This window comes from Podarcis filfolensis, assembly GCF_964270895.1.
Source record: "Podarcis filfolensis genome assembly, chromosome: 15".
Classification (NCBI taxonomy): Eukaryota; Metazoa; Chordata; class Lepidosauria; order Squamata; family Lacertidae; genus Podarcis; species Podarcis filfolensis.
The window spans coordinates 19,097,740-20,251,172 of NC_139618.1; the positions used below are offsets into that span (position 1 = coordinate 19,097,740).

The 1,153,433-nt window shown below is 44.3% G+C and overlaps 3 protein-coding genes and 3 long non-coding RNA genes across 14 annotated transcripts; 1 reads left to right on the plus strand and 5 right to left on the minus strand.

The window, feature by feature from the left end:
* Nucleotides 1-22,624: 22,624 nt before the first annotated feature.
* Nucleotides 22,625-754,160, minus strand: LOC310750581 (opioid-binding protein/cell adhesion molecule homolog). 4 transcript variants are annotated; one of them, XM_083588992.1, is made up of 10 exons: nucleotides 754,146-754,160; nucleotides 753,794-753,914; nucleotides 361,056-361,140; nucleotides 171,606-171,838; nucleotides 102,761-102,889; nucleotides 42,289-42,423; nucleotides 38,156-38,276; nucleotides 36,224-36,375; nucleotides 35,213-35,239; nucleotides 22,625-25,502 (listed from the first exon to the last, which is right to left on the minus strand). In XM_083588992.1, exons 2-10 carry the CDS (start codon nucleotides 753,852-753,854, stop codon nucleotides 25,402-25,404), a joined length of 1,044 nt encoding a protein of 347 aa, XP_083445118.1. In that variant the 5' UTR covers nucleotides 753,855-753,914; nucleotides 754,146-754,160; the 3' UTR covers nucleotides 22,625-25,401. The 4 variants fall into 4 exon arrangements, with proteins under 4 accessions (XP_083445118.1, XP_083445120.1, XP_083445117.1 ...); XM_083588994.1 differs by lacking the exons at nucleotides 35,213-35,239; nucleotides 754,146-754,160 and having other exon boundaries at nucleotides 753,794-754,079; XM_083588991.1 differs by lacking the exons at nucleotides 753,794-753,914; nucleotides 754,146-754,160 and having other exon boundaries at nucleotides 361,056-362,438.
* LOC310750747 lies at nucleotides 444,372-448,947 on the minus strand. The gene is made up of 2 exons (XR_014542222.1): nucleotides 448,805-448,947; nucleotides 444,372-444,554 (listed from the first exon to the last, which is right to left on the minus strand). It is a non-coding gene; the product is annotated as an uncharacterized lncRNA (long non-coding RNA).
* On the plus strand, nucleotides 623,501-629,280 carry LOC310750855. Its single transcript, XR_014542341.1, has 3 exons — nucleotides 623,501-623,569; nucleotides 626,392-626,513; nucleotides 629,182-629,280. It is a non-coding gene; the product is annotated as an uncharacterized lncRNA (long non-coding RNA).
* A 173,616-nt stretch (nucleotides 754,161-927,776) lies between the features above and the next one.
* On the minus strand, nucleotides 927,777-934,142 carry LOC310750741. Its single transcript, XR_014542214.1, has 2 exons — nucleotides 933,790-934,142; nucleotides 927,777-928,142 (listed from the first exon to the last, which is right to left on the minus strand). It is a non-coding gene; the product is annotated as an uncharacterized lncRNA (long non-coding RNA).
* An 8,704-nt stretch (nucleotides 934,143-942,846) lies between these two features.
* SPATA19 (spermatogenesis associated 19) lies at nucleotides 942,847-951,264 on the minus strand. Its single transcript, XM_083588234.1, has 7 exons — nucleotides 951,064-951,264; nucleotides 950,820-950,876; nucleotides 949,000-949,161; nucleotides 948,111-948,193; nucleotides 946,885-946,962; nucleotides 944,684-944,782; nucleotides 942,847-943,070 (listed from the first exon to the last, which is right to left on the minus strand). Exons 1-6 carry the CDS (start codon nucleotides 951,139-951,141, stop codon nucleotides 944,695-944,697), a joined length of 546 nt encoding a protein of 181 aa, XP_083444360.1. The 5' UTR covers nucleotides 951,142-951,264; the 3' UTR covers nucleotides 942,847-943,070; nucleotides 944,684-944,694.
* Nucleotides 951,265-973,796: 22,532 nt separating this feature from the next.
* On the minus strand, nucleotides 973,797-1,093,384 carry IGSF9B (immunoglobulin superfamily member 9B). Of its 6 annotated transcripts, XR_014542072.1 has the most exons (21): nucleotides 1,093,022-1,093,384; nucleotides 1,052,578-1,052,775; nucleotides 1,047,662-1,047,808; nucleotides 1,036,886-1,037,037; nucleotides 1,033,769-1,033,886; nucleotides 1,027,786-1,027,927; nucleotides 1,026,912-1,027,057; nucleotides 1,020,389-1,020,531; nucleotides 1,013,955-1,014,095; nucleotides 1,012,257-1,012,373; nucleotides 1,007,719-1,007,869; nucleotides 1,002,907-1,003,030; nucleotides 997,466-997,641; nucleotides 996,662-996,888; nucleotides 995,334-995,418; nucleotides 994,384-994,545; nucleotides 992,824-992,869; nucleotides 990,669-992,300; nucleotides 989,780-990,146; nucleotides 988,268-988,313; nucleotides 976,489-976,530 (listed from the first exon to the last, which is right to left on the minus strand). XR_014542072.1 is itself a non-coding variant. In XM_083588313.1 (20 exons), the coding sequence occupies exons 1-20, from the start codon at nucleotides 1,093,086-1,093,088 to the stop codon at nucleotides 975,394-975,396; spliced, it is 4,308 nt and encodes a 1,435-aa protein (XP_083444439.1). In that variant the 5' UTR covers nucleotides 1,093,089-1,093,384; the 3' UTR covers nucleotides 973,797-975,393. The 6 variants fall into 6 exon arrangements, 5 of the variants coding, with proteins under 5 accessions (XP_083444439.1, XP_083444438.1, XP_083444442.1 ...); XM_083588313.1 differs by lacking the exons at nucleotides 988,268-988,313; nucleotides 989,780-990,146 and adding an exon at nucleotides 973,797-975,617 and having other exon boundaries at nucleotides 976,409-976,530; nucleotides 1,002,919-1,003,030; XM_083588312.1 differs by lacking the exons at nucleotides 988,268-988,313; nucleotides 989,780-990,146 and adding an exon at nucleotides 973,797-975,617 and having other exon boundaries at nucleotides 976,409-976,530.
* Between the last annotated feature and the right edge of the window lie 60,049 nt (nucleotides 1,093,385-1,153,433).

The following is a 1,153,433-nucleotide window of genomic DNA, read 5'->3' on the forward strand; positions in this document are numbered from 1 at the left end:
TTTTTTTATTTTATTTTTTGGTAAGAATCCAAATTTCTGTGGAAATGCGGAGAACTGGATTTAATACTGCTAAAATAAGTAACGGAGATTCAGGCAGGGGCCCTTCCCAGCCCTATCTTGACATGTCAGGAATCAGATCCCAAGGCATGCAAATCATATGCCACTGAGTTATGGCCCTGCCCACAGACAGGGATGTGTTGTGGTACAGAAGCAGAGGGCAATAGAGGCTGCATTCACACAGCCATTTCTTCCGCCTCCCCAATGTTTTCCAAACTATTAACATCTGTGTTATATTTTAGCTTCCACACAATGTAAAAGCCATTTCTGGAAAACTAATGGAATGCGGTGTGTGAGTGTTCATTTCAGTGTTTGATTCCAGAAATAAAATCTTTTTGAAGTCCCCTTAACCTAGAAAAAATGTGGAAGAGACAAAATGTGGGGCAGTATGCAGGCATGCCATCTTTCCCTGCCATTTTTATGGAGGGGAGGGTTGGAACAGAAGCAAGCATGTATGGAAAGCTATGTTGTCCAATGACGTTCATTGTTGTGTCACACCACACCCACCAGTGTGAATGAGATTTATTGTAACATGCCGGTATTTCACTCCAAAAGCCACAGTTCCATAACACAAGAGCTACTGCAATGTGGAAGGAACGTTAGAAAATGGGACAGTAGTGCTCATAGAATAACAAGGAAAACGAGTGCAATATTCACCATGTCTGAATGCACCCTAAGGGAACACAATTCATTGGCTACCAAGCCTAGCCACAGGCTGTGGATTGCCCTTGCCGCAGCTTTTGGCTCCTTGAGTTGTGGCTGTATGTATGGGAGGTTGAAACCAGTTTCCACTAAAATGGTTTTTGGAGTCCCTTAGCAGGGAAAGCAGAACAGAAGAAGGGAATCTGATTAAACCATAGTTGACATGCGAACGGCTGTCAGCTTTCAGCTCTTTTGAGCTCCCTTCTGGGGTCATAACTCCATTAATCTAATATTTAAAATGTAATATTGAAAACACTGGGCTGGCTCCTCGGGTGGTATAAATCATCCTAACCCCATTGACTCTTCACACAGCCTGGTGGTTTACACCCACTAAGGATTGGCCCCGGGTTCCCTCTTCCACACAGTATGTTTATACAAAAGACAGCAATGCAGCTAATGAGGTATAATTGCACTGACCCGGAGAATGTAGCTATATTAACTTCCACTGCTTGTAAGTTCTCTTTTGTCATTCTGGCTCCTGTGTCTTCATCCCTGCTTTTTTTAATTTTACTATACACCACAATGAAGGCAACACAGGTCATGACATCAATCTGTGCCATCCTGGAGAGGGGGCTCATTGACTGAAGGCAGCTTCCAACCCCATGTAAACATAGCAAAACACACTCTCATGCAATGTTCACATGATAATGGAACCTGGCCTTTTCCAAGGATGCAAAGGCCAAGCATGCGATCAGCATCACAAAATGACTGTACAAGTAATAGAGCTATGTGCAAATGGTCTCTCAAAAATCTGCCCCTGGGCAGAGAAATTGAGGTGGGGAGGGGACAATTTCACCAAATTTCTAAAGTAGAAAGCAATTCTGTGGCAGTTTCTCAGGGGTGAGACTCAACATTGTCAGTGGCAGAAGTACATCTTCTCCATCTGATTATCCTTGATCCAGGGCCAGCCAGCCCACCGGGTGGAGTGAGCAGTCGCATCAGGCAGCAGATCTGGCCTCTGAGGAGTTCACCACATACTGCTGCCACTGCCTCAGTGCCTACCTGCCACTGCCTGCTCCTCTCTAGCCTCTTTCTACTCTCTGATTGCCTTCAGCATGGGGGGAGGGGGCAGCTGAAGAACAGGAAGTAGAGGCAGGGGTGACATTTTCTGTTTTTCCTCAAGTCCATCTAGCTATCTAGCATTGATCAACTGTATGACTTGACAAGCTGTCTGTTCACTATGCATTTGGAAACCTCTTAAGATGTTGTAACCAAATGTTGCATGATCATTCCTGAGATCAAGGCGCTGGTTTTTGTCTGTGCTTGAATACAGTTGGATGCCATGTTGAATCAAGATGGCAGACTGAACATTTCAGAACTCCACTGATTTTCGCCACTGGTTTCAAATCTGCACTTTCTTGTTTGTTTCATGGAATATTGGCTTTAAGGCTGTTGTTATATTTAAACATAGAACAATCTAGTCAGGGCAGGAAAGAAACTCTCCCTTCCAGGCCTACTATGATCCTGATCAGTCTCACCAACCCCCCTGCCCCCGTTGTTACTTGCTTTTTAAAAGCAGTGTAAGTTAAATGTGACAATACATTTACAATTGCATTGAGCTTGAATGTTAAGAGAGCTGAAGGTTGAAATCAGCACCTTTAAATTGGCTTGGTTGGGTGTGTGTGTGGAAAGATAACTGTTGAAGATCTTTCAAAATAGGTGTTATGTGATCACTGAGTCTCAGTCTTTTGTGTTCCTTTTTCTCTTCCAGTGGCTTGATTTGGAGAGATCGCTTTTAGCAGCTTGTGCATGGCTATTGCACCGGAGAATGCTTGCTAACAGCACAATCGATACGCTACAAGCCTGTTTTTGTATAATGCCTTTCATAGAGCTGGCAGTCTTTAGAGTTATGGCATGGCGCAAGCCATGATACGGTCCCTGCTACAAATTGCAGAGCACGGCTTATGCGGAGAACAAATGGAAATGTTTAGTTAATGGGTTAAGTGCAGATGGTGGAAGCAACTGAGAGAGCTGCACGGGAGGGAAAGAGGTTTTGGAAAACTGGATAGGGAGCCACTCGGATGGTGGGAGTTTCTGAGAGTAAGGATGGGCAAATCTGCCCATTTTGGTTGTTTCCCTTTTCCCATTCTTCCACATTTTAAGTTATCCTATATTTCCCCATCTATTTGCATTTTTTAAAAAAGTGCTCATGAAAATTCAGCTCCATTTTTGTGCCAATTTCTTCTCAGTATTGTAAGCAAACTAAACACATTTTTGCAGTACATTTTTTCCTAATATGATGCATTTTTATATTGTTGTATGCCACCCCAGTCTCTAAGTTGTGAGAGACTCCAGGGGATCCAAGTGCTTACCCAGGGTTCAGTTTCCTTGGAATGAAGGTCATTTGAGACGGTGGTAACTTTTAGGATGTATGGTTTTGTTCACACATACATGTCCCTAGCCTGGGCAAAGGATAGAGGGGCTCACAGCATTAACACCCAGATAGATCTTGCTTCCTCTTCAGGTTTCCAGGGGAGCCTCAAAGTTCAGCAACATGTCTCTGTGCCTCCAGCTTCTCACATCAAACTCCTTCGATAATAATTCTGCCTATTGTGATGGTGGGGGCACCCATTTTTTCTATGGCAACCTCTTTGAACTTGCAAATTGTGGTATTTAACTGGCCAGTCAAAACCATTACTTAGACAAAGGAACTAGTTTGGCAGCTTGCTCTTATATATTCTATGCCTCCATCACAGGTTTGGAAAGAGCACAGGACATCCCACCCCGAAACTCATAGTCAGGGGTGTACGAAGGGGGGAGGGGGCGTGTTGCCCCAGGTACCACTCGGGGGGGGGTGACAAGATGGCTCGCCCCCCCAGCTGTAGAGCAGCTGAAGGCACATGCACAGTTAGTATGGGCGCCGCCTGTGTGGCATCCATACGGGCTGCCGCTCTCACGCACTGTCCATGAGAGCTTCCATAGGGGCTGCCTCTTGCATGGTGACCGTACAGGCTGCCACGCATGCTCAGTCCGTACTGACATTGTGCGTGTGCTGCCAGGCAATTCGCCCCACCCCTCGGCGTCCCACCCCAGGTGCCAGAGAGGGTTCCTTCATCACTGCTCATAGCATTATGTTATTTTCACAGTTATATGCGCTCCAGCCTAGTATATACAATTTTGAACACATTACCTGGCTGGAGAAATGCATTGCAAAATGTGGAGAATTTCACAGGATGGCTTTCTTCGGTTTTCAAACAGCCTGGCAAAGTGTGAATTAGTTCTCCTCTAAATGCAAACTGAATCAAGTTTCTCCCACATACCTAATTGAGAGCAATGGGGTACTTGCGCTCATGTCCTCACAGCCTTCCTAGGACTATTGGTCTGACACTGTGGGAGCAGAATGATGTGCTGGGTCTGCTTTTGGCCTGACCCAGCAGGATTCTTCTTACATTTTTGCTCCTTGATCGTTTGGCATTGTCGATGAGTCAGATGCCTAACTGATTGCTCTGTGTAATGCAGAATCTGTTGTGGTTCTTGCCAACTGGCAAAAATTTGCTTTCAAATGATAATAGTCTACGTCACCAGGTATAACCCTGCATCTTCAGGCTTGGTACACATGATGTACGTGTGCCTCTTGAGACATGTCTACAGTCTGGTTAGTCACAGCCTTATGTGGCGCTGGGAGAACCCTGTGCTCTTCTGAGGTGCTACAGGTGGGGAGTGTGGATCAGTATGAGTATTAACACATTAATCACTTAATATAACATATCAGAAAAGCCTTGATGAAATTGAAGATTGTAGGTGCCAGCAAAATAGGTTTGGATGACTCACCACATTGTTTTCTCAGAAAAGTGCTCTGACCCCCTCGCAGTCTGACAGTGTGCAGGAAATATCCAGGCCCCCCCATATTTTCTAGCAAGCACCCCTTTCCCCACCACAGTGAATAAGTTATTTATTATATTTATGACACACCTTTCATCTAAGGATCTCAAGGGTCACATTAACGTTTCTCCCCTCCCCATTTTATCCTCACAAAAACCCTGTGAGGTAAGTTAGACTGAGAGGCAGTGACTGGCCCAAGGTCACCCAGTGAGCTTCATGGCTGAGTAGGGATTTGAACCCTGATCTCCCAGTTTCTAATCTGACGCTCTAACAACTACAGTTGATAGCATGCATGTTGGGTCTGTCAGCAGTGTGTGGTCAGCAGGCCTCAATAATACATGCATGTTGCTGGACTTCATAGTACAGGCAAGGGATTGCAGATTTGATTTGTCACTCCCCTGTTCAATAATTGTGTGCCTACACCTACAAAGTTAGCACTAGGCCAGGGAGTTGTACCAGGGAGCAGACTGGCCTAGCTGATGCAGGTCAACCACCAAGCAGTGAGCTTTCAGGCCACATGGTACCACCCTCAAAGACAATCCTTTCCAAGACAGTATGCTTTTTCTTCCTGTTTCAGCATCATTGTGCCATTTACAGTTAGATGGCAGACAGATATTCACCAGGACTGCAGGTGGTTGTTGTTGTTTACATCATGCGGCAGCAGTTCTGGAAGGGAGGCATTTCAACCTGTCAAATTTCTGCCCGTTGTGGGGCCTTTGAACATCGAGAGACTCCTACCAGAAAGACATTAGCAATCCTAATACAACTAGTTTATACACACAGAGTGATATGACATGCTGGTGTGACTCAATTTTGAGTAGCCCCAATATAATGAAGGTTTGGCAACTCCACACATTAAGCAGCATCAAACCTGGGCTTGCGGTTCAGGTGTGAACCGCAGACATCCCTCTTAGCTCTTTGGCATCTCCAAATGTGCACATGGTATATTTAGCTGTACGCTCAAGATTTTAAAGTGTACACCTCCAGAAAATGTGATGTGTAGATTTGACCAAAGTGGTTTTCAGATAGCTGCAGGAAAGCACTCCTGGTGGTATACTTTTTAAGAGATGCCCAAACTTGACAAATGCAAAGAAATCAGTGAAGTGCCTGCTTGATCATTTTTGAGTAGCGTTTCTGGGCTTGTTGAGTCACATTGCTTCTGATGTAATAATCACCTTCTCCCCAGTAACCAGTACCTTGGAGAGGCAAAGTGGCAATTTCATGCTTTTTAAACAAAGTGGTCACCTATTAAAGAGAGAAAAGCAGCATGATTTTCTCCCTCTTTCAGAAAGAGAGAGAAACAGCCCCTACTTTCAGCTACTGTGATCTTTCTAGTTTATTGCCTGAGTAACTAATTTACCCAACCCCCAGCTTTCTGAGTTCAGGCCACACCTAGAGTCATTCCCCTCCCTGTAAGTCAACTTTGATAATACAGCTTTTCAGAGAGAATCTAAGCCATCCTCTTACTTATTTTTTAAAAAAAGGGGGATTCAGAAATGGTTGTAAACAGCCTTGGACACCCGATGACCTTTGCATGCACACCAATTCCTACAAGTCATGCAGGGCCACTGTACCAAACAGATAGCATCTGCTCTTGATATCATTCTTGCCTTTTGGTCTACTTGTGACACTGTAAACAAGTGCAGCCTGTAATACCAGGTGCTGGTGGTGGTACCACAAGTTAGGATAACATAGTGTTTGACTGTGCCAACCAAAGTCCACAGTATTATTAATCCAGAGTTACTGGGCTAGTTCTCTGGTGTGGCAGAACCAGTTTTGTTAGGGGAAAATAAGACTGCAGGATGCAAGTGGCAAGGGTGTGTGTGTGTCTGTATAAGGATCAACTTTGCATTTATTACTCCACCCACTTTTGCCCCTGGCCCACCCATTCATTGGCAAAGTCGCTAAATTGCAGCTAGGAAGCCAAATTATGTGCAATACTCTCTAAATTAAAGCAATGTCCAAACACTTGTTAAAATATTCAAAGAGCTTTTATTTGCATAACATATAGCTAAAGAATAATATATGCAAAGTATTTATAGTCACATGCTTATCCAAGCATGGGTTTATTTTTTCTTAGTTGCAGATTACAGCTTCATTCTTAAACGTTCAAACAATCTGTGTCTTTCTCTCTTTCCAGTACTGTACTTGCACTCAGCCTTCTTGGGTACCTTATCCAGATACGCTATGCAGTTCTTTCTGAGAGGTTTCCACATTCTCCTTTCAGCAGACTTCTCCTTACTGCTTCTTTGGGAGAACATCACCTTCTGTACTTCTCTCTGTCACATACATTCGCACAAAAACATTAGCACTTGTCTCCTCTATTGCATCTAACACGGTCTCATCTTCACTGTTTGTGGAGATGCAACCATTACAGTCAAGTCACTCACACACAAAACTAAATGGAGAATGAAATGAGATACCTCCCATGTGCCCAGAGTTAACCAATCACACAAGAGTTACTGGGGAACATTCCAGAATTAAACATACAGTAATGCTATTGCCCATTTCAGTAAATTAAATCACTATACAGTGGTACCTCTGGTTAAGTACGTACCGTATTTTTTGCTCTATAAGACTCACTTTTTCCCTCCTAAAAAGTATGGGGAAATGTGTGTGCGTCTTATGGAGCGAATGCAGGCTGTGCAGCTATCCCAGAAGCCAGAACAGCAAGAGGGATTGCTGCTTTCACTGTGCATCGATCCCTCTTGCTGTTCTGGCTTCTGAGATTCAGAATATTTGTTTGTTTGTTTTCCTCCTCCAAAAACTAGGTGCGTCTTGTGGTCTGGTGCGTCTTATAGAACGAAAAATACGGTAATTCGTTCTGGAGGTCTGTTCTTAACCTGAAACTGTTCTTAACCTGAAGCACCACTTTAGCTAATGGGGCCTCCCGCTGCCGCCGCGCCGCTGGAGCACGATTTCTGTTCTCATCCTGAAGCAAAGTTCTTAACCTGAGATACTATTGCTGGGCTAGCAGAGTCTGTAACCTGAAGCGTATGTAACCTGAAGCGTATGTAACCCGAGGTAGCACTGTACTCAACAACCCATGTCATGTGGGCCTTGGGAGATAGCCCCAAACTGAATGCAAATGTGTCCTATGGTCAATTCCAAACATGAATTGGGGCGGTACCAAAAGTTCAGCATCTGACACCCCCTTCTCTTCCCCGTCCCCATATTTTGGGGTTCAAAGTCAAACTTGCATTTGCATTAATGTAAATGAAGCCATTACAAGCACTATGTGCAAAAAGTTATGTGGCTTTTGAGTACCACGAGGCATTGCTGGCCTTGGTGTTTCGTGTGCTTATGTGCCTGTAATGGGGTTCCTGCAAAACTGAGGTTCATAAATGTAACCATTTCCGGAGCTATATTTCATTGTCGGGTGAGGAGAGGACCTTTCCACATTTTTGTTGCATTGTGATTGCAATTCCCTTAAAGGAATGTAAGCGTCTGACTGCTTCCTTTTCTATAAAGAACGATATTTAAAAGTAGCTTAGGGACTCGCTTGGCTTCTCTTGAGGCAGGGACTACTGTACAGGATTTGCTTTGCAGGAAAATACTCCAGCGCTGAAGTCTAAACCGCTCCATGGTGTTAGCTCTTTAATAAAACCAAATCTTAAGTTAGCAGTGAAAGCCACAAGTTGCAGGCTCTTATGGACTGTGGGATCTACTTTGTGGATTTGCATAATATCAAAAAGAACTGGGATATAGGAATGTGTGTTAGTGCTTTTGTTTTCTGATCGAGGTAAGAGCTCTGCGGTATGATAGGGTCTTAGCTTCTGCAGCATGGAATATTACACAGCGATGTACAAAGCCCGCAGGAGGAACCCTGAATACCAACTCAACTTTCTGCATCAGAGCAGCAAGTGTACCACACACTGGGTCCCCACCCACACTTCCAAAATGTGCTTGCTCATGGTGTGACTCACACTTCATGCCACCACAGAGAACATATTCACATCCTACCTTTAAAGTACTATGACGCCACTTTAAACAGCAATGATTTCTAGCAAAATAATAATAATAATATTGGGAACTGTGGTTTGTTAAGTGTGCTGGGAAATGTTAGGAGACCCTCTCCCAGAGCTACAATTCCCAGAGTTTCCTATGAAGAGGGATTGACTGTTAAGCCACTGAGGTTTGTAGTTCTGGCAGGGGAATCGGGAGATCCCAACACCTTTCAGCACTCTTAATGAACTACACTGCACATAATTCTTTTGGGGAAGCCATGACGGTTTAAAGTGGCATGAGACCGCTTGAAGTTTATGGTGTGAATGTGGCCAGCAACAAATAGATATGTCTGGAGGAGTCACTGCATACTGAGCACCACACACAGAACTTGTATATTGCCACAGCTGCAATGTTTTTCAATCAATCAATCAGTTTAGATCACATTCACCTGGAAACCTGCTAGTAAAATGGGACCAAAACACAAGCAACAAGCCCTTAATAGGTGGTCTGAGGATTACACAATGTCTTCAATCCCCACCCTACTCCCAGTGGAATCCTCCAGCTTGCAGTTTCTGAAGTGGACCATGGATCACATCCAGGACATGATCTTTCAAGAAGGGTTCAGGTGAGTCTTTTTGGAGTCTGTGTTTGGTGGATTCCTGCTCCATCCCTGCTACTGACCCAGAAGTTGATACTGGGAGCCTGGCTCTTAAGTGTCCTGTGGATGCATCCCTTTGCCCATTTTGACTGTGTGTATCAGAGAGATAGTGTGTGAGTGAGAGAGATTCTGGCCATTTTCTCTGGCTCCTCGATTATTATGGAGAGAAAATAAACTGGAGAAATTATGATCAATGGGGTTTACGGCATGGCTCTGTAGATAAGCCAGGATTGATGGCTGCAGACTCAAGCCTCTTGCTTCTGACTGTTCCCTTTGACAACACCAGGACGGAAAGCGATTTTGGAATTACATGTCAGCCACCTCCTCTTTAGTATAAATCTCCTTTGGCTGCAAAGAGATGCTCACATTGCTGCAGCTAGGAATACGTAAGAACCACCTTGCTGGATCAGGTAAAAGGCCCATTAAATCTTCTCTTCTCTTTCCAGCCATGATCAGTTGGTTGCTCCTCTGGGCACCCAGAAGGAAGAGGTTGTGGGTTTCAGCTTTTTACTCTCAGTGTCTGTCTTCAGAGATTATTCTGGCTCCATATACAGAGGTTCTAATTAATTTTAAAAAGGCAACCACTTTCTCCTTTTCTCATCTTCTGCCATAGACTGTCTCCCCCTATCTTGGTGCTTGAATAAGGTGGGGTGCTCCCTGGTCCCCCTCTTAAAGTGAACTAAAAAGTTGGCTTGAGAATAGGAGTGGGCAAATTCATGGAAAATGAGGCTATCAATGGGTACAAGCCAAAATGGCTATGCCCTATCTCCATAGTCAGAGGCAATAATACTTCTGAAAACCAGTTCTTGGGACCTTCAGCAGAGTAGGGTGCTCTTGTGTTAGTGTCCTGCTTGCTGGTTTGCCACAGGTATCTGGGTAGTCAATATGAGAACAGGATACTGGACTAGATAGGCCACTAGCAGGCCACTGATTAGGTTCTTCTGTGCCCCAGAATCTCTTGTAAATTTGTTTTGTTGGTTTCTCCTCCTCCCTAGCTCTTCTCATTTCAAAAGATCTGAGGTTAGCACAGACTCGAGCTTTGATGCTCCTGACCACACCGTTTAGTGGTGGTGATTGAATGCAGAGTTAATTAGACAGTGATTGTGTGCTAATGAAATCGCCATTGATTGGTGGAAGAGGAGCAATAGAATGGAACTGAAAGAAAGATAAACCCTTTGGCTAAAGTTGAGAAAAGGAGATTACAGAGAGAGTGTGTTTGGAATCTCCCACTTTGTGCAATATTAAACAGGTAATGAAAATGCTCTGAACTGCCTCAAATAACCCCTCTCCAAAAGTTGGGGGGGATTAGAGGAGTGTGCCTGTCTGGGTGCAATCCTGGCAAATTGGGTGTGTGTGACAGAGTCTGTTCTAATGCTTAGGATCATAGGACGCTGCCTTACACTGAATCAGTGCCTTGGTCCATCAAGCTTGGTATTCTGTACGGTGACTGGCAGCTGATTTCAGACAGGAGACACCTGGAGAATGTGAAAGATCAAACCTGGGACCTTCCGCATGCAAAGCAGATGCTCTACTCTTAACCTACAGCATTTAATTGTGTTAAATCCACTAAATAATTTTGGATTTAAGTAAGGGACATGTGCAGCTCTTGTGTAGCTTTGGCATAGCCACGACATAACATTTTGAAAAGTCACCCTTCAAATGTCATGGAATTGCCTTCCTTCTCTCTTCTCCAGTAACAAAGGCATGCAAGGTTCGGCAGGGGTGTGGGGAAGTGGAGGTTGTTGGGTGTTTGCTGAGGAAAGCAAGTAATCTTTCCTTGCTCCATCTCTGTCCCCGCACTCGTACTTAACTGTGTCATGGGAGTGTGTATTTTGAAGTGAGTTGCTACAATTCTTTTCTTAGGAGCTCACTGTAGTTGACAGAGGCTCTGGTCTATCATCTGTTTCCAGTTACTTCTGAGTGCAGGTGATCTCTGGTGGGTTGAGGAAACTCAGATTCTGACTCCTGCAAGCCTCCAGGAGTGAGGGAGCTGCCTCGGAGGATTGCTCCATTGCGCCTTCCCTGTAAGTAAGACCCAGGCTCTGGCAGATTAAAGCTGTCCCTCCACTGAAGCTGGAGGGCAGATGTGCCGGGCCAATGGACAGATATATTGACCTGTTATTATTTAAAGTTGTTTAACCAGGTTGAGATAAGCGAAAGCTTTCAGCCCCTGAACTATCACACAAATCACAATTAAGGTGGCACATGCGTTTGGAAGACGGGAAATCAATAGCACCAACTGGGTTTTTTTAGTCCCTATTTGGACTTCAGAAGAGAAGTAAATTTTCAAGCCACTGTGCCTGGAGGAAGCTCTCCTAACTGCATTTCAAGAGGCCCCACATTGATGCCGCTGATTTCCCCCCACCTCTTTCTGCATTGGGTTTTATCAGATGTGTGGACTGGATGGCCATGGTGCTGTTTGCAAGCAAAGTGTCTGAAATTTTCTTGCTTCTGGGCATAAATGCTGGGACTCACTTGACTCACAGATGAAACTCTGGCATACTAGTAACACTCAAATGAACATTGCCTGTGTTTGTAACCAAGCATGACTAAAGGAGGAACATGGAAAGCTGCCTTGTACTGAACCAGACCATTTACCCATCCAGTTGAGTATTGTCTGCATCAGTCTTTCTCAACCTTGGGTCACCAGATGTTCTTGAACTACAAAGCCCACCATTCCTGACCACTGGCCATGCTGGCTTGGAATGATGGGAGCTGTAGCCCAAATGCATCTAGGAACCCAAGGTTGAGAAATCTGGTCTACACTGACTGCCAAGGTTTCAGGCAGGGGGTCTGTCCCACCCCTACCTGATCATGTCAGTGATTGAACCTGGGACCCTTTGCATGCAAAGAAGATGCACTACCACTGAGACTTTCCTCACATGTTGATTTACTCTCTTCCTAGTTTTGAAAACCAACAGGGGTTGGGCTCCTTCAGTTTAAGGGAATAATTGGCATCATAACAATTTAGATGTTAAGGGGGGGGAGGGAGGTTTCCTGTCCCCTTCACCTCCAACCCAGGGTGGCCATGTGTCCTACTTAACAGAGGAGAGTCCTCTACTTTGAAGGGCTTTTGGAGTACAGTCATCTATTTGAAGGCATTCTCTATTGGTTGCCAAGCTTGCTTAGAGATAATGAGCCATAAACAGGGAAAATTTAAATGTTAGTTATTATTTCTAAATGTATGCCTATGCATACAAAGTACCACGTGCAAATGTTATGCAAATCCATGTCCTCTTTTTTAGTGATGCAAATCCTCTTTTTAAGCCATGCGTAACTGGCCAGCCTACTCCACACACACCTTGTTCCACCTTGATCAGGATGCTACCTTTCACCCACAGCAGAGAGTTTTTTGGGGGTGCATATGCGAAGGAGGGAAAGCAAACTTTCCTTTTGTTCATTTGTTTTAGGATGAAAGCCACACTCTGTGGGTTTGTCCTTTCTTTTCTAGTTCAAAACAAGCTTTACCATTCAAGATAGGCAGGGCACAGCCTCCAAACATTTTAATATGTGCATTTAAGTTCATTCTTAGTAGGCATGAGATGTACTCCCCTCCCCAAGATCTAAGGAATGCCATCTTTGATTGGGAGCCAAAACTTGACAAATGGAAATGCCAGCAGCTTCACACTTCTTATTGAAGAGATGTTGCCAAAGTCTCCCAAGTGGGGTATTCCAAGGGAAGGTGAAATCTCTTACTGGATTTGCAGTCGCCGATCAATGATCGAATGAGCAACATTTCTCAAAAGTGTGCATCCCACATAGACCTGCTTTTTACATGTAACTGTATTTCTTAATTTAATGATTTGGCTATCGCCAACAAGCCGGCCACAGTATCCTTTGCTTCACAATTGTTGCATGTACACTTCCTCTTTTTTAAGTGAATTGCGTTCCATGTAAATGTTTCCTTAGAGCTTTACCACAGAAGTTATGTTTGAGTTTTTAAGACTTTGGTCTCAACCTCAGACCTGGGTAGGGGTGCTGATCTGAAAAAAAATATTGGAGGGGCCAAAGTAAGTCCCGCCCCACATAATTGATTACATGACCCAGTGTGTGCACACCATTTGTATGGCAATGAGTATCAACTTTTTTTGAGGGGCAGTCCTTTCAAATTTTTTATTGAGGGGGGTAAAGGGATCTCAGCCCTTAGAGTTGGCACCTATGGACCTGGCGGTCAAAGGTGGCCCTCCTGACCTTTAAGTCTGGCCCCTGGGACTCCCCATAGGCCACACCTCCTCAGCCACAATGCTTTCCTTCAATCCACATCCCTCATAAGCCCTAATGTATCACTGTGTGTAGTAAATGACCTTACTGTATATAGGTAGCATTTATGTATGTTACCCCACCCACTTTTTCCTCTGGCCCTGCCCACCATTGCCATGTGGCCCTCAAAAAGTTGCCTGGAAGGGAATGCAGTCCCTAAACTGAAAAACATTCCCCACCAGCGCCTCATGTACAAACTTAGTCTGAGCATCACCTTGTAGCATTGCACAGTTGTGTCTCCTCTCCCCCCCCCCCCCCCGGGTTGTGCTTCACAAGTATTCTTTTATTTGTTACAACATATTATTGCATTTTTAAAAAGTGTTTTGCATTACACCAAACAAAACACATGTTTCCTTGAAGATGGGGCTCAAGGAAAATCTTGCCACCATTGCCAGGTTCAAGCAACATTCAGCGGTCAGGGGAGGGACTCTTGGCCCCGGTGGCTGATGGGTCATGTGTAGAAAGTTATTAGGCACAGCAACAGCTTATTGCCTGCAGCAAAGTAGGGGCTGTGCTAGGAACCTCACAGGTAAATGGCAGCGAATTACTCCTGGGCCCCCTCATTTCCCTTGTGATTCCCATGTCACCCTCTGATTAATGGCCTGAGCCCTTGCAATACAATAGTGAAAATGTCACAGTCCATCTGCTCGATTGCCATGGCCAGGCTGCTCAGGAGGAGAACAGGTTCTTCCCTGCAGCTCAGAAAGTCACTACCATGAAATTGGGAAAGGGGAGGGAGAAGATGGGGACCAGAACCTGTAGTGGATGCCGAGCTGGGCTGAAATTTCTCAGAAGGTGTGTTGCTGGGTTACTTTTCTCCTGGAGAAAGTTTCCGAATTACCCCCACCCTCTCAGCTCTTGAGAAAAAAGGCCACTTTGGATAATATCCTCCAAATATGAGCCACTGTATTCTTCACCAAATAATTACCTGGGACAACACTTCCTCCTCATCATTGTGATGCTTGCAAGATGAGGGCTACATTGCACACCAATTTACGGAAAAAATGAATGAGGCTGTGCTAGTCCCATTGCTTGTCGTGAGTCTAGCAGTGTATTCCTTTTTTTATTATTATTACTGTAAAGGCCATCCTATTCATCACATCAGCTCTCAGTCTAAAATTTGGCAGGATTTATTCAGAAGAGGTAGGTCTGCCAGTAAAACTCATCCAGTCCTGCCCCAACGCTGAGGGGAGGGGAGTTATAGAAGTTTTCTTTTAAAAATCTAACTCTTAATGTTGACCAACACAGAAGCCTCTGGGCCTCTAATTTTGCAGGCTTTACCCGCTTTGGAGGGGCTGTTGTGCCTGCAAGTTTTATCTACTTCTATCAAAAATAAAGTGATTGCAATACGGTGTTATACCAGCTGCACTGGCTCCCGGTGGGGTACAGGATCAGGTTTAAGGTGCTGGTTTTAACCTTTAAAGCCCTATATGGCCTAGGACCCTCGTACCTACGGGACCTCCTCTCCTGGTATGTCCCACAGAGGAACTTACGGTCTTCAAACAAAAACATCCTGAAGGTCCCAGGCCACAGGGAGGTTAGGCTGGCCTCAACCAGAGCTGGGGCTTTTTCGGCTGTGCCTCCAATCTGGTGGAACTCTCTGTCGCAAGAGACTAGGGCCCTGCGGGACTTGACATCTTTCTGCAGGGCCTGCAAGACAGAGCTGCTCCACCAGGCCTTTGGTCAGGGCACAGCCTGACTCCCTCCTTTGGCAATCTTCACAGAACTTTAGCCTAATGGTTGCCATCAATTTGATTTGAATTAATTTTATAATGAAATTATTTTAGAATGTTGTACTATTTTATTGTTGTTAGCCGCCCTGAGCCCGGCTTCGGCTGGGGAGGGCGGGATATAAATAAAATTTATTATTATTATTATTCTACTTAGATATATATTTCCCCAACCTGAATCAGGTGACCTATGAATGTGCTTTAAACTATGGCAGGGTGTTTTCCAAAATGCGAAGTCATTCTCCAATGTAAATCTTGTGGTCAGTGCATACTCCTAATGCATGCATACATGTGCGCACACAAGCACACAGGCTATTGATATCCATTGCCCCATTTTCTTCTTATTTCTCATCATGCCTCCATCCTTTCTCCATTTAGAATGGCTTTTTTAAAATACAGAGAAGCTGTGGGTGCCTAGATATTTAAAAGTCCTAATTATATATGTACACTAGGAAGCAAGATTCAGTGAGTTACTGTGCCTCTGTGCCTCACTTCCAAAGGTCGGGACACACTCAGGTAACCAGCCTTTGTGCCATCTGTAGGAAGTACCCTGAGACATAAGGGAAGGTTGTCTTACAGCCCTGGCTCCTGCTTAGAATCTCCTTTCCCTGCTGCACAATTCAAATCAAGGGTAAGACCAAATAGCGTAATTGTAGCTGGTTTCGTAACAGCCCCCAAATACATCCTAATGGCCAAATTAGATAAGGCTAGTAGAAAGGAGTTAAGCACATGTTCCTCTTTGATCTCCTTTAATTTTCTCCCTGCCCCCAGCAGCTTGATTTTCCCCTCTGCCTTTGATACTTCTTATTAGAGACAGAAACATCTTTAATGGTTTTACATTTCTGGAAGCATTTCTGGTGTTTTTGTTTGTTTTTTTACAGAGGTTCTTTTTTTTAAAAAAAATGATAATAACATGTTGGACACAATACCTTTTCTTTATCGGCTCTGTTTAACTGGTGTATTTGTAGACTAGCTACGCACAGCTTTCCCATGCCGGAGGAGAGATAAAAGGAAAGAGTTCATTACGCTGAAGCATTTTCATAAAAGTGGTATGAGCCGAGTCTAAATCACCCTGGGTTTGGATTGGCAGAAGCGATGGAAGCCTATGATGGTGAGGATGGTTGTGTTTGGTAGAATGTATTGATGGATGTGTGAGTGGAGATGAATGGGGAAAGATGGAGAGCCTCTGTATGTGCACACGTGTGGCTTGTTGGTGTGCTGAGTGATAGGGAAATAGTGTTTTGTCAGTGATGAATGATGAGAAGAGCGAAATAAGGCGGTGGAAAATGGGATGATGAGCCATTCCGCTAGGGGTGAAGAGAGATGGGGAGAAAATCATCGTGTGTTTTCTGGGGTAAACAGGTCAATGGATAGACCTATAAAGGCATTTAGAGGGCAGTTGATCAGGGAGGAGGGTTCCCAGAATATGGGGATCCAAAATAAGTTTATTATACCACATATGCTCTTATTTTCTGGCTGATGTTCACTTCCCCACCCACCTTTCTCATGTGTGGAAATGTTCAGTTTTGACCTTGTTACTGTAGCAGAGACCACATGTGGTTTAAGGCTGCAGCTGCCACCATGTGGAGTACTGGGACCTTGGAGATCAGCGTTCAAATCCACATTTGGCTCACTGGGTGACCTTGGGCCAGTCACTGCCTGTCAGCTTAAACCTACCTCACAGGATTGTTTTAAGGATTAAACGAGGAGGGGAAAGAACCATGCATGCCACCTTGAGCTCTTTGGCAAAAAAAAAAGGGGGGGAGACTATAAAGGGAATAAATAAATACTACAAATAATAATTAAGAAAAGAGCAGAAGCGAGCGGGGACATGTACCAAGAGCCCCTAAAGGAGCAAATGGAGGCAGGAGGATTTCTGGGCAGGAATTGTCCATCACTTAAGAGGACTGCCTCGGTAAAGCACAACTGACAGATTTCTGGGCTCCATTCTCCCCACCCAGGACTTCAAAGGCAAGGGTTCTGTTCCCAAGGCTCTCCCTACCCTTTTCATTATGCCTTCCCCAACCTGGCCATGTCCATATATTTATGTTAAATAAATGAAAATAAAATAATAATGCTGATACCCAACCAAGTCGTACTCAGAGTAGGACCCCCCCCCCCAAAAAAAAATATCAATGGACTTCAGTTACTCAAGTCACACTACTGGGTGTGATGAATGTTGAGTATCACCTTATGTATTTTGGGGTGTATGCAAGTATGGAATAAAATATAGCCTTGTATAAAATTTCCCCAAAGGTACAAATTTCGTCAAACTTTATTGATACACTGCACAATCACAACCATCTCTTATTCTTCCTGAATTAGAAAAGGTTACAACTACAATGTAACATGCACAAAATTCAGGTAGTATATTCACCCTTTTTAATACGATTATTGACAGGAAAAAGAGACTTGATCTTGTTTGCTTTAAGAGATCAAAAAAATAAATTTTAAAAGTTTTTTTTCTAGAAGGCGGACAGAATAAAATAAAATAAAATTAAAAAAGCCTTTGAAAACTTCCATTTGATTTTTCTCTTTTTTCTCATTAAAGCATTTTAACACTGATAATTGATTTACTACTTTGCTTATTTTTTTTAGTTTTCTTTTTTTAAAAGGATAAAATTGTGTGAAAACATTGTTCACGCCCATAGCTTTGACACAGCTGGAAGAATTGCACCATTGATAAGTCACAGAAGAACGTGTAATTCTAGCAAAGATAAGGACTCTGAAATCTGACAGGTTAACGGTTTCATACACCCAACATGTTTTCCTCACAATTGCACTTATACATTGCACAAGTAACTTGAATGATTCCCCCCCCCCTAAAAATAAAAATCTCCCCAGTAGCTGCAAACAGAAGCAATTATTCAATTCTGGGTCTTATTTTTGTTTGCTTAACTTAGAAGAGTGAGTGGTGTGGTTTCATCGGGGCTAAGGGAGAGTCTCCATCACGAAACTGTGTATGGTGGGGAGCCATAATCGATGTCCTTGATGCAAAGGACCAGGTGTCAACATTGTTTGCTTTTGAGACAGGTCCGTTTAATTTTCCCTTTAGTTGTCTTGGCCTTAAATCTAGCAGGTTGGGTTTTGTTTTGTTTTAAGCAGACCTGAACAAAATCTGACACACTTGTTTTGCTCAGTCATCTTTCCTAGGCATGGGAGCTCCTGGGCGCATGTAGGGCTTCCCCATTCATTTCACTAGAGGGAGCAGACCCAAAAGAATATTTCAGTGCACAGAATAAACCCTTATGAACTGAAAGGGGAACACCATATGTGCAGGAAAGCTCTGTACATCTATGATTGCACAGGGATCTACAGTCAGGGTGAATGCAGATTTACGAAATATGCAAGTTTTAGGGAATATGACCAAGCCTTTATCCGGAAGCGTTGGCTACTTATATTCCAATCCGGTTTGCATGCAACAGCTCTGAGGATGTTCACAGAGCTCCACATGAGCTTTCATGGAGCCTCACATGCACACAGGAACCTCCATGAAGCTTTGGGTTGCAGCCTTAATGGATAATATACGTAGATCAAATGTATTCTTCTATGCTTCTAAAACTGCAGAGAGCGTTTGTCCTCGAATGAATGTAGAGCGGACTTTGGCATTTATTTGTTTTTAAAAGGCTTGTTCTCAGATGCCAGTAGGTATAATGCTTGCCATTTATAAAGGTTATTTGGAACTCCCCCTTTTGTTTGTGTGTGTGTGCATGGAGGGGAATTTGTACATAATTTTTCCTTTTAGTTCCCCAAATCTAGAAACACACAAATGGCTTAAACTTTTGCTGTTGGTGGTTGTGAAGCATATAGATCAGAAGCTGTCACGGTGTGAAGTCTTTGGCTTTCCCTTTCTCCAAGCCTCTCCATGGTGAGAGGCAAAGACTGTCGTTTCGGCAGTAAGGAGCAGTTCTTCCGCAAGGCTGTTGCACCCCTTTCCTTGGAGCATGTCCAATGTGCATCCACAGCTTTCTGAAATTGCTGCTCATGGATGCTCAAAAGATGCATTTGAGAAGATTCTTCTTCGGGAGGAGGATTGACCGCTGCATGATCTTGATCAGGAACTCTAGCCATCAGGCATATGCGTAGAATGCAGTCTTCTGCCAGTTTTCATGAGGATTTTAAGAAAGACACCACAATTTTGCTGTACCAGACTTTGTTGCAAACTTCCTCTATTTTGTTGTTGTTGAATTCCTTGTTAATAAGCACCAGGAAACCATTCCTTATTATTTTTATTGGCAGCAAAAAGAAAGGAAGTTGGCTGTTTTTGACCTACAATTTCTTGTCTCTGTGTATGTGTGTTTAAAAAATGTTGAGGTGTTACTATTATTCGGTTGAAAATGATCTAAGTTGCATACATATTATTAAAATCATAGAACCATAGAACTGGAGAGTTGCAAGAGCCCCCAAGGGCATCTAGTCCAACCACCTGCAATGCAGGAATCACAGCTAAATAATCCTTGACAGATAGCCAGCCAACCTCTGTTGAAAAGCATCAAGTGAAGGAAAGTTCACCCCTTTCAGGCTACTCCAGTCCACTGCCAATTAGCTCTTACCATAAGAAAGTTCCTCCTAATGCTTAGTCAGAATCTCCTTTCTTGTAATTTATATCTGCTGGTTTGGGCCCTTCCCTCTGGAGCAGCAGAAAACAGGCTTGTTCCATGCGACAGCCCTTCAGATACTTGAAGATGGCTATTATTATTCCCCCCCCCCCACATACAAAATGCCTTGTGGCACATTGACATTAAGCTTTATTCTAACACAGGTGTCGCTTGGAGATTTATATAGTATGGGTAGATCCACACCAGCCATTGAAAGAACGTTCAATACACATGACTTCCCCCAAAGAATCACAGAACTGAAGTTTCCCCTCACAGAGCTATAATTTGCAGTTCCCACAGTCCCCAGGATTCTTTGGGGGAAAGGTGTGTGCTTAAAATGTGTGTTAGATGTGATTTAAATGAACAGTGTGGCTCTGCCCTGTATTTCTGCTTTCTTGGGGAGGATAATTTTTGGAAGATGCCAAAGCATCTTCCTGAAGCAATTCGGCATGCTCTTCATACATAAGTGAGGTTCACACTGCCCTTCAACTTCTCACATGCTATCTGCATTATCAGTTTGGACAAGGATAAATGATTTGTATTGCAAACAAGCATTCTGGCCAATGCAGCCTTTGCATTCCCATTACGAATAGTGGCAATCAACTAACCTGTCCTGTCAGTGAAAGGATTTCCACTTGTGCAATGGGACTTTTGCCCCTCTCCTCCTCCCATGCACATCCCACAGGCTCCCCAAACCTGCTCTGGAAGGATGGGAGGACCCTTTGAACAGATTTTAAGTGTATGTGGGGGGAGGGGGGATCCTTGTGTTGATAGGATGTGCTGCACAGTTCAGTGGCAGATCCTCTGCAAAGTAGTCCCAGGCTCTCTCTCATACACACATCTCTAGATAGGGTCAGAAAAGTCTACATTTGCACCATGTATTTAAAGCACTATGATGCAACTTTAAACAGTCATGGCTTCCCACAAAGAATATTGGGGTGGGAGCTTTGATTTTTTGAGATTGCTGGAGGTTTTTAGGAGAGACCCCTTAACATCCCCCAAAACGAAAACTACAATTCCCCAAGTTCCTGTGATGAGGGATTGGTTGTTAAACCACTCTGGGAAGGGAACAAGGGGGTCTCCTGTCACCTCACAGAACCCTTACAAACTAGATATCCCAGATATCACGACCATTTAAAGTGGTATCATAGTGCTTCAAGCAGTGAAGGCAGTGAAGGCTGCCAAAGACTCCTGTCTGAAACTTTGGAGAACCACTCCTAATCACTGTGAAGGCAATACAAAACTTTTTTCTTAGTATAAGGCAACTTCCAATGTTTCACAGCAGAAGGGCCTCATTAAGCCTCAGATGTGAATCCTCCTCCAACAAATGGATGTTACTAGGATTCACGCTGTTCACAGCTAACTTATCCTATTGATTTCAATGAGACTTAAGTGACTATGATAAGGATCAATGGCTGCAATCCTGGGTCCAGCTACTCATACAAAGTCTCACTGAAGTGAATGGGCACAGGCAACTGCACTTGGGTTCATTCACAACCAACGGACATGACTTACCAAGTGCTGGTGCCGCACAATCGTATACCACCCTTAATCTGCAGATCTCAGGGTACCAGAGGGCCAGTGCATGGAGCTGTCCAGCCCTCAAAACACACCTCTTAAAGAACTTTGTTCTGAATGCATCTAGATAATATTTGCAAACACCATGCATCAGGCACTTAATTTTAACGGCTATCAGGCAAATTTAGTACATGGTGAATCACCAGTTCTTCAGTGCACATGGTTCTGGAAGGAATTATCCACTTTCCTTACAGAAAACTTCCAACAGAACTTCATCATTGTCATCATCATTTGAAGGTAGAGGTTCTCCTCAAATCCTTCCACTTAGTTCCAGCCCTCCTCCATGGGGCTTGCAGGACATTCTAAGACAAGGTACCGGTACCAGAGACTGGCGTGCAAAATCAACACAATGCTCGCAGAATAGAATTGCCTGGGATTAGCTTTCTAGAGCTGATTGCTCAGCGAAACTTCCATATTTAAACCCTCAGGAGTTTCCTAGCAGGATTTTAAATATAATTTATTTCCCTAGCCTGTTTTTGAAAGTTACAGTGTCTCTTCCACCCACAACTCTGTTACAGTCAGTCATCCTTTTGGGACTAATGACGCTCTGTGTCTCCAGGTTTACACCAATTCTGTCCAAGGAACAAGAGGCCCTAGAATTCTATCTAGTGACTTCCAGAGCCAGTTCAAGCACAACAGTTCTTATGCTTAGGTCAACTTTGACATTGATCTAAGTCAACTAGGAACATAGCTGAAGAAACCACACACACCACTAATAAAACAATCCAGTAGACTCAACCTGTTGCTGGAATCATAACAAGTCAAATCCCTCCCATATCCTTAGAGGCTAGACTGTGAAAGGCCATCTTCATCATAAGCATGAAGTGGCATCTAGCTGAGTTTTGACTTCATCCAGCAAAGCAATTCAGCTGGAGCACAAAACTATTTTGCATTAAAAGACACTGCTGCAAATTCCTTGTAGAGATTCAATCAGCATCCCAGTGGCTTGTGATTTTGCTCTCTTCATAGTAACATGCTTCTGTGCAGCCTTCCAGTTAAGGTGCTTTTCCTTCCTTAGAAGGTATTGTGTGTGTGTTTGTGTTTGTGTTGAGGTACGCTGCCCCATCATTCCACTATTGGAAGGACTGCATATGCTAAAATTGACGGAACAACAAAAACATGTTCAGAAGCCATATGCGCCAATTCTCTCTCTTATCTTCCTCCCTTTCCCCCACCCCCCATAAGGGCCTGACTACTACGTCTCCATTTCTTGATACATGAAGGAAAGCTTGCTACTTTCAGCAGAAAAAAAAAGCTATGGGAAGCAAAGGTTGTACATTCAATAATAATGCATTTATGGTGGATTTGTGTTCATCATTCATGTCAAAGCAAAGTCTGAGCCTTTCAACCTGTTTTGCTTATAAAAAATGAATATACCACCCAAATGTTTAGTCTTGTATAAGTAAATATCAGACTCTTTTAAATCATTTGTGTTTTACATGTATAGATAATCTAGACACCTTGAATCATCCAGGTAGACCCATTGGGAATCACCACCAGTCACTTGCCATCCACAAGGTCATTTTAGTGCTCCCAAGACATAGCTGTTAGCAGCTCAGTACATCAGGCATCATACTTCCTTACTGCTTTTGGGACTTCCAGTCTTGACTTGACTCCCATTCTTGACTTGTACAGGATGGTCTCGAGACCATCATTCTATGGGGAAAGTTGTCTAAGAGGAAAAAAATGTAGCATGGGTAAACTGTTGTTACTAGTTTTTCCATCTCTTTTCCCACCTGTATGCACAACAGAGGAAACAGCATCAATTCGACAGAGAGCTAACTGGTTCCCCCACACAGCTGGTCTTCATAAAATAGTGTGTGTTTACTCTATTCATCCCCATTTGTCCTACTCAGTCCTGGGGCAAGATCTGAAATGGGCAATGTTTGATTTAAAGAGCGCTGACCTGTTGATAGTACATCTCTCCAAATCAACCTTGGTAGATGTCTGTCGTTGTCATGCTTTCAGTCCACAAAATAGATTCCAAAGACATCACGTCCCAGAAAACAGATTTCTGCACTCCTTGTTGGCACCAGAACTCCTTCTCTGCCACAACCTCTGTTGTTGTTTGGGCAGAAGTGGCTTTCCGTGGTAGGTCATGTCCTGCACCCGTCAGGCAAGGAGTGGGCAGTGCCAGAAATTTCAGAAACTTGAGTCCTCAGAGTGAAATGAAACTTTTGACAATGTGATCCATTGCTTGGCTTTAGCAAACAGCGACCTGAAAGATCCCCCGACTTTTTTTTCTTTTTCTTTTTTAGGGCTCAGAGGAGAGCCTCAGAGATGCAGGAAATCATGATTTTCTTGATTTCTCCTTCCCGTTTCCTTTCCCCTCCCCTTCAATGTTAATTAAATACTTGGAAAGAGTTTGTGCTCAATTCCCCCCTGCTCAAAAGGTTCTTAAACAAATGCCAGGCGAATGTCCCAATAAACTAGCAAAGGAATTGCTCCCCCACCCCCATTGGCAGCTTATGATGGGATGGACTTGTCAGTGGACAAAGGGGATGGCAGGGCAAATTTGGGCTGGAGAGATGATGTGCCAAATCTATTTTAAAGACCATATGCTAAAGAATATTGGGAGCACTGTAATAAATGGTAGAATACTCCCCCCCAAAAAATAATAATCACAATGTCATCTTTAGTGAATTACTTTTAAGGCAATGCTTAGAACTGCAAAAATTTAGTTAGGGACAGGTTTATGCCATTTTAAGGCGAGGATATGAGAGGCATAAAAACCAATGATTTCTGCATAAGCGTATCTGGCAGAGTGCTACTGAATGCTATGCCTTTGTGGTCACAATTCTCTTTGATTTTATAACGTACCCTATTTGTTTATCTGTGCCACTGGTTCTGGACCCTATGTGAATTGCCCCTCAATGTCCTCCTTTTACAGAAAAGGCACCCCCTCCCGAAAAAAAGAGAGAGACGAGGCTCCCACAAAATTTCAAAATAATAATGGGTTAAATTATGAGGAATTTAAATGTTGACTACATGAAGGTGTGACTCAATAAAGGTGATTATACTGATGGATGGGTGGAAGTGCAGATGGGGAACCGAGAAGGAGATATTCAGATTAAAAGGGGGGGGGGGACTCCAGATAATTACATTGATAGATTGATAAATATGGCAAATATATGGCTGGAAAGGCAGATGGATGGATAATTAGATGGATGGATAATTAGATGGATGGGTGAATGGGCAGAACAGTGGTATGATTATACTGATAAATGGGAGACGCATGACTTGCTGTTCTGTCAATTTATCGAGATTGAGGAGTCACTCTGAGTTTAAAAAGAGGGGAGGGGAAGCCGGGCACACCCCGGGCTTCCTTTTCATGTGCTCCCCACAGTGGGGGAAATCTCTGTCTGAATGTGTGAGCGGACCATCGTCCCTCCCAGCCCTCATGCTTCCATATACAATCCATATGCTAGGGTGGGAGGGAATGGGGCAAGAGGATGGCATTGGAGGCAGGGTTGCAAGCCCATGAAAACATCCACCCAGACGGAAGCGAGTTGAAACCAGAGTGTAATCGGACACTTAGAAACATGAACAGGTATGTACAGTGTTACAAGTAGAAAGAACAATCCTTTTGCTCAAGAGACACAGAGATAATAGGACACTTTTTGACTTGCTTCCCCCCCTCCCCGACTTCCTGTTGTGCATCATCTCTCAGGACCAAGTGGTCTCATTCTCCTGGGGCAATTTTTGGGGTGGGCTCCACTGAGGATGGTAAAATGAGAGGTTGACATGTTTTCTTTTTCTTTTTAATATATAAATAGGGTATTTTCGAAGGGTGGTGGGGTCAAAGGGAAGGGAAATGAAAACTAATTCTGCTTTTGGGAAATGCCCATGATTGGCCGATCCTGAATGGGTGCTTGACCTGGAACCCAGCTGGTCCTCCCCCTCCCCTTGCCCTTCCGGCAGTATGTTCAAGCTGTAGACGGCTGTTGCTGTTTCTTAACCCCCTCCCACCCCCCAGCAGTGTGGATGGTTAAAAGTCTGTGGTGTGGGAGAAGCCAGGCGTCATCTGCAAGGACCCTCGCTTTTCTTATCAAAACTTGAGGAGGAAATGAGCAAAGAGGGTGCCTGATAGCCAGAGGCAAGCCATCGCTCTGGAAGCTGCATTGTTGCCATCGTGGACTGCTCCTGGGCCTGGATCAGGTGAGACAAGAGAGAGAAAGAGAAAGAGAGAAGCTGGTTATTATTTCAAGAATAAAGGGGTGGAGGGTCATAGCTCAGTGGTAGAACATCTGCTCTGCAAGCAGAAGGTCCCAGATTCAATCCCCAGCATCTCCAGATTTTGGGAGACACTCTTGCCTTAACTCATTGAGAGCCACTGCCACTTATGTGTAGATAGTTCTGAGCAACATGGACCAATGGTTTTGACTTGGTATAAGGCAGTGTTCCTATGTATTAAGGAGATGGAGAATTCAAGTATTTTTCAAGTGTTGGAAGGAGTGTCTGGGATGGGCAGTGCTGGTTCCAGGTTTGGGGTGGGGCCCTTGGGTAAAATGATTTCAGGGACACCCTCCTCCAATATCAAAGCAGTGCCTCCTCCTTTGTTGACACACTGAAATTCCTTGGCTGTATTGCTGTGATAGGAACTTGCGTGAGATTCATTTCAGAAGTAACATTAGCCCATAGTTTAGCAGTATGAGAGCATGCTTCTGTGCTGCTGCTTCATCGCTCCTCCTCCAGCATGCCTGTGATGAGGAATTGTTTGATCCCCAGTTTAGCTAACCATGGTTTATAGTTACATGTGAAAGGGGCAAACTCTGGTTAGTTCATAAAGTTTAAACTCTACAAACTAAGGTTTATTGAAATATACCAGGATCAAACCATGATTTCTGATCCTGGCTTGTTCCAACAAACAGAGTTCCCCATTCACACATAATGAATGCCAGGAAGCAGATATTTTCATTCTCTTTCTTGGGGCCATACTAGAAGAGAGGATATTCCATGAGTCCAAGGTTGCGTTCAGACATGGGGAATACTGCATTCGTTGTCCTGATTATAATGCTGGCACTTCTGTCTCTTTTCCTACGGTTCCATTTACACTGCAGTACCTGTTGCGCTATGGAACTGTGGCTATGCTAAATTCCATTCACACCACTGGGTGTGGTGTGAGCCAACTGGGTGTGGTGTGAGCCAACTACAAATGTCACTGGATGACGCCCCCACCCTTTCTGCACATGCATTCTTCCATTGCCCCACGATTGCTCCATGAAAAGAGCAGTAAAGTACTTTATCCTGGTATACTGCTCCACATTTTGTCATTTTGCACTCACTATGTTGTGTATTAAGGAGGCTGCAAATGGATTCATTCCACTACCTTTATGGAAGTGGCTTTTATGTTGTGTGAAAGCTCACATATAACATGAAAATTCATAGTTAGGAAAACATTGGGGGAAATGGAATAAACTGCCACGTGAATGCACCCAATGGCTTAGTCTTGCTAATTCATGTAAGATGGACCCGGCAGACAAAAAAAGTGGGACATGAAGCAAAATCTGCTAATATATCATACTTCTCAGAGTGGCCACACAGAATAAGATAGAAATAAAGATATGTATGGCAAAAGAACAAGCAGTCCTAGCATAAACAAATGAAACAGCAACAATCTAAAATATAATGCAAAGAACTTGGCAGCAGCAAAACATTGAGGGCTTGTCAAAAGAGAGGTTTTAAGGAAAAGGGAAAAGGGGGTGGGGGAAAAAGAGGTTTTAAGAGGGAAGGTATTCCAGACCTATAGCACCACCACTAAAAAGGCCTTGCTTTTTATGCTTGCTGACCAAACAGCCCAAGGTGATGGTATGGAAAGCAAGACCTGCAGAGCTTATTTTAAGGACTGTGCCAGTCTCTATGTGGGAAGAGAACTGTCTCTTGCTTTATTGCTCTCTCCAACCTGCTTCTTCCTTACTTTGAATGGGAAGGCAATAAATGGTAGTGCCTGTGCTGAGAAAGGAGGGGGCCACAAAGCATATTTCCCTTTTAAAGGTAAAGGGACCCCTGACCATTAGGTCCATTCGTGGCCGACTCTGGGGTTGCGGTGCTCATCTTGTTTTATTGGCCGAGGGAGCCGGCGTACAGCTTCCGGATCATTTGGCCAGCATGACTAAGCCGCTTCTGGCGAACCAGAGCAGTGCATGGAAACGCCGTTTACCTTCCCACCAGAGCAGTACCTATTTATCTACTTGCACTTTGAGGTGCTTTCGAACTGCTAGGTTGGCAGGAGCAGGGACCGAACAACGGGATCTCACCCAGTCGCGGGGATTCGAACCGCCGACCTTCTGATCGGCAAGTCCTAGGCTCTGTGGTTTAACCCACAGCGCCATTGTAAATTGGGGATAGGGAACCTGTGGCCCTCAATATGTTGCTGCACTGCAAGTCCCACTGTCCCTCACCACTGAGCATGCTGGTTGGCACCAATGTGAGCTGAAATAAAATAAAAATCTGGAAGGGTACAGGAAGGCTGTTGAGAGATTTGCAAAGCTCACAAGAAACCCTCTCTTGCTAACTTAAGAGCTGCATTGCCCCCAAGCTACCCCCTCCCGCTCCTCACCAATCCCCACTGCAACAATTAGCAACCAAAGAGGCTGGCAACCCTTTGTGCTGATTGATTCATTAATCTGTAATTTTATTGCAACACTGATTGACTCGGAGTCCTGGAATAGAACACATCTGTGCCGAGCTCCTCCCATCTGGAACTCTTTATGAAGTAACTGCTCTTAAATGTTTTACACTCTTGTAGTTTCGTTCTCTAGTGAGTGCTTCCCCCTCCCCAGACCCCATCCGTTCCTGTCCCTCCAGTCTCAGTACATGCAAAGCACTGCTTTCGGTTGTTGTTTAACTAGCTGAATGGCACTCGTCTAATTAAAAATTGATAATGACCACAGTGCACGGGTAGACTGCAAAAGGAGACCGCGGCAATACAGGCTTGGATAATGGGACTGCCATTCCTCTTTCCCCTCTTTTTTCTTTAATACCGGGGGATAGTTCCAGTAATGATGCATTGATTTTTATTGCTTCCCTTTAAAAAAATTTGTATTTCCAGCACACACAGGTTACGAGCGGCTGACTCTTGCTTTTGGGTCTCTGGCTCTATAAAGGCAACATCCGGGGCTATGATGGGGATTGCCAACCTGGTGCCCGTGGGCACACATCTACCTGCACAGACCTTCTCAGTGTACCTACCTGACAGGTTCCCTCCCCCTGCAAACATAGGTTTGTAAGAGACATTTTACTGTAGCCATTAAAATATGCTGTGGCGTATGTGGTGACTAGGCTCACATTCACACCATATGTTTAAAGGACTCGGCAAAGTGCAAGTAGATAAATAGGTACCACTCCAGCGGGAAGGTAAACGGCGTTTCCGTGCACTGTTCTGGTTCACCAGAAGTGGCTTAGTCATGCTGGCCACATGACCCGGAAGCTGTACGCTGGCTCCCTTGGCCAATAAAGCGAGATGAGTGCCGCAACCCCAGAGTCAGTCACGACTGGACCTAATGGTCAGGGGTCCCTTTACCTTTACCTTACCACTTTGAATAATCTTGGCTTCCCCATGAGATTTCTGGAACGTGCAGTTCATTAAGGGTGCTGAGAGTTCATAGGAGACCTCCCCATTCCCTACGCAGAAGTACAATTCCCAGACTGGCTTAACAACCAATCCTTCCTCACAGGCAACTCTGGGAATTGTAGTTCTGGGAGGGGGAATGAAGTTTCTCCTAACAACTCTCAGCCCCATTAACGAACCACAGCTCCCAGGATTCTCTGGGAGAAGCCATGCCAGTTGAGAGTGTTATCATAGCGCTTTGAATTTATGATGCGAATGTGCCCCCCAAATGTTGGCAAGCCAAAGTTGTGACATTTGTCCATGGAAAGCAAACAAGTAGAAAATGCACCAATAGCCTGTATCTCTTTATACATGCATAGCATGTGCTTCTTGGAGGTGCCTCCCCGTGAAAAAATCCTGTGTGGGAATTCAGTCATTCTGCACTCTGATATAAACTGTCTATGGGTTGCAGCCACAGTATTGCTAAGTAACGTGTTCTGCCAGCACAAGGATTTCTGCTTGTGCAACAGGATTTCCCTCTCCTTGCCCCATGTACCCTGTATATCTGCTGTATGGGTTCCCACAACTCTCTGGAGCAGATGTGGGGAGGGGGGTTGCATGTGGGGGGAAGAGATGGGGGGATCTCGATGCTCAAGCACAAATCTTTGTGCTGATGATATGTGTTAGTTAGATACCGCCGTCCATCTGCACCTCTCAGACTAATGGGCAGATCAAAGAGCTCTTGGTCACCAGATTTTGTGCTTTCCCAAAGCTCTGATGCAAAATAATTCCAAAATAATTACCAAAATGTATCTGAAAATAGGCAGTTTGGGAGATAATGCATTTAGAAATGCATATTTGGAGAGAGAATAGGTTTTAAAACGCATTGCTGAATGCCTACTTTGTGGGATTTTGTGCTGATATTGTTGTACCAGCTGAGCAAAGAGCATTTTCTTCCCCATTGAGGAACACGGCTCACTCCCTGGGAAATTTTCTTTTTCGGCTCCCCCCTTACACACACACTGCCACCCACAGACATGGCAAAGTTTCTGAGCGTCTGTTTCCCTCCACAGCCCTCTTCTGTTCTCATGTGTTTATATCTATATCTATATATCTATATATTCACATTCCTCTTCTGACTTTAGACATCAGTTTTCATGGTGGCTTACAAATGTAATGATGAGGCATAACAATATGAGATGACAATGTGATTCAAAGCAATGAGGAGCAACATTTAAAGGCAGCACACAGGCCATATATCTTCCTGAAAACCCAGGAAACCCAGGCGTGAGCCTCAAAGGGAAACTGAGTCAAGGAACTGCAAGGATGTCTGCAGATGCAGTAAGTGGGGTGAGTGGATAACTGTGGGGCAGAGAAGAAACCGAAGCAAAACGGGTTGCGCAAAGTCTAATTAGAGAGGGGTGATTCTGCAATTTCAGTTTCTTATTTTTCCTGAGCCTTAAGCTCAATTAAGGGACGCGGGTGGCGCTGTGGTCTAAACCACTGAGCCTATTGGGTTTGCCGATCAGAAGGTTGGTGGTTTGAATCCCTGTGATGGGGTGAGCTCCTGTTGCTCTGTCCCAGCTCCTGCCAACCTAGCAGTTTGAAAGCATGCCAAAAAGTGCAAGTAGATAAATAGGTACCACTCAGGCGAGAAAGTAAATGGCGTTTCTGTGAGCTACTCTGGTTTTGGTGTTCCGTTGCGCCAGAAGAGGCTTAGTCATGCTGGCCACATGACCCAGAAAAACTGTCTGCGGACAAACGCCAGCTCCCTCGGCCTGTAAAGCGAGATGAGCGCCACAACCCCAGAGTCGTCTGCAACTGGACTTAACTGTCAGGGGTTCTTTACTTTTACCTTTAAGCTCAGTTATCCACATTTCCACATTGCTTTGCTTTTTTTTTTTAGTTCTCATGAAAAATTATCAGCATTCTCATGCAAATTTTGTGTAGTTTTTACCTGATATGCACATTTGGCAGAGCATACTGGTATGCCAGATTCACTAATAGATGCATTTTTGCGCATGTTATGAAATGAAGCAAGATAATTGGTTTGGAAGCGGGGGAGGAAATCACTAAGAGGTGACATTTCCCAGATATTTCCAACTGGTTTTCTTACTGAATGGTGCTAAATGTGGTAAAACCGATATTTATCTGCATTCAGATAAACATTTATGTTGGGTGGGGGATTCACTAAAAGAACCCCCCAAATTGTGATGGCCATTTGTAGAGGCAGAACTGAAGGGGGAATCCATAATTTTTGAGCTGCGTGATACAAATTTGACCCATGTTTTTTTAACGCTGGAGATCTAGCCTGTTTATGATGCGCCTAACAATTCCCCTTCATCGCTCTTAAATAAATGCAATCAGCAAAAATCGCAGCAAAAATCAAAGGATTCTTTAAAGAAAAGAGATTCAGGGGAGAGAAAGGCAGGAAAAGAATCCTCGGTGCATAATTATACGCCAAGTTAAATTTCTAGATGCTCAGCCGCAACCTGAACTTTAAAAAGGAACAAGAAGTGAGCTTTCTAACCTCATTAATTTTAAGACAAGGGGATAACAACTATTGTAACGGCAAAAAATTAAAAATAATGGCAGGAGAGAATCTAATTAGCTCCTGTGTTCCTGAATAAGTGGAGAGTTACAAACCCATTTTCTGCAATGAAAAACCAGCTTAGCCAAATTGTTTCATCGCAAACAGAACTTTTATTTTGCTTAATTACAACAGAATGCAGCATTGTGTTCATGAGCATCTACCCAGACAATCTTTGTAGAGCAATTCAAATGAGTTTTGTTGTTAAGGGGAATTCAGCGTTCTCCTTTCCTTTTTTTTGTGTGTGTCTTTCTTTCCTTGGTACTTGGAAATCAAATATGGTTTGTGCTCATTCAACGCTGAGATTGGAAGTGTTTGTGAGTCTTTCTATAGAGGAGGGGGAGGCTAATTCAAGTCTGGAGCCAAAAGCAGCACCATTCTGCAAAGAAAGGGAAAGGTGGAGTGGGGGAACAGCAATGCTCTGTGTCTCTGCTGACATTAGCAAATGCTGAACTGACTGTGTCAGAACTAGGAATGCTACGACTAATAACCAGATGCCAATGATTCGGGAAGAAGGGGTTGGGGTAGAGAATACTCATCAGAAATAAAATGTGAAATGTCTGCATTTTTTTTTCTAATGGGTTGACATTTTGCAGGTTGGGGAAAATGTAACGGAATCTATCAGTGCTGCTGTCAGCCAAAAGAAAGCTAGCCCTATGATTCAATCCCTCCTCCGTAACGAAACTTGAGATGGCAGTGGGGAAATCCTCATTTAAGGTGAAACGGAAAGGCCCTCTTTCTATCTGAAAACATGGAATAATGCCAGCTTCCCCTAACTGAGCAGTTTTCATTAAATGAATGGTTTCAGATCTCAGGGTTATTAGAAACCCGAGCCATTGTCAGATAGCATAATGCAAGCGTCGGGAAAACTTTTGCCCTCCAGATGTGGCTGAACTACACCTCCATCAGCCCTATCAAGCATGGTCAATGGCCGGGGATGATGGGAGTTGTAGTTCAGCAACCTTTGGAAGGCCAAAGGTTCCCCACACCTGATACGGAGGAAGACACAGATGTGATTGTTTGGAAAAGAGTCATAGTAACTTGCTCTTATCAATGTGGAAATGAATGATGAGAATTGTAGTCCGGCTATATCTGGGAGGCCACAGACTTCCCACCTGTGCTTTAAAAGCTGGACTTGTTGAAAACATGTGGATTCGATTCCATTTTGAGGATTTGGGTGTGTTGAAAAATACAAAAAATATATATATTAATATAATACGTTAAAATATACCCCCACCCCCCAAAAAAACCCCAAACCCCTCTAGCATTGCCATAGCTTATACAATTCGGCAGCTGTTCTGAAGTTAGCAAGGAATAACCCTGAGTCACGTGGGTGATGCATCAAAACACTCAAGGTCTTTATTTCAGGCAGGCACTTGAGAGACAGATGTCACTGTGACCTTAGGCTTATGTATAGAAACAGAGAGAGACGTCAGTTCTATCAATACTCTCCATCTCTCTAGTCTGGCTCTGTGTTTTAATATTGTGTTCCCGGAAGGTCGGCTGAGATTTAGCAGAAGTTTAGCAGGAGTATCTCAAAGAGAAAGCACTGCTACAGACTCCTTCCTCTCTGACTACTTTACATGCAAAGAACCATAACTTGGATTGCTTCTGTTATATTTTCATCTTTTGGAGGGATTGCTCTGTACCCCGACATGTTGTTGCTATTGATTTTTATATATAATTCATTTGTAACTGAAAATCAAGAAAACACACACAAAGAGGCTATAATTTGGGTAGTAGGGATGGGTCGATCTGCCAATTTAGGGTCTCTCTGTTTCTCATTTTTCCAAAGATGTTCAAGGAAATTATTTAGCATTTTAGTGTGGATTTCTCCAAATAAGCTCATTTTCCCCCCATATGCACCTTTGACTAGCATGCATAGTTTTGCAAGCAATTTCCCCTAATACGATGCATTTTGCATGTTATATTCACCAATACATTTCCATGCACACTTTTAGATGCATTTTGTAAACATTGTTGGGGAACGTCACTGCAAAATCTGGTTAAACGCAAATTTCAAAGGATGGCTCTGTTTTGGTTCTGTTACTGTTTCAGAAAGCTGCTAAATTCGCTTTTAAATGTGAACTGAATCAGATATCTCCCTCGTCCCTATCTCATAATCACGAGCATCAGCGTTTGTGAAAGTGGGCTGCTATATGCAGAAAACATTCCTTGCATATATTAGTTCTCCCTTTGCCCTTCCAGTTCCTTCCCTCTCTTGCAGTGTCAATATTTAGCTTTTAAAAAGAGAGAAAATCTCAGTGCAGCACTTAGATTTAAGTGCTATACAAATAAACATCATTTGGAGCAGATGAAGTAGCAGGCAGGCAGCCTGTCCGCCGTTGTTGATCTTCTCTGTGCACTATGAAGCCACAGGGGAGCGCTCAACTTCCTTGATAGTGGGCTCTCCATTCCCATGGAGCATCAGTAAGGCAACGTGCCCTAGAAGGCCTTCCAAAATTCTATGCAACAGGTAACATAGGAACAGTCTGCTGGATCAGACCAATGGTCCATCCAGTACAGCATCCTGTTCTCATTGGCCAAGCAGGTGCCATTCAAGCACAAGAGCCCTCTGCCCTCCTCTGGTTTCCAGCAACTGCTATTCAGAAGCATTGCTGCCTCCAACTGTGGAGGCAGAGGATAGCTATCCTGGCTAGTAGCCATCAATAGCCCTCTCTTCCATGAATTTGTCTAATCCTCTTTCAAAGCCACCATGGTTGAGGGCCATCACTGCATCATGTGGGAGCGATTTCCATAGTTAGGGTTTCCAATGGTAGCAAGCAAAACACTGTGGGATGAGAGCAAAGGTTTATCTAGTCCAGAAATCTATACTGTTGGGATATTCCATTCCACATTAAGAACAGGCATGATTGTTGTGTGTCACATGTCTGTTTACACTCCAGCACAGCTTGCTGGGAACTTCCGTTTGTGTATAGCTTTTGCTTTAGCTGTCTTGCTTCGGACAAGGAGGAGATCAGACATGTTTCCTTTTGTCCTGATGTATGCTGAATAAACTGTTTGTAAATATGCTCACGCAACTTCTCCTGCCACTTCTGTTGAATAGCGTTTACTCTGCTGTGCAGCATGCTCTAGCTTGGGTCACAGATGCTGCATCAAGGACTGGAGATCGCCTGGTGGGCTGGAACTAGCTGGGGGCCTGCCAATTGCCCCCATTTCCTTGGTTGCATGCCAACATATACTTCCTCCATAGGCAACTAGTTGCCTCTAGGAAGCCCACAAGGCAGTCCAATAGCTGTTTTACTTGATTGCACCCTTAAACCTAGTACTCACGAGGCATATTTCGAACTTAGAAGTGTGCATTTCAAAGATGGCGGCGCTCCACATGGGCATATTATTTTGGAAATTGTTTTGACTTTAAAGGTGAATTGGTTCAAATTTCTCCCCCATCTTTAGCTGCAGTGATCTTTCTGGGAGGTAAGGACACGACCTGCAACATTTTGTTACAGCACTCACTTATCATGAGTGACAGTCACTGATATAGGTGGGCTCTGTGAATAAGAGGATGCAGGAAGATGTTCCTGAAGCTAAAATGCCTCCCACAAACCCCACAGGCCTTAGTTCCTTCCTTTCAATGGCGCACCAGCCGGCTTCCCCACCCGTAACACCCATCTGAGAAGCAAGCCCTCTCTCCTTTACTGCAAAGCGGCGTTGGGTTTGCTGCAAGCAAATGAAGGAAGGAGCCATGCTTGTACCAACCTGCTAGTGGTGGAGATTCACTTATCTCTAAAACAGAAGACACAATGGACACACAGGAAGGGGGAAACAGGAAAAGGAAAGAAAAGGAAAGAAAATGTAGTTCATATTTTCAGACAGTTGAATGAATGAATGAATGAATGAACAGATGGATTATTAGAAAGACGGCCCGTTTTATGTAAACAGAGATCACAGCAATGATAATAAGGATGTGACAGACATGACAACGTGTAACACTGCCACAGAGGGTGTATGGCAACCATCTAAGCACTGACAGCATCTACAAGAATCTCCGTGCATCTGTTTTGACAACCCAACATCAGAAAACGCCTTGGGTTTCCCAAGGTTTCCAGCTGGTGCATTCGCTCTCTGGTTTGGAAAGCCATGGGGAATGGGAAGTAAGCCTAGCCTGCTGGGGTTAAACCGAGTGTCTGCTCAGCCCCCAGATCCTTGCTTCAACTGCAGCCTAATAGGTGAGAGGATATAAGAACTGAAGGCGCTGCTGCTGGTCTGATGTGTTCCTTGAAGATCAACCCTTTTCCCTGCAGCTACTTTAATATACTTAAAGCTTCAAGCATGAGAGGATGTTGCTGGGAGTATCCTGTTTAACTGCTGCTACCCTTAATGCCTTATGAAAACTCCCAGTTTCTCGTAAGATGAAAACACAAAACCGCAAACGTTCCAGTCCTTGTAAAGGAAAACCTTTAGGCTGCGATCCAGGGAGCAAATCTTGTTGAACTCAGTGAAACTTAACTTCTGAAGCAATAAGCTTAGGACTGCGCTGTTTGTTCCCCAACAAACTCTGCTAGGTAATATTTTTAAATCTGGCCTATCCTAGAGATTTCAGCCTAGGACAAACCCTGCTATGCAATGATGGGATGGCCACTGCAAAGGGGTTTCATGGTCAAGGGTCACCGGAGATGTGTTCCTGTCTTTGAAATCCCTTCTAGCAAGGCTCCACTGTTATCCCATCAGCACAGAACCTCCATGTATCCCAATGGAAGGGGTACCTACCATACAGGATTATACTGGCATTGGTGTTTCCCAGCTTGTTGATGGCCACACAGGTGTAGTTGCCATAATCCTTCTCTGATACATTGAAGAAGGTTAGTGTGGACATCCGGCCTTTGTTCTCAATTCTCACGCCATCCAGCCCATTGGCTAATCTGGAAGAAGACAACATCCTTACTTCATCAGTGTAAACTAGAAGTGGCATTTATTTCCCTCCCAGGATTATGAAGGGATGGGGTATAATGCAGAGATTGGTTTTATCCCAATGATGGGGTGCCTGTGACCCTCCAGTTTGTTCTGAACTACAATGCCCATCACCCCGCTGGCTAGGACTGCTGGGAACTGTAGTCACCACAGGCTCTCAGGCTCTGCTTTTGCTCCACCATCTCAGATCAAAAGGTTCTCCAAAGGCCTGGGAAAGGGCACTTTCTAAGGGCCATAGCAGACGTTATATGATAAACTTTATTATTTTAAAGATATGGGTCATACAATTAACTCTAGTGGGTCTACTCTGAGTAGGATACAAGCCATAATTTGTAAAGCACCAATAATAAGCATCATTGTTAGCTGTTATATTTTTTACCATTCCTCTGAAGAGCTCAGAGTGTCACACCGGGTGTTCACTTCTTATCCTCACAACAACCCTAGGAGGTAGACCAGGGTGTGCAGTGCTGTCTGGCCCATTGAACATCATGGCTGTGTTTGGCTTTAGAGGCAGAGTCTCTCAAATCTGAGTTGGACACTCTAACCACTACACTAGACTGCCAAGTTCCATTTTGTGGCATGTTATAGAGTTTACATCATGGCAACACAGCATTCTACATTTCCTAGAATTCCTCTTTCCTTGCCAGTGGCACCAGTCAATGACAAGAAGTGGGGTTTTGGGAAATACAGAAGGGCTATATCCAACAAAGTCCTACTCAGAGTAGGCACAATGAAACTGATGGGCCTAAGTTAGTCATGTTCATTAACCTCTAGGGTTCTACCAGCGTTGGATGCAAACCAGCACGATCTGACATTGTAAGGCAACATCTACTAGACTTTGCCCAGGAGGGAAGTAGAAGTATGGTGCTTGTTTTTGGTGGTGGGCAATGAATTAAAGAAGCACTTTATTCCACTTTGGCTGGCTTTTCAAGGACTCAGGAGCAAACTTCAAGGCTGGAGAACCTGCGCCCCTCCAGATGTTGAACTACAGCCCCAGCCATTGTGTCCTGTTGGATGATGGAAGTTGTAGTCCAACAATGCCTGGAGGGCCACTCATTCACACACACGCTCCCCAACTGTCTACTGGGCAAAGTATACAAAGCAGGGTGAAAACCTGCAACAGCCAAGTGACAATACAGTAAAGCTGAAATTGCACAGAAAAGAATTGCTAAAATTATGTAGCATTTATTTTGCTTTTAATTTCTATCATGCCCCATATCATATGCAACCTTCTGATGGGCCGCAAGAAACAAGGTAAGCAAATTAAACCAATGCAATCTCAATCCCTAAAACATTGCAATCCTTTAGTCTGTTGTTTTATTTTAATATGAAATATAGAGACTGAAGGATTGCTGTAAGGAAGATTGGGGAGAGGTATGGGACACGGGGAGGGATTGCTTTCTGATCCCGAGTCCCCCTAGATGTGCAACATTTAATTTCAGAAGCAAGGCAGAAGCAAAGCCTGTCTGAAATCAATGCCCTTTAATTTAGAACCCCTTCATGGCAGAGATATATTGGGGTGGGCTTGTACGCAACTGCTCAGTTTCAAAGACCCTCTGCACATGCTCAAAGGCACTCTTGCAACTTCACACCCACTAGGATTGAGCCTGGGCATTCCATGAGGGCTGACACGTGTCTCAAAGTAAACACTGCTGATCTGACTGATGGAGCAATCTTGGCCTGGGGGAGTCACTCCTTGCCATGGATCCTTTGAACAGCTTGCTTGCTTACCTGGTTTCTTCTTTAAACCACTGAAATTCCGCTACAGGGACAGCTGAGGCTTCGCAGGACAGGGTCCCCCTCTGGCCAACTGAGACGCCTTTGTTCTTGGCACTGGAGATGGACGGAGGATCTGCAGAGGGAAAACAGGTCTGAGATTTTTTTTAAGCATCACTTCTGTCCTTTACCTCTGCCTAATTTCTACTATGCCTTGCTGGCTTTCATGGGATCAGCGCACAAGGCTTTCACTCCCCCAGCAAATCTAGTGATGGAGTAGGCTGTGCAGTGTGGCTGCTTGTTTGCCTTCCCCAGTCTGGAGCAGCCAAACACCAGTGCCAATTTAGCCATACATTTCTGAATCTAGGGAGATGAAGAGTGTTATAGGAATTCTAAGGTCTCATATATATAAATCATATGTTCATAAATGTACCAGGCAAACACATACCTAAATATATAAACCACATGTCTGAAACAGTACAGGAAAACAGTCCTAAAGCCATTTTGATGCTTTCAGTGACCTCAAATATTCCTCTTCAGTTTGGATGGAAATGGGAAAAGCCCCCCCCCCCCTTTGTCTCTGTGCTCACAAATCCTGCCTTAAGGGCACATTTGTGTATGAATAGGGTGAGCCTGTAGGAATTAAGTATTTATCATCACAAAAGAATGGCCAGGCTGTCCAGGTAACCCATTAACAGCCAGGTAAACCCATTAACTGGATGTGGGTGGCGCTGTGGTCTAAACCACAGAGCCTAGGGCTTGCCGATCAGAAGGTCGGCAGTTCAGATCCCCACGACGGGGTGAGCTCCTGTTGTTTGGTCCCTGCTCCTGCCAACCTAGCAGTTCGAAAGCACCTCAAAGTGCAAGTAGATAAATAGGTACTGCTTCGGTGGGAAGGAAAACGGCATTTCTGTGCGCTGGCCACAGCGGCTTAGTCATGCTGGCCACATGACCCGGAAGCTGTACGCCGGCTCCCTCGGCCCATAAAGCAAGATGAGCACTGCAACCCCAGAGTCGTCCGTGACTGGACCTAATGGTCAGGGGTCCCTTTTCCTTTACCTTTACTGCCAGATAGAGTTCTGCTGTAGACCACCCCTTCTGTGATAGACTTGATGATGTATTGGGGGGGGTCTTGAGGTAAAGGGTGGCAATTCCATACCATTGCTCTGTGTTCCTCCTCCCTCCTGTGGGGGGCGGGTTGAGCACCCGTGTTGCAACAGTTTAATAAAGATCAGGCTTACTAGCTGGTTTGCTTCTCAATATTTTCTGGTTGGCCTCTGTTATTTTCTCCTACCGATAGAGAACCTACATAAAGACTCTATACGGGCTCTTGGGAACCCCATAAGGGAAAGGGAGCAGTTTTTCTTACAACAAAGAGCAATGCAGATAAAGCTATAGGTTATCCCTATTCCTCATTAGGCTTTTGATGGGCTTAGTCAGGGGCAGCAATGCTTCTGAATACCACTTGATAGAAACTGCAGGAGGAGAGCGCTCTTGTGCTCATATACATGAAGGAGCATCTCCACCTCCCTTGTTCAGCTCCTGAGGTCCAGCTCTGAGGGCCTTCTGGTGGTTCCCTCACTGCAAGAAGTGAGGTTACAGGGAACCAGGCAGAGGGCCTTCCCGGTAGTGGCGCCCACCCTGTGGAACGCCCTCCCGTCAGATGTCAAGGAAATAAAGAACTATCTGACTTTCAGAAGACATCTGAAGGCAGCCCTGTATTGGGAAATTTTTAATGTTTAATGTTTTACAATTTTTTAATGTGCTGTAAGCCACCCAGAGTGGCTGGGGAAACCCAGCCAAATGGGCAGGGTATAAATATCAAATTATTATTATTATTATTATTATTATTATTATTATTATTATTATTATTATTTTCCTCCTTGCAGGTTTCCCACAGGCATCCAGGTGGCCGTTGTTGAGAACAGGATGCTGCAGTCAGTGGGCCATTGGCCTGATCCAGTGGGCAGCTTTTTATGTTCTTGTGGGCTTGAGTGTGCCTTTGTGGGAACTTCAAGATGTGGGGAAAGATTGCAAGCAACTGAGGGGTGGGCACCTATAGAGAAAGGGTGCTGCATGATAGGAATGTGTAAAATTATGCATGGAATGGATTACGTGGATAGAGAAAAGCTTTTCTCCCCTCAGAACACTAGAACTTGTAGACATCCAGCGAAGCAGAATGTTGGAAGATTCAGGACAGATAAAAGAAAGGACTTCTTCACATACCTGTAGCACATAGTTAAACTATGGAACTTGCTCCCATAGGAGGCAGTGATGGTCACCAAGATAGATGGTGTTAAAAGAAGATTGGACAAAATTCACGGAGGAGATGGCTGCCAATGGCTACTAGACATGATGACTATGCTTTGCCTTCACAGTTGGAGACAGCAATGCTTTTAAATACCAGCAACTGGAAACCACAGAAGAGGAAGGGTATGTTTATGCTCAAATTCTGCTTGCAGGTTTTCCTCAAGCATTTGGCATGCCACTGTGAGAATAGGATGCTGGATGAGCCCTCTTTGGCTTGATGCAGCACAGGCTCTGTTGCAATTGCTCTATAGGACTTCAGCTTCGCAGGCCTGGTTTAAACAGAACGTTCTGCCCAGCTGGCATTGCGAGGGTGAACACGGTCCTACATTTCCACATCCATCCCTAAGCCAACAACTCGCAGAGTCCTTTCTGTGCAATTAATAGGACTGAATTCTCCTTTACGGATTTCTTTTAAACTGTTCAGAGACTCAGCGGAGCTGGAATCACCTCCGAAATGTCAAGAGGCTTCGGGGATGTGTCTGTTTTAAGAACTCAAAGCAGCTGGGCTCTGCATTGCTAGCCAAGCTCTTAAAAGAGCAAATTGTCCAGAGGGCCAAAAGGCTTGAAACATAATGAAATGTATATATATGATTTTCTTATATCAATTTAGCTGATATATATAAACTCCTGCGCTCTGCTTCTGAAAGGCGAGGATTTCTTAATGCATTGTGTGCAAGGTTAACCACCAAGATTCTCTCTTTCTCCTCCAACCCACCCCCTTTTAAAAAAAATAAAATTGAATTGCTCCTCAGGAAAGAAAGAAGAAAGCAATAGAGAGAGAGAAGGGGGGGAGCTATTACAATTATTTCCAGCTATAAATAGACTTTAAGAGGTTCTGGTGGAAATTGGCTGTTTTACTTTTGCGTGCATATATTTCCAGCTATTAAATCAGAATATGCGAATATACAACCTACTCATGTTTAGGATCCTTGGGGTGCAATTCTGGCCCAACGTATCATGAAGATGAGCTGGTGGGATCTGCACATTCAGCTGAATGTGGAGGTGGGGTCATGAGTTGGTGCGTAAGTGAGTTCGATTAGAATCCCATTCTGCAATATGAGGATGAAAGCAATGGCAGGCCTCTCAGGATTGTTGTAAAGATCAGGGGGACAATGTATGGAATAGGTTTTGAAAAGCACTCGGGGGCAGGGAATCCTTTTCAGACTGAGGGCAAAATTACTCTGTGGATTGGCCACATGCCAATGATATATAGGGCCAGGAGCAAAAATGGGTGTGGAAATGGATTTGCATATTGCCTATGGAAGTCTCTCCCATAAGAGGCAATGACTGCCACCAACTTGGGTGGCTTTAAAAAGGATTAGACAAATTCATGGAGGAGCTACCAGTGGCTACCAGCCATGATGGCTCTGCTATGTCTCTACTGTTGGAGGCAGTAATGCTTCTGAATACCAGCTGCTGGAAACTGCAAGAGAGGAGAGTGCTCTTGTGCTTGAGTCTTGCTTGTGGAGTTTCCAATGGGGCATCTGGTTGTCCCCTGTGAGAACAGGATGCTGGATTAGATGGGCCATTGGCCTGATCCAGCAGGCTCTTCGTCTGTTCTTAGTATGGCAAGCTCGCCACCCATAGGCTTCTGAAAATGTACATATAGACCCTTCTTCATCCACTCCAGCATGGTCATGGTTCAAGGGCAAATTCCAGATAGGCAGAAGCACTCAAGGCATGACTTGCCTGGCTTGGTGAAGGGGCATGACCTAGGCAGAGTGCTGGTGGCCAAACAGAGAGGCTTGGCAGGCCACATTTGCCCCCTGAGGCCTGTGGTTTCCAACCCCTGATGTAAGTGCAAGTCAATGTTATTCATAGCCATGTGGGATACTTACAGTTTACGGTGACTTTGACTCTTCGGATATCAGGTGCGGCGACATCATTAACAGCGCTGCATTCATACTCCCCAGATTGGTCCCTGGTGATCCCCGTGATCTCTAAGTACTCATCATCACTCATAAATCCCTGACCTGGAAGAGAAGAGAAGGAGCACAGAGGATAAAAGTTCTGGCAGCCTTCCAGACCACCTTTGCTGCTGCAGTTTAAATTGTGCACTTTGAAGCAGTCCTCTCAACAGCACAGGTGGCCAGATCTGCAGGTGGGCCTCTCCACTGAACACCTGGAGCTTTCTAGTTGCTTTGACAAGCAATGCTGAGAATACTTTTTGTTGTTGTTGTTGTCCCCCAATGCAACTCCTAGGGCTGTCAACTGATTAAATCATTTTTGTTGATTAACCATCTGCTCTTGTAATTGGTTACTCAATTAAATTTGCACAGATCTGCATTATTTCCAATAACTTGGTAGGTGCCTTTCTGTAAACAGCAAAGGAAGCATGAGATATACCTTACAACTTAATAAACAAATGCTCATTGGTGAAAGGAAAAGTCAGTTTTCATATATATATATCCTCTGCTACAACAAAACACCAGACTCGGGAGCCTTAAAAATATAAATAGGCATGACCATAATTTTCTATGTAACCAATTAAAATTGCCCTCACTGATTAAAATTGGTCTACTACTTAATCATGTACATTTCTAGTTGATTGATCTGCTGATTGAATTGTTAAAACTCAAGAGTATCTCGGGGTGTTGCTAAAGATGTGACTATAGATGACATGATGTGTAACACTTGAAACATCTTTCCTTGGTTTGAATGACAATCACTGAAAGCATAGATATTTCACTGGAATAAACTGGTGGACACATGTTTCATACTACCATAATGTCATGGACTGGCTCGACACCAAGGAGTGGTAGAAGGCACCATCTGGGGAAACCCCAAAGGATGAAGGCTCAAAGCCAGGGGATTGGTGGTGGGACAATGATTTGTGTTCAGAGGAGGGAGAAGACGGGGAGGAGGTGTCAGGAGCCAAAGAGGTAACAATGTTTAGTGAGCAGGGAGAATCTGTGGCTGAGAGAAGACAATCAGAATCCCCTTCTTAGGCAAAGTTGAAATCATTAGTTTGTCTATGAAAATGGCTGAGGGATTGTTTTCAAGGTATTTTTATATTTAGAGTTACTAAATTATAAAAAGGACAAGAGAATCGATTTAAGGGGCAGGTGTCCTCCCACAATGGGCAAGCCTTATGTCAGAGGGAGCCTCAGAAGGCAGACAATGGAAACCCAAGCTTTCAGATCATGCCTTCCCTTCAGTTGCAAACACAGTATCACGTAAAACCCCCACAGGTTCTCACGCTGGAGCAGCTTTGGTTAACAGCTGGTTTCCAGGTCTCAAACAGGAAGGAAAATAAAACACAGGCACAAGTATGAAAGCCTTGCCCATTCTTCTCCAGAAAAGACTCCCACAGTGAAACTGAAATGCCACCTGCTATTCCAGACATAATACAGGTGTTCCTGGTCCTGGCTACATACCTGTATCTTGTGGCACAACTCCCCCCTCCCCCCTATTGATTCACAATCTCACAAAGCTTTGTCAATAACACAAGGCTGCTGCTAACCACACCACCACCCCCACACCACCCCCGGCCATTGCCGCAAATATGCTTTCATCCCAACCTAACAATCCTCCTATCTGAGTTGTGTTAGAGAGCTCAACCACTGATACTTCAGTTTGGCCGTCATTTATGAAAAATCAATGAACCGAGCACATATTGATATTTTAGGTTTGTTTGTTTTTTGCAACTCAATCTATTTGCAATTTACAATTTTAATTCTGAATTGTTGTAGCCCACCCTGTGGCAACATCACCATAATCATCATATATGCAAATAATAAAATAAAATAAAATAATGAATTTATTGTTGACACTGCCTGGTAGTGGTTCTCCAGAATTTAGGCAAGAATCTCTCCCAGCCCTCACTGGAGACACTTGGGACCTTCTATATGCAGGGCAGATATCATTGCCTCAAAGCAAATTACACATACAATAATTAAAAATTAAAAATGCAAAAACAAAACCCCACACACATTTAAAGCAAGACTAAAACACTAATGAAGTAGACACTCATGGTAAAGACCCATTGATCCAGCTGGTAAGTCTTTTAGAACAAAATTGTTTCCAGAAAGTGTAGGAAATGGGCATCTGTCATATCTTGACAGGGATGCTGTTCCACAGAACAGGAGCAGTCACACTAAAAAAAGCCCTGCTCTGAGTTACTGCAGAATGGGCTTCTGAGATTTTTGGAACTTGCAGGAGAAACTCTCCCACAGACCACAGCAATCTACCGGATGTGCAAGGGTCAAAGCATCCTCTCAAGTCAGCTGGCCCTGAGTTGTATAGGGACTTATATGCAAGAACCAACCCCCTGAACTTGGTCTGGTAGCAATATATCACATCAGGTGTGTGCAAGTAAAGATACAGCTGGGCCAAATGAGGACCAGCTGATTGCGTCTTGAGGCCCCAAGACCCACCCCCAAAATAAATATGCATGGACACTTATATTAGTTTAAGTTTTTGGCAAATTTTGGCCACAACTTTATTGAAATACAATCATGTGAACAGTATTGGCTTAGGCATTGACTCCCCACTATAACTGACTCCACCTCTCAGGGTGATCGTCCAATGGGGTAAACCAAACGAGGGAGCTAGGTCGATGAGGAGCAACCTAAGCTCACCCCAGGGTTCCTGTGGTCCTGGCATGGCCCTAGCCCCTCAAGCAGACTTCGGACAAGATCCAGGACCCCCAGATTCCTTTAATGGAATACCCAGTACCTAGAGGGGCAGGTGATGTCCGCACCTCCCCGCCCCACAATCCAACTGAGCCAATGCCTAACCGCCACCTTACAAGTTGTGACGATTTGCTAAGGGGTAGGTGAAAACCAAATGGCTAAAGCCAATCTGCCAAATGGAAAAATTCCTACCCAGCCCCTGTTCCAAAACAGGTGACCCAAACCAAAACAAGGCCAAGCGACTCTACCTAAACTAGGGAGGGTGGGCGGGTGTTCAACAGTGCGAAGCAAATGCCCCTCCTTGCGTCACACTGCCATTTTGAAAGCCCCTGGGATCACGCCGCCCACTGGCTATTGGCTAAAATTGCCTTGCGTGATCCCAGGGGAATGGCCAGGACTTATTTTCCTCCCCCTCCCCATTTTAACCCTGTCCGGTGAGTTCTTGGGTCCTGTGTGCAACCAGGACCCTCTGTTATGAGGATCCCATTTGTCAGAACTTTCAAAAACTACCGTGCCCTTTGCAGTACAGTCATACTTTGGATCCCGAATGTCTCACAAGTCGAACGTTTTGGCTCCCGAATGCTGCAAGCCCAGAAATGAGTGTTCCAGTTTGCGAACATTCTTTGGAACCCGAACGTCCAACGGGGCTTCTGAGGCTTCTCACTGGCTACAGGATTCCGTTTGACTTCCAAAGTATGACTGTATTGCATAGCCTTGCATATTTTATGGGGAAATGTGTGCAAACTTGCATATTTTTGGGAAAGCTGCATCCAAAGAGGTGCACAATTAAGATGAGGAATTTTTGTTTTGTTTTTGTTTTTCGTAGTCTGTAATAAATGAGACAGAACAGACTTATTCTTGAACGTGCACAAAACCAAAAAGGGACAGAAATAAGCTGATATGTCTATACCTCCTTGATATATGCAGCAGCAGAGAGATGATAAATACGGAGAATACGAGGTGACAGGGAAAGGGAGCCTGCATATGAGACTGTAAAGATGGAGGGGGGAATAATAAGGAGAGGAGAAATATGAAGAGGAGAACGCCAGGCTCACTTTGCCAGAGACCCTTCCTTGTAATGATCCAATAATCCTGAGGTCATTACGGGCCTGCCCTATCCTCCAGTTGATCTCTATAAAAGATAATTGGAAGTGTAAGAAAATAGATTCGACGAGCTGGAGACAGAAATACATAAATAACGGAGGTGATTTCTTTTTGGTGCAGAAGGAGCCTCGGGAAGAGATAAGCCCGGCTTGCTACATTAGTGAGATAAGAATCTACAGGGATACAAATGGGGACTTTCAGAAGGAGGCGGCATGACAGACACAGCACCATCAATCATGGGAGGCTGGAATCACATCCAGAGCGTGGACCGCTCTGCGGAAGCAGGTCAAGCCAGCGTCACCCAAGTGGGCAGGCATGGCCCTGTGCCCCCATGCTATGCATCTCCTGCAGATATTCTTCCTTCCGGTAAACAGTATTTTCAAGGAAGATGCTTCTGCTCCTTCAGGCAGGGATTTGTGAAACTTTCAGAGATGTCACCCATCTTACTGGATCTCTTTTGGTCTTCCCTTAGAATTCTATGTGCCTTACCTTTCACGTTATTTGTTTTTACTTCTGATGGATTTACTTAGAGTGCTTGTACCCCACTCTACAGCCAAAGTGATCCTGGAGTGATTTATATACAACAGAAGTCACATGTGTGTGGGGGGGAGGTCTCCCACAAGGATTTGGGTGGCCACTTTGAGAATAGAATGCTGGGCTAGATGGGCAATTTCCCTGATCCAGAAGGTTATTATGTTATTACTGTGCAGCACAGAGAACTCATTGCCATCACGTGATGAAAGCCAGACCAGCTCAGACTCCAGTGGATTCTGCACCAGGCCTGCTCTGCCTACCTCCTCACTCCTGAAATGCCCCATTTTGGTGGGGTTTCTGTTGGCTACTGTCAAAGAACTAGGCGCTTGTAGAAGTTCATTGCAGAATTCCTTATAAAAGGAGCTTCTCTACTGGTGTGACTGGGCAAAGGGACACCTCTGCTTCATCCAGTTCCTCCCCCTGTCACACCCAGCAGATCCAAATGACACATACGCTTTCGTGAACAGGCTTAGAGGTCCCTTTTAATGTGTGAAGAGAGGTGTAGACTGCCTCCTCCAACCCAGGAATATATATGTATCTATATGTTGAGAGAGAGAGAGAGAGAGAGAGAGAGAGAGAGAGATGAACACCAAATGAAATATTCCCCTTTGTCAAGAACTGCAGCTTGAGTTTCACAACACTGGAGTTAATGAAAAGTGTGATAACCCCGGCATCTCATTTTGCCATAATTAATGCAAGCAATTGGATTGTGCTGGAGTCATCCCGATTTGGAGAAAGCACCCCAGGGTCACTGTTTTACTGGCTCGCACTTCAATGAAACAGTTTGTTGTGTTTGATTTAGACTGTGGTTGAGAGCATGGTTGGCACAGCTCCCGCCTCCTCTTCACTGTCCAAGATGCAATCAAGGACATCAGTATATCTGCGCCTTGCCACATGTGGTGGTGTTCAAGGGTGTGCTCTACTTCTGCCCATTACAGCAGCTCAGGGCAGCCCCTCTCATGAGAAGGGTGGGTCGGAAACACTACTGGCAGCAAGGGATCCATCCCAGGAAGGAAATGCAGATTTCTATGAATTTTGCAATGCAGTTCTCCAGCCAATTAATATGTACACAAAGGCTTATAGTGGGGGGTAAAGTGTGCATCTAGATCAATGAATTAGTGAAAATAACATCCAAAGGTGCACTATATATTAGGGGAAATGGCCTTGCAAAAGAATGTGTGTCAGGCAAAACTGCATACTAAACTGTTTAGTAGGAGAAACTGACACAAAAATGCTGGTGAATTTTCATGAGGATTTTTCTTAAAACAAAACAAAAAAACAACCACAAACTGATGTGGAAATGTGAATAACTGGAAAAGCTGAGAAAAACTGAAATAGACAGATTCATCCATCCATAACGAGAAGCTAACCAAGGTCCTATTTCATGCTTAACCTATAACTATCTGCCTGTCTATCTTTCTATCCAGAGAAAGAGAGAGAAGAAAAAGGCAAAGTAGGACATTTATTTTAATAAAGAAACTCAACCCTATATAAATCCCATGAGTCCTTCACATGCCCCCACTGTGTCATCTCCCCATGTGTGGTATCTCAGGTTGCTGGCATTGTGGGTATATTTAAGACACAAGTGAGCTATATTTATAATTCAGGTGTTTTCACTAATATATGCATTTTCATGCATACTTTTCCCCAAGTCTATGCATCTTTGTACACATAACTTGGCTGGAGAACTTGCACTACAACATTCAAAGAAATGTGGATTTTGAACGACTGCTGTGTTTCATTTTTGCATATTGTTTTGGGAATTGCCAGTTAGGTTAGTTTGCCTTTAAATGCAAATCTAATCAAGCTTCTCCCCCACCCCAATGTGGAAGGAGCTGAACTGAGCTTGATAAGCTTTAAACCCCCTTTTTGCCTTTGTGGAGTACAAAGAACCTGCAGACTGGCTGTGTAATCCCCAGCAGTAGCTGCACTTCTGAAGAAGGAGCGCTACACTTAACTGCAACTGCCCCTCTCTGAATGGCTTTATTGGGAATTGCATGTGTGCAGGACGCAATCCACTGAATAGTTCTCCTGCACAAAGCTCACTGAATTTAAAGGCAGCTGTGTAAAACTACAGACGAGCCCATGTACAGCTTCATTCATGTCAGTGAGGTTATGCACAGGAGAACCTCTTTGGCAGAGTAAGTTGCATGCCTATGTGGCTACCCAGGTGAAATTGCACGGGGAGAGTGACGGAGAATAGAAACAGAGATTTCTAGATAATGAATTGGGGAGACCATAGGCCAATGCCCATCTCCTGCTTTTATAACACATGAAGTCTTGTCCTCCAACCAGGGCAAAGATTGTAGCAAGGACAGTCCCTTTCTGCAAAGAACACTGCAGCATGTCCGACAATGCTGAGTGCACCAATCCCTTTCTGCCTAATCCTGCAGGTTCCACAGGAGAGCCTTTGACACAGCAGGATTATTTATCTGGCTGCGCATTAGGCCTACCGACTCAGCAGTATAATAATGATGCTAATTAACAGTGTTCGTTAATATCTTTAAATTACCTGTGTTAGCTCCCAGGCAAAACAACCCAGTAGTGACAGTGGTAGCATAGGCCCATTTGCATCGGCGACTGACATTATGTTCATTTCACAGTTCATTAGAATGCTCTGGAGTGATACTGTCCCCAAATTGCAAGCTAATCTGAAAGAGTGAGGCCTGCTGTCTATTGGGTGCACGCAGAAGAGTTCATCCTCAACAAAGAGGTGAGCGTGGAGAAATTGGAAGGGCATCTTCCATTTGTTCTAGCTTTTACGCTGTGGTCTCCAGGCAATTCTAAATGGTGCCTTGTTCCCTCCTGGGTGAATCTGTCAGTATTGGTTTATACTATCTTAAATTCAGTGCTCTACATTTATGCATCACATCAATAAATGTGACATTAATAAATAATATGAGTAATCTAAGCTGGTGCCAAAGGTATTGCTTTGCTTTCCTTTGGACCATATCAGTGTGGCCAAGAGGGAAGTCTTGTCATCTGGGCAAGCCAGGACCTCCAAATACACTGTCCAGGCTTATGCTCCAGGGAGGACACTTTGGTGCTGTTAACACAGTGTTTTGACTTCACCCCTGGAAGCGCAGTCCATTGTCTTTCAAGACAGACAGATGGATTGTTTGGTTGAAAAACTGCATTGCAAAATTGAGAGCCGTTGGATATTTCAAGACCAGTCCTTTTACCCAGTTTGAGCCGCCACATATTTTCTTTTTTTCCTTCTTCTAACACATCAAGAAAGCTAAAATGTTGGATATATGTACATACAGATATTGCAGGCTGGTAGCTGGAATGGCTGCCATCAGGGCTCAGATGTAGACAGCAGACAGAGTGAGAATATGGAGTTCATTCAGAGCCAAGAGGCCAAGCCAGGACCCAGAGTCAATGCACCAGAGTGAGGAAGAGTGTTGTTGTCGTGCAAGCAATGTCCTGGCCCAACCAGAAGCCTCTCATAGCTCTTCTTATCTAGGAAAGGTCATTGGTGATGCCTGGGTGGTCAGGGCCAGTCCAGTACTTGGTTCTAAACCACAGCTCTGGAAAATCAGCTTCACACAGAGCCAAGCACCCTCATCTCTAGCCCCAGCTGTCCCTCAAAGTGGTAGTGTCATTCTTATTGAACTGGAATGGCTCTAAAGATGGATTTGACAAATTCATGGAGGAGAAGGTTGTTGATGGGTGCTCCACAGTTGGAGGCAGCAGTTGCTGGAAACCACAGGAGAGGAAAAGGCTCTTGTGCCTGAATCCTGCATGCTGATTTCCCACAACTGTTTGGCCACTGTGAGGACAGGATGCTGGACTAGATGGGCCACTGGCCTGATCCAGCAAGCTCCTCTTATATTCTTATGCTCTGATTGGAAGGTCAGAAATCATAGTTGCAATGTGATCTGAATGAGTAACTTGCTGGGTCATTGATACCATTCTACATATATATAGCTGAACTGTTCTCAAAGAATCTGAGTCTTTCACATAGGCACAAATTGCTAGCCCTCCTGGAAGTCTTCCAGTTCCAAGACGAACTAGCAACATCATTAATCAACAAGGATTCATCGTGTGGCCCTCTCCTTCCAGAATCCCTTGCAGAAAGGCAAATAGTTCTCATGCCCCCTCCCTCTGAGGATGAGATGAGACAGAAGGGCCCAGACCCCATGTGCTTAACAAATCAGAAGGCAATTCATCTCCCGGAGAAAACAAGTGATATTTACATTATTAAATCACAATTACAAAGCAAATCAGCTGCAGAAAGAAAGGAGCCCATTTTCATCAATTATTACTGAACTGAACGTAATTTTTCAATCACAGCCAGATTGTAAATGGATGCTTCTGTGCAGCCAGAACTCTTTCACCATCATATTTACTAATCAAGTATTAACTTCTTGGAATTACGAATGACATTGTGGAAAGAAAGTAGGCAAATGGGAGGGGGAGCTGGGGGGGGGGACATAAGGAGAACGAGAAAAAGATGCACTTGTACTAATTACAAAAAAGTAAAATTAGGCATGACAAGCACTTCAGCGATAGGACAATGAGACATCTCTTGGGCCAGAATAAAAAGGGAGTAGGGCATTGAGCTTCTTGCTTCTGACTTGGGTAGATGTTGCCAGCTCACTGAGACAGGCAGAAAAAGTAGAGGCAAAGTGCTATTTTATTTATTCATTATTGTGTTCCTATCCCACCTTTCCTCCTGCGAAGAAGGTTAAGCTGAGAGGCAGTGATTGGTTCAAGGTCACCTGGTAAGATTCATGGCCAAGTGGGAATTCGAAACCCTCCCTGGACTCCCAGGTCCTAGTCTGAAACACTAACCACTACACCATACTGGCTCAAATAATATATATTATATGTTTATTATTTTATTGCATTTAGAGCCCACCTTTTTCTTGAAGAAGCTCAAGGCAGCATACATGGTTTCCCCCCTCCTCATGCAATTTCCAGGTCCTGGTCCAACACAGTGGCACTCCAGTGTTGCAGAATTCCAAGTTATTAGCCTGCTGATTATTACCTTGAATACACAGACTGGAGAACATCCCTGGAAAGAGTCACCAAAAGCCAAAGGCTTCTGGTTGTTAGCTCTGTGGTAGATCTACTGTATGGCTTGAAGAAAATACCTTAAGAGAAATAAGCCAATGTAGTTTCTTGCCACGAGGACTACAATTTGTGCTCCATAGCCAGCTACAGAGTTATATCTGGCCCATCTCTTGCAAGGGCCCACTTTTCTGCAACATCACTCTTAGAATTATGGGTGAAATATTTTCTATATCAAACTTCCTAAGTTAGGGGTGGGGGACATGTGGCCCTTCAGATACATCTCCAACAGCACCTGGAAAGTCACAGGTTCCCCATTCCTGGGTTAAAAAGATGACAAATAATTTTCAAGTCAATCTAGGCAATGTTTCTCAGCAGGCATCCCTAGACATCTCTCAGTTATCAGCTGATTTTGTCTAAAGAAGCATTCTGATAACTTTCAAGGGAAACAAAAGCAAACAACCCCACCTAAAATGTTTCTATAAGATTAGTGACATTTATTGATGAAGCTTTACCCCTCAAATTTGACTTCTGCATTTCAGAATAGTGGTTTTGTGAAAGAGCTGCAGAAGTACTACAAGTGAGCAGAAATCGACTCTGTTAAAATATACCGGATGAGCATTTTCAATATACATGGAAAGCTACCTGCTTTGCTCTGTAAGCATTATGTTACAAGCAACATGTTTTTCACTTAAATTGACACATAAAAATAAACAATAGAAATACAACATGTGATGGGTCTTCTCAGAGCACATTATTATTATTATTAGTCATTTTTGCCATGGCAGCTCAAGGTGACTTACAATATTTTAAGCAAAAAACACATGCAAATATTAAAACCAGCATAAAAATCCAATATCTACAAGACAATTCTACATTAAAGTATCCCACAACATAACCACAGCACACATACCGCAGTATTACTTCAATCATAATTACCTACCCAATATTGCAGAAAACAGCTCCCAAGTCAGCTAAAGAATGCCTTTCTTTTTATAGAAAGTGTTGACGTTCCTAACTTGGATGCATGCCATGTTTTACGGAGCCAATGGACATAACGTCTGTAAAATTTCCATTTAGCAGCAATCAGCATTTTTCTTTTCTTTCTCTGCCATGATCAACATTGTCTCTATAAATTGATAATTACACTTATTAACTGAATCTTTAATATAGCCAGTAGGAACATGTCTAATTTTAATGGAATTATATGCTTAAGAAAGCTGACAACGTCTGTATAGTAGCCCTCAGTTTTTGAACATTTCCACCAAAGATATGTAGCTGGGGAAACCTTACCACAAGCTCCAGAAATGTCAAAATACTTTTCAATGGTGTGAAGCTAATTTCAGCTTGAGTGCTAATATGAGCAATGGATTCCAGGAGTTCATTCTGCAGGCCGTTCCTGTCGCACTCTGAGAACATGAGCGTGAGTTTCAAGTCATTAGTCACTTAGTTTGGAAGTTCTTACAGGGAAGTTAAAACAGCCCATTGAAAGGCAAGCAGTGTCTCTCTCTGTTGAATGTCTCAGGGTGGCCTCATCTCTCATCACAATTCATCGAGCAAATCATTACCAGCAGCCAAGGCTGTCTGCCAAGCCAATGAGATGCACCAGTGATTCCTTGCTGAGCCACTAAGATTGATATCCCACCAGAAACACCTGAAGTGACTCTAAAGATGGATTAGTCATCAGCGACTTCAGCCCTATTGCCACGACAATGTGTATGGAGATGATAGAGAAGGGGCTTATATCATCATGATGATAGGTGATCGGAAGACCTCGGGGAGGAAAAAGGAATCTGAAGTGGGAAGCGGTGAAAATGCAAAAACAAACAAACGAACAGAAACCAACCTAGCAAGAGAAGTGAGGAACCATCCATCAGACTTCACCTAGATATCTCTCTATTCATTTTCTCTCTCCATTCCTCTTATCTCCCAATTCTCTCTGCCTCACCTCCTTTGGCACTACTAGTTCCATTTCATTCATAAGGGAAACATTTAACCACACGAGCAGAATGAATTCATAGCCATACCCTGGGCCATTCCACACTGAATTTACCCACCCTCCCCCTCCATTCATGGACAACTACAAGCCATGATTCAATTCCCATCAGAATCCAAATATTACCATCTCCTTCACATCACACATAACTTTCCACACTTACTGATGCATCATTATTTTTTGCATAAATATACAAAGCAGCACAATAAACAAAGATGTACGGTTTGGTGAACTTCTTCCTGAAGCACAGATCATGGTCTAGCTTGAGCATCCTCACTGCTGTGAGTATTAACATGAAACTGTTCAGCTCTTGGGAATCCAATATGGTGGATGATTGGCTTCAGGGTAGATGACAGCTCAGTGACAGAGCATGTGTTTTGCATGCAGAAGGTGCTGGTTTCAATACCAGGCATCTCTGGAAAAGACTCCTGCCTGAAATCCTGAACAGCTGCTGAGAATGTAGGCAATACTGGACTTGATAGATCGATGGTCTGACTAGATATAAGTGATTTCCCTATGTCCCTGTTCAAAATGGCAGTGAACTCTTTGTGCGTTGATGGTTTTAAAAATGCCAAAAAAATGAGATGTTTGTCATGGGTTTCTGTAGCAGCAAAACGGGCTCACCTTTAAAAGATGACTTTCATAACTATGATAATTTTAAAATTTGCCACTACCATGCAAGTTCCATGCAATGCCAAAAGGTTTCAGGGGGGGAAAGTTTGCCTCTGAATGGAAAATCTGTCATGTTTCAAAAGTCAATTGCAATCAGCCATGGCTTATATAAGATCACCCAATACTTGAAAAGTTATATTGAATAGCTATCAAAACTCAAACCTCCGCCACTGACTCTGAAGCACAAAAAACATGAGCGAGCACAATGGGAGCATGAGCTTACTGCTCAGAAGCTGCTGCCTTCTGTAATTGCTCAAACAAACAAAGGTTGACTTGGGTACTTCTTCTCATATAAGAGGGTCAGCGGTGCACATGAACTGTCATTTGCAAAGGGAAAGGATGGCCGAGCAGAGATGAACAACTGCAGAGAGCCCATTATAGAAACAAAAGCAACTCAGAACTAAGTGGCGCAGTGTCTCGCCTGGCGCATAGTGATTATCAGTCATTATCATTTATTTGGGGCTGAATATGCTGCCTATTTTACTCTTTTATGAAGGATGTTGATAACTTCTATTGACAAACCAAATCAGCAAGTATTGTTATTGTTCTCTACAGGTATTCTAAACCCCAGCATCACTGAGTACCCCAGAAAAGATGGGGCAGCCCATATGGAGCATCCTGCATTGTAGATGCTAGCCTGAGGTTGGACTAGATGACCCCCAGTATCGCAGACAATTTATTATTCTATGAGAAGGGAAGAGAGGAGAGAGGCATGAAACATCTGTTTCAAGTGCACCCGTATGTCTCTCTCACTATCTGGTTCTGGATTCAGAGATTAAAAAGCTGTATCCTTGGGAACTGGCAAAAAAAAAAAAAATCACAGCAAGACTTCATTTACCATGCATCATAACCTCTCAGACAACCTCTCCACCCCTATGCTGCATGAGAACAATATATCTTAATTAGCTGGGCCCAACCTAGGCACCTAGGATGTAGTTAGTCAGCCACTGTGAAATGGCTCTTGCTACAGAAGGAACGGACTGCTCCGTTGTGGCTTGTTAATGAGGTGTTTACAGGAAGTCAAACCGTGCCTTTGTAGGATCCCTGAGAACCTGAAGTTCCAAACAAAGAAGGAGTCGTGGACAGAGGAAAAAACAAATACACCACCTTTGAGTTCCTTGGAGGAAAAAGTTGGGATATAAATGCAGGGAACAAATTTGTTGTTGTTTAGTCGTTTAGTCGTGTCCGACTCTTTGTGACCCCATGGACCAGAGCACGCCAGGCACTCCTGTCTTCCACTGCCTCCCGCAGTTTGGTCAAACTCATGCTGGTAGCTTCGAGAACGCTGTCCAACCATCTCATCCTCTGTCATCCCCTTTTCCTTGTGCCCTCAATCTTTCCCAACATCAGGGTCTTTTCCAGGGAGTCTTCTCTTCTCATGAGGTGGCCAAAGTATTGGAGCCTCAGCTTCAGGATCTGTCCTTCCAGCGAGCACTCAGGGCTGATTTCCTTAAGAATGGATAGGTTTGATCTTCTTGCAGTCCATGGGACTCTCAAGAGTCTCCTCCAGCACCATAATTCAAAAGCATCAATTCTTCGGCAATCAGCCTTCTTTATGGTCCAGCTCTCACTTCCATACATCACTACTGGGAATACCATCACTTTTGGTATACTTTTGGTATTTCCCAAAGCTGTTACAGGAGTATCAAAACACACCCGTAAATCAACCTGAAGCTCTTGGTGCACATTGGTGGTCTGAGAATGATGGCAATGGCCTGTCTTTGGAGGCCGCACAACATTTAGCACGGATGGGGAAGCATGAGAAACAGAGCACAAGCAAATCTGCCAAACACCAGAGAATATTCCCAATAATAACCATTTCCAGCTGAGTTGGAAAGGGGAGGGTTGGCATGTTGTACACCAGTGAATGAGTGCAGTGGAATGGGCCTCCAGTTAATACGTCAAAGGCCAAAGCATTTTGTAAACCAGCCCAATGGTGCCATTGGGGAAAAAAATGTGCTGAGTAACTCCCATTTCATGTCAAGATGCTCAGCCACTGTCCCACCAATACCTCCAGAGTATGGCAGCTGGTCAGTGGATGAGAGCTGTAATCTAACAACATCTGGAAGACACCATGTTGGCATAAACTTTTCCTGTTGTGTGGCTCTTGCATATAGATACCAGTAGTTCCTATTCATACTCACTTAACCAGTTCCATCTCACTGGAGCACCCATCAAAAAGAGTCAGTGGTAGTGTAGTGGTTAAAGTGCTGGACTAGGACCTGGGAGACTAGGGTTCAAATCCACCACTCAGCGAAGCAGCTCACTGGGTGACATTGCACCAGTCTCTGCCTCTCATCATAGCCAACCTCACAGCATTGTTGTGGGGTTTAAATGGAGATCAGAAGAACCAAGGAGCTTGAGCTTCTTGGGAAAAAGGGGTGGGATAGAAATGCACCAAATAGTAATAAATGTGTTCAGGTTACATTTTATGCAAGTTGAAGGGATATGAGCTGAGGTTTTGCTCGTGTGGGATGCTAGCCTATTGTTATCTCAAGGGGTTGCAACTGAAGGGATATTACAAAGGCTTATATATCTGCAAATGAGAAGCTCAGAACAAAAGGAATAGCCCAGGGTGGCTGGCTGCCTAAAGGAGATCTCAGAGCGCTGCAAATGCCGAAACAAAACTTCATCAAGCAAAGCTCCCCTGCAGCCCATGAAGAGAAATAACTTTTAAAATTAATGCTTGGAAAAAGCCGCCCTAATGCATCTCAATTATCACGAAACTGCTTGGGAAGTGAGTGTGGTATTTATTTTCATAGCTCTTAACAAAAATATTGTAAGAAAAGAAAAGAAAAGAACCCCAGAAACTCCAAGGTCTATAATTTGGAGAGCTGATGCTTTTCTCTTCTCAAGAGCACAAACACATGCACCCCCTTTTTGATTCATCTAGATGAATCCCTAGGGATGTGTGAAAATCATCCTTTTATTTCTGCAAATACTATTCCAGCTTTCTGCATGCTGGCACATTCATGAGACTTTATGGCAAAAGTGGACCTTATGCAAAATGGGCCTCACCCTGCATGTTCTGCAAGAGGACAGACAGCAGTAGAGATCCAAATCATCACGTGTGATTGTTTTAATCGCACACCATGTTCCCCGTTCAGAAGCACAGAAAGGCATAAAAATTAATGCAGATCTGAATTACCGTTGCAAGCTCAAAATGCCTTAATTGCACAGCCGCTTGCATAATTATAGCACCACTTTGTTTGCATATCCAACAAGAATATTCTGAAACCTCTCACCTGTTTGGGACGATCAACTGCAACAGAAAATACTAGCCTGGCCACTTTGCTCCTCTCTGCTTGCATGGTGAGGAAGCAAATCACAATCCCTGTTTTAGTCATACATCCCAACAAGAGACTGTGGCTTGCTTTACTCTGAACAAACTATGATCTGTAGCTAAGGTTTCTTCTTGTATTCTTAACCATGGTTTGTTGGCATGAAACAAACCATGTTTCCTAGCATGGGCGTAACACTAAGCCAAGGATAGCACACTAGCCAGAAGAAAAACAAACCAAAATGGTGTATTCATGGCAAACAGATAACTGTGGTCACAAGGCCACTGTTTCCTCTTCATAGGGGTGGACAAATCTATAAATTGTGGTTTCTCATTTTCCCAGTCTTAAATTCTGTTCCACACATTTATGCAGCAATTTCTGATTCTTTTTCTTAAAGAAAACATCCTCATGAAAAGTTAACAATTCAGTGTGAGTTTCTTCCAATAAACACATTTTTGTTTGCAGTTTTGACTAATACACATTTTTTGCAAGGATTTCTCCATAATATAAGGCATTTTTGTATATCATTTTCAGTAATATATGCAATTTTTGCAGTCACCCCTAATATATGCATCACTGTGCACATTGGTTTGTTGGAGAACTGCATTGCAAAATTTGGAGAAGTGCAAATTTTGAACAATAGTTGTGTTTTGGTTTGCATGTTAGTTCAAGAAGTGTGAATTAGGGAGTTTCTCATTAAAATACAACAAACAAACAGAAGAAACAGGTTTCTCCTGCATTCCTACATCTTCAAGATTCGAAAATACTAATAGAGATCCCTAAATTTCCACTTCTCTGAATGTGTATGTGCAACTCTTATACCAAAACAGGGGCCCTGCACTCTTGACTAAACATACCCAGAAAGTTCCACCACAGACAACACAAAGGATGTTTCCGGATGTGTTTATTGGCAGGCAAACATAAACTGATGAAGTACTCTCAGGCCATGAGTGAATTGGAACTGGTTAGTGGGAAAATATTGGTGTAAACTAAATATAAAAACTAAAATGGAACTAAATTTAAATTACAATTAAAAGAGGTTATTGAGCTTCTATTAGGGCTGAGTCAACAGCTCCTTGTGGTTTTAGGATTATGCTTCTATTGATTTCAAAAACCACCTCTCCCTTCAATTGCTTTTCGGTAAATGCCTGTGGAAATGTTTGCCTGTTCACCTCTCTCTTCTGTGCTCACCCAGATTTCCTTTTGTGCCACATTTCTATGCACAGATCTGGACTTTAAAGCTCCATGTCCAAGCACTTGTTGTTGTTGTTTGTCCTGGAGCTTTCCCTGCCGAAACTCATGTTTTACAACTGAATTGTGGCTCATAGTCATCGAATTTGTCAAATGCTTTTTCAAAGCCATCCAAGCGGGAGTGAGTACCATAGTTTAAGTATGCAGAAGTACTTTCTTTTATCTCTCCCAAATCTTTCAGCATTCAGCTTGAACTGTTCTTATTTTATTTATTTTATTTTTTAAAAAAATCAAGAGAGTTCAACCAGTCAGGTGGTCTGCAGAGGAGATATATTCATTGAAAATGTCTAGTAAACCAGATTGGTAGTTGGCTTCCTATTGAGGGTATTTGGTGAGCCAACATGACTCTGTTGAGGGATTGGTGACTGGAGTGATAGTTCTGTGGCATTATGGCAGTGGATAAAACCAAAGTGTAACTCTTGAATAAATGTGCTGCTGCTTCTTCTTCTTCTTCTTCTTCTTCTTCTTCTTCTTCTTCTTCTTCTGCTGCTGCTGCTGCTTCTGCTTCTGCTTCTGCTTCTTCTTCTTCATTTGCAACACTTCCTAATTCTCCCCGATAGTATTTCACCTAAACACACATCAGGTTTGCAACAACAACTAGTCATTTAATACTTGTGAAAGCACATCCAAAATGTCAAGTTTGCACCGTACATCCCTGACAAGGATTTGGGCACTCTAGTATAGGCTGTTTCAGCGTCACAGCCACCAATTCTTCTTCTATCTATGGTATGGCAGCACTGGGTTGGTGCAGCAACATTTCCAAACAAATACAGCCACAAACAAAAAAGCAAATGTTAATGGATGCTGCAGACTATAGTAGCACAAGTGCGTGCATGTGTACTTCATTTGTGTGTGTTTAGACACACACCCTCATTTGAATAAGCTGAATTTGGATTATAAATATATAGAACAGACAAAAAGGATTTTTTTAAAAAAAAATAAAAATAAAAAGAGAGGGAGAGAAATGCCAATTAATGGCTTTTCTTTGCAGAAGAAGAAGGAGCAGAGGAGTCACAATAGGAGAAAGAGTGATAAGAATATTTCTCCCCTGCAATTGTAAAACTAAAGGATAATAAAAATTGAGCAGGCACACTTTAAAGGCTCTCCCATTAGCCAGCTTGAGATACCGTGCCTATTGTTGCTACAGGTGGGAGATTATTTCTCAGCCTGCCACAGGTTGATAACAATTCCATCCTCTGGCCGGAAGGCTTATTGATAAAGAGGCAGAAATAGCACTTGAGGAGCCAGTGTGCAAAAGCTTTCCTCTAGGAGAGGGCTTTAGCCACTTGGCTCCTGTAGAACACCGGTACACAGTTTTCGAGGCCACTTTGAGCCTCTTCGTGCAAGGCAAAGAATGGTCCTTTCCTGTTGGAGCGTTGTGATTCCTGATCAGGATCTAGTTTCTGGCAGTCATGGGCATGAAGTTTCTGAGCAGCTATTTTGAGGGATAGCAGCGGTGCAATGAGGCCAGGCCACAGTGAGGCAGGTCTTGTAGCAAACAACATGAGAGAAATGCCTTTGCTGCTCAGGGTGAGGAAACTTCTGTCCCTCCTGATGTTTCTGGACTACAACTGCCATCATCTCTTGCCATTGGGCATGCGGGATGGAGGTGATGTGTGTTTGGATTCCAACAGGGCCAAAAGAAAGTGCTTGTGCATGCAACACATAATTAAAGTATGGAACTCACTCCCACAAGAAGCAGTGGTGGCCATCAGCTTGGATGACTTTCAAGGAGGATGAGATAAATGCAAGGAGAATAAGACTACCAACAGCCGGGATGGATGTGCTCTGCTTCCACTGTCAGAAGTACCGTAATATGCTTCTGAATACTACTTGCTGTAAACTGCCCTCTGTCTGCTCCTCAGAGCTGGCACATCACATAGGGCTGGGCCTCGGTGGTGGCAGCCTCTCTTCCTTGCCCACTCCATAGCAGCCACTACAAGCTGCCCAAGGGAGGAGGCCGGCAGCACTGGCCCTGGTGAGGCCACAGGATGCTCCCTCACAACCACTGCCACCATTGTTTGGTTCATCCTCCTTCCCATGCTTGGTGGTACTGAATTAGTGGAGAAAATAGGGACATTTGGGGGGATATGTAGGCTGGCTAGATACTGTGAGAACAGGATGCTGGACTAGATAGGCCCTTTGCCTGATCCAGTAGGGTTCTTTTTATAACACAGATTCCACATTCCTGTATTACTCAGGATCTTTTCTAGGAAGAAAGGCCTACCCACCTGCCCTGCATTGGCCTATTCTGTGCAAGATGCTTCTTTGTTTTTTTCTATATTTCCCTCTGTTTCAGGCCTGGGGAACCTAAGGGCCAGAGGCTAAATGTGTCTCTAGGCCTCTTTACCCAGCCCACGTGAATCTCCCCAGGCTACACCCTCCACATCCTCCATCCTTACAATACACACACCCTCAAGTGCCTTAGTCTTTCTACAATGCTTGTCTGAACGGAGGACGGGCAGCATTGTGTGTTTGTAAAAATCATCAACTTTGTGCAGCTGGAGTGCAGCCTCCTGTACAAAGGAAAGAGCCACGTCTGTTGCTTTTGCCACTTCTTTCCCTGCTCCTCTCCATCAGGAGTAGGAATCAAGGCTAATGAAAGAGAATTTCTGAATGAAGCACGATGGCTTCATATTGTGAAAATGGTCTCAGTTAGGGTGGGTGGAAGGAGGTGAGACACAATCACAGATTCAGAAGCTGTGCCAGCAAGCACTGTCCAGAGGGGTAATTGTGTTAGCCTGTTGCAGTCTTGTGAAAGTCTTGTGACGACTTAAAGACTGGCACCTTTTATTATGGCATAAGCTTTTGTGGGCTAGTCTTTGAGGTGCAATGGTGCAGATAAGTAAATACTGAGAATTCTTAATAGATCTAGTTTGAATGATACTTGGCTAAGCTGGGAAGCAGGAGAACTAATCATGCAGAAAAATTATAGAAGGACCAAAACCAATTTTAGGCTCTCATACACATATATTTTGTTACTCCAGAAGCACTCCAGATTTGGAAGAGTTAAAAAGCTCACTGCTACTCAAGAGGCTTGTTCCCAGCATCTTCTATAAAGGACTTCCAAAGACTCGTTAAGAGGGACAACATTCGGTAATGAAGCCCTCTTGCATCCCCCTTGGTAGTAATAATCACAACGTGTAGAAAATGAGCATCTCTTGGTGATATTTACGTATCCCAGCAACAAAAGACATCCTGTTCTGTAATTCAGCAAGAAAGAAAAAAGCAGCAAAAGGGGAAGCCAAACATATACAGGCTTTCCATGGAAACTAGGTCAAAGCATTCAGGATAACAACCCTGAATTCAACAGACCCTGGCAACTTTGGACAATACCAGGCTTTCAGAACGCTGAAGGTTATTTGAGAAGGGAGAAGTGCTTGTTCGGAGCTCCAGGAAACCTGCTGACCTCATCATAAAGAAAGCAGAACATTTCCCAGAGACAGGATGCAGTAACTTTTCAACATGTCTGCAAAGGGACATGGAAATTTCCTTTGTACCAGGTGAGACCATTTGCTTACCTAGCTTGTTATCATGTACTCTGTCAGACAGCAGCTACCCCTTTTAACTGGAGATGCTTGGGATTGTGACTGGGACCTTCTGCATGCAAAGCCTGAGCTCTACCACTGACTTGTGATGTCCCTGTTTGGTCCTTGGGAAGCACACAGAGGCAGATTTCCTCATTCTTTAGGTTCCTCACCCATCAGCACTTGAGTTGGGAACAACTAACCCTGCACCATCTCTTCCAGGGATGACAGACTTGTGGCCTTCAAGATGTTGCTGAATCACAACTCCCATCATCTTTGATCATGGGCCATGCTGGCTGGGGCTGGTGGGAACTGGAGTCCAATAGCATCGGGGGGGGGGGGGGCTACACAGGTTAACACTGTACATGCATAGACATCTAAATTGATTTGGGGTTCTACACAAAGCTTTTGATCTGACCTAGGATGGTCCAGGGTTCATACCAATTTGGGGCCTTACACAGTCATGTGTTTGGGAGTGGGCAAAATGAGATATGACTCTCCTTTCCCACACCTCCCAAATGTATGTTTCTTCAGGGTTTAAAACCCAGATAAACATATGGTTGTGGGAGAGAAAAGGACACATATAGGCCACTTTCATGTCATACCCACTCCAGCCAACCACCCCCTTTGACAGTCCTGAATCACTCCAAGTGGAACCAGCTAGCCCTGAGGTGATCTGGTGCTGCTTCAACATAATCTGGCTAAATCCTGAGTCAATGCAAATTGGCCTGTTTCTATGCAGAATCTGGCTGGATTTAGTGCACAGCCGTATTCGCCACCCCTGATCTATTGCATCTTGCAAGTGGATCTCCCTCACAAGGCCTTAAATGTATTGTGGTAATGGCTGATCCAATTCAATGCTGCTGCCACTCTGTCCACACCAACCATCCTGCTGCCTTGATCCTCCCCTCTTGGTAACCAGCAGCGACATGTTGTGTTTGGAATCTGGGTCACCAATGCAGCCCCGCCCACGTCATCATCCACTCCTAAATGTACTTGCTCATTTCTTCTTCTTTGCACTGTTGCTTCTTGACTTCACATCGTGTCTGTAAGAAATTTAACCTTTCTGGCAGAAACCTGCCTCTTTCACTCTCTGAATAGCACTTCGTTGAATTTTAAGCAATGATGATAATGATGGTAATGATGGAACCGCAATGGTGAGGCTGCTGGGAATGGTCCCAGCACCACTCTGCCTTATTATTTATTTCAAAATGCATCGATCCTACTCTCTCAACCATTCATCCGCTCATACGGGCTCCCAATAAAATATCAATAGAACAATCATCATAAACAAAAACTGATCTATAAAGCATACAATAGAACAGCAAAGAGGGTAGAAAAAGTGAGAGAAAATAAACAGAATGGGAATAATTGAATCAGAGGAGCTGAAACATATGGTATCCCAAGCAATTGCTAAAATAACTCTGAAAGGCCTCCAAGTTGAAGCTTAGGCAGGCCACCTGAGGCAGGAGATACTGGGTTGTATCCAACTAAGTTCTTGTAAGAGTAGACTGAATGAAATAAATGAACCCAAGTCTTTTCTAATAATTTCAATAGCTCTACTCTAGTAGGACCAGCAGTGGATGCAACCCATGGAGCCAGGTGCAAAGAGCTAGCCCATGTCCTCATCAGGGTCACTGATGGCCATGGACAGACTCAAAAATTGCATGGTCCTTTCAGAAGCTGGAGTGAGGGTCTCATGTTTGAGCTACTGCAACCCAGTAGTTTTAATACATGCATTTTTGGAGCACTTTTCCTGGGGTGGCCAGCTCACCATGCCACACTCCCTGCCATCTCCACCATACCCCACTCTTTGCCTCTCATTAAACACAGCAATGTGGCTGACAAGAGGTCAAGTACACAACCTTCCTCGTTGGCCAGCCCTGTGCTTTCCTCTAATACACACTTTTTTTCTACACTACACTACACTTTTTTTTGTTCTTGGTTGGAAAACTGCATTGCAAAATTGAGAAGAGTGGATTTTGAAAGATAGTCCTTCTCTGGTTCAGTAAAATACAAACCAAATGAATCCCTCTCCCCTCTTCCTAGGAATCCCTCCAGTATACAAGAGGTCTGCACCAACCTAACTTTGTGAACAGATGGAGCATGTTGCAAGTCCTCCCATGAAGACCTTGGCTGAGCATCGGAGGCAGGCACCTTCAGATCCAATCTCCAAAAGGGAAGATGAAGGGGCTAGACTGTTGTGAAAAATATCCATCTCACCAAGGAATAGAAGAAACAGATGGGTCTTGAGTATGGAAGCCCTCCAGATTCCCTTTCCTGCAATGCCTCCTTGCCTTGGCACACTCCTTACTGCAATCATGTCTAGCACTTCTCTGCCTGTCGCAGAGTTTAAAAACAACCTGCTTTCATATTGTTACGCTCATTCGCAAGGATCCCACACAGGGGCCATGGCTGCCAAAGAAGAACAGCAACCAGCTCAGCATCTCTGCAGGGAGCAATATTTAGCAGTGCACAGCAACGCTGTGTTAACAGTTGGGGAAGGAAAATAATAGATTGCACTTCCCTAGGGGGGATTGATGGGGTAGGAAGAACACATTTTCCCCATGTCCTGCAAGACCACTGAGACTGGCGATGAGAAATCACAATGAAATGTTTATCAGGATGTCACACAGTTGGCCTTTAGAGCAGCAGAAGTCTTTAACCTTCCAATGCAGTTTATGGGGAATGGATCCATGACTCAGTGTGGTTTATGGCTCATCCACACTTAAACTTGTCATGTGCCTAGAAAGCACAGGTCCTAGCGGTTTCGCATTTGTCCGCTACTTTCCCCAGGAAAACCTGCTCTTTAGTGTTAAATCAGTGCAAATGTCAATATGGGGGAAACTAAAGACTGCTGCAGTCTGAAACAGTGTGTTTATGAACTCCTTGATCCCACCTTCTGAGGTGAGGTGGGTGGCCACAGGAGAAAGAGCCTTCTCAGTGGTAGTGTCCACCAGTGGTTGCACAATTAGGACATGCAACAAAATGTTGCAGCATGGAGTTCTCCTGTTCAGGGTTCCAGTCAGCCATGCCCTTTTCCCGGATGCTCTATTCCATTCTCCTCCCCTCCAGTTTTTCATGTTTGTGTATCCATTCCCCAACAGTCAGTAAGCATTCTGCGCTGACTCAGCATGCCAAATCCTCACTGAGCTTTTGAGGGGGGTGTTATTACTCTCTTAGGGTTCACCCCTAACATGCCCCAAACTTGGATCTTGGCATTCATAGTCACCAAGCTACTCATGAACTCAGATGTACATATTTACTTTAGCTCTTGTGGGCTCTGTGAAATTAGCCGGTGATGCGGCTTAAGGATTTCTTTATTCAACGATGCGTTCCTTTGAGTTGTCTGCCTTATTGTGTGATCACAGCAGGAGAATCTATTTACTAATAAGTGGGGTTTCCACTCCCCCCGTTAGTTTTCCAAGTCATCTGAATTCCTGTCATGTGTGCTTTGCTTTATTGATTTCTGGGTGAACTTTCAGTACTCCTTATCTCTGAACCAGTATCTAACAGGTGAAAGTATTTAAGCATGTTGATAGAAGACATGAAAGGATATAGGAGGGAGGGAGGGAGAGTTATACCATCCTGTGATCTGGCAGCCTGGCCTGCAGTGCAGTTTAGAAATATAGGAAGCTGCGTTGCACTGAGCCAGACCACTGGGTCCATTGGTCCATCTGGCCCAGGATGCTTTCCCAGCGCTAACTGGAGATGGCAGATATTGAACCTGGGACCTTCTGCATGCAAAACAGATGCATGCAAAACAGATGCATGCTACAGAGTTACAGACCCTCCCTAGATTACTGGGAGTTGGCAGGGAGACTGACGCTGTGTGGACACACCATACAATCCTTTAACATCTCATTATTTTTGTCCCACTGCTATGAGGAACAGGAAAGAAATGTGTTTCTCTAGCCTTAGTGGGAGGAATATATGGATGGGGAGTTCCTCTGAACTGCAGGAAATGTTGTATTGATGGTGATCTTGAAAGAAGAGGAGAAAATGAGTGTTGGAACGTTTGAAAATCTTAATAATGCTGTGTTATTTTGTTATTTTCATTCTACTATTCCCATTGTGTTCTCCTATACTAGCACTTCTATCAAACTCTTATATTGTGGATAATACAAATGTGTTTATTTGGTTTAATTGCCTCTGAGTCTGCTTCCACACCAGTCCTAGACTGAACCCTGAAAACCAATAATAAGAGATTACACATGTACAAGAATTTGTAGATCTAACATTGAACAATTGCTTGTCAAAACTAAAGTGGATAGAATCAGATGCAAGGGAAGTCTGGGATACTTGTCTGTACCAATAAAGCTACAGTATTAGCATAAGAAATTCAAACTGGTGTATGCAGCACTCTTAGGAACACTCTCTTCCCCCTTTCCCACTCCCTCTGTGTGTGTTTTCACTCAAGGGCTCTCCCCTTTCACAGGGCTGACCCATACTCCTTCAGGGAGCACCCTAATGGGGGATAGATGAAAGAATTTGCATTTGAGTGGCACAAGAACACTCTTGGTCCTAGCATGGTAGGGGATTTGGGGGCTCAAATTCATAGAAAGTCTCGGATTCATTTTGCACATTAAATGTGACAATGGGAATCTCAACGGTCGTAACATCAGCCAAACAGGAAGGGAACAAAAAACTCTTATAGTCCATAACATTTTATTTTGTGACTTGCTTGCTTGTTTGTTTGTTTGTTTAATATCCCTTCATCTGAAGACCTCAGGGCAGTTCACAAGATAAAAATACAGGATAAAAGCAAAAAATAAATAGTTTAAACAAAATAATAACCCCCTTCCCACAAAAAAACAACAACCACACATTTAAATGGCCATAGAATATTAATAAACTCATGGCTGAATAGAGGAAATCTGCTGTAAAGGATGCCAAGGGATGTTGGAAAGTAATCTCTTGCTGTTTTGTTTTTCGCTCGACTGAGGGAAAGCCAACAATTCCAAGGTCTTCACAACTGACCATGTTAGGACGTGACCCTGAATAATCCCAATTAATTAGCACGAGTCTGCCTGCAACCTACCAGGTAGAGTTCAACTACAATTAGGCAGAATGTACTCCCGAACATGACACATCTTTCGACTTGCCAAAGTGCTCTGTCAAAGCCAAGATCTGAGGCTGAGCTCCAACCAAGTCAAGTCAAAGAGTCAGTAACACCTATGAAGATAGCCTACTGAGTGCTATCTGTTCGCGGATATTTTAATAGGGGGGATGTTCAGACACTGGCTAGTATTCAACTGAGTTTCTCTCAGAGTAGACATATTGCGATTCATGGCCCTAACTCAGTTATGTTCATTAATTTCAGAGGATGAACATCCCTGAATGCCTCCCATAACTATATATACTATCATTGCATTCTTGGGTGAGGGTATTCAGGTGAGACAAATAAAGTACATTCGCTGGACTGTAGACCTTAATGCAGGCCCAATGTGTGCTGGGTCTCAAGTCATTAGAGATATGCATCCACCTCCTCCTCTTGTTGGGTCTCCTCTTGTCATTCTTGAGGGCCAAAGCTTTCAAAGATTGCATGCCAGACATGGGCACAGTAAGAGCTGATGATTGGCAGGGACAGAGGCATGGGAAGAGCCGTGACTGTTAAAGTGGCATAACAGTTTGGCATGGCTTTAAATGTTTGGTGTGGATGTGGCCATTGTTAACCCAACCCCTAACAACTCTCAGCCCCCCTAACAAGCTACAATTCCCAGGATTCTTCGAGGAACCTGTGACTGTTTAAAGTGGTATTTTACCGCTTAAATTGTTGTGTAAAAAGGTAAAGGTAAAGGGACCCCTGACCATTAGGTCCAGTCGTGGCCGACTCGGGTTGCGGCGCTCATCTTGCTTTATTGAACGAGCATACAGCTTCCGGGTCATGTGGCCAGCATGACTAAGCTGCTTCTGGAGAACCAGAGCAGCACATGGAAATGTCATTTACCTTCCCGCCGGAGTGGTACCTATTTATCTACTTGCACTTTGACGTGCTTTTGAACTGCTAGGTTGGCAGAAGCAGGGACCAAGCAATGGGAGCTCACCTCGTCATGGAGATTCGAACCACCGAGCTTCTGATCGGCAAGTCCTAGGCTCTGTGTTTAACCCACAGCACCACCTGCGTCCCTTAAATTGTTGTGTAGATACATCCTAATCCAGAATAAAGACCCTCATGCTTGATGGCTGTTTCAGACCCTAATGTGGAAATGTTTTTGATGTGATTACTTTCAAAGAAGTATAAAGAAGTGTGTGTGTGCGCATGCACACACACACACACACACACACACACATATTACAAGAGGCCAATGCAGCAACTGTTCTGGGAAGCAAGAGAAAGTTATTTCTTTATGGCGTTCTCTCAGTCCCCTTCTCTCTCCCTCTCCCTCTCCCTCTCCACTTCTGTCACACACATTATAATATATTTGGCAGATTCCTGCCAATTTATTCTCAGACATCTGGGGAGAGGGGAGGCTACTCAGTTTCCCTAGCCATGCAACCAGAAACAAAGTTTTTTTTTCCCCTCAAACATTTATTTTTAGTTTCCAAATGTTCTGAGAGCACATAGAAAGAGGGAGAAATACTTTTCAAAGGTCTGCAGAAAAAAGTAATTAGGAAATGAACAGAAAGGAAGAAACACTGATGGAATGGAAGAATGGGGCAGCTTCTGAAGGCATCGAAGGCTGCATAAAATGGGGCTGGAAGCCACATGCTGCCTACATGTGAAACAGAAACACACAGAGCCATGCACATAAACCTTCTTACAAAAAAACATGCATGTCAGGAAAGGAGCCATTGCTTGGTGGTAGATGTTGTTCATGCAGAAGGTGTTAGTTTCTATCATTGGCACCTCCTGTTACAGGTAGTAGGGAAGCTCTCAGGCATCAGGTCCAAAGAAAGGCTTTGGAGAGTTGTTTTCACCAGAGATTCTTGAGAAAATTGATTTCTATAGACAACCCGGAAGTCCCACAGAAGCAATGTAGGGATTTGGGAAGGGCCATAGCTCAAGGGCAGAGCCTCTGCCTTGAATCATGAAGGTTCTAAGTTCAAAGCAAGTAAATATACTAATTTAGCTTTCGAAGTACAGGAAGTAAATGCAAATATTTTCTTTCCTTATGCGGCTTTCATCAAGCACCTCCAAGTAAAAGGAAATGGCTCCCTCCTGCTCCCTGGACCCCATGGACAGCTGTGCAGGGAAACATTGCTAGCTGCTGCGTTAGCACACTCCCTTGTCTTCTTTGCTGCTGGGCTTTTGGGGTGGCAGATGCCACTACATGAGCTTCCCAGCAAGTGTGCTGCTGCTGCTTACCCAGAGGAGGAAGGTGGCGGGAGGTCAGCATGGTGCACATGCACCAGTTAGACAGATTCTGCTGGTGTGTTTGCACCACACTGACCTCCCCACTCTCTTCCCCCTGTAAGTAAGCAACAGTGGCCCACCTGCTGGGAAGCTAGAATAGCAACTCTGCCCCACCCAGCTAGCTCCTGTGAAATGGAGTTCCTTCTAGAAGAGAGAACTTGCAGTGACAGCCAGATGGGAGATCAATCCCCTTTCCCAGACTCTTATTACAACTATTGTGTGCAGAAGCTTTTTTCTTTTGCTTGTCCTGAACATGCTGCCTAATGCATAAACATCCTGTCTGAGGCTAGTGTTCAGAAAATTCTGCTATGACCTGACCTGACCACAATTCTTTCAGCTTCTTACGCCCCTCTGTATATGGGTTGTGTATTACTGAGAAGCGGCCTTTTGAGAACCTGAAGACTCCATCTGTAAGCTATGCAGCCTTCCTATTGCAGAATGGCTGCTATTAAACTAGATTCGTATTTATATACACACTCCCTCTATTGACCTCTGCACCGGGAGTTCATAAAAAACACAGTAGCAGTCTTGTAAAAAAAGAAAATAAAAGAAAAGCACTTTCCTTCTCAATTGTGAAGGGAAACAGTCCCCTTTTTAAAAAAAGAAAAAGAAAAAAGGTTCAGTATTTGACCATGACTCTGCTCTTCCCAACCTCCAAATTGTTCAGGCCCGTCTGCTTTTGACCCAGATTATATAAAATCTTCTTTATGAAGCAGACTGCATTGCTGTATTTTGGATTTCTCCTCTTGGTACCAACTGATTCTCAGAATGCATCGGGGGGGGGGGGCTTTGTAGTCCTTATCCAGGAGGCAAGGGCAGGACAGGCACACACAGCAGGCTCTCAAAAAGCTGAAACACACAAAGTGATTCCAGCATATCTTCCTCCGTAGAAAGCGCACACTGCCTTGGTCTAGCACAGGCTGGCTAATGAGAGGGGGAGATGGAAAATAGGATTGAATAGATCAGGAATGAGTCATAAGACTGAGCAGCAAAACAGTCATAGAGGCTTGGAGCTGAGCTACATGATCTCAAGGACCATGAAATGCAGTTCCTGATGGGGTGTACTGCTGAAAGTGAAAGACTGTATGTTAGAAAGCATCTCGCTGACAGCAATTCCCTGTATATTAGCTGCTCTTTTTCCTCAAGGTGTTGAATTTCCATATGCAAGGCACTGCTTTTTTTCAACACTGGTCATCAAACACCCGCTTGCTATCCAAATCCTCCAAGAGATTCATTGTGTGATTTTTGTTGATCATATGAGATATTTGCAAAACAGAATACGGAGTGATTTGCTTTTCAAAGTTCCTGCTTCTGCTGTAATGGGGCTTTCCCCTGGAACTTGTAGATGAGATAAGTGAAGAACTCCAGTGTTCCCAGGAGGCACCTTGCTTTGTACATGAAAGGAGAAAACAAGGGATATCTGAATCACTCCATAAAGGAGGTTTCAACTTTCCTGTATCCACAATTTGATGCAAAACAGGAGGTACAGAAAGCAAGGTCTGGGACTTATTATATATATATATATATATATATATCAAGAACTGAATGATTAACAACACAGAATCTCATACACAGCACAACAGGAAAAAAGCTGACATTAAAATCTTCATCATAACAACTTATACAAGTTAACCTTACTAGTAATAAGGCTGAACACAGTCCAAAGGTCTGGTGGGGTGAATACTTTCACTTTGCTAAGGACGACATTTCAGGGGAATGGCAAACAATTTTCATTTTGGAATTCCATAATTATGTTCCATGTCCCACACAAACTGTGCTAGATACATGTGAATCCTACCGGCAGAACTCAATAATACCAATTGAAATATTCCTTTGCCACCTCTCTCTCTCTCTCTCTCTCTCTCTCTCTCTCTCTCTCACACACACACACACACACACACACACACACCTTCCCATAATTTCGTATGTTCTGTCATCCCTTCAACATTGTCAATAGCTTGTTTCGTTTAAATACCCTAGGTGTTTATGAAAATGTATCATGTGTTCTGAATTCTTAAAAAAATGTTGTCATGATTCAGTTTACAAAGTCTAATATTTCACAATTGCATACCATCAAATGTGGGTCAGGGAATAGCTGTCAAGATTCTCAGATTAGAATTTAGAACTAATATAACAGTATTTGATGCAAATATTTTCTTTTAGAAAAGATGAAGCAAATATTGCAGTTTTAGGACTGGTAACGATACACAGTCTATGATTCCTCATCTGTTGTATGGAAATGGAAATCATAAATGATCATGGGGACAATGGCAGAACCAATGTGAAAATGCTGAGCTACTGCAACAATAGCAACATCACGATTGTACCAGTAACTGCAGCTTACTCTGCTACACACTGGACATGAGATGCACAACAAACTAAGAATGGGGGAGAAATTCAATTCAGTTCACATTTGAAGTTTGCATATTGTATATTTTATCATTGTAAACTGCTTTAGGTCCTAGATAGCAAAAACTGGTAGACAGATATACAGGCAGTGACCATTTTGTGTGTGTCCAATACCCTACTTCCAACTCATGGGTCCTTTTGGACCAGGAAGAGGGCAGAATGGGGGCAGGGCATAACGGCTTATGCACACTCTGCCGACTTGTGTGAGGGCCAGGAATGGACCCCTATGCAAAATGGTTGCCACATCTATATGAATCTACCTAATCTGTCCATTGCAAAATCATACATGAACTGAAACACGGCCATCATGCAAAATTTACCCTCTGAATTTTGCAATAGAGTCTTCTAGCCATGAGCAGAAACATGCTTACAGTAAGGTAAATTGCAGACAGAAATCCATATATTTGTAAAAGTAACATGCAAAAATGCATGGGAACTGATTTGCAAAAAATGTGTGTATTACACAAAACTGCATAGGAAAAATGACTATTAGGTGAAATTCACACAAAGAGTGTGTCGGGGACTGGGCAGAGGAGGAATGGTGGAGACTGCCTCCCCAACCTGACCCTTCCAGGGATGAGGAAGAGGAAGACAGTATAGATTTACAACAGGGGGTTGGGGGAGCTCACAGCTCAGAGGCAGATGAGGGGAAATTTGGGAAATCATGGAAGAACCAGAACAGCTGGTTGACACATTGTCGTTAGAAAGCATTCCAGACCCACCATCTCCCAGAACCCTGTGGGCCTTAAAAGTAGGAGAGCAAAGAGCTCAAAGACAGAGGGCACATAGCAGCACCTGTAGATGAGGTGATGATGATGACGAATGAAGAAGTGGGAGAGACGGGGGAGGGGGGAGATTCACTCGGGACAATGCCATTATCCAAAAGGCTGGGTTCTATAGCCTCTCTGTGTAAAGTTTGAAATAAAAAGGGACTGTAAGAAACTTTCCCTTGTCTTACACTTTCCTGGGCAACCAGCCGGGAGCTGCTGACAGCATCCTGACGGAAGGGAAAGCTGAAAAGCTGAGATAAACCAAAATTGACAGATTTGTCAATAGTTACAACCAACTAAGTTTGCACTGGTGCACACACCACTGGCAAACCATCTGAAAGAAAAGAGTTAAGGGCTACAGGAAACCATCAAGCTTGGGTAATGAATTTGAGGAAATGGGTGCATCACTGGTTCACCTCTCCCCTGCCCCTCCTCTTCCTTTTTTCTGCCAATAATTCCTTTCCTTTCCCTTCCCCTCCTTCCCTGTCCTCTGGTCAAAGAAAGATGTGTATCACATCCCGCTGGGAGGAGACTGTAGACAAAGATCTGTCAATTTCTAAGGCTGTTTTCTAAAAGCTTTCTTCTCCCTTTTTTCCTTGCTTTGTTTTCCACCTGCCTGTACCAAATCTTTAAAAAAGAAAATGCTGCTATTAATAATACATGGCTTGGTTTGTTCGCTTTCAGTTTTCCCCATGATCCAAATACAGGTTGGTATTCAAGTGAGTGAGGGGGAATTGTTTATCCCAAACTTTGCTTCTTACAGGTTGTTTGGTACTTTGCTCCCCTTTTGAACATCTTGCCCCCTCCTGTCGCTGATGATGCTTGCTTGGACTCATCCATGCCACTTGGCTTTTGATTGTAGCAACTCATCTTGGGTATTTTAGCCAGCAGCTGTTAACCTACTATGTTGCCAGGCACAATTTCTATACACACAAACCTTTGCAGATGCAACCCCAGAGCCTATTTATATTATTATTGTTGTTCAGCAAATGGTTCTAGGTTACACATTGTGCACTTAATCTGTATGACATTTCTTTCTTTCTTTTTTCCCCAGAAATTGAAGTGTTTTCACAGCAAAATGGACCAACTTCTTGCAAATGGACAATTGTTTGAAAACTGGAATGAAGGCACTGACTTTTAGTCAGTGAAGTGGGGCTTTTTTTTTTTTTTTTAGGTATGCAAGCTTTGTTTTGTTTTTACCATAATATTGAAAGCAACTCACAACAATCAGAAAACACAACACTTTCAATAAAACCTTATACCTTAACGTTCAAAACTAGGACAAAAATAGATGCAAAAGATGCACAGATGAATATCCACTCCCTTGCCTCAAAACCTGCCTGGCTTTTGCAAACATTATCATTGACTGTACACAAAACTTTGAGGACTTTCACCAGTATTCAGAGATAATGCTCCCTCTGAATCCAGAAATATAGTAACTATAACATATAGTTGGGGAGGGGTGTAAAACCCTTACCTTAACTTGCAAGAGTAGGGTAACCAGCAAAAGAGGGGAACCTGTTTCACTAGGAGGGTTGGGAGAGAAATTCAATTCAGTTCACATTTAAAGGTGAATCTATGGATTGCACACATTTTGAAATAACATGAGAACCAAAACACAGGCATCCTTCAAAATTCACACTTATCCAAATTTTGTACTACATTGCTCCAACCATCTATTTATTTTTTATTTGAAAAAAATGCATACTCCGGTGGAAATTGTGCATTAAAATTAATAGATCCATGACAATAAGATCCACAAATGGGTTATATTAGGAGAAATTGCTTGTAAAAATGTGTACATTAGTAGTAAACTTTTTTTAAGCATACAAAATGTGTTTATTAGAAATACTGACAAATTTTCATGATGATATTTTGTGAAATAAATTTGCAAATTGCTGCAGAAATGTGGAAAATTGATTTTAAGATTGGAAAAGTGAAAAACCAAGAGAATTGACATTGACAAACCTTTCCACCACTAGTTGCTAGGCTGTAAGGTATCCACTCTGCCTTGCACAGCACTGTAACTAGAATTAACAATTCCAAGCAAGATCTGAAGAACTATCTCAGTTTGAAATAGTCACTAGCAAGAATTTGCATACACTGTTTTCCTGATTCCTGGCAATACTTTCTCCCTCTTTGCATTTGCAAGCTTTGCATTACTTTGCTTTGTTGCATGTGAAGAATCTCTGCATTTGTAACCCACTGTATGGAATGACTTAGATATGGTTTTGGACCAATGAGAAATGTCTTGTCATGCTTTTCTCTCTCTCTTCAGGGTGGGGCATCTCTCATGTTTTAGCTCCCCTTTTCAAAAACAGCTCCTTCTTCATTTATATTTGTGGACTAGCCAGACTAATTGATATATTAATTAATTTCATTTTATTTTTGCCTGTAACCTTTCATTGACTTATCTGCAAGCAGGACCAGTGCAGAGGATTTTTCTGGTGCAGCTGTCCAGAAAAAATAATGTGTAAAGAGACGTGTTTCAAAAAGTGTACATAAAAATGCATTTATTAGCAAAAACGACATATAAAAATGCAGCATATTGGGGAAAATGCTTGCAACAATGTGTGTGTCGGGCACAATTGCAAAAGAAAAAAAGAAGTGTGGCGCAGGAGAACATTTCACTAAATGCTGAAACGAGGGCTTTAAAACACACACACAAATGGAAATGTGGAGAACTGAAGACTGGGAAAAGGAGAAACTGAGAGAAACCAAAACTGACAGATCTGTCCATCTGGACTCTAAGACTAATTGTCTCAAATGATCATTATCTGCACAAACTGCAAATCTCCCAGGATTTATATAGTACCAATATAGAGCCCTTTAACTAGGCTTGCCACACTTTCAGAAAATTCTGGACATGCCTGGAAATCGGATGCCTAAATGGCATCTGGGTGGAATTTTTGAATTTTAAGAGATATCCAGAATTTCCAGAACAGAAGAAGAAGAAGAAGAAGAAGAAGAAGAAGAAGAAGAATAGTAGTAGTAGTAGTAGTAGTAGTAGTAGTTTGGATTTGATATCCCGCTTCATCACTATCCGAAGGAGTCTCAAGTGGCTAACATTCTCCTTTCCCTTCCTCCCCACAACAAACACTCTGTGAGGGCTGTGAGACTTGAAAGAAGTGAGACTAGCCCAAGGTCACCAAGCAGCTGCACGTGGAGGAGCGGAGATGCGAACCTGGTTCCCCAGATTACGAGTCTATCGCTCTTAACCACTACACCACACTGGCTCTCATAGGGCAACTTAGGGCAACTTGTGTCTCTCCTCCCCCCTCCAGTTTTCTGCCCCCCATAACTTTTTTCAGAGGTGTTTTTTGATTTGTTTTGTTTTTTTAAAGTGGGGGACTCTGTCACTTCCCTTAGCCGGAGAGGGGTGGAGAGGGAGGAAGGCGACATAGCAGTGGTGCAACTGGAGCTGCCGCTGCTGCGAACCTGGCCGTTTTCATTTTTTCCAGGGGGTTTTCAGAGTTTTGTTTTTTCTTGTTTTTGCCTGGGCCTTCCCCTGCAACGGTGGTGGCAGCTCTACTGCTGGGGAAGGCCCAGGCAGGATGGAGAGGTTGTGGAGCCGATGTAACAGCCACAGCCAGCAGCCGCGGCTCCATGGCCTTTCCGGTCCTGCCTGGGCCTTCCCCACCCAGCAGCTACAGCCCCAACGACACCTCAAGCCATGTCAGAGGAGTAGTGGGATTTTCACTTTGGGGAATATGGCAACCCTACCTTGAACCTTTCTTGCTTGCTAACCAGGGTGAAAACTGTCACACAGAAGCCCCTGTGCCATGCCAACTCGGCAAGGCCTCCCAGCCAGCCGTCCCCTGTCACCTACGGCCACGACAGCTTCCACCTTAGTGAGATGCCTCCCAACAGTGGCCTGTCAGCAACAACTACGGCTTGGGCAGTGGAGGGAGCAACACCTTGCCACTGCCAATTAGGGCTTGAGCATCTCAGCTGCTATCTGGTTTTAGTCCTAATCAGCTGCCTGTCCTTATCAATAATTAGCCGGAGGCAGGGGAAGAAAAATGCCAGGTTACAAGCTAATATTTCCCACATACTGTACAGTCATGAATCATACCGCCTCCAAACCTGCCACTGCTAATAATAAATGTGGATGGAACAATTACCTCTGCTAAAATAGCTCGGTTCATGCTATTTAGGGAGAAGCTTGCACTTGTGGTGGTGTTATTTCACAGCCACCCTGTAGCTTGTTTTCAGCCTGGACAGAGGCCCAGGCCTCAGTTCATCTGAATTACCTTGGTTGCTGTCAGTCAGGATTTAACTGTCAGTTGCTACCAATAACCCACCAGAGTCATCCGGGCTATGCCTTTCATCTGCCATCTTTTGCCCTAGCTCCAGCCAGCTTGCATGGTGGGGGGCAGTTTGTAAAATAATAGAGATTTATTAAAGGATGCCTCCTCCACTGCTTCTGTTACTTTATTGTTCCTCAGTCCTGTGTTCCACTCCTTTAACTGACTTCCAATTAAACCAGAACTATCTCTGAAATTACTTCTGGAAATGGAGCATGCAGTTTGATGCTGCTTCTAGTTCTTTCATTTGTTCACACACACACACACCCTACCCTGTTGCTGATGCGCATGTCTTCATAAAATGTCTGCAGACCCTCCAAATGTCCCTATTTTCCAGGGACAGTCCCAAATTCATAGAAGCCATCCCAGTTTCTGATCTTAGGACGTCCCCATTTCCATTAGAGAAATGTTGGAGGGTATGGTAGGATGTCCCTATTTCCATAAGAGAATCCTTGAAGGGTATGGAATAGGACCTCCTGTTTTTCATCAGAGAAATGTTGGAGGGTATGTGTCTGATTTCTTTATAAAGGACCTACAAAAAAAGTTGGGACTATATAAATGCATGATAATTATTTTTGTGCAGTGCTTTACTGACGTATCTGAATGCACATGCACGTCAACAAAACACATTCATTAAAATTCAATAAAAAAATTGGGACACACACATACACATCACCCCAAGCAAATCTTGATGACTTATGGAGACCAATCAGGTCCACACCATGGCTACATATCAGGGATGCTGTAAACAGCAGATATCCTGCATTGTCAGGAGATTGAATTAGATCTGGGGTAGTCATGTTGCCCTCCAGATGTTGTTGGACTACAGCGCTCATTAGCCCTAGCCCACCTAGCAAATGGCCGGAGTTGACCGAAATCCTAGTCCAAGAACATCTAGATAGGACGTACCCTTTGAGGTTCCTCCCAACTATATGATTCTATAGTCAATATCACTTTATTGCATGCTTTATTAAGGTGAGCATGTATTTTAGCAGTGTGCGCAGGGAGGGTGGGCATGAAGGAACTGAAAGTTCCAGGAAACATGCATACATCCTGCTCTGTAAAAAGTTAATAACAAAAACAGGGCAATGGAGAATTTTGAGTGTTGTCCTCCACAGGAAACAGCAACACAGAATCATAGCTTGAGAGATTCCGGGAGCTGTTGGGATGAAGAGAATCTTGGAAATATTACCATTAAAAAAAACACCACCACCACCCAGAAAATATGAACCCTGTTAAGATCACATTCTCTTAGCCCTAGATGTGCTTTAGTCTGTGACAAAATTGTAAAGAGTTGCTACTGCCTAGGTTTCAGTGGGGAGTTTGAGTGGAAAAGATTTTCAATAGCTAATTTAGGCAGATGATTCCTGCTCAGAGTCAAGAAAGTTCAAGAATTGCACAACTCACTTCACTCAACCAAAATTGCCAAAAAATCAAAACAAATAAACTTACACTTTTACGGCCTGTGATGGGAGCTGTTGACCCTGTACCTTGGTTTGGTTCCTCACTCCCATATGGTACTATATGTTAAGTGTGTGTGTGTGTGTGTGTGTGTGTGTGTAGAAAGATAGACAGACAGACAGACAGACAGACAGAAGATGTTACTCTATAGATTGTCACATGCACTCATGTTCCTATTAGAGGAAGAAGAAAGACAACTGAGCAACAGCTAATGGAGAGATGACGTGATGAGAACCCTCCATAGTCTGAGTGGTGGAAGTTTTCATATCTGTATTGGAGAGGGATTTCAGTTTCAAGCCGATCTTACACCTTAATAATTGTTGATATATACTATTGTTGTACTGTGTATTTTGGATCTATGGACCACAATAAAGCTGTGTGTGTGTGTGTGTGTGTGTCCCCCCCTTGTTTCCTCATATTTCTAGCATTGTGTTCAGTTTTCTTTACCAGTTTGCATTTTTTAAAAAACAATAATAATAAAATCTCATGCAAATTTCTCAGCATTTTGGTGGAAATTTATCCTACTATATCCTTTATGTGAAACCTTTCCATAATACACATTTTTGCAAAACAGTTTCCCCTAATTACTTTCACTAATATATGCATTTATAAGCACACTTTCATATATGCATTTTTGCACAGATCACTTGCCTGGAGAACTGCAATGTAAACTATGGACAGGTGTGGATGTCAAAAGATGGTTATGTTTTGGTTCGCATATTATTTTGGAAAGTGCAGATTAGATCAGTTTGCCCTTTTACATGTAGCTTCATCAGATTTGGCCCTCATACCTATCACTCATGGACCTTTGTCTCTGTAGGAGATCCATTTAAATCCTATGGATCTTGGGATACCCTCCCAGAGATCCTAAGATCACACACACTTACATCATATTTAGTTGTTATCATTGAGCACTACCAACAACAAGCAGCAGGGGAAACTGTGGTTGTTATCTCAGTCTGTGAAGTTACTGTGAAGTTACAAAAGGCTCTTGTGGCCATTGTGAAGCCCTATAGTGGTTTTTGTGGGTGTGGGTTAAACCACAGAGGGTGGCGCTGTGGGTTAAACCACAGAGCCTAGGACTTGCCGATCAGAAGGTCGGCGGTTCGAATCCCCATGACAGGGTGAGCTCCCGTTGCTCGGTCCCTGCTCCTGCCAACCTAGCAGTTCGAAAGCACGTCAAAGTGCAAGTAGATAACTCTGGCGGGAAGGTAAACGGCATTTCCGTGTGCTGCTCTGGTTCAACAGAAGTGGCTTAGTCATGCTGGCCACATGACCCGGAAGCTGTACGCCGGCTCGCTCGGCCAATAAAGCGAGATGAGCGCAGCAACCCCAGAGTCGGTCACGACTGGACCTAATGGTCAGGGGTCCCTTTACCTTTAATGACAGAAAGCCACACAATTCCTGCAAGGTTCATTTTCCCTAAAAGCGAAGGTCTAGGTATTGTGTTCTGCAGCTATCGAGAGGGTCAGCAGCTCTCTCAGCTACGTGGCCTGAAGTTTTCCATTCTCTTCTCTGAAAAGCAACTTCACAACACGTGGGGTTGAAATTCACCGCTGGGGACTCTGCCATTCAGATAGGGGATCCTGCCCAGGAATGCCAAAAGCTGCTGTTTTTACGGATGCTGTTGTTTTGGAAAGCGCTTCCCATCCCGCTGAAGATGGAATATGCTGCATCTGTGGGGAGCTGAGGAAGGTTACCAAGACACCAGAGTGAAGCTAAGTTGCTCCAAACTGTTCCTAGTATGGTGTCAAATCAGAGTTGTTAATTGGTGTGAGAGCAACTGTAGGCAACCCGTTGTTTGCAGACTAAACCACCACCGAGCTCATAGCAAGCTAATTCCCACCTCAGGAAAGGGTTCTTTGATTTTATTTCACTGTGTGCAGAGGAGATGTAAGCTGGAGCAAAGGGGTCAGATCTTATTGATGCATCTATTCACATAACGTCCAGATTATGCTTGTATGAATCCCTGGATTGCAGACCCACAAATATGTCAGAGTCAGCATACCATACAATGTCCGTAGCATCTACACCCATGGCTCCGTTGGAAAGTACCTGCGCTTTGCTGCTGATTTCGCCCAATCCAGGGACACCATTTAGGGAGGGAAAATGGGTATTATTCCTCTCCTACATTTCTGATTGTATAGTTGAGACTCATCTGTTAGGGTTAATGGGCCACTGCCACACTCACCTCAGCCAGCCCCCATGTGCCTGCCTTCTTCCTTTCACCCAGTGCAGGGGGTGTCTCTGGCTATCAGGTACCTCCTCCTTAGACTATGTGCCAAACGACAACTCTGCCTGTTCCTTGACTCTGGCTCCACCTAATGTCCACCACGCTGCTTTTTGCCCTACCTGTCCCAATGGCTCCAACCACCACTCCTATCAGGAGCACCTGTATGTCTAGCCAACTCACTGGTTTCCACTCATTAAGTGACAAATACACATACACACAGAGGTGCCAACTTGAATAAAATATTGGGGGGGCAGGTAAGCATAGTCAATCACATGATGCAGCACATGCACACGATTTGAATGGCAATACCCACACACTTTTTTGGGGGGCGGCCCCCTCAAATATTGTTTTTTTGGGGGGGCAAAGGGACCTCAGCCCCTAGGAGTTGGCTCCTATGCTCCCTATGCATGCTAATGGCACAAGTGATATTTACTTCTTATTTTCAGCATGATGGGGTTGTGCTGATAGCACCACACAACACAATACCACATGGGGGTGGTGTCAACCTCCCACACCATTAGGTTACAAATTTGCAAATTTTGAGGATGGGTGACTCAGATCCTTGCCAGAGCAGAGTTATTTAAAACACACACAAAGAGAGAGAGAGAGAGAGAGAGTGCAAAATGGCAGCTGGTATGTTGAACTGCACTTAAAGCCACAGAAAATATGAGTTGTATGGGATCAAATGAGAGGTACTGTTGCTAAAATGTGCAAAATTGTGTGAGAAATGCTTTTTGGCCCGATAAATGTGAGAAGTCTATATTATTGAGTGCTCAACACAGTTGGAAGATTTCAACTAAATTGTTGTGTGAGTAGCACAATCTGCTCACACAAGAGGACTCCCCTCCCTCTCCCAAAACAGGTTTAGGGTGTTTGTGTGGAAGGAGGAGCGGGGAAAGTCCCACTGAATAATAATAATAATAATAATAATAATAATAATAATAATAATAATAATAATAATTTATTTGTACTCTGCCTATCGGACTGGGTTGTCCTAGCTACTCTTGTGTGGCTTCCAACATATATAAAAACATAACCAACCAAACCTTAAACCTTAAAAAGCTTCCGTATATACGGCTGCCTTCAGATGTTTTATAAAGATTATATGATTACCTTGTTCATCCCACATATAACCCCCTTGACAATACATTGAATTCTACCCAGTATTTCCACGATGACTATTATGCATAAGTGACATTAGACAGATTCTGGAGAGGCTAATCTCGTTATTATGAATGTGCAACAAAGCAACCAAAACAAATTCTCTTCAAATGCACTTTTTTTGTAATTTAAGGTTGAATTCACCCAAGAAAAGGATGTTTGAACCTTGCTCATAATCTCATGCTATTCCCCCCCACACAAAAAAATCTGAAATACTGAATAGTTTCAAATAGTCAAGGCCAAACTAAGATGTATAGAGGATAGAAAACAATTCAGCTTGGAGCTGTGGTCAAATTCAGATGAGACACTACATTGTCAGAGAAATACCCCTTCGACATATGCCTTAATGGCAAATGCTCTGCATTCAGCACTGCTAAGTAAAAGCCTCTGACGACAATATGCGTTTGATAAAGAAATGCTATCTATGCCCTTTATTGGCTTCAATACTTGCTGGGAATTTAATATTGATGGGGTCTAGAGAAAAGCAGAGCATTTCAGGTTTATGGATGAAGTGGCAATACTAGACTAGAGTACTGAAAAAAAACCTGCAAAGTGCCCATCACAATGACAGAGGGGGGACCTGTGTTTAAGCCAGCCTTTCCACAGCTGGCACTCTCTCCAGATGTTTTGAACTACAACTCCCATCATTTCTGACCATTGGACATGCTGTCTGGAGCTGATAGGGGTCATAGTCTGATGCTATCTGGAGACCACAGGTTACCCTACAAAGAGATTCCTTCTGATGAAAGAAAAAGGAGAAGAAACACTAATTTTATGATAGTCCAGGTCATCAAGAGTTTAAGGGCTGCACCCAATGTTATTCCAGACCCACTGAAAACTTAGTTAGACTTGAGTAACTTAGATAAATTAATTACCCTGGATCTACTCTGAGTATAATTAGTTAGCACGTGTGGTTTGGTTTTCTTCCGCAGTCCAAATCCACAAATGGATTTCAGGTGTTCCTTGCCCTCCCAAACAATGCTTTTTTGCAGTGATGGTGGTGTAAGAGAGAGAGAGAGAGAGAGAGAGAGAGAGAGAGAGAGAGAGAGAGAGCGCATTTCTCTCCTTGTAGCACATTGCAGTATCTCTATCCACTGTGCATTATCTCCACAAATGACTGGCTCTTTCCAGTCAGAGATGGGTGTCTTGAGCTGGAGGAACAGGGCGGAAAGAATAAAAAATAAAATAAAACTTTAGGTGGATGGTTTTAATTAATTCCATATCCATTGTTCCAGGGAAGCTCTAACGAGGTGCAAAATACCTTGTTATTGTCAAGGCTCCTGAAGTTAACAAAACCGTTCCTGAGGATTCCCTTTGAAGTTGAAGCACTATAGCCTGCTACAGGGCACACCTGAGTACAAATAAACCCACCCAGGCAAGAGGAGCAGGTGCTTCAAACACAGAAGCATTAGGGGAGAGCATTTGACAAAAGAGTGGGGGAGGGCAGGCAAGGGAAGAAGTGCATGGTGGGTAATTGGGGTGCTTGTTGTGTGATGTACGCAGGCAGCTTATTTTTTTTCTCTCTCTCCTTCCCTGTCGTTCTACTTCCCCTTCACCTGCAAAAGACGGTAATGAAGCTGTCTATGAAATGGTACAGGCCTGGAAGGAAAACAGCACATTTCAGGTGCAGCAGCCCAGATGGCCAAAAGGAAGTTGGGCCTAAAAGAGTCCCTGCTTTAGGAGTAATTTATGTCCTAGAAAAACTGTGTCTTTATTTATGTATTAAAAAACAAACAAACACACCACATTTATGAACTGCTTAATATTTTACAAATCTCCAGTTGGTGCTCACTATTAAACCAACTTTAAAGCAGAAAAGCAACATGAAACAGTGGTATGAAAGCATACTGAAACAGGAATTTCATAGAATTGCAGACTGGGAAGGGACCCCAAGGGTCATCTAGTCCAAACCCTTGAAATACAGAAATCTGGGGAATTCAAACACATAAAACAGGGTCTAATTTTTTGGGATGAGGAAAACCTGGTGAAAAGGCAAAGTTTTTAAAAGACACCCAACTGAACTGGTGGTTTCTGCTCCGTGTATGGCAGGAGGAAGGGCAATCTACAGCACAGGGGAAATGGCAGAAGATGCCCTTACCCCATACATGCCCCCTCAACCACTTCAATCAGTGGACCTGGCACTGTTATAGGTGCCACATAATAGCCGTTTCATATTGGTAATAACTTGACCTCTTAGTGTGGCAGCCCCTACACTTTGGAACTCCCTGCCTCTTGATATCAGGCAGGCTCCTTCCTTTTACTCTTTCTGGTGCTTGCTAAAAACATGCCAGTTTAGACAAGCCTAGCTAGATGTTTAGAAAATTTATGTGCATTTTAATCTGTTTTTTTAGTTTATTGCTATTGAAAATGTTCAAGCGTCTTACATTATTTTTATTGTTAATTCTTCTTACTGATAAGTTTATTGTTTTTATCATTTGTGTGAACCAACACTCTAACCACGGCACCACAATGTGGGTACACCTCTTCACTGGAAGAAGGCACCCCAAAGAGGTGATACTTAGAGGTACACAGTGGGGGACATTCATTCCGTTGTGCCTCTCTGAACGGGAAGCAAATGAATGATCCCAGAGAACCAGCCAAGGTTACACATCCAACCGTCTTTTATGCAAGCTGGTTGGAGGGCGGGAAACCCAGAACAGTAACTCATGCAGAGACGTGATAGGCAGAGTCCCCTGAGGGGAAGATGGTGATTCTGCAAGGTTTCTAAACCAGAAGTGATGGAATACTCTAATTATATCTAACACAGGGACAAGCTGAATTGCCTGTCCACAGTGCCAGCTAATTGGAAAGAGCAAGGGGAAAGCAATCCATCATGCAGGGAGGCAGCAGGAACCTTCCCTCTGGGGGTGAGCACACGGGGCTCACGAGACCCTTTAATCTTCACTTCTCACAGCGCATTAGCAGGGGGCCCACAGTTTGGGATTGACACAGGTGCTTCCAGGATAAGGGGCTCTCTTCTTTATTCTAGAGCTGGGAAAGCACCGGGGAAATTCAGACTTGTCCACGTCCTCTCCCGACTCCACCTTTTCCTTGAGCACTGCTGCTCTCCCGCCTGCCCGCTCTCCTGATCCCTGTGACAGAATGGGGACACCATCCCAGTAATGTCAGCCGTTTGTTTGGAGTGTGGGGTGCAGCAAGCAGGCATGAATGGGGGACAGAAGGAGGGGAGTAAAAAATAAAAAAAAAATATGCAGGCAGTTCTAATTACATCTAGGAGCTGAGTTAAGCAAGGCAAGAGTTTTCTTTAAATGGGGTGGGGGCCCTAGGAGAGGGTTCTTAGTTGCATAACACAACCCCTTGCTCCGTATGCAGGCAAGCAAGCTGTTCTGGAGGGTCAATTACAGCATACAAATGCAAGGGGGAAATTAGGGTGGTATGCTAACTCTCTCCCCCCCCCCCCGTAATGGGCAGCTAAGCAGGCGGCAGAACAGAAAGACAGAGAAACATCAGTAATGACATATGCAAGGGATCCATCTCCTTTTTGTTCCTTGTCTTCTTGAATTCAGAGGAGATTTCTAGTTTATAAAGGTAAAGGGACCCCTGACCATTAGGTCTAGTCGTGGCTGACTCTGGGGTTGCGGCGCTCATCTCGCTTTATTGGCTGAGGGAGCAGGCGTACAGCTTCCGGGTCATGTGGCCAGCATGACTAAGCTGCTTCTGGCAAACCAGAGCAGCGCATGGAAACACCGTTTACCTTCCTGCTGGAGCGGTACCTATTGATCTGCTTGCACTTTGATGTGCTTTCAAACTGCTAGGTTGGCAGGAGCAGGGACCGAGCAACGGGAGCTCACCCCGTTGCGGGGATTCGAACCACCAACCTCCTGATCGGCAAGTCCTAGCCTCTGTGGTTTAACCCACAGCGCCACCCGTGTCCATTTCTAGTTTATACAGCAGGTCCAATTCTCCATCCGTCACCCCCCTTTCAAGACAGCAAAGCCACCCAACAGACAGCAAATATGCCTGCATGATTAGATATCTGTTTGTCCCTTCAGAACAACACCCCCTTACATTTCTGACCATGCGGGTGGGAGGGTGGTTGGTAACACAGAATTCCCTGCAAGCAGTAAACTAGCAGAGCAGTCTACAGGCTGGCAGGGAGCTTTGCTTATTTATTTATTTTCCAAATTGGGGAGGATACAACAAAATGCACACACACACCACTTGCAATCTGGGACAGTCCACTCAGGACTTCACCAGCTCATTCTGCTGCATGAGTACGCCAGGAGAAAAAAAGCATTTTACCCTGTACAGAAGTGGATCAAAACAAACTGATATAGGCTAAAAAATTTACATGTGTCCTTCTTTGGCTGGTGTTCTTAGTATTCTCAGGGATGCTGGAAGATCATCTATCTCCTTCACTTGATGAAGTCACTATACCGCTGGAGCTGCTGTTACTAACCAGGGCTTGAAAAATCCCATGCAGCAGGTTGCCTGGGAGCGTACAGGCACAATTCCCCCACTCCTGCACTGCCATGGCAATCTGCTGCCTAAAAACAAAAACAAAGACCATTTCCCCCAGAGTTTACCAATATTGTTCAGGAAACATATCGGCAAATGGTACTTCCAGGCAGCTCAATGGCAGTGTCCATTAACAAGCTGCTTTTATAACATGAATAGACAGCCGGCTTATTATATTTCTCCTTAACCTTTCCACGAAGCCATGCAGCGGTGGGGTAAGGGAAGGTCGATTTTACTGGTGGCTACCGACATCTGCCTGAGCCATGTTTTGCCCAGTGATAAACATGCACCCAGCTGTGTGTACAATGCCTGCTCAAGGGATGAAGAAAGGAGTCTTTGCTTTGTGGGAGCTGACGGCGGAAAAGGAGGGGGGGCGAGGCAGCAGAGAGGTGGAAGAGGGAGATGGATTAAGGAGATATTGGCTATTTCATTATCCAAACGCTTCACTTAAGAAGCAAAACAACCCAGAGATTCATTAAGAGAAACACTCAGCCGTCCAGGCCCTCCAGGAGGTCTGCTGCTCGCTAATAAGTCATGGCGGAGCTGGGCTGCTGCCACCTAAGAGCGCAAGAGGACCCTTAATAATCACTCTTCATTTGACTAATGACAACCCGTTGGCTAGCAAGGAGCAAATTGCAAGCACCAAGGAGGGACCTTGAGGCTGCTGCTGCCTGCACTGGATTCAGCAGAATAAATCTACCCATCCATCTGCCAACCTGCCTGCTCTTCCTTGTGTGAGGAAGATCCCAAGGAGCCCCTTTGGCTGCAAAAGGCTGCAAGACACAAAACAACTCTCAAGGTTCTTCCGATTAATGGGGCTCTTCTTCCTCCACCCTCATGTCCCACCCTCACCCTAAGACACAGCCTTGATCCCAGACTGGAGCATGCTCCTTAGAGTCTACAATGCACAATTAGCCAATATGAATATTGTCTTCCAATTAAAATCCTTTCCACCAAGAGCTTTTTTTAAAAAACAACCCCACCCATCACTTCTTTTTCCTATATCCTTCTGGCTTCGCAACTCAGCATGAGAAGGGAATTAGCTTGGTGTGACTGCATAGCTGCCACTGTGAAGAGGAAGAACTTTGCAAAAGGAAGACCTCTTCCAAGTGGGGGAGGAATATGTGGCCACCATGGGGAGATGGAAAAGTCAAATGCCAGAGCTGGTCCTACTATTAGGCAGAGTGAGGAAGCTGTCTCAGGTGGCAGCTGCTGAAGGGAAGGGAATGCTGGCAATTGTCATTAGCCCATTGACCTCTGGTTTGGTTTGGTTTGGCAGCTCCATGTGGATGAGGATGCAGAGTGAGGAGATGAAGCAGGGTTGAAGGCTGATACCCCAGGATGGAGGATGGAGGTTCTCTCCTTTTCACCCCAAGCATCAGGGAGGGTGAAGCTGGTCTCTTGGCTCTCTCCACTGCTCCTCCTGCAAAGTGCAGAGCGTCATTGTGGAGGAGGGGTGACTTTGACCAGCTAAGGGAGGTGACAGCAATCTTGGCACCAAGAACCAGGCACCACCTTCATCGATGGGATCAGATGCAACTGCTCAGATGAAGCGTGTTTGCCTGTGTGGCATTCCTGTAAAGCAGGTGAGCTTGCCACACCTCATCTCCCAAAAGCTGGGCAGCAAGTGCATGACAACTGTTGGGACATATTTGTTGCTTCTGTTTATTTCTGAATCTCTTCATTTGCTCTTATACTTTGGAATCTTTACTCTTAGAACCTGTGCTTGCTGCTGAACCTAGGCCACTACTACTCTGGATATAGATCTCTTTCTTACTCACAAGTAAGAGCCTCCGTCGCCATGTTTTGGATGGGACAGGACAGCAAGGTGTTGGAAGAGAATGCTGTGTTTGTCACATGCGGTCTCCCTTGCATACCCTAAGCTAGCCAGAAGTGTGGAAGAGGATGCTGTTCTATCATCAGAGTTGAAATTAGATTCATCCGCCAGTCCGGCCAGATTATCTACATGGGACGGGGGGAAAGTCACCTCGTCCTTTGCCTCAGATGGCAACGTATCTCAGGCCAGCCCTACCAAAGGTCCACCTAGTCCAGCATCCTCTTCTCACAGCAACCAAACAATAGGAAGTGGTCTAGAAACAGGATGGCCAACTTGGCTGTGAAAAAGGGAAGATCTGAGGGTACGGAAGTGTTGCTGTTCATAGATTATCATCTCCAAAGACTATAACGGAAGGTAATTGCATCTTAGTTGTGCTGAAGGAGTATCTATTAGGGATGACAATATGTCCATTTTAGTTTTTTCTCAGTTTATGTATTTTCCAGTCTTATTTCAATTTCCATATCAGTTTGTGATAAATAGTGTGTGAGAGAGAAGTCCTCATGAAAATCCATCAGCATTTTAGTGCAAATTTCTCCTAAATTGCACTTTTGCATGCACTTTTGCCGAATATACACATTTTTGCAAAGTGATTTTACTTAATATAATGTTCTTTTTGTATGTGGTAGTCATTAATATACACATTTGCATGCACACTTTACCCTAATATATGCATTTTTATGCACAGTACTTGGCTGAAGAATGGCAATGCAAAATTCAGAGATATGTGAAATTTGAACAACGGCTGGATTTCCGATCACACATTGTCTGGGAAAATGTTGATTAGGTAAGCTCACCTTTAAATGCAAACGGAATCAAATATCTGCCCCATCCCCAGTGTAAACTTAACCTGCTAACAAAATGTATTGTCATAGTATGCTTGTATTCATATCCCACTTTTTCTCCAAGGAGCTCAGTTCTCCCCCTTCCCAATGTTAACCTCAAAACAACTGTGGTGGATTCTACACACATATAAAAAAAGTTTGTTGTTTTTTTAAAGCATCTTTTTAAAAAAATACATTGATTTTTCCATATGGCTCACCATCGTCATCTAGTGTCACATTGGATATTTGCACTTAAAACACACTTAAAATGTTTTATTAGCAGCTGTAAAGCTGAGTCCCCTGCGTGGTAGATTAGGCTAAGGTTCAAGGTCAGCCAGAGAGCTTCATGGCAGGCGGATGAAACAGTCTCTTGAGATCAAATGGGCAGAGCATTAATCTAACTGGTCTGATTTCTTTCTGATGTTGTGCTGGGACTCTTGAGATGGGAAACGGACGAAATATTCAGAACTTAGACAGCAAAAGGCTATTACAGAGGTCAAATGGGCTGTGCAACTCTGGAAGTGGCAGGAAATCTCCAAAGAAATGTGCTCCCAAGAGTTCGGAACTGAATCAAGCAGCCCCAAACGGAGCATAGATGAAATTAGTTTTAATATTGTTAAGCACGGCAATATCCCCCCACAAAGACAGGCACGCATGCACACAAAAAGCCTGGCATATGCGCCTGCCAAAGCTGAAACGGATGCATGGAGAGAGGCAAAACATATGGGTGCCCATCTGGCAAAAAGCATACAGCTAGACCTTGCCTACATTTCACGTATCCAGGAAGCAGCAGCGGTAGCAGCAGCCGTGTTGGTGAGCAGACATTTCTTTGCAAAAAAAAAAAAAAAACCAACAACCCTCCCACAAAACCTGCGAGGAACAGCTTGCTTGTCCACAACTGTTTTACAAAGCAAGAGATGAATAACCTTGATTTCTCATCTATGGCACCTCGCTCCTGCTCTCGGAGGATTTAATTAGCCCCTAAACAGGTTCTCAGACAAGAAACAGAGTCTGGTAGCTTTGGAGACAATATTTATATATATATATAAAGAAGAAGAGGCTGCGAGAAAAACCTAGCTGATGTGACAAGTGGCTGTACTGGGTGCCTCTTGTTAGTCACTTGGCTTGTTGTTGTTTCTTCTTGGCTTAGGTCATCCCTAACACTGTGATTAGGCGTTAGAATGGGCAGGAAAAGAGCTGGTTGAATGGCACTGCAGCATCGACAAAAAGCCCCCAAATGAGGCAGGGAATGGTAGGAGTGGGGCAGACCTCTAAGCACACAGGCATTTTTCATTGTATACTTCCACACTCCAAATGCTGGAGGGAGAAAGGAATATAATATTGGGGACAAAGAGAGATATAGAGAGAGGACTATTGTGGAGCCTGATTCTGACTGGAAAGTACAGAGCTCCGGTTTAACCGTGCAGGGCTCTTGACGGCAGAAGTGCAGCCTGATATGGCACAGAGCTTTGGGGTCCTGCTCATCTAGATCCCCCAAGCAAAACACTGGCTGGTTTGCCGTTTGCCAACAGACCAATAGGTGTGGATTGCAACCGCAATTGAGGGGGCTGATGTTGCGTGTCCTGCGTGATGTTGAGGGGGCTCAGTCCCCTCCTTAAAAACTTTGGCCTCCGCCCCTGCAACAGACAATGGTGTTCACCATTTTCTGCCACACCTTCAGTTGTGACCTCCCACTATAAATTACTTGTTTAATTTCTTTAATTGATTTCTTTAATTGTTTGTTTGCAGGTCCACCATAATGGTTCAGCCACCTGTTGTCATATTTGGGAAACACTTATAAACAGCTCTGTGCGTTGCATCTCTAGGAGGAGCAGAGCAATCCACAGCATGGGTGGGGAATCTGTGGCCCTTCAGATATTGTTGGACTCTAGCTCCCATCAGCCATGGTGGCATGACCAGTAGCCAGGGATTATGGGAGTTGGAGTACAGCAATAGCTGGAAGATCCACCACTGATCCAGTGGGCTAAGGATTAGGTGCAGGGTGGAGAGGTGAGGAATGGGAATCAATGGAAGAGCTCAAACTTCATTTCTTTGGATAGAAGTATTTAGCACAGAGTTTTCTTCCATTTTTTGCAGTGGTGGGTGTGAAGATTGGGTTACACAAAGATTGGTGGATGATCAAGGAAATTATAATTATTGTGTGCTTAAATATGCTTCAGCAACCTGGTTATATTCCTGGGGCACAATGTCCATGGAAATTGTAGTATTTTTTTATTTTTTTAAAAAGTAGAAGGGTGGCTGAAGGAGGGAAGTTGGGTCTACAGTCACCTCCAGAGTCCAGACTGTCATTATTCTGTAGGAGGCGTTGCAAATTTAAAGTAGATTAAAGTGCTTCGTAACCTCATATTGAAAGGTAAGATGAAAAATGTTTTAAAAATTAATTGTTCTCATTTTTTTTTAGATGAGGGAGAGAAATGGGTTGATATATGGGGGGAGGGGTGTTTGGCCCAGTCTAAGACCTTGCCTGATTTTAATTAGTGTAGCCTAATTGCAAAAATAAATGAAATCACCCTTAATTTTAAAAATCCCTGATCAGAAATAATGGAGGAGTGGTCCATTGGAAGAAACTGTTCCTAAACCTGAGTGATTCCACACACACACACACACACACACACACACACACAGGCCCAAACAAGCACCACTGCTTTGAAGCAGGCACTCAGGGGCTGAAGAGCTTTCCTGGTGCATCTGCTACCTTTAGAAGCGGCTGCAAAAACTAATTGCTTCAATCCCGTCCCCCCTGCTCCCCCCCTTAAGAATGAATGGGAGGAAAAAGAAGAAAAAAATCTTTTTCAGAACATCTTAAATTCAGGGAGCGACACAGCAGAGAATAAATTGGAGAAGGTGTGATGCAGCTGCACAACCCAAAATATCTCTTGGTAAAGGCTGATGAGTAAGATCTGGAAGAAGAAACAGGACACACACACACACACACACACACACAGAGAGAGAGAGAGAGAGAGAGAGAGAGAGGGAACTTTCTATCCAATTAGGTATAACTTGTGAAAGTTCTTCTTCAATTAAGAATAGCCAGTGGTTTACGTAAGGTTCATCAATTGGCGGACCCTGAGCCAAATTCAGTCCCTTGAGTAATGCACACCATACATTTAAAGCACTACGACACCACTTCAAAGAGTTTGCCTAGGGTACTGAGAGTTGTCAAGGGATCCCCCTATTCCCTTCACACAGTGGCAGAGTTCCCTAGCAAGAGGGAGTGATTGCTAAATCACTCTGGGAATTGTAGCTCTGGCTGGGGAATACAGTGGTACCTTGGTTCTCAAACTTAATCTGTTCCAGAAGTCTGTTCCAAAACCAAAGCGTTCTAGAATCAAGGCACGCTTTCCCATAGAAAGCAATGCAAAACGGATTAATCCGTTCCAGACTTTTAATAACAATCCCTAAAACATTAATTTAACATGAATTTTACTATCAAACAAGACCATTGATCCATAAAATGAAAGCAATAATCAATGTACTGTACTATAAAACAAATAAGACAGTATTGTAGATGACAAAAATCTAATTATTATTTTTCCTTACCTACGTTAACGATAGTTATTGTTTGGATTGGGGGGGGGGGGCTTTATCCATTTCCGCAGTCACACAATCAATCAATCAGTAGCTGGACTGGGTTCCACACAGTCACAAAAACAAATTAACTGAAAAAAGCCTCAAAAACAAAAACACAAAATAAATAGCAAAAACATAAGCACCAAACTTAATCCATTCCAGAAGTCTCTTTGACTTTTGAAATGTTCGAAAACCAAGGTGCAGCTTCTGATTGGTGCAGGTGCCCTGGAAACAATAGCTGACAGCCGCATCAGATGTTCGGTTTCCGAAAAACGTTCAAAAACCGGTACACTTATTTCTGAGTTTTCGGTGTTTGAGAACCAAGGCGTTTGAGAACCAAGGTAGCACTGTATGGGGTCCTCCAGCCTTCTGTATGGTGTGAATGTAGACCTGGTCTTACAGCTACCTATCAAAGCAACATAGGGAGCTGTTTTCTACACTGTGTTGAAATCTACGCAGTGTTTAAGCTCTATTATAGCGCTACAGTTTGCTCCAAGAGGAAAAAGAGAGTCCATGAATTAGAAGCATCTGTGGCAATGGGTAGTTGTGTTTTGTTAGAGGTGGGGCACAGGCCATTGTCAGCCCTCCTGCTCCAACCCTTCCTCAAAGCACACACACACCTCAAATTCACTGCTAACTCGAGGCTTGATTCCAAAGTGCTAGGGCTCTTTTTAGCAATCTGTGTCAGGTTGTCAGCAGCCACGAGCCAGGGTAGTACGGTGGGGAAGGTCTTGGATTTAGACTGAAACCTGGGTTCAAATCCCAACTGGGCAGTGCTAATAGGGATGGGAGAGCAAACAATTAAATTTGCATTTAAAGGCACATCTGACAAATCCATGCTTTCTGAAAGGATGTGAGAACAGCCATCTTCAAAACTCAGCAGTTTTCTAGTTTTCAAAACACACGTTGCTAACCCAAGTAATGGGTACAAAAATGCATATATTGCAATAAAGGATGCCTAGGGGTGCACAAGTGAGTGAAGCAACATACAGAAATGCATTATGCTGGAGGAAGTAACTTTGCAGAAAGGGGGGGACAGTATATTAGACAGCACTGTACACAAAAATGCACACATTAGGGAAATTTGCACTAAAATGTTGATGGATTTTCATGAGCACTTTTTGAAAATACCCACAACCTAATGTGGAAATGTGGATTGGGCGGGAGGGGAGTTGAGAAACTGAGAGATTGACAAGTCGTTGCCAGTCTGTACATGAAACAACTTTCTTCCAGTCCATCCGACTGCACAAGACTGTTGTTTGTATTAAGTGGGAGTGATCCTTGGAGCAAAAGATGTGGGGCTATCAAATGCCACGCACACGCGCACACACACACACACACACACACACACACACACCCGAAGCCCTGCAGCTTCATTCTAGATGTGTGTGTGTTAGAGAGAGAAGGCAGAGCGATTATATAAGGAGCTTTTGGATCCAGTCACCCTACCAGGAATTCCCATGCCTCAGCTCCCAAGCAGCTGCTTACTGTGCAGCTCTGAATTAGTCACTTCTCTCCACGGAGCCTTGTTTCTCCATCTGCTAAATGCAGACAATAATATTTTTCGATCTCCCTGGAGAGGCTGCAAACCTGAATTTGCTAATGTTTGTCAAGATGACTTGGGTTTATTAAGACTCAATAAAGTATCCTTTTAGAGAGGTTGTGCAATTTCCAGTCCCAGCAGGGAGCCTAAGTGGAAATGCAAAAAAAAATAAGAAAAGATAGAAAAGGGAGTGGGGTGAGGAAGGAAGGAAGGAAGGAAGGAAGGGAGACAGGAGGAAGGAAGGAAGGGAGACAGGAGGAAGGAAAGAAGGAAAAGAAGCCAGAGCATAACTTTCTTCAAACCACATCAAAATGATTGTTACTGATCACAATTTATATTGCCCTTCCTCCAGAAAGCTTAGGATCATGTACATAGTCCTGCTTCGGCATTTTATCCTCATAATGACCCTCAGAGTTAGGTTAGGCTAACACAGAGAAAGACAGACAGACAAATTGAGAGGGAGAGGGAGAGCGTGCATGTCATGTGTGTACCATGACCAGAATCAGCCTGCGAGGCTAAGTGGGGATCTTGAACCCGGGTCTCTCTGCTTCTAACCCAGCACTCTAACTACTACAACCACACTGGCTTCAAAGATCCCTGCAGTGTGGTGGTAATTTTCCCCAAGGCGCATTTCAACCTCCTTTGTGGTACAATAGTTTTGGAATAAATTAAGATTAGCTGGGGGGTGGAGTCAGTTTGATTAGCAATCTCCCCCCCCCCAAAAAAAAAACAATGAAAAAACCACGTATGAGAGATTAGCTGAGTTAAGGAACAGTCAGGAACAAGGGTTTCCCCATTTTCCTATGTTTTTCTGCCATGAATATAACACAAGGTATGGAAGCAATTGCTGTGGTTGGCCTGGGGTTATATTCATATATATATATTCCTTAAAACATTTACCAGAAGCCAAGATGCCTTTGAAAAAATCTTTAGGCTTATATAAATATGTATTTAGGATCAACTAAATACATACCAGGGATTTCTACTATCTGAAAGATGTCTCGCTTCAGTGACTGCAGAGGTAAAAAAAGGAGACGGCTGTTATACATATTTCTGATGCATTATGCTTTCCGACTCATATTCTTCTAAGTGCTGAGCATGTGCTATGTGCTTTTACAGTGCAAGCGAAGGATGGCTTCAAGTGGCAGCCCGCAGACAGATTCACTTTCCCAGATCAAATTTATTTGTCTTCTCAATGGTCCTACCAAATTTTAATCAGGGTGTGGGAAAATATTTGCCCAGAGAGGTGCACTAGCAATGACTTTTTTAAAAAAAATGTTTCAATATGTTAGAAATGGGCATTATAATTTTATTTTTATAAATGTTTTGCGGCTGCTGAGTTCTGCTGATGATTTTGGCAAATGAATTGTAGCTTACGATTTTAATGCTGCTACAATATTCAGCTTTTTATCGGTAGTGTGTTGAATTACTAGGAGCTGTGTATTGCATTGATGTTTGCCATTGTTTGTTCTGTGAATGTCAGTTTTGACTATTTGTTCATTTCGGAAATGTACTTGATTGATATTGAATGCTGCTGCATTTATAGCAGTTGCGTTCAGTAGTTGCGAAACAAAACAAGTACAAAAACAAATCTGACTCCACTTGATATTCCACACTTCTCCCTTCCCTCACCCATTTTGGGTGTAGTAAGTGTTAAACATTTAAATGTACAGATTTTTTAATGGAAACACTACTCATGTGCTTAGTCGTGTGAGATGGTGGCGACTTGACTTCAGAGTCCACCCACTCGTGAAGGAATCCATTTGTAAGGTTGGATATACTGTTGGCTACAGGATTACTGCCAGCAGAACAGAGCAGCCCTCTAACATTCAGAAGCTGGCCATTCCCAGAGTACAATAATACAAACTGTATAATAAATTGTATAATAATATAAATTGTAGAACTAGAAAGGATCCCAAGGGTCATCTACAACTTCCTGTAATACAGGAATCTCAACTAAAGCATCCCTTACAGATAGCTATCCAACATCTTCTTACAAACCTCCACTGAAGGAGAATCCACCACCTCCCAAGGGAGTCCATTTCACTGCCAAACAGCTCTTACTGTCAAAAAGTTATTCCTATTGTTTAGTTGCAATCACCTTTATTGTTATTTGAATCCATTGGCTTTGGTTCTATCCTCCAGAGAAGGAGTAACCAAATATTCCAGAGAAGCAGTAACCAAGCTTGCTCCATCTTCCATGTGACAACCCCTTAGATATTTGAAAATGACTACAGTGGTACCTCGAGTTAGAAACGCCTCAGGTTACAAACGCTTCAGGTTGCAAACTCCGCTAACCCTGAAGAGTTACCTCGAGTTGAGAACTTTGCCCCCGGATGAGAACGGAAATTATGTGCCGGCGGCGCAGCGGCAGCAAGAGGCCCCATTAGCGAAAGCATGCCTCTAGTTAAGAACAGTTTCATGTTAAGAACGGACCTCCAGAATGAATTAAGTTCGTAACTGGAGGTACCACTGTATTATATTTCCTCTCAGTCTTCTCTTTGCCAGGCTAAACATTCCCAGTTCCCTCAACTGTTCCTCATAAGGCTTGGTTTCCAGATCCTTGAAAATCTTGGTTGCCCTTCTCTGCACATGTTCTAGCTTGTCAATAGCCTTCTTAAATGGTGGTGCCCAGAACTGGACACAGTATCCCAAGTTTGGCCTGACCAAGACAAAATGAAGCAATACTATTATGTCCATTGAGTTGGACACTATACTTCTGTTGATGCAGCCTAGAATAGCATGAACTCTTTTTTTGCTGCTGCATCACACTGTTGACTCATGTTGAGCTTGTAATCTTTAAAAACCCTAGATCCTTTCCACATGTACCAAAGGCAATCCAGGTGCCCCCAATCTTGCTTTGGTGCAGATGGTTATTCCTCCCTAATTGCAGAACCTGACATATGTCTCTATTGAAATTCATTTTGTTAGTTTGGGCCCAGTTCTCCAATCAGTTAAGGTCATCTTGAATCCCGATTCTGTCTTCTTTGGCATTAGTTACCCCTCCCAGTTTGGTGTCATTTGCAAATCTGATGAGCTTCCTATCAATTCCTCTACCCAAGCCTTTTATGAAGGTGTTGAACAACGATGGTCCAAGAACAGGACCCTGGTGACTCCGGGTTAGAAGCTGAGCCACAATGTATCAGATTACTCTCCCTCCCCCAAATATTTATGCTATTTTTCTTTTCTTTTTCTCAAACCTCAAGAACAGGGTTGGGGAACCTCAGGTTGGGGGTCCAAATGTGGCTGTACAGTCCTGTCTCTCTGGCCCTCAGGACTCTCCCTAGGCCACCCCCCCCCTTATAAACCTTGCTTCACATCCTTCTTTGACTGGTTTTACCTGGCTAAAATGTGAGCTCTGAAGATTGCCCAGAAAGGAACAAGATCCTCAGGCTGAATGTGTAAGATACAAGATGGTGACCAAACTGCCAACACAGTTTTTGCTGCTATTGCCACTTGCAGCAGCAGTGAAACACATATCTGCAGAAGCACTATCTGGTCTGCACTCGCTTAGCAGTTTATTCTGTTTTCATGCCTTTTCCCTAATAATTTTCATGTTATACTTGAGCTGTCGCACAATACAAAATGTGGAACTATAGCAGAATACAGGGTAGTTTTATCAGGCATTTCCATATTATTTGCAAATTTTTTTCCCTGGAAGCAGAGAACCCACAGAAATGAGCACTAAACTTGCACTCTATTCCACTATAATTCCAGAAGGGGCTTTTGTGTTGTGTGGAAGCTCAAATGTAAAGTTGAATTTAACAGGGAAAAGTCATGAAAACAGAATAAACTGCTCTGTGAGTTCAGCCTTTCTCTGCCCATCAATCAGGTGAATAACTCTGAGAGGCCACAGTGAGGTAAGTAGGCCAATGACCTGACTTTGATCTCTGATTATTTTTTAAAATCCTTTAGTAAGTCTCAATATCATCATTTGGGTAATTTAGATTCAAATCATTTTATCCCAATAACTTAAAATCCCAACAGTCATACTTTTGAAAAGGGTGTATTAAGAGATATCACTGAAGCAGAAAGGAATACAAAAGGGTTTATCACAATTGTACTTTGAAAGAAAGATTAGCATTGGAGCAGCAAGGTAATAATCCCAATATTTTGTTAAAGCCTGCTGACTGATGGGCAACTGCAGTGGTTTTGAAAGCCTTTTCCACATTAGCCCTGCTCTCCGTGTTGAAACCATTTTCACCAAAGGGAGAGGTGAGATCATGTTCACACCATCAGCAAAGTCTGAAAGTGCATATAAACATGTATGTGTGGTCCAACATCACCAACAGAAATTCCACAGCCCTCATGTTCATATTAAGTCAAACATCTTCCCAATGTTATTGTTACAATGCCTATTAACTGCGGGTGGTAGTCTTGAATGATGACTATAAAATTGTATTAAGGCATTTGGACATGATGCAAAATTCGGTTTGGAAATCTTGTAATCAGTAAATATATTGATGTGCTAAGACTGAAAGCAAGGTTGGGTAATATGACGCTGTTGGACTACAGTCCCTACAGTCCTGACCACTGGCTGATGGGAGCTGGAAACCAACAACATTGAGAGGTCTGCAGGTTCTCCATCCTTGATTCAAAGGTGGATATATCTTTCCCTGGTTTTGGAAAAACCACTGCCTTGCCACAATTTTGTGTGTGGCTCTGGTTGGTGGACCTTGGGCTTTAAGTGAAGCAAACTTAGCTGTTGGTTTGCTACTGACCTAAGTTGAAGGGGCTAGTTTTCATGTAGAAAGCACTACACAGCTTGGGACAACATCTTTCATCATCTGATATACCTAATTGACACCTAATTATATACCTTATAGACACTGTGCTCTGCAGCTGTGGTCCTCCTGCAGATACCATCTTTGGCCAGGGTGCTGTCTGATCTATTTTCCTTTGTATAAGAACAAGCATGAAGGAGGCCTTCCAGCCTGTTCATAGGTCCTTATATGATCAGTGAAAACAGTTGGTCCTAGCAAGTATTAACCACTCTCAATCTTAACCTGATAACTGCCATTTGTGCAGATTTTAATTTGTCTGAATTAATTTTAAGATGTATTTTAATTAATTGATGCCTGTTTTTATGTATACTGTGTTATTCATATGATGTTAGCCGCTCTGAGCCCAGCTCCAGCTGGGGAGGGCGGGGTTTAAATTATTATTATTATTATTATTATTATTATTATTATTATTATTATTATTATTATTATTATTTCCATTCTGCCCTTTGAAGCTACTCTTCAGCAGGCACCATCTTTTTGGCACCTACTTAAGACCTTCCTTTTCCAACAAGTCATTTAGGAAAAGATCTTTACCAGTCTGCATCTGCAGTGGAATTGCTTTTAGATCTTTTATCATTTGTGTGTAGATTCTGCAAGCCTGATGTCTGCCCAGGCCTGTTCTCTGCTCCATATTGAATTCAAGAGGGTGCTGGGCAAGCCTGTTTGATCTCAGCATTGTCCCATATGAAATAAGGGAGCATCCCACATCCTTTTCTGCAGCTGTGCATTGCAGAGAACGTGGTGGTGAGCAAAGAAACAGCCTTTTCAGGCAGCTTGTATGGCATTACTGATAGTTCCATGGGGGCAAGACATTGCTACTAGGGAAGGGAGAAATTCAATTTCAGTTTGTCTTTAAAAGCAAATATATCTCAGCCACAGTTTCTGATACAATACAAGAGTAGAAACGCATTTGTCATTCAAAAATTTGCTGTTCTCTGAATTTTGCAATATACTTCTCCAGCCAAGTAAAATGCGGAAAAGTGCATGTATGGGGGGGGGGAGTGTGCATAAAAATGTATGAGTTGGTGCAAACAACACATCACATTAAGGAAAGTTCCTTTGCAAAAATGTGTATATTGGGCAGAATTGTATACAAACATACGTATAGTTAAGAGAAGTGCGTGCCAGAATGCTGATGAATTTTCACGAGGACTTTTTTAAAAAATATATCAAAAAATGATGTGGAAATGTGGAGAGGTTAGAAAAATTAGAAATGGCGTGAAAACGAAATGGACAGATTTGCCTGCCTCCATTTGCTACCCAGAATGACGATGGTGGCTCACGTGTCAGGAATGAAATATGCCTCTTCTGTTCCAATTACTGACAAAGGGTTAAATGTATCAAGTAGGATTATATACCAAGAAAAACTGAACCCAGTCAAAGATTTCGAAAACACTGCAGCACTGCACAGGGGTGGGTGGGGAGAGCAAGGGGGTGAGGCGGGGGTGCCTTTGACCCAATTTGCAGAAGGCTAAGAGTCTCTAATCTTCAGTGTCTCTCCACAGAGTGCCTTGGGACAGAAGGAGCCAGAGACACAGACATGATGCATTGTTGTTGTTATAAAAGCGAGCTCCTTGCTTTGAGCATGTTTCCAAAGATAATCCATTTCTTTCTCTGGCTATCGAAGAAACAAGGAGCTCTTTCCCGAAAGCAGGTTTTTTCCTCTTCAAGGTAGCTGTCGCTTTTGTTTACTTAAGCACTTTTTATGCAAAGACTTTGTAAAGCTCCTTTGCAATCGTGACACTGAACAATAACCCTCGGAAGCTGGGAAAGTGCTGGAGCGAACCGTGACTTTCCATGCCTAAACAACATGCAATTTTTTTCTTTTTTTTAAAAAAGCAAGCTTCTGGCAAATGGCCAGAGCCATATCCACGGGTGTATGGATAGTGTAGTTATATAGTTTAGTCACTAGGTGGCACTGGACTTAACTGTATTTGGCTGGAGCCAGGAGTTTTTTGTTTGTGTTCTAGACTTGTTTAAAAAAGACAATGGCTGCATGCACACCACAGTTTATTCCCCTTTTTTGCAGCGCTTCCCTAACTGTTAAACTCCACATTAAATTTGTGCTTTCACATAACACAGTTTGGGAAATTCAGCAGAATATAGCAAAAGCTCAGTGCTAATTTCTGTGTTACTTGCTTCCAGAATACAGTGGTACCTTGGGATGCGAACAGGATCCGTTCCGGAGCCCCGTTCGCATCCTGAGCAGAACGTAAGACGCGACAGTGCGTCTGTGTGTGCACGGGTCGTGTTTCGCCACTTCCTCGCATGCGCGTGACGTCATTTTGACCGTCTGCATATGCATGAGCGGCGAAACCCGGAACTAACACGCTTCGTTACTTCCGGTTTGCCGTGGAGCGCAACCCGAAAATACTTATCCTGAAGCGTATTTATCTTGAGGTATGAGTGTAATAATAATAATAACAACAACAATATGTAAATAACATTGAAATTGAAACCAGAGACATGCTCATGTCACCAAAGGAAATTGCCAGTGGCTCTTGACTTTGCAGATTCCACCTAATGCTTAACAGCTTAACCCTGGTTCCCTCTTTGTGACATACATGCCAAGGCACCCAAGGCACAAAGTTCCCAAGAGGAAAATAAATCACACAGAAACGGAATATTTGGTTTGTGGGTTCAAATAAGCCACAACTTTATTGGCTACCAATGTGAGCGGTTCTGGCTTAGGCATTGGGGTGAATCCAGGCGATATCTTGACTCCTGCCTGTTTGCAGGGAGTCCCCAGAATGGTAAACTACCAATAGGGGGTTCCCTATAACTTACATCAGATAGTGGCATCCCAAGGGGTCCCCTTGGCCGTAGCCCACGTCCAGGCTTCAGACAGTATTCACACCATTTAACAGGATACCCTTACTGAGGAGGGGCAGGCAAGGCAGCAACCTCCCCTCCAACCAGACAAAGGCTTACCCAATGCCTAACCATACAAAAGTTGTGACAATTTCTACTAGGTAGGCGAAAACCAAATGGCCGGTGCCAATTTGCCAAGTGGGAGAAAATCCTACCCAGCCCCAACAACATGGCAACCGACAACTGCCATAGCAAGGTCATATCAGAGCGAAGCATGAAAAGAGGGTGGGTGGGTAGGGTGATCTGACGAAGAAGCAAGGAAGAGGGAGCCGGCCGGCCAACCAGAAATTAAATGATCCGTGGCCACACCCACCCTGGTCACAGATTGGCTGGAGCTGTCCCCGGCACAGATAACATGACCGGCTGTGATGCGTGGGGAGGAGGGGTGATGCAGCGCACCTCTCCCTTACTCTGGAAAACTGTTGAGGCACGGCTGACTGGCTGCAATGCCGTACACCAGATAAAAGGAGGAAAGCACTCTATTCTAGAAAAAGGTCACCCACACACGGACCCAGGCTGTTCACACAAAAAAGCACTCATCAAGCCCTTTTGCTTTACTCTTGCCCTCCAACCCCTCACAACTCAACAGTGGTCCCTTCCACCACGTTCTGTATTCAGCCCTGGTTTCTCAGCTTGGAATTCCCCATCTCCAAATTTGAGCAAGACCTTACCTTTGCTGCCAGACAGGTGCTTCCATGTGACTGTTGGTTCTGGTCTCCCAAAGGCCAAGCACAAAAGGGTGACACTGCTGCCTTCGTTGACGGTGATGTCTGAGGTGATGTTTATAATCTGTGGAGGAACTGCAAGAAGAAAGGTGGGAAGGAATGAATACCTGTTGTAAACGAATTCTGATGCTACTTATGGGCAAGCCCTTCCAATCCAAGGCTGAATTTGGGGAAGTTAGACTATCTTGCCCAAATCCTGTTCTGCCAAGGGCAGCTGCTTTTTTTGGGGTGGGGGGATTCAGGGGCAACAAGCACATTTATGGGTGAAGTCGACAGTCACAGCAAGAATTAGATGTAAAGCTATGAGATCATATTAATGCACAGCAAGAATAAAGCATAACACTACTAACGAATATCATTATTCGTTTGCAAATTTGATTTCTAAGAATTCATTCCTAGGCATGATAGCAGCAGGAACCTCTGGTAGCTGTAGTTGGTTGACACATTGCACCATCCTGGGACCTCTCTCTCTCCCCTGGGTCTCTTTATCTCCTCTGGGTTCCTCTCACAGTGCTTCCAGCTCTCATATTCAGAGTCTGTATCCTGCTGAGGAAGATAATTGGTGCATTACTCGTTCCCTTGTGAACCACACTTCAGAGGTCCCCAAGGACCTCCCCTAAGGGTCAGAGGGATGAGTTATGAGACTGCAGGTGCAGCTGTAGTCTTGTGACCCTGCCTGTCAAAGTCAAAGCATTTGACTTAACCAACTGGGGTCAAGAAGACAACCACTTGTCAGTCATAGGTCAGGAGCTTTCTCTTTTGCATTCCTGCAATAGTGCTGACCCTAGCAGAATATGATTAAAGCTTTCAGGACTCCAGCTTACCACTTTACAATATTATGCCAGAATAGCAAATGCACAGTACAGCCCTGTGCCCGGGCACCTTTGAGGGCGTCCAAAAGGGCAATAACACAAAACAATTAAAACTTCTGAGAACAGATTAAAAGCAATCATCTAAAAACTTCTTAAAAAGCCATCTCATAGCAAATAATTTCACAATTGCCAGGAACAATTCTTTGAGCTACCAGAAACCCAGTCAAACAGGATTATGCTTGGATTCTCCCTAAAGATTAATAGCACGGGAGACAAACATGCTTCACTAGAAAGGGAATTCCACAGACAGGAGCCAATATGCAGGAGGCCCTGTCATAACACACCAGCAACCAAGTAACTCCACAGTGGAGAGTCTAACTGGACCTTTGGGTGGAAACAAACTCAAAGTGTCTTATATCCAACATTCCCTCTGTATTTAAGATTCCAACCCTCCCTCTGTCTATTTGATGTTGGCAATGAACACCAGAGGCCTGAAAATGTGCTGCAAAGAATCAGGAACACATGGATGTGTGATATTTTGGGGGCTTCTGCAATCCTCAGTCCATAGAACTGTGAACATTGCTTCTATCCACTCCAGGCTTACAGCTGGGGCTGAGCATCTGGGGGGCACAGATTATCCACCCCCAATCTAGACTCTATACAGATTTAGTGATACAGTTCTACAAAATAGCACACAGCTGTCAATGTGAATGTCTTCTAAAAGTTGAGTTCCTTTTCACCCTTTCCTTTTACAGTATCTTCTTCTCTCCCACCCCAACCATACACCTTGCCTTTTGAGGGAAGGAATTAAGAGCATTTTAAAATATCTTGAAAGATTCGGGGGAGGGAACGAAGGAAGGGGGAGAGAGACTTTAGCTTTCAATCTGTTAGTCTGCTCCTGGCAATATAGCGTGCAGCATATTTAAAGGACAGCTGATGTCTTGTGGAAAGCTGAAAAACAACCTATGGAGAGAAATGATTCAGCCCTTTTGAATCTACATTTCCCCTATATTTCTGTTCACTGGTTCTTTATTACAAAGGACACTGGCGCGAAAACATGTTCTTCAAGGATTCATCTGCGTCTCCGCTGTTTATTCCCCACCTGAATCATAATCTCTTGTTTGTGTCTTCACAGTTGGTTGCTATGGAAGTTATTATGTCCTTGGTATCTCACATTCACATCATGACGGGCGTAGAAAGGAATAAGAATCTTGTTGAAGGGGAAGGTGGGTTCCCCCTCCGGGCTGAAACCAAAGTCCATGGATAGAGCCGCATCGAGAACTCCGCACGACTGAACAAGTTTGAGGTGTATATTTAAATGAAGGAGATAATCCAGGATTACAAGTTCAGACATGGAAGATAAAGTCCAGCATCACCACAGGCAAGGTGAAGAGCAAGCCAGCTCTGATAGGGGACACAGACAAAAGCACTCGATAGCAGCCACCACCTGGCGCGGAAGATTAGGGAGGGGATCTCAGGTGTGACCCTTTGTTAAGAGATGCAAGTTATTGGATTTCACCTTCGTACAGGAGTATCACAACTCCGCAGAGCAAGGGTAGCCAACATGCTGCCCTCCAGATGCCACAGGACTGTAATTCCCATCATCTTGTGCTGGTTGAGGCCACAACATCTGGAGGGCACCACGTTAGGTACCCCGAGGGATAGGGGAGAAATTCACTCAGTTCACAGTGAAACAACCTAATTCACATGTCCTAAGCCAAGATGCAAACCAAAGGACAGCTCTCCTTCAAAATCCACAGCCTGCCAAATTTTGTGATGCACTTCCCCTAGCAAATACGGCATGCCCCCCAATGCATACAGTGGTACCTCTGGTTACGAACGCTTCTGGTTACAAACGCTTTGGGTTATGAACTCTGCTAACCCAGACATAGCTGCTCCTGGTTGCAAACTTTTGCCCCAGGAAATCGCATGCCAGAGGCGCGCAAGCATGGGAGACCCCATTAGCGAAAGCGCGCCTCAGGATAAGAACGGTTGCAGCTTAAGAACGGACCTCCGGAACGAATTAAGTTTGTAACCAGAGGTACCACTCTACATTAGTGAAAATAGTATCTGTTTTCTAAAAAGAGAGAGAAAAGTAAACAACCTCTCAATCCTCATGCAGACCTAATGGTCTGGTGCATGACTCAACAACTTTTTGCACTTAATTCTACTGCCTCTACTGAGGAGGGAGGAGAATAGACTCAGTGCACAATTCCAAATGAAGCCAGGATGCTAATTGGCTGTACACTGCATGCAAAGGTGGCTGTGTTGGTCCATAAAAACAAGAAAATATCAAAGTTCACAGTTAAGCAATGCATTTCTTGGAATCAGCCCAAATAACACCAAAGTATGGTCAGCTTTCAAATCCTCCAGACCTCTTTGCTAGGGGAGATGTTACAGAAAACAGTTGGCAAGAGGGACAAGGAAATATATTAAACAAACACAGATGTGGGCACACAAACTACGCTTGTGTTGTAGCCATGAGGTCTTTATGTAGAGTCAGGGCAACTGACTTTTGGGTTTGGTGGATGTGCGTCAGTAAACGAGGGGAATTAAGACTAAGAGAGCTGAGTGGGGGGTGCTTGTGTAATCTCACTGTATACAAGTTGTACAAGTGACAATAAAGTATTTCAATGTAGACAAAGTTCCAAGAAGGAGTTGTAGGCTGAGTTAGTCCCTCCCTGGTGCTATGTAAGCAGGGCTGGCCCAAGACATTTTGACACCTAAGATGGACCCCAAACTTGTGCTGCCCTCCCCGCCAGGGAAGAAGGGGTGAGGGAAGATCTACATCAGGAACAAAGAGGGAAAGAAAGATTGGCATTGGGATCTGCTACCCCAGTGAATCCTGCCAGCTGAGGCAGCAACCCCACCTTGCCTCATGGGTGGGCCGACCCTGTATGTAGGAATGTAGGGATCAGGACTATGGCACAGAGAGTAGAAACCATAGACACTACCTTATGCAGACTCAGAGCACTGATTCTGGAATAAAGACACAATTAATGCTCCCCATGTCTAAGGAATTCAAGTATGGACTGCAAGACAGATTTGTGCAAAACTTAAACAAAACACACAGGTTCCCGAGAGAACAGCAGAAGAGACACATGACAGCGTTTAGTTTAAAAGTCAGGGGTTGATTTTGGATGGTTTTCTAACTCAAAACAGCCAAGGGAAGCCAAATGTTTCCTGCTTGTTTCCTCCATTAATTAAATCATGTTTCTTGTTTGGGGCAGTAGTAGCCGACATGCTTCTCTCTTGATGTTGGGGATGATGGGTCTTGGAGCATAGCTGTCAAGTGTCCCTTATTTGAAGGGACAGTCCCTTATTCCAGCGCCATGTCCCGCTGCTGTCCCTTATTGATGGATGTCCCTTAAATGTCCCTTAAATGATGTCCCTTAAATTTCAAAGGAAGCAGCTCTTCTCCCTCCCTCCATGCCGGCCAGGGAGGAGGGAGGCTCCAACTGTGTTGCTTGGCTGTGTTGCTCACCCAATAAGAAGTTTAAGAACGACTGGGGGGTGGAGCTTGCATGCCTTGTGTGTGGCTAGTTAATGCAAGCTGAGGGGTTTTTTGAATGCTGGACGCCATTTTGTTGCACGTGCTGCTGCAAACTTTGCAGTGCAAAGCCAGGCCGGGAAGCCATCTTAAGTTGAGGCTGCATAGGCCTTATGGTGCATGTGATTCAGATTCTATTCAGTTGAACCTCTGGTTACAAAGTTGGTTGGACAGTGTTCTCGAAGCTACCAGCATGAGTTTGACCAGACTGCAGGAGGACAGGAAGACTGGAGTGCCTGGAACAGGTGAGGCTGCAGGTCCCTTATTTTAGCTGCTGGTCCCTTATTTTCAAATCTGTAAGTTGACAGCTATGTCTTGGAGTCAAAGCAAGAAGCTGGACAGATGTCTGCTGGGGGTGCTCTAAGTCTAGGTTGCCTGCAGCAAAGAGGAAGCTGGACACGATGGTTCGCTAGGCCCCCAACAATTCTATGATGATGTATTGAATATTGCATCAGCCCCAGAATCAAAAGGGAAAGATAGTAGGTTAGATGTGTGCCCTTCTGTCACTATGATTTTTGTAAAAGATCTATGGATGGTATGCAGCTAAATAAACCTGCTAGTAGAAGGAATTTTGGCTGCAGATGAAACTCCTCTCCCACCCCCAAATCATTAGGTTACGGATAAAATTCAGCAATGGGAAACCTGACACTTGGGGCAGACTTCCTGGCTTCTACCTGGCTGTTGGGAGCCTCCCCAGACCACAACCCACACCAGCATTGCTTTGCACCTGCCTTCTTCATACTGGCTAGAATGTGCTCTTGAACTCTGACAATGCTTCTCGCTTGCCTGGTGGACAAAGAGGGATGTGTAAGTGTTGTGTGCTTATCACAGGCACTCCCCAGCTTATCACAGGCACTCTGAAGATAACTTTAATATAGGCCTAAAGCAGATAGTGGGATGCGGGTGGCGCTGTGGGTTAAACCACAGAGCCTAGGACTTGCCGATCAGAAGGTCGGCAGTTCGAATCCCCGCAACGTTGAGCTCCCATTGCTTGGTCCCTGCTCCTGCCAACCTAGCAGTTCAAAAGCACATCAAAGTGCAAGTAGATAAATAGGTACCACTCTGGCAGGAAGGTAAACGGCGTTTCCGTGCGCTGCTCTGGTTCACCAGAAGCGACTTAGTCATGCTGGCCACATGACCCGGAAGCTGTACGCCGGCTCCCTCGGCCAATAAAGCAAGATGAGCGCCACAACCCCAGAGTCGGTCGCGACTGGACCTAATGGTCAGGGGTCCCTTTACCTTTACCTTTAAAGCACATAGTAAGATCCCCCCCACCTACATTTGTTCTGGGTCCCCCCCCCCACAAACCCTCCTGAGTGGATCTGGGGAAGGAGGGGGCAAGGGAGCACATGGAAAAAAGAGAGGCAGGGGAAGTTCTAATATGCAAGCAGAGAAACTTACCCTAGCATATCTGTTAAGCTGGGTAGCGGCCAAGATCTGGCTCTTTACAGTGAGCAAAATAATAACACGTAGAGACAAAGGCTCGAAAAAAATGCAAATCACAGGCAACATCTTTGTATTTGGCACATCAAGCTGTACCTGTGCTGATGGGCCGCAGCTCTTGAATTCCCCTTCTGAATGCCCCCACTTAGATAATACATTATATCATGTCATGTCAGATCAGATCCCATTCTATTTATGATTGCTTTTCTCCCCTATGTTGTATTTTGTGAAAGGAGATGATAGGGAATGAGAACAAATTATTGTGAATTGCAAGGATATAAATACACGCCATGATTCTAGTGACATCACAAACCACTCAAGCTGTGCTCCGGTGGTTTATAATGATTGTTTCCCGAGCATCTCTCAGCATGCGTATTCATAGCTTTGTTCGCAGCTTTCCCCATATTTAATGCACATGAGGTGCACGGGTTTCACACACGGTTGCTCACAAAACTCTCATCTGAATCTCTGGTCCAAATTTGGGGGTTCTGAATGGCCTGGATCTGTTTGCAGATCAGCTCCAAAGGGTTAACAAATAGCTCTTTTCTCTATTTTTATTTTATTTTATTCTAATTCCCTGTGTTCACACCACTACACATGTGCAATGTGGTACATCTTTTTAAAAAATAAATCATTGCTAGTTACAGATATGCATGAGTGCATATGCACATGGAATAAATCAAAGAACAAAATCATGGTGCAAACATGATCACATCAGTGTATGGTGTTTAAATCCATCTAAGCATGATAACCTGCAGAGTGGAGTACAGGGAAGTGGGGTGGGGTGGGGAGACAAAACCACAATGTCTTCTCACATTAGTTCAAGGCCTGGGAGGCTTGGGTTCAAATCCCCACCCAGCCATGAAACTCACTGGGTGACCTTGGGCCGGTCTCTGCCTCTCAAGCTAACCCACCTCACAGGGTTGTTGTGAGGATAAAACAGGGAGAACCATTCATGTCACCTTGAGCTCCTTGGAGGAAAAGCAGGACACAAATGTAATAAATAAAGAAAATAATTAAGTTGAGAAGGGAAGCAAAATATAGGCAGAGTTAACTTCACATTCCTACATATACATTAAGATCTTAAATCGCTTTGTGTGGCTCCAGCAGGGGCCATCACCAAAGAGTCTTCCCCAGCGGCGTAGCATGGGTTGTCAGCACCCAGGGCAAGGCAAGTAATTTGCGCCCCCTAACCCCTAACCTGCCACCGCTGCCAGCTTCTTCTTGCTGCTGCCTGGGCTGGGGTATTTACGGTAAGGTAGCCACGGCGGCGGCGGCGGGTCCGTGTCAGGTGATCTGAGGCGAGTTGCCGCTGGTGCTGCTGCCCAAACGACGCCGCTTGCCCGGAGGAGGAGGAGGAGGGCAGAGAGGCGAGGAAAATGCAACATGGCCCAGCAGCTGCAGCAGCAGCGGCGGCAGGGGGGGCGGCGGCTGTGAGGAGGGGCTGCCTGGCATGCCCTCTGCGGTCCTGACGCGCGGGGACCGCGGCGAGCGCTGAGAGCCACTGCCTGCCGGACGCCTTCAGCCCGGACGCGCGCACAGCTCATCGGTTCCGCGAGACATGGGGCTCTGCTACAGCCTGCGCTCGAGGCTCTTCGGCGACTCAGGAGGCGGCGAGCGCGCCCCCCCAGATGTTGCGCCCGGTGCGGCCGGCCCCCCCTGCACCCCCCACGCTACGCCACTGGTCTTCCCTGCTGCTTACCCTATTTATTGTCTTTTGAGCACTAGGGGAAGAGAACTTTATACTTCATTAAGTTTTTTACGTGCAGTTTTAATCTTCCTGACTGTTCTTTGCTGCTTTTATGTTAGCTTATCGTATTTACATGTTATTTTATTCATTGTGTGTGTGTGGGGGGGTGGATTATAAACTGCCCTGGAAATCATAGAACTGTAGAGTTGAAAGGGACCACGAGGATCATCTAGTCCAACCCCCTGTGATGCAGGAATCTTTTGCCCAGCATGGGCCTCATACCCACAACCAAGATTGAGCGTCTCACGGTCTACCAACTGAGCTACCCCAGCTGTTGAACAAAACTGAAGGGTGAGCTAAAAATACTCCGGATAACAAACAGAGCCTTCAGCAGTGTGGAATAACAGGACGGAAGCTGAGATAATCACCACTGAAATAGTGCTGCTAGCAAGCATGGCCTCCTTACGTTTCTCTGTGAAATGCTGGGGAAGGTACCGAGTGCTATTCCTGTGCAACAAGATGAACATGCCACTCTTCCCCTCCCCTGCGGGAGTGTCAAAGCCCCCCCCCACGCCCCTCTGAATCTGGACGTTCTGGTCCCATCCACAATCCAGGCACAGTGATGATGACCCTGTGCTAGGGGAGGGAGGGAGGGAATTGATGAAAACATGTATGGGTTGTTGCCTGGCAACCACCCATGCACATCCTCTTCCTTCTCCCACATAGTCCTGCTCTTCCCTAGAACAGGCCTCCCGCTGATTAGGAGGTGAGGAGGGGGAGAGGCGAGGCAAAGCAAGGCAAGGTGGAGGCGAGCGCTGGGTACCATCTGAGCATCTCTGTATGTCAGCAACCCTTGCTCAGTAGGAGTTTGGCCTGCTGGGTCAGGAGAGATGGGCTGGAGGAGGAGCATCTGTCACAATGACACCTCCACATTCCACTTTGCTTTTCTGACGTTGCATTATTCATTATATAATATGGTTGATGGTTGGAACAGTTTTTTTGTTTTTTAAAAAAGAAAGGCTTAAAGGCCACTTTCATTGAAAGTCCTACGATTCCACTTTAAACATGACTTCCTCCAAAGGATTCTGGGAGTTGTAGTTTGTCAAGTGTGCTGAGAGGGATTAGGATAAGGCAGGCATAGACAAACCCAGATGTTTTGGGACTACAATTCCCATCATCTCTGGCCACTGGTCCTGTTAGCTAGGGATCATGAGAGTTGTAGTCCCAAAACATCTGGAGGGCCAAGTTTGCCTATGCCTGGGATAAGGTTACCAGATTTTTTTCCAATGAATCTGGGGACACTTTTCAACTTCAATGGATTTTGTATGGGGACTGATTTGTAAATCTGGGGCTGTCCCCGGGAAACAGAGACATCTGGTAATCTTAGATTACGATACACACCTGCATATCCCATTCCCTTTGCTGAACTACATTTCCCAGAGTTCCCTGTGAAGAGAGGTTGACAATTAAACCACCCTGGGAACAACACTTCTGGAAGCGGATAAGTGTCTCCTAGCCCCTCTTAGCACCCTGAAAAAAAACTACAGATCCCATAACTCTTTGGGGGAAAGCCATAACAATCTAAAGTGATAACACTGTGCTTTGAACATATGGTGTGAACATGATCAAAGTCTCAGATTCTTACTATCTGCTCTAGATCTGTACAAAAGGATGCCTGAGAAAAGCCAGACCACAAGTTGGGATGCTTGATTTACACTGAGGGAGGTATTTTTCAGCTAGGGGGGCACATTCCAGACTGAACAGTTTTATGAAGGCCACATACCACATTCACACTTCACTCTCTATCTAACACCCAGGCAATCAGAAAGCATTGCTAGAGTTCAAGAGTGCATTGTAGCCAAGCAAAAGCACTCAAGGAGGATGAAAAACAAAGCCTGAGTGGGGTGTTGCATGGGGGTGGGGGGCAGACCCAGGGGCCATACAGAGAGGCCTGGAAGCCCACATTCATCCCCAGTGTCTGAGGTCCCCTACCTCTGAATTATATATTTATCCCATCAAACAAACAACTCTTGGTTTTTAAATAAGTGGAGGATAGGGTGGCGCTGTGGGTAAAACCTCAGCGCCTAGGACTTGCCGATCGCATGGTCGGCGGTTCGAATCCCCGCAGCGGGGTGCGCTCCCGTCGTTCGGTCCCAGTGCCTGCCAACCTAGCAGTTCGAAAGCACCTCCGGGTGCAAGTAGATAAATAGGTACCGCTTTATAGCGGGAAGGTAAACGGCGTTCCGTGTGCTGTGCTGGCTCGCCAGATGCAGTTTGTCACGCTGGCCACATGACCCGGAAGTGTCTGCGGACAGCGCTGGCTCCTGGCCTATAGAGTGAGATGAGCGCACAACCCTAGAGTCTGGCAAGACTGGCCCGTACGGGCAGGGGTACCTTTACCTTTACCTAGTCTATGAACACTGTGTAAAGCAAACAGACAAGAGTCTCCCACTATACACAGAGATGGAGTGAGTGAGGCAAGGTCAATGGTAAGTAACGGTGCTGCAGGAATATTATTTGCAAATTCCAGTTTGAACTGAGCTGGTTTGCACCTGCAGGACTAAAGCACAAAGCAGAAAGTAATTACCTTTTGTATTTTGTACTTCTCCAATTTCTGCAGTTCTTGGCTCAAAAGACACCCACACATTAAAAATGCATGTTTTGAGATTAAATGTATTTTAAAGTGTGCATTTTGAGGGTGAGGGGACAAATTCACAAATGTGGATTTTTAGTGGGAAAACATGCCCACAACGTGTTTATATATGTATTTTGTTTTTGTAAAAATGCACACATAGAGTGTGTAAAAATGCACATTGAGAATAATGCAGTAACAGGATGGAAAGGACTTAGGAAGGATCATAGGCAACAGTGACACGGACTAGAGAAAAAGACTGTATTTTGTAAGTATGCCTCAGTTTTCTTCTGTGACATGCTGGAAGATATGTGTTTGTTAATGCTACTGGTGTGTGCGCGTGTATGCGCATGCAAGCATGTGTCAAAATCCTCCAATGCTCACAAGCCAGAACTTATGTCTTCCTTCGCTGATGAAGAATCAAGGTTATGGCTGGGTTGCTTTAGAAGGCCCTGCCCACATTCCCGTTGCTTTGTGCAAAATATAAAATAATACAGCCTAAAATCGCTGATAAAAACATGATAACTGAGTCTCATTACAGCCAAAGACAAGTCTCATATTTTAGCATTTTTATTAAAGCTTTTTAAATTACTGAGTGTCTGGTATATTCAATACAGGCCTAAGTGATTTATATTAGTCTATCCCCAGATCCTCCATCTAATAAATAACTTGGCAATCTCCGAACCCATAAATATCCCCGGCCCTGGCAAAAAGCAATTAAAGCAGGTTAAAAAAAATATAAAAATGCTGCTTCCCAACACTCATTGGTTGCTCCACTCAAATTATTTCACACTGCTTATTCTGGGATGGAATGAGGGAAAGGGAGGGAGGAGGGAAGCAGGTTCCAGCAACGCCCCCTTATCTGAAAATTTATCTTCTGGTTCCAATTTAAGAAACAAGCCACATACAAAACAATTTTTTAAAAGTTAAACATGTCACAATGATGCAGAGATGTTACCAAGGAAAACGTTATTTCCAGCAACAAGTGTTCGTTGGCCGCCTGAGACAGCTTAGGCTGCTAAAATATTGTTAAAAAGCACTTCAGGAAGGAGCCTGAGCCAAAAAAACATGTTTAAAATGCTGTGGCGTTAAGCACTGAGACAGCAGACTAAAATGTTATTAAAGGCTCCCAGGTTGCCCGTCCAGAATATATTTCAGGTTAATAAGGTTCCCTTCCGTGCCGAGTAAAGGACAGTTTTATTTTATGGGTGGTGGGTGGGGGCAGGAGATGAAAATGGAGGGGTGGGTTGAAGTCCAGGGTCATAAAGCAGAAAAGCCTCCAGAAAATGATTTCCCTCTTAACTAGAAACTTGATATATAATTTTTACCCTTATAGCTGCAGTGGAGCTTCAAAGGAGAAGTGCACTGTTCAATGCAGACCTTGGTCTTACATGCTTACGTTATATCTTGATTGGACTCCTATAGCATGATCTGAGTGGGGTTGCCCTTGAAGACCACTCAAAAACTTCCAGTTGGTGCAGAATGCTGGCGCTAAAGCTTCAAATGGTACATGGCCCCCTTGTTCTAGCTTTCGCCAGCCTATCACTTTTCAGACATCTTGGGCTGCAACTCCCATTAGCCCCACAGCCTGACTGTGCTGGCTGAGGCTGATAGGAGTTGTAGTCCAGAACACCTGGAGGATACCAGATTGGTGAAGGCTGCCTTATTGCATCATGTGCAGAGACTTCAAGTGCTTTTTCAAGTATGATTCATGGGCTGGCTATTGGAAGTCCTAAGCAGCCTGGGAAGAAGGCCATCTTATCAGCTCATCCTTTCAGGGGAGGCACTGGCTGTTGGCTTCCTCCTCCTTAACCTCATAAGAACATAAGGTGAGCCTGCTGGATCAGGCCCATCTGGTCCAGGATCCTGCCCTCACAGTAGCCAACCAGATGCCCCAAAGGGAAACCCACAAGCAGGATCCAAGCACAAGAGCCCTCTCCCCTCCTGTGGTTTCCAGCAACTGGTATTCAGAAACATCGTTGCCTCTGACTATGAAGGCAGACAGTAGCCATCATGGCTGGTAGCCACTGGTAGCTCTCTCCTCCTCCATGATTTTTTCTAATCCATTTTAAAGCCACCCAAGTTGGTGGACCTCTCTGCCTCCTGTGTGAAGAAGTAAATGATGTAATGCCCTCATAGAATTCAGGGGAAAGGATGAGGCCAAAACACGAATTAATTGGCTTTGCCTCTCATGGGCTCTGGCTCCACCTGTCAGTAGACTCTCTGCCTTCTGCCCACCATTCCCTAAAAGGCATCAGCCACCACTGCCTCTGAATTATCTTAGGAGGGGAGGGGAGCAGGCCAAGATATCTAGCACTACAGCATCACTGACATAGCCTTCCACATCTCTCTGATGAAAATAGGGATGTCCTATTTAATTACTACTACTACTACTACAACAACAACCACAACAACAACAACAACAACAACAACAACAACCACAACAACCACAACAACAACATTTATAGCCCGCCCATCTGAGTGGGTTGCCCCACTCACTCTAAGCAGTTTCCAACATATATAAAAACATAGTAAAACATTAAACATTAAAAGGCTTCCCTATACAGGGCTGCCTTCAGATGTATTCTAAAGATTGTATAGTTCAGGGGTAGGCAACCTAAGGCCCATGGGCCACAAGTAGCCCACAGGAGTCATTTAACCAGCCCACAAGCCACCCCCAAACTGAGCCGCCCGCTCAGCGAGTCCACGCCCGCTGCGCTAAACCGGCACAGCGCGGTGTGGAGACTCACTTCCGTGGTGTCGGAAACTGCGTCTGCGCATACGCAGATGCCGAAAATCATGTCTGCACAGACGCCAGAAATCACGGGTGAGCGCAATCCGGCCCATGGAGGGATCTCTGCTGGAGTGAACCAGCCCAGGCAAGGTAAACCTTGCCAACCCCTGGTATAGTTACTTATCTCCTTGGCTTGGGGGTAGCATAACTCCACACTCTCCAACATTTATGATTTGAAACCCCAGAGGAGAAAAAAGTCATAGATTACTGCTTCTCAGGTGCCAAAGAGGGACCAATTTCCCATTCCCACTGTTCCAACTCGAACAGCTGTCTCCCACCCATCTAGCTCAGTTTATGGATTTCAGTCTCTTTCTCTCTCTTTTTAATTATAACAGTAGTTCCTCCTGGTGCCCAAGTCCTCTCAACAATCCAGACAATAATCCATAATTTTCTTCTGCTTAAAAAAAAGGGGGGGGGGAGATCTTCTAAGGAAATTAATCCCTGTTGGCTGTATTCCAGACAATAGGTGAGAAATTTAGTCCATTGCCAGACAACAGCTTTTCAATACATCCCAGCAGACATTTAAAAATGTGCATTGGGGTGCATAAGACAGTCCTCGAGTCTCATGTAAAAAAGAGCCAGCAGCTCAGCGTGGAACTGCAGACAGCTTATTCACAATGAAAGCTAACCAAAACCTGCCAGGTCTGAAGGGACCAATCAACATTCTGAATGGAATGGAACTGGGTTCCAGCAGAACAAGAAAGGCCAGACTTTGCTGTGCTGCTGTGGTTGTCAAACTGTTTTTCAGAGGACCCAGAGGTTAAAGGAAGCTATGGATGTACTGGCTGGGGCTGATGGGAGTTGTTGTCCAGGACATCTAGATGGCACCAGGTTGAAGAAGGCTGTACCTTACTAGTTCATGCTGAAAGATATTGACTGGCCCACGGTTTCAATTGACCCTTCCCATGCACACATCCAGGTACCCCATTTACTAGAGATGCCAGCAAACATATTCCAAACTAGGCTCATAAAAGAACTTTGGAGACTTGCTAAAAGAGAGGCAAGCATTTCAACCCCTCTCTTCACCCCCCTTCCAGTTACATTGAAATCTAAGCTGGAGAAGAATCACTAACTTCACTCATGAAAGGTACCCTACTCCAGCAGGTCCAAACTAATAGAATAATTTTGCTTCATTAGCTTGCATGAGGGCAGAGCAAGGGTGAAATGGCAAGTTGAGAGAAGACATCCTGGGGCAGAGCAAGGGTGAAATGGCAAGTTGAGAGAAGACATCCTGGTGCTGAACAGGGGTGGGCCATATCCTTCCTCCTTGCAGTTCTCCCCGTCTAAAGTAAAGGAACAACATTGTTCTATTAGCCTGTATCGTGCCATGCAGAAAGATATGGAGAGAAAGACATGGAGAAATAGGGAGGTGGATTTCCCAAAACCTCTATGGGGGGGAGGAATACCTAGAGGTACTTTTTAAGTGTGTGCAAGATGTGCTACTGAAAGCTCATTTATATTTTTTACTTATTTTATATCCCACCCTTTTCTCCTGTGCAGCACCCAATTGGGCTCACATCATAAATTAAAATAGATAAAACTAAAAACACTATCTATCTACACATGTATGCACAATTAAATCAGTAACCCTATTAAATATGGCACTGAAAATACTCAAAACCATTTCACACACATACACACACACACACACACACACACACAGAGAGAGAGAGAGAGAGAGAGAGAACACAACACTCACCCTGAGAAGACCATGACAGTCTTCCTGCCATGACAGTCAATTACTGTTGGAACAAACAGGTCTTCTTCACCTGCTGGCAACAGGAAAGCAGAGAAGGGGCCTGCTGAACATCCCATAGGAGGGAGTTCCACAATCTGGGAAAATCCACCAATAAGGTCCTCTCTTGACTGTAAGTTGAGGGCAAGAGAGAGGATTCCCCAAAAGTTCTCAAAGTCTGAGCAGACTCATCTAGGGAGATAATGCTCCTCCTGATAGCCTGATCCCAAGCTCTGTAGGTGTAAGGGACCGTGCTGAGGAGGGCTGGAGTGAGGAGGAATGGGAGCCTTCCCCTCCCCCTGCCCCTGATCAGGATCCTGAATCTTCCCAGGAGCAGGAGGATAGTATAGATTTGGAACAGTGGTTTGCAGACGGACATAGTTCAGAAGGCAGAAGTTGGAAAATACTGGATGGGGAACAGTAGGAGAAGAAACACTGGGAGGGAAGGAGTTAACAGATTCACTGTCTCTGGAAAGCATTCATCCGCTCTCCCCAAGGTCAAGGAGGGCTGAGTGGCAGAACAGAAAGCACAGAGGGTATAAGGTTAGGTTACAAGACGTAGGAGTGACGTGGGTGACTACAGATGTAAGGGGGTGGAATTCTTCATTGGGAGCACTGCCATTCCTAGCAGATGGGTTCTTTGTTCTCTTGCTGCGAGTATTAAAGTTTCTAACTGGTAAGAAGACTCCTTTTCCTTTGTTCTGCTAATCTATTGCCAAGGGGGGGAGGAAGTTGATTTCTTGAAGACTGACAGTAGGTCATAACCAACACTTTGAATTGTGCCCAGAAACAAACCAGCAGCCAGTGCAACTGCTGTAAGGAGGAGTGCCCCATTTTAGATTTTATATACCTAAAACTCATCTTACACATATCTACCATTCATAGAATCACAGAACTGTGGAGTTGGAATGAATATCAAGGGGCATGTAGTCCAAGCCCCTGCAAATCCCACTGGATCCTTGATCAAAGATCCTTGATCTTTGTTACTGATACATAAAGAGAGAGGTTCTGCAGATCAAACATATTCATCCACTTGGCAAGCAGAGAAGGGAAAATACCTGGTTGTGCTAATTCTGCTAGCTATGTGAATTATTCTGGTAATGGAAACAAATAACAGGGCTGGCGATTCCTGGTTCAAATTATAGCCCACTCTCCCCCATTTTGATTATGCAGTATATACCTAAAACCCAAGGCAGGAATATGTAAGGGTGAGAAACTGGAAGCCATACTTATCAACCGTCTCCATAGCAACAGTATGAAATCAACCCAACACCTCAAGGCTATTTTCACTACTTGAATATTTTATATTCACTCAAGAAATTTCTGGGTTTTGAACAACATGTTGTGACATATGCAAATTTTACCAAGAAACAGGTGATACTTTTTTTTTTAAAGGAAACCATTATTGTTGTTGTTTAAGGAGTTGTGCATCTTTTAATGAAGGGCAGGAGGTATTACGGTGACCATTAGGAAAACATTTAATCAGAGATGGCAAGAGTTTGGTCAGTTTTGGCCTAGACAAATAAAGATCAAGAGGTGCATGTGATACTGACTTCCAAATGCTTAGAAAGATGCTGTGAGGAAGATTGGGGGGAATTGTGCCATAAGGGACATTGACGAAAGCGAGAGAAAGAGAGAGAGAGAGAGAAAATTGTAGTAAGTGACATTTTCCACCAAATTATCAAAAATAATAATAATAAAGTCAAGTGGAACAGGAATGTAGGAAGTTGTCTTATATAGAGTCAGACAATTGGTCCACCTAGCCTAGTAATGTCAACACTGACAGGCAGAAGCTCTCCAGGATTGGGGGCGGGGTTCTTTCTCAGTGCTACCCAGAAATGCTGCCAGGGAACAAACCAGGGACATTCTACAGGCAAAGCGAAACTGAGCTACAGGATATGGGTAGGATTCAACTAATGAAGTCTGCCAATGGAAGCCTGTGCAAGGACTTCCACTAGTGTAACAGGGCTTTCCCTCTCTATACTCACCCCTTGATGCACACACCCCCAAACTCACTCTGAGGAGGTCAAGAAATCCCATACACAGTGCGAGGAAATGCTTGCACTGGTGGAGCAAACTTCTTAATGCTATGTTGCATTCCTCCCTACGTTGGAATATATTGATCCAAGTGGAATATATTGGAGGGCAAGTGTGCTTGTGTGCTTGTTTGCGTGCATTCGTGCAAAGCAGGAAATGAGGAAGAGAGAGATGAGGGTTATCCCTTGGGTGGCAGTTTCTAAGCACATTCACATGGTTGCATTTTGAAGCCACCTTCAGAACTTCCTGCACTGAATAGGGACATAGTCACTGGGAGTGGCGCATATGCCCCGGCCTGCCCTACACACACACTACGCCCCATGAGCACACACACATCCCTTTTATGCTCAGATAGGTCTTTGGTGTCTAAGAAAGGAGGCTGTCAATCATAATTCTTGACTTCTCTGTAGTCCTCTTGTTCCCCTCTGCATGTGTCTTTTGTATATTTTGAGAACACAGATCCCTCCAGACAATGGCACTTTGTTAAAAAAGAAAGTGAGAGAAGTCGGGAGGGTGGGCTAAAGTTTTCAGGGTCACAAGACACATTTGTGGGAAGCTTTTATAGTTGCATTTAAGAGCAAGTGAGCGGTCGCCATGGCGATAGGTAAAAAAAAAAGCTAATCCATTATTTGTGACCTTTAGATTTCCAAAAGCACCCAGCTGGGTGGGCAACTGATGTTTCTTTTTTGTCTTACAGAGCTCACCTGAGAAATTAAAACAACAAATTAATAAATGGGGGAGGGGAAAACATTTTTTTTTTTTTTGCATCCGCCTGCCCATTTGTAAAATAGACTTATATAGGGGATAAGAAATTTGGTTGAGAGAAGGAACTATTATCATTGCCATAATCATCCAGACAAATCCCTAGAGCCAGGATGCTCTAGGGACCTGGGAGCAAAGAAAGCTGCTTTATACCAAACCAGATAATTCTTCTCTGTCTCAGTATTGACTGGCAATGCCTCTCTAGGATTTCAGACTAGGGTCTCTCTGAATCATACCTGGAGATGCCAGGGATAAAACCTGGGACCTTCTTCATACAAGGCAGACACTCTGAGTTGAACAGTCAGATGAGTAGCTGGTATGATACTTCATGTATTCACAGCAGTAGTATGGAGGAGGGTGTCTGATCACATGTGATTTCTTTTGCCTCCTCCAAATGCATTTTTTTTAAAAAAAAAAAATCGAAGCAAATATGAGCTTTGTAGGATGATTTCCAGCAGAAACATTAGGAGTGTTATGTTCTGATTTATTAATATACCACTTTTCAGTCCAAAAAAGCCCTAAGCAGTGAACTGCATATCACATAATAATAATTAAAAACCAGTAAAGATACAACAAATACAATTAAGTCAAAACAATACAAAATCACCAAATACCCACCAAACACATTGGTGAGCTGCATTCATGTTCTCAGCACTTACATAGTTACCCAGTATTTCACCTCTCACATGGAAGCCACATTACAGTGTTACTTCAGGTTACATACGCTTCAGGTTACATATGCTTCGGGTTACAGACTCCGCTAACCCAGAAATAGTGCTTCAGGTTAAGAACTTTGCTTCAGGATGAAAACAGAAATCGTGCTCCAGCAGTGTGGCAGCAGCAGGAGGCCCCATTAGCTAAAGTGGTGCTTCAGGTTAAGAACAGTTTCAGGTTAAGAACAGACCTCCGGAATGAATTAAGTACTTAACCCGAGGTACCACTGTACCTCTATTTTTCTCTCTCTCTCTTACATACAAACCAGCTGCTTCAATCTCACCTAGGAGCATGGGGTGGGGGGGAATGTTGACCCTTTTCATACATTGACAACCTGCTATCAATGGCAGCCTCCAAATAAATTGACTTCCCCTTTGTAAACCAGCCATAGAAAGGGTTAAAAGGTGGGGAAAGAGTTAGCCCTTTCCCCCCTTCCACCAACATCCTGATCTGTACAGTTGTGGCTGCTTCCCCCATCCCACCCCAAAGAGATGTGCCTGGTCCCAAGGACAGGACTGAAAGTCGCCTCTAGGTTGACCCCGAGAATATCTTGCTGCAAATGCACTCCGTAGTCTACTTCTGTGCTTCTGATTAATCCAAGCCCTCTTCTACTGAAAACAGCAGCTACTTTATCTTAAACAGAATGCTTGGGAATTGACTGCCAGTCCTCTTCATCAGGCCCAGGTGTCCTCTAATGTATGTGACAGGCTCTCTTACACAGCACATTTCCCTAAGTGAACCACAGTGTAGGCATCATTTGGGCTCCTGGCCTTATTAGAGGAGCTTTCTTGCTACACCACTGTGCAGCGGAGACCCCAGAGCACCACACTTGTCTGTATTTTCTACTTGAATTTGCTGCTGTGCTGTCGTGTCATATTTTTGGCTTGTCTGTGTTGCCTTAGATCTCAGTGCCTTTCAGACTTCGTCTGCACACACTATTCTCATTCCAGACACAGACAGTAGCGTGGCCTCTGCTGCTGCAAAGGGCGCTCCTGGTTTTGCTCCTGATGCCATTGGACCATCACGGGTCAAAGTGCAGGAATTCAAATAACACCAACATTTGGAGTTCAGCACCTTAGCTATCATTTACTCGTGTGCAAGAAACACATGGGGGGTTGAGGGACAGAATGCACTACCAAAGATGACCACTAGCTTTGAAGTTTTAAAGAAGGTGCTCTAGTAAAACTCATACAGTAGATACGGGGAACCACTGGCCCTCCACATTGTTGCTGGAACACAATTCTCACCATCCTTAGTCCTTGATAGGAGCTGCATTTCAGCAGCATCTGGAGGGCCAAAAGCCCCACACACTTGTTACGGACGATAGGTCTGCCACTTGCTGCTTGTCATGGTAACTAAAGAACATCCATGCAAAATGGTGATGCACTCCATAATATCAGAAGCCAAGGACGAATGAGTGGCTGTTCACCTCTATCCTGTCATGCTGAGATAGAGGGTTGTATCCAATGCTAGTCCGACTCATAGGCCCATTGAAAGCAATAGCAATTGTGCAACCTTTGTTGAGGTTCCTTTAATTCAGCCTTTCTCAACCTGTGTGTCCCCAGAAGTTGTTGAACTACAACTCCCATCACCCCTAGCTAGCAAGGCCAGAGCTCAGGGATGATGGGAGTTGTAGTCCAACAATACCTGGGGACCCACAGGTTGAGAACCGCTGCTTTAATTGCTGTTAAGGAAAATCTGGTGCACCTTATCTTGCACCTGCAGGTCTTGTAATTTGAAGGTTACTGACCTGGCAACCCGCCAAGTAGATCCCTGTGATCTGACAACCAGCCAAGGATGTGGTCATTCTTGGGCAGGCATAGGAAAACTCAGCCCTCCAGATGTTTTGGGACTACAACTCCCATCATCCCTGACCACTGGTCCTGTTAGCTAAGGATGATGGGAGTTGTAGTCCCAAAACATCTGGAGGGCCAAGTTTGTCTATGCCTGTTCTTGGGTATATTAAGAAGGGGCTGCACATTGCCTCTGCTTCACTGCAAGGAAGCTCTGCCAGATTGATACAGAACTCTGTGCTGTATGTATTCTGTGAGTTGTACTTGTTTTGCATTTGAAGCCTGCACCTTCTACTAGGGATCTAGTGGAAGCCTGTATATAGTGCATAAAGTGAAACTGCCTTAATGCTTTGGATCTGTGAGCAAAGGACTGAACTGACTGAAGAGTTGGAGTCTGACTGAATTTCTCCCAGCACATAACTGCACTGCCACAAGCCTACACGCTTGGCGGGCTGCACACATTTGGCACATGCCATATGCCAACAGTCTTAATGTCTCTTTTTAGTTGTATAGTGTTTGGAATCTTGCTTTATTAGAACAACAAGAACAATAAAATCACCTACCACCTCAGAGCTATTAATGCTGATGCTTTCCACACTGTTTATTTTATATATAAATAATCGTCATCTGCAACAAAAAATTGCCATCAGCCTCCTTGGAAATATGGAATTCTTTAAAACCTTATACCGGATAGTAATGATGCCATTAATCACTATATTTGTAACCTAGATACACCTTGTCTAGATATAGCAAGCACTAATAATGGATTATGCCATCCCCACATTTTGTGTTTCTTGTTAGAGGTCCATTAATTTCATTGGGTCTACTTGGAGCAGAAACTAGTTAGATATGACCTGGAATTTATCGAAACCTCACATCATTGAACTCTTGCATTAAAGGTGCACTTGGGGCTTCTGATAATGCATGACTTTGATCCTAAGCCCCAAAAGAAGGTAGGGACCAATGAGCTCAGTGGATGCATACCCATAAGTGCCACATTTCAGTTTCAAAGCCACAACAGAGCCATTCCAGATTCTGATTATATCAACCTTGGCAGAAAAAGGTAATGCCAGTGAATGAAGGGTGCTCTCCCCCAACAATCCCCATTATGAGTTCACAAAATAGAGCTGAACTGTAATCCCCCATCATTGTGAGAGCAGCTATTGAAGCCAGGCAGCACCAGCAGCACCCACTTGCAGGGTGAAGCAGCTCTTCTTCCTGTCCTCCAAGGAGAGAACAGAAGAGAAAAGGGAACGGAATAAAAAGAAAGAAAGAAAAGCGAAGCTGGCAGAAGCAACAACCTTCCAGTCATCCCCAAGTTGTAATGGTAACTGATTCCACATTTACGGACCATTATAACAAAAACGGTATCCCCCCTCCTTTTGTCCGTAACTTGTATTCATTTTAAGGTATGACAGTTTCAAAGGCTCCGCACTGAATAAGCCAGGCTTGCTGAATGTAATGTATTAAACAGTTCACTAGGTTTACAACAGTCCAAGAATGTTAAAAATAAAATTGAAGCAGCTGCATGGTGAGCGCACGAGGCAGGCATTTCTCGAACGAAAGGAACCATTTCCTCTGCTGGAACTCGCATTGCCACCAAACATTACCGGCGACGGCCTAATAGGCCAGCTGCCTCCAGGAGCCCTCATTAGGCCACATTATCATCACTCCACCGCCATTACCATGCACCAGACCTGGCACTGCACTCAACGCAGGGCCTTTACTCAGCCAAACGAGCCATCTCGAGCTTCAACTTAACCTGCCGAGTTTTAATGCAGTTGCTCAAGTGACCCACCAATCAGATGTCTCCACCAATCAGTGGCACAATCCTTGGCCTGAAAACAGAGGTGTTCATCTCCTCAGTGAGAAGATGCATTTCCATAAATACAAAGGGAGAAAACGTAGGCCCCCATCAGCATCAGCTTCTAACAGTCTTAAATGGCATTACTGCTTCTTAAAGTACAATTATAGCCTTGACAAAGCCTTGCTTGGTGCAAAGAATGCGGGCATTTAAACCAAGAGGAACACAACATGCAGAATTAATGTCCCTCTCCAGAGTAATTACTGTAGCTCAAGACTGGGCTGGTTGTTCCTAATCAATACATGGACATCAGCATTCTAGACCTTCTGACTCATGTGCATCCTGCCTCTCCATTAGTCTCTGCCAGAGCCAGAACAAGAGACATTCAGTTTTGTGTGAAGCTGTCTCATGTAGAGAGCTATCATTTCTGCACCACCTAGAACAGGGCAGCCCAACTTTTCATACCAAGAGCACTTGGACATAGAATCTGTAGGCTGTGCACTGCCTTGTTGTCTGTGGGGACCAAGGCCAAAATGTGATGCCCCCAGCAGCCCTTGAGCTGCCTTCACAAAGCCAGCTAGGCAAAGAGCTGGACATTGGGAAGGAGGCACAAGGCTCTGGTAGGGCCCTAGTGCCCTGCCACCTCCTTCCCAAAGCTGAAAAAGCACTAATTAGGCTTTAGGAAGGAGGTGTCTAGGACTCGGTCAGAGCCCTCATGCCCCCTTCCCAAAGCCCAGTGCCCCACTTACCTGGCTTTGGAAAGGCAGCGCAAAGGCTGGAGGTCGGCATCAAATGTTGCAAGGTCCACCCACAAAGGCATCAAGGACCACATGTGGCCCTCAGGCCTTGCATTGGTAGAGCAGAAGGGACGACCTGCTTGCATGCAGAAGGTCCCAGGTTTGATCCTTGATGTCTCTAGATAGGACTGGGAATGGCCAGTCCTGTAAACACTGGAGAGCCATTCAGTGTAGACAGCACTGGGCTAGATGGACCAAGGTTCTGACTCCATCTAAGTCAGTTTTCTATGTCCGCATGTTCCCAGCAATTAAGCAGTTTTAAGCCCTGGATTGGCCCAGTCCACCTAACCCAGTCATGGAGCCTACCTAGACAGGAAGGGCTATTTAGAATTGGGACTGAGTCAACAATATGCACCCTTTTTTTTGTAAAATACACACTTTCCAATGCTTTTCAGTGCATTCTGCTGTATAATATGCATTTAGCATGCACATTTTACATTAAATACACATTTTTGTGCATACTCTATGCACGCCAAAAATGCATCACATTGCAAAAACTGGAAAAAGTGTGTAGTTCAACCGGGAGTTGTTTTCCAATTTGCAAACAAGTTTGCAAGGGTCAGATCAAGTCAGCCCACTGTGAAAAGCAGACCCAACAAATTTCTCTCCTATCATATGATCATAAGAAAAGCCTGCTGGATCAGGCCAGTGCGTCATCTAGTCCAGCATTAAGTTCCCACAGTAGCCAACAAGATGCCCATGCAAAGTCCACAAGCAGGACCTGAGTGCAGCAGTACTTTCTCCAACTATAATTCCCTGAGACTAGTATTCAGAAGCATTACTGCCCCCAACAGTGGAGGAGTGACATATCCATAAGGGTTAGGAGGCATGGTTCATGTTAACCTCCATGAATTTGTCTAATCTTCTTTTAAATCAATTAAAGTTGACGGCCATCTCTGCCTCTTGTGGGAACAAATTTATTCCCATTCTACTTGAGTATTGCATGCAAGGGTCTTCCAGCTGTAATCTAAGGTGGTACATCCTTGCTAGTGAGTTAGAGGCTAAGGTGATAACTGAATTCAGGGCTTAGCTCACCCACCCTTAGTCTTCAAACTAAGTACGTCCCACTGAAATTGGTGGAACTTGCTTCTGAGCCAACATGTACAGGATGAAGCTGCAAGGCACTGTGGTGTACCAACTCTCTGCAAACCAGTTTATAGAACAACAGCATGATGACAGGTTTTCTTTCCAAAGTGGCTATAATTAAAGGAAAAACATGAGAGGGAGAGATGAACAACAAAAGGAAATTAGCAGAATACAGAGCAGGCAGCATGCGATGATAATGCAACCGAGCAAACAAAAACCACATATTCTCTGTTGCAAAGAAGTAGCCCAAACAGGCAGCAGAGTTGAGAATCCTGGCACCAGTTCATTGACAACAAAACTGTGTGTAGATGGGCAAAACGATGTGCAATTAAGCCAACTTTGTATGTGGTGCACAACGACTCAGACCTGCATTACACCACTTTGATAAATGTCTGTGCTCTTGAATGAAGAACATGATATAAACTTAAGCCCATGGTAGGAAATAATACGCCTCAGATGTGCAAGAAGGATCCTCATTGCAAAAGCCATTGTGTCTGTTTTAATGAGTTAGCAGTGCAATGCCAGCATGCAAAGACGAAATAGCCATGGAGATACAAGGGTAATATGCATCCCTAATTAGGGTTTTGAAACAAGATGTGGCTTTGCTGGGATGAGGGGTGTCTGAAAGTTGTTCTATCCATGATACAGTGCGAGGCGTTAGAATTCTGGGCAGTACTAAATCAGGCTTCCAGTGGCATGGGTCTATTATGAATACTTCTCTATGTTTTGACAACAGAGTACTCCACATGTAGACAACTAACACATCACAGAGTGGATTAATCTAAGCCTTTCTTTCTGTCCTACTCATTTATAGCACGCCAGACTCCTGCGTGCATAATATAAGATAGGACATCCCTACCAACTCATTCTGCATAATAGATATAATGGCTGTAAGAGATGCTTTGCACTAAGGCTGGACTAATCGATTTCTGACCCATATCACTTCATGCTCAATTGGTAAGTTGCATGGGTCTGCATGGAAATTCACATGTGAATTTGTATTTTAAAACATACTTTCTTTCAAAATGTGTTTCTTAAATGCATTTTTATTCCCTTTTTAAACAACAACAACAACAATGAACTGCATTGGAGCATTTGGGAACCGCAAAAACAGCATATAACTAAATTCCTATTTGCACTGTATCTGGGATGTGCAAATCAGGCAGTAAAAATCAGGATTCCTAGAGACTGAAAAACATCCACTCTTCATATGTTATATGTCAAAGGCATTTCCCTCTAAGGATGAATTATAAACTGCCTGTGGATTTTAAAGAGTAACAGCAGTAAAAGACAGGCAGGCAGATTCTCTAAGGGCTCCTCCAGATAACCTGCCTATTGAGCATTCAAGCTTGCATTGTGGTCAGGCTATGTTCAGTCATTACTGCGTATTCGTACTGATTTGTATGGCAAATGAGCATTCATCTTGATTTGCTTGTGGGGTGTTTACGGGTATTTCCATAATGTATCCATTCATCCCGCACTTTTCACTACATTCTCCATCACTTTTCTAACTGCAAAAAGTCTGGTTGGTTGTTTTTAAGTGGATTTGTTGTGCTATGGCAACACAGTACTTTTAATTGTGCAAACCTGAAGTTCCACTTGATTTTCACCCGCAAAACAGTGATACCCTGGATACACTTTTCAACTAGGTTTCAGTGGGTGAGCATATTCCATTCAGGTACCCTTTTTTTATTCCTAGGAACTCTTTGCATTCCTTTCATCAACTCTCTTCTTTGGTTGAGTAGCATATTTGGATACAGGCTGTTCCAGGAGAGATGATGAAGTTTCATTTGACTGAGATGCACTGGAAACCGAGCTGAATCTCAACACTCTAATGGGCCCAGTGAGGCAGCAAATTTCACAGCAACTTGACACATTCATACAGAAGTACAGTCTGTTATATTGAAAGGAAATTGGTCCATAGTTATGGGCGAGGGGGAATCCCTAGCAATCCAAAAGCAAAGAGTATAGACTGGAAACTAATGGAAAATGCAGTTGATGGGAAATCTTGGAAGGACCATGTTTCACTGCCTAACTCCATTTCAAAACACCTTTGCCAGGGCTGGTGCATGCCTGCTAATGGCGCTGGAACACACAGGCATTGCAGTTGAAAAGAATTCTCTTGTCCTGTTTCTTTGTCATCTCTCTAGAATACAAGATCATTGGAAACTGCCTTATACTGACTGGCAGGAGCGCTCCAAGGTTTCAGGCTGCAGTTGCTCGCAATCCTGCCTGGAGATGCTGGGGACTGAACTTGAGACCTTCTGCATGCAAAGCAGATGCTCCTTTGGATTGATCTGCCCTGCTTCCCACTCATTCTAAATCCTAGATTGTTGTTGTTTAGTTGTTTAATCGTGTCCGACTCTTCGTGAGCCCATGGATCAGAGCATGCCAAACACTCCTATCTTCCACTGCCTCCCGCAGTTTGGTCAAACTCATGTTGGTAGATTTGAGAACACTGTCCAACCATCCCGTCCTCTGTCGTCCCCTTCTCTTTGTGCCCTCAATCATTCCCAACATCAGGGTCTTTTCCAGGGAGTCTTCTCTTCTCATGAGGTGGCCAAAGTATTGGAGCCTCAGCTTCCGGATCTGTCCTTCCAGTGAGCACTCAGGGCTGATTTCCTTAAGAATGGATAGGTTTGATCTTCTTGCAGTCCATGAGACTCTCAAGAGTCTCCTTCAGCACCATAATTCAAAAGCATAATTTCTTTTGAATTATGATCAGCCTTCTTTATGGTCAAGTTCTCACTTCCATACATCACTACTGGGAAAACCATAGCTTTAACTATATGGACCTTTGCTGGCAAGGTGATGTCTCTGCTTTTTAAGATGCTGTCTACTGTCTAGGTTTGTCATCACTTTTCTCCCAAGAAGGAGGTGTCTTTTAATTTCATGACTGCTGTCACCATCTGCAGTGATCATGGAGCCCAAGAAAATAAAATCTCTCACTGCCTCCATTTCTTCCCCTTCTATTTGCCAGGAGGTGATGGGACCAGTGGCCATGATCTTAGTTGTTGTTGTTTTTTTATGTTGAGCTTCAGACCATATTTTGTGCTCTCCTCTTTCACCCTCATTAAGAGGTTCTTTAATTCCTCCTCACTTTCTGCCATCAAAGTTGTGTCAATCCTAGGATAGGTAGGAACATTTCCAGTCCCCTCAGTTCATTAGCATCCTTCTCCTATGTTAATGATGCACAGAGGAGCATTGACTGCAATACCTCATGGATAGCCTCTCCCCATATGAACTGACCTGGAACCTGCAATCATCATCTGAGGCCCTTCTTCGTGTGCCCCCCTTCGTGGCAACACATGAAGAGGCCTTTTCTGCAGTGGCTCCTTATTTGGGGAATGCTCTCCCCAGGGAGGCTCATCTGGCACCTTCATTACATATCTTTATGTGCCAAGCAAAGATGTTTCTCTATAACTAGGCCTTTGGTTAATTAACATTCTATAGCCTTTTAAATGTGTTTGTGGGAGGGGAGTTATTTGTTTTTGTTTTATTATGTGTTTTGTGTTCTCCTTTTGCATTTTTATGCTGTGAACTGCCTTTTCAGATGAAGAGTAAGTAAATAGATAATAATAATAATAATAATAATAATAATAATAATAATAATAAATTTTAAACTGCCAAAATAAGCAACATTAGTATTGCAGAGTTCATAAGATTCTTGTTTGTGTATTCTTTGTGTATTGTTCGGTGAAGTTAGATTCAGGCTAATTGAACTGAATTTCTCCCATGCTCCTAGATTCTCCACAATAAACATAAAATCAGACCTTCCTTTGGCTTTGTGGCAGAAGTTTTGTCTTTTATCTGTTGCTCCTCCTGCCTCGTACTTGTTTGTTCTTACAAATGCTCAAAGACAGATGTTCTTAAATACAAAGGGGGAGGTATCTTCTCTTCCCACCATCTCTTTTCCACCTGGGAAATCATACAATCTTTTATTTGCAATATCATAATCATTTCCACAGCAACCAATTGTGATACATCAAGGTGAACAATGAGACCATGGGGGACAGGCAGGGTCTGTGAGATGAGACGAAATTTCAGCTTCTCCAGCAAGTGTCCTTAATAATGAACAGAGAATGCGGGCTACAAGGAAAAGAGCAAATGGAATCAGTTGCAAAACTCATACAGCTAGGATCCCTGCTTTTTCTTCTCCCCCCTCCCTCCCCGTCAGGTGTCCTTTCTACTGCTTCTTCTCTCTTTCAGACTAAGAGGCCATTGACAACACAAACTGCAGACAGAAGGGCAGGACACCGCTCAGACATGACCTGCTTATTCAGAGCTTTAATAGATGCTCCCCGCCAAGTATAAATGAACATACTTGAGACGTTATGTAAGGGGGGGAAATTAAAGATTGTCATTGTTACAAAGGAAGACAAAGGCTATCTTTGAATGTCTCCTATTCTTTCTCCCAGTTCCCATCCTCTTTCTTTCCTCCACTTCATCTTCCCTGGCTTTCAGCATGCATTAAATAAATACCAACATGATAGCAAACAGCCGTACACCCCAAATGAGTTCTCAATAGCTTTGGAGTCTGAAAGAGGAATGCAATACTCTCAAAAGGCAGGACTAGGTGATAAACAGGGATATGAGGGAGGGGGGAGGCAGAACCCAGAAGGAACCTTTAGTGGACCATGAGATGCCACCTTCTAATCAGAAGTAGCTGGCATGGTAGGGCAGTGCTGCAGAATTGCTCTCCTGCCAGTGGCATCACTGTTGTTTACCTGTAGAGGGCAGAGTGACAGTGAGATAAGGACCACACAAACACGCCAGCAGGAGCACCAGGTTCACTTCATTGGTACACCTGCACAGCTCCTTCCTCCCCAGTCCTCGCAACTTCCAGGTAAACATCATGATGCTGCTGTTGAGAAGGTAGCTCCACAGCACCATCCTATCATGCTGGGCACTCCTGCCTACTATATCAACTCCAGGGATTTTGTACATCCTACTATGCATTCATGGCACCATTCAAGAGAAGTCCTACATACACGTCAAATCCTGCAATCAGTGTCACTAGTCAGGGCTAGTCTATACTTCTGTTTGTGCTGTGCCTAGGAAGCATAGAACTGAAAGGTTTTCTGCTTGTCCTGTGCTTTCTAATGGTTTTCCATTTGTCCCACTCTTTACCCAGGAAAACCCACTGTTTACCACTGAAAAGGAACAAACATAAATCTGCTGAAAACATTATTGAGGATTCTTCAGATTCAGCGGTAGATGGCAGGTTTTCCCAGGGGAAAGTAGCAGGACAAGCAGGTGTGTGGACGAGTCTTCACAGCCTTACTTAGGTATAAGCTCCATTGAAATAAGTGAGATCTACTCCTGAGTACACATGCCAAGGGTGATGGTGTACATGATTGAAGCCAGTGCCCTAAGTACTCTAGGACGTAAGAGACATGGTTGTTCCCTTCTGTAAAGTCACTTTCAGTTAGAGATGGGCAGAGCTTGCCAATTTCTGTTTCTCCCAGTTCCTCATTTTTCTTAAGTTTAATTCTCTACATTTCTACATCAGTTTGTGATTTTTTTTTAAGTCCTCATGAAAATTAATCACCTATTTTCATGCTATTTTCTCTTAATACAGCCTTTTTGTATGCCATTTTGCCTTATATACAATTTCTTTTGCAAAACATTTGCCCCAAATTTAATGCATTTAAAAAATATCATCAATTCAAACATTTAATTCTAGGCATACTTTGCCCTTGTAGGTTTTTCCTTGCATTGCTCAGCTGCAGAACTGCATTGCAAGATTCGGAGGAGAAAAAAATTTCAAATGCTGGCTGTGTTCTGCTTCCAGAAAGTGCCAATTTAAATGTGAACTGAATTTACCCCCCTTCTCTGCTGTCAGTGGGGATTGTGGGAACACAGCAGAGATAACAAAAGTGGGCAACAACAAGGTTTTGTTGGTTGCTAATGATTCCAAAAAACACTTTGTGCCTTTACCTACACCATCATGTAGGGTTTTAGGAATGTAAGAAAAGTCTGCAGGGTTGCGTATCCGACTTCAGCATCCCTGTTCTCACAGTGACTGAGATGTCTGTGGGAAGTCTGCAAGCCAAACATGGGTTGAACAGAGCTCTCCCCACCTGAAATTCCCAGCAACTGTCATTCAAAGGCATGATGCTAGGGGTGAAACAGCAAATTAATTTGTTGTGAAGAAGCCGGGAACAAAACATACTAAAAACAACAGAACGTAAGAAAAGCCTTCAGCTGAATCAGGCCAATGGTTCGTCTAGTCCAGCATCCTGATTTCACAGTGGCCAACCAGATGCTCGTCGGAAACTCACAAGTAGGACCTAAGCACAAGAGACCTCACTCCTACTGTGGTTTGCAATAACTGGTATTCCGAAGCATTGCTGCCTCCAACTTTGGAGGCAGAGCAGAGTCATCATGGCTAATAGCCACCCAAATTCCTCTCTCCACCATGAGATACCCACCCCTCTGCAACTCTCGGGTTCTAGGATTCTTCCACACCAAGTGCACTTATTGCCATTCATGCTCCATCTGAAAACTAAAAAGTGAAACAGAATAAAAGGTTTGGAGGGCTGGGAACAATAAAATCCATCAAATAAAATCAAGGAAATTGAAATCTCCTGGCACGTATTCCGTAAGCAGAAGAAAAGGCTAAATTAGCCTAGTAAATTATTCAGAGTGAATCATGCGTATAGCTCTAATATTTATATCACCTTTCATCTCAAAGTACTTTACAATGCTGGATATAAGTATGAAGTGCTTTGAGATCATTAACAACCAAGAAGGGGACCCACATTCTTTGTCGAGTTCTTATGATAGGGTAGTGCTCCTATAAGGTATTCCATATCTTTAATAAATTCACAGTACAGTTTACCTACCCACAACAAGAGGAGCATTGACTCATATACTCCTGACACCTAGATCTTCTGAAATGCTGTACCATCTCTCAGGAGGGTTAGCATGAGGTGCTGTTTTGAGTCAAAGTTCGCTTTGATACATATATTTTAGGCTTGCAACATATAATCAGTTAAACTGGTTAGGTTACTTGATTAAAACAAACATACAAACCCCACCACCACCTTTTGAGTTTCTACAAAGGAGTCTTGGTCAATCTCTTTCATATTTAAATGCATTGATTTTAAAATTGCAGGTGGAAAATGCCATCTTAAAAGCAGCAGCCTCCTCTCCCCCCTTTCAAACAGGAGGGAATGTTTCTTCTTCCATCGGAATCACACCATACATGTGGCTTCCTTCTCTTCTCTTAAAAATGGTTTTTTGTTGCATTCCACCCCCCCCCATATTAATAGGATTGTCTCTTCTAAGATGATGCTGGAAGGAATCTTTCAATATAGTGGTACATCTGGTTGTGAACGGGATCAGTTCCCAAGCCCCGTTCGCAACATGAGAAGAATGCAACCCACGTCTGTGCGTGCGCGGGTGGCGATTCACTGCTTCTGCGCATGACGCCATTTTGAGTGTCTGTGCATGCGCAAGCGGCAAAACCTGGAAGAAACCCTTTCCGGTCCGGTACTTCCCGGTCGCTGCAAGATGCAATCTGAAAAGATGTAACCTGAACCAAACGTAACAAGAGGTATGACTGCATATGTTTTTTTCCTTTTACCACACCTTCTTCCTCCCCAAAATAAGTTACTCTGCAGAATGCTATCTGAGTATTATTCTTAGCTATGATTCATGCATTGCAGGAGGTTGGACTAGATGATCCTTTGAGGCCTTTCAATCTCAGTGATTCTATTCCTCTGTGCACTTCTACTGTGTGTGATGGCTGCCACTTTGCTCCACATTGCCCTGGAAAAATGCTAGGCCTGGGGCATTGTGGAGGATGCAAAATGGTGCCCAGGCTGCCAACATATTTGCTGATGATAGCACTTCCAGTGGTGGTGGTGGGAATACTGGCGCAGGGGGTAGGGAATCTGTGCTACTGCCAGCGCCAACAAACTGTCACACCCACCCACCCAAAATGGCAAAATGGTCCCTGTAAATTCTTTGTTCACGATAGGGTGGAGAATTTCAAAACACCATTTGTTCAAGGTTCTATCTACAACACACCAGATCCATCATCCTAAAAACAAGGAAAGAATGTCTTGAACTTCAGAGCTATTGCCTTAACTCTTACAGAAATGTAACTGTTTCATTTATGAATTTTATTTTTAAAAAACTCATGACAACTCATTACGATATTTGAACTCAACTTTGGTTTCACATCGAGAATGACAGTGGTGTAGCGGCTAGAATCAAGAACTAGGGAGACCCCAGTTACAAATCTCCCACTCATCCATGAAGCTCCCTGATTAAGCTTGGGCCAAACTAAAGCACTGGTCCAGCTGCACTGGACTCTAGGCCCAATTCAAAGTGCTGGTTTGGACCTATAAAGCCTTAAACAGTTCAGGACCGCCTCTTTCCATATGAACCTACCTGGACCCTGAGATCATCTTCTGAGGCCCTTCATTTTGTGCCTCCTCCTCAAGAGGTCCAGAGGGTGGCGACATGAGAATGGGGCTTCTCTGCAGTGGCTCCCTGTCTGTGGAATGCTCTCCCCAGGCAAGTTTGCCTGGCGCCTTCATTATACACTTTTAGGCTCCAGGCAAAAATGTTCCTTTTTAACCAGGCCTTTGGGTGATTTGATTGACATCCTAGGCCCTTTTAAAAAAAATTGGGGGGGTATTGAGTTGCTGTTTTTATTTTAATTATGTATTTTGTGGTTTTATATTTTGATTTTATTCTGTGAACCGCCCTCAGACCTGAGGGTATAGGGTGGTGTATAAATTCAAGAAACAAACAAACAAACAAACCACCTCAAAGGGTTGTCATAAGGCTAAATTGGGGTGGGGGAGAGACGAGGGTGTATGAAAGTGTGTGTTCTTATATACATACATACATACACAGAGAGAGAGAGAGAGAGAGAGAGAGAGAGAGAGAGAGAGAGAGAAGTCCATAAATTAATAGTTATATAACTCTATATAATTCATAAATTGCTTGAGCTTGAGAATAACAGAAAATAGGAGACCCAAACAGTCTATGCAAAATGATACTAAATTGGGGCTGGAGGGGGGACGCTCTACAGGAATAGATGCTGACCTGAAATGATATAAACAGATTGGAAAAATGGGCAGTAATAAATGACTTGAACTTTAATGAGCATGACTAGCATTTTGTACTTGGGTGAAAGCAGCCAAAACCACAATTACTTTTAGGGGGAATGTGTTTGTAGCATGCGGCAGTACACAGAAAAAGGTCTAGGAAATCATAGTTGATGGGAAGTGACACAACAGTTATGAATGCTGTGCTTCTGCAAAGAAAACAACATTGGTTTGGGATAATAGAGGGCTTAAAAGCAAAAGGCTGAATCACAGCATTTGTTTGCAATAGGGATGTCACTGAAAATAGCCTTCCTATGGCCAGTGATCCCCACAACTGGCTGCATTGGAAAGGCCATAGCTCACTGGCAGAACAGTGCATGCAATGATCCCAGGTTCAGTTCCCGCCATTTCCAGGCCAGGGGAGAGTGTGTGTGGCCAGGGGAGAATTCTGGGGGCCAGACAGAGAGGCCCAGAGGGCCACATTCTGCATAGCAATTGGTACTGAAGGGAAGGTTTATTGTTTTATTTATTTCATAAAATTTGTACACCATTTGATGGTAAGAAAACTCAAAAGTGGTTTGCAAAAGGTAAAACAGCAGAACTATGGAAAAGGATTCCTTGAAGAGCAGCAAATACCATGCATGCATTTGGCCCCTGACCAAATTAATCTCCGGGGGTTTTCCTGAATAGGTGAGAAGGGCAATTGTGGATCAAGCATAGATTACTTAGTTTGCCTTGCAGGGACATCTTTGACATTTATTGCATCCTTTGCAAGGCACAGCAGCTTTAAATAAGAAACACTGGCACCTGTTGTTTGTACAGCTAGAGCCCTTCCAGAAAAGGGAGACCAGGATGGAGATGGATTGTTGACAGCTGCCTTCAAATACCTGAAGGGCCTGCTACGCGGAAGATAAAGCCCAAGCCTTTGTTGCTCCAGAAAGCAGAACTAGTGTCATCAAGTGGAAATTGCATGGAAGAAAAATTCAGTTCAACATTATGAAAATCTTTGTAATGGTAAGTGCTAGTGGGATAGACTACCTTGGGAGAGGTGTGGCTTCTCCTTCACTGAAGCATTGAAGCAAAGGCCTGCATTGGATTCCTTTGTCAAAAAGCATTTAAACCCACCCATCTGCTAATGCAAGTGCCCTCTGGATATAGCCCTATGGTTCATAGGGTAGAGCAAGATGAGCTGCCTGACTTCAGCTTGTGGGGTACATGTTACGAACAATACCCAGTATATAAAAAGCGCCCCGAATAAAGAATTACAGGGGATGGGGAGGTTTTCAGCTGGTCATTTGCTTGGTGTGCTTGTGTTCTAAATGCATGAAATATTTTTCGACAGTGAAACTGGCCCCTCCCTCATTTGCAGCCTGAAACGATTCAGTCCAGAAATAAACGTACTGTGCAACTTTACCAAATGTGTGGACCAATTCTTAGCTCCCCATAACATCATTCTTGAAATAGTCATAATGTGTTAATTAGGTGGGAAAACTCTCTTGAATTAAAAGAGGAGCCATTATTTAGAACATCAGTTAACAGCAGCGATCTGGTATAAAATCTGATAGCCTGCTTTGTTTAATAAAAAGTAAGAGTGACAAGAAATTCCTGTATCTTTTGAACATTTCCTCCCTAAAGTGTGTGAATAGATTTTTTAAAAAGAACCCTTGATTGCTTTTATTCATGTCAAATCTGTGGGTGCCCCCCCCACTTTCCACAAGGACAAACAGCTTGGCAGTTTCCAAATTCCATCTATGAACTCCATTGGGAAGGGTGGATTCATGGAGACTTGTTAAAAAATGGATCAGAAAAGAAACAGATTTTGTGTATGCTTTTCACCCTAAAATGAGTGAGATGATTGCAGTGGTAAAAATAATCCTGAATTTATTATCTCCGAATGAGATGAAAGAGGTGCAACCACAACGCACATGGAACCCTAATCTTGGTGTAGAAGAATCTGGGGGCAATTCTTTATAAACAGATGGTCCCACTAACACCTGCACTGCTACAGCCCTCCCTTCCCTATTTCTCTCTCTTTTCTTCTTGCTGAATCATATGGTTTCATTAATGAAACCATCTGACTACCTAAAGAAAAAAAATGAACCTGAATTAGCAGCCTTCTCTCCCCCACCCTCCATTTTTGGAAGGCAAGGATGGAAACATATTGCCTGTTCAACAGCTGTGCCTCAGAGGCAATACCTGAAATGGTGTTCTTTCCTCCCCATTTTTGAGATGTGAGCCTTGCAAATGGAATGGAAATTATCTCATGTGACATTTAGAGCCTTGGATGCAAGTGATTTCAAAGGCTTATTAAGCAATATGAAGGTAGACTTGCCATATTGATTGTAGGGCATGTGGGTGGGGGGGTGGTTAATGATCTAAAAGGGACCAGGATATGGAAAGAGCTTCAACAAAGATAGATGGCCTCACTTCTTCCACTAGGGAGCTTGGAGTGGGGAATTTCTTTAGGAAATCACACTCTTCCAATAAAATGTAAAGGTTTTAAAGACTAACAAAGATGGAAGTGCAATGGCTTTGTTGCTGTGCAAACTACATAAGAAAAATAATGCTAGATCAGGTCAGAGGCCAATCTAGTCATAGAATCGAAGTTGGAAGGAACCCAGGGGTCATCTTGTCTGACCCCCGGCAATGCAGGAATAGTCCAGCATCCTGTTCTCACAGTGACCAATCAGATGGAGAGCTTGCAAGCAAGATCAGAACACAGCACAGTCTTCTGCTGCTACGTCAATGGAGTAAGTTGGTTGTTATGTGGTACTACCTTGGCAGTTGGAGGAAAGAGAGACCATCTCACAAACAGTCCAGCTTACAGAACAAAAAGCTGTGTTTCTTATAGCCACCATTTTGCTTCTTTAAAAAAACGACAAAGCTTCAAAGGAGGGATTGAATTATCCTGGCAGGAGGGCTCATATAGGAGCATATGTTCTCCCACACGGTTCCACAGGGGTAGCCCATGTGTTATCCTCCAGATGTGGCAGGATTAGAACTCCTGCCAATCCTTACCATTGTCCACTCTGGCTGGAGACTTCCGGGTTAGCGCCATCGGCGAAATGGTGGAGTTCCTCCTACCGGAGGAACTGTCTCCATGGAAACTGGGTCTACCCGCCGCGGCGAAGGTGGGGACCCGCTAGAAATCCCAGGTGGAAGAAGCCTGGGAACGTGGGGTTCGGCAGAGCACCAGGAGCGCCTCCCCTATTCGCGGGGAACCCCATTTTGGGGCTCCGGAGCGAAGGAGGGTGATCAGCGCGGTGCTGCGAACTGACTGCTATTTTCACAGAGGGAAGCCGCATTGCCATTGCCGGAGAGCGCTGACTTTTTCCTGTCAACAATTGGATTCTAAACAAGTACCCGTGAGTAGAAACGGAAAATTGGATCAAGAAATATTTTAATTTGGCACCGAAGCGGGAAGGTTCAAAACAGGAAGTCCGCCTTCCGCTTTCTGTAAATAGACTGAAGCAAAAATCTTGTAAGCTAATAGCCTGGAAAGTCACTTTACAAAGGTCGAAATTTCCTTCATTTATAACCATTAAAACCCCCTTGGAAGCAGGAGAAAAGGGGGGGGGATTAAACTGTTCAAGCCTGCTGGAGAGGGAGTAAAGGAAAATAAGTTTCCACCGTCTCAAACCTGGGAACAGGGTGCCAGAGACAGAAATTATCGGAGACGTTCATTGACTGTGAATGGAACATTTTGACAGATAGCTAGGGGGAAAAAAGAAACAAATTGATTCCACTGCTGCCTGTTGCATTCTAAAGAAACAAAATATTTGAAAACTGAAAGTAACTTTCTTTTGTTGGACATGATTTAAAAAGATGGACACAAATAGAAATTGTATCCTCTAGAGGGAGCTTGTCAAATTGTTGCTGCAGTTTACTTGGGGATTTCACAGCTGCGAGATTAACATCGTGGGACCAGACTGTGACCTTGAATAAAAATGTGTTTGGAAGAAGTCCTGGTGCTTGCTTTTTGCAAGACAAGTGCTTTGCTGGAGCAGTTGCATGAGAAGGTGGATTTGATGAATGAGAAGTTGGATTTGATGACTGTTGCAACTAGTGAATGTGGACAAATAGGGAATATTGACATAGAAATTATACAGGGACCAATCCAGGAAACTGGTTCGACTGGGCAAATGCAAGGGCAGATAATAATGGAGGAAGCTACGGTGCTACCTCAAGCAACACAAATGGTGAGACCCGAGGCCCTGCAGGAGTATAAGCCGCTGTTTTGGAAGAATGAACTTGATTTAGGCCTGAAGGAATCTGGAGCTGAGGAGGATCTCAACTTTGGAGAGATTTTGAAATATGCTGTTAAAGATCTTTTGGATTATATTGATGACTGTGGAGAGTGGGACTGTGGGGAATGGGCTGGTTTGACGTGGGGAGATGGACATGAGTATGGATGGAAATTCCCCGGAGACCTACTCCCGAAGGAGAAAGGAAAGAAACTAAGAAAGAGACCAACAAAAGACAAGGAAAAGTGCAAGCATAAACAAGAAGAAAAAGATCTGCAGAAGGGGCATGGAAGAGACTTAAGAGCCTCGGATATCAGACTACCAGGTTGATGGACTAGATGGAATTGGATAATAAGGACTGACACAACCCGAGACCAGGAAGAAGGGACGTTGGATGAAAACTGGAAGAGTCTATAAAGAAATTTTTTTATTTTGGGAATTAGTGTAAAATTAATGAATATTAGGGGAATGTTGGAATGAAATTGTCTGGCTTTAGCAGAAATGATATAAGGATAAATAAGTATTAAGTTTTTTAAGTTTTAAGGTACTTTACGGTATTTTATGGTAAGATAAGGTTAAGGTATTTTATGGTAAGATAAGGTTAAATAAAGTAAGGTAAATTGAACATCAGAATATGGTGAAAGATGGATAGGATGTATAGAGTTAATTAATTGGTTATAAGATAAAATATAGAAAGGATTTGCTGAAACAATGACTGAATCAGGATACAAAAAAAGGGAGGTGTGAGGAAGTCAGGGAAATAGGCAGATGAAAGATAGGATATGGAATGACTGATTTGTTTTTAACTGTTTTCATTTTTATTTTTCTGTATTTTGTATCTTTTTGTCTTCTTTTTGTCTTCTTTTTTTCTTTTTTATATTTTTGTATTTCCTCTGAAATTTTAATAAATATTATTATATATATATATATAAAAACACTCTGGCTGGGGCTGATGAGACTGGAGTCAGACAACAATTGGAAGGCATCGTATTAGCTGTGTATGTCACAGCATCAGTCTCTTAAATCATGAGGACTGGAGCCGTGTGTGTGTGTGTGTGTGTGTGTGTGTGTGTGTGTAAAGAGAAAAAGATAGCCTGATGAAGACAGCTGAATATGCTACTCAATTATACCCATAAGTGTCAGCAATCAGGTTGGACTGCTTTTTAAAAAAATAGTTAAAGAAGGAGAAAGCAAAACAAGGGAAGAGTTCCAAAAACTCAGCAGGGGGAGATAAGATTCAATATTTATGGCACGCTATCTTCCATGCTAAATATAGAGCAGAAATAGTGATCATCGAGCACGTTTGTTAATGTTCAATAGCGAGGGGGAAGGGAGAGAACAGGAGTGTCACTTAAAGTGGGAAGGGGAACATATATAATACTACTACCTGCTTTTTTCACCCCATTGTGTTAACATCTCCTCCAAGGCATAATATGCTTTATAACAGCTTGCCACCGCCTCGTCAGTGCACGAGGTGCTTTTCCAAATGCACTTCACAACATGTCGAATAATACAATATTTAAGAAAATGGGGCCTGCGCCCTTTCATTGTTTCGCGGGAAATAAGGCATTAAGAGATGACAGTATCAAGGGATGCTCAGCTAAAAAAACACTGGAGTCAATCACAATGGAGGGATGAATGCAGGCTGCTGCAACAAAGGAACTGGAGCAGCTTTCCTCAACCTGTGCCCTCCATATGTGGCTGAACTGCAGCTCCCCTCATGGCCAGCCAGCATGGCCAGTAATCAGAAATGATTATTGCTACATTAGAGCCAGGAACAGTCACACAGTCTCCCATATATCCTCTCTTATTGGCCTCTTTATATTGACAATGTGGGTTTTGCCATAACACAGGGCAATATCATACATTTGCCCCCATGCACTTGGTTGGGGATGTGCAAGACTGAACTAGAAATGGATGAATCTCTAAATGCTGGTTCCACTCACTTTCTCATTTTTCCAATCTAAAGTTCAGTTCTTCACCATACCCATTTCGGATTGTGGATTGTTGTTGTTTTAAAAAAACCAGCATGACAAAAGTGCTGCATTAGTGGTGGGGATGGAGAAAGAAGAGGGTCCCAACCCTGGCATCTGCAGTGAGCCCTATGAGGTACTGGGGTACTGGCTGCTGCCCAGGGATGCCAGATGGTGATGCTTAAAAAGTTGTTCACAATCATAGCATTGTTAGAGTTGGAAGGGACCATGAGAGTCATCTAGTCCAACCCCTGCAATGCATGACTATTGTTGCTCAGTGTGGGACAACCCTGAGATTTAAGAGTGTTTTGCTTTTACCAGCTGAGCTATCCCAGGTGTGGAGTGCTCAGTGCTCAAATTACAGGAGGGGCAAAGGGGTCCTGGCTCCCTTCTCTTTTGTGGCAGCCCCTTTCCCTAGAACCTTCAGATGTTACTGAACTACAACACCCCCCACACCTGGTCATTGACTACAGTTGCCGGGGATTATGAGAGTTGTAGTTCAGCAACATCTGGAGAGCCAAAGATTCACCAAACTTGCAGTAGTCCTTTTTAACAACCACTGGGTGTATATCAGGTACCCCCAAACTCTGCCCTCCAGCTGTTTTGGGACTACAATTCCCATCATCCATGACCACTGGTCCTGTCAGCTAGGGATGATGGGAGTTGTAGTCTCAAAACAGCTGGAGGGCCGAGTCTGGGGATGCCTGGTGTATATGATTCAATTAGAATATGGAGGAGATAAGCTCGTGAGTTTCTTTAAGGGCTCCCCCACCCTCTTAATAATTTGATAAACAGTTATCTGGAGTCACTTGCATTCAGGATCATTTGGGATACTCATTCCCTCCCCCCACCCCAAATAAATTACAAGCTTCTTGGTTCCTCTTATACCCAAGTCCCCCCCCCACTTTGTAAAATGGAACCAAATGCAAGCAAAACATCATCATAAGCAGCTTTTAGATTGATGGATGAAAAACTTCCCCTATAAGAGCTGAAGGATGATGACGACTATTTCAGCTTTATTTTTTCATGTTATTAATAGACTTGTTTCCATTTAAGGCACTTCTATTAAGACTAAATTGAATACAAATGGAAAAGGGGGGAGCGGCACAGGAAGCAAGTATCAACACATTCTGTTGGTTAACAATCTCATTTCAGCGCCAAGCAGCCCTCAGAGGATTCCATCAACCCAGTGCAATATTAATCAAGGGTAAGCTAATACAGGATGCTTGTTGGGCCAAAAAAATAACCTAAAATCACATTTGCACTGCAATTTCTTGCTTGCTCAGAAAGCCACACGGAGAAATTGAATGTGAAAGTGATGCCACCAAATTCAATAACAATAAAGGGCAGATTTATCTTTTTCTTCTGCAGTTTTAAACTCAGTTCACCTTATGTTCTAATTAATACTTCTTCACACCTAAATTTTGGCAAGCACCAACCAAACTGCTTTCTCCAGTAATGAGGAAGGATGGGATTCTGCAATTTTTAATTTTTTTAAAAAATGTCTGGTTGTGCTTGGAATAATGCGATGAACAAAGTTCATAACAACAACAGCAACAATCATTATTTTCAAGTCACAAAATACTTGTGGGATGCCACAAGTTCAGAATTTCAAACGTTTGATGCTAAAGTTGCTTATACAAAGGTTTTAACATTTAGGGTGTTGGACTAGGGTCTGGAAGAGAGCAGGGTTCAAATCCCTGCTCAGCCATTAAGCTCACTGGGTGAGCTTGGGCTAGTCACTATCTTGCATCTTAATCTTCCTCACAGCACTGTTGTGAAGCTATTATGGAGAAAAGGAGAGCCATGGATGCCATCTTGAACTAAAATAAGTAAATAAATAAAATCACCATCTTGTGCAGCCAGGTACCAGCCACAATGCAATGTGGCAGGCGACCTGGTGTTTTTCTTGCCACCAGTGCTCGCACAGCAGTAACTTAATCCCAGCACTACTTTAGCAGACACCTATAATCTTGGTTCAGCAAAACATCCTTAGCACATAAGTCCAACACATGCTGTTCATGCACAAGGTCCCTGGCATTTTTAGGTGAGGACTGGGATTAACCTCTGGTCTGTAAGCCTGGGAAGCTGCTGCAAGTGAGTGTAGACCAGGGTTTCCCAAACTTGGGTCTCCAGCTGTTTTTGGACCACAGTTCTCATAATCCCTGGCCACTGGTCCTGCTAGCTAGGGATGATTGGAGTTGTAGTCCAAAAACAGCTGGAGACCCAAGTGTGGGAAACCACTGTAGATAATACTGAGCTAGAGAGACCAATAGTCTGTCTCAATGTAAGGCAGCTTAATGTCTTAGTCATTGCTCACTTAAGCCCAGCCCTAACCTGCATGACAACAGGTGTAGGGGGTGTGGCTATTGCTTTCCCATAGTGGCCTCATGGGCAAAGCTGGGAAATCTGGTGGGCCAAGATTGACCCATGTACTAGAGAGCCTCTGTCCCTGATCTAGTGATACAAAAATTCACCCCAGGAGCTGTCTTGCCTTGGGGAACAACACAACCCTGCTGAAGGTTGAAGGCAGTCTTGAACAGAAAGTGTAAAGTGAGTGCTAAGATAATTTAAAATAAACACCACAAACACAGGGAATAATGTCCCTATGGAATATTTGATTATGCTGAAATAAAGTGCAGAAGCAGCCACTGAAGGTAGCAGGTGTCAGCTGGCAATTTTGTTATTGTTGAGTTTGAGACCGGGAGATTGAAAAGAAAATCTGTTAGCCAGGTGATGATACAATATGATATTAATCAGCATTAAAGAAAAAAGGGAAAAAGGAGACATCTGTGACATTATAGATGCAATGACAAACATTGGGTTGAAAAGAAACAAATTGTTCCCATAGCTAAATGTAAATTCCTGTGGGCATTGCAACTTCCCACACTGACTTGATGCTGACCAGCCACTTGTGAATGCATAGTGAACTGTCAAGTGCACAGGGGCATGTTTTGGTGGTGTTTATTTATGGCTGTCCATCAGTGCATTTTCACATGTTAAATTGGTCACATTACATTGGCTCATTTGCCAGAAAATGTTTTCTACGCAGTTCCGAAAAACATTACCATAGGTTTGACCCTTGCCCATGAAACGTTAGCTTTTTATGTATATTGCCATAGATTGGGGGGGGGGGCTGATTCATACTTTAAGAGAAAACATGTATCCAATTACAGATAAATTATTGAGGTTGCACAACTCTTTCACGGTTCACAGCTTTCAAAACCCAATAACAAAATAAAAAAGCATCTAAACTACCAATGTCACGCTTCTTGATAATTTTTGTAGGGAAGATCAAGGCAGTTAACAAACAGATAGTTGAATGCTAATTAGATTTAAATATTAGCTAAAACTCAAAATATGATATAAAGAACCTTACAAATCTTACATTGGTCACTACAGACTTTCTCTTATACATTCTCTTGTGTAGCGACGTTCCACTGCTGCAAAATATTTCACCAGCAGATCAGATGCACTACTAAGTGACTTTAGCTTATTGCTATATTGGAAACATCCCAGTGGTGGTGTTTATGGTAATGTACGTCACACAGGACTGAAGTGAATACACCCCTGTATCAAAGGATATATATATATATACACACATAGCAGCAGGTGTAAGCACACTTTGTGAAGCGGTTGAGGATATCGGAAGCCCCAAGTCCCACTTGATGAAAATAAAACAGCCCCAGAACTATTACTATTGATGAGTTGTCTCTTGGAGGAATGTGCTGCACTTTGCGGAGTTCTGAGTCTGTCTTGCTCTGACAGACAGCTCTTTTCCTGGCTGTCACCAAAGCCTTTTGTGCGAGCGACAGCCCTTTAGTCATTACATCCCAATTATTTACCGAATGCAAAGCTGAAGCACATGAGCGACGCAAAGGCTGACTCATCTTGCCATCATGGATTCGTTGGGTTTGGGGTTTGTTTGCTTTTTGCAAAAAAAAAACCTGATGATGTGGCGGCAGTGGCGGCAGCATCTCACAGTGAACTAAATTTAGCAGAGCCCATTAACGCTGCATCCCAAAGAGCACAGAGGGGCTCGGTAAAGGCTGTAAAACACAGATCTATGCCTTTGCCTCCCTACAGGCAAGTTTCTGCTGTTGTCTTAAACTGCTTTCATATCATGCTTGTGTTTATGCCTCTCATAATGCAGGATGGTGGAGAGGTGCACAGGTATGGGTGATTAACCAAGCAGACGGTTGAACGAGGGGATGATAAATCGATGGATGGAGCTATCTGCTGCTTTCTTCTTAGCAAGCATTTTGATAACAGCCCAGCACATTTACACCTGTTACTGACGATGCATTGTGGAACTTGACCAGCCAGCAGTGCCCATCCAATCTACCCAGGAAGGTAATTGCTTCTGTCATCAAAAAACCATAATCTATGTAAATGCATGGGCAAATTAGGCATGCTTCTTGGATTCCTCCAGCTGAAAGCCTCCAGTGAGGAGTTTTGGTGCATCAGCTTTACAAGCTGACTAATATCAATGTTCCTTCCCCCCCCCCCCACAGCTGTGGTAAGTCAGCCAAGGGGTTTGGGATTCATTATCTGATGAGGGCTATAGAAAAACCTTTTGCTTCGCTGACTGATGGCCACAGAATGTATAGCCCAAGGACAGAATGGACTTTATGGGCTTGGGGGACAAAAAATGTGCACTTTCTTCTGCCTTTCAGTTTATTTTAATTTATTTAATTGTATGCATTGATTAATTTACATTTATATGCCACCTTTCCTCTGAGGAGCTCAATATGGAGTACATGATTCCCCCACTCCTCATTTAATCCCCACAACTACCTTGTGAGGTGGGTTAGGCTGAAAGAGGCAGTGACTGGCCCAAGGTTGCCCAACAAGCTTCATGGCCAAGTGATCCCTGGTCTCCCAGGTCCTAGTCCAGCACTCTAACCACTGCACAACACTGGCTGCTCTACTCATGACTGGGCCTGAGGGAGCTCAGTGCAATGGAAGAGGGAACTGGTTTGCCCTGACCACATTGATGGCAACAGTTCTCCAGATACTGAATGGGGCTTCCATCTCTGAAGTTACCAAAAATAATAATAATGCACCCTACCAGAGCCAAAGAAAGATAGATAGATAGATGGCACATCCTTGGTGGGTGCCCAGAGAGTGTGTCCAAGGACACCCTAGTGCCCATGGGTGCCATATTGGGGACTTCAATTGGAGAATCTATAAAGTTTATCTCAACAGATATTTGTTTTCCATTCACACTGTGTATATTTGAAAGCAAAGTCCCCGGAGCTGGAGATACATACATGTCTACACATAGTGAAATCTCAGAGAGGCGAAAGGGGCTTACCTCCAGAAAAGTGCACATAGGACTGCAACCTAAGTATATTTTGATCCATGCACACTAATACACCTAAACTGCTTGCGGTCTGTACTGTGAACAGACATCAGGTATTGGGGGATCATTATGGGCTGGGGTGCTGGCCTGTTTGGACTGTGCAAAAGATTCATGCTGTGAACTGAAGAGCTGTAATCTAGTTAACATATTGCAGTTAAATCACTCTCTTTGATGAAATGTGACTAAATGTGTGCAGTATCAGTACCTCTGTATTAATGCCTCTTGAGATAGTGAAACAACCATAACACACCCACCCCCCCGGCCACAAATTTTAAAAATGAGGTATGCTGCACTGTCAGATGGGCAGGCTATTACTATCATATTCTCTTTTATTTAATATGGATCCTCAGTAGAGTCCAAAGAAAAGGTTGTTTATACAACTACACAGGAAAGTGAAAATAACCACAAGAAAAAGCATGGAGTCTTAGTGACAACCCATAATAACCGAAGACAATGTTTATCACTAAAATTACTAATTACTGCATATTTAATTTCATTCCCTATTTTGATTTATCACATACTGTATGTGCCGCATTCCTCAGAGTGAAATACACAACGGGTCATCTTGCTTGATCTTCACATTGCTACAAGGTTGGTTAGGCTGGAGACAGGCAACTGGCCCTCAGATTCAACCAATTAAGGATGTTCACAGAATCAGCCTCAACTGTATTCCACCCCAGATTTTGTGGTGTTATATTTTTGAAATGCTTTCCAGATCAGAACTTGGCAGGACAGAATAGGATTGGATTCTGGAACGGTATATTGGAATTATTTCAGGGAGAAACTGAAATGTTAGTAATTTTATTTCCATTTTTTTAAAAAAAGAAATGGTAGAGTTTTAACACTGCACAAGTCTGCAGAATAAGTCATCATGTAAAAAAGGGGTGGTAGAAATATAAAAAAAGTCCTTTCAAAATTACTTGTATTTAGCACTTTATGAAAAAGTCAAAGACAACAAAGACTCCCCACTGCTCCTCCTCAAAATACGGCAGGACCCCACATGCCTGAGGGAAAGATATTTGCACAATTCCACCACTGTACAATTGCAAGACAGTCCCCCACACTTCCCCATCAATAACTAAATTAGAATACATTATGGGATTTGAAGTCATGACTGAGCAGAACTACTCAGATTTCAGAACCTAGACACCGCAACAACAAAAAAACTGTATAGCTGACCAAGGACTCAAAGCCTGATTTTTCCTGTCCACAGTGAGGAATCTGTCCCCACAACCTCGTATAGGTTTTTGATTGCAGTAATACCTCAGACAGAAAACAGTTTTCAAACAGTTGCAGTTTCATAGCACAACTAATAAAAAACTGTTCCCTGATACAGACTATGTAGCTCAAGTTTTCATTGCTTATCATCAGAAGGTGGTGGATCTGGTGAACACATAGCAACCCTCTTTTAAAGAGGGCTAGTATCTAGATCCAAGATGGGCTTGAAGATAAGGAAGGAAGGAAGCATCAGTTTCCATTCCGACCCATGGTTGTTGCATGCAGCATAGTTTCCATTCCGCTGCACTTCAGCTTCTAACAAAACTATATCATTCATCTTGCTGTCCATTGTGATGTAATTAATTATGTTATTATTGTACTATTCCACACCATTCATTTCAATGCAAAAGAAACACACTGAGGGTTTTTTTTTTTGGGGGGGGGAAATCAATTACATATCAATTGCAGACTAAAAGCAACCATAGTGAATTCCAATTGTATTTGCTGAATTGATTTCCATTCTGGAACTGGGATGAATAAGCCAAAGTTGGTAATTTCTGCTCCTGTTACCATTAGAATTCTCCAACATCCTTATTTGCAGATTTATTCAAAGTCTTACTGGAAACTCTCTGACTTTTCCTGCTCCCTCTCCCTCAGGCTGCCTCCTGCCCTTTCGTCACTCCTTCTTTTAGACTCCTCACATGTCTGATAAATAGATTGTCAGCGATTGTTCTTATAATTTGCTGCCTGAGATGTGCAGCCGTGCCCTTCATCTGGTCCCACTGCCACTGTCAGGAAACCTGACTGTAACCCCAACGAAGGTTGGGCACAGACCACCGCTATCGACTGCCCTTCTCCTACTTCCTTCACCTCTGCCTAAGAAAAGACAGACAGAGAGACGGGCAGAGGCAGACAGGCAGAGATAGAAAGGCAGATTTAGCCATTTATGTCGCTGTGCGGATCTCAAACCCCTTCTCCTTTTTGCTGGAGGTGGAACGATGGCGCTGTCAGAGATGTCACCATCCAGGAACTAATTAGAAGACTGCGCACAAAGTCAGCAAGACATACAAGAAATATATATATAAACTGGAGTTAAACTCTGCAAGAAGAGGTGAAAGTTCCTAAATAAAGCACCAGCTGGGTGACAGAGCAGACTAGGGAGGGAACTAATCAGTCTTGATGTATTTATTTCCTTTGCAAATTTGGCAGTGGTGGAGGTGAGGGCAACAGAGACAGCAATCACAGACATAGACCTGTCATTTGATATCTCTCCCCGCCCTCCCTTAAAATCCCTTCTAATTACTTGAATTCCACTCAAGCATCAAAGCCCTAGCTGAAGACAATAAGCCATAGTGCCAAGATCTGCTCATTGGCAGTATGATAGAGCTTACATCCTGAACATACACACACCAGCTTCATAAACAGGAAACAGTAAAAGGAAGCATGGTAGATATATCATCCTAATCGTCAGCACAACAAAACCATGCACAATGAAAGCCATTTCAGACAGTATTCAGTAGCAAACCTGCATTAGACCCAGAAACCAACCAGCCAGGCTCTTCAATGACTTCCTGACACATCTGTTTGCAAATATGCATTTGCTACATCCACCATTAAGGGCTTTTAGATATACACAATACATCTAAATGTCAAATGTGAAGCAGACTGGGATAATTCTTGAGAAAGGGCTATAAAGCGGTCAGTGGGAATGGGCAGGCTTTGAATGCAGAAAGTCCCTGGTCTCACCTGTGTAAGGATGCCAATGACCTAGTAGTACGCTAGCATTAAACGCCATGGCACTCCACTCATCCTTGGTACTCTAACACCTGATTATCTCACTCATTTCTTACACAGTTAAAATCAAGGCAATGTACAGGTGCCACTAAATCTAGTGTGCTTCATACCTGGACAAAACAGCTAATCTCACCCTACTGTTCTGGAGTAGTCAATATACTTAATTTATGTGCCAAACAGGCCAGGGAAGATTTGGCTGACAGGTACCATGGCCAGGAGACTTTTTTGGTGCTGGTCCCCATATCTTCAGAACACCCTGCCCCATTTGTTGTTGTTGTTGTTTAGTCATTTACCATGTCCGACTCTTCATGACCCCATGGACCAGAGCACACCAGGCACTCTTGTCTTCCATTGCCTCCCACAGTTTGGTCAAACTCATGTTAGTAGCACCCTGCCCCATGAACTTCATCAAACTCACTCTTTGGTGATTATCATTATTTCATCAAATTTGTATCCTTGCTCCCGTCTTCCAAAGAATCTGAGAACCTGAAGATGTTGTCATTCTATCAGGTTTTTCTTTAAACAAAACATGCTGGTTCACCTTGTTTTAACTGATATTTCTCCTCTATCTGCTTTATTTACTTTTACATATTAATGTTGATGCTTTAACTGCATGGTGGTTTTCATGTGGATTTGGTAAACCACCTTGGGAGGAAGTGTCCTAAAATGTGGGCTATAATTACCTAAAATAAACAAAATGCATTATAGACCAAGATCAGTTGTCGTGAACAAGCTGCTTTTCAGCAAAACAACTCCCCCCTCCCCATTATTTAGCTACCACACAGAAACCTCTGGCTAAATTTCCAAGGAATATCAGACCTCCCCTGAATGTAGTTTGAAAACAAGTCTTCTGCACAGTTGCTACTTATGTCTTCACATGCATTATTTCATATGCGGCAACTTTAAAAGCAGAGGAGGCTGATCCACCTGAGCAAATAAGAGTAAACCCACTTCCTTGTGTTCTTGCTTACAACAACCCAGAGAGTGGCACTGCCTGACAGTTTTCTTCTCCCTAGTGTTAAGTGTCATCATTGCAGAGCTCAGCAGGAAGGAGCAGGATGGGAACAAAACTAATATTATTTGGCTCTGTTTGTCATTGACTCTGCTGCCACCTCCTGTTGTCCTCCCTGCCTTTCATCCCACCAGTCCCAATAAGCCCCTGATATCACTGTCTAGTAGCCTTTTCCAGGCGTTCCTCCTAGACATGAAAAGTCAAATATATGTACAGGGGCATAGGTTCATGCATCTGCCTTGCATCAATGTTCTTTGGTGCACCTCCTCAACTCCCAGAGTTCATGTGCTTAGCATGAAGGTATGAAGGGGGGGCAGGATGTGCTTACAAGCCTTCTTGGTGCTGACCTTTAAAGCCCTAAATGGCCTCGGTCCTGTATACCTGAAGGAGCGTCTCCACCCCCATCATTCAGCCCAGACACTGAGATCCAGCGCTGAGGGCCTTCTGGCGGTTCCCTCATTGCGAGAAGTGAGGTTACAGGGAACCAGACAGAGAACCTTCTCGGTAGTGGCGCCCACCCTGTGGAACACCCTCCCTTCAGATGTGAAGGAAATAAGCAGCTATCTTCTCTTTAAAAGACATCTGAAGGCAGCCCTGTTTAGGGAAGTTTTTAATATTTAATGCTGTACTGTTTTTAACACTTGATTGGGAGCCGCCCAGAGTGGCTGGGGAAACTCAGCCAGATGGGTGGGGTATAAATAAATTATTATTATTATTATTATTATTATTATTATTATTATTATTATTATTTGGAATCCTGCCTTGTTGGTGTTCATGATCATGAGAAGACTTGAAAGTGTGACCAGGCAAGGACAGACCTCATTTGGATCATTGTTCTCATCCCACAAAGCTCAGCAACGGAGCAGGAATGACCAGCATGCACAGAAACACTGAGGAAGGACTAGTTTATGTGCCCTCATGTATACACACTCTTGCCCTTGTGTGCCAACGCTGCATGCCTGATGGGATTAGTATGAAGCAATATAAAAAAAGATTCTGCCAGTGGGATCATTCATTTGTGTGGTCCAATGGGGTGTGGTGGGCATGGTTGACAGAGAAACAGCTTCCATCAGCTACTGGAGGAGTCCATGCACCAGCTGGCTGACACTGACATTTCTCTATATAACCCTGCACCTACAGTGATGTTTAGTAAATGTAATTTTGAGAAGAAACTGGGATAGTCTAATTGGGAGTCGAGGCACTTCTGCTCTGCAGTTATACTGACGTGCTCTTTATGGACCACCATATTTTCCTAATCGGCATCCTGCATTTATCCTTTGCAGTCGTAATCTGAACAATCTATGAACATACCTAGAAATATGACAGATAAGTTTAAGCACTCTCCATCCCTGCTAGGCAGGACAGGCTTCATGGCAACCTTGGTGTTTTACTGTTAACCCTTTGCCTTGAACACACAAACAATCTAGGCTTATTATGGTTTGTGTTTCTAGGGCAGGTGCTTGTACAGGAATTCCTTTAAACAGTACACTTGTGTGAACACCAGCAGGTCTAGGTGAAGCCAATAACTGGATCACCTCCAGAGTCCAACTGAGTACATTAATTTAAGGATAAAGGCCAAGAGAGGTTCAGAAATGGAAAATTGCTTTTCAAAGAAAACAAACACAGAGAATTAACTAGCTAACCTTTACATACCAGGAAATCTAAGAATATAATAACACATGTTTCAAAGCAGCTTATAATCAAGTGAGGCCAATCTGAGTTTTCTGTGATTACAGAGAGCCTTGACTCCCTGCCCATAATATGCAGAACACAGATAACTGGGCAATCACAGGTACTTATTGGGAGGGGACAACCCTGATGAGGAGGGGAGATGCAAATGCTTTAGTCAGATTCTCTTAAGTTTGATTCTGTACCTTAATTTTTTTTTAAAAAAAATGATGCATCACTGATGTCTAGAGAAGTCTGGGGCATGCCTTTACATGCTTCTTTAATCAGAAGGGGAGAACAATACACACAGCTGAGTTTCTTTGAAACTTGTTACAGCAAAAAAGAGGCAAGCCTCCATCGAGTTTAAATGATAACACTTTGCTGAAAAGCGGCTTGCCTCTTCAGCACATAGACATTTCAAGGAAACCCCTGCCTCTTCTGCATTTCCTGCTGCTATTTTCATGGCATTCCAAGCATCTAAATGTGCACTAGGAACCACTGGGAATCCCAGGACCACCACCCCTCTCCCTTTCTGTACCCTAAAAGGGTGCTAGAACCCAAGGTTCATGGGAGCTCACCACCTGTAGTGGAAAATGTGGAAGAAAAAACTGAGGAGGTGTAAGTTTGGCTTTACGCAGCCAACCCTTCCTGTGAGTCCTTGCAGGAGCACTCCTGCCTTCAAGAGTGGCCAAATGGGGCCTGAGTGCCCTGATTAGAAGCCTTAATTGCCACCAGTGGTGGCTGTGGAGATATCCAGCCCCACCTGGTTGAGGCAGGTACAAACAGTGCAGGGCAATGTGGTCTGGAGGGAGAATATGATGGACCAAACACTGCTGAGGTTTCCCATGGCTGGTTCTGGTGTTGTATATGGGTGGTGGTGGGAATTGTTACTTTGAAATTGTTCCTTTGGGGTTATTTCTTGGTGGTAAAGGGTTTTGTATTACTATGTAAGAATTTTTAAGGAGGTTTACTGTTCGAGGGGTTTTGTTTTTGTTACTGTTTAAGGGGTTTTGGCTATTCTGTTCAAATAAAAATATATTTCCCCTCCTATGTTGACTACCAAAGATCCTTTAAAGAACCTGTATAATTAATTGGCAAAACACTACCCTAAGACCAAATCTTAAACCATAAGCTTCTCAGTTTAGTCCCAAAGTTCCTAACACATTACTCCATGCTTGCAAGAGATTTCTTCAGCTAAACATCTGCAAGCCACTTGTTTTGATACAACATGTTTTGGAGTCACTGTATTTCAACTGAAGGCTAAAATGAAGGGGTGACAAAGAGTATACCGTTAATTTACTCCCTACTATGCCCAATGCATCTGACTGGTTTTTGTGTGCCCTGGCTCCACTGAATTTCTCATCAATAAGAACACAGCAGACACAAACGAAACCCAAAAGAAATGATAGCTGCAGTAACTGTTGCTGGACTTTCACAGCCAGTATTCCATTAGGCTTTTCCATGGAGTTAAAAATAATAGCCCAGCAAGTGGGAAGATACATAGGAGATGGAGGGAAATTACTAATTGTCACTTGCAGCAACTGTGCTGGACTCTGGCACCCACAGAACACAGTCAAAAACTTTCTGCTTCCTTTCTTTTTTTAAAGAAGGAAGTGTTTGTCTTGGAGAGCTACTAAAACAACAGCATCATTATTTCTGGAAGAGGCTCCAGTCAGACATTCCATTTGAAAACTGTCATTTTGCAAATGCTTAATTACTTCTCAAATACAAAGGATGGTCACAGCCCTACCATTTGTCTTGTTAGGAACCATCAAAATCAAGCCGGTTGAGTCCACAAGAAGATTTGGATTGGGGGTGGGGAGGAGGAATAGTAATAGCTTTTATCATTACATATCCACTTGCTTACTTTGTATTGAGTTCATTATCTCACTCACTATGGGGACATTCCTTATTAGGCGCAGGGCAGCGTGCTAGAAAAAGAAGCTGGATTCCGCAGCTCCTTTTATCTTCATTCAATAGTCTTTCAGATACCTTGAGGTGACTGCTTGACTTCCCTGTTCTCTTGAAGGATTGCTCCCCCTTCCATGTAAGCCTGAGTGCTGCTTTCAACAGGGAGAGAATGATGCTGGTTCCATCTATTCCTCAAGCTATTACTTGCTTTCTTGTTTTTTTGTTTTTTCCAAGGTTCAGGTGCAGTGTCGTCAAAGCTTTTTGTGAGGCTTCCTGCCCCCCTCTGTGAATTTCTTACTTATGGATTGGTATCTCATTAGAGCACAAGGAACAGAGGTTGTGGATAAATGGCCAGTTCTCACCATAGAAGGAACCAGCAGTGGCTGCCACTGCAGTTCAGGCAGGGCTGTTTTGAGGTTGGATCAAACCTTAGCATTGCGATGCCAGGCATGCCACTATGTGGTGGGGTGACTTTGCCCAATGGTGGGGGCCTGGCAAGCAGTGGAAGAGGTGTGCATGAATCTATGTTGTTGTCTTGTGTGATTTTGGCAGGTACTTAATTTGTTCTGGAAGTCCGTTCTTAACCTGAAACTGTTCTTAACCTGAGGTACCACTTTAGCTAATGGGGCCTCCCGCTGCTGCCATGCCGCTGCTGTGCGATTTCTGTTCTCATCCTGAAGCAAAGTTCTTAACCCGAGGTACTATTTCTTGGTTAGCGGAGTCTGTAACCTGAAGCACCTGTAACCTGAAGCGTCTGTAACCCGAGGTACCACTGTATATATAATTCAGCAGTATATAAATATTGTTATAAATAAGTAAAATAAAAGATTGGCTGTGGCATGCCCTAAGCTCAGGCTCAATGTTGGGCAATTTTGGGCACTTCCCAATCCTCATGGAGGGCCATTATATCAAGGACTGGATGCTGGAAAGAAGGCAGCTAATGAAGAGGAGGACAAGTGTCATGTGCGCCTTTAAATATTGCACAAGAGGGCAAATTACAGCAGGTTCATCTTTTCATGCGGAGATGAGAAAACCTGAATCTCTTGAAATTCCCTTGCATGCATAGCCCTTAATTAAAAGTGCAAGAGACCCATTTTCTGTTAACCTGTCCCAGTAAGCAATATTACATTACCCTGCCTAATATTCAAACTGCCTAAAAAGTGTCCCCTTGAAATATGTGATTGGGATCCTCATATTTATTTCTGTGGGAAGAGGATCCAGACTGGGAGTGTGTTGGTGGTGGATAGATTCCACCATTTCCTTTGTAAAATGTCCCTGGATCCTGCTATCTTCCCAGCCCTGGGTCCACGCTTTGTATTTGAGAATATTACTTGGTTTAGGGGCTTATTGGAAGGGTGAGATGGGGTTAAAAGGAAGGGAGAGAAGGAGAATCCAAGTTACAAGACTCAGACATGTTCCACATCCAATGCAGTTCTCTATATGTTTTAATGACCCCTTTGTCTATTGACACTAAAGGTTATCTTGTTTGATAAAATCAGTTTTGATGACAGCACAATCTATGAAGGCAGTCAGAGTTGATTTTATCAAGATAACAGATTAAGTGCTTCTGACAACTGCAGATTGGTCAACAAAATGATTTTTGTCAAATTTCTCAGGTACTCAAGAATAGAGCTAGTCCACCATCGCTCCTAACAGTTATATTTCATTTTATTGGAGGGGGTGGGCAAGGGTCTGATCTTTTATTCAGTCACGGCTTGCACCTTTCGCTGAAAAGGAATGGATATAAATGTTGATCTTACCTGCACAGAATCTCCCCCCCCCCCAAATTCCAGTCTTACTTTTGTCTCTTGGTGAAAAGCAAATTTCCCTCCCCCTGGTTCCACTAAAAACAATCACACTTCTGTGTTATTAGCCATATAATTTACACACAAGCGCTCCAGCTTGCTTAAAGTAATCAGTTTATGAACAGATGAATACATACCAGGTAGGGCTGGGAATGGTCTTTGCCTAAAACTCTGGAGAACTGCTGCCAGTCAGTGTAGACAATACTGAACTAGATGGAGCACAGCCTTCCTTCCTGCAGGGAAGCTTCCTATGTTGTTCTTAAGACATAGAGGCTGGTCCCAGTCATTCTGCTGTTGAAGTAAACAACTAGATGGTGCTCCGTTCCCTCATACAAACGCTGGCTTGACTGGATCTTATTTCAGCACTGGCATTTGGACAGCATCTTCCACTGCACCTGAGGGAGGGAGGCTGACAAGGTGTACATACTGTGTGAAACACACAGCTAGAGATGGGCAAACCTCTGCCACTTGTAGTTTCTCTCACTTTCTCGTTTTGCAATCAGTTCTCCACATTTCAAAATCAATTTGAGGATATATGTATGTATGTATGTATGTATGTATGTATGTATGTATTTAAGGCCTCATGGAAGTTCACAATGATTTTAGGGTGAACAACTAATATACACATGTGTGTAAGCTATTTTTCTAAAATACCATTTTTTTTTTACAAAGCAGTTTCCCCTAGTATAATGCATTTTTGTATGTTATTTGCACTGATATTACTGAATTTAATATACATTTTTATATACCTCACTTGGCTAGAGAACTGCAGTGCAAAATTCAGAAAAAGTGCAAATTTCAAAGGGTGGCTGTGTTTCAGCTTGTGTATTTCAGAAAGGACAAATTAGGTAGGCTTGCCTTTAAAGGTAAGCTGAGTTGAATTTCTTCCCTATTCTGACACACAGCTCATTGTGCCAAATGGCAGACCCAGCCCTAATGGAGCCTCCGTAGCAGCATTTCCGCACTGTGTACCACCTTACATAACATATTATCTTTCAACCAAGGCTTCATGCATGAGGGACAAAGAATAAAACTAATAAAGAGCTATTTCATTTTCCACAATGACTTTTGAATGTACTCCTGTATCATAATTACAAATGATATGTGTGAACACATACATACACACACACACACACACACACACACACACACACACACTGAACTATCACAGACTCAGATTCATCAGTGCATGTGAAATATATGCTCAAAAGTTAATGTGCTCAGACATTAACTTAACCATTAACTAAGCATCTTACCTCACTAGAAACCAAGGCTTAAATATATACCATGCCTAAAGCATCTTGTTTAATCAGGAACTAGCCACTGTATTGCATTCTTAAGAGCATCCCCCATGTTACAAGCTTGAAGGCTTAGAATAGTCTTAAAATTAATTGCATATCAGAATCACTGAACTACCCTCAAATTAGGGATGACTGGATCGGTCTATTTCTGCATCAGTTTTGCATGTGTTCATTCAGAAGTTCACGCCATTACTCTGATAGTATCAGTATAATTATTATTAAAGCATGAACATATTCAAATTAAAAATATACTTACACTTCTATTTTTGAATGCATTTTCTCACAAAGTACAAATATCTAAATGCACTTTCTCTCAGGAACACACGTTTCTCAGTGACTCAGTTCACACCTTACACCAAGCCAAACTATGGCTTAGCATGGAAGTGTGAGACAGCAGGCTCCTAGAGAGTAGATGGTGGCTGCTCTGATCTTCTTCTGGTCCTCCTGCTGCTGTCCATGTACATCTGGAGGGCCACAGATTTCCCATCTCTGATTTAAGGGTACAGCTACAATCTAATACTGCAATGTAATACCCCCCCCAACAATCTAGGGATTGTGGTTTGCTGAGATGCTCTCAGATTTCTGTGCTAGATTCCTTGCCCCTCTCACTGAACTACAATTCCCAGCACCCAGGGACAGAGTGACCATTAAATCAATTTGATAAGAAATCTCTGACTTTGGACACCCATCAAATGAGTGGATATAGATATGAGTTAAATGAAATGATTATGAACTGTGATGAAGACCAAATCCGCACCATACATTTATAGCACATATACCACCATAGGTGGGATGTGGGTGGCGCTGTGGTCTAAACCGCAGAGCCTAGGGCTTGCCAATCAGAAGGTTGGCAGTTCGAATCCCTGTGATGGGGTGAGCTCCTGTTGCTCGGTCCCTGCTCCTGCCCATCTAGCAGTTTGAAAGCACATCAAAGTACAAGTAGATAAATAGGTACTGCTCCTAGGAAGGTAAACACCATTTCCATGTGCTGCTCTGGTTCACCAGAAGCAGCTTAGTCATGCTGGCCACATGACCCAGAAGCTGTCTGCGGACAAACGCCGGCTCCCTTGGCCTATAGAGCGAGATGAGCGCGCAACCCCAGGGTCGTCCGCGACTGGACCTAATGGTCAGTGGTACCTTTACCTTTACCACCACAGGCATGGCTTCCCTGAAATGATTCTGGAAGCTGTAGTATGGTAAGTGTGCTGACAGTGAATAGCAGACCCTTATATTCCGCTCCCAGAGCTACAATCACCAATCCTCTGGGAATGGTAATAAGGGTCTCCTAACAACTCTTAGCAACCTTAACGAATTGCAGCTCACAGGATTCTCTGGAGAAAGCCATGACTGCTTTAAAGATATGGTGTGAATCTATATAGAACTGTATCCATCCTTCTTAGATATTTGGCAAGGTCTTTGGTTTGACAGTGTCTAGGTGGTCTCTTGTATCTAAAGCTCAGAGTCAAAGTGTTTGTTTTTCTTTAGTGATGTCACCATAGAGCATCTGAGGGCAAGGATGGTTTCTGAAGAGCTAACTCGCCTCCTTGACCCAGCTTTCCTGCAGGTCACCGTGACATGCCATCCCAGAGACCCCCCTCTTGTGCCAGATTTTCTCGTTAAGTGAATGAATGCAATAAAAATGAAAATAATGGTGTTGCACCTACTGTGTAACCACCTGTCACTAAATTTATGAACAATTAAGGAAGTGAAAGTGCTTCCCAGGGAGTGATTTGCATGTGCTATAAAATACTCATTTTGTTTGAAAATATAATGGGAAAACAACTCTCTCATTCCAAACCCCCTTCTTCTTCTTTTATTTAATTTAGCCTTCATAGTAATTAATCAGGTATGTTGGGGTTCTCTCTCCTTTCTCTTCCGCTGAATTTATGATGCCCTCCATGCACAGCAGACAAACAATATCCCATGGAGGCTGGTTGCTTTCCAAGAGGAATGTGACTGACGGCATCCCAAAGCAAAATGCGACACAATGGCTGCCAGTGCTTCTCAGGTACAGCCAGGCCCTTCTGTTGCAGACCACGAGCCTCTGGCACTTGAGTTGAAGGATGAGCTTCATTACCGGTACAAGGACTCCTTTGTATCCTTGTGCGGCAGTCGGGAAAGCGGGGGAGGCAATAGCTCAGTGTTGCAGCGCATGCTTTGCATGTTGACGAGCCCAGACTCAGTCCCCAACGTCACCCCACCAAGGAGGTGCAAAACCCAAAAGCGGCTTCCAAACAGAATATATCAGGGATACAGGATTGTAAGAAACGGCCTGGATCATATGGCAGAGGAAGCTCACATCCACACCTTACATTTAAAGCTCTCATGCCACTTTGAGAGTCATGGCTTTCCCCCAGAGGACCCCAGAAACTGCAGCTTGCTATGGGTCTCCTAACAGCTGTCAGCACCCTTCGCGAACTAAAGGTGCAAGGATTCTTTAGGTCAAAATTGGAGGCCAATGGCTGAGCAACCTGGCCTAGATGGACCTTTGGTATGACTGAACCTCAAATGTATATTGCTGACATTGCACAAGCACAGGATCTGAAGTTTGAAAATGCTCTGCTTCCCCATTGAAATCCCAAGTTACAAATTTGGCATGGCGTGTCTCCTACCATCCTACCTGAGCTTCTGCTTTGGTGTAAGGTTGGCAACCAAACATGGTTGGACGTTGGACCCAATGCAGATATCAAGATAGAAGAAGATCTATTAAAAATAATAATTCTCACAATCTCAACTGGTCCATTATTTTTACACCACATAACTGATTTTATGCCCTTCCAATTAGAGGCTGTTTAAATAATTAACTTTACTAATCCTAGAGGCATTTGGGTGGTTGCTACTGAAAACAAAATGCTGAACTAGATGGAGCAGAGTAAAGCAATTCTTACATTCTGTAGAGACATTTCTCCATTATTACTTGTCTTACTTTTCCGGCTTGGTCTAGGCACTAACTCAGAGCTGGGATTCAGAATCAATCTTGTCGCCAGCCTCTCTCGCCTTCATAGGAGGTAATTTTCTGTAGAACTTTTCCTTTGAAAGGTCCCCATGCCGCTTCCCCGGGCTTCATTTTAATGGTGCCAACTTTAATTGATTTTTCCCCCTGTTTATTTTTAATTCTCCCCGCCCCTCCACTTTGCGTGCTGCACAGCAGTCAGAGTGCAGTTTAATAAAACATTCCGATGCTCCCCAAACCCATTTCCCTCCTGCTACCACTTGCACAAACATCTAAGGAGCAGACAACTTTAGAACATTAAAAAAAAACAAAAAGCAATTGGCATTGTGTGTTTGGTACTTTATTTAGTGCCATGGAGAGGGTTTTTGTTTTTTGCCCGTGTAAGCATTTTTTTTCTTTTAAAAGCTTTTTGATTCCTCCCGCCCCCTTACTTTCGTCTTCCTTTACTAATCCAGATGGCAACCAGTCTTAGGCTAAGCTAGGTATTCTCAAAGGGTGGTTTACTGGAGCAAGAATCACCAATGGATATAGTAAAATGCAAAGCTTAGCCAGAAGGTCATTCTCAGGTGAAACATCTGCAAGGGATTTCAAGGCAAGGTAACCTTCATTTAGTGAGCAAGATTTATCAGGGATAGGGGGACATGCTCACGCCTCAGATTTCACTGCTTTTAAACAGATATGGTTCTGGTTTTTATAACTGAAGTACCCTCCAAAAAGTAAGCAGGGACAGCATCACCTGTCATTGACTCTTAAGAAGTTTTACTTCTTAAACCAGGGATGGGGAACTTGTTGCCCTCCAAATCTCATCAGTCCCAGTCAGCGGTCAACTGTCAGGAATAGGGATGGAAGAGGAATTCAATTCAGTTCACTTTTCAAAGCAAACTTAACTAATTCACAATTGCCAAAACAATATGCAAACCGAAACAGAGACACCTCTCAAAATTTGGACTGCTCTGAGTTTTGCAATGAAGTTCTCCAGCCACTGGGAGATGGGGAATAAAGAGGAAAGGCCCCATAGGTGGGGTAAACTACAGCCACTTTGTTTAAAGTATAACCTAAGCAATTACGAATTTCAACAGCTGCATAAGGGGGAACCAACTCTGTGCAAGAAAATACAAAACTATCAGGCTCCTATACCTGCCAGTTGGGTAATCTATACTACAGGGAGGAAGAGTTGGCATTAAACCCAACCCTGGCCATAGAGGAGGAAGGTCTTCCTGGTTCATGCCCTCTTGTGGCTGCACAACTCCAATTGAGGGGCACAGGCTAACCCTAAAAGTGATCCACACCCTGCCCCATAGATCACCCAGCCCAGTGTGCACATGTCTGGAATCACTAGTCACCTGAAAGGGCCTCACCATCTGAGTCCACCTCTTCACACACACACCTGCCAAGTTACAAAACCAAGGAAACCAATCTACTTATTTAGCTGACACCCATTCACAAAAAGATTCCCCACCGCATGCCAATTGCAAAAGGAAACAAATTGTACTCGGTCCCAAATCTGGCAACCAGTTTAGACTCACATTGCCTACCGGGAGAGAGGGAGAGCTGGGTGTCACACTCTGGAGGGGGACAAGGAGGCAGGCAGCAAGACCTTGAAGACCCTCTGCCCACCCCTACCCTAAGCTGGCAAACCCAGCTCTGGGAAGGCCAATGTCCCATCTAGTCGAGCATCCTGTTCTCAGAGTAGCCTACCCAGTGGTGGAGGCACCCTCTCTGGCACACGGGACGCCAAGGGGTGGGGTGAACTGCCCAGCAGCGCATGCACAGCAGCCCATATGGACACCTGTATGGGCGGCATGCGTGAGAAGCAGCCCGCAGGGATGCCACGCGAATGCCACGGTGATGAACCACACGGGATGCCACAGTGCCCATACTAACTGTGTGTGCGCCCTCGGCCACTCTACAGCTGGGGAGAGGCAGCAGGACATCTTGTCACCACCACCCCCCGAGTGGTGCCTGGGGCAGACTGCCCCCTCTGCCCCCCCTTTGTACGCCCCTGAGCCTACCAGATGTCTGTGGGAAACCAGCAAGCAGGACCTGAGTGCTCTCTCCTCCTAGGGCTTCTAGGGACTGGTATTCAGAAGCATTGCTGCCTCTGAATTCCATTCGTGGCTCTGCCACACGCCTTGCTAAATCAACACCCTGTGATAGGCAAAAGGGCCACTTCATTCTAATTGGGCTGATTGTGAGATTACAGCTGCTTTGGAATCATTAGAGCTGCTGAAGGCACTCAGTGCCACGTCCGCACCTTTTCCAGCTCTGCAGAAGCTGTTCCAGTTTAATTTCTGCAGGGACTGGATGCTGAGATACGTGAGAAATGAGAGAAGTAGGGAGGTGGGAAGAGAGGCAAAATCCTAGGTCAACTAATCCTTTATAAAGAAAACTCCCCCCCCCCAATAAGAAGAGGATTAGGTGACTTATATTCTACTTTTATTAAATTAAATTATTGGGTTTTTTCCCCCATCCCTCTTTCTCATCTTCTCTCTTGTGCACACATCCACACACATACAGAAAAGGAGACCTGAAGCCATCAATCGTATCATGACAAAATAGCCGCTGGATTAAAAAAAGCAAAAAAAGAACAGCCTCCACCCTGGCACTCTGCCATCCTAGCTCTTATAAACCGTTGTTAACTGCTGTAATGAACCAATCCAGGAGACATATTAATAATGACATGAAGAGACACATTTATTGTTGATTGTTGAGTCCCTGGCAGATTTATCACAGGGTTTCTACCGGGGAAGGCTGGGCCCTGCAGTGGTGCAATTAAAAACAAATTGGATACAGGGACAAAGAATCAATAATCTAACCGGGCAACTTTTAAGTTTTGCAAAATACAAATATAAATTAATTGACATGAACACGGCTGCTAACAGGTCATTAATGCCTCGCTTGCCAGCCAGTCGGAGTGCAAAATGTGTCCCATTAGCTTCATTAGCCTAAGCTACCACTAAGCATGGCTTTAAGTCATGTTTGTTGGTTTTTCCACCAAAAGCAATACCTCCTGGAGTTATGCACATTGGACAGCATTTTCCAGCCTGGATATTTAACAGTGAAGGAGGTGGGGAGCGGAGGAACCACTCATTTTGACCAACATGATCTTCAGCATGTATTTATTTAAATGATCATAATCCCCAGCACAAGATGTACCTAACGCCGTAATTTGTAACTAACGCTGAAGTGCGCCTGCCATTTCTTATCCATCTGGTTTTATTTATTTAAGTGCTTACTCGTTTTTCTATACGAAGCAGCCAACAAACTCCATCTATCCAGTGTAATACATGAAACTCATTAAAATATTAAAACCATTATCTTTCAGTAAAAGCCATCCAAAACAAATAACATCAAAAAGTAACAGGACCAAGAAGAGCAGCATCAGCAGATCAAAATGAATATACGGCAGTCAGTCCATTTAGGGAAGGATCATAGCTCAGTGGTAGAGCTCTTGCCTTGCATGCAGAAGGTCCCAGGTTCAATCCCCAGCCTCTCCAGGTAGGGCTGAAAGAGAATCATGTGGGAAACTCACTGACAGTCAAAGTAGACAATGCTGAGGTAGGTGGACCAAGATTATGGCAGAATAAGGCAGCTTCTTTTACTTTATTGGGAAGGTAACGATTCCTGCCATAAAGGACCTGGAACAATACCTCCATGAGAAAAGTTATTTAGTTCAGAAAAAGTAAAGAGGGAACATTTCCCTCTTCCTCTCAGAATAGTAAAACCCAAAGGGCTCATCCAATAAAGCTGAACATGGAGGTGAGAGAGAGAGAGAGCATAAATAGCAACTCTTGGCATGGTCAGAATTTAACTACTTTCCTCTTCCAGATCTGACATGGAACTGTGGAGGGCCTTGGGGTCTCAAATTTCAGTGGTGCCTGTGTGACACCAAAATTTGGGGGCCCCCGACCTTCCATTCTACATAATACAGTGGTACCTCGGGTTAAGACCTTAATTTGTTCTGGAGGTCCGTTCTTAAGATGAAACTGTTATTAATCTGAGGTACCACTTTAGCTAATGGGGCCTCCCGCTGCTACCGCCACGCGATTCCTGTTCTCATCCTGCAGCAAAGTTCTTAACCCGAGGTACTATTTCTGGGTTAGTGGAGTCTGTAACCTGAAGCGTCTGTAACCCGAGGTACCACTGTAGTTGAGGAAACCTTTGTGGCACCCTCAAAGCTCCATGCTGAACCGGCCATGCTCCCCTAAATATGTCTCTGCAAGGAAGTAGTTCTATCCAGGTTGAAACAGGGGAACAAGTCCTAAGTGATGCTACAAAGTCCAGCATGATCCCATCTGAATATCTTTGGGCAGGGAAGAAGCCTTATCACCATCATGCCTAAAAAAATACTAAGTACTGTACAGAAGGAGTTAAAACCCAGCCTGCAAGTTGCTGAATGCTCCCGAGGAATCTTATCGCCTCCAGGTTTTTGCCAGGTAAGTTCTAATTGGGCAGAGCACTTAATAGAAATGCTAACTCAAAGGATTGGAAACGGACCCTTTTGAAGAGAAAAGATAATCACATCAAGAGTTTCCAAACAGATAGTTCACATGCAAGTGAAAACTCTCAAGAGAACCACTACTGCTGTCAGGAGATGGATTTCAAGCCCGGGTGGAAGAAATGCACATCAGCAAGGAAGAGGGCTGCCCCTGTGTTATTGTTCCTGCACTTCATGAAGTTTGAGGGTTGTAGCCAGGAGGATACTGGTCCCTTGAGGCCCAAAAGACTACAAGATCACCATTCACTGTAATAAATAGATAAAGTCAAAGTGATTTATTGGCGGGAGTGCACCACAAACCCCAACTGTTATGTGATCTTCCACCACAGCTATGCAATTCACAGAGTTGGATCAAAAGGGCACAAAAACAGCCTGTGCTGAATCAGTCCAAAGCCCCTTCAATTCCAGCTACCTCTTCCCACAGTGGCCAACAGATGCCTAAAAGGAAATGGGTGCAGCTTCACTCTCCCCACTCATGTTCCTAAAACAACTGGTAGTCAGACAATGCTGGGGTAGATGGACCAAAGGTCTGACAGAATAAGGCTGCTTGCTGTATCTTAATTTTGAGAACCGTCACAGTTTAGCATGCATATGATAAGTGCCTGAAACCCCTTTGAACTATTGCCAATCAGCTTTGGCATCACTGAACTATGCGGACACTGAACTATATGGACCAATGGTCTTGCTGAGCATAGGTGCCAACACGCTGGAGCCCTGGGTGCCCAAGCACCCACAAAATTCCCCATGAAGGGGCCAGGCACCCACAAATTTTGGTGCTAGGACCATGCACGCTGCATGGCACCCACAGTCCTGGGCACCCATGGTCACGGGACCAAGCTTGCACTCCTGGCCCTGGGAAAAGACAGATTGTTAAGGCTCGTCCACACTTCAGTTTGTTCTGTGCCTAGACAGCATGGATCCGAGAGGTTTTCTTCTTGTCACATGTTTTCTATGCATGGGTTCAAATGGTTTTGCCTTTGCCCCACTGCTTTCCCCAAGAAAACCCTCTCTTTACTGATAAATTGGAACAAATGTCAATCTGCAGAAAACCTGACTAGCATTTGCTCCAATTCAGCGCTAAACTGTGTGTTTCCCTGGGGGAAAGCAGCCCTTATCCTTATCTAAGCTGCAGCTCAGTGGCTGGGCACATCTCTCATGTGTAGAAGGTCTCCGGTTCAGTCCTTGGCATCTCCAGACAGGGCTAGGAAATATCCCTCGCTCCCAAATGGGAAAGAGCCACTGCCAGTCAGTGCAGACAATACTGAGTCATAGGGAACAATAGACTGACTCAGCATTAGGCAGATGCCTATGTTCCAATGGTGGCTAAACTAAGCTCCTCTGTATCATTCTTTTTTCTCAGTCTATGTGCAGTGTACCATTTTATTTTATTTTTATATTGTAGAAAAGGCAGACTCCACTGATCACTGCGCTCACAGTAACACTTTCTGGCTTTTGTAAGATGTTTGAGCATCTGATATCTCTGTAAATTTCTCAGACTAGCTTCACGAGTCCAAAGCTGCGGGGGATTGTTAAGAATCGCAATGGTGAGGATTTCATCTCACGATACTTAAACCAACCCCATTCTCCATGGCTAGTGAGAAGGACAAGGTAGTGGTGTTGCCTGGCCTTGCTAAGGTGGTCAAAGAACTGGGAGCTCTTGCCTAACCTTGTTTGGACTGTGGATCAACCAGAGTGGTGTCTTTGAATGAGCATATATACAATAAACACAAATCATATATACAAGAGGCAGTTTCCAAACCTTCACAAAATCCTAAACATGCATTGGTAGTTGCCCATAGTCTCCTGCTAGCTCTACGCTCAATTAACTAGATAAATGACCGTTATGGGTGGGGATATTTTTCTCCGATAACTATGGTAGATTACTGACCAAAAAAATAAAAATAAAAAATCCAGACAGACTATATATTTTTCTGCTTTCCCCTGAAATGAATGCAGACAAAGAGAAAACAAATTATTTTAATGTTTCTTTTTGTCTCTCTCTGTGTGGTGGAATTTTTTCCCCGCTCTCTTCCTCTCTTTAAAAGGGGGAGAAAAAAAAGTTGAAGCACAGAATTTCTCCCCCCTTCAGATTTACTCATTGCAAAATCAATATCCATCAGCTGTTTGAAATTAAAGAAGAGGGTTAGGCCCCAGTTTTATACATGCGTTATTGTATTGCGAGAGCTTTCTACTCAGCCAGATAAATCTTCTTTAAGAGGATTAGGAAACTTTCATTATCTTTATCTAACCTGAACTAACACTAACTCTGAAAAATTAATCTATAGACTGGACAAAAGCCGATAGCTGTTGCTAAGAAGCCGGGGCCTCTGGAGTTACTTTCTAAATGAAGTGGGTGGAGGGACTTTAACGCCTAACTCTGCTTAGCAGTTGGAGACTGTGGGGGCTGGGAGTTGAGGGGGGTGGGCAGGGGAAGGAGAAAGAGAAACAAGACCTCCTCATGAGCTGAGCAGGTCACATTATTCCTTGTGAATAATTTATCCATCGGCTTTGGGCATATTTTTTCTCTATGAATCATTTATTTGTGAGGGAGAAAAAAAGTTCACCCTCCATTCCCCGGGTGCCAATTATTTATGCAACTCTAAGCATGGGGGAAGCACAGGTCTATCTACCCAATAGCAGGCTCCCAAAAGCAGCACTAACTCCCCCCCCCCCACACACACACACCGCCAGGAAACCATTTGGATACAAATAACTAAAGATATTCAAGCACAGCTTCACCCTTGTAAGGAGAAAACACGAGGTAAGGATTTCTCCAGTTCCATTTAGGGGCCTCTTAACAGAGAGATGCAATATGGGTAAAAACAGGTGCATGGGGAGGGGCACTAAAGTGGCAGGCTCCGCCTCCAACCTATGCCCAGTGATTGAATTGCATGTGGACAGCTGGCGTACATACTGCTAGGTTGCCAGACTGCCAGGGTTGACCTGAAATCTTTGCCTCCTTGCCCCCCACTTTCCTTCTCACCAGCATCCTTGAATCTCCCAGAGGGCAAGAACGCAGGTGAGAAAGAAATACCCCCTTACTTCCACTGGGAACTGCGAACACTGCCTTTAGCTTAAGTTACTATCTTAATTTCCAGCTAATGACCTCTTTGCTCACTTGTTGTTTTTATTTGAATGACATGCTTTTCAGCAACTCTGCTGTCATGCTTAATGTGTCATGCTTAATGACATCACTGGGGTCACCCCTAGGTCTCAGGTTCAGGCCCTGGAATATCAGGGTCTGGGATGCTTTTGACTTGACCACCCTATGCACACGTGTGTGCATGGAGGTATGTTTGCAGACTTGGAAACCCTGCAAAGGAAAGGCAATAATAACATGGAGAGCTCCTGGTGCACACACAATTGTACACATATGTGAGGTCTCTCTTCAGATGTTTAAATAAACGGATGGAGGTCAGAGCAGAACCTGAAACCACAATGTCATTCTTTCCCTCCTCCAAAGTGTGTTTGTTTTATCTCTTTCGAACCCTTCCTAAAATTCAGACTAATGGGTGGAATTTCCAAACCAAGGCACTGTGAGAACGAGAGAGAAAATATGCATGCCTACTAAGTTCACATAATTTATGCAGGCAGCAGAATTCAATCTATGCAAGTTGCAGAATTTTTCTCAGCATGGAATTTAGACTGCCTGAACCCAGTTGTTGCTGTTGTTGTTTTTAAATGGTGTGGAGTGTGAGCGGCTTCTTCTGTTTTGGGGGTTTAACTCAGAACTGTTGAACATATTCCATATCATTGCCGTCGTCATCCCTTAGGCACAGCAGCAAAAGTCATTCTGAGCCTTCCTTGTGGGATCAAACATTCTCTTTCAGTCGAACTTCCTCAAAAAACGGGGACATGCTCTGGGCCTCCTCCTCCTGTTGATGTGCCACTTGATGTAGAAGCTCCGAGATGCTTCTGTCGGGAAAGGCCTGGGTACTCCCTCTTTCTCTCCTCAACAGCTCGCGTTACGCAAAGGCAGCTCACTCGCAGCAATTCCCCCTTGAAGTTCTCTGCCAAAAGCCCTTTATGGCCTGCAATGACTTTGACATACTTACACAATCTGTCTTCTCTCCTCCAGAAAGTGATAGCCTTGTTCTGTTTGAGTCTTCCTCTACAGTACCTGACAGTTCTTTTATTTTGGCACTGTATTTTCCCCAAAGAAGATAATTCCGCTGTCAAGGCCACTAAGGTGGCTCTGCGGCATCCCTCTCCATATTTAGAGATCTCTCTGTTCCTTTGGAACTTGAGCTCTTATACCAGGCAGGAAAGGAAGAATGTTTTTGTTTTATTTTTATTTTATTAAAAAAAAAAAACATTTCCAGCACCCAAAGTATTTCCAAAATATGCACCAGCTAACCCCTACAGTCTCATTGCAACATGATTTTAAGAGATGTTTTCAGTAAGATGTGAGGGGAGGAGAGAGAGAAATATGTATCTTAAACTAATTTGCTTAAGCACATGTGCTTGAGGTTTGACTGTCACAGTGCTGGCTCAGACAAAGACTCTAGGGAAGAAGGAAAAGGTGTCCTGGCAGATTTTTATTTTTTTAAAAGGATCTATCTACATCTCAGTCAGGAGAAAGGGAGAAAATGTGTCTCTGTATTCACAACACAATAAAATATAGACAGACACTAGAAAAGACAGCTTGTGAAATGCAAGCATAGCTATATTCTTAGCTCCCACTGGAGATATTGTCCCTTACATTCCAAGGGTTATTAAAGAAGTGGGGGTGCTACAGCATATCTCCTTATGTTGCTGGAGTGCTTCCTGCTGCAAGAAAATCTTACTTTGCTATCCTAACCATGTCTACTCAGGAGTAAGCCCCAACTGAGTTCAATAGTGCTTATTCCAAGGCAAGTGAGGCTAGGACCGCAGCCTTTTCAATAACATGTTTATTTTTACCCAGCTTCCCACAATTACTCGCCTAAAGTGGCAAGCAAGAATAAAAGAACAAAATATTATATTAGTGCTACCCAAAGAACACAGTAGACTTCATCTGTGTTTCAGAAACGTGTTGGCATATTCCCTCTTCTCCCACCCCCACACAACTGTTATGCTACAACATTGTTAAAAAAATATATATTATATTATTCTGGAATACAGCAATGTGACTTGTATATTGACATGCCCAGTGACATCTGATGCCCATCAGGACTGCTACGGTGTAAGGCAGGGAGGTCAACAGTAGGTGGCACCAGAGGCAATGACAGGCAGAGCCTATGACAGAGTGAAGTCATTTTACAACCATCCCTATCTTTCTCCCTGCTGAGTTCTACAAGGCCAACCCTGAAACTAAGGAAACGAAAGCAGAGGCAGGTGAGCTTGGAAGAATCCAGACCAAAGTTGGTGGGGCAGTGCCCTGTTGGACCGGCCTCCACTGGGCAAGCCAATGCAAATATTTAGAGCTGGGCCACCAATGACACATCTGGGTTCTTTCAATGAAACTGTACAGACAGGAACATGCTAATAGTCTTCAACAGTAGTAGGAGGTTTGGAGAGTTGGGGCTGCTGCTCACTTGACCTCTGGTTAGTTGCACCACTGCTGCTTACCAGGAGGTAGAGGGGCAAGGCAGGGGCAATGTGGATGTGGTGCAAATGCACAGATAGAGCTGATCCAGCATGCTTGCTGGGGTGTTTGCACCGCATCAGCTATGGCTATCATGCTCCTTTGTTCACTCCTGGAATTCAGCTCTTATTCATGGAAACTAATAGATCTAACCTAAGCTGCATTCAAATGGCAATTGATTCCATTTACCGACAAATATTGTTCACATTATATTTGGGCTTTCACATGATGTAACAAGCCCCTTCTGGAAAAGCAATGGAATATAATGCATGTTTAGCACTCATTTCTGTATTATTTGGGAAACCGTGAAAGTAAAATGATGATATTTGGAGTGGTATACCAGCACACAGTTCTTTCCTGTCATTTTCATGGGGGAACAGAAGCACACGTGTGCAAAAAGGGTGAGGAAATAGAGACACTGTCCAATGACGTTTGTTATTGTGCAAAAACCTACAGTTGCACAACAGGTACTGCAGTGTGAAAGGAACATCAGAAAACAGGGCAGAAGCCCTAGCATTATGATCAGGAAAATTAATGCAATATTCCCCACATCTGAATGCACCCCAAGGCAGCAGATATCACTCATTTCCAAATGACAAAGTACAAGATGAGATCCAGAAGCTCAGCTACTGGGCAACAAGACAATCAGAACGAGCTCTGAGCTTCCTAACTCCCCAAGCATTATCAGCAACAGCATCCATTTGAAGCCTAGGAAACTGCCCACATAAAAACGTCTTTCTTCTTAGGCATCTTTGCCAAATCTTACCTTGCACAATAAGATGGACTCGTGATGTCTTTGGATGATTGTCTGTTTGTACGGAGCAGGTGTAAGGTCCTTCGTCATATATGTCCACGTTATGGATCTTGATACTGTACTGGGTTTTGGTGTTCGTGAGGATAACCACCCGATCATCTATTGACCACTTATCATTTCCAGCATAAAGGATAGTGCTGCGGTTCAACCAAGCTACTCGTGTCACCCTGTCATCCACGGTACACCTGGAAAGGGAGGAAGAGGAAAAAGGAATGAGAAGGGCATTGCTATCACCAAGTTAAGAGCATCACTGAGAGTAGGGGTGGGTGTATCTGTCCATTCCTATTTCTTTCATATATATTTTTTTCAGTCTGAGGTTTGGTTCACCCCATTTATGCAGAATTGTGATTTTGCTAAGCAACTTTGCATGAAATTTGTATACACGTCCATGTATATTTCTCCTAACATACAATTTTAAAATGAAAGTTTGCCTTGTATATGCAAGTTTGCATTTTTGTTATCTTTAAAGATATATGCATTTTTCATGCACTCTTTACTATTATATACATTTCTGTTCACATTCTATACATGGAAAACTGCATCACAAAATTCAGAGAAGTGTGAATGCTGAAGGAGATCAGGCTTTCAGTTAGTGTATTTGTTTTGGAAGTGTGGATTTCACGCTAAAATGGGACCTGAATTAATTTCTCCCACATTTTCCAAAGCCCTGAGCAATCAGGTGATGCCCAGGCCTTGTCTGACCTGGAGAGGGATGAGCTGAGCCTGGTGGAGGAGGAGGGAGTTCCAACCACCTGGAAGGTCCATGGAAAGAGAAAATGCACTCAGGACTATTCTCATGAATCAGCAGCCAATGGTTACCTTTCCTGCACAGTTTACAATCTAGATCATGTTAAGGTTCTAAGTTGCATGGGAAGTCTATGCTAGCGGAGCAGGCTGTCCACCATATAAGTTACTGATCCAATATATATGAAATTATACATGGCATGGAGAAAGTGGATAGAAAATAGTTTTTCTCCCTCACTCACAACACTAGAACTTGTGGACAACCAATGAAGTTGAGTGTTGGAAGATTCAGGACAGAGAAATAAAAATAATTCTTCACACGGCATATAGTTCAACTATGTAACTCATTCCAATAGGAGGCAGTGATGGCCATGAACTTGGCTGGCTTTAAAAGAGGACTGGGAAAATTCATGGAGAAGGCTATTGATCGCTAGCAGCCACAATGCTATGTTAGGGTTGCCATATTTTGAAGAGCAAAAAAAGGATATCCTGAGCCACTGCCAGCCTGAGTCAGGGAAAGAGGGCATGGGTGTGCAGGGCGGCCACAGCGCCCACATGCCTCTTTCCCCAGCTCGGGCTGGCAGCAGCTGCAGCATGCAAAGCAGCCTGAGCTGATACCCCCAAACCCGGACATTTCCTTTAAAATGTAAAAATTCACCCAGATGGGCATGTTGCCCCCCAAAAGAGGGCATGTCCGGGTTTTCCCAGACATAGGTCAACCCTAGACTATGTGCCACTTCAATTGTCAGAGGCTTTATGCCTCTGAATATCATCTGCTGGGAAACAAAGGTGGGCAGACCGCTGTTTTGCTCATGTCCAGCTTACAGGCTTTGCACAGGCATATGGCCAGCCACTGTGAGAACAGGGTGGCAAACTAAATGGGGTCATTATCTGATCCCTTATGTTCCAAATGTGTAGAGTGTGGTGGAGCTGAGTGATGGAAAATACAGAAGAGGGGCAGGTCAATGAGCATGTCTGCCATTCTCCACCTCATGTGATTCTAATCATGGGAGGGGGTGAACACTTGAACCAAGCCGCTGTGTCAAAGTATTGCACCACCAAACCATGCAGCAGCACCAATAAAAACACACTCCCAGGCTTTCATAACAGCAATGGCTAGACAGAAGGTGGATGCGTCTGACCATTAATCAGGTATTATCAGCTGCATATTGTGCAGCCCTTCATGTAGCTTCTTGGTCATCCATTGTAACCTCCATTCACTCACACTCTAAGCCCAGGATTACTTCCGCCAAGGAGAAATGGTGGTTTAAACACGGTTAAGGGGCTACAGACAATAACATTACTGTGTGATCAAAGTCACCTCCTTGTAATTGGAGACCGCATGGCTAGCCACTGTCTGAATCCATGCAGGGAAGAAGAAGTACGGGAGAGCAGGTGTTCACTGCTCCACAAAAGACTTTGGACAACCATAGAGGACCGTTTTGACTATTCATTGCCGTCATGCTCTCCACTTTGCTGCTCCCCCACCACTTAATATTGCAGAGCTTTAAGAAGTACATTTTCAGAGCGGTTAGTTACACTTGGCAAAGAACAAAGCCAAAAAAGGAGGGGGGAGGGAGAAAAAGACAAGAAAGGAAAGGAGAGGGTGAGGATTTAGAATGTTCCTCGAGCACACATACCGCTTTAATTCCATTTGATAGAAATGCCGGGTTTATTTACCTGTAAGCTTGGCAGCAGCACCCACAGAAAAAGAATGACGGCAACAGCCACAGCAAATTCCCTGTCCATTAGGTAGAATAAAAGGCACTTCGGTGGCCTGCTAGCATCTGCCAAGGGTTGTGTGCAGTGCAGCCTCCGCTACAAAGCTATGCTGAGATAGAGAAGCGGTGTGGAGAAGATGTAAAATAATATGCACTATTGCAATATTATATTGCAATGGTATAATTTTCCTGCACATAAAAGTGTACATCCCAATGTGCCAATACTGCATCATAACCCAACCCCCCCCCCCAAGCTATGGGTAGTTCCCAATATAGTGCCAGGTAACTCACTTCATTGGCACAAGGATTTATGATAGTGCAATGGAACTCTGCAGCATCCTCCAAGTCTGTTGTGGGGTTCCCACAACCCCCCAGTACAGATTTGGAGAGGGTGTGAGGCGTGCATAGGAGGGTGAGAGCGGGGGGAGTTTGTGTCACAAGCAAAAATACTTGCACTAACGGAATGAGTGCTCTGGATATAGCCTTATGGCTTCCAGGCCCAATTATTCATGGATGTATTCAATGATGCACTTCTTTTGCCCCACTACTGCCCCCCCCAAAAAAACCCCTCCACTTACTTCTGGACATTTCTGTAAACAGTTACAGAGACAAATCTTTTTATTAGTAATTTTACTGTTAACTGGAAAACTTCAAGCAACAGCTTCTGATGGGCTCGATCCAGTGCTGGATATGATGTAACACTACAGCAGTAATAGGAAACAATTTTAAGCCTAAGGGCCAAAGACCTTCATGGTCAACTTTCTGAACTGTGGGTGGGGCCAAATCACAGGCTAATTTGGCCCTCCAGATGTTTTGGGACTACAACCCCCATCATCCCTAGCTAACAGGACCAGTGGTCAGGGATGATGGGAATTGTAGTTCCAAAACATCTGGAGGGCCAATTTTGCCTATGCCTGCATAAGATGGATGTGGCCTTTGCACAATAGGCTATATTCCAGCCTTGCAAAAGTCAGAGGTTTCTGTAAACCCACATCTGCCCCCACTCCATTCAGGAAAGCTAGAGACATAATCACAGCTGAAGAACGCATTCCAGCTAAGGAAAGTCAAATGAGGAAGATAGGGAGGGTGGCCTAGACAGAGTAGTATAGAGAAGCACCCTCAATGAGTTGTGGCATTTCCATGGCTGTACAACACAACATCAGATAAAGAGCACATTGAGATGGGTAAGTGGTGTAGTGGTGTGAAGGAAATATAAATATATGCATAGTATTATATAGCAGTGGAATAAATATCCTACACGTAAAAGCAGATATTTTGGCTAAAACTGTGTTGGTGTTGTTTTAATAGACAGTTATATTTCAATCTCAGCTGCACATTCAACTTAAACATTTTGTACGCACACACCAAAAGAAAACTTCTTTCAAGGCAACCTCACAAACAGTTCCAGACACAGTGAATAGGTTGCTACCATCCTTCGTATAAGCAAGTCCAAAACAGAGTAATGGCTTGCAACTGACTCAATCTTTTGCTAGCTATGATGTCATACCACAGCAACTAATCAACCCTTTCCTGTATCATCATCATCATCAATTTATTATCATTAATTTGTGAATCGCCTTCTATACCTCAAGGCAATTCACATGTAAGATATTTAAAAGCACAAAAGCAGAAAACACAATTAAAAGAAGACTAAAAACCTAACAAGTGGACTCCTGAGGTAAAGACCCATTTATCCACCTGGGAAAGCCTGTCAGAACAAAAACATCTTGAATTGTTTCCAGAAAGTACAGATTGTGGGTGCCTGTTGTATCTCTGCAGGGCTGCTAGCTATTCCACAGGACAGGAGCAGCTACACTAAAAGCCCTGCTCTGAATTCCTTCAGGTTGGGTTCCTGAGATCTTTGGCATTCACACAGTAAACTCTGCTGAAGACCACAGCAATCTACTGGGGATATACATCTGTGATAAGTAAGTGGTTCAGTTGACAGGTGTGCTCAGTTCCTCTATGGGCCGGCATCACCATTCCTGTGGCCACAAGTGGCTCACCAGCTTCTTAGAGGTCTAAGAAGTTCTGAGTGACAGAGCTAGCTAAACTCAGGCCTGACCCTACAATGAGACAAGCATCTGCCTCAGGCGGCAGATGCCAAGGTGCAGGAAGTGGTCAGAGCTGTGGGTGCCCTGTACCCACTAAACTAGCCTGCTGCCCTCTAGTGCAGTGGCAGGCACTATTCTTTCATCAGTATTGCAGTAAGATTCAACTAGCAGTCCAATTGGCTTGGGGAAGGGCACCCTATTGTCCCTCAAGCAGCAAAATGCCTTGAGCCGGCCCTGGCTAAACCCCACAGCAACTCCCTGCAAAGGAAACAGGACAGTCCATCATTGCTTCTCTCTCCCCATTGTAGGCCCAGCCGCTCACTTTCCACTTGGCAATTTCTTCCTCTGTTCCACCGTGCAGAGTTTTCGGTACTGCTCGTTCCACTCTCCGGCAGCCCACTTCCTATCCATCTTCATCGTGACTTGTGACTGCAGCAGCCCTGCTGTTCTGACGCTGGAGCCCTCCCTTTATTCAAATTAACTGTGGGAGAGCTAAGCACAGCCTAGTTAAGTTGGGCCCTAAGGGGATTGCAGTCTAGTGGACTATTACTCCTGTCTCAGTTCATTATAATGAATAATAAAGAGATACTTACACACGTTTTTGGTAAATTATTCATTGCATGGACTGGAAAAAATCAGGGCAGTAATATGTAAAACAGACAACTTGCATGTCTGTGTTCATATAAATATCTAGCATAAAGCCCTTCAAGGAACTCGGCGGTCTCCTCATTAAAGATGAAGTACAAGGATCACGGTTTGAAGAGACAATCAGGATGCCTTCATGCTGTCTTTGTGCAGTGGGTGGAAAGGAGGAAAAAAAGGAAACTCTGATGTGTAAATTCTGACTTTGTGCAAGGCCAAATGGTTTTCTCTTTCTTCCTTTCTCCCCTCATTCTGAGCCTTTACTTATTTATTTATTTGGTATTTATGTATAGATTCAACTGCTACAAACAGGGCTGTGTGCCCTTTCTCACAGAAGACCAAAAAAAAAAAAAAAAAAAATTCCAATCCAAAATCTGCTGCCCTCCCTGCCGCCAAATAAAAGAGTCAGATTATGTGACTTTTCTGCACAGAGAACATTTGTGTCATGTCCCCCCCCCCCCGGCATAATTTATTCCACAGTGGTTATTCTTTATTTATTGAGTGCATTTATATCCCACTCTTTTTATGCTTCAAAGTAATATGAAGATTCCGTCTTCCTAGAAGCAGCTTAGGATGTTTCTCAGTTTGTGACTTGTTTTATTTGCCCAGGCAGGCAAATAATGTGACCCGTGAGAGCAGCAAATTAACCAGCGTGTACAACTGTGATGGAATAAAATTAGGACAAATCTTTATTGACAGCAGCAGGCAGGGCAAGGGTTGGCATGGCATTGGATCCCAGGATCAGTTCATCATTCCACAAGCCCCATGTTGATGGAATGGATCTGCTGGGTTTGGATCTCTCCAAACCTGTATGATGGGAGTCTGCCAGTGTTGAACCTTGCCATGGTGCAAGCTGAGCAAGCAAGGTTTCCCTGAGGGAGCAGGGTGCAGATTCCAACCAGACAGATACTGAACCCACACTTGGGTTTGCTGTGGTCAATCCTCCCCTCAGGCCCCTTATGCCCCCCCCCGAATATGCTGACCCTGCCCAATGCCATTTTTGCCCTCATACAAACATTTTTGCCCTCATACAAACAATGTTCTTCTGCCTAACAACAGAAAGTCATAATTTTACTGAGGGAAAGGCAGAAAAAACGCCAACTATGTGCCAATCAGGTTGAGAGAGAAAAAAAATTCATTTCCGGCCCTGTCAACCAGCGACCTAAAATTGCTCAGTGAAGTTTCTAACAGGGTGGGTGGGCGAGAAGCTCTCAAAGCAAAATATACAGTGGAACTTCGGGTTACATACTGTCCTTCTTACGAACGATTTGGGTAATGAGCTCCACTAACCCGGAAGTAGGTGTTCCGGATACCAAACTTTGCCCTGGGATGTGAGTGGAAGTTGCATGGCTGCAGCGGGAGGCCCCATTAGTGAAAGTGTGCCTCAGGTTAAGAACGGTTTTGGGTTAAGAACGGACCTCCAGAATGAATTAAGTTCGTAAACGGAGGTACCACTGTATAGGCTTTTCCTTCTCCTCTTTAGCAAGGGTCATGGGACAGCTTTTTCCCATGAGCCCATCACACAGAGAAGATACTGAGCAAAACCTTGCCTGGTATTTGCTGCAACCCATGGGCCACAGTGCCACTGGGCAAAGGTGTCCCATGCTTATTGGGCAAAGAACAGGGCTTTTACTTATTTATTGCATTTGCATCCAACTTTCCACCCCCCTCCAAACAGATCCCCACAACAACCCTGTGAGGTAGGTAGGGCTGAGAGGCAGTGACAGGCCTTGAGTCACCCAGTGAGTTTCATGGCCGAGTAGGAATTTGAACCCTGGTTTCCCAAGTCTTGGTCTGACACTCTAACCGCTGTGCCACACTGACTCCATTCTGCAGACACTATGGAGGTTATGATAGTCATAAGAGCAGCAAAGACACCATAGCCAGGCCTCACCTTCTACCACTGAAAATCTTATTCAGTAATTTCTCTGGCTTTTTTTAGATTTCAGCACGCATTGCCTATACTTTTTGTAAAGATGGGGGAGAAAAGTGATTGCTGGGGACTTTAAAATGAAGAAAGGAAATCACAAACTGATGTGGAAATACAGAGAAATAAACTTAATAATTTTTTGGGGGGTGAGAAAGCAAGAGAAACTGATATTGAGATGTTCACCAATCCCAAGCAGGGAACCAAGTGTCATTATTTTGTATTTGAACCACAGTTTTGTGTGTTTTTTCACGAAGTGCAGGTGGGCGGATAGCAAGCTTAGTTTATTTGCATTCAAATGCATTCCTACTCTTAAACAAGTTTTTCCGCCCGAAGTGGAGGTATAAAAATAAAAAAGCAGGTGCTAAATAATTCTACCAAGTGCCACTATAATTCTTGCTCAGAAACCACTGCCACTTAGCTTGCTTAAGCCTATGGTGTTTCCTCTTCATCCTCCTTTCTAACCTTTTCACAATTGACCAGGATTATGACAAAGCCCCCACTCAATGAGGGCCTAAAGAGATACCTTCAAAGTCTTTAGATTCAACAGACAAGCTCCAACAAAGCTCAACACTGAATCAAGTCAGGAGGTTTTCCCCTAGAAAGGATCCAATTAAAGCAAATGCAAACCTCACATTAACGTTCTCTTGGAGGTTTCCAGTCCATCTCCAAAATAGTCATGCTACTGTAAAATACACAAAAAGAGAAGAGAAATCAAACTCCAGAGTTCCCAAGGGAATGGAAATTGCCCCGGTGCTGCTAGGTTTTGTTATTGTTGTTTACACGGCCTTCACCCTAAGGTCCATGGGTGGGTAACAATGTTAAAATACAAGTTTATAAACTGTTTGAAGCATCTTAAAATCACAGACATCATTTTAAAATATATGTTGCAAGGGTCGAGAGCAGATCCTGCTAGTGTCTCTATTTTCCAGGGACTGTCCCAGATTTACAGTAGCTGTCCCAGTTTCTGATTTGATCCTGGAATGTCTTGCTTTTCTTCAGGGCGTCCCTATTTTCACTGGAAAAATGTTGGAGGGTATGCAAAAGCTCGGGTAAAGAGACATGTCTTCAGCATTCTCTGGAAGGTGTATGATGAAGGTGCCAGACACTCCCTGTGGGGAGTTTCACAACTTAAGGGCTACCACAGAGAAGGCCCTGCCCTGGGCCCCTCATGCACTTGAGCCTCTGAAGGTGTAGGAAATAGCAAGAGGGTCTCCTCTGCGGATCTTAGCATTTAACAGGGTCTGGGTGGAAGGAGGCAGTTTCCCATCTATTTCAGGCCAAAGTCAATAAGCTTGTTGGGGTCTAAGTCATTCATTCTGTGTGGAGACTGAAATAACTTCCTTGATGTCAGGAGTAGAGGTTAGCACACCTGGCCTCCGGGAGTGAAGGGGAAGGAATGTGTCAGGGAGGTCAGTGCTGTGGGGAGCATTGGCAGGAGCACTGAGTTGGCTCCATTGGTGTGCCTGCACAGCACTGATCTCCTTGGACGTTCTCCTCCATATGTTCTAGTAAGTAGTATCAGCTGTGCTGCCAGAAGGCCAGGTCAACAGTGGTGCAACCAGCTCACCAGCTGCTTCTGCTTTATAAAACCTCTTCACTGCTTTAAACAATTCACCTGGGGGGGGGGGAGTTCTGCAGCAGTGGGTTGTTTTGCAATGCACTACTGGAACTCTTGACACCCACAAGACCTTGAAATATCCACAGACATGATTGGTGAAATATGATCTCTGTAACTCTTACCATTGAGCAACCAGATCAGTACAGATCACCTAGTTTGGCAGGGATGAGGAGCGACATAGCCTGATAAAGAACTCTAGGGAACTCAGAAACTTGCACTCTGTAGTTGGCACATTGCTGGACTAAATAAAGGTCTTGCCCTAATGTGGACTTTGGATTTCTTCCCTTAATGGCCAACACAACCACCTTTGTTTTTTTGTGTAACTTGAAGACAAAACTTAGACATTCAGCTGTGAGATCCTAAAGTGAAGGAAGAGGAATGTTTACTACCTGAAGATGGGACTTTATTCTTGGAGGATGCATTTCCTTCAGCAGCCAGAGTGGAGTAACAATGGGTTGGAATGTGTCCACAAATTCTGATAACCCCTGTGTGGCGTGTATATAGAAACCAGCCTACTCCACCAACAGGTGAAATTGGCATGTTTTGCTCTGACCCCTTTGCCTCTGGCTCTGCCTACCACTAGCATTTGGCCCCCAGAACGTTGCCTGGAGGGGAATGTGGCCCCCACATTCTAGCCTGATGAGATGAAAAGCTTGCACTATATTCTGTAGCATTTTAGATGACTTATTAAAGGTATTGCCATAATGTTATTTGTTTATTTACAATTAAACAGAACAGCTAACCCAGTTCTTTGCAGAGTTGGTTCTAAAATTGTCCACTTCCACAGCATGTTTCTTATACAAATAAATGACCAGGTCTCCATATTTTGCTGTCAAGACTTCTGGGAATCTTAGGACAAATCACTATGGGAGTGTGGACCTTAGGGATTTTTTTGGAGGGGGGAAGGAGAAGATTTTAATGACCCCCCTCCTGCAAAGGGTTCATCACTGATGGATTGTTCCTTTCCATCTTGCAGCCCCTCTGGTCACAGAGTGGATGAGATCCAATGGCATTCCCTTCTTGGACGGGGGGGCAGAGGGAGAAAGGGAAGATTTATTTGCCATCATCAGAAATAAACACAGTTCCTCAGAAGTAAACACAAAAGAATAGGACCTGGCTGGGTTCCCAACTCGTTAAAGATGCAAATTAGAAACAGGCCATCAAAACATGAGGTTGCACTAATCCTTGCTCAACAACACAAATCGTCAAATTAGCCTCCAGTACAATGACATTTGTGGCACGTAGTGCCAGGTTTAATACAATAGGTCCTAGAGGGAAGGATGGGGCCTATCCAGCTTCCGCTTTGTCACCAGTGATATTTATTCATGGTAATGAGGACAGAAGGCTCTTAGCCTTAACTCCCAATCCCTTCTGCTGGCACAGTTGCTGCTAATGCAGCCACAGGTTTATCCTTCCATTTATTGGAAAACTTCCATTCAAGTTCCTTCTCCAAGTTTCTTGGCACTTTTCTTATCAGCCATGTGAAGGCTCAGAGTTTTCAGAGAGTAAGAAAGTCATTTATTCAAACCATGGGAAGTGCTGGAGGTGGGTCAGGCTCTTCTGGGTAGCTGCTTAAGTGCACAAGAAGAGTCTGGGCGGATCAGGCCAAAGACCCATATAATCCAGCAATCTGTTCTCATAGTGGCCAACCAGATGCTGTATGGGAAGCCTTATAAGAAGGACAGGCTGCCAGTTCATTTATGGGCCTGAGTTAAGATGCTCACTCTAGTGTTCAAAGCCCTAAGGAACGTAGGTCCCAGATATCTAAAAGATCCCTCCGTTCCTTCCCTACAGACTTTGTCGGGTATTAGGATCAAGAGGGGAGGCCCTAATGGTTATTCCACCTGCCTCTGAGGTTCAGGAGAGGTCTTCTCCATGGAAAAACTAATTCTTTTTCAGGGAAAAGATTAAAATATTACTAATTATATAGCTGATTTTGCTTCTGCAAAAGCAAAAGTGACATCTCATAAATTCAGCTCAGAGCATGTATTTATTGTTTTAATGTTAATAATTGGAATGGACATTTTATGTCCACACATATGCTGTCAAGTATTTACCATGACTTACAGTCTGTGTAATTTAGTTACAGATAGGTCTGCCGTAGTCGAAACAAAATAAAAAAAAAATTCCTTTCAGTAGCACCTTAGAGACCAAGTAAGTTTGTTATTGGTATGAGCTTTCGGTTGCATGCACACTGCTTCAGATACAATGTGCAATGAAGATCTTGACTTGCGCAGGATTTTGCTTAGGAACACACTTCCTTGAGGGTAAGCCCTATTAAACATAGTGGGACTTATTTCTGAGTCGACACACAGAAGATTGTGTTGTTCATCTCCTGATGCCAAAGGGATTTAATAACCAAACCTACCCAGCATGCTGCTCAATCTACTAGCCCTTGGCAGTTGAGTAATAAGGAAGCATTCGCTGGGCACAACTGCTGTGTGCAAGGTGCTCTGGGTAATGCCTGCTTCTCACTGATGGTACCCATTTCCTGCTGTACAGAACAGAGAACACGACCGAACCTACTGGACCTTTTTTCGGTGCCAGGACACCATCTCAGAATATGTGGGTTTAAATTTTAAAAATGAAAGTCATTTTGAGCACATACAAAATGCCTTTTCTTCATCACCAATTAACCACACCATCAACCATCACATGCTTCTACTGTCAAGGGATGGGACTGTCCAGGTGACATGCATGTTGTGTTTAGGGACAGTTAACTAACTGTGCAACATTCTCTTAAGTGCAACCCAGTTTCCACCCATCCATATCCATCTCTCTCTCTCCCTTTACCCTAAAACAAGCCCTGCTGCAGGACTGTGGGTTGAGCCCTGCCAAAGAGGGCCATTAACAAGCACAGCTTAAGATTTCCAAGGCAGGGTTGGGTCCTTGCACCTTGAAGTTTACAACTTATGCACCAGCCAAAACAGTTAACCTGGGCATGTTGTGCTTGACTTAATATAATAATGAACAAACAGTAGAGGCTGGCTCCTTAAAGTGTACCCTATCCACCTCTGTCCACCCTAATCCAGCCTCTACCTGACTGCTTTCTTACCTACAGCCAGGCCAGGGGGTGATACTGCATGCCACCTTCTTCTTCCTCAACCTCAGGGTGGCCCTTGTAGATCCCAGCAAGAAAGGAGAGGCTGGGGAGACTGAGTTGGCTCCACCTACCAAAGGTTCTGGCGCCATCTACTGCTGGCTTCCCCAACTTTCTTCCACTCTTCCAGTCCCAACAGGCTCCAGCCACTATTGTGAACACATGACAAAGTGTCTGCAGACTCTAATCTGATTTTTTTATTTTTTTTGGTAACAATTGGTGAATGAGGCTGCACCAAGAATCTCTTTGCTTGGGAATTTGGCTTCCTCCTTTGAACTGGCCAAAAAGTAGCTGGCCAGTTCTAGCATGGTCTGAATTTCTATTCTGTGGCCCAGAGAAAGGAGCCGGGGAGGAAGCAAGTGAACGACACCCACAGACAGTATCGACAGAATCAAGGAGGTTGATTAAGGGACATGATCCAGCAAAATGCCCTCTTCATTGCAGCCCACTGTTTGTAGAGTCGTGTGCTTGCTGAACAGCAGCCTCAATCAGCTGCCTATGTAAGAATTCAATCAGTGCTAATCTAACACAATGCACCACCTGCTCCCCAGCTGATTTCTAGTGTTCTTCAATCAAAAGGAGGGGAGGGGGGAGGCAAGTAAAGAGTTTATTGCCAGCAGTGTTAGCAGACCTGAAATTCAAGAACCTAGAGCCCTCTAGTCTTTGTGTTGTTTTTTTATATATATAAATTGTCTTCAGTCTTTGAAGCGGGGCGGGAGTGGGAAGAAAGAAATAAGAAGATGGAGAGAGAAGATTCAGTGCTGTTGCAACTCGCTCTGTAATTAAGTGCCAGTAATTAACATGTGTTAATAGTAGGCTATGGCCACAATGAATCAGGCATCTCACCACAAAATGTGTTTTTCCTTCCCCTGTTAGGCAGAAACGCTGGCTCAAACTCACCAAAGCGAGCACAGCCCATGGCACATGGGTGCTGGAGATGAACAACATTTTACCAGTGCCTTTATATTTCTGCAGAAAATCTTCCATTTCATCAGTTCATTAGTCACAATGAATGGATAGCCATTACAAATAAAGTATCAGGCAAGCTTGGGAGTTTTAAAGTTTTTAGCTTTCTTTGCTAACTGCAAGTAGAATAAACATGGTAATTTAGATTACACTCTAGGGCATCAGAGAAGTTTCCAATGCAAACTGAGGTCACAAAATACACTAATTTGTTCAGGAAATTGCTGCAAGGTATTTTCCACTTCAAAATGTCCTAGGAAACACGGGTCACTACAACATGCTCACATTCCACACACAGCACAGGTAGAGAATCTGCGGCCTAAGGGGCTGTGTGAAACTGCCCACTTCCTTCAATATGGCCAAAAGAGGAAGAATGAATGGAGGACAATGGATGGTGGATGAATGAAGGGGTTGGAGAGTTGGTGCTTGTGCATGCATATTTGCACATGTGTCTGTGAATGTATGTGTGTGAATAAAGAGAAACAGAGTCACCCATAGCCCCTGAGCAGTTACACCAAGGGAACACAGTCCTCAGCCCACCCCTGGCATACAGATTCTGACTAGACTTTCAGTGTGAAATGCAAATTATGCAGGCATGCATTAAAAACTGAACCTCACTGAATTTATCCGCCATCCCTCAGTGGCAGCAGGGGCCAGGACAACAAGTGAGTAGGCTCCACTGAACAGAGTAGAACTTACTTTCAAATAAACCTGTATAAGATTGCACTGTTAGGGCCTCTTCAAACTATTCTGATCCCTTTGCTACCATTCCTAGTCAACTGTGTTCCTTTGATCAATGTTTGAAGCTTGTTGTATATATACACCTGTGATTGCCTTCAAGAGCTGAACTCGACTTGAGTAGAAGGCCGAAATCTTTTTGATCGTAGGTAGAAGTTGCAAATGTTTACTCTTCCAAATATGGTACATTCCCCCAATACACCATTGGAAGAGAATTCCTCTGCAGTTGAACAGCTTGATCCTGCCACAGTTCAGCACTCACCACTGATTTCAACTAGTTAATTGTTTTCTCTCTCACTGAAATAACTAGCACTTAATAATGTTCAGCTTTGGTCAGACAGTGCCCAATAGTTACAAAAGCATCATATTCTCGTTTGTATTGAATAATGTGGAATTTTGTTTTAGTATGCAAACACCAACATGGAACTCTGTATGTGTGTCAATGGATTAGGGAAAGTGACTTGGTTGGGTGAATGGATGTGGAAAAACAATGTGTGGGGAAAGGGTCCAGCGCCTTCTTCTTGACTGCTTCTCTCCTGCAAATTCCCCTCCTCGAAGCTGCTTTCCCTACAAGATGTGGCTTCACATCACATTTATATGTACCACACAGTTTGGCTCTTAATAGGGTTCAGCTCATACTTCCCCTTCCTACCCATCTCCAATTATTGCCAAAGATGTATTTCAAACAAGGATCCCAAGTTCCAATCTCTGCAACTCTTAAATGAAATGGAGAAGTTTCAGCCATCGGGGGAATGAGTCTCAGGGTCTTGGCAGCGTGCCCAGAAGGATTATTATACAGCAGGTTGGGTTCTGTAGTAATTATCTCCCAAACAGCTGGACTAGTTGGATAAACTCTCTGTATCTTAATACATGATGCAAGAACAGCCATGGAGAATTAAACTGCAATTGTAGATTGTCTGGGCAGATAGGCAGAAGTAGAAAGCATAGATAGAAGTTTCCCTAAGCTTCAAACTTATGAGAAGCTGGGAGCATCCCGCTTCTAGATCCATTGAAAACACCCTGAAACTCCATGCTGTACTCCCGCCCCCCTCCGCACTTTCTGCTTCTCCCTTTATTGTTCCATATGTTTATTTCCTGCCACAAATGAAGACCTTCACCATTCAAACATGTACATATCTTTGTTTCTGTCTTTTCGTGGTCTGAATCACAAGGCGAGCCTGCTCTATCATGACAAAGGCCCATTGAGACAAGCAGCATGTTCTCACAGTGGCCAACATGATAGTGATGATCAATTCAATTTATTACCTCCCAGCACTATACCATCAGGTCCCAGGGCAGGTTATAGCAATCTGAAATCCAGTATTTCAAATGCTTAAAACAAATTACAGTGACAGGAATAGGGTAAGCCCTAAAGACATAGTTATCAGATGTCAAAGATGCCTATAGGATGCCCACCAGAAGGACCCAAGCACAACTGTTCTCTCCCCACCTGTAATCCTAGTAGCTATTTATTTTTTTTTTCTTTGTGAGCCACAAAGCTCTATAATCCAAAGGGAAAGGGTCAATGGCTGAGCAGAAGAGAGCTAAAGAACTACATTTCCAAAGCATGTCTAAACTGGACTAATGAATCCAAAGTCTGAGCATTGGCATTTCCTACTACTATTACTTCACCAAGCCCAGCGTTCCTACGATTTGTGTTCAGAGATGTGCAGTGTGATGCCAGCATGATGACAAAACAGCAGAAGGCAAATGTTTACTTGGTTTTCCCGCCTCCGCCTGGCTCATCTGTAAGATTTGCAGGTTTGCATAACACAAAGTTTGAGTTTTTAATTAACGCCAGATAAACGGAAGCATTTTAGAGTCGTTTGCCATGAGGCATATGGTTGCTGGTGGCCAAGAGAAGCCAGGATAAAGGGTATTCCGATTCACATTATTAATTGCATTTACATCTTGCCTTCCTTCCATGATAGGAGTCAGGACAGAGAGTGGTTGCAGTCCAGTTTTATACCTCATGCATTGCATGCCAAAGGACAGAAGTTCCAGCCTTGTATCTCTAGACACATCTAGGAAAGGCTCCTTCCAGTCTGAATCCTGGAGAGCTACCATTAGTCAGACTAGACAATAGTGGACTAGATGGACCAGTGTTTTGACTCTGCACAAAGCAGCTTCCTACATATGTTCCCATTTATTTTATTTTTATTTATTGCATTTATACCCTACCTTTTCCCTTCCTCATTAAATTTCCACAACCACCTTATGAGTAGCTTAGGATGAGAGGTGGTAATTGGCTCAAGCTCACTCAGAGCTTCATGGCTATAAAGGGGATTTGAACCCTGGTCTCTCATGTCCTAGCCCAACTCTCTAACCACTAGACTACACTAGCTCTGAATGCACTTGGGGTTCCCAGGCAGTCTCCTATTCAGGCACATCCTAGACCCTGTAGCTTTAGCAAGGATGTTGTGTTGTGTTATTTCAATCTTTGATCAGCAATACGGGAACCTGGAAGTTACTATTTTATCACAATTCCCCAGATGTAGCATCACTCCAGGGCATTGTGGGAAACTAAAAAGGCAGAACTCAACCACCATATTGCTGACTGAAGAACCATAAAATCTGGGCCTTTGAGTAAGCATCAATGTTGGGTCCTGTTGGAGTTCTGGTGCCTCCTAGCAGCTGCCCATTCCTCCATCCCTGACAGCTGTTGTTGTTGTTGTTGTTGTCATAATATGTTTACAGTATATCTTTTCCCCTGATGAGATTTAAAGTGGCTTATAGATAAAAAGAACCACTTAAAACATAGGAGGGAAAACAATTAAACATGGATAGAATTAGAACTAACTCTCTCTCTCTCTCTCTCTCTCTCTCTCTCTCTCTCTCTCATATATCTGTTAAAACCATACCAACAATTACAATAAAAACAACACAGCCCCAGCACTTACATTAAAAGCAGCCCATTTCCAAAGGCTGTTCCCAAAAGTCTTCACCTGCTAGCACAAAGGTGAAGAAGAAGGGAGCCAGTCTAGTTTCTCTAGTGAGGGAACGCCAAAGGACCAAGATAAGAACAGGTAAGCCTAAAATTAAATCAGGTTGGATTCAGTGAGATATACTTGATTACTATAACACGCTCTGTGTGGGGCTACTTTTGTATCTGGTCTGGAAGATGCAGTTAGTGCAGTGTGAATTTCTTTTTAATAAGCAATATTTATCACTGTTTTTACAGATTATTATTATTATTTATATAAAAATGTTCTTATTGTAATTTTGTACAATGTACTACACCTTGCTGTATTTCTATGAAAGTTCAGTTTATAAATAAATAAAATGCTCTCTGGAAATAAGAGTTTTCACCAACATATAAAAGGTTGTGCCTGCACACATCTTCCCCCTGTTAATGTAGAGTAGATCCACCATTGGGAGTCACAGGGCAGAAGACAGGGAGATTCATAGTAGGTGGTGCCAGAGCACCATCTCCCTCCCTGCTGAGCTTTACAAGGGCAACACTAAGGAAGCTGACAGGCAGTGCCACTCCCATAGACTGGTTTTAAGAAAGAAGGCAGGTAGGGAGGAAGGGGGGTGGGTGGGAGGGGCTAACTGAGTGCAGAGTGATATCAATGTGGCCCTTTATAAAAGCCAGAACTTACAAAAGAGTGAAGGCAGTGTGAACTTGTAGCAGTTGAAGATTATCCAACCCTGCCTCCCAGGCACTCTGGTTGAAGATGGCTGGATTCTAGCCCTTGATTGGATGCTCTCAATGAGTAAAATGCTGAGCCCCTCCCCCTTCCCTACCCTTGTTCTTTCCTTACATGGTGCTGTAATTGATCATTGCAACACTTTGTAGACATCCTCTCTGGCCAAACAGATTTTTTTTTTCTTTCCTAGTTCCAGATTGGCACAAATTGACAGAATTCAATTCAGGTCCACCAGACCCATTCTGTAGCTGCCTGATCCAAATTTGGTACAGATCTGCCTAATTCACTTTGGGATTTTAACAAGTCAGTTGCACTGCCCTAGTTGGATTGCATGACACCAATGGCAGGGCTAGTGAGAATGGCTGCTGCTCCCCACTCTCGTGTTGATTGAACATGTGAGTAGTTCTCCTGAACAGGGTTCAAGGGGGATGGAAGATTTGTTCTTAGCACTTCCTATTTTGGTTATGCAAGAGAAAATCAAAGAAAGTCTGTATGTTTATTGAAAACGGGGGTAAACACGTCATTCCAATACACAGGGAAGAGGAAAGGCACTTGATTCAATTTTCTTAAGAAGGCAGAGCAATGGAATTACTATCCAAGCTTCCCGCAGGCAGAAGCAATAACCTATAAAGAAGAAGGGAACTCTGTCGCAGGATGATGAAGCCATATTTTATGGGAAGTGTTATGAAGCATCCCTGCCAAATGAGAAATCTGTAAATTACCTGGGTAAGCAATCAGCCCAAGATTATAATTGCCAATTTGCAAAAATTTCACCAACAATTAAGCAAAATAAAATAACCCACCAGAGGAAATTTAATGCCTGACATTTCGGCACCTCCCCCAACTCGCCTAGATTCAGCACACATATTTTATTTCTCCTGGTGCAATTAAAGACAAATTTTTCATTCACAAGACAGTAAAAGAAGTAGTGGCCACCTCAGCAGATTTCTGTTTTAAGGCAGCGGTGGGGTGGGGGGAGGGGGGGCGATGGCTCCACCGAGTATCACCCTGGCAGATCCCAATTGGAGTATGTGCCTAAAACATTAAACTGCTGGGAGTTGAAGAGGATACAGCCACTGTGCCCACTGCTCCATTCCTTCACTGACTCACTTGTCACCCACCTCAACCATTTGCTCAGTAAGCAAATCTTTAAGTGTTTGGGGTTTCTTGTTTATCCCAAACCTGGAAGAGGAGGAGAGTGAGTGAAACAGCTCATAAATTGATGGATGGGTTAGGAGATCCATTGGCTGAATCCTCTTCCACTGGCTAGGCAATCCTAGACTCCCATTGACCCTCATCCACAGCAAAGTACTATAGGAAGAAGCAGAAAAAACAACAACACATAGCCCAGTTAAATGATGATGATGTCACCTCCAGCTAACTTCTAAATGAAGTAGCCTATTCAAATCAATGGACCTAAGTTAGCAGTGTCTATTAATGTCAATAGGTCTACTCAGAGCACAGAGTAAATCTAACACTGGATACAAATCATTTTATATATTTCTGTTATGAATCGCTTCCCATAAGATGCCACAAAGCAATTTACAATATCATATATATTACTGTATATATAAAAACCCTAGGGACGCGGGTGGCGCTGTGGTCTAAACCACTGAGCCTCTTGGGCTTGCCAATCAGAAGGTCGGTGGTTCGAATCCCCATAATGGGGTGAGCTCCCGTTGCTCGGTCCCAGCTCCTGCCAGCCTAGCAGTTCAAAAGCACATCAAACTGCAAGTAGATAAATAGGTACCGCTCAGGGGAAGGTAAACGGCATTTCCGTGTGCTGCTCTGGTTTCACCAGAAGCGGCATAGTCATGCTGGCCACATGACCCAGAAAAACTGTCTGCGGACAAACGCCGGCTCCCTCGGCCTGTAAAGCGAGATGAGCGCCGCAACCCCAGAGTCGTTCGCAACTGGACTTAACAGTCAGGGGTCCTTTACCTTTTATATATAAAAACAGTTAAAACCATTCCATATTTAAAAACAATTCAAAAAAATTAATTATTATTATTATTTTCAAAGAAACAATTTAAAGCAACATCAGCATATACATAAAATAAATTCAAACCCAAATGAAAGATAGCAGCTGGGATAAAGTTCTCAACTTAGAAGATTTGTTGAAAGAGGATGGCTTCAAAAGGCATCGAACAGACAATAAAAAGGTACATGGACACAGTGCCTGGCTGTGTTCACATGGCAGTATGCTCCATTTTCATGACTCACTGTTGAGTTCCACATTGTATTTCAGCTTTCACACAACCAAAAGCCACTTCTAGAACTATAAAGAAATATAGTGCATGTTTAGTGCTCATTTCCGTGTTATTTGCTTCTAGAAACAATCAGTTTGCAAATAATTTAGAAATGAGTACTAAAATTCCACTAAATTCCACTTTGCTTCCAAAAGCTCAAATATAATGTGGAAATTAGCAGTTAGGGAAGTGGAATAAAGTGAGATGTGAATGGTGCCACATAGAATCTTCCTAGATATTAGAAAAACCCTGGTCTGTTTTGCATTTTTTTTTTACCAGCTTTATTTGATATTCTTTTATTTCTCCTGAAATTCTTCAGGTAAAATTTCTATGAATGAAAAACCTCCAAATTCACCCCATTATTTTCACTTCAGGCAAAAATCTGGTGGTACTGCTAGACCAAAGTCTTGGTTTTGCCCACTGTGTGGGGAGTTTCATTACCAGCCCTAGATATCAAACAGGGCACTCACTGTGGGTGGGAGGAAAACCCAGGCAATGCAGTTCTGTGAAGCATTAAGGTCTTTGCTGGGTCTCTGGCTGAGGCGTTCACCACACAGATGTACAGTACATGATAATTCACGCCTCTTACCGGGGTGAGCGTGGGGAAGAATGGTTCCCTCAAAAATCTCCAGTGTAAGCTCCCAAATCATCTTAAAATATCAGTTTAGGAAACAACAACTCTGAACCAAAATGCAGATCCAGGACTGTGGTTCGGAAAGGGTCTTTCTATAATCTTCTATGCCTCTTTAGTGATGTCTATGCAACACATTTGAGAACCACAGTTAAGGCAAAGGGGAAAGTCTTTGTGAGGTAGCTTTTATGCTTTCCCATTCTCTTCTGAAAACAACTATATTTCTCCCATTCTACTGAATTTAGTGCCTTATCGTTCCAGGATATACTGGAAGAATTATTCATTCAATTTGTAAAACCAAATCTGAATTTTCTGGGTATCTAGCAATGGGCAATCTGGATGTGTGTCCACATAAATGAACAAGTTCATCTAATTAGGGGGTTTATTTGTTTGAGTTGTACATGAATATACCAAATTACATTATCAGATCATAGTCCTGCTTCTGATTTATTCTTTCTTTGTTCTTCAAGACTTCGTACATCTAAGCAATTAACCTCTCAAAGAGCCAGAGAACACATAATTATCCTCATTTGTCTAAACGTCACTAAGATGGCCGCCTTTCAATTAACCTTCTGGGAATGGAAGAAAGTTGGAGTGATATAGTGATCATTTCGAACCTCACTGTATGCTTTTTATTTTATTTTTTTTAAAAAAATCTAATTGAATTGAAATATTCACATGATAAAATATGGTCAGATAGCTATTTCCACAGGTAAAAGGAATTTGAGAAAGAAAGAGAAGTCAACTGAGCTACGGTAATGTCGTAATATCACTTGGCACTTCTGTCCGAGGATATAAAAAGCACTTTACACGAATTAATAAATTTAAGTACTGCCTTTCTGGCTGTCCCCCACCCCTCCCACAATCATCAGAACTCACAATTGTGGAGAAAAAGATATGATTGGCTGAAAATTCAAGAGCATTTTTAATCAATATGTTTTACTCTTAACCAAAACCATTTTGTAATTTTCAGAGCATTTTTCTTTTTTTCAAAACACATTTATCAAACTGTTAGCATAAGGAGTGTATTTCCTGGGTGTAATTAAAGATGACATGTTGATTATCAAGTCAGCTTTACAAATACAAGCAGTGGCCGTTTTAAGCGTGTCCAATACACACATGCGTCACACTGAACTTGTAGGCTAAGTGTGTTTTGGTAGGCATGTTGCTTTGCAAAGTGACAATTAGGTATCCTCCCCCCCCCATAAAAATGCAAGCATCCCTGGACAGGTCTAACAAGTGACTGAATGTATGGACTGGAAATCAGGGCATAATAATTACTTCACCAGAAAGTTTAAGAGACTGAACTCGCAAAACAGCAAGAAGGACTGGAGAGCCAAGCTATTTACTTCATGAACATCCCTCCCCGCAAAGCACTGTGGTTGCATCCAGATGACCAGTATATTAAGTATTCATTGCAACATCTGTACACAAATTTGTGGGGAGGTTAGATGCTGACAGCTATTTTTTTAAAGCATTGATTCTGATTTGTTTCTAGGAACATTATATGACATGGCATCTGTCAGGGAACTGACATCGGAGCCAGGAGTGGAGGCAAGGCTCCCAAGCGATGCCGGAGAAGGGCCCAGCAGGGAGAGAGGGGACTCATCGGCTGGGGAAGGAAATCAGCGTAACACCAGGGATAAAGGGGGGCGGATGGGGGAATCGGAGAGGGGGCTCCAGGACTCTTCGCCGGAGACCAGCGGGGAGAGCACAGGTCCTCCGCTACCCACACCCACCCTGCACAGAAGACTTCCGCGCAGGGAAAGTAGGCATAGACTTGGCGTCAAAGAACTTCTTTGCTGGAAGAAGTTCAAGAAACGCCCACTGACGGATTCTGCTAGCGACTGAAACAGCCACGAAGTGAAGGGCTGTCCAGCCAGGAAAAGGTTTAACCAGGCAACCTCGCCAAGAGTGGCGGCAACTTACGCACGAGCAGCCCCATATAACCATTACAGCATCATACAAATGTTATCCCAAAATATTACAACCTATGGGCAGAGCCACCATATATGCAGGTATGATTGTATTTCTAAAATAACAAATCAAACAGTGCTCCTCTAGGTCTTATCTCTCTTTTCACAGGGCCCAAATTGCTCTATGAGGACATTATTTTTCTCTTAGTGGCAGCTCAGTCAACTAGAGCAGGGGGCTGAAAAACATTGTCTGATTTCTTGCTTACAAAACCTCATTTTGAGGTTTTTTCACAATAAAGCAGTATATAATTTTTATGAAATGAAACGAAATGAAATAACTTGGCATAGGTGTGTTTGGCACTTAGCTTTTATGGAAAGGCTAAAGGTCAAGCCAAATCTGATGTGTTTGCTACAGTGTGATCCCTGTTTTAACCTTTTTATGATACTTAAGTACTCAACCTGGGTCAGGGGAAACACTCCTTTTCATATTTTGCTATCCTAACCACTTGTTGCTATTCCTAAAATGTATTGGTGTTCAATGACTAATGCAAGATTGGGTTTGATTTGTGTTGGTTTGTTTCTTGATGTTCCCTTATCACCTTGTTTTGCATTAAATCAATAAAAATGTTTTTTTTAAAAAGTTCTCAAACTTTACTGTGAATTTTCAGGACAAGTTTGTTGTGTAAGAGCACCAAATAAAAATTAATTGTGCAACTTGGATTTGCTGATATAACTTTGAATCCCACCTGAAAGCAGCAACAATCTGGAAGTGCCTTGTGATTGGAGAACCCTGATAAAATCCTTCCCTCTGAGTACAAGCTAGATCAGTAAGTAACAAAGGCTGACATGTACCAGTTTGTGTGGGACTTGTGATCCTCATGATTGCACCGAGTGCTCTTGTTATAAAAGTTGTGGCCCCAGGATTTATTTTTAAGAATGGAATCCAGGGTCGAAGAGGTTTATCATCTCCCTTAGAAGGCAAAGGTCACACCTTAATAAAGTTAGCATTACAGAATCAGCAATAGAAAAGGTGTCTTTGCTTTGTTTATAACAACAAATCCTTCCTTTTGCTGAGACAGTGTTTCACGCACCAAGTGGGTTATTATCCCACTTCCCTCACCCCAGCTGTATAAATATGTATCATTTCACCAGAAAGAATGTGCCAAGCTGAACCTTCACCTACTCAGGAACACAGTATTAAAAAGAAGATGAAGGAGCTGATGTTGGCTATTGCGTGTCAATAATAAAACTCTCTCACACACACACACCAGCGCACGCACATTTCTGAAGTTCATCACATTTCATTCCTGACAAGCGTGGCTTTCCAATTCATCTCTGAGATGCTGCTTCCCTCACAGCATGAAATCTGGATCGCCAAAAAGCAATTTCAACTCGGGCACCTCGCAGTTCTTCCCAGTTTTGATGTGAAGCGAGAACCGGGAGGCCTGTCGACCGCGAGACACAGTGGGGGAAATAGTGTACAGCCCGTGAATCCTCACTCAGCCAAATCAGCGTCAACCACATCTGCTATTTATTATCGCTGAATGAGATACTCATCTGCCCCTGACAGTGCGTAACATTTCAACAAAAGTTCAGATCGGCTGTACAGAGCCTCATCCCTTTCATGAAAAAAAAAGTGAATTCAGAGGCCTTCATTCTCTTTCCTCTTTTTCTCAGCTTGCCCTCTGCCCTCTCCAAGAACCCGATCCTAGCAGCACCAGCACAAAGACCATCCACGACCCATGACTCTGACACATGGGTATTCTCAGGATATTGTACTGGTGCTCAAGGCATAATGGTCAATAAGAATGTTAAAACATGACTCGAACCAGGGTGGGATTTAGGTCTCATGAGGCCCTAAGCTACTGAAGGTAATGGGGCCCTTTATAGATCCAGTTGTCCTTTGTCAACAAAAAAATGCTGCTGTGTTTTTGTGTTGAATATATGCTATATGGTAATTTATGGACCTAACAGGTATCTAAAGCCATTTGCCACTGTTGCTGTATGTAGGTTTTATTTTATTTGTTTTTTATCTTATATTTTGGAAATGTACATCCAGGGTGGGTTTTTTCCCCTTTAATTTTTTATAGCCGTAAGCTATAACTTGTTTAGCGTATCCGTAAATCTGGCACTGACTGGAACAGACTAAAAGGCCTATTTGGTCCAATATTCCGCTTGCCACAGTAGCCAACCCAACACTTATGTAAAGCCCATGGGTCATTCTTCTAAATTTTTTGTTGAATTTATATTTATCACATTCCTCCAAAGGAGTGCATGGCAGCAAACAAGTAGGTGCTAAAGCAATCTAAGGAATACTTAGAAAAAAACAAAAAACACAACCTTCTAAATAAAACAAAAACCAGCTAAGAACTCTTGAAAGCAACCACATGTTCTCAAACTAACAATTTCAGGGTTTCCAGGGGCACACCAGAAATGTCTGCGTAAAGAGGAAAGTTTTTAAACAAATTTCTTCTAGAAGATAATAACTTTTTGAATAGGGATTGAAAGCAACATTCCTTTCTGCAACTCACAGCTATTCAGAGAATATGCTGCCTCTGAACCTGGACACTCTATATAGCTACTATGACCAAAAGTCATAGAATTCCAGAGTTGGAAGGGACCCTAAGGATCATCTAGTCCAACTAAAGCATTTATGACAAATTACCACCCTACCTCTGCTTATAAACCTCCAAGGAAAGGGAATCTACCACCTCCCGAAGGAGTCTATTCCATTGTTGAACAGTTCTTACCATCAGGAAGTTCTTCCTGGTGTTCAGTTGGATTATTTTTTCTTGTACCTTGAACCCATTTGGGTCCAACCCCATAGAACAGGAGAAAAAAATAAGCTTGTTCCTTCTTCCATGTGACAGTCCTTTATATACAGTGGTACCTCGGGTTAAGAACTTAATTCGTTCTGGATGTCTGTTCTTAACCTGAAACTATTCTTAACCTGAGGTACCACTTTAGCTAATGGGGCCTCCCACTGCCACCACGCCACAAGCGCACAATTTCTGTTCTCATCCTGAAGCAAAGTTCTTAACCTGAGGTACTATTTCTGGGATAGTGGAGTCTGTAACCTGAAGCGTCTGTAACCTGAGGTACCACTGTATTTGAAAACAACTATCCTAATTGCTCTCGGTCTTATCTTATCCAGGCTAAACATACCCAACTCCTTCAATTATTCCTCATAAGGCTTGGTTTTCAGACTATATCATCTTGGTCACCCTCCTTTGCACATGTTGCAGCTGGTCAATATCCTTCTTAAACTATGGTGCTCAGAAATGGACACAGTATTCCAGGTGTGGTCTGGCCAAGGCAGAATAGAATGGTACTATTGCTTCCCTTGATGAGGACACTATACTTTTGTTGACGCAGTGTAGAATAGCATTAGCTGCTTTTTCTTTGCTGCTGCAACACACTGTTGACTCATGTTAAACTTGTGATCTATGAAGACTCACAGAACCTTTTCATGTGTACTCCTGGCAAGCCAGATGTCCCTCATCTTATATTTGTGCAACTGGGTCTTCTTGCCTAATTGCATTTGTCTCTATTGAAATTCATTTTGTTAGTTTTGGCCCAGTTTTCCAATCAGTTAAGGTCATCTTGAGTCCCGATTCTGTCTTCTGTGGCATTAGCTACTACTCCCAGCTTGGAGTCACCTGCAAATTTTATGAGCATCCCCTCAAGTCCTTCATGCAAGTCATTTATAAAGATGTTGAACAACAGTGGGCCCTTGCCTCTGTATCATGAAATCCAAAACCAACAGTGGTGCCTATTTGCACAAAATGTTCATGTAGCTAGTAGCGCAGAACAGAGAAGCCTGCACAATGGCATGGTCTTTTGAGCAACAGTTCAGTACCATGGACAACAACAAGGCAGTTTTGGGCAGGGAATAAAGATATGCACCAGCATAACATCAAAGTGCCATTGCAAACTGGTTGGCACTTTGAATGTGGGCAGGGTTGGAAAGTGCAGTTATGCTGTCATTCCATGAAAAAAAGAAAAGAAGAAAAACCCCTTGCCCTTGCAAAAATTATATATCTGGCTTTTGCAAGTCAGTTTCCTGAACAAGCATTGCCACTCCTCAACAAGGCAGAAATATCCTGTCTGCAGAAATAGGATGAAAGATTTCACACATACGCTATCATCAATTCCCTGAGCTACTCTTTGAATCTAGGAAGCTGCCTTATCCTGGCACTGAGTCAGGCTGTCAGCCCTTCTGACGGTGGCCAGCTGGGTCTCCTCAGGGGTTCTGCTGTGGGTTCTTGCCCAGCCCTACTACTTGAGATTCTTTAGCAGCAGAAGCCTGCAACAGAAGCTGGATTTATGCATACAAAGCACATGTGATCTGCCACTGGGCTACAGCTGCCATACGTAAAAGGCAGCATAGTGTGGTGTAGTGGTCAGTGTTGGACTAGGGCTTGGGAGACCAGGGTTCAAATCGCCACTTGGCCATGAAACTCATCTTGGGAAAGTTGCTGCCTCTCAGCCTAACCTACTTCACAAGATGTTGTGGGCATTAAATAAGGGGAGAAAACCATGTATGCCACCTTGAGCTCCTTGGGGGAAAAGGTGGGAAATAAATGCAATAAATAAACACATAATCAAATAAACATATAACAATGAAACACAGAGTTCTGCTTTCACTGGTGTTGTGGTATATTTGTGAGCAACATTAAGTAGCTGTACTTCTGTCTAGGGATGTACAGATCAGTCCATTTCTGTTCTCTCTCGATTATGAACATGGTTCATTCATAAGTCAATTCCTTTTCCTTAAAAAAAAACACTACAAAATCTGAATTGCATCCAATGCTCATCCTGCTCAGAGTAGACCCATCAAAATCAATGGACAAGTTACTGATGCCAACTGATTTCAGTAGATTTTGCTCGGAATAGGACTAGCATTAGGCACAACTTTCCATATTTAAATATTTATTTAAACAGCATCCCATCACAAATTATTTCTTTAAATAAATATTTTTATCTCAATGTATGCATCTTTAAACATATTATTTCCTTTTTAAAAAAATAACCATTTAAAATGCATTTTAGCATATTTCTTGAATTGAGATGGGGGATTCAGGGAAGCGCAAAATCCAATGGATAAAATCCAATCCAATCTAAAGCCCGGTGTCAATTAGTTTGGCCCACTTAAAAACTGCAGGCCAATCAAAATTACCTCCCATCCCCAATTCTTCCCTGCCCTGCCACTGTGATGGGTGAAGCATCACCTGTGTAACTTCAGCCTCTTTGCCCTCTCCTGGATGCACAGCTAAAATCCAGGAAGCAGGTGCATCTGAAGAAATAGCAGAGTGTGCCACAGAGGCTCTCCACTCAGCGCCAACTGCATCAAGCCAGGGAGGATGGAGTAAGGATAATAAACAGGTGCCACGTTTATTCCCATCACATTCAGACGGCAACATAATTAAAATGCAGGTTGGAGTCAGGGCACCTATCGATAAATCTTTGCCTTTGGTTCCAAGGCTTGACAGGAAGCCTATAGCTGGTGAGGGGAGTTCGGTCAGAGGAGGAGGCAGAGAGAAAGGACCTAGCTCATGGGCAGCCATTTTAATGTTTCCTTTGAGTAATGGGCCTTGCAAATTAGCACCCTGGCGGCCTGAAATACATATTTTATTTTTGCAAAGGACGGGAGGACTCTCAAGCAGAAAGGTGATTTGGGGAAAGAGTCCCCAAGGGGAGTGTTGATTTCTGTGCCTCACTGCTATGGCCATATTTTTATTCTAGCTGGGATGGGAGCAGAGATACCAGGAAACTCTTGGGTGTTTTGAATGGATGGGGAGCATGGAGCAGGAAACAACCTGATGAGTGTGTGGGAGAGGAAGGGAGGGAAAGCAATAAATTATGGTGATGAGAAAGGAAGAAGCAGCTTGTGCCAGACAACAGAAAACCCAGGAGGAGGACCAGAGTTTGCAGAAGATTTAAGTAGTGCATTTATATATATATATATATATATATATATATATATATATATATATATATATATATATATGGTGGGGGAGGAGGCCCAGTACTCAGCATGGAGTTTTTACAGTAAGTGACACACTTTTAACTTTTTGGGTGGCAGGGAAGCTGCTGGAACTGCATACCCTTGAGTACCCCCAGAAAATAACCCACTGGATTTAAGTATGATCTGCACCAGGAGATGGGAACGTCTGCATTCTTTCTTTCAGTTGCTGCCAGAGGTTGGTATTTCATGAGCATCAATTCTGGAGGCAGGTATAAACCTGAACATCACCTTTCCTCCTTGTCTGCCTCCCTAATCAGCCAGCTCAATTTGCAATGGAGCAGGTGTCCCAGAGCTCATCGCCTACCATGCACAAGTTTCACAGCATGGAACATGATTAATTGTCATGGCTCCCCACCAACAGGGCCTGGCAAATGATATTTATGCTATGGAGATGGGGGATCTCTGGCAAATCATTCCCAATTAACTCGCTTCTAGGGTTTCAGTTACTGGGGAACAACAACAGTGAGAACATGTGATTGCCCTCCTGTCCTGGTTGTGGGTTTCCCAGAAGTATCTGGTTGGCAACAGTGGGCTAGACTTAAAGAGTCTGTCATCTGATCCAGCAGGCCACTTCATATCTTCTTCATTTGTCCAGTGTGGTGTACCAGTTAGAGTGTTGAACTAAGACCTGGGAGACCAGAGTTCAATCCCAATCTCACCCATCAATCTCACTGGGTGACTTTGAGCAGGTCACTGCCTCTCAGCCAGTCCCCCCCCCCACTGGAGCACAGTTCCAGCACCTCTCAGGTGGGCACAATTGCAGGCAGGTGCTCCCCCCTTCCCACTTCTTGCCTTCTGAGAAGCCCAAAACAAATATTTCAAGTCAAAACAGAAGCTGGCCAGCATGCTTGAATCTGCACTTTTTTTAGATCTATGACTCGACCTAGCTCCTAGCCGCTCCTGTCCCCGACTGGTCAAGCCATGGGGTAGGGCCAATTCATATTTCCTTTTCTTCAATCCATCTCACATGTAGTGGCAGTGGGCTTTAAGCTTTCCAGCTAGGCCTCTACCATTGCTCACATGTGCATTTGTGTGTAAGCCCTTCTGAGCTGCCCTACTTAGTTGCCTGAATGTATGAGAATGAGGAAGGCGATGGCACATTCATTGGACCTGAACCAGAACCAGGGGTGACCCCCAAACCAGCTAGGGAGACAGCTTGCCATAGTTTTTGGTACCTCTGCGGGTGGTGAATGGAGCTGTTGTCAAACCAGCATCTATTCAGGGCTGCCCCAAGTCACTCGGCAACTTAATGTAGCCACTTCATGGTGAGTTCCAGCACTTTTTTTGGGGGGGGGGGGAGAAAAACCCACTGCTCTCAGTCTAGCCTACTTTACAGGGCTGGTGCAAGGATAAGATGGAATGGAGGGGTCAAGTACCATCTTGAGCTCCTTGGAGGAAAAGTGGGATACAAATGCAACACATAAAAAATAAGTAGAATTCTGAACAGCATCTGTTCTTCAACTAGAAACGCAGGAATATGTCTTTTACCAAATAAGACCATTGGTCAGTCTAGCTACGGCTTGCAGCAGCCACTCCAGGATTTTGGATGAGAGCCAGTGATTGAACCAGGAACCCTTGGCATGCAAAGCATATGCTCTGCTACTGAGCTGCAGACCTTCCGCGTGCAGTGAGGTGAAGCAGATTGTTTAAGGCAGTGGAATTTAGACGGATTGATGAAGGCAGGCACTGATATCTGAGCAGCAGCGCAGCGAGGCTTTTTAAAGCACTGGTCCTAGCAGAGGCAGCATCAGCATCTAATGCATCACTTCAGGCAGCAAAACGAGCCAGAGATTTACGATGCACAAGATGGTGATGCCACACACTCCCTTCTCAACTTCTACATCTTCTCCAGAGCCCACCAGTGGCAGCTCACGAGTCAATTGGCTGGAGGCATATGCAAGCAGCAATCCCTGAATAACTATCGGAAATAAGGCAGTCTGGTGAGCCCAGGCCAGGTCACAACATCTACTTTTTGAAATATGGCAACCCTAGTACAACAGTTCCTTTGATAAGTCCCACTGGCCTTTTCAAAACTTAGGTACCCTGCAGTTGTTGTTGGACTCCGGTTTCCATCACACCCAGATCATGTGGTCAGTAGGCAGGAATTTTGGGACGACAACTTCAGCCGGAGGGTACCTTGCTGGCTACCTCTGCTTTAGTGGAGAATCATTTACAGAATCATTGCCCTGGCGGGCAGCTGCCCCAGTACAGTGAAATGTGCAAAACCTAGTCAGACTCCTACCAAAGATAACTGATCAGGTGGTGGTGGCAGCGGACGACAACAGCAGAACTCAATCAAAACCACCAAGGAGATATTGCACATCCTCTAAAGCACCAGTATGTAAGACTAGGTGCTGAAACGGGAAAACCCTGCTTTGGCACTTCGGTCAAAACCCTCATGGGGACTGCACACAACTGCTTCTAAAATCTGTTCAACAGCAGGAGTGGTAGACACAGAACAATTTGTGCTCCAAACAAGTACATCAGTTTAAATTAGCTTAACACAGTTCAGTTACCATTATTTCAGATGAAGCCCCTTCCTCCAGCCATAGTCAGGAGTCTATGCCCAACCTGTGCCCAACCTGTGCCCTCTTCTGGGCTAAAATGGAATTGTGCCATTATGGGTTTACCCTGAGTATAAGTTGGTTAGGAGGCAAACCCATTTGCAGTAAAATATCGACAAGTTCTTATGAAGCCTTAAAAAACAAATAAATCACAAATTCATACAGAAATGCTGAGAACTGAATTTAAGATTGTGGAGCCGGGGTATGAGAATATGAGAGAAACTGAAATCGACAGATCCGTTCAGTCATAGATCCCACCCATACCATACATTTAAAGGACTCTGGTCCCACATTAACAGCCATAGTTCCCTCCAAAGAATAATGGGAACTGTAGTTTGCTAATGTTGTTGTGCTAAGAGATTCCTTACAGAACTACAGTTCCCACTGCTCTTAATAGACTTCAGGTCTCAGGATTCTTTGGGTAGGAGGAAGCCATGACTGTTAAAAGTGGTATAAAAGTGCTTTCGAAGTATCGTGTGGACGGGACTTTAGTTACTTTCAGTATCTCTGTTGCAGAGAGTGGGGAAGATCTTTCAAAGAACACATTTCTCCCCTGCTAGGCTATTAAATGCTCCTCTTTCTCCTTCCATCACGATGCAAGGCATGCCTGAAATTTAAGGAAGAAGCAAGGCTCCAAAGCACAACAGCCCCTAGACCTGCAATAACTTTGAACACTGTTCAATTATGTTAAGCTCTGGGAAGCAAAGCCACACATAGAGGGCAGTTAATTTCCAGCATCGTCTTTAAGTACTTTGCGGGGAAACGTTGGGGAGAAGCTTCCAGGAACTGCTGTCTAGCCAGATTCCGTCTACTAGTAAATTCAGCAACGAAGCTAGAGATGGAAAGCTAGGAGGGAAGGTCCCAATTAAAACCAAAATATAATTTTAAAAGGTGGGGGGGGGGGAGAAGGGAAAGGAAGAAATCATTTTCTCCAGCAAAGCTGTCGACTCAAGGAAAAACATAAAATCCCTCAATGAAGGACTTGTCTATTTTATTATAACATCAGCTTTAATTTATGCACCTGCCTTTTTATAATTCGTCTCTATCCATATACCTGCAGCTTATTTATAGAGGGGTTGTTAGAGCAAGTCGCAACCTATGATAAGCATAGCCTTTGCTAAAAGGGGCTCTGGGATGTTATTTGTCAGGGCAGGGAGAGGCAGCGGTGTCTCTGTGCAAGAGACAGTTTCTTCTGCAGGAACCAGGCAGGACAATGGGGGATGCAATCTGCATCGTTCAAGAAATGGCTTCCTGTAATGCTTTATGGCCCTTTCTCACAGACCAAGGAAAGGAAGGGATCAATGGATGCAATCTGGAGTCATCGTAAGAGGGGGAAAGAGCAAAATGTCGCTTCCGGGCTGACCACTGAAACAACAAGGTCAGAAAAGGTTCTTGAGCCCAGAGCGGAAGAGACACTGGAAAACAATAAACAGCTACTGAAGTGGAACTAAGAGGGATTACCGGGAATGATCACAGCAAGCTCTGGGAAGGAATTTCAATGGCAAAGGCCCATCTGCTCCAATGACCTTGCCGCTGGTGGGTGGGACTTGATGCAAAAGTGGGTGGGACAACAGGTGTGCACACAGTCACTATTTCCTACCCATGCAGTTTAAGGTCATTATCGGAGTTGAAGGACAAATTCCACACAGGCAAAATCACTCAAGGAGGGTGTAGGGGTGTGGCTGATCTTTGGGAAGGGAAGATAAAAGCCCATTTTGTCCATTCCTAAGGGCAGGAGTGGGGAAAGCTCAGGCCCAGATGCAGCCAAATGCATCCCTCTGGGCTTCTCTATCTGGCCCTCGGCATTTTCCAGGGGCCACACCCACTCTCCCAAGGCCACACCCCTTCACTGGCTCTGCTTGAGTGTTTTGGCCCAGCTGGAATGGTGTCCTTGAGCTCTGACAATGCCTCTTCTTTTGCCTGGATGCAGGCTAGGGAGGGGTGTGTGAGTGTATGTGTAGAAAGCAGCCTACTATGTTGTAGCCTACTATGTGCTGCCAGCCATGGCGGAGCTCAGTGGAGGGAGAAGCCAGCCAACCAGCCAAGTCTCAGGGGGGTACTTGCCTGGAGGCAGAGTCCGTATACAAGGTCCAATCCAGTCCTATGCTCAGGAGTATCTCAGTTTATGTAGTCAGACGATCCAGAGGTCAAGAAAGCCGAGGGTCCCAGGTCACGGGAAGCAAGAAGCAGCAAGTTCTGGTCAAGAACAACAAATGTTGTTTCCAGAAACTGACTGACACTGGAAACCCTAACCCTGGACCCAGCTGGTTCTCATCAGGAGCAAGAAGGCTGATCAGCAGCAGGTGGAGTCACTTCACTTTCTGCTCCTTCAGGCTGCTGCTCAGCAGGTGAAACCGACTTCTGGCCTATACCAGGCATAGGCAAACTCGGCCCTCCAGATGTTTTGGGACTACAACTCCCATCATCCCTAAGGGGACCAGTGGTCAGGGATGATGGGAATTGTAGTCTCAAAACATCTGGAGGGCCGAGTTTGCCTATGCCTGTATTATATAAAGGCAGCATTTAAACCTGTCATACCACCCACATTTGCATCCGACCCCACCCACAACTGGCATGTGGCCCTTCGAAGATTGCCTCAAAGAGAATGTGATCCTTGGGCTAAAATAATGTTCCCCACTTGTATTCAGCAGGGAAAGCGCCCTGTATTCTCATGCAGATATCAAAGTGTGAAGGGTATAGAGAATAAGGCAGTGTTGACCTTACAAGAGCTTGAACTTCAGGCTTCATCCATCCAGTAGCTCTAAGGCTTTTTTTTTTTAATCTGTTCTTTTCCCTTAACAAATGCTCACTGCAGGAGGAATAGATGATGTTAAATTATTTTGGAATATGCTGAGAATGTCCTGCTTGAGCAACTGATGCCTCATAAATCATTCTTTTTCCTACGCCTGATTTCTCTTGTCAGCTCACTGGGGAGGTTGGTGCCCTGCACTTAGACGAACATACTTGAGGGTGTGCAGAATGGAGATGAGGGGGGGGGGAGTGGGAAATGATGCAGAATGTGAGGGGAGGAAGGGGAATAATCGTGGGAAAGGGGTTGGGCTAGGAAAAAGAGGACAGTTGCAGAGACAGAAATTACAAATTAACTTATTAAAGAGGCTCTGTAAGGAACTGACACGTAAATATACATAGCTTTCTGTTGCCTTAGGGCATGCTGGTCCAACCTCTCAGAACAAGTGGGCCGCAAGAGTACTTTGGCACAGAACCCACAGGCCACACACTGAATTAAATTTCCATATTGTATATTGCAGTTGATATTATTGAATATACACCATTAATATGTATACTAGGGTCAAGTTGTGTCTGTTCCCCCACTCAAAGGGCCAAGAAGTAAGCCCCGCTGAGTTCAAATGAGGGGTGGGGTGGGATACAGAAGAACTGTGGGGGGAAGCAGCTGGGAAACCCCCAAGGGAAGGAGGCTCAGAGCCAGAGGATTGGTGGCAGGATGAGAATGAATGGTCAGAGGGAGAAGACTGGGAGGAGGTGTCTGAAGAGGTAACAGGGCTCAGTGGTCAGGGGGAGTCTGTGACAGAAAGTAGAGCAAGAGAGGAGGAAGATCAAGAGGTAGATAAGATTCTGTCTGGTAAAGAGGCACAAGTGTTTCCCGATCCTGCTGTGACCAGCTCGCCTCCACCGCTGCTCTCCCAGAATCAGGAGAGGTATGAAGAGGGCGGGGAGAAGTTAGCTTCACAAAGACACAGTCTCAGATTGCTTGGGGAAAGCCCTGAAGAGGAAGGGGCTTAGGCAGCTGTGGAGAGGTGGGAACCTTCAGTCTTAGCAACTGCTTCATGGGGGCAGCAAGACCTTTTGGAGACAAGTTGCTGTGCTCATTAGGCCTGCCACTCCTGGGCATGTCCTTTTTCTGAATAAAGAGTTAACTCCAACTTGTTTGGCGCGATTTACTGCTGGCTCACTCCTGTCATTACTTCTACTTTCCTAGGAGTAACCCCCATTGAATTCAGTAGGGCTTACTTGTGAGACGACACCCATTTGCTTGCACAGCTTACTGATAAACAAGGTGGTAGCCCTGATGGCAGATGTTGCAAGACTCCAACTTCCATCATCCTTGGCCATTGGCCACACTGGCTGGGATTGATGGGAGTTGGAGTACAACAACATATGCAGAAATGGCAATGCTGTTGATTCCTTCCCCTTAAACTAAGTGATCTGGAGGGCTAGGGTGGCAGGCTCCTTAATTATCCTGCCAGAATTAAGAACATAGAAAGAGCCTTCTGGATCAAGGCAGTAGTCCATCTAGGCCAGCATCCCTGTTCTCACAGTGGCCTCTAGGAAACTCACAAGCAGGACCCAAGCACAACAATAATTCTTTCATTCTGTGATGTCCAGCAACTGACATTCAGATGCATTGGTGCCTTTGATGCTGGAGGCAGAACATAGCCATCATGGCTAGTAATTAACAATAGCCATGAATTTGTATGTTCACGTTACTGTCATAAAATGCAGCAAGGTCACACATCATACGTGCCAACTCTATGGGGCTGAGGATGGCTCACACACACACACACACACACACACACACACACACTGAAGTATGTGGGGACGGGATTGAGTTTCCCCCCATCTTGAGGGGCTAGGCCCCACCAAGTCACCCTGCAATGGTGGGGGACCTCACCAGGCCTCCCTGCAGTGGCAGCAGGCCCCATCACACCTACCTGCGGTAGCAGCAGGCCTCCCTGGGCCTCGCGGCCTTCTCCCAACAAACGTGACATCACATGCGTGTGTCACATGTGTGACATCATGCGCTCACAACAAGACCCCCCCAATGTCATGCAAAACGCAGCACCCCTGTCACACACACACCCCACACACTGTGCTCGAAGCCTCAAGTTGCATGCAGTTATTCATATCAGAGGAGGCAGTCTCTACTGAAAACACATGACCATCTCGCTCCACCTCTGTAACCCTCCTGGAACTTCTATTCATTAAGCTGCCCTATGTGCTCACACTCTCATCTGTGCCTGTGTGATAGCTGGCAGAGTATGTTCACACTACTGCTTATTCTGCATCCAGTTTTCTAACCAGGTTGAAGCAGCTTTGATGCAGGAGGAGCACATCAAAAAGCAGCATTTGTCATGAAACCACTACTGAAATTAATGGCATTTACGTCTGAGAGGATCCACGTAGCGCTGCATCATGTTTGTGCTTATTAACATTCTTTCAGCTTCTGCTGAAATACCTACAGATGTGAGTGGGGGTCCTCCACATTCATGTTCAGTTCTGCTTTAGGCGGAATATGGCAGCAACTTCAGAGATGTGCAAAAAAAATTAAAAAATAAATAAATCCCTGGGGACTTTTGCTGATCTTGTCAAAATTCTTCCAACGCTTCTTCGGAACTCCTAAACCATTCACACCTGCCTTGAATTTGGCCTCAGGCACAATTCAGTTGGGGGTGGACTCGATAGCACACACTGCAGCTTTCTGAAATGGACACCCACACTGACACCCAGCCCTGCCACCCCCTGGGAGCCAGCCATGTATGCTGACTGCCATCCCCAGGACTCATCCCCAGGATTTCCATGTGTATTAGAAAATCAAATCCTCACTCGGCCATGAAGCTCACTGAGTGACCTGTGCCTGTCACTTCCACTCGGTCTAACTTGTCTCTCAGGGTTGTTGCTGGGATTAAATGAGGAGGGAGGAAATCATGTGTGCGCCTTTATCTCCTAGCAGAAAAAAGGTGGGATATAAATGCAACAAATAAAAAGACAAACAAATAGAAATAATTCAAAGTATGTACAGTTTATAGGGACTAAACATCCCCACTGTAGTGCAAATGATTTTGGCAGGGTGTGTGGGGTGGGGATATTACATCAGAGACTTGGATTTACAGATTTGTGTATACAACGACCGATCTTCAAAGCTGGCCTTTTTCAACAGCTCACACACATCCACACAAAGAAAATGATTTATATAGAGAATAAAAAAAAAAGATCTTTGCAGCCCACATCCATCTGGGGGATAAAAGCAATTCAGTTTGATGCCCAGGAAGTCACCTTTTAATATTTTTTCATGCTGTTCCCTTCTTCCCGCGAGCCTGTCAGATCCTCAGCCTTGACACCTGAGATGTCATAACGGGGAGGGGGGTGCACAAGGAGTGAACATCTCAATGCCATCCTGACACTTGGGTTGATGGGCAGACAGCAGGCTCAGGAAACAGGTTATAAAAGGAAAAGGACTTTCTTTCTTTCTTTTTTTCCGTCAGCAGTTGTAAGCAGAGTGCTTCCCTCCCACTAAGGCTGTGATTAAAAGAAGCAAAACAAAACAAAACTCTGAGCAGTCAGAAATCACCAGAGGTACAACTCTGCAATTTTCCCCAGCTCCTCCTCCACCCAAATGAGCCTGTGGATGGGTACTGGCACGTGCAGTTCCAAGGGGTGAGGGATGAAAGACTGTATGTTCCCCTTACCCAGTGATCAGGCCATCTCTAGCTAGCAGAACAGGAATAAGGGCAGAGGAGTTCTCTAAGTGGGAAACTAAGAACCCACTGGATCAGGCAAATCTAGTCCAGAATCCTGTTGGAAACCAGCATGCAGTATTTGAGCACAAAGGCACTCTCCTATACACTCCAACATTTCTCCGATGAAAATAGGGATGTCCCATTCCATAACGATAATTTTGCTATTTATACTCCACTCATCTTACTGAGTTGCCCCAGCCACTCTAGGCAGCTTACACACACACACACACACACACACACACACACCCCATAGCCGTCAACTTTTTTCATTTTTTTAAGGGAAATTCCCTTATTCCGAATAGGATTCCTCGTAAGAAAAGGGAAAAGTTGACAGCTATGACACACACACACACACATTAAGCATTAAAAAAACCTTCCCTATACAGGATTGCCTTCAGATGACTTGGGTGTGTGTGTGGATAACTCCATATCCTCCAATATTTCTCCAGTAAAAATGGGGATATCCTAAGGAAAAGCGGAACAATCTGGGATCAAATCAGAAACCAGGACGGCTTCTCTAAATCAGGGGTGTCCCTGGAAAAAAGGGACACTTGGAGGGTCTGCACTCCCCTCCTGTAGTTTCCAGCAAATGGTATTCAGAAGCATTGCTGCCTCCAGCTGTGGAGGCACAACATAGCCATTATGACTACTAGCCATTGATAGCCCTCTTCTCCACGAATCTGACTAGTCTTCTTTTAAAGCCATCCAAGTTGGTGGCCATCATTATCTCCCATGGGAGTGAATTCCATAGTTGACCTATGCACTGTGTGAAGAAGCCCTTTCTTATTTTTCTGTCCTAAATATTCTGACATTTAGCTCCATGGAAGTCCATGAGTTCTAGAATCATTAGAGAAGGAGAAAAACTTTTGTCTACCCACTTTCTCCCTGCTGTGCATAATGTTTTAAACTTCTGTCATATTCTGTGCTGCCACCACAAAACAGCTTTATTGGTACAAAAATGTTGTTTCAGGTCAGCTGTTTCTAAATATTGTTTACCTTGGAGTCAAGCAAGCATGAGGCTAGCTAGATAACTTTCATTTCAACTCAGTTTGCAGACTCAAGCTAATCTACTCTCTCTCTCTCTCTCTCTCTCTCTCTCTCTCTCTCACACACACACACACACACACACACCACAGTGTAGCAAAACATTAACAACCCCTTCATAAATGATACTGTTTGTGGTTAGAGTAAGAATGCAGCTCATGAACACATAACCTGTGTGGTTGGTGGATAGATCACAATTTTCCTTTTTGGTGTATATTCCCTTTACAACAATATGCTTTTTGCCACTTTGGGCCAAAAAAAAGGTATATAAGTAAAATGTAACATAAACAAGGGACGCGGGTGGCGCTGTGGGTTAAACCACAGAGCCTAGGACTTGCTCATCAGAAGGTCGGTGGTTCGAATCCCCACGGCGGGGTGAGCTCTCAGTCCGTGCTCCTGCCAACCTAGCAGTTCGAAAGCACGTCAAAGTGCAAGTAGATAAATAGGTACCACTCTGGTGGGAAGGTAAATGGCGTTTCCGTGCACTGCTCTGGTTTGCCAGAAGCAGCTTAGTTATGCTGGCCACATGACCCGGAAGCTGTATGCCAGCTCCCTCGGCCAATAAAGAGAAATGAGCGCCGCAACCCCAGAGTCAGTCACGACTGGACCTAATGGTCAGGGGTCCCTTTACCTTTACCTTTAACATAAACACAAGATCACTTGCTTTTGTTTGGCACCATCAGACAACATTAGAATTCATTGTTTGTGTGATGCATTCAAAGACATGGAAAACAGATTTCCTTGTGTTTGGGGTGCTCTCCCAGATGTCCAGATGGTGCTCTTCCCTTTGTTTCCTGAATGGTATGTGAGCTTGGCAGGAGGAAGGCAGTACAGTCAAGTATGTCATCATTTTAAGGAGATCAAAGCACGCAAGCCAGGCATAGCAACAGCAGCCCAGCAGGCAATGGTCAGAGACAGTCTCCAACCTCCCCACTGCATGATTTGCTATTAGTTTCTATTTTGGGGAACAATCTTCATATCATAATAATAGACAGGGACAAGGAAATGAGAAGAAATAGACTCTTCACATCCCCCAGACGCCAGATTATGACACTGCATGTATTTATTGTTCTTGGGCTGGAAACACTCAATGCAATGGACAGGAGGGGAGGGGCTGGCTTCATACAGGCTTCTTGGTTATTCCACTGTTGGAGCTACCAAGTTTGAAATAAATAAGCAGTTGCTCCTTCTCTTTTATACACTCACTTGGCTTCTACTTGTGTAGTTCATTTTAATTTGCTAACTAGTTCACTGGAGCTGGTGTTAATTTTTGCCCACAATGCAATGTTTAGGTGACTTGGAAGATCCCCTACACAGACAAAAATGTATTTATACAAGAAGAATTGCCCTCACTCACAAAACTAGTTTTGTTTGCCCTAGCAAAATCTGATTGACTAATGTGATGATGTCACTGTTGCTAGGAAGAAGGCTGATTTGAAAAAGAGAGAAAATGGAGGTGACTATACAGCAGGATGGCATTATGGCAAGTTTCACAATGGAAGTGCATGAACTGCTGACTGAATATCAAGTTCTGGGAAGGGTGGACTGTCTAATGTGTGTATATGACTCAGAAAACTATAACTAATCCAGAATGTGACAGCTAGACTGTTGACTAGGAGTGCTTGCTGGGACTATATAACACTGGTCCTATTAGATCTACAAGATCAAAGTGTTGGTACTGATCTTTAAAGCCCTCAACGACCTTGGTCAGCCATTGAGGTCCAGCTGTGAGGGCCTTCTGGCAGTTCCCTCAGTGTGACATGAAGTTGCAGGGAACCAGGCAGAAAGCCTTCCCAGTAGTGGTGCCCACCTTGTGGAACACCTTCCCAATAGATGTCAAGGGGATAAACAACTAAAAGACTTTTAGAAGACATATGAAGGCAGCCCAACAAGCGATTCTACATCTGTTGTCTTCCATTCTCTCCTCCCAATGCAGAACTGTGAAGTGGAGAAGAATCACTCTCTGACCTTCAGAAATTATTCTCCTCTTCACTCTACAGGTAGATTAACCTGTCAATTTCAGTTTCTCACCATTTCCTATTTCTTTACAATCTTAAGTTCAGCTGTCCACATTTCAGACTGCAATATTTATTTATTTATTCAAAGGCTCATGGAAATCCACCAACCTTTTCAGTACAGCTTTCATTTTTGCAAGCAAAAGTAGCATTGTTCAGTGTTATTCGCAACAGATAAATGCATTTCTATGCCCACTTCCCTAATATCCATATTTCTATACACATTGCTTGGTTGAAGAGCTGCATCCCAAAATTCAGAAAAGTATGGATTTCAAAGGATGGTTGAGTTTCAGTTCATGTATTGTTTCAGAAAGTGCAAAATGGGTGAATTGAGCCAAACATCTGCCCCATCCATAATCTGGTCTCATGGGCCACAGTCACCAATAACTGATTTAGACTACCTTCATATCAATCCCTTAAGGCATGCAGATAAACAAATATTGCCAGTGAATCACACTTAAAAATATTTGGGGAATTTGTCACTTCATTTTCCTGAGTGAAAGCTGTCAGAACACATTGGAGCTGGTAAATCTCACTCCCTGCTGTTCCTTTGGGCCCATTCCCCTGGTGTCGAGTCTGTTGACCTCCTTTCAGGTCATCCCTTCCATCCCTGTGGATAGCAATGAATTGGGTATTTCCTTCTTAAACATCCCAAGAGGGTCAGGAATAAGAGGTTGCATGTCATAAACTCAGGCACTTAAAATCCCCCTGATGGAAATGAATTAATTGACAAGGGATTAAGGGGGAATTAGCTGCCTTGGGTAGGCTCTTGGGAAGCCAGGAAGAAGCTGCATGAAAAATAGCTTGCCCGGACCTCCAGTGTCCTAAGCGCCTGTCAATTCTTGTTTGAAACAAGTGCCCTAGTCTCATCCAATATCCATCTAACCTTTCCACTCTCCGTTGCTCTGTTTCCTTGGTAACCATGTAAAAGTCCTGGAAAAAGGCACAGCTGCCTCTTAAAAAAAGAAAAAAAGAAAAGCAAAAGCAAGAGGGATAGAGAAGGAGAGAGAGACTGGCAATGTATTCTTTCAAGAGTCTCTCTCTTTATAGGTGTCTTTCCATCCCACAAGCTCCAGACCTTTAGAGCCTGTAAAATCTCACCTTGAGTGTGCAGCAAATTAAGAGGATAATTAGGTGGGAGTTGCCAGGAAGCAAGATGGCCAATCCACTATTAAAGTTAAAGTTTGGAAGCCACTAAAGGGATGCCATGTGGTGCAGAGTGTATAGCACAGCTTGTCAGAGCAAGGTACACAAGGGTCCAGCCACAGCATATGAGAACTCAGTTCAATCTTGTGCCAGAGAAGGTCCTAGGGTCTTTGTCTCTGAGTGTGTGTGCTTTCATTGACACACAAACCTTTAATTTGCTGGGAATATCATAAAACAACATAGGCAGGTTAATTCTGTGTCCAGGGTGGCTGTCTACCAGCTCCATCTGGTACGCAGGCTAAGACCCTACCTGCCCGCGGATTGTCTCACCAGAGTGGTGCATGCTCTAGTTATCTCCCACTTGGACTACTGCAACGCGCTCTATGTGGGGCTACCTTTGAAGGTGACCTGGAAACTGCAATTAATCCAGAATGTGGCAGCTAGACTGGTGACTGGGACAGGCCGCCGGGACCACATAACACCGGTCCTGAGAGATCTGCATTGGCTCCCAGTACGTTTCCGAGCACAATTCAAAGTGTTGGTGCTGACCTTTAAAGCCCTAAATGGCCTCGGTCCTGTATACCTGAAGGAGCGTCTCCACCCCCATCATTCAGCCCGGACACTGAGATCCAGCGCTGAGGGCCTTCTGGCGGTTCCCTCATTGCGAGAAGTGAGGTTACAGGGAACCAGACAGAGGGCCTTCTCAGTAGTGGCGCCCACCCTGTGGAACACCCTCTCTTCAGATGTGAAGGAAATAAGCAGCTATCCTATCTTTAAAAGACATCTGAAAGTAGCCCTGTTCGGGGAAGTTTTTAATATTTAATGCTGTATTGTTTTTAACACTTGATTGGGAGCCGCCCAGAGTGGCTGGGGAAACTCAGCCAGATGGGCGGGGTATAAATAAATTATTATTATTATTATTATTATTATTATTATTATTATTATTATTATTATTTTATACTGAGTCAGATTATTGGCCCATCTAACTCAGTACTGTCTACTGATCTGGGTGAAGGAATTGAGGGGATGCTCAGCAGATTTGCAGATGACACCAAACTGGGTGGGGTAGCTAATGTTGCAAAAGACAGAATTAGGACTCAAGGTGAGCTTAACAGATTGGAGAACTAGGCCCAAATGAAATGAATTTCAAATGTAAGGTTCTACACTTAGGTAGGAATAACCAGCTGCAACAAAATAAGATGGGGGATAGACATCTGGCTTGCCTGGAGTACACGTGAAAAGGATCTAGGAGTCTTCATGGACCATGAGCTTCACTTCAGTCAACAGTGTGATGCAGCAGTAAAAAAGCTAATACTATTCTAAGCTGCATCAACAAAAGTAGTGTCCCACTCAAAATAAATAATAGTACTGCTCTATTCTGTCTTGGTCACACCTGGAATACTGTGTCCAGTTCTTAGGATATTGACAAGCTGGAACATTTGCAGAGGGTGGTGACCAAGATGAGTAACGGTCTGGTAACCTAGCCTTATGGGGAACAGTTGAAGTTTAGTCTGGATAAGAGGAGACTGAGAGAATATATGATAACCATCTTCAACAATTTAAAGGCCTGTCATATGAAGATGGAGCAAGCTTGTTTGAACCTGCTCTAAAGGGTAGGACCCAAACCAATGGATTCAATAAGCAAGAAAAGAGATTCCGACTAAACACCAAGAACTTTCTGACATTAAGAGATGCTTGACAGTGGAGCTGACTCAAGGCAGTATGGGGATCTGGTCATCACTTTATATAGAAAGGACAATAAACACCTATTAGGTAGTATATCTTTCTAACAGTGAGTAGTGGCTTTTGTTTCCACGAGCCAGGAGCTCCAGGCCCAGGGGTTCAATGTAGCCCTCCAACCCTCTCTATATCACCCATGGAACTCTCCCCAAGCCACACCCACTTCCCCCAGTTCATACCCCTCACCAGCCCTTCTTCACACCCTAAATGGTTCTGCCCAGCTGGAATGTGCCTTTGAACTTTGATATGGTTGTTTGTCTGGATGGAGGATAGAGAGGGGGTATACAGCTCTGTTTTAAAACTAGTCTACTGTACAAAAGTAATATTAGCTTGTTCACTTTTCCCTCGGGTCCCACCCACCACTGGCATGTGGCCCTTGGAAGGTTGCTCAGAAAGGAAGGTAGCCCTAAGGCTGGAAGAGGTTCTCTATGCCTGAACTACAGGGGCAGCCACCAGGCTACATTTTCCCAACTTCCTCCTCCTTCCATTATAGAAAACTGCATTTCTGCTCTGTGAGGATTTGGGACTCTTTCGTTTTCCAGCAGGATGGGTGGTCAGAAGATGGGAAGCAGTGGACAGCTTCAGGTCATGAGGGACAAGCTGAAAATGTTGGCCATTGCTGGACTCACTGATCCATCACTTCAAAGCAGGGGCAGAGGAAGTGGGGGGGGCAGGCCACCTCGGGTGTCACCATGGAGGGGGGTGACAAAATGGTGGGCAGCACTCACTGCAGAGCCTGCAGCACGCCCGAGCCACGCATCTCTCCTGGGAGTGACATGTTGGCTTGGGCACCCACAGGCTCCGCGCTGTCCCAAACGGTCCGCCTGCTGTCTCCCCCTCAGCTGTAGGGCGGCTGAGTAGGAGGAGGCAAGCAGATTCATTGGAGGCCCTGTGGAGCATCCTGCCCCAGCTGGCCCTGCCCCCATGGCCGGCTGGCCCCACCCCTGGGCACAGGGCACACGCGTCACCCCAGGCGCCTGATCGGTTTGCTCCGCTGCTGCTTCAAAGGCAGGCACTGAGTTTTTAATCACTGAACAGAGGTCAGTGTTTGTAACACTGACTGTCTGTGCCATGCAGCCACCCAGGATGCCAAATGCCAGGAGAGTTTTGTCAGCCTATCTCAGTGTTGATGACTTGGCACTTCCAACCTGCTGGCATTTCAGGTTTCAGTGTGTTAACAGACAAGAGGCCCATTGTACAGCCTTTCTCGGAGTTGTGCCACTCTGTGAAACACAACATGCTAAAAACTTGGTATTTACAGTACTCCTTGTCACTCTACCAGTGGTTAACAAAGGTCAGAACTTGAGGCTGTCGTTAAACCATCTTCACTGGCTCATAAAAGCGGAGCAATTCCCTCTCACTTTCCTCTGTTCTGACCTGGCCCTGTTGCTCATTCTACTTCTTGGTTACCTGCCAAACTTCTCCTGCCCATCCATAGGAGGTCTAATTCTAATTGGCCAAGTTGGTCATTTTTAGAAGTTGGGTTCCTAGATAGCAAGGAATGAAGGAGCTGCCTTATTTACTTGTCTGTCTAGTCAGGAATACAGGAAGCTGCTTCATACTGAGTCAAGCCATTATTTTATCTGGCTTAGTATCATCAACACTGACTGGCAGTGGCTCTCTAGGGATTTAGGCAGGGAATATTCCCATCCCTACCTGGAGAACCTGGGGTTCTGGATGCAAAGCTCTACCAGTGAGCTACAAGCTTCCCCAATAAATTAAGTTTCCATTCCTCATGCTCTGAATAAAGGGATGATTTAATTAGGAACACAGTAAGCTGCCTTATATTGAGTCAGGTCATTGGTTCATCTAACTCAGTACTGCTAGCATTGACTGACAGTGCCTCTCCAGGTGTTCAGCTGAGTCTCTGCCCGTCCTACCTGGAGACTGAAGCTGGGAATTTCAGCATTGCAAAGCTGATGCTCTGCCACTGAGCTGTGACCCAAGACTGGTCCTATCATGAGACAGAGCAAGACAGATACCCCAGGTGGCAAATGCTGAGGCCTGGGAGTGGACAATGCCTGCCATGCACCCCTCTGACATCCTGAGATGCAGTGGATGAAGTGTCTAACTTAAAATTCAGCAGGCAATCTGGTTAGCTTTTGTGCATAAATTGAGGGAAAGCACAATATTGTCCATCCCCGGATAAGCAGGTAGGGAATGTATTGGCTCAGTCCTGTCTATAGGAGCATAGGAAGCTGCTCCTATAGTCAGACCATTGGTCCATCTAGCTCAGTACTGTCTGCACTGACTGCCAGTAGCTGTCCACGATTTCAGGCACAGATCATCCTCATTTCTAACTAAAGATCCTGCGGTTGAAGCTGGAAATTTTTGTATGCAAAGCAGATGGCCATGGAGCCATGGCCCCTTCCCCTTAGCTAGGTGTTATTTACACTTACTCACCTGGGTCATCCTGCCAGGATTGAGCCTGGGACCTTCTGCATGAACATCTCTTTCCTTGATAAATTAGTTTCACTCCTCTTGGTCTGAATAAAGGGATGGTTTAATTAGGAACACAGGAAGCTGCCTTATATTGAATCAGTATCTAGCTCAGGATTCTCAATGCTGACTGGAAGTAGCTCTCTAGAGATTCAGACAGGGGTCTATCCCAGACCTAACTGGATATGCTAGGGATTAAACCTAGGACCTTCTCTGTGCCAAGCAAGTGCCTCACCACCGCTGAGCTATGGCCCTTCCAAAAGGGCCACAAAAAGCAACAGGGCCAGCCCTACCATGAGGCAAAGTGAGACAGCTGCAGATACTGAAGGGTGGTGAATGGAAAGAGTTATGCATGCAAACACCATGCAGCATATCCTGCACTCTCTAAGCAAAGCTCAGGTGCAGTGGAGGATATTGAAGTAAGACTCAACAGCCAGTTGGGTCAGCTTTTTGTACATGGAATGGAGAGAGGCGCCATCTTGTCCATGGTTTCAGGAAGCAAAATGTATTGGACCAGCCTTGAAAAGCAACCGAGAGCACTAGAGGTCTATCACATCTACTGCATACTGCTGCTTCATCCCATCTTGCTACTCCTCAGACAGTGGAAACAGAGCAGTGGGTGTCACTCATTGTCTATAACAATTGAGCCATGGTTGGCAAAGTATTACTTCAGTCTTTCCACTTGAGTCACAGAGGAGAGAGTTATTGTCAGAAACAACTCATTTCTCCCAAAGCAAAAAAGAAATAAATAAAAAATACCTTTCGGAACAAGAAGAATTAGAAAGGCTCAGGGACACTGGGTGAGGTAAGCCACTCTAGTCACAATGGATTATTTGGGGAGGCAGATCAACAGACTGGAAAGGTCAGAGCTGAATGACTGGGTTTTGTCACAGCAATATCAAGTAACCCAGGTGCCCAACCATGTGAAAACTGCAAGATGGAAAACAAGGGGGGAATTCTGAGGAGGTATCTTGCTGCCTTTTCTGAAGCCCCAGGACATGGTTAGTTGCAACTGCTGGAATCCCCTCCTCACTTTCTTCTGGTCACCCTGAAGGAACTGGGTGTGTTTTGTTTGGAGAAGAGAAGTATGAAGGGGTGAGATGCCACAGCCCTCTTCACATTTCAGAAGGGCTATCAAAACAACAACAAAAATACAACAACAACATAAAGATGGAAAGGCTTGTTCTCTGGTTCTACAGCTGAAAAAACTAGGGACCCATCTGCACTATACATATAAACAGTATCATCCCACTTTAAAGAGTCATGGCTTTCCCCAAAGAATCCCAGGAAATAGATTTTTTGGGGTTTTTTAGGGTTCTGAGAGTTATTAGGAAATTGCTGTTCCTTTCACAGGGCTGCAGTTCTCTGGGTAGTTTGACCATCAATCTCTCTTTCCAGGGAAATCTGGGAATTGCAGTTCTGTGAGGGGCATGGGGTTATACTTCCCAATTTCTGTGGAGCTTCTAAGCACATAATGCAGGGTTCCTGATTGCTTGGGGGGCTTCTAAGCACATTCAGCTGAATGCGCTTAGAAGCCTTCTTCAGCTCCCTGCTTGATGGAGGAAGGAAGGAGGACATGCCTGCCTAATGGGGGCAAGGTTGCCATACACCCTCCTCCCCAGTTTGAACCCTCATGCATTCCTTTTGAATATCTGAAGGGGGCTCCCAATTATGTTAATGGTGTAATGGATTGTATCAATGCCATTTTACTTGCAGCCACTCGTAAATAAAGTACTCAAAAGAAAAAGAAAAATCAAAGTGTAACACAAGCAGAACAAGACTGACATCCACATCTAATCTAATACACAGTGGATACACAGCACCCAGAAGAGACAATCTGGATCCTTGGCTCTGAGAGCCACTTACTGGCTTTCATCAACACATTATAATATTAATCAAGACTCATAATGTGCAGTGATTTGCATGCCAACAAATATATTTACACTGTAAATTGTTTGTTGAAAAGCCTCAGAGAAATATGCAATTCATTGCTATTGAGCTTGGGTAGAAGAAGAAAAAATGTGTTTGTTTTATTAAGCTGCCTCCTTATAGAACTTTTTTATTTTGTTTTTGTCTTCTGGATTTGGCAAAGAAAATCATTAGCATTCATTTCCAATTATCCACACAGGCCTCAGCATTGAGACACGTAACTAGATCACAATTGCTTTGGAATGCCAAATAACTTACAAAAGCATCATATTCATGGACCACCAAGGAGCTGGGTAGAAACTTGATCAGAAAAGGAGATAAGAAGAACATTTAATGTCAGTCAACAAGGAATCAGACAACCAGCTGTTTGCTTGCTTTTCCCTACCCAGTTTTTTGCTTGGCAGATAGCTAACATATTTTTGTGTTTTTTAAAGGAAGGGCCATGTTTATGTTCCCTCTGTTTTTAAAATGCATATGTCTATGCTCAGTTATAGCATACATGTGCCCTAACTAGAGATGGGAAAACATGTGAATTTCAGTTTCTCTCTGTTTCTCATCTCATGTTTGGTTCTCCACATTTCCCTACCAGGTTGCAATTTTATTTTATTTTAAAGAAAATTTATCATGGAAATCTATCAGAATTTTAGTACAAATTTCTCCTAATGCACACATTTTTGCAAAACAATTTCTCCCGATATGATGTCCACACTACCCTAGTACATGCACTTTTGTGCATATTACTTGCCTTGAGAATGGCATTGCAAAAATCAGAAATGTGTGAATTTTCAAGGAAGGCTCTATTTGGTTCAAGCTTCCCTGCTTGGGAACACATAAAGGTAGCTAGAGGGGCAAATATTCTGATCTGGAATCAGGCAACCCCCTTCACTCCCAACGATTCAGATCTGTATAGTTCTACTGTGAGATGTTTGGTGGGGGTGGGGGTCAGTCTGTATCATATATACGAGTATGTGAAGAAAATTATGTGCAGTTAAGGAAATTTGGCTGGGAATTCAGGGAATTGTGCATGTAATGTATGTGGATGACTCACAGGCACATCAAACTACTGTCTGTGTTTTCAAACAGAGAAGACAATAGTGTAAGCATATTGCAGATACTACTATTCATGCAATTACTTGTATATCTACGTTTGTATGTACAGTAGTTGTATCCTGAATGTATGATGTCAGTAAATGGGAAGGCCAAAATTTCTGCAAAAATAAACATACTTTGTACACAACATTAGTTACCATAGTTCCACAATGATTCAGAAATTTGGGGAAGCAAACATCTCTGAACAAAAGTAATGTCGATAGAGTTTTATCATACTGAACTGTTCTGTACACCCAAACCCACACCCCATCCGAATAAGATCTCATCTGAGTTTAAAACACATTGAGAATCTTTTACCTACCAATAGAGTAATGCACAACTGCATACACCCATAAAAAGTTGGTGCACCTCTTACACATTCCTAGTTCCCTGCTCCCATGAGCCCTCTTCCCTTGCTACTCACATGTGTGTTTAGCCTGCCCCCAAAGTCATTCTGCCCACACTGTTGACACCATTGCTTTCAGCAAAATATCTGCAGTGAGGAGCCTTCGCTATGACTGTAGAATCCCCATATAATTTAGAAGCTCCATCTGCCCTATGCACTTTAAACAGTGATAAAGGTAAAGGTAAAGGGACCCCTGACCATTAGGTCCAGTCATGATCGACTCTGGGGTTGCGGCCCTCATCTCGCTTTATTGGCCGAGGGAGCCGGCATACAGCTTCCGGGTCATGAGACCAGCATGACTAAGCCACTTCTGGTGAGCCAGAGCAGCACATGGAAACGCCATTTACCTTCCCGCTGGAGCGGTACCTATTTGTCTACTTGCATTTTGACATGCTTTCGAACTGCTAGGTTGGCAGGAGCAGGGACCGAGCAACGGTAGCTCACCCCATCACGGGGATTCGAACCGCCGACTCTGTAGTTTAACCCACAGTGCCACCCGCGTCCCTTTAAACAGTGATAGCTTCCGCCAAAGAGTAATGGGAACTGCAGTTCATTAAGGTATCTGGGAGTTGTTATGAGACCCTTATTCTTCTCATAGACCTGCAATTCTGAGAGTTCATTGGGGAAAAGCAAACTGCTCTGGAAATTGTCCATAAGAAAGGGGCATCCCCACACAGTTGATGCAAGAGCAGGACTGTGGTCGCAGTGCTGGTGCTGGTGCTCCATCAAGCCCTGCCTCTGCCAGAGAATAGGTTTGCAGCCTAAGTTCTGAGCCCTGGCATTAGTCTGGGAGTAAAACGCCGAGGCAAATCATAGTGGAATTTGCAGAGATTAGCATCCTTGAGCATTCCTGCTCTCCATGCAGTTGGAAGAACCATTCACTATGCTTCTGTGCAGTTGCTGGCAATCTGAAGGCAGTGTTATCCATTTTTCTTACTTTCCTTTATACCTTGGTCTTATCTGCCTCATAACTTGGAAGATTCTGAAGCCTTCAAGGACATTTCCATCACCCTCTCAGTCACCAACCTGCCTCTGCATTCTCTTACAAGACCTCAGAAGGACAAAACATGGAATCTGAGCTCATACCATTTTCTCCCCAGCTTGCTCTGCTCCTCACTCGTGGGCAGGGAGTGTTGATTAGCAAAGGTGTTAGAAAAGAATTAAAATGCAAAGGCTCCCTCAAGTTCAGCCACAGTTGCTATTAGCAGGTGTATGGATCTCCTGGTCCGGACTCTAATTAACACTTTCAAGGGAACACTTTCTTCTCTAGAGCCAAAACTAGTAGATTAAGGGAAGCAGAAAGCATGTTTCTCCAGTCTTTGTCTTTATGGAAGGCCAGGGATGGCACATAAAGTTGGGGTGCTTGTTGCTAGAAGGAAAATAGGTGATGTGTGTGTGTGTGTGTGTGTGTGTGTGTGTGTGTGCGTGCTGTTATTTATTTATTGTAAGCTACATTAGAAAGATGGCTTTAATGGCATTTCTTAAGGGGATGGGAGAGAATTTGCATTGTAGTAAGAAAATAAGAACAGTCTGCTGGATGAGGCCAATGGGTCATCAAGTCCAGCATCCTGTTCTCAGAGCAGTCACACAGATGCCTGTGAGAAACCCTCAGCCAGGACCCAAGCACAAGAGCACTCTCCCCACCATTCCTGTAGTTTCAAAAGCATTAATGCCTCTGGCTGTGGAGGCAGAAAATAACCATTGTGGCTAGTAACTATTGATAGCCTTGCTCTCTATGAATTTGTCCAATCCTATTTAAAATACATTCAGGTTGGTGGCTACCGTTGCCTCCTTTGGGAAAGAAACCTGGGAAAGACATTGCCTGACACAATAGGCAATGCTGAGTGAGATGGACCAATGTTTTGACTTGCAATAAATCAGCTTCCAAGCCCCTAATGCAATAGAGGTACAGAATGGAGGATGGCTGGTCATCCTTTCCTCACACTCCAAGATTCCTTACACTTGAAGAGATGATGCTGGACTGCAACTCTCAAACAATATGTTGCCCAACACAATCTAGATGAGATGCTCTCAAGTATCTCCTGGAGCATCACAAGTGATTCTGAGGTGCAACACTCAGACTTGGCAGTGCAATAAGTCTTGGGATGGTGATTCTGACCTAAAGCGCCGCTCACCTACTCAGAACTGAAGCATAGGACAGAGATGGGGCTTTGCATGCAGAAGGTTCAAGTTTCAATCCAAAGCACCTGGGAAAAGACCCCTGCCTAAAACTCTGCCAGTCAGTTTGGACAATGCAAAGATAAACGGACCAGTATATGGTACCCCTGTGTTCCTAAGACAGACTGGTTTGATAGCTCTACAATTGAGTTGAATTGTTGAATTAACTCAGAGATGTTAGGAGAGAAGTGTGAGGCAGGACAGTTAGTGAGGGGGCATTTCATTCCATCTGATGGAACAGTAAAGAGCTACACATCCTGCAGTGAAAGAGTCTGCCAGACATAAATGTCAGGTTTATGAACAATTGAGCCACTCTGTTCCTGCTTGAAATTGCTCTTTAAGGTCAGAACTGTAAGTGTTCCCTCTGGCGACTGGACTCCTCAAGAAAGTGCAGTGTGGCAAGCCTAGAGAGGGAGCTGTTAGGCTTCCCTAACCTTTGTTTAGTGAGAAACTCCACTGTGAAGGGCACAGAGATCTCTTATACTCTCTGCTGTCTGTTGAACCTTGACTGTGGAATTCAGGCTCCACGCTGGTGTTGGTAATAAAAATTTTATTATCAGGGTTCTAAACTGCTTCCCGGCAGGGCTCTCAATGCATGCTTGCAGTAGGCTCTCTCCTAGGACAAGAGAAGAAAGAGAGGGGTGGTCCAGGGGCGGGGGAATCTTATGAGGACAGTGCATGGTTAATTTGTTGTGTTGGAATGCAACATAATATATAAGATTAGGGAACACAGTACAACTAATAGGCGACTCCACTAACATTTGTGATTAACTGTTTTCTGGAGGGAAACACAATTCCATCTTGCAGGTAAGTGTCCTAAACAGGTCACAGGTTTGAAACTATGACCATTGGATCTATGGAAAAGAAAGCAGGGCTGGATGCATAATTAAACCAGCTAAAGCATAAAAGCACATGCAATACACAACTATGGCTATGAACCCACTCCTGTTTACTCACCATCCAGTTTACTCTAGCTGATGATTGAGCAAATGGTATGCACAAAATATTAGCTACCACCCACATCTATCCTGAATCTATCCAGTTGTTTCTTATGAAATACAGTAGTACCTCAGTCTATGAACACTTCGGACGAAATCTTAACGAACGCTTCGGACAACAAAGTCCGCAAAAGCAGAAGTAGGTGTTCTAGTTAGCAAACGTTGCCTCAGAAGCCGAACATGCTCTGCTGTTGGAGGGCTCCGGCTGCGGGAGGCCTCAGCCCGGAGCTCGGCCCCACCACCTGTGCAGCGGTGGTTCGGCCTCCATTGCCAGGGGAAGGCAGTCACCAATTGTAAATCTGGAAGAGGACCCCGACCCCCCAGCCAAACAATGACTATCATCAGTGCAGGTAAGAAAAAAATCACATATTCATTTTTTTTTTTAAAAAAAATCATCAATACTGTCTTACCTATTTTATAGTACAGTACAATGATTATTGCTTTCATTTTACGGATCAATGGTCTCGTTAGATAGTAAAATTCATGTTAAATTGCTGTTTTAGGGGTTGTTTTTCATCATCTGGAACGGATTAATCCATTTTTCAAAGCACGCCTTGGTTGAAGAACGCTTTGGTTTAAGAATGGACTTCTGGAACGGATGAAGTTCATAAACTGATGTACTACTGTACTGAATTTTGATGTGATTTTCCCCACCTGAATTGAGAAAAACATGACCTAGCTGAAATTCAAGCCAATAAAATGTACGCAGCCTATAAATCAGATCTGCATGACCAAAGTTTCACATTTGCTTTAGCAAATAAGTGTCTTGTAGATGTGAGTCCAGCAGCACTGGCCCTGCCATTTGGCAGGGTGAGTCCAATGCCTCAGGTGGCAGAAGCCCCTCCCCCAGTGGAAAGCTCATGGGTGCCCCACCTTCCCTGCTGCCTCCACCAGTGGCAGAGAGCCATCACAGACACCAATGCTGGTTTCAGGCAAGATCGGGTCTATTTTGGGCAAAATTTCAACCAAAACCTTGTGAGAACTTGTGCATCATGCAAGATCTAACACAATTTGGTCAAGATCTCATGCCAAACCAGTGCGATCTTGCCTGAAATCAGTGCTGCTGATGGTGGTGGTGCTTCTCCCCCCAGGCGTGCATGTGCACTGCAGTGTCAGAGCAGGTGGCGATGGCAGGAGAAGGTAAGTAGTGGTGGGAGTGGCAGCAGCAGGGCAGGGCAGAACTTCTTGTTTCTCCTCAAGTGGTGAAAAGGGATGTGCCGTCCCTGGATGCCAGTGTGCTAGAAAGCAGAAATACCCACTGGAATGAAGCATCAGGTTTGAGACGTCTCAAACAATTATTAAAGGGAACCGGAGTCCTATCCTCCCTCACATCTGAGAGCCTTGGCAGTCAACAAATCGCTTCCGTAGATCCCCAAGGACCAGAGCCGAATTTCTCCATATGCTATTGAGATGAATAACTGTAAATCCAATATGTGAGCAAGATTTCAGAGCAATATCTGAACATGTCAGAGCTGAAACTTCCTCCAAACTATGTGAAATTGCGAGATGCACCAGTGAAATCTAGTGAGTCACTCATGCGAGACTTCCCTAGCTCAATGCTTCCTTCTGCACCTGGTATAAAATACAATGGGAGATGGGAGACTTGATAACAAGTAGCATTTCTGGAGATTTCCTTCCATCACATCTCAGATTAATCAAAGGAAAGGAAAGCGGCAGCCAGCCATGAAACCTCAAATGACCTAGAGGCCTAAGAGCTGGACATTCCAGCAGAAAATAAAATGGACATGACCTATACAGATTGGGAAATACAATGGAAAAGGACAGATACATCAAAACGTTGAGTGAACAATACCAATACCAACAATACCAACCAGCAAGGATTTAAAATAAGAGGTCATGGTCAGGAGTTATAATTTTCCTTTGTCTCCTTCTGTTATTCCCACCATTGGTACCAGATCCTGATGATATAGAGTTATGCATTTGGGGTATGGGACACAGTCTGGATAATGCCCCAAGCCCCTTCCAATTATTGGGGTGGCATGCAACAATATGCTTTTCATTTAATTTTTGTAGGTGGGACAATTGGTATGGGGAAAGTGAGAGCCCATAGGAGTATTGTGGATATAAGAACAATCGGGCACAGCAGCTCTGTGTCCTTTCAATTCCAGGGAAGATAGCTTGTAAGGAGGCATTTTCAACCCTCAGGGTATTGAGACGAGAAAGTGTTTCTGTGTGCTGATTCTCCATGTCTAAGACATAGTTCCCCATAGAGCCCAACTTTCACTGGATCCGGTTTATAAGTAGGAAATTGATGTAGTGATGGCAGAAACATCAAACATCAGCACTATATTTTTAGGATACATAATTGACTCAGGTGAGTGCAGTGAGGGTACAGAGATCTGGTGTTGATCTCTGTGCTGTGAGTCTGGCACAGTTTTCCTTTACCTCCTGCCTGGCATGGAGTCACACAGGTCCAAATAAGCTATCCCCACCCCACTCTCCAAGTCAGTCCATAAAATGGGGGTGGGGAGCAATGCCTCAAGGGGAGAAGGAAGATTTGGGGGGAGAGAGAAGAGCTATCTTCAGCAGGCTGTTTCTGGATGAAAATAATTTGGGCCCTGGAGCTGACATAACCACCATTGCTGAAGGCACAATCTGGTGGGGTGGAGGGGGAGTCCCTCCAGCTCTATCTCCCAACGTTTAGAAGAAATAGGTTACAGAACAATCTGGGAAGACCTGCAATTTTTGCAAATTTCTCAGGGCTATTGCTACATGGACTCAGTAAGCCATATGTCCCTACTTTTGCCCTTTCTACTTTCTTATCCCCTTTCCACCAGCAGTGTTCTCCACCCTCATCTTGTTTTTTCTTGGCACTGGGAGATGCAGTACACAGGGATGTTTGACCTCAATAATGAAAAGCATCAGATGGAGACCATCTGGAAAGAGCATCCAACTTTAACCTTGAGGAGTATGGTATGTATACACACACACATACACACACACGTGTCACATATGTATGTGTGTGTTTCTACTGGCAGAAGCTCACTTCCCAGGGAGATCCTATAAAAATCAGGGAGGAGACAAATTCTCTGCTGAAAACACCAGGGTCTCCTTGGGAGCAATCAGCCTCTGAAGGGAAAGATGTTTAGGCACTGATGCTTGGCATTTACAGCAGGGAAGTTCCATCTGCTTCCTGTCAACTTACCTGGACTTTCAACAGTGGGGAAGACGTAATGCAGAGCCAGGCAATTGGCAACTCTCATCCTGGGAAGGAGAGAGGAAAGGAGGCCAAACCTGCCATAAGTCAGCTTTCAGAATACTAGATCCTTCAGTGCCATAACTGTGATAATATCCTGCTAGGAGTACAGAGAAATGAAGAGCCTAACTAATCAGCCAAAACTTACATGGTTCCTGCATCATGCCTGGTGATGCAAAGTTACAATGTGTTTTGGGTCAAAGTGGACAGCGCCAAGTTGCTTCTCTTTTGCATATGCTGACAACTGTACATGTTCTATCCCATTTATGGGCAGGGATTCTACCTCACCCCACTGCAGGGAAATCGTTTATTATTAGTACAGTGGACGCTCGGGTTGTGAACATGATCCGTGTGGGATGCACATTCGCAACCCGCAGCATTCGCAACCCACACCGGCGCGTCTGCGCATGCGCGAGTTGTGATTCAGTGCTTCTGTGCATGCACAAAGCACGATTTAGCGCTTCTGCACATGTGCAACCCCCAAAACCCAGAAGTAACCCATTCCGGCACTTCCGGGTTTCGGCGGGTCCGTAACCCAAAAAAACACAACCTGAAGTGTCTGTAACCCGAGGTATGACTGTACATGTATATCTCAATTCTCCTCCAAATAGGATGCCATGCTAGCTGTGGCTGATGGGAGTTAAAAACATTTGAAGGGCACCAAGTTAGGGAATAAATGGGATAGGCATAGAAGGAGGGATAGGAACACATGATCTCAGGGTTGTGGGTTCAAGCCCCATGTTGGGTGAAAGATACCTGCATTGCAGGGGGTGGACTAGATGATCCTTGTGGTTCCTTCCAACTCTACAGTTCTATGATTCTATTAATTTCCCCTGATAGAATACAGACAGCTACTTTGCACAGAGTCAGACCATTGGCCCATCTATTGTCTACACTGACAGGCAGCTGCTCTCCAATGTTTCAGGCAGGCTTATCTCTCAGCCCTACCAGGGGATTGAACATGGGCCCTTCTGCATGCAAAGCAGATGATCTGACACTAAGTTATGGGCCCTACTCCAAGTTAATAGAAGGGTAGGAGGGAAAAGCTATTGGCAGAAGCTTATATATTTTCAGATTTCACAGCTAATAGTTCTTCAGCAAAGTCCTATTGCAAATGAGACACATAGAATGCACATTGAAGAAAACAGTAAATTGGCGCATGTTTCCAATACAGAAAGGAGAAAGTCACAAAGGAACAGGAGAAAGTTTGCCTCTTAAGCCTGTAAAACTCTCACCTATGTTTTGATCTCATTTTCAGAAGTATCTATTGTGAAAAACACCCATACATCACTCTGGACTGACACGAGTTAAACTGACAGTGGAAGCTAGCCAGAAATAATAGTGTGACAGAGACTCTGATTTGCAAAGGTCGACAGTCCATTCAGAACAGACAAGAGTTGCCAGATAAAATGTTCCTGCCCAGCAGCATCCTCTAAGAAAAGAAAGGAAATGTATAGAAGGAAAATGGGGATTAATCTATGCATCACATGCCCTCTTTCAGTGTCCCTCCAAACTCCAGCCTTCCCACTGGAGAAGGAGTCTGCCTCTGATAAATGAACTGGCAGCCCAATGATTTAGCTGTCTTGCCCCCCCCCTCCAAAAATAAAATAAAAAATTCCTCTATTCATTTGATTTCTCTCAAGCCGAGATTCTGATTGCTTCTGACTACAGAGCTGGCAGCAGCATGTTAACCTGCCTGCTCACAGCCAGGGATGTGGCCCTGCCAAGGTAGCTATCAAAGGGGCCAATTCCACACTCCCTCGATCTGGGTGGCTGAGACAAAAGAGCGGCTTGGGGTGGGGTGGGGGAGAATAGAGGCAAAGCACCGTGGTGGCATTTCTGTGCCTTGCAATTAACCTTCACCTTGGTAAACAAGCTGCGAGCTTTGCATGGGAAATGATCGTCTGCAAAATTGGGAAGGGCTCCTGAAAGGGGAAAATAAATTAGTGGGAAATAGCTCCCTTCCCCACTGCCTCCATCTCTCTCTCTCTCTCTCTCTCTCTCTCTCTCTCTCTCTCTCTCTCTCTCTCTCTCACACACACACACACACACACACACACACACAAAATACACATGCTCCTTTGTAGATGGTTACCCAAATGCCAACTACACAGGGAAAGCAGTTGAAACACAAATTTGCTGCCATGTGCACTGCACGTTTGATTCGCAAAATGATTTATGAGGCTGGTGTCAGCAGGCAGCACTAGTAGGCACCTGCCAGGCCCCCATTGCAGTTGGGGGTGCCACTGCATAGCACCTCCTCCTTGCTCTTGTTGCTTGTTTGCATGACTTATCTGCTCTATGGGGCAGTGAGAGGATTGAGCAGGAGAAGCAAAGACTTCCTGAATGGTTGAGTCCTCCCTCTTTCTTTCTCTCTCCAGGCGGTGGTGCAGACTGGGTCCAAAGGGAGAGTAAAATGAATGGGCACTGTCAAGAGTTGTGGTTAGGCAGGAGAAGAGGTAGGCACGTCCAGGGAAGAAGCCCACTGAGAACATCTTGCCCAATGCCTCCACCCCAAAAAGAAATCTGGAAAAGGTACTGCCATTTTATATTGTTTGCCCATTCCCGAGACAGTCCCGAGCAACAGAATACTTTTATCATACTTTGGTTGCAAACAGAGCCTCATTGGTTAATTTCAGACTGCTTGAAGGTGTGTGTTTTTTTGGGGGGGGTTGAAATATCTAAGGCTTGAAGCTAGAAGTGCTACTAAATTTCACCTAAAACATAATGTTTACACAAATGTGCTTGCTCAAAACAACCAATGGTTTTGTTGTTGTTGTTGTTTTAGAGAAGCTATGAGTTTTGATGCAAGTAACACTGTTTTTTTTAGGTGGCCTTTGTGCGTGAGGGGTGTGTGCAGATCCCACACATCCCTGCTGGAGAGAGTAGGTGAAGAAGAGCCCATCTATCCACCAGATAGGGCAGCGTGACCAGGTCCACCACACTGGCTGCCAAGCCTAGTGGGCACTGCAGGGCATCACAACTATGATGCTGTGAATTGAGCAGAATAGAAGGCAAGAGGTGAGAGAGCACCAAATTTTGGCCTTGCAGAGGGCCCCACTGAAACTTTAAAGATCAAAGTCCACCCTTGTATCCACCCTGCACTACAAACAGGAATTTGAATCTCCATCTTCAGGGTAAACCAAAGCCTTGGCCTTCAACTGGTGGGTTGAGGCCTTATCTGAATTGGCTCACAACAGCTACCTCTTCCCTGATTTACAGCCTTCACTTCTCTAATGGACATGAAGGGGAAATAGCTGATCCACCTCATAGGACTGTAGATTTAGTCCATATTCAGAGGTCAACGTCACTCCCATTTTACAGAAAGGCTGCTGAGCAGCAGTTGTTATTTGTGCAAAGTCTCTTTTTCACCACCTGCCACCTTGTCCCGTAGTTTAGGAACCTCTGTTCTCATCGGCAGAAGCCATTACACATGGAGCTTCCATTGGAGACACAATTATAAGTATATCTTTCAAAGGCAGAAGCGTTTCAAGGGGAAAAGAAAGGGAGTTCAAGGGAGTGGAGGCAGGCCTTGGTCGAAAGAAACCTCAGAAAGGAGTTGGGATGAGATGCTTTCATCCTGCAAAGCAGGACTGCAGAGCACAGCTTTAACCACACTGTTCTCCTGCTGATAAATACCACAGTGCTCAGGTGGAAGGATTTATTCCAGGCCATGCAGACCCTTTTCTCTTTCATCCAGGCTCTTTCACACAAATTGCATCCTTGCTAGATCTTAATGCAACCTTTTAACCACTGCCTTGTCCAGAGGCAAAGTGTAACTCTCTTTAAATCTTTCTAGAAATGTAGTTGACAGAGACAAATATATGTCTCAACTTCTCTCTTAGCCTCTCTACAAAATGATTCATCTCAGAAACAAAACTGTTAAGGCAGAAGAAGAAGAAGAAGAAGAAGAAGAAGAAGAAGAAGAAGAAGAAGAAGAAGAAGAAGAGGGGGTCTAATTTTCAAAATGTTCCTTCTAGTGTAAAAAATTTAGTTATGCATTATTACCGATGTAATGGAACCTGGTAATAATGGGGAAAATGAGCTATCAGATAAAGATAGCTCAGCAGCAAATAATATCCCCTGATCTCTCTCTCTCTCTCTCTCTCTCTCTCTCTCTCTCTGTGTGTGTGTGTGTGTGTGTGTGCAGTCTGTGCCCCATTCACTTATTACAAAGATACAAAGAATGACCTGGCCAAAAGATAAAACAGCCTAAATCCAGCTAGACTTAAGTACCACACCTAAAATGTGGGAGAATTTTGAGAATCTCCCAATGCTGGAATCCATAATTCCTACTTGAAACATCCTATCCATCTCCCTTCCACAGAGGCATATGCTGCCTTTATCTTCACAATAGCTCAGTGCTATAGTTTAGGCATAGAGGGTGGTGGTGGTGTGAAAGCTGTATCAAGGTCAACCAAAGCACTTCACGGCTGGGTGAAGATTTGAACCCAGTTTCCTCCACCAGACCAGGGATTGGGAACCTTAGTCCCAGGAACCAGCATCCTTTTTCTCGCAGTGACCGACCAGATGCCCATCAGAAGCCCCCAGGCAGGACCTGAGTGCAACATAACTCTCTTCACTTGGGATTCCCAGCAAGTGGTATTGAAAAGCATACTGCATCTGGTGGCATTGCCAGGCACCTGAAAATCAACAGAAAGTGCACACAGCAGCATACGGGTGAGAGCCAAATTTTGTAGTAGTTACAGTTCAGGTCTTGGATTGGGGGTGCTTGGGTTTGAATCTCCACTTGGCCACAAATGTATTTACTTAATGATCTCAGTAAAAAAAAAAAAAATATGGTAAAGGTCAAGGACCTCTGGACAGTTAAGTCCAGTCAGAGGCGACTATGGGGTTGCAGCACTCATCTCGCTTTGAGGCCGAGGGAGCTGGCATTTGTTCACAGACAGCTTTCTGGGTCATGTGGCCAGCATGACTAAACCACTTCTGGCACAACTTGACACTGTGACAAGTGCCAGAGCGCATGGAAACACTGTTGACCTTCCTGCCACAGTGGTACCTATTTATCTACTTGCACTTGAGTGCTTTCAAACTGCTAGGCTGGCAGGAGCTGGGACACAGCAACAGGAGCTCATCCCGTTGCAGGGATTCGAACCACCAACCTTCTGATTGGCAGGCCCAAGAGGCTCAGTGGTTTAGACCGCAGCGCCAACCCTTCTCAGTCCAGTTCCCATCTCTCAACTTAACCTACTTCAGAGGGATTTTGCAAGATGCACATCACCATCAAAATTTAACCCACCATCATTTCCTTGGAGGAAGCACATAGTATTGCATATAGCGGTGGTGAAAACCCTCCCTGCTAACAACAGCGACAGAACTGTCATCACCAGAGCATTCCCGAGAACCCCTAATCCTAAAAATGTGGATCTGTCTTGAGAGCCTAGAAAGTCTTCTGAAGATATGCATGAAGAATCAGAGCAAGTGCGCGATCGAGGGAAGAGGTTATACCCAGTGTGACATCTCCAGCGCCTTTGTAAAACTACGTCAGCCTCCAGCCTAAAAGATCACAAGAACTTTGATTTGGAGGGGAGGGAGGCATCCTTTATGGAAATGAGGTCTCAGAACTGCCACTGCACTTATTCACCCTCAATACAATCCCAGTGGACTAAGAAAACACCAATGCATAATTGGCCTGAAAAAAGATGGCACATCTGATCAGTCTCCTCTGAGAAAAGAAATGAGCTCATTTAAATCAGGTGAAGTGCCCAGTGCAAGCCCTTCTAATTATCGCCAGCCACATCAGGCAGGACAAGGCAGTGGCCCCCCACTGAATTCTCTTGCTACATCTAGCAGGATCAGAACAGTGAAAGCAATGATTGGAGGCCACCATCAGAGGAGACTCTGTTTGAGAGAACCACTTGTTGACATTCTGCACCGATATTTGTTATTGGGCTTCATTATTTGCATTGCATGATTATAAGAGGTAGCATCCGCTGGATTGATTTGATCTGTTGAGATCACAATGACACTTTTTTTGTTATCTGATGTGGTCCTTGTGAGCAATCATAGCAAGAGAAGGAGGTTTTTTTTTGGGGGGGGGAGCAGGCCAACAATGCTGCCCTCAGATAAATAATGTATCTCTGCATTTGCTGTTTGACAACAATCAACACCTCCACACCTATTCCGGGGCGAGAAATCAATGTTTCTTATTTGCCTCTTGAAAGTGTTGTGATACAAAGTTGTGTGCCATTGTTTTCCAGTGACATTATTCTCGATTTTCAGCGGTTGAGTGGAAAGGGGCATGCAAGGCGGACCAGTGTATTCTCTGCACTTCAATTTGGTACGGTTGTGGCAGTGTAAAAAGTTCTATTTATTTTGTTATCAGGCTGAGCTGGCATTCATTCCAGCCAAATGTTTAGCAGTAAAGAAACCTGAATGATATAACTTCACACTATATTAAAAAAAAACAACCCAAAGAAAACACACAGCCATGTTTTGTGATGATGAGATGTTTAGTTGGGGGGCATGCAATGGCTAGGGGAAGAAATCTGGTCAAATAGCAGTGGGTACTTTGGAGGGGGGCCATCTAGCCAATGCTTTCTGTCCACTAACTAAGAGGAATTCTGTTACTCTAGTGGAAACTTGGAGCACAACAGATTGTGCAACCCACAAACTTACCAGCAACCTGCTTATTCATTCTGCCTAGGACTTGCCAATCAGAAGGTTGGTGGTTCGAATCCCTGCGACGGGGTGAGCTCCCATTGCTCGGTCTCTGCTCCTGCCAACCCAGCAGTTCGAAAGCACATCAAAGTGCAAGTAGATAAATAGGTACCGCTCCGGCGGGAAGGTAAACGGCGTTTCCGTGCGCTGCTCTGGTTCTCCAGAAGCGGTTTAGTCATGGTGGCCACATGACCCAGAAGCTATACGCCGGCTCCCTCGGCCAATAAAGCGAGATGAGTGCCGCAACCCCTGAGTCGGTCACAACTGGACCTAATGGTCAGAGGTCCCTTTACCTTTTAAGTGACTTTATCTTTGGGTGACATTGGAAACATGTGGTAACTAATCTGTGATGTTTTGTTTTTCTCCAGTTCTCATTTTTTTTCCAGTCTGAGGTTCACTTTGCCACATTTCAACATCAGTCTGCATTTTTAAAAAAGTCCTCCTGAATATCCATCAGCATTTTAGGGCACGTTTCTGCATTACTCATTTGTACACAATGCATCACTAATATGTGGATATTTCCCCTTAACAATATTCATTTTTGTACACTTTTTTGGGTTGGATACCTATGTCACAAAATTCAGTGAACTGCAAATTTCGAAGGATAGCTGCATTTCAGGCAGTGCGAATTAGGAAGGTCCATATTAAAATATAAACAAAACTGATTTTCTTCCTCATTCCTATGGGGCACACACAGAACAGTTGCATCTGAGCCCAAGGTGTCCTCAAGTGCAAGAAACAAATGTTTTCCACTGTTGCTCATGCCACAGTTGCCTGAGCTTCAGGAATAGCTTGCATTTGGAGAATGAAACAACCCATCAGGCCTTGAGGTCTTAAGGAGGAACCACAAGGCAGGCAAATGAGCTCAACACACAAGTGACTTAGCAAGCAATAAGAGTAGCCAGACTAGCAGGAGGAGAACTAAGGGGAAGAGAAATACATCAAGGTGTGTGAGAGAAAATATCCTCTTGGGATTGTTCATCACTTGACCTCTGCTAATCTAGTGGATGCAGTAGCAACCTCTGGCCATCTTCAGTGGTGGCACTGAAGAACAGCCAATAGATGCCTGCAGCTTCCTCTTCTAGCAACCAATGCCATGATAGAGCCTGGCCACCTGTATTATGGGTCCTTAGACTCCCCCTTCTTTCAATGTGAATTGGGCAGGGGTCACCACCACTATTGCCAAGTGACAGCAGGTGCTTGAATGTTGGGAGGTGGAGGAATGGAGAGTGTGAAAACTTCTCAGCAGACTATACTATCTTCATTATTTATAAAGTTACGACTGAATTTTACTATAGCAAAATGATAAAGGAAAGAAGGAAGGGAGGCATTTGTAGGGTCATCATTGACCAATACATCTGTAGGAAATTTGACACAAATTAAATAAACAATGACAAGATTAGCCAATTTTGTTGGAGAAGTACATGCACATTTCTAGCATTGAGTCTACACATTAAACAAAAGAACTTAAGAGGAGTTTTACTGGGTCAGGTCAAATGTCAGTTCTTGGGAAGATGACTCAAACTTGGCCAAGCATCTTCTAGTTAGCAACTAATTTCCACTAGAAGTTTGGAGGGGGAGGATCAGGGAAGCCGCTAGACATAACAATGAAAGAAGTGCGAAACCCAGTCAACACCTCCTTCTCTCTATCAACATGCTGCTGAGCAGAAGGCAAGTCGGATGCAACCTCCCCCTCCCCAGAAGAGAGCCCTTTGGTGTTCTTTGCAAGTACATCTGAGCTTCTTGCCATAAGAATAACAGAATGATGTGTCACTTGGCTGGCTCTTAGTTGCCACTGAGTATTGCCAGAAGTGAAATCCAGGATGTCTTGGGAGGGACTGGTGCAGGACTTGTGACCCATTGTTAGGATCTGGAGAAAATCTAAGAGAAAGTGGATTGTTTGCTTGTTTATTGTGGGGATGGGGGAGGAGTGAAGGCTGCACATCTTTGGCAATTAATAATGCATTGTTATAGTATATCTCTGATTTCTTTTTAACTGGGAGTTCCTAGAAATGAAAAATGGATTTCCCTTCCTGCTTTCCTAAAGGTATAGATAAAGGGACCCCTGGCCATTAGGTCCAGCCATGGCCGACTCTGGGGTTGCGGCACTCATATCGCTTTACTGGCCGAGGGAGCCGGCGTACAGCTTCCAGGTCATGTGGCCAGCATGACTAAGCCGCTTCTGGCAAACCAGAGTAGCACATGGAAATGTGGTTTACCTTCCCACTGGAGCGGTACCTATTTATCTACTTGCACTTTGATGTACTTTCAAACCGCTAGGTTGGCAGGAGCAGGGACCGAGCAATGGGAGCTCACCCCGTCACAGGGATTTGAACTGCCAACCTTCTGATCGGCAAGTCCTGGGCTCTGTGGTTTAACCCACAGCACCACCTGCGTCCCTTTCTGCTTTCCTACCTGCTTGGTATTCTAGGCTTTTTGGTTTGGTTTGCTTGCTTGGGTGAAAGCTGCCAGAGAAGTATAGCAAAAGGCCGCTTTGTCCATTCACACATATTTTTATATGATGCATACTCTATGCTTGGGCCTATGCCAGAGCCCAGTGATGATGCCTGCTTGCCCCTCCTCTCCCCCTGGGCTCCCTAAGGAGTGCTAGGTGGCTGGGTCTAGCCACTATTTAAATTTCCCACAATACCATAGATGCATTGTTGCCCTGAGGCATTATGGGAAATGTAAATGGTGGCTAAGCCCAGCTACCCAGCAAGACTTGGAGTGCTAGTAGCCTCCACGTACAACCCACCAGGAGGGTGACCCACACAGAATATTTTGCTCAGTGCTCCCTCAAACCTAGGAACACAGCAAGTTGCCTAATACCAAGTCCCACCACTGACCCATCTAGCCCAGTATAGTCTACACTGGAGTAGCTCTCTAGGGCTTCAGATAGGAATTATTTCCCATCCCTACCTGGAGATACTGGGGATTGAAACCGGCACCTTCTGTTTGCAATGTTGATGCTCTATGACTGAGCTATGGCCCTTCCCCAACTTGGAGGGAGCCTTACTTATGCTCTACCTAAAATCACAGTCTTAAAATTATCACCACCACCATCAGAGTCAAATAGCCCTGCCTGGTCAAGCCTCAAGAAGACAGTCATGGGGGAGGGGGAGCCTAAATCATTGGAGAATAATTTAAAAAACCCACTAGGTTAATACGAGCTGAGAGTGTCATAATTTTGGACAGGCAATCCTTGCCTTGCAAACTGAACTAGACCAAGTTCTGCCATATTGTGTTATTATGAAGAGGAACCCACAGCATTAGCCCACTTTAGCATTGTGTTCAGAGTGTAAGAATCTAGGTAAACAAGAAATCAGAGAGCCTAGTCTAGTCTTCTTCCTCTCACGCAAGTCATTTTATCTATCCTAATAATGAGGCAAGGAGCTAGACTGTAGCCAGGCTGAAGGCACCTCAGGTAAGCCAGGAAACACAGTATCTGATAGCACAGAGCCACCCCAGGAGCAGGCAAGCTGTCCCGCTGTGTTATTAATACATGAACTTTGCCACCGCCCTCCCACGCTGCCTGCTGATTTTCATACCATGTTGCATAATTAATCTGTCAACATTCTGTGACGAGGTATAAATATTAATAACACGATCACACAGTTGGCTGTTCCTTTTAAAATGCAAACTTTTGCAAAGATAAATTGCACACTTAATCTTAACCAGCTTTGAGGAGTGTATTTTTCTTTCCCTAAAAAACAAAAAAAGGAGGACACATTTGGCTTTTGAACAGGAAAAAAAAAGTAAGGGAGTGAAAGTTGCCTACTTTTACCTGCATCGATTTCACCTGCCCACCTCCTCTCCCTTTTAACTTTGGAGATTATATATATATATATATATATATATATATATATATATATATATATATATTCAAGGAGTTTGCATTACTGCAAAGAGAGCGGTGGGAGCTCTGGGATCTTGAAACACAGTACAAGGGGTACATAGAGAAGAGCCATAGCTTGTTGGTGAAGCATCTTTCTTGCATGCAGAAGGTCGCTAGTTCAATCCCTGGCATGTACAGGTAGGGCTGGAAAAACATTCCTGTCTGAAACCCTGGAGGGCCCCTGATATTCAGTGAAAATACTACCAAATCAAGGTACAGCCTGCAGTGTGGATCAGTTGTCCCCAAAGTAGGTGGTACGTGGAAAACAAGTGATGTCCCAGCCTAAGAAGAATGACAACTTAAGTTGACAGTATATGCACAACTTGCAGACTTAACATATAGAATAAGAGAACCAGAAGAACATACATTTAAAGAAGATTGGAAAACGTTTATTGAGTATATGGGGAATAATTGTGTACAACTGAAAATGCTGACAGTGTACAGTGTACAGAAAATTCAACAGTGTAAATAAGTTTTGATGGATGCAAGAATGGAATACCGAATGGTATACTTTTTGTAAAATGTGCAGGGATTTATGATAGGTAAAATGAACCATGGAAAGAGAAGAAGGGAAGTCATTGCTTGGATTACCTATGGGGTGCTAAGATGCAAGGGAGTGGCAGGGGGTGCTACAGGTATCTATGACTCTCAGACTTTGAACAGCTGGTATCACTGGATCAAGTTAATCAATTTAATTGAATTAATTAAACTAATTTTTTTCAATTGGATTTTGAATGAATGTGCAATTAATTGTTACCGTATCCCCTCTCTTCCCCACTTTATCCTCTCAACAACCTCTTGAGGTAGGGTTAAGCCAAGAGACATGACGGGCCCAAGGTCACTTAGTGAGCTTCAAAGTTGAGTGGAGAGTTGAACCTGGGACTCCCTGGTCCTAGCCCAATGCTCTAACCACTGAACCACAGCAGCTCTCAGTTGCTATTTTGCTTTTCAACACAACCGGGGCATTTCTCCACTCCAGTCTACGTCAGCTTTTTGTGCGTTTTAGAAATATTAGTGTGTTTTGGTAATATACAGGCCAGCCACTGTGTCAGGGAAAGAGAAAAAAAGAAGTAAACAATTTAACCTCAGAAGTGGAAGGATTAGATTTCTATTGGTAAATATTGATTCCTCCTCCCCTTCCTCTTTCCTGGACTGAAGCAGACCAAGAAATAAATACATTTCTATCAGAGATAATCGAAAGTCTCTTACGACAAAAGTAATGAATATGGCTATAACGTAGCCCCCTTTCTGTAAAAGGAGAAGCAGCAAGAGGAGGAAAACAGAGAGATGGTGGGTGTTTCCTCGCATGGCACTAAAATCGCATTTAGGTCACTCCTGTGACATTTGTGGATATAGGGAACCGTTATTTTCAAAAGTAAATGAATATACATTCCAGCATGGATAGACTTTCTCATTGCAGATACAAGAAAAGCAAAAAAGAAAGGGAGTGTTTATTGCAGTGTCTGAAGACTCCTAGGGATTTCACCAGCTGGGGTCTGTACGATTTGTGGAAAGTGATATTTGTGGCTACTCCCTATAGTAGCAACTTGCACAGAGTAATCTCTGCATTGCGTTCATCACGTGTAAACATTCAGATGAGAGAACTATGGACGCATGACCCTGTGGTTAATCTAGCTTCCTGGGACATTCCATCCCAGTTCACTTGTTACGTATTACTTTTGTTCACGTTACACTGAAACAAAGCTACAAGCTGTCTCTACCCATGTGCAAGTGTTTGTGATGGGGAGAACCATATATGCCACCTTGAGCTCCTTGGGGAAAAGATGGGGCATAAATGCAATAAACGACTGAAAAATATATATGAATGAATGCAAAACTACTAGTCAAAAGAATACACAGACTCTCTCATGGAGCTGTTGCAACTGGATTCATATATCAGTATGAATCCCATTCAACTGAAAATGGACTCTTCTGCAAGGGGCGGTGACAGGGGCTCCATAGGAAACTCTGCATCCAACCTCAAACAATCAAAATCCAGTAGTTTAGGCCTTAGGAGACTGATGCCAGGACTATTTCCCAAGCTGAAACGAGAGCTTGGCAGATAGCAAGATGCACATCCCTGTGTTTCTGCTGTGCTTTGAAGCCGAAAGCTTAGTTTGAGCCTCCCTGCTGATTGGTGCTTCCTGCTGTCCTCAGTGGGGATTTGCCTACTGCTGCTGTTCCTCCCTGCTATAGGGCTCCTGCTGAGACAATAGCAGCTGCCCCCCATTTTCTCTTGCATCAGATAAAAGTGTATGGGAAACTCTCTTTCAGAAAATGTTGCTGACGTTTCTACCAGATTTCCCCTAGCAGGGGAAATGGGTGTGGATTTGGAGGTTACATTCCAGGCTAAACATCTGAGAAATGTCAAGGGAAGAAAAGAGAAATTTGCACAATCCCAGTAATACCCTCCCCAACACAGACATGCAATTTCTATCCAGGATCACTTCATATAAATTCGAGCTCTTTAGTGGTATTCCCTCTTGGGATACTTGGAGCTGTTGCCATTTCTTCAAGAAGTAACCTCATGCTACAGTGAACCTACAGTGAACAACAAACCTTTCAGTATCAGGCTAATTGGCAAACCAGTAGGAATCTGGAAGTGTGGACGTGCTTGCCACAACAGAGATGGGGAACATGGAGCTCTCTGTATTTTCCATCTATGCCAGCCAGCATGCTCAATGGTCAGGGTTAATGAGAGTTGCAGTCCAGAGACATTGGGGTGGGTGGGTGTCCTAGATTCCCCACATCTGTTCCTAGAGTAGCAGGAGGATTCTGTCCAAAGTCTCTGCAATCCAAATCTCTGCAGTCCAACTCAAGCAAGGCAACAATAAAGTCTTCTATCAACACTCCAATTACTTTGTTTCACAAAGTATTGAAATGAAAGGGATACTTTAGATTAAAAGATTTGCTTAATGGCCTGATTAATGCATTGCAAATAGATAGAGCCTGATCTAAGAATCTGTTTTAGCTCTTAACCTTTCCCGCCTGGTGTGTTTTTCTCTCTCCCCTGTCTGTGAGCAAGGATGTGTTTTGATTTAATATTCCATTCCTGCTGCTTCGTATCTGGGGCAAATTGCGTCTTTTGCTTCTCTCTCTCTCCCCCCCCCCCTTCTCGGCTTTCTCCCCACTTTCCCCTTTATGCACAAAGTGTCTGAATGCTTAAAATAAACAAGGGGGAGACAGTAAGCAAAGGGAAGCAAGGAAGGAAGAGGAACTCACCTGCATGGCACGGGCAATTACCCCATTCACCCGGTTGAGTTCACAAAATTAATTAGCACCATACACCATTGGGCCAAATTATTTATGAGCTAACAAGCAGGAGCTGCCATTGTTCTGAAGGCTGTGGCACAGACACAGCTAAGCTCAGCTCACTACAGTCTTGTCTGGTCTTGTCAGAAGCTTTCAATACCATCAACTATGGTATCCTTCTGGAGCAGCTGTCCAAGTTAGGGGTGGGTGGCACTGCTTTGCAGTGGTTCCAGTCCTACTTGGATGGTTGTTCCCCAGAGGGTGTTGCTTGGGGAGTGTTTTTCAGCTCTGTGAAGCCTTCAATGTGGGGTTCCACAGGGTTCAGAAACATTAACAGCCAAGGTTCAGACTGGTGCTTAAAAGATGGTGGACAAGGTGATATGGAAGCACACAGAGGAGAGCTTCAGCATATTGCCTGGTTACAATCTCCTGGGTTCCCTGTGAACAGGGATTGGTTGTTAAACTGTTCTGGGAAGTGTAGCTCTGGGAGGGGAATAGGGGTGTCCTAAAAACTATCAGCACCCCTAACAAACTACAGTTCTCCAAGTTCTTTTTGAGAAGACATTACTGTTAAAATGATGCAACAGTGCTTTAAATGCATGGTGCAGACATGACTTCAGTTTTAATGTTCCTTGTAAGCCACCATGGAAGAATTTACTTCCTGAAAGGCAGGGTATAAACAGTTATGATAAATAAATTGATACATAGTTAACCATAAGAAAAGCACAAGAAAGAGCATGTGGCTGGAATCCTGAGCAAAAACAATCCATGCTGCACCATTTTGTTGCAGGTCCCATTTGTCACTCAGGCTACCCAAAAGAGGAACTGTGTTGCAAGCACTCAGACCGTGAAAGCAACATGGCATCACTGATCAATGGGAATCACCTATGCTAATGAGCGGAACACTCAGCATTCCAACATTCATATATCTTGATTCCCAGTTGCACAGCCCAGACCTTGAAAAATGAAAACTCAGCAGGACAGGACAGTGATCATCAGCAGCAATGAAGCTCTCTAAGTTGTTATACCGGCAGGCCAATAAAGACTAAGAAGCATTTAATTTTCTCATGATGGTGTATCACTTACACGAGGCTGCGGCTTTGACTCTGGGTCTCTCTCCCCCTCCACCCTGATCTCCATTACAGCAAGTGAAAAATATTGACAGCTAAGTTTAAAAGACTTGGTATGTTCATTCATGGCCTCCGCTTAAGACTAATCTCTCAGAGCTCCCCCCCTTTAAGACAACAGTCCCCTGATGCTTTGCAAAGTATATATAAAGAGACAGCTCAGTGGCAAGATGCCATGACTAGATAACGATGATACATGCAATATTGCTATTTACATGAGGTCACTTGTATTGCAATTCATTTAGAGATCTAGTCCTCTTACGGAAAACTGGCAGGTAGGGGACAGCTCATGTTTCATCGTGAATGCTTCTGAAATTCCCCCTGTTCAAATGTCTTCATGGATGTTGATGTGAGCTGTGCAGAGTACAGAGGCCACTTCAGCTTATATTCCACAGTCTCAAGAAGGCAGATGGAAGATGAAGACCTTGATGAAAACATTACATACATGAACTCCAGGTAGCAAAAAACATTAATAGTATTTTGCATTTCCTTTTGCCAATTTTTAACTGAATGTCATTTCTTCTTCTTCAAGTGCAATGTCTTTGGAGCCATTGCTCAAAACTCAACTGCCAGCTTCCAGGTTTTTGCAATGTCAACATTTTATGTACCAATTTCTCATTGCACCCCCTTCTGTACATTAAGTACCACTAATTGTAGAGTAAGAAGCAGCATCTGACTTGTTGTAGCATTTTTATTTTAAAATATCAAATTCCAATATGCAGCTATTTGATGATCTACCATTCTTCCCTTTTTTTGGGTTGTTTTTGGTCGGGGGAAGACTTCATTCAGACTATTTCACATTCACAGTTTATAGAGATTTTCAGTTCATGTCCCTTACTTATCAAAATGCACAAACACATGGAAGTTTTAATTAAAACACCATGAAAAAGAAATGGCCGTGCAAGGTTCTAGTTTGTACACACACACACACCATTTTACACTGTGCTTTAATAAATGAAGGGCAGGGTGTTGTTGATCTTTTAATTTAAAAAAATTAACTACAATGAGCTGTATCCAGCATCCTCTGCCCTCCAACACAAACGTTCTTCCACTAGTGGATGGGTGACTTTTAATGCTGCACCACTAAGGAATCTAACGCAGTGGTTATGTAGCAGAAATTAGTTGCACAACAGATTATACATTTTACAAAGTTACCAGAAAGCTGCTTATGCATTCTCTTGAGCAGCAACAGTCCACTGGTGCAAAACATTTTGGCAGCAGAACAAGTATACAACTAAGGGGCTTTAACTTAATGCTACACTGGATGCAGCCCAGGACACAAAAAGATTACTCTGTGCAAGTTGCTACTATAGGGAGTAGCCACAAATATCACTTTCCACAAATCGTGGTCAAGGGACAGAATTTCAATTTCAACCCCTATGTATGACTCATACCTGGGGACTGATGTAATGCAGTAGGCTAAGAGACAGAGCTGGAAAGAAGAAAGTCTTCAGTTCAACTCTCACCTCTGTCATATATGAGCAATGAAGCAATTCATTGCATAAACTAAGTCCCGCAGGATTTCAAATGCACTGAGAATTCCTCACCAGAGAAGCATGGACCATACAGGATAGAAAAGAATGGCAGGGCACTAGAATTATTAAAACAAGTGGGACATGAATCCTAAAGTTGAAGTGTGTGTTCTTGTTCAGGATTTCAGCCAGACAACCTTTTCCAGTATCCCTATTCCAATTTCCTCCTGTCCAGATTTCTATTCCCCCCAAAACAATCACACCATGTCCATGTCCACAGAGCTTGCTCTTCTTACTTAATGTGTAAGGTGATCTCTCACTGGTACTTTTCGAAGCAATTTTTTCCCATTTCCTTTAACGGTTGCTGATCTTTCCCCCTTGAACATGGATGGGGTCATTTTGGCTATGTAAGGATCAACACTTTTTTCTTTTGCTCCATCACAGTTCCTCAGCTGTTTCCCTCAATTGACAAAATTGCCTGAAAGTGTTGCTTTAGCACAATACGTTCTTCAAAGGCAGGGAAGTGCAAGGAGCCCCTCCCTCCCTTTGCACTGGATTTTATTTTATTTTTGAGTGGGATGGGGGTTGGGAGGAACCAACCACATTCAAATGAGAAGTGAATCCTAAACTGAAAATTAAAATATGGTTGCAATGCTTGCTTGCTTACTAGTTAGCTCGATTAATAGGACTTGCTTCAGAGAAAATACATTTAGAATAGAAAATATGTTTAGAATTTTAACTCATTTTAATTATGTTATATGTAAATCACCTTGAGGGGGTGCTTTAGAAGGTGATTAATAAATTAATGTTAATAATATTAGTTATAGAATAAGAGCATGAATATAAACTACGGCATTACTTCTTTTTAGCAAGTAGGATAAAAGCTTGTTCCCCCACAAATGCACTGTTCCCTTAATTTTTTTTTAAGTTGACTACTTCCCATGCCCACACACCTACCAATTTAATTTTTTTCCTGATTCCTTAAATGAAATCTGGTCGCAATGTTGTCCTTCAACTAAAAGGATCTCTCTTTAAGTCTGCCTGGAATACCTGATGTTCCCTCTCCTTTGCTCCCTTTCTACCACCCTCCAACATCTCCTTCTCCTTTTTGGATTCCCAGCAAGCCTTGCAAACTCCCACAATGTGGTTTCTTTCTGAGGAATGGGGGAAATTGTCATTAATGAAAGTAAATAACTTTCATTAACTGTACTAAAAGCTCCAAAGCCTGCATAATTAAAGTGATAACATAAAAGTTAGGCATGGAAAAAAAACCCAGCTTTGGAATTAAAAGAAAGCCAGCCTGGAGAAAAAGAGAGACAGGGAGAGAAAATAAAGGTAACAATACCTGGAAATTTAAAGTGTTTTAGGCAACATTAATTACCCTGCAACTGCTCACTTAATAAATCACGGAGATCTGTGCACCTCGTTCTGCAGTACGGGTGGAAGAGAAATTCAATTCTGTTTGCTTTTTAACAGGAAGCTACCTGGTTTGCAGTTCTCAAACCATTGCATGGACTGAAACTCAACCATCTTCCAAAAATTGCACTTCTCCAAATTTTGCGGCCACAGTCCTCCAACCAAATAATGTTTACAAAACTGCATATATATTAGGGGAAAGTGTGCAGGAAAGTGAATGTCTCAGTGAAACTATCATATAAAAAATGTATAATGTGGGGGGGGGAGCACTTGCAAAAAATTATGTTAGTCAAAACTTCATATAAAAATGTATTTATTAGGAGATATTCAGACTAAAATGTTGCAAATTTCAATGAGGTTTTTTAAAAAACAAACAAACCAAACTAACATCAAATTGCTGCAGAGTGCGGAGAAATGAATTTAAGAGTGAGAAAATGAGAAACTGAGGGAACCAACACTGACAGATCTGTCCATTCCTATATCACAAAACCTTCTCTCTTGGCCCCCATGAATAAATTAGTTACTTGCTTTGTATGGTAGTGTTTCTGTCTCATGCAAGCTGCCTGGGGAATCATCTGATGGAAAAGTGGGCTTTGAAACTTTAAAAACGGAGCAATAGTATTTGTCTGTGTTGATGATTTTATGGCAATACAGGTGTTGCTGGAACACAATTCCCTGACTATTGGCCATGCTGATTGTGACTGAAGCACAAGTTTGCCATCCCTGTGATGTTGTTAGAGCTGTAACCCTCTAGAGACAAAACCAGATTTTGTAACTTTTCATCCAGAACTTCGATAGTCAACCAAGACATAAAAGGTAAGCAAAATATTGAACTTGGAAGAGTGGGAACTGTGGATTACAATATCAGAAACTACAGGTGGGAAGGTTGATTATTTAACCTGCTCACAGCCCAGCACAGGATTGGTTCTTTCAAGATGTATGTACTTCATTTAGATGGAACTTTAAAAATGACTACTGACTAGAATACCATCATTTCCATCTAAGGGCGGGAGGGAATATTGCCTCTAACAGCTCTGCATTTCACACACATCCCTCGGCCACAATCTCCAGAACAACCTCCTTTATGTGAACCGCCCTGAGACCTTCAGGTATATGGAGGTATAGAAGTAAAATGAACAACAACAACAGCAGCAGCAGCAGCAGCAGCAGCAAACAGATTCCCTTTATTTGAGCCACTGTCAACACAAGGCCTGAGAAAATGCCTCACCACTTACAGTGGTACCTTGGGTTAAGAACTTAATTCGTTCTGGAGGTCCGTTCTTAACCTGAAACTGTTCTTAACCTGAGGTACCAGTTTAGCTAATGGGGCCTCCTGCTGCCACCGCATGATTTCTGTTCTCATCCTGAAGCAAAGTTCTTTTTTTTAATAAATATTTATTAGATTTTCCAATTTTATACAAACACAAAAAGAAAAAGAAAAAGAAAAATATTAAAAACAAGTCAATTTCAGTAACAATTTTTCAATAACATGTTTCTTTGACTTCCTCATACCTCCCCTTCTTGTTTTCTATTTCAAATTGTTAATCCAGCAAATCCTAATCTCTTAACATTTCTTTTAATTAACACCATATTTCCCAATCAACTTTTTAAGTTTTATGACTTAAACAATTTTAATCCCTATTATCTTTATCATAGCAGCTAGAAACCACAAAAATTCAATCCAGCATCTTTTCAGAGTTCATTAATTTTGTAATATTTCTGTAAATAATCCTTAAATTTCTTCCAATCTTCTTCTGCCGACTCTTCTCCCTGGTCGCGGATTCTGCCAGTCATTTCTGCCAGTCCCATACAGTCGATCAGCTTCATCTGCCCTGAAGCAAAGTTCTTAACCCGAGGTACTATTTCTGGGTTAGCGGAGTCTGTAACCTGAAGCGTCTGTAACCTGAAGCATTTGTAACCCGAGGTACCACAGTATTTACATTCCGCCTTTCAGTTTAACAAAACTTATCGGGATTTGTTTTTGTTTTTGAGGAAAAAGTCATTACAAGGAACACACAAGAAGAAAAACCCACAGAAAACTCAACAACACCAGCACATTATAGCCTGGTCTACAGCAGTATACAGACAAAACTTGGCAGGTAGGCAGCACCCCCCAACCTTTAAAAAAGCTGTTGAAAGGGGTGCATAATACTGCTTTTGCCAGGTGCCTAACAATCAGCAGGGAACGCAATGTGCTACAACAATGCCCAATGGATACGATTACATGGATCTATATAACCAATCAAACACCATGCAGCAAACTGGATAAGGTGACATTGTGGTGCACAGCATGATGCCATTGAACTTCCGTAAGCACAAATCTTACATATCAACATATGGAATTGGATTAATGCACTTCTCTTCAACACAGCAACTTGCTTTGAGCATTAATGATGGAAAATTGAGACAGAAAATGCTTTAATAGAGAAAGGTTATAGCGATGACATGGAACTGATGAGGAAACTGCTGCCAGCAGTGAAAACTACCTTCAGGTGGTGTATCTCCTTTTCTCAATAGTGCATTTTGCTGCCGTTAAAAAAAGGTTCAGCCAAATGGTTGTGCAGCAGGAGTCGCCAATGTGGTGCCATCCAGTTGTTGTTGGACTACAACTCCTATCTGCTCATTATTGGCTGTGCTGCCTGGGTGGATGGGAGTTGGCATCCAGCAACGGGTACCAGATTGGGTGCTCCCGTTGTAAGGATGCTGGATAACAAAATATCTGGTAACCATTCTACACATTGCTGGCTTTTCTTCACATTCCCTTGAATTTTTGTTTATTTACTTTTATAAGCTTACACATTTCAATGCTCTTTTCTTTTTCTCAGGTTCTATTTTTGTGTTATTAATATTATTTGGTTGTTTTTTACATTGTATACCGAGCAGACGTTTTTAAAATATTAAGCTGGTTTATAAATGCCTTTGAATAAACAGGATAAATAAAACAATGCTTTAAAATGATAGGTTTTCTAAAAAAGTAAGACAGTATGCTTTCATTTTTTCTTTTTGCAAGAAAAAATCATTAAAACATTTAGAGTTGTGTTCCAACTACACTCCACTGAAGAGTTGACCCATTGAAATTAATGAATCTAAGGGAGTAATGTCCATTAACTTCAATGGAACTAGAATTAGTACATTAACTTCAATGGAGTAGAATTAGTATTGGATTCAACCCTTATACTGTGGAAAAAAAAGTATTTTAGAAAATAAAAAAATAAAATGCTTTGAGATGGAATGGCCACATAACTGAAACAGATGCTTCTTTCCATTTTAATGTGGGGGGACGGGGACGGACTATTGCAATTAGAAAGTGAGTCGATTTTCCAATCAACTCTACACAACCATCCATCACATGACCCCAAAGTGTCCTGACACTTTTCTGCACATTTATCTGTGATTCTGTAAGCTCTCAATAAAGTCTATTAATATGGCTTCCATTTATAAGGCGATGAGAGCTGGCTCCAGATACTTGAGTGATGCCCTATCTCCAAGTATTGCTAAGTACATTTCTAAGACATAAAAAAAGCTCTTCAGAATCTTCGCTTCGAGAGGTGGTTATCTGAGGCACTGGCACCAATATCTTCCATGGAAGGAGATAATACGTATTATTTGCCAAAGTAAATTTGACATTAATTAGCAGGATTCACACTGGTAAAATCTCCCACTGTGAAGCAGATGCACCGTTGTCTCTCGGCTCCTTCTCTTCCTGCTGTGAAGGATCCAGGAAGAGCCGGATGTTCTGCGGCACAGCAGCATTGCCATTGTGGCTGTGTGAAAACTGACAATCACTTTCATTGTCAGAAGTAGCTGGAAGCTTCTCAGGCACACCATAAATGGGGCTTATTTCAAACAGTTCCTGCACCTTTTTGGGGGGGGGGTCACTTGGGGGCCATGCAATGGACGGTTGTGGGCATGCCTTGCAACTCACCATGACAAGGTAAGAAGAGCCCATCTACTGGGTCAGGCCAAAGGCCCATCTAATCCAGCATCCTGTTCTCATTGTGGCCAGCTAGATGCCTATTAGGCGCTCACAAGCAGGGCCTGAGCACAACATCACTCTACCCACTTGTAGAACCTAAACAATGGCCACTGGCTACAGCTAATCAAAAGCTAATTGGCACTGATAACTTCATCCTCCATGATGTTTTCTCATTCTCTGTTTTTTAAGTCATCCAAGTAGATGGACACCACTACCTCTTGCAGGAGTGAACAGACAGAATTAGAATCCTGTCAACAGACGGCTCTAAGCTTTGAAGCCTCAACCTGCAGCCAGTCTGGTGTAGTGGTTAAGATCTGTAGACTCGTAATCTGGTGAACCGAGTTCGCTTCTCTGCTCCTCCACATGCAGCTGCTGGGTGACCTTGGGCTAGTCACACTTCTTTGAAGTCTCTCAGCCCCACTCACCTCACAGAGTGTTTGTTGTGGGGGAGGAAGGGAAAGGAGAATGTTAGCCGCTTTGAGACTCCTTCGGGTAGTGATAAAGCGGGATATCAAATCCAAACTCTTCTTCTTCTTCTTTTGGGTTGGGACAATATCTGGACGCCTCAAAGCCCTTGTGAGAAGCACATTGATACAGGAATGTGCAACACTGATCCCTGATCTTGGCAGACACGTCAGCGGGGTTTGGGAAACTTTTTCAGACCAAGGGCCACATTACTATATAAGCAAACTACTGGAGCCCACATGCTTGTGGTGGATGAAGGCAAAAATGAGTGAGGCAAATAATGCAAAAAACAAATAAATACTTTTGTACAGAAGGCTAGTTTATAAATACACTCCCCTTTCTATCCTCCATGCAGACAAACAAGTATCATCACCACAGATCAAGGACACATTCCAGCCAGGCAAAAGCACGAAGCCAGGTGGGCAAAGGGTAAAGCCTGAGGAGAATTCCAAGGGTGATATTGAGAGTCTGGGAGGGCCACCTATGGCTCCCAGGCCTGAGGTCCTCCTCAAAGCGGTGTCTGGATTTGCTAAGCCTAGCATATAAATACAACAAACCAGTCCTTATGTTCCTGATTGGTTAAGAATCTCTTGCCTGCTGTGCTCCAGACTCTGACTTCTGCTCATACTCTCACTCAAGCCCAAGTGATTTAGGTCCAATCCAGCAGGAGGGAGGGAACTGTAGTTGCTCCACCTCTTCCTTCTCCTTCCTCCTGTCCCTGCTCATTCAGCTTGAGAGGGCAGCTGAGCAGCTGGTGAACGAAAAAAGGGCAGCAGGGCAAGGAGGTTTTGGGGTTCTCACTGGTTCTCCTGGCAGAGTACAGGCCTCAGTGGGTGCCTAACAATGGCACATTCTTGACATCAGCCTTGACCTTTTTCTGCATTGGAGCTGGTACTGGTACCTCCTTGGCTTCTGGTCCAGGCACCACACTTGTGCCTTAGTCTCAGCTGTAGCTCAGTGGCAGAACAACTTAATTGCATTAAGAAGGTCTGATGTTCAATCCCTGGCATCTCCAGGTGTTGGTGAGAGAAAACCATGAAGAGCAGCTGCCAGCCAGTGAGGACAATACTGAGCAAGAAGGACTTGCTGTGTGATCCAGTTAAAAAAAAACTTCCTACATCCCCATCTGTTTTTGCTTTGCCATTATATATGTAGTCACAACTGGCCTGGGCCTTACCTTTCCATTCAGAGGCAACAATTCCCAAACAGCAAAAAAAAAATCCCAAGGGGCCCAGAATCCAAGGAATTCATTTCATTTCATAACTCTTTCAGTTTCTGCTGACAATGCTCCCAACTTTTGGCCCCAAACATGCAGATCTGGGATAAATGCTATAGTGCACTGCAGGTACTGTTGGACTACAACACCCACCAACTGTGAATATAGGCTTTGATTGGGGACATTAACTCTCTGAGAAGGTGCCTGCTCCTCCTTTGTCTGCGTCGAGGTAACCAACACGGTGTCTCTCAGTGGACCCCAACTCCCATCAGTCCCAGCCAACATATAGGCTGGGACTGATGGGAGTTGGGGTCCACTGAGAGACACCATGTTGGTTACCTCGACGCAGACAAAGGAGGAGCAGGCACCTTCTCAGAGAGTTAATGTCCCCAATCATGCTTCATCTCTGCTCACAGTGAGCTGACTGCAAAGCAGAGGGCTGTTTAGGCTGTTGTCAGGTGCCCCCTCTACCTAAGCGGGTCCTCTGTCTTTCATGTGCTGCTTGAGGGAGACTTAGCCTGGAGCATAAAGAGATGAGGAGCCAGTGTCAGAGGAAGATGCAAAGACAGCGAGAGAGAAATACAGCTAATGCGACATACGGAATGAAGTACAAAGCTTTCTGAAGCATCCACGCTTGTCACTTTAATGACAGTGAATGAATGGCAGCCATGGGGTGCTTCCTTGCCTGTCAATTGCGCTTGTCTCTTGCTCCCTGGAATTTTCATTATTCATTATTCGTATGGTGTGGACAGCAGCACCGGCAGAGGGTAGAGTCTAATCCCCCACCCGATAATGTGTTTCTGATAAGCATGATGGAGCCAGCCCTGGTGACAGGAGGCACATTTCCGGAGGATAAAGCACCATTTACACAAGGCAGGTGCTGTGAATTTAGATTGCTGAGATACAGAGAGGATTGTGCACAGCTGCTCTGCACAAAAGGATCAATCTAGGATCCAGGAGCAGAGCAAACTTCAGCCATTTGGCCCACACACAGGTAGGGTCAGAACACTAGGGAGGCTACGGCAAGGAAACAAAGCCAGCCATGTTTTTTTTCTGATCTGGTGAATGAATTGGCCTTTTGGCCTTTCGTTATGATCATCAAACATTCCTGCAAATATCAACTGCAGCAATGAAGATTAATTGCTTGTAGCAATTAAGCAGCAAGGTGCATCAAGCAGGCATGTTTTATATTATCTCTCCCCCCCCCCCAAGCTGGGTAGCTCATTCAAGAAAGTAATAGAGGAATTTAGCTGAGCTGATCCGATGCCAATAAAGTGGCAAGATGGGCAATAAAATTAAAGGGAACTTAGAACTCGATCCTGGCATGAACCACTTTCATTCTAGATATTGGAATCAAGCTCAAAAAAGAGATGTGATGCAATGTGCTATCAACAGCTTGCTTTCATTGATCTCAGAATATCGGGTAATTCACACTGGTCCCTGGCATTTGGGGATCCCCTTTCCTGTGGGGCAGTGCTGCTCTGTGAGCCGGTGCTGGTCAATAAGCCACAGGCTGCCAGGTCCCAGAGACTCCATCACAAGCCCAGCTTGGTTGACATGCTTCAGGGACCAAATATGGTCCCAGTCCCTGGTACAATGACAGTGGGTATTGCTGGTCCACCACATCAGATAGCTTGAGAAGCACTTGAGTTAGCACCAACCTTTCTCCAAAAGAGAAATTCAGAGCAAACTGAAGGTTCCTTGTTGGTCAAGGGAGACCAAAACAGTTATTATAAGACTAGCGAAACTTTTCAGAGTGTCTGATTCACTCAAATGTAGTCCTATTCACCATCAGAACATAAACAGTAAACCAAGGTAACCCCTGTGAACAGTGGCGTAGCGTGGGTTGTCAGCACCCGGGGCAAGGCAAGTAATTTGCGCCCCCTAACCCGTGGATTTGCGCCCCCTAACCCGTGGATTTGCGCCCCCTAACCCATGGATTTGCCCTAACCCCAGATGTTGCGCCCGGTGCGGCCCGCCCCCCCCTGCACCCCCCACGCTACGCCACTGCCTGTGAACTTGATGGCCAAGTGAGGATTTGAACCCTGGTCTCCCAGGTCTTAGTCCAAAACCTTAACCACTATGCCACACTGGCTCTCTGGCAAGGTGCTTTCACTGCAGGGAGAAAGGCAGAACTTAGGAATTCAACCTCCTCCTCAAAATAATCATAAGCCAACAGCAGAATCTATTTAATGGTTTCACTCACAAACAAACTGTGCTTGTTTTCATGCTTTGCAATAGCTTAATCCTGCATGTGATAACATATCCGACAACTGAGTGCATTAAACTGTGACAGCTTTTCACTGACCTAAGCAATTGCATTACGAAAACACCATTAGTGTCTTTCTCCTCCTCGTCTAGTTCTCCCCACCCACCCCCTGCGTCTCTCTCTCCCACCTTCTTCTCTCCCCTGTTAGTAAAAAGACTGGGCTCAATACCACTATTAAATTACTCTTAGAAATATGTCCCTCTAAGAAAATCAATGCACATGTGTTTCAGCACTTGTCACAAATAGATCAACTGGGCAATCTAACACAGATTGTTTTGCCCAGGGGTTTCGATAAATAAAAACGCACATCTTTGTGGTCATTATGGCACCTTGCATTCTCCCACATCCAGACAGTGTTAGCACAGGTAGATTCATGTGGGTCAGGCACTGAGCAGTGCCCCAAACTATCTATTTAGTTTTGGTTTCGTTTTTCACACCAGCTTCCTTCCGTTCAGTGCTCGGCTGTCAATGACTTGCAGGGGCAGAGAAGAGAAGGGAAAGGAAAGAGAGGAAATCAAAAAAGACTCTGGCTGCCTGAGCAATTTGCATACTGGCCAGAGGGTGGCCTATTACGCATTGCCAAAAGAGAGGATCTGCCACACAGAAGAAAGGGGAAACAAATTTGCATATATTAATTTATATCTATAGACATGCATTTGGAAATAATTACTGTATGCTGTGATTTCAATAAAAATACAATGCTCACCAGGGAAGACACCGGGTGACTTGTGTTTCCACTCAGTCTGCTGACTGCTGACCAGCTGCTGCTAACTGTTGATGGGCAAATTCTCCTTTCTCCTTTTATCTATAAACCAGACTTGGACTGGGCAGCCCTCCAACAGGGGTCACATTTCAACTGGGGACTGTCCAGTGAGAGCCCTTCGAAAATGAGAGCTGTCCTCTGTAAAGTAGGACACAAAGCCACCCCACCTAGCCAACAAAAGATTTGATGTCACTGGAAATTTCAGTTTTTTAAGTGAAAAATTCGCCCCCACCCTCTCTCACACACAAATGTCAGCTCAGTTGTAAAAAGATGCAGAAAGCTTCCTGGGGCACAGGGATTTTTTCCCCCTTTGATCACCAGAAATGTAAAGGTTTGGCTGATCTCTAGTGAGGTGCACAAAAAGCTTTCAGGACTCAACCACTGAGGGTTACCTCCAACGCTAGTCCTACTCAGAGCAGTCTCTTAGGCGAGTCCTAAGGGGTAGGTGGTTGAGTGAGGGAGTTGGATGGGCAGGGTGTGTGAGCAAAGTGAGCCATGGCAGGGCATGTAAACACGCACACACGCACACACACCCCTTCAAATTTAACCAGTCAAATTTTGAATGTGAAAATTCAAATTTGAATTTTGATTCTTAAAAACTCAAAAGCATTAGACTAGTTGGCTTCTCTTACTGGAAAGGAGGCTGGTTTAAGTAACTCTTAATTGTTTTGATTTGGACAGGCATCCATGGGCAGTGTCAGACGAGGGGCAGGGTGGAGGCAAGAACACCACCCTACAAGAAGCTCACTCCCAGTTGCCTTTCCCCAATTGCTGGACTCCTGTCAAAATATATAACATTATTTTAATTCCAGAGATCTTAACAACTCACCCATCTAGAATACAACTCACCCACCTAGAAATATACTTTGTTCCTTCTGTACTCTCCTTCAGGTCCCACCCCCGGTGCCTCTTATGCATCAGGGCATAAGTTGTCGTATGCTACCCTCTATCAATCTTTGTCAAATACTACACATCATTGCATTTTAGCTATCAAATACTGGATTCATATGCTATCGGATATCAAATATAAATACTCCCCGAATTTTCAGGAAATATTTGAATATTTGAGGCAGATACAGTGGGTGTTTGTCATCAAATTTCACAGGAGATAATTTTTGGAAGCAAATTCATTTTTGCTCCTGATGCAGATAGGCCACTAGGAGCATTCTTGGAGCACCTCATGTCATGAGAAAGTCCAAAAACACTTCTGAACACATTACAGGAAAGTTATATCCCTAATAATAAGGCAAAATACTTTGTACAATGTCAATTTTCTACCATTTGCTTCTGTTCCAACATCATTCTTCCTTCCACCTGCCTGTTTTAGGTAAAATCAGGACAGAGATGGATTTCTTGCTGGCTAATTAAATCCTCACATGTTAATGAACCCCCTGCACTTTGCCGCTCTGCAATGTCTGTGGCCTCCTAGAAATTAATAAGAACTTTAATCATTGAGAGACTTGAAAGGTCAGCACTGTCTATAGCTTCCCAAACAGAGAAGGCAATGGAATCATATCATATCAGGTTTTTAAGCTATCAAGCTAAGAAGCTACAGGGGATGTTTAATGAACGGGGAAACAAATTGAGAGACTTGGCTCCTGTTGTGCCAGGGAAAAAAGGGGGGGCAGAGTTGATTGTCATCAAATGTTCTGCCTTCATTGGTCTGTCTAACCTTCTACAAGTTTGTTTGTTCTGACATTCCCCCCTGACCTCCATCATAAGAAAACATACACAACGTAATAACTGAATCAGGGCACATTCAAACATTTGAGACGCTGTTACAATACCACTGTCTTCCTCCACAGAATTCTGGGAGCTGTAGTTTGTTAAGGATGCTGGAAGCCTCTCCTAGAGTTACAATTCCCAGAATTCCCTGGGAAGAAGGGTTGATTGTTAACTCTAGGAACTGCAGCCCTGGGAGGGGAATAGGGGTTGCCCAATAACTCTGAGAACCCTTAATGAACTACAGCTCCCATGATTCCTTAGGGGAAGGGGTGCCTATTTAAAGTAGCATCATAGGGCTTTAAATGTATGGTGTGAATGTGGCCTCAGTGGTGTTCTGGTGAAATAATGCCGTATTTGTGCTAGGTTTGCAGGATAAGCTCCTTATGCACTGGTGGAGGAAGAGGAGTGCAGGGGGAGTGCACTGCCCCTGGCAGCGCGATCCCAGTGGAGTGCCATCGCAGCTGCCCCCCCCACCCGCACTGGGTGCCATGCCCCTGCAGGAGGTGTGCCACACCCCCAGGATGCATGCCATGCCCCTGCGGGTGGCACACCATGCCCCTGGGACCCGTGCCATCCCCGCCACCGCCTGCTCTCTGCCCCCCAGAGCCAGAGCATGAAGCTCCGCCACTGTCCTTATGTAAGTGTCAGCAGGATTGTGGCTCGAGAGTTACCTTCACACTGTGAAGGGATTGCAATCTGGAATCCGAAATCAGTCAGAAGCACAGAATCATAGAGTTAGAAGGGGTCCTAGTGGTCCAACCTCCTACTTGACACCAGAATCTGGAGCTAGAATGTCCCCAACAGCTGGCTGTCAAGGCTCTGCCTCATAAGAGCAGGACCAAGCCCTGAGTCAGGCTCCATCTGGGGACAATGAGCCAGGATCCCACAATGAGGCTGAGTTCAGCCTCTGACATTGAGGTTGAACAGGTCCCAAGCCAAAGGGAAAGGCAGCACCTGAAACCCTGCTAATCTGGAGAAATGCCCAACTGCAGACAAGGACTTGTTGGGAGAAAAGCTCTCATGGGGAGTAAGACCCTCTTCTCCCTTGTAGAAGGTGCCATTTTAAAAAATCACAATCCTTAAATTTTAGTTTGATTCACCAGTAAACACTTGGGATAGAATTTGGTCTCACTATCAATGAGCATCTAGCATCGGCGGCAGCAGCTAGGAACATTCCTGCTCACCAAATCGTACTCTTCGAAGGAATCAACCATCTGTTGTGTTTCAGAAACCTTCTCCCTACCCCACCCAGCTCCGTAAATATCTCCAGAGGCTCCTAGGAGATACAGGCGAGATGATCACCAAGGGCAATTGAGGGAAGAAATGCAGAACTTCTTCTCCAAGCTTAATGCTTAAACTCCCTTAATATTCAGAGTAAGGTTTTTGCCGAGAGCTCTTTTGGGGGACGTGTATCATAATCATCACTATAATAAATACAATTAAGGCCTCTCGGCAGCAGTAAAACGGAAATCTAATAATTACACCTGCTGCAAATTCCACGGGCCCCTCAAGCTGCAGTTTCTGCCCTCGCCCTTTGCCACTGCCAAATCCCTCTCCAGCAATCCTAGCAAAGGGGAGGCAGACGCACCCCGTTGACCTCCTGACTGACAAGGCATTTCGTCGCTTTGCCTTGAACCACTGGGCTGCTTGACAGTAATAGGTGCATGAAGAGGTGAGTCTGCCTCATTGCACTTCACCTCAGCCGAGAGCACAGGCTAGTTCCAGAACAGATGAAGCACACAGCTCACTTCGGGGACAGGGGTGGCAGGTGGGGAAGAGGGAAGGACAAGCACAGAAGAAGTCAGGCTTCTTTCCAAATTGCTGTTGGAGGTTTCGTGGGGGTGAGCATTGCTTCTGCCTGCAAAGACATTAATGTCCAGGTGCAGGAGAAGGGACTGTAAGCATGCACCTTATGCACGGGACTGACAGGGCATGAACTGGTTCATTTCTGTCCCATTTGCATTTTTTGCATTTATTACATTTATATGCCACCTATTTTCCTCCAAATTGGGATGCGGGTGGCGCTGTGGGTTAAACCACAGAGCCTAGAACTTGCTGATCGGAAGGTCGGCGGTTCGAATCCCCGCGACGGGGTGAGCTCCTGTTGCTCGGTCCCTGCTTCTGCCAACCTAGCAGTTCGAAAGCATGTCAAAGTGCAAGTAGATAAATAGGTACCACTCTGGCGGGAAGGTAAATGGCATTTCCGTGCGCTGCTCTGGTTTGCCAGAAGCGGCTTAGTCATGCTGGCCACATGACCTGGAAGCTGTACTCCTGCTCCCTTAGCCAATAAAGCGAGATGAGCGCAGCAACCCCAGAGTCGGCCATGACTGGACCTAATGGTCAGGGGTCCCTTTACCTATTTACCTCCAAGGAGATCAAAGTTGTGTTTGGAGTTCTTCCCGTCCTCATTTAATCCCCATAAAAACCCTGTGAGGTACGTTAGGCTGAGAGGCAGTGACTGGCTTCCAAGAGCACCCACCGAGCTTCATGGCTAAATGGGGATTTGAACCCTGGTCTCCCAGGCCATAGTCTGATACTCTAAGTACTGGTACTCTACAACATTGTCCCTCTTCTGCACTTTTCTGCCACTTCTGCACATTAACACTCATAAATACATATTGTTTCCATTTCAATTTCTTTCTCTCTCTCTAATACATATTTTTTAGTGCATTTTTTTCTCAAAACTTGGATTTCTAAATGTGTGTAGAGGTCAGGACAACTCTTAGATATTTAAGGTCAGTCACAATTAGGGTTGCTGGATTTATAGGTGTGGTAGGAAGTCTTTTTGCATCTCACAGACCAACCATTTGCCAGGGCTAGATGGGACCAGAGCAAAGAGAGTAGAGTAATGAGTGTAAATTTTACATTTGTACAGTAGGCCATTACACACAAAAAATACACATTTTAAAGATATTTTGATACTTGTTTTGGGTACCAAAGTCTGCACTGCAATTTTTAAGGAAGCTTGAAATTCAGTAGAAACCTATGTTTTGGTGCACACAGTAGCCCAGTAGTGGGCTGGGAGTACAGATAGGGTTGGTTTTTATCAGAATTGACAATGGCATTTCTAGGGATGAGCATGCTCAATTATTTGAGCCCTTCTATATACAGTAGACGCTCGGGTTGTGAATGTGATCCGTGTGGTATGCACGTTAGCAACCCGCAGCGTTTGCAACCCATAGTGGCACATCTGCACACATGCAGGCTGCAATTCAGCACTTCTGCGCATGCGCGACCCCCAAAACCTGGCTGTAGCCCATTCTGGTACTTCCGGGTTTCAGCGGGTCCGTAACCTGAAAAAACACGTCTGTAATGCGAAGCATCTGTAACCCGAGGTATGACTGTAGTCAGATGTGTGAGTGAGGGGGTGGAAGCACATGATAGTCCTCTGAAACCTATATTGTTTCAGAATAGATGTTTGGGTGGGCTGCAGGTTTGAATGTTTCCAACTCAAGAAAGAAAGAAAGAAAGAGAGAGAGAGAGAGAGAGAGAGAGAGAGAGAGAGAGAGAGATGTTGGGGAGAAGGCAGGCTGAAACACCTTCCAGTAACAGGATAGCAAGCAAGGTGGGTTTTCCTTTTCATTTACATGAGGTAGGCTTCAATTTTCAGTTTCCACATCTGCATCCACATCTGTTATGCTATCCTGGGACAGCTGAACCCAATGCTGTTTCTGAATGGGCATGCTAGTCCATAGAATTTCTCTCACACCCTGTCTCCAGAACAAAGTTAAATTACATTCAGTGCTCAGTCCCAGAATGATAACAAACAGAAAGTCATTGAGCATGTGCAGAGTTCCCCCAATAAAAAATTACCACCATGAATCCAAACACATCTGATCTCAAGGGGACATTACTTAAATATTTAGAGTTAGTCGCATTTAGAGGTGATCATGGTGTAGAGCTTTATTATTATTATTATTATTATTATTATTATTATTTTAAATTCTCACAAGGAGAGGAAAACAAGTGTTAGAATTCAAGAGATTTTTCAAACTGATGGCTCACCTAGCCCAGTATCCTGTTCTCACAGTGGCCTACTAGATGCCTGTGGGAAACCCACAAGCAAAACTCAAGCATAAGAGCAACTCTCCTCTCCTGTGGCTTCCAGAAACTGGTACTGAGAAACATTACTGCCTCCAACAGTGCTGAGAGAACACAGCCATCGTGAGCAGTAGCCACCAATAGCCTTAATCTCCTTCAAGAATTTGTCTAATCCTCTTCTAAAGCTATTCAAGTTGGTGGCTGTCATTGCCTCCAGTGGGAGCAAGTTTCCCAATTTAACTATGTGCTGTACAAAGAAGACGCCTTTCCTTTTATCTGTCCTGAATAATAGTTGCTCAGAAACATTTTTGGGGAGGCTCCATCCCTCAGTAGGAGAGTGCTATGGTTTGTATGTACACATTCCCAGCTCTGCTCCCTGCCGTCTCCACTTAAGAGGATTGAAGCAGGACTGGTGGGAGGTGTGCGTGGGGGGGATTCTCTGCCTTCATATCTTGGAGGAGAACTGCCAATCAGAGGAGACAGTGCTGAACTAGATGGGCCAATGGTCTGAGACAGCTTCATATCATATATCCTGATGAGTTGTGAGTGTCTATAATCTTACAGGGTAGCTGTCTGCCATCGGAGCAGTCTGGCTTTGCAGACATAATGTGTGGCTCTGCAGAGGTAATGACCAATCACGCAATCGTGGGGGGTGCAGGTGGCTGAAAAACTCCTGCAATCTGATAAGGATTATTATTTTTAAAATGCAAATCCTGAGATAGCTGTCTCTGGATCCCAGCCGAGGAAATCCACTTTGTAACTAAGCCCCCCAACCCCACCCCCCAAAAATTACTAGTCAGCAGGGTGCTGGATGGAGAGCTGCATATCTATGCTGAATGCAGCTGAATTTTCTACTCTCATAGATGACAGTCTCTATGTTGGGTGGCAGCTTGCATGCTCAGCTGGAAGCAATTCTTGGTTGCAATGCAGCCCTACCACTAGGCAAGAGGAGATGGCTGATTCAGGTGGCAGTTGGTGGGGGACTGTGGCAGCAGCATTCTGACTCTTCCTCCTGATTTTCCTAGTGGCAACCCTTCTGTTGGATGGCAGAGCTGTGTATCTCATGTGGCCACCCAAAAAAAACTAGTGGCCACCCAAAAAAACCTCAGATGCAGTGGAGGAGACTAGGTACCTCGGGTTAAGTACTTAATTCTTTCCGGAGGTCCGTTCTTAACCTGAAACTGTTCTTAACCTGAAGAACCACTTTAGCTAATGGGGCCTCCTGCTGCCGCTGCGCCGCCGGAGCCCAATTTCTGTTCTTATCCTGAAGCAAAGTTTTTAACCTGAAGCACTATTCTGGGTTAGCGGAGTGTGTAACCTGAAGCGTATGTAACCTGAAGCGTATGTAACCTGAGGTACCACTGTACTGAAATAAGCTTCAGCCACCAGGAATGAAATGAAAGGAGTGATGAGGTTGCAGGCATTGTCCTTTGCCTCAGGAAGCAAAATAGGGTCCAGAGAACTCTGCAGGGTGTATAGAAAGCAGGCAGGAATCATCCAATGAAGCTGAAAGTTGCAAGATTTGGGGCAGACGAAAGAACTTCTTCATAAATCCCTATACTATGGAATTCACTGCCACCACACGGGGTGATGGCCACCAAACGCAGATGGCATTAAAAGACGCTTATGCAAATTCATGGAGGACAAGGCTATCATTAACTACTAGTCATGATGGCTATGTCCTTCTTCCTCTAGCAAAGTCAGTATAGCTCTGGATACCAGTTGATGGGAACCACAAGTAGGGAGATTACTATTGCACTTGTGTGATGTTGGCAGGCTACCCATGGGCATCTGCTTGGGCAATGTGAGGTTAGGATACTGGATGAGATGGGTCTTTGACCTGATCCAGCAGGACTTTCCTCATGGCTCTGCAATGCCTTGGGATGGCTATACCATGTAAAGGTAAAGGTAAAGGGACCCCTGACCATTAGGTCCAGTCGTGACCGACTCTGGGGTTGCGGCGCATATCTCGCTTTATTGGCCGAGGGAGCCGGCGTATAGCTTCCGGGTCATGTGGCCAGCATGACTAAGCCGCTTCTGGCGAACCAGAGCAGCACATGAAAATGCCGTTTACCTTCCTGCCGAAGCGGTATCTATTTATCTACTTGCACTTTGATGTGCTTTTGAACTGCTAGGTTGGCAGCAGCAGGGACCGAGCAACGAGAGCTCTCCCCGTCGTGGGGATTCGAATCACTGACTTTCTGATTGGCTAGTCCTAGGCTCTGTGGTTTAACCCACAGTGCCACCCACGTCCCTGCCTATGCCACGAGACAAAAGCAATTCCTAAAAGAAGAGGCCCTAAAGTAGTCCCAGGACATGAAGACATAGCAGCTAACTCCGAGGGGCTGAGGTCCCTTCAGCTCCCCAAAGTTAATAGGTATTTTTATTCAAATGGTGTGTGTGATCAATTATGTGGGGTGGGGCTTAACTGCCCCCATATTTATTCAAGTTGGCACCCCTGCATGAAGAAGTGGGATGGGGCTTGGGGCAGGTTCTGTCACCTGTGCCAGGGACTCTGGAGGGTGTGTGTGAGAGACATTTGCGCCCCCCCCCCTCCTGAGCTGCCCAACTCCACTTTCAAGCCCTGTCTCCCAGGGCCCAGAATATCTGCTGGTTTATAGGCGTCTCAGTTACAGAGGAACAACCCAAGAGCTCTAATGCCCTCCCCATTTAAAAAGAGGGAAATTATCTGCAAGTCTAGGAATATCTTCATTAAAAATGCATTTAGCTCTGGAGCCCTACGAAAGAGAGACCTGTAATACATGAAAGATTAGCCCCAGATTGCTGATTGGACTATTTCACATCATTATGGTAATTAGGCTCGCAAGGCTGTTGTGCTGACACCGACACTTTCCGCGATACTTGCCTTTGTATTGGATTTAAGGTGGTCCCCCCACCACAATTCCCTAGCTGCCTGCTCTCCACTGAAAGCCTAACCCGCCCCCGTCCTCAGCTCCCCCCTCCAACTCTCCACCTCTGTGCCAGCTTTTTGCTTCATGAATATGGATTGTGATCCATTCTGAATTCCTACATGCTCTCATCCCCCACAGTCACCTTCCCTCCATCCTCGCAGTTCCCTGGCTTCCTATGCCAACCTCAGCCCGGCTGGCGCAAAAGGAGAGGGGAAGAAATTAATGGTAATTACAAGGTGCAAGTGGATATTACAGCTCTCAATCTGATTGCCAGTAAAAACCAAATAAAAATGGAACTTAATCAGCCAATTATAAAAGCAGAGAATAAACAAGGCGAGATACTTTGCTTGCCCTTGACACTTGTTTCTGGCGGGTTTTCTGCATGTGCCGTCCCGCCGATATCAGGAGCCAGCAAGGTGGCACAGAGTGGCAGGAGACTGTCTGGGAGGAGCCTGTGTGACACAGGCAGATGTCAACTGAGAGGTCCTGTCTATGCTTTTAAAGCAGGCCTGCACAATTTGTGATATATCCAGTCAAATGCAGCCATTTATACCTCTGGAAGACCCCCATTGCTCTCAATAGCAGTGCAAGTCAATGCATTTACTTGGGAATAAGGATGGGCTGCAACTGCCAATTACGGTTTCTCTCTGTTTCCCATTTTACCCTTCTTAAGTTCAGTTCTCCACATTTCTGGGGTTACCATACATCCGCTTTTTCTAGGACATGTCCTCTTTTTCAGGGGTAAAATTTCTGTCCAGGAGGATTTTTTTTAATTTGCCAAAACATCCGGAGGTGTGGGAGTGGGATACCTTTTATGTTGCATACGCAGTACTAGACAATCAAGTGCAAAGCATATACATTCTGTGCAAGTTTTTGCGTGGTGCAGGAAAGGACCAGGTCCTTGTTTCTGTATATTTTGAAGGGAATAATAATAATAATAATAATAATAATAATAATAATAATAATGCAGTGGTACCTCGAGTTACATACGCTTCAGGTTACATATGCTTCAGGTTACAGACTCCGCTAACCCAGAAATAGTACCTCAGGTTAAGAACTTTGCTTCAGGATGAGAACAGAAATCGTGCTCTGGTGGTGCAGCAGCAGCAGGAGGCCCCATTAGCTAAAGTGGTGCTTCAGGTTAAGAACAGTTTCAGGTTAAGTACGGACCTCTGGAACGAATTAAGTACTTAACCTGAGGTACCACTGTAATAATATTTTATTTATACCTTGCCCATCTGGCTGGGTTTCCCCAACCACTCTGGGTGGCTACCAACCGAATATTAAAAACACAATACAGCATTAAACATTAAAAACTTCCCTAAACAGGGCTTCCTTCAGATGTCTTTTAAACGTAAGATAGTTGCTTATTCTTGACATCTGATGGGAGGGTGTTCCACAGGGCAGGCACCACTACCAAGAAGGCCCTCTGCCTTGTTCCCTGTGACCTCACTTCTCACAGTGAGGGAACCACCAGAAGGCCCTCGGCGCTGGACCTCAGTGTCCGGGCAGAATGATGGGGGTGGAGGCCATTCAGGTATACTGGGCCAAGGCCATTTAGGGCTTTAAAGGTCAGTACCAACACTTTGAATTGTGCTTGGAAATGTACTGGGAGCCAGTGCAGTGTTGTATGGTCTTGGTGGCCACTCCAAGTCACCAGTCTAGCTGCCGCATTCTGGATTAGTTGTGCCCACTTCTGCACCCTCTCCTCTCACCAGGCACTGGCAAATGTGTCCTCTTTTTTGCACTTCAAAATATGGCAACCCTACACATTTCCACATCAGTTGGTGATTTTCAAACAAAAGTCCTTCTGAACATTCTTTGGTGTTTTAGTGTGACTTACTCCTAATGTACATAACTATGTATGCAATCTTGCAGAACATAAAGCCTAATGGCTGAATGTTAAAGTGAAAAACAGCTCCATATAAAGTACAAGGAGGATTCTTATATCATACAGTAAAAATGGGTTGAGTAAATTGGATATGGTTGGATGTGGTGAGGTGCTTGGGTGGTAGAAGGAGGTTGGGTAAAGGATGAACTGCTAGGGTGATATATATTTTGCCTATATAGCGGGAAAAGCTCTTTCAGACTCTTTGAACTCTGTTTTGTAACACATTGCTGAATGAAGTCAAAATTGGGAATTTTGTGTAAGCCTCTGTACTTGAACCCCCAGGGGGGATTTCCCCCACAGTGGCCACTGTGAGAACAGCATGCGGGATTAAATGCGCCACTGGCAAATCTCTTCTTATGTCCTTGCATTCTCTTCTTATGCTCTTGTGAGAATGTTAGCAACTGGTTCTGGCATGTATTCCTATTGTTGCTGCTAAATATTAAATTAAATGAGGACTTCCGGGGTGGCGCCATCGGTAATGGCGGACTCCCTCTGAATTGGAGGGACCAGCTCCGCATGAAACGGGTCTTTTCCGCTATGGCGAAGCGGGGACCCTTCTGGAAATCACAGGCGGATGAAGCCTGTGACTGTGGGACTCGGCGGGCACCCTTAGTGCCCCCCCAACCCGCAAAGGAACCCACTAACGGGCTCCGAAGCGACGAGGGGGAAGTGGCGCGGTGCTGTGAGTCAATCGCTTTTTCTGCGGAGCGAAGCCGTATAGCCGTTACCGGAGAGCGCTGCCTTTTTCCTGGGACAATTTGGCATCTAAAATAACCACCCGTGAGTACTGAAACACTGAATAATTGGACTCGAATTAAGAACTGGCGAAATAGAAAGGAATTTGGACTTAAAATTTACCCTAATTTGGTACTGAAATGGGAAGGTCTAAACAGGAAGTCAGCCTTCCGTTTCCTTGTAGCCAGAACAAAGCAAAGACAATGTAAACTAGAGCTTTGAAAATCACTTTTAAAGGATTGGCTTTCATCATTTAAAATCGCTGAACCCCCCTTCAGCAGCAGGAGAAGAAGGGGGATCTTTTTTGGGCTGTTTAAACCTGCAGAAGTGAGTTTGAAGCAAAGTAATTTTCCACCGTCCTGATCCTGGAGCGGGGTGTCAGAATTGATGTTTGAAACTCACTGACCAGAAGCAAATGTCTCTGACAGATAGTTAAGAGAAGAGAAACATAGTGATTCCATTGTTTCCTTTCGCATTTTAAAAGAACAAATATGGACAAAATAACATAAAAAAGAAACTTTGTTGCTATTGTTATCAAAAGAAAGAACAACTAGAAGCTTTCCCCCTAGAGGGGGACTGTGAAATTGTAACTAATTCCTGGGAGCTTGCAGCTGTCTCAGATTACAACCGTGGGAAAGGATTTGTGACCTTGCAGGACAATGTCTTCAGAAGCACTGTTGGGTGCATTCTGTAAAATAAATGCCCTAGTGGATCAGTTAAGCCAGAAGACGGATTTAATGACTAATGCGGCCAGAACCCTTGAACAGGTAGTGGGAAATTATATGGAGCCCACCCAGGAACTAAAACAGGAGTGTGCCATGACAGAACAACTGAAAGAAGAGGATGTTGCTGAATCTTGGGCGCCAGAGACAGAGGGAGCAGCGGCCCAGCAGGAACATAAATTTTTGGAGTTGACAAATGAACTTGGAAAAAATCAGACTTGGAAAGATAAAGTTTGGTTAGGTTTGGAAATGGGGGGCTGGATAGACCCCCCTTTACAGGGAGATTTGGACTTTTCGAGTCTGGCAATGGGCCGTCTGATGTCTGGAGCTGTGGGGGCTCTCAATTTTGGAGGGAATCTGGAACATGTTTTTAAATACCATATGGAGTCCAGTCTGGTCTATGGAAAAGGGGCTGATTTGTTGAAAAGGGTGCAAAACATTACCAAGCTGGAGTTCCCGAGAATGAAAGGAAAATATGAAGAAGAGCTGCGGAAGGGACATGGAAGAGACTTGAGGGCCTCGGATATAAGGTTACCAGGTTAATGTGCTAGATTAATAGGTTAAAAAGGACTGACAAAGCCCGGGACCAGGAGGAAGGGACGCTGGATGAAGATTGGATTGTTTTTCTCTTTTTTTATATATATAATTAAGATTGTTCTATAAAATTAATGAATGTTAGAAAAATGTTGAAATGAAATTACTTGGCTCTTGTAAAAATGTCTAAAGAATTAGGTAAGAATGTTATGGTTAGGAGAAGTTGGTAAAAATAAGATTTAAGCTTTAAACTTTAAGGTTTCTATACGATAAGATGAAAATAGATTAAGGTAATGTAATGACAGAAAATTATGAATTAAGGAAAGGATTTGCTGTGATTATTATCAATCAGGATACAAGAAAAGGGAGGAGAAGGAGGTCAAAGAAAGAAGGTATTGAAAGTGGGGAATCTGAGAATGATGGTTTTATTTTTATTTTTTTCTGTCTTGTTTTTTCTTTGTGTGTGTGTAATTTTTTTTATTTTTATTTTTTAAAAAACAAAAACCTTTTTTCCAATAAATATCATTTTAAAAATAAATAAATAAATATTAAATTAAATGCTGAAATTGACCTTTTGGTTGCATTTGGGCTTGGGTGTGTGGGTGGGTGAGTGTGACATTTGCAAGACAGTTTGAACCAGTTACCAGCAATCAGCCTTTTACAACCCCAGTCCCTGACCTCTTCCCTCTTTTCTCACCAGGTCTTTACAAATTTCTCTCTCCCCCTTCCATTTCAGATGGTGGCACTGAAAGTCTGGAGGGTCTTCAGACATGCTCAGAGATTCCATTTTAAAATAACATTTACAATTCTATTTTCCATGCCACGCTCCTCTCCGGATATGTATCAATGTAGTTCTTTCTCCTCCCTTCTTTCATCCATCTATCTATGTATCCACCTGACATGTTCCTTAATTACCTGCCCATTAGGTTCTCTCTCTCTCCCCAGCTGCACATTTTATCCTTTCTCTGATTACTGTGGAGAATTAGCGTTTTCTTCTTCTTTTTTTTACTCAGTAAAAGACCACAGAGAAAAAGCATACATGTAATTCTCCAAGCATCACTGAGGAGGATGAGCTGTTTCCTGGCACACTTAAGGGATCTTCTGCTAGTTCCCACTTGTGGGAGGAGAGACTTGATTAATGCAAAAAAGGACAACAACATCTAGGAACAGGGATGTAACCAGGTCAGCACCCTTCAGGGATCCAGCTGTGATGGAATGCTGCCTTATGTCTGTAGATCCACGAGAAAGAAAATGAGACTCAGTGCCAGCCTTAGACATTTTATTTATGTCACACAGAGATCTAAGTTGTAGGCACTGGAAATGTAACTGCTCTCTAGAATAGGTGTGGGGAACCTGTGGCCTTCCTGATGCTGTAGGACTCAAAATCCCATCAGCCCCAGTCACAAGGCCCAGAAATCAGTGATGGTGGGAGTTGTAGTCTAAGAGCTGAACTAGATGTTTTATTATATATCTATATCTGCATTTAATATGCACACACTCACACGCAATGTAACTAGCATCGGCTAGGGATGGAAAAGTGCTGATGGTTATTAATTGTGATTGCAACAGGAATGGGGGGCGGGATTTAAACATTTTCCTCCTCTGCAGGGGTCCTAAGGAAAACACATCTTCTGAAACTGGTATTAACTTTGAGGAGGGAAATGCTCAGCACTCTCCAAACCCAACCCTTAAAGCTGATGCACAAACCGGTATCTACAGTGGTACCTCGGGTTAAGTACTTAATTCATTCCGGAGGTCCGTACTTAACCTGAAACTGTTCTTAACCTGAAGCACCACTTTAGCCTATGGGGCCTCCTGCTGCCGCCACGCCACCGGAGCACGATTTCTGTTCTCATTCTGAAGCAAAGTTCTTAACCTGAAGCACTATTTCTGGGTTAGCGGAGTCTGTAACCTGAAGCGTATGTAAACTGAAGTGTATGTAACCCGAGGTACCACTGTAATGTCATGTCAAGTTTGGCCCTGAGATTGATTCTATCAAAGAACTGGACTTGCACACATATAACCTGTGAAAGCCACTTGGGCATTGTTTCTATCTATGCTTCAGTTATGCATTCCAGATGCCAGGGCTATCTCCCACACTGAAGAACAGGTGATTCGGATGAAGGCTGTAGACCAGTGACAGAGCATCTGCTTTGCATACAGAAGGTCCCAGGTTCAATCCCTAGTATCTCCACATTGGGTTGAGAAAGACGCCATCTGAAACCCTGGAGAGTCGCCGCCGGTTAGTGCTGACTTTGCAGAGCTACATGGATCAGTAGTCTGACTCGGCAAAAGGCAGCTTCCCGTGTTCTGATGATTCATTCAGCCATCCCACCCAAACTTCCGCTTCTGTATCCTCGGGGTTCGCAGCTACAAAGGCGCACAGCCACGATGTCAAAGCAAGACCCAACAACACAGTTGGGAGCTGCTATTTATACACAGCTATGCTGGTGAGATCCAAATAAGCCCGGCTGAGACTGCTGAGAAACCCACAATATAATTCAGAACAGTGGGAGCCTGGCCTTGCCTGGGTTATTATTACACTTTTGCCTGATTGTGGTGGGGGCATCTGAAGTTCACAGAGCCCACCTGTGGTTGTTTTCCCCCATTTCCTTACTAAAGCTGCAGACGTCGTCTCGGATAATGAAACCTTAATTTTGTGCAGCGTTTCATGCATGTCTCCGGAGCCATAAAGCTGTCTGGGTACATGTATATGAGAGCAATTGGGCAAATAACTGCAATTATGCTTGGCATTGCTGGCTCCCACCACCCCCACTTCTTTTTATCTTTTTTTTTCCATTTCCATTCTTCATCTTTGCAGGGGGGGGGGGGTGAGTGGGAAATTTAAAAAGCCAGAGGTTAATGGGCTTGGCTATCAACTGCAGCCAAAGAAACAATCCAGAGCAAAAAGCTCTTTCTTTTCCGCCCTTTTTCTTTAAAAAAGGAAGAACAACCAGCAAGAGGAATTAAGCGTCTAAAGCACGTATGGGAATCCAGGTAGAAATGATCTGTAGTCAAAAGGGGAAGCATCTGCATTTTTAAACCCACAGGTGACAAGCTGCCCCTCTGCCGTGGTTTCAATCGCTGACAGACAAGCTCGGCTATTTTCAGTCGCGTTAACACAGCTGTGTCAGTCTTTCCCCGAATCTGCTCTGCTCCATCAGACTCATCAACAGACACCACAGTGCCATCCTCACTGGTGCTCAGATTTATTCTAATTGCATGCCATAAATAGCCATTACATCCCACCTCAGCTTTCCCTGTCCTGAGAAAATCGGGGGGGGGGGGTAAAGGAAGCGCTTTTCCGGAGCCACTTTGTCATTTATTTATAAGTCAGTAATAAGCTGAGTCCATCCATCTCATAATTGTCTACCTGATTTCCAGAAGCACTTCAGAATTTAAGACAAGGTGCTTTCCCTGCCCTCCACTCCAGCCCTATCAGAAGATACCAAGGATTAGACCCAGGAACTTTTTCACACAAGGCATATCCTTCCCAAAGCAGAGGCAGCTCTAGGGGAGTGCGAGCAGCTGTACCAGATATGGATCTTCTGGGTTGCTGGATCAGGCTCTGCCACTATTACTCCAGTGTAAAGTGGGAGATGGGGTTCAGATTTTGGCGCCACTAAATTTTGAGTCGCCAAGGTCCACCACTGCCTCAAGTTCTTTTCTTTTCTTTTCTTTTTTTCTTTTTTTGGTACCTGCCCTTCCTCCAAGCCCAGGGGTTTCATAGGTGAAAGTGAACCTGGCATATTATTTGCACAATACATTAAAAAGCAAAAATATGATGTGAGGCAGAGAATGATACCTTTCCTCTAATATGTCATCGATTGGCTGCTTCAGTGTTTTAGTGGCAGAATTCAAAGCAACAAATGGTTTATCACCTTGCTGGCTTTGCAAAAACGAATGTCACAGTTAGAGATCACTTTCCCAATTTTATTTGGCTCATAACTTGCTTTTCTCATCAAACAGAATGACAAACAGTAGTGAAGGTGGCGTGTCAGTTCCTGGTAGGACAAGCACCCAGGACTGTTTGGATGGGACCACTGTCCACAACTGCATACCCTCAAATGTTCTTCAGATGAAAATTGGGACATTTCTCACTTCCTCCCACAACTGACCCTCCTCAGCCCCCCCTTTTTGGTGTCCCCCCAAAATTAAGACTCCTTGCACTTCGCTCCCCCTTTCTTTCCACCCAGGGCAGCCCTGTCCTCTGCCTGCCCCTCAGAGCCAGTGTACCACACGGGGCTGGGCCTCAGCGGCAGCAGCCTCTCCTCATCCTCACCCACTCTCCAGCAGCTTCTATGAGCTGCCCAAGGGAGGAGGCCAGCAGTAGTGGCCATGGAGAGGCCATGGAGAGGCTGCAGGGAGCTCCCTTGCAACTGCATCCGCTGCAGCCACCATCACTCAAGGCAAGTGCCGGCTCATCTTCCTCCCTGAACTTGGCAGCAGCCAGGGAAAATAGGGACATTCTGGGATCAACATCACCTTGCCAACAAAGGTTCATACAGTTAAAGCTATGGGTTTTCCCAGTAGTGATGTATGGAAGTGAGAGCTGGACCATAAAGAAGGCTGATTGCCGAAGAATTGATGCTTTTGAATTATGGTGCTGGAGGAGACTCTTGAGAGTCCCATGGACTGCAAGAAGATCAAACCTATCCATTCTTAAGGAAATCAGCCCTGAGTGCTCACTGGAAGGACAGATCCTGAAGCTGAGGCTCCAATACTTTGGCCACCTCATGAGAAGACTCCCTGGAAAAGACCCTGATGTTGGGAAAGATTGAGGGCACAAGGAGAAGGGGACGACAGAGGACGAGATGGTCGGACAGTGTTCTCGAAGCTACCAGCATGAGTTTGACCAAACTGCGGGAGGCAGTGGAAGACAGGAGTGCCTGGCGTGCTCTGGTCCATGGGGTCGCGAAGAGTTGGACACGACTAAATGACTAAACAACAACAACCATATATACTTGTATATCTGCACTGTATTCCATACATGTGAATTATTGTTGTTGATGATGTTAAATTGAGAATACCATCTTTGAAGGAAACTCAGCTATCTACAAACCTCAGTGAAACTTTACAGCCCTCCAGCAAAGTCGAAATATCTATTACTATATGCATAGTGGCTGTATCACGTAGCCATGCCTGCAGCCACCTACATTTTCCTTGGGATATCTATTTACCCAGAGAGATGTGAGCAACTAGGATACACACAAAAAACCTGGCTATTTTCCCAGCCAAAGAAAGTGCCGTTCAAGGGTAGAGCGGGCCATGTTTCACAGATCATATAATTTATAGACAGAGAGGCTCCATTAAGACCACGGAATGAATCCCCTTGCAAATGGAGGAGAGAGAATGCAGATATTAAAACTCATCCTCTTCTTGGTCTTAGCCAAAGTCTTAAATGGCTGCACATTAAGAGCGGTTTTTACAGGAGTACAATAAAGAGAAGGCACACAGTCAGGTGCCATCTTACAGTGGCTCAGCTCTGTTGCAAGTGAAGAGATTTCCATATCTTTACTCCATATCTGGATTTGGCCCCACAGCAGAGGGCTTTTGTAGCAAAAACAAAACCGGGGGCAGAGGGAGCTTGTTCCCTGTAGACTAATAGAAGCAGCCTGCCACGTTTGCTTTAATAACTTTGCAATCAGGTTTAAATTGCCATTGCAAAGGGTTTATAAAAGTTTGTGTTGCCTGCTAATTAAATCCATGCAAACGCCGGCTTGGCATTAATTTACTGTAAAATTAGTGCAAGGCAATGGTGAGTTAGTTGCAAGGAACATGCCCCAGTTGATCTGCCAATGAGGAACATAAAAAAGGCCTTTGGAATCCTCTTTTCCCCACCCTAAAGAACAGGAGGCATGGTATCTTAGCCACTCCACAGCACACGCATAATGTTGCATTTCAATTATTCGGCAACTGATCCAATAGATGGGAGATGGCAGATAATTAAAATCTAATTGAAATAAAATCATTCCCAATCCCATCTCCTTTCATCACTTCTCAGAGTTAAGGAGCTCCTTGTATCCTTGCCACGCTAACTGCCACACTTCAATCACATTTGTTCTTCTATTTTGTAAACAGACTATTCTCCTTCACTTGCTCCCATTGAGAGAAAAATGCCTAGGGACATTTTGAATGAGGTTGAGATGGATTCCGGACAAGGGAAATTTTGGGAGGTGGTGGGCAGAATTGGAGAATGAGAGACAGAAAGAACTGCTGATAACCCAAAGGGGAAGAAGGGGAAAGAGAGGGGGAGAGAGGGAGAGGAAAAAAGAAAGCAATGTTGCTTAGTCTATTACAGTTTAATCACATATGTCTTCCTAGGAGCTCTCTCTCTCTCTCTCTTACACACACACACCTCTTTAATCTGTGAAAAAGAGAATAGTAATAGGCTCAAGGTCATCCAGTAAGCTCTGTGGCTAAGTGGGGCACAGGAACCTCAGTCTAACTTCAGCAATCAGTGCTCTGTGCCACACCGTAAAGGGGCAAAATAATAGAATCATAGAACTGTAGAGTTGGAAGGAAACTTTTTGCCCAACATGGGGCTCAAACCCATGACCCTGAGATCTCATGTTCTACTAATTGAGCTATAGAATGGTTCGTTGGTGCAAAAGCACCACTACCAGTGATAGTGGTGTAGCTTAGCAAAGCTAGAATGAAGCTTGGTTCCACCACTGCACCTGATGTTCAGGGGTGTGTGGGACAGCCTGACTTAGGGGATTCAATGGGAATTGTTTAGGACTGCCCCACCTGCACCCCAACATCTGCCAACTGAGGGGGATGCCATCCTGAGTGTGGGAATGTCATTCTAAGGCTGCATTTACTCAACAATTTATCCCATTTCCCTGATGTTTCCCCAACTGTTAATTTTTGTATTATATTTGAGTTTCCATACAACATAAAAGCCGCTTCTGGAAACATAGTAGAAGTTTAACACTCATTTCACTCCATGTGAATTTGTTCCAGAAATAATCTGCTTTGAACTCTGTTAATATGCAGTAAAGTGATGGAACTGGGGGCAATATACCACCAAACAGAACTCTTTCTGTTTTCATAGGGGAATCAAGGTGGAATTGAAGCACATGTGGTCAGAAAGGGTGGGGGAGTGGTGCTATTATCCAATGATGTTCATTGCTTTGTCATTCCACACCCATTGGTTTGAATTGGATTTAGCGTGACATGACAGTAGACTGGTATAATAATAATAAATAAAAAAACCACTACAGTTCAATCACACAACAGATACTGAAATATTAAAGGCACTTTAACAAATGGGACAGAAGTGCTAGAGGAAAGTAATATTGCATCAGGAAAGTGATACAATATTCCCCATGTCTCAGTGCATCCAAAAGCCAACTGCAAAGTTACTGAGTGGCAAGAAACATATTGTTTGATTTTTATTTTATTTTCTTGCTACAGAAGTCCTCTGCAATGGGGCAAAGTTGGGTGTGGAATGAGCAGGTAGACATTCCATGCTTTTCAGGGGACATGGGCTATCTTAATACAATGGTACCACGTGTTACGGATAGGATCCGTTCCGGAGGCCCGTCCGTAATGTGAAATGCCCACAACCCGAAGCACCTGCACGTGCACAGGCGCGCAGCGCAATTTAGCGCTTCTGTGCATGCGCGAGTGGCAGAACCCGGAAGTAATCCATTCCGGTACTTCCGGGTTGCCCCGGGATGTGACACAAAAAGACGCAACATGAAGCAGACGCAACACGAGATATTACTGTAGTGGAATGCTTTGAACACTAAGCAATAGCACTATTCTTACGGCAAATTATACTTATAAGGGATGCACATGGAAGGGAATTGGGAATAGGGCTGGGTGATACCTGATTTTTGATATCACAATATATCACCAGCTAAATATCATGGTATCTCGATATATCACAATATATATCTACGCCAGTGGAGGGCCTTGCCAGGCCTCCCTGTGGTGGCATTGAATTAGGTAGGGCTTGCTTGTGAGTAGACACACATTTGCTTGCACTGCGTACCGAAAAACACCCCCCCATCATTCTTACATGGTACCCAATCTCCTAATTCAGTAAAAGGCAGCCAGCTAAACCTTCTCACCTCCAGCCCCACCCACAGATGCCCTCTCCACTCCAAAAAGCCCTTATCTCACCAATCTCTCCCTTTTTATCAAAGGGAGGGAGGGCAAGCAAACAAAAAGATAAAAGGTAAAGGTACCCCTGCCCGTACGGGCCAGTCATGTCCGACTCTAGGGTTGTGCACCCATCTCACTTAAGAGGCCGGGGGCCAGCGCTGTCCGGAGACACTTCCAGGTCACGTGGCCAGCGTGACGAAGCTGCATCTGGCGAGCCAGCACAGCCCACGGAAACGCCGTTTACCTTCTCGCCAGTAAGCAGTCCCTATTTATCTACTTGCACCCGGGGTTGCTTTCGAACTGCTAGGTTGGCAGGCGCTGGGACTGAGCAACGGGAGCACACCCCGCCGCGGGGATTCGAACCGCCGACCTTTCGATCGGCAAGTCCTAGGCACTGAGGCTTTTACCCACAGCGCCACCCGCATCCCTACTAAACAAAAAGATAGTCTTCTTTAAATAATAAAAAAGCCTTCCCTTTTTATATGGAGGAAAGCTATTTAGGAGGAAACAACAACATAAACACCACTGGAAAATAAAAATAAAAACTCTTCCCCCTCTTTTTTAAAAAAGAAAAGAAAGAAGTGTTTTCCAGTTCTCTGTTTACTTTATTTCTTGTCCAGTCATGGGGGGGGGGGTGTTTCCTCCTAGATTGTTAGCAGGCTCTCTCTGCACAATTAGCTGAGCTCTACATGAAAAGATACCAGTGAAGCTGAAAGAGTTTGCTGGTTTGTGTGAAGGCTTATCTTCATTTCTTATTGGTTAGGAGGGAGGAGGGACAGAGCAAACAAAGCTGGAAACACCTTGCCTGCAAATTATCTGCAAAGTAACTAAAGTATGGGTTCAGATGAGCTACCCCTTGGGAAGCTGTTAAGTGTCCACCTTTTGTTCACCAGTATATTGCCTTGTTGAAACACTTATCACAATGTTATTTCAATACAGGTATTCAAAGGTATGGTGATTTATTGCACAGCCCTAATTGGGAGATGGGCATAGAAGAAACAGAAGGAAGAGGTCACAGGGAGCAGAAATGGGTAAATGGAGGAGAAGGTGAATGAATTAAAGAGGGGAGAAGGGAGGGGACTGCAAATGACACAGTTAATGTCCCTCAGCTCTGAAGTGAAATAAATAACATGCAGATAGGATATGTATGCCAAGCAAGGAGGGGAGTGAAAGAAGTGCAGTCACTCTTTTAGGCATCACTAAGATGCTCAAATACAAGCCCTTAAACCTCCCACTAAAAATGATGCCAATATGCTCATGAGGAGAAGTCAGTTGGCCACACTAATGGTACATGGAAGACTGTTTTGAACCAGACACAAGCTCCTGGCACACAGGGATGTGGCAGAGCCACACCTATGCCAAGAAAGCTCAGAGGTCTTTTAACACTTTTGGCTTTCCGCAGAATTCATCAGATATTTCCCTTGAAGTGAAGCTGCCTTCTACCAAGTCATTCCATTGCTCCAGTGTTGTACCAAGTCATGCCACTGGTCCATCTGCAGTAGTTCAGGGTTGTCATATACCTATAAGAAAGTATCTTCCCTCCAACATCAATGACATTGTCTTGCTCATTATTGTGGTTAGATCCAGGCAAACACCTTAAATTACCACAGCTGCACCTCTAATGGATTCAGTTTTCGGAGGCAAGAGACCTTCCTTGGGCCACTACTCACAGTGACTCTACCACCTCATTATAGCAGGTACAAGGGCTTTTGTCAGTGTGCCCATTTCTTGGAAGTGGTCCCAAAGCAGCTGCCCACCCGCAACAACACCTGACATGGGTCCTGTAAATATACATCTAGCATTGTCACATTTTGGGGGCTTCACTTGTGACTCCTCAGAGGAGGAATCTCTATATTTTCTGGAGAAACCACCAACCAAATGACCAAGAAAGGTCTTTGGCTGACATAGCAGGACTTGCCATGCAACACACACCTTATGTGATTTGGCAGCTGGAGCTGCAAGGTCCACGATGCATGTCTGAACCAGTCTGCAGAGCCAAATGAACACCCAAGGAGGAAGCGTCATATAATCAATAAACAAGCAGGTTGACAGGCTGAGAGAGGAGTGTTTCTTCTCCCTGTGCTTCCAAAGCACATAAAAATAGTGAAAGGGGGAGGGAGGCAAACGAACCCACGTCACCCAAGGGGGGGGGGGGAATTAAAGAATAAGAAGCAGAAGAACTGGGGTAAAGAGATAACAGAAATGGCATCCATCTGCGCGAACCAAATCAAGGAATGGACACACTATATAAAAGCCAATTACTGCTATGAAAGTATCCCAGACACTTGTACTTGAGACTGCATTAACTCCAGCAGTTCTTGTAGATCTTGTCATGCCAATAGAGTTCTTGACATTGAATTTGGGAGGGGCCTAGAGAGCGAGAGAGAGTGTGTGTGTGTAAATATAACATAAAGAAGGACAGAAGGGAAATAAGCAAAGGGAATAATCAGAAGAGGAAGACACTTCTCAATGTCAGGGCATCAGTTGTGGTAAGTTAAAGTCACTTAGCAGTAGGAATGGGGGAGATATTCAATTCAGGTCACATTTAAAGTTAAAATGACACAACCAGCACTTTCTGAAACAATGCACAAATTAAAACACAGACACACTTCAAAATTTACATTTATCTGAATTATGCAAAGCAGTTGTCCAGCAAAGTTAAGTGTACAAAAATGCATACACTAGATGTGCGTAAAAATACATATTTTGGTGAAAATAACATATACAAATGCATTACATGCTAGGAAATCACAGGGCCAGAGTGTGTGGCTCAGAGGGCCACATTTGGCCTCTGGGCCCGAGGTAACCCACCCTTGTTGCAACAGACTAGGGGGTTCAAAACTTTTTGGCTACGCAAACATTGGAGGTCAGATAAATGGGAATGAACTTTCTCCCATCTGGCCTGAATTTCTCAAAAGTGACTCCATGACAATGGTACAGCAGCACTGGGCTTCATTGTTCCTAGTTGGGCTTCTCATCTTTTGTTCAGAAAGCTTGGCTGCTCACTGGTCATTGGCACAAATCCGTCTTTTATCTGCCAGTCACATCAAATTGTGTTGCCGAAAGGGAGCGGTCAGCTTTGGTTAGAAATTGGCAGTGATCGTTTTAAGGACTGCTTGTTTGAACAGAGGCTTACAAATCAGAAGGAATACGGTTATATTTATTTATTTTATTTTCAAAAGGTTTACAAGAAGGTTGTCCGATGTACATGTGAAAGGGATCTAGGGGTCTTAGTAAACTACAAGCTTAACATGAGTCAACAGTGTGATGGAGCAACAAAAAAGCTAATGCTATTCTAGCCTGTATCAACAGAAGTATAGAGTCCAGAACAAGGGAAGTAATAGTACCGCTCTATTCTGCCTTGGTCAAACCAAGCCTGGAGTACTGTGTCCAGTTCTGGGCACCACAATTTAAGAAGGATATTGACAAGCTGGAACGTGTGCAGAGGAGGGTGACCAACATGATCAAGGGTCTGGAAACCAAGCATTATGAGGAATGGTTGAAGGAGCTGGGTGTGTTTAGCTTGGATAAGAGGAGACTGAGAGGAGATATGAGAGCAATCTTCAGCAATTTAAAGGCCTGTCACATGAAGATGGAGCAAGCTTGTTTTCACCTGCTCCAGAGAGTAGGACCTGAACCAATGGCTTCAAGTTAAAAGAAAGGAGATTCCGACTAAATATCAGGAAACAGTAGGAGCTGTTTGACGATGGAATGGACTCCCTTGGAAGAAGGTGAATTCTCCTTCTTTGGAGGCTTTTAAGCAGAGTTTGGATGGCCACCAGTCATGAATGTTTTAGTTGAGATTCCTGCATTGCAGGGAGTTGGACTAGATGGCTCTTGGTATCTCTTCCAACTCCACAATGATATGATTCTATAAATTTCTTGCATGAATAAAATATCAGAGCAGTGTAAAGAAAAGCAAAAGTAAGCTATATTAGAACAGACTGTTGTCCTAAGGTTAATGACCAATGATATCAGTCATGATGTAATGAAGGGAGAGGCACCAGTCAATGAACCTCCAGATGTTAATGGACACCCATCAGCACCAGCCATGATGGGAGTTGTAGTTTGGTAACATCTGCAGGATCATAAGTTTGTCACTCTGATTGTTAACACCTAGATACATAAGGAGTTATGCCTATGTGCTTGGCACTGATCATCAAGACACCACCACCCATGGGAATGGGACAGGTGACAGAGGAAAGAAGGGGAAAGTGGTGAAGGATGGATGGATGGGGAAAATAAATCATTTCCAAACCTACAGAGAAGTTGCTGGTAACCATCTGACCTCATTCCTATTATATTTACAACTCACTGGTCTCATTCCTGCTGCCTAATCAACCCCTGCCAGGGTTACACTTAAACTCATGATCTAACTGAGAAAGGGAAATTGATCTCGTTCACACATTAAATGCCATATCAGTGCTCACGATGTTGAATTAGTGCTGGTAGATTTCTCCGACTGGGACGCATTCGAAATTGCAGTTGGGTTTCAAAGAATCAATTAGGGCCCAGTGTGTGAGAGAGTTAAACAACAATTTGCAATATTGTAGGGACTCCGTGCTAGGGCAAAGAAGGCCTTTTCTATATTTTCATTTAGATTCAAAGCCATTCAAGTGTGTGCAGCTCTTGTATAATTCAACCCAGAGAACAAAGGAGCAAAGTGTCTACAAGGCACAATTTACATTGTGCTCTCTTTTTTGAGAGCACAAGTAGCTAATGACCAGTTTCTCATCTGGTGTGAATCAACATAGTTACACACATGTTGGATTTAGGGTACATACATGTTGGATTCAGTTCATTGCAAGTATTTGACTGGGTCCATTACCATAGCAATGATCTCCCTTCTTGGATAGCTCAGTTGGTTAGAGCATGGTGCTGATAACACCAAGGTTGCAGGCTCAGTCCTCATAATGGATAGCTGATTATTCCTGCATTGCAGGAGGTTGGACTAGATGACCCTCAGGGTCCCTTCCAACTCTACAATTCTATTATTCTATGAGTCTTTAAACTCCCCTCGTTCTTCTCTTTTGTGCCAAAGACTCCACAGATTTGACTTAATGGTCTGAATCTGTGGTCGAACCATTACCTTAGTAAGAATCAGGGCCTCTAGTTATTGGCCCCTCTGAGGCCAGGAGGAAGGCCTGAGATTCCAAGGAGGAAGAAGGCTGGATGCAAGAATCATCCTCAGATTGAACCCTGACAAAATACTGCTCTGCCAGATACCTCTATGAGGGGACCCCAGTAACTAGTCCCTCAAATCAGAATCTGGGATGGCTTTGGTAAATCTGGGACTGTCACTGGAAAACAGGGATACTAGGAGGATCTGTAAATGTCTAATATGGAGCTCTTGATAAGATACAGTAGTATCTGCAGGAGGACCCCACTAGAACCAGCTCCTTGAACTTAGTCCTGTAACTAATTGACAGCCTGTACAATACTTTCAGCAGCAGAAGTGCTAATATTGTGATGATATTCTCAGCTTCTGCTACAACAGCAGAACTTAGGAGTGTGGGCAGGCTGTTACAAGGGATGTCGGGCCTGTTAAAAGTATCCTGGGTGAAGGAAAGCACAAGACTGGGGATTGATCATCAGGTGAGCTGCACACAGGTGAGCTGAAGCGAGCTGCTGGTCAGTCCTGTGGAGCCTCCTTTTATTGAGACAAATATGCAAGCTAGGCAAATACATTTTGGGCTGTGACCTTTACACATCTTCCGTCCCGAGATCGTGGGGTGGTACAAAGTTATTTTGGCTCCTGTTTCCACAACGTCATTTCCCCCTTGCACAGTGTATGACGAAGGAGACAAAAGGTCTCAGGGACAAAGGTTACAGACAGGACACCGCCGACTACTGAGAATGCAAAAGCTTAGACCGAGGGAACGATGTTCCAGACAGCTGTGGCTTGTCTGGGGGGGGGGATGTACCCCGCACCCCAGGGTCACACATGCAGGCAGACTGTGACTGCCTGCTGGTGAAGAGTGTGCTCCCTCCGGACCCCACCATCCACTCCGCGATATCCCTATACCTGGGTCTGAGCCATTCAGGGCACCAGAAGACAACTCTTTTAATAGTGACCCCAAAATTGGCTGCCTGCTGCAGACATTGCAAAATGGTTGAAATATGCTGCTGTGGGTGAACACCCTTTGTTGCCGCATACAAGAGGGCCATGCAAAGTTTCCAGAGCCTCTTCAGAGGAAATGAGGATGCTCAGTTTAGTGCAGCATCACAGCATTCATAACTTCAGTTTATAGCCTTTTCATTCTCCATTCAGGCTAGGGAGCTGGTCACCTTCAAAAACCAGTAGAACAAATCCTCTCAGAAATTCGTTCTCAATAGACCCAGGATCTGGGAATGGGACTTGTGAAAGGTTAGTTGAGGGGTGGGAAGGCAAGGGAAAGCGCTCACTAATATGCTTTGCACCTCTATTGCTGCAATAAAAACAAGATTGAATTGCAGAAAGTTGCTGCAGGTCTTGTTTCTATATGTTCCGACGTTGTGCTCCACCAGGTCGGAATATTGTTAGCAATTCTGCCTGCAAAGGAGAACGTGGCTGAGCAGGGTAAAACATGTGGTAAATTTCTTCCTCACACTCATCTTTTAGATCGGGTGAAGGCGTTTGATTATAAAAGCATGAGAGTTATTTGCATTATGGGATTTCCAAATCCTCTCCCCCCTCCCCACCTCACCCCTACACTAAAGAGCATTATGCAAATCATCTCGCAGGGAGGCTTTGTGCAAAACGTTTCAGCTGAAGGAACAACTTTAATCTCAGACCTGGCTACTTTTCCAATTACCGCCTTGTGCCGTCTCTTGCCACCCAGTGCTTTGTAAGGGAAATCGAGCCCAGCACAGGCTCTTTAAGGGGTTCCTGAGTCATCATGTTAGATAGAACGGATAGAAATGACCCTATTCAATTTTCCACCTGCATGCGTAGGCTAATGCAGCCCTTTGAGAGTAGAGAAAAGGTTAAATAAAAACCTTTAATACACTGCATGCATTTCCAAAAGGCAAGGTCTAGCAGCAGTCATGCTTTGGAAGGATGTGTGGGAAATTTTCCAAGTAAGTCCTATTCATTGCTTCTTCTTTTTTGTTACTATTATTCCTGTCATCATCATCATGATCAGCGTCATCATATAACGTAGCCAATACTCGTAGTCCTTTGGACTCGGCTGTATATAGACAGCTCTGTCTTGCCACAGAGTGAAGCGATCTGCATCAGGATCATGAGACAAATGAAGGCATCTGATAATGGGGTCATCAGGATGTGATGAGACTTGTCAAATTCTTGGACCTATCAGGCATGGTTGAGACACTATTTGGGTACTGCTTCAGGCAGCAAACATGCTTTGCACCAGCAGTGTGCACATCCATGGACTGAATTATAGAACAAATAAGTGCAGGCATATGGCCCATTTAGCAGGTAACGTCAGTGCACAGCCACAGGCTCTGTGCATCTGTACTGCAAGACACATTTGGACCCAAAGTATCCAATACATCCCTCAGTCCCACTGTGTCCATGCAGATCACAGTGTACATTTTCATTTGTGTTTCAATGCAGATGGTGGTGCAGTCATTGTCTCAAGCTGGATATCAGACTGCATCATCATGATAGACGCCAAAGTGAATGTGTGGGATTCACTGCCACAGGATGCAGCAATTGCCAGTACTAGCAATTAAAAAGTAGTAGACAGATTCATGGCTGACAGATCTATCACTTACAGCAGCAGTGGAAAAGTCTCAGACCTCTCCATTGGGCCCTTGGAAGTCTCCCCAGGTCACACCAGTCACTGGCCATTCATTGCATCACATCATAAATGTTTCTGACAGGCTCAAATGTATTCTGGAATGCTGATACTGCCTTTTGCTTGTCTGGATGGAGGATATAGAAAAGTAAGTATTCGTTTGTTTTGTTTGCTGTGTGTGTTCCTCTGAATACAAGTTGCTGGAGAGTAACAAGAGGAAAGGGCTATTGGCTTCAAAGGTATCTGGGAGGCTGCTGCAGTTAGCAGGATGCTGGACTATGACTGCTGCTGTGCCTGGGCCATAGCTCAGTGGCAGAGCAGCATCTGCTTTGTGTGATGAAGGTCCTAGGTTCAATCCCTGGCATCTCCAGGTAGGGAGATCCTCCTTTCTGAAACCCCAGAGAGCTGCTTCCAGTCAGTGCAGACAATACTGAACACGATAGATCAGTGGTCTGACTCGGTTGGTATAAGGTAGCTTCTTATGTTCCAATTTTCCAGTGAGCTATCCAGGGTGCTATCTGCTTTGCTAGGACTCTGGTCTGAAAGGGTCCCTCCTATGTTTCTATGCCCAATGATTTACTAAGCTAAAGCAGCCTTCCTTCACCTGGTGCCCTCTGGCTGTATTGCAGTACGACTCCCATCAGTCCCATCCAACTCAGCCTTGCTGGCTGAGGATGATGGAAGTCATAGTTCCAAAACAGCTGGAAGGCACCGGACTGGGGAGAGCTGCAACAGACCATACAATGTCAAGTACAAAAGATGCAACAATGTTAGGGGGAAGCTAAGAGATCCCCCATAACTTCAGCAGAGATAAGGCTGAAGAGAATGTGGGGCAAACTGTGGTGTGTTGGCAAGACAGTTACTTCTTCCTTGCTCATCCAACTCCTGAATTTGTTCTGCTGCAGACATGCCATTAGATAGTATCACTGTGTCTGAGCTTTGAGTTGTTTCTGACAATTCTTAAATCAATACTTCCTGGTTGCTTACTGGAGATGTTGTATACTGGGAGCTAAAGAAGAAACAACAACTGCCCTGATTCAGTTAGTACCCTTATAAGGTTGATGGCAAAGAAGGCAAAATAGCATTTCATAGAGTGTGATCTTAGTTTGTGATTCCACTGTTCACATCAAAGTTTAATAAGAGAAAGTATGAGTCTCTGTGTGTCTCTCTCTCTGTGTGTGTGTGTGTGTGTGCAATGGCTGAGAGCACTACGTACAGAAATCAAAAATCCAGTTTCAAATTCTTACCAAGCTACAAAACCAAGGGTTGCTCAACACTTCACACAGAAATTATGTTTAGGACAGGATAAGGAAAACACCCTCTCACCTTACTCTGTGACCAGTTGCAGAACAGTCCCCATGGATACAGAGGCGGAGCTAGCTACTCCAGCACCCAGAGCGACACACATGCAGCGCACCCGAGGCGGAGCTAGCCGCCCGCAGGGGTGGGGATACCCACCCGTGGTGAGTGTCCCAGGGGGCTGGGGCGATGATGTTACCCCCCCCATGGATGACACCTGATGCACCTACCGCACCCCCTTTCTCTGCCAGTGCATGTACAGAAGAGCAGGAAGTTTCCATAGCACTTCTGTTGGCTAGCCCTGCTCTAGAATATGTAGAATAACTCATACCTAAGATGGCCAAGATGGTAAGATGGTGAGAGCTGGACCACAAAGAAGGCTGATCGCCAAAGAATTGATGCTTTTGAATTATGGTGTTGGAGGAGACTCTTGAGAGTCCCATGGACTGCAAGAAGATCAAACGTATCCATTCTTAAGGAAATCAGCCCTGAGTGCTCACTGGAAGGACAGATCCTGAAGCTGAGGCTCCAATACTCTGGCCACCTCATGAGAAGAGAAGACTCCCTGGAAAAGACCCTGATGCTGGGAAAGATTGAGGGCACAAGAAGAAGGGGACGACAGAGGACAAGATGGTTGGACAGTGTTCTCGAAGCTACAAACATGAGTTTGACCAAACTGTGGGAGGCAGTGGAAGACAGGAGTGCCTGGCGTGCTCTGGTCCATGGGGTCACGGACACAACTAAATGACTAAACAACAAAGAAGATGGCCAAGGCCAAGAAGATGGCTCCTCTATCTAAATAGCAAATAGTTTCATGTGGGAGGAGATTGTCCTTCAGATGTTTGCCATATGCAAAGACTGCATTGGTTACCAATTAGTTCCTGGGCCCAATTCAAAGTGCTGGTCTTGAGCTCCCCAGGGAGGCTCGCATGGCACCATGTTTTTATATCTTTAGGCACCAGGTTAAATTCTATCCTCTATAACCAGGCCTTTGGCCTCCAACCATCTGTGACCTTTTAGGACTGGGTGGGATGTTTTTAATGTACCCCCACCCTGGTTTTAATGTATTTATGTTGGGGAGGTCGGATGTCAGTTGCTTTGGGTTGCCTTGCACAACACAAAGCGACAAACTTAATAAATAATAAATTTAATAAATAATAAAAGGTGGCCCCATCACAACCTCTCAAGCTGACCTACTTTCATAGGTTTATTGTTGAGGTTAATGGGCCACGCAAGGAAACAGCAGGATACAAACTGGCATGTGCGTATCTGCATACACATGCGTGCGCGCACACACAGTTTCCTTTGAGCACTAAGCTCACTGTTTTCCCTAGGATTTAGCTGAGCATCTCCTGGGGAGGCAAATCTCTCAGTGATAGGAGAGCTGCATTAAATGTGACTTCATACAAAATCCGATAAGGAGTAAATCACACATTCGTAAATATCAAACACAGTTTGTTTTGGGGAATGGTTCAGCATCTTGTTTCTGGTGGTTATTCCTTTTTTTCCATTTTTTTAAAGCTTTGTCAACACCAAGTACAGTTTGTTTGGGGGTTTTTGCCCCCTCCTTCTGGAAACAGTATAAGAGAAATTGTTTGTTTTTCTTCTTTAAGAGAGATAAAACACTCCCCCCCCCCCATAAAACTTTGCATGTCCATAAGAATGATTTAAAAGGGTTGGGTAGACTCTGAGGGTGAATTGTTTTGGGCCCCAGGAAAGAAAAGGGTCTCTCTCTCCCTCTCCCTCTCTCTCTCTCTCTCTCTCTCTGTCTCTGTCTCTCAGTCTTAGTTATTTATGCAAGCTTTTTTCAGTGTGATATTTTTAATTGTTTGCTGCCATTTCATTATTATTGTTGATGGTAGTGGTATTTTACACTCTTTACGGGCAGGCTACAGCAATTGAAATGCAATGTTAACAGTTTAAAACTGCTTCACTTAATTTTATTTTAACATTATTCTTGATATAAATTGTATATTTATCCTTGGAGTGAGTTCAAAAACCAAGGAACTTAAGTAGAGACCAGATCTTATCTAGCCATCCCTCCCTCCCTCTTTCCCTTCCTTCTTCCTCCTCAAACCTGGAACTGCTTCCCAGCAAAACTGTATCACATAATACCACCTGTCTTCCTTCCTTGACAGCCCTATTCAAAGCCCTCCCTTTCCATGAAGCTTCTTGCAGGAAACCTTGGTCGTCATTCCCCACTCTCTGTGTGGAGAAGAGAGAGGGGTGATGTGAGTGTGTGTAGAAACTAGCCTACTATGAAAAGGTAAAATCTGCATCCATTGCTCCACCCACTTTTTCCTCTAGCCCCACCCACAGCTGGCATGTGTGTCCCAGAACATGGTCTGGAAGCGGATGTGGCTGAAAAATATTCACCACCCCATCTAAAAAATGAGCTCTACCTTGTTGCATTTGGGTACTTTGATCATGCAATGGCGACTTTGGTAGCTGTTGATCAACTTACCCCATATCATCTTTGTCCAATAATGCTGTAGTTGCTGCTGTTAAATCATTTGCAACCTTAGCACCTGGGAATTCTCTGGGTTCCTGGCTGATCCAAAGAATGCTACCTACCTAAAGAATTGTTTGTGTTTAGAGTTTAAATGCATCGGCAGAAGCTTGACCTCAACACTGAATCACTGCTGGAGGTGCACACATGAAAACTCTGAGTTTGGGGAAAATAAGGAAGTGATATTTATTAAAGGAAATACATGCTTGATAGGAAAGATCCTATCTAGCTCAGATGCAGATACAAAGAGCCATGCCTGCTTTTTGTTCTCAGCAGCAGCCACACAAAGATGTATCCACTCCCAAGTTTAGGATGAAGAAGAAGGGAGGAGATGAGTTCAGCAACCCTGCAAGTATCAGTCTAGCTCTGAAGGGAAGGTCAGCACAGGTTAACAGTCTAGGAAACTTGGTTGCTCCTCTCTCTGTGTGTCTCTTTTTCTCATACAGATTCACCAGCCTGCAGTGCAAGCTGAGTCACATCCCAGCACTTCCAATGGTATGCAGAGGTTGTTGAGAAAATAACAATATGGCTTGGTGGATAAATTATTGGACTGACTAGAGGCATGATCTAAGTATTTCTTGCCCATGAAGCTCACTTCCGTGGGCTTGAGCAAGTCACCATCTCTTGGTGCAAACTACTTCATAGGTGTGTTGTAAAATGCGATGAACTTTGGAATGTTGTCCTTATCAGAAGGGTAAGGTAGAAAATATGACAAGGATATAAATAAAGCATTCTCCAATGTTAGAAGGTTTATTAGAAGAATGCAAATGTTCACAGTACCCGCTACCTCTTTATTCATTGTTGCATAATTAAAGTCACCTCCAGCTTTTCTTCTCCCTAAAGATGGAACTGTTATTTTTCACAGAACATTTTAAGAACCTGGCTAACAGACTGTCTAACTTGTTGACATTTAAAAAAAAAAGTCTGTTAAATTTCTTTTGAAGCTTCCTTTGCTTCAGAGGTTTCAAGCACAGCAATCCTAGACATTAGGTACTGCAAGACCACATACACACACACACAGTTGCAATGCTGGTGAAACAGGTGTCTTAATCAATGCATACTCTGCTTGGGACAGACACACCCAAAATAATTCACAGAAGAGAGGGCTATCCATGGTGCCAACTGCGATGACCATGCTCTGCCTCCACAGCCAGAGGCAGTAATACTTCTGAGTAACAGTTGCTGGAAAGCACAGAAGGGGAGAGAGTGCTCCTGTGCTGAAATCCTGCATGCAGGTTTCCCGGAAGAGGTATCTGGTTGGCCCCATGAGAACAGAATGCTGAGCTAGATGGCCCACTAACCCAATCCAGCAGGCTCTTCTTACGTTCTTATCCCTGGAAACCCTCCAATGCCTATAATCAGGGAGAGTGCTGGCCGTGGTGCCCACATGCCACCCACAAAGGGAGACGGTGGACTCTCAATGATGGGGAATTGACCCAAGCACACACCAGTACATCACCACACATGCAACATACTCCTGGCCAGCATCCATGCTGGCTGAGGCCCTTGGGTGTCAAGTTCAAACCATGCCTGGAGAGCCACATGACCCCTATTGCTGAGGTAGAGGATGTGGTGCAGATAGAATCCACTCCCCTTGTCATCAACTTTGCCCCCACAAAACCACCCAGTTTCAGCCATTTCACCAACATATTTTCACTGCTGCAACAGCTCTGCCAGTTGAGTGCCCTGACAGTTTATATTAGGTTTTACCCGGGTATATCTTCCTTTCTGCCCATGTAGTGGGGCTTCTTCCAAATTCTGTAAACGCCCCCCCACTGCCACCCCCGCCAACAGATCTTCCGCCTAGTATTGCACCCTAAAAGGTTTAATCTTTCCTCTTGCATTTTCTAAATCTTTATAGATTTTGCAAGAGCTGGTTTGTTTAGGTCTCAGTAATTTCTAAGCCTTTTATTTCTTCCAAGGGAGTCAATCTCTCTTTATTCCAAAGCTGCTTTGTTAATGAATAAACGGAAAGCCCTAATAAAAGGTTTTGCAGAATCGGAAGCGCTGAGATTTGTCAGCACGGCTTGTTAAGTTCCCATTCTCGATAAATCCATTCCTCATATAGAAGTAAGGTGCACTTGTGTGTCCCCCCCCACCCCAGTTTTCTTTCTTTTAAACCCACCAGTTACTAAAATATATCACACATTCATATTCCACACTTAATGGCTAATTGTGTGTGTGAATGAGTCACAGCAAAACAAACCCTAGATATAGAAGTTTCATGTAATCTCCCTTTGCCTTGGACATGCTTTTGAGCAGGGGGTAGTTCACACCTTCAGAGGGGAGAGGGGAGAGAAAATTGCTTCAGTATTGAATTTTAATGTGAAACTACCTCATCTACACATCCCAGAACAATGTATGAACCGAAACACAGCTTTCCTTTGAAACATGAACTTCTCCAAATTTTGTGATGCACTTCTCCAGGTAAGGCATGAAAAAAATGTGTATATAGTGGTACCTCGGGTTAAGTACTTAATTCGTTCTGGAGGTCCGTTCTTAACCTGAAACTGTTCTTAACCTGAAGCACCACTTTAGCCTATGGGGCCTCCTGCTGCTGCCGTGCCGCTGGAGCACGATTTCTGTTCTCATCCTGAAGCAAAGTTCTTAACCTGAAGCACTATTTCTGGGTTAGCGGAGTCTGTAACCTGAAGCATATGTAACCTGAAGCGTATGTAACCTGAGGTACCACTGTACTAGGGGTAAGTGTGCATAAAATTGCATGTATTGGTGGAAATGGTATAAAGATGCATTATATTGGGGGGAATTGCTTTTGCAAAATTGCGTATATCAGAAATTTGCTGTAAAAGGTTGAATAAATTTTCACGGGGGCCTTTTTCGTTTGTTTGTTTTGCAAACTGATTCAGAAATGTGGAAAACTGAACTTAAGAATGGGGTGGGGGGAATTTGAAACTGAGAGAAACGGAAACCAATAGCTTCATCCATCCTTGCCTCATACATTTATACTCACGCCTGAATGACTGCAGTATGAACAAAAGTCTGCCATGGTTTTGTAGTGTGATTGGTTCATGCATTGCAGGGGTTTGGACTATATGACGTTTGGGGGGTGTCTTCCACCCTACAATTCTATTCATGCAATCAAATGAGAGCCATCAAGTGATGATGAGCAAACAAGTGGTGCACATGGCTTATAGAAATGGCTGTCAGTCAGTTTGAATGGCAACTTCACCTTCGGAAAGCGGGGGGGGGGGGAGCAGAGAAAGCTCCTACAAAACAGTTTGTGCTGGAGATGCCATCTGTCACCTGGCCAATCTGTTGCCTCTTCCTGTATACCTGTCACCTTTGTGGGCTCCAAGTGGCAGGGCAAGATAGCAGGTGAAGAAGCAATAGCACTGTCCTAGATGGAAACAGGGATAGCAGGGATGCAATGGCAAGGAATGATGCAAATGGATGAGCCCACCTGGCTTGAAGAGGACAAAGAGAGAGATTTTCCCAGGCAAGCACTGACTTGAAAAAAGACTATAGGTGCTCTCCATCTTCCAGAGAAATTGCCTGTGTAATAGGGATATGCAGAAGCCCTGCTGAGAAATGGTATTGCTGAAAACTTCTTTTGGCTTCTTGCAGAATTATTCTAGAGGCAGAGAAGGGCCATAGCTCAGTGGCAGAACATAGGCTTCACATGCAGGAGCTCCCAAATTCAATTTATTCAGTCTCCAGGAAGGGCTGTGATCAATCCTTGTCCAAAACTCTGGAAAGGATGCATTGAGCTAGATGGGCCAATGGCCTGATATAAGGAAACTTTCTATGTTTGCCTGAAGAGGCAACTCCAAATTTGCCTTGAATTTGACTTCAGGCAAAATCAAGTGGCAACCTATGCATGCATAGCACCAATCATGACAGTTTCCAGTAGTTTCCAGTAGTTTTATCCAAAGTTTTATTCATCAGATGCTTTATCTAATGGGAGGGGAAGGGAGGGACCCTCAAATTTCCAAAAAGTTTTGCTGCAGGAAAAGCAAGGAAGACCTGAATGGAAACGTGGAGTGCACTTTTGAAAAGCCAACCAATTGCTCCCTCTTCCAGGATACTCCGCTCCACCCCCTTTCCATGTTTTTCTCCTCAAGCCCTGTTTCTCCATTTCCTTCACTCCAACAGTCAGCTAGCATTCAGTGGCCACTGGACACAGTCAGTTTACATTGGGCTGTTTGGATTCCCCTTCCTTCATTTTTTTTTAAAACCTGAAATCTTTTCTTCATACAGTGGTGCCTCGCAAGACAAAATTAATCCGTTCCGCGCGTCTCTTCGTCTTGCGGTTTTTTCGTCTTGCGAAGCACGGCTATTAGCAGCTTAGCGGCTTAGCGGCTATTAGCGGCTTAGCGGCTTAGCGGCTATTAACAGCTTAGTGGCTTAGCGGCTTAGCGGCTATTAACGGCTTAGCGGCTTTAAGGAAAAGGAAACAAACTCGCAAGAAATCGCAAGACGTTTCGTCTTGCGAAGCAAGCCCATAGGGAAATTTGTCTTGCGGAACGACTCAAAAAACGGAAAACTCTTTCGTCTTGCCCGTTTTTCGTCTTGCGAGGCATTCGTCTTGCGAGGTACCACTGTATTCCTTTACTTCTGAAAATGTCTCCCACTTCTGCTGGCATTTCCTTTCTGTGCATGGATGATGCTGGCTGGTTGGCTGCATGAGAATGCACACCCAGAGAATAAGGGCGGCATACAAGCCTGATTAAATGGAACTGGGAAGTTCCTGGCTATGGTGTTAACAACATCCAAGGAAGAGACTCCAAGTAGGGATGGAAGATGTATGTGCCAAGATGCAGTTTCTGTTTGGGCAGGGAAGAGCCAGACAGTGATGGGAAGGATAGGCAGTGCTAATACCAAAACCCAGGAATGGGTAACCTCAGAGCCAGGGCCTAAAGGTGGCCCACCAGTCCTCTCTATCTGGCCCGTGGGACTCTCCATAGGCCACAACCCCATTCCTAGAGCACACCTCTCAGCAACCTGGTTTTCCATCAACCTTGGCTATTTTTGCCTAGATGGAATGTGCCCTTGAACTCTGATAACACTTTCTGTTAGCCTGGATGCAGGACAGAGAAGGGTGCATGAGTGTATGTAGGAACCACTCTACAATACAAAGGCAGAATTCACACTTGTTGCCCCATCTACTTTTGCCTTGGCCCCTCCCACCACTGGCCAGGGTTCCTCCTTTCCTCTGATAAGCAGATGTGGTACCTCCAGAATCTTCTGTTCCTAAGAACTCTCCAGTCAGTAGCGATTAGGAGAACTTTTATTGTTAGCACAAAAGCTAAATATAATACTCTGCCTTTCCCGCTTCACTGCCTTGGGACACAGCTGTTCATTTTTCAGACCGTCTGCCTCAGCTGGTTGAAAGCAGATTGCATTTTTCTGGGGCCGCCAGCTTCTGACCCAGAGAGGACTCCTGTATGTCTGGTAGCAGAGTATCCAGGAGAAGTCTAGAAAGTGCCACTTTTGTTTCTCCAACACTGCAGCAATGAGAGAAGGTGTACCTGCTGAATTTCTGACTACAGACGAAGAGAAGCTTTGGTGTGCTTGCACACTGATGGACATGCATACACACAGTACTTTGGAGTGATGCAAGCAACAGCAGTGTGTTGCTTCAACACTAGGGTTGCTGTAGACAATAGTAATACGATAAACCTTTGTAAGAAAGAAGGAGAGAGTGAAAGCTGTGAGCTGCCAGTTCCATATCTCACAGTGCCCTGGAGAATCCAATGAAGGCTTGGTTCTGGGACATTCTGAAAAATCTAGAATGGTTGTTCATATTTGCCAGCCTTCCAATGTAGGGAGAGAGAAAGGCAGACAGTATCAGCAGCAGCCTGCCTGGGCAATGAAGCCCTGACAGAGCTGCCTTCTGGTTTCAGCCCTGATGTAAGGATGTAAAAAGGCACCATTTCCTACTCCATCACATACAGCGCTGTTACCATTCCGCTGCACTGCAGGTTCAGCAAAACAACAATGACATTGTTTGGCTTGCTTTTGCTATAGCCAAATTTAATCATGTCATTAATTACTCTATTGTTAGGTGGTTCCATTTAAATGGGGAGAGGGGATATCATCAATAATACGTACTGAAGAAAATAACGAAAAAATTTGCACACTGGGAAAAAATGAATATAGCAAATACTAATCATATACACATGTGTCATTTCTGCTCCTGCTTGCAGCTGGACACTTGAACAGACACAATTTCCTGTACTGTTTCCCCCTTTCCCATATTTTTTCAGCATCCATGACAGTAAAAGCAATAATAAGCTAAAATTGTTATCATAACATATGTGGGGCACTTTGAAAACTCAAGGGCTATGTTATAATAAGAGCGAAAAGAAGGTGAGAGAACAGAGTTGCTCTGTTATTTTAGGGTTGTGGCAAACCTCTGAATGGTCATTATTTTGACTGTTTGCACCCCATTATTTCAACCATTCAAAGAGGATGAAGTTGCTTTCAAAAAAAGATAAAATGGAGTAAGAACTTTATTTATTTTAAAAAATCCATAGACTGAGAGACTAAGGTGTGCATGCTTACCTTAGGAACTGTATGAGGTGCCTGAGGGCGCCTTCCGTTTATCTGCAACACTTTAGGGAAAAAAAGCCCTGCAAGCACACAAAGAAGTGCATGGCCCTTTGCAGATAAGATTTTAGCACAAGGGGGTTTACTGGAAAGATCACCTGAGTATGCAAGGTTCTGCAGTCCAATGAACTTCCCAGGAACCACAGCCCATGCTGAGATCTTGTCTCCATTCATGCAAATCTGTCAGTTTTGGTTTCTTATTTTTCCACACTTAAATTCAGTTATCTACATTTCTGCATCAGTTTGCATTTCAAACAAATAAACAAACAAATTCCTCATGAAAATTTAATGTGAATGCATGCATCTTTGCATGCGATTTTGCCAAACAAATACATTTCTTCAAAGCATTTTTCCTTACATGGTGCATTTTTGTATGCAATATTTACCAGAGTATGCATTTTTATGTACTCTTTCCCCTAGTAGTATATGCATTTTGAAGACATTGTGTGGCTGGAGAAGTGCACTGCAATGTTTGGTGAAGCGTGCATTTCGAAAGATGACTGTGTTTTGGTTCTCACACATTTTGGGAGGTGCAAATTAGCTAGGGTCTCCTCTTGATGCAAACTGAATCATTTTCCCCCCCACCCATCCCTACATGGGACACTTCCTTGGTGTTTTGCCACTCTCTGAAATCTCTAAGGGGAGCAATCTCCCCTGCCCCCTCCATTCTTGTTGGGGTTTTTTTGGAAGCGTGGAGAGAGATGTGGCAATAAGAGCCCAATGCTCTAAACGTCTCATCCTAGGTCTCATGATTCACAGCACATTTAATTTAAGTTAAAGAGAGGAAAAAACACATGAGCAAGATCTGCAGAGAAAAAGAAAACTGTGCACGCAGCTTGTTTAGATGTCAGGAAGCCCTTTGATACATGCCCCCCTCAAGGGAGGCTGCTTAGCCAAAGCAACAACAAGCAGTGTCAGTGGGCCACTGGGGCACATTAACAAATATAACAATGCTCTCGTGGATCATTGCAATTAAAAATCAAGGGAGATAAATAGCCCCACAGCTAGAATATTCCCCCGGTCAAGCCTCCTGAGGACAACCAAGAGTTCACCCGGTTTAAAGGAAGGCCAAGCATTGCTGGGGATGAATCCATGGGAAGCTGATGCGGTATGCTGATGCAGAGGCGAGGCTCACTGCAAGTGTGGAAGAGGGGAGAAAGGGAGGGGAAAGGGAAATTTTGCAAGTCACTGGAACACATAAGATGCACCTTCTATGAGATAGTGAGACAGAGAGGCTGATATAGAAACAACCTTAGAGTCTTTTGGCACCCTAAAGAATTATGCACTATCATGGCACAAACTTACAAGATTCTTTGCTGGGATTTTTGAGGCAGACTAACGTAGCTACCCTCTGGTGACAGATAAATAGAGACAGACATTTGCTTGCACACAATGATCTGCCCTGCTGAATCAGCAGAAATGCCCATCTAGCCCAGCAGTCACCAACGTTTTCAGATCCAGGACCCACTGGTGACCCCAAGTTGCAAACTGGGACCCACTCTTAACTGTGTTGTTATCTATGTACATCTATCCATCTCTCTATCAATATGTATCAGATACGGAGGTGCCAGCTTGCAAGGGTGATGTTGTGCACGTGAAGTCAGGACATTGGGAGGAGTCAGGGGTGGAGCCAGACATGGTGGCAGTGCAGCTTCAATGGCCAGCAGCTCCTCCTCTGCTTCCTCCTGGTGCCACCACTAGCAGAAGACTGCTTTGATTCTCCTTCCCCTCTGTGGCAGCAGGAGGAGAACGAACTGGCCAGTAAAGCTACAATGTGCTCAGCTCTGCACTTTGCCTCTGTGACTTTTGGACATTGGGGAGCCCAGCACCCACCTCAAAAATATTGAGGGGGCCCAAAAGGCTTCAGTCCCCAAGAGCTGGCATCCCTAATCAGATCTGGCCTTCCAGGTGATTCATAAAGAATAGAGGGTGTTTGAGTAGGTGTAGTTGCTATGCCATGGTGTTCCTGTTGAAATCTCAGTTTCTATACACCGGTTAAAGGTAATGTAACTCCATCTTCTCATGTCTTTGTCTCACTCTCATATTTGCTTGCCTTTGCTTTCCATATCTATTTCATTCTTCTTTTAATACAAACAACATCAAAAATGGTGTTCATAATTCAGGAAGGCTGGTGTGGCCCAGTTTAGCTGTTCAGCTTATGAGACCCTTCTGAGTCATCACCCACCCACTGAAGGCCAGTTGTCCTAACCTAGTGTCCTGCATACCTTTGCTACCAAGGGAAATAGCAGCTTCGGAAAATGACCTAGAAGCAGACATAGATTGTTATATCTCCTGCCGCAGATCTGATGTTGATCGTTTCATGCGTCTCCCTCATAATGTGTAGTCCACAGGCTTCTGGGAGTGGAGAACTGTTCTACAAAGCAAGATTAAAGGATAAAGGAAAAATATGTGTGTAACCCACGTGGGCCTGAGAGAAGCAAGAAACTGCAGTGCGGTGCACGCTTAATTTTAAGTATGCTTTTAAGCTCCTTGAATTAAATAGGAATTCAATGTAGTAATGCAAAAAGTTATAGGCTGTGCTAAATCAAGGTCTATCGCGGCAAAGAGGTATGGTAAAACTGTAAGAGCTGATAGCTGCATGGGGGTGGCGCTTGCATAAGCTCCACCGTTCACTGCTCAGAGAAGGGAAATGTTAAGAGGTGGCACTGGCAGGGGTGCTTGATGGATTTGAGAATTCCAGGATGGGAACTGCACCCATCAGACCAATGCGCTGATCAGAACATAGTCATCCATTCAGATTTGCACTTCTTCAAGTGTTGTGACACATCAGTTTAACTTTAAACCAATTAAAATATACATTTTAATTAACTCATGATTGGAGAGAAAATATATATCTAAACAAATATTTGGAGAATAAAATATGCAGTGAAATATATGTGTTTTCGGATTATATTTAACGAGTTGGGGATTAATGCAGAAACAGAACAGGATGGTGGGTTAAAAATGCTTTTTAGTGAGGGAAATTGCTTGCATATATATATATATGCGCAAAAGTGTACAGGACAATGTGTATATTAGGATAAATTTGCACTTAAAAGCTGGTGAATTTTTATGAGGACTCATTCTTTAAAAAGGAAATGCAGGCTAATGCACAAATGTGAAGAACTGAAATCAAGGAAAATGAAAAATGGACAGAATAAGGAAATGGCAGATCCAGGCATTTCTACGGTGCCATCTCTTCTCTTGGAGTCACCTTCTTGCCTCCTTAGTCCTTTCTGCATAAACAATCAGCACCTGATATGGCTAGTCATGTTTTAGATCTTTTGCCATCACCAAAACCCATTAGAGTGGGTGTCTTCCTGCACATTTCAGTCACTGCATGCCAGAAGATGCACAGTGAAAAAGAAAAGAGAGCTGATGCTATCTGGGTACCCTGATGCTGTAGCTTTTGCCTGATCTCCCTGCTGCCCTGCTCATCTCTCCATTCCTCCTCTCTCAATCCATCATCTCTATTTCCCTTTCACCATCTTGAAAGGATACCAATGAAACCCTCTTTCCTCTTTAGGCTGCATTGATCTATTGGGCGGCTCAAGACCTCTCAGAAGTTCACAGATGGGGCCATTTTTATTTTTCTCCCCAACATTCTTTAGGCTTGATTTATGACAGAGTGTTAGAAACCCAACGCTCCTGTTCCTGGAAGAGCTGTGTTGGCTGGGAAGCCCTGCAGCTGGCAGATGCACAAGGCAATTAACCCCTGCATGCACAAAGTGAAGCGTAAAAAATTGATTGCATTCAAATCCAGCTTGCAGTTTCTCTCGGGAAGGGAAATGAGGCTGAGTTGGTACCTCACAGTCTCCTTTCTGCTGCTATCCAGGATGCCTCAGGCTGATGCAATATAGCCCACCCCTTCAGCAACCACAGAAGACAATACTTGAGTGGAGTTGCTAAGAATATATATGTCTCTGTTTCCATGGAAAATAGCTTTGTGCATATGTGCAAATCTCATTGAGTATATGCCTATGGTAAGGGTTTGTGATTGTGTGTTGATCCCAAACCTGCTGGTACTAGAATATGGTCCCCAACCAGTTTCCACTAGGATAATGTATTTCTTGGCCCCCAACCATCATTGATGCCATTAGAATAAGAATTAGAGATATTGTCAAAGTATTTGCTTCCTTGGCTTGGAATGTGGATTTTGGTGGCTCCAAAGCTTGCCAAGATATGAGGCAAGCATTATGACTTTAAAAAAAATAAAAAAATACTGAGGCTGAGGTCATCTCCTTCCTACCCCATCATAAGCCACTGAAGTCTACTCCCACTTATGTGTACAGGAACACTGGACAATTATAATTCCTAGGGCTACTAACACTTCAATCACTGCTAGGGATGCACACTGGATTTGACCAAATCCCAAACTGAAATGGGCTAATTCAGTGGGGATCCAGGCTTTGACTGGGTCAGGCCGAGATAGCGCCAGATTGCCCCAGGTTGGGCTTCCAGGAACAAACTGGGGCTATCAGTGGGTAGGGCATCAGGTGTGAAGGAGCAGCTTTGGCTGCACAGCCCTGTTTCCAGCAAGGGAACACACGCATGCACAGTCAAACTGAGCAGGACTGAATCTTCTGCTCATCACCTGGAAAGTGACAGAGGCAATCTGTTGGCTGCAGGGGTCTCTTTCACCAGCGTATTAACCAGTGTATTCTACATAATGGTGAATGGAGGGTTTAGTCCTGCAGGCTGCATGGTGGGTGTGGACCCATGATTGTTTAAAGTGGTATCATAGTGATTTAAATATATGGTGTGAAGGTGGCCTAAAACAAAAACATACCAATTATGTGTGTATATATATATATATATATATATATATATATATACACATATACATATATATATATATATATATATATATATATATATATATATATACTTGACACTGAACTAATGCTTTTCTCTCAGGGTCCATGAGACGGGGTTTCCATCCTCTGCTCTGCCACTATCAGCTCAGAGAAGCCAAAGACATCAATGAATTTCCTCAAGCGAGCCAGAAGGAGCAATAAATCAGCCCCAGCAACGGCTAACGAGACAGATTTGCTCCGTTGCAATTAATGTGTTCTCCTGCATGTGTTTGCTAGCAGAGGTGGAAGTGGGGCGGCGGCAGGGGGGAGGATGTGCTGATTAAAATTCAGGCTGGGGAGGTGGCAGGAGGTGGCATGACAGTGTGAGTGAGAAGGTGTACCAAAGAGAGTGGCATGAAAGGAAAGATGGAAAAGGCAAAGCAGGAGGCAAGAGAGAAAGGAAGAGATGGGAGAAAGAATATTGTGGACCTCAGTTCAGATATATGGCATACATCACACAAGGGTCTTAGCAATGTGTGGCGTTATTGCATAAAGGGAGGCACTGTATGTGTGAATGGGCACTTGCTTGTGGTTTGCCTTTATCTAGAATGGGAAGTCTTAGGTCCATGGCTGAATGTCATCCCCACCCGGGGGGCGGGGTCCCCTACCATAAAAACATATGATAAGCCTACTGGATCAGGCCAATCTAGTTCAGCATCCTGCTCTCACAGTGGCCAACCAGATGCTCTCCTGGGAAACCCACAAGCAGAATTAAAGCACAATATCATTCTCCTCTCCTGTGGCTTCTAGCAACTGGTACAGTGGTACCTCGGGTTAAGAACTTAATTCGTTCTGGGGGTCTGTTCTTAACCTGAAACTGTTCTTAACCTGAAGACCACTTTAGCTAATGGGGCCTCCTGCTGCCGCTGCACCGCCGCTGCACAATTTCTGTTCTAATCCTGAAGCAAAGTTCTTAACCCGAGGTAATATTTCTGGGTTAGTGGAGCCTGTAACCTGAAGCGTATGTAACCTGAAGCGTATGTAACCCGAGGTACCACTGTATTCAGAATCATTACTGCCTCCAACCATGGAGGGAGAGAATTGCCGTCATGGCTAGTAGTTATTGGTAGCCTTTACTTCCATGAATTAGCTCATTTAAAACCATTCAAGTTGGTGGCCATCACTTCAACCTATGGGAGCAAGTTCCATATCGAAACTGGTGTGAAGAAGTACTTTCTTATAGATGTCCCTCTCTGCCTCTCAAGCCACACCCCTCACCAGCTCTAACCCCCTCCTCAAATGCTTTTGCATGGCTGAAATGTGTCCTTGGAACTGTGAGAAAGCATGTTGCTGGCCTGGATGAAGGCTGGGGAAGTTTATGTAGAAACATTTGACATTTGTGTGATTAGAATGTTTATATTTAGAATAGAATAGAATAGAATAGAATAGAATAGAATAGAATAGAATAGAATACAGTGGTACCTCGGGTTAAGTACTTAATTCGTTCCGGAGGTCTGTACTTAACCTGAAACTGTTCTTAACCTGAAGCACCACTTTAGCTAATGGGGCCTCCCGCTGTTGCCGCGCCGCCGGAGCATGATTTCTGTTCTCAATCTGAAGCAAAGTTCTTAACCTGAGGTACTATTTCTGGGTTAGCGGAGTCTGTAACCTGAAGTGTATGTAAGCTGAAGCGTATGTAACCCGAGGTACCACTGTAGAATAGAATAGAATAGAATAATAGAATAGAATAGAATAGAAATAATGCCTAACCCCTTGCTTTGTTGACACCCCAAACACTCAATATTAGTACAATGGAAACAAGGGTTCTGTTCTACTGGAGACTTGCCAAAGGCCAGACTTATGTGTCTCCCAAATACTTTTTAAAAGATTTTTTTTTCTGCCCAAGGATATGGGGGAGTGGGAAATAATTACAGTAAAAAGTAATACAGTAGTGTGTTGTTGTTATATGCCACAAAGCCCTCAGGGTGGAGCAGGCAGCACATCCAAGGGATTGTATAAATAAAAAGGAGTGCCACCAGCATTATAGGAATGTGGACATTCCAGTGCAGACCACTAGTGGCAGCTGTGTGTGATTCCATCCCAAGTGCAAGCTCAGGGCTGGCCCTTTCCTCTTTTGAGACTCTTCTGTCTCTGGTATATCTAGGGAGGTCACTAAAACATCACCTTTTCCCTGCCACCACCAAAAGAGAGAGAGAGAGAGAGAGAGAGAGAGAGAGAGAGAGAAATACATCTTCATAAAAAGAGGGCACAGATTTGCATAGAATTTGCACATGCTAATGTAGATGTATAGAAGCAAATGTAGGGAATGATTACTATAATTTAGATAGCAATGCAATTCATCTCACTATTATGCTTTATTAAATAAACTTTATTTTATTGTGCTGCTGACTGCTTTGGATTGTGGTAATTGTATTTTATGCTGATCAGTTCGGGTTGTTGTTTTATGTTGTATTGCTGACACTGTTTTTTTGTTATTATTATTAGCCACAGTGGGCTGTGTTTTGAAGCACAGCAGGCTACAAGATGATGATACATATTATTATTATTATTATTAGTAGTAGTAGTAGTAGTAGTAGTAGTAGTAGTAGTAGTATTCAGCTGAGTTCTATGCAGATTCCACCCACTGGAATTAATGAACCTAAGTTAGTCACATCCATTAACTTCAGTGGGACTACTCTGAGTAGGACTAGCACTGAATACAGCCCAATACTTATTTGAGTTCTTACCTGCCCTTCACCAAAAGGTCCCAGGGCAAGTTACAGCAATTTAAAAATACAATATTAAAATCTACTTAAAGAAAGGCAGAAGGATAGGTTAGGCTTATACATACATATAGTATATATATAGAAAGAGTCAAAGGCCATGTAGCAGTTGTTCTAACAATAACAATAATTTTAAAATGGAGTACTTTTTTCTTTAGAATTATTGTGTTTTTACCCATACACAAATGTAAGCAGATTTTATCAATTAATCAATTAATTTATCAGCCCAAATTCATGTGATTAGTTCACCAGTGTTTCTTCCACCTGGGAAGCCAGACCCAACAGAGGGTTGGGGACAATAAAGAGAATGAGTTGAAGGAATCGAGGTGGGGAGTGAGAAGAGGAGGGGAAAAGAAAAAAGAAAACATGAAAAAGGTGGAATGAGGAAGGCAAGAGAGATAAAGAGTAGGAAGAAAGCCAGAAAGAGATAAAACTACCCCAAAAGAAATTTAACTGCAAAGCTTTAATCTTTCAGTTAAGAGGAAGGAGGGGAAAACCTCTGACTAAATAAAGAGAATTTATCTCCAGCAACTCCTGCAACATTTAAAGCCAGGTAGTAAATAAATACATTGTCAGGCTGGATCAGGGCCTCTCATTCACACCAGCAGTGAGATACATTCTAAGCTATATTCCATTAAAAGTGTCACCCTGCCTTGCAGAGTGAGCCCATCCCTCTCTCAAGGAGGCCTCTGTCTTCCTTGCTCCCTGAAGAAGGCTCTGCCAATCATTGTTTGCTAGTTGCTATTATTATTGATGACAGACCACTACAGCTAAAACTCCTGGCATAGCAAAATCCCTGCCCTATCACCACCAGATTTCTGATAGCTGCAGCCTGACTGGAGGGAACATGCTATAGAATCCAAGTAGGTACAAGCTGAATTGCAGGAGAAGAATCCATATTCCCCATCTTCTATGTATGGGAGGAAGTTGTTTTGGTTTGTTTGCATGGAAAGATCTAAATGTGTTCAAGCAAACTGAATCAGAAACTACAGTACTGAAATGTCTTGTGGTACTGCTGCTGCTGCTTAGTGTTTTTGAAGTGAATTCCAGAGAGATCCAGACCAACATGTTAAGCCAGTGGATAGTCATTCCTCTTACGTCAGTAGGATGGCCAGTTTTGCAATACTGAAAATGAGGACATCAGTTCATGTATAAGAATTTGCATGCATAGATGCAGATTTGGAAATTATTTCTATAATTTAAATATAAATGCAATACATCTCATCATAGTGGGGGTGACTTGTGTCCCTGTGCAATTAACCATTTATGGGTTAACCATGTTGTTAACCATTGATGGGTCATTTCTCCTCTCTCCTTGTAAGGTTCTTTATCTCTAAACCAAACATGGATTGGACAGCCCTCAAACAAAGGCACCTTGCAGTGTTATTTATTTATTTAATTAACTAACTAATAGAAATGGCTCAAATACACAGACACAACAGAAATACTAAAACCAGTTATAATAAACACAATCAATAAAAAATATTTCTTTTAAAAAACCCACATTTATAACATCTATAAAAATAAAGGAAGGTCCTTAAGGTGCTACCATACTAAAAGAGGCCACAAATACTTTTAAAAATTCCTCATATGAAGGGCCCACAGTCGAAAGAAACAGAAAAGTTTTACATGCTGCTTAAAAGTAGATAAAGATGACAACAGGCAAGTCTCTCTAGGCATGACATTTCACAAGTGAGGAGCCACTACCAAAAAAGTCCATTTTTGTATGCCACTCTCCAAAAATTCAGTGGAGCTGGCAAATGGAGAAAGATATCATATGACAATCACAAGATCTGGGTCACTCTTAGCTGAGACCAAGAACTTGGGACTCAGCTACATTTGTAAAGATAAAGTGCTTTATATGTATTATAACACTGTGACACTAGATGATGCTGTGGAGTCCCATCTTTGACCAATGGGATTTCCCTGTATGACGTTTACAACGCGTTTAACTGAGTCACTTCTTTGATGCATCTAGATCCAGCCTTATTGTTAGCCACTGCAGTCATGCCAGATTTGGTGTCTGATAGAGGACTGTCCTTTGCAAAGTCTTCTGTAAGGTAAGGCATATGGTCACCCTATTGGTCAGACTTCAGTAGAAAAAAAAAGTTCAAGGGTGGTTTTGGTGGTTGTTTAGAGACTTCTAAATAATTTTATGGTCTGATGAAATTAATGAAATTATGTAGGGATGCAAGAAAAGGCACAAATTTCTGTCCTGACCCACTGTTTCCATTTTACTGCAGTTTGGCTTCTGATAAAAACTACATTATTCATCTGGCTGTCTGCTGTGATGGAATTTTATGTAATTGATCACATCATTAATGATGTAATTAATTATGTTATTGTCATGTTATTCCACTTCATTCATTTCAGTCCGAAGGAAACACAATGCAAATGGGGGAATACACAAAATATCAATTTTGCATCGCTTGCAGATAGCAAACAACAATAACAGTGAATATCAATCATATTCACTGGGTTGATTTCCATTCTGGACATGGGACAAATAAATAGGTGGGTGTTGGCAATTTCCTCTCCTGTTTCCATCAAAATTCTCTGACATCCCATTCTCTGTACACCCAACACTCTTCCCTCCCACCCTCTTTCTCTCTCACACACAGGATTTAATTGTGTATGAATTTTCCTTTGATGACTTCGGATAGGGCCAATGGAGCATGGTGACATGAGAGGCAAGGCCAATGTTGGTATCTCGGTTTCCAGACCCCTCCCCACCCTGGTCAGCTTCCTCTGAGTGAGCTCCGGTTGGCCAATGCTCTTCTCAAAAAGTGGCACCCAAAACAAGATATAGTCAAGATACAACTTAGTGCAGTCACACACAACAAATCTAATGTGAATCACTGAGAGTCCTTTTGACAGCAACATTCTGTCTACCCACTTCTCATCTATTTGGGAGGAGGTCATTGGGATACCTTTTTCTCCTGGGAACATCACTCCAAGTGCCCTGGTACTCCCACCATGTCCTTTTCCCAATTTGAGAAACTGGAACATAAAGACTTGGAAGGGGAGCCAGTTAACTCTGGGGTTCTGCAGTATATATCCTTAGAATAACAGTTTTTAAAAGTTATTGTCTGCCTGCATATGTTCACACACACTCAAACTTGTGTGTGTGTGTGTGAGGACAGTAGATCTTACGGAGGATGCCCATTAAATTCACACAGTAAAGTACAGTGCACTCTTCAATTGACGATACTAACAGACGGCAGGGTGTTATTTATGTCTGGAGCTCTGCTGCCTTTACCAGTGACATGTCTGGTGATTGCCTCCTTCTCCCTCCCCCCATTTTTTTTAAAGCACAGCTGACATGAAGATTATAACCCTTAGTGCTAGTGCAGCTGGTATGAAGGAACGCCTTTAGACCAAAAGAAGAGAACAGGACTCGGCCCACTGGCCTAAAGATGCTGCATTGCTCAGAAGCAAGTGGATAGAGAAAGAGAAAGACTGTGGTGGGAGTGGGAAGAAAGACCTCTCAACTGGCTGAGCTAGGGAGCTGACATTAATATACTCTTACTTTAAAATTGTGCTGTGGAATCTGGACCATCAAGAATAGCACCCCCCCCTTTTGTTATGCATTTAAATAAATTTGAAACAGGCTTGGCTGCCACACTGACCCACAAATTCTGGACATTACCAGAGCTCTTTCTGCAGCAGAAGCTGGGCCTGCCAGCTGTACCAGCAGAGAGAGGGAGGCATCAACCTCATGCAGTAAATGGTGTTGGCTGAAGTGTGGTGGACAGAGATCAATGTGCCTGCAGTGCACAACTACCACTACAACTACTTCGTAAAGGTAAAGGGACCCCTGACCATTAGGTCCAGTTGTGGTCGACTCTGGGGTTGTGGTGCTCATCTCACTTTATTGGCTGAGGGAGCCGGCGTACAGCTTCTGGGTCATGTGGCCAGCATGACTAAGCCGCTTCTATTTATCTACTTGCACTTTGGACATGCTTTCGAACTGCTAGGTTGGCAGGAGCAGGGACTGAGCAACGGGAGCTCACCCCGTCACAGGGATTCGAACCGCCGACCTTCTGATCGGCAAGTCCTAGGCTCTGTGGTTTAACCCACAGGGCCACCCATGTCCCTCTGAACTGCTTACCTACTTTTTAATATCAAAGGAAAAGAAAAGACAGGATAAGACACTAAAGAGTGCTCATTAACCTATTGCACTTAACACTGGTGTAACCAGTCTCTACACACATACAAGTGTTTGTCTGAATGAAAGTACACTTTTTGTTTTATACACCTCAGCCATTGTGCACACAGGTACACAGAATGTGCACTTGTTGAACATTATGTGTGAATAACTGTACAAGTGTACAGCTCAACTATTTGTGCGTGTACAGATACACAAATTGTACACCCATTGAATGCAGTGTGTGAAAATTCCTAGATTCTCCATGTTGATCTGTCCAAATAGCTCACTCTGTTTGGGTCTCCAGACTCTCACAAGCCCATACCCAACTCCCTAGACTTGGGCAGCCCAACTTTTCATACCAAGTGGGCCACATACTGCCTTGACATGTGGAGAACAGGAGCAAAGACAAAATTTGATACCTCCCAATCCTTGTAAGTGTAATGCCAGGCTTTAGGAAAGAGGCACAAGGCCTTGGCAGGGTCCCAGACTCCTCTCATTTCCTTCCCAAAGCTGGGAAAGCACTTACTGGGCTTTGGGAAGGAGGCTGGAGGATCTGTCAGAGCCCTCACACCTCCTTCCCAAAGCCCAGTGGCTTGCTTACCCAACTTTGGGAATGCAGTGCAAGGGCTGGAGAGGGGGGGAATGAAATGTTGCCAAGGGCCATCAAAAAGGCCTTGAGGGAATACCTTGAGGGAACACCCTGCCCTCAACCCTACCCCTCACCTTCTCTTCTATTCAGACCCTTTCAGTGCTTTCACCTGGCTGAAATGTCCTTGAACTGCGATAATACATCTTGCTTGCCCAAACAGAGGAAGAAGAATTTTATGTGTGTAAACCTGTGGCTCTGGCCCAACCATCTCTTTTCCCCTCATACCCACCTACCATTGGCATATGGCCCCTGGGAGGCTGCTCAAGAAGAACACGGCCCTCAGACTGAAAGGATTTCCCCACCCCTACAGTTCATAGGTCTCTTCTGTCTTTTGCTTTAAGCCACACACAACTGCACTGAAGCAGAGTGTAACACTCTTGTGAGGCACAACAACAACAACATCAACTACTACTACTACTTAGAATACACTAAAAAAAAAAACCTTCCATTTAGAATTTGGAATTCAAGATGGCACTACTGGAAGGCATCTCTGATCACTACTGTCCAACATGTCACTGCTTTGGAGACAGAGGAAAGATATAGCACTTCCCTAGCAGAACAAATCAATAATTCCTGACAGGGACCCTCCTTCCACTACATCTGAAACTCTGACTTCCCCTTTGGGGGGAAACGTCTTACCAAACAGACAAATAAGGGCACACGTCTTGTCTTTCATGGCTTGACCTCAGAAGTATCTCTGCAACTTCATGAAGTTTTTATTACTATTATTCTTTTAAAGCCACTCAGAGTTCTAACTTCAGGGGCATCCAATCTGACTTTAAAAAAAATAAAAAATGGTGGCAGTCCAGTCCTGCAGCATTGTTACTCAGCATTTCACCTTGTAAATAAATAGGTTTGAACTGCAGCCAGGAGCAATGGGATCTTTCAAAGGCATTATCTGGAAACAGTCAGTGGAAAGAACCTTAAGTCCCCATTAATCATTTCACCACTTACAGTATTTCTTAATGGCTTTTTATGGCTTATCCTTTCAATGCCAACCAAGAGTGTGATCTCTCCCAGCTTATTCTATTAAACAGAAATCAATATCTAATATCAACGTGCCAACATTGGGATTATTTGGAAAGAAATGAGAAAGATCCCTGCCTTTTTTTTACACCTCTCATCTGGCATAAAGTGGTGGATCACTCAGACTTTTCATGGGACATAGTATTTGCTAACATTAATGAGACGTAAACAATCACCAGAGTGCTAATGAGGGGAGGATCGGAACATAGAAGGGCTTCGTCCAGCTAATGACAGCAAACAGATTTGTCCTTCATGAGCTTGTATAATTCTTTTTCAAAGCCATCCATGCAAGGGGCAACCGCCAGCTTCCTTTGGCAATGCATTCCACAAGCTATGAGTGGTGTGAAGAACCTCCTCCATCTGTTCATCATCAACAGTGTTTTTCATTCATATAACTGATATCCCGCCTTTCTGTTCTGACATCCATGGTGTCAGAGATTAAACAGAGGTTAAAACAATAACAATTAACTAAAAATGGCATAAAAGGGTAAGGAACTCAAACCCACAGAATAATAAATATGATAACTCTTTCCTTTGTCAACAAACAGTCAAGTGAAAACTAGCCCCAAGCTCTTCTAAAGTGCTTGGTTTTAGCCACATTCCCAAATGTGGTCCAAGACTGAGTCAGACCTTCTGAGGTGGAACATTTCATTAGTTGAAGTAAGATGCCTGCAACAGTGGGAACCTGGAGGCCAAATCTCAGATAGTAGAAGGAACAGAGCTGGCCCTACTATTAGGCAACCATCATAGGTAGAAAATGTTACGGGCAACAGGGACAATTCATTGGTTGTTTCTTCTGAGCCATTTCCCTCCCTTGGATGACAGAGCTGTGCATGCACACAACCTGCTCTTGTCACTCCCACCCCCCAATTTGCCAGCTGCCTCAGGTTTCTCTATGTCAGGTTTCTCTATGTGGAATCTGGAGGGGCACCATCTTGTCCATTGCCTTAGGCATCAAATCTTGTCAGGGATCAATGCCAGTAAATAGTATCTGGCTTATCAAAACTCTTTTGGGTTGCCTCAAACATTTCTTGGATGTTTTCATGAGATGGAACGCCCTATATTTACTCTCCTGCTTTCAGCAAAATGCTGATGACTGCCTGCTACATTTTTAGGGCACCACTGGCAGAGAGAGAAGTTCCGCTCCTAGCCCATGAGTTAAGCCTATCTCCTAGCCTATCTTCATAAGTCATTTGCATGAGTCTCCTTTGATTCATTCACATGAGCATTTTTTCCCCATTCCTCCAACCAGTGGTTCCTCTTCATCAATGGCAAAGTACATATGGCACAAGCGCTTGAGTGAGAGGAGGAAATGAAGTTTGTTGCTACACCAAGATGCTTGTTAGCTGTCACGTACTGAGAAATTGCAGTATTCAATAAAAAGAACCACACAATCAATGTCAATGATTGTTGGGCAAATATGGATTAGATGACCTTAAAGTGGGTATGCGTCTAGTTGTAAAACAGCACCAAAGGAGTAGCAGTTAATGAACCAACTGTAGGAGACTAGGAAACAGTGTTGCATAAAATGTAGTCCTGGATATAGTGCTGTAATGGTTTCTTTCAGGTGTATACAGAGTATACGTATCTCTTAACAGTCTCTGGAGAAGACAGAGCTTTACAAAAAATCTTGCCACTACCCTGCCCAAATAGATTTAGGGAAAGGGAAAACAATGGTAGGGCAGAGTTTACGGCTTCTCAGAGGGAACAGGAGGTCACTGGAAGGCTTGGGAAGCATAAGGTTCATCCCCTATCGTAGTTCAATATGATTGCTGAGAGCTCAATGAGATTTCAGAATTCATAGCTGGGCTCAGAATAAACCAAACTATTTTTGAACTAAAATAGTTATGTTTTGCAAGCCAGTTCCAAATAGGGAATGAAGCTGAGAGTCCATTCATCACTACTCTCTCACACAGAGTAGAGCCCACCTCTGTGACATCAGCAGCCAAGAGGATAGTCCCCACCCCCCTCTACTTCTTCTTTCCATAACCTGTTGTCTTCCACATGTTTGGACTACGGCTCCCAACATAATGTCAACTTCTGCCATTTATATAGTACCTGAAGCTTTTAGAGAACATTAAATTAGTCCGGCACTTTGAAAATCACCAAGCTTCCATGCCTGCCTAGGACCCATGCCCACCTTCCTCTCATTGTTTAGATGCTGAACTCATAAATGTCTGTCATTAACATCATTTGGTGTGTTTTTTTAAGTGGGGAAATCTCACTCCAGGTGCAACTTACCAGTTAAGTGCTATCCTGAGCTCTTGCCACTTCCGCACTGAAAAGATATCAGCGACGGGAAAGCAATTCAGGGGAGAGAAATGAAACCAGTTATGAGATTAGGAGCGGAAACCATCAAACCAGAGATGGTCCTCCAGGATGGTTGCAAGCCAGTGGGCATATTCAATAAATGAAGACTGCATCAGCCCCACATGCTGGCATCTGCATGGTACCCCTGTGTGCCACATCAGAGCGTAATTACACATAGTTGATTGGAATTGCTTCCGGTGCTTCTTGTATGAAAGCATCTCTTTGGGAAATAAGTCAACTAAACAGCTATAGAGAGGCTCCAGGCACTTAGCTATACTTAGCAACCTGCAGCCTACCAGGGAAAATTCACACACTCACATGCCCCAAGATTTTTTTTCTGAGATTTTAACTTCCATTGCTTAGCCATTCACAAATAAATGGGAAGCTTCCTGACACAGGGAGCACATTAGCAGCAGTTGCTCACTGTTGTCCGTCCAAAGGTCGCAATCTTACACCCACAAATAACATTGTGAGTGAAAAGGTTAATGCAAAATCGCAAGTTATAACATAACCTCATATCAGCAGATGATGCTCCTGTCTAAAAGTGTTCAATGCATCTTGGTTGTGCCAATGAGGTTGTTGTGCCTACGGAGAAATTTCAAGGCACATTTAGGGTCCCCATTCTGCTGGAACAGCAGGGTCCTCCCCCCCCCCCCCGGAGCAAAAGAAGAAGCAGCTTAGATAAGATGACTGAAACCTGTCATGAAATTTCCGGAAGATGTGCAGGGTTGAGCTTTTGATTTGGGGCTGTTGTTCTTGACTGAAGCATAAGATAGAAAATGTCATTTCTTTGGAAAGGCCACAAAAGGTCATTTGGGTTTCTTCTCCTCTGGGAAGAGCAACTCCAGTTTCAATAACGAAAGCTGTTGGTATTGTCCTTTTGCTTCCTTGCCTTTATTTATGCAATTGATTTCTTTTAACTCCCAGCATGCCAGCTGATAGATTAACAGGATGCCATATGGCAGCATTTAGGATCCGTTTCCCAAGCTGGCACTGCCCTCCTCCCTGATGTTGCCACCACTGCCCTTCTCTGGCAGCCGAACAGGCCAAGCCAAACATCTCAAATGCCTCCTTTTCAAAAACCAAAGTGTATTTTAATAATTCAGTGCTGCCTGCTCCTTTCAGGCTCTCAATAAATAATTCATCAATTGTGCTGCACCGTGCAAATGTGCTTACACACACACACACACACAGAGAGAGAGAGAGAGAGAGAGAGAGAGAGCGCAGCACTGCCGTTAACAAGTTTTGTGATGTTGAATTATGTCTGAACAGATTTTTTAAAAGATGGCAGGGAAGAGGGAGGGATGAGGGGGCGAGGTGGGGAGGGAGGGAGCTCCCATGTTTAAGATCCTTACAAATCGCCACCTCCTTCATTTCCAGGGATGAAAGCTTGGCAAGAGTTTCATGGAGCATGCGACATCAGGAAACTGTTGGCTGATAAATGCCTTCATCACTCAAGCATGAAAGAGGGTGAGAGACACAGAGAGAAGATAGCTCTACTAATGCCTGGATATAGAGAGCAAAGGCAGGTGGCACACCCTGTGGAGTATGCCGGGAGTGTAGAGATAGGGGATGCATTTGATTCAAGTTTGCATTTAATGGTGAGTCTACAAATTTGCACTTTCCAAAACAATGCACAAAGCAAAGCACAGCTTTCCTTTGGAATTCACAGTTATACGAATTTTGTGATGCAGTTCTCCAACCAGTGTTTACAAAAATGCATACATTAGGGGGAAATGTGCCTTAAAAATTAAAAAAATGCATTGCATTGGGGGAAAATGCTTGCAAAGATCTGAACATCTGTTAAATCAGTAAAAAAAAAGTGTTTGCTAGAAGAAATTAACACTAAAACGCTGGTGAATTTTCATAGGAATTCTTTTTTCCCTTTTTTAAAAGAAAAAATGCAAATTGATGCAACTATATTTAAGATTAGAGAAAAACAGAAACTGAAGGAATTGAAATTGATACGTATATATCCCCCTATTTTTTATTTGTTTCAAAAGAACTTAAATCCAGTTTTGTTTGTTTGTTGCAATAATACCCCCACCTTTTCCTCCAAGCAGCTCAAGGTGGCAAACATGGTTCTCTCCTTCCTCATTTAATCCCCAGGACAACCCTGTGAGGTAGGTTAGCCTGAGAGGTAGTGTCTGCCGCTGGTCACACCCAGTGACCTTCATGGCCAAGGACTCTATCCACTAAACCACTAAATCCAAATATTCTACAACTTTGTTGAATGAGAATCCCGCCTTGTTTCTGATTCAAGCAGTCAGGTATTTGTTGTTGTTGTTGTCATTGTCACCAACTAAGATCTATGCAGAGCAGACTCATTGAAATCAATGGATCTAAGTTAGGAATGACTGTTAATTTAAGTATGACTAGCTTTGGAAAGAATCCTTTGCTGTTATTTATTGATTTAATGGGAGGGGGGAATAAACTATTCAAACTTGTTTCCGTAGCAGGCTTTAATTGTGTTTACATTCACCATTCAAGAGTGCAGACTGGCGTATACTGCAGATTGGAGATTCCTGAAAAGCATCTTGTTATAGTGGCTATATAAATAACAGCAAATTGATGTTCATTGGATACACAGTTGGTTGAGCTGTATAACAGCTCGTGCATCCAGCCATTGCTCCCTCTCCTCTCCCCACATGGATCCGATGATCATATTCTCAAAGTCACTGGCCATTTGGGAGACATCTCTTTGACAATGAATACACAATTCCTGCTTGGGAAGAAAAGATTGTGGCTGTTTGTAATACCCCAGAAACAAAAGAGGTGTGAGGGAAGTCAATCAGTATCATGAGACTTTCCGCATGTGACTTGACAAAATGTGCGAGGCCAGACACACATGCTTGGATGCTGTGCTGCCGCTTGAGCACACAAGGGACCTGACCTTTCTAAGCGCTTGGGATGTTTGTTTCTTATAATCCTTTTGTGGGGATGAACTTTGCGGTCTCAACCGCAATGGGAGGACATGGGAGTTAACGAGAAAGGGAGAAAGGAGCCAAGTGAAATGGGTCTGTCCTTTGTGCCAGTGAATGTGCTTTAGAAAAATGGGAAGGAATGGAGACAATGAACACGAGGAGCAGCTAATCAATAGCACGCTCATCCTTTTCGCCTTTAGCCCTTATCTTCTCTTTCCTGATCTCTCTCCTTTGTGCCCTCACTGTCTCAAGTCTTTTAGGAAAGGTAAATTATTAAATTCTTTCCAAAGCATGGCCACTTCAGGGTGGAAATGCTGATCTGCCTATTGAAGAAATTCAGCCACATCCAAACAACCCAATCATGGACTACCACTGGAGATTTACTGCTTTCCAGAACAATTTAAATCAATTGACATCTGAGGGAAGGGTTGCTGGGCTCCAGCTCCCATCAGTCCCAGCCCAACAACATCTGGAGGGACTAAAGTCCTTCCAACACAACCATAGCTATAAAAGTCAGCAGCAGAAAAACATCAACTTTTTTTGTTGTTGCTTCTAGAGTGAAAAGTCATGGATAAGTGTTGAGTGTGCGAGTTTACATTTTTAAAATGTGTGTGTAGGCTATTTTGTGAGGATAATATTCAGTTACAGCTCTTGGAATCCATATAGCTCTGTGATCTTCCTTTCCCCCCTGTTGGTATGAGCAGTGGTGTAGCGTGGGTTGTCAGCACCCGGGGCAAGGCAAGTAATTTGCGCCCCCTAACCCGTGGATTTGCGCCCCCTAACCCATGGATTTGCCCTAACCCCAGATGTTGCGCCCGGTGCAGCCCACCCCCCCTGCACCCCCCACGCTACGCCACTGGGTATGAGTTGCAACAAAGCATTGCAACAAATGGATCAGCATCATCAGCCTGCCAGCAAACTCTCAGTGACCTGGCAGGAACAGGCTTGGTGCCATCCCAGCTGAGTCCATGTTTGCATGTTCATCATGTGATGACAGCAGCTGCTTTCACTGTGTAGAAAAATTGTAATGCAGAGCTTCTATATCACCCGACATTATCTCACACAAAATGCTTTCCAGTAGATGCCATTCCCACATTCTGTTGCAAGCAATCAAATGCAATCAGTTGTATGCAATCAAATGGCATATGGATTAGCTTGCTGGATCATACCAAGACCCGATTGCTTCGGATTTCTGCTCCCAACAATGATATTGATGAAGTCTGAGCAGGGAAGGGGAGGCTGGAAAGCTTTGTATCTGTAGCTTCCCCAGGTCACTAAGAGACACCCTATTTTGAGTTGGATTAAGACCATTTTGAGGGCTGATCTAGTTCACAACAAGAATTTGATCCCCTACTCTGGTCACTAGCCCACCATGCAGCTTTCAGGACAAGATCATGGAATTCACAGTTTACTCTGTATAGGAGGTCATAGCACTCTCTAGAGGTGCCATTTCTAATGGCAGGGGCAAAACCAGCCTGGTGAGTCCTCCGAGCTGCTGATTCCTTTCTTCCCCCCAAGTGTTTAGCTGTTTTTATTTTGCTTGTGAATTTGGAAGGAGCTTACAGGGGCACAAGCATCCACCTGAGTTTTTGCAAGCATCCTTACCAAATGCTTGGGGGGGGGGCTTAAGGTTTCTCAAGTATTCTGTAGATACGCTTCCAAACTCCAGATGGTTTTGAGTAGAAGTTCACACATCACTGGATTCTAACTGTGACCAGTCAGATGCCTCTGAAAACTCACCAGGCATGAAGGTGATGGCAGCAGCTCCTTACCACCACACACAGTATTTTGTCTCTTGGATGGGTGTATATTCCAGGGCTCTCTAGATTTATTTTGGATTGCAACTCCCAACAACCTCAACCATGGTAGCCAGCAGTCAGGGATGAGGGGAACTGCAGTCCAGCAACAACTAGAAGGCGCTGCCCCAGAATCTGATCCTTAGGGTTCTATGGGAGTTGCAAGATTCAAGCAGGATCAAGCTACTACACAATCAGGTTTCTGCCTGCCTATACCCTGTGAGTTGCCATTTACTGGACTGCAACTCCCATCATGCCTAATGGTTGACCATACTAGATAAGTCTGATGGGAGTCGGCGTGGTATTCAACTAAGATTTACTCAGATTAGATACATTGAAACCAATGGGCAAAATTTAGTCATGTTCAGTGGGTCTGTTCTGAATAAAACTTAATTGAAGCGCACCCCAGAACATCTGGAGAGCCACAGCTTCCCCCAGTCCCGGTGTAGACAATACTGAGCTGAATGGAACTTGGTTTGAGAAAGCTTCATATGGATACCAAGGCAAATGTTTTCTCCTTTGTGGAAATGACACCTGTAGCACCAGTTTCTCAGTGGAAACTCTGGGACTTGTGAGCCTAGTCTCCAGTGGGAAAGGGCACATCATTTATACCCTGTAGCATGCATCTTCCCTGAGGAGGAGGCGACAGTGTGAACTTTGCATTCAAGCATTCGCAAGCATCCACATGGAATGCTTACAAAGCCCCTGAGATTGTGCAAGTGTTTCACAGCTAGAACACTTGCAGACACTCATCGACTTTTGAGGTAAGCCACACAGCATTCGTGCCTCCCTTCCAAACATAGAGGTTCTGTCATGGCTTACAGACCCACTTTCCACTGCTCCATCAGCACCATACATTTAAAGCACTACGATGGCACTTTAAACAATCATGGCTTCCCACAAAGAATTAGGGGAACTGTAGTTTAAGGGGTGTTGAGAATTGTTATTTATTTCACCGAGTTACAATTCCCAGCATATCATGGAAAGGATAATTAATTGTTAAACCACTCTAGGAGTTGCAGCTCTGTAAGGAGTTTCCTATAACTTTCAGTATCCTTAACAAATTAGAGTTCTCAGGATTCTTTGGGGAAAGTCATGGCTGTTAAAAGTGGTATCATACTGCTTAAAATGTATAGAGCAGATGGGACCCATTTCCAATCCCCCCCTTTTTTTCAAAGTTCATCTAAGAGAATGCAATGCTGCCCTGTCTCTGGGAGTTATTTGCCCCCAGCCTCCCTCCCAAACCAACCTACTTCTTTCGGCTAGACACTGATCCACAAAATGCATATTTGCCTTGGCAAGATGTGAAGAAGGAGAGCGAGACATGATGAAGCGATACAGCTGCAGGCAGCAACAGCAGAGGGAACAGTATGTGTGTGTGAGAGAGAAAGGACTCTCTCTAAAGAGTCAGAGGATAATTCAAGCACATCAGAGTGAAGACAACTGGCCAGGAGATTGCTGTGATGCTGCAGTAGCTCCTTAGCTGTGTGTGTGTATTAAAAGATGCCTAGTGCAAACACACAGAGAGACACACAACCGCCCATGCATACGTCACACCGAGGCAGGCAGTGGGAAGATCAATGAGACTGCTCCTATCACCTCTCAGAGCAGAGGCAGCTTGCATTTCTGCAGTGCTTCCCAGTACCTGAACCCTGTGAAAACTTAAATATTTCATATACCTGCAAAATAAAAATAATAAAAATTGAAGGATTTGGAATTCAGTGATAAAGGGAACGTTGGCGCTTGCTCCCAAAATACATCCAAATGATGTCAGTAGCTCAGCAAAACATTTTTCAGCAATGGCCACTCAGAAAATATAGCAAGGATAAAACCCAGCCTGGAATCAACTTGTGACGGTGTGGAGTTGTGGGTTAGAGTGTCAAGTTGGCAGAGGGAACCCCGGGTTCAAAGTATACTGGGTAACCATGAGCCACTCATCATCTCTCAGCTTTGTAAGATGGGGCGGGGGAGAGCTTTACCTCACCCTGAGCTCCTTGGAGGAAGGTCTGGGTTCAAACATATAAGAAATTAGTTCATTTATGTAATACGTTTAAAATGCAGAAATCATTGCATGAAGTTTTTCACCCTATGCAGATAAGGTATGAAGGCAGCCCTTTTTAGAGAAGCTTTTAATGTTTGATGTATTACATTATTTTAATATTTTTGGAAGCCGCCCAGAGTGGCTGGGGAAGCCCAGCCAGATGGGCGGGGTATAAATAATAAAATTATTATTATTAATAATAATTATTATTAGATCATACCACTGTTGAAATGTGCAGTTTAGGTGGCCTGGAAAGTTGGCAACCCTATGGCATGTGACCTGATCAGAAGTCTTTCAATATGTTTTTGAATGAGACACAGCATCCAGGGCTAAGGAAAACACATTAATATCCAAAAGCTCAATATATGATCCAAACAGCATGGGAATTTCTGTTAGCAGCTTTGCACAACACAACACATTCCTAGCTTTAGAAACAGAAAAGAAGAAAGAACAGAAATGCAAGTTAATAAAGAAACAATCATGTTGAACACCATTGGCTCTCATATCCTTGCTCCACTTGATTCTTTCATAAGAATGTTATCCTGATAGATCTCTTTTGCTCCCATTTCTTCAATAAATAATACGAAGAAGAAGAAGAAGAAGAAGAAGAAGAAGAAGAAGAAGAAGAAGAAGAAGAAATGCAATCTGAGGAACTAGATGGTCTTTGTCTGATCACCAATCAGCTCCAGCCTGCTAGCATCCAGGCACCCAAGTCTGACTGATGTTCCTCATGGGTCAATACAATAGCCAGAGTTAAAATATAATTAATTAAAGGAGAAGATATCAGAAGCTGTTTGTCAAGAGTTAGAAGGCAACAGCAACATCAGTCAACGAAGAGGAAAGTAAGAACAGATTGGCTTCTGGGAATGACTGGCCAGCAGCAGGACTGGGTTGGAGCTGCAGGAGCCACAAAGTGTCCATCAAATATTGTCTACTAGATCATTTAGGGTAACATGTCATATGTGGGGTTGCCTTTGAAGATTGTTTACAAAATGTACCTAGTCCAAAATACAATTGTGTAAGGCTTCTATAGAATCATAGGTAAAAAAGGTAAAAGGTAAAGGACCCCTGGACAGTTAAGTCCAGTCAAAGGCGGTTGCAGCGCTCATCTCCCTTTCAGGCCGAGGGAGCTGGCGTTTGTCCACAGCCAGCTTTCCGAGTCATGTGGCCAGCATGACTAAACCACTTCTGGTGCAATGGAACACCATGACAGAAACCAGAGTGCACAGAAAGGCCCTTTACATTCGCGCCACAGCGGTACCTATTTATCTACTTGCACTGGTGTGCTTTTGAGCTGCTAGGTAGGCAGGAGCTGGGACAGATCAACAGGAGCTCACCCCGTTGGGTGGATTGGAACTGTACTGTAGGAAGGGGATCCAAGGCTCATCTAGTCCAACCCCTGCAGTGGAGGAATCTCAGTTAAAGCTTACTTGACAGGTGGCCATCCAACATCTGCTTAAAAACCTCCCAGGAAGGAGAATTCACCACCTCCCTAAGGAGTCTGTTCCACTGTTGAACAGCTCTTAACATTCAGAATGTTGTTCTTAGTGTTAAAGTAGATATAGGAGTTGCCAAGGTTATGGACTACAACTCCCATCATCCCTGACCACTGGCCATGCTAGCTGGGGCTGATGGGAATTGTAATCCAACAGCATCTGGAGGGGACCACACTGGCCATCCCTGGAATCAGCAATACTGGACTGAACAGAAAAAATACCATGACCTGCTTTAGGGAGTTTCCTATCTTTGTTCTGAATGCTTTTCTGCATTATTTGTGGTTGAATGATCCAATCAGAGATGCAGCAGAATTTCCCATCCCTCATCACTGTCACATTGGCTTGCCAAATGAGAACCCAACTACCAATCTGATTTACTAGACGTTTCCAAGTGTAAGGGTGAAGCATTCCTCCAATTTTAATTCAGAAAAAAACATTCCAAAAGTATAACAATTCCTTGCTCATCAAGACACACCCCAATTCTTTGTTCCCAGTTGCTTCTGTGGGACAATTTAGTGTGTCAGTCCAGACAGACAGAGCCACACACACACACACACACACACACACACACACAGAGAGAGAGAGAGAGAGAGAGAGAGAGAGAGAGATCTTCCCATAAATGTCACCAGAACAGTATTTAGAGATTATAAATAACTAAGTCATGTCCCTCATAGATGAGTGTGGCGTCTGCGGGCTGACGGAAAGACCTAGACGAGAATGGTCTGGGCTGAATCTTTTATAATAATATCAATCAATATTAAAAATGTATGGACAGCCCCAGTTTTTTAAACCCCTCTTCAATTAATCTTTTAAATATAACTATTATGCTTTAACCTGGAGGCTTGGGGAAGCTTCAGCACAGTGGCTGCTCTCTTGTCTTGACCAGAGAATTCATGCAGACTCAAGTGATGCAACTGGAATGAGAGTGGTAATAAATAAGTAAATGCCTATATGTTGGCAAGTTTCCTGGAAACTGGGAAAGATGAAACAGCAAAAAAGAGCCTTTTGTGAAAGGTCCTTTTTAAGTTAGCTTCACTTTCTGGTCCTGTTCATCTTTTCAGGGCTAGGGACCCCATGGTGTGTGGAAAGATTAGATTGCTGCCCCAGTTCAAACCAAAAACATTCTGCAAAGCCACAGATAAGGAGAGCAGAAACTATGCAAAACATGTAGGATTTTGAGCTCCAAACAGGGGATCCTTTGGCACAGGGATTTTGTCTTTAAGAAGAGTATAATTTTCTTTAGATTCGTAGTTCCTTTTTCTTTCACTTGTTCATTCCCACCATGGAAACATCTGGCCTCAGGTCTCCGCAAGCTATTTTTCTTGCCTTATTTCTAGTCCTGATGGTTCCAATTTAGCAACTTTGATAGCATCAAAGATGTAGAATAATATGGCTTGCAGACTCTGTATTTGTTTGGTTTTTGGTGTTTTGTTTGTAGGATCTTTGTACTGTGTAGTGCTGTGTATATTTTTTCCTTTAAAAAAGCACAACACAATTTAAATAATGCCACTGGTTTGTCTCCAATGATTATGCAGACGACAACGAAAGAGAATTAGGTTTAATTCTCAGTGTTTTGGCACTAAGGCTTCAGCTGGTAAGAGAGATGAGGAAGGCACTTCCCAAATGGGGCAGCAGAGGCAGTGGGGAAATCTAGTTCCAATCCCCCTGCTTTAGTACACAACTTTACTTTGTCTATGCAAGTTAGTAGTTTCTCTTCTTTCATACGATGGCACATAAAGTGGTCCACAAAGCAACACTACTGAGAAGAGAAGACCTGTCCCTCAGTGTTGGACACAGGAGTAGAAAACCCTTGGCAACTCAGGGTCAAATGCATCCCCCCAGGCCTCTCTGCTCAACCCTGTTCAACCCTCTCATAGGTCATGCAACCTCCACAGTCCAGGCTCTCCTCAAGTATGTTTGCCTGGCTAAAAGGTATCTTTGGACTCAGTTGACACCACTTGCTTGCCTGGAGGGAGGTGGTGTTTGGATGGGAAAACATCTGGTTCTTGCATGGCTGGGCATGACTGTGCACTCACATCCATCACACCACTTATTTTGCCTCTGGCCACACCCACCGTTGGCATGTAGCCTTCCCAGGAGAGAAGGTGGCCCTTGGGCCAAGAAAGGTTCCCTACTTCTCACATAACACACTCAACTGAGATTTGCAGCGTCTTTCGGGGTCCTTCCTACAGACCCCTCCTCATACACCCAACTGCCTTTCTCACAGTCAAGGTTTGTTCTAGAAGCTCAACAGAGTGGATAAAGAGGACACGTAGACAGAGAGGCAGGTGTTTATACTGACATGTGAGTGCTGACGCAGATGCCATTCCCACTTGGGTCAAGAGGGCTTTCACCAAGGTAAGGATGGAGAGCACCACAATCAAAAAAGGTGCAAGCAGGCAGACCTGTTGGCATACATTGCTGTTCACATCTTATGCTTCAGGGGCTGACACTGCATTGCTTTGTTTTGTTTTCCAAATGAGATTTTCTCACAAGCGATTCTCTAGGGAAGAAATGACTTGCATCAGAATCAGAGAGAAAGAGAGAGAGAGAGAGAGAGAGAGAGAGAGAGAGAGAGAGAGAGAGAGAGAGATCTTCCTCAAAGATGTTGGGTAGGACGATACCTTACTATTAAATTAGCTTAACACGTTTCGTTTCAAGTGCCTTTTTCAAGAGCTTATTTGTTTCTTAACAAACTGCTCAGATATCCATTTCAAAGGGCTTGCCAGGCTTCTGTATCTTTGAAATATACCTCTCCTTTTTGTTCTCATCATTGGATGCTTCCAGTTTTGTATGTGTTTCTTTTCAGGTCAGAATCAGCTTTGTGAATTCATTGCTGGGGAGGTGCGGGGGGGGGGGGTTAACATGAGGTTGAATAACTTTTGTGCAAGTGTTTGGAGCAAACCTTCACACAGATAATAATTCGCCTGAAAACAACATCCTCTGCCCCACTTCATCCTCAGAAAAATTGCCTGTTTTACATTGGCCTTCAACCTGATGGCTGCACCTAACTAATAATCCTGCAAGATATACACAAAATATGCATCCATGGTAGATAATCAGGTCAGCCCTTAAGCAGACTCTTGTCATGTTAAGGAATACTAAATCCAGATAAATCCCAGGAGCATCCCTGGGTCTTCTTCAATGCACTTCTTAAAGAGTCAGGATTGCCCCTGGGTTCTAGGAGGTAAACAAATTACAGGCCTGTGGCCTTCCTGTTGCCCATGGCTCAGTAACTGTGTCAAAAAACACTTTGGAAACCCAGCTGTTGTATAAAAAGCCTGTCTCCCCTTACATCAGGAGTTTAGAGGTATGAGAGAATTCTGAACAAAAAAAGAAAGAAATGGGAGCAGAAATTGCTGGTGTTCACTTATTCGTCCCTCATTCAGAATGGAAATCAAACCAACAGATGTGAAAAATACCTATTTGCTCTTCTTGTACACAAATGACATATAACTGATTACTACCTGCCTTTGCATTGCATTTCCTTTGCAATGGGGAGAAATAATGCAATGGTGATGTAACTTCTGCAGTTAATTAGGTAAATTGTGTAATTGTCAGGGACTGGGCAGAGGAGGTATGGTGAAGACCGCCTCCCCATCCTGACCCTCCCAGGGAGGAGGAAGAGGAAGACAGTATAGATTTACAAGTGGTTTGCAGGAGGTCACAGCTCAGAGGCAGATGTGGGGGAAAGTTGGGAAGTCATGGGAGAGGAAGAGCAGCAGTTGGCTGATATGGTGCCATTAGAAAGCATTCCAAACCTTCCATTTCCCAGAACCCAGTGAGCCTTAAAAGTAGGAGAGCAAAGAGCTGAAAGACAGAGGGCATATAGCAGCACCCGTAGAAGTGATGAATGAAGAAGTGGGAGAGACGGGGTCTGTGTGGTATGGTGGAGATTCACTTGGAACAACGCCATTATCCAAGAGACTGGGTTCTATAGCCTCTCTGTGTAAAGACTGAAATAAAAAAAGGATGGTAAAAACTTTTCCTTGTCTTTATACTTTCCTGGGCAACCAGCTGGGAGCCGCTGACAGCATCCTGACAGTAATTTTGCCACAGTGGCCCCTGAGACAAATAGCATAGGTTTTGGTGGAAGGTAAACTGCAGTAGAACAGAAAGGCTGTATATTTTTCAAATGCTATGTCCTGTATTGATTCAGTATGGGATGCAGAAGTTAGGGGTCCTCTCCAAATGCCTATGACCAGTCCCAAAGGGAAGGCATTGCTGGCTTGGCTGGAGAAACCTCTCAATTATTTCCTTTCCCTTTCCCTTCTTGCTCCCTCTCCTCATCCTGTCCACAATGAGGAGCAAATCAGAGCAAGGCTGCAGCCTGGGAGTGCCAGGTCCCATCCCTCAGAGGGAGACAGGTTGTGAAGCTCTAGAAACAAGCAGTTTTGTGTCAGTATAGCCCAGAAGGACCAGTTCTGAATATGGTTCTATGCATGATATTTGAGAAGGGAGGTAGGAGAGAAGTAGCTCCCCACAAGGCTCCCACCCCACTAACATTTTCTCTCTCTTTCAGAAATTTAACATGTGGAATAAAGCTCAACCCCCCCCCATCAGAATATGCCTTCCTATTTATTTATTGCCCTGGCCTGCATGTAGTGCTGTACAGTACCGCATGTGTGTGAAAGGGTGTGTGAAAGGGTGTGTGAAAGGTCAGGTATTTATGTTCTGGGTAGCAAAATACAGATTTACAAATTTGTGTGTCTGTGCGTGTGTGTGTGTGTGCGTGTGTGTGCCTGCATGCATGCATGTGTGCACACGACAAATTCCAGAGGGGATATCCTGTAAGGCTGCAAGTCATTTCAGCATCAGGTGAAAATAAAATGGCCCCAACGCACCCACCCACACGCCGTCTCCTCACCCGCCCATCCTGTCTGGTATGTGGCCAGAACAAAGTTGGCAATCATATCCATAACTACCATAGAGGTCATTTGTAATTGACTGGGGTTTTTGTTTGTGACATCCACTTTCCAGTGGAGAAGTGACATGGTGGTCACGTTTTCTGATGCATAACAAGTTCACCATAATATCAGAGCTTTTTTCCCCAGCTAGAACTCACCGGAACTCAGTTCTGGCATCTCTCAGGTGGGCTCCATAGGCATTATAAGAGAACAAGGGAGGCGTTCATGGTGAGTTCCAGCACCTCTTTTTCAACAAAAATATCACTACTACTACTAATAATAATAATAGGTAGGGCTGCTGTTCTGTCTTCATTTGCCTTCACACACAGTGGCGTAGCGTGGGTTGTCAGCACCCGGGGCAAGGCAAGTAATTTGCGCCCCCTAACCCGTGGATTTGCGCCCCCTAACCCATGGATTTGCGCCCCCTAACCCATGGATTTGCCCTAACCCCAGATGTTGCGCCCGGTGCGGCTGGCCCCCCCTGCACCCCCCACGCTACGCCACTGTTCACACATGAATATATATAAAAAATGTAAAAGTCTCCAGCTCCCAACTGATCTTCAGGGAGTGCCCAGGCTGTGCCCATGATGCCACTGCCCCTGTCAATGGTGACAGCTGTTCCCTCCTATGAGAACTCTGTGAGCATGAGAAAATGCCAGGCAAATGGCATTCGGCAGAACAAGGCGCTTCCTGTCGACACGCCGCTAATATATGCGGGGGAAATGGCATTTCGCTTCTGCCTCACTTGCCATTTCACGTTAAGAGGCTTGCTTCAGCGGCATGGCTTGCGGAATAAATGGCTCTCTGCACGGTAAACACACTCTGCTAAATTGTTCGGGATTATTGTGTTGTGCTATTGCCCCTATAAAATGACATTTCAAAAATAATAATAATTGTTTGGGAGCTAATTGATGTTTTCAAACCACCAGCACATGTGAAGTGCTTATTTGGTAGAAGCAGAAGTTTCTCTCCAGAGGTTTGCACAATCCAGCTGAGGTGCTGGGCGGCTGGGAAAGATGACACGCTGAGTGGCATTCAGAATTAAGCTGGGGCTTGTGGGTGAAATTAAAGGGGAGGGCAGAGCTGGTTATTGGAGCTTGGTTTCCGGAGAGAAAACAGCTGGTTCCTCTTTGGGTGCTAGACCCAAAAGCCAGCAGATAACCATTTTTCCTTTGCTTAGTTGATTCAGTACAAAGAAGGGGGGACAAATCTGGCAATTTTGGTTTCTCATTCTTCCAATTTTCTGTTCACTACATTTTCACATCTCTGTGCATGGGAGACTTCGGGGCACTTGCTATCCACACAGCATGGCAAGATTGAAGATCAGACACTCAGTGCCTCTCACCCGTACAGACCCTGCCCCAAATCAGTCATGACTTCACTGATTTCCCTCAAGTCAGTAGCCCCTCAATGGGCATGGGTTCAGTCAATTGCCCAGTCTCTCTGATCTCCTGCATTTGCCATGAAGTCAACAATCCTACTGCAGCTCTATATAACCTGCCATGTAGGAGATATCCAACATCTACGCAACCTTCCTCCGCTCAAACCCCGTCCTCTCTGTGATACAACAATATCTTTGCTATTTAAAATTCATACCTACGCGAGGGAAATTATTTAGCAAACTGTAATTACTTAACAAAAACAATGATGGCATTTTTAAATAAAGGAGCACTAATAAATACAATACCATAAATAAACTTCTCTCCACAGTTATGGGAATTAATTTGTATTTAATTACCAGAAATTGCTATCAGTTACTACACAACCCTTAGAAGAAATGCAAACTCTTGTAAGGCTGCTATAATAATTGCTTATTAGAAGCTCCCCCCCCCCCATTCTATTTCCTTTCTTGGTTTCAATCGCTGCAGTACTAAGTTTTATCAGCTCTCTGATAAAAGAACATCTTCACATTAGACATTGGTGGGGGCAGATAAGAAAAAAGCAAAGAATGGGAACTATTTGGCTAGAGTTAAACATTATTAAGTGGTGTGTGTGTGTTTGTGTGTGTGTGTGTGTGTGTGAGAGAGAGAGAGAGAGAGAGAGAGAGAGAGAGAGAGAGAGAGAGAGCTCTAAGTGTGCTTTAACCACTGGGTATTCAGAAAGGGACTTTACCTCTCTCTAGTTATGCCCAGAAAGACATCCCCATCTGTCCTCTCTCTCATTAGCTCTGTATTTTCATTATTCATGCAGCAACATTGGTGTACATTTCAAGCAAGAAGACAAGTCTCTGCACTGAGAATGTGAAAGAAGTCAACACGTCACTCTCTGTAATGCGACAAGGGTGCGGGGGAGACAACGGAAGGAGGGAGAGAGGCAAGACTGACAAGGGATGGATTTGCTCAAAAAGCAGTTCATGTGCACTTCTGCTTCGTCTCAGCTGAGCTGAAGACTAAGATGGATAAGTTTAGAATAGTTTATTACATTTCTTAGAGGTGGCCTTTTCTAAAAGGAGATGCAAAGCATCTTGCACCAGTTAAAAATGTACAGATGTTCAAAGAAAATGTAGACAATGTTCATAATATAATAAAAACTATCCCACCCCAACAGAATTACAAAATATCACAGATAAGCAATCACCAAAAGGCTTATATATAACTCAGATCATCAGATCCTTTCAAATACCTGGGGGCAGAGGAATGTCTTAGCTTAGTGTCAAAAAGATGACAGCATCAGGTAGGCCCATATGGGGCAAGCAACTTCTGATGCTAAAGCCAAACAACAGATCCCAATGACTCAGTTTGGGACAGGCATAGGCAGACTCGGACCGCCAGATGCTTTGGGATTACAACTCCCATCATCCCTGCCTAACAGGACCAGTGATCAGGGTTGATGGGAGTTGTAGTCCCAAAACATCTGGAGGGCCAAGTTTGCCTATGCCTGGTTTGGGTGGACAAATCTTAGCTTATCATTGAAGATTTCAGAGACTGGTGGCTCATAGTCACCCATTTCATGTGAACCAAGAAAACCAGAGCCATTAGAAGCAGAACAAACAAGAATCTAATATCAGTTATGGATCCTAGTCCATTCCAATCCCAGAAACCAGTTACCAAGTCCAGATGCAATTAGAAACCATGAAGATGAATGGATGGGGCAGTCAGGGGCTGAAGCTATTGGGCACAATTCTGCTCCCGTCTCCTCTGCTCACTATTCTGTAATGAACAGTTGCAGTAAAAGGTTTATTTAAATTGTGATAGACACAGAAGAGGCAGTGGAGATGCCAGCGGGCATGATATTAGATGGCTGGGAAAGGGGGGTAATTTTTTCACAGTGGAGTTTTAGATAGAGATGAAAGGACTGAAGTATGGCAAGCAGGTGAAAGAAAGGAGATGTTTACAGTAGCAGACAATGCTGGAAGAAGAATGCCTTTTTGCAGGTTGACCCAATCCTATGCTCCCTAATTTGGTTGTGGATTGGAACTCCCACTGAGATTGTGCACTTCTCCAGAACTTGCAAGGCTCTTTTAGTAGACTAAACGTTTACACAAACACACCCTTTATGAAATGTGTGTGCTATATATAGGTACACTTTTGTGTGTTTATGTATATGTATATATTATTTAAAAGATGCATACAAATTGCATGTTTTATGGATGAATGCATTGAAAAAGGTGGGTGTTTTGCATTTTAAAAGTGCATCTGTTATTTAAAGCCTATGTGGAGAATGCATGCAAAATGCGTGCAACATAAATGCTGACTTTCCATGCACTCTTTCAAAACAAAAGTCTGCACAAAACGGGACAGGAGGAACACTAAGAAGACTGACACTAATGGAACCGAGAGGAAGGGAGAGATGTTTTTACAGTGTTTTAGGAAGAAAAGCAACTTGTTTTGCTGACAGACTAAATCTGGGGAGCAAGAGAGAGGGAAGGAATCAAACATAAAATTTCCAGGGCTTACACATACAATGTGCTTTTTCAGCTGAAAGTAGCTAGGAAAGGGACATGTCTGTGCTTCCCCCATCCCTCGGATGCTTACACTAGCCTTTGAAATTGTCACCAGCCTAGAAAACTGTGGTTCTGAATTGTCTAGGAACCTTTAGACAGTTCTTGGGAACTGCTGCTTGGATATAGGGATGTAGGGCTGAGATGCGCTTGATGTTGATTGTGTGAATGTACTAACATGCATGGTTTGTTGTTACACAAATGGCAGCTGTGATGACACCTGAGCAGCCCTGGAATCATAGGATAGGATGGAGAAGTTTAACCTTTCCCTCCCTGCTGCAGTTCTGACACAAATCTCCCCCCTTCAGGACTGCTATTAAAAAAAGGTGTCAAAAGGAGCTTCCCTTGAAATGTAATTTCAAGGGGGAGTTATTTTGGGGACTGTGACAAGGGTAGAAAGAGGGACATAGGGAGCTGCCTTATACTGAGCCAACCCACCTAGCAGTGGCTTTTCAGAGTTCCTGGCAAGACACTCCTAGCCCTAGCTGAAGATGACTGAACCTGGGACCTTCTGCATGCATAGCAGGTGTTCTAATCCCTGAGCTGCAGTCCTGCCTTCAAGACATAGGAATACAGAAAGCTGCTATCAGGCTATTGGTTCATGTAGGTCAACACTGTTTGCAGGGAAGCTGGTTGCAGTTTCCCAGGGTTTCTGGCAGGGGTCCCTCCCAGCTCTCCCTGGAGATGCCAGGGATTCAACTTTGGGACCTTCTGCATGCAAAGCAGATGCTCTGCCACTGAGCTAAGACCCTGCCGGGGCTTTCCCTTGGCTGTTACATTTGCATAACAAAAATGTACATCTTAATTGCATTCACACAATTAGCTGTCATGTCTCGTTTGGTCTATTTTGCGTCTACTTCATTTTCAATCCAGGCTTCAACCAGCGGCAGCTTCCCCAAGAATTAAGCAGCTGCTTTGTAAGGGGAGAAATTGCTTTCCTCCTCTTAAGTCCTTTCCCTGTGGAAAGGAAGGACTGCCTCCGCTGATCCTCTCGCTTCCTGCTTACCTTTCTCTTCCCTTTTTCGTTCTTTTTGGTTAGACCTGATGCTCCTGGATTATATAACAGGCAGCAGTTTTTTAAAAAAACCAGGTCACAGAAACAACAGCTGGCATAAACACATCCATCAGCAAAACCACCACATGTCCTGCTCAGCAGCAAATAAGACAAAGCCCAATTCCCATCCCCTTAATAACACGGTCCAGAAGAGGAGATTCTGAGCAGCAGCTAATGCATCTCTGTCTTTGCTGCAGACACAACATTTGCATTGTCAGACCTGAGCCGTATATGAGTGTGTGAGTGTGTGTATACTTTTCTTGAACAATGTCTCTCCAGCTCCGTGACCCTGACCCTCTCAACACTCTATGTGTGTATGTACTCACTGACGTATTTGTGCAATGCATGGCAAGCTGCTCTGTAGAGTTAACTGTCTCTCTCTCTCTCTCTCTCCCCTGCACTTTCTCCTTCAAAATCCCGCTGACTCATTTTCTGGCATTTTCTGCTTTAACATCCGTTAGGTGCAGTTATTAACATCCATTCGGAGTGTGAAGGACAAGCTGATTCTCACACAGAGCCAGGGGGCATTGCGTCCAAATCCATCACTCATACTATACAATTGACACATTTCGCCTTTGCAAGATGTATCATCGGCCTCTCTCACTGGGCAGCTGACGTGGGGAGTGGTTTCTCATGAACAGGTACTGTGTCAATTTGCCTACAAGAGTCTGCCATGCAAATTATTATTATTATTATTACAATTACTATTTTTATTCTGCTGGGGTAGGAGTTGGGTCTTTTTCTAAACTACAGTACAAAACTATGCATATTCTCTCAGAAGTCACCTTAGTCAATAGGGCCTACTCCCAGAAAAGTGTGCACAAGGTTGAAGCCTTCCAGTGCAAGCCTTTACATGTCTACTCAGTCCCACTGAGTTCAATGGGGCTTACTCCTAGGTAGGTGAGTACACAACTTCAGCCTTAAATCAGCCTTTTTCCCCCTCTAGAAAAGGAATTAAATTATTTTCTAGTATTTTTACACTATAATCTGGGGGTCCTGCTTCCCAAACACCTAAATTCCACAAGCTCTCCCTTGATAAGCCAACACACTGAGTGCTGCCCATGAAAATCTGGCTATGGTGATCCAGGTCTTAGTCATTACCCACCTTGATTGCTGTAACATGCTCCATTTAGGGCTGCCTTTGAATATTGTTTGGAAACCTCAATTGCTTCAAAAGCCTGTAAGGTGGTGTCAGGGAACTGCCATCGGAAGAACAGGAGGTGAAAGGGCTCATAGAGGTTGGGAGAGACTTATCAGCTGAGGAGGGAACCAGCAGGGGGAGAGAAGGAGCTCCAAGGGAAAGTGAGTCGGAGGGATGGCTCAGAGACACTTCCAGCGAAAACAGTGGGGAGGTTTCAGGACCTCCTATAGGGACACCCACTCCTCGCCGGAAACTGTCACGCAGGGAGTCCAGAAGGCGCGTTTCCGTTAAGGAGCTTTTATGCTGGAGGAAATTCCGTAAACGCCCACTGTCGGATTCTACCAGCGACTGACGGAGCCATGCTTAAGGAGCTCCGTTACAGACAGAGGTTTGTGGACTTAGCCAAACTCTGAGGGACTAAGAATTTCGCGCACAAGCAGCTCATCATCCCATCACAGGTGGCATACAATACTTTCATATTGACTGCACTAGCAGCCTATTCATTCCCAACTTGGGTGCAATTCAAAGTGCTGGTTTTAAACTATAAAGACCTAAATGGTTTGGGACGATGTTACCTGAAGGACTGCTCACCCACCTATTACTCTTGCCCAGTCCATGCAAAGTCTGGAGCCAACACTAGTCCACTCACTAGTCAAAACACAACCTTGGTTAGGGATGGAGAATGAATTTGTTCAGTGGTGGTTTTGTTGTTGTTTTGTTTTGTTATTGTTTTGCTTTGTTGCTGTTTTGTTTTGTTTTTGCAGCAGACCAACCTGGCCCAATCCTCCCAAACTTGCTTGCAGATCAGAAAACAAATCATCAGTTGGATGACTCACGTAGTTCAAGGTATTGATACTAACATATAAGTCCCGACACAACCCAGGACCAGGTTACTTGACAGACCAGTAGATTGTTGCAGTCTATAGGAGAGCTTCTCCTCCTTACAAGTTCCACTGATCTCAGATGCCCATTGTGCAGTAATTCACAGGAGCAGGGCTTTTATTGCAGCTGCCCCTCCTTTTGGAAGAGCATTCTTTTCAGGATACAACTGGTGTCCACTATCTGCCCTTTACAGAACAATCAAAGACATTTTTGTTCCAACAGCTGGTTAAATGGGTCTTTACCACAAGGGTCCACTTGTTAGGGTCTTGGTCCTGCTTTAAATGTATTTGTTGTATTTGTGTCTTTAACTGTTTTTAAATACCATATATGCAACCTCCCTTGAGATGGTCGTTTAGAAGATGACTAATAAATCAATGGTGATTATGATTCTAATAATTTGATTTTTGTGACAGTTTCAGTATACAAAAGTGCACACAGGAAAAAAAATATTTAATGGGAAAGATGTGGGGAGAAAGAGCATCTTTTATTGGGGAAATGCACTGAAAATGTGCATTTTATGTAAAAGGTGAATATTTCATGTAGAAACTACATACAACATGCATATAAATTAAATGTGGAAATTTTGTGTGTTTTGTTTTTTAAAAAGTCCCCAAAATGGGATAGAACAGACTGAGTGCCGGAGAAACTGAAACAATATGGGTAAGGCTGCTTAATCCATTCCTATCACAGACCCCACCTACTGAGCGTCTGTCCTTAAAATTACTGGGGTGGTGGCAGGATAGATGTCCTTCACGTCAGGCACACACAAATCCTGCTAACTGAAAACAGGCCTTCTGTGTCTAATCCATCATACACAGTACAGATGTCTTACCCCGAAATGTTGTCAATGAGAATATAATTTAGAGTTAATTAGACAAATATTGTACATTAAGCAGCCATTGATTGCTAAGGCTCAGGGAAAAAGAGACATGCCTTTCTGCTCAGCAATATGCAATGGACATGCCATATTATATCAGGAATGAGGCTGGCAAATTTCTTTAGCTGTTTCTAATCATCAACTGGTAATTAGCATCCAATAACTTGCAACTTTGGTTTATCATTATAGATTTAGGAAGGCAGTAATTGTACTGTATGCTAATTAAATACCAATTGATTATTTAAGGCCTATAAAATGCTAACAACTGTGTAACAGATACACAGAGTTGTTAAACTATAATAATTGCCAAACAGTTTCTCTCCCCTCAACTCCCTATATTACTCCTTCCATCAGTGTTTAACACAAAACAATTCTGTCTTCTTCCAAAGATGTTTATTGGAAGGCATTTGAACGACTTTCTGTTAGGGCTGTGTATGCAAGTGTCATTACACACACAGCAATATTGAAAGGGGGTGCGGGGGTGCGGGGGTGCGGGGGTGCAAGCTGTCCCAGGTGCCAACCTGATGGGGGGTGACAAAATGGCAGGCAGCACTCACCACTGAGCCTGCAGCATGCACGAGCCACACATCTTGGCACCCGCAGGCTCCTCACTGTCCATCTGCTGCCTCCCCTCCATGCCCCCCCCATTGTAGGCTGGCTGAGGCCCTGCGACACACTTCGTCCCTAAGGGCGTGGAGTGCCCCATCCTGTCCCGTCCCTATATTTCCAGCCCAACCCCCCTCAAAAAAAACCACATTCCCTTCTGGGGAAAACACACAGGTGGTGGTTGTGCCTAGAGGCAAAGGTGGATGGAGCAATAGTTGTGTCCCTTACCTTTGCATAGACTACATTCCAGCCACGCAGAAGTCTGAGGTTTCTGCACCTACATACATCCCTCCATCAAAGCAAGCAAGAGGCAATATCACATTTCAAGGACCAATTTCAGGCAGGCAAAAGCATGAGAAGAGGGTGTGGAGCAGGATCAGTGAAGGGCATAGCCTAAGTGGAGATATTCACATGGAGAGAGTCCTGAGGGTCAGATAGAGAGGTGTTAGGCCCCTGAGACTGAGTTTCTTGAGACTTGCTATAAAATCATAGACTCAGACCTTGCTTCTCATTGACATCTCCTTCCTCCTCTGCTCTGGAACTCCACTTCCACCTGATATTGACTAAGCAGCCTTTTCTGCACTGGCTGAACCTCTGTCTTGAAGCTTGATTCCTACTTGCTTTGGACCATATATCGGCTTCTCATGCACTTGAAGGCTAACACCTAACTCTCACTCACCCTGGAACCCAATTCCAAGGAACCAAAGCAGGATACACAGGATACTTGCTTGTTATTAACAGACAACAAGTGCCACCCCTTTAGGACACATGGTCCGCTTCTGATCCTTCCTACAGTAACCAATAGACCTCTTTAGGCTATTCAAGGGAATCCATGTATATGCTTCTAACTTAAAATGCAATGGTTTTTGCCTTCTGTTTTCTTCTTCTCCTCCAAGTCTGAATCCACTGGGCCAATACCAGCCAGGGCATTTGAACTTCTTCTTTTTTAAGACACTCAAGTTTTTAGTTACTGCTGAGAGCTCAGTCTTTCCTGCAGCTGCCTAAGAGGCTTGTGGGGCAGCTGCAAGACACCTTAACAGCTGCAGCCAAGTTGATCAGAAAAGGCATACATGAGCTCAAGTCTGAAGTGATTTACTGCTAAATAATAAACAAAAGGAATCAATAAATGCCAAATGATGTTAGGAGAGCCAACAGGGCCTTGTCAGCTTCGCACCAGCAAATGTGTTATTGGGTCGAGTTTTCCACTGCTGGCTCTCCTGCCTTTCTTTTTCTTTCAAGTACTCATTTATATTCAGTGGCATGTGGAATAAAATATCTCCTACCACAGGATATTTAGCAGATCGGCCAGGGGAAAACCTTCATGTGTTTCAATCCGGAAAAGATGCACATATTAGTACAGCTTGTACTGTAAGCATATCCAAACTGCATGCCAATAGAACAGTCCCACAATGATACACTAAGCATTCGCAGACTCAGCCCCCATAAGGGGGGGGGGGAATCCTCAATCAATATATGTTGCTTTTTTCTTTCTTTGAGAATTGAAAAGCTTAGGGAGTATGTTTCTTTATAAAAGTGGTTTGTTTGTTTTTTGTCTAGGTTGAGAGACAGTGGTACGTTCTTTCACTTGTTTGGTGGTTTTAATCAAGCTGTCTTGTAATACTTTTAATCAAGCACTAGGTGACACTATTGTACTGCCTGCATAGCTAATCACATAGCATTCATTTTTATTTCATTTATTTATCATATTTTCCTACAGCCCTTCAAAATACAATTATCAGGACAGTTTACGAAAGTTAGCATATACCTCTAATATATTGGGAGAAGGGAAAGGATGAAGAGCAGATGATTTGGCATTTATAGCTAATTTTTTTAGACATTATCTAGTAATCCTCACTATAACCCTTTATCCTACCTTGTATATGGGTAGACTGAGACTGAAATATAATGGCTTGCCTAGGGACAACCAGTGAATCCATTATGTATTTCAACTGGGCTGTGAGCTCACATTGCATTACACCAGTTCTCAGGCAACAATTACCCGCAGGTGAGCGCTGCAAAAAACATAATACGTGCACAAGCTTTTCAAAGCATTTACCTGCCTGCTGTAGCAGGAAACAAAGAGAAACATCAAGAGCAGCAAGCCAAGGGAGGTGTCATAACAGATAAAGGATTCTCCAGGTAGGAGATGAAACTTGCTCCAGAAACCTAGCAGAACTGCATTTACGGCCTCCCGAGGATATCAATTGGGAGTCTGTCACTTGGTGTCAGGATAACTTTTCAGACAGCTCCTGGGGCTTGTTAAGACTTTGGCTGCAGCACAGCCTGAAAAACAGGAACTGCTGAAATGAGAGATGAAAAAGAACCACCTGCATTCCCATCTTATTCCCTTCCCCCACTCCTTCTCTCCTTTTGGTCAATGCTGGATCATTGCCTCTGCTATCACCTTGGCTCTAGTCAATGCTCAGTTTAGTGTGTGTGTGGGGGGGGGTTGTTTAACCGTGAGAAGAGGATAAAGGGTGTATGAAGAACTAAATATATGCATGGCCTAGATAGAAGGACTGCTCCTTAGAGATTTGGCGCTCCCCCCCCATAATTACCAGATTGGTGGTGGCATCATGGATGCCAGGATTTTAAAAGGATGAATTGCTAGAGGCATGTTGCTCTAGATTCTTCCACCACACCATTGTGGCTGCTTTGGGTTAAATTACATGGAGTTCTGGATTAACTTCTCCACAACTCTAATCCCCACCACAATCTAACAAAAAGTCATTGGCATTCAGAAGTGGTGAAAGAGGAGGGAGGGAGGGAGTGTTTGATCATTTCCACCTATCTTTTTCCCAGTGGGTGGATGGGGGAGGCAGCTGGAGGGGGGCAACTTTGAAAGCGGGGGGGGGGGGAATGTCTAGCAGGAAAGGTGTTATGAACTGTAACCTTTCTTCCTGTGTTCCTAATTGTAGTCTCCTTACTTTTCATCTGAAACAAAGAATCAGAGAAGAGTTACCAAAACTGTTTGTAACCTGTAGCTTGGCCCTAAGACCATGAACATGACCATCCAACAAACCTAGAAGTTTGAAAGCATACCAGTACAAGTAGATAAATAGGTACCGCTGTGGTGGGATGGTAAACGGCATTTCTGTGCACTCTGGCACTTGTCAGAGTGTCCCATTGCATAAGAAGCAGTTTAGTCATGTTGGCCATATGACCCGGAAAGCTGTCTGTGGACAAATGCCGGCTCCCTCAGCCTGAAAAGCAACATGAGCGCCATGCCCCATAGTCGCCTCTGACTGGACTTAACTGTCTAGGGGTCTTTTACCTACCATCTAACCAAATAAAAGCAAAGAGGAGATCTTCATACAGGTAGGTAAGCTCTTTTTAGCCACACTGACAAAAAGATGACACAGACTCGGCAGCTGGAAATGAAGTTGGAGTAGGTAGAAAATATACTGGAATGAGTGAATCAATGGAACAACTTACAAAGGGATGCCATGATCCCTTCATCACTTGGAATCCCAAAATCAATACCCGATGTCTTCCTAAAAGATGGCACTCTTTCCATCACCAGAAGGGAGAGTTTAATAGAGTGAAATTCTATTGATCATTAATACATATACAGGAGAGCATGCAAAGAGACTTTGCAAATCTCTCCTCATTCATCCACACAAAAACTCTGCAAGCTAGGCCATTATCAGTGCTGTGTTACAGACTAGACTAGAAACCAAGGCAAAAAGCCAGCAACTTACATGCAACTGAATAATGATTTCAAGTCTTGTTCACTCGATCCAGTCCAACACTGTAGCTACTACTCTAAATCCCTACATTGGGATCCTGTGTGCTCCTGGACCCAGATCAAGTTCCTTGTCTTAACCTCTCAAATGCTTCATTGCATTGCCCCCAATACATCTCTGTCCATGAGCTCCTCCAGCTCCATCAAACTTTAATTCTTGAATGTAGGAGTGTGTGCCAATCACATGTTTTTGCTTAGATACAACTTTGGTGTTTCTGCAAAGAACAAGATTCTGTGCAAAGCACTTCAGAGGTCATCAAATCAGTCATCCACATCTTAAATCTTAGTCTTGCTTTGCAAAACACACCCACCCACCCACATCCCTAAAGCTTCATTCCACTCTCATTCAATATTTAATGGAGAGTGAAAAAACAGACACAAAATCACAGAATCATAGATCTGTAGAGTTGGAATGTATCCAAAGGAATATCTGGTCCAACCCCCTGCAATGCAAGAATCTCTTTTTTATTATTGATTGAAAACTTTATAACAGAATTGTACAATAGATATTAAAGACAAAATGAAAAATACAAAATAAACAGTTCTTCATTCTTTAACTAATGCATGCTTTGTACATTCATTTGTGATTAGATTTTTCAAGACCTCCGATCTTCCCTTTGCATTCCCAAATTAAATTCCTAAAATACACGCTTAAACTTTACTTTCTCCATATTATTTGACTTACTATAAATTTTATTTTATACAATTATCCATTTTATACACCAAAGTTCAATCAAAACCTGCCAACGAATTGATCTTTTGACAATGTTCTTTTACGTAAACTCTGTATATATCCCACTCTCTGGAAAAACAAACAAAAAACCATCTGTAATGTCTCTTAGCCTTGCTGATAATCTTGCCAGTTCGGCATACTCTCTTGTTTTATTTTGCCAGTCTGATTTAGAAGGGCTATCCTCTTCCTTCCAAACTTATGCAATTAGAATTCTGGCAGTGACTGTAACATACATAGAGACTCTCCTGTTTTTGTTGTTGTTTGTTTGTTTGTATTTCATTTCCCATAATTCCTAGCAGGAAGGCTTCAGGTTTTTTAGGGAAGGAACATTTAAACATTTTCTTAAGCTCGTTGTGAATCATTTCCCAAAATAGTCTGATCATTTTACAGCTCCACCACATGTGGAGCTATGTGCCTTCAGCCTCGCAATGCAAGAATCTCAGCTAAACCATCCATGGCAGATGGCCACCCAACCTCTGCTTTAAAACCTTCAGTGAAGGAGAGTCTGCCACCTCCAGAGAGAGATAGTTCCACCATCAAATAGCTCTTACTGGCAGAAAGTTCTTCCTGATGTTTAGTCAGAATCTCCTTTCTTGTAACTTGAATCCACTGGTTCAGGTCCTACCCTCCGGAGCAGGAGAAAACAAGCTTGCTCCATCTTCAAAGTGACAGACCTTTAGATATTTGAAGATGACTATTATATCTCCTCTCAGTTTCCAACATAACTTTCCTTTTCAACAGAAATAGATGAAATTTACAGGCATAGTAGCCACTTCTGGATAATTTGTCTGCAAAATTACGAACAAATTGGTCATTGCCCCACTCCCCCAGGCACTTTTAAATTTTCGTAGATCTATCTATTTCAAAAAGGAACTGTCCATAGGTTTATTTTTTGCCTTTCAGCATAATCAGATGAAATTTTCAGGTATGGCAGTCCCTTCTCAGGAGATTAAACCTATCAAATTTCTGAAGAATATCTGCTTCAATTCACTTGCAAGAGCAACTTTTATAGCTGGCAGTAGCTAAAAAAGAATTTGCTTAATCTCAGCTATTGTTCTGTGTGTAATTTATATGAAAATGGCATACATGAGAGAGATACCTGTAGGTTGGAAATGTACCAAATTACAGACAACTGGACCCAAGTGCTTTCTGTCCTTGCCATCTTTCAAGCTGATGGAAGGGGGGGCACTAAAATGTATTGTAAGCTACTTTGGCCAATAACCTCCCTTCTAACACTCTGTTAAACACTAGGCTAGTATTAATAAAATTATCACAACTACCTGCAATTTAAAACATAAGCTGTTCAGCTTAACTGGGCTCCAGTTCCCATCAGCCACAAGCTGCATGGCCAATGACTGAATGATTGCAATTGTAGTTCAACGGCATCTGGAGAGCCACATGTTCCTCCACATCTGGTTTAAACAATTGCCCAGAAAATCAGCCTGTCTGTTCAGCACGCAGTAGAAACTTTTAAGAAACTTCTGGATCTTTAGCTTCAACATCATCTCGGGAAACACTCAGGATCAATGATGTCATACTTTATCATAGTTTAAGATCTTATAAGAACAGGTGATCAAAGTAGAAAATAAAGTCTTTATCGGTCTTAAAACACCCATGTATATGCCAACAGTGATAACATGCAAATGATCTATGAAGAAAGATTGCAGCATTTGGGACTTTTCAGTTTAAAGAAAAGGAGAGTAAGAGGTGACACGACAGAAGTTCATAAAATGATGCATGCTATGAAGAAAGCGGATGTACACTGGAACCTCGGGTTGTGGACGTAATCCGTGACGGAGGCATATCTGCAACCTGCAGCGCCATGTCTGTGCACACACATGACACGATCTGGCGCTTCTGCGCATGTGCGAAGCGTGCTTTAGCGCTTCTGTGCATGTGCAAGTGTCGAAACCCAGAAGTAACCCTTTCCGGTACTTCCGGGTTTCCCACCATCTGCAACCTGAAAATGCATAACCCAAAGCGTCTGTAACCCGAGGTGCCACTGTATATATTTTCCCCCTCGCCCTCTCATAACACTAGAAACTTGTGGACATCCAATTAAGCTGAATGTTGGAAGTTTCAGGACAGATAAAGCCCTTCATCATGCAGTACATAGTTTTGCAACTCGCTCCTATAGGAAGCAGTAATGGCCACCAACCTAGATGACTTTGAAAGAGGATTAAAACAATTCATGGAGGGAATGGCTATGAATGGCTACTAGCCACAATAGCTATGCTCTGCCTCCACAGTTGGAGGGACCATTGCTTCTAAATACTGGAAACCACAGGAGGGGAGACTGCTCTGGTGCTTGAATCCTGCTTGTGAGTTTTCTGCTGGCATCTGGTTGGCCACTGTGAGAACAGGATGCTGGAATGAACAGGATATTGTCCTGATGTGTTAGGGTTTTCTTAATCACGATGGCTGCAAACTCACACCCAGCCTGCAAAGGACAAGGGAAGAACTTTCTACCTTATGAATTCCCATCCCTTTTCACTCCAATGAAGTCCTGACTTCCTTCTGACAGGTGTGAGGAAAACATAGATTTTTTTTTCCAGGCAGTAGCTGAACTCAGACAGTTGCAGGTAATCATTGTGCAGTTGCAGGTAATAATTAAAACAAACTACTAAAAAAAGAAATAAAGGTGGGAGAAACTTCTGAAAAAGGCGAACTAATCAATTTCATTTAATGGAATATATGTGAACAAGGAGGAGGTGGAAATCAAGGAGAAGCATGACTGTTTTCAAATGCAGCTGTATCAAGCCTCAGGCCCAGCTGCTTTCAAGAAGAACTTCCAAGGCTCCTTCTGAAAGGCTCCCATCTCTCTCCTTCACCTGCTGTGACAGACAGAAAAGCAAAGCAGCGATGGCGCAATGGCTTTAAAGCCTCAGATTTTACAGCTTCCCTGATTGAATTAAATGTGACTACAACATAAAGGAGCCTCTTCATTTAAGGTGTTTAAAAAAAGCTGGCTTCCCTGTTCCCTTTACTAACAGCCTGCTTCCTAGCTTCCTATTTACAATATGATGACTTGATTACAGCCTATGCTTCTCTCTCTCTCCCCACCAACAAAATATCCTTTCCTCTCCACTCCCCTTTATGCCACCGATAAAGTGGATTATAAACAGAGGAACAGTAATGAAGGCAGAGTGACTTGTTTGGGGCAATGTGAGGGGAGAGGTGGAGGTTGTTAAGGGGGATGCATTTATCCTTGGTGGGTTCCCACCTTGCCACAATGCAGGACACTACATAAAGATTTTCAGACTGCAGGTCAGTGTTTAAAATTCCCATTGTTCTAGGCACATTTTGCAATAGGGAATTTCATTAGCCTGAGCAGTTTCTGAGCTCTGGGCACAGTACTGTGCCTAAGATTTCAGGTTAGAACTGCAGAGTGGAAGGAAAGGAGAATCCTTTTTCTGCCTCCCCACTTCCAGCTACTTTCTGAAGACTGGAGAAGAGACCCTCTTAATAATATTAGGGGGGTGGGCAGGAGAAGGACTAGACCAGGGCATAGCTGTCAACGTTTCCCTTTTTTAAAGGGAAATTCCCTTATTCCGAATAGGATTCCTCACAAGAAAAGGGAAAGGTTGACAGCTATAGACCAGGGGTCAGCAAACTTTTTCAGCAGGGGGCCGGTCCACTGTCCCTCAGACTTTGGGTGGGTGGGGGGCAAACTATATTTTGAGAGAGAGAAAAAATGAACAAATTCCTATGCTCCACAAATAACCCAGAGATGCATTTTAAATAAAAGGACACATTCTACTCATGTAAAAACACACTGATTCCCGAACCATCTGTGGGCCAGATTTAGAAGGCGATTGGGCCCGATCTGGCCCCCAGGCTTTATTTTGCCTACCCATGGACTAGACCATGTGAAAAAAGTACATAGTATTTTTAGCTGCAGTTCATTCATTTTCAGATCTGTATTCTTGTCATTTAAAAAGTGCACCTAGACATTCCTAGGTTTAAGGTGCCATTTAGCTCCTAGCTTTCCTATCTCAGTTTCTAACACTGCTGCAGGTTAAACTGTCTTGAAAGGCTAAATGGCCATTAAAATCCATAGAATGTTGGCATGAGCTCATGGAAGCCCAGGTAGGCTGTACAGCTTTAGACATATTTTGAGAGTATATATTTTTAGAAATTGATCTTTTGAAGGGGGGACCACATTTGCAGTGCAACCCTATGCCTGTGTACTCAAATGCAAGCTCCACTGATTTTAATGGGACTTCTTCCCAGAAAAATGTGTGTAGGGTTACAGCATATTTTGACAGAAAATGCATTCAGATAACAAAAAAAACTGTCAATTTCCATACCAATTCACACCCTGTTTGGTCACAGGTTAGAGTGGGCTTATAGACATAGATCAGAAATAGACTGAGACTGTAATTCTATGCTCACTTACCTGGGAGGAAGCTTAATTGAATTTAATAGTTCTTACTTCTAAGCAGACGTGAACAGATTCTGGTGTGTGATTCACCCATCCTTACTACTAAATCTGTTAGTATCTGTTTCTCCAAGTTTCTCATTTTTCCCCCATGTTAAATTCAGTTCTCCACATTTCCACATTGATTTTTTTTTTTGGGGGGGGTATTATTATTTAAAAAGCCTTGCAGTGCGAATTTTTGTGTGAATTTCTCCTAATATTCACATTTTTATGTGAATTTTGCCGAATATATGAATTTTTGAAAAAGCAAGCTCCCCAAACAAAATGCAGTTTTGTATGATTTTCACTAACCTCTGCATTTAAATGCACACTTTGCCCTCGTGTATGCATTTTTGTACATGCTACTAGTGCAGAAAACTGCTTTGCAGAATCTGGAAGATTCTGCAGAATCAAAGGAAGGCTATACGCTGGTTCGTATCTTGTTTTGGAATGCGAAAATTAGGTAGGTTCAACTTTAAATGTGAAACGAAACAAATTTCTCCCCTCCCCTCCATTGCTACCTATGACACCCATGTTTACCCTTTCTGGGTGAGCCTATTCAGGGTGCTAGGAGGGTTTGAGTTCTGCTCTACTTTCCTTCATTCCTCCTTCTCCTCTTTTTCTTTTTTCTTTTTTAGCTCCTTGGCCAGAACTGGCAAGAAAGTGCCAGGAGAATTACAGCTTGGCTTCAAGGCACAAGCTCGGCGATCGGTTCCCCTTTACGAGTCTTTATTGTTATTACCACCTCTTTCCTTTTATATTCCTGCCAAAATACTCACATTAATCTCCCTCACTCCCTGAAGGCAAAACACAGGTAATTGGATTTATATGGGTTAGAAATTTGCTAGATCCCCCCCCTTTTTTTGATAATATATACAAAAATAAATAATTAGATGCATGGGTTGAGAAAGAGAAGAAAGAGTGGGAGAGTACCCTGCCATAACCCAGAGTTTAGAAAATAACTTGGACTGAAACCCCATAAATCTGGCTTCCATGCAGCAACCACATTCCTCCAGGCTTGTTTTGGTAGTTGATTACTTGGGTCTGATTTAAGAACTCTTCCTGCTTGGAACACTGAACTTTCCCCAAGCTTCTCATTTTGGACTCATCGAGTCTCTGCTAAACCCTTTCCATTTCTCTCCACACTTTCTCTCCTTCCTCTGCTGATTTCCATCTTTCATTTATTTCATCTTCTTCAAAGTTAACTTGATCTGCAAGACTTCCAGGAGTGAGGCTGGAGTGAGGTCTTGTCCTTGCAGAAAGGCCCAGATTCTTAGTTCAGGCCTTGTACATAGCAGGGAAACATTCGGCTAAACATACAGATGAAAACTCCCTCAGAACTACAGAGACTAGCAGGGCCCCTTCATGCTTTGAGCGGATCCTGCCACTCTGCCTGTTTGCTCAGCAACACCTCCATCCATCTTCCTCTTGGCTAGCTGATCTTGATATTAATGGAACCAGCCCTTAAGTTACAAACTGAATGATCCCTGCTGTTGCACTTCCCACAACGAGGTCCTTCTGTTCTCCTCTGACGGGCTCTGAACCCCCAGGGTTGCATATCCAGTGCATGATGTTTTTAATGTTTGATGTTTTACCATGTTTTTATATATGCTGTAAACCACCCAGAGTGGCTGGGGAAACCCAGTGAGATGGATAGGGACCCAATAACAACAACCTCTCTTGATGACATTTTCCCTTTTGCACCTATCAAGACTGCATAGAAAGCACATCTTTTTTAATAATAATAATAATAATAATAATAATAATAATAATAATACGGTGGTACCTCAGTTTATGAACTTAATCCATTCCCGAAGTCCGTTCTTAAACCGAAGCCATTCTTAAATCAAGGCGCGCTTTCCCTAATGAGGGCTCCCGCCGCCGGTGCCCTTCCACCGTTCAGCTTCCGTTCACAGACCAATGTAAAGTTCGCAAACCAGGACACTTCTTCCAGTTTTGTGGAGTTCGTAAACCGAATAGTTCGTAAACAGGGCTGTTCTTAAACCGAAGTACCACTGTAAATCAGTGAACACTGTTTCTTTTAATACTTCTGAAAGCTATTGGTATACTGGCTGAAACCACTATGCTTACAGATACATAAAATTATGGTTCCACCACGGTAACAAGGCTTGTATCTCACAATGATACAAACTGGATGAATATTTGGAGAGAAGGGAACTCTTGGTTCATCCAAGCTCATCCAGCTCACATTCCACTGATAGAGATTTCACCTCCAAACAGGGCAGTCCCATAGGGACTTTCTGGTTTTGACTGGCAGCACTTGCAGTAAATGTGATGTGGGGCTTTTATTTTCCACGTACCTTGCTTTTGTGCTATTTATCTCATGTTAAATATCACCTAGGCCCCTTCCTATAAGTCCCAATTCCTTCCTTTCCTTCCAGTAGTGTGGGCTCAAAAACAAGCATAGCTAGTTAGCTGCTCTTTCTACCTTTTCGCAATAGCTATTCTTCAGGAGGTAACTGAAACAGTCTTAGCTTATTACAACAAATGAGATTCGCGGGGGGCTATGTTTCCTTCTCCCATAAAAAAGCATATTTCTTATCTGTGTAACTCTCTGCCACATGATCTTATGCATACAATAATCCAGATTTACAGCCTTTGACCAGCAAACACTGCTTCTTTATTTTCAGCATTTTCCTCTGATATCTTGGAAATTAGACCTTTTAGAAATTAAAATAAAATAAAGCCAAGAGCTGCAAGAGCTGCAATATTCACAATTGTATGGCTGTATTCAACACAGGAAGGTAGATTTCTAGATTCTCATGTGCTTCTTGGGTAATAGAGGGGCCCCTCAAGGGTTGCTGTGTCGGAGGTTAAGATATAGAGAACCCTGCTTGATAAGATTATCTTGAACTGGCTTGATGAAGAGAGGATTGCTCCTGAACTAGGCAATATCTCAACTATTGCAGCAAAATTAGCGGGCATGTAATTATAACTATCATGAGCAGGCAAGACAAGTTAAATACCATCTCCCTTGGGAAAAAAAATTATTATGCCAGCCAGGAAGATCCAAAATGCCAGTACCCGCGGCTGTAATTTCACTGACTGTCCAATTACACCTCCAACAGAGGGAAAGAAAGATGTACCTTGGGAACGGCAGGTATATATTTAACTGCTTTGTGACCCCCCCCCCCTTCTTCAGGGGGCTGAAGCAGGGTGGTGTGAGGAGCAGGGCTCCTGTTAATGTGCCCTTTGCTAATCCCTACACTTTTAACATTCGGATACAATAGGTAGTAGATTTGCCCCCCTCCCTCCCCCGTCCCCCCCCATCCAAGTTATCAGCAAGGATTTAATGACAGGAAAAAAATTGCTGCAGTAATAATACGTTAGCTCTCTGCTCTGCACTTTACAGTCAAAGAGCTCAGTGGGCAGGGTGATATTATTATCTTCCCTTTCCAGATTGGGACACTGAGGCCCTAAAGAGGAAGCATTGACTTGACTACAGTTATACATGTGCGCACGCACACAGACAGCTTCCAACATTTAAGAAAACAGGATTTTCAACTACCAGCACAGTTCTCTGTTTTCTAGGTACCGGTTTATGTTCAACCAGTGTGGTGTAGTGGTTAGAGTGTTGGACTAGGGCCTGGGTGAACAGAGTTCAAATCTCCAATAATCCAGGAAGCTCACTGGGCGATCTTTGGCAATTCATTGCTTCTCAGCTTAGCCTACTTCACAGGGTTGTTGTGAGGATAAAATCAGATGGAGGAGAACCATGTACACCACCTTGAGTTTATTTGAGGAACCCCAAACATGCCTATTTATTTATTTATAACATTTGTATAGCACTCATGCGACATGGGTGACGCTGTGGGTTAAACCACAAAGCCTAGGACTTGCTGATCAGAAGGTCAGTGGTTTGAATCCCCGCGATGGGGTGAGCTCCCGTTGTTTGGTCCCTGCTCCTGCCAACCTAGCAGTTCGAAAGCACATCAAAGTGCAAGTAGATAAATAGATACCGCTCCGGCGGGAAGGTAAATGGCGTTTCCGTGCGCTGCTCTGGTTCGCTAGAAGCGGCTTAGTCATGCTGCCCACATGACCCGGAAGCTGTACGCCAGCTCCCTCGGCCAATAAAGCGAGATGAACACTGCAACCCCAGAGTCGGTCATGAATGGACCTAATGGTCAGGGGTCCCTTTACCTTTACCTATAGCACTCATACATAATTGACTTATCTGAGCTGTTTATACAAACCCAGTGGGTTTTTTTTCTGGGGGGGTCACAGGGGTATGTATACCCCTAAACATTTTGTGAATATTTGTACTTTTGTCCATTTACTGTATTTATTTTTCCTGATTTGAACTAAAAAAATGGTGATTTTCTTGAGTCAAAATGAGAGTACCCCTAAACATATTTTTAAGGGGGGAAAGCAGTGCAGAAACCTATTCCAAATGCAGTTCTAAATATACAAATATAATCCGAATCAAACACTGCAACCTATTAAAGCCGGTTAATTAAAACCACAGCTGCCAATAGCATTGGAAACCTGAATCATCATTAAAAACCTGAATAAGTAATGTTAAATCAGTATAAAACCATTAAGGGGAGAGTTTGCATGAATTTCATGATATGAGGAACATTAAGAAAAAGTGAAACAACCCAGCATAGAACATGCTGAAAAATACAAAATAAAAAGTGAGCTTCACTATAATTAAGCCAATAACTGCAAAAGACTCTGTGAGGGAATGACATTGTAACCATGCTGCTTCTTTCCTTCCTTCCTTCCTTCTTTCTTTCTTTCTTTCTTTCTTTCTTTCTTTCTTTCTTTCTTTTAAAAAAGCCTCCTAATTAAATTTGTTCACATATCCACTATTTGGCAAAATTCAGAGGCTGGAGAATTTGCTGTGTTGGTGCCATTTTGCTGCTTTGATTTCAGTTTGTTTAAGAATCCAAAAAACAAAACAAAAAACCCTTAGCAAACCAAGTTAACTTTGTCAGGCCAAGTCGTTGTTGTTGTTGTTGAATTATGATAAAGAGTCAGTGTCACTTGGATGAACTCCAAATGCAATGTGTGGGCTCAAGTTTAATTTTATTTGAACTTAAACTTGAGCCAACACATTGCATTTGGGGTGAATTCAAATGATACTGACTCCCCCCCCCCAACCTCTCTCACACATCCCTACCCATCTATAATTGTGACCACATTGGCATCACCTGTGTTCTGTCCCTGAAGTCTGGGCTCATCGTGCAAAAATGTGAACCCTATTTTAAAAATTGCAAACCTCCCCCTGGTTGGTTGGACAGAATGCTTGTCCAGTTCTTCTTCCCAGCTGTTCTCCTGGCTCTCCTCTTCTATCAACACTCCCTTCTTGTTAGCATAGGTTCTTTTGTTTGGCCATTAGCACCAATCTGATGGGGGGCAGCAAATTTGTGCTTCTTAAATCTACAACCAGGAGTCCTGGGGAGTTAGTGCAGAATCTGGTTTGGAAATTGCAATTAGCCACATTGCAGGGATGTTGAAAATGCATCCTGCATTGCAGATCCTGCTTGGAGCAGCAGGGATTGACTAGATGACTTCTAAGGTTCCTTTCGGCACTGTGATTCTAAAAACTTTAATAGATTAAAGTCACTGCAGTCCAAAGCAGTTTATGCAATAGTAAATTTGCTGCTGCAGATGAACATAGATACCTTTCTGGAAGCTGCTACCAAAAGCTCAACATTTCTCACTTCATGGACTGCCTGGCTCAAAGCTGACAGCAGAAAAAAAAACATGTAGCAAGCTAATCTAACCTCTCTTGGGAGAGAGTTCCACAATGTAGGAAGAGCCACAGAAAAGGCTCTGTTGCATTTCATCACCTACTGTGGCTCTGATGTTGATGGGACCAAGAGAAGAAGAAGAAGAAGAAAATACTTAAACAAACAAGCAAACAAACCTAACAATTTTCTACTCTTTCATGACACCCAAGATCAGTTCCCTGAGGTAGCTGCCTCAGACTATCTAACAGTTGGGCCGGGCCAGGTGATGTACCAATTGCACATGCATCTAAAGTGTGACTTGAGGAGAGCAGCATGGCCTGGAGTAAGCCCCAAGGGCTAGATATGGAGGACCTGTGGTTGTATTCAGCCCCCAGACCTGAGATGCCCCACCTCTGATCCAAACATGCATGCCTAGCTATGTAGCACATAACTTGGCATTTCACATCCTGGTGCCGCTGATTTTGAATTGCAGATCACAGGACAATTATGCAACTCTGGCATATCTTTTCTCCCAAGGGCCACACACTTCCTTGTTGTTGCTCCTATGAAACAACGGAGGACAGTCTATCGCGTGCAGTAGAAGAAGCAGATTCTTTAGCAATGTGTAATGGGTGGGCTGAGGCAGTGACCCTTGGCACAAGAGTAGGCGTTTTACAAGCGTGTCCCTGGTTTCCTGCAAAATGTTGCAGGGTATGCGATTATAATTAAACCAATAACTGCAAAAGTAGAAGAGAATGACATTATGACCTTTGAAAAAAGAAGGATCCTAATTGGATTTCCTTACATTGGCAGCATTCACTTGCTTGAGAATTCTTTGTCCAAGGAGACAAGCAGACTCGCGTGTGATCTTGCAACTGGCATATTGGCAGAGGCAGCAAGAGGTCCGATGCATTTTCCTGTCCTCAGCCATTTATGCTCAGGTGAAGAAACCTACTTTGAAACTCTTAGAAGTGATTATTTCTTAAACAAAGCCATAAATCTTTGACAGTCACAGCAGCTGTTGTTTTATATGCTTTTATGTACATGGGTGATAGTGAATGGCTGGTCTGCTGGCAGCATCACACACGGCCACATGAAACACAAATCACCCCCACCCCTTTTTACTTTTGATTTTGCTACAGCTCCACATACTTTAGAGCATTCATTCATGTTTTGGGGTTCTCCTCCTTGGTTCTGCACTGATTTTGGCAGGTGTTTTTTGTTTTTTGTGTTGTTGTTTTTTGCAATAGAGCAGAGTGAATCCATCAAATTTGCACTTTCTGAAGCAGCATGAGAACCAAAATTCAAGCGCCTTTGAAATTTGCTGTTCTCCAGATTTAGAACTGCAATTTGCCCACCTAACCATATTTGCAAAGCCACATACAGTAGCAGAAAGTGTGCCTAACAAAGCAATATATTAATGAAAATAGCATACACAAATACATTACATTAGTAGAAGTTGCTTTAAAAAATGTGTACATTAGTCGAAACAGCACACACACACAAATTTTTTTAAGGAGAAATTCACACTAAAACACTGGCGAGTTTTCATGAGTTTTTTAAAGTGAATTGTTGCAGTAATTTCAATAACTTAATCTGAGAATGGGAAAATGAGAAACCGAGAAATTCAAAACTCACAGAACTTCCCATCCCTACACACAGAGAGACACAAAAATGTAATGAAATACATTCTGGCAAGACTCAAAAAGTCTAAAAAAATCTTTCCAGGAGAGCTCCAAAAGTGAAGTGAGAGAGGTAGCAAAATAAAATTCCCCTCTCTCATAACACTAGGACCTGGGGTTATCCAATGGAGCAGAATTTTGGGAGGTTTAGGCAAGAGGATATACATCTTTACACAGTGCATAGTTAAAATATAGAATTCGCTGCTACAAGATGTGCGGATATCCACTAGCTTAAAAGAGGACCAGACAACATTTATGGAAGATTAAACTGCTAATGGCTCTTAACCATGATGGTCAAATAGCCTCAACTGTTGGAGGCAAAACACCTCTGAATGCCTGGGGATCACCTTCCAAAGACATCTGGCTGATAACTTCTGCAGAAATTCTAGATTCCCCCCTTTCAAGTGGGCATCTTCTGCACTGCAAGCACTTGGAAAACCTACTGCATGCTGCAAGGAGCTTTCCCTCATCAAGGAGTAAGTAATTCATAACAATATTAAAGTGTGATAAATTAAGGAGGGATCCCAATGAAGGAAGATTTCCAAAGGCAGAACCTTTTATATATCCAAGAAGCCTGAGGCCAAGATGTGTTTTGCTGCCTAAGCCAAAGCAGCAAATGTTGCCTCTTCTCAAGTCAAGTTAAAAGATTGGCTTTGAATGAACATTTTACTTCAGCTCAGTAGGTAGGGACAATGCCAGCCACACAACTATAATGCCTGTCTTCTCTTCCCATGAGCCCCCAAACTCAAGCTGAGGTGGAGCCACTGCTAGAGACAAGGAACTCATGGCTTACGCTTTGTTGCTTCCTCTCTCTCTATGTCAGTCTGCATTTATCCATGTGCAGCCTGAGCCTATCCATTGGGGAGGAGGGGGAAGGTTTCCTGGATAAATGAGTCCCTGCTGCTTATCAGGAGGGAGGGTGAGAAAAGCAAGGCACAGCGGAGATTGGTTTGGTGCAAACACACCAGCAGGAACACCAGACTGACTCTGCGTTTCCATCACTGCCTTTCCCGCCCCATCTCCCTTCCAGGAAGAAGCAACTACTCAGCTGTTAGGAGGTCAAGCAAGCTCCACCACCCCACCACGTTGTCAACTACAGTGGTACCTCGGGTTACATACGCTTCAGGTTACATATGCTTCAGGTTACAGACTCAGCCAACCCAGAAATAGTGCTTCAGGTTAAGAACTTTGCTTCAGGATGAGAACAGAAATTGTGCTCCGGTGGCGCAGCAGGAGGAGGAGGCCCCATTAGCTAAAGTGGTGCTTCAGGTTAAGAACAGTTTCAGTTTAAGTAGGGACCTCCAGAACGAATTAAGTACTTAACCCGAGGTACCACTGTACTGCATACAATTATCACTGGTCCATACTGGACACTGCTGCATACAACATACTTAGAATCATAGAATGGTACAGTTGGAAGGGACCCTGATTATCATCTAGTCCAACCGCCTTGCAATGCAGGAATATGCAGCTGTCCTATACAGGGATCAAACTCAAAGGGATCTGTGCAGCAGCACGGCGCAGTCTGTAACTTGCCACTGAATGCTGCAAGGATGCCAAGCCAGTTTCAGCCTACCTCCAGGAATGCCCTCTAGGCTCTTCTGCTCTACTGCATTATTTGCTGCAGCCTTTGTGTGCCTTATCCACACAGCCTAAAACATGGGGGTTTGGGCTATTAAGAATACAACAAGATGTCACAGCATCCAAGAAAACTGCAAAAGGCAGATAGCATAGATGTATGCATCTGGCCTGAGCTGCAAACAGCTGGTTTCTACAATGAGGAGTTATGGGCATACCTTCAGAAGCGCTGTCCTCCCAGCTGGCATCACTCTTACTGTGCAATGAAGCTCAGTTCCAGGGAGAAAAGAGAGCAGGCTGGTGTGCTAGCTCTAGTACTTAACATCACCACTGATTACTCTGCAGTGTAATTACAATTCCTGCAGATGAAGGAGATGCATTTCGCTGGCTGGGAAGAAGGGAAGCTAGATGTTAGGAGGACAGAGGAGTGGAGAGGTAGACTGCCCTTAGCACATAACTTCTCAAAGCCTTGTGCTGGCCTTTCTTCTATCTAAGAGGCAAGCAGGGGATGGACTGATTAATCAAAGTGCTGCAGGTACAAGGACTTAGTACAACCAGCAGAGAACTAAATAATCATTTTTGCAGTGAGGATTGGCACCCAGGCAGCACCAATGAAAAATAATAGCCAGGAGGTGGATTTGCCAGCCATTCAGCATTGTGGCAAGTAATACTTTGTTCCCATCAAGAAACCAGACTTGTGGGTCTGAAAAACTGGTAGACTCCAGATCCACCCAGACTCTGTCCATAATCTGTCAGGTTGTGCTCTGGTTATAGCCCTGGTTCACAAGACTCTGTCCTGGTTCCTTCTTTTGCCATCTTGACTTGCCATATCCTGTTCTGGCTTAGCCTATGCTATCACACCCCATCCCTGCCCAAGGAACGAGGCTTCCTGGAATCCAAAGATGCAAACTCCAGTATGAAGGGTGCATTGCAAAGTGGTTTGATGAGGACAGGCTGTCAGAATTTGGCAGCAAGTTATCATGGAAGGACATTAAGAGAGGTGGGCACAGAGATAGTGGCTGAGCACACAGTGAAAGCAATACGGCGGCTAGGAGGAGATGAAGAGGGGAGAGCAAGGAGAATGGTACAGAAGAGCTAGCTGGAAAAGATGAGACTAGAGGGGGGCCACTAGGGGGCGCATCGGAAGATGGCTGACAATAACATCTCTCCGACCCACACGAGGTAATTTGGAGGCTATGATGGGGGTAATTAGCCTCCTTAACCCCCCCAGGATGGTGGGGGGATGGCCCTTGCCTGCTGTGCCCTATACCACCCCTGAATTTGTGGGGATGGGGGCACTAGGCACAAAGCCCTCCTGTGGGATTTCAGCACTCCTGGACGCCGTCCCTGATTCGTGCCACTAGCTGCAAGAACTTCAAAAGAAACAATTTGGACAAGACGAATTGCACATACTTCAAGGAAGAAGGGGGAGTAAAGACTGCTAACAGAAGAGATCTCTGATAAAACAAGACAAGAATAAAACATGAGAAGATACGCCAAGACACGGTACGGCAAATGACTGATGGGGGAGGAGGGAAAAAACTTTCTTTTCTTTTCTTATGTGATTAAACAAGAATCCCCTCCCCTTAAGAGTCAGAAATGTCGTTTTAAGGACTTAAGCTGTGGATTTAAGGCTGTGTGGAGATAAACTTTCGAACCAAAGCATGTTTCAAGAAGAGCCTGGAAGGTATAAGAGCTTTGAAATGACACAGTTAAAAATGCCGCCGCCATATTGGGAAGCTCTGTCGGAGTTCTTGAGTCTGGGAGGAGAAAGAGAGAAACAAGCTGTTTATATATTGTGGATTAAACTCCTCAGTGGGACTTAAGAGCGACAGTTTCGCAAGATTATGATGGAAAGAGCAATGTTATCTATGAAGGAGATGATATATGGAAACCATCTTGATTTGAGGATTGGAAGAACGGAAAATTCACACAGGATTATTATTACTATTGGTGTTTATCGGCTTAAGGAGACTATCAGAAGAGATCATAAAGAAAAAAAAGAAATTATATGAACAAGATGTGATGTGGAAACTGCAAGATAAGATGGGATAGAATTATGAACTTTGTCTGGACTGATTTGGACATTAACGCAGTAGCAAGAAGATGATCAGAATTCCCCTTCGGATCTTGAAGTATGGGTCCCCTCAACAAAATTTAAAATTTGGCTTTGTAATTCGGAATTTATGTGATGTGATTTAATCTGATGTGATTGGCCAGTTAATAAAAATTATAAAAAAGAGGAAAAGATGAGACTAGAAAGGTAGTGTGTGGAGTGGAGGCTGGTCCATTTGAGCAAACAAGGCACTGCCCCACCAACCTCAGCCTGTCCTCAGTCAGCCCTCACTTGCCTGCATCATTGCTTACAACCAGTCCAGGGAGTGGCACTGGCTGCTGCCTTGGGTTCAGCGTTGCCCTTGTGGAGCTCACAGCAGGGAGGAAGGAGGAGGCAAAGCTAGAATGCATTGGCTCTGCCTATCACTGACTCTGGCTCTACTTACCGTATTTTTTGCTCTATAGGACTCACTTTTTCCCTCCTAAAAAGTAAGGGGAAATGTTTGTGCGTCTTATGGAGTGAATGCAGGCTGTGCAGCTATCCCAGAAGCCAGAACAGCAAGAGGGATTGCTGCTTTCGCTGCACAGTGATCCCTCTTGCTGTTCTGGCTTCTGAGATTCAGAATATTTTTTTTCTTGTTTGCTTCCTCCAAAAACTAGGTGCGCCTTGTGGTCTGGTGCGTCTTATAGAGCGAAAAATACGGTAGTTTTTATCTCTCTGCCATCCGCTCTACCAGTCCCAATGGGCACCAGCCATTACTGGCCGCATGCTGGCTGATAAAAGGAGAGAGAAACTACCAAAGTGGGGGAAGGAGGATGGGGGGGGGGGAGAGGCAAGAACGCAGGAGCATAATTGACTGAGCCAGACAGAGAGGGATAGTTAGGAGAGAGGAGCAGGCACCTCACTACTCAAGAAGTACTTAAAGACGATCAAAAAGTGGCAAGGTCACAGAGTAATTCTGCCTGAGTGTACAGATGCTTCTTATGGGAATACTGCAAAAGCTGTGGGGGTGGGAGGAGAGAAACACTGTGTTGCTCCCTGTTTATGAGGAAAAGTACATCGTCAAGTCTGGCTGCTAAAGATTAGAGTTGAATAGTGTGGAAAAGGGCAGTCTGCAAAAAAATATTTTTAAAAAAATAAAAATCAGAGTTGGCCATCTGCTGGCAAAAATCTGAGACTGCAACCCCAAGTGCAATCCAGGAGAGAAGGTAAGAGTCACTGCTGCTTTCAAGCCTCTGAAAGTGCAGGATTAAATCTGTAGGCCCTTTCCAGGCTATCTTGGTGGCCATAATGCATGGCTTGGCTGGATCCTGCACAACGAAGGTGAAATCCTTTCCTTGAGGTTGTGCATTTGTTTGCAGTGCCCGCCACAACCAGGTGGCTGTTGGGTGTTTGGGAAGCACCATGCAAGGGGCTTTGACAGGTGGGTGGGACAGTCCACTCACCAGTCATGATTGACAGGTGAGTTGTCTCCCCCATCCACCTGCCAAAATTGGCCCATGGGAGTGGGGGCATTTAGCAAGTAGGTGCTGAAATACACTTCTGCCCTGATGTTTTTAAAGCAGCAAATGGGTAGCCCTAGAGCAAGACTTCACTCAACACAGGCAGAGAGGCACACTCTCATGTGGGGTACCCATCTACTATGTACTGTGTGGAGGACAGATGCCCCCACACAACTATTGTAGTGTTATGTCCAAACACAGCCAGTGTAGGGAAGGGCCATCACTCATTGCTAGAGCACCTCTTCTGCATGCAGAAGGTGAAGATCCCAGATCTAGTTCCCAGAAACTCCAGTTAAGATGGGCTGAAACCCTGCTGAGCCAGTGTAGCCAATACTAAGCTAGATATAATAATATAAGGCAGCTTCCTCTGTTCTAGTGGCTGATCAGAAGCAGAACAAATACAATACAAAAATAAAAAATAAAAAATACAACACTGGGAGATTTTTGTTGGTTGATGTCTTCTTTTTATCTCCTAGCTAGAAAGGCCTTCAGACTTTATCAAATGTGCCTATACAAATGCAATAAATTGTTTGAGGTAACACTTCCTTTGTATATGGCAGCTTGTGGCTGTGCTGGAGTTAGGAGAAGGTTGTTGTTGTGCATGGAATCCCACTGACAGCGCACAAAATAAGCTGCAAAATCATTAATCTCCTCCCACCCAGATCATTAAAATCCCTTTCAGAAACAAGTAGGTTGTTTGGGGTTTCCTGGTTTTCAGGGGTTGCTTGTTTGTTGCAAGATTCTCCTGCACTGATCCAGAATACCTGTTTTCAGAATTGGAACATTTCTGCCCACTTCATGTGTTTTCAGAATTTTGCTATTTTGCAGGTGGGGTTCCATCACCCATCAGCCAATTTAGGTTGTGGCATTAAAGGGGATTTGCTGCTTTTGTATGACAAACCAGCTTCCAAAAAATAAATAAAAATATTTGTGGTAAGCCACTCTTGGCTCCCTCGGGAGGGTGGATGAGATTATATATCATCATCACCATCATTGGGGTTTTTTTTCCTAGAAAAAACAGTGCCGGTACTGCGTACCCTTGAGTACTCCCAGAAAGAAGCACTGATTATTATTTACATTTATATCCCACCTTTCCTTCAGTGAGCTCAATGAGGTGTACATGGTTCTCTTCCTCCACATTTTGTCCTCACAACAACCCTATGGCAGTGAGTGACTGGCCAAGAGTCACCTAGTAAGCTTCATGGCTGAGTGAGGTTTGAACTCTGGTCTCCCAGGTCCCAGTCCAGCACTCTAACCACTATACCACACTGGTTCTATATTTAATAAATAAATCAATAATAAACTTTTGTGGGGGGTGCACTGGAGAGTGGGATAACATTTGCTTGACATGGCTTTATACAAACTCTCTGCAAACAAATCTGAATGAATGCTCAATAAACAGTCAGCGTTCCATAAACCTCCCTGCAAACTTTGTGCAAACAAATCAGGATAAATACTCAATAAAGAGATAATCTGGAAGCAGCCTTGGAAATCCTCCTCCCACCTCTTTCCAGAGAGGGAGACGTCATCCCTGCAAGGAAGAGACAAGTCTGGATGCTATGATTCTCTATAGTTAAAGAAAATGATTGGTGACTTAACGGTTTGTGTCTTCTTAAGATTGTATCTTCACAGTATGAGGCTAATGCATGTTCATTGCTTCGTTCAAATTATACGGGGATAATTCATATTATGGTTATTCTTCACATTACATACCACATTAGCCCTTTTAAAACACACACACACACACACACACACAGAATTCTTTTAAAAATTGCATCTGAAAGTGACCTTCAAGATTTTTTTCAGCAACCCAAGTCTGTAGCCAGCCTGTCGTTGGTAGTTATTCAGAGCTGGGAAGAGCCTCTGGTCACTTGCAAACTCTCAAAGTGGATCTATACTAGCAATTGGTCCCATGATCTACAGCTATGGGTAGCTACTCAAGGAGATGCACTATTCCCCATGACCAGCTACTCTGTGCTCCCGACAGGTGCATCATTTCTGTTCTTTAATGCAAGAAAGCTTGAATCTCATTAAAATAGTACAAGCTTTGTTGCCATTGGTTGTGGTTGAAGCCTCCTATACAAGACATGAGGAACCCAGAGCCTTTCAGTAGTTGTTGGGCTCCCACTTCCATCATCTGCAGTCAGCATTGCCAATGACTATGGATAATAGGAGATGAAGTCTAGCAACTCCAGAAGAGGGGGGGGAGGTTTCTAGGGCAGACTGTGTGCTTCCAAAGGACTTGAGACTTACCACATTTCCAATCATAATTCAATCTCTGGCCACATTGCATAATTTTAAAATGTAAGATATTATAAATGCACAGCATTGGAATAGTAAGTTTCCTGATACTAAATTGGACACACAGTACTTTCTAGCCCAGGAGCATTTATTTTATCCAGCAACATCCTCCTATAATAGGCATAGCTAGAGATCTTTCTCTGTCCAGAACTTATTTCATCTGAAGATACCACATTTGGAGGCTGAGACTTCCAACAGGTGAAGCATGTGCAGCTAGGGTTCCCCTCAGTTACATTAAATGAGAGTACAAAGTCTTCTAGAAGATTCAGGACAGAGAAAAGAAAGCATTTCTTCACACAGCTATCAAAATTGCTCCAACGACAGGTAGTGATGGTCACCAACTTGGATGGCTTTAAAAGAGGACAATACAAATTCATGAGGATAAGGCTATCAATGGCAACTAGCCGAGATGGATAGCTTCTACCTCCATTGTCAGATGCACCTAAATAGCATTTGGAGAATTATAGTTGCTGTTTGCACTCAGGTTCTGTTTGTGGGTCTGATGGGCATCCGGTTGGTAACTGTGAGAACCAGGATGCCAACTTGCCCCCCACATTGAGGGGGTGTGGTCATGTGATATGTCACTTGACATGCCATGTAAGGTGTCATGTGATGTCGTCCGGTGTGTGCCGGGCAGGGGCAGGATGCTCAGAGGGCAATCTCTGTGCTTGCTCATCCCAGGCCCTCCCTGGCTCCTGGGCTGCTGGGCAGAGGCTGGGGTGCATGGAGGACACCTGGTAGCTGTGGGGGTGGCTCCCCTAAATATGAGGGATGCTGCCCCCTGACCAAAAAATATTGGGGGAGCTGAAGCCCCCTCCACCCGGTGAGAAGAGGATGCTGGATCAGATGCCCTTTGGCCTGATCCAGAAAAGCTTTTTTATGTTCTGAAAGTTATCCCCACCTGTCAAGAGTCTCAAGGCCTTGAACTGGTGACTTGAATATTGTAAGCCATAAGGTTGCCAACTGAGGAGAAGAAAAACTGGCTAGGCTTGCTTTCGTGCCTTTGCTTGGCCTTCAGAAACCAACAAGTGAAGCTTCTCAGAGCGCAAAGATCAGCAATGTCTCTCACTGATGTCTGAAAATCAAGTTGCTGTTTAAAGGTACTGTTTAAAGAGATTCTGCTTGCATGTCACCACTCAGCTGTAGTAAAAAGCGGGGAACTGCACGGACACCAGCTGAGGAAGAAACCATAGGATAGAAAAGGCAATGCTCCCTCACCCTTATATAACCTCCCAGGTCAGGAAATCTGTCCTTGCCGGTGGCTACAGACTGCCTACAGGGCAGGCCTGAAACCAGAAGCTGAGAATCCTGGGCACTCCCTTTCATTTGTTTAACTTTGGGATGCCTGGTTTTTCTAACAGAATTTGTAGCCCATTTTGAACTTTAATGTTGTATCAGGATGAAAGTATAATAGGGGATTACCTTCCATTGAAAATAGCAGCTTCAGAAGAGGGATTTTTCCTCAGGATCATGATATCTGAAGGACTATTGTATTTTAATATTTTGTTGGAAGCCGCCCAGAGTGGCTGGGGAAACCCAGCCAGATGGGCGGGGTATAAATAATATGTTATTGTTATTGTTATTATTGGACTAAAGAGTTAAATGTGCTCTCCATGCCTACTCTGATGCTGTGAATTTGCAGTACCCACCACCACCACTACAACCACCATGGAAAGAGGATACAATTTGCATTTAAAACAAAACAACTGCATGTTAACGCCCATGACTTGTGGAAGCCAACTGGTAGTTCAACACACCTCAGCCTGTGTGGCGTAGAGCAGAGTAACAGAGTATGCAGAGCCCTGGCTGAGTCTTGAGAGATTTTCTGCTCCCAGCAGCTAGCATCTTTCAGAGTCCTTAGTTAAGAGGAAACCTCCTCTCCCACACAGCTCAAAGTATCAAAGTGTTAATTGTTTCTAGACACAAGACAAAGCTAAACACTACTATCTACTATATAAAGTTCTTATACATGCGTACAGAGAGATCTGTTATTACTATCGCCATGCTAGCTAATGCTGCTGTGTAAAACCCACAGCCTCTTCCCCTGAGTCTCACAGGATCAGAATCAGACCATGACAGCAAACAGGATGTTGCAATTAAAGCTTGCCCTGTCTCATGGATATACCAAAAATTACATGAGTCAGTGAGTGGAGAAGGAGTCCTGTTGTATTTTATTTCTGTACAGAAAGGACCAGGAGGGATTTCTCCCAAATTCTCTGGCCTCATGCTAACATCTGGTATGCAGGCTGAGACCCTATTTGCCCACAGACTGTCTCGCCAGAGTGGTGCATGCTCTGGTTATCTCCTGCTTGGACTACTGCAATGCGTTCCACATAGGGCTACCTTTGAAGGTGACCTGGAATCTGCAATTAATCCAGAATGCAGCAGCTAGACTGGTGACTGGGAATGGCTGCCAGGACCATATAACACCAGTCCTGAGAGATCGGTATTGGCTCCCAGGACATTTCCGAGCACAATTCAAAGTGTTGGTGCTGACCTTTAAACCCCTAAACACTGTGCACCTGACACCCGTATCTCAGAACATCCAGACACTGGGGGTTGCTTCTCAAGACATGAGACCACGTCCTGTGTAATTTAACCCATTGTTCACAATACACCAACAGTTAAATGCAAAGATGTATTTACCGTGACATCCAGTTTGGCTCTAATACAACACATTTGCATGCTAGGATCTGCAAATCAGCCTTTGTTCATGCCATGAGAACTGATTGTATGATATATATCTTTTCCAGCTGTTGAGCAGATAGTTGAGCGGTTTGGTACCCCAGGCAGTGCTGAGTATGGCAGCTATCAGAGTCAGCATCTTCAGATACACAAAGAGCAAGCCAGCAGTTGCCATAGATATGCATTGAGAAGGAATCCCTTTAAACAGCTGCTGTGTGATCTGAGCTATGTGGCCAAGGGAGTCTTGCGCATCCCAAAACATTGTTTCAAGAATGCAACTTGATTCTGTAGAAAATTGAAAGTGAGTGAAAAAAAACAAGCAAACAACCCATGCAACATTGGGTAATACTGTGACCTTTTGCCATCCTTGAGATCTGGAAAGAGGAGCAGACCGAAGCCAGAGGAACTGAGTTAACTGCACATAGTATGATAAGCATCTGAGTAAAGCTGGAGACTATTTATAGTTATCAAGAAAGTGGTTTGAGAGAGGCTTTTCTCCCTATGTGGGCAGAGGAGGCTGATCACAAGAGCAATGTGGGGGGAAAGCCCCACCAGGAATTTTTTCTTCACCCCCAAATCCAAATTGGTGGCCCAGCAGGATTATCAACCCTTTCAGTTATATTAATTGGCTACCATTCAGAGACTCCCTAGAGCTCCCCCCCCTTTCTCCTCTGCTAGTCAATCACAGCTGTAGGCAGCACAGCCAATCACAAGCATCACTATGGCCAGAAAATCCATCCTTCTTCTGTGTCTGGAGGGAGCTGGGACGGTAGGAGGAGGAGTCTTTTAGCCTAACCTACCTTACAGGGTTGAGTTCAGTTAGATGCCAAGCAGCTGTAGTACTGCATTGTTTGAGCATCTTCAATATAGGTTCATCCACACTTCCTCTTGCCCTGCCACTCCCCCCCCCTGCACTGAATCACAGCAAATATCAATTGGGATTCCTCTGGATTGATGTTTGCTATGATTTAGTGCTAAAGAGTGGGTTTTCTGGGGGAAAGTGGTAATGCTAAGGCAAAACCTCTCAGACCCATGCCTAGAAAGCATGAGACTAACAGAAAATGGCTCGGCCCCATGCTTTCTAGGCATGGACAAGCAGAAGTGTGGACAAGATATGCAAGGGGAAAGGATGGGGAGAAAACCAAAACAAATCAGAGCTCCCTCCAGTGAGTCCACTGACTGACCCACCTGGTCCAATGGTCACCACTAAAGCCCTTTGTATGCGGTTGTCTACTGTATATATTTATCCCATGATTTCCTTGGACCAAAATGAAAGCATTTTGCAATGTTTTGTTTTGCAAAACTGAAAGTGGGGGGAATGGGGGGTGTATGTAGTCATTACAGTGTTCCTTCTTATTTATTTATTTATTTTATTCCAAAAACCCTTTAGCTTTCTCTCTGTCTTTCTCTGGGAGAGAAAGAAAAAACACACACCATATAATCCGTCTCCAGCCTAAGTGGGAAGCTTGTTAATGGCTGCTCGCTACACAACTGCAAAATCAATGAACAAAACTGTTATTTCAGAACCAGGAATCTGTGTTCCAGTGGCAGCTCTAAAATCCACATATACCCTCTTTATCTGGAGCGTGATGCACCTCTTTCTTTCTCTCTCTTTCTCCCTCTCTCTTCCAGATTCTCGGTTTAATTGCCTTCTTCCAAGCAGCAAAGAGCAGGGAATGCTTAGTACCATACTTTTGGAAAGGTCAGAGGATACGATGGCTGCTACATGAATGGCTGTGTGTGATTTGTCTGCCTGCCCCAATGAGTCTCTCCTCTGTCCCAGCAAAATGGGGAGATAAATGACTACCAAGCAGCTGGGAGGGCCAACAAATGGCCCATTGAGAGTGCAGGAGGCCTCCGACGACACTCGTTCCTTCCCGAGGCAGAGCCCTGCTGTTCTTGGTTCTGCCCATTCACATCCATTCTCAGAACCTGAAATGGCCTTCTCCAAACTGCATGTCATCTGCAGCAGGAGAATTTCACTGGGAGCCTTCTGCACTGCCAACTTAGGGTACCTTCAGGCTGTCACTGTTTTGAAGAAGGGGTCCAGGCACATGCTGGAGATTCAGGTGTGCGCAATTAAAATGGGTTAAAGGGCTCTGCTGTCCTAGCACAACAAATCTGCTCTTTTAAATGACTTTTTCTGGTTAGGCAAATGATAAGGAAATGTACCAAAAAGTATGAACTAATTGTGCTCATTGCTGCACTGTGGACAAATGCTCAAGTAAAGACTGGACATAGTCTAACCTCCCTCCATGTAAGCTTTGTGCAAGAAAAAAGCAGGCTGAATGATGAATAAACAGGTTCTCTGGAGAAGCCCTTCGACTGGCTTCATCCTACTTTTACCATCCTTGGCTGCTCTTAGAATCCTGGGAGCTGTAGTTTTCTAAAAGTGCCAAAGAGACATAGGGCACATGTATACTGTTGTTTCATGTGGGTCATAAGCTTCCTGAACCTCCATTAATTCTCCATTGTCCACAAGATGTTCTTCTTCTCCAAATCGCTGTCTTACCACACTTCTCCTTCCCTCAATCTAGCTTGGTTTTTTGTTTTAGTTTTCATAGCAGATATACTCTGAAAAAGAGAGGAGCATGAGAAAATATGGATTGAAGGAGGAGAAAGTGTGGGAAACTAGTGATCTGGAGGAGAATGGCTATGGGAAATGAATGGAGGAAGCATGGATGAGCCAAGTGTCAGTCATTCTCAGCCCCTTCTTTTAAGGAATTACAGTTTGCAGGGTTCCTTACAGAAGAAAAAAATGCTGCTGTTATTCCAGTTTAATTCAGCTGTGCGGAGATGCTCCTATGGATGCAATTCCATATGAATGTACCTGGGAGCAAGGTCAATTGTACTCAATGGGTCTTAATCTTACTTCCAAGCAGACATACATAGGATTGTAACTACTGGCAGATCTTTTCTGTGAGTGACCCTATTAGCTCATTTAGCTCTGTGATGGGGAACCTGTAGCCCAGTAGGTGCTGTTGGGCTCCATCTCCCATCAACCCCAGCCACCATAGCTGTTGGTCAGGGATGATGGGCTTTTTAGTCAAGCAATACTTTTGAGACCACATATTCCCTCCTCCCCCAGTGAGTTGATCATAGAATGATGCTCATATGCTCTTCACAAGTTCAGTCAGATGCCCCAGGGGGATGTGGTCTGCACAAGTAAAATGCTGTTTCAACTCTATTTTCTGGCTTGTCTAGAACTTTCCTGAAATGTCATAATTCCAGCTTCAAGTACTTAATACTCTGGCAGATGGATAGATTGATGGTGGAACTGCAAGTGAAACTGTCAAAACCAGGCCTGGAGTTCATGAAGTAATGGTAAAGAGTGCCACAGAGCATACTCAGAGTGCAAATCCCTCAATGCGTATATACAGCAAACAGAAGCTATGTGTCCAAGATTAGCATTGAGGGGCTTCCAGGTCCTCTTATACTCTGTAAAGCAGCCAACCCACTGATGATACCTGAGTGACTGATTTGTAGCAAGCAATAGGTTGGAGAGCTTGATACTTATAAAGGTATGAATCACAGCAGCTATCGTTTTAGAAATTAAGCATCATCCTTAAAATACGTCCCTTTCTGTTACTTTCACAATTATAAACACAGCTTATTGGGGGAAAACAAAAGCCATATGTGTACAGGCATATGCTTGTAGAATTCAAATAATGGGTTAGTAAAAACAGTTTCAGATGGCTGAAGCAAATTATTACTATTATTACAGACTAAACAGAGTATTTAAATCCTGGGGGAGACACACACATACACAGAATATTCTGCTTGGCCCAGTTCTGCATTCCTGGGCGTGGTTTGCCTCACAGACCAATCAAGCTAGGTAGCATTTAAGCCATACAACCGAGATGGGTACTTCAAATGTCATGATGCTGATGATGTATCTCTGGACAACCCCCTCCTTTTGTTCAAAATTAAAAGGTGAGTCAAGTATACCCACCACTCGAGGCTGCCTGCCTTTCTCCACTATGCTTCAGACATCCAAAATCTCACCACCACCACCCTGCTTCTAGAGGCAATGCTTGCGCCTGTAAAACTCAGTCAGGAACTGAAGAGAGAGGGTTGGCAGAGAAGTGGGCCATCTGTATATAAACCACCTGCATTTCTCACAGGGCTAAGCAGTGCAAGGTAGAACAAAAAAACAAAACAAAAGCAGTCCATGTGAATTCATAGGAGGTGTCCCAGGGGTAAAAGATTGATTTGATATTAACAGATTCGTGCAGAGACTATAAAACGGTTGCACAGGGGTGGGAGAGAGACATCAGGGCCCTGGAAACCAGCTAGATCTATAGGGAGGGGGAGTGCCATGAAATGCAAACCTCCAATGTGCCCCACACCAGAACACATGCACAGCACATCTCCTCCTGCCACACCTGCTCCTTCTTGCACTAAACCACTTTCAAAACAAAACCAATGCCCCTGGGGCTGTGTAAAGCTCACTCTGTCTGACACTTCAACCTCACCAACTGTCTGGCACCTGCATTCTCCAAGGAGCCCACACCCTGGCACCAGCCACAAAACACGACCAACTGAACTGCTTGGCATGCAAGTCCTTAAAAAAGAAGAAGTGGGCATCTATTTCTCATCTCCACCACCCTTCCCTGCCACATTCCACTGCTGATAATGAGCAGTCAAACGTGTCCACAACATTCTGCTGCAGATCCCGCCACAGCCAGCCAGCCAGCCAGCCAGCCAGCCAGCCATCCTCCGAATGGCTTTTTCACAACATCGCCAGCATCCCTCCTCCACCTTTATCCCAGCAGTCTGATATGCCCCCAAGCTCGGGGAAGCAGCAGGATTTCAGGGTTCTCGTGCACAGCGCCATTCCCAGACACCACATCATCACACAACAACCTTGCTTCAAGAAAGGGCCGGTGCCAGCCTGAAGCTACCCTTTCCCTCCCCACCAACACTGTTCAAGCTCTCCTCCCAGACACCAGGCACCTTCTCCAGCTCCATCATAAAAGAAGCAAAATGCCCTCGGGCAATAAATAAGAAGCCACGCCACACACACAAAAAGCTACCCAGCATCTGCTCCTACCTGAGGGTGGCGCTCTCTCCTTGCTTGACGGTCACGTTGTCCATCGCCTTGGGGAAGGTGGCATCTCCGCTGCGCACTGGCACTCCTGCGGGCACAAGGAAGAGGAGCCTGAGAGACAGGACGACCAGGCACCGCCAGGGCAGGACTAAGCACCCACCGACCCCCATCCTGGGCTTTCCTCAAGGCAAAGATAGGCAACGGTGGTAGTGGGAAAGAGATGAACTGAAGAGGCTCTTTGGGGGTGGAAGGCAGAGAAGAGAGACGGAGAAGGGGACGCCTGACGGACGGATTAGCAAAGTCCCCAGAGGCAATCCGAAACCGGAGATCCAAAGCTCCCAAACAGCATCTAGAAAGTGGTCCCCAGTGTTTCTTGGGTGCCGGGCGCAGGAGGTTGAGGGGAGCAGAAGAGGAGGAGGAGGAAGAGGAGGAGGCGGCTGGCACGGGGCTGAGCTCAGAGACGAGAGAGAGACAGAGAGAGAGAGAGAGAGAGAGAGAGAGAGAGAGAGAGAGAGAGAGAGGGGAAAGAAGGAAGGTCACGGCTCTTCTTCCCCGCCTGTTTTTCCTTCTTTTTTCCCTGATGCCACCTTAAGATTCCGTCGGGCAGGCGCTGCGCAGATCCGGCATCAAAAGTTTATAACCCAAGAAGGGAGGGCAATGCAACTCTCTCTCCCTCTCTCTTCCACCCGCTCTCTTGAGCAGGAAATACGAAGGGAGGATCGAGAGGGGGGGGGGACCCAAGGATAGGGAGAGGGGCAAGTTGGGCGCTGCAAGAAAGCCTTCTCCAATGATCCTATATAAATTACAATCCGCACACACAGAATGTCACTCCAAACTTCCTTTGCGTCAAGACAGAGCTCTCCAAAGTCCAAGGAAGGTTCGCAAGGCTGGGGTTTGGGGGGACCCAGCCCGCTCCCACTGCCTGGCAGGCTCTGCAAAGGGCAAGCTTTCGCTCGCTTCTCTCCGTTTCCACCCGAGCGAGCTCCAGGTAGAGCGGCAGAGAGACAGATAGTCAGAGAGGAACCCCTCGGACCAGGCTCGGCTGCCTCTCTCCAGCACTTTAAAGGACGCGGGCTGGCAGGAGTAGCGAGCGGGAACCGTTGGCAGCTGCTATTCCTCCTGCTCTCGCCGCCGCCGATTTTCTCTCCTCCTCCTCCTCCTGCTTCTTCTTCTTCTTCGCCACCGCCGCCGCCAGTTTCAGCATCCCCGCTCCGCTCTCCCTCCTCGCCGGGAGCATCTCCTCTGAATCCCTCTCGCGCGCGCCCGCCGACATCCGAGGGTTGTCATGGCAGCCACTGACCAACACTCGGGGCTCCCCGGCACAGCCACACGCTGCACGGTGGGGCAGGAGCCGCGCATTAATCTCGGCGGCGGAGCGGAGGACAGCGGAGCGGCCGCGGGGCTGGCGGGGTTGGGCGGAGAGGAGGGGGGGTAGAGAAAGCGAGGAGCTCGCTCCGCTTTTTTCTTAACCCTCCCGGAGCCAGAGCTCTGGGTCCGGCTGCGGAGGACGGGGAGTAGGCAGAAGCCAGGCTTGGGCAAAGCGGGGTCCCCCCACCCCAACGGCTGTGCTGCTGCCATCGCGCTCAGTGCTGCAGCACCGGCAACATGCACCAAGCTGGGACATGCAGTAGCAGCAGCAATAGCAATACACACACACCGCTTCCAGGAGTCAGGAGGCTGGGAGGCAGAATGGGAAACCCAGAGACACTATTGGGATTGGCTAGCTTAAAACAAAAATGCAGGGAGGCAGTCATGGGGTCACACAAAACTCTGCTTCAGACTAGGAGAGGAGTAGGAAGTTATTTCTACTCAGCCAGACCCTTGGTCAACCTAGCTCAGCATTGCCTGCTCTGACTGGCAGGAGCCCCATTTGGATACAGAAGATATATAGGAAGCTGCCTTATACTGAGCCAGGCCATTGGCCTATCTTCCCTGACTGGCAGCAGTTCTCCAGGGCTGAAGCAGGGAACTTGCCCTGCGCTACTAGGAGGTGCCAGAGATTGATCCTGGGCCCTTCTGCATGCAAGGCTCTACCACAGAGATATGACTTGGCTGGTACTGCTGGTGGGATGGCAGGCAGGGTGCCCAAACAGAAGGTGGTGCAAGGGTGAAGGACGGGCAGAGCCAATGGAGGCTGGCCTGTTAAGGCACATGATGCACTGCTTCATCAACCTCAGCCAGCTGCCACTACTCCTGACTGCCTGTTTTCTTACAATCAGGACTGGCCCAAGACATTTTGGCACCAAAGGTAGACCCCAAAATAGCACCCCCTTCTCCACCAACGAAGAAGTGGTCTGGGAAGATTTACATCAAGAATGAGGGAGAGAAAGATTAGCACTAGGATCTGCTGCCCTGGCAGACCCTGCCATCTGAGCAGGTTGTCTCACCTTGCCTTTTCAGAGGGCTAGCTTATCCTTCCTCTCAATCAGTGTAAAGGTAAAGGTAAAGGGACCCCTGACCATCAGGTCCAGTTGTGGACTCTGGGGTTGCGGCGCTCATCTTGCTTTATTGGCCGAGGGAGCTGGTGTACAGCTTCCAGGTAATGTGGCCAGCATGACTAAGCTGCTTCTGGTGAACCAGAGCAGCACATGGAAACACCATTTACCTTCCCACTGGAGCAGTACCTATTTATCTACTTGCACTTTGACGTGCTTTTGAACTGCTAGGTTGGCAGGAGCAAGGACCGAGCAACGGGAGCTCACCCCGTCGCGGGGATTCGAACCACCAACCTTCTGATCGGCAAGCCCTAGGCTCTGTGGTTTAACCCACAGCACCACCCACGTCCCCTGCGTCAGTCAGTGTAGCCCCTTGCAAAACTTAGCAGGGAGGAAAATGGGGACAAAAGCAGAGCAAAATTGGCTCTGGTGCCACCTACCATTGGTCTTCCTGTCTTCCACACTACTAGTCCCAATAGGTACTAGCTGCCATCACATGAAGACAACTAATTCTAGTTTCACCCCTCTTCTCTTCTCTGCTGGATTCTGCAAGGACAACACTGAGACTATGCAGGAGGATGAAGCTGACAAAGGCAGTGACACCCCTTGCACAGGTTGCAAATAAGGAGGAGGCAGGCTGGGGGCTGGCTGAGGGCAAACTGAGGTTGATGGGGCAGTGTCCCACTTGCCCAAATGGAGCAGTGGCCACAGCCTAGGGTTTCAGATGCGGGACATTCCCAGCCCTAGCTGGAGATTCCTGCATTGAACCAGGGTCTTTTTGCATGCAATGCAGATGCTCTACTGCTGAGAACAGAACTGGATGCTGCGTGTGTGTGGCTGGCGTTGCACTAGAGGGTGGCTAACCGGTGGCCCTCCAGAAATTGCTCCCTTCATTCCCGATAATTGGCCATGCAGGCTGGGGCTGATGGGACTTGTAGTTCAGCAGTATCTGGAGTGCCACAGGTGAGCCACCCCTGCCTTGCATCAGTTCAAACTGGCAGAACCAGAGCTGCCTGCTTAGGAGCAAATAGGAAGCATTTTGGGGAAGACCGAACTGGAACCCAGCTTTGTTGCAAGATGGCTGGCATCTTGATGCATGGAATCATGGAATTTGAAATCACAGAACCATGTTTTAGAATCATGGTATGATGAATTTTAAAATTCCACTGAAGTAATAAAAATTTAGTTGGGCGCTAGTCAACTAAGTTCTATTCAGAGTATAGACCCGCTGAAGTTAATGAACATGCCGAAGTTCAGTCCATTCCTTTCAATAGGTCTACTCCACATAGGACTCACATTGGATACAACTTTACAGCTGAAAAGAACAACAGAGATCATCTCCTGCCCAGTGCAGGAGAATAATAAAATCAGGGAATACAATTTTAAAAGCAGAACTTTTAAAATAGAGCTCTGTCTTTCTTGTTCCTCCTCCCACCTATTTGTTTGATGCTCTCCAGTTTAATGCAACCTGTTTACATCTCATTCTGGGAACTGAGCTATAGGTATCCATGTAGTGTGGGAGTAAACCAGTGTACGTACTTATTTATTACATCTCTCTTTCCCTTTCATGGAGTTCAGGGCAGTACACATGGTTCTTCTCAACCCTTTTATAATCACAACAGCCCTGCAAGGTTCTGTTGTGGAGTGTCATTGGGGGGGGGGGGCTTCTAAGGAAAGTTTAAAGAAGGCACACGAGTGGGTTATTCAACATTAAACTTCAAAACACACACAGAGAGCAGTGCATTTTTAAAGTATGTTGTTGAAAGGCCACATTGGAACTGGTGTATTAACTATGCATACCAATGGCTCCAAGAATAAGGTTCCTCTGCTCCCCATATCAGGTGGGGGGTACATTTCACTGCTGTGCATCTGTTTTGTATGGCAAACCCTGAAACCATTACAAAGGAGGGCTTGCTGTGGCAGCATGCAATAAACAAATAAAAATAAGTGCAGCTACCACAACTTCCTGACACAGCTAGAGGCTTTGGAGCATTAAAAATGGAAGGGTCCTTGGAGACCCAATTTGTGAGAATGTGTGAAAGACAAAAAAAGGAGCAAAGCAGAGGAAGAGGAGAGGCAGCTAGGCTCCCTTGGCTACTATTTGTGACTTTGCGGCAAAGTCTCTTGATTCCAGAGAAACTTCTCTTAGCAATGGCCAGCTGCGTGTTTTTGCCATAGCTCAAGATAAGAGCCCCTGCTCTTCATGCAGACAGTCCTAAATCCAATCCCTGGCATTTATTGGCTGAAAAACTCCAGGTTAAAATCCTGGAGAGATGTTGCCAGCAGGGGTAGATTTTGATCTTTCAAATGTCAGCGGCACCCTATACAAGGCCAACATTTGGTGACTCTCACCTTCCGCTCTGCTCAATTCACTATGACATAGTTTCAACGGCTTGCAGAGTCTCCATCAGCTCAGCACCCAGTGCGGGGGAACCGGTTGTGATGCCTTAAATCCACCTCTGCTGCTGGTCAGTGTAGACCAGTGTTTTCCAAACTTGGGTCTCCAGCTGTTTTTGGACTACAGTTCCCATAACCCCTGACCACTGATCCTGCTAGCTAGGGATGATGGAAATTGTAGTATAAAAACAGCTGGGGACCCAAGATTGGGAAACAGTGATGTAAACAATACAGAGCAAGGCGGACCCGTGGTCTGACTCTGTGTAAGGCAGCTCCTTATTAATTGAGCCTATTTTTCGTTTGGGGGAAGGGGAGCCACGAAACCCTTGTAACTTGGTGGAAGAGTATCAGGTTTGCATGCAGACGCCCCCAAATTCAATTCCCAGCAACTCCAGGTAGAACTGGACAATGCCTCCTGTTTGAATAACTAGAGAGTCACTGCTGGTCTGACTAGGCAAGTTTGCTCTTCCCCAAAACACTTTCCACTTGTACCTGAGAAGGCAGGGATGGTTGTGCCAACAAAACTCTCCTTCTTTATGCCGATGCAAGGGTGGCTAAGCTGTGGCCATCCAGATGTTAGTGAACTACAATTCCCATCAGCCACATTCTGCATGGCCAATGGTGAGACATGGCAAGAGTTGTAGCTCCCTGCTTAGCAACACTTAACACAACATTGGTCATACACACCATTCCATTTTGAGCCTTGGCTTGGTGTTAGAACATCTGCTTTGCATGCAGAAGGTCCTAGGTTCAACATTGATGTCTCCAGGTAGGGCTAGTAAGGCTTCCTGCCTGAAACCTTCAGCTAGATGGGCCATTTGTCTGGCTTTCTGTGGGAAGTTGGCTTTCTGTTACAGCTTTTCTCACCCCCTGCATGAAAAACAGCACCTGCTAGAATTTCCTCTTCTGCCTAGCAATTAAAGGAACAGTCCTCATTTGCAGCTGATCACTCCAGACATGGTGTAGCCTGGTGTTAAGCAAAAGTAAGTGTGATATTAGAATGACTTTATCTGTATACGGTCCTCATTATGATAAGGTAATATGGCATATAGGCACCTGGAAGGTTGCCCTCACAAGGGATTGCAACATTTGGGCTGAGAAAAGTGTCCTACATACTTGACATAATGGATGTGCTGGCCACAGCTAAAAGGTGTACTTTAATATAGGTTTATAGAATGTTAAAACTATCTTAATCTGTTCAGATCCCACTCCAAAAAGGAAAAAAGAAAGGCCGGGTTAATTAACCTTGAGCTCACTCTCAATCAACAGTACAGATTAGAATCATATTTTACATGCTCTTTGGGAAAGTAAATGCAGAAGTAGTCCATGCTCTCACCAATCTGATGTGTACAGTAGGAGCTAAGGAGCAAATAATTCCGATCCAGCAATCTTAATACAAATGCTCCCTGATGGATAAGGTGAACTTTCTAGTAGTCAATTTGATCAGGGGGTGAGGAGGGGAATTATCTGACCAATAAGATGAAGACAGTCTGGCGCTGCAGACATGGTTTTCGATGGAGACTTGTGCACGGCTTTTTGGAAGTTAGCCCTATTGAATTTTTTTTGCCATTTATTTCTTTGAAATGCATACTTTCCTTTAAAAGATGTTTCATCCTGGATGTTTTTTATTGCAACAATAATAATAAATATTAAAGTCTTAATGGGGCCTGAGTAAACATACCTAGGATATTGAACTACATGGCTATAAAACTTATGCACACTGGGAGTAAGATCTTCCGGACACAGTGAGGCTTACTTAAGGGTTACTTAAGGGTTGGACCTTAAGACTACAAAGAGCAAGATTTTGCTGATATATTTGCTCATACCCTGAATCTCACTTAGTGTCCTTGTGTCAAAGCACATTCTTATCAGCCTGGGCTATCACATAAGGTGGCTGTGAGAACAAAACTGAATTGCATCCATGCATGCTACAGTACTTGGACCTGTTTGGAGGAAGCACTGGATACACATAGGAAAGGGGGAAAGCCTCACAATTCAGCTGACATGGCCAGACTCTGTCCATGAAGACACTCTGCTTCCCCACCTTCTTTCCCAGGAATAATCTCACTCAAGGCTACTAAAGGGGAGGGAGCAACATTCTTCATCAAATAAGGCATTCCTGGAGCTAAGGGGGAGGGGGACACACCAAGACATTGCAATTATGTACTGCAATAGACCCTACAAGTGTCCCTGTTTTCCAAGGACGTCCCTCATTTAGAGAAGCAGTCCCAGTTTCTGATTTGATCCTGGAATGCCCTGCTTTCCCTTAGGATGTCCCTATTTTCATTGGAGAAATGTTGGATGGTATGGAGTTATTCAACTCCCGAGCCGCCTGAAGGCAATCCTTATAGGGAAGTGGGTTTTTTTTTAATGTTTAATGTTTTGTTATTATTTTTATATACATGTTGGAAGCCACCCAGAGTGGCTGGGGCAACCCAGTAAGATGTGTGGGGTATAAATAGTAAAATTTTCATTATGAAATGGGGCATCCCTACTTTCATCGGAGAAATGTTGGAGGGTATGTTGCAGTTCAGTAGATTTTAAGGGAGGAAAAAGAAAACACAGAGGCAGAGAAAGATGAACATTTGTGATGAATACTTGAAATGGGGTCAGTGGTACCATCAGTGTACAACTTTGTGGCAGAAGCTCAGAGCCCCACCCTGCAAAATGAGCAAGAGGGGATCCCCAATACAGTAGAGCTGGCTTACCATGTTTTGAAATAAAGAAAGCAATGCACATTTAACCATTAAATCCAGAACCTAAGATTGCCTAGCTGCACTACTGAATGGGATCTATCTTGCAGACTGAGGTTCTTTACCAGCAGGGGTAGAAAGATTGAGGACTACTGTGCTATCCAACAGGCTGCAAGCCAGAATTACACAAAGAGACCAGCAACTCCACTCCCCCCCCCCCCATATCCGTGCGCAAGAAGTAGGCAGGCTTTCTCAGCTGCTGCTGCTGCAAGAGTTTTCTGGTCTGCTGGGTAAATTGGTGTTTACCCCTCGGGATAAGAAGCTGTTGACACATGGAGCCTGTTTCAGAAATACTGCTGAAATACCAGTGTGTAATGTATAAAAGTGAGATTTACACACAAGCAAACCCTGCCTGGGTGCATGTTTGATTTGGAAAGGAAGATGAACCAGCCTCCAGAGACGAAAATACACAAAGCTCTGCATACTCAATGGTTGAGGATATACAGACACAGGAAGAGACAGATTGATTGACAGTCTGCAGAAGTCAAAATGGCAATGAGCAGTTGAGTATCTGGGTGGTCAGACCATCCCTGATCCACCAATCAGTTCTACTAGGGATTAAAATCAACTCTCCCTGCCCTCTCCATTAATTCTATGTACCACCCAGACTAATCAGCCTCCCTTTGGCGTCAGCAAAGTAATCATCATTGCATTCCTTTTTAAGCCACTGGCCCTGTTATTGCTGATTTTGTCAGCTGAATCCATACCACATTGGCACAATGTAAGGTTTTGCTATTAGATTCTGATGCATTAATAAGTCGTCTGCCCACAGTTTCCCCACATTCCTCATCACCCCTTGCTTTCAAAATGTTGAGTTATATCTGTGAAGATGTTTTGGCCTTGCTTGCTGACTGGCATCTCTGAATATCAATTCTCCACGATGTGCAAGACAATATTATGCCTGTTTGCTAAGAAGTGAATCCCATTATGCTCAATGAGGTAAATATGCATAGGATTGCAGCCCTAGAGACCTGAACTTTGCTTCATGCATAATCCAAGTCACCCTGATATCTAGAAAATGCCAGACACAGAGGTTTGTGCTTCTTTCCCTCAAAAGTATGGCTCTGCTATTAAAGTTGATTTGTAGCTCCTGTGCAACAAACTTGCTTCCCCCTCCCCACAAAAACCCATACTTTTTGCTACAAGGAAGGTGATTGGAGAATGCACTGAAAAGTGTGTTTTTGCTTCATGCAACATCATTTTACCTTCCACAAATGAATATGACTGAATGATCCATGAATGACTATTGTTGATCTAACCCCCAAGCAAATTTTGTGCAAGCAAACCAGGATAGGTGCTCACTAAACAGGTCATCTGAATACGACCTCAGTGTACTTAAGGAAGTTCTAGATTTTCCAGAAAATCAACATGTGACACACAGGTAATCCAAGTCGCCTTGATTGTTAAAGAGAAAATATAACTTCATGCAACTCTGCCTCAAAGTACTGTACCCCAAAATAACTGGATCAGTTCCAGATGATGATGTGCAATTTTGAAGCTATTGAGATGTGATTTCTAGATAAGTCAGGATAGTAATTGTCAGAGCTACCCTAGGTCCCAGCTCACAAAGGACCAACGCTGCTTCGTTGTTAAGTATAAAAGTCTTTATTGAAGTTCAGATTCACTTCCAGAGCCGCAGCGCGCAGCTCCACGTCTCAAGTGTCAGACCACTGATGCTCCGTCTGAGTCTCCTCCCCCTTGACACCAATTTAAGATTCTAGCCTTGCTCCACCTTCTCCGCTGCTCCTTCCTCCTCTGGGTCCGCCTGCCCGCCGGGGTTCCGCCCTTTCTAGCCTCTTCTCCCGCTGATTCCCCTGAGCCTTCTCCCTCCCTCCGGCGGGCTTTAGGAGCTGGTTCCCCATCCGGGTCTCCTGCTGTTCCGCGCGCCTGCACATTTGAACTCGGCGCGCGCGCCCAGCCAGCAGCTTTCCTCCTGACCGTTCCACTGCTGCTGTCACTGCTTCCCCATTCGGGGGGGGCTAGCTGCAACTGACCTCCCCTCCGTTGGAGGCGTGGTCAGCCCTGACTCCCTCTCTGGAGGAGACACTGCCCCTGGCACATGTGACTCTTCCCCCCCACTACGCTCTGGTGGGGAAACTGGTCCCGATCCTCCACTGCTGCTTTGGGGTTCCCCTCTGGCTCCTTGTTTCTGGTGCGTCCCCCCTGGGACCCCCCCTTGCCCTGACCATCGGCGCCCCCTTCTGGGAATCTTCTGATTCGCTGGAGAAGCTCATGGAATCTCTCGGGCCACTGTCATACTCCCCTACGCTGCCCTCGGATTCTTCCCCTTCGCTCTCCCAATCCTCTCTCCCCAGTGCTCCTGCTCCTGATTCCCTGACAGTAATCATATATTCTGCAGTGTTTCAAGACTTCTTCTGGGTCCGTTTAAAAACCTTGCCCTGAATTTGCTTTGGACACAGGTATGGCGCGCACACACACACACACAAATGCACACACAAGTAAGAGTCTTAGCATCTGCGAAGAAAGGAAACGAGCTCTGAACATGTGCCAAGTGCCTTTCATTCACCATTGAGTATCCACAGCCTTCCTCTGCTAGGGAGCTTCATGTCCACAGCCACAACCACACACACACACACACACACACACACACACACTCAACTGTGCGTGCAAACAAACACATACATGCACGTGTGTGCACAGACACACTCTGTGTATACACTCCTGCTATGATTACATGTTCAGGTAACAACTGTGCAAAGGGGAGCTTGGGACTTTTAACCTGTTTTGTTACTTTATTATTTCTTTCTTTATGCCCCACCACCACCTTCTCCCCCACCTCCTCTCCATCTGCAATCTGTTTTTCTCCATTCCCCTTTTTTCTTCTCTCACATTTTCCTAGCTGCTAATTTTGAGCTTGGTGTGTGTGCATGTGCATGTGTGAATTAATTCCAACACTCTTCAGTCTTGCTGTTTGCTTGACTATTTATCCACTTGCCAATAACTATTCTTATTTCTCCCCCTCACCCCGGTCTTTCTGTCTCCCACCCCCACCAATGTGATGTGCCTCGCTGCTATTAAAAAGGGCTTCAGTAGATACTGGGCACTGGCAGCTGGATACTCTGGTGTCCAATTAATAGCATGTTCCCAAATGCCAGCCAGGACTATAATTAGAGTAATGAAGTCTTACACTACAGGGAAAGATGTAGATTGCAAAGGGTCAAGAAAGCATTCCATGCTTCTATTGGATTTCAGTCAAGAATCACAGTCCCAAACCCAACCAAGCCTTAATTTGAGTCAGGGACAGAAATGGAATCTAGCTACCAGGGCTGAACCTTACAACCTGGGAGAAAGGAAACCAACTCCGCTGAGCGTGCAGAAAGGTGCCCGGGGTGTTTCCCAGTGTTCAGTTTCCTTGCTTCTTTTTTCTCCTTCTAGCTCACTAGAGAGTGCATGTGCTTTTCAATAAAACACTGCTAAAAAGCAGCCCCGTCGTGATTTCATATGCTGTTCTATGAGGATTATTTTTGTATGCTGCTTTCCTGAAGGTGATTTTCCTCTGCCATTCCAGGTTGGGCATCTGGAAAGCCGGTGAGCCTATTGTCACAGCCAGACAGAAACTGGCTGCACTTTTGCCACCCCAGGAGGCAGGGTCTACCTGGGGACCAAATAAACTGAGCCAGCTGCTCTATCCAGAGGTGGGGCTTTGGTGTGAACCAAAGGGAGAACTTCTGCCTTGTGGCCCACAAAAAGGCACAGTCCCAATCTGTGCATCAGTAAAAACACTGAATAAAAATAATATTGATGCAATTGCAATTATACATAAAGGGTATTGAGGTCAATGGAAAGAGCATGAGAGAGAAAAGGGAACTGAGAAATGTCAGGCAGAGTGTAGATATGTGACTATGCTCACAAGCTTCACGGGTAAATAATAATTAGGAAGTTTTTATTACTGAGTTGGAATGATCAGCCATACGGCGGTTGTGGGCCTCCTGCATTTCTCAGTTGCAATTGCCATGGATATATTTTATATATAGAAAGGCAAGATATACATCTTGATAATAAATAATAAAACCAAACCATATAGTTCCATTACAGAAATCTGAACTCTTTCAATTGCAAAAGTTAGGCTTTTGTCAGAATAACCTTCTGATGTCCCTAAGCATTTGCCCTGTCATTTCCATTGGGCAATCAGTCATAGCTGGTGCCCACTGGGACCAGTAGGGTTGAAGACAGGGAGCCCAACCAGAGGTAGCACCACAGCCAATGATAGGCACAGCCAACTCATTCTAGTTTTGTCCCATTCTCCTCCTTCCTGCTGAATCCTACAAGGACAAAACTGAGAATAAGAAGTGGGGAGAAGCCGACAGGCACTGCCATGCCATAGACTAGTTGTATGAAATAAGTCCAGCAGGTGGAAGATAGCTGATGGCAGAATGATGTAGGTGGGGCAATGCCCCATCTCCCCTCACACCACACAATATGGAGCCATTGGTCATTGGGTCCATGCAAACCACAACTGACAGAAGAAGAAGAAGAAGAAGAAGAAGAAGAAGAAGAAGAAGAAGAAGAAGAGGGGGGGAGAAGGAGGAGGAGGAGTTTGGATTTGATATCCCGCTTTATCACTACCCTAAGGAGTCTCAAAGCGGCTAACATTTTCCTTTCCTTTCCTCCCCCACAACAAACACTCTGTGAGGTGAGTGGGGCTGAGAGAATTCAAAGAAGTGTGACTAGCCCAAGGTCACCCAGCAGCTGCATGTGGAGGAGTGGAGATGCAAATCGGGTTCCCCAGATTACGAGTCTATCACTCTTAACCACTACACCACACTGGCGTTGTGTCTTCTGTCTGTGGTGGATACAAGGATCTAGATTTTTATTACTGTACTTGCAACAGAGACTTTTTAAAGAAATCCCATGCATCACCACCATCATCCCCAAAGCACTTTGAGATCACTGGCTAGAAGAACCATCACCATGAATTTGCTAAATACCATCATAATAGCCTAAACATGGGGTGGAGTGCGAACTCCCTGCAAGATGACTCAAGTGAGTTGAGCTTGGTGGGAGGGAGAAAGAGCTTTGACTGCAATACCAAAAAACAAGCAAACAAACAGAACCCTTTAAGATCTGCAAAAGGAGTGGGGTGGGGTGGGGGTTGCTGGCCAAGTACATTTTCTCCCCGCCTAAACGTCCTTTTCAAGAAAAGTGGCTCTCTAAAGCTGCTTGCATTTAGTTGGATTTATTGTTGCCCACCATATTGCACATTAACGGCTCGCTCTGTTTAGAAAGAAAAGAAATGCTCACCTCTAGTTTTTTCCGCGGCCAGCTCTTCTGAAATCTAAGACCCTCATACAGATCCATCAAATGGACTTTTCCTTACTACTCCAATATTTTTCTAACACCTTCATCTTCTTTTATGTTCACAGTAAATCAAGAGCCAACAGCATCTAAAGCCTCTTTGTAGCTTCTCTATCTTGGCTTTTAATATATTTTACTATCTCACTACCATGGTTTTATTTTATATATATATAATGCAATGTACATTGGACATCAATGATTTTGGAGGAAGGGGGAGAGAAAGAGTACTCAGCATGCATGAGCATCAAACCCCTGTGGGCACTGGGGTGGGAGATTCAGAACAGACAAAAGGGAGGATTTCTTTACACAGCATGGAGTTAAACCATGGAACTCACTACTATAAGATATAGGACTGGCCACCAATTTGGACAGCTTTAAAATTTGGACAAATGCATGGCTGCAGGCCATGATGACTACTGTCTCCAGGATCAAAGGCATTATGCCTCTCTGGATACCAGTTGCTGGGGATAATATGTGGAAGAATACTCTTGTGCTCATGTTCTGCATTTTGGGCTTCCCATAGGCCCCTGGTTAGCTGTTGTGGGAACAGGATCAGGACTAGTTGAGCCTTAGGTCAGGTCCAGCTGAGCTTTTGCTTTGTTCTTTTGGAATAGCTTTAGGATGTGCCAGATGGTGAATTTGCTTTTTAATTGCTCAGCACTTAGCATAACATGGGTTGTATTCAACTAAGTCTTACTCAGAGTAGGCCCAATAAAATGAGTTAGCCATGTCCCTAATCATTATGGTTATTGTTATTTCATTTATACACCACCCATCTGGCTGGGTTTCCCCAACCACTCTGGGCGGCTCCCAGCAGAATAGTAAAAGCACAATAAAGCATCAAACATTAAAAACTCCCCTAAACAGGGCTGCCTTTCAGATGTCTTCAAAAAGTCAGATAGTTGTTTAATTCCTTGACATCTGAAGGGTGTTCCACAGCATTCCACAGGGAGGGTGCCACCACCGAGAAGGCCCTATGCCCCTCAGTGAGGGAACCAGGAGAAGACCCTCAGAGGAGGACCTCAGTGTCCCGGCTGAATGATGGAGGTAGAGACCTTCCTTTAGGTATACTGGGCTGAGGCGTTTAGGGCTTTAAAGGTCAGCACCAACACTTTGAATTGTGCTCAGAAATGCACTTAACTTCAATGAGTGGCAATCATCACTAGTTCCATCAAAGTAGAGGAACCACTGAAGTCAATTGATATGGCTAAATTCAGCGGATCTACTATGAGTAGGACTTAGCTGACTACCACCCAATGGGTCTACTGTGAGTAGGACTCATGTTGGGTACCACTTTGCCTCCAAGACTGGTCAGATACATGCCCTTTGGAGGAACACTTGCAGGATCACAAACAGCCAGGGCCCCAATGCAAGGCCAGGCTAGATACCAGGCTCCCTAACAGGCAGGAAGCTCAGAGTTTTGCCCCAGTGCGGATATGGAGCCTACTGAGGATCTAGTCGTGTTGTTCAAGGTGTGGGTGTATGAATCCTTGCCTTGTTTGGGAATGAAGGGCCACATGCTGCTATGCAGGACATGTGCTCCAGTGGACCTGAAAGGAAATCGCAGTTCCTTGGCCCACTACGCTAGAGAAGGAGGACTGCAAAGGGCTGAAAATGGGCTTAGGGAGGGGACACAAGTAGGGACCAGGGGGAGGAGAAATTCACTAAGTTCACATTTTAATACGGACCTACCTAATATGCATTTCCCAAACCATTAAGGGAACTGAAAGACAGCCATCCTCCTGAATTTGTACTTCTCTGAATTATGCGATGCAGTTTTCCAATCAAAAAGCATACACAAAAATGTGCATATTAGTGAAAAAGACATGCAAAGTTACATTGCCTTAAGGGGGGGAAATGCTTGCAAAAATGTATAAATTGGGAGGAATATAACCCCTCCAAAACATACTTTTTAAAAGAAAAGTTTGCAAACTGAAATTGTAGAAATTACAAGCAGCACAGTATTTGAAATGGTTGCCTTCCTTACATTATGGCAACTAAATCACTGCTCCTGGTATCTTAGACAGTCCCCTACCGAAGTGATGAGAACAGTCATTAAAGGACAGAATTTCAGACACCCTGTCTCAGAAGACTTCGCCCTCAACACCTCCCGTTGTTTATGCTGCTTAGATATTTGTTCTAGCCCTATCCCCACCTTCCACTATTACTTTTGAGTTCCACTTCTCCATTTGCAGCCAGGCTTGGAAATAAACGCAGCAGCATTTCATCAGGGATGCTGTTTTTATAGCCCACTGACAAATCCCCAAGAGATTTCAAACTTCATTTTTGCAAAACTGGGGAATGCACAGAATTCAATCCATATCTGTAGCATCTGTGGGGCATGATTTGTCTGCAGACCATGCAGGAGGAGAGCCCTATGCCTTTGTGATCTAGCTTGAAAATTCTTTCCGGTGAATGTTTCCTAAATGACCAGTAATTACAGATGGGAGCTAATTAAAAATAATAATGGAAGGGGAGTGAAGGGTAGAGGAAATCGTGCTCTAGGGAGTCAGAAGTGTTCTCGGTTGCTCATTTGGCCAGATAATATTTACTGCAAAGGGGGATCAGGGGCAAGCTGGAGTTGTGTGTAGGAGGAGATGGAGGGGGTTTTGGGCTCTGTGTAAATCTTAAAGCATTGGATGAAAGGAACGATGAGTGTAAGAAATGCAGGGCGACAGAAGCCAAGATGGAGATGGAGAGAACTGAAAATAATAATCAAGAAAAGGAACTGAGGGAATAAAAAAGACATATTTTAGCAGCCTATTATTTCTTATACAAAAACATCTTTTGCTTCCATCACAACATGGAAGAAGGCAGCATTCACAATCTGCTCATGCTCTGTGGCAGATTTGGGTAGCCTTTCTCAGCCTGAGGGCTGCATTCCTTTCTACATTCAGCCATGGGCTTTCCAAGACAGGACAATGCGGATGGAGGATTGGCCAAGGACCTATGTAGGGCTCAAGTAGGATATGGGGTCCTCTGCCAGGAGTGGGGGAATCTGTTGGTGAGAATCCCAAGGGAGTCTCCCTCAACCTGCTCTCTTCTCCCCACTGTCCCCATGACGGGAGCTGCAAGTTCCATCTCCCTCTCTGAGCTTGTCAGAGCTACTCTCTTACATGCCTACTCTATAGGAGCTCTGAGAGGAGCTCTGTCTGTCCAGAAGGGGCTGTTTCACCAGACCCAGCCACCTCTTAGGAGACAGAGAAACCTTCTCCATCACCTGGTTCTCAGAGGAGTCAAAAGAGAAGGGAGCAGAGAATCCCACCTACTAGGCACAGCAAAAGGCTGCAGAAACACTTTCAGCCTTAAGATGAACCCCCTCCCTATTCCTATATGTAAGAGAGCAGAGGGGTGTGACAGCATCAGATCAACAAAGCTTTGGCAGTTACAGCACCTGTCTTTGTTGTAGCTATATTTAGGACTGACCATGTGTGCTAACTGAAATGCCTTAACCTGTCAAATTCCTTATATACTGTAGTAATCTAAGCATCAAAGCCTTTGGAAAGAAACTCTTCATCAAGTATTTGTTCCCGAGTAACTGGGAGATAGGGGTGGATGGGAGGAAAGACATGTCAGTGGTGGGTGAGGTCAGATACAAAAGTGCAAAAAGCAATAACAAATGTTAATTGTACTCTTACAAACTAAGGCCAGGTAGAGAGCCTGAAGGACTGCATTTGGCGCCAGAGCCTGGGCTTCTTCATCCCTGCTCAGTGGGTCTCCAAACCCAGGAGAGCGGGATATAAATGTTCATAAGGGCATTTTTGAAAAAATGCAAAGTGGAAATGTGGAGAACTGAAGTTAAAGACATTGTTTTGTTTATTATTAGATTACGTATTTTGATTTTATACTGTAAAACAATGTGCAATCCTCAGATGAGTAATACACACACACACACTATATGCACACTTTACCCTAGTATACATGCATTTTTGTATGCATTACTTGGCTGGAGAACTGAATTGCAAAATTCAGAGAATTGTGAATTTCAAAGAATGGATGTGTTTCAGTTCATGTACTGTTTCGAAAATTGTGAATTAGGTAAAGGTAAAGGGACCCCTGACCATTAGGTCCAGTTGTGACCGACTCTGGGGTTGCGGTGCTCATCATGCTTTATTGGCCGAGGGAGCCGGCGTACAGCTTCCGGGTCATGTGGCCAGCATGACTAAGCTGCTTCTGGCGAACCAGAGCAGCGCACGGAAACGCTGTTTACCTTCCCACCGGAGCGGTACCTATTTATCCACTTGCACTTTGACGTGCTTTCAAACTGCTAGGTTGGTGGGAGCTGGGACTGAACAACGGGAGCTCACCCCGTCGCGGGGATTCGAACCGCTGACCTTCTGATCGGCAAGTCCTAGACTCTGTGATTTAACCCACAGCATCACCTGTGTCCCTGAATTAGGTATGTTCACCTTTAATGCAAACAGAGCAACATTTCTCTCCCATTGCTTCCTACAATACAACATAACCATTTTTTCCTGTAGCTTCCCATTTCCCCTCTTCCTCTTGCAATGGATGGCCTTTTCTCCATTGCATATAGCTTTGCAAAGTGTGGATTAGGTGGGTTTGCCTTCATACGCAAACAGAAACAAATTTCTCCCCCATCTTTATCCATGGGCTGTATGTTGCTCACATGTGTTTTAAAGGTGCTGAAAATAAAAGCTGGCATATGAACCAGAGAGCTACCTGGAACACATCCTCAAGCTGAGGAAGACTTTAAGCTTTGCCTTTAGCCCCCCCCCCCCACCCAAGCTTCCATGTTTGGAGCAGAGAGGTTGCAAAGCATCTGGCAGAGCTGAGCAATAGCACATAGAGTCTTCCCATTAGAAGGAGTTTAGCAGAAAGTAGGTTATGGCACAGCCAGTTTGATGAGGTCTTGTAAACAGAATATGAACATTCTGAAATCCCACTGCTTTGTGACTCCCAGGGGAAGGCAAGTCAGTTACGAAGTGCCTCACTCTCCTATAGGATGATCCTGCTGCAAGTGAAAAGGCACCATTATCCCAAATGGGTGCAAAGGGGGAAGAATAACCAGTTATTGCTGGGAAACAAGAAAAGATGACTTTTGCAGGTGGGCCAACTAACCTTTAGCAGCTCTGAACAGTGAGGACGGATCAGAACATTATCGCCACCGTGCTCTGAGCTGCTGTAGGGCCTTTTACACCATTTGTAATATCTCTCCTCCTTCTTCATTTTGGACTGGAATTCTAGTGTGTGCAGTTCTTACTAAGGAGGTGCACAGCAGAGGCCAGCTACCTGAGGAATGTCTCTCAATTGATCAAAACTCCCTTTTTGCTTCCTTGAAAATCCCTGTGATGGTTTTTGCGCAAGCCAGAAAATGTTTTAAAAAATCACTTTAGGCAAAGCAAGGGGGAATCTGCAGCAAAAAAGTTGCAGTGTATGGTCTTCTGGATTTCAGCCATGCCCACCCCAATCTGGGTTTCCATTCCTCCACCTCCCCAGAAACTAGCATGCTCTGGCTCCAAGCTTGTTACTATCTTACTCTTCTGTGTTGATGGTGCCATTTTGCTTACATATGCAATGTCATTCACAGTCCAAACACTGGGAAGAGAGGGAATTGTTTTGTCAGTTAACATGTGTACTCAGAATCAAAGCCCACTGAATTCAGTAGGACTTACTTCCAGATAAATATGTGTAGGAATGCAACAAGGCTTACTTCTGAGTAAACCTATATAAGATTGTACAGTAGTTTCTTGCTTCTGGTGTTTCTGTAGTTTAATAAAAAACAGGTGCATGAGAGGAGGAGAGAGAAAAGGATTAGGTGGGGGGAGGCTTGCTTTCAGTAAAACAAACCATAGTTTATTGGACCAATATTATTATGTCTGAAGAGGCCCATAGTGCAACACATTGAGAATCATCAGTGCCTCTATCACTTGCTCCATTCCCCAACAATTCCCTTTCCAGGTTGCAATCATAATGGCTTTAAGAATGGCCCGGAGAAGCCCATAATCAGAGCATGATAAAAATAACAACAACTAGAATGAAATAGCAATCTGGAAAAATAAAACATTGTTGTTGTTTTTCCTGCAACAGAAGTATAACCTCAGGGAAAGACATCTGGATCTCCTGCTACAACTAAGTAAACAAAATAAATAAAATAAAATATTGCACAAAGATTGGGTAAAACATCAGCTAGGAAGGCTTTGAGCTTTCTGCTGTGATTGTCTCTTTGTCTGCATACTAACCTTCCCAGTTACTTCCTCCCATCTCTGTTTTCTACAGTGGTGACAACACCGGCAAACAATGGAAGGTGGGGCCAACCTATGTTGACATGGCCTGCTGCACCTGCATATTCATCAATACTCCACATGACAGGGATGAAATGCTCCAGTCTAGCAGTGAGCAGCTTGCAAATGATCAAATTTTTCACTCAAGCTCTTTTCCTAAGGGTTTGCCAGTATCCCCCAGGTAGCAGTGGGTACAGCATCTTTTGTTCCTATTTAGTTAAGTTCCAGTATTGACATTCTCTGTTTCAGGCTTATCAGAAATGAATGCTCCTCTGCCTGGGGGAAGGGGGGGGAGTGAGTTGTACTCAGCTAAGTCCAGCTTTGGTACAGTTATGATATTGACTTAGAGAAGGGGAAAGATCAAGGTGCAAAGTTCTTGAATTTGACAATTTGTTGTTGCTTCAATGCAATTGGACTTAAAGGTGTGTGTGTGCGCGCACGCGCACACACACACACACACACACACACACACACACACGACTAATTTGGAAATTTTAAAAATTTGAACATTTGCCCCTTCAACTTTTGTTCTAAATTAAAAATTTGACTTCCTGAAACCAAAACATGTTGTGTGAACTAAGGCATGGGGCTGGAAGAAGTAAGCATATTTCAAATTAAGAACTAAGCTACTTAGCTAGAGCTGCAGCTCCTGCTTAAGGCTCAGCCTGAGGCAGATGGCTGCCTAAGCAAGATCTAAGTTTTTTATGGAGTTCCCATTCTGTGCCCTACAGGGAGCTGCCTGGGACGCTGTTGAGTCCTGAAACCCTTATCTCATCCTGGATCTTGTGTGCTTCACCCCACTTTGCTCTGTTTGCCCAGCACAAGTACCCTTCGTCAGAAATCCCTATATGGCTGAGGCTGGCAAAAAAGAACACTACCAGTTCTTTTTAACTTGGGATGCCAAGGATTGAACCCAGGGACTTTCTGCATACAAAATATATGCTCTACCATTGAGTTAACATGAGTAAGTTCTGCTGTGTCATAGAATTGTAGAGTTAGAAAAGACCCCAAGAGTAACATAGTTCAACCACCTACCCATTGGAGCTTAATCCTTAGTAAGTGTGACTAGGATTGTGCCCTAATCAAATGTGACTAATGGATCTGGCACTGAGAGCCACAGCTCTTATATGGTTAAGTAGCTATGGAAAGTCCATGGCAGATTCCAGAATGATGTGATGGCCAGTGTCAAATATTACAGTCACACAGCCATTGAGGATGAGCCACAGTTCAGTGGTAGAGCATCTGCCTTGCAAACAGAAGATCCCAGGTTCAATCCCCAGGTAGGGCTGGGAGAGACCCCTGCCTCATATCCTGGGAAGCTGCTTCCAGTCAGTGTAGACAATACTGAGATATACTGGACCAATGGTCTGACTCATTATAAAGCAACTGGAGGAAATCATTCCACAAGGGCATTTCCTAGTCATAATGTAAACTCTGATGTCAGACGATGCATCTGCCAAACATAAACACACATTTCTTTTGTAACTTTTAAAGCTGTTTCCCGAACAGGTGCTTAAGCACATAAGTGAAGGACAATAACAGTGAAAAGCTTCCTATTTTGCCAAAGGAAAACTTCCCCTCCCCCCACACCTTTTCTATATTTCAGATGCAATGGACGGTTGCATCCCATCCATTATTTAAGGACAGAAAGGATGAGTAAATAGAATTTCCCATCCTTGATCAGACCTCAGGTGGACTTGTATGCCACCCTCTGGCAGCTAAACCAAGAGGCAAGAGCTCTGCAAGAGAGGGAAGCAAAGGAAACAGTCAACATTTTACGTGCTAGCTAATTGCACAATGGCATACAACAGCAGAGAACACCTTCCCAGCCCCTGCAGGCAACTAGCTCATGTCCTCCAGCACTAGAATGGAAATGTGTTATTATGTGCTCAAATCAGTTAACATACACGTTTCATTCTGTTTTAAAACCTGGCATTGCCTTGGGGGAGAATGGACCCTTCAGCCTGTCACGGGTTGGATGTCAGGTTGAATGTAAGTTTTTGCAACCCCCAGCATAAAGGCAAAAGGAGCTTCCAAATGGAAGAGATTCAGGTGCGTGAACTGATTTGGGGCTTGCCAGAGAGTAACTTTAGCTGTTCTACTTCCATTCCTTTTTGTTAGGATGGGTCTTCAGTGGCCTTAGCTTAGAGCAGGAATGGGAAGGCTGCAGGTTCACCATTCCTGACCCAGAAGAGCAACTTTCCCATCTTAAGATGGAGAAGGTAGAAGCAGAAGGCTCTTGTCCATTGATCAGCCAATGACAAAAGGCCAGGCTCCCAGTAGTTACATCTGGACAATCTAGAGGCCTTATTCTCCCTGCAAATCACAAAGACTGGTGTTGTATACATACACATAAGCCCTTGAGGGAATTTTCCACAAGGCATAGCTCAGTGGCAGAGCCTCTGCTTTGCATGCAGAAGGTCCCAGGCAGGGATGGAGGAAGGGGAGTGCAGTGGGAGTGGTTTACCCCGGGTGTCACCACTGAGGGGGGTGACAAAATGATGGGAGGCACTCACTGTGGGGCCTGCAGTGCACCTGAGCCACAGGTCTCTCATGGGAGTGACACGGTGGCTTGGTGCCCGCAGACTCTGCACTGCCCCAAACGGTCTGCCCTCCACCTCCCCCTCAGCTGTAGGGTGGCTGAGTGGGAGGAGGCAGGCAAACTCCTCGGAGGCCCTGCGGAGCATCCTGCCCCAGCTTGCCCCACCCCAGGTGCCCGATCAGCTTGCTTCGCCGCTGGTCCCAGGTTCAGTCCCCAGCATCTCTGGCAGGGCTGGGATAGACCCCTGCCTGAAACCCTGGAGAACCACTTCCAGCTAGATGGACCCAAGCTGTGCCTCAGTTTTAAGGCAGCTTCTATGCTCTCTCTATAGCTGAAGGAAATCTTGAACGATTTTAGTGAGGAGACTTTGACTGGGAGGCCCCCCCCCCCTCACCTGGCATCAATTTCTAGAATGTTTTTTTTTTTCTTTTAAAAAAAGAGAAATTTAAAAATGTCTCCTCCAGAGAGCTGCTGATAGTTCCTGGCTATGTTGGGCTTCTGGTCTGGCTGAGTGGAATAGGGCAGTTTTCTGTCTACCCAGCCTGAATTCACTCCCCAGTTTGCTATCTCTGAAGAGCAGGAAAAAGCTGGTTCACACAGTGTTCTCCCCAGAACACTTTGAGGGGTTTGTGAGAGACACAAGCAAATGCTTTCACAGAGTCTGCAGCTATTCACTACTCGGTGAACATGTCACAAAACATGTCAGGTTGGAGAGCTCCATTATTCCTTTTACAGGCTCGCTCCATCTCCTCACACGCCGTTTTATTAAAGTCACCATTTGTCATGTTAAGCAGCTTTTGGCAACAAAGAGAAAACCATTGAGAAATATGACTTTCCAAAATGGAGACATTTGCCTTTGTCGTGCATGTCTCTGTCTGTATGCACATGGACTCATACGCACATGTGCGCACATACACATTTAAAAAATAATAGTCTCTCCCACATTTAAAATTATTTCTGTTGCAAGGCTGGGCACCGACATGGCTTGTACAAAAGCATGGAAAAACCTGCCACTCAGCTACGGAATGAGAGCCCACCACATTCATTTTTTAGCACAGGTCCTTAAATTATTCTCTGCGCTTTTATCCAAGAGACAGCTTCAACTGAGAATCCAAATGCACAAATATTAGGAGTTCTGAGCTGCACAAGTTGCTGATTACTCAGAGCTCCTGTTCACCTATTGTCAAGGCCAGATTTAGGTTTGATGAGGCCCTAAGCTACTGAAGGTAATGGGGTCCTTTATATGTCCAGCTGTCCTTTGTCAATAACAAATTGTCGCTGTTTTTGTGTGTTGAATATATGCTATAAGGTAATTTATGGACCTAATAGGTATCTAAAGCCATTTGCACATGCAAAATGTAGGCACCCTATATATAGAAATGAGCAAACCAGTGATATTTTAGGGAGAAGACTAGCAGGCGGGGCCCATTACTTATATCACAGGAGCCTACACAACCCAAAACACTGTTGCTGTATGTAGATTTTATTTTATTTGTTTTTAATCTTATATTTTGGAAACATACATCCAGGGTTTTTTTCCTTTTATTTAGGGCCCCCAAGAGAGTGGGGCCTAAGCTATAGCTTGTTTAGCTTATATGTAAATCCGGCACTGCCTATTGTTATCCTTTGGTGGTGGTGGTGTTGAACCCACTATGCCCCAATATTTCTCAAGGAGCTGGAGCAAAAATGTTCAGTACTAGATGACTGGCAAAATCAGCTGAATGCTTACAAGTAGGGATAAAACATAGGGAGCTGCATAATGTCAAGTCAGACCACTGGTCCAGCTAACTCAGCATTGCCCACCAAGAATGGGGAACCCATGACCCTCCATCAGCTTCAGCAAGCATGGCTGAGAGTCATGGAGTTGTACTGAATGCTGCTCACCCACGGAAACTAATAGGGATGGCCAACTTATGTCCATTAATTTCAATAGGTTACTCTGAGCTGAAGTCAGTTGGATACAACCCATGGTCCTGGAAGATGGGAACTACAGTCCAACAACATCTGGAGCCTACAGGTTATTTATTCCCAGGTTGCCATTGGCTTGCCAGGCTTTCAGGATTCATCCCAGCCTTATGGTGGAGATCCTGGGGATCAAACATGGGAGCTGTTGCATGCAATGCATGTGTTCCACCACAGAACTATAGGCTTTTTCTATGGGGGCAAGGTCAACATAGCCAGCTGAAACATCACAGGCAGACATTTCATCCCACCCACCCACTCAAACAAACAAACAAACAAACAAACAAACACATGTTCCCTGGAAGCTATTCACAGTTTCAGATGTGAATCCATCAGACACATGCCAACAGTCTTGTGCATTACATTGCACAAGACTGAGGGAAATATGGGATGGACACACAGCAGCAGTCATGCGCTCTCTGTAGCATTTAATTTGGCTTTAAATCAAGAAGGGGAAAAAATCCTTATATTGGGAAAGATGCCATGCATTCCCACCTGAGGTTTTCTTCCATTTATAGCTATGCAGTAACAATGTTCACATGTGGCACATTGAAGAGTTGATGGCATTCTTAATGCCACTTGTGGGGGAAAGTCTTGAGAGAGTTGGAGAGCCCTTGATTATTCATATGAGTACCAAAAACTTGGATTTTGGGGTTAGAAAATCTGAGGTTTTATTACATAAACTCAAGAAACGCTGAACTGAACATAATTGTGAAGTGTTAAGACAACCAAGAAATAAACTCAGAATAAGCCTTCTTGTCCCCTGCAGGCATTCACTTTATGGCCTAGAGCATTGGTTATTTTGAGTACTTGACTCGTGTTAACATGCATATATCTTTCTCTTCTTCAATCCTAGAGTCACTTATAGGAGGAACAGGACCACAAACATGTCTGGATGGCTGTGTGAACAGAAGGCCTTGAGATTTGCTAGCATGTGCTCTCAGGGCAGGCAATCATTTCTTTATAAAGCCACAGAGTTGTTTTATTAATATTAATAAACCTGAAGCAAGCACTAATTTCCTCCATCATTTGACTAATTAGTTATATTGAATTGCAAGGATCATCTGCATGAATTATGACTCCCAGTCTGCTCTCTTCACTGTTGGGGCTCTTCCTCTGGCAAATAAGTTGAGGGAGAATTGGAAAACATGCATGCCTCCCCCCACCTTGCTCTTGTAATAGCATAAGATTACTGAGGTCAGATGGGAGGAGTAGATGCCAAGGCCACAGCTCAGTGGTTGAACACATACTTTACTTCCACAAGGTTCCAGGTTCAATCCTCCAAATAAGATTGGAAGGGTCCTCTCTCAAACTCTAGAATTCAGCTGCCACTCACTGTCAATCCTACAGAGCCAGATGGATCAATGGTCTTATTTGGTATATTAAGGCAGAGTTGTTTTGATTTACTGTTTTTGCTGTTGGACTAAAGCTCCCACCATCTTCATTGGCTATGTTACCAGTGATGATGGCAGTTGTGATCCAACAATGTCTGGAAGGAGCCACATTGCCTATAAACACTGTGTCTTCTCTACTCCATTCACAACATTTCTTTAACTTCCAAATTTTCTTTATTACAAGTAGGAGTCTTGCTCCCATTGTTCCAAGCCCACTGCTACCATACATTTACCATCAGCAGGAAATGCACTTTGTGACCTCCTGAGTTGCACTGAAGGAACTGTCATTATGCTATGAGCTTTAGATATATTAAAAGAACCCTTGTGAATACAGCACAATGGATAGGTGCACCCACCACAATGAGAAAGTCCCAACCCCCCTACACTGTAGCTAGACTGCCTGAGCAAGTCCTTTCCATGGCCTTCTGAGTCCATCGGTTAAATCCAGCCCAGCATGCAGGCTCTAGGAAAGAGATGAAAGGCTTTGGAGGTAATTGCTGTGCCCCTTGTCACTTGGGAAAGTGTCATAAGAATGTAAAAGACTTCTAACAAGACTGGGAGCTAATCCACACACACACACACACACACACACACACACACACGTATATGCAGTACTGCAAAGAGGGAACCTGACGTATAAGGAGAAACTGTCAAAACCTAGAGAAAAATGGGTTATGTGGAAAAACATGGTCCCAGGGCCAGAGGGCGGAGGAAAGGACAATTCTCTATTTGTCATTATTCAGATCCCACCTACCATCTTGTGTTTATGAAGAATATTGACAAGCTGGAAGATGTGCAGAGGAGGGTGACCAAGATGATCCTAGGGGTTTTGGAAACCAAGCCTGATGATGAATGGTTGAAGGAGTTGGGTACATTTAGCCTGGAGAAAAGAAACTGAGAGGTGAAATGATGGCCATCTTCAAATATCTGAAGGGTTGCCATAGGGAAGGTGCAGCAAGCTTTTTTCTCCTGCTCCAGAGGGGAGGATCGGAACCAGTTCATTTAAATGACAAGAAATGAGATTCCAACCAAACATTGTGAAAAATTCTCCTTCACTGCAAATTCTTAAACAGAGGTTGGATGGCCATCTGTCAGGGATTCTTTAGCTGTGATTCCTGCATTACAGAAGGTTGGACTACATAACCCTTGCATGTACCTTTTAACTCTACCATTTTATGGTTCTGTGATTCTCAAGGAAGAGGAAAAATAAGGAAGAGGTGTTGTTTCAGGGACTGATCAAAGAAACAAAGAGGAGTCCATTGAAAAGGGTGGTTATATTTAATCCAGAAGAGACCTAAGTCATGGTGGCTAGTGCCCATTTGGGCTGATAGGATGGAAGGCAGTTTCCCCAACAGTAGGTGCAGCCAGAGCCAAAGCCAAAGATAGGCTGAGAGCCAACTAATTTTAATTTTGGCCCCATCCTCCTGGTGACTTCTACAGGATCAAAACTGAGATGCGTAGGGAGAAGAAGCTGACAGCTGCTGTCACCCCATAGCTGGTTGTAAGTAAGAAGACAGGTAGGTGGGGGGCTGGCAGAGGGCAGGCTGGTGTTAGTGTAGCAGTGCCCAATTTGCCCCAATGAACCAGCCTTCACTGGACTGAAGTGCTTAGAAAAAGGAATTTGGTCAGATACAGTGCTTATATTTCAGAAAACTTTAATGGCTATAGACAAAAAATTCAGTGGCATGAACAATACTATATTCTTCATCAGATGTAAAAGTGTTGTGGAAAGGAACTGAAAGTGATTAGTTCTCTCTCTCTCTCTCTCTCTCTCTCTCTCTCTCTCTCTCTCTCTCTCTCTCTGAAGTTCATATTTGTATTCATTTTCCTGAACTCAATGCAGAAGTCACTAATAGAACACAATCTGCTAATTAAATTCTGCTCAATAAGGCGTTTTTCACCTTAGATTAGCCGCATGTCCTTGCACATTTCTGCCAGTAAAGTGCTAATAACATCTTATTTATCTTATAAAATGAAATTCTGTTAAGGCTTATCATTAAATTCAAGATATTAACAAGCAGAAATGAGTAGAGAAGCGGCAAGGGGAGGGCGCACAATTCCAAGGGGATGAAACCAGAGATCCATTTCCTTCCCTTTGTAGTGCTCTGCTGAGAGGCTTTGGATTGATGGCTCAAGGGACAGAAATCCTCCAAGCATTCACAGAAAGAGACGGAACGAGGGCAGCTTGTTTCCCTATGCATCAGTCATCATTTGGAGGGAACAACCTACAAGGTACAAGTTCAGCCAGTTTCATCTGCTTGTCCTTGATCTACATCTACCCAAGGAGCAGGAAGAAGGAGACTGTGGAGGTGAATCCAAATGCCCTTCTCTTCTAGATGAAATGGGCATGACAGCTATGGATGGTGGTGCAAGTGGGGGTTGTTCTGAATTGTAGAACCAAGCCTCCTGTATGTAGCTTCATCCCTGACAGTGATAGAGGTGTTCCCTGCTCTCCCCTCAGTTACAAACCTCAGAATAAATACATCTTGGCTGTGGTCTAAAACCGTCCCCTAAAAGACTTTCAAATAGCTATTTAAACAAGAACACCAGCAAGAGAAGATCAGCCTGCTCATTTCTACCCATTAAAGGCCAGTCTATCCTGTTTCTCCTAGGGGATGTGGCAAAGTCCATCCTGTTCCATTTCCAGGTGGGCTTTGATTGTTTATTTCTCCGCTCTATCTCCGATTCACCCTAGGAGTAATGGTACATCATCACATCTCATTGGTCCTGGAGGGACTTGCTCTGTATGCATAGAAATGTGTGGCAGCAAGAAACCGTACACACTGACTGCTCTGGCTGTGAGTGGCTGGAAACACTCTTTTTGAAGTTTGAATTTGGTGGGGGTGGAAGCAGTGTGTGGTTTGGACCATCATTTAATGGAATCCAAATAGACTGTGGATTCAGAAGTGAATCACTGATCCAAATCATGAACTGCCTAGATTGGATCAGGTGAATCCACTTTGGAATCCTAGTAGGTTGTAGATTTCTCTTCCACCCCTACTTATAGCTCATAATTTCATTATGGCCCCAAAGACCTCATCCCCCTCCTCTACCCTTTTCCTCCTTTTCCTTGAATGCCTTTACAGGACTGGACAGTTCTCTCTCTCTCTCTCTCTCTCTCTCACACACACACACACACACAGAGAGAGAGAGAGAGAGAGAGAGAGAGAGAGAGAGAGAGAGAGAGAGATGTGAACTGCTTTGGAAAACAGTAACTGTCTGAAAAGTGAGATAAAACTATGGTAAACAGATAGCCCAGTCTCACTTCCTCAGTTGAGGGAGTTGAATCAGTCTTGACTTCCTTGGTGTCAACAATGACAAAAATTGATTCACATGCACTCAGGCAGCAGTTTCTTGCTTAGTCTCACATACACAGCACAAGGAGTTCTTGAGTTGCTATCCAAACGTTGCCTGAAATAAAATCTGAAATGGGTTTGGAGTCATCTCCCAAGGTGAAGCATCTCAGGAGTTTTGAGAGAAACTAAAAGAGTTTTGATGAGACCGGCAAGATTTCTCGAGGGGGGCCCATCATATCCAGTAGGTCAATGTGACACCAAAAGAGAAGAAATTGAAGTGAATTCAGAGGTTCCTTCTCAGGCAAAATAATTAGAGGCATTTCTGAGGGAAAGTGAAAGGTCTGCAAAAATTGTCAAGCGGCTTCCATATCCCCCAAGGAAGTACCCAGATGGTGGGACATGGCAACCATTATTATTAGGCCAAACCATGACTGTGTGTTGTGAAATTACAGGACTATGTGTGGGAAGGGAGGCAGGTGAAAAAGTGAAGCTTCACAAGTTGTGGGTGGGAGTGCAACATCAGGTTTAATGTTTGGCAAAACAGGTTTCAGTTTCAGCTAGGGATGGGAGGATCTACCCATTTCTGTCCTCTCGGTTTCTCATTTTTCCAGTCTTAAAGGCACTTCTCCACATTTATGCAGTAATTTTCAGTCTTGTGGGTTGTTGTTGTTTTTAAAATTCTGTGGCATTTTACTGTGAATTTCTCCTAATAAACACATTTCTGCATGCAGTTTTGACGAATGTACATATTTTTGCAAGCAATCTCTCTTTAATATACTGCATTTGTGTAAGTTATTTTCACAGATATATCCATTTCTATGCACACTTTTATCTAATATATGCATTTTTGTTTTTAAAATGTTTGCTTAGAGAAGTGCATTGCAAAGTAAATCCGAATTGCAGAAGAGGGCTGTGTTTTGGTTCCCAGGTTGTTTTGGAATGTGCAAATTGTGAGATTCGCCTTAGCTCAGAGGTAAAGCATCTGCTCTGTATGCAGAACGCCTACACTTCAATCCCCAGCAACATTAGGTAGAGGTTAAGAATGTCCCTTGCTTGAAGCACATGGAGAGCTCCTGTAGACAACACTGGGCTAAATGGGCCAATGATCTGTTTCGGAATGAGACAGTTTCATAAGTTTCTGATTTGACTAAGAGATGCCTCTTCAGGGAACTGGTGCTCAAAGACTATATTTTCACATTTCCTCATTGCCCCTTAGCCACCAACCCTTTGATCCCCTTGCTACCATAAATGTATCTCCTTACTGCCTGCCATCCTCACTACCTTTTCTTGTCAATAAATTGAAAATATTGAACTTTTTTATATCAGAAATTTTGCAGCTCAAGTAAACCTGGAGAATGCTATTTATCTGCAAAAGGCAGTTAGATGTATGCATGGCCATTAGGATAATTTCTGCTGGGTAATATGGGTTGCATGTTTCTGGCCTTGGTATGGATTTCAGAGACTCTTCAAACATCACAATGGGATGATTTGGGGATGGATTCAGCCATCTATCTGAGACCCTGTAGATTTACTGGCAATTGGTGTGAAAAAATACTGAGCTAGACAGGCCAATGATCTAATCAGTAAGTCCTATGTCCTATGTCCTATGTCCTATGTCCCTATGTTCCTATGTCCCTATGAACATGCATGGAGGAGGAAATCAAAATGTTTGCTACCTTTTCAATAGGCCATTTGGTCTCAGGTGCCAGTTCTCTGCCTTGATCTCGTATCCCCCAACATATTCATTCCTGCCTCCTACATGCATTCAACATAATTTCCAAAAGACCCTACACATGTACAAGCTGCAATCACATGCACTCTGCTGCAGTTGATTGAGAGGACTGAAAAAGGCATAAGAACATATAAAGGGCTCCTGCTGGATCAGATCCAAGTTTAATTTATTCTAGAAAACCAGTTCTGAGACTGCCACCTGTGGCACATGAAGGGGTATGGAGGAACATTGGTGCTGTCCCAGTGGCAGTGCTGCAGTCATTAGAGCGTATGACGTAGGAGTGTACTGAATTTTGGCATTGCACAGGGTACCCTTGCAATTTGAGACCCCAAGTTCTGTCACTGTGGGGAGGGATAATCTTGAATGATTGATGCCTGGGATCAAAATTTGGTTTTGGAGATGTATGATTTTTGCTGCTGGCTGGATTGTATTCTTGTATTTTTGTTATTTGGGATCTACCATGAATCTTCAGTGGGTTGATTGATTTTATTGCATATTTATTAATGTGCTATATATTGTTTATATGCTTATTTAAATTTTGATATGCCTTGTAAATCAAAGTGATTTGCAATACCCAAAATGTTTTGATGTTGTGAGACACTCTGAGCATGGTTCACCATGGGAAAATGGCACACAAATACACAATGATGATGATGATTCAGTATACCACAGCTCAGATCCATAATGTTAAGAAGAAGAGGAAGAGGAAGAGGAAGAGGAAGAAGTAGACACTATCCTGGTTACGATGTGCTATTAACACAGAGAGAAGTTACAATCCTAACTATTAGTTGGCAACACAATTATGTTGGGATGTTTCCTCATCCACAAATGCTGTTTTCCAGTCTTTGAAAACCTAGGTGCAGCCTGTACTGTGTCAAATCACATTGCACTGAACTCAACAGATTTAAGATCTGCCTCTCTTCTTCCTGCAAAAGATAGAGCAGCTGCCATCTGGAAGCCTCTTTCCTCTTGTATCTTCCCCACATAACGGAGCCCAAACTAAGCTTCTGGATCACACAGCCTCTGCATCGGGTACGGCACTTCTTTCCACAGCTCATGGTATCTTAGTAACAAACTATATGGATTTCTTTCTTTCTTTTTCCTCCCATCCATAGGCTACATGCACTTTTTAAAAACAAATACATTTGGCTGAAGCAACATTGACATCCAGTGGCCGACTAGATTAATCACAGGTGTTCACATAAATTTCCCTCCCTCCCTCTGGGGTTTACAGCAGAATATGTATGCTGTCCTTCACCTTTTAGACAGGGAACCACACCAAAGCAGTACTCTGAATCAGAAGCATGTAGGAATGCGTTCTTCTGGTATGGCAAGATTCACCTCCCTGGTGTTATGCATGCAATCTTTCAATGCAGTACCAGGTTTCTTGCAAAAGAAGGACAAGAGAGGGAGAGGGAGGAAAAACAGGTTAACTACCTGTTTTGTTATGTCAGGTATATTAGTTGCAGAAATGTTATTCACTAGCTTTCCAGTAATAAGACCAGGCCTGGTTCTCTTATCTCAGGGAACACATGGACATAAGATCCCAACCAGATTGGGCCAGAAGCCCACCTAGTTCAGCATTCTGTTGGCCAACTGGATGTCACTGGGAAGCCCCCAAGCAGAACCTGAGCACAACAGCAGCTCTCCCTACCTGTGATCCCTAGCAACAGGTATTCAGAGACATACTGGCTCTGACACTGGAGGGAGAATACAGTCACCATGGCTAGTAACCATTGGTTATTATGTGGCCTGGACTGAGACAGTGCTATTTCTTATCCTTTCAGAAAGGCTTCTTAGGTTTCTTGATCCCTATGAGGAAGCACTGGAAACAGTGGCTTCTCCCACCTTCTGCCAAAGGTAGTCCATTCTGGGAAAAGCTTGATTTGACTGGCCTTGGAATTCCAAAGGTTCACTTTATTCTCCCATTATAGAAGTGAGTCCCACATAGACCTCTTGCTCATTATATACTGTTGTCATGGAGAATGCAGCATTTCCACATCCTTTATCACACTTTCATCAAATATAAAAAATAAACATTTGTGATAAAAAGACTGCTGACCCATTTTAGCCTCCAAGCCACATTCACTGAGCATGTGGGATCCAAACAGCTCATGTTTAGTAGAAATGTTATAAGGAATTAAGTATAAATAGATTAATAGAGTATTAAAGGAAGAAAATAAGGTTAGAATATGTTAAGATAATTATAGGATAGAAAACAGAGGAAGATGGAAAGGAATTGCTGAAACAATTAATAGAAGTGGAATACAAAAAGGGAGGTGTGAGGAGGTCATTGAAATAAGTGAATGAAAGATAAGATATTGAAATTGTTTGATGTGTTTTAAACTGTTTTTGTTTTGTTTTGTTAGTTTAATGTGTCAGTGTTATGTAGTGTTTTTGTATTGTATTGTATTGTTCTTTTTTTGTAGTGTTTAAATTGTTGGAAAAGTAATAAATATTATTCTAAAAAAAAAACAACAGCTCATGTTCACCTCTCAACCTCCATATGGTCAGCAGTGGGCATAATATGAATATTGACTCTTCCGCATAATCGGTTTCCCTTCACAATTCAGATTCCCAGTTGCACAAATAATTTGATGCATGAAGAGCCGAATTTGCACATCCTGTGGCACACATGGAGATTTTGCAGTGGGGTCACTGCTATGGTCCTGTGCTCCTCTCCACATGTTCAAAGGTGAGAGCTTTGGTGCAGACAGGATAAGTACACAGCAGCAGATTTGCACCCCCTGGCCTCTTCCTCGCCCCTTATTCACATTCAGTGTAACTCAGGAAATATACTATGTGGATACAAGCCACATGCACAGCAACTCTCTTTGCATGATTCATACATGTTCTCAGCTCAAAAATTCCAGTGAGTGCTCAGTCGGAAGGTTAACTGCATTGCAATCCACATATTAATCTGGGAAGCATGGATGAGGGTGGTGCACTTAAAAATGCAGACCAAACTAAATTCTATGGCATCACTCATCATAACTTTGTCACTGGGCTAATTATTGTCAGTAGATAAGTTAAGATCCCTGAATAGCACAGTACCATCAGTGACTTAGGACACTTTCACACAGAAGTGATTTCTTTGATTGCAGTCATTTTTGTGCAGGAAGGTGGTGCAGACCTCACAACATCTACACCCAGTGCTATTTTTCTATATCTCTATCTATCATCTATCTATCTATCTATCTATCTATCTATCTATCTATCTATCTATCTATCATCTATCCATCTATCTATCTAAGAAGTGCCGGAACTCACCATGAACACCTCCCTTATTCTCTTATAATGGCAACAGCGCCCACCTGAGAGGTGCCAGAATTGTGCTTTGCTGAGTTCCAGATGAAAACAAAGGCCCTGTCTACACCATTGGCCCATAAGCTACCAGACCAGGTTCAAGGCTTTTGTGTTGATATAGAAAGCCCTGAACAACTTGGATCCAAGATGCCATAATGATTTCCTGAGTCCTCCTATCCCCAGCCCAATCACTGAGACCATCTAGAGGAGAGCTGCTAGTTGTCCCACATATTACAGAAGCCCAACAGGACACAAATAGAAGTCAGGCATTCAGTGTCACTGGTCCCATGCCGTGAAACACTCTCCCAGCAGAGATTTGACAGAGGCACCTTCACTTTTGGCCTTTAGGCATCTTTTGAATACTTTTTTTAATGATGACAGCTGTTCGAAGCTTTTTTGGACTCGCCTGTCATTTTAAGGATTGTTTTGTATTTTTTTATGATGGCGCTTTATATTTTATTGCTGCCAACATTGCAGGATATACATGTCGGTATATAAATACTTTATATGTTTTTAAAGCAGGGTTCTCATTGCGGCAAAGAGGGAGATCCCTGGCCGCGTCCCGCTTTAAATAAGGCAGGCCACACCCCAGAGCCAGCCGATTGGCTGGCCGGGAGGTGACGCAGCCGGGAATCCCCCCAGTCGCGCAGGGCCTGGGGCTGTGAAGCCCACAACTCCACCTCCTCCGAAGGGTGGAAGTGGCTTTCTCATTGCACGTACAGAGCTCACATGCCTACAAGGCTGTATCTCTGTGCTGATGTTGTGCCGAGCACACATAGGTAGGAAGCAAGATTGATGCAAGTTCAATCCAACACATCCCTATTTGCATTTGGGTCTACCCTCATGTGTGCGGTCATACCATCCACTCAGCAACAGTTCAGCCAACTTCTGTGGCTACTTATATCTCATTCCTTCCCAGGGCCACCTAAATTCAGCACTCGTTCAACCTCCGCTTCTCTCCCCCCACCAAAGATTCTCATTTCTGGATGTTAAAGGGACACTAATGACTTTAATATGCTGCACAATTAAATATTGATTGGAAATGCTCCCCAAGTAGATTTCCCCCCTCCATATCTTTGCCTCTAAGGGGAAACTTCAAGTCCCGTTTCCTAAGCTGTCCCCATCCAGTGATTACCTTCATTAGGGCACCAGCCTTGCTTAAACAACTTTCCTTGCTGCTACATGTTTAATTAGACAACTCTTCCTGAGAAATTATTTATAGTTGAGCTTAGAAGCTATTGTTAGCTGAAATGTAAATAAGATTCAGGGGAGAAATTCCCAGGATGCCCCTGTGGCTTGTGAGCTACTGCTTAGATTTTATTAACATTCATCCTAAATACCTACCTTGTGTATGCATGTGCTATGGCAAGAAGAACGGCCGGGGGAGGAAGGATAATGTGGGGATTTTCTAAGCACATTTAAATGTAAGACCAACTGAAATAAATGGAAACTCCAGAAAAGTAGCTGCAATTGTAGATCTCCACAGCTTAGCCCTCTTCTTAAAAGGCATAAGTTTTTATCTTTGGCACAACCACTGGGAGAAATATTTTTGTATGGCTCCTTCCAAGACTAAAGAAGAGAGAGTTTTAATGGCAGGATGATGGGTGATTGGTAACGGGGATTAATGGCCGGCTAGCATTGCATATCTGGATTAGAAGAAAGCTGTAATTCACTTTCCATTTAAAGATTGTAAGGCACACTACAGTGATTTCCGCAACCTGAAAGGATCAGTGTCCAGTTATCGGGCTGACAAGGTTGAGCCCTGCAAAGCTGGATGATGGAAATTCACAAGGAGTCGACTCTGATCCCAGAATTCACAAAGATCAAGGGCAGAGAGGGACAGAAATGGAATAGGCAGTGGCTGATCATTCCTTCCTTCGTGCAGACCACAAACCTGCCTGGAACACACACACACACTGAACCCCAGTTTTGTGTGGTGGGGGTTGCTTGATGGCAATATTCAGAGATACCCTTTATGGATTGCTACAGGGTGAGCAAAACTCAGTAGCAATCCATAAAGACTTCTCAAATGCTTTCAAATGACAGCCTATCAAATTTCCCATGCATTCTTTGTATATGGCTCTGTAGCCTTTTATTGCATCATCGGCAGTAGCAGAGGGTGCAAGCGGTGCTTACCTGACCTCCTACCAGTGGAGTTACTGCTGTTTACCAGTTCAGAAGGTGGAAGAGGCAATGTTGTAGGGAGGTCAGTGCTGTAGAAACAAACCAGCAGAAGTGGCAGAACACAGCAGCAACCTCCTGCTGCCTCACCCCTCCCACTTCCACCCCAGTAACTAGCAGTGACTGCACTGCTGGGAAGTGAGGTAAGAGCCACTACCCCACTCCACGGTTTGATCATGGGGTCATTCTATTGTGATGGCGGGCATGTGGGGGGAAGATACACTGTCCCATCTTTTTTTGGAGTCAACCCTACTGAAGTGCCAGTGACACCTGCCCAAGTTTCCCTGTCCATACTCTGATTTCTCTTCAGATGGTATAAATCTTAAATTTCCCAGTCCAAGCATCTGCTCTTTGCCCTGCCAAGTCATCCACCGATGAGCTAACCTCTGCAAGCAGATCATTGCTTAACAGCAGCCATCTTTGCAGTGGGACACAAGGTTTGGAGGAATGCATGAAGCAAAAGCACACAAATGTTCTTCACTGTTGGCCAGTGGCGCTGTGGGTTAAACCACAGAGCCTAGGACTTGCTGATCAGAAGGTCGGTGGTTCGAATCACCACGACGGGGTGAGCTCCCATTGCTCGGTCCCTGCTCCTGCCAACCTAATGGTCAAGGGTCCCTTTACCTTTACCTTTAATCATCACCTCTACAGCATTTTAAAGAAAATAGGGAGGCCTCAGACCACCTCTTAAGCCAGGTATAGGCAAACTGGGCCCTCCAGATGTTTTGGGACTACAACTCCCATCATCCCTAGCTAGCAGGACCAGTGGTCAGGGATGATGGGAGTTGTAGTCCCAAAACATCTAGAGGGCCCAGTTTGCCTCCGCCTGTCTTAAGCAGTTATAAAAAATATTCCATGTGGGTTATAGAAGAATTTTTCCACATTTTCTCCAAAAAAACAAAAACAAAAACCCTGCATGGAAATGTGATGGAATTGACCAATGTGGAAGGTGAGCAGAATGGGGTTTGACTTATGTGAACGTCCCTAGAGTATAATGCATGCACCTACATGGAGAGGCCATCTGTTGTAATTTCAAATACTGGTGCCTTCCCTTTCTGCTGCTCTGGATTTCTCTGCTCCCCAAAACCCAAGGAGATGGTTGTTTCAATTGGGAAGGGTTCATTCAATGAGACTGCATGAGTGTGTGCAAGCAGGGCTGCCCAAGACATTTTGGCACCTGAGGCAACCATAAAAAAGGCATCTCCTGCCCTCCGCCTGGAAAGAAGAGGTGAGTGAAGATGCACACCAGGAACAAGAGGGGAATAAAAATCTACACCGGAATCTACTGTCCCTGTGGATCCTGCCACCTGAGGTGTTCATCACACCTAGTCTCATGGGTGTAGGGTCCTGTGTGCAGGGGATGAATGGATCAGCTGATTTCTAGTCTGCCTCCATTTCTCATGTGTTCATTCATAGATTGAGTCCATTCCATTTACTTATTAATTACAACAAGCACATGCACACTCATTTAAGTAAAATACATGTTTTATCACAGCGTATGGATTCCTAAACATATGGGGTGGTAGCCAGCTAACGCTTCCCACCAGCACAAGGATTTCTGTTTGTGCATCAGAATTCCCCCCTCTCCTCCACACTGCTCCATGTGCCCTGCATCCTCTGAGAATCTGTTCCAGAGGTTTAGGAGAACCCCTACAGCAGATGGGGTGAAGGGCCATGGGGAAGGAAAGGTAGAAGTAGCATTGTGCAAGCAAAAATCCTTGTGCTCACAGGACACATTAGCTGTACTTTGGATGTGACTCATTTTATCTCAAAATCCACATTTTGGCCTGCTTCTGAGCTGAGAAACACTTAATTCAGAGAAGTGCAAAATCCAATGGCAATTATGGTCTAATCCACTTATTAGTCTGCAGGAGTGAATTAGGTTGGTCCACTCTACATTGAACAAAATTCTGCTCCATCCCTGATGAGTTCAGGCAAGCCCAAGTGTAGTTCAAACTTCCCAGTCTGCCACTCCACCCTGGGCTACTTCTTAGACTGCGCCACAACCTAATGGGCCACTGCTGCTCTAGGCTGCTAGGGCAGTTTATTCAGAAGCCGCAGGCAGCAAAAACACCAAGAAAGCTACAAAGTATTGTATTGGTGGTGGTTCTGAGAGTGTCCCCTTCCCCATGCACATCTGTTTCTCACACATTACCCTAATAGACTTAATGCTAATTTGTAATAGGATGCCCTCTTCAGAGGAGATCCATTATTTTCTGCTAGAAACATCTGCAATCATTCTGTCTATGCATTTACTTGGCTCTTTTACCATAGAATCGAGGCATTTACAGCTTTAAGACAGAAGAAGAAGAAGAAGGAGGAGGAGGAGGAGGAGGAGGAGGAGGAGGAGGAGGAGGAGGCCCAGGAAGTTGGAGGGAGGACTATTTTTAGTCTCCATTTCCAACCAGGAGGAGATGTGAAGAGCGACTAATGGCTGGACTTCAGATTTAGAAAGTGCTCAGCTCCCCACTGGTTTATTATCAGCAATTGGCACGGGCTGCCTACTTGGAGGGCCCCAATGCAGAGCCAGGGGTGGTCATTTCTTTCTAAAGCGACTCAATAATCTAAATCCAATTTTCCAAAGTAATGCAGTCACTTGGGAACTTGATTTTTCAAGGGCTTTTGCTGTGTACTCTTCAGATGCAATCCACATTTGCCCCCCACTTTGTTCATTCAATTTAAGTTGGACTTTTTAAGGGTTGGAGTTATGTGGCAGATGTGGGGTGGGCAAATACGTCAATTTCAATTTAACCCAGTTTCTAATTCTTGCCATCTTAACTTGTTTGCCAGCATTTCTCCATCAATTTGTGTTTGTGTGTGTGTGTGTGTGTGTGTGTGTGTGTGTGTGTGTGTGTGTTTATGTCTTCATGAAAAGTCATCAGCATTCCAGTGTGAATTTCTGCTAATAGGCACATTTCTGTATGCAATTCTTCCTAAAGTACACATTTTTGCAGCATTTCCCCTCTGACGTGATGCATTTTTTTTTTGCATGATGTTTTCACTAACAAATGTGTTTTTATACACACCATTTCCTAATAAATAAATTTGGCATACATACTTTTTTTTAAAAAAAAAAGAGCATTAGATCTCAAAAATTCAGAAAAGTGTGAATTTCAAAGGAAAGGCTTGTTTGCACCTCATGGAGTTCTCTGTCATTCCCCTCCTCCTCTTCCTCCTCTCCTTCCTTATAAGCAATAGTGACCCACTTGGCAGGAACCTAGTGTAGTAGCTCTGCTCCACCCAACAAACCACTTCCACCTCTATCCCTATAGTGAATTGACCCTCCTCCGGGTTTCATGTGGGCTTCCGCCTCTTCACAGAGCAGTCCAGATCCTTTCATTTGCAAACCTGATGATCACACTCAGAGCTCTAAGCCCCATTTTGATGCAAGCAAGTTATTTTTCTTCAAGGCAGCCAGTACTGATCAGAAGCCACCATGCTTCCGGATGGGTCCTGCTAGGGGAATGTCTATTATTTTAAAGGCATAATTGATTCTAATTCATCACTTATCACACTGTGACAGATTTTTATATAGTTTATTATCTCCACAGCAGCACCAGGACCCGCTGGGGTTAGCTCCTATTGTTCAGCGTTTCCTGCTACTGCCTCAGCTATAGTATTTCCTGTTATCTCTTTGATTAAGTTAGGGATTCTGGTATTGCCAGGTCCCCAGGTAACTGCCAGAATTCATAGCCCCCCCCCCTGCAAGATGGAAGCAGCCTTTCTACACCTCCCCTCTTTGACCTACCTGTCACACATAGTCTCCTTGCTTAGCTGATTAATTGGAGACTTTAGACTCCCTGGGGTTCTGTTGAGATAGTTATCAGGCACAAAGGAGACAAATTCCTACACTAGGAAAAGGGGTTGCAGTGGTCAGCAAGGTTCGCAAGCAGCACAGCCCTAACTCAGAAATTGCATGGCCAGGAGGACAGAATAAAGGGTGAGATGCCTTCTCCCTTTGATGTGGCAAGACTGGTTGACCTGCTAGCCCCAAAGTAAGGCCATCTCTGGCCTGCGTAACTTGCAAACCACCGATTCTACATTGCAAGGGGTTGGCCTATATGACCATTTGGATCCCTTCCAAGTCTACAATTCTGTGATTCCAACACAAACCAAAGTCATCAGCTGCATCTGGTTGGAGTTCCCGGCTCTGCTGCTTCTGGGGATGTCTTCTTCTTTGGCAATCACTCGTAGCCGAGTAAGGTTGTCTTCCATAAACACAGTTTTAATAATGAGTCCGTAAGTGATCCTGGAGGCCAATTCTAGACCCGCACGTCATTCCACAGTGGGGACATTGGTTTCTGGACAGGAGTTGATCACGGTGTGGATTTGCCAAGTGTGCCTTCCTCTTAGAACGTTTCTCCCTTTCGTCCTGAGTTCGAGTGTCTTCAAAGACCATGACACCTTTGGTAAAAGCTGTTCTCCAATTGGAGCGCTCACAGGCAAGTGTTTCCCAATTGTTGGTGTTAATACTACTTTTTTTAAAGATTTGCCTTGAGACAGTCTTTAAACCTCTTTTGTTGACCACCAGCATTAATCTTTCCATTTTTAAGTTCAGAATAGAGCAGTTGCTTTGGAAGACGATACTCAGGCATCAGCACAACATGACCAGTTCAATGAAGTTGATGTTGAAGAATCATTGCCTCAACACTGGTGATCTTTGCTTCTTCTAGTACACTGGTATTAGTTTGCCTGTCTTCCCAAGTGATGTGTACAATTTTTCAGAGACACCATTGATGGAATCTTTCGAGGAGTTGGAGATGGTGTTTATAAGTGGTCCATGTTGCACAAGCATACAGTAAGGTTGGTAGTACAACAGTAAGGTTGGTAGTACAGCCGGGGATGTATTACCAAATGGTCTGGCACAGAATAATAATGTGTGTAGAAAAAAAAACCAGGAAAATTTGGTTATCTGGGAGGGATGGGTGAATTTGTCAATTTCTGGCTTCTCTCGGTTTCTCACTTTCCCAGTCTTTCTCCACATTTCTACCTGAGTTGGTGGTTTGTTTTTTTTAGGTCTTCAGCACAATTCATTAGCATTTAAGTATGAATTACTTCTGATATACACATTATTCTATACACTTTTGTTGCAGGTGCCATGTGATACATGTCCACCTTTGTAAGAAAACATGTTTGGTTATTTTTTTAATGTGGTAGCACCTATAATTTGGAACTCCCTGCCTCCTGATTTCAGGCAATTTAAATCTGTTATTTGTTATGGTCCATTTCAATTTTTAAAATGTATTCATTCCTCTTAAGTTTCTGGGAGACCGGGGGGGGGGGGAGGGAAGCTGGTCACAACAGGAGGAGAAGACTCCCTGGACTCTGCAGCAGCCTGCTTCATCTGTCTCTCCTGGCCCACCTCCTCTCCTGCATCTGAGTCTGGACTGCTCTCTGCCACAGCCTCATCCTGCTCACTAAACCCTGTTATCTCTTCAGCTTCCAGCACCTCTTCCTCCCAGTCTGCTCCCTCTTCTCCCTCTGACCACTCAGCGTCGTCCCACCACCAATCCCCTGGCCTCCTTCCTCTGGGGGTTCCCTTGGGGGTTCCATAGCTGGTTCCTCCCATCCCTCCCAGTCCATGACGACAGATCCTTTTTAATGGGAGATGCTAGGGATTGAATCTGGGACCTTCTGTATGCTGGATCACTGAACAGTGGCACTCCATACCGCAACATTTTGTGGCAGGCAATGCTCATGTACAGACTAATCCCTCTCATATAAGTGGGTGCAATGTGTGCTAGAGTCATAGGTGGATTCAGATTATAACAGACTGAGACAAGAGAGATTAGATTAGACTAGAAAACACACTTTAGGTAAGATAAAGTGCTATCCAATTAATCAGAGAAGAAAGGTATAATACCTTGAGGACCCCCTTGGGGCTCTAACATATTTAGCTTGGAGAGTGCTCTTGGGTGGGGGGGGGGAGGAAGACAAGGAACAGAGAGAAGCAGTGATTGGATTCTAAAGTGCTGCACACAAACACATGCTGAAAATGTAGTTGTCTGTGGGAGCAAATGAACACCACTAGAGACTTAATAACGCCCCTTTTATTCCACAACCACATTGAATGATGGGATGGGGTCATATCAAAGGAAGCATAACTTACTATTTTCCCATAAGCTTTGGAGATTCATATCTGATAAAATATAAAGGATTCTACTATACCAGGAGGGAGAAACTAGAGAGTTGTTGTTGCTGTTCTGGGGCAGGCAAGAGGGGAAGGGGAAGCAGAATTCTAGTCATAAACCAGAACATAACTTTGGTGCTCAACTGCCCGGGCCAGGTTCAAGGTTATTGTATCAGTTTACAACAATTAACAATTTGAGTTCAGAGGTACCACAAGTACGCCTAATCCTTTATGTTCCTGCTAAAGCACTGAGGTTTTTGGAGCAGTCACTGTTGGTGGTTCCTTGTGGCTTGGATCCACCAGGAGATACGTGTTTAATATTGTGGGCCCAAGTTTTTTTAATCCTCTTCCAGTTGAGGACAGACATGCCCGCACCCTACTGAACTCCCAGCAACGACTAAAGACCTTTTTATATGAGAAGGCATTTTAACTGAAGTGTGGTTGTAACACCGCCCCCCGCCCCCGCATCATATCCTTGTAAACTGCTGAAAGACAAGAGAGTATGCAATTTATGTTCCTCACTTCCTTGGGTAGCCAAAGTGAAAGATGGTGTGTGTGTGTGTGTGTGTGTGTGTGTGTGTGTGTGTGTGTGTGTAAGATCTGACAGGTCACTCACTACATGTTCGTAGGCTCTATTTGGCTTAGCGAATCCACAAAATGCTGAGAGCCTTCCATAGACCACAGCTGTACTTTTTACAGCAGTATCTGTGCCAAAATCAACAGGTGATAATAGGAAAAATCAGAGGAGCTCCCTCAGGTTTTGAAAGCACATGGGAAGGTATTGCATTGCCAGTTCTGTCTTCCATTTCAATGCACCCACCAACACCCCCACCTCCACCACCCATGCATTTGGCAAATGGAAAAAGGGACCCTATGTTCATACCATCATTTGCAAATATGAAAGGGGAATGGATGGACGAGAAATTTGGTTTAGTTTACATTTTAATGTAAACGCATGCAATGCACCTTCCTTGAAACAATATACAAACTGAAGCACAACTATCCTTAGAAATTTGCATTGCTCTGAATTTTACAATGCAAATTTTCAACTAACATATTACCGTATTTTTCGCCCTATAGGATGCACTTTTTCCCCTCCAAAAATGAAGGGGAGATGTGTGCGCATCCTATGGGGCAAATGCAGGCTTTCGCTGAAGCCTGGAGAGCGAGAGGGGTCGGTGCGCACCGACCCTTCTCGCTCTCCAGGCTTCAGGAAGCTATCCGCAAGCCTTGGGAGCCGGCGGGAGTTCCCGCCGGGCTCCCAAGGCTTGCGGACAGCAGCCTGCAGCCCGAAACCCGGGGAGCACAGCGGAGCGTGCCACGGGCTTCGGGCAGCTCTCCGCAAGCCTTGGGAGCCCGGCGCGACTTCCCACCGGGCTCCCAAAGCTTGCGGACAGCAGCCTGCATCCCAAAGCCTGGGGCGCGCTGAGCAGCACGGCCCGGGCTTCGGGCAGATATCCCCAAGCCTGGGGAGACCGGCGGGAGTTCCCGCCGGGCTCCCTAGGCTTGCGGATAGCAGCCTGTTCTGGGGGGAAATTTTTTTTTCTTTATTCCCCCCCCCAAAAAAAAACCCTAGGTGTGCCCTATGGGCCGGTGCGCCTTATAGGACGAAAAATATGGTAGTACAAAAACACATATATTCATGAAAAAAATAGCATACAATAATGCAAGTCATTGGGGGGCATTGTTTGCAAAAGGAAATAAAGTGAATATGGGGCAAAATTGTATCCAAAAATGTGCATAGTATGAGAAATATGTACTTAAACGCTGGTGTGTGTGTGTGTGTGTGTGTGTGTGTGTGTGTGTGTTAGAATCCCAAACTGATGTAAAAATGTGATGAGTTTAACTTAAGCATGGAAAAATGAGCAGAGAAAAACCAAAATTGGAAGATTTGTCATTGCCCATTCCTGAATGGCTCAGAATCTGATCTCAGATAGAGAATCTCTATCCTCATACAGCATAGTGTATAAATTAATTTACTGTATGAAGGTGTGTTTTTTTCATTTGTTGCTTTGCCCAATTTTGCATGTGGACCTACCAACCACTGGGATGTGCCCCCCCAAGCTGCCCAGAGATAATGTGGCTCTCAACCTGAAAAAAGTTCCCCACGGAAGGGTCACAGCTCAGTGGTAGAGCAGCTGCCTTCCATGCAAAGGTCCCAGGTTCAAACCCTGCCATCTCCAGGTAGGGCTGACAATGCCCCCTGCCTGAAACCCTGGCTAGCCGCTGCCAGTCAGTGCAGAGAATACTGAACTAGGTAGATCAATGGCAAAGGCAGACCTTTAAAATTTGCAGGGGATGTTGATTTTGGTTCCCTTCCACCCCAACCAATAATCTCCTTGGTACACATCACCAGATAAGGCTACTGACAGCTACTGGCCACCATGGTTATGCTCCGCCTCCACAGTCAAGAGGCAGTAATGCTTCTGAATACCATTTGCTAGAAACTATAGAAGTAGAGAGTGCTCTTGTGCTCTGGGCCTGCTTGTGGGTTTCCCCAACTGGGTGTCTGGTTGGCCACTGTGAGAAGAGGGTCTTGGGTTACATGGTCCCTTGGCCTGATCCAAACTTATGTGCTTGTGTTCTAATCTAAAACAGTTCCCTTTCAACAGACATGCAGGCCTAAACTCTGGAAAACAAGCTAGTCTTTAACCTTGGGGAAAGACCTTCTTGAGTTTTGGCCTGCCTCCATGTTATTTCACAAAAGCAGGATGGAGGGGGAAGGGAGGAACGAGGGAAGGGAGGAATGAGCAAGCCTGGGACTTAGCTGTGAATTGTTAAGGAGGCTGAGGAGCATCATATTGCCCACCAGCGATTGCCTTTTGCGCCTGACATTTCACTCAGTGCGCCTTGTCGCTCAACTTCCGCTGCCTCCCCTCCCATCTCCCCAAGGAATGATGCCGCTGCTATCTCCGCTGCATCTAAAGCACACACCGACTCAGTTTAGGGACAGTTAATTTCCAGTTCTTTCCAGATGGGTTGGAATAATATCCCCAGGTGGTAAATACATTATTAAGAAGGCAGTTTGGTGTGAAATTGGCTATTAAAATATAGATAAAGTTTAATATATTGAGCTCCTTGTCAGAAAAATCACTTTAGAGGGAGCTTATTATTTGTTTGATATTAAAGGAGTCACAGCTCCGCTCCAAGTGACAAATGGGGAGGGGGAGGGAAATGAGAAGGAATGCCACTGGTAATGAACAAAAGCTTTTTAACATTTAAATTTCGGCTGCTGTGTGATACCCCTCGCTGATCTGAGCGGCTCCACACAATGCATCCCTCCACAGCTTCTAGGAGACGGGGAATATTATCCTGTTGATGCTGAGGTTGGCTGTCAAGCAAATCTTCCACCAAGAAGCTGGAGACTTACAGTGAAAATGAGTCTGGCCTTTAAAACTCCCCTGCACTGTGGGAAGTGTCTTTCCCCACGTCTCAGAGGAAGCTTATGGGATCTATATTGTAATGTTCAAAAGCAGCAATAGGGAACTGCCAGGCTGCAGGCATAATGAATGTCCCACCCAGGTTTCCCTATTTGAACTGGGAGGCTCTTTTGGCCAAACCACAGCTACCCACCTTACACCTGAAATCACAGAGGATAACACTGGTGCAGCTGTGTCAAAAGGGGTGGCAGATGCGGATGGCAGTGGTCAGGTGATCGGTGACAGCAGCAATGTCCTTGCAAAGCTCTGGCCTTACACAGAGGCATGTGCAGGTGTTCCCATCAGGTGATTGACAGGTGCACAACCCAACCCATCTGCCAAATTTGTATTGCTGGGATGGAGGATATGAGGATCCGGCCTGATGGCTGACCTGATTCCCCACCTCTGGTTAAAAGGAATTTCTGGTGGTGAAGCCCTGACTGTGATGGCTTGGCTGAGGTGTCACAGAGAAGCCATGCAAAAATATGGCCTCTAATTCCTATGGGCAGAAAGGACGTGACCATAAGGATACCCAAGGAGCAAACAGCACTACATATCAGAAGCGGAGAACTTGGCTGGTAGAGTATGAGACTCTTAATCTCAGGGTCATAGGTTTGAGTCCCACAATGGGCAAAAGATTCCTGCATTTCAGGATTTGGACTAAATTGCCCTCATGGTCCCTTCCAATTCTACGATTCTATGATTCTATGACCTGTGGTCCTCCATGTTTTTGGATGACAATTCCCATCATCCCAAACCATTGGCCATTCTGGCATGAATCAAGAGACTACAGAGTCCTTATCCCTGCTGCATATATACAACATGGTTTGGCTAGATGGAGCAGTGGTCTGACTCAATATAAGACCATTTCCTATGCTACTATTTTCCACCTACTTGGCCCCAAATAATGGAAGGAAAACCTGCACAAAATAAGCATCCAGTCTGTTTCCAAAAAGCTTTGGAAACCTCTCTGGGAAAATTCTTGAAGACCTTTGGTGAACAAATAATAAAATATGTGGGGAGGCTGGGGAGAAAGAGAGAATAATCTCAAACCATATGGGATGAGAAATTCATCATTTTTTTTGCACCTGAACAATATCCAGTGTGTACAAACAACTAATGATGGAAACCAGAATAGTAGCGAAAAACAGAGGACTCAAAGAGTTTGTAGTACTGCACATCTGTACTGCACACTCTTAACTATCATCGGAACTGTCTTGCCAGAAAGGTCAGTTTATTGTCTTCATAACAGGGCTAGAGATCAAAATATTCGGCCTGCCTAAGTAACTTTCCAAGCAACGTGGTCAAGGTAAGATTTGAACTGGTGGCTTTCTGGCTCACAGTTTCACATTCTTAGGCATTTCACTACAGCCGGATGTGAAAAACAGCACTACTTACCCTGGGGCACTGGAAGAAATGAACAGGCGATTCTGACCATGTTCCCATTGCATCTTGTCAAATAAGAAAATAAATTCCATCTCTTCCTGCGGCTCAGCAGAGGTCTTTATTTAGGTCTCATATTACTAAGACTTCATTAGTTTTACAAAATATACTACAGCACATTTACTAGCAGGCTATGAAGTGTCATAAATAATTAAAACTAAATTATACTTGTCAGGGAAATGAACGAAGTGCATTTTTTTCTTCAATACATTATCCTTGCTTTTGGGGGGTTTCTTTATTTTGTTTGATCACTGCAAAGTCACAAAAGGCTTCCCTCTCTCCCTCCCCCCCTTCCCCGGCAATATAACACTTTCAGGTTGTTTTAGATTAACTGAATAGTCCCACGGGACCCATTTCCATCTCTCATGCGCTGATAGAAGTCAGGAGTACAGTCTATGCGTAAGTGGTATGAAGTCAACAATGGAAGCCAAATGCACAGTGATTTGCTCAAAATAAGAGTGGCACACATTATATTTTCCACCTGACGGCTATATATTGTCATAATGCTGGTGCTAACGGAGTGCAAAGTGGCTTAATAAACATTAATCAATTAAACCTGGGGGAGGATCACCCCAAGAGGCTCTCATTGAAAACTACTCTTTTATTACTCTTCATCACAGGTAGGCAACATGGTGCCCTCCAGCTTCCCACTTCACTGGCAATTTCACTATACAGTTTTCATTGAATGCTAAAGATGCATCTATTTATCTTTACTGCCTAAAATGTGTGTTTCAGGACCCACACTATTCCTGAAACTGTAATTTGGTTTTTAACTGTTTGTACTTCTGAATTTTAAAGAGTTGTAACCCACCCTGGGACCTAGTGGGGAACAGCAGGTAATAACAACAATGGCAGCATCTGGAGAGCATTGCATTGGCTACCTCTGCTCAACAATATATTCCTGCACACCTCTGAAATCTGCTTACACAGCCTCATGATCTAAACACACACACACACACACACACACACACCAATCTCTCCTAGGATGCGAATGTCTTTTTTCCCCTCCTCATTTTCTTTCAGAACTGAAGGGAGTCGGAATATATAATCTCCTTTAATCTCCCAGTTCTATCTAATGCTTATGATGTTTTATTAATAGTCCTGTTCTCTTTTCAAGTTGGTCCCTGTCCTGCCTGTTACTTGGGATTGACAGCGTGGCAGCAGGAAAAGAATTGGGAAAGTGAAATGAAGAGGTTATTAACAGGTGGGCCAGAAAAAGTGATAATGGAGAGCTGAATAGAGCTGCCACACTATGCTTCCAACTCTGCTGCTGGCCTTGGGCAAACGTTCAAGGACAGAGCATCTCTGATGGCTTCCAGATTGGAAGTCTTTATTTCCCCCCCCCCAAGTGTCAGGTGTGCTGATTCATTGCACCTGCCACCTGCAAGTCACATCGGTTCTATGCTGATCACGGCTGGCCCAAGCAGAGTCCAGGAAGATCAGCACCATTCAGAATAGCAGCTGGGGCACAAAGCTTCATGCTAGTTAGCTAGTATTCCTTCCTGCAGTCAGCTGCTAGCTGGATATATGGAAAAGAGGAGCAGAGTGGAATGAAGCATGTTGTACATGTCAACTGGGGTCCAGAGGTCCTGTGTATGGGCATCTGATTCCCAAAGTAAGTTGACTGTGGGTTAAGTATCTGCAAATTGCATCTGCTTCTTTCTAAATCATCCCTAGTTCCAAAGCCCCCTAATACCATTTGGATAGGACTAGTATCCTCTGGTGGCAGTGCTCTCAAGGAAACTTCTTGGCTGTTGTTTGGCTGCAGTGTTGCCACCCTTATATTCTTAAATCCAATCTTTCTGGAAGCAGCCTATTTGACTATAGCCATTGGGATTTGGTCCTATGACAATTAAGATTGTCCCAGAAGGAGAAGTTCAAGTTGATAGGATGCAGGGGATGAAGCCACTATACTGTAGAAGTCAAGAGAAGGCTCCAAGTGACTGTATCAGCTATTGGTTCCAACAGCTGCCACAGCCACCTGCACAGAGCATCCTCCCAATACTCTCGTGACACCACTTTGGCTGCCCTCCTTGTTGCTCATTTGCTCTCCCTTTAGTGGTATCTTCTTAGAACAGTTGGCTGTAACTTCCTCCACTTCCCCAAATCCATAAAAAACCCCGCATACTCACAGAGAGGGGATGGGCAGGTGAACAGACCAGTGGAGCTGAAAGAGGACTGGACTAGGGCTCTGGGCAGGTGTTTGAGCTGTGAGCTGCTACAGTCACTCTAAGACTTCACACCACATTTTCATGGGTTCCAAATGGGGCCAGGGGTTATACAGCTATCCAACCACCAGTGTCTCCCTGAGCACTCATGACAGCCTCAAGCTAATACCAAGGAAAAAGGGGAAATGTGCAAGCTCAGAAGTGGGTTCAATGTTGCTGGCTCTCCATCTAAAGAGAATCTGGAGAGGTCAAATTGAACCTGATAGCACGCTTCCCCTGAACATCTCATTACTTTCACACGCAATTTGAAAAGCCTGCGGACAGTGTCCTTCCTTTAACAAAGCAAATATTGTATCAATTAAACATGGAAGTGGGGGTAACTTCACATAACCCTTTCCTGTGCCAATTCTTGTCCCTGTTTCCTGGCTCCCTAACCCTGAAGTGATATAATGTAGGAAAAATAGCTTTCTGGCCTAGTCAATGCCTGTGGGGTAGGAGTGTGGCACACTTCAGAATTCCAAAGAACTCTTCATGATACAGAATGGAAAGGTAGCATCTGATTCTCACGCAAGGAGGAAGCAAAGCTGCCTAAGAACACAGATACTTTAATAACTTATCCTGCTCAATGTTTTGAGTGCATTTGAATCACTGCATTGTTTGCCATTGCTAAACCATCTGGATCAAGCTGGAATGCACAAGGAGGGTTGTCACCTTCCAACTAGGGATGTCTGCATTTTGTCGCAGGCCAAACCAATTTTCACTCCCCATTCCACTGCATGGAATATGATACAACCATCAGTCAGATATCACACATCTACAGATTTTGTGATGTGGCTGTCAGCTTGAAATTGAACAATGGGGCATTAAAATATGTATAAGATGCAATTAAAATATGGTTTTAAAATACATATTTTTAGTTCCTTTTTAATGCAAATTTTCTGAGCAGGTTTTTTTAAAATAATAAAATAAATCATTTTACACCTAAGTGGAATAGAACAGACCAGTGGTAGGGAAATGTGAGAAACAGAATTAAATAGACTGGATCCATACCTTTAAATCTCCCAGTGTAGTAGCATCTTCCATCCCTTCCCCTCCTTGGCTGTGTCATCTGCCCCTCTCTTTTCCCCTGCTGTGCAGCACACCTGTTCACTACCTGAGCTGGCAGTCCTGATGTAGTTCAGAATAATCCTACTCACAAATTGCAGACCCACCCTCTGCCCCCGGCTTTTGCTGCCTCGAACAAATGTTTCGTGTTGCTTCACAGCAAGTCCAGCATTGTGGCAGAGCAGACCCCCCAGCTATGGATCCCTGTAACCATGGCAGCATTTCTCTCATACACATCCAACACCTGGATGGTGCAGCTTGAGATACCCTCTTAAGCTTTGCAGCTAGAGAGATATTTCCTGGTTCTTCCCTCACACACTTCCTCCCACCTGTTTGCCCGTTCTTGCTTTGATCATGTTAAAAAAAAATAGATGTGGCCCTCTCAGCTCCCCATCTGCCCTCCCAAAGTGGCTCCCTCTGTGAAGGGCCCAGCCTCAGCAGCAGGATTGATTCAGCCTCTGTTATCTCCCCGATTAGGCCAGGCACAGTGTAGATACTTGGCTCTTATCAGCCTATTAGAGAGTCAAAGAATGCTGTTACCAGTTTTTTATCTACAAAATGCACACAAAGCCCTGCTGATTATTCTATTAATTTGTTAATGAACCTGTCTGCCAGACAGATTTGCTGCTCTTTTTGGAAGGCTGGTAGACAGAATTGAATCCTTCCACTGGCCCAAAACTCCTGGCTCACTGGGATTTCTGGATTAGACTTTTTGTTGAGCCAGACAGAAGCAGGGGAGGAAGGAGAAAAACCTAAAAGTAAGAATCGAGTGAATACACTTTTGCTGTATTTGAAGCAGTAGGGATGCTGTGAGCATGAGAGGTAGCAACCTGATGAAAAATTGGTTTCTCAACACTTTGATAACAGTTTCGGAGACATTCCAGAATACGTATGTTTTCAGAAGGAGAAACATGCACTTGAAACAAATAATTTGTTTCTAATGCAGTTTAAATTAATTTGTTGCAGGCGTCCAAAAATTCCAAAGCGCTCAGCTCATCTTTAATTCTCTTTTCCCCACCTCTAATCGAGCACAGTTCATGACATTTTCATGTCTGTTATTATTTTTCAGATGCTGATAGTTTATTTTAAAACTTATTGCATTGTTTTCAGCCGCCACTAAATTAGAATTAATGTATTCTATGCCCCCAAAATGAATGGGGATTGGGGAACAGAAACAGCTGCTGGTATCAAAGATGCCAATATGGACGGTTCATATTCTTCCATTGGTGGAAAATTGATTTTTGTTCAAATAAAGAAGTGTGGGGGTGTGCGTGGTCTTTTTATTACAGTCAGAAATGCCAGCAATAGTTGCCCTTCTTCCATAGCCTGTTTCCACTATCTTCTAGTATCAAAAAGACTTACTAAAGCCAAAGTCACGAATTCTATAGGGTAAAAGAGATAACATGCCGACATTCTAATTATGTTTCTTCTGCTGAAATGGCAGAAGAACTGCAATAGTTTTATGAAAGAAAGGGCTAGTGCAAAGGTCCTGCATTTTCTACTTGTGGTGAAAACATTTTCTTCCACATCTCTGTGGCTTCTTCAGTGCATCCAGTTTCTGAAAAATGCTTCCTTTTCAATACATGGGGGGTAAGGAATTAGTAGACTTTCCTAAGTATTTTAAAAGTTGTTGACTGCCCAACACATTAAATGCATAACCCCAGTGCACTCTCAGGGATGAAAATATTATGAGCAAAGGGAAGCTGTCATCACACCTATATGCGGCTTTGTTTACTGTGTGCTCCTACAAGCCCCTGCTGTCAGTGCAGTGTGTGACACTGGACGGTGAGAGACAAGAGACACTGAATTTCCTGGCAGTCTCCATCAGATAAGTCTCATATGCCGTGCATACAAAAAAAAGTCTGAAATCGCTTCAAAAGACCACATGCATACAGAGAGAGAGAGAGAGAGACACAGGGAGATGAGGGATAAAGAGGCACGAAGGAAGGTGCCAAGCCAGAAGCAATGGATACAGATTTAAGCATATCTAGGAATTCTCTATGGAAAGGCTATAATTGCTGTGGAACATGGAGCATCATGCCCGTATCCAGAGATATTCACATGTTACTGTAGCACTAGCTGCAGAAAATAGCCCAGGAGAGCCGAACAAGCACTCAGGTGTGAGCTGCATATATTATGTTATCTTGGCCATCTCTGGAGTATTTAATTACTTGTTGGAGAAACAAAATATAACTTCAATGGTTTGTTTTTTTAAAGGGCCACTGTTATTTCTACAGTACAAGACACTGTTGTTGTTGTTAGATTTCACCTGTTGCCTTGTTCCAAAATCAGCAGTTTGGAGTGCACTCTTTTCTTTTCATCAGCCCCAAACTTTCAGGTTTGAAAGTTCCAGAGAACCTTCAGTTCAGATTTAGTTTATTCATACACATCAGCTTTGTGTGGCTCTCCCTCCTCAGTCATGGAAAATATATATAATTAATTGGAATGTGTTTCCAGTCTTTTACATCCATCAGCCAGCTTTGTTCAACCACTGTGTAATGTCTGTTGAAACTCAGCTAATGATTTACAGAGCAATCTGCATTGACTGAAAAGTAATTCCTATTGAATTCAATGGGGTTCACTTTGTAAGTAAGTGCACGGCCTTTTGTAGGGGGGGGGGGGGCTCAAAGTTGTTGGGGAAATTCCTTGCCTGTAACAACAATGCAGTGGAAAAAAATGCTTTTGTTTCCTGACTCACCGGGAATATTTGATGCTACAGAGTGACAGAGGAAGGGGACGGGGACTTCCACTTCATTGATTTTCACTGCTGCCGATTAAGAGGGACTGGTATACATTTGGTGCCCCCCAGAATTTGATGCCTGGGTGCCCTGCACCCCTTGCATCCCTGGGTAAAGACGGCCCTGAGTAAGTGGGAGTAGGAGTCCACTCATAGGCTCTTTACAGGTGTTGGGTCAATTTGATTGATCTGGAATTCAGCCAGATTGGTTGAGGCAGTCCCAGATTGCCATGCATTGGCTCTTGTTCACTTGGAGTGATCTAAGCTCACAGGGTGTGTATGTGTCTGGCACCAAGGAGATGGTCATATAAAAATATTAGATGCTACCAAAAAACAAAAACAAAAAATCACCGACAACAAGCAAACCCTGAACAGAATCCTGCATACTGCTGATTTTTGTCACAAGCTGCTTTCCATGGTGGACCAACCAAATTCAACATTGCCAAACTTGCATATTGGATGGGAACACCATCAATTGTATGATTCACTTCTCTGCAATTCACAGTGCAATTTCATTGCTAAAAGGTGTGGACGGGAGGTTGCATTATATACTTTTAAAATGCACAAAGAAAAAAAACAATTTTTAAGGGGAAATGCTCTGAAAAGCATTGGAAGGGGGTATACAAAATGTGTACAATTTGCATGGGGATTTTTCATTCATTCTTTCATAAAGTCCTCAAGAAGTGGGACCTCTGACAAAGCCCCTGCGAACAGAACAAACTCAGACCACTCCATCCACCCCAGTCAGTATTACTTGTGATTCTAGTTAGTAAACAGACAAAGAACAGCAAGGGGGAGAAGGTGAATCGGGAGCACAATGGCAACAAGGTTGGTCTGGTTACATTCCTACAGCTGGGAGGTCTCTGTGTGAAACATACCAGCGCTCACATGCTCTCCTCTGCTCTTTTGCTTTCTTATCCAGATGCAGTTTGATATTTGAGACTAAAGGTTAATTAATTGTAGCTGTGAGGAGAGGAAAAGGCTGCAGTTGCTAAGATGAATATTTATTGGCCAATTTAAGGACTAAACTGTATGTGATCCAAGATTGTGGTCTTCATCTGAGCTACAACCTGAAACTGGTCTCCACAACCCAACGAAGATCAAGAGCTCAGTGGCAGAGGGCATGGTTTGCATGCACACGGTCCCAGATTTGGTACCTGGTGGGGGTGTCAGAGCATTCCAATGAAAATGGAAATGAAAACTGAAACTGCTGATGTTCGCTTGTTCACTCCATGTCCAGAATGAAAATCAATCCAATGAGTACAATCGGTATTCAGAGCTGTTGTTGCTTTCATTCTGCAAATGATTACACACATACACACCCTGTCCATTTGCGTGGTTTTTCCTTTGCAATGAAACAAATGGGGTGGAATAATGTAATAACAATGTAATTACCTAATTTATTTTGATTGGTTAAATTACATAATTTTGCCACAGCATAAAGAATTATGTGGTTTGTCGCGTAGAATAAACTGCAACAGAACTGCAGTGGCTACTCTGATGTCTTTAACCTAAGTTTAGGTGGCTATCTGTTAGGGATTCTTTAGCTGTGATTCCTGTGGGTTAGGCTAGATGACCCTTGGGTCCCATCCAACTCTACAATTCTGTGGTTCTATGAATACAGGTGGGAATGGAAAATGATGCTATCATACATCCCTCAGTTCTGGCATCTCTAGTTAAAATAGTTTTAGATAGTACAAATGGAAAAGGACAATGCCTGAGAACTTGGGGGGCCACTACCCATCAGAGGAGACTCTTCATCTTTTCTCAGGAATGAGTCAGCTCCTAGCGAAGGTTTGCAGCCAACTGCAGAAAGCAGCAAAGAACAGAGAGGCTTAGATGTTAGTCAGGCAGGGGAGAGCTGGCAGCTGCAGACTTTGGCTATTCCTGACCTTGAAGGGCAGGCTGATACGGCAGTAGTTGAGAGCAGGCTAGAACACAGTCAAAGCTCACAGGAAGCTCAAACAGGCATGAACAAACACAGAGATAGCATGTCAGAACAGGAAAAGGTTGGAGCTAATCCAAAAAGTCCGAAGAGTTGGCGAATGGGAGGGCTACTAGACAGGAAGCAAAACAAGAGACATAAGAGATGTAAGTTTAATATCTTCTGTCGACACCGGAAGGGGTCTTCAGAAAGGTCATCTTGAGTGATGATGCTGGAGGCTTCATTAGAGCCGTCCGGAGCTATCTGTTTGTTTTTGCAATAAATCCTATTTAATTACCTATGCTTACTGTGTTATCAAGCTGGGAACCTGGACTCCTGACATCTTGACAGAAATGGACACAATCCTTGGGGACATTCTGCCGCACAACCCCCATTGAATGAACTGCAGTACTCATGTCAAATTCTATTCACTGCACTGGAGCTCCTGCAGGAGAAGGTCCCAGAAGACTGTGTTTTACTATATCAGCATTATTCACACAGCGTATGAATAGTATATAAGCATCCCTCTGAAACCCCTTGGAAAAAAATTAACCGTATTCATTCAAAATATATTTCTCGTTTCATGTAATTGTCTATGCAATAATAATAAATTTTAATTTCATGTAATTAAATATAATAATTACGTCTATGAATGCATGAAATGAGAAATATATTGCTTCTGTGAATGAACACCAGTTAAATTTTACAAAGACGTTTTTGGGAGAAACATTCACATAATTACCGATATTTATCTTGCGTGCATGTTATATAGCTATATCCTTCCTAGATTGCAGCCCAATCAAGTGTGGAAATAAGAAGCATGAAGAGCTGTACAGTGTGGCTATTGATAGCCAGCCACTGAGTTCTCATTGGTAGCTGTGGCGGCTTATGGCTACTCTAAGCCCCTAGAACGTGTGGCATACCCAACCTCCATGAGCAGGGAGTAAGAGAAACATTGTGTGTGGTTCTGAATGTGGGTAGAAGAGAAAACGTTCAGAGCTTGCTGGAAAAGGCTGCTTGTAGGACATTGGGGAGTTGGCTGAATGTTGTTCAGGGACCAGGACTGCATGCATGCATGCCTAATTCCCATCTGTTCAGCCTGTGAAAGGTGCCACAAGTCTCCAACACTCTCTCTTAACAAGGGAATTAGAGCCTAGTCTGTACAGGATGTAGAATGTGATGGTGGAGTTCTGGGGTGATAGGGCATCACTTCAAGTTGCAGAGACACAGTTATCAGATTTGCTTCTTCCCTCTACATAAAACACAGAAAGGGATGGACAAACCTGTCAACACTGATTTCTCCCAGTTCCTCATTACTACAGTCTTCAGTTTGCCACATCAGCCTATGATCTTTTTTAAGTCCTCATGAAAATTCATCATTATTTTATCGTACATTTCCCTAAAATACAGATGTTTGGTACATGATTTTGCCCAATAGGCGCATTTTTTCATACTTTTGTAAACCTTGTGTACTTCTATTTATTTTTGAATTTCAAATATAAATTTTCCAAAACTATAATCCAATACAATTAATCAAATAGTTTCCAATAAACATTCCCTTACTGATTGACTTCCCTTCTAGCCTCCCATGGTTTCCTCAAATTATCTATTGCTGCTGCATATTATGATTAATCTATTCCTTCTTTTTCTCCACCTTATTGTCCAAGTAGCTTTTACTGCTGACCTTACTGCAAACCAACTAGAATTTTAACATGTTTACAATAACTTTTCAGGTAATCTACAGTTTCCAGTCCTCCTTGTTTCATCTTGTTCTCTGATTTGACTATTTAAGCTTGCTAATTCGGCATAATCCATCTATTTCATCTGACACTCCTCTTTTATAAGTACTGCTTCCTCCCACCATTTTGGGGTATTTAACACTCTCACTGCATTAGTCACATACAATAAAACAATACAAAAACCACCATTGTGTACCTCTAATGCCTCTCCATTGTGGGTGGGTGGTACTATTTTGGCACCCTAAGCATCAATGCTGAACACTGGAAATAGAGAGCATGGTTTGGTACTTAGGGAGGAGGAGATTTTGATTTAAAGGAAACGGATGGTGAACAGCTCAGGTGGCGTTATTGTGTTTACAGGGAAAGAGTGGAGCTGCCCGGCTCTGTAATCATCACATTGCCTAGGACACCTTCCCCGCCTCTGGCTCACTTACATGGCGACATACCAAGGCCAGCATAATGGTGATGGTAACAATGCAGCCAAGAACAACCAGCCAGCCAAAATATTCCTAATAGCAAGCTGACAAATATTCCCAAAGCAGCTTGGAGGGAGGGCTCCCTGCCAAAGGGAGTCATCTCTGCCTCAAAGCCTCCTCCTGCTTGCCAGATCCAAACAGACTTTTAGCACAACTCAGAGGAGATGCTACAAAAGCTTATGCTGTCCAACCTTCTGCTCCACAGGCAAAAATATCCTACAACAGAGCTTTGCAGAGTTTCTTCCTCTTCTTAAATTAATAAAGTTGGGACAGGTACAAGTAGCATCATTAATGTAAGAAGAGCCTGCTGCATCAGTCCAAAGGCCCCCCTAGCTCAGCATCCTTTTCTCACAGTGGCTAACCAGATGCCTCTTTTGGGAAGCCCAAACACAAGATTTGAGAAGAAGAGCACCGGCTACCCCATAGTTTCTAGCAACTGATATTCAGAAGCATTAATGTCTCCAACGGTGGAAGCAGAGTGTAGCCATTGCGCCTAGTAGCTATTGATTGCTTTATCCTGTGTGTGATCCCAAGTGCTCCTGTTCAATATTCCAGCCAGTCACCCATGCCTTCTTTCAAGAAACACCATGTCCCATGTCCCTCCATGCCTCCATGCAATGGCATTTACCTGAGAGGTGCTGGAACCCACCTGAGAGGTGCAGGAACTGGGTTCTGGAAAGTTCCCCCTGAAAAAACCCCTGCCTTTGTTGTCTCTTAACCATTAGGTCCAGTCGTGACTGACTCTGGGGTTGTGGCACTCATCTTGTTTTATTGGCCGAGGATGCCGGTGTACAGCTTCCGGGTCCTGTGGCCAGCATAACAAAGCCACTTCTGGCGAACCAGAGCAGCGCACTGAAACGCCATTTACCTTCCCACCGGAGCGGTACCTATTTATCTACTTGCACTTTGACATGCTTTCGAACTGCTAGGTTGCTAGGTTGACAGGAGCAGGGACCGAGCAACGGGAGCTCACCCCGTCACAGGGATTCGAACTGCCGACCTTCTGATCGGCAAGTCCTAGGCTCTGTGGTTTAATCCACAGTGCCACCTGCGTCCCTTGTTGTCTCTTACCGCTCTTGTATTCCTCATTGTCTGTTTACTAGCTACAGTGGTACCTTCATGCTGCAAGTGCCCTTGTTGGGAGTTCCTCTCAACCTGTCACACCCCCTTTTAGGATATTCCAGTCACTCCCTCTCTTCTTGGGGAAGTCCATGTTCACTGAGCATGTTCAGTTCTCAATCAGCTGCTTTGGGTTCCCCCATTTAGGATTTTTCATCATCGTCGTCATCACCACCATCAATATTTCACATTTATGTCCCATCTTCCCTCCAAGGAGCTCAAGGTAGCATGCATGGTTCTCTTCCTCCTCATTTTTTCCTCACAACAACCCTGAGAGGTTGGCCAGACTGAGAGATAGTGACCTGCCTAAGGTCACCCAGCAGGCTTCATGCCTGAGCTGGGATTTGAACCCAGGTCTCCCAGGTCCTAGCCTGACACTCTGAACACTATACTGCTGTCGGCCATTCATGTTTTGTTCCGTGGGTCTATTCTGCAAAAAACCTGGTTGTATTATTCCCTCTTCTACATAGACCCTTGTTTGCTAATGTGCCACGTTCACCCAGTGGGTTTCATGGCTGAGCAGGGATTTGAACCCTGGTCTACTAGGCCCTAGTCCAGCACTCTAACCACTTCAGCATGCTACACCACCACCATTATTTTACTACTCGCTACATATATATCCTTCTTTTCCTCCAAGAATCCCTTCCAAGCTCTTTGCTACTTGCAAGGTTCTGAAGCAGAAAGCATATAAACAAGGTCCGGCTGGTGGGCTCCCTAACATAGCCTAGAACACTTGGTGCAAGCAAACCTTCTCCTCTCTCTTTCTAATAATTAACTATTTAAAATTCCTGCAGCGCTAATCGCAGTGGCAGGAAGGCCTGTGTTCTCATTACCCAGAATCAATTCCTGTTGAATATTCACCTCCAGGGGTGGATGCAGACGGAATGAGCTGATGATTCTTCCCCTCACTCTGCCAAAGCTAATGAGTAGCTGAGGCTGCCACCGTGGCGAAGTCACTCTCCCATAATCAGTCAACATAACAAGAAGCAGCACCTTCCAGGGACACGGGGGGTGTTCTACATAAATATACATAGACAGTGAGTCAGGCCAATGGACACCCCATCTCAATGAGGCACACATGGCTGGGAGCAGATGGAAAAACCCAGGGCCCTGGAATTGGTTTAGGAGTCTGAGAGGTGCCTCCAGCTCACTCAAAGGAGTCTCACTGGAGACTCAAAAGGAATACTATGTGGTTAAGAAATGCTTTTCAAACTCACTTGCACAACCTAGCAGAGAATACTAAGTGGGATCCTGTAGCAGAACATGCATGCACTTTCTTGAATCCTGGTGAAGTACACAGAATCGTAGAGTTGGAGGGGGCCTATTAAGTAATCACTGCAGAAAATCCAGAGCTAAAGTATCTCCATCAGATAACTGTCTGCAGGGGCAATGCTAGATATATGTGGAGGGATGTACATGTGTATATTTATTTTATCTATTTCTGCATATGTGTGTCCAGTACTGAGTCCAGTTCTGGGCATCACAGTTTAAGAAGGATATTGACAAGTTGGAATGTATGAAGAGGAGAACAAGCAAGATGCTCAAGGGTCTGGAAAACCAAGCCTTAAGCAGAACGGTTGAGGCAGGTGGCTTTGTTTAGCCAAGAAAAGACTGAAAAGAGAAGACTGAAAGGTGATATGAGAGGCATCTTCAAATATTATGGGACTGATCTGGCTTGCAGGTTATGGGTTCACCAACCCTGGTGTCTGGAGTGATATCCTGATTCAGGAAGCCTTGATGTGAATGCTGCTTGCCTCAGTCATGAACTTTCCTGATAGTCTCAGATAAGACCCTATAGCTCAAGCTCAGTTTCCACCACCATCTGCAGTATTGGATTTGGATACCGTAGAAATGCCCTTCAGGGTCACTACAAAGATTACAAAACAATGTATATTGGATTGCAGCTCCTGGCATCCCTGACCATTGGCCATTCTGGCTAAGGCTGATGGGAACTGGAATCTAACTACATGTGGAAGGCCTCAGGTTCCTGCTCCCTAGTGCAAATGATGATCATTAGCTTTCAAGGGCTGGGTTCGAGTACACACAGACTTGGGAAAGAGCTCCCGTTGAACTCAGTGGGGCTGACTTCTAAGTAGACATATATAAGACTGTGATGTGGACGTTAAATCCTTGCATGGTGGATGTATGTGGTGGATTTGTCTTGTACTCATGTGCAACTGTGAAAAGCAGAATGAGGAACCTATTTCCCCCTAAACTTGTTTCTGCTCCAGTTAGAAGAGTAAATGACAAATACTTTATAAAGCACACCAGTGTTTCAGGTTAATTGTGCCCTCAGAAAATGTCTGGAGCGATGTTCTCCTCTGCATGAGGAGATGCTCTAACCTTTGAGACAAAGGCAAATTCTTCCACTTCAGACTCTTTCTCTGAGCAGACTTATTAGATAATGCAAAGCATTATCTATAAATGTTAAGTTACTAGAAGCCCTCTGCAGTAGCAGTTGCTGGCCTTTTGGGATGGTTGGGCTACAGTACTATCAGCAGCTGTCCAGCAGGCAGAAATCCAATAGGTGAAGTTTTCCTGCCAAACGTGCAGCTGTTTGAAGTATCCTGGCATCAACTAACTTTCAAACTTTGTGCCTGTAAAAAACATAATTTTAAGCATTTTGCTAAAATAAAAAAATAGCATCTTGATACCAGGATATCCCTGAAATTCCTGTGCTTCACTGAGTCTTATTTGAAATGCCACCATTGTGAAGACTGGGCATGCAATAGTTGAGAGATTTGGGGACAGCTGCCTGGTGCTTAACAAAAAGAGATGAAGAAATCTTACATCAAACTTATACAAAATCTAAGTAGATCTTAAGGGTGGCAACCTACATTCTGTATGCAGAGGAATCAGCGGCTGGATCTTATGTGATTTCTTCATGCACTTTTGCAAAATGCAGCCTTAGGTTTACAGAGGACAGTCCTCTTTTTGAATGTCTCCTTTATTTCAAGGGCTGTCCAGTCCACTTTAAAGTGAAAGAACCATAAGAAGGGCAAGCAAAGTGGTGTAGTGTAGTGGTTAGAGTGTTGGACTAGGATGTGTAAGAACAGGGTTGTAATCCTCACCCAGCCAAGAAGCTCACTGGATGAGCTTGGGCCAGTCACTGTCTCTCATCTTAACCTACCTCACAGGATCATTGTGATGATAAAAAGCGTGAAGGGAAGAACAATGAGCTCCTAGAGAAGGGACAGCCAACATGGTACCCAAGAGGTGGCCACATTGGCCCCTGCGAAGGATGCAGGCCCAGGCAGGCACAAAAATCATGCCTTTCCATTCTGGCTTGGGTGGCTAGGAGTCTGCCCATATGTGCACTCCCTGAGTATTCCTCTGCTGCTCTGGGCAGCAGGGCAAGGTTCACAGACTCCTCTGCAAAGGGTGCAAGGGACACACACACAGATGCATCACCTTCTCAAGGACTCCAACTCCAGTTGGCATGGCCAATGGTCAGGGATGATGGGCACTGCAGTCCAGCAATGTTTGGAGGACACCTAGCAGAAAGGTGAGATATAAATACCACACACGTATATACATATGTTCCAAAATATTGTATTTCTCCCTCCCTTCAGCAAAAGTGGCAAGAATGAAGCAAAAGTGCAACCGATGTAAGTGGAGGAGAAGCCCTTTTGATCTTGACAAAGCACTGAGCATAAGTCAGAGATCTTTAGAGTGAAGTGATCCATGTTAAATTACATTGTTCAGAAACCCATGGTATTGGCGATTGCTATGCCAGCAGCCATAAATACTCGAGCAGACAGTGATGGGCCTAACCAGGAGGTGGGGGGCAAAGAAATGGAGATAAATTAGCATGCAAAATGCAGGCCCTCCCATGTCAGGTGGTAATTAAAGCCCTCCTTGTTGCCTGCCATGGAAAGAGAGGAAGAGCTGACTTTAGGGAAGGTGCTTCGTACACCCCCTCCCCAATCTTTGCAGAACGTCAAGGACTTGGTAGCTATGGAGCTGTGAGCATGTCACCTGGGTGACATTGTGAGATTAGTCAGTCCTGGCTAGACACAAGGGGTGCACTGTCCAGCAGTTGAGGGAGATAAGTAAATGTCATTTCCAATCAGGTCTCCCCTGGACAAGCCGCAGGACAGCAGGAAAATGAGAACTGGCAACCACCTTCTCCTGAGGCTGAAACAAACCCATTTTTGCTCCTTACCGGCAATTAGGCAAAGGAATTAGGCTGACATCTTTCTAGCAGCCAGCTGCCATCCAAGTTGTTGAAGGATGGGGTAGAAAGAGGAGAGAAAATATCCCCCCCCCCGACATTTAATATGGCCTTACAAAAGAAGGCATGGAGACCTGCCAGCGGTCATATAATTTTTCAGGACATGAAGACATTGCCTACAACTTCAAGAAATCCCAGGTCCAATTCCCCAGGAGTTTGACAAAGTGGAACCTCAAATTTGCTGCCAATACTAGGTTCATTCCACCATTAATAGGATTTATTAATTTTTTTGTAGACAATGCAAATTTCCTAACGGTTATTTAGAACACTTGATTTGTCGATTTGCAAGATTTGATTATGTTTAACAGCCTAGAAGCCAGACTCTTTTAAGGTCCAGGGAAGGGGAACCTTCAGCCCTGTAGTTGTGGCTGGACTCCAACTCACATCAGTCTCAGCCAGCAGGTCCAAAAGTAAGATGATGGGAGTTGTAGATCAACAACATCTGAAGAACCATATGTTCCCCACTCTGGTTCATAGAACTATGGTGCAGCAACTGGGCACTGCCTTCTAATGACATAAGATAGGGATAACCAACATGGTGCCCTCCAAATATGATTGGACTCCAGTTCCTATCAGCCCCAGCCAGCATGACCAATGGTCTGAGTGGAAGGGAGCTGGAGTCCGTCAACATCTGGAAGGTACCACAGTAGCTCCCCTTGATCTATGTCTGGTTGGGCTTCCACATTATACATTTAAAGCACATCCAACACATATTTTAAATGCACAAACATCATCAAAATAATCCAGTGCATTGTAGTCTGCTAAGGGGGCTGCTCTATGAGAAGGAAACTACAGTCCCAGGATTCTCTTTTTTGGGGGGGGTCATGAGCTTTAAATGTGCAATGGGTGTGCTTTAAATGAGTAGTGTGGATCTGCCCTATGACACGGTTATGGATCTGTTCAAGCATCCATCTGACTTAGTACTCTGTCTCTAGCCATAGCCAACTAGATGGCTCTGGGAACCCAAAAGCCAAGCAAGAGAGCAACTCTCAACCTGTTTCTTGCCCCAGCATCTGATACTCAGAAGAATATTGCATCTGAATTTGGAACTTGTATATCATTGTCATGGCTAATAACTACTGACAAAACCAAGATGTTATCTAATCATCTAAGTTAGAGGTAGGGATGAATTAATCTGTCAATTCTGGTTCCTCTCTGTTTCTTGTTTTTCACATCTGAACTCCAGATCACCACACTTCTGCATCAGTTTTGATGTCTCAGTAAGAAAATGTGCTTGCATTTTAATGCAAATTTATCCTATGATACACATTTTTGTATGAAATTTCCCCTTACCCTATGCATTTTTGTTTGGTGTAATATGTGCAATTCTGTGCACAATTTTCCCATCTCTCTCTCTCTCTCTCTCTCTCTCTCTCTCTCTCTCTCTCTCTCTCTCTGTGTGTGTGTGTGTGTGTGTGTGTGAACATTATATCACCAAATTTGGAGAAGTCACATTTTGAGAAAATGAGTTTAAATGATTTGACATGTAGCCATCAACCATGGATGCTTTAGCTGAGATTCTAGCATTGTAAGGGGATTGGACTAGATGACCCCAGGGTATATTCCAACTCTACAATTATATGAATCTAAGTGTGTGTGTGTGTGTGTGTGTGTGTGTGTGTGTGTGTGTTTAAAGGATAGCTACACTTTGCTTCACATCCTGCATTAGGAAGAGCAAACTGGGCAGGTTTGCATCAAAATGTAATCCAAGCAAAAATATCCCCCATTCCTAGCTAGAGGACATCACCATCTCTCATATATTGCATACGTGGCATGTGGGTAAACCCCCAAAACATTTCTGAATATTTTTTTTTTAAAAAAAGAAGTATATTTTGTATGACCTTGTGCATTTTACCTTTCTTTTAAATACTTTCTCGGCTGGGGAGGGCAAGAATATATATATTCTTCATTCCACAACAACCACATTTAAATGCCACCCCAAAATACATTAAATGTTATTGCTGTATTATACTCTCAGCTGTTATACTTAACAAAATACAGCTGTGTCCGTGGCATTCCTGTCCCCAGTGGCACTGCATGCATATCAATGCAAAGAAGCCTGAATAAAAATTCAAGGTGGGCAAACTCTCTTGGCCTTGCTCTAAATGCATTCCAAAATGAAAGGGTATTTGATTTCAATATGAAGGTTATTGGGTGTGCACTTCAATAAAAACAGAGAAAGAGCAAAGATGAAGATGAAGAAGGAGACAAGGGTAAAGCGTGTGTTTCCAGATCACATGTCCGTGTGTGTGTGTGAGAGAGAGAGAAAGCGCATCCAATACAAGCAATAATGGGATTTTTTTTTAAAAAAAAAAAAAAACCTACTCAATCCCACAGCTTGTCTGTTCCCTGGAATTACTGTCCTTTTCAATAATTTTTAAAACATACGAGGCAAATTGCAAGTATTTGTTCTATTACGGACATCAACCAATATATCAAGAAACAGTAGTGTATCTGCAGTGCATGTGCATAGATAATCGTGCAGAATAAAGTTGAGGATGGCCCCGGAAAGCTTCACTTCCAGTTTGCAAAGAATGTCTCAAGAACAGATGAGTTAAAATGATTTGACATGTGGTGGAGCTTCAAAAACCAAAGAGACCCTGGGGCGTGGTTTCTGCAGTTCACCAGGACTGGTTTCCTTGGGCTCCCCCACTCAAAGAATCAGTTAGTGTAGCTCACTTGTCCCATAAATGATTTAGCCACCCACCCGGTCAGGTCAGGGACCTTGTTACTCAAACCAGGTGGAAGCTGCTTCTCTGTAAGCAACTCCTGCATGGCAGGGATGATATTTAAATGGGACAGTCATATGGGCACATGCTGCAAATGTGTGCAGGTTCTGACTGCCAGCTGCTGAAATTTCCCCTTCCATCAGCTTAATGCATTGTATGATGGACCCCTTCTTTAATCTAAGCATTCCATCTCCCTTGGGAAGGTTGCTAGACCCCACCATGACCACACCTGTACAACATGCAGCTATTCCATGCAAGTGTCTTTCTCATTAACCAGGGAATTTTCTCTCAACTGTGCCCCACTCCCCCCCCCCCAATTATTGCACATACAGTATGTGCCATAATTCCACCCTGCCCCAATTTTTCAACCCTCCCAACCCTTCAGAGCTGCTTCTGGCCCCATCTCCAGCCTGCTCATTACCACAAAACCAATTTTTCTCTCCTTGTACATTTCCTGCCTTCCTTCTTTCAGACGACAGAAAATTTAGCTGCCAGCTACACACGTGATCAAAATGAGGTTACAAATGCCTCTGGGACATGCTGCCCTTCCAAGAAAATAAAAAGATGTATCCCTCTATGAGGCCATGAGACATAGGAGCCAACTGCTAGGGCTGAGGTCCCTTCAAGGGCCCCAATAAAATATTTGAAGGGGGCAGCTCACCACCCAAAGTTGATGGGCATTGCCATTCAAATGGTGTGGGTGTGCTGTGCCTTGTGATCAATTATCTGGGGTGGGGCTCCCCCCCCCAATATTTTATTCAAGTTGATACCCCTGTCATATAGACAGCAATCTTTCTTCCTCATGTAGTATCCCTGGGCCCATGGGGCTTATTTACAAACATGCCCCCCCGACACAAATAACATGGAAATGAGTGTTAAAATTGCAATACATGCTGCCATATTTCTGGAAGAGGCTTTAATATCATGTGAAAGCTCAAGTACAATGCAAAAAATAACAATTAGGGAAATGGAACAAACTGTCATGTGAATGCAGCCCTAAGCTTGTACTCGTAATGTTTTGAATTATGGATTAGCATTATGTCTGAATCAGTTCACTACTGGTGAGTGAATTGGAAATCCAGCAGCCAACATTGCTCATCACCTTCCAACGGCTTGTCAGGATGGAGGGAGAAAGAGAAGAACCACTGACACCTGAAGGCAGTCTAGTTTCTGAAAATCTGAATAGTGCTGGGGGAAAAATAAATGGATCTAGCACCCAATGGAACAGACTGCTCAAGCCCTTTCCATAATTCCAAGCAACCATCAATATTTACATTAAGTGTCTCAAATAAAGATTGAACTTGGATTTAGTGGGGACTATTACTGTGCTTTAATAAAACAGCAATTGATTATTAAACATATTTACTGAAGTTATGGAAAACAGGCTCAAAAGAGCAAAGAGAATTGGGTCCAGAGGCTAAGGCATTAACTACACAGAGTTACATTAGCCAAATTATCTGCATGTCATTAGAAATCATTTTAGAAAAGGCATTAGCGTGATTCAGAAGGTGAGAAGAGACATGAATATTCATGGTACTTGGGTAAAAGGTCGTATTTCACTTACATATTTCAGAACAGGCACAACTGCATGATGGGAATGCCTGCCAAGTGCTGGCCAAGGATAGGAACCAAGAAAGGCCATCTACATGTGAGGTTTGCAGTATGGTTCTCTTCCTCACAATTCATGTGTGGTCGAATGCCAAGGACTAGTTTCAACATTAAAATTTATGGCTTTCATTTTGTAAAGCGAGGAGGTGGGAAATTCAGTGGCCTGGGGGTAGATGTGGACCCTGAGACCTCCTCATCTGGCCCACAGCAAGTGGCCCCTCCTTTCTTGCCTTTCACAAGAACATATGAACATGAGAAGAGGCTGCTGAATGGCACACCTAGTCCAACATCCTGTTCTCACAGTTGCCAACTAGATGCCCCAATAGGAAGCCCTCAAGGAGGACCTGACTGCAATAACGCTCTCCCCCATAAGAAGCGCCTGCTAAATCAGGCCAATGACTCACCCAACCCAGCCCACTATCTTGTTCTCACAGTAGCCAACCAAATAACCATGATAAGCCCATAAGCAGAAACCAGTCACAATGAAATTCTCCTCTCATGCAGTTTCTATAAACTCTCATTCAGAATCATTACTGCCTCTGACCATGGAACCAAAGCAAAGTGATTGTGATTAGTAGTCATTGATGATGATGATGATGATGATGATGATGATGATAATTTTATTATTTATACCCCTGCCACCTGGCTGGGTTTCTCCAGCCACTCTGGGCAGCTTACAGCACATAAAAATTTGTAAAACACAGGGCGGGCGCCACTATCAAGAAGGCTCTCTGCCTGGTTCTCTGTAACCTCACTTCTCACAGTGAGGGAACTGCCAGAAGGCCCTTGGAGCTGGATCTCAGTGTCCGGGCAGAACGATGGGGGTGGAGGCCATTCAAGTATACTAGGCCAAGCCATTTAGGGCTTAAAAGGTCAGCACCAACACTTTGAATAGTCCTCGGAAATGTACTGGGAGCCAGTGTAGGTATTTCGGGACTGTCTCAGCGTTATATGGTCTCGACGGCCACTCCCAATTACCAGTATAGCTGCCTCATTCTGGATTAGTTGTAGTTTCCGAGTCACCTTCAAAGGTAGCCCCATGGAGAGCACAATGCAGTAGTTTAAGTGGGAGATAACTAGAGCATGCACCACTCTGTCAAGACAGTCAGAAGGCAGGTAGGGTCTCAGCCTGCGTACCAGATTGAGCTGGCAGACAGCTGTCCTAGACTCAGAATTGACCTGCACCTCCATGGACAGCTGTGAGTCCAAAATGACTCCCAGGCTGCACACCTGGTTCTTCAGAGGCACAGTTACCCCATTCAGGACCAGGCAGTACCCCACACCTGCCCACCCCCTATCCCCCAAAAATGGTACTTCTGTCATGTCAGGATTCAACCTCAATCCACTAGCCACCATCCATCCTCCAGCTGCCTCCAGACACTCACATTCACTGTCTTCACTGGTTCTGATTTAAAACAAAGGTAGAGCTGGGTATCACCTGCATACTAATGAACACCCAGACCAAACCCCCTGATGATCTCTTCCAGCAGCTTCATATAGATGTTGAAATTCATGGGGGAGAGGACGGAGCCCTGAGGCACCCTACAAGTGAGAGCCCAGGGGTCTGAACAGTCATCCCCCAACACCACTTTCTGTACACGGCCCAGAAGGAAGGAGCAGAACCACTGTATAACAGTGCCCACAGCTTCCAGCTCCTCTAGACAGTCCAGAAGGATGTCATGGTTGATGATATAAAAGGCCGCTGAGAGATCCAGCAGAACTAGGAAACAACTTTCACCTTTGTCCCTAGCTGGCCGGAGATCATCGACCAGCACGACCAATGAAGTTTCAGTTCCATTAAACAGTTCCAGTCCCAATTGGAAAGGATCCAAATGGTCCACATCCTCCAGGCTTGCCTGGAGTTGTTCAGCAACCACCCACTCAATCACCTAAAACTGGCAATATTGGCCAGGTCCAAAGATGGATTTTAAAGAATTGGTTTAATAACTGCCTCTTTTGGAGGGTATAGTAAGGCTCCCTCACAGAGAGAAGTATTCACCATCCCATGGAGTCAATCAGCCAGCCCTTCCCGGCTCACTTTTATGAACCAGGGTAGGCAAGCACCAAGGAGACAGGTGCTCGGTTTCACTTGTCCAATCAGCCTGTTGATATCCTCAGAGGTAACTCTTAAAAAATCCTCATTTGATACCTAACACCTACATTCATGCCATTCTGACAATATATTTTCTTTCCGCAGGCCTCAAAATACAGTTGAGTTGTGTGTGCATGTGTGTGTTGAATGCTGCTATGATTTAACTTTTTTTTTTTTTTTAGTGTTCTGCAGTTCTGTTCTTTATATGTGATTTTATTGTTTTATCTATTTTATCTGACACGTTAGCCTCCTTGGAGGCAGCAATGCTGAAGGGCAGACTACAATTTTTGAAGATGAACAAAAGAGCAACAGACGTATTGGCAAAAGCTTTGGCAGGACTCCAACCAGATGCCCTGCCCTGTGGGTCAGACACTGTCCCCTGCATGACTGACCAAAGGATGGAACTTCGGGTCATTGCGGCAGAGAGATTGCCACAGCAGTCCTTAATCCCCACAAACTGGGAAGTTATTCTGTTATATGCATTCATGCATGTAGTGCATATCAGCAGAGGAAAGTGATTCATTAGGTGGAATGGCCCTACTGGTCTCAGTTTGCCCCAAACCAGCCCCCAGCTACTTGCCTTCTTATGTCCAACAAGTCAAGTTGGTGGAGCTACATGTCAGCTTTCTCCTCCTTGGTCTTAGTGTTGCCCTTATAAAACTCAGCAGGGATGAGAATGAACCTGTCATTGGCTCCATCTCTATCTAGTGTCAGTCTCCCTGCCTTCTACCCGAACACCTTTTTAGAACCCACCTTATCTTGTGATTGTAAGTTGTTTTAAATGGTTTTTTAATGCTGTGATTTAATGTTGTAAACCACCCTGGGACCTTACTATTTATCATCATCATACCAGTCCCAATGACCAGCAGGAAGCACTGGCATTTTAGATCCCTGGGCTCAGTTCCTGAAGGCTTTGGTTTCAGTTAGATCAAGGAATGGACTCCCCCCCTCCCAGTTGTTGCTAGAAAGCAGCTCCCATCATCCTTGATCACAAGCAGTGCTGGTTGGGACTGAGGGCCACACAGGTCCTCCCTCCCTGTCCAGCAGACAGAAGATACCACAGCTGTCCACCAGGGAGGATCATAAGGCTAAGCTTTCATTAGATCATTCTTAGCTACAGGTTTTGTATGGACTAACAATGCATCCAAATTTAATATAATTTCAACTCCATTGATTCCAGTGGTGGAGATCTCCCTTAGATCAATAGAGGTGGCATTCAACTAGGTTCTGAAGAAGAAGAGTTTGGATTTGATATCCCGCTTTATCACTACCTGAAGGAGTCTCAAAGTGGCTAACATTCTCCTTTCCCTTCCTCCCCCACAAAAAACACTCTGTGAGGTGAGTGGGGCTGAGAGACTTCAAAGAAGTGTGACTGGCCCAAGGTCACCCAGCAGCTGCATGCGGAGGAGCGGAGACGCGAACCCGGTTCCCCAGATTACGAGTCTATCGCTCTTAACCACTACACCACACTGGCTCTCATTAATGCAGACCCATTAATGAGCATGACTAAGTTAGGTCCATTCATCTAAATGAATTGTGTGGATTGTGCTTTTCCCATGTTTCTTTCCAGTCCACTCAAGTAATCTTTCCCCCGGGGCTGCGTAACTTGAGAGCTGATTCTTATCCAGAACAAGTGGTTGGCTGTTAGCAACATGTGGGCTTGACCTTTACTCATTTCCTCCCACACCTACCAGAACAGGTGCATTCCGGAGACTCATGCACTTGTTTGCAGAAGATGACTTTTGGTGCTGCATGATGGAGTGAGAAACTTTCCCTAGCAAGAGACTGTTTTGTGTTCTGCCAGAGCTGCCAGAGGGAAGGTGACAGATAGGGTACCAGAGAGCTCTCCGTTTACCTCTGCTGCCTGGCTGACTGCAGCTGGGATGAAGATAATCTATGAGCGGGTCTTGAGCATCACCACTGCACTCTGCTCTGTATAAATCAAGAGGGCGAAAAGCTTAGTGAAAACAATGCTCTGGATGCTTTCCTTCTTCACACCTGCCGTGCTATCCATCTGGCTCTGAAGGTCATTCAAAGTAAGGGGATAATTGCCAAGGTGGGGATGGCTCCATCATTTTCAGAGCAAAAAGAAGCAAAGCACAGCTACACAGGAAAAGGCAGCAAGCAGCTGCAGCAGAACAGCTAAACCTAGTGGGAGTTAGCCTATTTAAGTCCTTTTGGGCAAGCTGTGCCTTCAGCCCTTCATTCTTGACTTCCGAAGGGTGGCTCTCTGCAGTTACTCAGAGGTAAGAAGAAGGCACTTTGTACATGCTCAAAGAAAAATATTCCTCTATGGTGAATTTCAAAAGCACTGTTGAGTTCATCACCTATGGACAACATAAGCTTTTGAGGTCTGGTGGTTGCAGACAAGATGAAGCAAAGTTCAGCTTGGCAGAGCTTATAGCCTGGCTGCTGAAGTTGGCATGCCCGTCTTAGCACTGAATCTTCCTGATACCCATGCTTTGTATATAATATTTGCATTCACACAGTAGTATTTCAGTAGTATCTTGTGCACAAATACAGCTACATTTAGGCACAAACTATGCAGTTCATCTGGGAAGTGACCATGGACTTGGGACTAACAGGCCTTCAATGCTCAGGCCCTGTGTAAGTATTATGTTCAGCATTTAAATGCCTGGTGGGACTAGAAATAGTGAAACCACACACAGTAGGCCAAATCTTGCTCTACCCACATTGCATGAAGTGGACCTATAGACTTATACATTTTAGTTTCTTCCTCCAGTGAGGAATTATTCCCCCCCCTCAACAGAACTGGGCTCAGGGCTCCCTATATTATTATTAATAATTTATTTATACCCAGCCTTTCTCCCTGATGAGATTCATGGCCCCACTGCCTAACCCAGTTTGCAATCCAGTCCTTCCCTTGACTTGAAACGAGACCTGCCACGAAAGCAACCTCTGAGGCTGAGTCTCTTCTTAGAAATATCCCTTGCTTCTTTTTTCTGAAAGGGCCATCCTTTGTTTTGGAACATCAAAGCCTCACAAAATGTATTTGGTGTTCTTTATTTCAGGCTGCAGGGTTCCAAAATAGCCCTTTACAGTTGAAATGCTTATTTGGCAACCCCCAAAGAAATATCCTTCGCTAGGTAACAGGATAAAAGAGAACCAGACTTGTGGAACAGGTGGGAGTTGGGATGTGATGAGAACCCCTTTTGAGAAACATCATTATCATTTTTTAATTTCTTTTTGTTTCTTCTCTTGAAATTTCTTGGAGGTTTTGCCTTGGCAAGGACCTCCAACTCAGCTGCAATATTTTTGCTTTGGGCAAAAATTTTCAGCAGCACTAGGTGGCAGTTCCTAGACCCCAAGGCAGTAGAGACATTAACACAGACACCCTAAAGAAGAAAAGGCAGAAGAAGAAGAGCCCACCCAAAATAGGACTTAGAATTGTTATTTAAGAGCCGACACGACGTTCTTGACTAACCTAATGCTGTTGGATTGCTGCTCCCATCAGCCCCAGCCAGCATAGACCATAGTCAAGGGTGACGGGAGTTGGAGTCCACCAATATCTGGAGGGTCAAATGTAACTACCTCTGCGTCTAAGTTCACTGTAAAGTGGAGTGCTCAGATGCAGAAGAGGATAGGCTCCTGTACATTTGCTAATTGTGTAGACATGCACAATGAAATTCTTCCTTCTGCACAACAATTCCAAGGTGCACAAGCCCATTCTCTTTTGCATCTGGCAGCCCTACCATAAAGACAATGCACTTTTCATCCCAGGTATGCTAAGCACTTGCATCACTCCACCATGGTTTGGTAAGCACATCTTTCATTATTCTCTGTCAAGAGTACAAAATTCTAAGATAACAGCACAATCCATGGACTCCCACGTGAGAAGAGAGCTGGGTTGCCTGCACAAAATATGTCAGAATACCCACAGTTATCAAAAGCATGCCCTCGACCATGTTAGGTGGAGCAGGAAACCACCCAGGAAAACTGTAAAATTGAATACTTCCAAAGAATGGAATCAGCCCCAGCCAAACAACAGGCAAAATGCATTCGGCACTGGGCTTTTGCCACACTCCTCTCAGCATCCTCTGCATGCACACTGAGGAGCTAGATTTGAGGAGATGCTATTTATCAGCCTAGATGACACAATCGATAATCTCATCCTTCTTCCTGACACTGCCTTGATGGAATACCCAATCAGAGGGCATTTAACAAGCTGCAAGATGCGACTGACAGGAGGAAGAACCTATTCTGCAGCAGAGGTGGGAGAGCCTTGCAACGCCACAGCTGAAATGCCCATCAAATCACAAGCCCTTTCATCTTGCCCGATGCAACATCTTTCCTGCCTCCCTACCTTAAAAAAAACAAAAAACAAATCCCACTTAGATAGAGTCTTTGCCTGGTTTCCTCCCTTTCTGTTCTCTTTCCCTGGTTCCTTCCCTTGTGTCTTTTGCTCGCCCCCCTCCTTGGCAGATAAACTTTATAATGGTTGTAATTTATCTGCTGCACAACTTAATTAAAGTCAATGCCAAGGAAGAGCTGAGCGAGTAATTGAACCTGTTCCTAGGTAATTCGTGTTACTCCTCTCATGGAAAGGAGCAATCCAAAGTACCTGTTTTTGCCATATGCACAGTGTGCATATGATTCGTTGCTCAGTGCTGTGTGTGTTTGTGTGTCGAGGGAGGCGGTATGTAGAGTGAGAGGGAAACCCAGGCACATTGCACTTATTCCTCATATTTGAGACTGGATGCATTGTATAGCATTATACATTATTGCGAAGGGTTGTAGTTCAGTGGCAGAGCAATCATTTTGGGAAGACTGTTTTAAGATATTGGTGCTAGCGGTCATCTGAACTCTGCTTCAACTTACAAAATGCCTTAGTATAGCCGTTTGGGGAACAACCTGTTTTAGGGCATTGGGGGGGGGAGCTGGCAGTGGGGGGAGAGAGAGAGGCCTGATTTTGCTAACTGTAGAAGGGCTCAGGTTCAATTCCTTGGATTTCCAAGTTTGGCTAAGAATATGCTCTGCCAAAACCCCTGGAGATCCACTGCCAGTCAGTGTAGAAAATACTGAGCTAGATGGACTAATGGTCTGACTCAGTTATAAGGCAGCTTCTTATGTCCTACTAAGATTCCCACCACCTAAATACAAAATGTGGCCTCTTGGCCTGCCCCAGTAATACTTGGCGAGGGGTAGGGGAAGAAATGGAGGCAATGAGAGATTTTACTTTCTTGGGCTCCATGATCACTGCAGATGGTAACAACAGTCACGAAATTAAAAGACGCCTTCTCCTTGGGAGAAAGGCGATGGCAAACCTAGACAGCGTCTTAAAAAGCAGAGACATCACCTTACCAACAAAGGTCCGTATAGTTAAAGCTATGGTTTTCCCAGTAGTGATGTATGGAAGTGAGAGCTGGACCATAAAGAAGGCTGATCGCCAAAGAATTGATGCTTTTGAATTATGGTGCTGGAGGAGACTCTTGAGAGTCCCATGGACTGCAAGAAGATCAAACGTATCCATTCTTAAGGAAATCAGCCCTGAGTGCTCACTGGAAGGACAGATTGTGAAGCTGAGGCTCCAATACTTTGGCCACCTCATGAGAAGAGAAGACTCCCTGGAAAAGACCCTGATGTTGGGAAAGATTGAGGGCACAAGAAGAAGGGGACGACAGAGCACGAGATGGTTGGACAGTGTTCTCGAAGCTACAAACATGAGTCTGACCAAACCGCAGGAGGCAGTGGAAGACAGGAGTTCCTGGCGTGCTCTGGTCCATGGGGTCACGAAGAGTCGGACACGACTAAACGACTAAACAACAACAGGAGGTACTATGCATTTCATAAACCTTAGAGCTTCATATATGCATGGTGCAGAAGTTGCTGTGGATTCCCGGAGGCTGTTCTGAACCTATTTTTCATCTCCTGGAAACATCATTTAATGCCAGGTGCTGGAATCCTTCCTTTGAACATGCTCCCCCCTCACTGATCAGTAACCAGCCCTACGGCTAATGACTTCCCCCAGCCCTGTGTGGAGCACATCAGTCAGACAGCCAGGGCTGAGTCAGGAGCCTACTCATCCTCTCTCTGGACACTGACTAATCACCACCATTAGATTGCAGAATTACAGACAAAGGGTGAAGACACTGAGAGGAGGACTGACCCGATGTTTAATGCAACTGATGACCAAGTGTCCATCGCAGAGGCAATGCATTGAGAATTCAAATAACCTTTGCAACAAATCCACTTTGCAAATCTCTTCCAGCCAGCTGAAGCAAAGGAAGGAAGCCAGCTTGTCATACTGAAGATCCCAGTGGAAACATTTAAAGACCCAGAGGTGTCACTGAGTGCCTCAAAACTATGCCTGGAAGGGTGGGATTCAGTCACATATGGGCAAATTCAGATTGTGCAATTATAATAACAGGCAAGTAGGTCGATACCAGCACATCTGAAATTGTAGCTTGTGGGCTTACAGCTCCCAGGAATCTTTGGGGGAAGACTTGTCCTTTAAAACGTGTGTTGGATGTTCTTTAAATGTCTAATGGGAATCTGCCCAGTTGACTGGGAGGTCTTCACAACAGACCCACTTCCTCCTAAATGATCTCACTTTTTTGCAACAAGTAAGGTGATGGGAAAATGCACTGAAAGAATAGACAACTCTTGCATGACACAATGTCATCTAGCCTCCGCATAAGCAAATCAGAATGAATGCTCAATGAGCAGATCATCTGGAAGTGTGGAAGTGACCCTTCTTTCTGGAAGGAAATTGGGAAGTAACCGGTGTATATCAGAAGATGGGTGTGAGAAACACTGGAAAGAAAACATTGCGGTGGAAAGGTGTCATTCCTGAATCACTAGAAGTTCCCAGTACCAGTTTCCTACATCTTCAAGTGGCACTATTCACATTTATGTTGATTGACACTATGTGGCCTAGAAGTATACTTTTGAAAAAGCTGAGATTCTTGGGAATCTACAAAGGCTTCCAGTCCTCTATGAAAACATGGCACTCTGCTTTGCATCATGCAGTGGTGACTGTGTAAGCATCTTTCATTGGGCAGCTCTCAACTCATCACTAAGAGACAGTGGGGAAGCTGTTACAGTCAGTGCCTGGGATTTGGATGGGAAAAGCCTAGGTTCCAAACCCTGCTCAGCCACAAAGCTCACTGAAAAATATGCTTCCAGTCTAACCTGCTTCAGAGAAGCAGAGCGAGAATAAACTAGATAATGCTGCCGAGATCCTTGCAGGAACGATAGGAAGCAAAACAGGACACAATTTTCTGGAACCTCTAGCCCAAGACTTGACTCATCATCTCATTTCAATGTCCATTTATTGCAGCTGGATAAATGTTTTTGAGCTTTAAAATGCAGCAAACAGACTTCGAATTGTCATGGCATGAAGTAAACACGCATTACCACCAGGGGTGTTTTATAGCCAATTGCTTTTCTTTATTTCTTTTAGTTAAAGCAATGCTGTGGAAAACAGAGAAGGATTTGTTGCTCTTCTTGTTTTCCTCTTTCACACAACCTCTGGCCAAATCCTCTCCCAACCCCCCTCGCTTTCTAAAGCTGCCCAGTCTGACAAATTTCACTATTTGCTGTGCACAGTCAAAGCCTGAGATCACCCTTACTGGATTTCTCTCTTATTTAACGGTTGGTATATTGATCATCAGCTTTGCATCTAGGCTTGTGGTGTCTGTTTGCAAGTCTTTGTGCTTTGCTTCAAAGAACCCAGATCTCTCTCTCTCTCTCTCTCTCTCTCTCTCTCTCTCTCTCTCTCTCTCTCTCTCACACACACACACACACACACACACACAAACACACCTTCACTGGCAACATAATTGTGGCCAATCCATAGCCACAAACACTAAGCTGTGGGAGTTTCACTGCACCTCTAAAAGCTAAGTTGAAAGGAGCAAAAGATGGATTTTTGCAGCTCTGAAGATCTAATAGCAGAAGATGCACAGGTGTTAATCTGTGAATGGTACAGACCTTATACCTCAGTCTACATCAGAGTGAGAAACCTCCAGTCTTTGGGTCAGCTGGGTCTCCTCACACCAGGCCTTGCTATTCATTGCTCAGGACTCTTCTCAGGCCACACCTCCACCACCCAGGCCACGCCCTTCAGCATCACTGCACCACACCCTTGTGGCCTGCCTGAAATCATAGAATCATAGAATTCTCCTGGGCATAGTCGGCCAATTGGTGCCAAAGAAGGATAGAACTTTCTTTATGTACGCAACAACAGCAGCAAGAATACTTATTGCAAAGTATTGGAAGACACAAGATTTACCCACCCTGGAAGAGTGGCAGATGAAGGTGATGGACTATATGGAATTGGCGGAAATGACTGGCAGAATCCGAGACCAGGGAGAAGAGTTGGTGGAAGAAGACTGGAAGAAATTTAAAGATTATTTGCAGAAAAATTGTAAAATTAATGAATGTTAAAATGATGCTGGATTGAAATTAAGTGGTATTAGCAACAAGGTTAATAAGAATATGCAAAAAAATGGATTGATAATGGATGAAATTATATAGCTATAATATGCTAAGATATAGAGTTAAGACAAATGAAAGAGGGTAAGGATTTGCTGAATTGATTATGTAAATGGGAATACAAAAAGGGGAGGTGTGAGGAGGTCAAGGAAATAAGCAAATGAGCTTAAAGATTTCAAAAAATGGATTTGTTTTTAATTTTTTTCTATCTAATTGTTTTTTGTATTTTGTATTTTCTTCTTTTTTTCTATGTATTTTTGTATTTTCTGTTTTTTTTCCCTTATTTCTCTCTTTTTTTGTTTTCTTTTTATTCTGTAAACTTCTGTTTTTTGTAAAACTTTAATAAATATCTTATATATATATATAAAAATCATAGAATCATGGAAATGTAGAATGGGAGGGGGTCATCTATCCAACCCCCTGCAATGCAAGAATCTTTCACCCAACATAGAGCTCAAACCTATGACCCTGGGATTAAGAGTCTCATGCTCTGCCAACTGAGCTATCCAACTGTGGCAATATATTTTGCTTTCCTGGATGGAGGATAGAGAAAGGTGTATGTGTGCTTGTAGAAGCCTTTAACTTTTGTGAGCAGCCTATTATACTAATATTATTAGTAGTATATGAGTCACATCCTCTGCTCCAGGCAACCTCTTCCACTTCCCACATTTGCCTTAAGCATGAGGCCCCTGGAAGGTTATGATGAGGGAATATGACCCTTGGGTAGAAATATGGTTCCCCTACCTGGTAAGGAAAGAAGTCTCTTCCTTATTGGTGGAGGGGTTTTTTGGGGGGTGGGAGTGGGGGTTAAGTGCCATTGCCAAAGACACTGGAATTGGGGGCCAGAGACTCATAGTGACACTATTAATGACTTCTCCCTACACATATACATTTAAATATAGGAAGCTTTAAAGCTGCATTGAGGACAAACATCGAGAAAAGAAGCCATCTGAGAATCAAAAAATCTAAACAATTCAAACTGGCTATACAAATCCACACGCTCTGCTCAACATTCGGGTGTCCCCTCATCCCAAGTGTTCTTTCTACTAGAGCCCTTCATGTCACCCCCAAGTTGCAGATGAAAAACTATGCCTGAAATTTGTGTTGCAGACCAAGATTGAGTAGGCACGTCCACATTGTCGGGTTGCAGAAATGACTGATGGTTGGTTTCAAAGGCAATTAAGCTGCAAAAGCAGTATGATAGACCACACCGGAACCTCCTTTCTTATCGGCCATCTTTTATTTTGTGTGCTGCCTTGTACTCCCACCCTGGGCTTTTCTCCCTGAAAATTCATACTGAGTTGCCTTTTCTCCTCCCATCCCCAGAAAATGTTTGCTTCCCTGCAAAGTATGGTTCATGAACTTCCCTTCCTTTGCACCACCCAAGCAATTGCATGTTAGTGCCAAAACTAACATTGCAACATACCAGCATGCCTTGCATTGATGCAGACCTTTGGTTCAAGTAGCTCAGTACTGTCTACCCTGACTGGGAGTGGCTCTCCCAAGATTTTAGACAGGGTTCTGCCCCAGTCCTCATAGGAGAGTGAAGCTGTCTTCTTCTGCATGCAATGTAGATGCTCTACTGCTGTGGTACTGCCCTTCTCAACAGCCACTTGTCTTCTCTGTTGGACTTCTAAGCGTTTGTTGTTGTTTAGTCATTTAGTCGTGTCCGACTCTTCGTGACCCCATGGACCAGAGCACGCCAGGCACTTCTGTCTTCCACTGCCTCCCACAGTTTGGTCAAATTCATGCTGGTAGCTTCGAGAACACTATCCAACCATCTCGTCCTCTGTCGTCCCCTTCTCCTTGTGCCCTCCATCCTTCCCAACATCAGGGTCTTTTCCAGGGAGTCTTCTCTTCTCATGAGGTGGCCAAAGTATTGGAGCCTCAGCTTCAGGATCTGTCCTCCCAGTGAGCACTCGGGGCTGATTTCCTTAAGAATGGATAGGTTTGTTCTTCTTGCAGTCCATGGGACTCTCAAGAGTCTCCCCCAGCACCATAATTCTAATACTTCTAAGTGTTAGAAATTATAAAATAAAAACTATGATGGGTGTGAGGAGAAATATATGCTATTTTCTTTGTGTATATGGAAATTAATAACAGTTGCTATAATTTAAATAGAAATGCAAGACATCTCACTGTGGCAGGGAAGACTGTGTGCTTGCTTAGTCTGTGGTCCAGAAGAAGAGTTTGGATTTGATATCCCGCTTTATCACTACCCTAAGGAGTCTTAAAGCGGCTAACATTCTCCTTTCTCTTCCTCCCCCACAACAAACACTCTGTGAGGTGAGTGGGGCTGAGAGACTTCAAAGAAGTGTGACTAGCCCAAGGTCACCCAGCAGCTGCATGTGGAAGAGCGGAGACGCGAACCTGGTTCACCAGATTACGAGTCTACCGCTCTTAACCACTACACCACACTGGCCCTCCAGGAGCTATCTGTGGAAGATCAGCTTCAAGGTCTCCTTTCTCAAGGTCCATTCTCTATAAACTGGGCTTGGGAGGGGCCACCCTTCAAACAGAGGAGAGTCCTCTATAAAACAGGACACATGGCGACCCAATCTGATCCAGCAATGATGCCCATGCACTGCTTGCCTGCTGACATTCATGTTAGCACACGGGCTCAAAATAACTGGCATTCATTGCCAAATTACAGAGCTTATTCTTCCGTTGATTGGCATCAGTATGTTGAACATGAATGGCAGAGACACAAAGCAATCAAGGTTAGAACATGAACCTTTAAGTTTATTAAATCTAAAGAGTTTACTGCACACTTCATTGCTTAATTACAGTGTATTGTTCAAATTAGAAATGCCAGCTGTTTCCTATTTTAAAGGGGCACCTAGAGCAGTTAGGCCAGCATTTCAAATGAGAATGGGATTTAAAATTGGCTCTTTTCACTTAATGCTTTTGGGGTACGTTGGTTTCTAAAACAGGCATGGGTTGTTGTGGTTTCAATGGTTTCACTTAACTTTCTCAAATCATAAACTTTTAAATGGTTTTGCTTCTTTTTAATTGTTCTTTTAGGCAATAAAGCAGCCTTTCCCAAGCTTGAGTCCCGAATCACCCAAGACAATATGGGGAGTAGCCAGAGATAATGGGAGTTCCACAAATTCTGGGGGCTCAAGCTTGGGAGAGGCTGCTTTAAAGTCTGAATAAAGGATAGGGGCGACCTTTCACCTCGACATCCAATTCAGAAATAGTTTAAATGATCAGAGGTAGACCACTCTCACACCATACAAGTACTATGATACCACTTTGAACAGCTATGGCTTCTCCTGGGAAGTGCAGCTTGTTAATGGTGCTGACGGTTGTTAGGAGACCCCAGTCCCCCTTCCCAGAGCTACAATTCTCAGATGATGGGTTGATTGTTAAACCCACACTGGGAATTGTCATTTTGAGAGCAGAACACAGGTCTCCTAACAGCACCCTTAACAAACCACAGCTCCCATGATTCTTTTTAAGTGGCATCATAGATCTCTCCAGTGCTTTTTTTCTAAAATAAAATAATAATTAAAAAATGTTTAGGGGTACTCTCATGTTGACTCAAGAAAATCACCATTTTATAGTTCAAATTGGGAAAAATAAATACAGTAAATGGACAAAAGTACAAAGATTCACAAAATGTTTAGGGGTATGCGTACCCCTGCGTACCCCCAGGAAAAAAGCACTGGTTCACTCAATGTATGGTATGAATGTAGCCATGGTCTCAACTGGAACTTCAGATGCAGTCACAGATTCCTTTCTACACTCAGTGTTAAATAGTATTGTAGGGCTGGGGAACCTCCGACAAGGGGTGGGGGGTAGGGCAGATGCAGCCTTCAGGTCATTCTATCTGCCTTCTGGGACTCACCCGCCAGGCCACACCCATTGTAGGTCATCTCAAATTTCAAATTAAAAGTTTGCTCTGGAGTTTTGGGGTTGCAGCCAATGCTAAGTCTATGCAGAAGCCCTTGGGGTTAATGGACATGGCTCAATTAGGGTTATTTATTTCAGTGGGTCTACATGGAGTAGAACTTAGCTAGATACAAGTATTATGGGAGGTGACTTATTACGAGAACGTGGGAGCGTATGTGCTCTGTTCTGTGAGACTGCAGAGTTCTGCCCTAAAGGCCGTTCTCTTGAAATAAAGGATGCCTGTCAACCTCAGCTGGAATGCCACTAAGATGCAGTGATTGTTAAGAGTGTGCTATTGACTGGAGGCTTAAATGGAACAGAAACACATCCAATATAAGCAAACTGTGCCACTAAATCCATTACAGACTTGCAAATAAATCCTTAATGAATATCCTTTCATGAAAGCCCTTGTTTTTAATTATGTAAAGACTATCTTTTTAAAGGTGAAATTGATTGCCTGTTAGAAGAAAGTGTTGTTCCTTTTGCCACCTGAGCTGGGATGGGGCAAAGCAGCCAGAATCTCAGAATTAGGGTAGCTGTGTGGCTACAGGACAGTTTTGATGGTGTCCTCTATGCGAGGGCTGTCCAGTTCACATTGAGGGAGAGCAGGAGCCCTGAAGTTGCTCATCAACAGTTAGCAGCAACTGCTCAGCTGCCTGAACAGGTACAGATGTCACCTGGTGTCTTCCCCATTGTGGATAAGTGCATTGTATTTTTATTTAAATCATTGTAACTATTATAATATGCACATATTATGCAAATTGGTACCTTCCATTGTCCTCGTTCTTTTTGGCAATGCAAATCCGCTTTTTTGGCAATGCAAAACTGGCCACCTTACCCAGAATTTCCATTCTGAATCATTATGGGTCTCATATAGCTATGACAGCATGGACAGTGCTTGAGGACACAGGATGGGCAATTCTTTATTCAGAGAGAGACTGAGAGAGCCACACACAGAGAGATTGAAAGAAAATCAAATAAGATGAAAATGGAATAAGTAAACTTACATCCAGGTTAGCCTGTCAGTCATCTTAGATTTACTGAGATCAAAGGGATTTCTAAAATGAGATGTGCCTAAGACTCTCAGGATGCTATACCATTTGGGTTAGAAGCCCTTAAACCTAGTTCCTGATATGGAAGGGCTATTTGCTCTAAAACATGCTCAGAGGCACTATCATCTTCCTAAGAACCACATATGACAATTAAAGAGAGGCTGGGTGACCTTCTATCTGGGATCCTGCAGATGGATCCAGCATTGCAGATTCCACACTGAGTCCCTTCCAATTATATGAGCTGTATCCAATGTAGTATTAAGTTAAAGTCACTTAGTGGCATACACACATTGCTAGTAGTGAAATGTTTTGAGCCAGCAGAACACTGTTGAGCTGCACAATAGATTGTGTCATCTGTTGTGTAAGGAGTTTCTGCTAGTGCAACCACTGGTGCTTTTCTTCTAGAGTAAAAGGCGCTGGTACTGCTTATGTACCCTTGAGTACCCCCTTAAAAAAAGCACTGTATATATAGCTCATTCTTTTCAGTGGGTCTGCTCTGCAGAAAACTTGGTCGAACACACCCATCATTATTCCCTCTCATACACAGACCCTTGCTCTTTCATGTGCCATGGACGCATCCAGCCCATGAGACAAGGGCAGGTTGGCTCAAGCAATTTTATTTTCTGCAGGAGACCAAGACGGATTGCGAGTTTGCTTTTGGCGTGTGCAACAATATTAGGAAAGGAAACGCTGAATCAATCTATTGAAGAAAAATTAATGTGCTCATTAAAAGACTTAATTATTAACATCATCCTCTAGTTATTTCCTTAGACATTAATTTCCGATGTTGGAGCCCTTGTTCCCGGCAAACTGACGAGGCTCTCCACAGGTGTTTGCTGTTTCAGGAATGTTTACAGCTTTCTAAACAGTGACTGCTGACCAAACAGGCTTGCTACATACCTAGCAGCTTTTTCACCCGTGCACACAGATGTGCTCTTCGGCATAACATTCTTGCCTCATGCACTTGCACTCACTAATGCTGCTGAACACCCAGTGGAGGGTGGTCTATTAGAGCAAATGGGGCACCTCAGCCTGCCCTCAAGCAGCCCCAACCTGTCTGCCTTCCTATTTGCAAGCAGTCCAAGGAGTGGCACTGCCTCTGTCCCCTTCCTCCACCTCCTTAGTCTCAGATTTGCCCTCGTAGAACTGAGGAGAGGGCCGAGGCTAGAATCAGTTGCCTCTGCCTAACATTCGCTCTGGCTCCCCCTGCTGTTGGTCTCTCTGCCTGCTGCCTTACCAGTCCCAATGGACACCATCCACCATTGCTCACACCAGATTTCAGGGCACAGTTCCACTGTCCCATATAAATGGGTTTGGCTTCCTAAAACAAATGTTGCCCTCTGCTTGAGTGGCCACCTAGAGCCCCGGAACACAAGCACATACAACCGTTTCCTCAGTCAGCTACGTCTGTACTCTCTGCTTTGGGAAACAACAATCAATTCATTATTTATTTATTTTTTAAAAAAGGAAGACTGCAGACACGGTAGACGCCCCGGGAATAGAATAGTATCGGTTGACTGGTGCCCTCTGGTGGTGGTAGGGTGGATAGCAGGAAGGTAGATGGCGCCAGAGCCAACTCTCTCTCTCTCTGTGTATGTGTGTCCACTTCAGCAACCCACTGGACAGGAAGAAATAGGGAAGAGAAAAGGCAAGATGTTGAGAAGGGGTGGCAATGGAGGAAAGAGAGAGAGAAGGGGTGCAGAAAGAATGAAAGAAAATGCAGGACTCCACCCAGTTTTGACTCTGGCCCCACCCACCACTGGCAAACAGTACCCAAAATTACCAGCCAAGTGAGTCCAGCCCATTACGGAGGAAAGGGCTCCTTGCCCCTGCCATAAAAGTTTCCTTAGAATCAAAAAGCCAGGGAAGTCCCCAAATAGGAGTTCCATCAAAGGAGGAGAGAGGAAAAGAGAAGAGGGGGAGGGAATCAAATTGATTCCAAGCCGAAGGCCAGGTGGAACAACTCTGTCTTACAGGCCCTGCGGAAAGAAATCAGATCCTGCAGGGCCCTGGTCTCATGAGATGAAGCGTTCCACCAGGCCAGAGCCAGTGTTGAAAAGGCCCTGGTTCTGGTTGAGGCTAATCTGAATTCCTTAGGGCCCGGGACCTCTAGGGTGTTGCTATTTATGGACCTTAAGGTCCTCCGTGGGGCATACCGGGAGAGGCAGTCTCGTAGGTATGAGGGTCCTAGGCCGTGAAGGGCTTTAAAGGCCAAAACCAGCACCTTAAATCTGACCCTGTACTCCACCGGGAGCCAGTGCAGCTGGAAAAGCACTGGGTGAATATGCTCCCATGGCAGAGACCCCGTGAGGAGCCTCACTGCAGCATTAAGAAGGAGGCTTACTCCCAAGTCACTGTACGTGGGATTTCAGCATAAGTAGGATACACTAGGTAAACAGAAATTGAGGCTAGAGTGCCATCGTGTGCTGGATGAAGTAGCTGCAAGGTCTGGGTTCAGTCCCAGGTTTCAGCTTGCTCCTTGCTGGAGCAAATTCAGAGCACAGCCTGAACCCTGCTTTGTCTTGCATCCATCGAGCCTGAAGCTTAAGAACATAAGAAGAGCCTGCTGAATCAGGCCAGTCACCCATCTAGTTCAGCATCCTGTTCTCACAGTGGCCAACCAGATGCCCGTGAGAAACCTGCATGCAGGACGCAAGCAGCGGCAGATCTTGGGGTCTCAAATTTCAACAGCTCCCTGTGCAACACCAAAATCCAGTATTCCTCCACCTCTCACGCTCCATTCTAAATCACAGTTTCAGTGCCCTCAGCACAGGCTCCAGGTCCAGTGTGGCCAAACCAGTCACATTTCCTTAAATCCGCTTCTGACTCAAGCACAAGAACACCTTGCCCTCCTTTGGTTTCCAGCAACCAGTATTCAGAAGCATTACTGCCTCCAACTGTTGAGGCAGAGCATAGCCTTTGTGGCTAGTAGCGCTTTGCTTTGTCTTGCAGCCTGGTTGGGTCTTCTCTTGCAACACCACATAGGGGAAGATCCAAGGGCCACATTGAGAGGCCCGGAGAGCTGTGTTTAACCAGCCCTGGCTTCAGGCTGTAACTGGGCTCCTGGTGGAGGAGAGATTTGAACTGAGGTTTTATTGATTTCCAGCTTAGTCCCTTAGACACGATGCTATACCATCTCCCATGTAAAAAAAAGAAAAATTAAATCGATATGAACAGTAACCAAGGAACTGTTGGCAGTCAAGTTCCATCTCATCCACCTTCCAGAAACTGGATGCTGCTTTTAAAGTGGGTTGCTGTATCCTCCGCTCCCCCTCCCCAATCAATTTTGCCCTGTTATTAACGTGAGATGCTTCAATATCAACCTGCCCTGTGCTGCTAATCCTCTAGGCGCAAGTGGCTGTGTGCACTGGAGATGGCCTGCAGCAAAGGAAAGGGGGCGCTCATCTATTCCGTTGGCCAGGCTTATAATTTATAAACCCATCAGAGGCCATGCCAGGGCATTCAATAGCAAAATTGATCACCAAGTCATAAAGCTAGCTCATGGCACTTATACAAAAGAACAAACGAGGGAGTCGGACGGGGGTGGGCATGCATGCAGTGACTGGCACTGCTCTTAGGCAGGGGAAAGCAGGCATTGGGTTATTGGATGGGGCAGTGGGAGTGCTCTGCCATTCCTTCTGAGACTGCTAGGTATTCCCCTCTGATGGATAATAATAATTATCCAAGTGAATTATTTTATTTATTAATTATTATTATTATTATTATTAGTAGTAGTAGTAGTAGTAGTATCCCACCCATCTGACTGGGTTGCCCAAGCCACTCTGGGCAGCTTCCAGCATATATAAAAACATCAAAAAGCATTAAACATTAAAAACCTCCCTATACAGTAGTACCTCAGGTTACATACGCTTCAGGTTACATACGCTTCAGGTTACAGACTCCGCTAGCCCAGAAATAGTGCTTCAGGTTAAGAACTTTACTTCAGGATGAGAACAGAAATTGTGCTCCAGCGGTGTGTCGGCAGCAGGAGGCCCCATTAGCTAAAGTGGTGCTTCAGGATAAGAACAGTTTCAGGTTAAGAACGGACCTCTGGAATGAATTAAGTACTTAACCCGAGGTACCACTGTACAGGGCTGCCTTCAGATGTCTTCTATGGGGTGTAGAGTTACTTATCTCCTTGACATCTGATGAGATGGTGTTCCACAGGGAGGGCGCCACTACCAAGAAGACCCTCACAGTGAGGGAACTGCCAAAAGGCCTTTGGGGTGGACCTCAGTGTCTGGGCTGAACGATGGGGGTGGAGACGCAAGGCCAAGGTCATTTAGGGCTTGAAGGGTCAACACCAACACTTTGGATTTTGCTTGGAAATGTACTGGGAGCCGATGTAGGTCTTTCAGGACCGGTGTTATACGGTACCAGTGGCCGCTTCCAGTTACCAGTGATTTGGCATGTGCCAAACCACTTGCCTTGTACCCCTTAAGCTAGCCTGATGCCCTCAGGTGTGATGGAGGTCACTGTCTCATTGCTTGTGCTGATTTCCTTATCCAGTTTGCTTTTGTACATGGAATGGGGGCACCATTTTCTCCTTCACCTTAGAGCAAATTGTCTCAGGCCAGCCCTGCCTGTATGTCCTTGATTAGCAGGATAAAATGTGTTGCATACAGGCAGGGTGACTTAAGTGCTCACTGATCACTCCTCAGGAGTGGACAGCATTAGGATCAGAGGGTGAATGTGGTCCTCCAGGTCTCTCTGTCTGGCCCTCAGAACTCTTCCCACACCACAAACACACCCTTAACTGGCCCTCTTTCATACCCCAAAGATTTTTGCCTGAATGTGTCCATGAAATCTGATTACAACCTTTGCTCTCCTGGATGGAGGGTACATAGGGTTGTGTGAAGAAATTAATCTGCATTGCCTCTCCCACTTTTGCCCCTGACCCACTTTTGCCTCTGACCCATGTGGCCCTCAGAACATTGTCCAAGCAGCCCTCAGGCTGAAAAACGTCCCCCAACCCTGGTCCAGAATTACACACCATCTGATCTTCATCTCTCTTCACATCACTGGCTTTGTCACAAAAAACCAGTTGCAAGTTTGACTCATTTTAAGCCCAGAGGGTAGAATCTGGGATCAGCTGGTGAGGCATCAGCTCTCCATTCCATCATGCAGAGATTTCTTTTTATATTTAATTCCACACAGGGCCCCCTACCCCACCCGCCATCTCTCTCCCTCTCTTTCTCTCTTCCCTATGCAGAGTTGTTTGACATAAAGACAGATTCCTCAACTGATGTAAATGCAATCTCATCTCATCAAGGCCAGCAGAGCGACGTCAACTTATGCCAGCTGAAGATCAGGCTCTGTGGTCTCTAAGAAACTGTGAACTTGTCTAAACCAGGCTATTCCTTCCCCCATTTCCAACCTTCAGAAGATTGCCGGGGGGGGGGGAGGAGGATGAATTATACACTAGAAATGTCAACTTCCAGGTAGAATGATGGCAGGGGCGGGGGCCAGAGGAGAAGAGGCAAGCATGAGTGTGTCTGCAGAAGCAAGTGAGTGTCTGTCACAGATGGAGGAAATATCCTTGCGGGACTAAATTGCATTCAACATAATAAACTATCATCTTGAAACGAGTGCGCCAATTGAGTTTTGATGTAAACACTAATATTTTCTCCACTCTGCTATTCTCTTCTGGGGAGATCTCATGTATATTTCACTATGTGTCCTACCTACGATTGCTCTCATATATCAAAAGGTTCGAGGACAAGGAGCCTGATTTTGAAAACATTATTCTTTTAAAGATTTATCCTCTCATCTGACCACCTCTGCAGTTGAGAGAGACAGAGAAACTTTCCATAAATTATTGTAATGTGCTACGTTAAAATATGTTCATGGTACACAGAGTCTACTCACCCCTCAGCTTCTTCCTAGCAAACATACAAATGAGAGGGGCAGCAAAGCAGTTTAAAATCTTTGGAAACATCCCCCCATACTAAAAAGGAAAGAGGAAAAAGTCCTGTTCCCAGTGATTTTTTGTGGGGGAGGGGTTACTCCTTACAAACTTATATTGCACTGAGCTGCTCTCATTCTCATTTGTCTAGACTTGCCCTTGGTGACCTCATCTGCATTGTGACATCACAGAATCATAGAATCATAGAGTTGGAAGAGACCACAAGGGCCATCGAGTCCAACCCCCTGCCAAGCAGGAAACACCATCAGAGCACTCCTGACATATGGTTGTCAAGCCTCTGCTTAAAGACCTCCAAAGAAGGAGACTCCACCACACTCCTTGGCAGCAAATTCCACTGTCGAACAGCTCTTACTGTCAGGAAGTTCTTCCTAATGTTTAGGTGGAATCTTCTTTCTTGTAGTTTGGATCCATTGCTCCGTGTCCACTTCTCTGGAGCAGCAGAAAACAACCTTTCTCCCTCCTCTATGTGACATCCTTTTATATATTTGAACATGGCTATCATATCACCCCTTAACCTCCTCTTCTCCAGGCTAAACATGCCCAGTGGCTGACACACTCAGTGGCTGATCCATTTTTGGATGGGATCCTCCACATGATGAGTCCTAGAAACAAGATTTTCATTCCCAACTATTTTAATTTGCCAATAGCATTGCCATTGCACAATCAAATTTGATGAGCTCTGCTGGATCAACCTGCTCACTTTGTGATCCGCAATTGGGCTGAAATCACTTTACTGATGATGAAGAGCAAAATAGTAGACTAGCCAATGATCTGTCTGTGGGATGGTTCACAGAGCTGGCCCAAAAAACATTTTGCTTCCTAAGCTGAAGAACAAGGTAACCTATTTCCCTGTGTCATACACTAACGCCAACCAGATGGTCAGTGGGATCTTATTTCAGCACTGGCAACAGGACAGCACCCTCCACCCCAACTGAAGACCACAAACAAACCTAGGGGGTGCAGAGCAGGCTGTTTGGCACACCCAGGTCTGCCCTGAAATACTTCTCCCCAACCCACTCTGCACCACCATCACCTGCTGCCTGGGATGGTTGGTTCACCTTGAACTCAACTGGATTTTCAGAAAGCTTGCATTTTGACTTCCAGCTAAACAAACAAATACAAAAACCCTAGAAAATATTCAGGTGAGTCCTATGAGAGTCTTTCTTCACCTGGCATAGCTGCTATATCTTTCCCATCATTTCCTCTACCTACACTCATGTCTCAGGCTGAAACTCTAGTCATTTTCCTCTCATATTTCCCTATGGATACACGGCCCTTCCTTGGAGATTCATATACACTGGTGCTCTATCAGTTATGGCTAGGGATTGAGAAGAATTTCAGAAATGGGTTGGGGCAGATGAGCTGGGAAATCACCAAAGCATTGGGGAAATGGCTGGCTAGCTGCATGAGACAGTATTCAAAGTGTATGGGAACTATATGTGAATTAAGTGGATGGATTAAGAGCCAGGGCAGGGTGGAGCTTCCAGCTCCAATATAAACTCTTAGTCTTGGTTGCTTCACTGTTGAAGCAACAACTCCTTTACAGATCAGCTTTCCTGAGCCTGAGAAACAGGCAAATATATGCCACTGTGCTACAAGTAACTTGCACAGGATGTTGAACAATTAAATCCTCTTTATGATATGTTTGGCTCAGCCATCCACACAACCTATAAGCACCTCCTTTTTCTCTGCTGAAACAAGGTAAACTGTATAATCTATATAGCAGAAACAGAAGTTCTCAGCCATCTATAACACATTCCAATAAAAGACTATATTATAACCCTCTGTTATAGTTGTTCTTCAAATCTCTATCAGGCTTATACCAGCAATTAAATATTAACATCCTGTGAATGGGTACTGAAGATAAAATGCTAGCTCATTCATGTCACTGGCAAGGGAGAGAACTGGGTTGGCGGCGGTGGGGGGGAAGAAAGGTGAAACTGTTTCATCCATAATTGCAGGCAATAGGGATATGCTTCAAATAGCCCTAATTTTCTGCTTTGGGAATTTTAAAAGCACAGAGAGTGTTTGTACTTTTGGCTGATGCTATACGAGAGAGACATAATTGGATATATTATTTGAGGAACACAATTGACCTATAATACCCAATCACAGCCAATGGTTGAAAACGAACCTTTCCAGGTGCATGAAATGGCAAACAGTGTGTGGCATGGTGCCTTCCATTACAACCCTATGCCTATCTACTTGGAAGTAAATCCCTCTTAATCCCGTTAAAGGTAAAGAATCATAGAATCATAGAATCATAGAATCATAGAGTTGGAAGAGACCACAAGGGCCATCGAGTCCAACCCCCTGCCAAGCAGGAAACACCATTAGAGCACTCCTGACATATGGTTGTCAAGCTTCTGCTTAAAGACCTCCAAAGAAGGAGACTCCACCACACTCCTTGGCAGCAAATTCCACTGTCGAACAGCTCTTACTGTCAGGAAGTTCTTCCTAATGTTTAGGTGGAATCTTCTTTCTTGTAGTTTGGAACCATTGCTCCGTGTCCGCTTCTCTGGAGCAGCAGAAAACAACCTTTCTCCCTCCTCTATGTGACATCCTTTTATATATTTGAACATGGCTATCATATCACCCCTTAACCTCCTCTTCTCCAGGCTGTGTAGGACTACAAGCTTTAAGGGTGTAAAGGGTGTGTAGGACTACAAGCTTTAAGATCTGGCCACATATTTCCATGTTAGTTCTCTAGAGGTAAATTATCTCCATCAGAGATTTCACTCCAAGGAGCCCTATTCAGCCATTCCTTTCTCTCATGCTGGTCAACAGAGGAGCAGGGGATGTGAGCATGTCCATCAGTCCTGCACCCTAACCTTTGTGAAAATACCATGATGGTCTGTTGTGATAGAGTCTTTGCACATATAGCTGTATTCAGGAAGGCTTTCCTTGCACCCCGTAACTCTGATTGTGCAGGACCAATGTGGTGCCCTCTAGATGTTGTGGGCTACAACATCAACCCTCTCCACTGCCCATTTGGTAGGTGGGACTGATAGGACTTCAAATCCAGAACCTCTAGAGGGCACCATATTGGTGTAGGGTATGGGTGGGGAACTTCAGGCCTCCCCTCTAGGCCCCTCTGTCTGGCCCCTGGCACTCTCCCCATGCCACAGTCCTCTGTGCCCCCACTTTAAAGCCTCATTTATGTTGTTGTCTGTCTGGAATGTTTTATTGAATTCTGATAATGCTTCTAGCTTGCCTGGGTGAAGGACAGAGAGGGATGCATGAGTGTGCATATAGATCTATTGCTGCATGCTCTCTGCAAAACAATAATAATGGGCTACTCAAGATGCCCCACTCTCATCACAGGAGGAGGAAGACCGAAATTGGGCTTGGGTGTTACGAAGGAGGTGTCTGAGATCTTGAGAATAGCACCTGGTTGTTAACGTGTTTTTGGTGGTGGTTGGTACCCATTGGGACAGGTGGGGTGGAAGACAGGAAGGCCAACAGTAGATGGAGCCAAAGCCAATGACAAGCAGAGCCAATTTATTCTAGATTTGTCCCCTTCCTGCTGGGTTTTGGATTTGATATCCCACTTAATCACTATCCTAAGGAGTCTCAGGGACGCGGGTAGCACTGTGGTGTAAACCACTGAGCCTTGGGCTTGCCGATTGGATGGTCAGTGGTTCGAATCCCTGCAACGGGGTGAGCTCCTGTTGTTCAGTCTCAGCTCCTGCCAACCTAGCAGTTCAAAAGCATGTCAAAGTGCAAGTAGAGAAATAGGTACCACTGCAGCGGGAAGGTAAATGGCATTTCCGTGGGCTGCTCTGTTTTGCCAGAAGCGGCTCAGTCATGCTGCCCACATGACCTGGAAAAACTGTCTGCAGACAAATGTCAGCTCCCTTGGCCAGTAAAGCGAGATGAGCACCGCAACCCCAGAGTCGTTCGTGACTAGACTTAACTGTCAGGGGTCCTTTACCTTATTTAAGGAGTCTCAAAGCAGCTAACAATCTCCTTTACCTTCCTCCCCCACAACAAACACTCTGTGAGGTGAGTGAGGCTGGGAGACTTCAGAGAAGTGTGACTAGCCCAAGGTCACCCAGCAGCTGCATGTGGAGGAGCAGGGGCGTGAACCCGGTTCACCAGATTACGAGTCTACCGCTCTTAACCACTACACCACACTGGCTCTCCCCTTGGCTTGCTTGTAGGAAAGAACTTGCCTTCTTGCTTCCACCCACTCCACCTGCTGTTGGACTCTCTGCCTTCTGCCCATCAGTCCCAGTGGTACCAGTCACCACTTCCACTGCTGTGGGTGTGGGAGGAAATCTTCTCTGACACAAAACATGAGCCAGTGTCATCCTGGGAGACCAATTTTCCACTTAATCATGGAGCCCACTGGGTGATGCTGAGCCTAATCTACCTCACAGGGTTGTTGTGGGGGTAAAATGGGGAGAGGGGGGATCATGGACACCAGCTTGAGCTGCCTGGAAGAAGAAGTAAAAAGAATTCAAATGTAAAAGCTAAATAAATTACAACCTGGGCACTAGTTGAGCCTCTCTCAGGATGACATTCGTCAACAAGGTAATGAGAACTCCCCACCCACCAAACAACTAAGAGAATGCAATGTAAATATTTCAATTACATATATTCATTGTGAGGTCAGAATTGAACAATCCTGCACAAGGGAGATGGTGTATCTCCTTCAGGGCAGGGTGGAATTGTCTCCCACCCAGAGAGAAGGAAGCAGGGCTCAAACAATACTTGCACAGTGACATCAATTCAGAATAAACCTCTGAAACTAGACAGTGAAATATCTCAGATTGATTTGGAGGAGTCCAGTCATGGAGTTCTGACAGCACCACCTAGTGGAAAAGTGGCAGTATTGCATGCTTCCCTTCTCCAGGACTTGTTGCTCTGAATTTTCAGAGAAGAAACAGGACACCTGATTCAATTTCTTGATTCAGTCTCCCGTTCCTTATTTATCAGCAGCACAGTTCTTCCTGACTCTACACGCAAAAGACAGCTCTCTTGCTTTTTTAAAAAAAGGCCAGAATGAACTTTTGGAAATTATCTGCTGTGACCTTTTAAATGAGACAACCTCACATGAAACTTCATTACCTCAAAAGCGAACATACAGTCTACAATCTGGAGGCTGCTTTGCAATCAATGAAAGAGACTCTTGGCACCTCTGGGCAGTCTTTTTATTGCACATTCACAATGATTTGTGCTCATGATGTTATTGGTGTGTTTATATGTGATCCTGCTTTCAGTACAGTTTGCTCCTGCAAAAGTTGTGGGGCATTTAGAAATACCATGAATTTATCTTGGAACTGGTGAAGTACTGATAATATTTTAGCTGCTTTCATTGTTGTGAGCCTGATTCACTTTTTTGTTTGGGGGAGTTGGGAGGAATCCAGAAAACCCACCCTGACAATTCTAGGGCATGTGTGGCAAACCATTTGCCCTACAGAAGTTGCTTAACAACAGCTCCCATCATCCCCAGTCATTAGCCATGCTTGTTGGGGCTGATGGGAGTTGCAGTTCAGCAAACATCTGGCAGGCCAGTGGTTCCCCATGCCTGTTCTAGGATGAAAGGGGCTGCAAAATGGGGCACTCAGCCAGTGTGGTGTAGTAGTTAAGAGCGGTGGATTCGTAATCTGGTGAACCAGGTTCACGTCCCTGCTCCTCCACATGCAGCCACTGGGTGACCTTGGGCTAGTCACGCTTCTCTGAAGTCATTCAGCCTCACTCACCTCACAGAGTGTTTGTTGTGGGGGAGGAAGGGAAAGGAGATTGTTTGCCACTTTGAGACTCCTTAGGGTAGTGATACAGCGGGATATCAAATCCAAACTCTTCTTCCTCCTCCTCCATGTTTTTGTTTCCTTTTTGCTTCGTATTGTGCTCTCTTGTCTATGCCATGCAAATGAAATCTTTCCATCCACTTTGATAGAGAATAATGAGTTGGACCTGCATGGAATATTCTGCATTGATCCTGGGGATATTTGAAGGCAGAAAAGAAAAGGACAGGGATTGTGTTGTTGTTGTTTCTCTAGCTGTCCTTCTGACTTGGAAACAGGTGCTATAATATGTGCAGAGGTGAAAGAGGCGATTCTTTGGAGAGCTCAGTGACAATAATTACCATCAGCAGAAAGCTCTTCTTTCCAAAACCTAATTTGACTTTCCACTTAGAGGGATAGAGAAACAGAAGAAGCTTGAATAACCCTTGTGGTGTTTGAAAAACCACAGCACCAAGCGATTGCCAAGAGAATACAGGCCACCTTCTAATGCAACCTGAACCCAATGCCCCCTAAACAGCAATACAGCGCCTAATGCAGAGCTGCTTAGCTGGCGTCCTCATTGTGTTATCAACAATAGATACATCCTCAAATAAATATGCAAAGCTGCAGCCAATTTGCATTGACATTTTAGGGGAGGGGAGAGAGGGAGAGAATGGCTGAGAATGAATAAAGTCCGTTATAGCGCAGAGTAATTTAGGATATTACCCCCAGCATCTGAATTACAAATCTACCTCTCATTACTGGCATGTTAACGGGGAAAGGCAGCTTCTCAGCAACATGCAAGGCAGAGTTTATTAGCATGAATTTGCATAATAATTATCTCTGCAGCAAGCAAAGGCTGTTGTGCCTTTCAGAAGCCAACTTTCAATGTCAAGTTGTGGCATCTTTCTGATTGTTCTCTTCCCCCCTCCCAAAAAAAAATCCAGCATCTCTCCCATTTACTATTACAGTTAAAGCACTAAAAGGTCAAAGGTGCAGATCCAGCTGAAAAAGAATTCCAAGGTGCTGAGAAGTTTAGGTAGTTTTGTGCAATTGAAGTAAATTAAAGCACTACAAATCCACGTCAGGCCCCTGCAGACTAGTGTATTGTGGCTGTATTCTGCAATATGTTTCGGGCTATATTCACACAACAGTTTATTATATTGGATGTGATGAGTGCTTTGTAAAGGTAAGGTAAAAGTAAAGGACCCCTGGGTGGTTAAGCCCAGGCAAAAGCGACTAAGGGGTTGCAGCGCTCATCTTGCTTTCAGGCAGAGGGAGCCAGTGTTTGTCCACAGACTGCTTTCTGAGTCATGTGGCCAGCAAGACTAAACCGCTTCTGGTGCAATGGAACACCGGGATGGAAGCCAGAGCACATGGAAATGCTGTTTACCTTCCTGCTACAGGGGTACCTATTTATCTACTTGCACTGGTGGGCTTTTGAACTGCTAGGTTGGCAAGAGCTGGGACAGAGCAATGGGAGCTCACCCCGTTGTGGGGATTCGAACCACCAACCTTCCGATCGGCAAGCCCAAGAGGCTCAGTGGTTTAGACCACAGCGCCACCTGCGTCCCTGTGTAAAATCCAGGTGACCCCAGTGCACCTGGAGCCAATCTTCCTTTCCAGCTCCCTTTGAGTCTCCAGGAAGCAGCCAGGTAAGTCTGGAGCTTTGATTGCAGGCTGCTAACTTTTTAAACCATGAAAATCCAATAAAGTAAAAGTTATGTAAGGGATGTACAGACTTCTTCTGGGTTCAGACATGCCTCTGACCTATGGCTTAGTTCTAGGAGCAGTACCATCATCATTAGGGCAGAATTGGATCTGTCAGTCTTGCTTTCTCTCAGATTCCCCTTTTTCCATTCTGAAATTCAGCTCACCACATTGCTGCAGCAATTTCATTTTAAAAAATCTCATGAAAATCCATCCACTTAAAGAACACATTTTTTTGTATGCAGTTTTGACCAATATACACATTTTTGCAAGCAATTCCCCACATATAATCTATTTCTGTAAGTTATTTCCATACCTTACACAGACAACTGCATCACAAAACTTAGAGAAGTTTAATTTAAAAAGGACAGCTGTCTTTCAGTATGCATATTGGATCAAGAAGTGCAAATTAGGCAGCTTCTCATTGAAATCCAAAAAAAGAAAAGAATCGGGTATGATTCAACACCCTGTCAAAATTTCTGCTAGGAGTGGCGGTGGATACAGCGACAGGAAAAGGAGGATGCTAATCTACAAGCATACTCAGCTAGGGTGTCGTTCCAGAAAAACAGTATAAATTATAGCCAGAGTGTTTTCTCATCTCACATTGAGAGGCTGTTAGAGGCGAACTTGGGCCTGTTGGTGTGAAGTGTTGATTGTTACATGTGCAAACCCTGTTTGCTTGCTCAGCTTGTACACCAAGCAAAGCACATCACTCAGCTGGCAAAATGTGAAGCCCTGAAGTTGACCTGAAAAACAACAGAAAGCAATAGGAAGAGGGAAAGCAGAAACACAGAGAAACCTGCTCAGCCACAGAGAGTTCCATTGCAAGGCCCTTGGCCTGGCTAGTTGGCTCAATGTCATTTCAGATTTCGATTGCAAAGTGTCAGGCTTTGATGTTGACTCTCATGCAGATAGGGTAGGAGTCAGCCCTGGGTTCTTTTGGAGGGTGGTCCCTTACAGTGAACGGGCTTCTGCCCCTTCAACCCAAGACTAACCTTAGCCTGCTTCCATGTGCTTGTCTTCTTATTTAGAATCAGTCCAGAGGATGGTACTGATTGTCAGTGACCTCCTCCTTAGTGTTGTCCTTATAGAACGCAATAGGCAGAAGGATGGAGGTAAATTAGAATTAGTTGGCTCTGCCTTTCATTGGCTCTGGTGCTGTAGCCGGCCCAGCCATTAGGCAGAGTGAAGCTGTTGCTTCAGGTGGCAGAAGCTTCCTAGGCAGCACATCCATGCGTGTTCCACCACCTCTGCCAGTAGTGAAGTGCTACTGCCATTGGTGCTGATTTTGGGGGAAACTGCATCCATTTTGCATGAGAACTTACCGAAAAATTGGCTCTGATGGTGGTACTGCTTCTCTACCAGCAGTGGATGTGGCAGGCCGTGTGCTGCCCACAAAGCAGGCCATGGCGACAGGAGCTGATAGGGAGCTGTAGGAACAAGCAGCACTTCCTGTTTTGCTTCAAGTAGCAAAATGGGATGTGCTGCCCTTATCTGGTGCCGCCAAATGTTGGGCTCCTTGTCTTCTGCCCTACCAGTCCCAAAGGACAAAAGCCGCCGTGCTTCCATGCAACAGTAACATCAAAACATCCGACTCTACGGTGTGCCAACAAGAGATGCTGAGAACTTGAACCTTGGGCATCTACTACCTATCAGACTAATCCTTATTCTTTCATGGAGGTGAAGTCATCAAAGGGCATGAGGGCTACATACGATCTCCATTGTCGGAAGCAACATGTCTCTGATTAGCAGTTTCTGGGAATCACAAGTGGGGAAAATGCTTTGAATTAGGACCGTCAGCTAATTGCAGACCCTTCAAGTGTCCCTATTTTCCAGGGACATCCTTGGTTTAGAGAAGCCATCCCATTTTCTGATTTGATCCCAGAATGTCCCGCTTTTCCTTAGGATGTCCCTATTTTCATTGGAAAAATGTTGGAGGGTATGAAATTATCTGACCCCTGAGCCGTCTGAAGGCAATCTTGTATAAGGAAGCTTTTAAAAGTTTAATGTTTTCTTATGTTTTTATATATGTTGGAAGCCGCCCAGAGTGGCTGGGGCAACTCAGTAAGATGTGAAGGGTATAGATAGTAAAATTATCATTATTGAATGGGATGTCCCTATTTTCATTGGAGAAATGTTGGAGGGTATGTAATTGGCAGCCAGTACAGTTGGACTAGGATTGGTATAATATGCTCAAACCATCTTGCCACGTTGAGCAACCTGGCCACTGAATTCTGCACTAGCTGAAGTTACCAAATTGCCTTCAGAGGCAGCCCTGTGCATGTATGTGTATATATAGGTGCACATTTAGAAATAATGGATATCACTTAAAGAGAAATAAAATACAATGGTACCTTGGTTTTCAAACAGCTTAGTTGGAACCTGAAAACTGCAAAAGTAGGTGTTCCAGTTTTCAAACGTTTTTCGGAAGCCGAACGTGCTCCGTTTTGAGTCCCCCTGTGTTTCCTGTTGCACTGCTAATTTGCGTCCCCCCCCCCATTGTAATTCAAGCCTCCCACTTCCGATTGCAGTGTTCTGAGGTGATATTTGGAGCTTTTATTTGGTGCTTTTGTTTTTGCTATTTATTTTGCATTTTTTGTTTTGAGGCTTTTTCAGTTAAATTGTTTTTGTCACTGTGTGGATCCCAGTTCAGCTACTGACTGATTGATTGTGTGATTGCAGAAATGGATAAAAGCCCCCCCCCATCCAAACAATGACTATCATCAGTGCAGGTAAGAAAAAATAACAATTTTAATTTTTATCTAAAATACTGTTTTATTTATTTTATAGTACAGTACAATGGTACCTCAGGTTAAGTACTTAATTTGTTCAGGAGGTCCGTACTTAACCTAAAACTGTTCTTAACCTGAAGCACCACTTTAGCTAATGGGGCCTCCTGCTGCTGCTGCGCCGCCGGAGCACGATTTCTGTTCTCATCCTGAAGCAAAGTTCTTAACCTGAAGCACTATTTCTGGGTTAGCAGAGTCTGTAACCTGAAGCGTATGTAACCCGAGGTACCACTGTACATTGTTTATTGCTTTCATTTTATGGATCAATGTTGGTCTTGCAAGATAGTAAAATTCATGTTAAATTGCTGTTTTAGGGGTTGCTTTTAAAAGTCTGGACCGGATTAATCCGTTTTGCATTACTTTCTATGGGAAAACACGCCTTGGGTTTGGAACGCTTTGAGAACCAAGGTACCACTGTACATCTCAACACAGTAACTGATGTATCTTAAATTACAATGTTCCCTGTTCTACGAAAGACAAACAAGAAAGCTAAAAAAATGGACAGAAAATATATATATAAGGAAACAACAGCACGTGACTTTGCAGAAGTAATGTGGGTCATAATTACGTCCTTTGAAAAGCTTACTTTTTAGTACATGAGGCACAATGGGTTTCACCAGAGCACAGCCAAAGCACATACACCTATCACTGTCCATAATATGTCCATAATATCCACAGAAAATGCAATTCAATTTATTTCAAAATAATGAAAATACATAATAAAAGAACACCAAGATCAAGTTATGTTGCTATTGTCAAAAATTCCTGAGATTCAAATCTTACCATCAATATAGTTTTGCAATGCATGCACCACCCTAATGAAACCACAAGGGGGCGATGTGTACCTTCCAAAGCCACACATTGCTCCATATTGCTCTGTCTTAAAAAACAAGAACTAAAAAACTGGTTCTCAACTAATTTTCTGAATCATATGAATAGAATAGACAAGAAGACCAATAAATCCAGCAAACTTGACGGCCACTATGATTAAACCACATGATCCAGGCCATGGCTTGTCACCAGCAGAGAACAGAAGAGAACAAGGGTGGAGTTGCGATGAATCTCTGTGCTTTAATTTTATTCCCAAAGTGAAATGAAAATACTCATGGCTACAAATAAGTGTCCTGAATAAAGCAACAGGTTTTCAGCATTGTTGGAGATCAGGGATATGATGGGAGCAACAGCCAGACACCAAGTGGAGGCTGGTTTATTGGGGCAAACAGGGTACTGCCCCACTAACCACTGTCTGCTCCCTGCCAGTCCCACCTAGCTTCCTTCTTATGTGCAAGCAACCAAGGTGGTTCTGACTGTTGTTAGCTCTGGCGCCACCTGCTGTTGGGCTCCTAACCTTCCAACCTACCAGTCCCAAACTGCACCAGCCACCACTGCTGACACCAATTGTAGGAGAAGAACATGGCTGGCACTCAGATGAGGAGCAAAGAAAAGAAAAACCAACAAAGAGCATGGTCTTCAAGCTTCAAAAAGACCCAAACTGAGTTTTGAAAAGAGGAGGAATCCTCACTGTGTGTGGCCAGTAGTAAGACCATCTCTGCAGAACCATCTGCAGGTTTTAACACTGTCCTGAAATCACCGCCCACCTGTTTACACACACAAATACATAGATGACCCTTCAGCACTTTCCATTCAGCATTTGTTTAGAGGTCCTTTAAGTGGAGGCAAAATGTGTTTTTTGCACAAGGACCTTTTATCTGACAGTGGTCCATTTTCAATCCCTAATCTGGGTTTGCTCTGCCTGTGGGAGACAGAACCAATCCAGTGAGAGGTGATGTGGTGTAGTGGTTAAGAGCGGTAGTCTCGTAATCTGGAGAACCGGGTTCGAGTCTCCACTCCTCCACATGCAGCTGATGGGTGACCTTGGGCCAGTCACACTTCTTTGAAGTCTCTCAGCCCCACTCACCTCACAGAGTGTTTGTTGTGGGGGAGGAAGGGAAAGGAGATTGTTAGCCGCTTTGAGACTCCTGAAGGGGAGTGAAAGGTGGGATATCAAATCCAAACTCTTCTTCTTCTCTTCTTCTGATGGTGGGTAGTTTGCCAACTTTGGTAGGTTCACAAGCAACCATTGTTCCCTGAACAGGGATAGCATTGTCACATAGCAGTCCCTGTATTAATCACCTGACGTTTATAGAACTGTTATGTGCTGTATTTGGGACTATCCCGGTTCAGAAGTGAACCACACTAGGATCTTCAGACGAAGGGCGGTATACAAATTTAATAAACAATAATATATATAAAAATAAGTGGCATATAGTGCAAAACACAGCTGGTAGGGTGCTCAGTGGAACACTGTGCTTTGTACACATTACCCCAGTGTCAAAAAAATTGCACTGGCTTCCTATCACCTACTGAGCCAGGTTCAAGGTTTTACTGCTGACATCTAAAGCCCTAAACATACCCACACTGCATAGTTACACCGCAATTGCCCTACCTCAACCAAAGTAGAAATGGCCACCAAGTTTGATGGCTTTAAATGTTTATTGGACAAATTTATGGAGGATAAGGCTATCGCTAGCCAAGGTGGCAATGTTCCACCTCCACTGACAAAGGAAGTATGCTTCTTAATGCCTGTTGCTGACAATCACAAATGGGTAGCATTCTGTTTCACTCAGGTCCTGCTTTGGGGGCTTCCCATAAGGGCATCTGGTTGGACACTGTGAGAACAATATCCTGGACTAGATAGGACACTGGCCTGATCCAGCAGTTTCTTCTGATGTTCTTACATTCTTAACAACTAGGGACTAGGGTACCTAGCAGACTGCCTTCCCCAGTACAGACCAAGTTGAGTCTTAAGACCTTCCAAGGAACCCCTACTGGTCATTGCATGGGTTAGCCAATTACCATTTCTTGACAACACAGAAGGGGGACTCCTAGGTATAACAACTCTCTTTTGGGTGGCTTCAAAGGCAGTAACCAGCTTTAAACACTTCTTAAAGACCTTTATATTCCTTTCCTGGACCCTGAGTCCTATTTGTGAGCCTTTTTTTGTACCGTCCTCTTCTGTCTATGATATATACTTTTGCACTGTTTTCATTTAACTTTTTAAAAGAAGTTTTATTTGATCGTTGTTGCATTTTTATAGAAATGATATATCAGGCTGTATCCAATTGAGATCTGCTCAGAGTAGATCTACTGAAAGTAATGAACCTAAGTTAGTCATTGCTGTAAACTTCAATGGGTCTACTCTGAGTAGGACTAGAACTAAATACAACCCTTGGGATTTATTTTTATACAAAAGTGGTACCAATATTTTATAAATGCAGCTTCAGATTTTGTGTTTTTAAAATGTGCACTTAAGATTTTATAAAATAATACATAAGTAAAGTATACAAGTAAAGGACCTGTCTGCATCTGCAAACATGTAGCCCATAGAGGTGAGGCTCATCAGTACACCAGGATTAAGCGAGAGATCTGTGAGGAGCAGCAAATCTAGCCTTGGGTGTGTGAAATGGCCTTAGATATGAATGCCAGCATTGATTGTCCTTGAGCCTTTGACCCTTTGCATAATCAAAGCAGAAACCTGAACTGAAAGATTCCGCAAGTCATCGCACCAATTATCACATCCCCAGCCGGGCGTGTCAGTGCAGGAGAGGCTGTCTTACACCTGCAGGATTTCTGTTGGCAACATGTTCTCCCCACAAAGCAATCAGTCAAACATTGAAAGCTATTTGCAAGCTGTGTCTGTAGCGAAGCAGCACCCAAGCTTCTGAAAGCATTTGTGTAGAGAGTTATTCCCCTTCTCCAGGTTTGGTAGAGGAAGGTGTGCGTGGGTGTGTTGCGAAAACTTGACCTAACAGTTATTTCATCCTTTGAAATTTTCTTAAAGTTTGCTGTACAATAGAGTGCCTCAGGTGACTCCTGTCTGATGTAGCTATTTTTGATGAAAGCCTGAGTAGGGATGCAGTGGTGTCCTTTCCTTTGGAGAAGGATAGCACAGTGATAAAGCATCTGCCTTGCAAGCAGAAGGTCCTACATTCAATCCCTGGGATATCCAGGTAGGGTTGGGAGAGACACCTGCCTGAAATCATGGAGAGCTGCTGCCAATCACTGTCCAATGGTCTGTTTTAGAATCTTAGAACTGTAGAGTTGGAAGGAACCTGAGGGTCATCTAGTCCAACCCTCTGCAATGCAGGAATCTCAGCTAAGGTATCCCTGACAGATGGCTAACCTCTGCTGAAAAACCTCCAGGGAAGAAGAGCCCACCACCTCCCAAGGGAGTCCATTCCACTGTCAAACAGCTCTTAGTGTCAGAAAGTTTTTCCTGATGCTTAGTCAGAATCTCCTTTCTTGTAACTTAAAGCCATTGGTTCAGGTCCTACCCGCAGAACAGGAGAAGACAAACTTGCTCCATCTTCCCTCCAGCAACCTTTTTGATATTTGAAGATGGCTATCATATCTCCTCTTATCCAGGCTAAACACACCCATCTCCTTCAACCACTCCTCAGAAGACTTGGTTTCCATACACTTGATCACCTTGGTTGTCCTCCTCTGCATGTGTTACAGCTTGTCAGTATCCTTCTTAAATTGAGGTGTGCAGAATTGGACACAGTAATCCAGTTGGGGTAAAGTTGTTTTCTCTCAATGTGCTCAATGTGGTGTGCATGGTTCTCCCCCGTCTCATTTCATCCCAACAACCCTGTGAAGCAGATTAAGGCTGAGAGGCAGTGGTTGGTCCAAGGTCAACAAGTGAACTTCATGGCCAAGTGGGGATTTGAACCCTGGTCTCCCAGGTCCCTGTCCAACACTCAGACCACTATGGCAAACTGGCTCCCATGTGTTAATGATCTGCCATTCACTCCAGGGCCCTAACAACTTAAGATTCAACATTAAACATAGTTTAAAACACATTGCAATCACAATAGTGTGGGTCCTAAAAATATGCAACTTGGGTGTCAAAGACGAGGGTAAAGTGAATCTTCCACATTCAACCAAAACTGTACAGTGAAGTATCTTAGAATCATAGATATGGAAGGGACCCAAGGGTTGTCTAGTCCAACTCCCTACAATGCAGGAATCTCAGCTAAAGCATCCATGACACACAACTTAGGTAAGCTCATACCAATAACAAACTTAGTTGGTCTCTAAGGTGCTACTGGAAGGAATTTTTTTTAGTTTGTTTCAACTTAGGAGCCATCACACAAAATGCCCTGTCTCACACCACTACCACCCTTAAGGTTCTGATGGTGATGGAACTACCTGGAGGGACTCTAAAAGCTGATCTTAAAACTCAAAAGGGCAGGAAGCCATATTTCCAATATTTATGCAGTATAACATTATCCCGGTTGGTTTTATTGCATCTGTCTTATTTTGCACCCTGCCCTGAGATTTCTTAGCAAGGAAGGGCAAGATAGACATATTGACAATAAATTAACTATGTATTACAATATGAATTTTCATACTTTTTTTTTAAACAAAAGGTCAATGCACAAATTTGATAGAAGGGACTGACTAATGAACACACGCAACACTGAGATAGAAGAGAAACAGACCAATCTATTCTTTTCCTATCCAAAACTGCTTAGTTTCAGTGATGTTACTGCATCATGAGTTGTCAGAAGGTGCCCTGAAACCATTTCAGATTAAGGAGCTAGTTTTTGAACTCAGGAATCCTGGGTACAAAACCGATGCTCCATTTGAAAGACTTTGCTTGCTCTCCACAGGTATAATGCATGCACTGTTAGACTTGCATCCCTTCCACGGAGGAGTGCCAGGTAAGTAAGCAAACAGCTAAACTCCCTACTGCTTATTGTTGGCTGAACAAGGCTTTGATCGTCTACAATAATAAAAATCACAGTCATTTTGGTCCATTTTACGTGACTTACCATCTCCCTCCCCCTCCCTCTGCATTCATAAAGTCCACATTCTGAAGACTAAACTTTGGTTGACAAAGTCTCTTTTCATATGGAAAAGGGTCTCGTTAAGGCAAAAAAAGGAGAATAAAAAGCTGACTTACATTTGACAATTTGTCACGCTGTAAGAGATATTGTGTGCAGGGTTTGAGGGCAGAGGGTAGGGCAAGAAGGTGCATAAAAGTTTTTTTGGAGGGGGAGATAAAAATCGCATAGAGAGAGAGAAAATCTGTATGCGGAGGAAGAAAAGCTTTTTTTATTATTATTCAAACAAAGGAAGTCATTTTAGAGCAGGCAACGCTTTCTTTTCAAGGCGGCATTGCGAGCGTTGTGTTTCCTTTTCAAGATTACAGATGTTGTTGTGTTAAATGTGAATTTCATTTCATCAGAATCAATGGCTTTTCCCTGCTCATCACCACCTTTCAGCTGTCATCAGAATGCTTGGCTCCTCTTCCGAGCAGGAATGGGATGTTCCCTTCAAATCAAAATGGGGGGAGGCCTGGAGCAGGAGAATGTCACCTACAGAAGGGTAATTTCTAATTTCTCTCCTCTCCTTCCACCCCACACACCCTCCTTGCACTGTTAAATTACTTCCAGCTTATTTGTCTGGCTAGAGGTTAATGAAACACTAATGATGTTAATGAGCCATGCGCGACCACAAGCCTTCTACCCCCCTTTTTTTCAAGAAAGAGATATAATAGCTGTTTTCCTTCCCTTTTAATCTTTTTTGTCATTTGGGAATTACAGGCCGAAGCAATTAACGGCGCACACAGCTCTCCTCTTCCCTTTCAGTCACAGCCCAGTGAGGCAAAGAGGAGAAGGCTATTAAGCTTGCTTTGAATGTTTACAGGTGAGAGCCGCTCACCAGCCAATGCAATATGCGGTTCTGGCCAGAAGGCACAAGCAATAGCTGGTGGTGGAAGGCGGTGGTGAAAGGAGCCATCTGCCGAGGAAGGCTGCTGGTGGCAACTTGGTGGGGAGGAGCTGACCAAGGTGCTGAAGAGTCACTCGCTGCTGAGAGGAGATGGAAAGAGGCAAGGACAGACAGTGATGAGCAACCTTAAGTAGGCAAACCGAATGAGAGAGTGAGACGGGCAGCTACTTGGCTCTTGATGGCTGCCACAGCCAGAAGGTACAGAGGTAGACAGGGCATTTGGACACCTTAATTGGCAAGTTATGAATGTCATGCACACACGACACCAGATCCTGCAGGACCTTAGCTACCTTAACCAGCCTTAAGCCTTGTTAAACCTTAATGAGGTTTCTACCATAGGTATACCTCCAAGTAAAGATGTCACCAAATGTCAGGTGAAACATAACTATAGGCAAAAATGCAAGGTCTTGGAGAAGAAGCCACAACAGAAAAGAGACAGACCTACAGGCGTGTGCATGCATGCGTGCGTGTGTGCGTACACACACACACACACACACACACACACACAGAGGGTGGATGTCATCAAAATAGGGGTAGTATTGGGTGCATTTTTGAAAACACTGTTTTGGGGTACACGCATGTATCCCAGGTGGCTAGGAAATTGTTTATTCCCCGCCTCCTTTTTAAAAACTTTTGTTATCACTTACGGCAGAGGTGATTGAGATCTTCATCATGGCCAGTGAAATTATATCAAGAGGTTGAGGCTGGTGGTGAGGTTTTTTTAGTAAAATATTGAAGACTCCAATGGGTGGTCTTATCCACTTTGAATTCAGTTGATCTGTATCCAGGAAATGTGTTTCCTTCATATTTTGGGGACCACATCAGAATTTAAGCAGATATATTCTTGTAAAAGGATAACATGCAAGTCCTTGCTTCACAATTTCCATGACTTTTGTAGTATATTTCAAAAGATGCTTCCATCCAAATTCCAAATGCAGTCTTGAGCTCAGGAATGACTGTATATTAAGAGTTGGCAATTGATTTTCACCTGAAGCAACATTTTAAGTAAAACTGTGGGTTCTTCCTTCAGCGAAACAGCCAAAGGATTCTAAGACAAGCTAAAATAATTTCTTGGGGGATTTCTGCATATCCTAGGCTGTCACTTTGCTTTCTCCAAAAATGAACTCATAAGTGCAAAAAATATGTAAGGAATTTGGGGAGAAGCCAAGTAAGCTCCAATAAGGCCGACATCTTTTGAGATTTTTTCCATAAATTGACACCAGATTTCCCCTAGAGCAAATTCAGAATAAATTTTGTAGTTTTTAAAGCCTGAGCGAAAAGTTCTATGAAATTTTAAGTCAAATCCAAACAAACAAACAAACAAACAATATCCTCCTGGTGACATTTCTTGGAGAAGGATGTGCCTGCGTACTTGAATGAACATGCATGCCCCAATTCCATGTAATGTGTACATATGTTAGAAGGAAACATTATTCATCAACCAGTACTCTATGGGTCTCAATTCCTACACAGTACAATAGTACTATGTATGGAATGTACATGGTGTTAGGGGAGGGATGGTAACTATGATGGGGGACACGCTGTGTTCCTTCTGGGGTAGTTTGTCCACATGTTGTCCTCACCCTGTACTCAGCTCTCACCGGTGGCTCCTAGAAGTTGTCAGTCTGAGACAGTGGCCACATCCCAGGAAACAGCTTCAACTGGTCAGCTAAACCAGGTGAGGGTAGCCCATGGGTCTCAAACCCTCATTGAGTTAGGGACTTCCCCTGCATGCGAAGACAGGCTCCAGTGGATTGAGCAGACAAGATCAACAGTAGGTCCAACGATCTATAGGCAGTTCCTGCATGTGCTGTAGGGGGAAGTGAGGGGCAAGTGGGGCTCGTCAACCATCAGGGAAAGGAAAACTCTGATCCTAAACCTTCACTGCCTTGTGGGGTATCTTCAGGAGAAGGAAAAAAAAGCTAAGGAGTAAACCCTACAGAAACCCCTAAGATGGTTGGATGACACCTTGTACATCTCCTTCTGGCAACTCCTGATGCCAAGCTGGTGCCAAATATATTGCTCAGCTTTCCTTTGGACCACATCAAGGAAACTGAGAGGATGCTCTGGGCAGCCCAGCACCTTCATACACACTGTCCAGGCTTGTGCCTTGGGGAGCTCACTTTGGTGCTGCTAATGCAGCAGTTTGACTTCACCCTTGGAGGCGCATTCCATTGTCTTCTGAGACAGACGGGTGCCAACAACAATAGTAGTCAAACAATATTCCCCCTCCAAGAATATGATAGTAACATAGGAAGCTGCTTTATACTGAGTTAGAGCAATTGATCCATCCAGCTCAGTATCGTCTACACTGGCTGACAGCAGCTCTCTGAGGTTTCAGGCAAGGGACATTGCCAGCCCTACCTGGAAATGGCACTGGGAGTTGAACCTGGGACGTTCTGCATGCAGAGCAGATGTACTACCACTAAGTTTTGACCCTCCCTCTAAAGCAGGCATGGCCAAACTTGGCCCTCCAGATGTTTTGGGACTACAATTCCCATCATCCCTGACCACTGGTCCTGTTAGCTAGGGATGATGGGAGTTGTAGTCCCAAAACATCTGAAGGGCCAAGTTTGGCCATGCCTGCTCTAAAGGAACGGTCTCACTTCTCAGACACAAATTGTCCTCTATTGTGTATCATCTGAGAATCACCCATAAAATTTTGCAAAGGATCCCAGATGGATTTAAGAAAGAGACCCTTGGAATCTGAGGAAGGGGACACACATGCACACACTGCAGTCTTTCCTAAAACAACATCGGCAACACACTGATAGATGTGTTGATGCCAGGGGGCGTGCAAGTAAATTATAAGCTGGCAGTTACAAAGGGCGGTGGGGGAGAGAGAGAGAGACTCCTGCTGTTGCTTCCATTAAAGGGTATCTGTCTGTGTTCAAAGCTGTGGTGCTGTGATAAGGGGAAGGCAATGCACTGGAGAGGCCTCAAAAATTGCCTGGACGAACTGGGAGATAAGACTTTTTAGACAGAACACACAAACACACACACAAAGAACCCTGCCCTGCCCTGATTTATAGAGCCTCCTATGTCCTTGACAATACTTCTGCCCCTCCTCAGCTTGGGCGTAGTACTGGAAGTCACCATCACAAAATATCTGTCCTGCCCCCAAATCTGTTTATCCAGACAACCTGCCAGCCAACTGCAGCCAGATCTTGTGCTGACATGAACAAGGCAGCTGCACAATAGCATGGTGGTCTTTTTTTTTTAAAAAAAATTGCTCTCCTCCAATCTCCCTTTTTAATAGTCATGGTGGTTTTGTCTAAACCACAATAAAGACCTCCGTTCCACATTTCCTTTGTTATCGCCCCTTTCAGCTGCTTGCATTTATTTATGACCACCACAAAGGGCTCTGGTGAAGAACAAGAAAAAGAAGAGGGAGATGCCATTAGAGTGGAATGACACGGCCCTGATACGGAAGATGAAAATCAAGCACAGACACTCAAGCCGCAGCTCATTTGATGTTTGCCTGCTTGTCTTAATTCCCCTTTTATGATGGTTATTTTCATCACAAAATGCTAACCCAAGAGAAAGAGAAAGAAAGAGGCAGGCAGGCAGGCAAACAGACAGACAGACAGACAGACAGACAGTCAGACAGACAATATCAGGAAAAGATGCCCAGCACAAGCCACAGATGGTGAAGGTTGGCTTGGCTCATTTTTCTGTCTGCTTAATGCAGGCATTGCTATGATGCACAAGCTCATTGTGCCAGGTATTTTTTTAACACACTGAATGAGACCCGAAGCTGACCAGTGAATGCCCAGTGACAGACTGAGACTCTTGTTTATGGACAGGAGGCTTGCGCTTTGGAATGAGATGAGAACATCCATGAAGAGCGGGGTTGGAAGCATCAGGAATCCAAAACAGGCAGGTCCACATATATCTGGGTCAATGGACATGCAAGATGAGCCCGGATTGGCAGTTCTTTAGAGGGAGCTGATGAGAAAGCTTGTGCTACTGCTGTTGTTGGATGTGGCTCCCGTGCAGATGATGTCAGGGCAGGGGAGAGGCAGGCTGCAGCCAAAACAGCAATGGCAACAAATCCTGTTCTCATGCAGGGCAATCCTGGGCATGTTGTACGTGGAAATCAAGGATCGGGCTCAGCAAAAAACATGCAAATTCACAAAATGCATAATTTGCACTTTGCAAATGTTTTGTCTTTAAACCAGAGACATTTTTAAACTCCTGGTGATATTTTCCAAAATGCTAACCAAGATTAGAAGATCACAGAAGAAGAAATGTGCTTCTCTGTGTGAAATCTTTCATACAAAGCATTTGTTCCTAATGCCATTTCTATGAACAAAGGACGGCAAGTTACAATGCAGCCTAACGGCTTGTTCTCTGCTCCAAGAGCATGTGAGAGCAAGCTCATGTCCCTGTCTCTGAGTTACAACACAGTGGAGTGTCCCTTTCCTGCCCCGCTTCCACAGGCTACAGGCTGCAGTGTGTGTGTGTGTGTGTGTGTGTGTGTGTGTGTGTGTGTGTACCCCATTCTCCCAGTGCAAGATTTCTGGCAACCCTTTTGAACCATTAGTTAAGGTATGTCTTTCCAATACAACAGTTCTCAAATTAGTCCTGTTTGTTTCAACAGCTCGCTGGTCCCTATGACTGTAATATTCGGCACTCTGGAGGGATTTTTGTTTTTTGTTTTGTTTTGGCCACTTTATTTCATCTTGTCTTCTCATCTAGGTTGCACTTGGATCTTATAGAGTACCATCAGCTCTGGAATTGGGTAATCAGTGTAGCATAGAAGTTAGAATTTTGGATTAGGACCTGGGAGCCCAGTGTTCAAATCTACACTCAGCCATAAAAAGCTTGGTGAGTCACAGTCTCTCAGCCTAACCTACCTCACTGGGTAGTTGTGAGGATGAAACGGGGAGGTGGAAAAGTGTATGACCCCCTGGAGCTGCTTGGAGGAAAGGTGAGATATAAATGCAATAATAAATAAATGTTTGTATAACTTTCCAAAGTCTATGTAAGCACTGGTGTGGATGTTTGTGTTGGGTGTGCATGAGAATTCTCCCTCTTTCTCTTCTCTCCCCTGCCCCCGCTTTCTTCTTTCTGAAGTTTAAAGACTATCCAGAGTATACCCACTGAAATCAGTGGGCATGAGTAACTTAAGCCCACTGATGTCAGTTGGTGTACTATGTGCAGGACTACCATTGAATATGAATCAATGTCTGGACTGAAGCACAATCTCCCAGGGTAACTGATACCTGCTAATCATCTGCAAGATGAATAAGCATCCTTACTGTGGTCTCCATCCTCCTCAAGTCTAGTCAGACATGGATCTCCAGGTGTGAAAGTGAATGATTCAATAAGTCTTACTTTCAGATAGCACAGGAATAAATCCATGCAGAGGGCTAATATAAAATGTTGGTGTTGTTATTTAAAATCAATATATGTTTTAAAAAGCTGGATCTTGGATCCTGTCACACTACAGGGAAGAGGCACAGAACTACTGGTCTGCAAGTCAGAGGTGGCCAGTGAAACCTACCAATCTGTCCCATGGCCTCTGCATGTCCCCACAGCCATCTTCCCTCTAGCACTTAGGATGCCAAGGGCAGGAACAGCAATGTCCTGAAATGAACCTCTGCATATTTGCACAGATAAATGGATGACTTCCATTCAGCCACAGGAGGAAAAGAACAAGAACACTGAGTTTGACTGCATACATATCAGCAAAAAAAAGGGGGGGAGATCTAGTGGCCAGGCCAACTGACCATCTTGTCCAATGTTTTGTGGCCAACCAAATCCCATGAAAAGCACACAAGCAGGACCCAAGCACTCTCACCGCATGTGGGTTTTACCAGGTATTCAGAGATGTAGTGAAGGATGGGGGGCATATCTGCACACCACCCTTGAGACTAGTTGCCCTTTCATCTGCCAACAAGAATTCCTATTGGAAGGTGCAATATGTCCCAGCGCATGTATAACATTGAGACACATAGCATCTCCAAGGTCTCCTGAAATATGGAGACCATGTCTCCTCATACCTTCCATCCACCACAATGGACATTTTGCTTATACTACAATGAACTTCCCTTTTCTCGAGAGTCCACTATATTAATTGACAGACTGAAGGGGAAGGAGACTTAACCTTGTGGTTAGCCACAGAACAATCCATACAGAGAAAACTGATGAAGCGGCTGTTTGAGGGCAAATTGAATCGTCTCTTCTGTTTGCGAAAGTGAACTTCATTTCTGGATGTCCAACCTTTCTGCATAGAGCGTGTTAAGCTTCTGCTGTTACCACTGCTAATGGTGAGCCCCACCCTGCAAAAACTGGTAACTCCACCTTTCCCTGGGTAATCTTGGCAAAATGTTCCCTGAGGAAAAGACCCCCCCCCCCAACAGCAATGGTGTGCAAAGAGAGTGGAGAATTTTGAGAGACTACTTGAGCACAGCTGTGCTTCTCCCACCAGTAAGATACTTAGACGGAAGAAGGGAGACACATTTGCCGAATGGCCCTGGAAGATAGCTCAGTGAGCACAGATATTCTCCATTCCCTTGGAAGGCACCCACAGTTTAGCTGTGAGTGAGTCTATGATATGGTGCTACCAACAGGAAATGGCTCTGTGGTGGCCCATCAAAATTAAGAGCCCACTTTACTACTCACATTGTTTCCAAAGTAGGCATTCAAAAAGCAGCTGCCACCTAGCTGTGCTGTGTGAACATTTAGTCTGTTTTTTTTTTAACCAATCTCCTTTAATTCATGAGAAATTGCATTCAAAAATTATGAAAACGAGATTTTTTTGTGTGAATTTATCAAGGATGGTATGCAGAGGTTTTGTTCTGCTTGCCTTACTTTTAAGGTGTCCAAGGGGTGTTTGGGAGTGTCTTTTCTTTCATTTTATGAATAATATAACCGGTGTTCTGCACTCTGCAACCTTCCTGTGTGCCCACATGTCCTGAAAACTCCAGGATGTCCTCACCTTCATGGGAAGGTACTCAACAAAGACCTTTGTAGTTCCAATGGCAGCTCAAGTAAGTTGGACTGTGCCTGTTTATTATGCTTTAAAATCCCTTATTATTAGCCGGAGGCGGCGCCAACGGCAATGGCGGTCTCCTTGTAGTCTGGAGGGAGAAGCTCCGCGGAAATTGGGTCTGTCCGCTACGGCGAAGCGGAGACCCTTTCAAAAATCACAGGCAGGAGAAGCCTGTGAACGTGGGACTCGGCGGGCACCCTTAGCGCCCCCCGGATTTGTGAAGGAACCCCACAAGGGGCTCCGGAGCGTAACGGGAGCTTGGCGCGGTGCTGAGAGTCAATTGCTCTTTCCGTGGGGTGAAGCCGCACAGCTGTTGCCGGAGAGCGCTGACCTTTTTCCTGTGACAATTCGGCTGCTAAACAACTACCCGTGAGTAGGTGAAGCTTAAGAAATTGGGACTAAAAGGAGAAAAAAGGGATTAATTTGGCACTGAAGCGGGAAGGTGTAAACAGGTAGTCCGCCTTCCGTTTCTGTACACAGATCAAAGCAAAGACCTTTTTAAGCTAAGACCTGGAGAGCGGTGTTTTAAAAGCTCCAAATCCGAACATCAAAGTGAAAGAACTCCCCCCCCCCCAGGCTAGTGGAGAGGGGGGGGAGAGGGAAAAGTGACTCTTTTACTTCTGGAAAAAATAGAGACAATTATTTAACTCCTGGGAACAGACTGCCAGGTTCACTAGAACTGTTGCACTGAGAGTCGCACTATTTATAGACAATGTAATTTTTTAATGGTCAACTCTGCAAAGGAGATACTTGTTGAAGGTCTTCTCTGGACTTGAAACTGTTGCTTGTTTTCTTGAGGGGGACTTAGGAAAGTTGGAAAAGATTCTTTATTGTAACTTTAATGACTGTTACAGTGTCCCCCTAGAGGAACATTGAAGCTGTACATCCAGCTGGGGGATTTTTCCATTCTGGACTTTGGGGATTTTCCACGGTAAGACTTGACCGTGGGATCGACCTTGACTCATAGACAAAAGTGTGATGACTGATAGGACAACAAGATCGGGCAAGGCTAGAGTGCAGCAGCCCAGCACAGTTTCCCAGCAATGTAGATCATCTGTTCCCGGCCCTCCTGTGACACAGGGGGAAGATTTTGCACAAGCTGGGTCAAAAGGAATGGCTTCAGAAGGGGATTTTACTTCCGTGTTAAATAAAATTTATGAAAAATTGGAAGGCCTAAGTAAACAAGTTACGGAACAATCAACTAAAATAGACAGGAATACTGCCAGCATTAATAATCTGGGACAGAAGGTGAATTCCAATACAGAATCTATTGAAAAATTGCTGGAAGAATCTGCGTCCAATCGAAAAATAGCTGAGGAAGCAAAAGAAAAAGCAGTGGCTGTAGAGGAAGAAATAAAACCTATGCGCAAACAGATTGGGGATCATCAGTCACTTCTGTCTATGATTGAACTGAGGGAGAAACAGACCAATCTGAGGATCAGGGCAGTACCGGAACTTGAAAAAGATAACCTAAGTGACTACCTTACGCAGGAATTTGGAAAATTTTGGAATTTGGAGCTGGAGAAAGACTTTAAGATAGTAAGTGCGTTCAGACTTGGAAGAGGTGGGAGAAAAAACAGGGTGAGAGACTGTTTGGTTACCCTCCGAACGAAAGAAGAGAGAGATAAAATACTGAGTGCGCACTTCCAGAAGACTTTGGAGATCAATGACTCAAGAGTGGAGATTTTTAAGGATATACCGAAACATCTATTGGATCTTAGAACCAACTACGGAGATCTGGTGGCCCTATTGAGAAGAAACAGAATTGTTTTTAGGTGGGAATTCCCCCAGGGACTATCTTTTACCTTCAAAGGGAAAAAGTTCAAAATAAGATCAGTGGAAGATAAGGAAAATTTTTTGAGAGACCACGAAGAAGACCTGCAAAAAGAAGTACTAGAAGAGCTAAGAGCTTTAAGATCAGGAGTACTAGACATAGTACCACCACCTTTGGGACTGGACAAACTTAAAAAAGTGATACCACCGTCAGAACAAGAAGAACTTTTGGGAGCAGTTGGAGGAGAATAGAATAACCACACCATGTCTCTGCAATTATTAAGTTAGAACATTCATGGATTTAATTCCCTGGAGAAGAGGAAGAAAGTCTTTCATTTATTGAAAAAGGAACAATTGGACTTAATTTGTTTACAGGAAACTCATGTGATAAGGTTTCATAGGAAAGTACTGATTAATAAAAGATTGGGTCAAGAGTTTATTTCATTGGTCAAGGTTAAAAAGAGAGGAGTTGTTATTTATGCCAAAGAGAGCCTATCACTGAAATTTGTTTTTAAAGATGAACAAGGAAGATTTGTGGCAATTGAGATTCAATCACAAGGAGAAAAATTTCTGATTGTAGGAGTTTATGCACCAAATGAGGGGAAATCTGAATTCTTCAAGAAATTGCATGAGACATTGCTTGACTACATGGACTACAACATTATTGTGATGGGAGATATGAATGGAGTGGTATCTACAAATATGGATAAGTCGCAGAGACAGGTTGTAACTAAAGATGGCAGACTACCAAAAACCTTTTTTGAACTGACTGACAATATGGACTTGATTGACATCTGGAGAACTAAGAACCCCCTTGGAAGAGAGGGAACATTCTTCTCTGAAGCCAAAATGACATGGACAAGAATTGACCAAATATGGATAACTAGAGGACTGGCACCTAAGACTCGAAAAGTGGAAATTTGCCCCAAAACTTGCTCCGACCATAATGCGGTGAAGATGGAGATGAAACTAACACCAATCGGTTCCTTCAGATGGAGGATGAATGACACCTTATTTAGAGATCAAGAGGTTACCAAGAAGGCCCAAAAAGTCTTGAGAGATTATTTTGAGATAAATTTGAATACCACGGTTGAAAAAAGAGTAATTTGGGACGCAAGCAAAGCGGTCATGAGAGGGTTTCTGATTCAACAGAATGCAATAAAGAAGAGAACTCAAAATGAGAAAAAAGATAAAATCTTGGAAAAAATAAAAGGAGAGAAGAAATTAAGAGCGAAACCAAAGTCACAAGAGATTCTGAGAGAAATAAAGTTATATCAAGTACAATACATGAAAATGATAAATCAGGAAGTAGAATGGAAAATTAAGCAGATGAGACAAAAGACATCTGAATCGGCTAATAAATGCGAGAGACTGCTAGCCTGGCAGATGAAAAAAAGACAAAAATTAAACACCATCACAAATTTGGATGTGGAAGGAAAGAACATACAGAATCCATTGGAGATTAGAAAGTGCTTCCAGAGATATTTTAAACAATTATATACACAAGGGCCACAGAAAGAGACTGATTTAGACCAATTTTTAAGAACAAATGGATTACAAAAAATCTCTCAAGAAAATAAGATAATGTTGAATCACAAAATTACAGAACAGGAGGTTGAAGGTGCCATTCAGAACATGCAGTTGGGTAAATCTCCAGGGCCGGATGGTCTTACCTCCAAATACTATAGATCTCTGAAAGACTGGTTAATTCAGCCACTAAAGGAGGTCTGTAATGAAATTTGGGAGGGGGAAAAAGGCGCCAGAGTCGTGGAAGGAAGCTTACATTACACTTATACCGAAAACTGAGTCTGAAAAGACACAACTTAAGAACTACCGCCCCATATCCCTGCTTAATGTGGATTACAAAATTTTTGCTGATATCCTGGCTAATAGATTAAAAAAGGTATTAGTTGAAGAGATACATAAAGTTCAAGCCGGCTTTCTCCCAGGTAGACATTTGTCTGACAATACGAGGAATATAATTAACATTTTGGAGAAGCTGCAAGTGAACATCAATACCAAAGCAGTTTTAATTTTTATAGATGCGGAAAAAGCTTTTGATAATATTTCTTGGAATTTTATGAAGAAAAATCTTCAGGGAATGGGGGTGGACCAAGGGTTTGAAAATGGTATAAGTGCAATTTACTCAGAACAAAAGGCAAAGTTAATAGCTAATAATGTGATGACAGAGGAATTTAAGATAGAGAAAGGGACACGACAAGGCTGCCCAATTTCTCCATTGCTTTTTATTTCGGTTCTGGAGGTTTTGCTGAATATGATTGGAAGGGACCGTCTAATTAAAGGTATTCAGGTTGGAGCCAAACAATATAAATTGAAAGCTTTTGCAGATGACCTAGTTTTGACGTTACAGGAGCCAGAATCTAGTACGAAAAGAGTATTAGAATTGATTCAAGAATTTGGTCATGTGGCAGGATTTAAGTTGAACAAGTCAAAAACCAAAGTGCTTGAGAAAAATTTTACACCAATTGAGAAAGAGAGGTTTCAGAAGGAGACAGGTTTAACATTAGTTAAGAAAGTAAAATATTTGGGGGTTAATATGACTGCTAAGAATTTAAATTTATTTAAAGATAACTATGAGAAATGTTGGATAGAAGTGAAAAAAGATTTGGAAATATGGTCAAATTTGAAGCTTTCCCTGTTGGGTCGAATTGCAGCTATAAAGATGAATGTATTGCCAAAAATGTTATTTCTGTTTCAATCATTGCAAATTTTGGACAAGATGGATTGTTTCAAGAAGTGGCAGAGAGACATTTCCAGATTTGTCTGGCAGGGCAAGAAGCCTAGAATAAAATTTAAAATATTAACTGACGCAAAGGAAAGAGGTGGATTTGCCCTGCCAGACCTTAAACTTTATTATGAATCAGCAGCATTCTGCTGGTTGAAAGACTGGCTGCTTCTTGAGAACACAGACATTTTGGACCTAGAAGGTTTTAACAACGTTTTTGGATGGCATGCATATCTGTGGTACGACAAGGTTAAAGCACATAAAGCATTTAAAAACCATATTGTCAGGAAAGCATTGTTCAATGTCTGGATAAGATACAAAGATTTACTGGAAAATAAAACCCCAAGGTGGTTGTCACCAATGGAAGCAAAGGCTCAGAAAAAGCTCAATATGGAGGCCAAATGGCCGAAATATTGGGAAATATTGGAACAAGAAGGAGATAAATTGAAATTGCAGAGTTTTGAGAAATTAAAAGATAAAGTGCGAGACTGGCTTCATTATTATCAAATAAGAGAGGCCTATAATTTGGATAAAAAAATTGGCTTCCAGGTGGAAAAATCAAAATTGGAAACAGAACTGTTAGATCCCAAAACTAAGATACTTTCAAGAATGTATAAGTTGCTGTTAAAATGGAATACGCAGGATGAAACGGTTAAATCTGCTATGATCAAATGGGCACAAGATATTGGTCACAACATTATGTTTGCTGACTGGGAACAGTTGTGGACCACCGGTATGAAATTTACGGCATGTAATGCCTTAAGAGAGAATATTATGAAAATGATTTACAGGTGGTACATGACACCAGTCAAGCTTGCAAAAATATATCATTTGCCCGATAATAAATGTTGGAAATGTAAAGAAAATGAAGGTACATTCTTTCACCTTTGGTGGACGTGCCCAAAGATTAAGGCTTTCTGGGAGATGATATATAATGAAATGAAAAAGGTATTTAAATATACCTTCCTGAAGAAACCAGAGGCCTTTCTCCTGGGCATAGTCGGCCAATTGGTGCCAAAGAAGGATAGAACTTTTTTTATGTATGCAACAACAGCAGCAAGAATACTTATTGCAAAGTATTGGAAGACACAAGAGTTACCCACCCTGGAAGAGTGGCAGATGAAGGTGATGGATTATATGGAATTGGCGGAAAGACTGGCAGAATCCAAGACCTGGGAGAAGAGTTGGTGGAAGAAGAATGGAAGAAATTTAAAGACTACCTTCAGAAACACTGTAAAATTAATGAATGTTAAAATGATGTTGGACTGAAAATAAGTGGCATTAGCAACAAAGTTAATAAGAATATGCAAAAATGAATTGATAAATGGATGAAAATATAGAGTTATAATATGTTAAGATATAGAGTTAAGATAAACGAAAGAGGGTAAGGATTTGCTGATTTGATTATTTAAATGGGAATACAAAAAGGGGAGGTGTGAGGAGGCCAAGGAAACAAGATAATGAGTTTAAAGTTACTAAAAACGGATTTGTTTTTTAATTCTTTTTTATCTATTTGTTTTTTGTATTTTGTATTTTTATTCCTCTTTTTTCTCTTTTATGTATTTTTCTATGTTTTCTTTTTTGTATCTTTTTCTTTCTATGTGACTTTTTTCTATTTTGTAAACTTATGTTTTTGTAAAATCTCAATAAATATCTTTAAAAAATAAATAAATAAAATCCCTTATTATTTTGACTGATAGTTTTATTGATTGTTGCATAAAGCACTTTGTGGCTATCTTATGATGAAAATCCATCTATAAATATTGGCAAGTGTGTGTGTGTGTGTGTGTGTGTAGGATTTTGTGGCCTTGAGGTTTATACACACTAGGGTTGCCATATTTCAAAAGTTGTTGAACTTTTTTTAGGAAACCCAAAAGAGCCTAAGATCCAGGCACCACATTTGGAAGCCCTAACACACACAAAAGTGCACCAATATGGTAACAACATTGGCTCAAAAATAATAATGAGAGAGGCGGGACATAAAGAGAAAAACTAATGTTGATAGGCCTAATCAAAGGAGGCAGCTCAGCAAGCTGCCATTCAGTTACTCTCTCAAATACACCTGGAAACCAATAACAAGGATCACATTCCTTCAACCAGTTGCTACAGTCTGGGGGTTCCATCCCACCATCACTGACATGAAAGTAAATGAATTATCCTCAAGGCTTTTGATAAGACCATTCCCTTGAGGGCAAAACAGCATGCTCTGTATAACTGGCACTATCTTTCACCAGAATCTGACCTCTTTCCCACCCTGAATGACATTTTGTCATGTTCACTTCTTTCTCTTCAGTGGCATCTATCTCAGGAGAAAAGAACAAAAAGGTGAAGCGCGGGAAGGGAAGACTTAACTATTTGTCACGCTCAATTCCTATGCCACACAACAATGCGTTAAGGCAACCTTCCCCAATCCGGTGCCTTCAGGAGCTGCTGGACTGCAACTCCCATCAGCCCCCGCCAGCATGACTAGTAGTTGGTGATTCTGGGAGTCTCAGTCCAGAAACACCTGGAGAACACCATGTTGGGTATTCCACACTAGACACTTACACTACAAATTACATTGCCTTGCACTGAGTATGGCTATTGCCTCTCAAGTTTCTAAGATCTTCCACCAGAGATTCTTTTGACTGGATATACCATGAATTGAACCTGGAACCTTTGGCTTGCAAAGCATGTCCCCTCCTGCTAGGCTATGACCTCATCTCCAGATGTGCACCTTCCCAAATGCATCTTGATGTATCCCGCCAGGATTCTCCAGCAGAGGAATGAAAATATACAGTCTCCTCACATTTCCCCAGAAGAATTTATGGAGCATCACTGAGCTTTTAATACCCAGCTTCCTTTGAGCAAAACTGACGTGTCAGGAGAATTGAAAAGGGAGCCAGTGAACCTGTTATCCAAACTGTCATGGTGTTAACAACCAGCATCCCAAAGTACCTCCACAACAACCTCACATGCTTCTGAGCTTCTTCCCATCTGTTTCTGTTTGGGGGGGATTTTGAAATCAAAGCAATTGCTCCCCTTGAAAAATGTGTTACAGTGAAAGTACTGCCACTTTCCCCCTCCTCTTGTTCTCAACTCAGCACCATCACTCTGGCCTTCCCATTCACCACCCCCAACATACACAGTGGTACTAATGCATCCCAGGTATTGTAACACACTAAGGTTGGCACTGTGGTATAAACCACAGAGCTTAGGGCTTGCTGATCAGAAGGTCAGCGGTTCAAATCCTTGCGACGGGGTGAGCTCCCGTTTCTCGGTCCCTGCTCCTGCCAACCTAGCAGTTCAAAATCACGTCAAAGTGCAAGTAGATAAACAGGTACCACTCTGGTGGGAAGGTAAATGGCGTTTCCATGCGCTGCTCTGGTTTGCCAGAAATGGCTTAGTCATGCTGGCCACATGACCTGGAAGCTGTACACTGGCTCCCTCGGCCAATAAAGCGAGATGAGTGCCGTAACCCCAGAGTCATTCGCGACTGGACCTAACAGTCAGGGGTCCCTTTACCTTTACCTAAGGTTAGTCTAACTATCAAAGGAAGGGTAGGGAAGCTATTGCTTTCCATTGGCTGAACAGATTAGACCAATAAAGTTTCTGATAGCAGTTGACTGAAGCTATTTATGTCTGGAGATGGGCAAGCTAAACAGCTGGTCCAGGAACCATAAGAACATAAGAAAATACGGCTGGATCAGGCCAGTAGCCTATCTAGTTAAGCATCCTGTTCTCACAGTGGCCACCCAGATGACTGTGGGAAACCCACAAGCAGGACCTGAGCACAAGAGCACTCTCCCCTCCCGCTGTTTCTTGCAACTGGTATTCAGAAGGATATCGCCTATAATGGTGGTGGTGGTGGAAGAGGAGACTAGAAGAAGCCAAAGGAAGTAAGGAGGCTAGGACAGGAGTCTTGGGAGTGGTCCAGAGGAAGAGAGGAAGGGCTAGAGAGGAGGTGAATGAACTCAGATAAGGAAAAATGGGCAGAGGACACTTGTGTGCTGTTGGATATCATCATCGGCATCACCTAATGATTTCAAATATCTAGCCAAAACTTTTACTGTAAGAGAGCCTCTTCAATGTGGTGATGTGGAATGTGGGGCCCTCCAAAATGGCTGATGCTCAGTGATGATGGCAGCTGGAGTCCCGCTGCTTTAAAATGACATGCCCCTCCACTCTCCATCATGCAGTGACTTTCTTCCTTTTCCTCCTGTGCATCAACCAAGCTCCAGGCAGGACTTAATTTGTCCTGTACCATGTATACTCTCTTCACCCCCCCACCCCCACCCCAAAAGAGAAATGTTTCACTCTGCCTGTTGGCAGCAGGTAACATTTAAGGAAGAAGAAGAGGAAGTATATATTTAGCAGCCATTCCAGAGGGGACGAGGAACAAAATAAAAGACTTTTCAATCATTTCCTCTGTTAGAAAACTCTACTCTCTGACAAGGGCAAGCAAGCTACAGTCAGAGAGACCTCTTCAGTCACAAAGAGGGGGGTGGATGAAAGATGGTAGGAACTTGAGAAGCAAGGCAGGCTCCCCGGGGAGCCTTTTCATGGTCACCTCTCTTGCCAAGGTGCCTCCTTATCAGACTGTGGATTTTTCTGTTACCATATCAAAGACAGGAGCCTCATCCAAGCCCTACTTCAGAGTTTTCCAGTGCGGTTCCTGGAAATTCCCTGGTGACATTTCAACAATTGGCTGCTCTTCACCTTTCTCCAAAGTGATCTCTATGGCAGGGGATGAAAAGCTATACAGCTATATTTAAGTTCCTTCTTTCGGACAAAACCCTTTCAATGCCATCCAGATGCTTGAAGGAGTCCTGCTGAGATAATGGCTGGTTTAAAAATAAATGTTTTGTTTTTTTTTTAAGTTACATGCTTGACAGTGATTAACATAGAGTTAGTCCCAGAAGCCAAAGGAAAGAAAGCTTTCAATGCACAACCGCAAACAATTATTCCTCTTCGATAATCACCGTTTTACAGGCCAACCACACATATAAATATTGCATAATGCCAAGGCTCCATGACTAATTGCTGCAATAAATTCCAAAGTAAGTCGCAACCTTACCAGCTAGGGCTGGCGGCTTGTCAGATCTCACAGCTAAAGCAGGGTTAGCCCTTGGATAAGGAATCATCAGAGATTGAAGGGGATAATGTGTGACAGATTAAAAGAGGAAGCCTTGTGTTGATGTACAACAAGTTCCTCATAGTGCAGGGATGTAAGCAGAGAGCAACCAGCCATGCTTCAGTGGGAGAAAGGGGAAGAGGAGGTGGAGAAGTCGCAGTCCTTTCCATCTCCTCTTTCCCATCTCCGAATAATGTTCACCATCAAAACTATGAAGTTTGCAGGGCCCCAGAAATCTGCAGCAGCACATTTGGAAGCTACCAGGCAAATTCAGCCTCCTGTTTTTATATTGAACCTTATGCCAGGACAGAATATAGTGGATTACATCCACACTGTTTGTGGCCAAACATTACATCTTTTACAAGATGTGAAAAGTAAATACAGTCCAACAATGTACATAGGCATAGAGTGGTTCACCACGTATGAAACAGCTACATATTGCAGAATACAGAAAATAGATGCTTAACATACCAGATGGCATGGCTATACTGAATGTTATGGCCAGACGAATGTAAAAGTATTTTGGCTATAACATTCCTGTAGTTTAAAAGTTGACCACACCTTCCCTCTGCTCAATTTTTTTTTAAAAAAAACTAAAAGCAGAACTCTCATCTATCTGTCTGTCTACTGACTAACAGACAGGCTCAAGCTACAAAAGCTGAGGTTGCTGAACAGCTCAGAGACCATTTTGCCTGCTATTCTTTCAAAACCTGCTTCTCAGGACACCTACAGACTCTTGATGTGGGATATTGTTTAGGATTTTTTTGAAGTCAAGGTTTAATGTTGGATATATTAATCATGCTGTTATTGGTATTAAATTCTGCACATTAATTTTTAGATCTTATTATGACTTACATGGGGATAGTTTGATTTTGTTATGCTAAAGTCATTTTTGGCTGGTTGGCACCAGGATTTGCTTTGTTTGAGGAAGACAGCATTAATCAGTACCCTGGATGTGTGAAACCCTTTCTTAGTTTTACTGGTAAAGCGTGGGACCCACTTGAACATGCAATCATGGCAGCCAGACTCCACAGGTGACCCAAGAACAGGACCAATGGTGGCACTGGATCATCAAGAAACTTGCATCAACTGGGTAGATATCCAGCATCACCCAAAAAGCAGAAATGCATCATCCAATAAAGAGGCCAAAAAGCATAAAATTCAGATATGCTAATTTATGCATATAAATGTAAATAAGGAAACCATCACTGTAATGGAACTAGAAATGCATCTCATTATAAAGAGAAAGACACCAGGAGTTGTATCCAAACTGATGCCTTCTGTCAGCAGAATGATTTCCGCTTGCACAATGGGATTCTTCCGTTCCCTGCTGCGCACCCCTTGCATCTGTTCTAGATTTTCCCCAACCCTCCAGAACAGATTCAGGGAAGGTGTAGGTATGCACAGGGAGAAGTTGTACAAATGGAAATCTTTGTACTGACGGCACATGTTAATAGGCTACCACCCCAGGTGATTCATGTGCCTTCTCAGCCTATTGTCCTACCTTATGAAGAAGATGATCAATGACCATTGGCCATGATGGCTGTTTTGTGCCTCCACACACAGTCAGAGGCAGAAATGCTTTTGAACACCAGAGACTAAGCTGGAAATCAAGAAAACCCAAGTTCAAATCTCTCCTTTACTAGGAACCAACTTAGGGCCTTAGACCAGGGGTAGTTAAACTCACTTCCAGGGACCAAATGCAGCTCTCTGGGCCTCTTGGTCTGGCCCTTAGGACTCTCCTGTTAATAATAATAATAATAATAATAATAATAATAATAATAATAATAATAATAATTTATTTATACCCCACCCATCTGGCTGGGCCTCCCCAGCCACTCTGGGCGGACTCCAACAAAACACTAAAATACAATAACCTATTAAACATTAAAAGCTTCCCTAAACAGGGCTGCCTATGTGTTGGTTTGGCCCTAACAGGGTGTATGACGAGGCCAAGTGGGGCTATCCATGATGGCTATGCTCTGCCTGCACTGCTGGAAGCAGCCATGTTTCTGAATACCAGCTGCAGGAAACCACGGGAGAAGCAAGTGTTGTTATGTTCAGGACCTGCTTGCTGGTTTCCTGGAGGCATTAGGTGGGCCTATATGAGAATGCTGGATTAGACAGGCCACCCTGGCCTGATTTAGCAGGGCTCTTCTTATGTTCTTAGTAATTGTCACTGGGGAGCTTCAAGGATTCTCCTTCACTCCTTCCCTTAGGGTCTTTATCTTTAAACAGTTCTGGGACCAATCAGCTCTCCAAAGAGAATATTGCCCACTGTGATGCAGAACACATAGCATTTCCCCATCCCAAAAAAATCTCGGGGGGGACACTCCCCCCCCCATATTGAAGAAACCAAGAAGGCAGGCAGAGTGACTCCGTGACTCCTTGCCGTGTTTCGCAAGAAGGGAGGTTCTGTTTTCCTGCTTTTGTGCCCTTCTGTTGCCAGAGAAACAAGCTAGAATTTTATTTTTCTCACAGTTGCTACAAGGCCAAGAATAAGCACACACAAATTGTAGCCCAGGGAGGGGGAAAGCGTAACAAGAGGAACACTTGAACGCACTGCGTGTAGAAACACAAGAACAGAGCATCACACGGGAAGCGTCACAGCGCAGAGTGGTTACGCCAGCCGCATGTTAACGCATTGTGATAATTTGTACAACTGAAAAGGAGGGCAGAGCAAAAAGGGGGGGGAGCATTCATTGCCATGTCTGAATCAGAGGCACACACCACCATCAGCAGCGGAAGACACACAGCATCCCTGTCGGCTTTTGAGTGGCATTTTTAATTTAATTCCACCGTAACCTCCCTCAGCCAAAGCTCTGAACTCTGCTTGCTCTGTCATAAGCACAAACAAAAAGGGGTGGATGATTTCTCAAGGCAAAGTCAATTTTCGCTCTACAAAAGAAAGGATTTGAATTCCCCCCACCATCTCGCCCCACTTTTATTTGCTACCTTGCCTTTTTTATATATGTGTGTGTTCGCATGAAAGCATTTGCTGCACCTTTGGGCAATTGCAACACAGCCCTAATAAGCACCCTAGATAGTAATTGAAACAGAGGTTTCAGAAATGAATTAAGGGCAGATGACCAGGAGCGCAGGAGGAGTCCCCTTGGAGAGGATCAAGCTTGATGAACAGGTGCAAAGCAAATCGGCTTTTTTATTTTTGGGGGGTTGTTAGTATGGGCATGTAAACACTCATCTGCCTGGTCACCTGTGGTTTCTAGTCAGACAAGTCAGGAAGCTTTTAAAAAGTAGGTTCTCTCCGATGACACATGTCAATTGTGGTGAATATTACTAGAAAGGCTTACAGGTAAAATAGATTTACAAGATGATTTACAAAATGAGTTCAGATCTATAACTGAGCATTTTCAGCATAGCCATCAAGCTATAGTTTGTCTGGATACACTGGGAGAAAGCCATAGTCTACAGCCAAGGGAGCCAACATGGTGTCTTCCAGATACTTTTCAACCCCCAACACCCCTGATCATTGGCCATGCTTTCTGGGGCTGAGTCCAACAATGTCTGAGGAGCACTACATTGGCTACTCCTGGTCTAAGGTGTGGGGAATGTGTAAACTTCCAGGTATTACTGAGCTACAACTCCCATCATTCCTGACTATTGCCTATGTTGGTTTCAGCTGATGGGCACTGCAGTCAAAAATAATCTGGAGGGCCATAGGCTCCACATCTCTGGTGTTGTGTCAAAAGGGCAGTGAATTTTAAAGCCACAAACAATAGGTTTCTGATGTTTTTGCTTTAAAGGACTTTTCGCTGAAAGAAATTGCAACAGCTAAGAATGCAAAAGAAGATAAAGAACAATTAGTGATACTGGATTAAGCCATTCAACACCATTATGAAGCATGGATAAATGTCTCCTTATAAACAGCACCCCAGGGTCCCTCATGTTTCATTCACCATTCCTACCATTCTTGTTGGGTAAGAAGGAAATGGTATCCAGCAAATGGCCTTCATTGAAAAGGTATCTCATAAACTAAAAATATTTAAAAGAGAAAGCTTGAGTGACCTCCCTCAGCCTATATAGCACGATTTTATTTCTTATACAACAATTGAGGCATACAGTCAACTGTATATGCAAATGTCTGGCTCATCTAAGACTTTATAGAGCTTTCATTCTCAATTACGGTAAAACTCAGAAGTGGAGAATACTTTCATTTTTACATATCTGTGTTATTTGTAACAAGAATACTTGTATGAGTTAGTACTTTATTATTCCTTTGTAGCTGGGCTTTTGTCCTTGTGATGCTTGATGGTTTACATTTTTTATTCCTCATTTACTTTCTTTTTTGTTATGTTTTCACTTCTTAACACAATCAATAAAAATATTAGAATAAATGGCTTCTTATAAAAATGTACCCTAGCCCCACACCCAATGTTTCATTCACTATAGCAAACTTGATTTGGGATTTATGGTAAGTTGTTAATTCAACTAAAAAAAAGTGTTTCGCACAGGTTTTGCACCATTCCACTGGCAGCGTGGATGAACTGAGAAACAAAGAGATATAGGTATTAGACATAAGAGTGACCATTTCCCAGTTTCACTCCACCTAAAGGAACTCACACAGAAGGAAGACACAGGAGAAAGGAAGGAAGACACATGTTGAGTTTGTGCATGTGTTTGTGAGTAACCCCCATTCAAAGACACCACTTCTGGAAATAATTCTTTTCCCGTAAGCACTATAGTCCTGGATGCACCTGGCTTAGCAGTAGCCAAGTGAAGGAAAATGTATCTCTTGTCCTCACATTCGCCTCTAGAGAAGCTTCCTTCTCTCCTTCATCCAAATTTGTTTTATTGTGGGCCATCTGGCCAGCTTCATGAAATTCACGCCACAGTGGAGTTGCCCACGTGGAAGGGTTCTTTTATCATTCTTTGAAAAGACGCATCTGGGCACAGCTTTGCCATGGGCCAGAAGGGCCACCCAGTTTGGACAGCAACCAAGGCCCACCCTCCCTCCTTGGCTTTTGAACCTACGTGGAGAAGGAGCAAGTACTCTGTTGCTTCCCTTTTTTCCAGGAGGGAAAGAAAAAGAGACAGCAGCAAATTCATGTTTTTTGGAGAATTTTAAACCAAGGGTGGAGAAGAACCTTGCATCTGGGGGCCAAATGTGGCCCTCCAAACATCTCTATTTGCCCCTCAGGACTTTACCCAGGGCACACCCTCAATGGCTTGGCTTTGCTTGCCTGGAAAAATCAAGATGGAGGTAGTGGTGCTCCCTTGGTGGTGGAGCCCTCTTCATGTGTCATAGGAAACTGCCTAACTATGCTGATGGCTGGTACCGGCTGTGGTATACACATCTCCATCATATCATCTGAGAGTCTCAGCTAGGGGTGGGCACACATGACAGTTTCAGTTTGTTTCACTTTCCCTATTTTCCCCCAACCTTAAGTTCTCCCCATTTTTACTTGCAGCTTGCAATTTTTTATTTCAGAAATTCGCAGGGGGGGGGAATACCTATCCATTTGGGGGTGTATTTATCCTATGCATTTCTCTTTGCAGTTTTGCACAGAATAAGCATTTTCCTATAATGCAATGCATGCTAGTTTCACTAACTGTGCACATCTCAAAGAGGGGTGTGGATGTTGGATAGCACGTCTGCTTAATGGTTCAGAAAATGCAAATCAGGTAGGCTCACACTGAAAGGAGAACTGAGTGAATCCCCACCACCGAAATTCCTTTATGTGGCAGAACAGACCATGCCATAATTGTGGTTCATAGAGCAACATCAAGGGCTGCTCCTAATGAAGCTTCGTACACAGGGATATTATTATTATTATTATTATTTAATTAATTAATTTATATACTGCCTTTTACCTGAAGATGACAGGGTGGTTCACAACATAGAAACACAATATGAGAACACAAAATACATAATAATAAAAACCAAATAACCAATAACCTCTCTTCCACAAACACATTTAAAAGGCTATAGAACTAGCTAAAAGGCTTGGTTATAGGAGGCTGGTGGGTGGAATTCTTCCAGCCAGCTGAGCACAGATACAAATGATGACAACATGATCTCTCTGAGAGACATATATGAAGATGTTCTCCTTGCTAATGATTCACCAGAAAGTCTACAAGATGATCCAGAACAAAGAATCTGACTAACTGGTTATAAAGAGTAATAAATACTGGTACAGGAGATTAATGCTAAATGCTTTCAAACTGCCCTTGCTGGAGGCAACGACCCACTGTGCAACAGAAACCTCATTTGAGTGTATCCATGCAAATTGTTGGTTGTGGTTTGAAATCCAGTAGGCCACTATAAAGTGGGAGGGGGTAGATACAACACTATCTTGCTTGTTTACCTGCTGGAGAGGATCCAAAAATCTATTCATTCACCTCTTTTAATGATCATATTATCATGTTTTGTTTCATTTTTCTCACTGTCTGTCAGGGCCATCTGTTGCAGGTCTTCTTGAAAGACTTGTTCCCTTACGTTAAATTTGGCACATAGAACCATAAGGGGCATCACTGGAAAAACAAATCATCCTCTACAATCAATACTATTGAAGTTGGAGAGTGAGGAACAGCTGACCAAACCCAAAGAGTACTCATCAATGGTTCCTTGTCATCCTGGAAAAAAGTGACAAGTGGTGTGCCGCAGGGTTCTGTCCTGGGCCTGTTGTTGTTCAACAGCTTTATAAATTATTTGGATGAAGGACTTGAGGGGATGCTCATCAAATTCACAGATGACACCAAACTGGAAGGGGTAGCTAATGCCGCAGAAGACAGAATCAGAATTCAAAATGATCGTAACATATTGGAGAACTGGGCGCAAGCTAACAAAATGAATTTAAATAGGGACAAATGTAAGGTTCTGCACTTAGGCAGGAATAATATAGGATGGGGGACACCTGGCTTATTCACAGTACATGTGAAAAGGATTTAGGGGTCTTGGTGGACTGCAAGCTTAACATGAGTCAACAGTGTGATCCAGCAGCAAAAAAAGCTAATACTGTTCTAGGCTGCATCAACAGAAGTATAGTGTCCAGATCAAAAGAAGTAATAGTACCACTCTGTTCTGCCTTGGTCAGATCACACCTGGAATATTGTGTCCAATTCTGGGTAGATGTTGGGTGGCCATCTCCCATGGATGCTTTAGCTGAGATTCCTGCATTGCAGGGGGTTGGACTAGATGACCCTTGGGTCCCTTCCCATTCTATGATTCTTTGAAGGGAAAAGTGTCCTCCAGTTGACCCCCATCTCAGTCAGGGGGCTGCTGAAAGATCAAGGAGAATGAGCAGGGTCACATTCCCCCATCCCCATCTCTCTCTCTACAAATGTCATGAGGTGGTTTTGGTGCCATGACTGGGCCTGAAGCCAGACTGAAGCTGGACCGCCAACTCTACGAATTTTTTTTTTAAATGCCCCAAACTAGCAGATCAGGGAGACAGGCTCTCTCCCAGGTATCTCTCTGCTAGGCTAGTTTTCTACTTGCAGGGAGATCGCTGTACACAAGCATGCACATATAAGGAAGATGTCAAATTTTGATTCCCCAATTGCAATATGAATTGGTGCAATCTATTCTACCACTTCTCCTGCTTTATCTCCACTTTCTAGTGCTGTGCATGTAGATTAGGCTATTTAGCAGGGTAGGTAAAGGGCACAAACAATTCACACAACTGGTATTTGGAATAATAATGTCACATCCAATTCAGCCCAAACACAGTATTTTAGATGTCACATCACAGAAGCTCCCTATTGCCATAATCCAGGTTTACAGCATTCTGCCTCAGATCAGCCCACCCACACCATTCATTTCCCTCCAAGCTAATACTCTGTCCAACTGCAACTACAGAGTTAAAGTCTTGTTATACAGCACCCCAGAGGTGGTCATGTTCAGTGCTGGGCCAAAGTGATTTAGATGGGTAATTTGCAAGTGATTTGGAATCCTCTGGGATGAAAGGCACTACATAATATTAATAACAGCTCTTATTAGCATGCAGAAAGGATGCCTAGAGCACCGTGGATCTCGTCCTCCCCCCCACCCCCTTCCCCTTTCCTATTGCAGGTTCTGTTGCCTTCGTCTCATGTTTTATGCTTGTTTAATCCCCCCCCTCCTTAACAAAGAATTGAATAAACAATACAACATTCTAACAACGGGCACTTGCAAGGAGGAACTGCTTCTCCTTCTCAACAGGAAGGAAGGAAGGAAGGAAGGAAGGAAGGAAGGAAGGAAGGAAGGAAGGAAGGAAGACCAGCCAGAATGTAATGAAGTTTACTTCAGGACAGCCACCAAAGAATAACTTGTCCATGCAGAGAAGAGGGAATTTAGGTAAGCAGAATGTAATTATCCAAGCTGGATTCCTGCCATGGATCACAGATGCACAAATATACCACAGGGGTGGTGGTGGTGGTGGTGGGGAAGAGTGATATGTACTGCAAGTTCTCATTATCCCATACAGAAACTCCACACACACACCACTGGTTAGCTTCAGCTGCAGCACTGAATGGCCATGCACCAAGCTAATGATGAGCAGCAGGAAGAAGTCCGGAGATGGTCAGGAGAGGACCAAAGGAAAATGGGGGTGAGGAGAAAGAAAGGATGACTGGCTTTGATCAACTCCCTAGCAGAATTGCATAAGGGAGTGGTGAAACCCAGAAGAGTTTCTTATAGATTCTTATAGAATCTTATAAGAAGATTCTTATAGAAGACAGAAGACAGCTCCAGAGCTTAGGCCAGGGATGGGAAACCTGTGACCCTTCCAGATGTTGTTTTGATCTCAACTCCCATCATCTAGTGTGATCCACATTCGCTATACCTGTTGAGGCCCACTGCACTCCTAATATCATCACCGGAAGAGGCGAACTTCAGAATGAACTCAAAATTAAAAGGATTTGCTTTCTGATTTATTTATTTATTTATTTATTTATTTACACATTTTTACTTAAGCTCATTCTGAACTAAGTCACAGCCTAAATTACGGAAGGAGGATCTCTTGCACACCACCAATCCATGCCAATCACCAAATACTGAATTTGACCACATTGGGAATATTGTGTACAGTTCTAGTCATCTCTACCCAATAAGGGTATTGTAGAGTTGGAAAAGGTTGAGAAAAGGGCAACCAAAATGATCAAGGGCGTGGAGCAGTTCCCCTATGAGGAAAGGTTGCAGCATCTGGGACTTTTTTAGTTTAGAGAAAAGGCGAGTAAGAGTTGAGACAATAGTAGCTTATAGAATTCTGCATGGCTTGGACAAAGTGGATAGAAAAAAAGTTTGTTTCTCTCTCTCATAGCCCTAGAACTCAGGGACATTCAATGAAGCTAAATGTTAGATTCAGGATCGATAGTTATGCAGCGCATAAGCTATGGCACTTGCTCCTACAGGAGGCAGTGATGGCCACCAACTTGAATGGCTTTAAAAGAGGATGGCTTTAAAATTCACAGAGAAGGCTATCAATGGCTACTAGCTATAATGGCTATGTTCTGCTCCCACGGTTGGAAGCAGTAATGCTTTTGTATGTCAGTTGCTGGAAAAGGCTGGAGGGAAGAGTGCTCTTATGCACAGATCCTGCTTGCAGGTTTCCCACAGACATTTGGTTGGCCAGTGTGAGAACAGTATTCTGGACAAGATGGTCCATTGGCCTCATCCATTGGCATCTCCTCATGTTCTTATGTTCTTAATTCAAATATCAACAGATGTCAAATACAGGTAGCAAATACAGTGATACCTCGGGTTACATACGCTTCAGGTTACACACGCTTCAGGTTACAGACTCTGCTAACTCAGAAATATTACCTCGGGTTAAGAACTTTGCTTCAGGATGAGAACAGAAATTGTGCAGCGGCGGTGCAGCGGCAGCAGGAGGCCCCATTAGCTAAAGTGGTGCTTCAGGTTAAGAACAGTTTCAGGTTAAAAACAGATCTCAAGAACGAATTAAGTTCTTAACCCGAGGTACCACTGTATAGGGTAGGAAAATTCCCAATATTTGACAATTCTGAGGAAATCTGATGAATATACAGGAGCAACATTTACAGAAGAGAATTCTGGGAAGCAAATTCATATCAGCTTTACAAATAAAGAAGTTAAGATGACATTGGACATAGCTGGACAATCCACTTTGGTCTTCTCCTAAGAGGCAGCGTGTCAGACCTCTTCCTTTTGTTTGAGTCTTTTGGATCAGCAGGAAAAGGAATGTGAGCAGTGTGAAAAGGCAAAGCCCATCAAATTTTAAAGGAATGAAATTCCTTCAGCTGCCAAAGAGGGCATGACAGCCAATCCCAGGAGGAGCCAGGGCATGGCCTTCTCTGATCAGTTCAGTTCCAAACAGCTTGTTAGAGGAAATGGTGCAGCTTCTGTGGTTTCTGGTTTGACCCTTCCATGTACTTCCCACCTGCAACTGGCAGGATTCTGTGTTGCTCCCTTCATTTTGACTTACTTCAGCTGAGGGATTTCTTATTTTTCTTTCATGTTCAGGTTCTGTGGATTGTGTTTGTGTTCTTTGTGTGCATGGTGTAGCAAAGCCTACTGAACTCACAGGAAGTCTTAGTGGCCCTGATGAGTGACATTTACATAGTGTGACCCTTCTCCTTCCTCTTGATCTCCCTGTGGCTTTTGGTATCATTGCTCAGCATGCCCTTTTGGACAAATTCTGTGAGATGGGCAGTGGAGGCACTGTTATTGCAGTAGTTCTGATCCTATCTGAAGGATCAGGCCAAGAAACTAGCCTTGGGAAAGAGCTCGTCCACCCCCTGACATTGAAGGTAGAACATAGCCATCATGGCTAGCCATGACTGATTGCCTTATCCTCCATAAATAACCTTATCCTCTATAAGCATGGTCTTCTTACGTATCAGCTAGGATTCTGAAAATTACCTTCCCAGAAACCCATGCCCATGTTCACGCTGTTTTATGACAAAGAAACAAGCAAAGTTGAGCTATTGCTACATTTCCCCCAGTGTTATCTTGTATCATTCTGTGTTGGTTTACACAAACACAAACACGCACATGGCTTCTATTGTGAATTACAATAAATCCTACCGTTTCTTCTTCTTTCTTCTTTTTTAAATGCCTAGTCTCTCAGTTTCATTCATTCTAAATGTACATTGATGTAGGCCTAAAAGTTTTCCCTAAATCTAAAACAGTGCCTCCACCTTTCCCAACTCAGTGGCAGAGCATATTGGGCTTACATGCCCCTCCCTCTTCCACCAACAGAGCTGTGAAGAGGAGTTCCAAAGCTTTTCTTTCTATTTTTAATACCCAACAAACTGTGGTTAGCCTTAAGTACGGTGTGTTAAATTGATCAGTTTGTTGTGTTGTTGATACCCAGCAAACTGTGGTTCATCTTAAGTAGAGTATGTTGAATACTCAAGCTATGTTCAAATTTTAGTTTAATAAGTTAACTTATTTTCATAAACCACAGTTAAGACTAATCAGTTTTAGTGCACAATGCTAAATTGTAGTTACTCTAAGACAAGCAGAACGTTTCAATCTCCTCCTCACAGCCACACCAACAGAGGTGGGGAGCCTGAAGCTCACTTTGGCTCATCCTTGGAATGCTAAACTATGGTTTACTGTCATGTGCAAAGCCTCTCAATATAAGGCAGCTTTCTTTGTTCCTAACAAATCCTTCAGTGGAATCAATTGTCTTAAACTACATATTTCACTGTACATTCCTGCAGTTACGAATAGGGGGCTGCAGTTGCAGAGTTATTGGTAGCATGAGATGAATAAAGTATATGTAAAACACTAGGTCTCTAAATTAAAACAGAATAGCAACCAGTCCCTGGATGCATGTTTACAATTGCAAACAGGACTTAAATTCTCTGCTCCATCTATAGGCATCTTTCACAGGGATGGGGAGACTTCCAGCCCTAGGTGTTGTTGGACTTCAGCTCCCTTCCAAAGTGGTCAATGGCCAGAGCTGATCATAGCTATAGTCCAGCAATATTTGGAGTGCCACAAAAGAGATTCATTCTTTGATTCATTAACTGCCCTGAGTGCATGACTTGGATTGTTAAAAGGTTTCCTGGAGTCAGCATTAAAAAAGTACAACCTTAAAATGTGCGTGGAGGTAAAGCTGTTATTGTGAGCCTTTAAATCATAAGACATTAGCAGGTATGATTGAGCCAGGCTTGAAATAAATAGATAACGCGCTGCAAATTTACAAATCAACTGTTTGTTTCCCAGAACTACTCAAATTCAGGCCCTGTCTTCCCTTAGGGAATGTCAATGAACTTTTAAGTGGCTTTGAATAATTCACAGTTTATTCAGGAATTGCAAAGGTATGAATTAAGTTGCAATTGATACTTCTTAGTTTGCAATTTGGAAAATGGTTTAGCATTTGAGTCTGCAACCCTACTCAACAACTTACTTGGGAGTAAGTCCCCAATGAACTCAGTGAGGCTTACTTCTGACTGAGTAGGCATGGACAAATTTGCACCCTTAGGGTACATACAGATGGGCATTTCATTGCACCTTAACTGCACATCTGCACCTGAGATGTACCAAAAATTCTCCATATATCTTGGCTGGATGACTTAGGCTGCATTCACATAACAGATTATTCCTTTTCCCTGACATTTCCCTAACTGTTTATTTCCACATTATATTTGAACTTTCACATGATGTAGAAGCCACCTCCAGAAAATTAATGGAATATAGTGTGCATTTAACACACATTTATGTGTTGTCTGATTCCGGGGGGGGGGGGACCTGTTTGCAGACCCCTTTACCTGGAAAATTGCAAGAGTAAAGTGACAAAATTTCAGGTGCTATACCAGCATAGTTCATTCCTGCCATTTTTATCATGAGAGGACAGAAGCAGGCTTGTGGGAAAAGGAGAGAGTAGCAGTGTTGTCCGACACCCACTGGTGTGAATCCTCAGACTAAGAACTTAATTCATTCTGGAGGTCCATTCTTGACCTGAAACCTGAAGCACCACTTTAGCTAATGGGGCCTCCCGCTGCCGCTGCGCCGCCAGCACACAATTTCTGTTCTCATCCTGAAGCAAAGTTCTTAACCCAAAGTTCTTAACTCCACTGGGTTAGTGGAGTCTGTAACCTGAAGCGTCTGTAACCCGAGGTACCACTGTAGTTCCGTAATACCACAGGTATTGCAGCATGAAAGTAACATTAGAAAACACGGCAAAGTGTTAGCATTATAATCAGAAAAACTAATACAATACTCCCCACATCTAAATTCACCCATAAACAACCAGGCTACTCCAGCACAAGCTCTCTGATGCTGCCCCCCCAGCCCCCACGGGTAGTCCCTGGGTGGCAGTCTCTCCATGGTTGTGGTAGTTAATTTATGCATCACATTTCCTTTAAACTTCAAGGTTATTTACAACCATACACTAAAACAGTTAAAACACATTTAGAAGCAAATGCTAGTCATACTCAGAGCAAACCAGTGGGTCACCTCTGAGTAGAGGTAAATCTGCTACAACCCACACCCACAGCAGAGACCTAAACATTTATTTATTTTTTAAATGCATGGGGAAAAGCTTGCTGGAAGGCAAAAATGCCTTAAATTGTTTACAGAAACTACAAATAGTGGGTGTCTGTCATCTCTCAACAGTATTAGTATTTCAACAGCCTTAATATTTCATATGGTATTTATATTACTCTTGTCATTGCTAGGAGAATGCGTGGAAGCTATTGCATTAGAATCTGATGTGCAGGATTTATTTTAAAGTTATTTTCAGTCAACAGCAGACCGCCTGCTCCAACATGGGACTGCCTGACTACAGAGATCTATCACCACCATGACCAAGGGTTGTGTTCTTCTCAGCCATAAACCCAGGCACTAGTACTTGGGTGAGGCAACTATCCTCTTCCCTTCTAACCAGGAGTAGGGAATACCTTCCCACCTGAAGGCCATATTCTACCACAGACAACTTTCCAGCAGCCATATTCCAGCGACGGGGATAGAGGGAAAAGTGGGAGGAGAAAAGAGATTTGATTCTGACATGATGCTTCTCAGTCACAGACCCAGATACTAGAAATTGTGAGTTGCAACTTGCCTCTTGCCTCTTAACCAGGGATGGGAATAAAAAAATTCAGTCAGAGGTCCACAGTCCATCATGGACTGTGAGGAAATGGGAAGGGGAAAGATGGAAAAGTGGGAGGAACAAAAGATTGGATTCTTCTGGACTGAGCCTTCCCAGTCACAGGACCAGATACTATGACTTGAAAAGTGCATCTAGCCACTTTCCTCTTAACCTTTCAAAGATTCATAAACTGCCATTTAAGAGAGAGAGAGAGCTAGAGAGGGGGGGGGGACCATTAATTTAAGTTAATCTATTCTCCCCAGACAGTTGGGTTCATCTAGCTTTCCTGCTGATTGTGTTTTAAAACTTCTTTTTATTATGTCCTCTGTTGTTTTATCTCGCAATGATTGCTTTGGAGCCCTGTGGAACAAACATTAAATAAAGAAACTACGTGTATAGCTAAGTACATGTTAAAATTGACTTATTCCAGACTCAGATCATTGGTTCATCCAGCCCAGTACTGTCTAATGTAGGAGTGGCTAACCTATGGCCCTCTGGATGTTGTTGGAATGTGACTCTCATTAACTCTGACCATTGGCCATGCTGGCTTAGGGGCTGATGGGAGTTGAAACCCAACAATACCTGGAGGTTCTCTGTCCTTGGTCTCCTCTGTGATGGATTCACTTTGCCAATGATTCTGCTCCTTCCCCAAGCCTGAATGTTTCCTCTATTATATCTCTTGTCTATACGGATTGCTGTTGACTCTGTACATGGAAAGAGGTTAGCAGGTTCTAACTGCCTTTGGTAGTTTTTAATGCTTTGTGTCCTGTGCATTTGTGTGTGCATGCACACAGAGGTACAAAACACCCAACACATCTGGGGAAAGCAACTCTGATTCATTTGCTGTGATCCAACATTTAAAAATAAAAATCAGCCATGGCTGCTTGCTGAATGCCACCAGCTATTAAATAAATTGCACCTTGCTTCAAGACGGGTGTTGCTGCCTGGTTCTTCTATTTCATTAAATCCCTCCGTCTCTCTCCCTTGTGGATATGCACACAGACTCTGAGCAACTTGGCCTTCAGGGGTGACCTTTGTGGCCATGTGTAACTCATCCCATCAACACGCTAATCCTCATTTCTGAAGAGCAGTCATTCAATTTGGGATTCTGGGCAAAGCGGTCAGAGAAGGATTATCTGGGGAGACGAAGGCAGAGCTATCTGATATGAGTTAGGGATGGAAGGAGAAAGCGTGGGAGAGTGGCTGCAGCGAGAGCAAGGCAGCCCAGAGGAATGGCTAGGGAAGCTCCCCAAGTCTGCTTGCTTGCATTGCCAAGTAAGGCTTGGTAGAGGCACTGCTGCAAAACCACAATTCTGTACATGCTTACCCAACATACATGCCAACTTACTAAGCAGATGGGTATGTGTGTTGCATGTTTGCATTGTATGTGTACTAAATAACTCTCAGCCCTACAAATCTCTCACACATATACATTCAAAACCTCTAAATCTTGGCTAATTCGTTAAGGCTCCTCTTAGGTTGTAAGGCAGCCAGAGGTTAGGAAGCTGACTTATACTCAGTCATAGCATTGGTCCACCTAGTTGTTATTTTAAGCCTCTACTGTGTGGCATACAAATGTTGTTTAAAAATAAATAAGTAGCTCAGCATTGTGTACACTGACTGGCAGCAACTCTCCAGAGTTTTAGGCCGGAATCTGTGCCAGCCCAACTTTGACAGGCCAGTGAATGAACTTGGAACCTTTTCCATCAAAGCATATGTTCTACCACCAAGCTATGGTCCTTCCACAATTTGGCAGATTTCTCTCCCATCCCTGTCACATGTTGACAGATGAGACCTCACAGTGCTGACTTTAGCACTGCAATGCAGTCTGTTCAAGGCAAATGAGACTCCTTTGCATTAGCATAGGATAATAAGAAGTTGCCTTTTAATGAGTCAAGTCATTGGTCTATTGAGCTCAGTACTGTCTACAATGACTGACAAGTGACTCTCCAGGGTTTCAGGCAATGAGTCTTTCCTAGCACTACATGGAGCTGTTAGGGATTAAACCTGGAACTTTCTGCATGCAAAGCAGATGCTGTAGCACTCACTGAGCTACAGCCCATCCGTGTTCTGGTCCTCTTCTCGACCAATTCATCATCCCCAAGGGAGATCGCCTCAGAAGAAACAACTACTTCTTCTTTCTCTCCTCCTCCTCCTCCATCCTCAGATGACTTCAAAGCTCTGAGAGCCTTAGCCTATTAGAGCTGACCTGGCCTACTAAAAGCACCTCACCATGCCTTGGGCTTATCTGGTGCTAAGAAAGAAGAGCATTCTTCAACTATCTCTGTGTGGCACTCATAAAGAGCAGAGCCAAGTGTACCACATGGAGCTGCAATGCCCTTCATAAGGCAAGGCTGGATTCCCAAACAATACATTAGTCCAGTAAACATGCACATAATTTGGCTGTATGCCAAATATATGGGATAATACTGGCAACCTGGACTCTTTCCCAGGCATGGTGGCACAGCTTAACCAGAGGGCTTGCAAAATTCCCTTGCGAAGTAGGCACTACCTCAGCTATTATCAGGAATTATTGCTGTAGTAGAAAATGAATCAGAGAATCATAAAATCAGAGTTGGAAGAGACCCTGAAGATCGTCTAAACCAACCTCCTGCAATGCAGGAATATGCACCATGCTCTAACCAAGTAATCTGTTTTGTAGCTGGGATACAGAACTGGATGCAAAATACATATGCATTGATTGAGAATGCCATACACTAATCAAACTGTTATTATTGAGGTGTGTGAGAGAGTACTTGCGTGTGTTTTTCCCCCTTTCTTCAAGTTTATATTAAGAAAAGTGGTAACTTGATGCAGATATACCATTCACATCTCATAGGCATAAAAACAAGTATAGAGAGAAGGACCTGATACACACATGACCACAAAGATCACCCCTAAGGTGCTCAGAGTCTACATGAATCCATGATGGAGGGGAAATATGGGATTTAATAAACTGGAAGAGTCAGACAGCAACACCTGTCTGGAAACAAGATGCAATTCCTTGAACAGCTGGTGGCATTCAGAAGTTTGCTATGGTTGATTTAGAAATGTCAGATCCCAGAAAAATATGTCAAGTGTTGTGTCCTCCAGATGTGGTGTGTGACTGGTCCGGGGTGTGTGTGTGCTCCAAAGTATTAAAAATGGATAAAGACAAGCAGTCAGTGCAGGGAAAAATAATGAAAAGGTTGTCATGAGCTAAGAGAATGACGCACTTTGCTTGTCAGGCTTGGTATGGATTCTATACCATACAGACCCTCCAAGGGTCCTTATTTACCAGGGACAGTCCCAGATTTACAGAAGCCATCTCTGTTTCTGAATTGATTCTGGAAAGTCCCGCTTTTCCTTAAGACATCTCTATTTTCACCAGAGAAATGTTGGAGGGTATGGCTGCAGTCCCCGAGCCAAGGAGACAAGCAACTATACAAGCTTTAGAAGACATCTGAAGGCAGCCTGTATAGGGGAGTGTTTTCAATGTGTAATGTTCTATTATGTTTTTATGTATGTTTGGAAGCCACCCAGAGTGGCTAGGGCAACCCAATCAGATAGGTGGGATATAATTATAATTATTTGAATAGGATGCCCCTATTTTCATCAGAGAAATTTGGAGGGTATGGCTTTATACATGGCAGGATATTAGGCCCACCATTTGTTAGGATCAGTGGATTGTACTGGTTTTGAAATGCTTTGATGAGATAGGTGTCCCAAGTTTGGGTTAAAACCAGGCCTTACCAATAGTTGCCCCAGTTTTAAGAAATACCCTCCCCAGTGCCCACAAGTGCGTAAGAATTTGGAAAGAACATTAACCTGCTTTGGGAGACAAGCTTTTAATTTGTGAACCAAAGTTTAATTAGGTTTTTTTTTGGGGGGGGGTTGACCAATGATTAATTAGGGTGTGTTTTTTTAAGTGAAAGTGACAGGAAAATTCTCTGGGAAATGTGGGATAATGCTTGATGCAATGTCATATAATCTCACTGGAAACAAATCAAGGTGGAAGCTCAATGAACAGGTAATTTGGACGAGTCCAAAGAAAGAAAACTGTTCCATTCAAGCAAAAGCTGGTAGTATCCAGTTCAAAGAAAGAAGCCTGCATTGTGAGGGCCGTTTCAACAATCAAGAAATGCCACGAAAGTGCATTGTTATTACCCACTTCTCCCTATATCAAGTCTATAATATCGTCTCTATTGTTTAGGGAGTGTTAATGTGCTAAGACTAGAAAATTGTAATTAATTCCCCTTTAATTGATGTGTGAGAATATCCCAGCCCCTCGTTCGCTGGACTTCATAAACGAATATATGATTTGACAGGTTAATTTGAAAGTGAAAAGTTTAGGTTCTTCTCAGCCATCCAAGAAATAGCCCTGGAATGAACTCTCCCCGTCTACTTGTGTGAAGCATAATAGAAAGAGGTCAAAGTTAGGTGAGATCCTCCCTTTTTGTTCCAATGTTGTTAATTTAATTTTTGTTCTTCAAGAGGTAATAATAAAAAAGCTGTGTTCCACTATCCAGAAAGCTGTCTGACAGGCAAAGGTGAAACAGAGCCAAAGAAAGAGAGAGATGGAGAAAACTATTGCAATTCCTAGGCACCTGATGAGCTGACACAAAGCAAACACACAGGCTTTGGCTGCAGGGGTCCAGTACAGGAGAAACTAAAAAGGACAGCGGGCTACCATATCTTCAACTGTGGCTGCCTCCACACTGTACATTAAAGGGCCTTCTCTGTGGCAGCCCCTAAGTTGTGGAACTGCCTCCCCACAGAAGCGAATCTGGCACCTTCGTTGTATATATTTCAATAAATGTTGAATACGCCTCTTTTTTCATGCTGGATGTTGACGAGGTGTATACTTTTAGGACCTGCCTTGTTTCTGTAATTTACAGCTCACTTGTGAAAGTCCTCCAAATTAATCTTCCCAGTACAGTGGTACCTCGGGTTACAGATGCTTCAGGTTACATACGCTTCAGGGTACAGACTCCGATAACCCAGAAATAGTGCTTCAGGTTAAGAACTTTGCTTCAGGATGAGAACAGAAATCATGCTCTGGTGGCGTGGCGGCAGCAGGAGGCCCCATTAGCTAAAGTGGTGCTTCAGGTTAAGAACAGTTTCAGGTTAAGAATGGACCTCCGGAATGAATTAAGTACTTAACCCGATGTACCACTGACTGACTGCCACCTAGACTGTGCCCTATGCTTTTATCCAGGACCAGGGCCGTCTTAAATATATCTGGTGTCGTGGTGCAAAGTTCCCTTCAGTGCTCCCTCCCCCATTTCCCAGAGTTTTTTAGGGAGGACAGCGCTGCCGGCGGGGCTGGAGGAGGCAGTGGCTGAAGGACAGCTCCTCTGGTGGGGAAGAGGTGGAGGCTGGATGCAGCGCCTCCCGGCTCAGCTGGCCGCTTTGTGCTGTGGTGGCCACGGCAGATGGAGGCTCCGGGTGCAGCGCTGCTTCGGCACGGCATAGCGGAGGCGGGCGAGGGCAGCGAGCTGATGCCAGGAGGTGCCACGTCCAGGCTCCGCCTCTTCCCTGGCGCCCTCCAGAACTTGGTGCCCTGGCGCCCTGTGCCACTAGCCTCTACGGGTAGGACACCTCTGACCAGGACTAGGTCAGGAAAATGCATTGCTTACATCTCCATCAGCTTCTCTGTCCAGCTGCTTCCATGAAAAAATAGACACTTTCTGCTGCTTGGCTTCAAAATCCCACTGAGACCAGAAGTAAAGCTTAGGGGAAGGAGAGCGGAAGGACATGGTTATAGCAAAGCATTCTCAGTGGACAGTTTACCCTACAGGGCAAATAGCTTTGAATGCTTCCCCTGCACTGTCTGACAGTCACATTCTAATCCATGGTATTCGACAAGAAGGCAAAATCTGGAAGGGTGGAGAAAGCACAGGGCACCATTGCTCTTCCAGATTTTGCAACTGGGTTAGTAAGCACTTAGTTATAGGGATAGGCTGTGTGCAACATAGCATTTTATTCTAGAATCAATGAGGACTCAGCACTTGCTTTTTATATGTAGTCCACACACAACCTAGATTTTTTGCATCCCCACCCCCCATGAAAAGTGCTTTCTGTTAAACTGGTTTCAATCTGGGAAACGGGGAGGAGAGGGGGGACAGGACTCATTGCAGATTGATTCTGCATTACCCTGCAGTGTGTCTACAGTGGTACCTTGGGTTACAGATGCCTCGGGTCACAGATGCTAACCCAGAAATAGTACCTCGGGTTAAGAACTTTGCTTCAGGATGAGAACAGAAATCGCGCGTGGTGCGGTGACAGCAGGAGGCCCCATTAGCTAAAGTGGTGCTTCAGGTTAAGAACAGTTTCAGGTTATGAATCGTGGAAAGAAGCATTTATCACATTGATTCCAAAGTCAGAAACTGAAAAGACACAACTCAAGAATTACCGTCCCATCTCCCTTTTAAATGTGGATTACAAAATATTTGCAGATGTTTTGGCACGAAGATTTAAGAAAGTTTTAAGTGAGATAATCCATAAAGACCAGGCAGGCTTTCTCCCGGGCAGACATATGTTTACTAACACAAGGAACATCATAGACATATTGGAACTTTTACAAACAAACATAAACACTAAAGCAGTTTTAATTTTTATAGATGCGGAGAAAGCCTTTGACAACATTTCTTGGAAATTTATGAAGGGGAATTTAAAAGAAATGGGAGTGGGACGGGGGTTTGAGAACGGGATTGAGGCAATATATTCAGAACAAAAGGCTAAACTGATAGTTAACAATGTGGTTACAGAAGAGTTTAAAATTGAAAAAGGTACACGACAAGGCTGCCCGATTTCCCCATTACTGTTTATTTCGGTTCTGGAAGTGCTCCTGAATATGATTAGGGGGGACCGGTTGGTGGAAGGGATTCAGGTCGGAGCGAAACAATATAAACTTAAAGCTTTTGCAGATGACCTAGTTCTGACATTACAGGAGCCGGAGTCTAGTTTGAAAAGAGTACTACAACTGATTCAAAACTTTGGTCGAGTGGCAGGATTTAAGTTAAATAAGCAAAAAACTAAAGTTTTGGGGAAAAACGTGACAGATATTGAGTTGGAACAGCTTCAGAAAGAGACAGAACTAAATGTGGTTAAAAAAGTTAAATACCTAGGGGTAAACATAACAGCAAAAAATCTGAGTTTATTTAAAGATAATTATGAAAAATGTTGGTCAGAGATTAAGAGAGACTTGGATAGTTGGTCAAGACTAAAACTTTCTTTGTTAGGCCGAATAGCTGCCATCAAGATGAATGTATTGCCAAAAATGTTATTTTTGTTTCAGACACTGCAGATTGTAGACAAGACAGAGTGCTTCCGGAAGTGGCAGAAAGATATTTCTAAATTTGTCTGGCAGGGCAAAAAGCCCAGAATCAAATTTAAAATATTAACAGATGCGAAAGAAAGAGGGGGCTTTGCCCTGCCAGATTTAAAGTTGTATTATGAAGCTGCAGCTTTCTGCTGGTTAAAAGATTGGTTACTTCTTGAAGATACGGATGTCTTGGATTTGGAAGGTTTTAATAATGCGTTTGGATGGCATGCATATTTATGGTATGATAAAGCTAAGATAAATAAGGCCTTCAAGAACCATATTGTCAGAAAATCAGTCTTTAATGTCTGGACAAAATATAAAGACTTACTGGAGAATAAAACTCCGAGGTGGCTGTCACCCCTGGAGGCTAAGGCTCGGAAAAGAGCCAATATGGAGGCCAACTGGCCAAAATATTGGGAGATAATAGAAAAGGATGGTGACAACTGGAAATTGCAGAGTTTAGAAAAGATGAGAGACAAAGTGCGAGACTGGTTACACTATGCTCAGATTAAAGAAGTGTTTAAAAATGACAAAAAGCTAGGATTCCAAGTGGAAAAGTCAAAGTTAGAAACTGAACTGTTAGAACCTAAGACTAAGGTACTTTCAAGAATGTATAACTTGCTGCTGAAATGGAACACACATGACGAAATGGTAAAATCAACAATGATAAAATGGGCGCAGGATATTGGGTATAATATTATGTTTGAAGATTGGGAAAGGTTGTGGACCTCTGGGCTGAACTTCACTGCATGTAATGCGTTGAAGGAAAATGTGATGAAAATGATGTATAGATGGTACATGACCCCTGTTAAACTGGCTAAAATATACCATTCGTCTGATAGCAAATGTTGGAAATGTAAGGAAAATGAAGGAACATTTTTTCACCTCTGGTGGACCTGCCCTAGAGTGAAGGCCTTTTGGGAGAAGATATATAATGAATTAAAAAAGGTGTTTAAATACACCTTCACTAAGAAATCAGAGGCCTTTCTCCTGGGTATTGTCGGCCAGAGTGTGTTAAAAGAGGACAGAACATTCTTTTTGTACGCAACAACAGCAGCAAGAATATTAATTGCCAAGAATTGGAAAACTCAGGAGCTACCCACTGTGGAAGAATGGCAGATGCAACTGATGGACTATATGCAATTAGCCGAGATGACCGGCAGAATTCGAGACCAGGGAGAAGAAAGGATGGAAGAAGACTGGAGGAAATTTAAGATTTATTTACAAAAATATTGTAATTTGGCTGAGTGCTGAATTGGATGCCAGTGCAGACAATTGTCTACCATTAAATTAGATTTAAGGTTGAATTATATGTCAAACCAAATTAAGATTATTAATTAAGATGAATTAAATGATAATTTGTTTGAAACTAATTTAATAATGATGTAAGTGTATGCGGGAGGTGCGGGGGAGTCCCATGTAACAATTGAGAGATGTTAAATGGACAATGATAAGTGCTTATCTAATATATGCTTTATTTGAAAACTTTAATAAATATATTATAAAAAAAAAAAAAAAAAAGAACAGTTTCAGGTTAAGAACGGACATCCGGAATGAATTAAGTTCTTAACCTGAGGTACTACTGTATTTGAAAATATTAAAATAGATGTAGGTGGTCCCAGCAATGGGGGGGGCATGTCCACACCTACCCAATGATGTTGTGTGTGGGCATACATATGCCAAGCTCACAACCACCACTTCCTTCTTCATGTGAGACATGTGCAGGAAAGAAAGGGCATGGATAACCTAATCAAGCGATGGGTTTCCAAACATGTATCAAGTAATCACAGTCATCCTTGTGGAGAGCAGGTTCAAGAATCAATCTAGATTATTTATTCATTTAATAAAATGCATGCATTGCTAGAGTACCCACTGGGTACAGTCCTTCAATAGTCTGAGTCGTAGTCTTCACTTTCGACAGAGACTTAACTTGATGGTCTTACCCTGTTCCTTGATTTATTTGTAAAGTTTGGACCATTTGCACAGCCAAAAGCAAAACTAATTCCTCCTCTTTGTGGTCAGCAGAGTAAACATGGGGTACATTTCTGAATTTTATACTGAGAAGATGGTCGTGAGGCCTCATTTCTCCTACACTGGATCCTTGTTTACCTGGAAAGTGATTCTGGCTTCTCAGTTACCTTGACAGGTGTTAATTGCCCACAAGTCCCACCTACTTTATCACTGTATCCTAGCTAGGAATGGAGTGGGGACCAAATCAGTTCACATTTAAAGGCAAGCCTAAATAAGTCACACCTTTCAAAACAATAAGCAAAGTGAAACACAGCCGTGCTTCAAAATGTACATGTTTCTGAATTTTGCAGCACAACTCTCAAGCCAAGTAATGTGTACAAAAATACACAGACCTGGGTAAAGTGTGCATGTAAATGTATACATTAGTGAAAAAGACATGCAAAATGCATTATATTAGGGAAAATTGCTTTGCAAAAAATATTCACTATGAGAAATCAGCACTAAAATGCTGGTCTGGTTTCATGAGAACCTTTTATTATTAATATCATTGCAAACGGATGTGGAAAATGGAATCAAAGACTGGTCAAATGAGAAACTGTGGGAGAAACCAAAATCAACAGATTCACCCATCCCTAATCCAGGTGTTTGGAAGGGTGTTAATGGCTTTTGGGGTCTAGCACAGATTAGGATAGCACCGAAGCCTTGTTCCCATTAAGACTCACATAAGAACTCAAGATGTACAATGCAATATTGATAGTAATATAACTAGCTGGTGCCTTTCCTTAAAGCATTCTGAAACTGGAAGGGTGGAAAAAGTTGAGCTATACGAGTGTTATAATACGGGGAGTGCAACCCCCACCCCTGACCTCAAAAGCAGAAGAGAGCACGTCTGATTTGCTTTTGAAAGGAAACATCAGGCAGTTGCGAGCCCGGGTGAGTTAACACAGAAACCTTCCCCCCACCTCCCTTTTTGCTATGATAGGCACCTCTCCCATTCTCTTTCACCTCCCTGCCACTTCTCATAAAACAGAAAGATATCAGCTGCCAATTTTGAGGTGAAAAATGTTTTATATCTATTTTAGGTTATTTTTCCCCATTGCCAGCCGTTGCTGTAATATCTGCTTTGATTACCAAATTAATCACTGGGTTGCAAAGCCCATTACATATAATTGAGTCCGACAGTCTTCGGTACTCCACACGAATTCTCGCTTTGTCTCTCGCCTTCATTCGGCTGACAGAGAGAAATCTCCCAAGCCAGCATGTCGGCTGCCAAAAAAAAGGGGGAGGGGGTGAGCTCAAAACTTCCTTCCAGCCTTTCTTTCTTTCTTTCTTTCTTTCTTTCTTTCTTTCTTTCTTTCTTTCTTTCTTTGCCAATTTAGCAATACTGTTACCCAGTGGTGGCTGGTGCCCATTGCGACTGAATAGGCCAAGCAGCACAGAGGCCAACAGTAAGATGGTGTCAAAGCTAATGGCAAACAGAATCAACTAAACCAAGTCTTGACCCCATCTTTCTCCCTACTGAATTCTATGGGGACCAAAGAGAAGGAACTTGACAGCTAATGCCATCCCCTGGGCTAAGTTGTGAAATAAGAAGGCAATTGGGTGTGGGCTGCATTCAGTGGGGCAGCATCCAATTTGCCCTAAAGGACCAGCTAGTTATGAATGCAATAGAAAACATCTATCGCAGAGGAGTGCTGTGCAAATTCTGCAAGTAATTTAGTAATTCTTGCAGAAGAAGTGAATGGAAGTGGCATGTTAAGAGGCACTGGCTAGGTGAGACTTAATGTGAAACCACAGAGTTCAGCTTTCCTCCAGCTGACTTGCACATTCCCCTCCTCCCATCTGCTCTGGTGCAGCCATGAGGAGGAGTTCAGAAGCTTTTGCTTCTTTTGTTGATTAACTGCAGTTTGTCCTGACATCCAAAAGTGGATAAACTGTGGTTCATATTAACTACAGTTAATAATGGCTTATGAAATTGCCTTGTTTTCACTAACTACAGTTAAGACCAGCCACAGTTTAGGGTTTGGGTGGCATAGCTCTTGGGCACAGGAAGCTACCACCTTGTTAAAGCTAAGCAGGCCTGGATGGCTAACTCATCAGGAACCACACATTCTCTGCCTTTGGTCCCAAGGTGGAGTTATGTGTAATTTTTAAAAAATAAAATAAAATGCTGAACTGCAATTAATCTAAAACGAAAGCAGAACCTTATCATCTCCATACAATCACACTGGAGTAGGACAAGGAATGCGGAGTGTGTGAGACCAGGGGATCTAAGTGCCTTCTCAGGATCAGCCTTCCCCAAACTGGTGCCCTCCAGATGTTTTTTAGACTACGGTTCCCATCCATCCATAACCACAAGCTATGGTGGCCAGGGCTGGTGGGAGTTGTAGTTCAGATATCTGGAGGACACCAAAGTGGGTGAGACTGCAATAAAATGGTTTGGCATTACATCGCAGTACAAAATCATTGTCAACTGAGGGAAGAAGGTTGTTGTATAGAAGAAATAGTGGTGACAAAAAGGAAGAACTGGGATCCAGCTCAAAGGGAGCCCCCCTTATATTATTGGTCCGATATTGAAAGAAAGATCCCTGGGACTGATATAAGATGCAGGGATAAGCCCTGGCCCAAATTAAGTCCTGCCTCAGATGGAAAATTGAGGAAATACCATTACAGGAAGAATTCTATTGAATTTTTCACATGTATTTTTTAAAAAATAAAAAATAGAAGACACTTTAATGTGTGAAATGAATTGGGGAAATCCACAAATGAGGACTAGACTAGGTGTCAACAACCCCCTAACCCTCCCTCCATTAAAAAAAAAAAAAACCCTGCTGCCATTTTAAAATGTACCAGTGTTATAGGTGTGGGTGTGGGTGTGGTTGAGAGAAAATGGCCACATGGTCCAAATTTGGCCTGTGGGATGGAGGTTTTCCACCCCCTGTGTTAGCAGATGCTTAGGAAGACTTTACTACAGCCACAAAAAGCATACAACCCATGATATGAAGCCTGAAGCCTGCCACGTTCACAAACAGCCGATAGAAAATCACCCAGAAAAGCAGTGCTCTTTGCTGATCTCAATCGGGGGGGGGGCATAGTTTTTCTGCTTGAACAAAACAAAATGTCCCCCTTCTCTCTTTTTATTTCTATTGTAAGTTGCATGAAAAGCTAGAAAATGCATTTAATTCGAAGTCACTCTACCGTAAACGAACATCCTAATTGAGTTTCTCTGTTTGCAGATACTTTGAGGTTGGGGGACCACTGCCCTCTTGTGGCTCACCTGCCATTTGACAACTGTTTTGAGTTTTGTTTATTTTTCTTCACGGTATCTGACTCCACCCTGCTTCAAACAGGAACATGGGAAGCTGACTTGGTCCATTGGTACCTTCTAGCCAGTGGTTAGAGTGTTAGACTAGGGCCTGCAGTGGGAGACCTTGGGGTCTCAAATTCCAGCAATGCCAAAATTTGGGGTGCGCTCCCAACTTCTTACTTTCCATTCTACATCATAGTCATGGCACCCTCTGCACACCCCCAAGTCTCTGCAGCCAGTGCAACTGAACAGGTTGCTGTTAGAATTTGCAATGTAATTTCATTGGAAATGTATTTCACAAAGAGTAAATGGTGTTGGGGAAAGAAGGTGACGACTGGTAATTGGCAGTGGGAGCTGGTTGGTTATTCTGATAGTCCTCTCTTGACTTTGAAGGTGAGAGGTGTGGAGACTTCGTGCAGATGCTGTCTGGAGGAGTTTGCAAAGAATACTTCTTGTTCAACCATTCAACTGGCAAGTAAAAGTTACCTTTAACTATTTGTGTAAGGCTTATATTTCTCTGTCACAAATAGCTAACAGTTGCACTTCCCTAAATCCACTTCTGGACCCTAGGAAACCAGGTTCAAATCCACACTCAGCAATACTCATTAGGTCTCCTTGGACCAGTGACAGTCTTCCAGCAGAGCCTACCTCTCAGGGTTATTGTGAGGGGGGGGGAATGATTGGGGGGGTGCAGAATCACCTTGGCTCATTGGGGGGGGAATGGGATAGAAATGTAATAACCAAAATTAAGAGCTAGCTCACTATTGCCAACACTGACTGGAGATTCCAGGGATTGAAAATTGGGTTTTTGATAATTTTATACATATAAAACATAACCATTCCAAACATTAAAATACAAAGTTCTTTTGAACTTGGGACCTTCTGAATGCAAAGCAGGTGATCTACCGTTGAGCTACATGTAGGGACTGCAGTCAAATAATGGATCAGCTAAGGCAGGAAATAAGAAATGGGTTTCTTGATATTCTATTTCTCCTGAAATAAAATAAAAATAAAAAAACCAATTCATTATGGAACAGAGGCATTATATATATCTTCGAACTTTCCCCCCTCTACTTTTTTTTTAAAAAAAAAACATTAAGTTCTTAAATGAGTCCTGGAGCTTTTCAAATACAGAAATCCTACCTTGGGGGATATATCAGCATTTCAAAATCAGTCTGCAATTTGGCCCTGAGCAAAAATGTCATAAAGTGCCGTGAAACTAAGCATTCCCTTTCTGAAAATGTCAGACTGAAAGAACCACCACCACAACAAAAAGGGATCACTTTTAGATTGCAATAAAGCTCCAAACATGCCATTTCACTTGAGTTTCTTCAAACCAAACAAACAATAATAATAATGATAATAATAATGTGGGGATGAAATGACTAGACAATATTGCTTCTAAATGTCAATCTAAAAGGATAAATTGTGTTTTGTAATTTCCCCAAGAAAATTGAATTTTTCTTTCTCTAGACTTTATGTTTTCCCCTGACAATAAGTTCATTGAACTTTTCTCCTGGCAAATTACGATTTACACTTCTTGGTTTCTGAGGAGGGCCTTCTACAGAGCAGCAAATACCACAAAATAGAATCCCTTTGTGTTTCCATGAATTTATCTCCAAACTGCCCAGAAGCCCACAGGGGGGTGGTGGGGAATGTCTACTGCACAGTTGTTGCAGTGTGTTGTCTCCCATCTCCACCCAAACGAAGGAGGCTTCAAGTCCTGGCCCACAGCTGAACCATCACAAGACAGGCTGAAAGAAAAGATCCTAACACTATCACAGCTGAATTCAGCATTCCACATAATAGGGCCTTATCAGTGGTGGCACCACGGTTGTGGAATGCTTGCCCCAGATCCATTTGTTTGGTGATTTTTCACTTATCTTGCAGATGGCAAATTTAAATGCATTTATTTGCCTGGACTGCTATGGAGGCCAGGACAAGAACTTCTGCTATATTGCTACTGCCAGTTTTCTTTTTTTGTATTTATTGTCATTTGCTTTTTGTTTGTTCGCAAGCCACACTGAGCCTCTGTTTGGACAGAAAGGTGGGAGAGTGGTTATAGTGTTGGACTAGGAGTGCAAGACCCTGGTTGAAATCTCAAACTCAGCCATGAAGTTTACATCAAACCTCGCCCCAGCTTAGCCTATATCACAAGGTTATTTGAGGACAAAATGGAAGAGAAATCAGAGAATGGTTTATATTACTGTAAATTCCTAGGGGAAAGGGCTGGAGATGTGATGTAATGTAATGAATAAACAAATTGAATGTTTTAAATAAATTAACAGACACTGCATTTCTGTTGCCTTTAAATCTTAGCTGCTTTAGAAGCACTATATTGACATCAGGAATGGTGGCTCACTGTATGCACACTTCTTGTGCAACATCCTCCAATGGCTATTAGTCACAATGTGTATGTGACCAATGACTAGTCTACCTCACTTCTGGAGGCAGGATGCCTCTGAATACCGGTTGTTGGAAACTGCAGGTAAGGAGAAAGTGATTGCACTCAGATGCTCCTTGCAGACTTCCCATGGGCATCTGGCTGGCCACTATGGGAACAGAGAGTTGGACTAGATTGGCTCTTGGTCTGATCCAGCAGGGCTCTTCTTATGATTATCAGATCTTGGTGGAGACAACTGATGATGGGTAAGTGGACTGTCATTCCGGATCAATGAGGTTCTCAACATGTACTCTTTTCCACTTCATGAGTGAGTGAGTTGAGCATCAACTCACTCTGAATCCACCTGCTGTTTTGATTTTCCTGGCTATGTTTTGCATTGAAAGGGGGAGGAAAAGAAACTTATTTGGCCTCTGCAGGCATCTGGGTTTTGCTCTGTCTGTCCAGGACACGCTTTCCTTTGAAAAGCTATCACTTGGAGGGATGGAGCTGTCACTTTTTGTATTTTCAGACTCACAAACCTTGTATTTCATTCACCTGCCAGCTTTTGGAAAAGATGAGTGAAAGGCTGTGGTGAAGAGCAAAAGGGGAAAGAAATCAATACTCCACAGGAAGGTGGAATATCTCTTCCCATTATTTTCCTCTGGTGTCAGGTACCCAGAGATTGCCAATGCAGTAAAGAACTGGGCTGCTGCTTTTGTACTGCTGTCCTAAACTTTAGAACAGAAAGACAGGGTTTTCCAAAATATGATGAGACTTTGCTATCATGGATTAGATGAACCAGTTGGGTTACCATGGGGAAGATTGCTCAGGTAGAAGGACCTGGTGGAATGGCTATACTTCCTTTCCCTACCAGACCCCCATGATGGCTGGAGCCCCCTCTGAATTTGACTTGCATTCAATGTGACAGAAATGGACTTCAGGAAGTATTGCTCTTGCTCTGTACTGGTTACATTGAAATATGATGACACCATCACAAGGCCAAACTTGTCAACGACAACCCTGAATGTCTGGGATGAGGAAGAAGGAGCACTGGGGATATGGTACCAAGATAGCAGTGGCAGTCCAGGCAGTGGAGGCTCATCCATTAGAGGCACTGTCCCTCCAGTCTCAGTCTACTATCAGCCAACCCTCACCTGCCTGCTTTCTTACTTGCAGCCAATCCAGGCAGTGCCGCTGCCTGCCAGCTTCCTCCTCTTTAAGACTTGGCATTGTCCCTTGTAGAACTCAGCAGGGAGAGTGATGGGAGCAAACCTAGAACTAGCTGGATCTTGCTGCCACTGACTCTGGTGCCAACTACTGCTGGCCCCTTTGCCTTTTGCCCAACTGGTCCCAATGGGCACTAGCTACCATAGAGTCCAAAAAATACTGACTGAGAACAGCAACAAAGAAAGGAAAAGAATAAATGGGTCATTCCTCCCCCCCCCCAACCATTTTATCCTCTTGAAAAGCCCATGCTCTGTGACTTAGAGCACAGACTTTTCAAGAGGATAGAATAGTCCTATTACCTTGTTATAGCTGTTCACCTGGTGAACAAGGTAAACAAGGGGTAATGGAACAGGGTAGTAAAATAAGATCTTTTTACCCTTGAAGATGATGACTTGTCAAAATCTCAACTAATCTTATAAATGAAGATCTTTTCCCCCCAAGTTAGTATTGGTATTGGCCTTTTATATATGTGGTGTGTGTGTGTGTGTGTGTGTGTGTAATGTTTATGCAATCCTTTTAATTGCATTTATATATATAACTATATGCTTTGTGAGGAGTGATTCATAAATGAAATTATCATTAGCATTGTTGTTAAACTGTGGAACTCACTCCCACAGGAGGCAGTGATGGCCACTAACACAGATGGCTTACAAAGAGGATTGGGAAAATTCATGGAGGAGTAGGATATCAGCGGCTATTAGCCATGGTGGCTATGGTCTGATTCCAGAGTTGGAGGCTGTAATGGTTCAACATATGCTGTTGCTGGAAACCACAGGATGGCAGAGGACGCTTGCTCTCAGGTCCTGCTTTTCACAGTCATCTGGTTGGCCAGATCTGGTTGAGAACTGGTGAGAACAGTGGACTAGATGAGCCACTGGGCTGATCCACGAGTTTCTTATGTTCTTATTTGCTATCATTTTATAGATATATTTGCTATCAATATATAGCTATATATGACATGTTCAGCTTCTAAGAATTATTTATGAGATTTCACATGCATCTTTTTGTGTGTGCCTTTTGTTTCTTACACTATTCTGCCCATTACTTGAAAAGAGTCCTGAATTTCATATGTGTGAAGTGTGTGTGCATGCAACACAGTTAAAACCCATAAGACTGATGGAACTCCATATGCAGAAGCCATCTACGTATATAAAATGCTGACATATGTAACTGTGGTTGCCTATCGCCTTTGTGTTGGACCATCCACCCAACATTCTACTTTATTAGTTTTTCTGCAATGTTACCACGTTATTGCCGTTTGAAGGGGCAATGCAATAAAAGTGGCACAAAACACAGAGAAAGAACATTTGTGGTATAAAAAGTTACAGGGTTTCAGCAGTTAGTTTTGGGACATCCACCAGCTAGAAATGAAGCAATATTTCTGCCCCAAAGCTTTTGCGGGTACAAACTCAGTTGAAAGTGGGATTGCGTATAACTGCCCTAATAACATCATGAGCAAAAGTAATCATATAAAATGAAAAGGACATCTGAGGGGCCCAAAGTTGCTACCTGACACAGGAGGGATCCAAGTCAGTGCCCCAAATAAATATGATAAACTGAAGTAAAGTCCCAAGAACAAAATGGGGAGGGAAGTGGGAAATGCAGAATTAGCTGAAATTGTGACCCCCATCCATCCATCCATCCATCCATCTAGATGCAGACCCTTTCACACAGCCCAAGCACATCAAATGCTCTATAAATCAGAAAGAGAGGGATGAGTACAGGGCGGCAGCACCCCGGCAGCAAGTGCTGCAGTTATAAATCAGAGCCTAATTCAATCTTGTGAGATGCCTCGTTTGATTAATTTATGTTGCCTCTTTCAACTCCATCAGCACTCTCCCCTCTTCATCCCCCTTGTTCTGCGCATTGACTTCCCAGCCCAGGGTGACTTAACATTTTCATGGAAAGAGGATAATAGTTCCCCTCTTTGTTTGGTAAGTTGGTTGGTAAAGCTAAGTGCTGAGCGTGCAGGGTGGAAATGGGAATAAGCAGGCAATTTGAAGAAGGAGACCACCGTTGTGTTACTGGCAACTAAAATATAATAAAAGTGAAAAGTCTGATGTGGTCTAGTGTGGCGTTTAGCACAAATAAAATATTGAGAACTGAACTTAAGATAGGATTTTTTTTTAGAGGGGGGAGAAAGAGGGAGGGAGAGAGGTACCAAAATTGATAGATTTGCCCATCACTAATTGATACACATTGGTGACAGACCCTAATACGACGTGTGCAAGATCAGCACTTGGGCCACATGGACTAACTTTTCACATGTTTGCCATTTCCTTGCTATGCTAAATGAGTTAATGGCCCTTAGGAAGCGCCATCAAATGTTTAATTCAGTCCTCATTTCAGGAGCCATTTTTGGCTGGGCTTATGGGATGTTTTCTAAAACGAGACTTTAAATAAATCACCAGGGCAGAGTTTAAGAAACTAGAGAGGCAATGATGCATGTGCAAGGTCATGACTCCTGTCACGTAGTCTCTAAAAGGCCTGGAAATGAAATGCTCACTTCCAGCATGCAGGACTCACAAGTAAGGAATAATTTAGTTTTCCCCTGACAGGCAGCAAAATTCACAGTCCAAATCAGAAGTGTGGCCCCCTGGGTTTTTTTTTTTGAAATATGGCAACCCTACCCTCTCAGCACCCTGTTTATTCAGCATCCATCCTGATTTGCTTGCAAAATATTCGCACAGAGGTTCAATTAAATCTGTTCTTTATTGAGCACTCATTCTGATTTGTTTGCAGAGTGGTTATACAACAAAGAACACTTATCTGACAGTCATTCTGACTTCCTTGGCCACGGGGTGTTTATACGTCTTCCCACTTTACACTGTGAAATGCATCACTTTCAAAACTGCAAAAAGTCGAATTCTTCTTCTTCTTCACAATGGATTTGTTGCACCAGGGCAAACCTAAAGTTCTGGTTTGCACTTGAATCTCCCCACAAAATTGTGTGGAGGCAACCTTCATGATACAAGCCATTTCCTCTGGTTGGTTTTATACCAATGCCACCTTGTACAGTGGTACCTCGGGTTGCATACGCATCAGGTTACAGACTCCACTAACCCAGAAATATTACCTCGGGTTCAGAACTTTGCTTCAGGTTGAGAACAGAAATCGTGCTCTGGTGGCGCAGCGGCAGCAGGAGGCCCCATTAGCTAAACTGGTGCTCCAGGTTAAGAACAGTTTCAGGTTAAGAACGGACCTCCAGAATGAATTAAATACTTAACCCGAGTATATAACCACTATATATGAATGCATCATCCAGCTTTTAGAAAGACTTCCTTGTCTTCTTAAAGGAGGCAAGTGATTGGGGGGGGGGGAATGAATGATTTGTTTTGCCCCTCAGTTTGGTCCAGCCACCAAGACACAGTGCCTGGACTGTGTTCACCCACCACCACATCCTGACCCAATATTTGTAGAAGTGAATTTAGAAATGCAAAGGCCTTCAATTTTAGCCTTGATACTTGCCTTTTCCATTGCCACTTCTGTGGGAGCGGCACTTGGAGACAGCAGCATCGTCAAGGAGATAATGTGCTGAGGCCATAGTAGTCATCAGCATCAGAAGCACCAATTGCAGTGAAATCCAATTTGTGTGAAGCAACTTCCCATGCAATTGCAGCATTTTCAACTGCGCAATCATGTTTCCCTGGAAAGACTGTGCTCATATTATTATGGCTGATATTGCTCCATCCAAATGGGGAAACTATTCACCAATACACCTGGGCATGTACACTTGCAGAAATAAACAACCAAACCCCTAGCCAGAATAGACATATTAAGTAGTCCCTAATGCACAGAATTGTTCCTCATTGTGCCCCTTTGTTTCCTCCCCTATGAGTGAACAACTGCTATTCAGTCCTAAGCAGTTATGTTCTGCCTCCACTGTCAGAGGCATTATTCCCCTGAATAGCAGTTTTTGGAAACCACAAGCAGGGGGTGGGGAGTGCCCTTGTGCTCAGATCCTGCTTGCAGGTATCCCATTTGGGCATCCCATTTGGGCATCTGACTGACCACTGTGAGAATAGGATGCTGGACTAGGTGAGCCTTTACTCCATGGATAGGCTGGATCCGGCCCAATCACCTTCTAAATCTGGCCCGCGGACAGTAGAATGTGTCCTTTTATTTAAAATGGATCTCTGGGTTATTTCTGGGGCATAGGAATTTGTTCATTCCCCCCCTTCAAAATATAGTCTGGCCCCCCACAAGGTCTGAGGGACAGTGAACTGGCCCCCTGCTGAAAAAGTTTGCTGACCCCTGCTTTACCCTGATCCAGCAGGGCTCTTCTTTTGTTCTTTAATGTATGACATTGCACTTGAGAATTATTGGCGTGGTGACAGAAAAACCTGCCCTGCACCAGGGAATTCTGCAAGGAAGAGTAACATACCCTTGTGTACAGAAGGCAAAGGTATGCATTGCACTGCCAGAGACCCCTTTTTGTTATAATATCCAGCATTTCACTATCATATTGCTACCATTAGTGTTAAGAAAGCTCTCCTAACCTAAGAACTATAAATAAGTACAAATTAATTTTGTGAGGATGGGCATGCTGCTGCCTATATTCTACTGCACACATTTGTATTTTCACCTTATAATCTGCACCAGCAGATGATTAATATTATTATTAATAATAATACACTTTATTAGCCACACATAACCCTCAAGGTCCCAGGGCAGGCCTTGACAATTAAAATACAACATTAAAAAGAAACAGTTCAAAACAACTTTATATTAAAGAAATAAGGTGAGCAATAAAGAGGCTCCCCAAAAGGACAAAAACATGGGCAGCCAAGCTAGCTAATAAACTGCTAACAGCAATCGCCAAGCTAAGCCAGCAAGAGCACAGCCATGCTGGGTTCATGCTAGGCTATTTATACGAAAGTTCAGCTGGGTTGAGACAGGGCTCTTCATTTTAAATCAAGATTATACCTGCTTTAGGTTGCAAAAGTTTACAAACCAGCATCTCAGCCTGTGCATAAATCTGCTCAGCTGCACTGTCAAGATGACTTACAGAAAAGTCAGTGCTGCTCCGCCAATGTACACTAACTAAGGGACTGGATCTTTGGGTCTGCATATCTACAGACTCATTTTTAAAAAAATAAATAAATAGTTTTTTTTACTGGAGCTGCCACCAAATTCGGGGTCACAATGTGTTTGTGTAATTAACTGATTTTTTTTTAAAAAAAGCCTTTCTCTCTTTTAATTAGATATCTGGGCAGTGTACAAGGTAATATAAGACCTAAAATTGTCTTAGATACAACTCTCTCTCCTTTTCCCTATCCTTCCCCCCTTGTCTCTCTCTCTCTCTCATCAAAACAGCTTTAAGTGGAAGTGAAGCACATTAGAAAAGACTTCAAAATGAAACAAAGAATACACCTGGCAAAACAAAAACGTTTTGACCTGTTGCTAAAAGGAAAAGAAAGAAAGTCATACTTCTCTGAGGTGGGTGTTCTAGAGTCAGGGCATCATAACGTGAGACTAGTTCACACATTACACTGAACACAGATCTAAGCTGGCTCTACACATAAATAAGAGTTTGTGTGAAAGAGTGCATGGATCAACTCTTCTGTGGACAGGTGCACAGATTGTACACTTGTTCCATGTGAATAACTGCATGAATGTACAGCTCAACTGTTTTTATATGCAGATTGTATATAGTTTCCACTATATCTGGAGTGGCCAACATGGAGCTTTCTAGTTGTTGTTGTACAGTCAAAATGACGTCACACGAATGCGCAGAAGCGGCGAATCGTGCAGACGTGGGTTGCGTTCGCTTTTGGAACAGATCCTGTTTGCATCCAGAGGTACCACTGTACTGCAACTCCCATCAACCCTAGCCATTGGGTATGCTGGCTGAGGCTGGTGGCAATCATATAACATCTGGAGGGCACCAGGTTGGCTATTGTTTGTGCATCCCATAATACAGCTTTCCACTACCTTCTTCATGCCGCTTTCGAAAAAGCTCCTCCTATACGTTAATATCCCAGAATTTAGACCAGCGTTTTTCAACTTTGGGTCCCCAGATTTTGTTGAACTACAATGCCCATAATCCTGACCAAGTTTAGCCAATAGCCAGGGACAAAGGGAATTGCAGTCCAACAACATTTGGGGACCTAAAATTGGATTTAGGCAGCTCAGACTGTCTGGGCCTGTCCCTGTATTCCCAGAAACACAAGAAGACCTGTTTTCCTTAAAGTTAAGCCACCAAACCCCATCAAAAATTTGGCCAACACAAACATTTGCAGTATATCCTAGGCTCTGCTCTTTCCATGTTCACAGTCCTTTCCCTCCAGCCTTTACATGGGCAAAATTAACAGAATCTGTGTATAGACACCACTTTCCAATGCTTCAGCTCATCCCAAAATCATCTCACAAAAGAAAAAGGCCAGGCTGGTCTGAGCTGTCTGAATTCTAGGATGTTAATGAATAGTAATCTACACACCACAAAGGCATGCAAGTGCCAATCTATCAATCAATGGATTAGCATATAAGTGTCTTAAGAAACGATGTACACACGCACACACATGCACGACACCCATAATCAGAGTTCATTCACCAATTGCATTAGGATAATCATAGTCCAGACACATTTGTGTTTGTAGAAGATTATTTGATTTCCTCCACCCTAAAGGGTCTTTCATTACCAACCAATGCTGCCATAATAGCGGCCGATGGAATGGAAAGAAAAGCCATCTGAATTAATATAGTGCAGAATGATTTCATTCCACAGTGTTGGGGGGGGCATTTGCGGAGCCCCTGTAGAACTCAGCCAATGGCAGGTGGGGGAATAAAGCCCTCGGTAATGGGGTTCACACCAGGAGAACTAAAATGTTCTCTCACCAACGGGAAGAAAATGGTAGAAATTAGTGGCTCATGGGGGGGGGGGAGAGCAATCTGGAGCAGAAATCATAGGAAGGGAATGAGAACAGTCTGCGCTTTCATTGCTTCTCTCCTGGAGCCAACCAAAAGGATGCTGTCTCAAGAAGCTGATGCACCAGCAAGACACACAGTGTGGGCTGTCTAGCTCTGCATGATAAATAGTGAAGGCATTGAGGATATTGCCCCAGCAGAAAAGAATGCTCTACACCATATTAATGTATGCATACATGTTGTATACCAGTATACCATGCTAGGTCCTCACCTGCATACATCTTAGCATGAGTCTGTCTCATATTCTTGGGGGCTTCTTTAGAGAGAAGAAAGACATAGTTCTGCCATACTAGTGCATTTACCATCCATTTTAAAGGTTGTTTCAAGGCAGAGGATGAAGAGGAAGAAAATGGAAATACTTGGCTTTGGTCTCCATAGAAGTGGCATGTCAGGTGGAGTGGAGCCAGTATACTTGCTTCCCAACAGATACTGTTGCTTTCCAGGAAGGAGAGCCAGTGTGGAGATCATTGCAGTTGAAGTGAATTGATGGGGCTAATCCAGCGCTGCTGCCCATGCATTTGCACAGTGCTGTCCAGATCCGTAGCTAATCGGCAGCCAGTGCAGATTCCTCAGCAGAGGTGTAAGGTGTGCGCATCCAAGTGCACTACTCAGCAACCTGACTGCAGCAGGAATATGCAACAGCTGCAGTTTCCAGACCTTTCTCAATGGAAGCCCCACACCACAGTAGCCCAATGTTCAAATGTTGTGCAGATTTTATTTAAAGATCAAATCACTACTAAGAGCCTGCACAGCTTGTGGCCTGCTGTGCCCCACACAGCCCATTAAAGACTGAAAAACCTCTGGTGTTTGCTCCCTTCTTGGAACAGTGAAACTGAATGGGCTGGCAAACCTCAATACATGGCTGGTGAGAGGTATTGTATTTGGCATCAAAGCAGCCTGAAGAAGATGACATTGTCTCAGATGTCAAGACAAGACACGGTAAGAGTCACAATCTTAAGATATTAATCCTCCAAGAGGCTGAGACCTGCCACAGTGTCCCATCATGTATTAATACACGTGGGCCATGTTTGTCAAAGATCTTGATTCCAGTGAGAATCTTAACACAGTGGCCGAACTGCTAAGTCTATATGAAGACAACAGAGTTTCTTATTGGAATGGGAAACTCTTAGATCTTTCCTTTTCTTCTTCTTTTAACTCACTAAATCAGACCAATACTACATTTATGCACCACAGCAAGATTATCACTGGGACGCCAAAGATGTGGAACCTTATCGGTCAAAAGCAGGAGGAAAAAGAAGCCACAGAAGAACATTGCATTAAGCAGTAATTCTAGGGAGGGGTTCAAGCCAAAGCCAAGAAGGGAGATTTCTTGAAATTATACCAGTCTCCCAACCCCTTCAGCTCTTTCTGACTCTAAACTATTGGCTCCATGCAGGGATGAACTCTATCAAGTGGCTCTGCCCTCCCCCTTTTGTCCTCTTGATGATATAGCTGGAAAGTCCAAATAATCTCAGCCACGTGCATAGTGTCCCCCTCCCACCTCTCTCGCCTCTTCATCTTCCTGGAGGCTTTTGTCTTGGTGCTCCCAGCAAACGGAATGAGAAGCAGGAGAGTCAATATCGCTCCTGTTCCTTCTGCACCTCTCCCCAGCTCCCTCCATTTATTGCATGAAGGCAAGTGCCTGCATCCTATCAGTGGGTATGAGCTGGCTGGAAAGCTTGTTGGGCTTGTCAGGCTAATGAAAAGCAGCTTTGGATTCCCTCAGGGGGTTTTCTGAAAGGATTAGTGAGGTTCTCCAAGGCAGACATGGCAAAGACAGTGTGTTTATCTCAATACGCTGGGGAAGGCTCTGGAGCTCAAATTTGGCTTGGGTTAAGCGGAGCTGTTGCAATTCTGCAGGATGGCTTCTGATTTTTGAAAATGGAAGCGACTGTGGGGAATATGGAATTGGCCAGTGGACTCTTCTCTCCCTTTGGGGGCACCCAGGTAACTGAACACAGGCTAATAGCAAGCAAAAGTGGCCTCCATCTGGGAGCTCCTTAGCAGGGCATGAAAACTACACACCTTTTTTTTGCAAAATAGAGCTGCTTATTATTAATATTTGTTTATTATCAATAATGCAAACTGCTGCGCAGCTATTCTGTGTTAACTCAATTGAAATGAAAAGGAACAACAAAGTATCTCTCAGTTTTTGTTTTTTCCTATATGTGAGAAATGAAGTTTCAAGACCTTAATATATGCGAAGATATGTTCTAAAGTGTGTGCGGGCAATCTCTGCAGAGGGGCTCAGTTTTTCAGTGGTCAGGAACTCTTTGGCATTTGCCATATGTAGCAGAAGCTGAATGACTGTACAAATGATGATGAAAACAAGTATTCCAGACCTGTGCAATTTAGTTCCATGTGTGAGTTTATTGTGGATGTAGTCAGTGACAGCTGGTGCCTTTTGGGATTGGTAGGGCAGAAAGCAGGGAGACCAAAGACAGACCAAGTGAGAGCCAGTGATAAGTGGAGCCAACTAATTCTAGTTTTGTCCCCATTCTCCTCTCTGCTGAATACTGCAAGAGCAAAACTGAGACTAAGGAAGAGGAAGCCGACAGCCACCCCTTGGACTGGTTGCAATTAAGAAGGCAAAGAGATGGGAACTGGCTGAGGTCAGACTGAGGTTAATGAGACAATGCCCCATGTTCCCTAATGCCACCCCCGAACTGGAATCAGTGTTGCTCATGCATGCAGACTGTATTATCTGCACAATGTTGACCTCATCAAAATGCCACCCCTTATCCTCCCCATCCTTTCATCAGGATTTACTATTTCTTTACAGGTTGGGTGGGGTTATTTAACAGATTTTCCACAGAAACCGTAGATCCAGTTTCAAGGGTGGTGGAATGGGATAGCATTTTGATGTTGACAACTTGTGGACACTGAAGGGGGAAAAAACAACCTTCCATGCAGAGGGAACTAACAAGTACTTGGTGTTGATAGACCTCTGTCCACCCTTTTCTCATTGCCTAGATACAGATACTTATTGTCCCAGGTGGGCTCCCATAGTCTAGTTTGTATTTTAGTCTCTGACTAACAGGGGCAAGTGATTAGCTGCCACAATCACCCTTAAGAGAAGCTGCTGTTGCAAGGGGTAATTGAATGTTATCCTGGTAAAACAAAGGGGAACAAGATGTGATAGCCATATCATTTTGAAATAGGCTCTACACACAGGCTATTCATCCTCCCCTAAGGGCCTCAGCTTTGTTAGAACAAGATTATGAACTCCCCCTTCTGAAGAAGCTTCATCATTTTCCACATATTTCCCATTGGTCATGGGTAGGCAGGATCAATAAAGATATAATCCAAGAGACAGCTGCAAAGACAAAGGTTCCTAATGAATTCCAGCCCAGACAGTCAGTCCAAACATGCAACCTGTCAGCTGGGAATTTGCACAGAGCCATCACTCCAACACGCCTAGAATTTCCCCATGGAGGAGGAGGGGAAAGAGCTGGATGAGAGAAAGCATCAGATGTTTCATGTTCTGCCTTTTTTAGTACAGCATTATCCCCAGTTCACTTCCTACACTAGCCGGTGTCATCTTTGAAGGAAAGCAAAGCATGGCAAAGGAGGGGAATGGAGGACAACAAACAGACTGAGCAAGAAGGGAAATATTTGTACGAAGCACAATGGGGAAAGCTCTAGATTTGTGACTTTGATCAGCGCCAGATGCTTATTGCTGAGGGGTGGAGGGGACAAAGAAATCAACCTCATGGGCTTTTGAACTTCACTGAAGGCAGTGTTTTCTGAAGCAACTTTAAAGGTACCTGTATTCCTCAGTGAGGCTCTATATGTCTCTACAGTGGTGCAGAGTTTCAATAAAAGTGAAATGTCAAGACAAATTTTGGAGGTCCCAAGGAGGGATGGGGAAGAAATTTGCTTGGTGTGTATTTTAACATGGACTTACGTAAAACACATTTCCTGAAGTGATAAGCACACTAAAAGCTATCTTTCAAAACTCACACTTCTCACATTTTGTGATGAAGTTCCCCAACCAAAAAGTGTGTACAAATAGTGCATACATTAGTGAAAATAGCATATAATGCTGTGTTGCATTGGGGTACATTGTTTGCAAAACATGTATAATAGGCATGATTGTATACAAAAATGCATAAGTTTAGAGAATTACATCCAAAAATGCAGGTAAATTGCCTGTGGACTTTTTAAAAGAAAAATCACACAATGCTGAGGAAATGAGTCAGACTGAAGAGAAGGTTGGAATAATGAGAAACAGAGAGAAAGTAAAATTGATAGCCACCCCATAAATGGAGAGAAAAGGCACCAACGTCAGCCGCCACCATGCTTACAGAGAGAAGGCCTTTGATCTCTCTGTTTGGAATCATATCCAGGTATCAAATCCTGGCATCCAATGAAATGTGGCCATGTTTTAGAAGGAATGTTCAATGTATGAGTGGCTGAGTCAATGAAAGAGGAAGCATCAACAGCTTCTTGTGCATTATGAGTAATTAGGTTTTTTTAGGGGAGACTGTTTGAGCACCATGGGGGTATTGATGGACACACTGGCACCCATGGGTGCCATGCTGGCAACCCCTGATCTAGATTATCTAATTGTAATATGGAACTTATCTATGTTTACTAAATTGCTTTGCCTTGTTTGAATGTATTTGTATGCTTCACATCAGATCATTTTCAGTTGTATGCATTTTGATAATAAGTTAGTGATTGTTGTGGTCTGCTTTGGGCACAATCTGCTGTGGAAAAGAGACATATAAATAAACCTAAACTTCATTAAGGGAAGTGGGGAAGGCAGACCCTGTATTGGGGGATAGTGATAGTTTAGTGGTAGGTCACATGTTTTATGATGTGTAAAACGCCTGTCAAAAATCCCAGCTAGTTGTTCCAATGATGAGCTATATGGGCCAGTTGTATAACAATACATAACACAGCTTTTTACAATCCTAATTCTAAGATGAATCATGCAACACAAAGGGGAACATGAAGCATCTTTCTGGCCTGGGGACCAAGGATTATTTTTCCATGGCCAGAGCTTATCACTGTCATCTGTAGGAGATCTCTGTGTCCACTCTAGGTTATATTTTCCTATGAGATGGGCAGCAAACTAATACCTCTATTATTTCTGCACTGGTGCTTTCAGTAAAGGTCCCAGTAATAAATGACTTCTCCAATAAGGAACTTTGTGCTCACCCTCTCTCTCTCTCTCTCTCTCTCTCTCTCTCTGTGTGTGTGTGTGTGTGTGTGTTTAGTACCTCTGCAAATCAGATCTCCCACTGCGGAGTTTACAAAGGATGTTACTTATGGTGATGGATAACAGGGATTGATAAATACACTGTTGCAGTTTGTATGGACCTAATGGAAGCCTTCAACTCTGAGAGCCACAAGTCCAGCTATGCAAGCACTCTGGTCTGAGTGACTTCAGTGATCACTTGGTTAAATGAGTGGACATTATGGTGGGGAAGGGAAAGGAGAGGGAAGGGAAGCGTTGCATTGCATTGCAGAGCAAATATCTTTTGTTTCATTCATAAACAGACACGCACATCTGTAGCATATCAACAGAAAAATTAGGCTCAAGTTGCACCCACTCTTTGAGACCTTTCCAGCCAAGCCCTGTAAAGAACACACCTGTATCTGTGATATTATCATGCTCTCAGTGCAAAAACTGCACCTAGAGAGACCCACAAACTCTTGTCAGCTAACACACAACACAACTGTAATGAGCACATTGAAGGGACCAGACTCTTCCCTGAGTAGCTCTGAAGCCCAGTCATTTGAAGTAAATCTCTGATTTGGTAGCATCTAGATACCTGACACGACCCCGCTGCAGCACAGAACATTTTGTTTGACATGTACCGACTGCAGCTGGTGCAGCCCTTAATGCCCCTTTGTCATCTCAACTGATGCCTAAGTGGCCCTAATAGGAAACAGGTTGCCCAGTGGCTTCTCCTTGCCGTCTCTGATTGCTGCAAAATAACATATTATACGGCGGCGGCAGCTGTCCTCTGCCGTCTGGAAATCCTGTATAAAACACTTTACAAGGTTCATTTTCCTCACATGGTCATTACTCTCACTCCACGGTGGCTTCTGTAGAACAAGCTCAGTTGGCTGAACCCCTTTTCACACACCAGCACGGGCATTTATTTGCATTCATGTTTGAAAGGAACATGTACAAGTTTATAAAGCCAAGCCAGGGAGCTTTCTGTGCCAGCTCCCTGCTGCCAAATGGTGGCCTAGGAACCAGTAGGAATATACATATATTCACACATATACACACACACAGCACGCAAATACACACACATATCCACAATCAAAAGAAGGTTTGGAGATTTCTGCTTAAAATCTTGCACTCTCTTAGATCAGGCTATAACCAATAAAGGTAAAGCGACCCCTGACCGTTAGGTCCAGTCACGGACGACTCTGGGGTTGTGGTGCTCATCTCGCTTTACTGGCTGAGGGAGCTGGCATACAGCTTCCAGGTCATGTGGCCAGCATGACTAAGCCACTTCTGGCGAACCAGAGCTGCGCATGGAAACGCCGTTTACCTTCCCAATGGAACATGCATATACCAAATGTACGTGGCAAGCAACATCAACACCATCATTTCAAAAAGTGGAGCAGTTGAGATGAAGTAAAGGAAGTGAATGGAGGCCATACAGCCATTCCATCAGGCTATAGGAAAGCAAGAGAAATGGGATTCCAGGTTCTCGCCATTGGTTCCACCGAAATACCAGCAACTTTTAGCTTATCCTCTGCTTGAACTCTTTCTATTCCACCTGGTTGTTCCAAGAACTCTGTAACGAAGAAATACTGCTTGGGATTTGTTTCCATCTCCTCCCTCCTAATCCTCTTTCCTTTTGTTTCAATTTTTTATTTTTATTTTTAATATCCTGCTTTTCATCATGCCTGGATCTCAAAACAGCTTGTACCTGTTTTCCAGTGATTTCCCTTGAACCATCACTCCTACAGCTTGCTGCAACGGAACAAGCCCTTTTTTGCTTGAAATATTTAAGAAGCTTCACTGTCGGGACTGTGCTTGAAGAACGGGGGCGGGTGCAGAATAACCTCAGCCTGGAAGTTAAGAATGTGAAGCAAATGAAACCGAGGGTGGTGGTTGGTTTTTTTTTTGTTGTTGGGTTTTTTTGGAATGGAAACGCTTGGGCGGCTTTAACTAGAGCTGTCACGGTTTGTAAATGAGCTGCTGCTCCAATTTTTATTAACAAATGGCTTCCATAATAAACATGATTTCTCTCAGGAGCTTGCAGATGAGGTACCACGGACCAAGATGAATTGCTGTAAATGCGCAGCCTCCCAGGGGAAAAGCGCCATGCCATATATAAAATATATGGATGTGTGCGCAGCCCTGCACATGCCGCCACACGAGATTATACACAAACGCGCACCTCTCCATAAATACTTCCAGCCTTTTCTCTCCCTCTCTGTCTCTCTCTCTCTGCATTCACGCCACAGATGAAGCCACGGCTCATTTTGCCAAGCTGTCACTCACCGTTGTGTTCATTACGAGGAAATGAACTCCATTCCCAAGCATCCCAGAGACAGAGAGTAATTGGGTTCTCTGAAGCCTTTTCACTTAATTTACTCAAGTTGTATTTATTTCTTACAGAATTAGTTTTTTAGCAGCTGACGGACAGGGCATCAGAAAAAAAAATGAAGCCAAATGGTGGGATAATAAACTCAGATGGGGGGGAACCAACATTTCACTTTCTCTCGCTCCCAATCCCTTGCTTTTTTGGCTCCCGTCTTGCTACCTTTCCCACCATGGATCCCCGAAACAAAGAGGGGGACACTTTTGCCAGATGATGTTCATGAACAAGATGTCATGGTTGCAAGGCAAATGCAACAGTCAGTTAATGCCGACCTTCTCCCAAGCCAGTCTTTGGTGTAGCACAGGGGTGGGGAACCTCAGGCCCAGAGACCTGATGTGACCTTCCAAGCCTCACCATCTGGCCCTCAGAACTCTCCCCAAAGAGTTTTGTGCTTCACACCCCTGAGTGTTTTTGCCTGGATGGAATGTGTCCTTGAAAACTGATGATGCCTTTTGCTGGTCTGGATAGGAGGACAGAGCAGCCGGTGAGTGTGTGTAGGAACTAGCCTACTGTAAGGTAAAGGTAAAGGGACCCCTGACCATTAGGTCCAGTCATGGCTGACTCTGGGGTTGCAGTGCTCATCTCGCTTTATTGGTCGAGGGAGCCGGCATACAGTTTTCGGGTCATGTAGCCAGCATGACTAAGCCGCTTCTGGCGATCCAGAGCAGCGCATGGAAACGCCATTTATCTTCTCGCCGCAGCGGTACCAATTTATCTACTTGCACTTTGACGTGCTTTCGAACTGCTAGGTTGGCAGGAGCAGGGACCGAGCAACGGGAGCTCACCCCATTGCGGGGATTCGAACTACCGACCTTCTGATCGGCAAGTCCTAGGCTCTGTGGTTTAACCCACAGTGCCACCCACGTCCCTACTGCACAAAGCTAAAATTTACATATGTTCTTCCACCCACATTTGCCTATGGTTCTGCCCACCACTGGCATGTGACCCTTGGAAGGCTGCCCAGAAAGGAAGATGGCCATCATGCTGAACCAACTTGGTACTGTGAGCCAGCCAGAGAAGGGAGCTTTAGTTCTTTCAGGATGTGCCTATCCAGTGGCCTATTTTAGGAATAAGTGTGACATGACGATACACAAAGTTTATGGAGCATGACCTAAAAGTTGACTGGGCAAGGATCGTCTATCGCTTGATTTGGCCTCTACATCATTAAGAAGCCGCCAATATAACCAGAGGCGGACCTAGCTGCTCTGGCACCTGGAGCGGCGTACATGCTGTACACCCAGGGGTGGGGCCATGGGGCGGGGCGAGTGTCCCAGGAGATGAGATGCCCGGGGGGGGGAGTGAGCTGCCCATGGTGGGCTGCTTCCTGGGTGAGTGGGGGCACCGCACCACTTTGCCAGCAGCCTTCCTCCCTTCCCTCTTCCTTTTGACAGCTTGGAGGAGACTCTCCCCCCCCCCCAGGAAGCAGCCCAGGAGTGGAGGGCAATGACACACCGCCCTCCCACGACTCCCAAGCCTCCCCCGAGCTGTCAAAATGAAGGGAGATGGGGGAAAGGCCACCGAAAAGACGGTGCAGCTCCACCCCTTCCCCCGATGGCTCGGGGTAGACTTGGGAGTCACAGGTGGGCAACACGCTGAATGTCACCCCCCTCAGTGATGACACCCGGGGCAGACCGCTCCCACCGCCCCCCTTCCTCCACCCCTGGCTATAATAAAGGTTTAAAGACATTTACTATTAAACCACATACAAACCATGGTTCAGGATCCTAGTCAGTAACTTGATATTAATCTGTAGCTCCCCTTGAGCAATGTAACAGGGAACTGAAGCTTAATTTAACCAGGATCAGCTTACTGAGGAAGGGAGAAGGGGAGGAGCAAAGGAGCGGGAGCATGTAGCTCCGACACTCATTCCTGCCTTGCTAACCTATTGTTTTGCAAGCATGGAATGTACACCTGAACAGGGTAAACAACTTAAGGCACTTCTGTGCTAGCAAGAATGCTGAACGTCAGAATACTCATTGTTTAACCCTGGTTACTTAGGAAGTCTTAAAACTGCCTCTGCTGTTCTTTCTTAAACCATCCTCAGACAGAGGGAGGGAAGCAGCTGCATATTAATAATAATACGCTCCCCATCTGACTGGGCTGCCCCAGCCACTCTGGGAGTCTTCCAGCAAAATAAAAAACACCATAAAATATCAAAATTAAAAAACAAAAACTTCCCTATACAGGGCTGCCTTCAGATGTCTTCTAAAAGCTATATAGTTGTTTATCTGTTTGACATCTGATGCGAGGGTGTTCCACAGAGTGAGTGCCGCTACCAAGTAGGCCCTCTGGCATGTCACTAGAAATTAGACAAGCCACGCTTCGGGATGGCCCCTTCCATGCACTGTAACAGTCCTTAGATTTCCACTGGCAAAACAAAACAAAAACTCAGGGCAACAATGCAGCCAAAGGGAAAGACAAAGGCCTGGCTAAAGAGGTGCATCTCAGCCAAATGTTGAAAAGCGCACAAGGATGGAGCGAGATGCACCCTGGAGGAGAATTTAATCCACAACCTGGGATCCTCTCATGTGCCACTGTTGCTCAGACCATGGAGGGTCCCAGCACTGCCAATACGGTCTCCCTTGCTGATCTTAACACCCAGGAAGGTCAATGTAGGAAGTGGTTCTCTGCCTGATAAATAACTAAAATTTCCATATGCATTCAGGTGGTTGGATGGATCATGGAACCAACATGTTCCCCATATTTTCCGTCTCTTGGGAGAAAATGTGGGAAGTCTCCTGTGGAAGAAGGCTTCGTGCCAGACCACAGCTCACAATATGCTTTCTGCCACATCAAATGGACTCAAGGAGGCTTACAATCATGTATGAGGATGAAACAAAGAAATACATTCAGCGGCGAAAAGGACACTAATCAGAGACATTATTACAGGATTCTAAACCAAGCTGTGTTTCAGGATGTCTTCATTCCCCCACTTCTTAAAAGAAAATAGAATCACAGAAGCCCTGCGCTGCACTGGAAAGTGGTGCAATGTAGCTTAATAAAGGTTTTCAAGCACGTTGGACTCCCTGGATGAAAGGTGTGATTGAAGTCCAGAAGACATCCAGCACAGGAGCAGGAACTAAATTCTGCTGCCAAAATGTCCCACCTTCTCCCAGCAGGAGGGAGGGCATTGCTTCCGGCATTCTAATTAAAAACCCGTTATCTTTTCCCCAGCAGGCAGGGGCTGAATTTCATGGGCACAATGCAAGCTTCCTACGTTTCCAATAGCATGCCAGTCAGGCCTTTGCAGTTGGGAAAACTGTGCCCTTGAATTTGACTCCCTGACACACACTAGCAAGGCAGGGAAAACAGCAATATGAGAAAGGCGTTTATAGTTACAACCTGAAAGATCCAGTACCATATCATGAAAGGATATTGCTAGAGAATTTCACACACAAAGTGGGAAGGAAGATTTACTTAGTGGAGTCGGTGAGATCCTAAGTAACATGATGAAAAAGCCATACCTAGGGAAAGATGACAACTCACTATGGGAAAAGTTAATTTGAGTAGACAATTTGCCACGATATCAGTGATTTAACAACCTGAGTAAAACATCCTCCATTGCTTCCTTGTCCCGCAATGGAAGGTGGGTAGCTAGGATGAGACAATAATGTGTATAGAACAGAGATATGGGAGAAACTTGAAAGTTTCCAATCACATTGAAAGGCAAGCCTACCAAATTCACACTTCATAGAACAATGTACAAACTGAAGCAAAATAAGTTGACATTTGTGCCGCTCCGAACTGTGTAATGTAGTTCTCCAGGCAAACAATGTGCACAAAACCTCATACACTTTGTAAAGTACCCATTAAAAAATGCATTCTGGTAGGGAAAACTGCATACAAAACTGTGTATATTAGGGGAAAGTTTAAGTAAAAAGTTAATGAATTGTCCCTATGACAGAAAGAAAGAAAGAAAGAAAGAAAGAAAGAAAGAAAGAAAGAAAGAAAGAAAGAAAGATTGCAAACAGATGTGGAAATGGGTAGAAATGAACTTAAAGCTGGAAAAATGATATGCTGAAACTGGAATTGACAGATCCGCCCATCCTTAGTGCCTTTGAGGATTTATTTTGTAATGCTTCTTGTGTCATCCGATGCATAACTTCTGTCCAGCAGGCAAACAGTAATGCATGTGATATTCCATGCAATACATTGTTAGGCAACCACACCACTGCTGACTTTCTACCTACGTATCTGCTTTTGTAGCTTAGTGTGTTAGTTTTCTTGGGAGCTCAGTATTTCTTGATCGTTATTGGTTTTATTATCTGAGTGGACTGGAATCCGGTGCATATGGCACAAACAGACTCAGCACCCGTTCTTCCATCAATCACGGGCCCATTCAGTCCATTAGGTATCAATCAGTTCTAGCATATTGGCTCAGTGCAGACAAAGACCAGCCGCTGACCCGGGGTCAGGGGCTGGAGAAAATGCCTGCATGTTTGACTCAGCCCATGGCATTATAAATTATGTAGTGATTTTCATCCATTATTCAGCATAATTTATCTGCAATATTTAGATCAGCAGTTTGTGAGCAGAATGAAAGCAACAACAATTTCCTAACCCTTTAAAGAGCATGATTGGAAAAAGTAAACTAAAATGTTGGGCAGAAATATTGGAATGAAGAAGTCTGCAATCCTAACTATGTCTACTCAGAAGTAAATCCCATTTAATTCAAAGGGTCTTATTCCCAAGTAAGTGGGGTTAGGATTTCAGCATATTTATCAAACATGGGCTACAAAATAACAGCTTATTAGGGAATAGTTGCTGCCATCATTCAATTTTTAGGGCGATGTATTTATAAAGGGTTGTAGCCAATGTAGCAATAAGCTAAAGTCCCTTAGCAGTAAACTTGTTCCACTCATGAAATGTTTTGCGTCAGTGGGAAGTTGTGCAAAAGACTGAATAAGAAGGTTGTTGATAACTTTGCTGAACAATAGATTGTGCAATCTGTTGTGCAATAAGTTTCTGCTACCACAACTTTGTTGCACAAGATGAAAACTCACTCATCCGCTGGTGGATAAAGAATGTTGGCTATAGCCCATAGTGTGTTGACTTCACTGAGGTTCCAATACCTTGGTGTTTGCATACACAAATCTTCAAAAGTAATGCACCACTAAAGTTGAGCTATCATAGAACTGAAGAGTTTGGAAGTGGCCACAAGGGTCATCTAGTCCAACCCTGTGCAATGCAGGAATCTTTTGCCAAATGTGGTGTTCAAAGCCACAGTGCTGAGACTTACAATTCCAGGCTCTACTGACTGAGCTATTTGAGCTGTCTTAAGAGCAAAAACTCTGGGTCAGCCAGCAAATGGATAGAACCCCACCCTGAGCTCTGGGTAGTTAGCAGAAGACAATGTCAGAGTTTTGAGGAGGGAGTTGCAGGATTGCAGCTGGCCATGATGTAAGCTGCGTGGGGGGCGGGGTGTGGAATTGCAATTTGCAAGTGATGGGAAGTTGGAGAGCACAATGTGGGCTGACAGAATCCTAGGGAGAAGCAAGAACTTCAGGGAGTATAATGCTTCGTTTTTAGAATGTTCTTTGCTTTGTTATTACTTTTCAGTTGTGCTTCTGTTTGCCTCCCTGGGCTGCTTTGGGAGGAAGGGTGGGATACAAATTAAATTAATAACAATAATAAATAATTCAGCTCCCAATTGTCAAGTCCTTACCTTGCCCCACACCTGACATCACACACGACATCAGGTGTGGGCCAGGGGGGTATGGTTTGAGGGAAACAGCATTGTGGAGTCATATGCAGGGTCTAATGAAGAATGGTACTGGGGAGCATAGTATGCATTACACAGAGCCTTGGTTGGCAAGGCTTGCTGTTTGATATTCAAATATAGATCTGCTTTAGAAAATGTTATGGGGCTGGGGAGGGGGTCAGCTCCAAAGAAAATTCCAGCCTGTTGTTTCCAGCCTTTCCTTCATCAATTCTCCTCTCTAAGATATGCAGAAAGTGAACTCATGCTGAGCTGTACTCCACAGGCCTCCTGCCAGTTTTGGTCCAGACAAAGCTCCCTTTCATTCCTCCCATGAATCATACTACCTACCAACAAGAAAGGCAGCACGAGCTTGATTCTTAGAAGCAAATACAACGTGAGATGTGGCTGTCACTGTAATAATGGCCAGTGGAAGTGTTGCAGAGAGGGGGGGAGGGAGGGAGGCACCCAGATGTTGCCAACTCCAGTGGCAGTGCAGGAGTGTTGATGGCCATCTGCAAAAGAGTTGGTGATGGGGTCAGGAAAATAACAGGAAAGCTCCCAGGCTCACACCAGCAGATGACAACCTGACCTTTTCTCCAGTGCTGTATTACAAAGCCCAGTTTAGAAAACAAGTCTGAGGCAGGGAAGTGGCAAATATTATGGAGACCAGTTTGGAAAACAAAGCATCCTACCAATGGGGTGGGAATTTCCCATTCATTTACAGAATCCAAAGCACTGAAAGGACATGGTCCTTTCTTCGGCCATCCTAAAAAGAAAGGCAGCAACAGCAGATGTTTGGCCAACCTTTATGTGAAAACCTCCCTAACCATCTATCTCGGCAACAAAAGAAGAGAGGCTGCTAAATAGCAGTTCCACAGCATCCCTTTGTAGAGAATCTGGGGAAGGGGAGAGAATGAGCAAACCAGCCCTTTGGGGGCTGTGCAAACTGGCTCACCTCCCAGTTTTTGTGAGTTCCAAATAACCATTCATGAGAGGCCCAGTTCAGATGCTTGGCAGCCCTCCCCACATTGCTGTTGGGAAAGCATTGGGTTACAACCTGTGTGGGTGAAGGGCGATTGGGGAGGTTGCTGCACATTTGAAAGAGGCTAGAAGGGCTAAATCCACAATATACATTTAAAGCACAATGATACCACTTTAAGAGTCATGACTTCCCCCAAAGAATCCTGGGAAATGTAGTTGTTTAAGGGTGCTGAGAGTTGTTAGGAGACACCCCCCAATCCCCTCAGAGAACTACAATTCACAGAGTTCCCTGTGAAGAAGGATTGAGCATTCCTAGAGCATTCTGAGCTCTAGGAAGGGGATAGTGGTCTCCTAGCAACTCTCACCACCCTTCACAAACTACAGCTCTCAGAATTCTTTGGGGGAAAGCCATGACTATTAAAGTGTTATCATAGTGCTTTAAATACAGAGTGTGGATGCAACCAAAGACTATCATATTGCTGTAGTATCTGCCCCTCTGATCTCAAAACCCCATGCTGTTATTAATTAGAATCTCCTTGTGAGGCAGGAAAAGAGTTCCCAATGAGTTTGACACAACAGCAGAACTGCATTCTGGGCTTTCGGAGATAGTAAGGGGGCAGGGGGATATGCAGTGCAGTGGGAACATTTTACAGAGGAAAACAGGGCTGTTATTATCCAGCAGAATCAATAAAAGTTCCGTTTCGTCTTCTTCAATTCTGCAGGGAATCGTTGGGACTGGTTATGAAGAACTAGTTTTGTCTTCGGCAGAAAAGATGTTTCTGTTGGCTGATTATTAAGACACCTGAGGCTCTCAGGAAAACATAACAGAGCACGCTGATATACACATGGTTTTTCTTCCTAATGTCTGCCATGCTGGAGAACACAGAAGGCAGAGAGTTGCATGCTAACCTATGCAATGTCAAGCCACTGAAACCAGCAATGGCCATCTTGCAAAGCTAAATAAACCAAACCTGAGTCCACTATTAACAGCCTATGTGAGATGGCCAGACCTGGCCGACTCTCTGGATAAAAAGAAAAAAGAAGCAGCTCATGTTATTGTCAGAGATAATTCGGTCCACAAACAGCTCCTGTTTTTCATGCCATTAGCCCTGGAGTGGGAGAGAGTTGGGGAGAAGGCAGCAGGCAATTCCTTTGCAAAAATCCTTCTCTTCTCCCTCAAAGCATTGAAATTGAAAATGTGAAAGTCCAACTTTCGATAACCTTGCAGCTGCTCTGATTCTGCTGGCTGGAAGGTAGTGTAAGAGTCTCAGTCCAAGTAAGTAACAAAGTTGCACAGATCCCAATTCGAGCTCCACACACCCCGTACTACCACGCTAATGGGAATAATTCATCTGGACTTTACAGAAGCTAATACAATGATTGTGGAGGAGGAAGAGGAGGAAGAGAAGGAAAGGAAAGGAAAATGTGCTGGCTTACACAGTTCACACCATCACTACGACCCTTTGGGATGCCGCTGCTGCATGTGGGATTGGCTGCAGACCACAATGTCCTGGAGCAACTCATTACACTGCCTGCCACAAAGGGCATTTGTTCTCTTGTTCAGCCATTTTTCAAGCTGTCACTGCTGACTCCATAATGGCTTACTGGAGGCCCCTGGACTTCAGATAATCCCAGAGGTGGAGGCGCCAAAGGAAATTTGCTGGACTTGAGCATTGCCAATAAACCGATACAAACAGCCTGCAGGGAGGGATACGCTAAACTGAAATCAGGGATGGCCAACCAACAGATTGATGAGGCTTTGCTCCATGGGCTTCTCTCCCCCGCCCACTACCACCACATTGTTATAGCTTCATGCCCAGAAACCTATAGATGCTCCATTTCAAACTATTAGATTGTCTTCCACTCCAATCCAAACACTTGTGTCTTCTCGCTTACTACAGCACTGGCTCTCTCCCAGCCCCTGCCAAATTCTGAAAAAACAAAGCTGAGTCGTTGTTCTTGTTGGTGGTGGTTTTTTTGGTGTGTGTGTGTGTGTTTAATTGACTAGGAGGACCAGATGGTTCCATAAAATGTAAATAGATCCATAAAAATAAAAATGAAACACTCCAAATAATGAACTTTTGATTTATGTGGCCCAGGGAGGATTCAGCTGAGATGCATTTTTACCTGGGTGATTTGTCATCATGGCTATTTTGGTAAGGCTAAAATCCTCAGTGACTTCACACTGGGGGTTTTCATAAGCCTTATTTTTCCTAGTGACATTTAACCAGCTCGAGCACCCTTGTGGAACTGGAAAAGTATGTTTCTGGTAATTTTTGTGACAGTGTTTGTAATTCAAGAACCCCTTAAAAGTCTGCACCACGCACACAGGCACACAATGGTCAAGACGATTATGAATGCCTCTGGAGAAACTTTGTGGTTTCTTTATATACTGGTTATTGTCTGAGAAGAATTATGGTTCTTAATGACTTGCAAATCTACAGGATTCATTTGTTGTTTTATTTATTCATGGGATTTCTTATCTGTCCTTCACCATAAGGTCATCATAAGGCAGACTGCAACAATACAATAATACACTACTAAAAAAGTAAAAAAAATAAATTGAACATGTGCTATATAAATAGTTTGAACTAAGAATAAAAAGGCCTCTGTTTAAAAAAATGGGGGGGGGGGAGACCTCCGCCATGAACCCACCAAGTGGCCTCCTGCAAATAACTCTTCTGTCTGCCACAGGCACCTATCTGCAATATGGAGATAATAATACTGTCCTACATTATAGGGTTCTAAGGATTGCATGCCAAGGTGTCAGCCACCTGTCACCCTGTCTCTGTAGTAATAGGCAGACATAACACAATGCTCTGGGGTCAAACAAGGCCACGACTTTATTGATTACAGATGTCAGAGGTTTGGCATAGGCACTGAGTACAACCATTGACTTCCAGCCTGCCTACCAGAAGTCGATCTGACAGCAGGGGAGTCCTATGACTTACATCAAATAGAAACACCCACACGGGATGGCTGTCTTGAGGAGTGACATGCCCCTAGACCCCACCTGGGCATCTGAACAGAAGCAACTTCTCACAGATCTCTTTAGTAAGATGCCCTTTTTCTTGGAAGGGCAGGCAGAGCTACAACCTCCCCTCCAGTCAAGACTTAAGCTTACCCAAAGCCTAAACCCCCAAAGATGTGACGAATGCCATGCGTTAGTCAAAACCACCAGCCTGGCCCTGAATATGGTGGTCAATGAAGTCTACAACAAGGACAAGCAAAAATTAAAGCTTAAAAGAAGTTTAAAACAAAGGGCGGAATGGAGGGAAATTTGGCAAAGAGCACTGGACCTGGGTAGGTTGGTTTTTATACCCAGGGAGTGGCCCCAAGGGAAGCCTGCATGCTCCATTGGGCCCACCCCCAGAGAGCTGCTGCCTCCAGACCTGTCCACCATTGGCCAATCTGTGTGCAAGCCTGAATTTGATGCCATGGCCAGCAAGACGAGCAGCTAGGTGTCCTCACAGGCTGGGAGGCCCAGCGCCTCTAGTCTGTAGTGGATTGTGATATGTGGTGCCAGTGCCAGGCCACAACACCACCACACCATGATGGTAAGTGGACCAATAAATTCATGTCAGTTCATAATGATGTGTAACACCAACTCAATCATACTGTGTGATTGTTTGTTCTAGTGAATTTTTTAACGCCGTGACTCATCCATGATCCACATGAAGGGCAAAGATGCTTCAAAGGAGCTTGCCCAGGGAGTGAAAATTGGCAACCTATTTTCTTCTGATAAAGACAATGGAATGGTGTAATTGCACCATCATAAATATCAGTTTACTAAACTATTCTGTGCTCTGGGAGGAGAATGGGCAATCATAATAACATTGAAAAGCTAGATGATTTCATAACATTTAACTTGGTTGCATGGAACCTACATGCCTGCATTTCTTAGTGCTAAAGCTTAAAAAAGGGAGCATGGGTGGCGGGGATACAGTAGGAGAAACAGCATGTATAAGCTTATATTTACTGTACCAAAAGGTAGCAGTATTTCCACTAGACAAACAGTTGTTGTTTTTTCCACGCAATATCAGAAAGTACAGTAGAACACCACATAAGCACAGCAATCAACTGGATCTCTCTTGCCCTTGGATCAGAACAGTTGCTTCTTTTGCCACATTCCCAATTACCTGTTAGGATCCTTAGGATGCCACGTTCCCTGAGTTCATCTTTAGAACACTACTCACTTGAACAGAAACTTTAGAAATCCATCTACAACTCAGTATTTACAGATGATGCAATGATATTTGCTTAGATAAAAGAACCGAGGGGAAATTCAGAATAACTGAAATTTCAATGAGCAGACAAAATTCAGGGTCAGGTAAGTACAAGGTAAGGTGTGCACTAGGAGAAGCAGTTTCCTTTATTTGTATTGATGGGGTAAGTCAAATTTAACCGGCAAGTACCCAGAAATTATCATCTAGGTGTCACTGAGGTATGCAGCTCTCTGGAAAACTGTAAACAGCAGGACAATGATCAAAGAGGCAGTAGTTGTGCATTAGGGGAGTGAAAGAAAACAATGCTTACATTATATAACTATTATACAAATCAAGGGCAAACACACCTACACAGCTGAGTGTTCTGTTGACGGTGGGTCAGAAGCAGACAGAGCATTAAGTGGGACAAGGCATGTGTTGAGAACAATCACATAATACAAACATTCCAGTCTCTTACAAAAAACAGAGTGAAGCTGCTATTGCTGTTTAGCTATTGTTAATTTGTCCATTGGTATTATGGTTATTTACAATGACTTTCTTGAAATGTCAGCATTCTGTTGCACTTTGGCCCTCCAGAGTGGTAGGGCAGTGGCACTCACCTGTCTTCTCAGTTGCTGAGTAGCTGATGATTATACCTGGAAGGAAAGGAGTAGAGACAAGGCAGCGGGGAGGTTAGCATTGTGTAAGTACAACAGGCAGGAGCACCTGACTGGTTCCTGCTGCTGTGTTTGCCGCATGCTGACCTCCCCACTGCCTTGCCCCTTCCCTCTCTCCTTGCCAGTAAGAATCATATAAATGAGGGGACCCTGAGGATCATCTAGTCCCATCCCCTGCAATGCAGGAATATGCAGTTGTCCCATACGGGGATCGAACCTGCAACCTTGGCATTAGCACCACACTCTAACCAACTGAGCTATCTAGCAGCAACTAAGCTGCTGGAAGGTCAGGTGTGTTCCCCACTGTTGGCTACTGGTCTGGAGAGCAATATTTGGCTCTTGTTCCTGAATTTCCTCACCTCTGGTTTATACAAAAATATATCCTGGGATGAAAGAAGTAATGCAAGGATAGTATAAGAGAACATAAAAGGGGGAATGCTCTCATTCCGAGACCGGGGTCAGACCCTGTTAGGCTTCCAGAGCCTGAAATACACCAATGAAGTCATCACCATATGCTAATGACTAAGATGCTCGTATTCACCTAGTTCAAATTCTGGATTGATTTTCTGAGCATCTGGAAGATTTTCTGAGCATCTGGGAGATTGACAGAAACCATTGTCTCTCCTCCTTTATGTTCTGCTTTAAATGTCCAAACAGGTTTTCGGCACTGGTGTCCTGCAATGTCTTATAAAATTTCACGGCTGCTGTTCTTGTATATCGAAGACGCAAGAAAACACAGCCACTAACTGGTGTGATTCTTCATGAAGTCCCTTGCAAATGACAATCTTAGTTAAGGAAAAGGAACAAGTAAGGGCATTAGAGAACTGATGTATATGGAGGCCTGTGATTCACAGCCACAGTCTGCCACCACTCATAAGTAAGGGCATATGGGAAGGGCAATCTCAGCACATTTGCAAACAGATTTAATAATAAGAGGCTGTCTGACTTGATGTGTCGGGCTGTCTGCAAGCAGCACAAAAGCATGCAACACACTGTGACACGGTGCAAAGAAACTCAAGGTGATGTACTTAGCTTCCCTCTGTTTCAAGGCAACACAGAAATTCTTCTCAGTCCTTGCCTTTCTGAATTTCGTAAATGGCTGCCCAAGCAATGTTTTTTTGTGTGTGCTTCAGTAAAAAATATACACAACTTATGTCATTCAGCTGGAGATTGGCATTCCCCACAGATGTGCCTTCTTGTCCACCACCTATTCCTCTTGCACTTAATTGTCATGGTGTCATGGGTAATTGTCATGGTGTTCTCTACATGCTGCGCACTACAACTCATGTGAACTCCTGATTACTGTCCATGCTGTCTGGGGCTGATGAGAATTGTAGTCTCAAACATCTGGAGAGGACCATATTGGCTAATGGTCCCGACCTAAACAAAAGGGTTAGGGTGTATGATGCAGCAGATATGTGGTTGCTGGAGAAAATGGTCTCCCCATCCTAGAGGGCTATAGAAAGCTTCCTTACAGCAAGTCAGATCATTGGTCCATCTAGCGCAATATTATGTCACCATGGTTTCAGGCAGGGAAAATTTTCAGCTGTACCTGGAGGTGCTAGGGATGGAGTCTGGGAACTTCTGTAACCATGTGGTTCTTCCTCAGCTAGTCATGGTTCAGAATTGGGGCTCTTAATGGCAAATGTGTGTGTGTGTGTGTGTGCAGTGGCGTAGCGTGGGTTGTCAGCACCCGGGGCAAGGCAAGTAATTTGCGCCCCCTAACCCGTGGATTTTAGCACTGATTTTAGCACTGCGAGTGCGAGCGCGCCCCCCCCAGATGTTGCGCCCGGTGCAGCCCGCCCCCCTGCACCCCCATGCTACGCCACTGTGTGTGTGTGTGTGTGTGTGTGTGTGAGAGAGAGAGAGAGAGAGAGAGAGAGAGAGAAATTTATGAGCTGACTCTATCTTCAACAGAGCTTGACCCTCATTCATAACAACTTCACCAGGACGCAACTTCTTGCCTTTGCATGGGAAGGTGTCGCTAAGGACCTCCCTGCCAGGGCTTACCCTACCATGAGGCAGCCACAAGTGCTGAGGGGCAGAGCTATAGGTGTATTGTGGCTTTACCTATGCCCCTGAAGCTAGCACGGGCACTGAGGTGGGTAGAGGGCACTCTCCCATTAGCAATGCTTAAGTAAGAATGAACTGCCTCCTTGGTCACCTTTTGTACATGGAATGACAGTGGATGCCATTCTCTCCCTTGCCTCAGGCAGCAAACTAACTTGGTCTCACACTTGACTCTATGAAGTCTCCATTACTCTCTTCATTTTTAGGGCACTGAATGTTGCCAAGGCAGTATCCCAGACAGAAGGGAAATGTAGTTCTCCAGGACTCACAAATCATTATTATGGGCACCAGGCATCCTTGAAACCGTATTTCCCCTGGTTCCCCATGGCTTGCCCTGCTCAATTCCAAGTCGCACCTACAGGAGCTTGCCCATTACAGTGGTACCTCGGGTTACGTATGCTTCAGGTTACATACGCTTCAGGTTACATACTCCACTAACCCAGAAATAGTGCTTCAGGTGAAGAACTTTGCTTCAGGATGAGAACAGAAATCGTGCTCCAGCGGCGCAATGGCAGCATTAGCTAAAGTGGTGCTTCAGGTTAAGAACAGATTCAGGTTAAGTACGGACCTCCGGAACGAATTAAGTACTTAACCTGAGGTACCACTGTACTATCTTTAATTGCAAATGAGAGGGATTGAACTTTGGGTATTGTACCTCAAGCGCCAGAGTGGTGTAGTGCTCAATTCAGAGGTAGTCCATACAATCCTAAGTAGGGATGAAGAGGCTCAATTTTGTTTGCTTTTTAATGAGAAACTACCTAATTGACACTAGAATCAATATGTGAGCTGACGCACAGCAATCTTTCAAAATTTGCATTTCTCTGAATTTTGCAATATGTACAAAAATGAATATTTGCGGGGGGGATAGCATGCATAAAAATGTATATGTGAAAATTACATATGAAACTGTTTTATTAGGGGGAATCATTTGCAAAATGTGTATATTAATAAAAACTACATAAAATGTTTTTATTAGGGGAAAAATACCGTAGATTCCAGCGTATTAGGCGACTGGGCGTATTAGACAACCCCCCAAATTGGCAGCTGCAATTTGGGGGTTTGTCTTATAAGCCCAGTCACCTAATACACTAGGCAGCTCCGTGCCGGGAGAAAGACGCCCAGCGCGGAGCGGAGCCTCCCGCCGGATGCTGCTGCTTCCGAAGCAGCAGTGGGTGGGCTCCGCTCCACGCCGCCCATACCCGGCGTATAAGACGACCCCCAACCTTTTAATCCCTTTTCCGGGGTTAAATAGTCATCTTATACGCCGGAATCTATGATAACTGAAATTCTGGCAACTTTTTATGAGGAGATTTTTTTTAAAAAAAAGAAATTACAAATTACTGCAGAAATGGGGAGAAGTGAAGATTGGAAAAATGAGAAACTAAGAGAAGCTCAGATCGGCAGATCCATACACCCCTCATTCTTAGGCACTTGTGAAGGGCGGCCAGCTACTGCAAATCAGCTTAAAGAGCAGATAGGGAGATATAGAGGAAACCATCACCCCCATTCATCCCATGCAATACCCTTCTTAGCAGGCGTCAATCTTCTCCAACCCCCAGGGCCTTCTCCTGCAGCAAGAGTGTATGACCACTTTTACATCACTGGCTACAAAATCAGATTGTGCCATCTTCACAGTTCTGCACAAAAATTGCTTGCTGTTCATGTTAGAATTGTTGCCTTCTTGTTCAAGCAGGAAGAACATGGGTGGATTCTAGAGCAGTAGGCTTTGACTTCATCACCCTGTGACTGCACAGACTTGATCAAAGAATCATTGAAGGGGAATGGAATCGCACAATGCTTATGCACCCAGCAGTCATTTTTTTTGTCTGGCGCTTCATGTTATGGTGCAGGTAGGCAGCAAAGAAGGAGGTGGGCTTGATGCCCCTGGTAAATGTTAATGGCACATTGCTTAAAATGACAACTGCTGTCAACAGATACATGCAGCCGGGAAGAGGTTAAATGTCAAGAGAGAAATTGTGTATTAACCTCCCCCACCAATAAAAACATTACTTACAAAATGACACTTTTTAAAAGAGAGATTGAATGATTCTGAGATCAACATTTGACATTTCAAAACATGTAAACATCTGGTAACAGCTGCCACTGGGGATAGCGAAATAACTCATCCAGTGCTGATTGCTACTATATCTCTGTCTCTAAGGAGAAAAAGTAAGGGAAATATTTATATCAAGTAATGGCCTGCTGAAAGTCTGCAATATTTGGAAGTGTAGGAGGGAAATCACGAACACTGTCAGATCGTCACAAACATGATTTTCCCTTCACTTCTCATAATTTGGGCACAGTTCAAAACAGTAGGGAATTCAGATTTCAAGTCTGTTCCCTGCAGTTCCATTCTGTGTTGGGTGCCAGAACCCCCCGGAATCTAGCCCAATCCAAAATGGGCTGGCCATTGTTCCAGTCCTTGCTGTGGGATTCCCAAAACCTCACTCCAACTTTCACATTACATTATGTACTCCTCTCTGTTTCCCTAAATGCAGGCAGCAGGAAAGGAAGTGCAGAACCTGCTCACAGCCTTCCATGCACCATATCTGCATCCCTCTGGAAAGTCCGCAGTGATGCCACGGCAAGGAATGAACAAGGTTCCTATGTCCCCAGACAGAGAAATGATGTCACTAGCTCATGTCATGCACACTTTACGGAATCTGCAGTATGGATCAAGCAGCAGCAACAACAACAAATGTCTAGGAAATTAATCCAATTACTCTGGATGAACTCTGAAGAAGACTTGGGTTTTATCAGTGTGTGCTGGGAGTATAACTAGGTAGCCAGTGCATTAGTGCTTCAGTGTCTGTTCAGTTATAAACATTCCAGATGAAATTCATGATGTTGTTTCAAGGACTCAACACAACTGCATGATTATATCTGGGTGCAAAACTCAGGGTTCATCCACACTAAGGTTTTGCCCCACAATTTCTAGGCACAAGTCTGGAATTTCCATGTCCATGTCCAAGTACTTTTTTACACACACACACACCACTTTCCCCATGAAAACCTGTTCTTTACCACTGAATTGGAGTGAATGGCAACCTCCGGGGGGGGGGGGGACAAATTGCTGATTGTTCTGATTCAGCGGTCAAGAACAAGTTTCCCTAGGGAAAGTGGCGGGGAAAAGCTCTTGGACACGGACTGGGAAATTGTGGACTTTTTGTCTAGAAAGCATGGGTAAGTGTGGATAAGCCCTCAGTGAGAACCTTATAAAATAAAATTCCTAGTCCTTCCTTAGGGATGTAAAATTGGGGTTGTGAGAATTGACCAAGCTCTGAAGCCAGCAGGATTTTCATCTCCCCTTGGTATGGAAAATGGGTTCTCTTTGCACCAGATTTAAATCCACCCCTTTGCATCCTTCGTGTATGAACAAAGGGATGATTAAAATGTTAACAAATCTAAGTTAAGTGATCTTGTGGATACTCTTAATAACAACCAAGTCTGCAAATGCTGGCTTTTTCTACTTTTTTTAAGTCAACAACCCAACCTGATCCTTCTCCAAATAGGCCCGGCTGCCGTCGAGTGAATAAAATTACCTCTTAATCAAATGCATCATTAAAACTACAGGCATTAGAGCTAGACACTGACAGCTTTATGAGTGAGACATTTAAAGTTAATTAGGATATAGTGCCTTTGTAGCTGGTGTAGCACCGAGGGGGTACTTCAACCAAAGCTAAACAATAGCAGCGTTCAGTTCTCTGTTGCCATCATTGCTGTCCGGGGCCATTTTTGGAGCACCCGGTGTGGTATTCATGCCTACATGAGCACACATTGAGCTAATCCTGCCAAATCCATCTTGGCACCTCTGTCTGCATTCCCTCTAATGCAACCAGCTGGCATCTTCAGCCCAGTGCATCTGGTGGAAATAGCAGGACATTCCCATGCTACAACTTAGGGGAGTTCGAAAAACCCAGCGTGGACATGACACTCGTCCCTGCCCTTGTTTTTGAGGAGCGGAGTGAATTAATGGGGAACAAAGTAGTCTTAACAAGCAAAAGTCATTGATGCAACTCTCTTGAAGTACCTTTAATGGAACCCCTAGATTTGTGGTGCCTGCTGTTCTCTGCGGCAGCTGGCACTTAAGGGCTGTTTATATTGTCAAGGCAATGAATGACAAAATCCATTAGTGTCTGCAGGCAAGCAAGTCATGCTTTCTGGCTAGGGGATGATTTAAACCACTGAATAAGACTTTAAAAAGTGTGCCATGGCAAGAAGCATTGCATCTGTCCTGCTGGAGCATTTCAACAAGAATTATATGATGCTGTTGGCTCCCCCACACCCAAACAGTAGTGAAGCCAAAGTATGCACTGTTTTTCATATTCATCCCAAGTAATGACTGGTGCCCATCAAGAATGATGGGGCAGAATACAGGGAGCCCCAACAATAGGTGGATCTCAAGACTTTGACAGACAGAGCTGGCTGATCTAGCTTTGTCCCCAGCCTTTCCCCCTGCTGAGTTCTACAAGGGCAAGACTAAGACTGGAGAAGGAAGCTGACTGGTTCCTCACCACCACCACTCCCCAGACTGGTTGTAACTAAGGAGGCAGATAGGTAGAAACTGGGTGAAAGAAAATTGAGGTTGGTGGTCTAGTACCCCATTTGCCCAAATTGATCACTCTCTGCTGTTCATCTCTTGAATCTACATCCCTTCCTTCTCTCTGCTTTCCTCCCATTTTAAAATTCAGATTTGCAAGCTCCAGGAGATGCTTGCTTGATGCTGAGAATCTTCTGGATTCTTGTCTCCTGCTGTCCCATTTCCTTTGGCCCATTGCTTACTAAACGTCCATCCATATGCCCCTTTTATTCCTCATTTATGATTATTTGTGCTCTTGATACTGTTGGGGCTGTCACATGCAATCCCACTTTCCGTTCTGTTTGGGAGTGGTCATACTGTTTCACTTTCAATCAGTGCATATCCCATGAATGCCTGCTAAAATCTCATAACTTTTTATTATCACAAATGTTTTAGTTTTATTTTTGTTCTGCTTTTGTTGCACTAGAGCCCCTATGAACAGCTATAAAAGGGAAGCATAATGGAACAAACAAAAGCAGAATACATCTACCCCATATGAACTATTTTTATGCCAAGAGTATGTTGCAGAACATACCCACAATAAAACACCAGTCTGGAGGGGCCCTAAGACCTCTGCATCTGTCATTCCTAGGTCCTTGCCTCCATGATCCATCCATCCTTTGGCCCACATGAATACATCTACCCCTCCCTATAATCTGAGCAGGTCAATCAGAGTCCCTTAGGATATTAGCAGCTTAGCCAATTACATCCCCTCCAACATTTTTGTTCTCAAAATTGAGATATCAGGAGGGGTGTGCCTTCTGGTCTCATGCTCTGGCATTCATCAGCAGGCATGCATGGGAGCTCTGGCACACCCTTGCAGACTCAAGCCAGAGTGAGTGTTTTTTGGTCCAGCGCACTGATGCAAGGAATTGCTCCAAAGCGCCAGACCAAAAAAATGTGACATTCCAAGATCCAAACAGAAGCCAGAATTGGCTTACATGATCTTAAAACAGGACTCTTGAGGGGTATGCAGTTACTACTGCAACTATTTGCTGCCCATGCATAACACTGGAACACTACTAGGAAATCATTGCTAAAGGCTATGCTACTGGCACCATCATGTTCACAACTGCAAGCTCTTGTACGGTAGGTAAAACCTGCAGGTATCCAATCAAGATAATGGGAAATAGGCCTTTGATACATGTGTAGATTATGTCCAATTTGAGAGTGAGATAGTATCAAATGATATCCAGACACCTGCAATGTTATATTCATGTTTGGTGTCAGCACATGGCATCCTCTGGTAGTCTCCCAGCTGTACACACTGCATTAAAGACCTTGTCCTTGCCCTCCTCGGGGTAGGATTGGGTTTATCAGCTGCCACTCAGCTGGTGGCCACCATTTTGTTTTTCCAGAACACTTCATTGTTCCAGCGCATTATGTGGGGAGGGAATTTTTTGTATGGTGGGCACCATTTTCTCTCCCCACAATGCCCCAGGACTGACACAATGTCTGAGGCATTGTGAAGGGAACAAAAAGCAGGTGCTCAGGGGAGCTCTGCTACTTCTTACCACAACAACAACAACTATAAGGTAAACCCTTCTGTGGTGCTCATCTACATGCAATGGAGACACCATTCAAATTTTCCCACAATGCCACAAGACTGACATACTTAAGTTTCATAATATCAAAGATCTGACACAAAAGCCTCATTTTTCACACTTTAAAATTCATATACATATATTTTCACAGCAATTATCTGGTGGAAACTTTCAACAACAAATATAATCTGATTATGGCAAAGGAACAGGAGGAGGTAAAAGCAGGTTATTTGTCTCGGAGTACTAAAAAAGAAAAACTAGTTATGACATAATATTCATTTCCACATCCTGATAACATAAAGAGAAACAGAAAAGCTAATTTCATTGTAGACACCAAATGTGCCTATATTTTAGTCAATTCAGTTCACTGCTGTGACTGTCAAGGAGATTAATCTGGGTGCTCATACACACCAAGATATGTCTTTTAGCAAAACTGTTCAAGTTCCAACTGCAAGACTTTGGCATATGATGTGGAATTTCTGAAAAAGTCCTTATCAGTGAGGTCAGTGTCATGTCCATAAAACTGGTCACAAAACTGGTAAGAATTAGTTAAGGAGGAACCTAACGGCTGAATGTTGGAGTGAAAAAGAACTCCATATAAGATACAAGGAAGGTACCTTTCTCATCGCTACAGTGAAAATGGGTTGAGTAAAGCTGTGTTTCAAGGACTGTGGTTGGATGAGAGATGGTGGGGTGGTAGAAGGGTGGGTGGGTAGAGGATGAAACCGCCAAGATGAGATATTTTTTCCTATAGAGTTTGTGTCCTAATGGCAAGTTCCCACAGACTCTTTGAACTCTGTCCTGTAATGCATTGCTGAATAAAATCTTACTGATTAGGAATTTGGTGTGAGCCTCAATACTTGAATCCCCAAGGGGAATTTCTCCCACACATACCTCACAACAGCCAAATGCCACATGGAGAACAGAAACACATAGTGGGTGTTCTTTATCAGCCCGAAAGTCTACAAGCTGGAGACTGGGAGTGAACGCTTAGCAGTGTTGACTAAACTAAAGCAGAAGGCCCAGCTATACCCAGTAGCGGATGATGTGGTGGGTCTGTACAACTCACCTGACCAGTGGAGAGGTCAATGTGGTGTAAACATACTAGCAGGAGCACAAAATAGGCTCCGCTGGTGTGTCTGCACTCTGCCTCCCCTCCTTTTCTTTCCCAGTATGCGGCGAATGGAGGTGACTCAGTCAGAGAGAAATCAGGTGAGTGGCACAGCCCTAACATGCAATCCACTACAGCTTATTCCAGACTCAGTTTATCTTCTGCTGTCTGCCAGTCACAGGGATTAACCTTGTAATATCAATTTCCTTTTATTCCCGAACATGGGTTTGATGATTAAGCACATGCAGAATCCTAGTATCTAGGTCCCAGATTCAGGCATTCCTGGTTCAAACCCTGAAGTTTCTAGTGTTCCTTGCCATTAGATGGCCTATCACATCGAGACTTGGGATTGTTTTCCCTCTCAACTGTTTCTATTTCAAAACAAGTGTTTTAGGCATCTTTTAAAGAATACTGTTCAGGCAGGCCTTTGGAACATCATCATCATCATCATCATTATTATTATTATTATTATTATTATTATTATTATTATTATCCAACTAGTTGTCATTGATATTCTTGTATTATGGGTTGTTTGTTGAGTAGTCCTGCATTAATGAATCTAAGGTACCCATTTCTATTGACTTCAATGGGTCTGCACTGAGTAGCTCCACCACTGGATATAACTGGATATACAGTGGTACCTCGGCTTAAGAACTTAATTCATTCTGGAGGTCCGTTCTTAACCTGAAACTGTTCTTAACCTGTGGTACTACTTTAGCTAATGAGGCCTCCTGTTGCTGCCGTGCCGCCGCCACGTGATTTCTGTTCTCATCCTGAAGCAAAGTTCTTAACCTGAGGTACTATTTCTGGGTTAGCAGAGTCTGTAACCTGAAGCGTCTGTAACCTGAAGCGTCTGTAACCTGAAGCGTCTGTAACCTGAGGTACCACTGTAATGTTTTCATGTTGAACACCACTTTGTTGCAGTTTGTATATATTTAAACAAATAAACAGAAAAACAAAATATGAGGAGGGCTGTCAAGGATCTCTTAAAACATGTATCTGGCTCTGATTATGATGGTGTAAAGAAGTGAAGACAACCTCTGATGTATGTGGGGATTTGCAATAATTCCTTTTGGTACAGTTGCTTTTTTATGGGCCTTCTTGGTAGGTACCCATTTAAATATATGGATGATGAGGATGGTGATGTTGATGATTATTATATTGCACCCTCTCGGCTTGGTGCTCTGGGCGGGGGAACTGTGTGTACCGCCCTAAATCTAGCACTGTTTATTGTGATTTTTCCTCACCATTGCTGAAAATGAAGAAGGCACAAATGACAAAGGAATCCCCCCAAGAGAAGCATACCTCACCATGGGAGTTCTAAGAGATGTTTCAGTTATGACAGCATGCAACACCTTCTGTTGATAACAAACTCAGACTTCCACTTACTCAAAAGGACACCTTTCCACATTGCGCATTGTCTTCCTCTGCTGGGAAAGCGAGAGAGGACTACAAAGGGAGTCACCCGCGAGGTTCTAGCAACAAGGCAACACTGATGCCAAAGCAAAAAATCTCCCCCTCCCATCCTTGCTAATGAAAGCTGCTGGGAAAGCGGTTGGTGAGATTTTGTAGATGGATTCTTTGCCACTCCAGTGCATCATTGGAGTTTCTTACTCCCTGACAAGGAAAGACAAGAAATGACAAACTTTCTTGCTTATAGGGAATAAAACCTGTCACTCCCCATCTTGTAAGCATTAAATCACTGACTACCAAAATTGCTGAATTATGCAGTGTTGGGTAGAGGAGAGAGCAAGGGAATGGTGGAGAGGAGGGGGAGATGGTATACCTTCTCCTCAGAAATGCACATTTGCTATGTCATCAGTATGACAATGACTGGATTAAAAGATGGGAGACTTGAGACTTTTCATTAGCAGACCTGCTGCCTTCCTCATCTCTCCAGGCTGACTGCTGTGCTGGGTGTCTGAGCACTCTCTCACAAATGCAAGGCACAACACAATGCACCATCACAAATACGCCTGAAAAGGATTTGATACTGGCATGCTGGATCATGGTTTACACCAGGGTTGGGGAAGCTGCAGCCCTCCAGATGTTACGAACATAAGAGAAGCCTGCTGCATCAGGCCAGTGGCTCATCTAGTACAGCATCCTGTTCTCACAGTGATCAGCCAGATGCCGGTGGGAAGCCTGAAAGCAGGATCTGAGCACAAGCACACTCTCCTCTCCTGTGGTTTCCAGCAACTGGTATTCAGAAGCCTTCAACTGTGGAGGCAGAGAGCATAGCCACCATGGCTAGTAGCCTTGCTAGAAAGCACGAGAACAAGGCTAAGACATCACAAAAGGAAACAGCTCTCCTGCACTCCATGCATCCTGGATTAAAGGGGAGACACTCACTCACATGCCCTACACGAGAGCAGGACTAACAGCAAAAGATGGGGAAAGCCGCTCATTCCCCCACTTTCGGGAATTTCCTTCAGTTCTTTAAACCCCAAAGCAGTACCAAGAAGGTAATCACACATTTACAACTAGGTTTCTTTGGGTGTAAATACCTCTCCCTCAGCAAGAAGGGTCCTACTCTCATGTCAGTGCATGCAGGATCATATCCTTACTTGGAAGTAAACCTCACAATGGAGCTCACTTTCTAAATCAATGCATGCAGCAGGATCAGCCTGCAGGAACTCCCTGGCTCTGCTTCTCCTACACATTTGCAAGGAGTGCTGCTTTGCTTCCCTGGCAGAGGCAGAGGTGTTTGTGTGTGAGCTGGAGTGGAGAACTGGAGAAGAGGCATAAAGGGCAGCCCAAGAGGAATGCAGGGTGGGGGAGAAAGAGAGGCACCCCCAAGGGCTCTGGAGCAGTCAGAGAGAGGTTGGGGTGCCCTACTACCAGATGTCAAAGAGAACAACAACTACCAGACTTGTAGAAGACATCTGAAGGCAGCCCTGTTTAGGGAAGCTTTTAATGTTTGATGGATTACTGCATTTTAATATTTTGTTGGAAGCCACCCAGAGTGGCTGGGGAAGCCCAGCCAGATGGGCAGGGTATAAATAATTATATTATTATTATTATTATTATTATTATTATTATTATTATTATGGTGCATGACAGCAGCTCCGTGCCATTTGCTGGGTAAGGAAGGAGGCAGGAGGAGGAATGGGAGGCAAAAGCAGCAGCTCAGCTGGCTTGGAGGAAGTCAGGTAGGGAAAAGGAGGGCACAGGAGGCATTGCATTTGTGTCTGTATTCGTATACTGCTGCTTAGCACTTCTGGGTCTCTTCACAGGGTTTTCTACTGCTGAGGTGTGGAAATTCAACAGAGAGCCACTTCTTGTGGGAAACCAGCAGTGGGCAATGGGCAGGGCAGGAAATTGTTGAAATGGGTGACGGAGGCAAGATGTGCCACCTTTCCGGATCCCACGCCTGAGGCAATGGCTTCAGTGTGACTCATTGCTGGGCTAGTGCAGGTGTGGATCCTGAAGCTTGCTTCCATGAACTTTTTCACTAAAAGGAACATCAGAAAAGCAAGCAATATTATTTTGGAGTCTTGAGCCCTTTGCTACTTTGCACCTCTATTTTTAACCTCACAAAGATCTTTTTGTTGGGGGAAAAACAGCTGCCAAATCATTTAATCTGAAAAGACAAGAAGCATAAAGGGGAAGGGGGAAAAAAAACCTTTATGCATTTGGACATAATCAGACAATTTAAAGCCCCTGCAAGAAACTTCATAGCAAACATGTTGCAGCTCAGCAAAAGAGCAGAGGTGAAGCCGGGCTGAATGGACAAGGGACAGCTTGAATGTACCAGGCAGAGGGCAGATGTGAGGAAGACAGGGGAAGTAATTAGAAGCAATTATTGGCAGAAGCTGTCATGTGGAAATACTTGCATTGTTTAAATGCTGACCCACTGTGCAAATCCTTTCAACATTCAAATTGTTCTTGCCTTGTTCTTCTTCCTTTAAATAAATAAATAACCCAAACAAATCAGCTTTGAAATTTAACACCACCAGAGAGACTGGTTTTGACTCCAGCTATTAAAAAAAACCAGGAGGCCAAGCCCTGTTTAAATCATTGGTTCAGATGCCCCTGAGATGTCCATAAAGTTTTTCTGGATGCATTTAATCGTGACATTAGCCTGCCTTTCATCCAAGTATGCCAGTGTGTATTATCACAAGAACCCTGTGTGGTAGTTTAGGCTGATAGATCATGACTGGCCCAGGGACATCCAAAGGAGTTTTATGGGAAAGTGGGGATCTGAATTCAGAACTCCTGGGTCCTAGTCTGAGGACCTCAGGGCCAAATGCAAGCCCTCTGTAGCTCTTTATTTGGCTGTTAGGACTTTTTGCTGACAATCTTTCTTCCACAGGCCCAGCTTCCACTGATCTCCCTATGCTCCATGAACATACTTTTGCCTGACTGGGTTTTGTCCTTGGACCACGATAATGCCTATTAATTGCCTGGATGGAGCAATGTATGTGTACAGAAACCCCTGACTCTTATGTGACTGATTTCTGCCATATCTGTTGCTACATCCACTTTTGTCTCTGGCTCCTAACACTGGTGGTACGTGGCCCTTGGAACGGTGGTCCCATCACTGCTCTATTTACTACACCACACTGGATCTCCACTCTTAAAGGTAAAGGTAAAGGACCCCTGGACGGTTAAGTCCAGTCGAAGGCGACTCTGGGGTTGCAGCACTCATCTCGCTTTCAGGCCAAGGGAGCCAGTGTTTGTCCACAGACAGCTTTCTGGGTTATGTGGCCAGCATGACTAAACCACTTCTGGTGCAACGGAACACCATAATGGAAAACAAAGCACACAGAAAGCCGTTTACCTTCCCACCACAGCGATACCTCTTTATCTACTTGCACTGGTGTGCTTTCGAACTGCTAGGTTGGCAGGAACTGGGACAGAGTAACGGGAGCTCACTCCGTCTTGGGGATTCAAACCCCCGACCTTCTGATTGGCAAGCCCAAGAGGCTCAGTGGTTCAGACCACAGCGCCACTCACGTCCACTCTTAGAACCCCTCTTTCAAATCTAACACTCCCCTCCTTCTATGGGAAGAACAGCTTGTTTAATAATGAGTTTCTGTATTGCTCACACATAGCACCACTGATCTAAATGGGAGTGAGGGTTTGGAGGAAACAGAAAGATGGTACATTCAGCTGAAAGTGGTTTAGGAACAAAAGCATCCATGTTAATTTCAGTGCCATAAAAAAAGAATGGATCAAAGTTTGCCAAACAGAAAAGGACAAAATCAACAGAAGATTAATTATTATCTTCAAGCTTGCAAGGGGCGGGGGGGGGGGGCATTACAACTCAGAATTCGCACAAAAGGGAGTGAAAATAAAGGAAGCACTTGACAGTGTCGCTTTAATTAAAAGGGACTGAATACCATTAGCAATGGACCTTTGGAATTTATAACCATTTACAAGCTAGCTAAGCAAAGTAACAAAAGAGTGCATACTCCTTGAGTAGGGTATGCAGCATCTGTCAATACAGAGGACCATGTCAATTAGAAAGGACTACATTTACTGAGACAGCAAGGCAGACATGGTGGTGGTTGATAAACTGTAGTATGAGTTGGAAAGTGTGCGATGAATAGATACTTAAATGAAAGCAAGAGCTTGCTTACACACTCAGAGATAGCCAGAGTGGGCAGTTCATTCAGAAAGGTCAAGCAAAATGAACATGAAGATGGAGCAACCTTCTCTGAGGAAAGGTTGCAGCATTTGGAACTTTATAGTTTAGAGAAAAGGCAAGTAAGAGGTGACATGATAGAAGCTGATAAAATTATGCATGGAATGGAGGAAGTAGACAGAGAAAAGTTTTTCTCTTTCTCCTATTACACTAGAAGCCATGGACACCCCACAGAGGTGAATATGGGAAGATTACAGATAGATGGAAGAAAGTCCTTCACACATCACTATGGAGTTAAACTATGGAACTCACTCTCACAGGAAGCATTGATGGCCACCAACCTGGATAGCTTTAAAAGAGGAATGGACAAATTCCTGCAGAAGAAGACACCTCTTAGCCATGAAGGGTGTGCTCTGCCTCCCCAGTCAGAGGCAGAAATGCTTCTGAATACCAGTTTTTGGAAACCACCAGGGTGAGGGGCAGAGAGTGCAGTGAGACCTTAAATCAAACACATAAAGAACTACACAGCCAGCTATGGTATGTGATATATCGGTGAATATCACACATCTCTGCATGATTGCTAAAGAACACATTCACTGCCATGTGGGAGTCATAAAGCTATGGCAGAGGCTTGTAATACTGCAGGGTGCCCCCTGACCTCGGCTGACTCACACTCTGTGCCTTACAATGTATTAGAATGTATTGACCTTATATGGTGATGGGCGTAGCAAAAGCCATGACCGGATGAGGTAACGTGAGACATTGGCAAACGGCCATGCGGCTGGGGAGAACAAAGGAGAATAAAATCGGGGGAGAGCAGACGAGGGAGCTGCTCTTACCATCCTGAAAATATAGCTGGCTCTCTGTGTCTTTTTTCTGTTCTGTGCACCATCTCATGACGGCTGGACTTCCGTCACCGCCATCCACCTCTTGACTAACCATTGAGTTACAAACAGCATGATATATGCTGTTTCACATCCAACATTGGTGGCACTGATTCAGGTGTCATGTTGAACGGGCAGTGTTGGGTGCACTGCTTTTGATTTAGGGGTGTTAACTGGTGCTCAGATTTATGTCTTTACCAGCATGCTGGGGTAAGGAAGAAACTGCCAGCACTTGTTTGCATATGCTAAGTTATGTAAATGTGCATGCATTTTTAAAATGCCCATGGGCAAAATAGAAGGACAGCTGAATTTCAGGTGCATCTAGTGGAATGTTGGTTTATTGATACCAGGCAGCAATTAAGGTGCTTGCAGATTTAGCATCAGAGAGAATTCAGGGGGGAAAGAGTTCTCTTTCATGTACTTCTTTGGCAGGATGTAGGAAGAGGCCTGGGAGATTGCAATAAATATATTGAAACATTTAAGGAGGCGAGTTTTGTAAGGTGGCTGCTCTGTTGAATGATTTACAAGGACAGGCAGGGATCAAAGGATTCCTGGATATTATACCACTGATTAGCTATGAGGCAGGGAACTTTGGGGTGAAGGACACGTAAGAGTGGAAAAGCGACCTTATATCACTAGTGGGGTTTGGGATACAATGAGAGGCACCATTGTACAATGAGAGGGTGCAAAAGAAGGGAGAAAAGGGAGAGATGCAAGGGCTGCCTCCTGGTTGCTTGGGGATGGTTACTGCTAATAAAGATTAATTGCCCCTACATCCCAATGGAATCATTTTGCAGAATCGTAGAACTGTAGAGTTGGAAGGGACCCCAACAGTCATCTAGTCCAACTCCCTGCAGTGCAGGAATCATAGCTAAATAATCCCTGACAGATGGCCACCCAACTTGCATTTACAAACCTCCAATGAAGGAGAGTCCACCACCTTCGAGATACTGTAGTCTATTCCGCTGTTTCACTGTCAAACAGCTCTTACTGTCAGAAAGTTCTTCCTACTGTTTATTTTTTAAAAAAACCAGAATTGTTTAGTCAAAAAAATTGGCAACAAAAAATACCAGGCCCTTCAGCATCCTCTTCCTGAAGCCCATCTTTTCCCCTGCATGCTTTACAGCCTTAATAACAGTATTAGAACAGATTCCAACATTTAAACTTTTCAGTTTTACCGTTTTAGCCAGGCATACCACCCATTAATCTTATTATAACAATGTGGTTCATTTTTAACTCAAAATACTATTTTTTTTAAATAAAAAATAAAAAATCAAGAATGTAATTAAAACTGAAAACACCCAAGGGTTTGGCAGCTAATGCTGGTGTATTGTTCAAGATATTTAATACTAACATTTCCATTTGATTTGGCTGTTAACTAATTAGAGGCCAGCTGAGTGCCTCAAGGCACTAGATGCCATGGAGACAGCACATGCTTTCCCCTTTACTTTGCATGGAACTGGGCTGGCACTGAATTCCTCCAGAATGAAGCCGTTACCCAGAAGATGCTGTCAAAGGCTGATAACGAGTAGTGATGGGACAATGTGACAGAAGTGAGCCCGGAGCATCCTAAGGATGTCAGAAATATTGCAGGGGTGTTTATAGAGTTTATTCACCAGTACAGAATGCATGTCCAGGGGACAGTGTAATATTATAACCTGAGTTGTTGTATTTTAAAAGAGAAGCTCAAATAGAGGTACGTATGTGTAAAATCTCCTGCCTTGGGGGGAAAGCGAGGCAGGGAGAGGGAGACATAACATGTTTAGGACCATTGGTTTGCTAAAGTAAATAAGGGGTGGGGATTATGTGCTGGTTTAAATCTTGGCTGGTTTGCTATTATTGGCTGTGGGTGATTGTTAACACCTTGCTCAGCTTGCTCTTACCCAGGGGGGCATAATTCGCCTGTTGCATGCATTATGGCATAATTGGACACCGTGAGGGACAAGTTGCTCCTCTCCTTTACACATGTAGAGAGGAAAAGGCTCAGGTGGGCGGAAGGAAGACCGAATAATGAGTAACTTGTAACCAATCAAAATAAGTATACTGTTCTAGCTAAAGGCCATGACAAACACACAGCAACAGTTCCCATAAAACAATAGAGGTCATCCATCCATAATATGAGCCAATATCCATGATGTAAGAGAGAGGTTGGCAAACAGAGTAATGTGAGTAGAAAATCAGATGGTGGGGGTGGTTTTTCCTCAGGTGAATTTTTTGTCTGTTTTTTGCCCCCAACGAAAAAAAAAACCCCGAAGTTTGGGGAAGGCACTGGGGAAAAAACATGTTAAGAAATGCACATATATATTCCTTTTGGACTGAGTAAAATGCTTTTAAAGCAAGATTTGACTCACTCAGAATGTGTAATGTGAAGACCTTTATGTAAGGCAATCTACGGCATGATGGAATAGTCATTCCTACGTATACTGTAGGCATAAACAGCACTCAAATTCAAGCTGCATTTCTGCATCTAGAGGGTGCTGCTGACTTCATGAGAAGAGAATCCATAGCCTTTTGTCTTCTTTCAAATGGCTTAGCTCACCTTCGTCTGGTGACCACTGATCTGGTTTGAAGCTACTGGAAGCATCTGCTATCCTCCTGCTTCTTCAAAACAAAGCCTTTTTTTTTTTTTTTACTTAGGAGACTGCAATCCTATGTACACTTACCCACAGGGAAAGCTCCACTCAACAGAATGCATCTTATTTCTGAGTAACACAATTTCAGAAATATTCCCCCATCCTCAAAATGCAATTTTATATTATACAGCTTTCAAAGAAGCATTTTCTGTGTAGGCCATAAAGGTCTGTAGAAGGAGCAGTTAAGGATGAAAGGATGTGTTAGGAGTTTAGTCTGTCTGGATGATTTCTCTGGTTCCCTTCCAGCCTGTGATCCTATATCCAGTGAGGGTTAGAACTGGTCAGATAAGTTAATTTGAAAGACAATGACCTGAACTGGCCACTTCAGTTTTCTCATCAGGCTCTCAAATAATGAGTAGATTGCAATAGCTACAACTAAGTGAAGGTTTTCCTCACTCAGCTGACATGTCACCCCAGGATAGAGAGCAATAGGCCAAGGGGGCAGGCTGGGTAGAAGAGATGTATGAGAAAGAATTGCATTCTGGAGAAAGAGACATTTATTGCTCTGTGCTGAGTCTAAGATGATCTAGGGGGCTTCTCTAGAAATCTAATGGAGACAATATGTCAGGGTGCTAATGCTGTGATCCCCTCCATCCTATGCTCAAGTTGCATAGATGTATAAATGAAATCATACATCCTCAAGATACCACAATCTCCACTGGCCTGCACTCCAAGGAAACTGAACCGTGGGGAGAGTGCAAGGAACCCATGGGATTTTGTACCACTCAGAGACTGTAGGAGCACAGAATAGATTAATCTATTCTGGGCCTCTGTCAGCTTCACTATTGTAAGCCTCATTTATCCCACCTTCTGCTTTTTTTCTTTTTTTAATCAGGAACATACAAATTCACACCCTGCATGCATTTTCCTTTTTTAAAAAAAATAAATAAATCCCTAAAATATGCATTTTGTACGAACTTTGCACAAATTGTACAAACTGTTTTTCCCTTTTTTGAGCTGAGAATTGCATCACAAAATCTGTAGAGATGTGTGGAGTCTGAGATATTACTGCATCCCAGTCAATTTATGAGCTTGGTAAGCACCAGTGAAATCAGTTTGCTTAATGCAGGCTGAGCTAGGTTATCCTCTGTCTCTATTTGCAGTTGGAATTACCTTTTTAAAAGGAAAAGGGGGGGAGTTCATATTCTGGTTTTTAAGTTCTTTTTTATATTTTGTACATCACCTTGAGATATATAGGTGGAAGGCAACAAATAAACAACAGCAACAAGAAAAATAGAGGCCAGGAAAAGGTTTTAATATTACACTACTATGGACCTTTAGGGAACAGCTACAGAATACAGTTCACCTAGACTCAAAGGCTCTGTCTTTGCTCTAAACTGTTGGAATAGCAATATTCACTACCCCCACCCCAAGAAAAGTCAGGAGAAGTTAAACACAAAGGGATAGCAGCATACAATTATTTGGGAAAGAGGAGAGACAGGCAGAAAGACAAGCCTTGACAGCAAGCAGAATATTTCAAAGACCTTCAGCTGTTCAGCAGTCATCCGTCATCCATTACAAACACTCGGAACCACAAGCTGAAGAAGAGCAGGGAAGATTTTTAACATCTGTGTTTGTCTGCAGCATGGAGTTTCACATTCTGCTTAGACATGAAATATGAGCTGCTGGAGTTCTAAATGGATAAAGGAAGGCTTGGGGGAAGTTTAGGATTTAAGGGCTGGTTCATGCATGAATGTCAATGATCATCCCTTTAACTTGCATCACTTGATTGCTGAAACACTCGGCTCTCACACCTGCATTTTCATCACCTTAAATTGCAACAGTAAATGCTATGCATCAGCAAGCTACTGGATTTAATACAGCATGCAGAGGCCAGTACTGTCTCGAGTGTGGCATTTTCAGTAGAGTCCATTCACACATGCAGTGGCAAGTCATCCATTCATAGTTAGTGTACTACAGCAGTTCAAAGCAGTCCAAAAGGCTTGTTTCACCATCTGCAAATTTCTCAACAAAAATACTACTACTGGCATGGGATCCATGCTATTGCAAGCCTAGTCCTGACTCCTTGACAGCAAAGTAAGGGGCCTCAAGGAAAGCCCCAAGACATTGCACTCCCGTTTATCATGTGCTCTAGAGCAGGGGTAGAGGAACTTTTACTGCCTTCTGTGGGTTGCATGCCCATGACAAGTGGAGTCGGTGGCAGAAACAGGAAGAGCAACAAAGAAAGTTTACATTTGTACAACAGGCTAATTTCTGCACACATTCACACCCAACCCTCTATTACTCATGCAGGCAAGCAAGAGGCATTATCAGAGTTCAAGGGCACATTCCAGCCAAGCAAAAACATTCAGTAGGACCAGTAAGGGGCACTGACTGGGGAGATAAGTGTGGGCTGGTGAATGTTCCAAGGGCCAGGAGGGCTGCATTCATCCTCAGGTAAGAAATGCTCCATCCCTGCTTTAGAGCAAGGACCACAGCTCAGTGGTAAAGCACAATCTTTGCATGCAGAAGGTCTCACGTTCAGTCCCAGGAATCTTCAGGAAGGTATGTGAAAGAATAGAGAGCTGTTGCCAGTCATTGCAGATGATGCTGGACAACTCAGCATAAGGCACTTTCCCATGTTCCTGCAGAAAACAGTATCTGACTCTTATTTGGGGCTGCACCGAATGACGCTGAAATGTTCAGAGCTGAGCTGGCGCAAAGCAGCAATGCACAGACAAATCTCTATCGGCTGGCATGAGAAGGCACAATTTGACAATTTTCACACTAAGGTGTTTTATTGCTTGTAATCAATTTCTTTTAAAATGTCATGAAGTGTGCCTCATTTAAGACAGGAAAACAATGTCCCCCTTCTTTTGGCCAAACTGGCATGCACAGCAGGGCGAGAGAGAGAAAATGAATAATGTAGAAATTCTGAGTCTTGTAAAACATAAAAGGAGGAAACAATGGATAATAGAATTGGTATTTGTTAACAATGCAGGCTGCTATATCCGTCTGAGGATGGGAGAGGAAAGCTTTTAAAATCCCAGCATATCCTCCATCAGGCACAACGGGGCTCGATACATCAACCCCTCCTTTTTCCCCTGCACCAGTGGTTGGATTTGCACAGAGTTTAAACTGGGATACAGGCCAGAATCTTCCTAATACAGTCATAGCCCCTGGATCTTGGTGCCAGTGTAGCCCAGAGAAGGTCTAAGATTCAGACAACTCACAGGTCACTCAATTCATGTGCACTGTCCATCCTTAAGATGTGGTTCTGCCATCATCCTCAGTGACTCCCTGAAGGGTGACTCCCTTGTAGCTTTCTCTGCTCCATAGTCATGCAAGAGCACGTAACTGTAGACTCAGCTGTGGCCCCTTTATGGACCACAGACTCCTCTCCCCCAGGGAGGAGGAGCCACACTGGAATGGAAGGCTAGCCTTCTTAAACCTTCAGGTGGCTCTGGTCAATTGCTGAAGCAGCATCTTTCTGGCTTGCCAGATGAGGTTCTGATAATTGTGCCCACTTCTCCTGTGAGCCCCCAAACCCTAGAGGAACAGGATAGGTACTAGGGACCAGGTGATCTGGGACAACCAACCCCATACCACTGCATGCTATCAGGCTCCAACTTATGCCGCACTCCTTAGCCTATATACACTGTCATTGAGCTATCTGCATTTCAATGCAATTTGCTCCCTCTTTCTCTTTGCTAGGTATGTGTCTTCTCCTCAGCCATTGGGGATGGCCAGATCTTGCCAGCACTCAGCCCCAGGCACTTTGCAATTAGCAGTGAACTGAAATGCAGGCTGTCATTCAGCACTCCATCTCCACCCAAAGGCCCTGTAATGAAGCATCCCAGAAAGAGAAAGTCTCCGCTTTGGAGACTGCTGAAACAAATTCTTCCACTATTTCACAGCAACAGCCTTTTTGAAAAGTTGAAAACAACAACAGTGATTATTTCTTTTTATTTTGTATGAACTACAGTGGTACCTTGGTTTACAAACTTAATCCATTCCAGAAATCCGTTCTTAAACTGAAAATGTTCTTAAACTGAGGCACACTTTCCCTAATGAGGCCTCCCGCCGCCGGTGCCCTTCCACCTTTTGGATTCCATTCTTAGACTGAGGTAAAGTTTGCAAACCAGGACACTACTTCCAGTTTTGCAGAGTTCATAAACCGAATAGTTCGTAAACAGGGTTGTTCTCAAGCCAAGGTACCACTGTAGTGGCAATAACAATATATCTTAGCAACAGCAGTGAAGAACTGCAGCCCCATGAACCTTTCCCACACACCCATGGAAACCCACCTCACAGGGTTGTTGTGAGGATAAAATGTGGAACAGGGAACCATGTATGTCACCTTGAACTCCTTGGATCAAAGGGGTGATATAAATAACATTAAACAGCTGGTCTCCAGAGTCCTATGAAGGTGGCCTGGCCAGATGCACAGGCCATGTGCACATGTGCAGCTTAAAATGCAGCAGGTTTGTAAACACACCCCAGCCCCCTGCTGCATTTCAAGTTGCATTTGCAAATTGCTGTACACACCAGAGAGGCTGCTGGCTGAGAGTTTTCAGGACCATGTAAATCGTGCGTGGGCAGGCAGGTGTGAGATTCAAGCAGTGGGTCCTTGGTGTGAGAGTAAAGGTGTTCCAAGCACACTCTTTCCATCTGCCAAAATCTTGGAGGGCATGCATTTTGCTAAGTGTGCATAGTACCTTTAAGGATTTGACTGCAGCAGAATGGAAGGCCCTGGGGCAGGCAGCTGATGGATTCTCCCTCCTTGCAAACTGGATAATCTATCTGAAAGTCTGTAGACAAACTCACAAGAGGCAGCAGGGAGAGAGTAATGAAAGAAGTGCAAATGTGTCTCCAGCCCGCAGAAGCAACAATTTTGCTTCCTGGGCTTGTGCCATTGAGGCCCAAGAGGTCCTTTCTGAACTAGTAATATGTTACAAAGGGCCAGGGAAGAGGTAGGCTGCTTGAGTAATTGCATCCAAATATACATTATGCTTGAAGGCGAAGGCTAGGAGAGCAGGTTTGAATGTAAATCTGGAGAGGGTTTCAAATCAAATTCCCGTTTCAGGCACCAGCGATGCATCCAAGCTGTACCATGCACAATGAATCAAACTCGCTTCCCTGAAATTCTCAACAGCCTTCTCACCTCCCAGCTTGTGCCACTCTTCTCAGGCATACAGAAATACTACAGGTGCCCATCTCACCCTGCGAGAGGGCTGCACTCAGAAACTTACGCAGGAATAAATACACCTGATTTTGCAAGTGTCAGGCTAGGACCTGGGAGACCAGGGTTCAAGTGCCACTTAGCCATGAAGCTCACTAGGTAACCTTGAGCCACTCACAACCTTTTAGCCTAACCTACCCCACAGAGTTCTAGAGAGGATGAAATTGAGAGGTAGAGAACCATGTGCGCCACCATGCATTCCTTGGGTGGGATATAAATGTTGTCATTGTCAACATATATATATATACAGTGGTACCTCAGGTTACAGACGCTTCAGGTTACAGACTCCGCTAAGCCAGAAATAGTACCTCGGGTTAAGAACTTTGCTTCAGTATGAGAACAGAAATCGTGCAGCGGCGGCGCAGCGGCAGTGGGAGGCCCCATTAGCTAAAGTGGTGCTTCAGGTTAAGAACAGTTTCAGGTTAAGAATGGACCTCCGGAACAAATTAAGTTCTTGACCCGAGGTACCACTGTGTGTGTGTGTGTGTGTGTAATTTTGAGGCCATCACCCTTAAGGGGTGGGGGAACCTTGGGCAGTTTAATGTAGTAAGCATTTGTTGCAGGATGTGTGAGCATTGAACAGAAAAATCACACACACACACACATTACACTTTTTTTTATTTGGTATGTTGTAAGGCTCTTTGGGGGACATTTTTCAGGACAAGTAAGATACAAATAAACAGGAAGATATGGCAAGCAGCGTGAGGCATGAGGAAGGCTGTAGACCTGTGCTTCACAAACTTTTTTGGTTCCATAAACTTGGCCTAAGTGCTCCCTACCCTATAAAACAACAACAACACTATTTGGAATAGCAGTTTGCACAACCCACTCAGGAAGGTAATAACAGTTACAATTAATTACATTTATTCAAAATCCAATTATTCAAAACCGAAACTATTTAGTTTAATTAATTCAACAACATGGTTGAAATTGATCCAGTGATATCAGCTTTCCAAAGGCTGACAAGTCATTTACACCTTCAGCGTCCCCTGCCACCTCTTGACTTTACGCCCACCACCTGCCAGAGGGTGGTACCATTCACTTTGGGAACCACTGCTGTACACATATCTCCATCAGGACCATTGAAAACCAGCAGTTGATCCTGCATGATTTCCTTGCAGGAGCCCAGGTTGCTCATTAAGTAGTGCACAAGACTCTTAATCTCAGGGCAGCAGGTTTGAACCCAATGTTGGGCAAAAGGATTCTTGAATTGCAGGGGGTTGGACTAGATGACCCTTGGGATCCCTTCTATGATTCTATGAAAGGTATTCAGTGCCTTATTATGTCTTTGGTGGGATAGTAGAGAAAGCACTCTGTGTACTCTCTCTGTGTGTGTGCACTATATGGTGCACACTTAAATGCTGTTATACAGTAGTGCTATGTCAGCTTTTAAAGGTGGCTTCTAAGACAATGACCAGACCCAGGCTTTGGCTGGCTTGAGTTCAAAATCCTTGCTCACCTGACTCTTTTCTCTCTTGCTCCCTTCCATTCTGATTTTCAGCACTGTACAGGTCTGGAATTCAATGTACTTAAATCTACAAGCACTTGAAATGATTGTGCTGCCTCACATAAGAATTACCTTGCTGACTGAAACTAATGACCTAATCTTATTCAGCAGCAGCTGTAGCCACTGGAAACTTGCTATGGGCATGTATTCACTATTTCTAAAATAAATGGGGGGAAAACCCAAAATGAATGAATGACCATTTAGACGTCTAAAGGAGGAAGGGCAGAAATATGGAGGACAATACTCAAGCCATGGACAGCTGTCTGTGAAAATATCTGCCTTTCCAGAATGGGTCACGAATGGGATAGCAAGCGAAGTTCTCAAAAGATGCCTATGTGCTACTGATTCTACTTTAATGTGTAGAAGCAATGCTGGATTTAAAAGCACCCACAAGCCACAAAGCTGATCTTAGCAGCTTGTGGGTGCTTTTAAATCCAGCCTTGCCTGAAGGAGAATGCAATCCAGTCCAGGTTTAATACTCCCTCTGCAGACTGCTGAACCACCCACTCATGGCATCACGATCTTGTTTGGATTAAGCTTCAGTTTATTAGCTCCCACCCAGCCCATTACTGACTCTAAACACCTAATTAAGCTAGCTACTTTTGAAGATTCCTGCAAAAGACTCTTCCCAGCACACCAAGGATATACATCTATTAGAAGTACTTCTATTATAAATGCAAAATGAGTCTATGAAGCTGTTAAAGCCTCATGTACGCTAAAGATAACCTATCTGTTCAGATCACAACTTATTAAAAGTTCACAATTAATTTAGATAACAACAGACAAGATATGAGTTGTTTTAAAATATAAAAAAATGGGACATGAATGTCTGAAGATGAATCCGTAGAAATCCACAGGCATTAGGGACAGTTGTATTCTCTCTTGTAAAGGATGTAAAATCAAGTCTTTTTATAATGATTCAATTATAGATTGATGGGGCCATCTCTGAAACATGGATTAATATTTTTTTCCTCCCTTTTTGCTGAAATGAAAACTCAGTGGGTAGAGGGGAAGGGCAGAAGGAGGAGAAAAGAAAGGGCATAATGGGAGGAATTACTATTCCCAAAATTATGATTAAGGTTTAGTAGGTTACATTCAAAACAGCATAATGAGGAATTTGAGGATTTCCCTACTACATTAACCAAGTATAAATGGAGATAAAGGAACTGGAGTGCTGCAGTAAAATACCTTCCTTAACTGTACCAGAAAGGGGAAAGAATTTTCCAAATGAATAAGAGCAATATCAAGGAAAAGGAGAAAATGAGATGATGTGGTCTGTGCCTCTCTCCACACAGGATATATGTTGCTAAGAAGCTTGGGCTGATCAGAACTGTGAAGGACTAGGGTCTCAGCTGATGATGACTGTACACTTTGACACAGCTCTGGCAATTTACATTAAAAAGACATCCATTCCAACAGTGGAGTTTTTTTTGTGTGTGTGTTTTTTACCTCCTCTTCCTAACAGACTTTACAAAGCCTTTGATGAGCTGGGATTCAAAATGGATCTTCAGGAGTCCCCAGAGGTTGATTACCAATTCTTCCCTCTTCATTTGCATTTGAAGACAGTGGGGATGTTGAAAATTAACCTCCCCAAGGGGGAGGGGAGTTTCTAAGTTTGATCAAAACTCCTTGAGTTTCCCTTAAAATTCCAAAGACGCTTCACATCAAATCAGATCACTGGTCCATATTGTTTAGCACTGTATACTTTGGTCTGCAGCAGCTCCAGAATTCTCTGGTAAGAAGGCAGACCCCTCCCCCCAAAAAAATTAATTAAATAAATAAAAAAAATGCTGTGCAGAATAGCAAATTGTTCCCCTTTTTCTAAGCCAACTTGTAAACTACCCAAGGCAGACCAAGTTATTTATATACTTACTATGCATCATACTTTCAACCCACCTTCCATCAGTAAGAGCCAGACATAACACAAATTAAATAGGGGGGCGGAATTCTAGTGCAGCAATTGTATAGCGCAGACTAACATCACACAAATGCCTATGCAGACAGATAGACCTGGCACCAAAATGCTGGGGAGAGCATTCACCCAGTTGGTTATGGCATGGTGCTAATAATGCCAAGGTCACAGGTTTAATCCCTGGATGGGATAGCTGCATACAGTTGGACTAAATGATCCTTGGAGTCCCTTCCAACTCTACAACTCTATGATCAGGGTGCCACCAAGGAGAAGACCCTGCCTTGTGTCACCACCCACTGAACCTCCCCTAGTGGTGAAGCAATGAAATGGGAGCTCTCCTTCCTGCCCCAAGATCTAAGGTGGGCTGATACAAGGGTAGCTGAGTCCCAAGCCAATTGCAACTTGCAGGTCAAAAGCAGCACTTTAAAGTCACCCAAGAATGAATAGGAAGCCAATGAAGATATTTCAGGATTGATGTTGCGTGACCCCTGATAAGCTGCCACAGACAACAATATTGCTGCAGTGTTCTGGATTAGCTGTAATTCCCAGACCATCTTTAAAGGCAACTTCAGGTCATGCACCTTGAAATGCATCCAAACGGGAGATTATCGGGGCCTGAGTTAACATAGCCACACTATATCCTGGAACAACCACGGCTGGCAAAACAGCCAGAGCTGGGAAAAGTTACTCTGTGCCACAGAAGCCACCTGCAGAAGCTGGATTGAGGAGTACTCCCAGACTGTGTTGAAACCTGAAACAGAAATCCCCAGAAGTGCCTCTTCCTTGGAATAAAAATATAATCATAAATAAAATAACAATTTGCTGCCGTTTGAGAACACCCAAAATCATCTGCCTAATATGCACCCCTCACTCTCCCGAATGTAGTTGTTTTAGGATGAATTTTAATTCTGGGTAGCTGTATTTTTACAATTGCATTTATTATTGTTATTTTGCTGTTGGCATTCATTTTTTAATAAAATGGATATTAATTCTTCAAATGAAAGGTGGCATACAAATTTTTTTTATAATTGTAATCGATCACAGCTGGAGGGCCATGGGTTCCCCTTCCATGGAGCAGAGGACTATTATTGGCTACTAGCCATGATGACTATGCTCTGCCTGCACAACTGGAGGCAGCAATGCTTCTGAATACCAGTTGCTGGAAACCACAGAAGGGGGACAGGGTCTCTTGTGCTCAGGTCCTACTTTTGAGCTTCTTAGGGGAATCTGATTGGCTACTGTGAGAACAGAATGCTGGACTAGATGGTCCACTGGCCTGATCCAGCAGGCTCTTCTTATGTTATGTTCCATATTGTAACACATTACGTTAGAACTTAGGGGAAAGACCCATGGAAATTAACAGGAACATTGCATGCTCTCTCACTTAACTGTTAGCATCACTACATCTAACGAATTAATATGAAGCAACAGAATAATAGTTTATGCACCGTGTATGATCCCCTCCCAGTTGTGTGCATTATGTAGCAGTAGCAGCAACAAATTCACTGTGTTAAAAAGGGGGGGGGAGCAGAACGGCATTATTTACCTCTCTTTTTTGGTCTTGGAACAAAGAACTATCTAGGTCATTTGTTACTGAGAAGAGTGGTGTATGGAAAGCTGAGACGCACATACCTGTGGTGCCTTGCAGAGGAGGCTGCAATGGAATTGAAAGGAATAAATGAGAGAAGAATAGCTTCAAGGGAGGCAAGACTCTGTGTTAGTCTATTTGAAGAGGGCTGCAAAGAAAGACGTGGAAGAGGACTATAGGTAAAAGGGAGGGGGGAAGGGGAAAAAACAGGACTGACAATGTACTTAGAACACTTGTATATTGACAGTAGCTTACTTAATTCACACCTTTCGTTTGAGGGCCTATCTTCTTCCGAAGGATGGAGAGCAACACCTGGAGTTCAGCTCTGGGGTACTTTACTGACCCTTCAGCAACTCAGATTTCAGGGTAGTGCCTGCAGCATGCAGGAAAACAGCAATTATAGCAGTGGTTCTCAAAACATGAGGCGTGCCACACTGGTGCAGCAGGAGAAGATGGCAAGTGTGGCGGGAATATTCAAGGGCAATCAATATATTCTGGGAGCGATTCATGTTCTTATGTAGCTGCATTGTTTCAGCTACCAAAGACCTTTTTTGAGATGACTGACAATATGGACTTGATTGACATTTGGAGAATAAAGAATCCCTTGGGTAGAGAGGGAACTTTCTTCTCTGAAGCCAAAATGACATGGACAAGAATTGACCAAATCTGGACAACTAGAGGACTGGCTCCCAAGATTCGAAAAGTGGAAATTTGCCCTAAAACTTGCTCCGACCATAATGCTGTGAGAATGGAGATGAAACTAACACCAACTGGTTCCTTTAGATGGAGGATGAATGACACCTTGTTTAGAGATGTAGAGGTTACTAAGAAGGCCCAAAAAATCTTGAGAGACTATTTTGAGATAAATATGAACACTACTATGGAAAAAAGAGTAATCTGGGACGCAAGCAAAGCTGTTATGAGGGGGTTTCTAATTCAACAGAATGCAATAAAGAAGAGAACTCAAAATGAGAAAAAGGATAAAATTTTGGAGAAAATAAAAGAGGGAGAGAGGAAATTGAGAGCGAAACCAAAGTCACAAGAGATTCTGAGAGAAATAAAGTTATACCAAGTTCAATATATGAAAATGATGAACCAGGAAATAGAATGGAAAATCAAACAGATGAGACAAAGGACGTTTGAATCGGCTAACAAATGTGGGAAACTGCTAGCTTGGCAAATGAAAAAAAAGACAAAAACTCAACACTATTACGAATTTGGAAGTGGAAGGAAAGAATATACAGAATCCAGTGGAAATTAGAAAATGTTTCCAGAGATATTTTAAACAGTTATATACACAAGGGCCCCAGAAAGAAACTGACATAAATCAATTTCTAAAAACAAATGGACTACAAAAAATCTCTCAAGAAAATAAGTTAATGTTGAACTATAAAATAACAGAACAGGAGGTGGAAGGTGCCATCCAGAATATGCAGTTGGGCAAATCTCCAGGGCCGGATGGTTTAACTTCAAAATATTATAGATCTTTGAAAGATTGGATAATTCAACCACTAAAGGAGGTCTGCAATGAAATTTTAGAGGGGGAAAAAGCGCCAGAGTCGTGGAAGGAAGCCTATATTACACTTATACCAAAAAATGAGTCTGAAAAGACACAACTTAAGAACTACCGCCCCATATCCCTGCTTAATGTGGATTACAAAATTTTTGCAGATATCTTGGCTAAAAGGTTAAAAAAAGTATTAGTGGAGGAGATACATAAAGACCAAGCTGGCTTTCTCCCAGGTAGACACTTGTCTGACAACACGAGGAATATAATTAACATTTTGGAGAAGTTGCAAGTGAACATTAACACTAAAGCAGTCTTAATCTTTGTAGATGCGGAGAAAGCCTTTGATAATATTTCTTGGAGTTTCATGAAGAAAAATCTTCAGGGGATGGGGGTTGGTCAAGGGTTTGAAAATGGTATGAGTGCAATTTACTCAGAACAAAAGGCTAAACTAATAGTTAATAATGTGGTGACAGAGGAATTTAAGATAGAGAAAGGGACACGACAAGGCTGCCCAATTTCCCCATTGCTTTTTATTTCGGTCCTGGAGGTTCTGCTAAATATGATCAGAAGGGACCGTTTGATTAAAGGTATACAGGTCGGAGCCAAACAGTACAAATTGAAAGCTTTTGCAGATGACTTAGTACTGACGTTACAGGAGCCAGAATCTAGTACTAAAAGAGTATTAGAACTGATTCAAGAATTTGGTCGTGTGGCAGGATTTAAGTTGAAAAAGTTAAAAACTAAAGTTCTTGAGAAAAACTTAACACCGATTGAGAAAGAGAGGTTTCAGAAGGAGACAGGCTTAACATTGGTTAAGAAAGTAAAATACCTGGGGGTTAATATGACTGCTAAGAACTTAAACTTATTTAAAGACAATTCTGAGAAATGTTGGTCAGAAGTGAAAAAGGATCTAGAAATATGGTCAAATTTGAAGCTTTCCTTGTTAGGTTGAATTGCTGTTATAAAGATGAATGTATTGCCAAGAATGTTATTTTTGTTTCAATCATTGCAAATTTTGGACCAAATGGACTGTTTCAAGAAGTGGCAGAGAGATATTTCTAGATTTCTCTGGCAGGGCAAGAAGCCCAGAATAAAATTTAAAATATTAACTGATGTAAAGGAAAGAGGTGGATTTGCCCTGCCAGACCTTAAACTCTACTATGAATCAGCAGCATTCTGCTGGTTGAAAGAATGGCTGCTTCTTGAGAACACAGACATTTTGGATTTAGAAGGTTTTAACAACGTTTTTGGGTGGCATGCATATTTGTGGTATGACAAGGTTAAAGCACACAAAGCATTTAAAAACCATATTGTCAGGAAAGCATTGTTTAATGTCTGGATAAGATATAAGGACCTACTTGAAAATAAAACCCCAAGGTGGTTGTCACCGATGGAAGCGAAGGCTCAGAAAAAGCTCAATATGGAGGCCAAATGGCCGAAATATTGGGAAATTTTGGAACAAGAAGGAGACAAATTGAAATTGCAGAGTTTTGAGAAATTAAAAGATAAAGTGCGAGACTGGCTTCACTATTATCAAATAAGGGAGGCTTACAATCTGGACAAAAAAAATGGCTTCCAGGTGGAAAAATCAAAATTGGAAACAGAACTGTTAGATCCCAAAACTAAGATACTTTCAAGAATGTATAACTTGCTGCTGAAATGGAATACTCAGGACGAAACGGTTAAATCTGCTATGATTAAATGGGCACAAGATGTTGGACATAACATTATGTTTGCTGACTGGGAACAGTTGTGGACCACAGGTATGAAATTTACGGCATGTAATGCCTTAAGAGAGAATATTATGAAAATGATATACAGGTGGTACATGACACTAGTCAAGCTTGCAAAAATCTATCATTTGCCCGATAATAAATGTTGGAAATGTAAAGAAAATGAAGGTACATTCTTTCACCTTTGGTGGACGTGCCCAAGGATAAAGGCTTTCTGGGAGATGATATATAATGAAATGAAAAAGGTATTTAAATATACCTTCTTGAAGAAACCAGAGGCCTTTCTCCTGGGCATGGTCGGCCAATTGGTGCCAAAGAAGGATAGAACTTTCTTTATGTACGCTACAGCAGCAGCAAGAATACTCATCGCAAGGTATTGGAAGACACAAGATTTACCCACCTTGGAAGAATGGCAGATGAAAGTGATAGACTATATGGAACTGGCGGAAATGACTGGCAGAATCCGAGACCAGGGAGAAGAGTTGGTGGAGGAAGATTGGAAGAAATTCAAAGACTATTTGCAGAAACATTGTAAAATTAATGAATGTTAAAATGATGTTGGATTGAAATCAAGTGGCCTTAGCAACAAGGTTAATAAGAATATGTAAAAATGGATTGATAACGGATGAAAATATAAAGTTATAATATGTTGAGATATAGAGTTAAGATAAAAGAAAGAGGGTAAGGATTTTCTGAATTTACCATGTGAACGGGAATACAAAAAAGGGAGGTGTGAGGAGGTCGGGGAAATAAGTAAACGAAATTTAAGATATGAAAAGATTGATTTGTTTTTAACTATTTTTTTATTCATTTTTTCTGTATTTTGTATCTTTTTTTTAGGTATTTTTGTACTCTTTGTTTTTTTTTCTTTCTTTTTGTTTTTTTTTATTCTGTAACTTTCTTCTTTTTGCAAAACTTTAATAAATATCTTTTTTTAAAAAAACGTATTTTCTGGGACACCCCATGATCTTATTACAAAGTAGCTGTGTTTTCTGTTATAAATATGATTTCTGTTATAAATATGTGGTTTTAAATCTCTCTTGGGGTTCTCTCACAAAAGAGTACTTGTACCAAAGTCTCCTTTCTATATTCCTGCCCCCCTCCTTTAGCCAACGTTTCATACCTCTGATGGAAAAGGTAAATGGAGGGGGTGACATGGTAGAAGTTCATAACTTTATGCATGGCATGCAGAAAGTGGATAGAAAAAAGTTTTTCTCCCTATCTCAAAGCACTAGAACTCAGGAACATCCCAAGAAGCTGGACACTGGAAGATTCAGGACAGATAAAAGAAAGTACTTTTTTGCTTGCTCATCCGGTGAAGCAGCAGGTTGCAATGGCAAATATAAGGAGCAGGTCCATGGGGCTCTTGTCAATGGGCTCCCTGATGAAGTATGAACCCTGGGCAGAATCCTACCAATGTGACACTGGCACATGACCATGTATACATAGTTATACACGTGTGCAATCCTCTTTTTTGTTTAAGTTTAGGTACTAGTACTCATGTAGTGATCCAAGTGCTGTGGGTATCAGCACAAAATGGCTGCCATGGGCAGTGGAAGGAAGGAAGGAAGGAAGGAAGGAAGGAAGGAAGGAAGGAAGGAAGGACCCATTACTCCACACTGGTGAGTACTGTCACATAAATGGTCATGCACATGCATATACAACCTAGAAGTGGGAATGACAAAGAGGGAGAGAGAGATGGTCAATCTTCACACTCAGCATTTCATGTTATCTTCACATTGAAGTGAGGGGAAAATGGATTCTAGGAGGTAATGGTATTACCATTTTTAGAGAGAGAGAGAGAGAGAGAGAGAGAGAGAGAGAGAGAGAGAGAGAAATACAAAGGCCAAAGGAAGCTTTATCGCAACCTGGTTGGAAAGGCTAATGAGGTATTTTAAGCTTTTAATTAAGTTCAAACAAATACAGGGCTCAATCAGGTGGTTCTTTGAGTGAGCACCATTCACTTGGGTCTTTGATAGGATGGAAAGAATGAAGCGAAAGTGCAGTCTCTTATGTCCAAATCAGCTGCAAAGAGGATTAAAGGGGGATGCAAATAGAAGAAAAAATGGAAAGGGCAGGGCTTTTAAGGCAGAGTTGGAATGAGCAAAACCAATGCTGAATTCCTTTGTCTCACTGCACATGCTGCAGCCCAGCATCCTGTCTTGGCTGGATGATGGTGGTGATGATGGTTAAATTTATTACCTGCCCTTCACAAGCACGTCCCAGGTTACCATAATTTCAAATTCAGAATAAGCAACAGTTAAAAGCAAATTAGAGTCATGGGTCCTAAAAACACACATCTTGGGTGTCAAAAGGGTGTAGAGAGACATATCTCCAGCTTTCACTGAAAGCTGTGTACTGATGGTGCCGGATACACCTCTGTAGGGAGGGAATGCTGTGACTTAGGGGCTGCCACAGAGAAGGTTGTCTCCCTGGACACCCCCCCAAAAAAACCCACACATTTTGTGGGTGGTGGAACTACCAGAAAGCCCCCCCACCTTTGCTGATCTTAACACCAGAGAAAGCCTCTAGGGGTCTCTCAGATATTTGGGGCCTAAGCCATTTAGGCTTTTAAAGACTAGCATCAGCACCTCAGATTGAACTGAACAATGAACTGGCAGCCTCCAATGATTCTATGAAAGATTTCACAATAAATGCCGCAGGGATGGTGAAAGCAGCCAGATGACTTTATTAGTTCACTTCCTTGTTTAAAAACAAAGGGTCTTTGGTTAAACCCAAGCTTCTCACTCCTTTAATTAGACGAGAGCCAAGGCCACTCAAATGGCTGCTGAGATGAGGGCTCCTTGCTGGCTCAAGTGCTCAGAATTTAATCTCAGGTAGCACTTATTGGATTCAGTCCACACTGCCTCTCTGATGGGTACGGTCGGTAGAAGAGAAATCCATCCCTGCAGGCCTGAGCAGTCGCCTTGCTCCTTATGGTTACAATAGCCATGTCTGTGAACCGCTCCACCAGAGCTTTTGCACCAGCAGGGGAAGCACAGAAGAAGATGAAGAAGGAAAATCAAAGCACCTGTGCCTTCCTTTGAGAGAAGCACAGCAGTTCAGAGACAGTCCATTAGTGAAAGAAGTATGTCCTGTGCATGGAGAGAGATTGCAAATGTGCATGAAAGGGAAGAAGTTGGTTATGACTGAACAGAGAGAAGAAAGCCAGGGCACCCCCCCCCCCATATTTCTCTTGTGTTGCAGGTGGAGACTTTTAAAAAACAGGGCAGAAAAAATACTAGCTAAGATTTTGGACACGTTTTAGGTATCCCTATGGTCCAGGGGTGGGGAACCTGGGCCTGGGAGCCAAATCCACCCACTTCAATCCTCTCTATCTGGCCCTGGGGAATCTCCCCTGGCCACACACCTCAACAGCCCTGCTTCACATCCTTCTCATGCTCTGATCATGGTTCTTGCTTGCCTGGATGGGGTGTGTGCCTATATTACCTACTGTACAATGGTAAAATTATACATCAATGAATACCAAAAGGCCAAAAAGAGAAAAACTTTATTGCAAAGATCTATCTAAACAATATAGTTTCCAAAAGACATTTGAAAAGGGGGAAGGATGGTTCCTGCCAAATCTCTACTGACACAAGGCTGGGCCTACCACACCTTGGTCCCTAGTGAAGGCCAACCAAACCTCAGTGGGGAAGCACCAGAAGTGTCCCATCAGGAGATCTCCATGTTCAAGGTAGAGCACAAGGAACAAGGTGGTCTTTAAGGTATTTGGGGCCCAATTATTTTAGGGCTTTGTGAATTAACACAAGTACCTCTATATTGACAGTGAACACATATCAGTTTACTCCTACCTTCCACTCCTTCACTTGTCTCTCAATGTGTCGCACTTTTAGAATACATAACTCCTTGGGGCAAGGATTTATCACCTGGGACTCTGCAAACTGCAATCTGCACAGGTTTTAAGAACTTCTGTGGAGGCCCTTCTGAGATTAAATTTCAGGGCTTTGGGGCAGAGTGAAGCTGATGCTGGTAGGTGGACAGTGGCAGTGAGATGCTGGAGGGGACACGGTTGTTTGTGCCACACAGCCTGCCCTGCACCCTCTAAGCTAGCCTGCTGCTCTCAGGTGTGATGGAGGATGCTGTCCTGTGGGTGGTAAGATTCAACTCTCAGTCTGGTTTGAAGTTAGATTCAACTCTCAATCTGGCTGCCTCCTGTACATGGAAGGCAGAGGGCAGGGGCCATCTTGTCCCTTGCCTCGGGAAGAAAAATGTATTGGGCCAGCCTTGGTAAGCAGGTAAGGGAGAGGAAATTTTCATCAGCAGTGCTCCACTTGAGGAAGTCTCACTCACCCACTTTGTCATATTTTAGGTCTCAGCTTATAAAATGCTTTTCTTGTCATAGGACTTTTAATGAATTCAGGATGATGCAACAGGCAGCCTAAAACACCAGAAAGGGATTTGTTCTATCTTACTCTGCTTGGGCTTCTTATATATAGATTGATTATTATTATTTTTTGTACTGGTTGCTGAATGTATGTTTGATCTATTTAGTGTATTGAAGTTTTATGAAATGTTCAAAACGGAGTTTATGAAGAGCAGGAAATAAATTCCCTAAGTAAATAAATAAAATTCCATGCATCCTGACGGTGCTACATTTGCATAAATGAAACTGCCTTCCCAAGTAGTCAGGCATTTTATCCCTAGCCTGTCTTCTCTGATTGGCAGGAGATCTCCAAAACCTCAAGCAGAGGTATTTCCCATCATCTGCTACTCAAGATTCTGTAATGACCAATGGAACGCATAGCATAATGACAATATTTTAGAAATCTTTTGGAAATCTTCATGGTTAAACTTGCTGAGAATAAGCAGGGCATACATGAATGAGCTGCTAAAAGATGCAGCAAGCCTCATTACAAGCTAATCGCCAGCACAGTCACATTAAAAAACTAGGACAGACATTTCTTAAAACTATTGTCAGGTGTTTGGTGTACAATCTACTGTGCAGTCATGAAGTTGCTAAAGAGACAACAACAACTGGATGAAACCTGCAAACAAAGCATCAGTGGTCCTGTCAGGGTAGGATTTTAGGGCAGATGTCCAGAGCCCCACTCGGCAGTATGAGTGGGACTTCTGCCCAAATGCAATAGGACTGACTGACCACATTTTGAAGTAAATTAAGTAATATCCATTGCCATCTGAAATAGGAGTGGGGAATTAAGTCCAAAGTCCAAGACTACCTAGCTCCATCACGGAATAACACTCCGTAGGGAGCTCTCAGAGCCCCCTTTTTCTTTTCAGCAAAACAAAATGGTATAATTCACTTTGTTATCAGCACCAGAAAGAAGTGCACTGAAATATCCATTTCCAGTTAGCTGCAAAGGAAAACAAGAATCCCTCACTGCAATGCAATGCAATTCTCCAAAGTACACATGCACCTCAGATGAGTAAATGTTTCCCAGTCACTAGCTGGGAGGATATGTCATTTACACAGCCCTGTCAATCTCAGCCGAGGAAGCAGTGTATAAACTCATGTTTAATGTCAGATTTATACACATTTCTAGTTGCTAGTAAATGGCTACATTACATATGTTGTGTCAATTGATTTCTGTAGTCTGCCTTTGCACACATTTGCATAAAGACTCTTCAGACATATGCAAGGAGACATTAAATCAATGCAAATTGCTAGCTTATACCACGTGCAAACTGCATCCAGCATTCAAGGGAGAGGGAAACCATGTCCCGTGGTGTCAAAGGCATTCCAAGAGCATGGACTTCAGAGCCTCTTTTTCTGGGCACGTCATGAAAGTCTGGAACTGTGGGAGGTGTGTGCCTAATGTACACATAACACTATTCACCCCCCACTCTATGCTGCCTCCATCACTTTCCCTCTCGACATCTGGTTGCTTGCTTTCTGTTGATAATCTGGAAGCTGGTGGGAAAGTCAGCCCTGGACTATTGAAATGAAACTCTCTGCCCCTTCTCACTTTACCAACCATCTATTGCAACACGCAATCAAGGAGTACAGGAAGTGTTTCTTAGTGGAAGGCATCTTCCAGAGGGGCAACTGTGTTAGTTTCTTGCAGCAGAAAACAACCAAGGGTCTTGTGGCACCTTCAAGACAGAACCAATTTTGTAATGGCAGAAGCTTTTGTGGACCAGTGTTTGTGCATGCATTTTGGAAAGAAGGCATATATGCTAGGAAGAGTTTGTCCTGTTCTTCACCAAGCAACAGATGACTACTAGCCATGAGGGCTATGCTCTGCCTCCACAACTGGAAACAGCAGTGCTTCTGAATATCAGTTGCTGGAAACCAGAGGTTGGCGGGGAGTGCTCTTGCATTCATATTGTGGGAATGTTCAGGGAGGCAGGAGAGGATATATTGTTTAATGATATCCTTCCTAACTTGTGCTAGCAAGCTCTATGTCTTAACAGAGTTTAAACCACGGGTGTCAAACACAAGGCCCGTGGGCCGAATCCGGCCCGCCAGACCTCGTCATGTGGCCCGTGTAGCCGCCGCCGGCCTCCAGCCTTCACCTTTTATTCTCGTTTTTGTTTTTTTTAGACACAAGAAAGCCGCCTCTTCAGCGCATGCGCGGCAGCCTACAAGCCAGAGAACGTCTGCCCTCTAGCGGCGCCGGCCGTTCTACACAGGAAACCTCCACTTGTTTTTATATTGAGTGCATGCCATCCTGTGATGTGACAGATCCAACGGCTGCCTGAACCCTTCCCTCCTGTACTGTAAGTACATATTATTACAAAAAACAGTAATAATTGAATGCAGTGACAATAATTTATGATAATAAAGAGTGGACACATAGTCCTACAGATACAACCGGCCCTTTGAGGGTGACCAAACTGCTGATGCAGCCCCCGATGAATTTGAGTTTGACACCCCTGGTTTAAACATTCCCCTTTAAACTCATGGTGATTTGCTTGTTGCGGGTTCGTCTGAACCACTCTATACAGTCATACCTCGGGTTACAAATGCTTCAGGTTGCGCGTTTTTGGGTTGTGCACTGCGCCGGACCCAGAAGTACTGGAACGGGTTACTTCCGGGTTTTGGTGCTTGCGCATGCGCAGAAGTGCTAAATCGTGCTTTGCACATGCACAGAAGTGCCGAATCACAACCATGCGTGCTCAGATGCGGCGCTGCAGGTTGCGAACGTGCCTCCCGCACAGATCACATTCGCAACCTGAGCATCCACTGTATAAGATTCCTTGTAAGATCCCTTCTTGTCTCTCTTAAAAAGAATATACACAACAATCTTATTATAGTCAGTAAAAGAAAGTTTAATCACAGTATCATTGGTTCACAGTTAGATCCCTGAAGGCAGATTTGGGTTACAAAAGTATATATACATGTGAAACTATCCCATACGGGAGTTAGTCCCAAGTGACTGCAGACAAGCAGTCACTTCTGCTCACACATAGAGAAAAAACAAAATGGAGAAGAGAGAGGAGCAAAAGAAGATGGTGTGCTCCTCTTCCCCAGATTAGGCCACACACACTCAAGTCACATGCAGAGGAGGTTTGTCCCAGCTCAGGAGGAAACAGGAAGTTTTCTCCTGGCTGGTACAAAGCATCTCCTAGCATGTCCATTCTAGGAATGTTGTACTTCACTGCTGTGTGTTTCACATCCCACACATATGCTACTTGTGGGTTCATCTGGGTGGCCACTGAGAACAGGAGGCTGGAATAGATACACCATTGGGCCTAATCCAGCAGAGCTCATCTTATGTTCTTATCAGTGCTATTTTTCTAGAAAAAGAGGTGCCGGAACTCACCATGAACGCCTCCCTCATTCTTTTAGAACGGTAATGGCTTGCACACTGCATTAAACTAAACTGTGGCTTAATGTGAACAGGCAGCATGCTGCTATGAAGTTCTTGCGGCACTCCCCGCTGCTCCTGCCATGCCACAGACAAAACAATACAGTGCTTGGCTTGCCTGCCATCTGAACCTGGGCTCAAACACCAGTCTGTTTCATCTGCAGTGCAGCTGGAGCAAGGGAGAAACACTGCAGGAACTTTTGAGCAGAGTGCAGAACACACTGCTCATTGACAATGAAGCACAGTGGTGGTGGTATTGTTGCTTTAATGTGATGTGTGAACCAGACTGTTTAGTGCAAAATTTCTGAAGCAATTGTCATTCTCAACCCGGCTTCCTCCAAACAACCAAGATTTTGTCTTCTTTTGCAAAGATGGCACCTGAGGTAACAGCACTAAGAGAAAGGGAAACTGCAGATCACCATGGCAATGAATTTCACAGCAGATCAAGGCCCACAAGGGGGTAAGATAAGGAGGAAGGTACTCAGAAGAGGTGACAAAGGTCAGACACTAACTGCAATTTATTGAAGTTTCAGCATTTACCTCAGTGGAGGTCACATTACTTATGGCAGCTCCAGGTGACCATCTTTCCTTGGCCTTTCTGTTTGAAATCATCCACCAAGTCTTCACAACAGCAAGCCGAACATTACCGCAACACGGGCCCAGCTAATTAGAGGCACATCAAAAAATGGGAAGCATCTGGGGGCCTTAATAAGGATTGAGCACATCCCATTTAGAACAGCAACACAGAACACTTCCCAAATGAAAGAAATGAATGCAGTTTCTATTTCTTCTCCTTGATGGGGGCACAGTTGGATCCCGAGCTGATAGCTGCACATTCTTTTATGGAGAGACACACAGAAAAACAGAGAAATAGAAAGACACCTCTGTAGCAAAAGAGTGACCTTGTCTGGATGTTCCTGGATAGCATAATGCAAAAAAAGGGAGAAGTTCAAAGAGGTTCTCAGAATGAGTTGGGTTTTTAAGTGTCATAAGAGTGAGACAAAACACACACAAAACATGGCAATTTGGTTCTGGCTTATCTCTGAACCCATTGAAATCAATAATTATCTTTTCATTGGCTTCAATAAGATATTCAAAGCAACAAAAAATACTTTGTTTTTTTAAAGCTTTCTCCAAACTAATGAAAGCCAATGTAACGTAGCTGTGAGACAAGTGTTACAAGACCAAAGATGCTGAGATTTTAAGGAGGTCCTTTTTCATGTGTTTTATTTCAGTGGTTCTTCCATATTGGCCCCAGAGAATGAGAAAGCAAAGAAGGTCATAGGCTTCTTCTTAATGAGCCCAGATAATAGATGCTTTGTGAACTATTCCATTGCCAGGCCTTTTCACTGATGGCATCAATGTTGTGAAATGTCCTCCCTGGTGAGAGTATTGGTATTCTGCTGGTTCTTGAAGACATGCCTGTTTAGACAAGCATTTCCCTGAGCTTGAGTCTTCTGCTTTAGATGCTGTTTTAACTGTTACAATGATTTAATGAACTTGTTTATTATGTATTTTAATTAAGGATGCTTTAAGGTAGTTGTTTTATTATGAATTTCAATTATGGGTAACTATATTTTTATAATTGGTTTTACTCTTGTTGTTTTCCTGCTGGCTTTTATTTGTTTGTGAACTGCCTTGGCATTTCTTTTTTTAAATGAAACATAGCATTTAAATTATTTTATCATCATCATCAACAGCAGCAGCAGCAACAACAGCAACAGGCTGTCAGCTACACTGCACACAATGAAGTAAAATTATGAGGATGTATCCCACTGAGAACTGGGGAGCAAACCTTTGATAATGGAATAGCTCCCACAATTGATACTTGCATGCGAGCTAGAATTTCCCTGTTTTGGTTCAGCATCTTCTAGTGACAGCAAACTGCAAAATCACCATGATCCTACATTGCAGTTTTTGATGGACTCTTACAGTTCAAACCACAAGCATGGGGAGAAATCATATAAAAAATTTCCTGTGCATAAAAAACTAGTGCATAAAAGAGCATAGTTTTAGCCAAGCCTTCTGCCTGACAGGGTAGCTTTCTATGTGCAATAGGGGTAGTGGGAAAGACATGCTTTGTAAGCAAAATGTTTTAGGTTCAAAACTATCTTCAGGGAGGGGAAGAAGAAGAGGAGGAGGAGGAGGAGAGTTTGGACTTGATATCCCACCTTTCACTCCCCTTAAGGAGTCTCAAAGTGGCTAACATTCTCCTTTCCCTTCCTCCCTCACAACAAACACTCTGTGAGGTGAGTGAGGCTGAGAGACTTCAGAGAAGTATGACTAGCCCAAGGTCACCCAGCAGCTGCATGTGGAGGAGTGGGGAAGCGAACCCGGTTCACCAGATTACGAGTCCACCACTCTTAACCACTACACCATGCTGGCTCTCAAAGATTCCTGCCTGAAATCTCAGAGAGCTACTGCCAGTCAGTGTAGACAATACTGAATTAGATGGACCAATGGCCTGACTACATATAAGGCACCTTCCTATTATATTATATTATATTATATTATATTATATTATATTATATTATTGCTTATTGCTTATTGCTTATTGCTTATTGCCTGCTTCACCCTAGCACAAAAGTACATGTTCCTTCATCTGAAGTGGTACAGCAAAATTTGCTGGGAAACATAGGTTAAGAGAGTTGTGTTGCACTCATGTCCTGCTAATGGTCTCCCCATAGGCTTCTGGTTGGCCACTGTGGGAACAGAGTGGGACTGGATAAGCCATTGGTCTAATCCAGTAGGGTTCTTCATGTGTTCTTGCACTCACCTGCCTGGGAGTAAGCCCCAGGGAGGTTAATCAGACTTATTTCTGAATAGACGTACATAGGATATAGCATTGGTCAGACAACATTTTCCTTGAAACATTGCACTTGAAACAGTGTCTATTTGTCATGATGCAGAGGGGGTCTGTATGTAAAGTGAAACTCCACCCCCTTCCCACTTTTCTGAAGCTTTCCAAGCTGCTTCTTAAAAGCCACATGCAAGCAGGTCATAGGTTATGAAATGAATTATCCTGCTTCAGGCTTCTGCTTCCAGTCTATCTTAGTCCAGATGGCTGCCCTCCAGGAGAAGCAGCTCCAACTGGACTTGCAAGAAGGAAGGCTGTAAAATATTTTCATTCTAACAGGCAGTTTTTATGAGAAAGTAGAATACCACAATTGCATTTGAGTGCATTTACGTTTGGATTTATGGGGTGTGTTAAACTCTTTTTATTGGAATATCGCTAGATTTATTGAATGTTATGATTGGGTATAATCATACATAACAAACAACAACAGCACAACTTCATGTGGCTGTGCATGATTCCAGGATCTTGGGATTGCACTGTGCCAGTTAAGGAATGAGGGTTAGGAGCAGAATACCGCTCTCATTTGAAAATGCAAGTTTCTAGACCTTAATACTAGGGAGATAAACTTAAGGAAATGCATGGACATTGTGATGTGGAAGGAGAAGAAATATAACTTATCCATACTTTGCTTAACACCTTATCCCTCCCCCCCCCAAACAATTACAAGGAGAAAAATAAATTATGCAAAGCAGGTATAGAAGCACACTTGATTTACACAAATCATTTAAGACCATGAGGAAAAGCTAAAGTGTCTGGGGCTTTCTAGTTTGGAAGAAAGATGACTAAATGGGAACATGAGAGAAGGTGATCAAATTATAGAGTTTGGAGAAAATGGATAGGGAGAAGCTTTCGTTTCTCTCTATCCGAGAAATTGGGGTCACCTATTTAATTTAATTGGCAATAGATTCAGGAGAGACAAAAAAAATTACTTCTTCATACATAGCAGAAATAATTTATGGAATTCACTTTTAGAAGATTTGGTGGCAGTCCTGAGCTTTGGTGGCTTTCAAAGGGGATGATAGGTTTATTGATGGTTATTAGGCATGATAGATGGAATACCAAAATTCAGGGGCAGCATAACTTGGGATATCAGTTGGAGAGGGGCAACAGGGTCATTTGAGAAAGGGCAGTGACCACATTTCAAAACAGGACTCTTAACAATGCAATTCTAACCTTGTCTATTCAGAAGTAAACCCTATTGAATTCAGTGAGGCTTGCTCTCAGGTAAGCAGGGTTAGGAAAAGTGCTCAAGAGAAACTTCAGTCTGCCCCAGCAGGGTCTCCAGAAGATCATAAGAAGAGCTGTGCTGAATCAGAGCAAAAGTCTACCCAGTTCAGCTTTCTGCTTTCCAGCAACAGCTAATAAGGTATCTATGGGAAAGCCACACGCATACCATGAGCACAATAGCCTTCTCTTTCTTGGTTCTCCAGCAACAGCTACTCAGTGTCTCTGAACCAGGATCTAGGACAAGATAATCATGACTAATAGCCATTGATAGACTTATACTCCATGAACTTGTTGAATCCCCTTTCAAGGCTGTATTCTTACATCAGTCTCATTGGCAATAGTCAAGAGATGGCAAATGGTAAAGGATGATCACTGGTGGCTGGTGTCCATTGGGAAAGGTGGAGAAAGGTGGGAAAGGTGGAGCCAGAACCAATGACAGGTTGAGCCACCTTCTGACTAGTTGTAATTCCCTGACTGGTTGTAAGAATTCATGGTCATCCCACAAAGCTGAATGTTAGAAGATTCTGGACAGATAAATGGAAGTACTTCTTCGTGTAGTGCAGAGTTAAACTATGGAACTCATTCCCACATGAGGCAGTAGTGGCCACCAACCCAGATGGCTTTAAAAGAGAATTGGACATTCAGCTCAGTTGGTAACTCGGTCAGTGAAAGTGTGGTGCTGATAACACCAAGGTTGTGGGTTTGATCCCCATACAGGCCACCAGCATATTCCTGCAGGGGGTTGGACATGTAGTCCCTTCCAACTCTACAGTTCTATGAAATTCATTGAGATAAAGGCTATCAGTTGCTACTAGTCATGATGGCCACGCTCCGTCTCTATTGCCAGAGGTGTTGTGCCTATGAATACCAGTTGCTGGGACCTGCAGTCGGGCAGAGAACTGTTACACTCATATTCGGGCTTGCAAGGTACCCACAAGCTTATGGTCGACCACTTTGAAAACATGATGCCTGGCTAGATGGGTCCCTGGCCTGATCCAGCAGCCTTGTCTTATGTTCTTACATAAGAATGCAGGCAGGTGGCAGCTGGCTAGGGTCAGACTAAGATTGTTGGGGCAGGGCCCCATTTGCTCTAATGGACCAGCAGCCATTAGGGTTGAAGAATACTATAGCATGGCCAATGATGGGAATTGTAGTCCAGCAACATGGCTAATCATAGAATTGTAGAGTTGGAAGAGACACCAAGGGTCACCAACCCCCTGCAATGCAGGAATCTCAGCTAAAGCATCCATGACAGATAGCCATCCAACCTTTGCTTAAAAACCACCGAGGGAGACAGTTCTATTGTCAAACAGCTCTTATTGTCAGAAACTTATTTGTGGTGTTTAGTCGGAATCTCCTGATGGTCAAGGAAGATGTGAATTGCAGTCCAATGACATTTGGAAGGCTATGGGTTCTAGACCCCTGCTATAGACTTTTTAAAAAAAGATACATTGTCATATATGAATTGGTATGTTAAAAAATGCTAGGTTGAAAAGTTGACAGATTGTGGCTCAAGCAAAGCATTTAATAAAGCCTTCCTAACTGCTCCTGGGAATGTATGAAGAAAATACTGAGTGGGATTCTGAGCACCACCAGGCAACAGGGCCTGTGTGCCTCTTAGTGTGCTGAAGATTACCCATCCTGAGTGGCTGACCTCTTTCCACAGCAGAAGCCCACCCACTGTGCCAATGTAATTCCCCACACAAACACTCAAGCTGGCACGCCGTAGCACAGGATACGGTGGCTGGCACAGCGGGGGCACGGTTCGATGGAGAGAGCTAACAATGTATTAATAACAAGCCTGAGGAAACAAACAGCAAAACATACCTGCCAATCGTCAGAAGAAAAAGTTGCCCTCGGAAAGAGAAATGTTTTATTACACTCTTGGTGCGTGTAGCGTGGAAAAGCCTGTTGCCACAGCAATGGGGGAGAAGAGGCAGCAATAAACACAGTTGTAAAGATGCGCGGCTAGAAGAAGACAGGCCTGATTGTGGACCGGTGACTGACAGAGGTGAACCAGCAGCTGTTGCTGTTGCATAAGCGTGAGACCAAGAGGTAGATGCCGAGAAGGAGGCTGTGTAGCTAAATCTGATTTATGCTGGAGATGCCCAAAGTGGCTTTGGTGTGGGTTTTTTGTTTTTTTAAAGAACATTGTATTTTTCACTACCTTTATCAAATGTTACTTCCCCTTCCCCAATCTGCAGGGAGGTGCAGGGAAGCATGCCATGCCCTCTCCACCCAGGGCAGATGCTGGCCCTATCACATCCCTGCCTATTCAAATAATATGGCCTGCACGGAATCCTTAGGTCAAAATCATGTGAACCATGATTTTGGCAGGGAGTTGCACAGGAAGGGTCACCAATCCAATCCTCTGCAATGCAGGAATCACAGCTAAAGAATCTCTGACAGGTAGCCATCCAACCTCTGCTTAAAAACCTCCAGTGAAGGAGAGTCCACCATCTTCTGAGGTTTTAGTACATTCCACTGTCAAACTCTTACTATCAGAAAGTTCTTCCTAATGTTCAGCTGGAACGTATTTGAATATTCTGTCTGTCTCTGTGTTCTCATGAAAGGCTGGTGGTTGCTAGGAAGATAGGTGCACTTTCACTCGCCTCCACATGAAAGGCCAGATCAGGGTGAAGATATTGTCAGATTTGGCTAGGAACAGATGGATGTCTACAGTTCGCATCAGTCTGTGTCATTCTCACAAGTGTTCATGTACAAGTCCATTCTGTCCTATTTCCATATTAATCTGCAACTGTTTCAAAAACTGTTCAGAAATCAATATTTAAATGTGAGGTCTATTACAAAATATGAATTTTAAATACATGTTCTGTCTCAATCTACATATTTTCAAACATACTTTATCCTAAAGTACACTTTTCAAAGACATTTTGTACCCTTTTCTCAGGCAGTATGGCAAAATTTGGAGAACTACTTTCTGTTTTCCCCTGTAGGACTTTTAAAAATTGTACTTTATTAAAAGTTTTCAACATAAAATACAATAAAAATCACACTAATCTAGAAAAAAATAAATAGAAAAAAGCAAGAATAAGGAAAGGAAGGAAGGAAATAAAGAAGAGGAGAAGAACAAAAGGAAATTGCAAAGTCCTCTATCAAAATTAAATCTTAACCCTTATTCCACACACAGAATTGTGAACTCTCCCTGGGAGCTTTCCCCCTCTTCCCCCCAGCCTCCCACCCTGGGAGATTGCCCTGTAGGACTTCTTACAGGTCTGCTGGTAAATGGCCTGAGAACAGCTTTCTGATAGCCTTAATTTCCCTTATGAACTGGGAACCAACAGCCCTTTTATTCTAGTAGCCCAGTGTGTGGAATCTGTGGCCTTCTAGATGCTTGCAGGAATAGAACTCCCATCATCCTTGACCACTGACCATGCTGTCTCTTGCTGATGGGAGCTGGAGTTCAACAGCACCTGGTTCAATGTCCTCACCCTAAAGGATCAAGTCTGCTGCTGAAGAATCCTTTTATACCTCCCCTTAGATTGGATACCTAGTAAGAAGAAATTAGGCTCATCAGCCTCTGTGGCATGAACTGCCTAACAAGTCAAAAAGGGAAGGAATTGGCCATCATTAGAAATACAAACAAATCTTACTGCAAAGCATGTTCTTGCTATGAAAGGGATAACATGTCAGAAACTCAATGAAATCCACTGGAAACTCTAGTGTTCCTCTTTTAGCACACAGAAGGTGGTAGGATACTGCTGGGCCAGCTGTGAGTGCTGAATCAAGAATAGATTAGATATATGTGGATTTAATTAGGGATTAAGTCTCTGAGAAAGATGGATGCCTATCCTTGATTGAATGATTGATGGATGGATGGATGCAAGGAAATAAATGGGCAGAAACACAAGCAAGCTGCAGTTCTGTAGCACCATATAAAAGATGCAGAATGAAGTTTTCTTAAAAAGACATATGCATCATTTTTTAAAAGTTTGCAGATCGCATGGTTGTGAAAGTGTGAGGAGAGTATCATAACAAAACTCTGAGGAGATTCTAAACATGATTTTTAGTGGGCAGAGTGTGGAGTGTCAATGTCCCAAAGAGCTTCTTGCTGCATCATCCACATGCATGCAGCATCCCATGAACGAAAGGGCCGTCACAAATCTACTGCACATCACCTAACAGCAGACATCACCTAAAACTGTAATCATTCAACTCTAGTCATCAACAATTTCACATCAGCTGATGACCATAACATCCAATGTTGGCTTGCATGTGTGTATTGGGTCATCACAGCTCTACCAAGAACATACGGTCTTCCCTTGTGTCATCTCAAATACTGTACAATGCCTTTCACTGGAGCAAGTTCACACAAATAGATGCTAGTAGGTCCAGTCATAACATTATTATGCATTTGCGAATCAGGCTTGTATGATGTTTATGAAGGAAAACAAAAAGAAGAAGCTGTTTGGGAGGGCAAAACAGATGCTCCTATAGGAGGCAGTGATGGCCACCAATGTGGATGGCTTTAAGAGAGGATTGGGCAAATTCGAAGCAAACAAGGCTATCAATGGCTGCTAGTCAGAGTGATTCTGTTCTTTCTTCCCTGGCATCAGGCCTCTGAAAACCAGTTGCTGGGAATCACACATGGGCAGGGTGCTGTTGCACTCATGCCCAGCTTGCAGGCTTCCTACAGGCATCTGGTCAACCACTGTGAGAAAAAGGATGCTGGACTAGATATGCCTTTGGTCTGCTAAGGCAGGCTTGTGTTTCATTCTTAGGTTCTTATATAAGCCACATATCTCAGTGTGACAATTCATTTTAAAAAGAGAACCGTGGCTATTAAAACCATGTCCTTTTCAAATCTGGATCAGGCCAATGGCCTATCAGTAGCCCTCTCCTCCATGTATTTTCCTAATCCTCTTTTACAGCCATCCAGCTTGGTGGCCACCACTGGCCATATAAAGCAAGCTATAAAGTTGGCACGTTCACAAGCCACACACAGAGAAACTCTTTCCCTCCCCCAATTCCAATGGTCACTTGTTAAAAACAAATAGCAAGAAATGCCAATGGAACCCAGGAAAGTGAGCAGAACCAGGGTGCGTATTTTATTACACCAAGTATTGCAGGCTATAGAGAGATACTCGAGTCTGTCATGGGGAGCCTGCAAGGCAAACCCACCTTCAGCTCCAGCAATTCAAGCAGCGCTGGCTGTCAAGAGTGAGAGTGAAGCTGCGCTAATGAAACACTAAGCGCAATCATCTCATTCTCTCACATTCTGCAAGCTGTTCACAAACAGCCTCTTGAAATTCTCCACTTTATGGAGATAAATTGGGGAGACCATGTTGCAGGATTTATCCAGGCAGGAAGAAGGAAGAGGAGTCATTCCCCAGCAGTTCCCTGTGGGTGTGACACACCATTAGCAGTAGCAAAGTTTCCTCCGCCTTCCCCGTACCTTTTTGTTTTCTGGCAACCTGGACAATATTTTGCACCCCATCCTCTCTGCAATGCCCCAAATCTAGCACCATTCTGAGGAATAAGCAGGAGCCACAATAAGTGATGGATAGCATTCTGGGGGAAGGGGGCGGGAGGGAATCTACAAAGTGGTCTTATTTTCAGGAATATGGTGGGAGTGAGAGAAGTAAATAAATAAAAAAATTCTCAGAAAAATGCCTCTGTGAAATTTTGGCTCAGATCTATATAAAAACAGGACTTTCAATGAAAAAGCTTAGCTTCAGGGAGGGGGGAATACTTCTTTTCCCCATTATCTGTGCCCCTTGTGTCTACAAAGCATCAAAGTTACAGAATCAGTGATTTGCAGGATACTCAGATACTGCTGGGAGAACGAACCTACAGTTTTATAAACTATTTATTAGCCCCATCCCAGCGAGCTACATCAATACGACCATCGGTGAAGCAAAGCAGAGGCAATAAAAATTCCATCCATCCAAAAGCAAGCTGCATAAAAAGCAAATGGAGCCTCAGTGAAGCCTGGGATGGGGATTTCGTCTTGACAGCTTAAAGGGTCTCTCAATCTTTAAGATAACACTATTAAATACCCATGCGGTTTTTGTTTTGCTTTTTGGTTTATAGATGCACAAAGAAAAACACAGGGGAAGGGTTGCATCTCTTTCCAAAGTCGTGACAACTCTGAGAAGACTGCCACAATACAGCACTATAATCATTGTTCCCTTAACACCTGGGGCTATTTATAGGCCATCCTAAGTATTTCAACTCTAAATTGTCTGAGACATCCAGTAGCCTTGAGGTGGTGTTGCAGGGACTTCTTAGAGCCTTCCCCAAGGCTCTGAGATGAACTCCCAAAGGAAACATATCTCCTTCATAACTTTCCGAAAGCAATGGAAAACCCACTCTTTGGGAGAGGCATTCAGAAATGAATGTTGGTTGGTTATGGGGTGTCTGCAGACATTGATGGGATATATCTATATCTATATCTATATATCTATATCTATATCTATATCATCTATATCTATATCTATATCTATATCTATATCTATATCTATATCATCTATATCTATATCTATATCTATATCTATATCATCTATATCTATATCTTTATCTATATCTATATCTATATTGCTTTAGCATGATGCATTGGTGATCTCATTGTTAATTGGATTTTATGTTGTGCTTCAAATGCATCACCTTAATCCATGCCAAACATATTCTGCTCCCTTATATGACTCCACTTCCCTCTTGTAGCCTCTTACACCTCCAACACAAGCCACATCTTACATTCAAAGCACTATGATACCACTTTAACAGTCCTGGATTCCCCCCCAAGGAATATTGGGAAGGGTAGTTTGTTAATGCTTCTTAGAATTGTTAGGATACACCCTATTCCTCTCACCCTATTCCATTCCCAGAGTGCTTTATCAATCCATCTTCACAGGGAAGATATTAGATACTGTAGATACCAACAGGCCATACCAATGGGGTTTTCTAATTGGTGCAAGCAATTAGTATTGGTGCTAACATGCCAATGTCCCTTGCCAATTTAGGAGAAGAGCAACTGCTAGTGACAGAACATCTGCTTTTCATGTAGAAAGCTCCTGGTTCAATCCCCAGCATCTCCAGGTGGGGATGGAAATGTTCCCTGCCTGAAACCCTGGAGAACTGCACAAGTCAGTGTAGGCAATACTGAACTAAATGGACCAGTGCTCTGACTCATTATAAGACGGCTTCCTTTGTTCACTTTCTGGAGGTCTACTCCCATAGCACATTTTCTTGCTTTATGTCAGGAATGGGGTACATTCAGGGCAGGTGCTACCATTAGGCCAGCAAGGCATCTGGCTAGGATGCAGTACAGTGGTACCTCGGGTTACATACGCTTCAGGTTACAGACTCCGCTAACCCAGAAATAGTGCTTCAGGTTAAGAACTTTGCTTCAGGATGAGAACAGAAATTGTGCTCTGGCAGCACGGCGGCAGCAGGAGGCCCCATCAGCTAAAGTGGTGCTCCAGGTTAAGAAGAGTTTCAGGTTAAGTACGGACCTCCGGAACAAATTAAGTACTTTACCCAAAGTACCACTGTACTGACCTTTGAGGGGCATGGTTTTATACAGGTTAGCTTTTTTTTGTTTCTTGTAAATTTCTGATAATATTTTACTTTTATATTATATTTCGAATAGTTTTATCATTTCTACAAAAAAAAGGAGAAAATTTAAAGTTAGCCAATTTGGTGTGTTTGTGTGCAAGGAATAACCAGCTACAAAAATATATAACATGGGGGACACCTGGCTTGGCAATTGTACATGAGAAAAGGATCTAGGGGTCTTAGTAGACCCCAAACTCAACATGAGTCAGTACTGTGATGCAAAGGTGAAAAAACAAACAAACCCTAATGCTATGCTAGACTGCCTCAACAAAAGTATAGTGTCTTATTATGTATTCTTATGTTGTGAACTGCCCTGTGATTTTCAGATGGAGGATGGTACACACATTAAATAAATAAGGAAGTAAATAAATAAATAAATAGCTTTGCCTGGGGTGCAAAGTAGCCTGGCACTGGCACTGGGTACATCTGGCCCTCTAGATACTGCAGAACTCCCATCAGTCTCAGCCCACATGGACAATGACCAGGGATGAAAGGGACTTTAGCTACTGACTGCCCACCCCTGTTCTTCATTTTATATACTACGTCTACAGTAAATCTGCCTTGAGAATGAGACACAATATCTCTTAAAGCAGTGTGTCACCCTCTCCCATTCCCCATGGTAAGCAGAAGGCAGGTCAATACATTGTTGGTTACGTTGATTAACGTTTCCAGACAGTGCTTCCTTGAGCTGTCTCTAAAACGCATCTCAATGAATGGCATCACAAATCGCCCTGCCTTTCTACCTCACTGCACCTATCTGGTGAGATAATATGCAGACTGGAGAAAGAAGCGACAGACTGTGAAAGAGCAGTGGAGAGTTATATAAGGACACTAAATCTTGCCCAGTGGCCATCTGGCCCACCGTTTCTTCATGTTGCTGTCGCAGCAAGTGATATCCACCGGAGCAAAAGGACACAGTGGAAAGTATTCTGAGATGTGGGACAAAACCCCAACAAGCTGGACTGTTCATCCTCAGGGTTAGATAACCATTCACAATGAGACAACTTAGAATCTGAAGCACAACTTGCTATGGGGGGGGTGGAGGCAGGTAGTGACTTAAAACAGGGGCAGGGGAACTTTTTTCAGCCTGAGAGCTGCATTCCCTCCTGGGAAATCTTCCAAAGGTCACATGCTGGTGGTGAGCAGGCCCAGAAGCAATGAATGTAAATGTTACCTTTGTACAATAGCCTAGTTTCTAAACACATACACACACCTCTCTATACTCCATCCAGTGAGCAAGAGACACAAATCAGAGTTCAAGGACACACCCCAGACAGGCAAAAAACCAAACCAAAACACTCAAGCAGGGTGCAGATCAGGGCCAGTGAGTGCATGACCATGTGACTCATGAGGGTGTGTGGCTCGGAGAGGGCCAGACAGAGAGGCTTGGAGGGTGAGGGCAGAAAACAACTGATGTGAACCTGTGACTGGGGGAGCCATCAGAATTGTGTGCTGTGGCCAGAGGCGCCATCTTCTCCAGAGGATTTAGGGGGCACGTGTGACATCCTGACATCGCGTGCATGATGTTGTGTGGTGGGCCCTCCGAACATTCAGGGGGTGCCCCCCTCAAAAAAAAGATCAGGGAGCCCACAGTGCCTTATAGCCCAGGAGCTGGTGCTGGGACTGGAAGCAAAATGCATCAAATGCAGAAAGAAGGAAGAACTGAAAAGGGGCTGTGTTGGAGCAATGAAAAGCCATTAGAATCCAGTCCAAGGATAAGAGGAGGCCCTTCCTTTGTAAAGGTGGGTGGATGTCAAAGGAGGTCCAAAGGGTCCTGTAGACTTATCTTCTCCCTTTAGACCCAGGTACTTTCCTGAGCAATTTGTACCCCACCTCTATTTTTGCTGCACAGTTGTACAGTCATACCTTGGGTTACAGACGCTTCAAGTTGCACATTTTCGGGTTGCACGCCACGCCAAACCGGGAAGTACCGGAACGGGTTACTTCCAGGTTTTGGTGCTCGTGCAAGCACAAAAACGCTAAATCATGCTTTGCGTATGCGCAGAAGCACCATATCAAGACCCGCACATGCGCAGACGCAGCACTGCGGGTTGCGAACGCTGCAGATTGCGTATGTGTCTCCCGCACGGATCACGTTCGCAACCTGAGGATCCACTATACCTTGGAAGTCTAACAGAATCCATTCCCAATGTCCGTTTGACTTCCAAAACATTTGAAAACCAAAGCATGGTTTCTGATTGCTCCTACAGCCAATCAGAAGCAGCAGAAGCCCCACTGGATGTTTGGCTTCCAAAAATAGTTCACAAACTGGAACAGTCACTTCCAGGTTTGCGACATTCGGGAGCCAAAACATTCGGGAACTAAGCTGTTCGACTTCCAAGGTAAGGCTGTACTTCCCTCACAGTGTATCCTTTCCATTGTTCCCCTTTGCTTGTATCCTTCTCCACTGAAAACTATGCTGGACAGGTAAAGCTGTACTGTCATTGGGCTCCACAACAAGGAGTGGCAGGGGAATGATTGAATGACCAGTTTATAAAGAGCTTCCCTCTTTCAGTTCACCAAGTGAACAATGGTTCTGAGCAGTGCTTTTTTTCTGGGGGGACGCAGGAGTATACATACCCCTAAATATTTTCTGAATCTTTGTACTTTTGTCCATTTACTGTATTTATTTTTCCTGATTTGAACTATAAAATGGTGATTTTCTTGCGTCAAAATGAGAGTACCCATAAACATTTTTTTAAAAGCACTGGTTCTGAGGAAATGTGGAACCCAGTGCACTGTTTGGGTGTATGTTGGACTTGCAGATGGATACAAATATGGTCGGTATAGCCTTGCTGCTGGGATGATCTGCTTTTGTGGAGATCACACCCACATCCAATGTCATTCAGTAACACTCAAAACTGGTAAAGATTTTGTCACATCAACTACCCAAGCAATTTACAAAGAATAATGCATTAACCTTTGGGGTCATTGAAACAACAAGAGATTGTGAAGAGCTCCAAAAGGACCTCTCCAAACTGTAAGCTTGTGTGGTAAAATGGCAGATGCAATTCAATGTAAATAAATGTAAAGTGATGTCGGCACAATAGACACTCGTGTGGGTTGAACTGATGATGACTGAGCAGGAATGAGACCTTGGGGTCATAGTAGATAGCTCTATGAAGGCATCAGCCCAGTGTTTGGCAGCTTGAAAAAGGCAAATTCCATGCTAGGGATCTTTAGGAAAGGAATTGGTAATAAAACTGTTTATATAATGTCATTACACAAATCTATTGTGCAATCACACAATACTATTGTGGAATACTGTGTACAATTCTGGTCGCATCACCTTAAAAAGGATATTGTAGAATTGGAAAAGGTTCAGGAAAGGGCAACCAAAATGATCAAGAGAATGGAGCAGCCCCCTCTGAGGAAAGGTTGCAGCATTTGGGATTTTTTACTTTAGCGAAAAAGTGAGCAAGAGGTGACATGATAGAAGCTGATAAAATTATGCATGGCATGGAGAAAGTGGATAGAGAAAAGTTTTTCTCCATCTCTCATAACAGTACAAATCATGGACATCCAGTGAAGCTGAGTGTTGGAAGATTAAGGACAGATAAAAGAAAGCACTTCTTCCCCATAGTGCATAGCTAAACTATGAAACTCACTCCCACAGAAGGCAGTGATGGCCACCAACCTAGATGGCTTTAAAAGAGGATTTGACAAATTCATGGAGGAGAGGGCTATTAATGGCTACTTAGCCATGGTGGCTATGCTCTCCATCCATGACAGAGGTAGCAAGGCTTCTGAATACCATTTGCTGAAGAACAATGAATGGGGCAATGCTACTGTGCTTGGATCCTGCTTTCCCACAGATATCTGCTTGGACATTGTGAGAACGCTGGACTAGATGGGCCATTGGTCTGATCCAGTAGGCCAGGCATGGCCAAACTCAACCCTCCAGATGTTTTGAGGCTACAATTCCCATCATCCCTGACCACTGGTCCTGTTATCTAGGGATGATGGGAGTTGTAGGCCAACAACATCTGGAGGGCCAAGTTTGGCTATGCCTGCAGTAGGCTCTTCTTATATTTTTAACTGACAGCAGATAATGTCATTTTTTTATTGTAGCAGATGGATCAGGATAGAAGCTACTTTGCTGAAGCTAAGCAGATATGGACCTGAATGTTGGCTTGGAATAGCCTTGAGACAGTCATTGTCTCTCACCCTAAGTCATTTCACAGGCCTCTTGTGGAAACAAAATGGGGTGGACAACAGATAAGCTCTACAGTTGTGGTGTGTGTTGCTATAGCTTATCAACTCTATGAAGATGCTTGGACAGAAGAAACTGGTATGGCCCAAACTTCTAGAAAGAAACCAAGCTCAATTCTCAGTAAGATTCAAAGACATACTCTTGGATATATTTGATTGCAAAATAAAATAAATAAAAATCCATACATGTTGTGGTTACTTTTATATACCACATAATATAGCAATGTTATCAGTGCTGATCGAAATATTTCCTTTTTAGGTTTTGAAGTAAAGGGATTATTTTTTGACTCTGAGATGCAAGGCTAACACACGGGCCCATAAAAAAAGAGCAGCCCATTGTCTAGAACCAGACTGTGGAATGAAAATATAGACATCCCAGAGGAGTAATCACATACAATCAGAAACACAGGGCAGGGGGTGCTCCTAAGCAGCACTCTTGGGACCATCCAGTTGCTCCAGCTTTATCAAAGACATGCAAACACAGGATGAACTTATATTAACTAGAGCACTAGAAACAAAAAGGAGCCAAGCAAACCAACACCATACCAGGTGTAAACAGTGTGGAAGGCATTGGGATGGACACAATTCAGAGAAAGTGAAGTCCACTGGCAGTGCATTTCTATACATGTCTACTCAACAGCAAATCCCATGAGTTCAAGAGGATGCACTCCCAGGTAAGTGGGCATAACATTTCAGACTGAAAGTCTATTACAAAGCCTATTACAATTGATAAGATCTGAGCACTTAATTGTATGCTTACGTCTCGTACATTTATAAAGCACAGCCTCCCCTCATATTTTTCCAGCAGCTATACCACCAGTCAGATTTATTTATTAAAGTATATGCTATGAAGCCAGACAGTTAGTTTGGCTGCCTTTGGAAACTTTGTGTGTGCCCCGCCCCCCCGCCCAAAAATAAAAACAGAAACTTATGAAACTGAGGCAATAAGGCACATCCCTATACCGATTATTGAAACTAAGACAACAGCATCTGCCTTTACACCGGGACTTTCAGTTTGCATTCAGACATATATATAAAACCCCAAGATTGGCACAAAAACTATTTTTATTAAGCCATTAACAGTGCAATCCTACACATGCCTACTTTTGAGTTCAGTGTGGCTTACTCCCTAGTAAACTGGTGTAGGACTCCAGCCTACAGAATTCAGCAGTTTTGAATGTTCCCTTGGCCTGAAAGTGGAGATGAGTGCCGTACCCCATAGCTGAATTTGACTGGACTTAATCATCCAGGGGTCCTTTACCTTATTCCAGGAGAAGCTGAAGTAGTGCTCACCAGATATTATTGGACTACAGCTCCCTTCATCTCTGATCACGCTGGCATGGGCTGATGGGAGTGGGAGTCCAACAAAACATATGGAGGGCAGAATGTTGGCTACCCTTGGTACAGTATATCCTAAAGCAAGTGGTGGCCAAATTCTTGAGAGCACCCTTCTTTTCTCCAGACATGCACTGGGAGAGGACATCTTCACAACGTCACCTAGCAGTAAAAACTTCAGTTATTGATCTTTTGCATATGGGTACAGCACACTATGCACACAAATATGCATGCATACATACAGCATTCAAAAATGAGGTGCATCTTTAAAATACACTGAGCTGTTCTTCTTACAACCTGAAGAAACTTTGGTAGGGGAAACCACAAAATAGCTTCAGTGTCTGCCCAGTAGGTTGGCAGTTGTGTGTTTGCTCTGAAAACAGCTATTCTAACAACAGATTCCTATGCAAGTCTACTCAGAAGTAAGTCCCATTTAGCACTGTACTGTAAGATATTTCCCCCTTATTATCATTGCACAAAGCATGTGGTCCCCCCCACTCCGCTCCACAACCCCAATATATTGTCAATCTTTTGGCATGTGATTGCACAACAGCAGGGAACTTGGAGGGGAAAATTTGCCATATGCACTTCAAGCAGCTGTCTACAACACAACCCATATCCACAAACTGCAATTCCAAGGTCCTGAACCTCTCCAAATCCCAAAGAGCTACGCTCAGCCCAAAACACAGATGAGAGACAGCTCTGCCAATCCAGGATGCAAGTCCAGCCCTCAAGCCAGCGAACTGTGAATGAAGCCTTTTGCAGCCTCCTTGCTCTTGCTCTCCATCCCTCCCTCCCTCTCTCCACAAACCGGCAGGAGTGGGGGGTGGGGGGCAGGCAGAAGCAAATGAAAGAAAATAGTTTTACCCAGAAACAAAATGGAAACCGAAATTCGGCTTTACCTGCCAAGGAACTGCCAACAGGGTTGAAGCAGAGGATGTTTTACATCCTTACATCTGGACTTTTCTTGAAGTTCAACAATAAGCAAATGCCACTTACCTGTAAGAAAGGGGGGGAAAGGAGGGGAAGAAAGAAAGAAAAAAGGATGAAAAATTAAAAGCAAAAGTTCACTGAGTTTTTATACACCAGCATGAAGCACATTTTTTAAAGCAACGGGGACTTTAACGCAGTTCCAGGTTTGAGGAGTCACAAAGAGGCAATGGAGTTTTAAATATACATTGGTAAAGGTCAGTGTGAATGGCATATATTCTTGCAAAGGCCATCTTGTGTGTGGTTTGTTTTCTTGTTTATTTCAAAGAGGCTCATTTAGCTGAATCCCTCCTCCCCTTCCTTAAGTTGGCTCAGAGGCAGAACTGTAGGCTGCTGTTCTTGCCTGCATTTCTTTGATTCAAACTAGAAGTCGTCCCAAACATCAGAAAAGAGAGGAAGAAGAGGAAGAGGAAGAGGAAGAGGAAGAGGAAGAGGAAGAGGAAGAGGAAGAGGAAGAAGAAGAAGAAGAAGAAGAAGAAGAAGAAGAAGAAGAAGAAGAAAGGAACCTTAAGGCACTTATGTCCCCTCCCTGCTTATGTCTAGGGGGACCTATCCACATTCTGATGACATTATCTCTTTCCACAGACCCACTCCCAGTGATGTAGGGGGTCAAAGACCCATTACTATTTCTGCAGGAGGTTCCCTGCTGGGTCCCTGTCTCTAGCATCCTAGAGCTGACCAATCAGCATGAAAGGAGACCTTCTGAGCCACTGCATGCTGCAAAGCCAAGTATTTAGAAATGTTGAAAACAAGAAGGTGCTCCAGTTTCAAGAGAATGGTGTGCAAGTTCTGAAACATACAATAGTACTTAATGGGAAACACAAAATAATTTGCCTATATACATGCACAGTAGATCTAGCTGAAAGGCAACACATGGATACTGATTACAGTACTGCAATGCATCTATGATTATGACAATAAAAGAATCATGATTATTATGTTACTGTATAATTTTGGAAGGTTGTGTAATCTTAGAAAGGGTGTGGCTGTGACTATTGTGAAAGGACTTCTGAATTTGCCACTACACTACTGCCCATTCCACATCATTGGCAGCTGCCAAGGCAGGAATGCATGGATATGTAGAATACTGTGATGTCAACTAGGGACAGGGAGGAAATTCAACTTTGCATGTATTTCGCTGAGAAACTACCTACTTCTCCAACCAATACATGGACCAACACAGGTATCCTTCAAAAGTTGAACTTATCCAAACTTAGCAATGTAATTCTCTAACAAAGGTTTAGAAAAATGCATGTATTATGGAGAAGTGTACACAGAAATGAATATCTTATTGAAAATAACACAGAGAAATGCATTGTATTTGGGGAAATTGCTTGCAAACATGGATACACTAGACAAATCTGCAAGACAAAAGAAATGTGTACGTTAGGAGAAATTCCCACCAAAATGCTGATGAATTTTGATGAGGATCTAAAGCATGCACACATGTGTGCACATGCATGCACACGCACGCACACTGCTGCGAAAGCATGGAGAAGTGAAATTAATAATGGGAAATTTACCAGGTAAGAGAACTAAAATTGACAGATAGGATCTAGTCAGTACAAACATAAGCTCTACTCAGTTTTATTGAGAGTGTGAGATGTGAGGGAGCTGTATGCAACCCTGCATTTGGCACAGTGTCCAGATGGACCCTTTTCATTCTCTATTTATTTGCTTGTTCCAAAGCCACAGGGTCTGCAGCAGCACACATTTTAGTAAAGGAAGAATCCTAAGATCCCACAGCTCAGCCCCCTTAAAGTGCTCACAATCTGATTGATCCATAGAATCCTGCGCTCCAGTATAAAGAAACAGAACTGTTCTATATGATGGTTAAAATTTTGTTTGTTAGAGAGAAAGGAAAGTGTCTCCCATGTTTATTCTGAAGTTTCAGGGAATTCAATAACACTTATTCCCAAGGAAGTATGCACAGGCACTTACATACTGAAGCCAGTCTCATTGTACTCAGCGCAATTTGTGTTAGAACTAACATATATATGCAAAATAATAGGCTGCAGAGGCATTTCTTAAGTGACGTTAAAAGCATCTTTTCAAAGCTTCTCACATACTTTGTGAATGATGGTGGTTTTAGATGCATAGGGAGCTAGCACCCGAATAAATGGAGGGATGTGCATTAATGCAGATTTCCATAGACACTGTAATCTACAAATAGGTCTTTTGTGCCACCTGCATGGGGGTACACACCTAGCTCATGACAAATTTACAGTGCGATGACACCTAGCCACAGGTGAATCCTTGGCAACTTCTGTGAATCATGGGAAATTCCACCCATGGGCTCATGAACAATTCAAAAGACCACTCTTCTGTTCCAACACAATGTTGTATGTTTTAAATTATACAATCAAGAAAGGGAGGAAATTCTAATTTCCCGCACTTTAAAAAAGAATCTAAAAGATCCACCATTATGTTCCCCACCGAAAGTAGCGACAAATGGCTGTATCGGCACAAGACAAAATTCCTCGCTGGACTCAATAACAGAATTAGAATGACTAAATGCTGTCAACCAGCCACCAACTCAAAAACGGATTCTACGCTTGCTGTCCTGGAATATTGCAGGGTGGGGAAACAAAGACGGAGACCCAGACCTAATGAACTTCTTTAAAGATTTTGAATTAATACTTCTACAAGAAACATGGTCAACTAGAGATATTAAAATCAATGGATTCTCCTCCTATACGAAACCCGCATTGAAAACAAACACGAAGGGCCGGCCGAAAGCAGGGTTCTGTTGTATGATCAAAGACAACTTAGGGTTTGAAATCAAGCAGCTAGAAAAATGCTTGCCACTTGCACAAGCCCTACTTTTAACCCAAAAAGAAGATACTTTGCTACTTGTAAATGTCTATATCCCCCCATCCAAAAACAACAGCAACAGTGAAAATTGGTCACAACTAACCTTTTATATAGAAAATTTGACCGCTAAATACCCAAATGCCTCATTGATAATAGCAGGTGATTTTAATGCCAGAGTGGGAACCAACAATGAACAACTATGTAGCAAACTAAATTGGAATACTGACAATGATATCGCACATGCCCTGAAAATAGGACGATTCTCCAGAGATAGGGCTGTAAACAACGAAGGCTTACGCCTACTTGAATTATGTAACAACTTTAATTTGCAGATTGTGAACGGTTCAACAAAAGGCGATAGAAGCGGGGAGTTTACATACTTCTCCCCCCGAGGATGCAGTGTCATCGACTATATTCTTGTCCCTTATAATATTATAAATTCGATTATGGACCTCAAAATCGGAACGCGTACTGAAAGCGACCATCAGCCATTATTGTTGTCTATTAACTTAAAGGATGAAACCAAAATAACCAAGCACAATATTATAGAACCCTCTCAATACAAACAAATGACCCAATTAAAATGGACCCAGGAAATGAGTGCAGTAGTGGGGCAAAAACTTACAGCCAACCTGAGAAAACAAGTATTATCCAACTTAAAGACCACTAATTCCTACAGCGATATTCCGAAAATTTATAATGAAATCTTCCAAATGTTCGTAGAACTTAGTACTCCACCTAAAGTTTGGGTACTTAAACATAGCGCTAGCCCTTGGTTTGATGATGAATGTTTCCAGCTAAAAAGAAAACTGCGCCAAACATTTAAAAATAATCGCACTAAACTAGAGCCCTCTTATCTTGATGAAAAAAGAAAATATCATTACATTCTGGCCGAAAAGAAACAGAAATATGCAACCCAAAAATGGCTACAATTACTCGACTCAATTCAGAGTAAAAATAACAAAGCGTTCTGGAACCTAGTGTACGGAGGATTGAAAGCCGAAAATCAACTAACTCTACCACCAATTGCAGAATCCAAATGGTCCCAATATTTTACATCTGTATTTAACAATCTACACAGTGAACTTAAAGGAAATGAAACCACTAAAAATAAAATCAATAAACTCCAGGAGTGGCCAAGGGTAGAAGAAGAGGAAATTAGAGAGATAGTTAAAAATTTCAAATCGGGGAAATCTCCTGGGCCAGACGGTCTACCAATAGAATTATTTAAGACCTATATAGATTGGTGGGCAGAACCCTTAGCTCAATTGTTTACTCTCATAGATAAATATGGGATCATACCTGAGATATGGTTAAGATCAATAATTATCCCAATTTTTAAAAATGGCGACCCAAAAGAACCAAGGAATTATAGACCGATAAGCCTATTATCAGTGATAGGGAAAATCTACGCTAAGCACCTTTTATCTAAACTCCTTACCTGGATGAAAAATCTAAATTTACCAGGGAAAGAACAAATAGGTTTCTCCAAAGGTTGCTCTACATTAGACCACTGCCTTATACTTATGCATTTGGTTGAAAAATACAGATCTCAAAGGCAATCTAAGATATTTGCTGCTTTTGTAGATTTTCGTGGTGCATTTGACTCAATTGACCGCCCAAAGCTGTGGAGGAAACTCGCAGAATTAAAAATTGATCAGCGCTTATTGATCCTAATAAAAAATTTATACTCTTCCAATATCTGTCAAGTCAAACTTAACACCAAAGGTCACCTTTCATCAGACATCCCAAACTCGAAAGGGGTAAAACAAGGGTGTATTCTTGCCCCCTTCCTATTTAATTTATTTTTATCAGACTTGCCAGATCACCTTCAAAAAATAGAATCACATGCCCCTAAACTTAATCAGAAACCAGTTTCTCTGTTATTATACGCAGACGATGCTGTCCTACTATCATTAACGAGCTTGGGTCTGAAACGTCTTATATCTTCTCTGATCCTTTACTGCGAATGTAACAAGCTCTCTATAAATTACGAGAAGACAAAAATTTTGGTCTTCTCGAATGGTTGGAAATTAGAGAAATGGAAAATAAGAGGGCAGGAAATCCAACAAGTGAAAATCTATAGGTATCTGGGAATCTTATTCCAGAGCAATTTAGGGTGGGCAAATCATCGCACAAATGCCATAAAACAGGCAAAGTGCACCTCATCAGCAGTTGCCCGTTTTTATTATCAGAAAGGCAATCAATTTATTCCTGCGGCCAATCAGATATTCCAAACAAAAGTGCAATCCCAGATATTCTATGGAATCCCGCTATGGGTCCAAGCATATAATAGTGATTTAAAAAAGATTCACTCCAGCTTTCTGAGACGTATCCTTGGACTCCCAGCTGTGATCAAATATGAAACAATGTGTGCAGAAATAGGCATACACACAATGGAATATTGGGCCTGGTCCACCTCAATAAAGTACTGGTTACGCTGCCATTTTCGCTGCCCTCCATCAAGTCTGCTCGCTGATTTGCTCAAAGACTCCTACAAATCAAGATGGTATCAGCACCTCGAAAAAAAGATTGAATCTTTAGGCATCGAGCTGGAGCCCCTGTACAATTCTAATGAGCAATACATTTTCCATAATATCCTAACTAGACTAAAGGATGTCGAGAGGCAAAATATTATGGCAGCTGTAAACAAAATTTGCTCGCCCATATTCTATGATTTAAATATCTTAGATAGCAGAGCCAATTACGTCACCAAATTAATAATTCCAGCCCAACGTAGGGCTTTTATGCTGGCCCGTTTGAATGTTTTTCCCTCAGCATTTGTCAGGGGAAGATATCAAAACATCCCTAGAAACAAGAGATTCTGCAGATGTTTTATGAATGTCCCGGACACGGTAGAGCACATTCTCTTTCAATGCCCATTGTACAGTACGCTCCGTCAACGCGTGCTGTCCCCTCTTTTGGGTGGTTTGGAGCCCCAACAAGGTGAATGTGTGGGATTCTGCCTATCCGACGTTGACCAAAGGGTAACGGCGGGGGTAGCCGAGTTTTTGGTAGCAGTCCTCCAAGGAGCAGGTTAACAAGGAAAACCACTGATTTTATATGTATATATATATATATGTATGTAGCCAACTGCTGCCTTTCTGTATATATCTCAAGGCTTTTATATGTTACTTTTTCTTTTATCGTTTTATTTGTATAATGCCTAATAAAGGTTTGAATAAGTAAGTAAGTAAATTATACAAAGGCTGCTAAGATTGATAGGAACAATGGGGTTGTTAAAAATACATTTAAACCAACAACAACAACAAAAAGAGAAAGGGGTGTATGCAAGGAAGCAGCAGAGGGATGGCAACAGGAGGAAAGATGCTAAGGATTAAAAGCTCAGTGTGGAATATCTTCAGCCTCTTCAGATATCTGGCACTATGTATTTCAGATGCCGAACAGACCGAAATGACTAAAAAGAAAAATAACACACAAAGGTGGTGGTGGGGAACAGTCTGATGAATCTATGCAATATCTAAATTTTACTATTATGAATGTATGCCATTTAAAATGGTTCCTGAGACTCTTTGAATTGAATTAAAGTCATTTTAGGGCTTTTGTGATGTCAAATATATTTTTGTGTTTGCTTGATGATCCTGTTTGAGCCATTCCAAAGCTATTTAACATGTGTGGTGCACCAAATGTTTCCTAGACATCTGGGGAGCAATTGCTAATACCTCCAAACGCCTGTTATTAATTGCATGGAACTCTTCATTTTATAATTAATATGTGCTCAGACGTTTCCAGTTTCAGTCAGCATGCAACCATGTATCACCTAAACTTCCTGACCTATAAAATGTCCAGATTGTTAAAAAAGAAAAAAGAAAAGGTGGGGAGCCCAGCACATGTCAGCTGTGAATGCCAGGTAGTACAGATGCCCTCCAGGCAGAAGATGAAACTTTGATGGGTTAACTTGGGGAAGGGAAAGCAGGTGGGGAAGAAGAAAGGTTCAGATCAGATAGGTTCAGTCAGCTAAGATAGATTCACTCCCTAAGCCAGTGTTGGCCAAACTTGGGTCTCCAGCTGTTTTTGGACTACAACTCCCATCATGTCTTGCTTGTAGGACCAGGGGTCAGGGATAATGGAAGCTGTAGTCCAAAAACAGCTGGAGACCCAAGTTTGGCCAACACTGCCCTAAGCTGAAGATGCAAAGGGTTGTAAAACCTCAGTGCCTAGGACTTGCCGATCGTAGAGTCGGCGGTTCGAATCCCTGCGGTGGGGTGAGCTCCCATCGTTCGGTCCCAGCTCCTGTCAACCTAGCAGTTCGAAAGTAGTGCAAGTAGATAAATAGGGACCGCTTTATAGCGGGAAGGTAAACGGCATTTCCGTGTGCAGTGCTGGCGCTGGCTCGCCAGATGCAGCTTCGTCACGCTGGCCACGTGACCCGGAAGTGTCTTCGGACGGCGCCGGCTCACGGCCTCTTGAGCGAGATGAGCACGCAACCCTAGAGTCGGACACGACTGGCCCGTACGGGCAGTGGTACCTTTACCTTTACCTTTTACTCTGACTTGCAACCATTCACTGCAGTACAACTGGGTGACCTCTCATTGGGCCTGTTACCTTCTCAAGAGAGAACCTGCATGGCAGTACACAGACATAGGTAATTAATAGCCTGATACAGCTGGCTTCAAACCCTGCACCTGAAAAGTTAAAAGCATCCAACTGAGATTCACCAGCCAGCAACCACCCCAGATAGATCCTCTGAGAATCCACCTCTGGAGGGAATGGTTATGGCATTTCCAGGATAGGTTTCCCTATCCCGAATCCAGGGAGGGTCTACAGCAGTGTTACCCAAACTTGGGTCTCCACTTGCTTTTGGACTACAATTCCCACCAACCCTGACCACTAGTCCTGCTAGCTAGGGATGATGGGAGTTGTAGTCCAAAAATAGCTGGAGACTGGTCTAAAAATAGCTGGTCTACAGCGTGGGTCGTAGCAGCAGCATGCTGCACTCGGCCAAACCTGTTGGTTTGTGATGCCTGTGCAGTTTATGTAAAACGTTCTCTTGGTGTGGTGATGTAGTCAAAAGGCCCCTGGGCCCCATGGGAGTGCAGTGAAGGCTGAAGGAATGAGGAGTTGGTGACCTCTTACTCCAAGATAAGAGTGCCGGAACAGGAATACCCTTATATGGTCAAGGGTACAGGAAGAGGAAAACCCTTTTATGGTTAAGAGTACTGGAGCAGGAACATCTGTGATGTCAACCTGCGTGTATAAGCTGACGTGGCTGGATTCCTGGGGAAGGGGGGAGAGGGTGCCTGGAGGATATATATACTGCATGAAATTTCTCATTTCTTTAGACTTGCTGTGGACTGGCCACGCAAGTGCCTTCTGCTATCCGAAGAGCAGAATAAACTCGTTCTCTGAATCAACCTCGGTGTCATTTGACTTCCTCCCTCCCTCCCAGGAGCAATGCAGACCCCACCAGTCGGTAAAGTCTAATAAAGCTACACTATAACAGTGAACTCAAGATATACTTTTGAGTTTGTCGGAGGCAATAATGCTTCTGAATACCAATTGCCGGAAAACACAGGAGGGGCAACCCACAGGGAACTAAATGGGTCACTAGCTCGATCCACCAGGATCTTCTTATCTTCATATGGTGTTTATGCATGATTAGATTGCAGTGTTGGAATACATGAGGATATAATCACCAATTATTTATAATAAAGTGTCCTTTTTCTTGCATAATGCTTCTCTTTTATTTGCTTCCAATATTGCTTTTGTCAATGCTTGGGATATAATTCCTGTTTATGTGGCTTAATATGTATGCAATAACTGACCAGTTAAATATCAGAAATGCAATTTACATTTAAAGGAAAGCAGCATTGCAGTCTACATGGTGTTTACCCTAATAATGCTCTTCACAGAGGTATTTGCAAGACAAATGGTTTATTTGCAGGAAACAGCAGCCTTTCCTTCACTGTATAATGAGGATCCAAGAAACAAAACTGAGCTATGAATGCTTTTGCAGGTTTCTTTGCCAGCTGTTGCAAGCCCCAAGGTTTATAAATACCAAGGGAAGGACTTGCATTAAACTTTGACCAAAAGAATATGAAGAGGAGGAAAATAAAATCTCCACCAGCTTCCTCATAATCCTCTAAGAAACCACAATTAGGAAATATTTGAAGCAAGGAAAGCTCATTTGGCAGAAAGAGCAAGAGAGAGAAAATGATTCTCTATGCAGAAATAGTAGCTGATTCTCCTCAATAGCATGTTGATGTTATTGGCTGAAAACACAGACAACTCTTTGGTTCCCTTTGTCCTTGCTGGTGGGGTGAGGTACAGGAAGAGGATTTGCTGGTGGGCTTTTAATCCCCCTGGCCTTGTTAAATGTTTGATTCCTGGCCTCCCCTCCTTGATATTTGTGTACAATGCAAGATGTGCTTTCACACTCGGTAGTAAACCAAGTGCTTCTAATGACATCTTGGCTTTTTTCCCAGTCAATTCTGAGACTGTGAACCCCGGGCTCCTTTTTTTCCAACACTTTATTTGCTAGGAGTTTGGATGTTTGATTGATCTATACAAAGCTGTTTTATCCTTCTTTAAAGGAAATCTGGAAGTTGATGTCTCCAGGGGAACTGAGAAAGCTCTGAAATATAACAGCGTAGAGATGAGCAAGCTTTGGGACACACCCCAAGGTTCTGCTGCGTTCCGGCCCCTTATACATGTTTGCTCTGGGGCAGAGGTAGTGGACCTTTCCAAGCCAGAGGGACCTATTCCCTTCTGGGCAACCTCCCAAGAGCCAAATGCCAGTGGTGGATGGGACTAGAGGGAAAAGTGGGCGGAGTCTAAATATTTTCTTTAGTCGCTAGGCTAGTTCCCCCACACACTCACATGCACCTCTTTATCTGCCACTTAGACAAGCCAGAGACATTATCCGAGTTCAAGGACATAGTCTAGCCAAGCAAAAACACCCGAAAAGGCCAGAGAGGGGTGTGCATGTAAGCCCACCAGCGGAGGAAGGGACCCCCATAAGACACTTTGATTAGAACCCTCTCAAACCTGGAGGTGCACCTGGGATCACATGCCTCTGATTTGGCTAAGAAAATTTCTGACTGACTCTTCATTAGATCATCATCGTCATCATCATCATCATCATCATCATCCCAGAGCTGGGTACCATGTAATAAACATAATAAAATGTAAGCTATATAAAACTGGGAAGGGCTGCAGCTCAGTGGTAGAGCATCTGCTTTCAATCCCTGGCATCTCCAGGGGAAAAGACCGCTATCTGCAACTCTGGAAAGCCACTGCCAGTCAGTGCAGACAATACTGAGATAGATGGGCCAATGGTCTGAATCCATAGGAAGATAGCTTCCTATGTCTCTAACTAGGAAACCTTTAACACATCAACAGCAGCAACAGACACAGATTTAGTATGTCATTCTCCACCAATAATGAGTTAGCCAAAGGCCTGGGTGCAAAAATGTTATTTCAACTGTCGCTGAAATGCATTTTTAACTAGCAGCATCTATTTACAAACTATCCCTCAGGAAGCTTCATAATACTAATTTGTTTACTGCATTTGCTAGTGGCCCAATAACCTAGATTATGTGGGCAATGTACATTTATTTTATTTTTTTACAATTTTGTCTCCAATGATTTCCTCCAACGAGCTGAAGACAGTGTGCATAGTTCTTCCCCCACTTTCTCTCAACAACAGCCTTTGGAGGCAGGCTAAACTGAGAGACAGCACCTGGCCCAAGGTTACCCAGCAAGGCTCATAGCTGAGTGGGCATTTTGAACCTGTATCCTTCCAATCTCAATTGATTTACACCATACTGTTGTTTAGTCGTTTAGTCATGTCTGACTCTTCGTGACCCCATGGACCAGAGCACGCCAGGCACGCCTGTCTTCCACTGCCTCCCATAGTTTGGTCAAACTCATGTTGGTAGCTTCAAGAACACTGTCCAACCATCTCGTCCTCTGTTGTCCCCTTCTCCTTGTGCCTTCAATCTTTCCCAACATCAGGGTCTTTTCCAGGGAGCCTTCTCTTCTCATGAGGTGGCCAAAGTATAGGAGCTTCAGCTTCAGGATCTGTCCTTCCAGTGAGCACTCAGGGCTGATTTCCTTAAGAATGGATAGGTCTGATCTTCTTGCAGTCCATGGGACTCTCAAGAGTCTCCTCCAGCACCATAATTCAAAAGCATCAATTCTTCGGTGATCAGCCTTCTTTATGGTCCAGCTCTCACTTCCATACATCACTACTGGGAAAACCATAGCTTTAACTATACGGACCTTTGTTGGCAAGGTGATGTCTCTGCTTTTTAAGATGCTGTACACCATACTAGATCTTAGCAAATTAAAACCATTAAAAAAAAATTAAATCCAATTAAAATACGCACTAGAATCCAATGAAACACAAAGCAGGATCAGAACAGAGAAGAAGCAAATACAAACCACATTAATAGGATCTACTATCAGAGAATTAAAAATAATCCTGTGAGGGCAGAGAACAGTCTTTTCCATTTTGTGTGTGGAGTATGCCATTTCCCCCCAACGATGCATCAGAAAAACATTGGGCTGGGGTCATGGTGGGGGATTCAAAATGGTTGCTAGGGTGCCAACAGGCTGGGGGGATTGGGAGGAAGAAACAGTGTTGCTGCAGCTGGGGAGCCTTGCCGCTAAGAGACCATTAGGGAATTTATCCACCACCATCCTTCTGTGAGGGAATTAAGAGAAGTGATATTCATTCTCTGTAAAGAGGTTGGATTTCTGGGGAGCAATTTTGCTCAAATTTCTGTTCTGTATCTGCTGAGCCATTTGACTGTGATAGTTGCATTTTTATTCTTTTATAAACCACATTTGGGGGAAAAACATTCTGACAGAGGGCAGTATGAATAAAGAATTACTATTATTTTGCTAGGATAATAAAAACTGGAAAACATCATTCACAGCTCATGTACGGTACAACAACACGAGCTGGTTAGTTTGCTGATCTTCCCTTAAGACATCCCCCCTGACAATGACACATGCTTGTAAAATTGTTGTATGCATGTTCCAAACAAGAGCATGGCAAACATCATGGCACTGTTCAACTCCTTGTTGGGCTCTGCCTCTGTTCTCAGTGTTTGTTTGAAGGTCAAGGTTGGCTATAGTGCTTCAAATAATAATTTCAGAGCTATAGAAACAAATGCCTTGTTAAGCCTTCTCTTTCTTTCTCTCTCTCTCTCTCTTCCATAGCAGAGAGGGACCTATGGGCCTCAAACAAAATAATCCTACATCCATCATGCTTCACTCACTGTGCCATTGAGGCAACTTAATTGACAAGGAAACCACAGGTACCAGTTTTCTACTTTACAGAGCCCAGCAGTGACCAAGGAACTTGGTTGGAGACTATAGTATCAGTGGCTGAGAAGCTGAGCCAGGTTTCTGGCCTTGGGCCTTCTGATGGTCTTTAAAGGTCTACTGAACTCAAGGAGCCCACTAAATCAAATCACACAGCACCAGAGCTCAAACAACCAGAGCCATGATCATGATGGGTGTCTTTACCCAGATCCAAGGATCCAAGAGACTCTGCTATTACCTCACTAGTCCATGGTGCAGGGACTGCATGAGTCAGGAGCCTACAGAGCACAGAAGATCCCAGATTCAGGCTAGAGGGTTGGCCCTTTAAGAGCCTGTAGTTCCCCACAAAGGTAGATCACAGGAGAGGTGGACTGGAGGCAGAGGCTCAAAAGACTTCAGTTCTTAGCTAATCCTTGATCATTATAAGCCCTCCCAAGTGCTGAATCATGCACCTGTCTTGTTTGGTAGGCTCCTCAAATGGGACAAGAACAGGACACTCTGCTATTGAACATCACTTAGATATCTGGCCAGAAGGGATAACAGAAGGAAGACACAGAAAAGCTATTTGTTTTCTTCCAGGCTCAAGTGATAAGCTCTTCTGATTGAGTAGTCTCTCAGTGACTCTGTGATGTTTCAGTTTGCATTATACAATGTTCACCCTCCTCCAAAAAACCCCCCACCCCACCTTGCTACCACATTAATAGGTTGCAAAGTTGGAGGAAGGGCATTTCAGTAGTGAATTGTCTGTCTTACTTAGAGCTCATCCATACTTCTGTTTACCCCACTGCCTTCCCCCAGAAAAACCCATGGCTTAGCACTGAATTGGAACAAACGACAATTGGGTTTTCTGCAGATTGTTGTTTGTTCCAGTTTAGCACTAAAGAATGGGTTTTTCAAGAGAAAGTAGTGGGGCAAAGACAAAACCACTTGAACCCATGTCTAGGAAGCACAGAACAAGTGGGAAACCACTCTGACCCATGCTTTCTAAGCATGGGATGAACGAAAGTGTAGACAAGACTTTGCTAGCCATAGCAATCATGCTCATTGCTGCTGTTGGTTGATACTTTCTCCAAAGTTCCTGCCATTCCTACACAGGGATGAATAAAGTATTGCTTTCTGCTTCTGCCCTCACTCTTATGACATCATCCTAAAGCCAAATCAGAGTGAAGGTAGGAGCAGGAAGCAACATTTCCTTTCCTTATTATGGCATCTTATGTTAGGAAGATACTTTGAATAAATGTCCTAACATGGCTGCTGCGAAGATCACACTGATGAAAAAAGTGAGTGGGTATTATGCGCAAATTCAAGCAAAAGAGAGAGGGAGAGAGAAGCTGTACTATAATTCTCAGAGCCTGCTTCTGCTCTTTATTTCCTCTGGTTAACTGGGGAGATTTCTAATAATAATAATAATAATAATAATAATAATAATAATAATAATAATAATACAAACACTTTTTTAAAAAACCTGCAGGTGGCAAGGGACATTTGAAAATAGTAATGCTGTTTGTGAGTGTGTGGAAGGAGAGAAAATGTCAGTTCTAAGATGTCTAAAAATAAAGGAAACTTGCTTCATTTTCTGCCTCTAGATCCAGGATGTGGAACCTGTGGCTTTCAGATATGATTTTACTCCAACTCCCATGAGCCTCAAAAAGAATGGCCAGTGTTGAGGGAAGATGGGAGTTGTAGTCCAGAAACATCTGGAGGTTCACAGGTTCCACATTCCAGCTTTAGTATGTCTGGGTGTCTTCATATGCAAATATATTCAGTAGATCAATTAATTAATTGTGAATTCACTAAATTGCACAATTAAGAAAATTAAGAAAATATTTATATGAATAGCCTTACTATAAAGACTCCCAGATCAGGGCTGGATCTTGGACAGAGCAAGATATTTATTTATTCCATTTTTAAAACAGCAACATGCCCTTCTTGCAGAAGGAAGCTCAGAGTGGCACGATTTGATATATTTATGCACTAGTGGTAGATAGATATATTTATAAATTAATGAATGAAAAATACATGTTCCCCCACACTCTGATTTTATCCTCACAGGTGGATAAGGCTGAAAGATAACAACTGGCTCAATGTCCAGCCTCTCCCCAGGTGGATGCCTTAGCACAGTAAACTCTGGCTTACAACTATCATATTGATACTCATTTAGATCATCCCCAGGATTCCACTTAACTCTGATATGACTCACTTATGGTCCAGCACTGGCAGTCAAGACAGACAACAACAAATGAATTAAACTGTATTGCAATCAGGAGATGCCCAGGGAAGTAAACAAGTGTTCTCAAGCAAGAGCTGAACAGGAAGGGTTGCTTTTTAAAACATAAACACACACGATTACATTAAATGTTAACGTTCCATTGAGCATCAGCCTGCCTCTATTGGTGCCTAAATATAATGACCTAAGTTGCTTCCATGATGGTCCCAAAATTTGACATCATCCATACTGCATGTTGCCTTTCAACATCTTCAAGCCCTTTACAAGTGCAGTAATTAATGGAATCCTGCAGTATCCTTCCACGATAGGGCGCCACTATAACCATCTTTCAGAATAATTTGATGCCCCAGCTGGGGATTTCTCTCTCAGATAACAGAGAAGCTAAATTGTAGAGAGCTTCCAAAATTACCAAGGAAAACAGTGTGCTATTATTTCAGGAACAGAGAAAACAAGTGTTTTGATTTTCTTTTTTCTTTTTTAAGTCTTCTCATTGGGATTTCAAATGCTGAACAAAATACAAATGGGCAGCAAAGCTAGGGTATTTGTTGTCATCTTAAGCAAAATCTTATTGTTGCATTTAAATCTAGAAATAGTGAGATTTACCAAGCCACAGAAATAATTGATTAGGGTAGATGGTGGGTCCATATGACTCCACTTCCATGGTCATCAAACACTCATTTTGCATGTGCACACTGAGGAAATGACTTTAGATACCAAATAACATTTATTTATTTCAAATATTTCTTTTTCTCCTTTCTTTCAGTAGAGCGTTTTCAAAGCAGCTTGCAGTTATCTACAACAAGTGCTTACATGTCTGAGTGTCACACACACACACCCTCCCCTTTCATCTACTCTTTTACCAACCTTGCACAACTGGGCATCTGGGCTCAAGTGTAATAGCCGGCTGTATATATAAAAAAGTGTGCTTTTTAAGTTTTATAAATAATCTCTTGATTTATAACACAGAAGAAGCTGAAGAAAATAAAAGATGGTTTCATAGAGAAGCCCTGCTGATCGGCTGCTGATACATGAAAAGATGGATGAGAGACACAATCAGCCCCAAAGACATCAGAACATTATGCCAGGCAGGGGGAATGCGCGCCATCCCAAACCTGAATGGCAGACAAGATAAAGCTCTGTTCACACTCTGATGTGTTGAATTGCACAGAAGGTTCTAATAAGATGGGGAGAGATGAGAAGGCATTCCACTGTGCCCTAGCAAGGTCCTTTACAAAGTGTTAATAAAAGAGTCTCGTGGACATATCACTTAGCAATATTGCGTTATCCGCCCTTCTGCATGCAGCTGCTTGGGTGGCAAAACCAATACTGGGAATGTGCTGATCCTGCCCCCCTCCCTCACTTTTTGCTGCAACTTTTAAGGAGACAGACAGCAGAAGTCCAGCAAAGAAATAGGCACTCCCCTCTCTCCAGAATTTAACACCACTCATCTTGTATTCCTGCAAATGAAGAGGTGCTGACGGAAGGAAGGTGGGCCTGCACAACCTGTGGGCCACTAAGCTGCAACCAGCCCAGCCACAATATAGGGGGGATCTCGGGGGGGGGTCTTCAAAAAGTTCCAATGGTTTGCTTCCTGCCCAGGACTGCAAAAAATGAAGAGATTATAAAGCGCCTAGAAGGCTCCAATGTGTGGTAGCAGGATGCATCTAGCTTAATGATAAAGGTAAAGGGACCCCTGACCATTAGGTCCAGTTGTGACCGACTCTGGGGTTGCGGTGCTCATCTCGCTTTATTGGCCGAGGGAACCAGCGTACAGCTTCCAGGTCAGGTCATGACTAAGCCGCTTCTGGTGAACCAGAGCAGCGCACGGAAATGCCGTTTACCTTCCCGCTGGAGCAGTACCTATTTATCTACTTGCACTTTGACGTGCTTTCGAACTGCTAGGTTGGCAGGAGCAGGGACCGAGCAACAGGAGCTCACCCCGTCGTGGGGATTCGAACCACCGACCTTCTGATTGGCAAGTCCTAGGCTCTCTAGTTTAACCCACAGCGCCACCCGCGTCCCTTTTGCATCTAGCATGGTGGATCGTAAATTATACTGGCCTATGCTAGCAACAGACTAACAGTTTTACTCTCATTGTGACTTCAGTTTCTGAAGTGCCTCTTTGCGGACTTATTGTGTAGAATTTGTAACTTTGCCTTGATCTTAGATATTGGTTGACAGAATCAGTTGTGTAAATGCTTACATAGACAATGAATTCCCATATAGTAACCTTAATATCTAAAGGGCAACACCATGATCAGAAGAAAGCTATTACAGAATCTGTGCTGGGCTATGTAATTCAGCTGCTTTGTGCTGCATATGTATTGATTTGAAATATACAGATACACTACACCCCACTCCTTACAAGCTAGATTCTGGACATAAAATTTCAGCACAAATGTAAAGGTGCCACAGCACTTCTGTAAAAATCTCTGACTAGGGCCTTAGCAAGTCACCTGCAGATGGGAGCTTATCCCAATGAATTTCAAGTTAGGAATAATTGGGGAAGAGACTGGAAATAGAACTGTCAAGATCATAATGCCACTATAGAAATCAATGTTGGGACTACACTTGGAATACTGTGTACAATTCTGGTCACTGCATCACAAAAAAAGGTATTGTAGAGCTGGCAAATGGTGTAGAAAAGGGCAACCGAAGTTATCAATAAAGTTAAAGGGACCCCTGACCATTAGGTCCAGTCGTGGCCAACTCTGGGGTTGCGGTGCTCATCTCGCTTTATTGGCCAAGGGAGCCGGTGTACAGCTTCCGGGTCATGTGGCCAGCATGACTAAGCCGCTTCTGGCGAACCAGGGCAGCGCACGGAAATGCCGTTTACCTTCCCGCCAGAGCGATACCTATTTATCTACTTGACTTTGACGTGCTTTTGAACTGCTAGGTTGGCAGGAGCAGGGACCGAGCAACGGGAGCTCACCCCATCGTGGGGATTCGAACCACCAACCTTCTGAATGGCAAGTCCTAGGCTCTGTGGTTTAATCCACAGCTACACCCGCGTCCCTGAAGTTATCAATAGGATGCAATAATTCCAATACGTGAAAAGATCACAGCATTTTGAGGGGCAGGAGAGGCTAGTAAGGAGATTAAAGAGGACATGATACAGATGCATAAAACTATGCAATGTAGAGCAAGTGGATGTTGCAAGATTCAGAACAGACAAAAGAAAGTACCTTTCCACATGAAGCGTAGTTATGGCCACCAACTTAGACAGCTTTAAAATGAATTAAACAAATTCCTTGTAGATAAGGCTATCAGCAGCTATGTTTAACTTTCACTGTCAGAGGTAGTATGCCTCTGAATGCCCAATGCCTGGGAATCAGAAGTGGGTCAAGTGCTATTGCACTCAGATCCTTCTCATGAGCATCCCATAGTCACTTGGTTGGCTGCTCTGAGGACTATGATAGGCCTTTGGTCTGATCCAGTGGTGCTCTTGTAACATTCCAGAATTGTATTTCAGCCATTAAAAATCTCTTGCTACCTTAACTTAATAAATAGCTACTTAGCATTCATTTACATGGTGCTCTTTTAGCACTCAGAGCCCTTCATAAACATTATGGCAACAACCTTGAAAGATAGATAAACATTAAAGGCACAGGCAATGGATGAGGGATAATTGCAGTCCTAAGGCGACCTAGTGAGTGAGGCAAGATTCAAACCAGGGAGTCTTGGTTTGCAGCTAAGACTTTTCACCATCTTACTGCACAAGCTCCCCCTAAAGTTGGTGCATGGTAATCTGGAGATCTGAGAGACTGCAAAGAAGCCTAGGGGAGAAGGGAATCTGTTAGATGTTCAGAACATGCTCTAGACTAGAGCTAGTTGGGAACATAATTACCTCGTCCCCTGTTTTCAGGTGGGGAAAAGAAACTCACAGAGAGAAACAATCCTGGTACCTCACAGAACTCCAAGCCCCCACAGGAGTCCAGTTCTGAAGCATGCAGCCAACACTCTCCTAAGTGCCAGTTCAATAGCTTTTCTATAATACCCTCTGCATGATGCAGCGCCTATCTGAGTCACTTTCTCTTTCTGCCTGTGTTTTCCCAGCTGTAAAGCACATAGCATGCCAGCTACCTAACAGGGCTATTGAGAAGCTTAATGATTGACTGATGCTTTTAAAAGTATTTTGGATGAAAGGTGTTGTGTAGGTACAATGAATTATTGTTTGGCATGAACAGCTCTCACGTGCATGGTGCTGGGAATCCAAGCTGTCTGTCCCTCAACACAACTGTCAGCTCTGGACTGATTGCAAAATCTTTATTATTAGTAACGAGGTAAGCAGCCAAGTGAATGCAGCTTGATTTCGGAGCCCTGGCTGCTGGTGAGAAAGATACAGGGTGGAGAAGATAACATCTTTTTAAACCAGTAATCAGAGCAAATTTTCTGTGGAAATCACTGAGCACAAATGAGTAAGAGAAGCCATGGGATCAGCCATTAGAATAAAAGCCTGGCTTTAAAGTCTGTTCCTCTCACATATATACTGATACTAATACAGTGGTACCTCAGGTTAAGAACTTAATTCGTTCCAGAGGTCCGTTCTTAACCTGAAACTGTTCTTAACCTGAGGTACCACTTTAGCTAATGGGACCTACCGCTGCCGCCACACCACCGCCACGTGATTTCTGTTCTCATCCTGAAGCAAAGTTCTTAACCCGAGGTACTATTTCTGGGTTAACAGAGTCTGTAACCTGAAGCGTCTGTAACCTGAAGCGTCTGTAAGCTGAAGCATCTGTAACCTGAGGTATCACTGTACTGATTTGTATCACCTTCTTCCTATCTCGTCATAAACACATCCCAGTTCTGCACACATTACCCCTCTCATACCATGCACATCCACCAGAGATTTAGCTGCACACTTAATCAATTCTTCACTTTAAAAAGTGTTTGACAGTGGATCCTTTTCCATGGTTGTAAGTGGAATAACTCTGGAATGATAGTAGCAAGAGCCAAGGTCTGGTGACAGGTTAAGTTGGAGTCACTTTTTACTGAGTCATAGAATCATGGAATTGCAGAGTTGTAAGGGACCGGATCATTTAGTCCAACCCACCACAATGCAGGGATAGTCTCATGTGTATGTGTGAATTACATGTATGGTAGGGAGGGGGTCAAAGAATCCACCGGTTATTTGGCTTGGCTCAATATGACTTCCTTGGTTAACTCCAGTGAAGATGGTTGCATGTGCTGTTTGATTATACTGCCTTTCTAGGAGCAACAGAATGGATTTCTTTTCCCATTCTGAAGATGTGGCAGAGAGTAGCACTTCAAAGCATTGGGTGCTGGTCCATTCAGGAAAATGGGGAACTGTCCTACCAGCCTCAGCCTGCCCACTGCCAGTCCTCACCAAGAAAGTGTTTTTGCTTTCTTATACTTAACAATCAGGTGAGCAGGTGGCACTTGCTAACAGTTTTTTCCTCCTCCCTAGTCCACAGGGTTAACCCTGTAGAACTGTAGAAGGACAGGGACAAAGCTAGAATTAGCTAACTCTGTCTGCTGTTCTCCCTGCCTTCTGCCCTATGAATCCCAATGGGCACCAGCTGCTTCAAATTTGAATACCACCTGGGGTACAATCCACCGAGAGTGTCTATGGTGCATACCCCATTGAAATGAATTGAAATGCCACAAAAGCACAGCTGTGCTTACATAGCCCTTCCTCTCTTGAGTGGGGCATGCACAAGAGAGGTTTCCAAGCTCATAAGCTGCTAGTACAACATGTGTTCTGCAATAGCTACTGGTATTTATTGGCAGGTGACGACGTGGGGATGTGAAAACATGAAGTAGCTGTCCATAGTGCTGAAAACAATCATACTGATTCCAAACACAGGCTACCTTGCTTATACAACTCCATGTGGAGTCTTTGGTACACATCTATTCATCCCCAAATCATAGTAAGGGTGGCTCCAATTTGGTTTGCTTTATTTATTTATTTGCTGTATGTTGGGGTTGGGTTGGTGCTTGAGTTGGATGTGGTCCTGAAAAGAGAGTTTTGTTGCTGTGCTGGAAGGAATAAAAGGAGGGGGGACACAGAAGGGATGGGAAAGAAGAGGAGGAAGATGTTGGACTCCCATCAGCACCAGCTGGCCAGGAATGATGGGAGTGGTAGTTCAATAACTTCTGGAGGACCACAAATTCCATACGCCTGGGCTACAATAATAAAGGGTCTGTCATTGTGGACCCCAAATCAGAAGGATAATTAAGTGTTAAGTGCTTATCACACAGTTTAGTCTTACAACCTAAACGATCAGGGCCATTTACTGCAGCCCTATGAAAAGTTCTGCAGAGGAAGGTGTAAGGTGTTTTTAAAATTAGTATACTTAAAAATAAATTGGATCTGTTTGGCAAATTTATTACATTTACTGCTGGAAAACAACCCCCACCCTCCAGATGACTCCCCAACTACAGAGACAGCTTGGATGCTGATTACTTCTTAACTCCCATGGATCAGAAATCCAGATTATTGTGGACTAAAGAGTGTTCCACTAAAATGTCACTCATTAAGTTATGGAAATTCTAAGAGAGGCTGAGGAATATTAGCATAACACATTAATTACCAGTGACAAGCTACCCAAGAGACACCAGAAATATTTGTTCATAAGCATCCCTTGTGCAATCCATGGGATACTCATTTCATTTGCTGGGCAAAACATTTTCCCTTGAAATGATGGGAGGGTCAATAACATGGAGACCTGTCAAGAGTTCTGGGCCATTCCCAAGTGGAACAAGATGGGGGAGTGGTTTTAGTCTTCCTTGAGCTCAAAGTTTCTTTCAGTCCTTTGTGGCTTGGTGCCATCAGGCTGCATTTAACTAGCTGGTTTGGGTTCTTAACACTCCGATTCAGTTTTGATCTGGACTTCCATGCTCCAGCCTATACCCCGTTTCCTCAAAGGAGCGATTTCTTGGTTGTCACAGGTTGGCTAGCTTACCTTAGGATATGCTTGTACAGTACCGCAATTCTGAACATTCAGGACACATCCACCTTGAAAAGTCATGCAGCAACTTCAGCCTTTACTATCCTGGTATCCTTCTTCATCTAATCAAACCGAACATTTTAATCAGGGGTGGGGAACATCAGGCCTAGGGGCTAAATGCAGCCTTCCAGACCTCTCCTATCTGGCCCTTAGGACTCTCCCCAAGCCACATCCCTTTTCAGGCAATACTCATCACCAATCCTTCAAAGTGTGTGTGTGTGTGTGTGTGTGTACAAGCATGTGCACACAAACAAACAAACAAACAAACAAACACATACAGCAAGGAGGGCATATGCTCTGCCCATTTAGAATCAGATATTTGCAATAGACTCAGCCATGACAGTGAACAAGCCTCCATGTACCAGGGGAGTATACCTCTAAAAGTCAGAGGGTGGGGGAAAACTGTATATAATGTTGGCCCACTTACAATAAGAGACGCACCAGAAATCTCGGTTTACTGTTTACATAAATTCAGTTGATTAAATAATTTACTTAATAAAACCCAGTTGATTAAGATTTTTTTTAGCTGAGTGACAACCCTAATTCTCTTATCCATCTTTATTAAGCAGCCTGCTCAGAAGATAAGCAGCCACTTTATTAAAACACACACACACACACACACACACACACACACACACACAGCACAGCACATCTTGGTCTCTTGAGTGGCTTCTGCATCAAACAGTTGTCACTGTATTTTAAGACCTGACATTACGCAGCAGGCAGTGAAAACTGGATACTCATTAACTTTGCCAAAGAAACAGGAGCAGCCACTATAAAAAGGTAGTGAAACAAATCTAACATTGGGTATGTGTCATTTAGGGAGCTGCAAAGTTTTTATGATTTCCCCTCGCTGTTTGGTTCCCCCCCTTCCTCCTCCACCTCCTCCTCTCCCCCTACTTTTGCTTCAGTTTTATTTTTACATCATGGAGATGGGAAGAAGAAGCCACTCTTGAAAGGCCTGTTTCATAAAATTCAATTGATAATCCTCATTCTTTCTTGCGTCTCTGTCACTTAATAGAAAGCACACAGAAGTTGAATATTTGATCTCAATCCATCCTGAGTTTTCCCTTTGATCATCCTCTCAGACTCTCTGCTGTTCTTCCAATGGAGACACTTCTTAAATAAGCAAGTCAGATGAGAGAGAGAGAGAATGAGAGAGAGAGAGAATGAGAGAGAGAGAGAGAGAGAGAGAGAGAGAGAGAGAGAGAGAGAGAGATGAGATAGAGTTAAGGGACTGGGTGTTTGGATCCAGGCCCAAATGAAGACAAGATTTTACAAACCAACAACTGGGGGAGAATTGTTCCCACTTCACAGAAATTCTGAGACCTACAAAGCAGACTTCGCATTAACTGCATTGGAGGAGAGTGTTCTGTGACTGTTTCAAAGGAAGTCTAACAAATTGGCACCTCTCAACTTAGAATTGCGTGTGGGGGAGGGAGAATCCCAGAGTCTGGGGGCAACCAATGTCCTCACACATGTACATAGGAACAATAGAAGCTGCCCAATATCAAATCAGACCAATGGACCATCTTGCTCAGAACTGTTTACTCAATGACTGGCAGTAGCTCTCCAAGGTTTCAGATATGAAATCTTTCCAACCTTGCTTGGAGATGCTTCAACCTGTGAGCTTCTGAATATAAACCAGGTGATCTATCACCAAGCCACATCCCTTCCCCAAGCTATGTCCCTTCTCACAAGGCCCCCGATGAGCACTCAAAGACATACCCTGGATGCAATGATGCTTTCCCAACTTACTTCTCATTGCCAGAAAGCTTCAAGGCACAAAGGGAGGGGAGCATTACTTTGGCTCAGGAGGCTTCTTCCATCTGAATACTAGCTCATGGGGAAGAGGGGCATAGCCAGGACACTCCTTTCCCAACTTACTTCTCATTGCCAGAAAGCTTCAAGGCACAAAGGGAGGGGAGCATTACTTTGGCTCAGGAGGCTTCTTCCTTCTGAATACTAGCTCATAGGGAAGAGGGGCATAGCCAGGACACTCCTTGGCTTGCATTTAGAGTAAGGTTACCAGATTTTTTTCAATGAATCCAGGGACACTTTTCAACTTCCTACTAAACAGATGGATTTTGTCAAGGGACTGATTTGTAAATCTGGGTACTGTCCCCGGGAAATGGGGACGTCTGGTAACCTTAATTTAGAGTGGGCTGGCCACTGAAAGGCTTGGATCACTGAGATCCCACTCTCCCTTTCCAGCATGACCTGGTCTACTGTTATCAACTGTTTTCAGTGCTTCAGTTGCATCAATGACATTACAGTGGACCCTTGGGTTATGTTACCTTTGGGTAATGTAACTTTCGGGTTGCGAACACAGCAAACCCGGAAGTGTACATGCGCAGTAGTGCTCTACACACCGCATATGTGCGCAGAAGTGTTCTATTGTGCCACGCATGTGTGCAGAAGCAGCGCCTGATGTTGCAGACTTTTCAGGCTACGTAAGGACCCCGGGAACAAATTAAGTTTGTATCTGGAGGGTTCACTGTACTGGTTTAACTTTCCTTAACGTCTTCTTCTTCTTAGGTCACCACAGAACAGTTTGAGATATAGTAGAATAAAAGAAGGACTAAATAAGGGCTGTGGAAGCTGCGAGTTTTCATCCCTCATAGTTGAGCCTCTCCTTTGCTACAAGTTTCAGCCAGACACCAATATCTGGTATTTACATGGAACAGTGCCACATACTATGGGTTGCGTTACTGTTGCCTAAACAACATTCACTGTAAACAGCCATTCCTAGAAAAAATAATTCCCCCATCCCTTTCCTGGTGTTATACAGTTTTTTTCTCTCTCCAACAAGCAATGGAGTTTATTATTACCTCCACTGCAGAACCATCAGCGGCAGCTGGCTGCAATGCTAATGTGCCGTGATTCCACAGCTTGGCGTAATGGACATTGCAGCTTGAAAATTAACACTGCATCTGCTTCTCGCCGCAGACGCCGGAGCGAGTGGGCTGTAATTTCATCTCCAATCCCCCAAATAATGTTTGTTGTCATGCTGTAATCTTGGCAATCAGGGTAACAGCTGAACAGATCGTTTCGTCTGAAATATTTGCTAAACACATGAAGACCTTGAAACCACACCTCAGCGTGTGTGCATTGTGAAACAGCGGCATTACAGGCTGTAGCAAATGAGAATGAGATTCCACAATAAACAAGGGGAGGGTTGCTCCCACCAAGTTATTAAAGATAGCAACCCACCCCACCCCCCACGCTTCTATGCTTCCTACCAGCAGGGAAAAGTTCGGGCCCCTTTGGAGGTTTGATTAGCACAAATGCTGCATCACCGTGAAAGCAATATCCTTTTTCCTGGAAATTAACTAAAATGCATATGTACAGGTATTATTATTTTTAAACAGAACTTTAATAGCTGCAGGAGTCAATTGGCCAAATCGTCTCCAGATTGATTAACTGGTGAATCCCCTGCTAACCAGCCTATCACTTCCGCTCATCTAGCTGTAAATAGCCTGAACCACAACAAAAATAAATTGGAATTGCAGCTGCTACCCGAGGTGAAATCAAATTGAGGGTGGGGAGGAAAGCGTTTAGTTTATGAAAAAGTATAAGCCACAGAGCCGAAACTCGGTTTCCAATTCTGCCTTAGATATACACTATACCCCTTAGCAAATAATTGTTGCCAATGGTCTCAGGCAAATCACTGATCTGGGTGTCATACTTTTGCACACTTGCCAACTTGTGAAGATTCCCAAAAGAGAAATTTAGGCTAACTTGTCTGACATTGATACCTTCACTGGAGGCTGTGCTTCGGGTGCCCCAGCTTTCTAAGGCTTATGTGGAGGCTTCAAGTGACACGGCCTTTTCTGTGGTGATGCCCCAACTATGAGACACCCTCCTGACATGTATTATTTTATTTTCGAAAATGAGAGTCCTTTATCCTCTTGCTTATTTGGTAAAATGATAAATTGATTTACTTCCATCTTCCCTATGTAACTCTTCTCTCTTTCTCAGGGGTAGTTGGTCTGGCCTCTATAGCACTTAGATCTTCACTCAACACTCATCCACTCCAGTTTTAGAAGGACATTTGTGGTAGAGGGTAAATGAGACTGGTTTCCTCTTTAGTGCTTTCATGAACCTGACGTGATCACTGCTGTTTTGCAGAAGCAATACCCCACCCAAGAGAATTTCAATGGAAGTTTCACTCCTCTTTGAACATTCTCAAACGCAGGGCTTTTTTTTCCAACTGGAACTCAGTTCTGGCACCTCTCAGGGGGGTACCATTGCCATTATAAGAGAAAAAGGGAGGCGTTCATGGTGAGTTCCAGCACCTTCATTTTCTAGAAAAACAGCACTTCTCAAATGCAATTTCTTTTCTCATTGATTGATGGAGAATTGTTTGAGTGGGGGATTCAGGATAAATTTTGGAAACAGAACTGTTCTGTACATGTAGATTGGCTCTAAAGAATGTCCAGATGGCAGCTTCCTTTAGTCTGAGCTAAGCAATGAAAAACTCTGTCCTACTGTCACAAAGAAAAATATCACCCACTGGGTACCATTGCACACACTTGAGATCTAAGTGTAACTAAGGCTGATGAAGAAATTCAATTCAGTTCATATTCAAATGCAAATTGACCTAACTTGTGCTTTTCAAAGCAATATGTGGACCAAATCACACCCATCCTTTAAAAATTGCACTTCTCTGAATTTTGCAATGCAGTTTCTCCAGCCAAGAGTTATACACCCCAAAAAAGCATATGGCAGAGTAAAGTGTGCATAGAAACACATGCATCAATGAAAACAACATACAAAATGCATTATATCAGGGGGAATTTGTTTGCAAATATGTGTATATGAGTCAAAACTGCATACAGAAATATTTTTATTAGGATAAATTTATAGTAAAATGCTGATAAATTTTCCTGAGGATTTAACAAAAAATACAAACAACCCACAAATTAATAGATTTGTCCATTTCTTCAAGTAACAAAATGTTAGGGCAAGGGACCAGCAGAGCCTGACTTACATCACAGGTAACACAAGCAATATTATAAACAAAAACTTGACAGGAGCATGTGGTATTTCACAAAAAAACAAAGAGGGTTAATGCTTTCCTACTAAGTTTTTTTATTATTATTTGATGGAACTCCTCTATCACCAGCAACTCTTTTTTGTCCTCCCATGTAGTTTTGTGTTGGTAAACATACAATTCTGCATAGGGAGCTGGCTGTGTGGGGGACTAATATAAGGAGGAGAATTAAGTACACATACACTGTCACTTCTCCATGTAAACATGCCTGTCAAGAGGGAGAAAGAAAATTCCAGCCCATTAGAGCACTGTGTAGATTTGTCTGCAATGTGTAAGCACTGTAGGCTGATAGAAGAAATGAATCATAGCCAGGAGGAGCCAATGTGTGTGTGTTTAATCCTCTCTTGAATATTAGAATAAGACTTCACAGTCACAGGACAGCTTCTCCATCACATATGGAATCCACTGTCACAAGGTGCTATCATGGCCAGTAGCTCAAATTACTTTAAGAAGAAGGATTAAGTGGGCTAACAGAGTGCACATTTGTCTATCAGCTGCTGCTAGACACAGAAGCTAAGTGGAATCTTCCAGCTCAGAGACTGTGCACTGGGGAGCAGGAACGGGTGAGGGGGCTGTTGCATTAGGGATTTCCGAAAGGCATCTATCTGGTTGGCCACTGTGTGAAACGTGATGTTGTACTAGACGGACCTTTGATCTGATCTGCAGCATTTTTATGCTGAAGAAAGTTTACAGTTGTTGGTGGGGGAAACTCTAGCTACAACTCTAGTGGGTGCTATAGCAGTAATGTTCATGTTTAAAATAAAACAAAAAGCCTGCTTCAATTAGGTATTTTTGCCCAACTTGCTAATTAGTCATCAGATGCTGGGTACTGGGGAAACTGAGCAGACTTCAGCTCAAATCAAACAGTCCATAAGTGGTGCATTTACTAGTGGAAATCAGCTTCAAAGTCTTCCCTTCCACTTAGATTTTAAGCAGCTCTACAAAAGAGCATTGATTTTGGGGGTTAAATTGACTGATTTTATTCATAGCTTGCTCATGTGGCCTGCTCAAAATGACAAATTGTTGAAGATTGCAAGCTGTGGATTGGCTCAGATAAAGCAAAATCCCGTTCTTCTTCCTCTTTGGTTTTGTTCTTCCTTTCTCCTTCTCTCTCTCTCTCACTCTCTTTTCTGTTCTAAATATTTTTGCACTCATAATTTGCTATTATTTGGTCCCTGCCTGGCCAGGAAAGGTATTTTCACAGCATGGGATCTTCTCTTTTCAGGGCAAGCACTGTATTTTCATACCAATTACACCAGAAGCAGAAATCTAAAATTTTTGTGTCTCCTTTGGGCTCCTGCATAGTAAATAGTCGCTCTTTTTCTTTGCACATTGTATGTTTATGCAGATTGCCTATTGACTCCAATTTAGCTGACAGATATAATAATAAACATATGCATCAAGTGCTAAATACTCGTGTTAAGGATCAGGTTAGAGTCCTCAGGTGCACTGTGGTGGCAGCTGTTACGAAAAGTACTGTATGAATGCACTTTAAATATATCTCATGCCAGGAATGTTTAAATCTATTATGCAATGTCTCCTTGTCTTGGCTTCCCATGCAATGAAGCACTTGGGCACCAGCTGTGCTGTTAAGTGCCTTTGCCTGTGAACAAAGAATGGCTCCTCTCCCCTTTGCTCTTTCCATCTTACCCCTTGTAGTAGGCAAAATTGCAACAACAGCAAAGGGGGATAGTTAGATTCTGTTCCCAGCCCCACTGCCTCTTCTGTGGGGCTTCAGTAACACATTTCCTTGTGAATCAGGAAATCTATAAATGTCCACTTATTTAGATATGCTGCTGCTCATAGGGTTAGGATATCTTCAGCATGTTGCTCTAAAGTTGAAAGAATTTCATTGGCTTCCTTTGAAACTACTGGGTGAAGCTCAAAGTGTTGGTTTTTGTGTATGAAGCCCTATAATACAGCTTGGGACCACAGTATCTGAAAGATTGTCTCACCCTCTATATACCCATGTGATCCCTATGCTCTCCCTATGAGGGCCTCCTGAAGACATCACTTTATCATAAAATCATAGAGCTGTAGAGTTGGAAGGGACCCCAAGGATCATCTCATCCAACCCCCTGCAATGCAGGAATCTCAGTTAAAGCATCCATGACAGATGGCCATCCAAGCTCAGTTTAAAAACCTGTAAGGAAGGAGAGTCCGTCACCTCTCGTGGGAATCTGTTCCACTGCTGAAAAGCTCTTACTGTCAGAAAGTTTTTTCTGAATGTTTAGTCTTGCAACCTGAAGCCATTGGTTTGAGTCCTACCCTCCAGAGCAGGAGAAAACAAGCTTACTCCCTCCTCCATGTGACAGCTCTTAAGATATTTGAAGATGGCTATCATATCTCCTCTTTTCCAGGCTAAACATACCCAGCTCTGCTTAGTTTCCAGACCCTTGATCAGCTTGGCTGCCCCCCTCTGCACATGCTCCAGCTTGTCAACATCCTTCTTAAATTGTGGTGCGCAGAGGTCTTTTCTGCACAATAAAGGAATTGGGTCTTTAGTGTTGTGTCTACTTCTCTTTGGAATAATCTCCCCTCGAATATTAGACAGGCACGGTCTCTTGTCTTTTGAGCACCTACTGAAGACCCTCTGCTTTCAACGTGTTTTGTTAAAAATAATGTATGGCTGCTTTAATGTGATTTTTATGGGATCTGTCAGCCACACTCCCTCAGAAAGCGGTGGACTCTCTTTCGTTGAAGGTTTTCAAGCAGAGGTTGGATGACCACCTGTCACAGTTACTTTAAGTCAGTTGAAGTGGTTGCTGTCGAAGGCGGTTCTGGGAGCGTAGGTGTAGCAATGAAGGAAAATTCCATTTCGTCTGCATTTTTTTTTTAAAGCAAACTGACCTAATTTACACCTTCTGGGCTGATATATGGATTAGAGCATAAATATCCTTCAGATTTCACACTTCCCTGAACTATGCCATTTGGTTCTCAGGCAAAATAAATTTAGAAATGCATACGTTGTGTTAAAAGTACAGATTTAAAGAAAGTTTTTTTTTAGAATGAAATTTGTATTTTGACATTTGCTGTGGCTCAGTGATTAGAGCACCCTGAGAAATGGGTGGAAGTGACTTATGAACGAACACATGAGAAATTGACACAACTGTTCCTGTTCCTGTTCCTGTTACTGGTATTATTTTTGTGTGGGAATTGTTCGATTATTTCTATGTGAAAAAATTTCAAATTTGGAACTTTTTGATTTGGGGGGGTTATGTTTGTAATTATTTGATATGTTTGTAATTTCCACCTTGAGCATGTTTTGAACTATGGAAAGGTGGCATACAAATAAAATAACGTATCAAAAAAAAAAAAAGAGAAATTGACACAACTTATGGGAAATTAGCAGAGAGAAGAAATGGACTAATTTCCCCATTCCTAGTCAGGAGCCAAGTAGCTGTTGGGCCTGGTTGCACCAATGAAGATGCTGGAGGACTTGCTGTCTCATCTTTGACTCTGGAGGAAACACAGAATGAACATGAATAGGATTTACCTGCTCCCTTGGTAAATCATTTATATTATTTTGGCACAGAATGCGCTCAGTCGCAGAACCACTCAATCACATGACTTCTTCCTATGAACCATTTACCTGCTTGGGATTTAAAACTGAATCCAATGTGAACAGCCACAGATCCATCATACCACTTTGCTGGGGACTGCATGGCCTCTATCATGCCCAAAGAAATCAGGCGTGTTGTCTCTAATTTCAGGGGCTCTAGTGATATTAATTGGTACACAGTCCCTATTTTCATTTACCCAGTGGCAGGCCTAAGCGTTGATAATTGATAGATTGGCAGAATGATGGCTTTGATGATTTGCAAATTAAAGCCTTATCCTGCCCAGGCCTGAGAACCTTCCCATAAGATGCAAGGAGTTCTGCTAGCCCATGTTTTACTGTGCAGACTAGAAGTGCTCAGTGCCTTTTAGGATTGGACCTTAGCACGCACAAACACATGCTCTCACTCTCTCATCCCCGTGGCTATGCCAATCTGTTTCTATTAATATGGGTTTAATTGTGTTGGTTTTTCTTTTTTGCATTTCATTTGCAAGTAACAAAAATATAATTACAACCAACAAATTGCTGCCCCTCGGGGAGTTTCGTTGATTTCATCCACCCCCACAGGGTTTGCAATGTGCACTTCAAAAACATGGAAGAACAAAAAAGAAAAAAGTAAACAGGCAGAATAAAAAGGGAGGGGGACTCCAGCCTCCACAAACGAGACATAAGAGACTGCTGGAAAATGGCCAGTGTCCATTCTACTATAACAAAGTCTTATCAAAGGCAATAGGTGATATGGGGTGGCCAGGTTCACACATAACCCCAGACTTTGGTTTAATGTGACACAAGCAACATGCTGGTGTTTGGAGGAAGCCAACCATGAACCTGGGTTTGGATGACCTGACAAGCTGAACTCCTGGTGGTTTTATCTGTGGTGCAGCAGCAGCAAGTATGAGGGAGGAATGTCATCAGTACTTTTTCAGCAATTCACTGGTTCACATTAAACCATGGTTTGTTTTAAACCAAGGATGGGGAACCTATGGCCTTCCAGATACTGCTGGAGTACAACTCTCATCAATCCTGTCTTGTGGCCAGAGAGTTGGAGTCCAGCAACATCTGGAGGCTACAGGTCTAGTTAACCAAGGTTGTAAGAAATTAAAGAATGAAAGCCATGTATGTACTGTGAACTATCCTTAAGCAATAATGAGATCACTGCTTTAGCAATTCAAACTGGATAACAAGGTCAATAATCAGAACCCAGGTTCAAATCAAACATTTTTTTTTTTCAAATTGGCATGTTAAAAATGTAGGCTAAATTACTGCATGTAGAGCCAAGTGTATACAGTGGTACTTCAGGTTACATACACTTCAGGTTACATACACTTCAGGTTACAGACTCTGCTAACCCAGAAATAGTACCTCAGGTTAAGAACTTTGCTTGAGGATGAGAACAGAAATCGTGCTCCAGCGGCGTGGCGGCAGCAGGAGGCCCCATTAGCGAAAGTGGTGCTTCAGGTTAAGAACAGTTTCAGGTTAAGAACGGGCCTCCGGAATGAATTAAGTACTTAACCCAAGGTGGGCTAAGAACGGACCTCCAGAATTAATTAAGTACTTAACCCAAGGTGGGTTAAGAACAGACCTTGGGAATGAATTAAGTACTTAACCCAAGGTGGGTTAAGAACTTAATTCGTTCTGGAGGTCCATTCTTAACCTGAAACTGTTCTTAACCTGAGGTGCCACTTTAGCTAATGGGGCCTCCTGCTGCCACCAGAGCACAATTTCTGTTCTCATCATGAAGCAAAGTTCTTAACCCGAGGTACTATTTCTGGGTTAGCAGAGTCTGTAACCTGAAGCGTCTGTAACCCAAGGGACCACTGTATAGAAGTCATCATGCAAGTGTCTACTTTACAATATTCAATCTATGTATCATTTTCAACCCACATGTTTAACATGCTGATCTGGTTAAATAAACTAGGACACCTTTAGGTTCCCATTGGGTGGAATCAAAACCTTTGGTTTTCACCCCAAAGGAAGTCACACTAGATGTTTCAGCCAAGAGTAATGTATTCTGTGAAATGCTTCCAAGAGATGATGGTTCCGTTTCTACTAAGTTGCTGCCACATGTATTTCTTCAAGCTGCAATAAAACTTTACCAGCCACTCTCTAAAGTTGTCAGTCCAGAATCAACTTATTATCTGGTGGGGCAGTGGGGAGAGTACTTAGAATTGGCAGCCTGTGCTAGGCATAAACAAGTGTAACCAGTGACCCATCTGTTCTCAAAATGGTCTGAGTGCAACGGTGTGTCCCCCACGTGCAATTCCTAGCAACTGGTATCAGAGACATAGTGCATCTGACAGTGGAAAGATAATGTGGCCACCATGGCTAGTAGCCATTGATAACCTTATCCTCTGTATTATGGCACCAGTGAGAATATTCAGCACAGAGACCCCTAGTCAACAGTGCTGGGCATCCCCAGTACACAAATATTTGAGACTGCATCATTTCCCACAGTTGCAGAGAGCAAAAAGAGAGGCATTAGCAAACACATTAGCTTAGGGACCGCACAACCCATTTAGCACATGGAACTGTAAGTACAGCTACACTCTATTTGCTCCTCTTGTCTTCCCTCTGTAGGAGCTCCCAAGTGAGTGTTTTTATTTTTATATTTTTCAGCCACAGAGTCATGCTGGAAGTAATTAAATACAAGGAGCCTCCCATTGTCATCTTACCAGCTCTGCTTTGCCAGCCTGGTTTCAGCAGACCATGAAAAGAAAGCGGTTCTCTCTCTCTCTCTCTCTCTCTCTCTCTCTCTCTCTCTCTCATACAGATTTCTGGATTTATTTATTTTTCCTCATAAAAAGTTGAAATAAAAACCTGCTTGGTCCCTTCTTGGCTCTTTACTCCCACATTATCTTCCCAGTTTGCTCCCCACCCCCCACCCCCAGCAATTGGCCTCTGCTTGTTTCTCTAAGCCATGGTTTCGTTTCTCTAGAAAAAGTCCTGAATCTCTGAGGATCCAGATCCACCTCCTCTCCTTCATCTACTGAACTGAGACCAAAAGGCAGCTGTGTGCTGAAGAACCCCTTTGGCATGCAATAGCTCTCCTGCCATGCCCACTCCTGCAATGTCGACTCAACACGCACACTGTAATTAAAACAGACTTTTGCAAAGATACCTTAAGCCTCCAGGGACAGGAAAATAGGATTCAGAAACTGGCTGTAATCAACCCTTTAAGGAGTGATGCCTTCCCCCTTTCAATTGCCAATCTAGAAATGAAAGAAATGTGCAGCGAAGTGGTGAAGGCTGGCCCATTAGGGTGAAAGAAGCCCCCACCCATCTGGCTTCTTACTTAACAACCAGAGCAGTGGGTGGCATGGCCTGTCAGCTTCCGCCTCCTTAGTGTTGGCCCTTATAGAACTCAGAAAGGATGAAGAGGGTGGGGACAAAGCTAGAATTCATTGGTGCTGTCTCTTTGGCTCTGGCATCACCTGGACTCCCTGCCTTCCTCCCCACCAATCCCACTGGGCACCAGCAACCACTGGCGTTTGTACATATTAAATAATATTAACTATATTGTGAACGCTTTAGTTTATGGCAGGGAAATTTAATTCAGCATGTGGCCCATGCATTCTGTGCCAAATTATTGTGACCTACTTGGTCTGAGAGGCTGGACTGCCGTGCTCTAGATAAAAGGCTAAGAAACAGCCTTTATTAGTCAGTTTCACAACATACATCATATTTCAATAGGCATTCATCTAAATCTAAATTTCTACTGAATTAGGACATGTGATGAAATGGACTAAAATAACAAAAGAGGGCAAATGAGTAACGTTTTTCAGAAAATGGAGCATGTTCTGGAACAATAGGATAATGTGAGGTTTTAAGAACAATTTGAACAAACTTGGTGCTTAGTTATGTCTTAAGCAGAATAGGCCAGACCTATTGCTCTACAGAATATGCTGTTCATATATATCTGTTCATATATATGCTGTGCTTAATTTGTTGTAAATGATGTATTTGTGCTAGGAAATAACGATGGTGGTGATGATAATCATGAATATTTCAAAGAAATCTACGTAAGTAAACAATTGCCAAAGGTAAGGGGGCCAAGCCCCATCTGGTATCCTACAATTTGAGCACGGAACCCACTTCCCATTTCAGGGAAGCTGACCAGGGCTGTAAAGTCCTGTCCTGAACTTCCCACTGGAATGGAGCTGGGGGAAAGTAATGGCATATTGGCTGTCAAATCCATCCTAAAGCACTCCAAGCCACCACCCACCTCCCTCACTTGGCCCACCTGTTCCCTGCTTCTCTCAAGACTCCTGTTGTTTACTTGTAGATTGTTGTTGTTCTTTAGTTGTTTAGTCGTGTCCGACTCTTCGTGACCCCATGGACCAGAGCACGCCAGGCACTCCTGTCTTCCACTGCCTCCCGCAGTTTGGTCAGACTCATGCTGGTAGCTTCGAGAACACTGTCCAACCATCTCGTCCTCTGTCGTCCCTTTCTCCTTGTGCCCTCCATCTTTCCCAGCATCAGGGTCTTTTCCAAGGAGTCTTCTCTTCTCATGAGGTGGCCAAAGTATTGGAGCCTCAGCTTCACGATCTGTCCTTCCAGTGAGCACTCAGGGCTGATTTCCTTAAGAATGGATACGTTTGATCTTCTTGCAGTCCATGGGACTCTCAAGAGTCTCCTCCAGCACCATAATTCAAAAGCATCAATTCTTCGGCGATCAGCCTTCTTTATGGTCTAGCTCTCACTTCCATACATCACTACTGGGAAAACCATGGCTTTAACTATGTGGACCTTTCATGGATCACTGCCTGATGGATCACCCCTTCATGGATCACTGCCTTGCCATGGCGAAGGGGCTTGAATAACTCAGAGAAGCTATGAACTATGCCGTGCAGGGCCACCCAAGATGGACAGGTTATAGTGGAGAGTTTTGACCAAACGTGATCCACCTGGAGCAGGAACCGGCAAGCCACTCCAGTATCCCTGCCAAGAAAACTCCATGGACAAAGACTTGTAGATTGCAAACCAGCAAATTGTCACTTATGTGTCTATGGCTCCAGCTTGCTTTGCATAAATATGATTTTTGGGTGGTTGTTTTTTTAAAAAAAACACCTACTTAATGTTATATTCATAAAGAATAGGCATGCTGCCGCACTGCTTGTGGGGGTGGGGGGATTAAGCTTGCATGGTTTAGCAAATGATGAGCACCACGTGGCCAGGGAAAGCAGAGCTTTGCCTGATATTTTGTAGCCGATGGAAGTTGTTCTGAGCAGCCAAGATCAGGGCTGGGGTTGGGGAGGGCTATACAATGTTTTTTTTTTCCTTCCCCCAAACAGTCTGTTTGTGGGAGATTGCCACATTGATGCTCTGCTGCCAAAAAAGAAGAAGAAGCACAGACAACTGATCAGAAGGAACTAGAAGAAGAAACAAAGTGAAAGCATTCGCCAATAGTTCCTTGCCATCTGTGTGACTGAGCCAAGCAGAAAGTAGCAGGAGGATGGTGCTCCAGTCAGTGCCAGCTCATGGGTCATTGAAGTGAATGTGTGGGGGGGGGGTTATTGGGGGGGGAGGCCTCTATAAATCACATAGCCTAGATTCCATCTCCATAAACTCATTCCCTCCTAGATATCAGAGAGACTTTCCATAATTCTCCATTCTTTGGTAGGCATGTTCTCAGTCATCCCATAAGTGATTTTAAGGTGCACCCACACTGTCAGTATTCTGTGGAAGTGATTGAATCACATACCATAAATTTAGGCGTGTGCAATTAAAGCACAACAAGGAGTCTTTTTGTGGTTTGGAAAGAGATGGGGAAATGCAATAAAAAGTATGAGCTAATGATCCATGGATAGAAAGACATAAACTCCAAACAAACAGATCAGGATGAAGGCTTCCATGTAACCTTTGTGGAAGCATATTAAGATAGATGTGCAATAAACAGGTCATTTGGAGAAGTCTTTGTTTTGGATCTATCTCCCCTTTTTTCAGACCTTCTTTCAATGCATGTGGAGGGGAGATAGTACAGCAATGACAACAACTACAATTTCTTACCTACTCTTCACCCTACAGTGTGTTACAACAATTAAAACACAACATTAACATGAAAGCACAATATTATACGATATTAAAAACAGTTTAAAACAACTTAAAAATATGCTTCTCAACAGCCAGATGCCACAAACTGGTTGGACACAGAGGAATGGTGGAAGGAATCAGGTGGGGAAGAAAGCTCAGAGCCAGGGGATTGGTGATGGGAGAAGAGGGAGAAGACTGGGAGGAGGTGTTGGAATCTGAAGAGGTAACATGGATTAGTGAGTGGGGGAGTCTGTGGCAGGGAGAAGTCCAGAATCAGCGGCAGAAACTAAAGCAGGAGAGGAGGGAGGCCAAGAGGCAGAGGTGAGTCTGGCTGGTGATAAGGCACAAGTGTCTTCTTGTCCTGCTGCAGCAAGTTCCCCTTCCCCCCTGGTCTCCCAGAACTAGGAAAGGTGTGAAGAGGGCATAGGAGATGTTAGTTTCACACAGGCACAGTCTCAACAAGACTGGATTAACCATTAAGCAAAATAAGCAGGTGCTTAGGGCATCAAGGGAAGCGGGGAACCACAGAAATTTTCCATTGTGAGCATTCATTTTCTTAGCTGAAGTATATTAAAAAATCTCAACAGAACAACTATGCAAGAAGACAGGCTGGATGCCTTTACTAAGTTTAGAAGCAGGTATGTTACGTAAGATCAGTTTTGAGGATCTGATCAAAGACTCTGCAATTAGAAAATGTAGGAGAAAATTTGTCATATATAAAGTGGAAGTGTACAAAAATAAACATTATTTTCCATCTTACTGTAGGATTTGTTTCATTTCAAAAAATAAATGTTTGTTTTATTTTATGGTTTATTATTATTATTGTGTGAGTGTGTGTGGTGTTTAGGGCCTCTAAAGGTCTTAATCCAGTCCTGAGTCTCAGATTACTTGGGGGAAACCCTGGAGAGGAGGGGATTTAGGCAGTTGTGGGGATGCAGAGACCTTGAGTCTCAGCAACCGCTTCATGGGGGCAAGATCTGCTGGAGATGAGTTGCTGTGCTCATTAGGCCTGACACTCGTATGCAGATCCTGTTTTTGCTAATAAAGAGTTAATTCCAATTTGCTAAGTGTATTTTACTGTTGGCTTGCTCCAGGGTGATTTCCATAACAGTATCAACTATCTGTTATACACCTGGAATGGCAGGGGAGACATAAGCTATGTGTACATAGATCTTCTCAGGCTCCATGCACTTTTTCTGATCTCCATTGCTGGGCCTTTAACCACAAGGTTCCATTCCCCCCCACCCCCCAAAAAAACCCCCTGATTTTCCTCTCTTAGCTGCCATTTTCATAAAACTCTTTATCAAAAAATTCCTCTACTCTACATCCACCACCTTTCCCCCTCCCTTCTTCCAACCCATCACGGGGTGTAAAATTAATCCTCTCAGGCACAATAGCATGTCAGGTTCATCCCCATTTCATACACACTCTCTTGCCCACCCTGCCAACTGTTTTCTTACTTAATGGAGAATTTTGCTTCATTAAAATTAAGCCTCATTTCATACTCATCTCCTCTCTCTCTCTCTCTCTCTCTCTCTTTCTCCCCTCTTAGAATTGAATGTGATCTCCATCATCCCTGGGCTTCTTTAAATTAAAAAAGGGAAGAAAAAAACTTTCTCTCCCTTGCTGCTTTTATAATCAAGTCTGTATCTCGCCATGAAAAAATAAGATAGAAATCTGCTTTCTCTCTTACCTTTCTTTGCTACCTAGCTAGACTTAAGTCACTCTGCTCAAAGCAAAAGCACTCTGGTGACCCTGCCTCATTTATTGTCCTCTTCTTAATCGAAGGAGTATTTCATTCCAAATAAAGAAAGACCTTTTCCTGCCACTAATTTCCTTAGAACCTTTTTTTTTTTTAACACATCCAGCTCAACAGGCCCTTTCTTCTTCCACTTATCAGAGTTGGGTTAGTGGGGAGGGGGAGGGGATCCATTTACAGGGGACTTTAGGGGAGCTGCTAAGGAACTTGAGGCTGTGAGCAAGACTTCATTATTCACAATGGAAGAAAAAGGCAGAGGGAATCATTAAGTGGGCTATTCCTTCAGTGATGCCAATAGTTCAATGGCAGCAGCAAATACTCAACGAAGCATCAAAGAAAATTCTCTAGCCCAGACTTTTTCAATCTCAAATCCCAGATGCTGCTGGACTCCAAGTCCCACCAGCCCCAGCCACCATGGCCAATGACCATTAATGAAGGAAACTGTCCATCAGTCATCCAACAACATCTGGGGAACCAAGTCTGGGAAAGGCTGCCAATTATATGCATTGGGCCCAGGATACCTTAAGGATTGCATCTGGCTACATGAACCTATCCAGGTGCTAAAATCTTTGGGTGGCCACCTTCTGTTGGTCCAATCAACATCATGCATATGGTTGATGGTGGCATGATAGAGATACTTTTTCTGTGGCTGCTCCCATACTGTGGAATTCCCTTCCAAGAGAGATTAGTCTGGTTCCCTCCTTGTTATCCTTTCTCCAGCAAGCTAAGACCTTCCTGTCCAGACAGGCCTTTGAAAACAAAGGTGCAGACAATGTTGATCTCTGGGCTGCTGTCATGGCAAACCACATTTTAATTGCAGGTTCTAAATGTGTTCTGATACATTTATAAACATTGTAAGCCATCTTGATTCCCAGCTTGGGAGAAAGGCCAGATATAAATATTAAATAATAACAATAGCAATCCAAAGGCCAGCTTCATTGGTAATGAGCTGGTGACCCAACATGATTACCCGAGGAGAATGAGAAGACACTGCAGGGCTTCAAGAAGTTGGGCCTCTGTAAGTATGACTAGCATTGAATGCAACCTCCTGCTCTACAGCATTCTATCCTAGCTTCCAAACCAGTCACAAAGGCAGCCTCACACTGAGTGTGCTACAGTAATTACCACAATGGAGAATCTACCCTGCCCTACAAGTAGACACCTCTCTTGTATCAACCAAAGGTGTTGATGAGCATTCCTGCAGTAGAGGCCACCTGGGCTTCAAGTGACAACAGTGGATCTAGGAATGCTCCCAGACAGTGTACTTGCTCCATCAGAGGAAACATAAAAGGAATGATTTTTCTCCTTCCCTTGACTCCTGTTGTTTTTAATTGCTGTATTTTGAAATAATACACGATGTCTGCTTCTTCTTTGTAAGCTGCCTAGAGAATTTTATTGACGATGGGTGGCTCTTCTTCTTATTTATTAAATTGATGTTATCTAGCAATGCATATGCCTTCATGTTTCCTTGTCTGGCCCATTCAGTGAAATCAGCTTATTTTTAATCTTCTGTAAAGAGGCTTCTTCAAGGGTTAACAAACTTTGGTTGTACTGGCTGAAGTCAGATTAAAGACAAAAGTTACAATTCCTACAGCTTCTGCATTTCCTTCACAGCTCAAAAAAAGAAGAAGAATCAAGCATTGAGCTTTTACTCTCTCCCCCCACACCACCCTCCCCCAAAACACCCCAAAGCACAGCTGGGAGCTGTGAATGACCCAGAACTGGGTTTGATCTGTATTCCATCCCACCCTAGCACTTAGCCTGCCTTGTGGATTCTGCAGGTGCAAAAGATAGCTATCTCACAGCAGGGTTCACCTAGTCTGAGGCTGCTGATTTCACTGGGCTTTTATCTCTCCCTCTCTCACCCCCTCGCACCTCTGTCATCACTCACTCCTCTTTCAGCTACCTGGGGATTCTCTCCACCTGAGGGGTACTTAACATTCTGCAGTACTCAAGGCCAGGCCGCTTGTTAGCTCGAATGCATCTGGATCTAGAGCGCAAGACAAATTGCTACTTCATTATGGGAGCTGAGTCTCTAATTCATTTCATTTATTCTCTCCCTTGCCCCCACCCTACTCTGCTTGCAAAAACAGAATATGTGCAGGCAGGAGACGGGCCTCAAAGGGACACCTTAAAGATTCATTTATCCAACGAAAAACAACCCAAACCTACAATGCTAAGCAAGCCTTTGATACGATGGCAATTGTCCTTCATTTTCCTTTGCCACCTCCCACATGTGTGAATTCAGAGTACCTCGGCATTAAAACTCAGCACATAAGAATCATCTTTAGGGATGGAGGCACCTGTCAATTTCACTTTCTCTCACTTTCTCTCTTTTTTTTCTTCCATTCCGTTCCTATTATTTTCTTCCTATTCCGTCACTTCCTTATTGAGAATGCCTGCCGGAAGGAGAAAACGAGGTGCAAAGAGCCAGAAGACCATTATTGAGACTCACAATTCTTCTAAAACAAAGAATCGGCAGAGAGCCAACGCCATCTGCCCTGACTCAGAAATAGAGCGGGTTGAGGAAACCGAGAAAACGGAGCAAATAGAACAAACAGTGAATAACAACGTTGGGGGAACCTCACCCCCCCTTAAGGAGGATGTCAATGACCCGACCCCCCTCCTCCCAGAAAAAGCTAATCCGTCCAAGAGGGCAAGAGCAGGAGCAGGAGGGATTCCTCCCACTCCTAACGCTGACCCACCCATGCCTCTAGAACAAGATATCAGAGGAGCCTCTTTTCAACCAATTCGGGATACGCACCCCTACCAAGAGATTTGCATGTTGTCTGCAGAAACTATGGTTCTGGTTCTCCAAAGACTGGATGAAATCCTCACTAGAATAGTTAACATTGAGAAACAATTGGATACTAGTTCCTCCCCTTTAAATGCCCAAGGGCTTAAAAGGATGATAAGAAATGACTCTGTTAATAACTCACCAACTCAAACTATGGATGAAGTGAGGTCCTGTCAAGTCTTGCAAATGAACCAGATAATGCTTGAGATTCACCGATACACTCATAGGTGGATGAACCGCAGACAAATTACTATGTCCTTGTCTCAGCTCCTGAATTACCATCACCGAAATGTAGATCTAGAAAATTTCCACTTCCTGCCTACCTTGAGAAACACCATGCACCTATTTATGACCTTTAGGTCATCAACCCTCCCATCTCGACTCATGGAGATAAAAGATACCCTATGGTGGTTCCATTCTCTCCGCCCAGTGAGGGTATTTAAGGACGAAACTAGGAGGCAATTGGTCCCTTGCATAGAGTCAAAGCTAATGTGGATAAAGGAAACCAAGCTCAACACTAGAAATACTAATTGCCCGAAGGAAGAAAAGAACTTTGTAAGCCTAGAATTACAAGACCTGAAGAAGAGGCTAATGAGTACAAAGACTGAGATTTCTACCCAAAATATAAGGACAGTAGAGCCTAGAGCACAATATTTAAAGATGTCCAACAGCTCTTTATCCCATAGAAAGACATCAGTGCAACTCCCTGTTCCCTTTTCAAACGACACCAAATTAGATGAGGAATTTGGCGCCTCCGACATTTCTATGGCAACAACACCTAAAGAACTCTATGTTGCTGACAATCTGGAGATATCCAGATCTGGACCTTTGCCTAATGTTCCAAAAACTTATCAGAATGATCAGCCTTCTCTACTGTACTCCTGGCGAGACAGGATGGACAGATCTTTCGAATTCGAATCTGGCTCTTTGTTGGCCAGTGATCCACATTTTATAACACATACCTCATTAATACTTCCACAGCCACAGATAGAACCAACAATCCTCCAATTAACCCAGGAGGGAGAGGGGGATTGACAGTTAATGAAACACCATGGGACTGTTTTTGGGATGGAGACGGCTCTGGTTGCCCTAACAGATGACCTCCGTAGACAACTGGATCGAGGCGGGTCAGGACTGCTGATCCTTTTAGATTTGTCAGCAGCCTTTGACATGGTCGATCATGATCTTCTGGACCACCGCCTCGCAGACGTGGGGATACAGGGCATAGCCCGTAACTGGCTGTGCTCTTTTATCTCTGGTCGGGGACAGAGGGTGGCACTAGGGAGGGAAATGTCGTCGTGCCACTCCTTGGTGTGTGGAGTGCCGCAGGGCGCAATTCTCTCCCCGATGCTTTTTAACATCTTTATGCGCCCCCTTGCCCAGATTATCCGGAGCTTTGGGCTGGGCTGTCACCAATATGCTGATGACACTCAGCTCTATCTGCTGATGGATGGCCACACCGACTCGGCCCCGAACACACTGACCAGATGCTTGGAAGCTGTGGCTGGATGGTTTCGTGGGAGCCGATTGAAACTAAATCCTTCAAAGACAGAGGTCCTATGGCTAGGTCGGGATGGAATGGGGATGAGGGACCAACTCCCTTCTCTTACGGGGGCCCAATTAGTGCCATTGCCTTCCGTTAAGAGTTTGGGTGTAATCCTTGATGCCTCCCTTTCCATGGAGGCGCAAGTTACAGCAACAGCCAAGGCGACATTTTTCCACCTTCGCCGCATCAAGCAGTTGGTCCCTTACCTTTCCCGCCCCGACCTGGCCACAGTGATCCATGCGACGGTCATCTCCAGGCTTGACTACTGTAATTCGCTCTACGCGGGGCTGCCCTTGAAGCTGTCCCAGAAACTCCAGCGGGTACAGAATGCTGCAGCGAGGCTCCTCATGGGGTCTCTGCCATGGGAGCATATTCACCCAGTGCTTTTCAAGCTGCACTGGCTCCCGGTGGAGTACAGGGTCAGATTTAAGGTGCTGCTTTTGACCTTTAAAGCCCTTCACGGCCTAGGACCCTCGTACCTGCGGGACCGCCTCTCCTGGTATGCCCCACGGAGAGCCTCAAGGTCCATAAATAACAACACCCTAGAGGTCCCAGGCCCTAAGGAAGTTAGATTGGCCTCAACCAGAGCCAGGGCCTTTTCAACTCTGGCTCCGGCCTGGTGGAACGCTCTGCCTCATGAGACCAGGGCCCTGCAGGATCTGATTTCTTTCCGCAGGGCCTGTAAGACAGAGTTGTTCCACCTGGCCTTTGGCTTGGAGCCAATTTGATTCCCTCCCTCCCTCTCTTTCTTTTTTCTTTTCCTTCTCCTCCTGCGATGAGGCTACATTTTAATATTTTAATGTTCCATTATTTTAATGTTGTATTTTATTTTTGTTTTTAAGTTGTAATCATTCATCTTGTTTTTATTATTGCTTGTAAGCCGCTCTGAGCCCGGCCTTGGCTGGGGAGGGCAGGGTATAAATAAAAAATTATTATTATTATTATTATTGCCCATCTAATTTAATAATCTAGATTATTATTTTTGGTGTGGGGAGCAGTGTTTTCTCAGCCCTGAAAGCTAATTGGTTGGAGATACTGGGATTAGAACCTTGGACCTCCTAAACACATCAAGTTTTCAAAAAAGAGATGGAAACAGTGTTTAAAACTTATTTTGGCGGATTGGAAGTCAGTGATAGCTGGAAACTGGAGCAAGTCATTTTGTCACGGTCTCAGATGTTTGAAATGTCTCAGATGTTTCAACCGAGTTCCAAATTTGCTCCAAGGTAAAAAATAAATAAATAAAATACTGTGCTAAACCACACATTTTGTGTAGTTTTGTGATTGCATGAGTTTGTTTGCTTTTCAAATGCCCTTGGGGAAAACAATAACAGAATTACACATAATGTGTAGTTTGGGCTGCAACAGAATATTTGAATTATGTGGCTGGTGAGAAACACAGTTTGCTTGTTGTTCGGACACCAGCAGTTAAGCTGCTATCTTAACAGCAACAAAAGCCTGCCTGCTTGTGACCTGGAAGAGTTTGTTTTCTCCCACTGAATGCAACTGTCTAGATGACAGTCTGCAAATGCTGCAATTTCACAGGTCTTCAAGCACTTAATTTGTCTCAGAGGTGATACTTAAACACCAAGATTGGCATATCACCAGTGACAGGCTGTCTCTGTCTGAAAGAGTGTCTCTGTGCCAACCACCCAGGGCACCAGCAGCTATGCCAGCTGGCCTGTGCCCCCAGCAAGGAAGGGGGGGAGGTGAAAAGTTCATGTTTATTAGCTGTGCCTACCACCAGCCATGCTAATGTGACAAAGTGGTTCCCTTCATCAAGGACGGCACATTAAACTTTTAAAAAATTTGGATGCTGGGAGGCTGTAATGTTCCTTCCTACAGCGTATGGAGAGGCGATTACATAAAAAGTGTTCTCATTAGTATAGATCCAACAGTTACTGCAGCCCAGTAAGCTTTTCCCGAGAGTGCTTGCCAAAACATTTAGCATCTAGTTGGGTTCTTCGGTGCAAGCCTAAATGCTAGTTAGTTGATTAATTTTCTGTTTTAGTTGATTAAATTTGCATATATGTTAAAGCCATTTGCTTGAAGCAGGAAGTAAGTTTCCATTGCTTTTTCAGAGATGATACATGAATGTGCCATAGAAGCAACCACTTAAGGAGGAATTTCTTTTAGTAAGGTGGAAGAGGAAAACCTTTGGCCCTCCAGGTGCTGCTGAACTAAAGTGTGGATGAGCCCTAAGAGTTGCCTAAGAGAGAGCTTCCATCAGTCAGAAGTGGCACTAAATGAGCCAATGGCCTGAACATTGTACAAGGCAGCCTCATACATTCAGAGCTCCCAACGCTTGTTCTGTAAATCAGCTTAATTTTCCCAGAGGTATTTCACATGCATATTATTATTGGGATTCCACTTTTGTCACCAGCAATGACAGTCCCCAAAGAAAGAAAGAAAGAAAGAAAGAAAGAAAGGGAAGAACCAAAGCTCAGTAGCAGATTACATGCTTTGTATGCAAGAGCACAATCCCTGGATAACTATATAGATGTCCCCCCATTTATACAGGGGTTACACTCTGGGGCCCCACACACATAAGTGAAATCATGAAAATTGGGGACCAATCTCTACAAAGCCTCTAAATGCCTATTTCCCCCTGCTTTCCAGCTCTCTCTCCTGCTCTCTCTCAACTCAACTCTCTTCAACCAGAGTTGAAGCTATGGGGCTGACTGGAGGATGCACAGAAAAGTGGTGGCTGCTGCTGTGCTACCACACATGTCAGCTGCTCGGTGGAGAAGCTGCTCAGCCTAAACAAAGCCCTGCTGCACTTCTAGTCTCTTTGGAGCTTCCTCCACCCTCATTGATGTCCTCTTCGGACTCTGGGAAAGGTCTTCTCACAAACCACAAGAACACTCCATCTCTCTCCTGCCATTTCCTAGTATGATTCTATTTATTTCCTGGCGCCCCACATATACATGGTCATTCACGGGTAGAACACACATAAATGGGGGAAATGCCTGTAGTTCAGATCGACCCACCCACTCAAAGTCTACAGTTCAAAGGACCAGGTAGTGGAGAGCCACCAAGAGATAAGCATGGATAGTAACTGGACAGATGGACAAAAGGTCTGAGCTAGCAGGAGGCAGCTTCCTGTGTTCCTTTGCAGGCTATGTCTTTGGGCATCATTTCTTCGGGCACATTCTCAGTTCACAGGGAGTGACTAAGAAGCCCAACAGGCTTGGCCAGTGAACTGTGTAATGCAGCATGTCCCAAGATACAGTACAATACACAAGTATCCCTTGGAATGTGCCCTGGGGTTCTCTGGAAGAAAATACGACATGGACTAATGTAGTTCCCTACAGGTTGAAAGTCAGAAAGTTCCTCATGATCCAGTCTGAGTCAAAGCAACTGCCTCCTGCTCACTGGAGCTTACCGCAGGACCCAGCACACATGGCTGTGCACAGGCCAGCGGCTGCAGATAAAGAAAGGCGATCTCTCATTTTAATTAACTGAGCTTTCATTTAAGAACAAACAAAGGCCATGTTTGTGTGCTGACAGCTGGCCTCCCTTCTGGGTCAGATAAGGCAGCAAGTCATTGCCTCAAAGCTGCAAGACAGGCCAGGAGACAATCCAAGAAGCAGGGATGTGGGGAAAGGCAGGCTCAGCTTAGGCGTCAGCTGTCATGGCTTGTTTTTCTGTGCAGCATTAAAGAGCAGCAACAGAACTAGTTCCCCAGTCGTATTGCAGGGCTGAGAGATCAATGGGGAGAGATGCTTTTGGCTAGGATTTTTCTGTGGCAAATATCAGTGTTCAAAGCAAGCAGGTCAGCAATGCCTCAGGGGTCCAGAGAGAAGAAAGAAGAGAGAGAAGCCTCTTACACAAGCATCTTAACTTACATCATGTTACACTTCAAGCCATCGCCTTTTCCCAGTTCCACAAGATTAGGTTGTCTCAAACAAGGGGTACTTGCTTGTTTGCTTGCTTTGCAGAAGCTCTCAGCGCATACCCTCCTTCCACTACAAAGAAGCAGATCTATTTTCTCTTGGCTCAACAGTCAGGCCAGGGAAACTGAAGCCTGAAGGCCATTCTTGGCCCATCAGAGGATCCACACCTACCCACCCATCAGCGTATGTCAATCATGGTGCCATCTGATGGGAGCAAGGGCAGGATTAAATCCTGTGTTGGCTGTGCATGCCTGTTCCCAGCAGAGAACAGCTATGCACAGCCAAACCGAGCAGGAGCTAAATCCCACTTGGTTGGGCAGGAATCCAGAAGGGGTGTGCATCAGAATCAATTGCTAAAGGGGAGGGATTTTACCACTGTTTAATATAAGGTTTCATGAAAACCTACAGATGATCCTAAATCGATGGGCTGGCAGGAACCTTCACTTTTAGCATGCAGTTTTGATTCACAGTCTCCCTGAATCAGAAAGTAGTTTGTGCCATAATCTCCTTTTAGAATAAAGGGAGTTTCTTACCATCTTTTCAGCAGGGGATTCCATGCAGGAATCAACAGGGTGCTTTGGCCATTCACTGATAAGCCATTGGATCAGGAGTATTCAATGCAGTTTCCTCCATATGTTGATGGACAACAGCTCCCACCATCCTTTATCCAAGTAGCATGATCCTTGGTCATGGTGGCTGGAGCTGATGTGAGTTTGGAGCCCATCAACATCTAGAGGGCATATGAAGGGCACTGTGCTAGCTACCCCTGCACTAGCTGACATCCATTTGTCTTGAGTGACAATGGAGTGCACCTCCAGGAATGAAGTCAAACCACTGCAATAGCAGCACCTAAGTGGCCTCTGTGGGGTGCAAGCATGGGTAGTATGGAGCTCTTAGATGGCTTTTTGAAACGCTAAACATTAGGGTTAGGAAGAAATCTGCTCAGCTTGCATTTTAATCTGAGTCTACCTAATTTGCACTTTCTCTCACAGTATGCAAACTGAAATGCAGCTATCAGAATTTTCTGATGCATTTATTCATCTAAAAAATGTCTTTTAAAATGCATTTTTTAGTGGAAACATGCATATAAACATGCATATATTGGTGAAAATAACATAGAAAAATATATTAGGAGAAGTTGTTTGAATAATTTGTACTATAGAATGAGAAATACACATAAAAATGTGTGCCAATTTTTATGAGGATTTTTTAAAAAAAGTTTGCAAACTGATGCACAAGTTGGGTGAACTGAATTTAAGACTGAAAAATATGAGGGAAACTAAAATTGACAGCTTTCACCCATCTCTGCTAGATAATGGGGCTATACAATGAGGGGAAACTATTTCTGTGGGCTTCTCAGAGGCATCTGGGTAACCACTGTTTGAATGAGAATGCTGGAAGAGAGGAGGCCCTCTCTCCTGTGCAAAACGAAAAGCTAAAATGTATTCCTTCATAAAATTATGTATACCAGCTCTCACTTTACTTGCCCGTTACAGCCAGAAGAAAGTCTATAATAATACTTAGCATTTATATAGTGTATTTTGAGAGTCCAAAGTGCTTTACATACATTATCCCAGTAATCCTTACAGCAGCTCTGTGAAGAAGCCCAACTTCTGTGATCCTCACATTGTAGATGGTGTCAAGGTTCAGTATGAATGGACTCTGGCTAAAGGCCAACACCCAATACCAGATTAAACCCCCTAGGCAGTCAAAATCTCTCCCTCCCCCCACCTCACAAATTATCTCCTAATGCTTGCAAATATTCTACTATGATCTGGAGTCGACAGAAACACACAACACACTGAAAGAGAGAAAGCTTCGCATCTTGAGGCATGTGCTCTAGTGGGAAAACACTGAAGTCAGAAAGCTTGATTGTAATTTTCTTTCAGGATCAAGTCATGGGTCCCCTGAAAGGTGTGGGGCCCATAGGCCGGTTCCTACTCTACCTATTTGGTAATCTGGCACTGCCAACACCCCACAAGGGCTCCCTGAACCTACCCCTCCTCTTCAATGTGCAACTTGCTTCCTCACCTGCTTCCTGCTTTGCCCCAGAAGCAAGGAGCAAGCAAAGAACTGCAGTGATGAGATGGAGGGAGGGTAGCGGCCAGTGCTTATTTCCTCATTGGCTCCATCTGCCAAGCAAATGGGTGGCAGCAATGATGGGGGAAAGGAGCAGCAAGAACAATAAGAACAGCATAACTGCCCATTGGTGTTCAAGATCAATGGCAGTGCTATGGCAAGCAAAGGGCGAGTACTTTGGCAGAAAGAGGTAACTAACAAAAGCCAGCACAATGCTTCCCCCTAAATGTCATATTCATTTGACTCTGGCAAGTCATTTTCATGCTACACAACAGCTTGATAGAAGCTGCCTATTCTGCATGCTGCAAAATTGAATGTGATTGACTTCAGTAGCAGAGAAAAACACATCCAGCTCATTCAGAGCCTTCGACTGTGGAGAGATTGATCACGCCGATGAGAAGTGAGTCACTCACTTACTTACAGGGTCATGTATTCCTACAAACACACACACACACACACACACACAGAGAGAGAGAGAGAGAGAGAGAGAGAGAGAGAGAGAGAGAGAGATTCTCAGCAAAAGACACACAAATAAGGCCCAAAGCAACATATGTTTTATCTAAGCTGGAGACTTTCAGAGTGTGTCATTTGCTGGTATAAGGCTCATCTGTAGTCATCATGTCCCAGTCCCTGCAGAATTACTGGCTTACAGTTCTTGAAGGAGCAAATAATATCCTACAATGCCCTGATGAGCATAGTGTTGTTAGCAGGGGCGGGGGGGTCTGATACCTTGAACATATCTCAATGGTATAACAGAATTTAGGAAGCTGCTCTATTAACTAAAATTGTACATTGCAAACCTCTGAAGCATTTTTAAAATAAATAAAAAATATGGCCTTCCTGTATAGTTTTGGGAATGTGCAGGTTCAAGACATTATCAAATCACATTCTCTCATCCTCTACTTTCATAAACAGACGCTGTCTTCTTTTCAAGGTTAAATAAAGTTGTATCCAATGACAGTCCTACTCAGATTAGGGCAATTTACATGAATGGGCATGATCAGCTAATCAATTTCAATGGGAGATAGCACGGGGCACAGCCCAGCATGCGTCGACTATTTTAACAGTTTTGTTATATCTCTTATTTACTGGATCGATATATATATGTAAGTCTCTAATTGTATATAGATATACACACACAGATTCTGTATTGCAGTTACCTATTTTCAGGTTTTTTAAATGTAAAAATAGAAGCAGATTTGGGGAGTTGCAGAGGAGCAATGGGCCAGGGTATAGCCTATTCCCTCCCCACAGAGCTTCCACTCTAAATTTCTTTCCCCATAGGCTACTTCCCCCACCACAAGACACCAAATTTAGACACCCTTTCATACATGTGTCTGGTACCCTTTGGAGAAGGGAAAGTGGCATGAGGCAGGAAGCAATTTACAGTGGGGAAAGAACAGGTGGAAACATGTTAGGCACCCTTTCTCTGTAATTTCTCAGCTCAAGATTGCAGTTTTAAGGGAGGGGGAAATGATCACCATAACATGGCATATGCATATATTTGGGTGAAATGCATAGCTGACTCAAAAGCCACACCCACTCACTGTCAGACATTGACTCACCCAAATTCACTATGAGGCCATATATGGATCTCTGGACCCTTGTTGTTCTAGAGGTCACTGCTCTGCCCTCTGCACTGGCTGGCTTTTCTGGATGTTCAAAGAAGTCCAAAAGTGGTTTGTGGCATTTGCTCCCATTGCCAGCTCCTCATTCCATATTGCTCCACAGCAGGTGTGGAATGTGTAGGCCTCCAAAAGTTGCTGGATACAATCCTCACCATCCCTGACCATTGACCATGGAGCTGATGGGAATTGGAGTCCAACAACATCTGGAGTGCTATAGGTTCCCCATCCCTGCTCTATACTGTCCAAAGGAACAGTGTCCTTAACACAGCACAGAAAGGGGGGTCAGGCAGATTTTGGATTGCCTTTCCCTACCTCCCCTTCCACCACCACATTTTCTTTTCCCTTTTTATCTAGTCCCAGCACTTGTCACTTTGCCATTTAAACATGTCACACCAAAGCTCTCTCTCATTAGGTGAAAATTGGATTTTGTTAATGAAGGAAAAGGAAATCAATTAACCTTATCAGTGTACGGGGGGGGGGGGACTTATTTGAAACAGCAAGGATAGAAATTCTCTCGCCTCTCCTTTGCTGATAGGTGAGTTTTATGCACACATGTGCCCATGCGCACGCACACGCACACACACACACACAGAAGGTGCAGGTGTCATGTAGGGTGTTAGATCACTACAGGGAGACTTGAAAAAAAATAACAGAACTCTGGGAATTTCCCTGCAAAGTATATACTGCGTATATGCATGCCACCGCAAAATAATTAAATAATTTGATTCATACCCTGAAATGGCAGGCGACAGCTGGAGAGACCTTGTGACTCATGAGCAGACCCTATTCAGAGCCCAAATAGGACGTCAATGAGGACAGAGGAAACCCCAAAGAGACTGGAGGTGCTGTATTTTGTTTACATAACTCAGTCTCCTCACTGTACAGCTGATGTGTGAGGTAGCACAGCAGCAGCAGCAGCAGCCACTATCCCTGCATGTCCTCCACCCTCCTGTTGGCTCCAGAGCTTCAATTCTAGTTGTATATATTTTGGAATACAGAATTTTTGGTATGGATTGAAGAGAGAGAGGCAGAGAGGGCATTTAAAGGGTGTTTAGAGGGTGTTCTCCACTTTATGCGATTCCACTTACCGTATGTGCACAGGAGTCTGGAATGTAACCCCCACGTAAGTAGGGAGGAACCTGTATACAGTTTCCCAAAGCAACCATCACTGAAAATAGAGGCAAGCAGCTGAAGAGTCTTCTCCCCAAAGAAACTTTGCACAAAGAATTAAAATGGCTTGTAACAAAAAAAGGCAACCCTTTTAAAGGTTTTAAAAAGTACAGTACAGTGTGCATTCTTCTTCTTTTACTTCTTCACTCTGTCTTCCCCCTCCTTTTCCATATGCTTCATTATTGCAAAAGACAACTTGGAAATTTATCGGGCTTTATAAATAGCTCCATGTAATTCAAATGCACTTTATTTTAAGAGAGAAAGGGATCTCACACAACTGCACTACTGATGACTGTTCAGATAAGTCATTGTGGCTCCGCCGTCTTATCCCACCCACACTGTGTGGCCGACTGTGATGATCCCTCATCCAGAGAAAGAGGTACACCAAGGGATACAGGCACATTGACAGCTCTCCAACGCTATCAGGCCAATGGGCAAAGCATGCTTATGGGGAGATGAGTACTATATGTTCAGTTGCAACTAGGTATGCTATTTTCCATGCATCTGTTTAACTTCCTCCCTAGGTGTTCTATTCATAGTGGCATGGTCAAAGATGTAAAAGTGTTGCCTTCGGAGAAGGTAATTTAAATTCCAACACTGCTATACATTCATTAGCTAGACAGAGATATAGGCTTCAGATATATAAAAAAAGCCCACAGCTAACATTTCTCTGATGAAAATTGGGACATCCTATTTTGTTGTTGTTGTTGTTGTTGTTGTTGTTGTTGTTGTTGTTATACCCCACCCATGTGACTGGCTTGCCCCAGCCACTCTGACCATCTTCCAACATATATTAAAACATAATAAACTATTAATCATTAAACAACTTCCCTATACAGGTCTTCAGGTGTCTTTCAATGGTTGTATAGTTACTTATCTCCTTGGCTCAGGGATTGGGTAATTCCATACCCTCCAACATGTCTCTGATGGAAAGAGTGGCATCCTAAAGAAAAGCGAGACATTCTGGAACAAATCATAAACCTTCTGTATATCCAGGACTATCCCTGGAAAATAGGGACAATTAGAGGGTCTGAGCTACACACAGGGTGAGGAATCAGAAATATTTACACACCTATTCCATTTTAACACTCATGATTTCCCCCAAAGAATACCAGGTCCTCTCTGAACCTACTAAAATAAGGGGGGGAACAAGGCAGGTACTGGTTCCTGTCTTCAAAGCCGATATATTTGTGGAAGCACAGCAAGAGCGCTGCACTGCCTCTCCAGCTCTTCGATCTGACCCTCTTCCTGAACCTGCCTTACACAGCCTCTCACTCCAGGTATTGAACAGTTGCTTAGGTTTCACAGCAAGGCACCAGCAGCAGGCCAGGGGAGATCCCTGGAGGATGCCCGAACTCAGAGGTGACTGCTGAAACCTTTCAATTATTTACATCTTTTTCTTCTTTTTTGCAGTGCCTTCTTCTCCAGCCTCTGTTCCCCTGGCTCATTCTCCCCCCGCTCTACCCCACCTCTGGTTGCACTAAATAAGACATTTATGGATTGTGCATGGATTGCCTGCTTGACACATTCAGTGAAGTAGCCCAAAATGTACCCGGAGACTGTCAAATCACAAGTGGTGTTCTCTCTCTTTCTCTGTTTCTTTTCCTGGGCAAGACTTCCCGGCAATTTTGACAGCAAGGTCTGAAAACCTTGAATGGTTTGCTGCAAATGTTTTGGCAGCAGGATTTTCAGCTGCCACTCTAAGGGGTGGGGATGGAGGCAGGAGATGGTCTATACTCTCCCATATTTCACACATGAAACATTGGCACATTCTTGAGGAATTGTAACACCCAGAGTCTCACACCACTGCTCCCTCTGCCTAAGCTCCCTCCCTGCCTCTCTCATTGCTGTATTGCTGAATGATGTTCACTCACTCTGCAATGCCCCACCCTCCACTGGCTTCAGAAGAAGGATGTTTAGTACACTAAATAAAATGTTTTACGCCCTTCCTCCAAACTTAGGAGGTTTAATGATCAGTTCCACAATGGATCTGATTGTCCTTACAGAATAAAGCAACTTGGGCACATTCAACAATGCTTATTACCTGGGCAAGGCTGGTATGTTGCCTGCTGAATCTTGATTACTCATTCAGGATGCACACAGGTGCTGGTAACATAACAGGGCTATATACAGCTCCCAGGTAGGACTCTAAGCGCAGGCCTGCAGCAGGGTCTCTCTCCTTAGGGACAGAGCAGTAGCTCAATGGTAGAGTATTTGCCTTCCATGCATAAAATCACAGGTTCAATCCCCAGCATCTCCAGGTCGGGCCCAGAGACAGACTTTTCTGAAACACTGAAACACTGAGATGCTTCTGTCTGTCAGTATAGATAGTACTGAGCTGGAGGGACTCAATGGTCTGATTCAGTATAAGGCAGCTCCTTTGTCTAATGGAAGTGCCATAGTTCATGGGTAAAGCTCTAGGTACAGCTGTAGGATGTCAGGATCCTCCTCAATAGTCTCAGTGTTCATAGAATTGTAGAGTTACAATGGACGCTCAATGGCCATCTAGTCCAACCCCTTCCAACAGAGAATCACAACTAAAGTAGCCATGACAGATGGCTATCCAACCAACCTCTGCTTTAAAAATCTCAATTGGAGGTTTAAAACCTCCACCACCAGCTGTTACACTGTTGAACAGCTCTGTCTGAAAGTTCTTCCTAATGTTTAGTCAGAATCTCCTCCTTGCAACTTGAAGCTATTGGTCCACGTCCTACCATCTGGAGCACGAGGGGGGAAAACCTTGCTCCGTCTTCCCACTGACAGCTCTTTAGATATCTGAAGGTGGCTACCATGTCCCCTCTCCACCTCCTCTATTCCAGGGTAAACATACCTAACTTACCAAACAGTTCCTCGCAAGTCTTAGTTTACAGAGAAACCAAGACAGTTTTGGCCTTGTAAATCTCAGCAGAGATGTCTGGTTGTTGACTCTGGCTTCCCCTACTGTTTGGCTCCATGACTCCAGCCCTATCACTCCCAGTGACCACCAGCCACTACTGAACTACTGTTAAAAGCAGAGCAGAAGGGACAAAATAACAGGGACTCTGCCTAGTTAAATTGGACTTCCCAATTCCAAACCCAATGTTGTGCATGGCACCTCAATGGCTCCCCAGTATGCAGGTGGCTTCCAACTCTCATGATAAAAGTGGCTCATTATTCAGGGTGTCTCTTTGCCTCTTTTCTTCATTACTTCCCTGGCTTTATCTACATTTGAGTAATACACAGCAAATAAATTATTCATTGTGTTTGTCAATCAGCGGATAGATTATTCACAGATTATATCCCACTCGTTCCACCTCTCCTGCCCATTATCTGACTGCAAAAAGGCTGAGGGAACAGCTTTTCTTAATCAGAAAAAAGAGAGACAGAAAGAAAGAGGCAAGGATTAAATGGAACGCAAGGTCATGGGAGGCAGGGAAGAGGCTAACCACCAGGAGCAGAGTATGCTTTCCACCCACAGACGGACAAGCGCTTCGACAATGCCAGCCGTGTCGGCAGGAAAGTCTCCCCCACACAGACTGTCAAAATGCCTCACTCCTGACAAGTGATCACTTACAATGCAAGAGTTACCATCACTGCACATACATACAAGGCTGCAGGAAACTTTTTTTAAAAAAATGTAGTGTTTCCCTGCTTTCAGCAGCAACTCAGAAATGAGACATAGGATATGGGGATGAAGTCTAGCTTGGATGGCTAAAATGGGGGGGGAGAGGGGGGGAAATGTTGGATGAAGAAATGGCCATCAGTGACTATTTGAAAGGTGACCTGAATGCCCCACCCCAACTAAACATGTGGAAGAGCTGTTCAACAATGCAATGGATTCCCTCAAAAGGTGGTGGACTCTCCTTCATTGGAGGCTTTTAAATGGAGGTTGGATAGCCATCTCTCATGGATCTTTAGCTGAGATTCCTGTATTGCAGGGGTTGGAATAGATGATCCCTGGGGTCCCTTCCAATTCTATCTATCATCTATCTATCTATCTATCTATCTATCTATCTATCTATCATCTATCTATCTATCTATCTATCATCTATCTATCTATCTATCATCTATCTATCTATCTATTCACAGTGGTACCTCTCTGGTTATGTACTTAATTCGTTCCGGAGGTCCGTTCCTAACCTGAAACTGTTCTTAACCTGAAGCACCACTTTAGCTAATGGGGCCTCTTGCTGCTGCTGCGCCGCCACCACGCGATTTCTGTTCTCATCCTGAAGCAAAGTTCTTAACCCGAGGTACTATTTCTGGGTTAGCGGAGTCTGTAACCTGAAGCGTATGTAACCTGAAGCGTATGTAACCCGAGGTACCACTGTATATATATAAAATATGAAGCAGCAATCATAGCTCAGCTTAAAAACATCTGACAGACACCAGCACCACCATAAAAATAGGTGACCAATATATAGATGGGCAGTTTTCCATTCTTTGGTTTAGTGCTCCACATTTCCACATCAGCTTCAGATTTTCCCCAAAGGCTACATAGAAATTCATATGCATCTTAGTGTGAATTTCTCATATAATTGCATATAATTTTGCAAAGCAATTTCCCTTAATATAATGCTTTTCTGCACACTGTTTTTTTTACTAATGTGTGCATTCTTATGTACACTTTACCCTAGTATGTGCATTTTTGCACACATCACATGGCTGGAGGAATAATTGCAAAACTCAGACACGTGTGGATTTTTAAGGACAGCTGTTTTTCAGATCACATACTCTTATGGAAAGTGAGAATTAGGTAGCTTCACCTTTAAACTGAACTGAATTTCTCCCCCCCCCCCCGCCCTCGCCACACACACACACACACCACCACCACCACCACTTAGTTGGCAACTTTAGGTCAAGCTGATAGAATGTATGGAAAGGATGCAACAAATGAACCTCATCTGTATGGAGAAGATCAGCAACTTCAGCTGCCAGGGCAAGAAAATGCATGAGCCTATCTACTCTCAGCAGCACCAAAGGAATGAAGGGGGGGGCGTGATGCAGCATTAGTGGATGTATGTGAATGCATTTGAATTCAGCACAATAGAAATGTGACTTTAAAGGAGGGGGAAGCTAGCCTAACAAAATAAATAGTGCACTTAGGGAAAAGGGGGAGGGGAAGAACCACAAGAGGCTTAATGACAGCCTATTAAACATAAATCAACACAAAGGAAAACCGCCAGGAAGAGGAGATATACGCCAGTTTGGGGATTAGAGCACAAAAGGAGTAATATTTACTCAGTAGATTAAGGCACTTATAGGAAATGAGTTATAAGTATTTTCCAAGCATTACCCAGAAGGATCAGACGTGGCACTATAATGTATAGGCTGCAGGCTGCGTGGAGACACACCCACTTGGTGGTGCCATAAATTAAATGTGCAAGAGGCCCCTCCCTCCACAAGAGGCATAGGAATTGCTTGCGGAAATGTACGCAGAAATAAGTGGCACTCAGCAGTGCCTGAAAGGGCATTCCCAGCTGCAGTGCATCCCAGCCAGGCTTGCCAGCCATTTGGGACCCAATTTGAAAGGTGTTGGATGCTAATCTCACTTACCAAGAGAGAGAAAAATGTGACACACTTAATAATAATAATAATAATAATAATAATAATAATAATAATAATAATTTATTATTTATACCCCGCCCATCTGGCTGGGCCTCCCCAGCCGCTCTGGGCGGCTTCCATAGAAACCAAAAATACAGTAAAATATCACACGTTAAAAACTTCCCTGAACAGGGCTGCCTTAAGATGTCTTCTGAATGTCAGGTAGTTGTTTATCGCTTTGACATCTGCTGGAAGGGCGTTCCACAGGGCGGGCGCCACTACCGAGAAGGCCCTCTGCCTGGTTCCCTGTAGCTTTGCTTCTCGCAATGAGAGAACCGCCAGAAGGCCCTCGGCGCTGGACCTCACTTTAAAGCTTCCAACAGCCACGTTCTTACCACACTGGGCTTCAGCCTTTATTTATTTCATTTGTATCTCACCTTTCCTCCAGGGAGTTCAAGGTGGTACACATAGTCTCTCTTCCTCCTCATGTTATCATCACAACAACCCCGTGAGGTAGGTTAAGCTGAGAGGCAGTGACTGGCACAAGGTCACTTAGTGAGCTCCACAGCCAACTGGGATCTGAACCTGGGTCTTCTAGGTCCTAACCACTGCACCACACTGGCTCTCTGATGCCAGCTATGGGACAGGTGGGCCTGGCTTGGGGAAAACAGCCTCCCAGGCCAAGTTAAGAACCCTGCTGAGCCTCAGCTGGCCAGCTGGCTGTTTGTTCCCAATGCATGATATATGCATTTCTAAACCTATCTTAAAATACACATTTGCAAACATAACGTTGTCTTCAAATGTAGATTTTGTAAAGTATTTTGGTACACTTCTTTGAGCACAGAACTATACAACACATTTCAAAGAAGTGTGAAATTCAAAGGATAATTATGTCCTATTAGTATAGGAGGTGAGGATCGGGTCAGTTTCTATTAAAACCCACAGAACTGCAAGCCTCCCTGTCTCCAAATACCAGATGCTAAGGACATATAATGTGGGGGACGTGAGCAGAGGAGGGCAGCCAAGATGATCATGGGTCTCAAAACCAAGCCTTATGAGGAATGGTTGAGGGGGTTGGGTGTGCTTTGTCTAGAAAAGAGAAGACTTAGAGATACTATGATAGCCATCTTCAACGTGCTGTCACATGGAAGATGGAGCAAACTTGTTTTCTCCTGCTCTGGAGGCTAGGACCCGAGCCAATGAATTCAAGTTACAAGAAAGCAGATTCCAATTAAACATCTGGAAGAACTTTCTGATGGCAAGAGCTGTTCAACAGTAGAATGGACTCCCTCGGGATGTTGTGGACTCTCCTTCCTTGGAGGCTTTTAAGCAAAGATTGGATGGCCATCTGTCATGGATGCTATAACTGAGATTCCTGCATTGTAGGGGCCTGGAGTAGATGGCCCTTGGGGTACCTTCCAACTATACAGTTCTATGATTGCTCGGGGGATTGGCTGAGTGAGGTGCCATCAAAGAACAAAACAGGTAATGCCAGAGTTATTACCCTGACCAAAGGCAAACCAATAGGATGGGTGGGGTGGAGTCTCCCAGAGCTGAGCAACAGTGGCACTGGTGTGGGAAATAGGGACATTCTGGGATCAAATCAGAAGCCATGGCGACTTTGTAATTCCGTGACTGTCCCTGGAAAATCGGGACACTTGGAGGGTATGCTTTTCCTGTGGGTCACTTGCTTTTCAGAGGAAAAATGTTCCCCATCACTTTCCCTAAATGTTTAGCCATCTACTTGAATGGCCAACCACACATCCTGAGGCAGAATGTTCCATTTACTGCATTGTGTGAAATAGAATTTTGTGCAATACACAAGCAATGCACAGTGATAGAAAACTGCATCAATTTGTACGGCGGGTTGTTTTCTTTTGCGGTGGCGCCGGTGACGTTGGTTTTGTGGAATGCACTTCCAGCTGAAATACATGAGGCCTCATCTGCACTGTCATTCCTGTTTACTCTTGAAGATGCACCTATTTACACATGCACTCTGTTCGTCTCTTGACCCAAGTCTCCTGTTTTAAATGCTGTGTTGGTTTAATGAGGATTGTTATATTGCATATTTTAACCATGACCATTTATAATTTTTTATGTTATCATGGCACTGTATTATGGCGTATTTTAGTTGTTGTGCATTTTTAATTTTAGTGTATATTTTAATAAAGCTATGCAATTGGTTTTTTGGTGTGTGTGTTTTTTGTAAACCATTTAGAAGCCACCTGGGTATACTAATTAATTAATGAATTAATTATGCTTTTGAGTGTGAGTCACACCTGTGAAACTAAGCTTGCAATGCACAAGAGCAGCTCTATTCTCTGCTGCTAATGTCTTATAAAAACAAAGAGAGTAGCATGAGCCCAATTGTAGGCAATGCAATATGTATATATGAGGTGCAACAACAACCCTCATCCAATTTATGAGATTCTCCTTTGCAGATCAACATCTCAGACATGAGGTGCCAGCATATGAGAAGGTTTAAATATGGGTGGGGTTGAGGAGATATATGTTTCACACATAAATAAACATGGCTCTACAATCTGCTCCATTTAATAATTTCCTAGAATACATAATCCTGCTGGGTTGGGGGGGGTTGTGTTTTTTGTTCATATGCATTGTTTATTTTGTCCACAGACATGCCATTGTACTTGAGGCAGCGGCCTCCTCAACTCTGCCAAGTGAAATTGCATTCCAATTCTGTTCCACTGAACTAAATGTCTTTGCAAATCAAAGAGCAAAATATAATTTAAGTGCCATTTGAGTCTTCCCACAGTTTCTCAGCTGTTCACTCCATAACCGCACCCCAGAAAGCTGCCTGCAAACAGAGCTATGGTATAAAAGCGGGGAAGCGCACAGCCAGAATATTACAATGCCGATCCCGTGCATAATGCTCTGCGGTCATGGTTCAAAACAATTAGAATGTCACAATGAAAATATGGTGGGAGGAGGCAGCAGACAAGCCAACACATTTGGGGCGGGGGAAATGGCTGGCTGTGACAGAGGGGTATTATGAGTGCAAGGTGACTGGCAGAGAACTTTGTTTCAAAGAGGCCCAGAAGTTCCTTGAATCGCTAGCTTCGGCTGGTTTTTGACATGTTGCAAAACTCAGTAAAGATATCAAAATAAGAGAGCTTAGCATAGAATATAGGGAGAATGTAATCTTTTCAACCACTTATCTGAGCTTCTATTGATTGTTACATGCAGAGTGAAAAACTGAATGAATAATGGAGTAGGGGGGTGGCTTTCATTTACTTTGAGAGAGAGAACAAAAAATGGAACAATTTGTTCTGTTTCTGTTAAGTGTTTGGTAGGAGCAAAGAGCTAGACAGAAGTCCTACCTCAGCTACCGCAGGCTGCTCTCTCTCTCTCTCTCTCTCTCTCTCTCTCTCTCTCTCTCTCTCTGTGCCCCTACTTTCACACCAGAGATATTCCTTTCTTTATTTCTTTTTGAACAATGGTTTATTTAATAAAAGTCAAGTTGGCACACACAGAGCTTTTATATGTAGAGTCTATCGGTAAAGGTAACTCAACACCAACTCTCATTTTGCATAGCTTGCGCCTTCCAGGCATGTCCAAAGTCCGTTTTGGGGGCCTAATCCCTGTGGCAGTTTATTTATTGGGGTAAAATCATTAAAAAGGTTGGCCCTCACGCATGTTCACTTCGTCATATCTGGCCCTCTTTGAAAAAGGTTTGGGCACCCCTGCAGCTTAAACCCAATAAAAAGGAGGAAAGTAAGAAAAAAATATAAGAAATGGAGGATGAGAAAGGGGGGAGGCAAAAATACATACATTTAATCAGGGTTGCCATATTTCAAAAAGTAAAGACCAAGGCACCCCAAAAGCTGCTGAGCTTTTTTTTTTTTTTTTTAGGAAAACCCCAAATTTCTTGAGCTTTTTTTTTTTTTTTTTTTTAGGAAACCACCGAAATTGTTAAGCTTTTCTAAAAGTTTTTTTTTTTAGATGACAACCCCTCCATGAGATTTTTCGATTGATGCCTAAGATTCAGGACAAACCACTGGAAATTCCCTCAGGATGTTAGTTCCTCCTGTGAAATCCCGGTAATCCTGGCAGCCCTAATTTAACCTTCCCCTTCTGCACATATCATTTTGCTTACTGGAAAGAGTGAACTCACATAAAGATTAAGACTTACAGCCAGGCAGGAGAAAAAGAATAAATGATAAAAATTGTCTGGACCCAGTCAAATTGGGAGATTATTGAAAAGATCAATATCGGTATCAGTATCATCAATGCTTTGGGACTGTGATTACAAAGTAGTAGTGGTGATAAAGATAATACTGATGGAAACAGTAGGGATGTCCCTGAAATTATCCACATCCAATTTGTTCCTGGAGTTCGGAACTCCGAACTAAATGGTCTTGTTTTCAAAGCAGAATTGGTTCATTAAGAATCCTTGACTACTCAATATTTTATTTATTTATTTTTTGTTCAATGCATCTGCTGGTTATAACAGCCTGCAATTAATTCATGTTGTTTTGTCCTCATTAAATTACTGATGTATTGAGAAAAGAAAAGAAAACCTAGTGCAAAAAAAGCAACGCTGCTGTGACCGTTGACATGCAAGTGCATTAAGATGCTTTTTGTGTGGTACGTTTCTAATATGCCGAGGTCACATGTGCACATCAGTCAAAGACTGCACAAAATGAATATTCATGTAATCATATCTATGGTCTCATCAAGATTGCATCATTCCACAGTTGCATCAATTTGCGCATGAGCCCTGGTAAAGAACAGAAGGGGAAAGAGAAGGCAGAATTATCTGAAAATTGTAGCAGACTGTGCAGGATCTGATTCCAGAATTACTTTTATAACTTCTCCTAGTTCATTAAACTGGAGTTTCAGGATAGCAAAGACATGGAACAGTAAAGGAAGCAAATGGCTGAATCTGTTCATCCCTACTGATAACATTTTTCCACTGGCATTATGATAAGAACTTTGCTCTTAAAAAATTAAATAAACACTCCAGGTGTTTAATTCCATGCTCAAAATCAAATCAGGTTTGTATGAGCTTTTTCTTGCACTTCCACAGGATTTCATAAACTTTCAATCATATATAGCCCTAAGGAAATGAACCCCCCTGCAAGTGCCCTGAGGTTTTAGGGAGGTCATATTGGAGAGAGAATGAAAAGAGGCAAAGCATGCCTAGAGGTGGAATATGACCAGGGCTGCATAATTGCTGCAAAATTGCCTGTCTGAGTGGCCAAAGCCACAGGTTGAGGACTCATTTTTCAAAAAGGTCATTACAAATAGCACAGTCCTTCCTGACTCCAAGCTGGTGCACTCAACTGACACTTCTTTAAAACAGATCATCCATGGTGTATCATCTGCCCTGTTTCTCATAATAAATATCCTTCGGCAATTTTTCCGTTCAAGTGGTGAGCCGGGCTGACCCTGCTTAGCACACAAGTTTTGCCGAAATTGCTGCCTGAAGTGTCATGTCAGTCCACTATAGCTCTATCCCTTGAAAGTAGGAATATGAGCGCTCTCCAGTCCCAACTGTGGGCTGAGGATGCATGACATGTGCTTGCAGAACAAAAAGTACTTCCTGGGGAATAGATAACTGAGTGAAATACCCTAGCAACCCAAATGGCATTTTTGTGTATGCAATAAGATGACAGATAGCTGGCACTCTCCAAAAAACCTGCTGCTACTGAAGAAGCAGTGAAGGACACACACTTCTTCTAGAGCTGAAAGAGAAATTTGCTTTCTCTGCTGGTGCTTTCAAGAGAAATAATACAAGAAGGAGGGGGGAATAAAAATGGGCTGCAAAGTCTTTGGATCCCTTTGAAGAGTCCTTGGCCATCTTCTAATCCTAGCACCACAGGGCTGTACACCAAGAAGGCTGGGTATCTGGTCCCAAACTCTTTAGAGTTTGAAGATTAATACCAGTCAGTGGAGGCTGGTGCAACAGGGCAAATGGGGCAGGGCATGACCAATCTCAGTCTGCCTTCAGCCGGCCCCCCAATTTCCTGCCTTCTTTCTTACATCCTTACATTCTCACTATTTTATTTTACAGTGTTTTATCCATACTAGTGCTTGTTGTATTTGTTGAATTAAATAGGGTATGCTGGTTTCTAATGGTATAATAAACTGTACTATACTATACTTCTTGCATCCAGTCCAGGGGGTAGTACTGACCACTGGTTTCCTCCTCCTTCGTGTCAGCATTGCCCCACATCAAACTCAACAGGGATGGGGAGGGGGAGGGGGAGAAAACCAGGATTAATTAGTGCTGCCTGACATTGGCTTTGTCTCCCCCTATTGTGGGCCCTCCAGCCTACTGCCCTACCAGTCCTTGTGGAAAACCAGTCACCTCTGAAACCATCACCTTAAAGTGGCCCTGTAGAGAAATGGCACAGAATTGATAATATGACCCAAACATCTAAGTCTCACAACCATTCTAGCTGCCACATTCTGCACCCGTTGAAATCCCCAGACTTTCTTTAAGGGCAGACCCACCTAGTGCACACTGCTGTCATCTATCTTTGACATAAGCAAAGTATTTGTTACTGAGGGCAGTACCTAACTTCTCTTCATCGATCCAAAGTTTATAAGAAGTAGTGCTGGTCACAGAGCCCACTTGAGCCTCCTTACATAGACCATGCTGAGTCCCGGAGGACTCCCCAAAACAGTGGGCCTATACAGTGTCCAGGGTGAAAGCAAGATAGGCCAATAGCAGCATGTGCTCATGCGCTTTTAGAAGTGGAAGGTCAATTGTACCCGTTCAGGTACAGATTACAGAAGAGTGTGTATCATTGAACATGTTGCAGTCCTACCTTTCCCTAATCCAGGCCAGTTTTAACAGAAGACTATATTTGAAACCCTAACATTCAAATTAGGACTGTAATTCTTAACTGTTAGATCAACCAACTAATGCAGAGTTTCCCAAACTCTGTTTTTGGAATACAGTTCTCACCATCCCTGACCACTGGTGCTGCTAGCTAAGGATGATGGAAGTTGTAGTGCAACAACAGCTGGGGAGTCAAGTTTGGGAAACCCTGAACTAATACTTTAGTTGGTTCATCCTTGGACCGATGTTAAGCAGTGAGGAGAAACGTTCATTGGTGGGGCTGAAATCTAAGGGCACCCTCCCGCGAGGTGGCAATTTACTGTAACAGGAAATTTAAAAAATAAAAATAAAAAAGATTTTGCTTTCTAGTTGAGTCTGGGCGATAAAATGTTAGCACTTTTCAATTACAGGATTCAGAGGAGAATCAGATGTAATCATATGACCAGCATCCAAAAGTTCACTTCACATCCTGATTTTAGTCTGGCAACTCCAATACCAAAGGAAACCATTAATGCAGCAGGTCAAATGGCAAACCTTTTAAGCCTCTATAATGCAAATCATCTCCGATGCCTGGACTTCTGTGACATTTCATTGATACCCAGATCTAGCGATCTTCAGCTCATAGGATCAGGAGACTAATGGGGATTAGCTGGCCCAGAAGGTTTTGGTGTGTGGTAGTGTTTCTTCTTCCTATTTTTTAAAAAATCTGGGTGCTCATCTAGGATTCTAGACCAGGAAATGTTCTAAATTCCAGTCCCATGAAATGAGATTATGGTATAGTTCAGGCTTCCTCAACCTCGGCCCTCCAGATGTTTTGAGACTACAATTACCATCATCCCTGGCCACTGGTCCTGCTAGCTAGGGATCATGGGAGTTGTAGGCCAAAAACATCTGGAGGGCCGAGGTTGAGGAAGCCTGGTATAGGTCTATTGAAGAGGCACAGGATACAGCCACAAATGTTGGTGAGAAAAGTGAAACAATACCAATAAATCCAGGTGGCTTTGTGATATTTGGATTTCTATGCCTTGCACTATTAAGCAGTTCACGGTTCCCAGAATTAATGTTTAATTGTACAGACACCTTGTAAAACTCATGGTGGAACCTTTTCCAGGTTCTTTTACATGCAGTATATAAATTTTATGAAATGAATAAATAAAATGATTTTTAAAAAGTAACTGAGAAGATTGACCTTACTGGAGGGAGTAGAGAGGAGGTGACTCGCCATGCTATGTGAACCAGGCCATTATGTTATTAAAGTAGTAAAATAGCTTTTTGAAAGTATTGTCCATATTTCAGTTTTTCCCCAGCACTTATTCTTTTCCCCTTCCTGGTTTCAGAAATTTTGCATATCCAGAAGTACCATAAAATGCAAGGAAGAATCTTCTAGCAGCATCTTCTTTAACAAAAACAATGGCTGTGTTTGTACTGAACTTTGCAGGGCTGCCTCTGTCATTTGGTGACACTCGTTGTTGCTAAATAAACTTATAAATTAAACTTGAGCTGGGAAGAGGAAACCGTCTCTCATTATTTGATTCCTGCTCACAGTCAGGGTTTCCCGAGCACAGCTGGAATCCTCCCCGGCAGCTCAATTTCTTTGCTTCCCTTCCTCCCCTCTGATGACTCAGGGGTGTTTGCCAAGCAGCTAATTGCTATGCTCCATCACACTGCTGTTTGCAACTAGCCCCACACCCTGCTTTTAGAAGGGGGGGGGGGAATAGCCCCTGAGCAAATTAACTCAATGCTGCCAATAACTCAGAAGTCAGATCTTTCAAGGAAGTCACATCTTTAGACTGAGACCTTTTTTAAAAAAGAAGTCCCAGTCATCTCAACACACCTTTAATTGGCAGGATGTGGCAGGATCTGAATAAGGTTTATTTGATTTGCTGTTATACTTACTCTAAATAAAAGTGCAATGCTGAGTGAAGGAATCCAGGATCCTTCTAATGCCCCCCATGTGTGCAAATTGCTTCATGGCTACTGTGACCATCTCAGCAGACTCTGTGCAGCCATCTAGCCATGCCACACCTGAAACTCCACACCTGTTCTTTGCCTGCCAGTTTCACTACTGCCTGCAAGGAGGGAGGGCAAGAGTGAGAATCAATCCTGGGATTCAGGATGTTGGTAAGAAAGGCAGAGCACAGCTATCAGAACTTCGGGAAACACTGCCATCCGAAATGGAGCAGACTCCAGGCAGCCTCTTGCTCTGGCAGATGGCTTGCTGCAAGGGTGTGAATGGAGACAGATCTCTGTGCAGTTATGTAAAGGTTGCCTCCTCCTCCTTGTCTGCTCTAGTCTCTCTCTGCGCTTCCACCTCCAGCTGTCTCACTGATGCCATGAAATTGCTATTTTTTAAAAAAAAACCAAAACCCTACACCTGTACAATTTCCCCTTTTTTCCATCCCCCCTCAAAATAACTACCTTTTTTAAAATAAATAAATGCAGACTTCATCTTTAAAAATGCCCTTGCTGGTTTTGCATCAAATGGTGAATGTTGTGTGTGTGCTCCAAGAAAAGTCAAAGCCACAGGGAAATTGCTCCTTCTCTGAAAATTAAAGCTGTGTGGGCATCGGAAAGAAAGATACAAGCTGGGTGCCAACTTTCTGAGTCAGCCTTGGGTGACATGTAGCAAACAAACAGCATAAGACGAGCCCTGCCTGAGCAGGCAGAAAGCCCATCTAGTCCAGCATCCTGTTCTCATACTGGCCAAATAAATCTTTGTGAGAAGCCTGCAAGCACGACCTGAGTGGAACTATACTCTCCTTACTTGCGACTCCCAGCAACTGGGTTTCAGATGCAATACACAACCATCATCGCTGGTAGCCATAGATAACCTTATGTAAGAAATATTGATAGTCTTATATAAGCTGGCCAGGGCAGCCCTACTGGCTTCTTGTGAACATAAAAAACAGCCAACTGGATCAGGCCAATGGCCCATCGGTTCTAGCATCCTGTTGTCACTGTGGCCAACCAGATGTCCCAAGCAGGGTATTAACACAAGAGTTTTTCCCCCCTTTTGTGGTTTCCAGCAATTGGTATTCAGTCTCTGGCCATGAAAGCAGAGAATAGCCATCCTGGCTAATAGCCACTGCCTGCCTTATCCTCCATGAATATGTTCATGAATTCATGCAGACTTCTGGCAAGTTCACACACGTGCACACTTATTTAGCCATCACAGGCAAATTGCTACAGAATGGCTGTCTCAGAACATTCTTTGTTATCTACCACTCTACCTGGTGGCATCTGCAAGGCAGGAGAAGAAATGAGATCTCCTCTGCCAGGTTGGGTGGGATCAGTTGCCATTTGGTTCCTCTTCCACTCCCAGAAGGGGACGCGGGTGGCGCTGTGGGTTAAACCACAGAGCCTAGGACTTGCCAATCAGAAGGTCAGTGGTTTGAATCCCCGCGACGGGGTGAGCTCCCATTGCTCGGTCCCAGCTCCTGCCAACCTAGCAGTTCGAAAGCACGTCAAAGTGCAAGTAGATAAATAGGTACTGCTCTGGTGGGAAGGCAAACAGCATTTCCGTGCGCTGCTCTGGTTCGCCAGAAGCGGCTTAGTCATGCTGGCCACATGACCCGAAAGCTGTACGCCGGCTCCCTCGGCCAATAAAGCAAGATGAGCGCCACAACCCCCGAGTCGGCCACGACTGGACCCAATGGTCAGGGGTCCCTTTACCTTTTACCACTCCCAGAATCACATCCATCAACAGCAGCCACACCTGATCTTTACATAACTTTGTTGCAAAACAGTTTGAAATAATTGGAAATTTTCCTCTTCTTTTCCTGGCCTCCTTTCTTTTGTTTTAGGCAATGTGGGGTGCTTCCAGGCTGCTGCTATTTTGAGGGTAGGATGGAATCACATACAGGTTGCAGAATTAGGGTTGATCTGGAGCAGGCATAGGCAAATTCAGCCCTCCAGATGTTTTGGGACTACAACTCCATCATCCCTGACCACTGGTCCTGTTAACTAGGGATGGTGGGAGTTATAGTCCCAAAACATCTGGTGGGCTGAGTTTGCCTATGCCTGATCTGGAGGTCTTGCAAAACAAACCTGCCTCCCCAAAAGACCAGACTTTTTCCAATAAGAAAAGTGACAGGAAATGCAGTGGAAACCATAGCAGTCGCTGTGACGCAACACTGTCTAACCTCTCCACAAACTAGTCAGGAGTAATGATCCCTAAATAGCTGGTGACATCTACAGGTAGCCTTCCTGCAAACAAATCTGGATGAATGCTCAATAAACATCTGGAAGTGGCCACAGCATTATTATAAAATGCAAACCGCCTTGGATGCTTTGTAAGAAAGATACCATATAAATGAAGTGAATGTAAAACACAATCCCTTTCAGAACTCTTTGAATGCATTGTGCCAAGCATGGGGGAACCTCTGGGCTGCAGCCTAAATTATATGACCACAGGTGTGGGATGCAAAAGAACAAGGTAGAGCTTTAAGGACAGCTCTACTTAGGAGCTCCACAAACCAGGCAGACCTTTGGATGAAGAGCAGTACAGGAGATTCATCAGAATGGGTTGTTCCTATGCAGGGATATGGGAGAGAGATTCTGTTTGTGTTTCAAGGACAGCTTACTTAATTTGTGCTTTTCAGGACAATATGCACAATGAAACATAAGCATTCTTCAACATTCAGACTTCTACAATTTTCCAATGCGGTTCTCCAGCCAACTAATGTATAAAAAAAAGTCTATATTAGAAGACAGGATGGGGAACATTATTGGCCTCACAGGCCAAATTTAGCAGGTAGATGGGTGGAGTGCGCCCACCTGTCGTCATGATATCACATGGTTTGACAGGAGGGCAGGGCCACCCCCTGTCAAAATCTCTTGAGCTCCCTGCTCCTCCTACAGCACCTTTTGTGCTACACAGTCCTAAGGGAAGCGTTTTCCCAGCATCACTGAATAAATGCAGCAGCAAGTAGAGCGGATGCCAGATTAAGTGAAAGAAGGGTCAGGCTGGGCACATTCCAATTTAGTCATCTGAACAGGTGCCTAGAGCCAGGGGGAAACAAATCTTCTACTCACATCAACTTTGTTACATTTACACAGCAGGTCTAAAAAATTCATAAATCGTTCCCAACCTATCCTGCTGAAGCTGTGGTGTAATAATAGGGAAACCAAATGCAATTACTTAAACTGGACACTGGCCAGGACCTAGAAAATGTATCTCTTTGTGGGTTAAGTTAGATTCTCTGGGCCTGTTTCTCAATCAATTTTACTGCAGGGCTTCCCAAAATAGCTGAACCTTCTGAGCCGAAGCACAAGGAAGGCACTGAAGCAGAGTGCCATGACGGCAGGCTTCTGAGTTACACAGAACACTTAGCCATGAGGAATGTCGGCAACAACTCTGTACCCATCCAGATCTTGTCAGTCTTGGTTTCGATAGTTTCTTTTTTTCCATGCTAATGCATCTGCTGTAAGGAAGCTAGGAAAAAATGCAAGACAGACAGCCCCTCCTCTGAAGGGCCTGCTGCTACTTGACCTACTTTCCCCCTGTTTGATTCAATGCAAAAAGATCCTACTTTTAAAAAGGCAGCCTTTCCAGGAAGGAAACGTTTTCCTAGATGGCACAAAAAGGGAAGGGAATTATCCGTTCGGAAAAACGGAGCCTCATCAAGATGACGGGCATTCAATGACGGCAGACTTCCTCTGAGAGCGGCAGAGCCACAGCAGGCGGGAGCTACAGAGTCCCACAAAATATCATTTGGATATATAAAATATTTGTCGCAAAGTGCCTCATTTCTCATGGCTTTGAATTCAAATAGGAGAGAGTTTGGGGGTCTGGGGAAGAAGATGAAAGCAGAGATTGGCCTGAGTTGCAACATTTAGATATGAAAAGCAAATGAGAAAGGCAAACTACTTGGGTGTTATCCAATCCCTTATCAGAAGCAGTGGACACTGAGTTGCAAGAGCTCTATTGAACAAATGGACACTCTGCTTTAGCAGATACATGTTTCCACCAGTGGCTAGCTTCCATATATTAGTCAAAATACCATGCAAAATGCATTATATTGGTGGATGTTGCTTTGCAAAAATAAGTATATGTGGCATAATGGCATGCAAATGTACCTTTCAGAAATTCACTGATTAATTTCCATTTTATGCACACTTTCCCTTTGTATGTACATTTTTGTACGATTTACTTGGCTGAAGAATTGCATTGTATTGCATTGCAAAACTGTGTATTTTGAAGGAGGGCTATTTTTCAGTTTTGCATATTGTTTCAGAAAATATGAAGCAGGCAGACTCACTTTGAAATGTAAACTGAATCACATTTCTCCCACAACACTAGCTTTTACATATTAGGCATTGCATGCGAGTAGGACCATTGATTAATTCACTAGCTCACACCAGACATGCACAATAGCATCTGGGGATGATGTGGTTGTTCCCTAAAATAGGAATTCTGGATTGAAGTATGCCTGAGTTGAAAGTCCTGCTTTTTTATCTCATATGTGAATACTCATGGCAAACTGAAGACATGGTGTACTGAATAGGTTCAGGAGCTCAGGCTTAGTGTGCCCTGACATGGAGCTCCAGGTTAAGTCCCTAGCATCTCCTATAAGTGTTGATGACAAAATCTGCACTTGTTGGGATGGAGGAAAACCTTTACTTAAAGCTCTGGACAACTCCATTGGGAGCTGAGGAAAAGCCATAGCTCAGTGCTACAGCATCTGCGTTGCATGCAAAAGGTCCAAGGTTCAATCCCTGGCATCTCCAGGTGGGCTGGGAGAGACCACTGGCTGAAATCCTAGAAAGCCACTGTTGTTATTGTTTAGTCGTTTAGTCGTGTCTGACTCTTCATGACCCCATGAAAGCCACTGTAGACAATACTAAACTAGATGGACCAGTGGTTGTTTCTGCAGCATACATAACAACAACATAATTCTGGGTCTGATGGCATCACCCTCCCTCCACCACCTCCCAGTAACCTAGTAAATTAAAGTTTGTGATATATTATTTTCCTCACACCTTTGAATGTGAGGGCTTCAAACTTAACTAGGTTGCATCACTTGCTTCCTGGCAAGCTCATCTTTCAGCACTAGGAGTCACACTGGAATTGTATCATGAGTTGGAGGGGGAAACTGCTGATTTGCATAACATATTTATATACAGCCCACACAATTTGCATGACATTTGCATGGGCCTAGTGTGTGCCAGGCCGTGGCTGGTGGACGTACTGCCATGCTTCTGAGATGCCATCTGTGCCGTTTCCACTGTGCTGCTCAAAGAAGTATTTCCTAGGATGCTTCAGAGACAGCTGGCAGGCAATTGGGGGCCTGAATCACACTTATTAAAAGTTAAGCAGAGAAAATGATTTGATTGTAAGTCAATCAGCAGAAATTCAGCTTTGGAAAACAAGCCTGTTATACTGTGGAACATAGCGGGCTGAGGCCCTACTGCCCATGGTTGATAACACTGGCTTTAAAAATGGGAAGTGGTCATAACTTATAGCTAGCTAGGTGGAGCCAGCTAAGAATACTGTGAGCCTGCCAGAATCTGATGGTTATGGACAGATTCCTGGCAGACCTGGGGCAGTTTATAACTTAATACATGTGACTAAGTGAGGTTCAAACATCGCTTCTGTCAGAAGCCAAACTGCAACAGAACAGCACTTGCATGCAACAAATATGCAGCAGAACAGAAATTGATCCGTTCTTACATCTCTAGGCAATGCCAGCCCAAAATATCCCGCTGTCTGAATTACAAGCCTAATGGCACTATAATCACACACCTCCTGCCAGTAGGGCCAACAGCTTAGACAATTTGGGTGCACCAATTTCTGCCTTCATCTATTCCATTCTTCTCCCCATGGTGCCACCCAGACAAGGTTGCTCCACCCATTGGATGGTAGGGCTAGTTCTACTTATGGAAAACAGTGAATCTCTTCTTTTGGAAGTCTGTGACATTTAAGGTTAGAGAGTGCCTCTTTTAAGTAGAAGTAAGACTACAGTTTTTTTAATAGTACACCTGGCCTGTCCTCTGCTGGCTTATACCAGAGTGTGATGTAAAGTCAGCAATTAAGATCTTAGAGTACAACAAATATACATTATGTTCATCTTTTAGGAATTATTTAACTGCAGTTAAATGTCTGATTTTGAACAGCAAGATGCTGGACAGTTTGTGTAGATCTACAGAAAGGGAGGGGGAGAAGGAAGGAAGGAAGGAAGGAAGGAAGGAAGGAAGGAAGGAAGGAAGGAAGCCTTATAACACCAGATGTTGCATTACTATGCATTTTTCGGAGAATGGAAAAAGTGTGTGCAATAGTTTCATTGGCTAAGTGATGCCAAATTTCAAGTGTGCTAGATGGGGGCCTAGAATGATAATAACCCAGCACCCTATGCAACAATGAGCTAGCAAAGCAGTGGGAAGGTCAGGGCAGTACAAACACATTGGGAAGAGTGCCAGATTGGCACTACTGGTTTATTTATACTGTGCTGTCCTCCAAGCAGATTCACCCACTTCCCTCTCTTTCGCCAGGTAAGCCACAGTGATCCACGTGCCAGGAAGCTTGCCTAGCATCTCCACCCCACAAAGTGAACCTTTTCTACCTGTACGGAAGTCCTATTCAAGCCCCAGAAGAAGAAAAGGGAGGAAGAGGGCCCAGACATAGAATTGCATATTGCCTCTCATCATGAGTATTCCAGAGAAGCTCTCCTTTTATGCAAATAGCTTGGAGAAGGGAGGGATGAAACAGAAAGCAAATATTTAAATTGGTGTGAGCCACACTGACTAGCCATTTTGCTGTTGCTTCTGTTAAGGATAGAAGGGTAAATTTTGTCAGTCATCTTAAACAGTTCCAGCATCCCAGGAACCTCTTGCCCTCACCCATTTCAGGAAACCAGTTCCTTTTGTCAGATGAGATTCACCCCAGCATTCCAATTTCTGAACACTTCTCCCTATCTGCTTGTAAGAGGATCCTTCAGTACAGGCTCAACAGAGCACTTAGTTGAACAATACGCCCTCCAGAATATTTCTACTGTGTTTCAGGAAGGCTGGAAGAATAGAGGTGTGGTGAGCTATCTCACTCAAGTTGAGCATAAAGGATGGTTCGAAGTACACAAGACCCCTGGGTTGCTTTGAGGACAACATAGGGTCTCTTCTGAAGTTTCCTTGCCAGTGTAGGAGATAATGTGGGGGGCATCACTCCCATACTACCCCAGAATCATAAGTTCCAGAAGAAACAGCAACTCAAAAATTTCCCGTGCCAGTGTTAACTATCCTAGAGGTGTCATGTAATTTCTGTAAAACTCATTATGAGTGAGGCCGGTATCATGTAAACAATAATGTGACCTGACCATGAGACTAGTAAGAACGTGTTTAGAAGGAATCTAATAGGTAACAACTGTTACAGTGAAAAACAACTCTAGATAAGGTACAAGGAGGATTCTCATATTTACAGTAAAAAATAAATAAATGGGTTGAATGTTTTCAATGACTGTGGTTAGATGAGAGATGGTGGGGTGCTGGGGTGATTGGGAAAAGGATTAACAGCTAATTTGACATATATTTGTTCATATTGTGCACCTTAATGTTGTTATAACAACAACAACCGTAACTACTACACAGATACTTGAGGCCCATTGTTGAAACCTGTAAGAATTTGTTTCGGATCCAAAGAAGGAAAATCTCAAATTCATTGCCATCATTTTAGGGGTTGGGGGGGGGGAACACCCTTCCTAATGGAATGCTGCATTTATTCACATTATTAAAGTAAAAAACACTCTTGCCTCATTATTCTGGATTAGGTATCATTAGTATGCATTAACCCAGCTTTCCAACAGTTTTGTAAAACTCCCTTATTCCTTCTTATAACAGTTTTCTTTTCTTTTTTTCTTTTATAAAAAATATTATTGTGAAATTCCCAACAAACATTCTGCATTATAAACACATATTCACTTAGAAGTTCAAGTTATTTTCCATTGCTCTCCTGCGCTCTCACTCTCTCTCTCTCACACACACACACATACAATAAATAAATAAAAATGGCAGTATGGCCAAGAAGCCAGAAGGAAGCAATAAACACTGTTCTACTTTACCACAGGGGTTGAAGAACAATTTGTCTTTTAAATAAAGCAGCAGCACAAATTTCTCATTCCATTAGGCAAGTATCTTTGGAGTCACCTCCACTAAAAAAAAATTAGAGATAGTTATTTCTTTGTCTTTGGCAAACTGCCTACACACACACACACACACACACACACACACACACGAAAGTAAGAAGCTGCATGTGGATGTATGCATGAGAGAGAGACTATTGGGCAGCTGTAGCTTTCCTGGATTTAAGAGAAGCATATTTTCCAGCCTGCCTGCAAATGTTGGGAGCTTTTGCATGCAAACTACTGAGTTGTGGTCTGTCCCCATAGCCTTTCTGTGACTTTAGGGTCTGACTAGCACTCAGGTAGGAAGGTGGATATGCTTAATTGCACAACGGCAGAGGGCCAAGGCCCTGGAACTTTTTGTTTTTTCATCATTTGTTTGAGGGGTCATGAACATGGTTGTTTAATTAATTAATAAACATGTTTCCCCTGCAACAACCCTGAGTGCAAGGAACATAGACTCTCTCTTTTCACAATGTCAAATTAGACCTACTTGCCAGTTCCAGGATAAGTCAATTACAATTTTGCCATTTTAAGAAGCCCTTGAAGTTGTAAGATTCCAGATGAAAGAGGGAGTCGCGGATACCCTGCCGTGATGGCTAGCTGTGGTGGCAAATCTGTGATGTGCATAATTAATTCCTCTCTGCGGTGGGATAAGCTGGTCCACCAAAGTCAACGTGGGGCATTTCTCAGGAGGGACCTTAGGCAGGTGGTATTGACCTGTGAGGTGTCGGGAAGGAAATCAGCAGCTGTTGCCAGCTTTCTAATACTAAAGGCAGGGCTAACACCATTGCACAGAACGATCAGAAGGGCTTAGGAACAGAACTCAGATGAAGAGGTAAAATTAGGCAGGCACAATGAATCAAATGTGTGCTATCCAACCTTCAGACTCCCTTTCTTCTCTTAGATTAGGAGAAATCCTGCTGCAGGCCTGTGCTTAGAGCCCTGCAAGGCAGCTGAATCTGTTAAGTAACCAACACTTGTGAAATCCTTAGTTAAAGTTCCAGTTGACAAAGGGCTCATCCACACTTCCACTTCTCCCATCCCTAGAAAGCACAAGTCTAAGTGGTTTTGCCTTTGCCCCACTGATTTCCCCTAGAAAACCCACTCTTTAGCGATAAATCAGAACAAATGGCAATCCGCAGAAAAATCTCATTGTCATTTGGTCTGATTCAGCACCAAACCACGAGTTTTTCCTGGGGGAAAGGGGCGGGACAAACAGAAGTGTAGATAAGCCTACAGCGTACTTGGACTTTCAAAAAGCATTCAGCAAAGCACTTCACCAAACTCATGAGTAAGCTTAGCAGTTGTCAAATAAGATGTGAGGTCCTACTGAGGATGGGGAAGAGTAAGAGGAAGTAGAGAGTGGGAATAAATAATCAGTTCTTTCAATGAAGGGATATTGAAAGTGGAGTCCCCCAAAGTCTTTTTAACTTGGTTATAAATGATCTAGAGCACGGGTGTCAAACACAAGGCCCGCGGGCCGAATCCGGCCCGCCAGACCTCGTCATGTGGCCCGTGTAGCCGCCGGCGGCCACCAGCCTTCACCTTTTATTCTCGCTTCTTTTTTTTTTTACACAAGAAAGCCGCCTCTTCAGCGCATGCGCGGCAGCCTACAAGCCAGAGAACGTCTGCCCTCTAGTGGCGCCGGCCGTTCTACACAGGAAACCTCCACTTTACATGCATTCAGGAAACCTCCACTTGTTTTTATATTGAGTGCATGCCATCCTGTGATGTGACAGATCCAATGGTTGCCTGAACCCTTCTCTCCTGTACTGTAAGTCCTACAGATACAACCAGCCCTTTGAGGGTGACCAAACTGCTGATGTGGCCCCCAATGAATTTGAGTTTGACACCCCTGATCTAGAGTTAGTTAGGGTTGAGCCATGACATGCCCAAGGTTCCTGATGATACTAAACTGTTCAGCCCTATTAAAACAAAAAGAGATGGCAATTAGCTCCTCTCTATAATGAGTGAATAGGGACATGGGTGGCGCTGTGGGTCAAACCATAGAGCCTAGGGCTTGCCAATCAGAAGGTCAGCGGTTCGAATCCCCGCGATGGGGTGAGCTCCCATTGCTCGGTCCCTGCTCCTGCCAACCTAGCAGTTCGAAATCATGTCAAAGTGCAAGTAGATAAATAGGTACTGTTCCGGCAGGAAGGTAAATGGTGTTTCCGTGCGCTGCTCTGGTTCGCCAGAAGCAGCTTAGTCATGCTGGCCACATGACCCGGAAGCTGTACGCCGGCTCCCTCGGCCAATAAAGCGAGATGAGCATCGCAACCCAAGAGTCAGTCACAACTGGACCTAATGGTCAGGGGTCCCTTTACCTTTATAATGAGTGAATAGGGTAAATGGCAAATGCAATTCAACGTAAAGAAGTGTAAAGTGATGCATGCTTGGGCAAAATTTCTTAATTTCACATATACATTCATGGGTTGAGAATGTGGCAGTGACTGATCAGGAATGATATCTTGGGGTCCTATGGATCGCTCAATGAATATGCAGACCCAGTGTGCAGCAGCTGCAAAAAAGACAAAGTCCATGCTAGGGATCATTAGCAAAGAATTTGAAAATAAAATTGCCAATACCATAATGTCATTGTGCAAGTCTATGGCATGGTTATATTTTTGAATAACTGTGTATCGTTCGGATGCCTCACATCAAAAAGAACATTGCACACTTTATATATTTATCAAGTAGTATTACATGATTACAAGTAGTATTACAAGGCTTCCCCAACCTGGGGCTTTTCAGATATTTTGGACAACGATCCCCATCATCCCTAATCATTAGCCATTTTGGCTATGCTGATGTGATCTGCATTTCAGCAATACGCAGAGAACTCTAGGCTAGGGAAGTCTGTGATAAGGGAATGGGACGGGAAGGGAAAGGAAACGAAACAAAACAAAACAAAACTAAAGGAAGGGAAACCAGTCTTATTATTCCTCTATTACAAAGAGGTGATAATGGCAGTGAGAGAATAGTGCTTTGCATAAAGCCACATGGCTAAGAGGGCATTTAAATTAAAAATTTAAATTTTTAAATGCAGTTCTCCAGTCAAGTAATGTGTTTAAATGCATATACTCAGGCATATATTGTCTATAACAATGTGAGAGTTTGTGTGTGTAAATAACACACACAAATTATTTTAGGGGAAATAACTTTGCAAAAAATGTGTATATTAAAACAAAATTGTACATAAAAGTGCGCACCAGGAGGGATTCACACTCAGTTCCTAGTGATTTTTCATGAGAATTTAAGAAAAAAATCACTACATGATGCAGAAATGTGGAGGGCTGAATTTAAGATTGGAAAAATGAGAAATGGAGAGAAGCTGAAATTAACAGATCTGCACAGCTATACATAGCCTTGAAAACAAACCTGAGATATATTTGACATTTGCCAGTGTCAAAACAACCAAGAGATTCTATGAAGTGAAAAAGCACTGTGTTATTCGGTTATACACTTTAAAAAGATAACAATTCAAATTCTGAGCCTGAAATCTGTACAGCCAAGTTAGAATAGTTATTGATCTTTTGTGAGCATTTACATTTGCTCTAAGTTGCAGGGGAACACAAAACTATTTGCACTGGGAACAGTTTCAAGAGGGGAAGACATGCTGCTCTGTTTCAGCAAAAACAAGAAAGTGTCCTGCGGCACCTTAAAGACTAACACATTTCTGTGTTGCTTTTACTGGTTTCTCCCTTTCATATCTATACATAGAGAGAGCGAGAAAGTTAAATAGAGTTACTTGAGAGACATACTGAGAGAGAGAGACAGATAAATTCCCAACAGAAATTAACAAGAGAAGCAGATACTCTGAAGACCTGAAAACCAGGTTGGCAGTAAATTTCTTTCCCCATAAAAAAAGAAACCTATGAACTAAAAAGTCACCAAGAAAAATAAAACACTGATGGGTTTACAGGAAAAGGCAGAATTGGAAGGCGATGGGAAGAAGTCTGGCTGTAAAACACACTGGGGTTCTAACTTGGCTCAGCCTTTTATAAACACGGTCTTGTCCCTTGACCCAGCATTAGCATAATACTCATTAATCAAGTCATCTTCCCCAATTAATAGCCAGATGTGGGTGCTTTGTTCCTCTTAGCTGCTTTAATGAAGGAAAGGCCAAAGGATCAGGCAGAGTCATACTCATTCCAGTATCTCGGTCCCAGTAGGGTATTTGACAGCATGTAGTGCAGGTACTGGATAGAGACAGAGAAATCCCACTCCCCCATCGCACACCAGGAAAACATGAACCCAGCTTAGACATGATGTTCGCCTGTGGCTTGTCACAGCTTAGGTAATCTTGCCAAGGGTGGGTATTCCTGGAAAGAAAGCTCTGCTTTATGAAACTTGGCAGGGATTGACTCAGATATTTCAAAGCCCAGCCTGAACGGAGAAATATATGTTCCGCTTCCCCACCAACACATCAATAAACGCCTTTCAACTTTCAGCCCAGTTTGTTGTAGTCTTTTAAAGAGATACATTGATTCACCCAGCCACGAGCCATTTCCCTGCCATTTATCTTGGGGGGGATCGATGGTTTGTCGCCACCTTCTAACCAAAGTCACAAAGGGGATGATTCCCAAAGGAGGTTCTAAGGCATCACTTCTTGTTTATTACACTTGATATTATTATTTTCTCCCTAGCACCACTAAGTCTTTTAAAAAGCGGCGGGGGGGGGGGCAGAGAGAGGTTGGGGGGGGAGAGGATTTCCAATGATTTGAAGTGGAAAGTAGCCAATGGCACAAGCACTGCGGTGCTATTCTGGGTAACATCTCCATAGGAACAGTAAATACTAGGGAGATACTTAGGGGTTATGTTGCTAAGTCAAGTAACAGTGAGGTTTAAATGGCTGGTTTAAATTAATTGATTTAAAATCCTCTCTATTACAGAACAGCAATGTACAGAGTCACAGAGCAGCCTTTGCCGCTGTCGTCATTTCCCACCCTAGGCTTATACTCAAGTCAATAAGTTTTCCCAGGGTTTTTGTGGTAAAATTAGGTGCCTCGGTTTATATTCAGGTCGGCTTGTACTCGAGTATATACGGTATGTACCCTCCATGTTAAGGGGAGCAGCTAGTAAATCTGCATCAAGGTAATCCAAATTTGGTGCTATACAAAGCTTGATTCCACAACTCATTTAAATATGCAAATCATGTAAATATACATATGCATATTTGTATTGTTCTGCAAGGCTGAGAGTAGGGTCTGGGTAGCACAGCACCTCTGTTGTCTGGGCAGCACAGCACCTCCATACTCACTGCCTAGGCATGCACCCTCTGGAGGTTACTTTGGTGCTGCTAACACAGCATTTTGAATTCACCCCCGGAGGCACACTCCATTGTCTTTTGAGAGAGATGGACACCACCAACAACAATAACAACTTGCTTATTTTCCATCATTTGTTTTGCTTCTGTTGGGGAAGAGCAAGACAGCTATGTCAGGCAATCAACGTCCCCTCACCATGATCCAGGTTCCACCCATCCCTGCCAACTTCTGAGGTTCCATCTGGAATCATTCTCTTGCTTTTCAAGTCTGTCTTTGCAACTTTAAGGGCTAGAGACTCACTTTAAAAAAAAAGGGGGGGGAGAAAGACAAGCTTCTCAGGATGCTGAGAGCAGCATGCTATGATTCTCTGGCCTGCTCTATTCCTGTACTTGCATGGTATGATCAATGCATTTGCACACCCCTACATAGTCATCACTGGCACAGTAAATGCACAATGTTGTTAGTCTGCAACTCCTCCCACCCCCTGGCTCTTGGCCATGCTGGCTGGAGCTGATAGTTGGAGTCCAGCAACAACTACAGGGCCACAGGTTTCCCATCCCAGCATTAGAGTCTTCCTTTCTTTAGAAACACACATAGCCTACCAAAAAGTGTGTTGCATTCAGGCACAGTAAATAAACTGTGCGCTGTTCTCCGTATTACAACATACTCTCCAGATCCCCACTTCTTTCCCATTGTCCTATGACCTGGAGGGGAACTTGTGGTCCTCCATGTGTTGTTGGACTACAACTCCCATCAGCCACAGCAAGGGGTCAGGGCTGAAAAGAGGCATAATCCAACTACATCTGGAGACTTAAGTTTCCCATTCCTGGCTTGGGAGAAATCCTGCTGCAGGCTTACACTAATGCCACTACCAGGGAGCTGTATAAAACCCTGCTAGTAAAATAGCTGCATTGTAGGCGATAGGGGATTTCCCAAGGTCACCTAATGAGCTCATAAAACACACAAGATTTGGACCTGGGACCTCCGACTCACAGCTTAATCTCTGCATTACACCTGCTATTAAAATGGGTTTGCTTGTTGTTGCTTTTCAGAAACATGGCACCTATTTGCTCCTTGCTGGTTGTTCTATTTCAGTCCAGTAATGCTAACATGTCCTGTAGTGTTTTCATTCTGGTCAGAAATTGCTGCTCAAATCAACTTTGCTTTGGAGAAACTATTGATGTCTGAGGATGTTCATACACTCTTAAATTACATTCCTGAGCTGTGGCGACTAACAGATGGACGTCAAAAGCAGGTTCTGTGAGCCAATCTTAGGTGTCTAAAAGACTTGTGCTGCAGGGTTGGGAGGACAAACATCCACCAACTTTCACATGGTGGTTTGCAGATCTCACTGCTCTTTCTAGGTTTCAATGCATGACATACAATCACCAGTTTCATTTAGATACCTATTTGGACTACCTATATTAAATTAAATATTTTAATCAGGATTGATGGGCTGTTCTTGTTGACAGTGTCAGCTGGCAATGATGATGTTATTGTTTAATTGTTGCCAGTGCTTTTTTTTTAAGTGCTGGAACTCATCACAGAGTTCCTGTGAGTTAACCCTGAGAAAAAGCCCTGATTGTTGCTATTATTCAATTTTTTAGAATTTTCATTTTTCTTTTCTCTTCCTGTTATATTGGCAAATAAAAATAAAATAAAATAAAGTGTGGGGGGGGAGAGAGAGAATAGCACTCTTCCAGTTCCATCTCTGTACACAAACCATATTCTGAAACCCCAAGCCCATTCCCTCACCTAGACCCTTTGGGGTTTTCCTACTGCGTCCTTCCCAGAACCTCTGGTGGCAAAGACCAACCAACCTGCCAGCTAGCCAACGGAAATGCCAGGCACCTCCAACTGTGTGATTGAATTAGCTGTAATGTATTCAATTTCCAGGAAGACGTTTGACAGAATTTTTCCGACAGCCGCAGAGATTAATGCATCAGCCGATGGCAATTTTGTTACTGCAGCCAACTAGTCAGTCCTGATGTGATTTCTCTCCCTTTTTCTTCTTCTTCCCCGCTTCTCCCCCAAATATCTTAATATTCTGCAATACCCACTTCACTTCCCCCAAATAACAGATCAGGTAGTTAGCAGAAGGCTCATCAGAGTTGAAGTGGTGTCGGCAGAGTTGGGGGGGGGGGCTGTCAGCATTGAGTTTTCTATTCCTTAATGCCTTCTGGAAGCTGGGATTTAAAGATGCCTTTGCTAAATGGTTAAAAAAGAACAGAGTGGGAGAAGGCAGATGAAAACTGCAAGTTAATTAACTCTGGGTTGGGTATGCTTTCCATTTTTATACCACCCCACCCCACCTGCTACACAGTTTTCACTGGCATCAAGAATCAAATTGAAATGCAGGTAAAATAATTTCATTTTCAGAAGCTATCAGTTCCTATCAAATCTACCTAATCCAGAACCTCTCTCCATAAAATCCCTTAAGCAGGGAGGATGCTGGCTTGCACACAGCTGGGTGAAAGCAGAGCCAGTAGAAATACCAGGCGTGGGTGGTACCGGGAGATCCAGGAAAGTGCTGCCTGGAACCATCTTAATGTCTTCTTGCCATATGGGAGGGAAAACACACCTGGCATTTAAGGCCAATTCTGGGCAAGAGTGAAGTGTGAATGCTGATGAGTTATTGGGAGAGACTTTGGGAGTAAGCAAAGGTAATACTCATGCAGAAATGCTGTATATATGCCTGTTGATGTGTGTGAGAGACCTCCACGGCAGAGTCAGAGGACGGGTACTGCTAACGATGATGCAAGCCTATGCAGCAGTAGATTTTGGTGGCAAATTCTGACAGAAGGACGGAGGGAGGAAAAGACTATTGCTTTAAGATTCTAATAGGCAGGTCCTTGATTGGGTAAATTCAGCCTGATTGGTCTGGGTGACAGCAGACTCTCTGGCTGGAGATTCTAGTCTATTGGGCAGGAGGATCCTTGAATGAAGCAGGGCTGGTTTAGCATCTTTTGAATTAAGTGAACTAACATATGTGCCCATCTTAATTACAGGTGGTTAAGCCTCAAGATTAATGGGACGTGGGTGGCATTGTGATCTAAACCACTGAGCCCCTTGGGCTTGCCTATCAGAAGGCTGGTGGTTCAAATCCCCATGACGGGGTGAGCTCCCTTTGCTCAGTCCCAGCTCCTGCCAACCTAGCAGTTCGAAAGCACGTCAAAGTGCAAGTAGATAAATAGGTACCACTCTGGTGGGAAGGTAAACAGCGTTTCTGTGCGCTCTCTGGTTTCGGTGTTCCGTTGTGCCAGAAGAGGCTTAGTCATGTTGGCCACATGACCTGGAAAAACTGTCTGTGGATAAACACCGGCTCCCTGGGGCTATAAAGCAAGATGAGCACCGCAACCCCAGAGTCATCTATGACTGGACTTAACTGTCAGGGGTCCTTTACCTTTTTAACCCTCAAAAGGTTGAACTATAGTTACCATCATCCCTGACAACTGGACATGCTGGCTGTGACTGATGGTACTACTACCATCAACAGCATCTGGAGGGCCACAGGTTCCTCACCCCTAATCCAAGGGGGGGGGGCAAGTCCACTTAAGTCTAGAAGTGGTGACTACTTGTGTTGTGTTTCACATTCCTGATATGCCCAAAGGGAAATAAGACCAGGCTTTCAGAGGCTCTGTTCCCTAAATTGGCCAGGCTTATGCCAACCTTGCAGTATCTATTTATGGATGAATATACAAGTAGAGCAGAGAACGGGTAGGTACCACACATCGTCATCATCATCATCATGGAGAAGAGCTCCATGGACAGTATATGCTCCACATGCAAAAAGTCCTGGGTTCAATCCCTGATATCTTCAGTGAGGCTAGAAAATTCTTCCAGTCCGATCTGAAGCTCCAGAGAGCAGCAACCAGTCAATGGAGAGCAGGAGTGGGGAACTTGGACTCCAGCTCTACCACCATCCCTGACCATTGGTCCTGCTGAGTGGAGCTGCAGTCCAACAACATCTGGAGGGATGTAGGTTCTCCATCCCTAGTATAGACTAATGCTGAATTAGATGCACCCCTCATCCTTACTCAGTAGAAGGTAGTTTCATATCCACTGATGTGGTGCACAGTCAGTGGGATGACCTGCCTAAGAAGCAGTCTCATGTTCTCGCTACCTAGTCCTACTCAGAGCAGACTCGCTCAAATTAACAGACATGGTTGAGCAGGTCCACTCATTTCAATGAATCTACCCTGAGTCGAAGTTACAACCCAGTGTCTTTTCAGCAGGCATGTTTTAGTTATCACTGCTCTTTCAAAGCTTCTGTATTGTTTTAATTATATAGTGTTTTTATTGTTATTCCACTGTGTTTGTTTGCTTGCTTTTTGCCTGCTTCAGAGAAAAAGGTGGGATATCAATCAGTAAGCACCTATTTACCGGTATTTGTATGTCCTTTTCTCATGGTAAATGGAGTCCAAAGTTGCTCAGGACAACATCAGGATTAACTGGGAAGGGTTGTAGCTCAGGGGCTGAGCATGCAAAAGGTCCCAGGTTCAATCCCTAGCATCTCCAAGTAGGATTGAGAGAGGTGACTGCCTGAAATCCCAGAGAGCTGCTGCCAGTCAGTGTCAATAATACTGAGCTAGATGCACCGACAGCGTCTGCTGCAGTATAAAGCTGTTTCCTGTGTTCGTAACAATACCAAATCAGTTGCATGAAACAAAATATAAGGTCAGCATCTATAAATAATTCATTTCAGTTCATTTCAAAGATGTATCAATCAATCAATAAAACATAAAGTCAACAGCGCTGCCCTTTATAGCAAGATCAGTTTTTCCCAAAAGCAATGTAACTTTTGAGTTCCCTGCAAGACTCACATTTGCCAGCAAGCTGCAGAAACCCAGGTTTATACCTCTTTCAATGGCTATATTAAAAAAGATCCAAACTGGTCCCTATGTTGCCCCTCAAAGGGCTAGCAACACTCACTAAGCAAGAGTCCTCAGCCACAGGTAGTCTAAAGAAAGCAAATATTTTCACCTGACTCAATGCAATACCATTCCCCAAAATTGTGTGACCAGAGGGTCTGTGTCCCATAATCTGGACAGCAGGTGAATGCATTCACAGAGCTGCATGATACAGACGTGTACGTGAAGAGCAAAAGGTTTTCAGTCGAGTCAAGTGAATAAATGAAAATTGGGTTTTTAGATGGTTGCCTCCCTACTGGGACAAAACAATGGACAATGTAATAATCGCAAAATGATTTCTTTCCCACTGCCAGCCTTTCAGAAATTCATTAATGTCTCCTTACAGCTTATGAAATAAAGGAACAGAAACTCAAGAAATGCAAAACAAGAAAAGTGCTTGTGTTGGCCTCACAGGATGACTTTTCCAATTACCACACTGGTGGTCAAGAAGAAGATATTTGCTCTTTCACTGTCTTGTCCCCCCCACCCTGCAGCCATGTTCCAGTGTCACTCCAAGGAGGACTCTGATTCAGATGGCTCCCAAGTCACCCCACCGATGGGGGAGCCCTCAGCACCCGCTTCTACATTGTCGTGCCCTGAGGACATGGCTCTCTCTTCTTCCTCTTACTCTGAGGGTGGCCATCAACCTCAGTCGGCCCTCAGCTAGCTGCCATCTTCCTGCCTTCTTATTTACATTCTGTCCAGGTGGTGACAACAGCTGTCAACTTCTTCCTTTTCAGTCTCTGTGCTGCCCTTGCAAAACTCAGTGAGGAGGAAGATGGGGGCAAAACAAAAAATGGTTGTGTCTCTCTTGTCATTGGCTCTGGCTCCACCTACTGTTGGCCTCCCTGCTTTCTGCCCTACTAGTCCTTATGGGGCACCAGCCACTGTGGATCCAAAAGCAAGATACAGGCTGAAATGCCCCCAAAGAGCCTCCACTGAAATTTCACTTATACAGTGGTACCTTGGTTTACAAACGTAATCCGTTCCGGAAGTCCGTTCTTAAACCAAAGCATTCTTAAACCAAGGTGTGCTTCTCCATAGCAACGAGGGACTCAATTTACAAATGGAACACACTCAACAGGAAGTGGAACATGTTCTTATTCCAAGGCAAAGTTCACAAACCAAAACACCTACTTCCGGGTTTGCAGCATTCTTAATCCAATTTGTTCATAGACTAAGCTGTTCTTCAACCAAGGTACCACTGTAGTGACATTCAGAGTGAACTCCCAGGTCCTAGTCTGACACTCTAACCACTATACCACACCGGTTCTCATTTTTTTCAAGTATATGGATATGAAGTTTGTTGTTCTTATTTCCATCTTTAAAGTTTCTACACATGAGTTATAAACTGGAAAGATGGAATTTGAGGTTCAGGGGGAGGGTTTTATCCTGGGAGGTGAAAAGTTCTTCCTTGCTAGAGGGATCTCTGTGTTGTTCTTAGCAGGTGTTCTGCAGCACAATACAACGCTGCAGGTGGAAAAGGTGGTATGGGAGGAAGCTGAGGAAGAGGAGGCAGTTCAATTATTTGGAAGCGCTACATGGCATTTATTTATCCAGGCTGTACAAACAACAATAATAATCATGATACCCAGGTCTGGCGATTTAATGCGGTGCTGATGAGAGAGCTCCCACAGCAACCAGAAGCCAAGGAGTTGTTGGCTTCATCTGAGAATCTTAATTGGCTTCTTTTTCTCCCCATGCCCCCCCCAATAAAAAAGGGAGGGGAGTGAAGATAAATATGTAAATAAAAAAAAAGACCCCCTGACTAGCTTCCACACAGTTAAATCTCTTCTCCAAAGGCATCGATTTGCAGCTGAGGTTCTCTTTGCACCCGGACAAATCTGTTATCAAAAGGCAGAGATAGAATAGAAAATGAACTTGCTCTGCAGGGGTGGATTGAGTCAGCATCCCTGGGGAGCAGCCCCTGCCGTCAAGGAGAGTCCAAGTGGAGCAGGCAGGAACGGAAAGGGAGAGGAAAAGCTGCCTTAAGAAAGGGCTTCAATTTAGCAGATTTAGGGAGAAACATGATTTGCATGTCAAAGGCTCCAAGTTCAATCTTCTGCCTGGCCTTTCTGTTTAAAAGGGTTTCAGGCAAAAGACCTCCCTGGTTGGGAACCTGGTGAGCTCCTGCCAGGCCAGAGTAGGGTAGCAGACTAAGGGACACAGGTCTAGGGCTTGCGGAGCAAGGTGGGTGCAGAGGGTGCGGCAAGCTCCGGGTGCCATCCTGACAAGGGTGACATTCTGCCCCCCCGCCCGCGACTCCCAAGCCTACAGCAAGCAAAAAGCAAGCAGTGCACAAGGCAAGCCTACCCACTAGCCATCGGCTGTGCATGGCTTTGCAGCTCCAGCTCTCTCAGAGCTGCAGCTGCAAGCAGAGGATCCCGCCACCGTCTGTGCAGCACTTGAGTGGTGCCATCGGCAAACCACCCAACTGTGCATGCAGGGCATGTAGCAACACTGCGCATGCACCGCTGGGTGGTTTGCCCCGACGCCCCACACCAGGTGCCTGTTAGCCTTCCTTCACCCCTGACTACGTGAAGCTTTTGTGCCCCCAAGTGAGTTCAGGTTTATCTGAAATAAAGATGATCAGTCTCCTCCCTACTCCTCACCCATCTCTCCCTCTTGCTTAATTTAAAATTGTATCTGAAATTCAATTTTAAATCATTTTAAATTTTGAAATCCAGTTTTAAATCGCTTCTAATAAGATTTTGGCAGCAAACCAGTGGAGGCACAGGGCAGGGGCGCCAACTGGAATGAAATATTGGAGGGTGGGGGAGGTAAGCCTCGGCTTGCATAATCAATCACATGATGTGGTGTACACACACCAAGGCTCATCAACTTAGTGGAGGCTGGTCCTCAGAGGGACCTCAGCCCCTAGGAGTTGGATTCTACAGCACAGGGGCTCTCTTAGGCCACTTCACCCAGCATACACTGCTCTAAGGACGGACACCCCATCCCAAGAGAGTAGCAGGGCTGCTGCCACATTACCTGTGGCAAAACCAATTTTAATAAAGTGAGAGTGGGGTCAGGAGATGAGGAGTGTGGGTGGTGACAGAACAACCACCATCCATCTCACATTTAAGGTAAAAGGGGGAGGAGTGTCCATTGAGAGGGCAAAGTGTCCAGGGTGGCTGGAAAGCATCTGGGCTGGGAACCCCTCAAATTTGGCAATGTCTTTAGACAGTAATGATGTTTCAGTGCATTCGGACATAGGAAAATGCAACAAAGAAATCTGCCGTATACCAAGTTGGTATGCAAACATGCAAGGTTATAATCATGCTTAACTAAACTCGAATGATGGGTGGGGGATGGGGAGAGAAGCAGATAAAGGTAAAAATGTATACAATAAAGAAAATACTTTTTTTATTGCAACAGCTCAGTCAGTAAAGCATGAGACTCTTAATCTCGGGGTTGGTGGTTCAAGCACCACATTGGGCCCAAAGATTCCTGCATGGCAGGGGGTTGGACTAGATGACCCTTGTGGTCCCTTCCAACTCTGCAATTATATGATTCTATGTTAAAATAGAACCCTAATGAGTGGCGAAGGGGGGAGGTAAAATGTGTAAAGAAAACACATGTTTTATTGCAATTAAATGGCCATCTCTTATTTATGCACCACAATGTACATAAGCACACTATTATAAACTCTTAATAGGCCACATGATTAAATGAATATCTCATATGAATGTGCATAAACATGCTGTTATAAATCCTTCATAGGCCAAATGTGTTTTGACAAAGTCTTCCTCAGTAGACTTATTATAAAAACATAACATTACAATTTGATAGGCTTTGACTTCTGATTTACGGTCACTTAAAGGAGAAGAACAAAACACTTCACTTTAATATGCACAGGTCTCCACTTTATAGTACCACAAGGTGACGAAGAACGTTAAATCATATTTCCAGTATCCTTTCTTTGAATGTCAAATGACTCCTGTGAGCGTAGATATAACTTATTTTTCCACTGGTCAGCTGAGCTCTACCCCCTGCCTTGCACAGTAGAGTGGCAAACATATATTTCCTATTCAGTTTAAAATAGCTAACAATATTCATATGAAAGCAATAAAATCACAAATCTATTTTTTTAAAAAATTGCCTAATAAAACAAGGACCCCCCCAAAAATGATGGAGACGTACTGTAAGTAGGCATCTTTTTCTTTTCAATTCTGCTTTGTGTGCTCAGTTCACACTGCTTTGTTCACACAGTTCAGGACTCATTATCACCTTACTTTTCCAAAATGGCAATCTTGTTATATCAGTTTGATGACACAAATAGATCCACAGTCAAATAGCTTCCTCTTATGAACTTACTTACATATCATGAATACATTTTAACTATCATTTAGGAACAAGTGGAAAGATTAATTTGGGCATATTTGTAGTATGCTTAGAGGTGATAATACGATAAATCCACGATTCAGGTTTATCTGGGAGAGGGGTGGGGGTTGGGGTTGGAGAGAAACTGCTTTTTCCCCTTGCCCCCAATTTTGGAGACTTATTGTGCAGCCGTCTGCACTCAGAAGCAACCCTCAGTAAATTCAGTAAGACTGCAGTCTTCTAACATACCGTTTATGTGGAGGTTAAATGTGTGTTAGAAGACTGCAGCCTTATTCAACAAGCCACAGCTTTAGCAAATGTAAATCTGGATCAGGACCCCAGTCTTAAGGTTCAAATCTGCCGAATCTGTGGAGGGAGCCTCTCTTTTTAAACATGGTTCTTTGCCAAGATTGATGTTAGAGTTCTCAACACCATTAAATGTGATTTTTAATAAATAAATTTTCCAGTCACAAGATAGCCACGTATTTTGAGGAATGACACATAAACATACCTGAACATAGCAGATATTTTCTGAATAACCACCCCGAGGTCTAATCAGGGCTCACTCTGATCACATGAAATCAGCTCACAGACACTTCTAAATAACATTCTAGATTGTTCATCGATTCTGGATGAAGCCTGCCAAAGCATTCCACAGGGTAAAGAACAGAAGTGGGTATTGTGGAGGGTGGGGTGATTAAAAAATAAATCCTCCTGTCAGACTGGGAATGTCCTCTCACTCTGGTGGGCAGAGGCAAAGGCCAAGTTTAGGGCTTGAACTTTGGGTGATGTAGGCTGGGGAGAGGTCCTTGGAGTTGGTTAGCAGCAAGAAAGAGAAGGAGGGTAGAACTTCATGTGAGTTGGGAATGACAGGCACAGAGGATGGCTTTTTCCTGTCCTAGGAATCCAATACTGCCCTGAAGGGGTAAGCCAGACCATATAGGATGTGAATGCTCTGCAATTGCCCCATCTAGGTGCAGGTTGTATAAATGTGTAAATGAAACCATATATCATAAAGACACCACAGTCTGCACTGTGCCTAATTTCTGAAGGAAACACGAACCCTGGATCTCCTAGACTCTCACACCACTGAGATTAGAAAAGATTTCTGAGCTCAGGAATTTTTTATGAGTACTAGAACTTAAGAACGTAAGAAGAGCCTGCTGGATCAGCCCAATGGCCCATCTAGTACAGCTTCCCATTCTCACAGGTGCCTGTGGGAAACCCGCAAGCAGGATTCAAGCACAAGAGCAGTCTCTCCTCCTGTGGTTTCCAGCAACTAGTATTCAGAAGTATCGCCGGCTCCAACTGTGGAGCGAGAGATAGCCACCATCAATAGCCATCCATGAGCTGAGCCAACAACCTTTCCATATCCAAAAAATCCACTCCTGGGGGAATCTTTTTTTATTTATTTTTTTGCTACCACCTTAAAAGCAATGGAAATCCTTGCCAATGTACAGTATTTCAAAACACTAGGAGAGCTATCAGTAGATCCTGATCTACCCTTTGCCCAAGCTGGCCTAGACTATCCTTGAGGCAGGCTGATTTTCTTTGTCAAACCCCTAGTTAGCATTAATGAGAATTCTTCCAGACTGCTGCTATTTCTGGGAAAGATTCTGTCACATACCAACAAATTCAGGTTGCACAATTAAGGTTGATTCAGGGCTTTTAGCAAGAAGGAACCTTCCCCCACAAACAAATGAAAACGGATGCTCAGTAAATAGCTGGTGCTTGTTGTTTGTTCAAAAAATCAGGGTTGATGCTCCATAAACAGGTTGCCTGGAAGCAGAACTGAGAGGGTCTTTGCAAGGAAGTTTGAGGCGGTGGACTCCCTACAGTCTTGAGGAGGCTCTGGCTGTTGTTTTGAAACTCCTGATCACACGCTGCCTCATTAAAAGGAAACAAAAAAGTCAAGCATTTAAAACAAAACAAAAAAAGAAGAAGCGGGGAGAAATAGAGTAATTAGAAGGCGCAATGTGAACTTCTCCGAGTCGGTTTGACCAGGAGACTTGTTTGCAGAGCTGATGCTCAGAAGTTGGCTGCTTCAGCATGAAGAGAGGAAAAAGAGAGAGTTGAGCTGAAAAGCACTGTGTGTGGTCCATCTGAGGGGAGCGTGAGGAGAAGCAGTTTAAGGATCACACTCCCATTTCATCTGAAACCATCACAAGACAAGATGCCCATTAGAGAGAAGCAGGATGGGGAGTGTGTTAATGAGCCGAAGTGTGATAAGGGAGGGGGGCAAGGGGGATGAATAAAAGGCAGCCCAACCAAATACGGCTTGTGCAGCAAATGAAATAATTACTCCACTCACAATTGTAACGACGGCGCAATAAATTTAATGTAATTCCTAAAGGCCAACTGCTTTCCTTTCTTGCTGGCTTCTTCCTTTTCTGGGTTTTTTTTTCTTTTGTAATAAAAAAAAATCCCTTTTTTATAGTTTTAGAATTATGCTTTAATTAGCATAACATTTAAATTAGCGAATGGAATCTTAATTAGCTGAGGAAATAGACTTTTGTTGGAGTAGCTTGCTAAAACAAATAAATTCTCTTCCTCTTTCAAGAGCCATTTGCTTATGGCACATTAAATAGCCTAGTGTACCATAAACAATTTGAGACAAGGATAAGTAATTAAATTAGAAAACATGCTGGCAAAACTACCCGCTCCTGGCCTGTGCGGAGCTGAGAAAAGGAAATGCAGGAGCTCTTTTCCACTTGTCAAAGGAACAGGAACCCTTTCTGCTACCACTACTAAGCACTCCTTCAGATCAGGCCTGCATGATCTGCGGCCCATCAAACGAAACACAACCCACCAGCTACACGCCTGGCAACCTCCCTGGTTTTGCAGCCCCATTGAAAGCAATCAATCAAGACAAGTGGGAACGTGGGAAGCTGTCTTGTTCTGCAACACACCAATAGTCAACGTTATCTAAAATTGACTGGCAGCAGCTCTCCCAAGGTATCAGGCAGGGGTTTCTCCCAGACCTACCTGGACATGCCAGGGGATTGAACCTGCAGCCATCTCTGTGCAAAGCAGATGTTCTGCCACTGAGTTACATCCCTTCTCAGTGATTTCAAAGAGACTAGCTGCAATTTCTGGATTGTGTTTATGGGCGAGGCGGAGCATGCAAAGCATGTGATCCACCAAGCCAAATACACTCCACTGGCCATGTATTATTCTCTAGCCACTCCTACCATTATTTTAGGCCTCCTAAAATAGTCTGCTATTCTGGTGGAAGATGTCCCTACCAGTCTGTATATTGAATAGGGTGGTGCCATCTTTTCCTTCAGCTCAGCCAGTAAAATATCTTGGATCGGCCCTGGGTTCTAGCCAAGGGACACCCACCTCTTTATTTTTGCAGACCCTGGAAATTTATTGATTTCCAAGGACAAGCATTCATTAAGTGGCTCACAGGCTGTGTTTGGCTCAACAGGTCAGTCTTACACATGCCTCATTTTGAGCCAGCTTTCTCAGAGGGTGGAACTGCTGCCCAGATTACAATACTAAGGAATGTAAACTGAAACACTGGGTTGATAAGCAAACTTTGTGTGAATGGGGCAGCTAGTGGTTAATTGGGAGCCCAACACAATCACACTGCATCAAAGTTGCGAATTCAACCCCAGCTCATGTTCTTGATTCCTATTTACCTACAATAGTCCTTATTTTCCAGTAGCAGTTTCCTAATACATCACTGCCTCCATTTACCCTCCCCATTTGGGGAATACTGTGCTGAAATGTTACTAAGTATCATTACTTATCAAGTAATTAATAATAATTTAGTAATTATTAAGTATTGTTATTAATAATAAGTATGTTGCCCTTTCTGAACATCCAACACCACAGAGTAATAAGAGGCAGATCAAAATGTGATAAATTTGACAAAATTTGGTTTCTCCTTGTAAACTTCTTAGAAAGGCTGCATGACTTGGACCCAGATTACCAGAAAGATAATATCTCTCTGCCCGGGTGCCAAGATGCTTGGATGAGGAACTTCTCCTCATCCCATTAACATCAGAAGCACAGTTGATGGTGACACAAAAGTAAGCCTATATAAGTGTCCAGTTTTGGATATTGCACTAAGACTGAATGTGGTTTGCCAACACTTCAAATGTGCTAGCTTGAAGGGAGGAGCTCACACCCATGTTCTCCTCCCGTCTTTATAGGCCAGTATACAACAGTTTGGCTTAGCTTGTCCTCTGAACCAGGAATCATTATCAAGGGCTGTTCTCTTTCACCAACAAACCTTGACTATAGATTGTGGTTAGGGAGTAGAGACTTTAACCAAGATATTGGGTTTGGGCAGTGGCAGAGCAAGCCGATCGGGCACCTGGGGCGGCGCAGGCTGGGCCTCCAAGGAGTCTGCCTGCCTCCTCCCACTCAGCTGCCCTACAGCTGGGGGGAGCAGCAGGCGGACCATTTGGGCAGTGTGAAGCCTGCACGCACCCAAGCCATTGCGTCTCTCCCAGGAGCGTGGCTCGGGCATGCTGCAGGCCCTGCAGTGAGTGCCACCCGACATTTTATCACCCAGTGATGACATCCGGGGCAGCCCGCCCCACCGCACCCTCCTTCCTCCGCCCCTGGGTTTGTGTGACATGCTAAGCCAAACAATGGCTTAGCTGCCATGATGGCTGACCTAAAATGCTCAGAGAGGAGGAGCAAAGCGGGTGCAAACTCCTTGTTCAGAATGACCCTATCTGCATATTCACACTAAGCTATTTCTTTGACTTGGTTGGCTGCGTGAATGTAACCATTGCCTGTTACACTGAGCAGCCACTGTATGTCGAGAAGGACTGCAGCTCTGTGGTGCAGCATCTGCCTTGCACAAGAAGGTCCCAGGTTCAATCCCTGGTGTCTCCAGGTAGGGCTGGCAAAAGATGCTGGCTGAAATTCTGGAGAGCTGTTGTGAGTCAGTGCAGACAATACTGAGTTAGATGGACCAATGATCTGACTCAGTATAAGGCAGTTTTCTATGTTCCTGTGTGTACCTGTGTGGAAGGCCTAGTTCAAGCGAGGAGAAATGGGTAAGAAATTCAATTTGATTGTCATTTGCATTATATTCGCAGTACGTAAACTGAAACGCAGCTACCTTTCAAAATTCATTTGTAAACAAATGTTTACACCCAAAAAAATGTTTTGGGGGGAAATATGAATAGAAATGCACATTTTAATGAAAATAACATTACATGTGTACTATACATGGGGGAAAGGCTTGCAAAAGTGCCTCCATTAGTCAAAACTCTATAAAATAACATGTTTACTCAGAGAAACTCACACTAAAATGCTTGTGAATTTTCACAGTAATTTCTTTTTCAAGCACAAATTGCTGCAAAATATGGAGAACTGAATTCAAGACTGGGGGGGGGGGGGGAGAGGAACCAAGGGAACCAAAACTGACAGATCCTTCCACACCTACAGACAAATAGCAGGTGAGGGGGTAACACTGTTCCTCGGCTGTACCACTGGACTGCAAGGAAAAATCACTCCACCCATAGTTCCCCCCCCCGACCCCATGAATGCTCCACCATAGTCTACCTTCTAGATTTTATTGCATTAGCCGTGTGGCCATAGCATGATATACATAGTCATTGTGGCTCTTTGACGTAAGACTTGCATCCAGGTGGTCACACCAACTTTATCAAAGACACCCAAGAAAGGTTTGGATGCTAAGCTTTTCCTAGGCCTTCTTCTGTGTGTCAGACAGTGAGATTGAGATCTCTAGAACCTATGGTACATGAAATTTATTACGGTCAGAGACCAGCTGGTGAAACATAAATGGAACTACAATCCCAAAAGCAAAACAAACATTTAAAACAATATACAACAATGGATTTTAAGTTTAAAAATGCGGTAGGCATATAAACACATAAAAACTTTAAGTACCATAGAAAAATGACCCAGAGTCTCCTGTGGATCCGAGTTTGGGAATTTTCTTAACAAACTATATTGAATCGGGGGATGGTCTGCGCCTACAGATCTGTGCACAGAATCTGGTGACCATCTGGGTCGTCTTGTGGTCTTTGAGCCTATGGTATACAGCATTGGAAAATGGAACCTTAGGATTGGGATTCAGCACAGTCATAAAGTGTTCAAGGAGGAAGAACAGCACTCATAGTGGCCATCTCCTCTATTCTGCTCCAGCCAGGGAGCCGTGGAGAGTAATAAAACTTTAATGGCTCCCAGCGGGTCGATTCAGAAAGAATGAAGATGCTATAAATCCAGCACAGTGCTTACGTGGAGCTAAAAAACAAACTGTTCCAATCACACTTAGCAAAGCTATCAGCCTCTTTTCGAAGACTGAGGGTGGGGGCAGATGCCTGGGGGAGGGGGACTTCGTATCCTCACCAAAGGAGACAGCTGGGGAGGAAAATCAATTAGTTGTGTTAGGGGTTATTGACGAAGTGACATCTCTTAGGCCAGGGTGCAAATGAACTGACCATGAAAAAAGCAGCAGAAAAGGAAGGATTAAAACAGGACATAGGAAAGGAATAAAGTTCCATCTAGCTTGTATAAATGTTGGGGAGCTGGTTCTTTGGAAAGACAGCTTGGATTAGGCTTTGACCCAGCAGCAGGTCCCAACTTGCCAACTGGAGACCAATGTACCACCAGAGGACACAGCTGGGGATGTGGAGGACTTTGAATGCTGACCCTGACTTGAGTGGGGTTCAATTTCTAATCATAGTCATTCTGTTCATTTGAGGCGTTCTGCTCCAAATCCCCAAATGAAGGATGACAGGCACAAGTTATTTTTATTGTATTTCATTTCGCAGTATGTATATAAAGCTTTGTACAAGTAGCCCCCATTTAAGCGGGGGTTACGTTCCAAGGGATTGTGCGTGCCAGTGAAATTGCATATAACTGAAACTCATTGAAAAAGCCTGCAAACAGTCCGTTCCACCCTTTCAGTGGTGTTTCAGTGACATCTTTGTGACGTTTCTGGGTCACTTCTGGGTTTGGCGCAATGCCGGTATACATGGTTGCACATATATTGAACGCACATAAACGGGGGGGGGGGGGCTGCCTGTATTAAAACCTCAAGGTTTACAAAAAGAATAATGAAAAAGCAGATCAAAGAACCCAGCAAGATACTACATATCTGGATAGGCTTCCAGGAGCCAAAACAAGTGCAGTGAAAGTGCCTGCCCAACATCAACAGGCAGGGAGTTCCAAAGGTGGGTGCTGCCACACTGAAAGATAAGTTTTTGCAGAATGAGTACTATGTGGCCCCTGTAGGAGTGCCGGATCCACAGATCAAAGCAGCTGAGTGGGCATATATAGGCTAAAGCAATCTCACAACCAAACAGACCCCAAGCCATTACCGGGATGCCTCTGAAGATACAGCTAGGTGAGAAACAGTATTCAAGGCAACATTTCTCATTTCATACCAGCGGCGTAGCGTGGGTTGTCAGCACCCGGGGCAAGGCAAGTAATTTGCGCCCCCTAACCCGGGGCAAGGCAAGTAATTTGCGCCTCCTAACCCGGGGCAAGGCAAGTAATTTGCGCCCCCTAACCCCTTACCTGCCGCCGCTGCCAGCTTCTTCTTGCTGCTGCCTGGGCTGGTCTGGTGTGGTTCTCTCCCGTGCTCAGTGCTGCACTGGGCGGCCGCTGCACTGTCCCTCCCCCAGATAGTCCCTCGCTCTCTCTCCGCACCGCATGCCTGGCACCCACCCCCTCCACAGTGGGCGGCGACCCGGCGGCTCGGATCGGATTCGCACAGCCAGCACTGCAGTGAGAGAGAGTGAGTGAGCCAGGTAGGGGCAGAGAGCTGTGAGTGCAGCGCCCCCCCAGATGTTGCGCCCGGTGCGGCCGGCCCCCCCTGCACCCCCCACGCTACGCCACTGTTTCATACTACCTTGAGGTGCTCGAAAGGGAATACCAGCTGTATTACTGGACTTCAGAAGATGTCCTTAAACCAGGCATAGGTAAACTTGGCCCTCCAGATGTTTTGGGACTACAACTCCCATCATCCCTAGCTAACAGGACCAGTGGTCAGGGGTGATGGGAATTGTAGTCTCAAAACATCTGGAGGGCCAAGTTTGCCTATGCCTGCCTTAAACCCTTCCTTCACTAAGAGAGCAAGGGAGAGAGAGTGCAAGCATTCACACCAATATCCCAGCCGCAGAGCTGGAATCTTGGCAGCTGCTGGCACAGGGCAATGAAAAAAAACAAAACAAAACCCTCCACCTTTTCCACCAGAGAGTTTGTGGAGCAAAAGAAGAACCTGTGCGCCAAAGCAGAAAAAGTGTCTGTGGGAAGGGGGGAACAGTGTCCATGTCTTGCTGACAGCTAATAATCTTTGAGACATTGCTTGATAGCAGGGGAGGGAAACTGGGGTTTGTCAATTGCACTATCTGAACAGCCCACACACAGCCTGCTGCCCTAACAATGAGAATAAGCCATGGAATTTTGTCCCTCCTTTGGCCCTCTCCTATCTTGTTGCGTTCACAGACTGCATGTGTGGAACAAATTAAATGCCAACAAAACTGTCTTGCTCTCCCTTGGCATCCCATCAGCAAGTGAGACAAACTCACTCCATCTTTCTCTCTCCTTTGCCTGCTCTCATTTCCACTTTTTTTTCTTTTCCATTTCTCAGTTTCATGTTCCTCCTCCTCATGGCTTCTCAGAGACAACCCTTCTCTGCAGGAAAGTGTGAAGCCTGTTTCTTTATTTCAGTGTATATTTCTACTGCAAGGAAGTATGCTTCGGACATTTAACCACCTAAGCAGATATGCAATTCAAACCCAATGGTTGCAAGTAATGGTAGGATAATTATGACCTGTGCATTATTATCTGTAATTATGTGTTATGTTCCCCATTCGAACACAGGCAGCATTATAGGTCTGAACCACCTGTGCACACTGCAATTGGCTTAATTGTGCATCACTCTCTCCATTTTCAAAGAAATTAAACACCAAATACAGATTGTGATGCCTCTGAATAATAGTTGTGCATTCCAAGTGCAATTGCCACTGCTTGCTTGCTTGCTTTACTTTCTGTTGGCAGAACCAACAACAAAATCCTGCTTTGAGAAACTTCTCTGCAACAGAGAATACAGTTTCCACTTCAGAAGGAGGGTATAACAGACATTGGTGGGATTTTTTTGGCCTCTTCCCTTTGTCAATTTTGCTTCACTCACTCCCTTCTCCTCTCCCTCCCGTCCATTCATGCCTATTGAATCTCATTTCTTCCTTCTTTTCAGCATCATTGCACTCCACGCAGAGGGAGAAAGTGCTCTTTGACTTAATGATTCCCTGCTGCACTCAGTTGGGATCCTCTGAAGCATTGGATATTAAACAGATCTTTGCAGATATTTGCTTGGTTATTAACAGATCACTGCAGGGTATGTGTGTTTCCTTAGTAGCATCCATGCACCATGCAGAAGGGAAGAGAAGCTAAGGACCAGTTGCTTTGGCCCAGGAAGCTAAGTAAGCAAGCTGGTCTAATAAAAAAAAGGAAGAACGGAAGGGGGGAGTTACAGACAAATGAAGGTTATGTTGTGGGGGTCGCCACAGTACATATTTAAAGGTGAATTTAATTTGTGCATTCCGAAATATGACACAAACGAAAACACAGCCACCTTTCTCTGAATTGTGCAGTACAGTTCTCCAGCCAAGTAATGTGTACAAAAAATAAATAAATGCCAATATAGATTGGTAAAGTGTGTTTTTAATGCATATATTAGTGAAAATAGCTTGCAAAAAAAATGCATTATATTTGGGAAAACTATTGCTTTGCAAAATGCTGGTGAATTTTCATGAGGACTTTTTCACAAACCGATGGGGAAATGTGCAAATCAGAACCTCATGAGAAACTAAAATTGGCAGTTTCACCATCCCTAATTGCAGGAGATTCTGGATTTGTTTAGATCAGGGGGGCTGTTAAAAAAAATGAATAGCACTAACTGAAACTTCAGCAGGTGCAGAGTACAAATGGCAGACAACTTGAGCACCACAAGAAAAACAAATGCATATATTGCATACAGGCACAACAAGCAACTTATACTGGAAGATTAGGCATGGAAAGGAATGTAAGCCTGGATGCAGCAAGGTGAACGTCAAGCTACTTGCGGGAGAAAGGGGCTATGCTTTTGCTCAGAAGATTGGAATTCTGGCCACGGCAGAGTGAGCCTTATTCACTACAATTAGCTAAGACTTCTGGTACAGTATACACAAAAGAGATGAGAAACAGAAATTGGGGGCAGGGGGAAGAGAAGAAAATAGCTTTTAAAGGGAAATATAATCACACACTATTACCATAGAACTGCATGTGGAATAACTCGACACAGCAGGAGTTCTCTGCTCTGCAGAGCACAAGCCTAAGTTTTGTAATGCAGGCAGCACTTCCAACTCTGTCTGCCACTTCCTGACCAGCTCACCTCCAAGGAGCCAAACAAACCAGATGTAAATAAATGTGCAGAACTCCCAAGAGACAACAGCTTTAGGTGAGAATCATAGGGAATACATTTGTTGCTTTCTGTGTTCCGCACAGAAACACTCACTGACCACCACCACCCTGCCATACAATCACACACATTTTAGCATTTAATTCTCCCTGTAGAGCATCATCCTCTTCTCTAGAAGAACCACACTGTGACCATAAGGACTAGCGCCTGTATGATAGAAACAGAATGGCATTTCCCAATGTTGTTTCACGAGATGGATCAGAAGACTGTAGCAAAAAGAATATGGTTTTGTGGAATAACCTCAAACTGATTTTCTCTGTAGGTACCTTTCAAGTACCAGGTTTTCTCAAAGTGCTGCATATGTCTATGAAAACATGAAGCCTGGCCTCAGATGAGCACCCATGGGTAAATAAGCCTCCTTGGAAACAGAACCAGAGCTAGCACCAAAAAGGCTCTGCTATTCCTTGCCACAGATACTACCCTTTAAATTTTGAAGACTCTTAGCAAGGCCTGCTCAGCTGACCTGAGTTGTGGGTCCCTGTGAAGCCACTGGGGTCAAAGCTTTCTGAAAAGCCATATTGACAGTAAGTGTGTGTGTGTGTGTGTGTGTGTGTGTGTGTGTGTGTGTTTTCCTTTCCTCCCCCACTCCTCAACTTTGTTATATATCAGTAGAAAATGAGCATCTGAACATTATTTCCCAGGGAACAGCAGAACGTTAAGGGCGAGAAGTTTACAGCACAGGAATATAGTTTTGAAAGAGTTTGTTCAACAACAGCAAAGTCCACACCAAGACTGACCCGGTGGCAATGGAGCTGTGTGAGTGATGATAAGGAAAATAGTTAGGGAAATTTAGTTATGTTGGATTATGGGAGACTGAATCTCCCTGGATCCTCCCTTGAAGAAGTACAGTCTGGAACTATGCTGCAAGCTGTTCCAATGAGAGGTAATAATTGAATTTGTTTTCATTTAATTTGGAGGGCCTTTAATTAAAAGCCAGCCCTGTGTGTGCAGAGAGATAAAGCCGAGCACACGGAGGCTGGGGGTAATTTGGGTGCCAAATGCAATAATTAATTGTAAATGTGGAGGTCAGGAGACAGGCTGTATCTCCCAGCAAATCAGCATGCAGCGCCGGCCATCCAAATGGAATGGGCTCATGAGCAGCGGAAATGCTTAAGTGATTTTTGAAGCCTTAATAGTAATTATACAGCAGTGTGGAGGTTAATTTGCAGAGTTCATTAATCAGGGAAATAAACACGTCAGTGATCGCCAAGTAAAAAGGGGAGCCTGACAAACTGAGTGACTGGGTGGGGAAGGAGGAAGGAGGGGGTGGTCCCAGGATGGCCACTAAATGGAAAGAGAGCTGATGGAATTGATTAGCAATCCTTAACGCCTGCATTGCTCTGACCATATTTCAAGGTCTCGTTGCCTATGCCTGCTAATCCTTTACTAAGAGCAAGGGTGGGGGACATGTGGCTCTCCAATTATTGTTGATCTCCAGCTCCCATCAGCCTCAGCCAGCGTGATGAATGGTGAGGAATGATGGGAGATGGAATCCAGCAATATCTGGAGGGTCACAGGTTAGCCAATTCTGACTTAGGAAGCACAGAGTCTTAAGAGTTTGGAGGGATATGAGAGCGGTATTGGGTGGCAAAGCCAGCGCAGTATACAGCATTGAATGTTAAGAGCAGGGAGGTTTGTGCTCAAATCCTGAATCAGAATAAGGGAACTGTCCAAGATGTTGGTTCTTCATTTAGGAAAGGAATGGCTTCCTTTCTAAGCATGTTCTAAGCATTTGCAGCTTAAAAAAATAAATCTATATTAGGCCAGCAATATGTCACAAAATAAGGTTGAAACTTTTTGTTTGGAACCCTTCAAAAGGCTAAAATGTGGAAGGGGAGGGAATTTGGTGCAACTGGAAACCTGCATAGCACCTAACAGAGCTTTCTTTGAATATCTGCTATATACTCCCACATTTCACCTTGGACTCCACCAGCTGTGACTTCCCCATCAGCACTTTTCTTCCCTCCACACACCCCTCTCCCACCCACTTGTTGGCCTTCCCAGCCTGATGAAGGGGTCTGGAGAACTCAAAAGGTAGCACCCTAATTAGCGACATATTGCTGGGACTAATAAAGGTATTGTCTTAACATAAATTTTGGCATTTTCCTCATGGGCCAGCACAGCCACTTATGCGTGCACCAGACAGGGAACTGAATGCTAGCGGCACCTGCCACCAGCGGTGTTTTCAAAGTACTTAAAAAAAATAAGACACAAAAAGTCTGCTGCCTGATTAATCAGGGAAAACTTTTTAACCAATCAGAAGTTTTTTTTAATCAATTCACTTAACTGATTAGTCATCTAATCATTGCAAAAGGAAAACATTTTTTTCCCATTTAGAAAGAGCTGGAAGGAGAAAACACTCTCGAAAAATAGCTGTAGAACTTGGAAAATGTGAGGGTGCTGGGAAAAAGAAGTCTTCCACAGCACCTCTGGATGCACATGTATCCATGTTCTTATTTTTTTATAAATAACTGCAGTGGATTGGTGCAGTTCTCTGACTGATGGACTCAAAATTTCTAGTCAAGATGTTTAGCCTGGGGCGTTGCCCTCTAGCTCCCATCCCATATTTGCTTATTGCTTATGCTGGCTGGGGCTGGTGACAATTGGAGTCCAACAACATTTACAGGGTGGGGTTTCTGGTTTAGCATCTCTGCTTTACGTCATCCAGTCTCTGGCTCATAGAGTAAACTGAAGGTGTTACATCTGAATACCCCACCTCCAGGTTCCTTAGAGAAAGATGGGATAAAGATATAACAAATAAAAATATAGGAGCTGTGAGAGATCCCTTGTATCTTATTAGGGGAGAGATAGATATCAATGATGGTTCTTATAGTTGCTTCAGGTAGTGGATTTTAAGTTGCCCAGAGTTTGCCACTATTTGTATGGCTCACCCCCATGCAGTGTTTCTGTCCACTGGCAAGGGCTTAAGGGAGCTGTAGTCAAGAGGGCACCAGGCTGGCAAAGGTTGATTTAAGATATTTATGAATTGTCCTTCCTCTAAGGCAGCTCAGGGTAATGCACAACAAACATGTAATATTCATTAACACAAACTATAAAAACACAATCCTAAAAATAAATATGGGGAACTCATTAAAACACTGGTTCAAGGACTGCTGCAGAGGAGCACAGTACAAGGGGCCTTAGCAAAAATTTAGTGAAATGACTTCCCTCTCCCCACATACACAAAAAAATGAGCACAGGTCTAAAGTGGGCACAGCCAATCTAGATTTGGGAGCAGGCCGTAATAATTTTGCTACAAGACCAAAAAGGCACAGAGCCCATCCAAACGACTCGTTCCACTGAGAAGTGAAGAGGAAATATCTGTGAAGCAAAACAGGGAAATAGTTGGTTAGGAGGAGATCTGTTTACTCAGAAGCAATTTGAGAGATGAAGCAGCCCAGCCACTTTTCCTTGACTAATTGCTCCCTAGAGAAGGGCCCCATTGCAAAAGCATGGATGATCTTCCCCACTCTTTTTTACATCTATTTTGGGAACCATTTGATTTCACCCCCCTTTGTTTTTTATGAATATGAAGCCCTGTAGCAAACATGCTTGCAAAGGAGCTGTGAGATTCCATAGGCGCTTTGATGTTGCTGGGAGACAAAACGGAGGGCAGAACAAGCATCACTCCAAACAAGAGAAATCAGGAGGGGGGTGTTAAATAAGAAGGAAATATGACAAAAATGCTGTACATTGCAGAGAGCATTTCAACTCCCTCAGTCCTGCCGGGGGCAGCTACAAGCTCAAGATGACTTTGGACTGCCCAGTCAGTCCTACAGGCTGCTTTGCACAACCAAATAAAATGATCCTTACACAATTCTGTAAGGCAGGTCAGCATTCTTCATTCTTTATCCGAGGCCCTCTTCTGGATGCCACCTCTAGGGGAAGGTTCAGAGGACATAAGAGAGGACATTTTTTAGTTGTGGCTGCTTGCTTATGGACTGCTCTCCTCAGTGAGGTCCACCCGACATCATCATTAACAACCTGAGAGTGCCAGTGGAAAGCATTTGCCAGATTTTGGAAAAATATGTGGTTGTTTATTGCTAACTGCTTTCTCCTGCTAAAATTTTGCTGGATCTGTTTATGTGACTTGCATTGTAATGTATTTGTTTTGGTTTTTATGCTATGCCTTTTGCTCACTTAGATACTTTTTGTAGTGAACAATTAACAAATCAAAATAATAATAATAATAATAATCCACATAATATAAGGACATTGAGGTTAAACCAAGGAGACAGGCTTTCCTTACAGCCACCTAGTCCACTTACCACTGAATTCTGAATCAAGGACTTTGCAGCTCATTGCCTTAAGCCTGGTACACTATGATGCTTTGCATGCCTACCTGATTCCCAGAACTACTTCAGTATATCTTTCAAAGTAGAAAAAAACCACTTCCTCTACATCTAGGTACTGACGGGTCTCCAGCCTTAAACTTTTCTGCCTACTCAAACTGTGCTTAATTAAACACTGTAATTAAAGCTTACAAGAATGATTGCACCTGTCAGCCTATAAAGGGAAGGCTAATAGGAGTCCCATTTATCCACTGCAGTGAGCAATCCTAGGATGTGCAGCTGGATAGTGGCAAAACATTGCTTTAGAAGGCAGCAGGATGGTGGCGGAAACAGTAGATGGGGTACCTGAGCACTTACAGAAAACTTCAAGTTCCTGCAAAAAGTTAATGGGCAGATCTTGACTGTGATACTGAACTCACATTAATTAGTGGAGGATATATACATACTGAAGCATGCCAAATTTGCCTGCATAGACACTATAGAAAGAGGATGTAATATATGCACAAACTGGGGAAATCAACTTTTACTATACAAGCATGATTCAATAGACCAAGGACAGTATCCAAACAAACGTGTTGCATCTGGTCATCTGTTTTGAGGTCAGATGACTAGCTCATGTGGGGATGACGGATGCAATGTGGGGGCACACCCCACCTCAGCATAAGACACGCCACAGCTTGTCTAGCCACCATGCCCACTCTCTGAACTTTCCTCCCTCACAGAAAGCTTTGCTTAATATTTCACCTGGCTGGAGCATGACGAGTGAAGCAGACTTTCGAGTATCAGGGGAACATTTGGGGGAAGCACCTGGCCCGACATGTGTATCACTCATGCTAGAAATGTGCCTTGCTGGAAATATGTTAAGTTCAGGGTGGTTTGACTACTGTTTCCAATTGTTGGCTTCTGCTAATAAAAAGAGCCTCTACAAAGCTAGCCGGCAGCTTACTAGTTTGCTTGCTTGCTCCTGCACAGCTCACATGCTTTCAACTCCCATGTTGTCTGCCCTTATTTCTACAGCTTAGCCAAGAGGTGAAAGGCATACCTTTACTAATTGACCAACAGTTGACTGCAGGACCAACATCCATACTCAGGCATTCTTGGACATTTAGATTTATTTTTTGATCAGAGCCTGAAATTCTGTCAGTGAGAAAACACATTCAATATTTATTAAAAATTAAATTACAATTTATTTATTTATTTTAATTCAAAAGGGTGGGGGTTTGGGGTTTGTTTGTTTGTTTACTATTGGCAAACTTTTTTTTTAAGTACTTCAAGAATGAACAGCTGATAGTTGTTCAATGTGGTCTCTTTAACGAGCTCCTCTAAAGCAGGTGTGAGGAGTTTTAAGCCCAGAGAACATATGTTATCTTCCAGGCATCTTTATTTCAGCTTTAGGACTTTCCACGGGCCACACCCCTCAATGGCCGTGTTCTGCACCATCCTCAAGTGCTTTTGTCTGGATGGAATGTGCCTTTGAACTGTGACAATATCTTGGTTGCCTGGATGGGGAGATGCAAGAATCAGTGTGCAGAGACTTCTGACTTCGTGCATGGCTTAAAATATAACTGACCTTACAGACACGAGAGTCACATTCAATGCTTCACATTGTCTCTGAGCTCACTAACCAGAGGCGTGTGGCCCTCAGAATGCTGCCCATGAGGGAATGTGGCCCTCAGATTGAAAAGGGGCTCTGCCCCTGTATTAAAATTCCATGCATGAGTACGTGTAAGTGGTCTGGAGAAAGAGATGAGCTTTTCTTTCTACACATTATGCTATATATTATTAAAGGCCTCTCTAGTCCAGCATTCTGTTCCCAAAGTGGCCAACGAGGTGCAAATTGGAAGCTCAAAGCAGGACATGAGGACAATCGCCCTTTCCTGCTCGTGTTCCCACCAGCAACTGGTATTCAGTGCAGGCGCACCAACTCTAGGGGGCTGAGGTGTCTTCAGCCCCCTCCATATTTGTTTGAAGGGGGCCCAGTCCCCTCAATGTTGAGGGGCCCCGGCACATGGCACACAAACGTGATGTGATTCACAATGCACCTGCTCCAACACCCTGCTGAGCCTCCTCCGGAGGATGTGAAGTCATGCCGGGGCCCCTCAATCTTGGAGGCAACCAGGTGCCTCTGATTCAGTGGCACACTTCCTCTGATGATGGAAGTGATCCACCTTGATGCATAAACTAGCACATTTGCTTTGAGCAGGGCTGGGAAGCCTGTGGCCCTCTGGATATCGTAGAACTACAATTCCAGTCATCCACAGCCAGCATGATGATGGGAGCTGCAATTCAGAAACATCTGATTCTCCCACCCTGGCTTACGACTTTCCCCTTTGGTGTGCTAATTTTGCCTGTCTAGAGAATATTGCAAATGAAGGTAGCTTTAAGCTTTTGAACCACCACATGCAGTAGCACAGGCAAGTTTCCATACCACTGGTGCTCATTGGGACTGGTGGGGCAGAAGACAAGGTGGCCCAGCTGTAAGTGGCACCAAGGACAATGACAGGCAGAGTGGCCAAGTCATTCTAGTTTGGGCCCCACCCTCCACCCTGCTGCAAAGGCAACACTGAAGTCGATGAAGAAGCTGAAAGCCCATGCCACATCTTGGACTGGTTGTAAGAAGAAAGAGCAGGCAGGAGGTAGCCAACAGCAGCTGAGGATGAGGTAGTGCCCAGTCCACCCTCTACAGTTTGCATGCATGCCCATGTGCTTGAGGGTAGGTACAGACTCCATTCACATACTGCCCTTCTCCTAAGGGGACCATGTGGATGAAAAGCTTCCCCTGCCAGTAGGGAACCATGAGCATGGGAGAGGGAAGGCGTCCTTTCAAACAGCAGCCACAGTTGTTGACAGGGGGCTTCAGGGACTGGCATACTATTGCTGCCTTGGTTGAAAACTGCAGAGAGAACAAAGCACTTTTATCCATGCTGCAAAAACTGGCATGCATCAAGCAGCTCCGAGTTTTTGCTTTGCTGCTGAGAACCACCCTAACCCCTTATTATGAGGCACTTTCCAGGAGCTGAAAAGCTAGATTCATCTGCAGATGTATGTGCACTGGAAATTCAATGAAACAGGAACTAACGCCTGTGGAACAAAGACCCTTCCTCGTGTATATCAGACTGCACCCACCTCTCTCTTGCTTCAGTCCTTCCATGCAAGTTCTACTTCTCTATTATCCTAAATAAAGCAGCCTTACAAAATTCTTTGAGACCTTTTGGATCTCACTTCAAAAAAATAAATTCTAATACACACATGGTCTCTCTCTTTCCAAAGCTGTGGTTGTAATATATATATTTTAACAACACTGAGCAGAATATTTTTCTTCTTCTTCCACTGAGCTGAAAAATATTGTTTTCTCAAAGGAGAAGGAAAGAGAGGGGGAAATAAGCTATTGATTTTGTTTAGGGTCAGAATAGAATATCACTGGAATAGGTGTTTGATATCCCCAGCCACAGATTATTTCCAGAGTGACAGGCTTGGGTAAGGAACCTGCATTTTGCCCTCAGTGAAAGAAAAATGAAATGTGGTGGTTCACTTCTGATTTCTCCACATGCTTTCTGAATTTTATAGTCTATCTCTATACGTACCGGATTTAGCCAGATTCTGACAGAGCATCCTATTTCACACACACCCTCCCTCAACACCATTTTCAGTGTCACCCTAGGGTCAACTTTTCCTAACATTCACACCACTATTTTTAGACAACTCAAAAAGCTGCAGACAAATGCATTTTTAATAGCCACATTTAATTTATATTGTAAAGTACTATACATTTTTATGAAGTTGTTTGTTTTCTTTGCATTTGGACACCTATTAAGGTATTGTCACCAAATTTTGCATGATGATTCCTGGGATCATCTGTGTTTGGGTACAAGTGGATGCCACTGTGAATCAATCAAAACTGCACCAATTTTAACCACCAATTTCAAAACTGCGGTGTTTTTTTGTTCCTTACCTTAGAATTCCCAGGCAATGCCAGGTATGAAGCTGCTAGTGTTAAATAATGTGTCTTCCCTAAGCAAGGATATTTCAGTTCTGGGGATGTGTGATATCTTTCTTTCCCTGATAGGAATTTAACCAGTTCTACCCAAACTCCCTGAGCTTTCCATAAAATTCCTCTGATGTTTTGCCAACCTCCACACTTCCTCTGACATTAGCTCCGAGTTGAAATCCCGAATTGAAATAAGCATTTTGATTATACATTCCTAAGCATATTTACCCAGTTTGGTGCAGACTTACGCCATTATAAAGGTGCATAGAATTACCAGCTAAATTTGATGGGATGTTAATTATGGGGTTTGCCCCTGTGCACCATTGTCTTTTAGAAATAGCCTGCAAAGGGTGCTCTATCCAAAACAAGACCCTGTTGTATGTTGGCTGCATGAGTAGGGGGACTTACCCAGTTGCTCCCTGTTGGGGTTCCAGTCTGTACTGGTCCACACCTGCAATGTGCATGGGGGTAAGGCTCCCACTGCAGCAAACTGGAGCTTCACCTCTCCCCATGCAACACAGTAGAGGGCAAAGGACTAAAGACCCCCTGCCCATATTTGGGTCTCGACAGGTCATGGCTACGCCTACAATGGCTACTTCTGAAAAAAATATCATGCACTCGGTGTCAAATGACATGATTAATGTCGCACCACGAAATTAACATGACACATACCTTGGACTTTCACAGTACAGAAAGCTGCCTTATACTGAGTCATTGGTTCATGCAGCTCAACAGCTGGTACAGCCTCTCCAGGATTCCAGACTGAAACCTTTCCCATCCTTACCTGGACATGCCAGGGACTAATCTTGGGACCCCTTTGCCTATAAAGCTTGAACTCTACCAGTGAGTTAGGATTGCAAAGTTAGACCCATTAATTTCAACGGAGGAGCTAACTGCCATTGAATGCTGGGACTTCACAGTACTGGGGCATGCTCAGTGTTATTAAGTAATTCCCTTTCAAAGCTTCATTGAACTTGCAGATGTGTCAGAGCAAGTTTGTGTGCATACATTAATTTGACAGCCTAGACAGAACCAAAACATGTGGAACTGGATGCATGTAGGGCTTTCTCCGTGCAGGGAGAGTTAGATGAGTGTAGGCTCTATGGAGACTTTCAGATCAATGTGTGGATGTTAGGAGCGGGGCTTAGGGTGTGCTACTCTGTTCCACTAACCACCCCAGTGCATTCATTGATGGTCTGAAAGGGGCTATCTGAACAGCTAGTTTCAAGAGTCTTAAGACTCTTTCTCCTTGGGAGCAGCATATGCTGCACCCACTCCACCCCACTTGGCTACTGCGCCTTGCCATATCACGAACAGCTTTTGAAACATCCTCAGTTTCCTCAAGCATTTGCCCAAGGGTGAAGCGAGTCCAAAATCCAAGAAACACAAGTTGCATGGAGCAAGCTGTTTGGTTCTTTGGATCCTGGCCGTGGGGCAAGGGGAAAGCAAGAGGGGAGGTTGTGCAAACCCAAGCACCTTCAAGCAAACATCTGCTACACTTGAGCCTGATGCTCCCTAACACACTGCCGGTTGGCATCACAAGACAAGCTAGGCACATTGATAAAGGCACATGCCAACAGTTTAGGAAGGTGCCATGGAACTCTCTGCTCCTAGAACTTTTCAATCTCCTATTACATTTCCAGAGAGTCAGGAAATTAATTGCTTTTCAAATGCATAAACAGTTTCCTTCCAACTGCTTCTGTCTGTGTATCTTTGTCTCTCACGATGCTTAAGCTGGCGAGCAAAAATAATATTTGCTTTAAACACAAATCATCTCTTTATAAATACAGAACAGGCAATACTCCCCCCCCCCCGAAATGGGAAGCCAGATGGCTCTTCTACCCCTGAAGGGGTTTCACTCCACAGTGTTATGTTTTGCGAGTGAAACATGACACATTTGGACTCCAGCCACTCTAGGTACATGCCTCTCCTTATTTTTTATATCCATTTGTTTAGCTTAATGTCTATATTTAAGCAGTGGCAGCACAAACAGCCTCAGCATCATTCGTACCATTTAAGCACAATGCAGTAAATGCCACCATCAGTCCAACTGTACCATTTCATGAAGCCCACCTCTGGGGAGGCAAGCTGGCTTCTTCTGCAACAGATCTTTCTTCGTTATTTCACTTTATTTGGAAGCAAGGAAGAGAGCTTGAAAGAACTCTGCAGCAAAAAGGTTAAGATCAAAACCTCATCAGGCATCAAAACTTCAATTTAGGGGGTGGCTTGGTAGTATAGCTCATGGAGAAGAGTTCGGGTTTAATCCCAATAATGGAAGGTCTCAATACATGCACAATGTCCCAGGTTCAATCCCTGCCATCTTCAAGTAGTGCTAGGGAAAAACTCTTATCTGAAAATCTGGAATGCTGTTGCCAGGATAAGTCACTCAATGTTTCCTCTGTAAAATCACACTGGATGAAATGTCTACTGGACTAGGAAACCTTGCAGAACAATTGACGTTGACCCAGTAAAAGGTAAAGGCTAAATGGCTCTTGTAAAATCCATATCCCAATGAAATCAATGACAGGATTATCATTTCATTTAAACTGTTGAGAAGTGAACCTGCCATTTCTCATGCATATTTATTCCATATTCCTTGGAACCAGCTCAGCAACATTACCTTGATCAAGTTCACTCTCTTAACAATATTTGTTAAGTTTCCCATTTTATGCATTATGCATTATACCAGGCCCAGGGATGCCAGGACCCTCCAGTTGTTTCTGGACTCCCATCAGTTCCATCCAGCATGGGTGATGGCCAAGGATAGTGGCAGTGGCAGTCCAACAAGATATGGAGGGTCACAGGTTCCCCAGGCCTGCCTTATAGAAAGGCATCACTCTGAGTGGCAGTCACTTTCCAAGGTCTTAGGCAGAGGACTCTCCCAGCCCTGATACCAGAGAACTCAAACTGAAGATACCCACAGATGGAACATCAGACCTTCTGCATACAATGCTCTACTACTGGAATACAGCGCATTACTGTTTCAAATACCTTTCAGCATGAGGCACTCTCCGAATCAAAGCAAACATAGTGAGAGGCCCTTTGAACTATCCTCATGCCCAAGTGGAAGCATTCACAGGAACATTTGCAGGGTGATTCACCAATTTTGCCATATGGTCAACAGGCTACCTGGAAACAGCCAGCAACGCACTCAAACGCCAAAGAACCATACTAAGGCTTACTCCACGCCAGGTGTTTTAATATCATTAGTGCCTCCATTATACCTGCAACTGTGATTACTGCATGAAGAAAGCAACTATAAACACCTGAAAATCATAGAACCGTGTGTCCTGCTGCATGGCTCTATGGACATACTTGCATAACTGCAGGAACCCCTGCGATGGCCAAATTGACAAGTGTGATTGGAAAGAAGTATATGGCAAACCATATCCAATTCATAAAATTGCAAAAACCTGTACCTTCTCAAGGAAAATAACCCTGACTATAAACTTAACTAGGGCTAACAAGGTTAAGCTTGTAATTTACTAAGATCCTTAGATCATTTTCACACATATGGATGTCAAGCCCGGTGTCCCCCATCCTGATTATTCCTGCCTAAGTGCAGAACCTTACAACTGTCCCTACTGAAATTCATTGTCTTAGCTTTTGCCCAGTTCTCCAGTCTGTTAAGATCATAATGAGTTGCTCTCTTTCAGAATAGCCTACCGTGCAAGATTGTTGTGAGGACCAAATGGAGTACCCCCTCCCAACCCATAGAGCCTTGAGTTGCAGATGTTAATAATAAAAAAAGAAAATGTGTGTATTCTGTTTAGACGATTAGTGGGACATCAGTAGAAGGAGGTGCCTCCTTTGGGGATCTACAGAACAGCGATGCAAAGAGCAAGGGGTAGGTTATGGGACACAGGCTCTATCTTCCCCACCAGATTTCCATATTCTGTTTTTCTTTCTGCATTAAAGAAGAAAGACAAGTGCTTGCTTTGAATACTTAATGTGACTGAATCCTTCTTGCTACTTGCTTTGTTTTGTCATGCACTACATACAATTACACATCCCTAATCCTCAAATCCTCCCCTGACACCAGAACATGTGCCAAACCTGAGTTGTCTGCTGCTGTTATATTAAAAGTCTTCAAAGAATAGCATACATCATGCAACATTGCACCTTCTTGCTCATTAAAAATGTGTACACACACACTATTACTAGTATTTGGTGCCCTTTTGAGCATTTGTCATAGTGGGGTGACCTCCCCATATTAGATGACAATTCAGTGGGGAGGGATGGGGGAGAAATTTGACCCAGTTGACATTTAATGCTGAATCTATCAGATTCACATTTCCCTAAAGAAGACAGCTGTCTTCCAAAATTTGCACTTATACAGATTTTGGGATGCAGTTCTCCAGCCAAACAATATTTACAAACATGCATTTATATGAGGGGATAGTGTACATAAAAAAATGAATATATTAGTGAAAATAACATATAAAATATATCATATCGGTGGAAATTGCTTATAAAAGGTGTGCAATGGTCAAAATAGCATGCAAAAATGTGCTTATAAGGAGACACATGTGCTAAAATGCTGATTAATGTTCGGGGTAATTTATTTTTATTTATTTTTATTTCCAAGTAATTTTTTATTTTATTTCCAAATTTCCAAATATACCCCCATGTTTGCAAGAGATGAATGGGCCTACAAAATTGAGGAGGGAGATATTTACCACAAATTTCACAGACAGCCACATGTTATATTCTGTATTTTTTGCTCTATAAGATGCACTTTTCCCCTCCTAAAAAGTAAGGGGGAATGTGTGTGCGTCTTATGGAGCGAATTCAGGCGGGAGGCTGTGCTCAGCGCTCCCTTTAAAGAGCCACGTGGAGCATGTGTGCAACTCTTAGGGGCTTTTCCCCGAGGAGGGAGAAGGGCTGCCCTTCTCCCTCCTTGGGGAAAAGCCCCCAAGAGCCGCACACACATTCTGCACGCTCTTTAAAGGGAGTGCGGCTCTTGGGGGAGCCTTAGCTGTGCACAGCCTCTCCCGGGCAGGGGGATGAAGGCTCCCCTTGCCCGGGAGAGGCTGCGTGCAGCTATCCCATAAGCCAGGACAGCCTGTGGGATCGCTGCACTGCAACCCCGCTGGCTGTCCCGGCTTATGGGATTCAGAATATTTTTTTTCTTGTTTTTCTCTTCCAAAAACTAGGTGCGTCTTATGGTCTGGTGCGTCTTATAGAGCGAAAAATATGGTATCCTGCAAGTCTGAAGGCTGCCTTATGAGAAATGCTATACAGTATCCTATCAGATACACTAGTCATCTCCTGCACTGATGAGAGGGAGGGAGACACATACACATAAAAAGAAATTGCAAGGCTTTGCAACAAAGCAAATGGAGTGATTGAAAAAGGAAGAGGTTGGACAGACTGCAAAGGCAACAACAAAACGGACACTACTACTTCGAAGGGTCAGGCTTTAAACAAGACCATCTCTGCAAATCACAATTCCTCAGTAGCAGCAACTACTAAATCTCAAACCACTGTAAGGTGAAACAGAGAATGTTCAGAGGACATGGAAGGTTCTCTGGTAGGTGTCGACATTTTTAAAGGATAGGAATGGGATCAAGCCCAGTAACTCAGGGCAGAGCAGTCCAAGAAAAAAGGCAATTCAAGGAGAGCACCCAAAACAAAAGGTGCCTTTGAGGGTGAATAGGGACAAGCAGGAAGCAGAAGAGGAAAGGTTAAAGAGGGAGGGTGTGCCTGATTTGGGGTGGGATGGAGTAGGATTGTGAGAGCAGCAAGTGATGGCAGCAATGGAGGTGTGCAGAGGAAACCAAGGATGGCCAGGCCCAAACATGTCACTGAGATATAGGAAGCTGGCAGATACTGCAACAGACTACTGGTCCATCTAGCTCAGTACTGTCTACACTGGCTTGCAGCAGATCTCCAGTGTTTCATGCAGGTTTTCCTCCCAGTGCTACCTGAAGATGTCAGGGACTGAACCTGAGACCTTCTTCATGCAAAGCAGATGCTCTACCACTGAGCTAAAGGTCTCCCCCCAGTGGTTTTTCACTGCTAAGAAACCCAGCTATGGGCACTGTAACTGGGAAGGGACCTGGCAGATACCCATGAGGCTCCACTTGCAGAGGACATCAGAAAGCAAATAGCCCAGAGACTAAGTGGGCAGAAGAATTGGGAGCCTTAGACAAAAGCAAAGGCCTCTCTGGGTTAAGTAACACTACATTGACTCTTATACTGAGCAATGAGCAGTATAGGCTATTTCCAGGGGTGACCTGGTGATCTTCTGTAAGATAGCAAGGAAGTTTATGATGCAGAGTTACCCCTTGCAAGCCTCAAAGGCACAAGCCTTAAGATTTTCCTTAAAGTTATAAACAAGAGGTAATAGGATACTAATGGTGTGTGTGTGTGTGTGTGTGTGTGTGTGTGTGTGTGTGTATATATATATCTCCAAAGCATACATATAAACATAACAAACATACACTATAGAAACCTAACAGTCTTGATTGTTAAAATTTTAACAGCAGTGGTTGCCTCTTACTTTGTTTCATTTCTTTTGCTTCACACATACTCACAAACAGTATGACTCATTGATCTGGTATCTTAGCAGACAGATCATGCAAATGCTCCGTACTTATTGATATTCACATCATATTGTTGGTTCATAAAATAAGTCCATGCTATCCAAAGTTGTTCAAATGATAGGGTTGTTGTTGTTCTTTTGCCTACTTTCATGAAAACCACAGATGGGGAACCTGTGTGACACACCCCAGGGTCAATCCCTAGCATCTCCAGATAGGGCAGGGAATGTTCCATGTCTGAAACCCTGGAGTTTTGCTGCCAGTCATTGTATAGACAATACAGAGCTAGATGGACCAACAGTCTAATGTGAAATAAGGCATCTTCCTGTATGTACAGTGGTACCTCGGGTTACATATGCTTCAGGTTACATACGCTTCAGGTTACAGACTCCGCTAACCCACAAATATTACCTCGGGTTAAGAACTTTGCTTCAGGATGAGAACAGAAATCGTGCAGCGGCGGCACAGCGACAGCAGGAGGCCCCATTAGCTAAAGTGGTGCTTCAGGTTAAGAACAGTTTCAGGTTAAGAACCAACCTCCAGAACGAATTAAGTTCTTAACCCAAGGTACCACTGTAACTAGAGAGCCTCCATTTAGTAGCTTATCACTATTTCTGTTACTTTTACACAGCTTCCTAGAAGCTGCCTTCTTTTAAGCTCCTTACAGATACTTAAAAAAAATTGATTATCCTTATTTTTACTTTTAGTTTTAGTAAAGGGACCCCTGACCATTAGATCCAGTCATGACCGACTCTGGAGTTGTGGCGCTCATCTCGCTTTATTGGCCGAGGGAGCCGGCGTGCAGCTTCCGAGTCATGTGGCCAGCATGACTAAGCCGCTTCTGGCGAACCAGAGCAGTGCACAGAAACGCCGTTTAACTTCCCACCGGAGTGGTACCTATTTATCTACTTGCACTTTGACATGCCTTCGAACTGCTAGGTTGGCAGGAGCAGGGACCGAGCAACAGGAGCTAACCCCGTTGCGGGGATTTGAACCGCTGACCTTCTGATCAGCAAGTCCTAGGCTCTAAAAATTGAATACTTCAAGGTAAATTTGTCTAAAACTTTTTTTTTTATCGGTGACTATAAATCATATTACCTAAATGGAGCATCTAGGTTCAAACCCCAGATAGAGTACATAAGAAAAGCCTGCTGGATCAGACCAAAGTCCAATCGAGTCCAGCATTCCCTTCTCAAAGCGAACAACCATATGCCTTTGCGAAGCACAAAAACAGATCAGTGTGTACACTGAGGATTCCCAACATCTGACTCCAACATTGGAAGGAGAACGTAGCCATTTTGGCTAGTAGCCACTGATAGATAGTTAAAGGCCAAAGGCCAGGCTACAGAAGAAAGCTTTTGCCTGGTGCCTAAAGATATACAATGAAGGTGCCAGGTGAGCCTCGCTGAGGAGAGCATTCCACAAACAAGGAGTTACCACAGAAAAGGCCCATTCTCTGTTTGCCAGTTTCTAGATTTCTTGTGGAGGAGGCAAAGGAAGACTGGCCTCAGATGATTATTGCAAGGTCTGGGTTGGTTCGTATGGGGAGAAACAGTCACTGAGAAGCAGCCTTATCCTTGTCTAATCCCCCTTGAAGGCCACTGAAGTTGGTGTTCATCATTTCATCTTGTGGGAGCAAATTTCATAGTATAACTGAATATTAATTATAGAACAGCATCCCCAGAGCATTAAAATGGTGAGTACCAAATGAAAACCAAAAGGCAATGGTGGGATACACTACAGCAGGTTCATAGACAACTCTGTTTGTGACTTTCCAGAAGTGTACACCTGGCTGCTGTTGTAAACAGAATATTGGATGAGATGGCCATTGGTCTGAGCTAGGAAGTCAATTCTTTTGCTAGTAGTAAATTCAGAGCAATGCTTGGTATAGAGAAGGAACCAGTGGTGCTAGCAGCTGCCTCTTGTTCCCTGCAAAGTAGGGCAAAGCTTTAAAATCTGACTGGATTTCCCTCATGGTCAACCAAGCTTGAAAACTGGCATATTCATCCTTGGTGTTGTCAACAGCAGAGCCAAACACTAAATGGAATACAAGGCAGGAATCCTTGGAGACAAGAAAGCATACAAATTGCCGCTTCGCCTACTGAATCATCTCTTTCTAGTGGCCAAAGGAGTGCCCTACAGAATGTTCTGCTCTTGAGAGATTTTCAGAAGTCATCACACACCATGACTCAAAAGGGGAAAATCAACTGGTGATGTGTCAGATCCAAGTTAGGCCACATTCATCTTATATATTAAAGGCACTATGGTGCCACTTTAAATAGGCATAAAGGTAAAGGTAAAAGGACCCCTGTCCGTTAAGCAGTGGCGTAGCGTGGGGGGTGCAGGGGGGCCGGCCGCACCGGGCGCAACATCTGGGGGTTAGGGTTAGGGGGCGCAAATCCACGGGTTAGGGGGCGCAAATCCACGGGTTAGGGGTGCAAATTACTTGCCTTGCCCTGGGTTCTGACAACCCACGCTATGCCACTGCCGTTAAGTCCAGTCGCGGATGACTCTGGGGTTGCGGCGCTTATCTTGCTTTACAGGCCGAGGGAGCCGACGTTTGTCCGCAGACAGCTTCCGGGTCATGTGGCCAGCATGACTAAGCTGCCTCTGGCGAACCAGAGCAGCACACGGAAACAACGTCTACCTTCCCGCCAGAGTGGTACCTATTTATCTACTTGCACTTTGACGTGCATTAGAACTGCTAGGTTGGCAGGAGCAGGGACTGAACAATGGGAGCTCACCCCATCGCAGGGATTTGAACTGCCGACTTTCTGAGCGGCAAGCCCTAGGCATGGCTTCCCCCAAAGATTTATGGGAGCTGTAGCTTGTTAAGGGTGCTGAGAGTTGTTAGGAGACCCCTGTTCCTCTTACAGAGCTGCAATTCCCAGAGTTCCCAGGGAAGAGGGATTGATTGTTAAACCATTCTGGGGTCTACAAACAGCACTAAAACGCTGAGGATTTTTCACGAGGATTAAAAAGAAAAGAAGAGAATCCTTCACAAATTGCTGTACAAATGTGGGGAACTGAACTTAAGAGTGGGAAACTAAGAAAAACCATAATTGTGGAATTCATCCATCTCTGTGCATGGTAAGAACATCAGAAGAGACTTCTGGATCAGGCCAATGACCCATGTAGTCCAGCATCCACTTATCGCAGTGGCCAACTAGATGCCTGTTGGAAACCTGCAAGCAGGATTTGAGCACAAGAGCCCTTTCCCCTCCTGCAGTTTCCACTAACTGGTATTCAGAAGCATACTGCGGCCTCCAAACTCTGGAGGCACAGCATAGCCATTGTGGCTAACAACCACTGTGCTCTTGTCTTATGCACAGAAGCACTCAGTTCCTAGTACACTGTCAGATTTGCTTATGGAAAAGCAGCCAGCAGCAGAGAGGGGGACAGGGATGCTTGGAAGACTAACCTGGCATCAACAGCTGACATACTGGAGCATCCACCTGCCTTAGCATGACCCACTATGGCTGACACCTTGCTTGCTTCCAAACAGCGGCATTGCTGCAGCCACCCTCTCAAAAGTGAGCAGGTTTAACTGGCAGTGACTCTGTAACAGGCTGGGAGACAAACTACTGCTCAGCTCCAATTGTCACCTGCTGGCTGCCATATTTTATCTCCTGCAGTGCCGTTGGAAGTAAAATATGGTTGGCCACCAGGCATCATTCGGAGACAGGCAGCTGCACAGCTATCAACCCATGAAAGCACAACAGTTGAAAGGGGGGGATATATCTAATTAACCATGGGTGGGGAGTCTGTTTCAGACCAAGGGCCACATTCTCTCCTGGATAACCTTCTGGGGGGGCCACATGCCAGTGGCAGGAAGGTTCAGAGACACAAGTGGATGGAGCGACAACCTTAAATTCTACCTCTGTAATGTAGGCTAGTTTCTACACACACCCACAATATCCACAAGATCTTGTGGTGATCTCTCCTCCTCCTCACCTACTCTCCAGCAGCTGCTACAAGCTGCCCAAGGGAGGAGGCCAGCAGCGGTGGCAATGGAGTGGCAACGCGATGCTCCCTCGCAGCCATCCCACCGCTGCCATCGTTGTCACTCAGGACAAGCGCTGGCTCATCCTCCTCCCTGAGCTTGGCGTCATCGGTGCTGGCGGGGAAAAGGGAGACATTCTGGGATCCAATCAGAAGCCAGGATGGCTTTCTTAATTCTGGGACTGTCCCTGGAAAATTGCAGCACACAGAGGGGTATGGAGTCTGTATACCGCTGTTAAGGCAGGAGTCCCCTCTGCCTCCTCCCACCAGAAGTATCAAATCACATAATTGAAAGAAATAAAAAGGGAGGGGGGAGTAAGCAAGCACAGTAAAGGCCAGAAGACGGATAGAATTCACCAGCAGAATCATTCAGCATCCTGAGTTTTGGATGTTGTGCCCGTAGGAGAGACATTATTTTATCTCTCTCTTATCTCTCTTTTCTCCTGTTTCCCCTTCCCGCCAGACGTCCCTAGCTCATTCATTCTTTCCTTCTATATCAAGCAGTGCACAAATCCGCATCTACAGCAGCTCCAACTGTCAGGGGGGCTACTAATGTCACTAATCATCAGCAGGCGACTGGGCTATCTCCACAGCCCAGCAGGGGATGGGAAGAGATATGAGCAGGGGCTTTTCACTGGGCCGGATCCTCCCCTCTGGGGTGGACCAGCTCCAGGTAGGCAAGCAGCAATGCTGATGATAGCATGCCAGGCCTCTCTCTTTCTCTTTTTTCCCCTCCTCACCCATCTCTGCTTGGTTAAGAAAATAAAAGAGACATCAATTTCCAGAGCTCAGCGCCAAAATCCGGCCTTAACCTTTGAAAATATAATTTATTCAAGCCTTCTATTATTGCGGTGCGGGTACAGATAGAGAGTGGGGGGTGGATTATGAAGAGGTCACAGCTTGAGCAATAACAATAATAAAAAAAAATAATAGGAAGGGCAGAGCAGTATCTCATGAAAACGCCATCCATCAGGGTGGTTTTCTCTAACCAAGGTGTTCTGACGAAGAGGGAAGGTGGGAGGCATAGATAAGTGAAAGGAGCAAGGGAGTGAATGTTCGCCGACACAATGGCAGGCTAGAAGGCATTTCCTGAGATTTCAATTTTGCAAAGTATTTTTTATATATAAAGGCTTGTTATCGGAGCTGTCGGGAGGCCCAAGCGAGCTCTTAATTGCTGTGCTCCTTCTGGATAGCCTTCTTGAGGCTTGTTTACACAATCGGTTATTCAGAAGCAGTCTCCATTTAATATTTGGGGAGTGGTTTTTCTGTTACAGATGTTTACTGATAAAAGAATTAAAAGGGAGTGGGAATCAGAGACACAGAATGGAAGCCAGAGGAATAATGAGAAGCCACTGTACGGGTGGGTGGACTGGGAGGACGGAGAGAAAGTTCAGAGAAAGCATCCACTTGCTAATTCATAGCACTTGACCTGAAGCCAATCATATACAAAGCAATTGAAAGGACTATAAAAGCTAAAGATAAAAAAATAAAAAAGAAGCAGTTCAAAAGAGAAAGCAAATGAGTCTTCTTAAACAGTTAAATTCAAGGCTGTAAAATATGATTATTGCTCTGTTTTTTGAAAATAGAATAGGAAGAATAGGTATATGTGAGGATTTCACCTCCAATGGAACACAGGCACTAACCACAACATCTGTTCTGGGCCGGTCCAAGAGGAGGCAAAATGTGACAGGCCCCTTGGAGAACCTCACCAAAATGCTGGAGAGGATGCACCTCCACAGGCACATACCTCCACATGTGGTGGGAATGTCCTAAAATCCAACTCTTCTGAACATCAATCATACAAGAAATATGCAAAATAACTAAGCATGTATTAGAAGTCACCCCAGAACTGGCCCTACTAAACATCTTACAAGACAATAATGCCCACTCACAACAGAAAGAGCTCATAACCCACCTACTCTCAGCAGCGAGAAACATCATAGCCAGACACTGGAGAGACCTGTCAGGTGTAAGCATAGACCAATAGTATCAAATAGTATGGGAAACAGCCTTATTAGAAAAACTAACCAACAAATTGAAACTGACACGGGGACAAATAGAAGAAGACACCTTCACCCCGATACGGTTACTCTTTATCACATACACAGCCCAAAAAGTCAACAACAAGAACCCGCCAATAGCATTCGAATCAATCTGGCTAACCTGATCCAAAAACACATGCACACCCCACTCACACATGAAAACAAAGTTTACTACAGCCAATCAAAGACAACTGACCACACCCTAGGCCAGCCCCAACCTCTCTCACCACCAAAGGAATACAAGTAAATAGTAAAGAGAAGCCACACAAATGACGCTGGCACAAAACACCACACAGACACTAAGTAGAGTAGAAGCATTGCCACCTGACCCCACCCCACTCACCATGCCCCCCTCCACCTCTTTCCCCCTTTTCTTCCTACTGTAACACTAATGCCTCAACAAATGAAACTGATCTGTAGAAAATGGTAGTTTAAAAAAGAAACATTGTGCATACTTTTGTAAAACACGAAATCTTTAATAAAGCCCTCCTCCCACACAAAAAGCTACCCTGCTGCTCTCAGTAGCAATGGAAGATGCTGTTCTTTCACCATTGTTGAAGTATCATAGTGAGTCCTGGTCCTGGAAGACTTGCTCCCTGCCTTGCAAGCTTTTCCCACCTGGGCTGGGAGGAGATGGCCCTGACAGAATCCAGTTACAAAAGCTGAGGCTACTGAGCAGACTCTTGGGCAGGAGTATTGTTTGGGGGGGGGGGAATTGTTGGGAGGGAGGCTGTTGCTGTTATTAACTTTCTGAACCTTTATTTTAGATCTTACTATGATTTATGTGGAAATTGTTCAGTTTTGTTGTTTATTTGTTGATGTTTTAGTTATTGTTTATGACTGCTTCTGTTACGTTGTAAGATGCCTTGAGCATGGTTTGAACTATGGAAAGGAGGCATACAAATAAAATGGATGGATGGATGGATGTATTCAACCGCCAGACTGTTTTGCTTATGCACTAGGGTTGCCACCCTTGGTCGGACAAAATACACGACAGGTCAGGGAGAGAAATAACGGGCTAAAATTACTTTACTTGGTGCAGAAATGACTTCTGGTACAGAAATGGCTTCTCCCGCACTGGACAACTGTGATCGCCCCCTTTTTGTTTCAGAAAGGCCCAACACCACAGCCTACCTCTGTCTGATGTAAAATGCAGCTAGCACAGGTGGGGAGCTAAGCTGGACCTCTTGCATCTGACAATATGAGACATGGTCTACACAAATGGAAAATTAAGATGGTAGACTAGCAGCACAGTGCTAAGCATGCTTCTTCAGAAGTAAGTCTCACTGAATTCAGTGGGACGTAGAATCAAAATCATAGAATTGGAAGAGACGCCAAGGGTTATCAAGTCCAACACTACAATGCAAGAATCACAGCTAAAGAATCACTGACAGATGGTTATCCAACCTCTGCTTAAAAACCTCCAAGGAAGGAGAGTCTGCCATCTTCTGAGAGAGTCTGGTGAACAGCTCTTGCCATCAAAAAATTTTTCCTAAGTAACTAGGTATCAATTGCAACCTCAGGTGGTTGAATTCTAGACAAAACCACTTCAAAATGCAGAAAGCAGGCAGCCATTATTGGAACTCTCAGCAAACAAAGACGCTTTTGCACAAGTGAGCGGTTAATGTATGGCATCTTTTAACTCTATTGCTGTTTGTTTTGCTTTTTTAAAACTTGTAACATCTTTTTGCCGCACTGATGGTGATGGTGATAATGATGTGTGTGTGTGTTTCATGCTGCTTACATTAGACGTCTTAACAATCTGTATAATGATATTGCATTGTATAGTGTATATCCTTATATTGTCAAGTTGGTCTGGAAAGCTGCATAGAAATAAGTAAACAAATATATAAATATTACTATTACCATATAGTAATGACTATATAACATATAACAAGTTCCCTGAAATTAACACACAGTTAACACACACAGCTAGAACAACAGGCAAGAAATATCTAACCCAGCACAACAATCATCTCCCTGCTGTGCTATTCCCGCCAATTTTTATTTATTATTATTATTATTATTATTATTATTATTATTATTATTATTGTTATTATTATTATTATTATTATTATTATTCTATATATATCTCCCAGCTTCAGTCCGTGGAACAGAGCCACATCCACCCCATGCATTTAAAGAACTACAATACCACTTTAAACAGTCATGGCTTCCCACAGAATAATTTGGGAGCTGTAGTTTGTTAAGGGCACTGATTGTTAGGAAACCCCCTATTTCCTTCCATTGGAACTACAATTCTCAGAGTTCCCTGGGAAGAGGGATTGATGGTTAAATCACTTTGGGAATTCTGACTCTGCAGCAGGGGAAAATAAGGGTCTCTTAAGAATGATCATTATCCTTTACAAACTTCAGGTCCCAGAATCCTTTGGAGGATAAGGGACTCCCAACCACGCCCAAGATCCTTGACAAACTACACTTCCCAGAATTCATTGGGAGAGGGGAGCCACGGCTGTTTAAAGTGGCATAGTAGTGCTTTAAAACTATGGTGTGCATGTGGGCCGTAGAGAAAGAGCCCCAGTGCTGTTAGAGGTAAATGAGAATGGGGCATAACAAGGTCAAGTAATGTTGGGCACTAGGGTTTTCTAGTTGCAGGACAGAGGCCCAAACTGCATATACTGCATATATATTAGTCCTTTTAATACATCAGCAATGGGCAGAGCGAGATTTGCAGGCGGCGGTGTTTAACCCTTCCCCTTCCTGCTACTCCCATCCACCACTACCATTTCCAGCAGAATCCCCCACCCTCACCCCCTTTGTGGGAGTTCTGCGAGGGGAAAACTGTACTGTATTTAAATTATAGCCATTGTCTCTAAATGTGCATCTATGCATATAAATTCACGCATGTGTGCATCTCCATCACCTTTGTCCTCCCTTTCAGTGATGTTTTCTCTTCTCTTTTTTGGAGATACATAATTTGCAACTCCGTAAACATTAGGCATTGGGCTTAATATACTCATGGACTGCATTCCTTTATTTCCTTCCCTACTGTAAAGGTAAAGGTAAAGGGACCCTTGACCATTAGGTCCAATCATGACTGACTCTGGGGCTGCGGCGCTCATCTCACTTTACTGGCCGAGGGAACTGGCATACAGCTTCCAGGTCATGTGGCCAGCATGATTAAGTCGCTTCTGGAGAACCAGAGCAGCGCACGGAAACGCCATTTACCTTCCCGCCAGAGCGGTACCTATTTATCTACTTGCACTTTGACGTGCTTTTGAACTGCTAGGTTGGCAGGAGCAGGGACTGAACAAGAGGAGCTCACCTCGTCGCGGGGATTCGAACCGCCGACCTTCTGATCAGCACGTCCTAGGCTCTGTGGTTTAACCCACTGTGCCACCCGCGTCCCTTTCCCTACTGTAGGAAGTCCCAATAAGAGTGAATTGTCAGCTGCAGCCTAGCAGCCTAAGCAGATGTTCCTCTTTTGCTCCCTCATCCCTCACATCACAGCGCAAGAGAAAGGCAGGGAGGTGGAGGAAAATGTAAAGAACTTTTCAAGAGGTGATGGGGAAAGAGGGGGCTCTTCAGCTGTTAGTGTTGTGAACCCAATTAAGCATATTTTGAGGGAAAGGGGTGTGTAGTATATTAGGTCTTAATTAAGTAGTGTTAATTATAATCTATGTGATGTGCTTACTGCTTATTTGATAATTATGAGAAAGCCAATTTGGCTGGTGGCTTGTGACTAATTAAGTGGAATTAGTAATGATAATTATAGATTTAATTTTTGTTTGCCTTTATTAGTGAAGAGGGTAAACCTACTTAACTGGATGGGGTGGGGCAGGAATGAGGACGTGGAAAAGGGGACAAGGAAATGATCGCATTGACAAGCTAGAGGGCAGCCAGATAAAACTGAGATGGAAACAAAATTATGGGTTGTATCCGATTTTAGCCTTACTCAGAATAGATCCGCTGAAATTGATGGGTGTGATTAACTTATACTTTATGTGACTAATTTATGCCCATTAATTTATTATTGTCATTGATTTTACAATAACAACATTCATAAAACAAATATAACATAGCACATACATCATTTCAGGTACATTGGGAGGTTTTGACTGTAGGTGGCTTTGAGCAATATAGGCATATGCCTTTTTCTATTATTCCTTTCAGGTGTGACCAGTTGTGTGCTTGCCAATCCAAGTCTAAGGTTTGTAAGCAATTAATAATTCCGCATGCCTGCCAGATTCTGCACAGAGTGTGTGTGGGTCTATGCTGGGGGTAATGTTTGCCGAATCTATGAGGACTTAAGAGCAGCCTTGTTCAAAGATTTAAATCTCTCAGCTGGTAGATAGATTGGTTACTTGACTAACCGTTTATTAGGGGACAGGTTGCCTTGCATTTATGAATAAGTGGCCTGTTTTGCCTTTATAGCAGCAATTTTATAGAGAAATATTTGTGGGGGTGGTAAGCTATATTCTCCAGTGGAGCAAATTTCTACTTGACAGTATGTCAGGTTTCAATCATTATTTCAATTGTGTAATGCATTATATTTTGTTTTTATGTATCTTCCTTTGTAATGGCTTTGGCTACACAAATAATAACAATAATCCCCTATGAGAGTATATTGGGATGGTGGCTCTCTATCATTGTCTGTTTTATTGACAGAAGCAATAAAATCATACCAGACCAATGCGAAACTGTCAGATTTAGTTTGTCCTTTGACACTCCTAAAGTTATACATTAGTTTCTCAAGCCGTGCAATGTTCCAGATCTTCCTGTGCCAATAATCCCTTCTGAATGTCCATGAATTTCAATAGACCTGTGGTACCCAGGCTCCTGTTGGGTATTCCCCTTTCGCTCAAAGCAGAATATAACTTTTGTACATATTTGAGATTTGTTCATATTAAATTAAAAACATCCCTTTAAAAGCTCATGTTTTGCAAGAGGGGGTGGGCAGGGGACAGTGTCCACAATGGATATGAATATGTCTGCTTGGACAGAAAGAAAAATACTTTTTTTCCCAATAGCTACTGAAACAAAACTAAGATACTTTTGAATAAGAAAATTGCCTCTTCAGTTTTGAAGTAGTAGAGTTGTTGTGCACCTGTGTTCCAAAGTTCAGAATTTAAAAGAACGTTGGAGATTTTTTATTTCTTTTTGCAGAAGGGATGCAGAAATGGCAGCAGAAAAGAACATGATCGAAGGAGGTGATGGACAGGAAAGGAGAGGCAACCAGTGCTATGGGACAACATCTATGAGGAAGAGATGAGGCTCTATAGGACTGGACCTATCATTAAGCAAAATGAGGCATCAGCCATTCCCATTGGCTGGAGGGCAAAGCTGTGTATGTGTATGCCCTGCACCCCCTAAGCTAGGCTACTGTACTCAGGTTTTTGGAAGGTGGCTCTCCTTTTGCCCATGTTTAAGTAAGATTCAACTGCCACTCTGGTCAGCTTCTATCTATGGCTTGAGTGGAGTTCCATCTTGCCTATTGTCTAAGGCTACAAAATGCCATAAGCCAGCCCTGAGATGTTAAAGGGCACTGAAGCCCATCTATACAAACTGAATACCTATTCATTTTGATGGCTGATGCTGCAGACTGATCCCAAGGTTCATAGGCCATCATTTTGTTGCATGAGGTGCTCGCAGTTTAAAGGGTCGTGCACACTTATAAATCTCCAGCACTCCAAAGGCCACTAAACAATATGATCATCATCCCTTTGACATCTGAAACTTCACAGGCTATTGGCAGTACGCTTCAATATCTGCAAGGACTAGTGGCATTTGCAAAACTGTATCTGAGATGGGCGGGGTAGAAATAATAATTTAAATTATTATTATTTATCCCACATTAAGTACCAGTTTTCCATAAGTGTTGAGCAGGCTGAGAGTCAAACACAAAAAGCTGCCTAATACCTGCTCAGACTATATGACCATCTAACTGCTGGTTTTAAAAGTGTTTTGATGTTATTTTAATTATTGGTTTTAACTAATTTCTTTTTATTATTTTGTATTTTATAATGTTGTTCTTAAATGCTGTAATCTGCCTTGAACCCCAGCTTGGGAGAAAGGAAGGAAGGAAGGATAATCAGTTCTGTCTACCCCAAGGATCTCAGGCAGATGTCATGATACTTTTGACTAGAGATTTTGAGGATTGAGCATGGGACCTTCTGCATGCAAAACATGGGCTTGAGCAGCCCTCCCCCCACATAGAACTACACTCCTTATGTGCAAAATAAATATAAAAAATGCACCGCACTAGAAAAATGAGAGAGCTCCCTTCTCTCTCCATATTACACAGCACTTTTCACACATAATCAAGCCATAATCTTAATTGCTTTCAGAGTTAAATAATACATGGCACTATATGGTCTAAATTACAGACAACACTGCGGGTTGGAAAAAGCATGCCGTGAGCACATTAAATCATCCAGTTCTATAGTTCCCTTTATAGCACAACAAAATGTCCATGATCTTACTATAAAAGACTTATGGCCAATACAACCAAGGGTGCTATCCATTAACAATAACAAGAAAAATACAAGGACTGTGTGCAGAGCAATGAAGGCCTTGTTTAGATCTGTGTGATCTTTGCAACAACTGCATATGCATGTTGTAAGAGGGTGGTCTGACATCAGAAGACGATGTAACTTCTTCTCAATCCTCACTATTACCCTGTAGCCAGAATGAATATATATATCCACCAGCTATCTGCTTAGTACTGAATCTCTTTTTGATTTCAGTCTCTCTTAGGATGCACAACCAATTTGCAGTTCCCAGAGGTCCTGCTGCTATCTGTTTAAAATCAATAGCGAGCTTAGCAGCTGTTCTAACATAAGTGCTTTACATTCCTTGCAGACACCTCGCAGCACCCAACCCCATCATGCACTTCCCTATATAGTCCAAAGGAAACAATAGAATAAAACTCTGGTGCATACAGGCTGATTTTGTAACATTTTGGGTGGAACTAAATAGAACAAAACTCAGCTATAAGAGAGAAGAGTAAAACAACAACATCAACAGGAAAGTAGAACAGGTAATGGAGTTTACCTTGCAAAAATCCAGGTTAGGTCTTGACACCGTGGGCGGATTTCATCTTAGTGTGTTGTTGGAGCAGGGATGGGAAGCTGTGGCCATTCCATTGACTCCAGCCAGAACAGCCAATGGCCAGAGACAGGGATGAGGGATAAATTTGATTCAATTCATATTTAAAGGTGCACCTACCAGATTTGCCCTTTACTGAATAATATGCAGTGCCTTTTTCTATATATATAAAAATGCTTGGGGGTACTCTCATTTCCCTACTCATATTGAAATACTGCCCCTCAATGAGGCCAAACTTAAGACTCACAAAATTTTTAGGGGTATGCATCCCCCCGCGTTCCCCCAGGAAATAAGCACAGATATAATGCAAACCAAAATGCAACCGCCATTCACATTTCTTTGAATTTTGCAATGCAGTTGTCCAGCCAGGTAATTGTACAAAAGTGCATATACTAGAGTAAAATGTGCAGACAAACGCATGTCTTAGTGAAAACAACATACAAAAATGCATTTTATTATGGAAAATAAAAATGCATTATTTCAGGGGGGAATCACCTTGTAAAAATGTGCATGTTAGGCACAACTGAATATAGAAATGGGTATATTAGGAGAAATTTGCAGTACGATGCTCATGAATTTTCATGAGGACTTAAAAAAGCAATTTCCTAAATGATGTGGAAATGTGGAGAACCGAAGACGGGGGGAAATGAGTAACTGAGAGAAACCAAAACTGACAGACCTGTCCACCCCTAGTCAGGGTTAATAAGTGCTATATTCTAACAACAGCTGGAAGGCTGCAGATTCCCTATTCCTGTGTAAGAGGTGCAGCCAGATATTGCCTTTTACAGCATCTTCACAATATGGCTATTTTCTTCCTAAAATAGCTGGAAAACAGTCCCTTTTCAATGTGGGACAACATTATTTCCAGTTTCCAAGTCATTGTTTAGAAAAGAGGAGTATTTTTAAAGAGATGCAAACGAAGATGGTTTGTTTTCTTTTTCTGAAACATTCTCAAGAACCCCCCACCCTGGAAATTCAGTCGGAACTCAAAATTGAAGGTACAGTGACTTCTCTTCTTTCTCCACAACTCTACTGGTGGTGCCATTTTCACTTGTAGTCCTAAAGCATGTTTTGGCTGCATTATTTAGGAGGACAGATGAACAGGACTAAGGCACATTTGCTGAATCATACATTCGCAACACTGAATTTGGTGCAAAAATGCTGCAGTGCGATTGCTGATAGGAGTGAGACCCTGTCAGCATTTTTCACCCGTGTTCAAAGATAGGCACTGACTCCCCATTTGTTACAAGGGAACATTCAAGATGTTAGTGCTAGTATGTAAAACTCTCAACAGGCTGGGACCAGTTAACTTGAAGGGTAATCTTAATTTATATATGCCCACAGCCACTTTTCTCTGAGTTTATAAGTGCCACCCAAGGTTCATTCCACACTTGTGGAGAGTCAATATTTGAATATGCCAGCAGCTACTCTCTGGACCCACTGCTTAATATTAGAGCAGAACTTTTGTTGTATTATTTTCAATGCTTGCTAAAAACATCTGTCTATGGATCCCTACCAAGGCATCTAATTTTATTATGCATATTGTTTTTAAAACGGTTGCTTTTAATCTAAGTTTATTATGTCTACTTGTTTTTAAAGTCTGTTCATTTTCTTGGTTTTTATAGGCATTTTCTTCTGATTTCTTATTATATTTTAGATAAGCTGCTTAGAGGTGATTTTTTTGTGTGTGTTAAGTATTCAAATCTTCTTAAATGAAAATAAACATCATTCTCCTCTGCAGCCTCTGCATATAATTCATTCATTTCCTGCCCCAGAGCACTCTGGGGATTAAAGGCACTCATGGGTCATCTGATTCTGAGCAGGAGTCAGTTTTATAAAGAGAAATGAAGCTAGGCGAGGTAAGGCCTGGTGTCAGGCTTTCTCCCGCTTGTAAGGAAAATGTTTAGGCAACTGGGACCCTGTCTCTCCCGATGCATGCAAACCTGGTTACCCTACTTCAGCAAACTTGTTTCCAAAGTAACAACAGATATGATACATACTGTGTAAATGCAGGCTTCCTAGGGTGTTTGATCTCAGTCATGTTGGACACACTGGCTGTAAACACATTTAACCACTTCACTGTAAGATCCCATTCTACCATTGTAAGCTCATCTAATAAAAGTCATCCATGGCCAGATTGACACAGGACAGTGAGAGCCATTTCCACATTTTTAAAGATACCTCAATGTGTATTTTCTGGTACCTTGTTTCATGCATTTCTGTTTGGAGGAAGGGGGTGGCTATTTTGGGAACTGCATCGGGGCTCCCAACTAGCCTAATCTAGCCTTAGGATTCTGCCCTTCACCCACATGCTTTCTCATTAGCATCCTGCATTTCCATCAAAACAGAAGCTTCTTGCTACGGAGCTGTGGAGTGGTAGGTTAGAGATAGCAAGTGGGCCAAGGGCATGCAACAAGCCTCATGGATAAGCTGAGCCAAGTTTTTGAATGCAGGCCTTCGAGATCGAAAAGCAGTTCCCTTGTTGACTATATCAAACAAGCAATGTTTGAATTCATTTCCTTGCTAAAATTGAGCACAGGGCTGGGGGCCAAATGTGGCCCTACAAACCTCTATCTGGTCCCCATCACTCTCCCCAGGCCACACCCCTCCCTCACTAGTCTTGCTTCACACCCTCCTTGAGTGTTTTTGCCCAGCTGTAATGTCTCCTTGAGCTCCCACAATGACTCTTGCTTCACTGGATAGAGAGGGGTTTGTGAGCATGTGAATAAATCAGCATGGTCTACAGAAGGTAAACTTTGCATTCATCGCTCAGCCTCCTTTTGCTCCGCCCATCACTTGCATGTGGCCCTCAGAAAGTTGGCCAGAAGTCAAATGTGGCCCTTGAGCTGAAAAAGTCTCCCCCTCTCTGATCAAGGGCCTAGATAAAATAAAAGGCATTTTTAGAATAGCCAATAGTTTTGGTAAGACTAGTATGTTTTCTCAGAGGAAACTGCATATCTTCACAAACAATATTGCACTATGCGTGCAAGAAATAAATACAGTGGTACCGCGGGTTACAGACACCTCGGGTTACAAACATTTCAGGTTACAGACTCCACTAGCCCAGAAGTAGTACCTCAGGTTAAGAACTTTGCCCCAGGATGAGAACAGAAATCACTCGGCGACAGCGGGAGGCCCCATTAGCTAAAGTGGCACCTCAGGTTAAGAACGGTTTCGGGTTAAGAATGGACCTCCAGAACGAATTAAGTTCATAACCAGAGGTACCACTGTACTCCAGAAATGAAATGTTTTTTAAAAACTGGGAAAGTGTGTGCTGAAATCACCTGCCGGACAAGGCCTGGTGGTGGTGGGGAGACACCATTTGGGGAGGGGGGAGGCATAGTTTATCATTTAGTTCCTTTATTCGGTAAAAAAGCATATTGAGAGAGAGAATAAATTCCACCCAGCCAACAAAAAAGACCCCCCAAAGACAACTAGCTGATTGCCTGAAACATTTTTTTTCTGCCAGAAAAAGTGACACTTCCTATTGGCGTTGGCACCAGGAGTACTCCACTCAGTTATTAATGGAACATCTCTAGAGACTTCAGGGTCACTGGTGTGAGGAAGCGGGGGAGTAGGAGAGCCTACAAGGGAGTCAGAGCTCACTAAGTGCTAAGGATATGAAGAGAGCACAAGGCAGGGAGAGAAGGAATAGCAAGCACAGCAAATGTGTGCATCCTCCTACACTTACGTTATAAATTTTGACAGTCTCATGGAGACACATTGTTTGGCTGTCATTAGCCCTTAGAATACCTATACTCTGAAGCATGAACTTAGCAACACACCTCGGTTGGGCCACATGTTCCCATATAGCCATACAAGCCAGTTCTCTGCTCATGTGCTAAAGTGTTGAGGTCATGCACATTTAAAGTGTTGTCCATTGCCTTTTGTTGATGGTGAAATAAAGAGGAAATCACCACTTCTCTCTACATTCATGGAAGGGAGCAGGATTCATGCAGGAACTGTAGAGTTGTAAGGGACCCCAAGGCTCATTCAGTCCAACCCCGTGCAATGCAGGAATCAAAGCCTTACATAGACAAACTCCAGCTTTCAGTTATGGGAAGAGGACAAGTACAGTACTCAGATGGCTGGAAGCATGAACTCTGCAGCTTCGCTGTTTGATATTGCAAGGCAATTCTCATGTTTCCTGCTTGGCAGGGGGTTGGACTCGATGGCCCTTGTGGTCTCTTCCAACTCTATGATTCTATGATTCTATGATTCATCATGGTATTATTGTGCTGCTGCAGTACTGCCACCAGTACCACTACCACCACAACAACATTGGGTGCCTATTCAGAGCAGCTCTAGGCTGATTTAGCATTGCTCAGTATTCAAAATCCGCTAAAGTAACATATGCTGTACACTGGTTTTGTAGGTCCCGTGATCTTTCAGTTATGTGCAAATTAAGAGAGCAACATTTTGAGTGACCAGCTACATGGAAAAAAGGAGGAAAGTGGCTCAGAAAGTGCCTCTTGAAACTCTGGACCCAGGGTGTGGTCTGAAGGCATGTGATGCCACCATCTTGCTGAAGTGAAACAGGTCCAGATCAGGCTGCTGCCTGAATGAGTGACTCCCTGGGAACCACATGCACATGGCCTTCAGTTCCATGATGGAAGAAGGGTGGGTTGTAAGTGTAAGAAACACAATTAAAAAAATAATAGTCCAGAAAGCTTTGGCTTTTGCATGCAGCAGCTCTATATTTTAACAGGATCAATTCACTGTGTATTTTAAATATGAATATTAGTATTTTAACACCTGTTTAATGGGTTTTTAGAAACCTTAGAATCTGTTTTGAGACTAAAGATTTCATTTTGTACTTGTTATGGTTTGAAGGAATTCTATAAGGATAGTCTATTGTGTGGTCATTGTGTTGCCTAGACATTGCTGACATTCTCTCTGCAACACAGGGGTTTGTTTGATTACTTAGAATCTGTTTTGGCATTAAACCTCACAGAAATTTTACACCCATGATGCTGAACTATTAGAACTTCAGCCTGAAACTTATTTGTAGTTGTGTAACACCACCAGGATTCAGGCTGGCCCCACCCACCCAAGCTGGCTATTTGACCCTCCTTGCCTTAAGCTCCATTAACAGGTTCCTGTTTGGGCTGGGACCTTGACACAGCAAGGTGCTCACCTCTGCTGAGACTCCTAGCCTTGATTCCTGGCTCACCCCTGATAGCTGCTTAATATCTACGCTGTGATATCTTGGTCTGTTTCACAGAGGATCACAAAAGTATTGTACCCAAACCAGAAATATACAGTAACAAGCATTGGTTGTTATTATTTTTTTAACCTTTTGAAAATATAGCCTGGACCATTAAAATCTCATATGATATCTTTGTTGTGTTTGTGGTAGAGGATCCATTTAAATAATATATCAGCCATGCATAAAACTCTTGTACAATAACTTGCAAGATTCATTCTTCTTTTCCATATGACATCCACTACTTGTTATGTTGTTTATGTTGTTGTAGTAGTGCATGGAACACTTCTCAATAAATGACAATTTTAAAAATAAAATTTGCCAGGTAAGAAACCCACACCACACACAGGCACCAAAATTTCAAACTGCCTCAGTAGAAACTTGGAAGACACATAAATTTTCTGTGTCTGCGTACCCATGGTGAATATGCCAAGGAAGATATGCAAATCATATCTATTTGAATCGCTTAGTTAAGTAAGCTACAAGAAATTATTCCCATGAAAAAAAGAAGTGTGCATCTTTAAGAGAACAGTCTAAGCCTTTGAACAGGCTGAGCTGATGCCTGCCTTACTGTCTTGGAAGGAGAAGGCTATCAGCTCAAAACAGCCGAGACCTTTAGCTCAAATCCATTAATCCTCTTTATTAAACCCGGGTCACCTCTGAGTCCTGGCAAATTAACCAGCATCTCTCCACTGCAAGTACATCAAGAAGAAACACCCTGTACAGTGCCTGTAATTTTCATGGACCAGGGCTCTGGGGTCAGAGGGCTTCCTAGACTCTATTCTCTGCCTTTGTCAATTTAAAAGGGAACATCAGCTTCCACTTGTATAAATTACAAGAGAGGCTGTGCAGGGACCTGGAGCTGTTGCTGCATCTCAGAACCATGCAGGAGGGCATGGCGCTTGGCAGACTGTGGCAGCTTGTTACAGCTTTGGCAGATGCCGGAGTTTGTGGCCGAAGATCAGGAGGCCAAGAGGTCGGGGAATGAGGAGCAGCAACTTGCGCTTGGGCAGGCCATTTGTTGGTCTGTCCCCTGCACAGATTTGGAGGCATCAGCAGGAAGCATATATCCATTTCCTTCCATAGCCCCTTCCACAGAGGCTGCCAGCTGTTTGATTATTCAGCAACAGCACTTAAGCCACACTACTGAGGGCGCATTGCCAGGAGCATCACAGGTGTTACTAATGAGTTGCAAATACATTGCAGCGTTCCCTGATTGAGAGGAAGGGGAAGAGAGGAGACTTGCTGGCCAGGACTCAGCACTAGCGATCAGCAACTGCATTTGATCAGCTCTGTCCTCAACAGGCAAGTCATAACAAGGGTTGATATAGAAAACCACACATCATTCATGACCAGCATTTTGCTGGCCTCCAACCCCAGTGGGAGATTATTTATTTTGGGGGGGCTCCATTGAAATAAACTCTAGTGGCACAGGAGCCATTCCCTGTGGTGTAAACCCATGCCATTGTGGTATGTGTGTGAGCTCCACTTAACTCCTCCTCACCCACATCTATCATCTACTAGCAGCCATTCCTCTTGGTCACAGGACAGAGATGGACTGACCAACAGACAGACAGGAAGGAATCATACTGGCAGAGCTGCATCTGCTTTGCATACAGAAGATCCCAGGTATCTTCTCATCTCCCTCAGTTGTTTGCGGTCAGTTGTAATAACAAGCTTATAATAAGAAATTTGTAAAGTTAAGTTGGCCAGTTTTGAATTTGCTTGTGCGTGTTTTTCTCTTCTCACCCCATCTCTCTTTCCTTTTGTGCTATATTTTTTAAATTGTAAGTCTGCAGGCAGGGACTTTCATTTTTTCATTGGAAAACACAACACAAATGCTTACAGCAGATATACAAGCAAACACTGTAACCATGTGATGGCAGCTGCATTTGATTCTAATTCCATAGGTAGAGCACTTCTGTTTTCACCCTGACCATTAGGTTTGGTTGAGGAGAGCAAGGCAAGGTGAAGGAGGGCAATTTTTGGTTCTGGCAAGGTAAGGAAAACAAGGTTAGGACAATGAGAGTAAGGTGTGGCAAAGTAGGGCAATGTCTAGAATGAGGCAAAGCAAGCATTTCAGTATAATTGCATCCTGCAAAGCTCCATTCAGGGCTTGGGCTGGATACTTCATAAGAGCACAACTCAAAAGTTGTTTCAGCACCAGCCAATGTCAGACAGGGCCTTAGATAGGAAGTGCATATCTATGAGACTAGTTATGTAGCTCTGCCTTCTCTTGGAAGAGCCTTCTCATATCAACTTGCTTTGACAGTTGTTGGTTGAGATGGAGCAAGAGAAATTGTGGTTCCACTAGGGCTTTTGGGCTGGCATCCTCAGAGGAGAACAACATTACTTCCTTGGACCAAAGAGATACTGGCACAATAGACTTTTCTTGTGCAAATGCACTAGTAGCAACATCAGGAGCTGGCTCTTATGGCAATTATCTCTCTCCCACTCTGCATCCCTAGCCCTATCCCCCCAAATGGGAAATGTCCAACTATCACATAAATCATGAAATGTGCATGCTAAGATACATTTTGGGATTGACTTTTGCATACTACAGGCCCATTTTTAATAATGAATCCATTTACATCACCAGCAAGAAAACAGTAGATACGAAGCTTCTTTCCACAGAAGCAGTGTGGTTCATGCTAGAAGCAAAATATATAGAACAGAAATGGTATCCGGGAGTCTTCTGCCTACTGAGGAGATAGAAGGAGGCCAGAACACTATTCCGAAGCCACCCATGGCAACTGATCTTTTTGGTTCCTTGCTTGTGGTGCATATAGCTTTTATTCAGCTGCATGCTGTAACCTTCAAATTTTGGCTTCTTTCATATAGGGTGCTTTTGGCAAAATCAGTTTGAGGTACCAGGAAAGAAAATTAAGAATGCCCAGGGATCCAATCTCTATGAATTCTGATACAAACCAAAATGACCTGCACTTCTTGGGCTAATGTGCAGATCAGAACTTAATTCTCCACCAGATTTTGCAATTCCCAAATGTTTACAATTTGCAGTTCTCAAATATTACAATGCACTTATTGGATGAAATAATACCAAAATACGTTTGAAAATGGATTGTCTGTCAGAAAATGTTTTTAAAAGATGTGGTTTGAAATGTCCTTTTTTGGTGCTGATTTTCTGTTTTTGTTTTTTAAAAAACACACACACACAAAAATTAACATGGGGAAAGGATGGAACAGATTTATGGGTGGACACAAGTGGAAATAGACAGATTCATCCATCCCTAAGGAAGACTTTAAAGCTTCCTTTTCAACCCTGCAATAAATACATAGAAATATACCAGTGCCTGGCATTTGCTTAAGTGCTGAATATGGACCCCGATGCTGATCTTACTTACGCCAAGATAAACCTGGAGTCAATTTGACTCCAGGTCTGTGTAGCTATCCCAGAGTAAGAACAAAGTGGATAAGGAAGTCTAAGCCCCTTCTCTCTCCTCTCGCTTTCTGCAAAATTGACATAGGCTTAACTGAGAAGAATTTGAATTGAGGCATTTTAAATCCACATGCCAACACTTTGGCTTTTGCAGCAGAGTCCAAAAGGATTTCATTTTACCACATGGACTACGGCTGAGGTGGCCTCATCATCTGACTCGTTAAATCTCCCCTGTTTGTGTCAGCTTGTCTCACAGCTTCACTCTTATTAAAAGTATCATTTCCTCATGCTGTCTGAGCACCACAAGGTCACTCCAGCGACAGCTGCTCGATGCCCAGCCGAGACACCATGGTCTCCAACTCCCACCCCGCTGACCAGATAAAAGGACCAGCCACTGGGCTTCATTTCCTCATTTCCAATTGAAAAGGTGTCTCCTCAATGGGGAGATTAAGGTGTGGATGCACCAATGGCAGACCTCCGCCAGCGAGGCTGGGATGCCACAGCCATCTCTGCTTATCAGGACCCCGGTGGAGAGAGAATGAGTAGTAGCCTGCATGGCCCTCTGCCTGCCTCGAACCAATTTCAACTCTTTTTAATTCAATTCATCTCCACCTGACCCCAGCAGGTTGGCGTTTCAGAGTTTCTCTTAACAGATAGCACCAATTATAGAGGTGTGAAAATGGAAGGCTTCCAATTCAGAGGACATATCCAGAAACTGGAACTTTTATTGAATCTCCTTTCAAAGAGAACCTCCTTTCAAAAGGAAGTACTATGTTCCAACAATGCATCGCTGGTAGCCTGTGGAATTCACCGCTGCAGGGTATGGCAATGGATACTAGCTTAGATAGCTTTGACAAAGGAGTCAGGCAAATCCATAAAGGCTATTCGTCATGACAGCTAAACAGATCCTTCACATGTCTCCTGCTGAAAACCTATTTATTGGGCATTCATCTTGCTTTGCCTGCACAAAGTTTATGCAGGGGTTAGATTATATCTGGTCTTTACTGAGCATTCATCCTTCTTTTTTGCTGGGAGGTTATACAGCTATGAGCACCCATATTGATTGGTTTACAGGGTATTTATACTCTCCCCCCAGTTAACCATTAATTCATTTCGCACTTTTCAATGCATTTCCCCATTACTTTCCTAACAGCAGCAAGTCAAATTATTTTTTAAGTGGGTTTCTTCAGCTAGGGCAACAGAGTTATTCAATCCACTTTAATTGTGCAAGGCTAAATTCTTTGCTATGAATCACTCCTACAAAATACTGACAACATGAAGGCACCCAGAGGCAGCGTAGCTCAGAATAACAGATGGTGGTGGCAAATAAGAGGGAAGACTCTTCTCTTGATACTATGATTGTAAGCTTCTGGGAGTCATCTGGATGGGCCACTGATGAAAACAGGACATTCCAACAGTCTTGGCATGAACCAGAAGGGCCCTTGTGCTTTGACTAAAGGAATTGGGAGAAAAGAGGGAAGAATGGAAGAGATACAGGCAGAAAAAGTGTGACTGAAAAGAGATGTGTTTGAGTTCCTTCAAGGTATCTTTCTTAGCACTGGCTTCGGGTTTGGGAGGGGCCGTGGGCAAGATATCCTCCACGTCCACCCACACTCTTTGTCAATAAGTCAATCTCCTCATTGCCCTTATCACTAGCTGCCATTATCACCCTTTTCCATATCATTGCTACAACTTTGTGTGCTTCCAGGCAGAGCACCAATGAGCAAGCCAGCTGTGGCAGCTGTTGGTCCTTCTCAGCACTGCCATTGTCTGGGTCAGAGCAAGAGGCACATGAATAAACATGCTGCAATGGTGAAGAGGAGGGCACATTTGGAAGGCTCAAGTCAGTGCCTCCCCCAGCCGCCCAAAATTGGACATCGGACTTGACAGGTGCCCAACCATTCATATTACTGATGCTGATCCTAACCTTTTGCATCAAAGTCCAGGCATATTTTCTTTTCAAACAAGAAAACCTATTCACAAGACAACTCCATCCCTGGGGAGTTCCAATAAAGCCCCTCTCTGTGTTTCACAATCCTTGTGAAAGTATTTTCAATGTGTTTTCATTCAGCAAGCCTCTCTGTGGGAAATTTTTCTTTAGGTATGCTGGTTCATCTTTTAAAATATTTTAGCCATGCTCTTCTATAATATGTGTTGTTCTTGTTTTATTGCTGTTGTTACAGTTTTAGTCTCTGAACAAGCTCAGGGTCCTTACACTTGTGAAGAGAGCTTATGTGTGTTAAGAAAATAAGATACGCCCTGCTTGATCAGTCAGTGACCCATCTAGTTGAGCACTTTGTGGTTTACCACACACCTATGGGAAGCCCCAAAACAGGACTTGAGTGCAACAGCACCTTCTCCACCTCTGATTCCCAGCAGCTGGTATTCAAAGGCATGCTGCCTCCAACAGTGGAGGTGGAACATAGCCACCATGACTAGCAGTCATTGACAGCCTCCCTAAGTGTTAAGCTGTGTTCAGAGCTTCAGCAGCATAAGTGGACTTGAGAGACAATGATGATGAAGACAATAAGAATACCTGCAGGCCAGCCATTTCCAACTGCTGTTCAGTCCTCACACTTTCTTATCCCTTACTATATATGGCAGCTTGTTCCAGTTTCCTCTCCTTTCCTTGTATCAGGGTGAAAGAGGAGAATGGGTGTGTTACTGCAGAAACTCCAAGTGTTCCTATTTTCCAGGGTCAGTCCTGGATTTACAGAAGCTGTCCCAGTTTCTGATTTGATCCTTTTCCTTTACGGCATCCCTATTTTCACCGGAGAAGTATTGGAGGGTATGTAATATTGGGCTATCTCTAGTGTTGTTTGACTGCTTAGGTTTCCTTTATTGAAACTGGTAAAATCTTAAGAAAAAATACAAGGACTTCTGCCCTGTGTGACAGGTTTGGCACTGCACAGCAAGGAAAGTTTGCAATGGAAACTGAAAGGTTGGAAAGCTTCACCCTTTCCGTAGGCAACTTAAAGAGGTCTGTGCTTCTAAGGCTGATTGCAGCACCTCCCCTCTCTCCAGCCAAGTTGCAGCCACTGCTCCCTCTGCCCATAAATCCTCTAACTCGGTAAACAGTCAAATTATGGCTCCTCTCCATTGCTTAGACGCCTTTGACACTAATTGCTCTGTGGAGTGTGTGCACGACTGGCAACACCTTATTAAAAGTGAAATATATTATGCTGTCCACTTATTGCTACTTTATAAAGATGAAGTATCCCAACTAGAGGGAAAGGCTGGCAAAGGAATTGAGCAAGCGAGCCTCTAAGCAGCCAGCGGACGCTGCGTCTCACAAAGAGGAACGCGGCAGGCATTAGGAGGACAAATGTGCTCACTTCGTTAAATTGGAAAGCACGTTCTCCTCATGAGCCTGGGGGGCCGAATGGAGATGGCATTTTAAGAATTCCTCCTCCGTACATACCCCTTCTTCTTTTTTAACTAAAGGAAGATGAGCCACAGGTCTTCCGGGATTCTGACTCAGGCCACAGGTAAGGAAAGCCAACGAAGGGGAAAGGCTTATGTAAATATTCCTGACCGTTAGCAGGAGTGCTGTCCTAGCAGTTAACATTTCAGACCAAAGCTACAGTTGTGGATGTTGTTTTTTACAAATGTTTTCTTGTATTAAAAATAGCAACACCATGCCTGTATATAGAAAATTGGTGCATGTAAACATACAAGCCTCAGAGTAGTTGGTCTTGTTTTGCAGGTATATTACTCAACACATCATTGATACAATAATGATACATTAGTGGTGGATTTATACTAGACCATCCACTTATCATTCTGCTTTATTAGTTGTTCTGTGATACTTCCCTGATGTTATCACACTAAGCACAAAGGACCAGTGTAGAGTAGTGGTTAGACTGTTGGACTAGGACCTGGAAGATCAAGGTCCAAATGCCCCCTTTACCATGAATTTCACTGGGTAACCTTAAGACAGTCACTGTCTGTCAGCCGAAAACTACCTCACAGGGTTGTTGTAGGGAATAAATGAGGAAGGGGAAAACCATGTCTGCCACCTTGAGCTCCTAGGAGAAGAAGGTGGAATATAAATTGATTAAATGCATAAATAAATTGCCATCTGGATGGGCACTCTTGCACTATAGCACAAGAAAAAGCTGGACAAAATATCCCTGGAGCATTTGTGCTATGAAAGGTTACAGGGTTTTAGCAGAAAAACTGTGAGACATGTACTGAATGTAAATGAAGCATTATGCCCATCTCCAAACATTTGAAGGTGCAAATATTGTTGAAAGTTTGATCACATGTAACACCCCTGATACCATAATGTGAACAAATAATCATAAAAGCACAATAAAAGGATGCCCAGTGGTGCCATATGACTGCCTTTGATGGATAAGATGGAGATATAATCTCATCCAGCACTCTGTCCCCAGCAGCAGCCAAATGGAAGTCTCAAGGAAACTTACAAATTCTAGCAGGAACCACATATCTCATTATGTATCAGAGCACCACGCCAGAACCAACTTTTGTTGACATTGTTAAGCTCTGGATTATGTAAGTGTGTGAGTGCTAGGAATAGAGAAGGAATCAACCTTACTCAGATTGCAAACTGGATTCACCTCATCTGATCTAGGCAGATCATGAACTGGATCACATCAATGGTCCACTTCAGAATCTGCAGTCTAGGGGATTCCCTTATGAGGTGGTCAGAAGGTTGAACACTGCCTTTGTTCTCCCAACCCCAATTTTTACCCTTTAAAACTTTTAATTTCCCAGACAATGTGCCTCTGTTTCACCAACAAAGTAGATACAGTTAGCAGGCAAGTTCCAGAATTTGTGGTGTATTTATCATAACCCAGCCACATCTCTACACCAAGACACAAAATAGGTTCACCATTGATCCACATACAGATAAATTAGGAGGAGATCTTCAAACACAGCAGTGTTTTTAATGTGCTTTCCCCAACAGCAGCTTTCTAAAACTCAGCCTAAGAATGACATAAGCAGCAGGATGCAAGCTGAAGCTCATGCATTCATATTAGTGGACTCCTTGGATCAAGGCCTGAATTTACAGTCTCAACATGAGAAGGCTGCTTGCTGGAGTTTTAACTATGGTTTAATCTGATGCTGAGTTGTAGATTGCCTGCTGTGAATCTGTTGCTTTGTTTTATTTTTTTGTCATATTTTAATTATTTAGATTCCATTTTTCATTTTACTGTTTTGTGTAACCTGTCCCGGGATTATGAAATTGATGAGATATAAGTGCTATCAATCAGTCCACAAAATATCTTCTGAATACAGATGAGCAAAATACATCTGGGGAGATGATGCTACTCTTTGCCAACCCCTTTTAACTCTCCTCAAAATTCTTCAGATGTTTTACTCAAGTGGGAAGCTCTAGATTCGTCTCATAGTTTCATTTTATATGAAATTTAGTAGCACAACTAGTTCCTAGGGCTTGCTTTCATTAAAAAGGCTACTGACTGATTAAACAGAGTCTAGATCATTAAGAGTCACACATTATTTCCTCCCCTAAACCAAATTTGTATGCTCTCTTGATGAGCATCTGTCACCTTTCCAGGCTACTAACTTTTCAGCTACGATGAAGAATGATGTAGATACTGGAACAAGTGTTGGCCCAGTACCATATTTCCTATTTGCTTTGTCTTCTCTCTCTCTCTCTCTCTCTCTCTCTCTCTCTCTCTCTCTCTCTCTCTGTGTGTGTGTGTGTGTGAGAGAGAGAGAGAGAGAGAGAGAGAGAGAGAGAGAGAGAGCAAGTGCATAATCATTTCAGAAAAAGCTGACAGAATTGTGTTCAGATATTGGACTGGAAGGTCTTCTATACATGTATGATGCTGGCCCTATGCTGATAGATGCAGAAAAGCTAGGTGGATGGATGGACTAAGACAGATAGAAAAATGCCACAAGGAGAAGAACTATGCATCTGACAGCTTTTCCTGCCTATCAAAGCTTTCTTTGCTTCGAGGTTCTGACATCTGATTAATTATGTCAAGTTTGCTCATTCAAAAGGTTCTAGCCCTGACAGCCCTTGCCTTTTATCCTCATAATGTTTTATTGGTGAGCTAAGTCCCTGCTTCCCCTCAAAGAAGGAGGGGCACAATTTGCCAGACTGCATCACCTGGCCCTGCAAGCCACAAGATAACAGGGGACATGGACTGACAATCGCAGGGGTTCGTTGACTCAGGTGGCTTTTGTGGTAATACTAAATTTGCTGTGGTCTCATTGCCTTGACATTTCTTCAACCAAATCCAAATGTACCACCACGGAGGCAAAATGTCATTAGCCCTACCAGAAGCCATTGCACTCAAGTATATATTAAACACTTTGAGGTTTTTTCTACAATCAAGTGGTATATAAGTTTTGTGAAATAAATAAGTAATAAATAAACATGGACGATCAAGTGGAAATTAGACAATGCAGGTAAATGAGCAGGATTTTGGAAATGGCATTCTATTTGCCACTCTCACACACACTCAACCCCACTTTGGATTGCACTGTAAGGCTACATAATCAGTTCCTGGCAGATGAAAGCATTACAAAAGGGACTTCCTGCCTCACAGTTTAGTCTCTCAACTCTGACATTACCTCTCATAAAAACAAAGTTTGTGATATGGTAGTAAAAAAGCCAAATGAGCCATTAATAAATAAAAGGGTTATCACAATCCTTGGATGGCTGAAATACCTATTAACAGATGAAGGCTTGAGGCTTCAAAATGGCAAGTTCTCCAGAGCCATGGATGGATGACTAGCCAACAAAAGATCCTTGAGATTTATTTTGAAGACTTCACCTTGACAGTGCCCTGTAACTTCTAGGCACCATAGCTCATCAACTGAAGATAAAACAAGTGATGCTGAAGGTGAAAAGAGTTAACTCTCTTTAGCTGAAGGCAAAGCAATAAAACAGAGAGGAAGGGAAGAATTGGACCATGCTGCCTTTGCCACAGCTATAAATGATGTGGCTTCAGGGTGCCACCTACTGATCAATAATGTCACCTTCTTAGCCTGCTGTAATGCTCCTAATGGGTCAGACTCAAATGCTTATTGCCAACTGTAACAATTTGGTGGTCAAAAAAAGAAAACGATTATATGCTGGTGGTGAGACACAAGCACCAAACATCATGGCATCCAAATACCACAACAGATTACGTAGCTCTGACATTGATGATATAGCTACAAATAAGAATTTGAAACAGGTTGAAATGCATTTTCCATGTGCTGCTTTTCAACTATCATAGCTTCTCCTTAAAGGACCCTGAGATGTACTTCTACAGCTGCACCAGAGATCCCTACAACCCTTTAGAAAAGGGATCCTCATTTGAGAACCGCAACAGTTAAACAGGCCTGACACCTCTTTGAAACTTGTAGTGTAGACAGGTCAGAAGCATAGGACAACGTTCACTTGGTATCTTTCTAAGAGCACCCTCTCTGGGCAAAATGGGGAGTTCTGTTTTAATAAACTGACCCAACAAACAAGGAATTAGCATACACGTTGCACAAGGACACTAGAACAAGGTGTGATAACAAACCGGTGAACCTCATGCGGTGCTTCTTTAGAAGAAAATCGTTGACTTTAATACTCAGACATGATTTGCATGGAGGGAGAAAGTCATCCTTCGAAGACCCTTTACAAGATCTTTCTTATGACAAAGCAGATCTGAAAGCGTGAAGAGTTCTCTGCCCTCCCTTCTCTCCTGTCAAATATTATAATCATCACCTTCCAGCCTGCTGAACAATCAAAGCCTGGCCTATATTCACAGGAGTTCCTACTATACGCTGCATGCATAGCAACAAGTAAGAGAAACAAAAGGCAGAAGTAAACAGCCAAGAGAGAAGACAGAACCGGCTGGCAGGTGGACAGCAGGAGAACGTTTCATGGAAGCCACGGAGGAAGGGATACCCCAGTGTCTAGGGATGGAAGGGTCTGTCCACTTTGGTTCTCTCAGTTTCTCTTTTTTCAAGTCTTAAATTTGGCTCCCCACTTTTTGCAGCAATTTGACACAGCATTTTAATATGTATGTCTCCCAACATACACAGTTTTGCAATTAATCCCCCCCAATGCATTTTTTTATGTTGCTTTCACTAATCTATTCATTTTTATGCACATTTGCTCCTATGCTCTGTAAACATTGTTTGGCTGGAGAACTGCATTGCAAAAATTAGTGGAGTGTGGATTTCTAAGGATAGCTGTGTTTTGGTTCATGTGTTGTTTCTGAAAGTGTTGATTTGATAGCTCCACCTTTGAATGCAAATGGAATCAAATTCCACTCCCCCCCCCCCGCCATCCCTACCAGGGTCCCCTTTCTCCCTCCTCACTACGCCAGTTTCCACTCAGATCTCATTCTCAAATGCCCTACACAAAAGGCTCATTTTATTTCCCTCTGCAAAAATACACAGATACTCCAGCAATTTTGGGGGGTGAAAATGTCATTGGTTCTCTCTCTGCCTGTCTTCTGCAACCACTGAGGCCAAAAACAGCAACAAACCCGACTTTCTTGCTAGGTAGAAAATATATCCACCAGCAGCCCTGCTCTGCTACACAGAATTTGCTCTCAAAGAACCAGTGCTTTTTTTCTGGGGAGACACATGGGGACACATACCCCTAAACATTTTGTTAATCTAAGTTTGGCTTCATTGAGGGGCAGTATTTCAATATGAGCAGGAAAATGAGAGTACCCCTAAACATTTTTTTAAAGAAAAAAAGCACTGCAAAGAACCATTTGGGCTTACTTCAACTCATGCTCACCATAGTTTATTTGGGTCGTCTGCAGCAGCAACTTGTGCACTGCCATGGCATGGATCTATGAGCCAGGTGAGCGTGTCGAATTAAATAAGGGAATATGCAGTTAACTATTTTGTTACAATTATAAGGTATGGGATGTGTGATAGGAAAAACAGTGACATACCCTCTCCACCATATAGTACCAATTACTGTTGACAAACTGCCACATCTGTCAATGGAACTTGGTTGGGATTAACTTTTGTTTTCAAATTTATTTGCTGTATTTTTGTCCTGCTTGTCAGACAATGGTTGTCTCCCAAAACAGCTCACATCAGTTAAAAGGACAGGCAGGGAGGAAGCCCTTTGCTATCTGGCTTACGGATGAAGAAGACCAGGCACTTAAGGGAAAGGCAGTGGAGAGAAAAGGTTAGAGGAGGGAGACAAGTTCTTGCAAAACTCCCAGAATCTTCCAAGTTAAGGAGGCAGCAAATGATTACTTCTGGAATCATGGCACGTGGAGATAATTCATGAAACATGGAGCAATAAACGTGCACTATATTCCATTAGTTTTCTGGAAGTGGCTTTTATGCTTGTGGAAGCTCAAATACAATGTGCAAATTTACAGTAAGGGAAATGGAATAGATGGCCACGTGAATGCAGCCATAAATAAACATGCCTGTGTTCAGAAAATATTAGTCACCTGGTCTGCAGAAACCCACAGTTACAGCATCTTTTCTCAACAAAGTTTGTCTCTCCTAAGCCACTTTTCTGCTGTTCCACTTAGAATATCTCCAAATGTAGAAGTTTCGGGCATGGTGAATCAGCATGTTTTAGCACTCAAAATTGAGACAATATGAAGGAACCAAATCTTCCCTCTTCTAGTCCTTCTGGGGACAGAAGGGACTTTTCAGATGCAAGAGTGCAAGCAAAAAAGAAACCTGAAATTAACCCTCTATTTTCTTGTGATTTCTGTATGCGTATTAGCAGGGTTTTGCCATGAGCTAACAGACTTTGTTCCTCCCACATTTCAGAATAAGACACTGTAGAATAAATGCATAAATATATAAGGTAAGAAATTCAGCATGAACCTGACATCCACCATGTTCTTGAACACGAAATGCTAATTATATTAGTCACCTAACTATTCAAATTAGCTGCAATATTCCACTCACAAAGTGTTTTTCTGGAAGTCGCTCGCTCACCTGTCCTTGCACTCTCTCTAAAACCACTGCAAAGAATCCCAAAGAAAGTTTAGTGCATTGGATAGGGCAGTCAAGTCATGGAGCAACCAATTCATTCTTAATGATTCACTTCCAGCTTCCAGCAGTCAGACATTTGTGGGTACTCCAAGTATCCTGAGCTTGGAAATCTTTATGCTTCTTTATTTCTTGCTCAGCTCTCAAATGAAGAATAAACAGAGCCAGGTGTGGCTTCATTCTGCTCTGCAAAGAGCAAGTTGTGGTCCTGGAGCTGCACAATGAATTCTGCAATCCACTCTGGATATTCGCAAGGAGGGCAAGTGAGGCTTGCACCACCACATCAATTCATTCAACAGGAGCAATTGTTTGCTGTAATTAAAGGCCCCAGGTCTTTTTGTGTAAATGCGCTTCACTCTTGTTCATATTAAATCTTGTTTTATTGTTTGGCTTGTTTCAAGGCTAAACACTATTATTTTTTACTTTTTTTGCATACCATTGCATGCATCATGACATCCACAAAATCATAAGTACAGTACAAGAGTGGTCTTCTTGGGTCAGAAAGAAAAGACTAAAATATTGCAAAGGTCCAAGTTTACTGAGAATGCTGGGAAGTCACTTAGGTAAGCATGATTTGCAAGCAGATCCCTTGAAAGCCTCAAAGGTTTCAAAATGGTCACTGTGAAATAATCTTGCTGTGGTGATAAATAGGAGTGCACCAAAAATTCCTGTTGTGCTGTTGCCTGCATGCACTCCTGCACTTCAGTAACGGGTGGGTGGTGCAAGTTATCCAAAGGAGAGGAAAGCTATGGCAAACTCAACAAGGGCTACATTTCCAACATCCTCTTGGTAAAGCAGCAAACATATAATCCACACATCCTGAAATGAAGACCTAAGTCGTGCATGGATTTAATGAAGGCCCACAGTTTTATCGAAACATACAAGGACCCACAGTAAGAGAAACTTCCTGAAATGCAGTGAACTATCTCATAGTGAAGAAATCTTAATGTTTAAGGTGAGACCTAGGGGGACATTATCCTGCTGTCTACCTTAAAATGGTCTCAGTTTCCAAGTACTAGATCTGCCCTGTATCTGATCTGTGCTTTTCTTTATTTATTCACTCAGAGACGTGCTAAGACAGCACCAGATGGCTTTCCATCATCACATGTGGCAGATGCAGATGAGGTGAAGCCACCAAGCATAAAGAAAGCTGCCTTCTGATAGTTCCTCTCCACAAAAGGTTGTGAGAAGTAGTTGGGTAAGCAACCTTTTTAGTCAAGCTTCCTTAGGGTACTAGCCACCCAAGGCTGCCTCAAGAGACAATGGACTGTGCTTCCAGGGATGAAGTCAAACAATTGTATTTGTAACACCAAAGTGACTTCCTGGGATGCAAGCCTGGGCAGTGTGTATGGTGGTCTTTGGTTCTCCACATGACTAAACCCCCTTCTTGGCCTCGCTGATGTGGTCCAAAGGAAAATACATTTGGCACCAACTTTACAGTAGGAGTTGCCAGAAGGACATGTACAAGGTGACATCCAACCACCTCAGGGACTCTACTGCAGATTTGTGCTGGGTTTACTCCTTAACCTTTTCTTCTCCCAAAGATATCCCACAAGGCAGTGGAGGTTTAGCACCAGAGCTTTTCTTCTCCTAGATGGTCTGCCTTCCCAGGTTGACAAGTCCCATCTGCCCTTCAATTCCCTCTACAGAATATGCATAAACTGCCTTCTTGACTATTGGTCTGACTATTGGTCTCATCCACTCAATCCACCGAAGCCTGTCTTTACATGCAGGGTAAGTCCCTAACTCACTGAGGGTTTGAGACCCATCGGCTATCCTCATACCCATCAATAAAGACAAAGAATCACATACAAGTCACCTGGCAGGGAAGCTTTATAAAGTTAGTTCTCTTAGTCAGGGCTGAGTCGGTAATAGAATCTGGCTGGTGGGCCAGATTCTTACCCCCAACACTACAGGCCAAGTTTGAAAGGTAGGTGGGGATGCCCACCTGCCAATCACCCAATGTTACAATGGATGTCAGGTGACCTGCTTTTGCACACTTTCCTAGCCCCAATCATCAGCTGACCACCAGACCTTGCAAAGAGCAATATAAACCCAAATGATCAACTTAAACCACCAAAATGCCACAGATGACTCACACATGTATGCAAGGGCAGCTGGACTCATAACATTTATTGTTGGCTAATACCTTTTACTGGCTGAGCTGCAAGCTGTAATAGAAGAGTTGCCAGTCTGTTGTCTCAACATCAAGAGTTGCCAAGATATGTTTGTTTTGCAGTTTCTGACAGATGGAGGATTGATGCCCACTGTATCTGATGAACTGCTTTCCTTAGACTTTTAAGAGAGCATAGAAAATCCCTTTAAGACCCTCTTGCCTGTCCTGAAATCACACTAAAGTGGAACAAATGTGCTCCGGGTACTTCTCTATGGGCTTATGCCTAATCAGTGGCAACTTCCTGTCACTCTAGTGCCCAGCAGTGGATAAGAGATGATAGCTCTGTGGAGTGTGGACCCGGATTAATATCACTTTGCCATATTAATTAACTAGCAAGGATGGCATAACTGAAAAGGTTTGACATAGCTGAAAGCTATGGTCTTCTGCAAAATGAGTCCCAATGATTTAGCAAAATTGGCTGTAACAGAAAGCTCTGCTGAGTATTTCTCAAGAGACGACATTTTCAGTTAATGGTGCATTGCTCCCATATCTGGAATGAAGATACAAGGCAACAATATGGGTTGAACGAGGGTCACAGCTTTATTAAATACAAAGGCTGCTCTGCTGCTTACTTAGCCATTTAACTGTCAACTTCCCATCCAGACCTCAGTGTTGATGTTGTATGTGGGAGCTAGCTGCTCGCTACAGCATCCAGCAAGGTCCTAGGTTCAACTCCTGGCATCTTCAGATAAAAGGGGTGGGAAACACTTCTTCCTGAGACCCTAGAGAGCCAGTGCTGGTGATACTAGACTACACTAGCTAGATGGACGAATACCTAATCATTCAAAGCAGCTTCCAGTGTTTATTTGTTGCAAACAAAGATGTGTATGCATGCAAGAGGCATCAGAGGCATACCTAGCCTTCTTTGCAGCATTGGCAAGGAGACGTATTGGCATTCCTCACCACCACCAGACCATGAACCAGAAACTCAACAAGTTTGCTTTTCATCGCCTTTCATTCTCTGCCAGTGACTTCCTACATGACCCAGAGCATGGCCTCCTGGGGAGAAGGCAAGCAGGCTCTTAGCCACTCCAAGCCACAGTGGAGTGGTGCGATTTTTGTGGGGGGTGGGGTGGCCTGTACCCTTGGCAGGAGCCAACCTGGCCAACCTCTAAGTATGCCCCTTGTGAGTCATCACATATCAATCATTTTTGCATCATCCAGTGTCAACTCCAAAATGCATTGCTTTTAAATGAGATAGCATTTCTAATAGATGACCCTAGACTTAGCAAGCAACTGCCAATGATAGCACAGGTGTACATGCACATGTGAACCAGCGTGAAGACAAGTGGCCAGGGTCACTTCCAGGTGACCTGCTTAATATCGAGCAATCATTCTGATTATTTTGCACACACTTTGTTGGGAGGGTTAGATGACTACAGCTGTGGACAGAGCATTCATTCCTATTTGTTGGCGGGGATGCTGTACAATGTTGCCTCAAACAATTGTTATTTTCAAGATTTTGGTGCACTTTCCTTATTGCAAAAAAAAAAAAGTCCTAGCTTTGAGGAGAGGAGCAGATTTGTTGGGCAAGAGCACAAAAACAATTTTAATTGTGCAACCTGAATTTGTTGGTATGTGACTGAATCCCACCTGAAAACAGTAACCATCGGGATGCACCATGTACCCATTAAACTACAAATTAACAATAAGCCCACCCATTGTTAGATGTCAGTAAGGGATATCTGTGCCCCCTCGCTTTGCTTCAATTGTGAGTTGCGGCATGAGTCTGGTTCATCATGCGAGGTCCCCGGGATGTCCTTTCATCCGTGCTTGCCGCTGGGGAGTTGCCAAACTCCCAACCTAACTTGGCCAGTCGTCACATGCTGAAAGCAAGGTGGAAGAGAGCAAAACGTCCTGGAGGAACTGACATTTGATCTCAGATCCCCACACATAGCGTACTTGTCTGTGAGCACAGAACAAAGCAGTCTTTCGTGGTGAGAGAGCCTACCCAGGGCTTTAAGTGGTGTCATGCTGAATGACCCTGATTAGGCTAGGAGCACAGCTGGGGGAACCAACAGCAGTGCAAAGTTGCATAATCTACATGCTCCAGCCTCTGCATTCTGGATGGCACAGAAGCATCACTATGGAGCTCTGACATATGCAGCTGGCAGAAATGGGAAAGAAATCCTGCAATGGAGCCTGTTCCTCTGCCCTCAAAAAATGCCCTCCATGTGGCAGCCAATGTGGAGTTAGCAAGCATGAAGGAAGAGAGTGGCGTACACTTGGATGCACTTCCTCATGGCACAAACTAAGCAAACAAACAGGGAGCATGGCACCTATCTGCATGCAGACACTTATGCATATCCTTGAAGATACTTTGGGGTGGGGAAGGAGCTGGCATCTTAGCAGAGGAGGAGGTGACAAGCGAGGAAACTCAGGGGACCTGCCCTACTCAGAAGAATTATTCAAAAATCAGGAGACAGAAATCAAAGTTGAAGATCAGCCTTAGCACTTTGCATCTTCAAAGAGTCTCGCAAACAACTAATTAATCCCGCCGAGGCAGGTGAGCATTGTAGCAAATCCATAGGCTACGGTTGTCACTGCACCAACCAAGAATACTGCCACAGTGACAGCTGGGGGCATTCCCTTCTGTTTGTTCCAGGAGCACACATGCCCCTAGACACTGAAGGCAAAGGGTGGATTCTCACAGGATTTAAGGCTGGCTTTGACCTGCAAAGTGCTGAACCCACTTGGATCCTCCACATCTACTTTAGGGACTGCCTCCATTTAACAATTGGCTAAAGACCACTTTATGCAATCAACCGAAGTTTCTCCTGGGCTGTGCCCACTTCAGGTTACACAGATGGAAAGGTGTGCTTGTTTGAATGTCATCACAAATTAAAGGTGCACCCCCTTCCTCCCCTGTGGCAGAACCAGAGGGAGGAGGATGCGAGTGATTTATTCTCAGGCTTGTGTTGTGCAGAGGAAGCTGTCTTGTACCCAATAAGTCAATCGATTAATTTAGCTCAGTATTGTCTACACTGACAGGCAGCAGTTATCCAGGGTTTCAGATAGGAATACTCGCAGCCCTACCTGGAGGTGCCAGGGATTCATTCATTTATATCCCTTTGTACAAGTATGTCTACAATGCCATATCAAAAAATTTCAAGGTGGTGTACAGCAGTGTGTGTGTACACACACACAATTAAATTCAAAAACAATTCAATTTAAAATTCAATTTAAAAACAATTCAAATGTGCATCACAGTGACTGGCTAATTAAACAGCTTCAAAGGCCCATTGGCATAAAATTGAACCGGGGACATTTGCATGCAAAACAAATGCTCTCCCACTGAGCCACAGGCCTTCCGCTGTGAGGCTTGGGCCTAAAATTGCCCACACTCTGGTCAAGTGATGGGGACAGGACCCTTTGCAAGTCCTGCTCCTGCCTAACAATCAGGAGGCAAGTAATTCCTCCTGTTCCCCACCACTAGAGTGGCTGTGTTTCCTGCTTTACAGTGTACAGTCCTCTATTTTGAATAACTGCCAGAATACAGACCTCTGTTTGAAGGTGTCCTCTGTTCCAGAGCTGCCCAACTGGTTTAAAGGTAAGAGAGAGCTGGTAGCAGCAACTGGTCAGCAGACTGAATGGGAATGAAAGTCATCTGGTGCCTCCCCCACTCAGGTGAGATGTATTTCTATTTAAATTATACTCATTATTTCTAAATTTGCACTTATGCGTATCAGGTACCATTTGTAAATTTTATGCTGATTTCTCTCCTTTTCATTTTTCTCGGTGGTGCAAATCCTCTTTCTTGGCAATGCCAAAATGGCCATCCTACCTACTGCTATTGGGCTTCGACTGATCACTCTTCCTAAGGGCCAATCAAATTACTTTCAAGATTACAAGCCACAGGTTTGTGTGTATATATACACTGTGTGTGTCTACACAGAGAGAAAGAGAGAGAGATCTCATATATAGGCTCAGTTTGCGTATCAGTTTAAAGTAACCATAGTTAAACCACACCATAGTTAAAATGTGAATGTACAGTGTGCTAGTGTAAACTGCTGAAATTGTGGGACCTTCTCTCTTATCTCGCTCTTGCACACTGAAAGGAACCATGCCATGGTCTGGCTTAGTGTTATGTCCCAATTCAAGACTCAGCTAGATTGGTAAAGAAAAAGCATTTTATATGTGTTCTGTATGTGATATAACACTGTGACACTAGATAGCACTATGGAGTCCTGTATTTCCCTACCAGATTTCCCTGCATGAGTTTACAACACATTTAACTGAATTGTTCCTTTGCCATGCCTAGATCCATCCTCAGACTCATGGTTGGTTTCCACCCAAAACAAAGCATCAGCGGTAACCACAAAATGTGGTTAATGCTTGTTTGTAGAGAAGCCAAGTAGAAGCCCAGGTTTAGGTGTAATAGACCATGGCTTATTTCCCAAGCAGGTTAGTAGAAGCAAGAGGAGGAGCCAAGTCAATTCATCAGCATGCTGGAATGCACTGTGCTCACATTTAAACCACAGTTTAGTTTTATTTTGGTTTAAAGTGATGTGCAAATCAGGACTCTCTCTCTCTCTCTCTCTCTCTCTCACACACACACACACACACACACACACACACACAAGCCTTCTATCTTCTTTAGTCTTCTGCCTCTACCACTTGATTCTCTTGACAATGTTTCAAGTGACACCAAGTATCCTTTCTTGAGTATCCTATCCATGCACAACTGCTTGTACTGGGATCTGGGAGCAGCACACAGTGAATTCCTTGCCATCACACCAGAAAGAAGACTCAATACAAACTATAATATGGGTGAACAGGTTACATTTATTAAAATAAAACAAGTAGAGAATCTGCAAATCAATGAAATTGAACTAATTAACCCAATTAAACAAATTTGGGCAGGTGGGTTGCAATAAATGGGAGGATATAATCACTCCCGTTTCCTGAGCAAACTTCCAGTTGCATGTTGTGGTCACACAGCGAGGGTTTGGTTTTAAAAGAAAATTGTCCTCCACCTTGCTGCATGCACCTTGGGTGTAAGAACCTGACATGCTTACTGAGGCCACATTGGCTAACATTCACTTCGATGCCCCTGCTAGGCCAAGCCCTCAATAATTTCTTATGTCCTCTCACCTGCCGTGGCGAAATTCCACTTAGCCAGATTCTCCAGTCACATGGGCAACATCTAACAGTGCAAAATAGGCAAAAAAGAGAAGACCCCCAAACTCAGCAATGTCTCCCCTCAAATTCTTACTCAGTACCCCCAAAAAGGGTGACTAGCAGAGCCCACATTGCCAAGGCCAAGATTGTGGGCATTACCAGAAGAAGAATGAAGAATGAGGGATGGAGCCAGTTTAAATAGCTGGGCTGCCATTTCCCCCCCTATATGACCAACATGAAGATCCACATACCTCCCTTTGCGAGAAACTATATCTCCTCTTATTCCAGGGGGAAGAGGGTGTGGCAAAAATGCCCTCCCCATTTAGAGGAGGAGACAGAATTGCTGGGGGGAGACAGAGAAGTGGGGGAAAGAAGACAAGAAAAGGATATCATTTAGAGGCCAATGCAAAACTTGTGGAGCAAGACAATAAACTAATGAAAACTTTTGGGGCCCAAAAAAGAGGGAATCACTAAGGCAGCAGAACTCTACTCAAGCTCCCAGAAAAGGGACAGGTTAAACTCTTTTTGGAACAAAGGTTTGGGCATGGAGAAGCTAGCAACACATGCACAGAAATAGCAGATCCGTTTCTGGTGTCATATCTTAGCAACAGAAGATACAATCAACATGGATGAGCTCTTTCCCTCTTGGTTCCTTTAAGCCTTTGGAATACAAGTTCAAATACAGTTCTGCAAACAAGGCAATCTTCACAGCTTATAGACTTTCACATCTATAGACTTGTTTCTGACCAACATCCTTGCACTGAGCCAAGTTTAACAGGGAACACACTCACCTGCCTAGAGGCCAAGGCGTATTATTTTTCTAGACAGTCTTCCAGTAGGTTCAGGGGGGCATATTTGGGAATGAGAAGCAATGCCATTGGCTTCAGAAGAAAACGGTTACATTCTACATTGCAGGGGGCTGGACTAGATGACCTTTGGGGTCTCTTCCAACTCTACAATTCTGTGATTATATGGGCTGATCTTCATGTCCTCACATTTTTCTTCTTGCTACCTTGCTATCTTCACTCATTTCCCTCCTTTTGACATTTGGATTGAAAGCACCTTGAAGCAGAGACCTATCAAATTTGTTGCTGTTTCATTTTGTGCTGCTGCTGCTGCTGCTTGCATTTATATCTCACCTTTTTCTTCAGGGAACTCAAGGTGGTGCACAGAATTCTCCAGATGGCTCTCCAGATGTTCTCTTGTGGCTCTCCAGATGTTGCTGAGCTACAATTCTTCTCATGTTGGACTCCAAACAACTGTAAGGCTACAGGTTCTTTGTCTCTGCCATAACTGGAGACTACATGAACTGAACCTTCCCACTTCTATTGCTGCTCTTTAACTCAGTTTAAAAAACATCCACAGCCCTTCTCATCATCACAGAGATTCTGTCTGGAAAACCACTGGCTGCATGCAGTCCTCTTTCTCCGAAAGTCTCTCCAGGGAGGAAAGCATTAGCTTCAAATTATTCCAAGATGGAAACCTCTCTGCCTTCACAAAGCTGTGGAGGAAGAGTCTTCCTGTGACCAGACAAGGTCAGGGTTTCATTATTACATTAACCTTTCAGGTCTTCAGACTCTGCAAAAAGTAAATTGGCAGGGAGAAAATATATGGGGTCCTATTGGGAAGTAAGAGGACTAAAAGCGCCATCCAAACTGAAAAGGAAGATAATTAAAAACCAAGGAATCAGAGGGAGGGACCACAGTGAAGCCATTAAGGCTAATAATGACTTGGCAATTGTATTTTCCACATGAACCTTCCAGTTTCCCTTCACCCCAATCAAACATCTTAAAAGCCTCTTTTTTCATTGTTTCATTCATCTCAAACAAACATCCAGGTATGATTAAGAGGACATCTAAATAACTTGTTCATCTTCATTTGTTTGCAGAAAACTTGCATGGAGGTTACACAACATCCACTTTTTTCCATTCTGGTTTGTTTACATGGATGTTATACAATGTATGCTGTTTACTGAGCATTGAATTTATTAAGTATTCATGCCGATTTCTCAAACAAGTGGAGGTTTCATGGCACCTCTTCCATCGTTTCTTTTTTACCCCACATTTTGCAGTGCATTTCCCCTATTGCTTTCCTTACCACAAAAAGGCTGTTTTTGTTGTTGTACAAGGGTGCCAGAGGCTTAAGTTTGCTAGTATGCAACTGAATCCCTCCTACAAAACAGTTCAGTCTCAAAGGGAACCAAAAAAATATGGTGGGAGGGGCAGGAACAGATCTCCAGAAGGACCCACCTCTGAGCATCTAGTGGGAATATCACATGCAAAAGGAGTTAGGATCATAGAAACATGAGAAGCTGCCTGAGTCAGACCATTGGTCCATCTCACTGATTGACAGTTTACACTGATTGACAGTTGCTCTCTGGGGTTTTAGGCAGGGACTTTTCCAAGCCTCACTTGGAGATTCCAGGAATTGAAACTGGCACCTCCCACATGCAAAGCAGATGGTCTACCACTGAGCTATGGCCCTTCCCCACAGTTGTGTCAGCTGTGGGACAGCGAATACGCTTGCTCAACAATTCATATCCTACCCCTGGAGCTTTTTTTTTTTTAGTGATGCATAGAAAGAGCCTACAAAATGATAATCCAGATATTCTAAGATTCAGCTCCCCTGCTAATGAAGAGACCTATGGATAAATCTAAATTCACAAGTTTACATTCACCAGCTAAGATCACAACAACACTTCACTTGAAATATTAGCTTGAAAGTATCCAAAGAGCTTCACGTGTGTTAATAGAGTAATGTAATCCGTGGAGCAATATTGCAGAAGGGAGGGCTGAGGTATCATTGCTTGCCTAAGGCCAACTAGTGAATTCATGGCAATTTGACCCAATCACTTTCCAGTTTCATAGCTCATGCTTATATCAGCTTTTACACTACATCAGCTCTTTCTCATGGTCTCCCAGGTATTCCACTGAATCAACCCTGGATAGTAAACATTGGTCAACATGCAGCTTAGGAGAGTTGTTGAATCTCAAGTGCTGAGGTGCAAATTGGTCAGTGTACAAACATCATGCAGGAAATGCTGTTTCAGAGGTAGCTAGAGCTCCATTAATCTCACATTCCCTTCAAGGAGTCTGAAACCAGGAGACTTCAGTTCTGCACTCAAGGCTAATAAAGCCCCCTCCCTCCCCATATCACACCTGAAGCTGTTAAAATAAAAAGACTTCTGTTTTTAAAAAAATAAACTTCTCAACTGTCCTAAAACTGAATTTCTCAAGAAGAAATATGACTCTCATTTTTTAAAAAAATTCCCCATTCAGCTTTCATACTCTGACATTACCCAGATACGGTGTCCTCAGTGTGACTTTTTTGGAAATAGCATTCTTTGGTTAGGTGGTTGCTCATTATCAAGATGTCAGAGAAGAATGTAGTTTATCACAAAACTGAAACCCAATCACAACCTCATGATGAATTATGCACACCGGTTAGAATTCAAGAGCCACTTCTGTATACCATGGCCAAACTGAAGAGTAGAAGGTGGCCTTTGCACTGGAAGGTGGAGAGCTCTGTGCCTTTTGTCCCTCTGTCCACCCAAAAATCCCACCCACCCCTCTGTAATTTAAGTGCAAATACATTTCCTCAAACCATTGGCATGAGAATGCATTATACAGAATACAACACACATGCCTGTCCCTGTGCTCTTCGGCTGCACACCTACATCCAAAGCTTGTGGGGTCTTGGAATGTGGATAAAGTTTTTACACAAACCAGCCTCTGATGGAAACTGTGATGCACATGGATAGTAAATCCATGCAAGCCTAGCTGTGGCTCACATCCGCCTCCCACCACAGTGAAAACTACCGTCAGGCTTGTGCTAAAAAGTCTGTTTGCAAAAATACTGATACGGTATAGATTTTGTGCCTATGCTCTTGTAACACCCAGTGCAACACACACTCCTGCTGTGCATTTCAAATACGTGTATATTTCAGAGTAACAGACTGCTGAAGCTGTTTCCCAGGGCATTGCATGTTCAGAACTCTGGCAATCCCAACAGCTCAGCAACACATATAAGGCACAACTCCTTCTCTATCGGTCCCCATCCCTCCCACCCTGCTCTTCTATTTTATATTGGGACAGATGTTCAGATGCGTATTCAGCTCCCCACACTAAGTGCCTGTCTGCGGAGCTCCTGCCCAGAGCCAGTTAGAGCTTGAATTACAATAAACCTATTCAGACCGGGGTTTGCAGCAAGAGGCAGCCGAGGGATCCTAAAGTCTTCAGTAAACGCTGTGATGGTGGCAGGCGACAATGATGCCTTCTGGATAAGAAAACTCAAGAACACCTGGTCTGGCTTCCAACACTGCAGCATCTGTAGCTGATGCCCAAACAAGTAGCAGCTGGTGTGTGTGTGTGTGTGTGTGTGTGTGTGTGTGTGTGCGTGCGTGTGCATTGGTCAGTTTGGGGGATGAAGAAGAAACCTCACTCCTACCACCATCACTGTATAAAAGCCCGTGGGCTTTGCTATCTGAAAACAAGAGAAGGGCAGTGGACTTCTTTACGTGGAAATGAGGTACGGGTGCTGAACCTGGGAGGGAAAGCACTCCCAAACCATCTCCATCATCACCATCCACCCCCCCCCACACACACACTCAATTTGCTAAGAAAGATGCCCAGAGGAGATGGAGAAGAAAGAGGAGGAGAAGATTGGGGTTGGGAGTAAAAGACTTCTCCAAAAAGCCATTGCACACAAGCACCAGCACACACACAAACATTGTGGACAGATAATGCAAATCCCAGGGAAAGTACCATCTCCTATTCACAACGCAGGAGCAGCTGCTGTCCGATGCCGGCACAGCATCCCTCTGGGAGGAAACAGTGGCAGGATCCCTGAAGGACTAAGCGCCAGTTCTGAGCCCAATCACCTCCTTTACATGCACACCCCAAAACGTGGCACATTAGTGCTGTGACCGGGGGGGGACCCCTAACTAATCATAATCATAATGTGCACATCTGGGCGAAATCATCAGGTCTGTATCACTGTGGCATGCAAAACGCGTCCCCCACCCCACCCCACCTCTTCAACCCTCCTCGTCTGGTCCGTCTTCTTGCCTAGAGATATACGGGAGCGAGAGGGATTCCCCTGCCACCGTCCCTCCTTGTGGCATACCTGGGATGAAGAACAGGGCAGTTGTGGCCGTGAAGACGATCCAGCAGGCGGGATGATACATCTTGGGGGAGCTGCAATAGTCTGGAGCGGCTTGGCTGGCTGCTTTCCTCCGTGCTGAATTCTGAGTAGGTTTAAATCCAATGTTTGCAGAGGGAGGGAGCGCGAGTTGGAGAGAGAGAGAGAAAGAGAGATGGGGACAGGCAGTCAGTGTCTCTGATTTTTCCCCCCACTCCCCTCCCTCCCTCTCTCTCTCCCCCTCTCTTTTTCCACCCTGCACATAACACGCTAGCAGAAGAAGCCCCAGAACCAGCACTACCAGTCTGTACGGGGGTGGGGGGGAGAGAGAACAGACCTCCTACCAGGCATTCATTGGTTCTGGTCTCCTGAGTGACATTCTCTGGCTCTTCTGCAGCTTTTTGACACTGTGGGGAGTTAAACGGCACTACCAACTGCTCCCTTTGGTGCCCCTTGCTGTGCCCTCCCCTACTTCCAGATCTACCCCAATGCAGGGCACGGGGAGAGAGAGGGAAGTGTGTCGGGGGACACAGAGCCTTTGGCCAGGCTGAGGTCTTGGGTCAGCAGCTTTGAAAGGGAGAAAGGAAGCAGACTCTTGTCAGTGCCATGGATTGGATGTTTGTTTATTTCTCCCTGTAGCTCTGAGCTCCTTCCTGCCACCCACCCTCCTTCCCTCTCACTCACTCACTCTCTCACACAGGCAGGCAGGCAGAGGGGTTTGGGGATGCTCCTTGCAGTTAGATGCCACAGAGGGAAATGCAACTTGTTGATGCTGATGCTGCCGCTGACAATTTGCCAGGCATGTTAGGATGCAGACTGTGTGCCAGTTGCCCACTATTTGACCAGCTTTCCATCTTGCCACCAGCGACTCAGTCAAATATACAATTGAATGGAGTGTTTTGCAAGCATCAGCGTTGGGAGTGCATAAATCCCACGGAGGAGAAAGGAGAAATCCAGGGAGCTGTACCCAAGTGGTGAACAAGCATATATCAGATGGCTGGAGAAACATACAGTACGTATAACCAGCAGATATATTAAGGGTATCAAAGGACTGTTAATAACTGCATACAGATGGTCTCTGTCTCTTTTACATTTTCTGTAGGCAGAAGAAGCCCCTTTTAGCAGATTTGTTTTGCTCAACACTGAACTGTATTAGCTACTCCATAGGCTACTTCACATGTTACACTGAACAAAGGCACGAGCCATCTCTACACATGTACAAGGGTTTGTGTGAAAGAGTATACACCTACTGATTTGTACTGCCCAAATATTGTGTACACAGAAACATATTATGTACTCACTGAACATAGCAGCTGAACACCCCTGGTATCAGAAAGGCCCTAGCATGCTGAGCAAGATACTTTGCTGTTAAACCACAGTTTCTGGTGACATCCATACTGGGAAACTATCACTTGTGGAGAAGCCCTAATATCAAACTGAAATTCAGTCAGTAGTCAAAGGAAATATTTTTTAACATAGCATGTTCCTTGAAGGTGGTCATGTGAGGGGAGGGGAGAAAGAGTGGGGCAAGTAATCAGAGCAGACAAGAACAAGTCTTGTTCTTGGTCCAATACACCATGGCTTGTCAGACTGAAATCATTGTATCTGAGCTAGGCTATTGTGTTCATGCATGTGTAAGGAAGCAATAGTACAAGTGTTTTCCCTAGATACTAAAATACTCAATAATAGCTATTAAAAATATGAGGTACATCACTTATGTTCATGTACTGTTTCACATTGCCATATTCAAGAAGAACTGTATACAGATATCTGCAAGAACTGACTTCCATTTCTTAAATTATATGAGGCATAACCTAGTGGGCAAAACAGAAATTTACTTAATTTGTTATAGTACATCTAGAATATAATGCAGTGTTGAAAAATTATCCTGTAATGCATCCACAGAGTGACCAAACAATATATATTAATACAAAATCAATTGCTTTTAAAAGTGCATAAAAATGAGTCTATTTGTTTTCTAGTTTGCATAGATTCCCCTATGCCCGATGAAGACATTACATGTGGTTTTCAAGCTTGCAAACTATTTCAGCATAATTCAATTTTATACAGTCACAGATATCATCGCTCCCTACTCGATGCTCCTGATTGAGTTAGGCTAATTAGTAGAAACCATTTTAAAATTGCAAAGAGTGCCTGGATCAAGGCTCAGCATGGGTTGCAGGACCCAAATTTAAATGCATGGTTGGATGGAGGAGAGAGAGAGAGAAGCTATAGCAACATCTTTAAATGCCCGCCCTGCCTTGCTTGAGTAAACATTCAAATTCCTAGGCACCTGCGCCAAATTTATAGTCCACCCCGAATCCCAATAGATGATGCTTGCCTAATTCACCTGGAGAAATATGTTCTGCAGACACCTCTCTGTGCATTATTTGCATATGACACATTGTGGTACAGAGGAGAAAGACCATCAGTGAGGAAATGGTGCAGTTGTCTCCCATTCCAACCACAATCTCTCTTCATTACCATCAGAAATCTCCATAACTCTATGTATACTTTATAACTTCTTAGACTTCTGACTGCAGCTGTAAATGAACATACTAGGGCAGGCCTGTGGAACCTGTGGCCCTCCAGCAATTGTAGAGGTACCACTCCCATCATCCCTCATCCCTCTGCTGGCTGGAGCTGATAAGTGGTGGAATTCCAACATGCTCGGGGGGGGGGGGTCACAGGTGGTCCAGTCCCTATACTAAGGGATGGCCCAGATAGCTTAAAATTTGCATTTCATATTGTTTCCTTTTCTTTGTAGTATTTTAAAATGGTAATCAATATAACTACAAGTATATACATTTTTAATTAGCTGCTTTTAAGTGTCCTTGCTGCTAGTTTTATTGTTTTATTTTTCTTCGTAAGTCACTATGAAGACTTTTACAATCAAGCAGCGTATAAACTTTAATTAAATAAACAAATGCAGTAGCTAATCAATTAAATAGTAGAACATATGTTTCGTGCACAAAAAGTTCCATTTTTTAAAAAAGAGATCAATTAGCAGGTAGATTAGTAGTCTGACAAGGTAAAAAAAAATCAGATTCTCATATTCCTTTTTTTTGGGGGGGATGCAACAGCTTTAATGAAACAAAGTGCAGTGAGGTTTACTTGGGTGGTTGTAAGTAGCAAGTTTAAATGCCACCCCTTAAACGTAGAACCAGGTGCAAGGTGGACTCCTTCTGGATGCTGTAGTCAGACAGGGTGCAGCCGTCTTCCAGCTGCTTGCCAGCAAAGATCAGCCTCTGCTATTCCTTAGGGGGAGGTTAACTCCACTTTGAACACACTTTGAACATGTTTACAACTATGCTAAGCATTAACTAGATTCAGCACATGAAGAGTAGAGAGTTAGAGTTACACACCAACCTCTTTAGGCTCATGGGCATGTTTGGATTTTTGAGTGAGTTCCATGGACAGCAACCCCTCTAGTCACTTCTCTCTCCCAGATGAACATACACACCAAGTGCCAAAGCTGACATGTGTGTACAACATGCACACATTTCAGTTTTCCAAGATATCTGGGTAAAAGTCAGATGGAGTAGAATTATTCTGAGCCTTGAAAAACCCAGAGAGGTGAAAGAGGAAGTGGGAAAGAGAAACGCTTTTCCAACTTCCTCATTCAGCTGTAGGGACGCGGGTGGCACTGTGGGTTAAACCACATATCCTAGGACTTGCCAATCAGAACGTCAGCAGTTCGAATCCCCGCGACGGGGTGAGCTCCCATTGCTCGGTCCCTGCTTCTGCCAACCTAGCAGTTTGAAAGCACGTCAAAGTGCAAGTAGATAAATAGGCGGGAAGCTAAACGCTGTTTCCGTGCGCTGCTCTGGTTTGCCAGAAGCGGCTTAGTCATGCTGGCCACATTACCCAGAAGCTGTCCGCCGGCTCCCTCAGCCAATAAAGCAAGATGAGCGCCGCAACCCCAGAGTCGTCCACGACTGGACCTAATGGTCAGGGGTCCCTTTACCTTTACCATTCAGCTGTATGTAGTGCTCAAGAGAGAAAAGGTTAATTCTCACCACCTTATGACCAAGGAGGCAGTGAGGAGGGATCACAGATGCTTCATGGGCACTTAGGTGTGATTACATCCACAGGTGCCACATTGGGAACACCCACACTCAGGGAGAGTACAGCCCTCCAGAAGTTGGGGGGGGCAGGATAACACATATGAAGGACATAGCCTTCTGTGGTGGCCCCACAGCTATGAGGCTCTCTCTCTTGATATATACAAGTGGGGCTCTACTTTCTTATTTCTTAGCTGGCCTTTTAATTTTTGTTGTTATCGTCCAGGATTACTTGTGGTGAGGGGTCTTGGTGACATGATTGGCTATGATATTGTAAAAGGAATTAATGATAGAGATCTGTAATATTTCACTTCTGTTATTATGTCTGTATGGTTTTTTATATGTGACTACGGCTATGTTATGTCAGGTCCTTGAAAGCAAAAAAATAATTTGTGAAGAGCTCCAAAAGGACCTCTCTAAATTAAGTGAATGGGTAGTAAAATGCCAAATGCAATTCAATGTATACTAGTGTACAGTGATGACCCCCACCCAAATCTTAATTTCACATGGGGTCTGAACTGTGTCCAGGAGCGAGATCTTGAGGTTATAGTAGATAGCTCAGTGAAGATGCTAACCCAGTGGCAGCTGTCAAAAAGGCAAATCCCATGCTAGGGGTCATTAGGGAAAGAATTCAAAATAAAACCAGCAGTATCTTAATGCCGTTATGCAAGTCTATGCTACAAGCACATTCAGAATAGTTTGTACAGTTCTGGTTGCCTCACCTCAAAATGGCTACTGCAGAGTTGGAAAAGGTTCAGAAAGAACAACTAAAAGAATCAAGGGGGTGGAGCAACTCTGCTAGGAGGAAAGGTTGCAGCATGTGGAAGAGAAGGTGAGTAAGAGATGACACAATGACATGAAGAAAGTGGATAGAGAAAAGTGTATCTCCTGTCATAACACTAGAACTTGTGGAAGATTTAGAAAATGTTGGAAGATTCAGGACAGGTCAAAGAGAGCACTTCTTCACGCGTAGAAGTGTAATGCTTCTGAATATCAGTTGATGGAAACTGCAGAAGGGGAGAGTGCTCTTCTGCTTGAGTCCTGATTGCAGGTTTCCCTTTGGAAGCATCTGGCGGGCCACTGTGGGAATAGCATGTTGACTGCATGGGTTATTGTCCTGATCCAGCAGGCTTTTCTTATGTTCTTGCATGATTTAAAATGGTTTCCATGTCATAAGCCACCAGTCAAGAGGCCCCCAGAATGGTTTACTTCAATAAAAATATAAAACAATACAATAAAATACAAATAATGTATAATGAGAACAGTTGCATAATTCCATAATTCCAACAGAGATAAGGAATGGGCAAAGCAGTATGACCTTATTAATCAGTTGTATAAAACTCTGATTGTAATAAACTAGCAATTCTTCTACCCAGCCCTCCTGCTGCATCTTGACCTCTTTCTAAAAGAGACAGGTGGAAATAAATGAATACAGTGGTACGGTTAAGAACTTAATTTGTTCTGGAGGTCTGTTCTTAACCTGAAACTGTCCTTAACCTGAAGCACCACTTTAGCTAATGGGGCCTCCTGCTGCCGCTGCTGCACGATTTCTGTTCTCATCCTGAAGCAAAGTTCTTAACCCGAGGTAATATTTCTGGGTTAGAGGAGTCTGTAACCTGAAGCGTATGTAACCCAAGGTACCACTGTACTTCTGAACCTCTAGACTGCATGTAGCCCCCTCCCCTCCCACAGTCAGATTTATTAGTAACATCCTTGAAACTATTGTGCCACAAGTGGTTGCTGACAAAAGAATAAAATATAAAGTAAAGTAAGTCTAAAAAAAAAAAATAACTTCCTGGTTTGGCTAAACCATAGTTTCCTGTTGCATCCAAACCATCAAAGTATGGTTTGCACAAGCCAGCCAAACTAGGACTGAAAACCAGAATCAATTGTGGTTTGCAAAGCCTGGTTTCAAGGGCATGTGTGCTATAAACCATACATTTCTGTTTCAAAAGAAGCAAATCATGGCAGTATGAGGAGAGGTTTATCAGAAATGAGAGATCACCTGAGGCAGCTGTCCACCCTTTTAGAGAAATCTGAGGCACCTGTGTATCCAGGGAGAGAAGAGCCATAGCAGATGCTTTTGCTTTGGAGAGGGTGGGGAGAGGCACTCAATGGTCAAGCTGTCCGAAGCATAGGAAAAAACCAGCACCTGATTTTGCTAAAATCTAGACATTTTAGAAGCCACTGAAAGCAGCAACTTCTAGGCAGACATGCATAGTCCTTTGCCAAGTTTCACTATCAATTTGTTGACTTGGTTTTTGGGCAGGGGGTTGTTGTTTTTTTGTTTGGGTTTTTTTAAAAAAATTGTTTAGATCCAGCTAGTTTCTTTTAAAGTAAAATGTCAAGCTGACCTCAACAGTTACTGCTTGGGACAGGGACCGTCAACAACAGGCATAGGCAACCTCAGCCCACCAGATGTTTTGGGACTACAATTCCCATCATCCCTGACCACTAGTCCTGTTAGCTAGGGATCATGGGAGTTGTAGTCCCAAAACATCTGGTGGGCCAAGGTTGCCTATGCCTGGTCAACAGCATGAACTTCTTTATGTTGCTGGACTCCAACTCCCATCAGTCCCTGCAAACATAGCCCATGATCAGGGATGTTGGGGGTTGCAGTCCAACCATATGTGTAGGGCACACATTGTTGAACCCTGGCGTAGAGTAAAACATCTGGGAGAGATACAGAAAGAAACAACTTCAAGAACAAAATGAGTTTTTTTTCTTTTTTAAAAAAAAGCCTTCTCTCTGAGGAAACACTAATAAATCTGAAGCTACAGAAAAAGGAAGAAAAAAGAGCAGAGGTCCAAGGTGATCATTGTGCCTGGTGTGTAGACAGGAGCTCAGACAAAGGGCAATAAAGTGAGGCCTGGCCTATGTGAGGTGGCTATCTTCATATTTAGGCAGTGGGTGGTACCTGTTTTTCTCAGAGGGTAGAGTCTGCAACTTGCTGTGAGAGAAGGTGGCAGCACCAAGCTTTGTGCTTCTGCCCACCATGAAAATCTAACAGAGGACTGGGGAACTCTTTTTCAGCCCAAGGGCCACATTCACTTCTGTGCAACCTTCCAGGGGCCATATGCCAGTGCTGGGCAGTGCCAGAGGCAAACGTAGGTGGGGCAATGAAGGTAAATGTTACATTTGTGCAGCAGGCTAGTTTCTACACACATTCACACACCTCTCTCTACCCTCCATTCAGGCAAGCAAGAGGCATTCTTAGAGCTCAGTGGCATTTCAGCCCAGCGGAAAGCCTTCAAATCAGGGCTGGGAAGGGATGCAGTCTATGGAAGGTCTCAAGGGTGAGACAGAGAGGACTGGGGGCCAAATTTCACCTGCTACACCTGAATTTCCCCACTTCTGCTGTAATGCCTCACAGAAAAACCTCTCTGGAGGGACCCAGACCCACGGCCATTTCTTCTTCTCACCTGATAACTCTGCAATTTGTTGTAGTCTGAGGGAGCAGCTTCGGTAGTCTTCCTCTGTGGTGTGCTGTCTTTTTTAGAGTCTTTGGCCCATCATTCATCACCTCTTTTCGACCATCCAGTACTGTGCATATTTCTTCTTCTAGAAGATAGCATTTCTTCTGATGGTTTTCCAGCTTCCTAGTCAGGTTGCTTTTGTGAGTGGGTGAGGCATTATTTCTTGGTCTACCTCAGATAGTGAACAGGGCCAGCCCTGGAACCAAACCCATCTCAGCCTATATTTTATTTAATGCCTGCTTGGTCAAAGCAATATGTGTAGGATTAGTCATACCACTCCTCATTCCCTCATGGCTGCTCCCTGAGCATTAACCAAGCATAATATGGAGATGGGAATTATACCAGGTGTGGCTCTTCTCCTCGTTCTAATGCAGTGATGAGAACAGTTGCACCTGTGGGAAGCTTTCTTCCCCTCTCCTTCCCTGAGTGTCTTTCAAAGAAGGGGTGGGGAACCTCAAGCCTGAGGGCCAAATGCAGCCCCCCAGGATTCTCTAGATAGTCGTTGGGTATCATCCCCCAACCAGACTCCATTCCTCACCTGCTTCATACCTTGAGCTTTTTTGACTGGCTGGAATGTGTCCTCAGTCTGTGATCATGACCCTCGCTTAGTGCATGGAGGACAGAAAAACTGTGCATTGTAGGGAGACAGCGTGGCATAGTGGTTAGGGTGTCAAACTGGGACTTGGAAAACCAAGGTTCAAATCCCAATGCAGCAATGAAGTTTGCCTCGAGGCAAGTCCATGACTCTCAGGCTAACCTACCTCAACAGGTCGTTGTTGTGGGGAATAAATGAGGAAGGGGGGAGAGTCCTGTACACCACCTTCTTTGGCTCCTTGCAGAAAAAGTTGGGATATAAATGCAACAACATGAATAAATAAATGATGTACACAGGTAAATTTTGTATATGTTGCTCCGCCCACTTTTGCCTGTAATAGGTGGAGGTTTTCACAACATCAAGGCACAGCCTTTGGGGGAAGCAGCACATGTTAAAATTCGGCCAGACATCAAGAGTGGGGTGGGGACACACTCCTTTGCATACCCCATAATTAACTTACAGAACTCACTGCCACATTATATAGTTCAACATGGAAGATAGCCATATCAATTAGCCACAATAAGTAAATACAGCCTCCACATTCAGAGGCAGCATACTTTTTATTTAATGTGCTTGCTTATTGCTTACAGGTATAAGTTGCCTAAACCTAGTGCTTGAGTTCACACAGGCAGCACAGATCAAATACAATAAAATATCAAAGCAGATGAAATAGCATCAGCACCAAATAGGCAGCCAGGCAGACATAAAAAGGGATGCAATGAAAATGTTGTGGTAAAGATGAAAACACTGTCAAAGTTAGAGACTAAACTCTGTTCTGTATCAGCTGTAAGATGTTAAATATCATAAATGATGGCAAAAGGGCCGGGTTGAACAAAAACAGTATGTGCCTTATACTGAAAAGATGATAATGTAGGCTTGTCTCAGAAGAGTGCTTTACAACCGTGGGGCCACCACTGAAAAGATCATCTCTCTTATTATAACTCTCCATTCTTAGAAAAGCCCTAAGTTGATTATCTTAGGGTATGCAGAGGGACATATGAGATGACACATTCCTTTAGGTCAGGGTTATGAAATCTGTGGCCTTCCAGACTGATTTATTTCCTTTATAACAGAATTTCTATACTTGCATATAATGAAATATCGGGGTGGTTTACAACAATAAACTATAAAACGCATTTAAAACTCAATACAGATGATCAGAGAATACGGAGAGGTGGTATGATAAGCATCTACAAATATCTGAAGCGCTGTCACATTGAAGATGGAGCAAGCTTGTTTTCTGCTGCTCCAGAGGGTAGGATCAAAACCAGTAGATTCAAAATACAGGAAAGGAGATTCCAAGTAAACATCAGGAAGAACTTTCTGGTGCTTGGAGCTGTTCAACTGCAGAAAGCACTACCTTGCAAAGTGGTGGGCTGTCCTTTGTTGGAGGTCTTTAAACAGAGATTGGATGACCATCTGCCAGGGATTCTTTAGCTGTGGTTCCTGCATTGTAGGGGATTGGACTGGATGAGCCTTGAGCTTCTTTCCAAGTCTATAGTTCTATGGCCATTGAAGTGACTGGCTAATCTTAAAACAACAACAACCACCAGCCCACAATAATAAAACATCTGAAAAGGCCTGTCAACATAAAAAAAAGGTCTTTAAGACACTAAACCTTCCAAATCTCTACTGGGAGAGTGTTTAGCAGCATGTGACTGGCAACACTAAATGCCCAATTTGTAGCAGAGACTGGTCAGGACTCTGTAACACGGTGCAATTAACCGCACTCCTCTGGATGATCTCAGTGCCCAAGCTGGGTTACAGTTCCCATCATCTATGACAGGGGTCAGCAAACCTTTTGAGCAGGAGGCTGGTCCACTGTCCCTCAGACCTTGTGGGGGGCAGAACTATATTTTTTTTGGGGGGGGGAATGAACGAATTCCTATGCCCCACAAATAACCCAGAGATGCATTTTAAATAAAAGCACACATTCTACTCATGTAAAAACATGCTGATTCCCAAACCGTCCGCAGGCTGGATTTAGAAAGTGATTGGGCCGGATCTGGCCCCCGGGCCTTAGTTTGCCAACCCATAATCTATGACCATTGGCCATGTTGGCTGGCAGCAGGTAGAGTCCAACCACATCTGGAGGGCTGTAGGTTTCCCATACCTTCTTTAGGTACTGGATTCACAAGCTGTGTGAGTTTTTATAGATCAGAACAAGCACTTTGAATCCTTAGTGCTGGGGGACATGTAATAGCCAAGGAATGCTGCAAAGAGGGGAGGGTGCTCTTGTGCTCCAGTCCTGCTTGTGGGTCTCCCATGGACATCTGGTTGGCCACTGTGAAAACAGGTTGCTGGACTAGATTGGCCACTGCAGGCTCTTATGTTCTTATGGTGAAATCAGGCCCAGACCCATTGACTTCAGACAGTGGAGACTGGTCCATAAAGGCAAATGGAGTCTGCCCCACCACCCTCAGCCAGCCCCCATTTGCCCTTGCTTTCTTACTTAGAACAAGTCCAAAAATGGTAGCACTGGAGGAGAGTGTTATTGATGGCTACTAGCCATGCTGGCTATATTTTGCCTCCATGGTCAGAGTCAGTAATGCTTCTGAATATCAGCTGCTGGAATCCACAGGAGGGGAGAGTCCTCTTATGCTTGGGTCCTCCTTGTGGACATCCCAAAGTGGGCACCTGGTTGGCCACTGTGAGAACAGGATACTGGACTAGATGGGCCATTAGCCTTACAGAACAGGGCTCGTCTTACATTATTTTGCCCCACTGTTCCCATGTCCTGCCGCAAGCTTCCAAGAGGCATGCTATTAGCCACTGCTGTCCACCCGCAGGCCCCTTATCCCCACTCCCACCCTAAAGTATTCATGGCTTCTTTAAGTATGGCAATAAAGGCATTTATGTAGGTAACACACTCAACAGTAAAGTGATGGCCTCAAAGAAACCATTTTATGTTTCTAAAAGATGGAATGAGGAGAGCTGTAGGGGTACATAATAATATGTATTTCAATGATGGAGCTTCTCGGGACAACGGCAGCAGGGGATATTTGTTTTTGTATAGCAGGAAAAGCTTCTAAAATGCATATTTAAATTGATAGGCAGTGCCATCTCCAAGTGGAGACATTATGGTCTGCTGAGTGCATTTTAACACAAGAGGGTTTTTCCTCCTTTTTGGTGCTTTTTTTTTTTTTTTTTACTGTCACATTATTATTCTTTTTTAAAGCTTCCTCAATGCCTAGTTACCTGTGGAACCCTTTTAGCGTCTGGGGAAAATCATACACAGCCTTAAATCTTCCTTGAAAGAAAAAGATACCTTCGCTTTCATGTTGCTTTCCCACCACCCTCCATCCACCCCCACATCTGCTTTGTTTTAAAGGCACAACAATGCATCCACAAGCCCACAGGAAGCAATGATGGGGCGGGGCGGGGGGGGGGAGCCATCCCGATTCTTTGAAGAGAAGGTTTGAAAGACATTGATGGAAAGCCAGCAAAACTCTCTAAGTTGGAGTAGAGTTCAGATGCCAAAGTTTCACCTGTGAATTTATTGGAGCCCCCCAAATTTGTTGTGTTTGCAGGAGATTCACTGGCTTCTCAGAACTGTATTCCCAACATTGTAGGACTTAATTCCTTCTGTGAACTTACTGGAAACCAGCAGGTTTCTTGGGATTCAATCAGCTTTACAGGGTTCTCCTAAAACTGTAGGTCCAAATTCTCTCTGTGAACTTACTGGAACCCAGCAGGTTCCTTGGGGTTCCGACTTTTTTCCAAACCTTTCCCATATGCAAGTCCCATATGCAGAAGTTGGTTGTGCTGCCCTGTGATATGATGGTGTGCTTAGCACCACACTTGGGCAGAAGAGGATTATGTGAATGTGAACCACAGTCTACAACAGAGGCAGGGAACCTCTGGCCTGTGGGCCTAATAGGGCCTGCCAGACCTCCCTGTTTGGCCTGTGGTGCTATTTTTGACCAAGCCATACCCACCTACCATTTACTTGACATCATACATAGCCTCAGGTGTGGGGCAGGTAAAGATGTAGCTGGACCAGAAGTGGGTGTGCAGGTACTGCACATGGAAAGGCCTCTCCCAAGACCTTGGAAAGCTGCTCCAGTTAGAGGACATTATGCTGGTCTAGATAGATAAACTATTTTGTTGGTGATCTGAGATGAGATACCCACACAGAAGCAGAGAAGGGTTCAGATAGTTTACTGTTGCAGAAGATAAGGCTCAGTAAAGCAGGTCTGGATGTAGATATATACAGTTATATACAAGCAAAAGTAGCTCCGTTACTCTAAATTATGTCAGCAATTCTAGATGAAGCACTGGACAACTAACATTGTAGTACTGAGCTGACATGCATCAATCACGTATATAGTTGTGGCACTGAGCTGGGGTTGTTACCTTGGGGTGGGTGGGAGTTGGGGGCACTCTTATGCAGTGCTTCTGCTCCTTCCTTCTGGGCCGTGTCCAGAAAGTGGTGTTGGGGGCGAGTGTTTGGACCCCTGGGCTATGTCTTCTCTCCCATGCTATTTAACATCTATATGAAGCCACTGGGTGAGATCAATAGGGGGGTTGGGCTGGGAGCTCATCAGTATGCAGATGATACCCAGCTCTACCTCTCATTTAAATCAGAACCAGTGAATGCAGTGAATGTCCTGTGTAAGTGTCTGGAGGTGGGTGGTGGATAGATGGTGGCTAACAGATTGAGGTTGAATCTTGAAAAGACAGAAGTACGACAGAGGATGAGATGGTTGGATGGTGTTCTTGAAGCTACCAGCATGAGTTTGATCAAACTGCGGGAGGCAGTGGAGGACAGAAGTGCCTGGCGTGCTCTGGTCCATGGGGTCACGAAGAGTCGGACACGACTAAACGACTAAACAACAACAAACAACTGTTTCTGGGGGATAGGGGTTGGGCAGGTGTGGGGAACTCCCTGGTCCTGAATGGAGTAATTGTGCTCAGAAACTGCAACTAATCCAGAATGTGGTAGCTAGATGGTGACTGGGAATGGCAGCTGGGACCATATAACACCAGTCCTGAAAGACCTACATTGGCTCCCAGTACAAATCTGAGCATAGTTCATGCAGCTGAGATCATCAGTGCCTGGGATTCATACACTCTTCATTCCTCTCTCTTTCTGGCTTTGTTTCCTTGCCTGTCTGTGAGGTTGTGTCTGTCTGTCTGACTCTCTTTCTCTTCCCATGAATGGCTACCCATTTCTCCTTGAAATCTTGTTAGAATATAAATGCAACATCTATTGATTTGCAATTCATACAATCCAAAGATGTTATTTTTTTTAAAAAAAGGAATGTTCTCTGAATTCACATAACCACCAGAGTAATAAACAGAACATGCTGGTGAATGGGCACACTAACCACCTACCTGTCACTCAGCAGGCCTCTTAAGGGATCTGGTCACATCTGAAGTTGCAACCTATGACCATTTGCTAAGAGGTCTGCTTTGCCTAGATGATGAGCTTTTGCACGGAAAATATGGCTGTAACAGAACATGAGAAGTTCAGAAGGGAAACCAGATTTGCACCTTTTTGCTGCAATCACATATGCATACAGATCAAACCTTACTTCATGGACGCAAAAGCATTCACCCAGTAGATGAGCTTGCCTGGAACTTGTAACTGATGATCAGTGTCATAAGCAGGTACTGTGATGTTCCAACATGCAAAACAGGAAGGTGTTCCCAATGGTAGAGTCTGGTCATAGCTGGTAGTAGCTGATGGAGGACAGAGGAAGCTGGTTAAAAGGCCACCTGCCACAGCAGGCTCATGCTCACGAATGAGAAGCCAAAGGCAGCATGAGTGTGGAAGGAGGAGAGAGAAAGAAAGCACAACGCAGGCTCTTAAAACGCAAGGGAAATGAGGAGCTCCGCGGAGCGGAGCAATATGGCTCCAGCAAACCGAGAACAATCAGGCTGAGCCGTATGAATGGATTAAGTAGTATTTAGCGGCTGAGGAGGATAAAGAAGAAGTGGGCTGGAGTGCGGGAGAAGATACACCACACTATATTGCTCATGTCTCAAAGTGCCAGGCTATTGAAAGCCTTTAAGAGCATTATATCCTGGTTATAGTCTTTATTTTCTTCTTTCCCAACCTGCTCATATTAATAGGCATACATCCCGCCCCTTACTTTGTGCATTTGAAATCCCACAGCTGCACAATAGCTTACTGTACCAGTGGTGGCAAATGTCTGTGTGCGTGTAAATCGCCCAAGCGCACTTGCTTGCTTTGTAGCAAAAGTATGCTGCATTTTCCAATAATACACTCTTCCTCAGTCTGGGGAACTCTGGATACTGTGGGACTCCGACTCAGATTCAGCCAACATTGCCAATGGTCAAGGATGTTGGGAGCTGGAGTCCAACATCATCCGGGGGCCACATCTTCCCAATACCCTGAAAAAGCCCTTTGTCTGATCAGGCAAGGCAGTTAAATCATTTGTAAGGGATTAAAAACATACAAACAAATAGTCAAACAGGGTTTACACAAAACATGTTACACTCTATATTCCAATATCAACTAAACAGAGTAGCATCCAGAGATGGGCAAACATGTCAATGTCAATTTCTCATTTTTCCAGTCTTAAATTCAGTTCTCCTCTTTTCCACATTATTATTATTATTACTATTATTACTGCTATTATTATTATTATTATTATTATTATTATTATTATTATTATTCTCCACCAATCTGGTTGGGTTTCCTAGCCACTCTGGACGACTTACAATATATCTAAAAACCTAATAAAAGCATCAGTCCTTAAAAACTTGTCTTCTAAAAGTCAAACAGTTGTTTATTTCCTTGACATCTGATGGGAGGGTGTTCCGCAGGGTGGGCACCACTGCCAAGAAGGCCCTCTGCCTGGTTCCCTGTAACTTCACTTCTTGCAGTGAGTTTATGATTACTTTTTAAAATTCTAATGAAAATTCATCAGTATTTCAACATGATTTTCTCCTAATATATTCATTTTTGTGCATATTTTGGTCTAGTGTGCACATTTTTGTCCAATTTTGTCCAATGTTCCCTAATATAATGCATTTTAAAATGCTATTTTCAATAATACATGAATTTATATTCAAATTTTACCCTAGTATGTACATTTTTTTTTGGACTTGGCTGGAGAACTGCACTGAAAAAATTCAGAGAAGTGCAAGTTTCAAGAGATGGCTGTATTTCTGTTCTCATATTCTTTTAGAAAGTGTGACTTGGGTAGATTCACCTTTAAATGTCAGTCAAATCTATCCCTCATCCCTCACTTTTAGGTGTTTCTGCATTAAAATTATAAGTAAGTATTGCTTTCATATAATATAATATTCTCTTTTAAAAATCACACTATATTACATATTATTTAAATTTCTATACTATAAATTAATAAATGCATTGCTAATTAACCATAACCATTGCAGTAAAAGGGAAGGAGGGAGGAAGATACCTTCCAAATATATCCTATTGCTTCTCCTCTTGAAATGTAGGGGAAAGGAAGAAAGAGCACAGGAAATTGGAAGTGCAAAGGCCTAAACAAATAAGCAGAACTGGAAAGAGTTCTGCTATTGATTCTGCAGTGGGAGGAGGCCACGTCTGGAAAAAGGGAATCAGCATACTGCTAAGTGCACTTAGTAACTTTTGTTCAATGCAAAAGCAGAACAAAGTGAATGGGGCGGTAGTTCCAATCAGGGACTAATTACTACGTCAGTTTGAAATTAGAGATGTCAGAAATTATCTTACATCACCTCAAAGCTCTAGAGTGCGTACTGTGAATATACTCGCTCTTGGTTTACTGGGTACAGGTGTAAGATTTCAAGTGCGGTTAGTTTGACTGCAAAGTTCAATGGCTTAGCCTTGAAATATACTCAAGCAATGTGTTTTGAGAGTATTTGTTGTGATTACTCAAGAGGCTTAGAGCCACTTTTGGCCTCTGCCCTTGGACCTAAAAGCCTCAATCCATGAAGAGACAACTGCAACTGCATTTAAAAATGCTCTGGAAGAATCATCGCACATAGTGTGTGTATCATCTGTTGAAGCTTTGCTCCAGAATCCAAGCTCCTAACATAAGCTATTAAGTAAACTGTTGGAAATTTTTCGTCCTAAGGTTCTGCCCAGCTTTCTAGCAGGGATCTTAATGCAGGCCTACAGCAGTGCTTCTCCTAGACCAGGGTTTCCCAAACTTGGGTCTCTGGCTGATGCTGGACTACAACTCCCATCATCCTTAGCTAGCATGACCAGTGGTCAGGGATGATGGGAATTGTAGTCCAAAAGCAGCTGGACACCCAAGTTTGTAAAACACTGTCCTAGACCATCCTCATTATGTTAAACTATGACTTAGTATTATATGTGATTGCAGCCATTCCAACCTCCTACTTATACTGTGCTGCAGGAACAGAGGGAAGTGTGTGAGTGAGCTTGAAGCTCGCTGTGACTTGCTCCCATCACTATAAAATGTGGTTTATCATGATGTCCAAAAAAGGTCCATTGTGCCAGGGTACTGATCCACCTATCTAGTCTAACACTGTCTCTTGGCCTGCCAAGCATCTCTAGTAGAGGTCCTTCCCATCACATGCTTCTAGATCCTTTTAAACTGGAGGTGCTGAGGATTGAAACTGGGATCATATGCCTGCAAAGCATTCTGTGCTTTATAACTGAGTTGTGACTCCTAAAGGGAGCATTTACACCTTGCATGGTCAAGAGCAGGGGTCAGCAAACTTTTTCAGCAGGGAGCTGGTCCACTGTCCCTCAGATCTTGTGGGGGACTGGACTATATTTTGGAAAAAAAATGAATGAATTCCTATGCCCCACAAATAACCCAGAGATGCATTTTAAATAAAAGGATACATTCTACTCATGTAAAAACACGCTGATGCCCAGACCGTCCACAGGTTGGATTTAGAAGGCGATTGGGCTGGATCTGGCCCCTGGCCTTAGTTTGCCTACCCAAAGAACAAGGCTGTGATTGACTGGTTCCACAAAGCTGGCAAGAACTATTCAGATGTCTATGTGTGTGGCATGGTGGCAGTGGGGAGTCACACCAACAGCAGTTTTGTTCCTCATCAGCTGACAGCAGGATCCCACCCCCCTCGAGCAGAAGATGGAGTGTCTGATACCCTCATGGAAATCTTTGATCACAGTAATTATCCTCTACTGAAGTGTACAAAACACTTCATCTGCAGGCTGAAATCAACCTCTCTCCTCTCACACACTTCCAGCCACTGGTCCCCCAATATCTCCCATGTCTCTGCTCTGCCCATCTGATCCAGTGTAAACACTCTATCACTGTCACCTGTGGCAAAATTTCCATTTACCTTTGACGCACTGATGGGATGTGGAAAGCAAGCCTTTTCGTAGTAGCTTTGATCAAAATGACTGGGTGATGCCTGTGGAGGGAGGGTGCTAAAAAGGAGAGAGAGAAGCAGGGAGGGAGGACAGCATGCACCATAAGCTGCCAATCCATAGGTAGGAGACAGGTTCGAGGATAATTCAGACATCATTTAGCAACAGAGGGTTTCTCCTAAAACATAAAATAATATAAAAGAGAGTGTTGGAAGAAGAGGAGACTGGAAAAAATACCCCCCCCCCCAGTTTACTCTCTCCTTTTATGCTTTCCTTGTATTCCTATGTGCCCCCCCCCCTGCATTTTTTTTCTACACACACACACTTGCTGACTATCGAGCTCTTCCATGCTGTGTGTCTCACCTAAGGACAGATGATGATAGATTAAAACAGGGGAAGAATGCAAGCAAAGAAAACACTGCAGTGAAGAGAAAACAGAGCAGTGCAACGGGAGAGGGAAGTTGTTGTCACTCAGCCTGCCAAAGAATCATAGTCACAAACCAGTTTTATTATCCCATTGCTTACATTAAAAGCCTGAAACAACTCTGGACCAGGTTACCTGAAATATTGCCTTCCTATCCAATGCCTGCATCAAGATCAAGAAATCTTGCCATGACCTTATCAGTTTGTAGTAACATGGAGGCAATCCTTTTGCTAATGGTGCCCATGTTGTGGAATTGCCTTCCTGCTGAAATATGGGGAGGTCCCATCAGCAATGGCATTCCACCGGCTCTTGAAGACACCTGCTTAGGCAAGCATTTCCTTGATCACCTGACTTGAAGTTCCTGCTTTGTTGTTTCAGCTGTTTAATTATGCTATTCGATGGGTTTCTTTATTATCATTATATGTTTTAATTATGGATGTTTTAAGGTAGTTGTTTCACTACACAGTGGTACCTCGGGTTACAGATGCTTCAGGTTACAGATGCTTCAGGTTACAGACTCCACTAACCCAGAAATAGTACCTTGAGTTAAAAACTTTGCTTCAGGATGAGAAAAGAAATCGTGCTCCAGAGGCACGGCGGCAGTAGGAGGCCCCATTAGCTAAAGTGGTGCTTCAGGTTAAGAACAGTTTCAGGTTAAGAACAGACCTCCAGAACCAATTAACCTGTAACCTGAAGCATCTGTAACCCAAGGTACCACTGTAATTGTATGTTTAAAATTAGTTTTATTTTTGTTATCAGATGCAAGTCCGTTTAAGTTCTATCGGGGTAACTTCTAAAGAAGTGGGCATTGTAATTCAGTATCATTCAGTAAAACTTTTCTCCATTACTTGATCTTCATGATTTCCCTCTTCCCAAATCAGGCTTCTGCTCAAAGCACAGAAACTGAGTCAATTTGGGGGTGGGGAAAGCTGTCATCTCAAAGCAGCTGAAAACTGGTGAAAACTTCTCTAACTACATGCATAGTTCTTGATTTCATCTCCCAGTGCTTCCAAAAAAGAAGGAAGATGGAACACATGGAGTATATCCAATAAAGTGGAAAGTGGCAAGCCTGAACTGGAGGAAGAAAGTAAATATTGCTGTGATATTGTGAGACAAAGAACAGACCCTATAACCAAGAATCATGTTGAGACGGAGAGAGAGGTGGTGGGGGTGGAGACATGAGCAGGTGCCTTAGGGAGGTTTTGGCCCCCCTCCCCTCTCCTAATCTCTGCAGAGCAAGTGTTTTCCATATGCTGAGCGGTTGGTTAATACATCGCTTAAAATGGTATTGCATAGATATTTCAGACGCACTGTGCTGTGTGCCATCTGCTCTTATGTTATATGTTTCACACATTCTGGCCAATTTGGAGATCCTGTAATTTTCCCTCTCCTTCCATTTCATATGCAATGTAAGTAGTTGGTGAGGCAGGAATGGGAACCTGTAAGGTTGGGAAAGCAGAGGGGTGGGTGGGTGTTTATTTAGAAAAGAAGTTTGAAATGCATTTTCAACTATCTGCAAAACAAAGTTTTCTAAGAGAACAAAACTGCCTGAAGCTGTTGGTTCATTATCTCTAAAAATGCAGGAGGGAGTGGCAATGGCATAGCGAAGTGAGGGGAGGTCCTGGGCCAAATTGAAGCCACCATGTGAGTGATCTTATTTGTTTGTGGTCCAGTCATAAATTGGTAGTAAATCTAAACTCCTGCTAGGGAAGTGGGGACCAGCAGGGAAGTGGGGACAAAGCACAGCACTAACTTTAACACTAACATTGTAATAATGTGGCTTTAGAGCTCAGAGGTCAACAATAAACATGATTTTCTCACTGCGTCAGCTTCAGGAGAAATGCCAAGAGCAGAGACATGCCTTGTACATTACCTTCATAGACCTGATGAAGGCCTTTGATGTCAACATCCGAAAAGGACTCTTCACACTGCTCAAAAAGATAGGATGCCCACATCCTAAGCTCCACAAGATGACCATTTCCTTCCACAAGAACATGTGTGGCACTGTTTAGTATGACGGCTCATCCTCAGACGCCTTCCCTATAAAGAGCCGTGTTCTTGCCCCAACTCTCTTTGGAATATTCTTCTCCCTGTTTTTCTCATACGCCTTCAGCTTGACCAACGACAGTGTATACATCCATTAAAGGAGTGATGGGGATCTGTTCAACCTGGCACATCTCCATGCCAAGACAAAAGTGTGGTGGATCTTTATCTGAGAGATGTTGTTTGCAAATGACTCCGCCTACTTGACAACGTACTCCAAGGAAGCTCTACAGAGTCTCATCAACCACTTTGCCCAAGCCTGCATGGAGTTCAGCTGGCAGGGACTGGCAGGGCTCTAAAGAGTGTGTGGTGGAGGCAGGGAACCAGGTGAGTGACCCAGGAGAGGAACCAGTGATTTATGGGTTGGGATGCCACCAGCAAGGTTGGGATGAGTCAGTAGGTTCCCCACTGTCTCTTAGAACAAGGAGGGACTTGAAAAGGGAAGTGTAGTAACCACTTCTGTGCAGGAGAAGCCTCAGGTTGTGGGCATGCTACCCGTCAGAAGAGGGTGTATAAACTGGAGGAGTAGAGGGCCCCCACTGCTGCTGCAACTGTTCCGTAGGGCCCAGATCTGTGGACAGATACCTAGAGGCTAGAAGCATGTGTATCTGGAGCACCATGGAAGCTGCTGTGTGTGTCTCTCTTCCTGCACATTTTCAGGACTATCTTTACAGCCATAAGGACTGGATACTTGCCTGAAGGCTGAGATTATATGAAAACTGGATTCTGCATTTCTGTGCATTTTCTATGCTACTGAGACACCCCTGGCTCTAAGTGCAAGCTCTATGCAGTGTAGTAGAAAGAGAATCAGGGATGGACCAGGATTGGAAGATTGGGTGAACCAGTGCCAAACCTGATTCCCAAGGTTGTTGTGAAGAGATGTGGAATACTACTGTGATAGTTAAAAAAAGAACCCAACCCTGCCATTTCCTATAATTCTGTTTTTATGTCACTATTTTTATTTGCTACTATGCAGAGCAAAGAAGGCTAAGTCTATCTGAATACATGATCAGCCCAAGGTGTTCTTGTGGCTCTCCTGTGACTCTTTGCATCAGAACAAACCAGGATCACTTCCATAGCAAATGATTCATCCTGGTATTTCAGAGGCACAAAGACGAAAATGCTGGATTTTTAAATGTCATACCTGGCTGTGTAGCTCATAATGCAAATGCTGCAAAGAAGATTCCTTAAGCGAGGAGGAATTTGCCCTCCACCACCCTTTCCACTGCTCAAAATCAACCTATCCGGTAGGTGTTCATTTGTTAACAAAAATATCTCCTAGAGCTTCGTTACCTGTGCTATTCACATGTAAAATGGAGTGCATCACCTGGCCTAGAAGCCTCAGCATGGGTGCAACAGTAAAAGGAAAAAGGCTGGAATATAAAGGTCTGGTTTGTTAAGCTGGAAACACTGTGAAACACTGAAAATTTCACCCCTTCCAGATCAAGAAATCCAAATTTCTGAATGGAGGAACAGTCATTAACCTTTACATTTAAGGGATCCTTTAGCGCAGCAGTGGGGACCTTGTGGCCTTCCAGACACTGATGGATTGCAACTCCCATCAGTCATTGCCCCACCTGGCTAGGGCTGATGGGAGTTGGAGTCCAAGGACACCGGGAAGCCCACAAGTTCCTTTTCCAAGTGTAATGGGAATTTAGCAAAGATCTGTTAGTTCTGAAGCTCTCAGAATCAAAATACCCTTGCTTCCCATGTCATATGATCAGCAGACTATTAAGAACATAAGAAAATATGAAGAACCTGTTGGATCAGGCCATTGGTCCTTGTAGTCCAGCATCTTATTGTCATAGTGACCAACTGTGTGAAGCCGCCAAGCAGGATGTGAGCGCAGGAGCCCTCTCCCCTCCTGTGGTTTTCCACAACTGGTGTTCAGAAGCACAGCTGCCTCCAACCATGGAGGCAGAGCATAGACATTGTGGCTGGTAGCCATCAACAGCCATCGCCTCCATGAGTTTCTCTAGTTCTCTTTTAAAGCCATTCAAGTTGCTGGCCATCTCTTCTTCCTGTGGGATTGATTTCCATATTTTAACCAGGCGCCACATGAAGAAGTACAGTGGTACCTCAGGTTAAGTACTTAATTCGTTCCAGAGGTCTGTACTTAATCTGAAACTGTTCTTAACCTGAAGCACCACTTTAGTTAATGGGGCCTCCTGCTACTGCTACACCACCGGAGCACAATTTCTGTTCTCCTCCTGAAGCAAAGTTCAACCTGAACCACTATTTCTGGGTTAGCAGAGTCTGTAACCTGAAGCATATGTAACCTGAAGCGTATGTAACCCGAGGTACCACTGTACTTTCTTTTATCTGTCTGGAATCTTCCAACATTTTGCTTCTTTCACTGGATGTTCATAAGTAAACAGAGGGAGAGAAACTTTTATCTGCCCACTTTCTTCATGCCTTTTCTCTACTGTATTGAACCAGGCCTGGGGCGACAGTGCCTAATCTGACCTGATGCTACACAGTAACACAGGTCCTGATTTTACTATGGAAGCCTTGCAGTGCATACAGACAGACATGGGCAATTCACTCATGGCTGCTTTGCCCATTAAGTCCCCGGTCAGCTGGGAGGCATGGGGTGTTCTTGGCATAACAAGGTAACTCTGGCAAGCCCCTGATGCTTTCCACCTCCTGTTGGCCAGCTTAGCCCTCTGAGGCCTGGGGCAAATGTACCCAGCTGCCTCACACTCTGCACAGACTGTATTGCAGTACCTCACAACCCATACTTTAGTACCTTTTGTCTCAGAGCAGAGGCTGGTGCTCAGCTGTCCTAAGATGCCAAGTATTCGTTCACTGATGGCGAAGGGAGCCTTAACCTACGTAGGTTGCAATCAACTGTTGTAGAAATGACATGTGTAGAGAAGAGATGAAAGGACAGCTGAAAAGGAGAAGTCACGGGCCCCCGGAGTTTGCTTGTGAGGAAGGTTTAATTTAGATCAGCTCAATTAAAAAGTATGTGAGCCGAACAGAGAGAGTTTGCAATTGCTATTGATTTTATGCTGGAGGTGGTGCTCTGAAGAGTAAGCTAATGGGCTACAGCATAAAACCAATAGACAGATGGACAGAGGGGAATAGATACTCTGCTCAACAATTTACGATGACAGGATATCAAGGGGTGGAAAATGAACTTCTTTTGGTGGGATTCTGGATGTCACATACAAGGGTGTCTAGTTCAAAGCTTATGTATAGAAACCCATTCGGGAAATTTCACTACAAAGTATTGGTTGAATAGATCACTTAAAAATGCTGTATATTTACAGAATGGTTATTTCATTTCTGTATATGTTTGGTCTGATGGTGTTGTTAATTGTTTACTGTCTATATATTATATTATTGTTTTATCATGTTACAACCTGCCCTGGGACCTTTGGTGAAGGGCAGTTAATAAATAAGTTAAATAAATACATTTTTCTTAAAAACTAGGTTTTCAGGAGGGAAAGTTTTTCTAAAATTTGGGAGTTTAAATAAAATGTTGATACAAATGAATATAACTCCTCAATTTTTGCAACATTTCTTCTAACTACAACTTATTTGTCATGTATGGCATATATTATTATTATTATTATTATTATTATTATTATTATTATTATTTTCACTAGATTTTTCCATCTTCCACTCATCCCCCCCTTGAATTCCATTGGGAATTCTGCTCAAGAAGAAATATCCAAAAGAGCACAGCAATCTATGCTGCCAGGGGATCTTTGCTTATAATGGGAGGTTCTGTGAACAGGCTAGAATGAGGGCAAATTAAACAATTCTTAGCTCATTTAACGGTTTCAGACTTTAAAAAATTAATTTTCCCTGGAGTTTGCTTTCCAGTGATTTACTTTTTTTTTACTCTCTCCTCAAAGATTAAAAGGTGAGCCTAGTTTGAAACATTTCTATTTTATTTTGTAGGCATTGATCATGAAACAAGCAACAATAAATCAATAACCTGAATAAACATTTCCCCAAAATTCATCAAAACAATTACAACCGCATAATTGATCAAAGGGAAAATAGGCCAGGTATATAAAGGATTTTTCTCCCCTTCGTTGCATAACGATCAAAGAACAGGGTGTTGTTGTTGCTTAAAAAAAATAATACAGTACCCTCCCGAAGGAATTAGCATGCCAGATGAGATCCATATCAAGTTCAATCTGCGATACATCAATCAGTTCCAGAACAGTCGAAATAGAAGATATCCAAATAATTATGTATGTCCCCAAGGTTCTCAAAAGGGAAAACAAATGCTTAATTGCTATGAGGATTTGTTTGTTTATTTTATTTATATGCCATTTTTCTGCCAAGGCAGTTTACAACTTTAGAAAACTAGAACAAAATTCTTTATACAACATTTTGAGCGAAAGAGCTATCTCAGGCCAACGGGGAGCCAACAGTGTTAATGTTCCCTGCCCTACCTCCCTCACTCCTGCTTACTAAAATAAAGGCATGTGGTCTAAATTGTTGCCTGAAATTGTTGTCTGAATTCGTCCCTGAAATCCACCAACCATTTGTGCAGGTTGAAGACTACAAAATCCATGATGCATTGTGGCCGCGATGAAAATATGCAGGAGAAGAAACAACTTAATAGTCTTAAGAATGCAGATTGGCTCTTACCTTCTAGACTCAACAGTGTATTCTGTGACCAATAATAAAATATTTACTTTCAAAAAAAGAAAAAAAAAGAAAAAGAAAAGAATGCATACTATCAGAGCTGTATGAATCCAGACACAAGCAAATATTGGGTCTTTAAACGGACCAAAAGGTAAGAGATAACAAGAAATGCAAACAGAATCACACTATTCTTGTCTTGGGCTAGACACTCTCTCGCCACTCTCTCTTTCAGCCTAAGCTACCACAGAGGATTGTTTTGGGGATTAAATGAGTAGAGGGAGAGCTATGCTTGCCAACTTGAGCTCCTTGAAGAAACAGGTGGGTAATAAATCAGTGGCATGCGGTCAATGAACTAGGGTTACTAGGCTCTTCCCATAAATGGTACCCTGGCACCTCCTTCCCAAAGCACAGGAAGCTTCTGCCTGGTTTAGGGAGGGAGGGGCGATGCTCTGGCAAGTCCAAGAGCCCTCCCTCCATCTTCTTAAAGCCCCATGGCTTTGGGAAAGAGGAAGGAGGGCTCCAGGATCCTGCAAGAGGGCTAGCGCCTCCTTCCCAAAGCCCTGGAAGCTTCTGCCCAGCTTAGCGGGTGGGGAGGCGTGATGCTCAACTGAGCAACATCACATGGGCAGCATTGTCCCCCCCCCCCACACACACACAATTGCCCTCACAAGCTGGTACTTCTGGCTCTATCTGTTCCGCTATGAAAAATTTCACCAAATGCCACTGATATTAATGCAATTTTTAAAAGGCCATCTAAGAGTTTTCTGGCAGTGGAAAGATTTGGACTCAAATCCTTTCCTGCAGGTTGCAGGATCCAGCCAGCTCTTGGCACATGGTCCCAGCTGTCTTGAGATACAGCAAAGGAAAAGGCAAGAGAAAAGTGCAACAAGAAGCTCCATTTCTTCCTGGAAAAGCCTCATTGTGAAGTGGGGATAAATAGGCCATTCCACATGTTGGATAACAACAAGCACTGAACAGTTAAAGCAGGAAATCTACACCTCCCAAATTCTTTCATCCTTCTTTATTTCCCTCTCCAATCTTTACTCTATTTCTCATCTGTTCCTGGTGCATCTGCTCTACCCAGCCTCTTTACAATTTCTCTGCATAATTGGCCAGGTTTCAAACTTGTATGGAAGCGCTGGAATTGCACGGCTGTGGCAGAGTTTCACTTTTGTTCTTCAGCCGATCTTATCAAGGCACCAGATGTTACCCAACTGCTTGAACATTACCATTCCCTTTGTGGCAGTCACCTTGATTTTCTCCATCACATGCCAATGCCGACTGCTCATATAGGCAATAAAAATGCCCCCCCTTTTTTCCAAAAAAAACACATGTTGGCATTTCCTCCCTTTGGTTCTCCAAAGCAAAGGTGATCCCTGGGAATGCTCTTCCTGCCTATAATGGGTCACTTGGAGTCATAGCCTTCCTGGGACACAATGTGGATTAATATTTATTTTATTAGATTTATTACCAGCTCTTCACCGCGAAATAATAGGGTGGGTTACAATAATTAAATATACAATTGCAAAACTAATAAACAGCTACAGGTGTAAAAACAAGGATAGAAACAATAAAACATCAAAAGGCCTTTGGGGAACAGCAGCCAAATTTCAACTGGACCCATGGTAGAAATGCTTCCAGGTACCACCTATTAAAGGGTGATTTGGCAACGTGTGGCAGGAATCTCAGTCCCTGGGGCTGAATGTGGCCCTCCGGGGCTCCCCATCTGGCCCTCGGGGCTTTCTCCAAGCCACACCCCTTTCTGTCCCTACTTTGCATCTTCCTTGAGTGTTTCTGGTGGCTGGAATTTGTCCTTGAACTCTGATCATGCTTGTGTGGATAGAGGACAGAGGTGTGTGCATGTAGAAACAACCCAACCGTACTGCACAAAGGCAAGACTAACATTTGGTGTTAACCAAAAGGTTTTAACCTTTAAAACCTTATACAGCCTATGACCCTCGTACCTACGGGACCGCCTCTCCTGGTATGTCCCACAGAGGAACTTACGGTCTTCAAACAAAAACATCTTGAAGGTCCCAGGCCACAGAGGGGTTAGGCTGGCCTCAACTAGAGCCAGGACTTTTTCGGCTGTGGCTCCAATCTGGTGGAATGCTCTGTCACAAGAGACTAGGGCCCTGCGGGACTTGACATCTTTCCGCAGGGCCTGCAAGACAGAGCTGTTCCACCAGGCCTTTGGCCAGGGCACAGCCTGACTCCCTCCTTTGGCAATCTTCACAGAACTCTAGCCCAGTGGTTGCCATCAATTTGATTTGAATTAATTTTATAATGAAATGATTTTAGAATGTTGTATTATTTTATTATTGTTAGCCACCCTGAGCCCGGCTTTGGCTGGGGAGGGCAGGATATAAATTATTATTATTATTATTATTATTATTATTATTATTATTATTATTATTATTATTTTGTTGCTCCTCCCAGTCTTGCTTCTTACCCCACCCACCACTAGCATGCAGTGCCAGAAAGTTGCCCACAAGGGAATGTGACCCTGTGGCTGGAAGAGTTTCCTCACCTCTGTTGCACATGAGCCAAAGCCTCTGTACTTTCCTACAGAGGCAAAAACAAAACAACAACAACCCTACCCACCCAACTAGATAGTTCCTTATCTTAAATAATAATAGACTTCAGCATATCTACTCAAATAGTAATCCAAAGAGAATCATTCTCCATAATTGTTTCTCAAGTTCACGTACAGCTGGAGGAATAATGGCTCCACGATTCCCATAAAAATCTGATCACAATCTTTAAGTTACAGAGCAAACCCTCGGAGATAATTGGTGCAGACTCAAAATGATAAACATGTCAAGATTATGATTTCTCTAAAAAAAAAAATGAAATGAAGATGTGATTGGAAAGGCCGTGCTTTGAGAGCACCAGTCGTATTCCCATGATCCATCATCTAAATTGGTTTATAATTTGAATGTGTTCATATTTATAGGAGCTGTTTGGAGTCAGGCAAGCTGAAACAGCCTCAGATATCACACACATTGTTCCTCCCATCCAAGGATCTCGGGATATTTTACAGATAGGTAGGGTGGGGATTTTTGCTTGATGAAACTTGAATGATAAGTGTGGGGAACTTGTGGGCTTTTACATAATTATTCCTGTAATAGGACTGCTGGCATTAAAAAGAAAAAGAAGAAAAAATGCCCCTATTCTGATGCTTTGCACAGAAGTCAGAGATATATAATGGGCTGGCTTTTCTCTGTTGCTTTATATTTATGCCAATATAAGTTTGCCTTGCTTTATTTCTGCATACCCGTCTGCTTTTTAAGGCACATGAGTGGGGCTACTTGGCCATCCCAGGGCTCTGTTATATGGTGCATATGGATGAACATGCAATTGCTGAAACATTGCTTTCGGAGCAATCTGTGGGTACATCACAAAGGGGTGCCATGTTGCATTTCCTCTGCTGGTTGCCAAGGAAGGAGTTGCAGCCATTGCCAACTGGTGTTTCTGCAGTAATTGACATGATGCTGATCTCTGGTTTTTTGTTTCGTTTTGTTTTTAAGTTATTATTGTTCATTTGGTATGCAAACAAACTGATGAGGCCTTTTAAGCAGAGCAGCCTCTCTTTCTTCAGGACAACCTTCTGCAACCTGACACCCTCAGCTGTTTTGGACCACAACACCCATCACCCCTGACTATTAGTCACACAGACTGAGGAAGGCTTCTATGGGATGCATTCCAGTTGCTAGAGATGCAAATAATTCTGAGCCTGGAGTAACAGGCACTGTTGTCACTGAGGCACTGATACCCCCCTAAAGCAGTGCTATCATTTAATGTAGTTGGTTCCTGGGAGAAATGGCTTGTGTGTGGGGTTCTTCCAGATGAAATGTTGTAGATTTTGTAAACACAGTACATGAACTTTTCCTTCCTCTCAACTTTCTGGCAATACCTTTCCCAGTATGCAACATGGGAGAGGTAGATTATTTTTGTGGTTGCGTTGTTTAAAACTGTTTTCACTATTGCTCTTAAATTGTTGTAACTCGCCTTGGGACCTTGGGGTGAAAGGCGGGCAATAAATTATGATGATGATGATGACTTCTCATCACCAATTCAGTGCCAACCACCCATTTGGATAGATATCCTTGCGTTCACCCCCTTGCCATGTGAGAGAACTGGTGGATTTGCTAAGATCATTCCAACAGGCAACAGGGAAAATATCTATTCCTAAAAGAACAAACACGTTAAAAAGCACAACAAAGTATTTTTTATAATTTGGTGAGTTTCCAGTGTGTTATTTTACTGCCTCCCCACCCTGCATCCCCCACCTTCAGCCTTTTAAAAAAAAACCCTGTGATTTCCAGGTGGAAGCCAGATTTGCTGAACCATGGCAAGAAATAAGGAGCCTCTTTGTCTCTGACTGCTCTTGTCACAAGTCAGATAGTTCCCTGGGGAAATCCCAAGGAACATGAAAGAAAAAGGGTGCAGATACAGGGAGGGAGGAATTCACCTTGTAAAGCGATCCTCCTGAACCCATGGCTCTCTCCACATAATGAGAGCCACCTCAGCACATCAAGTGTGAGGGACATGTTTGCTGCCACAAATATCATGCATGGAGGGGCTTGGTGAATGGCTGATGTTTCTCATTACTCTGAAGTGTACACTCTCTTTCTGTACCAAAAGAACAAACTGCTTCTTCATTTTTTTGGGGGGGGGGGCAGGGGCTGGTCTTTCTGTTCTGGAAGCAAGTCCTTTTGAGCCCTGATTGCTATGTGCACCAGCTCCTGGAAAATCATGACTTTTGTTGGTCAACTGTGGTAGAGGGGCAGATAAGAGAGGGAGGGGGACAGTTGCTTGAGATATAGTGGTTGAGGGAATTAAACCCCTTTATAAAAGTCATGAGCACCAGTAGCTGATTTATAATGGGTCAGGCTGCTGATCAATCTAGCCTAGTACTTTCTGCTCTGACTGGCAGAAGCTACCTGTGGGGTGTGGCCTGGGACCTTCTAGCATACAGAGGATGTGCTCTGCCACTAAACTATGGGTCTCAGTAGAAGTAGGTCCAGACTGAGTTGTTGCCAATGCTAGACATACTCAGAGAAGACCCATTGAAGTCAATATGTCCATTAATTTCAATGGATCCACTCAGAGTAGAACTTACTTGGGTGCTATTCAATACTGCTGGCCTAAACATGTTTTTCTTGGGCTCCATGATCACTGCAGATGGTGACAGCAGCCACGAAATTAAAAGATGCCTGCTTCTTGGGAGAAAAGCAATGACAAACCTAGACAGCATCTTAAAAAGTAGAGATATCACCTTGCCAACAAAGATCCGTATAGTAAAGATCCGTATAGTAGTGATGTATGGAAGTGAAAGCTGGACTATAAAGAAGGCTGATCGCCAAAGAATTGATGCTTTTGAATTATGGTGCTGGAGGAGACTCTTGAGAGTCCCATGGACTGCAAGAAGATCAAACCTCTCCATTCTGAAGGAAATCAGCCCTGAGTGCTCACTGGAAGGACAGATCCTGAAGCTGAGGCTCCAATACTTTGGCCACCTCATGAGAAGAGAAGACTCCCTGGAAAAGACCCTGATGTTGGGAAAGATGGAGGGCACAAGGAGAAGGGGACGACAGAGGACGAGATGGTTGGACAGTGTTCTCGAAGCTACCAGCATGAGTTTGACCAAACTGCGGGAGGCAGTGGAAGACAGGAGTGTCTGGTGTGCTCTGGTCCATGGGGTCACGAAGAGTCGGACACGACTAAACGACTAAACAACAACAAAAACACGTTTTCTGCAGTTCTTAAAAAAGGGTGTGCACGACTGGAGTCGTTCTGCTAGTCTCACTGACTCTCATTCACCTTTTTTCACAATCCTCCAACCTCAAACTTTTCATTGGATTAAGCAATCCTGAGTGGCCATAACATACATCTCAAAACCTGAAATGTTGCATGGATCAGAGCAGCTGATCTAATAGGAAACCACGTTCTCCCTTTTCTGAAGATCCCAGGCATTGTGCTTTGGATAAGAGTTGAGACTGGGATCTTGTGTGTGCCAAGCAGTGGTCTTTCTCTGTTCTGAAGCAACAATTTTCAGACAGAAAAGCACATTCCCCTATGGAGGCACAGTGTTGCATAGTTCATTTCTTCCTCAGGTTAAGTGCAGACATTGGTTCTGGAGGTATCATAGCTCAGCCTCCCCATTTTAGGCAGAATTTTCTTATCCAGAGGCGCTAAGTGGAGGAGGCTTTTGAATTTATATTTTCCCTCTTGTCTGCATGTCTCTCAAAGCAATTTACTTATATCCTGTAATTTCCCTTCCTGTTCTCCTTTCATGCTTAACATGCTCTCTCTGCACACACCCAAACTGCCAGTTTCTTTCATCCCTCCCTCCATCCCTGCGCTTTTTGCAGTTGCTTCTTATGACAGCTTCCCTCTCTCACCTCTTTTCTCTCTATTCCCAGTTTATTACTATTACTTTTGGATAGGGAAGAAATTTGATTCAGTTCACATTTAAAGATGGATCTGCCTAATTTGCACTTTCTGAAGCAATATGAGAACAAAACAAAGCCGTTCTTTGAAATTCACACTTCTCTGAACTTTTCAGTGCAGGCTTTCAGTCAAGTAATATGTACAACAAATGCATATATGCAGGTGCAGTGTGCATGAAAATGCACATATTAGTGAGAAGTGATATGCAAAAATGCATTATATATGGGGAGTTTGCTTTGCAAAAATGTGTATGTTTAGGCAAAATTGCATGCAGGCGTGTGTATTATCATAAACTTTTGCAATTGCCACACAGTGTCTGTTCCATGATTGTAAGGAGTCATTCATTTACTGTGGGAGCACCTGTACTTTGGAATTCCCTGCCTATTGACATCAAGCAGCCACTATCACCATTATATTTTAGACACCTGCTGAAAAATTATGCCTAGGTGGGCCTATCCAGACACGTGGTTTGGTTAAACTTCTTTTAGATGTTTTACTGTTTTTAACTGTTTTCATTTGTGTGTGTGTGTGTGTTAAATATGCTTTTATTTCATTTTCAATTCTTTTTTAATCACAAAAGTGTTTGATGCCTTGGTTTCCTTTCAGAGAAGTTTGGCATATAAATTTAAGAAATACACAAAGAAATAGAATTTTGTACTAAAATGCTGGTGAATTTATGTGAGGATTAAAAAAAATAATAATCACAAACTGACATGGTAATCTGGAGAAGTGTACTTAAGGTTGAGGGTGAAAAGAGCAAGAAATGAATATTTATGGGTTGGGATTCTTCTGTATTTTTTTAAAAAAATCTAAACCTGCCTGCTTTCCAAACTTGATACAGAGCTTAAAGGAAACTCTTTGGAGTGGCTGGTGGTAGCTATTCCCTGACACTGGAGGGTTATGCTTGCTGCAGTGTCGAAGTCCACAGTTTGAGAAATATGCTGTTCTATAATAACCCTCAGCCTTCTATTCTCACTGGTGACAGAGAGCACTTCCTCCTTTTGCCCTGCATCTCTGTTTGTGAGCGGTGAGCACGTGCCAGCAAGCCTGTAAGCACCACATACATGGGGGGCCCAGCATGTCAAGGCAACAGAGAGAGGACTGCGGACTCTTGTCTGTCTAGGATTCAGCATCGCAGGTCCTTTGGTTCCATGGACAGAGGGCTCCTTTGTGCAGGGGAATCACAGCGGAGTTTTATGCTGGCTGAAGCAAATGCCTGGAAACAATTCAACCTCCTGTTCAGGGGGCCTGTGAAAGGCAAAGTTTTATGAGGTCAGAGAAAGGCAGGGGCACACAAAGAGAGAGAAAGAGTTGATTGGCAGAGCTCTGCAGCTACTAAATATTTTTGAACTGCCACAGTTAGACCCAATGGAAAGCAATAGAGTGGAGAGATGGGGCCATAGTGGTAGAGCATCTGCCTTGCAAGAAGAAGGTTCCAGGTTCAATCCCTGGCATCTCCAGGTAGAGACTCCTGCCTGAGATCCTGGAGAGCTGCTGCCAGTCAGTGCAGACAATACTGAGTTAGATGTGTCCGTATAGGAAAAAAAAGGTGTTAGTTAAAAGGAATGTTAAGAGATTAGGATTTGCTGGAGTAACAATTTGAACTAGAAAACAAGAAGGGGAGGTATGAGGAAGTCAAAGAAACATGTTATTGAAAAATTGATATTGAAATTGATTTGTTTTTAATATTTTTCTTTTTCTTTTTCTTTTTGTCTTTGTATAAAATTGGAAAAATTGAATAAATATTTATTAAAAAAAAATAGATGTGTCCGTATAAGGTAGATTCCTGCATTCCTGTGTTCATAGAAGTCTTCCTGAGGCCGGATGCTAAAAACAAGCAGACTTTGGGCTAAGATCAGATGTAGAATAGTGCAAGTGGAACAAAGAGTTCCCAAGGAAAAATGTATATAACGTATTTTCCCCTTTTGACAGGAGTGGATGAAATTTGTGGGCACAGTATCTCCCTTCAGGGAGGGTTAATCCTGCATAGAGGGTTAATTACAGACAAATAGGTCCAGGGGCTTGAGATCTCTAATAAAAAAAAACATGTTTTAAGCCCAAAATTGACTTTTTATTTTTGGATGAAAATTTTAGGCAATGTTGCCCTTTCTGCAATCATGAATCCTGCAAAATCTCAGAAGGCTATTTGGAGTGGATTTACTCCAAGGGCAAAAATTACAGTGAAAAAGGTATCAATTACTCCCCATGTTTCGTTGAACAAAAATCCACACCATAGCTACTTGTAAAGCAACTAGAGGATATCCTTAAATGCAAGGAACTCTGAATGCATGCAATATCTCCAAGGATTTTTCAGCTTGCTTGACTCTGAGCAGCTCCGGTAAGTATGCACACATTCTCAAATTATAAACCCATTTAGGTGATAGATTATTGGAATGCAAGTAAGTGACTGGCGCTCCCAAAACTCAGCCTTTCCAATCACATCTTCATTTCAGCGTTTTTACAAAATGGTGTTCCCAACACAGTTCCCACACATCAAACTTCTAAAGCAGGACCCGAGGAACCACACTGGCTCAGAAGCATTTTCACATGCGGCCTGCATTTTGTTATTTTGTTGTTGTTGTTTAGTCATTTAGCCGTGTCTGACTCTTCTTGACCCCATGGACCAGAGCACGCCAGGCACTTCTGTCTTCCACTGCCTCCCGCAGTTTAGTCAAACTCATGCTGGTAGCTATGGTTTTCCCAGTAGTGATGTGTGGAAGTGAGAGCTGGACCATAAAGAAGGCTGATCGCCGAAGAATTGATGCTTTTGAATTATGGTGCTGGAGGAGACTCTTGAGAGTCCCATGGACTGCAAGAAGATCAAAACTCTCCATTCTGAAGGAAATCAGCCCTGAGTGCTCACTGGAAGGACAGATCCTGAAGCTGAGGCTCCAATACTTTGGCCACTTCATGAGAAGAGAAGACTCCCTGGAAAAGACCCTGATGTTGGGAAAGATGGAGGGCACAAGGAGAAGGGGACGACAGAGGACGAGATGGTTGAATAGTGTTCTCGAAGCCACCAGCATGAGTTCAACTAAACTGCGGGATGCAGTGGAAGACAAAAGTGCCTGGCGTGCTCTGGTCCATGGGGTCACGAAGAGTCGGACACGACTAAGCGACCAAACAACAACAACAAAATAACAAAACGCAGGCCGCATGTGAAAATGTTATTTTAATGCTTCCCAAACCCTTGAACTCCAGCCTGAGGAGCAAAAAATATGATGGTTCCCCAAGAGACTGAAGGAGAACAGCTTTATCCATGCCCATACTCTATCTCTGAGAGTCAAGGTAGAGCACTAGGGGATCTATTATCTGATATTTCTGGGAGCATAAAGATATTATTTTAGTGGAGTGGAGGCCCTGGGTTCAAGTCCCTGCTCAGACATAAAGCAGGAGACCAACCTAGCCGCATCCATTGGTCATAGGAGGAGTTACTACCAGGGTAGTGGGCTTTCTTCCTCTGCTGCAATAGTGTGCCAGGCAGACAAATAATCTAGTAGAAAGCACCTTTTTATGTTACTCTTTCTGTCCAGCTCCACATTCTGAACCACCCCGCTGTCTGCTCCAAAAATTCTGCCTCCTCTTCCAGGATGGGCCATGGCTTAGTGGTAGAGCATCTGCCTGGTTTCAATCCCCAGCATCTCCAAATAAGTTTGGGAGAGAATCCTATCTGAAATCTTGGGAAGCCACTGCCAATCAGTGTAGACATTACTGAGCTAGATGGGCCAATGGTCTGACTTGATCCCCATTAAGGCAGCTTCATGTGTTCCAGGAAGCCCTATGTGTAGCTGACCCAGACAACCATATTCCTGGAAGGTATTGTCATGTCTGCAGCTGGAAAATACAAGGAGGGGGACACATCCCTCGGGGCCATCTCTCCAACGTGTACAGCAAGTGACACTTCCTTTAGAAAGGACTCTGGCTCCGAAGCTGTCTGCTCAAGTGTCTAACGGCTTCTTAGCAGCAGTGTCTGCTCTGGAAATGAAACCCATGTTTTACATCTCATCGCAGGCAAGCTTGGCTGCTGATAAACCTGTCAGGAGCAATCGTGGCCCTCTGCAGAGCGACTGTCAGCTCCCTGTCTGCTCAGCCTTTTAACCATTTTTGGCTACTTCTATGCCTGAGAAGAATCAGGTGTGCGCAGGGGTGGGTTTGTGTTTCAGGGCTCTGCCAACTGTGGGGTTTTTTTTCCCAAAATAAAATAAAATAAAATATGGCTGTCAAAGTGGGTCTGCTTGGACAGGTGCTTCAATGGCTTTGGTAAAACACCACACACACACACACACACACACACACACACACTGCAGCAATATCAGCCATTATATCAAGATCACTTCTTATTTTGCAGCGTTTCATTAATGTGTTCATATGCATCATTGGAGGGGAGGGGGATATACAGACAAACTAATGGAAATGAAAGCTCTGTCCAATTGTGAATGCACCCTGTTAAATCCAATAATCGGTTCTCATTTGGAAGCAAGACTGGATCATCCCTAACTCCAAAACCAAGAAAGAAAGTAAGATGAGAATTTGGGACACTACCATAGATGTTCAAGGAGATTGTTTTGGGAGGATCCCAAATATTTCACACATCTCATCAAAACATTTTTGCTTGTTTCAGCATTCTTTGGTCATTTCCTCCACATCTTAAACTTTTGCTGTGAATGAAATGTGGTGACAACTCTTATCTTACCAGCTTTGTTCACTGCTTGAAGGTGCCCCATATTCTTGGATACCAAAGACGACATCCAGTGCTGGTATTCAGAGACATAGGCAGCTACATCAGACTATTTGTTCATCAAGCCCAACCTTCCTACACCTGGTGACATCTAGATGTTTTGAACAACGATTCCCATCAGCCCCAAGACAGAAAGGCCAATGGTAAGGGGTGATGGGTCTGGTGGTCCAAAATATCTGTAGGCACTAGGTTGGAGAAGCGGATCTAGTCCAATATTGTCTGGCCTATTTGGTAACAGTTCTTTCAAGTACAGGTCTTTCCTATCACCTGCTACGTGAGAACCTGTGGTTGGAGATTTGAGAGGGCTGAACCTGGGACCTTTATGCAGAACGTCTAGTTTACTATCTGGTCTACCAATGAGTTAAGGTCACTTCTTCTCTAAAGGGAAAGGTAAAGGGACCCCTGACCATTAGGTCCAGTCGTGGCCGACTCTGGGGTTGCGGTGCTCATCTCGCTTTATTGGCCGAGGGAGCCGGCGTACAGCTTCCGGGTCATGTGGCCAGCATGACTAAGCTGCTTCTGGCGAACCAGAGCAGTGCACAGAAACACCATTTACCTTCCCGCCGGAGTGATACCTATTTATCTACTTGCACTTTGATGTGCTTTCAAACTGCTAGGTTGGCAAGAGTAGGAACCGAACAATGGGAGCTCACCCCGTTGCGGGGATTCGAACCGCCGACCTTCTGATCGGCAAGCTCAAGGCTCAGTGGTTTAGACCACAGTGCTACCTGCGTCCCATCACTTCTCCTCTAGTGAGAGTCAAATGGCAATGACACCCACAACATGTCTTGACAAGCAAGTATTGGGCCCCCAACAGAGATATGTGAAAGAAAAGGAAAAGAGAAACACCTCAAGAAACTCTGATAGCCCCACCAAAATATTTTCAGCTTCTGTCAAAACCCCTTGGTTTTCCTCTTGAGCAGGGGCCTCCAAACTGATCTTGCAAATTCACCTGGAATTAAGCAAATTTTGGTGGCAGCTCTAAGAATCTCAGAGCTTGAAATGTTATGTGGACAGCAGCTGATCCAATATGCAACTCCACTTCCCCCTCTCCTGCGGTATGTGCCCACCATGCTCTGCTCCTCTGCTCAACCTTGCTTTAAACCCCAAAATCTCACATAGGACATGGAAATCTATCCAGGCACCAGTTTTTAGCTGGTCCTTTCTTTTGCAGCTCAGAAACAGGATCAGTTGGCATTAGCAAAACTGTATCTTGGCAAAGCCGACTAAAGCCTGGGGGCTCCTGGAGATTTAGCGGCAAATGTCTAGCACCCAACCCTCAGCATGCCAATAAATCCACCTTTTAAGAGAAAGTTCATTAACATACAATTAGAGTGAAGGCTATCAACAGATGCCCCTCAGGCTTTAAGTCATCTGCTCCTTTCTAACCTCCCCACCCTGCCTCCCATTCAACCTGCCAATGGTGTCACTTTTATGGGGACCTGCAGGCGCAGGCAATTTGGTCAGCCTCCTGTTTGCACATGCAGACAGACAAAGATTTGCATATGGTATGGGCGCTGTGAAGCAAAGATGGAGCTGAGCAGATTAATAATGCTCTGAGAAGCAGCAAAGGAGGAGGAGGAGAGAGGGAGCAGGGAGGATTCGTAGCAGGCAGCATAGAGGATTCAACCAGGGGTGTGAAGATATACTGGCTCTGGGTTATCAGGCAGGGAAAGGTAGCATCTTTTTGCTGCAATGATGAGCAAACCCTTTGGTGGTACAGAGCAGACCTGTACATTAGGAGCAAATCCCTTCTGTGTCAAGTCCTTCCCACATAAAGTGCAGCAAGACACCCCCCTGTGTCATGACATTGGTGATTCATGCTTTGGCACTCTCAAGACTCAGCCATTGCAATGCACTCTATGGAGGCCTGGTTCAGAAGCTCCAGATGGTGCAAAACCCTGCAGCTGGAATGCTGGTGGGGACAGACTACCATTGACACCCAAATCTGGGGCTGAAATGCTTCCACAAGCCCAGGCTGAGCTTAAGTTTCTTGTATTAATTTACATGGTCCTTAACAACTTGGGTCCAGGATACCTTAAGCACAGCCTAGTTCCTTATATCTCTGTCTGGCCACTGAGGCCTTCGAGGGAGCAACTGTGAGTTGTCCCCCAGGAGTCCGTCAAACAGTTCATATTCACCAATTCTGTGGAAGTTCCTCCCAGCTGAGATTAGACAGGCCTCCTCCCTACTGAACTTCCAGAGCTTGCTGAAAAGTTGTTGCTGTTGTTGTTTCAAGAAGCAATTTTAAGCAAGCCTTTCTGAGTCTGTTGGGAGGGTCCCTGAGTATCATCTAGTTCAACCCTCTGCAATGCAGGAATATGCAGCTGTTCCATACAGGGACTGGTGTTATCAGCGCCATGTTCTAACCAGCTGAGCTATCTTTGGTTAACTTTATCTGATTTTACATTCTGTCCCTCTTACATCTCTTTTCGAATCATAGATTTGGAATGCAATGCAGGAATCAGAACTAATGTGCAATTCCTGTTGTACACGGCTTAGAAACCGTGCTCTTAAGCAGCGAAGAAGAAGAAGAAGAAGAAGAAGAAGAAGAAGAAGAAGAAGAAGAAGAAGAAGAAGAAGAAGAAGAGTAGTTTGGATTTGATATCCCGCTTTCTCACTACCCGAAGGAGTCTCAAAGCGGCTAACATTTTTCTTTCCCTTCCTCCCTCACAACAAACACTCTGTGAGGTAAGTGGGGCTGAGAGACTTCAGAGAAGTGTGACTGGCCCAAGGTCACCCAGTAGCTGCATGTGGAGGAGCGGAGATGCGAACCCAGTTCCTCAGATTACGAGTCCACTGCTCTTAACCACTACACCACACTGGCTAGATCATCACATCATTCACGTCCCCTGACCTCATTTTGGGAGGCAACTACTGTCAGATGTATATCTATTTTTAAAACATTTGCTTATATATTGCCTGCTCTTTTCTATAGGGTCCCAGGGTTACAGCATTAAAAACAACATTAGAAACTATTTTAAAATTTGCTAATGTCATCACAACCCAGGTAATTGTGGCTCAGGGTAGCAGTGGGACTCAAAACATTTTGAGATGCTTCCTCTGGTTGTCCAGAATGTGTGGCTTCAGCTACCGATTTCCTCATAGGATTCCACCAAATTTCACCTAAGGTGAGTTTTTAAGATACATCAGAAGTTTCCTGCTTTGGAGAAATGTCCAAGGAATTTCAAGCAATGTGTGCTGACTGTCCTGTGCTGATGCAGCAGACCACCCATCAATAGCCAGGGATCCAGCCATCAATAAAGGGCACTGACAAGAACTGGTTTTGATGAAAAGGACAGTCCAGTATAATGTGTGCAAGCAGAAACAAAAAGCCAATGCAGGTCAGGAGAAGAAAGAGGGTCATATGTAAGGCTTGCAGGACCATGGACAGGTCAGTGGATGCATGGCAGTTGCTCCAGTGGAGTTCCAGCTCTGAATGGCACTGTATACTGGAGGTGGGAGTTCTGTCAAGGGCCACTTTCTCTTGAGTGAATATGTCAGGGGCCACATGCTATAGTGGAAAGGGCAAGATCTGGGAGTGGGCAGGAACAACTATTTCTCTCTCCCCCTCCTCTCTCCTCTCTCCTCTCTCCTCTCTCCAAATCAAATGCCCTGCTACTGCCAGATCGTTTCCCACCCAGAGCTAAAGCCCAAAGTGGAGAACAAGTGATCTGGAAGGGTGAGCCTCATTACATGACTGTCTGTGGTTGCTTCAGGGTTTAAAGGCTCCCCAGCAGTCACTGGGATACTTCTTTCTATGTGATTCCACATTGAGAGGTGAATGTATGAGGTTCTAGAAAATTCAAGTTAATTTGTGATATTTATATAGTTAAATGATCTTATTGTGTTTTATGTAAACTGCTTAGGGATTTTGGAGTATATAAATGTAATAAATAAATTCAAAAATCTATGCTACAGATTTTTGTTTAAAAAAATGCACATTTGGTCATATCAATGGGAACTCCATGATATTTACAAAATTCCGGCTCCTATAATTGTAGTTTCTCACCTTCCGGTCTCTCATCTTTCTCAAAGAACAAAAACACTGCAGCTTTGCAGAAGGAAAGGGCCAGAAAGGGGAAATTGACAAGGAACTCAAAACTGAAGGAATTATTGACTGCAGATAAGTAATTCCAGGAATGTCAGGGACTCTTGGTCAAATTGTTTTGGGAGTGCTGTTCTGCGGTTTCGATTTCTTTCCCAATCAATCATCAAATCAAGTTCATTCTGAATGCACAGGGAGGAAAAACTTGACTGAGAAAAGCAAGTCAGTCTTCATTGCCTGAAAGAGGTACTTGGTGCTGGGGGGCTGCTCCAGTGTGTCACACTTGATACAAATAGTTTAATAAGACCATTTGCAACTGTGTGCCAGGCATAGTGGCCTGGAGGCTGGCAAAATGCCAAGGAATTAACCTGTACTGAGAAGTCAGGCCAGAGCCTGCAGTTTTACTGAGAGTCATGACAATGGAGAGCTCCCTCTGCACCAAACTTCACCTTTAAGACTTCTGCCAGGCCCTGGAAATGTTGCTCCTATAGTGATCTGAAGATGTGTATGGATTAAAATATTCAGGAGCCAGCAGAGAAGTTAAAAGGAGTTGCATTCTATCACTCAAGCAAGTTTTCTGCTGGAAATGCAACCCGGCACAGCAGTAGAAGAGAACTCTATTGGTCTGCCAGTAATTTGTAGGAGGAATAATTTGTGTTTGATAAGGGAGACAGAGCTATGTCCTCTGGATTCAAGGGTGGAGGTCTCACTGTCTGCAGGGGCTCTTTCTCTGTGGAAGCTTCTACCCTTTGGAAGCTTCCTCCATCATCAATGTCTTTGGAGCTCTCCTCGATGGTGCATGGTCAGGGTTTCAGGCCAAAATAGATGGCTCTTCAAGTCACCTGATTTTCTTTGGATAGAAAGCTGCAGTTCTCCCTCCAACCCATCAACAGTCCTCTAGATATTGTCATAAAGAAGTGGAGGGGGACTTCCAGTCCATGGGCATAATAAGGTCCACCAGGCCTCCACATTAAGCCTATGAAACAATTTCAGCCAAACCATGGCCATCTACCCTGTACCTGACATAATATATGGCATCAGGTGTGTGGCAGGTAGACTGAAAGGGGAGATTGGTTTTAAACTGGGCAGGCAAAAAAGGGCCACCTGACATTGTTGTGACTTCAGAAAATTGACAGGTGAGTATTCCAGCTTGGCCCATGGTGGGTGGCAGAGATAAGCTGAACAGGTGAGTTCCTTTCCCCTGTCATAATGTTCCAGGATGCTATTTCTATCTGCTAATAAGCTGCTCTGGTGGTGAAGAGAGTAATGTCCCTGGCCCTCACTGCCTGAGTCTCTGGTTCAAGACCCCAGTTCTGTACTGATATACTTAGATTTTGATATATTATTGGAAGTGGGGTTTGGCCTTCAAACAGAAAAGCAGTCTGATGTAATACAGTGGTACCTCAGGTTACATACACTTCGGGTTACATAGGCTTCAGGTTACAGACTCCGCTAACCCAGAAATAGTACCTCGGGTTAAGAACTTTGCTTCAGGATGAGAACAGAAATCGTGCTCCGGCGGAGCAGCAGCAGCAGTAGGCCCCATTAGCTAAAGTGGTGCTTCAGGTTAAGAACAGTTTCAGGTTAAGAACGGACCTCCGGAATGAATTAAATACTTAATCCGAGGTACCACTGTATTGCATAAGCAACTTGAAATATTTACTACTCCACATTCATGCAACATGATATAACTGGATACCATCGACACTTCAGAAATGTGGAAGAATGAACAGCGATGAGCTGTTTTAATGAGATATAAGCTATCTCAGGTATATCAGTGTCAACTACTTGCCTTGTCTCAAAAACTGACAGAGTTAGAGCCTTTAAAACATCATTAGTGGAGCGGGAAGGAGAAAGCAATGGAAAACTAATGGAACTAGAGGGAAATGCTCAGAAATCTCAGAGGTCTCAGTGGAACTTAAAACAAAATGTGAACAAGGCAGAGGAGACAAAGCCTTCAGTAAAATCATATGTCTAAAGGGTTCAGATAAGATTTTTTTAAAAAAAAAAAAAAACCTTGTTACAGTAAAGGAGGGGAGGAGCTGAACAAAAGTGGAAAGTTTGCCCACAGGCAAAAGTAAAGAATACATACAACCTGTCACAGAAAAATGAACTACTTAAACAAGATGGATGGATGGATGGATGGATGGATGGATGGATGGAGGGATGGATGGACAGGCAGACACACACTGGGAGATCAAGAGAGCAGGGTGTGGTGCCCTCCAGATGTTGCTAAACTACAATTCCCATCTGGGCTAGTGGTCAAGTGTATTGGGAATTGCAGTTCTGCAACATATGGAAGGCACCACATTGGCTACCCCTGACATATACACAGGGGAGAATTCCCTTAGTAGAAACCCCAGAAGACCACTGCCCACCAGAAACCCCTGGATCAGAACACCGTAGCTCAGTGCTGCCCCCATTACCACAGCTCGTATCAGAGCCAAGGTCACTCCAACATTCCCAGAGACGATGCATTAGGAATAAGTCTTTATCAGGTCTCAGAGAGCTCAAAATTCCTTCTGAAATAACATCTCTGCCTGGCTCCCTGTATTCAGCTTAGAGCTCCCGGGGCTCCCCATGATGGCCTTAGAGATGATTCTGCCTTTGCATGACTCCTTTCTCTTCTCCTCCAGCCCTGCCTATGTACTCAGTCTGAAACAGAAAAGGAAGACACGAGGTCCAAGGCATTGGTGCCATGGACAAAGTTGGCGACCAGCAAATGGAAAAAGAGGATCTAACTTTTATTTCTGAACAAATCTTGGAGTGGAGAGTGTCCTTGAGCTAAAATACTGCCTATGGGTTTCTAACGGACATCTGGTTGGCCACTGTGGCAGCAGCATGTCTGAGTAGATGAGCCTTTGGCCTAATCCAGCAGGCTCTTCCAATGTTGCTACCATCAACATTTGGTAACTAGGAACAACCTTGACGAGACAGAAAAGTGTTTGTATTAAACTTTTGAAAATCTATCTGGAAACCTTGTTGGTCTCTTACTTTTCAGCAACCTCTCATTTTATTTACAAACATTCATTTTATGCTGTAATCTGTTCATTTAGAAGCACAATAAATTATTGCAAACTTTTAGTTGGTTCGATTTATGACTCAGAGAGAGGCGGGAACAACTTGTTCACTGGATAATAGCTATACAATCTGAACCTAAAAAGGGAAACTCAGTGACGCCCACTGGGTTCTTGCTCCAGCAGGGTGCAGACAAACATATTTTAAAGGGCAAGGTGGTTTATTTGAAAGACGTTTCTCTCCTGCTCTCTATAAATGTTTCCCTTCACTGTTTTGAATATTTTTATTTTTCCATATAAACACAATACAACAAACATAAACATACAAAAACAAAAACAAAACAAAAAACATGTATCATTTCATATCCTAATTTCATATCCTATCTTCCCCGACTTCCTCATGCTTCCCCTTTCTGTATTCCAAATTCTTATCGATTGTTCAGCAAATCTTCCCTTATTTTAATTTAAATTTAGACTATTCTTCCTTATTTTCCTTGTCTTAACCATTGCTAATAGTAACCATTTACTTTCCAGTCCAACTTTCATTAACTTTCATTTCATTTCATTCTAACTTTCATTAACTTTATGATATTTCTTTAAATAGTCCTTGAATTTTTTCCATTCTTCTTGCGCTGCTTCTCTTCCCTGGTTTCGGATTCTGCTCGTCATTTCTGCCAAGCCCATATAGTCTATCACCTTCATCTGCCATTCTTCCAGTGTGGGTAGTTCTTGCGTCTTCCAGTACTTCGCAATGAGTATTCTAGCTGCTGTTGTAGCATACATAAAGAAAGTTATATCCGTCTTTAACACCCCTTGGCCGACAATACCCAAGAGAAAGGCCTCTGGTTTCTTGGTGAAAGTATATTTAAATACCTTTTTAAGTTCATTATAGATCATTTCCCAGAATGCCTTAATCTTCGGGCAGGTCCACCAAAGATGAAAAAATGTACCTTCAGTTTCTTTACATTTCCAACATTTGTTGTCAGGCACATGGTAAATCTTTGCAAGCTTGACTGGGGTTATGTACCACCTATATATCATTTTCATAATGTTTTCTCTTAAGGCATTACATGCCGTAAATTTTATCCCGGTGGTCCACAACTTTTCCCAATCAGCAAACAAAATATTATGACCAATGTCCTGAGCCCATTTAATCATGACCGATTTAACCGTTTCATCTTGTGTATTCCATTTCAGCAGCAAATTGTACATTTTGGACAAATTCTTAGTACTGGGTTCTAACAGTTCTGTCTCCAATTTTGATTTTTCCACCTGGAAGCCAATTTTACTGTCCAGTTTAAACGCTTCATTAATTTGATGGTAGTGGAACCAATCTCTCACCTTCCCTTTTAATTTCTCAAAACTCTGCAATCTCAATTTGTCCCCTTCCTTTTCCAAAATTTCCCAGTATCTTGGCCACTTGGACTCCATATTTAACTTTTTAACTGCCTTAGCTTCCATTGGCGACAGCCACCTTGGAGTTTTATTTTCCAGCAAGTCTTTATATCTGTCCCAGACATTTAGTAGTGCTTTTCTGACAATATGATTTTTAAAACTTTTATGTGCTTTAACCTTGTCATACCACAAATATGCATGCCACCCAAAAATGTTATTAAAACCTTCCAAATCCAAAATGTCTGTGTTTTCAAGAAGTAGCCATTCTTTCAGCCAGCAGAAAGCTGCCGCTTCATAGTAAAGTTTAAAGTCTGGCAGGGCAAACCCCCCTCTTTCCTTTGAATCCGTTAGTATCTTAAATTTAATTCTGGGCTTTTTGCCCTGCCAGACAAATTTAGATATGTCTTTTTGCCACCTCTTGAAACAATCCATTTTATCAATTATTTGCAATGCTTGGAACAAAAACAACATTCTTGGCAATACATTCATCTTTATAGCTGCAATACGGCCTAACAAGGAAAGCTTCAAGTTGGACCAAATCTCCAAATCTTTTTTCACTTCTCTCCAAGTTTTTTCATAATTATCTTTAAACAAATTCACATTTTTAGCTGTCATATTTATACCCAAATATTTCACTTTTTTAACCACAGTCAACCCTGTCTCGTTCTGAAACCTTTCTTTTTCTATCTGTGTCAAATTTTTCTCCAAAACCTTTGTCTTAGACTTATTCAATTTAAATCCTGCCATTTGACCAAACTCTTGAATTATTTCCAAAACTCTTTTCGTGCTAGCTTCTGGCTCTTGCAATGTAAGTACTAAATCATCTGCAAATGCTCTCAGTTTATATTGTTTAGCTCCGACCTGAATCCCTTTAACCAACTGGTCCCTCCTAATCATATTAAGCAAAACCTCCAGGACCGATATAAAAAGTAGTGGGGAGATAGGGCACCCCTGACGTGTCCCTTTTTCAATCTTGAACTCTTCTGTAACCACATTATTTACAATTAGTTTGGCTTTCTGTTCAGAGTATATTGCACCTATACCATTTTCAAACCCTCGGCCTACCCCCATCCCCCGGAGGTTCTTCAACATAAAACTCCAAGAAATGTTGTCAAAGGCTTTCTCGGCATCCACAAATATCAAAACAGCTTTAGTGTTTATGTTCACTTCCAGCTTTTCCAAAATGTCAATTATATTCCTTACATTGTTCGACAAGTGCCTTTTTGGGAGAAAGCCCGCTTGGTCCCCGTGAATCTCCTCCATCAAAACTCTCTTCAGTCTTTTTGCCAAAATATCAGCAAAGATTTTGTAATCCACATTCAATAACGAGATGGGTCGGTAGTTTTTAAGTTGGGTCTTTTCAGTCTCTGTCTTTGGTATAAGTGTAATGTAGGCCTCTCTCCACGTATCGGGTGCCCTTTTCCCCTCCATAATCTCATTGCAGACTTCCTTCAAAGGTTGTATCAACCCTTCCTTCAAAACTTTGTAGTATTTGGAAGTCAGTCCATCCGGTCCAGGGGATTTGCCCAGCGTCATGCCTTGAATGGTATCTTCTATTTCTTGTGCTGATATCTCCTGGTTCAATATTATCTTACTTTCATGCGAAACCTTTTTCAGCCCATTTTCCTCGAGGAACTGTTGTATGTCCATTTCTTTTTGCGGCCCTTGTGTGTAAAGTTGTCTAAGGTAGTTCTGAAAACAATTCCTAATTTCCGCTGGGTTGCTTATGTTTTTTCCTTCCACTTCTATATTTGTTACCGTGTTGAGTTTTTGTCTCTTCTTTATTTGCCAAGCCAGTAACTTGCCACATTTATCAGCAGATTCAAAAGTCTTTTGTCTCATTTGTTTAATTCTCCACTCTAATTCTTGATTCATCAGTTCCATATATTGTGTTTGATGAAATTTGATTTCTCTTAGAATCTCTTGGGATTTTGGCTTCGATCTTAATTGTTTTTCCCCTTCTTTTATCTTTTCCAAAATTCTCTCCTTTTTCTCATTTTGCTTTCTCTTCTTTAAAGTATTTTGCTGAATCAAAAACCCTCTCATCACGGCTTTGCTTGCGTCCCATACTATTCTTTTTTCTACTTCAGACCTTAAGTTGATTTCAAAATAATCTTTCAAGGTTTTTTGGGCCTTCTTACAGATCTCCTCGTCTCTAAATAAGGTGTCATTCATTCTCCATCTGAAGGAACCAGTTGTTGTTTGCCTCATCACCATCTTTACAGCATTATGGTCGGAGAAAGTTTTTGGGCAGATTTCTACTTTTTTTATATTCGGAGCCATACTGCTAGTCACCCAGATTTGGTCAATCCTTGTCCATGTCATTTTGGCTTCAGAAAAGAAGGTTCCCTCTCTTTCTAATGGGTGTTTTGTTCTCCAAATATCAATCAAGTCCATATTGTCAGTCATTTCAAAAAAAGTCTTTGGTAGTCTTCCATCTTTTGTTATTACCTGTCTTTGTGCCTTGTCCATATTTGTTGAAACCACTCCATTCATATCTCCCATCAAAATTAAGTTGTAATCCATATGGTCCATCAAAATTTCATGCAACTTCTTAAAAAATTCAGCTTTCCCTTCGTTTGGTGCATAGATTCCCACTATCAAATACTTCTCTCCTTGAGATTGAATTTCAATTGCCAAATATCTTCCTTGATCATCTTTAAAAATTTGTTTCGGTTGCAATTTTTCTTTTGCATAGATCACCACTCCTCTCTTTTTTACTCTGTCTGAAGATATAAATTCCTGTCCCAGTCTTTTATTTATTAATAATTTTCTGTGTGCTCTTGTCACGTGGGTCTCTTGTAGGCAAATCAAGTCCAATTGGTCTTTCTTTAAGGCATGAAATATATTTTTTCTCTTCCTGGGAATATTTAAGCCATTACAATTCCAGGTTAGAAGTTGCAGAGCCATGATGGGATTATTTACTCCTTCCTCCTACAGCTCCCTGTTTTTGTTCCTCGTCTGTCGGTGGTACCGTGTTCGTGTCCAGTGATGGATGCCCTTGTCCTGGAAATATCTCTTTCTGTAGGTCTTCTTCGTGTTCTCCCAAGAACTTGTCTTTATCACTTACAGTCTTTATTCTTCTCTTCTTTCCCTTATATTTAAAAGACAAGCCTTGGGGAAATTCCCACCTGAATGGTATGTAGTTCTTCTTCAGCAGTGTCACCAGGTCTTTATAATGTCCTCTTGCGTCCAAGATACTCTTAGGGATGTCTTTAAAGATCTCAATAAAAAAGTCTTCAATTCGAAGGGCTGTTTGGTAGTGCAGGTTCAATATTTTATCTCGCTCCTCCTTTGATCTTAAGGTAATAAGACAATCTCTGGGTCGATTTCTCTTCTGTCTTATTCCCAATCTAAATGCACTTTCTATCTTAAAATCTTCTTTCTTCAGCTCCTGCTTCCAAAAATCAGAAAATTCTTTTGTCAAATCATCCACCAAGTTCTCTCCTTCCTTTTCCGGCACAAGTCTGATCCTCAGGTTCCTCTCCTTGCGTTGCATATCCTGCATAGAGAGTGCCAGTTCATATTCATCCAATTTCTTGTAAACTGGTGGAAATTTTTCCTCCGCAGCAGTTGCAATTTCCTTAGCTTCCTCGGCTATCTTTCGTGTTATAGATGAATCTTCCAATAATTTCCCAATTGCTTCTGCATTTGAGTTCACTTTATTCCCTAGGTCAGTTATACTTTTAGTATTTAGGTCAATTTTCCCAGAGATTTCTTCAATTTTTTTATTTGTTTCAGCAACTTGTACTTTAGTTTCAGCAACTTGCAATTTAGTCTCCGCACCTTGCTTTTTTAGTTCCTCCAAAGAGTCATTTATCTTCTCCAATACCTTGGCAAATGATTCTTCTGTAGACATTGCTTTCGCTTTTGGCTTTGCAGCCACTATAGTTCCAGAGGCTCCTGTTACAGAAGCCCTTCTTTGCATGTAAGTGTCAATTTTGTATTGTCTGCCAGATCTCAAGGTTGTTTCTTGTAACTCCCCTTTCTCTTTACCATCTGCCATAACAAAGTCTTTTAGTCAAGGTCATTCCCAGACTTTGAAACTCACAAACAAAGTTCTCAAATTTTAAACTCCACTTGTTGCTGAAACAATTTGTAGGTCCTCTAGGGGGCGTAGAGTCAGTTCTATACTTCTCAAAGTAATCCCACACTCTTCAAAAAAGAAGGAATAAAAGTTTCCTAGTCCCTTTCAATTTTTCTTTCCTTTTTCAAGGGGATCCCAGTCAATAGTGTCCTGTAAGTAACTTTGTAATACCACAGAAACAGTGTTTCAAATTGGAAGTAACCAAAGTCAATTTGAGATATTTTTTAACTTCTTATAGCAACAGTCCTTAGCCGGTTCCTTTTCTCCGGCAGTCCGATCCCAGGTTAAAGAGCAGCGATACTTAATCCAATTCTTTTAAATTGGCAGGGAAACACTTTTAAAATCTTCTTCCCCCCCCCCTGCCTTCGGGGGGGGGGAGTTCTTTGCTTTGGTGGTGGATTTCTTAAATCCCGCAAGTTTCCTCTCAAGCAGTTACAGCTAGAGTGCCTTTCGCTTTGATCTTGCTACAGAACGGAAAGCAGACTTCCTTTTTAGTGCTTGTCCGTCTCGGTGCCCAATTTCTTTACTTTTAGTGTCCAGTTATATTTTAGCGGTCAATCCTACTCACGGATAGTTGTTCTTTTAATCCAATTTCCCGGGAAGAAGTCAGCGCTCTCCGCTAATGGCGACGCGGCTTCGCTTCGCAGGCTGGGTGAAGACGACTCTCAGCACCGCTCCAAGACCCCTCCGCTCCTCCGGAGCCTTTAAAAAGGCTATTTCGCAGCGTCGGGGGGGCGCAAAGGTGCCCGCCGAGTCTCCAGTTCACAGGCAACGCGCCTGTGATTTTTAAGGGTCCCCGCTTCGCCGTAGCTGACAGGACCCGAACCCACGAAGCAGATCTCTCCCGGAGCTCCGGTTGAGATCCGCCATTAAGCGCCGGCGCTAACCGGAAGTATAAATGTTTCCCTTCACTGACCCAGGAAGAGATCTGGAAATCCACATCTTTGGATTTTCAGCATGGACAGGAAGCTCCCCCAGATGTCCATTTTACTGTGCACTCATGATGATCTGTACTCATGTTGGTAATGGAGTGGCTATCTGTGATCCTGCTTCCAATACCATTTATGCCTGCAAAAGTTTTGGGGTGGACATATTGCTGCCTTCCTAACTGGTGCGTGTCCCACAGCCTTCTGCTGAAATCCAGCAACTTTTTATGCCGCAAATGTTCTCCTATTTGTTTGTTTGTTTGTCCCACTTGTACTGTGTTGTAGTGCAAGAGCACCCTTTCAGTCTGCAATAACACAGCAACATTGGGGAAGCATCACAGAACAGCTCATAAAGCGAAATGATGTGTGGACAGTCCAGTAGAAATCCACCACTGATGCCCTTTTACTGCCTCAATTACATGTTGCAGAATATATCTGCAAAAGCAGAACAAAACACCAGTCTGGAGCAGCCCAGAGTGAGGAAGTGAATGTCAAGGTTTGCTTGTCGAGGACGTTGGTCCAGTCACTGATTCTTAGCCTTAACCTACCTCACAGGGTTGTTGTGATGATTAACTAAGAAAGGGCAGGACCATTTGTGCCACCTTGAGCTCCTTGGAGATAAAGGTGGGATATAAATGCAATAAATAAAATAAAATGAATAAAGGCTACAGTTTCGAAGCCTTCCTTCTAGTTGAGAGGGAGGGAGGGAGGGAGGGAGGGTGGGAGGGAGGGAGATAGAAGTATTGGAGAAGCAGAAAGCTAATGTATCATACCACACTAATGAGGAAGCAAACTCATAATCCATGGTGGAGGGTGGAGGAGTGAACCAGAAGGCATTGATAAGATATGGACTTTCCTTGGTTTTATAATATCCCACTGCAACCCATTACTGAGTCGTTAGCAGGCAAGTCGTATTTTTGTTACTAATATTTGGACTAATAAACCTGCTTAACGAAATGAAAAAGCATCAGCAAGGATCATTTGGAAGGTATCGTCCGCACAGATCTGGCAGCTTGTTTGGATAATAAACACTAGGACTGTGATGTGTGTGTCTGTGTGTGTTTCCCCCCCCCCCCTACTTAGAGCATCATTTCTCTTAAATGAGAGTTTACCTGCTGTACTTAAGCACCTGCAGTCTTCTTTCTTCTGTTGACTGTCACCCGCATACATCTGCTGTGCTGCGATACAGAATATCCCAAGTCATAAGATGCAAAGAACCTCAAGGGACAGGATGTCTGAAGTCATCAAGAACCAAGTTCCCTGCTATTCAGATGTTTTTCCTCTCCCAAGTGATGCCTTCCTGGACTCATCTGCAATGATCACTCCCATTTCTGCAGGGTGTGGTAGGAACCCCTCTAAGACTTTATGCTGCTTTTTTCAAAACCTCTCTCTCTCTCTCTATCTATCTATCTATCTATCTATCTATCTATCTCTGCTACTCTACTCCCTGGCATCTGGAAAACTGTTCTGGATCTCATGGACTCTTGGAAAGATCACTTTGAACCTAGAATCTTCTGCATGCAACTCATGTGCTCAGGGTCAGCCCAAGACATTTTGGCATCTGTGGTGTCGGGAACACTGTCTGGGTGGAAATCGCCAACATTTTGCCAAAAAAAGCTCAACTGATTTTGTATCACTTTTTGAAATATGGCAGCCCTAGCTGTAGCTCTTCCCCAATATGGCCTCTTTTGGGGACATAACCTTTATTAAAATCAGCCAAATAACAAACCAGGATCTCTTACCTAACCCAACACTGTCTTTACTCAACATCTGAGACAATCAAATTAAGGATGGCATCTATAAAATAATAGTGTGGTGTCGTTGTTGTTGTTATCATTATCATCATCATCAACAACAACATGGATGTTGATTACTAGACATTAGAATCATTTGAAGGGTGAGTGATATGGCAAAATCTGGTTTTTAGCTGTCTTGGGAAAACTGTGTAAGGCACATTTATTCAAGAGGCAAATTGAAAAATTATCACTACTTGGCATGCCTTTATTGAGTTAGTTGCAAAATCAACAGCTCCCAAGAGGATTCCTGCATGCTGGGCTCTTGTGTGGAATCAATAGGCCAGTCAGCCAGTTTCTCCAGGCTCCAGACATTTTTGAAATGGGACTTTGAGCTTAATTATCTTGAATGCTCCTGTGAAGCAATAGATGGTGTTAAAAGGTGTTTATTTTCTGTATTTTACATGCATTTAAAAAAAAATCATTTTGAATTTATTTCCCAAATGCTGTGTACACAAACCACTGTTTTCCAGCGCAGGTAAGCAATGCAATGGGAATACAGAGGTAAATGATACAACCATGAAAACCCAGCACTTACAAGCAGAAAAAAGCAACATTTCCCCTCCTAAAAATCACCTGAACAGATTGGGAGGCTGGAAAACACCCAGCCTATCATCAGACTTGAGAACACTCAGTTAGAATCCCCTTCTGGAATCTTTTACAGGTAAATGTTAGTCACGGTCCCATAGTTTAAGAAATACAGCTGTCTTTATACATAGATATGGTTTGGATGGCTGTAAAAAGAAGAAGAAGCTGTAATTCAGTTGTTAAAAACTGAAAATCAAAAAGAGAGAGATTGAGAGAACAAATATACCAAGGTGAGGATGGTTCAGACTGGCCAACAAAAGTGCAAAACACCCACATGATATTTCCAGATCAGCACAGCAGAAAGAGCAATTCACACATGAGCGATAAGGGGAAAGTTTTGCTTGTACAGTGATTCCCCTGGCTCAGTTCCAGAGATGCAAGTCCTTCTTTATATTCAGGTAACTTTACGCCTCCTCGGCACACACATAGATTATATCTTGTTCTTACCGGTATGGGACATTGACTTTGAGAATATCAAAACCACCTCTAAGCCTGCGGCGCTTCTTCTTCTTAAACAAAAAGGACAAAGATCGAGTGAAGTATGACAGAAAAGGAAGATATTTTCCTCCAACAAGACAGGGGAATTAGCTTCCTTAATAAACAGGCCAGCCAAGGAGAATATATAATAAGATACTTTTATATACTTTCTTGAAAGAGCTGGAGAGCTCCCAGGGAATGTGGCAGGGTACTTTGAGGAGGCAGGGAGGGGAAGAGGTGGGGAAAGACAAAAGAGGCTGGATCCTGCAGCGGCCAGCGGGGAGGATATTAGGCACATTTAGGGCCAAACTGGTGGCAAGATTAGCAAGGCCAGATGGGAGAATCAGGTTGCTGGCTGATCAGTGCTCAAATTATAGGGGCAGGAGATAAGGGGTCCTTTCTGAAATCCTCAAGCCTCAAGCTCTGACTCCCCCTGACCTTAGCACATACACACACAGCTTTCTTAAGCCAATAAGGGGGCCAGGCATTTTCTGATAGGGATGAGAGAATCTGATGATTTTGGTTTATTTACATTTCTCATTTTCCCAGTCAGTTTATGTTTTAATAGTCTCATGAAAATCCAGCAACACATTTTAGGGTGAATTTCTCTTAATATTCACATTTTCGTATGGAATTTTTACTAACATAAACATTACAGCAAAGCAGTTTCCGCAAATATGATTCCCTTTTGTTTGTATGTTATTTTCACTAATACATGAATTTATATGCACACTTTACCCCAGTTTATGTATTTTTGTACAAATTACTTGTCTGGAGAAGCATTCATTTTGAAGGATGTCTTTCGTTTCATGTATTGTTCCAAAAATTGTGTATTATGTATGTTTGCCTATAAATGTATACTGAATTGGATTTCTCCCCCATCCCTATCCAAAGAGTAATAGTATTAAACCGAGAATAGAGAAAGAAGATAAGAGAGGGAAGCTGTCATAGCGGGAAGAAGTGAATGTAAAAAGCACAGGGAATGAAGGACCAAAAAAACTGGGAGTCTGAGCTGGATTCATGGGGTGGGTAGGAGTGATTTGACTGGTGTTCCAGCCATTTCTGCCCTCACTTAATTGCACACAAACCAATACAATACCTTAATTCAACTCCTACCAGAAAAGGAAATAAAAGATCCAGACTTTGGCAGCACCGGATGGAAGGATCACACACAAATTCATGGTAGGATAAGGCCATTGTTGTGCATGATGCCCAAGTCCTTTGTAATTCTTGGGATCTTGGCTCTAGCAAGGGTTACAGTCTAGTGGAACATTTAGTCATTGAAGTAGCCAGAATAGCTTCTTGGTGAGTTAGTGGGCCTAAGCATTGCTATTAGTATAACAAAGGAAGTGGCTTTGTGTCAGAAAATATATGGGTGGGCTCCCCTCCCTTACCTGGCTGGTAGTAAGAGGGACAAGAGCCAGAGTTGTGTGTGAGAGAGCTGGGTTAGAAGTCAGCAGAAGTGAGAGAATGAGAGCCATGCCTGATTTCTGCTGGAATCCAAGGTTGTGAGTATGGAAGCAATACCTTCTGGGGTGTTGATGTTGTGAGCCTCTCCATCATAGGCTCAGGTTGCATATATGTGTAAATAAACCATACATCATAACGACATCATGTCCTTCATTCCAAGGAAACCAAACCCTGGGTAAATGCCTGAAACCATTGGAATCTTGCACCACTACTCAGATGGCTGTGTGCTATCTCCAATGGGAGAGGCTTCCCATTATGGCATCTGGTTGACCAGTGTGAGAACAGGATGCTGGGCTAGATGGGCTTTTTCTTGATCGAGTAGGCTCTTCTTAAAATTCTAAAGTTATTTTCTTTTCTTAAAAAGAGAAGAAGAAGAAGACGAAGAAGAAGAAGCACCCCAAAGTGGTACAGACCCATCTACAACTTCCAGATCCTACACACTTTATTCTTCCCCATGGGTAGAGCAGGTCTAAGGATTTGGCTCTAAGAATCATTTTGCTTCCTCATTCGTCCCTTCTCCTCCTTCCTAACCATTTAATCTCATCTAGGCATACATCACTGGTCTTGACATGCCTAATGTCTCAATAAAGAAAAACATGAACTGCTGATGCTCCTATAAAGCTCTGCGATGACTGACAGCCTAATGGCCTCTTATTTCCACCACCACCACCCTTCATCTTTCAGCTGCAGTTTGGAAAATGAAATAAATTTAGCTCCTTAAGCATCCCTGCTGCTCTGTTACGTATCATGTCTGTTTCTCCAAGGCTGCCAACCAAGAGCTTTAGGCAGAAGACAAGGGGTGCAGTTCAACGGAAGCTAACTATTCCCATTAAAAGTAATAGAATGGGGCTTAAGTTGCAATTTCATTAAGTCCTCCTGATTTTCATGAGACTTTTGCTGGAATGCGCCTAAAGGAAGAAATGGAACAGCTAAAACTGGCCTGCCTAGACTGCAGTCAAAGAATGAGGAATTTGTGGACTTCCAGATTGTTTTGAGCTCCAATTCCCAGATTTGTTTGAACTCCAACTCCAGCATGGCGGTTCATCAAAGATGGAGGGATTTGCGGTCTGCAGGTATGGCTGCAAGTTTCCTATCCCTGCTATAGTCCATTAAACCAATCACAGGCCAGTAGTCAAGTGGGAGGATCTGACTGGTACTTGACCATCCTCCCCCTTTTTGTGGACCCAGAAGGTTTACAGATGGACTGGCCAGGAGCCATAGCTTCTTGCTTTCAGCTTAGTGGGACACAGGTTTTCCAAGATGTAGCTAGAACTGTTGGCTTTTTCTCCAAGATTCAACTACGGCCATGTTGATATTTCCTAGCACATCTTTAGGATGTCTGGAGGACACAATGAAACTTCCTAGGCAGCTACCGCTTAGTCATTTATGTTGTCAAACTGAGGGACTAATAGCCATGGTCTACTAATGACTAATGGCTGTTGGTCTACAACCCCCATCATCTCACCATTCATCATCCTGGCTGGAGCTGATAGAGCTAGAGTCCAACATCTGGAGGACCACTGGTTCCTCATCCCTGATTTAAGGTGCTATTGATTTTAATTACTAACAACCTTACAACTCTTAAGCTTGGTGGGACATAAGTTTCCAAGACTCAGCTAGAACCATTGATGCTTCCTAACACATTTTCCTAAGACTCAGCTAGAGCCACATTGAGGTTTCCTAGCACACCTTTAGGGTAGCTCATGAGTAGGCAAACTAAGGCCCGGGGGCCAGATCCGGCCCAATCGCCTTCTAAATCCGGCCTGCAGACAGTCCAGGTATCAGCGTGTTTTTACATGAATAGAATGTGCCCTTTTATTTAAAATGCATGTTTGGGTTATTTGCGGGACCTGCCTGGTGTTTTTACATGAGTAGAATGTGTGCTTTTATTTAAAATGCATCTCTGGGTTATTTGTGGGGCATAGGAATTCGTTCATTCCTGCCCCCCCAAAAAAATAGTCCAGCCCCCCACAAGGTCTGAGGGACAGTGGACCACCCCCCTGCTGAAAAAGTTTGCTGACCCCTGGGGGCAGAACAAAAACCTCCTGGGTAACTACTATGTAATCATCTATATTGCAAAACTGCATTGTTATTGTTGTTGCTGTTTAAATTTTTTAGTCTTTTTATATAAGTGTCATAGGAAGATAAGATACAAGCAGATAACATGAATTAAAAACCCAAACATTTTAACCCCCTGCATTGCAAAAGGCTGGGCTAGATGACTCTTGGGATCTCTTCCAACTCTACAGTTCTTTGATTCTATGATTCTAAAGCAAAGGTGTTATGTACTGAGTTGAATAGGATCCAAACTGCAGCAGTCTGATTGGTCCTAGAACAATAGGATCCAAAAGGCAGCAGTCTGATTGGTCCTAGAACAATAGGATTCAGAATGCAGCAGTCTGATTGGTCCTAGAACAATGCAGCAGTATGATTGGTTGGCAGGAACCACCCAATCATGCTCCAGATAGAAGTGAATCCACAACCTGATTGGCTTACAGTAGAATTCCGGAATTAGCCAATCATGTGCAGCCCATTGTGTAAATAATGTATATAAAGCAGATACTTTGAGGGGACTTTCATTCATTCCTCCTCACCACTATGAGCTGAATAAAGAGCATGAAATCATTTTGCGACTCTGAGTATATTTCAAAAGGACAATGCAAAATTCCTAAAATGCTTGTGCAGCAGCACAGTAAGAAGGATAATTCCTACTCATCCTGGTATAGCCATCCTGGGAAGGATCACTTTTCGAAATGCATTGAGGAGTTGTGTCATCATCATCACCTTTATACTTTCCCTGTTGTGCTAATTGAACCACATCCAAACCCCACCTGCATTCCGGAGTGATGTTCTCCCTAGAGGACTGTACCACATACTTTTACTCCCCAAATGTTAATGCTGTATCCTAGGAGAGCTCTCACCTGACAATCCTTAATGAAGATCCATCTTCTCTTCTACAGCCTGCCTAGCAGTCCCTACTACTCTGTATAAATGGTGGTATGGGAAGCTCTCCTAGGGATATCAAACCTGTGAGTTAAAACATTGCGAGAGCAAAGCAATTGCAAGCAGATCGTTTATTTGGTGCAGGAAGAGGGATGGCTCAGCAAGGCGCAAGCTCTCACCTTGGGGCCTCCAGGTGCTGTCAGCATGCCAGGGAGTGATCTGAGGCTTTGCACTGTGACACCTCCCTTCTCAGTTTTAATTTGGGTGTCAAGGCGAGAATCACAGGAACAGGAAACTATTTTTTTAAAAAAAAAACAAAACCATGGGGGATGAACAGGTCAGAAGAAAGAGAGAGAGAGAGAGAGAGAGAGAGAGAGAAGGAATGAAGTCAGTCGCTTGCGTCATCCTCCCTCCTCAATTTCATGCTTCTGATGCTCTGTTCTGATTTCTCCCTCTTTCTTTCCTTCCCATCTTCACTTTCATGCATTTTTTCTTCACTGGAATCAAGTAATGACCACACACGCATAGATTTCCTCAGCAAATGTACCTGTGCAAGGAAGATAGGATAGGCTACAACTCCCTAGAGTGTGCTGCACACATCCAAAGCAAACCACACACCTGTGCTATCATCATACATGCCAATCTACATATGGGTTGTAGGCTATTTTTACAAAGAGGCACCTTCTGTTTGGGAACTTTGTAATGTGTAGGATACCCTTAAGGGACATTGCTCCAAGCTATTGGGGTTGTAAAGATCTGTGTATTTCCCCCGCCCCCCTGAACTGTATTCAATTGCCTCTCTAAATTTTCCAGCCTGCAGCCAGACCTGAAATAGTCAAATATTGGAAGTCTGCATCGGATTCGTCTAGGGATGGCTGGTTTGAGAGGATGTGGGACACTGGCTTGTCTGTCTATTTAACCCATCAAAGGGGGGTTCTAAGAGGGGTTACAAAACAAGACCATGTATGGGCACCACCATTTGTATGCTTTATCAATTAAAATAGCAAACTGCATAGGTCCCTAATATCACATGCTTCTTTATGGTGGAGCTATCCTATGGCTATGCGGCTTCCCTTTGCAGAATCTATTTTATTATGGTGTCTGCAAAAGTGTAATGAACCTTCGGTGCTTTTTAAAATTCTGATATGAAGTTCTCCACATAGTAGTTGTCTCATTTCTTAATTGTTTGTCTTTTTTGTATGTTGTTGTTTTCGAAAACTCAACATAGAAAAAAAAAAACCTATCCTGTTAGTGAGCAAAGAAATTGGGATGGGGGGGGAGAGAATTTAACTGAATTTCTCCAGAGGGAGGATCAATTACCCAACAGTTTCCCACCATTAACAGTGAGAGTAGTCCAGCCTCTCTGTTTTTGCTTAACTGTTTGTGTGTGTTTATACTGCTAACAGCAACAGCAAGCATCTTTCCAACTGGGCCACCCTTTAACATCCTCCATGATGCCCCAGAGCTAGAATCTTTTCAGGAATTCCTTCACCATTTCTTTCTTGTGTGGAGAGGAATGGTGGCCATCAGAAATACTAGCCAATATTCAGAGACTGAAATGAGATGAGCGCCACACCCCATTGTTTTATTTGACTGGACTTAACTGTGCAGGGGTCCTTTACCTTTTTTTTTTTACCATAGGCTCTCTTCCTCTCTGTGGAAGACAGGAGTGCCTGGCGTGCTCTGGTCCATGGAGTCACGAAGAGTCGGACACGACTAAACGACTAAACAACAACTCTGCCATTCTTGTTTAGCTTCAATGGATGTTCCCATGCCTTGTGACATACTACACATACAGACATATGCAGGGCTATTTTCTATTTCAAAGTACAATTAAACAATTATACTTAACATACCTCTTTCTCTCTGTGTAGATAGATATAGATTTTTCATTATTATCTATTTCCTGTATTTGCATATCTCTTTTCACCATAGATGGTCACAAAAGAATCAATACAGCAACTCATCAGCATATATCACAAACAAAAACAATAGATAAGAACATAGGGTTGTTTTCAGTGCTAGTCCTGCTCAGAGTAGACCCACTGAAATTAATGATCATGTCTAATGGCTTTGGTTCATTAATTTCAATAGGTCTACTTTGAGTGGAAATTAGTTGGCTACATCCCATAAGTTCTGTTAAAAGGCATAAAACAACTTACTTAAATGCCTACTGGAACAGAAATGTATTCATTAAGTACCTGAATTTGATATGGAAACTGAAAACTAGATAACGAAAATGGATTCTAGGAGCCCTAACTATAGCCAAAGACTGGTATTCATGAACTGGAAGAATAGGGTCCCCTTTAATCAATGGATCGATGGCTTGACAACACTTGCAACATATGAACGGATTGCTTATAGATTCAGACTTTGTTTGGATAAATATATTGATATTTGGAATGACTTTTTTAAAACAGAATATAGTAGTTTATTAATAATCATGTATGTATTAAGGTAGGGACGCAGGTGGCACTGTGGGTTAAACCACAGAGCCTAGGACTTGCCAATCAGAAGGTCGGCGATTTGAATCCCCATGACGGGGTGAGCTCCCGTTGCTCGGTCCCAGCTCCTGCCAACCTAGCAGTTTGAAAGCACGTCAAAGTGCAAGTAGATAAATAGGTACCGCTCCAGCAGGAAGGTAAACGGCGTTTCCGTGCACTGCTCTGGTTCGCCAGAAGCGGCTTAGTCATGCTGGCCACATGACCCGGAAGCTGTACGCCGGCTCCCTCGGCCAATAAGGCAAGATGAGCGCCGCAACCCCAGAGTCGGTCACTACTGGACCTAATGGTCAGGGGTCCCTTTACGTTTACCTTTATGTATTAAGGTAAAGGTATAGGTAAATGACCCCTGAATGGCATGACTAAACCACTTCTGGTGCAATGGAGCACCGTCACAGAAACCAGAGCGCACAAAAACATCCTTTACCTTCCCGCCGCAGCAGTACCTATTTATCTGCTTGCACTGGTGTGCTTTCGAACTGCTTAGTTGTCAGGAGCTGGGACAGAGCAACGGAAGCTCATGCTGTCACAGGAATTCAAACTGCTGATCTTCTGATCAGCAAGCCCAAGGGGCTCAGTGCTTTAGATCACAGAACCACCCACATCCCTAACAGATTAAGGATCTGTTAGAGAGCCTAACAGTTAATGATTAAGTGAGACTGTATCTCTGCTGGCTCTGTCACAAGATGTTACATTAGATCGCATGGAAAGGGATATAATTGTAGGCCTATGCATATGTTAATCTGTAGGTCTCCATTTTGGGTGTCTTTGTCTTTGTTCTGGAGCCAATGAAGATAATTCTCTTAGCCTCAGGCTAATGGAAGTTCTTTGGGAGAGAGACAGAGCTTTGTCTTTTGCTCTAGATGGAAGATATTCATAATTCTAATATATTTTACCTGTGCTGGAATCAGCATATGATATTATGCATCTATCTGAATGTAACTTTATTTAGTTTGTTTTGGGGTTAAGTTCTGAAGTAAAACTTCTGAACCAAATTTTTGGACCAGACAATTTTTATTTCAAGAAGAGTCAGTTTTTATTAATCCTACTGCTTCCATATGCACAATATTAATAACCTCAATAAGCTCAACCACCAATGCTGAGTCGTAACTCTGGCTATGTTCTAAACCTTTCTGGACTTCCCTTCCATCACAAATTAAGAAATGAGTAGGAAATGAATCCTAGTGTATTTTTGTGACAAATTAGAGCTATATGCAGATAACATCTCAGAATTCTTTACCCTATTTGTGTGGGGGGGGGAGAGAATTTGGGATGGTGACATTCCATTGACTTTTATTGGATAAATTCTCTGTTAGTTAACTGGGGCTGGGAATCACCACTAGCAGAAGCAGTAGCATAGCATTTTGTTTCTTTCCCCCCCTAAGGCAGTGATGGCCAAACTTGGCCCTCCAGCTGATTTGGGACTACAGCTTCCATCATACCTAGCTAACAGGACCAGTGGTCAGGGATGATGGGAATTGTAGTCCCAAAACAGCTGGAGGGCCAAGTTTGGCTATCACTGCCCTAAGGTCTTGGGGGGGGGGGTGGGACTTCCACTACAAGTTGAAGCAGAAGAAGCTTTTTCCAGGGGTGGGGGGTGAGAAAAAGAAGAAGAAAATCTCAGAAAAAATGGGGGGGCAGAATTCTTTTGAGAAATGTCAGGTTTGTTCTGCTGAAAACTCAGGCCTAGAACTCTAAAACTGCTAAAGTGTTTTTTGTTTTGTTTTTAAGATGCCCTTTCCAACCAGCAAATAAGTTTGGAAGGGCTGGATTTCATGTTTTGGATTCCTGCTAACCTCACATCTGTCTGTTACTCTGAAAATTAACCGCAGGGGCTTCTGGCTTTCATTCTCGGCAAGCGTTACCACATCAGCATTTCAAAAATATGGGACTTGTGGTGTCTGGATGAAAAGCATCCACTGTGGTCCATGGGATCATGATTTTGTGGAATATGGGCCAACCTTTTTTGAGGGAAGAGGACTAATGAAGGAATCTGGCAACCATGCTGTTGGCTCACAGAAATGCATCTGGCAAGAGTCCATTAAGTAGATTCTACAGAGAGTTCCTCCCAACAAGTATTCGAGGATTTAATAATTACATTGGCAAGCTACACCCGCACAGCACACACCCCTGCAGATGCTTAGAATGGTTTTGCTGCTCTGGGAGGGGGATCCCTCTGAGGCTCCTCCAATGAGAGGATGCATGAAGAATGGGAAAAGATTGTGAATGGCAGGAGAGGGCAGTTAGGGTGCCCATCAGAAGTTTTGTGGCAGACTCAAGCTCATCAGCATGTAAACAAACTCATTCCTTATCTAGGCTGCCAGGATAGAAGCATACACCTGAACTGGACAGCTGACTGCTGAAGCAATTGCTAAGGACACAATGAGTACTTTTCGTGGAGGGCAAGGTTATTAATGGCTACTAGCCATGATGGCTAGATTCTCCTACCATCAGAGACTGTATTCCCAGTTATTGGGAATCACAAAAGAGGGAGAGTGTTGTTGCTACTCTATGATAATTTGTATTTGTCTGCAACTTTTGGACTAAGTTGTATCCATTCTTTACAAGGTTGGCATCTCTCTCTGACAGTATGGATTCTCTTACGGATTTGAACACCTTTTTAGTGATATATCGGATTGTGGTTTCTTTCTATGTTAAATTGTAGCTAGATTTGAACACTGCACTGACTCTCATAAGATCATAAGAACATAAGTGGGGAAGCCAAGGGCCCATCCAGTCCATCATCCTGTTCTTAGAGTGGCCATCCAGATGCAACAGCACTCTTCCGACTTGTGTTTCCCTGCGACTGGGATTCTGAGCCATACGGCCCCTGCCAGTGGACAGCGAACTGCAGCTCTGCAAATGCCGCAGTAGCATGAATCTTCATTTTACTTTTCTACACATTGTACTTTAAAGCAGTTCAGCTGGAGAAGGTTTGTACTGTATTAGTATTGATGTGCATTTTACAACTAGAAAGGACCTGTCTGGGTTGAAACGCATCAGGTTTTTATAAGCATATGTTTCATTGTTCATACTGTTAGGCATATTATCTTTATATCCTGCCTGTAGACAAATGCTAGGCACTTCAAGAGCAGTTTGTACATTTGCTATATCTATCTTAGATATAACTTTGCAGTTTACAATTTGTTTTCTTAATTTCTGTCTTGCATTTCAGTTAAAGTTATTTCCCTTTGTGTAACGGCATCCAGCCTTGCATCAAGTCTGTGCAAACCCCAAGGTAGCTACCCAGAACAGGCTTTACTTGGTTTTGCCAAGCAAAATTACACCACTTCACAGAGGATAAGTGATAGTTAATAACACTCTCAACTATAAAAGTGCCCCCTAGATACACACAATGTATCCTCGTAACTGGCATCTGGTTATGTTCACGTCATTCACACAGCAGAGAGAAAGAAAGAGTAGGGAGAGAGAATGATATTTTGTTCTGTATAATGTTCAACAAAACCTTACTGGATAGCTAGCATAGTGCATCAAAGGGATATATTACCAGGCTAGTAAATGAGTCACACCAGCCCTATCCAATGCCTGTGTGATGCCATCAGAGATCAACACACACCCCTGGCCCAAATAATTGATAAAACAAATTAAGGAAACAAAATAAAACAATAACAATGGCTCAGATTCTTCCACCTGCCTCTCTAAAATCTGTGTGGTTGGATACGATTCCAAAGCATTATTTGTTGCTGTTTTGAAACCATAGATGCCAAGACAAAAACAGTACACAAAGCTATTGGTTTTTATTGTGAATATGTAACTTAATTTCCTACTCACTTGTTTTCATTGCAACAAGACAATTTTGGGGCAGACATCGACAAAAGAGTTATTCCTCTTTAAACTGTAATCGTCAGAAAGCAATTTTAATGGATGATTCCTTCCAACAGAAGACGGCCTTCTAATGGTGCTTCAAACAGAGGACTGCCCATTGCAAAGTAGGACACATGGCCACCCTGTTCCTTATGAATGGCTTTAGAGGTTCATTACTTTAAAAAATTAAAGGTTTTATTAATGCAAAATCAATATTATAAACAAATGGGAGAGACATAATCAAAGTTACAGCTTTGGATTCAGCACAGAGCAATTATGCCTCTCTTTGTCCAGCTTCCAGTCTGTTTCCAGCTCAGTCCACCCATTGAGGCTATTGATCTGCTACTTAGCAGCTATGTAAGAGGGGTGGGGAAAAGACCCAACAGATACAGGACCCTCAAAACTAGAAGAGAGTCGGGGCATCACCCAGACCTTCCCTCAAACTGGTAACAATCTGTTGACAGCTCCCCTAATCCATAAGGAGGCTGAGGCAGCCACATTCTGCACTAGCTTTAGAGCCACCTCACCTCTAAAATGCCCCTCCCTTTACCCTAGCCCTGCTTAATTGCCAGATAATTGCCTAGCAGCTAACATGGTGAGACCCTATGAAGTATTTCCAATCATTCTGGCTTCATCTTTGCTCAGTGCCTCCACCTCCCTGAAGGAATTAAATGTGGTCAGACGCTCAGAAAAGAAAGAAAAAAGTCAATATGTGGGATGACTTGACTTTGTGGGTAGTGCTCAGGAATCTGAGATGGAAGGAGGAAAAGGCCGGGGGAAGAAACTATCTAAGGCCAGCCAAATTCAAACGATGTCACCATGGTTGAGAAAGGAAGTGAGAGACTCTCAAAGGAGAAGGGTTATGCTGATAATCATTGAAGCTTTTAAAATCAGGACGCAGAATGGGACTGTGGGGAGAAGAAGGAGGAACAATGAGGGGAGCAGGAACAGAGTCAAAGAGAAGGATGCTCTTGGGTACCATTGGCCAAGAAGCTATGATTTAATTAAGAGGGAAATCATCTCTGTGAGTTGCAGATTACTTTTCCTTACCTTGCTTCAAGGTCCAGAATCAGGTATTGGTCATGCTGATAATAATGCCACTTGTAGGATTTATATAATGCTTTTGAATGTTCTAAGTGCTGCAACATATGCATTATTTAAGCAACCATCTTGGCTTCTGTGGCTGCACTTACCAATGTCTCCCCTACTGTTGCTGTGATGAAAGTAGCAGGAGCAAGAGAAAGCTCCCTTGTTTCTTCCTTCCTTCTCCCTGTTTTCTTCTTTGGCAAGTGAGTCCCTGCTACAGTGGAGATCCTGGAGCCAGGCACCATGGGAATTTGGCTTTCCCAAGGCACCTTTTGAAAATCAAGGGCTCTGGGAAAATTACATGTGTGGATGTTGGAGCTCTCCAGAGAGCTTTGGTGGTGGTGGAGCGGTGGCCACAATCCCTCCCTCAGATTAGAACAAGACTATGAATCACCAAGATTTGCATTCTGAACCAGGGAGCTATTATCTCTGGTGGCATTGCTGTCAAGTGGAAATAAGCTAATGGTTTGGCTAGTACAATTTGTGGACTTATTTTCAGCACCAGAGGAAGTCATCCATGCAGGTCAGGTTCTGAAATGCACAGGCCAGTGGGGGTCTCAGATTGCGTATAAATAATTCAGCCACTGTGTTTATTCATCTACACAATTGCAGAAAAAACTTTGGATCCTGCCAATATGCTTGAACTGAACACTCACTCCTGAAGTGCTTTTCTTTTTTGCAGAAGCTGCCAAAAAATGTATTGCTGGTTTTGTTTACTTTGAGAAGTTTGAGGAAGGCCAGGCTTTGATGGTGAACTCTGGACCCCACCAATCTTGAAAAATCACACCCACTATTCCAAATCCTTAGAAAACTATTAGCAAATTATGTTTGTTTTGCCATTTGAAAGGAGAAATGTGAAGGGATAAAGTCCTAATAACAGAGGGGGTGGTTCCAGAGCACCTGCTTATTGTTCATTCCTCCAGATTTTCTTTGCAGGGAGATCAGAGGATGTTGGCTACTGAATGAACATTCATTCCAATTTGTTTGTGGGGAGGTTAGATGATGGTGCATCAAAGGAAGCGTTATCTTATACTTTCCACTGTATCTCCCCATCATGGCCAAAGTCTCATATTTTGGGGAAACAGGTTTGTTGCAATGCCTTCCCAATCATCTGTGTTTGCAAGACCTGAATTGGGTGGCATGTGATTTAATCCCACCCCAAAATAGTGATAGTCTGGAAGCACTCAAATTCTGTCCTCGTTATAATGATTTTGTGTGGCTCAAGACAGATATGTGAATAAGTGGTGGCTGAGGTTGCATTAAAGTATCAGCTTGAAACAGATGTGCTCCGTGTGCTCCTGCTGCCAGTCTGGAAGATCTAAGTCCACCAACCAGACCTCTCAGGATCAGCGCTGAATTTTTGGGGAAGATAATGAAATCAAAACTGGATCAGTTGTGGGTGACTGGTACTGCCAGCTGGTCATTTAACCCAGATCATGATGACTTAGGAGTGGCATGGAGACGTGGATAGAGAAAGGTTTTTCTGCCTCTCTCATAAGACTGGAACTTGTGGACAACCAATGAAGCTGAATGTTGGAAGATGGAGGTCAGAGAAAAGAAAGGACCTCTTCATGTAGTGCATAGTTAAACTATGAAACTTGCTCCACAGGAGGCAGTGATGGCCACTAAACTAAATGGCTTTCAAAGAGAATTAGACATATTCATGGAGGAGAGAGCTGTTGGTCATTATGGCTATGCGCAGCCTCCACAGTTGGTGGAAACCACACAAGGGGAGAGTGCTCTTGCACTCAAACTCTGCTTGTGAGTTTCCTACAGGCCTTTGAGTAGCCACTTTGAGAGCAGGATGCTGGCCTAGATGGGCCATTGGTCTGATCCAGCAGGCTCTCCTTATGTTCTTATGTTCTTGGAGCGGGATGTCAATTGTAGCCCGCAAGCACGCTTTTCTGGAAATAATTGGAATATTAGAGGATGGGATCATATTTGATTTTCAGAAATGAGCACTTCTGTAATAATGTTCTACATCCCTTTTCCTATTAAAAAGAGGGATTATTAGAAGAGAAAGACAAATAATTAATATGCCACTCCATCCCAAGGGGTCAGAATAGTGTGTAGTAGTTCTTTCTAAATGTTACTAGATCTCTCCCCAAGGAGCTGGTAATCTAAGGGGATCAAACATTTTAGGGGATAAAAGAGGCCAAATGAGACATAGATGACATTGCAAACATAAAAAGTATTTTAAAAAGCACAAAGCAAAGACTATTAACAGTTATACCACACCGTAACCAACCAAAACACATTGCTTTCTGCAGGCAGAAATCTGTTAAGCTGCTAATCGTTTTAGAGAGGGGCTGCAGAGTGGAGTCAGCTAGGTGGAGAACACAGCTCAATTTTACATTTGTTTCCAATGATGTCTCTAGAGCTGTCATGCCCAGAAGCCATATGCAGCCCCGAAACTAATAATAATTGTCAGGGAACTGTCATCTGAGACGAAGGAGGTGAAAGGGCTCATGGAGGGTGAGAGAGACCACTCAGCGGAGGAGGGGACCAGCAGGGGGAGAAGTGGAGTTACAAGGGAAAGTGAGTCGGAGGGAGAGCTCAGAGATACTTCAAGCGGGAACAGTGGAGAGGTTTCAGGACCTCCCGTAGGCACACCCACTCCTCGGCGGAAACTGTCACGCCGAGAGTCCAGAAGACGCGTTTCCGTCAAGGAGCTTTTATGCTGGAAGAAGTTCCGTAAACGCCCACTGTCCGATTCAACGAGCGATTGATGGAGCCATGCTTAAGGAGCTCCATCACAGACAGAGGTTTGGGAACTTAGCCAAACTCTGAGGGATCAGGATTTTACGCACAAGCAGCTCACCATCCCATCACAGCAATCGGACAGTCCCTGAAAGCAGCTTGTGCAGAGAGGCATCATGAGCAACCCAGCTGGAGCCGGAGGAGCAGCAGGAGCTGGAGAAGGTCCAACTCTGGAAGAAAGGTGCAGAGTTTTGGAACTCCAGCTAGCAATGCAAACGGCGAGGCTAGAAGAAAGGAGGGCGCAGGATGCAGAAAAGGCAAAAGGCGCTACACTAGCAAGAAAGATGCCAGGAATGGTGCAGAAGTTTGGGGGGGACCCCAGGAACTACCAAGCCTTTAGGACAGAGATGCAGTATGCTCTTGAACTGCAGTTTAACGACTTTCCCGATGAGGCATCGCGAGTGGCGTTTGTGATTGGCCATCTCGAAGGGGGGGCGAGAGACTGGGTCCGGCCCCTGATGGCAGGGAATAGTGACATGCTGAAGGACGCGAGGAAGTTTTTTCGCGCCATGGATTTGATGTTTTCCAGCGAGATTGAACAGGGACTGGTGCGCAGACAATTGATGGCTTGCAAACAGGGGAGCCGATCGGTTCGTGAGTACTGGACTGAGTTTACAATGTTGATACATAAATTGGGGTGGGACCTATCGGCGGAACCCATTCAAATGCTCTTTGAAGAGGGGCTTTCTTCGGCGGTGAAAGACGAACTTTCCCGGGCGCCCAGGGCGGAGTCTATGGACCAGCTGACCAAATCAGCGCTGACCATTGGAGCGCGCCAGGAGGCAAGAGCCTTGGAGAAGCGGGAGGGGAAAGGAGAGCGTTGGAGGGATTTCCGCATTCCAGAGATTCCAGAACCCAGTTTCCCGCCCGGAGAGCCGATGGAAGTTGGAACAGCGCGCGCGCGCGCAGTTTCAAATCCCAGTGAAGGGAGGAAGAAGGAGGGAAAGAGCGCCAAGAAATGTTACCTCTGCCAGCAGCCAGGTCACTTTGCCAGAGTCTGCCCACAAAGAAAGGAATGGCAAGGGATGGCGGGAGCTGTTGGGGGGAAGGAGGAGGAAGTCCAGGAGCCAGTAAAAGCCAACGCCTGTCTGCCGCTGTCAGGGCACTGCAGACAGGCCAAGGAGCAGTAAAAGTGCCCACTCCGGAACCTCCAAGACCAGCTCTAGTAATAGAGGTGCTGCTAGAGCTGGCAAACGGATACCCACTAAAGACCAAGGCGCTGTTGGACTCAGGCAGCTCCTGTAATTTTATGAGCAAGGAGTTTGCAGCTGAACACCAGATACAGACACTCCCTTTAAGCAACCCCCTGCAGGTCACCACGATCGATGGGAGGGAGCTGTTGGGGGGAGAAGTTAGCCTACAGACCGTCCCGATGGTTATGAGGGTGGCAAGGCACACTGAAAGGATAGCGTTCAATGTAGCCACCCTGGGAGGGGCGCCAGTCATTTTGGGAATGAGCTGGCTAGCGTTGCATGACCCGCTAGTGGGCTGGCATCAGAGAGTGGTCTCCTTTGGGTCAGCACATTGCCTGGAACACTGCAAAGAGGGAAAGGTGCCAGAAGGGGCAAAAGCCTCCCTAGCAGGGATGGAAGTGGCGGACAAAGGGAAGGTGCCCAAACAATACGCTGACCTGAGCAAGGTCTTCAGCGAAAGGGAAGCAGATAAACTACCACCGCATAGAGACTTTGACTGCCAAATTAACCTGGTCCCTGGAGCCCAGCTTCCCGTGGGCAAGCTGTACGCCATGTCAGACAGGGAAATGCAGGAGTTGAGGGAGTTTATTGACAAAAACCTGAAGAGAGGTTTCATCAGAGAGTCCAGAGCGGTGGGGGGCAGCCCAGTGTTTTTTGTGGACAAAAAAAACACGGATAAACCGAGATTGATCGTGGACTACCGGCGGCTAAATGCCGTGTCAGAACCAGTGACTTTCCCCATGCCCAGAATTGATGACATTTTGACCAGGGTGAGGAAGGGAAAGATATTCACGAAACTGGACCTGAGAGGAGCGTACAACCTGATACGAATAAAGAAGGGGGATGAATGGAAGACAACGATGTTCACCCCCCTAGGGGCTTTCGAATATCTCGTTATGCCCTTTGGATTACAAGCAGGCTCCGCCTGTTTTCAATCGCTCATGAACCATGTACTGGGACCTTTGCTCTACAAGAATTGCGTGGCCTTTCTCGATGACGTGCTGATATATTCAGAGAATGAGGAGCAGCATGTAAAGGATGTCAGGGAAGTGCTGAGCCAGCTGCAAGCAAACCAGTTGTGGGTGAAATTGGAGAAGTGTCAGTTCCACGCCAAGGAGGTGGAATTCCTGGGGTACCGCCTATCAGACAAGGGATTAGCCATGGATCCAGGCAAGGTACAGGCGGTGCTGGAATGGAAGACACCGAAAACGAAAAAAGATGTGCAAAGGTTCTTAGGGTTTGGGAACTTTTACCGTAAATTCATCAAGAACTTCGCCCACTTAACGGCTCCCATCACGGACTGTCTGAGCAGCAAGAAGAAATTCGTTTGGACGGCGGAGGCGGAGCACGCTTTTGAGGAATTGAAAAAGGCATTCGCTTCGGAAGAACAGCTCCTGCATGTGGATTTACAAAAACCCATGAGAGTGGAAACTGATGCCTCAGACCGCGCGGTGGGTGCGGTGCTGCTTCAGCCAGGGAGCAATAAGTCGGAATGGAGACCGTGTGCCTTCTTTTCGCGTAAGCTGAACAAATCCGAGAGGAACTACACGGTATATGACCGAGAACTACTCTCCATTCACGAAGCGTTCCGGAGATGGAGACACTTACTAATTGGTGCACAGCATAAGGTACAAGTATGTACGGACCACAAGAATTTGGAGTATTGGAGAACGGCACGAGTGCTCAACCAACGACAAGTGAGATGGGCCCAGGAGTTCTCCAAATTCCATTTTGAAATCTGCTATGTGCCAGGTCCAGAAAACATCAGAGCGGACGCTCTCTCTCGCAAACCTGAATATTTGGAGGGGGAGGGAGCGCCAGAAGAGAGACATATTATCCCAGAGGACCACTGGGTGTGTGGTGCGGCCTGGGTGGGGCAAAGAGAACTGGTAGAGGGAACGGTAAATGATGAGTACGCCCAGGATAAGCTCAGAGGTTTAAGGGGAGAGGGAGAAGACCCCGGAGGTTTTGAAGAAAGAAACGGGGCACTGTATTACAAAGGGGCGCTATATATACCCGAAGGGGAATTGAGGGGGAGAGTACTCAAACAGCTGCACGACAATCCCACAGCGGGGCATTTTGGGCAACACAAGACCATGTGGTTGGTGACCAGGGAGTTTTGGTGGCCCAAGGTGAGGGAGGATGTACGGGAGTATGTGAGAAGGTGTGACCAATGCCAGAGAGCCAAAGGAGAAAGGCGGGCACCAGCGGGGTATTTAGAACCGTTACCCACACCAGAACGACCGTGGGAGGCGGTGTCGATAGATTTTATGACTGATCTGCCCAAATCCCAGGGGAAAACCGCCATACTAGTCGTAGTAGACCAGTTAACTAAGATGGGTCACTTTGTAGCTTGCTCACATGCAGTCACGGCGGAAGAGACAGCAAAATTGTTTGTAGAACATATTTTTAGGCTGCATGGCGCCCCCTTGAGGCTGGTTTCCGACAGAGGGAAACAGTTCACGTCCAGATTCTGGAGGAAGCTTATGAGCTTGTTGCACGTAGAGGTCAACTTTTCGACTGCCAGGCACCCTGAGACCAATGGGCAGGTGGAGAGGGCAAACGGTATCCTTCAACAATACCTGAGGTGTTATGTCAATGACAGAGAAAACGATTGGGTCGAAAAGTTGGCACTAGCGGAATTTGCTTACAATAATGCAGAGAATGTGTCCACCGGGATGAGCCCCTTTTTGGCTAATTATGGGTGCCACCCCAGGGCGTTTCCAGGGGAAGGAGGAGAGAGATGGAGTGTTCCGGCCGCTGAACTTTTTGTAGAAGAAATGGAAGCGATCCATCGTCAACTCCAACACAACTTAGAAAGGGCCAAAGAAGAATATAAGAGGCAGGCAGACAAGAGCAGAAGGGAAGGTGAAACAATTAGGGTGGGGAGTCGGGTCTGGCTATCAACCCAAGGGTTGCCGTTCAAGGGTAGTTGCAAGAAATTGAGACCCAAAAGATTGGGACCATTTGAGGTCATCCAACAGGTCAACCCAGTGGCTTTCAGACTCCGGTTACCGAACCACATGAAACTGCACCCAGTATTCCACAGGTCATTACTGTCACCATACAGGGGGGAAGGTGAAGGGGTATCCACACGGGGGCCAGCCATAGAAGAAAGGGAAAGCCGCAACTATGTGGCGGAAATCATCGACTCCAGGTGGAAGGGTAATCAGGTGGAGTATTTGGTCGCGTGGGAAGGGGAACCGGAGTCGGAAAACACCTGGGTGAAGGCAGAGGAGGTCCATGACGAGGTCTTGATCGAAACGTTCCACCAAAGGTTCCCCAGGAAACCTCAACCAGTAGCGAGGTTCCGGAGGGAGTACTTTGGCACCACCGACGATGAGGAGGAACTGGAGGGATTCAGGGAATCGGAGTTGGAAGAGGGTACAGACTCCGAGGAGGAGGAGTACTTGGAAACCGGGAACAGCAAAAGGTGGAGGGAAGTGTTCGAAACTTCGGAAGATGAGGGAGGTTCCTTCAGGGGTTTTGCTCCCTCGCCTCCCGCAGAGGAGGGGAGGGAAGGGGGTGAAGGGGGCCCTGGAGGGGAGGTGGATGTCAGGGAACTGTCATCTGAGACGAAGGAGGTGAAAGGGCTCATGGAGGGTGAGAGAGACCACTCAGCGGAGGAGGGGACCAGCAGGGGGAGAAGTGGAGTTACAAGGGAAAGTGAGTCGGAGGGAGAGCTCAGAGATACTTCAAGCGGGAACAGTGGAGAGGTTTCAGGACCTCCCGTAGGCACACCCACTCCTCGGCGGAAACTGTCACGCCGAGAGTCCAGAAGACGTGTTTCCGTCAAGGAGCTTTTATGCTGGAAGAAGTTCCGTAAACGCCCACTGTCCGATTCAACGAGCGATTGATGGAGCCATGCTTAAGGAGCTCCATCACAGACAGAGGTTTGGGAACTTAGCCAAACTCTGAGGGATCAGGATTTTACGCACAAGCAGCTCACCATCCCATCACAATAATAATAATAATAATAATAATAATAATAATAATAATAATAATAATAATAATTTATTTATACCCTGCCCATCTAGCTGGGCTTCCCCAGCCACCCTGGGCAGCTTCCAACAAAATATTAAAATGCTGTAATACATCAAACATTAAAAGCTTCCCTAAACAGGGCTGCCTTCAGATGCCTATCTCGCCCTCACCCCAGGCCACTCCCCTCACTGGCCATGTTTTGCACCCCATTGGTTTTTCCTCTGGCTTGAATGTCTCTTTGAACTCTGACAATGCATCTTACTTCTCTGGATGGAGGATAGAGAGGGGATGTGATTGTATGTGGAAACTAGGCTACTGTGCAATGGTGAAATTTGCATCAATTGCTATGTCCACTTTTCTCTCTGTCACTGGCCTTTGCAATGGTGCCCAGAAGTGCCTGATGTCACTGGTTAGATTTTTTCCCTCCCACTCTGAACTGACCCTCATTTTGACCCTCACTTTCTCTCTGTGAAAGCTTGGGAAAGGGCCCCCCCTTAGGGGTCTGGGGGGGAGATTGGCTCAAGGCACCCCCTAAGCTTGGGTAGGGCCCCTGCATTGCTGGAATCTCTATCCCCAGTTGCCCATTGAGACCCTGAACACACTGCTTGCACCATGCCAGGGTTCAACACTGGACAATTCCCATGGTGGTGGTAGGGTGGAGATTGGGCACTTTATAACCCCAAGCAAAGGGCCATGGAATTGGCAAGGCCTGAATGGGAGAAAGAATCAGTCATCACCCAATTGCCATGTTAACCCAGCCTGCCTTCTTTTCAACCAACAAAGTTGTGACCTGATTTCACCCAACACTGGCTTCCAGTTTGAATTATTTCCACCGCATTCACACGCCACAGACATACACCTGCCTGGGCAACTATTGGTATACCAGAATGACCTGTGAAAAACAGAAAAGGGCAAGATTTGGAGGTGGGAATAGAATTACAGAATCTGTCCACCATGGGCCAGAAGAGAAGGTTATGTTTGTGTAAAAGGAGCACAGCCAAAATCAATGTCTTGGATCTTCAGCACTACAGAGTTGTGCTCATGGACCATGGGTTTCTTTTCTCCTCCCTTCTCACTGCGGTTCCTCACAGACTCCTGAATGGTGTCATATGTCAGCAGATATCAGGGACCTCCAGGCATTGTGCAAGCTGGTGCTGGGACTCCAGTGTACCTGAGTCAAGGTGTTCGCAGAAAAGTGTACGTCTTAGAATATAAAATAAGTTGGTGTTTCCATTTCCCTTTACTATGAAGAAATATTAAATTCTCTGTGAACATCTTGTGAAGTTTCTTTGGATTTTGACCCAAGTTAGCTGGATGCTCTATATTTTGCAATTGTGTCTTGTTTGGAATTGTTATTATTGTTTCAAAAACCATGCCATCTGTACAAATTTAGAAACTGCCTGCAGTTCCTATAGTTTCCATGATCCGTATTGCAATATTTCCCCCCTCTTTTATGGCAGCATTTAATAGGAGTAGGCCACCTGCTTTCGACAGGTCTCCACTGTCTGGTGGAGAAGAACAGTTCCGCTTTGTCCCCAAAAGTTCTGGGAAGATGAAGCTATAACTGGGAATAGATGTTTGGCTTCTTAATATTCTTGCACTCTGATAAATCAATGGTGCTAAATGCAAGTGTGAAGAGGTGAACACCAGATTGACAGGACAAATGAAGCTCAGCCTAGTGGAGAGATTTCTCAAATGGTTTATTCCATTTGAGCTAACAGAGAACTCATCAACAAGCAATCAGCAACCGCCGATATTGTACTTAGAGCGGGGAAGCTCTCGCTGCCTGAATCCATCCAAGTTTATGCCTACTTTAAAGGGGCTCTTTTATTACAAAGTGTCATAGAACTGTACAGCTGGAAGGGATCCCAAGGGTCATCTAGTCCAACCTCCTGCAATGCAGGCATCACAGCTAAATAATCCTTGACAGATGGCCATCCAAACTCTATTTAAATCCCTACAATGGAGGAGAGTCCACCACCTTCCAAGCTAGTCTGTTCCACTGTGGAACTGCTCTTAACATGTGAAGGCAGTCCTGTATAGGGAAACTTTTTAAGGTTTAATGCTTTTATATATGCTGGAAGCCGCCCAGAGTGGCTGGGGCAACCCAGTCAGATGGACAGGGTACAAATAAATTGCTGTTGTTGTTCTTGTTGCTGCAGCGGTAAATTGAATCCATTGGTTTGGGTCTCCAGAGCACCAGAAAACAAGCTTGCTCCATTTTCTATGTGACACCCCTTCAGATTTTTGAAGATGGCTATCTTATCACCTCTACGTTTTCCCCTCTCCATTCTAAACATACTCAGCTCCCTCAACTGTTCCTCATAAGGTTTGGTTTCCACACACGTGATCCTACTGATCACCCTCCTCTGCATACATTCCAGGTTTTCTATATCCTTCTTAAACTCTGGTGCCCAGAACTGGACACAGTGCTGGAGGTGGGGTCTGACCAAGGCATAATAGAATGGTACTATTACCTTCCTTCATCTGGACACTATACTTCTGTTGATGACGTCTAGAATAACATTAGCACTTTTTGTTGTCGCTGCTGCTTCACACTCTTGTGTTTGTCACACTTAAGAGATCAGTCACGGCCATATGCACTCTGGAGAGAAATGATTATGCTAAATAGTTAGGGATGATTTGGTGGGCAATTGTAAAGCATATTTTATTTTTCTTCAAAAAAGAAATCCAAAATCATTTAATTGTTTATTTTATTTACTTAGCAAATTATGAATGCTGGATTTTTTGTAAAAAAAAACAAAACAAAACAGTTGGGTTTGCTGAGTTGACATGAGAGGCAGGACTTTTTCAGTGGTGACCCCCGACTTGATTTTAAATAAACTATTTAAAAACCCCTTATTCCAAGCTGTTTACAAAAAGATGTAGTGTTCTGTATTTGTGTATTTTATTGATTTTGCTTTTCTGTGTTTCATTGTTCTAATGCAGTGATGGTGAACTTTTCAGAGACCGAGTGCCCAAACTGCAACCCAAAACCCACTTAATTATCACAAAGTGCCAGCATGGCAATTTAACCTGTATATCTCATTTTTTTTCTCTGTGTTACACGTTTCTTCTTTATGACTGCTATTGTAATAAATAATCCTTCATAAAAGTTATTGCATTACATTTCTTCATTAAATTATCTTTCCATTGATATATAATTTAATGGTGTAACAGTACTTTTTTTCTTAAAAAATGTTTAGGGGTACTCTCATTTTGGCTCAAAAAAATCACCACCGGGGGGAAATAAATACAGTTCAAATCTGAATGAATTTCTCTTGTTGGCTTCCATGGGAAAGCCCAGTGAACATGTAAACCCAGCAACCCCTTCTTAAGTTGCCATCTTTATATGCTTACTGACCTGGGAGTTAAGCCCTGCTGTACTCAAGGCGGCTTACTCCCGAGTAGGAGTAAGGCCCTGGCTCGTCAAAAGTCAAAAGTCAAAAGTCAAAAGTCAATGCCTGCTCGACACACAAACTACGTGTCAAGGACAACTGTGACTTTAAAGAGGAATGGGAACCTTTTACAAAGTACTTTAAAAAGCAACAAAATGCGTTGGACTCCTTGGCAGGCTTTGAATAAACATGCACAATTTATTTGTTAACATAATGGATGGAAAACGTAGAGATTTTTTACATTTTTATAACACGCAGAGAACAATATATGCAAATAAATCAGAAAGAGGAACTGAGGGAAGTTGTAGGGGGGAGGGGGTATGTGGGGGTGGGAGGGGGGAAATGGGGAGAAAATACAATTGTTGAAATAATTGGTTATGTGAAATTAACCGGAAAAAAACTTTTTTTAAAAAAAGTCAATGCCTGCTCAGCCCCTCGGTTGCTTACCAGGCCCTGGTGCCACAGGGCTTGGACGGTGTGCACAATCCCTCCTCTCCTCCCCCCCCCCCAGCATGGAAGCTATGGCACTGCTGGGGTGACGGCGCGCATGCCCACAGAGAAGGCTCTGAGTGTCCTCTCTGGCACGAGTGCCATAGGTTCGCCACCACTGTTCTAATGCATGAACCATCAACCTATTTAAGCCTGTGGACTCATGGGGAGCCACAATGTCCATCCATCCCCCCATTTAACCTGGTTTAACAACTTCTCCCCTGGGCAACAGAAAGAAAGCATGACTCATTTCTGCTACTGGAACGGGGAGAAAACAGCTCAAATTGATGGAGCAAAGTAAAACAGGATATTGAACCAAGTCCTGTGAAGAACAGTTGAAAGAGCCTGGTATGTTTAGAGAAGGTTAAAGGGAGACGTGACTGCAAGTCTGCAAATATCGGAAGGGCTGTCATTGAGACAATAGAGGAGGCTTTCTCTCTGCTGCTCTTGAGCAGGGGTAGGGAACCTCTGTTCTGCAGGCCAATGCTGACCTGTCAAAGGGTGCAAGGTGGCCCATGGGGCAACTTTCCCTGAACCGCACTGACCCATTCATCAGCTATGCCACTGTTGTGACACTCTCTGGTAGGCAGGAGGGTCGGGTCCAATACTGTGGTGGCTGCATGTGCCTGTTCCCAGGAGGGAACAGGGGCATGGAGACAAAGGGACAGGATTTAACTCCCTGCTCATCAGCTGAAATCCTGCTCAGTTTGGAAGGATTCCATTCAAAACCCTTCCTGAATCAATAAAAATGCTTTTACTGTGTAATGAAAGCAGCAACAACAAAAACGAATCCCCACTTCTGGATTCAGGAATGGTTTAGCATGGAAACTCTTGCTAAAACAAAAGAGGGGGAACTTCCATTTTAGCAGCACATTGTTCTTTGTGTCATTTATTCATTTGTAAAAATGTGTATATTCCTCTATTTCATAGGAAAAAATATCAAAGTGGTTTACAACAGTACATAAAAACATACAATAAAAACTGTATACTAAATATTAAAACCGGACCTCAACTAACTATTGTGGAAAGATGTATTCTTAATTGCCTGCATAGACCTGACGGAATAGAAAAGTTTTCAGCAAATGTTTAAAAGTCAGCACAGAAGGTGCCTGCTCAGTCACTATTGGCAGAGTATTCCACAGGATTGGGCCAATGGCACTAAAGGTTCAGTTTCTTGCTATATGTTGTATATTCATTTAACTGATGCGGTGGGGTGATATTCACCCCCAATCTCTGCAATGCTCCTTTTCATCAAAAGTTGTTGTTGTTGTTAAATTTATTTGTAGCTTGTCTTTCCTCCTAGAACTAGGAATTAAGGTGGCTTACAAAAATTAAAGCAACATGGTTAAAACACAGAAGGCTAAAAACATGTAAAAGAAAATAGTTTAAAAGTAGTTAAACGATAATAGAATTAAAACAATACAAAGACAAATCTGTTAAAATACAGATAGTAAAAACTAACAGGCCCCCTTTCATTTTATATGGATTGTTGCCCTGTTATATTCAGTTTGAGTCCACAAAGCTGCAGGGTTAGAACAAGGCCATATTCAAGAGTATCCCAAGGCCAGGACAGGACCTGAGGTCTTGCGCAAATTCCAGTTTCTGCAGAGTCTCTTCTCGATCAATTGCACAGACTGGCTATTTTTTTATTCCCTTTGTCAGCTTTGTCAATACAGCTATTATTAATGGATGTTTCTAAAGTAATACAGTGGTGGTTATGTCTTTTGCTTATGTTTTTCATTTTAAAAATCAATACAATTGTAAGCAAATGAATAAATAAAGGATGGAACCTTGCCAATACAGCCTGTTTTCACATGAACCCATTTAACCTCACTGGGCTCTTTCAAAATGTTTCAGTGTAGATACGGATAATACCAATTAGAACCCAATGTTTGCCAAGAACTCCACAAACATTAACTAATTGCTCATTGCATTGAACTGGCGGCATTTGGGTGGATTAACAGAAGGCTTGGCTCATTCTTCAAGGAGGTGGATAAATTCCTGTGCAAGTATTAAGAATTATCACTTGTGATCCCTCAGCCTTTCAGTTTACAATGGAATTATCACTGAGTTTCGACCCTTGGAACCTTTCACCAGAACAGCTGAGATACATAAAAACCAGGGAGAAGTATCTGTTATGGTCATCAGTGCACGACTCTTATTAACTGCCCAGGGAAGTTTCCCCAGTCTTTTGAATTCTAGAGAGGTTGCCAGGTTAGTTTGTTACAACACAAGGCTGCACACACACTATACATTTAAAGAACATTTAATGCACATGACTTCCCCCAAATAATTCTGGGATCTGTATTTTTTTAAAAAAAATGGCTTCCTGTTAATTTTAATTATCTTTTAAATGCTTTTAATAACTTGTTCTTAATTTTACTTCCTCCCAAATGCCTAAGAGTTGAATCTAAATTACAATGGAACTAGTCAATGCTCAGCACTTTAGAAGTTCCGCTGACTCTGGGTGGGAGAGTTGGTTTAATTTAATTTAAAATCATTTTAGGCCTCTTAATATTTAAACATATATTAAGCACTATGCAGAAATACAATATAAGAATTTTTTTAAAAAAAAACCAGTATAATAAAGACAAATAATGGGGTCCAGTCTTATGGTCAGAAAAAGCCTGAGCAATAATGTATCTCTTTGCAAGATGTCTGAAGTGAATGGTGGATAGTGCTTCACATGTGGCAGAGAGGACATCGCCCAATGCAGGGGCAATGGTGAAAATGCCCATTTTCATGTCACCACCCTCTGATATTCTGTGACGTGCATTGCCATGAATAAACATTTCTCAAAAGATCCATTAAACATGAGAATGTGTCCTAAATAGGGCTGAGAACCCGGGAACCCACCCTGAATCATCATGTTGACTTGAAACTCTGCCATTTATTTGTTTGTTTGTTTGTTTGCTTGTTTGTTTGTATCTCCTATGTCTCTCTTGTGTTGTGTTGTGGTGCTGTTGCTAGCAGCAGGAGCAAGGCTGGGGTGCTTAACAGCTCTCTTAATGAAGTTTTGTCGGCTCTAACGAAGAGCTAGTATTGGCTTAGATGGATCATTGGACTGATCCACAGTGGCAGATCTCTCTGTGCGATATATGCTACAATTCCTTTTGACTCTACAGGGCATCTATTTTCTAAAGGGAGACTCTCATTCTGTCAAGCACATCTTCAAGGACAATGAGTGGGATTGCTAAGTTTGACAAAAAGCAGAGTGCCATGTTGCATTTTGTATAAGAGTGCTTGCCTGTCTCTCTCTCCCTAGATGTATCAATAGGACAGGCCCCTGCAGGAAGAGAGGAGGTGTTTTAGGTGAATCATTGTATGCTTCAACGTCTTTCAGTGCTCAAGGCTCCAGTCACTGCTCTCTGCTAGAGCTGTCAGGCCTTTAACTTACGTCCCCATTGCTCTATGTTCTCCTCACTTCTCCTATAAAGATGCCTGATTGACAGGTCTGGAAAATGAAGTCCACTGTGCAGTCAGCAGACATGTATCTGCAATCAAGTGCAGCATTGTGCAAACATTCAGGGCCAGCCCATCTATTGAAGAAAGGCTCTATTTTTCTCCAAAATGCCTACAATGGAAAGGAGAGAGGATATAATTCATCAGAGAAGATGTGGCTTTCATGAGAATTATACAGGGTCACAGGCAAACCCTTTTTTACAAATGCAAACATTTTTCTCTGTGTTTTTACTGGATTTGGGGAAAGTGTCCTGGCAGGTCCATTTGGGAAGAGATCCCAGACAGTCTGGAAGCTAGACGGGTCTGAAACAAAGAGAAATGTGTATGTACATAGAGGCTTTCATGCCCCAATATGTAGTAATGATGCCTGATCTACATCTAATGCGGAGTTTGAACTAACTCCAGAGTATCCAGAAAATTTGCTTCAGTTTAATTTGTGGCAATAAGAGAAACCACATTTCGACAATTAATTTGAAATAGCATTAAGGGAATAAATGCTTATTGCCAGCACACCTAAGAAGACTTGAGACAAGATAGTTGGGCCAACTGGTTATATTTATTAAAATATAACAACCATAGGATCTGCAAATCAATATAATTGAACCACATTAACCGAACCAATGAGGTCTGAGCAGGTGAGGTGTATTAATGAAAGGATCGTAAACTCCAATCTCCTGAGCCAGCTACTATGACCACACAGTGATTCCCAAGGAAAATCCTGCCCCCCTTCATAGCATGCACCTTGGCCCATTGGCCAGTGTTCACCACACTGTGGCCCATTGGCCAATGTTCACCCCAATGTGTCTGCCAGGCCTAAACCCCACTCTGACTCAGATATTAATCAGATGTATTACAAAAGCTACTCACCCACCCAGGCAAAATACTAATCAACCAAATTGGGGGGGACACAACTCCAATCAATCAGACAGCACCCAGCATTGCGAAGTGGGTGAAAAAGAGGTGACACAAGCCAGTTACTGTCACCCAAAATATTCCTCCTCAGGCCACCGAAAAGGGTGACTAGCTCACACTGCAAAAGAATGGGTGTCTCAAAGAGAAGAGGGGAGAATGCAGGGTAGAGCATGGGACAAATGCCCGCACATGGCTGTACCATTCTCCTCCCTGTGGGGAGACAATCTCTCCTCTTCTAGAGGGGAGCAGCATGTGGCAAAGGCGCCTGCCCAATACAAGGGTGAACTGGAACTCTATCATAGAGCATATAAGAACACAAGAGGAGCCCTTTAGGATCAGACCAAAAGCCTACCTATTGCAATATCTCTTTTCCCACAGTGGCCAAGCAGATGCCCCCACAAACAGGGCAATAGATTCTACCACAGCTGTTCCCCAGCATTCAGAGGCAGATAGTGCCCGTTTCTGGAAATAACATATTGCCATCATGACTAGTAGTCATTGATAGTCTTATTTGTCGTACATCTGTCCAATTCCACTTTAAAGTTCAAGTCTCTTGATACTTGAAGATTGGGGTGGAACATAATAGCAATTATCTCCCTGGCTGCTTCCAGATTTCTTCTCATCTGAATTTCTTCCTAGATTTTCACATTCCAAGCTATCTATCTTGCTTCCAAAATGGAACTGCTGCATTAGGAATATTTTGTCATTTCCCTTTTTTTTAATTTCCAAATTTTCTACATAGTGTTGCAAATGTGGAGTTTTCAGCAGTTTTCATCTCCTTCTGTTTATTTATGCTCTCCCCACCATCACATTACTGAAGTGCACATTCACATGGCTGAAACTTTCAAAGCAGCTTGGGTTGATTTGTATGTGGGGTTTCATCGCAATTACTTTTGCATGATGTTTTACCAGCAAGCAGGAGCACAAGGGTGCATCAGTAAAACACAGCACAAAAGCAAACTTGATGAAATCTCAAGTACAAGCAAATCAAGCCTGCCTTTTTGCATGACTTAATCAATGCATAAATGCCTATCAGCAACATAGAGGGGAGGGGAGAGATGCAAATGATCTACAGAAACAGAAACCAAAGGCAAACTTCTCATGCTCCAATTCCAGAGTTAATTATAGATACTTCCTTTCTTAAAATTGGGATTAAGGAGCAGTGCATGGCAAGGCAAACAGAACACATGGATCAGGAAAACAGGATAAATCCACTCATCACTAATTGTCTCACAATGCTTTTCAATGAAGTTCACATCTCTGAATGCACAGAATCAATTGCATTAAGCAGTGGCATAGTGTGGATTGCCAGCGCCCGGGGCTGTGCAGAGGGAGATGGGAGGAAGGGAAATGTATGGAATATGCATGCACATTCAGCTGCCTAACTGCATCCACATCATCCATGAGATCACAGTTGCAAAGAAAAGAAAAGAAGTCATTCCATTATCTGGAGAAGTTTCTTCCTGGTTCACATGGAGAAGCAATTTTCAGTGGCACCCAATGGCAGAAGTGCACAGTTGTATTAAAGCAGCACCAGCTGCTGAAACTTTGCACCCCTAACAATTTTGTGCCATGTCACTGGCGCTAAGTGATGTACATCCATGTGACAACCAACTCAACATCTATACTTGCAACTGTGATATTTTCTAGTCTCACTTTTTATGCTTAATGTCTCTTGACAAAGAAGTGTGCATCCCTGGATGGTGATTCTGACCCTCATGCTTCATTCTCTGATAATATAATGTCATAAGCTACTGTATTGGTGTGTGGCTGTCCTGTGTGGCAAACCCCTTAACTGCAAGAGGAAGCCTTTCAGCAAAAAGTACCTTCCTCCCTGGACTAACACCACCCACTCTGGCTAATTATGAGGGTTTGTTATTTATTTATTTATTTGTCCAATTTAGACCCCCTCCCTTCCTCCCAAGAGGGAACCCAAGATGGTTTACAACTTTTTAAAAAAGCAAAACAAAAACTAAATCTTAGAAAATTTCATATCTGCATCGCAGCCAACCCATATAACTACAGCAGATAATGTGTACAGTCGAATCCATCAACAATAAATGCAAGCATCAAATGGATAACCAAGCAACAGATTTTTTAAAAAGTTTAGAACATCTCCCTGCCATATTTCGATACAGATATAGCGGAGCAGCCACTGTTAAGAATGCAAGAAGAGCCTGCTGGATCAGGCCAAAGGCCCATCTAGTCCAGTATCCTGTTCTCTCAGTGACCACCCAGGATCTGTGTGCAACAGAAGTCTCTCCCGCTGCAGTATCCCACAACTGGTTTTCAGAAGCATACTAATGCCTATGACTAAGATAGAACTTGGCCATCTGCAGAAGTAGCCTGCTCCTCCATTAATTTAGCTAATCCTCTTTTAAAGTCATCCAAGTTGGCTATCCCTACTCATACCTTCGCCTAAGAAAGGACAGCAATATTGAGTGCAGGAGCTTAAGATGTAAACTTATATGCACTTCCAAGAGCTTAACAATAGCCTGTGCATGCAGTATGAGAAGCCCACCTTATCTGACAGCTCTAGGGGTTCTCTGGATGGTCCTAACCCAGAGGACCCTTCAAAAGGATCCTCACCATTGGTTTCAGGGCACCCTGCCTGCTGCTGAAGTGCTCAACCTGTGAGGTGTCTGGTTCATCCATGGATGTGCCTGTTACCAGGTCAGGTCTACACATGGCACTCTTTGGTCCTGACTCCTGGCTCATCCCATAGTTTCTGAATCCTTGCTCCCCTTAAGACTGCTGTCCATTGTGGGAATGTTCAGGGGTGCAGGAGAGGATATACTGTGAGATTATATCCTAATCCAACTTGTGCTAACAAGTTCCCAAAATATCAGCAGAGTTTATAGACATTCCCCTTTAAGTTTGCAACAGTAACGTCTGTACAGGTTCGCTAGAACCTCTATAATAATTACTCTGGTAATTTCCCCTTTGTTCCCTCTTAAAATACAAGACACGACACAGTCTTTATAAAAGTATAAAAGAGTTTACTCACGTTCTGTTCACAATATGATCCCAGAAGGCAGACAGCTTAAAAAAAGGTAAAATACACTCAGAATCTATCTTATAGGAAGATAGTACTGTCCTCTCTTGGCTGAGAGCCAAGAGGGCATGTTGCTCCTTCAGAAGATGAAAATGAGAGAGAGAGATGGCTGCCTGCCCTGTGCTTTTATCATTTACCTGCGCAGGTGAGGCCACACCCACCTCTGGTCACATGCGGAGGAAGTCCGTCCCCAGGAAGTTTACCTGCTTACTGGACAGACATCCCTCCCCATGTTCTAACATGTACACTCTAGGAATGTTGTCATTGACTGCTCCTGTGTTTACATCCCACCTCCATGGCCCAGCCCTGGCAGCATTTTAAGAAAACACAGAATTTAGTGCTGGCATGAAACTTCATGTTGACATCATAGCAGAACTATTTCCATTTATGGTGGGCTATCAATCTCTCTGGAGAAGACGTGGCATGCTCTGCCTGACATGCTGTCTCTCAGCCAGGGGGTAACTTACAAGCCCTGTTGGGGGCAGTGGCTAACTGATGAACCCATCTGGCCATGGAAGCAAGAAAGGTGATTGATTCACTCTCCATTCTGATACTTAGATTTTTCGCCCTGCACAGAGCCACAAATTCTCATCCATCTCGTTCATCTCTCAGCCAAGTAAATATCATTAAATTGGCAAAGTGCAGGGTAGGATCATTTCCCCTCCCCTCTGTGTTATTTTTTAAAAAGGCTTGCTCTCCATCCTCATTCCTTCATGCTGAAAAATCACATCTAAACACACTTGATGGGGATCTCGCGGGAGAGGGAGATGCATTGGTTGTGCCCAACAAGACATCAGAATAAGATGGAACTTCTGCTTCCTGTCTCTTAAGAGCCACCCAAAGAGACTGGATGAATCTATCTCATAAATAAGGCAGAGACACTGTTCGTCATCAGCTATAGTGTGTCCATTATTTACAGACTAATCACAAACTTGAAGTTTTGCCTTTGATGGTTGCATGTTGCCCTCTGGAAATCAATGTTGGGGCTAATCAATCTGCTGCTGGCTGGCATGGAATCCACAGTCAGGAGATGGCCAAGGGTGTAGAAATAACACAGATAAGGGGCCCTGTTCCCCTCCCAGAATGAACAACCATTGCTTCACCTTCTTTGGTAATGCTAGGAAATGTTCACAGATGTTTGAGAGATTAAATAAATTTGTGAGCCCACTGTTTCAATGTCTGCATTTGCTTCCTTACATCTCTCAACAATGGTTCGTGGTGAAGGCTTCACTTACAAAGTCAAAGGTCTTGTGGCTCCATCCAGGTGAAGTCTGTATGAGAAAGGGTGTGGAGGTATCTTTAATAAACCCTCTCCACTGGGAACTCTGGGGCTTGTCCCTCCACGAAAGAAATAGTGATCTCCTAACAATTCGCAGCATCCCAAACAAACTACAATTCTTTGGGGAAAGCCACACCTGTTTAACTCAGCATCATAGTGCTTTAGAGGTATGGTGTGATTGTGACGTAAGGAAAATGATGCCTCGCCAAAAACACCACAAGCCTTTTACTTCATTCTTACTGCAGTGAGTTCCACAAATTAACAATGCATTGCTTGAAAAAGTTCTCTTTAAAAATGTGTTTCTTCAGCCTACTGCCAATCAACTTCACAAGGTGATTCCCAGTGTCTAGTACTATGGGAGGGGGAGGGAGAGAAAAAAATATTTTCTATTCACTTCCTCCCCACCAGGTGTAATGTGTTAGATCTCTATTACTCTCACTCTGTTTCTTTTCTTTTCCTCCTCCCTAAACTGAAAAGCCTCCAACACTTTAGCTTTCCTTTGTCTTAAGCTTTAAAGAAAGTTTTATTCATGAGCACGGAACATTGTGTGGGAAAGAGCCGTAGAAGGGAGGAAGCTGAACGAAAGGGGCTTTTGCCAACATCTCGGAGACAGATGACGGGGAGAAATTGCTTTGTTAGCCCTAATTGCCACTTGAATGCCGAAGCCACATTGCCACGCAAGCCTTCCCTCTTGTAAGAAGTTGTAAGTTCGGGTCCTGAATGGACAAGGTTTGTTATCAGCAAGCCGTTTACAGCCCCTGGGCTGTGCATTAATTAAATGGCTTTTGTGTGCCGGCTCACTCATTAGCACGCCTTGCCTTTAATCACTGACTCTTCAGCCACCAAGACAATCTATAAATCTCCTCAAATATGAAATAATGAAGTGGAATGGTTCAATTTATTACAATGCAATAAGTCAGGATTATGTGGGGGTGGACAGGGCGGTGCTGAAGCTGTTTCCCTGCCTGGAACTTTCACTTCTCATTACCCATGGCAACCAGAAGGGTAGGAGAGGATCCAGGTTAGAGACTGCTCCATGATCCTCACTTCCCTGGGCAGTGGCTGGTCCAGGGGCAGCTCATTTCAGGTTTGGCTCCTTTGGATGAGAGGTCACTAGATAGGATAGGACCATAGTTCAGGGGTGGAGCATCTGTTTTGCATGTACAAGGTCCCAGGTTGAATTTCCAGCATTTCCAGGTAAGGCTGGGGAAGATGCTCTATCTGAAAGTAATTGAGAGCTGCTGTTGGCCAGTGTAGCTGATACTGAGCTAGATGACTCAATGGTCCGACTGAGAATAAGACAGCTTCCTATGTTCCTATACAAAGCAGCATAAGTCAAGGATGGGGAACGTTTGGCCCCTGGTTATTGTTGGATTCCAGCTCATAGCAGCTCCAGCCAATGTGGCCAAGGGACAAGGATGGTTTTGGTTGCTGTCCAATAACATCAGGAGAGCTACAGATTCCTCAGCCCTGGCATAAGTAAAGTCAAACAACAAGCATCCTCAGAGAGAGAGACCTTTCACTCTTTGTGCTTAAGCAAGCTAACACTGCTCTCTCTCTCTCTCTCTCTCTCTCTCTCTCTCTCTCTCCCTCCCTCGCCCCAATTATGGCCACGTTTGCATATCATGATAAGCCAGGGTGCTGGATCATCATGGTTTACTATTCATGATCAGAGTGCTTGTGCATCCTACCAGATCAAATTCTGCTTCACTTCCTTGCCTCCTTGGCATGAGATAGTTGCTGCTTCACATATGGCAGAGGTAAGGGGCAACAGCTGAAAATGTCCTTTTTTAGGTCACTGTCCTATGATACTCTGTAGGGTATGGTACCACAAGTAGAATTTCCTCAGATGATCTAGGTCTATGCAGGGCCCTGGAAATTCTAGTAATTAGAATTACTAAGCCCAGAAACTCCAAACTCTCTTCATTTCAGCAGTATAATTTAGAGTGGTTAGGGAAGTCATTTTACTGCTGCTCCTAGCAATTAGGAATAAGAAAACTCTTGCCGATCTACTTCAAACTACCCAGAGATACACCAGTAGATCCAGCATTACTTGGTACTTTATTTTATGTCTACACTACAATAAAATTCCCCTCATCACCAGCAGGATGAAAGAAATGGTCAAGCTAGACCAGACTGAAAGCTCTTACTTGGGGTAGCTTGGTTGCCAGTATGGGTTCTCTGTATCTTCTGGCCAAATAAATGGAAGGACAGCAGGCTATCATGCAGCAAGTTCAGACAAATGTGTGACTAATTGTTCTGGGCAAGCTCTAATCCAAAAGAAGTCTGGGCATCTTGTTCATTGCATTTCAAGAACATATTTCCTGCAAGACCAGAGCAGCATGCATAGTTCTCCTTCCACCACAACACATCCCCCTTTTATCTTTACAGCAGGGGTTAAGGTAGGTCAGGTGGAGTGAAAGTGACCAGCCCTGAAGTGACCAGGTGAGCTTTGTGGCTCTGAACCTGGAGCTTCCCTGATCTTAGCCTGATGTTCTGAACCAGGGGTGACTAACCTTTATGAGTTGCATTAGGAGTCAGCCACCCCTCCAAGGGCTGCGTGTCTCTAGTGGGCATTGTTAAAGTGGGCATGGCCAATGCTCACTTACTCATGCCCATTCACTAGGCTTGCCATACATCAGGAAAATTCCTGACATGTCCTGGTTTTCGGGTGTAAAAATGGCATTAGGGGGAATTTAGTGTCAAGGAAAACACTGAAAACGCGACGAAAAAAGCTTAAAATCACTATTTTGGAGGGAGGCTTTTCCAATTTTGGTGGTTTCCTAAAAAAAAAAAAAAGCTCAACAATTTTGGGTTCTCCCTTCTTTGTGCAGGAAGGCAGCTCTCTCACACACTGTCAAAGATACATACATGCTGGAATACACATTCACTCACTCAGAGATAGGAAGGCCCATCTCTCTCTCTCTCTCTCTCTCTCTCTCTCTCTCTCTCTCTCTCTCCCTCTTTCTGTCAGTGTCTTGGACAGCACACAATGACCTTCCATCTATAGTCACCCAATCAAGAAGTCAAAAGAATTTCACAAATGCCAGCTGCAGGTGTGTGGTAATTTGTCACCATTCTGCATCCATGCATTGGGAGGCAAAAGAATGGATCTGAGCTTCAGGCTAAAGCAAACGTTTTCTTAAAGCAAAGTTGGAGTGAGTCAGAAATTACAATGAATGACGATGTAGTGGGAGGGGAGGGCATGGAAATTCATTATGTGCAGGAGGGGGTGCAATAAGCTGGGGGTTCAGCTTTAATTTGTTAAGAGACCTGCGCCCTCAAGGGGTTACCGCCAGAACACTCGTGTAAACGACATCACCATGGGCACCAACCAGAGAGTGAGCTCACAAACCTATTAACTGGTAAACACCAATCTTCCATAATTCCTGCTATTAAAAAGAGCTTAAAGGGAAATCCAATCTCATTTTGCAGGGAGCACCAGGGTCTCTCTGTCTATCTTAAAACCTTCCTTCCTTCCTTGTATTTATGTGACTTCAGGGCCTTGGATTCAAAATATGAAGCTTCAGGGAGACCAGGTTTGTTAAAGTTATAATCAGGAAGAAAACATCTCAATTTTATGTTTTTCTTTAGCAGAAGTTCCCATGTGGGGTGGGGAAGGAATGAAAGGAGCACTCCAGCAGCAGCATTCAGCATTCCCGAAATGACATTTGGGAAAACATGAGCTCCAGATTTACAAACCCCATGGGATTTCTTCCTCCAAGTGAAGCAAATGCATTTATTTATTGCAATTGGAATGGAAAAAGGTTGGGATATTTTCTAGTAAATGTAGTGAGAAGTTCTGGACTGATATCTACCTGCCAGGAGAGAGATGAAAACTGTAAAACAAGGCTTCCAGGGATTGGCCAGTGAGTTGGAGTAGGAATGAGAGGAAGGAATAGATGGGAGGGGGGCAAGTTGAAGGCACCTCTGTGGAAACAAGCAAGTTCTTCATCCTGTTTTCTCCATGTTTCTGGGGAAACTATGTTTCAGTTCATAGTTTCATACCCAAAATATACCTTCCCTGTTTCCTTGGACCAGGGGGTGGTCTCAAATTTCAGCTGTGTTTGAATGGGGTGATACTCGACCAAGCTGCAAAGTACAATATTGGCAATTGTGACTCAAAGAAAGGCCAGTTTAAGAGAAGCAAACCTCCTCTCCCTACTTCTGGCATCTAACTGTAGCAGGGATGAAGAGCTTGCTGTCGCCCCGCCCCCCCCATATATAGTTGGACCCCCAACTTTCATCACCCTTAACTAATGGCAATGCTGGCCAACAACAGCAAAAAAAATGCTTTAAATACATTAGTATCAGGAAACTGGCTAGTTGGACCTTTGGAAGACAAGGGAGTCAAAATTGTGCCAAAGGAGAAAAAGGAGATTGCAGAGAAGTAGAATGAATTATTTGTATCTGATTTCACAGTGGAAGACATAAGATAGGTTTCTGTGCTTAAACTAACTTTTGCAAGGCAGCTGTCTGAAGAACTGGCACAAGTAGCGGTGATGAGTGATTAAGTTCTAGGGCTTAATGGCAAATTTAAAAATGAGTGGATCTGACTTACCTTGTTAGCCTTGAGTGAATCCATCTGTAGCTGTGGTGTGATGTGCTCCACAAAGATTAGAAATTAGAAGTGAAATTCTCCCTCGCAGATATAATATAAGCTGCTTCTTCTCAAATGGTGGGATAGGCCGGGCGGAGGAAGGGGGTGCAGTGGGGGCGGTTCGCCCCGGGTGTCACCACTGAGGGGGGTGACAAAATGCCCGGCGGCACTCACCATGGGGCCTGCAGCATGCCCGAGCCACAGGTCTCTCATGGGAGTGACGCGGTGGCTTGGGTGCCCACAGGCTCCACACTGCCCAAACAGTCTGCCCACTGCCTCCACCTCAGATGTAGGGCGGCTGAGTGGGAGGAGGCAGACAGACTCCTTGGAGGCCCAGCAAAGTGTCCTGCCCTGGCTGGCCCAGCCCCATGGGCGCCACCCCAGGCGCCCAATCAGCTTGCTCTGCCGCTGGGATGGGCAAGAAGGGGAAAATATATATACCACTAACTAGGAGATCTTTTGGTAGGTTGGTGTTATGCTTTAAATTCAACTCAGGTTGATGGGTGCTGCTCTCAGAAATAGACTTTGGTAAAAGTTGAAGTTATCCTTCTGGGGGAGAATATCAACGATAAAGATGAGCGTGCTACCAAAGATGTTATTTTTATTTCAATCACTCCCGATAATCAAGGGGACATCAATATTTAAAGAATGGCAAAAGATAATATCAAGGTATATCTGGCAGGGAAAGAAGCCAAGGATTCAGTTTAAGTTATTAACAGATGCAAAGGAAAGAGGTGGCTTCGCCCTGCCAGATTTGAAACTATATTATGAAGCATCTTGCTTATGTTGGCTAAAGGAGTGGATTAAATTAGAAAATGGAGAATTGTTGGACTTAGAAGGGTTTGATAACAGATTTGGCTGGCACGCATATATATGGTATGAAAAGAAGAAAATTCATAAAGGGTTTGAAAACCACATCTTCTGAAGGTCATTGATAAATGTATGGGACAGGTATAAAAATTTGCTGGAGTTTAAACTCCCCCATTGGATTTCACCTTTAGAAGTGATGAGTGTGAAAAAGATCAATATGAGGGGGAGGTGGATAACATACGGAGAATTAACAGTTAAAGAAGGGGGGAAATGGAAAATTAAACCCTATGAAGAAGTAAAAGAATTTGTTTATGACTGGTTGCATTACTATCAGGTCTGTGAAATGTTTAAAAAAGATTGCAAAGTGTATGGATATGGTGAAAAAGAATCAAAATTCCAATCAGAGATATTGAATAATGAGTATAAAAATTTGTCTAAAATGTATAAAATGTTGCTGGAGTGGCATACAAAAGATGAAGAGGTAAAATCGGTAATGATACATTGGTCCAGAGATTTTGGTTATAATATACAATATGATGAGTGGTCAAAATTATGGAATGAGAGACTAAAATTTACGGCATGTACTGCGTTAAAGGAAAATGTAATGAAAATGGTATACAGATGGTAAATAACGCCAGTAAAACTAGCTAAAATGTATAAAACATGTAACAAGTGTTGGAAATGTAAAGAAAAAGAAGGGACATTCTATCATATGTGGTGGGAGTGTAAAAAGGTGAAAGGCTTCTGGGAAATGATATATAATGAATTGAAAAAGATGTTGAAATATACGTTTATTAAGAAACCGGAGGTCTTCTTTTTGGGATTGGTAGGAAATGAGATAAGTAAGAAAGATTGTAAACTTTTTCAATACGCAGTTACTGCAGCGAGAATACTTCTGGCCCAAAAGTGGAAACAAGAAGAAATACCCACGGTGGAAGAATAGAGATTGAAATTGACTGATTATGCAGAATTGGACAAATTAACGGGGAAGATTCTGTATCAACGAGACCAAAAGTTCATCGAGGACTGGGGAAGATTTACAGATTATCTGAAAGGCATATGTGATGAACAGATAACGTTTGTTGGTTTTCAAGAGACTCTGTGAAAAATAGAGAAATATTGTAAAAAAGAGAATAATAGGAGGGAAGAAGATATCTAAAGGCAATACTAAGTTAAGAAATGCGTTAATAATATAGATGTAAACGAAAGATCGGCAGAGGAGCTGAGGGAAGTCAAAAAAGAAATGAATGTGTGATAAAATGTGAGTTGATTGTATAAAAAATTGTTGGAAAATGAATAAAAAATATTATATAAAATAAATAAATAGACTTTGGGAGTTTTTACTCAGAAGGTGCCTGGTTGTCTCAGGACAGATCCAAACCATACATTTAAAGCACATCCAATGCACATTTAAAGCACATTGCTTCTGTCAAAGGCTCCTGTGAACAGTAGTTTGTTATGGGTGCTGGGAATCATAGTTCTGTGAAGGGGAAAACCACAGTGCCCAAGATTCATGTGCTGGGTGTGTTTTAGATGCATGGTGTAAATGTGACCTTAGTGAAGCTTGCAAGAGCCAAGCTCAGTGACCTGAGTTCCACCCCAATTCTGAACAAGCTGGGGGAAGGTCACCAGGCCAGGCATTTCAATTGGTGGTCACTGGCCCAAGTTGTTCAAGGGTCAGCCAGAGCCAATAAGATCATGGAAAGACACATGAGTGAGACTTCAGGGTTTAATGCCAAAGCGACAGCGAGTTATATGGGGATGGATGGGGTCCTCTGTTCTGGGTAATAGGATTTAACGGTGTTAATTATAGACCAACGTTATATTCTCTTTTTGATGTCCATGTGGGACGGCCATTAATCCTGACGAGAGTTATTGCAAGCCAAGCATGGGGGAGGTCGTATATCACATTACAAAGTTGTCTGCTGACTATTGACTTAGCCTACGCATATTAAGGTTTTTGGTTCCCCCTCTTTTAATCTACATAAAGTAAAGTTATTGGGTTTGTTGTTTCTTCTTAACCATTATTGTTTGCAAAATTCTGCAATTTATACGGTGTGTGTGTGTGTGTGTGTGTGTGTGTGTGTATGTGTGTGTGTGTTGGTAATCACTTGAAAAATTTCAATTAAATGGAAAAAAACACCCAGAAACAAGTAAATCTATTCTCTCTGTTGACTGCTCTATTGATTAAAATGAATGTCTGAACTGAGGCCAGCGAACCATGAAAAGCAATCTGTCTTAGATAGGTAACAGATCGTTAGGAAGCCCTTGTGTTGAAGCAAGAATAACTCCCTCTCTGTATATATATTAGGGCTACACCAAATTTTTGCCCGTGATAATTTTCAGGATGAAGGGGGAAGAAGGCTAGCAAGGCAAAAAGTTTCCAAACTCTTACCCTCTTACTGTTTAATGCCTGTGAATGCCAACTCGCCCCCCCCCCAAAAAAAATCTGAAGATATGGTACCATAAAACAAAAATGCAGGTTAGGGATGAATGATGAATTGATCTCTGTAAACTCTGATGTTAACTAGTTGGTTCTGGACCTCCTAGACTAATGTGTTAAAAATATATTAAACTACAATCCCAAAATATCTGTTTTGATTGAAAATACATTTAGAAATGCAAATTCTGAGAGAAATTTTATATTGACATTTTGTATTGAAATGCTATTTCAATATGTATTAAAATGCAATTTTTGTATATTTTTACAGTTCAAATTCATTTGGAAACTGGACAGTACAGATTTACGAATGAACTCATGAAAGTTACATAAACTAGAAATAGAATAATTCATGCATATCTAAATCAAGAGTATCTTCAATGTTAGTCAACAGGGATCATGTTGCTAAAATACATCATGTCATCAATCATGTGAACATCATAAATTCAAATCAGAGTAAAGGAAGGAAGTACTGCTTTCACTTCAAATAGCTATGCAGCATCATCTAGAAACCTAATCAGATTTGGGTACTTGATAATTTCACAAAGCCAAATCAGAGTAAAGGCAATACTTCCTACCACTACTCTGAATAAGCAAATATTTTCATTACTTTTTCCAGCCTCATTCCAAATTGACAAAACCGGAGGCATTTTTTGTGTGATTCTGCCTAACACCTACCCATTTACACACAGTAGCTCTTTCCATTTTATCTCATTTACAGCGTATATATTGTCAGTTTGCATTTTTTGGTGCAGAAGGTATTGACCTGATGTGTAGAGATCTTTCCTATTCTATTTATTCAAGAGGGTTCTGGAAGCTTCTCTGTGTGATACAAGCTAGTGCAAGCTGGAAGTTTCTAACTAACCAGCAAGCTTCTATTCTGCCTAGAAACAAGCAGAAGGTTCCCAATGTTTTGGTTATTCCTTCAGAGAAGCTGAACAGCTGGTTTAAACTGGTTCTGTTACATCTTTCTGTCAAGGTCATGCTGACTATAATTATAGGCCAGAGGGAGCCTGAGTTTCACTTTCTGTCTCTCTTTCCTTCTGGTGTGGTGCTCTGTACATAATATGCTTAGTGTTGAGGTTTTAGTCTTATTGTAAGTTTAAGTCTGCTTCAACTGGATTTCATATGGACTGTGCCAATCCTGAAGATGCATGGATTTGAGCTGTAAAGCTCATTTGCCTTCAGTAGTAAAACTCTGCTGGATGAAGCTAATTGCCTCTGGTCTATTTTTGGGGAATCCTGCAATGTGTTTATGCTTTTTCTTTTGCTAACTATATGTTGGGATCTGCTCTGGTTCAATATGAGTAGAATTCATGACATATATATCATACTCATTCCTTGCAAGGATGAGGCACTCCTACTCTATGTGTGTGTCATACTGGTTCCTTGCAATTAACATACAACAGGGGGGAAGGTAAGAAAAGTGTTTGCCCATGTATAAAAAAGAAGAAGAAGAAGAAGAAGAAGAAGAAGAAGAAGAAGAAGAAGAAGAAGAAGAAGAAGAGGTGTTTGGATTTGATATCCCGTTTTATCACTACCTGAAGGAGTCTCAAAGTGGCTAACATTCTCCTTTTCCTTCCTCCCCAACAACAAACACTCTGTGAGGTGAGTGGGGCTGAGAGACTTCAAAGAAGTGTGACTAGCCCAAGGTCACCCAGCAGCTGCATGTGGAGGAGCGGAGATGCGAACCCGGTTCCCCAGATTACGAGACTACCGCTCTTAACCACTACACCAGACTGGCATTGGTCTAAAGACCAATGTGAGTCTGATGTGCCATTTAGAAGATTCTTATCCCATGTGTTGTATTGGTACACCAGCTGCTAATACATCACTGCTGAAGCACAGCAGACCGAAAGTGCACTGTTTTGGAATATGAGTCCTAAATTGGTCCAAAGCCCAGAGGGAAATGCTGTGGTAGATATTGAAGGTCAGGAGGCCTAGACAGGTAGCCAGTGAATCTGAGGAATAGACAGGAAAGCAGGCAGCAGACATTTAGAAAAGGCCAGAATCTGGCTGTTTCTCAAGTAAAGATAAATGAAAATGTATTCATGGCCACAACAAGCATTGGGGAACCAATTGGTAGCCAGAGGTTTGATGGAACCCTAAATGAAGATATGCCCATTCATAGCCTTCTCTCTTTTCAAGCTAGGGGTGGGGGATACTTTCCATTCAGTTTGCATTTAAAGGCAAATAATTCCTAATTCACACATTCTGAAACATATGCAAACCAAAACACAACCAACCTTCAAAATTGGCATTTCTCTAAATTTTGCAGTTTTACAACCAGGTAATGTGCACAAAAATGCATATTGCTGGGGGAAAGTGTGCATTAAAATGCATATGTTCATGAAAATAGCCTGCAAAAATGTGTTCTGTTTGAGAAATGGCCCGGGGGGGTGGCAATGTGTATATTACATAAAATTACATTTAGAAGTATGTATATTAGAATTTTCATGAGGACTTAAAAAGATGCAAATGCTGAAAAGAACTGAAATTGACCAATTGACCATCCCAGTCAGGGGCACCCAAACCTTCTAGCCCAGAGCTTTCCAAACTGTGTGTCAGTGGCGTAGCGTGGGTTGTCAGCACCCGGGGCAAGGCAAGTAATTTGTGCCCCCTAACCCGTGGATTTGCCCTAACCCCCTGATGTTGCGCCCAGTGCGGCCGGCCCCCCCTGCACCCCCCACGCTACGCCACTGCTGTGTGTTGTGACATGTTAGTGTGTTGGCTGCAGTGGGCAGGTGTGTCTCGCGAAGGCTCCCTGTGCTCCTCCCAGGGCTGGAAACGGGTTCGTTTAACCTCCAGTTTGCTAGTAAAACTGAATTACTGTGCTGCAAATTTATGCATGTCTAAAAAGTGTGTCACCAGCATGAAAAGTCTGGAAAGCTGTGTTCTAAGCCCCCTTTGCTCCGGACACTAGGACCAGGCAGAAGTCCTGCTGATGTGCACGGGAAGAGGCCAGGACATGCCCTAAAGAGCTCTTTAAATGAGATTCTTGGCAGCATGGATCGCTGTTCTTCACATGCCTCATGTCTTGTTAAATTGCCCTTGTGCCTATGCAAAGTTCCAGGAATAAAAGAACACAGAGAACTTGAAATCTAATCAATGCTTTCGAAATTGAATTATAACTTTGATTCAAGCGCTGTTCTCCTTAAATCTCCCTGTGGATTCCCCACCCACCTCTTCCCTAAGTTCTCCCGCACACGCACACACACACACACACTCATTCCTCCCCTAAAGCTGTGCAAAGACTCATCTGATCAAGAGTGGAAATTGAGTTTTCACAGAGATGGAGGGCAAGGCAAATGGTAATGTTGCACATAGAAGCTGCTGCTGCTTCCATCTCTATAAGGACTTTTCCTGGATGAGTCTTTGCACAGCGCTGGGAGAAGAAAGGGGGCTTTGCAAGTAAGAAATTGACTTGGACTATCAAATAGAGATTTATAATAAGCCACATGCAACCTCGTTGGGGAGGAATCAGACATGTACGCACACCTGTAACATCTCCAGATGCCACCATGCCCACTAAGGGCAGTAAATCATCACCATCACCCATCACATCATCATCAGCACCCTGTGCAGGGTAAGAGACCACTGAGCCCAAGGCCAGAGGTGGCCTAAGGGGCCTCCCTGTGTAGTTCACAGCCTCCTGTTCCTGCATGCAGCAATTAGTCTTCTACTCAGTTTCCTGCTACAGCCAATGGAATTCTACTTTCAAGCTTAGAAGCCATGGAGGGGACTTTGGGGGAAAGTGGGACACAGTTCAGGAGGGAAGGGTTAAGGTGTGCTGCTACACAGAGACACAATGTCATACTTAGGTCCTAGAGGGAGGGGTGATAGAGCTATCACACACACAGCCTTCCCTATTCTGCCAAAACCAAGGTATCTGATGGCATGGACTATTGTCCACAAAAGGACATAATAAAGAATAATAGAAGCATGGAACTGTAGAGTTGGAAGGGACCCCAAGGGTCATCTAGTCCAGTTCCCTGCAATGCAGAAATCTCAGCTAAAGCATCCATGACAGATGGTCATCTGACCTCTGCTTTAAAACATCCAAGGAAGGAGAGTCCACCACCTCCTGAGGTAATCTGTTCCAGTGTTGAACAGCTCTCACTGTTCATCAAAATCTCCTTTCTTGTAATTTGAAGCCATTGGTTTTGAGTCCTACCCTCCAGAGCAAGAGAAAACAAGCTTGTTCCCTCTTCCATGTGACAGCCCTTTTAGATATCTGAAGAGGGCTATCATATCTCCCCTCAATCACCTCTTTTCCAGGCCAAACATACCCAGCTCCTTCAACTGTTCCTCATTAGGCTTCATTTCCAGACCCTTGATCATCTTGGCTGCCCTCCTCTGCACACATTCCAGCCATCATAAATGTGCTAGCCTTTAAGGTGCCCCAACACTTTTGGTTGTTTTGTGATATAAAATGGAGCCTTAGGGGTGGATAAATATGTCAATTTCAGTTTCTCCCTTTTTCCGATCTCAATTTTAAGTTGTGTTGGGCTAGATTATCCTTGACGTTCCTTCCAATTCTACAATCGTTTGATTTTAGACAGCACCGGATTTGACTGTGGAGACTTCTCATTTGGGCCTTAAAGCAGCTGAGAAGCCCACAGAGCCTTCTCTCTTCCTTCTTTGGCATGTTCTTCCTCCCATTGCTGCACAGAAATAGAGGAAAGCAGATCAGGTTTCCGGAATGGGGGAAATGCAGTGGATGAGGAAGAGAGCCCCTTTCCAGCAACGGACTGGATCAAAAAGAAAAAGAAAAAGCCTATGAAGCAAGTGCCCTTTCTTCCCCTGGTCCTCTGCTTCTTTCCACTCTGTCTACTGAGCCATCATATGCTGTGATTTACTGCACTGTGATGTAGCATAGAACGGCCGGCTTGGGTGTAGTATTTCTTTCTAATTGTACCTTCCTTTGAAGCATCTGCTGCCTGGAACTGTCAAATAGCAAGAAGACAGACTGAACACAGAGGGCCCAACTACGTGTTGTGTGGTGTTCCGCATAAACTTCCATCCCAGTAACGTAGCTACAGTGAACTCATTTTTTATGTGCCATTTCTTATTTCTTATTTTACTGTATTTAGACCCCATCATTCCTCCTAGGAGCTCAAGGAGGAGTGTCCGGTCTACCTTCTGCCTGTGTGTATCATCGCAAAAACCCTGCCATGTAGGCTAAGCTCAGAGGCAGTGGCTGACCCAAGGCCACCCAGTGATTTTCTTGGTTGAGTTGAAATTTGTACACTGTTCTCCCAGGTCCTGGTTCCCATTTAATCCTCACAACAATGTTGTGAGGTAGGTTAGACTCAGAGACAATGAGCTTCCTGGTTGAATGAGGATTCGAACCCTTGTCTCCCAGGTCCTATTCCAACATTAAAACCACTAAACCACACTGGCACATGTTTTTGTGCTCCCAAGACCTGCACAGCTTCTGGTAAATGACCGCAGACTACTGCTTCAATGAGCAGCGCTGGAAAAGTGCCCTGGCACAATGAAGTTTGTTTTCCCTTCTTTCCTTTCATTTGTTTTTGAGATTTATTATCAGTAGCTTATGAAATAAACTGCAGCTGCCAATTAATATTTCCCACTCATAGCCAGAACAGCAGGAGCTGACAAAACTGCATATTGCTACACTTGCTGTAAAGTTATCATTATTCAGTCAACTGTAGCTTATTACTCACAGTAACTGGAGTTTGTTGCTGTTATTGCTGGAGGTTTTTCTGCTGCTGTTGTTTTCCACTGCACTGTCTGCATTACAGAATATTGCTCGGTACTGACCATTAAATAATGCTGTGCGCATATATATATATATATATATATATATATATATATATATATATATATTCTGAGTTAGTATAGGTCCTTGTGGAATAAGCCCAAGGCTATGGAGTGATTTGTCTTACGTGTAATCATGAAACAACTAATCCTGAGACAATGTGCCATGAATTATGCAAATTAGAAATTATTTATGTCCAAAAGAATACATACACAGCCCTGCCATTAAAAAAAAAATCTTTTAAAAGCACAATGGTGGCGGTGACACGTTTAGGACTATGCAAAATGAAATATAAAGTCTGACTCACATGCTACTTTCCTGTTGGAGGAAGTGCATCTGAGTCCTCTTAAGAACATGGAATGTTGAGTTAGACCATTGTTCCACCTAGATCTGCATTCATGGGGTTTCAGACGCAATCTTTTCCCACCCTACTTGGAAATACTGTCGCTGGTAGCACTGCTTCTGAATAACAATTGCTGGGAGCCACAGGACAGGAAGATGCTCTTTTGCTCGGGTCTTGCTTGCAGGCTTCCCACAGGCATCTGGCTGGCCACTGTGGGATCAGCTTGCTGGACTAGATGGCCACTGGCCTGATCCAGTAGTCTCTTCTCATGTCGGGGACTGAACACGGGACCTTTTGCCTACTAAATGCATGCTCTGCCACAGCCCTCCCCTTCAAAAAAATAATTTTACAACATTGAGACCTTCCTTAAAGGTAAAGGTAAAGGGACCCCTGACCATTAGGTCCAGTCATGGCCGACTCTGGGGTTGCGGCGCTCATCTCGCTTTACTGGCAGAGGGAGCCGGCGTACAGCTTCCGGGTCATGTGGCCAGCATGACTAAACCGCTTCTGGCGAACCAGAGCAGCACACAGAAATGCCGTTTACCTTCCCGCCGGAGCGGTACCTATTTATCTACTTGCACTTTGACAGGCGTTCAAACTGCTAGGTTGGCAGGAGCAGGAACCGAGCAACGGGAGCTCACCCCATTGCGGAGATTTGAAACACTGACCTTCTGATCAGCAAGTCCTAGGCTCTGTGGTTTAACCCACAGCGCCACCCATGTCCCATGAGACCTTCCTTACATTGTGGTAATCAGCCAGTGTTGTCTAAACCAGGAATTGGGCAGAGAATGTCAGTTGAAGCACACATTCCCATCACCTACTGCCTGATGAGATGCCAAGGATTGAACCTGAGACTTTCTGTATGCAAGGTATACTTAGTCAGACCAATGGTCCATCCAGCTCAATATTATTTACTGTGACTGGTTTTAGACAAAGAGCATTCCTAGTCCTACCTGGAGATGATGGAGATTCTTCCAGCATACAAGGCAGATGCTCTGCCACTAAGATACAACACTTCCTTTTTAAAATAAAAAATGCCTTTCCACTATCTACAGTCCATCACCTTTGTTTTCTTGTGGTTCAGAATTATTGTTGCAATTGTGAGATCCTTAGGCTCATCAATAGTGTCTATCCTATGGCCGCAGGGGCTGCAATCCAATGCAGTGCAGGTTTGCACGATGAGGCTGCAGTCCTTATCCACAATTACCTGAGAGTAAACCCCGCTAATCACTATGGGACTTCCATCAGAGTAAACAGGCATATAGCAGCACTGTTACTGAGATCATGGCTGGCGAGATTTGATGAAGAGACTTCTTGGCTGCAGCTGCCTCTTCTCTCCCCTGTGCTATATACCAGCTCCTTTTTAATCTATAGTATTTCACTGAGCTTACACTTTTGTTTTCCCTTCTGCGCATATATTTTTTTTAACATGAATAGGTTTGCAGTCTTTATTTCCGTGGCTTATTGGCAGGTATGCTCACAGGTGGTCCGCAGCTGTGATGTCATATTAATATTCAGCATAACGCATGTTATTCTGCCTCACCAACTGGAGAGATCTGTGCCTCTTCTCGGCTTCAAAGGGTGTGCATGCATGTGTGCAATGCATGTCTGAGTGCACATGAAACTGGCTAAGTTGTTTACTGTGTAATCCCTGTTCCGTTTCAAATAGAGTTTTGCCACAGGAGCTCCCGGCTATGCTTTGAGAAGAGCATCTAACGTTTGCAATGCCTGGAAAAACTGAGGCACAGATTCTAGCCCTGACACTGACCTGTTAGAAGACTGGGCTCTGTCGGTCTCTCTGCTCCCTTCCTCCATGATTCCTTTCTTACCATTATTCTTCTATAAAGCACAGGAAGATACCTAGTCAAACCACCAGACCATGACTGACAGGCAGCTTCCCAGGGTTTCATACAAGGTTGTCTCCCAGTGTTACCTGGAACTGGTGGGGATTGAACCTGGGACCTTCTGCATGCAGAGCAGATGCTCTGCCACTGAACTATGGCCTCTTCATCCCTTTAGGACTGTGATACGGGGTCAAAGCATGCTTTAGAATCTGGAGGGCATAGACTTGGGAAAAGGTGGCCGAGAACATGAGCTATGCATGTGCAAGGTCCCAGGTACAATCCCCAGCATCTTCAGGTATGGCAGAAAGACCCTTGTCTGAAAACCCTTGAGAGCCACTGCCAACCAGTGTAGACAATACTGAGCTCAATGAACCAATGTTCTGACTTGGTAGAAATCAGCTTCCTTTGGGCAACATACAACACTCTGCAAGGGGAAGGGCTTTTGCACTAGCAAGTGGGTGAATTTTAATGTTGTACAATGGAAGAATCCAACATTAAACTAGAGAATGTTAAACTATGGAACTCACTCCCACAGGAGGCCATGATGGTCATCAATCTAAATGGCTTTAAAAGAGGATTATGCATGGAGAAGAGGTCTATTAACGGCTGCTAGCCATGCTGGCTATGCTCTACCTCCACAGGTGGAGGCAGTAATGCTTCTGAAAACCACTTTCTGGGAACCACAGGATGAGAGAGTGCTCTTGTGCCTGAATCCTGTTTGTGAGTTTCGCACAGATATCTGGTTGGCCACTGTGAGAACAGGATGCTGGACTAGATGGGCCACTGTCCTGATCCAGCAGTCTCTTTTTATGTTCTTAAGAGTTTTTTATGTTCTTAAGAAACTCATTGGGCAATGTCTTGTTCAACAAAGTTACCATCAAGCTGCTCATGTATCTTCTTGTGCAACAACCTTTCACTAGTGCAAAACATTTTGAAAGCAGAACAAGTATACCACTAAGTCATTTCAGTTTAGTGCTACATTGAATACAATTCCCACCCCTGCTTTAAGTCAATCTCCCACTGGAGAGCCAGTGTGGTGTAGTGGTTAAGAGCGGTAGACTTGTAATCTGGGGGACTGGGTTCGCTTCCCCACTCCTCCACATGCAGCTGCTGGGTGACCTTGGGCTAGTCACACTTCTTTGAAGTCTCTCATCCCCACTCACCTCACAGAGTGTTTGTTGTGGGGGAGAAAGGGAAAGGAGAATGTTAGCCGCTTTGAAACTCCTTCAGGTAGTGATAAAACGGGATATCAAATCCAAACTCTTCCCTTAGTACTGATGTGTTTTTTTCACCTATCTGTCCCACATTAATAGACTTTACATACAGCAGCATAGCTAGCCACTCAGGTACCCCGTGCAGCGCACACGTCCTGCAGCTAGGGGCAGAGTGAGCTGCCCATGGGGTGTCAGTATTTCATTCTTTCATTGGTGGATCATGTGATCCACTGTTTACATTCCTTACTGTTGTTTCTGTGGAAATGGAAGTAAAGTTTTTGAAATTCCGCTCTTCGTTCTCTTCTCTCCGACAGACGAGACATGTGTGAGAGATGCTGTTCACACTAGCCATGTTATTTTGTTTTAATTTGCTGTAAATAATAAAGATCTTCGTGATGCCACATTCCTACACAGTCTGGCTTCCTGCTGAACTCTGCTAATGTGTGCACAGAGTTTCCATTGGATGTGTGTTGCAGAAATCCCGTATGGAGGGGATGTACGGATAGGGGGCTGGGCAAGCCACCTATGGGGGCGGGGGGTGCTGCGTGGAGCCTCTTCGCCGCCTCCCCCTCAGCTGTAGGGTGGCTGAGGGAGAGATAGTGGGCAGACGCAAGTCCCACACTGCCGTTTTAGGCAGCGTGGAGCCTGCAGGTGCCCAAGCCACCACATCACTCCCAGGAGAGACACGTGGCTCGGGCACACTGCAGGCCCCGCAGTAAGTGCCAGCCCCCGTGGTGTGGCACCCAGTGCCAGCTGTGTTTCATTACATTTGTTGGCTGAACTAAAAAGTTTCGTGAGCCCAATTTTATTATTATTTTTTTAAAAAAATCTTATTTTGTCATTTTGTCACACACACCCCTCAGTGATGACACCCGGGGCAGCCCCCCCCCACCCCACACCCCTTCCTCTGCCAGTGTTTACATTTATCCTAATGGAGCAAAACTGAAATTTCTAAGGGTTCTGTTCCATCACAACATGGACTATTAAAGTTAACCCCTCTCCCCAGCGGCAGGGTTTGACTGAAATGAGGCCTCCAGCTGGCTGATTTTTGCATATATTTTACAACTGCCACTCTTACCATGTCTATTGAGACAAAAGTCCTATTGAATGGAATGGGCTTACTCCCAGGTGAGTCGCTCTAGGACTGTTACCTGAGAGGGCGGCTGGAAGATCAATGGAAGAGATTCAATGGAAGATCTCTGTTACCACGTCAAGGTTGTTTCTAAAGGATTTTAAGAGAAACTCAAAAGTTTTGTTAAGAAGGCCTGTGAAATTCCTCAAAGGAAAAAGCATGCAGGATTGCAGATCTCTCAACCTGTACTGCTTACCAGTTGCAGAAAAGTGGATTCACAGGCAAGAATTGCTGGCTATGAAAACGAAAGCACCATATTCCTGCTGGCTTGGAAGAAAGGATCTGTGAAGCAGCTGTTCTGGCATTATAATTACTTGGACTAGTAGGAGGGGAATGATCAGATGCCAGCAATGAACAAACAAGCAGAGCAAGCTGTCATTTAAGAAAGAAAGAGACATCCCCCTCCCCTTTTGCTTCCCACTCACCACTGGAATTTATTAATGGAAGGACTAGAGAGCGAAATGAATCAGATGGAAATCTGCTGCTCTGTTTACATTTTCATCTGGCACATTTAAAAACAAGTGAGTTTGCAGTAAGTCACATGTGAGAAGACACCCACACTGCCAGCCAGCAGATGACAAGGCCCTCTCCGGAGAAGCCAAAGGAGAGAGCCAGGAGCCTATATTTCAAAACGCCCTCCAGATAAGGATCTCAAAATACAAAAGGCACAACTATTGCTCAAGGCAAGAAGCACCTCTTCTGAGTGCTTATCCATATGCTACCCAAGAGGTGCTGTCTGAAACCCTGAGCCACCCAGCTGGGCACAGCCTTGTTCTGTGAATTGACAACCTTCCTTTTTTCAATTCCAGGTTCACAGTTTATGCCTGCCAGTTCTAGGTGAACAAAATTACTCCACCAGCTATAAAACTTGGATGGGTAGACCTGGAGCAGGTTGCAACCTTGGAGCTGAGTAGAGTTGTCATTCAGAGAGTAAATGACAAAAGAACTGTAAAGATTATTTCTGCGTTGGGAGATGAGACACTGCAGAAATGATAAATATGACAATGGTATAATCAAATGGCCATTTTGGATTGTGCTATATTGTGGATAGGGTTGATGACACAGTGTTGAAGATTGGCCTAGTGATCTATCCACTTACAAGGCTCACTTCTGCTGTAGTGAGAGGCCCTAGAATGGGAAGCAGCTTACAGTACACGACCATCTTCCTCCCTAAGTCTAGCACAAGCCAGGGCTTGGAAGTAGGGGTTGTGCTCAGTGGTGGACCACTTGTGCTGCATTCAAAAGAGTCCATCCCTGGCATCTCCAGGTAGAGCTGGGAAAGACTCATGTCTGATGTTGCTGATCAGTGTAGAGTAGATAATATGAGCTATTTGGACCAAGGCTCTGATTTGGTATAAGGCAACTTCCCATATTTATATTTCATAATATAAGAAGAATCCTCTTGGATCAAGCCATCAAGTCCTGTATCCTGTTTCCTCCTACAGATGCTTCCATGAAGACCACAAGATGGGCATTATTCCTTGCACATCCAGGAGTTGAGTCCAGCAGTTTCTTGCTGGCCTAGCACAGGAGTCCAGTGCAAAAGTTGCCTATTCACCCACAGTGTGCAACTAAAAACAGTATCAGCTGAGTGCAGGCAATGTGTCCATCCACGGTTTTTCAACACTCAATGAGAAACAGTAGTGTAGTGTCAAATTCAGAAGTGCTGGGCCTCTTCATAATAGCCAGAACCACACACCCCTCACAGCCACACCCTTCAACCTTCTAAGATTATACAATATAACAACAACAACAACAACAACAACAACAACAACAACAACAACAACAACAACACATTGCAATGCCTTTCAGCTAGAGCTATTATTTTCTGTGCACATACATAGGCAAATGATTTGGAGTGCTCTAATTGCTTCCTTTGGAGTGACTTTAGTTGTGTTTTCCACCAAGTTCCATTGTACACAACAGAACTTGCACCACCATTCTCTTGAAACAGAAGCACCTTGTGCTTTCAGTGTTCCTAAATTCTTGGTTTGGGGGCATTCAGTGTATTAAAAGCTTCCCTTTCTTGCTGATTGGGTGGCTCTATGATGTTGGAGACATGGGTGCAGCTGCAGAAATGGGTGTTTTATCTTCCATGACCCATGGCACCTAAGCCACTGTTCCTGAAAGCAAGAAAACAGGACAGTTGTGGGGGGGTTCCTGTTCTGTTCAGGCAGCTGTATCACATCTGTAAGTTAGCTGGCAGTCTCACATGAGATTTTTGTGGATCAGCTCATTAGCTATTACGTCACACCATGCTCTGTCTGATAGGTCAGAAACCTACAGAGCTGCAGCACACAATGGATTTAAGAATAGTTTACTGCTACACTGATTTCCACATTTCCTGAACATCTATATTTTCCCTCAGGGGAAATGTGCCAGCAATTAAACTACAAAAACAACATTCTGATTCAGTTCAGTCTCTTCAAGCTCACCCCAGAGTAGGCAATCTTGTTCAACAATCAAACAACAGCATCAGAGGCCAGTACCAGATACCATCTGAGAATTACCACCTCTGCAAGTGGGGGCACTGCCAGAGGCTCCTGACTCTGTTTCTCCTTGCTGTGCTATCACTGCCTGCTCCTCTCTAAGCATGGAAGCATCATCAAGAGTGAAGTAGAGCAGTGATCTTCACTTGACTCATGCTCTCTGTCTGGGCCAGGAATGTGGAACTTTAGGCCTGGATGCCAAAGGCAGGCCTCCAGGCCTCTCTATAGGTCCTCAGGACTCTCCCCAGAACACACCCTTCAGCAGACCTCCTCTACAACCTTTCTCAAGCCTGGCTTGCTTGGAGATTGGAGAAATGTGGTCTGTGTCTTTGTGTAAACCTTTGAATTTTGCATGAGTGGAATGTCACCTAATGTACCAGGGTAAGGTTTGTATCTGGTGCTTTGTCCATTTTTTTTTCCTCTGGCCTCACCCACCATGGGCATGTGGCCTCCAGGAGTTTATTCGTGAGGGAATGCAGCCCTTGAGTTAAAAAACACACACACACACACACACACACACACCCCACTCCTGCTCTGGGTGGTTGGACAGATTGGGAGCAGAGGGAGGGAGGAGGCAAGTGATTGTGTAGTGGGGATATGGGTGAGGAGGATGTGTGCCCACTCAGGGTATCTTGTTTGAGGGCCTTCTGAAACCTGGAGGGAATCTAAAACACTATCCAAGCTGCTGATCCTATAGGAAGGGCGCTCTGCAAGTCCAGCTTTTCAAGGGAGTCGTGGAATCAAAGCAAGGGCCACTTCTCATGTTGTAATTTACAGACCCTCCAAGTTTCCCTATATTCCAGGGACTGTCCTGGGTTTACAGAAGCCGTCCCAGTTTCTGATTTGAACCCGGAATGTCTTGCTTTTTCTTAGAATGTCCCCATTTTCATTGGAGAAATGTTGGAGAGTACGAATTTGTATTCGAGTAGAACTACTTAGAAAGGCCAAGAGTTGGGTCTGCAGGCTTGGGATGCAGTCACTGTGTTTCATAAACCCATCAGTGCTCCCTTGAGTTCAGTGGATAAAGAACAAGACATAAATAAATAAAAAGGCATCCATATTACATAGACATACTGTACTTGTTGCAAAGGAAACTGTTACTTAGAAGCAAAATGCCTAATCCTTTTCTCTAAACACGTAGACACAAAATCTGCTCTGGCAATTGGAATGTCTGACCATTGTGGCTTCCAAAATGAACTGACCTGACCTGCAGATCCTGCACATGCTGGAACTTAAGTTTTCCACTATATTTGACTGGGCATTGCTCTAAAACATATTGCTATGTTTTAGGGAGGGGGTTAGGCTGAATGCTTGGGGCCCCTTCTAATTCTTGGAACAGCCAGACTAGCTTCCTGGTGAGATGATAGCCTAGGTCATGGGCTCTGTGTGAGATGGCAAATAGGGAGGGCTCCCTTGCTCAACTGGCTGGTAGTTGAGGTCAGAGTTGAGAGTTGAGTGATGTAAGCTAGAAGCTAGAAGTGGAAAAGCAACAGACTGGAAAGTCAGAGAGACAGAACGATGTTTGATTTCTGCTGGAAGCCAAGACTGCGGCTATAGGGGAAGTAAGGCCCTCTTTGGATGTCAATGCTTTGAAACCCTCCATCGTAGGCTCAGGTTGCATATATGTGTAAATAAACCATATACCATAAAGACACCACAGTCTCCACTGTGCCTCATTTTCAATGGAAACACCTGGAACCCCTGGGAACTCACACCAGATGAAGATAGGGGTGGCATGCAACAATATCAAAATGAATTCTGAAATGTTTGTTTTGGATAAAATACAGTTAAGTTGGTATTTAAATATGCCTTTTACGGGACAGGGGTACTCTGGGTGGACTTCAGGAGGGGTTGGCAGTCAGTCAAGTCCTCACGTTTCTCCCCATTGATTCCACTTCTTGAGAAATGAACATTTCAGAGCAAACTCGCTTTCTAACTTTATGTCAACTTCAATAAGAAACAAGCTTTTTGAACTGCCCTTTCATGTTATGCCGGCTGCCGCACTGGACAGACGTTATAAAAAGTCAACAATGGAACAAAGATTACATATTTATGGATGGCCTGGTTCTTTATATTTTAATTTGCCCTCTGTGCATGGATCCCAGGGAGAGTTTTTGAACTCTTTTGTTGGCTAGAGAGAGAATGAGTGCTCTTGTTGGATCTGTTGGTTTTCTCCTGAGCGATGCTAATATGGATGCAGCACACCAAATGCCTTTTTTTGCCTTGGAAGCAAGAAACATCAGAAAAGGAGAGCTAGATAAATTTGCTGTTAATTGCTGTAGAGATATGGAGCTGGTGGTGAGTGGGGCAGAGCCCAAAGTGGGTGGCATTTGCAGAATTATAACCCCAGAGTCTTCTGCGATTCGACTTAACTGTCAGGGGTTCTTTACCTTTACCTTTTGTAGGGACGCGGGTGGCGCTGTGGTTTAAACCACTGAGCCTCTTGGGCTTGCCGATCAGAAGGTCGGTGGTTTGAATCCCTGCAATGCTCCCGTTGCTCCCAGCTCCTGCCAACCTAGCAGTTCAAAAGCACGTCAAAAAGTGCAAGTAGATAAATAGGTACCACTCCGGCAGGGAGGTAAATGGTGTTTCCATGCGCTGCTCTGGTTTCGGTGTTCCATTGCACCAGAAGTGGCTTAGTCATGCTGGCCACATGACCCGGAAAAACTGTCTGCAGCAAATGCCGGCTCCCTTGGCCTGTAAAGTGAGATGAGCGCCACAACCCCAGAGTCGTCTGCAACTGGACTTAACTGTCAGGGGTCCTTTACCTTTACCTTTTTATAGAGTGTGCTCCATTTCTCTCTCTCTCTCTCTCTCTCTCTCTCTCTCTCTCTCTCTCTCTCTATCGATCTGTGTGTGTGTGTGTGTGTGTGTGTGTGTGTAGGAGTGCAAATATCCAGAGTTTGGGGTCAGGTGGGATTACTATGAGGAATTATAAAATATGCATCAAGCCATTGTGTCCACGATGAATGCATTGTGTTGGCTGAGTTTGATACATTGACAATAATTTCTGATCAAATCCCACAACCCTCTGCATCTCTGGCCATTTCTTCTACTGCCTATTTCTCTTGCTTGACAAGTCACGTACACAGCCCAGTTGCTTTGCCAGGCAGGCATCCTGGGTCATCAAAGACAGTGGGCAGTTTCTTTGATGTAGCTTTTCTGACATGTTAATCTTAGGATGTTAATCTTAGGGCCAGGAAATAGATCTCACCTGAAGGTGATAATGATTGCTGTCTTCCTGGCCATCCTTCTTATCATGTATATTGCTTGTTTATGACCTCAGGGGTTGCCAAATGCACTCCTTTGTAGTTCTGTTTTGTTTACCTCAGAAATATGTGTGCTTAATTAGTTTTGGTAGTTTAACTTTTTCCCCACGTGGGGTTTGTTGAAATGCTCAGAAGAAATCTGATTGGTTCTTACGAACACTCTGTAAAAAGCTCTTTTGTGAATAAAATGACCTGGGCCAGGGGCTGGAGGCAGAGATTATTATACACACCCTTCCCAGAGTCTTGCTGGTTCAAGCCTCTGTGTGTATTCTTATTAATCAGAGTTCAATCCTTCCTTTACTTTGGCAACGCCTCGTGTGTGTGTGTAAAACTCCATCTCTGCAGGCCACATTAAATTAAGGTGAGGACTACAGCTTTCTCCACTGCAGTATACAAGCCAGTTTCTTTGTACCCCCAGCAATCAATTTATATTACAATGCAACTTTTGGAATTTTAACTCTGCAATATTGAACTGATTGGTTGCTGTGCATATTTGTCATTGTGACCTTTGGCTTCAACAATTAAAAAAAAAACATTACGTATTTAAATGCTAATTTTCATATGGATTTTTTAAAAAAACAACAACCCTAGAACCCAAAACCTCAGATTAAATCAGAAAAAGAATGGAATGCAAAAGCAGCAAGGATGGGGAATAAAGCTATTTGTCCATCTCCAACTCAGTCATCGACTATGTATGTGTATATAAATATTTCCCAATCTTACACCTACACATCTTTTTCTGTCTGTATTTTCTTGCAAGATTTTCTGTCTGGGGGAAAAAAAGTTCTCTTTGCTTTACTGTATTACTTCACTGGTGTTCAAATCACAGTCGGGAGAGTCTCCTCAATACCTCTTGACTATCAGCTTCTTTGGTGATTATTCAATATTTAATTTTTTACAATTGCATTATTTAACTGCAGCTCTGCAAAGTGTTTTGGGATGTAGCTAGCATAAAATATTCTCTTTTAGGAAAGCGAAATGATTGGATAATTTTCCTGTTTTGCCAGAATTAGGAGGATGCATTTAACATCCATCAAAAATTAAACAACAAGCAGAACTACCCAGACACTTTAAAAACCTGCAGCAGTGGAAGTAAATCACCAAACAAAACTTGGATGTCTGTAATTTTATGGCACAGGGGGAGAAAAATTGATTTGTGCTCAATCAAAACCTCTGTCCTCTCTAAGAAATAATGGGTGCTTGACATTTTAACATAATTATTTGCTCAACATTTTTTAACACTGCTTTCTCTGGGTGTTAACCAGAAAATTCTGAGGAAGCAAAATACAAAAGAACTTTTCTTTCCAATGCCAAAAACTCCAAAAAAAATATTGATCAATCTCATACCCTTCTCTTTCTCTTTTGTTTTTGTAACAATGCAATTTAAACAGCCTACGAAGACAAATCAACAGGGGAAAATATCAATACGCATTAGTTTAATCAGGCAATGTGTCTTTGCTTCTCTGTCTGAAACCCCAAATTTTCATAGCAATGTCTTCAGTGGGGGGGGGGGAGCACATGGCTGATTGGAAGATTGGTCTTGTAACATTGGGTTGTATCAAACAAAGATCTATCTGGAGCACACTCATTGTGAAGAATGAACATAAGTTCGTCATAACCATTAGCTTCAATGGGCCTACTCTGAGTAGGGCCAGCCAGGGAAACAACCCATTTTCATAGGCTGCACTGATGACAAGAGGGGTCTGTAATAAAACGCTGCAATGTACTTCCACATGTAATGTGCTTCCATTTCCACTCAGGGCTCCAGCAAACCAGCCATGCCCACAAGGCCATTTCATCCTCATCCCTTGGTTTTCAGTTTTTCATCTTCCAGTGACACTGAACATTCCATGGCTACAGAGCATGTACAAACCTCATGGGGTTGTGAAGAGGGTCCCGCCCCCCATTTTAGTTCTGCAAACCATGGGACTCCCCCAAACATTACGATCCTTCACTTGGGTTTCTCATAGGAATGGGAGATAAATTTGATTCTGTGAAGGCAAGCCTACCTAATTCCTACTTCCCAAAACTCCGCTATCCTTCAAAATCCGCACTTGTATGGATTTTGCATTGCAATTTTCCAGCCAAGCAATATACACAAAAATGCGCATACCAGAGTAAAGTGTGCATAAAAATGCATATATCAATGAAAGTAAGACGCAGAAAATGCATCAAGGTAGGGAATTTTTGTTTGCACAAATGTATATATTGGGTAAAATTGCATTAAAACGGAGAGAGTTTTACATTTAAGCACTGCTGAAATTTCATGACGGAAAACAATTTTGCAAATTGATGTGAATATGAGAAGAAGAGAACTTAAGGTAGGGGAGGGCAGGAGATTAGAGAAAAATGGACACTGACAAATTCCTCCATCTATATTTTTTCTATGGCCCAGTTTGGGTTACAATCATGTTGTCACATGTCACCTGAGTTGGTTGTTAGAAGGAGAGACATAGCACATTTAGTCTATCAGGTTGGATTCAAAGGTGCCCTTTCATACACAATCTTCAGGTTGTGCCTCATTTTGCAACAAACCTTAATCTAAACATAAATAGATCTGTATGTTTTTAATGGAAGGAGGGAAATATATAAAACTGTTAAACCTGAGTTTACCAGCTGCTTTTGTATGCTGTATAATATAATACTTGAAGAGAAGAGAATAATTAGGAAGGGAAAGTTAAAGGGATAAAAGCAGCATACTAATATGAATAAATCTGATTTAGCTGACCTTTCAAATGAATGAACATTTCTGAGGACTGACTTATCCTTACTCCCCCACCCCCCACCTAATAATTCAAACAGACACCTGATAATCCTCTTAAGAAACCAGGTTTTGATTGTGTTTCGAGAGAAAAGCAGATATCTGCTTGGGTGGTCTGATGTAGCTAAGAAAAACCATCAAAACATTGGCTCCTTTGATGCCAGTTACATTGGGGGGGGGGCATTTAAGCACTGTAGGTGTTGGGTGTTTTTCTGAAAATGCAGAGTTGAAATTCTGTACCCAGGGAATTCTGCAACCTATTGAATTGTTGCAAATCTGCAAAATACACATTGCAGGGGAAAGAAAGAGGCTGAATGTGAGAGATTGCCACACTTGCCATTACAGCGCAATGCAAATCAGGGCTTTGGCTGATGATGTCAGGGCAGAGAGACGGTCACATGGGAGAAAGTGCCATCCTCTTGAACGCTCGGCCCCAGCAATTATTTGCAAGGCAAAGATTAAGCTGATCAGCAAATGCAAAGCAAACAGATGAACGCTTCCCCCTCCAACCAACAATCACCGCATCACATTGAAATCTGCATGTAAAATGTATTCCCGGACAGTGCGTTGCCTTGTTTGCAATCTCCAGCCTGGTGGGAAGGAGGCAATTAACACAAACCGCCAGCCGGGGAAGCTGATGAGCTGCTGGCTACGGGAAGGTGCCACGAAGAGCTCTCCCAACCGTCCTGCCTGCCTGCCTCCCTCCCCTCCTCGCTGCCGCCATAAAAGTTTTACCATCAATGCAAATCTGATCTGCGCACATCAGACAAGTGGAAAATTGGCCATTCTGCTCTGCTCGGTGGCAGGAAGAGCAGGCAGCTGGGGGCGTTGTATTGTTTATTACCAGAGAGGTGCTAAAAATTTCCACACCTGATTAATCAAGCATGCTCCGTAATCACTTTTCCGCGTGTGGCATTGGAAAGAGTCAGGTTGTTGGGGTCTGCACCCCTCCCCTTCGTTTATGTTTCTTCTCCTTCTCCTTTTTTTCTTCTCTCTTTCTTAAAGATGCACTTTTAATGAGCTCTTGTTTCCAGCCTGACATTTGGAAATTTAATCAGGAGAAGGCCTCCGATGGCGGGCAAGCACCTTTCAGATGGCATTGTTTATCGGCAGAGCCTTCCTTGGGCTTCAGTTAACAAAGGAGGGTCAGCCACCTCATTCAAATCAGCGGATATTAATGAGCTAGCAATGACAGTGCAATTCCAAAGAACACTGTGCAACTGATCCTGTCCAGGCCGGGGATGAGGGTGATGGGGGGGGCGTTGTGTGCGAGGGGAAGCGGAGCTAATGATGATTAATGCGATGGCATTGAAGGGCTACAGCTAAAGAAAATAATCTGCCACTTCTGCGCAAAGTGTCATCCAGAGGTCTAATTGGACAAAGGAATGGGCCATCGCTGCTAGATCAGGATGTCTCTGTTGCGATGTCCGCAGCAGGGTGCCGAGAGCCTGAATGCACCGTAGCAAAAGAGCAAACTCACAGAGACGCGGAATGGTTTTGCAGGGCAAAGAGAGATAGAGGAGGGTCAGCCGGTTTAGAACAGGCATTAGATGTGCAGATCATTTATTCCGACGAATGGTTGGAATGGGGACAGATAACAAGTAGTGCAGTAAATGAAAGTTCTGGTTCATGCATGTATCATGCTGGTGGAACATTTCATGTAGCAAAGCAGTGGAGGAAGCTGCTTGATGCTGAGTCAAACCGTTGATTGACCAAGCATTGGTCTATCAAGATCCCCTTTCCCCATACATGCCCACTTGAGTGCTTTGATCTGTGGAACTGGCAATGTTAAAGCGGCCACATAGTGCAAGATTTGCATCTGCAAGCAATCAATATTTTAGTGTGGCAGTACTGCACACTTTGGATCTCCCTGCCTATTGACATAAGGCAGGTGCCTTCGCTGTACTTTTTTGGGTGCCTGCTAAAACCATTTTTGTTTAGGCAAATCTACCCTGACATGCAGAACACTGACATGCTTTTTAGCTTTTAGTTAGTTTTTTAATGTTTTAAATGCAGCATTATTTACTTCTTTCTTAAATTTCTAAACCACCCTTCATCTAAGGATCACAGTGTAGTTTGCAATACAAAAACACATAAATACATATCATAGTAAAAGAACAGAACAGAACAAAACAAAAAATACCCCCGCCACAGTTGTTCAGTAACTGCTTTTTACAAATAATTTGATTGTTCCTTTCTCTCTTTGCAAACTGTTTTGCAGTTTTGTTTACGTTTATAAACAAGCAGCCTATAAGTTTTATGAAATTAATTAATTAATTAAATACCTTCATAATGTTTACACTGACTGGCAGCAGCTCCCCGGGATATCAGGCAGGCTGCTAAACATGCCATGGATTGAACCTGGGACGTCCTGCTTGCAAAGCAGATAGGAGCATAGGCAGCTGCCTTATGCTGAATCAGACTATTGATCTATCTAACTTAGTATTGTCCACACTAACTGGTAGCAGCTCTCCAGGATGTCAGAGAAGGTTCTGAAGATGCCAGAGGTTCAACCTGAGACCTTCTGCATGCAATGCAGATGCTTCACCACTGAGCATCTTCATTGCCCCACCAGACTTACCTTCTTCGCTTCATCATGTATCTCAAGTCATGCCGGATATGTGCCCTTTACACAATGGGCCCACCTTGTTTGAGGGAAGGGAGGACAAAAATCATGGGACTTGGAGACTGAGCCTAGGGCCTCCTGAATGCGAAGCAGGTAAATTTCCCTCAGCCTGGAGACGCTTCTCGTTCTCCATCCGCTTTGTGAAAACAGCTAAGTGACTGGTAGCATTTTTACATCGGGGGAAAACTGGCAATTTGCAGCTCAGTATATCCACACTGAGTTTTGTCCTTTCTGTGATCTATCCACCCTCCATTCCCTTCCACCTGTCAATGTAATACAGCAGCCTGGAAAACCCAACCACTTCTCACCGATCTTGCAGTCAAGTAAATCAATCAACTGCACCAAACAACAATTTTTTCCTCATCAATAATAAACAAAAGGGGGGGGACTTTCCTGATGGAGATCGCCGCCGGGTATTGCTCATGCCTCTGAGGGATTTGCAACTACAAGGCACGCTGCATATCTGGTGGTTTCATACCCTCTGGCTAGCTTCCTTTCCTGCATTCCTCTGAGTCTCCCCTGCATGTAATATTAATTGATTAATATTTGTTTAGAACATTCCTGCCACTTTGCCACTTGATTCTGGCTGCAGTTTTCTGAGTCACTCTGCTGGAGGAAGGAAAATGAATGCTCCAATTGCTAAAGAGGTTGGAAAGAGAGAGAGAGAGAGCTCCGATGGCTTATGACACGATGCTCATAAAAAGCCCCAGATCCCAGGAAGATTGTGCTGATACCTCTAAGGGCGAACTCAGTCAAAAGAATCATAGAATTGGAAGGGACTCTGATGATCATCTAGTCCAACCCCCAATGCAATGCAGGAATATGCAGCTGGTCCATACAGGAATCAAACCTGCAACCTTGGCATTATCAGCCCCATACTCTAACCAACTGAGCTATCTAATGGGCTTCTTCTTTGGTGATCGCTCATAGCCAAGTAAGATTGTCTATCAAGAGCATGGTCTTAACAGTATGTCCGTAAGTGACTGTGGAGGCCAATTCTGGATTCCACAGTGTGACATAGGTTTCCAGGTGAGAGCTGATCACAGTCAGGATTTACCAAACATGCCTTCCTCTTAGCTCGTTTCTCCTTTTCATCCTGAGTTCATGCTTCTCCAAAGGTCATGATGCCTTTGGTAGAAGCTACTATGTTCTGCCTCCACAGTTTCTTCTGAATACCAGTTAGGGAGAGATGCTCTTGTGTGGGTTTTCCACAGGCATCCAATTCGCCACTGTGAGGAAAAGGATGCTGATCTAGATGGGCCATTGGCCTGAACTAGCAGGCGTCTTCTTATGTTCTTATGTCCTTAAGGGAAAGGGAACAGCTTGCTGCAACATTTCCAAATGGCATCGTCGGTATAATGAGGTGGCAGCCAGAGAGGAGGGAGAAACTGGATTCAGTTCACATTTAAATGTGAATTTGCCCATTATGAAGTTTCTGAAACAATATGCCAGCCGAAAGAGTCGTCCTTCGGAAATCTCACTTCTCTGAATTCTTCAGTGCAGCCCTCCAGTCATGTAATGTGGACAGCTACGCATGCCCTAAGGCAAGCTCAGATGCCTTGCATTTGTCCAATCCCCCTTTCAAGCCATCCAAGTTGGTGGCCATCACTGCCCCCTGTGGGAATGAGGTTTGTCCTGTGGATTTGTCATTCGGTACTGACATCTGGTTTGTCCAAGCTTTTCTGCTTCCAAGCTCCTGGTTCATGTGAAACTGCTGCCCACAGGAGTGGGTTTTGGCCTTTCAAATTTCAACAGCACCTTGTTCAAGGCCAAAATTTGGTGCTTCCACCGCCTCTCACCTTCCATTCTGCCCAGTTCACAATGTAATAGTTGTGACACCCTGCAGCACCCCCTAGGCTCGACACCCAGTGCGGTGGATCTGGTTGTGCTAAATGTGCCTCTGCTTCCCACATCCCTTGACATTCATGCAACTAAACCAGGGTTGACTGAATATCAGCCTTCTGAAATATGTACCGGGGTGATTTCAGCCTTCATGCCAATCTTGCATCTATCTTTGGAAGAAAGCAGGAGGGGTTGTTGTTTTTTGAGGGGGGGGGAATCCCATTTGAGTTACTGATTTGGTTCCAACTCCAGGAAATTAATAACATACTTCTCCTCTAGGCTGTCTGCAGGTTGCTGTCCTCTAAAGTCACCCACTCTTTCAGCCATGGCTTAATGCTTCTAATCCGTGCACCGTCGCCAGAGAAATCAGCTCATCATTGGGGTGCAGAGATGCAGTAAAGGATTTTCAGTGAGCAGATGCCTCTGTGAGAGAGAATGGTGACTCCACACTCAAGTGTTTGTTGACTTGCAGGGATTTCCCTGCCCTTCTTTCCTCCTCCTCCTCTCCTCCATGCCACCAGCCACTCAAACCTCCCGCAGTGCCTCATGCATCTTATAAACTAAACTCATTGTAACCAAACCATGAAATTGCAAATTTAACTTTGTCAACAAACAAAGACTTCAAGGAAGCCAATGCTGCTTGATTCTCATCTGCTGCTTAATTTACAGAATCAGCTCCGGAGAGACGTGCAGAAGGGGATGGGGTGGGTAAGCTGGAACAGATGCAAAAAAAGTACACTGTGGATGTTGTTCAATACATTTCCTTTTGGAGAACCCTTCATAAAAGCACATGGGGCTAAGTGACTTGCCTAAGAACTCAGAAGAAAGCAGTGGCAAAGCAGCAACTCAAAAAGAATCCACCACCCCATTCTTTCCCTCCTGCACACTTGCAATTCTCTCTCATGCTTGGTTTAATCAATTATTGTAAAACAGCTTAGGACCTAGCACCTCAAAGAGTGCATCTCTCAATATCAACCATCTTAGGCCCTATAACTGGCAGATAAGGTCCTGTTGTGGGTGGCGCTGTGGATTAAACCACAGATCCTAGGACTTGCCGATCAGAAGATCGGCGGTTCGAATCTAGTAGTTTATTAATAGTCATGTATGTATTAAGGCAGGGACGCAGGTGGCACTGTGGGTTAAACCACAGAGCCTAGGACTTGCCGATCAGAAGGTCGGCGATTTGAATCCCCGTGACGGGGTGAGCTCCTGTTGCTCGGTCCCTGCTCCTGCCAACCTAGCAGTTCGAAAGCACGTCAAAGTGCAAGTAGATAAATAGGTACCGCTCCGGTGGGAAGGTAAACGGCATTTCTGTGCTCTGCTCTGGTTCGCCAGAAGCAGCTTAGTCATGCTGGCCACATGACCCGGAAGCTGTACGCTGGCTCCCTCGGCCAATAAAGCGAAATGAGCGCCGCATCCCCAGAGTCAGTCACGACTGGACCTAATGGTCAGGGGTCCCTTTACCTTTACCTTAAGGTCCTGTTGTTGGTGCAACCGTTGGCTGCTGCCCAGTTGGTGCTGAACCATGAGGGGGCCTTTTTGGTGGTAGTTCCCAGTTTGTGGAATGCCTTCCCTGGTGAGGCGTGTCTGCCTCTCTCCTAAGTAATGTTCAGGAGGCTCTTCAAAACATTCCTGTTGCCCCATGCTCCTCTCTGCTGACTTCTACAATGGCAGCACTAAAACTAAGGAGGAGGAAGCTCACAGCCAGAGACTGGACTTAAGTAAGAAAGCAGGCAAGTAGAACTGGCTGGGGCTGGCTGAGGTTGATGGGGCAATGCTCCATTGGCTTGAATGGGCCAGCAACTATTGTTTTTAGCCTAGAACCAAGAGTGACCTTGAGGTCTTGAAAGCCACTGGGTGATCCATTAGGGACAATTAAGGGCAAATGTGTTGTGATTCATACCACTGGTGACAGTCCCAGCAAAATAAGAGGAACTTCATCAAGAAATCTGTAGATCAATGCCCACATTTCTTCCCTGGACAGGCCATCATAGCTTGGGCAGTGATCCACTGCTGCATCAAAGCCCACCTCCGCCACTGCCCAGCCCAGCCCTCCACCTGCTTGCAGAGTGTCAAACATCCTGTCGAGGGAGGCTGGGAGAGCCCTCATTAAGCTAATGGAGTGCTAATTTGTTTGCAGGCGAGAGGGAGGGATCGGTAGCGCTGCCTCATTTGCTCTGCGGAAGAGGGTCATTAAAAAGAAGGGTGGCAGGCTCAGGAAGATGGAGTGGGCGGACGGGGCTGCCAGCTGCTTGAGGGATGGGCTGGGGAAGAATCCCAGGCAAGGGTTTTGGTTCTATCTGAGCAGGGCAGGAGGACTGTCACCCAGACCAGCCTTTTGCAGGGGGAGGAGAAGGAGCTTAATTACACACACACAAACACACACACACACACACACACACACACACACACACACCCTTTGCACTTAGCAAGCAAATTATCCAAGCTCTAGTGCTTTGCTTGCAAAGAGTTTGAAGTTATATATTTACTGCCTTTTAAACTTAAGCAGCAAAAGTGTGGAGGTTGATTGGTTTGGGGTTTTAGGCTTTCTCAGCACAAACAATTAGACAAGTGTACACCCTTTAATCTCTGCTTTTTCCTCTCCAATCCGTGGAGGTGAAGACTATCAATGGCTTCTAGCTATGATGGCTATGATGTGCCTCCACAGTTAGAGGTAATAATGCTTCTGAATACCAGTTGCTGGAAATCACAGGATGGGAGAGGGCTCTTGTGCTTGGGTCCTCCTTGCAGGTTTATGGTTTGCCACCATAAAAGCAGGAGGCTGGACCGATCCACCAGGCAAGGTTCTTATGTACCCATTTGTTCCCGTCATGGTTCTTGATACAAGAGCAAAGCCATTGATTATTACCCAGACAGGACACAGAGCAGCCTTCCCTAACCTGGAGCTATCTAGTTGCTTTGGACTTCACCTTCCATCAACCCCAAACCAGCACCTCTTCTGGAGGATACCAGGTTGGGGAAAGCTGGCATGGAAATACAGCTCAATCAATCAGTTCCTTGCAACTTCTGCTGGGCACAGACCTTAGCTCAAGAGAAGAGTGCCCAATTTGCATGCCTCAAAGCTGGCCCTACCATTGGGCAAAGTGAGATGGCCACCTCAGGTGGCAGATTCTGGGTGGGGAGCAGCAGCAAGATGATGGAGCTTTCTATGTGCCACATGGCTTCTTCTGAACTCACATCCCTATCCTGTGACCGTCAAGGTGGTAGTTGTGGTGGGAGATGTTTTCCCGTCCCTAGTATTGATATAAGAGTCAGCTGCCACTCCAAGCTACAGCTTTTATGAATGGAAGGTGAAGGCTCTTTTTTTCTTTTTTCTTTCCTCTAGCAGAAAGATGTCTTCAGTAGGCCATGGCATGCATCCTCAGTCCAATCTCTGGCATTTCCCATTAATAGGAACAGATAACAGGGGATGGGACACATCCTTCTGTACCTGATACCCTGCTGCCATTCATGATGGGTAATACTGGGGTAGATGGGCAAATAGTCTATCCTGGTAGAAGGCAACAGCAGTGACTAGCACCCATTGTGACTGGTGAGCTGGAAGACATGGAGACCAACAACATATAGAGACAGAGCCAATGGCAGGCAGAGTCAACAAATTCTAGGTTTTCTTCCAATCTCCTCCCTGATGAGTTCAAGAATGTCAACACTGAGATTAAAGAGGAGGAATCTTCCAGCCAGGGCCACACTCTGGACTGGTTGTAAGTAAGAATGCAGGCAGGTGGGGAATGGCTGAGGGAAGGTTAAGATTGGTGGGGCACTGCCCCACTTGCCCTACATGGACCAGACTTCACTGGAAGGCAGCTTCCTATGATCATAACCTTGTGACCCCTTCCCAAACTTTTGCTTTGCACCTGAGAAATGAACTACCAAGCAGTGCTTCACATGAGGCTGCTGCAGAAAAGCCACACACTTGTGTTGAGTTACCCTTCCTTCTCCTCCTCCCCACTCATGTCACTATGTCACAGAAGCCTTGTGGTTCTTAGAACTAGCCATTCCTACCTTCTGGTATCTGGGGAAATGAGGATTTTCTTTTCGTTTCCAATCTACATTTCTCTCTCCCTTAAATCTGCTTGTCCAAGAGGGATGAAAGCCCACTTAAAAACAAATAAATGCAAGCAGAACAACATTTCCTCTCGTCTCCAGTGAGCTGAAAACATGGATTCCTCCTCCATTCCTTCCTTCCTTCCTTCCTCTTGCCCCCCCCCCACCTTAAGATCTCTTCTCCAAGCAGAATCAGGTTTGAAAGATTAGCTGTCAAACGAATGGTTCAATACCACATTATTAGTTTCTATTTTTGACAAGAGCTTCCCTTCTTCCCTTTTACTCTTTGAGGAAAAAATGGAAAAGGGGAAAAAATAGAAAGAAAGAGGGAAACGTCACTTTAAAGTCTTTCTCTGGGCTGAATGTGCATTGTGCAAGAAACTCCACCCCCCACCCCACCCCCGCAAGGCAAACTATTTAAATGCCTTCTTCACTCAAGCTCTGCTTCCTGGCCCCCTGAAGATTCCAGCTTACCTAAGAATGCACTTATTCCTTCTTCCTTCGAAAAATAGACTTAGGTTGCAAGCCCATGCATATTTACCTGGAAGTACATCTCATTAAACTTAATGAGGTTTATTTTTGAGTCGACACTGGATTGTGGTGTAAGGTTTCAGTTTTAGACACAGTTATTCTGAGAGCAACTCCCATTAATCTCAATGGGATTTTTGACTAGACATGTAGTGGATTGCAATGTTAACATGTTACGGGGGGGGGGTGACCTGGGAAATGTTGCTGGACTGAAACTCCCATCAGCTGCAGCCACCATGGCCAATGGTCAGGGAAGATGGGAAACTGTAGTCCAGCAACATCCAGAGGGTCACAGGCTACCCACCCACTATATTTCCAGAGCTTAGGTGTTTCACACACACAAGCAGTTTTCAATGGATGCTAGTCCATTAGGAGACATGTGGCTCTGTCCCACCAACCTCGGTCTTCAAGACTCTTGATTCTTTCAAGCCCACCTGCTTTCTGATTTATGGGTGGTCTTGGTTGTCAGCTTCCTCCTCCTTAATCTCAGGTTTGCCCATGTAGAACTCAGCATGGGGGCGGGGATGTAGAATTAGACCACATTCACACCATCTCAAGCACTGTGATTACACTTTAAGCAGTTGTGGCTTTCCCCCAAAGAATCCTGGGAAGTGTCATTTGTTAAGGCTGCTGAAAGTTCTTAGGCAAGCATAGGCAAACTTGGCCCTCCAGATGTTTTGGGACTACAACTCCCATCATCCCTGACCACTGGTCCTGTTAGCTAGGGATGATGGGAGTTGTAGTCCCAAAACATCTGGAGGGCTGAGTTTGCCTATGCCTGTTCTTAGGAGCAGTGGTGGAGCTTCATGTTCTGGCACTGGGGGATGGAGAGCAGGCGGGGGTGGGGCTGGTGTGTGTCCTGGGGGTGGGACGCGCTGTCTGCGGGTGGGGGGGCAGCCGCGATAGCACCCTGCCAGGATCATGCTGCCGGGGACGGTGCGCTCCCCCACACTCCTCTTCCTCCACCAGTGCTTAGGAGACCTCTTTTCCCCTCCCAGAGCTACAATTTTCAGAGTGGTTTAACAACCAGTTCCTCTTCTTGGGATACTTTGGGAACTGTAGATCTGGAAGGGAAATAGGAGCCTCTAACAACGCTTAGCGGCCTTAACAAACTACAACTCCCAGAATTCTTTGTGGGGAAGCCATGGCTGTTTAAAGTGACATCCTGGTGCTTTAAATGTATGGTGTGACCGTGTCTCCAGTTGGCTCCGTCTTCACTTAGCTCTTTCTCAACCTACTGTTAGCCTCCCTGCCTTCTGCCCTGTCAGTTCCACCAGCTACCAATGCTATTTCTCTTCCTGGAGCCACAGCTCAAAACTGCCTGGCATAGCCAACTATTTAAATCAATCCTGTAGAAACTCAACATTAACAGACTCAGGTTTCTCTGTCTTTTATTATTGGGAATGGCAATGTTGTCTAAGATCTTGCATCCTGCCTGTACCTTCCCACCAGTAAGGAACGAATCGAGCGTAGTGTCACCAGGCTCCGACTGCTGCCCTTGCTGGATCAACAGTCAGATCTGCAAGTGGAGGAGGCCAGCTGTGAGTGCTGACATTTCCCCTCCTAAATATTGTCAGCTCTGTTCGGCTGGCAGCAGCAGCAAAGGAAAGCAGCCAAAATGATAGGGAACAGGAATCAGTGACCAAACTTAACATAGATGCACAGCTCAGACGAGCGAAGCTTTTTGAAACAGAAGCAAACAATGAACTGACTGCTTTCATGCTCTAAAGCATGGATGGGGACCTTGCAGCCTTCCAGTCATTGCTTGTTGCTGGACTACAACTCCCATCATCCCCGGAGAACTGCAAAATTCAGAGAAGTGTGAATTTCAAAGGGTAACTGTGTTCCAGTTCACATGTTGGTTTGAGAAGCATGGATTAGTCAATTTCTCATTAAAATGCAAACAAAATCAAATTTCTCTGCCATCCTTAGCCGACAAGGGAGAAGGCATTGCTGACCCTTCCAACTAGGACAGTTGCATCACAGCCAATAATTCTTCTGGCCTAAGATCCCAGTCAGGTTCCCCCCTAAAGCCAATCTCATGCCACTGTCTGATAGCTCTTAAATTCTGCTACTTTTCTCAATCTAGGCTGAAGGTCTCCAGACTATCTGTACTGCCAGACCTAAGGGTTGGGTCTGCCTGCTTGACAACTCAAGGTACTTGCTTGACACTTGGTTCTAAGCACCTTCTTGTTGTCTTCCCACATCATATCTGACATGTGAGAAAGAGCAAAATGAGATTCCTTGGTGCAAATATAACAGCTGTAGAAATGAGTAACCCCACCCCCTCCATTGCACTATCTGTAATTAATCTGAAACAGGGATGGATAATCTGTGCCCCCTCAGCTGTTTTTGGGCTCCAACTCCCATCAGCCTCAGCCAGGAGTGCCATGTGTGTTGGTCAAGGATGATGGGAGTTGTAGTCCAGCAATGACTGGCCACAAGTTACCCACCCCAGACCCTCCAAGTGCCCCTATTTTCCAGGGACATCTCAGATTTAGATAAACCATCCCAGTCTCTGATTTAATCCTGGAATGTCCCACTTTTCCTTAGAGTGTCCCCATTTTCATTGGTTAAATGTTGGAGGGTATGGAGTTATGGCCCTGAGCCATCTGAAGGTAGTTCTGTACAGTGGTACCTCTGGTTAAGAACTTAATTCATTCTGGAGGTCTGTTCTTAACCTGAAACTGTTCTTAACCTAAGGTACCACTTTAGCTAATGGGGCCTGCCGCTGCGCCACCACTGCACGATTTCTGTTCTCATCCTGAAGCAAAGTTCTTCACCCGAGGTACTATTTCTGGGTTAGCGGAGTCTGTAACCTGAAGCGTCTGTAACCTGAAGTATCTGTAACCCGAGGTACCACTGTATAGGGAACTTCTTTTTAAAAAGTTTAATGTTTTATTATGTTTTTAATATATTTAAGGCAAATGAGCCTAAATACTGTAGGCAGATTCATCCCTTCCAGTGCACCTCTCTTCTCTCTTCTGAATATTTGTGAATCGTGTCCAGCAGGTTAGATGTTTCAGCACACCTGCTTCTGGGCCTTCTATATGGGACATGAGGTTTAAAAACATGAAGTAAATTATTAATCTTTTTTAAAAAAGAAAATCCATCTCCACTGAGCAACAGTACAATCATCTACAGCCAAAACCAAAATAGGCATTCTTATAGTGGCTGCTAAATAAAGTGATGTCAAGGTGAGAGAGACTGAAGGATGTGGGGAGAGAGAGCGAGAGAGGGAGAAGATCTTGGATCATCCCCAAACCATGAAATAACACTTAGATGCTTATCTTCGTCTTCTTTTCTCTTATTAATACTTAATGGTGCTAGAAATCCTCAGCTTTTCTCCACTACCCCCAGAGTACTGAATGTGAGTGAAATACAAGTATATCAGGCTAGAAGCCAGAGTCAAGGATTGGAAGGGAAGCAAGCCTGCAGCCATCATGTCCAAGGCATCAAACCAGGCACCTTAAAGGAGTAGATGTCTCAAAAAAGAAAGCATGCAGAAACCCCAGGGACATTTCACTAATCTGATGAAAATCGCTTGCTACCCTTAATAATCTTCAGGTTATTCTCTCCCCCTCCCCCAAAAAAGCCCCGAGCCAGAACCTCTACATTCACCTCAAAAGTTCATTTCAGGTGCCATTTGGGGGCATCTCTACCAGAGGGAAGACTCGTCTCAAATGTACCCACTATATAACATTTCTTCTTCAGCATTTTGAGACTCAGCAGCTGGTGAGAGGTAAATGGCAAAACCAGAGCACTGCTGGACAAACACCTTTTCTATTGGTCCTGGATAGGATGGCACAGACCACCATCTGAGGATTTCACCCATCATATTAAAAGTCAAAATTCGCCAGGTGTTTCAGTTAAGTTGGAGCCTCAAAATGTTCCTCCAAATTTTGCTTTTGGAGAAATTCACTAGCAAACCATAGGACTCCCCAGGTGAAAAAACCTGACACATGTATATATTCATTTAAATATGCATATATCCTCTGACTTTGGATCAGTCACCAGCCTCTCAGACTAACCTACCTCACAGCATTGTTGTGAGGCTAAAATGAGGAGCAGAAGAACCACATACCTTGAGCTCATAGGGAGTGGAGTGGAATATAAGTGAAATGAATATGTAATGATCATCACCATTACTACTACTACTACTAGAGTAATAATTCAATAACTTGAGGTTTCTCATAGTTAAGGACTAATAATCAATCTAAATTAATGAAAAACAAAACTGCATATTTGGGTTCACTGATCTACAACAGAAGCACTCAATAAAACATTCCCAGTTGTCAATAAATTTATTCCAACTCTGTTCTCCTTCCTTTGCTGTGATGTTAATTTTGCTGAAAGAGCACAGTTCCATAACTTATTAAACCAGTCCTTCATGGAGGGTATTTTACACAACCTCCATTTTTCTCTCCACAATATTCTTAATCAGCTCCCAGGAACTTTTTTTTGTCTTTGTACATTGCCACTAAATATGATAAAAACCACCTACGTCCGTGGCATTTCCATTCATTCTTTGAATAATACTTGTTTATTTTATTTGTTATAACCAGAGTAATATAGCCTCCAGACATAATCTTAAAGCAATTCTCTCTGTGTTTAATGAAAAATTATGTTCCATTCCAGAGACTTTCACAAACATTAAATGAGATATTTCCACCATATATACTGAGTCCACTTATTCATACACATGTGCACACGCACATATGTGTTTTATACTTTAATAATAATTTTTATATATTGATAATAAATATTATCCTTTCAAATTCTGTCAAGTCTCGTATTTGGGTTTTTGCTCCAAGTTGATCAATTATAACCACTCTAATTCAAATTGATTCAAACCACGGAGGAGTTACGTAGCTAGCATTTCAGATTCATGGCCAGGTTAGTGATGGGTCTCCTTGGGACTCAGGCCATCATCAGCTGCTCAGCTGTGCCACACCTGATCCCAGGCCTACTTTCACAATGGCCACTAGACCTGCAATGTTGCCAATAAGTTCAGCCACACTGTCGTCTTAAATATGCCCCTGGAACCTTGACTCTGACAATCCCCATGTTGCCTGTAAGTCATGTGTCAAGCTGAGGCCTGGGGCATCAAGGGCAAGAAGGCTGGATTTGCTGATCTCGGTTTCTACTGATGAGTGAGGCGCTCTTGCTCACTATGCACAGTGGTGTGAGAACTAAAAAAATGCAAATGCCTTCCTTTCCTGTCTGAACTCTTACCTGGGCATATCCTGATTTGACTTACGAGCTCTGATAGCAAAAGCTTCGTGCCTGAGATGCTGTTCACCAGCAATAGTAACATTAGCACTCATTGCTATGACTTAATTGTTAGAATCTTCCAGCAGACATTTGCACTTGGAACTCCTTTTGCATACCCTTGTATTAACACTCAGCACCTGTGGCATGGAACCTATATCCTAATGGTATATACAATCCTAGATCTCCCCCTTTAGTGCTAGATTCTTCTCCCACTTTGTCTAGTTAAACTCCACCCTTAGGCTATGAAACCTCTAGAAGTTCTTTGCTGCAAAACCTGGGTATGCAGCCTTTGCAGGAATTCTACTAACCATTATAGCTCAATTCTTCCCCACCTCTTTTCCTCTTGTGTTCCTTACCTCCCTTATGTCTTTGTGATATTTATACTTGCTTTAGCTAGGACTTCAGGAGATGAGCAAAACATGAATTTCACCCTTCATCACAGTGGTAGCTCAAGGAACTCAGCCAAGGCTGAGCCCGCCCTAGCGCTTTTCTGTAGGTGTTTGTTGACAACAAGAGGCATCTTGTTATCCAAGAGCCATGGTGACTTGATACACACCACTTCCAAGAATTAATAAGGAACCACTTCTCCCCAATGTGAGAAGAAGTAGAAAGCTGCTTTATACAGAATCAGTACATTGGTCCTTCTATGACTGGCAGTGACTCTCCAGGATTTCAGACAGAAATTTGAAGATATCAAGGATTGAAATTTGAACTTTCTGCGTGCAACATAATTAACCTATGAACATAAGAAGAGCCTGAAGGATCAGACCAGTGGCCCATCTAGTCCAGCATCCTGTTCTCACAGTAGCCAACCAGATGCGTGTAGAAACCAGCAAGCAGGACCCTCTCTCCTCCTGTGGTTTCCAGAAATTCAGAAATTTAGGGGAGCATGACCAGTTCACCCGCACTGGGTGCCAAGCCGAGAGGGCACTGCAGGGAGTGCTGCAACTATGATGAACAATGGAAAGCAAGAGGTGGGGAGGGCACTGAATGTTGGCATTGCATGGGGCATTGTTGAGATTTTAAAGCCCAAAGTCCGCCACTGCAGAAATTGGTAAGGTAAAGGTAAAGAGACACCTGACCATTAGGTCCAGTAGTGGCCGATTCTGGGGTTGTGGCACTCATCTCACTTTATTAGCCAAGGGAGCCGGCAGACAGCTTCTGGGTCATGTGGTCAGCATGACTAAGCCACTTTTCGCAAACCAGAGCAGGGCATGGAAACAGTGTTTACCTTCCCGCCGGAGCGGTACCTATTTATCTACTTGCACTTCGATGTGCTTTCGAACTGCTAGGTTGGCAGGAGCAGGGACCGAGCAACGGGAGCTCACCCCGTCGCGGGGATTTGAACTGCCGACCTTCTGATTGGCAAATCCTAGGCTCTGTGGTTTAACCCACAGCGCCACCTGCATTCAGAAGTATTTCTGCCTCTGACTGTGGAGGCAGAGCAGAGCCATTATGGCTAGTAGCCATTGATAGCTTAATGGATAGCTCATAAACTGAATGAGCAATAAGCTGAACTAGCCCACCAAGCACTGTAGCAGCCCGATTTAGCTTTGTCACTGCTACTGTTAAACAGTTGGGAGTCAAAATCTGCAAGCTACCTGGAGAACCGCTCTGAGATGCAGCCCTATCTTTTGGCCACCTCTGCCCTGTTGTCATCTACCATCTGCCTGTCCCTGAAGTAGAGAAATAAGAGCAGCCTATGGTTCCTACTCAGGGCCTGAATGTCAGCCACATATTACAGATGCGAATTTTGCAACAGCATCTATTTTGTGATCCTGCAATTAGTTGGAGGACAAAGAGTGACATTTACCCAACCGCCTGATTGCCATTCTGAGCCAAGGTTAGGAGGCCTAAACACCATCATTTGCTCCCACAGGTAATTGTGGCCTGAAACACAGGCTTGGATGGAGACACTTTTAGAATTGGAGCCCTCAATAGAGACGTCACTTCTCTTTTGAGAAAATCAAAACATTTGGTTTTCTCAGAAAATTCCACCCTCCTGAAGCCTGTCATTTCAAGCAAACATCTTGCCCCTCATTTCCAGGTTGGAAAATAAAATAAAATAATGGAGTGTGTGCAGAGAGGGGGAAAGAAAGAAAAAAGAAAACCCCAGCCTATATTTATGCATACAAAAGAAACTAAGCAGGACAAAATGTATGTATAAATGAATGGGTAGATGAGATTTCATTAAAATTGCCGCATTTAAAATACCCACTGAAGAAAGGGAAGGTTAAAAACTTAATTGACTAAATCAGCCATGAGGTTGAAGACTGATTATATCGTTGTGATAAATGTAGTATTGGTCATCAAAATTCTTCATAATATGTTATTTTGCATCAAAAACTATTATTTGAAAAGAGAGCACAAATAGTGTTTTCCTCAAATCTCTGACAGATTTAAAAATAAAGAAATGATTGGTCTTCACTCCCCCTGCCACCAGCACCTGGATAATTTCATATGACTGATCAAGAGGCTCATTGAATCAGGGGAAAACAGTATCTGAAAACACAGAGACCAAACCCAAACCAGATGGTGTGTCACTTATCCCCACAACACTTAGAGAAGCCTTGGTCAACATGGCACCCTCCAGGTGTTTTGGACTACAACTCCCATCAACCCCATCCAGCAGGATTGTTCTGGCCGGGGTTGGTGGGAGTTGTAGTCCAAAGCAGCTGGGGGGCCCCAAGTTAACAAAAGCTGATCTGTATCACAGCCTAGTATCCATCAACGCTTCTGTTGGACTTCTCATCTGTTCTGCCCCTCATTAGAGAAGAACAAACTTTACAACATATGGTCTGAACAAAAGACAAAGTGTACATCTATGTTTCAAACTTGTATTGGTTTTATACAATCAAATTTTTGTAGTTTCCTCAGTGCACCTTGGGAATGGTAATCTGGTGAGGGAGGCTGAGACCTCCTAGAATCTGCCGCCTGAGACAGTCAACACACTTTGCCAAATGGTAGGGACAGCCTTGCATTGAGACTTGGCTTAATGCTGCTGGAGGGGTTTCTTTCTTTTTCTTCTTGCTGCTCTTCTGTTTTATTTTTATTTTTGTACTGTCTTCATATTTGCTTATTGCTACTGGGGGCCATCATGAAAATGCATCCTGGACAGTGCTCTACCTCCAGTGTTGGAGGCAATATGCCTCTAAAAAAACCAGTTGTTTTGGAGCAGAAGTGAGGAAGTGCTGGTGTGCTCCTGCTTCTGGGTTTCCTATAGGCATCTGGCCTGATCCAGCAGGGCTCTTCTCATGTCATTTTTGGGTTAAGAGAACAGTGACTGAACTGTCAGAATCAGAATTGTCCTGTCCTTGCTGCCATCACAGTAAGGTGAAGAAATAATAGACACCACCTCTGCCACAATTACTTAAGGTAGAACCCCTATGTTTGGTGCATCCCTTCCCTAAAAAAAAGCAAATTCTGTCACCTACCCCCATAATGGAAAGTGTGGTTTGTTAAGGTTGCTGGGAATTATAGCTCTGTGAGGGGTAAACTATAGTTCCCATGGTTCTTTGGGGGAAGCCATGATGGTTAAAGAGAAATGTGTTTTAAATATATGGTATGGATAGGACCACGAAAAGAGATTTCTCCAGGGCTAAGACCCAAGCTATCTTTGTCCCAGATCTAGTGTGGCTGTTCTATTGTCCTTTGAATGTTCTATGGTGGCCCTAGAGGAGAATGGCCAATAAGCCAAGGGCAAGGGGAGTGACCAATAGCAACACAGGACCAATATTAAAATGACCAATAGGAAAGGAAAACAGGATTCTGGAAGGAAGGAAGGAAGGAAGGAAGGAAGGAAGGAAGGAAGGAAGGGGTAAGACATTCTAAAAGCCATCTGATGAAGTGACCTTGACTCCACAAAAAGGTAATGCCATAACAAACCAGCAGAATTTAAAGTGCCACCAGTGTATTTGCTGTTTTTGCTGCAAAAGGTAAACACCCGCTACCCCTCTAAAATTATATGCATCAGGTTTCAGAAGTCGTTTGCTACACTAGAGAACAAGGGGTTAATGCTCCAGCTGTGATTATAATGGTTAGTTGCACAGTAAACTCCATTTTGATATAAATTTGTTCACACTGTTATTTCCGATATCTGTTCCTCCCACTCCAGCAAACCTCTGGCACCCCCTGCCCTCTGCTACAAGGTACAGAGGAAACCCACAAAGAGAGCAGTGATTAAATTGAATTTATCTCCAGCCAGCAGCAACAGTTGCTAGAAGATACACAAATAGGGACATGGGAAGGGTGGTGAGAGAGAAAGAGAGAGACCCATAACAAACAAAGATTCGACAAAATGTTAAAAATATGCAGATGAGCCCTAACAAAAGGGCCTTGGGCTCTCAATTACGCCAATTACATTCTAATTACAGGCAGTGCCATCAAGCGCTTTTCAAAGCCCACATCTCTTCTTAAAAGTATCTGTCAGACGAGCTTCTTTGGAATGAGAAGATTACATTAGTATGCAAGATTGAATTATCTCTAACTCCCCACAATGGAGGAGCTTGATGGGATTTGGTCTCAGAAAAAGGCAGCGGAGGAGCCGTACTGGACAAAAGGAAGTACATATTCACACAGTGCATAGCAAAACAATGGCATTTGTTTCCCACCCCCTCTTGATGTAGTAATGGCCATCAACTAGGATGACTTTAAAAGAAGATTAGACAATTTATTGGCATTTAAGGCTATGTACTACATCCGCAGTCGAAGGCAGTATGCCTCTGAACACCAGTTGCTTGAAGCCACAGAAGGAGAGTGCATTCTTGTGCTCAGGTCCTGCTTGTGAGTTTCTCTCATCCTGTGAAAACAGGATGTTAGTTTACACAGACTTTTGGCCTGATCCATCAGCGCTCATCTTATGGTCTTATGCACTCTGGCATACCTTCCAAGCGTCCCAGTTTTCTAGGGACAGTCCCAGAATTCCAAAAGCCACCCCAGCTTCTGATTTGATCCCGGAACGTCCCTATTTCCCCTGCTAGTGCCAGCACTGCCAAGCTTGGGGAGGAGGAGGAGAAACTGGTGCTTGTCCCTTGTGGTGGCTGCAGCTGCGGTTGCGAGGGAGCATCCTGTTGCCTCTCCATGGCCACTGCTGCTGGTTTCCTCCCTTGGACAGCTTATAGTGGCTGCTGGAGAGAAGACGAGGATGAGGAGAGGCTGCTAACACCGTGGCCCAGCCCTGCATGATGCACTGGCTCTGAGGGGCAGGGCTGCCTCAGGCAGAAAGAAAGGGGGAGTGGAACAGAATGGAGTGCAAGGAGTCCTGATTTAAAATAGTAATAATACTTCATGCATCTGTGTCTAATCTTGCCCCTTTCTAAAATTTATTTATTAGTGTGTGTGTGTGTGTGGTGTGTAGTTTGTACATCTACCAAAGAATAAAATCAAATCTGGATTAAGGGGTTTTCTCAGGACGGTGGAGGACATGTGTGCTGTGTCCCATTTATGGAGTGGTGGTGGCACTCGCCCTTCTTCTGATAGGAAATGCTCTGTGTAGGGGCTTGGAAGGGACAGGAAAAGTGGGAGGTCCATTAGGGTCAGTTGTAGGGGAGTTATAATTCCTGGCAGCAGAAACACAGGTGCCGAAGGTGTCCCTATTTTCAACTGAGGAATGTAGGAGGGCATGTTCTGGTGCATCACAAACCACACCTACAACACGTCTTTGCCTAGCCCTAACACCTGGAATCAGGCCACCATAATTTCTCTAACCCACCAGCCTGGTGCAGCTGCAACATTTGCTTCTGCTAACTTCAGAGCTGATGCCAGCAGGAGAGTATAATGTGCGGTGAAGCAACTCTACTTAATATTGCACAGCTCTTAGTTATATCAACAGAGGCTGCTACATCTTGCACAGAATTCCCCTGAACGACTTCCAAAATGCTTCAGCTCCTGTTTTCATTTGCTATCATCAGGGCTGGCCCGCCCATCAGGCAGCAACACCAGCTCCTTGCTTCTCCTCTTGAGCCCCTAAGTCATTCCCCTTTGTCCAGGGCCCGCTGATTTGGCCTGCTGCCTCAGGCATGGTGGAAGACACTATCCCATCATCAGGATTGAAGTCTGACTTAACTGGCAGCTTAGTCAGCCTCTCTATATGGAAAGCGGAAGGGACACCATCTATGTCTCAAGCAGCAAAATGCCTTGGGGTATCATTAAACCAGCAGTGGTCATCCGCCAGACAATGTGATAAATCTTCAGCTTTTACAACTTGCCTGGGAAGACAAGCAAAGAAGGTTATCAATCACAAGCCAGACCCAATATAAGACTGGTGGAGAGCTTTTTCAGCTGCCCACGCTTTCTCCTGAATGAGTCACAGCTATAGCACAGCAGCCATTGAGGAAGGAGCAGGTCTCAGGTTCAATCTCCAGCATCTCCAGGTAAGCTGATCAGGTGGGAGGTGATGGGAAACACACCTTCCTGAGACTCGAAAAAGCTACTGCCAGTCAGGGTTGACAGCTCTGGACCAGTAGCCTGACTCAGCATAAGGCAGATTCATCTGATACACAGTGTGCCTCAGAATGAGAAAATAATGAAGTAAAATGCTGGTGCCTTGAAGATGGAACTCCTGCAGGAGCTATTCCTGCAAAACTATAGGAGGATAGGAAGCTGAGTTAGACCATCAGTCCATATTGCTCAGTATTGTCTACACTCACTGGCAGTGGCTCTCGAGAGTTTCAGACAGGGTATCTCCTAGCCTAGCCCTCCCTGGAGATGCTAAGAACTGAACCTGGGACCTTCTGAATGCAAAGCAAATGCTCTACCATTGAGCTACAGCCCTGCCTCTTACAGTCTCAGAGAAATGCAGTGGGAGGAAATGGCACAGTGTAGTGGTTAAATGAATGAGCAGTGAACTGGGATGCTTTGGTTCAAATCTCATCTCATCCACAAATTCGTAAGGTAGCCTCAGGCAAGCCTCAGCCTCTGATTAGTAATATGGGGTTGATAATACTGAATTACATTACAGGACTCGTTTAAAGATAACGGTGATAATGTATTTGGCACATGAAATTCATACTATAAATGTTAAGTATTATTATTGTATCCATAAAAGAGGCTTATTTTGCTGGGTTTCATGGGTGTGGGTGTTTTAGCTTATCTACACTTGTGATTCTCCATTAAATGTTATAGCTTAAAAGATAAGAAGTTTGCTTTTCAAGCTGAAATCTATTGGAACAAAATGCATTGGGTTTCAGGCAGGGGCCTTTACTAGCTTTGCCTGGAGATGCTGGGAGTTGAACCAAGGTCCTTTTGCAGATGCTCTAACCACTAACCACAAGTCCCTGGCCAGGTTTCTTCCATGCAAATCCAATGTACACCTGAACCACTTCCATGTGTAGATCTCATAGCAAAGGTATGCAGAGCCTCCATGAGAAATACTGTGAGCCTTATCAAAATTGTTTGCAGGTGTGTGTGGGAGGGGAGGAGGTTCCCTTTATGGTGATGAAGACCACAAAAGTGTCTTCTGAATAGTGTCCTGCATCACACTGCATAGTGGTCCAAGACAAGGGTGGGGCATCTTTTTCAGCCCTCCTCCGTCCAAGTTACAGAAAAGTCTACATGCACAACACTCCATTCTCCATCCAGGCATTATCACAAGTCCAGGAAGCACTTTAGTCAGACAAAAGGAGTCAAGAAGTGCATACACCATGGCCAGTGATGAGGCATGGCCTGGGGAGAGTCCCAAGGATGAGACAGAGAAGACTGGAGAATTACATTTGGTCCTCAGGCTTGAAGTTCCTAACCCCTAGCCAAGGAGGTCTCCAAGATCCCAAATCCAGATTCATTTCAAACTGACACCAACCTTCTGATGCTCTTGACTTTGACCCAAAAGAAAGTTTTAATGGATGCAGTGGAAAACACTGCAAGAAGAGTGAGAAAGTCTGACTTTAGTTGAGTTTGCCAACATCTTTAGAACTACCTCACAAGCATCATGAGTAGACATCACGGTTGCTTTGCCTTAAATATTGGCTAGGATCAACCTGGCAACACCAAATCTATAACCTCCTTATCTACTCTCTTTATCGCATCCAGAGCCACTCAACCATCTGCAAGGCCTTTGGACCTGAGAGGCCATTAATAAGATTCTTGGCACAGGTTGAGATGGAAGGCTCTCAGAACCTTGCTCAAGAGCAGATGTTTCTCCTGCCAGGTTCAGTCTCTCTGTTACTTTGTTTTGGCTTATTAAAAGCAACAGAAACTTGGTGGGTGTTCCGCCGGTTCTTCCCCTCTCCAAGACAAGGCTCGGCTCTTTATGAGCTTTGGGTTACATACAAAGTAAGTCATACTCAGAGGACAACTGCTGAAATTAATGAAGGCAGCTGATTTAGGTCCATTCAGCTGAATGAGTTTTAGATCTCTCTGTTTTGTTTTACACTGGTTTCAATGTATGTGTTATTTATTTCTTGTCGTTAAGTTGCTTTGAGTTACTTTTCTCAATAAAACCTTTATAATAATAAAACCTAGTAAGTTAAGTAAAATAATAATAATAATAATAATAATAATAATAATAATAATAATAATACTCCCTTCCTTACCTGCCCATGCTGATGAAGTGGTATGAGAGGACATAAGCAACAGGTGAGCTGACTTCCCCCACAAATTATAGAGGTTTTTTCTGTAGTGTCACTGTTGGACATGATACTCTGAAAAGCAGCATAAGCACACACACATTTTGCTGTCTAAAATATTGGATAGCTATCTAAACTATCTATTTTATTACCTAAAATTTACTATCTTAATTTTAAGCAGTGAGTGTGACTAGAGGAAAGGGTCATAGAAAATAATAAGACCCTTTCCTGTACTCACAAAGAGTGGGAAATGGTTGAATCTAATTCCCATCCTTGAGCTGATTCTGTGTTTTGTGCTGGGTGTGAGTGTGCCTGCAAGTTACTTCCAGTGGGTGTGTCTATTTCTAAGTCAGAACCTGGGGAGGGAAGAGACAGAAGCTACAGCCTTCAGTTTTCATTCTTTTATGCAGTTCTGCAGCCATCTCCTACAGAGTGGGACCATCTGTGTGCAAGGCATCTCACCCTTAATTAATCAACTCTTCTCCAAGCTCCACTGAAAGAGGCCCAGAGTTTCCAGATAAAATATTGCCACAAAGAGAGACAGAGGGAAGATGACGCATGTAAGAAATCAGAGGTCTTCATCTGGAGGGGCACAATTATTTCACTGCCATGCTAGGCCTCTATTCCCTGAGCTGGCTGGCAAGTTTCGTCTCCATCCTGCCTATTTGATCTGGAGTCATCTTTTTGCTGTCCTTTCTTTTCCAATACCCTTCTTCTCCATGGGTGACTATTTAATTTGTTTCATTCCATGCAACGCTTTCATGAGCTAACTTGGGCACGCACTTTTCTTATTTTTTTATTTTAGATCATCCTTCCCAAACATTTCCAGTTATAAAACCAAGAGGGGAGGGTTGGGGAAAGAGGGGACCCTATGGCATTGAAAAAGGTTCTTTTTGCATGTGTTGCAAGAAAGGGCAAAGTGTGTTTATTTTAAGAAGGGAAAATGAGTCCTGTGTTGCTCTCTCTCTCCCTGCATGGTGTCTGGTGTGAATGCGATGAGGAACCTCCACCTATCTTAGCCAGGGGCTTCTGGGAAGAGAGTGAGAACGCAGGCAGAAGCATTATCAAAGGCATCTGCGCCACGGAAGGCAAAACCCAAATGGGCAGCAATATTTGACAAGTGTTCCTCTCATGTTCTGCTTCGCCTACTCAGTAGCTGCAGCTGATTCCTCTTCCTCCCATTCAACCAGTACAATTCGTCGTCAACTTGCACAAACAACTACTACAAACATAGGAAGCTGTGTTATACTGAGCTAGACCACTGGTCCATTTAGCTCAGCACTGTCTGTCTGCACTGCATGGCGGCAGCCAGAACCTCAGTTGCCCCAAAATGGAAAAACTTAAAGGACTTGCGACTTTCACTTTGGTATAAAGATAGGTGGCATTAAGCTTTAGCTGGAAAAACAACACACTCATAAATGTGCTGCCAAAGGTTTGGAGGACCCTGAAAGATTAAATGTTGTTTGGTGGGATTTTATCTTATATACAACAGATACAGACACACAAGACCGGAGTGGGAGTAGCTCAGTTGGCAGAGCATGAGACTCTTAATCTCAGGGTTACGGAATTTGAGCAAAATATTCCTCAGTTGCAGGGAATTGAAGCTGTGGGTTAAACCACAGAGCCTAGGACTTGCTGATCAGAAGGTCGGCGGTTCGAATCCCCGCGACGGGGTAAGCTCCCGTTGCTTGGTCCTAGCTCCTGCCAACCTAGCAGTTCGAAAGCACGTCAAAGTACAAGTAGATAAATAGGTACCACTCCGGCGGGAAGGTATACAGCATTTCCGTGTGCTGCTCTGGTTCGCCAGAAGCGGCTTAGTCATGCTGGCCACATGACCTGAAAGCCGTATGCCGGCTCCCTCGGCCAATAAAGCGAGATGAGCACCGCAACCCCAGAGTCAGTCACGACTGGACCTAATGGTCAGGGGTCCCTTTACCTTATTCCTCAGTTGCAGGGAATTGAACTAGATGACCCTCATGGTCCCTTCTAACTCTACAATTCTGTGATTCTTTAAGATTCACTCTCCACAGTAGTACAATGTGCTGTACTCTACCAACCTAATACTAAGTTTCTTCTATTATTTTTATTGTATCCATTTGTTTGATTTACTTCAATGATATCTGGGAGTGGAGGAAGTATGGTCCGCACTGATTGGCTGTGGTCCTCAGGATTTCAAACAGGGGTCTTTCTAAGTCCTACCTGGAGATGTGGAGGACCTACCTGAGATCTTCTGCATGCAGGGCAAATGCTCTATCATTGCCCTACCTCTCTGATTTCATTGCTACTGAAAAGGAGTAACAAAATAAACTGGTTGAAGCCCAGGTGGATGAGCCAATTCAGATAGGTATCTGTCTAACAGTGCTTGAGGCACGATGCCCCCTCCACCATGCGCCATTATTATCCTTGTTCAGATACATGTGAATTGTTCCCTCAGATTCACAGAACACTCTGTGTCCTTTAAATTGGGAAAGACCATTGCTCTGTGGCAGATTGGTTGTAACTAAGAAGTCAGGCAGGTGTGGATGGGCTAAAGGCAGACTGGGCTTGGTGTGGCAGTGCGCCATTTGACTGAATGGACCAGCCTCTTTTTGGAAGATCACATGTGCTGCATGAGACAAGCCCTGACATCACCAGGAGAAATTCACACTAAAACTGCAAATTGGCAAATGTGGAGAATGTGGAGAACTGAATATATACCTAGAAAAAATGAGTGATAAAAATGGACTTCATTGAACTCACTGTGTGGAATGGTCAAGGGAAGCGTACTCAGCATGAATGAGCAGGGGTCCCGCAACAGAGGCTGGCTTTTGACTTTGATGCCTCGTTTATTTTCTCCATTAAGCAGAACTGATTAATACAGCTCCTCATTGCTTCTCATAAGCACCTCCCAGGCCTATCTCCACCACTGCATTTTAAGTGCTCGTTCCAGTGCGCCTCTCTGAGTTGCCATGCATTGTCCCATGCAAACCCATTTACCAGAGCACATGGAGAGAGCCTGAAGGTCACGATCGCTCATCAGTCTCTCTTGGATGCCTGCATGAGAAAGGGTGACAAAGCCCATCTGCTCCTGATGAGAGTCCTGGTACTTGTGATGACTGCTCGCTTACTGCCCTTGAGGGAGAACATCTGTTTCTCTCAGCCCATGCATACACTTCCTTATTTCAACAGCAGAAAACCCGGATCGTGCAGGCGTCCATGCTCTGACAGTTCTTGAGGGCGGAGAGGCCCCCTGAGCCCACCACAGCTAAGCTTCAGCTGTTTCTTATGCAATCTACTATTTGTATCTTGCAAATAAAGGACACACCGCAGACCACATGTATGCACACCCATTACTGATGCCACCATTGACCTTGACCATGTGCAAAAGTTGCTAAAAGTCAAGCCTTTAACATAGCTCTGTGGTAGAGCATCTGCTTTGCATGCTGAAGATCTCAGATTCAATTCCCAGGATCTCCAGGTAGGGCTGGGAGAACCTCCGTCTGAAACCACTGGAGAGCTGCTGCCAGTCAGTGTAGACAATACTGAGATAAATGGGCCACCAATAGTCTGACTCAGTACAGTGGTATCTCTGGATGCGAACGCTTCTGGCTGCACACGCGTCGGGTTATGAGCTGTGCTAACCTGGAAATAGTTGCTCCCGATTGTGAACTTTGCCTTGGGATGTGAGCTGAAATCGCAGTGGGAAACTCACTTTCGCTAATGGCGCCTCATGTTAAAAACAGTTTCAGGATAAGAACAGACCTCCAGAACGAATTAAGTTTGTATCCAGAGGTACCAGATTGCCATTTCCCCATGTAAGCAAACCAGGAGCTTGCCCCCACCCCCATTGTTGGACTCCTGTTATTAATATATACTATTCCTTTCAGAGATCTTAACATGTGGGACACATCACCCATCTAGAAATATACTGTACCTTGTCCCTTCTGTTCCCCCTCTTCTGAAATTGTTTACTCATGTTGCCATTGCAGCCAAATACCCCAAGCAAAATTGGCAAAAGCAGCCTTTCCTTGCCTGGTATGCTCTGGGTGTTTCAGAATGCAACTTGCATCAGCTTTGGTCAGCCTGATCTTTGGTGTTACATGATGGGAATTGTAGTCCAAACCCCCTGGAAGGCACCTCTAGCTGGAGAAGGATGCTCGGGGGTTATGGCCTAATGAATCATTGTGGATGTCATAAATTATCTTCCTCTGGAACAGTCATGTTATTGGACAGGGCTACCAAATAGCCTTAAAGATGGCTGCCTCAAGACCTCACCTCCAACACATGTTCACTGTCCGCATAAATCTTACTCAACCAGTAGGGAGTCACATCCACTGGCATTGCAATTTACCTTCTCAGATCCCTCCTGGAGAGGCTGCTGTACTGACATTTCTCTCAATATAACATACTTCTCTGTGGAAAGTCCTTTTTTGCTTGTTTCCACTTTCACCCAGACTTGCTCTGGGATCGATTCAATGGACTGCAGATTTTGAGTAAAGCACCTGTAAGATCAGCCCAGGTGAAGAAGTCCTTTTAAACTCTCATTTTATTTCAGATAACCCAGCTCAATATCGAAAAATCACTAGCCTGCTTTAAGTTCCCAATTTTATATATAATCGGGTTTTTATAATCCACCCAAAGCAAAGATCAAAGTTCAACCATGTGTGCCTCTAAGTGTCAAAGTTCTCCATCGTTGAAAGAGGGGATTACAGCTGTGTTAGACGGCTTCAAACAACGAGCTCAGTTTTTAAAAAGAAAATATCATTGAGCACCTGTCAAGAAATGAGCAACTCACAGGCCTTCTATGTACTTTGCTTTGTGGTTTCTAAAAATCTGTACAAACAGCATTTCAAGGGCTGCCCAGTTGCTACATCTGCTAGCAGGCAGGCACACAACACAGGCTTACTACTGCAATCCAGCTATCATAAGAACTTAAGAAGAGCCTGCTGGAACAGACTGTCTAGGGGCCATCTAGGCCAGCATCCTGTTCTCACAGTAGCCATAGCATCCATGACAGATGGCCATCCAACCTCTGCTTAAAGCCTCCAATGAAGGAGAGCCCGCCACCTTCCAAGGGAGTCCATTCCAACTCTATACAAATTAATAAATTCAGCTGCCACCACCATCAGCATCATTTCTGGCATGACAACTTTGTAGCTCCAAGAGCCCCCAACCTCATGCTGCAGTGAGGCTAAAGCTTTTCACAGGTTGGGAGGGTGTGGGACAGCAACAGGAGGAGGATCTAGCAACCTCCAGCAGGTAAGTCACACTCTCTCTCTGTCGGTATCAAGCAGATGGCACAAGCACTGTTTCACAAGCTAAGAAGTGACGGACAAGGGCACAAATGAACTCTTGCCCTTCATTTCCCACCTCTGCCCAGACACTTCCATTTCTTTTAACTGGAGGGAGATAAACAACCTCAAGGAAGGACCAGAAGTGATTACAGGCTAGCAGGCACGCTTCCTGGCAAACACCACAGCAGCAGCTGCTGCTATTATTATTATTATTATTATTATTATTATTATTATTATTATTCAGGTAGGTAACTGTGTTGGTTTGATGCAGTCAAAATATATAAAAAATAAATTTAAAAAATGTCCAGTAGCATCTTAGAGACCAACTAAGTTTGTTCTTGGTATAAGCCAGGCTTCCTCAACCACGCCCTCCAGATGTTTTGAGACTACAATTCCCATCATCCCTAACCACTGGTCCTGCAAGCTAGGGATCATGGGAGTTGTGGGCCAAAAACATCTGGAGGGCCGAGGTTGAGAAAGCCTGGTATAAGCTTTCGTGTGCATGCACACTTCTTCAGATACCTAATAATAATAATAATAATAATAATAATAATAATAATAATAATAATTGAAGAATCTGCTAAGCACTTCATGGCTAATTATAACAAAATGAGCAGTGAGGGGTGGGCAAATCCCTCTATTTCCATTTCAGTTTACTTTTGCATGTTTTTATCCAGAATTCCATTACATTTCCACATAAGTCTGTAAAACTCCTCCTTTGGACATGAGGTACGGATGAGGAATTGGTGGCCCAGTTCATGTTGGACTCCATTACCCATCACCCAGCCTGACCAATAGTCAGGGATAGTGGCAGTTGTAGTACAACAACATCTGGAGCACACCAGGTTTCCCACCACTGACAGGTTCCTCCTTTTCCTCTATATAATACACACACATGCACTGCTTGAGAAAGCACATCATCTTTTACTGAGCCAAAACAAAGGGAAAGCTATTCCCCAATTGGATGAGCTGTGCCACCTCTCCAAGCCAGCACCTCCTGAGGACCCAGGTGGACAGCAGCAGCAGCCCATCAGTATCAACAAGCAGCAACCTTCTGCCTCCCCTCTTCACATGCAACACCCAAGGACAATCTGTTTCATCTTTGGACAGGGCAAGTGTGCAAATTGGGTGGCAAGGAGAGGAAAGAAGCCATCCTCTCCATCTGCAACCCCTTTTAGCATACACTCATCTGGGTCCAGCCAGATCAATTTCCATAGCCTGTTGTGAGCAGAAGTGTTTCACGTAGCCTGGCCAATAAAGCAAGAACACACAATCCACACATACACAGCTTCCCTGGCCACCACATCCTAAAACTGTGACTGCCACCAGCTCTCACCTGCTTCCCTTTTCTTCTCCTGCCAGCTATATCAAGTATTGGAATATTCAGGTGGAAGAGCGAGAGAGAACACCCTCAAAGGCAAGCATTCTTTTAATTAGTTTGCAAATACATTTTCACTTGCAACATTAGATTCCTGTGCCCTGAAGGTCAGGAAACTGGCTGTTTTGCAACCTAACTAGCAGAGAGTCTCCCCTGCTCCTCTAAACGCTTCCCTATGGCCAGCAACTGATTTAATGGAAGGAAATTCTTCTCCCCTTTTAACCTGGAGATTGGTTTTCAAATTATGCCCTCCTGAAAGCTTGCAGCTGGGAGATACAAGTGGTCTGGTTTTGTTACTGCACACCACACTGTCAGCGTTTTCAGCTAGGAGCTCCTGTCTACACACACACACACACACACACCAGTTCTTGTTATGGTCTCTGCATGACAATAGCTCAAAGGAGGGTGTTGTTGCAGCTGGAGCAATTTGCCTAGCAGACAGGGCCTGTTTTGTTCCATCTGGGAACATCTGGCAGACGGACTCAAATTGACCTCCTTCTGTAGGAGCTGCAGAGAATCTCACAGCTGGAAGACCCAATGGCCCAAGTAACTGTCTCGAGACTAGCAACAGGGGCAGATGGGGGAGCAGAGAGAGGTGTGTGGGTTTAATCACCTGTGCATCTACAGCTGGGAGAAAGAATATCCATTTTTGTCATAGCTATATTGACTTCTGGGAAAACCATAGCTTTTCCCAGTAGTGATGTATGGAAGTGAGAGCTGGACCATAAAGAAGGCTGATCGCCAAAGAATTGATGCTTTTGAATTATGGTGCTGGAGGAGACTCTTGAGAGTCCCATGGACTGCAAGAAGATCAAACGCATCCATTCTTAAGGAAATCAGCCCTGAGTGCTCACTGGAAGGACAGATCCTGAAGCTGAGGCTCCAATACTTTGGCCACCTCATGAGAAGACTCCCTGGAAAAGACCTTGATGTTGGGAAAGATTGAGGGCACAAGGAGAAGGGGATGACAGAGGACGAGATGGTTGGACAGTGTTCTCGAAGCTACAAACATGAGTCTGACCAAACTGCGGGAGGCAGTGGAAGACAGGAGTGCCTGGTGTGCTCTGGTCCATGGGGTCACAAAGAGTCGGACACGACTAAACGACTAAACAACAACAACAAATATTGACTTCTATCATTCATGCTGTTAGAACCTTCCTCCTGATGTTTAGATGTAATCTCCATTCTAGTGACTTGAATTCTTTGGCTTGGGTCCTGGCTTCCAGATCAGGAGAAAGCAAGCCAACTCAATCTTCCATATGACAACCCTTTAGATATTGGAAGGTGGCTCTTAGTCTCCCCTTCTCCATACCCAATTCCCTCAGCTGTTCCTCATAAGGCTTGGTTTCCAGACCCTTGATCCTCTTGGTAGCCCTCCTCCATACATGTTCCAGTTTGTCATCTCCAATCATCTGCCAATATGGTACCAGCCTTCGTCCTCCTGTCTTGTTCCCAGCACCTCCTGCTCCAAACAATTCCTCCCCATCCTTCTGCTATCCCAAGCCTAGTTTTTTAGAGGCACATTTTTTCCTGTGAGCACAGCCTGTCCCCTCCTCATCACCTTGGTAATCCAGTCTGCCCAAACTCAAGTCCAAGGCCTCTTTGCTGTGCTCCTTTTATGTTGATGTCTATATCCCAGATGAGGGTCTGGCTTGGAAAGGAAGCTTAACTTGAGTTTTTCCACAGGCCCAGAATCTTCCCTTTAATAGTCCAGATATTGGCTAAATCCTGACATTTATTAATTTCTTGGATTAACATCTGAATACACCCATAAACACTGAATGTGTGCCTCGTGCTTACCTATCCAGTACAGTGGTACCTCAAGTTACAAACGCCTCAGGTTACAAATGCTTCAGGTTACAAACTCCGCTAACCTGGAAGAGTTACCTCGAGTTGAGAACTTTGCCTCAGGATGAGAACAGAAATCATGTGCCGACAGTGCAGCAGCAGCAGCAAGAAGCCCCATTAGCAAAAGCACACCTCTAGTTAAGAACAGTTTCAGGTTAAGAACGGACCTTCAGAACGAATTAAGTTCGTAACTAGAAGTACCACTATATACATATTTTGCTGGCCCAATACAACCTTGTTTACTTCTGAAGATTAGGGTCTTAGGGCTTTGCAAGTGCTTACCTAATTATGAAATCTTGGTTGCTTTAACGGTTTTGAGAGCAAGATATGGCAGCTTAAAAGCTGCACATTATAAGTCTTCTGAATGTGGCTGTGGGGAAATGTGTTGCTCTGAAGATGAGATTTCAGAAATCTTTTGGCAGAGCATGCCACCAGACCACATGGAGGCATGACAGTCCATTTGACTCCATCACTGTCACATAATGGGCCCGGTGAGCCCTTGATGGAAAAGAAGTGTACTTGCCTCACTTCATAAAGTGCTGGAGAGCAGGAAGATCTATCAATCAATAATCCAGCCACCTTGTTTTATTCCATCTTGGTGCCAATCAATTGCATACTTAGGAAATGTTCAGATGCAGAGAGCACGCCCGTCATGCCCAGGTCTTCTTTTTGGAAAGACTGGATACACACCTGCCAAAAACAAATTAACTCCAAATTTGGTGCCAAGAAATTGGAAGGGGCACAACTTCAGAATGGATTATGCAAAAAGCACAAAATTTTACATAGTTAGTATTAAATTAGCCTCCTGGTTACAAAGCAGTGCATGCTGTTCTAGACCACTTGTGCTCAAACTGTTTATATATGTCATGATGTTGGGCTGCAGGCAGCTTGAGTCGCCAGTCAGGTGTCGCAAATCCCTGGCACCAGTCCCTTAAAGGAATCTGGTTCAAATTGTAAAATGTAAACATCTCCTTGAATCTTTGAGCATTCATGGTTGTATATAGATGAACAAACTCCAGAGTAATCCTTGGCCCATCCCACCTTGGAACCATAATTTATTTTATTTAGCACCTATATAAAAATTAATAATACTACTACACCCAGCCTATCATTGTGGGACTCAAGACCTTATCCAGATGGTCTCTCGTTCAGATACTGACCAGACCTAGACCTGCTTAGCTCCAGTTAAGTGTCTTGTCTAAATTACGAGGCCTCATCTGCATTGGCATTCCACCGGCTTTTGAAGATGATCTGTTAACACAGGTGTTCTTCTTGATCTCTCCGCTTGAGTCTTCTGTTTTAATTGTGGCATTTAATGAAATTGTTTCATTGTACCTTTTAATGAAGGGTGTTTATATTTTAATGATTGAGCATAAGAAGAGTCTACCTTCTTATTGAACATAAGAAGATTGAACATAAGAAGAGTCTACCTACTTAATCAGGCTAAAGAACATCTCATCCATCATTCTATTCCCACAGTGATCAACCAGATGGCTACAGGAAGAACACCAGCAGAACCTGAGCACAACAGCACTCTAAGAACATAAGAAGAGCCTGCTGGATCAGGCCAATGGCCCATCTAGTCCAGCATCCTGTCCTCAGTGCCCAGCCAGTGCCTGTGGGAAACCCCTGCAAGCAGGATTCAAGCACAAGGGTCCTCTCCTCTCCAATGGTTAGCAGCAACTTGTATTTAGAAGCATTGACACCTCCAGCTGTGGAGGCAGTGCACAGCCATTGTGGCTGTTAGACATTGATATTCTCCTCCTCCATGAATTTGTCTAATCCTCTTTGAAAGCCCTCTAGGTTGGTGGCCATCACTGTCTACTGTGTGAGTGAGTTCCATCGTTTAACTATGCGCAGCGCGGAGAAGCACTTTCTCCCCACTTTGGATTCCTGTCAGCCATTATTCGGAGGCAGCCTGCCTCCAATAATAATAATAATAATAATAATAATAATAATAATAATATTTTATTTATATCCCGCCCTCCCCAGCCGAAGCCAAGCTCAGGGCGGCTAACAACCATAAAATAATACAACATTCTAAAATCATTTCATTATAAAATTAATTCAAATCAAATCAATGGCAACCATTGGGCTAGAGTTCTGTGAAGATTGCCAAAGGAGGGAGTCAGGCTGTGCCCTGGCCAAAGGCCTGGTGGAACAGCTCTGTCTTGCAGGCCCTGCGGAAAGATGTCAAGTCCTGCAGGGCCCTAGTCTCTTGTGACAGAGCGTTCCACCAGATCGGAGCCACAGCCGAAAAAGCCCTGGCTCTAGTTGAGGCCAGCCTAAACTCTCTGTGGCCTGGGACCTTCAAGATGTTTTTGTATGAAGACCATAAATTCCTCTGTGGGACATACCAGGAGAGGCGGTCCAGTAGGTACGAGGGTCCTAGACCGTATAGGGCTTTAAAGGTTAAAACCAGCACCTTAAACCTGATCCTGTACTCCACCGGGAGCCAGTGCAGCTGGTATAGCACCGGGTGAATGTGATCTTGCAGAGAGGACCCCGTAAGGAGTCTCGCCGCGGCATTCTGCACCCGCTGGAGTTTCTGGGTCAGTCTCAAGGGCAGCCCCACGTAGAGCGAGTTACAATAATCCATTGCAAGGATTGCATATTCATCTAAACCAGTAGCTACTGAGAGCCTTATCCTCCATGACGTTGTCTAATCTGCTTTTAAAGCCATCCCAGTCGGTGGCCATCACTCCATAGTGTGGGAGCGCCCCATTTGTCCCATCACTGAACTAATTTTTGCTCACTGCTACCAGCTGCAGCCCTTTTTCCACCGTGCACATGGGCATGATTGATGTCCCACAGTCGATTTCAACATCCCTGTGCTACCACCGCCATCCTTTTCTTCAGAGTTAGAACAAGGCTGATAGCAGCCAGTTCCCTATCGCACCTCTCAGGGATAATAACGGGACAGAAATTTTAAATCACATTGCCTGCGCCTGTCAGTCAGCTCTGAAATCTCTCCCCGCTGCCACCGCCCCAAACAACTCCGAAAGGCAACGTGTGATAAATCTGCTCACTAGAATCAGAGGCAGGAGTGCCAGGTGAGGACTTATCATTCACATACACCCATGCAGGATTTATTAAATATTTAAAGTCACTACATAGATCTAAAGAGCTGTGTTATTTATTTTTACAGGGGCCAATCAATCACGGGTGTCCTCAAACGGAAACCAGACCTTTAACTAGTCATCTGATTACATCAGCTCCATCCCCGCCGCCCCTGTCGGGGTGGTGCTTAATATTTCATCAACACAGCTTCTAGGCAAAGCAGGACCGGAGGTTGATTTCCTAATGGAACAGCTATTTGGTGTGTGGATTTTTTTTTTTAAGCAATTTGGATCGAGGGGGTAGGGGAAAGGAAGAGAAAAACTGCTCGTTCACTCTCTCTCACTTCCAGAGCCTCAGCAGATTTACTTCACCAAACTAATCCTGCTGGAAAGGGAACTTTCATTTACTATCAGCCGCATAAACCATCAGCCTCCCGCTGGATTTTAGCAGCACACAAAATGAGGGGGGGTGCATCTGTGCAGATTCCTGCAGCTGCCCAGCTGATCAGCCCAGGCAAATTTGGCATCATCATCATGGAACTAATTATGCTAAGGCCCGATACAGAAATTATTTGCCCTTTATGGACATTTTAGTGGGACAGTTCTAGAGCTGATGGCAGAAAGTTTCCTTCAATTGCCATATTCTGCAGGTCCATTTTTTAATCAGGGTGAGAATGCCCAGTTGCCGAAAGCAGACCTGGAAAGAGAGGTGCAGGAATCATAGAGGTATCCAGACCTTGCTATACACTGAATTGGAGCAAACAGCAATTTGAGTTTTTGGCAGATTGCTGTTTGTTCCAATTCAGCAGTAAGGAGCAGTTTTCTATGGGGAAAGCAGTGGGGCAAAAGAAAAAGAAGACAGCAATGGCATGGACCTGTATCTGTAAACCCACCACAAAAGGAAGTCTGTATGAGCCCTAGTCTTCCTATAAGCATTTGAGCCTTCAAAGAGGTGGAATAAACCCATCTGGGGTGAGAAACCCATGGGCTCCTGAATTATTTTGGATACTTCCCAGGACACTGGTCCCCAACATTCCTCTATTACCAGGCAACCCCCATAAGTGATAATAAGTCCCCTTACAAGGAAGGACTGATCTAAGATTTCAGACATCACACCTAGGAGGAAGGAAAGATAATTATCAGCCCTCCCTACTGCCCCACACATTGTAGGAAACTGAAAGCAGAACTTGCATCAGCATGTCCCACGAGGATGCAACAGCAGGTGGGAATTGAACTCCTGTTTTCAGGGCGGGGGTGGGGGGAGGAACCTTCGAAGAACCGGCAAGGCATAGCAAAATGCCTGTGAGCATTTCTTCCACATCTTAAAACTGTACGTTGTAGGTGGGAGGTTTTACTGTGCATTCAATACTGCTCTCATTGACAGAGGACGATAAGTGTTGGTACACTACAGCTGCTGCATGGTGAGTCAGGGTTGGTGGGAGTTGCAGTTCCAGCAACAGCCAGGGGGTCATATGTTTCCTGCCCCTGTATTAGGCCCCATTTGCACTGCACATTTAAAGCAGTATCCTACCACTTAAAACAGTCATGGCTTACCCTAAAGAATCCAAGGCACTAAATGTTGTTAGGAGACCCCTGTTCCCCTCACGGAACTTTAATTCCCAGAGTTTCCTGGGAAGAGTGAAGGTTGTTCAATGACTGGGAATTTTTTCTTTAAAAATAAATAAAATAAAAAACCAATCCTGCTACCATTGTACATACAACCATGTCAATATAGTTAATGCAGTGTTTTCTCTGTCTCCTCCAGTTCATTAGCAAAACACATGCACACACACCCAAAAAATTATGATACATAGCAATCCTTTGTAGATTGCTTTTTGGTTTTTGCCATTTTTGTCAATGCACATGCACCCGCCACTCATGTAAGAGGGGGATTAATCAACGACACCCCCATCATTATAGGCAGATCTTTGCTTGGCATGAATGCCACACAGAGTGAAAATGTGCCCCAAACTGCTGCTGTAAAGCCATCCCCAAGTCACAGCCTTGAGCGCTTGTTGTACTGATGTGTTCAGAGGAAAAGAGCTTTGTAATGTTCTCTCTGAGGAGCACTCCAGACAAGGGCAAAAATGGCTTTTAAGTTAAGGTGGGATTATTCCAATGCACATCTTTTGTGCGGCTGGTCTAATTGAACAGTTAACGGCCAGCCTAAGCAGGGCAGGTGTTATGAGACCGGAGACAGCCAAATCTATGTAATTGTGTGATTTTTTGCATGATTGAGCTCAGAAATGTAGTAATAAGGGGAAAGGGGGGAGGCGGAGGGCAGAAAAAAGCAAGGAAGTAGAAGAAAGACAGCGAAGAAGAACACCTCGGCCATAAATCAAATCTGAAGCTGTGTCACACAATTTGCTAAGGAAATATACTTTAACATCTCCCAGAAGGGATGCAGGAAAGAGGGAGAAATGCAAAAGCCAGGACCCTGGAGCAAAAAGAGCCAGGATCCTCAGAAGCACAGAATTATGTAAACCAGACCTACTCAAAGTTGTGGTCCAGTCTGCAAACCATCGGCTGCTGGTCTGTGGCAGTGGTGGGCTTTAGGGTCTTAAATTTCAGCATTGCCCTGTGCAACACTGAAATCCGCACCTCCCAGCCTCTTGGCCCCTGAGCAAGAGCACCTCTCAGGCTCTGTGTCCAGCGTGACCAAACCATTCATGTTCCCCTAAATCTGCCTCTGGTCTGTGGTGACTCCATCACAGTCCAGGTTGGGTGGGACATTTCAGGGACCAAATATGGTACCAGTCCCTGGACACTAGGAGGTGGGGGAACTTCTGGTCCACCACATCAGATAGTCTGAGGTGCATGCTGTAAAGGAACACAGAGCTCCCCAGTCATCATTAGAGAGCAGAGATCTGCTAATTGCTATGCAGCCATGTTAACAAAATGTGGGGTCCTGCTAAAGGAACTTGAGAGAGGAAGGGAAATTATTTCTTCTATGGAAAATGACGGTTGGCCACTGTGAGAATGGGGTGCTGGAAGAGATGCATTTTTTGCCTGTAAGGCTCTTCTTATGCCCTTAAATTGCAGCTGTGAATGTGGGGAAAACTATTTTCTTGTGCGCTGAAGAATGAGCTATGCTTTGCTAGTTGAGATACTTGGGGATTTCCATTCGTCAGGTTTGAACTCTTGATTGTATAAAAACACATCTTTCCGCATTCCCCCTCCCACTTCTCTTTCCTGTTGTCTGCTAATGTTTGCTACAATATTGTACTAAGTATTCAAAGCAGAAAAACCAATGAGGCATTAATTGGACGGGGCGCGAGATCGGACCATGCCCAGTCTGAAGAAAAGCAAAACCGCCAGCCGTCTTTCAATAAGGAAAATCATTCGTAATGCAAACCAAGCCGAGCCGAATGCTCAGAATGCAACAGGTTTCCCATGTGACCGTCTGTGCCTGTAGGCACAAATCTGTGTGTGTGAGAGAGTGAGTGTGTCTCCCCACAAGTTACGTAGCTGGGCAAGAGAATTAATAATCCAAGTCTTGGAGGACTTTAATTGCATGTATAAATTAAACATCCACTTGCTCTGTTCCATATGAAGTCACTGCACTCAACGAAAACAAACTGCATTCTCCAAGTCTCCTTTTTACTGGAGTGCTGCATGCACAGACAAAGCAAATGCCACAACATATAGAAATCAGAGTACACACTTAAGGATGGGGTGGCCTTGCGTTTGCCATTTTGATTCCGCCTTGATTGCCAAGATACATTTTTTAAAAGTTTGCTGCTGTGTTGGTACAGAGCAGCATTAATTGAGTGTTAACGAGCTGTCAGATCAGCTTCCCCCTGTCCTTATTATTGGATGTCAGAGTCCCAGTGATGTCCCAATTAAACAGAGCCTAAACACTATTTAATAACACTATCGCCGCATAGTCAACTTTTCCCTCGGAATCAGAATCCTCAACTCATTTGTCAGGAGGTTTCCATTATCGATGTTCTGATTACACAGTACAGAGTTTACTACATGGGAAATTTAGACATGGGGGAGGCGTATATGTACAGGATTTCTTCAGCTAATGAATGCATTCCATAGAGGTTAGAATCACCGCAGGAACAAGTGGAGCTTCGCTTTTTGATGTTGTGCCACACATTAAAATGGTAAAAGCAGCCCATAGTGATCAGACCAAGGCCCATTAAATGCAGCATCCTGTTCCCAACAGGTAACAGGCAGATAGAGCATAGGAGTCTGCCTTATAGTCAAACCTTTTGTCCATGTAGCTCAGTATCATTCAGCTTTACAGGTTTCCACAAAGAAGCATCTCCTGGTCTTACCTGGAGATGCCAAGGATTGAACTTGGGACCTTGTGCGTGGGAGACAAATGTTTTACAGCTGAGCTACAAAGCAGGGTGTGGAGGCAGAAGCCTGTCCCTGCCTTTTGCTCCACAGCAACTGACATTCAGCAGCATGCATTGGCAAAGCTCAAATTAGCCATCATGCCTAATAGTGGTGAATGAGCTTGCCTTCCATGAATTCGCTGTCCTTGCTCCTAGAGGGCTTGCAAGACATCTAAATGGAGGTCAAAGCAAGGTGACTGGGCCAAGAGGCAAGCTGAGACAACATGGGCAAGCAATGGTGCTGGAACCAAGAGATGCTTAACGTCTGATAAGGAGTAGGGCTGGGGAGACTCCTAAGGGCCAGAAAAAGAGACTCGGGGGCTGCATTAAGTCCCCAGGCCAGGGGTTTTGTACTCTTGATTTTGACTGTTGTCCACAGCCCAATGCTGACAGATAGGCAGTGTGGTGTGGCTGTTAGAGTGGATCAGGCATTGGGTTGATTCCTTAGTCTATTTCAAGGGTAGGGTTAGTTGGTGCATCAAGCAGGGGCAATATCTCAGGGTACCCCGGTAAAGGGGTCTGGCTGGAAGTTTCTGTCCTGAAGCAAATTGGGGAATAGATGGACCATCTAACTTTCAATGCTGGCCTGGGGGAGGCAGCTTAGTTGACCTGCGGCTTGAGCTGACCCATAACCCAGGCACAACTTTGCCCAAACTTCAGCCAGAGGCTGATTCAAGATACATACCCAATGCTTAAGCCAATGCCCTACCTACATCTGTGATCAATAAAGTTGTGGCCCATTTTCAATTCCAGAATGCTGATGTGTCCATTTTTTCATCTACCTGGTGCCTCTTCCTTTCTCATCCCCAGGGCACACTGTGCATGGGTCCACAACCATGTTTGCTGCCTTGAGCTTCTGGGGGAAAGGTGGGGGAAACAGACAGACAGACAGACAGACAGACAGACAGACAGACAGACAGACAGGTAGAGTGCACAGTTAAGCTGCAGCTCTCAGAAGGTCTGGTGTTTGAATCCCTGTGGCTGTTAGACGGTTGCTATAGGAAGGAGCAGCGAGCCCTTGTCCATACGGATGTGGCCACACAACTCATTCCAACCCCTGAAACAATGGAGACATTATTTCCTCCTGCACAGCAAAGATTACTGGCATAGAAGACATCCTAAGCTCTTCACTGTCCCAAACCATTTGGTTTTGGGTCCTGTTTGCAGTTTCTCCCCCTTCTTGTGTCCCCATAAGCACATGGCTGAGTGTCCTTTGTCCTCTGATCTTCAGAAATGCAGTCATGCCAAACACACACAAAAATCTCAAATGGGTGCTGCTCGCTGTTCCCGGAGCCCCAATTGTTTTGTTTATTTTTCTGGCTGAGGTACCAGGCAATCATCTGCCGCAATTATTTCAAATCTTGCTGCAGATGGAATTCTGAGGTTCTCAGCCTTAAAACAGAATTCATTATTCAAATTTTAATTCTGGCCTTCTGGAAGGAGCTCTGAATAGATTCGCTGTTGAATTCTGAGGTGAAAAAACACACACAGGCTACAGCTTGGGCTGAGTGTCACGCAGGGGAGTTGGCTCCCTGTGCTCAGTTGAGAGTTCCTGGATGCTCTTCCAAAACCCACTCGTCCTTTCAATGAGTCACCTTCTTGAGGTGATTCCACACGTTCTACTGCACCAAAACTGTATTTGCTACCAAAAAAAAAGGAGTTGTAGTGAATCTGAGGAGCAGAACTCAACGACATACGTGTTTTCAAACACCCTTTTGTCACATTCAGACTTGTAAGTGTACACTTAACACATATTGTGTGTGAAACGGCCCTGCTTCTCCCTATGCAAAGGTGCATTGCAGATTCTCAAAATATCTACATTTTACAATACTGCAATTTTCAAGCCTAACATGAAAAGGGCAGGCTTCCTTCATATGTATAAATTTACATATTTATCAGTCATATTCAGGCTTCCCAGTTTATTTATTAGGATATTTATGAGTTAGTTCCATTTTATATATCATAATATTAATATGCCACTTGATTGTAAGGGGGCGGGACTCCCTCAAAAGCAGTTAGAAAATGTATAAAACAATGCAATTTTCAATAATAGGTAAAAGCGACAATTCCAGAAATCCATTATAAGCTTAAAATCAACAACAGGTTAAATATGTTTTAGCAGGTGCTCAAAGTAAGTGAAGGTGCCTGCCTGCTGTCAATAGGCAGGGAGTTCCAAAGTTTGGGTGCTGCATAAAGATAGGCACTCCAGGAATTAGTTCACTTTAAACTGTCTAAACCACTTTCATGTACATTCTTTGGTTGCTGTCCCCACAGGTACATCAGTATCATTATTTATCCCCATACCAAAGAGGCAGAGGGATTCACACAATGCACCACAACAAAGGTGGGATGTAGGGAATGGACTTCTTCACTCATAGATGGGTTTCCTGGCCACCTCCCCGCAGAAAAAAATGCTCCGCAAATGGCATGTGGAGCTGGCTGGGAGCAAGCGCTCTGGCTAGGGCCAGGGGAGACCAGTTGCAGGAGTAAATTGCCTTGGAAAGTTTTCAGTGAGAGGTCCTGGTAGTTGGCACTGTAAGATACCCATAGACTAAAGAGAAAAAGGAAAGTGGAGTGGAACGGGGTGTAAGCCAACGTCTCCTCCAGAATGCCAAAGGCTGCATGACATAACTGGTAGCCGGATTGTAGGAGGCCAACTACATGCCTTCTGTTGCCCAGTAATGGTCTGATCAGTCTGTTTTATATCCACACACCAAATGGTAGCAGCCGCTCGCTTGCAGGATTCCACCCCAAAAGCCATAATATACCCTTTTGCTTGCTTGCTGCTGTGCCCATCAGATGCAGCTGCCAACCTATTAGTAAGAGAGAGAAAAACACAACTCAAAACAGAACTGGGAATGGACTTTCCCTTTGGGCTTTTGCTGAGAAGTAATTATTCTTTTTTCCACTGGAGCAACCAGAGGGGGGTGAGGTAGCAGAGAAAGGAGGAAGGAAGTATCATTTTAGCAGAGATTCTCATGGAATCATAGAATTGTAGAACTGGAAGGAACCCCATGGGTCATCAGAATCCCTGGCAGATGGCCATCCAATCTCTGTCTAAAATCCTTCAGTGAAGGAGAGTATGCCACCTTCTCAGGTAGCGTGTTCTACTGTCAAACAGTGATTTTATCAGTCAGGTTTCCATAAATAACCAGAGGCAAGGACACATACCACTGGCAGTGGTCACATGATGTCCCTGTGATGCCAGTTCAAGCAAATAATTTTTATATATGATTTAATGACAAGAGCCTCTAAGTGGTTCACAGAGATAGAATACAAAAATAAAAAGTGGGGGGGGGGGATCAGCTAAGAAGATCAAATCAAACTTTGAATTAAAATGGCTGCTGGAATTTTGTTTTTTAAGTATTCAGTAAGGGACACAGGTGGCGCTGTGGGTTAATCCACAGAGCCTAGGACTTGCTGATCAGAAGGTCGGCAGTTCGAATCCCCGTGATGGGGTGAGCTCCCGTTGCTCGGTCCCTGCTCCTGCCAACCTAGCAGTTCAAAAGCACGTCAAAGTGCAAGTAGATAAATAGGTACCACTTCGGCAGGAAGGTAAACGGCGTTTCCGTGCGCTGCTCTGGTGCCAGAAGCGGCTTAGTCATGCTGGCCACATGACCCGGAAGCTGTACGCTGGCTCCCTCGGCCAATAAAGTGAGATGAGTGCCGCAACCCCAGAGTCGGTCACGACTGGACCTAATGGTCAGGGATCCCTTTACCTTTAAGCACCAGGAGATGTCCAATGGGCATCGGGTTGGTCACTGTGAAAACAGGATGCTGAACTAGATAGGTGTGTAGCCCAACTGAGCAGGCTCTTCTTATATGAACATAAGCAGAGCCCTGCTGGATCAGGCCATTGGCCCCTCTAGTCCACTGTTCTCACAGTGGCCACCCAGATGCCCACTGAGCAAGCAGAACATGAGAGCCAAACGACTCTTATTCAGAATGTAACTTAGGATCACAATGGCTAAGAATGGATCAATGCTCCGTTTTCAGAGGCAGGAAAGCTACCCCCTCACAGCAAAGGATCCCCATTTCCTGTAATGTGGTTCGCTGCACACCCCCTTAAAAAATCCACACCATCATTAAAGGGAAGTGGGAGACCCGCTGCCTCCTTTCAGCTTGCCACCTTTGTTCAGATATGCACCAGGCTGGCGCTTGCCTCCCTGCATTTAATTGGCATTAAAGATTAAAGAGCAGATTACCAAAAGCAATCAAAGAATCCACTTGTCTATATTTCACAACAGCTCGCAAGCAGTTTGATATTTACTGTCAGCTGGCATTTAATTACAGTGCCAGATTCAGAGAATATAATTGACAGAGCGCTGAGGACTAATTCTTGGAAGAAGAAGGGGGGAAAGGGGGCGGGGGATGCTTCTGCCATGCTACAGTGTGCAGGCTAATTGAGGCAAACACCCTCTTGTGCACACTGAGCAAAGAGACTTGCTAGGCTTTTCCTTGAAGTCTCCACACATTCACTTCCCCTCAACTGTAGGGTTAGGGTGTTGGCAGCAGCTTGCAAGGGCCAGGGGAAGAGAACCTGAGCAGAGATGTAGGGGTGAGTTACAAAGTGTTCATCATAACAGGCCCCCATAACTGCACCTCCAAAGAGAGTCCAAAAATGTAGGCAGTTCTGTTGATCCATTGTACACATACACACACACACACACACACACACACACACACACACACACACACCTTGTTACATGCCATCCCCATTTTGGATGAAACCAAAATTGATTTCACTGTGATGGCCATCCTAGCACCCGAGAACCACACACTAGCAAGCAAAAACAACAGCCCTCTCTCAAATCTCAAGGTGTAAAGTTAGCTGTACATTCCAGTAGTCCCAATATGGAAGTATTTTTTTTTTTAAAAAAAGAAGAAGCTACTGTACACAATGCATAATTGGATGAAGCCTTCCCTGCTGACATTCTAATAAGATACACCCCTTGCTCTACGGAGTTAGATGTTTTTCTAAGAAATTATTCAACATTCTTCCTCAAAAGCAAAAAATAAAAAAATAAAATAAGCCTTACCCCCCCAAAAAAAACCCATTAATTGGCCACTTATAACAAGGACTTAAAAGCATTAATTGGTTAACTGGTGTGACTCACTGACTAAAATGCTATAATCATGGATTTGAAATGTAGTGTTTTCACTGGATTATGATCAGCGCTGTCTTCTGTGAATGGTTTCCTGTGAAGAAGGAATTACTGGTGGGTGGGTGATCCATCTCTGTTTCTCAATTCTTGGGAGGCATCTGGAAAGTGCTTCCCAAGCCTCACTGGGGGGAAAAAATGATTTCAGTTGCCTGTCTTTCAGAAGAACCTAATTTCCTACTTCCTCCTCTTTCATAAGAACAAAAGACAAGCCTGCTGTCCCAGGCCCATCTAATGCAGCATCCTGTTCTCTCACAGTGTGAGGCCAGGTGCCTGTGGCAAGCCTGCAAGCTGGACTTGAGCCCAACCACACTCTGCCCACCTGCAATTCCCAGCGGCTGGTATACAGGGGCATAATGCCTCTGACAGGGGAGGAAGAACATACCCATGATGGCTAGCAGCCATTGCTAGCCTTGTCCTCTACGAATTTGCCTAGTCTTCTTTTAAAGGCATCCAAGTTGGTGGCCCTCACTGCCTCCTTTAGAACCAAGTTCCGTAGTTTAACTATGTGCTGCATGAAGAAGCATTTTTCTTTTGTCTGCCCTGAGACTTCCAGCATTCTTGCCTTCGAAGTCATCTTTGTGTGGCTCTCCTGCTGGCATGAAAGACCAAAAGACTCTTTGTAGCTCCTCCTCAGTTGGCCAGAACCAGGAACTTTCCTATCAAGTATGTACCTCCCTGCAATAAATGTAGCTTTCTTACATTCCTAAACTCAGATCCTCATACAGGGTAAAGGGTGCTGCTCCAGCAGGGATCCAGTGTTCTGCTCAACTTCTGTGACTATGCTAACTGGGGAACAAGGGAGGGAGAGGTGATTGGGTGAGTGACTTCCAAATCTCAGATTTGCTTGGGAAACAAGTGAAACTATTTACGGGGGGAGGGAAGAACTATGTTCATTTCTGAGTCAATCCAACCTGAGCTGTTTACCTTGGACACTTCCTTTCCTCTCCTTTGACAGGTGAAATTCAGACTGTATCATCCTAGGGAGTAGAGACCCACACTGCTTGCTTCTGCTTCTCTTTAACACACCATGTACATCAACTGTGCTGTACGAACCGCCAACAATCCCCAAGAATCTTATCTCTCTCCATCCCTTCTATTTCTTCTAACAAAAGCCCTTCCCAGATTGAAATAGAGGCTCGAGAGGTGGCAGAAATTAAATCTGATTCTTCCCATCTTTGGCTTCTCCCTTTTATTGAAGCTGCTGTCAGAAATCTAAACAGTGTGGCAGCATAAATGAGCCCAATCAGATCTTTGACCCAGTCAATGCCTTGTTGTTTGTGCCCTTCCCTGTGTGGGAAGCTATATTTAAACCTTAATTCTCTCTCTATTGTTGCTATTAAGGCACCACAAGGGGGATTTGCATTGCAAATGCCATGGAGCTTATTTTATTTTATTTTATTTTATATTCTGGCCCATGAGAAGCACAAGCTTTGTGTCTGGTGCCCTTTATTGTTTGTCTCATTTCCATATTTTATAAGCACTCAGCTCCATGAAAGGGTGGATCGTTTTGCTACTTCATTGGCCACTAGCTAATAGCATTTTCCTAGACACTTCAGTAATAAAGGCTTCAAACAGGGCAGCGGAATCATTTGGCCAGCCCGTTGCTAAGGCAGGTCAATTCTTATCAATGAAGTGTAGCCCGAACTGATGGTCTGCGTTCCTCTTTCATACTGAAGAATCACCACCTCTCGGGCATTTGACGAGAGTGACACGTGCGTTGCGTGAAGCACACAAGCAGGGCTCATCTGCAAAATCTTTCCTGTTTATACCCACAAGCAGGGATTGTAGGAAATTGCTTTCTACTGAGCCAGAAGACCATTGGGTCCATTAGGACCAGTGTTGCCTGCACTGATTGGCAGCATCTCCCCAGGATTTCAGATGGGGGCCTCTCCCATCTCTTCCTAGAGATGCTGGGGGTTGAACTTGGGACAATCCCCAAATTATTAGCCCGGTTAAGTTGCAGATCAGTGGCTCTACTTTACAACTAGCCTCTACCTCATACCGAGTCAAACCACTGGTTCACTTAGCTTGGTATTGCCTACACTGGCTGGCAGTGGTCTTCCAGGTTTTCAGATGTGGCTTTCTCCAAGCCCTACCTGGAGATGCTGAGGATTAAACCTGAGACCTTCTGCATGCAAAACAGATGCTCTGTTGACCCACAACTTTTTCCCAATCCTTCCTCTCCCCCCCCAAAAAAATAGTGGCATGTTCAGGACACATTTTGTCTGAAGCACACTAGCTGCTCTTGCAAAGAAATAAGGGTTGGCATCATAGATCAACATAGATGGGCACCTGCTGAAGGCCCACAATCCATCGGGGACTCCACTGAGAAGAGCCCCCTCCTGGACCTGCTCCTCCTCTCCAGCATCACAACCAGCTTGTTCTGACCCAGAAGGAATGAGCAAGCAAATAACAACATTGCTGAGAAGGTGGAAGGGTGGTTGCCATTGGCCTGGCAAGCAAACACATGGTGATACCGGCAGTGCAAATCATAGATTGTAGAGTTGGAAGGGACCCTGAGGATCGTCTAGAACAGCAGTTCTCAATTTGTGGGTCCCCAGATGTTGTTAGACTACAACTCCCATCATCCCTGACCTCTGGCCTTGCTAGCTAGGGGTGATGTGAGTTGTAGTTCAACAAGATCTGGGGACCCACAGGTTGAGAAAGGCTGGTCTAGAACAACCTGCTGCAATGCAAGAATATGCATGTGTCCCATACGAGGATCAAACCAGCAACCCTGGCATTATTGGCACCATGCTCTAGCCAACTGAGCTATCATAGATTCATTGAGGGAGAGGGACCTAATGCATGTGTCTTGTTCAAGCTTCCCCCCGACCAACACTCACACACCCCCAAATGATACAATATTATTTTTACACTTTCCAATATATGGCTGCCAAGCATCTGTGTAATTGCCTTAACTGTATATTATGCACCACATTCAGAACCCCAATTAGGTCTAATCGGTGTCACAAAGATTATTGCAGTGGGTTGGACTAGATGACCCTTGGGGACCTCTCCAGCTCTCCAGTTCTCTTATTCTGTGTTGTACTATAGCCCCTCTGGATAGCAATGTGATTCATATGGCTCAAGTATGGTGTACAGAGGCACACAAGACACTACACTCATTGAACATTACCTATGAATAACTGTAAAAAAGGGGGGGTGTTTGGAGAAGGATTTAATCCCCAATAAATTTGCATGGGGTCAGAGCAAGTGCCTTTTTGGGATGGCAGGTAGGTAACCAATCTGACACATGCAGAGTGATCTATCACATTCAGACCAGGCAGCCATTCACCTCTCTATGTTCCGCATGCATTTCTTCATTCAGCTAAAGGTTGATATATTGGTATGGAGGAGAATTACAGGGCAGCTCTTACAAGGTTGCATTTCTCGTTGAACAGGGTCCATAACTCAACGTTCCATCAACAGGGCTGAGTGAGATGAATGGAGCATGAGCTATCAGTAATGCAGGACCTCGTTTTCAGAAAGACAAGAACAGACAGCCATCAAGCGATTTTAATCCCACACTCCTCCTTGTGCAATATGATAGTGTCATATTGCACATAGAGGCAGCCAAAGGAAACATTCTGCCAAAATTTGCCAGCCAGACGAATAAGAGACAAGTCCAGATGAATTGTGCCCCAGAGTCAGGGGTGAGGAATTACATCTGGCTATTGGGCTGGATCCGTAATACTCCCCACTTCCCCTAGGCCGACTTTGACAGGTGAGCAGCAGTGCCCACCTGTCAATCACCTGACATCATAATAATCAGACACCGGCCAAAAAGTTCAAAAGCAGTAGCTGTAACCATCAACCAACTGATCGGCACTCACGGCAACCTCCTTTGCAGATGTGCTATCAATGCCAATCAGCTGATTTGCACTAGGGGCTCACCTTCAAAAAAGCTTGTTGCAACTGCCAGTCAGGTGATTGGCGGTTACAAGGAGTGGCTTTGATGTCCATTTGGAGTAAGCAGTTTGGATTCGTGCAGTTGGCTCCAAGCAAAGCATTTTTCTCTTCTGTAGAGGGAAAATAAAGCTTTGTTTGGAGCCAGCACCTTGAACACATAAAGAGCATTTTAAAGATGTGAGCAACTGACACTTTGGAGAAAAAGGCAGCCCAAATGCTATTAACTCAAATTTAAAGTAGGCAGGTGGATTTTAAAGCACACACACACAGGTTTGGGATTCCAGAAACAGAGTAGGTAAGGAATCTGTCTGGAGGCATTTGTAAAGCATTACACAAAATCTCTCTGTTCTCCACTTTATCACTTCAAAAAGCAGTATCTTCCTAACATGTCCCATCAGCACAAGGATCCTATTGTGCAAGTAGTGGGACAATTTACTCAGCACTGTACTGGATACAACCTGAAAGGGTTTAGGAAGCCAGTGGATATTCCCTTCAAATAGAAATTCGGGTTAGCTGGCCATTCACTCAGAACTTGGATGTAACTAAGACAGCAGTATCAAACTTGTTATTACTGAGTGTAAACACATAGACTAAATTCACCAGAAGAACTACAGCAAACAGTTTGGGATACAGGGAACCCGAAACATGACAAAACCCGAAACTGAAACATGACAAAAAGTGTGGGTGATGCTGAACCCATAAACTGATTGGCAAGAACAAGACCGCTAATGCAACGTCTTGAAAAGCACTTTCAGCAAAAGATCTCTATATACAAATGGAAAATCATTAAGGGTGGATACAGTCAACTATTTATAAAAAGGAAAAGAAAAGAAGAAGAAGTCAGCCTGGAATAGATTTCTGGTTTGGGGAATTTAGAAGTTATATTTAGAAAGGAATACAATAGAACTAGATAAACTAATGTAGCTAAATATTTACACAGAATCTCCATATTAAAAGAAACCCCAAGAGAAATCAGACAAAGAAGCCAAGATAACTGAGTTTGGGGAAGCAAGTTAGTAAATAATGAATATGTATAAGGAAAATTTTTATTATATTTATTCACTTAGGAAATAGGGGAAGCATAAGGGCTGGCAAATATCAGTTTATGAAGAGGAAGAAACTGCAGAAGATTCTTCCCATTTGCCTCCCACACTAGTACCAAGCATGTCAAGCATCCATGAAGCACTTTGGAAGGTCAGGTCAATCAATTGCTTAGGTTTATTCACAGCTTGGAAAGATACGTCAATTTCAGAAAGCCACACTTTGGATGAGCAGGTGGAGTGCAAGTTTATAAAGGGACGGATGGCACTGCCCAAAAGCAAAAAGAAATGTTTCAGGACTGGTTTTCAGCAAGGTGGTGATTGTGTGTCTAAATCATCCCACAGGAGTGGGGAAACTGGATCGGGCTGTCAAGCCAGATAATGCTTTGAAATGGGTTCCTGAAGATTGTCCAAGTGTTTTTGCCTGAATGGAATATGCCTCTGAACTCATGCCTGTTTCTTGCCTGAATGAAGGATAAAAAGTGAGAGTGTCTGTAGAAACTAACCCACTGTACACAAATACAATTTGCATTTATTGTCTGGCTCTGCATAGCACTGGTGTGTGGCCCCTGTAAGGTTGCTCAGAAAGGAATGTGGCCCTCTGTCTGAAAAGAATCCCCACCCCTGTGGGTTTAGATAACCCACACGTTTTAACTGTGTATTGACAAATGTACTTTTTTCTGACTGACGGTCGAATAAAAGGTTGTTGATGATGATAACCCACAGCGATGCTCCTACCCACAAAAGTCTGAAAGCAAAAAACCCATTACAATACATTTGAGCAAAAGAACAAAAATGATGTTGGCTTATATACAGCAACAGAGGATAAACCATTGCAGTGAAAATGAGAGCAGCAAACAGAATAAATCCTTCAACAACATGTAAGATGGGGATCAGGCAGCATGTCCTGTTCTCATCTGAGAAATGGGTGGAGGGGGGTTGCCACAAGATGGATGCTAGCCAAGTCTTCTCTTCCATATGCTAATCCTCAGTGCAAAAAAGGATTTCTTCAGAGGTGCATTCAGTCTTGTGAGCCCGACCCCCTGCAAAGTGGAGTGGGGCAGTCCCAGGCACAGGCAAGGTACCTCAGTGAAAACTAAGCCATAGTGATGAAATTTGGACACCAAGTGTGTGAGCTAACTTAGTTGGCTAGGAGTCCCCTCAGGCTAGCTCAGTGGTATAACCTAGTCTAAGTGGTAGACCATGAGCTTCACATGCAGAAGGACCCAGGTCCAGCTTCTAACATCTCTAGCTAGGGCTGGGGAAAATCTAGCTGGAAAGCCTAGAGAGATGCTGCCAGCCAGTGTAGACAATACTGAGCTAGCTGGAACAATGGTCTAACTTCAGTATAAGGAGGCTTCCTATGTATCTAAAAAGATGTGCTGTGAAATGTGGCTCTTCTCTGTGCCTCACTGCTTATTAGGGAACAGGAGGAGAGAGAGAGAGAGAGAGAGAGAGAGAGAGAGAGAGAGAGAGAGAGAGGGAGCAGGTAACATATTTTTGGGTGCCAGATTTGGCTCAGGGCTTCCAGTTGCTAACACCTTCCTTAGAATGATCTTTATTGACACCCCATCTTCTAAAATGTGCCTAGGTCAATGTAAGATTCACAAACAAAAATTGAAGAAGTAAACAGCAACAAGTTTAGCATAAGTCTGGATTTCTTCCAAAATGCCAATGAAGTGTTTCGTAAAGAGAAAAAAGAAGAACATATGGGCTAGGTAAATTTGATGTTATTTTAGTTCAGTAACCTATAGCAGTCTGTGCAACAGAGAGAAGGCTGGTTAAAAATAGGGTTTTAAAAAATAATTGCAAGGCACTGTCTCTTCCAGGCAGGAATACAGGACAAAATGAGTTAAACATACTTCAGAAAACATTTGTGCCTCTTCTCACCTACTCTGAGAATGCAAGCCCCCTAACCACTCCAAGCAGATTGTGGGGCAGTATTCCCCCATTGCAGCAGGCATGGGGCATGAACTTAAGAAGTTGCCACACACCTAGTCAGTCCACAGGCCCATCCAGCCCAATCCTGTGGTCTACTCTGACCAACATGGACTTAAGCTGGGACTTTCAAAATGCAGGCTGTGGGTGGGACAGTTTTGGACTGTATGGGTGTCCTTCCTCTTCACTATGTAAAAAAACAACAACAACAACATCCAACAGACAGGTTTAGCATAGCCTACTCCCTAATTAGTTTGCTACATGCAAAAAGCTTTCTCCATGGGGCAAAACTGGGCAAATTCCAGGTTTCAGTAAGACAGAGCAAGGAGAAGCAAGGCAAGGCATGACAAAACCAGGGGATCTGATGAAGCAAACCAAGGCATGTCAAACCTGAGCAATGGATGGTAGGACTCGTGTAGCACCCTGGACAGCTCCATGGAGAATATAATGCAGATTCATAGGAGCAAGATTAGGGTTTTGCTTCAGCTTTGCTGAATTTAGTAAAAAGGTGCTTTGACAGCATCTCAGGCCTCCTAAGATCTACCAATAATTACCAGGAAATAACTTCCAAGGTGAGACTATATCAGAGATGGGGAATCTCTGGCCTGTGGCCCTCAAAGCTTCTCTATTTGGCCCTTGGGACTCTTCCTCAGCCATACCCCTTCTCCCTAGGCCACACCCCTCACCAGCCCCACTTCACACTCTCCCTGAGTGTTTTTGCCTCACTTGATTGTGCCTTTGAACTCTGATAATGCTACTTGCTTGCCCGGGTGAAAGCTAGAGAGAGGCAGGGGTGTAGAAACTAGCCTACTGTAGAAAGGGAAAATGTATATTCCTTGCTGCACCCACTCGAGCCTCTGGTGGCACCCACCATTGGCATCTAGCCCCAGAAGGTTGCCCAGAAGGAAATGTGGTTCTTGGGCTGAAAGTGTTGCCCAACCCCTGGGCTATATAGACACAGCACCCCTCTCATACCCATGACAGGCCAAAACTGTCCTGGGATGCATAGTCAGGGATCTTCAATAGCATTTTCTGAAACTGTGCAAACCCTCACCCCCAGGGGGCACCTGAGGTTGCAACCACCTCAAGACAACGAGTCCCGATGGAGAGCCAGTGTGGTGCAGTGCTTAGAGTGTTGGCCTCAGATCCAGGAGACCAGGTTTTGAATTCCCACTCGAGCATGAGGCTCCCTGGGTAGCCTTGGGCCTGTCACTGCCTCTCTGGCTAAGCTACCTCACAAGGTTGTTGTGAGAATAAGAGAAAATGTGGGAGAGAAATGCAATTAAATGAATGAATGAAATAGTGGGATCTACATGCCCTAAAGATGCTGACCTGTGGGGTGGATAAGTGAATATACATATCTTTAATTCAGAATGCAGGCAGGGCATAGTTTGGTGAGTGACGTAAGGCAGAATAAGATGAGGGAGAGGAAGCAAGGAAGTGTTCCTTTGGAGTCTTTCAAGGAAGGCAGCATAGGAGTGCAACATTCTGGATATTATTGAGACAGTGAAAAGGGCCTGTGTAAACAAAAGCAGATACCTGAGATATCTTTCAGAAGCACCTTCTTTCCTTCCTTCCTTCGCCGCTGCAGAACTAAGCAGGGCGCCTTTTTCTCGTGGCAGCTGAATGCAAGGGCAGAACCGATATCCATAAATCAGCATATTACTCATTTTCTAGCATTGCAGCCTGACAGCTGTTACAAGAGCACATTGTTACGAACTGTCAGGCAGTGAAGCACAGTGCCTTTTACAACATATGTTGACTTTTATCTAATGTTGTTTCATAATTAGCCCCAGGGAGTCAGAATCTGGGCATCCAACTGGCTGTATGATCTCAGCTAACCTTTGCTTCCACTGGGAGAAAGTGAGAGCCAGGAGGGAAGAGCCCTCTGTGACTTAAGGTTGTGGGGGTGGCAGGAAGCAAGAGACATTCTCTTTTAATGCCTTAATTCTATAAACTCTGTCAAATATATTCTAAAATTCTCAGGGTTCCTCAGCAAGTTGGAAGGCATAGGAAGGAAACCTCTAGAGCAGACCTGTCAATTAACCCACAAAAATGCCTCAGAGGTTTTTTTGAAATATTAAGCAGTATATAAATGCTTTTAAATCACCATCCTTATTATTACTATTGCTATTATTTATACCCTGCCTTTTCCTCCAGGCTGGGACTCAAGGCAGTTTGCACAAATACTGTAAAAGGAAATGGGTAAAATGAAGAAAGCTAGAAACACATAAAAGATCATCATTAAAAATTATTAAACCCTAATGGAATTTAAACAATATAAAGCCAAATCTGTTAAAATCAGATAATAAAAGCACAGCACTTTTTAAAAATAGGGTTGCTGTTGTTGCAGCTCCTACCTTATTACTCCTGAATCCAGATCTGAAAATTCATGGGGGGGGGCTTCAGAAAGTATTCCCCCACCACTATTAAATTACAAGCTAGAGATGATTCTAAAACTCTCCTCAATGGAATTCCACCTTTGATTATGGATTTACAAATGACTGTCCTCCTCTATCAGTTGCTGGCATCTGTGAGAGGGGAAGAGTGTTCAGGTCCTGCTGTTGGACTTCCTGTAGGAAGGACTTCCTGTTTGGCTACTGTGAAAACAGGATGCTGGCCTGAACCTGCAAGCTCCTCTTATGCACCAAAAGTGGTACATAAGTGCAACCTGAATCAAATTTCTCCCCCATCCCTCCTGAAAATGTAGCCCTGATTTGCTTTTGGAAAGTGCTCAGCTGCAAGGGCAAGCAAGTTTCAGAACAGAAATAAGGAGGGGCAAAAATTGAAGGCTGCCTACACATTACCGCCTTAAAAATGCAGCTAGGCTGTTCTTTTCCTCAACTCAGATAGAAGCTAGTTTGGGGAGAAATGCATCAAAATGCAGTATTTTGGATGGACATACGATCAATACAGATAGTGGCTGACATCATGTGTATCCCATTTCCCAAACCAGCAGTGGGAGTGCATTGGATGCAGAATAAATAGGAGTCAAAATCGATCTATTTTTGGGTCTCATAAGTTCTTTCCATCCCATGTCAGTATCACTATGCAATTAAAAATAAATAAATCTGTGAGCATACATACAAACAAATCATCTTATTTTAAAAATTTTATTGAGTCATGAACTGCATCAGAACAACCTCTGAAAGTCAAGGGATGTTTAAATTTGCAACCTAGTTGGTCCACTGGGGGAATCAGGCACTGCCCCATCGAGCTCAGACTGCCCTCAGCTACCCCCCCCCCCACCATGCCTGCCTTCTTACCTAGAACCAGTCCAGGGGGTGGCACTGCCTCTTAGCGTCCTCCTTCTTCGCCTCTTGTGGAATCCAGCAAAATTGCCCTTGTAGAATCCAACAAAAAGGAGGAGGCTGTGGACAAAGCTAGAATCCTGACTCACCACTGACAAACACAGATGGGGCAGATCAGACCAGTTTCCATCAAATTCTGAATTCCTCCTAAGGCTAGGAGACACTAGCCTTACTGCTGTCAGGGGGATTTTAAACCCCGCTGGCCTTTCAAGTAAAGCTCCTTTGGAATCCTGTTCCATCAGAATAAGTGTCAGAAGTATTCAGAAGGGGGATGTACTTTTGAGCAATCCCTTGCTCATGAAGGCTGTGCTACAGCAGAACTGCCGTAAATCCAAAGGGATTAAACAGTCTGAAGGGAAAGAATGAAGGATCTTGGGCTGAAATCACAATTTTAAAAATCCATAAGGTGTTTTTCCCTATCCCCAAATCCCCATTCTTCCTTGAAATGCAGGTGTGTGTGTGTGTGTGTGTTTTAAATCAATAACATACCCAGTTAAATATGGCTCTCCCTCTCCCTGTCTCTCTCTCCTATTTTTCAAAAGCCAGCTGGCTTGTTGCAGCAGCCGATCCCTTTGGCTTACCAACGGTGGCTACATAATTCATAAGCTCCCTACTAATACACAAATACTGTGTCTCCCCGCAGACCATCTCAGGCAAGCTTGTCTAACTGTTGACTAGGAACCACAAAAAGTTGAGGGAGCGCAACAGGAAACATGAAAGCTCGTTGGCCGGGCCTTAATTGTGAATTACGCAAAGCGGCCCTGGCTCATGAATTATACAGGAGGCCCCGACGCGCGAGGAGACGCGGATGTCGTTCAAGCAATGGACTTGTTTATATGTTCTGCACCGGTGGCTTTGAACTATAGCTCCCTACTTAACTGTAACATCCTCATTTTCTTTGGAGCCAAGAAAGAAAAGAGGAAGATATTCCCAGCTCTGACAATATTTCCTCCTCCTCCTTCCCAGAAGGCTATCTCTTACGCGCACACTCACGCATGCATGCGTGCACACACACAAATCTTCACCTCCTGTTGAATACAGAAAGAATCTGAAGAGCCATGTTTGATGGTAGTTACGACACCAGACGAGAATTCTGGGAGGGGGAGAGATGCTGAGCACTTTTCAGTTGCCTGGGGGACACTTTTTGCTCTTCATTGGTTGGGTCCATTATCTAGCCATGAAGCTAGAAGGGCTTTGGGAGATGTTAAAGGTGCTGAGAGTTGTTTGGAGACCCCCCACAACACACACATAGACAATCCCCTCATGGCATAGCTGTTAACTTTTCCCTTTCCTTGCGAGGAATCCTATTCGGAATAAGGGAATTTCCCTTAAAGAAAGGGAAATGTTGACAGCTATGCCTCATTGAACTACAGCTCCCGGAGTGGTCTAAGTACATTCAATATTACAAACATTAATTACATTGGGAAATAATGGAAAGTCTACTTTATTTTATTTTACTTTATTTTACTTTATCTTAGTTTAGTTAGAAAATATGTGGGGAAAGTAGTTTAATATTTAACTGTAAATTTATGTAAGATTTTTTTCCCTTTGTATGTGTGGATTTAAGATACTATATGATATCTATAAATTTTAATAAATGATTTTTTAAAAAAAATGAAGTGGTCTAACAGTTAATCTCTCCTCCCAGGGAATTCTGGGAATTGTAGCTACAGTCCCCAGATTTCTCTGGGGTCAGTCACATGCTTTAAGTGTATGGTTGTGTAAGCAGACATACAGTAGTCTAACACTCTAACCACTACACCATATCACACCAGCTCTCACTTTGGGGCCAGGTAGGACCTTTTGCCTAACACACATTTTGACGGGTGGGTTTGTATTTTCACCACACTGAACCTCTGATTGGTGGGACTAGATGACCTGCTGTGTTGCTTCTATATGTAACTTGAGTCACTTTTGGCAACTGGGCGCTGGTAAGGTGTGTTTCAGCCAGGTGACATGCTTTAGGATGATGGGCTGTCCCCGAGGCTTGCTCTCGAGGCTTTGAAGCAGGACAGGTGCTACCTTTGAGGCCAACCTGCCTCATCCATCTGGAGCTATGGGGCCCTAGGGGGTGCTGGTGCAGCAAGACCTTCTTACTTACCTTTATGGTGTGGTCGGGGAAGCAGGTCAGGCATGTGTCCGTTTCCAAAGGCTGGAGTTTAGTCTAGCTAGTGGCTGCAGTTTTAGTTCTATGTTGTTATCAGTTAACCCCCATTGCTTCATTCTACAGGGTACAAAGAGATCCTAGCTCAACGTAGCCTGTGTATCTCTCAGTATTTGGCCATCTGGTGTCAAATGCCTGGGTAAACAGGAATGTTTTCCAGTTCCTCCCAAAAGTTAATAATGAAGGAGACAGGCGCACCTCACCAGGGAAGGCATTCTGCAACATCCATTCTGTAATCCCACCACATCTGGCAGGCCTTCTGTTGTCTATTGCTTTGCTCATCACCCGTACCCTGTGTCAGAGCTTGAAGGTTTTATTTTTATCAGTCGTGATTGACCAATTGATAGACTTGCCCTTTTGTCTTGTCTTCTTTTCTTTTTTTCCAAGAGGATACTCTAATGGCCCGTCTTCTCATCTTCTGGTAATGAATTAAGTTAATTATTCATTATGATTCATAATGAACAAGACGATGCTTTAGCTTCTGGGCCAGCCGGTCTGCCTTGCAGGATTGCGAGGTTCATCTTTCACCCGTACGAGAGGCCACGGTTTCCACTTTTAAAGCCTAACAGACTATTACCATAATCAGATGAGACACAATCCATTGCAATTACCATCTCTTCTGCTAGCTTCCTCTCCCTCATTAATTTTTTTTTTTTAATCCAACCTCGCCTACAAGTTTCTGCTTGCGGAGTCTGCCGTGTTGGGTCAGATTCAGCTACCTGCACATTCAAGGGATACAGAGCTCCGTCCTTATTTTCCATAGTGGAGGCCACTTCAGGTTCTTGACAGCCACTAAGGGGCTACACAGATAGGAAAGGCTTGCCACTGCAAATGGCAACAGTTAAATAGGGAGAAGCTGCCCTGACCCCAGTAGAGATGGGGGCACGGCAAAGGGACAGCCTTGAGAATTCTGCCAGTAAGGCATATAATGACAATGCCCCAGAATAATGTGATGGCAAAGCGACAACCATAAGATGAGTCCTGCTGCACCAGGCCAGAGACTCATCTAGTCCAGCTTCATGTTCTCACAGTAGTCAACCAAATGCTTTCGTGAAGTCCTGAAGCATGACCTGAGTTGCAACAGCAACCCTCCCTAGCAGCCGGTGTCCAGAGTAGGGATGGGCAAATATGTCAATTTCAGTTCCCAAGATATTTCCTTACCCTCGAAGTAAGTGTCCCTATTTTCCAGGGATGTCCCTGATTTAGAGAAGCCGTCCTGGTTTCTGATTTGATCCCGGAATGTCCCAGTTTTTCTTAGGATGTCCCTATTTTTGTTGGAGACATGTTGGAGGGTATGGAGTTATCCGATCCCTGAGCCGTCTGAAGGCAATCCTGTATAGCGGGGACACCCAACTCCCAAGAGACTGTGATCTACTCACAGAAAAAAAGCTGGCAGTGATCTACCCATGGGGGGGGGTTGCAGGTCAAAGTTTAGGGAGGAAAGTCAAAGTTGTCAGCAAAAAATTATGCCAATTTTGGGGAGAGCAGCAACATTAAACGATAAACAATAAGTCAACCCGCCAGCAGAAATTCCGTCTTCCATTCTTGAAATCCTGTGTGGATAAAGGAAAGAGGGAGGGGGTGGGGCCAAATTCTCCTTTTCCCCCCATGGACGAAAATGAGCCTATGATTGACCACGAGCGACTTCTAACAACCGGGGGTCAACCTGTCTATTGCGGTCAACCTGTTGGACATCCCTGCTGTATAGGAAAGGTTTTTAAAAAAATGTTTAATGTTTTATTATGTTTTTATCTAACTTGGAAGCTGCCCAGAGTGGCTGGGGCAACCCAATAAGATGTGTGGGGTATAAATAGTCAAATGGGATGTCCCTATTTTCATTGGAGAAATGTTTGAGAGTATGTACTTTGCGGGGGGGGGTACATGATTTTAAAAAAAGTGGTATGATACTACTTTAAGCATGCATTACAGGTAGACCATGTTAAATTATTTAATTGCACACTGAAATGGAAAACACACACACACACACTGTCTGAAAAGCGAGATGAGCGCCACAACCCATAGTCACCTTTGACTGGACTTAACTGTCCAGGGGTCCTTTACCTTACCTTTACCATATATCTATATTGCTGAGGGTTAAACTTAGGAAACTTCAATCAGGCTATACTGAAGCTCTGACAGGTTGATAATTAACTATTGAAGTTCTCTGCTAGCTTTCACATGAGTGTTTAAGCTTAGATCACGTGATTAAGGTATTCAATTGCAAATCTCCATTTTGAAAGGGCCTTTGTCTTTTGTTCCCAGGCACAGCAAGAGAAGGATATAATCATGATGCCTCTCCAGGAGCAAATAGCCTTCACCTGGAATGCCGGCTGTGGGAGAGACCGAGCTTTGATTTTTGCTCTGATCATAATTATGTTATGTATTTAAGAAGAAGAACTTATGCTTGAATGTGCATTTGCTTTGTACAACTTTCTGGATGCATTGTTGATTGTTTTGTATCTGTTTTGAAGAAGTTCTGGTTAGTAAAGCTTTCAATAAAAATACGGGTCTGGACAATTTTTATTTCCAAGAGGAATCAGTTTTATGCATCCAATTATTTTAAGCTGTGCAATATTAATATCTGCAAAAGGAGCCTTGCTCTGGGTCAGCACGAGGCATTTGGCTTTGTAAAACAAAAGGCAAAATGGTACCTCCTCAGTTCCACAGGCAGAAACCAATTGGGCTGGCAGTTAGAATCCTTCTTAAAACTGTGCCAGAAGGATGTTGGATAGCTTGGGTGGTGCAAGGCAGGTTATGTGGCAGTCACAAGTCACATGACCTCTGCAGCCCCATCCTCCAACACCTCACCTCTACCTCCCCAATCCCCAGCATGTGCCGCCTAAGGCAGCTGCCTCACCCTTCCCAACAGCAGAACCAACCCTGGTAGGTAAGTAAATAAACATAGAACCAGGGTGTAAGCCAGTTCATGGGATCAATATAATTAAGTGATAAAGTTCTTCCTTGGACTTTGTTGCAGACTCAGTGGTGGTGGTGTACATGGGCTTAGAAAAAGAGCACATGTATTTCTGTCAGGTTACCTGTCTCGCCTCTCTGCCACTTTGAGGAAGGAAGAGCCCCGCCCCCCCCCACCGAAGCCTGGAGTGGTAGAATCCTGGAGAAAGTTTCACTGCTGACTTTGCTAACTGTATAAACCAGCCCATCGATTCTTTGTCGCCTTTGCTGCAAAAGGGCACTTGGATTCCATAATACGATAAGCCTTTTCCCATCTTGCCACACACAGGCTTCTTAGCCAAGGATTTTGGTATTTTAAAAGGGTGGATTTCTTGAGGCATATATATATATATTTCTGACACAAACACAACTGGAAAGGAAAACCTTAGGCTAAAAGCTTGAGGGAACAAAATGGGGTGGGTAGGAAATGCCTTGTGCATTTTGCGAGAGATTAGGGCCAACGTAGTTTTGTCTTAAGCCACTAAAGACTCCTAAAAGCCCCAACGAAGACTGTGAGCCTCAGAAAACCCTCGCAGGGCTTAGTAAAGAAAAGTCAATTTAAAGTCAGACTAAAGCCTTGCTTAAAGAGTTGGCCGGGTTTTGCTCAGGTTCAGAGAGGTGGCAGAGGAGGAAGTCTGTGGGGAGGGGTTTACTTCCTGGGAGTGCTATGAAGAAATACTTTTGTGGCTCTGTTGGGTACGTGAATATTCACAACTTTGATATCGGGGCATTCATATATTATGAACAAATATATCCATCACTGTCATTCTACAGGAGAATATTGCCTGATGAGACGTTACCAAGAACAAAAATACTTCTTAAAAATTATTTAGCCATATTCCTCAGCCTTGAGTTCCCAGAAGTTGTTGGACTACAACTCCCATCATCCACAGCCAGCTTAGCCAGCCATCAGTGATGATGGGATTCGTTGTTCAACAACATATGGGGACCCCGGTTTGAGGAATACTGATCTACATGATGCTAAGACATGGCTGGAAGCCAATGTCTGGGATTTGGAATTTGTGCTGAGTTTTTGCACTGCAGAGGAATGGGGGGAACCAGTAGCTGGCTCCAATTTAAAGCGCAGAATTTATACTTCAAAACTCTTAAGTGGTTTGGGCATGAGGTGACTGGACTATCGCTTTCACCCTTATTAACCAGCTTGTACTCTCAAGATCAGCAACAGAGGTCTTTCTCACATGCCCACTTCCCAGAACTGTTAAGAATGCAATCGGTATTTGTTGCTGGGTTGCTGTTTTTTTAAGTCCACAGATACATGATCAACATTTTTTTTTACATTGCTGTGATGTTTCCTTTAAATTGAGATGAATGCAAGCTACGTAGGTTATGTAAATAGTCACATAGCATATGCAATTTACATCTAACAGCAGGCAGCGAGACAAATAACGTGATGTTTGGCAGAAAGTGACCTGCAGTGGAATGCAAACAGTGGTGGCTGTGACAAATGCAAGTCAGAACGACCTCCTTACATCTGTAATGAAGGATAAGATCATCAGTGGTTGTTTAGCATGGTGGCTGTGTTCTACCTCCACTGTTTTATGCCTCTGCAATACCAGTTGTCAGGATTCACAACTGGGGAGAGTGCCATGGCAGTCACATCCTGCTTGTGAGCTTTCCATCAGGGAATCTGGTTGGCTATTGGGAGAAAGTGGTGCTGGACTAGACGAGCCTTTGTGATAATCCAGAAGATGGGCCCTTTCTCATATTCCTCTTGGCTTTGTGCCTGGTGAATTCACACACTCCAAAAGTTGTTCTGGTGCTTCTCCCAAATTTCGTGGAATGGTGGCAGGATAAATCATTCCAGCCCCCCTCCCTGTACTGAAGTAAAACCTTATAATTTGTTGAGCCGCTTGTTTAACCAAGCTGAAATCTTCTTGATTAGGTTTGTTTCTTTTGCTCTGATAAAGCAAATGAGAGGTTCTTTAAAACAAAGTTTAATGAAATAAACCAAAGTTGAGATGAACCAATAAAATGAATTTGGGCTTCATTAGGCAATCAAGCTAAGTGAATTAAAGCAAATAAGAGACGCATTTTATTCTCTTGCTGAAATAAATGCCTGTGCTTGTGACATAGGAGTGGATTAAAATGTTCTCAACCCTAGCTGGGTCGTGATCTAAGCTCCTCCACCTGTTAAGTCTTTCGTCACATACCTGCATTTTACAGCAAGATGGCATTGGCTGGATCTGTTGCAGGCCTGGATCTGTTTCAGTTCTTATGTCTTTGGTTTGCTGTGAGGCCCTCCAGACTGATGGGTTTGTTTGTTTGTTTGGTGGGGTGTGTTGTCCTACATGTCATTGACCTGTTAATAGCATGCTAGGAGCAGATTGAAAAGGACCATCCACATAATCATTCCCCTTTTTTGGTTGCAGTGTGACGCTTCCCCAACATTTCCACAAGATTGTGATCCGGAGGGAGTCTTGCTTTGTTCTATTACAAAAAAAATAAATTGGTACGTCTGTGGCATTAAAAAGCTACAAAGATTTCAGCAGGCTGTTATAGGACACAGATGGAAAATAGAACTGCATGTCCATCCTAACACTTTTTGTAGATGTAAGCAGCATCGAAAGTGGGAAGAAGCATAATTGCCCCAGTACCTTCATGAGCACAGATCTTCACAAGTGCCCAATAAAAAAGGGGCATCTGCAGAAGACCTCTGTCCTGCCTTCCACTCCTTTTGAATTCCAGTTTAATTTAGTGAATTTTCTCAACTTAATTCTGTACTTGCAGGTCCAGACCTGGTGAAGCTGCAGGCAAGGTGCAGGCTGAACATCATATTAGTTGTGATAAAACACAGGACAGCAGTGTGTTGTTGTTTAGTCATTTAGTCGTGTCCGACTCTTCGTGACCCCATGGACCAGAGCACGCCCAGCAGTACTGGGATTTAAATAGGCCACAACTTGTATCGATTATAGATGTCAGCAGGTTTGGGTGTAGGCATCCTGAAATCAACCACCCCTTCTTCATGTGAAAGACCCACACACAAGATTAGAGTTTGGACACATTTTGTCCAGGTTGTACCACTCAGCCAACATCTCATTGAGGCCAGCCACTTTCCATGAATGAGCATATGAGCAACACATGAAGAATTGGAGCCTGTAACAAAATGTTGCAGTGTGAAATGCTCCAGCCAGAGCCAGTGTGGTGTAATGGTTAAGAGTGGTGGACTCGTAATCTGGTGAAATGGGTTCGCTTCCCCGCTCCTCCACGTGCAGCTGCTGGGTGACCGTGGGCCAGTCACACTTCTCTGAAGTCTCTCAGCCTCACTCACCTCACAGAGTGTTTGTTGTGGGGGAGGAAGGAAAAGGAGATTGTTAGCCGCTTTGAGACTCCTTAAGGGGAGTGAAAGGCGGGATATCAAGCCCAAACTCTTCTTCTTCTTCTTCAGACAGACAATCATGCCCCACCTCTTTTTTCTACAACCAGCTGGATTTTTCCACACAGCCCATATTGGGATTTTAGCAGGTGGGTGTTTTTTAACAGAGTTTGTAAAATCCGAATCATTATTGAGCTTTTTTAATCTTTTATGTGATTTTAAATATTGTTCTACTCTCCTGTAAACCACTCTGAGCTTAAGAAAAGCAGTATGCAAGCATCTTAAATAAATCAATACATGAAATTTTAATCTCAGACTCTGGCAAAAGATTAGAGGGATATGAGAAGAAGAATTCCCTTCCTTGAAGGAAGCGGCAAACTTGAGGGGGAACCCAACATTTTCCTTCTATTGGATGTGAAAAATCTACAAACCCTCATCTTCATGCTCCCTTCTGACAGAGCCAGCAGGTCTTCCAACTGCCAGTGCAGTTACCCTCAAAGTTTGAGCCAAGCCAAGCTGAGCACAGTTTCTGTTGAAGCCCCCAAAGATTTAATTAGTTAAAGTCTTCTCCTCTTCAGCCAAAGGAGCTTCCCAGAGCAGCTTGCAAAGATCAGTAATAACATGACCACTGTCCTCAGGCTTCCAATCTAAAAGACACAAGATCAAAGGAAAATGGTTTGGGTGGGAGGAGGAAAAAACAAACCCAAGTACTTCTTAACCAAATTAGGAAAAGCCGGATCATATTGGATGAATGCATTTACCAATCTTTAAATACATTTCTCAAGATTTGTTGGGAATGGCTTTTATTGCTCCGCGGTTGACAGCATGGCATTTCGTTCGTGCCTAAAGTTGTTTTACAGGTGGTAGGAAAATATACCTTAGTTACTGCATGATCTTGACTGACATGAGCCCTTGTCCTCCTGGACGTGCCCTGCCTTGAGCAAGGTCTGGGATAGCTCAGTCAATAGTGCATGAGACTCTTAATCTCAAGATCATGGGTGGTATAGCTTTTCCTCCTGTCTTGGAGCCTTAGGCCCTTACATTTACAAGGCAGGGCTGAATTGGTCACCTATGAAGCTGCACCATTGCAGAACCTTTGCTTCCATATTCAGGGCCTTAGCCAGGGTGGGGCAGATACTGTGCTGCCACCACCATTGGGGCAGTGTCAGGATGCTGTCAGCGGCTCCCGACTGGTTGCCCAGGAAAGACAAGGAAAAGTTTCTTACAGTCCTTCTTTATTTCAATCTTCGCAGAGAGAGGCTACAGAACCCAGATTATTGGATAATGGCATTGTCCCGAGTGAATCTCCACCCCTCATCTCTCCCACTTCTTCATTCCACACTTCTATGGGTGCTGCTACGTGCCCTCTGTCTTTGAGCTCTTTGCTCTCCTACTTTTAAGGCTCACCAAGTTCTGGGAGATGGAGGGTCTGGAATGCTTTCTCATGACAACATGTCAGCCAGTTGCTGCTCCTCCTCTCCCATTATTTCCCAACTTTTCCCCTCATCTGCCTCTGAGCTGTGACCTCCCGCAAACCACTGTTGCAAATCTATACTGTCTTCCTCCTCCTCCTCACTGGGAGGGTCAGGATGGGGAGGCGGTCTCCACCATTCCTCCTCTGCCCGGTCCCTGACAGGCAATTATTGACCCCATCATATGGCAGCTTCCATTTAAAGCTAGGGTGGGTGCAATGACACAATGGTCCTCTCTCTCCCTGGCACCACTGCGCCAGCCCTCAGTTTCCCTTCCCTCAGGTGATTTCCCCCAATGGAGAATGAATCATGAGCGACAGTGGGTTTTTCTTTTGGGAAAACAGGTTGCAAACAAACTTTATTATAACAGATGTAAAAAGGGAGTTTTGGTTCTTCTTTCTTCCACAGAAATGTAACAAACCGTGAGGTTATTCACAGCACAGTGCTGTTGCTTTTTATTAAAATGTATACTGTCTCAAGTTATAGGCTGTATGCTGTTCAGGCTCAAGGTTACTTTCTTTTACACAACTTTCATAGATCAGAGTTCTCCACACACACTTCAGGAACTTAGGGTTTTAACTGGACTGTTTCCCTTACAGACCCCCAAATCCTCCTTGGCTTCAGAATCACTACTGCCCTTTCCTGTCAGAGTATTCCCTCTGAGGACCCCTTTTTTTCCTATAAACACCATGTGGGACTGTGTCTTTTTTATTTTAACAGGGTTCTGTGATTCAGAACCTTAGAGCATATACTGAGAGTTCTCGGCTCTCCTCAGCTCTACCACCTGTCAGAACAAACTCTCCTGATCGAATCCAACTCACAGACTGAATCCCTCTCACACACTCCTCACTCCACTCCAACTGCCTCCCTTGGAACTACGGCTGATCAGGAGCTGTTACTAGTTAACTGTTTGCTGGGGGGGTGGGGGGCAATGACTCAACCTGCTCAGCAAACAAACTTTTCCGTCACAGTGGGCACATCAGAAACAGGGGCCAAATGTGGCCCTCCAAGTCTCTCTATCTTGCTCTTGGGACACTTCCCAGCCCACACCCTTCATCAGCCCTACTCCAACAGCCACAGGCAGCATGGTCAGTGGTCAGGATGATGGCAGCTGCCTCCAACAATGTCTGGAGGGCACTAGGGTGAGCAAGGCTGAGCCAGAATATTTCTTTCTAATTGGCCAGCTGCATTGTTGACCCAAACAGGACAAGTTCACATTCTGCATTAATCACATCTGTGCCCACAGTCAATCCTGTCATAGAAACTTTAAAAGCTGCTTTAGTCAGGCTCACTGGTCCATCTAGATCACTATTGTCTGCACCATTGGTGGTGTATCTCTAGCCTGTGGGCCAACTTTGGCCCACCAGGAAGTGTAAGGTGGCTGATGGGGCCTTTTCCCCCAAACCATGCCCACCTGTCCATCTGCTGACACCACTGGGTGATGAGGAGGGAGACAGAGTTCAATCCTTCTTAGGGCTGCTTCACCAGCACACTTCCTGCATGGAATGTGCTGGTGAAGGGGACCCCTGCAGACAGCAAGATTATTCCCTCCATTCATCAGCTGGTGAGCAAAGGATCCAAGGCTCCTCACTTTGGCTGTATGCACCTATTCCCCCACCAAAGCAAGGTTTTTTGAAAGTCCTTTCGTAAACAGCGCTGCACCACTCAGGGTTTTGGAGGTTCACAGAACAGTGCTGGGCTGTTTGCAAAAGGGCTTTCAAACAGCCCTTTTGCTATGTCTTAAAGTTCCAATAGTTAGGGCTTCAAAGCTCAGTGTCACCTGTTGTAACTGCCCACCTATCAAATTTGGCCCTCCAGGGCTGAGCTGTCACTCAGGACAGAAAAGGCTTCCCCCGCTCATCCCTTGTCTACACCAACAAGCACAGGCTCACCAGAGTTTGGGGGGGGGGATTCCCAGCCCTACATGGAGATGCACTTGGGGACTGAACCTGCAGCCCTCTGAATGCAAGGCAGGTGCTCTACCACTGAGCTGTGCTCCTTTGCCAAAATACTCTGGTATTTAGATCCTTTGTTTTAAGATGGGCCCATTCCCCCATCATTTCCATGCCCCCACCCTCCCCCGCAAAAATCCTGAATTGTGTTGTATGATTCATCCACGGAGCAACTTGAACCAGAGGAATTAGGTCCAACTCTGTTTAGTGATGGCACTGGAATACTAAAGTCAGCAAGGGAGCGTTTGCCTGGAGAGATTGGGAGTGGGGCGGGGGCAGGGAGAGAGTGTTCAGTTTATGTTTGTCAGAGTCACAGAGGAAAATCTAATTAAAGATGGCGTCCGAGCTTGGCAAGGACTGTAGATGGTGCCAGAATATAAAACACAGCTCCTACCCACAGATCAGAAGGCAATATTAATAAACCCATGGAGAGGGGATGGCAGGATCAGCCGGTAATATTGATAAAATGCAAAGCAAAGACAAAGCGTCCAGGGAATATTGGATGGCAGGACTGATAAAAAATGAAATAGGGGCCATTTCGACAGGGGTTGGTGACAATATTTCTACGCCTCCTGCCAGCGTTGCTCTGGTCATTTCCCGGGAGGAAGCATTCATTCCATAGCAGGGAAGGGGGAATCTCAGGCTTGGAGAGCAACTGTGCCCAGAGGCGGAGCTAGCTGCTCCAGCACCCAGAGCGGCATACATGCTGTGCACCCAGGGGTGGGGCTAGCCACCCATGGGTGTGTGGTGAGTGTCCCAGGGGGTGGCACGGCAAATTCACACACACCCCCAGGGATGACACCTGGGATGGACTGCACCCACTGCACCCCCTTCCTCTGCCAGTGACTGTGCCCCCCATTCAGCCCTCAAGACTCTCCCCAGGCCATGCCCCTCACCCAGTCCTGCTTTGCATCCCCATCTAATGTTCTTGCATGGCTGGAGTGTGACCTTGAACTTAGATCATGCCTCTTGCTTTCTTGAGTGGAAGATAGAGAGTGGGAGATGTGCCTATAGAACCAAGCCCACTGTGCAAAAGAGAGCTGGCATGGTGTAGTGGTTAGAGTGTCAGACTAGGACCTGGGAGACCAGGGTTCAAATCCCCACTCTGCCATTAAGCTTACTGGGTTTGACTTTGGGCCAGTCACTGTTCCTAAGACAGTGCTACCTCACAGGGCTGTTGTGAGAATTAAATGAAGAGGTGGGAAACCATGTGCCCTATAGTGAAACACGATAAATAGTAATAAAGATGTCCTTCGCATGTGTCACTCTTCCCACACGTTGTAACAGGCTATATATGCTTTCCTGGCACCTGTAGGGTATTGGTGTGTGTGTTCCTTCTTTTTAGGTGTGTGTGGATGAAAGCTAATATTGCCACAACTTTGAAGTTCTCGAGGGTGTTTTGTGGGGAGGGGAGGGGTTGTTTGCCTTTGTGTATGTTCAATTAAAGGTATGCAAATTTAAAATTGCCTATCCAGATGGCAGCCGTACAGATCGGCAGCTCTGAAACACGATCACAGTGAGCCACCCTTAGTTTAAATTAAAACTATTCAAGCCACAGCTTGCACAAGCACATATTTATGGGGAGGAAATCAATGCATGGTGCTTTATCCCGGCTTATTGCTGCTTCTGGGCTGCAGGGGATCGCTTAGAAAACCTCCATGTACAGAGCCAGTATATCTTTGATTACCAGTTTTCTGGGGTGGGATGGTGGGAATAACAAGGTAAGTCCACCTTTTTATGTTCTGCTTGAGATCTTCTAAACACACACACACACACACACACACAGAGAGAGAGAGAGAGAGAGAGAGAGAGAGGGGGGGGAGAGGGAGAGGGCGAGAGAGAGATGAAAATAGGTTGATAGATTGCAGGGCCACATAGACACAGATCTGATCCAAAAAAGGGAATTATTAGGTTCATGTTTTCAAATACCTGAGAACCAAGTGTCACCTGTCCATTTCTCATGGAAGTCCCTCTTCCCTGCAAACAGTGGTTGAAGGATTTTGTGGCCTTGTTGCCTATGCAGATAGTGCTTCAAGTTGACTGCAGCAATGGCATTATCGGCACATTTCAGGGGGGAGGGTGGCTGCAGCATCAGGGGCAATTTGAACAGCAATTATGATCTACACAGGACAAGAGGAAGAGGCACACGAGCCCTGGGAGCCCTGGGTTGCCCACCCGTAATTTTGGTGCATGAATCAAACTCACCAGGAAGGGAAGAATGTATTGAGGCCAGATGTCTAAAACTCACCGTCTTGAGAGCAAACTGCTTTCCTGCAGGGGACCTTTTCCTGTACAGTGGTACCTCAGGTTACAGACACTTCAGGTTACATAGGCTTCAAGTTACAGACTCCGCTAACCCAGAAATATTACCTCAGGTTAAGAACTTTGCTTCAGGATGATAACACAAATTGTGCTCCGGCAGTGCAGCAGCAGCGGGAGGCCCCATTAGCTAAAGTGGTGCTTCAGGTTAAGAACAGTTTCAGGTTAAGAACAGACCTCCGGAACAAATTAAGTACTTAACCCAAGGTACCACTGTATCCAGTTTCCAGAATTTCTAGAGGAGAGCTAGCATGGTGCAGTGGTTAGAGTTTTGAGCTGGGAACTAGACCACCAGAGTCCAAACCCTCACTTTGCCGGGTCATCAACTCTCAGGTAGCAACCTGCCTCACAGCAATGTTGTGAGGATGCGAGGGAGGGAGGGAGGACCCCCATGCATGGCAAATGGACAGACAGACAGACAGACAGACTAGCTCCAAAGCAGAATCACTGACCTGAAATGACCAGCTTATTGCTCAAAATGCATTCTGATCCAACCTAACAGGACCAATACATTTGAGGAACGACTGTGGCTCCGTGGTTTGAGCATCTACCTTGCATGCAGAAGGTCTCAAGTTCAATCCCTGGCATCTTCGAGTAGGACTGGGAGACATTCCATGTCTGAAACCCGGGAGGGTTACTGCCGGTCCGTGTAGACAATATTAGCTGGATTGGTGAGTTGACACAGTCTGCTGCACCAGTTGGGTTTCTGTTTGCTTCTGCTTTTGGGGAGCGTGGCTCAGCTTTTGTGCTGAGCTCCACTCCCAAACTTCTAAACTCCTCCCAGAGCCCCAACCCAAACTGTTGGCTCTGCCCCCCAGGTGTCAAACTGCTTTCTTTAGAGAGCTTGCAATGTTTGGTTTCTAGAGGAGAGAGGAAAAGAGGTGCCACCCTGCAAGCTGGGCTGCCCTTCTGAAATATACTCAGAGTCGCAAAGTGATTTCATGCTCTTTATTCAGCTTATAGTGGTGAGGAGGAATGAATGAATGTCCCCTCAAAGTATCTGCTTTATATACATTATTTACACAATGGGCTGCACATGATTGGCTAATTCCGGAATTCTACTGTAAGCCAATCAGGTTGTGGATTCACTTCTATCTGGAGCATGATTGGGTGGTTCCTGCCAACCAATCATACTGCTGCATTGTTCTAGGACCAATCAGACTGCTGCCTTTTGGATCCTATTGTTCTAGGACCAATCAGACTGCTGCAGTTTGGATCCTATTCAACTCAGTACATAACACCTTCCCATTGTCCAGCGTGTTGTGATTGTCTGTCTTCATTCCGTGCTGGAGAATGCAGAGGGGTCAGGCGATCAGCTGCCCTTGCTTTGGGCTCTGGGCTCGGATAACAGGATTTGTCAAACAAAAGCACAGACCGCCATGCAGCAGAGAGGGGAGGGAGGAAGATGAGCAGCGATGGAAAGCCCAGGGCAAGATGAGTCCGCAGCAGGAGAAGAAGAAAAGGCGCTTTGTGTCATCTATTCTGTGCTCCTTTTTTCTACCTTCAAAGGGGCTTTTGTGTCTGGTAATGTGAATAAATAGTTATCGGAAAGGAATGACCCCCCCTCCCCCAGTCTTGCCGCCTTGTCTCCAAGCTGGTAATCGCTACGGGAAACAAGGCGGAGGTGGGAAAGGTGGCAGAAAACAACATGCTCTGGGGGGAGGTGGCTTGGGGGGTGCTTAAAAAAAGCTATTTTTTTAAAAAAAATCACTATAGCTTCATTAGACTATCTGTTTACTGAATATCCATCCTGATTGGTTTGTATAAGGTTTGCAGGGAGGTTACACAACATTTTCTATTTGTCAAACATTGGTCCTCGTTCGTTTCCACAGAGGTTATATGACATACAACCAAACGAGTGTTATCTCATACATTCCAGGGCATTTCTCAAACACTCTTCTTATTGAAAAGGGGGGGAGAGAGAAGCCATGGGGTTGTGGGATGATGGGTTTGTTGCACAAGACTGCCAAGTAATTTGCAGGCATGTGTTAGACTCCCACCTAAAAACAACAGCAGCCTGGAAATGCCCTGTGACCCTGCCACAGACAACACACCTTGTGTCGAGATGGCTAATGTTGCCAACTTTTCAGGTGTCTACTATAGCTGTGCCAGTAGCAGCAACTCAGAGCAAATATTGACCTTTGTCTGCATGCTTTAGAAAGCATCACTTGATTTTTGCAGATCAAGCTGCAAGTACAGTGGTACCTCAGGTTAAGAACTTAATTCGTTCTGGAGGTCCGTTCTTAACCTGAAACTGTTCTTAACCTGAGGTACCACTTTAGCTAATGGGGCCTCCTGCTGCTGCCGCGCGATTTCTGTTCTCATCCTGAAGCAAAGTTCTTAACCCGAGGTACTATTTCTGGGTTAGTGGAGTCCGTAACCTGAAGCGCCTGTAACCTGAAGCTTCTGTAACCCGAGGTACCACTGTACATGCACAAGAGCAAGCCGGGGCATTTTTTTTTCCAGGTCAGTTGGCAAATTGAAAGTATGTGCTGCCTCCGACGCAGCCTGTATGTGCTACTGTGCACCATCAATCCAAAAGAGTCTGATATAAGACAAGAAAAAGATGGCAAACCCACTGGGAAATGCTCTTATAACTTTCCGATGTGCAAATGCAGTAAAATAGCCAGTCTTAAATCCAGGGTTATTTCCTCTACAGCCCTAGGAAATGAAATGGCTTAACAGAGAAAGCCAACCACAGTGCGCTGTTAAATGCAGCCACTAAACTGGTTGCTGTTGTTAAACAAGTGCAGACAGCCGCTCAGGCAGAGGCGTGTCCCTGATGAAAGTAGCGATTGGGTGGAGAGTTGCAGCGGGTCATTTGCTAGGGAGGGGAAGAAGAGCAAGTTCCGAGTAGTCAATGAACAGCTTGTGGGTAACGCTCAGCTCATTAACAGGCCATGCAGGGAAGCAAGGCAAACTGAGGCAATGGTGCCATCTGGTTGCAAAAAATGGGCAATAGGCTTGGCCCTGGAACAGCAGCGTCTTTGACATTACATCAGAAGCTAACATTATGTCACGTGCAGGTACATTTAAATTTTATTTAATCCGGCTGCTTATCGTTCAGATTTCTTTTTTTAAATCCTAAATTTGCTGCTAAAAGCTGCTCAGAGCAATTTAAGGGGGATCCTGGCTATGTTCCTGCTCTCTCTCTGCTGTTTTTCCAAACCAATACCTGAAGCCTAGCAAGGAGCAGAACAGCCAGGCAGGGGGATTTGGAGCACAGTCTGACTCTCCCAAGGCTGAGTTACTTTGCAGTGGGATGCGGGGGAGACAGTGGAACCTACAACAAAATGTTGCAGCGCTGAACATTCTTGCTCAGGGTCCCTTCCACCCAAGACAGGCAACCGTCCAGTGAAGCTGAATGTTGGGAAATTCAGAACTGACCAAAGGAGGTGCTACTCCACACTGTGCAGAATTAAAATGTGGAACTCACTGCCACAACACACACTGATGACCAACAACTTCAGTGGTTTTAAAAGAGGATTAGATAGATACATGGAGGACAAGACTATGGATGGCTATGAGTCACAATGGCTGTGTCCTACTGTACCTCCACTGTCAGAGAATGTAACCTCTGAAGGTTAGTTGCTGGGAATCACAGGTGAGCCAAGCGCTGCTGTTGTGCTCAGGTCCTGCTTGCAGGCTTTCCACAGGCATCTGTTTGGCCACTGTGAGAACAGGGTGCTGGATGAGATGGGCCTTTGGCCTGAGCCAGCAGTGCTCCTACTGGGTTCTGTCTCCTGCTGAGGACACCCGCCCTCCCTGTGTTTTGAGACAAGGAAGCCATTGCCTGTGGCTTTCTGAAAAGGAACACCTCAGTCAAAATCTGCAACGTGGCCCTATTTTGAACGTGGCCAACATGGAATTCCATGAGCCCATGTCCCCACCAGCCTTGCAGGAAGAAGATTGTTGAGACCTTTTCACCTGTACCTGCTGCCTGTCGAAGAAGAAGAAGAAGAAGAAGAAGAAGAAGAAGAAGAAGAAGAAGAAGAGTAGTTTGGATTTGATATCCCACTTTATCACTACCAGAAGGAGTCTCAAAGCAGCTAACATCCTCCTTTCCCTTCCTCCCCCACAACAAACGCTCTGTGAGGTGAGTGGGGCTGAGAGACTTCAGAGACTAGCCCAAGTGTGATTAGCCCAAGGTCACCCAGCAGCTGCATGTGGAGGAGCCGAGACGCGAACCCGGTTCACCAGATTAGGAGTCTACCACTCTTAACCACTACACCACACTGGCTCCTCCTATGTTGTTTTCCTTGCCTCACTTCGACTTCCACTTATTTGTTTGCTTGCATTCCCCTCAAACAAGGGTCCAGGACTGGGCAGGGGGGGGGGCAAGCAAAGAAGCGGAAGGAAGCACCTGGGCAGGTATTAAAGATTGTGGCATTGCAGATGCTTGGGGGGGGGATGATTTAAACATGAAGTCAAAGACGATAATGGTGTTGTCAGAGCTGCAGTGTTAACACCAATCAATAATTCACTGATACACTGCCGGTGTGCCTTCAGCTATCATGTCCGCCTTTGGCAGGCGGGGGCAGGGGGGAACGGGTGCAGTAACAGGCAATTTGGTCCCTCGTGGCCTGAGGCTCATCTTCAAACGGAGGCTTTAATGACCTTCTGCAGCTTCAGATAGGGAGGAATGACAGAATCGACTGAGACTGGGTAAATACCGCCTTTGGTTAAATTACGTAGCCTCTCTGCGTAAATTTTGAGTTGGTGGGTCTGGGCCTGAAATGGCTTCATCATCAGAACAGAAGAAGATCCCTGCTAGATCAGGCCAATGGACAATCTAGTAATAAAATCATAGATCTGTGGAGTTGGAAATGGACTGTGAGGATCATCAACCTCCTGTAATGCAAGAATCCTTCACCCAACATGGGGCTTGAACCCGCAACCCTGAGATTAAGCATCTCATGCTCTACCAACTGAGCTAAGTCCAGCATCCTGTTCTCACAGTGGCCAACCAGATGCCCATAGGAAACCCTCAAGCAAGGAGGGTCCAAGCACAAGAGCCCTCTCCCCTCCTACAGGTTCCAGCAAGTGGTCTTCAGAAGCGTTACTGCCCCCCAACTGTGGCAGCAGCCAGGAGTGGCCAGCACAGTGGGGTGGGGCTGCCCCACTGCCCTCCCAACAGTGGGGTCACTCCTGTGTACCAGAGCAGTGCAGAAGTGGGACAGTGAGATGGCAAGGTGGGAGTTGGATGGGTGTCCAGCAGAATGAATCCTGCATGGTTATGTGCACCAACATAACCCTGACCCCACCATTTGCTCTGCCGCCCCCCACTGCCCTGGTAAATGGCAGGCCCAGCCAGCAGAGTTGTAGCCTGAAGCAGGCAGAGCCCATTCCCAAGCAGGAAGTGTAGGGTATTAAAAATGCAGACAAACCAACAATTCATGTTTTGCTAGATAGGCACATGATAGGAGCTGAAGCTTACAGAGTTTTCCTGCTAGAGAGAGCTCTGAGAGAGACACTCCCACTGTGCCTTGACAGGAAAGGCTATACAGTATATATTATTACCTGCCTGAACACACCCTCGCCTTCTTTCCAACTCTTTCTGCTCTGCCAGCAATATGACAACATCTGCATGTCTGAGCTCCAAACTGGGGGCACGATTTTAAGCTAGACTTAAGTATGTATTAGGGACGTGGGTGGCGCTGTGGGTTAAACCACAGAGCCTAAGACTTGCTGATCAGAAGGTTGGCGGTTCAAATCCCCGCAACGGGGTGAGCTCCCATTGCTCAGTCCCTGCTCCTGCCCACCTAGCAATTCGAAAGCACATCAAAATGCAAGTAGATAAATAGGTACCCCTCCGGTGGGAAGGTAAACAGCGTTTCCGTATGCTGCTCTGGTTCGCCAGAAGTGGCTTAGTCATGCTGGCCACATGATCTGGAAGCTCTACGCTGGCTCCCTCAGCCAATAAAGCGAGATGAGCGCCACAACCCCAGAGTCGGCCACGACTGGACCTAATGATCAGGTGTCCCTTTACCTTTTTTAAGTATGTATTTGTAAATGAATTACCATTTAAAGCCTGCCTGAACAAAGCTGCTGTATCTGTTACAAGTTTTCTGAATGAATAAATGTTTATTTTTACCTTTTATAACTCCGTGATTGTTATTTTAAGGGGGAGAAAAGGCAGAAATGCTAGGAAAATCCAGCCTGACTTAAAGCACCCTGGATTGCTTCAACTAAAAGGCTAAAATTAACTTATCCAACCTTCCCTTTTAAGCTGCAAAGGGATGGCACTCTGCTGAACTCACAAACACGAGGAAGGGGCTGTTTTGGGGTTAGGGGAAAACTGTATTTGATTATATGTTGTTCTTATATTCAACTAATAAAATATTCAAAACAAACAAACAAACATGAAGAAGGAAAGATAATATCTAAAGAATATGTCCTCTCCGAACATCTATTCACATCCCAACAGGAAGAAGGTTGAAAGATTCAGGAACAACAGAAGAAAGTCCTTCTTCACACAGCACATAGTTAAAGTGATGGAATTCACTCCCACAAGGAGTGATGGCCACCAACTTAGCTGGTTTAGGCAAAGTCATAGCTACTAGCCACAAGGACTATGTTCTGCCTCCACTATCGTAGTGAATGGGATGCGGGTGACACTGTAGTCTAAACCACTGAGCCATTTGGGCTTGCCAATCAGAAGGTCGGCAGTTCGAATCCCCGCAACGGGGTGAGCTCCTGTTGCTCTGTCCCAGCTCCTGCCAACCTAGCAGTTTGAAAGCACGCCAGTGCAAGTAGATAAATAGGTACCACTGTGGCAGGAAGGTAAACAGTGTTTCCATGCACTCTGGCTTCCTTCACTGTGTTCCGTTGCACCAGAAGCAGTTTAGTCATGCTGGCCACATGACCCAGAAACCTGTCTGTGGACAAACACCAGCTCCCTTGGCCCGAAAGTGAGATGAGTGCCGCAACCCCATAGTCACCTTTGACTGGACTTAACCGTCCAGGGGTCCTTTACCTTTACCTTTCTTATCGTAGGCAGTATGCCTCTGGGTACCAGTCGCTTGGAATCACAGGTGGAGAGAGTTGTTGCTGAAGGCATCTCAGAGGCATCTGGCAAGGAGGCACCTTCAAGGATCGGGGGCAGGAGCATGCAACTCTGAACACACTCCCACCATCTCTGGCCTCCCATTCTGCACACAGGGGCAGCTTCTCGGTGCTGCAAGCATCGCCTTCCCAACAGGCCTTCTGGTCAGTATTCCACAGAGGCCGCTGGCAGCCTTGCGGAACCCGTGACCCACAAACGCCTTGATTAGCACTTCTTTTCAGCCCATTTAGCTACGCAAATGCCTCCGTCACGGCTGAGCGGCCACGTCTTTGCCACTTGCTTTCCCATTAATTCAGCGCGAAAATTGGTGGTGCCTGGAATACAGGTGGAGCCGCCGCCGCCGCTTCCGTCTCGGTTTCCTGACACCTGCCCTCCTTCTCCGCCAGAGTTAATCATGCAGGGAACAAAGATCCCTTTGAATCGCTTAATGACTTCGTTTCCCCGAGGCCAGAGAGAGAAAGCGTGTGCGGCAGCAGCGGTGGCGGCATCGCCAACCACACTGCTCTAGCGCACGGTTGCCAACTTTCATGACCAAGGTATCCTGAACATGCTCCTGAACATTTAATGGCAGCTTGATCCTCAGGCATTAACAGGCGAGAATGTTTCCTCTAATTCACCTGCTAATTTTCTGTTGATCAAACCGTATATTTTTTTTAAAAGTCAAAAGAGTAGCTCAGACTACGTTTTATGTTGATCAGTTGATAACTGCACTCCCAGCATTTAGCAACAAAAGAGTTATCAAAACTTATTCATTTTGTAATATACTTTTGGTGTTTTCAATGAATATTTCCACACACACACACACAATTTTTCACACTATTTTAAATAAATTTTAAATTCACGTGCTTCTGGCTCTTTGGTCACTATCTGTATGCTCACTGGAGCAAATTAATATAGTCTGAATTAAGAACCTAGGTTTTTTACGTGCAAATGAAGCCGCTGAGGTTATCTCTGCTTAGGAAAATCACAGTGTGTGTGAAGCAGCCTTGCAGGCCAATGATATAGAACATTTTGAAAGAGAAAGACAGGGAATGCGGACAAAAAAAATGCCCCTTAAAATAAATCCCACACGCCAACTTTAAAGACACTTTATTTTTTCTTCACATCTCTAACCTCCCTCCTCTGTTTCTTTTCCAGAAGTTTGCTCTTGCAAGCCTGTACTGCCATCTGGTGGGATTTCTGTGCAAGTGATCCCAGTTAGTCAGGGCTGAATTAAGACTCATAGATGCCCTGAGCACCGAAAATATTATGGTGCCCCCTTCTATATGTAATTCAAAACAAACACAATGCCAAACTGGAAAATTTAAATTGTGTAGTGGAGTGTAAAGAAGTCTAACAAAGCTTTGAATTTTCCCATGATGACTACTGCAAGAAGGTATGTGGGACTTTTGGTTGGTTGGTTGGTTGGTTGGCTGGCTGGTTGTTTTTCAAAAACAAAATCCTCATTATTATTTTTTGAACCATTATTATTTTGCTGATGCCCTAACAACATGCTTGGCCCACCGATTGGGCAATCCACTGCAGCATTTAGTGTAGGCTCCAGATTTGTTTGGAAGGGGCTAAGTCAGGGATGGGGAAGCTTTGACACACAAGACCTCCACATGCAGCCTATGAATCCATTTCCCCCAAACTGCACCCACCTGCCCCAAACCTGAATATTGTATTCAGCATCTGGTGTGGGGCAGGCAGAGACATAGTTGGATTAGCAGCTTACCCCTGCAGGAAGCAGGATTGAACTTGATCCTGCAGGGTAGCAGGAACCCCACCTCCATGGGACAACTTTGAGAGGTGAGTTGGACAACCCAACCATCAGTCACCTGCCATTCCCCTGCCATCATTATTATGTCAGGTGATTGGCAGGGGTATAGTCCCACCTACCTAAGTTAGCCTATGGGGTTTGGGTGTCATGCACACAGAGGAGTGGTGAGAGCCACCAGCTGGGGAACCCAAGGAATGAAGGCTCAGAGCCCAGGGACTGGTGGTGGGACAACGATGAGTAGATAGAGGGAGAAGAGGGAGCAGACTGAGAGGAGGTGATGTCAGAAACTGAAGCGGCAACAGGGTTTAGTGAGCAGGGAGAGTGTGTGGCAGACAGAAGTCCAGAAACGGAAGCTGAAGAGGAGAGGGGCCAAAAGGCAGAAATGAATCAGGCTGGTGAAGAAGCCAGGGTGTCTCCACTCCTGCTACAACAAGCTCCCCTGCCCCCTGGTTTCCCAGGATTAGAAGAGGCATGAAGAGGGAGCAGCAGCCCATCTGTTGCCCTTTGTGCCTGTAGCCCAGGATGAGACAGCAGTTTAAGTGGAGTCTGCATCTCCTCCTTGTCACCGCTCACACTGCTGCTCAGGCAGCCTTAGCAAAGAGGAGGAACAGGGTCTGGTGGGGCTTTGGGGATCAGCAGCAGACCCCGTGCAGGGATGTGGGCCTTGGCCGATGCCCTGTGGTGCCAACTCCGGGCACCAGGACTGCGTGCACACTTACCCTTTGAAAACTTTGCACCCTCCAAAAAAAGATGAAAGGAAAGCCCAGCCTGTCTTTTAGAAAGCACTTTAAATGGTAAGCAATTTTTATTAGTCATTCACAGTTCACAAAGCCAGGCATTTATAACAGCCCAAGCACACACAAAATAAGCAAATCCTTCCAGGGGATTCAGGCTGCTTCTCTGGCCATTTCAAGAAGGCAGGGCTTTCACAGCCAAAGGAGAAGACCCAGAGGGCAGAACAGGAAGGGCACCTCCTTCTCCTCAAGAGCCACAAGGAAATCGGGACTCTGGGAGGAGGAAAGCACAGGAAGAAGATCAGGGGGGAAGAATGATGCTCCTGCATTGGGGAAACATCACATGTCACTGCTAGAGCTGCTGCCAGGTCATTATTTCCCAACAGACGTTTCAAATTACTAACTGAGTAACTGGTGCTTTTTCGGGTTTGATCCAGAGATCAGGAAAAAACTAGAGGCTTCTGCATTTTCCTTCCCCCAGATTCCTGCCCAAGCTGTATGCATGAGATCAAGGATGAGGAACAGGTGACCCTCGGGATGCCATTGACCTACAATTCTCATCAACCCCCAGCCGGTATGACCAGTGGTCAAGAATGATGGGAGTTGTAGTCCAACAACATTGAGGTCATGAGTCCCATAGAGATGTCATGGAGGGCATGGGAGGATCCTGAGGAGGAATGGAAGCAACTTGGGGCATTGAATCAGGGGAGTCCTGAAGGGGGTCCTGGCCATAGCTGTCAACATTTCCCTTTTTTAAAGGGAAATTCCCTTATTCTGAATAGGATTCCTCACAAGGAAAGGGAAAAGTTGACAGCTATGGTCCTGACAGGATGGGGGAAATTGTCTGTAGGCAGGGGCGTAGCACTGTTTGCCAGTGCCTGGGGTGGGTGGGTGTGCATGTGTGCCAGGCAGGTGGAGCACGCTTGCCCAGCCCTCAATGCCCAATGGGCACTCGTGCACCAGGCGGGGCATGGAGGGTGAAGAGCACCCCCGTGTTCCCCAACCTGTGCCCTCCCTGGACTGCCATTCGCATGCCAAGTGGGGGCACAGCACTGAAGGTGCTGTTCACCCTCTGCACTCCCCAGGCAGGGCATGACAGGAATCTCTGTGGGGCCACCTGGTTTTCACATACACCCCTTCAGACTGTGCACCCGGGGCAACAGCCCCTCTGGCACACCCCACACTATTCCACTGACTGTGAGATCCCAAGATGTGTCTGAGCCCACAGAAATCCAGGAAATGGAAAGCTGGGTCCAGGGAAGGGATAATTCAGGTTGGCAGAAAAGTACCCCTGTGGCATCAGGCACCTCTAATCAGAGACATCCTGCAGTTGAGTTCCCCTACCCCAGCACTGCCTCCGGGTGGTGAGGAGTTTCCTCCTGCAGGGGGAGGCAACAGAGACTAAATTGGATGCTGAGCCAGTGCTGTCAACACCTCCGTCCTCCAGGGTCGTGGAGGCACTAGAGGTGGCATGAACAGAGCTCACAGACCCAACCCACTAGGTCAATGGCCCATCCAGCCCAGCATCCTGCTCTTACAGTGGCCAGCCTGCAGGAAACCTGCAAGCAGCACATGAGCATAACTGTGCTCACCTGTGGTTTCCAGCTACAAGTATTCAGAATCATTACTATTTCCAGTTGTGGAGGCAGATCATAGCCATCACGGCTGCTACGTAGAGCTAAACATTAACAGAAGAGTCCTAATGGTAAGGGCTATTTAGCAGTGGAACAGAGGTGGCCAGCTGTCTTTCTGTGGAAATAGGCAACCACATCTCAGTGCTGTAGCTGCAGGTTCCTGCAATGAGTGGGGTTAAATGGCCTCGGGGTCCCTTGCAATGCTAAAATCCCATGGAGGGAAAGGCAGAGGGCTGGGGATGAGCACCTCACCTGTCCGTGTCTTAATACGCTGGCATTGAGAAGTGGAGGTTGGTGTCCGATGGGCCGCTGTCCAGGTCAGTCACAGCTTGGAACATGACTCTGGAGACACTGGGAGGTAAAGAAATGAGGTCAGACCGAACTTGCTCTCTTGCAGAATCTGGACAAGAGCTGGTAGTGGATTCAGGACACAAAAACCTGCTGAAGGTGCACATCCAGGAACCCTGGACAAGACCCTCCAACCACCCTTGTGAGATGGTCACTTAGTTGCCCCAAACACACCAGCACGTCAGCCTGCCACAGCAATGTGAGGTGCAAGTCCATCAATAAAACTGAGGTTTCCAGACATGCTACCCAATAGAGCAGCTCTGGGAAAGGGGTTGGAGAGGAAGGCATCAAGGCTCTTTGGAAGGCCAGCAAGCCACTTAAGATGCTGCAAGCCCACCAGAAAAAGGAGGAGGGGGCAGCCCACAGGTGCTGCTCAACCACCTTGCCTCCTATTATAAGTCCACAGGGTGAAATCAAGGGCAATTCTGGACTTGGGGAGCATGTCTGAATCTTCCCTGGATTGAGACCCACACACAGTACATGCAAGGTCAAGCATGGTGGGCCTCTTGAGCTCACACACACTCTGTCACCAAACCCCCACTTCAAAACATATCCCAGATTGGGAAACCTTCTCCCCATGGGCATAATTAGGCCTGGCATTGGCTGGCATCCATATGTCCTGAAGACAATGAAGACGACAGCAATATTTCTTCATGCCAGTTGCTGTAAAATGGTAGGAGGGGAGAGTGGCTCTTGTGCTCAAATCTCACTTGCTGGTTTCCCATTGGGGCATCTGGTTGGCCACTGTGAGAACAGGATGCTGGACTAGATGAGCCATTGGTCTGATCCAGCAGGTTCTTCTTCTGTTCTTATCTCCAAACAGGGCTAGGAAGGACCTCTGCTAGAAATCCCGGTCAGTGTAGACAAGAATGAACTAGATGGACCAATTGTCGCCTTATCACCCTCCAACAGTGAGTTAAGCATTCCAGAAGTGCTTTCTTTTGCACATAGAAGGAATAGCAAAGAAAGATGGGTTTGACAATAACTCCCTTCTGTCTCAGTCACAGCACCCACTATGGAGAAATTATCTTAACACTTTTAGTTAGTGTGTGTGTGTGTGTGTCGTATTTTTCACTCTATAAGACACACTTCTCCCCTCCTAAAAAGTAAGGGGAAATGTGTGTGCATCTTATGGAGCGAATGCAGGCGGGAGGCTCTGCTCAGTGCTCCCTTTAAAGAGCCACATGGAGCATGTGTGCGGGGAAAAGCCCCCAAGAGCCACACACACGCTCCACACACTTTTTAAAGGGAGCACGGCTCTTGGGGGAGCCTTCTGGTGAGAGGCTGCTGGGGAGAGGCTGCACGCGGCTATCCCATAAGCCAGGACAGCAAGCGGGATCACTGCGCTGCAATCCCGCTTGCTGTCCTAGCTTCTGGGATTCAGAATATTTTTTTTCTTGTTTTCCTCCTCCAAAAACTAGGTGCGTCTTATGGTCTGAAAAATACGGTGTGTATATATGTATATATGGACCAATTGTCTGACTCAATGTAAGGAAGTTCCCTATGAAACAATATAAAAACAGAAGGTAAGGAAAACTAGTTGGCCTAAATGGAATACCCTTTGCCAGTCTCTTTGGATGTGATTCAAATTGCAATATCCATATGCAGATCAACTCCAGCTATAGAATTTGTGTATAGAGATGTTATGGTCTATTTTCCCACTCCTAGGGTTAGAGACTCACTGATATGAGCACTGTTAAAAGAATTCCACAATGGATCACATCTAGGATTCAGTTAATTTATTTTCATACTAATGGGGCAGAACTAGGTAAGAATTATTTTTGGAAGCTGGTGTTAAGGGCAGAAGGGGAGCGTTGTATTGAACTTGCAGGGATAGAATTATCTCAGGAGTGTAAAAAGTTGCTTTAAAATGGGTCAGGGCATTGGTCCATCTAGCTCAACATTTTCTACACTGACTGATAGTAGCAGCTCTCCAGGATTTCAGGCAGAGGACATTCCCAATCTTATTTGGAGACACTGGGGATTGAACCTGGGGCATTCTGAATGCAGAGCAGATGCTCTACCATGGAGCTATGGCCCTTCCTCATATGTGTAAGCAACAGAAATGTCGCTAAAAGCTATTTGCCCTTCCAGCCGGGTCTCACCTATTGCTCACTTTATCCAGCCTCTCTTGCATGGCATCCTTTCTCATATCGCTCGTGACATGATACACCCGGGTGTGACTGAAAAATAGAATCATAGTGTTGGAAAGGACATCAATATGTCATCTAGTCCAACCCCTGCCCAGGAAACCACAGCAACAGCAACAACCCAACAACAAGAGTAGTCTTCAATTTCTTAACCACCCCATGAGGTTCCAAGATATGTTGTAATAATTTTAAAACAACATTAAAAACAATTAAAGCAGAATAGAATCAAGATAATGGGGAGATCATTAGGTAGTCATCCAGCCTCTTCTTAAAATCCCATTCCAAAGGAGAGTCAACCACCATCCAAGGCAATCTTTGTTCCACAGGAAATTTCTCATAATATTTAGTTTAAATCAATTTTCTTGTCAATTGGACCCATCAGTTTAGGTCCTGGTCTTTGGGAGTATCTGAAAAGGAACCTGATTCATCATCTATGTGACAGCTGTTCAAATATTTGAAGATGGCAATCCTCTCTCCTTTTAACTGTCTCTTCTCTGGGCTAAACATACCAAACCTGCCAGGTTTTGAAGGTCTGGTGCTAAAAATTCACTCATCTCTCAAAGTGAGTCTTGCATACCATTGAGTTGTCACAAGAAGCCATGCTCTACTCTCAGATGGCCTCATAAAATCACACATAATGCTTGACCTCAGCTCTGTTCATTTTTTGGGTGCACATCTGAAGAGGTCTAGCTCCGTGGTTTTCTGTTTCCTGCCCTCTGAATCCCCTCTCCACATTGAGTTGCCTGCTGTGGAATCATTTGCATATCTTCTGTGGGATTCCAGCATAGTGCAAAGGATTCAGGATCACTTTCTAGACCAAAGGTGGGGAACCTTCAGACCTGCAGATGTTGTTGGGTTACCACTCTCAACGTCTCTGGCCATTGTGCTGACTGAGGCAGCTGGGTGCTGGAGTACACTAACATCTAGATGGTTGCAGGTCCTCCTTTCTCCATCTAAATGTTGCTGAACTACAACTCCCACTATCCCTGGCCATCCTGGGGTGATGAGAGTTGTAGTTCAGCAACATCTGGGTGACCAAAGGTTTCCCACACTACAAAACTATTCTGTGGTTGCATATTTCAAGGAAAGATCAATGTCCCAGCCCAGTTCAAGAGTGTGCACTCAGATCATTCAGAGTGCCATTGCTCATCACTTCAATGATGACCCACGTGAAGGCTCACCTCCATCGGACAAACTGGATCCTTGTCCTGTCATCTGTCAGGTCCAGGCTGGAACTGGATGAAAGTATTGTGCTGGAACACTCCTGCAAACAGTGATATGAAAAGTCTGCTTATGTGCACCAGAAAAATCTTGGTGTGTACTCAATTCTGGCCAAACTAAGCCTCCTGATGTATATATTGCTCTAGGAGGCATAGTTTGGAGGCATAGTCGAGTATACACTTCCAGAGGTAATGCAAAATACATAACTTCTGGTAAATGAGCCACACTAGTTGCTAGAGGGCCGTGGAAATTCCAGTCTTCCACATGGAGTTGCATACTCACGTCTCTGAATTTTGCAATGCAAGTTTGGCTCAGTCAAAATACATTTGAAAATGTGTTCTTTACAGGATTAAAGATCCCCCCCAAAAAAATATTTTAAACGGGGGAATGAGTTAAAAATGAGTACAAAAAGCTTACAAGTTGCATATTTCAAGGAAAAGTGCATATAAAACTATGTGCAATTTAAATGCAAATTCATTGTATAGCTCTTTTTTTAAAAGCTATGCAGAAAGTAGGGGAAGAATGGACTTATTGAAACTGACACAGACAGAAATACACTGATTTATCATAGAATACTTCCTTTTGCAGGCTATGGCTGCATACACACCATACATTTAAAGCACATTGGAAGACTATTCATCACCATGCACACAAAAAGTATGCTGGAAACTGTAGTTTACCACTCACAGAACCACAATTCCCAAGACCCAATACAGTTTACCAGATGTTTGGGGGAGTGCACTTTCAATAGATGGTGCATCCACAGCCTATAAGTCATCTAAGTATTGCTCCTCTGCTTTTCTCTATTCCATTCTCATCTGCACATAAACTGTTGCAGCTCTCACTCACCCTTGGTGGCCTCCTGTCTTCAAAGGTCTCCCAGGTTTCTGGTTTTGATCTTGCTGCTGCCAAATCTAGGCCAACTGAAGGAAAAGTTCTGATCCCTTCCACGTGGCAGTCCGACCTGTTTTCTGACTTCTGCCTAAAGATCTTGACAGCATCTTCTTCGATCTAATAGGCAACACAAACACACATGCTGCCACCATATTCTCCCCCAAAGTGAAGTTATTTATCATACAAAACTAGTTGGTCACCATTAATGTCATTACAGTTGTACCTTGGTTTTCGAACAGTTCAGTTCCCAAATGTTTTGGCTCCCAAACGTCGCAAACCCGGAAGTGACTGTTCCGGTTTGCGAACTGTTTTTGGAAGCCAAACGTCTGACCTGGCTTCCGCAGCTTCTGATTGGCTGCAGAAGCTTCCTGCAGCCAATTAGAAGCCATGATTTGGTTTTCAAACATTTTGGAAGTCAAATGGACTTCCGGAACTGATTCTGTTGGACTTCCAAGGTGCGACTACTGATTTATCATAATTGTGAATGACACTTGACTTCATAGAGTTTCATAAGAAGAGGGAGATGAAAAATAAACAGGCTTCTGCCCTGAAATGAGATTGCAATTTAGGTATCATGGGAGGTAAAGTATGAAGAGAGGGGACTTTGAACAGGACCTCAGCATAACTAACTTTTATGCAGGATCAAACCGTCACTCATATCAGGGCCAACCAACTAAGAAATGCATTTTGCAACTCATGGCTCCAAAAAGACTCACCCAAGGCAGAACATCAACATTTCTTCTCTCTCTCTCTTGCTCTCCCTCCCTTCCCATTGCACAATAAAATATATTTAGAAATGCAGATATTAAGAGGGAAATGCATAGGTTTGAGATAATATGCTTAAAAATAAATATGTGTGTGCAGATTAAAACAACAATGGGTTGATGTAAACCAGGATGGGAAAGATTTGGGAATGATGTGTATGACAGCAGTTCTAGATACATGCGGAAGTGAAAGCATGCACATGTGGTTCAGTTATGCTTACCCCTATCCTATCCTAGTTACCCACAATGCTATCCACAATGGAAAACCATCCTATACCCCGTAGGCTCCTCTGCATTTTAGAGCCTTGGTTAAATGTGGTTTCAAAAACATGCAAAAGCTTCCCTAAGTGCAGAAGGCTAACCTGGTGCAGACAACCATCCTTGAACATGCAGAGTTTGAGGAGGGTGGCGCTAGCATGCTCAAGCTCATATGGCTAGTTAAGCCCCATGATGAGTGCTTACATCCATGCTAATGTTGTGTGCTGGATCCGAATTCCTTCCAAGCAGTCTGCATGGACAGAGCATAGAAAGCTGCCCAATATTAACTCAGCCCCTTGTTTCCTCCGTCTCAGTACTGTCAACACTGACAGGCAGTAGCTTGAATTTTATTCGTTTCATAAAATGTATACACTGCTTGATGGTTAAAAAACAACAACCTCAAAGCCGCTTATAAAAAGAATGAAACAATGATGTTATTAGTAAAAACAACAGTTCAAAACATTTAATAATAATAATAATAATAATAATAATAATAATAATAATAATAAACACCCCAAAGTAATCAATAAACTAATAATAGACTAAAACACACACCAACATTCCAAATATCTGGACAGGTTTGTCTAAGCTAAAAGCTTTCCCAGGGATTTAGGCAGGGAAACTTTCCCTGACACACCTGGAGATGGGGGGGACTGAATTTGGGAGCTTCTGCATGCAAAGCAGATACTCTGCCACTGAGCTATGGCTTACCCGCCCCAAATTTCAGCCTGTAGCCCTATTCATTACACTCACCTTCTTCAGCCAATGCTCCAATACGTACTCTATCTCTGGCTCAACTATGTTATCGGCCTTAAAGGGAAAAGAGAAAATGAGTGGTAGTCAGAAATTCAACAGGGTCACCTTATAGTAAGTATCACCAGTGCTTTTTTAAAAATGGGGGTACTCAAGGGTATGCAGTACCTGCACCCTTTTTCTAGGAGAAAAGCACTGATATCACTTCCCCCTCACCACCTCACAGCCCCTCCTGTGCCCTTACCGGAGCATCGTCAGCTGGGAAAGGTGTTCTAGAAGCCCTGCGGAACAAGATGTACGCTCCCCATGTGGTAATGATCATCCTGAGGCACTCTTAGCGAGGGCCAGATCTCTCTTGCCTCAGCCACCGTTCTCATCTGCCCTAGAAAACGTGTGGCCTCTGCAATTCCAGCTGTGTGTTTGTGGCAGGGAGACATTATTGTGTCACTAAGCGCAAAAAAAAGTTGTCCGGGCAACCATGACGTCATAATGAGATGGGGGAGGGCAGATACTTATTGGTCAGATTCATTGTGGAATAAATATAGCTGTTTATTCTTTTGAATCTGGAAGACTGTGGACTTTACCATGAAAGGCTGGCTTGTGAAGGTCCAACAATTAGCCTTGAATGAGAAGCTTACTGAGTACAGTGGTACCTCGCAAGACTAATGCCTCGTAAAACAAAAAACTCGCAAGATGAAAGAGTTTTAAGTTTTTTGAGTTGCTTCGCAAGACGAATTTCCCTATGGGCTTGCTTCGCAAGACGAAAACGTCTTGCGAGTTTGTTTCCTTTTTCTTAAAACCGGGTGCATTGCTTGAAGAGGTGCAGTTCCGTGCTTCGCAAGACGAAAAATTCGCAAGACGAAAAAACTCGCAGAACGAATTAATTTCGTCTTGCGAGGTACCACTGTACTGCAGGGCCAGCAAGGTGCAAAAGACAGGATACCTGGATGACCTTCATTTGGCACTGAGCTAAAGATCTCAAAAACTGGTTGTGCACCAACAGCATAAAATACTGGGTAGCTGTTTTTTGTGCGGCAGCAATAGCTTGTTGGTGCAGGATCTTGTCCTAATTTTAAAATTATTAACACCTTAAGCTGTTCTGCCTCATTTCAATATAATGATTTTTAAATTTCTCACTTTTTTATATTCTACGTAGTTTTTAAATTCTATATTTAATATTGTACTTAATGTACTATATTGTGTCCCTCCTTCTCAACTGGTTATTGACCAAAATAAATTAATGCAAAATGCATGTAGGAATTGTCTATGCTCGCAAGTTTAGTAAAAATTGACTTTGATTTCTGGAATGATAGACCTCAGTTATGTGTTTTTACTATTTTTGGGTTGGGAGCTGCCCAGAGTGGCTGGGGCAACCCAGTCAGATAGGTAGCATATAAATAATGTAGTAGTAGTAGTAGTAGTAGTAGTAGCAGCAGCAGCAGTATTAGATGGGGCGTGAAGACGATGAGACAGTATTGCTTGGGTTTGTGTAATAGATGTCAAGAAAAGCAATGAATACATGTTACTTTCAAAACAATGTATGGCCTGTCATATCCTTCCAGAGTGTAAGAAAGTGCAAAGTTAACTTTGAATGCATGGTGTGGAAATTAACTTTTGTGCCCTGCAGCCTCAGTCCTTCCCCTTTAACGCCTCTGGGAAACAATCCCATGCAGACAGAAGGAAGTTGACCTAGACTTGCCCCTCCCTCCATCAAATCAAATAGGAAGGCTGGCTGAGTTGTATCTCTGGAGAATCCATGGAGTGCTGATTCAGAACCAATGTTTTTGGATTGGTTCAGGACCGATTGCATCTGTTCCAAGCAAGGTGTGTGGGTGTGGGTGTCAGGTGGTGGTGGTGGGGTAAGTCATAAAGTGCCTGGTCAAATCTCTAAAGACACACTGGTGTCCATTTAGGATTCTGGGGACAACAAACACACGTCTTTACTTAACCAGAGATGCCTTTGGAGCAGAGTTGCCACCAAAGTCCTGGGAGCAAATTCCATAGCTTAACTACATGCTGTGTGAAGAAGTACTTTCTTTTTGTCTGTCTGCCCTGAATCTTCCAGTGTTTAGCTTTATTCACTCTCTTTGAGTGGATGTAGGATTTCTCATGACGTTACTTTTGAGGTTGCCCAGGGGTGTTTGTCAGTGTCCTCACTGTCATTCTTCAAACCATCTTTCCAGCATTCTGCAGCCTCCCTGGGTGCTCATTCTTCAAAAACCTTATGATGTCCCAGGGTGGTTTTTCCTGGAAGTGCAGGAAGGTGGGAAGTCTGCCTACAACTGGTCATTGTTGTACTTTTTAAGTGAAACCTTTTTACTTTTAAACAAATCCAGGCAGAAAGATGTCTTTAAAAGGTTATAGGAAGGGATTTATTTTTTTAGAAAATGTGAGCACACTGATCTCAGGTGCTTAGGAGCTAGACATCCTGCACTTTGATTAAAACTAAAGAGAAGGCAGCAAATGGTTACTCCTTCCAAGGTGCTTTTGCAGATCAGAATATAAGAAAAGTGTTGTTGCTGACCTTTCAAGCCTTAAACAGCCTCAGCCCAGTATACCTGAAGGAGCATCTCCATTCCCATTGTTCAGGCCGGACACTAATGTCCAGTGCTGAGGGCCTTCTAGCGGTTCCCTCAATGCAAGGTTACAGGGAACCAGGCAGAAGGCCTTCTCGGTAGTGGTGTCATACCATCAGATGTCAAGGAACTATCCAACTTTTAGAATACTGTACATCTGAAGGCAGCTCTGTTTAGGGAAGTTTTTAATGTTTGAAGTTTTATTCTGTTTTTAATGTTCTGTTGAAAACCGCCCAGAGTGGCTAGGGAAACCCAGCCAGATGAGTGGGGTAGAAAATAAAATAAAATAAAATAGTAGTAGTAGTAGTAATAGCCAGATGGATCAGGCCAATGGCCCATCTAGTCCAGCATCCTGTTCTCTCACAGTAGCCAACCAGGTGCCCTGCCATGGGAAACCTGAAAGCAGGAACCAAGTGCAAGAGCACTATTCTCCCCTCCAGTTTTCCAGCAACTGGTATTCAGGTGCATTGCTGTCTCTGACCATGGAGGCAGATCATAGCTAGTAGCCATTGATAGCCTTTTACCTCTATGAATTTGTCAACTTCTCTTCTAAAGCCATCCAAGTCGGCGGTTGACATTACCTCCTGTGGGAGCGAGTTCCATTCTATAACTATGAACTGTGTGAAGGCGTATTTTCTTTCATCTGTCCTGATCTTGAACATTCATCTTCATCAGATGTCCACAAGTTCTAGTGTTATGAGAGAGGGAGGGAAACAAATTCTTTCCACTTTCTCCATTCCATTTTTAGAAAGAAAACAAACAAACAAAACTTCAGGTTGCAGAAGCAGCTGGAGGCTGCAGAACTCTTAGAAACATAGAATGATAGATTTGTAGAGATGGAAGTGACACTGGCGAAGGAAGAGGAGTGCGGGGGGAGCGTACCACCCCCGGCAGCATGATCCCGGTGGGGTGCTATCGGGGCTGCACCCCCGCCCACGCTGGGAGCCACACCCCCGCAGGCAGCGTGCCACACCCCCAGGATGCATGCCACGCCCCTGGGACGTGTGTCACCTGCTCTCCGCCCCCCCCCCCCCGCTGCTGGAGTGTGAAGCTCTGCCACTGACAAAGGGTCATCTTAGTCCAACCCTCTGCAATTCAGGAATCACAGCTAAAGCATCAATGAAAGATGGCCATCCAACCTCTGCTTAAAAACCTCCAACAAACCTCATGAGGGAGACAGTTCCACTGTCTAGCAGCTCTTACTGCCAGAAAGTCTCTTCCTGATGTTTAGTCAGAATCTCCTTAGAAATGCATGGGATAATAATTATCATATTTAAATATACTGTGATAAATGACATAATAAACTACATATTTTAATATGGATTTTCCTGCTTAAAAAAAGTTAATGTGCAATAGGATGAAATAGACTTTTAAGCACATGCAAAATTGACTGATCTAGCCTGAGGTCCATCCATGAGGTTAAAGCACTGATGTCCTATAGATATGCATGCATTTTAGGCAGAGTAGATGGATAGGAGTCTGTGTTCTCACATTAAACCTCCCCGGTGGAAGTGCATCTGCTGCCTGAAATAAGAGAATCACTTTTCTGCACATTATAATCACCAAAGCCTTCCAAAGCCCAGACTAGCCACCTGGGCTAAAGACACAGGGATTTGGGGACTCAACTGCACAGCTGTGGAGCTGTACAAGGTATTATTTACAGTGAAGTCACAGATGCAGGAAAGCCTCATCTACCCTTGTACTGCCTGTCATTTCGCCCCATGGGGTTGTAGTCACATGTTTGCAAATGTAAATAAATAATTTGTACCCTTGAGGGCAGGGGAATCAGGTTTTTTTGGGGGGGAGTGGACAAGTGTGAGTGAGTAAATGATGGGCAGGGAGAGTTAAGCATCAACCCCGATTTTCCACTGCTGGAAATGCTTTTTCCCTGCAGCAGTACCTCTTACCTTTTTAAAAGAGAAAAGGCATCAGGGGTCTCTTGCATGTGGTTGTGTGCAATGAGTAGTAGTGAGCAGTTGAGTAGGATTTTAAACACCATCTCCTTGGTTTAAATTCAACATTCTCACTAGTTCACACTGCTGTCCAGAAGCTGGCACTGATGTACAAAGCTTCATACAGCTTGGGAGCAGGATGCCTAAAATATAGTCTCACCCCTGAATATTGCATTCTGTAGGAGACCTTGTCCTCCAGACACCACCCACGCAGGAGGTGCATTCCATACGATATTGAAATTGGGGCATGAGTGTGGTGACACCAACCCCTTGCAACTCTTTCCCATTATATTTCAGGCAGATGCATCTTGACTATCTCTTCACCATCATTAGGAGGCTAGTGTCCTGGTGAAAATAAGTGATAGTACCACTCTATGCTGTGTCCAGTCCTGGGTACCACCATTTAAGGAGGATGTTCACAAGCTGGGAGGAGGACAACCAAGGAGTTGAGTATCTTCAGCCAGGATAAGGGAAGGCTGAGTGGTGATTTCAGAGTCGCCTTCAAATATCTAAAGGACTGTCACATGGAAGATGGAGTAATGTTTTCTGCAGGGAAGACCCAAGGCAATGAATTCAAATGACAGGTAAGGAGATTCTGACTCAACATTAGGAAGAACTTTCTGAGGGCAATTGCTGTTTTGAGTGTGAAATGTACTACCTCAGAAGGTGCTGGACTGTCCTTCATTGGAGGTTTTCAAACAGAGTTTGAGTGGCCATCTGTCAGGGATTATATAGCTGTGATTCATGCATTGCAGAGGGTTGGAGTAGATGACCTTTGGGATCCCTTCCAACTCTTAGGGTCCCTTCCTAGACTATAATTCTATGATTCCTATTGAAGAGTTTTCTCTTTCAGCACACCTTCTAAGTGAATATTTTTATCCCAGTCAGCGTCTGCAGTGGATTTAAAATTCTTCTTACGCATGCAATTATTTTAATTACTTTTATGTATATATATTTTTATATAGGCAATGCTTTTAACTGCTTGTATATGTGCAATCGTTTTATATGTGTCTTTACGGCATTGTGAAATCACTTTGAAATGCTTCCTAGGAATTGATTCGTAAATGAAGTAAGCACACAGGCACACTTAAAGAAAAGCAAAACTATCACGCAGCAGGACATTTTTTGCAAATGTTTATTTATATCAAAATACAAAACATTTCTGAAGCAGAGTAATGTTACATGTGGAGCAATTAAATGTTTTTTGTTTTTTTTTAATCAATTCCAAAATCCATCATTCTCCTACAGAATGGCTAGTTTTACGTAACATTGTAACACTGCCATAATTTCCTTTACTGGGTACATTCTTAAATAAAATAAAAAAATACAGGAGAGAGGGGAGAAGTAAAGTCAATGAACATGCAAGGCTTATAAAATACCAGCAGGTCAAAGGGTTAAGGGCATATTATCGTTCACATTTAAGGCAGGGGCTACAGTTTCCATTAACTGACAGCATTCCAGAATGCCTGGGGATTGGGTGAACATCAATGGCAGAGAGGAGCGGGTTTATTGCTTAAGAGCCCCCAAACCAGATGTGGCCAGGAGTTGTCTCCAATAAAAGCCAAGTGGGGAAGCTCTTTATAGGAGGAAGGACAGAAACGTCAGAAGGGACTGAGAGAATCTCAGCAGAAGGGATGGTCAATGTTTCCTTTTCCCACATGACATACACTGCCATTGTTGTCTACGCTGGAAGGTTTTAAACCAAAAAAAAGTGACTGGAACCCCAGAAATCTTCACTGGTTTCTGCCACCTGCAGAATAATGATAAAAATCTCTGTATGTTAGAACTATTAATCCACAGGCTCCTGGAGAAGGAGCTTAAGAGCTTCGGAACTTGGTATGTCCACACTACACATTTAAACCAGTGTGAATCCATGGCAGCTCTCAAGGCTTCCAGTAATGGTCCCCACAACTCTTTTTTTTTCTGAGGGTCCTAAATTATTTGTGGGAGATTTGGAGCTTTTGGATGGAATGACACCTTTCCGGAGTCCCTTTGCTGGGAGCCATGGTAGTTAAAAACTGGCAATAAACTGGTTTATATCTGTAGTGCAGACATGCCATGTGCTCTGATTATCCTCTGCTCAGTCATCAGCTTGGAAAGGGAACGCTAGAAAGGAAGAGAACAAAGTGGCGCTTTCGCCCGAAACTTGTGAGGTCATCTTTGCCTACTCCAACCAAACATTAATAAATTAGCACCCAGAGATATGTGTGTGTATGTGTGTGTTGAGGGGGGTTAGACTCCCTTTCCACCCTTCATTATAAACTCAGGGCCTGGGAAAGGGTGAGATGAGGCTGAAGTCCTTTGCCTCCGTGTTCAGGCTGCTTGGATTCCTCAGAAGGAACATCAGCAGTCAAGAAGCTGAGCCTACATCCTGCTTCATCTACTTCAGATGGTCAAGAGGAGAGGCAAGGGAGGAAGTGAGAGGGCATGTTCTTCCTGCCCCTTACATTTCTGGCTCTCGTCTGATATGGGGAGGTGATACGGATCCTCCAGACTTAGGATCAGGAGCTGCATCTCCCAACTTCTGGTGAGTCTCAGAAATTTGGGGGGGAAGGAAGCGTGAGATCCTTGGGCTTCCAGTCTCAAAGCTTCCTTGGGAGGTCTGAAATGGCTCCTTGTTCCCCAGAGGCAAGGCAGCAATGCTGGCAAAAGTCCCCAAGGCCAGCTCACAGTCCAAATTCCTTTCTGCTGGTATTTTAGAGGCCTTTACAAAAAAAAATGGAGGCAAAGAGCAACAATGAAGATACAGAGAGATTATATATCGCACGGAATAAGTCTCGTATAAGGCTTTGGTACAGCACCATCGTATCTTGGATTTTATTCTGAAACTGTTTACAGGAAGGAAAAAAACAGACATACTGAAAAATAGTTTTTTCTTCTACTTTTTTTAAATTTTTTAATCCTTCTGAGTTATCTGAAGTTCAAAATTAACCCTCTACATGCCACCTTGGCTTGTACTGAATGATATATATATATAGATATATATTAAACCAACCTACCATTACACTGTTTACACACTACTCCCATAGCTAACAGCTAAACAGGTTGAAGTGTGCCGATCAGGAATCAACATCACAGATTTTTTTATTTTATTTTTTAGTAGCAGTGACTACTAGTCAGTATTTTAAAAACCCAAGAACAGAAACACAATGATAAGGAGCAAGTGAGGAGGGAGGAGAGTACTCTCTTATTGGTTTTATTTATTTGTAAGTCAATCTCTTCACTCTCTACCCCACCCACCGCAATTGCTACCTTTGAAACAGCACCAAAAAGCACCTTAACGTGAGTTATACATCGTAATACTCAACATTCAAGAAATGGAATCGAGGTTGAATGGTCTTCAAAGGTTAAAGTCAGTTTAATTCAGTAGGCAAGACTATAAAGAGGAAAAAAAGCACAATTTTAATGATTTAAATAAATTCTCAAAAATTTTAAGAAAGGAAAATTTAAAAAAAGCAATAGCACCTTATGGAAAAGTCCCATGGATCTCACATGGAAGAAACCAAGGGCATTTTTGTAGAACAGTATTAAGAGATTTGCAGAGACCAAGTCTCCACAGAGTGATATAAGATAGTGATAAAGGATTTTGATTGTAGCTTTCTTCTTTTTTGAAACTATGACAGGGATATAGCTTCTCTCTTACATTTCTGTTAAGTGGATGCAAGCTACTTACAGAAAAAAAAAGGTCTCATCTACTAAGCCACTTCTATAGGATCTTCCAGCTGGGGAAGGCCAAGTCCATGCACTTGGGAAGGAAGGTCCAAGTTTTCATAGCTGGAATGGAGAGTATTAATGGACCATCTTCCTGCAAAACAAGCTCTGTCCTAAACGGAAGTCTTAATGATCTTACAAACGGGGCTCAGGAATCATCGGCAGTCTCATTGAGACCAAGTGAAAGGAAAGTGTGCCCATAGGACCACCAACCTTCAGTGGGAGGTTCTTCAGACTTATGCTGGCCTTCTCAGAGCACGAGAACAGCAGTCAGGAGCGACAAAGGTAACATTTGAGATGGCTGGCAGTTCACCTGACTCCTCTCTCCAGCTCTGTGTATGTTGCCAATACCCTCTAAACGAGTAACTGGACATTTTCCGCGTGGCCCACTCAGGGCTATTTTTTCTACCACCCCAGTTCTCATTCTCTTGCTAAAGTTTGTTTAAAATGTATTGATTAATCTCACACAAACCAACACCTCCCAAATTCTTTGTCCCAATGAATTCACACCAGAAATGTGTCAGGAGGTAACAGTCCATACCACAGGTGAAAACCAGGAGTCCTGGTGTCAGAAAGTCAGGCATCTCCAGCTTCATACCTCAAATACTATACAGGATCAGGTGAGCAGCAAGACTCTGGCTTGCATTTGGCATTACAGAGGGCTAACAGTATTACTGCTAAAACTGTGCTCTGTTGATGTTTACGACTATGTAGATATATATTTGCCCTATAAGTGATTGTGGAACAAGATGGAGAGATAACATACACATGTCCTACTCTAATTCTGCTATACCAGTTAAGTGGAACCTGGGGTAAAGGTCTTTTCTTTTTGGATGTTCTCATTGCTTGCTGCTAACTGATGAAGCTAAAAGACCTTTAAAAAGAGACAAACACCCATCTCCTCCCAAAGAGAAACATATTCAAATTTATTCCACTTTTATCTTTGCAACCCCTGCAGAACAAAGGCTGAAACTGGAAAACACCTGCCCTTTTATATTCATATGTGTGATGGAGATATAAAACAGAAAATGAAAGAAAACCATCATTGCACCATTATGGGATGGACAAATCTCTCTGAGTTCAGCTCCTCACAATTCCACAACGGTTTGTGATTTTAAAAAGTTTTCATTAAAATTCATCACATTTTAGTGTGAAAATATCTGGATAAACATGTTTTTTCATGGGGGGGATTCCATATTCACTAACATATGCATTTTTAGGCACACTGGGCCCCTAACATACCCAGTTTTATAAACATTATTCGGTTGGAGAACTGCATCACAAAATTTGGAAAAGTGCAAATTCTGAAGGATCACTGCATTTTACTTTGCAAATTGCTTCAGAAAGTACAAATTAAGGAGGGTCACATTAAAATGCAAACCAAACCAAATTTTCCCACCCCACCCCTACTCATGAACATTACATTCTTGTTTTAGCTTATAAAGGGTTGCCTAAAGGTGCTCACATAAAAAGCCACATCCTGTGGGTGACCTGCCAGGTCTTTGGTGGTGGTGGTAATCCTTTTGTGTGGACACAAAAATAGCTAATGCAATTAAATATAAACACCAACTTTCCTCCAAAGTTTTTATAGCAAGAAGATAGCACTTGAAGAACCTGGTTGAATCCACAAGATTTGCCTTAAAAAAACCCTCCTGCCTGGAGGCATTGCCCATGTGGAAGGAATCACCAACCTTCCTGAACTGTTCAGTCCAAGAACCACCACTGAGCATCAGAGGAAGCTGTGCAACCTTGCCTACACTTCAACTCTAAAGTTCAGTCTGACTATTGAGAGGGTGAGATAGGCCATTCCACAGAATGTATGCTCCTCTGCCTCCCACAGTAAAAGGAACACTGAGAATGAGGACTCCTAGGCTTCTGCCAAAGGCTAAAGAGTCACAGCCTCAAGAAAGTTTTGTGGCTGCAACTCTGGTGCAGCCCATTCCAGTTGCTCAATTGCTATTTTGATTGCCACTTTGACTTCTTCGTTCTTTAATGGCATTCACCCTCCCTGGAAGAACTAAAGGCAGGAATCCCAGCTCTGGCCAGCCCAGTTACAGAACAGGAGATGTTGTCTGGAAGCACCAGCAGAGGCATCACATTTTGAAATCCACTTAATCTACAGGTAATATAGTGCCTAGACAGATGGTTTCCTTTCCCCACTACCACCACTCCCTCTCTCCTATTGAGAGCTACTACTTAGGCATCCCACATCAAGGTCTCTTAGGAAATTTGAAGGAAGACTCTTCTTGCACTGAGCATAAGCCTTAACTTTGCTTCTGCCTGCAGCATTGAGAAGAGTCAAGTGCCTTGAAGATGCTTAGTAAATAGTGGACAGGAACCCACTGAAAGCAGCCACCCACCATATTTTGCTTTCCAGATTCTAAGCCTACTTTTGTTCCCCATACCCACCTCACCAATGCATAGAGGTCAACCTATATACAACTTCCTTAAGGACAGATGGACAGCAAAGATTAGGAAATCCTAAGTTTAGTGAACTGCTTCCCTAAGAGATCCTACTGAGCCAAGTGACAGCAATGCTGAAGCTTTCTGGGTTCCTGAGTAAGCACTTCTGACACTCATAAATGGCTACAATTTTGTGCTAGATCTTTCCACCACCCCCACCACCCAGATTGATGGACCAGATACTAACTAGAAGGATCAGCCTGAGGGGCACAGTAGGATGAAAACCTTCTGTTGATTAGTCCTTTGCCCCTCGGTTTCTCATGAAACTTTCCTCATCCCACCTAACAGATTAGTATTGCAGCTTTAAACCAGCAGATGGGTGATCCTCCCACCTGGAAAAACCTTTAGATGGTTCTTCAGTGCATCCCGGGGCCTTCTACAATTTCCCTGTGGCCATACCTTTCACACTCCAACAGTGCTGTTGTGAGTGTTGAGGAAACCACTCCTGCTGAGAGGACAGTTTAGAAACAGCCACTACCTAATTATATTTTTCCCCACCTGAACCGGCATTGATTACATTCACCTATATTCACCTGTATTTGGTTTGGGATTTCCATTTTTGAACTGAAGATGCTTCTCAGTTGAGCGGCACCAGATTCTACCCTTTTACAGAGCAGGAGCCGCTGGTAAGATGCAAATTTCATGCCAGCACACAAGGTTAGAACCACAAAGTAGGTCTAAAGTATAATACTGACAGGGAAGTTACACACTTCAAGCTAGAGAAACCTGGCAAAAATCTTTGCATCATATATCCCATTTCTTTGTACCAACCCTCTCCCTTAGAAATATGTCCCATTCCCTCCCCATTACCCACCCCAATCATTTTTTTTCTACACTAGTGTGACTGCATTAAAAAAAAGACAAAACAAGAAGCAACAACTTAAATGCATTTCACAGTAAAGATAAGCTGCAATATGTAGGCAAGGCTGAGTGTCCTTTTAAAAGCCCTTCAAACTTTTGCACTGACTGAGATTTTGCAAAAGGAAAGCAGAATTCTGGAACCTGTCTACGTTATGCAAACCCAAGTCCATTTGCAATATTTTGCATTTTGCATAATTATTCTGCTGGTCATTGGGAAGGGGGAAGAATCTGGACAAGATACAACAGACCTACCCTCTGACCACTGGAAATCTTAGGTTCAAAAAGGATTCCGTCCAGTTTCTGAGATTTCACCAGATATTGCTCACAGACTTGAAAACATATCTTTGCAATTGCACGGGTTAGAATCCTGCATGTGTGTTTTAAAACACACATCTACAGTCCTCCGGAAGCTCAAATGCTACACTGTAGCTTCTTGGCACACCTGCAGAATCACAGTGCACACAGCTCTGGGGATAAGAAGGGACTGCAAAATCACAGAGCACTGCTTGGAAAGGCTGACAGCCCACTCTGGCACCTCAGCTCATTTTCCCTGTCATGTCCAACAAGAGGGAAATAATCTTCACAAGTCTGCAGGGGATGCACCTTGTGGTATTGATCTACCCTAATCTTGATGCCTTTTGATCAAAGCTCAAACAACTCATCCTAAGACAACATATTTCCCAGGATGAATCTAAAGCACAGGGACAAAAAAAAAAAAAGCAAACCACATAGTTTATGATATGCAGACAAGTGATGAAGTGTAGAATTCCTAAGCACCAAACACATTTTTTTTTTGTTTTAAAAAAATACTTGCTCTGCTCCTGCTCTTTAAGCTTCACTCCACCTCTAACAGCTTTGCTGAACTTTCAAACACGTTATTAATTACTTGCTATTTTTAAATAGTTTTCTTCTATTTATTCCCATTGCCCCCCCTTAAAATAGAAATCAAATTTGTATTTATATAATTTTTATATACAATGCAGTTCTGGAATACACATAGAGCACATATTCAAAAGGTTTGCAAAGGAACTGGATCTTATCTTTGCCGGTTCCTCTGGGGTGTCAATTCTGATGCACAAGTGGGATTTCTGTTTTTTTGTATGAGGCAAGGCATGATCCTCCATTCTGGACCTCTGGAAGCTTCCAGGAGTTGCAGTAGCAACCCAGAGCTCCCCCCCAATGCATCATGGCAAGAATTTCAACCTAGACTGGCCCAGCCAAACCTGTGCTCTTCATTGTAGCCACAGAAGACTTCTGCACAAAAGTCTCACATATGTGGCGCTCTTAAAAGTCTGCCCAAAAAATATACAGCTGGCAGTTTTTGACTGCCAGTTAACAAGCTTTCGACCCAGGGAAGGTTCAGGGAGTTCCCATAACCAACCCCCTCCATTTCCCCCATTTTTAAATTCATTTTTTAAAAAAAGATATCCTTCCATGGTATTTCCATAAGTCATGCTTGCAACACCTGATTCCCCTGCCCTACCCCTTAGAATGTGGACCAACCCACTTACCCCCATCTTTTTTCCTCCCCACCCTACCCCACCCCTCTCACTGCTTACTGCCCTCCTATATCATGCACATTATCAAAACTACAAGAGTCCTCAAGATTTGGGGCATGGGAACCGCCTCACCTGCATACATCCTATAATAATCTATATAGCACACCTCTGTGTTGGATGCATGTGGTGGGAAGGGGGAGGAAAAAGGATAAATGCCAGGCCCATTGAAAGCCTGTAGAGGATGACTATTAATAATCATAACAATTAACTGCAGTTGGGTACTGGTGCTGGATACAGCTGTGAATGTTCAGAATTATCTCTATGGAGGGTGCTTTTTTCTGACCTCCATTTTGATCCCTTGATGACATGATAAGCCCAATAAATGTCATCAGTTTAGAAAAGAAGTAACAACTACATTCGATTTCACACCAAACCGTAGTTACAAGCATCAAATTCATCCAGTCTCAATAATCAGTCCTGTCCAATGAAAACTGCCAAATGCATTTCATCTCCTGTCTTCCATTCACCACCAGCAACACACATTCATGAAGGGTTTTCTGTATCTTCCTCAGCCACCTGAAGAAGACTGAGACAATTTCTAAGACCAAATGAATATGGGACCCGCTTGGACTAAAAATTACGGCTTTAAACAAACTTGTTATACTTGGGGGTTTTCTCTGATGACAGCCTTTAATTTGGCCATAAGTGAATGTTTACTTTATGGATTGACATTCTATTAATGCTTTTTGTGACTACTATGTTGAGTTTTCAGTTTCTGCAGGGTGTTAGAATTATCGTCCCAAAATATGATATTATAGATACAAATGGGCTTTCTGGTTTTCCTGATCCCTATTTACCATGTAAACATAGGATACATTTTTTATAAATAAACATTTATGTAACACAAAAGCTAAGGAGAACAATTCCTGTTTGGCTTTCTCATCTGCACACAGGTTGCCATAAAAACACAGGTGATGTACCTGATATCAGGCATCATTTCCAGAAGACATGCCAAGGTCTAAGCCTGCTGAAACTGAATTACTTGGGTGTGCAATTCTTTAAAGTCATCAGGGTGCATTATAATTCACCTTTGAATTAAGGTTCACACAGGGCAAGCATAAACAAATGCTATCCCTTGCCTAGGGCATAATGTTAATGTTAAAGGGATTGGGCAGCCTTATGGGCCTGTGTGTGTGTAATGGGGGCAGCTGCACTCCTCTTCCTGTTAAAAAGTGGGGGGACAAAAGTGTGTTCCAGCACTTTCAAGGGTGTGGTGAATTCATCTAAAGAACTAAATTCTAAAAATCAAGACTCATGAACTGGAAGGGTTAGGGTCAAATGTCTACCTGGCTGGTGTTTGCTATTCTTTTCGTTTCTTTTCAAAAAGGGCTACAATAGACTAATTCCTGCATTTTGTGAACACAACATGGAAATGTTCATAGTCTCTTTATATATATAAATAGGTCAGAATATGTCACAAAATGCTATGGTCAGGAGGAGGAAAAGTTGTTCTTCTCATCACTAGTAACTTTCTTGGCGCTACCCAAAGGAGTCACACGACAACTTTGCCACCACATTCCACACAGCACACAATCACATTGGACATAACAGGTGTGGGTATAGAGGGGAGGAACCAGGTTTCTACAGCAGCAAACACATAACCAGTTACTCTTGCATTGCCAAGGAAGAAAATGTTTGTTAACAGTCTACTGACCAAATGTCCTGTGGAACAAAATTTCTGTATGTGTGTACAGGCCTTGATGATATGCTAAGCAAGTTGTGTAGTCTAAAACGATGCTGCAGTCATTCATCACAGGATCCAAGTCAGTTTTCCCCACCTGTCATCTCAGATAAGTCACGAAAGAGGAGTTAACTGGGACTCTGTTTTGCTACGATCATTTAATGAACACCATTTTACTGGCTTACTCTGATGAAACATGCATTTGTAGTCATTTGTTACAACCTCCTATCAACTAAAAAAAAAAAAGTCAAAAGGCACTAAGTGACTGAGTACACCTTGGGTCAATAAACTCCAACCAGAAGATTGAGCATCCTGAAGTTCAGTCAACATACTGATAAAAACAAACAAATGCTACTAGCTTCAGAGAGTCTATTTGTCTTTGCCTAGAGACAAACTAAGGTTGGTGGTTGCTGTTTTTAAAAGAAAGATGAAGGTAAAGTTGCTGCCTGAGGCAAAATATTAAGCACAACATTGGAGGGAAAAAAAAGATTTAGTGAGACTAGCAAAATTACTCAGTGCTTTGCAGAACAGTGGTGTGATAAGATGCATCCTTTCTAAATCGTGATTCATTTGACCTGCTATTATCTCCAGTTGCACAGGTTTTGCAGAAGCCTTCCAGAAACTGTTTCTCCATCCTGATTCAGTAGACTAATCCAACGGGCTCAAAACCAAGGGGCACTTCCCTACAAATACAGCCACAGCTGAACCATGAGGAACTTCCATGTACATACCAGACATTTGAAATATTTTCAGTATCCTTTTTTTCACTCCATAATTTAGTAGTGTCAATGAAGTGCAGTGATTACTGAATTTTTCGCTCTATAAGATGCGCCAGACCACAAGACGCACCTAGTTTTTGGAGGAGGAAAACAAGAAAAAAAATATTCTGAATCTCAGAAGCCAGAACAGCAAGAGGATCGCTGCGTAGTGAAAGCAGCAATCCCTCTTGTCGTGCACAGAGGCCAGAGGAGAAACTGCCACACCTCCCTACCCCCAAATCCAGTCTGGAGTCTATTTCCACCTGCCCACCTGCCCCACATCCCACCCCCATACTGCCTTCTCCCCACCCCACCCTCTACCAAGCCTTTAACACCAAATGTTAGTTCTACATGCAAATATACTAGTTTCCTGAAAATACGTCTAACTGCTTCTCCTATAGTTCCTCTGTATATATCGCTACAGTTCTGATATACATTCCTCCTCCTTTAATTAAAACAAAGAAATCAAGGTAAGATCAACACTGCCAAGTTCTGTGTTGGAGCCTGGTGCTGGAGGGTCTCTACGGAGGGTAAACTGCAATGTTCTGGCACCATGCCCAGGATTTAAACACACTATTCAGGGTGCTTGGAGGGTGTCCCAAGTACAGTGACTAAAACAAAAGGGAACAGTGCAAGCCTGTCTGCTCTACAGGGTATAGCAATGGCTTTATTAAAAGGAGTTTAGACAATGTCCATCAGAGACCATTGACCACAACAGCTGAGTGGAACCTTTCAATTCACTGAATACGGATGCTGGGGATAAACTGTGGAAAACCTCTGTGGGAAACAGGAATAGATGGATGTTTCATCTGATCCAGCAGAGCACCTCTTAATTATATTTTTATGGCAGGGTGATGGTGGAAACAGGAAGCCAACACCACTTTATTCTGCCAAAAAGTCCTGGACAAACTTTTGATCTGCACCTCTACTCTGGATGACTTTCAAGGGAAGGTAGTGTGAATAAATTATCACCCTATTTTCATTATTAATATTCACAGCACAAGGGAAGCTTCTATGCCATTTTCTTTTTCCTTTCTTTCCTTTTTAGTTCTAGTGATGATAGAACTGCTGTTAGAAAGCATGTGTTACTGAACTATTTTTTTTTAACTAATAATTAGATTTTTAAAAATAATAATATCAACTTTCCCTTCCTCAGTTGTTTTCCTCTCTGGAAACACAACTTGCATACTATCTGCAGCAAAATACAGCACTATACCATTCCATCCTGCAAAGTCCACAATCCCTTTGACCATCCTGTCACTCGGAATGGGTAGCTTGTCAAAATCTAGCAGAGTTCAGAACATACAAAACAGCCTTCCCATAATCACTTCAATAAATACTGACATGAAAAGTCTTGCTCTAAGCCTGTGCAGTCCACCAAAGCAATTGCATCCTATTCTGACAAGTCTACACACCCACAATGCATTTCCAGGAAGGAAGGAAGGAAGGAAGGAAGGAAGGAAGGGAGGGAGGGAGGGAGGGAGGGAGGGAGGGTTTTAGGCGTTTATAGAACCCCTTGTGGGTTATCACTATACATGTTTTTGGACTGATGTGTCACAAGATGTATAGGCCATATTAATAGTACAAATACTTAATGAAAGGGAAGTGATAATATCAGTGTATTTCATTTACATTCTCAAAAAGGGGCGGGGATAGAAGCCTTTGTATACCACAGTGAAAGACATTCTTGCTGCCGGTGTCTCGTATTTTTTCACAATTTATTTTTGCTATATCCCCTGGCATTCACAGGAAATTTAGGAAACAAATACCATAAAGAATAATTACTATGGAAATAACAGCACAATATATCTCAGAGTTCCTCAGAATAATTAAAAGGAAAAAAACAAGCACAGATCTACAAAATTAAAACAACAAACACAAATCCTGACCTTGACAACAAAAACTGCTTTTTTGGGGAAAGAATGGGATAAAGGAGAAACACCTAGCATAACATAGGAATAAAAAATCCTGGGTTCTCAGAGATTCCAAGGAGACTTCTCTGAAGAAGTTTATGAAAGGTTGTTCTAAAAGGACCGCAAAACGGGGAAGAATTATTAACAATTAAGTGCACACAATTTTTCACTAGAAATAAACACACCTCCCAGAATCATGATCTAGACAGTTCTGAAACTACCAGTCTTGCCCTTCTGCAATCCAGCTGCAGTCCCTACACATACTTCCTCAAGAGTAAGCTCTTTGGGGTTCAATGGAGGCTTACTCAGGCTGTTTTTGTCTAGCTTGAATAGTGCCAGGCAAATGAGTATTATTATTTTTAAAGTCCATACAATTAAGCACACACATATTCACATAAATATATTTTATCATGGAAGGAAACCACACACCTCCTACAGAACTAAATGTTTTCAATGCCCCTAAGAACATGAAGGAAAGTCTCTTGAAAATCAACTACTCCCCCCCTCACTGTTGAGACTGGGGGTAGAAGCAAGTAAAGAAACTCCTTAAAAATAAAATCCCACAAAAATTAGCACCAACACCAGTTAGCTGGAGTAACAGTCTCAGTCTTTTCTCCCATGTCCTTTAATGGTAAAACTAGTCCAGGCCTTGGTTGGCCAAAACACACTAAAATATCAGTTGTGCCTATAGCAGCTGATTTATTGGAATTATTAGAGAACCTCCTATAGCACCATCAGGAAGGATTAAATAAGACTCTTGGAATGAAAGAGACAGTATGGGACCTCTGGAACTCAGAGGTAAGAATTCAAAGAGTTATGTGCATGCCTAGTGAGATCTTTCCCATCCCATAACAACTAGCCTTCCATGAAATACGAGTTTTTAAAACATGGCACAGGAGATTGCTGAGTGAGAAACTGAATTGCTAATCCTCCTGTGAGCACAGTTGCACGATTGTCTGGATTCTGACCAAAACTACCTATTTACTTTATTGGAAGTAAGGTGGTTATTGCCCACCTTCCTTCAAAAGAACACAAGGCAATTTCCATGGGTATCACAGGTCTCGCATGCAGGCACTGAAAAGACCCAAACTTGCTTAGATTTGCTGAGCTGGCTGTCTAGTGTGCCTGAAGACTAGCCAAAAAGCAGTCTAGCAGAATGTTCCTTTCCCAGGCCCCTCTTATAATGAGCAACAACCACAAGGGTTTCTCTCACACTCCTCTTACAGGGAGCAACAGCCACAACACGTTTTCCTTAGCATCATAGGCTTGTCAAGGGAAAGCCTAGTTTCAGACATGATCTGCCATTGAATTTGCATGGAAGTTACTATGGAGAAAGCTTGCAAAAGGAGTGGCTCAAAGCAGTGCTTATACCTAAGAAAAGAAGAATGAGTGGGTTCCATGTTTATCATATTTTTAAAGCTGGTGGTGTGTTTATGAATACAGGGTGGGCATGGGAAAACAGCTCATTTCCCCAGCCCCCAATAAATATTCTCAGTATATTTCAAACTGGAAGAAACATGGAGAATTCATCTTAAGATCCTAAGCCATTTTTTACAGAAATAATTCTAGGGAAAGAAAAATGATGAGCATTTTCACATTTGGGGCTGAAGGCATTTCCTAGCCCTGCCGCCTCTTGCCTACGTGAATAAACCACAATTGACCAGAATTTTTGTCCGCACTGAAAGTGCCTCTCTCCCCGTGTTAACAAGGAGTGCATGTTCACATATATGGCACAAGGAATGTTGTGGGGGGGACGGACCCATTCATCTTCTTCCTAAACATACATCTTAAGATCTCACACTGCTCCCCATCCCAAATGAAAAGATCTTGCATGGCAGCACAAGGAAAGACCTCCACCCAAGATCTGGGTGAGCTGCTGTCATAATACTGGACTAGGTAAGATCAACAGTCTCACTTGTTATAAGGATGCGTCATATATTCAAAATATCTGTAAACTTAGCAACACCAGTAAAAACGACCAGGCGCCCATATTTCAAATGAACCAAATGAACCCTGGGAAGCACATCTAGGGGAGCTCCTTTGTAAACAAGTGCACAAAGTACTTCTAGAGCAGCATTCACCAGCCCTGGTGCCGCTTCCAGATGTTTTGGACTACAATTCCCATCAACCCCAGCCAGCATGGCACCAAGGGTGGCAAAGGCCATTCTGGGACTTTGTTTTCATTTCCTGAATTTCTCAAAGAACAAAGTACCACCTTAATAAAAGTAAACCTGACAAACTAAGGCCTTGGGCTGCAAATCCTAAGCAGGCTTTCTTGGAAGAAAGTTCCACTGGAGGAAGTGAAACTTCTGAGTGAAGCACACACAGGGTTTGGCAGTGAGCACTCCATCAGTCAGGGAAGAACCTGGAAGTAAGTTATTTGCTCTTGCTGCTTAGGAAGAAGTTGTTACTTTTTAATATGAAGGAACTGTACTACTAACAATACTTGGCATTAGCGGATTTAATCAGAAGGGTCTTACAAAGTGCTTTGAAGTACGGCGAGCCCCTACTTTATAAGTGGGGGACACTGAGGCATAGGTGGCTGAGCTGCATGCATGCCTGACTGGGTAACCTCAGGCTTGGAACAGAACCAGGAAAGGGAAACTGTGACCCAGAGTTTCTCAGCCCACCTTGCACTCACCTGCTCCATTAGTCCATAGCTTCCTCTCTCACAGGGTTTGTGCAGTCAAGAAAAGGCATCTTGAACCTGACTATACAAAGGTAGGAATGAGAAGATGCTATTTTCAAACATAGTACAATGCAGGGCTTCCGAGAATTACAGCAGTCAGTTAAAATCCACAGCATCTATCATATCTAACCCAAGGGAGAGTTCACATTGACACATGATGATGTCACAGTCTATAGCTCAGTTGGTAGAGCATGAGACTCTTAATCTCAGAGTCATGAGTTAAACCCCATGTTGGGGAAAAGATTCCTGCATTGTAGGAGGTTGGACTAGATAACCCTCATGATACCTTCCAACTCTACAATTCTGCAATTCTATGATTGTTGCACCACTGGCAACCAACCTTAATCAAACAGGCATCCACTAGTTCTTTTCCCCAAGCAGCCAGAGGATACCAAGTGGAAGAAGGCTGTTCTGCATCACAACCACTCACAACATCCATCCATGCTTTGGCTGTGCTTCTTGTCTGTTCTGCCCACCCCCTTCAATATGCCATACCTTTGCCAGAGAGAGCCAAGCTTTTCTGTAAATGGCATTAGCAAAAGCTATGCTACAAACTTGTATAGATTTTGTACTACCGGATTCTCATAACTTCCCCCAAAAGCACCCTGGGCACAGCAGTCTGGTGAGGGTATTCCCTGGGAAGGGAGAATTACTCCTAAACAAGTCTATAGCACAGATGTACCCTAAGACTGGCACTCCTTCCAGGCCACTGTCATACTCTATTATCACATGCCAGGATTCAAAGAACTACTATTACTTCTGCACATCCAGTGAGCCTCAATTTTTGTTGCTCCCAGGTTGCCTAGCAAGCAAGTCTGAAAACCAAGTGGGGAAAAGGAAGAGGTGTTTCAAAATCAAATTGACTGAAAAAGCAGAAATTTCTACCAGGTGTTCACAAGTCTGTAGGTAGAACAGCTCTTTGCATCCTGGCCACACACACACATACATATTGACATGCAGCCCCACAACCATTTACCCAGTCCTGCAGTCCCCTTGTTCAGGTTGTCTACTAATTTTGTTTAACTGAAGCCTGCATGGTGACTTGTGACCTACCAAGCCAAACCAGCCTGCTGGCCACTCACTGTGGGCCTGCCATGTGCTCAACTGGCCTTCTGGTTCTGCAGTCCCAGCCAGGCAGTGAGAAAAGGAGGTTAACTGAACACCTGGGTTGGTTTATTACAATTCACCTCCTGCTTTCTTCATATATATATATCCCAGCACCATCTGTTTTTATCCTCATAACAACCCTGTGAAACAGGCTAGGCTGGGAGCGTAGGACTGGGGCCCAAGGTCACCTGTGACTGAGTAGGGATATACCTTGAGCATCATTGAAGAGTTCAACCTTTCATCCACACCTTTTAGGCTGATGTGATCAGAACCTTGCAATCCACCCAATTTCACACTCCTCTGACTTGTTAATACAGAAACAGAACAGAAAAAATGGGTAAAGACACACAGAAGTGAAAGACAGATTCATCTGTCCCCCCCCCATTTTAATTTGGGTCGTAGTACACCACCCTAACCATACCACCATACTGGTACTCAGCAGGCTACTGTAGACAGCTGAGGGTCTGAGTTTCGGTTGGCAGGCCATAAGTTGTGCAGGCTTGGTATATAGCACCATCAAAACTTGGCTATTGCACATTCCTAGAGCCCCACTATTTCACAACACCACCCCAGTGTCCCGTCCCATTCCCCACTCCCCACCCCATAAACAACACACCTTTCTCTTCCCAGGGAGACTGATTCACCTGGGCATGGCCAGCGTATGGGTGCATTTGTACTGTTAGAAGTAAAATAAATAACCCAGTCCCACTATATTAGGAGGAGAAAGTGCATATAGACCTGCATGAGTGGGTGGGGTTATTTATTCTACAGTGTTAGCAAGCAAAATGAAATATGGCATGATGGGACACACCCTTAAGAATCAAACAAAGAAGGAAATCGTATAAGTGAAGCCAGATGCCAAGATACATATGAACAAACAATGCTGGAGAGGCCTGTGGAATTTGGTTTTACTAGTTGCTACTTGAAACACGTTCTGCACTCAGCAAAACAAGATAAGAAGTCACATTCCAAAACTCCTTCCTATGATTAATGCTGTTGGCACTTGCTGACACGGAGGCATGGCCTATTCCTGCAGAAGAGTGAGAGAGAACTGTCCTGAGATGGTGGAATGGACTTATCACTTCACAGGAATAGAGGAAGCTGCCTTATACTGAGTCAGACCCCTGGTCCATCTTGCTTCGTATTGTCTATGCTAACTGACAGTGGCCTCCGTGGAGATGCCATGGACAATTCAACCTGGGAGCTGCTCATTGCAAAGTAGATGCTCTGCCACTGAGCTACGGATATAAAGGGATGCCCATTCTGAATGCCCCTGTGTTCATTCAGTTTTTAAAAACGGCTGTAAAAATAAAAGTAGCACTGAGCTCATTTTGTATTTGCAGCTAATTTTGTAGGTTGTGAACAGGGATGGAAGAAGGCATCTTTTTCATAACGTGCAACTAAGATGTCATTCCACTGTAGTTCGACTTCCATCAAAGCTACACTATTCACCTTGCTGTCCGCGGTGCTGAAATCATGTAACTTAATTATGCAAGTTGTGTTGCCATTAGGTTATTCCACCCCAATCATTTCAATGAATGGAAACACAATGACAATGGAAGGGGGGGGGATGCAATCAATTACATGTTGTATGTGAACAGAAAGCAGCAGCAGCAGCAAATACCAATCATTTTCAGTGAACTGATTCTGGTTCTAGACATTGAATGAATAAGCGAACATCAGCAACTGCCTATCCCATTGAGCTGTGAACCCACAACCTATTGTCATGAGTGTCATGAGTGGTGTTGTGGATTCCACCACCTCAGGACTCTGCCACCGCATTCTGCTGCATTGGAACACCACACCTGATTTACTGTCTGGGAAAGGACTGGAAGCATAAGAAATCACAGAGAACCTCACCTAGTAATGCTCACACACAGAGTTAAAACAGCTTTTCCTCACTTCAGCAGACATTATGTGAATGGAGGCACTGATATAGTAAGGTTTTGCTGTATGAAGACTCTTTTTCTTCATAGTATACTACTGAACAGATACTAGCATTATCAGGATTTGCACTTTTAAATTAGCCATTCTAAACCTACCATTTGCAACAATCTATGATCAGGGAGATGAATGCAAATACCAGAATTTTTCAACAAGCTGCCACCTTCTTTTCTAGTCTGGGGAAAAAATAGGTACCTTCCAGCCTTTTTAGTGGAAATTAAGAAGGTTCTCGTGTACATTGATTCAACTGTGCAAAACACAATACATACTCTAATTCTAGGTCTTCATTTGACAGATAAGAAAGTAAACTGTAATTTGTACTTTCACTCAGAATATTCAGACATCAAAAAGGTGTGACAGTTGAAACAAGCAGATTTTGCGTGTTTGTGTGTGTGTGTTTGTGTGCTGGTAATTTTTCCATTACAATTTTTGCACCACATTAATAAAATCCATCGGGTCATAAACCTCAGCTTGAAATCTTGGTTTCTTAACTGCATCCCATGATACTCCTGTGGTAATTCTTATATCACTCCCAACCCACTCCCTAAATTAGGAAAGCTTGTTCTCTCCCCCCCAGTGTTTTCTACCTAAATTGAAACACACACTGTATAAATATACATTGTATCCTGTATCTATACTTTTTTTTTTCCTTTTAGAAAAACAACCCCCACTGTATATATATAATTTTGGAAACCAAGTTGTAAAATCTCATCCTCCTTCCAGGACACATAAGACGGAAGCCACAGCACAGAGAAGAAGGTTTGAGGCTCACCAGATTATTATGATGAATATTTTTACAAAGGGTGGTCACTTCGAAGCTCCATTTCCCTCTCCTACAGAACTCCATGAACTGATCTCTTCCTTTGCCTGATCCTCTGCAGGAGATCCAAACAAAGCTGATTTGCTTAAGCAGGGATGTTTCTCCCATGCCCGCCCACCTCCCTTCCTCTCTCATTTCGGATATTGCCTATCCTAATGGATTGCATTGCAACTGAAAATGCTACAGGGAGATGCAAACGGTCCCCCCATCCTGCAATAGTCAAAGACTTCATGTTGGGTTTACTCCTATCAAATACCACACAAAGATATTGCGCACCATATGTAAGTTATTAATTGCTTTGTTAGGCACTTCCCGCCCCCATGTTGGTACCCAAAAACAAGACTGAAGCCCACACCCTCCAGTATGGATGAGCCACAAACATACAAGCGTGCACACACACCTGTGCTTCAGCTTCTTCTCTCCCCACTGTTTCTCTGTGGATTCTGCCTGATCACAAGATATTTGCACCCTTATCCTGCCCCACCCCTCCACACATACACACCCAGCTTCCCCCTTGTCCCTTCTCTGGCTGGTGCTACTCTAAAGTAAGGTTGCATGCCCACTGGAATCATCATGGTCCACGCTATTGAGAATGGCTGTCTGGTCCTCAGGAACCTGCCGGTGGCAGAGGTCATCCTTCAGTGCTGAGAGGCGGGCAAAGGGGTCCTGGCGAGGATGTCTCTTCTTCTTCCGGAGACAGACAGCTTCGTCAGGCCACAGTACCTGAGAGTTAGGGTGTTGCTGAACCTGGGAGGCAGAACCATCTGAGGAGGAAGGTGACAAGGGCAGAGGAAGAGGGTGGTTAGGCATTTTGCACAGGCATCATGGCGGGATGCACAGGCAATCAGCAGTTTTGTTTCGTTCTTTGTTCTTTTTAAGCCAACAACAAAAAGAAGGAGGAAAAAGAATTTCAGTACACAACTTAAAATATAACCAAGGCAGAGAGGTATTATTTTAGCACATGAAAAGTTGCGTGATTGTAGGAGAACAGGGGAAAGAAAAGCAATGCTTTGGGGTGGGAAGGTTTGCTTTATGCAGAGAGGGTGTGAGATGTTCATGGGATTGCTGAGAGGATGGATGATCCTTGGGAACGAGGCAGGGTTTTGTTTAAATAAAGATGTAACCAAGAGGAGGGCAGAATAGGAGGAGGAGGAGGAGTTAGGAGAGTTTATTGAGGAACTGGGGTAGGAGGAAAAAGGAAATGAGACACAGGAGCTGAGTTTAAAGAGAAATCCACCGGAAAACTGTAGGGAACACCAGCTCAGGGTCTATACAAACTGGAGGTGAAAAGGGCTACAAACTACCTTTTGGCTTAAGGGATGGAGGCAAATATCAGTGGGGTGGGTGGGTGGTGGAACCTTTCACTTCTGAAGATCCCGTGAACAGGTGAAAAAACAGGACAGAGTAGCACACTTTCTCTAGGCCCAGAGACGGAATCAATTCTCATTACAAGTCATTGACTTCAATGAGTATTGTGCCAGGCCCAAAGTGGCAAGGGGCAGGCAGGGCGGGGGGTGGGACGATTAGCCGGGAGTCTCGTGTTCCTCGCACTCACTGATTTGTTTTTTGGATTTCGAGGAGCCCTTGGATGACTTTTTGGGCTTCTTTATCCGCTGGTATTTCAGAGCTTCGAGCCTCTCAGGTGCAGCAGCGTTCCGGGTTGGAGATGGACGTTTTCTAGAAAGACAAAACAGACAAGCGCCATCAGTGGCCCCCTGCCGTATTCTGTCTCAAGGGAGGTCTCTCTGCTGGGAAGAGAGCATTCCACCTCTGTCAGGTCTGCCGTGGAAAAGGAGGGGGGAATATGAGGAGGGTCCTAGGAAGGTGAAATAAGGGTCCACACCACCACACTGGTGCTGGAGGGGAAACCTTTTTTCCCTCACCTCTTCATGAATATATATATATATATATTAGTGTTATCACCCCACACTGCCAGACACCCCTGGCATTCCCCAACCAACCCTACCAGCTCATTCTTTGGGAATTGTTTGATATGTTTTTTTGCTACTCCCACAACAAATGCTGCTCAGGTCGAACCAGGCAAAGGTTATAGAAAAAAGACATTAAGACTCCGACCCCTTGGCCATTCCTGCGAATGGAAGCAAACTCCTACAAATGGCTGGATCTCTAGAAATGAACCATGCTGGAAAAAATTGAAATAAAACTAGCACCAAGGCTCTTGAATTAAAATGATCTGCAATCTTTAAAAAAAAAAATTAAAGTATCAATTCTAATGTCCAATAAGGCACTTTTTGGAATTAAGAGGGGAGGAAATGTGAAAGAAAAGAAAAAAAAGTCATATAACAGGTGTCCACAGTGGTGAGGCAAATTACCAAAATTTAGTAGCAAAAGGATGCATCCCAACTCCACAGCACAAAAAGGTGAAGGACATGAAAGTATCATGGGGTGTTGGGTGGCAGATGCAATGAGGGAAGATCATAAAATTCTGAACTTTATTTCCAATATACATTTGCATTCATCCCAGTTTTGTCCTAGTGAGATATCATTTCTGCATATTCACCACACAAACATACAGCACACAAGTCCAAGGGAGAGGAACATTGCAAACTGTCTTGAAAGGTACAAGAGAAAGTGGGAGAACTCCTAGACTACCAACGACTTTCTCAAAGGACGTATCTAGACCATTACACTGTCGCACTGCAAACTGATTTTGGACAACCACCGCTCCGGCTGATGGGTTTTGCCATAGGCAATGTCATGTTGTTGGGTTGGCTGGAGCTACAGCTACAACTCAAAGCATACTTGCTCCATCAGAATCTGTAGAACTTAATATGGGGCTTCTTCCACATGCCCTGTGTTGGACCCCAAGTCCCAACAACCCCAGCCAGCATGGCCATCAGGGATGATGGAAGTTGGAGACCAACAGCATCTGCAGGGCTAAATCTATTGTTTCTTAGATAAGGGCTTTCTCTTTAATGGTATACCATCTCTAGAATGTTCTTCAGGAGGCTGACTACACCTTGTTCTAGAGGGACGTAGTGTCCCACTCCTGAATTTCTCTCTGGACAAACTGGGTTTGAAGCGAGCTGAAAGGCCTTCTCTCTTATTTTCAAGATAGATAGCCAGGCATCCAACACAAGTTCTGGATTGCCACAGGGCAGGTTTGCTCTAGCTCAAACGCTTGTCCCATCACCCCACTCCTACCCTAAAGCAGCCTTTCTCAACCTGTGGGTCCCCAGATGTTGTAGGACTACAACTCCCATCACCCCTAGCTAGCAAGGCCAGAGCTCAGGGATAATGGGAGTTGTAGTCCAACAACATCTGGGGACCCACAGGTTGAGAACCGCTGCCCTAAAGGATCAGGTGAAGGACTGAAAGAGATTACGTCTCTCTGCCCTCAGCTGAACCACTGTACCCATAACATTGCCAATGTGCCCTGAATGTCCTGTCATTTGCAATGTCTTGGTAACTGGTCCATTAGACCAAGTAGGTGGAGCTAAACAGGTTTTGACTGTTTGGGGGATCAGAAACAAAAAGGAATGCACTGTGGAGGCAGCAACTGTGGCAAAATCTTCCAAAGTTCTCTTTAGTTTGGGGACACCCGTCAAAGTCCAGGGCCAGGACAACCTTCACAAAGAGTTGCTTCTCTTGTCAATGTCCCCTTCCTTGTGCATAGCACTGCAGCAATCTTCTCTGGCACCCACAGAGGGGGCGAGTCTCTCCTTTGCTGGGGGCAAGCCACATCACAGGACTTCTCATAGGCATCTGATTAGCCACTGTGGGAGCAGAATGCTGGACTAGACAGCCAGTGTGGTTGTAGTGGTTAGAGTGTTGGATGAAGATCTGGGAGATCAGGGTTCAAAACATCATGAAGCATACTAGGTGATCTTGGAAACCAGTCACTGCCTCTCAGTCTCACAGTGTTGTTGAGGGGATTGAATTATGAAGGGGAGAACCATGTTCAACACCTTAAGCTCCTGGGGGGGGGGGAAAGGAGGGTATAAATGCAATAAATAATAAATGAGTGACTAGACTAGACATAGATAGATTTGGTTGCAAATATAATGAGCTACACTTAGTTCACAGTAGTGTAACATAGTATCATATTTTCATTTCTTTGTTGATTTTTCTACTTCTGTTTCTTATTACCCCCCCCCCCCCATTCATGCTGTATCATCCTGCTTCTTCTCCTTCAGAATCATGTGATTTAGGGGAGGATGTTCCAAAGCAGATATATTATATAAACACACAAACACAAACTCTGTGAGCCAGACCTTATGCCAGCCTTCATCAACCTGGTGCTCTTTTAGATGCATACAACTGCCATCAGCCTCAGTCAGCATAACTGTATTCTAAAACCCATGTAGTGCACCAGCCTAGCAAAAGTTGCCTTGCACAGTTCTCAAAACCCATTGCCTAGTTTCATGTTGCTCTAGTAAAGTCCTGGGCTCTGTGCTTCAGCCCTCAGTAGCAAATATTGTGCCAGATCAGTGCTTGAATGAGGAGGAGACTGGCTGGCTGTAATAAATTCCATAAGGCCCAGCCCGGTTTTAGCCACATAATACCCCCACCTCAATTTCTCAAAACAGCAGCTAAGGGGGTCAGGATCCTATCTACTGTTATCTAATCTGAGCACTGGGAATGAAGAGTTTTGTGAGAGAAACAAAATACTCAAGGCTAACTGTTTGGAATGCAGCAACCCCTCAAAACCCAGGTAAATCTAGTGATGGAAAAATGTTATCTAGCTTTCTTTCTTCTTCCCTTTTGGTTAAAAAAAGTGACGAAATACAGAATTACAGAGTACGAGCAGATATTTATTGAACCTAATACTTCTGGTATGGAGATAAGAAGGAAGTCTGAATAAATGTTGATGTAGAACAGATAGAAGCAACATGTTATCTTCACTGTTTCTCTTGGGTTCTTGAAATGTTATTCAGATTCTCATCTCCTTCCATATTCTGTTCTGCTGCACTGCAAACAAAGCGTCTCTTGTGTTTTCGCTGTTTTAAAAAAGATCCAGGGAACAGAGATGGTTGCAAATAGTGGGTTCTTTCAGGAAGGCCAGCTTTAAATAGGTAGATAACAGCAACAACAAAAGGAATGTAGGACATCTTTCCAGCTCCTTGACTTCAGCTTTTTCAAAGATGCATTTTTTTCAATGGCATCTCAGGTTCTTCACTGCCTCCCATAACAGCCTAACTCCCATGTTCAAACTTGAGATGCAACAAAAGAAGCAGATGGAGAGAAAGCAAAATAACACTGTCTGTTAAAAAACACCCTGAGAGGCTTCCTTTAACATGTGTCTTGAATATCCAATCTGAGTGTCCTACCATTTGGGACAATTACGCCAACACACAATTTTCAGCAAAATTTAAAATGTTATTAACAAGCTGGGACACGAACAGCAGAAGTATGAAAAGTATGGCAGAAAGAGAGAGATTAGTCATTCCCATTTGAAGTTTTTTTAAGAGACGATGGAAGGTGGCGGTGGGCCATTTGTCAAGATCCAGTCAATGACGCAGAAGACGGCAGCAGAAAGGAGCTCCAGCCCAAGTTTGCATTTCCCTGTTCCTGCAGAACATTTGGAATCAAGCTTAAAGTGATGAAGTTTCTTTTTCTTCTTCCTTGTAAACTACTAATCCAGAAAACTGCATTAGCCCAGCTCAGGAAACAGATTATGTTTTTCCCTTGTTAATGTTAGATTATGAGGCATACTGGGCTGCTAACTGAAGCACGTTCATAATAAGGTTTCAAAGATTAAAATTCTCTCTCTCTCTCTGTGTGTAACACATATTCAACACAAAGCAACAGTTCATATCAGACATCTCCCTCATACAAGGACTAGATAAGATAAGATGGGGAGCAAAACAAGTCACCTTGAACATTTTTGTGCCATCTTTGTGATTTGCAGTACATCTTTTCTACTGATCTACATTTCCCCAGCCTACACTCAGGAAATGTGTGCATGGACTATTTTTTTGGGGGGGAGGCAAAATAAACCTAAAATATATAAGAATATATATATATATATATATATATATATATATATATATATATATATAGCTATACTAGTTGCATAAAAATAAGCATTCTAAGCATGAAAGACTATGAAACCTCTCCAATTATTTTGGTGAAAAGACAGGCTGCATGTTCAGGACAAATGTACAAAAATGGATAGACTTTTTTTTTGCATTGGCAGGATTTTCCAACTTGTAATGGCACACACTAGTTTGGATACTACCTAATGCAGAATTGGCTGGCTGGTGTGCTATTGCACATCATGCCAGCCTATGGCTCACCACTCTTGCCCATTCCAATAGCTGCCATGCTTACATCTGCATTGAGTGCTGGGCTATTGTTGAGCACAATTCCCTATTAAAGCACTGGAGAGCCAGTGTAGTGTAGTGGTTAAAGTGCTGGACTAGGTCCTGGGAAACCAGGTTCAAATTCCCACCCGGTCACGAAGCTCCTTGGGTGACCTTAGGACAACCACTGCCTCTCAGCCTAACCTACTCACTGGGTTTTTGTAGGCATTAAATGAGAAGGACAAGAACCACATAGGTCACCTTTATTTCCATGGAGGAAAAAAGTGCATACAAATGCAACAAATAAATTAGGTTGAGCTATTTATTTTTTTAATAAAAGTATTTATATACTATATCATAAAAAATCACCATATTGGACACTATTCAGTGCAACTGGCCTACTTGTGAACTGTTATCAATCCCCTCGCCCACCCCACCTTTTTATTACACAAATCTGCGATACCTGTTCAGAAATCTGTTGCTGTATTTGGGGTATTTATCTGCAACGATGAATGCAGGATATTTACTTTAATTAAGATAGCAGAAGCTCAGCTCAGTTTTTCCACAAGTTAATGTTAGATGGCAAAGGAAGGAAGGCCACTAATCAATAGCACATAAGGCTTCAAAGGTTGGCATTCCAGTTATTTTTTTAACGTATCATGGATATTTGTTGCATTCTTACTTAAAATCCTAAATTCTAAATCATACACAAGCCTTTGTGTGGCTTACTGTATTTTCATTCCTTTTACTTTTGAGTCCTAAGCCTGTTCTAGAAGGAAAAGAAATTGTGATGGTTTTGTAACATTTTTTAAAAATCCCTGTCAGTTAAGGATGGAGATAGACTACATTTGTTTGTTGTCTAAACTAGGTAGGATTTCCAAGAAAAGAATAACAGTATCACTGTGATGCAATCAAGATTAAGATTTAGAGTATAAGGTGTACCTTTCTGGCTGAGGCAAAGGCCTTTCTTTCTTGACCAGCAATCTGCTTCCAAAAGTTTTCTATAATAAGCCATTAGAACAGTCACCCCCAAACTTGGCCCTCCAGATGTTTTGGGACTACAACTCCCACCATCCCTAGCTAACAGGACCAGTGGTCAGGGATGATGGGAATTGTAGTCCCAACACATCTGGAGGGCTGAGTTTGTGGATGCCTACATTAGAAGTTCACAGGCATAACTTAAAGTTGGTGGTGGTTAGTGTTGTTCATACACAGCAGGGGCGGACTTTGGTATATGGCAGCCTGAGCGAAGACAAAATTTGGCACCCCTTGCCCCATCTTTCTAATTTTCACAGTAATTCTTTTTGGCACAGTTGCTTTTTTATGGATCTTCTCAGTAGGTACCCACAGAAATACAGGTTGATGTTGCTGTTACTATTTTGTGCCACCTTGGCTCGGTGTCCTGTGCAGGGGAACTGCTGGCACTGCCCTAAATCCAGTGTCGTATCCAGTTTTTGGTATTCAGACCACCCTGCAGTGGCGGTTCCATTTTTAGGGTTTGAGGCTAATTAATTTAACATTGATGAAATGTCACCCACTCTTCAACATCACCTGCAATGTAAGTCCTTCTTACTTCTCAGGGGAAGGGCGCAGCTCAGCTGCAGAGCATCTATCTTGCACCCCCAGAAGGTCCCAGGGTCAACCCCCAGCATCTCAAAGTAGGAAAAAAGACTCCTGATTGAAACCCTGGAAAGCTGCTGCCAGTCAGTGTAGGCCATACTGAGCTTGATGGGCCAAGGGTTTGACACAATATAAGGCAACTTCCTATGTTCCTATGGACTACATCAATTGTAAAAATTTCTAGAGGGATAGCCATATGTGTCTATGAAAGTAAATGCAAGAAATAGTGTTGTAGCACCTTAACACATTTATAATGGTATATACTTGGAAGTGTCTAGGAAATATGTCATTCTCCCTGCTTCCTAATTTGGGTATTTTAGACTTTTTCTAATGGAATAGCCTAGATTAGATAGTGTAGAAGCTTTGCTTTGGAAATACTAAATGTCAAGTACAGTTTTTTAAAGGAGTAAAACTTTCTAATGAAGGCCAACACAAGACCATACTAAATTAAACCAATGGTTAAACTAATGGTCCATTTCACCCTGTTTTCTATCTTCAGCTGTGAACAAATTAAAATGGTTCAAAGGAAACTCTTCGGGTATTTAAGGAAGTTACCAATTCAAAGTCATTTATTCCCAGCTTTTAAAGAGATGAATGGTTTGGGGATCCTCTGAATGTAAAATATGAACTGTCTCAGACCCTGGAATCATCATTCTTTGTGTGCCTCCTCCACAAGAGGTAGGAGAGTGGCAACACGAGAACAGGGCTTTTCTGTGGTGGCTCTCCATTTGTGGAATGCTCTCTCCAGGAAGGTTCACCTGACACTTCATTACATATCTTTAGATGCAAAGTGAAAACATTTCTCTTCAACAAGGCCTTTGACTGATTAAACAATCTATGACCTTTTAAATGTGTTTGTGGGCCGAGCAATGATTATTATTTTGTTATTATGTGTTTTTATGTCGCAAACTACCCAGTGAGCTTTGGATGAAGGGCAATATGTACATGTCATTATTTAATAATTATTATAACAATAACAACATAGTATTTAAGTAAGTTTTACTCAGAGCACACCCATTGAAATGAATGGATATTACTAAACTGGGTTCATTCACTTCAGTGAGTTTTCCCTGAGTAAACCTAGTTGAGTATCACCCCACTCTTTCCTAATAAACGCTAATGTTGTGGCCCATAGATTTGTCTTTTTACAAAAACTAAACTAAACATGGTACCAGGTGTGTTAGCCACATTTCAAATTCTTACCCAGACTCTATATAATTAGGGCTCAAATGGATAAGTTTTTCCTGAAATGTCCAGTTCATGTTAATTGAGCATAGGTGAAAACTAGGCTAAAGCAAGAAAAGACCAATATGGCTTCCTTCCAGAGTTTCCAAAGACAAGAGGAGAAAAAACACCTGGAAGAGATACATGGTTTGCCTATATGGCACAGTATTCTTCTTGAATGCCAACAACAAAGAACAACTAAAATGAGCAGTTCTACTAGTCAGCAATGGCAGAAATCGGGAGCTATTATTTCTCTGGATCTTCCTTCCCAGCTGAAGGTTGGAAGAGTAGAGGAAGAAATGTAAGGGTGAAGTGGCAACCCTTGGCACTGGAATGAGACACCGAGCTGGAAAGGCACAATGAGCACAGCATTACCTCAATAAATAGAGTCTCTCCCCAAAATGCTGGATTACAGCCTCTAGGATTTTGAAGCTTTTAAGCACAGAAACCCCTCCTTCTCCATTTTAAGGGATTGCCAGCCACCTCAAAACTCCAAGAAGGACCTACGCTTGAGTGATACTGCTGCATAGCCATTTGCAAGCTGAGTCAATGAAAGATGCCCCCATCCTGCCCCCCAAGCATTTTCCTACTGCCGTGCCAGGCTCCACCACCACCAGCAGCAGTAGCAGCAGCAGCGCAATGAGGTAAGGAGGAAGCTGATAAAAGAGCAGGGCACACACCAGATAAAGGCATCCCTTCACCAGGTTTGCGGGGGACAGCACAACTTGTCTACACAACGGATTTTCACCATGCTGACAGGAGAGGGATGGAGAAGGGAGAGGAACAAGGGACAGGAGGCGGAGGTTGGGAGGTGAGGAGAGAGAGGTGGGAGGGGGGAGAAGGCAGGAGAAGGAGGGGAAGGAAAGAGGAGGAAAAAGTAGTAACAATGGAGTGAGAAAAGAGAAAGAAAGCAAAACGTAAGGTAGAAATCATAATGAAATAAGAGAGAAAAAGCAATCAGACAAAGAGGACTTACAACTTCTCCAAGCCAGAGCGAGTGTGAAATGCATGCAGAGAACTGGCACATGGACAGCCTTTAAAGGGGAAAACTCTTCTCTTCCAAAAAAGACAGACAGACAAGAGTCCTCAAACTCCAAAAGATGTACACCAGAGTGACAACTGTCAGGGCATATGCAAGTCCTGGCCAACCCCCACCTAGGCTCACATCTAGGGCTATGAGCAGAAGGCCCTGCCCCACTTAAGGGAAGAGCACGCAGGACACCAGCTTGGCCTTGTGGTTTTTGGGTTTCCCATTACAGTGATGAGATTAACTGTGAGGGGACAAGGAGACCTGTCCTTGGTTAACAGAAATTCACAGTGAACTGAGTGCACACACATAGCTTTTTATATCCTAAAGGACTGCAGGGTGCTGCACACCCACAATTCAGCTTCCTGAGAACCAGTGCTTCGCCCCCATCTGAGAACCAATGCTTTCAACTTCATGATGAAAAGCCAAGTTTCTAGCCCATACGGACACACATATATTTTTGAAAATGTGTGGGCAATGCCTGCTGAGATCCCAGAAGCCAGACAAGGTGTGTGCAACAGGATTTTAGCAGCCTGCTCTCCACAACTAGCAAAAACAAAATAAATTATATGAAATAAGAGCATCATGCAAACTTTGCAAATGTTTGGTGAGGGTACCTTAACCAGCTTTCATTGATGCAAAATTTGAATTGTCAAATGTGCAGAATGTTGAGTGTGTGTGTTGTACATACAGCCCAGATTAAAAACTGAAAAGAGGGTGATGACAATGCAAATCAGACCAGGCCATGGCTCAGTGGCACAGTCTTTGCTTTGAAAACAGAAGGTCCCTGGCTCAGTTAAACAGTTCAGGTAGCAGGTGATGATAAAGACTCTCCTCCCAAGATCCTGGAAAGCTGCTGCTAGTCAGAAAGGACAATCTGGGCTAGAGGGACAAATGGTCCAACCTGATTCAAAGTGGCTTCCTATCTTTTGGTCATGTGATCTACCAAGGCAGGAAATGGGGAGCATGTGGCCCTCCAGATACTGCTGTTGAGGCTACACCTACCATCACCCTCACCATTGGCTGGGGTTGATGGGAGTCCCAAAACATTTGGAGGGTGCCAAGCTGCAAAAGACTGCAGTAGGTGGTGGACTAAGGGGCCTGGTATAGCAGTCCCATCCAAGCTGCCACTGGGTATTAATGGGCCTTCCATTGGGGAGGCCTAGAATAAATCACCCAGGATCTTAAGTGTAACTTGGCCTGCAGTTCCCCTGGCATGACCTTGTATTGAACTCCATTCCCCAGTCCTCAGAAGACGGCACTGGGTTTTTTATGTTGCAGAAGAGAGAGTCATCCAGAGACACTGACAGCAATGCTCCAGATGCCTGTCCAAATTTGTCTGCATCCCCGCCATGGAAGTGAGCTGATCTAAGGCGTCTGCACAAATCTCATAAACCATGTCCCTCTTCAGTTTTTATGGCTCCATAAAACAGTGGGGTTGTGTGTGTGTGTGCTTGCGGGTGGGGAAGACTGTATACTGACCTGGTCATAAAGTGCCCAGCAACGCTTCACCCACTGACAACTTTACAACCCCAAATCATAAAGCTATCACTTGCCTCTCTTCTTTATGGAGTCTCTTTTTAAATAACAACAGAGTATGCAGTCGCTTATCATCTGCCGGTTTTCACACAGGGCAGAAATGCCCAGCCTCTCTCGTTTAAGAAGAGACTCCTAGTAGATCAATGTTGCAGGACATAAATCAGTGCCTGCACAATTTGTGGTCATTTTTTGGGCAAGCAAAGCCAACCAGGCCTTTACAGCAGACTACTAGGGGTTCTGTCAAAGCCCCTGCTTTTGCTATTTTGCTAAGAAGAATGGTGAGAACAAAGAGTTTTCATCCAGTATTTGGAATGTTGCCACGCAAGGCTGGCGGTTTGAGATTTTATCAGTGGGTCTCGTAGACCCTCCAAGTGCCTCTATTTTCCAGGGAAAGTCCCAGATTTACAGAAGCCATCCTGGTTTCTGATTTGATCCTAGAATGTCCCACTTTTCCTTAGGACATCCCTATTTTCATTGGAGAAATGTTGGAGGGGATGGAATAGGATGTTCCTATTTTCATTGGAGAAATGTTGCAGGGGATGTCTTTATTTTCATCAGAAAAAAGTTGGAGGGTATGGTCTTGCAATAGGCTCTTCCTGCTCCTGACAGTCAAGGTGCGCAGCTCTCAAGGCCATGACACTTATTTTGGCACCTGAGACAGAACATCCCAAAACCCTGCTTCCTGTCCCCATCACTAAAAATAATTATAAATGAAATACAGGCATCTCTCAATTTATGCAGCGGTTTTGTTCCAGGTTTCCCTGTGTGTAAATAGAGCACCCTGGAGAGTCCTCCTGGCTCACAATGAGACCCTCCCCAGAGCCCAAAGAGGGTCTGCTGGTGAGCCAGGAAGATTCTCCAGGGTGCTCCACATTTCCAGGTTCCACTTCTGGGTTTGTGGCATGTTGCATGTGCACCGTCACATCAAATATAGCATGCATAAATGGGGAGTTAGCAGTTTGCTGCCCTTTCATGACACCCAAAATCAGCTGCCTGAGGTGGCTGCCTCACTCTGCCTAATGGTAAGGCCAGCCTGCTCATTAAGTATGGGGAAGAGATGGGTAATATAATCTCATACACAGCAAGCTATATGGGAGGGTCTCTGAAGAACGGGGTTTGGAACTTCTGACTGGTGTGGCGGTTAAAAGTGTTAGGCTAGAACCTTAGCTCACTGCTTCAGTCACATTACTCCACTTAATATCCATTTATTGTGGTCCTTCTTGGTGATGGGGCACACTCTTGAGGAGCAAGGGGGCAGCAGGGGGGAGGTCTGAGAGGTGTAAATGACTTTTTAACTTTGAAAAGCTGGTATCACTGGATCAAGTTAATTAGTTTTGTTGAATTAAGTAAACTAAATTGGATTTTGGATACATGTTCAATTTATTGTTACTAAGGCAAACTGCTATTCTGAGTAATGCTTTCTATAGAGTAGGGGGCACTGGGGAAGAGTTTATGGAATCAAGGGGTCAGTGGCCCAAAAAAGTTTGGCTGATATAGAGTCTGTGCTTATAGAGAGAGGGAGATGTACAAGAGAATGGGGAAACCCAAAAGCCACAGAGACTAAGTGTGCAAAGGTTTGTCCTGGATTTTGCAATACCTTATTCCCCTTTAAAGGAAATGTATAGATATATAGATATATGTTATTGAAAAGAGCCCCCCTCCTTTGGAATCCCCTCCCATGCCCCTCTCCCCAACCACGCCCCACAGCACCATCCTTCCAGACATTGATCGCCCTTACCTATTGAGCTGAGGAGTGGCTTGTCTCGACAACACTGCCCAGATAGCTGAGATTAATCAAAAACAAAGCAGTTATCAACACCCGCAAGGAGCCAAGCTCCACAAGACATCAGCAAGTCAAACGGAGGAGGAAAAAAATAATAATAAAATAAATCCAAAAGGAAAAGTGAGGGGGAAAGAAACCGAAACACAAAAGAAGCAAACAAACAATGCTGGAAAAACAAAGGGGGAAAAGAAATGGAAACAAAAGAAAGGATGGCGAAAGTGTATAGAAGGCATGGCTTCAAAGCACAGACAACAGGGCGCTAACACAGAGAAAGCTGCAGACCTGCAGAAAGCTTCAGGCTGCAGACCTGAAGCCAGCTCAACATTCATTTCCTCCTTCCAGGGAAGCCTGGGAACTGCAGTTGCATGAGGAGGGTAGGGCCAGCCTCAGCATCAAGTAGGACAGTGAATGGTTTGGGGGTACCATTAATGGGGAGCAATTTGACACATTGAAATTAAATTTGACACACTTGTGAGAGGGTAAAGGTGGGTTAGGGATCTCTTAACAGGAAGTGTTTTCAGCAGAAAAACCACTACAATTCCCATGATTCTTCGGGGGAAGTCATGGCTGTTAGAATGGTATGAAGTTTGAAGTGTGGACATGTCCTCTAGAGTAGTGTTCTTCAACCTTGGATCCCCATATGCTGTTGGACTACAACTCCCATCATCCCCAGCCAACTAAGCCAATTGTCGGGGATGATGGGAGTTGTAGATCAACAATATATGGGAGCCCAATATTCAAGAACACTGCTCTAGAGTGTCCTAATATGTTCCCATATGTGGTCTTTGAGTGGAAGTCTTGGATCCATTAGGTTTCAGATTGTCTATACAAGCATAGGTTTAAAGTAACAGAGGTTGCTTTCATTTTGCTAGTCATTTACAGTGCCCTTCAGCTGTTTAGCGCAAAGACATGTCTCCTATCCCTTGGGTCCAGTCTCCTGAAGCAGCAACCAATAACTTGCTAAATGGGTCTCCAAAGACTTAAGTGCTTCCAGGTACCAGAGAGTATAGGTAGAATGCAAGGATGTTTGGCAAAGGGGTGAAAAGCCAGCTTCCCACGCTATACTCAAGTCTCACACCTTTGCTCTACAATGACCCTACCACAACCACTGCTTGGGTTCACATACCAGGCTGACCACACAGTCTAACCAGCCCACCCTTCGTTCCTTGCTTGCTGTTGAGTCACTTCTCCCTCCTGATCCAAATTGATCTACACATGTTTCCATCAAGCCATTTGGGCGGGGCGGGGGGCAGGGTACCACCACTCATTTCCACAACGCTGGGGGATCAAGAGAGGGGGCAAGGGGAGTCAAACTCCACTACACGGAGAACAAAAAAATTGTTTGAACAAAGACAAAAGGATGGAAGGAGAGCGCACCTACAGTTAGTGTGAAAGACAGAGGTGTGGGGAGGAGAAGGAAGAAACGGAAAGAAAGAGAAGACGCTTTGCCTGGTGCAACCCTGGTACCTGGAAAACCAGCTGCTGGAGGTAATTGGCCAGCTGCAATCCCTTGCATGGACAGGATCCGAGGGTGCTGGCGGCTTCCTGATTTGACTTCTGTGTGTTTGGGGTAGATTTTGACTTTTTTAATTTTTTGGTCCTCTCCTTACAAGCTGTTCATGTGGCTAATGTCTTTGTTTCTCTCGCCTCGCCCAAGTCTTGTGGGTGGGGCTGCAGCACCCCTTTTGGAGATGTTGTGGAAAAAGGCGGCTTGTGCGGCCATGTTTCGTTCATGGAAGATGACAAACCCTCTCGGGGGGTAAAAGAAGGATGTGAAGAAGGCAAAGAGCGGGCCTCAAGGCCTTAATGTCCCAGGAAAGTAAACAGCCAGGAACTAGAAGAGGAAAATACTGGTAATATCTGGGGCTCGCTGACCCAGTTGCAAAGCGAAAAGAAACACCACCTGAACCTACAGTTTTTAGACATTTGGACACCCTCTTCATTTCATCCCGGCACGTGACTCCCAAACAAAAATGAAAGCTTCAATATTTTTATTTCTTGTGATGGGGGAGGAAAAGGGAGAGCCCTTGAGCTAACCAACAGTACACAATTCCCAACAGTCCCAAAGGCCAGGGACCCTATGGATCTAATCGCCCATGCTGAGGGGGTAACGGACATTGGCAGGGGGTGGCCCAACACTGCAAAACTTGACTAGGGAAGGGAGGGGGGAAATAACACTAGAAATCCCAGCTGGAGGCCATCTCCAAAAAAGTTGCTGCAGCGTGCCTCGACATGGATTCAGGTGATGGTGGCAGGGGAAGAAGTTGTGGGGAAGGGATGGGAGCAGGTGAGGCGGGGAGGGAGAGAGAGGCTGGGGGGGAGGGGAAGCAGGCAATGTCCACACACACACACTTACCCCGAACTGGTTGTCGGTGTCGGCTCCGGCCTAAGAATGTCCTCCCCTCCCCTCCTCGGAGAGGGGATTTGTCCGAAGACGTCTATGGGCTCCACGGGCAGGGAAGGGCACTGAGGGGGGGGATAGCCGGTGGCCAGAGAAGTGAAAGCCATGGCTGGCCGGAAGCTGGGGCTTCCTCCCCGGCTGCTCTGGGCAGGGGATCCTGTCGACGGGGTGGACTTGCGGGAGAAGCTGACGGCCGCCGGAGGCTGCAGAGTGATCTCAGACATCTCCGCCTGGTGGATGAGGCCCGGCCGTGGCCTGGCCCGCGCCGTCAGCTCTGGGGAGCTGGTGCGGGAGCTGAGGGGGCTCTGGGTCAGGGGGGAAAGCCTCGAAGGTTGTAGCACCACCTGATGTAAACTGGGCTCAGCCCTCCTGGCTTGCCGGGGGCTGGGCCGAGGTCTGGGTTGGGGGTCGTACCACCTGGTGTCCAGGCCAAATGTGCTTGTGCCGCTGTGGCTGACTGACTCGGACGGCCCATGGTAAGGCAACACAGGTATGCCCATGCCTTGACTGGTGTGTCTTAGCTGCCCTTGACTCGCCATTGGTTGCATAGGTTTGTCCTGCCATTTGGCGGCGGTGGGCATGGAAGGTTGGCTTCTGCTTGGCGACTTGCCAGTCCAGCTCTTTGGTGCCTCCAGGGCCAGCATGCCAGGGTAGGATGTGGGGACCTGGAGCGAGGAAGGTGGTGGTCCCCTAGGAAGACTGGCCTTTGGCTGCAGGCTCTCGGCCATTTCGCACTGGTGGAGCTGGTGGGGGAACATGATGGGAGACGATTCCAGGCCGCTGAAAGGGAACTCGGCCCTGCCCCATGGCTCGGGGGACCGGCCCCCCGTCGGAGTCTGGGTCAGGGGCAGCGTGCTGTTGGAGGCGTTCTCTCCATTCTCCTCAGGGATGGTGGCATGGCCAAAAGGCCCCTCTGGGTGCAGAGGAGGGGAGGACATGACAGAGCTGAGGGGGCTGACCTCCGGCATGTAGAAAGGCGGAGGGTCCATCTCGCCGGGGCTGCTGCTGCTGAGGTAACCGTAATACGGGCCGTGGTGGAATGGCCTGGGGGCAGGAGGCCTGGCCTGGCCAGTGGCTTGGAGGCGGCTCTCCATGGTGCCCGTCCCCTCCAGGCCCCGGTGAAACCTTGGGCTGTATGCTGGTGGCTGAAGGTAAGACTCCTGGCTGGAGGAGAGAGGCGTCAGCTGGGACTTGAGGGCTGTCACAGAGGCAGGCATCACGGGGTCGTCGTTCTCTTCATCGGACTGGCGGAACTCCGGGTACATGTCCGTCTCCTCCACAAAGGGGAAGCCCTCTATCCGGCGGGTCTTGAGGGAGGGCTCCATCTCTGAAGGATCCATGACAAAACGGCCGTCTGGCCCGCGGCTGATGAGTTCAATGGGGGTGGTCGCCTCAGCTTCTGCCTCAGCCTTGGAAACACTGTACTTCTTGCTGCTGATGGCCCGCTTGGTCTTCTTGTAAAGGGAGAGCTCCTTCTCCTTGCTGGGGCTAAGCATCCGCTTGCCAGGTGGGCCCTGGTCATCGGAAGATTCGGAGGGCGGACGGAGCGTCCGGATGCTCTCGGGGCTCACTTTTCCAGAGGACAACCTGTGCCATATAAAGGGGGGGGCATAATTTTAATAATGGATCACAGAGGAGACCAAGGTCTGTAGTTTGCTTAACATCACAGTTTGAGTAAAAGGATGTATGAGCACTAAATAACATAAACCCCTTAACTGGATGTAAAATGAATAAGCAGAAGTTAGGGTGGGACATGTGGGACATCATTATTAATATTACTTCTCCTTTGCAAAGGCCACATTCATGTCATACGTTTAAAACACCACAATACCACTTTAAACAATCATGGCTTCCCCCAAATAATTCTGGGAGATGAAGCTTGTTAAAGGTGCTGAGAGTTGTTAGGAAACCCTTCTATTCCTACATTTCTCAGGGTGGTTTAACCATTTAATCCATCTTCCCAGGGAACTCTGGGAAGTGTAACTCTCAAGGGGAATGGTTACTTTTAACTGATGATTTCATAGATTTTCTTCTGTTGGTGTTTGTTTTGTTTTGTTTGTTTGTTTGTTTTTGTTTGTTTGTTTGTTTTTTACAACACACAGATACTTACGGAGACTCTAAACTCTTCCTGCAATGGGTTATTGAGAGAGGAGGGTCTGGAAAATATAAATGGTGTGTGGGAGAAATAATTAAAAGAGTTGAAAGGACAACATTGAATGAGGCACCCTATTTCTTACTTTTCCAACAATGAAAAACAGAACAAGAAGCTCACCCTTGCAGCCAGTGTAAGCTGGGTATCCCCACCATTACAGGATGTTCACAACATTAAATGTTTCTCCACATGACCAGATGCTGCTGCATATATCATCATCATCATCATCTATTAATTTATACACTGCTTACATGTCAAAATGGTTTCTAAGCACTTTACAAGTATAACATCAATTATAAAACACACACACACACACACACACATGCAATATGTGCAATAAAGCAATCCCATAAAAAACATTTGAAACATCCATCATTAAAACACACAAGAAAAAAAAGCCCATTAAAAATATTATTTAAACAAAACACAAAGCTCAAGCTCTGGGAAATGCTTGCCTGCACAGGTTTGTCTACAGAAGCCAGTGGAATGCCAATACCGATAGGGCCTCTTGTATTTCAGCAGGGAGAGCATGCCCTAACACTGCATATCAGTGTTTTATAGTAGCACTGCATATAAAACTAGCACATCAGGGAGAAGGCGAGGTCAACTCCTTTTTTCCAGACATCAAATGCTTTGTGGTATTATTATTAAACCTTTGGTCATGCGACACTCCACCCCACGATAGAACCTGACACTGTGGAAACAGGCCTTATCATTATATCTAGTGATTGTATCCAATGTCAGTCATACATTTAATAGACCCATTGAAATGAAGGGCCATGACTAACTTAAGCACATTAGTTTTAACAGGACTACTCTTCTTCTTCTTCTTCTTCTTCTTCTTATTATTATTATTACTACTACTACAATTTATTAACCATACTTTGCCATAAGGTTCCAGGATGGGATACAACAATTAAAACACAATGCATTAATATTAAAACACAGTATTACACAACTTAGCTGGATACTAAAGTAGGCAAGTGGGGGTGTAGAGAGAAATTTTAAGACCACATTCACACCATCCATTTACCGCACTGATATACCACTTTAAACAGTCATGGCTTCCCCCAAAGAATTCTGGGAATTAGTTTGTCCAGGGTGCTGAGACTTGTTAGGAGGCCCTTATTCCCTGCCCAGAGCTACCATTCCCAGAATGGCTCAACTATCAATTCCTCCTCACAGAAAACCCTGGAAATTGTAGCTCTGGGCAGGGAATAAGGGCCTCCTAACAATGTTCAGAACTTTTAACCAACTGTACCTTCCAGAATTCTTTGGGGAAAGCCATACATGTTTAAAGTAGTATCATGGCACTTTAAATGGATGGTGCAAATGCGGCCTAAGTTTGGCGGAGGGAAAATAGTTTGAACACCTATTCTGTGCCTAGAAAAGCAAGTGTCTTGGAATGCAGCATGTTTATCCCAGAACTATTTCCTCAAGATTTCAGAGGATAAGGCTGTCTTGACGCCTAGGTGATTATTGCCTTAATTTTCCAGGAAATGCAAGGTACAGACTCACCTTTTTTGCGCTTCAGTTTCCGTTTGCGTTGCTTGTTGACGAAGCAGGCAGCTAGAGTGCTGAATAGGATGGCAGCCGCGAGGAAGCAAATGGTGGCAACTATTCCAGCCAGCACAGGCCGGGCCAAGCCTTCATCAGTCAGCTCTGGCTGTGGAAATATGTCTGGGAGAGATAGAGAATAGGGGAGCCTCTTAAGACACTGCTACTGGCACTTGTTCTGCAGGGAGACCGTCAGAGTAAGAATAAACCAATGGAATTACTTCCATCATCTCTTTTGAGGTCACATCATCACATTTGAGGAGATTTCATTGGAAAATGGTTGATGCTGCCATGCTGTGGTAGGCAGTTTTGAAGAGGTTTGGACAACAGTCAACATCTCAAACACATCTCCATGTTGGGGGGGGGGGCGGAATAAGGCTTCTGGCACCTTGAACATTTAACAGGTCCGTTATGGCCCTCTAGAAGTTGATGAACTACATCTCCCATTAGCCCCAGCCAGCATGGCCAATGGTCAGGGATGGTGGGAGGAATGGCCCAACAAGTTCTGGAGAACCACAAGCCAGGAGCACTTCTAGTCCAGCATCCTGTTCTCACAGTGGCCAACTAGATGCCAAGGGAAACACATAAGCAGGATCCAAGCAAAATAACATTCTCCCCTCCTCAGAAGCACTACTGCCTCTAATAGTGGAGGCAAAGCATGGCCATTGTGGCTAGTAGCCATTGATAGCCTTACCCTCCTCTATGTATCACTAAGATTTATGCATTAAATAGTTGGGCAGAAAAACGCAACTGAGTTAAAATCCTTCATCTGGCAGGGAGGGCCAGGACAATTCCTCAGTTCTGAGGCCATTCTCAAGAAGGACCCACTCCTTGTGATGATCTTGCCCATCCACAGATTAGGTTTGGCTGGTGAAAAAGCTTAATGGAAGGTGGAGAAAGCACTTCCTTACCTGTGCTGGATACGCCGGCAATGTTGCTGGGTTCACTGATGAGGTCTTGCATGACAGCCAGAACTCTGAACTCGTACCATGTGTCCTATGGCATGAAATATGTGCATTATCAAACATCGCCTGACAACCAATGCTGACATTTATCGTGAAAAATGAATGCTACCACAAACTGTGGTCGACAGTTGGACTCAGTTTTTAATTGGAAACAGTATATTTTCCCAGTGGTGGTAAAGGAATTGGCTTTATAAATGCAGGGAGATTAGCCACTTTTAGTATCTAGAGTCATCAGGTTGTAACACTTGTAGTTAAGTCAGAAAACAGAGTATTCTAGGGTCTCCGAAGAGATAGTGAATGTATCAATTAAGCCCCCCAAATGGATTTAGTGGGTTTCCTTAGGGACCATTTAACACCAAACATATATACACACATATCACTTGATTACCTAACACTTGCTTCGTAAAACTGAATTCACAATACCATTTATACCCCACCTGTCCACAGTCAAAAGGGCCGTCCAGGTGGCTTATACTGGTAAAAATATATAACATAAAACTAAACATAATAAAAGAGAACAGAGAGAATTGTTATTATTTTTAAAATGGAGCACAGAGGATTACTAATGCATTGGTTCCACTTCAGAAGCAAGACCAGGTAATTTGCAAGTCCCAAATCCAGGGAGAAATTTTGATAAACGTAAGTTCTAAAATGGAATTTGGATGGGAATTTCAGAAGCATCCCTAGTTCGGAGAGATGGATAGTACGTCAACCACTCTTCTCAAATGAAAGAGCAGTGTGTTAGAAATTTTCACCATTAGGGCATCATTTCTGGTGCTCCAAAGGCCTATTTGCCAAGGAACCCTTTGCAGTTTTCTGTAGAACCTCTTCTACAGAAGATTTGGGACTATGCTCTGGGATAATGTTCTTCAACCTTCGATCCTCAAATGTTGTTGGACTTTAACTCCCATCATCCCTGACACTTGGCTAAGCTGGCTGGGGATGATGGGAATTGTAGTCCAACAACATCTGGAGACCCAGTCTTGAAGAACACTGTTCTAAGATGTACAGACAAGCTCATATGCAGCACTGCTCAGGCTTCCTGGAACCTCATTTTTGTCAGAGAGCAGCCTGGAACATACCCAACACTCCTCTGTGGCAGAACATTGCAAGGAAAGATAAACAGTTTGGGAGACAATTTGTCTTTCAGGGAAGCTTGTCTATTATTACTAGCCTTCTTATTAAGGAATTCCTATTAAGCTCGCACACTTAATTCACTCCAAGATTTCCCAGAAAGATCACCACACTGTAGGTTCAATCTGTCATCCGCTTACCTGAGTCAAATCCTTTGCAAAGAAGTCACTGTCACTCCCCAAGATGGCATCATCTAAAATCTCCCATCTTTCTCCAACCCGAAACTCCATAATATAACGGTCAATCGGAAAGCTATGATTGGCTGGAGGAAGCCATGACAATAGGACTCCTTGCTGCGTCCGATTGGCTGTTAGGCACCTTGGTGGAGTAACCAGCACCAGGGGTTCTGGAGTTGTGACAGGGAATGCTGAAGATAAAAAAAAAATGTTGGGATAGAAGGGGAAGGGGAAAGAAATATTTTTAAAACAGATGCAAGAAACCTATGGGGGGGCGGTGATGGGTCTTGTGTTTTACACTGGAATTGCGGCACATTTGCCAAAGTGTTTGACCACTTCTGCTTTAAAAGCTCTACTGTTTCACCCTTACTGTCCCTTATGCCCAGAATTTCCTCAGAATACCTGCTTTATGCCACCTATCCTGCTGCCCCTTAACTGCTTCCTCGAAGCTCTGCTCTTCCACGACACCTTTGGCTCAACCTTTTACTTTTACTGAGAGTAAGCACAGCACTAAATTTTCATGTGCCTCCCCCCCCCCCCTTTCTTAAGATGTCATAACCAAATTCTGCTTGGCAGTTCCTGAGATCAGTGAGAAGGTTTTTGTCTATGCTTGGATGCAATTAGACACCATGTTGAACCAGTTGGAGAACCCTTGAAAGCTTTCTGGTTTCTTAGAATTCCAGAATAACACTGGGTATGACGCTGCTAGTAATTCATTCTTTCGGTTTATGGAACCTTGGGTCATCAAAGTCCTCTTCTGAGTCTCACCTAAAGTATTCACAGTGACCACCTCACTGAAGGAGCTTGTGCCTAGCTTGTTTTGGGCCAAGACACTGAACTGGTAGGCAGTCTCCGGTTCTAGATTATCCATGAGGAACCAACTGGGCCCAGTTGGCACTGGGAAAGAGAGCCAGTCATGAGGTCCAAATTGTGCCCGCTTCATCCTGGCAAGATAGAAGAAAGACAATCGAAGGGGAGGGTTCTTTAGAGGGAAGAAATCAAAGAGAAAAAGGAGAACAAGAGAGAGAAAAGAAAAGTGTAGAAAGAGGAAAAAAGAGAGAGATAATTCCTTAATGAACAGTGGAGCTACTTGGGGTTGGATCCAATGACACCCAGGACTCTGCTAAATACAAAATTCTGCACCAACATGACGCACATTTCATAGCAAGGAATGCTTGATTCTGCGGCCAGACTCAATCCAGCTCATTTGCATTATGACTCCAGATTTGCATTATTTATTTTGCTCCTACTAGTTATATGGGAGGGGAAAATGAGACCTGAACCCCACACCCTCTGGCTTCCCATAGATCTTATTCAGAGACTCCCCTGATTCCTGCAAATGCAGCAGGTGTTGCCCACAAGCTTTCAAACCTGTTTTTAACCATCATATGGGCTAGAAACCTGATTGTTGATTTTAATGAAGGGTGAGACATCTAAGAAGTTGAATTCTGCACCCAACACTTTATGTAATGAGTTTCTTCTCTCGCTCTCTTCACACACACACACACACACACACACACACACACTCCTGCAATTTTGTACCACTAAGGTCTGTGCGCAAGTTTCTAAAGGCTTGATCTGTTTCCACAGCAGCAAAAGAGGAGGGAGATGTAATTTGGTTTTTTGCTTGCCACTCTAAACCTGGGTACAGATCTTTCCATCCAATCGGATGTAAACTAATGAAATGATGACAGCCCCCAACAGTACAATGATAATCGGAAATGATATGTTTTCATCCAGCCATCCTGCACCCATGGGTTTCTTACCGCATCAGCCCTGATTATTTGTCACGGCAAATCTAAACATTAATTACTGACGGCCCTCTCCATGGCACACGGTGCTACCTCTGCTAACGGATAAGCAGGTGGGAGGCTAGGCTGACTCATACGTCATCAGCGGGACTGCCAAATTAATGCCAGAGCCAAATGCTGCCTTCAGGCTAGGCTCACCTGAGCAGCACCTCCCATGAGGACCATGGCCAAGAAATGATTTCATTCACTCTGGTCGCATTCCAGGCCCTGCTGATGCCAACGGAACGGAAGGCAGAGCATTGAAAGAAGGCAATGGGGATTGCCCAGGGCTGTCCCTACCATAAGGAAGAGTGAGGCAGTCACTGCAGGCAGCAGATGCTGAGGAGTGAGGATTGGGTAGGGCTGTTTGCACCATATGGCCAGGTTTGCACCCCCTAAGTGAGCCTGCTGTCCTTCAGGGCAGTGGAGGTTGCTGTTCGGCATTGAGATAAGATTCCACTGCTAATCTGGTCAGCTTCTGTACATGAACTTGAGGGAGCCACAATTTTTGCCCTTTGCCTCAAGGAACAAAATGGGGTTGGCCCATTGAACTGACAATTCTCCTTTGCACCACTAATCCTATGTAAGGTTTCCACCGAGAGCATCTGCTTCTGCAGAAACGAAGCTGCTGGCGGAAGGAGGTGCAAGTATGTGAATAAAGTGAAGCCAGAGCAAGATCCAGGCAGCACAACAAAAGCCTAGACAATGGGACCATCTGGACAGCAGCCCATAGGGCAAAGGCAACAGTGCCTGTCAGGATCCCTCTAACACTTTTGGAGTTTAACCAGAGCCCTTCCAAGGAACAATTTGGGGAGACATGGGTCCCTTTTAGGTCCGAGCAGCTTCAGTCTGTCTTGCTCTGCCCCTCTTCACAGTGACTGGTCCCTCTCTTTTCCTGTTCCTCTGTAACATCTCCTGTTGGCAAGCTTTGCCTATGCAGCAAAGCACCTGCTGCATGCAGGAACTCTGATCCTTACCCTGCTCTGTTGATCTGACTCTGCTACCTCCTCCATTCCTTTTTAATGTTATGCAACAGAAGATGCCAACACAACAGTGGTGCTAGTGGAAACTCTCTGTGCAATACATTGCACCACTTGTCATGCAACAAAATTACCAGAAACCTGCTCATGCATTCTCTTGAGCGACAACTTTCCGCTGGGGCAAAACATTTCAAGGGTGCAACAAGTATACCACTAAGTGACTTTAATTTAGCACGACTTTGGATTACAACCCATAGACAACAGTGGAAGTGGATAAGGCCCTATGGAGCAGGCAGGCAACCTCAAACTGCATGAGGCCCTCCCACTAACATCAATAAAGCCCTCTGCAAGCAAGCAGTTCAGACCTCTGTCAGATCCTGGCAGACTGTTGGATGGGGAGAAAGGAGGCAAGGGTAGAGAGAAAAAGGAGGTAGTCTCCTTTATGCTTTTGCCCCACTGCAGGCTTCATGTCTGCTCACAGTTGGCAGACTCTCTCTGATAGATTACCCCTGCTGGAATACAACCATAGACAGAGAAAATGTTGTCATTTCTTGCCCTAAAGGGAAGATCCAGCTGCTTCAAGCTGCACCACATACACCAAAAAAACACCAAACCCAACTGCAATTCACTTGGGGAGAATAAATGAATAAGAGTCCAGCAGGAAAGAGAATCCCAGGATGTAAATTACAAGGGGAGGGAGAATTTAGCATGGCACCAGTAAGTGGCTCCAGTGGGTAATAAATTGCAACACTTTGCTAAAGATGGAAGCAAACAACTCCTTAGGGCAGTGACTTTGAAACCATGTCCTGGAGCACTCTGGGCTTCCCCAAAGCTCAGTTAGTTAGGAGGGTGGGAATCAATATGGTGAAAGACAGCTCGTCTGTCATTTGCAATCTCCCCCTGCAATGCCAGATGTTGGAAGGGCACTGGGAATGTTTTAGGCTGTGCTCAGTTCACGCAGGGCCATAAAGAGGCTCAAGAGATGCAACCAGGGACCTGCATGAAATAAGCATGCCCCAGAATCCTCTGCGAGGGCACCGGGATCCCTGTAAAAGAAATGCAGGGCTTCTTCAGCAGGTGAGTCAGCATGGACCAGGTTCCCTGTAGAGGGGGAAAATGTTTATCATTTATTTATTACATTTAGATCCCACCTTTCCTCCAAAGAGCTCAAGATGATGGACACAGCTCTCCCCACCTCCTCATTTTATCCTCCCAACAACCCTCTGAGGTAGGCTAGGCTAAGAGACAGTGACTGCTCCCCACCCCAGGGTCACACAGTAGCAAGCTTTACGGTTGAGTAGGGGATTTGAACCCTGGACTCCCAGATCCTAGTCTAGCCCTCTAGCCATTACATCACACTGGCTCTTTGGGGATGCTACTCTTTGCCTTGGGAACCTTCCAAAACCGGAAGCATCTTGTATCCACAGAGCTGGCTTAATGCAGAAGCATCTGCCACAGATGCCTATGCTCCTTTCCCGCACCCCTGGGGACTCCTTGCGCAGACCCAAGCCAAAGAAAATTAACCTATTTTGTTTTAAAGGTTCTGAAAATATCCCTGTTTCTCAACAATGTGATGGGGTAAAAATTGCCAGGACAGCTGACAGCAATCTGGCTGTTCCCCTCCAAGGTGAGATGCAGCTCACAGAGGGAAGATGGTTTAATCGTTCCTTTGCAATGATATTTTAATCAGAGGCAGCTGCATAAATTTTGTACTCTAAGCCTATTCCCTTGATTATTCTGTGTTCCTCCACCCCCACAACACCCTTTTCCTTTATCCCACCCCTATCTCCCATCTCTCCTTCCTTCCTTCCTTCCTTCTCTCGTTTTGTTTCTTTACATAATCATATAACCCTCACTTTCTCAAGCGCTACCTTTATCCTCTTCAGGAAGCCAAGTAGATTTTATGATGGGGAAGCACATAGCCAATCTCTGCTCCATCAGCAACCCACCATCCTCACCCCCAAGTTGGTCAGCTTGGACCATCAAGAGGAGGGAGGAGAATAAGAGGAGAAGAAAGGGTGGGGAGAAGATCCCCAAGGATTTGAGATGAGAAACGCAACTGAAATGCAGGTCACTGTCACCTCTACTTTTCCTTCAGTGTCAACAGAGTGACAGAATGTCAATCAGCTTGGAGGTCTCTTTCTGCCAAGCCGTGTGCAAGGCAATGAATTTGCTGTGCTGCAGCAACATCTGAGCACCTGCCTAATCTGGCAAAGAGCTTGAAATGGGAAGGCATGCAGCTGCCTTTCACCAATTTGCCCATCTAGACCAGCAAAGAATGACAACAGCTTTCCAGGGTCTCAGGCAAAGAAGGGTCCTTCCTAATCACCTGCTGCTACATACAGTTTACTCTCTGAGCTATGCTCCCTTCTTTGGAATCCTGGTGCTCTCTGAGCTAGCTTGTGCTGATAGGCATTGTAGCTACTATCTGTCTACCTATCCCCCACAAGACCTGGGATATAATGATCATGAATAAAATCATGAGCTACAAGCAATTGTTGCAAGGAAAAAACAGGGAGGGGGAGAACAATCTATGCCACCTTGAGCTCCTTGGAGGAAAGGTGGGGTCTAAATGACAAAATAAAATAAACTATGGAATGGGAGAAACCACACAATAGAAACTTTTAAACAAAACTGGGTGTCCTATCTTTTGTATAGGAATCAAAATCAAACAAGAAACACTTGATGAAACCATGAATATATGACTGGCAGGTTGCATTCAACTTTATGAGACACAAGCTATGTGGTAGCAAGTGCCGTAGTTGAACTATCTGCTGCATGAAATAGGAGATTATTTTATCAGTCCTGAGTTTTCCAACATTCAGCTTCATTGGGGGCCCACAAATTCTCATGTGATGAGAGCGGGAGAAAAACTGTCAAAGAGCAGCTGGAGGGGGAATCAAGAGTGTGATAGCAGGGGGGACAAAGTGCCAACACCCCCTTCCCCCAATGCTGGGGTTCTGCTCCAAATGGCCCCTGCTCCCCCTTTGGCTGCTATTTGGTAAAACAAAAAGCTAAGCACACAAGGGCCAATCAAATGCTTGATGTCACCTCTGGTTTGCACCTCAGGAAGTCTGGGCCTGGTCAGTGCCCAGAAACCCACCTACAACACCTTGAGTTCCATTATGGAAACAAAGACAAGAGATGAATGTATTAAACAAAGCACATGAACAGCCTCGCAGCAGTGGATATAGGCACCACTGAGAGGGGTGGAGAAAACCCTATTCTGTGCTAATCTTCCTCTTTGGAAAAGAAGTATTGGGTACACCTGACACCCTTGCTGGCTCGCTGAGAGTGATTGGCATTCAAGCACATCAGGCTCAAAACAAGCTGTTGGGGGGAACTCGAGCCTGAGAAGGGCAAGGCCCCTTCCAACTCCGAGTTCTGGCCGAGTGAGAAAGAAAAGAAGCAGAGAGCAAAGCATGCTGGGATGACTCACAGAGGGCCGTACCAAACTGAGAATGTCTGTTCATATCCACCATCATAGCCAGGCTCCCAGGAAACATTGGCAGAGGTCATGGAAACAGCGATGCGCACGTTGCCTGGGGCATGGGGGCTTGTGCCTGAAAACAGGGAAGAGGGGGAGAGAAAAAAGAATGAAACTGTTTAAGATGCTGAGGGGAAATGATTAGAAAAAATATTGTTGCACATCAAATTATAGAGTTATTTTTAAAAACTGGGGTGAGGAACCTTTTTCAGCCTGAAGGCCACATTCCCACATGGGAAATCTCCCAAGAGCCACATGTCAATGGTGGGTGTGGCCAGACAAAGACCACTCTCCCTCCAAGCAAGCAAGAGGTACATTCAGAACTCAAAGACATATTACAACCAGGTAAAAGCAATAGAGGAAGGCACAGAGCATGGTCTGGGAAGGTGTGGCAGAGTCCAAAGGGCTAGCTGAAGTGGCCTGAAGGGCCACGTTCAGTCCCTGGCCCTGAGAGTCCTTGCTGCTGCTGCTGCTGCTGCTACTACTACTACTACTACTATTATCTTTGAGTTCACTACTGTTTTGAGATCATTAGTGTGTTTAATAATCCTTACGATAATTTAGTCAAATTTTCTAAATTTGGGTAGCCTGTCCTATATTATACATTCCATTATCTTCATATTTCTTATTTTCTGTCCTTATCAGGACAAAGTACCAGGGCAATAGCTGTTAAGAGGCAGAGGAACAGAAAAGTGGAAATTAAAGGGCCAAGCAACCAGGTTCAAAGCTGGCAATCTTGTTTTGGAGAGGGTGTCACCATGCAACATCAGTAATTTTGACATTATTAATTTGAGGGCAGGGGAATGCAGCAGCATCAGCATCCAGTGGGCAGCCTCCCTCTTTTCACAACCCTTGACAGAAACCTCTTCTGCTAATAGTGCAATAGTCTTTGTCCATTGGAAGCAACACAAATCCATGGGTCACTTCATGAGACTGTGAGCAGAGCCCTCCCAGAGCAGGAGAAAGGCCCATCTGGTCTAGCATCCTGTTCTCACAGTGGCCAACCAGGTGACTATGGGGAGCCAACAAGCAGCTTCTGAGTGCAACAGAAGTTCTCTGCACTTGTGATTCCCAGCAATGGACATTCAGAGGCCTCCAACAGCCGAAGCAGAATGCAGACACCATGGCTAGTAGCCATGGATATCGTTATTCAGTGTGAATATGTCTAATGCTCTTCTACAGCTGTCCAAGTTGGTGGTCATCACTATGTCTAAAATGGATACACAACCAGTCCATGCAACCTGTACTTCAGGGAGGTTCAGCTGCTCATACCATTGCATCAGTGTGGTCTGTGTGCTGCATTGGGGCCTGTGGACCTTCCAGAAGCACATCCATTATCTTTAAGAAGATACATTATTTATTATAGGTCTATGTAGACACGACTGCTCACCTACTCCACATTATTTCTAGATAAAATCGAGTGTGATCCAGGGAAAATTCAATATTCTAAAGCCAAAGAGAACCCCTTAGTGATCAAATAATTATGAGGTTTCACAATTCTCCCTCCTTTGCATCCCCTCCACATATATGTTTGGAGGTTATATTGTCATATGAGAAGCTGGGCTTGCTCTGAGGTTGCCCCGAAACTATGGAATATCCTTCCCTAGGAACGTCTGTTAGTCTCACCCATTTGATTTTTTTTTCTGAACAGGGCTCTGCAGTCCACCTTCTGGTAGGAAGAGGATTGTGCCTCTACCCTTTTGCTTATCTGTATAAGGAAAGAGGCAATGCTCTGGAAAGGTGCAGGTGAACCAAAACAGTAATCAAGGAAGCACAGAGGATGTGAGTCTATAGGAAGCTGTCTTATACAGGGTCAGACCACTGGAGCTATTTAGCTCAGCATTGTCTACACTGGCTAGTGGCAGCTTTCAGAAAGGGATTCTTTGCCAGCCCTACTCAGAGATGCCGGGGAATTCAACTTCAGACGTTCTGCATGCAAAGCAGATATTCCACCACTGAGCTATGGTTCTTCACCAAAATCTGAGTAACTGGGGGCCTGAATCCTGCTAGGCCCTGAAGCCATATATGTGTCTAGACTCATCATTTGCAGGTGAGAAACTTGCACCAACCAACAAGAAAGGATGCTCCTTTTCTTCCCCCTCAACCCATCTAAAGAGATAGCCCAAATAAAATCTAAAAAATAAAAAAAAGTATTAAAGAGCAGATTTTAGCAACAGGTTCATTGGAGCATGAAATTAAAAGGGAAAAATGATCTTCTCTTCCTGGGAACCATCTATGACTCAGACATGGCATTTGCCACAGAGATCATCCAAGAAATATGAACCTCCCTTGACACAGAAGCACATCACCTCCCTCCAATTATCCATTAGCCACTCTGCGGGCTGTAGGCTCAAACATTTTGACTCCTAGAGCAAACAGATGGGACAGTTGAAAAGTCCACACAATGAAATCATTGAAAAGAGAGGCAAAGAGAAGTTAGGGAAACAGCACTCAACCCAAAACACAGGGTGATGGATTGGCATTTTTTCATTCAAAGGTGGCAGAACAGTATTTTCTTTTATTTCAGGTCAAACTTTCAAGAAAACATGCTTCCAGATGAGGTCACTGAGATAGTACTAACAGGTGATATCTGCTGTTTTCTAAAGAAGCTTATCAGATTTCCCCCAGAAATAGTAAATAAGGATTAGATGGGTGGGGATGCATACTGCTATTTTAATGCCAACAACACTATGCAGATGTTGCAAAACAAAACAAAAAAACCTTGAATTCATGAGGAACCCTGATTCTAAAATAAGTCTCCATCATTCCTCCCTCTTTATCTATGCCCAGTGCTGGATCAATTATGCATCACCTAGGAGCCTTTATGAACCTGATGGTGCCACCAGACCTTTGCTAGCTGGCTCTTTTCAAGGAAACATCAGTATCTGGGAATTTTCCTTGTCCTCCAGTATGGATCCAAAACTGGGTATCTTCTTCATACACACAGAGGCCAGACTTTCTAAATATGGAGATCAGCCTCCTTTGCACTTCTCCTTTCTCCACATACCCTTCATTCCCAGCATGCCTTCTCCTAATCCATTCTTTTCCTATTCTGGAGACACTATCAGCTGTGTTCTATCTAAGAAGCCAGCCATGAGCCACCCCTCCTCCTCAGCGGACTCTATTCCATTCTCCTCCTCGCCACCAACATTCAGACATCCTGTCCTGTTTGGTTGTAACTTCTCATTAGGATTTTGTTCAACATTTCTCTTCCTACCCTTTCAATTGCAATGGTCAAGAGAGAACTGCATTCCTTATTACAGGTATTTCCATCTTCCTGGATACCACCACCACCTGCTCCAGGGGCGTCTTATCCATAGAGGCTAGTGGCGAAGGGCGCCAGGGCGCCAAGTTCTGAAGGGTGCCAGGGAAGAGGCAGAGGCTGGACGTGGCACCTCCCAGCATCAGCTCACCGTCCTCGCCCGCCTCCGCCATGCCGCGCCAAAGCAGCGCCGCGCCCGGAGCCTCCGCCTGCCATGGCCACTACGGCAAAAAGTGGCCAGCTGAGCCAGGAGCCGCCACGTCCAGCCTCTTCCTCTTCCCCACCAGAGGAGCTGCCCTCCAGTCGCTGCCCGCCTCCTACGGCCCCGCGAAGCTGGGAGCGTCGCCGGCAGAGCCGTCCCCCCTAAAAAAAGTCAGCAACTCTGGAAAACAGGGGGGGGGGTGCGGAGGGATCTTTGCACCACGGCGCCAGATATGCTTAAGATGGCCCTGATCTGCTCAAGAGACTTGTCCACAAAAGAAGATCTGCTATTTTCAGAGCCATCGGATTTGGGGCGGCTCCCAAACCGCTACAGTTCCAAGGTTCAAAAAGCACAGGCAAGACTATTTCACAACTACTGCAATTCAGTCACCACTTAAAAACAGTGCTCCAATGGTTGTGAGGGGGGCGGGGATGCTTATTATTAAAAGCCACAAGGTCCCCTTCCTGACGCCTTCAATTTTAGCCTAATCATTCTCCTCACCACCTGTAAGGAAATTGCACCTTTAAAGGACTGCCATGAAATGTATTTTGAGCACTGTAATTTGAGCAGTGATTTACTTTACTATTTTATTTTATATTTTATACTTTACTTTATTTTATTTTATTGCAAGCCACACTATTACACATTGTTATCTGACTATTTCTCATACGTCATTCTTGTGAAATGTTACCATCCATAATGTGTATGTAAAGGGTTAACTGCAAGAGCTTCAGAACTCTGTGATGTCATGTGCTCTGTGGCAGTTATGGCAGTTGGTACCTTTATGGCAGTTAGTTGAACAGTCTTAACAGTTAGACCAGCAGGTATGCTGCGTTGTGCTGCTGTCTCCCTCAGAGTCAGAGTTCATCTGTAACAATTTAATCTATGTACAATGTTTTAGCAACCTATGTATCACCTACCTGCGTTGTGTATTTAATCTGCAACTGCAAGAACACTAAGTAAAAACTATTTGCTCTTTAAACTTTAAAAGAGAGCATCTTGCGTAGTTTCTATAGGAGGGAAAAAGAGAACTAATTAACAGGTCGAATGACCCAGGACTGTCTTCCACAAAGCTCTGCTAAATGGGAACTAGAGTCTAATTCCCACAATTCTGAACCACCATTGCTCTGCTGGTTTAACAGTGCAATTGCTCGTGCTGATCTTCCCACAGCTCAGTGAGAACTATTTGCAAATGGTAGCTTCCTCAGGACCATTATCCGCAATAGAAAAAACGCAAACATCCATGGCGTCCCCCATTTGGCCATGCCCATGAACGCTTCCAATCCATTCCCATACCTACCGATGACGGTCAGATGAGTGCTAGCAGTTATGCTTGTGACTATGTTGGTAGCGACACATTCCCACTCTCCGTGGTCATCCTTACTGAGAGATCGGAACTGGAGGCTGCCACTTGGAAGGGTGTTGTGCTTGCTTCTACTGGGCTTCCCTACCTTGGTCAAACAACAGAGAAAGCACAGGGGGAAGGAAGGAGAAATAAAGAGAGAAAAAACACAACTCAGAGGCTTGTCGCAAGGGCAGCAGAGTGAGGCGACATGATGCCAATGCTGCTAGCACAAACTGGGAGAGGGGTGCGATTCTGGGCCCTTCCTGCAGACACTTGGAGGCATCTTTGGCAAAATCATTGGCCAGAGAGGTCAGCTCCCAAAAGGCGGTATGAGCAGGTAAGGCAGGTGTGGAGAAAGGAGCACAAAGAGGTACAAGGCAGAGCTGGAGAACCAGCAGAGATGAGGGAGCAGGCAAGGACAGAGCAAGGAATGGGCATGAGGGTGCTTCTGCTGCACAGATACCCTTCACAGTGGACAGTTCCTTACTTGAAGGGCTGCCTGGCTCAAGTCCAGTTTAAATGAGAAAGAATCGTAAGAAGAGCAGGAACGACCCTGAAGTTACACATTCTCAATTAGCAGCTGGTCAGCAGGCTGAGCAGAGACACAGGTAATCAACCCATAGTCTGCTTCCTCTACAGTGAGATGTACAAATTTAGAAATAATTAAAACAGAAATCCAGTACATCTATGAAGTAGCACATGTAAATCTGCATCTACCACTCTTCTTTGAGGGTGGGTTGATGCATTAATTTTTCTTAGCCACTGTTATAGGAATTGTATGTTCATAAACTTACACGGCAAACACATGCATAAGTATATAAACTACGTGTCTGAAATAGTACAGGAGAGCAATCCTGAAACCATTTTGACTCTCCCAAATTGACCTCAAATGTTTCTCTGCAAGGAGGAAGGAAATGGGAAAGCCTCCCCCTTGTCTTTTGCTTAAAAAAATCCTTCCTGAAGGGCGTATCTGTGTATTAATAGGGTGAGCCTGTGACCTGGATTCAGGAACTGAATATTTACCATCACAAAAGAATGGCTAGGATGAGGATGCCCAAATAAAAGCAATCAGTGACCATTAGGTATCTTGGCAGACAGGTTTTCTGCTGTAGACCACCCCTTCAGTGATGTATGTATGATGTTTTGGGGGGTAGTCTTGAGCCTCAGGGGAGGCAATTTTCAAATGTCTGTATAAGAGCTTGCACACCATTGTTCTAGGTTCCTCTCCTCCCTCCCTGCGTGGGGTGCGTGGCGGACCCAGTTGCAACAGTTTAATAAAGATCATGCTTACTAGCTGCTTTGCTTCTCAATATACTCTGGTTGGCCTCTGTTATTTTCTCCTACCATTAGAGAACCTACTTAAGGACTCTATATGGGCTCTTAGATACCCCATAAGGGAAAGGGAGCAATATTTTTCTTCTAACAGTCACCTTAAAAGGCACCTGCTTCTGACAACCGGTAGTGATGGCTGTGATGGCTGGAAAAAAGTACCCAAATGTTCCTGCGCTACTACCCCACTGGCAAAACACCCACTTGAGTAGAGCAGGCTTCTCCCTGCAGATGTTCACCCTCCAAAGGATGCAGGTCAGTGGGGTCAGGCAACAAAAAGATGAAGTGTTCTGTGTGACCTGAATGCCTGCATAATTCTGCAACATCTGAAGGCGGCCCACCTAACAGCTATGAACCTTACATAATTGTAATGTATGTTTAAAAAAGACAGTAATATTTGGGAGGCGGAATATATGAATTCTGGGATATGAAACACTGAGTGCATACATTTATCTGCACTATGACTTTAAACCACTTCTAGGCCAGTTTTAATGTCCATGGCCCCCAACCCAAGGAATCCTGGGAACTGCAGTTCTTCAGGGGTCCCTTCAAAAACTATCCTCCACGCCACAAAACTACAGTTACCAGAATTCTTTGTGGAATGGGTCAAAAGGTCATGACAGCTGATCTTGTCACTGGTAGATAGATATTCTTTTGCATTCTACGTACTGTTGTTCAGTTTAAAGCTTTAGGCCGCTAGAGGGAGCTACGACACCATGGATCTCACCTGCATTCACCCTATTAATATCTGGTTACATGATGAGGCAATCACTCTGTTTCCCTTGGGTTTCCAGGCAGTGCCGTTTCCCACAGTACAGGTATGGGAACCACAGGACTACAAGCCCCACCATCCCTTGCCACCAGCTGTGCTTGGTGGGGATGATGGGAGCTGCAGTTCAGCAATACCCTAAGGGACAAAGTTTCCCTGCATCTGCACCAGAAGACGGCTGTAGGGTGATGTTTAGGGTGGCACTTGGCCATGGGAATCACTTTAGCTGCAGCAATGGACAAAACAGATCTCCCCCTCCTGACCTCTGGCAGTGTATGTTGCTTCTGCTTGTCAAAAAGAAAGAAGAGGCGATGCTATAAGGAGGTACAGACAGTCCAAGCAGCAATCAAGGACACCCTGAGGACATGAGCAACTGCCTTATGCTGGGTCAGACCACTGGGTCCACCTAGCTCAGTAATGTCTACACCAGGCATAGGCAAACTCAGCCCTCCAGATGTTTTTGGGACTACAACTCCCATCATCCCTAGCTAACAGGACCAATGGTCAGGGATGATGGGAGTTGTAGTCCCAAAACATCTGTAGGGCCAAGTTTGCCTATGCCTGGTCTACACTGACTGGCAGCAGCTCTCCAGGTTTTCAAATTCTGTGTCTTTCCCAATACTACTTGGAGATGCTGTGGGATTGAACATGGGACCTTCTGCACACAAAGCTGATCCTCTACCACTGAGCTACTCCCCTTCCCTGAAGGTTCTGGGGCCCAAGTCCAGATGTGGAGCACAGCTAGGCAAGCAGCAGTAGGCTAGGACTCTTAAGAGAGTCAGAATGGGGAGAATGCACAACGGAAGATCACAGAAAAATGGGAAAGCTGATATCACTTGGTGGCTTTGGTTTGGACCTTACCCCCTGCTGAATCTCTCACAGCAGACACAAAATGGGAGAAACCCCCTTGTCCATTTGCTAAGAGTCAAAGCTTGAGGGAGGACACCCAGTGTGGGCAGCAGCTGAACGAGATGTTTTGGGATGGGAAAGCTCAGAGCTTATATGCTACTTGTAAGAAATATGCCTTCACTGGAGGTATTTAAGCAGAGGCAGGAATACTATTTCTTAGAGCTGCAAGATTCCTGCATCAAGCAAAGGGAGTGGGACTGGATTACCTCCCAAGGTCCCTTTCAACACTAAAATTGCAATGCTCCTCATATGAAAGACTGCTGTAGTTAAGAGACAGCGTCCTCCTGACTGTACTCCAGCTAGGAACGGGGAAAAATTTTGAGTTTTGTTTACATTTTAAGGAGAAACTACCAAATTTCTCAAGCTGATGCACAGAACAAAAACCGGCTATCCTACAAAATTCACACTTCCCCAAATTCTGCAATGCGGTTGCCCAACCAATCTGTCTAAAATGTATATATTAAGGGAAAGTGGGAATAAACACACCTATATTTCATTAAAATAATGAACAAGAATGCATTGTGTTTGGGGAAATTGCTTGCAAAAAAGTGCACACTAGTAAAAACTGAGTACAAACAAAGGTGTATTAAGAGATATTTGTACTCAAATGCTGACAAGATTTTCAGGAGGACCCCCCCCCCAAAAAAAAATGCAAATTGCTGGGGAAATGTAGAGAACTGGATTTAAGAGTAGAAAAATGGAAAACAGAGAGAAGCAAAACTAATAGGTTCCTTCATCTGTAGCTCCAGCAAATCATGGTTTGATCTGGCAGTATGTTGCAAAATATTAGCACAGAAAGAGGCAAGTCTGTCCAATGCACTGCACTGGGGCAACTGCAGCACTAGAGGGAGGGGTCCACAAGGGGGGGGCCTGCAGTAGATACCGGAGTGAGTGGAGAAAGTGGGCAAGTGAGAGCCAGTGTGGTGCAATGGTTAGAGCATCAGACCTGGGAGACCAGGGTTCAAACTCCCACTTAGCCATGAAGTTCAGTGGGTGACCTTGGGCCAGTTGCTGCCTCTCAGCCTAACCTATCTCATGAGGTTGTTTTTGTTTTTTTCTGGAAAAGTTTTCAATTAGCAATAATCGCGCCTCGGATTAACCTCATTGGCTACGATACTGCCACTGCGCAAAGCTATCTCATGAGGTTGTTGTGGGGACTAAATGAGGAGAGGGGAAACCTTGAGTTCCTTGCAGGAAAGGTGGGATACGAATGCAATAAAGAAATGAATAAAACAGAGCGGCTCATTTTGCAATTGCTGCTGTTGCTGGCTGACGGTGGCTAAGGTTTCTGCAGCTTCTAAGGCTTCCTTGCTAGGAGCTGGGTCTCTCCCCCACCCACCTGCGGGACGGGGGCAGCAGTAGTACAGCCCGAAGCGAAGCAGCTGAACCTGCAGTTTTGCTCTTACCGGGACAGAGTGTGGCTTCTCTGTCTGCAATATTCATCAAAAGCCAAAGGCACTGCAGATTTTTCTGGCAGGCCGGGTACCTTTCTCCAGGCGATGGCAGGAAAGGGGTCTCCTGCAGCAGCACAGGGTATCAACAGCTCCCTCCCTGCCTCTTGTCTGTACTCCCAGCCTGGTAGCACCGTAAAATAGGGCGGGTCCTGCAGCCAGGGATGGAAGGCAAGGGGAGAGAAAGGCGGGTGGGGAAAATTAAAAAATCGAACAACTCTCATTGAACGCACAGCCGAAACCTGCATTTAAAAAATCTGCCATCCAATTACAGAACTTTTAGCCAGTTAATGATTCTGCCAAAAGCCAGATGGTTAAACAGATTACATTGACATACATACAATCACTGACCCATGTAAATTCACGGATGAGGCGGGTGTGCAATACCTTCTCTGTGTTCGTTCTCCCTTCGCACACTCTCTCCCACCAACGCTTAGCTGCTCACAACGCTCATGCAAGCATGCAGCTTGCTCGACTTGATTTGCACGATGCTCTCGTGCGCACACACTCACATTCACTGTCCATTTCATGGAGACAGTATGTAAGAGCTGCCCAATGCTGGCAGATTGACAGGTCATCTTCTCTGCTGGATGCCTCCAGCTGACAGCACCATCTCCTCCTCCTTGACATTTGCATGCTGACTTTTTCAGCTTCTTAGAAGGTGCATTGTTATAGTATGTTCTATCACTGGGGTCCCCACAGGCATCATGGTGCACTCAGATACCACCACCCCTGGTAGCTGCCAGATCCTCATGCCCCTCCTCATTTTATTTTTTAAATTAAGGGTTCTTCCTCTTTTTTTTGCATTTTGCAGTTGTTAGGTTGATTTTATTAAAGGGGGCTGCCTTTTTTTGTCTGTTTTGTTTGTAAAGGTTGAAAGAATTTTGCTCATTGGGCAGGGAGGGTCTAAGCATCACCAGACATTGGTTCCCCACCCCCACCCCCATGAAATGGATACTTGTGGTGTCTGTGGCAGTTTCTTAGACTTCCAAGGGGGCCTGTGAGCTCAAAAGGGCTGGGGATCTGTGTTCTATCATATTAGCAACAGAATCAGGCAGACTCATTTCAATCGAATGAATCTACAATTCTTTCAAATCAGAGCCTGTGGTCTCTTCACTTTAGGTGAGCTGATCTGATTTGGGGCACCCAGAGAGGCTCTGTACTGTGCCCCCGCACACCACACCCAGCCAGGAGAGCTTCACAACAGTCGTCTTGCCATCACAGCTGGCATTTTGTGGATGCGGATTGCATCCAAAGTTAGGCATGCTCAATGCAATATGCATAGTTCACAAGCTTTTCAGAACAGCAATATATCAAGAGGTGAGATACTAGCTGCCTCTGGCTCTTCCCAACTGTCCCTTAGAGTTATTGCATCAGGCTGCTGAGCTTGAGGGAGAAGCAGAGCAATTCAACTGCCTCTGTTGAGAGATCAGCCACCTTTAGCCTTTCCTCAGATGTCATCTGGCAGCAGCCATTCCATCAGGGTATGTGGGCCATTTGCATTCAAGCTGATTGGTATAAGCACTTTAAGAACTGCTGCCTGACCTGTAAGGGGGGGGGGAGGTTCTGCCCTCCTCCCTCCCTGTTCCTTTTTCCTTGTGTGCCATGCCTTTTAAAATAAAAGCCTAAGGGTACACAGTGCCACACTACTTCTCTTTTTTTGTGAGTATGTTGCTTTGTGAGCCTCTTCAGTTAAAGAGAAATATATTAATGTTTAAAAAGTAAATAAATACCTTCAGTACGAGTCGGGCAGGGGGGGACTGGCCCATTGTACCCAGGGCATTATAAGGCACGCAGGTGTATGTGCCAAGAGCTTCTTCCGTTGCCTCTTCTATTCGAATTGAGCCATCTTCCATCAGACTCCAGCCAGAAAACTGCACAGGCAAGAGAGAAGACTAGACACATTGCAGTTTTTGAGTTTCATATGAGATATAGGGCTGTTTTGTGTTTTTCTCTCCGCTTAAATTATCTGGTTGAATGTGTAGCCATATATCTAAGTGTAGATGCTGCATAGACTGGAACTGCAATGAACCCCTCCTCTTCAGCTGACATTTCAATATATACTTTGATGTAATGCTTTTCATTTGTCAGTAGATGTCACTACAGTGCTGTTTGCACCACCTAGTGATTCAGGGTAGAACTACACTAAACTTAATATAACTTGTAGTTGTAGGATTCTGTTTTAAAGACTTTTCCTTTAAGACAATGGAGTTACTGTAGCTGCATTTTGAGGGGAAAGACCAATTCTTGAGGTGTGAGAGAGGAGCATTTTAACCCTGTCCAATTCTGCATTTTTCCCTTCTGGAAGTTCTCCCCTGCCCTGACCCCCTGCAGACACATGGGTTTCACCTCTGCAAGTGAAATAATATGGGTATTTAAGGAAATTTCGAGTGGATGCCTAAGGACTGTGTCATGTCCAGGAGCTGATTATGGGAAAGGGAGTTAGGAGCAAATCTCTCCTAGGTACCTAATTGGGATTAAAGAGTTCCTGGTCTAAGCACAACACATTAAATACAGGAATGGGGGTCTAGTCTGTCCAGGTACCTGTTCTGATTCAGGTTTTTGGTTCCCAGGCCACACAGGCCTCCATCTCTATGCCCAGAAACCTCTAATGCAGCAAGGGGTCAATGTTGCAAATTTCACAAACTTCTGGAATTCTGGCAGAGTGAAATCACCCAAACTTTCCAGAATGGGAACAAGCAATTCAGCTCATCCTTAATTCAGAAACGTCCTAGCAGCTGCCAGATCCTCAATGTCAGAGCTTGGAAAGTTCATTTTTTTTTAAAGCAGCTAATTCTAGTTCTAGGTGAACGTGTCCAAAAAGAAATTAATTCCAGTTCATGTTGGTCCCTCTTTACAAAATGAACTATCTTGGCTCATGTTCCGTTCAAGTTCATCCAAATGATCATTGGCAAAATACTTTTCAGTATTCACAATGTTACAAGCAGCTGTGCTGAGGCATACAGTGTACTTCAAACAACTAAAACAACAACATCAAAATATGGACACAGTGGGATGTGAATAGCTTAATTCATTCCTTCAAACAATTATCATATTTAAGCTTAAAGGCCCCCAAAGTCCAAAGTGTAAAAAAAGAAAACCCACATGTAAGAAAGTTGAAGGTTTTAACTGGAAGTTGTTCAAAGTTCCATCCTAAAACTTAATCTACATTCAATTCACTCAAAAGTTATGGGGGCAACTTTCAGGTGTTGTTCAGAGGTCTCTGAACTAATTCAGTGGACTTTTTTTTTAATTCAAGCTACTTTATTCCAAGCACTGTATAGAAGAGAGAGAATGAATTACTGGAGTTAGAGCCCTGGTCCACAGTTCTTTTTTATTTTTTTTCTTAGGGGAGAGAGGGAAGCAGGAAGAAAGATTCAAAGCTGCAGCTGTAAAACATCAAGAATCACACCTAGCAAATGCTAAGGAAGAGGAGAGAAACAGGACAGCAGTTCTTTAGATTTGGGGGGGGGGATTCATAAACCAAAATCCCCTTGTCAACATTTTGGACTGCATTTGTAATCCCTTTGTTTCTGTCTGCTGGGAGACGGTCAGTTATCATAATTGGCCTACTTGGATGGCACAGATGTATCGCTTCGGGGAAACATGTTGACACAGAGCCCTGCTAATGAGATGTGGACAATTCCTCCTCCTGGCATCAGCTTGAATATAGCTCAGGTCAGTAGCGCTCAACAAAAACAAAGTACCCTAGGATCACCAATTATTCCCATCATCATGATGGCTGGGGTGCAAAATCATCCCATACCAACCTGAGTGCCGGCCTCGATTCCAGCATACAGCAACTTATTCCAGAGTAAGCTACCACTGACTGTAATTTCGAGGGAACATATGCTCGCTCTCCTCCAAAGGCCAGGGAAGGTCCACATTCAGCCCCAGTGCCCACCCCACTTAAGGGAAGCCATTTGTGCCAGATCAGATCAAGGAAGGAGCTAGGTATGTAGAGGGCTTTGGGTGCAGGCCCACGACACCTATGTGTATCCATGTATAGATCTTCCTTTGAGTATTAAAGTGGTGGATAGAACATGGTATCCCTGGCACTGCACTTTACAGCATGAATCACCCAGTAAGCAAGACTAAAAATGTATTTTTTAGGTTTAGGTGTTTAAAAGCGGGGACTGGGAAGAGGCAGGAAATCTAGGGCCCTGCAGAAAAGAACTGGGCTTCCTAACAATCTTCCTGGATGACCAAAGGATCATCTGGTGCACTGCTGCTTCTCCAGCTGTGGCCAAGCAGATCCCCCCAGCAAGCTTGCAAACAAAGCAGGACTAAGGTATCCTTTGTTGCCTGCTCAAAAACATCTGAGATCTCATGCCTCTGAATAAAGCATCGTGCCAAACATTGGGTCCCTGGGAGGGTCATTTCTGGTGGTCAGGTCCTGAGAACAGGAGGAGTTAGTATCCATCCAAGCAGCCCAGTAGCAGCTGTGTTGTCCAAAACAAATCTAGAGCACCAATCAAGGGTGGCAGGAAGGGCAGGAGCTTAGGGAATATCCTTGTACCAGAGAGAAGTTCCTTGGAATACAAAGCAAAAACTAAGGCTACGGCTTTAAAAAGGTCCTGGTGGGCAGGGATTGGCTCATGGGAATCAGCTGAGTTGTAATAGGCTGAGAATGCAGCCAAGATGGTGCCTGAGCTACAGTGCTGGAGCCATGTGGGGAACACAGGAAGCTGCATTATACCAAGCCAGACCATAGGTGCGGTAGCAGGAGCCACCACAATGAGTCCCACTAGTTCAATGGGACTTTCCCCCAATTTCCTTTCCCTGTGTGCCCCCTCCCCATTGGCTCTGGAGGGGTCAGGGGAGCATGCAGTGGGAGTAAGCAGGGGCATCATTCCATCAGGCAAGCAGAAATGCATACACTGATGGAACATTTGTGTTAGTGCAACACTGAATTCCTTCCCATTTAGATCAGGATTGCCTACACTGACAGGCAAAAGCTCTCCAGGATTTCAGGCACACTTCACTCCCAGCCCTGCTTGGAGATGCCGGGGATTGAACCTGGGACCTTCTGCATGTATAAAGGTAAAGGGACCCCTGACCATTAGGTCCAGTCGTGGCCAACTCTGTGGTCATCTCGCTTTATTGGCCAAGGGAGCCGGTGTACAGCTTCCGGATCATGTGGCCAGCATGACTAAGCCGCTTCTGGCGAACCAGAGCAGCGCACAGAAACGCCATTTACCTTCCCGCTGGAGCAGTACCTATTTATCTACTTGCACTTTGATGTGCTTTCGAACTGCTAGGTTGGCAGGAGCAGGGACCAAGCAACAGGAGCTCACCCCGTCGCGAGGATTGGAACCGCCGACCTTCTGATTGGCAAGTCCTAGGCTCTGTGGTTTAAACCACAGCGCCACCCGCGTCCCCTTCTGTATGTATAGCAGATGCTATACCACTAAGCAACAGACCTTCCCCTGAAAGACATGCAACCCTGGCACCATGCAATAATAAGTTATCAACGTGTTATGAACATAACTTGTCATTGTATCTTGGTAGAAACAATCCATGACAAGATTATGGTAAACATGTTTCGTCACTCAGCTTGAAATCTAGATTAATACATATATATTAATACATTAATACATATATATACATTTCTACCTTGCTCATTACAGAAATACATTCTGCTGATGGGAACACCCTTACTTGGGGCAATATCTGCTCAACTGGAGCTCCGGGGGGAGGGGGGACATTTGCCGCACAGTGTGGCTGTAGCCAGACAGGGGAATATTGTCACCTTCCTGCATGGCTGAGGAGGGGGTGGCTGCCTGATGCCGCCCTCCACCTGGCCATGCTGGACCCTCTAAAAGAGTGGATATTGACCACAATCAGGGCATGGGCATGGGCATGGGGGTTGTGCCCTTCCTGTCCCTAGGGTATTTAGGAGGGTGACCTGGAGCAGGCCGCCCTCTTAGTTGACCAACACATGATTTACCACCCACCCAGACAGTTAGAGGCCTGCTCAGTGGGGGAGCAGGCAAGTTGGCGTAAAGACATTGCTATGGTTAATTAGTCACCATATTCGGGGCCAATGAGCAATTTTCTTCTACAAGCAAACTGGCCAGCTTGCAGACTTTTGCCCAGTGCTATTTTTCTAGAAAAAGAGGTGCAGGAACTCACCATGAACACCTCCTTCATTCTCTTAGAATGATAATGGCGTCCACCTGAGAGGTGCTGGAACTGAGTTTCTTTCGCCTACCTCATAGCAACTGGCACAACTTTGGCGTATAAGGCATTGGGCTGGAGCACCCCGTTAAAGGGGTCCAGAAAGGGTGACTCTGTCTGGGAATCCACAAGGAGACCGATGGGCCAAAACACCTCTCCCAATAGTGGGCCTATGCGAGATCGTGGCACCTGACCCATATTGGGAGTGATTCCCCAGCACTGGACCAACCCATTGGATTCCTATCCTCCACATCAGCCACAGACATCATGTGTCTGTGGTGGCAAATAGTGGGCATGATCTTTCTAAATGTTGGGCATGATGAACACTCACTGATTTCAATGAGTGAGCTAAGCACACAACAAGTATCTTCCCCATGGAAACCCACAGGGCTTCCAAGTGCTCAGCTGTGGCTGGATTGTACCCTTCCCTGATCATCAACACTATCATGCCTGAAGTTGAGAATCACATTAGTAGATGACTTCCCTGCACACACACTCCATTAGAAACAGTCAGAATATAATCTTTAAACTGTTAATATTTAAAGGAAACTCTAAATATTGAGTATTTTGTTTAAATATTTAAAAGAATGAAGTCCTTGATAGGATTTTTCAAACCAAGGTAATAGCAAGACGGAGTCTCATTAAAGAGGATCTTTTAAGCATCCCATATATAGTAATATCTGCCAGATGACCCGTTATATTTCCACCAGTGTTAGATTAATGATGCTCATCTCCCACAGTGACAAGAGGAATAAACTCCCTATGAGACCCTAGATGGAGAGATTGCTGTTGATTAGATTGAAGAATCCAAATTATTGTTCTCTTCTAAATGCCAAGAGACTTTCACATGGTGTGGGGAGGGTAGAAGTGAAGCATCTTTGTATGCAACAAGGGTGTCCCAGCCTAAATTGACAGAGATCACATGGAAGGGGGTGGGTCAGTGGGTCACTAATTGGTAAAATGCATTCCTTACAGGACAGGTATTCAACCAGTAGGTTGGGACACCCAGGTGGGAGCTCTCACATGCTGGAGGGGAAGCTGGAAGATCCTGAGAAAGGACCAGTCCTGACTTTTTTTCCAGCTATTGCTGTCATGTTGGAATCCAGGTGAGGCCAACCAAACCAAAGAAGAACTACATGCGGTGTTTGGGCTAGAACATGTTCTTCTGGTAAGACACCCATTTTTAATTTCCAAGAGTTCTGCAAAGTAGCAGGAGAAGGGCAAGTGTCTTTTTCAGTAAGAAATATATTTCTGACCAACTGTATGCCTCACCTTCCTATGTATAGCTATACCTGAAGCAAGGGACATATCTATGGAGCAGGGGCACTGTTCACTTTTAGTTTTCATCAGAAAATCTCACTGATTAATGAACAGCAATCCTATGCACATCTAGTCAGAACTAAGTCCCATTGGTCTGTAACTTACATTCTATGTCTGCTAGGGCAAGGGCTCTTGCCCGAGCAGACAGATGAGGTTTAATGTTGTGCAACAAAGGATGTGCTAGTGGAAATTCATTGCACAACAGATTGCACCATCTGTCATGCAACAAGGTTACTAGCAACCTGCTTATGCATTTGCTTGTGCAATAACGGTGAATTTCTTCATCGGAACATGTATACAGCTAAGAGGCATTAACTTAGTGCTACACTAGATGCAGACCCATTGAGTTCAACAAGGCATACTCATAGCTAAGCAAGTATAGGATAACAACCAAAACCTAGTTTCAACCAGGATAATTAAATCAGTGTGGTAGATCAAGACCAGATCTGGGGAGATTCAGCTTCAAATCTCCTACCAACATTACTGAAGGTTGGTCGCTATCTCAGCCTAGTTTACCTCATAGGGCTATTGTGGGATAAAACAGGAAGGGAACAATCTTGCGTGCCACCCTGAGATCCCTGAAGAAAAGTCCAGATATTAATGCAAGTAATAAACAGCTGAAGTCCTAAAACAAACAAAATCATACACAACCAAGAGCTCCTTCTACCTTTTCAATGTGCAGAGGGCGTCCATCTTTGTTCCACTTGACCAGGGTAACCGGAGGTTCCGCCTCAACTGGGCAGCGAATGTATCCATGTATCCCCACAGGAACGTATATGACGGGTGGCATGTTGACCACACGGGCAGGATCTGGGATGGGATAAGTCAGAAGGGATGAAGAGCTTTAAAATATGAACCCTCCAGACAAGCATCAAGCTTGTACCTTTCTACTGTGGCCTAATTGAACAGAGGTCAGCAACGTTTTTAATAATGGAGTCCAAAACCCCACATACTAAATCAGTAACATTCATAAAACTCTGGCCTCCAGAGACCTTTATCCTTGTGCTCATTATCTCTGCCAGTTCCATTAGAGCAACACTTAGCATTTACATGGACCCTTACGTCACCAAAAACGTTTTATCTCAATCTATCTGTGCTAAGCTCTAGGAGCATGGAAGCATTTTTCAGTCAGGAGGGAGGGAGGGAGAAGGAGAGGGAGGGAGGGAGAGAGAGAGAGAGAAAAATATAGGCACACACACCCCCTCCATCTTCTCTCTCTCTCTCTCTCTCTCTCTCTCACACACACACACACACACACCCATGATCAGCGTTAAAATCCTTTGCCATCTTACTCAAGAAGTAAAATAAACCTTTACCAGTCAACATTTAGCAGGTGCAACTCACACCTTTCCCAAAGTTGTTTGCATAAAATTTGAGGAAGGATAGTTATGCTATAATTAAAAATGGGGTAAGGGATAACAAGGTTACCCGCTTTGGTACCTCCCACTAGGAGTTAGATGGAGTGGAATTTGAGGTGTACTTGAAGGTCCCTGTTCAAATACAATGAACCCTGTAACCATAGAATCATAGAGTTGGCTCAAACCACTAACCATCTGGTTAACAGCCAGATGCATTCACCCATTGCGCCAGGTGAGAGAGAGAGAGAAAGAGAGGGAGAAGGAAGGAAGGAAGGAAGGAAGGAAGGAAGGAAGGAAGGAAGGATTTTGATCAATTTCTCCGTGTTATTCTTATATTATTTTTATAGCTGGGAAGGTGGGTTGTACATCATCAAGCTGCCACCTAAAATAAAATAAAAATCAAGGCTATAGTAAGGTGGGAGCTCCCACTCAGGAGAATGAAGAAGAATTCTGGGTAAAGCAGAAGAGAGATTCAGTGAGCACATATTCAACAGCGCAATTCTAAACATGCCTAGGTTTTGCAGAATTTGAAAGGGGCTACTTCCAGGTAAGTGAGTATATGATTGCAGTCCAGCTTTTCATAAGCAGCATTATATTTCCCCTTCCTCTCATCCTGCCTGCATCTCCCCCCCCCCAAATCTACTCCTGGAGGTTGGGGGACATTCTGGGACAGATCTGGGAGGTATGCAAGGGGGCTGCAAGGGGAAGAAAGGAAGTCTCATTGTGCAAGGAAGCTTCCCCTCACATGACACTGGATATTGCTCCATGTTTCATCCCTTTCCCCCCAGTTATTAAAAAGATACCATATCTATACCACAGCCTTAAACTGCTTAAAAACAGTCATTCTCTCTCCACAGGGAACTCTGGGTATTATAATCCTGGGTGGAATCTCAGCAACCAGTGGGGGTGGGGGGAGGAAAAACATATATTTATCTATATGAAAACTACCACATTCAGAGAACTCTCAATTGAGCACAATAATAAGAGAGGAATCAATTTTCAGTTTCATTATTAAAAAAAAAACACATTTCCTTTTTAGTTCTAGCTGTTGTTGTTAACCCAAGAGGTTTCACTGCTGCTTTGGATAAAGAAGTTGCCTGTAATAGACAGAACATGCAGTGCACCAACAGAGAAGGGATTTTTTAAAAATTAAATACTAGATATTACTTTTTTAAAAAATAAAGGGAAGGAAGGCAACCTAAAGTAATTTGCTAGGAGTTCTGTGCTCTGGCAGGGATACTCTGATCGGCTGGAGGAGTATAATTGGAAGGGAACAGGAGACAGTATTAAAACCTTTAGTTGCATCGCTAAGGAAAGGAGGCTATTTTGGAACACATGTGGGGGGAACATAAAAGACAACCAGGACGGGGAAAATACCTGACAAACATCGGAAGCTTACTGTGAGGGAGGCTGCTGGTATACTGTCTGCACTGACTGGCAAAGACTCTCTGGTCTTCCCCAGTTTTGTGGGGAGATGTTGCGGATTGAAACTGGGACCATTTGCATGCAAAGCATCTGATCTACTGTTGTGCTATGGCCTTTTCCTAAGAGTTGAGGCCAAATGACCATGATCTAGCTCACCACATGACAGTGGGTCCTTGAACCTTGGGATTAACCAAAAGGCTTAGCCATCGCCAAACAGGATGCTTCTTCACAGCAAGATCTGAATCAGGGTCATAGCATCATTGACAACAATTGGCTAATTTTGCATCATAGTGTGCCTACAAGTACACCCTTTATTTTCCTTCTCTCTCTCTCTCTCTCTCTCTCTCTCTCTCTCTCTCTCTCTCTCTCGGTGGTGGGTACAGGGGTGTGGGTTTATTGGAGAGAATGGCAGAGCTGAAACATGAGTTGCAGCATGATTTGGGACCAGTGGCATAGGATTCAGTTTTTAAGTGCAGGAGCTTATCATGGCAGCTTTCGTAGCCAACAAGAGTTCAAAAATGCAGACACCACTGACAATCCATGCACATGTACACCTTAAATAGCAGGTGTATATAGCACAATACCCATTTTGTTAGGATCAGTTGACATCCTTAGGCTAGTGAGTTGGCAAAGGGTGGTGAAGTGATTGTTAGAGTGTTGGAATTTGGCTGGGGAGACCTGGGTCCACAGCATTGGTCAACTATGCAGCATGACTGTAATCCTGGAAGCAAGATCCATTTGACTCAGCGATACTTAGTTCTGACTTCATAAGCTCAAGTTGTAAAACATACCGAGCTTTAACAACAGATCCTGAGGCATCTGAAATGCAACAGTTGACTTCTAATCAGAAATGGAAACAATCTTGCAAGGAGGTGTCATGAAGCAGGAACCCCATCAAAGAAAAAGAAAGAAGTACCCAGCCTCTGCTTCACTATTTTCCTTCATTCCTCTAATACTAATCTGCCACAGACCATAGCAAAACTTGAAACCCTCGATACCACCCCATTAACTTGCCTGAGCAAGGAAGGCCTGTCAACTACCCATGTGGTCCAGCACATGACACTATCACTCCTGCTCTGGAAAGAAAGAAAAAATCCCAGAGCAGTGTTTTCCCTCTGCCCTTGTTTGTACTCCTCAAAATCACTGGGGAGCAGAGATGGGGGGCAGAGACAAATGCATAGCACAGTCAGTTCTAAGTCAGGACCTGAATCAAGAAATCTGTCCAGCACAGAGCTGGAACAAGGGGATAAGGCAGAATGGACAGGAAAGCAAGTTTGCAGAGACCAGACCAGACAGGGAAAGACAAAAACTGACTGAAGGGAATACTTGGAGTAAGGCTGGAGGAGCACACAGGCAAGGCCAAGGCCTGTCTGTTGCCTAGGCAACAACTCAGGCCTCACCTGGAGGTATTTATAGCCAGACCAGGCCAGAAGGAACCAATAAGCTGACATAGGGTGGAGCCACACCAGAGCCCATGAGGGCAACAATGTTCTTCCTTCTACAACAGTGACTGGGTTCCTCTCAAGGAGCTCCAGGACACTGCCATGAGGTTCTTGGTTCAAAACCTGGTTGATTGCAACATCGTGCCTGGATCCTGCACCATAGTCCTCCAAATCTCATCCTCCACATCTTCCTGTGTCTGCTCCCTTGCACTACTTAGCCTTGTCCAATTAGCAGTATTACAGAACAGAGACTAAAACCTCCTTTTGCATCCTCCGCTTTCTGGTCCACTGACTATTTGGGAATTCCAGATTCATTTGCTTTTGTTTTTCTCCTCCCCTTCCCTTGGGTGATGGGGGTGGGGAGCAAAAAAAAAGGCGACGGGTAATTCCTAGCGTCAAACCAAGAGTGATTGAATGACGCCACCATTGTCAGGGATTTTGGATCCCCCTGCTTCTGTGATTGATGGGAACAAGTCAAAAGGAGGAGGGAGGGCATTAATCCTTATTATTCTGGCTTTAGAGGGTTTTGTGTTCGTTTCTTTTCGCTTTCCAAATTTGATAGCCTGCCAGGGACAAAATTAAAAAAAGAAAAAACCCACCACACAACAGAGGTATTAAAGATTAAAAACCAAATGATTAAAATCCATAAAAGAGCCTTGCATATTCCCATGCAGCAGTGTTCCAGCGGCACTCAGCACATGAATTGTGAACGGGAGTAAGATCCTCCAGGAGAGGGATTTTTCAATCAGAGGTTTTGTCTGATCACACTGCACTGCACAGCACACACACAAACACACCACTCCCCCAGCCCATCACACTTTGCAAACAGCTGACAACCACCAAGGACTGAAACGTTTATCAAGGTCATCTGATGCCGTCTGTGGCATCGTAACCCAGATTCATATCCAGGGCGTAATGAGGAACTTGATTTGTATACACACAGTTTAGTGCCATGTCTTAGGAAATGTAATCAACATAGGCTCAAGGGATTGGTAACGGGACACTGAGCTTTTTCACTTCTAGGTCACTGGACAGCATCCAACTTGGTTGATTAATGACTGGCCAAAAGCCGTTGCCATCTGACAGCTACTTGGGGAACACTGAACGAGACAGCTTTCCCTCCCAGACAAGAACTGGAGCAAAAGTGACCCGGAAAACCGGAACCTAAAAATGATGCGCCTTTCCTCCTAGGTTCATAGCATGTTGTAGATGCGTATGAAGCGCCAAAGTCCAAACAGTGAACCCAGGACCAGGAAGAGGTTTTAATTCTGGGCAAAAATGTAACCATAGTTAGGATATGTGGAACATGCTGCAGGCGTAGTCACGTTCTCCGCCTCACTTTTCTGGCATTAATCCCTCTCCTGTCTGTGGTTTACTTTTTAAGCAATGGTGTAGTGTTGCACCAAGTTTAACACAGACCATGGTTAGAAGTAACCAGTGTTACACCCTGGTTTCAAGGAAACTGTGGCTAGCACTAACTTAACTGCAAATGCAACACTATTTTATTTTATTTAACAACAGTTATATACCACTTAATTGTAAAAATGATGATGGGTTTTGTAGTCCAAACTATCTGGGAGGGCACTAGCTTGGGCAAGTGGTCAGATGTGGTCAAAGTGCACAGCAATGACCCATGAGCCAACATCTGGGTCGCTTCAAGGAGCTGCAGGCAGTGCCTGCTAAATACTGCTGGTTGTTAATATGCCTTGGGCTTTCACCTTGGAGGCAAAAGCCTGCCCTTTCCCAAGCTGCTTGCTGGTCTATTGATCCCCAACTTCCTTCTCAGAGGCAGTGGCATGCCAAGTGTGCCAGGGCATCTGCACAACTACTGTGTCCCTTCCAGCTCAGCCTTATGGTTAACATCCAATTCACACGGCTGGGTCTGGGAGCCGCAGCACAGCTCTCACCAGCCACCTTGAGACAAAACAAATGTAACAGAGATATAAAACCATTCTGATGCACTTGAGTTTGCAAGGATCAGTGTGGTACCTCACCTACAGTTCAGCTTTTGAAAACCCCCTGGAAACAAATATATACACATACACAAGCACACACTAGGGGCTCCGCCAATCCTACCTACCCCTTTGGCAACTGCCCTTCCCCTACATCTGACCAAAGCCCCCTCCCTTTACACCTCACCAATCCTTTGCCTCTCCCCTCGCCCCAACATCCAGCCCCTTTTAAAGCAGAGGGGGAGGCACTTCACAGAGCAGCTTGCTAAACTGCACTGTGAAGCATATCTCCCCTCTTTCCACTCCAGGTGAGTTTAACAGAGAGGGGACAGGTGCTCACTGAATCACAGCCTGAAGGGCGCTCCCACCGCCCCATTAAACCCCGATGCATGGCCAGTCTGCCTGGGCCAGCCTGCTGCTCCTCACACTGCAGTTGGCATGGCTGCCATAACCTGCAGAGCAGGACAACATTTTACGTGTGTGTGTGAGAGAGAGAGTGAGTGAGGGGTTAAACTGTGTCCTGTTTGGGGGGTGGGGGGCTGCAGGAAGCCATGCTGGCCAAGCGCCTAGCGGATTGCATGCACTGGTTTAAAAACAAAGAATTAAATAAAAGCTGATGGGTGTGCATCCTGCCTAGGCAAGGAGTGGCAGCTTAACCCTCCCCGGGGACATCTAATACTCATATGATACTCTAACTCTGAAGCATCTGCTGCTTGGTACAATATGGCAGGGCTAGGTAGCATTGCATTAAACAAAGCAATTAACCCAGCAACCGCACTGATCAGCTTGTGCCTCGTCAGTCCCAGTAATTTAGGCAGAATTTATTCTCCACTCTCTGGGCTGACGTTGTGCCAATGCAGTCATCTCAGTGCCCGTAAAAAGTTACGGGGAGGCTGCACAGGGATGCCGCTGCCGACATTTCTCATGCCAGTAAGCATGTCATTGACTGTCCTCCTGTGTCTGGGAGCTCATCACCCAGGCAGCCTCCATTCACCCCAGACAAACACACTCACACTGCACAGTCAGGTAGGCAGAGGCTGATGGCGAGCGCCCCAGGCTGTTGCTTGGAATGCAGGTGTATTTTCCAGCGTCTTCAGGCTTGACTCGGAAGATGATCAGCGTCCCATCAATCAGGATCCGAACCCTCAGCTTTAGGTCACTGCAATGGAAAAGGAGCAAAAGAGAGGACAAGTGAGTAACGACAGGCTCAGGGAGAAGGGGGTATCCAGTGTGTAGCAGAAGGAACATAGCTCAGTGTTAGAGCATGCGTCTTGCATGCAGAAGGTCCCAGGTTCAATCCCTGGGCATCACCAGGTAAGGCTGGGAAGATAACCATGTCTGAAAACCTGGAGAGCTGCTGCTGCCAGCCAGTGTGGCGAGTCCTGAGCTAGATGGGCCAAGGCTCTGACTCAGTAAATGGCAGCTTCCTTGGCTCAATTATGAATGATTTAACACCACTGAATGTGAACTACATGATGGGCAAGAGGCAGACATCTCCTGACTATACAGACTCCCGATATTGACAGGTTTGCAGCACAGCACAGAGGACTTAAGCACAAAGCCAGAGTCATACTTGGAATCTCCCATGGCTTTTAAAACAATTGAACAGCTAGTTTGGACAGGGAGGCAAATTCAATCAGGATCACATCATTGGGGAAGGGGGTTGATCCTTTCCATCAAACCTTGCCATCAAACGTATGTGTCAAATGCACTTAATTAAAAATGAATAACTGTTAGTGGATGATTCCAAGGGCCTCCTGCTGGAGTGTGCAGTCCTTTGAAAAGAGAGCTGAGGCTGCTTGCTCACCCTAGCTGCCCCATTCCCAACCGCATCCTTCACCAAGACCAGACAAGAAAGAGAGACCCGAAAACAGAATCCAAACTCACTTCTTAAAGTAGACGTTCTCGTCTTCCCAGTGCCAAGTGTAGGTCAGGTTGCCTGGATATGCCTCAGCCTGGCAGGTGAACATTGCATCCTGGGAGATGTTAACCGTGATGTTCTCTGGAGGGGAAACGATGAAAGGGGGTCCTGTGGGAGAGCAGGAGACAAACAGTTACCTCAGCAGCCAAGAAAGGGAAGATGAGCTCATTGCTAAGAGCGGCTGACTTAACGGCGCAGGGAACGAGAGCAAGAAGAGCCACCGTGCCTAACGAACACAAACTCTTGGCATTTCGCCCAGGTCACATAATCCAGCACAGCTCCACTCTGAATTCCTCCCTCGTAGAGTAAGAACCGTGTACTTTTGAGTTGGTGCATCTGGCCCTGAGACAACTTTGCCGTAAGAACATAGGAAGCACCCCATTGGATCAGGCCAAAGGACCCATCTGGTCCAGCACGGGAACTGATCAATCTGAACTCACTCTCAAAAGGTGCTTAAGGCAAACTACTCTTTCTCAGCCTCAACTCCTCAATCCCACCTCAATGGGTGCTGGGCCGTAGCTCAGTGGCAGAGCCTTGCTTTGTATGCAGGAGGCCCCAGATTTAATCTCAACCATCTCCAGGTAAGGACTGGGAGAGCTCTGTCTGATACTCTGCAGAGCCACTGCCACTCACTGTGTGGAGATTCCAGGCCACGGGCCAATGTTGGCCAACCAGGGGATCCAATTTGGCCCACAAGGCTGTTTTCCCCAAATCACGCAGGATTGTCAATCAGCTGATATCACTCAGGTGATGGAAGGAAGCGGGGGTTCAGTTCTGTTTTGGTTGCACATGCAAGTCCCCAGCAGGGAACAGCTACTCGCAGCCAAAACAGGATTTGACCCATTGCTCTTCAGCCAAAACAAGCAACCTCAGTTGCTGTTATTTGCAGACATTGGCTACGAGAGAGACTTTTCCCACCCACAGCCAATGTTTGCAAATTCCAGTGTAGACTACTGGTCTTGAACTGGAGGGCTGGGACAGTGGGTCACAGCCTGATCCAAGATGAGTAACAAGACGAGCATTGCCACCGTGCAAATGTAGGGTGAAATATTAAGAAATTGGTCCCCAAATGCATGTTTGGGTTAAAAGTGGGACTGAGAAAAGTGAAGGCACCTGTTGTGTGCAATAATGAGCTAGCTGGACCATTAGCCTGGCTCAATATTGCAGCCATCTCCCAAATTCCCAACTCCAAATCTAGAATACTAGGATAATGTTGGCTTGCTACAGAGGTTTGTGGTCACGATTATCAAGATGTTATGAGTTGCTTTCAATTTTCTGAAGTGCTAGAAAAATGCTTATTACTATGATTATCTATAGCCCAATCTCAACATTTGGCAAAGGGCCATTTTTAAATTGAAAAGAATTATTACGGGGGTGTTAACAATGGCCACGTTTTCCCCTCAGAGCTAGATGGGAAATGAATGTTTATGTATCTATGTGTCAGTCACCACATGGCATAGATTCTGAATATACAGCATTTCTCAGCAAGGCTGCTACAGAACCATCATGGGTGCTTGAAACACCCAGATCCCACAGAAAAGTAAAGAGGCTAGTCCTCATGGCTATCATGTTTCCTGTCCTCGAGACAGATGAAGGGAGCAGTTGCAAAGGGTTCTGGGGTTTGCGTGGAAGTTGGCCCCTAAGTCAGGCATTTCCCTCTTCTATATGTAATATGTTTAAAAGTGGTTATCTGTCACTGGCATCTAGGAAATCGAATTCTGTGGGGATTCAAATAAGACAGCTTTGTGTGTATATACAAGTACATACAAATCATGGCCGGGGTGTGACTCCATTATACCATACATTTAAAGCACTGTGATACCACTTTAAACAGTCAGAATCCTGGAAGAGTGCTGGCCAGTGGTCAGGAATGATGGGAGTTGTAATCCAAAACAGAGAACCAGGTTGACAAAGGCTTGGCCTGTGAGGTTGCAAACACTGCTTTAAATCAGCATTATTTGCACAGAACAACATTTCTGCTCTTGCAAATTTTACACTCTCTTCTCCAGGAGCAAATGTTGGCTAGATTAAAAGAGGTTTTTGCTTTGTTTATGAAGGAAAGTTGTACATGCACCATTAAAAACAAAAAAGGCTATTTTCTCTCCAAATAGATCTCTCCCTTCCCCACCCCACCCCCCATTTTTCATTTTAAGACTCTCCAGACTTTGGAGGGAGGGTGTGAATTAAAACAGTCTGCCTATAAACCAGGATGGCTGTTCAATCAGGATGGCAGGCCCATGCACAATTGTGTTCCAATTAAATGGATTTTTCTTTAATACTAATGGAATGCAGGGCCATTAGCTGCCATCATGACAGACGAATGCCACTTACACATTTGCGGTGTCTGAAAAGGCCTGGGAGTTCTTTTTTTAAAAGCTGGGGTGGCCAGCTGAGAAGGAGGTCAGGGCTCCTGCAGATTTAACAACTGCACAGAAGAGGACAGTTTTGCAGGACATAGATCATTTCCTCTTCTTTAAAAGACAGAAACCTTTTGCTTCCAAGAAAAGAGGGTGGTGGCAGCTGTCTGCCCTGCATTAACAACTTTGCAAGGGAGCCTTGGAGTGACTGTCACATAGCCGGGGTGAGGGGGAGTGTCACACACGTACCGCAAAGATGGCACAAATACAAATAATATACTTAAGGGCGGGGGGAACCTACCTAACATATTCTGAAGAATCCCAAGGCTTGCAGAAGTTCAAGAGAATCTAAAAAAAAAAATCTAAGGGGGGACAATGTACCCACCCCAAAAAACAAGTGGAGTGGGCGTGCTCAGTAACTACTGAATGTTGTGTGTTAGTTGGAACACTCTCCACCACCCAGCCCAGTTTGAGCTCCTTAATATCCAGTAGTCAAGCAAGGCTGTTGGGGAGGAACCCTGATCAAGAGCACTCCTGAAGAGCTGCAGGACAAAGGCCAAAACTCAGTGGTAGAGCATCTCCTTTGCATGCATAAAGTCCCCGGTTCAGTCCCCAGCATCTCCAGCTAGGGCTGAGAATGCCTCCTGTCTGAAACCCTGAAGGGCAACTGCAAGTAAGTAGAGAGAGTGTTGAGCAAGATGAGCCAAGCATCTGACTACATATAAGGAAGCTTCCTGTGTTCCTGGGAGGTGAGGACACGCCGCAACATTTTGTTGCAGCTTGATGCAGATCTTTGGGCACTCCAAAGCATACCCACAATGCAACTTATCACTGCTCCAAAATGTTACCCTCCAAATGGGGCAATGACTCTTCAAAAGGGGCTGCACCTCAGTGGCTGAGCGTGTTCTTTGAAATCAGAACATTTAAATGGTCTCTGGCTTGGAATGGCCACTGACACAGATCCACTGCCAGTCAAGAACAGACAGCGTGAGTCACAGGACACTGTGGCTTCATCCGCTGGCCAGTGAACCCAGAATAGCCTGAGCCCTTCCAAGAAAATATGCCATCAGCAAGGGCAGGACAAGGGTTGCAGGTGGCCTCACATATTGACCCGGAGGACTGACAGCTGGGGGAACACAAAATGTCATCTCTCTTCCCCTAAGGGGACTCCCATCAGAACCCACTAGCTGTTCTCTGTATTGCTGCCAAAAGAAACCAGGGGAAGAGAAGCAGCCCGTGCTCTTCTGAATCTGTCTGCAGAATTATTTCTCCCTTCTTTATTTCTTTTGCTCTTTCTGTTCCCTCCCTGCTTTTAAAATGGTGATGCTGCAAACTCGAACCGCGAGCTGCCCCAGCTCTTAAAGAACAGGAGGGACCCAACTGCAACAATAAAAATCAATGCACAGACAAAACCAGCTCGCAGAACAGCTGTTAAGCAAGCAGGAGGAAGGGAGCGGGAAGGGAAGTTAATACTATCGATGCAGACACAGGAAATCAATACAAAACGCTCCCCCTCTCCCCTCAAGGCAAGGCCAAGGCTGCCAGTTTGGGCTCCACCTGCCTTCTGCGAAACCTTTTGTCTCCCATGCAGGACAAGGAGGCATCAGGCCTCTGCTCTTTTACACACACACACACACACACACACCCGACCCACTGCTCCTCTTTTGCATTCCTTGGGTTCTTCAGCTGAGCTAGCAGCCTTCAGCACTTTTTAGACGTCTGAGGTCTGGACTTAATGCTCTTGTTTATTTATTGATGGCATTGTGGAGGGGGTCTTTTTTTAATGGAGGGTTGGGAAAGAGGCTCATCTCACTGGCTGAAGGTTATGTGGCCACTTGCTCAGGGTCACCTTCAACAGACGCAGCCGTTAACTATTCTTTTAGCAGGAGGCACTAAGAAAAGTCTAGGAAGCACAAGTGGGGAGGCCGGTTGGACTCCATCTCCCATCATCCCCAGCGAGCATGGCTGATGGTCAGGGATGATGGGAGTCTTAGTCCAGCAATGCTTGGAAGGCTGCAGGTTTCCCCCACCTGTGCCAGAGAGCACATAGGAAGAAAGGGTGGACGATGCTAAGTCAGAATCAAAACTGCAAAAGCCTTTGTGGCCAAGACTTTTGGGGAAGCAGCAAGCCTCTCTCTACATAAAATGGCACATTGTACAAATATGCACGTGCAATTTCCTGTCTGAGAAATACAGGACCACGAAGAATCAGGGCTGAAAGGCAGATTCCACATACAGTCCAATTGCAACACTGTCCCCAAACCAGCATTTTACTTCTCTACACAGGAGTAAATAAGAACCACCTACATATATGATTTTTAAAATATAGACATGGAGATACAATTTAGAGGGGTGGTCTCAGCCTCCTCTCTCTCCTTAACTCAGCCTCTTCATTAACCCTCAGTACCATCCAGCCATCACGCTAGCATGTGAAGGGACAACCAACCACTGGGTTTTGATAGACAGATGCTTGGAAGAATTACAAAATGAGTTTTGGGGGGAGGAGGAGTATCAAATTTCAATAGTGTATATATATTTCTATGAATCCCTTTTTTGCATTTTTTTTAAATTAGATTTATATGCCACCCTTTATCAAAAGATCTCAGGGCAGTTCACAAGAGGAAAACACAAATAGTTAAAACCAGTGCTTTTTCTGGGGGGGACGCAGGGGGACGCATACCCCTAAACATTTTGTGAATCTTTGAACTTTTGTCCATTTACTGTATTTATTTTTCCCGATCTGAACTATAAAATGGTGATTTTCTTGAGTCAAAATGAGAGTACCCCTAAACATTTTTAAGGGGGGGGAGCACTGGTTAAAACAGAAATATTGCACTCCTGTTGCATGCTATTGCACACCTTGGTGTTTGTGCGACTCTGCTTCTCCCTTATTTCTCATATTATATGCAACCCACCATGCAGAGGGCATGGTGGGGCAGCAGCACTCACCTGAACTCCCAACAGCCGAGTCACTGCTGAGTACCAGGAAGGTTGGCGCTGTGCAAACACGGCACGCTGACCTCTCTGCCACCTCTCCTCTCCCAGTAACCAGCAATGACCTGGCTGTAAAGGGTTCAGGGGAGCGGCACAACCATGCCATCCACACCTGCTGTAAGTTCATGCTTAAAGAGAATCGCAGGGCAGAGGAGGAAGCCGCTGTTCGTGCCGTGAAACAGAAAAGCCAGCTCACAAAGTTTACCAAACCCAAAAGAACAGTCTCCATCCGTTAGCCACTAAGGCATTTCTCTAGCGACTTCAATCGTACACTAGGCAACAACTCCTAAACAACTCAGGTTTCAGTGGCTTCCTAAACAGAATAAACAATGAAGCCATTGCACAGGGTCATACAGGGCGAAAAGAGAAATATAAGACCTAAAACAAATATAATTAAGTAAAATATGCTGCTGAAGCAAGCATCAGTTGTAGCACCAAATGGATACCCCCAGCTGCTGCTGGACTGCAACTCCCATCTTCCCTGCCTAGTGGCCATGCTGGCTGGGCCTGATGGAAGTTGGAGTCCGGCAATGTCTCTAGAGCACCAGGTTCCACACTCCTGTTCTAGGGAGCCCATAAGGACTCTCCAGCTAGTTACCTTGGACAAGCAAGCGGGTAGTGTGCACAGCCTCTCCCTGGATGCTATAAGCCCGGCAGGTGTAAGCGCCCCGATCATCCCGACTAACGGAAACAACAGTCAGACTCCCATCACTAACCTGAAGAGGGAGAAAAAAAGAGAATGAAAGTTCGTCACCCAAAACCATTGCAGCTACAAACATATGCATGCGCACACACATACACACCCCAGCTAAACCTATGTGCAGCATTAACTGCATGCTTTCATTCCTTCCCAATGCAAATAGCAGCTTCAGAGGGGCATTTTTTGACAGGCAGGGGAGGAAAGTGTTAAAACACCACCACCCTGATCATCACCATCGCTTCCACAATGGCTGCTATTTGCATTTCTAATAAATATGCATCTGGACCATTTCTAGCTGGTCCCAAACACCCACACCCACACCCTAGTTTCCTATACCAGAAAACATGAATCACATATTAATGACTTTGACACAATCTAGTTCAATTTTGTATCCTGCATGAAAATGGAAAATTGTTCAGTGGCTCCTCCATCAACCCATGGATAACTATAGTGAGATTTACGATGGACATCATGTACTGAATAGCTAAATCAACACTGTACCTCTATGTTCTTGTTCATCATCACCCCATCTTTCCTCCAAGGTGGCATACATGCCCCCCACATTTTACAATCACAACAACCCTGAGAGGTAGGTGAGGCTAAGATGAGGTGACTTGGCCCAAAACACTCAATGAGCTTTATGACTGAGGATTTGAACTCTGGTCTCCCAGGTCCTAGTCCAGCACTCTAACCAACAGAGGAAAAAGTGGGAGAAACAAATGGAAATAACTCTTACCTTTGTACTGTTGGCTACATTCCTGCCAAGTAAGCACCAGAGGTTTCTGCACAGAAACACACACACCCCTCCATCCAGGCAAGCAATAGGAATGATCGCATTTGAAGAACACATTCCAGGCATGCAAAAGCAATCAAGGAGTGCATGGATGAAGCAGGACCAGGGAGGGGTGGAGCATGGGGAGAGGAGGTGGAGTTTAGAGAAAGTCCCAAGGGCCAGACAGAAAAGGCTAGAGGCCTCCTTTTGGCCCCCGGAGTGTGAGGTTGCACCCTCCCGCATCATTTTAGTTATTCATTTTTTTATTTAACAATATGTATACAGTGTTTGATTGTAAGGAAACCTCCAAGCAGTTGACAAAAACATGAAACATTAAAGCGATCAATAAAAACACAGTTAAAAACATGAAGATAAAACCAACAGCAGCTAAGAAGACATAAAACACACATCTTTCTAATTTCAACCCATGTGTAACTGTATTCATTCTATGTGCCTATCTTACAGTTTAGCTTTTCGTATTTTAATCTTCATCCATCATTATAATTATTCCCCCTGTTTTATACATGTTAAAGAATGAAATAAAGAAACCCACACATGTAAGTTCTGCAGGTCTGGACAGGCTTGCTGAAACAAACAAAATATGTTTTATGTGGGCACCCAAATGAGTACAGCGGAGGCACCTGCTGATGTCAATAGGCAGGGAGTTCCAAAGTGTGGGTGCTGCCACACATAAAGATTGATTTCTTACACGTGTGGAATGAATATTAGGGGGCACCTGAGCCCCTTTCTGAATGGGGATATGATAATCCCACCTCATCCTGCCATAACTCACTATGAGCAGCCTAGCCCACTGCAGGGTCACTTAAGCTACCATACTTTTATTCCCACGTTGCTTTGTTTAGTGCAAGTGTGAAGTGAGCATACAGACAATGCATGCATTATTTCCTCCACCTTTGATCCATCCTCTTCCACCCCGCTGCCAACGCGAAGCTTCATTTCACTTCACCCTTCCATTTCAGCTCATTAACAAATGACTCCTAATTATTCTCATTGGTGCCGGTACCAATTCCAATGCCTGATTTGCCAATTACAATTCATACAGATGGAATTCCTGGCTGAGCAAAGGACAGAGGCTTTTCGGGGGGGGGGGGAGAGCATTTATGAGAAAGGATGAAACAGGGTGGTCCCCTCTGTGAGATTTTGATGAGTTGCATGATAGTGCTTTGCACCCCGTGGGGCGGATGTCACAGCTCAAGACAGCAAACATGACATATTTAGAAATGCATAGTGTGTTTTTTTTTATTTTAAAAAACCGAAAACAGTAAAAGGGTGTTCAGTGCCACAGGCACTGCTAATTGATGTGTGAATCCTTCCCGATTTGGGCACTGCATTTCAGAAGGTTCTCAGGACAATAAGTCCATGAATGTCAGCTGGTAAATACTTGCAAATCCAATAGCGGTACCCTGTGGGCATCCAGGGGTTAAATGTACTGTTTGCTTGGAATCACAAGATCAGGAGAGTTATCAAGCACCTGCCATGTATAGGTAGGTAGGTAATATGGCTGGCAAATTTATTTGCCTTACTGATGAAGCTGACAGAGAACCTCTTTTGCAATTTCCCCTAATACACCAAACTTCAGTGGTTCTGTGCCTACTGCTTTGGAAGAGAAAACAGAGCCATCCAAAAAGAGAAAACAGGATGTTGGACAAGACATGACCCCTCTCATGTTCTTACATTAGCCCAGTACGGCACGCTCGGATCACCAGCAGCTCTCCAAGCCTCATCCTGGGTTCTTTCCTAGCAATCCCACCCACATTCCATTGAATGTGGTGATGCCAGAAATTGTACCTCCCTACATTAGGCATGGGACACGGGTGGCGCTGTGGGTTAAACCACAGAGCCTAGGACTTGCCGATCAGAAGGTCGGCGGTTCGAATCCCCGCAACGGGGTGAGCTCCTGTTGCTCGGTCCCTGCTCCTGCCAACCTAGCAGTTCGAAAGCACGTCAAAATGCAAGTAGATAAATAGGTACCGCTCCAGCAGGAAGGTAAACGGCGTTTCCGTGCGCTGCTCTGGTTTGCCAGAAGCGGCTTAGTCATGCTGGCCACATGACCCGGAAGCTGTACGCTGGCTCCCTCGGCCAATAAAGCGAGATGAGCGCCGCAACCCCAGAGTCGGCCACAACTGGACCTAATGGTCAGGGGTCCCTTTACCTTTACATTACGCATGCAGAGTATTTCCTCCATCCTTGAGCCGTGGGGCCCTTTCTGAGCATGACCTTACCTGATATTTATTGTTGGCACCTAAGAGGTCCCCCTCTTTCAGCCAGGTGACGGTTGGCTTAGGGTTCCCGAAAGCCATGCAGGTGAGTGTAATGCTGCCGCCTTCCTTCGCCTCTACGTATTGGGGGGGAGTTTCTGTGAAGGTGGGGGGAGCTGCCAAGGAGATTGGAGAAAAAGAAGACATGAGAAAGATGATGGCACACGCCCTGGCCACACATTCCGAATCTGCTTGAACTTGAGCATTGCTGGCCTACAAACCCTTTGCAAATGAAAAATGGTTCTCTTGACCCACACATAGGTATGGATGTATCATACCTATGTGACTTTTATAAACTTTGTTTTGTCCTGTATCCAATTTAATCTGCTATTTCTTCTTGGGGAGGGTTTGAGGAATGAATAGGTAAGAAAAATACACATTGAATTATTTTTCTCTTTGACATATTTTCCCACATTCAAAGTGCATTTTGGTAATATCATTTGACCGAAGAACTTCAAAGGCATGTGAAATCCAAAGGAGGGGCTGTGTTCTGATCCGCACAATAGATGGGGGGGTGGATCAGGTCTGTTAGCATCAGGTCTGTTATCCATTCCCCCACAAAATGGATTTTGTCAAGCATCCCTTTACCTGTACAGGCTTCAGACAACGTCCCAAGAGTAAGCAAAAGCATACAGTAAATAGCTAAAGAGTGAACAACTGGAAAGTGGATTTTATATAAGGTTCTGTCCAAATTTTAGATAAAGGTTCTGCACACCTTCCAGCTTGTCAATATCCTTCTTAAACTGTGGTGCCGAGAACTGAACACAGGACTCCATTTGGGGTCTAACCAAGGAGGGTAGCATGAACTATTCTTCGCAAGGCACACACACAAAGAGCCTTGTGGCACTAGACTAACAGATGGCATAAGTCTTTGTGGATTTGAGACTATTTCAGACACATGAAGTGTTATGCTCAGTTGGCAGATACCTTATTTATATATACATACACATTCATATGCAGAGAGAATATATATTATAAGGAGTGTGACCAAAAGGCTATGAAATGCACGAAGCGTAGTTTGCGACATTTCTATGCAAAACTCTTAAGTATACATTCAAGAAAGTCCAATGACCATTTGCAGTGGCCATTTTGGCTAATTTGAAGTATGAAAGGAACACCCTCTCCATCAAATACAGGAAAATCTGCCTGCATTACTCCGGGACCCATTCACCCCACCATTGTAGGAAAGCTATCAAAATGCACAGATGCACCAGAGTGCAGATAACTAATCTGCCTTTTGATTAAACAGGCTCTGGGAGAATTATAATATAGGCCTAATCATAAATAGCTGTTAATTCCAATTTTCTAAGAAGGCATTCCAGCAATTTCAATTGACTCTGAAAAGAACTGATTTTTGGGTAACCACCCCCAGAAAACATTGCTTATTTTCTGAAAAGAAAAAAATTAACTAGGCTAATGTGCTCGGGGTGGAGGGGCGAGAGAGGGTGGGGAGAGAATCATAATGTATGAATTATAAATTCTTAAGAACACGAATTCTACTTCTATTGCACTGTTGGACCTGGAGGATTAAGTCTGCAATAAGGTTATTTAAAAACCAGGGTTTTTTAAAATTAAGTGTTCAGTGTCATATGTAGAGGAATGGCAGATTCCTTGAAACCAGAGACATCTCACTGATGCGAAGATGCTGTAGATATATCTGATTTGCAGTTTCCAATGTGAATTATCCACACTGCCAAATGCCACCCTGGCTGTCTTCCGGGGGCAAACCTTAGGAGTTGGTTGGACTGAAAGCCTTTTCTGAACAGAACTAAATCCCACTGAATTATGGAAGGCTGTGGACCAATCCTGGGAAGAGGCTCCCATGCAGTAAAAAGGTGGCATGTGGGATATTTTGCCACTCCTTTGATAAGCCACAGATCTCAAGGCAGAGGTCTAATGTGGCTCAGAGCCAGCCCAGAGCCCTGGGTTCACCTGCTCATATGGGCTGGGGAGCTTCATGCCTTGGGAGCTGGATGTGGCCTTCAGGGTGTCTCTTTCTGTCCCTTAGGACTCTTACTTACTTACTTACGTACTTATTTAACTTTCGCGTAACGCTACATCATGAAAATATATCAGAGTGGTTTATAGCAATAAAACCATGCAGTAGAAGCATCAGGAAGTTAAAAGCAAAACAAAACAATGTTGAAAATGAACACCAGTAAACCACTGTAGAAGGATGTATTCTCAGTTGCCCGCCTAGGCCTGGCAGAAAGGGAAAGTGTTCAGCTTAGGATTTCTCCATGTTACCAAACAAACCTCATGTGGGGAATGGTCAATGATGTTCCTGCAGATGACCTCAGTGAACAAGCTGGGATTGAAGGGTCCAGGAAATATCTCTTCCCAAAATGCCTCCTCAGGCTACATATCCCTCTTCCCAGGTCACACCGTTCACTGATCTCTACCTTCTACAGGTGTTTTTGATGACTGGAAAGTGCCCTTGAACTGCGACTATTCTTCACGTTGGCCTGAACGAATGCTGGAGGAGCGCATGTGTGGGTGTGTACTTTTGCATGGTTGAATGTGGCCCTTGGGTTGAAAAAGGTTCCCCCAGCCTTCATCTGGGGTCTCTGATGAGGTGAGGAGGCAATGAAGATTATGCCCCCTTCCTCTGCCCAAAGCCTTAAGGTACGTACTAAGAGGTCTAATCACAGCAGTTCTCTCTAAGGGTGCCCGCCAGGGACTGAAGAATCTATCTCCGTTTCTGACATTCATTCCAGTCTGGCAGAGCAAAACTCCAGAACTCTGCAGCCCAGAACCAAGTAAATCTGCCCACCTCACATACAAAGACCGCCATAGACAATTACCTCAGCATCTTAAGGCACATTATTTTGTAGACGTTGCAGCAACATGACACTGGAATCAGAGGCTGACAACTTTACCATGCAGACAGCCGTAGATGTAAGGCCTTTGAAATTTTCTTGTGTGGTTTTGAAAGCTATTCTATGCCATGAAGAAACAGGGGAAAGGGTTTGTAATACCCATAAGCATTCTGGCAATTGTAGGTTTTCTCTTACACAGCTTGGTGAGTGAAAGCGACTTGAGATGTTAGCCCCAGCTTTAAAAGGAAGGTTGTTGTTGGGAGGGGGCAAAACCCTCCATTTGGGCTCCCAGCAAGCATTAGGAACATCATTAGCCCTTAAATACAATGCCACAGAATTCCAACCTTGCCATCCCACCCCCATCCCTTGGGGCAACTGAACCAGACACAAGTTAGTTAGTTTTTTTGCGATTCATTGACTCCCCACAATGCAGCCAGACTGGTGGGTTTCATTCTCTCCAGCCCACAATGTCGCAGTGTTGCGAGCTGCTAGCGACGTGGCCCAGGAAGTGTTAAACAAAAACGAAATCCCAGCCACACTGGAAATGGTTTGAACGTTTCATTCTCAGAAAACACACACACACACCAAAAGATGGTAACGTAAAAGTCTCAAGGTCACGGCTTATGCAGGAAAAGATTTGCTCTTCGTGCTGCTAACAATGGCGAACCAAAAGAAAAAAAAGGAAGAAAAGAAAGAAACCCTAAGGATGATATTCCAATTAAGGCTGAGCTAAAGGTTCCCTTTGGAGGCCAAAAAGAGAGGAGAACGATCTTACTTTTTAACAGTGTTTTGCTGTCTTCTATTTTGCAGCAGCAATGTTCCTTTGGGTGCTTGTAATCCCCCCTTTTTTTAAAGGCTGTTTAGAAATCCGTTCCATTATGACATATTGTCATTCCAAGGGGATTTATTTTTATTTTTTTGGTGAGGCGGGGAGAATGGGAGTGCTGCTGCCATCCACAAGATTATTCATTTAATTAAGAAATTTATATATAGTGCTTCATCAAAAGGCCACGGGGAGCTTTGCAATATAGCAATATGACAAACAACACAACATACATGCATAATGTAATATACATAAAATACAAGAAAACAAAAGCTATATGGATACAAACCATAGTATGCATTTGTGGCAAATTATTCATAAATTATTTCAGTCATTCACCCAAAAGCCTGTTGGAAGAGGTGTGTCTTCACCCATTTCCTAAAAGAAGCAGCTATGTGCTCAGATGCACCTCAGTGGGCAACGCAATAGGCAGACCACTGAAAAGGCCCTTCCAGGGACTTCATCCTGTGTAGGGACCAACACCTTCACCCTATTTTGCACCCATTTGGGGACCCATGCTGGAAAATCACCCAGATACCCAGATAGAGATAGAGATAGACACAGACACAGACACACACACACACACACACACACACACCATTTTACCAATTGCAAATGAGGTGCAGAATTGGAGGTTCAGTCCCAACTGCTATAGGATGGTTTTATACTATGTTGCTCCTCTCCTTTCTAGGCTATCTATAATCTATATCTATATCTCTATCAATATCCCTATCTCTTCCTTATACCGAGTCAGACCTATAGTTCACCTAGCCCTCTTCTAATTCCCCAGGGTTTCAGGGAAGGCATTTCTCTGAGACCCAACATCCTTTATTTGGAGATGATAGCAAGTGAAGTTCATCTCTGCCACTGAGATATGCATGCAGGCGCTCGCCATCTTCTGAAGCCACAGCCCTGGGGATGGCAACTCCCAGCAGGAACTAGTGAGAGGGGGAAAGGGAGAGCTTCAAACAGCCCTGGCTCTGAATTCCACATCCCATTACGAACCTTCAAATGCAAGCCTGGGTTATAGTGAGGTCTGCTCCTACCATCAGCCAACCCTCCCCACCAGTTCTCCCTACTTCCCCCTCCAAGCAAGTGAACCTTTGCGAAGGGGGAATGTAACCATGCCTAGTTTGCTGGGAGAGCCAGGAGATGCCTTGCAGGCCTCTGCTTAAGAAGAGTCCTGCTGGATCAGGCCAAAGGTCCACCTGGTCCGGAATCCTGTTATCCCTGTGACCACCCAGATTCCCCAAGTGGGAAGGCTGCAAGCCAGAATGAAGTGCAACTGCGCTCTTCCCACTCAACTTGAAAACCATGTTCCATCTCTTCCTGTTGGGATTCAGGGGGGTTGTAGTTTCCTAGCTTCCCAATTAAACTCCATTCAAGGGCACTGACTTAACACTTTCAATAATTTAACTTTTAAAAAGATTGAGACCTCTTGATGTCGGAAGAAGATATACAAACCAGGGAAAACAGTCAGGCAAAGCCAGCAAGCCCCATGATTAACGGTGGATATGCTCTAATCCTCAGCTCATTTGTTTATGTCACATTCAAAAAAAAAAAAAAAAGCATCCAAAATGCTGATGGGAAAGTGCAGCACTGTCCAGAGCCTCCCCAAAGCACTTTACAACTCTGAAGCCTGCATCGATTATTCTGCAAGTCAGAGAATCTCTCTCTTCAGTCAGCCATGATGCAACAACAGTGCCCCTTTGTCCCAAGGTAGCGTTGCTTGGTTTTCTAAGGGGTACAGCTGTCTATGATGAGTGAAAATGTTTCTATGTGTGGGGGGGGATCCCAATAAAATTAGGTCTAATCAAATCCTAGTAAACTTGAAGAATTATAAATATTGTGGCCTCTGAGCAGTACTGCAGTGACCTATCTAGTGAGGAAGCAGTGGCTGCATTAAACCTGGCACCACGGTAGATACGAAGTTGTCAAAATGAATATTCAGAAGCAGCCTTTCTCCTAGCAGTGAACTGCTAGGGCAGGTGTGTGGGGATCCTGTGTCCCTCTAGATACTGCTGAGATACAACTCCCAGCATCCCTGGCCATTGGCAATTCTGGCCAGGGCTGATGGCAGTTGTAGTTCAGAAACATCTGGAGGGCCAAATGTTCACCGTTCCTGCACTACAAGATCTTTCAACAAGCTCTAGAGGTCTAAACATTTTCCCAGAGGTGGCTTCCTTTTTTAAAAAAAAGTGCCAGCCAAAAAAATACGAAGACATTTCCCCATCAATGGAGAAAAAAAGACAAAGACACACAGGGGGAGGCCTGTGATTTTTACAAAGCAGTTCCTTTCCCATTCTCTGAATTGAGACATGACAATATGCCGCATTTTGCAAGACTTCAAGGCTTAGCTAATTAGAGCAATAAAATAAAATAAATGGAGCCTCTGATGTCCTTGGAGCCAAGCCTTAAAGCAAACCCCGGCCCACGGTTTCATGCAGGCATAGCTCCTGAGCTTTGCCACCGCTTGCAAATCGTGCAGCTGGAACGAGAAGCAGAGTCTGCCTCAGTGAGCATGCCTCATACTTCAAGAAACACACATTCAAAGGATGCTCAGTTGAGTGCAAAGCTCTTATTAAAAGTTAACGAGGCCAAGTTGCTCATTTTCCTGGAGGTTTGTTCCTCCCATCTCCCAGGCACATCTTTTAAGTTAGGCACAGAGCAGAGCCATTTAACGAGGTCACTCACTTTCCCCTCTCTGCTTTTCAAGGAACACTTCTGCCCCCCCTTTCTGACATCGCTGATCACCCCCAAACACTGTCACAGCTTATGAAAGTCGCAGGTGACGAATCACAAGCATTAAATGCCATGTCTGAAAAGGGCGTCGCAAAACAGGTCTGATGCAAATATGCAGGTGAGATGCTGCAGCAGCCAGACACACCTGCAGTTTCCTCCATGGTCAACAACTCAGCTTCTTAGAAAAGGATGCAACAGCATTTTGTATCTCACCTACAGAAATGGGTTACCAGAAAGCAGGGCAACATTCCTCAGGGAGATGGATTAGGTCCACGAGCTGCCGTTTTCCTGCTCATCCCCGCTGCTTGTTAACCCTCCAATATCGACATCCTTACCAATCCCTGATCAACACTCCTCCCTTTCACCTGATGACATCCCATAATGTTATTCTACTACAGGGGGCAAGGGGCCTTTTTCAGCCCAGGGCCAGCATTTGCTCATGAGTGACCTTCCGGGGCCCACGCGTCCACAGTGAGCAGGGCCAGAGGCAAAAGAACAAAGGCTCTTACCTTTGTCCAAGGGGACTATATTTTCATTCATGCAAAAGCCAGATCTTTGCATAAACATCTTTCTCCATCTTCCATGCTGGTAAGCAAGAGCCATTATCACAGCTGAAGGATATATTGCAGCTGGGCAATATCACTCAAGAAAAGACCAGTGAGGGATGGGGGCATGGCCTGCGGAGATTTCTATGGGCCACAAAGGGGTATCTGGAGGGCTGCATTTGGACCATTGGATGGAGGTTTCCCCCTCCTTGTTCTACTGAAAGCCATCTCAGCACAGGTAGCTGCTACTTTTGTCCCAATGCTAAGCAGCTCATGGGAGAGGCATCAGCTCCATGTATAATAATATGGGTCACCTCCTACAAGGCCATTTTTAGGTAATTCCTCTCCCTCTCACTGGAACTTGGAGGCCTGGACTGCTCCTTGCCACCCACTTACAGCTTCTCAAACTTTGCCACCAGATGCCTTTTTCAGCTCCAGAACAGTCACTGAGCTCCAGCACCCAGCTACCAACAGGCTGCTGCACACCTGCTCCACCTCGCTTGTCACTGCTTCTCCAAAACTTCATGCTTACCTCCATCTCCCCCTAGGATGCTATGCCTTTTTTGAACAACAGGACACTTGCACTTCCTTAATGTGCTTTTCCTCCTTGGAAACAGGAACTGAAAGCTCTGGGAAGCAGAGGTACTTTCCATCTGTTGCTGCCATGATAACTTGGACCCCAGTCAGCTATTCACACCTAGACCTCAAGACCCCCTAACAGTAACCTTGAATCAGGAATATCCGTCTTGCAGGGCCACTAGCCCTTGACTCTACTGGCACAGAATATGAGGAGGGGACTCTTTTTCTGATAATAAGGGTTTATTGTCAGACTGTGAACCCAGGCCTGGCTCCTCTCACTCAACACATTATGTATCCAGGCAGTTACAGATAGGTAGCCGTGTTGGTCTGCCATAGTCAAAACAAAAAAAAATTTTTTCCTTCCAGTAGCACCTTAAAGACCAACTAAGTTAGTTCTTGGTATGAGCTTTCGTGTGCATGCACACTTCTTCAGATACACTGAAACAGAAGTTGCCAGATCCTTCTATATAGTGAGAAGGTGGGGAGGGGTATTACTCAGAAGGGTGGTGGGAATGGGTGATTGGCAGATAGCTGTGATGAGCCTGTTGACGACTTTTAACGACTGCAATAGGTCTTACAGGAAAAAGCAAGGGGTGAGAAGGTGAAAAATGGCTTTGTCATGTATAATGAGATAAGAATCCAATGTCTTTGTTCAGACCAGGTCTCTCCATGGTTTTAAGTTTGGTAATGTTCTCACTATATAGAAGGATCTGGCAACTTCTGTTTCAGTGTATCTGAAGAAGTGTGCATGCACACGAAAGCTCATACCAAGAACTAACTTAGTTGGTCTTTAAGGTGCTACTGGAAGGAAAAAAAATTTTTTTGTATCCAGGCAGTTTGTCTTCATCAGAGGCAAGATCAACAGTTGGATGTCACTGATGAAGTACCCTTTGTTAGCTTAGGCAACTTCTTCCTGTGCAAATTCTCCTCAAAACCAGTGTGGTGTAGCAGTTTCAGCATTAGACTAGGACCTAGGATAGCATGGATCAAATCCCCACTCAGTCATAAAGCTAATAGGGTCACCTTGGGCCAATCATTGCCTCTCAGCCTAACCTACCTTACAGGGTTCTTGTCAGGCTAAAATAGGGAGAGGGAGGACCATGTTCACCACCTTGAGTTCCTTGGAGAAAAGATGGGGAGTAGAGGCAATAAAAGAACGAATCTGGCAATCAGCAGAGAGGCCTCTGGCCGCCTTCATCAGAACAAAATTGGTGGCAGCTAAGAATGAGCTGTCCATGGTCCTGCAGATCTTGACTCCACTCCTAACTGTCTACCTCCTCAAACTTCTAAGTTCTCCACATATTTATGTTGCTGTCATAGTTTCTACCATTTGGTTGAAAGTAATCCAAGGCTGAAACTTGACATTTCAGCTCTGCTAAGCCAGACAAACTCTTATAGCTACATCCTGCAAAGGGGCAAGAAGGCCCATGCACCAGCCAGCAGCCTGAGGAGACATTCTCTCCCTCCCTTGCTCCCCACATGGAAGCAGCCAAGTGGGATTACCTTCTAAGATGATCCCACAGGGGAAAAAATGCTGTGGAATGCAAAGTCAACGGGAGAAAGTTTAGAAGACAAAACGAGTGCATGAAAAGCTTGCTGCTACATGATAGGAAAAGCTGAATAATTGCATTCAGGAATACAGCTGTGGTCACTTGAGCAACAGAAAAGGGATTTAGTAGTTGGGGTTACAGAGAAAATTACAGCCTCCTGTGATTTACTCTATAAATGTCAACTTGATTCAGTGTTTAGGTAGCCAAGCAATGTTACTGAACAGACATTTCACCACAGGAGGAGGGGGAGGCAGATGGATCTAACTATATGTACAGCTCTATTCATTCTATTCTCTACTATCCTCATACCAAGGGAAGCCTCAACAGTTAGTCAGCTGTTTTAACCCCCAATTCCTTCTCAATATATTTATCCAAGCAAAGTTTATACAAAATATAGTCGGTTATTATTAATCATATATGTATTTGGACAATAATATTTTATATATAATAACGTATGGAAATGTAGTTGATTACAGTAAATATACTATATTATCTTTTTCTTATTGTATTTTTGCACTATTTCTTTCTCCATTTTCTTTCCTCTTTCATCACTGAAATTCTTTCAATAAAATGGTAATTTATTTATTTTTTAAAACCCAATTCCTTCTGTTACCATCTTCACATGAACATAAGAAGGGGCTGCTGGATTAGGCCAGCAACCATTCTAGTCCAGCATCCTGTTCTCACAGTGGCCAACCAGATACCCATGGGAAACCCACAAGCAGGATTTGAGCACAAAAGCACTCTCCCTTCCTGGTGTTTCCAGCAACCACCACCAATCTTTATCATCCATGGACTTCTCTAATCCTCTTTTAAAGCCATCCAAGTTGGTGGCCATGGCTGCCTCCTGGGGGAGTGCATAGTTTAACTATGCACCAAATGAAGAAATACTTTCTTTCCCCTATCCTGAATCTTCCAACATTCAGCTTCACTGGATGTCCACAAATTCTCATGTTATAAGAGAGGAAGAAACACTTTTCTCCATCTATGTTCTCCATGACAGGCATAATTTTGCAAACTTCTATCATCCCACCCTTCACTCGCCTCTTCTCTAAACTATAAAGTCCCAAACCCTGCAACCCCTCCAAAGGGAGGAGTCTCTCCATCCCTTCAATCATTTCAGCTCCCCTTTTCTCCCTTCATTCTTATTTCCCACTCTTTGGCCACTGTGACAAGATTGTGATTTAGACTGTTCTTGGGTCGGTGTGGGTTTTGGGTGCTTGCTCCATGTGCTTTCTCTGAGTATGAAACACATGGGAGCCTCAGAGGACAATTTCAGGTCCTGTAACCAGGGGATGCAGAGAGAGGTCAAGGGAGCGCCAAGCAATTAAACGCACCTTGCGCAAGGGAGTTATTGAGCTTGTGGAATAGCTAGGTAGATAATTAGGCTTCTTTACTGATATTTACTCCAAGCAGACCCGTTGACATTAATGAACAGGACTAGGTTAATTTCAATAGGTCTACCCTGAGATAAATGTAGTTGCATTATTATACACACATATACACATCTCACATGATTGGTCCTACTTCTATAATAGGCAACAGCAGATGCTTTGATGAAAAGGGAGAATTCCACGTGGTGGAACGGCATGAGAACAATTGTGTGATAGGCCACCACACATGCTTGGAAAGAGAAGAGAGTGATACAGAGCTGGCTTGGGCAAAGCAGCCCCCATACTTACCATTGACAGTGAGGTGCACCCAGCTGCCGTTGTGGAACGTGTCGTACTGCTGATCGAGCATGAGCACCTTGCACTCGTACCAGCCTTGGTCCTCGGAGCGAACCTGCTCAATGCGCAGAGATGCCTTGTCATGAAGGTTGGCACGGCCTGGAAGAGAGCAACAAGGTGGAGATCAACAGAGTTCGCCAACTGAACCCAACAGAATGTGGGCAGCACAAGGACGTTCAGGGCAACTGCAGAGCCGTATTTTGCTAGTAGGAGGAGAGTTGTGTGGGGCATTCATGGTGGTTGTGATCCCAGGTGCTTACCCATGAATGAGTAGAACACTAAACATTTTCTTCCACGGGACTTTTAAATTTTGGTTCATGGAAGATGTTCATAACAGCACCTACAAGACTCATGAATCAGCTTCAATTGTCCCTGTTTATTTATATAGGCCACACCATACATTTATAGCACTATGATACTACCGTTTTTACTTGAATGTAATGCACCCCTTTTTTGGCCAAATTACGTCGTGAAAATTAGGCTGCACATTAGATTCGACGGCACACTACATTCAAGTAAATATGGTACATTAAACAGTTATGGCTTCCCCCAAGGACTTCTGGGAGCTGTAGCTTATTAAGGGTGCTCAGAGCTGTTAGGAGACCCCTATTCATCTCCCAGACCTACAATTGCTAGAGTGGTTTAACCATCTATTCCTCTTCCCTCTTCCCAAGGACCCCTAGGAATTGTACTTTTGTAAGTAGAACAGGGATCTCCTAACACAGGCATAGGCAAACTCGGCCCTCCAGATGTTTTGGGACTACAACTCCCATCATCCCTGACCACTGGTCCTGTTACCTAGGGATGATGGGAGTTGTAGTCCCAAAACATCTGGAGGGCCGAGTTTGCCTATGCCTGTCCTAACAACTCTCAGCATCCTTAGTGAACTATAGGTCCCAGAATTCTTTGGGGGAAGCCATGACTGTTTAAAGTGACACTGCAGTGTGAATACAGCCTTAGACAACTAACACAGGCCAGGAAAGGGCATAGCTCAGTGGTGAAGCACCTGCTTTGGAAAGATCCCGAATTCAATCTCCTGGTAGGACTGGGAATATCCCTGCCTGAAACCCTGAAGATCTGCTGCCGGTCAGTGAAAGCAGTACTAAGCTAGACCAACTAATGATCTGATTCAGAATAAGGCAAAGCTCTCAGTAACTTACAAAGCAAGTTTACAACTTTTATAAATTCTATTAAATACCCGCAGGAAGAGAAAAGCCATAACCTGGCACCAGAAAGATGTCAATGTTGGCATCAGGCAGGCATCACTTGGAAGGGCATTCCTCAGGCAATATGTGCATGTGCAGGAGCCCTAACCATCACTGTGCAGCACCCAGCCTTCGTTTCACATGCTGCCTAGATGTGCTTTGAACAGCTAATATTTGAACCTCAAGGATGCTTTTCAAGCTAACCTTTAACCACAACAGCAACCACTTTTAAGTCTGTGGAGGACAGGGCTATTGCAGAGTAACATGGTTACAGCAGCTGGAGCAGTAGAGCCTCCAGCAATGTGAGCAATAGTCCTTGGGGGGCGGGGTGTCAAGCAGTATGAGAAATGGAGTAGAAAAACAACCAGAGACCTGGGAAGGCAAAGAAAAAGAAAAAGAGGAAGACAGTGAGACAGAGAGAAGGAAACTCCGGGTGCTTGGTTTCACAGAGACTGAGCATATTTTGGAAGAGTCCTTCTTTGGCAGCGCATTTTAGGTGGTTCAGCTGCATGAACCATCCTAGTAACTCGTTTGTGTGCTACAAGCATTTGCAGCTGTGAAACACTGAAGGGCATGAACGACTCAGGGCCAGATCAGAAGTGGCAGGATCATCATTCACATGCCTTGCCCTGTTTGCATACAAGGCAGGCAAGGGTGGGAGGGTCTTATGGTTGCAGAAAGAGGAGCATGCAAGAGAAGGGTGAAGAACCCGCCCCCACTCCATAGCTCCTTTCCCAGCTTTGATATCAGAAGTGAGCTGGGAAGGGGAGAGGGAGAGTGCCTGGAGAAACAGATTAAGGGTTAGAGGGAAGGGACAGGGGAAAGTTCAGCACCCCTGACCCACATTCTCCTGCTGATGTAAGACACGCAACCCCATCATCCCCTGCTTTATAAAGGAATGAGACAGGGGCAACGTGGATGGGGAGAAACTGTGTCCATCACTGCTGCATCTTGTTTAGACACCAGAGCCCCTAGTTTCCAGGAAAAAGCTCAGGGAAATTCCTGCATCTCGAGATGAAGCAATTGGGGGGGGGGGGGAGAGAGAGAGAGAGAGAGAGAGAGAGAGAGAAGACAAAGTGAATGCATCCGGTTTCCAGTCTTCTCTGAGGCCAGAGAGAAGCTTGTGGGGATTAAAATATCATCACTGAAAGCTGTTCCCTCTTCCCCTTCCCTTTTCAAGAAAGAGCCTGTGTATTCAGGGTCAGGCAATCCCTCACGAAGCAAGCAAACCAGGTAACAGAGAAGGGAAGAGGAGAATGAGGAGGACTAGACTGAGAGGCACAGAATGGAGCCCTCCTCAAAACCCACCCTGCTCACATAGCCCCTGTTTAATCCTTTCATCCTTGCCTACAGTTGAAAGGAGACCTGAGTGAAGAGCAACTCTGCTTTCTGACATGCATCCCTCAACCCCATCTTCACAAACTCTCCAACTCCCTCCCACTGCCAGAATTGAAAACTGCATGCTCCTTGCGTTCAGAGACCTGCAAACCCACTCCCATTGGGCATCCCCCCCCCCACATTTCAAGTACTATTAGGGAAAAGGAGAAGAGAAAACATCTCTCCACCCACTCTCTCCATGCCACTCAGGACTGCATATGCTTCTGCAATGTCCCTCCTTATCCACCTGGATTCTCACACATCTGGAGTTTGTGAGAGATATGCACTCGGACCATAGCCTTGGGAAAGGGCCACAGCTCAGTGGCATGTGCCTTGTGTTTCACAGGTCCCAGGTTTTGATCCCAAGCATCTCCAGATAGGACTGGGAAAGACTAGGTTCCTGTAGTCATGGAGAGTTACTGTCAGTGCAGACAAGGGGAAACCAACCCGGTGCTCCCTAATGCAGCTGGACTACAACTCCCACTTCTTCACACAGTGCCTAGTTAAACTATGGAATTTGCTTCCACAGTGCAGCCCCCAAGCTCAAACTCATGTTTGGAGGCAAGTGTTATTTCAGACAGGCAAGGGAGAAGCAAGCTCCCTGAAGCTGCTCCTCCTCTAGCTGATTAATAGAGCCAGGCTAGTCTTTCCCATGCTTTGGCGTTTGTGCTGGAAAGTAAGGGGAGCGGCCTCCCAGAGGCCTTTGTCCTCTGGTTGATGGCAGAGGCCAGTGTGTTGCTGTTTCTTTTTTTCCCCTTCAGGTGCCCTCTTGGTGTGATCTAGCAGCTGAGCTCTTCTTAGAGTCCAAGGGCAGAGACAGATAGACAGAGAGCGCCCAACTGACACCCAACATTGGATTCGGCTAGATTTTGGAAGGTATGGGCTGCACAAATGATGCCCGAACTACTGCAGCAGCATCAAATGCATCTACTCTCCAAACCTGCCACTCAAGTGCAGGGAAAACTGCAGAGCTTCAAGAGGTGACCTAATAGGCTAGTTCGCATTCCTGAATGGCGTCCAGGGGCACGCCTGGCTGCTTGTGGCCACAGCCAACATTCAGCCAGACACGTGGGAGAGGCAGGTGCCTGCAGCAGAGCCAGGGCCATGCGAGCCACTCTCTTCCATCCCTTACCCTGCCTTCTTCCACATCTGCTTTTCAAAGTTTTCAACTCTACACAAGCTCTCAGAAATTCAAAGGACGGTCCAGTAAGCACAGGAGTCCTCCAGCATTTACCAGGCATCCTCGTCTTTGGAGCTATCCTGAGATGGCCCTGGAGTCAAGCCCTCTGGGCCACGTGGAAGCTGGGGACAAGGACATGCCAAGGTAGGCCATGTCCCTCCACAATGTCAGCTCTCGTTCTCTTCTCCCCGGCTCCCCCCAAACGCATCCGTCCGAAGAGGTTTAGCACATGAGCGTGCGAGCGAGTTGCAGCAGCTCCCCCTTCCGAGGATGTCACATGAGGTTTCCAGCACAGGGCCCCCGAAAGCATCACTCAGGGCTCTCTGCTGCCACTGGAAAGCCAAGGCAACAGGCACGGGAGCAGCAGCGGATGCCCTCCTTTTCGCTGCCTCGGCTTCTCTTGGCCCCGACAGCCCAGCTGGCTTTTCTCTGCCGCGGCTTAATTAAAACCAACCAGGCGGAAATGATGGAATAAAAAAAGGGGAGAAAGAGAAAGAGAACTTCCTGAAAAAGAAGAGGGAGGTGGTGGTGGTGGAGGCAAAACGAGCCTGGCCTGATCTCTGTATTTAACCAGCCAGCCCAAATTGAACCAAGGGTAAAGACAGATGCAGCGGTTTACTTGTGGCAGAGGTCACTTTGAAAAGCATCTTATCTCCCCAGTCATGAACACAAGATACACGTTTTTCTGTGCATCTGGGGTGGGAAAGATACAAGAAATGATTCTGCATGTTTTGAATCTATAGACCCTGCAGATTAGAAGCTTACAGAACTGCTGCCTGTAAAGGCGGGGGGGGGGGAGTCCACAGTGCTAAGCACCAATTGGCTAGCAACTGTGATGGTTTTACAAGGGTCCCTCCAGCCTGGTGGTTTTTTTTACAAGTGTATTATGCAACATGTCGTTAATTTGCAACAAAAGTAGTGCATTACTGGTGGACTTATATTAGATGAAGCATGCATAATCCTGCTTAATAGGTGGTTCCCTTTTTCATGCTTGTCTTTTAAAAAACAAAACCCTATGCAAATAATAGAACCCATTCAAGTTTTTAGTGTAAATGAGAAAAATTATTCCATGGTTTTTACTGCGGCGGGGTAAAGAGAAGACTCACCGGCATATTCTGGGTCCACATGGGGAGGGTAGAACCCAAACTTGATGAAGATGGGGATAGGCACTCCAAACTTGAACCACTCCACCACATAAGGAGGGGGCTGGCCGGTCAGTGGGTGGATTACGTCGCATCCCAGGATCACACTCTCACCAGCACGAGCTGTCACAAACTCGGGTTCCTCCCTTAAGCCGTGGGCACCTAGAGAAAAAGAAGGAGGAAAGGGAGAGGGGGAATCAGTGGTGCTGCTTCCCAATTGCTCATCTGGCAAGGGCAAGTGATTCTTATTTTCAGTAGGAGCAACATTTTAAGCTCAGAAAGCTTCGAATGGCCAGTGACATTGGATGCACTTACTCACTCACACTCTGTTACTTGCCAAGTCGCAGGCCAGAGGACTCCTTAACCAGAGGCAGTTTTAGGGGAGCACAACTAGTTCAGGTACACTTGGCACCATGCTGCAGGGGCGCCACAATGATGCTGTAGAACGGAGCGAGAGAGGCTGGGGGCAAGTTTTAGTGTTGCACAAGGTGCCACTGCAATTCGAGAGCCCAAGGTCCACAACTGCCTTAATGCCCTCTTCCTGGGCAGAAACGGAACAGAGGTTTTGGTAGAAGGCTCCCCACCTCAATCAAAAAACACCACAGTAGATTTTATTGTTTCTAGCCAATGGCCATCACAATCCCCACCCGTGCTATATACTTGAAGCATCATCATACCACTTTAAGCAGTCATTACTTCCCACAGAGAATCCTGGGAACAGAAGTTGGCAGATGTTAGGTGATCCCCTTATTCCCCTCCCAGAGCTACAATTACCAGAGTGGTTTAGCAACCAATCCCTCTTCAGAGGGAACTCTTGGAACTGTAGCTCCATAGAGGGTGGGGGGGTTCTCCTAACAGCTCTTGGCAGCCTTAATAAACTACATTTCCCAGGATTCTTGGGGGGGCGCTATGGCTGTTTAAAGTGGTAGGATATTGGGGCTTAAAAAATTCATGATCAAATTTGTTTAGTACAACTTTGGCTTTGCAACACAGTACCTAGGAAGAGAAGAAATGTGTCTGTACTTTTCCCCATGATGCAAGGAGCTTTGTTGTATGAGGCATTCTCTTTTGGGGGTCAGAACCCCACTACCAAGAATCCACATTCTGAGGGTTTCAAGCAGGGATCTCTCCCAACTCTAGCTGAGATCCCAGGGACTGAAAATTCTGCACTTAAGGGGGTTGGACTAGATGATTCTTGGGGTCACTTCCAAATTGCAAACTACTATTCTATGAACCTGGGGGCCTTTTGCATGCAAAGCACATGTTTTATCAGAAAGCAATGGGCCCTCCCCTTATATCCATCAGGAGGGGACATACGCACAACTGGCTGCAAATTTAATCTTGAGAAATACCATCGTATTCCTTATCAAGGTCAGCACCAAACTTGTGGTCAGAATGCTCTGCACCTTTTGCATCATCTTGGTCCACTTTGCTCTTGACAGCCAAGCAAAGGGGGATAGGCTCCCAGGATGAAAGGGTGGGTCAAGCAGAGGGCATAGGAAAGGGGAGAGATCAGCAAGATTATAAAAAAAAAACAACACAAAAAATAGGCATCTCTGCAAAAGGCTCCAAGATGAAGCTGACTGCTGAGGACAGAAAGCAGGAAGTAGAAAGAAAAAAAACTGGGAAGAGAAGAGACACCTGTGTGTCCAAAGGAATATGCACTTGTTTGTGCAAAAGCCTGTTCTATAAAGGTAGCAAGATGAGAATTCTACTCTGGACCTCCCTGCTCATGGCACATAGGCAGGCATCCTCTAAACGCCCCCTGCCTGGAGGGGATTTACCCTGAGCCGACAAAGGCAGAGTCAGGCACTTGCAGAGTCAGCCTCCAAGCATCACTCCAAGGTGACCTTCCCGTGGGGGCTTCTCACAACCACCACCAGAGAAGCCTCTCTGCCTCTCATTTCAGAGAACAGAAAGGAGAAGGGGAGAACTGGGAAGAACCACATGGGTTTTGGTGTGTTTCTTTGCGGGGGGTAGGGAGATTTTTATTTTAGAATCTCTGCATCGCCTAGCAATACCTGCAGGGAATTTCTCCCCTCCCTGTAGCAGGAGCAGCATCCATTCATAAACCAATTTGCCTTTGCAGCCAATCACCAGCAAAGCGCTCCAAAAAATCCCTGGAACGGGCCTTTGATGGGGAAACCGCTGACGCAGCCTGGGCTGCAGTACAAGCGGTGACAGCATTGTTAAAATAGAAACACGGTGGATTACAGCGGCTGCTACACCCAGGGAGACAGGGAGAGAGAGAGGCCGGCATCCATTACACACACCTGGTGCCTTCCTCATGTGCACCCTAACTGCAACCGGAGAATCACACCTCCATCCAACCCATAAGCCAGAATCCAGATTCAAATGCACACACACACACTTATAGACCCAAATCCCACCTGAACATGCAGAACATCAGAAGGTCAGCTCAAATCTGCATCACCGTCTGTAGCCCCAGAGAGCCAATACCACACACTTTAGACAATCCTGAACCAATGAGCCAACTTGCTAAAAAAAAGCCGTCCCATGTCCTGGCTGAAGACTCAGCTGTAATCAAACAGCATCAGATTTGCAACTCAAATCCTGCAAAAGGGAGAGGCGTATCTGCACCACTGTCTCTGCCACCTGTACCTGCACCCAACCCTAGATCACAATGCTAATCTTTGGCCCTTTAAACCCACAACCAGTTCCCACATGGGACCCCAAGATGTGGCAGGGTGCTGACCTCTGACATGCTGTAGGAAGGCACTGCCTCGCACAACTGAGAGCACATCACAGAAGGGGAAGACCACAGGTCTACCGGGACTGGCCCCATTATGGCTCAGGCAGCATATTGGAAAGGGTGATGGATCATAGGCACCAGCCTCCTCCACCTACAAGGCTGGCGCATCCACCACCATCACTGCTCTGGATCCAACTGACTAGCCAGCCAACCATTCCCAGCTTGCCAGACCTGTCCTCTGCAAAAACAGACTTGAACAATAACTGGGAGGGGAAATAGCTCTTTGCTGTCATTGCAGCAAAGCAGCGGTGCAGGTGCTCTCTAGAAGGAATTTGCCCATAATGCCTCACTCTGAGGAAGAAGCAAAACAATGTGTAGAAAGGAAATGCTCATAGAAACCTGTGATTAAAATAAAAATACTGCCTTACTCATGCTTCCAATATTGGATAGCTTTGGATAGTTTTGTGTCTCATTTGTAGAAAATATATACTTTTTTGTGCATTCTGCAATCCCTTCCTCAGAGTGCAACGTTCAGGTGGCCAGGACTGCCACCAGGGGACATGGCATGGCTGGCACACAGGTCTGTGCAGACTTGAAACCTACCATGCCTCCCCAATATTACTGGCCTACAGGGTCTGACTCAATCACTCTCGTTCTCTCATTCACACACAGTAAAGCTGTGTGAGAAAAGGCTCTCAGTTCAGTTCCCAGACTAATCCCACCTTCAGGGAAACAGCATCCAGACAGCGGTTAAAGCATCTGCACTGCATGCAGAACGTCCCAGTTTCAATCCACAGCAAAGGAAAGACTTCTGTGTGAAACCCTGGACAGCTGCTGCCAGACAGTGTGGACAACACTGGGCTAGATGGACCAATATTGCACTACCCCACCCCACCGCAAGGAGCTCAACGTGGTATGCAGAGTTCTCTCTCCCTCCTCATTTAACCCCTACAACAACCCTCTGAAGTAGGTGAGGCTGAGAAGCAGTGGCTGCCCCAAAATCTCCCAGCAAGCCTCATGCCCGAATGGGGGATTCAAACCCTGCTCTCCCAGGCCCTGTTCCAACACTCTAACCAAAACACCACGCTGGTGTGCCTTTGCTCTCAGGCTTTAAAAGAGGGGATTAGATGGATGATATGTCTGTAATCCACATTGATAAAACAGATCCTCAAGGTTCATAACCCTGTTACCTCTGCATGTCAGTACAGTAGCTGTACAAACAGCAGGAATAAGTACTGACTGCAAGCTCTGCTTGTGTGCTTCCTGGAATCGTCAGATTGGCCACTGTAGAAAGTAAAAGACTGGTCTGGTTCAGTGGGACTCTTTCTGCATTTGAGGAGCAGAGGAAGCTGCCTTGTGCAGACAGAGGCTGCTGGCCCAACCAGCCCAGTCTATTCTGCATTAATTGACATTCTGCATTAATTCTGCAGTCTATTCTGCATTAATTCTCCGGGGTTTGGGTATTTTTCCAGGTGAGAGTCTTTCGTCAAGGATGGAACCAGGGGACCTTTGCATGCAAAGGCTGCGCTGTGCCACTCAGCCGGGCTCCTTCCACCAACGCAGGGGGATGAGGGTCACTTAACAGCCCACGTCTCACTGGTCTAACGAGGCAGCCAGCCCTCCTGGTCTGCTGTTGCGTAACCGGTGTCAGGATCTGCAAAGCCAGTAAATCGCAGCATTTATTTTTAGAGCCCTAACAGCCAACACTGTGAAAAATCACAGCTTCCTTATTAGAGGAGAAACATTTTTAAAAATAAAAAATAAACAGTACGGTTATGTCAAACCTGTGCCTTTATTTCCACAGAGCCTTCCTGGTCCACCCCCTCCCACCCCCTACATAGCCTCAGATATCCACAGAAACCCTCCAGCATGCTTTGAACCTACATGGGTGGTTTTTTTTATTACTTGTGCATTTCTGTTCATTACACACACTCACACTCACACAACACTTTTTCTTTCTCCACATTGGCGTGCATGCACAACATTTTGTACATCCAGAGCTCAGTCTCTCATGCAACATATTTTGTTCCACCCGCTACCTGCTCAAGCTCTGCCTCAGAACCTCCAGATTATGCCAAATGTTGCTCCTTCCCTGCTTCTGCTCCCCCTCCCCCTCCCGCCCCGGTCCAGCCTGAGTTGGGGGGAGATTTTGCCATTTTTGGAATAAAAGATGTTGGTCACTCTCTAACCAACTCACACCACATGAGGTCCAGTTGTTAAGATGCAGGCGCAGAAAAGGGAAAGGGTACAGTGGGTGTCATGGAATACAGTGGTACCTTGGTTTAAGAACAGCTTAGTTTATGAACAACTTGGATTAAGAACGCTGCAAACCCGGAAGTAGGTGTTTTGGTTTGTGAACTTTGCCATGGAAGCAGAACATGTTCCGCTTCCTGTTGAGTGGGTTCCATTTGTAAATTGAGTCCCCTGCTGCTATTGGAAAGCACGCCTTTGGTTTAAGAACACTTTGGTTTAAGAACGGACTTCTGGAACGGATTAAGTTCATAAAGCAAAGTACCACTGTATTGTGATTTGAATCCATAAGGACTAGAATCTTACTTTTAAATTGGGTGGGAAGGGAACCAGTTTACATTTACAGGGAGGTAAATTCTTTGCCTCTATATTCTGCAGTGCTACCAAAATTCAGCATGTGCCTGGCCCTGATTACAGATTCTAATGTCCCTTTTAATAAGCACTTAAAACAAAAGCACTGAACATCAGAACAACCAGGAACATTAGCAATAATGGCATGGCCATCCATTAACACTTCATTAACAAAAGCCTGCCTGGTCACTCTCTTGGGGCTCGCAGGTGAAAACGAAGCTGAAGCCCTTCTCACCTGGATTCAAATTAAAATGCGGACTTAGTTTATATCGCTAGAATCACTTATATAGGGCAAGCTACTGCAGGAAGAGCAAGAAAAAAGCGATTTTTTCTTGTAGATAAGGGCTACTGGGAAAGTGAGGTGCTTTGAAACAAAGAAAAGGTATTTGTTAAAATAGAAGACCTCCAAGCATTATTATTTTCTTGGCTCCTTTTGAGGAAGAGAGCAAGAGTTAACCAAACACATTGCTTTTTGCAAAGGAAAGGAAAACCCGGCACAGCAGCTGGTGCAGCCTGGTGATGTCATTTCTCATCAGTACTGTCAAATGAAGCTTGACTGTCTGTAGAGAGGGACGGGGTCCTCCATCTAGAGATTAATATCTACAGAGAGAGAGGCACACCAGGGCATTAAACCTGAAGCAAGACCTTCATTCAGCTTGGGAGCCTCCTTCTCCTCCCTGCCATCCTAGCTGTGCGGAACGCAGGCTGTAGTGACCCTTCCCACCAAAGGCAAGCAAATTGCATTCCGTGGACATTCAGGGATGCTCTTAACTGTCTAAAAATTGGCCAAGAGATAGATGGGCAAATTGACACAGGCGGAACAAGTTGTGTGGGTTGAGGGTCTCTTTTCCAAAGCATGGCCTTCTCCATTAACCCCCACCCCACTCCAAATATTGAATGTTGAGGGAGGGAGAGAAACAAGAAGCTTCATCCCAACACAGAGGTCCTATTCCTTACTCCCAACCCCATTTTTTAAAAAAACCCTTACATTTTGCACACTCTAGAAATAGGTGTCCCCGTCAGAGAAGACCCATCTGTCAACTGCCAAGGGTTAGGTTTCCCCCCCTTACTACAACAGCACAAACCCCTCACCTCGCACGCTGCCCTGTATGCACAGCCAACGACCATTCACTTCTATTTGTGAAATTAAAGGGGTTCAGGGTGTGGGGTGCTAAATCTGCCCCTCCCAGGGGACCCAGCCTTTGAAAGAAAACAAGCCAGATCTGAATAACCAGAATCCTTAAGTTGTGCCCCCACCCTCTCTCTCACACTCACTCTCTCTCTCACACACACCCTTAGCTATATCTATGACTGGATGAGTGGAGCTGGCTTCCATCTACACTGAAGATTCAGTCATCCCAGGGCTAAACCTCAGCACAAAAGAACCACAGGCTTGCCTCGGTCCCTTCTCTCTCTCTCTCTCTCTCTCTCTCTCTCTCTTTCTCTCTTTCTCTGCATGAAAGCAGGACAGGACCACTGCCTCCTCCAGCGAGGCATCTTCAGAAAAAGAAGTTGAGCGGGGAGAGAAAGAGAAAAGCTTCCCCTCCCCTTGCCAGCTCCTGCGCTCTGCTCTGCAGGGCTGGTGCTGATTGGCCCAGAATGACATCACTGTTTTTTCCACAGCAGGAATCTAGTACGCCGGCAAATCTATTTTTGGCACCCAGGAGATAGAGGCATTAACCAGCAAGTGGCCCCAGCGGGGCCCCAGCTGGGCTTACGACGAAAGTCTCTCGGGGACCCGGGTGGGACAGGTGGCCTCGGTGCTGCAGGTTGCAAAAACCGGATAGCTGGAGAAGCCACAGCGCTACACAAACACCAGCACAAGCCTAGGGAAGATAATAGAGATATGCATACGTGGATGTTATCAGGAGGGAACAAGAATGCGGGGAAGGAGAGAGGGAGAAAGCTGTGTGGCATTTAAATGCAGATTGCACCGCATCAATTGCAAAGGGTGGGCAGACGCTACTCTTGTGTGATCAACTTGGGGTTCACTTTTTTTTTACTAGAATCCCCCAATGACCCCCCATCCAGAGCCTGATGCAAAACAGTGGCTCAGAAGCAATGGGGGGGGGCATGCACTCAGAATAAAGGGTGCCTGCTGAATACATCTTCGGCCAGAATTTTCCTCCAGTACTAGAACCAAGCTCTACGTCCTTATACAAACACCCCAAAACCCTCTCCTAGTCCCCACCCAAGCTAGCTTTCTTTCAGTAGCCTAACTTAAAGGGAAGGGAAGCCCTGTTCTTTTCTGACAATATAATCCTACATATATATACTCAGAGGGAAGCCCCACTAAGTCCAATGGGACTTCCTCCCAAGCAAGTGGGTTTAAAAATACAGCCTTGTTGTTTTTTTTCTATTATCAAAATGTCTAGAAGTTGAGAAAGACCTGCAGCTGCAAATGGGTCGAAAGTCTTATCAGGAGATTTCAGATATCCCCTGGTCTACAGGGCTGCAGAGTAACTGGTGGAATCGCTGCCCCTCCCCTCTTTTTTTTTAAGGCAACCCTATGCTTAAAAATAAAGGGGGTGCGTGAGTGAGAGAGATCCCTCTCAGTTTCAAAGACTGATGGCAGCTCCCTGCTGCCTCCTCTCCGTCCCCCAAAAGAAGCCTACAGAAAGCATCTACTGCTGCAACCTCCTCTCCCACCCTCCATCCAATGGCTGACCTCCCCCAATGCGCACAGGCACACACCAATTGCACACGCTTTGTTCGCACCTTGATGCGCCTCATTATCACTGCATTTCAAATCTGACTGAGGCTTTCGCAACCTGTCAGCAGACAAGACGACTTCAGCTCCTTCCCTCCCCTCTCGCCCTCCCCACCACCTCAGAAAACCTCCACGGATGTGCAAAAAGAGCAGGAACCTGCCACCTCTCCCCCCCCCCCCACAATATCTGAGGGAGGGTGAGGGAGGAAGAGGAGGGGGAACTTTTATTGCTGTCAAGCATGCATGCATGCTATTGCAAGGTACATGCAAGCACCTCTGGAACTCGGAGCCCTGAGCAATGCCTCCTAAAAGGGACAGGTTCTGCTTTTCAGTCGCTGGAGCAGCTGCAGCAGATCCTGGGCAGAAACTTGCTGAAGCCCAGAAGCCTTTCACATCTTGTTTTACAGTGCAGACTCTGGCTGCATTCGCCTTGCACCTCTCCTAGGTGTTACATGCTTTCACACAACGTAAAACATACTTCTGGGATTCTAGTGGAATACAGTGCAAGGCGAGGGCTCATTTCTGTGTTATATCTTTTTTCTTTTTCTTTTTTTTTGCAAATAACGCGGAAAGGAGTGCTAAACTTGTATTATATTTCACTATAGCTCCGGAAGGGGCTTATATATATCATGTGCAAGCTCAAATAAAATTACCTAGAAATTAACTGTTAGGGAAATACCATGCAAATAGAATAAACTGCCATGTGAATGCAGCCTTCGTGTGTTTAAGAATCCGTGTAAATAAGGCAGGAGTTAAGAACCTGAGGCTCTGGGGCTAAATAAGGCCTGCAGTCCTCTCTATCTGGTACCAGAAACTCTCCAGACCTCACTGCCACTCTCTCAAACCCACTACCCTTGCTAGGGCTACTTCACACCTCAAACCTTTTTGGCTGGTTGGAATGTGTCCCTGGACAATAAAACCTCTTGCTCATATGAATGGGAAATAAACAAAGGTGTATTTGGGAGGAAACAAAGGTTAAGTTTACATTAGATACCCTGCCCACTTTTGCCTCTGGCCCCACTCCCAGTATATGGAATGGCTCAGTGGGTAAAGCATAAGACTCAATCTCAGGGTTATGGGTTCGAGTTGCACATTTGGTAAAGATTCCTGCATTGCAGGGGGTTGGACTAGATGATCCTCGTGGTCCCTTCCAACTCTACAGTTCTATGATTCAATATGGCCCTCCAGCTGAAAAAGGTTCCTTATGATCTTATTCCCACCCCCCTGCCATTTAACATTAACCATCCACAAGTTCTGCAGCTTGATCCATAGTTTTAGAGTCTCCATCTTTATCTCTCTACAATGTTTTTAATTTCCCTGGGGATTTGGTAGCGCAATTCCTCTAAATCAATTAATTCAAGCACCTTCTCTGCAATATCTACTTTGCAGCCGTCACCCATTTCCGGAGAGCATCTTTATATTTTGCCCCAGAATTGACCCTCAATTTGACAGCTTGTGGCCGGAACCTTTTACACCTTTTCCTGATGTGTTCAAGACCAGGCTGCAACTTCTTTTGTTGTCCCAGGTTCTTTTTCGCCTTGAGAATGAAACTAGAAGAAGTACTAGCAGGGGTACATTACAGGGAACGACCATTTTGCAAGAGATCAAGGCACGTGTGACCACCGACCAAGAATGCCCACCTTGCCCCCGCAATTGAGGGGGCTGGCATACTGCAGGGTGTATTCTACCTCCACTGTCAGAGGCAGTCTAGTTCTGAATACCAGTTGCTGGAAATGGCAGAAGGGAAGAGTGCTGCTGTGTTCATGCCCTGCTTGCAGGCTCCCCTTAGGGACATCTAGTTTGGCCACTCTGAGAACAGTATGCTCAGTGACGGGCAGAGACAAAAGGCAGAACATGGGAAAAGTGAAAATTTGATCTCATGTTGCATATGGGACTACAGGCTTGATACCAGGTCTGAAAAGACCAAGGACTAGTTTCTTCTCTCTCTCTCTCTCTCTCTCTCTCTCTCTCTCTCTTTCTCTCTCTCTCTTTCTCTCTCTCTCTCATACACATGTGTGGTACAAAAGCCATTGTGAAAAGGGCTTCCTGAACAGGCAACGTTCCATTTCATTTTACAAAGGTTTATACCTTGCTTTTCAACTCTAAGATTTTCCAGATGGACTATTAAAACAACATTTAAAACAAGAATTCAGAACACTGAAACAATTGAAAAAGCAGAACATTAACAGCAGGTGTTGGAAATCATTTAAAAACAAATGCCAGAGGGGGCAGAAATTTATCAACAGTAGCATCTAGCAGGCTTGGGGCCAAAGAGATAACAAAGGCGGCGTCAATCAACTCTTTCTAGAGAAGACACCCCCATGGCTCATCGGCACCATCACTAAGGGCTGCAGAGCACATGTGGATTTTGGCAAGTAACTTATCCCATGGCCAAACTATTCTTCGGGAAAAGGGCAAGGCTGAAATTAAAATGTGCTCCAAGAGAAATCAGCCCAGTTTGTAGCACCTGTGAAAAAGGTAGATTCCATGCTTCTGTACACAATATGCATTTCAGAGCACATTCAAATCATATTCTGTCCCGTAAATAATTCTGGGTGCCACTACCGAGAAGGCCCTCTGCCTGGTTCCCTGTTAACTTCACTTCTCACAGTGAGGGAACCACCAGATACTTTGCTATGAGCTCCTTGGAGGAAGTACAGGTTGCATCCAAGACAAGGCAAAAAGAATAAGCATTTGCTGGGTTATAGCCCCTTTCCAGACTCCTTGTTTAGGGTCTAACAAAGAAGTTTCTGCTGAAACTTCCATCAGTGATGGGAGGTTGGTCGGATGCTTGGAAGGAGAACAGTGCCCCAAGCTGCTTTTTCAGCACCTCACGAAGCCAGCTCCCTGCCCAGTCATTTTATGCAGCGTGGAAACTCGGAGCTGGTCCAAGTTGTCTCTGGTACAAAGCAATTGCGGCATCTCCCGAACACACAGCTGGAGACCAGCCAGGAAACAGAGGACTTGATGCGCCTTGGCACTGTCCCCGGTTCTCTTATCTCCCGGTCAGCACCAGGGCCACCTGCTCACCTGTAGGGCTTTGCAAATTCAGTTTAGTTTGCAAGGCTCAAAGCAGAGCAAAGCAGACAGAGAAGGAAACGGGAAGCAGGCAGCGGAAGAGGCATAGAATCCCAGGGACCAGGGAAGTTATCCAGGTCCGACCCTCTGGCTCAGTGCAGGGTCTGGAATGCTGGATGCAAGCACAGCATCTCTGGCAAATGGCTGCTAATCTAGTGGGCTACTGTGTGTGTGTCTGTGTGTACTCGGAGTCCACTTTAGACCCAGACATGACCCTGGAACTTGGCAGTCAGTATGAACCTCTGGTTCGGGCAGGCAACATAAAAATACTAAGGACTAGCCCCTTGCCTAATCAGTCATTCAAGGATTTTGCTACTTATGCTTCAGACTCTAGCTTTCCTAGGTGAGCTCCCAGGTCTAGCCACCAAAACGTATTTTTGTATGCAATTTTGGCTAATATACATATTTTTGCAAGCAATTTACCCCAATAAAATGCATTTTTTGCCATTTTCACCAGTATATGCATTTTTATGCACACTTTCAGTACATTTTTGTTGCTACAGAGAACTGATTTGCAAAATTCAGAGACATGGGAGTTTTGAAGGACAGTTGTGCCTCAATTTACCTATCAGTTTGAGAAATGTGAATTACTTGGTTTCTCAATAAAATGCAAAAAAGAAGAAGAAGAAGTTATCCTCCACCCATGCAGAAGACCATGCAGAACATGAATGGAGCAGCCCTGTACAAGACTTCTGCTCCCCAAGACAGCCAGAGCACCACACAAGCAAGGTTCTCCCTGCCTTAAATACACTTCCCAACAAGCTGAGTGATTCCTTTTCACAATCCATGCACATCCAGAGGTGGCACCAAAGCCACGCATGTATTCCATTGCATCAGTAGCTTTCAAAGCAGGTAGTCCTCAGTGATGAGAGCCAGTGTGGTGTAGTGGTTAGCACGTCAGACAAGGATCTGGGAGACCAGGGTTTGAATCTCCACTTAGCCATGAAGCTCACTGGGTGACCTTGGGGCCATTCACTGCCTCTCAGACTAACCTACCTCACAGGATTATTGCGGGGATTAAATGTACCACCTTACATGGAAGTAAGAAATAAGAACAGATTTAAACCATCCCTCAAGTGGCCATTCAGATAAGATGTGCAACAAGCACAATCTGCACCTACTAAGCAGTCACATGAATACATTTAAGAGTTTGCTTGCTTTCCTCTTTCCTCCTCCTCCCTTCCTCCTTTTGTGTCATGCCTCGTTAGATTATAAACCTGAAGGCAAGTGGCTGTTTGAATTGGTTTTGGAAACCATTCTGAGAGCTTAAATACAACCATGGTAAGCTACCTTTCAATGAAAGGTCATTTCCACATACCCGCTGAATGTCAAAGCAGCTCAAACTTGCAGCTGAGGCAAAAGAACAGAGGGTGGAAAGGTGCCAGAAGCCCCTTCCCCAAATTCGATTCAAGCTATGAAAAGAACCCGGAGATTAAACTGGAAACAGCATTTCTCAGGAAGCTGCCCAGGTAGACGACATCCGATTGATCTCCTGTCTCCGTTATCCTGAGCCAGCTTCCAGATCCCTCCATGCTAGTAGCATAATGTTTAGAAACAGCTCTCGACTAGACTGTGTTTCCTCGTGGGCCCTGCTGACAGGAAGGAAGCCGGTAATTCAATCTCCACACAATCCTTTAATGGTTTCTCAGCACACAATTTTTTTTTAAAAAAAATAAAAATGCATAACCACAACAGCTCCAATAAAACTTGACAGTGAGCCAAGCCAAAGGCATGGGAATAGGCCCAGCAACCTTCCTCCCTGAAAAGTCTCAGGTAAGAATATAGTCCAATGCTGGAGTAAGCCTCAATGCCTCCTCTTCCATGTCTTGGCCATGAGGATATTGGCTGCAATTACTTTGCAGTGTACATACAATTAGGGTTTGGGAGCTTCCAGATTACCTGTTTATTGATCATAGAACTGTGGAGTTGGAAGGAACCCTGAGTCATCTAGTCCAGCCCCCTGCAATGTAGGAATCTTTTTGCTTGAACTCGCAATCCTAAGATAAAGAATCTCAATGTCTACCAACTGAGCTATCCCATGCAAGCTCTTTCCATGCTGGGTTTTCCTGCTGCGGAAAGGGCTTTTAAGTTCTCTGCCTTCTTACCGGGCTTTGGGAAGCTATTGTGAGATCTCGGATGGGAGGCAAGGTCGCGCTTATACATGCTTCGCCAACAGGCATGGGGGCCAGGAACGGAACCCCCATGTGAAATGGTTACCACCTGTATATGTGATTTCAGCTTTATGCACAATCCCCAGAACGTAAGCCCCACACAAGGTGCGTGTCATTTGTATTTGAAGATTGCCTTCATATCACCTCTTCTCCAGGCTAAACATACACAACTCCCTCAATAGTTCCTCATCAGATCTCTGATCATCTTGGTCACCCTCTTCTGCACACCTTCCGGCTTGTCATTCTCAAACTGCGGTGCCCAGAACTGGTCGCAGAACTCTAGGTGGGAGTCAGACCAAGACAGAATAGAGCATTGCTATTACTTCCCTTGAGGACGCGGGTGGCGCTGTGGGTTAAACCACAGAGCCTAGGACTTGCCAATCAGAAGGTTGGCAGTCTGAATCCCTGTGACGGAGTGAGCTCCCGTTGCTCAGTCCCAGCTCTTACCAACCTAGCAGTTCGAAAGCACGTCAAAGTGCAAGTAGATAAATAGGTACCGCTCTGGCAGGAAGGTGAACGGCATTTCTGTGCACTGCTTTGGTTCACCACAAGCAACTTAGTCATGCTGGCCACATGACCCGGAAGCTGTACGCCGGCTCCCTTGGCCAATAAAGCGAGATGAGCGCCGAAACCCCAGAGTCGGCCACGACTGCACCTAATGGTCATGGGGTCCTTTTACCTTTACCTATTACTTCCCTTGATTAGCACACTATACTTTTGTTGATGCAGCCTAAAGGTAAAGGTAAAGGTACCCCTGCCTGTATGGGCCAGTCTTGCCAGACTCTAGGGTTGTGCGCTCATCTCACTCTATAGGCCGGGAGCCAGCACTGTCCACAGACACATCCGGGTCACGTGGCCTGCGTGACAAGCTGCATCTGGCGATCCAGCGCAGCACACAGAACGCCGTTTACCTTCCCGCTGGTAAGCGGTCCCTATTTATCTACTTGCACCCGGGGGTGCTTTCGAACTGCTAGATTGGCAGGCGCTGGGACCGAATGACGGGAGCGCACCCCGCTGTGGGGATTCGAACCGCCGACCATGCGATCGGCAAGTCCTAGGCGCTGAGGTTTTACCCACAGCGCCACCCGCGTCCCTGATGCAGCCTAGAATTGCATTAAATCATTTTGTTAACTTTGGTCCAGTTCTCCAATCTGATCATCCATCCAAACTGTTTGCAGGGAGATTAGATGACCTTGGCTATTTAACAAGCATTCATTTTGATTTCTTTGTGGGGAAGTTATGTGACCCTTGCGTTAAAGCAAGAATTATCTGACAATTAGCCTTGATTAGAGTGCACACATTCTTGCTCTCTCGCTCTCTCTCTCACACACATACACACACGTAAGTCCCTAATGTTTTAGCCTTTACTGCATTCCTCTCATTTAAGCAAATGCCTGTCACCGCATGCATGACATCACTCCTACTTACTGCAATTTACAACCCCTCTGTCAACATTTGGGATGCTTCCCCTAGAGGCCATTCAAGCAAATGAGACAGGCTTCTAAGCAAGGCTGATTGCATATGCTACTCAGCATCTAGTTTAAAAAGGGGAAAGGGGTGGGGAGAGAGAATAGATGCAGCATAAGGTTTAATTTGTGCAGGGCTCATCCAAGGAAGCTATTTTTAATACCAGGGTCAAGTCCTGGAATACGGGTAATAATAAAGATGAGGCCACAGCACATCTCTCATTTACTGAGAAACCCAGGCCTGTCCTGCAGGCATCAGATGGAAGGGGTGGGGGCAGAAATTAAAACAGCTGATCGCCACACAAGCTTAACTGCAGGCACAGAAGCAAAGTCCTGGAAAAGGGGGAATCCGAAGTGCTGGAAACGCAATGGAGGCAAACCCTCTCCTCCTCCTCCTCTCCCTGCCTTGCCGCCTGCCTATCATGTCAGCTTCAACACAGCTCATGGCTTTTCCTTTGCAAAGATATGAAGTCACCTTTTCTCTCGCCTGCTTTATTTGCATGCCGCGTGCCTATTGGATGGGAAAGCTCTCCCTTGATCTATTTGCATCCTGCAAGCTCAACGTGGAAGCACAAGCCGCAACCAGAGCACATACGTGTCACGTAATGCCAAAGAGAGGAGAAGAGATTTTGCCATTTCTTTCCGTCTCCCCACCACTGCCCTCTCCCCGCTCTCCCAGCTCCCATCCCTAGCAGATACTCTCTAGCGCCTGCAAAGTGGAAACACAGTAATTGCTAAAGGGCAAGTGAACTGTGGGAAATAAGTAATCTTCCGGATATTTGCCCAGGACGATGTCTGCCTTTGCCTCCCCACCCCCATTTTATGTTATGCTGTTATTTCTATGTATGTTGTGCTATGGCCACACGGCTAATGCAATAAAATTTATATATATATAAAGAAGTAGCAAAAGCCTATCCCTGGCAGAACTGGGACCAGAGTCCCTGGGCAGGTCATAGTCACAGAAGCATCATCAGTCTGAAAAAGGAGAGGTTGGGTCAAAGGCTAGAGTCTCAGCCATGAAGTCCATCAAACAAAAAAAGGCCTCTGTAAGCAATTATCTGTGTGGGTAGACACATAAATGAATCCATTTCAGTTTCTCTACTTTGTCATTTTCCAGTCTTAAGTTTGGTTCTCTAAAATTCCACAACTGTTTGAGTGTTGTTTTGTTTTTTTAAAGTTATCATGAAGATTTGTAAGTCTCTTAGTGCAAATTTCTCCAGCTACACCGGACCCTCCAAGTGTCTCTATTTTCCAGGGGCAGTCCCAAATTTACAGAAGCTGTCCCAGTTTCTGATTTGATCCTGGAACGTCCCATTTTTTCCTTAGGACATCCCTATTTTCATCGGATAAATGTCAGAGGGTATGGAGTTATGTGAAACCATGTTCCCCACATTCCTATGCCTTGAGCATCATTGGCATATGAGAAATTGCTTTATCCCAAGTCAGTCTCTCTCCCAGTAACTTGTCTGCTCTGAGCAGCAGCATCTCTCCCAGGCTCTCCACTACCCAATCCGTTTTCACTGGAGATGCCAAGAGAAGGAACTGAACAAGCAAAAGCACCATGGAGCTCTGGCTCCCTCTCCCTGCACAGTGCCTTGCCACAAGGGACCCCAGCAAAAAGGAGAAGCCCAGCTTTGAAGCCCAGCTAATGCCAAGGTCCACATCCTCTTCCAGGTGGCTGCACTAGCAGAGAAAGTTTCCACTGTCCTCCAACGACCCATCACTCTCTCCCAGATCGCTCTCTGTCCATTCTCATTATACTCCTTCAGCCTTTTACCTTTCTTACTTCCATCCTCTCAATGTTTATGTTGGATAGAAAACCCTGACTAGGAGCAGACAGATTAAAGCTGGTATCTCCCTCTTTCTCTCATTTTAGTTGCCCGGAGTTACGTTACTCAAGAATTCCGACAAAGAGTAGGAGAACTGTTATACATAGGGGGAGAAAGATCACCACTATAGATCTCCAGAGCTGCTTTAAAAATCTTTCAGAAAGCTTCTGCGAAATTGACCAAAGCTATCACCAGAAGTTTCCATCTTGCTGAAGCTAAAGGCAAACGACTTCTTGTATTATTTCCATCTTGTTAGAAATAAGTAGCAACAACTAAAAACAATGTCACTTTGAACTTATTCTACAGTGCAGCAACAACAGACAACTTAATAGCAATAAATGCATCCTAATAAGTTAAATTTATACAGTGGTACCTTGGTTTATGAACTTAATCCGTTCCAGAAGTCCGTTCTTAAACCAAAGCATTCTTAAACCAAGACGTGCTTTCCCATAGCAGCGGGGGACTCAATTTACAAATGGAACATATCAACAGGAAGCGAAACATGTTCTTATTCCAAGGCAAAGTTCACAAACCAAAACACCTACTTCCGGATTTGCAGCATTCTTAATCCAAGTTGTTCATAAACTAAGCTGTTCTTAAACCAAGGTACGACTGTACAAGCTTCCTTGGCTTATGGCAGTGGTTTTCAACCAGTGCACTGTAGCACCTTGGGGTGCCTTGAATGATAGTCAGGGGTGCCGTGGACAATATTGGCCTCTGTCCTTCTTTCCTTCCCTCCCTTCCTCTGATGCCCTCTTGCATCTCTGCCTCCCTAAGTCTTGCACGGCTATTTGTTGCAGCAGCCCTGGCTACAAGCTCCCCAAATGAATAGTGCCTCTGAGGCTGGCTGTGGGTCATTCCCAGGCCCCTGTGGGGCAATTTGAGAAGACACCTCTCTTTAGGGTGGGGGGGAGCTCAGAGACCAGGGGTGGCAGCTGCGGCTGCCCAGAGGACTCCCAAGGAGAGGGGAGAGGGGACGAGGCTGAGGGAACATTCCACAAGGGAGGGTGTTCAAAAAGTGGTGAGGGGCTACCAGCTCTGCAAGCAAGGGGAGACATAACTGGGCTCCTGAGCCCCACAAGGGTGCCACAGAAAGAATGTAGTTGGTCAAGGGAGCCATGGACCCAAAAAGGTTGAAAACCTCTGGCTTATGTTGCTAATGCTGTCCAACTTTTGCTAGAAATTTAGTAATGTGACCAAGATGCCTTCTTTCTGCCTTCCTTGGGTCCAACACCCCCCAAATACCATGAACTGTTTGGCCCATTTTGATTTCCCATTCCTCCAGCATGCCATGTTTAATTGCATTTGGAGAGGGGAGGTGATGCAGATGTAAATGTGGGAAACAGAGCCTACACAAAAAAACTACCAAAAATACACACCACAGAACAAAACCCAGGTCAGTTTCCATGAAAGTACTTCTAAGAGCATGGGGCTAGAAAGGATCCTGGAGGTCATCTGGTCTAACCCTCTGTTCAATGCAAAACATAGGATTGCAACTACAGCATCCCTAATGGAGGACTGGCCAGGCTCTGTTTAAGTGCATCCAGTGAAGAGGAAGAACATGAGATGAGTCATGCTGGATCAGGCCAGTAGCCCATTTAACCCAGAATCCTGTTCTCACAGTGGCCAACCAGATGCCACTGGGTACATGAGCACAGCAACACTCTGCCCACCTGCTGTTCCCAAAAAACTGGTATTCAGAATGCTGATAATGGTGGTAGAACATAGCCATCCAAGTTGGTGGCCATCACTGCCTCCTGTGGGAGCAAGCTTCATGGTCTAGCTCTGTGCTGTGTGGAGAAATCCTTTCTTTTAGCTGCCCTGAAGCTTCTAACATTTAGCTTCATTGGGTGTTCAAGAGAGAGGAGGGGGAAAACTTTGCTCTATCCCTTTTCTCCATGCCACACATAATTTTTCTATCATGTTACCTGTTAATCACATTTTCTCTAAATGAAAAAAGGCCCAAACACTTCAACCTTTCCTCAAGAGGAGTCTCGCTCCATTTCCCTTGATCATTTGAAGCTTCAGAAGAACAAGTATGCTCCATCTTTCACATAACAGCCCTTCAAATATCTGAGATTCAAAGGCAGTTATCAAGTCCCTAGCTGTTTCAGCCATTCCTCCACTGGCAATTGGTGCCCCTTGGGAATGGAAGGGCAAATGGCTGGGAAACCAACAATAGAAGGATCTCGAGACAATGACAGGCAGAGCCAACTAATCTCCATTTTTCTGCCTGCTGAGTTCTACAAGGGGCAACCCTGAAACTAAGGAGAAGGAAGCTGACAGGCAGTGCCACACCCCGTGGGTTGCCTGTAAGTAAGAGGGCAGGCAAATGGGGGCTGGGTGAAGGAAGAATGAAGTTGGTGGGGCGTTGCCCCATTGGCCCTAATAGGCCTGCCTCCACTGCATTCCTCTTAGGACTTTAGTTTCCAGACATCTCAACATCATGGTCACCCTTCTCTGGACATGCTGCAGATGGCCAACATCCTTTTAAAAACGTGGTGCCCTGAATCAGACACCATAAACCAGATGTGATCTGACTATTGCCAACAAAGCTTAAAACTGAATAGTTGGAAAGACCTGGAGTTCCCACATCCCAGTCCAACTCCTCTGGCTTTAGCTACCTGCTCAACCCAAGTAATGGCATGTTCGGATAGCTCAAGCACATGAGATAAGCAACCCCCAAAGTTGACAGAAGATCCCACTTAATCGTGGACCTCAGCATCCCTTTCCAAGAGAAACAAAGTTGGCATGCACACATCCAAATGCCAAACCACTTTCATCATTCTAAGCAGGATATGGGAAACAAGTGGTTGCTGTTGGGCTCAGAGACTCAGCCCCACCCAAGATAGCCCATGGTCAGGGGTGATGGCAACTGTAGTCCAGCAACATCTGGAGAACCACAGCTTCCCCATCCTTCTACTGAACCAAATAAATATTACAAAATCACATGTGTTTCTGTCATTTGATTACTTGCAATTGATTGTGTGACAGGACTCCTCCAAAGAGTAACGGGTTTGAAGAGATCTGAAAGTTCTGTTCTCATTCGCATGCATGACACTCAACGCTGCAGTCATGAAGATGTGAACACAGGAGCATGGAACAGTCCACGGCCAAGAAAATCTCTCTCAACCTCTTTAGCTCTAGGGTGAATTGATTTTTTTTTAATGCAATTTAAATTGTAAGGGGGAGGACAGATGTAGCTTACCATTTTGTAATGCATTTATTTCCTGAATGAGAGTGCATATTAACTTGTTATACTATATACAATTTAAACCTACTGATTTTTTTCTCTGTTTTAAAAGGAAGTCTTCATATTTTACCTGCAGTTCAAGCCTGGGCATATTTACTCAGAAGTAAGCCTCACTAAATTCACTGGAATTTTCTCTTGAATATGTTTAGGATTAGCATCATTCAAAACATCTGTGCATACAAGCCCACCTGCCTTTACCCTTCAAGAATTGTATCAGCTTATGAAAAAGAAAAGCTGTTTCTAAAAGGTATGGATTTCTTTTCTTTTCTAAAAAAAAATAAATGTGCATTTTATTGATTTTAATAAACAAGCAATAACAAACCAGGTGTGGAGCAGAGTCAGTCAAACATAAATCCATAACATTGTTCAACACATGGATTATCAAAAGACCCCTCGAAAGAGTAACATGCGTCATTGGTGGTTCAACTTGGGAAACATACTTATTAATATAGTAAATGAATAAAAACTACATTGCATCAAATCTATCTTTTAAAAAATGGTCCCTTGCCACTGCAAAATGTATATATTTCTGTACAGACGCAAGGATACTAAGATCACTTTCTTGCTACTGTCACTCATGGCTTGGTGAATTCCTCATTAATATTACTGTGTTCTATGTAGGTTACTCACGAAGTTGGTTCAGAAACAGCAACTGGTACATTTCACTGGTTACAAGATAGCTCCACTCATCTGCTGACAGATGTGAGTTGGCAAGAGCATGCGTATTCTAACACACCTCAACTGGCAGCCAATTTCTAGGTCAAATTCAAGGTGCTAGTAATGCCCTTTACAACCCTAAATGGTCTGGAAAGTGGTTGTATCAAGGGACGCCTTCTCTAGAAAAATCCCTCTGGCCCAAGAAACCAGGGCCCCAGCCTTTTACAAACTGAGGCAGTCTACTAAAAGCAGGGCCTCACTGCTGCAGCCCCACAGCTATGGGGTGGAGCTCATTTGTCTATTTCTATCCCTTTTAGCAAACAGGTGTAGATATTCTGTCAAACATTTGGAAACTGAAGCTGGTGCTTTTTTCTGTTGTTGTTTTTTTAATTCTTAAAACTATTTTATTTCTCCAAGGAGCTCAAGGTGGTATATGTGGTTATCCTCTTCCTCATTTAATCCCCCTCAAAAACTTTGTGAGGCAGCTTAAAGCTGAGAAAAAGGACTGGCCCAAGTTCACAACCAGGGAGCTCTATGGCCAAATGGGGATTTGGTCGCCCAGGTTCTAGTCTCACACTCTAACCACTATGCAAAACAGCCCACAATCCAATAAAAAGAGAGTTGGGTTGTTAAAAGAGAGCTAGGTGTGCTGAACCATGAGCTAAATTCCCCCAAACGTTCAACAAGCAATGAGCAATTAGAGGGCAAAGATGTTCCATGAGACAGAAAGTTTAAGTGACCACGCTGTTCGGTCAACAGGATTCATAAATATTCAAAATCCGCCAGGGTAGAATACAATACATGACCTATTATATCATTTATAATGCTGGACCCAGAAGTCAAATATCTTCCCCAACGGTCTTCTATTTTGCCAAGAAAGAAAAAAAAGCAACACATGCTTTAATTTGGCATGTTCAATAAGATGGTCGGGCTCATTCGTTTTCATGCTGGCTGGGGCTTCCAGGTGCTGTAGTTCAAAACACTAGATTGGAGAAAGCAGTTTAAAAAACCAGAACAACTGGGTTTTGAATGGGAACAGCAATCGAATTTCGGAACAGAGCGGCTGATACAAGATATCTGGGTTCTGGGTGAGGGATCAGCAGCAGGGAAGGAGTGCTGGCCATCTCATGCAGCCCTTAGATGCAATAAGAGCCCCTCCCCCTTCCATTTGGTCTTTGGAATGCCTGCTCTTCATCCCCTCCAAGATGCTGGCTGCATCCGTTCATTCTGCCTCAACAAGCAGCAGCATCCAACCCTGCCTCCGTCGCCCTAGTGCAGTAGGAAGCTAGCTCCTCCAGAGCACCTCATTGCGCAGAAGCAGCCACGCTTGTCAGTGTAATCTGAAGGGTTCACTCAAGGCCACAGGAAAAAAGCTTAGAGGATGTTAAAAACCATCTCACTACAGGCAGCGTCTGAAGCACTGGGCTTTCTGCCATCAACAGGTAATTAAAGGGCTCAGTGGACCACTCTGCCACTTTGCACACCCATCTGGAACTCCTAGCAGGCCTGGGAGATATATGCCCTGCCCCAAACCAGGACTGAGATACTGGGAGTGTTTTGCACCCTGGCCCTGCATCCTTGCCTGTCTTTGCCATGTGGCTCTATTAGTGGCACAGCCATCCTCCTGGGTCCTCCCCAAACCACAGTGCAAATTATTGGCAACCAGAGGGAGAAGAATGCACACTCACAATGGCCCATGGCAATGCAGGGAGCCTATCTGTAGTGCCCACACACAAATCTATCATGATGAGTCCGTACCAAGCTCTTAAGATAAGCAAGAAGCAGCAGGCAGCTCTTCCCTGTTAAACCTTTCGGAAAGGGGAAGAAGAAAGAAGTGAGCAGGTCAGGTGACCTCCAAACATACCCCAAATTAAGTCTAATCTTAGGAAGGGAAAACTTTCTGAAGTGTGACAGCAAAAGGAGTAGAGGTGTACAAGGGTGGAAAAATAGAGAATAAGAGTTGCCTTGCTGTGTCAGGTCTATCTAATGCAGCACTGAGTTTCCAACTTTGGTGGCCAGCTAGAAGTTGGTAGCCTCCTGGGGACATGGAGGTTCCACTCAGCTCACACACGTAAATAAGGGTGGACAAATCAGCCTATGCCTGTACTATGTCAGCTTGGAATGTATTCAGCCATGCCCATTTTGCCCTGTTTCCTGGAAGGTGTTTTTTACTGCATGGGGGGGGGGATGTATTTATATTAGATGCACTTTCCCCTAAAACACACTTTTTTGCATTCTCTCCCACTATATGCATTTGGATGGTTTTCTGTGCATTTCCCCTTCAATGCATTTCCCCTCAAATCAGCATTTTGCCCCTTCAAAACAGCACATTTTTTTCACCAAAACTGCAGGAGGGTGGGAATCCAGAGAACAACTACTAGGCAATCTAATAACTGCTTTTAAGACTGAAAAATGCCAGTTTGCTTTAAAATGAAAAACAAACCGGGATTGGTGGCAGGGGATTTCTCTGTTCCTACAGTTAACAGTAGTTGATAGGTTATCCTTCAAGAAATGATCCTCCGTGTATTGGGCTCCACCTTCATTCTTATTTTTCTAAGGAAGCAAAACAGGCATCTAAGCAAGTGTCTATCACCACATCCAATAGGAGCAAATTCCATGGCTGAATCACATATTTGGAACTTCCTCTCTACAACAGGCTGGCAGGAGGGGGGACTACGATCAAGGAAGAGCAGGAAGTACTGGGTGAATCATAGGCTCACACACAACACATCGCCAGTCAAACCCGACTGGAGACAGCATCTCTGGCTGAGCTACTGGGTGGGGGGTCTACTCAGCCAGTTAGAACCCGTGTGACAGAATGCTGCAATTAGATGCTCAGTCATCTAAGAAACATCTGAGGAATCTGCCCTGATTCTGCATGCCCCTTCCCTCCCTGTCACTACAAAACATCCAGCAGGTTATCAAATTGCCGAAGGGGTGTGGTGTATCGTGCAAAGGCCCCCTCCTTGACCACCTCTGGCAACAGCCATCATCCATGATCACCATCTTTTTGCAAGTCCCTGGTCAATGACCTTTCCTTCTCCTCGGTTTGCTTCTCTGTATCGGTGAAGAAGCAGCAACTGGAGGGAGGGTTTATTTAGGTTTTCAGAGCAACACTTCCTGCTTTTTAAACCGGATTTTCCAAATGGAATGACTTGGACCGTCTAAGCCAAGCAACCTGCCTCAAGGTCATACAGACCGGCAGAGAAAACAGGGACAGGGTCCAAAATTGGGAAGTGGAGCAGATATACGGGGGAACTGGAACTGGTTCAGGCACTGCCCCATGCAAATGAACCCAACTCCCCACAAGAAAAAAAGGCTAAAAGAGAAACCCCTCTTTCCAGCAGTAATATATATATATATGCAGAGGCAAGTAGAAGAAATTAGGGTTTCAAAGATCCTTTGAGGTTTCCCCAGTGCACAATGACCATATAATACCGGTCTTAAAGGATCTACATCGGCTCCCAGTACATTTCCGAGCACAGTTCAAAGTGTCAGTGTTGATCTTTAAAGTCCTAAACAGTTTTGGCCCTTCATACCTGAAGGAGTGTCTCCACCACCATTGTTCAGCGCTGACACTGAGATCGAGCACTGAGGGCCTTCTGGCAATTCCCTCACTGTGAGAAGTGAGGTTTCAGGGAACCAGGCAGAGGACCTTCTTGGTAGTGGTGCCTGCCCTGTGGAACACCCTCCCATCAGATGTCAAGGAAATAAACTACCTGACCTTTAGAAGACATCTGAAGGCAGCCATGTTTAGGGAAGTTTTTAATGCTTCATCATGTTTTTAATATTCTGTTGGTAGCCGCCCAGAGTAGCTGGGACAACCCAGTCAGATGGGTGGCATACAAATAAAATACTAACACAACAACAATGCTCCTCAGTATGCTATGACTGCAGCGCCCTCAAGGATCCCCAACAAGAAATAAATATGGGGAAGGCAAAGCAAGCCTGCACACTAGATATTGTCAGGTTAAACCAATTAAACCTTCTGCCACCTCAGAACAGCCCGGCTGTCTCACTATGAAGTAACTGGATAGTGTTTGTTTGCCCTGCTGTGGCCTGGAGGATGGTGAACATGAAACCGGCTTCTGTTTGTAACAGCTCAGGACCTTGGCTTTGAAAAATAATAATGCAGTCCTAAATCTAGTAACTAGGACGCTCACTGTTCTCTGAAAGCAGAGATAGGAAGAGGACAATGCCCCCATTCAGTCCTGAGAGTTGCCAGTCAACATGAATAACATATTGGGGCCTAAGAAGCAACATGGTTCCCACCAAGCGCAGACCCAAACCCACATTTTAAGGGCCTGTTCCTCCATCGCCAGCTTCCTTAAGTTTCAAAGCAAACATTACCATTAAGAAAAAGACCTGCCACATCCACAAACTTACCAGCCACCACCCATTTTAGCCTCACAGCAACCCTATGAGGGAGGGAAGCACCATGAGTTTGGCATAGTGGTTGGACTCAGACCGTGGAATCCAGAGATCAAATCCCTGCTCAGCCATGGAGCCCACTGGGTGACCTGCAACCAGCCAGGATCTCTCGGCCTAACCTACCTCACAGTGTTGTTCTGAGGATGAAATGGAGAGTGGGGAGAACACTGTATACCACCTTGAAGTCCTTGGAGAACAAGTGGGATAGAACTGACAGAAGACAAACACGGAAGGCAGAGAGGAGCTCCATTCACATGGCAGTTTGTTCCATTTTCACAGTGCTTCCCTAACAGCTACTTCTTACATTTTATCTGAGCTTTCGCACAACTACAATGAAATGTAGCACAAGCTTAGCACTCATTTCCATATTATTTGCCAGTAGATTTTTCCTGGAAGCGAATAACATAGAAAGGAGCACTCAACTTGCACTATATTCCACTATAGTTCCAGAAGTGGCTGTTACATCATGTGAAAGCTCAAATATAATGCAGAACTTAGCAGTTAGGGGAAAGTCGTGAAAATGGAATAAACTGCCCCGTGAATGAAGCCAGAGTGTGATGAACCTAAGGTCACACAGGGTTCGTCCACACTTCCACTTGCCCCACCACTTTACCACGGGAAAACCAGCTGTTTACCACTGAATTGGAGCAAATGTCCATTGGTTTTTCTGTGGATTGATGCTTGTTCCGATTCAGCGCTAAATAGCAGGTCTCCCTGGGGAAAGTGGTGGGACAAAAGAAAGACCACTTGGACCCATGCTGAGAAAGCAAGGGGCAAGCAGAAAACCTCTCAGGCCCATGCTTTCTAAGCACAGGACAAGCAAAAGTTGGGACAAGTCCTCAGAGAGAGCATCATGGCCAAGGAAAGATTTGAACCTGGGTCTCCCTGGCCCCAGGCCAACATTCTAACCACTGTACCACCCTGGACTACTGCTGGAAGCATCCACGTGTCCACTGCCAGCAATGCAGTTGACAAGTAGTCTTACCAAGAACCCTGGGCGATTACTCTTCTTCCCACCCCCGCCCCCCACCTCCACCACCTTCTATTGGAGCCTGGAAAGTAATCATGAGGAATCAGATTAATCTTTGCCTGCCCAGCGGGACTGGAAGATTACGGCTCTCGCTCTCCTTCCAAGAGCCAGAAGTCAATAGGACCTCACAGTGGGGAGGCAGGGCAGGGAAAGTTCCCCCTAGACTCAACCAAGATTAAAAAAGGATAAGGCAGGAAAGCAATGGAGCCTTCCCCAGCCAGGCACCACCTAGTCCAATGTTTCATGCCTTTTGCTGTGCTTCTAATGTATAGTGGGGTCGGGAACTTCAGGTGTGTGGGCCAAACATGGCCCACTAGGAGGCCTCTCTCTCTGACTCTCAGGACTGAGCATTGCTTTGTCTCCTTTCTGGGTGTTTTTGCCTGACTGGAATATGTCTTTGACCTCTTGATGGTGCTTCTTACTTGCCTGGATGTAGGACAGAGGGGGATGGGAGACTTTGAAGAAACTAGCCTACTGAGCAGAGGTACAATTTACTTTCATTGTTCCACTCACTTTTGACACTGGCTCCACCCACCTCTGACATGTGGCCCCCAAAAGGGAGACCAGATAGGAATGTGGCCCTCAAGTCAAAAATGTCCCCCTCCCCTGGTGCATAGAAATGTGTTTCACATGTAACCCACCTTGGGATCAAAGATGAAGAGCAGGGAAGAACTACAATAAGAGATGTGGTAATATTAATAGTAGCAGCAGTAACAGGGAAATTATTATGGTTATGATCCGCAGCAAACGGAAGAGAAAGTTCAGTGCTGGATTAATGTTTGCTACTGTGTACTCACAATCATTCGCAAGATGCAGATATCTGGAGTGCAAGTTAACACCTTCAGCAACCTACAGGAGGAATGAGGAAACTGTTGCCCGCCAACTCCCAGCAGCCCCAGCAAGCAAAGCCAGAAGCAAGGGATGATGGGAGCTATAGTCCAACAGCTTCTGGGAGGGCAACAAGTTCCTCGCCCCTGACTGATGGATTTGTGACCACTGGCCAGATAGACATTCAACCATTTCCCCCACAATGCAAGATCAAGGTTGCTACCCAATGCACCCAAACACGAGAGCGATGTAGTCAGTGGTACACCCCACACACGTTTGGGCCAGGAGACTCAATGCCACAGGCGACTGAAGGCAGTGTTGTAGGTCCATTGCTGCCTGTGGGGAGCACCCTCATTCCTACTGCCCTAATGTCATCTGACAGGCTTTTGATGCGCCACTAAAAGACCAAGGAGATCAGTGTGCACACCACGGCCAGCACAGTCTCTGTTGTAGCAATTCAACCCTTGGGGAAAGGGAAGTACAACTATTCCCGTCTCCAGATTCAAGTCACCCAATGTCATAAAGCCAGTATGGTATAGTGGTTAGAGTGCTGTAAGCCAGTTACTGCCTCTCAGCCTAAGCTACCTCACAGGGTTGTTGTGGGGATTAAATGAGAAGAGTGAGAAGCATGCACACCACCCTGAGCTCCTTGGAGAAAAAGGTGGGCTATAATTGGAAGAAAAAAGGTGCACTTTGGCACATCCATTCCTTCCCAGCCTGCCTTCCAAGAGCACAGGTCTGTTGGGTCTACTGGTTAAAGCTTATTTAAGATGTCACACTTATTATCCTGTCTTTTGTCCATGATGGGAACACTTATGGGCATGCCTTTGGTTCCAAAGAAGTCTCCCATCCAGCCACTGAGCAGATGCAGGCCTGCTTAGCTTCAGCAAGGTGGCCGCTTCCTGTGCTTTTGACTTGTACCCTAGGATACTGCTGCAAGTGTTTTGTGGAAGGAAGGATATAAATGCAATGAACAAATTATAAGTACCAAATATAAGCCACACATTTTCCTCCAAATTCTGACTGTGAAAAGTTAAAATGCAGCTTATATTCGCAAACTTACAAAAATTGGCTTGGAGTGGGCTTGTCCCCGGATGTTGCCTGGTTTCGGATGGGCCAGCTCCCAAGATGGCGGCATGGTAAGGGGGTCCCTGAGAGGAACCCAGAAGGCGGCGAGGAGGAGGAATGAAGGGAGGAGCATAGACGAGAGAGGCAGAGAGTGAGGTCTGCTAGGAGGAGGAACAGGAGATACATCTTGGATTGGAGCTAGCCCAAGGTGCTGCCCAGCTTGAGCCCGCTGAGGGGCGTGTGAGTCCTGCCAGCTGCCACCTCTCTCCACCCATCCTGTGGTGGGGGGCATGGTGGTGCTGACCCTCTGTAAGTGCTGTTGCCCCACCACCGCCGGAGTGAAGGTGCTGCCTCCTTGGCCCACCTCTGCCCCACTCCTCCTCAGGTATTGTCTTTCCCCCCCCCCCCCGTTTACGGGTAATTTTAAAGGTGTGGCTTATAATCAGATGCGGCTTATATTCAGGCCAATACGGCAGTAACTGAAGTGAGATAAACTGCACACCCAGGAAGAAGTTGCTGAGGACCACAAAAAACGTGGCTCCTAAGTGTCTGGAGAAATTCCCCCATTTGGACCCCCATCTGCTGTGCATCCATTTGAATGAAGTGTCGCCTTGAGCTGTCCAAACTAGCAAGCCAGGAATGCAAGCATTTATCAATTGGAGTGTCACCTTAAGATTCCATTCAGTATTCATGGCTTATTTGCAAAAGAGAAAAGTCAGCAGTTTCAGCAACGACATCCATGCAAGCAAGAATTACAAATTCCAGTCATCTTTCTTTTTTCTTTTTTTGAAGGAACACATTTGTGTGTGTGTGTGTGTGTGTGTGTGTGTGTGTGTGCGTCTTCATTCACATAGCACATACATTTGCCTCTTTCAACACATATGAAGCAGTGCAGCTGGTCCCCAGGCCAGTCCAGAAGGGGAGAGGATGCACCTGGTTCCATGCAACCAATCCATGCAGGTGGGAGAGAGGGGTGTCCTCAACCAGGCCTTGACTCCTTAAGGAGGTGGTTGGCACACCCACATCAAAATCTGCTGCCCCTCTCCACCTCTGGCACTGAAGAAGCTGCATCACCAAGGCCCATGGTAGCAGCAGCAGCCCTGCACTCACTCCTGGACTGAAGGATGCTGGAGGACACCATCTCCCTTTTTATTTTTAAATATTTTTTATTAAATTTTACAATTTTATATTCATCACATGGAGGAGACCGTCTCTCAATTTGTGCATATACTGATGCTCGAAATGTCCTTCCACAAAGCTGACCACAGCTCATTCTTTGCTTGCAACCCATTCATTTGTCAGAGCTGCGAAAAACAACAACCACCAAACTCCAGAACTCCCCACACTTTACCTTCCTGACCCTCTCGCTCTACACTTAGCAAGTGTACACAGGCACACACGTCCACACCGGGGGTGCATGGTAGATTTTGCACATGACAGTTGGCGTCCTGCATGCTGCAGATTCCACCCACAGTTACCGTATCTGCCTCCCAAGGGCACACCCTCCTGCACATCGCTTCTGGTACATGCTCGCAAGAAACACCACGGCTCGTGCAGCACGCAGGCTTCGCTACGATCGTGTAGTACTCTCAACCCACACCCACGCACCGATTGGAATACGCAGCCATCATTCTTCACCCTGTGCGTACACTTGTAGAGCACTCACTTTTGCGCTACACACACCGCTCAAGGCAGACACGCTTGTCATATAATTCAGCGCCCACCTCTTCTCCTTCCTTTATGCTCAGACAAGTTTCAATTTCCCTTTTCTAAACCTGGTCTATTTATCTCACTGCATCACAGCTGGGCTTACACTTATCGAGAGGAGGGGAGACTCTTGTTTTTTTTTTCAACAATCATGGAGTCCCCCCCCCTTCCTTAAAGCACCCCTCTTGGCCCAGAAAGAAGACAGTAGGTGCCACTATCTCTCCCCCCCCCCTTCACTAATCTTCAGTGGGTCTTTCAAGACCAGGATGGGCTCTCCCACTAAGCACTCCAGCAACTGAAGAGGCTGGGGCACCTCTTTTAGGAAGTCAGTGCAGCGTTACCGGGGGCGGGGGGGGCGGTTCAGTTCAGTTCACGTTTTAATGCAAATCACAGATCTCCTTTTGAAATGCGCAAATTCTGCAGTGCACTTTCCTCTAACCAAATCACATGTGCAAAATGCATACACCAGAAGGAAAGGTGTGTGAAAAGGCAAAAATTGGTGGAAATATACAAAAACTATAGCAAAAGTCTGAACAGCTGAGGGAGCCGGCGTACAGCTTCCGGGTCATGTGGCCAGCATGACTAAGCCGCTTCTGGAGAACCAGAGCAGCGCACGGAAACACCGTTTACCTTCCCGCCGGAGCGGTACCTATTTATCTACTTGCACTTTGACATACTTTCGAACTGCTAGGTTGGCAGGAGCAGGGACCGAGCAACGGGAGTTCACCCCGTCACGGGGATTTGAACAGCCGACCTTCTGATCGGCAAGTCCAAGGCTCTGTGGTTTAACCCACAGCGCCACCCGCTAAATCCTGCTCAGTTTGGCAGGATTCAAGCAAACTGCCTCCTGATTGAGGAAGCAGTTTGCATGGAATCCCTGCTAAAATGGGAAAGGAGATTCTGATGCAAACCCTTTCATTGGTTTCAATAGGCCTACTCTGAGTAAAACTTAGTTGACAAGCACCCCAAGTTCCGAGTTCTCTCCTTCCTTTGAGGTTTTTAAGCAGAGGTTAGATGGCCATCTGCCATGGATCCTTTCGCTGAGATTTCTGCAATACAGCAGGTTGAACTAGATGACCCTCAGGGTCCCCTTCGACTTTATCATTCTATGATTCTATGAGGGCAATTTCAAATGCTGCAGTTTTTGTGCCACTGCACAGAACTGCAAAATGATACCCAGAGGCATGCTGAAATCATCTCCAGTGCAGGCTGACTACTTTTCATGACAATCTCTGTGGTGGTGTACATGTGCACACAAACAAAAACACACAAACACACAAACACACACAACCAAGATCAGCTGACCTTTAAAGCCCTAAACGGCCTCAGTCCTGTATACTTGAAGGAGCGTCTCTACCCCCATCATTCAGCCCTGACACTGAGGGCCTTGTGGCGGTTCCCTCATTGCGAGAAGTGAGGTTACAGGGAGCCAGACAGAGGGCCTTCTCGGTAGTGGCGCCCACCCTGTGAAACACCCTCCCTCACAATGTGAAGGAAATAAGCAGCTATCCTATCTTTAAAAGACATCTGAAGGCAGCCCTGTTTAGGGAAGTTTTTAATGTTTAATGCTGTATTGTTTTTAACACTCGACTGGGAGCCGCCCAGAGTGGCTGGGGAGACTCAGCCAGATGGGCGGGGTATAAATAATAAATTATTATGATTATGATTATTATTAAACCAAAGACATGAACAACCATTTATCAGGCTACCTGCGGCAAATACAAAATCACCTCAAGGTGACTAGAATCATAGAGTTGGAAGAGACCACAAGGGCCATCGAGTCCAACCCCCTGCCAAGCAGGAAACACCATCAGAGCACTCCTGACATATGGTTGTCAAGCCTCTGCTTAAAGACCTCCAAAGAAGGAGACTCCACCACACTCTTTGGCAGCAAATTCCACTGTCGAACAGCTCTTACTGTCAGGAAGTTCTTCCTAATGTTTAGGTGGAATCTTCTTTCTTGTAGTTTGGAACCATTGCTCCGTGTCCGCTTCTCTGGAGCAGCAGAAAACAACCTTTCTCCCTCCTCTATGTGACATCCTTTTATATATTTGAACATGGCTATCATATCACCCCTTAACCTCCTCTTCTCCAGGCTAAACATGCCCAGCTCCCTTAGCCGTTCCTCATAAGGCATCGTTTCCAGGCCTTTGACCATTTTGGTTGCCCTACTCTGGACACGTTCCAGTTTGTCAGTGTCCTTCTTGAACTGTGGTGCCCAGAACTGGACACAGTACTCCAGGTGAGGTCTGACCAGAACAGAATACAGTGGCACTATTACTTCCCTTGATCTAGATGCTATACTCCTATTGATGCAGCCCAGAATTGCATTAGCTTTTTTAGCTGCCGCGTCACACTGTTGGCTCATGTCAAGTTTGTGGTCAACCAAGACTCCTAGATCCTTTTCACATGTACTGCTCTCAAGCCAGGTGTCACCCATCTTGTATTTGTGCCTCTCATTTTTTTTGCCCAAGTGCAATATTTTACATTTCTCCCTGTTAAAATTCATCTTGTTTGTTTTGGCCCAGTTCTCTAATCCGCCAAGGTCATTTTGAAGTGTGATCCTGTCCTCTGGGGTGTTAGCCACCCCTCCCAGTTTGGTGTCATCTGCAAATTTGATCAGGATGCCCTTGAGTCCATCATCCAAGTCATTGATAAAGATGTTGAATAAGACTGGGCCCAAGACAGAACCCTGTGGCACCCCAGTAGTCACTCTTCTCCAGGATGAAGAGGAACCATTGATGAGCACCCTTTGGGTTCGGTCAGTCAGCCAGTTACAAATCCACTGAGTGGTAGCATAGTCAAGACCGCATTTTACCAGCTTCTTTACAAGAATATCATGGGGCACCTTGTCAAATGCCTTGCTGAAATCAAGGGAGGCTACATCCACTGCGTTCCCTTCATCTACCAGGCTTGTAATTCTGTCAAAAAACGAGATCAAGTTAGTCTGACAGGACTTGTTTTTCAGAAATCCATGCTGACTATTGGTGATCACAGCATTCCTTTCTAGGTGCTCACGGACTGTTTGCTTAATGATCTGCTCCAGAATCTTCCCTGGTATTGATGTCAGACTGACTGGGCGGTAATTATTTGGGTCCTCTCTTTTCCCCTTTTTGAAAATAGGGACAACATTTGCCCTCCTCCAGTCTGTCGGGACTTCGCCTGTTCTCCAGGAATTCTCAAAGATGACTGCCAGTGGTTCTGAGATCACATCTGCCAGTTCTTTTAATACTCTTGGATGCAGTTCATCTGGCCCTGGAGACTTGAATACATCTAAACTAGCCAAGTATTCTTGTACTATCTCCTTAGTTATTCTGGGCTGTGTTTCCTCTGCTGAATCATTTGCTCCAAATTCTTCAGGTCGGGCATTGTTTTCTTTATCGGAGAAGGCTGAGGCAAAGAAGGCATTGAGGAGTTCAGCCCTTTCTGTGTCCCCTGTTTGCATTTCACCATCTTCTCCTCTGAGTGACCCCACTGTTTCTTTGTTCTTCCTTTTGCTACGAACATACCCATGAAAGCCTTTTTTGTTGCTTTTAACCTCTCTAGCAAGCCTGAGTTCATTCTGTGCTTTAGCTTCTCTGACTTTGTGTCTTTGTGACTAGTCAGAGAACCATCTGCAAACTTGGCAAAAGGGGTGGTTTCATGCCAAGTCAAAAGTCAGGTGTGCATTTCATAGCCATTTGCACCACTTCCAAAACCATCTATGACCATTATCTCTTTCAGGTACTTTTGCACTCCTGCATAAGAGGGCACAAAAATGTTCACAAGAGGCTGGGTGATGAGGGAAGGGGTTACCGTCTCATTATGAGCAGGCAACCTGACGGAGCCTCCCTCATCTCAATCAAATCATGGGCAGCTAGCTAACAAACATGAGTAAGAATGTGCACTTCAGTGAGGAAGTAATCTATGCACAATCTCATTGTTTTCAAAAGAATGCATGTGTCCCTCTATGGATTCTCCCATCCACATTCTGCACCAGCTGCTCCTGCAAGTCCAGGCTGGACCCAGGGCAGAAATCTTGCTGCACAAGCAGGAAATCACCAGCAGAAGAATGCAGGGAATATCGATGCAGCTGCCTGAGCAATGGAGATTCCTGCCTCCTTCACCATTCAGACACAGAGAGAGAGAAACCGGAGGGATTCCTTTCCCCTCCATGACATCACCATCATGCCAAACCTGATTGGCTATGTAGCACCGTGGCATCATCATACTCACTAAGCAGCATCTCACTGGCAGAGAAAAAGCCACTTTAAACTGGGATGTGCAGCCATTGGTAACAGGGGTATAGGAAGCTGCCTTCTGCCAGGTAATTCGACTATTTGACCGCCGAGCTCACTGGTGGCAGCAGCTGTCCAGGGGCTCAGGTAGAGAAATCTTTCCCATCACTGGCAAACTGTGGATCTTCTTCTGTATATGAAGCAAATGACTATACAGCGAAATGTGTGTAAATGTTGCTGCCTTCCCCTCTCTTCAGACTGGCGATGTGCCAGAATCACAAGGAGCTGTGGCCCCTCCCCTTGTGAAGTGTGTCACCCCCAAGGGGGCTAGTTGCAAGGAGGAAGCTTCTGGTGCAAAGAAGCCCAGGATGCTGCCCACACCCACATCCTCCTCCAGGTAGCTGCATTGACAGGGGGAGTTTCTGCCATCCATCCTCCAGCAACTCATCACACACACCCCATTAATTCTCACTGTGCTCCTTCCTCCTTTTACCTTTTATGCTTCCATCCCACAATGGAACAGTAGGCAGGACACAAAATTCTGGTTTGGTGGGGGTAGGATGTAGAGGGTAGATAAAGATGAAGAACCCCCAACACACATGCACCCCAAAAGCAGCAAAGTGAAAATTCAGCACAGTACTGTCTCCCTCTCCCTTTCAAGCTGCTGGTGTGGCATAAAATAATGAACACAGGTGTGCAATGACAGGTAGGTTAATAGGAGAAAGAGCTGCTCTTCTGATGATTTTCAAGATTTTATTCTACTGCAGGGTAGCTCTTGTAATAAGAATCCCTCCTTCTTTCCGGTTTTATTCTAAATCTTCACATGCCACCATCAACACACAAGGTGTTGACAGTGCAATCATTTTATTCACTGATTCATTCTTTGAATTTATATCCCATCTATTCCTCCAAGAGGCTCCAGGTGGCATGCAAAATTATCCCCCTCCTCATTTAACCCTCCACAACAACCCTGTGGGGTAGATTAGGCTGAGTGGCAGTGACCAAGATCATGCAGTGTGCTTCATGGGAGAACACAAAGGTCCTGGGCCCCAAGGAACAAACCACTGAGAGCAGCCTTGCTCAATGTGATGACCGCCAGATGTCTTGGACCACAACTCCCATCATGCCTGACCATTGGTCACACTGGCTGGGGCTGATCAGAGTTGGAGTCCACCATCTGGAAGGCAGCCCTAGGAACACACAGGAAGCTGCCAGATCATTGGTCCACCAAGCTCAGTATTGTTTACACTGACTGGCAGCGACTCTCCAGGATTCCAGACTTGAGTCTTTCATATTCTACACCTGAGGATGCCAGAGGTTGAACCTTCCCCTTGGAAGGCATGCACTCTGCCACTGAGCTTCCCAAAATCAGGTTATAGGAAGCTGCTTCATACTGAATCAGGCCATTGCTCCACCCAACTCAACACTGACCGGCAGCAGCTTTTCGGGGTTTCAATAAGACTTCTTCCTAGCCCTATCTGGAGATGAACTAGATTCAGTCTGGGAACTTCACACATACTCCACTAATGAGCCATGACTTTTCTCCTAGGTTGAACCTATGGTTTCCAAGATTTTGCTAGACCCCCAACTCCCATCAACCCCAGCCAACATGGCCAATGGCCAGGGATGATGGAGACTGTAGTCCAACCATACCTGGAGACCCACAGGTTCCTCATCCCTGCTGTAGGGCGTTGTCGACTACAGGGATGGTGCACCTGTGGGCCTCCATCCCTGACCATGGGCCATGCTGGTTGGGGCTGATGGGAGTTCAACAACAGCAACATTTGGAGGGCACCAGGTTGGCAAAGGCTGCGTGACTATCACTTGCTGATAGAATTGTCTGCTTTGGACAACATGGGTTGATCCACTGGAGTTGTGGGGAGAGAAGGATTTTTCTGCTTACAGGTGGTTGCGCTGCGCTGGCTGTGTAAATATGCCAATAAAATGATTTACAAGCCTATAAAGATTGATACCAGCCCGTGCACACCTGTGATTCTGGCACATCGCCAGTCTGAAGAGAGGGGAAGGCAGCAACATTTACACACATTTCGCTGTATAGTCCCTAGGAGACAATCCCGACTAGCCACAAGAGGACAAGCTGGTTTGACTGCTTAAAAAGCCTTTCCTACATGGTCCGATAGGTCCACCGCCAGATGGAGAGATGGTAGGATCCAGAGCATAACTTGTTAATCAGCTCTTCAGCGGTGGGGCTGCAGTGCAGTGGAACAAGGTCTTTGCATGCAGAAGGTCCCCAATCCAACCCTGCAAGGGGAGGACCCCGGCTGCAGGAGAATAATCAGGAGCGGTTCCTCCTTTGCAGCTGTGACTTGAACTGCAAAGGAGGGTCTGTTGCTTTGGAGCCCTGGTTTGCATTCATGCTGCGGGGGGGGGGGGATAGGAGCTCTGAGCTCTCTTCCAGTTCTTCCTCTGCAGCAACCACAGCTGGAACTTCGCTGTACCTGACATTATATATGATGTCAGGGGCAGGAAAGAACACAAGCGGAGCCCTGCTGGATCTGGCCAGTGATCCGTCTAGTCCAGCATCCTGTTCTCACAGGGGCTTGCCAGGTACCTGTAGAAAACCAGCAAGCAGGAGTACTCTCCCCTCCTGCAGTTTGCAGAAACTGGTATTCAGAAATATTGCTGTCTCTGGCAGAGGAGACAAAAGCATAGCCATTATGGCTTTCAGCTGCTGATAGTCATGTCCTCCGTGCATTTGTCCAGTCCCTCTTTTAAAGCCGTCCAAATTGGTGGCCATCCCTGCCTCCTGGGGGAGTTCCACAATTTAACTATGCACTGCATAAAGTACTTCCTTTTATCTGTCCTGAATCTTCCAACATTGAGCTTGATTGGACATCCAGGAGTGGGTGGATGTCCACACCAAGGTGGGGGCAGCTTCCCAAAGTATCTAGGGGGGCAGATCTCCAATTCCTAATTAGACCCCCAAGACAAAGGTTTCCCACCACTGCTGCAGACTTTTCTACACTGCCCTGGGATCCTGTGGGCTGAAAGGCAGTCTAAAACTGCAATAAATAAGCAGGTAAATAAAAGAACCCTGACTGAGATCCTAAACCTGGAGAGTTTCTGCCATGGTGACCACAGTGCCAAGCTAGGTGATCCAGCTGTCTGAGCTGGTTCTAATGCACCCACGGCACTGAGCATCTCAGGAATGTGTAATTCCTGATGCAAACTGGCCTTGCCCGACTCTACATGGCTTATTCCTCTAGCACAGATTTCTCCCAACCTGGCACCCTTCCATATGCTGTTGGACTCCAGCGCCCATCAGCCCCCAGCAAGCATGGCCAAATGTCAGAGATGATGGGAGCAAGAGTCCAACAAGGGCACCAAGCTGGGAAATATTGCTCCAGGCCACTCTGGCCTATGCTAATGGGCAGCAGCTCTCTAGAAGAGGCATTTCCCATAAGTTCCAGCCTGATTCTTTTAACTGGATGTATCATGGACCGAGCCCAAGACCTTCCGCATGCCAAACAGCTGTGCCACCACTAAGCTATGGACCTCTCCTTTCTGATTTCAGCCACCTATGTAGATGCAAGCCACAAAGTCTCCACTGTGACTCTTGGGCCAGCCACAGTGTCTAACCTACCTCACAGGGTTGCTGTGATGATAAAAAATGGGGAGGAGGAGAGCCATGCATGCCACCTTGATCTCCTTGGAGGAAATAAATAAGCATATTCAGGTTTGCAGCCATTAATGCCTTACCATCAGCATTATTTATTCCAAATAAAACATTATGCCAGGCAAAGCAAAGTTACAGGGTGGGAAATCCGGTCTCTGCCACAACTCAGCATCCCATCCATTCCCCACCCCCACAAAAATGTGCAATTAATAAAACCTAGGACTTCAGGGAGAGATCCCAGCCCCTTCCCTGTTGTGCTAGTGTTCTGCTTGCAGGGAGTTCCACAATGCAATTCACCAGTACTGCTACCTGCAGTCTGAAGCACCTTGTTCCCACCTCATACTGCTGCACATGCAGACCACATCTGGCAATGCAGGGGTAGCGACACTAGCCTCCGACAGAAGATTCCCACTAAACACACTAATGCAAGGTGCTTAGCAACCAGAAAATAAATGACACCGGAGAAATGCAATTAAACTAATGGATCGTGAACATGGTTGCGGGAAATTTGTTTAGAGAGCCACATATGCTAATCCTGGAAATGTACGCCTGACACCATCCCTTAAGAACAGCCAAGCTTCACTAAAAATCATTTTTAAGAACATCCTTTCCCCAAAACCAAAGGGGAGAGCTGGCCAGAGGCCCTTGACCCAAAGCAACAAGAGGTTATATCAGGCAGGTGAGCGTGCCTGGTCACCTGCGGCAAACAATGTCATTTCCAAGCAACCAAGGAGAACAGCTTCTGTGAGCTAGGAGGAGTTGTGTGCCGTTGTTGCAGGGTGCTGACATGCCACATAAATGATATACAGGTAAGTGTGGTGGACTAGTGACTTGCAGGCTGGTTTGCATAGCTGGACACCAGCTCTCAACTGAAAAAATTGTAAGGTGTGCATGTCATGCCAGCCGGCTCTGTGCCAGCCTCCAAGAGAATGGAGAGACAAACCCACTTTCCTTCCGCTATTTCTTACTCTGCACTCATGGATCTCAGGGCTGCAGCATTGCCTGCTTCCAGACAGCAGCTCTCTCTGGTTAACTTATTGAAAGTGGTCGTTCCCTGCAACCCCAATCTCCCCCAGCAACATTCAGGTGTCTTCCATCCCATATGGTGCACACAATGGCTATCTATGAGCTAAGCTTTCATACGCTTGAGTTTGGGTTGACTGCCCTCCACAGAGGTCATTTTTTAAAAATGATTAGCATTTTCATAAAATGCTCAAGGCTACTGCTACTCTAAGCTTTCCCCCAGATGGTGTTCAGAATCATTTAAGTACTTAACAATCATATATAACCAAGGCTGATTCACTGGGCAAGAAATAAGATACAGGTTTATGCTGCAAACTTTAAGCCCCCTGAGCAAATTGTATATTCACCCGCACAGTCCTTGCACTGTAATGGCAAGAGGCACATATATATATTTATTAATATGGGTATTTATTTATATACAGCTCGTGTGCCAAAATGGCTTCAAAGCAGTTCACAGCTATAAAATCCATTATAAAATACATACATGGTTAAAATACCCAGTAGCAATTTGCTCAGAACATTTAAGAGAATACTAAATAAAATACAGAATAGCACAAGTTGAAAGCCTTGACAATTTGAACAGGCTTTTTTTAAATAACAAATTTAAAAAATAAAAGTTGAAGTTCAGTTTCGGGGGACAGTTTGCCTAAACAGGTGTGTCTTTAGGAGCCGGCAGAATGCCAATACTGATGAAGCCTCTCCTTTTCAGCTGGGAGGGCATTCCACAGCACTGGTGGCACCAATGAAAAAGCCCTGAAACCAGAGACTGCAGCACAACGCGGTGAGAATTGCCTTTTGCCAAACATCCTACCCAACCTCTTGGAAATCCAGTTTGTCATCTCTTAAGTAAAGTTAGAATCTTCTATTGAATCACAAGCTTATTCATGCCTGCAAGAAAAAAAATGAGCTAACCAACTCTCTATATCTTAGTATTTACCGGTAACTACGCAGAATCGCATTTAAATACAAAGCCCAGATGGATTTCTTTCTGATGAACATGTGAAACTAGAAATCTCACTTTCAATGGTGATCTCTCTGCCCCAAGAAAAATACTGCAGGCAGCTACCTAGTGACAGGTCACACACATGTGAAAAAGGTTCACATGCTTCATCACTGACCCAGGATCTCTAGCTCTCCCTAGAGTATTCAGAAAAGAGAGGTTGGAAGTAGCTTAGACTTCCAGGCAAACAGATCTTACATATGAGCAAGCCTTGAAGCGTTCAGTAGGGCTTTACATCATCGGTAAGCATGTACAGAATTGCAGCCTTCATAGCACTGCTTTGTTAAGCAACTTCAGCATTAAAGAAAATAATCGTTCTCTTGCTAGATCACGGACTCATACGTTACTTGGATCACGAACATGCACTGGTCAATTGCACGCCTTTCTGCAAAGTCCATCGACATGCTCTCTGCCGAACCTTCCTCTGAAATCGTTACAGAAAAACCAGGCAACAAAAATAAAATAAGACCAAGAACGAGCCGCGGTCCAAGGTTTCAAAAACTCTGCAAAAGACTTATTCAAGTCCTGCTCTCGCTTCATCGCATCCTTGGCTGGTTTTTATTTTTTTTTATGGTTTTTACTGTACTGATGAAACCGTATCACTTAACCATTTCTGAAACCAACCCCTCTCCGGGGAGGAAGGCGGGGAGCAGAAAGCATGCTGCCTTTTTTATTTGTGAGTATTTCTTCTTTTCTTTTCCTTACAATCTGAAGCACTCCCCTACTCGCAAGGGAAACTCCTTTTGCGCGAAGGCGGCGGCGCGGCGGACGAAAAGCCGAGCATCCTTTCTCGAATCGAAGGGATACAGGTAACAAATGAGAGAGGAAAGGTAGAGAGGGAAAGAGAGAGAGAGAGAGAAGGGAAGGTCCACACAGGGAGCGTCAGCCCGGAGAGCTTTCCCGGTGCCCAAAGAGGCCAGCCCAGAGCGCAAAGGAGAAACCGCTGCAGGGGGGTGGAGGGGGGGGGGACCCGGTGCACTTCAACTCACCTTGAGCTGCTGCCAGTCCTCTGGTGCTGATCACACTTGCTATCAAAGTGGCCACATACCAAATCATAGTACTACCGCCCGCCGACCAGGAGCATCATCCTAGCTGCAAAGCGCCCTGCCCTGCCGGGGACCTTCTCATCTGCCCAGCCCAGCCCAGCCCGGGGCGAGTGCACAAGGCGCGCTGCCTCCCCCTCGTCTCCGCTTCCTTCTCATGCCCTCCGCAGCCCTCCTCCTGGCTGCCTCCCCGCCGCCCTCGCCATCCTGCCTCTCCCCGACGTGCAGCGGCACCTGCGCGGCTCGCGGAACGCACAGCCAGCAATGAGCGAGCGAGCGAGCGCCAGCCAGAGCGCACAACTCCTCTCCGGCGCGCAGCCTAGCCTGGGCCATTTGAGCCTCCTGGGCGACGCCCCCGCCGGCCGACGATTGGACGGCCGGGGAGAGAGGCGGGCCCCCATTGGCTCCGGGCGCAGACAACGCTAGGGAGGGGGGGAGGGAGGGAGAGAAGCCTCCCCCTCCTCCCAAGGTGGGTTGGAGTGTGCAATGCACAGAGCCGCAGAATCATGCGCAATGCCAGGGAGAAGGAGTTGGGTGCCTCCCCCCTTCTCTCCCTCCCCGGTCGCCTTTTCCTCCCTCCTTCCCTCACTCCCTCCCTGCTCAAGCTGCATGGCCGGTTCCCCAAGAGGAGGGGGCTCCCTGGAACAGGGTGACGGGAACAGCAAGAAGGAGGGGGGGCGTGCAGCGCGGGGGGGGGGGGCTGGCTGCAGCCCCAGCTCTGCAGAGCTCCCCATTGCAGCTGGTGTGGAGGAGAAGGGAGGGAAGAGGAGGAGATGGCCCTTTCCAGAGCTCCGATGCACTTGCTCTCCACTTCGCCCGCCGCTTCCCACACTCCTGCCGATGACTCCGATCCCCGAGTGGGATGGCGGAGCTGTCAACCTTTCACCCACTCGCCCTGCTTGCGCTCCTGCAGCTGAAATTCCTCTCTTCTCCCCCACCAGCCCTCCGTTCCTGCTGGTCTCCCTCCTTCCCCTGCCACCAACGACCAAGGTTTGCTTTGGGGGAGCAGGGAGGAGACTGCCTGTGTGTATTGCATGCCGGAATTGGTAACCTTTCCCCTCTCCCCCAATATTCTGAGTGTGGTTGATTTCCCCCCCCCACTCCACAATTGAGTTTTAGGGTGCTGCAGGGTTCGCCCCCTAGCAAAATGCTCGTGGTCGTGATGATAGACGGAGAGGTTTGGGGAGGGGGAGTCTTGGATCTCTCAAAGTCCGGGAGGGGGGCGTGCTTCCCACTTAGAGGCACATTGCAGCAGCCCTACCCTCCCGGACCCTCTCATGGGAGTCGTGCTGTCTCAGTGGCAGAGGACATCCTTTGCATGCAGACGATCCCAGGAGCGGAGACCTTCAAGGCAGGGCTGCGGGTAGAAGTCCGGGGACCCACTCAGCAGAACGAGCAGGAGGAGGCGGGTCCGAATGCATCAGGGCTGGCTTACCGCGTTTTGGAGTGACGTAATACTAGGCTTCCCCCAAAGAAGCCACTAGGAGAACAGGGTGCAGGAATAGATGGGCCGTTGGCCTTATCCATCTAAAGAGAAGGGCTGCAGCTTAGCGCAGGAATGTCCCAGCATCTCCAGGAATGTCCCCTTCCTGAAACCCTCTGCCAGCCAGGATGGACAATGCTAAGCTGGGTGGACCAATGATCTGACTCAATACAAGGCAGCTTCCTGCATTTCTGTGTGAAGGTGGGATGTTACAAAGACCATAAAGTCCATAATATAAAATCACCTCACTTCCCCCCTGGGTCCCAGATTCAATCGGGCTGAGAAAGGCCTCCTGTCTGAAACCCTCGAGAGATGCTGCCAATCAGTGTGGACAGTACAGAGCTAGATGGGAGACTGTTCTGACTCTGTAAAAGGCAGCTAGCTCTCTGTGTGCTTAAGTGGAGGCAGGATGTTGATCCCAGCCCATTATCCCCACCATGCAGCCCTTGGCTCTTGCTCTGATATGTGAATGGTGCCACTGAAAACACCATTAGGGTGAAGGCTAAACCCACTCGCATCACGCCAGCCACTGAGAGTCGCACCTGCACCTCTGGTTGCCTGCTTTTCTTCGTGTTTGGGTTATGCTGCAGCTGGGAGGGGGAACTGTTTTCAGCCCAAGGGCCATATCCCTTCATGGGCAACCTTCTGGGGCCACATAGCAGTAGTGAGCGGGGCCAGAGGCAAAGGTGGATGGAGCAACTCTCGCTTCGTGCAGAGGGCCGCTGGAAAGCTGGAGGTTGCTGCACACACATGTACAAATATATTTACATCTTCCAATAGACACTATCATAGTGCAATGCATAGCTGTCAACGTTTTCCTTTTTTAAAGGGAAATTCCCTTATTCCGAATAGGATTCCTCGCAAGAAAAGGGAAAAGTTGACAGCTATGTGCAATGGCATTTTCAGCCAGGCGAAAGCATTTGAGGAAGTTGGTGGGGGGGTGGCCTGGAGGGAGGGGATGTGGCCTGGTGTTCAGGTTTCTAGCCCTTGTGGTGCAATGGGACAAATTGTGGGGAGCTGAGGTGTATCTTAGAAAAGTGGGCCATCTGGGTGCATTTATTTTGGGAAACCACATAAAGAGGGAATGTATTATTATTATTATTATTATTATTATTATTATTATTTTGTTCCCTACAAAGTGAGTTACAGTTAAAAACATATGCATAAACGTATTAAGCCATAGAAAAGAAAAATTCCCATAACATTAACATTCCATACAAAATATTAAAAAACAGCCCCCACCGAACAATGTTAGAAAGCTTTGGCAGCACACTAACAATAAAATAGGCTTAACTCAGTCTATGAAAGGCCTTGGGGCCAGGAGCATGTTTTCACCTGCCTCCCAAAAATATGTCAACAAAAGCATCAGGTGGACCTTGCTGTGGAGGGCATTCCGCAGGCAGGGAGCCATAACCAAAAAGGCCCCCTGTCATCCAGGGCTAGTTTTCAGCCGGAAATCACCTGAACTCAGGTCTGGCACCTCTCAGGTGGGTGTCATTGCCATTATAAGAGAACAAGGGAGGCGTTCATGGTGAGTTCTGGCACCTCTTTTTTTCTAGAAACATGGCACTCGTCATCACCCTCTGAGCCTCCCTGAGAGGAGGGCCCCCAAGAAGGGCCTCAGATGACAATCAGAGGGTCCAGGTAGGTTCATATAGGGAGAGGTATTCCAGAAGGTATGGCAGGGATGCTCATCTATCAAGACTAGAGACTGCCCTACCTTTTTCAGAAAGGTGGGGGGATGCCAAAGTAACTCCTACCTACCTCTTGCCAAGCTCCAACCCTAGGTACTTAAAGTATTCTGGGCCCAAGTTGTTAAGAACCTTGTAAAGGAATACAAGACCCTTTTAATCAGCCCAATAACATAGGGAGACAGTGAAAGCTTCTAGGCACCAGAGTGCTGGTGGCAGCCTGTCCCCACGAGCAATTTATTGCATGTGTGAGTTTGTGTGTGTGTACACATACATCAGAATTATTATTTTTTAAGTCTGGCACAGCATTTAGGGTGACCTGATACAGAGGACAAGGCTTCTGTGCCCTTAACAGTCATACAGAAGAAAGAATTTTTGAAAGAGAAGCTTTTCTCACCCATGCATAACACTCTAATAGGTCTTCATTTGGAAAAGGAAAGGTGCTAACTTGTGCAATATTTTCTCTCTCTCTCTCTCTCTCTCTCTCTCTCCACTCAAGGAGTCTCAAGGTGAATTGAACCTGAGAAGTTAATGGCACTCTGTACATGGACCATGACATTCATGTCCAGCCAGCTTTTATAAATAAAGAAAGGCCATTGCAATTAAGATATTAGGGAAAGGTATTCACACCAGATGCTGATGCTGCACTGTTTGACCTGCACAGCTAGGGACATTCCAGACATTCAGTGTCTCAGTGGGACAAAACTACTGGGAGATCCAGGGGATTTTTGCAGCTTTAAATAGTGCAACCAGAAGCCCACAGTTAATTATTTCAATTAAATGGAATGCCAGAGCTATTATAGGTCTTGTCAGTGCCACCATTAAAGCTGTGCAACGTGATCCCTTGCAAATTTTCTCAGAAATAAGTGCTTTTGAATTAAATGGGGGGACTTTGTAGACCGGGTGCACAGGATTGCAGTCTTAGGCATAAAAGTGCCACTGTACACATTCACACACAAGTGACAAATGCCACAGTGTGTGCAATCACCCACAACCTACACGTGGGTTTCGTGCTATTTCCTACATGCAAATGCGTGCATGTAAAAACAAAAAATGCATTTGTTAGTAGCTGCGGACAGCATTCTGAATCTGTCACAGTGACTGCAGGAGGGCAAGAAACAGGAGCACAGCTTCACAGAAGGGGACGTGTTTGCATGCAGATGGTCCCAGGTTCAGTCCCTGGTATTAAATGGGTCACATAGCAGTTAATGGAAAAGGCTTCTGCCTGAGGGCCCAGAAAACTACTGCCTCTCAGAGTAGATAATATATAGGCTAGACAACAGGTGGAAACCTGTGGGTCCTTGCAGCCTCCTAAACCTACTCCATCCTTCGATTCCATCAGAGTTTATAGAATCACAGAACTGTAGGAACGGGTTCCCAAGCAGGAGTCACAGATGAAGGATCCCTGGCAGGTGGTCACCCAACCTCTGTTCAAAAACCTCCAATGAAGGAGAGCCTGCCACATTCCAGGGGAGTTCATTCCACTGTCACACAGCTCTTACCATCAGAAAGTTCTTCCTAATCTTAGTAGGAATCTTGTTTCTTTTCATTTGAATCCACTGGTTTGGGTCTTACTCTCTGGAGTAGCAGAAAACAAGCTTGCTCCACCTTCCATGTGACAGTCCTGCAGGTATGTGAAGATGTCTCTCTTATCACTTTTCAGTCTCCTCTTCTCCTTCAACTATTCCTCATAAGGCTTCAGCTCCAGACACTCATTTACAGACTTACTGGCTTGTCAATATCCTTCCTCCTTGTTTCCTTGTGGCTGATTCCCCACCCCCACCTGCTTTTAAAACTGTTTTTCCACTTTCTACGTAGTTTCAGAACAATTAGCAGGATGGCTATTGATACAAATAAATTGATTTCCCCACCACATACACACACATTTTTTTCCTAGTTGTATGGCTTGGGGTTGAGGATTACGTGTTCCTTTCCACAGCTGTACAAGAATAAATTGGTACATTCCTGCTCTGCATGTGAGGCACTAAAGCATGGGTAGGCAAACTAAGGTCCAGGATTTGGCCCGATCGCCTTCTAAATCTGGCCCATGAACGGTCAAGGAATCAGCGTGTTTTTACATGAGTAGAATGTGTGCTTTTATTTAAAATGCATTTCTGAGGTATTTGTGGGGCATAGGAATTCGTTCATTTTTTTATTTTTCAAAATATAGTCTGGCCCCCCACAAGGTCTGAGGGACAGTGGACTGGCCCCCTGCTGAAAGAAGAAGAGGAGGAGGAGGGAGGAGGAGTTTGGATTTGATATCCCGCTTTATCACTACCCTAGTCTCAAAGCAGCTTACAGTCTCCTTTCCCTTCCTCCCCCACAACAAACACTCTGTGAGGTGAGTGAGGCTAAAAGACTTCAAAGAAGTGTGACTAGCCCAAGGTCACCCAGCAGCTGCATGTGGAGGAGAAGGGAACTGAACCCGGTTCACCAGACTACGAGTCCACTGCTCTTAACCACTACACCACACTGAAAAAGTTTGCTGACCCCTGCACTAAAGTCAGAAAGATATTGCTTCCTTTACAGAACCATAGCTGCGTTGATTTGCTGTACCAAAAAATAAATAAATTTCTGTGTTCTTTTAAAAAAATTGAAACTCAGTGGGACTTTTACTTCTAAGTGGACCTCAATCTGAGGTAACAATGGTGAAAATTCAATCAGGGTGGTCTTTATTCCAGATTAAATAATCTGGGGCACTTTTGTTGCTGGCTCCGCCCACCACCAGCTCTGGCTCCACGCACTACTGCCCTGTGACTCCCACAGATCACCCCCTAGGATTTCCACCGCAGTACTAAAAATTGGCAGAAAGGGACTGTAGGTCACTTGACCAAGCGTCTGCTTTTCATGCAGAAAGTCCCTGTGGCGTCTTCAGGGAGGGCTGGGAGCAGGGCCATGAGGCAAGGGGAGGCAGTCACCTCTGACAGCAGATCTGGGGGGCCCTGCCACTGCACCCTGGCTCCAGCTGTGACCCCACTGCCACACCCGTGTCCTCTCTGCCCACACTGCCACCGTGCTTTAAATGTATTTGGGAATGAGGCCAGTGACACGTTCCAGAATACACCCCTCTGTCCCATCCCCCCCCCCTAATTCTGGTCCAGCAAGACTCTTTTTGCATGTTTTTGAGTTGTGGCAACAAGGCCCCAAGGCCAGCCAAGACCTTCTAGACAAAAGTTCCTAGAATCAGGGTCCCAAACCCTTTGCAATTTGCTTTCCTTGCAAAAAGAGGAGACTTTGGGAGGGGGGGTGGGGAGAAAAAGCACCAAGTCAGCTCTTAATCCCTGGATCTGAAGTGAAAGCTTGCAAATTCCCTTCCAACAGCCTGATCACCTTGTGACTCAGATGGCATTCTTCTCATTGGGCTAAAAACAAAAACAAAAATAGGACAGAAGTGTCTAGACTCCTTGTATTAATTTATATTCTATCATCATCAACATCACCATCTTCATCAATATTATTCCAGCCAAATGCCCTGATAAGAAAACTGTCTTAAGAAGGGGGGGGGGGCTTTTACAACCTGAGGGCCACCTTCCTTTTTCAGAAACCTCCTGGGAGCCACATGCCAGTGGTGTGTAGGTCCAGAGGCAAAGTGGGCTGAGCAAGGAATATACCATTTACCTTTGTAAGTTAAGCTAATTTCTAAAAACATGTGCACCACCCTCTCTACCTTCCATCCAGGGAAGCTAAAGGCAGTTTCAGTGCTGAAGGACACATTCTTGCCAGGCAAAAATACTCGGGGGATGAAGCCAGTCCAGTGAGGGGTGTGGTCTGCAGAGAATTCCAAGGGCCAAGTAGAGAGGCCTGGAGGGCCGGAGGTCTTCCACCCCAAATCTAATGTCAAGGCAAAGACAGCCTGAGGCTTTCTAGAGTCTAACCTAACACAAGACATGCTCAAAATCTGCCACCCAAGGCAGGTGAGGCGACATTACAGGTGGCCCAGTCAACCAAAATGTGTGTGTGTCAGACCCTCCAAGTGTCCCTGTTTTCTAGAGACAACCCTGATTTAGAGAGGCCATCCCGGTTTCTGATTTGATCCCAGAATGCCCCACTTTTCCTTAGGATGTTCCTATTTTCATTGGAGAAATGTTGGGGGGTAATGGAGTTATCTGACCCCCCGAGCCCTCCTGTATAGGGAAGTTTTTTAAAAAATGTTTAATGTTCAATTATGTTTTTATATATGTTGGAAGCTGCCCAGAGTGGCTGGGGCAGCCCAGTAAGATGTGTGGGGTATGAATAGAAAAATTATCATTATGGAATAAGGTAAAGGTACCCTGCCCGTACGGGCCAGTCGTGTCCGACTCTAGGGTTGCGTGCACATCTTGCTCTAGAGGCCGGGAGCCGGCGCCGTCTGAAGACTCTTCCGGGTCAAGTGGCCAGTGTGACGAAGCTGCAGCTGGCGAGCCAGCACCAGCGCAGCACACGGAAATGCCGTTTACCTTCCCGCTATAAAGCGGTACCTATTTATCTACTTGCACTTAGGGGTGCTTTCGAACTGCTAGGTGGGCAGGAGCTGGGACCGAAAGACAGGAGCTCACCCCGCCATGAACAAACTACAGCTCCCAGAATCCCTTAGGGGGGATGCCATGACTGTTAAAAGTGTCATCATAGTGCTTTAAATGCATGGTTTGAATGTGGCCGAACTCTATCCTCCAACATCGTCACACAAAGGCCCAGAATGAGGTGGCCTCAACCAACACCTCTTCCCGCTTCCCAATCCAACCAACAAGGCAAATTCAGGGATGTGGGTTGGGCTACCAATGAACTTTGCCAATTCCTCAAAACTATCATTACGAGAGCAAAACAAGCCCTCGAATGAGATTTTGGAAGACATCAAGTAAGTTTTGAGATTTTATTTTAGCTCATTGCGTCTTTCCCTCCTCTCCTCTTTCCCTAGATGATCAGTGGTTCATCACTGACTAACTGTCACAGCTGGCTTGAGGGAGGAAACTATTTTTGATCTTCTAGTACCAGTCAGAATGATCCACCTGTGATTATGACTTTTTTTCTGGGTGGGGGGGGGGATAAAGCGATGTGTTAACTCATGCAGAATGGGTCAATTGAATCATATTAGCAGTTCTTCCTCCTGCTAGCACATTTCCCCAATATACCGTATTAGTCATCCGTCCCACTAATAGACTCACTTGCACAACATTCGCTGTATCAGACGGCAACAATTGTCTGTCGTGTCTTATTAACCTCCTATACGGCTTCAACTTGGGTAATATAATGCCCCGGTCTTATCTTGTCAATTACCTTTCCAACGAAACCCTGGCTTGGGTCGCTCCTTCCCTCTCCTCTCTAAGAACATAGGAAGCTGTCTTATTATGAGTCAGACCACTGGTCCATCAATTGGCAGTGACTCTCCAGAGTTGCAGGTGGGGATCTCTATCTACTCCATCCTTATCTGGAGAGGCTGATGAGGACTGAACCTGGGACTTTCTGCATGTAAGCCAATGCTTCTAACCACTGGGTTGCATGCTGTGGGAAACTGGGAAATCACAAGGCATTTAGATGCCCGCCTACCCCCAGCCAGTGTTCTGTTGGTCTATATTTGGGGATCACTTTTAGAAAGTTGGTGTGCATCACCAGGAAGGCAATGGATAGAAGATGAAAAAGACCTGCATGAGAGGCAGGCCAGAGAGGCTTCCTTAGCATGTGAGGCTGAGGGAAGAGAAAGATGAAAATGGGGATATCTAAATAATAACAATAATGATAATGTTATTATTTATACCCTGCCCATCTGACTCAGTTGTCACAGCTACTCTGGGTGGCTTCCAACATATATAAAAGCATTTGTTGTTGTTGTTGTTTAGTCGTGTCCGACTCTTCGTGACCCCATGGACCAGAGCACACCAGGCACTCCTGTCTTCCACTGCCTCCCACAGTTTGGTCAAACTCATGCTGGTAGCTTCGAGAACACTGTCCAACCATCTCATCCTCTGTCATCCTCTTCTCCTTGTGCCCTCCATCTTTCCCAACATCAGGGTCTTTTCTAGAGAGTCTTCTCTTCTCATGAGGTGGCCAAAGTATTGGAGCCTCAGCTTCACGATGTGTCCTTCCAGTGAGCAGTCAGGGCTGATTTCCTTAAGAATGGATAGGTTTGATCTTCTTGCAGTCCACTGGAGTCTCAAAAGTCTGCTCCAGCACCATAATTATATAAAAGCATAATAACGCATTAAACATTTTTTTTAAAAAAATAACTTCTCTATACAGGGTTGCCTTCAGATGTCCTCTAAAGGTTGAATAGTTACTGATCTCCTTGGCTTGGGGCGGGCACATAACTCCATATCCTCCAACATTTATCTGATAAAATTAGGGGTGTCCTAAGGAAAAGCAGGACATTCTGGGATCAAATCAGAAACCGGGACAGCTTCTGTAAATCTGGGACTGTCCCTGGAAAATAGGGACACTTGGAGGGTCTGGGGGAGGGGCTTCTTTCCCCTGGAAGCAGCCAGGTTGCCATCAGTTGCACCTGTGTCCTCGTAAGGAGCAATATCTGTGAATCGCAATAAGGTGAAGCATAATAAAACGAGTTGTGGCTGTATATAAATTTTGTTTAATATAATTCTTTTTTAAAAAAGTTCTCAGGGTTGCAGTGCCTTCAGTGAAGGCAAAAGAAGACCGCTACAGCAGATGCCTGACTCCACCGTGTCTGGAGGGCATCAGGTGGAGGACAAATGAGTTTTTCAGTGTTGACTGCAGCCAAGGATTGGGCTTGGCATGGGGTGAATGGAAGCTGACAGCGCAGGGCTTCTCTGAATGTTATCTCCCCCCATTAATGAAGCCCTGCAGAAGTACAGCAGGTCCAAGGCAGACAGTGACAGAGAGGATCTTTGGCAGGTGTCTTCCATTTCCCCCATCACTGAAACGCAAGCCTGGGCTGGGAGGCAGCCATCTTGTCAAGGTCTAATGTTTCCACTGTGCTGCCACTCACTGACTGAGGGGGAATCAAAGGGTTTTAAAGCTGCTGCTATTAAAATAGGTTTTTTTTCTCTCTCCCTCTTTCTCTTTATACACACACACACACACACACATCTGGCAAAGAATTAACTGTGAGACGGGTAGGTCAGACCTCAGCCAAGTCCAGGGACAGGCCTATAGCTGGGGGTCCAGTTCAGGCAGAGAATGCTGGCCCCAGGTCTGAGAGGAGCCTGGGCAAATTTGATGTCCTACTTGTGCTATCATTGCAGCAAAGCAAAAACAAAAATCAGATAAATCTACTCCCACTAATGGGCAACCCTTGAGAAATTTACTCTAGTAATAGAGAATTCATTCAACTATATTTTCTTGTTAGTTTTCAGCCTGAGGCTGGCATGTCTTAAGTATTTGTTAAATGACGTCTTTGTATTTCATTTTCCTTTTTTCCCCTTATCTGTGTATTAGGAAGTATGGTCATGATCCAGCCAAATTCAAGCATTTTGGATTATTTCAATGTACAAATTAAACCTTTGTTTAACCCTATCTCTTGCTGAAATAAATTGGATTAAAGGTTGTGATTCAGCAGGATTGATTTACAAGGACACATGCATAGAGTCAGACTGCAGAAGGATTGGATGGTGGAGAGTTTGTGCCACACATTTTTATACTTCATATTTATGGAATTTCTTATATGCTTTTGTTATCTCTCTCTCTCTCTCACTCTCTCTCTCTCACACACAACTGTCACTATGGTTTATGGTAACTTACAACATAACCAAGGCAGCAATCTTACAATACTTCCCTGGAGGTAAGTCCTATTGAATTCAGTGGGACTTACTTCTGAGTAGATAGGATTCCACTATAAATTTGAAAATTGATCTTACCTGACAGCTACATGCTTTCTGACAGTGCTACGCTTTGCATCTCTCACTCTCTTTTTTAATACAGAAAATATTTGCAACCCTCTCAGTGATGCTGTATGAAGAAGGACCATCGCTCACTGAGAGCACCGGCTTTACATGCAGAAGGTCTCGTTCAATCCCTGGCTAGGGGTTGGGAAAGTTTTTCTGTGTGAAACCCTAGAGGGCTGCTGCCAGCCAGTGTTGATAGTACTGAATTAGATGGTATGACTTGGCATAAGTCAGTTTCCTATTTTCCTATGCGCCACCAGGAACATAGGAAGCTGCCTTGTGTTGGGTCATTGGTTCATCTAGTTCAGTATTACCTATACTAATTGGCAGTGGCTCTCCATGGTCATATTTTAATTAATAATGTTTTAATGCCCCGGTGGATTTGTTATTCTGCATTTCAATTATGTATTATAGTTGTAAGCCACTTAGAAGATGTTTGGGCATATAAGGGGTATATAAAAACAACATCTTCTTACTTCTCATATGAATGGGCTGAAGCATTGCAGCTTCATTGGGATTGGATATTGCTGAGCTGTGCCAGGATCATTTGTTTTCTTTCTAGTATCCAAGGTACCAGTGCAGTGCAGGATCTTCACATGTGACCTTCTTGCATATGTGGTGACTTTCCATTGGTCTTGGAATACAAAATCTGAAGTTGCTTAGCATAAAAAAGAGTTTCTTAATCATTATGGTCTTCGTTACAGCATGCATGCAGGTAGAGAGGATCAGCAAGTGTAGATTGTGTGGGTGGAATCTTTTAATGAACGTTTACCTATGAGACAGACCAACTCGTGAAGAGCTCCATGACCTGGAGCATGGAAGGACGATTTAGAGGAGATGGGTAAAAATGGTAGGAGAGAAAAGCAACAGTGACCTTACTATGGGTGTCTGCTAGAGACCGCCAAGCCAGATTGAAGACTCGGATGATGCCTTCCTAGAGCAGATTACCAAGCATTCAAAAAGAAGAGATACAGTGATCATGGGAGAATTCAACTACCCTGATATCTGTTGGAACTCAAACCCTGCCAAGAATCTAAGGTCTAACAAATTCCTCCATTGCGTCGCTGACCATTTCATTTCCCAGAAGGTGGAAGACACAACAAGGAGAACATCTTTCTTGTACTTGGTCCTCACCAACTTGGAACATCTGAATGATGAAAAAGAAATACTGGAAACTATGGAAGGAAGTGATCATGTCCTCTTGGGTTTCATAATACAGAGGTAAGGGAAAGTTGAGTGTAGTTCGACATCCACTCTGGATTTTAAGAGGGCTGATTTTAAAAATGCTTAAGGAACTTCTGGGTGAGATCCCATGGTGAGAGACCCAGCATGGGTTTCTCTAAAACAAGTCATGCCAGATGAATCTCATTTTTTTCTTTCTTTTTAATAGAGTTACAAGTTTGGTGGATATGGGGAATGCTGTGGACATAGTATATCTTGATTTCAGTAAGGCTTTTGACAAGCTGGAACATGTGCAGAGGAGGGCAACCAAGATGATCAAGGGTTTGGAAACCAAGCCATATATGACAAATGGTTGAGGGAGTTGGGTATGTTAGCCTGGAAAAGAGGAGACTGAAAGGAGATATGATAGCCATCTTCAAATATCTAAAGGGACATCACATGGAAGATGGAGCAAATTGTTTGCTGCTGCTCCAGAGGCTAGGACCTGAACCAATGGCTTCAAGTTACAAGAAATGAAGTATTTCCTGATAGTAAGAACTGTTTAGCAATGGAACAGACTCCCTTGTGTGGGATGTAAACACAGGAGCAGTCAATGACAACATTCCTAGAGTGTACATGTTAGAACATGGGGAGGGATGTCTGTCTAGCAAGCAGGTAAACTTCCTGGGGACGGACTTCCTCCGCATGTGACCAGAGGTGGGTGTGGCCTCACCTGTGCAGGTAAATGATAAAAGCACAGGGCAGGCAGCCATATCTCTCTCTCTCTGCCATCTTCTTTCGATGAGGAAACATCTAAGGATGCTCTCTTGGCTCCCAGCCAAGAGAGGAGATAAGGCCTATCTTGCTACAAGATAGATTCTAAATGTATTTTACTTTTTTAAGCCTGTCTGCCTTCTGGGATCATATTGTGAACAGAACGTGAGTAAACTTTTATACTTTTATAAAGACTGTGTTGTGTCTTGTATTTTAAGAGGGAACAAAGGGGAAATTACCAGAGTAATTATTATAGAGGTTCTAGCGAACCTGTGCACACGTTACCGTTGCGAACTTAAAGGGGAATGTCTATAAACTCTGCTGATATTTTGGGAACTTGTTAGCACAAGTTGGATAAGGATATAATTAGTCAATATATCCTCTCCTGCGCCCCAGAACATTCCCACACCTTGGACGGTGGTGGATTCTCCTTCATCAGAGGTTTCTAAGCAGAGGTTGGATGGCCATCTGTCATGGATGCTTTAGGTGAGATTCCTGCTTTGCAAGGTTTGGACTAGATGACCCTCAGGGTCCCTTCCAACTCTACAATTCTATGAATACAACAAATCCCCAAGAGCTTTCTATGGGCAGCTTAGATGAAGGTTTTATCCTTATACAATGGCTGCATAAGGGCAGTACAGTGGGTGGCACATTTCCCCAGTGCTTTCACCAGAGGCCATTCCTCTCTGTTTATACCATCGATAGTCTTTCACTGTGTTTGTATCAAGAGTTGCTTTGAGATCCAGCAATGGGTGTTGATTCCAGAAAGACCCAATTTGCTTGCTAGCACAAAGCACAGAAGGACAGTAGAGGGCGACATTTGAAATCACATACAACTAATAGATTTTCAAAATAATGATGGTGGTGGTAGTGGAGAAAGGTAGTTTAGTAATGACTGGCCTTCTTCCTTTCCTGCATGTTGAGAGACCCTCCTGTGCTCCCATTTCTCAAGCAACAGAACAGCTTTACAAAAATTCTCTATCAGTATCTATCACTCAGCCAACAAGAACATCCATAGCCCAATGGATGTGGCTGGGTTCTGTGAATGGCAGGCTGGCTCCTGGAGGAGACACAGCTCAATGGCAGAGCACATGCTTTGTACCGAAGGGGTCCTTCCTTCCTTCAATCCCTGGCATATGCAGGTAGCACTGGGAAACACTCCTAGCTGAAATGCTGGAGTCCCTCTTCCAGTCAGTTTAGGTTAGGTGTGGGGAACCAAGGTCTGCAAAGTTGTTGCTGGACTACAGCTCCCATAATCCTTGACCATTTGCTGGGTTGCCTGCAGCTTATGGGACCTGGAATCTATCCGTGATGGCTATGTTGGACTTTCGTTGTTGGAGGCAATATACCTTTGAATACTATCTTCTGGGAATCACAAGAGGGGAGAGTGCTGTTGTGCCTATGTTCTGCTTGCAGGTTTCTCATGGGTATCTGGCTGGCCACCATGAGAACAGAGTGCTGGACTATGTGGGGCTTTGGCCTGATCCAGCAGGGCTTTCCATCTGTTCGCCATCCTTGGTAGACAGTGCTGAGCTAGGTGGACCAATGTTACGTCAGCATCCTCTGTTCCTTGCTTCAGCTGAAATATGAGGCAGATGAACCCATCTTGCTCTGAGGGTTCCTTGAGGGCTGCATCACCACACATAACCATTATCCTCCCAACCATCCTGTGACGTAGGTTAGGCTGACACACTGTGACTTGGCCTGTCAGCTTCATGGCCAAGTGAGGATTTGAACCCTGTTCTCCTAGGTTCTAGTCCAGCACTCTAACCACTACACTGCACTGGCTCTCATTGGAACGTTTGGTTTCAATGTCCTTCAGATTAGCTTTTGCTTTCTCCCAGGTACTTTACATGTGTGACTTCGCAAGATCTCTCTGCCTGGGAAGCAGGACCATGAAAAGCTCACTGTGGAGTTTCCCAGAGCCTAAGAAGTGACTTCTTTAAAAAGCACAGCTGCTTCTCTAGTGACTTCAGAAACTATATAAAGGTTTTTCACAGGGTCAGTAAATTATATCATTGTTAAGACTAACTGGTACACAAAAAGCTGCCTCACTCAGGATTTAATACACACCCACTTCCGGTGAACATACTTTTTCTTTTTCTGTTCTTAATTTGCAATGCTATATATCCACCAGGATTTAGCAGATCTGTGCCATGGCACTTCAGCTCCCCCCCCCAAAAAAAATTCTCTATTCCACACCTTTAATTTACATTGAGAAGATCAAGAAATGGGAGGAGGACAGAATCATTTTTTAAATATTTAAATACACAGAGAGATTATTATTTTTTAAATTTCAACAAAGAGGGGAAACAAATAGGCATTTTGAGTTGAGGCACTTTGTTGAATTACTTCAAGGAGTTTGGTGCAGTATCACCCCTTATATTCACAACAACCCTGCAAAGTAGGTTAGGGTGGGTGAAGTACCACATAATGCAAGTCAAGGCTGAGCAAGGAGTTGAACTTTGGTCCCATGGAGCACTGTGACCACCACACTATACTCTCTCTCATGGTCTGAAGCCTTGCTTAGTTTTGTCTGTTGATTATTTCAGCGTTACAGTTGGATGGAGGAATCCCATGCAGTCTGAGCCCAGCCAGAACTGTGTGGCATGCTTTCAGGTTACATAGAGGTATGTTGCAAATAAAATAAAAGCAACATCTATTAGTCGCATTTTAGGGAGCTCAGGAAAGTGTGCACAGTCTCCCCGCCTTCAAATTCATAGCAACCCTGTGAGGCAGATAAAACGGAGGGCCCCTCCAGATGACCTATTTACCAAGCATTCATCCCGATTTGCCTGCACAAAGCTTATGCGGAGGCTAGAATATATATCTGGCCTTTGCTGAGCATTCATTAAAAGTCTGATCTTTTGCAGAAGCAAGTTTGTTGCGCAAGACTATAATTGCACAACCTGGATTTGCCAGTAAGCAATTGAATCCCATCCAAAAGCATTTGCATTCTGTTTTTTATTGACCATTCATTCTGACTTGTTACGGAGGAGGTAGACAACAATAAGCATCCATCCTGATTTGCTTGCATGGATAATAAAGGGAGGAAATTTTGCTATACTTGCCCTGAATATTATTGTATACATTTTTCATACTTGCTCAGTGTTTGTTCTTTATTTGTATTCATTTCCCCCTTATTACACATATATTTTTAACTTCGTTCAGTCAATTGTTATTATGTACTTGATTTGATGTTTAAGATTTACCAAAACTTAATAAAAAAACTAAACATCCATAAAATCTTCTGACTTCAATATGACCAGAATGAAGCATAATGTACAAAGATAAGAGTCATATGCAGTGTTCTACCCACTTTTACCCCACTAATAACATGTGGCCCATGATGGAATGTAGTCCTTTGTCTCAAACAGCTTACCCACTCTGCCTCTAAAATGACTTGCATTGGCCTAAGTCATACTATTCCCCAGTTTGGGGGACATGGGAGAGACTATAGCTCAGAATATTTTGAGCTGAACTGGGAGAAGCTTGTGTGCCACTACTTAACACACCCAGCCAAAGTAAACTAACAGTAGAGAGGTCTGATTAGCCTTTGTGTGATGCTTGAGACAAAGGTGACATCAGATGCACACTGAGTTCCTCCTAATATCATTTTTATTGTACATCTGTGATGCTATTGGAGCAGTTATACTTGACTCTGCTTTCAATACTGTTTGTGTTTGCAAAGTGCATGAAATAGAATGTTTATATGCCTTGAAGTTTTTTTGCGGGGACAAGTGTAAAGGTTTGCACTTGCAAAGTAGATAAGTTTGCATTAGGCAGGAGGTTTCACTCTGGTAAATGCGGCAGAAAAGGTTGGATGTTTCCATTTCAGTCTTTAAGTGAACTGATGAGTCATCGCTGGAAACCCGAACAATCTCTCTTCAGGGAAGAAGAAACCTGAGACCTCGGAGTCTAAGTCACTAATGGAACCATCCACGAAGATGGAACAGGCAAGTTGCTTAAGATCTCTCTCTGGGACCAGACAGAGGAACGTTTATTGAATTGTACTGAGGACTAAAAAGAAGATACAACCACATTGCTTGCTTGATTAAGAGCAATGTGTTATAATTAAACTCTATACAATACAAAGTAACTATTTTAAGACTTTGCTGCAGTAAACCTTTGAAACTCATTCTTGTGGTGGAGAGCAGTTTATTTTCTACTCTACATAAGGTCCAGATCAGGAATTCTGTTGCAACAGAATCCAACAAGACATACAGCTTTGTTTCCAATTGGTGCATGTGCTTTAGCTTTCTGCTGAAATCCTGTAACTTTTTATACCACAAATGTTCTGTGGGGGGGGGCATGCATGTCTTGCATTGTTGTGCTATAGTTCACGAATGTCCTTCCAGTTGGCAATAATTCAATAATGCTGAGGATGCATCACAGGACAACTAATAAAGTGGAATGGTGTGTGAGCAGAGCAGTATAAATACACCACCAATGCAAGATTATGCATCCATGGCATGTTGCAGACTACACCTGCAAAGAAGCACCATTCTGGAGGGATCCACTGTCTGCCTAGGCCAGTGGTTTGAAGTGGCCATTGACTTGTTTGATTGTTTGTTCCTTGGGTTGCTTGTAAGCCTGCAGCAGTCACTGGAACAAGGGAACCAGAAACATTTTAATGAACACAGGGGACTGATGCCTTCAGGCCTTTTGGAGCTCGAGAATCCCATCCCAGAACAGAAGATGTTGCATAGGAAAACAAGCAAGCTTAACAGAAAGAAATGATTGTGCCTGATCTGCATGACATGGGTCTACAGACCCCTGCAAAGAAGAATAGGAGGGTTGTACTTGCAAGAGAGATACGAGATACAGTGGTTGATGGGAGGCTTAAACTGTTCCCCACTTGTGGCTTTTCTCTGCAATGCTCCACACCCCTGGGACATTTTTTCTTGTGTGGTGTGGGAATGTTAGCTGGGAGGGAGGGAAGGGATATAGGGGCAAGTCTGTGGTGGGTAGAGAGTTCAGTGCAACCTCTCCTCTCTCTTTCTCTCTCACCACTGCGTTCCCTTCTCCTCCAAATTATCCTGCCAATTTGCATTACCCAGGATTCCCAGGCCTGCATTTACCACAAGAAGCATACATCAGCTTGTACTTGGGGGAATGTCGTGGGGCAATGGAGAGGAGAAGATTTATGAGAGGGGAGAGTAAACTGGTTATGTCACTGAAGGCATCGTTTAATCAGCTAGGAGCTGCATCGGCCCTTTATTGCATTGGTTTTTCCATCTGAGCAGCATTATGCTGAGCACTGATAGATGAATCAGTATAAAGGTGTCAATCCCGTCCTCAGATGTGGAGGCATATATATCTGGTCTGCAGAACATACAAAGAAGGAGTGGCTTCAACATCCAACTGCAGGAGCACCTGCCAAGGGCCCACGGGGCTGGCAGCTATGTCAAATCGAGCCCACTTGCTACCCCAAATTCAATTTTTACCTGGCAGTGGGTGTCTGGCTGCAGTTTCAAAATGTCCCAGGTTGCAGTGCTGTGGATATCCTGTGGAAGCCATGTTGTTCAATTCAACAATCGCAGTGGAAGCAGACTGGACGCCACAACAGTGCCGCTATTCGCAGCCTTGACGGAAGTTCAACAGAACATATCCACAATGCTCAGGCCCTATGGACGGCAGGTGAAGCCCAGTTGATGGTGCCACTTTAGGCTGCTGCCCGGTTGGCTTAGACCCATGACAGGGCCTTCTCAGTGGTGGTTTCCCTGCTTCTGGAATGCCCTCCCTGGGCATTGACTTTTGAGATAAGTTTAAAGACTTTCAACCTCGGGTTAAGTACTTAATTCGTTCCGGAGGTCTGTTCTTAACCTGAAACTGTTCTTAACCTGAAGCACCACTTTAGCTAATGGGGCCTCCCGCTGCCACCGTGCGATTTCTGTCCTCATCCTGAAGCAAAATTCTTCACCCGAGGTACTATTTCTGGGTTAGCAGAATCTGTAACCTGAAGCACCTGTAACCTTTAGCCCGAGGTACCACTGTATATAAGGTGAAATAGGTGTCTAAAGAGAGTTCACTGGCAAGATAAGATTCATGATCCCAACCAAACATCGTGCTGCCTTTACTCCAGAGATCCTGCCTGCCTTTTCCCAAAGCTTGAGTCTCTTAATCCCAGGGTTGTGGGTTCAAACCTCGCATGGGGTGAAAGATTATTGCATTGCAGGGGGTTGGACTAGCTGACCCCTGGGGACACGTCTAACTCTACAATTCTATTATTCTATTATTCTCCCAGTGGCACAGCAGTGTGGGCACACTGGGAAACCTTGTGAATAATTGCCGATCAATATTTAGTAGTCATTAATGCAGAGCTCCTGAATTCCACAGCTTGTATTATTTATATACTATCATCCTGGTCCTTTACAGAGTAACCAAAGCGGAAACAAATGATCCCTGCCCCGAGCAGCTTACAATCTATGTGTTTGGCCCACAGGACAAGGCTATGAGCAGAAGAAAGTCAAAGTAATTTTAACCTGTTGTAGTATTTTAACTTCTGTGTGTTTTAAAGTAGAGTTGCAGTAAATCTTTCTTGATCTTATCACTTTATCTTTTTGGTAAATTGCTTTGAGGGTTTTGTTTTGTTTTTACAATCAAGTGGTGTATAAATTTTATCAAACAAACAAACAAATGGGATGTGGCGCTTTGTATTTTACAGAACTAGCATTTACCAGCTGCTTAAAGCCTAAGAATAGAAGGATAGCCTGCTGCATCAGGCCCATGGCCCATTTAGACCAACAACCTGTTCTCACGGTGGCCAACCAGATGCCTGCAGGGGAACACAGCCATCATGACTACTAGCCATCGATAGCCGTCTCCATGAATTTGTCTAATCCTTTTTTAAACCCATTTGAGTTGGTGGCCATCACTGCCTCCTGTGCGAGTGAGTTCCGTAGTTTAAGCCCTTTCTTTTATCTGTCCTGAATCTTCCATCCTTGAGCTTCACTGGGTGTCCACAATTTCTAGAGTTACGGGATGTCAAGGAGATAAAGAACTACACAACTTTTAGAAGACACCTGAAGGCAGCCCTGTATTGGGAAGTTTTTAATGTTTGACGCTTTACTATGTTTTTATAAATGCTGTAAGCCGTCCAGAGTGGCTGGGGAAACCCAGCCAGATGGGCATGGTATAAATATTATTATTATTATTATTATTATTATTATTATTATTATTATTATTGAAAAACTACTATAGTTTGACCTGTCTCCCCCCCCCCAAGCTATCTATGGCTTGCTTTCTTCACTGCAGAGCCAAATTGCCTTCACCCCAGCCGGATTACTTCTTAACAATGCCTAGTTCCTACATGCATTGCTTCCTGAGGTCCGATCTCCTGTCCTCGCTTGCCGCATAGAGGAAAAGACCAAGTAGAACCGAAAGTTCTATAAAGAGCAGCTCTCTACTTCTCTCCTTCCTCTGTCTTCCTCCTTTCCCCTAGGAGCACATGGCCTAGAAAATAAATGCCACAGAAATACAGGAGCAGATCTGACAGGCTGCCTTTCCCTTCCTCACCCCATTTCCTCACATGCCCTTCTCTACAAGCAACTTCTAAGTGTTGGAGATTCTGTTCTGCAAGGGAAGGGTGTTTGTTTTGCTCCAAGAGACAATGATGGAAGAAGTCCGGGGGGGAGTGGGGGGGTGAAATTAAAACTGCAATATCCTCATGACACAATGAAATTGATTTTAAACCAGCTTACCCAGCCCATCGGTAATCCTGTGAGTTGTGGGCCTTCCCACAAGTCTAGGAGATTGCTCTCCTAGGCAGCATTTTTGATTTATTCAAAGCAGAGCAGCAAGATTGGGTAAGTCTAATTGGTAGTTTAGACAACGGAAGCCTTCGTAGCTGATCAGTGGAGGCATTTGGAATAGGAGAGGGCAGGGGATTTTAAAAGGTGGGGGATGAGAGGTAAGGGCACATACATTTCTTTTCGGAGGCTATTTTGGTCTTGCTGAGTTTCAGACAGCACTCACATACACCATGGCAGATTTATTAATAATAATAATAATAATAATAATAATAATAATAATAATAATAATAATAATTTATTTATACCCCGCCCATCTGGCTGGGTTTCCCCAGCCACTCTGGGCAGCTTCCAACAAACACTAAAATACAATAACCTATTAAACATTAAAAACTTCCCTAAACAGGGCTGCCTTTAGATGTCTTCTAAAAGTTTGGTAGTTATTTTTCTCTTTGACATCTGGTGGGGGGGGGGCGTTCCACAGGGCGGGTGCCACTACCAAGAAGGCCCTCTCCCTGGTTCCCTGTAACTTGGCTTCTCACAGCGAGGGAGCCTCCAGAAGGCCCTCGGCGCTGGACCTCAGTGTCCGGGCAGAATGATGGAGGTGGAGACGCTCCATCATTTTAAAGCCTTAAACAACTCAGGCCCCAAATATCTGAAATATGTCTCCTTCCCTACAGACCCTCAGCACCTGAGATCAGTGCAGGGGGCTCTTCTAGGGCTGTGACCTCAGAGACTTAGAAGGGTGACCCAAGAGGGGGCATTTTCTGTGGTGGACCCTAAGCTATGGAACTCCCTCCTCAGAAAGATGGCACCATTTTGCAGCTTCCAACAAATGCTGAAGACGAACCTCTTCACCCTGGCTTTTCACACTTGAGGAGTATATTTTTAGGACCCACCTTGTTTTTTATGGTTGTACATTGTTTTAAATATTGTGTTTAAAATTGCAACCTGCCTTGGGACCTTAGGGTGAAGGATGGGCAGTATGTAAATAAAGTAAGTAAGTAAATGGATGAATGCAAGGAAATTACTGGTTTCAAGGCATCTCCTGGAGACCCAACATTTGTGTATTAATATTCTCTGGTCCTTTGGAGCACAATACATTTTCACCATTTTTAAATCTCAACCCCCCCCCCTCCACAAACACACACAAGGGGGGGAGGCATTGAGGGAACAAAATATTTCCCGAAAAAGACCTTCAATGGAAGGTTCACCTTTGTGAGGAGAGAGAGTTGTTCCCTGCCACTGGTTCCCCTCTTGGGTGCATTTGCTTCCTGGCTGTTTCCTAGAGAGGCCTCAAACACTTCTATATTGAGAGGGCTTAAAAGGTCAAGATGCAGCTCACACTTCCCCTTGGTGCGAGCTTCTTCTCCACCCAAGGAAGCTGACTCCAGTTTCTGGTCAGGTAGCCAGCTGCCCACATTGCAACCAAGCAGCATCTTTGGTTTGTTGGCTGGTTCTGAGAGAAACACATCCCAAAAGCTCAGGGCAAGTAACCTGGCTGTGTGGCTTCCTAGTCCCCACCCTCTCCCATCACTTCCGTCTTCCGTAGCAGAACTAAGCTTTCAGGATGCAGAGCTGGTGAGAGACAGGTGAGTGGCAAACGTGTCCTCTTCACAAAGGAGGGAAGCGTCACCAGGCTGCAGTTCCCCCTTCACTGTAATATTAACAAAGCCGTGACACCAGCGGCGGTGACAGGCACACTCCACGCCAATGGATTCATTACCATCTGATCTTTAACGCAGCACTTAGTGGGCAGCACTGAACGAACACAGGTGTTTAATAGAAATGAGTAATCATCTGTCTCCATTAGCTCATCTTTGAGGGTGACCCCCTCTCCTCCCTTCCGTCCTCTCGCCCTCCTCAGCTTCCCTGGATCTTTTTCAGCCCTTCATTCTGGGCCCCGCTGTTCACATTACCCCCTTCCTCCCAACTCATTTTTCTTTCTCCTCAATCTCATTTGTATTCTTCCAGCTCTTTCTGGCTCTCTCCATTCACTAGGTGGAGCAGGAAGATGCAGTTATGGCACCAAGCTATTGGCTGTGAGGTAAAGTAGCACCAGGCCTATCCAGGCCAAATTTTGCTCTGGTGTACATTTATTTAGATAGCTGTTACATTGATATCCCATCTTTTTTTCTTTAAGGAGCTCAAAGTGGCGGATACATGGCTCATTTTATCCCCACAACAACCCTGTGAGGTAGGTTAGGCTAAGAGAAGGCTGCGACTGGCCCAAGGTCACCCAGCAAGCATCCTTTCCCAGAATCAGGTTACAGGAAGCTGCCTCATACCGAATTGGTCCATTGTTCCACCGAACTCAACACTGACTGGTAGCAACCTTCCAGGATTTTGACAGCTGAGTCTTCTTTCTAGCCCTGCCCAGAGATGAAGGTGGTTGGACCTGGGACCTTCTCCACCTTCTCCTGAGCTTCAGCGCTCTCTACTTGATCTGCTCCAAGATGGGGGGTTGTTATGTTCATGCTGTCACTTCTCAGTGAAAATCCAACTGCTCTTGGAGGCTTCAGACTTGTTCTGTGTGGGTGGTGGAATTTACCAGGGAACTGGAGAGACAGCTAAAAAAGATTTGAGCTGCTCTGAATGACTGCTTTCTTATATTTCATTGCTGCAATCAAAGTCCCCCCACCCGCCTCGCCCCCAGGCCTTCCAGCAAAGCCTCATCACGACTTCCTCCAAAATGTTGCTGTCATTGCCACGCTCCTCGTCTTCCCATTCTCTCTCAATCTGTTTCTTTTGACCATGTCTGGGAGAAGAACCGTAGAGCAATTTCACGTTCCTTTGCTGAGATCTTTTGTCTGACGCTCAAAAAAGAGGAGATTGGGAAATATCCTGGCAGGGGGAGGGAATAACCATGTTGGTTTTGAAAAGTAAGCCAGGCTTTGGGATCAAGGCAGATGATGAAGGAGAAGAAAGGACTTCTCCAAAGCGGAAACTTCAATATCCAATAAAACACCACCGTGCAGATTTTGATACTGAAACTTGACTGCACACTTTCAGGCTTGAAATCTGACACTGAGATTTTGAAATCCAGCCATTCGGGCTGATCAAATGAATGAAGGGCACACAAAGCTATTTTGCAAGTCTCGTACCCCAAAAACTGTACACGATGCTGACTTCAGGGTGGCTTTGAAAAAAACAGAGGCCTGGATCCAAAGACCTGTGAGCAAAAGAAGGAAGTACATCAGAGTTTTTCTACAAACTCTTGCACAACATAGGAAGAGGACATATATGTCATATATCATGTCGGACCATTTGTCCATATAGCGCAATATTATGTACACTGGCTGGCAGCAGCTCTCCATGGTTATTCCCAGCCCTACATTAAGTTATCTAGGATTGAATCAGGGCAGTTTTGCATGCAAAGCGCGTCCTCTGTCACCAAGCTAGATGAACTTCTCTTGAGTTTTACTGTGCATGCAGTTTTCCTGAGCTATAGCCCTTTCCCAGCTAATAGAAACATAGAAAACTGCCTTATACTGAACCAGACCATCAGTCCACCTAGTTCAATATTGTCCACACTAACTGACAGCAGCTCCCCAGGGTTTCCATCAGGGCTCTTCTCCAGCTATCTCTGCTTTATGCTTTACCACTGATTTAGTGGAAGACACGCACAGTGTGATGCCGTGCATCACGGGGTTGACTTGCAGCTCGGTATAAAAATGGCGAAAAAGAAAAATGCAGCTGGCTGTGTGCAAATTCTAGTGGACCAGGGAAAAGCCAATATTATTGGCTCTGTCTGGCAGGGGCCTCCAGTTCTGTGACCTGAGGTCCTTTCCACTTTTCTTGAAGGCAGTCTACCTCCAAATGCCACTTACCAGGAATCACAAGTGGGTAGAGTGCTGTTGCACTCAGGTCCTGTTTTCAGGCATCCCTTTGGAGCATCTGGTTGACTGCTGTGAGAACAGGATGCTGGACTAGGATGGGCTATTGGCTTGATCCAGCAGACGGCCATCTGTCAGGGATGATTGTTCCTGCATTGCAGGGGATTGGGCTTCATGACCCCTGGGGGTGCCTTCCAACTCTATAATACTGTGACTCTATGATTATTATGTTTGCATGCTCTTATGAAACAGCAGCAGTGCCTTTTTTTACTTGGGGAACTCAAGGGTACCCAATACCAGCATCTTTTTTTCTTTCTAGAAGAAAAGCACTGGACAGCAGGAATCGAACCTCACACCATCTGCACACATCCAGCTGGGTTGTACTACAGAGCTATGGTAAAGGTAAAGATAAAGGGACCCCTGACCGCCTCTGGGGTTGTGGTGCTCACCTCACTTTATTGGTCGAGGGAGCCAGTGTACAGCCGGGTCATGTGGCCAGCATGTCTAAGCAGCTTCTGGCGAACCAGAGCAGCACACGGAAATGCCGTTTACCTTCCCACCGGAGCGGTACCTATTTATCTACTTGCACTTTGACATGCTTTCGAACTGCTAGGTGGGCAGGAGCAGGGACCGAGCAACGGGTGCTCACCCCGTCATGGGGATTCGAACTGCCAACCTTCTGATCGGCAAGTCCTAGGCTCTGCAGTTTAACCCACAGCGCCACCCGCATCCCTACAGAGCTATGGTGCTTGTCTCCAATTGGTGTTTCCCTGCCCCCTTCTGCAGTCTGACTGTTCGCAGGTTCAGAAACAGATAAAATAGGCAAACCTAGTGGAAGACCAGAGGTAGATACTCATTTATTCTCCGAAGCAACATCCCATCCTGGCTTCACTGACAAACAGAGATGGAGGGAGGGAGAAAGCACCTTTCCGTCAAATTAATAACAATCCAGTTGGCTGCTGACTTAATTAGTGAACCCATAACATAGGTGGAGGCTTGGCAAAGCCCCCCCCCCCCCCGCGCCCACCGTTTGCAACTTCTTTTGCCCTTCTAATTACTCACTTCTTGCTATGCCAGCAGACCCGCCAACCAAATTACCATTGATTTGTCACTCCTGCCCAGTCAATTTCATTGACCCAGGCATCAAAAAGACAAATTTGCATCCACACCCTCCTCAAGTGGCAAGCTCTAGGCTTTAGGAATTATGTGCAAAAAAGCCCCTGTTGCCTGGTGCCACGCACGCTGGGAGAGGGGAAGAAGGAAATGGGGACGGGGCTTCGGCCTTGAGCCAGGGAGTTCTCTGCCTTGCACAGCCATTTTGTTTGGTAGCCATGGGTAAATTGGGCTTTCCTAAGGATCCTTGCAGAATCCTCCTCTTCTGGATTGAGAGAGTCTACTGTACTGTTATTGTTCTGCAAGTACACTTCTGGAATTTTACAAGCCATGAAGCTGTGTGTGTGTGTGTGTTTGTCCGTTTGTCTGTCTGTGTGTGTGTGTTCCTCTTCCATTTTTTGCATCTTTGTACTCACCAAAGTTAATTAAAAAGTGAATCTCCCCCCTCCAAAAAGGCATGCAAATATACCAGGGTGGGTTACAGCAATTTAAAACCCGCTATTAAAAACAGCTTAAAACAAATTACGGTCATGAGAAGGGGGGGGGGCTGAATATATATTTCTCATTTACCTGAACGAATGGATTCAAGTTACAAGAAAGCAGATTCTGGCTGAACATTGGGAAGAACTTTCTGACAGTAAGAGCTATTCGGAAGTACCTTGGAAGGTGGTGGGCTGGAGGTTGTTAAGCAGAGGTCAGATGGCCATGTGTCAGGGATTCTTTAGCTGTGATTCCATTATTGCAGGGGGTTGGACTAGATGACCCTAGGGGTCCCTTCCAACTCTATAGTTCTATGATTCTACAGGTGTCGGAGGGCAGAGTAAAGGCATACATCTTCAGCATACAGTGGAAACTATGCAATGAAGGTGTCAGGTGTGCCTCTGTGGGGAGGGAATTCAACAACTTAGGGGCTGCTACAGAGAATGCCCCTCCCCAGGCCACTGACACCCAAACTTCTGAGGAAAGTGAAACAACCAAGAGGCCCTTGTCTGATGATCTTAACACCCAAGAGAGTCTGCAGGGAAGAATGTGGTCTTTCTGATATTTAGGGCTTTAAAAACTTATATGAACACCTTGAATTGGGCCTCAAAATGAAATGGCCACCTGTGCAGCTGTTTTAGAGCGTTTGGTCCAGACATGGGCTTATCGCCTCATCTGCTCATTGTGCAAACTTGGCCATAATTTATCACCATGGTGTAATAAGACACTTATTTCCCTGGCTACGGCAAAAGCCAGAAGCCTGCTTGATCCACCATCCCAGCTAGAAATGTAGAACCGGCCTTCATGCCTCTTTTATAGCTCAGTTAAGTGAGATGCTCTGTTCTGCGAGGGTTCTGTCAGCTCCCAGCAGCGAGAGATGTGAAGACATTTCTGCACCTATGTTTGGAGACAGCTGGGAGCTGTTAGGAAGAGGCTTTTGTGAGAAAGCTAGTGGAGATGTGGCACTTGTTCCCGAGGTGGCTGCGATCAGCATCTGGAGTCGCACCAGGCAGAAATGTAGGCTGGATGCTGTTGACACAACTCCTGGTTTAAGAGCTGTGTAGGCTGGCCTCAAGAAGACACTCATCACCCACCACCTGACTCATCCTCTCCCATCAAAGCCTCCTTCAGCTTCCACATGCACACACATCAAAGCATTCATCAGGCTTCAGGCCCTTCTCCCCTAGCAATGAAAAAGCAACAGAAGAGCCCTGCTAGAGCAGCCCAAAGGCCCATCTAATCCAGCAATCTGTTCACTCAGTGGCCAACCAGAGGCAATGATGTTTCGTGGTTAGGAGTACTGGGCTAGAACCCGGGAGAGACCAGGGTTCAAACCCCCATTCAGCCACAAAGGTCACTAGGTGACCTTGGGCTAGCCACTGCCTCTCAGCCTAACCCACCTTTCAGGATTATTGTGGAGAGAAAATGGGGAGGAGCAGAAGAATATAGGCCACCTTGAGCCTAGCCAGATACCAGTGGGAAGCCCAAAGGCAAGAGATGAGCACCATTGCACTCTGGAGTTGCCTGGGGTCACCAGCAACTTGTATTAGCCCTAGAAAGGTACTTTACACAGAGACCGTTGGGACATTGGTTCAATTCCCATATGGGGCAGCTGCATGTTTCTATTTTGCAGGGGGTTGGACAAGATAATCCTCAGTGTCCCTTCCAACTCAACAGTTCTATGATTCTATGATCTACCTCAGGGATGGTGAACCTGATGCCCTTCAGGTGTTGTTGGACTACAGTCTCCATCACTCTTGACCACTGACCATGCTGACTGGTGCTGATGGAATCTGGGAGCCCAAGACCATCTGGATGAGTGCAGGTTCTCCATCCCTGCTGGAAGGCACAAAGTAGTATATCTACAGAGCTGTGAGAATATTGCCACTATGCACCTGCCCATTATCTTCTAACCAATGTTGCAAGGTCTGGCTCCCCTGTTGTAGTGGAATTCCAACTTACGACCGGTGCTGCCCTGCAGACTTTCCCCTCCACATAAGGAAAGGGACAGATTTCCCTTGTAATCGGGGACCCATTTAATCAAGAATTCCACTTAATAATGAAAATGTTTCCCCGGGCAGTGAATTAAGCTTTAATGATCCTTAATGGTGAGGGTCACTGATTAACTGGGATGACAATACTGCTAAACTGGGGGGGGGGGTGGCAGCAGCGAGGTGATTAAGAGAGACTTTGAGAGGGTGAGCTGGCATCTGCGGATGCTTGAGGGAGTTGGGGGAGGGAGAGAGGCCTGATGGCATTTTTCAAAGCCTCTTTCAAATGATGCTTCAGAGATCAAAGAACAGAGGGAACGTAGGAAGCTGCCTTACTCAGAATCAGACCATTGGTCCATTAGATCAGTAAGGTAAAAGGTAAAGGACCCCTGGACGGTTTTGACTCTAAGGCGACTCTGGGGTTGCAGTGCTCATCTCGCTTTCAGGCCGAGGGAGCTGGCGTTTGTCCACAGACAGCTTTCCAAGTCATGTGGCCAGCATGACTAAACTGCTTCTGGTGCAACAGAAACACTGTGATGGAAACCAGAGTGCACAGAAACGCCATTTGCCTTCCCACCGCAGCAGTACCTATTTATCTACTTTTACTGGTGTACTTTTGAACTGCTAGGTTGGCAGGAGCTGGGACAGAGCAATAGGAGCTCACCCTGTTGTGGGGATTCAAACCACCGACCTTCTGATTGGCAAGCCCAAGAGGCTCAGTGGTTTAGAACACAGCGCCACCCGCTTCCCCTATTAGATCAGTGTCGGTCAGCAGTGGCTCCCCAGGGTTACAGACAGGAGTCATTCCTAGCCCTAACTGGAGATGCTGGGGGTTGAAAAACATATTCTTTCTCACTGAGCTATGACCCTTGCTGGAAGAGTTCCATAAGGACTGCAAGGAAAGATCTCCAGTGCCAAAGCAGGGTGGGCAGGGAGCTTGCGGCAACAGTTCCTGACATACCGGTAATCAAGATTCTTTGAGGGTTTTGCAGTAAGAAAATCAGCACTTTGATTTGAGGTTGGGAAATGGGTTGGTCTCCAGCGCAGAGACCTCAAAACAGGTGATGTGCGAGTGAGAATATTGGTCCACACCTGTCTTCAGGTGAGAAGATGGGGCCCCTACAGCCTTGCCTATCATTCACAGAGAACCAGCTAGGAGGTCCTAGAAAGGTCAGGGAGAGCCTCTGCCCTGCCCCTGACCTCTCTAGCCAGACCTCACATGCTTCTGCCTCAGCAACAGCACCCTCTTCAGGCCATACCCCTCATCAACATTGCTCTGTACCCTCTTTCAGTAACTTTGCCTTGTTGGGATTTGTTGTCCTTGAAGTCTAGCAATGCCTCTTGCTTTCCTGGATATGGAGGACAGAGAGAGATGTGTAGAAACTTCATCAATGGAAATGAAAGAGTCACATGCGTTTCCCTGCCCACCGTCTTTTACTTCTAGTCCTGTCTCCGCCCCCCGCCCCCCGCCCCCCCCCCCGCTCTGGACACAGGTTGCCTCCAAAGGGCTGCTGACAAAGGGAATGCGGCCCTTGGAATGAAAACGCTGCCCTGCCTCCCCCCCCCAAAAGGAAGAGGAATCCTACCAGAACAATCAGCCACCTGCAGGGGAAATCTGATTACACCCATCCATTGCTTGACAGTCCATTGCTTGGGAAACTCAGCTTGGTTCAAGGTCTCAGACAAGGTCAAAGTCCCAAGTTGCCCTTCTGCTCCCAAGTGAGGCTGCAGGAGGAGCTGCCCTTCAGTCTGAAAACTCCAAGGTGGCACCCGGCTCATCTCCCCGCCTCCCCCAGAGTAATTAATTTGATCCGCAGATGCCAGAGGAGGGCTCCTGCTGGAATCAATGCTCAAGATTATTGAGCCGGGGACAGGTGCTGGTTATTACCCTGGGCAGGGGATTAGATTCTGAGCCCAGCTGTCAGGGGGAGAAGAGAGCAGTATCTGTCTGCAGGCAGAACCTCTTTGCTTTCTCATTCCCTCCCTCCCTCTGGATCCCTCTCCCTCCACTTCATCTTTCATGGGGACTGAACCCTCGGCTCATCCTTCTCTGCCAAAGAGAATGAAAAAGCGAGGAGTTACAACATAATCAGCAGCCAAACGTGAAAGGGAGACAGAGAGAGAGTTAAGAAGATGGACACTCGAGCATTCAGCTCTGCGCGAGGAGAAAGTATGAGATATGCAAAAGGGGAGGGGGGTAGAGCACAACTCCGGGTTTCTCCTTCTGAGAACTCAGCACATAAGCAGGTGCTCCTTCCACCCCACTAGACTGCACCCAAATTGCAGCAAACTGGTAATCTCAGGCTGTTGCGTTTCTTTTTCCTCCTACCCAGAAGGAATTTTCATGTAGGACAAGCTGTGTGTATGTTGTCCGTGTAGTCAGAACAGCTTTGCATGTGCTCGTTTTGCTGTGTGCACATGTGTGGCCTAATCTAACAAAAGGGGGATCTTCACGCTGAAACAGATTTCTGCACCTGTCGCCAGTGCCACTGTGCACCTGGATGCAGTGCACAGCTGCATTCCCCTCTGGATCCTTTTGCTAGAAGAAACACCTGGATGCAAGCAGGAGATGATCACTCAGTTTATGCAAAACTAGTTGCAAACGGTGCTGGAAAGGATGCACAAACCCTGGGAAACCACAGCCAACCGTTGTTTCCAGTGGATGTTTCGCAGAGTACCAGCGGGGAGGAAGGAGAGGAAATGGAGACCAGGCTTAGAACAGGGCAGGGGAACCTTTTTTTTTCCAACCCAGGGGCCACATTACCTTCTGGGCAACATTTTGAGGACCACATGACATTAGTGGGTGGGACCAGAAATAAGGTAAAGGTAAAAAAGTTAAAGGACCCCTGGACGGTTAAGTCCAATCAAAGGCTACTATGGGGTTGCAGCGCTCATCTCGCTTTCAGGCTGAGGGAGCCAGTGTTTGTCCACAGACAGCTTTTCGGGTCATGTGGCCAGCATGACTAAACTGCTTCTTGTGCAACAGAACACCGTGACAGAAACCAGAGAACACAGAAATGCCGTTTACCTTCCCGCTGCAGTGGTACCTTGCACTGCCATGCTTTCGAACTGCTAGGTTGGCAGGAGCTGGGACAGAGCAACGGGAGCTCACCCCGTCTTGGGGATTCGAACCACCAACCTTCTGATCAGCAAGCCCAAGAGGCTCAGTGGTTTAGACCACAGCAGCACCAGAAGTCCAATGGGCAGAGCAACAAATATGATTTTGACTTTTGCACAGCAGAGTAGTTTCTTTCCTCCTCCACTGACTATCTACCCAGGCAACCAAGAGGAACAATACAGCCAGATAAAGACCCTTGATGTATGAAGCAGGGGGCCATTGATGGGTGTGGCTTGGAGAGGGTTCTGGGGGCCAGACAGAGACACTTGCAGGGCCACACTCGCTTTCTGGGCCTGAGGTTTCCCAGGTTAGTAGTTTCAGAGGTGTAGCCATGGAAAAGAGAGGAGCATGATCATAAAGTACAACTTGTCTGCCCCCGTTTCTCTCCGTAGATTCCCCATTTTTGGAGCATGAAAGAAAAAGAGCTCAGGAAGTGGATTTCGCTCACTTCAAGCTTACGTCTTAGTCCTGGCCTAGTTCTTAATATCTGACAGATACAGAAAGGGAGATGCAAACAGGAGCAGAGGAGACATATTTCACCCTATGTAAATCCCGTCGAAAGTTCCTCTAAAATAATAGCAGGGTGGCACTTGACTTCAAGGAGGATTAAAAAGATTTACCCAGAGGAGAAGGCTGACTGTTGGAGAGGCAAATATCAGCAGGCAGATACATTGCACACTTGGCGGAACAGTCTGGTGATGCAAATTTTTTTGGATAAGGTTATTAAGCAAGATTAAGGCAATAATAGATGCAGACATTCCATTGAACCTTATTTGGCTGTGAGTGGAATGTGGGGAGGGAATCACATCAGACTTTACTGACAGAAGCAAAAAAATATTAGTAGCTGAGGAGGAGGGAAACAGGTATACCAAAAATAGCAGTTTGGAAAAGAAAATGTTGAACTTTACTCAGATGTGTGAAACTAATCTATTCAATTAAATTGAAAATTGGAATTGAAAAATAAAACTCCCAATATAATAATAATATATACAAATCTGTGGTCCAACCCACACATTTGGAACACTGTCCATAGTTCTGGTTGCTTCATCTAAAAAATGATATTGTAGTGTTTGGAAGAGGAAAACCAAAATGATCAAGGGGCTCCAAAAGCTCAAGGTTCTTATGTTATCTCACAAAGCCCTAAACTTGACTTCAGGCCCAAAGTACCTCAACGACTATCTCACACCCTCCAACATTTCTCTGATGAAAATAGGGACATCCCATTCCATAATGATAATTTTACTATTTATACCCCAAACATCTTATTGGGTTGCTCCAGCCACTCTGGGCAGCTTCCAACATATTAAAAAAACATAATAGAACATTTTTAAAAAAATCACTTCCCTATACAGGATTGCCTTCAAACCGCTCGGGGGTCGGATAACTCAATACCCTCCAACATTGCTCCAATCAAAATAGAGACATCCAAAGGAAAAGCAGGACATTCTGGGATCAAATCAGAAACCAGGGACGGCTTCTCTAAATCAGGGATGTCTCTGGAAAATAGGGACACTTGAAAGATCTGCTGTCTGCTCCCTCATGTTCCACCTTAATCGCAGAGATCCTCCCGGGGGGCAGTTCTGGTGGTTTCCCACTTACCTCCGAGGACTGGCTGGTCTTTACTAGGCACTGAGTCTTTAGTGTAGCAGCAGGCTCTGCCCTGTGGAGCTCCCTGCCACTTGAGGTTTGGCAGGAACCATTCCTGTCTTCTTTTAGACTTAGAAACTGTACTTTTTAAACAGGCCTTCACAATATGAATTGTTAACCAACCACTATCTACTGATGTTTTTAATTATGTTTTTCAGAGATCTGTTAATTAATTTATTTTATTGTATTTTAGGTTGTAAGCCACCTTGATGCAGTTTATGAAAGTGCAGGTTGCAAATATTAAAACTGATTAATTGATGAATTTAAAATGCCCCCAAATAGCGAGCAACCCTTTGAGTCCTACGGAATACTTTGGGCCTGGTGTTTAGCAATATTAGGATGATTGGAGGTGAAAGGAAAAGCTGATGTTGGAGCCCAAACACCAGCAGTTTGTAACTATCTTAAGGTAGGGGGCAGGAGGCCTAGGGAAGACTTAACTGGCTACCAGGTAGGTTTAATGATTTTGCAAAGTTTTTTGCAGATAAAATCGCTCAGATTCGGGAAGAAGTAGACTCCACCGTGGGAGCAGGGCCAGGGCAGGAGAGTGCTAGAGTTCTGTCTAGTCAAGTTGAGTGGGATCAATTCTAATCTGTTACCTCCGAGGATGTGGACAGGCTGCTTGGACGAGTGAAACCAACCACCTGTCTCCTGGATCCTTGCCCATCCTGGCTTATAAAAGCTAGCCGGGAAGGACTGGGCGATGGGCTTCGTGGGGTGGTGAATGCTTCCCTCCGTGAGGGAGCCTTCCCAGACCCACTGAAAGAGGCGGTTATTAAACCGCTTCTTAAAAAACCATCTTTAGATGCGGCCACGATGGCCAACTATCGCCCAGTCTCAAATCTTCCATTCTTGGGCAAGGTGATTGAGCGGGCGGTTGCCGAACAACTCCAGGCACGCCTGGAAGAAGCGGACCATTTGGATCCCTTCCAGTCGGGATTCAGGCCTCATCATGGGACTGAAACTGCCTTGGTCGCACTGGTTGATGATCTCCGGCGGGCTAGGGACAAAGGTGAGAGCTGTTTCCTAGTTCTGCTGGATCTCTCAGCGGCGTTTGATACCATCGACCATAACATCCTTCTGGACCGTCTTGAGGGGCTGGGAGCTGGGGGCACTGTCATACAGTGGTTCCGCTCCTTCCTCCTGGGCCGTGTTCAGAAAGTGGTGGGGGGGGGTGAGTGTTCAGACCCCTGGGCTCTCACTTGTGGGGTGCCTCAGGGTTCTGTCCTCTCCCCCATGCTTTTCAACATTTACATGCAGCCGCTGGGAGAGATCATCAGGAGGTTTGGGCTGGGTGTTCATCAGTATGCGGATGATACCCAGCTCTACCTCTCTTTTAAATCAGAACCAGTGAGGGCGGTGAAGGTCCTGTGTGAGTGTCTGGAGGCGGTTGGAGGATGGATGGCGGCTAACAGATTGAGGTTGAATCCTGACAAGACAGAAGTACTGTTTTTGGGGGACAGGAGGCGGGCAGGTGTGGAGGATTCCCTGGTCCTGAATGGGGTAACTGTGCCCCTGAAGGACCAGGTGCGCAGCCTGGGAGTCATTTTGGACTCACAGCTGTCCATGGAGGCACAGGTCAAATCTGTGTCCAGGGCAGCTGTTTACCAGCTCCATCTGGTACGTAGGCTGAGACCCTATCTGCCTGCGGACTGTCTCGCCAGAGTGGTGCATGCTCTGGTTATCTCCCGCTTGGACTACTGCAATGCACTCTACGTGGGGCTACCTTTGAAGGTGACTCGGAAACTACAACTAATCCAGAATGCGGCAGCTAGACTGGTGACTGGGGGCGGCCGCCGAGACCATATAACACTGGTCTTGAAAGACCTACATTGGCTCCCAGTACGTTTCCGAGCACAATTCAAAGTGTTGGTGCTGACCTTTAAAGCCCTAAACGGCCTCGGTCCAGTATACCTGAAGGAGCGTCTCCACCCCCATCATTCTGCCCGGACGCTGAGGTCCAGCGCCGAGGGCCTTCTGGCGGTTCCCTCATTGCGAGAAGCAAAGCTTCAGGGAACCAGGCAGAGGGCCTTCTCGGTAGTGGCGCCCGCCCTGTGGAACGCCCTTCCAGCAGATGTCAAAGCGATAAACAACTACCTGACATTCAGAAGACATCTTAAGGCAGCCCTGTTCAGGGAAGTTTTTAACGTGTGACATTTTACTGTATTTTTGGTTTCTATGGAAGCCGCCCAGAGTGGCTGGGGAGGCCCAGCCAGATGGGCGGGGTATAAATAATAAATTATTATTATTATTATTATTATTATTATTATTATTATTATTTAAAACAGATTTTAGGATGCAATGAGGGTTGCTGGGATGAAGAAATATTAGCGGCCACAAAGTCCCTGATGAGGATGTTGGGTTGATCTGCTGCACATTTTATCCTCACCCTCTTCCTCCCAGGGGACCTGGGCAAAGCCAGCTCTGGAGGTGTCAAGGTCAATCAGTCCTTGGGTTCCCAAGATGAAGAAAAGGCCCTCTTTCCCCAAAACATTGCCATTATCGTTGCACATAGAGTACTCTAGAAGGCCAGGGTCCCTGTAAGAGGATTCTCAGCTTACATGTCTCTTTCCTTTCCAAACTAAGAAGACTCACTAAATTGCATCAACTGAGGGGATCCACTGATTACTGGAGCCGGGGATTTACACTGATGGAGCTCTCTGGAAACTCAGGTCACATCCCCACCATCTATTTAAAGCACTTTCATACCGCTTTATAATTCATGGCTTCCCCCCAAAGAACCCTGGGAACTGTAGCTCTTTAAGGGTGCTTAGCATTGTGAGGAGACCCTTAACACACTGCAGTTCCCAGATACCCTTATCAAACTACACTTCCCAGAATTCTTGGGGGGGGGGACAATGACTCTTAAAGTGGCATAAGGGTGCTTTAAATGTGCAGTGTGGATGTGACCTTACACTCTGTTCTTAAAACCTGGTGTTGTTTGACTTCACAACAGATACCCCAGCTCATTCCCAGCACGTCTAACCCTCCACCACCCCCCACCACCCAGCACCACGAAAGATACACTGGAAACCTTGTTCAGCGGTTGGGATTTATTCTGATGATCCCTATAATCCTCAGCCTTGATTACCAAGCCTCCAAATCCCATTAGCATTTTTTTATGTTATATTAATCCCATTTTGATGATCTGATGTTTATTGGTTTTTATTTTTAAACTTCCATTTTTACATCCTGTGCAACGCGACAGGAAACACACCCACACCCACAGTCCCCACCTTCCAGATTGTGATTTGGAGGACTCCAAAGGTCTGATGAGAGCAATAAACCTACCAAACACCAGACTATTTAGCTATGTCACACAGAACTTGGTTTATTATTTGTCAGAAACCAAAGCTTTCAGAGACCAATTTGCACAATGTTTCCTTAGTTGTTGATTAACCTGACAAACTCAATCCCCATCCATTTTCATGCATGTTCTGTCTGTGATAGCTGACCTGTACATCCCACATTGGGTATTTACCATATTTTTCGCTCCATAGGGCGCACCGGACCATAGGGCACACCTAGTTTTTTTTTGGGGGGGGGGATAAAGAAAAAAAATTATTCCCCCCCCCGCAGCCACGGGGCTGGGGAAGCCCAAGTTTCCCCCTACCCCAGCCCCCAGAACAGGCTGCAATCCGCAAGCCTTCGGAGCCCGAAGGCTTGAGGATAGCTGCCTGAAGCCCAGGGAGTGAGGCTGTTTTCTGCCTATTTAGGGGATACTTAGTCAATAGGTTTCTCCCTGTTTGGAGATGTAAAGTGAGGAGTGGGGAGTGTAAATGTTTTCCAGCTGCACATAATGTTTGGTGGCTGTTTGGACCTAAAAGACAAACCTACTCCACAGCTGGTGATGAATTCTTAGTTTTGTAAAGCCATATACCGTATTTTCCATCCTATAGGACGCACTTTTTCCCCTCCAAAAATGTGCACCGACCCCTCTCGCTCTCCAGGCTTCAGCGAAAGCCTGCATTCGCTCCATAAGACGCACACACATTTCCCCTTCATTTTTGGAGGGGAAAAAGTGCGTCCTATAGAGCAAAAAATGCGGTATTCATTTCATACAATTTATGTACAATTGCTTGATTGTATAAAAACCCTCAAAGCATTATTGCTGAAGACTGGGGTTACGATTTCAAAAGCTATGAACCACGGGTGGAGAACTGCTGCGGCCAGGGCTGGATGGGGCCCTCCAAACGTTTGCATCTGGCCCTCGGGATCCGGTGCTGGCCTCACAACCTTCTCCACACCTTTCAGAAGCCCCTAGGTGACTTTGGGCCAGTTAGCATCTCTCAGCCTAGCCTACCTCACAGGGTTGTCATGAGAATAAACTGGAGGGGGAACAGTGTTTATGCCACCTTGAGCTCTTTGGAGAAAAGGTGGGATATAAGGAAAGAAAAAATGTCTTGCTCTGAACACGAAGCATTTTCCTCCTCTCTTCTCTGCAAAATAATAAAGGGTGCAAAGCAATAATTGCCACGCATATGACACTTCGTGGGTTTTTGGTATAAGTCTGCAAAACTTGCATGCTTTATTATGAACGTCCTAGTTGAGGGTGAGAGAGGGGAGAACCGTACACAGTGCCTTGAACTCTGTGGAGGAAAGATGTGATTTAAATGTAATAATAGTATTTATTTTAAAATCAGCTAGTCCATTCACCCTGTTGCTGATGCATGAAATCCCCATTCAGATTTCCTGCGTTGGAAGAGGGTTGGACGAGATGACCTTTGAAGGTCCTTCCAACTCTGTTTCTGTTTCCTATGTAAAATGCCATCCGTGTAGGATGATTGCGATATACTAAGTCAGGAAATTCAGCAAGGAACCCTGGACTGACTTCACCCTTTCCACCTTGAGCTCTTTGGAGAAAAGGTGGGATATATAACTGTAACGATAATGATACACCACTGACATGTGGCTGGAACATAACCTCCTGGACAACAGTTGCTCTGCCCAGTTTTGTTGATGATCCTACATTTATTTTATTTTCATCAGGGCTTTTTCCGGTTAAAAAGAAAAGAAAAAAAGGTACCTGCGTTCCTATCTTGATAGAAGTATCACGGGCGCCAGCACAAAATGGCTGCCATGTGCAGCAGAGAAAGACCTGCCCATACTCCATACTAGTGAGTCCTGCCACATACAAGAAAGAAAGTGGGAGGGGTAAGCCCTGACTTACATTTATTTATTTCTCTCTGATACACTGACTAGGCATGAGTGTGTTTTGCAACATTTGAAACAATTTCAGATGTACACAACATAACTACAGTCATCAGAACAGCAGTCAAAACATTTCAGGTTAATTTACCTCAGGCAACCATACTAGAAGATAAACTGAGGCTCCTACCTATGAAACCCCCTCATTAAAAGGAACCCTGAATGAAAAATGATTTTAGAGACTGCCTAAACACTACTGCAGTGGGTGTGTGAAACAACTAGCTGTGTATCACAGGGAAATGAGTTCTTTTTTATTTATTTTTTTAAAAAATATTTTCATTTATATACATTACTTTGCCAAGTTTTAGCATTTTCAATTTCAACTCCCTCTGCCCTCTTTCTGTGGTTCCTTACATTTCGTCCTTTCCTGCATACTCCAAATTGTCTTAAATTATTCTTTTATTTTTCTGTTCTGATATCTATCTCATATATATTTTTAAAATTGCAGGTTTTTACAATAATCCTGCCAATGTCTTGATCTGTTTACAGGTTTTTTAAAAAAATACTCAATAAACCACTTCCATTCCTTTCTAAAAAGTTTGTTGTCTTGATTTCTTATTCTTCCAGTAAGTTTCACCATTTCTGCATACTCCATTAGTTTCTGTATCCAATCTTCTTTCATTGGGACCTCTTCATCCTTCCACTTTGGGGCAAATAACATTCTTGCAGCTGTAGTCGCATACATAAATAAATTTCTATACTGTTTGGGTAGTTCTAATCCTTTAATTCCCAAGAGAAAAGCTTCTAGTTGTTGTTTTTTTACAAATGTTATCTTAAATATATTTTTCAATTCATTATAGATCATTTCCAAGTAAGCTTTAACCTTATTCCAAGACCACCACATGTGAAAAAGGTGCCTTCTTTCCTTCACAACACTTATTTGACTTTGATTTATACATTTTTCCCAATCTACAGTTTCTCTTAAACTGTAACATGCTGCAAATGTTATATCCCTACTCCATAATCGTTCCCATGCTTCCATTTCTATATTATGACCAACACCTATTGCCCAGTGTATCACTGAAGATTTCACTTGTGCATCCTTTGTCTCCCATTCCAATAACACCTTGTACATTTTAGACATCACTTTAACATTGCAATTTAACAGGTCTCTCTCTGATTGTGATAGTTGTTCCACAAACCTCCACTTCATATCCTTTTAAAATATTTCATTCAAATGTTGATATTGTAACCATGTTGTTAACGTTCCTGGTAAATCCTTAAACTCTTTTAATTTAAATTCTCTACTCTCCTCTCTTAATAAATTTCTGTAAATTGCACAACTTTCCGTCATACTTACCTCCAAAGGTGAAAAAAGTGGTGTTTTAGTTTCCAATAAATTTTTATATTTGTCCCATTTTCTACAGAATTTTTTCTTAATTATATGGTTTGTAAAACCTTTATGAACTTTCACCTTCTCATACCACAGATAAGTGTGTCAACCAAAAATATTATCATGACCTTCCAAGTCTAAAATATGTGGTTTCTACGATAGCAACCATTCCTTCATCCGACACACACAAGATGCTTCATAATATAATTTCATATCCAGCAGGGAGAAACCTCCTCTATATTTCGTGTCTATCAGTATTTTATATTTTATTCTCGGTTTTTTCCCCTTGCCAAATATATTTAGAAATGCCTTTTTGCCATTCATTGAAGCAATATGTCTTGCCAATCACCGGTGTTGATTGAAACAAAAATAACATTCTTGGTAATATATTCATCTTTATGGTTCTAGATTCAGGTAGGTAGCCATGTTGGTCTGATGCAGTTGAAATAAAAAAAAATTAAAAGTGTGCATGCATATGAAAGCTTATACCCAGAACAAATTTGGAAATGTGCATTCAGGTTTGCTTTTTAAAAAAAATTGAGGGCCCCCAAGAGAGTGGGGCCCTAAGCTATAGTTTGTTTAGCTTATACGTAAATCCAGCACTGGAACTGACCCTTCCTTTTTGCAACACAGAGGGTGGTATGATAGATTCATCAATGCCTGTGGTATAGACACTCAGCTCCCAGTTTCCAATATAGGCCTCTCAGCTTCAGCAATTGGTAGATTACAAAAAGAGTCAATAACACGCAGTCAAAACACTTCTCTCTCTCTCTCTCTTTAAAAAGGGGGGTTGATAAAATTATCACTTTGGGTGACTTCTAAAAATTATTTTTAAAAATCCCAGGAAATTGGCAGTTTCACACATTTGCAAACTTCCTATCGTTTTGACAGTTCACATTACGGTGGCACCAAACCCCTCTGGGAAATTACCTCTGAGCTGAATGGAAACTGCAGCAGAACTGAAGTCAAGGTGAGAGAAGCAGCTTGCCTAAGGCCATGGGGGTGGGCTGCCTTGATTTCTTATGTTCTTATATGCCTGCTTGCACCTGGGACTGGGAAGGAGCAATCCCAGAAGATACGGGCGTGCAATGGTGCGATGAGTCTGAATGAGTCTTGAGCACTGTATATTTGCTATCTACAACTGTGCATTGTGTCCCCCAGTTAGAAACACAAATCAGATACCAGACTGACAGCCAGGTTCTCTGTTCTTCCCATCTCCGCATATGACCTCTAGTGAGGTGCTTCATTTAAAGTTGTATCTGCAATACAAATCTAAACCAATCTAAGCTAAGCCCTTTCCAAGAATTACAATGCTTTAGAGTTCCTTGTGGATCTTAAAATTTGACTTCTTTGTTTGTTCTATGGCCTTCCCTTCCACAGGATGGTTAGGGTGATTCACACACACACACACACACACACACACACACCACTTCAGTGAAGCAAATGGGGAAAAAATTAAAAGAACATTAAAACGTCACAATAGAAAAGCAGTCAATGGAATTAGAGCACACAACAAGCAGAGTAAGAGCATCATGAGAGTCTTAAGCTTGTTAGTAATCAAAGCCAACAGCACCTTAAACTGGGGATGAGGAACCCGTGGCACTCAGGATGTTGGACTCCCCATCAGCCACAGCCATAAGGCTCATGGTCAGGGATGATGGGAATTGTAGTCCACCAACATCTGGAGAACCACAGGTTTTCTACCCCTAGCTTATATGAAAGGGAAAAGGGTGGTTAGGGGTTCCACAGTACTGGGCTATTTATTACCCACAGAGGAAAGCACCATAGTGAATATCAGAGAAGCTGTTCAGCAACACCAGCAAGGTTCTGGAGAGACCTTGTTGGCCAGATGTTCATCTGTTGTTAGAGCTGCTCTGTGGAGCTGTTGCAACAATTGACCTTTTATATTATTGTTGTTGTTTGTCGTCCGTATGGCTGTCACACCTTTCCTGATGCCCCAGTGAGAGCCCTTCTCCTCCTCTCTCATGCAATGAGATCTCTCCTACTACCAAGCAAGCACTGCACCAGCCTCTCAAATTCTGTAGATTTCTTGAGTGCAGCACATTCCTGGGTTATGGTCCCAGGGTGCCCTGACTCCCTCTAGTTCTGGTATATGCTGGGACCTGCAGCAGGGTCTTCCTTTGATGCAGAGGAAGTACCTTATGCCAAACCAGATCTTTGATTCATCTAGCTCTGCATTTCACTGGCTAGCAGTAGCTCCAGGATCACGGACCACATTCTTTCTCAGCTTTTCCTAGAGATGTTGAGAATATAATCTGGGACCTACTGCATACAATCCTGGTACTTTGCCACTGAGTGTGGCCCTTCCCAAAGATGAGACTCATAGGAAAATGCACCTCTCCCACTTTGGATAAAACCCAGATGCATAAGGAAAAGCAATATTAACTATTTGTGCTTCCTCTCTTGTCAAATCTTTGGAACATCCAAAGCACTGCTGAGTATTATTCTGCACATTGCATGGAACAAACTGGTAGGTTTTGCAAAGACTCCTGTGTGTGTGTGTGTGTGTGTGTGTGTGTGTGTAGGGATGAGAGATTATATTTCTAATCTTTCCTCATGTAAGCAAACAAACTTCCTGCTTGCAGAGAGAAAAATCTTATTGTCAGCTTCTTCCTGATGAATTTGCAGATTACATGTGGGGAACTATTTAAACAGAGAAGACTTTTAAAATATTGCGCGTGCACACACACACAAACCCTCACCTGCAGTCTGGAGTGGTTCAATCAGCATCTCTATGGCCTCATTCTGCATAATGTGTAGAAGACTGAATATACCTCAAACCACAAGCCTGGGCTTTGGAGGCCTGATACGTTTGATTCCAAAATGCAAAATGTGCAGCCGTATTGCCTAATCACTGTTATTTTAATATTTATTAATACTGGGTAAACAGTCAGCTCACCTAATAATCATCGTATCAATGGGATCTGAATGACTTTGCTTGGCAGGGCAGTCTCTGCCTTCATTTTATAGGCAGGGGTTCCTTCACCGTGTCATTTCCCTTAGCTGTACAGCTAACATTTGCCAGCACAGGCCTAATGCTAAGCAGGATTGAAGGATCTCTGACCACGCAGGTTCCATTATATTCCCAATATGGAAGCCGCCCTTTCCATTGTCATTGAATTGGCTGCTCTCAAAAGGCATTCGCCTCCACTATGCCAGATGGGCCCCCTTCCCATTATTAACTCATGGCTCTTTCCTTCTTGCCTTTCTGGACCTTCTGCTAGGAGGCAATGTCGTGCTTACTACTAGACCACCCCCAGGATGAGTTGTAAGCAATTGGGTTTGAAATAATGATCGTAAAATGGAAAGATACTCTCTTCTCCCTGGTGCAAACCATCTTTAGTGTGGCAGCAGTTATTCTGTGGAACTCCCTGCCTATTGATATGAGCCAGGTGTCTTCATTGTATTGTTTTCAATGCCTGCTGAAAACCTTTCTGTTTAGGCAAAACCCTACGCAAGCAGGTAATTTTATTATGTGCATTTGTTTTTTTAAAAAAATCTGTTGGTTTTATCTATTTGGTTGTTTTATTGCATCAGCTTGCATTTAAGGTTTCCTTTTATTGCTGAATATTTTTACACCATTTTATGTAACCTGCTTAGAAATTTCTGAAAAACGATTATTAAGTGGCATATAAATCCTGCCAAGTAAATAAAATAAAATCAATTCTGAGGTGCATTTCCCCCTGTCAACGTCCTGAGTTGGCACTTGGGATTGGATCCGAAGAAACATAAGGACCGCTGAACTGCCTTGATGGAACAGTGCATAGTCAAGCATTCTGCTGACCCAAAGGACCGCTTAAAGGTAAAGGTAAAGGGACCCCTGACCATTAGGTCCAGTTGTGGCCGACTCTCAGGTTGCGGCGCCCATCTCGCTTTACTGGCCGAGGGAGCCGGTGTACAGCTTCCGGGTCATGTGGCCAGCATGACTAAGCCGCTTCTGGTGAACCAGAGCAGCACATGAAAACACCGTTTACCTTCCCACCGGAGCAGTACCTATTTATCTACTTGCACTTTGACGTGCTTTTGAACTGCTAGGTTGGCAGGAGCAGGGACCGAGCAATGGGAGCTCACCCTGTCGCGGGGATTCAAACCGCCAACCTTCTGATCGGCAAGTCCTAGGCTCTGTAGTTTAACCCACAGCGCCACCCACGTCCCATAAGGACCGTTTGGGTATCCCTTAAAAAGTTCTGGGCACCTGCCAAGATGGCTGCTGCAGTAGCACTCTCTGGACACAGTCAGTGCTGCTGGCGCCCTTCTGTGGCACAGCCCAAGCCAGCAGCTCCCCCTTGTGGTGAGTTGCGCTGGTGACTTGGAAAGTTATGTTTCCAGGTCCATCAGTCCCAATTATCTGTGATTTTTAAACACAGAGAATTTTTTTATTCGTTATTTCCGTGTATAGACCACATACTATCCCAAGATCTCTAAGTGATTTACAACAGATAAACAAAAAAGAAATGCATATAAACATAACAAGAAGAATAGATAACACTGAGCGTCGTAAGAGAAGGCAGCTTTCTCAGTTTCCAGAGGCAAAACTCAGCGGTAGGGCATCTGCTTTAACAAAGATATCATTTACAACAGGGATGGGAAAAACCTCTGCCTGAAACCTTGCAGAGCCACAGCCTGCCAGTAGAGGCACTACTGAGCTAGGTAGGCCAATAGTCTGACCTAGTACTGTATAACACAGCTTCCTATGTGTTCAGGAACTCTGCATAATGGGGGTCCCAGAAAACACGGGGCTCTCTCTGCAAATAGGTCTCCACATTGCAGGGACACATGCACAGAGGTAGGGCTTGCCTGCCTGCACAGTATCTTTAACATGCACATTCCCCCTTGATATGCAGAACACGTTAATTTGGGACTCGGATCTCCGCTGCTGGGAGTGGGAAGCGATCAGGATAGGAGCCATGGCTTGTGTGAGAGGGGTTTTAACCCTTTCACTGCCGCCAATGCACACGAGCTTCACTCCTGGGCCAGATAGCAGCTTCGGGAGAGTCAGGGATGGTATTGGCCAGAACCACAGTATGGAAGGAAAGGGTTAAACCCCCCTCTCTGCAGCCCATGGACTGCCAGCCCCCTAGTGGCTGCTGTTGATAGAGTCGTGCAACTGCAAGCAACATGTTTAATTATATGCATCGTTCAGCCCTAAGCTTCTGCTTGCAGATGATGGTATTCCACTGGAAAGCCATTGCAGTGTAGAAGTTATAGTGTTAAAACTATGACCTGGTAGACCAGGGTTCAAATCCCCACTCGAGCAAGAAGGGCACTGGATGGCCTTGGGCCAATTACCATCTCTCATGCTAACCTACCTTGTGAGGTTGTAATGAGAGGCGGAATTTCACTTATACCACCTGAAACTCCTTGGAGGAAAATGCAAACTATAAATGGAATTAATAAACAGAACAACTTATATTCATGTAATCCTAATGTATTTATAGAGACACAGAATGCTTTAAAGTCAGGTGGGATTGCATAGTAACTTGCAGGGTTTTGTTTTGTTTTTACAGAAAAGCAAATCCCTGCTACATATCATGCCTGAATTAGAAGACAGCCACTGTCTATCTTTAGTAGACCATAAATGTATTCAAAAAGAGGGGAAAATATTTTTTGGCACAGAGGACTACGAATATTTCAAAACAAAATGTGTTGTTTTTGAGATGTTTTTATATTCCAAGTAATTTGTCTCTCACACTTTGAGGCTAGGAATAGGAGCTGTTCTACGGCTGAGGGTAATTGAGTTTGCAATTACCACTTACTCCCCCCCCACCCCAAATATATCATAAAGATTTGGCAGAAAAAAATGCCTACATGAGACAAATATTGGGACATTCTCCTATGTCAGAGCTCCCACTGCCCCAAATAAAGCATAAGCTATTTGGTGTTGCTAATGATTGTGTGGGTTCTAGACTTCAAATACGTGGCTCTAGAACCAAGACGCATACTCACAGATAGGTATTCTTGAGAAATTATCCAACTATACAATAAATTCTGATGTGATCTGACCTGATCAGCACCTCCTGGACTAATGTATGGACTGGAGCATGATTAACTTTTCAGATTTCTTGTTTCTCTGTATCCTTCAATATACTTCTCGGCTTTTTTTTTTTAAAGGGTGAAATGAACTGATCTGTCCATCCCCAGGATAGGGACACATGATGTGGTAATTTTGCTAAAGCTAAGCAAGTCGCAGTCTGGGCAGTGTCTGGTAAGGTGACCACCTGAGAACCCATAAGAACATAAGAAGAGTCTGCTTGATGGTCAAACCTGGCCCTCCAGCTGTTTTGGGACTACAATTCCCATCATCCCTGACCACTGGTCCTGTTAGCTAGGGATGATGGGAGTTGTAGTCCCAAAACAGCTGAAGAGCCAAGTTTGGCCGTGCCTGTAGGCAGCTTGGGAAGTCAGTGATACTGCTGCACACTTCCTCAAGCAGTAAAAGATTTTATGGCAGGCCGCCATTTGCACAGCTGGATTCCTCGTGAGAAACACCAGAGACTCATGGTGTTGTTGTAGCTTCTTTACAGGTAGGCAAGCTCAGCAAGTGGGAGCAGGCAGGCCACCACAGAGACGGGCCAGGTCTGCCGGTCTGCAGTGTTAGTCTGTGGAAGAGGAAATCTTCTGCTGGGGTGAGAAGCTGCCCCTTCTAAAATTCTCTCTTCAGTGAAGCTACAAAAGGGACAGAATCTTGTTTCCTCAAGGGATGGAGGAGAAACATGATTTGGTTCACACGTCAAGGCCCACTTAACTAATTCACACTTTCTGAAACAATACGCAAACCGAAGGACAGCCATTCTTTGAAATTTGCGCTGCAGTTATCCAAACAAGTAATGTGTACAAAAATGCATATGCAAGGGTAAAGCATGCCTTAAAAGGCCTACACACACACACACACACACACACACACACACACACACACAAAACGACATTATATTAAGGAGCTTGGCTTCACATTTAAATGAATTTATTATAAGAAATTTGCAATAAAATGCTGGTGCAAACAGATGGGGAAATGTGGAGAACTGAACTTCTGGAAAATGAGAGAACTGAACTTCTGGAAACTGAGAAACTGAGAGGATCTGAAATTGGTCTATTGGTCCACTCGAAGTTCACTAAAAAGCAATCAGGGTGATTCCTTTCACCCCCACACACTCGAACAGGTGGGATGTGACGAGTACAGTGGTACCTCTGGATGCGAACGGGATCTGTTCCGGAGCCCTGTTTGCATCCTGAGCAGAACGTAACACGCGACTGCACGTGTGTGCGGTCACGTTTTGCAGCTTCCGTGCATGCGTGTGATGTCATTTTGAGCGTCTGCGCATGCGCGAGTGGCAAAACCCGGAAGTAACGTGCTCTGTTACTTCCGGGTCGCCACAGAGCGCAACCCAAAAATGCTTAACCTGAAGCTACTTCAACCCAAGGTATGACTGTAGCCACAAGCCAGCATACCTCATCTTCAAGGCATTAATCCCCATCAGAGAAGCACCTTTGGCTGCTAAGTCAAAGAAAATCCAAGTGCAAAGCGGCTCTCTTCATTCTAAGGCAGTAAAAATATTATGCAACCTCTACCCACCCCAATTCACCTCCACCACCATTTCCACATTCAAACTTTACTTGTATTAATGATATCTAAGCTTTTCAAGAGACTTTCATCGTTCATGCGCATCCTCCACATGTTTACCTCTGACCCCCGTTATTGTTTTTCTCTTTCTATACTGAATTCAACTCTAGAGAGAAAATCCTGGCCCCACATTTAGATTGTGCTAAGTGACTGAATTTAGTGACTTCTTGTTTGCCAGAAAGCAAAGGAAACAAGGTTAGTCTTGCAGAAGAGGGAATATTGCAAGCATGGACTGTTGTACAGGGGTGAGAAGCTGCCCCTCCTAAAATTCTCTCTTCTGGGCAGCTATTAAAGGCACAGAAGCCCTTGTCTTCCTTTGTATCTGACCAGGTTACTGGCCACTGTAAGGATCCCAGGAAACAGGCTAGTAAACACCTGAGCTTGAGATCTTCCAAAGTCAGTGCCAGTCTAGAGCAGGGGCAGTTAACCTTCAGTCCTCTGGGTTTTGTTGCACTACAACTCCTATCAGCCAGCATGGCCCCAGCCAACAGTCATGTTGTAGTCTAGCAACATCTGGAGAGTCACAGGCCTGCTATCCCTGGCCTAAAGAGAAGAACTGGGCACGGCCTGGGTATAAGGCTTCTCCTATCCTAACTGATGAAGCAGAAGATCTTATTGCAAATCCAGCACAGGGCAAAGGAGAGAAATAATCACTTCTGTATTGACAGATGGTGCAAATTTGACTTCCCACACGACAGGGAGGAGGAGTCAGCATCCTTGATGCATTCTGAAAACCTGCACAACATATCTGCAGTTGATTTGTGTGGCTTAGCCTTTGTTCTGAAAGATTTCCATGATGGAAAAAGGTGCCCAGCCTCATTCAGACACACATGCACAGCAGGTGAATACAGGGAGTCTCCAGGCAAGTGACATGAGGCTGGGCTGGGAAACCTGTGGCCCTGCAGATGCTTTTTGGACTGCAGCTCCCACCATCCCTCACCACTGGCCTTGAGGGCTGGGGCTGATGGACAACATCTGGAGGTCCACCAGTTTCTCTAACTGCTGACACATGCTCAAGATAAAACAGGTCCAGTCCTGCAAGCTGCCTTGATTGTCTGCAAACACTGCATAAACTGCTTGGCTCCAAGCTCCTCAGCATCAGCTACACCCAAAACTATGTACGTGAAGATGCTCCAACTACACCCACAAAGGCAATGACATTCTCAGGGTAGTTCCTCAGGACCTAGAAACCTGAAAATTGGAGTGCAAATAGTCCATACATACTCCCTTGCCCCAGTTATCAGGGTTTTGTGAACAATTCTCATCCAAAATGGCGGACTCAAAGTATCCTCCCTGCACCCCGCCAAAAAAGGTTAAGCTATGTAGCGCTGCGTTTGAAGACTACTAATACATTTTGATTGGTGCGGAAGGCAATGGCCCGGTTGTTGATTGGTTCTAGCCACTGGAAACGCATCTCACAAGTGCTGAAATAGCTCTACTTACTTCAGGACCAGCCTCAGACATTTTGTTGCCCGAGACAGACAAGATGGCTTCCTTCTCTCACTGTGTTCCATATGCAGAAGTTGACTGTACTGGCTGTGAAATCTTACTTCAATACTGTCAATGGGACAGTGTCCTTCACCACACTCAAGGGTATCCAGCTATTTTTTTGGGTCCAGAACAGGTCACGTGGCACTGTTGAATGATTATGTTGACTGGCTGGAGCTGATAGAAGTCGTTATCTATAATATCTGGAGGGCAGCAAGCTGGGAAAGGCTAATGTATGACTACCCTGCCCACCCAATCCTGAAAGCAGCAATCCCATCACCATCCTTGGTTACTCCTTGGAAACTCCTTGAGTTGTGTTGAATTTTTGGCTCCTGGCACATTGGCTTTGGAGGACCCCCTTAGCTGCTGGCAGTAAACAAAGGCACAACTATTGAGGGGCAGAGGAGGAATGTGATGTGTGAAGAGTGAGGCTGTCCCAGAATTCCTTCAAAGTTGCAAGGGGTTTTGGATTGCACTGCCACTTGGCACGGGGCCTGGGCTAATTGCATGCAGCCGTCATGCTGCACAGACCGAAAGCCACAATGTCGTCATGGAGTGACGATAGCAACAACAAGCACTCCATACCTTAAACTCACCATGGAAATGACCAAATCCACAGTCAGACTCTCTTGTTACTGAGAATCCATTCCTGAGCAATGCAGGGACAGATGGAAGAAAATGATGAGTAAAGCTTCTAAATACAGAATGATAGGTATCTACTGAGCATTCGAACATTGCAAAGGACCCAGGTGTGAGCATGAATAAGGCAACAGAACAGTGAAGACTTAACTGGTGATGACAGCATCACTATCCCATCTTTCCTTGGACAGTTGCTGGGGCTCCATAGCCCTGGCAGGACCTATCTGCCTTTGACCCCCTTACTCCATTTTAACTTCCCATGGTGCCCTGGAACAATGCTCCTTCAAGGGCATTGTGGGAAATAAAAATGGAGGCCTCCATTGGGAGGAGCACCCCTTCCACCATCAGATAAGCTTGCCAGGGGAGTGGGGGGGGGTGACTGGCATAAAGGTTGACACTCCAGAGGGCGCTACGTTGAGGGCTCTGCTCCCCCAAGCCCACGGTCAACCCTGGTGTTGCATGGCGATATTGGGCCAAGCACGTTTTGTCATCATAAGGTCGAGCTCCAGGTTTCTCAGACCCTGCAAACAAATTTAAAAACATCCCTGTAGTGAGCTCCCTCAACTCATTTTTCTTCCACTGAGCATCATTTTCCTGTGTTCCAGCCCTAATCTCCAGTTGAGATTTCATAGTCAGTTGAACAATGGTCTATGTGTACGATCTGAAACAGGCAAATGCTCCATCAGGACCAAACTGCACCGACCCACACACTGCCTGCTACTCAGCACACTGGGACCAAGAAGCTAACAAGCTCTTGGCTTTCTACTGTTGAGCTCCCCAGAAGCAGAATGACGGGCAGAGGGAGGCGTTCTTAAGTGCTTTTTGAAGGCTCTCTGCCATTTTCCAGGGGCCAACCCCCACGCCTGCCCCAAAGTCTCTTCAAATCCTCTTCCTGTCACACACTCATTCTCTGACTTGCAATTTCCCTCCTCGGCATGGCAGCCGCTTGTCTGCAATTATCTCTGGAGCCCTGGAAACGAGGGACAGAAAAGTGCTCTCTTCCCCCACCCCTTTCCAGCCATGCTGTGAAAACTGGGCCACTATAGGGAACTTGGAGGGCAGCTTGGACTATGTTGCTGGGACATGGAATTCATGCCAAGGGCAGCTGGTGTGGTATGGAGAGGGTGAGCTGCAGCCTAGCAACAACCTCCCTGCCATCACCATAACAGAGGAACGCCATGTCTGAGCTTTCTGCTCAGCCAAGGCTATAATCACTGTTGCTTTATTGTGCCGGAACTCAATCCGTTCAGCTTTCATCTGTCCCGGGGCTTGGTCGGAGTAATTGGACTCAGCAGGGGAAAGCAGTGCCTGCTGCACTCTGGCAGCCATTAGGTGAGCACATCCTGGAGGCCTGGGGCCATTAGCAAGGCAGACAGCATGGGGGGGGGACAAAGACCCGAGCGACCCACTACATGAACTCCTGGTCAAAAAATGGAAATCCTCCATAAGGCCTGCTTCTCTGTGGGCACAGAGGCATGTCTATGAGAGAGGTCCTCTAGGTAGCAAGAGCAGGGAACCTGAGGCACTCCAAATGTTGTACGACTCTCCAATCAGCCCCAGCCAGATTATTGGGAAAAGGCTGTAGCTCCATGGCAGATCATCTGTGTTGAATGCAGAAGGTCCCAGGTTCAATCCTTGGTGTCTCCAGGTAAGGCTGGAAGAGACCCCTGTCTGAAATCACTGTCAGCTGAGACAACACTGAGCTAGATCATCTGATTCAGTATTAAGGCAGCTTCCAATGTTCCACGTGTAATTTTGGGGAAGGACCACAGTTCAGGGCAGCATATGCCTTGCTTGCAGAAGTTCTGCTCTCTTGCAGATACCATCTGTCAGGGCTACCCTAGGTCCCAGCTCACAAAGGACCAACGCTGCTTCGTTGTTAAGTATAAAAGCCTTTATTGAAGTTCAGTTTCACTTCCAGAGCCGCAGCGCGCAGCCCCACGTCTAAAGTGTCAGACCACTGATGCTCCGTCTGAGTCTCCTCCCCCTTGACACCAATTTAAGAGTCTAGCCTTGCTCCACCTTCTCCGCTGCTCCTTCCTCCTCTGGGTCCGCCTGCCCGCCGGGGTTCCGCCCTTTCTAGCCTCTTCTCCCGCTGATTCCCCTGAGCCTTCTCCCTCCCTCCGGCGGGCTTTAGGAGCTGGTTCCCCATCCGGGTCTCCTGCTGTTCCGCGCGCCTGCACATTTGAACTTGGCGCGCGCGCCCAGCCAGCAACTTTCCTCCTGACCGTTCCACTGCTGCTGTCACTGCTTCCCCCATCGGGGGGGCTGGCTGCAACTGACCTCCCCTCCGTTGGAGGCGTGGTCAGCCCTGACTCCCTCTCTGGAGGAGACACTGCTCCTGACACATGTGACTCCTCCCCCCCACTACGCTCTGGTGGGGAAACTGGTCCTGATCCTCCACTGCTGCTTTGGGGTTCCCCTCTGGCTCCTTGTTTCTGGTGCGTCCCCCCTGGGACCCCCCTTGCCCTGACCATCGGCGCCCCCTTCTGGGAATCTTCTGATTCGCTGGAGAAGCTCATGGAATCTCTCGGGCCACTGTCATACTCCCCTACGCTGCCCTCGGATTCTTCCCCTTCGCTCTCCCAATCCTCTCTCCCCAGTGCTCCTGCTCCTGATTCCCTGACACCATCTTTCTCAGGAGGTCCATCCTGCACTATATAGGAATCGGGCCTTTAGTGTTGGGGCACCTGCTACTGCATTGAAATGGCCTCCCCTTGAATATTAGACAGCCACAGCCTCTGTTGTCTCTCCAGCACTTACTGAAGACATTCCTCTTTCAACAAACCTTTTCACTAGAGATCTGCACCAGTCTGCAATCATATTGAAATTGTTTTTGAGATAAGATACAGCTTGTTGTTTGCCACCCTGAGCTCCTTTGGGAGGAAGGGCAAGATATAAATTTGATAAATAAAGCAATAAATAAATTAGAGCCTTGGGCAGTGCAACAGGATACTCTGGAAGGTGGTGAGCTCTCCTTGGCTGAAGATATTTAAGCTGAGCCTGGGCAACCACCTGTCAGGGATGCTGCATTCACACCCTGTATTGCAGATCCTGCACGGGGCAGAGGGAAGATTTGATTTGATTTGATACTTCTCTTCCGCTTTTCCAACAACAAATGTTGAGCTCAAAGCAGCTTACAATAATCACAGAAATGTTACAAAACAACAAACATTACAATCACTGTATTATCCAACACAATAACATATAAATAAACCAAACAGCAACAAAATAATCAAAGTGATTGATACAATTCAATGAAATCATAGTAATTCAAAATATCAGAAAATATCAAAAACCATTCATCAAAGTGATTGATACAATTCAGTGGATTAGATGAGCTCAAAGCTCCCTGCCATCATCAGAATTCTATTACCTACGATTAGACTTCACAATAAAGAGACCATGCAAATGGTTCAATCTGCTAGTCCTTCCATTAGACCCTGAAAAATAGAAGCTACTTGACTCCCTATCAATCTATTCTTTCCCTTGGAATGCAAGGGAATCAAACCAGTGGCCCCCTTGCTGTCTCTCTTCTGCCTGGGGGGTTTCTAGTGGATCTCCTCCCTCCAATATAATGATCACACACACACACACACACCGCCAGCATGTTGTTTATGTTACTGGGGTTTGTGTGCCAAGAGTCTGACATTTGACACTGATTATTTTATTAGGTCGCCTTTGGTTTTATTTCATCACCGCATAATGCCATGGGCACCTTTGCAAGCTCGACTAATAAAAGGGCTATTGTTCTTAATCATTATTTATGTCTCTTTCAGGTCCAAGTACAGCCTGGGCACTTAAATAAATAATGGCTGGAAATTTCCCACTTCTCTGCACTTTGTGAAGAGACTAAGAGATAGGGGTGGGGGAGAAATTTGATGCCATTAAAAGCTAACCAACCAAATTTGCACTTCACAAAAGAATAGGTGGATTGCAATGCAGCTGTCCTTCAAAATCCACACTTCTCCATGTTTTGCAATGCAGTTCTCTAGCCAACTAATGTATACAAAAATGCATATACTGGGGTAAAGCCTGCATAAAAATGCACATATTGGCAAAAAAAAAGCATATAAAAATCATTTTGATTTTCAAAAAGTGCTTGCAAGAATGTGTGCATTAGGCAAAATTGCATTGGAAAAAATGTCAATAGAAGACAAAATTTTCTACCGAATGTTCATGAGAACTTAAAAAAAAATGATAATAATTGCAAACTGATGTAGAAATTAGAGAAATGAACTTATGATTGGAAAAATGAAAAAGTGAGAAAGACTGAAGTGGATAGAACCACCCACCCTTTACTTAGAGATGCATGCAGAAGACCTAGGGGAGTTTTTAAATATTTGGCTGCTTTTCAACATTCATACCATGAATTAGACCCAGCAAAAGGGATGGAAGGCTACTTGCCTGCCAGGCATGGGGACAACCAGAGTGCGAGACTGAATTTTAACTCAAATGGGGGAGTAAATCCCCCACAGATGATATTTTCCTGGGCAAGCCAAACAAATGTATGATTTTAAAAGAATCTAGAGTCTGCGGTAGGAGGGAAGGTGTCATCTTTTGATTAAAGTAGAATGAACTTAATTTTCTGAACAATTATCTTATTCTTCAGTTCATTTAACAAAAGTAAAAAAGAACCCTAATATGATAATAAGTAGGCAGGCTGGGCCCATCCTTTAAAATCACTAGGTAGGTCAAGTCTGTCTAGGCTCACATTGAATTCAGCACCTGACTTCTACTGACCACCCCAGCATTTGTGAAGGTATCACATGTGCTGCCAGGAGCTTTATCCCAAAAATATGCACCTGGCAGATTAGCTTCCATGAGAATCGTTTGCTGCAAAGTGCAAATATCTGCAGAGATGCAATGGGGATCATAAGGACCATGGCTTAGAGGGCCAGTTGTTGTTTTTCCTCTCTAGTGGTTGTCATTAGTTTCCACACAGCTGCCCAGTGGTTATTTGTTTCCATTTATAAGTAGGGTTTCATTCTGTAAGCTGCCCCCAATTCATCTATTGAGCTCTGTCCCATTAATGTCCCAATCTATATGCTGATGATAGCTGATGCCCCTGATCTCCCTGAATGCTGGCAGAGACTTTGTTTGAAAGGCCTTTTTTTAAAGCCTAAAGCATATGCCCAGAGGAGCCTTCTCATCCAGAGATCTAGTCAAAAGCAAGAAATCATCTCAGCAGAGAGAGACTCTAAAGAAGCTATGATATTCCCAAGTATTGTCCACCCTGCAATTATGCCCTGTGGATGTGGAACCAGGAGCATGAGACGGCACCTCGAAGACTGAAGTTCATTTTGTTTTGCTGAAAGCAAGCTGCTAGCCCTTAAAACTACGGATGACATAAGCTTTTTAAAAACTGTGAGCAACTCCTGCTGGACCAGGATGGGCAAAATATCCACGCATTGAGGGGTTGGACTAGATGACACCTGTGGTCTCTTCCAATGCTGTGATTCTATTATTTCCATTCTGAAGGCCTCCTTCACCATTTCATATATGCATGTGGAGCCCAACGGAAGGATATAGGTCAGGTGGTGCAGACAAGGAGCTGGGATTTGTGGCACTACTAGAGAAGATGAACCTGCCTCAGGTCTGTCCTGCCTGCCTGCCTGGCTTAGTAGATTAGAGACAAAAGCAGCAGCAGCCATAGAGGGGAAGGTGGTTGGATACATCCTTGCAGTGTGCACCAAAGCAGCACTGTCTCTTAATCCTGACTTGACTTGGGGTATCCTTCCCTAAAATGTTGGCCACCAATGCTCCAAAGACCCCATGCTGAACCATCTTCTGGGGACTTCTGTCCATTAAGCCACAGGGCTAAACTAGATGGCATGCTTACTGCACAGCTGCATACCTTGTCTCGTGACATCACAAAAGCCTGATCATTCCACTCAGCAGATGCTGACTTGGGTAACATATGTGGCCCACAGCTCCTTGCTTGAAGAATGCACCACCCAACAGAGATCTCATAGGTTATCAGCCCCAGCTTCCTAGGTGCTCACAGATGCTGTCGTAGAGGGTTTCCTGCATCAACAGGGGGTTGGAATAGATGGCCTCTGATGTGCCTTCTGATTCTTTTGCTTAATAGAATCAAGTTGGCTGTCTTCTCCTGCACTCCATGTTAGGACTAAGTGCAAACTGCCTGGCTTCAACATCAAGCTGGCTTTTCTCTCCCCACCATCCCAAACCCTGGCTTTGTTTAACATGCAGCCTGGTGAAGCATTCTGAAACACTCAGAAGTTTGCTTGCTGTTTTGTAACTGTTTGCTTGATCCAAATAAAAAAAGCATTTCCTGGCTGTGTTTTGGAACTTGTCCCCCTGTTAGCACCTGCCCATAGAGATGGAGCACACAACTTGCATTTCATAGTCCTAAACAAGATGAGCAAACCCTCCATCAGATCCACTTTGTTTTTCCTCCAGCTAAACCCTTATCCTTGAATTCAGACAGATGAGTCATTCCAAGGAGCTTTGGAAACCTTAGTCAGCACTAGTTGCGGGTAGCGCATTTGTAAATTAATCACCTCCAATTACCACATCTAATGAGGAACTGGGGTGGAAGAACATGCCAAGCTTCCGCCTCCTCCCCCCTCACCTCTCACCTGATTGACAGCTCCCAGTCCAACTACCCACCCACCCACCCACTCCACCCTTCCCACAAGCCTAGGCTTGTTCCTCATGCACAAAATGTTTGCTTTGTCATCATCGCTGCGGCTGTGACTCAGGCCTCTTTACCATGTTTGAGAAATGCTGACTCAGCCTGCTCGCCCTCACTCTTCTCCCTTGGGTACATCAGACCTCTTCTGTCACATGCATAAAGACCCTGAGGGGTGGGAAGACGGGTAAGGTGATCCACTGGCAACCAACAAGCCCATTTGCATCAATGCAGGGAATAATAGATTTCTGACTCAGCACGTTTCATAATCGGCAGCTGAGCTACTCCTCAGCAATGAGTAAGGGGGCCTCTTTCTCTTTTCTTTTCTGCCATGTGCCCTTGGAGGAGCAGCATGAGACTGCTCAACAAGAGACCTGTTGATGTACAGTCACACCAGCATCATTCCGAGGGGATGGGGGAAACATGACGGGACTGATATGCTGAGAGAAAGCTAAACTGGAGAAAGGGATTAGAACATGACTCAGCTCTCCCTGCAGCAACGTGCGTCAGACCGAGGTGCACACAAGTTTTGGGGGAGAAGAGAAAAGTTGTGACCAGCTCAAGGAGCAGTAGCAAGAGCAGAGTCTGTGAGCAAGGAGCTTCTCTAGGGAGTCATTGGGCATTGCATATCCTGCTCCAGCTGGTGCCTTACTGGTCTGCTCCTCCTGAAGTTTCTGTTCTGATCTATCCTTAGCAGATACCCACAAGGTACAGCAGCACCATGGACAGCTCCACATGTGAATTTTTTTTCAGGAGGTTGACTGAGGCCTAAAGCAGTGGTCCCCATACTTTTTCGAGTCACCACCCGCTTGTCGGATAAACTCATTCCCAGTGCCCCCCTTCCCTACCCAATCGAAAACATTATTCAGAATAGTGGTTTGCACAGCCTACTAAGGAAGATAATAATGCAATAAAATTCAAAGAGTAACAATTAGTTGCACATTTATTCAGAATCCCATTTAAATTATTTAGTTTAATTAATTCAACAAAACTGATGAACTTGATCCAGTGATACCAGCTTTTCAAAGCCTGAAAATCATTTACGCCACCACTTATGCCCCCATGGGTAATTTCACCGCCCACTTTGGGAACCACTGCCTTAGGAATCCCTGCATCCAATCCACCCCTCATAAGTTCTACGCTAGGACTGCCCTGCCCAATCCACTGCATGGCCCTGATCTGGCAAGCTCAAATCAGGCTGCCCTGCCTTGGGCCAACCTGAGGACAACACACTCCAAACCAGATCTGGTCCCATATTAACTTGTTGGTGGGTGTAATGTATAATTAGGGTTTAAGTCAGCGGTTCTCAACCTGTGGGTCCCCAGATGTTGGACTACAACTCCCATCATCCCTGAGCTCTGGCCTTGCTAGCTAGGGGTGATGGGAGTTGTAGTTCAACAACATCTGGGGACCCACAGGTTGAGAAAGGCTGGTTTAAATGCAATTAAGCATACAGCTGCGAGGGGCTGAGGAAGGAGACATTGCATATCCTCTGACATTTCTCCAGTGAAAATAGGGACATCCCAAGGAAAAGCGGGATAAAAAAAAAAGACTGGGGCAGCTTCTGTAAACCTGGGACTGTCCCTGGAAAGTAGGGACACTTGGAGGGTCTGGACATTGTGTCTCCTTCTTCCTCCACACTCTGGACCAATTCTGTGGGGTGTTCCTAGGCAGACAGGGATAAAGCACCTGCGTAAACACACACTTCTCTTTTCCAGGAGGTCTTGGTAAAAGTTGGGAGCAGTAGAATTAGCCTGAACCTTGAAAAGCACATAGAGCTGAAAGAGGAAGTGGCAGAGAGTGCCACACTCCCAACTTCCTCTTCCAGCTCTATGGACATTCCAAGGATTAAAAGAGTAAGTGCACCCATCACCTCATGACCAAGGAGGTGCAGGAAGGGGGCACCAGACAAAGGTCTCAGGGGTACAATTGTGCCCACAGGCATCACACTGGCAACCCCTGCAGTAATGCATCAGCCATGATTGCTGGACCTTGCATAATGAGAAGCGGAGATTGGAGGCAGTGAGGCTTCTAAATACCAATATCAGGAAACCACAGGTGGTGAGAGCGCTCAGGTCCTGTGTGTAGGTTTCCCACAGGTATCTGGTTGGCTAGGATGCTGGACAAGGCAAGCCATTGGCCTGATCTCATGTTCAAATGTTCAGTTGCCTAAATGGCACACAAAGCCATATCTGAGTAGCAAAGGTATCCCTACTAGCTTCACCAAAGGCAGGAGAAAATGTGGTCCTCCATATGCAGCTGACTGCAACTTTCATAATATCTGACTTGGGGCTGATAGAACCTTCCTATGCCTGTGGCTTGCCATATTTCAAGGCACCCCAAAAGTTGTTGAGCTTTTTTTAAGTAAGACCAAAAGTTGTTGAGCTGATGTTTTACAAAAATGCCATTTTTTTCAATTGATTTGCCTAAGATTCAGGACAAAGCCCTGCCTTTCATAAATTCCCCACAGACGCCAATTCTGCCTTTCAGATCCTGGAAATGTCTGGGGAAATTGGGACATATGGCAGCCCTAGATCAAGGGGTCTCAAGGTGAAGACTCTCCAGCTTGGCCCAGAAACCAATAATCTGAAATCAGAGCCTAGTTTGGTTTTATGCCTCTGAATACCAGTTGCTGAGAATTGCAAGTGGGCAGAGTGCTGCTGCGCTCACATTCAGCTTACAGGCTTCCTGCACACATCATGTGAGAATGGGGTGCTGGACAGGATTGGCCATTGGCCTGACCCAGCAAGCTCTACTTATAATCATGTATATACACCTGGCTCTGTGAAAAGGAAGAGTGTGTCTATTAATAGGCTGACACGTTCAACATGCTGTGTGTCGCTCTATCAATCCGAGAGGCATACAAAGGCATCCATTGCGCCTGTGTGCCAGAGAACGAACATGCACTTGTGTACATACCAGTTTGTCCAGTGTGTTATAACAGAGGGCGGAAAGCTGGCTAGGGTCAACTTTCTGCAAGTGTCGATTTGCCAGGGAGACGTCCAGCTCGTGGAAACGCTTCTGCCGACTGGGTGCCATGGAAACGGCATTCCTGCAAAAATATGCAATAGCACTTCCTTTAAAAAGTAACTAATTGAGGCACGAAGGGTTGACACCCGTCGGAATTTATTCCCCATGAGCTGCTGACAAGGACAGCAAAGGCTGCTGGGTAATTAGGGCAGGCATTGGTGCTGAGTGGACAATAGCAAGCTGTATGGGTTTTTTTTTCTGGCGGTGGGGAAAGAATGATAACTGTGCATAGATGGGTCATGGAAGGACATATAATCACCATGTTTATTCACATTCATCTGTTAGCAACCCTGCTTCTTCCTTTCCTGTCTCCCCTTCTCTCCCTCTTTCTTACCATCCCCACAGTGGTGAAATTTAGAGCAGGGAGCTTTCATAGAATCAAAGAATTGTAGAGTTGGAAATGATGCCAAGGGTCATCTAGTACAACCCCCTGCAGTGTAGAGATCTTTCTTTTTGGCTAGACATATCCTTTCACAAGTGTTGTATTCACTGATAATACCATTTAGCTCAGGGGTGTGGAACCTCAGGTTCAGGGGCCAAATGTGGCCCTCCAGCAGTCCCTGTCTCTGGCCCTCATTGGGTCCAGGCCACTCCCTGCTTTGTCCACGAAGGGCTTTTGCTTGTCTGCAATCTGTTCATCATACCTTGAATGTGCCTCTTGCTGATCTGGATGGAAGGTAGAGAGGGGTCTGTGAGCATGTGCAGAAACTAGATTATTGCACAAAGATAAACTTTGCATTCATTGCCCCGCCCACTTTTGCACCCGGCCCCCACCCACCATTGGCATGTGGCCCTGGAAGGTTGTCCCAAAGGAACATGACCCTCAGTCTGAAAACGGTTTCCCCATTCCTGATCTAGATATAGATTAGAGCTGTGAGAATGATGGCACAATCCTATCCTACCTCTCTTTTAAATCAGAACCAGTGAGGGCGGTGAAGGTCCTGTGTGAGTGTCTGGAAGCGGTTGGAGGATGGATGGCGGCTAACAGATTGAGGTTGAATCCTGACAAGACAGAAGTACTGTTTTTGGGGGACAGGAGGCGGGCAGGTGTGGAGGATTCCCTGGTCCTGAATGGGGTAACTGTGCCCCTGAAGGACCAGGTGCGCAGCCTGGGAGTCATTTTGGACTCACAGCTGTCCATGGAGGCACAGGTCAAATCTGTGTCCAGGGCAGCTGTTTACCAGCTCCATCTGGTACGTAGGCTGAGACCCTATCTGCCTGCGGACTGTCTCGCCAGAGTGGTGCATGCTCTGGTTATCTCCCGCTTGGACTACTGCAATGCACTCTACGTGGGGCTACCTTTGAAGGTGACTCGGAAACTACAACTAATCCAGAATGCGGCAGCTAGACTGGTGACTGGGGGCGGCCGCCGAGACCATATAACACCGGTCTTGAAAGACCTACATTGGCTCCCAGTACGTTTCCGAGCACAATTCAAAGTGTTGGTGCTGACCTTTAAAGCCCTAAACGGCCTCGGTCCAGTATACCTGAAGGA

What these genes read in the sequence shown, in the direction of transcription:
- SPATA19 (XM_083588234.1), bottom strand. Translation starts at nt 951,141, where the DNA reads ATGATCATTACCACATGGGGAGCGTACATCTTGTTCCGCAGGGCTTCT. An exon ending in TCCCAGCTGACGATGCTCCG is followed by an intron (nt 950,877 to 951,063) that starts GTAAGGGCACAG and finishes TTTCCCTTTAAG; the next exon opens with GCCGATAACATAGTTGAGCC. An exon ending in CTGGATAAAGTGAGCAATAG is followed by an intron (nt 944,783 to 946,884) that starts GTGAGACCCGGC and finishes TTTACCTCCCAG; the next exon opens with TGTCTCCAGAGTCATGTTCC.
- LOC310750581 (XM_083588991.1), bottom strand. Translation starts at nt 361,222, where the DNA reads ATGGGGGTCGGTGGGTGCTTAGTCCTGCCCTGGCGGTGCCTGGTCGTC. An exon ending in AGTCAAAGTCACCGTAAACT is followed by an intron (nt 38,277 to 42,288) that starts GTAAGTATCCCA and finishes TTCCCTCTGCAG; the next exon opens with ATCCTCCGTCCATCTCCAGT. An exon ending in TGCCAGTATAATCCTGTATG is followed by an intron (nt 35,240 to 36,223) that starts GTAGGTACCCCT and finishes CTTCTGTTTTAG; the next exon opens with AGATAAGTGAATCTCCACCA.
- IGSF9B (XM_083588312.1), bottom strand. Translation starts at nt 1,093,088, where the DNA reads ATGATTTGGTATGTGGCCACTTTGATAGCAAGTGTGATCAGCACCAGA. An exon ending in CTGCCATCGCCTGGAGAAAG is followed by an intron (nt 1,007,870 to 1,012,256) that starts GTACCCGGCCTG and finishes TGTTTGACCAAG; the next exon opens with GTAGGGAAGCCCAGTAGAAG. An exon ending in TGCCGGCGTATCCAGCACAG is followed by an intron (nt 994,546 to 995,333) that starts GTAAGGAAGTGC and finishes TATCTCTCCCAG; the next exon opens with ACATATTTCCACAGCCAGAG.